At 41.2% G+C, this 1153433-nt stretch overlaps 6 protein-coding genes, 1 long non-coding RNA gene and 1 pseudogene across 7 annotated transcripts; 2 read left to right on the forward strand and 6 right to left on the reverse strand.

Annotated features, from left to right (window-relative positions):
* Positions 1-7997: 7997 nt before the first annotated feature.
* LOC134621997 (E3 ubiquitin-protein ligase TRIM21-like) lies at positions 7998-478760 on the reverse strand. Its single transcript, XM_063467980.1, has 3 exons — positions 478663-478760; positions 476487-477080; positions 7998-9065 (listed from the first exon to the last, which is right to left on the reverse strand). Exons 2-3 carry the CDS (start codon positions 477069-477071, stop codon positions 7998-8000), a joined length of 1653 nt encoding a protein of 550 aa, XP_063324050.1. The 5' UTR covers positions 477072-477080; positions 478663-478760.
* LOC135932509 (uncharacterized) lies at positions 418777-421250 on the reverse strand (annotated as a pseudogene).
* Positions 458485-471618, forward strand: LOC134624363 (CST complex subunit CTC1-like). Its single transcript, XM_063469339.1, has 25 exons — positions 458485-458770; positions 459001-459085; positions 459468-459567; positions 459643-459865; positions 460701-460930; positions 461009-461138; positions 461219-461521; positions 461602-461724; positions 461811-462040; positions 462251-462395; positions 462469-462671; positions 462745-462914; positions 462993-463107; positions 463249-463654; positions 463726-463815; positions 464143-464280; positions 466052-466098; positions 466225-466310; positions 467854-467989; positions 468274-468342; positions 468416-468578; positions 468782-468837; positions 468944-469100; positions 470387-470507; positions 470575-471618. The coding sequence occupies exons 1-25, from the start codon at positions 458720-458722 to the stop codon at positions 470664-470666; spliced, it is 3669 nt and encodes a 1222-aa protein (XP_063325409.1). The 5' UTR covers positions 458485-458719; the 3' UTR covers positions 470667-471618.
* Positions 478761-560494: 81734 nt separating the features above from the next.
* Positions 560495-608697, forward strand: LOC134622013 (NLR family CARD domain-containing protein 3-like). The gene is made up of 10 exons (XM_065470146.1): positions 560495-560583; positions 560668-560769; positions 561508-561737; positions 570074-571362; positions 571477-571919; positions 585761-585934; positions 599936-600109; positions 607405-607578; positions 607814-607987; positions 608673-608697. Exons 1-10 carry the CDS (start codon positions 560495-560497, stop codon positions 608680-608682), a joined length of 2859 nt encoding a protein of 952 aa, XP_065326218.1. The 3' UTR covers positions 608683-608697.
* Positions 608698-647527: 38830 nt separating this feature from the next.
* Positions 647528-657737, reverse strand: LOC134622029 (E3 ubiquitin-protein ligase TRIM21-like). The gene is made up of 2 exons (XM_063467982.1): positions 657640-657737; positions 647528-649195 (listed from the first exon to the last, which is right to left on the reverse strand). Exon 2 carries the CDS (start codon positions 649184-649186, stop codon positions 647528-647530), a length of 1659 nt encoding a protein of 552 aa, XP_063324052.1. The 5' UTR covers positions 649187-649195; positions 657640-657737.
* A 72759-nt stretch (positions 657738-730496) lies between these two features.
* On the reverse strand, positions 730497-802762 carry LOC135932641 (uncharacterized). The gene is made up of 4 exons (XM_065470147.1): positions 802542-802762; positions 747000-747179; positions 730907-731178; positions 730497-730520 (listed from the first exon to the last, which is right to left on the reverse strand). The coding sequence occupies exons 1-4, from the start codon at positions 802756-802758 to the stop codon at positions 730497-730499; spliced, it is 693 nt and encodes a 230-aa protein (XP_065326219.1). The 5' UTR covers positions 802759-802762.
* A 58903-nt stretch (positions 802763-861665) lies between these two features.
* On the reverse strand, positions 861666-866415 carry LOC134624376 (uncharacterized). The gene is made up of 9 exons (XM_063469358.1): positions 866373-866415; positions 864963-865004; positions 864615-864851; positions 864333-864521; positions 863423-863497; positions 863289-863345; positions 862856-862921; positions 861799-861840; positions 861666-861724 (listed from the first exon to the last, which is right to left on the reverse strand). The coding sequence occupies exons 1-7, from the start codon at positions 866404-866406 to the stop codon at positions 862878-862880; spliced, it is 678 nt and encodes a 225-aa protein (XP_063325428.1). The 5' UTR covers positions 866407-866415; the 3' UTR covers positions 861666-861724; positions 861799-861840; positions 862856-862877.
* An 83332-nt stretch (positions 866416-949747) lies between these two features.
* Positions 949748-951521, reverse strand: LOC134616380 (uncharacterized). The gene is made up of 3 exons (XR_010091443.1): positions 951331-951521; positions 951206-951247; positions 949748-950467 (listed from the first exon to the last, which is right to left on the reverse strand). It is a non-coding gene; the product is annotated as an uncharacterized LOC134616380 (long non-coding RNA).
* Between the last annotated feature and the right edge of the window lie 201912 nt (positions 951522-1153433).

Below are 1153433 nucleotides of genomic sequence, written 5' to 3' on the forward strand. Positions count from 1 at the left end.
TTATGCTGTACAAACTGTTTTAAAAGAGCTTTGATCACAACATCTTTGCAGTTTGCAATGTTTTTTCCCCCAATCGGTTATTCCGCTTATTTTATTTAGTTTAATTAACAAAGGCTTAAAATTTAACTCTTAACCTGATTTAAACTCTTTTAATTTCTCATTAACTTTTAATTTATTTCCTTGTTTTATTTTTTTTATCCTGGTTTAATTTTTGCTGATCCTGTTTAACCAGTTTAACCTGACCTTTGACCTATTAATTTTAACTTAACTGTACTCTTGTTTTTGACCTTTGACCTACTTATTATTATTACGTCGTTCATATCAGATTTGGTTATAAGTGGCAGCATGTCAGACTCCTCACTCTCTGTCTCCTCCAGCATCTGAACCTCAGGAACTGAGAGGAGAACATGAGACAGACAGATGTCAGTGATGCTGATCCTCCATCATCTACAGTTACTGCTGTTGGGTTATTTCCTGTTTTATTTTGATAGTTCTAGTCTGAGTTTCACTTCCTCCCTGTATCATGACCTTCAGCTGTGTCCACTTCCTTTAATGGTCCTTGTGTGTGTTTATTGTGCTGTGTCGCCTCCTCTGTGTGTTTCCAGCAGGGTTTGGATTGTGTTTGTGTTTCTGATGCAGTTGAACTTTTAAAGTGTGTCTTTGGTTTATTTAGTCGGTCTCTGTGTGTCTGTGTCACAAACTGTGAGTCTGCTCTGCTGTGTAACCCTCAGAGGTCTGTACTATGAACTGATGTGTTCTTATCCAGGTAACTTCAGGCTCCACTCTGGGATTTCTGTACGATGGAGGTGTTCACCTCTTACTGGGATAAATCGCCATGGTAACAGACCTGTAGACCTAACCTGCTCTAGAGCTGGTTTTGTTCCAGATTAGAGATCAGCGTGTAGTTGCAACATCAAAAAGAAAGGAACACAGGAAGCTGGAGAAATACCAAGGGCTCAGAGAAGAGCTGCAGAAAAGGTAACAGTGGTTCCAGTAGTAATCAGAGCACTAGGTGAGTGACTCCAGCAGATCCCAGGAACAACATTGGAGATCTTTGTCCAGAAGAGTGCAGTCCTAGGAACAGCTAAGATACTGCACAGGAGCCTCAAGCTCCCAGGCCTCTGGTAGAGGACCTGAGCTTGAAGGAGAGACCACCCACTGGGGCGAGAGGGGGGATTTTTTTTATATATATATTTATTTTTATATCAGTATAAACTGCAGTGCAGTGAGAGTAGGAGGCTGCAGAGTCTGTTTTCCTGATGAGCATCAGTAACAAAGAGAGTTTATTAGCTTTACAGCAGTATTATTGTTCCATAAGCTTTAATATCTGATAATATAACAGGACACCTCCACTGTACCTGCTGACCACCTAATATCAAACCTGTCCTCACACCACGTTTGATTCTGTTTGTATGTTTAATAAACAGCAGCGAGTCTAAAACTAACGAATAAAACATGTTTGTGGTCGTCTCTGGAACGTCTCTGTGTTAATGTGCTGATTTCAAAGCAGCTGAATGTTGTCATGTGTTCATCAGACAGGAAGCTTTAATGTTTAAATGTCCAGACCCTGATATGAATACCAGCGTAGAAACAAACAGCAGCACTGAGAGCCGCTCAGGGATCAAATAATTAACTTCAATTAAAATGTTTATTTTAGCCAAAAATCACCAGATGAATCATTTGTTTTAACATACGTACGAGGCACTCATACACAGGACAGAGTTCAGATCTTCACTCCTGTTTTCAGTTACGGTGGACAAACAGCTGTTACTCTCACCTCTGACACTGAGAGTCACTGATTTCTGTAGCAGCATGTGTCCATCCTTGTTGTAGATGGTGCAGGTGTAGACTCCACTGTCAGTGAGGTGGAGGTCTTTCAGGGTCAGACTGAGGTCTTTAGTGTTCAGTGGATCTTTGTTCATCTCAGTGTGACCTTGTATGTCAGACTGACTCTGGCCTCTCTGATACGTGTGGACCGTCACATTTTCATGTCTCCACAGCAGAGTTACATCCACAGGCAGGTCGTCTTTGATTCTGAAGGGCAGAAGGACAGACTTTTCCCCCTGGGTCACCTCCACCATCTCCACCTGCAGAACTGACAGCAGAACAGAGACAGACATCAGTGAGGTTGATCCTCCATCATGTCCTCTGCTGTGTAACCAGCAGATCTTCACTCCTGTTTTTAGTGTTTCTCTGACTTGGAGCTGAACTGATGTATGTTCAAGATTTTTATTTGCCATTTGCACACAGACAATTGGACCAACATTGGAATTCTTGTGCAGAGCTTTCCAGGTCAAGTCACACTTTTTACAATATAAAGACAGAGCAGCTAAAAAAGAAAGATAGAAATACAGTAAGAAGTGGCGCAATCATTATATTTGCTATATACATAAGACAGAGAGTGTTGTAATACACAGAGACAGTAGACGGTGCAGGTGTAGCCACCATGGTCACTAAGTTGGGGTTCTTTCAGCTTCAGACTGAAGTCTTTATTTCTCAGAGGATCTTCATTCATCTCTGTGCGGTCTCTGTAAACCTGGTCCTGTAAGAGATGCTGGTGTTCATTGTTCTGATACACATGGACCGCCATGTTTCGGTGTTTCCAGTCCACTTTGACGTCCTGAGGAACATCATCTTTGTTATTTCCTTTGTTTGTTTTCTGTTTTCAGGGTCAGACTGAGGTCTCTGCTTCTCGTGGGTCTTTTCTGTATTTCTGCTCCTTTAACACAGCTGTTAACACCTCAGACACACCTGGACCAAATCTCCTCAGGTGAGTAAAGGATGCCTTTAAATGCTGTAAGCTGAAGAAACATTCTGATCCAGGTGAGTAAATCCCAAAAAGGTGATTCTGTTCATCTGGAGTGTTTTCAGTGGGAGGAACATTTCTTCACTCTGATGAAATGACAAAATGTTTCTTCCACTGAAAATGTTACGTCCAGATTAACAGAATCCAGCTTTTGGGATTCTGAGATCTTCATTAACCAAAGGATCCTCCTATCAGAGCTCTGCTCTATCTATATTTCAGGAAGTACAGGATTTCCTTCCCATCTTTCAAAATGGGGAAAAATCCTGTGCTTTCTTAGGCACAGGCCATGTTTTGAGGTAACTTAGCCAAACATCAGGGATTTTATAGGAAAGGACACTAAGGAAGAAATGTCTACAACCAAATCAAGCCAACACTGTAGCCAATTCCCTGCATTGCTATTAGGCATGCAATGTAGAGAACTGGCTGGAAAGACAGCTGTAGCTGGAAAGGATTTACTGCAGGTCAGTGTGGTGAAAGATAGAGATGTACAATGAGGCAAAAAGTATTTAGTCAGCCAACGATTGTGCAGGTTCTCCTATTTAAAAGATGAGACAGGTCTGTAATTTTCATCATAGGCTGGGACGACTGAATCTGCAATAGGTAAACAGCTTGGTGTGAAGAAATCAACTGTGGGAGCAATTATTAGAAAATGGAAGACATACAACATCAAACATTGTCTCCTGTAGCTGGTATAGTTCAGATGATTACAATGTTTAACTTGGGTTATATGCATTTATGTTGTCTTGGAGTTACAGGAAAACTCATGAACATGTGGATGAAGGCCAAAGTACCTGCAGCCAGGCTGTCCAGGCAGACTGTCGGGGAACTTTCAGTAAAGTTGAAAGAACTGGGAACTTACACACCAATCCAGTTTAACCGCAGGCCAAGGGAGTAATCAGAGTAATCAGAAACTGATAGATGGAAAGCAACAGAGCTTCAATACTTTATGTTGTGTGCAGGGCCTGTGCTTAGGAACAGCATACCAGTAGAGCGCTGCTTCAGCCTCTGCAGTCGTGATGTGTTTATAGGACATCAGACAATCCTGCGTCCATGGACAGAAGTCAAACAGTGTTTAGTCTTGGTCACAGGTCCTCTGATGTTCACACAGAGTCACAGGCTCAGTCTGAGGAAACTTTGTGTTAACATGTTTCTTATAAAAACAGCTGATGATTTTACAGAAACATGATGCAAACGTGAGAATGAACAAATGATTTTTATTAACAGACACTGTTTATTTTTCACTTTGCATGACGTCATCAACACTGTGACACCAGGGGGCGCTCATCACCACCTGAAGAAGTGTGCAGTGATAATGGGGGGAGACGCAGTATTGTGTGTACTACAGTTGTACTGTGGGTACTGCAGTAATGACACCTGGTCACGTCAATCAGAGGTCACTAAAATCAATATTGAACCAGTAACTTTGCTTTTCTCTGGTCCCTCCCCAGTCGGACCAGCAGTGACATGTTTAGCTGCATGTTCTCCTCTCAGGGTACCAGGTGGGGATGGTGGAGGTGACAGAGGGGGAGGAGTCTGTCCTGTGGCCCTTTTAAACCACACCTGGCCTTCCTCAGGACGTCACAGTGGAGTGGACACTCACTGAACCCAAACACATGAAGGTCCATCAGAGTGGAAACAATCAGCCAGATAAACAGGACCAGGATTACAGAGGTCGCACAGAGACCACTTCAGTCTGACCCTGAAAGACCTCCACCTCACTGACAGTGGAGTCTACACCTGCACCGTCAGCAGTAAGGATGGATATGTCCTGCTGCAGAAAGTGGTGACTCTCAATGTTAAAGGTCAGTAAACACATCACAGGTCTCAGTGAATGCTGCATCAACAGCAGCTCCACCCTCCTCCTCCTCCTCTACAGGAGAAACTTTCTGTTTTTCCACATAATCTATGATTATTGTTCCCACGGCGACACACACAGCATCATGACCTGAACAACATGATCCCTGATCTGATGTTATAACCCTGTTTTTACATGTGTGTCAGTTTTGGCCGGCGGTCATATGTCCCTTCCAATAATACGACGCGAGACTGGAATAAAATGTATCCATGGACTGGAAAACTTTATTAAAGAAGACACATGTTAACACAGCACAACACCAACTAAAAGCAAAAGGGCTTCACTTACACTCTAAAAACTAAACTAATAAAAATACAGAGGAGGTAACGGACGCCTCCTCTGCAGCAACCTTGGTGGGAGCCATGGCAGACATGCTTCCACGTCTCAGGAGGAGGAGGAGGGCACCAGACTCTGAGGTCAAAGGGGAGCTGAGGTATGAATAAGTTATTGGCCATGTTTGCAGAGCCCTTTTTAAAAATATGCTTTCATGACATTATCGTGTGTGGGGTGGTGGTCAGGGCTATCCAGACTGACCAGGGGGACGCTGAATGTAAGAAAAATATGTTTTAATAAAGAAAATAAGTTGTTGTTCTAAAGAATCTGATTGTTTGCTTGAAGGACACCAGCAGAGATGAGTCCTCCGTCACAGGTCAGTGAAGATGGTCACCTTCAGGTCAAAGGTCATTGCATGTCCAACCCACATCCACTGCCACTAAGTTAAAGACTTGGACCACCTCGATCCATGACAGTCATTCAGGCAGTGATGCCTGGACTGGAAACAAGCATCCTTACTAAGCATACTGTTTTGCATTTCAAAATAAAAGTTGGGCTTCTTTTGATGCCATTAGAGGAACTGCTGTGAATTCTTCTTTTTGAATCATCATCAGGTTTCTACTAATTGCTTTCTAATTTAATAGAACTTGAAATGTTTGTCAGTGGATACACAGTTAGTCCTGCACAGTCAGAAACATCAACTTAGTACTGTGTGCTTGCACTGAACAAGTTGTCCTAACAGAGTCACCTTCAGTCAGCTTTACTTAGTTTTTTAAGTTGTGGGAACTAATGAGGTTGTACGTTCATGTTGGGAGAAGAGAGCCAGAATAATCTTATTGTCACAGTATATAAGCTGTACGACTGTTTCAGGCTGATCCTTGGTGTGAGGCAGACTGTTGTCACACTGGGATCCTGTAAACTTGTCATTTCAGCTGCTGAAGGAAATCTTTTTAAATCTTTTTCTCCTGAATTCCTTCTGAAAACATTTGAACACAACAAATCGGTGACCCGACGTGATTCTTCGGTTGGAAAGGAGAAAAGGAGGATTGGAGAGGCTCCTGACGGAGCTGCTGTCAGACGCCAGAACTGGAGGAAACTGATTCACCCTCACAGAAGGCCTTCAAAATAAAGGTAAGAAGAGCCTGTTACATCAAAAGCTGCAAAATTGGCCATAAACCAAATTAAAATGTGAGCAGTGAGTGGTTACAGTTCTCTGTCACACTGATCGAGTGTTTACATGATAAGATACATGTTTAATGCATAAAGCTGGAATTACAAGTTAGTAAGAAGGTTTTTAACAAAGGTTGAATTTAAGCCTGAAGTTTAAAGGTAAAAGAAATTTCAAGGTTTATCAAGGCTAACAAGGAATAGAATAGAATCCTTTAATTGTCCCACAAGGGGAAATTTGGTTGTAACAGCAGCCAGAAAGACACACAGTACACAGGACACAGAACAGAAACATACACAATTTTTCTTAGATATTTACATTTTTACATATGGACAATGGTTACTATATACAGAGTACTGTACAGTTATTAAATTAACTAAAAATAACTACAGATAAGAGGCAAACCAGGTTGTAGTGCGAATCGGTTAATCAACTTATTGCAGTTACAGCGCAGATGTAAACATCTATGTTTGTTGGGAGCAGTTCTGATTGTATAGTTTGACAGCTGAAGGGAGGAAGGACCTGCGGAAACGCTCCTTCATGCATCGAGGATGCAGCAGTCTGTCACTGAAGGAGCTCTGCAGTTCAGCAACATTAGGTCAAAGGTTAAGATTAAGGATTAAGATGAATCAGAAAATTATGTAATGAAATGAAAATGTGAGATAAAGGAATAAATAGGTCAAAGGTCAGATTAAACCGGTTAAACAGGATCGGCAAGAATTAAACAAGGAAATAAATTAAAAGTATGACTTTAAACAAGTTTAAATCAGGTTAAGAGTGAAATTTTAAGCTTTTGTTAGTTAAACCAGATAAAATAAGCAGAATAAACGATTGATCACAAAATCTTTGCGATTTTCCCCCAAAGCTCTTTTAAAATAGTTTGTACGGCATAAAGAAAAACACGTTTCAGTAAATTGTATGTTGAGCTAAAACCACTGTAGACACTGGTAGAGACCTCAGATCATTGTTACTGAAGGAGGAGGAATTCTGCGTTAAACAGTAAAGTGTTCTTTAGCAGTACGACATTGATAGAGTTTGTTTGTGTGTTTGAGAGTTCAGACTGACAGTGATTGCACAATCGTGTGTGTGTGTGTGTGTGTGTGTGTGTGTGTGTGTGTGTGTGTGTGTGTGTGTGTGTGTGTGTGTGTGTGTGTCTGCAGCTGTTCTTTGTGTTGTTGCTGGATCGTTGCCTCAGGGGGAAAGTTGTGTGTGTGTTGAACATGCAGACTAACAGAGACTGCAGCTGTCAGCAGCCACACACACTTTATATTCTTCAAATCAAATCACAGTGAAACATGTTCACTGACAGCTCAGCTTCAGCATCTTATTCATGCTGTGACTGCAGCCGTTCAACTCTGTTTCTCTTTAACCCAAATCATCACAACATGGAAATATAATCATCAAAATGATGTGACTGGAAGGATGCAGCAGTCTGTGCTCCACCTTTCTCCTCCACACCTGCAGGTGGAGAACATGGATGCATGAATCTCTACAGAGTTCTTTGAATATTATCCGTCTTATCAGTTTTCAGTGAACAAAAATCCTCACAGAGCCAAAATAAGCAGTTTGTATCCAACATAACTCAGCTGGACTCTGATGCTCCGTATAACAGCCACACATGAGTCTGGATTCACTCAAAGCATTGAACAAACTTTATTGTAAATGAAGCTTTTGGACATTTATTCTCTGATATTTGCTCTTCAGCTCGAGTCTCCATCAGTGGGAACATTTCCTGATTCAACTTTTCTTCTGTTCAAATCAAACTCCATGAGAATCAAAGTGTGAATCAGAGTCCTGATGATCAGATTCTATAGAAACATGGAGACTGTAGAGGATTTACACTCAATATGTTCATTTGGTCCCTTCAAGAAAAATCAACCATTCATCAAATAAAATCAGTCGTTGATCGACTCAGTTTGATTGACAGGACAGATGATCAGAGGTGCAGAGTTTTTACCACCATAAGTAGGACAGGGACTGAAGTATGGGTGGAGTTTGTGAGTGAAGGAGCAGCCAGTAAAGGAGTAGATCAGAGCTGCAGCACCTACATCATAAAAGGAGACCAGACCCTCCTCATAATCCACAAACACCCCCACCTTCTCAGGACCAGGATGAAGACAGAGGGGGACTGGAGGGGAAGCACGAGCTTTGTACTCATTTCCATTTCTCAGCCACACAGTCCAGAAACCATCCTGAGGTCTCAGTGTGATTTTTCCCTTCCTGTTGATCGACTCTGTGGCCACTCCTAAAGTCCAGGCAGTCTTTCCTTTAACCTGAACCTCAAAGTAAAATCTGCCTGAAGAGAAACTCTGCTCTCCTAAAACAGAAGGACACAGAGAAAATCTCTCTGGGTTGTCTGGAAGATTCTTCCTCACATCACTATGATACACTTGTTTTCCATCATCAGACAGGATGAGTTTAGGATGAGCTGTATCAGGATCCAGAGTCACATCCACCTCGTACTGCTGCACCCTCTGCAGCTCAGCCTCAAACAGCTTCTTCTTCATGGGTTTCCAGACTGTCTCCTCCAGCTGAGCCACAGCTCTCCCCACAGTCCCCTCATATGATGGTGGATGAACTCTGACCTCTGTCCAGTCCTTGGGGGGTGGAGCAGCTTTCAGGGAGGAGAAGCTTTGGAGGAGGTGGAGGTGGTCTTCAGAGCGTGAGAGCTGCTCCACCTCAGAGCTTCTCTCCATCAGCTCAGAGATTTCCTGTTCCAGATCTTTGATGAGACCTTCAGCCTGTTTCTCTGTAGTTTCCTGTTTGTCTTCGATCTCCTTCATGAGCTCCTTCAGGCGTCTCTCAACAGACTCCATCAGAGCAGTGAAGACCTGAACACCTTCTGCTTTCTGTCTGTCTGCAGCATCTTTACTCATCTTCACCGACTCTGTGATCTCCTGAATCTTCAGTCGTCTCTTCTGGATCATCTGCTGAATCTCAGCCTCTGTCTTCTCCAGCTCTGCCTTCTTTCCTTCATATTCTTCTCTCAGAGGAATATGAAATGTATGTATAGTGTATTTTAGAAACATGCATCAAATGTCTACGTTGTTTGAAAGAACTCTACCCCAAGTTGATTTCTGGTTTAGTGTTAAACTCAGTGATTTAAGTGATTAACAATTTGATTTTTAAAGTATAAGACATGCATTCATCTGTTGCCATTGAAGTGCAGAATTATGTGTAATACTGTTATATTTAATGCAGTATAAATAATGCAGTTGTGCATTATTAAAGACGAGTTGACTCTTATTGTTAAAAAAATCAACTTCTATTATAGAGAACACTATCGAGCCTTTGAGTTGCATCCAACAAGAGAGTTCACAGCAGTTGATCAGAAGGAACTTCCTGACCACTATCCATTGGCTGAATACAAAGTTGGATCCCTATAAATGGTGACCTTAAAAAGATTTGTACATGTTGCTGGTAAGCTTTATTTCTTACTTTTTCTTTGTGGTGACATCAGATCTTTGACACATTAGAGTAACACAAAGCCTAGTTTAAACTTCTCCACCAGCAGACCAATACAGATACTCAGATGGACTGATGGAGCTTTGAACCTTTCAAACTTCTCCGCTGCTTTGTGAGTGTTTCAAAGCAATTCGCCAGGACAGCAAGGTGGTGCATTGCTTCTTGAAACTGGCACAGCTCATGTGACTCGCTATCTTTTAATCCTTCCGGGACCGATTGTTAAAAGCTTGATTACACATGTAATACAGACGCTGATTTTCTGTAGTCTGCCTAATTTATTTGACAAATGTGTGTTACATGTTTAATGTTATTGGCCATAAATGTGCTGCAAAAATGCATGGAGTGAGGCTGATGCAGGGCAGTGCTGAACCCTAAATTCAACATGTATAAGAGGTGCACATATATGGATTCACAGTGTAATCACATTACACTGAGAGCGCCACTGACACAGCGGATAAAGCAGCGCACTTAGGGAACATCAGTAAATTTCACAAAAGACAAATTGACACCAAATCAGTCCTAAGCAATGAGACGCACCAATTTTATTTCAATGCATCTCCTATTTATAAATTAATAAATTAATGTAAAATTAATAATCGCTTCTAGGTCATATGTCCAATTTACACATAAAAACATGAGACACACCAAACTTAAATACCTCTAAAAAAATTATAATTTAGTTGAGACTATTTCTTGGCTTAATGTCAAACTTATCATCAATTCAACAAGATAAATAACTGCTGGTTTGTCTAAATAGCACATTTGTTAAGTATAATTTGCAGTATCGGTATTTGAGAGACTGTATTGATAGATTTATAGGCAAAAATACTATTATGAACTGTTATCTTTTACCATAACTCTTATTGTTATCGCCAAAAATACCACAAAATGTCGTGATAGGATTTTAAGTCCATATTAACCAGTTCTAATCTTCTATTTAATTTTAATATTTTTGGGGGCATAATTATTAATTATATTGTTGAACAGTCTAGAATTGATTACAGCAAAATTGAAAGCTTTCACGTAATGTCAAAATTAAAAAAGCTTCTATTTTTCAATTTCAATTTCAATTTTATTTATATAGCGCCAAATCACAACAAAAGTCGCCTCAAGGCGCTTTATATTGTACAGTAGATCGCACAATAATTTTTTTGGGTTCATATATTTGTCGATCTGACTCAGAGGAGTCAGATCAAACATTGCTTAATCACTTATCTGGATTATGTGTTAATATTTTTGACTTTGTTGTGTAAAGAGGTGGAAAAGAACCAAAATAGGAAACTTCTCTCATATTCAGTTCTTATCTCCACCAGAATCCCAGTGTTGATGTTCGACAGGAATGCATTCTGAAAGCTGTCTGTGTCTACTTAAATGAAAAGCCAGATGACTTGTTCAAGGAATTCTTGGTAAGTTGAAAAACAAAAAAAGATCAGTTATTTTCCTTTTTTAAATTTGGGATAGGAAATGGAAGGTGGACCTATTTGTCCATATGTGTATGTATGCAATTAACTTAACTTTTTTTTGTTTTGTTTTCATTTTAAGGATGTGGATCTTGGTGCAAGCAGAGAAACAGAGCAGCTAAATTTGGGAGTCTATGTTGTCAGACATGAAGGAGCAAACTCTGCAGATTCGCCTGAGGACATTGACATCATAGAAGGATGCACTGTGCTGCAAGCGCTTAGTGATGTGCCCTCCTGCTTGGACTAATCTACAGTCTAAATCTGAGCTATCCAAAGCACCTGAAATACACATTTGAATTTCTTAAGAAGGTGCTGATGGAGTTGGATGGGAATTACCTGTCCATGAAAGTGTCACCTTCCTGTTGTTGTCAGACAGTTGGAGGTTTGTGTGTACTGTGTTAGTGTCGATTGTGAGTTGAAAGGAATCTGATGGAGAGAACAAACACAATTGACTATGTGCACGAGAAAATGCTAACTTCCTGGTTTGAGGCCGGATGTGGGGTTGTATATTTCCGGTAGCTTTACTTTGCGGTAAATTGCTACTGCGAAGATATACTCCAAAATCATGTCCAAAACTCGAAAACGGAAAGATTGCGTTAAGTTCCAAAGAGCAGAAGTTGGGAACACTCACCACTGTTGTGACACAAAAAAATCTAATGATAGATTTTGACGTTTAACCACTTAAGCCCCACGCCCCTGATACCGGGGGCAAAAAGGAGGAGATCACGTTTAATCGGTTATAACGCGGGTTGAGAAATATAAGTGAAGACATGTGTGGTATCCACAGAAACCTCAGAATCTCAGCTAAAATGTCATATAATCCATTTCTACAACCACCAAACACACCGAAAATAAGCCGCGATTAAATGAGCAGTTACGTAATGCGCAGAAGTCCGCTAAACAAATAAAACCGAACCAGAAATTCTTCAGACTTCATGTAAGTAACCGGTTAAAGATAGGCTGGTTAGCTCCCAGGGCTATCACTGACTCCACACACCAAGTTTCACCACGATCAGACCAAAATTCACTGAATTAGCCGCAAAAGAAGACCACAAAAACACACAGCGGCGCAAATGCGCTAAGACAGAAATTGGCTTACCGTCCCGATTTCCTCCATTATTTTCGCCGGTAGCCGGTAACCACGTGATTGACGTTTAAAGAGTTTAGATCTATCGGTTGTTTGCATCACTCAACACAAGCAGAACTGCATCACTGCAGCATAAGACACATCGTCCACATTCAGAAGCACATCTCTGTATAGTGACTGGTCTTATTCTTTAAACAGGCAAATGTTCAGCATTCAAACTACAGATGAACAACAGTCACAGATGTTTCCCGTTATGTCCACACCTACACAGCATGTTAACAAACCGTGAAAAAAGCCACACAAAAAATGAACGATTGCTCGTGAGGGTTTCTATACATTAGTATGTATGAAGGGTATGTTGTGACTTACCTTCAAAATTACAGTGGTCCCTCGTTATAACGCAGTTCACCTTTCACCTCGCTGTTTTGCGGATTTTTTAGTGGAAGTTTTCATGCTTATTTTTACGTCACATTGTGTCCTGCGTCCTGATCGCTGCAGACGATCTCCTCCGTGACGTCTCTCCTGTACAGTACATAATCGCTGCATCGATTGCTAGCAGTGTGACTCTGAAGTGCAGTACTGGATGTCCACGATGTCCACGCATCAAAAAATAAAATTGGCTACTTGATTTCACCTATCGCTGGTTATTTTTAGAACATAACACCCGCAATAAACAGGGAAAGCTGAGAAATATAACATTTGAATCCCTTTTCTCTTTTGCTTGGCGTGGGGGAAAAATATCGAGTCCATGAACATCATTTACAGATATATTTCTTAAATGCCCGAGACATCTATAGAAATGTAAATCGCTGCTTGATTCATTCATTTGCTTAACTTGTTTTGGACCGTAAACAAGGCGCGAATAGGACACCGGAAACAAAGCTCCACACAGGAGTTTTTGCACCGGAAGTAGCATATGCTAACGTGCACATAGTCAATCCAGCTGCAGTTATTGATCCATCATCTGTTCATTGATTCACACTTTGATGATGACTCCTGACATCAGAGATGTGAATGAGTGATGTGACAGTTTGAAGATGGTTGAATGTGTGCTGCTTTGTTTTCATGAATCACATTAAAAACACACTTACACTTCCTCAGACCTGGTTTCAACCATCGGACTCCAGCAGGCTCCACCCTGAAAGGAGGAGGGGGGTCAGCACAGTCAGCATGCACACATGGACACAGTGTTGCCAACTTAGCGACTTTGTCGCTATATTTAGCGAGTTTTCAGACCCCCTTAGCGACTTTTTTTTCTAAAAAGCGACTAGCGACAAATCTGGCAACTTTTTCTAGTGTTACTGGAGACTTATTTATGACGACTTTTTGACGTGAAAGCGTGTATCACTTTTACTCTCAACAAGCTGCGGTGCTGCCGTGGGCACCTCACCCACGGGTGGAGGATAGTCCTCCCCCAGCTGCTATCAGGGCAGGAGATGTTCACACCTATGCGTCCAAACTGCAAATGAATCGCGCATGAGCGAAGCCGCTGCTCCCGCACTGACTGTAATGCAGTCAGTTCTTCCTTTACTGTTATGCTGTTTTGTGGATCACAAGGTTTAAAACTACTTATGAACACACACACACACATAAATTAATTCCACCAGAGTGCCAATCTCGGATCACTTTTGCCAGTCCAGGCCCGGATAAAGGAGCAGGGTTGGAATTGTGACATTAAAAAATAATAATTGCTAAAAGAAATTTAATTTGTAGTTCTAAATAAATTCTAAATTCATGTACGTTTTTTACTCACTTTATGTCTCTTCCACGATGTTATTTCTCTCTCCAACAATGTAGGTTACAATGACATTAGCATAACCAATTATGCAAATTAGGCGACGATGTCATTTAGCAACTTTTAGGACAGCCAATAGCGATTTTCCTTACTGAGGAGTTGGCAACACTGCATGGTCATTACATGGCTCTCATACACATACTGTTAGACACTGAGGAACAGTCCAACATTTTCACAAATACACTTCAAGGAGTTGAGTCATGTGAATATTGTCATCTGATTGGTTTGAATCCTCTAATCTGTCACAGAAAGAACTTGAGTTATAACGATGTGAGGAGTTCATGCTAAGTAGGCTATCATTAGTGGCTAATGCCAATTTAAGGTGAAAACCATTAGCAGCTAATGCTAATACCGTTTTCCCTTGCTTTATAACAATGTAAGCATCTAAATGCTAAGTAGGCAGCTGTTAGCGGCTAATGCTAATTTAGGTTGAATTAGCATTAGTTGCTACTGCTAGTAATGTTTTCCCTTGCTTTCTAACAATGTGGGTAGGTAATGCTAACTAGGCCACTTTGATCCACTCTGGATTTGTGTGACCATGATGTATTCTGACAAACTCTACATTTACAGCTGAATCCACAATAACTGTGTTATCAAGTACATATTTTTCTGTTATTGTTGTCAAACAACAGAATGAGAATAAAATAGTGATTTTAACATGACCCACAAACAGAATGAGATTAGATCATCCTATCATGTGACTTACTGAGGTCAGATAGCTCAGCGTGTGAGTGGGCGTTAAGGCACAGGTATGAGGACCTAATGGAAAACCCTGAAAACTGTGGCAAACCTCTCATTATTTCATCCTGATCAATCCAGTGTGTCAGCGTTGAAAACAATGAGCACAATCAAACTAAACTCATGTCATCATATGTTTCAGTGAAAACGTGATGGATTTCCAGGTATAAGTATGGCCACCTGTCAAAGAAGGTGAATAAATCCAAATTTACAGCTTTGAATTCATACAGATTGTAAAATGAATCGGGACTACAAAACTATGACTGACTCACTAAAGGTACAGTCATATCTGGGAGTGTGTCCTTCAAACAACCCTTAGCCTCCCTGACACTCTGACAAATTAAAGGAAAAAACAGAGCCTCAGTGGGGAGATCTCGTGGCTTTGTTCTGCTGTTGCTGCATTAGAGACCCCTATACATTGATATTTTTAAAAAGCTCTGGCTGAAATACAAACAGCAAAATATGATACAGATTAATGACATCATCAAAAACACAAGACTAGTTTTAAATTATCAATGCCGCGTCTGCTGTTTATTAGATAAGCCACATGCATTATGATCACTCAATACAATCATATTCTGGTTATAACGGCATTAAAAACTATTGAGGCAATATTTTCAGCTTATATGGCTGAAACATTTTCAAATGATGAGCTTCCAACAATGAGTGAAACAGTAAGAGTGGAGAGTTTGGAAACATCTCAATAAGAAAGCGAAATCAAACGTTTGGATTCATTTTAATGAGCTCAGACTTGTTGAAAATGAAGAGGAGCTGGTTGTGAACTGAGCTTCAGAGAAACACAACATACTGATATTCACTGTGAAGCTTTGAGTGGAAAAAGACAAAAAAAAACATGTGGATCCTGGAATAATGGGAGCTTCCATCTTTAAAGGAATGAAGAGGAAGAAGTTTACAAGAAATCATTCAGAACAGTTTAAAACATCAACTGATTGAATCCATGAATCTGAAAACGTGTTTGTGAGTGAAAGAGACAGACATGTACAGACTGAACTATCTGTTCAACAGTCAGAGTGTTTCTCTAACAGGAGACACTCTTTACACTCAACTCAGCACAGGGACACTGAGGAACCAGGACTAACCCAAAACCCAGGATAAAGAGTTTCAGTGAATGTGGTGTTGAAGGTGTGGAGGTGGATCAGAGTGTCAGAGGAGAGACTGTAGAAGGACAGAGTGCCAGCAGGACAGTCCACATACACTGCTACTCTGTTGGAGGGGGATGAAAAGAAGGAGGAGAAGTAGAAGGACGACGATGAGGAGCAAGAGATGAATGTTGTTTCTTTATTGTGCCTGACAGAACGGGGGCCATTATCAGAGCAGTCCAGACTCCAGGACTGATCATTCTGCCCAAACACACAGTCATCACTGTTGCCTTTCCTTCTGATTCTTCTGTAACTCACTGATATACAAATGTCTCCTCTCCACTCGACCTCCCAGTAAGAGCGACCAGTCAGACCATTTCTACACAGTAGCTGAGGAGCATCAAATCTGTCTGGATGATCAGGATATGACTGAACCTCCTTCACATGTCCCACCTTCCTGTAGTCGTCAGACAGTTTGAGGTTTGTGTGTATTGTGTTTGTGTCGATTGTGAGTTGACAGGAATCTGATGGAGAGAACAAAGACAATCCAGCTGCAGTTATTGATCCATCATCTGTTCATTGATTGACACTTTGATGATGACTGCTGACATCAGAGATGTGAATGAGTGATGTGACAGTTTGAAAATGGTTGAATGTGTGCTGTTTTGTTTTCATGAATCACATTGAAAAAACACACTTACACTTCCTCAGACCTGGTGTCAACCATTGTTCTCCAGCAGGCTCCACCCTGAAAGGAGGAGGGGGGTCAGACCAGCACAGTCTGTTTCAGCATGCACACATGGACATTAAATGGCTCTCATACACATAATGTTAGACACTGATAAAGGAACAGTCCAACATTTCACACTTCACACACTTCAATTCATACGTGGATCAAACTGCTGATGATTTGGACTGATCCTGGATCTTTCAGTTCTTTAAAGCAGTTCTTAGATGGTCATCACAGCAACAAATCTATTAAGTCTGTTTTTTCTTACTTCTTTCATTCTTTCTTTTTACCAGTCACAAGTATGCTAGCCAGAAGCAACTTATGAAATTATTTTTCTATTTTTTAATTATATAGGGATGGTTAAACCCAGTATGCAGAGTTTCATTGAGCAGCGGCTTCAGTGTTTACACCCAGGACCAGCTGTTAGCGTTTAGAAACCAGCTGATACACCCTAGGGGAAGACCAGAGAGTTACGACAGAGAAGACAGGGCTGTAGAGCTGGAGCTAAGTGTTTGGAGCGGAAGAAACAGTACAAACCATCTGTACCCTTCATCATTATGGCGAATGTCAGATCGTGGCTCAAGAGTTTTAATCGGAAGGTTGCCAGTTCGAGCCCCGGCTCGGACAGTCTCAGTCGTTGTGTCCTTGGGTGAGACACCTCACCCGTTGCCTACAGGTGGTGGTCAGAGGGCCCGGTGGCGCCAGTGTCCGGCAGCCTCGCCTCTGTCAGTGCGCCCCAGAGTGGCTGTGGCTACAATGTAGCTTGCCATCACCAGTGTGTGAATGGGTGAATGACTGGATATGTAAAGCGCTTTGGGGTCCTTAGGGACTAGTAAAGCGCTATACAAATACTGGCCATTTACCATTTACCATTTCCCTAATATGATTGAGCTGACCAGACTTCACTGGGGGAGCACTGGGTCGTAATCCCCTCTCAACGGTGGGGGGATTGCAATGTATATGAATGGGAGATGGTGTAAATTGGGGCACATCAGTGTTAAGGAGCAGCGCTGTACATGAGATGTGGCGCTATTAGTGGTTAGCATCCGACTATATTACCAGCTGCGGGAGTTCTCGCAAGTCATTGCAATGACTGTTTACATTCCGCCAGCGGCATATGCAGCAGGAGCAGCACATCACACACTCAAGCCTTTATCCTCCCTTCTGGGGATTTTAATAACTTTTCCTTGTCCTCCGCTCTTCTACTTTCACCCAGAATGTGGATTGTTTTACCAGAGTAAACAGAACACTAGACTTATTGCATGCAAATAGTAAGGATGCATATAGAGCATGCTGGAGGAGCAGCTCCAGCAGAGCAACACCAGAGTTGTCTGGAGGGGACTGAATACCATCACCGGAAGGAGCACAGTGAACAGAGAGTGTCCAGAGCCTAGAGACTAGGTTTGGGCTAATAGATTGAACCAGTTCTTTATCAGGTTTGATTCAGAAGCCCTTCCCTCTCCCATTGACCACACACTTAATGAAGACCATGGAAAGGATCATACTACACCACTTTTCTCCCTCTAGTCGGGAGAGACCTAGACCCACTGCAGTTTGCCTACCAGCCGAACATCGCGGTGGATGGCGCTGTCATCTACCTGTTGTGTCAGGCCTTGTCTCATCTGGAGAGAGCCAGGTGCACTGTGAGAGTCATGTTTTTTGATTCCCCCAGTGCCTTCAATGCAATCCAACCCTCAGTGCTAAGGGGGAAGCTGCAGGGAGCGGGAGTGGACCATCAGTTTTTCCTCATGAATTATTGACTACCTCACCAGTACACCTCAGTATGTGAGGCTGCTGGACTGTGTGTCTGAGGTGGTAGTCTGTAGCATGGGGGCCCCACAAAGAACAGTACTCGCCCCTCTCCCCTTCACCCTGTACACTGCAGACTTCAGTTATAACACGGACACTTGCCATCTCCAGAAGTTCTCAGACGACACTGCCATTGTGGGTCAGGTGTCGGAGGGAAACGAACTGGAATACAGGGGGGTCATCAGTGACTTCATCAGCTGGTGTGAACAGAACCACCTTTGCATCAATGCCAGCAAGACAAAGGAGCTGGTGATTGACTTCAGCAAGAAGCCACCTTCTATTACACCAGTGAACATCCAGGGTTTGGACATTGAAACGGGGGAGGAGTAAAAATACCTGGGTGTTCACCTCAATAACAAACTGGACTGGAGCACTGTAACCAAGAATAATTTCCCCTAGAGATCAATAAAGTATTCTGATTCTGAATCAAAATGAAAATTTCTCTATGTGGTTTTTCTACCACAATGTCGTTTAAAAAAGATTCAATATGATTTATGTTTTTCTCTTTTGATTAAGCAAAGAGTTTTACCTGGTTTCCTAGTCTTTGTGCTATTATTAAATATAAATCTATCTGGTGAATAAACTGAATTTTGTCACATCTGCATGAAACAAACAGGAAGTGAGTGAAGGACACAGAAAGTGTTTCCAGCTGTTCCTCCTCTATCAGACAATCTCTCCATACCTGAGCGTCTCCAGTCTCCAGCGTGGATCATTCTGTCCATCTGACAGCACTTTCATGCCTGAGTCTCCTGGATGATTGTAGCTCAGGTCCAGCTCTCTCAAATGGGAGGGGTTGGAGCTTAGAGCTGAGGCCAGGAAAGTACAGCCTTCTCCTGTGATCAGACAGCCTGACAGACTGCAGACACACAAAAAACTATTGATCTGTGAACTTTACTGGAGTTTAAAATTTCAATTTTTCCAGAGAGAGAAAATCCAAAAGTCAGACAGTCAACTATAGGCCAGAGCAGAGAAAAGTTATTGACAGTGGCATGTAAACGCATCAGCAGTAAAAAGAAAAAAATGCTCATGAAAAGTCTTGCAGAAGCCCAAATATCATGCCGTATAATTATGGGATCGTTCAACATCAGCTGATCAAACATTCTGCTCATCACCTTACTACGCATTCTACTTTTAGATTCTCTAGGAACCACAAGTAAGCCAGCCGTCTGTAAGTGGAGTGCTCCATTAGTATCCAAGGTCATTAAGATATGATTGGGGATTTTGAGTTTAGTTCTAGATTTAACAGGGAGCCTATGAACAAAAGCTAATATGGGAGGAATATAATCTCCGTTTCCAGTTTAAGGTTGTACTCTCACTGCAGCATTTTGGGTCAACTAAAGGCTTTTCATGGAGCTTTTGCAAAAACCTGACAACAAATTACAGTTGTAAAGCCTATAATAAAGGTATGAACTAGTTTTCCATCAATCAGATATATTGGTTTTCATTCTGCAAAAGAAGAATTGTCTAAATAGGAAACGACTTTAAAAACATCAGACTGGTTGAGTAAATCTGCAGTCACCAGATACTGAAAAAGTCACTGGGATGAAAACCACTGCTGAAAACGCTGTCCAAATAATCAGAATCTACTCTCTGGGAGAAGCTTGTAATGGAGAAATGATAGCTCCTGTCAATCATCTTACTAAAGTGTGTTTCATCAACAGAATTCTTATCACAGAACCTTTAGAAATTTATAACAGTCTTACCTCATTGTAAGAAATGCAGAAATCTTTTTAACATCACACAGGCAGAATGTTTCTATTTTAGAAACATTCAAGGATATATCTAATTAAAAAAATATCTCAGATTTCTCACAGTGTTAACATTATTAAACATGCAACAATTCACCCAAAAGTAAATGAAAAATTAATGGTCACCAAATCTATAACCATAATCATCCATCCCACTTTGAATGGAGCCAGCAGCTCCCATTTTTATAAATGTGGCCAAATTTATAAAATCAATATTATCGCTGTCCTTAGAAAATGCGGTTTTTACTGTTGCCTCCCGCATGAAATACCAAGGTTTTATTCAGAAAAAAAAAAACATTGCGTGTATTTTTTATGAAGACTCTGGTTTTACTTGTCCCATCAACACAATTTAAAAACTGGTATATAGTTTGAAGTCCAAACTTTCAACACAATTTGAAATGGTGACTAAGCGTGCATCTAGTTGCTGTGTCATTCTAAATTATTCATGTTATTTAGGCATGCCAGCATGTCCATCAACCCCAGAGGGTTAAACAAATATGTAGGACTGTTTTCTTCCATTTGCGCAACATCTTTAAAAGTAGAAACATTCTGTCTCAGATTGACGCTGAAAAACTAGTTCGTGCATTTATTACTTCTAGGCTGGACTACTGTAATTCATTATTATCAGGATGTCTTTTTTTAATTTAAGCATTTATTGGAGTTATGCATAAAATATAATACACATTATTTGATGGCTTCCTTTGCTCTAAGACTCATATTTGTACAGTAGTCTAAGTGGTCGCCATCACTTCAAGTACCATTCCTTCATGCAGGTATAATAGAAAAAGAGAAGGAAAAACAAACAAACAAACAAACATATGTACAGATAGATAGTTTTTAACTAAATACATCCAGGATGTCTTAAACTCCCTGAAAAGCCTTCAGTTAATCCAAAATGCTGCAGACAGGGACAGGGACTAGAAAGGGAGCATATTTCTCCTATATTGGCTTTACTTCATTGGCTCCCTGTTAAATCCAGAATTGAATTCTATCAATGCTCAAACTTTCACAAACCAAGAGGAGTGTTGGTATCCATCAGCAGTTGTCCGGGAGGGGGACAAGGCGAGGACTAGCCCTTCAACCCCCGGACCTGGGCCCACTGAAGGTCACCAGGTATTGGCAGATGCAAGTGGACTTGGATCAGAGGCTAATTTTTCCCACAAAGATCATAACAACTAAGAACTCATCCTTTGGTCTAACTCCCGAAAACTTGCTTACTTCATTGAGCTGACGGTACCATAGGAGGATGCAATTGAGGAACCATTTGAGCGTAAGAAGCTGTGGTATTTCACCTTGGAAGCAGAGGACAGAGGCTGGAACATGAAAGTGCCCCCGGTGGAAGTGGGGTGCAGGGGCTTTGTTGCAAGTACAAGAGCAAAACTCCTTAGAGAGACTGGAATCACAGGACAGGCGCAATGGCAGGCTATAAGAGAATTAGCTAACACTGCTGAGAGGACCAGTCACTGGCTATGGCTAAAGAGGGTTGACATCACTTGGGCAGCGAAGGCAATCAGCTAACCGGGAGACCTACGCCCAGGATTGATCAACCTGTGGCAGGCCTGCACCAGTAGGCCTGCGTCAATAGGGTAGAAAACCTAACAATAGAAATTTTACTGGTTGACTGATCCAGCTGTCTCAGGGCGTCCTGGGGGCTGTGCAGCTAACCTCATGGTAGTGAAAGCTAACGAAAATGTTCCGCTCTTCTCCCCTCTGCTCTTTTTTCCCTTTTCTGATAGGCAGTGGGGAGGTAGAGTTTACAGCCCGATGTGGCAGGGAGGTGTGGGATGCCAGATCAGGTGCCCCCCTTCCTACTCTGCTCTCTCCAATCTTGTCTCTTTTCTCTTACTTCTCTCTATCACCTTTTCTGTCCCTTTGAAGAAGTAAGGCTCCTTAAATATTAAACAAGCAAGTATTACTTCTCATTTTGATGATGTGTCCCAAATTTTAATAAATATAATCTAGACTCTCGTCATTTGAAGCAATACATTATTAGGGCATAATTAGGCATCTACTCCTTTTACTGAATCTGCTTCTCACATTCAAGGTCTTAAATAATCAGGCCCAATCTTATCTTAATGACCTTGTAGTACCATATCACCCCATTAGAGAACTTCGCTCTCACACTGCAGGCTTACTTGTTGTTCCTAGAGTATTTAAAAGTAGAATGGGAGGCAGAACCTTCAGTTTTCAGGCCCCTCTTCTGTGGAACCAGCTTCCAGTTTGGATTCGGTAGACAAACACAATCTCTACTTTTAGATTTAGGATACTGACCTGAGACTTTTCAGTTTACAGTTTGGACTAGCCAATCCAACAGAAAGAAGCTTCACTCCTGAATCCTGCAGGTTGTTGTTACTTAAGTCCAGGTCCCTCAGATGAGATGACAGGGAGCTGAGAACTGAGGGCAGAGCTTTACAGGTTCTATCCGAGAGGAAACAGCCACCTAGTCTGAAAAATGACCAAGAAGGCAGATTACAGTTGTCTGAAATGATGTCCAGCAAGGAATTGGAAAAAATTCTCAAAAGTTTACAGACAGTGCTAAAAATGTGATATTTGTGACCAAATTTGTGCAACCAGGAGCTGGAAAATTTGGAGACACTAGACCAAGCATCTTGGCCACTTTCCCAATTATAATATTTATGATTTTTTTTCTGCCTGTTTTAGTTTCTTGCCCTTTGAATGATGTGAAAATAATCCGTTGATCTTCTTTTAAATTAAATTCTGGCTCATGATTGCAAATGAAATCTAAAATCCATTTGTATAATTCTCAGCCTGATTCTGGAATGTAAAATCACAGCCTTTGAGCAAAATGTGCTTTGTACTGCTCCACTGCAATTTCTGACAACTGATGGCCCAGCTGCAGAGGTGGGAAGTAATTAAATAAGAATACTTTGACACTTTCCTTAAGTAGAGTAGACCTTTTAGCTACCTGAACATTATTTTTGAAAACTTCTTACTTTTACTCCCTAGATTTTTAAACAAATAGCTGTACTTTCAAATCCTTACATTAAACAAACAAACAAACAAAGACTGGTTACTTTAAGGTCAACTGCATCATCTATTATAGTTGGGATTTTAAGTGGGCTTGAAATACTGCAGGTGTCCGTATGTTGTGGTTGCAGTGGGAAACTACGTTCACACTTAAAGTAATACGCAGTTTCTATCAGCTCAACACACATCAGTAAACACACTTTGCAAGAAAGTGTTTTTGCTAGCCAAAGCTCCAGCTTTCAAAGGCAGAGAAAAGAGTGTAAAGTAAGTTCACTCAGAGATGGTGTTACGTCCCTCTGCAGCCCCTAGTCATCGCAATGTGTTCAGCTGGTGCTAATTGGCCACACCTAGTCAGGTGTGGATAAAGGCATACCTGAGGCAAGTTTTCTGGGAGCTCACTAGTCTTTGCCTTGGTGGCACCAGCCATTTCACCCATCCTGCTATGTCATTTTAAGATAAAACCTCTTCTGACTAGGGGTTAACACTCTGGTAGTCGTCTCCTTTTTTTTTTATGTTGCGGCTTTTGAGCCGGGTCGTAACATAAGTGGGGGCTCGTCCAGGATCGTTTGGACATTTTTGTGGAGACTGAATATCATTTTTTTGTATTGCTTTTAAGTGGGTGAGTGATGGTGTTCACTGTATTGGGCAGAGTCTCTTTAGTAAGTGTGTTTCAGCTGGGTGGCTTTGCTGCCCTTCCATCGAAGCACTTGTTTGTCGTTTTGCTTTGTTATTTTTATTTGTTGTGTTTGGTGGTTATCCTGGGTGGGGGTACGCTTCAGGGTTTGGTGGGAGACTGTACCCCTGGTCTGCTGCCTGCCCTTGAGTTTGCGTTTCAAGTTGCCTCGAGCCCGGTACACCACTGAAGAGTAGATAGGTAAAGTTTTATTGTTTTTAGCGTTTTAGGCTGGGAGTTGCACATAGTAAATCAGTGGCACCAAACTTAGCAGGAGGTTTGAGACCATTCATTAATTATGGTATTGTAGCTGAGGCAGGTAGGCCGTTTTTAAGTTGGCATAGCGTGTACACCGAGTGTGCATCTCATATGTCAGTGTTGTTGGATGCTACTGAGATCCTCGTGTGGTGAGTGTTTTGTGACCTGTGACCTTTAGTGTTGTGGGGAATATGGCTACTTTTGTTGGATCACTTGTGAGTGTTGCTGGCCAGGTGATGGAAATGACACTGAGGGGTGCTGAGCCACCCTTAATGTGATCGTTGTGTGGCCATAGCTCTCCATTTTGTGGTTGGTCACAAGTATGCTTGCTTTACTGAACCTTGTGGATCAAAGTAACTTGTTGTGGTATAACGCCGCTGGTATGTGACCGTTTGTGTGGAGGAGACCACAAATCACTTGTGTGTGATTATTCGTGGCTGCTCTCATTTTGTGTTGTAGCATTGTTGAATAATCGTTTTGAGTTTGTGACTGTTGTACTCCTTTGTGTTGGTCATGTTACTTTTTATGTGCGTTCAGTGTGGCAACTTCAAATCCTCATGCAGGGGCATCCCCATGCTTAAAGATGCCAACTATAATGTGAACACTGTGCTTCTGTTAGCTTTTACTTTTATTTCAGGTTTGTGGGTCAAGGACCTGGAAGGTTCAGAGGGGTTTTTAATAAATTTAGGGGTCCTAGAGGAACCCTTTTGAGGGAGGTGGTGTTACGTCCCTCTGCAGCCCCCTGGAGAATGACCTCAACAGCATCACAGACTGCATTACGGATTACATGAACTTCTGTGTGGACAACACCATACCCATCAAAAAGGGTCTTCACCAACAAAAACCAACTTCACCGACAAGGTCGAGAAACTTACCCTGGACCCAGATGAAACCATGGTGTCCTTTGATGTAGTCTCTCTCTTCATTTGCATACCCACCACGGAAGCAGTGGAGACTGTCAGAAAACAACTACAAGAAGACAGCTCCTTGGAAGACAGGACCAACTTCACACCCGATCAGATCTGCACACTGTTAGACCTCTGCCTTACCACAACATACTTCAAATACAACGAAGGCTTCTACAGACAAAAACATGGCTGTGCCATGGGCTCCCCCGTGTCACCTATTGTAGCCAACCTTTACATGGAGGAAGTGGAAAGGAAGGCTCTTTGCTCTTTCAAAGGAAGAGTACCCAGCCGCTGGTACAGACATGTAGACGACACCTGGGTCAAAATCAAGACACAAGAAGCGGAATCCTTCACTGCGCACATCAACGCTGTGGATAAAAACATCAAGATCACCAGGGAAGACACAAAGGATAACTGTTTGCCTTTCCTGGACTGCGCTGTGCACATTGAAGAGAATGGCAACCTCAACATCGAAGTTTACCGGAAGCCCACACACACGGACCAGTACCTCCTCTTTGACTCCCATCACCCTCTGGAACACAAACTTGGAGTAATTAGGACCCTACACCACCGGGCAGAACATGTTCCCTCTAAGCCTGAAGGGAAAAAGAAGGAACACACACATGTAAAGGAAGCACTCAAAACATGCGGTTATCCTAACTGGGCGTTCATAAAGTCAGCAAAGAGGCACAGAAAAGAAGATCAGACACCAGCGAGGGAGGATAAGAACGACAGACGCAACAACGTTGTCATCCCCTATGTAGCCGGTGTATCAGAGAAACTCAGGAGAGTTTTCTCCATGCACGACATCCCAGTGTACTTCAGAGCCAGCAACACACTCAGACACAAACTGGTTCACCCGAAAGACAAAACTCCAAAACACAGACTGAAAAACGTGGTGTATGCTGTACAGTGCAGCGAGGAATGCCCAGACCTCTACATTGGAGAAACCAAACAGCCACTTCACAAGCGCATGGCACAACATAGAAGAGCCACCTCCACGGGACAAGACTCAGCAGTCCATCTGCATCTTAAGGATAAAGGACACTCTTTCGAGGATGCCAATGTTCACATTTTGGACAGAGAGGACAGATGGTTTGAAAGAGGAGTGAAAGAGGCCATCTATGTCCACTGTGAGCGACCATCTTTGAACAGAGGCGGTGGTTTACGACACCAACTGTCTGCCATCTATAAACCAGTTTTGAGTTCCCTCCCCAGACGCCTTAATGCCCACTCACATCCTGGGCCATCTGACCTCAGGAATTCGCATGACAAGGTGGGGCCAGGTTTCACAATGAGCTCACCCGAAACCCTGGCTGATTAGGTCCCACACCCGCTTTCACACCTTGGCTCATGTGATTAGAGGATCACCAGGGGGTTCTTTGTCCCTCTTTGGGGGGATACTCCCACTGGGTTTAAATCTGGGACTCTCGGCCATTTGACTCTAGAACTGAAGAAGCTTCTCGGATGAGAGGTGAAACGTCTTCAAGCAACTCAAAGAAGTCCAGACGCTTTTCTTTGCAAACTCCTTTGACTATGATGACCTGGATGACTGAGAACCTTCACAGACCATCAAAAAGGTGTTTTTCTAACAACAAGCCATGGATAAATCCTGAAATTAAGGCTCTCCTCAAGGAGAAGAAGAGAGTCTCTAGATCTGGAGACAAACAGGAGCTGAGAGTTGTCCAGAAGAAGCTGAAATGGAAGATAAGGCAAGGAAAGGAAAACTACAGGAGGAAGATGGAAGAGCAGCTGCAACAGGACAACATCAGAGGGGTTTGGAACAGCCCGAAGACAATCTCAGGGCAAAAACTAACCCCCCAGGCTGCAGGAGACTTGGGGTGGGTGAATGAGCTAAATAAATATTTTAATAGGTTTGATCAACCACCCACCCCTCCCACAGCATCGTCCCCCCTGCTGCAATCTCCTTCATCTTCAGGGACTGCCTGTCCTTCATCTCAGGACTTCACACCTCTCAGCTTCACACCTCCCAGCTCCCAGTCATCACACCCATCCCCGGCTTCTGTGGACTCCAACATACACCCCCCTCCCCCAAAATCCACTCTTTCTATCTCAGCACTTCAAGTGAGGAACGAGCTTCTCAAGATCAAGGTGCGGAAGGCTGCAGGTCCAGATGGCGTCAGTTCCAGGCTCCTGAGATGCTGTGCAGATGAACTGTGTGGCATCCTGGGATATCTGTTCAACCTGAGCCTGTCACTGGGGAAAGTACCACAGCTGTGGAAGACAGCCTGTGTGGTACCGGTACCAAAGACCTCCCATCCCAAGGACCTCAGCAGCTACAGGCCGGTAGCCCTGACATCGTATTTGATGAAGACCCTCGAGAGGTTGGTTCTAAACCATCTGCGCTCCCTGGTGAGGTCTAAATTGGACCCGCTACAGTTTGCTTACCAGCCTGGCAGTTGGGTGGAGGACGCCATCATCTAACTCCTGCAAGATCTGAAAAATGCTGTTCACAAACGCTGTCCATCTAATCTGACTGAGCTGGAGCTGTTTTGCAAAGAAGAATGGGCAAGGAGTTCAGTCTCTAGATGTGCAAAGCTGGTAGAGACATACCCTAAAAGACTGGCAGCTGTAATTGCAGCAAAAGGTGGTTCTACAAAGTATTGCCTCAGGGGGCTGAATAATTACACACACCCCACTTTGCAGTTATTTATTTGTAAAAAATGTTTGGAATCATGTATGATTTTCATTCCACTTCTCACGTGTACACCACTTTGTATTGGTCTTTCACGTGGAATTCCAACTAAATTGATTCATGTTTGTGGCTTTAATGTGACAAAATGTGGAAAAGTTCAAGGGGGCCGAATACTTTTGCAAGCCACTGTATGTGGCTTTCCTTCTGCTGTTACAACCAAATTTCCCCTTGTGGGACAATTAAATGATTATTCTATTCTAATCTAATCATCTCAATGTGTTCAGCTGGTGCTAATTGGCCACACCTAGTCAGTAGGGGTGCAACAATACTCGTATCGATATCGAACTGTTCGATACAGTGCTTTCGGTTCGGTACGCATATGTATCGAACAATACAAATTTTTTTATTTATTTTATCAACTTTTCTTCTGACGATGCTGTCTGTGTTGAGCGCTCAGTGGATCTCCGTTCGACTACTCCGCCTAGGCTGCACTGTCAAGTGCAGATACACCGAGCGCAGCGCAAGCTAGCAAGACAGAAGCTAAGCTCGTTGCAACATGGCAACTGCCTCAACGCTACCCAAAATTGAACCTCCCCCACCCTCATTCAGATCTGGCGTTTGGAACTATCTTGGTTTGCATGTGAAGCATGACCCTGATGGTAAGCGCGTCATGGACAAAAATAAAACAGTATGTCGGATGTGCCATGCAATGCTTGGTGGGAACTAGTGCGTTAGCGCAGTTAGCTTGTTAACGTGTTGACGTCGTCCAGCCCCACGCACGGGGCGATCCGCGGTAACTCGTTAACGGAGATTTGCCGTGTTATGGCGTTAAAGTCATTTTAATGAGATTAACACTGACAGCACTAGTGGGAACACAACGAAGATGACTGCACATTTACGCTGACATCATCCTAGTGCAAACACAAGTGGAAGCAGACAAAAACAACAAGCACGCATGCTACAAACTTTACCCGAGTCATTTAGACAGCCGTTAGCACATTATTCTCCTTATGGGGACCTGATATGTTTAATATGCTGCTGAGAATATAGCCCAGAAGAAGCGTATAGTATAGCTTTTATTTTGGAAAGAGCCATTTCACTGTCATAAACTCTCTTCTCAGGTATGCCTTTATCAGGTGTGGATAAAGGCATACCTGAGGCAAGCTTCCTGGGAGCTCACTAGTCTTTGCCTTGGTGGCACCAGCCATTTCACCTATCCTGCTATGCCATTTTAAGATAAAACCACTTCTGACTAACACTCTGGTATTCGTCTCCTTTTTTTTTTTTTTTTTTATGTTGCGGCTTTTGAGCCGGGTCGTAACAGATAGAGATAGACAAGAGAGGTTAGTAAGATGAAGACCAGAGCTGACCACTGAGCAGGAGACAGTTTATCTGTGGAGAGACTTCCTGATCTCAGGGACTGTTGGATCTCCTCCACTAGAGAACGATCATTCAGTTCATTCAGACAGTGGAACAGATTGATGCTTTTCTCTGCAGACAGATTCTCACTGAGCTTCTTCTTGATGTACTGGACTGTTTCCTGATCGGTCTGTGAGATACTTCCTGTCTGTGTCAGCAGACCTCGTAGGAGAGTCTGATTGGTCTCCAGTGAAAGACCCAGGAGGAAGCGGAGGAACAAGTCCAGGTGTCCATTTGGACTCTGACTAACACTCTGGTATTCGTCTCCTTTTTTTTTTTTTTATGTTGCGGCTTTTGAGCCGGGTCGTAACAGATAGAGATAGACAAGAGAGGTTAGATTAAGAGTTAAGGATTGCCCAGTGACACTTGATAAACTGGATATTTAAAGCTTGGATGCAATGTCATCATTTTTAATCACATATTAGTTTTGAACATAATGCGTTTTGATAAATTATGTATTTTCATTTTGTGAAACACCCTGCAAAATAAACTAAGCCATTATAACTGTGTTACTCAAATGTTAGATGACAATTTTGTGCAGGATAAAATAGTTAGTTTGCATGAATGTGGTTAATTTCCAGTGAAGCAATGCATTGGACTGCTGTAAGGTGGCTGCGATGCACATGGTCAGATTTAGGTTACATCAAGAGTAGCAAAGATTAATTTGCAATTAAGCAGATGATGCTTAGATTCATTCATTGAATTCCAGGAACTTCAGGTCTCAAGTGCCAGTGTCCTTTAGGTTTTATATGTATCCTTGATGCAACACAGCTGATTTAAATGGCTAAATTACCTCCTCAACAGCCTGGTAATGAACTAATTTGATTCAAGTGTGTTGACGCAGAGGGATATCTGAAACTTGCAGGACACTGGCCCTTGAGGCCTGGAGTTCCCCACCCCTGGTGTAGAGGTTTTACATCAACTGTGATAGCTTGTGAAACATCTGCTGACATCTGGTTAAATTCAGTAGTGTAAATCCAGCCTGCACACTAAAAACGTACTGAATCACCTTAGAAATGATTTTGAGTTGTGATTCTTTTGAACCACTGCACAGATCTTTAGGTTCCCCAACCTGCTCAATCTCACTTTAATCCTTGACTATACTCATTTTAGTGATTAGTTATGGAGGTAAAGCCATCCTCTACAATGTATGCAAGAGATAATAGTTACTTTTCAAAATTCCCTTTGACAGCAGGTATCATACATAACAGCAACATGGACTTTCAACTTCCTCCAAAGATTTTCTATGGGATTTAGATCTGGAGATTGGCTAGGCCACTCCAGGACCTTGAAATGCTTCTTACGAAGCCACTCCTTTAATACCCGGGCGATGTGTTTGGAATCATTGTTATGCTTAAAGACCCAGCCACATTTCATCTTCAATGCCCTTGCTGATGGAAGGAGGTTTTCACTCAAAATGTCACGATGCATGGCCCCATTCATTCTTTCTTTTACACGGATCAGTCATCCTGGTCTCTTTGCAGAAAAACATCCCCAAAGCATGATGTTTGCACCCCCACGCTTCAGGTAAGTATGGTGTTCTTTAGATTAACTCAGCATTCTTTCTCTTCCAAACACGTCAAGTAGAGTTTTTACCAAAACGTTCTATTTTGGTTTCAGCTGACCATGTGACATTCTCCCAGTCCTTGTCTGGTTGATCCAAACGGTCTCCAGCAAATGTCAGACGGTCCTGGACATGTACTGGCTTAAGCAGGGGGCCATGTCTGGCACTGCAGGATTTCTAGTGTGTTACTCATGGTAGCCTTTGTTACTTTAGTCCCAGGTCTCTACTTTGCAAATAAATTCTTTAAAAATCAGACTGCAATTTTCTGGATTATTTTGTCTCTCAAAGTTGAGGTATACCTACGATGAAAATTACAGGAATCTCATCTTTTTAAGTGTGAGAATTTGCACAACTGATGGCTGAATAAATACTTTTTCCCCCACTGTATATGCTCTAATTTTGATAAAATGACTGCCAGAAGTACTTGATGTTGACATCTGAATTAAACTGGAGAGTGCACAGGATCAGGCAGGACAGAGATAATAATGCTACACCAAGAAAAATTATAATAAAATTACTCAACCGCAGTAAATGACTGAAGGTAATGTGTACTCAGTGGGAGGAGATGCAAAAATTGTGTCTAATAATCAGTGAGTAAGATTTTTCTTAGATCATATAACAGGAACACACACACACAAAAGGACAAATTATTCAGTTCACCATCAGTTGCAGAGCCTAGGTATACAATACAAACTGCTTAGCAGTCAGGCTGATTGTAAAATACAAAAAGCATGCTCACAACTTTACTGAAGCACAGAATTTTGTTAACCTAAGAAGACAAATAAGTGTGATTCAGAACTGGAGTAGGATCTAAAAACAAGACAGAACAGTAGTCAAATATTGGTCCTTTTCATGTGCTTCTTGAATGAAGGAAATGATTTTATTAATATCAGTTTTTACGCAATTTTTTTCTTTTTTTTTCATTATCACGTGTGGGTAAGTATCACACGACTCAAACTGTCAGCACTGTCGTTCAGTAATTTTAGAGTTTTATGAGGGGACCAGCACGCATTACACTATTATGTTTTGTTTTGTTTGTTTTTTTTTACTGTTTGAACCTGGTTGTTTAATTAATTTTAATCTTTTTCTTTTTAAGTAACAATCACATATTTACTTACAGAGCTTTGTTGGAGACTTTGACCACTGGCAGCATTCTCAGAAGAACCTCCTCTGAAGCAGAGTATTTCTTCAGGTCAAACACATCCAGATCTTCTTCTGATGACAGTAAGATGAAGACCAGAGCTGACCACTGAGCAGGAGACAGTTTATCTGTGGAGAGACTTCCTGATCTCAGGGACTGTTGGATCTCCTCCACTAGAGAACGATCATTCAGTTCATTCAGACAGTGGAACAGATTGATGCTTTTCTCTGCAGACAGATTCTCACTGAGCTTCTTCTTGATGTACTGGACTGTTTCCTGATCGGTCTGTGAGATACTTCCTGTCTGTGTCAGCAGACCTCGTAGGAGAGTCTGATTGGTCTCCAGTGAAAGACCCAGGAGGAAGCGGAGGAACAAGTCCAGGTGTCCATTTGGACTCTGCAAGGCCTTGTTCACAGCACTCTGGTAAAGATTTATTTTCTCTGGAAATGGTTTAAACCACAGCATAAACTGGAAAGGCCACCAAAAGCCTGTTGTTTGTTGTTCTTCCATTAGATTGATTCCAGAGTTGATGAAGGTCAGATGGACATGAAGAGCAGCCAGAAACTCCTGAACACTCAGATGGATGAAGCAGAACACCTTGTCCTGGTACAGTACTCTCTCCTCTTTAAAGATCTGTGTGAACACTCCTGAGTACACTGAGGCTGCTCTGATATCGATGCCACACTCTGTCAGGTCTGATTCATAGAAGATCAGGTTTCCTTTCTGCAGCTGATCAAAAGCCAGTTTTCCCAGAGACTCAATCATCTTCCTGCTCTCTGTACTCCAGTGTGGATCTGTCTCAGCTCCTCCATCATATTTCATCCTCTTGACTTTGGCCTGAACCACCAGGAAGTGGATGTACATCTCAGTCAGGGTCTTGGGCAGCTGTCCTCCCTCTCTGGTTTCCAGCACATCCTCCAGAACTGTAGCAGTGATCCAGCAGAAGACTGGGATGTGGCACATGATGTGGAGGCTTCGTGATGTCTTGATGTGGGAGATGATCCTGCTGGCCTCCTCACCTCTGAATCTCTTGCTGAAGTACTCCTCCTTCTGTGGGTCAGTGAACCCTCTGATCTCTGTGACCATGTTAACCCATTTAGAGGAAATCTGATTGGCTGCTGCAGGTCGTGTGGTTATCCAGAGGCGAGCAGAGGGAAGTAGATACCCCTTGATGAGGTTTATCAGCAGCACATCTACTGAGGTGGACTTTCTAGGGTCAGTTAGGATTGTAGTATTGTGGAAGTCCAGAGGAAGTCGACACTCATCCAGACCATCAAAGATGAACACAACCTGGAAGTCTTCAAAGCTGCAGATTCCTGCTTCTTTGGTGTCAGTAAAGAAGTGATGAACAAGTTCCACCAAGCTGAACTTTTCCTCTTTCAGCACATTCAGCTCTCTGAAAGTGAATGGAAATATGAACTGGATGTCCTGGTTTGCTTTGCCTTCAGCCCAATCGAGGGTGTATTTCTGTGTTAAGACTGTTTTCCCAATGCCAGCCACTCCCATTGTCAGCACTGTTCTGATTGGTTCATCTCTTCCATGTGAGGCCTTAAAGATGTCTTCTTGTCTGATTGTTGTTTCTGATCTGTCTGGTTTCCTGGATGCTGTTTCAATCTGTCTGACCTCATGTTCATCATTGACCTCTGCAGTCCCTCCCTCTGTGATGTAGAGCTCTGTGTAGATCTGATTCAGAAGGGTTGGGTTTCCTGTGTTAGCAGTCCCCTCAAACACACACTGGAACTTCTTCTTCAGCTTAGATGCAAGTTTCTGATGACAAACTGTAGCAGAAAGTTCTAGGGCAAAAATGCAGAATATCACTTGACGTTTAATGAAGTGCACATGGCAGTTTTATTTCAGCAGCTCAAATCTTCACAGAAATCCTCTTACCACTCTGCAGACGGTTAGCCAGCTCCTCCTCATTCATTCTCCTTAGGAAGTTTAGTGTGATCTTCACAAATGCCTCTCTGCTCCTCCTATGATCATCATCCTCCCTCTGACTCTCTAAGCATTCTGGGTAAGGTGGACTCAGAACCTTCTGGATCTTCTTCAGCTCTTTCTTCACAAAAGTGATGATGTTCTTCTCCAGCAGCTGGAACAGAATACTTTATGAGTGACCCAATCAGACTGAAATCATGGAGCCAAACATCAGATCCATACTGACAATCAATGGGTCTACAAAGAGAAGCATGGAGATGAATGTGAGCAGAATAGATGTAAAAGTAGTTGTTGTACAGCTACAGACCATAAATATGGAGTCCAGCTGTGTTTGATGCTGCTGGGCAGACTGACCACTGGAAACCTCTGAGCTCTCCTGCTCCACTCTATGGAGGAATCATGTAGAATTAGTTTAAGCATGGAGTAAAGATCTATGAGGTTTTGACTCGCTGTAGTTATAAATGTTCACTACTCCAAGTGATCCCACTGAAAATCAACAGCTCAGTTCAGTGTTTTGCTTTGAGCTTTAGTGCTCTTCTGAGCATCATTTCTAAAAGAACTTTAGGGTCAAAAGTTGTTAAAAGCTGAACATTGTAACTTGGATACACGCTTGGATACATGCTTTACAGACATCACCACAAGAACATGATCAAACCAGTCAGAATAGAATAGAATAGAATAGCCTTTATTGTCATTGTACAGGGTACAACGAAATTGGAGTGCCACTCCCTTGGTGCAAAATGCAATAATAAATATAATAAAAAATAGTAAGATATAAAAGGTACAATAAAACAAACATAAGTACTCAAACAAAAGTAAGTATAATATTTACAGGATAGCAGCATTAATATAATGACAGTATGACAGTATGAATAGCAGCATAATATAATGACAGTATGACAGTATGAATAGCAGCATAATATAATGACAGTGACAGTATGGTATGGCTAAGCAGGTTCAATTGTTTTTGTGCTTATTTGCAATGGTGATAGCTCTGGGAAAGAAGCTATCCCTGAATCTGTTTGTTCTGGTTTTATGTGACCTGTACCGTCTGCCTGACGGTAATAGTTCAAACAGTTGATTGCTGGGGTGAGAATGGTCCTTGATGATATTGCCAGCTCTGCTGAGGTACCGAGAGTTTGCAATGACCTCCAGGCTGGGCAGAGAGCAGCCGGTGATCTTCTGGGCTGTGTTGATGACCCTCTGCAGTGCTTTCCTGTCTGCAGCTGAGCACCCTGCATACCATGTTGTTATGCCGTACGTTAGGATGCTCTCTATGGTGGCTCTGTAGAATGTCACCAGCAGCCTCTCCTCCAGGTTGTTCCTCCTGAGCACTCTCAGAAAGTGGAGACGCTGCTGGGCCTTTTTTACCACCGCCGTGGTATTTGCAGTCCAGGAGAGATCATCAGAGATCTGCACGCCCAGAAACCTCATGGAGTGTACCCTCTCCACACAGTTCCCGTGAATGTAAAGTGGGGCCGGGTCTGCTCTTCCCTTCCTAAAGTCCAAGATGAGTTCTTTAGTTTTTGTGGTGTTCAGTTGGAGGTTGTTAACTGAACACCACTCAGTCAGTCTGTTGACCTCATCTCTGTAGTCTGACTCATCCCCCCTTGAGATGAGTCCAACCACAGTGGTGTCATCCGCAAACTTTATGATGGTGTTTGAGAGATGGGTAGGGGAGCAGTCGGATGTGTAGAGCGTAAACAGGAGGGGACTCAGAACACATCCTTGTGGAGACCCGGTGCTGAGTGTGATGGTGCTGGACAGGTGGGGGCCGAGTCTGACAGACTGAGGTCTGTTTGTCAGGAAGTCCTTGATCCAGAGGCAGATGGGGGTGGAGAGTCCCAGGTGAGACAGTTTCTGGACCAGGATCTCCGGGATGATATGATTGAATGCTGAGCTGAAGTCCAGAAAGAGCATTCTCACATAGCTTCCTCTGTGCTCCAGGTGACTCAGCGCAGTGTGGAGCGCTATGGTGATAGCGTCCTCGGTGGATCGATTAGTCCTGTAGGCAAATTGGTGGGGGTCCAAAGTGGGAGGCAGACTGGCCCTGATGTGCTGACAGATCAGTCTCTCAAAGCACTTCATCACTACAGGCGTAAGTGCAACAGGCCTGTAGTCATTTGGGCTGTCCACAGCTGTCTTCTTGGCGATGGGGATGATGGTGGAGGTTTTGAGGCAGGGCGGGACGGTGTTTAATGACAAGGAAAGGTTGAAGATTTTAGTGAAGACTCCGGTCAGTTCGTCAGCACATGCTCTGAGAACCTTTCCATGTATTCCATCAGGACCTGCCGCCTTCCTGGGATTCACTGACCTTAGAACACGCCTCACTTGATGTTCCCTAAGTGTTAGTGTGCCGGTGCTGGGGGCGGGTGGAAGTGGTGTGACAGCTGAGGGCCTGGTCGTCTCAAAGCGGGCGAAGAAACGATTTAGATCCTCAGCCAGCGAGGCATCAGTCCTAGCTGTCGCCTGGTTATTGCTTCTGTAGTTGGTAATGTGATTGATCCCCTGCCACATTTTTCTGGGGTCGTTGTCAGCAAAGTGATCTTCAATCCTCCTTCTATAGGCAGCCTTAGCTTTCCTGATCCCTCTGCTCAGGTCTGCCCTGGCCGCCCTGTACGCAGCCCTGTCCCCTGACTTGAAGGCAGTGTTGCGGCTTTTTAGGAGGGATTGCACTTCGCTGTTCATCCAGGGTTTTTGGTTTGGAAACACCCTGACCCTTTTGTTGACGGTGACATTATCAACACAGTTCCTGATGTAGGAGAGTACAGTGTCCGTGTACTCCTGGAGGTTGTGGCTGGAGAATAAATCCCATACAGTAGATGAGAAGCAGTCCTGCAGTTGAGAGAGGGCTCCTTCAGGCCAGGTTTTTATTGTCTTTGTCTGGGGCTTTGTTTTTCTCAGCAGGGGGGTGTAGGTGGGGGTGAGGGACATGCAGAGGTGGTCAGATCCAGCCAGGTGGGGGAGGGGTGTCGCTCTGAAAGCATGCCTGATGTTTGAATAGACACGGTCCAAAGTGTGTTCACCTCTCGTAGCAAAGTCCACAAACTGGACAAATTTAGGAAGCACAGTCTGTAGGCACGCTTTGTTAAAGTCGCCGGCGACAATAAAAACCCCATCGGGGTGGGCAAGCTGTTTGTTGATGGTGTTAAGCAAGAGGCTGAGAGCCGTGCCAACGTTAGCATCCGGCGGTATGTAAACAGCTATCACAATCACTACAGTAAACTCCCTCGGGATATAAAAAGGTCTGCACGAGACTGCCAGAACCTCCAAATCCGGAGAACAGTGTGTGTGAATGATCCTGCTGTTACAACACCACTCGTTATGCACGTAAACACATAGCCCCCCTCCTCTGCTTTTACCTGAGTTGCTGGTTCTGTCGTGCCGGTGTAGCGTGCGGCCTGCTAACTCGACTGCAGCGTCGGGAATCAGCGGGTGAAGCCACGAGTCCGTAATAAGAATAATGCTGCAGTTGCGTGCAAAGCTCGTGGTGGCTATCTGTAGCTCCAATTCGTCCAATTTGTGGGTGATGGATCTGGCGTTCGATACGAAAAGGCTCGGAAGTGCTGGCCGGTGTGGTTGTTTGCGTAGCCTAGCATCTGAGCCCGACCGGCATCCCCTCTTCTGCTTTCTCTCCCTCCGTCGCCTCCTACGCTTGCTGGGCGGGCAGACCATCCACGGTGACCCTGGCGGTCTCGCTATCTCTTCCAGGATGTTGTGTGTTCGCTGATAATCGCCAGAAACAGACAAACTATATTTGAAACCTAGGTCAATTAGGTTCTGGCGACTGTAAGAGATGGCGGCGTTGCAAACATTTAAAAATACACACAGTAAAAGTAAAAACGAGCACCAAACTGGAGAGCTAAGAGCCGCTGCACCCGTGCGCGCCGCCATCTTCTATCTAAAAGTGATGAGAGTATTATTAAAGTTACTGGTGCTATTAATAATAATAATAACAATTAATTACAGTTGTTAAATAATTATTGATGTTAAAATGATTGGAGTGCAGACCTCTTTTCACAAAAAGCAGTGTTTACTGGTTTAAATATGGCTAAAAAGACCATCAGAGTATAATGTGTTACCTGTTTTTTTCTCTCTACTCTAAATGCAAACAAAAGAGATGTGATCTGTTTTTCATGTTAATGACACATTACTGTCCCAGAATGTGCAGTGGGATGGAAATACTGTTTTAAATCTTTGACTGGAACTGTGACTCGAAATTAACAGTACCACTGATTCTGCCACTGTGTCTATGTGTAAGTTTCATTGATTAATTTGTGTCTATAAATATAATTTTAGGGTTTGGAACTTTACCAATAAAATTCAGACATTTCAGCGCAATCTAATGAAATACTGTTGTGCTTTTTTAGCTTCCTCAACTTCATAGGTTGAGATAAATCCAGGTCTGTAGGTACTGGATATGGCTGGTTTGAGCTGTTGGAGCTTGACAGTGACAGTTACTTTCTGACATTCCTGATGTGGCCGCATAATGCGCATTTAAAGTTTAAGACAAAAATACCACACAGTTTTTTTGGGGTTTTTTTTTACTCTGGCTGTACAGTATGTCCCTGGCTTGGAGTTTCTAAAGGTCTCTTTCAGTGTCTGTAACTTTAAATTAAACTGAAATAGCTCATGTTTTCCTCCTTTGAGAAAGAGATCTATAAGTGATAGTGAGAAGCCAACAGAACCTGCACAGCTGTCTTTATGTACTGCAAAGCTACAGCTATAGATTGTGCCTCTGAGTGATAACTCTACTCTTAAATACAAACAAATTATCAGCACAATCTTTGTTTTTATTACACATTTATTTCAGACATTCTGAATCCAAAAGTTTGGATTTCAATGTTTCAGAGGAGAGTGGCTTAGAGCTAAGAAGGTAGAAGAACATTTCTCACACTCCAACCCCCCGACGCATGTGGCAAGGACTCCAGACCATTACAGACTAAAGGACCACCAAACCCTCCCCCGCATCCTCTGATATCTCCTTCCTCAAAGAACTCAACAACTTTTATGCTTGTTTTGAGCAAGGGAATCCAACAACTACATCCCCGGGCGTGTTCTCAGAGCGTGTTCCGAGGAGCTTGCAGGAGTGCTGACAGAAATATTCAACCTGTCCTTGGCCCACGCTGTTGTACCAGCCTGCTTCAAATCCACCTCCATCGTCCCGATACCCAAAATCTCCAGCCCATCAAGCCTCAACGACTACCGCCCAGTAGCACTCACCCCCATCATCACAAAGTGCTTAGAGCAGCTGGTCCAAGCACACTTCAAATCCTGTCTCCCCTATGAGCCCTTTCCTCTACTCCCTCTTCACCCATGACTGCAGACCTGCAGATGGTTCTAACACCATCATTAAGTTTGCAGATGACACCACGGTAATTGGCCTCATCAATGACAACGATCAGGCCACCTAGAGGGAGGAGGTGGATTGTCTGGCTGAGTCTACCCATAATAGACCCATTTTTGTAATATATTTCTGTAATATATTTATATATCTATATTATTGCTAATATATATTGTGTAATATATCTACACTATGGCTAAAGCACTTCTGAATGGATGCAAACTGCATTTCGTTTCCTGTACTTGTGACATGTGCAATGACAATAAAGTAGAAGTCTATTCTATTCTATTCTAAAGCAGGGATCTCAAACTTGCGGCCCGTATCTTGACATGAAGAATTTTTTTTTTTAAACTATTGTTATTATTATTATTATTGTTGTTATTCAAAAACATGATTTAATATGAAGGCAGTATGAGCAGAGTGCTACAGGCATAGTCCTAGAGAATGTAGCCTCATGGGCGGTGTAGTCCCTGCTGCAGGGAGAATGTGTGGGACTGCCTCCAGCTGTGTGTGTGTGTGTGTGTGTGTGTGTGTGTGTGTGTGTGTGTGTGTGTGTGTGTGTGTGTGTGTGTGTGTGTGAGTGAGTGTGAGGGAGGGAGGGAGGGAGAAAAAGGAGAATTGAAAACTGTATTAGCCAGAGGTCCCTTTACTAGGAGCCGCGGAACTGTCTGAGGTAACACGACAGGACAAACATGTTGAGGGATTGGCTGTGTTAGTTCAGTGAGAGATTTATTTGGAAAGAAATCAATTTTCACTAGCACTCAAACACTAATGTGTACGCATATGTCTGCATTTTTATTTTGTTAAATATGAACAAAATTATAGCAGACGTGCTGCCAGAAAGAGAGCACCATTGTGTTTATTTGGTAGTTCAATGAAAGGCTTCACTTAAGAGTGAGAAAAAAATGTTTTCACATTTGCAGTTTTGTCTTGTTAAACAGTATTTGAAATTAAAAAAACAAAACAAAACAAAAAACACTACATGTTAGGAAATAATAGTGGTAAATGGCCTGTATTTGTATAGCGCTTTACTTTGTCCCTATGGATTCCAAAGCACTTTACATAACCAGTCATCCACCCATTCACACACACATTCACACACTGGTGAAGGCAAGCTACATTGTAGCCACAGCCACCCTGGGGCGCACTGACAGAGGCATATATATACACACACATATATATAGTGGGTGCTTTCTTGTTTCTTTGGTTTTTTTTGTACTACTTGAAAACTAAAGTGGCCCTCCAGTGAGATGACGGTGCCAGCAGTGGCCTGCGGCTCATTTGAGTTTGAGACCCCTGCTTTAAAGCCTATATGTCATAGGTGGTTTGCTGTCTGACATGAGAAAAAAAACTTTACTGTAAATTCAGCTCTATTAAAATGCAATATGGCACTTTCAATTGGTGTTCGCTTTCTCTGTGGTAATGTACCACTTCCCAGTGGTGTTTTTGTGCAGCTTATTTGGATAGCAGTTTAATTAAAAACCTCTAGATAACTTCTTATTTCATAGTATAATCTTCACGTATCTCATCCGAAACACACACTCTGTGTACTCACTCGCTAATTTATAGCCAAACCCTAAAGACACTCGCTGTGTCTTTAGGGTTTCGCTAGCTTAGCATTAGCTTGTAGCCGACTCACTAGCAGCACGGCTTCGTCACCTGTCCCTCCTGCACTTTCTTGCTCATTGTGTCAGATGTTTAGTTACTCCTCGGCCTCCTTTAGCAGTAATTATAATTGAAACAAATATAGTCTATTTGCAGCTCTGGAGGCCAGGATTACTGAATTGGAGACACGGCTTCGCACCCTTGAAAACCCCATAGCTAGCCAGGCACCTGTAGCTGGTGAAGCCGAAGGTAGCATAGGCCCCGCTAGCTGTCCCCCGGCAGACTGTCCTGAGCAGCCAGGGAAAGAGGCCGGCTGGGTGATGGTGAGGAGGAAGCATAGTCTTAAACAGAAGCTCTTGCTACACCACCAACCATAGTCAACTGTCTTCCAGGGGCCAGAGCAGGTGACATTGAGGGAAATTTAAAACACACACACACAAACCTATACACATATATCTATATATATGTATATATATATATATATATATATATATATATATATATATATATATATATATATATATATATATATATATATACACACAGTGGGGCAAAAAAGTATTTAGTCAGCCACCGATTGTGCAAGTTCCCCCACTTAAAATGATGACAGAGGTCAGTAATTCGCACCAGAGGTACACTTCAACTGTGAGAGACAGAATGTGAAAAAAAAATCCATGAATTCACATGGTAGGATTTGTAAAGAATTTATTCGTAAATCAGGGTGGCAAATAAGTATTTGGTCACCTCAAACATGGAAAATCTCTGGCTCTCACAGACCTGTAACGTCTTCTGTAAGACGCTTTTCTGTCCCCCACTCGTTACCTGTATGAATGGCACCTGTTTGAACTTATCATCTGTATAAAACACACCTGTCCACAGCCTCAAACAGTCAGACTCCAAACTCCGCCATGGCCAAGACCAAAGAGCTCTCGAAGGACACCAGGAAAAGTATTGTAGACCTGCACCAGGCTGGGAAGAGTGAATCTACAATAGGCAAGCAGCTTGGTGTGAAAAAATCAACTGTGGGAGTAATCATCAGAAAATGGAAGACATACAAGACCACTGATAATCTCCCACGATCTGGGGCTCCACGCAAGATCTCATCCCGTGGGGTCAAAATGATCATGAGAACGGTGAGCAAAGATCCCAGAACCACACGGGGGGACCTGGTGAATGACCTGCAGAGAGCTGGGACCAAAGTAACAAAGGTCACCATCAGTAACACACTAAAACGGCAGGGACTCAAATCCCGCAGTGCCAGACGTGTTCCGCTGCTGAAGCCAGTGCATGTCCAGGCCCGTCTGAAGTTTGCCAGAGAGCACATGGATGATACAGCAGAGGATTGGGAGAATGTCATGTGGTCAGATGAAATCAAAGTAGAACTTTTTGGTGTAAACTCAACTCGTCGTGTTTGGAGGACGAAGAATACTGAGTTGCATCCCAAGAACACCATACCTACTGTGAAGCATGGGGGTGGAAACATCATGCTATGGGGCTGTTTTTCTGCCAAGGGGACAGGACGACTGATCCGTGTTAAGGACAGAATGAATGGGGCCATGTATCGTGAGATTTTGAGCCAAAACCTCCTTCCATCAGTGAGAACTTTGAAGATGAAACGCGGCTGGGTCTTCCAACATGACAATGATCCAAAACACACCGCCCGGGCAACAAAGGAGTGGCTCCGTAAGAAGCATTTGAAAGTCCTGGAGTGGCCTAGCCAGTCTCCAGACCTCAACCCCATAGAAAATCTGTGGCGGGAGTTGAAAGTCCGTGTTGCTCGGCGACAGCCCCAAAACATCACTGCTCTCGAGAAGATCTGCATGGAGGAATGGGCCAAAATACCAGCTACTGTGTGTGCAAACCTGGTAAAGACCTATAGTAAACGTTTGACCTCTGTTATTGCCAACAAAGGTTATGTTACAAAGTATTGAGTTGTATTTTTGTTATTGACCAAATACTTATTTGCCACCCTGATTGACGAATAAATTCTTTACAAATCCTACCATGTGAATTCATGGATTTTTTTTTCACATTCTGTCTCTCACAGTTGAAGTGTACCTCTGGTGCAAATTACTGACCTCTCATCATTTTAAGTGGGGGAACTTGCACAATCGGTGGCTGACTAAATACTTTTTTGCCCCACTGTAGGTGTAAATAGACTGCAGAGTCCTGGCCTGATGAGTTAGCTCTTCTGTGTTGTGCCATCCGCTATGATAACCACACTTACGCAGGGCCTTCTTGAGGTGATGTCCTGTGGTTTCTCTCCCATCTAGGGATGGGTACCGGTATCCGGTTCGGACATAAACAGTAGCAACCAGACCGAAAAGCAGCGCACATTTCGGTGCTTTATTTCGGTGCTTTTTTTCCCCCGAGATGTCATACACTTTGGATTCTAGCCAATCATTTTACCTTTCCAAGCGTAGTAGGCGGACCCAGGTACGTACGTTCTTTTAGAGCAGAGCTACAGATTAAAAATGCCCAAGGCGAAGCGGTCAAAAGTCTGGCTGTACTTCACAGCAAAAGATGCAAACTCAGCAGCCTGCAACAAGTGCTTCAGGCTGATACTGTGCAAAGGAGGTAACACCTCGAATCTGATGAAACACCTGGCGACGTATAGCATTTTGTTAAAATATTTGATAGCTTGCTGCGAGACCTCACACCGAGCACATCTACTGCGGGTGTGGTGCCTGTTATCGGACCTGGAGTTAGCAACATCCCCCCAAAACCCGAAGAGTAGAGTCCTGGCCCCTAGCCCTGCCAGTGTAGCAGAAATGATGATGGATGATGATGGCAGCAGCAGCCGTTCTTCTCTGCGGGAGTAGCTTAATGTTGTTCGTGTGTAATTTACGTTGAGTAGGCTAACCACGTTGTTAAATTAACGCAGGTAAGGTGAACTAGCAAACACCGTCGTAGTTACATGCGGCTGTCTTCTTGTTTGATGGCAGATACTCCCTTCACCCTGGCCAAAAAGGCTAAAATGACGAAAGAAAAAGTGGAAAACAGCTAAACATGAGAGGTTTTTGGACAAAGTTTGTGTTTTTTCCATTGTTTAAGCACTGCTTCCAGCCAAGAGTGAGACCATATATGCCCTATAGCTGCAGAAAAGGCTAACATTGTTATCTTTTTACAAAAAAACAGCTAAACATGAGAGGTTTTTGGACAAAGTGTGTGTTCTCTATTCTTTAAGCACCGGCACCGTTTCAAAAGTACCGGTTTGGTACTGGTATCGGATAAAACCTAAACGATACCCATCCCTACTCCCATCTCATTTTTTTTCACTAGTTGAAGCAGATTCTCTGTTTCTTCTCTCTCCAGCCTTCTTCTTCTCCTCCATTTTTCTCTCCCTTTACTTTCTCCCCAACTTATTTCTTCTTCATCTTCCGGTCTTGTCTATTGTGAATGTAACAACTCAACATAAAAAATCCTAATACAGTTTTGTTAAAATATGGCTATCAAGTGGACCATTACAGCAAAGGCCAGAAAGGTCCACCTGGGAAAGTAAATCTGTTTGGCATTTCTTGGCCTTCAGACAATAATTCTGATTCCTAGACTGCTGGACAGAACAAAATAAGCTTTTGTTACTAACAGCTCACCTCTCTGCAGGCGACACCTGCTGATCTTTAAAATGAATGAGGCGATCAAAAGACGTGTCACTCTGCAAGGACACAGAGCTGGATGGAGGTCCAGGTTGGTTCCTGTGAATAATGATGGAGCAGTGATGTGAGTGCTGAGCTGTGACATGGAGAAGAGTCATGGACAGTTAGAGATGGTCATCTCACCTCTGAGCTTTGGTCTGGCTCTCATGTTCCCCACACAGAGTGGTTTTAGAGGGAGGGACTCCCTCCTCTCTGTCCTCACACTGATCCATGCTGCTCAATTCACATCAGCTCACACACACTTTCTACCTTCACCTGCAGAGGAAACACAAATCATTCATGTGCACATCAACTAGGTGCTGCAAAGGTCATGCCTGATATGTTGGACTAACATCCATCTGAGACACAGCTTTCATCAGTTCACTACAAAAAGTGTCACAGAGCAGAGTTCAGCCTCCAAATCCTCCATTACTGTAGTCCTACAAAGCAGCAGGTCAAACATGGCTGCAGAGAGCAGCTTTATGTCAGTAACAATGTCCAGGATTGTTTATAGAGTTCATACTTAAGATATAATACAAAAATCAATTATCTATACACATTTAATGTGTATAGATAATTTTTTTAACATGTTTCAAATAAACATGACCTCTATTGAAATAGAAGCTGCAACAGATGCAAGTTTAATACAGTAACCTTTGGTTGGTCTAATCCAGTCAGTCTACTTAACAAATGCACTGAGTGTTGTTCTTCCTGTTGGAGCACAGCCAACAGTTTGTGACGCATTATTTTAAATCCGCAAGGCTTACATGTTAAAACTACATCTAAACACAATAAGTAACAAAACTCCGCTCTCCACCTCGTTGTCTTTGCAAATAGAGAAAATAAGGTCTGAGACTCTGAGCTTAGTCTCCACACACACAGACAGACAGACAGACACACACACACACAAAATGGTGGACACGGGATTTCTCTATGGTATTTGTGTGCACAGATAATGGCGGACACACTCGGCCTTGTTTGTCCAGCTGTGAGTCTGTTACCGTGAACTATGGAGCGGCAGATTTGTGCAGTTTGTGCTGAAACTAAGCTGCACACACCTGATGTTAGCCAGGAAAACATTACACACTGACTTTAATGGAGACACCGGAAATACAAACACACACAGTTTGCTGTGTGAAGAAATCAAACATGAGCTGAACAAACAGTAAAGTTCCTAAAGACAAACTGTTAAAGGAGGAAAAAAAGCAAACTTACAGTTTCTTCAAACACACTAAAAACAAGCTCCACTCCACACCTGGACACTAAACACGGACACACAGGTGAGCTGCTTCCTGGAAGAAGGCGGGACTTCACCTGAAGCACGAAAGGTGGGAGGGAGATTGAGAAAACTGTTGATAGAAGCAGTTCTAAGAACTGCTGTAGAAATAAGTCACTTATTTAAAGGTTTATTACCCACATGGAAATCTCACATTATCATTAAAGTACAGCTCAGAGCTTAATGCATTCAACTGTTACGCAGTTTTCCTGAAGTGAACATCTTACCAGTGCAGTTTTTAAAGCCTGAAGCAAACATTTAAAAAATGTTACTGCAGCAAATTAAGCTTAGCTTATATAATTTTGTGAAGCAGATTTTAATACTTTAGCTAGCAGCAAAAATATATTTAAGAGTTAATCAGAGCTTAAAGAGCAGATTCTCAGCTTTTGTATTAAAGTAGTTGTGTAAAAATGATATTAAACAATAACAGTACTGTTATATACAGTGAAACCACCAGAAAAAAAAAAACATACAGCAAAATACACTTGTATTCATGCAGTCGTTACAACAGAGCGTACATTTATATTTCAGATAAGGCAGAGTGCATCTATTTTACTGTTTATAAAAAAACAAGGAAATATATTACAAGATAATGAGAGGTGTTTGTGTTCATCTGTTACTCGTCTACACTTCAGTGTAAAAACATGACAAAAAATCTCTGTTGGAGTCAAATTGTTAAATGTTGTCATTGTGTTACTTAAATTTGTAAGTCTTAGTTCAAGCAGCCTGATCAAAGACATTCCTTTGTCTCTGACCACCTCTCCAGCCAGTTTGTTGGTGGGGAGGCTGTAGTGTTTTATTATAGGCACATCTATGTGAGGGTTCTGTTTTCTTGTGTAGTAAGCTTCCTGCTTTTATGACCCTTTTGTGGGCAGGAGGACACACAAATGCACCCCCAAACACAAAACACACACACACATTCTCGCACATACACACTTCTTTATATAGCACATTTAAAGGACATCGAGTGTCGGTCAAAGTACTGAACAGAGGGATAATATGATCAAAATAAAAAGTAATTAAAATAGATAAGATGAAAAACATTAAAACATTGTACGACATCTATATACATGTTTGTAAGAATACATATGTACATGCAAATGTGCACATACATATATAAAGGTGTACAAATTCCCATACAAGCACATATACGTGAACATAACATACGTGTATATGTATTCACATGCACACATCATCCAATGAGATTTAAGACCAGAATAGTTAAAACAGAAAAAAGTGGTGTCAAAGAGATCCTTGGGAGAGCCTTGGAAAATAGATAGGTCTTTAAATTTGATTTAAAGGTTTCCAAAGGGGAAGAAGATTTTATAGAAGAGTCTCGGGGCGGCAATGGAGAAAGCTCTGTCACCTCTAGGTTTTAACTGGGAGTGCGGAACTAATTAAAGCATCTGACTTGAGGAGCACAGAGTTCGAGTGGGCAGGTGCAGCCTAGGGAGATCTAAAATGTGACCTGGGCCCAAGCCATGGAGAGCTTTAAAAACGAATAATAAAACCTTGATATCAATTCTGTACTTAACTGGCAGCCAATATAAAGATGCGAGTATCGGAGTGATACTCCCTCTCTTTCTGGTACCCGTCAGGACCCTTGCGGCTATGTTTTGAACAAGTTGCAGGCGGGACAGAGAGAGTTACAGTAATCAAGACGTGATGATATAAAGGCATGGATAAGGGTTTCCAGATCTTTGGCGGACAGGATATTTTTGAGTTGGGGTGGCGCTGTCACTTGGTGTTTCGCTCGCTCTGCGGTAGAGTATCACTTCCTGTTCCTGCTCAAACACAGTGGTGTTTCTGAGTAGCTTTTCTGCTTAGCAATTTAATTGAAATCTTTTGATACATCCCTTTTTCATAGTATAATCTTAACGTGCTTCATCTGAATCACCCTTTCTGTGTGCTCACTACCTAATTTATAGCCAAAGTATTCACTCACTGTCTCTTTACTGTTTCGCTAGCTTAGCCTAGCTCGTAGCTGACTCGTTAGCACCATGGCTTCTTCACCTGTCCCTGTTGCACTTTCCTGCTCATTGTGTCAGATGTTTAGTTACTCCTCGGCCTCCTTTAGCAGTAATGATACCTGTAACAAATGTAGCATATTTGCAGCTCTGGAGGCCAGGATTACTGAATTGGAGACTCGGCTTCGCACCCTTCATTCACCCGTAGCTAGCCAGGCCCCTGTAGCTGGTGCAGCCGTAGATAGCGTAGGCCCCGCTAGCTGTTCCCCGGCAGACCCCAAGCAGCTGGGGAACGAGGGCGGTTGGGTGACGGTGAGGAGGAAGCATAGTCTTAAACAGAAGCCCCAGGTACACCACCAACCTGTTCATGTGTCTAACCGTTTTTCCCCACTCGGCGACACACCCGCCGGGGGTCAAACTCTGGTAATTGGTGATTCTGTTCTCAGACATGTGAAGCTAGAGACACCGGCAACCATAGTCAATTGCCTTCCAGGGGCCAGAGCAGGCGACATTGAAGGAAATTTAAAACTGCTGGCTAAGGGTAAACGTAAATACAGTAAGATCATAATTCACGTCGGCAGTAATGACACCCGGTTACGCCAATCGGAGGTCACTAAAATCAATATTGAATCGGTGTGTAACTTTGCCAAAACAATGTCGGACTCTGTAGTTTTCTCTGGTCCCCTCCCCAATCAGACCAGGAGTGACATGTTTAGCCGCATGTTCTCCTTAAATTGCTGGCTGTCTGAGTGGTGTCCCAGAAACGATGTGGGCTTCATAGATAATTGGCAAACCTTCTGGAGGAAACCTGGTCTTGTTAGGAGAGACGGCATCCATCCCACTTTGGATGGAGCAGCTCTCATTTCTAGAAATATGGACCAATTTATTAAACCCCCCAAAATCTGACTATCCAGAGTTGGGACCAGGAAGCAGAGTTGCAGTCTTACACGCCTCTCTGCAGCTTCTCTCCTCCTGCTACCCCCCCAAAAACCCATCTCCATTGAGACTGTGTCAGCTCCCAAAAAGACAAAAAACAAACCAAAAACCAGCAATAAAAAACTTAAACATAAAAAATCAAAAAGAAAGAACAATACAGAATCCACATCTGAACCAAAGAGTAAAACAGTGAAATGTGGATTATTAAATATTAGGTCTCTCTCCTCCAAGTCTCTGTTAGTACATGACTTAATAATTGACCAACAAATCGATTTACTCTGCCTTACAGAAACCTGGTTGCAGCAGGATGATTATGTTAGTTTAAATGAATCAACACCCCCGAATCATTCTAACTACCAGAAACCTCGAAGCACAGGCCGAGGGGGCGGTGTGGCAGCAATTTTTCACACCAGTCTATTAATTAACGAAAGACCCAGACAGACTTTTAATTCATTTGAAAGCCTGATGCTTAGCCTTGTCCACCCCAGCTGTAAAACTCAGAAACCAGTCTTACTTGTTATCATCTATCGTCCACCTGGGCCTTACACAGAGTTTCTCTCTGATTTCTCAGACTTTTTATCTGATTTAGTGCTCAGCTCTGATAAAATAATTATTGTGGGTGATTTTAACATCCATGTAGATGCTAAAAATGACAGCCTCAACATTGCATTTAATCTGTTATTAGACTCAATTGGCTTCTCTCAAAATGTAAAAGAACCCACCCACCACTTTAATCACACTCTAGATCTTGTTTTAACATATGGCATAGAAACTGAACATTTAACAGTGTTTCCTGAAAACCCTCTGCTGTCTGATCATTTCCTGATAACATTTACATTTACAATAATTGATTACACAGCAGTGGAGAGTGAACTTTATCAAAGTAGATGTCTTTCTGAAAGTGCTGTAACTAAGTTTAAGAATATAATCCACCCACTGTTATCATCTTCAATGCCCTGTACCAACATAGAGCAGGGCAGCTATCTGAACGCTACTCCAACAGAGGTTGATTATCTTGTTAATAATTTTACCTCCTCACTACGTACGACTCTGGATACTGTAGCTCCAGTGAAAACTAAGGTCTCAAATCAGAAGTACCTGACTCCGTGGTATAATTCTCAAACACGTAGCCTAAAGCAGATAACTCGTAAGCTGGAGAGGAAATGGCGTGTCACAAATTTAGAGGATCATCATTTAGCCTGGAGAAATAGTTTGTTGCTTTATAAGAAAGCCCTCCGCAAAGCCAGAACATCTTACTATTCGTCACTGATTGAAGAAAATAAGAACAACCCCAGGTTTCTCTTCAGCACTGTAGCCAGGCTGACAAAAAGTCAGAGCTCTACTGAGCCAACCATCCCTTTAACGTTAACTAGTAATGACTTCATGAACTTCTTCAGAAATAAAATTTTTATCATTAGAGAAAAAATTACCAATAATCATCCCACAGATGTAATATCGTCTACAGCTACTTTTAGTACCATTGATGTTAAGTTAGACTCTTTTTCTCCAATTGATCTTTCTGAGTTAACTTCAATAATTACTTCCTCCAAACCATCAACGTGTCTTTTAGACCCCATTCCTACAAAACTGCTCAAAGAAGTCCTGCCATTAATTAATTCTTCAATCTTAAATATGATCAATCTATCTCTAATAATTGGCTATGTACCACAGGCCTTCAAGGTGGCTGTAGTTAAACCCTTACTTAAAAAGCAATCTCTAGACCCAGCTGTCTTAGCTAATTACAGGCCAATCTCCAACCTTCCTTTCATATCAAAAATCCTTGAAAGAGTAGTTGTCAAACAGCTAACAGATCATCTGCAGAGGAATGGCTTATTTGAAGAGTTTCAGTCAGGTTTCAGAGCTCATCACAGCACAGAAACAGCTTTAGTGAAGGTTACAAATGATCTTCTTATGGCCTCTGACAGTGGACTCATCTCTGTGCTTGTCCTGCTAGACCTTAGTGCTGCGTTTGATACTATTGATCATAATATCCTATTAGAGCGATTGGAACATGCTGTAGGTATTACAGGTACTGCACTGCAGTGGTTTGTATCATATCTATCTAATAGACTCCAATTTGTTCAAGTAAATGGAGAGTCTTCTTCACATGCTGAGGTTAATTATGGAGTTCCACAGGGTTCAGTGCTAGGACCAATTCTATTTACATTATACATGCTTCCCCTAGGCAGCATCATTAGAAGACATAGCATAAATTTTCACTGCTATGCAGATGATACGCAGCTCTATCTATCCATGAAGCCAGGTAACACACACCAATTAGTTAAACTGCAGGAATGTCTTAAAGACATAAAGACCTGGATGGCCGCTAACTTCCTGCTTCTTAATTCAGATAAAACTGAGGTTATTGTACTCGGCCCTGAAAATCTTAGAAATATGGTATCTAAGCAGATCCTTACTCTGGATGGCATTACCTTGGCCTCCAGTAATGCTGTGAGGAACCTTGGAGTCATTTTTGACCAGGACATGTCCTTCAAGGCACATATTAAACAAATATGTAAGACTGCTTTCTTCCATTTGCGCAACATCTCTAAAATTAGAAATATCCTGTCTCAGAGTGATGCTGAAAAACTAGTTCATGCCTTCATTACTTCCAGGCTGGACTACTGTAATTCGTTATTATCAGGATGTCCTAAAAACTCGCTGAAAAGTCTTCAGTTAATCCAAAATGCTGCAGCAAGAGTACTGACAGGGACTAGGAAGAGAGAGCATATTTCTCCTGTTTTGGCTTCCCTTCATTGGCTTCCTGTTAAATCCAGAGTTGAATTCAAAATCCTGCTCCTCACTTACAAGGTCTTAAATAATCAGGCCCCATCTTATCTTAATGACCTTGTAGTACCATATCACCCTATTAGAGCACTTCGCTCTCGCTCTGCAGGCCTACTTGTTGTTCCTAGAGTATTTAAAAGTAGAATGGGAGGGAGAGCCTTCAGTTTTCAGGCCCCTCTTCTGTGGAACCAGTTTCCAGTTTGGATTCGGGAGACAGACACTATCTCTACTTTTAAGATTAGGCTTAAAACTTTCCTTTTTGCTAAAGCATATAGTTAGGGCTGGACCAGGTGACCCTGAATCCTCCCTTAGTTATGCTGCAATAGACGTAGGCTGCCGGGGATTCCCGTGATGCATTGAGTTTTTCCTTTCCAGTCACCTTCTCATTCACTATGTGTTAATAGACCTCTCTGCATCAAATCATATCTGTTATTAATCTCTGTCTCTCTTCCACAGCATGTCTTTATCCTGTTTTCCTTCTTTCACCCCAACCGGTCGCAGCAGATGGCCGCCCCTCCCTGAGCCTGGTTCTGCCGGAGGTTTCTTCCTGTTAAAAGGGAGTTTTTCCTTCCCACTGTCGCCAAAGTGCTTGCTCATAGGGGGTCATATGATATGATTGTTGGGTTTTTCTCTGTATTTATTATTGTGCGATCTACTGTACAATATAAAGCGCCATGAGGCGTCTTTTGTTGTGATTTGGCGCTATATAAATAAAATTGAATTGAATTGAGTTTAGAAATGCTCCTGAGTTGGAAAAAACTGCCATGAACTTCCTGCTGTGACAAAACAAATTTCCCACGTGTGGGACTAATAAAGGTTATCTTATCTTATCTTAAATTATACCGCGATATGGATTTTTGGCCATATCGCCCAGCCCTATTTGTGATGTTTTATTTTTCCATAAAAACTTCCAGATGCTTGATTGTAGTGACTTGACCCAGGCGGTGGAAGGTTTATCAGGGATCAGTGAGAATAGGTATTTTGTCTTTGGCTGCACAAAAAACATTTGTTTTGTGGAAAAGTATAAGTCACTAATCTGCCTTTGATCAGTTTCAGTATTAAGCTTAATCAAGTCTTAATAAAAATTACCTCTGAAAGCCTGGTGGGAATTTTTGTGTCTGTGATGTCAGACACTGTAATGCTGAGCTGCAGGGTTCAAAGTTCAAACCTTGATCGGCATCATTTGCTGACTGTATTTCATCGTGTGAACATGAATCTGTCTGAAACATTCATACTGGTTCGAGATACCACTTTTAAACTGCAACTCAACCAGTTTTCAGTGTGCAGCAGAGTTTAACCTCCTAAGACCCGAACTCTTCCACGACATGCATTTTTAATTTCTCTTGGATATTTGGGCATATTGGGGCCCAATGAATGTAAAAACAAAGAATTTCCAGATTTTTTTTTACCTTATTTTTGTTTTTAAGAAAAATAAGAGCCACAAATGAGGATATTCATTTAACAATTTGATAGAACAGTAGCAATATAATGTCCTCGTAAGTGGATATCAGGCCCATGTAAAGCAAAATTGAGTATTTTGGTCTAAATAACAGGTCCTAGGAGGTTAAACCTGTCAAGCTCTTTAAGTTTGAGCAGCTTCCCCGCTTGAAAGGGATTGATGCATCTACCACAGGTGTTTAACTGGATTTCACTCAATGAACAGGCAGATCTTTTGTTTTCCTTTTTTCCTTTAACCTCCTAAGACCCGAACTCTTCCACGGCATGCATTTTTAATTTCTTTTTGATATTTGGGCATATTGGGACCTGATGAGTGTAAAAACAAAGAATTACCAGATTTTTTAAATTGATTTTTCTTAACCTAATTTTTGTTTCTAAGAAAAATGAGAGCCATATATGAGGATATTCATTTAAATTTCGATAGAACAGTAGCAGTATAATGTCCTCATAAGTGGATATCAGGCTCTTGTAGAGCAAAATTGAGTATTTTGGTCTAAATAACCAAAAATGTGATGTCAACATATGTGGACGCCAGGTGCTAGGAGGTTGATCTTCTTTTCGGCCATAGTCAGCCATAGGTGAAAAACCTGTTTACTTGAGTATTTTTAAATGCTCAAATTATGTAATTCACTCTAACGATTGTACATACAACTTAAAAGATAGTGCTTTCTATAAAAGTGCTAAATTAAATGATCAATCTGCATTAGAACTTAAGCAGTAAACAATAGTATTTATAACCAGCTTCTCTTGCATTTAACCATAAGCAGACCAACAATAAACAATGGAGCCGCTCGTAAACAGGCGACCAACCCACGGCACAATGCTAATGCTACGTAAGCTAGCGGCAGCCGCGATTCTTTAGCAACCCGTTTCAATCAGCCTTTAAACTTAGCCAGCAACCATTTCCTTACCGGCTGCCTCCCTGGCTTTATAGATACATTATTTCCACACAATAGCTGTGTCCCAATTCAGGGTCTGCACGGTTGAAGTACGCACACTACGCGTACGGTGCGTACTATAAGTACGAGAAGTGCGGAAGTGAGAGGCTTGTGAAACGAGACGGTCTAGCCTTCGTCGTGCTGCACAGGTTGCCTAGCAACCATGATACTAACCGCGAGAAACGTTTCATACAGCTTTGTGTGACAGAAATTAAGGAGAAAAAATGTTTTGTTGGTCATTCATTTTTGTCATGACCTCACTTTGATTAGTTGAGTATCTGAGGCTGAGACCACGGGACAGTAAAACATGATTGTTGGGCTTCATTTCTGTACTGAACAGTCATTTCAAGATTAGCTAGTAAATAACAATTAGATGTTGTTCATGAGACTAAAATCATCTCACTGTGGTCATGTAAATATAATATGGCCAATATTATATGTATTGTCAGACTATTATGAGATATATATATATATATATATATATATATATATATATATATATATATATATATATATATGCTGTGTCTATGCACTGAATGTTATTTTGTTGTTTCTGGGCTGTGTCTACGCGCTGGATTAAAGGTTTTTTTTTTTTTGTTGCTTCGCTGAAGTCTTGTGTCTACTCGTTGCTACCCTGCTACAGTCTACGTCCACCGTTTTCAACATTTAATGTTCAATTTTTCTGTAATGGTACATACCAATAACAGGTCAAAGGTCAAGGTCATAGCAAATGTAAAAAAGTAGTAGAAACTTTGTATATTTATGGATCATCTTCAAACTTCACAACAATACACCAGGGCTTTGTCAAACGCGAGCTTGGCTAAGTGTTTGACCTTGTAAAATGTGTTAATAAACCATATTATATCATGAAGGCCATGGACAGAACTGAATCACAGATTTAGGGGAATCACAGTCCATGAGCTCCAGACTGAGTCACTGACTGCATGTGATTTTCATTAGCATTAAAAATAATCCTCATATTTTAAATGATCTTAGTTTGTCCCGTGACCTTTGACCCTCTGCCTGTGTAAACTGTGTGTTTCTCCAACAAACAGGGAGCTGAGTGCACGCAGGCTAACGTGCTGATACCAACACGTTTTTCCATAAATCTGAAGCTTCAAATCAAAGAAAAAAGTGTGTAGTTGCAGCTGAACACACTGATGTGTAAATGTGTTTAGAAGCTTCAGAGCTTCGATGTTCAGTCGTGATGAACTCTGATGGATTTAGATGATCAGCATCTGCAGTTTTGCTCGTTTGATGATTATCTGATATTTATAGTATTTTAAAGCTGTATCTGTAAATTCAAACAGTCTTTGAATCCACTTCATAAGGAGATGATGTTGTGTTCTGCTGTCAGTGCTGACATCAGCTAAATCATAAAACTGTGGACTCCTTCATGATCATCTGATCCACTCATGATCCTCAAGTTCTCCTCCTGCAGGAGTTAAAGTTTATTATTAACTCCTCACTGAGGTTGTGTGAGGCAGGAGTCCAGCATCAGCACTGTAAAATGATCATCATGATTATTGTAATCAGTATTTAAATCAGGACTGATTTCAGTATTGATCATGATTATTGTGTGATTTTAGAGACTGAAATGTTTTTATTGCAGTCTTATTATTATTTTATTCAGTCTGATGATCATTTGTAAAAACTCTCAGTGTGACTACACACAGAGATATTTGAACAGTTCAGAGAACACAGAGTCTCTCAGACCTCAGACTGGACTTTGGCTCAGGACCAGGACTTGTTCCCTCAGCAGGGCTGTGCTCAGCACACCAGCAGGTGGGACCCACATGTACACTGATGGAGCTCAGATCTGTAAATGCTTTACAATAAAGAGCTCAGAGGGAAGAATCAGACAGGTATGCTGATTCTTCCACTGACACAGGACAGATCTGATAATGATGACACAAAAGTTCCCAAAACAAACAAAGAGTTTTCTTCGTTTTATCCGATCAAACATTTAGAAAACATTAAAAAGAATTTCATTGAAAAACAAAAGCAAAACAGATTACACACACACACACACACACACACACACACTCCTCGTGCCTATGGTACCACAGCTTTTCTCCATGCCCCTGGTACACTGCGCAGAAACACTTTGCCACACACACACACACACACACACACACACACACGTTCTCTTACAGGAAGCAGGTTTGAGTGAAACTGAGTTTGTTAATCCTCAGATGAAGGAAACTGCTGCCTTTTGGTCCCAGTAAGAAGGATAACTTGAACAGGGTCAGTTACCATGGCAACAGATGACACACATCCAGAAAGCCATAACTCCTGATCTTTAGTACAAACATGTAAAGAGTGTGAAGGAGAGCATGTAGGAGGAAAAAGGAATGAACAAATATGGTCTGTGGACGATCAGCAGCAGCTCAAACTGAGACCAGCAGAGGGCGCTGTCGGCTCATCTCAGTGCTTCTGTGTTTGACCTCACCTGCTGCACCTGCTGCTGCCTAAGTGTGTCTGTGTGGACATCAGAGGGGACAGACAGTAGTTGTGTGTGTCGCTCTCAGTGCATGTTAATGCTGCTGAGCTCACAGTGAGTGTTTCCTGCTGTGTGACTACAGAAACCTGCTGACTCAGGCTCACGTCCACGCTCTGTCACACAGACTCAGCTCTCTGAGGAGGTCACAGACCCTCATTCACACCTGTGTCCTCAGCTCTCACTACTGCTTCTGTCTGTGGCTCAGGGGTACAGCAGGTCCCCACCAATCAGAGACTGTGGATTGGCAGTCAGAGGACCTCTGTGCTAAACAGTCTGCAGCCTCCATCAGTGTGAGAGTGTGTTAGAGTGCAGCACAGCGTCTGTGTGCAAGTCTGAAACCTGCACAGGTGACAACAGGAAACTCAGAGTTACTGAACCTGCTTCCTGAGCAGATGTTACTGTGTGCACAGGTGAGAGCTAACAGCTGTATTTAAAACAGACTAAAGCACAGGCAGCATGAAGAAGAGGAGCAGAGGGAAGGATGAAGGTCCATCAGGCCCAGGGTGTCCTCAGCCTCCTGTTCAGAGACAAACATGATGTCAGCTCCTCACAGTCAGCCCATCTGATCTTAATGACCTTATAGTACAGTAAGTGTAAAGGTCCAGTTTTGTTTATTGATCTAAGACTGAACAGCTACACGTAGTGTCCAGTAGAGGGCTCTGTTGCTTAGTTAGCGGCAAGCTGCACTTCCAGCTCAGACTGGATTTCGTGGCGCACATGTCCCAGTAGGGAGCGTTCAATGAAGCATGAAGCAGCGTGATACCGGACTCTAGCGAAATTAACAATTTGCAGCCCTTGGAATGCGGAGCGAGGTACATGTTTTAAGTTGTATTTGATTGCTTAGTTGATATTTTGTTGTATTTTCTGCTTTATTTGAGTTCATATTTGTAATAAGCGTCTAAGAAAATGTAATTTGTGTTTCTGTTTTGTTTTCACGGTGCATTGGCGCACCTCAGCACTGTTAGATTCTGAATGAATCTCAAAGTAAAAATTACTGCACCCGTCGAGGCTCTCTCTATTTCTTCCTTGGTCCGGGGGACTGCTACAGTAAGTAAAATGTGTTTACAGGAGATCACACACTCACAGATAAAAATCACAAACTGCTTCACAATAAAACCAGAAGTATAAATAAAATAAGGATATGAAACAATTAATTAAACTAGAAAGCGAAAATTTCAGAAGAAATTTTATGTGTGCCTATGCTGCTGCTAATCCGTGTAGTTTGCCATTCATACGACTACAGACAGCAAAACTCAGAAGAGCAGCCATTCTCCACCATGAACTATGGTAAAAACAAACACCGCTCGCGCCTCACAGATGACAGCTTACAGTTTTGGGTAAAGATGAGGTGACTTTGTACAGCCCCGATTTGCAGACACTGTGCACACAGGTTCATGAGCAGAAGTCCCATTGTACCACGGCAGACACGACAATGTTTGCACAAACACGCTTTGAAGCATTACGTTATAGACCACTTTTCACACATGGTTGGTGTATCCACCCAGCCAGCTGTAGCTTTTCAACTCACAGCCCGACACACACCCAAAAAACAGCCGAGAGAGCACAGACTACGCCCGAGAGGCGTGATTGCAGATGCCCCTCAGGTGGGTCCACCTCCCCTGCAGCGGCACTGCAGACCACGCCCCGCCACACACATCAAACACGTAAAATAAATATTTATGCACTTTTGCATTCACTTTTTGTTTTTTTTAAACAGTGTTCTGAATGATTAACAATGGTCTACAGTCAATCTTGTGTATTATTATATAAACTTTGGTTGTAAGATGCAGATAACTATTTAATAAAAAGCTAAATATTTTATATGAGAGTAAGAAAGAAAGAAAAGTATATCTTTGTGTCTCCCTTTCCCTGTTAATGCCCTACCTGGCCCCCTGGCAAAAGCTTTGCTAGATCCGCCCCTGCACAGTTACCAGCTGTCAGCTGATCAGCAAACATCAGCTGATACTAGAAATTAAAATCAAATGAATTCTAACAACAGCTGATCAAGCTTAAACGTGCTGCTGTTGTTTAGCGTGATAAACAAGAGCGAAAAGCCTATCATTCATCAGTTTCACGATTGAAATTTCAACAGGGGAGGCTTCGTAACGTCAGAATAAATCGTAATATTTTCTCTGAATGTGGGACAATTCCGTTTCTACGACAACTCTACGAATTAACCTTTGTGAATAAAATAAAGTTCAACATCAGTAACTTAGCGCGCACACAGCTGTTTATAAACTCCCGTCGTGCAGTACGATTGTAAAAGGTCAACAAAAATAAATTACACCTAAACTCGGTTTACATCTGACCCAAATAGAGTGCAGTTCATAACTTCTTACCTGAAATTCAGTTCACCTCACGCTCCTGCCTTTGGTTTCCCTGATCCACGATCTACCACCGGTCGATCGGCGGTCGCCTCGCCGTTTCCTATGTCTCGTTCCCCGCATGTTCTTTCTGACACACACCGGTGGATAGCTGCCCTCGGTTGTCGCTCCGCATCAGCGACAACCAAACAACTCCACATCCACATTTCCACATCGACCAGCATCTGGACAATCCACCGCCTTTCACTGTTTGTACCGTTACTAAAAAAAACCCCTCATCGGCTCACAAGAACGAAAAATAAGTCCAGCTATGACCCTGAGTCAAAAAGACAGCCAGCTCGGGTTAGCTAGCTAGCTGTCTAGCTCTTTGCAAGCACCGAAACATCAGTGCTAATATGGGATGTCTTGGCAACACGAGCAGATATTTGAAGTTTACATCTGGCCAATCCACCACCTTTCACCGTTTATACCGTTACTAAAATGAATAAATAAATAAATCATCGGTCCATATAAACGAAAAATAAGTCCAGCGGTGACCACGAGATATTGCGAAGGACGGGGGGTGAAACGATAGTAAGCTGCCCTCACTGTCATCCAGGCCGGCTGTAGCTTGTTAGCAAAGCCGCGCTAGCTAGCTAGCCTCATTCAGAAACGACATCGTCAGAACACCTTTGCTAATATGGGATGTTTTGACAAAACGAGCAGATATTTGAAGTTTACACAACTACATTCTCGCCTGAAAATATCTTAAAAGTTTATTTTGTGACCTAGAAACAGTATTAAGAGGAAAATAAAAACTAAGTGATGGCCGCCATTGTTTGACTCGGCAGAGGCCTGCCTGTAGCTTGTTAGCAAAGCCGCGCTAGCTAGCTAGCCAGCTAGCCTCAGGCAGAAACGACATCGTCAGAACACCTTTGCTAATATGGGATGTTTTGACAAAACGAGCAGATATTTTAAGTTTACACAACTACATTCTCGCCTGAAAATGTCTTAAAAGTTTATTTTGTGACCTAGAAACAGTATTAAGAGGAAAATGAAAACTAAGTGATGGCTGCCATTGTTTGACTCGGCAGAGGCCTGCTATGAATTGTGGGATATGGAGTTTTCCACCAAGCATTACCGTAACTTTTGAATGATTTGCGCAACCTTAAAAATTCCAATGGCTCCTCAAAGCAGCAACGCTGTGCGCACCGTTGATGTTGTCATCATTACGGTAATGCAAATAAGGGTAGACAGGCCGTACTACTCCCGGCATACCACTAGAGAGAGCCAACACACCACAAATGAAGTTTGAAATTTGTTTCAATGGGACCAAAAGATGGCGCCAACACACCACAAATGAAGTCTGTTTCTATGGCGCCAAAAGAAGAATCTTTCTAAATTTGCACTAAAATCTAAATATTTCAAAATCTATAAAAGTTATAAACACCAAAAGTCATACCATACTAGTACAGCTCCAGCCGCACAAAATGATCTAACATATGTAACCCTATTGTCAAAACTGTTAGGCAGAGAGGCGCGGGAAAATTTTCACTAAAATATTAATATTTAAAAAACTATAAAAGTCATAAACACCAAAAGTCATAGCACACCATTCCAGATCCAGACACACAAAATAAGGTAACATATGTGAACCTTGTCCCAAAACTGTGAGTTATGATACGCGACGAAATTTTAGGCGGAAAAAGGAAAATAATAATAATAATAATAACTAGAAAGCGAAAATTTCAGAAGAAATTTTATGTGTGCCTATGCTGCTGCTAATCCGTGTAGTTTGCCATTCATACGACTACAGACAGCAAAACTCAGAAGAGCAGCCATTCTCCACCATGAACTATGGTAAAAACAAACACCGCTCGCGCCTCACAGATGACAGCTTACAGTTTTGGGTAAAGATGAGGTGACTTTGTACAGCCCCGATTTGCAGACACTGTGCACACAGGTTCATGAGCAGAAGTCCCATTGTACCACGGCAGACACGACAATGTTTGCACAAACACGCTTTGAAGCATTACGTTATGGACCACTTTTCACACATGGTTGGTGTATCCACCCAGCCAGCTGTAGCTTTTCAACTCACAGCCCGACACACACCCAAAAAAAAGCCGAGAGAGCACAGACTACGCCCGAGAGGCGAGATTGCAGATGCCCCTCAGGTGGGTCCACCTCCCCTGCAGTGGCACTGCAGACCACGCCCCGCCACACACATCAAACACGTAAAATAAATATTTATGCACTTTTGCATTCACTTTTTGTTTTTTTTAAACAGTGTTCTGAATGATTAACAATGGTCTACAGTCAATCTTGTGTATTATTATATAAACTTTGGTTGTAAGATGCAGATAACTATTTAATAAAAAGCTAAATATTTTATATGAGAGTAAGAAAGAAAGAAAAGTATATCTTTGTGTCTCCCTTTCCCTGTTAATGCCCTACCTGGCCCCCTGGCAAAAGCTTTGCTAGATCCGCCCCTGCACAGTTACCAGCTGTCAGCTGATCAGCAAACATCAGCTGATACTAGAAATTAAAATCAAATGAATTCTAACAACAGCTGATCAAGCTTAAACGTGCTGCTGTTGTTTATGTGATAAACAAGAGCGAAAAGCCGATCATTGATCAGTTTCACGATTGAAATTTCAACAGGGGAGGCTTCGTAACGACAGAATAAATCGTAATATTTTCTCTGAATGTGGGACGATTCCGTTTGTACGGCAACTGTACGAACTAACCCTTATGAATAAAATAAAGTTCAACATCAGTAACTTAGCGCGCACACAGCTGTATAGGCGCATACAGCTGTATAGAAACTCCCGTGGCAGTACGATTGTAAAAGGTCAACGACAATAAATTACACCTAAACTCGGTTTATATCTGACCCAAACAGAGTGTAGTTCATAACTTCTTACCTGAAATTCAGTTCACCTCACGCTCCTGCCTTAGCTTTCCCTGATCCACGATTGAAGTCCGCGTTAGCAACCACCGGTCGATCGGCGGTCGCTTCGCCGCCTCTGATGACTCGTTCGCGGCATGTCCTTTCTGTCACACACCGGTGGATAGCTGCCCTCTGTTGTAGCTCCACCACCAAACAACTCAGTTATTTTTTCCACATCGACCAGCATCATCGGCCCATATAAACGAAAAATAAGTCCAGCTAAAACACAAGACTCTTGGCGAGCGATCAGGTTATGAAACGAGCGTCAGCTGTGTCACTGTATGCGAAGCCCAGGTGCTCGAAGGATCGCTAGCGGCGCTAGCTAGCTACGCTAGCGGCGCTAGCTACGCTAGCCGGCTATCAGCAACACATAAAAGAACTGTTGCTAATAAGTCCGAAAAATAAGTCCAGCTAAAACACAGACCCTTCGGCGAGCGATCGGGTGACCGATCGGGTGATGAAACGATAGTCAGCGGCCTCGGTGTAAGCTATGCCTGGGTGCTTTTTCATGAAGGGTCGCTAGCTAGCGCTAGCTAGTTAGCCGGCTAGCAGCAACATCATCAGATAACTGTTACTAATATGGGATGTTTTGACAAAACGAGCAGATATTTGAAGTTTACACACCTACATTCTCGCCTGAAAATATCTTAAAAGTTTATTTTGTGACCTAGAAACACTAATAAAAGACATTTAAAACGAAGACGTCCGCCATTGTTTAACTCGGCAGAGGTGTGCTATGAATTGTGGGATATGGAGTTTTCTACCGGTTACCGTAACTATTCAATGGTTCGCGCAACCTTAAAACTTCCAAAGGTTCCTGAAAGCAGCGACGCTGTGCGCGCCATTGATATTGTCGTCATTACGGTATTGAAATAAGGGTAGACAGGCTGTACCACTCCCGGCATACCACTAGAGAGAGCCAACACACCACAAATGAAGAGCCAACACACCACAAATGAAGTTTGAAATGTGTTTCAATGGGACCAAAAGATGGAGCCAACACACCACAAATGAAGTCTGTTTCTATGGAAATTGGCCCAAATTTGCACTAAAATCTAAATATTTCAAAAACTATGAAAGTCATAAACACCAAAAGTCGTACCATACTAGTCCAGCTCCAGCTGCACAAAATGATCTAACATATGTAACCCTATTGTCAAAACTGTTAGGCAGAGAGGCGCGGGAAAATTTTAACTAAAATATTAATATTTAAAAAACTATAATAGTTATAAACACCAAAAGTCATAGCACACCATTCCAGATCCAGCCGCACAAAATGAGGTTGCATATATGAAGCTTGTCTCAAAACTGCGGGGCGAGATTCGCTGCAAAATTTTAGGCGGAAACTGAAGAATAACTAGAAAAATTTGCATTTCCTGCGAAAATGCTGTGTGGATGCCTTAACGCTGAAGCTGTCTGCTGAAAAGCTGAAAAAGATGAAAAGTTGCAAAGTGTTGTATGGTGGTGAAAACAAAATGTCACCATGAGCAGGATTCGAACCTGGCCCTCTGGAGCTCCAAGTAGCCACTCAACTCACTGAGCCAAACTGACTCTCTCAAAGAAGAAGTGGACAGACTGACAATTCTGCTGAAATCAGCAGAAGCTGCTGAGAATTGTGCTGATAAGAGGTGAAAAGGCTGAAAATTTTGCAGAAAAGAGGTGAATCAGCAGAATTTCTGCAGAAAAGAGGCAAAGAAGCAGATACTTGCACTGAAAAGAGATGAATCAGCAGAGTTTCTGCTGAAAAGATTTTTTTTTATGAAAACAGCCAAAAAAGCTGGAATTTGTGCTGAAAAGGGGTGAAAAAAATGAAAATTTTGCTGAAAAGGGGTGAAGGAGCTAAAGTATACCAAATCAAAGTATTTGTGAAAAAAACTTCCATATTGTGGTACTACTACATTACAACATGAATATGGATTAAAGATGAAAGAAACTGGCAACAAATTCCTCCACTACAAACCAGTCTGATACCACGTCTTTGCAGTGTTCACGTTTACTAAGGCACTATCCGAAAGGCGCCACAAGAGGGCACTCCAACACAAGAGATGACCTATGTACACTGATGCACTTAGTAGCAGTCAGCCTCCTACTTTGCCACTACATAATACAGCGGAAATACAGTAGCAGAAATACAATGTTTTTGCAGAAACACTGTAATTTCACTCAAATACTATGAGATAGCAGTAATACTATGATTTGGCAGAAATACTATGTTTCAGTACAAATACTATGACAAAGCAGAAATACAATGACTTAGAAGTAATACTATAACAAAAGGGATTCCTCAAAATACTATGAAATTGCAGTAATTCTATGATTTAGCAGAAATACTGTACTTCGTACAAATACAATGCTTTGGTAAAAATACTATATTTTGATTTTAACTCTATGATTTGAAAAAGATGAAAGCATTGAAAAAGGTGAAAAGGCTGAAAATTTTGCAGAAAAGAGGTGACTCAGCAGAATTTCTGCAGAAAAGAGGCAAAAGGTTCTGTATGTAGAAAAAGAAACACTGTTCAACCATGTGTGAAATAAATAAAGAAATGAAATGAAAGAACAACCTGGTTCTGCTCAATCTCACCAATCAGAGGTACTGCCTCTGTCTGCTTCATCAGGCTGTGTACTTGTTTCTGCCATGGAGCGTTAACAATTGTGCTGATAAGAGGTGAAAAGGCTGAAAATTTCGCTGAAAAGAGATGAATCAGCAGAGTTTCTGCAGAAAAGATTTTTTTTCATGAAAACAGCCAAAAAAGCTGGAATTTGTGCTGAAAAGGGTGAAAAAAATGAAAATTTTGCTGAAAAGGGGTGAAGAAGCTAAAGTATACCAAATCAAAGTATTTGTGCCAAAACTTCCATATTGTGGTACTACTACATTACAACATGAATACGGATTAAAGATGAAAGAAACTGGCAACAAATTCCTCCACTACAAACCAGTCTGATACCACTACTTTGCAGTGTTCACGTTTACTAAGGCACTACCCAAAAGGCGCCACAAGAGGGCACTCCAACACAAGAGATGACCTATGTACACTGATGCACTTAGTAGCAGTCAGCCTCCTACTTTGCCACTACGTAATACAGCGGAAATACAGTAGCAGAAATACAATGTTTTTGCAGAAACACTGTAATTTCACTCAAATACTATGAAATAGCAGTAATACTATGATTTGGCAGAAATACTATGTTTCAGTACAAATACTATGACAAAGCAGAAATACTATGACTTAGAAGTAATACTATAACAAAAGGGATTCCTCAAAATACTATGAAATTGCAGTAATTCTATGATTTGGCAGAAATGCTGTACTTCGTACAAATACAATGCTTTGGTAAAAATACTATATTTTGATTTTAACTCTATGATTTGAAAAAGATGAAAGCATTGAAAAAGGTGAAAAGGCTGAAAATTTTGCTGAAAAGAGGCAGAATTTCTGCTGAAAAGAGGCAGAAGGGTCTGTATGTAAAAAAAGAAACACGATGAACCATGTGTGAAATAAAGAAAGAAATGAAATGAAAGAACAACCTGATTCTGCTCAAATTCACCAATCAGAGCTACTGCCTCTGTCTGCTTCATTAGGCTGGGTACTTGTATGTATTTCGGTCCATATTAGAAAAGCTGCTAAAATGATAAAACTTTGCAGAATTGTAATAAATAATCAATATAAATTACAGGTCTGTGATAGTGTATAAATTTGTAGTGAAAAAACAAATATTGACCAAGGTGGGATTGAACCCATGACCTTTGAGCTGCAGAGCCGTGTCATTACTGATTGCGCCACCTGGCAAGGGGTCGGGCGGCTGAAAGACAGACATTTGGGCAGTCAGAATTAGATCGCGGTGAGAGGCGAAGAACGCCGGTTTTTGGAGTTACAAAACGTCGTGTAACTCAAAAACTAGGAGGGCTAGCAGCATAATTCTTGTACTGGGTGAATCAGCGGACTTTGGTGTATTTTGACTGCGATTTTCATAGCTCTTTGTACCTCCGTCGCGGAGATATGACGAGAGAAGAAACGGCTTCATTTTCAGAGTTTGAAGAATGAGAGAAGGACAGATTTCCATTAGGAAAGCTGCTAAAATCATAAAAGTTTGCAGAATTGTAAAAAATAAACAATATGAATTACTTGTCTGTGATAGTGCATTAATTTGTAGGGGGGAAAAAACAATGACCAAGGTGGATGTGAACCCGCGATCTTTGGCCTGCTGACCGGTGTCATTACCAACTGAGCAGCGTCTTAGAAAAGGGGGAGATGAACTGTCAGATTTAGATCGCGGTGAAAGGCGTAAAACGCTTACAGGGAACAGTGGCTGTTAAGAGTCTGGGCTTGGTATATCTAGGTCAGCTAAATTGGCTGCACCTGCTGTAATCAGCCCTTACACACACAGACACAGAGAGGTATAAGTTTTCTGCAGTGTATTTCTCACATTCAGGATTCCCCTCGAACAAATGGCCATAATTTCCTAACCGTAGGGGCTACAACGCTCATTCTGACACCGTTTTGTTCAGAAGAGATGGGGGAATCTGCAGGTCTTCTTAATTCAGAGATAGAATATAAAGTTTTGAAGATATATGACTTGTAATGCACTGTAACTGAGTAGAGGCGAAGCAAAACTGCCTTGACTTGCCCTCAAACAACGTTTTGTAACTCTAAATCTATATGGAGCATCAAAATCATTCTTTCACCGTAAGAAACAGCAGGCTTTGGTGAACAGTCATGGAAATTTTCAGGTCTCTGTGGAAATCCATCAAAAAGATATGACGAGAGAAAAAAGTGCCTCATTTCCAGAGTTTGAAATCTGAAGAGATCTGAGCAAGGCACAAATTTCCTACCCTCAAACAAATGTAATTCATGGCCAAATGGTAATAGGTGAGTAAATAATTCTTGAATTGTGAGCATCAGGGATGTCTGAAGATATATTGGCACAAGCCTCATGTCTCAACTTTGTTTCATTAAGGAGATATGACAATTTGAAAATGCCTCTCATTATAGAAATCCAGCGCTGATTTTGAACAAACTCTCCTATGACTATCTATAGAGAGTTTTGAGACTTTGTGTTGCTCTGAGGAGATTTGCAAAATATGTGTAAATCCCACAAGAATGATAGTGACATTTTCCGAAAGTCAGCAAAAATACCTACGTTTTGATGTATAATTTGTGGGGGTTGAGTGGAAATTGAGCGAGTAGCAAGAAGTTGTTCAGACATGAAGAGAAAATTCAGAATGGATGAGTGTACACTGTAAGTTAATTGCATAGCAACCATAGCAACGCATGTATTTTCTGAAAAATCACAATTTTGCAACTGAAAACTTCAAGAGAGATAAGATTAAAACGGTAGAAGATCTGAAAAATCTGAATCATACAGGAATAGCCCAACAATTTGAGAACGTTTTAAAGTTTGAATGGAGTTTCTAGGTGAAAGTATGACAAAGTAGTTAAGTTTCAAAAACAAGCAAGTTTTAGCAGAATTGTGGAAGTTTTCCATTCATTTCAATGGGACAAATTAAAGGAAAAAAGTGTAATATTTTAAAAAGTATAATAGTATTAAACACCAAAAGTCATAGCAGTCATTAGCAGAAAGAGCAGAACAGTTTAGAGTTTGAACGGAGAAAATCGGCTGAAAACTGAGGGAGTAGTTAAACGGCGAAAAACGGAGCAACTAGAAGAACTAGAAAAACTAGAAAAATTTGCATTTCCTGTGAAAATGCTGTGTGGATGCCTGAACGCTGAAGCCGTCTGCTGAAAAGCTGAAAAAGATGAAAAGTTGCAAAAAATTGTATGGTGGTGAAAAGAAAATGTCACCCTAAGCAGGGTTCGAACCTGGACCTCCTGGTCTCAAGGTAGCTACTCATCTCAGTGAGCCAAGCTTATTCTCACAAAGAATAGGTGGACAGACTGACCATTCTGCTGAAATGAGCAGAAGCTGCTGAGAATTGTGCTGATAAGAGGTGAGAAGGCTGAAAATTTTGCAGAAAAGAGGTCAATCAGCAGAATTTTTGCTGAAAAGAGGTAAAGAAGCAGAAAGTTGCACTGAAAAGAGAGGAATCAGCAGAATTTCTGCTCATAAGAGTTTTTTCTGAAAACAGCTGAGATTTATGCTAATAAGAGGTGAAAAGGCAGAAAATTTTGCAGAAGAGGTGAATAAGCAGAATTTGGGCTGAAAAGAAGTGAAAATTCTGAAATTTCTGCTGAAAAGTGTTCAATCAGCATAACTTCTGCTGAAAAGTGGTGAATGAGCAGAATTCTGCTGAAAAGAGTTTTTTGCTGAAAACAGCTGGAAAAGCAAAGTTGTATGGTGGTGAAAAAAAAATGCTGCCCTGAGGAGGATTCAAACCTGGCCCTCCTAGTCTCAAGGCAGATATTGATTTCCCTGAGCCAAAGTCATTCTTACAAAGGAGAGGTGGAGAGACGGACAGTTCTGCTGAAATGAGCAGAAGCTGCTGAGAATTGTGCTGATAAGAGGTGAAAAGGCTGAAAATTTTGCAGAAAAGAGGTGAATCAGCAGAATTTCTGCAGAAAAGAGGCAAAGCAGAAACTTGCGCTGAAAAGAGATGAATCAGCAGAGTTTCTGCTGAAAAGAGTTGTTTTTCTGAAAACAGCCAAAAAAGCTGGAATTTGTGCTGAAAAGGGGTGAAAAAAATGAAAATTTTGCTGAAAAGGGGTGAAGAAGCTAAAGTATACCAAATCAAAGTATTTGTGCCAAAACATAGTGTTTCTGCCATATTGTGGTACTACTACATTACAACATGAATACGGATTAAAGATGAAAGAAACGGTCAACAAATTCCTCCACTACAAACCAGTCTGATACCACTTCTTTGCAGTGTTCACGTTTACTAAGGCACTACCCAAAGGGCGCCACAAGAGGGCACTCCAACACAAGAGATGTACACTGATGCACTTAGTAACAGTCAGCCTCCTACTTAGCCACTACGTAATACAGCGATATTACAGTGTACAATTTCACATAAATTTGAAGGGGGAACAAACAAAGCAGGAACAAGCCCAAAACAATCAAATAACTGGGCTGCCATAGCTATCGCTTAACTAGCACATACGCTAAAGGTAACTAAAACCAATACACAAAAGTAGCAGGGTAAACATCTTAAGCATGGAACATTAACTCACGTTTATGTGACACACACCATCCCCAACAAATACAGAATGGGCTATTTGCTCCCCTTCCCAGCAGCTCTCTCCTCAATCGTTAGCCCAGGAACGAAGGAAGACCATCTAGCTCAGAAGTCCCATGAATTCCCTCACTGCTCAGAGGCTGCTGGGTAATGTAGCTCACAATAACACAGGTTTTTCTACAAGCACAAATACTATAACATAGCAGAAATACTGTGATTTTGTTGAAATACTATGTTTTAGGACAAATACTATGATTTGGCAGTAATACTATGTTTTAGGACATATACTATGATTTGGCTCAAATACTATGATATAGCAGCAATTCTATGTTTTGGTACAAATGCTGTGCTTAGGCACAAATATTATGATTTGGCAGACACTATGATTTAGCAGAGATAATATGATTTGGCAGAAATACTAAACTTTGGCACAAATACTATAATTGAGTGCAAGTACTTTAAGATAACAGAAATACTATGATTTAGCAGAAATACAATGTTTTTGCAGAAACACTGTAATTTCACTCAAATACTTTGAAATAGCCGTAATACTATGATTTGGCAGAACATAACAGAAATTCTACGACTTAGTAGTAATACTATAACATAACAGAAATATTAATTGGGCACAAATACTATAATTTGGCACAAGTACCATGTTTTGGCAAAATCCCATAATTTGGCACAAATACTATGATTTGGCAGACACCATGATTTAGCAGAGATAATATGATTTGTCAGAAATACTAAACTTTGGCACAAATACTATAATTGAGTACTTTAAGATGAGAGAAATACTATGATTTAGCAGATATACAATGTTTTTGCAGAAACACTGTAATTTCACTCAAATACTATGAAATAGCAGTAATTCTATGATTTGGCAGAAATACTATGTTTCAGAACAAATACAATGACTTAGAAGTAATACTATAACAAAAGGGATTCCTCAAAATACTACGAAATTGCAGTAATTCTATGATTTGGCAGAAATACTGTACTTCGTACAAATACAGTGCTTTGGTACAAATACTATATTTTGATTTGAGTACTATGACTTGCAACAAATACTATGATTTGGCACGAGTAGTATGATTTAGTACAAATACTACGAATTGGCAGAAATACTGTGACTTAGTAGTAATACTATAACATAACAGATATACTGTGATGTTGCAGACATAGTATGTTTTTGCACATATGCTACGATTTCACTCAAATACTATGAAATTGCAGTAATACTATGATTTTGAAGGAATACCATGATTTGGTAGAAATACTATGCCTTAGTAGTAATACTATGACATAACAGATATACTGTGATTTAACAGACAATATGTTTTTGCACGAATAATACGATTTTGCTCAAATACTATGAAATTGCAGTAATACTATGATTTTGAAGGAATACTTTGATTTGGTAGAAATACTATGCCTTAGTAGTAATACCATGACATAACAGATATACTGTGATTTAGCAGACATAGTATGTTTTTGCACAAATACTACGATTTCGCTCAAATACTATGAAATTGCAGTAATACTATGATTTTGAAGGAATACTATGATTTGGTAGAACTACTATGCCTTAGTACTAATACTATAACATAACAGATATACTGTGATTTTGCAGACATAGTATGTTTTTGCACAAATACTACAATTTGGCAAGAAATACTATGTTTGGGCACAAATACTATGATTTGATATAAATACTATGATTTGGCACATATACTATAATCAGCAGATATACTATAACATAACAGAAATTCTACGACTTAGTAGTAATACTATAACATAACAGAAATTTTAATTGGGCACAAATAACATGATCTGGCACAAATACCATGATTTGGCAAAAAAATACCATGATTTGGCACAAATACAATGATATGGCAGAAATACTATGATTGGGTACAAATACTATGATTTGGCACAAGTACTATGACTTAGTACAAATACTATGATTTGGCACAAATACTATGATTTAGCAGAAATACTGTTTTAACATAAATAATATCTTTTGACAGAAATTTCTGCTAAAAGGTACTATTTCTGCTTTTTAGCAGAAATACTGCAGTTTTGCATAAATACTATGATTTGGGATAAATACTATGATTTGGCAGATATACTATATTCAGCACATATACTATAACATAACAGAAATACCTCCACCTACTAGTAATACTGTAACATATCAGAAATGTCATGATTTGACACAAAAACCATGATTTGGCACAAATACCATGATTTGGCAAAAATACTATGATTAACCAGAATTACTATGATTGAGCAGAAGTACTAAGATGTAGTAGAAGTACTTTGATTTAGCAGAAATACTATTATGGAGGAGTAATACTTTAACATGGGAGAAATATTGATACACACACACATACACAGAGCCTAAAGGGAACAGGAGCTGTTAAGAGTCTGGGCTTGGTATATCTAGGTCAGCTAAATTGGCTGCACCTGCTGTAATCAGCCCTTACACACACAGACACAGAGAGAAGTATGAGTCTTCTTCAGTGTATTTCTCACATTCAGGACTCCCCTCGAACAAATGGCCATAATTTCCTAACCGTAGGGGCTAGAATGCTCATTCTGACACCGTTTTGTTCAGAAGAGATGGGGGAATCTGCAGGTCTTCATAATTCAGAGATAAAATATAAATTATTGAAGATATATGACTTGCAATACACTGTAACTGAGTAGAGGCAAAGCAAAACTGCCTTGACTTGCCCTCAAACAACGTTTTGTAACTCTAAATCTATATGGAGCATCAAAATCATTCTTTCACCGTAAGAAACAGCAGGCTTTGGTGAACAGTCATGGAAATTTTCAGGTCTCTGTGGAAATCCATCAAAAAGATATGACGAGAGAAAAAAGTGCTGCATTTCCAGAGTTTGAAATCTGAGCGAGGGACAAATTTCCTACCCTCAAACAAGTGTAATTCATGGCCAAATGGTAATAGGTGAGGAAATAATTCTTGAATTCTGAGCATCAGGGATGTCTGACGATATATTGGCACAAGCGTTATGTCTCAACTTTGTTTTGTTAAGGAGATATGACGATTTGAAAATGCCTGTCATTAGAGAAATCCAGCGGTGATTTTGAACAAACTCTCCATTGAGTTTCTATGGAGCGTTTTAAGACCTTGTGTTGCTCTGAGGAGATTTGCAAAAATTCTGTAAATCCCACAACAATGATAGTGACATTGTCTGAAAGCCAGCAAAAATACCTACGTTTTGATGTATAATTTGTGGGGGTTGAGTGGAAATTGAGCGAGTAGCAAGAAGTTGTTCAGACATGAAGAGAAAATTCAGAAATTTCCACTGTCCACTCTGAGTTAATTGCATAGCAACCATAACAACGCATGTATTTTCTAATAAATCACAATTTTGCAACTGAAAACTTAAAGAGGTATAAGATTAAAATGGTAGAAGATCTGAAAAAGCTGAATCATACAGGAATAGCCCAATAATCTGAGAACATTTTAAAGTTTGAATGGAGTTTCTAGGTGAAAGTATGAGGAAGTAGTTAAGTTTCAAAAACAAGCAAGTTTTAGCAGAATTTCTGAAGATTTCCATTCATTTCAATGGGACAAATTAAAGGAAAAAAGTGTAATATTTTAAAAAGTATAATAGTAATAAACACCAAAAGTCATAGCACACATTAGCAGAAATAGCAGAACAGTTTAGAGTTTGAACTGAGAAAATCGGCTGAAAACTGAGGAAGTAGTTAAACGGCAAAAAACGTACGGAAGCAACCAGAATAAAGTATAAAGAATAAAGAGAAACAGGAACTCAATAGTGTGGAAGCCCTTTTAGGGCATCCACACAACTAGAAAAAATTGCATTTCCTGCGAAAATGCTGTGTGGATGCCTTAACGCTGAAGCTGTCTGCTGAAAAGCTGAAAAAGCTGAAAAGTAGCAAAAGTTGTATGGTTGTGAAAAAAAATGTTGTCCTAAGCAGGATTTGAACCTGGCCCTCATGGGTTCAAGGTAGCAACCATACTCACTGTGCCAAACTCACTCTGACAGAGGAAGAGATGGAGAGACTGACAATTATGGTGGAATGAGCAGAAGCTGCTGAGGATTGTCCTGATAACACATAAAAGCGCAGAAAATTTTGCAGAAAAGAGGTAAATAAGCAGAATTTCTGCAGAAAAGATGCAAAGAAGCAGAACATTGCGCTGAAAAGAGGTGAATCAGCACAATTTCTGCTGAAAAGAGGCAGAACAACCTGGTTCTGCTCAAATTCACCAATCAGAGGTACTGCTTCTGTCTGCTTCATCAGGCTGTGTACTTGTATATATTTCTACAAATTTATTGTGCTGATAAGAGGTGAAAAGGCTGAAAATTTTGCAGAAAAGAGATGAATCAGCAGAATTTCTGCAGAAAAAAGGCAAAGAAGCAGAACGTTGCGCTGAAAAGAGGTGAATGAGCAGAATTTCTGCTGAAAAGAGGCAGAATTTCTGCTGAAAAGAGGCAGAAGCTTCTGTATGTAGAAAAAGAAACACGATGAACCATGTGTGAAATAAATAAAGAAATGAAATGAAAGAACAACCTGATTCTGCTCAAATTCACCAATCATAGTTACTGCCTCTGTCTGCTGTCTGGGTACTTGTATGTATTTCGGTCCATATTAGAAAAGCTGCTAAAATTATAAAACTTTGCAAAATTGTAATAAATGATCAATATAAATTACAGGTCTGTGATAGTGTATCAATTTTTAGTGAAAAATTTTTTTTGACCAAGGTGGGATTGAACCCACGACCTTTGAGTTGCAGAGCCGTGTCATTACTGATTGCGCCACCTGGCAAGGGGGCGGGCGGCTGAAAAACATAGGCATGAGCAGTCAGAAAATAGATCGCGGTGAGCGGCGAAAAGCGCCGTTTTTTGGAGTTACAAAACGTCGTGTAACTCAAAAACTAGGAGGGCTAGCAGAATAATTCTTGTACTGGGTGACTCAGCGGACTTTGGTGTATTCTGACTGCGATTTTCATAGCTCTTTGTACCTCCGTCGCGGAGATATGACGAGAGAAGAAACGGCTTCATTTCCAGAGTGTGAGAACTGAGAGAAGGACAGATTTCCACCCCTCAAACAAACGTAACTCACTGCTCAACGGTAAGATAATTGTAAAAACTGCTTCCACTGTGAGTGTCAGCAGTGTCTGAAGATATATTGGCACAAGCCTCATGTCCTAACTTTGCTTTGTTAATTAGATATGGCGATTTGAAAATGCCTCCTGTTACAGAATTTCAGCTCTGAATTTCAAAACCTCCACATAGACTTTGAATGGGAAGTAACCAGACTATGTGTCACTTCGAGGCAAATTGCGAAAAAACGGTAAATCTCACAATAAAGATTGTAACATTGTCTGAAAGCCAGCAAAAATACCTACGTTTTGATGTATAATTTGTGGGGGTTGAGTGGAAATTGAGCGAGTAGCAAGAAGTTGTTCAGACATGAAGAGAAAATTCAGAAAAGACCAGCACACACTCTGAGTTAATTGCATAGCAACCATAACAACGCATGTATTTTCTGAAAAATCACAATTTTGCAACTGAAAACTTAAAGAGGTATAAAATGAAAACGGTAGAAGATCTGAAAAAGCTGAATCACACAGGAATAGCCCAATAATCTGAGAACGTTTTAAAGTTTGAATGGAGTTTCTAGGTGAAAGTATGAGGAAGCAGTTAAGTTTCAAAACCAAGCAAGTTTTAGCAGAATTGTGGACGTTTTCCATTCATTTCAATGGGACAAATTAAAGGAAAAAAGTGTAATATTTTAAAAAGTATAATAGTAATAAACACCAAAAGTCATAGCAGTCGTTAGCAGAAAGAGCAGAACAGTTTAGAGTTTGAACTGAGAAAATCGGCTGAAAACTGAGGGAGTAGTTAAGTGCCGAAAAACGTACGGAAGCAACTTTAAGAATACTAGAAAAAATTGCATTTCCTGCGAAAATGCTGTGTGGATGCCTTATCGCTGAAGCTGTCTGCTGAAAAGCTGAAAAAGCTGAAAAGTTGCAAAAAGTTGTATGGTGGTGAAAAAAAAAAATGTTGCCATGATCAGGATTCGAACCTGGCCTTCTTGGGCTGAAGGCAGCAACTCATCTCACTGAGCCAAACTCATTCTCACAGAGAAGAAGTGGACGGACTGACAATTCTGCTGAAATTAGCAAAAGCTGCTGGGAATTGTGCTGGTAAGAGGTGAACAGGCTGAAAATTTTGCAGAAAAGAGGTGACTCAGCAGAATTTCTGCAGAAAAGAGGCAGAAGGTTCTGTATGTAGAAAAAGAAACACGATGAACCATGTGTGAAATAAATAAAGAAATGAAATGAAAGAACAACCTGATTCTGCTCGAATTCACCAATCAGAGGTACTGCCTCTGTGTGCTTCATTAGGCTGTGTACTTGTATGTATTTCGGTCTATATTAGAAAAGCTGCTAAAATTATGAAACTTTGCAGAATTGTGATAAATGATCAATATAAATGACTGGTCTGTGATAGTGTTTTAATTTGTAATGCAAAAAAAATGTTGAAGCAAGGTGGGATTGAACCCACGCCCTTTGAGGTGCAGAGCCGTGTCATTACTGATTGCGCCACCTGGCAAGGGGGCGGGCGGCTGAAAAACAAATAGATCAGCAATCAGAAATAGATCGCGGTGAGCGGCGAAAAGCGCCGTTTTTTGGAGTTACAAAACGTCGTGTAACTCAAAAACTAGGAGGGCTAGCAGCATAATTCTTGTACTGGGTGAATCAGCGGACTTTGGTGTATTTTGACTGCGATTTTCATTGCTCTTTGTACCTCCGTCGCGGAGATATGACAAGAGAAGAAACGGCTTCATTTTCGGAGTTTGAAAACTGAGAGGAGGACAGATTTCCACCCCTTAAACAAACGTAATTCATTGCTCAACGGTAAGATAATTGTAAAATCTGCTTCCACTGTGAGTGTCAGCAGTGTCTGAAGATATATTGGCACAAGCCTCATGTCCTAACTTTGCTTTATTAAGGAGATATGGCAATTTGAAAATGCCTCCCGTTACAGAATTTCAGCTCTGAATTTCAAAACCTCCCCATAGACTCTGAATGGGGAGTTAACACACCTTGTGTCACTTCGAGGCAAATTGCGAAAAAACGGTAAATCTCACAATAAAGATAGTAACATTGTCTGAAAGCCAGCAAAAATACCTACGTTTTGATGTATGATTTGTGGAGGTTGAGTGGAAATTGAGCAAGTAGCAAGAAGTTGTTCAGACATGAAGAGAAAATTCAGAACAGACCAGCACACACTCTGAGTTAATTGCATAGCAACCATAGCAACGCATGTATTTTGTGAAAAATCACAATTTTGCAACTGAAAACTTAAAGAGAGATAAGATTAAAATGGTAGAAGATCTGAAAAAGCTGAATCACACAGGAATAGCCCAATAATCTGAGAACATTTTAAAGTTTGAATGGAGTTTCTAGGTGAAAGTATGAGGAAGCAGTTAAGTTTCAAAACCAAGCAAGTTTTAGCAGAGTTGTGGAAGTTTTCCATTCATTTCAATGGGACAAATTAAAGGAAAAAAGTGTAATATTTTAAAAAGTATAATAATAATAAACACCAAAAGTCATAGCAGGAATTAGCAGAAAGAGCAGAACAGTTTAGAGTTTGAACGGAGAAAATCGGCTGAAAACTGAGGGAGTAGTTAAGTGCCGAAAAACGTACGGAAGCAACTAGATTATGGTGGAATAAAGAATAAAGAGAAACAGGAACTCAATAGTGTGGATGCTTCCAGCATCCACACAATTAAAGAATAAAGAGAAACAGGAACTCAATAGTGTGGATGCCTTTGAAGGCATCCACACAACTAGAAAAAATTGCATTTCCTGCGAAAATGCTGTGTGGATGCCTTAACGCTGAAGCTGTCTGCTGAAAAGCTGAAAAAGATGAAAAGTAGCAAAAGTTGTATGGTGGGGAAAAAAAATGTTGTCCTGAGCAGCATTTGAACCTGGCCCTCCTGGGCTCAAGGCAGCAACTCATCTCACTGTGCCAAACTCACTCTCACAAGGAAAGAGATGGAGAGACTGAGAATTATGGTGGAATGAGCAGAAGCTGCTGAGAATTGTGCTGATAAGAGGTGAAAAGGCTGAAAATTTTGCAGAAAAGAGGTAAATCAGCACAATTTCTGCATAAAAGAGGCAAAGAAGCAGAAACTTGCACTGAAAAGAGATGAAGCAACAGAGTTTCTGCTGAAAAGAGTTTTTTTTCTGAAAACAGCCAAAAAAGCTGGAATTTGTGCTGAAAAGGGGTGAAAAAAATGAAAATTTTGCTGAAAAGGGGTGAAGAAGCTAAAGTATACCAAATCAAAGTATTTGTGCCAAAACATAGTGTTTCTGCCATATTGTGGTACTACTACATTACATTAAAGATGAAAGAAACTGGCAACAAATTCCTCCACTACAAACCAGTCTGATACCACTTCTTTGCAGTGTTCACATTTTCACATTTAGTAAGGCACTACCCAAAAGGCGCCACAAGAGGGCACTCCAACACAAGAGATGACCTATGTACACTGATGCACTTAGTAACAGTCAGCCTCCTACTTTGCCACTACGTAATACAGCGGAAATACAGTAGCAGAAATACAATGTTTTTGCAGAAACACTGTAATTTCACTCAAATACTATGAAATAGCAGTAATACTATGATTTGGCAGAAATACTATGTTTCAGTACAAATACTATGAATAAGCAGAAATACTATGACTTAGAAGTAATACTATAACAAAAGGGATTCCTCAAAATACTATGAAATTGCAGTAATTCTATGATTTGGCAGAAATACTGTACTCCGTACAAATACAATGCTTTGGTAAAAATACTATATTTTGATTTGAACTCTATGATTTGAAAAAGATGAAAGCATTGAAAAAGGTGAAAAGGCTGAAATGAGCAGAAAAGAGATGAATGAGCAGAATTTCTGCAGAAAAGAGGCAAAGAAGCAGAACGTTGCGCTGAAAAGAGGTGAATGAGCAGAATTTCTGCTGAAAAGAGGCAGAAGGTTCTGTATGTAGAAAAAGAAACACGATGAACCATGTGTGAAATAAATAAAGAAATGAAATGAAAGAACAACCTGATTCTGCTCAAATTCACCAATCAGAGCTACTGCCTCTGTCTGCTTCATTAGGCTGTGTACTTGTATGTATTTCGGTCTATATTAGAAAAGCTGCTAAAATGATAAAACTTTGCAGAATTGTAATAAATGATCAATATAAATGACAGGTCTGTGATAGTGTTTAAATTTGTAATGAAAAAAAAATGTTGAAGCAAGGTGGGATTGAACCGACGACCTTTGAGGTGCAGAGCCGTGTCATTACTGATTGCGCCACCTGGGAAGGGAGCAGGCAGCTGAAAAACAAAGACATGAGCAGTCAGAAAATAGATCGCGGTGAGCGGCGAAAAGCGCCGTTTTTTGGAGTTACAAAACGTCGTGTAACTCAAAAACTAGGAGGGCTAGCAGAATAATTCTTGTACTGGGTGAATCAGCGGACTTTGGTGTATTTTGACTGCGATTTTCATAGCTCTATGTACCTCCGTCGCGGAGATATGACGAGAGAAGAAACGGCTTCATTTCCAGAGTTTGAAAACTGAGAGAAGGACAGATTTCTGCTAAAAAAGAGGTGTAGACGCGCTTGATGGAGATGGCTTTATGTGTAAGGGTACACTGAAGAGTGTCAAGAAAGAAGAGTGCATGCAAGCAGGGAAGATGTGTAGCAACTGTCACAGGTAGGACTCGAACCTCTGCCACCGGGTCCCACAGCAGCGGCTCAACCCTCTGAGCCAAATGAGGTCTGGTCACAAAGGGGGCGGGTGTCTAAGACACAGAGACTTGAGCAGTCAGAATTAGATCGCGGTGAGAGCCGAAAAACGCCGGTTTTTGGAGTTACAAAACGTCGTGTAACTCAAAAACTAGGAGGGCTAGCAGAATAATTCTTGTACTGGGTGAATCAGCGGACTTTGGTGTATTTTGACTGCGATTTTCATAGCTCTTTGTACCTCCGTCGCGGAGATATGACGAGAGAAGAAACGGCTTCACTTCCAGAGTTTGAAGACTGAGAGAAGGACAGATTTCCACCCCTCAAACAAACGTAATTCATTGCTCAACGGTAAGATAATTGTAAAAACTGATTCCACTGTGAGTGTCAGCAGTGTCTGAAGATATATTGGCACAAGCCTCATGTCCTAACTTTGCTTTGTTCAAGAGATATGGCGATTTTAAAATGCCTCCTGTTACAGAATTTCAGCTCTGAATTTCAAAACCTCCCTATAGCCTTTGAATGGGAAGTAACCACACCATGTGTCACTTCGAGGTGAATTGCGAAAAAACGGTAAATCTCACAATAAAGACAGTAACATTGTCTGAAAGCCAGCAAAAATACCTACGTTTTGATATATAATTTGTGGGGGTTGAGTGGAAATTGAGCGAGTAGCAAGAAGTTGTTCGGACATGAAGAGAAAATTCAGAACAGACCAGCACTCACTCTGAGTTAATTGCATAGCAACCATAGCAACGCATGTATTTTCTGAAAAATCACAATTTTGCAACTGAAAACTTAAAGAGGTATAAAATGAAAACGGTAGAAGATCTGAAAAAGCTGAATCACACAGGAATAGCCCAATAATCTGAGAACATTTTAAAGTTTGAATGGAGTTTCTAGGTGAAAGTATGAGGAAGCAGTTAAGTTTCAAAAACAAGCAAGTTTTAGCAGAATTGTGGAAGTTTTCCATTCATTTCAATGGGACAAATTAAAGGAAAAAAGTGTAATATTTTAAAAAGTATAATAGTAATAAACACCAAAAGTCATAGCTGGCATTAGCAGAAAGAGCAGAACAGTTTAGAGTTTGAACTGAGAAAATCGGCTGAAAACTGAGGGAGTAGTTAATCGGCAAAAAACGTACGGAAGCAACTAGAGGAATAATAAAGAATAAAGAGAAACAGGAAAACAATAGTGTGGAAGCCCTTTAGGGCATCCACACAACTAGAAAAAGTTTGCATTTCCTGCGAAAATGCTGTGTGGATGCCTTTATGCTGAAGTTGCCTGCTGAAAAAGCTGAAAAAGTTGAAAACTTGCAAAAAGTTGTATGGCGGAGAAGAAACTGAAAATTCTGCTGAAAACAGGTGAAGAAGCAGAAAATTTTTGCTGAAAAGTGATGAAAAGCCAAAAATTCTACTGAGAGGGGTAAAGATAGAGAAATTTTTGCTGAAAAGTGGTGGAAAAAAAACCTTGCCCTGAGCAGGATTTGAACCTGGCCCTCCTGGTCTCAAGGCGGCCACTCAGCTCAATGAGCCAAACTGCTGAGAATTGTCCTGATAACACGTAAAAGGTCTGAAAATTTCGCAGAAAAGAGGTAAATCAGCAGAATTTCTGCAGAAAAGATGCAAAGAAGCAGAACATTGCACTGAAAAGAGGTGAATCAGCACAATTTCTGCTGAAAAGAGGCAGAACAACCTGGTTCTGCTCAAATTCACCAATCAGAGGTACTGCTTCTGTCTGCTTCATCAGGCTGTGTACTTGTATATATTTCTGCAAATTTATTGTGCTGATAAGAGGTGAAAACAGCCAAAAAAGCTGAAATTTGTGCTGAAAAGGGGTGAAAAAGAATGAAAATTTTGCTGAAAAGGGGTGAAGAAGCGAAAGTATACCAAATCAAAATATTTGTGCCAAAACTTCCATATTGTGGTACTACTACATTACAACATGAATACGGATTAAAGATGAAAGAAACTGGCAACAAATTCCTCCACTACAAACCAGTCTGATACCACTACTTTGCAGTGTTCACGTTTATTAAGGCACTACCCAAAAGGCGCCACAAGAGGGCACTCCAACACAAGAGATGACCTATATACACTGATGCATTTAGTAACAGTCAGCCTCCTACTTTGCCACTACATAATACAGCGGAAATACAGTAGCAGAAATACAATGTTTTTGCAGAAGCACTGTAATTTCAATCAAATACTATGAAATAGCAGTAATACTATGATTTGGCAGAAATACTATGTTTCAGTACAAATACTATGACAAAGCAGAAATACTATGACTTAGAAGTAATACTATAACAAAAGGGATTCCTCAAAATACTATGAAATTGCAGTAATTCTATGATTTGGCAGAAATACTTTGCTTTGGTAAAAATACTATATTTTGATTTGAACTGAGTGGAAATTGAGCGAGTAGCAAGAAGTTGTTCGGACATGAAGAGAAAATTCAGAACAGACCAGCACTCACTCTGAGTTAATTGCATAGCAACCATAGCAACGCATGTATTTTCTGAAAAATCACAATTTTGCAACTGAAAACTTGAAGAGGTATAAAATTAAAACGGTAGAAGATCTGAAAAAGCTGAATCACACAGGAATAGCCAAATAATCTGAGAACATTTTAAAGTTTGAATGGAGTTTCTAGGTGAAAGTATGAGGAAGCAGTTAAGTTTCAAAACCAAGCAAGTTTTAGCAGAATTGTGGAAGTTTTCCATTCATTTCAATGGGACAAATTAAAGGAAAAAAGTGTAATATTTTAAAAAGTATAATAGTAATAAACACCAAAAGTCATAGCTGGCATTAGCAGAAAGAGCAGAACAGTTTAGAGTTTGAACTGAGAAAATCGGCTGAAAACTGAGGGAGTAGTTAATCGGCAAAAAACGTACGGAAGCAACTAGAGGAATAACTAGAAAATTTGCATTTCCTGCGAAAATGCTGTGTGGATGCCTTATCGCTGAAGCTGTCTGCTGAAAAGCTGAAAAATATGAAAGTTGCAAAAAGTTGTATGGTGGTGAAAAAAAATGTCTCCCTGAGCAGGATTTGAACCTGGCCCTCCTAGGCTCAAGGAAGAGACTCATCTCACTGTGCCAAACTCACTCTCACAAGGAAAGAGATGGAGAGACTGACAATTATGGTGGAATGAGCAGAAGCTGCTGAGAATTGTCCTGATAACACGTAAAAGGGCTGAAAATTTTGCAGAAAAGAGGTGACTCAGCAGAATTTCTGCAGAAAAGAGGCAAAGAAGCAGAATGTTGCGCTGAAAAGAGGTGAATGAGCAGAATTTCTGCTGAAAAGAGGCAGAAGTTTCTGTATGTAGAAAAAGAAACACTGTTCAACCATGTGTGAAATAAATAAATAAATGAAATGAAAGAACAACCTGGTTCTGCTCAATCTCACCAATCAGAGGTACTGCCTCTGTCTGCTTCATCAGGCTGTGTACTTGTTTCTGCCATGGAGCGTTAACAATTGTGCTGATAAGAGGTGAAAAGGCTGAAAATTTTGCAGAAAAGAGGTGAATCAGCAGAATTTCTGCAGAAAAGAGGCAAAGAAGCAGATACTTGCACTGAAAAGAGATGAATCAGCAGAGTTTCTGCTGAAAAGATTTTTTTTTATGAAAACAGCCAAAAAAGCTGGAATTTGTGCTGAAAAGGGGTGAAAAAAATGAAAATTTTGCTGAAAAGGGGTGAAGAAGCTAAAGTATACCAAATATAGGTATTTGTGCCAAAACTTCCATATTACAACATGAATACGGATTAAAGATGAAAGAAACTGGCAACAAATTCCTCCACTACAAACCAGTGTGATACCACTACTTTGCAGTCTTCACGTTTACTAAGGCACTACCCAAAAGGCGCCACAAGAGGGCACTCCAACACAAGAGATGACCTATGTACACTGATGCACTTAGTAACAGTCAGCCTCCTACATTGCCACTACGTAATACAGCGGAAATACAGTAGCAGAAATACAATGTTTTTTCAGAAACACTGTAATTTCACTCATATACTATGAAATAGCAGTAATACTATGATTTGGCAGAAATACTATGTTTCAGTACAAATACTATGACAAAGCAGAAATACTATGACTTAGAAGTAATACTATAACAAAAGGGATTCCTCAAAATACTATGAAATTGCAGTAATTTTAACTCTATGATTTGAAAAAGATGGAAGCATTGAAAAACATGAAAAGGCTGAAATGAGCAGAAAAGAGATGAATCAGCAGAATTTCTGCAGAAAAGAGGCAAAGAAGCTGAACGTTGTGCTGAAAAGAGGTGAATGAGCAGAATTTCTGCTGAAAAGAGGCAGAATTTCTGCTGAAAAGAGGCAGAAGGTTCTGTATGTAGAAAAAGAAACAGGATGAACCATGTGTGAAATAAATAAATAAATGAAATGAAAGAACAACCTGATTCTGCTCAAATTCACCAATCAGAGCTACTGCCTCTGTCTGCTTCATTAGGCTGGGTACTTGTATTGACCAAGGTGGGTTTGAACCCACGACCTTTGAGCTGCAGAGCCGAGTCATTACTGATTGCGCCACCTGGGAAGAGGCCGGGCGGCCGAAAAACAAAGAGATCAGCAATCAGAAATAGATCGCGGTGAGCGGCGAAAAGCGCCGTTTTTTGGAGTTACAAAACGTCGTGTAACTCAAAAACTAGGAGGGCTAGCAGCCTAATTCTTGTACTGCGTGAATCAGCGGTGTATTGGTGTATTTTGACTGCGATTTTCATAGCGTTTTGTACCTCCGTCGCGGAGATATGACGAGAGAAGAAACGGCTTCATTTTCAGAGTTTGAAAACTGGGAGAAGGACAGATTTCTGCTAAAAAAGAGGTGTAGACGCGCTTGATGGAGATGGCTTCATGTGTAAGGGTACACTGAAGAGTGTCCAGAAAGAAGAGTGCATGCAAGCAGGGAAGATGTGTAACAACTGTCACAGGTAGGACTCGAACCTCTGCCACCGGGTCCCACAGCAGCGGCTCAACCCTCTGAGCCAAATGAGGTCTGGTCACAAAGGGGGCGGGTGTCTAAGACACAGAGACTTGAGCAGTCAGAATTAGATCGCGGTGAGAGGCGAAAAACGCCGTTTTTGGAGTTACAAAACGTCGTGTAACTCAAAAACTAGGAGGGCTAGCAGAATAATTCTTGTACTGGGTGAATCAGCGGACTTTGGTGTATTTTGACTGCGATTTTCATAGCTCTTTGTACCTCCGTCGCGGAGATATGACGAGAGAAGAAACGGCTTCATTTTCAGAGTGTGAGAACTGAGAGGAGGACAGATTTCCACCCCTCAAACAAACGTAATTCATTGCTCAACGGTAAGATAATTGTAAAAACTGATTCCACTGTGAGTGTCAGCAGTGTCTGAAGATATATTGGCACAAGCCTCATGTCCTAACTTTGCTTTGTTCAAGAGATATGGCGATTTTAAAATGCCTCCTGTTACAGAATTTCAGCTCTGAATTTCAAAACCTTCCTATACCCTTTGAATGGGAAGTAACCTGACCATGTGTCACTTCGAGGCAAATTGCAAAAAAACGGTAAATCTCACAATAAAGACAGTAACATTGTCTGAAAGCCAGCAAAAATACCTACGTTTTGTTGTATAATTTGTGGGGGTTGAGTGGAAATTGAGCGAGTAGCAAGAAGTTGTTCGGACATGAAGAGAAAATTCAGAACAGACCAGCACTCACTCTGAGTTAATTGCATAGCAACCATAGCAACGCATGTATTTTCTGAAAAATCACAATTTTGCAACTGAAAACTTGAAGAGGTATAAAATTAAAACGGTAGAAGATCTGAAAAAGCTGAATCACACAGGAATAGCCCAATAATCTGAGAACATTTTAAAGTTTGAATGGAGTTTCTAGGTGAAAGTATGAGGAAGCAGTTAAGTTTCAAAACCAAGCAAGTTTTAGCAGAATTGTGGAAGTTTTCCATTGATTTCAATGGGACAAATTAAAGGAAAAAAGTGTAATATTTTAAAAAGTATAATAGTAATAAACACCAAAAGTCATAGCTGGCATTAGCAGAAAGAGCAGAACAGTTTAGAGTTTGAACTGAGAAAATCGGCTGAAAACTGAGGGAGTAGTTAATCGGCAAAAAACGTACGGAAGCAACTAGAGGAATAATAAAGAATAAAGAGAAACAGGAACTCAATAGTGTGGAAGCCCTTTAGGGCATCCACACAACTAGAAAAATTTGCATTTCCTGCGAAAATGCAGTGTGGATGCTGGAACGCTGAAGCTGTCTGCTGAAACTAGCTGAAAAAGTTGAAAAGTTGCAGAAATTGTAAAAACTTTGCAGAAGCAAAGGAACTTTGCTAAAATGTAGTAACTTAGCAGAACTGTAATATCTTAGAGGAAACATAATACCTGGCAGAAATACAATAGCATAGCAGAACTTAGCAGAAATATTTTGATTGCTGTATTTAGCACAAATCTCATAAAAAAAAGCAGAAATAGTATGATTTAGCAGAAATGAAGTATTTAGCACAAATCTCATAAAATAGCAGAAATAGTATGATTTAGCAGAAATGCTGTATTTAGCACAAATCTCATAAAAAGCAGAAATAGTAGGATTTAGCAGAAATGCTGTATTTAGCACAAATGTTATAAAAAGCAGAAATAGTATGATTTAGCAGAAATGCTGTATTTAGCACAAATCTCATAAAACAGCAGAAAGAGTAGGATTTAGCAGAAATGCTCTATTTAGCACAAATCTCATAATAAAGCAGAATTAGTATGATTTAGCAGAAATGCTGTATTTAGCACAAATGCTGAAAAGCAGCATCAATGCTATGACTTAGCACAATAGTGATAACTTAAATAGAAAAATTGGAAAGGTAAATGGACAGCTGAACAAATGCTGAACATGCTAAGGGTCCCTCAAATGTAATTGTTAAATGAAAAAAAATCTGTAAAAAAGGTATAACAGTCACACAATCACAAATATGAACACATATGGAAACACACAAGCACAGAGAGGCACACAGGATCAAATTCAGTCAACCAGTCTAAATATATTGAATTTAAATCATACAATAAGATGCTGCCATAAAAAGTCTCTCTCTCTCTCTCTCTCTCTCTCTCTCTCTCTCTCTCTCTCTTTGTGTCACACACACACACACACACACACACACACACACACACAGGGAGAGAAAATCAAGTTTCTAGGTCAGTCAAGCAGCCTGGGAGCTGCTAAATTTGAATCCACCAATCAGAGAGGCTGTGCACTTTTCCCGCCAAAACAGGTGCACCTCTTTTTACACACACGCAGCACAGAGACAGGATTTGTGCTGTCTATTTTTCATAGTCAGGATTCCCCTCAAACAAATGGCCATAATTTCCTAACCGTAGGGGCTAGAACAGTCATTCTTACACCGTTTTCTTCAGAAGACATGGGGGAATCTTAAAATGTTGACCATTTAAAATACAAATATGAAATATTAAAGATATATGACATAGATGATTGGTTGGCTTAGAAGCCATGAATGACCCAATATGCAAATTTGAATGTGCCAGGGCTCAGATATGATTGGTTGTCTTAGAAGCCATGAAGGCCCCAATATGCAAATTTGAATGTGCCAGGGCTCAGATATGATTGGCTGGCTGGGAAGCCATCCAGGTCCTGATAGGTAAGTTTGAATATTACAGTCCTTACAGAGGACTGACTCCCTGGTGACCTGGCAGAAATATGTAGAAATACAATGATTACCCAGAAATAGTGCATTTAGTAGAAATACTATGGTTTAGCACAAATACTATAAAATGGCAGAAATAGTATGATTTAGCAGAAATGCTGTAAATCAGCAGAAATGCTATGACTTAGCACAATAGTAATAAGTTAAATAGAAAAATTGGAAAAGCAAAATGGACAGCTAAAAAAATCCTGAACATACTAAGGGTCCCTCAAATGTAATTGTTAAATGAAAAAAGAATCAGCAAAAAAAAGTATAACAGTCACACAATCACAAGTATGTACACATACAGAAACACACAAGCACAGAGAGACACACACACAGGATCAAATTCAGTCAACCAGTCTAAATATATTGAATTAAAATCATACAATAAGATGCTCCCATAAAAAGGCTCTCTCTCTCTCTCTCTCTCTCTTTGTGTCACACACACACACACACACACACACACACACACACACACACACACACACACACACACACACACACACAGCAGCAGCAAGTGAACAGCATGTTTCTAGGTCAGTAAAACAGCTGTGAGCTTCTCAATTTGAATCCACCAATCAGAGAGGCTGTGTGCTTTTTCCCGCCAAAACTGGTGCACCAAGTGCAGGCTTTTACACATGCAGCACAGAGAGAGACAGGATTTTTGCAGTCTATTTCTCATAGTCAGGACTCCCCTCAAACAAACAGCCATAAATTCCTAACCGTAGGGGCTAAAACAGTCATTCTTAGACCGATTTGCTCAGAAGACATGGGGGAATCTTGAAACGTTGACCATTTAAAATACAAATAAGAAATATTAAAGATATATGACATAGATGATTGGTTGGCTTAGAAGCCATGAATGCCCCAATATGCAAATTTGAATGTGCCAGGGCTCAGATATGATTGGTTGTCTTAGAAGCCATGAAGGCCCCAATATGCAAATTTGAATGTGCCAGGGCTCAGATATGATTGGTTGGCTTAGAAGCCATGAATGCCCCAATATGCAAATTTGAATGTGCCAGGGCTCAGATATGATTGGCTGGCTGGGAAGCCGTCCAGGTCCTGATAGGTAAATTTGAATTTTACAGTCCTTACAGTGGACTGACTCCCTGGGGACCTGGCAGAAATATATAGAAATACAATGATTACCCAGAAATACTGCATTTAGTAGAAATACTATGTTTTAGCACAAATACTATAAAATGGCAGAAATACTATAATTAAGCAGAAATATTATATTAAGTACAAATCCTGTAAAATAGCAGAAATAGTATGATTTAGCAGAAATGCTGTATTTAGCACAAATACTGTAAATCAGCAGAAATGCTATGACTTAGCACAATAGTAATAAGTTAAATAGAAAAATTGGAAAAGCAAAATGGACAGCTGAAAAAATCCTGAACATACTAAGGGTCCCTCAAATGTAATTGTTAAATAAAAAAAGAATCAGCAAAAAAAAGTATAACAGTCACACAATCACAAATATGAACACATATGGAAACACACATGCACAGAGAGACACACACAGGATCAAATTCAGTCAACCAGTCTAAATATATTGAATTTGAATCATACAATAAGATGCTCCCATAAAAAGTCTCTCTCTCTCTCTCTGTGACACACACACACACACACACACACACACACACACACACACACACACACACACACACAGGGAGAGAAAATCAAGTTTCTTGGTCAGTCAAGCAGCCTGGGAGCTGCTAAATTTGAATCCACCAATCAGAGAGGCTGTGCACTTTTTCCCGCCAAAACAGGTGCACCTCTTTTTACACACATGCAGCACAGAGACAGGATTTCTGCAGTCTATTTCTCATAGTCAGGACTCCCCTCAAACAAATGGCCATAATTTCCTAACCGTAGGGGCTAGAACAGTCATTCTTACACCGTTTTGTTCAGAAGAGATGGGGGAATCTTCAAGTGTTGACAATTTATCATTAAAATATGAATTATTAAAGATATTTGACTTGCAATGCACCATAACTGAGTAGAGGCGAAGAGAAAACTGCCCTGACTTGCCCTCGAACAAAGCTTTGTAACTCTAAATCTATTTGGAGTATCGATATCATTCTTTCACCGTAAGAGACAGCAGGCTTTGGTGAACAGTCATGGAAATTTTCAGGTCTCTGTGGAAATCCAAAAAAAAGATATGACGAGAGAAAAAAGTGGTTCAATGTGTCAGGCCTCAGATATGATTGGCTGGTTGGGAAGTCGTGCAGGCCCTGATATGTGAATTTGAATATTACAGTCCTCACAGAGGATTGACTCCCTGGGGAGCTGGCAGAAATATATAGAAATACTAATGATTACCCAGAAATACTGCATTTAGTAGAAATACTATGTTTTAGCACAAATGCTATAAAATGGGAGAAGTACTATAATTAAGCAGAAATACTACATGAAGTACAAATCCTATAAACAAACAGAAATACTGTCCTATGATTTGGTAGAAAAATTATAATTAATGAAAAATAGTATATTTTTTAGCAGAAATACTAATTTCTGCACAAATCTTATAAAATAGCAGAAATAGTATGATTTAGCAGAAAACCTGTATTTAGCACAAATCTTATAAAAAAGCAGAAATAGTATGATTCAGCAGAAATGTTATATTTAGCACAAATCTTATAAAAAAGCAGAAATAGTATGATTTAGCAGAAATGCTGTATTTAGCACAAATCTTATAAAATAGCAGAAATAATATGATTTAGCAGAAATGCTGTATTTAGCACAAATCTTATAAAATAGCAGAAATAGTATGATTTAACAGAAATGCTGTATTTAGCACAAATCTTATAAAATAGCAGAAATAGTATGATTTAGCAGAAATGCTGTATTTACTGAAAAGCAGCAGCAATGCTATGACTTAGCACAATAGTAACAACTTAAATAGAAAAATTGGAAAAGCAAAATGGACAGCTGAACAAATGCTGAACATGCTAAGGGTGCCTCAAATGTAATTGTTAAATGAAAACAAATCTGCAAAAAAAAAGTATAACAGTCACACAATCACAAAGATGGACACATACAGAAACACACAAGCACAGAGAGACACACACAGGACCAAATTCAGTAAACCAGTCTAAATATTTGAATTTAAATCATACAATAAGATGCTCCCATGAAAAGGCTCTCTCTCTCTCTCTCTCTCTCTGTGTCACACACACACACACACACACACACACACACACACACACACACACACACACACACACACACAGACAGGGAGAGAAAATCAAGTTTCTTGGTCAGTCAAGCAGCCTGGGAGCTGCTAAATTTGAATCCACCAATCAGAGAGGCTCTGTGCTTTTTCCCGCCAAAACAGGTGCACCTCTTTTTACACACACGCAGCACAGAGACAGGATTTCTGCAGTCTATTTCTCATAGTCAGGACTCCCCTCAAACAAATGGCCATAATTTCCTAACCATAGGGGCTAGAACAGTCATTCTTACACCGTTTTGTTCAGAAGAGATGGGGGAATCTTTCAGTGTTGACAATTTACCATTAAAATATGAATTATTAAAGATATTTGACTTGTAATGCACATAACTGAGTAGAGGCGAAGAGAAGACTGCCCTGACGTGCCCTCCAACAAAGCTTTGTAACTCTAAATCTCTTTGGAGTATCGATATCATTCTTTCACCGTAAGAGACAGCAGGCTTTGGTGAACAGTCATGGAAATTTCCAGGTCTCTGTGGAAATCCAACAAAAAGTTATGACGAGAGAAAAAAGTGGTTCATTTCCAGAGTTTGAAATCTGAAGAAATCTAAGCGAAGGACGAATTTCCTACCCTCAAACAAGTCTAACTCATTTCAGAACGGTAATAGGTGAGAAACAAATTCTTGAATTGTGAGCATCAGGAGAGTCTGAAGATATACTGGGACAAGCCTCATGTTTTAACTTCGCTTCGTTAAGGAGATATGACGATTCGAATATGCCTCTCATGACAGAAATCCAGCGGTGATTTTGAACAAACTCTCCATTGACTTTCTATGGAGACTTTTCCGAGCTTGTGTTGGTCTGAGGGGATTTGGCAAAATTCTATAAATCCCACAACAATGACAGTGACATTTTCTGAAAGCCAGCAAAAATACCTACGTTTTGATGTATAATTTGTGTGAGTTGAGTGAAAATTGAGCAAGTAGCAAGAAGTTGTTCGGACATGAAGAGAAGACTGCAAAACCTTCAGTGGCACACTGGAAGCCAAGACCATAGCAACCATAACAACGCATGTATTTTGTGAAAAATCACAAAAATTAAACTCAAAACTTTAAGAGGCATAAAAGTAAAACGGTAAAAGATTTGAAAAAGCTGACTCATACCTGAATAGCCCACTAATTTGCGAACATTTTAAAGTTTGAATGGTTGTTCTACGTGTAAATATGAGGAAGTAGTTAAGTTTCAAAAACAAGCAAATTTTAGCAGAATTGCGGAAGTTTCCCATTCATTTCAATGGGACAAATTAAAGGAAAAAAGCTTAATATTTTAAAAAGTATAATAGCAAAAAATACCAAAAGTCATAGCACACATTAGCAGAAATAGCAGAATAGTTTAAAATTTGAACGGTGAAAATCGGCTGAAAATTGTGGAAGTAGAAAAGTGCCAAAAAAAGTGCAAAAGTGGCAACTAGAACTAGAAAATTTGCATTTCCTGCGAAAATGCTGTGTGGATGCCTTAACGCTGAAGCTGTCTGCTGAAAAGATGAAAAAGATGAAAAGTTGCAAAAAGTTTATGGTGGTGTGAAAAAAAATGACTCCCTGAGGAGGATTCGAACCTGGCCCTCCTGATCTCTAGGCAAAAATCGGCTGAAAACTGAGGAAGTAGTTGAGTGCCAAAAAGTGTACGGCTGTCAAAAAAATTCCTCCACTACAAACCAGTCTGATACCACTTATTCGCAGTGTTCACGTTTACTAAGGCACTACCCAAAAGGCGCCACAAGAGGGCACTCCAACACAAGAGATGACCTATGTACACTGATGCACTTAGTAACAGTCAGCCTCCTACTTTGCCACTACGTAATACAACGATATTACAGTGTACAAATTCACATAAATTTGCAGGGGGAACAAACAAAGCAGGAACAAGCCCAAAACAATAAAATAACTGGGCTGCCATAGCTATCACTAACTAGCACATACGCTAAAGGTAACTAAAACCAGTACACACAAGGAGCAGGGTAAACATCTTAAGCATGGAACATTAACTCACGTTTATGTGACACACACCATCCCCAACAAATACAGGATGGGCTATTTGCTCCCCTTCCCAGCAGCTCTCTCCTCAATCGTTAGCCCAGGAACGAAGGAAGACCATCTATGAATCCCATGAATTCCCTCACTGCTCAGAGGCTGCTGGGTAATGTAGCTCACAATAACACAGGTTTTTCTACAAGCACAAATACTATAACATAGCAGAAATACTGTGATTTTGTTGAAATACTATGCTTTAGGACAAATACTATGATTTGGCAGTAATACTATGTTTTAGGACATATACTATGATTTGGCTCAAATACTATGATATAGCAGCAATACTATGTTTTGGTACAAATGCTGCGCTTAGGCACAAATATTATGATTTGGCAGACACTATGATTTAGCAGACATAATATGATTTTGCAGAAATACTAAACTTTGGCACAAATACTATAATTGAGTACTTTAAGATGAGAGAAATACTATGATTTAGCAGAAATACAATGTTTTTGCAGAAACACTGTAATTTCACTCAAATACTATGAAATAGCAGTAATACTATGATTTGGCAAAAATACTATGTTTCAGTACAAATACTATGACTTAGAAGTAATACTATAACAAAAGGGATTCCTCAAAATACTATGAAATTGCAGTAATTCTATGATTTTGAAGGAATATTATGATTTGGCACAAGTACTATGATTTAGTACAAATACTCTTATTGGCAGAAATACTATGCCTTTGTAGTAATACTATAACATAACAGATATACTGTGATTTTGCAGACATAGTATGTTTTTTTTTCACAAATACTACAATTTTGCTCAAATACTATGAAATTGCAGTAATACTATGATTTTGAATGATTTCTATGATTTGGTAGAAATACTATGCCTTAGTAGTAATACTATAATGTAACAGAAATTTTAATTGGGCACAAATAACATGATTTGGCACAAATACCACGATTTGGCAAAAAAATACCATGATTTGGCACAAATATGATGATATGGCAGAAATACTATGATTAGGTACAAATACTATGATTTGGAACAAGTACTATGACTTAGTACAAATACTATGATTTGGCACAAATGGTATGATTTAGCAGAGATACTATGTTTTAATATAAATAATATCTTTTGACAGAAATTTCTGCTAAAAGGTACTATTTCTGCTTTTTAGCAGAAGTACTGTAATTTTGCATAAATACTATGATTTGGGATAAATACTATGATTTGGCAGATATACTATATTCAGCACATATACTATAACATAACAGACATTCCTCCACTTAGTAGTAACCTCATAACATGAAATAAATATTATTGGTTTGGCCCCAAAACCATGATTTGGCACAAATACCATGATTTTTCAAAAATACTATGATTTAGCAGAAATACTGTGATTGAGCAGAAGTACTAAGATGTAGTAGAAGTACTTTGATTTAGCACAAATGCTATTATGGAGGAGTAATACTTTAACATGGGAGAAATATTGATACACACACACATACACAGAGCCTAAAGGGAACAGTGGCTGTTAAGACTCTGGGCTTGGTATATCTAGGTCAGCTAAAATGGCTGCACCTGCTGTAATCAGCAGTTACACACACAGACACAGAGAGAGCTATGGGTTTTCTTCAGTGTATTTCTCACATTCAGGATTCCCCTGAATGTGCAGTACGCAGTCTTATTGATTTGGCAATAATACTGCGTTTCAGCACAACTACTGAGATTTGATTGAAATACTACGATTTGCAAAAAAATACTATGATTTGGCACAAGTACCATGATTTAGTACAAATACTACGAATTGGCAGAAATACTGTGACTTACTAGTAATACTTTAACATAACAGATATACTGTGATTTAGCAGACATAGTATGTTTTTGCACATATACTACGATTTTGCTCAAGTACTATGAAATTGTAGTAATACTATGATTTTGAAGGAAAACCATGATTAGGTAGAAATACTATGCCTTAGTAGTAATACTATGACATAACAGATATACTGTGATTCAACAGACATAGTATGTTTTTGCACGAATACTACGATTTCGCTCAAATACTATGAAATTGCAGTAATACTATGATTTTGAAGGAATACTTTGATTTGGTAGAAATACTATGCCTTAGAAGTAATACTATAACATAACAGATATACTGTGATTTAGCAGACATAGAATGTTTTTGCACAAATACTACGATTTCGCTCAAATACTATGAAATTGCAGTAATAGTAGGATTTTGAAGGAATACTATGACTTGGTAGAAATACTATGCCTTAGTACTAATACTATAACATAACAGATATACTGTGATTTTGCAGACATAGTATGTTTTTGCACAAATACTACAATTTGGCAAGAAATACTATGTTTGGGCACAAATACTATGATTTGCTATAAATACTATGATTTGGCACATATACTATAATCAGCAGATATACTATAACATAACAAAAATTCTACGACTTAGTAGTAATACTATAATGTAACAGAAATTTCAATTGGGCACAAATATCATGATCTGGCACAAATACCATGATTTGGCAAAAAAATACCATGATTTGGCACATATACAATGATATGGCAGAAATACTATGATTGGGTACAAATACTGTGATTTGGCACAAGTACTATGACTTAGTACAAATACTATGATTTGGCACAAATACTATGATTTAGCAGAAATAATATCTTTTGACAGAAATTTCTGCTAAAAGGTACTATTTCTGCTTTTTAGCAGAAGTACTGCAATTTTGCATAAACACTATGATTTGGCAGATATACTATATTCAGCACATGTACTATAACATAACAGAAATACCTCCACCTACTAGTAATACTATACCATATCAGAAATGTCATGATTTGACACAAAAACCATGATTTGGCACAAATACCATGATTTGGCAAAAATAATATGATTACCCAGAATTACTATGATTGAGCAGAAGTACTAAGATGTAGTAGAAGTACTTTGATTTAGCAGAAATACTATTATGGAGGAGTAATACTTTAACATGGGAGAAATATTGATACAGACACACAAACATACACATACACAGAGCCTAAAGGGAGCAGTGGCTGTTAGAGTCTGGGCTTGGTATATCTAGGTCAGCTAAATTGGCTGCACCTGCTGTAATCAGCCCTTACACACACAGACACAGAGAGAGGTGTGAGTTTTCTTCAGTGTATTTCTGACATTCAGGATTCCCCTCGAACAAATGGCCATAATTTCCTAACCGTAGGGGCTAGAATGCTCATTCTGACACCGTTTTGTTAAGGAGAGATGGGGGAATCTGCAGGTCTTCATAATTTAGAGATAAAATATAAATTATTGAAGATTTATGACTTGTAATACACTGTAACTGAGTAGAGGCAAAGCAAAACTGCCTTGACTTGCCCTCAAACAACGTTTTGTAACTCTAAATCTATATGGAGCATCAAAATCATTCTTTCACCGTAAGAAACAGTAGGCTTTGGTGAACAGTCATGGAAATTTTCAGGTCTCTGTGGAAATCCATCAAAAAGATATGACGAGAGAAAAAAGTGCCACATTTCCAAAGTTGGAAATCTGAACAGATCTGAGCGAATGACGAATTTCCTACCTTCAAACAAATGTAATTCATGGCCAAACGGTAATAGGTGAGAAAAACATTCTTGAATTGTGAGCATCAGGGGTGTCTGAAGATATATTGGCACAAGCGTCATGTCTCAACTTTGTTTCATTAAGGAGATATGACGATTTGAAAATGCCTGTCATTAGAGAAATCCAGCACTGATTTTGAACAAACTCTCCACTGACTCTCTAAGGAGACTTTACAGACTTTGTGTTGCTCTGAGGAGATTTGCCAAAATTCTGTAACTCCCACAACAATGATAGTGACAATTTCTGAAAGCCAGCAAAAATACCTACGTTTTGATGTATAATATGTGGGGGTTGAGTGGAAATTGAGCGAGTTGCAAGAAGTTGTTCAGACATGAAGAGAAAATTCAGAAATTTCCACTGTCCACTCTGAGTTAATTGCATAGCAACCATAACAACGCATGTATTTTCTGAAAAATCACAATTTTGCAACTCAAAACTTAAAGAGGTATAAAACTAAAACGGTAGAAGATCTGAAAAAGCTGAATCATACAGGAATAGCCCAATAATCTGAGAACATTTTAAAGTTTGAATGGAGTTTCTAGGTAAAAGTATGAGGAAGCAGTTAAGTTTCAAAAACAAGCAAGTTTTAGCAGAATTTCTGAAGATTTCCATTCATTTCAATGGGACAAATTAAAGGAAAAAAGTGTAATATTTTAAAAAGTATAATAGTAATAAACACCAAAAGTCATAGCCGGCATTAGCAGAAAGAGCAGAACAGTTTAGAGTTTGAATGGAGAAAATCGGCTGAAAACTGAGGGAGTAGTTAAGTGCCAAAAAGTGTACGGAAGCAACTAGTAAATAGTGGAATAAAGAATAAAGAGAAACAGGAACTCAATAGTGTGGAAGCCCTTTAGGGCATCCACACAACTAGAAAATTTTGCATTTCCTGCGAAAATGCAGTGTGGATGCCTTATCGCTGAAGCTGTCTGCTGAAAAGCTGAAAAAGATGAAAAGTTGCATGGTGGTGAAAATTTTTTTTTTGCCATGAGCAGGATTTGAACCTGGCCCTCTTGGGCTGAAGGCAGCTACTCATCTCACTGAGCCAAACTCATTCCCACAGAGAAGAGGTGGACAGACTGACAAATCTGCTGAAATTAGCAGAAGCTGCTGGGAATTGTGCTGATAAGAGGTGAAAAAGGATGAAAATTTTGCAGAAAAGAGGTGACTCAGCAGAATTTCTGCAGAAAAAAGGCAAAGAAGCAGATACTTGCACTGAAAAGAGATGAATCAGCAGAGTTTCTGCTGAAAAGAGTTTTTTTTTTCTGAAAACAGCCAAAAAAGCTGGAATTTGTGCTGAAAAGTGGTGAAAAAAATGAAAATTTTGCTGAAAAGGGGTGAAGAAGCTAAAGTATACCAAATCAAAGTATTTGTGCCAAAACTTCCATATTGTGGTACTACTACATTACAACATGAATACGGATTAAAGATGAAAGAAACTGGCAACAAATTCCTCCACTACAAACCAGTCTGATACCACTACTTTGCAGTGTTGACGTTTACTAAGGCACTACCCAAAAGGCGCCACAAGAGGGCACTCCAACACAAGAGATGACCTATGTACACTGATGCACTTAGTAAGAGTCAGCCTCCTACTTTGCCACTACGTAATACAGCGGAAATACAGTAGCAGAAATACAATGTTTTTGCAGAAACACTGTAATTTCACTCAAATACTATGAAATAGCAGTAATACTATGATTTGGCAGAAATACTATGTTTCAGTACAAATACTATGACAAAGCAGAAATACTATGATTTAGAAGTAATACTATAACAAAAGGGATTCCTCAAAATACTATGTAATTGCAGTAATTCTATGATTTGGCAGAAATACTGTACTTCGTACAAATACAATGCTTTGGTAAAAATACTATATTTTGATTTTAACTCTATGATTTGAAAAAGATGAAAGCATTGAAAAAGGTGAAAAGGCTGAAAATTTTGCAGAAAAGAGATGAATCAGCAGAATTTCTGCAGAAAAGAGGCAAAGAAGCAGAACGTTGCGCTGAAAAGAGGTGAATGAGCAGAATTTCTGCTGAAAAGTGGCAAAGAAGCAGAACGTTGCGCTGAAAAGAGGTGAATGAGCAGAATTTCTGCTGAAAAGAGGCAGAATTTCTGCTGAAAAGAGGCAGAAGGTTCTGTATGTAGAAAAAGAAACACGATGAACCATGTGTGAAATAAATAAAGAAATGAAATGAAAGAACAACCTGATTCTGCTCAAATTCACCAATCAGAGCTACTGCCTCTGTCTGCTTCATTAGGCTGGGTACTTGTATGTATTTCGGTCTATATTAGAAAAGCTGCTAAAATTATAAAACTTTGCAGAATTGTAATGAATGATCAATATAAATGACAGGTCTGTGATAGTGTTTAAATTTGTAATGAAAAAAAAATGTTGAAGCGAGGTGGGATCGAACCCACGACCTTTGAGGTGCAGAGCCGTGTCATTACTGATGGCGCCACCTGGCAAGGGGGCGAGCGGCTGAAAAACAAATAGATCAGCAATCAGAAATAGATCGCGGTGAGCGGCGAAAAGCGCCGTTTTTTGGAGTTACAAAACGTCGTGTAACTCAAAAACTAGGAGGGCTAGCAGAATAATTCTTGTACTGGGTGAATCAGCGGACTTTGGTGTATTTTGACTGCGATTTTCATAGCTCTTTGTACCTCCGTCGCGGAGATATGACGAGAGAAGAAACGGCTTCATTTTCAGAGTGTGAGAACTGAGAGGAGGACAAATTTCCACCCCTCAAACAAACGTAATTTATGGCTCAACGGTAAGAGGAATGTAAAAACTGCTTCCACTGTGAGTGTCAGCAGTGTCTGAAGATATATTGGCACAAGCCTCATGTCCTAACTTTGTTTTGTTAAAGAGATGTGACGATTTGAAAATCCCTCTCATTAGAGAATTTCAGCTCTGAATTTCAAAACCTCCCCATTCACTTTGAATGGGAAGTAACCAGACTATGTGTCACTTCGAGGCAAATTGCGAAAAAACGGTAAAACTCACAATAAAGATAGTAACATTGTCTGAAAGCCAGCAAAAATACCTACGTTTTGATGTATAATTTGTGGAGGTTGAGTGGAAATTGAGCGAGTAGCAAGAAGTTGTTCAGACATGAAGAGAAAATTCAGAACAGACCAGCACACACTCTGAGTTAATTGCATAGCAACCATAGCAACGCATGTATTTTCTGAAAAATCACAATTTTGCAACTGAAAACTTAAAGAGGTATAAAATGAAAACCGTAGAAGATCTGAAAAAGCTGAATCACACAGGAATAGCCCAATAATCTGAGAACATTTTAAAATTTGAATGGAGTTTCTAGGTGAAAGTATGAGGAAGCAGTTAAGTTTCAAAACCAAGCAAGTTTTAGCAGAATTGTGGAAGTTTTCCATTCATTTCAATGGGACAAATTAAAGGAAAAAAACGTAATATTTTAAAAAGTATAATAGCAGAAAATACCAAAAGTCATAGCAGGAATTAGCAAAAATAGCAGAATAGTTTAAAATTTGAATGGTGAAAATAGCACAAAAATTGTGGAAGTAGTTAATGGACGAAAAACGTACGGAAGCAACTTGAAGAATAATAATAAAGAACTAGAAAATTTGCATTTCCTGCGAAAATGCTGTGTGGATGCCTTAACGCTGAAGCTGTCTGCTGAAAAGATGAAAAAGATGAAAAGTTGCAAAAAGTTGTATGGTGGTGAAAAAAAAAAAATGTCGTACTGAGTAGGAATCGAACCTGGCCTTTCTGAGCTCAAGGCAGCAACTCTCCTCACTGACCCAAACTCATTCTCACCAAGAAGAGGTGGACAGACTGACAATTCTGTTGAAATTAGCAGAAGCGGCTGAGAATTTTGCAGAAAAGAGATGAATCAGCAGAATTTCTGCAGAAAAGAGTTTTTCCTGAAAACAGCTGAGATTTGTGCTAATAAGAGGTGAAAAGGCTGAAAATTTTGCAGAAGAGGTGAATAAGCAGAATTTGGGCTGAAAAGAGGTGAAAATTCTGCTGAAAAGAGGTCTGCAGAACTCTTTTCAGAATTCTGCTGAAAAGATGTTTTTGCTGAAAATAGCTGAAAAAGCTAGAATTCGTGCTGAAAAGTGGTGAAAAAACTGAAAATTTTGCTTAAAAGGAGTGAAAAAGCTGAAATTGAGTTAAAAAAGTTTAACTGTTAACTGAAGGAAATTTTGCCATAAGCAGGATTTGAACCCGGGCCTCCCAGTCTGAGAACGGATGCTCATCTCACTGAGCTAAAACACAGGTCAACCCGGCAAGGAAAATCAGTGAGGCCATCTATAATATGGCAGAAATGGGCAAAAAATATTGCAAAACAAATTCAATATCTCAAAAAGTATAGAAGTTATGAGCACCAAAAGTCATAGCCGGAAAGAGCAGAAAGAGCAGAATTTTTAAAGATTTGAACGGTGAAAATCGGATAAAACCTGTGGGAGTAGTTAAGTGCCAAAAAACGTACGGAAGCAACTAGTAAATAGTGGAATAAAGAATAAAGAGAAACAGGAACTCAATAGTGTGGATGCCTCAGGCATCCACACAATAAAGAGAAACAGGAACTCAATTGTGTGGAAGCCCTTTAGGGCATCCACACAATAAAGAGAAACAGGAACTCAATAGTGTGGAAGCCCTTTAGGGCATCCACACAATTTGCATTTCCTGCGAAAATGCTGTGTGGATGCTGGAACGCTGAAGCTGTCTGCTGAAAAGCTGAAAACAATGAAAAGTTGCAAAAAGTTGTATGGTGGTTGGAAAAAAAAGGTCACCCTGAGCAGGATTTGAACCTGGCCCTCCTAGTCTAATGGCAGCTACTCATTTCCCTGAGCCAAAGTCATTCTTACGAAGACGAGGCAGAGAGACGGACAATTCTGCTGAAATTAGCAGACGCTGCTGAAAATTGTGCTGATGAGAGGTGAAAAGGCTGAAAATTTTGCAGAAAAGAGGTGAATCAGCAGAATTTCTGCAGAAAAGAGGCAAAGAAGCAGAAACTTGCACTGAAAAGAGATGAATCAGCAGAGATTCTGCTGAAAAGAGGTTTTTTTTCTGAAAAAGGCCAAAAAAGCTGGAATTTGTGCTGAAAAGGGGTGAAGAACCTAAAGTATACCAAATCAAAGTATTTGTGCCAAAACATTGTGTTTCTGCCATATTGTGGTACTACTACATTACAACATGAATACGGATTAAAGATGAAAGATACTGGCAACAAATTCCTCCACTACAAACCAGTCTGATACCACTTCTTTGCAGTGTTCACATTTTCACATTTAGTAAGGCACTACCCAAAAGGCGCCACAAGAGGGCACTCCAACACAAGAGATGACCTATGTACACTGATGCACTTAGTAACAGTCAGCCTCCTACTTTGCCACTACGTAATACAGCGGAAATACAGTAGCAGAAATACAATGTTTTTGCAGAAACACTGTAATTTCACTCAAATACTATGAAATAGCAGTAATACTATGATTTGGCAGAAATACTATGTTTCAGTACAAATACTATGACAAAGCAGAAATATTATGACTTAGAAGTAATACTATAACAAAAGGGATTCCTCAAAATACTATGAAATTGCATTAATTCTATGATTTGGCAGAAATACTGTACTTCGTACAAATACAATGCTTTGGTAAAAAATACTATATTTTGATTTGAACTCTATGATTTGAAAAAGATGAAAGCATTGAAAAAGGTGAAAAGGCTGAAAATTTTGCAGAAAAGAGATGAATCAGCTGAATTTCTGCAGAAAAGAGGCAAAGAAGCAGAATGTTGCGCTGAAAAGAGGTGAATGAGCAGAATTTCTGCTGAAAAGAAGCAGAATTTCTGCTGAAAAGAGGCAGAAGGTTCTGTATGTAGAAAAAGAAACACGATGAACCATGTGTGAAATAAATAAAGAAATGAAATAAAAGAACAACCTGATTCTGCTCAAATTCACCAATCAGAGCTACTGCCTCTGTGTGCTTCATTAGGCTGGGTACTTGTATGTATTTCGGTCTATATTACAAAAGCTGCTAAAATGATAAAACTTTGCAGAATTGTGATAAATGATCAATATAAATGACAGGTCTGTGATAGTGTTTAAATTTGTAATGAAAAAAAAATGTTGAAGCAAGGTGGGATTGAACCCACGACGTTTGAGCTGCAGAGCTGTGTCATTACTGATTGCGCCACCTGGCAAGGGGGCGGGCGGCTGAAAAACAAATAGATCAGCAATCAGAAATAGATCGCGGTGAGAGGCGAAAAGCGCCGTTTTTTGGAGTTACAAAACGTCGTGTAACTCAAAAACTAGGAGGGCTAGCAGAATAATTCTTGTACTGGGTGAATCAGCGGACTTTGGTGTATTTTGACTGCGATTTTCATAGCTCTTTGTACCTCCGTCGCGGAGATATGACGAGAGAAGAAACGGCTTCATTTTCAGAGTGTGAGAACTGAGAGGAGGACAGATTTCCACCCCTCAAACAAACGTAATTTATGGCTCAACGGTAAGATGAATGTAAAAACTGATTCCACTGTGAGTGTCAGGAGTGTCTGAAGATATATTGGCACAAGCCTCATGTCCTAACTTTGCTTTGTTAAGGAGATATGGCGATTTTAAAATGCCTCCCGTTACAGAATTTCAGCTCTGAATTTCAAAACCTCCCCATACACTTTGAATGGGAAGTAACCAGACTATGTGTCCCTTCGAGGCAAATTGCGAAAAAACGGTAAATCTCACAATAAAGATAGTGACATTGTCTGAAAGCCAGCAAAAATATCTACGTTTTGATGTATAATTTGTGGGGGTTGAGTGGAAATTGAGCGAGTAGCAAGAAGTTGTTCGGACATGAAGAGAAAATTCAGAAAAGACCAGCACACACTCTGAGTTAATTGCATAGCAACCATAGCAACGCATGTATTTTCTGAAAAATCACAATTTTGCAACTGAAAACTTAAAGAGAGATAAGATTAAAACGGTAGAAGGTCTGAAAAAGCTGAATCAGACAGGAATAGCCCAATAATCTGAGAACATTTTAAAGTTTGAATGGAGTTTCTAGGTGAAAGTATGAGGAAGCAGTTAAGTTTCAAAACCAAGCAAGTTTTAGCAGAATTGTGGAAGTTTTCCATTGATTTCAATGGGACAAATTAAAGGAAAAAAGTGTAATATTTTAAAAAGTATAATAGTAATAAACACCAAAAGTCATAGCAGGAATTAGCAGAAAGAGCAGAACAGTTTAGAGTTTGAACTGAGAAAATCGGCTGAAAACTGAGGGAGTAGTTAAGTGCCGAAAAAAGTGGAAGCAACCAGAATAAAGTAAAGATAAAGAACTAGAAAATTTGCATTTCCTGCGAAAATGCTGTGTGGATGCTGGAACGCTGAAGCTGTCTGCTGAAAAGCTGAAAAGTTCCAAAAAGTTGCATGGTGGTGGAAAAAAAAAAAGTTGTCCTGAGCAGGATTTGAACCTGGCCCTCCTAGTGCAAAGGCAGCTACTCATCTTACCGAGCTAAACACATTCACACAAAGAAGAGGTGGAGAGACTGATAATGCCGCTGAAATGAGCAGAAGCGGCTTAGCATTGTGCTGATGAGAGGTGAAAAGGCTGACAATTTTGCAGAAAAGAGGTGAATCAGCAGAGTTTCTGGTGAAAATAATTTTTTTTTCTGAAAACAGCCAAAAAAACCTGGAATTTGTGCTGAAAAGGGTTGAGAAAAATGAAAATTTTGCTAAAAAGTGGCGAGGAAGCTAAAGTTTACCAAATCAAAGTATTTGTGCCAAAACAGAGTATTTCTGCCATATTGTGGTATTTGTGCCACAAAAGTTACTACATTACAACATGAATACGGATTAAAGATGAAAGAAACTGGCAACAAATTCCTCCACTACAAACCAGTCTGATACCACTACTTTGCAGTGTTCACGTTTACTAAGGTCTTGATGCATTCTCAATCATCCAGGAAAGTAAATCTCCAAAAGTTGAATCTGTTCATCTGGACGTAGCGTTTTGTGGGAGAAACGTTTCGTCACTCATCCAAGTGACTTCTTCAGTCTCAAAAAAAAAAAAACTGGTCCACCCCAAGGATCAGGTCCCCCGACACAAACAGAGTAACATAGTGTACGCGGTTAAGTGCCAGGAGGATTGCCAGGATTTATACATCGGGGAAACCAAACAACCTCTAGCGAAGCGGATGGCACAACACAGAAGAGCAACCTCATCAGGCCAGGACTCTGCAGTTTATTTACACCTACAGGCCAGTGGACACTCTTTCAACGATGAGGATGTACACATCCTGGACAGGGAGGAACGCTGGTTTGAGCGCGGAGTCAAGGAGGCCATTTACGTGAAGAGGGAAAGACCATCTCTGAATCGAGGAGGGGGCCTAAGGGTACATCTTTCGCCATCCTACAACGCTGTGATTGCAGCCATTCCCCAACTCTCTGTGAATGGTACTCATGGCCATTGATCAGTGTTCTTTGATCAGTGGGTTTTGGTCATTGATTGTTGATCAATGGTCATGGGAATTTGCATAATTATGATTAAGGAACTGACCTCACAGCCCATTGTTCCTTCAGTGGGCTGGTTTCAGTCATTATGCAAATGTACTGTTTATAAGGTTTGGGGAAACCTGCAGTCAGCTGAGACTGAAGAAGTCACTTGGATGAGTGACGAAACGTTTCTCCCACAAAACGCTACGTCCAGATGAACAGATTCAACTTTTGGACACGTTTACTAGGGCACTACCCAAAAGGCGCCACAAGAGGGCACTCCAACACAAGAGATGACCTATGTACACTGATGCACTTAGTAACAGTCAGCCTCCTACTTTGCCACTACGTAATACAGCGGAAATACAGTAGCAGAAATACAATGTTTTTGCAGAAACACTGTAATTTCACTCAAATACTATGAAATAGCAGTAATACTATGATTTGGCAGAAATACTATGTTTCAGTACAAATACTATGAAATTGCAGTAATTCTGTGATTTGGCAGAAATACTGTACTCCGTACAAATACAATGCTTTGGTAAAAATATTATATTTTGATTTTAACTCTATGATTTGAAAAAGATGAAAGCATTGAAAAAGGCGAAAAGGCTGAAATGAGCAGAAAAGAGATGAATCAGCAGAATTTCTGCAGAAAAGAGGCAAAGAAGCAGAATGTCGCGCTGAAAAGAGGTGAATGAGCAGAATTTCTGCTGAAAAGAGACAGAATTTCTGCTGAAAAGAGGCAGAAGGTTCTGTATGTAGAAAAAGAAACACGATGAACCATGTGTGAAATAAATAAAGAAATGAAATGAAAGAACAACCTGATTCTGCTCAAATTCACCAATCAGAGCTACTGCCTCTGTCTGCTTGATTAGGCTGGGTACTTGTATGTATTTCGGTCTATATTACAAAAGCTGCTAAAATGATAAAACTTTGCAGAATTGTGATAAATGATCAATATAAATGACAGGTCTGTGATAGTGTTTAAATTTGTAATGAAAAAAAAATGTTGAAGCAAGGTGGGATTGAACCCACGACGTTTGAGCTGCAGAGCTGTGTCATTACTGATTGCGCCACCTGGCAAGGGGGCGGGCGGCTGAAAAACAAATAGATCAGCAATCAGAAATAGATCGCGGTGAGAGGCGAAAAGCGCCGTTTTTTGGAGTTACAAAACGTCGTGTAACTCAAAAACTAGGAGGGCTAGCAGAATAATTCTTGTACTGGGTGAATCAGCGGACTTTGGTGTATTTTGACTGCGATTTTCATAGCTCTTTGTACCTCCGTCGCGGAGATATGACGAGAGAAGAAACGGCTTCATTTTCAGAGTGTGAGAACTGAGAGGAGGACAGATTTCCACCCCTCAAACAAAGATAATTTATGGCTCAACGGTAAGATGAATGTAAAAACTGATTCCACTGTGAGTGTCAGGAGTGTCTGAAGATATATTGGCACAAGCCTCATGTCCTAACTTTGCTTTGTTAAGGAGATATGGCGATTTTAAAATGCCTCCCGTTACAGAATTTCAGCTCTGAATTTCAAAACCTCCCCATACACTTTGAATGGGAAGTAACCAGACTATGTGTCCCTTCGAGGCAAATTGCGAAAAAACGGTAAATCTCACAATAAAGATAGTGACATTGTCTGAAAGCCAGCAAAAATATCTACGTTTTGATGTATAATTTGTGGGGGTTGAGTGGAAATTGAGCGAGTAGCAAGAAGTTGTTCGGACATGAAGAGAAAATTCAGAAAAGACCAGCACACACTCTGAGTTAATTGCATAGCAACCATAGCAACGCATGTATTTTCTGAAAAATCACAATTTTGCAACTGAAAACTTAAAGAGAGATAAGATTAAAACGGTAGAAGGTCTGAAAAAGCTGAATCAGACAGGAATAGCCCAATAATCTGAGAACATTTTAAAGTTTGAATGGAGTTTCTAGGTGAAAGTATGAGGAAGCAGTTAAGTTTCAAAACCAAGCAAGTTTTAGCAGAATTGTGGAAGTTTTCCATTGATTTCAATGGGACAAATTAAAGGAAAAAAGTGTAATATTTTAAAAAGTATAATAGTAATAAACACCAAAAGTCATAGCAGGAATTAGCAGAAAGAGCAGAACAGTTTAGAGTTTGAACTGAGAAAATCGGCTGAAAACTGAGGGAGTAGTTAAGTGCCGAAAAAAGTGGAAGCAACCAGAATAAAGTAAAGATAAAGAACTAGAAAATTTGCATTTCCTGCGAAAATGCTGTGTGGATGCTGGAACGCTGAAGCTGTCTGCTGAAAAGCTGAAAAGTTCCAAAAAGTTGCATGGTGGTGGAAAAAAAAAAAGTTGTCCTGAGCAGGATTTGAACCTGGCCCTCCTAGTGCAAAGGCAGCTACTCATCTTACCGAGCTAAACACATTCACACAAAGAAGAGGTGGAGAGACTGATAATGCCGCTGAAATGAGCAGAAGCGGCTTAGCATTGTGCTGATGAGAGGTGAAAAGGCTGACAATTTTGCAGAAAAGAGGTGAATCAGCAGAGTTTCTGGTGAAAATAATTTTTTTTTCTGAAAACAGCCAAAAAAACCTGGAATTTGTGCTGAAAAGGGTTGAGAAAAATGAAAATTTTGCTAAAAAGTGGCGAGGAAGCTAAAGTTTACCAAATCAAAGTATTTGTGCCAAAACAGAGTATTTCTGCCATATTGTGGTATTTGTGCCACAAAAGTTACTACATTACAACATGAATACGGATTAAAGATGAAAGAAACTGGCAACAAATTCCTCCACTACAAACCAGTCTGATACCACTACTTTGCAGTGTTCACGTTTACTAAGGTCTTGATGCATTCTCAATCATCCAGGAAAGTAAATCTCCAAAAGTTGAATCTGTTCATCTGGACGTAGCGTTTTGTGGGAGAAACGTTTCGTCACTCATCCAAGTGACTTCTTCAGTCTCAAAAAAAAAAAAACTGGTCCACCCCAAGGATCAGGTCCCCCGACACAAACAGAGTAACATAGTGTACGCGGTTAAGTGCCAGGAGGATTGCCAGGATTTATACATCGGGGAAACCAAACAACCTCTAGCGAAGCGGATGGCACAACACAGAAGAGCAACCTCATCAGGCCAGGACTCTGCAGTTTATTTACACCTACAGGCCAGTGGACACTCTTTCAACGATGAGGATGTACACATCCTGGACAGGGAGGAACGCTGGTTTGAGCGCGGAGTCAAGGAGGCCATTTACGTGAAGAGGGAAAGACCATCTCTGAATCGAGGAGGGGGCCTAAGGGTACATCTTTCGCCATCCTACAACGCTGTGATTGCAGCCATTCCCCAACTCTCTGTGAATGGTACTCATGGCCATTGATCAGTGTTCTTTGATCAGTGGGTTTTGGTCATTGATTGTTGATCAATGGTCATGGGAATTTGCATAATTATGATTAAGGAACTGACCTCACAGCCCATTGTTCCTTCAGTGGGCTGGTTTCAGTCATTATGCAAATGTACTGTTTATAAGGTTTGGGGAAACCTGCAGTCAGCTGAGACTGAAGAAGTCACTTGGATGAGTGACGAAACGTTTCTCCCACAAAACGCTACGTCCAGATGAACAGATTCAACTTTTGGACACGTTTACTAGGGCACTACCCAAAAGGCGCCACAAGAGGGCACTCCAACACAAGAGATGACCTATGTACACTGATGCACTTAGTAACAGTCAGCCTCCTACTTTGCCACTACGTAATACAGCGGAAATACAGTAGCAGAAATACAATGTTTTTGCAGAAACACTGTAATTTCACTCAAATACTATGAAATAGCAGTAATACTATGATTTGGCAGAAATACTATGTTTCAGTACAAATACTATGAAATTGCAGTAATTCTGTGATTTGGCAGAAATACTGTACTCCGTACAAATACAATGCTTTGGTAAAAATATTATATTTTGATTTTAACTCTATGATTTGAAAAAGATGAAAGCATTGAAAAAGGCGAAAAGGCTGAAATGAGCAGAAAAGAGATGAATCAGCAGAATTTCTGCAGAAAAGAGGCAAAGAAGCAGAATGTCTCGCTGAAAAGAGGTGAATGAGCAGAATTTCTGCTGAAAAGAGACAGAATTTCTGCTGAAAAGAGGCAGAAGGTTCTGTATGTAGAAAAAGAAACACGATGAACCATGTGTGAAATAAATAAAGAAATGAAATGAAAGAACAACCTGATTCTGCTCAAATTCACCAATCAGAGCTACTGCCTCTGTCTGCTTGATTAGGCTGGGTACTTGTATGTATTTCGGTCCATATTAGAAAAGCTGCTAAAATTATAAAACTTTGCAGAATTGTAATAAATGATCAATATAAATTACAGGTCTGTGATAGTGTATAAATTTGTAGTGAAAAAACAAATTTTGACCAAGGTGGGATTGAACCGACGACCTTTGAGCTGAAGAACCGTGTCATTACTGATTGCGCCACCTGGGAAGGGAGCAGGCGGCTGAAAAACAAAGACATGAGCAGTCAGAAAATAGATCGCGGTGAGCGGCGAAAAGCGCCGTTTTTTGGAGTTACAAAACGTCGTGTAACTCAAAAACTAGGAGGGCTAGCAGAATAATTCTTGTACTGGGTGAATCAGCGGACTTTGGTGTATTTTGACTGCGATTCTCATAGCTCTTTGTACCTCCGTCGCGGAGATATGACGAGAGAAGAAACGGCTTCATTTTCAGAGTGTGAGAACTGAGAGGAGGACAGATTTCCACCCCTCAAACAAACGTAATTTATGGCTCAACGGTAAGATGAATGAAAAAACTGCTTCCACTGTGAGTGTCAGGAGTGTCTGAAGATATATTGGCACAAGCCTCATGTCCTAACTTTGCTTTGTTAAGGAGATATGGCGATTTTAAAATGCCTCCCGTTACAGAATTTCAGCTGTGAATTTCAAAACCTCCCTATTGACTTTGAATGGGAAGTAACCAGAACATGTGTCACTTCGAGGCAAATTGCGAAAAAACGGTAAATCTCACAATAAAGATAGTAACATTGTCTGAAAGCCAGCAAAAATACCTACGTTTTGATGTATAATTTGTGGGGGTTGAGTGGAAATTGAGCGAGTAGCAAGAAGTTGTTCGGACATGAAGAGAAAATTCAGAACAGACCAGCACTCACTCTGAGTTAATTGCATAGCAACCATAGCAACGCATGTATTTTCTGAAAAATCACAATTTTGGAACTGAAAACTTAAAGAGGTATAAAATTAAAACGGTAGAAGATCTGGAAAAGCTGAATCAGACAGGAATAGCCCAATAATCTGAGAACATTTTAAAGTTTGAATGGAGTTTCTAGGTGAAAGTATGAGGAAGCAGTTAAGTTTCAAAACCAAGCAAGTTTTAGCAGAATTGTGGAAGTTTTCCATTCATTTCAATGGGACAAATTAAAGGAAAAAAGTGTAATATTTTAAAAAGTATAATAGTAATAAACACCAAAAGTCATAGCAGTCGTTAGCAGAAAGAGCAGAACAGTTTAGAGTTTGAACTGAGAAAATCGGCTGAAAACTGAGGGAGTAGTTAAGTGCCGAAAAACGTACGGAAGCAACTTTAAGAATATTAAAGAATAAAGAGAAACAGGAACTCAATAGTGTGGATGCCTTTGAAGGCATCCACACAATAAAGAGAAACAGGAACTCAATAGTGTGGATGCCTTTGAAGGCATCCACACAACTAGAAAAATTTGCATTTCCTGCGAAAATGCAGTGTGGATGCTGTAATGCTGAAGCTTTCTGCTAAAAATAGGTGAAAAAGTTGAAAAGTTGCAGAAATTGTAAAAACTTTGCAGAAGCAAAGGAACTTTGCTAAAATGCAGTAACTTAGCAGAACTGCAATATCTTAGAGGAAAAATAATACTTGGCAGAAGTACAATAGCATAGCAGAACTTAGCAGAAACATTGTAACTTACCAGAAACACGATAACTTCTCAAAAATACAAGAATTTAGGAGAAATAGTATAAGATAACAGAAAGAATATATTTAGCCAAACATTCTTAAACATTACAGAAATACTATGATTTAGAAAAACAGTACAACATAGCAGAAATGCTGTGATTTACCAGAGACACTGTAATATACTATGAATATTGTAATTTTAAATAAATACTATGTTTTAGCAAAAATACTCCAGTTTAGCACAAATATTATAACATAGCAGAAATACTACTCTATAGCAGAAATGCTATATTCAGAAAGAAAAATATAATATAGTAGAAATACTATGATTTATTAGAAAAGCTGTATTTAGCACAAATCTTATAAAATAGCAGAAAAAGTATGATTTAGCAGAAATGCTGTATTTAGCACAAATCTCATAAAAAAAGCAGAAATAGTACAATTTAGCAGAAATGCATAATTTCGCACAAATCTCATAAAAAAGCAGAAAAAGTATGATTTAGCAGAAATGCTGTATTTAGCACAAATCTCTTAAAAAATCAGAAATAGTATGATTTAGCAGAAATGCTGTATTTAGCACAAATGCTGAAAAGCAGCAGCAATGCTATGACTTAGCACAATAGTAATAACTTAAATAGAAAAATTGGAAAAGCAAAATGGACAGCTGAAAAAATCCTGAACATGCTAAGGGTCCCTTAAATGTAATTGTGAAACGAAAAATAATCAGCAAAAAAAGTATAACAGTCACACAATCACAAATATGTACACATATGGAAACACACATGCACAGAGAGACACACACAGGATCAAATTCAGTCAACCAGTCTAAATATATTGAATTTAAATCATACAATAAGATGCTGCCATAAAAAGTCTCTCTCTCTCTCTCTCTGTGTCACACACACACACACACACACACACAGGGAGAGAACAGCACGTTTGTAGGTCATTCAAGCAGCCTGGGAGCTGCTAAATTTGAATCCACCAATCAGAGAGGCTGTGCACTTTTCCCGCCAAAACAGGTGCACCTGTTTTTACACACACGCAGCACAGAGACAGGATCTGTGCTGTCTATTTTTCATAGTCAGGATTCCCCTCAAACAAATGGCTATAATTTCCTAACCGTAGGGGCTAGAACAGTCATTCTTACACCGTTTTGTTCAGAAGACATGGGGGAATCTTGAAATGTTGACCATTTAAAATACAAATATGACATATTAAAGATATATGACATAGATGATTGGTTGGCTTAGAAGCCATGAATGCCCCAATATGCAAATTTGAATGTGCCAGGGCTCAGATATGATTGGCTGTCTTAGAAGCCATGAAGGCCCCAATATGCAAATTTGAATGTGCCAGGGCTCAGATATGATTGGTTGTCTTAGAAGCCATGAATGCCCCAATATGCAAATTTGAATGTGCCAGGGCTCAGATATGATTGGCTGGCTGGGAAGCCGTCCAGGTCCTGATAGGTAAGTTTGAATATTACAGTCAGTCCTTAGAGGACTGACTCCCTGGGGACCTGGCAGAAATATATAGAAATACAATGATTACCCAGAAATACTGCATTTAGTAGAAATACTATGTGTTAGCACAAATACTATAAAATGGCAGAAATACTATAATTAAGCAGAAATATTATATTAAGTACAAATCCTATAAAATAGCAGAAATAGTATGATTTAGCACAAATGCTGCATTTAGCACAAATACTGTAAATCAGCAGAAATGCTATGACTTAGCACTATAGTAATAAGTTAAATAGAAAAATTGGAAAAGCAAAATGGACAGCTAAAAAAATCCTGAACATACTAAGGGTCCCTCAAATGTAATTGTTAAATGAAAAAAGAATCAGCAAAAAAAAGTATAACAGTCACACAATCACAAATATGAACACATATGGAAACACACAAGCACAGAGAGACACACAGGATCAAATTCAGTCAACCAGTCTAAATATATTGAATTTGAATCATACAATAAGATGCTCCCATAAAAAGTCTCTCTCTCTCTCTCTCTCTCTCTCTCTGTGTCACACACACACACACACACACACACAGGGAGAGAAAATCCAGTTTCTAGGTCAGTCAAGCAGCCTGGGAGCTGCCAAATTTGAATCCACCAATCAGAGAGGCTGTGTACTTTTTCCCGCCAAAACAGGTGCACCTCTTTTTACACACACGCAGCACAGAGACAGGATTTCTGCAGTCTATTTCTCATAGTCAGGACTCCCCTCAAACAAATGGCTATAATTTTCTAACCGTAGGGGCTAGAACAGTCATTCTTACACCGTTTTGTTCAGAAGAGATGGGGGAATCTTCAAGTGTTGACAATTTATCATTAAAATATGAATTATTAAAGATATTTGACTTGCAATGCACCATAACTGAGTAGAGGCGAAGAGAAAACTGCCTTGACTCACCCTCAAACAACGCTTTCTAACTCTAAATCTATTTGGAGTATTGATATCATTCTTTCACCGTAAGAGACAGCAGGCTTTGGTGAACAGTCATGGAAATTTTCAGGTCTCTGTGGAAATCCAAAAAAAAGATATGACGAGAGAAAAAAGTGCCTCATTTCCAGAGTTTGAAATCTGAAGAAATCTGAGCGAAGGACGAATTTCCTACCCTCAAACAAGTGTAACTCATCTCAGAACGGTAATAGGTGAGAAAAAAATTCTTGAATTGTGAGCGTCAGGAGTGTCTGAAGATATACTGGGACAAGCCTCATGTTTTAACTTCCCTTCGTTAAGGAGATATGACGATTCGAATATGCCTCTCATGACAGAAATCAAGCGGTGATTTTGAACAAACTCTCCATTGACTTTGTATTGAGACTTTTCCAACCTTGTGTTGGTCTGAGGAGATTTGCCAAAATTCTATAAATCCCACAACAATGATAGTGCCATTTTCTGAAAGCCAGCAAAAATCAATCAATCAATCAATCAATCAATCAATCAATCAAGGCTTTATTCGTCACATGCAGGGGGGCCCTGCAGTGAAATGGGACCCCCCCCCGACTTTACATAGACACACAGACATCACATGGGGATACAAGTCGGAGATTGGTAGCATTGGAGAGAAAAAATACCTACGTTTTGATGTATAATTTGTGTGGGTTGAGTGAAAATTGAGCGAGTAGCAAGAAGTTGTTCGGACATGAAGAGAAGACTGCAAAACTTACAGTGGCTCACTGAAAGCCAAGTGCATAGCAACCATAACAACGCATGTATTTTGTGAAAAATCACAAAAATGAAACTCAAAACTAAAAGAGGGATAAGATGAAAATGGTAACAGATATGAAAAAGCTGAATCATACAAGAATAGCAGAAAGATTTGTGAACATTTTAAAGTTTGAATGGTTGTTCTAGGTGAAAGTATGAAGAAGTAGTTAAGTTTCAAAAACAAGCAATTTTTAGCAGAATTTTGGAAGTTTTCCATTCATTTCAATGGGACAAATTAAAGGAAAAAAGCTTAATATTTTAAAAAGTATAATAGCAAAAAATACCAAAAGTCATAGCCGGAAAGAGCAAAAATAGCAGAATAGTTGAAAATTTGAACGGTGAAAATAGCACAAAAATTGTGGAAGTAGTTAAACAGCAAAAAACGTACGGAAGCAACTTGAAGAATAATAATAATAATAAAGAATAAAGAGAAACAGGAACTCAATAGTGTGGATGCATAAAGCATCCACACAACTAGAAAAATTTGCATTTCCTGCGAAAATGCAGTGTGGATGCTGTAAAGCTGAAGCTGTCTGCTGAAAATAGTTGAAAATAGCTGAAGAAGCTGAAGAAATCAAAGTCAGTGTTTAAAAAGTTGTTGAAATTTTAATAACTTTGCAGAACAACATCAAGTTAACAAAAATGTAATAACTTAGCAGAAATGCAATAACTTAGAAGAAACATAACAATTCAGCAGAAATGTTGTAGTTTACCAGAAGCTACAACTTAGCAGAAATGTAATAATTTAGTACAAAATTAATAACTTGGCAGAAATATTTCAACTTACCAGAACTGCTATAATTTTGCAGAAATGTAATTATTAGGAAAAAACTGTAAACAGATAACAGCTGAAAACGATGAAGTAACCTCAAAGTTACTTGTTTAACTGTGAAAAATGACCAGAAAGATTAGAAAAGGAAAAAAAACAGTTCAATTCAATTTATATAGCGCCAAATCACAACAAAAGTCGCCTTAAGGCGCTTCATAGATACAGAGAAAAACCCAACAATCATATGACCCCCTATGAGCAAGCACTTTGACGACAGTGGGAAGGAAAAACTCCCTTTTAACAGGAAGAAACCTCCAGCAGAACCAGGCTCAGGGAGGGGCGGCCATCTGCTGCGACCGATTGGGGTGAGAGAAGGAAGACAGGAATACCAGCCAGCAGATAAACTGATGTGAAAAAAAACCATGGCAAAATTGCAGAATTTACACAGTTGGTGAAATGTAAAAATGGCAACAAAAAAACCCCAAACAAACAAACAAAAAAAACCCACAAACAACATTTACGTAATAAATGCACAAGATGATTTGATGATAAATATGGTACCAACCTACAAAATACTGTCGAAATGAAGTCCACATTGTGATATATTTGAGGTGTGGAGAGTCACACAGCTGAACAATCGATGTGCATATTTAAAGAAACAAGGATCAAATAAAGAACATTGTTGTGGAATAAATTACAGTGAAAAATAATCACTGCTTTGCGTTAGAGAGTGACTTATGATGAGGTATTAATCGGGTTAACTTTACCTCTAACAGCTTTTCACATACTGCTGTGACCAGGATGAAATCCATCATAAAGTAACTGTAAACAGTAGAACCATTAGCATGAATGTTATGGTTCTACTCTGATCAAAACTCAAGTCAGCTGTGTGACCTGATATAAAATGATAAAGAGGAACACATATAAATGACCTTTATGAACGTTTCAAAATGACTTTATATGTCTGACCCATTATCTATATATATTAGAGCAGAAGTGGAAAACCACTGTTAGACCTACTCTATACTAATGTAGTTACTGACACCCCATACTAAGGCAGGATTCATACAAACACACATTATTTATTCTCTTAAACATTTTCTTTTTTCACATTTTGAGATTGTGTAATTTCTATAAAGAATATGTGTAATGGTTCAATAGATATAGTTATTTAAATGTCCATAATAATCACATGATCATTTTTGTACATCCTAGAATTCAAGATTTAGAGCTGTGTGTTTGTATGAATTCAGCTTGCTATACTTATAGACTTAAATATATTAATCCACTATTTACCCAAACAAATTACATTGTTTGGGTAAATAGATTGGGTTTGTCCTACAAAATAATTATTCAACAATAAAAAAAACCCACAAAAAACATCTGCACATTAATCCAGAGTTCAGTTTCATATATCTGATATTGTTTGTTAAATCTGGTGACACAAACACAGTCAAAAATTCCTGGCTAGTGTGACATGTGGTCCTTTTTGCCTTTGACCAATGATATGCTGGTTACTTGGACCAGTTTAGTATTTGCTGTCACAGAGGAATGTTAACCATAAATCCAAAAGACAAAACTGAAAAAAATATGTTAATTGCAAACATGTTTTTGCTTAGTAAAAGGACTGAAATTACATTGAAACTGTCACATTAAAGCCTCATTGTAAATATCATCACAAACACATGTTTTACACAGAGCTAACAAAGCTCCACCACATCCAATCACTGCATATAAATGTAAAAGAAAACAAACAAAAAAATAGAAAAATTAACACAAGGGAAGACTTTTGATTTAATAACTAAGCTTAAAATAAGTGTTACCTTTGAATATTTGTGGGAAAAATCTGATACTACCCCAAGAATTCAAAGCCACACTGGAAACGATGACAGGCTTGCAGCCCTCTGTCTTCCTGGAGTGAGGTGCCTGATCAGTAGCAGTGAGTTGACAGAAGTCGGTGTCTGTAAGAGTGGTCAAACACTGATACTCTGTCCACTTGCGTAGAGTCTAAGAAGCTGGAATGCAGGCACACTGTACGAGCTTGTTCTAAAAAATACAGAAAAAGGAACATTTTATTTGTGTTAAGGCCTAAAAACTACAAATAAGTTATAAAATGGACAATTTTGAAATACCTTATAGGTGCTGCAGGCCACATAACCAGAATCCAGAGCAATCTCACACTCACATGATGGTGAGGAAAGACTTGAGCTCTGCAATGAGGTTTGAATGTCTCAGTTGGGACACTGAAGAACTTAGAAGACAGCAATACCTGCACAGAGAGACAGAGTAGAAAAAGCATAGATTTGTAATCCATAATGTGAATTAAAACTCAAAAAGTGTCAACAAGTATAATCATTTGAGTGTGTAATTCTTTATGCATTAAACAGGATTAAAATTAATTAAATGAATTAAAAGCAATGACATTTTTATCAAAGATAAAGAATCATACCTCTCTCTGCTCTGAGGATCACTGAGCATCTCTGACAGGAAATACAGTTTCCTCAGTATCTGTCATCACTGATGGTCTCAGATGTGTAGTGTGGCAGCATGATGATGGTCTCCAGATCAGGCAGGAGGTCAGGTGATGGGTGTGTCATCTTCTCCATTGAAGACACACTGGTAAGGCAGTTCATAAAACAGCAGTCTCCTTGTGGCATGTAGTTATCTGTGCAGTCCAGCACTGATGGATCAGGTTTGGCTCAGCAGTTCATGAAGATGGTGTTAAGATGTTGTTGTTTCAGCTGAGGATGGTGAAGCTTGAAGGTTTTCCCACAAAGGAAACAGGACTGTGTGTGCCCTGTCTGAAAAAATACATCTACAAAACATAAAGTGCTTTTAACACCACCCACCCACCCATCTCAGCCCCCAAGTGTCTATGTAATGCTGGTATGGGGTGTCAGTTACTAAATCTAATTAGTGAATCAGAAAGCGGGGGCTACACCTAAAGCCCCCGCTTTCTGATGTCTTTGTTTATTAGCAGCTTTTTCCAGCTGCTCAGAGAATTCTGACTTGGCCTTTATCCACCCAAACCCAAACCCACCCGGATAAAGGCCAAGTCAGAAAATGGATGCAGAAACTTTCCATGTACTTCTAAATCAGATTTAATATATATTCTGTAAGCTGTAAAAATGTTTTTCTCTACATAATGTATCATTATAGACATCTCTGGTAGCCTAAAGATAGTTTAAAACTTTTAATATTTTTTTACCTGTAAAACATGATTAGCAAAAACTCATTCATCCCAAAAACATTTGATTCTACAAAATTCACTATAATCAAGAAAATATAATTGTCTGTTACTATTCATGTGACCCATAATAAATACCTGCATTTATCTGGGATTTATTTATTTACTATTTCATATTTGAAAGCCCTTTGAGGGGAAGCTCTCGTTTGTTGAGATACATACGCCAGAGTAAAAAAAGTATCCAAAAAGGAGATGACAATTAACATCCATGAAAAAATGCATTAGTAGATTTAGTCATTTAAAACATGAGAATAAAAAATAAATGATGTCCGTTTAATACTTTTTGCAGCATATTTCAGATCTGAGGTGCATGATAACAGAAGGCAGATCTCCCGACTCTGCATGAAGTACAGCCATGATTTGGTGAAATGATTAATAACACTGCAATAAGAAAGGGTCTTCTTACAGACAGAGTAGGGAAGACAATATGAAGAAATAAGATTTTTCAATGAAAAATCTTTTTCATGCTCTACAATCAGTAAACTCTGTAGCAAACATGATCTGTAATTGTTTCAAAACTCACCAGACGACTTCATGATTGGCTGGAGGACAGGACACAAAACACAGGGTTGTGGTAACTGTAATATGTCCTCAGAACACCTGAATGAAGATTCTGCTGTGGCTGAGAAATAAAAATGAGGTCAAGCAGGGTGTTCTTGTCTGTAGTGGCAGAAGTGATCAGCTGTGAATACCCTCTCGACTGAAACTGCTCCAGAATCTGTTTTCTTCCACTCTGTAACTGGTTCTCATTAAAATCTCCACACACAATGATTGGGTGACAGTCCATTATTTCAAGTGAATCTAAAAGACTTACCAAGTTTTGCATGAACGGTGCCAAACTGTAGTCAGGAGGTCTGTACACAACCGCAATGAGCGCAGGGAATGGAGCGTGAACCTTCAACACTAAGAACTCAAGATCAGTGACATTATGCAGATACTGTTTTACCTGAACCTGAAAATGATTCCTCAAATACACAACAACTCCACCACCACTTCTGCTGACCATGTGAGGAAAGTTTGTGTAGGACACATGTCTGTTGCGTTTGAACATGGTGTAGCCGTCCAAATGAAGACTGTCTGCAACAAAGGAGCCTTGGAGGTGAGACTCTGTAAGACACAAAACATCTGCTAAACACATTTCATGATGACTCTTGATGTCACTGATGTGAGATGGCAAACCCTCCGTATTGTGATGGATCAGTGTAAGAGTGTCAGGTCTGCTGGCTGTTTCTCTGAGCTGAAGAAGAGGCATCATTTCCTCAACACTGGCTTGTCTCATGGTTTGGAGCACTGCAGTTACCTCAGGATTGGCATAAATCTTTTTCTCATCCAAGTCCTGTAAATAGAGTCCACTGAGAGACGTCACCCTGCTGAGAGCAACATAAGCCATACCCGGTTCAAAAATGTTCTTCATTGAAACTACAGCTGTCTGTGTTGTAAGACCCTGGGTTTTGTGGATTGTGCAGGCAAATGCTAGCTTTACAGGAAACTGTCTGCGTACCGCCCATTTAAACTTCAGACTCTCCTCTGATCTCTCAATGTAAACCAGATCATCAGATGCTGCATTAGCACTGCGGTTGTGTCTCATAGGCTGCCGGTTGTCCATTCTGAGCCCCAGTTTAATTATTGGTCCATCATTTTCAGATCTCACCACCTTTATCAGTATGCCAAAAGCACCATTGACCAAACCGTTTAGTGTGTCCAAGTTTCTGGTCAGCATCACTCGGGCTCCTTCAGCAACATTCAGGGTGTCGGGTAAATCATTTCTCCCACCTGTAAATGGTTTGTCTCTTCGTGTCATTCTGCCTGTACATTTATCCTTCTGGAAATCGTCTGCAGTGATGATTATAATGTTTGAATGAAGCTTCTTGAGCGTATCTGTGTTGTGGGATTCAACATTCTTGTTGGTGGCATAAATGTGTAAGACCTCAATTGGACATTCTTCTGGTGCAGTCACAGCCTGTGACAACAAATCTCTGTCGCACTGAGAAAGCTCATCTGTCTTTTCTTTGATTCTAATCCTGTTCAACATCTCTGCAAAGGCCACATCATCTTTCTGACGCATGATCTCGGTAAGAGTGATCATCTGAAAATGTTCCTGCCATAGGTCAATCTGTTCTGGATCATAAACACAGAGAGGTTTAGACTGTCGCACTGGTGGCAGCTGGTAAAAATCTCCAACAGCTAAAACTGACATTCCACCAAAAGGTCTCTGAGTGCCTTTGATTTGTTTCAGTCTTGCATCCACATAGGCAAAAAGGGGTTTTGAAACCATTGAAATCTCATCAATAACAATAATTTCAGCATTTATAAGCTCACATCTGACTTCATCCAGTTGGTTACCAAGTCCTTGAATGGGTGGTTTCAGACTCCTGGGTAGTTTCAGCAGGGAATGTAATGTAGAGCCATTGATAGAAAAAGCTGCTGTCCCAGTAAATGAAGTCAGTAAAACAGTTGGATTTGATATGTCAGCTTCTTCTGCATGAGAAGGCAATCTGCTCAGGATCTTTGATGCTTCAGAGTGAATACATTTAATCAGATGTGACTTTCCAGTTCCTGCACCACCGTTGATATAGAAGAAAAATGGATCTGGGTTCAAACCACAAACTCGCTGAATACACCAGTCTCTTATGGCATAGAACACGCAGGCCTGCTTCTGGTTCAGATTCTGATACATCACACGTACCACAGCTGGATCGACTGCAGGTTGTTCTCTGATGGCTCTGATCTCTGTTACAGCATCAGACTGACGACTGTAGTCGGGAACATTTTCCTGTTCGTTCTCATCATCAGAATGTCTCTCAGGAAGATTCTCATCACATTGCAACCTCACAACTTCAGATTCAGGAGCCAGATTACACCATTCATCAATAACAACATCCCTATTTTGTTCAAACTCTTCCAGTGCACTCTCAATATCCTCAGAGTTCTTCTCATACTTGTCTTTATTTCTCTTCACAACCCTTTTCACAGACTCACTGTGGTCTGAACATGGAAGTCGCACAAAACCTGAGTTGTAGAAGGACTGATAGGTTTGGAACCCTTGTGGTTTCAGTTCCTGCTCTGATCTGTGTGGAAGGTAAAGTCTCAACAGTCGTCCATAATATTGCTCAGGATCTTTTTCCTGTGAACAGTGGTAATATCTGATTATAGCTGGTTTATCATTCTTTCGCCTTTGTACAAATCCAAGCTGGTTAAGAAGAGGAAGCACATCTTTTCCTTCATTTGGACCACTCACCAACCGGCACAAGGCAGCAAAATCAGCCAGTGACATTTCCTCATATTCTGGTGTCTCAGGTCTGCATTTGTATTTATCACTCAAACTTGTCATCCAAATATTACAACTGTCATGTGTTGTGGTTTCCAGATAGCTCATCGGGCGACTCATTTTTACTGGGTTATCATCTGTTGGTACAAATACAACACTGCGGGAACATTTTTTCATTTTTAGGCCACAGACTCGAGTCACACACTCCTGTGCACTGATCTCTCTCTTTTTTGAATAAGCCTGCATCACAGCTCTCATTTCATCACATTCATTGACCGTGTTCTTTGCAGAGTTATCAATAACTGTCTTCAGGTATTCAGAGAGGCCAGATTCTTTCTTCGTTATATATTTACAGAGGTATTCTATACATGAATAGGCATTCAAAATTAATGAGACATCCAAATTAGAGTTCCAGGCTTCAAGCAGGTCTGGGTTGTAATTGTTGATCCAACAATCCTTTGGGTCACGTTTCAGAATCAGCGCCGTTTTCTTGTTTATGTCTTGGAGGCATTGTTCATACTCATTCATTGTCAAGTTGCATCGTGACAGAATCTGCTCTATGGTGAGAGAAGCAGCTTCAGGTTCCTTCAGCAGGTTCAACAAAGGTCTGAGTTTGGCTTTTGCAGCTTCAGTGTCTGAATCCTCATCCTGTCTCACAATCATTGTTCTTGTGGCTGGTGGTTTTGGAAACCCAAATCTACAACCAGAGTTCACACTCTTAAAGCATGTCTTTGTGTGGTTTTTGCTGTGCTTTTGTAGTTCAGCGACTTTTTTGTGCAGTTCAGGTTGTTTTTCTGGATCAGGGAGTTGAGCTGAGATGTATCTGTCCACAAAGTCACAGACAGTTTGGTCGTCATCCACATCTACTTCTACCTTTTCTCTAATCCACAGCAACATGTGTATATGCGGACTACCTCTGTGCTGGAACTCAACTCTGTAAAAGTAATCAATGATTTCACCAAGGGGCTGTGCAGGAGAAAAAAGCAAATCTCTGAACAAAGCCTCAACACGCTTATCAAACATTCGCATGGTGGTTACTGGATTTGATCTTAGAATTTCACACTTTTCTGACCAGTCCAGGGCTTCAAAATCAACCTCTTCACCTTGCTGTCTCTTGATTGCTTGAATCACTTCAGGCCATCTCATCTCAGCAGCAGAGAAAGTGACAAAGAACTGAGGTGTTCCTATTTGACGGACCATACTGAATAAATCTTTGGTAGTTTTCTGCCAGTAAGCTGGAGTTCCTCTGAGTGGCTGCATAAATCTGATTGCATCTTTATTTCTTACCAGCTTCTCTACTTCTGTCTTACTTTGTAGCATTCCTGATGTGATTTTGCGTCCATCTTTGGTCATAGTTTTACCTTTCCTTAGCTGTATTGTCATGCTGGAATTAGCCAGGTGTATTTCAGTGACAAACTGTGAGAAAAACAGGTAATTTGTATCTTTAGCAAATCTTGCATCAATGTTGAAAAGCCTTGACTTGAAGTAAGCACTTGGTGTGAGTTTAAGACGTCTCTTTTCATCCAGTGTATTCTGACCAGTAGGAAACTGCACAGGAAATGCCATGGCTTCCAAATGAGGAGTTCTGAAGAAGCTAACAGGATTGTTTCTTTCTGCAGGAGCCACACAATATGTGTTATCAGTGAAAGAGAGAATCTCTTCTGAAATGTCTACTGGCTGCAGACAACTTTCTAGAGCAAAACCTCCATTGTTCAAATCACTTTCTGGTTCCTCTGGATTTTGTTCCTCTGGTTGTTCATCACAGGATTGCATATTAATATCTTGTTCACTTTCAGACTCACTTTCACACAAAAGGGCATCTTTTTCATAGTTGTCAATTTCCATTAAATCTGCTTCATCATAATCATCACTTCCCATGCTGGCTTCATCACTGCTGTCATCATCAGGTAACGTGGGATCACAAAGCAATGCATCATCTCTGATAACAATATCTGTGTACTGTGGATGAATCTGTTTGAGCTTACGCAGGGCTTGGATCAGTTTAGACCAGGTGACAGTCTGGAACAGCTGATGGCCTTTGTAGCACAGTCGTCTTTTAAGCTTGATCCTCATTATCTGTGATTGATTTCTGAGCCTAGGTAAACAGTCAGCTGTTTGTTGGACCTCAGATGGTACACACACCACATTACCACGTATGAGTCTTTGTCTGCCCTTTGGAAGTGGAATAATCTTTGCAAATGGTATGCATTTGGCAATCAGATGTCTCTCCAGAATGTTAAGATCACACAGTTCAGCTGGAATATCCTGCAGATCTAAACCATTGACAGCAGCAAGCCTTGGCATGCATCCACTTTTGAGGGAACTGTGACACGTGTGACAGATATACTCCTTTTTTCTCTCAACAGGAAAGCTGCACTGATCATTACATGCTTCATCACACACATGAACAAATTTACCAGTTAGACACTGTTGAGCTACAGTTTGGTGTTTTGAGTAATTTGTTCTTTTGCATATTTTCACCTGATTAGGAAAAGAAGCTTTTAGACAAACAGTACAAACATAAGATGGTGCTGACTTAATGTTTGATCTGAAACGAGATATGGCCTCATTCATTAAAGAGTTATCTGGATGAGACAGTAAACTTTCAGCTGGTCGATGCATCTGACGATATTTTCTTTTTATGTTCATTGCACATCTGATATTATGCATCTGTCTAAAAGAAAAAACGTTCCAATATTTTACTCTCATTCGTTCTCTCATATTGTCCTTGTGTTGCTGCTGAAATTGTTTCTCTTCTACATAACGTTTAGTGATATAAGATTGTTTTCTTTTTTTAAATTCTTCACTTTCTTTATATAAGTTGTAAACATGTGACCTCATGTAAGCTTTATGTTTCTCTCTGAATTCAGCACAAGTTCTGTAAGTTCTTCTTATACGCTCCTTCTGCTTCTCTCTGAACACTGGAGATTCTCTATAAGATTCTCTACATGTTTTCCTCATACATTCTTTCTGCTTTTCTCTGAATGTTGGATCGTCTTTATACATCCTTATGACACATTTTCTTTTTCTCTCTCTAATTTTAGCACTTTCTCTATAGATCCTTCTCATTTTCTCCTTTTGTTTTTCCTTAAAATCATCCCTTTCTCTATAGATCTTTCTCAAATGTTCTGTTTGTTTCTCTCTATATGTAGCATTTAATTTATAAAGATTATTTTTGTACACATTCTTCTTCTGTCTGTGATCAGGACCATTAGACTGTCTACTGGAGTTTTTTTTCTTTGCCTTAAAGCTTTCATCAAATGTGTACATATGCCTTTCTTTCTTTTTCTGATTTTCCTTTCTTTGTGGTAGTTTGTGTTGGGACAATAATCGTCTCCTCATTTTTTTCCTTTTCTGTTTATTACATTTCAACAGTTTATATGAGAGTTCCTGTGTTGTCTTGGTTAAACAGGAGGCAGCGGTTGGATCCTTCTGAGGAACAGAGTCTGATGTTACCTGAGTTTCTCTCACAGAAGATGCAGATGTTTCTTTTTGTAAAAAATCAGAAGGATGATGGTTGCTTTCAGGAGCAGCTGTCTCATTTGAATAATCCACTCTGGATGATGTCACTTCTGTGGTTAAAGTGTCGATCACGGTTTTTTGTGTCTGCTCAGTGGATGTCTGGGAGTTTAATTCAGGAACAGGTTCATTTAAATCTGGTGCTAGAGCACTTGTAGCGCATTGTCTGTATTCTGTGTTTTGATTAGCATCTCTTTGATAAGCAGCATTTTGACGGTGAAACTCGACAGGCTGTAGCTCATAAGTGCAGGTTGGTGCGATGCTAAGCATTCGGTACAAGCATTTGATCCTGTCAATCATGTCGTTAAGACGTGTGAATTTTAACATAACTGCAGTTCCACCGCTTACAGCTAGCGACAATGGCATTCCTGTAGACTTACGTGAGTGAGGGTCAAAATATGCGTATTCACCTGAAGTCAGCCTGCAAACTGCAATGACATTTCCTCCCATGACTAGCAAAGCGTAGTGAACATCTGAAACCAAACACTGTAGTCCCTGTTCAAGGCTCGGAAGATGATCTGTACCATCAAATGTGCCATAACGAGCAAACTGAGAATGAATCTCCACTTGATACTCATGTCTGCGGCTGGTGACCACTGTGGGAAGCTCATCACAGGCTAGAAACACGCTGTTCACAAACCTCTCTCTGGCATCTGAATACATGGCATGGCCTTTGTCCAACACACGGTTAAGATCTGCTCTGGTAATGAATTCATCCTCGTGTAAGAATGACAGGAAAACCAAACTGTTAGCCATGCATTGATGATTCCTGTACTTTCCATACTTAGCAGAGGCCTGGCTGCGGGACGCACAGATGCTACTCACTCGTGGACGACTTTCACTGTTTGTAACCTGTACATGAGACGGTCCTGGAGCTTCTCCATCATGCTGCGTTTGCACAGTTACCTGGGGTTCAGTCTGGATTACCTGCTGTACTTTAGCATCTGGCACACATGCTGAGCGAACACCTCTCTTTACCACATCTGCATAAGACACTGCGGCTGTCTGAGCACTGCTCTGCACTTCTGGACTGGGAATACTTGTAACAGACACCTTTACCTGCTCACCGGTCTGAGAAACATTTACCTGTTCTTTCTGCTTTTGCCATCTAAGCTTCTGGGACTGCGACCTTTGACCTTTTCTCGGCATTTTGTTGAAGTACAAAGTGGAACTTATATGTATACACAAATGTGAACAAAAGTCAACCTGTAAATACTGAAAAACTAATTACTTTAATGACTATTAAATCAAATTTATCAGAATTAATGTAAAAGGCTGACTTAAATACAAAGTCAATATAAAAATTCTTTGAAAACACTTTGGTCTGTTTTATTGTAACTTTTTCAAAAACTGTATATTATTACTTCTTATATTTTTTTTAACCAGACTGGATAACAAATAGGTCTATACTTCTGTAATGTAATATGAAGAATAAATCTCACCAATCAATCAACAGGCTATAATAAAACTCTTAACTTTTAAGTAGACTGTGTAAATCTTTCAGATATTTAAAATTTAAAGCAAATATGAGCTGTGATGGTGTGGTGATCAGATGACAGGCAATGGGGATTCTTCAGCTGGATGTTCTGCAGCAGTCAGGAAACAGGAAGTCTGGGTTCTCAGGGCAGCCTCTAGATGATAACTGTAATTGAATACTTACACTGAGTGACAAAAAAGGGTTTGTCCTTCAATAATAATAGTATAAACTTGTAGTCAAATGTTATAACCAATGAAACAGACTTGAAAATGTATTTGAATCAAATTTAATATTTATGTGAATATAAGAGTCTGAATTACAAAATAACCAGATTATCTTACTACAAATATATCTCAAAAAAGGTGTATATAAGTTTATATAATTTATCAAATTGCACTTGTAAGCCAAACTATCAGTGTTTATTTCAAAGTGTAATGCAAAATTAAAATGACAAATGTAGGGCTCTGTAAGTAGTTTCTACAGTGAGTTCTACTATACTGTAATTCTATTACTGTATATTCAACTTTTTACTTGTAATTTCCAGCAAAATGACTGGATGTGAGAGACTTTAAAGACAGGAAAGATGGAGCAGTGAGAGCGGAGATCTCTCAGAATTCTGAAAACAGATCGACGAATTTGAGGTAACTTCAATTTCCAAAAACTTGGTTTCTTGTCAAACTTAGATTTCTTGTCAAACTTAGATTTTCTTGTCAACACAGGTTCAAGCTTGTCAAAATTAGATAGAGCTCATGGCGGAGAAATGATAGAAGATAGAATGGCTTGTCAAAAAAGATGGAGCAGGGAGAGGGAGAGTGATAGGACAGACTGAATATGCTTGTTAATTGCTTGTCAACGATAGAGGGAGAGGGTTTTCTGCAGCAGGTCACCTGTAAGACAAAAAGAGACTGGAATTAGGCATATTTTCAATAAACATGGCTTTCAAGTATTTTTCGGACTATAAGTCAAACTTAAAATTCTTTAGTTTTCTCAAAAATTAACAGTTTACCTTATGTATTAATTCTGGCTGTGCTTGCTGACCTCAACCCAATTTTATGTGCTACACGGCGCTCTAACATCTGTCAAAATGTTTTAGTATGACTTTGGAAAGCTACGAAGCTGCACCGTTTGATGGATTGTTGGAGCATTACAGCTACAGTAGTCAGGTGCCTCGCGGAGTAATTCGTATTGTGCTTAAACATAATATTATGGTGTGTGTATGAGGACCTGGCATCTGTTTAGAGACATGCGTACGAAGCAGATTTCAAACTGATCAATCCACAAATCCTGAAAAGTGAGTGCATTGTTCTGTATTTTATGTCTTACAGCTGAACAATGTTGAGAGTTATTGTAATTGAGTTGAATAAAGTTTGGCTTATCTGTTTTGTTTGGCTTAATGTGCCTTAGAATTCATTGTGCCTTACAGTCCGAAAAATACAGAACATATATATATATATAATTACACACTGAAGAGTTGTACAGCACATTATTAGATTCAACTGAATGAAAATGTTTAACATAATGGTGGAACATTTCTAAGGACATTTTTGTATTCTATTAACACAATAAAAACAAACAGAGTCTCTAAACCAAGATGTGGTGCTACAGTAACTTACTGTAAACATTATGTGGTCAAGCTAAACCCACACAATGAAGTTAGAGCAGACAGTTTCAGACCACCTGCTTTAAACACTTCACATGCACTCAACTCACACTTATGACACATCACATGTTCCTAAATGCCCAAAGGTCTCAAATTCCCGTTTCTGTGTGTACTTACCTGGTACAACAGTATATCATAATGTCTGGGCAGCCGTTAACATAAAAGTAAAAAACTAATTTACTCAGTATGACTTATGCCAAAATTAAAAATTTGGAGACAGATGACTCCTATACAGCAGTTTCTACATATTTCAGTCAAATATGGGGCATGTTTAATACACACCCCGCTAAAGCTACAATAAATTTAGCATGGCCGATATTAGGGCCTAATTAAAAATGTAGTATGATGATAAGCGAGTTCTGTAAGTCTGGAAATGTTTACACAGACTTTTTTAGGATTTGATGACTTTTGATAATCACCAACAGCTGTGCTCACTCACAGCACTAAACTGAATCTCCTATGATGAGAAACATTTCCCAGCACTGCACCTCAGACAAACCTTTACTTACCAGACTTGAGACGATCAGATCAGCAGTCTAGAGAAAGGAAACAATTCATCAGATCACTGTTTGATGATTCAGACTGTAGAGCCTCTTCACACACAATCCAATTGACTGTGACACAAATTAACTAGTAAAATCCTCAATTACTTTACTTTTTTAAGTTCACTGTAGTCTAAAGAGGAGATAATTGAACTGCAGGGTCTCACATGGCTTTAGCATGTGTAATAGAAGCATTATTACTACAGGCACCAATATTTGTTGTCACAAGTGCAGGATACACCAAATATTTCCTACACAGAAACCTTGTGGCTCCAACATTTTCTACAACAGGTCAGTGCTAATAAAGTGTGAAAAAACACAACTTTTAATGTCCTTTCAGGTTAAAAACATTAAATACAAAATAATTCTTTAAATCAGAAGCAACAGAAAACCTCATCATGTTTTGGTTAGTCTGATATAAATATGCAAATCCTAAAATACATATAAATATTGACATGTTACCATAACAGACTTGCACCATGTTTTGTGATTAAAATGAAATGTCTTAAAATATTACACTACAAAGTCCTTTCATTGTACCAGTTGCTAGGAATATTTATGTATTTTGCAATGTCCCTTTTTGGCAACATTTCTATTTAATTTCAAAACACATTATATTCACTAAATAAGTAATAAACCAATTAGACACACTGGCTGTAATGTACCTAACAATGTCCACTCACACCTCTGGTTCTCTTTGTTTTTATTATTGCTTAACTGTTAAAGCTATTACTTATACCGAGTCAGGCAAAATACTTCTACAGTGTTCTGACTTTAATGTAATACATCAGCAGAATTTGACAGACAATATAAATCAATACCTGTGCAGCTCTTAAGTGTTTGAGCAACCACTTATACTGACTCCCCTAAAACACTTTCATTGTTTTGTCTGCTACTTAAATCCACAAACATAAGTAGAAAATGAACACCTGGATAAAGACATCTGACATTTAACTATGTTTGGATCTGATGAGCCATAAGAAATTTAAATCATACATAAATGGGCTATTAAACTTCAGGGACATTTTCAGGGACAGTCAGAGGCCCTGTGTGGGGGCTTTGCTGCTACAGGTCACAAATCCTGTGTTTTTGCCAATCAATAAATGGAAACATATCACAAAAAGTCAAACTACTGTATGCAAGTCGTCAAATGTGCTACACAATGCCAGGTTTATACTGCTTCAGTTACAATCACTGTTTACTTACCAGCAAAGGCAAAACCAAAGATCTCTTTCACTCTGTGTAACAAAAGACAAAGCACAAAAATACAGAATGAGACAACTCAGATCAGCATCACAGTCAATACTGCATCACTCTGTGTAGTCCAAAAGATTCAGTACACTTCTTTGTTTACCACAGCAACAAACAACTCACCTCTTTTTTTCTACACCTTATTAAAGATTACTGTCTTCATTAAGGTAATATGTGGTTTCATCCATTTGTAATAAGCCACACAAGTTTCTCAGTTATGTGATAGCTCTATTAGTTTGGTTCTATTAGATAACACAGTAGATTTAATAAGCAATGATTTGCTACACCTAGCACTGCACACTTTATCAAATTGTGACATCACAATTTAAAAGCATGAACAAACATAAATGAAAGCTTGGGTGATATATTTGTAGGCTTCAACATTTGAGTTGGTCTGCATTCAAATTCTGCTTCCTAAAAATATTATCACCTGCAAAGAGTGTCATTTAGTTTATTTTAATATGTTGTTGTTTTAAATATCTACATACACACTGCTGCATTTTATTTATTTGAAGGTGGCCTTTTTTGTATGTCATCAATTTTTCACAAAGTGAGAAGTTAAATAGAGCTGCAAGTGTAGGTTTTACTTAAAAACCAACCAACCTGCACAAACAAGTGTTTGTTAAATACTTCTTAAAATTTAACTAAAAAACTAAAATTGATTAATTAAAAAAAAACTTCTTGTTAAGAAATGTTATTATTCTTATATTATGTGTTTTATCCTCACTCCCTCTCTCCCTTCTGTTAATTAACAACACAGACACACCGGCACAGGCACGTGACTCTTTTTCTCCCGGCCTTCAGTCAGAGGCGGTAAAATGGCTCCTTGAAAGTTTTTTTTTCTTTTTTTTTTTAACAGAACTTTATTTAACAAACAAAGAGTATACAACATACAAACAGATGAGGTATACAAAAGAACAGAAAATGAACATACAAAACCAGGGGTAAAAAGAAAAAGGTAATAATTATATGAAAACACACAAAAATTCATGGCTCCTTTAAAGTTGCGGGAACTGCTGCTTCAGCAGCTAGTCAGTGGTTCTAAAATGGCGGCTCATTACCTTATAACCTAAAGATTGAGGCCGTTTTAACTGACTGATTTGTGAAGAGGAGAACTAACTTCAGCTTCCCTAAGAGACTCAGAAACACTAACACACCGAATGAACCAAATTTAACACAATAACTGTGTTAAACAATCAAATGAACCATATTAATTTCACACTAGGCCTATAGGAGCTAGGCTAGGCGTTAGCGCTTAGGTTGTTAGGGCTCGCATACTAAACACTCCTTTTAAATACTAAAATTACAGCGTTTCACTAAAAAAGCAGCCATTGTGTTACTTTAACATGACTTATACTTCGACTGGCTTTATAAGTCACTAACAACAACTCGGTAAATCACTCAAACAGCTTATAGACATTTTATTTCAGAGAAGAGAAAAAGACAAGCAGGCTTACCGGCAGGGATCGAGCAGAGAGTGGGCGGAGATTCAGGAGTCAGCCAGAGACGTACAAAAGAGGCATTCACGGGTAGTGGGAAACTTCGCCGTTACACACAATTGGCATTGAAAACGTGAAAAATATATGTAGATTTAAATATTATTATACTAGTTTTTTTTTGCAACAAAAACCAACTAGCAGAAGTTTAATTCTATAAGTTTAATAAATGTTTCAAACAGGATTCTTTGAATTTGAAATAATGGTAAAAGACATAAATAAACATAAGGTCATTATGTTAAAATGTACTGTATTATGATAGATTTATTTAACTGACTGCAGAAATAAGAACAGTCTTCTTCTGAAAACCAACACCAAGGAGCTGGTGTTGGTGATCGCCTAATCATCCTCACAGGACAGTAGGAGCTGCAGAGGCTCACCTCACTGCACTGCAGGAATCAGAGGTTCAGGAGGTCCTTTAACCCCACTGCCATAAGACTTTTTAACAGTGACTCCTGACATGTTCATTGCACATTTATTTCTTTTATTCTAATACATATTGGTTGTAATCATATGAATTCTGACCTAAATGGACTTGCACCCACTTGTTCACCCCTGCTACAGTAAGGTAAAGCTGTGGCTGTCTCCAACAAGACTCTTCAGTGAAGGTTTTAAAGACAACCATCTAAACTATAGCCTTAACAGTTACACTTTGTGAAACCACATGTTAATGTAAAAATCATATTTGTAAGAAAAATCGGTTTCATAGAGTGGAAACCTGTTAATACACAAAGACTTGTTCTCAACTATCAGTAATTAGTGCAGGGGTGGCTTTTACACACACAGTAACAGAGAGAGAGAGATACACGCTTCAGCCAGCACATAGGCAAACACAGCACAAAAATTAGGTAAAAGTGAAAATGACTGGAGTCATAGGAAGTGTCTCCTCTTGAACACAATGAGCTGATGATGGAGTTCACCAGACCTATAACATGGTGCTGGTCACTCTGCATAGATAATAATAGATTTGATTTATATAGCGCTTTTCAAAGCACCCAAAGCGCTTTACAATGCCACTATTCATTCACTCTCACATTCACACATTGGTGGAGGCAAGCTACAGTTGTAGCCACAGCTGCCCTGGGGATAAGATAACACAAATCCTATGATTTAGCAAAAATACTATAATTTAGGAGAAGTACTAAATGTGGCATCTCATCTTCTTCTTCTATTTTCATCTTTATATTTTCAGCTATATCTATGACAGGCAAACGGCCTGGATGTGCTACTCAATTTGAATCCACCAATCAGAGAGTCTGTTTACTTTTTCCCACCAACAAACCTGCACTCCTCACACACACACACACACACACACACACACACACACACACACACACACACACACAGTCTATTTCTCATATCAAGGATTCCACTCAAACAAACGGCCATAATTTCCTAACCATGAGGGCTAGAACTGTCATTTTTAGAACGTTTTGTTCAGAAGAGATGGGGGAATCTTCAAGTGTTGACAATTTATCATTAAAATGTGAATTATTGAAGATATTTGACTTGTAATGCACCACAACTAAGTAGAGGCGAGGCATGAACTACTTTGACTTGCCCTCAGCTGGCTGAGAAGCCATGGAGGCCTCAATATCCAAATTTGAATGTGTGAGGCCTCAGATATGATTGGCTGGTTGGGATGTCGTGCATGCCCTGATATGTAAATTTGAATATTATAGTCCTCACAGAAGATTGACTCCCTGGGGAGCTGGCAGAAATGTATAGAAATACTATAATTACCCAGCAATACTGCATTTAGTAGAAATACTATGTTTTAGCACAAATCTTATAAAAAGCAGAAATACTGTACTATGATTTGGTGGAAAATCTATAATTAATCAAAAATACTATATTTGGCAGAAATACTATGTTTTAGAGGAAATACTATATTTAGTACAAATCTTATAAAATAGCAGAAATAGTATGATTTAGCACAAATGCTGTATATACCACAAATCTCATAAAGTAGCAGAAATAGTATGATTTAGCAGAAATGCTGTATTTAGCAGAAATACTGAAAAGCAGCAGAAATGCTATGACTTAGCACAATAGTAATAACTTAAATAGAAAAATTGGAAAAGCAAAATGAACAGCTGAAAAAATGCTAAACATGCTAAGGGTCCCTCAAATATAATTGTTAATTGAAAAAAGAATAAATCATCAAAAAAAGTATAACAGTCACACAATCACAAATATGGACACATATGGAAACACACAAGCACAGAGAAATATATTGAATTTAAATCATACAATAAGATGCTCCCATAAAAACTCTCTCTCGCCCTGTCTTTCTCTCTCTCTCTCTCTCTCTCTCTCACACACACACACACACACATACACACACACACACACACACACACACACACACAGGGAGAGAAAATCAAGTTTCTAGGTCAGACAAGCAGCCTGGGAGCTGCTAAATTTGAATCCACCAATCAGAGAGGCTCTGTGCTTTTTCCCGCCAAAACAGGTGCACCTGTTTTTACACACACGCAGCACAGAGACAGGATTTCTGCAGTCTATTTCTCATAGTCAGGACTCCCCTCAAACAAATGGCCATCATTTCCTAACCGTAGCGGCTAGAACAGTCATTCTTACACCGTTTTGTTCAGAAGAGGTGGGGGAATCTTCAAGTGTTGACAATTTATCATTAAAATATGAATTATTGAAGATATTTGACTTGTAATGCACCACAACTGAGTAGAGGCGAAGAGAAAACTGCCCTGACTTGCCCTCGAACAAAGTTTTGTAACTCTAAATCTATTTGGAGTATCGATATCATTGTTTCACCGTAAGAGACAGCAGGCTTTGGTGAACAGTCATGGAAATTTCCAGGTCTCTGTGGGAATCCATCAAAAAGTTATGACGAGAGAAAAAAGTCCCTCATTTCCAGAGTTTGAAATCTGAAGAAATCTAAGCGAGGGACAAATTTCCTACCCTCAAACAAACCCAATTCATGGCCAAATGGTAATAGTTGAGAAAAAAATTATTGAATTGTGAGCGTCAGGAGTGTCTGAAGATATACTGGGACAAGCCTCATGTTTTAACTTCGCTTCGTTAAGGAGATATGACGATTCGAATATGCCTCTCATGACAGAAATCAAGCTGTGATTTTGACCAAACTCTCCATTGACTTTGTATGGAGACTTTTCCGACCTTGTGTTGGTCTGAGGAGATTTGGCAAAATTCTATAAATCCCACAACAATGACAGTGACATTTTCTGAAAGCCAGCAAAAATACCTACGTTTTGATGTATAATTTGTGGAAGTTGAGTGAAAATTGAGCAAGTAGCAAGAAGTTGTTCGGACATGAAGAGAAGATTGCGAAACTTACAGTGGCTCACTGAAAGCCAAGTGCATAGCAACCATAACAACGCATGTATTTTCTGAAAAATCATAATTTTGCAACTCAAAACTAAAAGAGGGATAAGATGAAAACGGTAACAGATATGAAAAAGCTGAACCATACATGAATAGCCCAATAATTTGTGAACATTTTAAAGTTTGAATGGAGTTTCTAGGTGAAAGTATGAGGAAGTAGTTAAGTTTCAAAAACAAGCAACTTTTAGCAGAATTTTGGAAGTTTTCCATTCATTTCAATGGGACAAAAAATTGCATAAAAAGCTGAATATTTTAAAAAGTATAATAGCAAAAAATACCAAAAGTCATAGCACCCATCTCCAGAAATAGCAGAATATTTTAAAATTTGAACGGTGAAAATAGCACAAAAATTGTGGAAGTAGTTAAAGTCCAAAAAACGTACGGAAGCAACTTGAAGAATAAAGAATAAAGAATAAAGAGAAACAGGAACACAATAGTGTGGATGCAAAAAGCATCCACACAATAATAATAAAGAATAAAGAGAAACAGGAACTCAATAGTGTGGATGCCTTTGAAGGCATCCACACAATAATAATAAAGAATAAAGAGAAACAGGAAAACAATAGTGTGGATGCCTCCAGCATCCACACAACTAGAAAAATTTGCATTTCCTGCGAAAATGCAGTGTGGATGCTGTAAAGCTGAAGCTCTCTGCTGAAAATAGTTGAAAATAGCTGAAGAAATCAAAGTCAGTGTTTAAAAAGTTGTTGAATTTTAATTACGTTGCAGAACAACATCAAGTTAACAAAAATGTAATAACTTAGCAGAAATGCAATAACTTAGAAGAAACATAACAATTCAGCAGAAATGTTGTAGTTTACCAGAAGCTACAACTTAGCAGAAATGAAATAATTTAGAATAACATAACTTAACATAACATAACATAATAAATAAAAGTAGTGTAACCTAGCAAAAATAATATAATTTAGTAGAAAATTAAAAACTTGGCAGAAATATTACAAGTTATCAGAACTGCTATAATTTTGAAGAAATGTAATAATTAGGCAAAACTGTCAACAGATAACAGCTGAAAAGGCTCAAGTAATCTCAAAGTTACTTGTTTAACTGTTAAAAATTACCAGAAACATTAGAAAAGGAAGAAAATCAGCCAGCAGATAAACTGATGTGGAACAAAACCAAGGGAAAATAACAGAGTTTACACAGCTGGTGAAATCTAAAAATGGCAAAAACAAACAAACAAACAAACAAAACAAACAAAAAAAACCCAAAACAAAACCCACAGAAACAACATTTAGGTAATAAATGCACAAGATGCAGCGGTCAGAGATAAAAACACCCAAAAATAATGTTATTGAAATGCCAAAGAGTGACAGAAAGTTTAGAAAGTAGAAAACCAGTAGTAGAAAAGTAGAACATTCAAATATATTTAGAAACATATGATACAAAATATTTACTCAGTTGTTTCCAATGATTACAATAATGGCATACAGAAATAAAAATCCTATTTGGGATAAACAGAAAAATATTAATAGAAAATGCAAATCAAATGGATCTAACATCTATACAAACAATTGAAGCATATGTTGGAATTGTGAACATATCCTTGTTTGCCATGTTTATGTTTATGGCCCTAAGATGCGCAGACACATGATAGGCTATTAACTGCAAAAATATACACATATATAAACAGCAAGTAAGAGACAAAAATATATCCTCTGATTTGCTGGAGTTTTGTGTAAATACCATTTGGCAAGGATAAACAACATGTTCCAATGCCACGTTAAAATTTTCATAAGCGTCATTTTTTCAGTTAGTTTACAGTTTCCTGATTTTATGATAAATATGGTACCAATCTACAAAATACTGTCGAAATGAAGTCCACATTGTGATATATTTGAGGTGTAGAGAGTCACACAGCTGAACAATCGATGTGCATATTTAAAGAAAGAGGGATCAAATAAAGAACATTATTGTGGAATAAATTACAGTGAAAATAATCACTGCTTTGCGTTAAAGAGTGACTTATGATGAGGTATTAATTGGGTTAACTTTACCTCTAACAGCTTTTCACATAGTGCTGTGACCAGGATGAAATCCATCATAAAGTAACTGTAAACAGTAGAACCATTAGAATGAATGTTATGGTTCTACTCTGATCAAAACAAAAATCAGCTGTGTGACCTGATATAAAATATAAAAGAGGAACACATATAAATGGATGTGACCTTTATGAACTTTTCAAAATGACTTTATATGTCTGACCCATTATCTATATATATTAGAGCAGATGTCGAAAACCACTGTTAGACCTACTCTATACTAATGTAGTTACTGACACCCCATACTAAGGCAGGATTCATACAAACACACATTATTTATTCTCTTAAACATTTTCTTTTTTCACATTTTGAGATTGTGTAATTTCTATAAAGAATATGTGTAATGGTGCAATAGATATAGTTATTTAAATGTCCATAATAATCACATGATCATTTTTGTACATCCTACAATTCAAGATTTAGAGCTGTGTGTTTGTATGAATTCAGCTTGCTATACTTATAGACTTAGATATATTAATCCACTATTTACCCAAACAAGTTACATTGTTTGGGTAAATAGATTGGGTTTGTCCTACAAAATAATTATTCAACAATAAAAAAAAAAAACACAAAAAACATCTAGACATTAATCCAGAGTTCAGTTTCATATGTCTGATATTGTTTGTTAAATCTGGTGACACAAACACAGTCAAAAATTCATTGCTAGTGTGACATGTGGTCCTTTTTGCCTTTAACCAACGATATGCTGGTTACTTGGACCAGTTTATTATTTGCTGTCACAGAGGAATGTTAAGCATAAATCCAAAAGACAAAACTGAAAAAAATATGTTAATTGCAAACATGTTTTTGCTTAGTAAAAGGACTGAAATTACATGGAAACTGTCACCTTAAAGCCTCATTGTAAATATCATCACAAACAGATGTTTTACACACAGTTAACAAAGCTCCACCACATCCGATCACTGCATATAAATCTAAAAGAAAACAAAATAAATAAATAAAATAATAATAAAAAATTAACACAAGGGAAGACTTTTGATTAAAAACTAAGCTTAAAATAAGTGTTACCTTTGAATATTTGTGGGAAAAATCTGATACTACCCCAAGAATTCAAAGCCACACTGGAAACGATAACAGGCTTGCAGCTCTCTGTTCCTGGAGTGAGGTACCTGATCAGTAGCAGTGAGTTGACAGAAGTCGGTGTCTGTAAGAGTGGCCAAACACTGACACTCTGTCCACTTGCGTAGAGTCTAAGAAGCTGGAATGCTGGCACACTGTACGAGCTTGTTCTAAAAATACAGAAAAAGGAACATTTTATTTGTGTAAAGGCCTAAAAACTACAAATAAGTTATACAATGAACAATATTGAAACACCTTATAGGTGCTGCAGGCCACATAACCAGAATCCAGAGCAATCTCACACTCACATGATGGTGAGGAAAGACTTGAGCTCTGCAATGAGGTTTGAATGTCTCAGTTGGGACACTGAAGAACTCAGGAGACAGCATTACCTGCACAGAGAGACAGAGTAGAAAAAGCATAGATTTGTAATCCATAATGTGAATTAAAACTCAAAAAGTGTCAACAAGTATAATCATTTGAGTGTATAATTATTTATGCAATAAACAGGATTTAAATTAATTAAATGAATTAAAAGCAATGCCATTTTTTTTTATCAAGGATAAAGAATCATACCTCTCTCTGCTCTGAGGATCACTGAGCATCTCTGACAGGAAATACAGTTTCCTCAGTATGAGTCATCATTGATGGTCTCAGAGGTGTGTAGTGTGGCAGCATGATGATGGTCTCCAGATCAGGCAGGAGGTCAGGTGATGGGTGTGTCATCTTCTCCATTGAAGACACACTGGTATGGCAGTTCATAAAACAACAGTCTCCTTGTGGCATGTAGTTATCTGTGCAGTCCAGCACTGATGGATCAGGTTTGGCTCAGCAGTTCACGAAAATGGTGTTAAGATGTTGTTGTTTCAGCTGAGGATGGTGAAGTTCTAAGGTTTTCCCACAAAGGAAACAGGACTGTGTGTGCCCTGTCTGAAAAAATACATCTACAAAACATAGAGTGCTTTTAACACCACCCACCCACCCACCCTCCCCACCCAACCATCCCAGCCCCCAAGTGTCTATGTAATGCTGGTATGGGGTGTCAGTTACTAAATCTAATTAGTGCGTCAGAAAGCGGGGGCTACACCTAAAGCCCTCGCTTTCTGATGTCTTTGTTTATTAGCAGCTTTTTCCAAATGCTCAGAGAATTCTGACTTGGCCTTTATCCACCCAAACCCAAACCCACCCGGATAAAGGCCAAGTCAGAAAATGGATGCAGAAAATTTCCATGTACTTCTAAATCAGATGTAATATATATTCTGTAAGCTGTAAAAATGTTTTTCTCTACATAATGTATCATTATAAACATCTCTGGTAGCCTAAAGATAGTTTAAAACTTTTAACATTTTTTACCTGTAAAACATGATAAGCAAAACCTCATTCATCCCAAAAACATTTGATTCTACAAAATTTACTATAATCAAGAAAATATAATTGTCTGTTATTATTCATGTGACCCATAATAAATACCTGCATTTATCTGGGATTTATTTATTTACTATTTCATATTTGAAAGCCCTTTGAGGGGAAGCTCTCGTTTGTTGAGATACATACGTCAGAGTAAAAAAAGTATCCAAAAAGGAGATGACAATTAACATCCATGAAAAAATGCATTAGTAGATTTAGTCATTTAAAACATGAGAATAAAAAATAAGTTATGTCCGTTTAATACTTTTTGCATCATATTTCAGATCTGAGGTGCATGATAACAGAAAGCCGGCTCTGCATGAAGTACAGCCTTTGGTGAAATGATTAATAACATTGCAATAAGAAAGGGTCTTCTTACAGACAGAGTAGGGAAGACAATATAAAGAAATATAATTATTCAATGAAAAATCTTTTTCATGCTCTACAATCAGTAAACTCTGTAACAAACATGATCTGTAATTGTTTCAAAACTCACCAGACGACTTCATGATTGGCTGAAGGACAGGACACAAAACACAGGGTTGTGGTAACTGTAATATGTCCTCAGGACACCTGAATGAAGATTTTGCTGTGGCTGAGAAATAAAAATGAGGTCAAGCAGGGTGTTCTTGTCTGTAGTGGCAGAAGTGATCAGCTGTGAATACCCTCTCGACTGAAACTGCTCCAGAATCTGTTTCCTTCCACTCTGTAACTGGTTCTCATTAAAATCTCCACACACAATTATTGGGTGACAGTCCATTATTTCAAGTGAATCTAAAAGACTTACCAGGTTTTGCATGAATGGTGTCAAACTGTAGTCTGGAGGTCTGTACACAACCGCAATGAGCGCAGGGAATGGAGCGTGAACCTTCAACACTAAGAACTCAAGATCAGTGACATTATGCAGATACTGTTTTACCTGAACCTGAAAATGATTCCTCAAATACACAACAACTCCACCACCACTTCTGCTGGCCATGTGAGGAAAGTTTGTGTAGGACACATGTCTGTTGCGTTTGAACATGGTGTAGCCGTCCAAATGAAGACTGTCTGCAACAAAGGAGCCTTGGAGGTGAGACTCTGTGAGACACAAAACATCTGCTAAGCACATTTCATGATGACTCTTGATGTCACTGATGTGAGATGGCAAACCCTCCGTATTGTGATGGATCAGTGTAAGTGTGTCAGGTCTGCTGGCTATTTCTCTGACCTGAAGAAGAGGCATCATTTCCTCAACACTGGCTTGTCTCATGGTTTGGAGCGCTGCAGTTACCTCGGGATTAGCATAAATCTTGTTCTCATCCAAGTCCTGTAAATAAAGTCCACTGAGAGACGTCACCCTGCTGAGAGCAACATAAGCCATACCTGGTTCAAAAATGTTCTTCATTGAAACTACAGCTGTCTGTGTTGTAAGACCCTGGGTTTTGTGAATTGTGCAGGCGAATGCGAGCTTTACAGGAAACTGTCTGCGTACCGCCCATTTAAACTTCAGACTCTCCTCTGCTCTCTCAATGTAAACCAGATCATCAGATGCTGCATTAGCACTGCGGTTGCTTCTTACAGGCTGCCGGTTGTCCATTCTGAGCCCCAGTTTAATTATGTGTCCATCATTTTCTGATCTCACCACCTTTATCAGTATGCCAAAAGCACCGTTGACCAAACCGTTTAGTGTGTCCAAGTTTCGGGTAAGCATGACTCGAGCTCCTTCAGCAACATTCAGAGTGTCAGGTAAATCATTTCTCCCACCTGTAAATGGTTTGTCTCTTCGTGCCATTCTGCCTGTACATTTATCCTTCTGGAAATCGTCTGCAGTGATGATTATAATGTTTGAATGAAGCTTCTTGAGCGTATCTGTGTTGTGGGATTCAACATTCTTGTTGGTGGCATAGATGTGTAAGACCTCGATTGGACATTCTTCTGGTGCAGTCACAGCCTGTGACAACAAATCTCTGTCGCATTGAGAAAGCTCATCTGTCTTTTCTTTAACTCTAATCCTGTTCAACATCTCTGCAAAGGCCACATCATCTTTCTGACGCATGATCTCGGTTAGAGTGATCATCTGAAAATGTTCCTGCCATAGGTCAATCTGTTCTGGATCGTAAACACAGAGAGGCTTAGACTGTCGCACTGGTGGCAGCTGGTAAAAATCTCCAACAGCTAAAACTGACATTCCACCAAAAGGTCTCTGAGTGCCTTTGATTTGTTTCAGTCTTGCATCCACATAGCCAAAAAGGGGTTTTGAAACCATCGAAATCTCATCAATAACAATAATTTCAGCATTTATAAGCTCAGATCTGACTTCATCCAGTTGGTTACCAAGTCCTTGAATGGGTGGTTTCAGACTCCTGGGTAGTTTCAGTAGGGAATGTAACGTAGAGCCATTGATAGAAAAAGCTGCTGTCCCAGTAAATGAAGTCAGTAAAACAGTTGGATTTGATATGTCAGCTTCTTCTGCATGAGAAGGCAATCTGCTCAGGATCTTTGATGCTTCAGAGTGAATACATTTAATCAGATGTGACTTTCCAGTTCCTGCACCACCGTTGATATAGAAGAAAAATGGATCTGGGTTCAAACCACAAACTCGCTGAATACACCAGTCTCTTATGGCATAGAACACGCAGGCCTGCTTCTGGTTCAGATTCTGATACATTACACGTACCACAGCTGGATCGACTGCAGGTTGTTCTCTGACGGCTCTGATCTCTGTTACAGCATCAGACTGACGACTGTAGTCGGGGACATTCTCCTGTTCGTTCTCATCATCAGAATGTCTCTCAGGAAGATTCTCATCACATTGCAACCTCACAACTTCAGATTCAGGAGCAAGATTACACCATTCATCAATAACAACATCCCTATTTTGTTCAAACTCTTCCAGTGCACTCTCAATATCCTCAGAGTTCTTCTCATACTTGTCTTTATTTCTCTTCACAACCCTTTTCACAGACTCACTGTGGTCTGAACATGGAAGTCGCACAAAACCTGAGTTGTAGAAGGACTGATAGGTTTGGAACCCTTGTGGTTTCAGTTCCTGCTCTGATCTGTGTGGAAGGTAAAGTCTCAACAGTCGTCCATAATATTGCTCAGGATCTTTTTCCTGTGAACAGTGGTAATACCTGATTATAGCTGGTTTATCATTCTTTCGCCTTTGTACAAATCCAAGCTGGTTCAGAAGAGGAAGCACATCTTTTCCTTCATTTGGACCACTCACCAACCGGCACAAGGCAGCAAAATCAGCCAGTGACATTTCCTCATATTCTGGTGTCTCAGGTCTGCATTTGTATTTATCAGCCAAACTTGTCATCCAAATATTACAACTGTCATGTGTTGTGGTTTCCAGATAGCTCATCGGGCGACTCATTTTTACCGGGTTATCATCTGTTGGTACAAATACAACACTGCGGGAACATTTTTTCATTTTTAGGCCACAGACTCGGGTCACACACTCCTGTGCACTGATCTCTCTCTTTTTTGAGTAAGCCTGCATCACAGCTCTCATTTCATCACACTCATTGACCGTGTTGTTTGCAGAGTTGTCAATAACTGTCTTCAGGTATTCAGAGAGGCCAGATTCTTTCTTCGTTATATATTTACAGAGGTATTCTATACATGAATAGGCATTCAATATTAACGAGACATCTAAATTAGAGTTCCAGGCTTCAAGCAGGTCTGGGTTGTAATTGTTGATCCAACAGTCCTTTGGGTCACGTTTCAGAATGAGAGCTGTTTTCTTATTTATGTCTTGGAGACATTGTTCATACTCATTCATTGTCAAGTTGCATCGTGACAGAATCTGCTCTATGGTGAGAGAAGCAGCTTCAGGTTCCTTCAGCAGGTTCAACAAAGGTCTGAGTTTGGCTTTTGCAGCTTCAGTGTCTGAATCCTCATCCTGTCTCACAATCATTGTTCTTGTGGATGGTGGTTTTGGAAACCCAAATCTACAACCAGAGTTCACACTCTTAAAGCATGTTTTTGTGTGGTTTTTGCTGTGCTTTTGTAGTTCATTGACTTTTTTGTGCAGTTCAGGTTGTTTTTCTGGGTCAGGGAGTTGAGCTGAGATGTATCTGTCCACAAAGTCACAGACAGTTTGGTCATCATCCACATCTACTTCTACCTTTTCTCGAATCCACAGCAACATGTGTATATGCGGACTGCCTCTGTGTTGGAACTCAACTCTGTAAAAGTAATCAATGATCTCACCAAGGGGCTGTGCAGGAGAAAAAAGCAAATCTCTGAACAAAGCCTCAACACGCTTATCAAACATTCGCATGGTGGTTACTGGATTTGATCTTAAAATTTCACACTTTTCTGACCAGTCCAGGGCTTCAAAATCAACCTCTTCACCTTGTTGTCTCTTTATTGCTTGAATCACTTCAGGCCATCTCATCTCAGCAGCAGAGAATGTGACAAAAAACTGAGGTGTTCCTATTTGACGAACCATACTGAATAGATCTCTGGTAGTTTTCTGCCAGTAAGCAGGAGTTCCTCTGAGTGGCTGCATAAATCTGATTGCATCTTTATTTCTTACCAGCTTCTCTACTTCTGTCTTACTTTGTAACATTCCTGATGTGATTTTGCGTCCATCTTTGGTCATAGTTTTACCTTTCCTTAGCTGTATTGTCATGCTGGAATTAGCCAGGTGTATTTCAGTGACAAACTGTGAGAAAAACAGGTAATTTGTATCTTTAGCAAATCTTGCATCAATGTTGAAAAGCCTTGACTTGAAGTAAGCACTTGGTGTGAGTTTAAGACGTCTCTTTTCATCCAGTGTATTCTGACCAGTAGGAAACTGCACAGGAAATGCCATGGCTTCCAAATGAGGAGTTCTGAAGAAGCTAACAGGATTGTTTCTTTCTGCAGGAGCCACACAATATGTGTTATCAGTGAAACAGAGAATCTCTTCTGAAATGTCTACAGGCTGCAGACAACTTTCTAGAGCAAAACCTCCATTGTTCAAATCACTTTCTGGTTCCTCTGGATTTTGTTCCTCTGGTTGTTCATCACAGGATGCCATATTAATATCTTGATCACTTACAGACTCACTTTCACACAAAAGGGCATCTTTTTCATAGTTGTCAATTTCCATTAAATCTGCTTCATCATAATCATCACTTGCCATGCTGGCTTCATCACTGCTGTCATCATCAGGTAACGTAGGATCACAAAGCAATGCATCATCTCTGATAACAATATCTGTGTACTGTGGATGAATTTGTTTCAGTTTATGCAGGGCTTGGATCAGTTTAGACCAGGTGACAGTCTGGAACAGCTGATGGCCTTTGTAGCACAGTCGTCTTTTCAACTTGATCCTCATTATCTGTGATTGGTTTCTGAGCCGAGGTAAAGAGTCAACTGTTTGTTGGACTTCAGATGGTACACACACCACATTACCACGTATGAGTCTTTGTCTGCCCTTTGGAAGTGGAATAATCTTTGCAAATGGTATGCATTTGGCAATCAGATGTCTCTCCAGAATGTTGAGATCACACAGTTCAGCTGGGATATCCTGCAGATCTAAACCATTAACAGCAGCAAGCCTTGGCATGCATCCACTTTTGAGGGAACTGTGACACGTGTGACAGATATACTCCTTTTTTCTCTCAACAGGAAAGCTGCAGTTATCATTACATGCTTCATCACACACATGAACAAATTTACCAGTTAGACACTGCTGAGCTACAGTTTGGTGTTTTGAGTAATTTTCTCTTTTGCAGATTTTCACCTGATTAGGAAAAGAAGCTTTTAGACAAACAGTACAAATATAAGATGGTGCTGACTTAATGTTTGATCTGAAACGAGATATGGCCTCATTCATTAAACTGTTATCTGGATGATACTGTAAACTTTCAGCTAGTTGATGCATCTGACGATATTTTCTTTTTATGTTCATTGCACATCTGATATTATGCATCTGTCTAAAAGAAAAAACGTTCCAATATTTTGCTCTCATTCGTTCTCTCATATTCTCTTTGTGTTGTTGCTGAAATTGTCTCTCTTCTCCATAACGTTTAGTGACGTAAGATCGTTTTTTCTTTTTAAATTCTTCACTTTCTTGATATAGTTTATATACATATGACCTCATGCAGGCTTTATGTTTCTCTCTGAATTCAACAGAACTTCCATATGTTCTTCTTATACGTTCTTTCTGCTTTTCTCGGAATATAGAAGACTCTCTATATGTTCTTCTCATATGTTCTTTCTGCTTTTCTCGGAATATAGGAGACTCTCTATATGTTCTTCTCATACGTTCTTTCTGCTTTTCTCGGAATATAGAAGACTCTCTATATGTTCTTCTTAAACGTTCTTTCTGCTTTTCTCGGAATATAGAAGACTCTCTATATGTTCTTCTTATACGTTCTTTCTGCTTTTCTTGGAATATAGAAGACTCTCTATATGTTCTTCTTATACGTTCTTTCTGCTTTTCTCGGAATATAGAAGACTCTCTATATGTTCTTCTTAAACGTTCTTTCTGCTTTTCTCGGAATATAGAAGACTCTCTATATGTTCTTCTTATACGTTCTTTCTGCTTTTTTTGGAAAATAGAAGACTCTCTATATGTTCTCCTTATATGTTCTTTCTGCTTTTCTCGGAATATAGGATTGTCTTTGTATGTCCTTATGACACATTCCCTTTTTTTCTCTCTAATTTTAGCACTTTCTCTATACAGCCTTTTCATTTGCTCCTTCTGTTTTTCCTTAAAATCATCTCTTTCTTTATAGATCTTTCTCAAATGTTCTGTCTGTTTCTCTCTATATGTAGCATTTAGTTTATACAGATTATTTTTGTACACTCTCTTCTTCTGTCTGTGATCTGGATCATTAGACTTTCTACTGGAATTTCTTTTCTTGGCCTTAAAGCTTTCATCACAACTGTACATCTCCCTTTCCTTCCTTTTCTGATTTTCCTTTCTTTGTGGTAATTTCTGTTGGGCCAGTGACCTTCTCCTCATTTTTTGTGCTTCCTGTTTATTACGTTTCAAAATTTTATGTGGCAGTTCCTGTGTTGCCTTAGTTGAACAGGAGACAGTGTTTGAATCATTCTGAGGAACAGCATCTGATATTACCTGAGTTTCTCTCACAGAAGATGCAGAGGTTTCTTTCTGTAAATAATCAGAAGGAAGATTGTTGTTTTCAGTAGCAGCTGTCTCATCTGAATAATCCACTCTGGATGATGTCACTTCAATGATTACAGTCTCCGTAACAGTTTTCCGTGTCTGCTCAGTGGTTGTTTGGGAATTTAATTCATGGACAGGTTCATTTAAAGCTGCGGCTGGAACACTTGCAGCGGTTTGTCTGTATTCGGTGGTTTGATTAGCATCTCTTTGGTCAGCAGCATTTTCACTGTGAAACTCGACAGGCTGTAGCTCATAAGTGCAGGTTGCCGCGATGCTAAGCATTCGGTACAAGTGTTTGATCCTGTCAATCATGTCGTTAAGACGTGTGAATTTTAACATAACTGCAGTTCCACTACTTACAGCAATGGCATTCCTGTAGACTTACGTGAGTGTGGGTCAAAGTATGCGTATTCACCTGAAGTCAGCCTGCAAACTGCAATGACGTTTCCTCCCATGACTAGCAAAGCATAGCGAACCGCTGAAGCCAAACACTGTAGTCCCTGTTCAAGGCTCGGAAGATGATCTGTACCATCAAATGTGCCGTAAAGAGCAATCTGAGACATGTCCACTTGATACTTGTGTGTGCGGCTGGTGACCACTGTGGGAAGCTCATCACAGGCTAGAAACACACTGTTCACAAACCTCTTTCTGGCATCTGAATACATGGCATGGCCTTTGTCCAACACACGGTTTAGATCTGCTCTGGTAATGAATTCATCCTCGTGTAAGAATGACAGGAAAACCAAACTGTTAGCCATGCATTGCTGATTCCTGTACTTTCCATACTTAGCAGAGGCCTGGCTGCGGGACGCACAGATGCTACTCACTCGTGGACGACTTTCACTGTTTGTAACCTGTACATGAGACGGGCCTGGAGCTTCTCCATCATGCTGCGTTTGCACAGTTACCTGGGGTTCAGTCTGAATTACCTGCTGTACTTTAGCATCTGGCACACATGCTGAGCGAACACCTCTCTTTACCACATCTGCATAAGACACTGCGGCTGTCTGAGCACTGCTCTGCACGTCTGGACTGGGAATACTTGTAACAGACACCTTTACCTGCTCACCGGTCTGAGAAACATTTACCTGTTCTCGCTGCTTTTGCCATCTAAGCTTCTGGGAATGCGACCTTTGACCTTTTCTTGGCATTTTGTTGAAGTACAAACTGGAACTTATATGTATACACAAATGTAAACAAAAGTCAACCTGTAAACACTGAAAAACTAATGACTTTATTGACTATTAAATCAGATTTATCAGAATTGATGTAAAAGGCTGACTTAAATACAAACTCAATATAAAAGTTATTTAAAGTTCTTTGAAAACACTTTGGTCTGTTTTACTGTAGCTTTTTCAAAAACTGTATATTACTACTTCTATTTTTTTTAACCAGACTGGATAACAAATAGGTCTATACTTCTGGAATGTAATATGCAGAATAAATCTCCACAATCAATCAACAGGCTATAATAAAACTCTTAGCTTTTAAGTAGACTTTGTGTAAATCTTTCAGATATTTAAAATTTAAAGCAAATATGAGGAGCTGTGATGGTGTGGTGATCAGATGACAGGCGATGGGGATTCTTCAGCTGGATGTTCTGCAGCAGTCAGGAAACAGGAAGTCTGGGTTCTCAGGGCAGCCTCTAGATGACAATTGTAACTGAACACTTACACTGAGTGACAAAAAAGGGTTTGTCCTTAAATAATAATAGTATAAACTTGTAGTCAAATGTTATAACCAATGAAACAGACTTGAAAAATGTATTTGAATCAAATTTAATATTTATGTGAATATAAGAGTCTGAATTACAAAATAACCAGATTATCTTACTACAAATATATCTCAAAAAAGGTGTATATAAGTTTATATAATTTATCAAATTGCTCTTGTAAGCCAAACTATCAGTGTTTATTTCAAAGTGTAATGCAAAATTAAAATGACAAATGTAGGGCTCTGTAAGTAGTTTCTACAATCAGTTCTACTATACTGTAATTCTACTACTGTATATTCAACTTTTTACTTGTAATTTCCAGCAAAAATGAGTGGATATGAGAGAGTTTAATGACAGGAAAGAAGGAGCAGTGAGAGCGGAGATCTCTCAGAATTCTGAAAACAGATCGACGAAGTTCTGGTAACTTCAATTGCAAAAACTTGGTTTCTTGTCAAACTTGGTTTCTTGTCAAACTTGGTTTCTTGTCAAACTTGGTTTACTTTTCAACTCAGGTTCAAGCTTTTCAAATTAGATAGAGCTCATGGCGGAGAAATGATAGAAGATAGAATGGCTTGTCAAAAAAGATGGAGCAGGGAGAGGGAGAGTGATAGGACAGACTGAATATGCTTGTTAATGGCTTGTCAACGATAGAGGGAGAGGGTTTTCTGCAGCAGGTCACCTGTAAGACAAGGAGGGACTGGAATTAGGTATTATATTTCCAATAAACGTGGCTTTACAGAATTTTTCAGACCATAAGGCGCGCTTGAAATCCTTTAGTTTTCTCAAAAATCAACAGTTTAACCACATGTATTAATTCTGTGATTCAATATAATATTATTGTGTGTATGAGGACCTGGTATCTGTTAAGAGACATGCTTATGAAGCAGATTTCAAACTGATCAGCCCATCAAGAATTTGATGGATTTGTGGAAGAGGAATGAACTGAAAAAGACAGTGTATTGGTCTGTATTTTCTGTGCTACAAATTAACAATGTTGAGAGTTGCTATGAATGAGTTAAATGAAGATCGAATTATCTGACTGTTTTGTTAATGTAGCTTATGTTTAAAGACAGACTCATTTATTGACATGCCTTTTAATCTGAAAAATACAGTACATAGAGCTTTAAACAATCAAGATTTCTACAGTAAATTATTGGACTGAACTGAATGACAATGTTTAACAAATGGTGGTGGAGCTGTTATAAGGACACTTACGTTCTATTAAAACAATAAAAAACAGTTTATAAACTCAAACCAAGATGTGCTGCTACAGTAACTTACTGTAAATATTATATGGTCCAACTTAATCTGCACTGAGGTTAGAGCAGAGTTTCAGGCTTCCGGCTTTAAACACTTTACATCCACTCAACTCAAATGTATTGATTGACTGGAAAAAACAACACAAATCCTTTCTCACATTTGCCAAAAACATCTTGATGATCACCAAGAGCTGTGCTGACTCACTGCACTAAACTGAATCTTCTATAGTGAGAGAAACATTACAAAAAAAAACCCCACCAGCATTAAAGTCAAAAATGGTGTTGCTAGTGGGATGGTCCAGAATTCTTTTACTACTTCAGGACCTACATCAACTCATCAGATCCTGAGTTTAAGTTTAATCACACTTGGGATTTGCAACAGGAAATTGATCTGAAGCACACAAGCAAGTCCAACTGACTAATCAGAATCTCGACTTTAATGAAATTGAGATCCTTGAAATGATTTCAAAACACTATTTTTTGACCTTAATTAAGGCAACTCTGAAATTAAAGTGGACCAAAATCCCCCAGTAATGTAAATCAGTCATTACTAGTTACTATAAATGCTTGATGGTAGTTGTTGCTATCAGGGCTTTCACAGCTGGGTATTAGAGAACAGATAGCTCTGGTTTGGTTTTCTCTGCTTCATACATGAAATCATCACTTTAAAACTGCTTGTATTTGTATTTATCCAGGTCATCCTTGTTAGAAGATTTGAAACATGTGACAAAAAAAGCATAAACAAAATAAATCTGCAAGGAAGAAAGACTTTTCCCAGCACTGTACCTCATACAAAACCTATACTTACCAGACTTAAGACGATGAGATCAGCAGTCTAGACAAAGGAAACAAAACATCAGATCACTGTTTAATGATTCAGACTGTTGAGCCTCTTCACACACAATCCAATTTACTGTGACATTAAATAACTAGTCAAATCCTCCATTTCTTCATGCCTTTATGAACTCACTGTAGTCTAAAGAGGGCACAATTTAATTGCAGAGTCTCAGATGGCTTTAACATGTTTAATAAAAACATTCGTACTACAGAATTGCAAAGAATAGGCACCAAAATTTGTTGGCACAAATGCAGGATATACCAAATATTTCGTACACAGAAGCTTTGTGGCTCCAACATTTTCTATCACAAGTCAGTTCTAATAACATGTGAAGAACAACAACGTTTAATCTCATTTCAGATTAAAAATGTTGAATACAAATTAATTATTTAAATCAGAAGCAACAGAAAACCACAACAACAGTGGCACACCATTTTTTAATGAAAATTTCTTAAAAATATTACACTAAAAAGTCATTCCATTGTACTTGTTGCTAGCAATATTTATGTGTTTTGCAGTATATCGCTTTTTGGCAACATTTATATTTAATTTTAAAACATTGGCTTTAATATACCTACTCACAACTGTACTTCTCTCACATTTTATTATTGCTTAAGTGTTTAAGCTATCACTTACAGTCACTCAGACAAGATACTTCCAGTGTTTCGACTTCATGCTAATTCATAAGTGGAATGAAAGGGACAATAAAAATCGATAGCTGTGGTGCTTTTAAGTGTTTAAGGTACCACCTATACTCACCTAAAGCACTTTCATAGTTTTGTTTGATACTTAAATCCATAAGAAACATAAGGAGTAATCGAACAACTGCATAAAGATATTTCTGACATTTAACTATGTTTGGACTTGATAAGTCATCAAAAATTAAAATCAGACATTAATGGGCTATTAAACTTCCTTGACATTTTCAGGGGCAGTCAGTGGTCCTGTGTGGGAGCTTTGCTGCTACAGATTCTAAATCCTGACTATTTGTTTTTGCACATGAGTGAATGGCAAGATGACACAAATAGTTAACTACTGTAAGTAAATTACTAAACATTATCATTACTGTCTACTTACCAGCAAAGGAAAAACCAAAGATCTGTTCACTCTGTGTAACAAAAGACAAAGAACAAAAATACAGGATCAGACAACTCCAATCAGCATTAGAGTCAATACTGCATCACTCTCTGTAGTCAAAAAGATTCCAGAAACTTCTTTGTTAAACAAAGCTGGAATACAAACAACAACTCTCCTCTGTTTTTTTTTCCTGCACCCTAATAAAGATTATCATCTTCATAAAGGTAATATGTAGTTTTTTATCCATTTGCAATAAGCCACACAGGTTTCTTAGTCATGTAATGCTTAAAATTCATGCCACATCACATGTTCCTTAATCCCCAAAGTTCTCAAATCCCTGTTTCTGTGTGTACTTACCTGGGACAACAGTACATCATAATATCTGGGCACACAGAAACAGGGATTTGAGATCCGTTAACATAAAAGTAAACAATACTGTTTCTACATATTTTAGTCACATTTGGGGCATGTTTAATACACAGCCATAAGCACTCCACTAAATCTAGGACGTACTTATAATGACCGATTTAAAGGCCTAATTAAAAATATATATGATCATAATTTCTTTGTAGATCATTTAATCATAAAATACAGAAATGAATGCTGTATCTGTGCTTTTGATTTTTTCCAGTCATCAACAAAATCTTTAATTATAAAAGACTAATTCAAAGAGCAGTTTTCAGACAGTGACTTAATTTAATGAAGGGAAAGAAGCTTTTGAAATCCACAAGGCCCTACTTGAAGACTTAATTGTACCTAAACTGCTGTTCATTAGCTGCTCTAATATGAAAAAATATGTGCTGCTACAATAACCTACCGACCTCTGTAGGTCTGGAAAGGTTTACACAGACTTTTTTAGGATTTGATGACTTTTGATGATCACCAATAGCTGTGCTGACTCGCAGCACTACACTGAATCTCCTATAATGATAAACATTTCCCAGCACTGTACCTCAGAAAAACCTTTACTTACCAGACTTGAGACGATCAGATCAGCAGTCTAGAGAAAGGAAACAATTCATCAGATCACTGTTTGATGATTCAGACTGTTGAGCCTCTTCATACACAATCCAATTTACTGTGACACAAATTAACTAGTAAAATCCTCAATTACTTTAAGCTTTTTTAATTTTACTGTAGTCTAAAGAGGAGATAATAGAACTGCAGGGTCTCACATGGCTATAGCAAGTGTAATAAAAGCATTATTACTACAGAAATGCAAAGAACAGGCACCAATATTTATTGGCGCAAGTGCAGGATACACCGAATATTTCCTACACAGAAGCCTTGTGGCTCCAACATTTTCTACAACAGTCAGTTCTAATAAAGTGTGAAAAACCACAACTTTTAATGTCCTTTCAGGTTAAAAACATTAAATACAAAGTAATTATTTAAATCAGAAGCAACAGAAAACCTCATCATGTTTTGGTTAGTCTGATATGAATATGCAAATCCTAAAATACATGTAAATATTGACATGTTACAATAACGGACGTGCAGAATGTTTGTGATTAAAATTAAATGTCCTAAAATATTACACTAAAAATTCCTTTCATTGTACCAGTTGCTAGGAATATTTATGTATGCTGCAATGTCCCTTTTTGGCAACATTTCTATTTAACATTTAAGAAAATGAACACCTGGATAAAGACATCTGACATTTAACTGTTTGGATTCAATAAGCCATAAAAAATTTAAATCATACATAAATGGGCTATTAAACTTCAGGGACATTTTCAGGGACAGTCAGAGGCCCTGTGTGGGGGCTTTGCTGCTACAGGTCACAAATCCTGTGTTTTTGCCAATCAGTAAATGGAAACGTATCACAAAAGGTCAAACTACTGTATGTAAGTCGTAAAACGTGCTACGCAATGCCAGGTTCATACTGCTTCAGTTACAATCACTGTTTACTTACCAGCAAAGGCAAAACCAATGATCTCGTTCACTCTGTGTAACAAAAGACAAAGCATAAAAATACAGAATGAGACAACTCAGATCAGCATCAGAGTCAATACTACATCACTCTGTGTAGTCCAAAAGATTCAGCACACTTCTTTGTTTACCACAGCTGGAATACAAACAACTCACCTCTTTTTTCTACACTTTATTAAATATTACTGTCTTCATTAAGGTAATATGTGGTTTCATCCATTTGTAATAAGCCACACAAGTTTCTCAGTTATGTGATAGCTCTATTAGTTTGGTGCAGTTAGATAACACAGTAGATTTAATAAGCAATGGTTTGCTACACCTAGCACTGCACACTTTATCAAATTGTGACATCACAATTTCAAAGCATGAACAATCATAAATGAAAGCTTGGATAATATTTTTGTAGGCTTCAACATTTGAGTTGGTCTGCATTCAAATTCTGCTTCCTAAAAATATTACCTGCACACAGTATCATTTAATATGCTGTTGTTTTAAATATCTACATATCATATTAATATTAATGGTGCACTGCTGCATTTTATTTATTTGAAGGTGGCCTTTTTTAGATTTCATTATTTTTTCACAAAGTGAGAAGTTAAACAGAGCTGCAGGTGTAGGTTTTATTTTAAAAAACAACCTGCACAAACAAGTGTTTGTTAAAAAGTTCTTAAAATTTAACTAAAAAACTAAAATTGATTAATTAAAAAAACTTCTTGTTAAGAAATGTTATTATTCTTATATTATATGTTTTATCCTCACTCTCTCTCTCTCCCTTCTGTTAATTAACCCATAACACAGACACATCGGCACAGGCACTTGAATCTTTTTCTCCCGGCCTTCAGTCAGAGGCGGTAAAATGGCTCCTTTGAAGTTGCCGACCCTGCTGCTTCAGCAGCTAATCAGTGGTTCTAAAATGGCGGCTCATTACCTCATAACCTAAAGAATGAGGCCGTTTTAACTGACTGATTTGTGAGGAGGAGAACTAACTTCAGCTTCCCTAAGAGACTCAGAAACACTAACACACCGAATGAACCAAATACAACACAATAACTGTATTAAACAATTAAATGAACCATATTAATTTCACACTAAGCCTATAGGAGCTAGGCTAGGCGTTAGCGTTTAGGTTGTTAGGGCTAGCATACCAAACACTCCTTTTAAATACTAAAATTACAACGTTTCACTCAAAAAGCAGCCATTGTGTTAGTTTAACATGACTTATACTTCGACTGGCTTCATAAGTCACAAACAACAACTCGGTAAATCACTCAAACAGCTTATACACATTTAATTTCAGAGAAGAGAGACAGAGAGGAAGCGCTTACCGGCAGGGATCAAGCAGAGAGTGGGCAGAGATTCAGGAGTCAGCCAGAGGCATTCACGGGTAGTGGGAAACTTTGCCATTACACAAAATTGGCATTGAAAACGTGAAAAATATATGTAAATTTAAATATTAATATGCTAGATTTTTTTGCAACAAAAAACAACTAGCAGAAATTTAATTCTATAAGTTTAATAAATGTTTCAAACAGGATTCTTTGAATTTGAAATAATGGTTAAAAGACATAAATAAACATAAGGTCATTATGTTAAAATGTACTGTATTATGATAGATTTATTTAACTGACTGCAAAAATAAGAACAGTCTTCTTCTGAAAACCAACACCAAGGAGCTGGTGTTGGTGATCGCCAAAGCATCCTCACAGGACAGTAGGAGCTGCAGAGGCACATCTCACTGCACTGCAGGACTCAAGAGGTTCAGGAGGTCCTTTAACCCCACTGTCATGAGACTTTTTAATAGTGACTCCTGACATGTTCATTGCACATTTGTTTCTTTTATTCTAATACATATTGGTTGTAATCATATGAATTCTGACATAGATGGACTTGCACCCACTTGTTCACCCCTGCTACAGTGAGGTAAAGCTGTGGCTGTCTCCAACAAGACTTTGTGAAACCACATGTTAATGTAAAAATCACATTTGTAAGAAAAATCGGTTTCATAGAGTGTAAACCTGTTAATACACAAAGACTTGTTCTCAACTATCAGTAATTACTGCAGGGGTGGCTTTTACACACATACACACACACACACACACAGGCACACACGCAGCACAAAGAGAGACCGGCTTTTTGCAGTTTATTTCTCATAGTGAGGATTCCCCTCAAACAAATGGCCATAATTTCCTAACCATGACGGCTAGAACTGTCATTCTTACACTGTTTTGTTCAAAAGAGATGGGGGAATCTTCAGCTGTTGACAATTTATCATTAAAATGTAAATTACCGAAGATATTTGACTTGTAATGCACCATAACTGAGTAGAGGTGAGGCATGAACTACTTTGACTTGCCCTCAGCTGGCTGGGAAGCCACAGAAGCCTCAATATACAAATTTGTATGTCTCAGCACTCAGATATGATTGGCTGGTTGGGAAGCCGTGCATGCCCTGATATGTAAATTTGAATATTACACTCCTCACAGAGGATTGACTTGCTGGGGACCTGGCAGAAATATATAGAAATACAATGATTACCCATAAATACTGCATTTAGTAGAAATACTATGTTTTAGCACAAATACTATAAAATGGCAGAAATACTATAATTAAGCAGAAATATTATATTAAGTACAAATCCTATAAAATAGCAGAAATAGTATGATTTAGCACAAATGCTGTATTTAGCACAAATCTTATAAAATAGCAGAAATAGTATGATTTAGCACAAATGCTGTATTTAGCACAAATCTTATAAAATAGCAGAAATAGTATGATTTAGCAGAAATGCTGTATTTAGCACAAATCTTATAAAATAGCAGAAATAGTATGATTTAGCAGAAATGCTGTATTTAGCACAAATCTTATAAAATAGCAGAAATAGTATGATTTAGCAGAAATGCTGTATTTAGCACAAATCTTATAAAATAGCAGAAATAGTATGATTTAGCAGAAATTCTGTGTTTAGCACAAATCTTATAAAATAGCAGAAATAGTATGATTTAGCAGAAATGCTGTATTTAGCACAAATCTTATAAAATAGCAGAAATAGTATGATTTAGCAGAAATGCTGTATTTAGCACAAATCTTATAAAATAGCAGAAATAGTATGATTTAGCAGGAAAGAATTATTTAGCACAAATCTCATAAAATAGCAGAAACAGTAATATTTAGCAGAAATGCTGTATTTAGCATAAATCTTATAAAATAGCAGAAATAGTATGATTTAGCAGAAGTAGTGTATTTAGTACAAATCTCATAAAATTGCAGAAAAGGTATGATTTAGCAGAAATACTCTATTTAGCACAAATCTCATAAAAAAGCAGAAATAGTATGATTTAGCAGAAATGCAGTATTTAGCACAAATGCTGAAAAGTAGCAGTAATGCTATGACTTAGCACAATAGTAATAACTTAAATAGAAAAACTGGAAAAGTAAATGGACAGCTGAACAAATGCTGAACATGCTAAGGGTCCCTCAAATGTAATTGTTAAATGAAAAAAAATCTGTAAAAAAAAGTATAACAGTCATACAATCACAAATATGGACAAATATAGAAACACACAAGCACAGAGAGACACACACAGGATCAAATTCAGTCAACCAGTCTAAATATATTGAATTTAAATCATACAATAAGATGCTCCCATAAAAAGGCTCTCTCTTTCTCTGTGTCACACACACAGAGAGAGAGAGAGAGAGAGAAAATCAGGTTTCTAGGTCAGTCCAGCAGCCTGGGAGCTGCTAAATATGAATCCACCAATCAGAGAGGCTGTGTGCTTTTTCCCGCCAAAACAGGTGCACTTTCTTTTACACACACGCAGAACAGAGACAGGATTTCTGCAGTCTATTTCTCATAGTCAGGACTCCCCTCAAACAAATGGCCATAATTTCCTAACCGTAGGGGCTAAAACAGTCATTCTTACACCGTTTTGTTCAGAAGACATGGGGGAATCTTCAAGTGTTGACCATTTAAAATACAAATATGACATATTAAAGATATATGACATAGATGATTGGTTGGCTTAGAAGCCATGAATGACCCAATATGCAAATTTGAATGTGCCAGGGCTTAGATATGATTGGTTGTCTTAGTAGCCATGAAGGCCCCAATATGCAAATTTGAATGTGCCAGGGCTCAGATATGATTGGCTGGCTGGGAAGCCGTCCAGGTCCTGATAGGTAAGTTTGAATATTACAGTCCTTACAGAGGACTGACTCCCTGGGGACCTGGCAGAAATCTATAGAAATACAATGATTACCCAGAAATACTGCATTTAGTAGAAATACTATGTTTTAGCACAAATACTATAAAATGGCAGAAATACTATAATTAAGCAGAAATATTATATTAAGTACAAATCCTATAAAATAGCAGAAAAAGTATGATTTAGCACAAATGCTGTATTTAGCACAAATACTGTAAATCAGCAGAAATGCTATGACTTAGCACAATAGTAATAAGTTAAATAGAAAAATTGGAAAAGCAAAATGGACAGCTGAAAAAATCCTGAACATACTAAGGGTCCCTCAAATGTAATTGTTAAATGAAAAAAGAATCAGCAAAAAAAAGTATAACAGTCACACAATCACAAATATGAACACATATGGAAACACACAAGCACAGAGAGACACACAGGATCAAATTCAGTCAACCAGTCTAAATATATTGAATTTGAATCATACAATAAGATGCTGCCATAAAAAGTCTCTCTCTCTCTCTCTCTGTCTCTCTCTCTCTCTCTGTGTCACACACACACACACACACAACACACACACACACACACACACACAGGGAGAGAAAATCAGGTTTCTAGGTCAGTCAAGCAGCCTGGGAGCTGCTAAATTTGAATCCACCAATCAGAGAGGCTCTGTGCTTTTTTCCCGCCAAAGCAGGTGCACCTGTTTTTACACACACGCAGCACAGAGACAGGATTTCTGCAGTCTATTTCTCATAGTCAGGACTCCCCTCAAACAAACAGCCATAAATTCCTAACCGTAGGGGCTAAAACAGTCATTCTTAGACCGTTTTGTTCAGAAGACATGGGGGAATCTTGAAATGTTGACAATTTAAAATACAAATATGGAATATTAAAGATATATGACATAGATGATTGGTTGGCTTAGAAGCCATGAACGCCCCAATATGCAAATTTGAATGTGCCAGGGCTCAGATATGATTGGCTGGCTGGGAAGCCATGAAGGCAACAATATGCAAATTTGAATGTGCTAGGGCTCAGATATGATTGGTTGTCTTAGAAGCCATGAAGGCCCCAATATGCAAATTTGAATGTGCCAGGGCTCAGATATGATTGGCTGGCTGGGAAGCCGTCCAGGTCCTGATAGGTAAGTTTGAATATTACAGTCCTTACAGAGGACTGACTCCCTGGGGACCTGGCAGAAATATATAGAAATACAATGATTACCCAGAAATACTGCATTTAGTACAAGTACTATGTTTTAGCACAAATACTATAAAATGGCAGAAATACTATAATTAAGCGGAAATATTATATTAAGTACAAATCCTATAAAATAGCAGAAATACTATGATTTAGCAGAAATGCTGTATTTAGCACAAATCTCATAAAAAAGCAGAAAAAGTATGATTTAGCAGAAATGCTGTATTTAGCACAAATCTCATAAAAAAGCAGAAAAAGTATGATTTAGCAGAAATGCTGTATTTAGCACAAATCTCATAAAAAAGCAGAAAAAGTATGATTTAGCAGAAATGCTGTATTTATCACAAAGGCTGAAAAGCAGCAGAAATGCTATGACTTAGCACAATAGTAATAAGTTAAATACAAAAATTAGAAAAGCAAAATGGACAGCTGAAAAAATGCTGAACATGCTGAGGGTCCCTCAAATGTAATTGTTAAATGAAAAAAAATCAGTAAAAAAAGTATAACAGTCACACAATCACAAAAATGGACAAGTATAGAAACACACAAGCACAGAGAGACACACAGGATCAAATTAAGTCAACCAGTCTAAATATATTGAATTTAAATCATACAATAAGATGCTCCCAGAGAGAGAGGCTCACTCTCTCTCTCTCTCTGTGTCACACACACACACACACACACACACACACACACACACACACACACACACACACACACAGGGAGAGAAAATCAAGTTTTTAGGTCACTCAAGCAGCCTGGGAGCTGCTAAATTTGAATCCACCAATCAGAGAGGCTGTGTGCTTTTTCCCGCCAAAACAGGTGCACCTGTTTTCACACACACGCAGCACAGAGACAGGATTTCTGCAGTCTATTTCTCATAGTCAGGACTCCCCTCAAACAAATGGCCATAATTTCCTAACCGTAGGGGCTAGAACGGTCATTCTTACACCGTTTTGTTCAGAAGAGATGGGGGAATCTTCAAGTGTTGACAATTTATCATTAAAACATGAATTATTAAAGATATTTGACTTCTAATGCACCATACCTAAGTAGAGGCGAAGAGAAAACTGCCCTGACATGCCCTCGAACAAAGCTTTGTAACTCTAAATCTATTTGGAGTATCGATATCATTCTTTCACCGTAAGAGACAACAGGCTTTGGTGAACAGTCATGGAAATTTTCAGGTCTCTGTGGAAATCCCAAAAAAAGTTATGACGAGAGAAAAAAGTGGCTCATTTCCAGAGTTTGAAATCTGAAGAAATCTGAGCGAAGGACGAATTTCCTACCCTCAAACAAGTGTAACTCATTTCAGAATGGTAATAGGTAAGGAACAAATTCTTGAATTGTGAGCGTCAGGAGTGTCTGAAGATATACGGGGACAAGCCTCATGTCTTAACTTCGCTTCGTTCTGGAGATATGACGATTCGAATATGCCTCTCATGACAGAAATCAAGCGGTGATTTTGAACAAACGCTCCATTGACTTTGTATGGAGACTTTTCCGACCTTGTGTTGGTCTGAGGAGATTTGGCAAAATTCTATAAATCCCACAACAATGACAGTGACATTTTCTGAAAGCCAGCAAAAATACCTACGTTTTGATGTATAACTTGTGGAAGTTGAGTGAAAATTGAGCAAGTAGCAAGAAGTTGTTCGGACATGAAGAGAAGACTGCAAAACCTTCAGTGGCACAGTGGAAGCCAAGACCATAGCAACCATAACAACGCATGTATTTTGTGAAAAATCACAAAAATGAAACTCAAAACTTTAAGAGGCATAAAAGTAAAACGGTAAAAGATTTGAAAAAGCTGACTTATACCTGAATAGCCCAATAATTTGTGAACATTTTAAAGTTTGAATGGTTATTCTAGGCGAAAGTATGAGGAAGTAGTTAAGTCTCAAAAACAAGAAAGTTTTAGCAGAATTGCAGAAGTTTCCCATTCATTTCCAATGGGACAAATTAAAGGAAAAAGCTTAATATTTTAAAAAGTATAATAGTATAAAATACCAAAAGATATAGCCGGAAAGGGAAAAATTAGCAGAATAGTTTAAAATTTGAACGGTGAAAATCGGCTGAAAATTGTGGAAGTAGATCCACGGCGAAAAACGTACGGAAACACCAAGAATAACTAGAAAAAATTGCATTTCCTGCGAAAATGCTGTGTGGATGCCTTAACGCTGAAGCTGTCTGCTGAAAAGCTGAAAAAGATGAAAAGTAGCAAAAGTTGTATGGTTGTGAAAAAAAATGTTGTCCTAAGCAGGATTTGAACCTGGCCTTCCTGGGTTCAAGGCAGCAACCATACTCACTGTGCCAAAGTCACTCTGACAAAGGAAGAGATGGAGAGACTGACAATTATGGTGGAATGAGCAGAAGCTGCTGAGGATTGTCCTGATAACACATAAAAGCGCAGAAAATTTTGCAGAAAAGAGGTAAATAAGCAGAATTTCTGCAGAAAAGATGCAAATAAGCAGAACATTGCGCTGAAAAGAGGTGAATCAGCACAATTTCTGCTGAAAAGAGGCAGAACAACCTGGTTCTGCTCAAATTCACCAATCAGAGGTACTGCTTCTGTCTGCTTCATCAGGCTGTGTACTTGTATATATTTCTACAAATTTATTGTGCTGATAAGAGGTGAAAAGGCTGAAAATTTTGCAGAAAAGAGATGAATCAGCAGAATTTATGCAGAAAAGAGGCAAAGAAGCAGAACGTTACGCTGAAAAGAGGTGAATGAGCAGAATTTCTGCTGAAAAGTGGCAAAGAAGCAGAACGTTGCGCTGAAAAGAGGTGAATGAGCAGAATTTCTGCTGAAAAGAGGCAGAATTTCTGCTGAAAAGAGGCAGAAGCTTCTGTATGTAGAAAAAGAAACACGATGAACCATGTGTGAAATAAATAAAGAAATGAAATGAAAGAACAACCTGATTCTGCTCAAATTCACCAATCAGAGTTACTGCCTCTGTCTGCTGTCTGGGTACTTGTATGTATTTCGGTCCATATTAGAGAAGCTGCTAAAATTATAAAACTTTGCAAAATTGTAATAAATGATCAATATAAATTACAGGTCTGTGATAGTGTATCAATTTTTAGTGAAAAAATTTTTTTTGACCAAGGTGGGATTGAACCCACGACCTTTGAGTTGCAGAGCCGTGTCATTACTGATTGCACCACCTGGCAAGGGGGCGGGCAGCTGAAAAACATAGACATGAGCAGTCAGAAAATAGATCGCGGTGAGCGGCGAAAAGCGCCGTTTTTTGGAGTTACAAAACGTCGTGTAACTCAAAAACTAGGAGGGCTAGCAGAATAATTCTTGTACTGGGTGAATCAGCGGACTTTGGTGTATTTTGACTGCGATTTTCATTTTCATAGCTCTTTGTACCTCCGTCGCGGAGATATGACGAGAGAAGAAACGGCTTCATTTTTGGATTTTGAAAACTGAGAGGAGGGCAGATTTCCACCCCTCAAACAAACATAATTTATGGCACAACGGTAAGATGAATGAAAAAACTGCTTCCACTGTGAGTGTCAGGAGTGTCTGAAGATATATTGGCACAAGCCTCATGTCCTAACTTTGCTTTGTTAAGGAGATGTGGCGATCTAAAAATGCCTCCCGTTACAGAATTTCAGCTCTGAATTTCAAAACCTCCATATAGAGTTTGAATGGGGACTTGTCAGACCTTGTGTCACTTCGAGGCAAATTGCGAAAAAACTGTGAATCTCACAATAAAGATAGTGACATTGTCTGAAAGCCAACAAAAATACCTACGTTTTGATGTATAATTTGTGGGGGTTGAGTGAAAATTGAGCGAGTAGCAAGAAGTTGTTCAGACATGAAGAGAAAATTCAGAACAGACCAGCACACACTCTGAGTTAATTGCATAGCAACCATAGCAACGCATGTATTTTCTGAAAAATCACAACTTTGCAACTGAAAACTTAAAGAGAGATAAGATTAAAACGGTAGAAGGTCTGAAAAAGCTGAATCACACAGGAATAGCCCAATACTTTGAGAACATTTTAAAGTTTGAATGGAGTTTCTAGGTGAAAGTATGAGGAAGTAGTTAAGTTTCAAAACCAAGCAAGTTTTAGCAGAGTTGTGGAAGTTTTCCATTCATTTCAATGGGACAAATTAAAGGAAAAAAGTGTAATCATTTAAAAAGTATAATAGTAACTAGAAAAAATTGCATTTCCTGCGAAAATGCTGTGTGGATGCCTTAACGCTGAAGCTGTCTGCTGAAAAGCTGAAAAAGCTGAAAAGTAGTAAAAGTTGTATGGTTGTGAAAAAAAATGTTGTCCTAAGCAGGATTTGAACCTGGCCCTCATGGGTTCAAGGTAGCAACCATACTCACTGTGCCAAACTCACTCTGACAGAGGAAGAGATGGAGAGACTGACAATTATGGTGGAATGAGCAGAAGCTGCTGAGGATTGTCCTGATAACACATAAAAGCGCAGAAAATTTTGCAGACAAGAGGTAAATAAGCAGAATTTCTGCAGAAAAGATGCAAAGAAGCAGAACATTGCGCTGAAAAGAGGTGAATCAGCACAATTTCTGCTGAAAAGAGGCAGAACAACCTGGTTCTGCTCAAATTCACCAATCAGAGGTACTGCTTCTGTCTGCTTCATCAGGCTGTGTACTTGTATATATTTCTACAAATTTATTGTGCTGATAAGAGGTGAAAAGGCTGAAAATTTTGCAGAAAAGAGATGAATCAGCAGAATTTATGCAGAAAAAAGGCAAAGAAGCAGAACGTTGCGCTGAAAAGAGGTGAATGAGCAGAATTTCTGCTGAAAAGAGGCAGAATTTCTGCTGAAAAGAGGCAGAAGGTTCTGTATGTAGAAAAAGAAACACGATGAACCATGTGTGAAATAAATAAAGAAATGAAATGAAAGAACAACCTGATTCTGCTCAAATTCACCAATCATAGTTACTGCCTCTGTCTGCTGTCTGGGTACTTGTATGTATTTCGGTCCATATTAGAAAAGCTGCTAAAATGATAAAACTTTGCAAAATTGTAATAAATGATCAATATAAATTACAGGTCTGTGATAGTGTATCAATTTTTAGTGAAAAATTTTTTTTTGACCAAGGTGGGATTGAACCCACGACCTTTGAGTTGCAGAGCCGTGTAATTACTGATTGCGCCACCTGGCAAGGGGGCGGGCGGCTGAAAAACATAGGCATGAGCAGTGAGAAAATAGATCGCGGTGAGCGGCGAAAAGCGCCGTTTTTTGGAGTTACAAAACGTCGTGTAACTCAAAAACTAGGAGGGCTAGCAGAATAATTCTTGTACTGGGTGAATCAGCGGACTTTGGTGTATTCTGACTGCGATTTCCATAGCTTTTTGTACCTCCTTCGCGGAGATATGACGAGAGAAGGAACGGCTTCATTTTCAGAGTGTGAGAACTGAGAGGAGGACAGATTTCTGCTAAAAAAAAGAGGTGTAGACGTGCTTGATGGAAATGGCTTCATGTGTAAGGGTACACTGAAGAGTGTCAAGAAAGAAGAGTGCATGCAAGTAGGGAAGATGTGTAACAACTGTCACAGGCAGGACTCGAACCTCTGCCACCGGGTCCCACAGCAGCGGCTCAACCCTCTGAGCCAAATGAGGTCTGGTCACAAAGGGGGCGGGTGTCTAAGACACAGAGACTTGAGCAGTCAGAATTAGATCGCGGTGAGAGGCGAAAAACGCCGGTTTTTGGAGTTACAAAATGTCGTGTAACTCAAAAACTAGGAGGGCTAGAAGCATAATTCTTGGACTGGGTGAATCAGCGGACTTTGGTGTATTTTGACTGCGATTTTCATAGCTCTTTGTACCTCCGTCGCGGAGATATGACGAGAGAAGAAACGGCTTCATTTTCAGAGTGTGAGAACTGAGAGGAGGACAGATTTCCACCCCTCAAACAGACTTAATTTATGGCTCAACGGTAAGATGAATGTAAAAACTGCTTCCACTGTGAGTGTCAGCAGTGTCTGAAGATATATTGGCACAAGCCTCATGTCCTAACTTTGCTTTGTTAATTAGATATGGCGATTTCAAAATGCCTCCCGTTACAGAATTTCAGCTCTGAATTTCAAAACCTCCCCATATACTTTGAATGGGAAGTAACCAGACTATGTGTCACTTCGAGGCGAATTGCGAAAAAACGGTAAATCTCACAATAAAGACAGTAACATTGTCTGAAAGCCAGCAAAAATACCTACGTTTTGATGTATAATTTGTGGAGGTTGAGTGGAAATTGAGCGAGTAGCAAGAAGTTGTTCAGACATGAAGAGAAAATTCAGAAAAGACCAGCACACACTCTGAGTTAATTGCATAGCAACCATAGCAACGCATGTATTTTCTGAAAAATCTCAATTTTGCAACTGAAAACTTAAAGAGGTATAAAATGAAAACCGTAGAAGATCTGAAAAAGCTGAATCACACAGGAATAGCCCAATAATCTGAGAACATTTTAAAGTTTGAATGGAGTTTCTAGGTGAAAGTATGAGGAAGCAGTTAAGTTTCAAAACCAAGCAAGTTTTAGCAGAATTGTGGAAGTTTTCCATTGATTTCAATGGGACAAATTAAAGGAAAAAAGTGTAATATTTTAAAAAGTATAATAGTAATAAACACCAAAAGTCATAGCCATCATTAGCAGAAACAGCAGAACAGTATAGAGTTTGAACTGAGAAAATCGGCTGAAAACTGAGGAAGTAGTTAAGTGCCAAAAAGTGTACGGAAGCAACTAGAGGAATAATAAAGAACTAGAAAAATGTGCATTTCCTGCGAAAATGCTGTGTGGATGCCTTTACGCTGAAGCTGTCTGCTGAAAAGATGAAAAAGATGAAAAGTTGCATGGTGGTGAAAAAAAAAAATTGCGCTGAGCAGGATTCGAACCTGGCCCTCGTGGACTCAAGGCAGCTACTTATCTCACTGATCCAAACTCATTCTCACAAAGAAGAGGTGGAGAGACGGACAATTCTGCTGAAATTAGCAGAAGCTGCTGAGAATTGCGCTGATAAGAGGTGAAAAGGCTGAAAATTTTGCAGAAAATAGGTGAATCAGCAGAATTTCTACTGAAAATAGGTAAAGAAGCAGAAAGTTGTGCTGAAAAGAGGTGAATCAGCAGAATTTCTGCTCAAAACTGTTTTTTCTGAAAACAGCTGAGATTTGTGCTAATAAGAGGTGACGAAAAGGCTGAAAATTTTGCAGAAGAGGTGAATAAGCAGAATTTGGGCTGAAAAGAAGTGCAAATTCTGCTGAAAAGAGTTCAATCAGCAGAATTTCAGCTGAAAAGAGTTCTGCAGAACTCTTTTCAGAATTCTGCTGAAAAGATGTTTTTGCTGAAAATAGCTGAACAAGCTGGGATTTGTGCTGAAAAGTGGTGAAAAAACTGAAAATTTAGCTGAAAAGGGGTGAAAAAGCTGAAATTGAGTTAAAAAAGTTTAAGTGTTAACTGAAAGAAATGTTGCCATAAGCGGGATTTGAACCCGGGCCTCCCAGTCTGAGAACGGATGCTCATCTCACTGAGCTAAAACACAGGTAATCCCGGCAAAGAAAATCAGTGACACCACTGATAATATTGCAGAAATGGGCAAAAAATATTGCAAAAAAAATTCAATATCTCAAAAAGTATAGAAGTTATGAGCACCAAAAGTCATAGCAATAATTAGCAGAAAGAGCAGAATTTTTTAAAGTTTGAACTGAGAAAATCGGCTGAAAACTGAGGGAGTAGTTAGACGACAAAAAACGTACGGAAGCAACCAGAATAAAGTATAATAAAGAATAAAGAGAAACAGGAACTCAATAGTGTGGAAGCCCTTTTAGGGCATCCACACAATAAAGAGAAACAGGAACTCAATGGTGTGGAAGCCCTTTAGGGCATCCACACAATAACTAGAAAATTTGCATTTCCTGCGAAAATGCTGTGTGGATGCCTCATCGCTGAAGCTGTCTGCTGAAAAGCTGAAAAATATGAAAGTTGCAAAAAGTTGTATGGTGGTGAAAAAAAATGTCTCCCTGAGCAGGATTTGAACCTGGTCCTCCTAGGCTCAAGGCAGAGACTCATCTCACTGTGCCAAACTCACTCTCACAAGGAAAGAGATGGAGAGATTGACAATTATGGTGGAATGAGCAAAAGCTGCTGAGAATTGTGCTGATAAGAGGTAAAAAGGCTGAAAATTTTGCAGAAAAGAGGTGAATCAGCAGAATTTCTGCAGAAAACAGGCAATGAAGCAGAACTTTGAGCTGAAAAGAGGTGAATGAGCAGAATTCTGCTGAAAAGAGGTTTTTTCTGAGAACAGCTGAAAAAGCTGATATTTGTGCTGAAAAGTGGTGAAAAAACTGAAAATTTTGCTGAAAAGGGGTGAAAAAGCTGAAATTGAGTTAAAAAAGTTTAACTGTTAACTGAAAGAAATGTTGCCATAAGCGGGATTTGAACCCGGGCCTCCCAGTCTGAGAACGGATGCTCATCTCACTGAGCTAAAACACAGGTCAACCTGGCAAGGAAAATCAGTGAGGCCACTGATGATATGGCAGAAATGGGCAAAAAATATTGCAAAAAAAATTCAATATCTCAAAAAGTATAGAAGGTATGAGCACCAAAAGTCATAGCCGGAAAGAGCAGAAATAGCAGAATTTTTTAAAGTTGGAATGGCGAAAATCGGATGAAAACTGTGGGAGTAGTTAAGTGCCAAAAAGTGTACGGAAGCAACTAGGGGAATAATAATAAAGAAGAAAGAGAAACAGGAAAACAATAGTGTGGAAGCCCTTTTAGGGCATCCACACAATAAAGAATAAAGAGAAACAGGAACTCAATGGTGTGGAAGCCCTTTAGGGCATCCACACAATAAACACCAAAAGATATAGCCGGCATTAGCAGAAAGAGCAGAACAGTTTAGAGTTTGAACGGAGAAAATCGGCTGAAAACTGAGGGAGTAGTTAAGTGCCAAAAAGTGTACGGAAGCAACTGGAATATAGTGGAATAAAGAATAAAGAGAAACAGGAACTCAATAGTGTGGAAGCCCTTTAGGGCATCCACACAATAATAACTAGAAAAATTTGCATTTCCTGCGAAAATGCAGTGTGGATGCTGGAACGCTGAAGCTGTCTGCTAAAAATAGCTGAAAAAGCTGGAAAGTTGCAGAAATTGTAAAAACTTTGCAAAAGCAAAGGAACTTTGCTAAAATGCAGTAACTTAGCAGAACTGCAATATCTTAGAGGAAAGATAATACTTGGCAGAAGTACAATAGAAAACCAAAACTTAGCAGAAACATTGTAACTTACCAGAAACACGATAACTTCTCAAAAATACAAGAATTTAGGAGAAATAGTATAAGATAACAGACAGAATATATTTAGCCAAACATTCTTAAACATTACAGAAATACTATGATTTAGAAAAACAGTACAACATAGCAGAAATGCTGTGATTTACCAGAGATACATTAATATACTATGAATATTGTAATTTTAAATAAATACTATGTTTTAGCAAAAATACTCCAGTTTAGCACAAATATTATAACATAGCAGAAGTACTATTCTATAGCAGAAATGCTATATTTAGACAGAAAAAATATAATAAAGTAAAAATACTATGATTTAGCAGAAATGCTCTATTTAGCACAAATCTTATAAAATAGCAGAAATAGTATGATTTAGCATAAATGCTGTATTTAGCACAAATCACATAAAATAGCAGAAAAAGTATGATTTAGCATAAATGCTGTATTTAGCACAAATCTTGTAAAAAACTAAACATAGTATGATTTAGCAGAAATGCTGTATTTAGCACAAATCTTATAAAATAGCAGAAAATGTATGATTTAGCAGAAATGCTGTATTTAGGACAAATTAAAAAAAAGCAGCAGAAATGCTATGACTTAGCACAATAGTAATAACTTAAATAGAAAAATTGGAAAAGCAAAATGGACAGCTGACCAAATGCTTGCATGCTAAGGGTCCCTCAAATGTAATGGTGAAACGAAAAATAATCAGCAAAAAAAGTATAACAGTCACACAATCACAAATATGTACACATATGGAAACACACATGCACAGAGAGACACACAGGATCAAATTCAGTCAACAAGTCTAAATATATTAAATTAAAATCATACAATAAGATGCTCCAATAGAAATTCTCTCTCGCCCTCTCTATCTCTCTCTCTTTGTCACACACACACACACACACACACACACACACACACACACACACACACACACAGGGAGAGAACAGCAAGTTTGTAGGTCATTCAAGCAGCCTGGGAGCTACTAAATTTGAATCCACCAATCAGAGAGGCTGTTTACTTTTTCCCGCCAAAACAGGTGCAACTGCTTACACATACGCAGCATAGAGAGAGCCAAACACACAGGGTCTATGCCAGTCAACCAGTCTGAATATATTAAATTTCTATCCACCAATGAGATGCTGCCCTAAAAAAGGTCTTTGTGTGTGTCTTTATTTCTCTCTCTCTCTCTCTCCCTCCCTGTCTCTCTCTCTCTCTCTCTCTGTCACACACAAACACACACACACACACACACACACACACACACACACACACACACACACACAGGGAGAGAAAATCAAGTTTCTAGGTCAGTCAAGCAGCCTGGGAGCTGCTAAATTTGAATCCACCAATCAGAGAGGCTGTGCACTTTTTCCCGCCAAAACAGGTGCACCTATTTTTACACACACGCAGCACAGAGACAGGATTTGTGCTGTCTATTTTTCATAGTCAGGACTCCCCTCAAACAAATGGCTATAATTTCCTAACCGTAGGGGCTAAAACAGTCATTCTTAGACCGTTTTGTTCAGAAGACATGGGGGAATCTTGAAATGTTGACAATTTAAAATACAAATATGAAATATTTGGATGAGAAGCCATGAAGGCAACAATATGCAAATTTGAATGTGCTAGGGCTCAGATATGATTGGTTGTCTTAGAAGCCATGAAGGCCCCAATATGCAAATTTGAATGTGCCAGGGCTCAGATATGATTGGCTGGCTGGGAAGCCGTCCAGGTCCTGATAGGTAAGTTTGAATATTACAGTCCTTACAGAGGACTGACTCCCTGGGGACCTGGCACAAATATATAGAAATATAATGATTACCCAGAAATACTGCATTTAGTACAAATACTATGTTTTAGCACAAATACTATAAAATGGCAGAAATACTATAATTAAGCGGAAATATTATATTAAGTACAAATCCTATAAAATAGCAGAAATAGTATGATTTAGCAGAAATGCTGTATTTAGCACAAATACTGTAAATCAGCAGAAATGCTATGACTTAGCACAATAGTAATAAGTTAAATAGAAAAATTGGAAAAGCAAAATGGACAGCTGAAAAAATCCTGAACATACTAAGGGTCCCTCAAATGTAATTGTTAAATGAAAAAAGAATCAGCAAAAAAAAGTATAACAGTCACACAATCACAAATATGAACACATATGGAAACACACAAGTACAGAGAGACACACAGGATCAAATTCAGTCAACCAGTCTAAATATATTGAATTTGAATCATACAATAAGATGCTTCCATAAAAAGTCTCTCTCTCTCTCTCTCTGTGTCACACACACACACACACACACACACACACAGACACACACACACACACACACACACACAGGGAGAGAAAATCAAGTTTCTAGGTCAGTCAAGCAGCCTGGGAGCTGCTAAATTTGAATCCACCAATCAGAGAGGCTGTGCACTTTTTCCCGCCAAAACAGGTGCACCTATTTTTACACACACGCAGCACAGAGACAGGATTTGTGCTGTCTATTTTTCATAGTCAGGACTCCCCTCAAACAAATGGCTATAATTTCCTAACCGTAGGGGCTAAAACAGTCATTCTTAGACCGTTTTGTTCAGAAGACATGGGGGAATCTTGAAATGTTGACAATTTAAAATACAAATATGAAATATTTGGATGAGAAGCCATGAAGGCAACAATATGCAAATTTGAATGTGCTAGGGCTCAGATATGATTGGTTGTCTTAGAAGCCATGAAGGCCCCAATATGCAAATTTGAATGTGCCAGGGCTCAGATATGATTGGCTGGCTGGGAAGCCGTCCAGGTCCTGATAGGTAAGTTTGAATATTACAGTCCTTACAGAGGACTGACTCCCTGGGGACCTGGCACAAATATATAGAAATATAATGATTACCCAGAAATACTGCATTTAGTACAAATACTATGTTTTAGCACAAATACTATAAAATGGCAGAAATACTATAATTAAGCGGAAATATTATATTAAGTACAAATCCTATAAAATAGCAGAAATAGTATGATTTAGCAGAAATGCTGTATTTAGCACAAATACTGTAAATCAGCAGAAATGCTATGACTTAGCACAATAGTAATAAGTTAAATAGAAAAATTGGAAAAGCAAAATGGACAGCTGAAAAAATCCTGAACATACTAAGGGTCCCTCAAATGTAATTGTTAAATGAAAAAAGAATCAGCAAAAAAAAGTATAACAGTCACACAATCACAAATATGAACACATATGGAAACACACAAGTACAGAGAGACACACAGGATCAAATTCAGTCAACCAGTCTAAATATATTGAATTTGAATCATACAATAAGATGCTCCCATAAAAAGTCTCTCTCTCTCTCTCTCTGTGTCACACACACACACACACACACACACACACACACACACACACACACACACACACACAGGGAGAGAAAATCAAGTTTCTAGGTCAGTCAAGCAGCCTGGGAGCTGCTAAATTTGAATCCACCAATCAGAGAGGCTGTGTGCTTTTTCCCGCCAAAACAGGTGCACCTGCTTTTACACACACGCAGCACAGAGACAGGATTTCTGGAGTCTATTTCTCATAGTCAGGACTCCCCTCAAACAAATGGCCATAATTTCCTAACCGTAGGGGCTAGAACAGTCATTCTTACACTGTTTTGTTCAGAAGAGATGGGGGAATCTTCAAGTGTTGACAGTTTATCATTAAAATATGAATTATTAAAGATATTTGACTTGTAATGCACCATAACTGAGTAGAGGCGAAGAGAAAACTGCCCTGACTTGCCCTCGAACAAAGCTTTGTAACTCTAAATCTATTTGGAGTATTGATATCATTCTTTCACCATAAGAGACAGCAGGCTTTGGTAAACAGTCAAGGAAATTTTCAGGTCTCTGTGGAAATCCAACAAAAAGATATGACGAGAGAAAAGAGTGGTTCATTTCCAGAGTTTGAAATCTGAAGAAATCTGAGCGAGGGACAAATTTCCTACCCTCAAACAAACCCAATTAATGGCCAAATGGTAATATTTGAGAAAACAATTCTTGAATTGTGAGCGTCAGGAGTGTCTGAAGATATACTGGGACAAGCCTCATGTTTTAACTTCGCTTCGTTAGGGAGATAAGCAACTGTAATAGTGTTGACAGTTTATCATTAAAATATGACATATTAAAGATATATGACATAGATGATTGGTTGGCTTAGAAGCCATGAATGACCCAATATGCAAATTTGAATGTGCCAGGGCTCAGATATGATTGGTTGTCTTAGAAGCCATGAAGGCCCCAATATGCAAATTTGAATGTGCCAGGGCTCAGATATGATTGGCTGGCTGGGAAGCCGTCCAGGTCCTGATAGGTAAGTTTGAATATTACAGTCCTTACAGAGGACTGACTCCCTGGGGACCTGGCACAAATATATAGAAATACAATGATTACCCAGAAATACTGCATTTAGTAGAAATACTATGTTTTAGCACAAATACTATAAAATGGCAGAAATACTATAATTAAGCAGAAATATTATATTAAGTACAAATCCTATAAAGTAGCAGAAATACTATGATTTAGCAGAAATGCTGTATTTAGCACAAATCTTATAAAATAGCAAAAAGAGTAGGATTTAGCAGAAATGTTTTTTTTAGCACAAATACTATAAAATGGCAGAAATACTATAATTAAGCAGAAATATTATATTAAGTACAAATGCTATAAAATAGCAGAAATAGTATGATTTAGCAGAAATGCTGCATTTAGCACAAATCTTATAAAATAGCAGAAATACTATGATTTAGCACAAATGCTGTATTTAGCACAAATGCTGAAAAGCAGCAGAAATGCTATGACTTAGCACAATAGTAATAAGTTAAATAGAAAAATTGGAAAAGCAAAATGGACAGCTGAAAAACTCCTGAACATGCTAAGGGTCCCTCAAATGTAATTCTTAAATGAATAAAGAATCAGCAAAAAAAAGTATAACAGTGACATAATCACAAATATGGACACATATGGAAACACACATGTACAGAGAGACACACACAGGACCAAATTCAGTCAACCAGTCTAAATATATTGAATTTAAATCATACAATAAGATGCTCCCAGAGAGAGAGGCTCACTCTCTCTCTCTCTGTGTCACACACACACACACACACACACACACACACACACAAACACACACACACACACAGGGAGAGAAAATCAAGTTTCTAGGTCAGTCAAGCAGCCTGGGAGCTGCTAAATTTGAATCCACCAATCAGAGAGGCTCTGTGTTTTTTCCCGCCAAAACAGGTGCACCTGCTTTTACACACACGCAGCACAGAGACAGGATTTCTGCAGTCTATTTCTCATAGTCAGGACTCCCCTCAAACAAATGGCTATAATTTTCTAACCGTAGGGGCTAGAACAGTCATTCTTACACCGTTTTGTTCAGAAGAGATGGGGGAATCTTCAAGTGTTGACAATTCATCATTAAAATATGAATTATTAAAGATATTTGACTTCTAATGCACCATAACTGAGTAGAGGCGAAGAGAAAACTGCCTTGACTTGCCCTCGAACAAAGCTTTGTAACTCTAAATCTATTTGGAGTATCGATATCATTCTTTCACCGTAAGAGACAGCAGGCTTTGGTGAACAGTCATGGAAATTTTCAGGTCTCTGTGGAAATCCAACAAAAAGTTATGACGAGAGAAAAAGTGGTTCATTTCCAGAGTTTGAAATCTGAAGAAATCTGAGCGAGGGACAAATTTCCTACCCTCAAACAAACCCAATTCATGGCCAAATGGTAGTATTTGAGAAAACAATTCTTGAATTGTGAGCGTCAGGAGTGTCTGAAGATATACTGGGACAAGCCTCATGTTTTAACTTCGCTTCGTTAAGGAGATATGACGATTCGAATATGCCTCTCATGACAGAAATCACGCTGTGATTTTGAACAAACTCTCCATTGACTTTGTATGGAGACTTTTCCGACCTTGTGTTGGTCTGAGGAGATTTGGCAAGATTCTATAAATCAAACAATAATGACAGTGACATTTTCTGAAAGCCAGCAAAAATACCTACGTTTTGATGTATAATTTGTGTGAGTTGAGTGAAAATTGAGCGAGTAGCGAGAAGTTGTTCGGACATGAAGAGAAGACTGCAAAACCTTCAGTGGCACAGTGGAAGCCAAGACCATAGCAACCATAACAACGCATGTATTTTGTGAAAAATCACAAAAATGAAACTCAAAACTTCAAGAGGCATAAAAGTAAAACGGTAAAAGATTTGAAAAAGCTGACTTATACCTGAATAGCCCAATAATTTGTGAACATTTTAAAGTTTGAATGGTTATTCTAGGCGAAAGTATGAGGAAGTAGTTAAGTCTCAAAAACAAGAAAGTTTTAGCAGAATTGCAGAAGTTTCCCATTCATTTCCAATGGGACAAATTAAAGGAAAAAGCTTAATATTTTAAAAAGTATAATAGTATAAAATACCAAAAGATATAGCCGGAAAGGGAAAAATTAGCAGAATAGTTTAAAATTTGAACGGTGAAAATCGGCTGAAAATTGTGGAAGTAGATCCACGGCGAAAAACGTACGGAAACACCAAGAATAATAATAATAACTAGAAAAATTTGCATTTCCTGCGAAAATGCAGTGTGGATGCTTTAAAGCTGAAGCTATCTGCTAAAAAATAGCTGAAATAGCTGAAGAAGCTGAAGAAATCAAAGTCAGTGTTTAAAAAGTTGTTGAAATTTTAGTAACTTTGCAGAACAACATCAAGTTAACAAAAATGTAATAACTTAGCAGATATGCAATAACTTAGAAGAAACATAACAATTCAGCAGAAATATTGTAGTTTACCAGAAACTGCAACTTAGCAGAAATGTAATAATTTAGAATAACATAACTTAGCAGAAATGATATAATTTAGTAGAAAATTAATAACTTGGCAAAAATATTACAACATACCAGAACTGCTATATTTTGCAGAAATGTAATAATTAGGCAAAACTGTCAACAGGAAACAGCTGAAAACATTGAAGTAACCTCAAAGTTACTTGTTTAACTGTGAAGAATTACGAGAAACATCAGAAAAGGAAGAAAACGAATTCAATTCAGTTTTATTTATATAGTCCCAAATCACAACAAAAGTTGCCTTAAGGTGCTTCATAGATACAGAGAAAAACCCAACAATCATATGACCCCCTATGAGCAAGCACTTTGGCGACAGTGGGAAGGAAAAACTCCCTTTTAACAGGAAGAAACCTCCAGCAGAACCAGGCTCAGGGAGGGGCGGCCATCTGCTGCGACCGGTTGGGGTGAGAGAAGGAAGACAGGAATACCAGGCAGCAGATAAACTAATGTGGAACAAAACCAAGGTAAAATTGCAGAGTTTACACAGCTGGTGAAATGTAAAAATTGCAAAAGAAAAAAAAAAAAAAAAAAAAAAAAAAACCCAAACAAACCAAAAAAAAACCCCACAAACAACATTTAGGTAATAAACGCACAAGATCATTTGATGATAAATATGGTACCAATCTACAAAATACTGTCGAAATGAAGTCCACATTGTGATATATTTCAGGTGTGGAGAGTCACACAGCTGAACAATCGATGTGCATATTTAAAGTATCAAATAAAGAACATTGTTGTGGAATAAACTACAGTGAAAAATAATCACTACCCTGCGTTAGAGAGTGACTTATGATAAGGTATTAATTGGCTTAACTTTACCTCTAACAGCTTTTCACATAGTGCCGTGACCAGGGTGAAATCCATCATAAAGTAACTGTAAACAGTAGAACCATTAGCATGAATTGTAAGGTTCTACTCTGATCAAAACTCAAGTCAGCTGTGTGACCTGGTATAAAATGATAAAGAGGAACACATATAAATGGATGTGACCTTTATGAACTTCTCAAAATGAATTTATATGTCTGACCCATTATCTATATATATTAGAGCAGATGTGGAAAACCACTGTTAGACCTACTCTATACTAATACAAAAACAGTCAAAAATTCATAGCTAGTGTGACATGTGGTCCTTTTTGCCTTTGACCAATGATATGACTTGCTGTCACAGAGGAATGTTAATCATAAATCTAAAAGACAAAACTGGAAAAATATGTTAATTGCAAACATGTTTTTGCTTAGTAAAAGGACTGAAATAACATGGAAACTGTCACCTTAAAGCCTCATTGTAAATATCATCACAAACATCACAACATCCACATCCAATCACTGCATATAAATCTAAAGAAAAAAAGGGAAAAAAAAAGATCAGCCAGGGGTTTCGGGTGAGCTTATTGTGAAACCTGGCCCCACCCTATCATGTGATTTCCTGAGGTCAGATGGCCCAGGATGTGAGTGGGTGTTAAGGTGACTCGGAAGGAATCTCAAAACTGGATTATAGATGGCAGACAGTTGGTGTCGTAAACCACCGCCTCTGTTCAAAGATGGTCGCTCACAGCGGACGTAAATGGCTTCTTTCACTCCTCTTTCAAACCATCTGTCCTCTCTGTCCAAAATGTGAACGTTGGCATCCTCGAAAGAGTGACCTTTGTCCTTTAGATGCAGATGAACTGCTGAGTCTTGTCCCCTGGAGGTAGCTCTTCTTTGTTGTGCCATGCGCTCGTGAAGTGGCTGTTTGGTTTTCTCCGATGTAGAGGTCTGGGCATTCCTCGCTGCACTGTACAGCGTACACCACATTGTTAAGTTTGTATTTAGTAGTTGTGTCTTTCGGGTGAACCAGTTTCTGTCTGAGTGTGTTGCTGGGTCTGAAGTACACTGGGATGCCATATTTGGAGAAAACTCTCCTGAGTTTCTCTGATACACCGGCTACATAGGGGATGACAATGTTCTTATCCTCCCTCGCTGGTGTCTGATCTTCTTTTCTGTGCATCTTTGCTGACTTTATAAATGCCCAATTAGGATAGCCACATGTTTTAAGTGTGTGTGTTCCTTCTTTTTCCCTTCAGGCTTAGAGGGAACATGTTCTGCCTGGTGGGGTCTTAATTACTCCAAGTTTGTGTTCCAGAGGGTGATGGGAGTCAAAGAGGAGGTACTGGTCCGTGTGTGTGGGCTTCCGATAAACTTCGATGTTGAGGTTGCCATTCTCTTCAATGTGCACAGCGCAGTCCAGGAAAGGCAAACAGTCGTCCTTTGTGTCTTCCCTGGTGAACTTGATGTTTTTATCCACGGCGTTAATGTGCGCAGTGAAGGATTCTACTTCTTGTCTTTTGATTTTGACCCAGGTGTCATCTACATATCTGTACCAGTGGCTGGGTACTCTCCCTTTAAAAGAGCCAAGAGCCTTCCTTTCCACTTTGTCCATGCAAAGGTTAGCTACTATAGGTGACACGGGGGAGCCCATGGCGCAGCCATGTTTTTGTCTGTAGAAACCCTCGTTGTATTTGAAATATGTAGTGGTGAGGCAGAGGTCTAACAGTGTGCAAATCTAATCGGGTGTGAAGTTGGTCCTGTCCTCCAAGGCGCTGTCTTCTTGTAGTCGTTTTCTGACAGTCTCCACTGCCTCCGTAGTGGGTATGCAAGTGAAGAGGGAGACTACATCAAACGACACCATGAGAAGCTTTACAGACATAATACAAGGGAAGACTTTTGATTTAATAACTAAGCTTAAAACAAGTGTTACCTTTGAATATTTGTGGGAAAAATCTGATGCTACCCCATGAATACAAAGCCACACTGGAAATGATGACAGGCTTGCAGCCCTCTGTCTTCCTGGAGTGAGGTGCCTGATCAGTAGCAGTGAGTTGACAGAAGTCGGTGTCTGTAAGAGTGGTCAGACACTTTTACTCTGTCCACTTGCGTAGAGTCTAAGAATCTGGAATGCTGGCACACTGGATGAGCTTGTTCTAAAAAATACAGAAAAAGGAACATTTTATTTGTGTTAAGGCCCAAAAACTACAAATAAGTTATACAATGAACAATATTGAAATACCTTATAGGTGCTGCAGGCCACATAACCAGAATCCAGAGCAATCTCACACTCACATGATGGTGAGGAAAGACATGAGCTCTGCAATGAGGTTTGAATGTCTCAGTTGGGACACTGAAGAACTCAGAAGACAGCAATACCTGCACAGAGAGACAGAGTAGAAAAAGCATAGATTTGTAATCCATAATGTGAATTAAAACTCAAAAGGTATCAACAAGTATAATCATTTGAGTGTGTAATTATTTATGCAATACACAGGATTTTAATTAATTAATTGAATTAAAAACACTGACAATTTTTTTAATCAAAGATAAAGAATCATACCTCTCTCTACTCTGAGGATCACTGAGCATCTCTGACAGGAAATACAGTTTCCTCAGTATCAGTCATCATTGATGGTCTCAGAGGTGTGTAGTGTGGCAGCATGATGATGGTCTCCAGATCAGGCAGGAGGTCAGGTGATGGGTGTGTCATCTTCTCCATTGAAGACACACTGGTATGGCAGTTCATAACACAGCAGTCTCCTTGTGGCATGTAGTTATCTGTGCAGTCCAGCACTGATGGATCAGGTTTGGCTCAGCAGTTCATGAAGATGGTGTTAAGATGTTGTTGTTTCAGCTGAGGATGGTGAAGTTTGAAGGTTTTGCCACAAAGGAGACTGTGCCCTGTCTGAAAAAATACATCTACAAAACAAGTGCTTATAACACCACCCACCCAGCTCAGCCCCCAAGTGTCTATGTAATGCTGGTATGGGGTGTTGGTTACTAAGTCTAATTAGTGCATCAGAAAGCGTGGGCTACACCTAAAGCCCCGCTTTCTGATGTCTTTGTTTATTAGCAGCTTTTTCCAGCTGCTCCGAGAATTCTGACTTGGCCTTTATCCACCCAAACCCAAACCCACCCGGATAAAGGCCAAGTCAAACTCACACACCATAACAGCATTACATAGACACTTGGGAGCTGAGCTGGGTGGGTGGTGTTAAACTGTAGTCGGGAACTTTCAGAAAACTATCCACTTACTTCTAAATCAGTTTTTATACATATTCTGTAAGCTGTACAAATGTTTTTCTCTACATAATGTATCATTATAGACATCACTGGTAGCCTAAAGATAGTTTAAAACTTTTGGCATTTTTTATCTGTAAAACATGATAAGCAAAAACTTATTCATCACAAAAACCTTTGATTCTAGAAAATCTACTATAATCAAGAAAATATAATTGTCTGTATTTATTCATGTGACCCATAATAAATACCTGCATTTATCTGGGATTTATTTATTTACTATTTCATATTTTAAAGCCCTTGGAGGGGAAGATCTCGTTTGTTGAGCTACATACGTCACAGTAAAAAGATTTAGTCATTTAAAACATGAGAATAAAAAAAATGATGTTGATTTATCAAATGTTGCAGCACATTTCAGATCAGAGGTGCATGATAGCAGATGTTCCCTGCTCTGCATGAAATTCAGCCATGATTTGTTGAAATGATTAATAACATTGCAATAAGGGGTCTTCTGACAGACAGAGTAGGGAAGACCCTTTTTTCAATGAAAAATCTTTCTCATGCTCTACAATCAGTAAACTCTGTAACAAACATGATCTGTAACTGTTACAAAACTCACCAGACGACTTCATGATTGGCTCAAGGATAGGACACAAAACACAGGGTTGTGGTAACTGTAATATGTCCTCAGGACACCTGAATGAAGACTTTGCTTTGGCTGAGAAATAAAAATGAGGTCAAGCAGTGTGTTCTTGTCTGTAGTGGCAGAAGTGATCAGCTGTGAATACCCTCTCGACTGAAACTGCTCCAGAATCTGTTTTCTTCCACTCTGCAACTGGTTCTCATTAAAATCTCCACACACAATGATTGGGTGACAGTCCATTATTTCAAGTGAATCTAAAAGACTTACCAGGTTTTGCATGAACGGTGTCAAACTGTAGTCAGGGGGTCTGTACACAACAGCAATGAGCGCAGGGAATGGAGCCTGAACCTTCAACACTAAAAACTCAAGATCAGTGACATTATGCAGATACTGTTTTACCTGAACCTGAAAATGATTCCTCAAATACACAACAACTCCCCCACCACTTCTGCTGGCCATGTGAGGAAAGTTTGTGTAGGACATATGTCTGTTGCGTTTGAACATTGTGTAGCCGTCCAAATGAAGACTGTCTGCAACAAAGGAGCCTTGGAGGTGAGACTCAGTGAGACACAAAACATCTGCTAAACACATTTCATGATGACTCTTGATGTCACTGATGTGAGATGGTAAACCCTCCGTATTGTGATGGATCAGTGTAAGAGTGTCAGGTCTGCTGGCTGTTTCTCTGAGCTGAAGAAGAGGCATCATTTCCTCAACACTGGCTTGTCTCATGGTTTGGAGTGCTGCAGTTACCTCGGGATTGGCGTAAATCTTTTTCTCATCCAAGTCCTGTAAATAGAGTCCACTGAGAGACGTCACCCTGCTGAGAGCAACATAAGCCATACCTGGTTTGAAAATGTTCTTCATTGAAACTACAGCTGTCTGTGTTGTAAGACCCTGGGTTTTGTGAATTGTGCAGGCAAATGCTAGCTTTACAGGAAACTGTCTGCGTACCGCTCCTTTAAACTTCAGACTCTCCTCTGCTCTCTCAATGTAAACCAGGTCATCAGATGCTGCATTAGCACTGCGGGTGTTTCTTACAGACTGCCGGTTGTCCATTCTGAGCCCAAGTTTAATTATTTGACCATCATTTTCAGATCTCACCACCTTTATCAGCATACCAAAAGCACCATTGACTAAACCGTTTAGTGTGTCCAAGTTTCTGGTCAGCATCACTCGAGCTCCTTCAGCAACATTCAGAGTGTCAGGTAAATCATTTCGCCCACCTGTAAATGGTCTGTCTCTTCGTGCCATTCTGCCTGTACATTTATCCTTCTGGAAATCGTCTGCATTGATGATTATAATGTTTGAATGAAGCTTCTTCAGGGTATCTGTGTTGTGGGATTCAACATTCTTGTTGGTGGCATAAATGTGTAAGACCTCAGTTGGACATTGTTCTGGTGCAGTCACAGCCTGTGACAACAAATCTCTGTCGCACTGAGAAAGCTCATCTGTCTTTTCTTTGACTCTAATCCTGTTCAACATCTCTGCAAAGGCCACATCATCTTTCTGACGCATGATCTCGGTTAGAGTGATCATCTGAAAATGTTCCTGCCATAGGTCAATCTGTTCTGGATCATAAACACAGAGAGGTTTAGACTGTCGCACTGGTGGCAGCTGGTAAAAATCTCCAACAGCTAAAACTGACATTCCACCAAAAGGTCTCTGAGTGCCTTTGATTTGTTTCAGTCTTGCATCCACATAAGCAAAAAGGGGTTTTGAAACCATTGAAATCTCATCAATAACAATAATTTCAGCATTTATAAGCTCACATCTGACTTCATCCAGTTGGTTACCAAGTCCTTGAATGGGTGGTTTCAGACTCCTGGGTAGTTTCAGTAGAGAATGTAACGTAGAGCCACTGATAGAAAAAGCTGCTGTACCGGTAAATGAAGTCAGTAAAACAGTTGGATTTGATATGTCAGCTTCTTCTGCATTAGCAGGCAGTCTGCTCAGGATCTTTGATGCTTCAGAGTGAATACACTTAATCAGATGTGACTTTCCAGTTCCTGCACCACCGTTGATATAGAAGAAAAATGGATCTGGGTTCAAACCACAAACTCGCTGAATACACCAGTCTCTTATGGCATAGAACACGCAGGCCTGCTTCTGGTTCAGATTCTGATACATTACACGTACCACAGCTGGATCGACTGCAGGTTGTTCTCTGACGGCTCTGATCTCTGTTACAGCATCAGACTGACGACTGTAGTCGGGAACATTCTCCTGTTCGTTCTCATCATCAGAATGTCTCTCAGGAAGATTCTCATCACATTGCAACCTCACAACTTCAGATTCAGGAGCCAGATTACACCATTCATCGATCACAACGTCTCTATTTTGTTCAAACTCTTCCAGTGCACTCTCAATATCCTCAGAGTTCTTCTCATACTTGTCTTTATTTCTTTTCACAATCCGTTTCACAGACTCACTGTAGTCTGAACATGGAAGTCGTACAAAACCTGAGTTGTAGAAGGACTGATAGGTTTGGAACCCTTGTGGTTTCAGTTCCTGCTCTGATCTGTGTGGAAGGTAAAGTCTCAACAGTCGACCATAATATTGCTCAGGATCTTTTTCTTGTGAACAGTGGTAATACCTGATTATAGCTGGTTTATCATTCTTTCGCCTTTGTACAAATCCAAGCTGGTTTAGAAGAGGAAGCACATCTTTTCCTTCATTTGGACCACTCACCAAACGGCACAAGGCAGCAAAATCAGCCAGTGACATTTCCTCATATTCTGGTGTCTCAGGTCTGCATTTGTATTTATCAGCCAAACTTGTCATCCAAATATTACAACTGTCATGTGTTGTGCTTTCCAGATAGCTCATGGGGCGACTCATTTTTACTGGATTATCATCTGTTGGTACAAATACAACACTGCGGGAACATTTTTTCATTTTTAGGCCACAGACTCGAGTCACACACTCCTGTGCACTGATTTCTCTCTTTTTTGAATAAGCCTGCATCACAGCTCTCATTTCATCACATTCATTGACCGTGTTCTTTGCAGAGTTATCAATAACTGTCTTCAGGTATTCAGAGAGGCCAGATTCTTTCTTTGTTATATATTTACAGAGGTATTCTATACATGAATAGGCATTCAAAATTAACGAGACATCTAAATTAGAGTTCCAGGCTTCAAGCAGGTCTGGGTTGTAATTGTTGATCCAACAGTCCTTTGGGTCACGTTTCAGAATAAGAGCTGTTTTCTTGTTTATGTCTTGGAGGCATTGCTCATACTCATTCATTGTCAAGTGGCATCGTGACAGAATCTGCTCTATGGTGAGAGAAGCAGCTTCAGGTTCCTTCAGCAGGTTCAACAAAGGTCTGAGTTTGGCTTTTGCAGCTTCAGTGTCTGAATCCTCATCCTTTCTCACAATCATTGTTCTTGTGGCTGGTGGTTTTGGAAAACCAAATCTACAACCAGAGTTCACACTCTTAAAGCATGTCTTTGTGTGGTTTTTGCTGTGCTTTTGTAGTTCAGCGACTTTTTTGTGCAGTTCAGGCTGTTTTTCTGGATCAGGGAGTTGAGCTGAGATGTATCTGTCCACAAAGTCACAGACCGTTTGGTCGTCATCCACATCTACTTCTACCTTTTCTCTAATCCACAGCAACATGTGTATATGTGGACTGCCTCTGTGCTGGAACTCAACTCTGTAAAAGTAATCAATGATTTCACCAAGGGGCTGTGCAGGAGAAAAAAGCAAATCTCTGAACAAAGCCTCAACACGTTTATCAAACATTCGCATGGTGGTTACTGGATTTGATCTTAGAATTTCACACTTTTCTGACCAATCCAGGGCTTCAAAATCAACCTCTTCACCTTGCTGTCTCTTTATTGCTTGAATCACTTCAGGCCATCTCATCTCAGCAGCAGAGAAAGTGACAAAGAACTGAGGTGTTCCTATTTGACGAACCATACTGAATAGATCTTTGGTTGTTTTCTGCCAGTAAGCTGGAGTTCCTCTGAGTGGCTGCATAAATCTGATTGCATCTTTATTTCTTACCAGCTTCTCTACTTCTGTCTTACTTTGTAACATTCCTGATGTGATTTTGCGTCCATCTTTGGTCATAGTTTTACCTTTCCTTAGCTGTATTGTCATGCTGGAATTAGCCAGGTGTATTTCAGTGACAAACTGTGAGAAAAACAGGTAATTTGTGTCTTTGGCAAATCTTGCATCAATGTTGAAAAGCCTTGACTTGAAGTAAGCACTTGGTGTGAGTTTAAGACGTCTCTTTTCATCCAGTGTATTCTGACCAGTAGGAAACTGCACAGGAAATGCCATGGCTTCCAAATGAGGAGTTCTGAAGAAGCTAACTGGATTGTTTCTTTCTGCAGGCGCCACACAATATGTGTTATCAGTGAAAGAGAGAATCTCTTCTGAAATGTCCACAGGCTGCAGACAACTTTCTAGAGCAAAACCTCCATTGTTCAAATCACTTTCTGGTTCCTCAGGATTTTGTTCTTCTGGTTGTTCATCACAGGATTGCATATTAGTAGCTTGTTCACTTTCAGACTCGGTTTTGCACAAAAGGGCATCTTTTTCATAGTTGTCAATTTCCATTAAATCTGCTTCATCATAATCATCACTTCCCATGCTGGCTTCATCACTGCTGTCATCATCAGGTAACGTGGGATCACAAAGCAATGCATCATCTCTGATAACAATATCTGTGTACTGCGGATGAATCTGTTTGAGTTTACGCAGGGCTTGGATCAGTTTAGACCAGGTGACAGTCTGGAACAGCTGATGGCCTTTGTAGCACAGTCGTCTTTTCAGCTTGATCCTCATTATCTGTGATTGGTTTCTGAGCCGAGGTAAACAGTCAACTGTTTGTTGGACTTCAGATGGTACACACACCACATTACCACGTATGAGTCTTTGTCTGCCCTTTGGAAGTGGAATAATCTTAGCAAATGGTATGCATTTGGCAATCAGATGTCTCTCCAGAATGTTGAGATCACACAGTTCAGCTGGAATATCCTGCAGTTCTAAACCATTGACAGCAGCAAGCCTGGGCATGCATCCACTTTTGAGGGAACTGTGACATGTGTGACAGATATACTCCTTTTTTCTCTCAACAGGAAAGCTGCAGTGATCATGACATGCTTCATCACACACATGAACAAATTTACCAGTTAGACACTGCTGAGCTACAGTTTGGTGTTTTGAGTAATTTTCTCTTTTGCAGATTTTCACCTGATTAGGAAAAGAAGCTTTTAGACAAACAGTACAAACATAAGATGGTGCTGACTTAATGTTGGATCTGAAACGAGATATGGCCTCATTCATTAAAGTGTTATCTGGATGACACTGTAAACTCTCAGCTGGTCGATGCATCTGGCGATATTTTCGTTTTATGTTCATTGCACATCTGACATTATGCATCTGTCTAAAAGAAAAACCGTTCCAATATTTTACTCTCATTCGTTCTCTCATATTGTCCTTGTGTTGTTGCTGAAATTGTTTCTCTTCTCCATACCGCTTAGTCATGTAAGATCGTTTTTTCTTTTTAAATTCTTCACTTTCTTTATATAGGTTATATACATATGACCTCATGTAAGCTTTGTGTTTTTCTCTGAATCCAGCACAAGTTCTGTATATTCGTCTTATACGCTCCTTCTGCTTATCTCTGAATAGGGGATTGTCTTTATATGTCCTTATGACACATTCTCTTTTTCTCTCTCTAATTTTAGTACTTTCTCTATACATCTTTCTTAATTGTTCTCTGTGTTTCTCCCTATAGGTAGCATTTAATTTATACAGTTCATTTCTGTACAGAATCCTTTTCTGTTTGTGATCAGGATCATTAGACTTCCTAGCTAAGTTTTTTTTCTTTGTCTTGAAGCTTTCATCAAACCTGTACATCTGCCTTTCTTTCGTCTTCTGATTTTCCTTTCGTTGTGGTAGTTTTTGTTGGGTCAATAATCTTCTCCTCATTTTTTGCCTTTCCTGTTTATTACGTTTCAGCAGTTTATCTGAGAGTTCTTCTGTTATCTTAGTTGAACTGGAGGCAGTGTTTGAATCATTCTGAGGAACAGAATCTGATGTTACCTGCGTTTCTCTCACAGAGGATGCAGATGTTTCTTTTTCTAAATACTCAGAAGGAAGATGGTTGTTTTCAGTTGCAGCTGTCTCACTTGAAGAATCCACTCTGGATGATGTCACTTCAGTGGTTAAAGTGTCTCTCACAGTCTTCTGTGTCTGGTCAGTAGATGTTTGGGAGTTTATTTCATGAACAGCTTCATTTAAAGCTGGTGCTGGAACAGTTGTAGCTGTTTGTCTGTTTTCATCAGCATCTCTTTGGTCAACAGCGTTTCCACTGTAAAACTCGACAGGCTGTAGCTCATAAGTGCAGGATGGGGCGATGCTAAACATTCGGTACAAACGTTTGATCCTGTCAATCATGTCGTTGAGACATGTGAATCTTAACATGACTGCAGTTCCACCACTTACACTTAGCGACAATGGCATACCAGTAGACTTACGTGGGTGAGGGTCAAAATATGCATATTCACCTGAAGTCAGCCTGCAAACAGCGATGACTGTTCCTCCCATGACTAGCAACGCGTAGCGAACGTCTGAAGCCAAACACTGTAGTCCTTGTTCAAGGCTCAGAAGGTGATCTGTACCATCAAATGTGCCGTAATGAGCTAACTGAGACATGTCGACTTGATACTCGTGTCTGCGGCTGGTGACCACTGTGGGAAGCTCATCGGTGGCTAGAAACACACTGTTCACAAACCTCTTTCTGGCATCTGAATGCATGGCATGGCCTTTGTCCAACACACGGTTTAGATCTGCTCTGGTAATAAATTCATCCTCGTGTAAGAATGACAGGAAAACCAAACTGTTAGCCATGCATTGCTGATTCCGGTACTTTCCATACTTAGGAGAAGCCTGGCTTCGGGACGCACAGATGCTACTCACTCGTGGACGACTTTCACTGTTTATAACCTGTACATGAGACTGTTCTGGAGCTTGTTCATCATGCTGTATTTGTACAGTTAGCTGGGGTTCAATATGGATTACCTGCATAACTTCAGGCTCTGGGACAGACACTGAGGGAACACCTCTCTTTACCACATCTGCATAAGACACTGTGGCTGTCTGAACACTGCTCTGCACTTCAGTGCTGGAAAAAGTTGAAACACATACCTTTACCTGCTCACTGCTCTGAGAAACATTCACCTGTTCTTTCTCCTTCTGACGTCTAAGCTTCTGGGACTGAGACCTTTGACCTTTTCTTGGCATTTTGCTGAAGTACAACCTGGAGCTTATATGGGGTTATACACAAATATAAACAAAACTGAACCTTGAAACACAGAAAAACGTATAACTCCTCACGTTACTGTTAAATCTGAGAAATGTACTATTACAATACTTTAAAACGTTTTTATGAATATATAAATAGACGTTAAAAAGCTGATTTGTACTCTAAACTCAAAATAAAGGAAATTCAAAGTTCTCTGGAAACAATTTGGTCCGTTTTATTGTAGCTCTTTTAGAAACTGTATAATTTCACTAAAAAAATTTTTTTAACCAGACTGATAAATAAGTACAACTTCTGTAAGATGATATGCAGAATAAATCTCAATCAACAGGCTATAATAAAAGTCTTAGCTCTTAAGGGAGTTTATGTAAATCTTTCAGATATCTAAAATTTAAATCAAATATATGGACCTTTGGTGGTGTGTTGATAAGATGACAGGTGATGAGGATTCTTCAGCTGGATGTTCTGCAGCAGTCAGGAAACAGGAAGTCTGGGATCTCAGGCACTTCTCGATGACAATACTAACTGAATACTTACACTGAGTGACAAAATGGGTTTGTCCTTAAATAATAATACTATAAACTTGCAGTCAAATGTTATAGCCAATGAAACAGACTAGCAAAATGTATTTGGATCTAATTTATTATTTATCTGAATATATGTATTACAAAAGAACCAGATTATCTTATTACAAATAAACTTATAAAAAGGTGATATTTTATACAATGTATCAAAGTAAGCCAAACCAGCAGTGTTAATTCCAAAGTCTAATGCAAAATTAAAATGACTAATGTAGGGCTGTGTAAGTAGGTTCTACTATAAGTTCTACTGTACTGTAATTCTACTACTGTATATTCAACTTGTAATTTCCAGCAAAATGACTGAATGTGAGAGAGCTTAATGACAGGAAAGAAGGAGCAGTGAGAGCAGAGATCTCTCAGAATTCTGAAACAGATAGATCAAGTACTGGTACTTGGATTTCTGAAAACTTGGATTCTGAAAACTTGGATTTCTGAAAACTTGGATTCTCAAATTAGATAGAGCAGTAGAGATAGAGGGATACAAGATGGAATTGCTGTCAAATTAGATAGAGCAGTAGAGGATAGAGGGATACAAGATGGAATGGCTGTCAAATTAGATAGAGCAGTAGAGGATAGAGGGATACAAGATGGAATGGCTGTCAAATTAGAAAGAGCAGTAGAGGATAGAGGGATACAAGATGGAATGGCTGTCAAATTAGATAGAGCAGTAGAGGATAGAGGGATACAAGATGGAATGGCTGTCAAATTAGATAGAGTCGGGAGAGTGATAGGATAGACAGAATTGCTTATAATGATAGAGAGAGAGGATCTTCTGCAGCAGGTCACCTGTAAGACACAAAAGGCCTGGAATTAGTCTTATTTCCAATATGCTTGGATTTACCATATTCTTCAGACTATATGGCACACCTAAAACCCTGTCATTTTCTCAAAAACATACAATGTGCCTAATGTATCGATTCTGGTTATGCTTACTGACCTCGAATGGGATTTCTGTGGTACACAGCGCTCAAAATTCTGTCAAATATTTTAGTAAGACTTTGGTAAGCTACAAAGCTGCGCTGCTTGATGTATTGTCAGAGCATTATGGCTACCATAGTCAGGACCCTTGCAGAGTAATTCGTACGGTGCTTCAACATAACATTATGGTGTGTGTACAAAGACCTGGCACGTGCTAAGAGACATGCTTATGAAGCAGATTTCAAACTGATCAACCCATGAAGAGTTTGATGGATTTGTGGATGAGGAATGAACTGAAAAAGTGAGTGTATTGTTCTGTATTTTATGTGTTACAACTGAACAGTGTTGAGAGTTGTTGTGAATGACTTGAATAAAGTTTGACTTATCTGAATGTTTTGTTTGGCTTAATGTGCCTTAAAAACAGGCTTGTTTATTGACATTATGCCTTATAATTTCAAAAATACAGTACATGTAGGGCTTTAAAAACTAAAGAGTTCTACAGTAAATTATTAGACTGAACAGAATGACAATGTTTAACAAATGATGGTGGAACTGTTATAAGGACATTTTTGCGTTCTATTAAAACAATAAACTAAGTCTATAAACTCAAACCAAGACGTGCTGCTACAGTAACTTACTGTAAATATTATATGGTCCAAATAAACCTGCACACTGAGGTTACAGCAGACAGTTTCAGGCCTCCTGCTTTAAAAACTTTATATCCATTAAACTCAAAATTATTTATTGACTGGCCAAAAAGAACAAAAACTTTCTCACATTTGCCTAAAAACATCTTGATGATCAGGAAGAGCTGTGCGGACTCACTGTACTAAACTGAATCTTCTAAAGTGAGAGAAATATTTCAGAAAAACACCAGCATTAAAGTCAAACATGGTGCCGTTACTGTGATGGTCCAGAGTTCCCTTACTACTTCAGGACCTACATCAACCTACCAGGTCCTGAGCTTAAGTTTAATCACACTTGGGATCTGAAGCACACAAGCAAGTCCAACTGAATGTCTTGGTGTAGACTAATCAGAATCTCGACTTTAATGTAATTGAGATCCTTGAAATGATTTCAAAACACTATTTTGGACCTTAATTAAGACAACTGAAATTTAAACAGCAGTCGCTTTCTAAACTATCGGATTTGTGCCGTTCACACTGTCATACCATGATACCATCACTGATACCAACAAGACAAAAAAATCTGATTTGATGCGCTTTCGCCTGCAGTGTGAACTGCACTCAGGCCAGTCACTCACGCAAAATACTTCTAGCGTTTTGACTTCATGCTAATTCATAAGTGGAATGAGAGAGAAAATAAAAATCGATAGCTGTGGTGCTCTTAAGTGTTTAAGGTACCACCTATACTCACACTTAAATCCACAAACATAAGGAGAAATCGAACAACTGAATAAAGATATCTCTGACATTTAACTATGTTTGGACTTGATAAGCCATCAAAAATTAAAATCAGACAAAAATGGGCTATTAAACTTCATTGAGATTTTCTGGGGCAGTCAGTGGTCCTGTGTGGGGGCTTTGCTGCTACAGATTCTAAATCCTGACTATTTGTCTTTGCCCATGAGTGAAGGGCAAGATAACACAAATAGCCAAACTACTCTAAGTAAATTACTAAACATTACCATTACTGTCTACTTACCAGCAAAGGCAAAACCAAAGATCTGTTCACTCTGTGTAACAAAAGACAAAGAACAAAAATACAGGGTCAGACAACTCCAATCAGCATTAGACAACAACAACTCTCCTCTGTTTTCTTTTACTGCACCCTAATAAAGATTATCATCTTCATAAAGGTAATATGTAGTTTTATCCATTTGCAATAAGCCACACAAGTTTCTGAGTCATGTAATGCTCCAAAGTTTAGGTTCAGTTACATAAGAGAGTAGATATTGTAACCAATGATTTGCTTCACCTAGCACTGCACACTTTATCAAATGGTGATGTCACAATTTAAAAGTAGGCAAAAATCACAAATGATAGCTTGTATGGAATGTTTGTAGGCTTTAACATTTGAGGTGGCCTGCATTCAAATTCTATTAACACAATAAAAACAAACAGAGTCTATAAACTTACACCAAGATGTGCTGCTACAATAACTTACTCTAAATATTATATGGTCCAACAAAACCAACACACTGAGGTTAGAGTAGACAGTTTCAGGCCACTCAGAAATTTGGAGACAGCTAGTTTCTACACAGCAGTTTCTACATATTTCAGTCACATTTGGGGCATGTTTGATACACAGCAATAAGCACTCCACTAAATCTATGATAAACTTATCATAGCTGCTATTAAGGCCTAATTAGCAAAATTTAGTATGATGATAATTTCTTTGTAGATCATTTCATGATAAAAAGAACAGAAGTGAGTGCTGTATCTGAGCTGTTCCATGTAAGATCTTTGCTGGAGATTCCCACATTTCTTAAACAAACAAAGAAACAAACATGACTTTCAAAATATCAGGCCACTATAAAATTTCTTATGTTTTCATCCCACCTATATTTTGCAAGTCATTATGACAAATTACAAAAAGCAGTTTTCAGGCAGTGATTTAAGGAAAGAAGCTTTTGAAATCCACAATGCCATACCACCAGTGGTCTCAAACTCTGGTCCTTTAATGAAATTAAGATGCTCGGTATGACTTGAAAACCCTATATTGGGCCTTAATTAAGACTTTTTTCTTTTCTTGACTGTCCTTTTTGGATCTAATTAAGACAATTCTGAAATTATAGTGGACCAAAATCAACCAGTGATGTAAACCAGTCATTACCAGTTACTGTAAATGCTTGATGGTAATTGTTGCTATCAGGGCATCCACAGCTGGGTATTAGAGACCAACATGTTTTTACATTAGACCAGGTTGTTCTGGTTCAAAAATGAAATCATCACTTTAAAACTGCTTTTTGTATTTATCCAGGTCATCCTTGTTAGATGATTTGAAACATGTGAAAAAAAGCATAAACAAAATAAATCTGCAAGGAAGAAAGACTTTTCTCAGCACTGTACCGCAGACAAAACCTTTACTTACCAGACTTGCGACGACCAGATCAGTATCCTAGAGAAAGGAAACAACACATCAGATCACTGTTTAATGACTTACACTGTTGAACCTCGTCACACACAATCCAATTTACTGTGACATGAAATAACTAGTAAAATCCTCAATTTCTTCAAGCCTTTATGAACTCACTGTAGTCTGAAGAGGACAAACTTTAGTTACAGAGTCTCACATGGCGATAACATGTGTAATAAAGGCATGCATACTACAGAAGTGCAAAGAAGAGGCTCCAATATTTGTTGGTACAGATTATGGCTTTTTAGCTCCATCATTTTCTATCACAAGTCAGTGCTTAATAAAGTGTGGAAAAACCACAACTGTTAGAATCAACGGAAAACCTCATCAGGTTTTAGTTCTGATCTGAACATGTAAATCCTAAAATACATGTAAATTTTGACATGTCATAGTAACAACAGTGGCACACTCTTTTTGCAATTAAAATTTTTTAAAAATTATAATAAACAGTCCTTCCATTGTACCTGTTGGCAGGAATCTTTTTGTATTTCACAATGTTTCCTTTTTATATATAATTTTCAAACACATTGTATCAAGCAAATTATTAAGAAACTGATTTAAACTTAGTGTATATAAATTACACACAGGCTTTAACATACACAACATTGCCTACTCACAACTCTGGTTCTCTGAGTTTTTTATTATTGCTTAAATGTTCAACCTACCACTTCTATTCACTCAGGCAAAAATACTTCTATTGTGGTCTGACTTTAATGTAATACATAAGCAGAATATGAGTGAAGATATAACTCAACAACTGTGGTGCTCTTAAGCTACCACTTACACTAACTCACCTAAAATGCGTTCATAGTTGTGTCTGCTACGTAAATCCACAAACAAATGGAGAACATGAACAACTGTATAAAAACAGCTGTTCGTGTTCAAACATAAAAATCAGACATAAATGGCCTATTAAGCTTGAGGGACAGTCAGAGGTCATGTGTGGGGGCTTTGCTGCTACAAGGTATAAATTCTGACCATTTGTTTTTGCCCATCAGTAAATGGTAATGTCACAAAAACCAAACTACGTTAGGCAAGTTGCTAAACATGTTACACAGTGACAATGTCATATTACTGCAGTTACAATTGCTGCTTACTTACCAGCAAAGGCAAAACCGAAGTTCTGTTTCACTCTGTAACAAAAGAACAAAAATACAGAATCAGACAACTGAAATCAGCAACAGAGTCAATACTGCATCACAATCTGTAGTGAAAAAAAAAATCTGTTAAATTCTTTGTTTACAACAGCTTTACTATAAACACCCCATCTTCTCTTTCTGCACCTTATTAACCCTCTGGGGTCGCTGGACGCGCCGGCGCGTCAAAATCACATGACCAATTTAAGACAACACAGCTACAAGATGCAGCGAGTCAGAGTCTCCATTCCAACTTGGGTCGAAAGTGCGGACTTCCAACTATATACCAGTTTTTGAATTGTGTCGATAGGCCACGTAAAACCAGAGTTATGATAAAAAATACACGCAATGTTTTTTTCTGAACAAAACAGTGGTGTTTACAGCGGGAAGAACGGTAAAAACGGCGTTTTCCACAGACAGCGCTAGCAAACACTCTCCCTTTGCGAGTGAAAAAAGAAAAAGAAAAAACACCCCTTCCCTATTGGGTGTTAGTTTACCATGTCAGCCAATCAAAAAAATTATATGGCAACATGTGACATTTGGTTGTTTAGGGAGAAGGGGAAGTTTTTAGGAGCGACACCCGCGACGGAAAGCGGGCGAGCGAAAGAAAGAGAGAGAGCGAGTTTTCATATCTGAGACATTAGTGATGTTTAGCGTGTTTGGAGGCTGTAGTTAGTGTGTTGTGTAGTTAATGTTTTGTATTGTGTGTCAGTTATACTGCTGAATTTCATATTTTCTCCAAAAAAAGCCGTCAAAGGTGGATTCCAGTGTAAACGCTGTCTCCACATGGGAAACTGGACTGATGCACCTCCTGCAGTCAGACCTGCAGGGTTTAGGCCTGTGCTCTTCTCCTCTGTCTTATACTGAACACAAACTACATTTTTTGGACTGGCACAAATAATTTGTGTGCTTTCTTATTTGATGCAGCACACCTGATTGTTCTGTAAATAGATTTAAATGGTTATATAAAAAACGCCTGAGGCCTTGGCTGCATTTTTAGGTAAATTGTACCATATAACTTTGTTGTTTCCAAAACTTGTGCATAATTTTTAGAAATGTACAATTTCTATTTGCATTTCAAGTTATGAAAATGATTCGTTAAACATGTCTGTGGGTTTTACAGTAAAAGATATAACTTTTTTCTACTCGGATTTTTAATTTTTCTGTCTGAATTTAGATCAACTGTGCTAATATAGTATACCAAAATGAAAAACTAACTCAAATTTCAGATATTTGAGGTTGTGCTGAAAATAATGATACCAAACAAGGCAAGAAAAACACATTTTAAAGGTGAAATATAGAGGTAAAATCAAAAGTAGTCAAAAACGGCCAATTATACCCTGGACCCCAGAGGGTTAAAGATTTCCATCTTTATTAAGGTGATGTGTCGTTTTATCAATCTGCAATAAGCCACAGAAATTTCTCATTAACGTAAAGCTCTTATACGTTGGTGCTATTACATAACACAGCAGATACCACAAGCAATGATTTGCTCGCACTGCACACTTGATCAAATGATAACATCACAGTTTTAAAGCATGCAACAATTACAAATGATACTTAATACTATAAATGCTTGATGGTAGTTCTTGCTATCAGGGCTTCCACAGCTGGGTATTAGAGACCAGCATGTTCTCACATTAGAACAGATAGCTCTGGTTTGGTTTTCTCTGCTTCATACATGAAATCATCACTTTGAAAATACTTTTTTGTATTTATTCATATCATCCCTGTTATATGATTTGAAACATGTGACAAAAAAGCATGAACAAAATAAATCTGCAAGGAAGAAAGACTTTTCCCAGCACTGTACCTCAGACAAAATGAACTCACTTTAGTCTAAAGAGGGCAAAATTTAATTGCAGAGTCTCAAATGGCCTTAACATGTGTAATAAAAACAATAATTACTACAGAAATGCTTTGATAAGCCTTTAAAATTAAAATTAGACATAAATGGCCTATTAGGGACACTCAGAGGTCTAGGGGGGGGGGCTTAACTGCTTATAAATCCTAAATGTGTTTTTGCCCATGAGCAAATGGCAAGATATCACAAAAAGCCAAACAATTGTATGTAAATTGCTAAACATGTTACACAATCCCAATTTCATATTGCTTCAGTTACAATCACTGTTTACTTACCAGCAAAGGCAAAACCAAGCTTCTATTTCACTCTGTGCAACAAAAGACAAAGAGCAAAAATACAGGATCAGAAAACTCAAATCAGCATCAATACTGCATCACTCTCTGTTGTCAAAAAGATTCAATAAACTTCTTTGTTTACTACAGCTGGAATACAAACAACAACTCTCCTCTGTTTTCTTTGGTCTACATCTCATTTAAGATTGCAAAACACTCATACATGAAAAACTGCACGATATATTTTTAAGGCTTTAATATTTGAGGTGTTCTGCATTCAAATTCTACTTCCTAAAATATTATCAACTGCACATAGTATCATTAAATATGCTGTAGTTTTAAAATTTAAACTGTGCTGCAGATTTAAGTTGGCACAAACAACCCTTTGTTAAACAGTTCTTAAAAATTAAAGTCTCCTGTTTAGGAGTTCTTATTATTCTTGAGCTATGTACACAGGTACTTTTGAAAATGGAGATTTTTCTATGCGTTTGCACCTTTCGTCCACACGTAAACGGCGTTTTCGGTGACTGAAAACTGAGATTTCTAAAAACTCTTGCCAGGATATTTTCGAAAACTCCATTTTTGCATTTATGTGTGGACAGAAAAACGGAGAAAACACAGCGTCAAAGATGTGCGCCTTTTTTGACGTCACACTGTGCGCCACGTTATTGTTTCGGTGAAATGCATTTCTACAATACAGTTACTGTTAATTGTACTCTCTGCAGTGTTTAAATGCTTACATATACACACACAGTTACTGTCCCTCCACACACGACTCGGTTCTGCTTTTATGCCCCATCTGCTATTTCTCACAGAGGCTTCTAGACTTCTGATTGGCAAACATTTCTACACGGTTAGGAATATATCGCCACCTGTTGCTTTGGCATGTTCCTAGCAGCGTTTTCCTTCATTTCTGCATTTACGTGTGGACGGGATTTTTTTTTTAAAACGAAAACAGAAAATGGCAGTTTTCAAAAATACCCGTGTATGTGGGGACATAGCCTATGTTTAATCCTCAGTTTCTCCCCCACTCCTTTCTCTTAATTAACCCACAAGACCTGCACACAAGTGACTCTTTTTCTCCCGTGTTCGGTCAGAGGCGGTAAAATGGCTCCTTTGATCTTGCCGACAGCTGACACTGAATCTAAGATGGGGGTTCTTTAGAAACTTTACAGCATAAAGAATGAGGCTGTTTTAACTAACTGATTTGTGAAGGGAGCTAACTGCACCTTATTTAACAGACTGAAAAACACGAACACACCAAATGTAATTAATAAAACAACACAATAACCGTGGTTTACAGTCAAATGAATTATCTTCATTTCACACTGGGCTCATAAGAAAGCTAGTCTTTAGCATTGGGTTGTTAGCGTTAGCTCATCAAACACTGCTTTTACATACAAAAATGACAATTTTTCACTAAAAAGCAACCATTGTGTTACTTTAATATGAGTTATACCTCGGCTGGCTTTAGAAATCACTAACAAGAACTTGTTAAATCGCGCAAACAGAGTATAGACACTTAGGAGAGGAGAGGAGAAGCAGAGGCGCAGCACTCACCGAGAGCAGACTCAACGAAGTGTGCGGAAAGGCGGATGTCCGCAGTCAGGTAAAAGATGAGGCGTTCACGGGTAGTAGGAAATTCCAGCATTACACACAATGGGCATTGTAAACATCAAAAATGTAGGTAATTTTAAATATTTTATACAATATTTATTTGCTACAGAAAAAAACTAGCAGAACTTTAATTCTATAAGTTGAATAAATATTATTAGAAGGCTATTCTCCTGAACACCAATACCAAATAGCTGGTGATAGATTTCACCAGACCTAAAAAAAACAAAAAACAAAAAAAACAACCAGTCCAGGACAGTCTGCAAAGATGTTTGAAAGACAATATATTTATATATATATGTATAAACCTTATCCAGTAAGGATTCCCCTCAAACAAATGACCATAATTTCCTAACCGTAAAGGCTAGAACTGTCATTCTTAATTCTTACACCGTTTGTTCAGAAGAGATGGGGGAATCTTCAAGTGTTGACAATTTATCATAAAAATATGAATTATTGAAGATATTTGACTTGTAATGCACCATAACTGAGTAGAGTCGAAGCGAAAACTGCCTTGACTTGCCCTCAAACAACGCTTTCTAACTCTAAATCTATTTGGAGTATCTATATCATTCTTTCACCGTAAGACACAGCAGGCTTTGGTGAACAGTCAGGAAATTTTCAGGTCTCAGGTCTAACATTTTTTGTTCAAAAGAGATGGGGGAATCGTCAAGTGTTTTCTTTTTAAAAAAAAACTATGAATAATTAATAATAATAATAATAATGCATTGGATTTATAAAGCGCTTTTCAAGGCACCCAAAGCACTTTACAGTGACATTATTCATTCACGCTCACATTCATACACTTGTGGAGGCAAGCTACGGTTGTAGCCACAGCTGCCCTGGGGCAGACTGACAGAAGCGAGGCTGCCATATCGCGCCATCGGCCCCTCTGGCCAACACCAGTAGGCGGTAGGGTAAAGTGTCTTGCCCAAGGACACAACGACCAGGACAGAGAGGCCGGGGATCGAACCGGCGACCTTCCGGTTACAGGTGCCCTATGATTTAGCAGAAATGCTGTATTTAGCACAAATCTCATAAAAAAGCAGAAATAGTATGATTTAGCAGAAATGCTCTATTTAGCACAAATCTCATAAAATAGCAGAAATAGTATGATTTAGCAGAAATGCTCTATTTAGCACAAATCTCATAAAATAGCAGAAATAGTATGATTTAGCAGAAATGTTCTATTTAGCACAAATCTCATAAAAAAGCAGAAAGTATGATTTAGCAGAAATGCTCTATTTAGCACAAATCTCATAAAATAGCAGAAATAGTGTGATTTAGCAGAAATGCAGTATTTTGCACAAATCTCATAAAATAGCAGAAATAGTATGATTTAGCAGAAATGCTGTATTAAGCACAAATCTTATAAAATAGTAGAAATAGTATGATTTAGCAGAAATGCTGTATTTTGCACAAATACTGAAAAGCAGCAGAAATGCTATGACTTAGCACAATAGTAATAACTTAAATAGAAAAATTGGAAAAGCAAAATGGACAGCTGAAAAAGTCCTGAACATGTTAAGGGTCCCTTAAATGTAATTGTGAAACGAAAAATAATCAGCAAAAAAAGTATAACAGTCACACAATCACAAATATGTACACATATGGAAACACACATGCACAGAGAGACACACACAGGATCAAATTCAGTCAACCAGTCTAAATATATTGAATTTAAATCATACAATAAGATGCTGCCATAAAAAGTCTCTCTCTCTCTCTCTCTCTCTCTCTCTGTGTGTCACACACACACACACACACACACAGACACACACACACACACACACAGACACACACACACACACACACACACACACACACACACAGGGAGAGAAAATCAAGTTTCTAGGTCAGTCAAGCAGCCTGGGAGCTGCTAAATTTGAATCCACCAATCAGAGAGGCTGTGCGCTTTTCCCCGCCAAAACAGGTGCACCTCTTTTTACACACACGCAGCACAGAGACAGGATTTCTGCAGTCTATTTTTCATAGTCAGGATTCCCCTCAAACAAACAGCCATAAATTCCTAACCGTAGGGGCTAGAACAGTCATTCTTAGACCGTGTTGTTCAGAAGACATGGGGGAATCTTGAAATGTTGACCATTTAAAATACAAATATGAAATATTAAAGATATATGACATAGATGATTGGTTGGCTTAGAAGCCATGAATGCCCCAATATGCACATTTGAATGTGCCAGGGCTCAGATATGATTGGTTGTCTTAGAAGCCATGAAGGCCCCAATATGCAAATTTGAATGTGCCAGGGCTCAGATATGATTGGCTGGCTGGGAAGCCGTCCTGGTCCTGATAGGTAAGTTTGAATATTACAGTCCTTACAGAGGACTGACTCCCTGGGGACCTGGCAGAAATATATAGAAATACAATGATTACCCAGAAATACTGCATTTAGTAGAAATACTATGTGTTAGCACAAATACTATAAAATGGCAGAAATACTATAATTAAGCAGAAATATTATATTAAGTACAAATCCTATAAAATAGCAGAAATAGTATGATTTAGCAGAAATGCTGTATTTAGCACAAATACTGTAAATCAGCAGAAATGCTATGGCTTAGCACTATAGTAATAAGTTAAATAGAAAAATTAGAAAAGCAAAATGGACAGCTGAAAAAATCCTGAACATTCTAAGGGTCCCTCAAATGTAATTGTTAAATGAAAAAAGAATCAGCAACAAAAAGTATAACAGTCACACAATCACAAATATGAACACATATGGAAACACACAAGCACAGAGAGACACACAGGATCAAATTCAGTCAACCAGTCTAAATATATTGAATTTGAATCATACAATAAGATGCTCCCATAAAAACTCTCTCTCTCTCTCTCTCTCTCTCTCTTTGTCACACACACACACACACACACACACACACACACACACAGGGAGAGAACAGCACGTTTGTAGGTCATTCAAGCAGCCTGGGAGCTGCTAAATTTTAATCCACCAATCAGAGAGGCTGTGCACTTTTCCGCCCAAAACAGGTGCACCTGTTTTTACACACACGCAGCACAGAGACAGGATTTCTGCAGTCTATTTCTCATAGTCAGGATTCCCCTCAAACAAATGGCTATAATTTCCTAACCGTAGGGGCTAGAACAGTCATTCTTACACCGTTTTGTTCAGAAGAGATGGGGGAATCTTGAAATGTTGACAATTTAAAATACAAATATGACATATTAAAGATATATGACATAGATGATTGGTTGGCTTAGAAGCCATGAATGACCCAATATGCAAATTTGAATGTGCCAGGGCTCAGATATGATTGGTTGTCGTAGAAGCCATGAAGGCCCCAATATGCAAATTTGAATGTGCCAGGGCTCAGATATGATTGGCTGGCTTGGAAGCCGACCAGGTCCTGATAGGTAAGTTTGACTCTCTGGGGACCTGGCAGAAATATATAGAAATACAATGATTACCCAGAAATAGTGCATTTAGTAGAAATACTATGTTTTAGCACAAATACTATAAAATGGCAGAAATACTATAATTAAGCAGAAATATTATATTAAGTACAAATCCTATAAAATAGCAGAAATAGTATGATTTAGCAGAAATGCTGTATTTAGCACAAATACTGTAAATCAGCAGAAATGCTATGACTTAGCACAATAGTAATAAGTTAAATAGAAAAATTGGAAAAGCAAAATGGACAGCTAAAAAAATCCTGAACATACTAAGGGTCCCTCAAATGTAATTGTTAAATGAAAAAAGAATCAGCAAAAAAAAGTATAACAGTCACACAATCACAAGTATGTACACATATGGAAACACACAAGCACAGAGAGACACACACACAGGATCAAATTCAGTAGACCAGTCTAAATATATTGAATTTAAATCATACAATAAGATGCTCCCATAAAAAGTCTCTCTCTCTCTCTCTCTCTCTCTCTCTCTCTCTCTCTGTGTCACACACACACACACACACACACACACACACACACACACACACACACACACACACACACACAGGGAGAGAAAATCAAGTTTCTAGGTCAGTCAAGCAGCCTGGGAGCTGCTAAATTTGAATTCACCAATCAGAGAGGCTGTGTGCTTTTTCCCGCCAAAACAGGTGCACCTGTTTTTACACACGCAGCAGAGAGACAGGATTTCTGAAGTCTATTTCTCATAGTCAGGACTCCCCTCAAACAAGTGGTTATAATTTCGTAACCGTAGGGGCTAGAACAGTCATTCTTACACCGTTTTGTTCAGAAGAGATGGGGGAATCTTTCAGTGTTGACAATTTATCATTAAAATATGAATTATTAAAGATATTTGACTTCTAATGCACCATAACTGAGTAGAGGCGAAGAGAAAACTGCCCTGACTTGCCCTCGAAGAAAGCTTTGTAACTCTAAATCTATTTGGAGTATCGATATCATTCTTTCACCGTAAGAGACAGCAGGCTTTGGTGAACATGCATGGAAATTTTCAGGTCTCTGTGGAAATCCAACAAAAAGTTATGACGAGAGAAAAAAGTGGTTCATTTCCAGAGTTTGAAATCTGAAGAAAACTGAGCGAAGGACGAATTTCCTACCCTCAAACAAGTCTAAGTCATTTCAGAACGGTAATAGGTGAGAAACAAATTCTTGAATTGTGAGCGTCAGGAGTGTCTGAAGATATACTGGGGACAAGCCTCATGTTTTAACTTCGCTTCGTTAAGGAGATATGACGATTCGAATATGCCTCTCATGACAGAAATCAAGCGGTGATTTTGAGCAAACTCTCCATTGACTTTGTATGGAGACTTTTCCGAGCTTGTGTTGGTCTAAGGGGATTTGGCAAAATTGTATAGATCCCACAACAATGACAGTGACATTTTCTGAAAGCCAGCAAAAATACCTACGTTTTGATGTATAATTTGTGTGAGTTGAGTGAAAATTGAGCGAGTAGCAAGAAGTTGTTCGGACATGAAGAGAAGACTGCAAAACCTTCAGTGGCACAGTGGAAGCCCAGACCATAGCAACCATAACAACGCATGTATTTTGTGAAAAATCACAAAAATGAAACTCAAAACTTTAAGAGGCATAAAAGTAAAACGGTAAAAGATTTGAAAAATCTGATTTATACATGAATAGCCCAATAATTTGAGAACAGTTTAAAGTTTGAATGGTTATTCTAGGCGAAAGTATGAGGAAGTAGTTAAGTCTCAAAAACAACAAAGTTTTAGCAGAATTGCAGAAGTTTCCCATTCATTTCCAATGGGACAAATTAAAGGAAAAAGCTTAATATTTTAAAAAGTATAATAGTATAAAATACCAAAAGATATAGCCGGAAAGGGAAAAATTAGCAGAATAGTTTAAAATTTGAACGGTGAAAATCGGCTGAAAATTGTGGAAGTAGATCCACGGCGAAAAACGTACGGAAACACCAAGAATAATAAAGAATAAAGAGAAACAGGAACTCAATAGTGTGGATGCATAAAGCATCCACACAATAAAGAATAAAGAGAAACAGGAACTCAATAGTGTGGATGCATAAAGCATCCACACAATAAAGAATAAAGAGAAACAGGAAAACAATAGTGTGGATGCATAAAGCATCCACACAACTAGAAAAATTTGCATTTCCTGCGAAAATGCAGTGTGGATGCTGGAACGCTGAAGCTGTCTGCTGAAACTAGCTGAAAAAGCTAAAAAGTTGCAGAAGTTGTAAAAACTTTGCAGAAGTAAAGGAACTTTGCTAAAATGTAGTAACTTAGAGAACTGCAATATCTTAGAGGAAACATAATACTTGGCAGAAATACAATAGCATAGCAGAACTTAGAAGAAATATTGTAACTTACCAGAAACATGATAACTTCTCAAAAATACAAGAATTTAGGAGAAATAGTATAAGATAACAGAAAGAATATATTTAGCCAAACAATCTTAAACATTACAGAAATACTATGATTTAGAAAAACAGTACAACATAGCAGAAATGCTGTGATTTACCAGAGACACTGTAATATACTATGAATATTATAATTTTATATAAGTACTATGTTTTAACAAAAAAATTCCAGTTTAGCACAAATATTATAATATAGCAGAAACACTATTCTATAGCAGAAATGCTATATTTAGAAAGAAAAATATAATATAGTAGAAATACTATGATTTAGCAGAAATGCTCTATTTAGCACAAATCTTATAAAATAGCAGAAATAGTATGATTTAGCAGAAATGCTGTATTTAGCACAAATCTCATAAAATAGCAGAAAAAGTATGATTCAGCAGAAATGCTGTATTTAGCACAAATCTCATAAAAAACTAAAAATAGTATGATTTAGAAGAAATGCTGTATTTAGCACAAATCTCATAGAACAGGAGAAAAAGTATGATTGAGCAGAAATGCAGTATTTAGCACAAGTCTTATAAAATAGCAGAAATAGTATGATTTAGCAGAAATGCAGTATTTAGCACAAATCTCATAAAATAGCAGAAATAGTATGATTTATTAGAAAAGCTGTATTTAGCACAAATCTCATAAAATAGCAGAAAAAGTATGATTTAGCAGAAATGCTCTATTTCGCACAAATCTCATAAAAAAGCAGAAAACGTATGATTTAGGAGAAATGCTGTATTTAGCACAAATCTCATAAAAAAGCAGAAATAGTATGATTTAGCAGAAATGCTGTATTTAGCACAAATGCTGAAAAGCAGCAGCAATGCTATGACTTAGCACAATAGTAATAACTTAAATAGAAAAATTGGAAAAGCAAAATGGACAGCTGAAAAAATCCTGAACATGCTAAGGGTCCCTTAAATGTAATTGTGAAACGAAAAATAATCAGCAAAAAAAGTATAACAGTCACACAATCACAAAGATGGACAAATATAGAAACACACAAGCACAGAGACACAAAGCCAGGATCAAATTCAGTCAACCGGTCTAAATATATTGAATTTGAATCATACAATAAGATGCTCCCATAAACAGTCTCTCTCTCTCTCTCTCTCTCTCCCTCTCTCTCTCTGTGTCACACACACACACACACACACACCCACACACACACACACACACACACACACACAGGGAGAGAAAATCAAGTTTCTAGGTCAGTCAAGCAGCCTGGGAGCTGCTAAATTTCAATCCACCAATCAGAGAGGCTGTGCACTTTTTCCCGCCAAAACAGGTGCACCTCTTTTTACACACACGCAGCACAGAGACAGGATTTGTGCTGTCTATTTTTCATAGTCAGGATTCCCCTCAAACAAACAGCCATAAATTCCTAACCGTAGGGGGTAAAACAGTCATTCTTAGACCGTTTTGTTCAGAAGACATGGGGGAATCTTGAAATGTTGACCATTTAAAATACAAATATGAAATATTAAAGATATATAACATAGATGATTGGTTGGCTTAGAAGCCATGAATGACCCAATATGCAAATTTGAATGTGCCAAGGCTCAGATATGATTGGTTGTCTTAGAAGCCATGAAGGCCCCAATATGCAAATTTGAATGTGCCAGGGCTCAGATATGATTGGCTGGCTGGGAAGCCGTCCAGGTCCTGATAGTTAAGTTTGAATATTACAGTCCTTACAGAGGACTGACTCCCTGGGGACCTGGCACAAATATATAGAAATACAATGATTACCCAGAAATACTGCATTTAGTACAAATACTATGTTTTAGCACAAATACTATAAAATGGCAGAAATACTATAATTAAGCGGAAATATTATATTAAGTACAAATCCTATAAAATAGCAGAAATAGTATGATTTAGCACAAATGCTTTATTTAGCACAAATACTGTAAATCAGCAGAAATGCTATGACTTAGCATAATAGTAATAAGTTAAATAGAAAAATTGGAAAAGCAAAATGGACAGCTGAAAAAATCCTGAACATGCTAAGGGTCCCTCAAATGTAATTGCTAAGTGAAACATAATCAGCAAAAAAAAAAAGTATAACAGTCACACAATCACAAATATGAACACATATGGAAACACACAAGCACAGAGAGACACACAGGATCAAGTTCAGTCAACCAGTCTAAATATATTGAATTTGAATCATACAATAAGTTGCTCCCATAAAAAGTATCTCTCTCTCTCTCTCTCTCTCTCTCTCTCTCTGTGTCACACACACACACACACACACACACACACACACACACACACACACACACACACACAGGGAGAGAAAATCAAGTTTCTAGGTCAGTCAAGCAGCCTGGGAGCTGCTAAATTTGAATCCACCAATCAGAGAGGCTGTGCACTTTTTCCCGCCAAAACAGGTGCACCTCTTTTTACACACACGCAGCACAGAGACAGGATTTCTGCAGTCTATTTCTCATAGTCAGGACTCCCCTCAAACAAATGGCCATAATTTCCTAACCGTAGGGGCTAGAACAGTCATTCTTACACCGTTTTGTTCAGAAGAGATGGGGGAATCTTATAGTGTTGACAATTTATCATTAAAATATGAATTATTGAAGATATTTGACTTCTAATGCACCATAACTTAGTAGAGGCGAAGAGAAAACTGCCCTGACTTGCCCTCGAACAAAGCTTTCTAACTCTAAATCTATTTGGAGTATCGATATCATTCTTTCACCGTAAGAGACAGCAGGCTTTGGTGAACAGTCATGGAAATTTTCAGGTCTCTGTGGAAATCCAACAAAAAGTTATGATGAGAGAAAAAAGTGGTTCATTTCCAGAGTTTGAAATCTGAAGAAATCTGAGCGAAGGACGAATTTCCTACCCTCAAACAAGTCTAACTCATTTCAGAACGGTAATAGATGAGAAAAAAATTCTTGAATTGTGAGCGTTAGGAGTGTGTGAAGATATACTGGGACAAGCCTCATGTTTTAACTTCGCTTCGTTAAGGAGATATGACGATTCGAATATGCCTCTCATTACAGAAATCAAGCGGTGATTTTGAACAAACTCTCCATTGACTTTCTATGGAGACTTTTCCGAGCTTGTGTTGGTCTGAGGGGATTTGGCAAAATTCTATAAATCCCACAACAATGACAGTGACATTTTCTGAAAGCCAGCAAAAATACTTACGTTTTGATGTATAATTTGTGGAAGTTGAGTGAAAATTGAGCAAGTAGCAAGAAGTTGTTCGGACATGAAGAGAAGACTGCAAAACTTTCAGTGGCACACTGAAAGCCAAGTGCATAGCAACCATAACAACACATGTATTTTCTGAAAAATCAAAATTTTACAACTCAAAACTTTAAAAGGGATAAAATTAAAACGGTAAAAGATTTGAAAAAGCTGATTTATACATGAATAGCCCAATAATTTGAGAACATTTTAAAGTTTGAATGGTTGTTCTAGGTGAAAATATGAGGAAGTAGTTATGTCTCAAAAAAACAGAAAGTTTTAGCAGAATTGCAGAAGTTTCCCATTCATTTCCAATGGGACAAATTAAAGGAAAAAGCTTAATATTTTAAAAAGTATAATAGTATAAAATACCGAAAGATATAGCCGGAAAGGGAAAAATTAGCAGAATAGTTTAAAATTTGAACGGTGAAAATCGGCTGAAAATTGTGGAAGTAGTTAAGTGCCAAAAAGTGTACGGAAGCAACAAGAATAATAAAGTATAAAGAATAAAGAGAAACAGGAAAACAATAGTGTGGATGCAAAACGCATCCACACAATAACTAGAAAAATTTGCATTTCCTGCGAAAATGCTGTGTGGATGCCTTAACGCTGAAGCTGTCTGCTGAAAAGCTGAAAAAGATGAAAAGTTGCAAAGACTTGTATGGTGGTTAAAAAAAAAAAAAACGTTGCCCTGAGCAGGATTTGAACCTGGCCCTCTTAGTCTCAAGGCGGCTACTCATCTCACTAAGCCAAAGTCACTCTCAAATAGTCAAACTCATTCTCACAAAGAAGAGATGGAGAGACTGACAATTTTGCTGAAATGAGCAGAAGTTGCTGAGAATTGTGCTGGTAAGAGGAGAAAAGGCTGAAAACTTTGCAGAAAAGAGGTGAATCAGCATAATTTCTGCTCAAAAGAGTTTTTTTTCTGAAAAAAGCTGATATTTCTGCAGAATTTCTGCAGAAAAGAGGGAAAGAAGCAGAATGTTGCGCTGAAAAGAGGTGAATGAGCAGAATTTCTGCTGAAAAGAGGCAGAAGGTTCTGTATGTAGAAAAAGAAACACTGTTCAACCATGTGTGAAATAAATAAATAAATGAAATGAAAGAACAACCTGGTTCTGCTCAATCTCACCAATCAGAGGTACTGCCTCTGTCTGCTTCATCAGGCTGTGTACTTGTTTCTGCCATGGAGCGTTAACAATTGTGCTGATAAGAGGTGAAAAGGCTGAAAATTTTGCAGAAAAGAGGTGAATCAGCAGAATTTCTGCAGAAAAGAGGCAAAGAAGCAGATACTTGCACTGAAAAGAGATGAATCAGCAGAGTTTCTGCTGAAAAGAGGTTTTTTTTTTATGAAAACAGCCAAAAAAGCTGGAATTTGTGCTGAAAAGTGGTGAAAAAAATGAAAATTTTGCTGAAAAGGGGTGAAGAAGCTAAAGTATACCAAATCAAAGTATTTGTGCCAAAACTTCCATATTGTGGTACTACTACATTACAACATGAATACGGATTAAAGATGAAAGAAACTGGCAACAAATTCCTCCACTACAAACCAGTCTGATACCACTACTTTGCAGTGTTGACGTTTACTAAGGCACTACCCAAAAGGCGCCACAAGAGGGCACTCCAACACAAGAGATGACCTATGTACACTGATGCACTTAGTAACAGTCAGCCTCCTACTTTGCCACTACGTAATACAGCGGAAATACAGTAGCAGAAATACAATGTTTTTGCAGAAACACTGTAATTTCACTCAAATACTATGAAATAGCAGTAATACTATGATTTGGCAGAAATACTATGTTTCAGTACAAATACTATGACAAAGCAGAAACACTATGACTTAGAAGTAATACTATAACAAAAGGGATTCCTCAAAATACTATGTAATTGCAGTAATTCTATGATTTGGCAGAAATACTGTACTTCGTACAAATACAATGCTTTGGTAAAAATACTATATTTTGATTTTAACTCTATGATTTGAAAAAGATGAAAGCATTGAAAAAGGTGAAAAGGCTAAAATGAGCAGAAAAGAGAGGAATCAGCAGAATTTCTGCAGAAAAGAGGCAAAGAAGCAGAACGTTGCGCTGAAAAGAGGTGAATGAGCAGAATTTCTGCTGAAAAGAGGCAGAATTTCTGCTGAAAAGAGGCAGAAGGTTCTGTATGTAGAAAAAGAAACACGATGAACCATGTGTGAAATAAATAAAGAAATGAAATGAAAGAACAACCTGATTCTGCTCAAATTCACCAATCAGAGCTACTGCCTCTGTGTGCTTCATTAGGCTGGGTACTTGTATGTATTTCAGTCTATATTAGAAAAGCTGCTAAAATTATAAAACTTTGCAGAATTGTAATAAATGATCAATATAAATGACAGGTCTGTGATAGTTGATGTTTAAATTTGTAATGAAAAAAAAATGTTGCAGCGAGGTGGGATCGAACCCACGACCTTTGAGGTGCAGAGCCGTGTCATTACTGATGGCGCCACCTGGCAAGGGGGCGGGCGGCTGAAAAACAAATAGATCAGCAATCAGAAATAGATCGCGGTGAGCGGCGAAAAGCGCCGTTTTTTGGAGTTACAAAACGTCGTGTAACTCAAAAACTAGGAGGGCTAGCAGAATAATTCTTGTACTGGGTGAATCAGCGGACTTTGGTGTATTTTGACTGCGATTTTCATAGGTCTTTGTACCTGCGTCGCGGAGATATGACGAGAGAAGAAACGGCTTCATTTTCAGAGTGTGAGAACTGAGAGGAGGACAAATTTCCACCCCTCAAACAAACGTAATTTATGGCTCAACGGTAAGATGAATGCAAAAACTGCTTCCACTGTGAGTGTCAGCAGTGTCTGAAGATATATTGGCACAAGCCTCATGTCCTAACTTTGCTTTGTTAAGGAGATATGGCGATTTTAAAATGCCTCCCGTTACAGAATTTCAGCTCTGAATTTCAAAACCTCCCTATAGACTTTGAATGGGAAGTAACCAGACTATGTGTCACTTCGAGGCAAATTGCGAAAAAACGGTAAAACTCACAATAAAGATAGTAACATTGTCTGAAAGCCAGCAAAAATACCTACGTTTTGATGTATAATTTGTGGAGGTTGAGTGGAAATTGAGCGAGTAGCAAGAAGTTGTTCAGACATGAAGAGAAAATTCAGAACAGACCAGCACACACTCTGAGTTAATTGCATAGCAACCATAGCAACGCATGTATTTTCTGAAAAATCACAATTTTGCAACTGAAAACTTAAAGAGGTATAAAATGAAAACCGTAGAAGATCTGAAAAAGCTGAATCACACAGGAATAGCCCAATAATCTGAGAACATTTTAAAATTTGAATGGAGTTTCTAGGTGAAAGTATGAGGAAGCAGTTAAGTTTCAAAACCAAGCAAGTTTTAGCAGAATTGTGGAGGTTTTCCATTCATTTCAATGGGACAAATTAAAGGAAAAAAACGTAATATTTTAAAAAGTATAATAGCAGAAAATACCAAAAATCATAGCAGGAATTAGCAAAAATAGCAGAATAGTTTAAAATTTGAATGGTGAAAATAGCACAAAAATTGTGGAAGTAGTTAATGGACGAAAAACGTACGGAAGCAACTTGAAGAATAACTAGAAAAATTTGCATTTCCTGCGAAAATGCAGTGTGGATGCTGGAACGCTGAAGCTGTCTGCTGAAACTAGCTGAAAAGTTGCAGAAATTGTAAAAACTTTGCAGAAGCAAAGGAACTTTGCTAAAATGTAGTAACTTAGCAGAACTCTAATATCTTAGAGGAAACATAATACTTGGCAGAAATAAAATAGCATAGCAGAAATATGAAAAATGAGAGAAATACTATAATTAAGCAGAAATATTATATTAAGTAGAAATCCTATAAAATAGCGGAAATAGTATGATTTAGCAGAAATGCTGTATTTTGCACAAATACTGAAAAGCAGCAGAAATCCTATGACTTAGCACAATAGTAATAACTTAAATAGAAAAATTGGAAAAGCAAAATGGACAGCTGAACAAATGCTGAACATGCTAAGGGTCCCTCAAATGTAATTGTGAAATGAAAAATAATCAGCAAAAAAAAAAAGTATAACAGTCACACAATCACAAATATGTACACATATGGAAACACACATGCACAGAGAGACACACAGGATCAAATTCAGTCAACAAGTCTAAATATATTAAATTAAAATCATACAATAAGATGCTTCAATAGAAATTCTCGCTCGCCCTCTCTATCTCTCTCTCTTTGTCACACACACACACACACACACACACACACACACACACACACACAGGGAGAGAACAGCAAGTTTGTAGGTCATTCAAGCAGCCTGGGAGCTGCTAAATTTGAATCCACCAATCAGAGAGGCTGTGTACTTTTTCCCGCCAAAACAGGTGCAACTGCTTACACATACGCAGCATAGAGAGAGCCAAACACACAGGATCTATGCCAGTCAACCAGTCTGAATATATTAAATTTCTATCCACCAATGAGATGCTGCCCTAAAAAAGGTCTTTGTGTGTGTCTTTTTTTCTCTCTCTCTCTCTCTGTCTCTGTCTCTCTCCCTCCCTCCCTCCCTGTCTCTCTCTCTCTCTCTCTCTCTCTCTCTCAAACACACACACACACACACACACACACACACACACACACACACACACACACACACAGCAGCAGCAGCAAGTGAACAGTGTGTTTCTAGGTCAGTCAAACAGCTGTGAGCTTCTCAATTTGAATCCACCAATCAGAGAGGCTGTGTGCTTTTTTCCGCCAAAACTGGTGCACCAAGTGCAGGCTTTTACACATGCAGCACAGAGAGAGAAAGGATTTTTGCAGTCTATTTCTCATAGTGAGAACTCCCCTCAAACAAACAGCCATAAATTCCTTACCATAGGGGCTAAAACAGTCATTCTTAGACCGTTTTGCTCAGAAGACATGGGGGAATCTTGAAATGTTGACCATTTAAAATACAAATATGAAATATTAAAGATATATGACATAGATGATTGGTTGGCTTAGAAGCCATGAATGACCCCAATATGCAAATTTGAATGTGCCAGGGCTCAGATATGATTGGTTGTCTTAGAAGCCATGAAGGCCCCAATATGCAAATTTGAATGTGCCAGGGCTCAGATATGATTGGCTGGCTGGGAAGCTGTCCAGGTCCTGATAGGTAAGTTTGAATATTACAGTCCTTACAGAGGACTGACTCCCTGGGGACCTGGCAGAAATATATAGAAATACAATGATTACCCAGAAATACTGCATTTAGTAGAAATACTATGTTTTAGCACAAATACTATAAAATGGCAGAAATACTATAATTAAGCAGAAATATTATATTAAGTACAAATCCTATAAAATAGCAGAAATAGTATGATTTAGCAGAAATGCTGTATTTAGCACAAATACTGTAAATCAGCAGAAATGCTATGACTTAGCACAATAGTAATACAAAAATTGGAAAAGCAAAATGGACAGCTGAAAAAATCCTGAACATGCTAAGGGTCCCTCAAATGTAATTGTTAAATGAAAAAAAATCAGCAAAAAAAGTATAACAGTCACACAATCACAAATATGAACACATATGGAAACACACAAGCACAGAGAGACACACAGGATCAAATTCAGTCAACCACTCTAAATATATTGAATTTAAATCATACAATAAGATGCTCCCATCAAAAGTCTCTCTCTCTCTCTCTCTCTCTGTGACACACACACACACACACACACACACAGGGAGAGAAAATCAAGTTTCTAGGTCAGTCAAGCAGCCTGGGAGCTGCTAAATTTGAATCCACCAATCAGAGAGGCTGTGCACTTTTTCCCGCCAAAACAGGTGCACCTCTTTTTATACACACGCAGCACAGAGACAGGATTTCTGCAGTCTATTTCTCATAGTCAGGACTCCCCTCAAACAAATGGCTATAATTTTCTAACCGTAGGGGCTAGAACAGTCATTCTTACACCGTTTTGTTCAGAAGAGATGGGGGAATCTTACAGTGTTGACAATTTATCATTAAAATATGAATTATTGAAGATATTTGACTTGCAATGCACCATAACTGAGTAGAGGCAAGCGAAAACTGCCTTGACTCGCCCTCAAACAACGCTTTCTAACTCTAAATCTATTTGGAGTATTGATATCATTCTTTCACCGTAAGAGACAGCAGGCTTTGTTGAACAGTCATGGAAATTTTCAGGTCTCTGTGGAAATCTATCAAAAAGATATGACGAGAGAAAAAAGTGCCTCATTTCCAGAGTTTGAAATCTGAAGAAATCTGAGCGAGGGACAAATTTCCTACCCTCAAACAAACCCAATTCATGGCCAAATGGTAATAGATGAGAAAATAATTCTTGAATTGTGAGCGTCAGGAGTGTCTGAAGATATATTGGCACAAGCCTCATGTCTTAACTTCGCTTCGTTCGGGAGATATGACGATTCGAAAATGCCTCTCATTACAGAAATCAAGCGGTGATTTTAAACGAACTCTCCATTGACTTTCTATGGGGATTTTTGAGACTTTGTGTTGGTCTGAGGAGATTTGCCAAAATTCTATAAATCCCACAACAATTATAGTGACATTTTCTGAAAGCCAGCAAAAATACCTACGTTTTGATGTATAAGTTGTCTGGGTTGAGTGAAAATTGAGCGAGTAGCAAGAAGTTGTTCGGACATGAAGAGAAGACTGCAAAACTTACAGTGGCTCACTGAAAGCCAAGTACATAGCAACCATAACAACGCATGTATTTTGTGAAAAATCACAAAAATGAAACTCAAAACTTTAAGAGGCATATAAGTAAAACGGTAAAAGATTTGAAAAAGCTGACTTATACCTGAATAGCCCAATAATTTGAGAACATTTTAAAGTTTGAATGGTTGTTCTACGTGTAAATATGAGGAAGTAGTTAAGTTTCAAAAAGAGGTAAGTTTTAGCAGAATTGTGGAAGTTTCCCATTCATTTCAATGGGACAAATTAAAGGAAAAAAGTGTAATATTTTAAAAAGTATAATAGTTAAAAATAGCAAAAGTCATAGCACACATTAGCAGAAATAGCAGAATAGTTTAAAATTTGAACGGTGAAAATCGGCTGAAAATTGTGGAAGTAGTTAAGTGCCAAAAAAAGTACAAAAAGTGGCAACTAGAATAATAATAAAGTAGAATAAAGAATAAAGAGAAACAGGAAAACAATAGTGTGGATGCATAAAGCATCCACACAATAATAAAGAATAAAGAGAAACAGGAACTCAATAGTGTGGATGCCTTTGAAGGCATCCACACAACTAGAAAAATTTGCATTTCCTGCGAAAATGCAGTGTGGATGCTGGAACGCTGAAGCTGTCTGCTAAAAATAGCTGAAAAAGCTGGAAAGTTGCAGAAATTGTAAAAACTTTGCAGAAGCAAAGGAACTTTGCTAAAATGCAGTAACTTAGCAGAACTGCAATATCTTAGAGGAAAGACAATACTTTGCAGAAGTACAATAGAAAAGCAAAACTTAGCAGAAACATTGTAACTTACCAGAAACACGATAACTTCTCAAAAATACAAGAATTTAGGAGAAATAGTATAAGATAACAGACAGAATATATTTAGCCAAACATTCTTAAACATTACAGAAATACTATGATTTAGAAAAACAGTACAACATAGCAGAAATGCTGTGATTTACCAGAGATACTTTAATATTCTATGAATATTGTAATTTTAAATAAATACTATGTTTTAGCAAAAATACTCCAGTTTAGCACAAATATTATAACATAGCAGAAGTACTATTCTATAGCAGAAATGCTATATTTAGAAAGAAAAAATATAATATAGTAAAAATACTATGATTTAGCAGAAATGCTCTATTTAGCACAAATCTTATAAAATAGCAGAAATAGTATGATTTAGCATAAATGCTGTATTTAGCACAAATCTCATAAAATAGCAGAAAAAGTATGATTTAGCAGAAATGCTGTTTTTAGCACAAATCACATAAAAAAGCAGAAATAATATGTTTTAGCAGAAATGCAGTATTTAACACAAATCTTATAAAATAGCAGAAATAGTATGATTTAGCAGAAATGCTGTATTAAGCACAAATCTCATAAAATAGCAGAAATAGTATGATTTAGCAGAGAAGCTGTATTTAGCACAAATCTCATAAAATAGCAGAAAAAGTATGATTTAGCAGAAAATCTGTATTTAGCACACATCTCATAAAATAGCAGAAATAGTATGATTCAGCAGAAATGCTGTATTTAGCACAAATGCTGAAAAGTAGCAGCAATGCTATGACTTAGCACAATAGTAATAACTTAAATAGAAAAATTGGAAAAGCAAAATGGACAGCTGAACAAATGCTGAACATGCTAAGGGTCCCTCAAATGTAATTGTTAAATGAAACAAAATCTGTAAAAAAAAAAAAGTATAACAGTCACATAATCACAAAGATGGACAAATATAGAAACACACAAGCACAGAGACACAAACACAGGATCAAATTCAGTCAACCAGTCTAAATATATTGAATTTGAATCATACAATAAGATGCTCCCATAAACAGTCTCTCTCTCTCTCTCCCTCTCTCTCTCTCTCTCTCTGTGTCACACACACACACACACACACACACACACACACACACACACACACACACACACACAGGGAGAGAAAATCAAGTTTCTAGGTCAGTCAAGCAGCCTGGGAGCTGCTAAATTTGAATCCACCAATCAGAGAGGCTGTACACTTTTTCCCGCCAAAACAGGTGCACCTCTTTTTACACACACGCAGCACAGAGACAGGATTTGTGCTGTCTATATTTCATAGTCAGGATTCCCCTCAAACAAATGGCCATAAATTCCTAACCGTAGGGGCTAAAACAGTCATTCTTAGACCGTTTTGTTCAGAAGACATGGGGGAATCTTGAAATGTTGACCATTTAAAATACAAATATGAAATATTAAAGATATATGACATAGATGATTGGTTGGCTTAGAAGCCATGAATGACCCAATATGCAAATTTGAATGTGCCAAGGCTCAGATATGATTGGTTGTCTTAGAAGCCATGAAGCCAACAACATGCAAATTTAAATGTGCCAGGGCTCAGATATGATTGGCTGGCTGGGAAACCGTCCAGGTCCTGATAGGTAAGTTTGAATATTACAGTCCTTACAGAGGACTGACTCCCTGGGGACCTGGCAGAAATATACAGGAATACAATGATTACCCAGAAATACTGCATTTAGTAGAAATACTATGTTTTAGCACAAATCCTATAAAATGGCAGAAATACTATATTAAGTACAAATCCTATAAAATAGCAGAAATAGTATGATTTAGCAGAAATGCTGTATTTAGCACAAATACTGTAAATCAGCAGAAATGCTATGACTTAGCACAATAGTAATAAGTTAAATAGAAAAATTGGAAAAGCAAAATGGACAGCTGAAAAAATCCTGAACATGCTAAGGGTCCCTCAATTGTAATTGTTAAATGAAAAAAAATCAGCAAAAAAAAAAAAAGTATAACAGTCACACAATCACAAATATGTACACATATGGAAACACACATGTACAGAGAGACACACACAGGATCAAATTCAGTCAACCAGTCTAAATATATTGACTTTAAATCATATAATAAGATGCTCCCATAGAAAGGCTCTCTCTCTCTCTCTTTCTCTCCCTGTGTCACACACACACACACACACACACACACACACACACACACACACACACACACACACACACACACACAGGGAGAGAAAATCAAGTTTCTAGGTCAGTCAAGCAGCCTGGGAGCTGCTAAATTTGAATCCACCAATCAGAGAGGCTGTGCACTTTTTCCCGCCAAAACAGGTGCACCTCTTTTTACACACGCAGCACAGAGACAGGATTTGTGCTGTCTATTTTTCATAGTCAGGATTCCCCTCAAACAAATGGCCATAAATTCCTAACCGTAGGTGCTAAAACAGTCATTCTTAGACCGTTTTGTTCAGAAGACATGGGGGAATCTTGAAATGTTGACCATTTAAAATACAAATATGAAATATTAAAGATATATGACATAGATGATTGGTTGGCTTAGAAGCCATGAATGACCCAATATGCAAATTTGAATGTGCCAGGGCTCAGATATGATTGGTTGTCTTAGAAGCCATGAAGGCCCCAATATGCAAATTTGAATGTGCCAGGGCTCAGATATGATTGGCTGGCTGGGAAGCCGTCCAGGTCCTGATAGGTAAGTTTGAATATTACAGTCCTTACAGAGGACTGACTCCCTGGGGACCTGGCAGAAATATATAGAAATACAATGATTACCCAGAAATACTGCATTTAGTAGAAATATTATGTTTTAGCACAAATACTATAAAATGGCAGAAATACTATAATTAAGCAGAAATATTATATTAAGTACAAATCCTATAAAATAGCAGAAATACTATGATTTAGCAGAAATGCTGTATTTAGCACAAATCTCATAAAAAAGCAGAAAAAGTATGATTTAGCAGAAATGCTGTATTTAGCACAAATCTCATAAAAAAGCAGAAAAAGTATGATTTAGCAGAAATGCTGTATTTAGCACAAATCTCATAAAAAAGCAGAAAAAGTATGATTTAGCAGAAATGCTGTATTTATCACAAAGGCTGAAAAGCAGCAGAAATGCTATGACTTAGCACAATAGTAATAAGTTAAATACAAAAATTAGAAAAGCAAAATGGACAGCTGAAAAAATGCTGAACATGCTGAGGGTCCCTCAAATGTAATTGTTAAATGAAAAAAAATCAGTAAAAAAAGTATAACAGTCACACAATCACAAAAATGGACAAGTATAGAAACACACAAGCACAGAGAGACACACAGGATCAAATTAAGTCAACCAGTCTAAATATATTGAATTTAAATCATACAATAAGATGCTCCCAGAGAGAGAGGCTCACTCTCTCTCTCTCTCTGTGTCACACACACACACACACACACACACACACACACACACACACACACACACACACACACAGGGAGAGAAAATCAAGTTTTGAGGTCACTCAAGCAGCCTGGGAGCTGCTAAATTTGAATCCACCAATCAGAGAGGCTGTGTGCTTTTTCCCGCCAAAACAGGTGCACCTGTTTTCACACACACGCAGCACAGAGACAGGATTTCTGCAGTCTATTTCTCATAGTCAGGACTCCCCTCAAACAAATGGCCATAATTTCCTAACCGTAGGGGCTAGAACGGTCATTCTTACACCGTTTTGTTCAGAAGAGATGGGGGAATCTTCAAGTGTTGACAATTTATCATTAAAACATGAATTATTAAAGATATTTGACTTCTAATGCACCATACCTAAGTAGAGGCGAAGAGAAAACTGCCCTGACATGCCCTCGAACAAAGCTTTGTAACTCTAAATCTATTTGGAGTATCGATATCATTCTTTCACCGTAAGAGACAACAGGCTTTGGTGAACAGTCATGGAAATTTTCAGGTCTCTGTGGAAATCCCAAAAAAAGTTATGACGAGAGAAAAAAGTGGCTCATTTCCAGAGTTTGAAATCTGAAGAAATCTGAGCGAAGGACGAATTTCCTACCCTCAAACAAGTGTAACTCATTTCAGAATGGTAATAGGTAAGGAACAAATTCTTGAATTGTGAGCGTCAGGAGTGTCTGAAGATATACGGGGACAAGCCTCATGTCTTAACTTCGCTTCGTTCTGGAGATATGACGATTCGAATATGCCTCTCATGACAGAAATCAAGCGGTGATTTTGAACAAACGCTCCATTGACTTTGTATGGAGACTTTTCCGACCTTGTGTTGGTCTGAGGAGATTTGGCAAAATTCTATAAATCCCACAACAATGACAGTGACATTTTCTGAAAGCCAGCAAAAATACCTACGTTTTGATGTATAACTTGTGGAAGTTGAGTGAAAATTGAGCAAGTAGCAAGAAGTTGTTCGGACATGAAGAGAAGACTGCAAAACCTTCAGTGGCACAGTGGAAGCCAAGACCATAGCAACCATAACAACGCATGTATTTTGTGAAAAATCACAAAAATGAAACTCAAAACTTTAAGAGGCATATAAGTAAAACGGTAAAAGATTTGAAAAAGCTGACTTATACCTGAATAGCCCAATAATTTGTGAACATTTTAAAGTTTGAATGGTTATTCTAGGCGAAAGTATGAGGAAGTAGTTAAGTCTCAAAAACAAGAAAGTTTTAGCAGAATTGCAGAAGTTTCCCATTCATTTCCAATGGGACAAATTAAAGGAAAAAGCTTAATATTTTAAAAAGTATAATAGTATAAAATACCAAAAGATATAGCCGGAAAGGGAAAAATTAGCAGAATATTTTAAAATTTGAACGGTGAAAATCGGCTGAAAATTGTGGAAGTAGATCCACGGCGAAAAACGTACGGAAACACCAAGAATAACTAGAAAAATTTGCATTTCCTGCGAAAATGCTGTGTGGATGCCTTAACGCTGAAGCTGTCTGCTGAAAAGCTGAAAAAGATGAAAAGTAGCAAAAGTTGTATGGTTGTGAAAAAAAATGTTGTCCTAAGCAGGATTTGAACCTGGCCTTCCTGGGTTCAAGGCAGCAACCATACTCACTGTGCCAAAGTCACTCTGACAAAGGAAGAGATGGAGAGACTGACAATTATGGTGGAATGAGCAGAAGCTGCTGAGGATTGTCCTGATAACACATAAAAGCGCAGAAAATTTTGCAGAAAAGAGGTAAATAAGCAGAATTTCTGCAGAAAAGATGCAAATAAGCAGAACATTGCGCTGAAAAGAGGTGAATCAGCACAATTTCTGCTGAAAAGAGGCAGAACAACCTGGTTCTGCTCAAATTCACCAATCAGAGGTACTGCTTCTGTCTGCTTCATCAGGCTGTGTACTTGTATATATTTCTACAAATTTATTGTGCTGATAAGAGGTGAAAAGGCTGAAAATTTTGCAGAAAAGAGATGAATCAGCAGAATTTATGCAGAAAAGAGGCAAAGAAGCAGAACGTTACGCTGAAAAGAGGTGAATGAGCAGAATTTCTGCTGAAAAGTGGCAAAGAAGCAGAACGTTGCGCTGAAAAGAGGTGAATGAGCAGAATTTCTGCTGAAAAGAGGCAGAATTTCTGCTGAAAAGAGGCAGAAGCTTCTGTATGTAGAAAAAGAAACACGATGAACCATGTGTGAAATAAATAAAGAAATGAAATGAAAGAACAACCTGATTCTGCTCAAATTCACCAATCAGAGTTACTGCCTCTGTCTGCTGTCTGGGTACTTGTATGTATTTCGGTCCATATTAGAGAAGCTGCTAAAATTATAAAACTTTGCAAAATTGTAATAAATGATCAATATAAATTACAGGTCTGTGATAGTGTATCAATTTTTAGTGAAAAAATTTTTTTTGACCAAGGTGGGATTGAACCCACGACCTTTGAGTTGCAGAGCCGTGTCATTACTGATTGCACCACCTGGCAAGGGGGCGGGCGGCTGAAAAACATAGACATGAGCAGTCAGAAAATAGATCGCGGTGAGCGGCGAAAAGCGCCGTTTTTTGGAGTTACAAAACGTCGTGTAACTCAAAAACTAGGAGGGCTAGCAGAATAATTCTTGTACTGGGTGAATCAGCGGACTTTGGTGTATTTTGACTGCGATTTTCATAGCTCTTTGTACCTCCGTCGCGGAGATATGACGAGAGAAGAAACGGCTTCATTTTTGGATTTTGAAAACTGAGAGGAGGGCAGATTTCCACCCCTCAAACAAACATAATTTATGGCACAACGGTAAGATGAATGAAAAAACTGCTTCCACTGTGAGTGTCAGGAGTGTCTGAAGATATATTGGCACAAGCCTCATGTCCTAACTTTGCTTTGTTAAGGAGATGTGGCGATCTAAAAATGCCTCCCGTTACAGAATTTCAGCTCTGAATTTCAAAACCTCCATATAGAGTTTGAATGGGGACTTGTCAGACCTTGTGTCACTTCGAGGCAAATTGCGAAAAAACTGTGAATCTCACAATAAAGATAGTAACATTGTCTGAAAGCCAACAAAAATACCTACGTTTTGATGTATAATTTGTGGGGGTTGAGTGAAAATTGAGCGAGTAGCAAGAAGTTGTTCAGACATGAAGAGAAAATTCAGAACAGACCAGCACACACTCTGAGTTAATTGCATAGCAACCATAGCAACGCATGTATTTTCTGAAAAATCACAACTTTGCAACTGAAAACTTAAAGAGAGATAAGATTAAAACGGTAGAAGGTCTGAAAAAGCTGAATCACACAGGAATAGCCCAATACTTTGAGAACATTTTAAAGTTTGAATGGAGTTTCTAGGTGAAAGTATGAGGAAGTAGTTAAGTTTCAAAACCAAGCAAGTTTTAGCAGAGTTGTGGAAGTTTTCCATTCATTTCAATGGGACAAATTAAAGGAAAAAAGTGTAATATTTTAAAAAGTATAATAGTAACTAGAAAAAATTGCATTTCCTGCGAAAATGCTGTGTGGATGCCTTAACGCTGAAGCTGTCTGCTGAAAAGCTGAAAAAGCTGAAAAGTAGTAAAAGTTGTATGGTTGTGAAAAAAAATGTTGTCCTAAGCAGGATTTGAACCTGGCCCTCATGGGTTCAAGGTAGCAACCATACTCACTGTGCCAAACTCACTCTGACAGAGGAAGAGATGGAGAGACTGACAATTATGGTGGAATGAGCAGAAGCTGCTGAGGATTGTCCTGATAACACATAAAAGCGCAGAAAATTTTGCAGAAAAGAGGTAAATAAGCAGAATTTCTGCAGAAAAGATGCAAAGAAGCAGAACATTGCGCTGAAAAGAGGTGAATCAGCACAATTTCTGCTGAAAAGAGGCAGAACAACCTGGTTCTGCTCAAATTCACCAATCAGAGGTACTGCTTCTGTCTGCTTCATCAGGCTGTGTACTTGTATATATTTCTACAAATTTATTGTGCTGATAAGAGGTGAAAAGGCTGAAAATTTTGCAGAAAAGAGATGAATCAGCAGAATTTATGCAGAAAAAAGGCAAAGAAGCAGAACGTTGCGCTGAAAAGAGGTGAATGAGCAGAATTTCTGCTGAAAAGAGGCAGAATTTCTGCTGAAAAGAGGCAGAAGGTTCTGTATGTAGAAAAAGAAACACGATGAACCATGTGTGAAATAAATAAAGAAATGAAATGAAAGAACAACCTGATTCTGCTCAAATTCACCAATCATAGTTACTGCCTCTGTCTGCTGTCTGGGTACTTGTATGTATTTCGGTCCATATTAGAAAAGCTGCTAAAATGATAAAACTTTGCAAAATTGTAATAAATGATCAATATAAATTACAGGTCTGTGATAGTGTATCAATTTTTAGTGAAAAATTTTTTTTTGACCAAGGTGGGATTGAACCCACGACCTTTGAGTTGCAGAGCCGTGTAATTACTGATTGCGCCACCTGGCAAGGGGGCGGGCGGCTGAAAAACATAGACATGAGCAGTCAGAAAATAGATCGCGGTGAGCGGCGAAAAGCGCCGTTTTTTGGAGTTACAAAACGTCGTGTAACTCAAAAACTAGGAGGGCTAGCAGAATAATTCTTGTACTGGGTGAATCAGCGGACTTTGGTGTATTTTGACTGCGATTTTCATAGCTCTTTGTACCTCCGTCGCGGAGATATGACGAGAGAAGAAACGGCTTCATTTTTGGATTTTGAAAACTGAGAGGAGGGCAGATTTCCACCCCTCAAACAAACATAATTTATGGCACAACGGTAAGATGAATGAAAAAACTGCTTCCACTGTGAGTGTCAGGAGTGTCTGAAGATATATTGGCACAAGCCTCATGTCCTAACTTTGCTTTGTTAAGGAGATGTGGCGATCTAAAAATGCCTCCCGTTACAGAATTTCAGCTCTGAATTTCAAAACCTCCATATAGAGTTTGAATGGGGACTTGTCAGACCTTGTGTCACTTCGAGGCAAATTGCGAAAAAACTGTGAATCTCACAATAAAGATAGTAACATTGTCTGAAAGCCAACAAAAATACCTACGTTTTGATGTATAATTTGTGGGGGTTGAGTGAAAATTGAGCGAGTAGCAAGAAGTTGTTCAGACATGAAGAGAAAATTCAGAACAGACCAGCACACACTCTGAGTTAATTGCATAGCAACCATAGCAACGCATGTATTTTCTGAAAAATCACAACTTTGCAACTGAAAACTTAAAGAGAGATAAGATTAAAACGGTAGAAGGTCTGAAAAAGCTGAATCACACAGGAATAGCCCAATACTTTGAGAACATTTTAAAGTTTGAATGGAGTTTCTAGGTGAAAGTATGAGGAAGTAGTTAAGTTTCAAAACCAAGCAAGTTTTAGCAGAGTTGTGGAAGTTTTCCATTCATTTCAATGGGACAAATTAAAGGAAAAAAGTGTAATATTTTAAAAAGTATAATAGTAACTAGAAAAAATTGCATTTCCTGCGAAAATGCTGTGTGGATGCCTTAACGCTGAAGCTGTCTGCTGAAAAGCTGAAAAAGCTGAAAAGTAGTAAAAGTTGTATGGTTGTGAAAAAAAATGTTGTCCTAAGCAGGATTTGAACCTGGCCCTCATGGGTTCAAGGTAGCAACCATACTCACTGTGCCAAACTCACTCTGACAGAGGAAGAGATGGAGAGACTGACAATTATGGTGGAATGAGCAGAAGCTGCTGAGGATTGTCCTGATAACACATAAAAGCGCAGAAAATTTTGCAGAAAAGAGGTAAATAAGCAGAATTTCTGCAGAAAAGATGCAAAGAAGCAGAACATTGCGCTGAAAAGAGGTGAATCAGCACAATTTCTGCTGAAAAGAGGCAGAACAACCTGGTTCTGCTCAAATTCACCAATCAGAGGTACTGCTTCTGTCTGCTTCATCAGGCTGTGTACTTGTATATATTTCTACAAATTTATTGTGCTGATAAGAGGTGAAAAGGCTGAAAATTTTGCAGAAAAGAGATGAATCAGCAGAATTTATGCAGAAAAAAGGCAAAGAAGCAGAACGTTGCGCTGAAAAGAGGTGAATGAGCAGAATTTCTGCTGAAAAGAGGCAGAATTTCTGCTGAAAAGAGGCAGAAGGTTCTGTATGTAGAAAAAGAAACACGATGAACCATGTGTGAAATAAATAAAGAAATGAAATGAAAGAACAACCTGATTCTGCTCAAATTCACCAATCATAGTTACTGCCTCTGTCTGCTGTCTGGGTACTTGTATGTATTTCGGTCCATATTAGAAAAGCTGCTAAAATGATAAAACTTTGCAAAATTGTAATAAATGATCAATATAAATTACAGGTCTGTGATAGTGTATCAATTTTTAGTGAAAAATTTTTTTTTGACCAAGGTGGGATTGAACCCACGACCTTTGAGTTGCAGAGCCGTGTAATTACTGATTGCGCCACCTGGCAAGGGGGCGGGCGGCTGAAAAACATAGGCATGAGCAGTGAGAAAATAGATCGCGGTGAGCGGCGAAAAGCGCCGTTTTTTGGAGTTACAAAACGTCGTGTAACTCAAAAACTAGGAGGGCTAGCAGAATAATTCTTGTACTGGGTGAATCAGCGGACTTTGGTGTATTCTGACTGCGATTTCCATAGCTTTTTGTACCTCCTTCGCGGAGATATGACGAGAGAAGGAACGGCTTCATTTTCAGAGTGTGAGAACTGAGAGGAGGACAGATTTCTGCTAAAAAAAAGAGGTGTAGACGTGCTTGATGGAAATGGCTTCATGTGTAAGGGTACACTGAAGAGTGTCAAGAAAGAAGAGTGCATGCAAGTAGGGAAGATGTGTAACAACTGTCACAGGCAGGACTCGAACCTCTGCCACCGGGTCCCACAGCAGCGGCTCAACCCTCTGAGCCAAATGAGGTCTGGTCACAAAGGGGGCGGGTGTCTAAGACACAGAGACTTGAGCAGTCAGAATTAGATCGCGGTGAGAGGCGAAAAACGCCGGTTTTTGGAGTTACAAAATGTCGTGTAACTCAAAAACTAGGAGGGCTAGAAGCATAATTCTTGGACTGGGTGAATCAGCGGACTTTGGTGTATTTTGACTGCGATTTTCATAGCTCTTTGTACCTCCGTCGCGGAGATATGACGAGAGAAGAAACGGCTTCATTTTCAGAGTGTGAGAACTGAGAGGAGGACAGATTTCCACCCCTCAAACAGACTTAATTTATGGCTCAACGGTAAGATGAATGTAAAAACTGCTTCCACTGTGAGTGTCAGCAGTGTCTGAAGATATATTGGCACAAGCCTCATGTCCTAACTTTGCTTTGTTAATTAGATATGGCGATTTCAAAATGCCTCCCGTTACAGAATTTCAGCTCTGAATTTCAAAACCTCCCCATATACTTTGAATGGGAAGTAACCAGACTATGTGTCACTTCGAGGCGAATTGCGAAAAAACGGTAAATCTCACAATAAAGACAGTAACATTGTCTGAAAGCCAGCAAAAATACCTACGTTTTGATGTATAATTTGTGGAGGTTGAGTGGAAATTGAGCGAGTAGCAAGAAGTTGTTCAGACATGAAGAGAAAATTCAGAAAAGACCAGCACACACTCTGAGTTAATTGCATAGCAACCATAGCAACGCATGTATTTTCTGAAAAATCTCAATTTTGCAACTGAAAACTTAAAGAGGTATAAAATGAAAACCGTAGAAGATCTGAAAAAGCTGAATCACACAGGAATAGCCCAATAATCTGAGAACATTTTAAAGTTTGAATGGAGTTTCTAGGTGAAAGTATGAGGAAGCAGTTAAGTTTCAAAACCAAGCAAGTTTTAGCAGAATTGTGGAAGTTTTCCATTGATTTCAATGGGACAAATTAAAGGAAAAAAGTGTAATATTTTAAAAAGTATAATAGTAATAAACACCAAAAGTCATAGCCATCATTAGCAGAAACAGCAGAACAGTATAGAGTTTGAACTGAGAAAATCGGCTGAAAACTGAGGAAGTAGTTAAGTGCCAAAAAGTGTACGGAAGCAACTAGAGGAATAATAAAGAACTAGAAAAATGTGCATTTCCTGCGAAAATGCTGTGTGGATGCCTTTACGCTGAAGCTGTCTGCTGAAAAGATGAAAAAGATGAAAAGTTGCATGGTGGTGAAAAAAAAAAATTGCGCTGAGCAGGATTCGAACCTGGCCCTCGTGGACTCAAGGCAGCTACTTATCTCACTGATCCAAACTCATTCTCACAAAGAAGAGGTGGAGAGACGGACAATTCTGCTGAAATTAGCAGAAGCTGCTGAGAATTGCGCTGATAAGAGGTGAAAAGGCTGAAAATTTTGCAGAAAATAGGTGAATCAGCAGAATTTCTACTGAAAATAGGTAAAGAAGCAGAAAGTTGTGCTGAAAAGAGGTGAATCAGCAGAATTTCTGCTCAAAACTGTTTTTTCTGAAAACAGCTGAGATTTGTGCTAATAAGAGGTGACGAAAAGGCTGAAAATTTTGCAGAAGAGGTGAATAAGCAGAATTTGGGCTGAAAAGAAGTGCAAATTCTGCTGAAAAGAGTTCAATCAGCAGAATTTCAGCTGAAAAGAGTTCTGCAGAACTCTTTTCAGAATTCTGCTGAAAAGATGTTTTTGCTGAAAATAGCTGAACAAGCTGGGATTTGTGCTGAAAAGTGGTGAAAAAACTGAAAATTTAGCTGAAAAGGGGTGAAAAAGCTGAAATTGAGTTAAAAAAGTTTAAGTGTTAACTGAAAGAAATGTTGCCATAAGCGGGATTTGAACCCGGGCCTCCCAGTCTGAGAACGGATGCTCATCTCACTGAGCTAAAACACAGGTAATCCCGGCAAAGAAAATCAGTGACACCACTGATAATATTGCAGAAATGGGCAAAAAATATTGCAAAAAAAATTCAATATCTCAAAAAGTATAGAAGTTATGAGCACCAAAAGTCATAGCAATAATTAGCAGAAAGAGCAGAATTTTTTAAAGTTTGAACTGAGAAAATCGGCTGAAAACTGAGGGAGTAGTTAGACGACAAAAAACGTACGGAAGCAACCAGAATAAAGTATAATAAAGAATAAAGAGAAACAGGAACTCAATAGTGTGGAAGCCCTTTTAGGGCATCCACACAATAAAGAGAAACAGGAACTCAATGGTGTGGAAGCCCTTTAGGGCATCCACACAATAACTAGAAAATTTGCATTTCCTGCGAAAATGCTGTGTGGATGCCTCATCGCTGAAGCTGTCTGCTGAAAAGCTGAAAAATATGAAAGTTGCAAAAAGTTGTATGGTGGTGAAAAAAAATGTCTCCCTGAGCAGGATTTGAACCTGGTCCTCCTAGGCTCAAGGCAGAGACTCATCTCACTGTGCCAAACTCACTCTCACAAGGAAAGAGATGGAGAGATTGACAATTATGGTGGAATGAGCAAAAGCTGCTGAGAATTGTGCTGATAAGAGGTAAAAAGGCTGAAAATTTTGCAGAAAAGAGGTGAATCAGCAGAATTTCTGCAGAAAACAGGCAATGAAGCAGAACTTTGAGCTGAAAAGAGGTGAATGAGCAGAATTCTGCTGAAAAGAGGTTTTTTCTGAGAACAGCTGAAAAAGCTGATATTTGTGCTGAAAAGTGGTGAAAAAACTGAAAATTTTGCTGAAAAGGGGTGAAAAAGCTGAAATTGAGTTAAAAAAGTTTAACTGTTAACTGAAAGAAATGTTGCCATAAGCGGGATTTGAACCCGGGCCTCCCAGTCTGAGAACGGATGCTCATCTCACTGAGCTAAAACACAGGTCAACCTGGCAAGGAAAATCAGTGAGGCCACTGATGATATGGCAGAAATGGGCAAAAAATATTGCAAAAAAAATTCAATATCTCAAAAAGTATAGAAGGTATGAGCACCAAAAGTCATAGCCGGAAAGAGCAGAAATAGCAGAATTTTTTAAAGTTGGAATGGCGAAAATCGGATGAAAACTGTGGGAGTAGTTAAGTGCCAAAAAGTGTACGGAAGCAACTAGGGGAATAATAATAAAGAAGAAAGAGAAACAGGAAAACAATAGTGTGGAAGCCCTTTTAGGGCATCCACACAATAAAGAATAAAGAGAAACAGGAACTCAATGGTGTGGAAGCCCTTTAGGGCATCCACACAATAAACACCAAAAGATATAGCCGGCATTAGCAGAAAGAGCAGAACAGTTTAGAGTTTGAACGGAGAAAATCGGCTGAAAACTGAGGGAGTAGTTAAGTGCCAAAAAGTGTACGGAAGCAACTGGAATATAGTGGAATAAAGAATAAAGAGAAACAGGAACTCAATAGTGTGGAAGCCCTTTAGGGCATCCACACAATAATAACTAGAAAAATTTGCATTTCCTGCGAAAATGCAGTGTGGATGCTGGAACGCTGAAGCTGTCTGCTAAAAATAGCTGAAAAAGCTGGAAAGTTGCAGAAATTGTAAAAACTTTGCAAAAGCAAAGGAACTTTGCTAAAATGCAGTAACTTAGCAGAACTGCAATATCTTAGAGGAAAGATAATACTTGGCAGAAGTACAATAGAAAACCAAAACTTAGCAGAAACATTGTAACTTACCAGAAACACGATAACTTCTCAAAAATACAAGAATTTAGGAGAAATAGTATAAGATAACAGACAGAATATATTTAGCCAAACATTCTTAAACATTACAGAAATACTATGATTTAGAAAAACAGTACAACATAGCAGAAATGCTGTGATTTACCAGAGATACATTAATATACTATGAATATTGTAATTTTAAATAAATACTATGTTTTAGCAAAAATACTCCAGTTTAGCACAAATATTATAACATAGCAGAAGTACTATTCTATAGCAGAAATGCTATATTTAGACAGAAAAAATATAATAAAGTAAAAATACTATGATTTAGCAGAAATGCTCTATTTAGCACAAATCTTATAAAATAGCAGAAATAGTATGATTTAGCATAAATGCTGTATTTAGCACAAATCACATAAAATAGCAGAAAAAGTATGATTTAGCATAAATGCTGTATTTAGCACAAATCTTGTAAAAAACTAAACATAGTATGATTTAGCAGAAATGCTGTATTTAGCACAAATCTTATAAAATAGCAGAAAATGTATGATTTAGCAGAAATGCTGTATTTAGGACAAATTAAAAAAAAGCAGCAGAAATGCTATGACTTAGCACAATAGTAATAACTTAAATAGAAAAATTGGAAAAGCAAAATGGACAGCTGACCAAATGCTTGCATGCTAAGGGTCCCTCAAATGTAATGGTGAAACGAAAAATAATCAGCAAAAAAAGTATAACAGTCACACAATCACAAATATGTACACATATGGAAACACACATGCACAGAGAGACACACAGGATCAAATTCAGTCAACAAGTCTAAATATATTAAATTAAAATCATACAATAAGATGCTCCAATAGAAATTCTCTCTCGCCCTCTCTATCTCTCTCTCTTTGTCACACACACACACACACACACACACACACACACACACACACACACACACACACACAGGGAGAGAACAGCAAGTTTGTAGGTCATTCAAGCAGCCTGGGAGCTACTAAATTTGAATCCACCAATCAGAGAGGCTGTTTACTTTTTCCCGCCAAAACAGGTGCAACTGCTTACACATACGCAGCATAGAGAGAGCCAAACACACAGGGTCTATGCCAGTCAACCAGTCTGAATATATTAAATTTCTATCCACCAATGAGATGCTGCCCTAAAAAAGGTCTTTGTGTGTGTCTTTATTTCTCTCTCTCTCTCTCTCCCTCCCTGTCTCTCTCTCTCTCTCTCTCTGTCACACACAAACACACACACACACACACACACACACACACACACACACACACACACACACACAGGGAGAGAAAATCAAGTTTCTAGGTCAGTCAAGCAGCCTGGGAGCTGCTAAATTTGAATCCACCAATCAGAGAGGCTGTGCACTTTTTCCCGCCAAAACAGGTGCACCTATTTTTACACACACGCAGCACAGAGACAGGATTTGTGCTGTCTATTTTTCATAGTCAGGACTCCCCTCAAACAAATGGCTATAATTTCCTAACCGTAGGGGCTAAAACAGTCATTCTTAGACCGTTTTGTTCAGAAGACATGGGGGAATCTTGAAATGTTGACAATTTAAAATACAAATATGAAATATTTGGATGAGAAGCCATGAAGGCAACAATATGCAAATTTGAATGTGCTAGGGCTCAGATATGATTGGTTGTCTTAGAAGCCATGAAGGCCCCAATATGCAAATTTGAATGTGCCAGGGCTCAGATATGATTGGCTGGCTGGGAAGCCGTCCAGGTCCTGATAGGTAAGTTTGAATATTACAGTCCTTACAGAGGACTGACTCCCTGGGGACCTGGCACAAATATATAGAAATATAATGATTACCCAGAAATACTGCATTTAGTACAAATACTATGTTTTAGCACAAATACTATAAAATGGCAGAAATACTATAATTAAGCGGAAATATTATATTAAGTACAAATCCTATAAAATAGCAGAAATAGTATGATTTAGCAGAAATGCTGTATTTAGCACAAATACTGTAAATCAGCAGAAATGCTATGACTTAGCACAATAGTAATAAGTTAAATAGAAAAATTGGAAAAGCAAAATGGACAGCTGAAAAAATCCTGAACATACTAAGGGTCCCTCAAATGTAATTGTTAAATGAAAAAAGAATCAGCAAAAAAAAGTATAACAGTCACACAATCACAAATATGAACACATATGGAAACACACAAGTACAGAGAGACACACAGGATCAAATTCAGTCAACCAGTCTAAATATATTGAATTTGAATCATACAATAAGATGCTTCCATAAAAAGTCTCTCTCTCTCTCTCTCTGTGTCACACACACACACACACACACACACACACAGACACACACACACACACACACACACACAGGGAGAGAAAATCAAGTTTCTAGGTCAGTCAAGCAGCCTGGGAGCTGCTAAATTTGAATCCACCAATCAGAGAGGCTGTGCACTTTTTCCCGCCAAAACAGGTGCACCTATTTTTACACACACGCAGCACAGAGACAGGATTTGTGCTGTCTATTTTTCATAGTCAGGACTCCCCTCAAACAAATGGCTATAATTTCCTAACCGTAGGGGCTAAAACAGTCATTCTTAGACCGTTTTGTTCAGAAGACATGGGGGAATCTTGAAATGTTGACAATTTAAAATACAAATATGAAATATTTGGATGAGAAGCCATGAAGGCAACAATATGCAAATTTGAATGTGCTAGGGCTCAGATATGATTGGTTGTCTTAGAAGCCATGAAGGCCCCAATATGCAAATTTGAATGTGCCAGGGCTCAGATATGATTGGCTGGCTGGGAAGCCGTCCAGGTCCTGATAGGTAAGTTTGAATATTACAGTCCTTACAGAGGACTGACTCCCTGGGGACCTGGCACAAATATATAGAAATATAATGATTACCCAGAAATACTGCATTTAGTACAAATACTATGTTTTAGCACAAATACTATAAAATGGCAGAAATACTATAATTAAGCGGAAATATTATATTAAGTACAAATCCTATAAAATAGCAGAAATAGTATGATTTAGCAGAAATGCTGTATTTAGCACAAATACTGTAAATCAGCAGAAATGCTATGACTTAGCACAATAGTAATAAGTTAAATAGAAAAATTGGAAAAGCAAAATGGACAGCTGAAAAAATCCTGAACATACTAAGGGTCCCTCAAATGTAATTGTTAAATGAAAAAAGAATCAGCAAAAAAAAGTATAACAGTCACACAATCACAAATATGAACACATATGGAAACACACAAGTACAGAGAGACACACAGGATCAAATTCAGTCAACCAGTCTAAATATATTGAATTTGAATCATACAATAAGATGCTCCCATAAAAAGTCTCTCTCTCTCTCTCTCTGTGTCACACACACACACACACACACACACACACACACACACACACACACACACACACACAGGGAGAGAAAATCAAGTTTCTAGGTCAGTCAAGCAGCCTGGGAGCTGCTAAATTTGAATCCACCAATCAGAGAGGCTGTGCACTTTTTCCCGCCAAAACAGGTGCACCTATTTTTACACACACGCAGCACAGAGACAGGATTTGTGCTGTCTATTTTTCATAGTCAGGACTCCCCTCAAACAAATGGCTATAATTTCCTAACCGTAGGGGCTAAAACAGTCATTCTTAGACCGTTTTGTTCAGAAGACATGGGGGAATCTTGAAATGTTGACAATTTAAAATACAAATATGAAATATTTGGATGAGAAGCCATGAAGGCAACAATATGCAAATTTGAATGTGCTAGGGCTCAGATATGATTGGTTGTCTTAGAAGCCATGAAGGCCCCAATATGCAAATTTGAATGTGCCAGGGCTCAGATATGATTGGCTGGCTGGGAAGCCGTCCAGGTCCTGATAGGTAAGTTTGAATATTACAGTCCTTACAGAGGACTGACTCCCTGGGGACCTGGCACAAATATATAGAAATATAATGATTACCCAGAAATACTGCATTTAGTACAAATACTATGTTTTAGCACAAATACTATAAAATGGCAGAAATACTATAATTAAGCGGAAATATTATATTAAGTACAAATCCTATAAAATAGCAGAAATAGTATGATTTAGCAGAAATGCTGTATTTAGCACAAATACTGTAAATCAGCAGAAATGCTATGACTTAGCACAATAGTAATAAGTTAAATAGAAAAATTGGAAAAGCAAAATGGACAGCTGAAAAAATCCTGAACATACTAAGGGTCCCTCAAATGTAATTGTTAAATGAAAAAAGAATCAGCAAAAAAAAGTATAACAGTCACACAATCACAAATATGAACACATATGGAAACACACAAGTACAGAGAGACACACAGGATCAAATTCAGTCAACCAGTCTAAATATATTGAATTTGAATCATACAATAAGATGCTCCCATAAAAAGTCTCTCTCTCTCTCTCTCTGTGTCACACACACACACACACACACACACACACACACACACACACACACACACACACACACACAGGGAGAGAAAATCAAGTTTCTAGGTCAGTCAAGCAGCCTGGGAGCTGCTAAATTTGAATCCACCAATCAGAGAGGCTGTGTGCTTTTTCCCGCCAAAACAGGTGCACCTGCTTTTACACACACGCAGCACAGAGACAGGATTTCTGGAGTCTATTTCTCATAGTCAGGACTCCCCTCAAACAAATGGCCATAATTTCCTAACCGTAGGGGCTAGAACAGTCATTCTTACACTGTTTTGTTCAGAAGAGATGGGGGAATCTTCAAGTGTTGACAGTTTATCATTAAAATATGAATTATTAAAGATATTTGACTTGTAATGCACCATAACTGAGTAGAGGCGAAGAGAAAACTGCCCTGACTTGCCCTCGAACAAAGCTTTGTAACTCTAAATCTATTTGGAGTATTGATATCATTCTTTCACCATAAGAGACAGCAGGCTTTGGTAAACAGTCAAGGAAATTTTCAGGTCTCTGTGGAAATCCAACAAAAAGATATGACGAGAGAAAAGAGTGGTTCATTTCCAGAGTTTGAAATCTGAAGAAATCTGAGCGAGGGACAAATTTCCTACCCTCAAACAAACCCAATTAATGGCCAAATGGTAATATTTGAGAAAACAATTCTTGAATTGTGAGCGTCAGGAGTGTCTGAAGATATACTGGGACAAGCCTCATGTTTTAACTTCGCTTCGTTAGGGAGATAAGCAACTGTAATAGTGTTGACAGTTTATCATTAAAATATGACATATTAAAGATATATGACATAGATGATTGGTTGGCTTAGAAGCCATGAATGACCCAATATGCAAATTTGAATGTGCCAGGGCTCAGATATGATTGGTTGTCTTAGAAGCCATGAAGGCCCCAATATGCAAATTTGAATGTGCCAGGGCTCAGATATGATTGGCTGGCTGGGAAGCCGTCCAGGTCCTGATAGGTAAGTTTGAATATTACAGTCCTTACAGAGGACTGACTCCCTGGGGACCTGGCACAAATATATAGAAATATAATGATTACCCAGAAATACTGCATTTAGTACAAATACTATGTTTTAGCACAAATACTATAAAATGGCAGAAATACTATAATTAAGCGGAAATATTATATTAAGTACAAATCCTATAAAATAGCAGAAATAGTATGATTTAGCAGAAATGCTGTATTTAGCACAAATACTGTAAATCAGCAGAAATGCTATGACTTAGCACAATAGTAATAAGTTAAATAGAAAAATTGGAAAAGCAAAATGGACAGCTGAAAAAATCCTGAACATACTAAGGGTCCCTCAAATGTAATTGTTAAATGAAAAAAGAATCAGCAAAAAAAAGTATAACAGTCACACAATCACAAATATGAACACATATGGAAACACACAAGTACAGAGAGACACACAGGATCAAATTCAGTCAACCAGTCTAAATATATTGAATTTGAATCATACAATAAGATGCTCCCATAAAAAGTCTCTCTCTCTCTCTCTCTGTGTCACACACACACACACACACACACACACACAGACACACACACACACACACACACACACAGGGAGAGAAAATCAAGTTTCTAGGTCAGTCAAGCAGCCTGGGAGCTGCTAAATTTGAATCCACCAATCAGAGAGGCTGTGCACTTTTTCCCGCCAAAACAGGTGCACCTATTTTTACACACACGCAGCACAGAGACAGGATTTGTGCTGTCTATTTTTCATAGTCAGGACTCCCCTCAAACAAATGGCTATAATTTCCTAACCGTAGGGGCTAAAACAGTCATTCTTAGACCGTTTTGTTCAGAAGACATGGGGGAATCTTGAAATGTTGACAATTTAAAATACAAATATGAAATATTTGGATGAGAAGCCATGAAGGCAACAATATGCAAATTTGAATGTGCTAGGGCTCAGATATGATTGGTTGTCTTAGAAGCCATGAAGGCCCCAATATGCAAATTTGAATGTGCCAGGGCTCAGATATGATTGGCTGGCTGGGAAGCCGTCCAGGTCCTGATAGGTAAGTTTGAATATTACAGTCCTTACAGAGGACTGACTCCCTGGGGACCTGGCACAAATATATAGAAATATAATGATTACCCAGAAATACTGCATTTAGTACAAATACTATGTTTTAGCACAAATACTATAAAATGGCAGAAATACTATAATTAAGCGGAAATATTATATTAAGTACAAATCCTATAAAATAGCAGAAATAGTATGATTTAGCAGAAATGCTGTATTTAGCACAAATACTGTAAATCAGCAGAAATGCTATGACTTAGCACAATAGTAATAAGTTAAATAGAAAAATTGGAAAAGCAAAATGGACAGCTGAAAAAATCCTGAACATACTAAGGGTCCCTCAAATGTAATTGTTAAATGAAAAAAGAATCAGCAAAAAAAAGTATAACAGTCACACAATCACAAATATGAACACATATGGAAACACACAAGTACAGAGAGACACACAGGATCAAATTCAGTCAACCAGTCTAAATATATTGAATTTGAATCATACAATAAGATGCTCCCATAAAAAGTCTCTCTCTCTCTCTCTCTGTGTCACACACACACACACACACACACACACACACACACACACACACACACACACACACACACAGGGAGAGAAAATCAAGTTTCTAGGTCAGTCAAGCAGCCTGGGAGCTGCTAAATTTGAATCCACCAATCAGAGAGGCTGTGTGCTTTTTCCCGCCAAAACAGGTGCACCTGCTTTTACACACACGCAGCACAGAGACAGGATTTCTGGAGTCTATTTCTCATAGTCAGGACTCCCCTCAAACAAATGGCCATAATTTCCTAACCGTAGGGGCTAGAACAGTCATTCTTACACTGTTTTGTTCAGAAGAGATGGGGGAATCTTCAAGTGTTGACAGTTTATCATTAAAATATGAATTATTAAAGATATTTGACTTGTAATGCACCATAACTGAGTAGAGGCGAAGAGAAAACTGCCCTGACTTGCCCTCGAACAAAGCTTTGTAACTCTAAATCTATTTGGAGTATTGATATCATTCTTTCACCATAAGAGACAGCAGGCTTTGGTAAACAGTCAAGGAAATTTTCAGGTCTCTGTGGAAATCCAACAAAAAGATATGACGAGAGAAAAGAGTGGTTCATTTCCAGAGTTTGAAATCTGAAGAAATCTGAGCGAGGGACAAATTTCCTACCCTCAAACAAACCCAATTCATGGCCAAATGGTAATATTTGAGAAAACAATTCTTGAATTGTGAGCGTCAGGAGTGTCTGAAGATATACTGGGACAAGCCTCATGTTTTAACTTCGCTTCGTTAGGGAGATAAGCAACTGTAATAGTGTTGACAGTTTATCATTAAAATATGACATATTAAAGATATATGACATAGATGATTGGTTGGCTTAGAAGCCATGAATGACCCAATATGCAAATTTGAATGTGCCAGGGCTCAGATATGATTGGTTGTCTTAGAAGCCATGAAGGCCCCAATATGCAAATTTGAATGTGCCAGGGCTCAGATATGATTGGCTGGCTGGGAAGCCGTCCAGGTCCTGATAGGTAAGTTTGAATATTACAGTCCTTACAGAGGACTGACTCCCTGGGGACCTGGCACAAATATATAGAAATACAATGATTACCCAGAAATACTGCATTTAGTAGAAATACTATGTTTTAGCACAAATACTATAAAATGGCAGAAATACTATAATTAAGCAGAAATATTATATTAAGTACAAATCCTATAAAATAGCAGAAATACTATGATTTAGCAGAAATGCTGTATTTAGCACAAATCTTATAAAATAGCAAAAAGAGTAGGATTTAGCAGAAATGTTTTTTTTAGCACAAATACTATAAAATGGCAGAAATACTATAATTAAGCAGAAATATTATATTAAGTACAAATGCTATAAAATAGCAGAAATAGTATGATTTAGCAGAAATGCTGCATTTAGCACAAATCTTATAAAATAGCAGAAATACTATGATTTAGCACAAATGCTGTATTTAGCACAAATGCTGAAAAGCAGCAGAAATGCTATGACTTAGCACAATAGTAATAAGTTAAATAGAAAAATTGGAAAAGCAAAATGGACAGCTGAAAAACTCCTGAACATGCTAAGGGTCCCTCAAATGTAATTCTTAAATGAATAAAGAATCAGCAAAAAAAAGTATAACAGTGACATAATCACAAATATGGACACATATGGAAACACACATGTACAGAGAGACACACACAGGACCAAATTCAGTCAACCAGTCTAAATATATTGAATTTAAATCATACAATAAGATGCTCCCAGAGAGAGAGGCTCACTCTCTCTCTCTCTGTGTCACACACACACACACACACACACACACACACACACACACACACACACACACACACAAACACACACACACACACAGGGAGAGAAAATCAAGTTTCTAGGTCAGTCAAGCAGCCTGGGAGCTGCTAAATTTGAATCCACCAATCAGAGAGGCTCTGTGTTTTTTCCCGCCAAAACAGGTGCACCTGCTTTTACACACACGCAGCACAGAGACAGGATTTCTGCAGTCTATTTCTCATAGTCAGGACTCCCCTCAAACAAATGGCTATAATTTTCTAACCGTAGGGGCTAGAACAGTCATTCTTACACCGTTTTGTTCAGAAGAGATGGGGGAATCTTCAAGTGTTGACAATTCATCATTAAAATATGAATTATTAAAGATATTTGACTTCTAATGCACCATAACTGAGTAGAGGCGAAGAGAAAACTGCCTTGACTTGCCCTCGAACAAAGCTTTGTAACTCTAAATCTATTTTGAGTATCGATATCATTCTTTCACCGTAAGAGACAGCAGGCTTTGGTGAACAGTCATGGAAATTTTCAGGTCTCTGTGGAAATCCAACAAAAAGTTATGACGAGAGAAAAAGTGGTTCATTTCCAGAGTTTGAAATCTGAAGAAATCTGAGCGAGGGACAAATTTCCTACCCTCAAACAAACCCAATTCATGGCCAAATGGTAGTATTTGAGAAAACAATTCTTGAATTGTGAGCGTCAGGAGTGTCTGAAGATATACTGGGACAAGCCTCATGTTTTAACTTCGCTTCGTTAAGGAGATATGACGATTCGAATATGCCTCTCATGACAGAAATCACGCTGTGATTTTGAACAAACTCTCCATTGACTTTGTATGGAGACTTTTCCGACCTTGTGTTGGTCTGAGGAGATTTGGCAAGATTCTATAAATCAAACAATAATGACAGTGACATTTTCTGAAAGCCAGCAAAAATACCTACGTTTTGATGTATAATTTGTGTGAGTTGAGTGAAAATTGAGCGAGTAGCGAGAAGTTGTTCGGACATGAAGAGAAGACTGCAAAACCTTCAGTGGCACAGTGGAAGCCAAGACCATAGCAACCATAACAACGCATGTATTTTGTGAAAAATCACAAAAATGAAACTCAAAACTTCAAGAGGCATAAAAGTAAAACGGTAAAAGATTTGAAAAAGCTGACTTATACCTGAATAGCCCAATAATTTGTGAACATTTTAAAGTTTGAATGGTTATTCTAGGCGAAAGTATGAGGAAGTAGTTAAGTCTCAAAAACAAGAAAGTTTTAGCAGAATTGCAGAAGTTTCCCATTCATTTCCAATGGGACAAATTAAAGGAAAAAGCTTAATATTTTAAAAAGTATAATAGTATAAAATACCAAAAGATATAGCCGGAAAGGGAAAAATTAGCAGAATAGTTTAAAATTTGAACGGTGAAAATCGGCTGAAAATTGTGGAAGTAGATCCACGGCGAAAAACGTACGGAAACACCAAGAATAATAATAATAACTAGAAAAATTTGCATTTCCTGCGAAAATGCAGTGTGGATGCTTTATAGCTGAAGCTGTCTGCTGAAACTAGCTGAAAAAGCTGAAAAGTTGCAGAAATTGTAAAAACTTTGCAGAAGCAAAGGAACTTTGCTAAAATGTAGTAAATTAGCAGAACTCTAATATCTTAGAGGAAACATAATACTTGGCAGAAATACAATAGCATAGCAGAAGTTAGCAGAAATATTGTAACTTACCAGAAACATGATAACTTCTCAAAAATACAAGAATTTAGGAGAAATAGTATAAGATAACAGAAAGAATATATTTAGCCAAACATTCTTAAACATTACAGAAATACTATGATTTAGAAAAACAGTACAACATAGCACAAATGCTGTGATTTACCAGAGACACTGTAATATACTATGAATATTGTAATACTATGTTTATATTAAAATACTATGTTTTAGCAAAAATACTCCAGTTTAGCACAAATATTATAATATAGCAGAAACACTATTCTATAGCAGAAATGCTATATCTAGAAAGAAAAATATAATATAGTAGAAATACTATGATTTAGCAGAAATCCTACAATATAGCTTAATAACAATGATTTAGAACAGATAATATGATTGAGCAGAATAGTAATAACTGAAGTGAAAATATTGGAAAGGTAAAATGATAAGCTGAATAAAAAGGAACATGGTTAAGTTTGCTCAAAACTAATTTTTATTCACCTGTGAAAAAATAAAATAAAAATACATTTAGAAAAAAAAAACAAGAACGGCCAACAGATACACAAAATCAAAAAGGTCTTTGTGTGTGTCTTTCTCTCTCTCTCTCTCTCTCTCTCTCTCCCTGTCTCTCTCTCTCTCTCTCTCTCTCTCTCTCACACACACACACACACACACACACACAGCAGCAGCAAGTGAACAGCATGTTTCTAGGTCAGTAAAACAGCTGTGAGCTTCTCAATTTGAATCCACCAATCAAAGAGGCTGTGTGCTTTTTCCCGCCAAAACTGGTGCACCAAGTGCAGGCTTTTACACATGCAGCACTGAGAGAGACAGGATTTTTGCAGTCTATTTCTCATAGTCAGGACTCCCCTCAAACAAACAGCGATAAATTCCTAACCGTAGGGGCTAAAACAGTCATTCTTAGACCGTTTTGTTCAGAAGACATGGGGGAATCTTGAAATGTTGACCATTTAAAATACAAATATGAAATATTAAAGATATATGACATAGATGATTGGTTATCTAAGAAGCCATGAATGCCCCAATATGCAAATTTGAATGTGCCAGGGCTCAGATATGATTGGTTGTCTTAGAAGCCATGAAGGCCCCAATATGCAAATTTGAATGTGCCAGGCCTCAGATATGATTGGCTGGCTGGGAAGCCGTCCTGGTCCTGATAGGTAAGTTTGAATATTACAGTCCTTACAGAGGACTGACTCCCTGGGGACCTGGCAGAAATATATAGAAATACAATGATTACCCAGAAATACTGCATTTAGTAGAAATACTATGTGTTAGCACAAATACTATAAAATGGCAGAAATACTATAATTAAGCAGAAATATTATATTAAGTACAAATCCTATAAAATAGCAGAAATAGTATGATTTAGCAGAAATGCTGTATTTAGCACAAATACTGTAAATCAGCAGAAATGCTATGGCTTAGCACTATAGTAATAAGTTAAATAGAAAAATTAGAAAAGCAAAATGGACAGCTGAAAAAATCCTGAACATTCTAAGGGTCCCTCAAATGTAATTGTTAAATGAAAAAAGAATCAGCAACAAAAAGTATAACAGTCACACAATCACAAATATGAACACATATGGAAACACACAAGCACAGAGAGACACACAGGATCAAATTCAGTCAACCAGTCTAAATATATTGAATTTGAATCATACAATAAGATGCTCCCATAAAAACTCTCTCTCTCTCTCTCTCTCTCTCTCTTTGTCACACACACACACACACACACACACACACACACACACAGGGAGAGAACAGCACGTTTGTAGGTCATTCAAGCAGCCTGGGAGCTGCTAAATTTTAATCCACCAATCAGAGAGGCTGTGCACTTTTCCGCCCAAAACAGGTGCACCTGTTTTTACACACACGCAGCACAGAGACAGGATTTCTGCAGTCTATTTCTCATAGTCAGGATTCCCCTCAAACAAATGGCTATAATTTCCTAACCGTAGGGGCTAGAACAGTCATTCTTACACCGTTTTGTTCAGAAGAGATGGGGGAATCTTGAAATGTTGACAATTTAAAATACAAATATGACATATTAAAGATATATGACATAGATGATTGGTTGGCTTAGAAGCCATGAATGACCCAATATGCAAATTTGAATGTGCCAGGGCTCAGATATGATTGGTTGTCGTAGAAGCCATGAAGGCCCCAATATGCAAATTTGAATGTGCCAGGGCTCAGATATGATTGGCTGGCTTGGAAGCCGACCAGGTCCTGATAGGTAAGTTTGACTCTCTGGGGACCTGGCAGAAATATATAGAAATACAATGATTACCCAGAAATAGTGCATTTAGTAGAAATACTATGTTTTAGCACAAATACTATAAAATGGCAGAAATACTATAATTAAGCAGAAATATTATATTAAGTACAAATCCTATAAAATAGCAGAAATAGTATGATTTAGCAGAAATGCTGTATTTAGCACAAATACTGTAAATCAGCAGAAATGCTATGACTTAGCACAATAGTAATAAGTTAAATAGAAAAATTGGAAAAGCAAAATGGACAGCTAAAAAAATCCTGAACATACTAAGGGTCCCTCAAATGTAATTGTTAAATGAAAAAAGAATCAGCAAAAAAAAGTATAACAGTCACACAATCACAAGTATGTACACATATGGAAACACACAAGCACAGAGAGACACACACACAGGATCAAATTCAGTAGACCAGTCTAAATATATTGAATTTAAATCATACAATAAGATGCTCCCATAAAAAGTCTCTCTCTCTCTCTCTCTCTCTCTCTCTCTCTCTCTCTGTGTCACACACACACACACACACACACACACACACACACACACACACACACACACACACACACACAGGGAGAGAAAATCAAGTTTCTAGGTCAGTCAAGCAGCCTGGGAGCTGCTAAATTTGAATTCACCAATCAGAGAGGCTGTGTGCTTTTTCCCGCCAAAACAGGTGCACCTGTTTTTACACACGCAGCAGAGAGACAGGATTTCTGAAGTCTATTTCTCATAGTCAGGACTCCCCTCAAACAAGTGGTTATAATTTCGTAACCGTAGGGGCTAGAACAGTCATTCTTACACCGTTTTGTTCAGAAGAGATGGGGGAATCTTTCAGTGTTGACAATTTATCATTAAAATATGAATTATTAAAGATATTTGACTTCTAATGCACCATAACTGAGTAGAGGCGAAGAGAAAACTGCCCTGACTTGCCCTCGAAGAAAGCTTTGTAACTCTAAATCTATTTGGAGTATCGATATCATTCTTTCACCGTAAGAGACAGCAGGCTTTGGTGAACATGCATGGAAATTTTCAGGTCTCTGTGGAAATCCAACAAAAAGTTATGACGAGAGAAAAAAGTGGTTCATTTCCAGAGTTTGAAATCTGAAGAAAACTGAGCGAAGGACGAATTTCCTACCCTCAAACAAGTCTAAGTCATTTCAGAACGGTAATAGGTGAGAAACAAATTCTTGAATTGTGAGCGTCAGGAGTGTCTGAAGATATACTGGGGACAAGCCTCATGTTTTAACTTCGCTTCGTTAAGGAGATATGACGATTCGAATATGCCTCTCATGACAGAAATCAAGCGGTGATTTTGAGCAAACTCTCCATTGACTTTGTATGGAGACTTTTCCGAGCTTGTGTTGGTCTAAGGGGATTTGGCAAAATTGTATAGATCCCACAACAATGACAGTGACATTTTCTGAAAGCCAGCAAAAATACCTACGTTTTGATGTATAATTTGTGTGAGTTGAGTGAAAATTGAGCGAGTAGCAAGAAGTTGTTCGGACATGAAGAGAAGACTGCAAAACCTTCAGTGGCACAGTGGAAGCCCAGACCATAGCAACCATAACAACGCATGTATTTTGTGAAAAATCACAAAAATGAAACTCAAAACTTTAAGAGGCATAAAAGTAAAACGGTAAAAGATTTGAAAAATCTGATTTATACATGAATAGCCCAATAATTTGAGAACAGTTTAAAGTTTGAATGGTTATTCTAGGCGAAAGTATGAGGAAGTAGTTAAGTCTCAAAAACAACAAAGTTTTAGCAGAATTGCAGAAGTTTCCCATTCATTTCCAATGGGACAAATTAAAGGAAAAAGCTTAATATTTTAAAAAGTATAATAGTATAAAATACCAAAAGATATAGCCGGAAAGGGAAAAATTAGCAGAATAGTTTAAAATTTGAACGGTGAAAATCGGCTGAAAATTGTGGAAGTAGATCCACGGCGAAAAACGTACGGAAACACCAAGAATAATAAAGAATAAAGAGAAACAGGAACTCAATAGTGTGGATGCATAAAGCATCCACACAATAAAGAATAAAGAGAAACAGGAACTCAATAGTGTGGATGCATAAAGCATCCACACAATAAAGAATAAAGAGAAACAGGAAAACAATAGTGTGGATGCATAAAGCATCCACACAACTAGAAAAATTTGCATTTCCTGCGAAAATGCAGTGTGGATGCTGGAACGCTGAAGCTGTCTGCTGAAACTAGCTGAAAAAGCTAAAAAGTTGCAGAAGTTGTAAAAACTTTGCAGAAGTAAAGGAACTTTGCTAAAATGTAGTAACTTAGAGAACTGCAATATCTTAGAGGAAACATAATACTTGGCAGAAATACAATAGCATAGCAGAACTTAGAAGAAATATTGTAACTTACCAGAAACATGATAACTTCTCAAAAATACAAGAATTTAGGAGAAATAGTATAAGATAACAGAAAGAATATATTTAGCCAAACAATCTTAAACATTACAGAAATACTATGATTTAGAAAAACAGTACAACATAGCAGAAATGCTGTGATTTACCAGAGACACTGTAATATACTATGAATATTATAATTTTATATAAGTACTATGTTTTAACAAAAAAATTCCAGTTTAGCACAAATATTATAATATAGCAGAAACACTATTCTATAGCAGAAATGCTATATTTAGAAAGAAAAATATAATATAGTAGAAATACTATGATTTAGCAGAAATGCTCTATTTAGCACAAATCTTATAAAATAGCAGAAATAGTATGATTTAGCAGAAATGCTGTATTTAGCACAAATCTCATAAAATAGCAGAAAAAGTATGATTCAGCAGAAATGCTGTATTTAGCACAAATCTCATAAAAAACTAAAAATAGTATGATTTAGAAGAAATGCTGTATTTAGCACAAATCTCATAGAACAGGAGAAAAAGTATGATTGAGCAGAAATGCAGTATTTAGCACAAATCTTATAAAATAGCAAAAACAGTATGATTTAGCAGAAATGCTGTATTTAGCACAAATCTCATAAAATAGCAGAAATAGTATGATTTATTAGAAAAGCTGTATTTAGCACAAATCTCATAAAATAGCAGAAAAAGTATGATTTAGCAGAAATGCTCTATTTCGCACAAATCTCATAAAAAAGCAGAAATAGTATGATTTAGCAGAAATGCTGTATTTAGCACAAATGCTGAAAAGCAGCAGCAATGCTATGACTTAGCACAATAGTAATAACTTAAATAGAAAAATTGGAAAAGCAAAATGGACAGCTGAAAAAATCCTGAACATGCTAAGGGTCCCTTAAATGTAATTGTGAAACGAAAAATAATCAGCAAAAAAAGTATAACAGTCACACAATCACAAAGATGGACAAATATAGAAACACACAAGCACAGAGACACAAAGCCAGGATCAAATTCAGTCAACCGGTCTAAATATATTGAATTTGAATCATACAATAAGATGCTCCCATAAACAGTCTCTCTCTCTCTCTCTCTCTCTCCCTCTCTCTCTCTGTGTCACACACACACACACACACACACCCACACACACACACACACACACACACACACAGGGAGAGAAAATCAAGTTTCTAGGTCAGTCAAGCAGCCTGGGAGCTGCTAAATTTCAATCCACCAATCAGAGAGGCTGTGCACTTTTTCCCGCCAAAACAGGTGCACCTCTTTTTACACACACGCAGCACAGAGACAGGATTTGTGCTGTCTATTTTTCATAGTCAGGATTCCCCTCAAACAAACAGCCATAAATTCCTAACCGTAGGGGGTAAAACAGTCATTCTTAGACCGTTTTGTTCAGAAGACATGGGGGAATCTTGAAATGTTGACCATTTAAAATACAAATATGAAATATTAAAGATATATAACATAGATGATTGGTTGGCTTAGAAGCCATGAATGACCCAATATGCAAATTTGAATGTGCCAAGGCTCAGATATGATTGGTTGTCTTAGAAGCCATGAAGGCCCCAATATGCAAATTTGAATGTGCCAGGGCTCAGATATGATTGGCTGGCTGGGAAGCCGTCCAGGTCCTGATAGTTAAGTTTGAATATTACAGTCCTTACAGAGGACTGACTCCCTGGGGACCTGGCACAAATATATAGAAATACAATGATTACCCAGAAATACTGCATTTAGTACAAATACTATGTTTTAGCACAAATACTATAAAATGGCAGAAATACTATAATTAAGCGGAAATATTATATTAAGTACAAATCCTATAAAATAGCAGAAATAGTATGATTTAGCACAAATGCTTTATTTAGCACAAATACTGTAAATCAGCAGAAATGCTATGACTTAGCATAATAGTAATAAGTTAAATAGAAAAATTGGAAAAGCAAAATGGACAGCTGAAAAAATCCTGAACATGCTAAGGGTCCCTCAAATGTAATTGCTAAGTGAAACATAATCAGCAAAAAAAAAAAGTATAACAGTCACACAATCACAAATATGAACACATATGGAAACACACAAGCACAGAGAGACACACAGGATCAAGTTCAGTCAACCAGTCTAAATATATTGAATTTGAATCATACAATAAGTTGCTCCCATAAAAAGTATCTCTCTCTCTCTCTCTCTCTCTCTCTCTCTCTGTGTCACACACACACACACACACACACACACACACACACACACACACACACACACACACACACACACAGGGAGAGAAAATCAAGTTTCTAGGTCAGTCAAGCAGCCTGGGAGCTGCTAAATTTGAATCCACCAATCAGAGAGGCTGTGCACTTTTTCCCGCCAAAACAGGTGCACCTCTTTTTACACACACGCAGCACAGAGACAGGATTTCTGCAGTCTATTTCTCATAGTCAGGACTCCCCTCAAACAAATGGCCATAATTTCCTAACCGTAGGGGCTAGAACAGTCATTCTTACACCGTTTTGTTCAGAAGAGATGGGGGAATCTTATAGTGTTGACAATTTATCATTAAAATATGAATTATTGAAGATATTTGACTTCTAATGCACCATAACTTAGTAGAGGCGAAGAGAAAACTGCCCTGACTTGCCCTCGAACAAAGCTTTCTAACTCTAAATCTATTTGGAGTATCGATATCATTCTTTCACCGTAAGAGACAGCAGGCTTTGGTGAACAGTCATGGAAATTTTCAGGTCTCTGTGGAAATCCAACAAAAAGTTATGATGAGAGAAAAAAGTGGTTCATTTCCAGAGTTTGAAATCTGAAGAAATCTGAGCGAAGGACGAATTTCCTACCCTCAAACAAGTCTAACTCATTTCAGAACGGTAATAGATGAGAAAAAAATTCTTGAATTGTGAGCGTTAGGAGTGTGTGAAGATATACTGGGACAAGCCTCATGTTTTAACTTCGCTTCGTTAAGGAGATATGACGATTCGAATATGCCTCTCATTACAGAAATCAAGCGGTGATTTTGAACAAACTCTCCATTGACTTTCTATGGAGACTTTTCCGAGCTTGTGTTGGTCTGAGGGGATTTGGCAAAATTCTATAAATCCCACAACAATGACAGTGACATTTTCTGAAAGCCAGCAAAAATACTTACGTTTTGATGTATAATTTGTGGAAGTTGAGTGAAAATTGAGCAAGTAGCAAGAAGTTGTTCGGACATGAAGAGAAGACTGCAAAACTTTCAGTGGCACACTGAAAGCCAAGTGCATAGCAACCATAACAACACATGTATTTTCTGAAAAATCAAAATTTTACAACTCAAAACTTTAAAAGGGATAAAATTAAAACGGTAAAAGATTTGAAAAAGCTGATTTATACATGAATAGCCCAATAATTTGAGAACATTTTAAAGTTTGAATGGTTGTTCTAGGTGAAAATATGAGGAAGTAGTTATGTCTCAAAAAAACAGAAAGTTTTAGCAGAATTGCAGAAGTTTCCCATTCATTTCCAATGGGACAAATTAAAGGAAAAAGCTTAATATTTTAAAAAGTATAATAGTATAAAATACCGAAAGATATAGCCGGAAAGGGAAAAATTAGCAGAATAGTTTAAAATTTGAACGGTGAAAATCGGCTGAAAATTGTGGAAGTAGTTAAGTGCCAAAAAGTGTACGGAAGCAACAAGAATAATAAAGTATAAAGAATAAAGAGAAACAGGAAAACAATAGTGTGGATGCAAAACGCATCCACACAATAACTAGAAAAATTTGCATTTCCTGCGAAAATGCTGTGTGGATGCCTTAACGCTGAAGCTGTCTGCTGAAAAGCTGAAAAAGATGAAAAGTTGCAAAGACTTGTATGGTGGTTAAAAAAAAAAAAACGTTGCCCTGAGCAGGATTTGAACCTGGCCCTCTTAGTCTCAAGGCGGCTACTCATCTCACTAAGCCAAAGTCACTCTCAAATAGTCAAACTCATTCTCACAAAGAAGAGATGGAGAGACTGACAATTTTGCTGAAATGAGCAGAAGTTGCTGAGAATTGTGCTGGTAAGAGGAGAAAAGGCTGAAAACTTTGCAGAAAAGAGGTGAATCAGCATAATTTCTGCTCAAAAGAGTTTTTTTTCTGAAAAAAGCTGATATTTCTGCAGAATTTCTGCAGAAAAGAGGGAAAGAAGCAGAATGTTGCGCTGAAAAGAGGTGAATGAGCAGAATTTCTGCTGAAAAGAGGCAGAAGGTTCTGTATGTAGAAAAAGAAACACTGTTCAACCATGTGTGAAATAAATAAATAAATGAAATGAAAGAACAACCTGGTTCTGCTCAATCTCACCAATCAGAGGTACTGCCTCTGTCTGCTTCATCAGGCTGTGTACTTGTTTCTGCCATGGAGCGTTAACAATTGTGCTGATAAGAGGTGAAAAGGCTGAAAATTTTGCAGAAAAGAGGTGAATCAGCAGAATTTCTGCAGAAAAGAGGCAAAGAAGCAGATACTTGCACTGAAAAGAGATGAATCAGCAGAGTTTCTGCTGAAAAGAGGTTTTTTTTTTATGAAAACAGCCAAAAAAGCTGGAATTTGTGCTGAAAAGTGGTGAAAAAAATGAAAATTTTGCTGAAAAGGGGTGAAGAAGCTAAAGTATACCAAATCAAAGTATTTGTGCCAAAACTTCCATATTGTGGTACTACTACATTACAACATGAATACGGATTAAAGATGAAAGAAACTGGCAACAAATTCCTCCACTACAAACCAGTCTGATACCACTACTTTGCAGTGTTGACGTTTACTAAGGCACTACCCAAAAGGCGCCACAAGAGGGCACTCCAACACAAGAGATGACCTATGTACACTGATGCACTTAGTAACAGTCAGCCTCCTACTTTGCCACTACGTAATACAGCGGAAATACAGTAGCAGAAATACAATGTTTTTGCAGAAACACTGTAATTTCACTCAAATACTATGAAATAGCAGTAATACTATGATTTGGCAGAAATACTATGTTTCAGTACAAATACTATGACAAAGCAGAAACACTATGACTTAGAAGTAATACTATAACAAAAGGGATTCCTCAAAATACTATGTAATTGCAGTAATTCTATGATTTGGCAGAAATACTGTACTTCGTACAAATACAATGCTTTGGTAAAAATACTATATTTTGATTTTAACTCTATGATTTGAAAAAGATGAAAGCATTGAAAAAGGTGAAAAGGCTAAAATGAGCAGAAAAGAGAGGAATCAGCAGAATTTCTGCAGAAAAGAGGCAAAGAAGCAGAACGTTGCGCTGAAAAGAGGTGAATGAGCAGAATTTCTGCTGAAAAGAGGCAGAATTTCTGCTGAAAAGAGGCAGAAGGTTCTGTATGTAGAAAAAGAAACACGATGAACCATGTGTGAAATAAATAAAGAAATGAAATGAAAGAACAACCTGATTCTGCTCAAATTCACCAATCAGAGCTACTGCCTCTGTGTGCTTCATTAGGCTGGGTACTTGTATGTATTTCAGTCTATATTAGAAAAGCTGCTAAAATTATAAAACTTTGCAGAATTGTAATAAATGATCAATATAAATGACAGGTCTGTGATAGTTGATGTTTAAATTTGTAATGAAAAAAAAATGTTGCAGCGAGGTGGGATCGAACCCACGACCTTTGAGGTGCAGAGCCGTGTCATTACTGATGGCGCCACCTGGCAAGGGGGCGGGCGGCTGAAAAACAAATAGATCAGCAATCAGAAATAGATCGCGGTGAGCGGCGAAAAGCGCCGTTTTTTGGAGTTACAAAACGTCGTGTAACTCAAAAACTAGGAGGGCTAGCAGAATAATTCTTGTACTGGGTGAATCAGCGGACTTTGGTGTATTTTGACTGCGATTTTCATAGGTCTTTGTACCTGCGTCGCGGAGATATGACGAGAGAAGAAACGGCTTCATTTTCAGAGTGTGAGAACTGAGAGGAGGACAAATTTCCACCCCTCAAACAAACGTAATTTATGGCTCAACGGTAAGATGAATGCAAAAACTGCTTCCACTGTGAGTGTCAGCAGTGTCTGAAGATATATTGGCACAAGCCTCATGTCCTAACTTTGCTTTGTTAAGGAGATATGGCGATTTTAAAATGCCTCCCGTTACAGAATTTCAGCTCTGAATTTCAAAACCTCCCTATAGACTTTGAATGGGAAGTAACCAGACTATGTGTCACTTCGAGGCAAATTGCGAAAAAACGGTAAAACTCACAATAAAGATAGTAACATTGTCTGAAAGCCAGCAAAAATACCTACGTTTTGATGTATAATTTGTGGAGGTTGAGTGGAAATTGAGCGAGTAGCAAGAAGTTGTTCAGACATGAAGAGAAAATTCAGAACAGACCAGCACACACTCTGAGTTAATTGCATAGCAACCATAGCAACGCATGTATTTTCTGAAAAATCACAATTTTGCAACTGAAAACTTAAAGAGGTATAAAATGAAAACCGTAGAAGATCTGAAAAAGCTGAATCACACAGGAATAGCCCAATAATCTGAGAACATTTTAAAATTTGAATGGAGTTTCTAGGTGAAAGTATGAGGAAGCAGTTAAGTTTCAAAACCAAGCAAGTTTTAGCAGAATTGTGGAGGTTTTCCATTCATTTCAATGGGACAAATTAAAGGAAAAAAACGTAATATTTTAAAAAGTATAATAGCAGAAAATACCAAAAATCATAGCAGGAATTAGCAAAAATAGCAGAATAGTTTAAAATTTGAATGGTGAAAATAGCACAAAAATTGTGGAAGTAGTTAATGGACGAAAAACGTACGGAAGCAACTTGAAGAATAACTAGAAAAATTTGCATTTCCTGCGAAAATGCAGTGTGGATGCTGGAACGCTGAAGCTGTCTGCTGAAACTAGCTGAAAAGTTGCAGAAATTGTAAAAACTTTGCAGAAGCAAAGGAACTTTGCTAAAATGTAGTAACTTAGCAGAACTCTAATATCTTAGAGGAAACATAATACTTGGCAGAAATAAAATAGCATAGCAGAAATATGAAAAATGAGAGAAATACTATAATTAAGCAGAAATATTATATTAAGTAGAAATCCTATAAAATAGCGGAAATAGTATGATTTAGCAGAAATGCTGTATTTTGCACAAATACTGAAAAGCAGCAGAAATCCTATGACTTAGCACAATAGTAATAACTTAAATAGAAAAATTGGAAAAGCAAAATGGACAGCTGAACAAATGCTGAACATGCTAAGGGTCCCTCAAATGTAATTGTGAAATGAAAAATAATCAGCAAAAAAAAAAAGTATAACAGTCACACAATCACAAATATGTACACATATGGAAACACACATGCACAGAGAGACACACAGGATCAAATTCAGTCAACAAGTCTAAATATATTAAATTAAAATCATACAATAAGATGCTTCAATAGAAATTCTCGCTCGCCCTCTCTATCTCTCTCTCTTTGTCACACACACACACACACACACACACACACACACACACACACACACACAGGGAGAGAACAGCAAGTTTGTAGGTCATTCAAGCAGCCTGGGAGCTGCTAAATTTGAATCCACCAATCAGAGAGGCTGTGTACTTTTTCCCGCCAAAACAGGTGCAACTGCTTACACATACGCAGCATAGAGAGAGCCAAACACACAGGATCTATGCCAGTCAACCAGTCTGAATATATTAAATTTCTATCCACCAATGAGATGCTGCCCTAAAAAAGGTCTTTGTGTGTGTCTTTTTTTCTCTCTCTCTCTCTCTGTCTCTGTCTCTCTCCCTCCCTCCCTCCCTGTCTCTCTCTCTCTCTCTCTCTCTCTCTCTCAAACACACACACACACACACACACACACACACACACACACACACACACACACACACACACACACACACACACACAGCAGCAGCAGCAAGTGAACAGTGTGTTTCTAGGTCAGTCAAACAGCTGTGAGCTTCTCAATTTGAATCCACCAATCAGAGAGGCTGTGTGCTTTTTTCCGCCAAAACTGGTGCACCAAGTGCAGGCTTTTACACATGCAGCACAGAGAGAGAAAGGATTTTTGCAGTCTATTTCTCATAGTGAGAACTCCCCTCAAACAAACAGCCATAAATTCCTTACCATAGGGGCTAAAACAGTCATTCTTAGACCGTTTTGCTCAGAAGACATGGGGGAATCTTGAAATGTTGACCATTTAAAATACAAATATGAAATATTAAAGATATATGACATAGATGATTGGTTGGCTTAGAAGCCATGAATGACCCCAATATGCAAATTTGAATGTGCCAGGGCTCAGATATGATTGGTTGTCTTAGAAGCCATGAAGGCCCCAATATGCAAATTTGAATGTGCCAGGGCTCAGATATGATTGGCTGGCTGGGAAGCTGTCCAGGTCCTGATAGGTAAGTTTGAATATTACAGTCCTTACAGAGGACTGACTCCCTGGGGACCTGGCAGAAATATATAGAAATACAATGATTACCCAGAAATACTGCATTTAGTAGAAATACTATGTTTTAGCACAAATACTATAAAATGGCAGAAATACTATAATTAAGCAGAAATATTATATTAAGTACAAATCCTATAAAATAGCAGAAATAGTATGATTTAGCAGAAATGCTGTATTTAGCACAAATACTGTAAATCAGCAGAAATGCTATGACTTAGCACAATAGTAATACAAAAATTGGAAAAGCAAAATGGACAGCTGAAAAAATCCTGAACATGCTAAGGGTCCCTCAAATGTAATTGTTAAATGAAAAAAAATCAGCAAAAAAAGTATAACAGTCACACAATCACAAATATGAACACATATGGAAACACACAAGCACAGAGAGACACACAGGATCAAATTCAGTCAACCACTCTAAATATATTGAATTTAAATCATACAATAAGATGCTCCCATAAAAAGTCTCTCTCTCTCTCTCTCTCTCTGTGACACACACACACACACACACACACACAGGGAGAGAAAATCAAGTTTCTAGGTCAGTCAAGCAGCCTGGGAGCTGCTAAATTTGAATCCACCAATCAGAGAGGCTGTGCACTTTTTCCCGCCAAAACAGGTGCACCTCTTTTTATACACACGCAGCACAGAGACAGGATTTCTGCAGTCTATTTCTCATAGTCAGGACTCCCCTCAAACAAATGGCTATAATTTTCTAACCGTAGGGGCTAGAACAGTCATTCTTACACCGTTTTGTTCAGAAGAGATGGGGGAATCTTACAGTGTTGACAATTTATCATTAAAATATGAATTATTGAAGATATTTGACTTGCAATGCACCATAACTGAGTAGAGGCAAGCGAAAACTGCCTTGACTCGCCCTCAAACAACGCTTTCTAACTCGAAATCTATTTGGAGTATTGATATCATTCTTTCACCGTAAGAGACAGCAGGCTTTGTTGAACAGTCATGGAAATTTTCAGGTCTCTGTGGAAATCTATCAAAAAGATATGACGAGAGAAAAAAGTGCCTCATTTCCAGAGTTTGAAATCTGAAGAAATCTGAGCGAGGGACAAATTTCCTACCCTCAAACAAACCCAATTCATGGCCAAATGGTAATAGATGAGAAAATAATTCTTGAATTGTGAGCGTCAGGAGTGTCTGAAGATATATTGGCACAAGCCTCATGTCTTAACTTCGCTTCGTTCGGGAGATATGACGATTCGAAAATGCCTCTCATTACAGAAATCAAGCGGTGATTTTAAACGAACTCTCCATTGACTTTCTATGGGGATTTTTGAGACTTTGTGTTGGTCTGAGGAGATTTGCCAAAATTCTATAAATCCCACAACAATTATAGTGACATTTTCTGAAAGCCAGCAAAAATACCTACGTTTTGATGTATAAGTTGTCTGGGTTGAGTGAAAATTGAGCGAGTAGCAAGAAGTTGTTCGGACATGAAGAGAAGACTGCAAAACTTACAGTGGCTCACTGAAAGCCAAGTACATAGCAACCATAACAACGCATGTATTTTGTGAAAAATCACAAAAATGAAACTCAAAACTTTAAGAGGCATATAAGTAAAACGGTAAAAGATTTGAAAAAGCTGACTTATACCTGAATAGCCCAATAATTTGAGAACATTTTAAAGTTTGAATGGTTGTTCTACGTGTAAATATGAGGAAGTAGTTAAGTTTCAAAAAGAGGTAAGTTTTAGCAGAATTGTGGAAGTTTCCCATTCATTTCAATGGGACAAATTAAAGGAAAAAAGTGTAATATTTTAAAAAGTATAATAGTTAAAAATAGCAAAAGTCATAGCACACATTAGCAGAAATAGCAGAATAGTTTAAAATTTGAACGGTGAAAATCGGCTGAAAATTGTGGAAGTAGTTAAGTGCCAAAAAAAGTACAAAAAGTGGCAACTAGAATAATAATAAAGTAGAATAAAGAATAAAGAGAAACAGGAAAACAATAGTGTGGATGCATAAAGCATCCACACAATAATAAAGAATAAAGAGAAACAGGAACTCAATAGTGTGGATGCCTTTGAAGGCATCCACACAACTAGAAAAATTTGCATTTCCTGCGAAAATGCAGTGTGGATGCTGGAACGCTGAAGCTGTCTGCTAAAAATAGCTGAAAAAGCTGGAAAGTTGCAGAAATTGTAAAAACTTTGCAGAAGCAAAGGAACTTTGCTAAAATGCAGTAACTTAGCAGAACTGCAATATCTTAGAGGAAAGACAATACTTTGCAGAAGTACAATAGAAAAGCAAAACTTAGCAGAAACATTGTAACTTACCAGAAACACGATAACTTCTCAAAAATACAAGAATTTAGGAGAAATAGTATAAGATAACAGACAGAATATATTTAGCCAAACATTCTTAAACATTACAGAAATACTATGATTTAGAAAAACAGTACAACATAGCAGAAATGCTGTGATTTACCAGAGATACTTTAATATTCTATGAATATTGTAATTTTAAATAAATACTATGTTTTAGCAAAAATACTCCAGTTTAGCACAAATATTATAACATAGCAGAAGTACTATTCTATAGCAGAAATGCTATATTTAGAAAGAAAAAATATAATATAGTAAAAATACTATGATTTAGCAGAAATGCTCTATTTAGCACAAATCTTATAAAATAGCAGAAATAGTATGATTTAGCAGAAATGCTGTATTTAGCACAAATCTCATAAAATAGCAGAAAAAGTATGATTTAGCAGAAATGCTGTTTTTAGCACAAATCACATAAAAAAGCAGAAATAATATGATTTAGCAGAAATGCAGTATTTAACACAAATCTTATAAAATAGCAGAAATAGTATGATTTAGCAGAAATGCTGTATTAAGCACAAATCTCATAAAATAGCAGAAATAGTATGATTTAGCAGAGAAGCTGTATTTAGCACAAATCTCATAAAATAGCAGAAAAAGTATGATTTAGCAGAAAATCTGTATTTAGCACACATCTCATAAAATAGCAGAAATAGTATGATTCAGCAGAAATGCTGTATTTAGCACAAATGCTGAAAAGTAGCAGCAATGCTATGACTTAGCACAATAGTAATAACTTAAATAGAAAAATTGGAAAAGCAAAATGGACAGCTGAACAAATGCTGAACATGCTAAGGGTCCCTCAAATGTAATTGTTAAATGAAACAAAATCTGTAAAAAAAAAAAAGTATAACAGTCACATAATCACAAAGATGGACAAATATAGAAACACACAAGCACAGAGACACAAACACAGGATCAAATTCAGTCAACCAGTCTAAATATATTGAATTTGAATCATACAATAAGATGCTCCCATAAACAGTCTCTCTCTCTCTCTCCCTCTCTCTCTCTCTCTCTCTGTGTCACACACACACACACACACACACACACACACACACACACACACACACACACACAGGGAGAGAAAATCAAGTTTCTAGGTCAGTCAAGCAGCCTGGGAGCTGCTAAATTTGAATCCACCAATCAGAGAGGCTGTACACTTTTTCCCGCCAAAACAGGTGCACCTCTTTTTACACACACGCAGCACAGAGACAGGATTTGTGCTGTCTATATTTCATAGTCAGGATTCCCCTCAAACAAATGGCCATAAATTCCTAACCGTAGGGGCTAAAACAGTCATTCTTAGACCGTTTTGTTCAGAAGACATGGGGGAATCTTGAAATGTTGACCATTTAAAATACAAATATGAAATATTAAAGATATATGACATAGATGATTGGTTGGCTTAGAAGCCATGAATGACCCAATATGCAAATTTGAATGTGCCAAGGCTCAGATATGATTGGTTGTCTTAGAAGCCATGAAGCCAACAACATGCAAATTTAAATGTGCCAGGGCTCAGATATGATTGGCTGGCTGGGAAACCGTCCAGGTCCTGATAGGTAAGTTTGAATATTACAGTCCTTACAGAGGACTGACTCCCTGGGGACCTGGCAGAAATATACAGGAATACAATGATTACCCAGAAATACTGCATTTAGTAGAAATACTATGTTTTAGCACAAATCCTATAAAATGGCAGAAATACTATATTAAGTACAAATCCTATAAAATAGCAGAAATAGTATGATTTAGCAGAAATGCTGTATTTAGCACAAATACTGTAAATCAGCAGAAATGCTATGACTTAGCACAATAGTAATAAGTTAAATAGAAAAATTGGAAAAGCAAAATGGACAGCTGAAAAAATCCTGAACATGCTAAGGGTCCCTCAATTGTAATTGTTAAATGAAAAAAAATCAGCAAAAAAAAAAAAAGTATAACAGTCACACAATCACAAATATGTACACATATGGAAACACACATGTACAGAGAGACACACACAGGATCAAATTCAGTCAACCAGTCTAAATATATTGACTTTAAATCATATAATAAGATGCTCCCATAGAAAGGCTCTCTCTCTCTCTCTTTCTCTCCCTGTGTCACACACACACACACACACACACACACACACACACACACACACACACACACACACACACAGGGAGAGAAAATCAAGTTTCTAGGTCAGTCAAGCAGCCTGGGAGCTGCTAAATTTGAATCCACCAATCAGAGAGGCTGTGCACTTTTTCCCGCCAAAACAGGTGCACCTCTTTTTACACACGCAGCACAGAGACAGGATTTGTGCTGTCTATTTTTCATAGTCAGGATTCCCCTCAAACAAATGGCCATAAATTCCTAACCGTAGGTGCTAAAACAGTCATTCTTAGACCGTTTTGTTCAGAAGACATGGGGGAATCTTGAAATGTTGACCATTTAAAATACAAATATGAAATATTAAAGATATATGACATAGATGATTGGTTGGCTTAGAAGCCATGAATGACCCAATATGCAAATTTGAATGTGCCAGGGCTCAGATATGATTGGTTGTCTTAGAAGCCATGAAGGCCCCAATATGCAAATTTGAATGTGCCAGGGCTCAGATATGATTGGCTGGCTGGGAAGCCGTCCAGGTCCTGATAGGTAAGTTTGAATATTACAGTCCTTACAGAGGACTGACTCCCTGGGGACCTGGCAGAAATATATAGAAATACAATGATTACCCAGAAATACTGCATTTAGTAGAAATATTATGTTTTAGCACAAATACTATAAAATGGCAGAAATACTATAATTAAGCAGAAATATTATATTAAGTACAAATCCTATAAAATAGTAGAAATAATATGATTTAGCAGAAATGCTGTATTTAGCACAAATCTTATAAAATAGCAGAAATAGTATGATTTAGCAGTAATGCTGTATTTAGCACAAATACTGAAAAGCAGCAGAAATGCTATGACTCAGCACAATAGTAATAAGTTAAATAGAAAAATTGGAAAAGCAAAATGAACAGCTGAAAAAATCCTGAACATGCTAAGGGTCCCTCAAATGTAATTGTTAAATGAAAAAAAAAATCAGCAAAAAAAAAGTATAACAGTCACACAATCACAAATATGGACTCATATGGAAACACACAAGCACAGAGAGACACACACAGGATCAAATTCAGTCAACCAGTCTAAATATATTGAATTTAAATCATACAATAAGATGCTCCCATAAAAACTCTCTCTCGCCCTCTCTCTCTCTCTCTCTCTGTCACACACACACACACACACACACACACACACACACACACACAGGGAGAGAACAGCAAGTTTCTAGGTCAGTCAAGCAGCCTGGGAGCTGCTAAATTTGAATCCACCAATCAGAGAGGCTGTACACTTTTTCCCGCCAAAACAGGTGCACCAGCTTACACACACGCACCACAGAGAGAGACAGGATTTGTGCAGTCTATTTTCCATAGTGAGGACTCCCCTCAAACAAATGGCTATAATTTCCTAACCGTAGGGGCTAGAACGGTCATTCTTACACCGTTTTGTTCAGAAGAGATGGGGGAATCTTACAGTGTTGACAATTTATCATTAAGATATGAATTATTGAATATATTTGACTTCTAATGCACCATGACTGATCAGAGGCAAAGCGAAAACTGCCTTGACTCACCCTCAAACAACGCTTTGTAACTCTAAATCTATTTGGAGTATCGATATCATTCTTTCACCGTAAGAGACAGCAGGCTTTGGTGAACAGTCATGGAAATTTTCAGGTCTCTGTGGAAATCCAAAAAAAAGATATGACGAGAGAAAAAAGTGCCTCATTTCCAGAGTTTGAAATCTGAAGAAATCTGAGCGAAGGACGAATTTCCTACCCTCAAACAAGTGTAACTCATCTCAGAACGGTAATAGTTGAGAAAAAAATTCTTGAATTGTGAGCGTCAGGAGTGTCTGAAGATATACTGGGACAAGCCTCATGTTTTAACTTCGCTTCGTTAAGGAGATATGACGATTCGAATATGCCTCTCATGACAGAAATCAAGCGGTGATTTTGAACAAACTCTCCATTGACTTTGTATTGAGACTTTTCCAACCTTGTGTTGGTCTGAGGAGATTTGGCAAAATTCTATAAATCCTACAATAATGACAGTGACATTCTCTGAAAGCCAGCAAAAATACCTACGTTTTGATGTATAATTTGTGTGGGTTGAGTGAAAATTGAGCGAGTAGTAAGAAGTTGTTCGGACATGAAGAGAAGACTGCAAAACTTACAGTGGCTCACTGAAAGCCAAGTGCATAGCAACCATAACAACGCATGTATTTTCTGAAAAATCATAATTTTGCAACTCAGAACTTAAAGAGGGATAAGATTAGAGCTATAAAAGATATGAAAAAGCTGAATCATATATGAATAGCCCAATAAATTGTGAACATTTTAAAGTTTGAATGGTTGTTCTAGGTGAAAGTATGAGGAAGTAGTTAAGTTTCAAAAACAAGCAAGTTTTAGCAGAATTTTGGAAGTTTCCCATTCATTTCAATGGGACAAATTAAAGGAAAAAAACGTAATATTTTAAAAAGTATAATAGCAAAAAATACCAAAAATCATAGCAGGAATTAGCAGAAATAGCAGAATAGTTTAAAATTTGAATGGTGAAAATAGCACAAAAATTGTGGAAGTAGTTAACGGACGAAAAACGTACGGAAGCAACTAGAAGAATAATAATAACTAGAAAAATTTGCATTTCCTGCGAAAATGCAGTGTGGATGCTGGAACGCTGAAGCTGTCTGCTAAAACTAGCTGAAAAAGCTGAAAAGTTGCAGAAGTTGTAAAAACGTTGCAGAAGCAAAGGAACTTTGCTAAAATGTAGTAACTTAGCAGAACTGCAATATCTTAGAGGAAACATATTACTTGGCAGAAATACAATAGCATAGCAGAACTTAGCAGAAATATTTTAACTTACCAGAAACATGATAACTTCTCAAAAATACAAGAATTTAGGAGAAATAGTATAAGATAACAGAAATAATATATTTAGCCAAACAATCTTAAACATTACAGAAATACTATGATTTAGAAAAACAGTACAACATAGCAGAAATGCTGTGATTTACCAGAGACACTGTAATATACTATGAATATTATAATTTTATATAAATACTATGTTTTAACAAAAATATTCCAGTTTACCACAAATATTATAATATAGCAGAAACACTATTCTATAGCAGAAATGCTATATTTAGAAAGAAAAATATAATATAGTAGAAATACTATGATTTAGCAGAAATGCTCTATTTAGCACAAATCTTATAAAATAGCAGAAATAGTATGATTTAGCAGAAAAGCTGTATTTAGCACAAATCTCATAAAATAGCAGAAAAAGTATGATTTAGCAGAAATGCTGTATTTAGCACAAATCTCATAAAATAGCAGAAATAGTACGATTTAGCAGAAATACATAATTTCGCACAAATCTCATAAAAAAGCAGAAAAAGTATGATTTAGCAGAAATGCTGTATTTAGCACAAATGCTGAAAAGCAGCAGCAATGCTATGACTTAGCACACTATTAATAACTTAAATAGAAAAATTGGAAAAGCAAAATGGACAGCTGAAAAAATCCTGAACATGCTAAGGGTCCCTCAAATGTAATTGTGAAACGAAAAATAATCAGCAAAAAAAGTATAACAGTCACACAATCACAAATATGTACACATATGGAAACACACATGCACAGAGAGACACACACAGGATCAAATTCAGTCAACCAGTCTAAATATATTGAATTTAAATCATACAATAAGATGCTGCCGTAAAAAGTCTCTCTCTCTCTCTCTCTCTCTCTCTCCCTGTGTCACACACACACACACACACACACACACACACACACACACACACACACACACACACACACACACACACACACAGGGAGAGAAAATCAAGTTTCTAGGTCAGTCAAGCAGCCTGGGAGCTTCTAAATTTGAATCCACCAATCAGAGAGGCTGTGCACTTTTCCCGCCAAAACAGGTGCACCTCTTTTTACACACACGCAGCACAGAGACAGGATTTCTGCAGTCTATTTCTCATAGTCAGGACTCCCCTCAAACAAACAGCCATAAATTCCTAACCGTAGGGGCTAGAACGGTCATTCTTAGACCGTTTTGTTCAGAAGACATGGGGGAATCTTGAAATGTTGACCATTTAAAATACAAATATGAAATATTAAAGATATATGACATAGATGATTGGTTGGCTTAGAAGCCATGAATGCCCCAATATGCAAATTTGAATGTGCCAGGGCTCAGATATGATTGGCTGGCTGGGAAGCCATGAAGGCAACAATATGCAAATTTGAATGTGCCAGGGCTCAGATATGATTGGTTGTCTTAGAAGCCATGAAGGCCCCAATATGCAAATTTGAATGTGCCAGGGCTCAGATATGATTGGCTGGCTGGGAAGCCGTCCCGGTCCTGATAGGTAAGTTTGAATATTACAGTCCTTACAGTGGACTGACTCCCTGGGGACCTGGCAGAAATATATAGAAATACAATGATTACCCAGAAATACTGCATTTAGTAGAAATACTATGTTTTAGCACAAATACTATAAAATGGCAGAAATACTATAATTAAGCAGAAATATTATATTAAGTACAAATCCTATAAAATAGCAGAAATAGTATGATTTAGCACAAATGCTGTATTTAGCACAAATACTGTAAATTAGCAGAAATGCTATGACTTAGCACAATACAAATAAGTTAAATACAAAAATTGGAAAAGCAAAATGGACAGCTGAAAAAATCCTGAACATGCTAAGGGTCCCTCAAATGTAATTGTTAAATGAAAAGAAATCAGCAAAAAAAAAAAGTATAACAGTCACACAATCACAAATATGAACACATATGGAAACACACAAGCACAGAGACACACAGGATCAAATTCAGTCAACCAGTCTAAATATATTGAATTTAAATCATACAATAAGATGCTCCCATAAAAAGTCTCTCTCTCTCTCTGTGTGTCACACACACACACACACACACACGCACACACACACACACACACACACACACAGGGAGAGAAAATCAAGTTTCTAGGTCAGTCAAGCAGCCTGGGAGCTGCTAAATTTGAATCCACCAATCAGAGAGGCTGTGCACTTTTTCCCGCCAAAACAGGTGCACCTCTTTTTACACACAGGCAGCACAGAGACAGGATTTCTGCAGTCTATTTTTCATAGTCAGGATTCCCCTCAAACAAACAGCCATAAATTCCTAACCGTAGGGGCTAAAACAGTCATTCTTACACCGTTTTGTTCAGAAGACATGGGGGAATCTTGAAATGTTGACCATTTAAAATACAAATATGAAATATTAAAGATATATGACATAGATGATTGGTTGGCTTAGAAGCCATGAATGCCCCAATATGCAAATTTGAATGTGCCAGGGCTCAGATATGATTGGTTGTCTTAGAAGCCATGAAGGCGCCAATATGCAAATTTGAATGTGCCAGGTCTCAGATATTATTGGCTGGCTGGGAAGCTGTCCAGGTCCTGATAGGTAAGTTTGAATAATACAGTCCTTACAGAGGACTGACTCCCTGGGGACCTGGCAGAAATATATAGAAATACAATGATTACCCAGAAATACTGCATTTAGTAGAAATACTATGTTTTAGCACAAATACTATAAAATGGCAGAAATAGTATAATTAAACAGAAATATTATATTAAGTACAAATCCTATAAAATAGCAGAAATAGTATGATTTAGCACAAATACTGTAAATCAGCAGAAATGCTATGACTTAGCGAATAAAGTAAAAAAGTATAACAGTAATACAATCACAAAGATGGACAAATAAAGAAACACACAAGCACAGAGAGACACACACAGGATCAAATTCAGTCAACCAGTCTAAATATATTGAATTAAAATCATACAATAAGATGCTCCCATACAAAGGCTCTCTCTTTCTCTGTGTCACACACACACACACACACACATACACACACACACACACACACACACACACACACACACACACACACACACACACACAGAGAGAGAGAGAGAGAAAATCAGGTTTCTAGGTCAGTCCAGCAGCCTGGGAGCTGCTAAATTTGAATCCACCAATCAGAGAGGCTGTGCACTTTTTCCCGCCAAAACAGGTGCACCTCTTCTTACACACACGCAGCACAGAGACAGGATTTCTGCAGTCTATTTCTCATAGTCAGGACTCCCCTCAAACAAATGGCCATAATTTCCTAACCGTAGGGGCTAGAACAGTCATTCTTACACCGTTTTGTTCAGAAGAGATGGGGGAATCTTCAAGTGTTGACAATTTATCATTAAACTATGAATTATTAAAGATATTTGACTTGTAATGCACCATAAGTGAGTAGAGGTGAAGCAAAAACTGCCTTGACCTGCCCTCAAACAACGCTTTCTAACTCTAAATCTATTTGGAGTATCGATATCATTCTTTCACCGTAAGAGACAGCAGGCTTTGGTGAACAGTCAGGTCTCTGTGGGAATCAAAAAAAAAAGATATGACGAGAGAAAAAAGTGGTTCAGTGTGTCAGGCCTCAGATATGATTGGCTGGTTGGGAAGTCGTGCAGGCCCTGATATGTGAATTTGAATATTACAGTCCTCACAGAGGATTAACTCCCTGGAGAGCTGGCAGAAATATATAGAAATACTATGATTCCCCAGAAATACTGCATTTAGTAGAAATACTATGTTTTAGCACAAATACTATAAAATAGCAGAAATACTATATGAAGTACAAATCCTATAAGAAAAAGAAAAAGTGTACTATGATTTGGTAGAAAAAATATAATTAATCAAAATTAGTATATTTTTTAGCAGAAATACTAATTTCTGCACAAATCTTATACAATAGCAGAAATAGTATGATTTAGCAGAAATGCTGTATTTAGCACAAATCTCATAAAATAGCAGAAAAAGTATGATTTAGCAGAAATGCTGTATTTAGCACAAATCTCATAAAAAAGCAGAAATAGTATGATTTAGCAGAAATGCTGTATTTAGCACAATTCTCATAAAACAGCAGAAATAGTAGGATTTAGCAGAAATGCTCTATTTAGCACAAATCTCATAAAAAAGCAGAAATAGTATGATTTAGCAGAAATGCAGTACTTAGCACAAATCTCATAAAATAGCAGAAATAGTATGATTTAGCAGAAATGCTGTATTTAGCACAAATGCTGAAAAGTAGCAGCAATGCTATGACTTAGCACAATATTAATAAGTTAAATAGAAAAATTGGAAAAGGAAAATGGACAGCTGAACAAATGCTGAACATGCTAAGGGTCCCTCAAATGTAATTGTTAAATGAAAAAAATCTTTAAAAAAAAAGTATAAGAGTCACACAACCACAAAGATGGACAAATATAGAAACACACAAGCACAGAGAGACACACACAGGATCAAATTCAGTCAACCAGTCTAAATATATTGAATTTAAATCATACAATAAGATGCTCCCATAAAAAGGCTCTCTCTCTGTGTCACACACACACACACACACACACACACACAGGGAGAGAAAATCAAGTTTCTAGGTCAGTCAAGCAGCCTGGGAGCTTCTAAATTTGAATCCACCAATCAGAGAGGCTGTGCACTTTTTCCCGCCAAAACAGGTGCACCTCTTTTTACACACACGCAGCACAGAGACAGGATTTCTGCAGTCTATTTCTCATAGTCAGGACTCCCCTCAAACAAATGGCTATAATTTTCTAACCGTAGGGGCTAGAACAGTCATTCTTACACCGTTTTGATCAGAAGAGATGGGGGAATCTTACAGTGTTGACAATTTATCATTAAAATATGAATTATTGAAGATATTTGACTTCTAATGCACCATAACTGAGTAGAGGCAAGCGAAAACTGCCTTGACTCGCCCTCAAACAACGCTTTCTAACTCGAAATCTATTTGGAGTATTGATATCATTCTTTCACCGTAAGAGACAGCAGGCTTTGTTGAACAGTCATGGAAATTTTCAGGTCTCTGTGGAAATCTATCAAAAAGATATGACGAGAGAAAAAAGTGCCTCATTTCCAGAGTTTGAAATCTGAAGAAATCTGAGCGAGGGACAAATTTCCTACCCTCAAACAAACCCAATTCATGGCCAAATGGTAATAGATGAGAAAATAATTCTTGAATTGTGAGCGTCAGGAGTGTCTGAAGATATATTGGCACAAGCCTCATGTCTTAACTTCGCTTCGTTCGGGAGATATGACGATTCAAAAATGCCTCTCATTACAGAAATCAAGCGGTGATTTTAAACGAACTCTCCATTGACTTTCTATGGGGATTTTTGAGACTTTGTGTTGGTCTGAGGAGATTTGCCAAAATTCTATAAATCCCACAACAATGATGGTGACATTTTCTGAAAGCCAGCAAAAATACCTACGTTTTGATGTATAATTTGTGTGGGTTGAGTGAAAATTGAGCGAGCAGCAAGAAGTTGTTCGGACATGAAGAGAAGACTGCAAAACTTACAGTGGCTCACTGAAAGCCAAGTGCATAGCAACCATAACAACGCATGTATTTTGTGAAAAATCACAAAAATGAAACTCAAAAATTAAAGAGGGACAATATGAAAATGGTAACAGATATGAAAAAGCTGAATCATACATGAATAGCCCAACAATTTGTGAACATTTTAAAGTTTGAATGGTTGTTCTAGGTGAAAGTATGAGGAAGTAGTTAAGTTTCAAAAACAGGTAAGTTTTAGCAGAATTGTGGAAGTTTCCCATTCATTTCAATGGGACAAATTAAAGGAAAAAAGCGTAATATTTTAAAAAGTATAATAGTTAAAAATAGCAAAAGTCATAGCACACATTAGCAGAAATAGCAGAATAGTTTAAAATTTGAACGGTGAAAATCGGCTGAAAATTGTGGAAGTAGTTAAGTGCCAAAAAAAGTACAAAAAGTGGCAACTAGAATAATAACTAGAAAATTTGCATTTCCTGCGAAAATGCTGTGTGGATGCCTTATCGCTGAAGCTGTCTGCTGAAAAGCTGAAAAATATGAAAGTTGCAAAAAGTTGTATGGTGGTGAAAAAAAAATGTCTCCCTGAGCAGGATTTGAACCTGGCCCTCCTGGGCTCAAGGCAGAGACTCATCTCACACTGCCAAACTCACTCTCACAAGGAAAGAGATGGAGAGACTGACAATTATGGTGGAATGAGCAGAGGCTGCTGAGAAAAGAGGTGAATGAGCAGAATTTCTGCTGAAAAGAGGCAGAAGTTTCTGTATGTAGAAAAAGAAACACTGTTCAACCATGTGTGAAATAAATAAATAAATGAAATGAAAGAACAACCTGGTTCTGCTCAATCTCACCAATCAGAGGTACTGCCTCTGTCTGCTTCATCAGGCTGTGTACTTGTTTCTGCCATGGAGCGTTAACAATTGTGCTGATAAGAGGTTAAAAGGCTGAAAATTTTGCAGAAAAGAGGTGAATCAGCAGAATTTCTGCAGAAAAGAGGCAAAGAAGCAGATACTTGCACTGAAAAGAGATGAATCAGCAGAGTTTCTGCTGAAAAGATTTTTTTTAATGAAAACAGCCAAAAAAGCTGGAATTTGTGCTGAAAAGGGGTGAAAAAAATGAACATTTTGCTGAAAAGGGGTGAAGAAGCTAAAGTATACCAAATCAAAGTATTTGTGCCAAAACTTCCATATTACAACATGAATACGGATTAAAGATGAAAGAAACTGGCAACAAATTCCTCCACTACAAACCAGTGTGATACCACTACTTTGCAGTCTTCACGTTTACTAAGGCACTACCCAAAAGGCGCCACAAGAGGGCACTCCAACACAAGAGATGACCTATGTACACTGATGCACTTAGTAACAGTCAGCCTCCTACTTTGCCACTATGTAATACAGCGGAAATACAGTAGCAGAAATACAATGTTTTTGCAGAAACACTGTAATTTCACTCAAATACTATGAAATAGCAGTAATATTATGATTTGGCAGAAATACTATGTTTCAGTACAAATACTATGACAAAGCAGAAATACTATGACTTAGAAGTAATACTATAACAAAAGGGATTCCTCAAAATAGTATGAAATTGCAGTAATTTTAACTCTATGATTTGAAAAAGATGGAAGCATTGAAAAACATGAAAAGGCTGAAATGAGCAGAAAAGAGATGAATCAGCAGAATTTCTGCAGAAAAGAGGCAAAGAAGCAGAACGTTGCGCTGAAAAGAGGTGAATGAGCAGAATTTCTGCTGAAAAGAGGCAGAATTTCTGCTGAAAAGAGGCAGAAGGTTCTGTATGTAGAAAAAGAAAAAGGGATGAACCATGTATGAAATAAATAAAGAAATGAAATGAAAGAACAACCTGATTCTGCTCAAATTCACCAATCAGAGCTACTGCCTCTGTGTGCTTCATTAGGCTGGGTACTTGTATTGACCAAGGTGGGTTTGAACCCACGACCTTTGAGCTGCAGAGCCGAGTCATTACTGATTGCGCCACCTGGGAAGAGGCCGGGCGGCCGAAAAACAAATAGATCAGCAATCAGAAATAGATCGCGGTGAGCGGCGAAAAGCGCCGTTTTTTTGAGTTACAAAACGTCATGTAACTCAAAAACTAGGAGGGCTAGCAGCATAATTCTTGTACTGGGTGAATCAGCGGACTTTGGTGTATTTTGTACCTCCGTCGCAGAGATATGACGAGAGAAGGAACGGCTTCATTTTCAGAGTGTGAGAACTGAGAGGAGGACAGATTTCTGCTAAAAAAAAGAGGTGTAGACGTGCTTGATGGAAATGGCTTCATGTGTAAGGGTACACTGAAGAGTGTATGCAAGTAGGGAAGATGTGTAACAACTGTCACAGGCAGGACTCGAACCTCTGCCACCGGGTCCCACAGCAGCGGCTCAACCCTCTGAGCCAAATGAGGTCTGGTCACAAAGGGGGCGGCTGTCTAAGACACAGAGACTTGAGCAGTCAGAATTAGATCGCGGTGAGAGGCGAAAAACGCCGGTTTTTGGAGTTACAAAACGTCGTGTAACTCAAAAACTAGGAGGGCTAGAAGCATAATTCTTGGACTGGGTGAATCAGCGGACTTTGGTGTATTTTGACTGCGATTTTCATTTCACTTTGTACCTCCGTCGCGGAGATATGACGAGAGAAGAAACGGCTTCATTTTCAGAGTGTGAGAACTGAGAGGAGGACAGATTTCCACCCCTCAAACAGACTTAATTTATGGCTCAACGGTAAGATGAATGTAAAAACTGCTTCCACTGTGAGTGTCAGCAGTGTCTGAAGATATATTGGCACAAGCCTCATGTCCTAACTTTGCTTTGTTAATTAGATATGGCGATTTCAAAATGCCTCCCGTTACAGAATTTCAGCTCTGAATTTCAAAACCTCCCCATATACTTTGAATGGGAAGTAACCAGACTATGTGTCACTTCGAGGCAAATTGCGAAAAAACGGTAAATCTCACAATAAAGATAGTAACATTGTCTGAAAGCCAGCAAAAATACCTACGTTTTGATGTATAATTTGTGGAGGTTGAGTGGAAATTGAGCGAGTAGCAAGAAGTTGTTCAGACATGAAGAGAAAATTCAGAAAAGACCAGCACACACTCTGAGTTAATTGCATAGCAACCATAGCAACGCATGTATTTTCTGAAAAATCACAATTTTGCAACTGAAAACTTAAAGAGGTATAAAATGAAAACCGTAGAAGATCTGAAAAAGCTGAATCACACAGGAATAGCCCAATAATCTGAGAACATTTTAAAGTTTGAATGGAGTTTCTAGGTGAAAGTACGAGGAAGCAGTTAAGTTTCAAAACCAAGCAAGTTTTAGCAGAATTGTGGAAGTTTTCCATTGATTTCAATGGGACAAATTAAAGGAAAAAAGTGTAATATTTTAAAAAGTATAATAGTAATAAACACCAAAAGTCATAGCCATCATTAGCAGAAACAGCAGAACAGTATAGAGTTTGAACTGAGAAAATCGGCTGAAAACTGAGGAAGTAGTTAAGTGCCAAAAAGTGTACGGAAGCAACTAGAGGAATAATAAAGAATAAAGAGAAACAGGAACTCAATGGTGTGGAAGCCCTTTAGGGCATCCACACAATAAAGTAGAATAAAGAATAAAGAGAAACAGGAAAACAATAGTGTGGATGCATAAAGCATCCACACAACTAGAAAAATTTGCATTTCCTGCGAAAATGCAGTGTGGATGCTGGAACGCTGAAGCTGTCTGCTGAAACTAGCTGAAAAAGCTAAAAAGTTGCAGAAATTGTAAAAACTTTGCAGAAGCAAAGGAACTTTGCTAAAATGTAGTAACTTAGCAGAACTGTAATATCTTAGAGGAAACATAATACTTGGCAGAAATCTCATAAAAAAGCAGAAAAAGTATGATTTAGCAGAAATGCTGTATTCAGCACAAATCTCATAAAAAAGCAGAAAAAGTATAATTTAGCAGAAATGCTCTATTCAACACAAATCTCATAAAATAGCAGAAAAAAGTATGATTTAGCAGAAATGCTGTATTCAGCACAAATCTCATAAAATAGCAGAAAAAGTATGATTTAGCAGAAATGCTGTATTTAGCACAAATCTCATAAAAAAGCAGAAAAAGTATGATTTAGCAGAAATGCTGTATTTAGCACAAATCTCATAAAAAAGCAGAAAAAGTATGATTTAGCAGAAATGCTGTATTTGGCACAAATCTCATAAAATAGCAGAAAACGTATGATTTAGCAGAAATGCTGTATTTAGCACAAATCTTATAAAATAGCAGACAGTATGATTTAGCAGGAATGCTGTATTTAGCACAAATCTCATTAAAAAGCAGAAATAGGATGATTTAGCAGAAATGCTGTATTTAGCACAAATCTCATTAAAAAGCAGAAATAGGATGATTTAGCAGAAATGCTGTATTTAGCACAAATCTCATAAAATGGTAAATGGCCTGCATTTGTATAGCGCTTTTCTAGTCCATAGGACCCCAAAGCGCTTTACACTACATTCAGTCATTCACCCATTCACACACACACTGGTGATGGCAAGCTACATTGTAGCCACAGCTGCCCTGGGGCGCACTGACAGAGGCGAGGCTGCCGGACACTGGCGCCACCGGGCCCTCTGACCACCACCAGTAGGCAAACAGGGGTTAGTATCTTGCCCAAGGATATTTGGCATGCAGCCAGGATGCAGCCTGGGATCGAACCACCGACCTTCTGATTAGTGGCTGACCTGCTCTGCCACCTGAGCTACAGCCACCCAAATTTGTATATATAAAATAGCAGAAAAAGTATGATTTAGCAGAAATGCTGTATTTAGCACAAATACTGTAAATCAGCAGAAATGCTATGACTTAGCACAATAGTAATAAGTTAAATACAAAAATTGGAAAAGCAAAATGGACAGCTGAAAAAATCCTTAACATGCTAAGGGTCCCTCAAACGTAATTGTTAAATGAAAAAAAATCAGCAAAAAAAAAGTATAACAGTCACACAATCACAAATATGAACACATATGGAAACACACAAGCACAGAGAGACACACAGAATCAAATTCAATCAACCAGTCTAAATATATTGAATTTGAATCATACAATAAGATGCTCCCATAAAAAGTCTCTCTCTCTCTCTCTCTCTCTCTCTCTCTCTCTCTCTCTCTCTCTGTGTCACACACACACACACACACACACAGGGAGAGAAAACCAAGTTTCTAGGTCAGTCAAGCAGCCTGGGAGCTGCTAAATTTGAATCCACCAATCAGAGAGGCTCTGTGCTTTTTCCCGCCAAAACAGGTGCACCAATTTTTACACACACGCAGCACAGAGACAGGATTTCTGCAGTCTATTTCTCATAGTCAGGACTCCCCTCAAACAAATGGGTATAATTTCCTAACCGTAGGGGCTAAAACAGTCATTCTTAGACCGTTTTGTTCAGAAGACATGGGGGAATCTTGAAATGTTGACAATTTAAAATACAAATATGAAATATTAAAGATATATGACATAGATGATTGGTTGGCTTAGAAGCCATGAATGCCCCAATATGCAAATTTGAATGTGCCAGGGCTCAGATATGATTGGCTGGCTGGGAAGCCATGAAGGCAACAATATGCAAATTTGAATGTGCCAGGGCTCAGATATGATTGGTTGTCTTAGAAGCCATGAAGGCCCCAATATGCAAATTTGAATGTGCCAGGGCTCAGATATGATTGGCTGGCTGGGAAGCCGTCCAGGTCCTGATAGGTAAGTTTGAATATTACAGTCCTTACAGAGGACTGACTCCCTGGGGACCTGGCACAAATATATAGAAATACAATGATTACCCAGAAATACTGCATTTAGTAGAAATACTATGTTTTAGCACAAATACTATAAAATGGCAGAAATACTATAATTAAGCAGAAATATTATATTAAGTACAAATCCTATAAAATAGCAGAAATAGTATGATTTAGCAGAAATGCTGTATTTAGCACAAATACTGTAAATCAGCAGAAATGCTATGACTTAGCACAATAGTAATAAGTTAAATAGAAATATTGGAAAAGCAAAATGGACAGCTGAAAAAATCCTGAACATGCTAAGGGTCCCTCAAATGTAATTGTTGAATGAAAAAAAATCAGCAAAAAAAAACAACAGTATAACAGTCACACAATCACAAATATGAACACATATGGAAACACACATGTACAGAGAGACACACACAGGATCAAATTCAGTCAACCAGTCTAAATATATTGAATTTAAATCATACAATAAGATGCTCCCATAAAAAGTCTCTCTCTCTCTCTCTCTCTCTCTCTCTCTCTCTGTCTCTCTGTGTCACACACACACACACACACACACACACACACACACACACACACACACACACACACACACACAGGGAGAGAAAATCAAGTTTCTAGGTCAGTCCAGCAGCCTGGGAGCTGCTAAATTTGAATCCACCAATCAGAGAGGCTCTGTGCTTTTTCCCGCCAAAACAGGTGCACCTGTTTTTACACACACGCAGCACAGAGACAGGATTTCTGCAGTCTATTTCTCATAGTCAGGACTCCCCTCAAACAAATGGCCACAATTTCCTAACCATAGGGGCTAGAACAGTCATTCTTACACCGTTTTGTTCAGAAGAGATGGGGGAATCTTTCAGTGTTGACAATTTATCATTAAAATATGAATTATTAAAGTTATTTGACTTCTAATGCACCATAACTGAGTAGAGGCGAAGAGAAAACTCCCCTGACTTGCCCTCGAACAAAGCTTTGTAACTCTAAATCTATTTGGAGTATCGATATCATTCTTTCACCGTAAGAGACAGCAGGCTTTGGTGAACAGTCATGGAAATTTTCAGGTCTCTGTGGAAATCCAACAAAAAGTTATGACGAGAGAAAAAAGTGGTTCATTTCCAGAGTTTGAAATCTGAAGAAATCTGAGCGAAGGACAAATTTCCTACCCTCAAACAAGTCTAACTCATTTCAGAATGGTAATAGATGAGAAACAAATTCTTGAATTGTGAGCGTCAGGAGTGTCTGAAGATATACGGGGACAAGCCTCATGTCTTAACTTCGCTTCGTTAAGGAGATATGACGATTCGAATATGCCTCTCATGACAGAAATCAAGCGGTGATTTTGAACAAACTCTCCATTGACTTTCTATGGAGACTTTTCTGACTTTCTGTTGGTCTGAGGAGATTTGCCAAAATTCTATAAATCCCACAGCAATGACAGTGACATTTTCTGAAAGCCAGCAAAAATACCTACGTTTTGATGTATAATTTGTGTGATTTGAGTGAAAATTGAGCGAGTAGCAAGAAGTTGTTCGGACATGAAGAGAAGACTGCAAAACCTTCAGTGTCACACTGGAAGCCAAGACCATAGCAACCATAACAACGCATGTATTTTGTGAAAAATCACAAAAATGAAACTCAAAACTTTAAGAGGCATAAAAGTAAAACGGTAAAAGATTTGAAAAAGCTGACTTATACCTGAATAGCCCAATAATTTGAGAACATTTTAAAGTTTGAATGGTTGTTCTACGTGTAAATATGAGGAAGTAGTTAAGTTTCAAAAACAAGCAAATTTTAGCAGAATTGCGGAAGTTTCCCATTCATTTCAATGGGACAAATTAAAGGAAAAAAGCTTAATATTTTAAAAAGTATAATAGCAAAAAATTCCAAAAGATATAGCGCACATTAGCAGAAATAGCAGAATAGTTTAAAATTTGAACGGTGAAAATAGCACAAAAATTGTGGAAGTAGTTAAGTGCCAAAAAGTGTACGGAACGCAACTAGAATAATAACTAGAAAAATTTGCATTTCCTGCGAAAATGCAGTGTGGATGCTGGAACGCTGAAGCTGTCTGCTAAAAATAGCTGAAAAAGCTGGAAAGTTGCAGAAATTGTAAAAACTTTGCAGAAGCAAAGGAACTTTGCTAAAATGCAGTAACTTAGCAGAACTGCAATATCTTAGAGGAAAAATAATACTTGGCAGAAGTACAACAGCATAGCAGAACTTAGCAGAAACATTGTAACTTACCAGAAACACGATAACTTCTCAAAAATACAAGAATTTAGGATAAATAGTATAAGATAACAGACAGAATATATTTAGCCAAACATTCTTAAACATTACAGAAATACTATGATTTAGAAAAACAGTACAACATAGCAGAAATGCTGTGATTTACCAGAGACACTGTAATATACTATGAATATTGTAATTTTAAATAAATACTATGTTTTAGCAAAAATACTCCAGTTTAGCACTAATTACTAATTATAATTAATAACCACTTATTTGCAGTGTTCACGTTTACTAAGGCACTACCCAAAAGGCGCCACAAGAGGGCACTCCAACACAAGAGATGACCTATGTACACTGATGCACTTAGTAACAGTCAGCCTCTGGCAGAAATACTGTGATTTAGTAGTAATACTATAACATAACAGATATACTGTGATGTTGCAGACATAGTATGTTTATACTCATTTATAGTGAAAAAAAATAGCAATATAAATTACAGGTCTGTGATAGTGTATAAATTTGTAGTGAAAAAGAAATGTTTACCAAGGTGGGCTTGAACCCACGACCTTTGAGCTGCAGAGCCGAGTCATTACTGATTGCGCCACCTGGCAAGGGGGTGGGCGGCTGAAAAACTAAGACATCAGCAATCAGAAATAGATCGCGGTGACAGGCGAAAAGCGCCTTTTTTTGGAGTTACAAAACGTCGTGTAACTCATAAACTAGGAAGGATAGAAGCATAATTCTTCTACTGGGTGAATCAGCGGACTTTGGTGTACTTTGACCGCAATTTTCATAGCTCTTTGTACCTCCGTCGCGGAGATATGACGAGAGAAGAAACGGCTTCATTTTCAGAGTTTGAAGACTGAGAGGACAGATTTCCATTAGGAAAGCTGCTAAAATCATAAAAGTTTGCAGAATTGTAATAAATAAACAATATGAATTACTTGTCTGTGATAGTGCATTCATTTGTAGGGGGGAAAAAACGATGACCAAGGTGGAGTTGAACCGGCGATCTTCGGCGTGCCGACTGGTGTCATTACCAGCTGCGCCACTGTGAAACACAGCAGTGGCTTAGAAAACGGGAAGATGAACTGTCAGAATTAGATCGCGGTGAGGCGTAAAACGCCGATTTTTGGAGTTACAAAACGTTGTGTAACTCAAAAACTAGGAGGGCTACCAGCATAATTCTTCTACTGGGTGAATCAGCAGACTTTGGTGTACTTTGACTGCGATTTTCATAGCTCTTTGTACCTCCGTCGCGGAGATATGACGAGAGAAGAAACGGCTTCATTTTCAGAGTTTGAAAAGTGAAAGGGAGGAAAGATTTCCACCCCTCAAACAAAGATAATTTATGGCTCAACAGTAAGATGACTGTAAAAAAATCTCCACTTTGATTCAACAGAAATACTATTATGGAGGAGTAATACTTTAACATGGGAGAAATATTGATACAGACACACAAACATGCACATACACAGAGCCTAAAGGGAGCAGTGGCTGTTAAGAGTCTGGGCTTGGTATATCTAGGTCAGCTAAATTGGCTGCACCTGCTGTAATCAGCCCTTACACACACAGACACAGAGAGAGCTATGGGTTTTCTTCAGTGTATTTCTCACATTCAGGATTCCCCTCGAACAAATGGCCATAATTTTCCTAACCGTAGGGGCTACATCTCATAAAAAAGCAGAAATAATATGATTTAGCAGAAATGCAGTATTTAGCACAAATCTTATAAAATAGCAGAAATAGTATGATTTAACAGAAATGCTATATTTAGCACAAATCTCATAAAATAGCAGAAAAAGTATGATTTAGCAGAAAAGCTGTATTTAGCACAAATCTTATAAAATAGCAGAAAAAGTATGATTTAGCAGAAATGCTGTATTTAGCACAAATCTTATAAAATAGCAGAAATAGTATGATTTAGCAGAAATGCTGTATTTAGCACAAATGCTGAAAAGCAGCAGCAATGCTATGACTTAGCACAATAGTAATAACTTAAATAGAAAAATTGGAAAAGTAAATGGACAGCTGAACAAATGCTGAACATGCCAAGGGTCCCTCAAATGTAATTGTTAAATGAAACAAAATCTGTTAAAAAAAAAAAAGTATAACAGTCACACAATCACAAAGATGTACAAACATAGAAACACACAAGCACAGAGACACAAACAAAGGATCAAATTCAGTCAACCAGTCTAAATATATTGAATTTAAATCATACAATAAGATGCTCCCATAACAAGTCTCTCTCTCTGTGTCACACACACACACACACACACACACACACACACACACACACACACACACACACACACACACAGGGAGAGAAAATCAAGTATCTAGGTCAGTCAAGCAGCCTGGGAGCTGCTAAATTTGAATCCACCAATCAGAGAGGCTCTGTGCTTTTTCCCGCCAAAACTGGTGCACCTGTTTTTACACACACGCAGCACAGAGACAGGATTTCTGCAGTCTATTTCTCATAGTCAGGACTCCCCTCAAACAAATGGCCATAATTTCCTAACCGTAGGGGCTAGAATGGTCATTCTTACACCGTTTTGTTCAGAAGAGATGGGGGAATCTTCAAGTGTTGACAATTTATCATTAAAATATGAATTATTAAAGATATTTGACTTGCAATGCACCATAACTGAGTAGAGGCGAAGAGAAAACTGCCTTGACTCACCCTCAAACAACGCTTTCTAACTCTAAATCTATTTGGAGTATTGATATCATTCTTTCACCGTAAGAGACAGCAGGCTTTGGTGAACAGTCATGGAAATTTTCATGTCTCTGTGGAAATCCAAAAAAAAGATCTGACGAGAGAAAAAAGTGCCTCATTTCCAGAGTTTGAAATCTGAAGAAATCTGAGCGAGGGACAAATTTCCTACCCTCAAACAAACCCAATTCATGGCCAAATGGTAATAGGTGAGAAAAAAATTCGTGAATTGTGAGCGTCAGGAGTGTCTGAAGATATATTGGCACAAGCCTCATGTCTTAACTTCGCTTCATTCGGGAGATATGACGATTCGAAAATGCCTCTCATTACAGAAATCAAGAGGTGATTTTGAACAAACTCTCCATTGACTTTCTATTGGGATTTTTGAGACTTTGTGTTGCTCTAACGAGATTTGTCAAAATTCTATAAATCCCACAACAATGATAGTGCCATTTTCTGAAAGCCAGCAAAAATACCTACGTTTTGATGTATAATTTGTGTGGGTTGAGTGAATATTTAGCGAGTAGCAAGAAGTTGTTCGGACATGAAGAGAAGACTGCAAAACTTACAGTGGCTCACTGAAAGCCAAGTGCATAGCAACCATAACAACGCATGTATTTTCTGAAAAATCATAATTTTGTAACTCAAAACTTAAAGAGGGATAAGATGAAAATGGTAATAGATATGAAAAAGCTGAATCATACATTAATAGCCCAATAAATTGTGAACATTTTAAAGTTTGAATGGAGTTTCTAGGTGAAAGTATGAGGAAGTAGTTAAGTTTCAAAAACCAGCAAGTTTTAGCAGAATTTTTGAAATTTCCCATTCATTTCAATGGGACAAATTAAAGGAAAAAAGCTTAATATTTTAAAAAGTATGATAGCGAAAAATACCAAAAGTCATAGCGCACATTAGCAGAAATAGCAGAATAGTTTAAAATTTGAACGGTGAAAATCGGCTGAAAATTGTGGAAGTAGAAAAGTGCCAAAAAAAGTGCAAAAGTGGCAACTAGAATAATAATAAAGTATAATAATAATAATAAAGAATAAAGAGAAACAGGAACTCAATAGTGTGGATGCATAAAGCATCCACACAATAAAGAATAAAGAGAAACAGGAAAACAATAGTGTGGATGCCTCCAGCATCCACACAACTAGAAAAATTTGCATTTCCTGCGAAAATGCAGTGTGGATGCTGGAACGCTGAAGCTGTCTGCTAAAAATAGCTGAAAAAGCTGGAAAGTTGCAGAAATTGTAAAAACTTTGCAGAAGCAAAGGAACTTTGCTAAAATGCAGTAACTTAGCAGAACTGCAATATCTTAGAGGAAAAATAATACTTGGCAGAAGTACGACAGCAAAGCAAAACTTAGCAGAAACATTGTAACTTGTCAGAAACACGATAACTTCTCAAAAATACAAGAATTTAGGAGAAATAGTATAAGATAACAGACAGAATATATTTAGCCAAACATTCTTAAACATTACAGAAATACTATGATTTAGAAAAACAGTACAACATAGCAGAAATGCTGTGATTTACCAGAGATACTGTAATATACTATGAATATTGTAATTTTAAATAAATACTATGTTTTAGCAAAAATACTCCAGTTTAGCACAAATATTATAACATAGCAGAAGTACTATTCTATAGCAGAAATGCTATATTTAGAAAGAAAAAATATAATATAGTAGAAATACTATGATTTAGCAGAAATGCTCTATTTAGCACAAATCTTATAAAATAGCAGAAATAGTATGATTTAGCAGAAATGCTGTATTTAGCACAAATCTCATAAAATAGCAGAGATAGTATGATTTAGCAGAGAAGCTATATTTAGCACAAATCTCATAAAATAGCAGAAAAAGTATGATTTAGCAGAGAAGCTATATTTAGCACAAATCTCATAAAATAGCAGAAAAAGTATGATTTAGCAGAAATGCTGTATTTAGCACAAATCTCATAAAAAAGCAGAAATAATATGATTTAGCAGAAAGGCAGTATTTAGCACAAATCTTATAAAATAGCAGAAATAGTATGATTTAGCAGAAATGCTGTATTTAGCACAAATCTCATTAAAAAGCAGAAATAGTATGATTTAGCAGAAATGCAGTATTGAGCACAAGTCTTATAAAATAGCAGAAATAGTATGATTTAGCAGAAATGCAGTATTTAGCACAAGTCTTATAAAATAGCAGAAATAGTATGATTTAGCAGAAATGCAGTATTTAGCACAAGTCTTATAAAATAGCAGAAATAGTATGATTTAGCAGAAATGCTGTATTTAGCACAAATGCTGAAAAGCAGCAGCAATGCTATGACTTAGCACAATAGTAATAACTTAAATAGAAAAATTGGAAAAGCAAAATGGACAGCTGAACAAATGCTGAACATGCTAAGGGTCCCTCAAATGTAATTGTTAAATGAAAAAAGAATCAGCAAAAAAAAGTATAACAGTCACACAATCACAAATATGTACACATATGGAAACACACAAGCACAGAGAGACACACAGGATCAAATTCAGTCAACACGTCTAAATATATTAAATTAAAATCATACAATAAGATGCTCCAATAGAAATTCTCTCTCGCCCTCTCTATCTCTCTCTCTTTGTCACATACACACACACACACACACACACACACACACACACACAGGAAGAGAACAGCACGTTTGTAGGTCATTCAAGCAGCCTGGGAGCTTCTCAATTTGAATCCACCAATCAGAGAGGCTGTGTGCTTTTTCCCGCCAACACTGGTGCACCAAGTGCAGGCTTTTACACATGCAGCACAGAGAGAGAAAGGATTTTTGCTGTCTATTTCTCATAGTCAGGACTCCCCTCAAACAAACAGCCATAAATTCCTAACCGTAGGGGCTAAAACAGTCATTCTTAGACCGTTTTGTTCAGAAGACATGGGGGAATCTTGAAATGTTGACCATTTAAAATACAAATATGAAATATTAAAGATATATGATATAGATGATTGGTTGGCTTAGAAGCCATGAATGACCCAATATGCAAATTTGAATGTGCCAGGGCTCAGATATGATTGGTTGTCTTAGAAGCCATGAAGGCCCCAATATGCAAATTTGAATGTGCCAGGGCTCAGATATGATTGGCTGGCTGGGAAGCCGTCCAGGTCCTGATAGGTAAGTTTGAATATTACAGTCCTTACAGAGGACTGAATCCCTGGGAACCTGGCAGAAATATATAGAAATACAATGATTACCCAGAAATACTGCATTTAGTAGAAATACTATGTTTTAGCACAAATACTATAAAATGGCAGAAATACTATAATTAAGCAGAAATATTATATTAAGTACAAATCCTATAAAATAGCAGAAATAGTATGATTTAGCAGAAATGCTGTATTTAGCACAAATACTGTAAATCAGCAGAAATGCTATGACTTAGCACAATAGTAATAAGTTAAATACAAAAATTGGAAAAGCAAAATGGACAGCTGAAAAAATCCTGAACATGCTAAGGGTCCCTCAAATGTAATTGTTAAATGAAAAAAAATCAGCAAAAAAAAGTATAACAGTCACAAAATCACAAATATGAACACATATGGAAACACACAAGCACAGAGAGACACACACAGGATCAAATTCAGTCAACCAGTCTAAATATATTGAATTTAAATCATACAATAAGTTGCTCCCATAAAAAGTCTCTCTCTCTCTCTCTCTCTGTGTGTCACACACACACACACACACACACACACACACACACACACGCACACACACACAGGGAGAGAAAATCAAGTTTCTAGGTCAGTCAAGCAGCCTGGGAGCTGCTAAATTTGAATCCACCAATCAGAGAGGCTGTGCACTTTTTCCCGCCAAAAGAGGTGCACCTCTTTTTACACACACGCAGCACAGAGACAGGATTTGTGCTGTCTATTTTTCATAGTGAGGATTCCCCTCAAACAAACAGCCATAAATTCCTAACCGTAGGGGCTAGAACAGTCATTCTTAGACCGTTTTGTTCAGAAGACATGGGGGAATCTTGAAATGTTGACCATTTAAAATACAAATATGAAATTTTAAAGATATATGACGTAGATGATTGGTTGGCTTAGAAGCCATGAATGACCCAATATGCAAATTTGAATGTGCCAGGGCTCAGATATGATTGGTTGTCTTAGAAGCCATGAAGGCCCCAATATGCAAATTTGAATGTGCCAGGGCTCAGATATGATTGGCTGGCTGGGAAGTCGTCCGGGTCCTGATAGGTAAGTTTGAATATTACAGTCCTTACAGAGGACTGACTCCCTGGGGACCTGGCACAAATATATAGAAATACAATGATTACCCAGAAATAGTGCATTTAGTAGAAATACTATGTTTTAGCACAAATACTATAAAATGGCAGAAATACTATAATTAAGCAGAAATATTATATTAAGTACAAATCCTATAAAATAGCAGAAATAGTATGATTTAGCAGAAATGCTGTATTTAGCACAAATACTGTAAATCAGCAGAAATGCTATGACTTAGCACAATAGTAATAAGTTAAATACAAAAATTGGAAAAGCAAAATGGACAGCTGAAAAAATCGTGAACATACTAAGGGTCCCTCAAATGTAATTGTTAAATGAAAAAAAAATCAGCAAAAAAAAAGTATAACAGTCACACAATCACAAATATGAACACATATGGAAACACACAAGCACAGAGAGACATACAGGATCAAATTCAGTCAACCAGTCTAAATATATTGAATTTGAATCATACAATAAGATGCTCCCATAAAAAGTCTCTCTCTCTCTCTCTCTCTGTGTCTCACACACACACACACACACACACACACACACACACACACACACACACACACACACACACAGGGAGAGAAAATCAAGTTTCTAGGTCAGTCAAGCAGCCTGGGAGCTGCTAAATTTGAATCCACCAATCAGAGAGGCTGTGCACTTTTTCCCGCCAAAACAGGTGCACCTCTTTTTACACACACGCAGCACAGAGACAGGATTTGTGCTGTCTATTTTTCATAGTCAGGATTCCCCTCAAACAAACAGCCATAAATTCCTAACCGTAGGGGCTAGAACAGTCATTCTTGCACCCTTTAGTTCAGAAGAGATGGGGGAATCTTCAAGTGTTGACAATTTATCATTAAAATATGAATTATTAAAGATATTTGACTTGCAATGCACCATAACTGAGTAGAGGCGAAGAGAAAACTGCCCTGACTTGCCCTCAAACAACTCTTTGTAACTCTAAATCTATTTGGAGTCTCTATATCATTCTTTCACCGTAAGACACAGCAGGCTTTGGTGAACAGTCAGGAAATTTTCAGGTCTCAGGTCTAACATTTTTTTGTTCAGAAGAGATGGGGGAATCGTCAAGTGTTTTCTTTTTAAAAAAAAATATGAATAATTAATAACAATAATAAAATTAATAATGCAGTGGATTTATATAGCGCTTTTCAAGGCACCCAAAGTGCTTTACAATGACATTCATTCACGCTCACATTCATACACTGGTGGAGGCAAACTACGGTTGTAGCCACAGCTGCCCTGGGGCAGACTGACAGAAGCGAGGCTGCCATATCGCGCCATCGGCCCCTCTGGCCAACACCAGTAGGCGGTAGGGTAAAGTGTCTTGCCCAAGGACACAACGACCAGGACAGAGAGGCCGGGGATCGAACCGGCAACCTTCCGGTTACAGGTGCCCTATGATTTAGCAGAAATGCTGTATTTAGCACAAATCTCATAAAAAAGCAGAAAAAGCATGATTTAGCAGAAATGCTGTATTCAGCACAAATCTCATAAAAAGCAGAAAAAGTATGATTTAGCAGAAATGCTGTATTTAGCACAAATCTCACAAAATAGCAGAAAAAGTATGATTTAGCAGAAATGCTCTATTCAGCACAAATCTCATAAAATAGCAGAAAAAAGTATGATTTAGCAGGAATGCTGTATTTAGCACAAATCTCACAAAATAGCAGAAAAAGTATGATTTAGCAGAAATGCTCTATTCAGCACAAATCTCATAAAATAGCAGAAAAAAGTATGATTTAGCAGGAATGCTGTATTCAGCACAAATCTCATAAAAAAGCAGAAAAAGTATGATTTAGCAGAAATGCTGTATTTAGCACAAATCTCATAAAATAGCAGAAAAAGTATGATTTAGCAGAAATGCTCTATTCAGCACAAATCTCATAAAATAGCAGAAAAAAGTATGATTTAGCAGGAATGTTGTATTCAGCACAAATCTCATAAAAAAGCAGAAAAAGTATGATTTAGCAGGAATGCTGTATTTAGCACAAATGCTGAAAAGTAGCAGCAATGCTATGACTTAGCACAATAGTAATAACTTAAATAGAAAGATTGGAAAAGCAAAATGGACAGCTGAACAAATGCTGAACATGCTAAGGGTCCCTCAAATGTAATTGTTAAATGAAAAATATCTATAAAAAAAGTATAACAGTCACACAATCACAAATATGGACACATATAAAAACACACAAGCACAGAGAGACACACACAGGATCAAATTCAGTCAACCAGTCTAAATATATTGAATTAAAATCATGCAATAAGATGCTCCCATAAAAAAGCTCTCTCTCTCTCTGTGTCACACACACACACACACACACACACACACACACACACACACACACACACACACACACTGGTGGAGGCAAGCTACAGTTGTAGCCACAGCTGCCCTGGGGCAGACTGACAGAAGAGTGGCTTCTATATCGCGCCATCGGCCCCTCTGGCCAACACCAGTAGGCGGTAGGGTAAAGTGTCTTGCCCAAGGACACAACGACCAGGACAGAGAGGTCGGGGATCGAACCGGCGACCTTCCGGTTACAGGTGGCCTATGATTTAGCAGAAATGCTGTATTTAGCACAAATCTCATAAAAAAAGCAGAAAAAGTATGATTTAGCAGAACTGCTGTATTTAGCACAAATCTCATAAAAAAGCAGAAAAAGTATGATTTAGCAGAAATGCTGTATTCAGCACAAATCTCATAAAATAGCAGAAAAAGTATGATTTAGCAGGAATGCTGTATTCAGCACAAATCTCATAAAATAGCAGAAAAAGTATGATTTAGCAGACATGCTGTATTCAGCACAAATCTCATAAAATAGCAGAAATAGTATGATTTAGCAGAAATGCTGTATTTAGCACAAATCTCATAAAATAGCAGAAATAGTATGATTTAGCAGAAATGCTGTATTTAGCACAAATCTCATAAAATAGCAGAAAAAGTATGATTTAGCAGAAATGCTGTATTTAGCACAAATCTCATAAAAAAGCTTAAAAAGTATGATTTAGCAGAAATGCTGTATTTAGCACAAATCTCATAAAAAAGCTTAAAAAGTATGATTTAGCAGAAATGCTGTATTTAGCACAAATCTCATAAAATAGCAGAAAAAGTATGATTTAGCAGAAATGCTGTATTTAGCACAAATCTCATAAAATAGCAGAAAAAGTATGATTTAGCAGAAATGCTGTATTTAGCACAAATCTTATAAAATAGCAGAAAAAGTATGATTTAGCAGAACTGCTGTATTTAGCACAAATCTCATAAAATAGCAGAAAAAGTATGATTTAGCAGGAATGCTGTATTTAGCACAAATGCTGAAAAGTAGCAGCAATGCTATGACTTAGCACAATAGTAAAAACAATAGAAAAATTGGAAAAGCAAAATGAACAGCTGAACAAATGCTGAACATGCTAAGGGTCCCTCAAATGTAATTGTTAAATGAAAAAAGATCTGTAAAAAAAAGTATAACAGTCACACAATCACAAAGATGGACAAGTATAGAAACACACAAGCACAGAGAGACACACACAGGATCAAAGTCAGTCAACCAGTCTAAATATATTGACTTTAAATCATACAATAAGATGCTCCCATAGAAACTCTCTCTCTCTCTGTGTCACACACACACACAGGGAGAGAAAACCAAGTTTCTAGGTCAGTCAAGCAGCCTGGGAGCTGCTAAATTTGAATCCACCAATCAGAGAGGCTCTGTGCTTTTCCCGCCAAAACAGGTGCACCTGTCTTTACACACACGCAGCAGAGAGACAGGATTTCTGCAGTCTATTTCTCATAGTCAGGACTCCCCTCAAACAAATGGCCATAATTTCCTAACCGTAGGGACTAGAACAGTCATTCTTACACCGTTTTGTTCAGATGAGATGGGGGAATCCTCAAGTGTTGACAATTTATCATTAAAATATGAATTATTGAAGATATTTGACTTCTAATGCACCATAACTGAGTAGAGGCGAAGAGAAAACTGCCCTGACTTGCCCTCGAACAAAGCTTTGTAACTCTAAATCTATTTGGAGTATGGATATCATTCTTTCACCGTAAGAGACAGCAGGCTTTGGTGAACAGTCATGGAAATTATCAGGTCTCTGTGGAAATCCAACAAAAAGTTATGACGAGAGAAAAAAGTGGTTCATTTCCAGAGTTTGAAATCTGAAGAAATCTGAGCGAAGGACGAATTTCCTACCCTCAAAGAAGTCTAACTCATTTCAGAATGGTAATAGGTAAGGAACAAATTCTTGAATTGTGAGCGTCAGGAGTGTCTGAAGATATACGGGGACAAGCCTCATGTCTTAACTTTGCTTCGTTCTGGAGATATGACGATTCGAATATGCCTCTCATGACAGAAATCAAGTGGTGATTTTGAACAAACTCTCCATTGACTTTGTATGGAGACTTTTCCGAGCTTGTGTTGGTCTGAGGGGATTTGGCAAAATTCTATAAATCCCACAACAATGACAGTGACATTTTGTGAAAGCCAGCAAAAATACCTACGTTTTGATGTATAATTTGTGGGAGTTGAGTGAAAATTATTCAAGTAGCAAGAAGTTGTTCGGACATGAAGAGAAAATTGCCAAAGGTACAGGGGCTCACTTAGAACCAACTGCATAGCAACCATAACAACGCATGAATTTTGTGAAAAATCACAAAGATGAAACTCAAAACTTAAAGAGGGATAAGATGAAAATGGTGACAGATATGAAAAAGCTGAATCATTCATGAATAGCCCAATAATTTGTGAACATTTTAAAGTTTGAATGGTTGTTCTACGTGAAAGTAGGAAAAAGTAGTTAAGTTTCAAAAACAAGCAAGTTTTAGCAGAATTGCGGAAGTTTCCCATTCATTTCAATGGGACAAATTAAGCTTAATATTTTAAAAAGTATAATAGTGAGAAATACCAAAAGACATAGCACACATTAGCAGAAATAGCAGAATAGTTTAAAATTTGAATGGTGAAAATCGGCTGAAAATTGTGGAAGTAGTTAAGTGCCGAAAAGTGTACGGAAGTCCCAAGAGGAACTCAATAGTGTGGATGCAAAAAGCATCCACACAATAAAGAATAAAGAGAAACAGGAAAACAATAGTGTGGATGCATAAAGCATCCACACAATAAAGAATAAAGAGAAACAGGAAAACAATAGTGTGGATGCATAAAGCATCCACACAACTAGAAAAATTTGCATTTCCTGCGAAAATGCAGTGTGGATGCTGGAACGCTGAAGCTGTCTGCTAAAATTAGCTGAAAAAGCTGAAAAATAGAAAAAAATTGTAATAACTTTGCAGAAGCATAAGAACTTAGCAAAAATGTAAATACTTAGCAGAACTACAATAATGTAAAGAAAACATAATACTTGGCAGAAATAAAATAACCTAGCAGAACTTAGCAGAAATATTGTAACTTAGCAGAAACATGATAACTTCTCAGAAATAGAGGAATTTAGCATAACATGGTACAAGATTACAGAGATACTTTATTTAACCAAAAATACCTAAATATTGCACAAATACTGTGATTTAGGACAAATACTACAACATAGCAGAAATGCTGTGATTCAGCAAATATACTATGCTATGGCACAAAAAGAATGAATTTGCTCAAATACTATGATTTTGCTCAAATACTATGATTTAGCAATAATACTAAGATTTGGCAGAAATACTATGCTTTGGCACAAATACTATAATTAATTACAAGTACAATAACATAGCAGAACTATCAAGATTTGGCAGAAATACTATTTTTTAGTAGTTATACTATGATTTGGTAGAAATACTATAATTACGCAGAAATAATATTTTTACCTCAAATTCTATAAAATAGTAGAAATAGTATGATTTAGCACAATTACTGTATTTAGCACAAAAGTAGCAGAAGAACTATAATTTAGCAGAATAGTAATAACTTACACAATTACAAATATGGACGCATATTGAAACACAAATGCACAGAGGGGCACCCACACACAGGATCTAATCCAGTCAACCAGTCGAACTATATTCAAGCTAAATCGTACAATAAGTTGCTGCCAAAAAAGGGTTGGGTTCTCTCTCTATCACTAAACACACTAACACACACACACACACCAACAGCAGCAGCAGGGGCTGTACAAACAGTGTTTCCTGTATGTTTCTAGGTGGGTCAAAAAGTCTGGAGCTGCACAATTTGAATCCACCAATCAGAGAGGCTGTGTACTTTTCCCCGCCAAAACAGGTGCACCCTTACACACATGGAGGAACAGAGAGAGAAAGCGTTTTTTGCTGTCTATTTCTCATATTGAGGATTCCCCTCAAACAAATGACAATAATTTCCCAACCGTAGGGGCTAGAGCAGTCATTCTTAGACCGTTTTGTTCAGATGACATGGGGGAATCTTGAAATGTTGACAATTTAAAATACAAATATGAAATATTAAAGATATATGACATAGATGATTGGTTGGCTTAGAAGCCATGAAGGCCTCAATATGCAAATTTGAATGTGCCAGGGCTCAGATATGATTGGTTGTCTTAGAAGCCATGAAGGCCCCAATATGCAAATTTGAATGTGCCAGGGCTCAGATATGATTGGCTGGCTGGGAAGCCGTCCAGGTCCTGATAGGTAAGTTTGAATATTACAGTCCTTACAGAGGACTGACTCCCTGGGGACCTGGCAGAAATATATAGAAATACAATGATTACCCAGAAGTACTGCATTTAGTAGAAATACTATGTTTTAGCACAAATCCTATAAAATGGCAGAAATACTATAATTAAGCAGAAATACTATATTAAGTACAAATCCTATAAAATAGCAGAAATAGTATGATTTAGCACAAATGCTGTATTTAGCACAAATACTGTAAATCAGCAGAAATGCTATGACTTAGCACAATACAAATGAGTTAAATAGAAAAATTGGAAAAGCAAAATGGACAGCTGAAAAAATCCTGAACATGCTAAGGGTCCCTCAAATGTAATTGTTAAATGAAAAAAATCAGCAAAAAAAAAAGTATAACAGTCACACAATCCCAGATATGAACACATATGGAAACACACAAGCACAGAGAGACACACAGGATCAAATTCAGTCAACCAGTCTAAATACATTGAATTTGAATCATACAATAAGATGCTCCCATAAAAAGTCTCTCTCTCTCTCTCTCTCTCTCTCTCGCTGTGTCACACACACACACACACACACACACACAGGGAGAGAAAAACCAAGTTTCTAGGTCAGTCAAGCAGGCTGGGAGCTGCTAAATTTGAATCCACCAATCAGAGAGGCTGTGCACTTTTTCCCGCCAAAACAGGTGCACCTCTTTTTACACACACGCAGCACAGAGACAGGATTTCTGCAGTCTATTTCTCATAGTCAGGACTCCCCTCAAACAAATGGCTATAATTTCCTAACCGTAGGGGCTAGAACGGTCATTCTTACACCGTTTTGTTCAGAAGAGATGGGGGAATCCTAAAGTGTTGACAATTTATCATTAAAATATGAATTATTGAAGATATTTGACTTGTAATGCACCGTAACTGAGTAGAGGCGAAGAGAAAACTGCCCTGACGTGCCCTCGAACAACGCTTTCTAACTCTAAATCTATTTGGAGTACGGATATCATTCTTGCACCGTAAGTGACAGCAGGCGTTGGTGAATAGTCATGGAAATTTTCAGGTCTCTGTGGAAATTTATCAAAAAGATATGACGAGAGAAAAAAGTGCCTCATTTCCAGACTTTGAAATCTGAGCGAGGGACAAATTTCCTATCCTCAAACAAACCCAATTCATGGCCGAATGGTAATAGATGAGAAAAAAATTCTTGAATTGTGAGCGTCAGGAGTGTCTGAAGATATACTGGGAGAAGCCTCATGTTTTAACTTCGCTTCATTAAGGAGATATGACGATTCGATTATGCCTCTCATGACAGAAATCAAGCGGTGATTTTGAAGAAACTCTCCATTGACTTTGTATGGAGACTTTTCCGACCTTGTGTTGGTCTGAGGGGATTTGGCAAAATTCTATAAATCCCACAACAATGACAGTGACATTTTCTGAAAGCCAGCAAAAATACCTACGTTTTCATGTATAATTTGTGGAAGTTGACTGAAAAATGAGCAAGTAGCAAGAAGTTGTTCGGACATGAAGAGAAGACTGCAAAACTTACAGTGGCTCACTGAAAGCCAAGTGCATAGCAACCATAACAACACATGTATTTTCTGAAAAATCAAAATTTTGCAACTCAAAACTTTAAAAGGGATAAAATTAAAACGGTAAAAGTTTTGAAAAAGCTGATTTATACATGAATAGCCCAATAATTTGAGAACATTTTAAAGTTTGAATGGTTGTTCTAGGTGAAAATATGAGGAAGTAGTTATGTCTCAAAAAAAAGAAAGTTTTAGCAGAATTGCAGAAGTTTCCCATTCATTTCCAATGGGACAAATTAAAGGAAAAAGCTTAATATTTTAAAAAGTATAATAGTATAAAATACCAAAAGATATAGCCGGAAAGGGAAAAATTAGCAGAATAGTTTAAAATTTGAACGGTGAAAATCGGCTGAAAATTGTGGAAGTAGTTAAGTGCCAAAAAGTGTACGGAAGCAACAAGAATAATAAAGTATAAAGAATAAAGAGAAACAGGAACTCAATAGTGTGGATGCATAAAGCATCCACACAACTAGAAAAATTTGCATTTCCTGCGAAAATGCAGTGTGGATGCTGGAACGCTAAAGCTGTCTGCTGAAACTAGCTGAAACTAGCTGAAAAGTTGCAGAAATTGTAAAAACTTTGCAGAAGCAAAGGAACTTTGCTAAAATGTAGTAACTTAGCAGAACTCTAATATCTTAGAGGAAACATAATACTTGGCAGAAATAAAATAGCATAGCAGAAATATGAAAAATGAGAGAAATACTATAATTAAGCAGAAATATTATATTAAGTAGAAATCCTATAAAATAGCGGAAATAGTATGATTTAGCAGAAATGCTGTATTTTGCACAAATACTGAAATGAAGCAGAAATCCTATGACTTAGCACAATAGTAATAACTTAAATAGAAAAATTGGAAAAGCAAAATGGACAGCTGAACAAATGCTGAACATGCTAAGGGTCCCTCAAATGTAATTGTGAAATGAAAAATAATCAGCAAAAAAAAAAAGTATAACAGTCACACAATCACAAATATGTACACATATGGAAACACACAAGTACAGAGAGACACACACAGGATCAAATTCAGTCAACAAGTCTAAATATATTAAATTAAAATCATACAATAAGATGCTTCAATAGAAATTCTCTCTCACCCTCTCTATCTCTCTCTCTTTGTCACACACACACACACACACACACACACACACACACACACACACACACACACACACACAGGGAGAGAACAGCAAGTTTGTAGGTCATTCAAGCAGCCTGGGAGCTGCTAAATTTGAATCCACCAATCAGAGAGGCTGTGTACTTTTTCCCGCCAAAACAGGTGCAACTGCTTACACATACGCAGCATAGAGAGAGCCAAACACACAGGGTCTATGCCAGTCAACCAGTCTGAATATATTAAATTTCTATCCACCAATGAGATGCTTCCCTAAAAAAGGTCTTTGTGTGTGTCTTTCTTTCTCTCTCTCTCTCTCTGTCTCTCTCTCTCAAACACACACACACACACACACACACACACACACACACACACACACAGCAGCAGCAGCAGCAAGTGAACAGTGTGTTTCTAGGTCAGTCAAACAGCTGTGAGCTTCTCAATTTGAATCCACCAATCAGAGAGGCTGTGTGCTTTTTTCCGCCAAAACTGGTGCACCAAGTGCAGGCTTTTACACATGCAGCACAGAGAGAGAAAGGATTTTTGCAGTCTATTTCTCATAGTGAGAACTCCCCTCAAACAAACAGCCATAAATTCCTTACCATAGGGGCTAAAACAGTCATTCTTAGACCGTTTTGCTCAGAAGACATGGGGGAATCTTGAAATGTTGACCATTTAAAATACAAATATGAAATATTAAAGATATATGACATAGATGATTGGTTGGCTTAGAAGCCATGAATGACCCCAATATGCAAATTTGCATGTGCCAGGGCTCAGATATGATTGGTTGTCTTAGAAGCCATGAAGGCCCCAATATGCAAATTTGAATGTGCCAGGGCTCAGATATGATTGGCTGGCTGGGAAGCTGTCCAGGTCCTGATAGGTAAGTTTGAATATTACAGTCCTTACAGAGGACTGACTCCCTGGGGACCTGGCAGAAATATATAGAAATACAATGATTACCCAGAAATACTGCATTTAGTAGAAATACTATGTTTTAGCACAAATACTATAAAATGGCAGAAATACTATAATTAAGCAGAAATATTATATTAAGTACAAATCCTATAAAATAGCAGAAATAGTATGATTTAGCAGAAATGCTGTATTTAGCACAAATACTGTAAATCAGCAGAAATGCTATGACTTAGCACAATACTAAAAAGATAAATACAAAAATTGGAAAAGCAAAATGGACAGCTGAAAAAATCCTGAACATGCTAAGGGTCCCTCAAATGTAATTGTTAAATGAAAAAAAATCAGCAAAAAAAAAAGTATAACAGTCACACAATCACAAATATGAACACATATGGAAACACACAAGCACAGAGAGACACACAGGATCAAATTCAGTCATCCAGTCTAAATATATTGAATTTAAATCATACAATCAGATGCTCCCATAAAAAGGCTCTCTCTCTCTCTCTCTCACACACACTCACACACACACACACACACACACACACACAGCAGCAGCAAGTGAACAGTGTGTTTCTAGGTCAGTCAAACAGCTGTGAGCTTCTCAATTTGAATCCACCAATCAGAGAGGCTGTGTGCTTTTTTCCGCCAAAACTGGTGCACCAAGTGCAGGCTTTTACACATGCAGCACAGAGAGAGAAAGGATTTTTGCAGTCTATTTCTCATAGTCAGGACTCCCCTCAAACAAACAGCCATAAATTCCTAACCGTAGGGGCTAAAACAGTCATTCTTAGACCGTTTTGCTCAGAAGACATGGGGGAATCTTGAAATGTTGACCATTTAAAATACAAATATGAAATATTAAAGATATATGACATAGATGATTGGTTGGCTTAGAAGCCATGAATGCCCCAATATGCAAATTTGAATGTGCCAGGGCTCAGATATGATTGGCTGGCTGGGAAGCCGTCCAGGTCCTGATAGGTAAGTTTGAATATTACAGTCCTTACAGAGGACTGACTCCCTGGGGACCTGGCAGAAATCTATAGAAATACAATGATTACCCAGAAATACTGCATTTAGTAGAAATACTATGTTTTAGCACAAATACTATAAAATGGCAGAAATACTATAATTAAGCACAAATACTATATTAAGTACAAATCCTATAAAATAGCAGAAATAGTATGATTTAGCAGAAATGCTGTATTTAGCACAATACTAAAAAGTTAAATACAAAAATTGGAAAAGCAAAATGGACAGCTGAAAAAAATCCTGAACATGCTAAGGGTCCCTCAAATGTAATTGTTAAATGAAAAATAATCAGCAAAAAAAAAAAAGTATAACAGTCACACAATCACAAATATGTACACATATGGAAACACACAAGCACAGAGAGACACACAGGATCAAATTCAGTCAACCAGTCTAAATATATTGAATTTAAATCATACAATAAGATGCTCCCATAAAAAGGCTCTCTCTCTCTCTCTCTCTGTGTCACACACACACACACACACACACACACACACACACACACACACACACACACACACAGAAACACACACACACACAGGTAGAGAACAGCATGTTTCTAGGTCAGTCAAACAGCTGTGAGCTTCTCAATTTGAATCCACCAATCAGAGAGGCTGTGTGCTTTTTCCCGCCAAAACTGGTGCACCAAGTGCAGGCTTTTACACATGCAGCACAGAGAGAGAAAGGATTTTTGCAGTCTATTTCTCATAGTCAGGACTCCCCTCAAACAAACAGCCATAAATTCCTTACCATAGGGGCTAAAACAGTCATTCTTAGACCGTTTTGCTCAGAAGACATGGGGGAATCTTGAAATGTTGACCATTTAAAATACAAATATGAAATATTAAAGATATATGACATAGATGATTGGTTGGCTTAGAAGCCATGAATGACCCAATATGCAAATTTGAATGTGCCAGGGCTCAGATATGATTGGTTGTCTTAGAAGCCATGAAGGCCCCAATATGCAAATTTGAATGTGCCAGGGCTCAGATATGATTGGCTGGCTGGGAAGCCGTCCAGGTCCTGATAGGTAAGTTTGAATATTACAGTCCTTACAGAGGACTGACTCCCTGGGGACCTGGCAGAAATATATAGAAATACAATGATTACCCAGAAATACTGCATTTAGTAGAAATACTATGTTTTAGCACAAATACTATAAAATGGCAGAAATACTATAATTAAGCAGAAATATTATATTAAGTACAAATCCTATAAAATAGCAGAAATAGTATGATTTAGCAGAAATGCTGTATTTAGCACAAATACTGTAAATCAGCAGAAATGCTATGACTTAGCACAATAGTAATACAAAAATTGGAAAAGCAAAATGGACAGCTGAAAAAATCCTGAACATGCTAAGGGTCGCTCAAATGTAATTGTTAAATGAAAAAAAATCAGCAAAAAAAAGTATAACAGTCACACAATCACAAATATGAACACATATGGAAACACACAAGCACAGAGAGACACACAGGATCAAATTCAGTCAACCAGTCTAAATATATTGAATTTGAATCATACAATAAGATGCTCCCATAAAAAGTCTCTCTCTCTCTCTCTCTCTCTCTCTGTGACACACACACACACACACACACACACACACACACACACACACACACACACACACACACAGGGAGAGAAAATCAAGTTTCTAGGTCAGTCAAGCAGCCTGGGAGCTGCTAAATTTGAATCCACCAATCAGAGAGGCTGTGCACTTTTTCCCGCCAAAACAGGTGCACCTCTTTTTATACACACGCAGCACAGAGACAGGATTTCTGCAGTCTATTTCTCATAGTCAGGACTCCCCTCAAACAAATGGCTATAATTTTCTAACCGTAGGGGCTAGAACAGTCATTCTTACACCGTTTTGTTCAGAAGAGATGGGGGAATCTTACAGTGTTGACAATTTATCATTAAAATATGAATTATTGAAGATATTTGACTTCTAATGCACCATAACTGAGTAGAGGCAAGCGAAAACTGCCTTGACTCGCCCTCAAACAACGCTTTCTAACTCTAAATCTATTTGGAGTATTGATATCATTCTTTCACCGTAAGAGACAGCAGGCTTTGTTGAACAGTCATGGAAATTTTCAGGTCTCTGTGGAAATCTATCAAAAAGATATGACGAGAGAAAAAAGTGCCTCATTTCCAGAGTTTGAAATCTGAAGAAATCTGAGCGAGGGACAAATTTCCTACCCTCAAACAAACCCAATTCATGGCCAAATGGTAATAGATGAGAAAATAATTCTTGAATTGTGAGCGTCAGGAGTGTCTGAAGATATATTGGCACAAGCCTCATGTCTTAACTTCGCTTCGTTCGGGAGATATGACGATTCGAAAATGCCTCTCATTACAGAAATCAAGCGGTGATTTTAAACGAACTCTCCATTGACTTTCTATGGGGATTTTTGAGACTTTGTGTTGGTCTGAGGAGATTTGCCAAAATTCTATAAATCCCACAACAATTATAGTGACATTTTCTGAAAGCCAGCAAAAATACCTACGTTTTGATGTATAATTTGTCTGGGTTGAGTGAAAATTGAGCGAGTAGCAAGAAGTTGTTCGGACATGAAGAGAAGACTGCAAAACTTACAGTGGCTCACTGAAAGCCAAGTGCATAGCAACCATAACAACGCATGTATTTTGTGAAAAATCACAAAAATGAAACTCAAAAGTTAAAGAGGGACAATATGAAAATGGTAACAGATATGAAAAAGCTGAATCATACATGAATAGCCCAACAATTTGTGAACATTTTAAAGTTTGAATGGTTGTTCTAGGTGAAAGTATGAGGAAGTAGTTAAGTTTCAAAAAGAGGTAAGTTTTAGCAGAATTGTGGAAGTTTCCCATTCATTTCAATGGGACAAATTAAAGGAAAAAAGCGTAATATTTTAAAAAGTATAATAGTTAAAAATAGCAAAAGTCATAGCACACATTAGCAGAAATAGCAGAATAGTTTAAAATTTGAACGGTGAAAATCGGCTGAAAATTGTGGAAGTAGTTAAGTGCCAAAAAAAGTACAAAAAGTGGCAACTAGAATAACTAGAAAAATTTGCATTTCCTGCGAAAATGCAGTGTGGATGCTGGAACGCTGAAGCTGTCTGCTGAAACTAGCTCAAAAAGCTGAAAAGTTGCAGAAATTGTAAAAACTTTGCAGAAGCAAAGGAACTTTGCTAAAATGTAGTAACTTAGCAGAACTGTAATATCTTAGAGTAAACATAATACTGGAAATCTCATAAAAAAGGAGAAAAAGTATGATTTAGCAGAAATGCTGTATTTAGCACAAATCTCATAAAAAAGCAGAAAAAAGTATGATTTAGCAGAAATGCTGTATTTAGCACAAATCTCATAAAATAGCAGAAAACGTGTGATTTAGCAGAAATGCTGTATTTAGCACAAATCTCATAAAATAGCAGAAAAAGTATGATTTAGCAGAAATGCTGTATTTAGCACAAATCTCATAAAATAGCAGAAAAAGTATGATTTAGCAGAAATGCTGTATTTAGCACAGATCTCATAAAAAAGCAGAAAAAGTATGATTTACCAGAAATGCTGTATTTAGCACAAATCTCATAAAATAGCAGAAAACGTATGATTTAGCAGAAATGCTGTATTTAGCACAAATCTCATAAAATAGCAGAAATAATATGATTTAGCAGAAATGCTGTATTTAGCACAAATCTCATAAAATAGCAGAAAAAGTATGATTTAGCAGAAATGCTGTATTTAGCACAGATCTCATAAAAAAGCAGAAAAAGTATGATTTAGCAGAAATGCTGTATTTAGCACAAATCTCATAAAATAGCAGAAATATTATTAGCACAATAGTAATAACTTAAATAGAAAGATTGGAAAAGCAAAATGGACAGCTGAACAAATGCTGAACATGCTAAGGGTCCCTCAAATGTAATTGTTAAATGAAAAATATCTATAAAAAAGTATAACAGTCACACAATCACAAATATGGACACATATAAAAACACAAAAGCACAGAGAGACACACACAGGATCAAATTCAGTCAACCAGTCTAAATATATTGAATTAAAATCATGCAATAAGATGCTCCCATAAAAAGGCTCTCTCTCTCTCTGTGTCACACACACACACACACACACACACACACACACACACACACTGGTGGAGGCAAGCTACAGTTGTAGCCACAGCTGCCCTGGGGCAGACTGACAGAAGCATGGCTTCCATATCGCGCCATCGGCCCCTCTGGCCAACACCAGTAGGCGGTAGGGTAAAGTGTCTTGCCCAAGGACACAATGACCAGGACAGAGAGGCCGGGGATCGAACCGGCGACCTTCCGGTTACAGGTGCCCTATGATTTAGCAGAAATGCTGTATTAAGCACAAATCTCATAAAAAAGCAGAAAAAGTATGATTTAGCAGAAATGGTGTATTTAGCACAAATCTCATAAAATAGAAGAAAAAGTATGATTTAGCAGAACTGCTGTATTTAGCACAAATCTCATAAAATAGAAGAAAAAGTGTGATTTAGCAGAAATGCTGTATTTAGCACAAATCTCATAAAAAAGCAGAAAAAGTATGATTTAGCAGACATGCTGTATTTAGCACAAATCTCATAAAATAGCAGAAAAAGTATGATTTAGCAGAAATGCTGTATTCAGCACAAATCTCATAAAAAAGCAGAAAAAGTATGATTTAGCAGAAATGCTGTATTTATCACAAATCTCATAAAATAGCAGAAAAAGTATGATTTAGCAGAAATGCTCTATTCAGCACAAATCTCATAAAATAGCAGAAAAAAGTATGATTTAGCAGGAATGCTGTATTTAGCACAAATGCTGAAAAGTAGCAGCAATGCTATGACTTAGCACAATAGTAATAACTTAAATAGAAAAATTGGAAAAGCAAAATGGTCAGCTGAACAAATGCTGAACATGCTAAGGGTCCCTCAAATGTAATTGTTAAATGAAAAAAAATCTGTAAAAAAAAGTATAACAGTCACACAATCACAAAGATGGACAAGTATAGAAACACACAAGCACAGAGAGACACACACAGGATCAAATTCAGTCAACCAGTCTAAATATATTGACTTTAAATCATACAATAAGATGCTCCCATAGAAACTCTCTCTCTCTCTCTCTCTCTCTCTCTCTCTCTGTGTCTCACACACACACACACACACACACACACACACACACACACACACACACAGGGAGAGAAAATCAAGTTTCTAGGTCAGTCAAGCAGCCTGGGAGCTGCTAAATTTGAACCCACCAATCAGAGAGGCTCTGTGCTTTTTCCCGCCAAAACAGGTGCGCCTGTCTTTACACACACGCAGCAGAGAGACAGGATTTCTGCAGTCTATTTCTCATAGTCAGGACTCCCCTCAAACAAATGGCCATAATTTCCTAACCGTAGGGGCTAGAACAGTCATTCTTACACCGTTTTGTTCAGAAGAGATGGGGGAATCTTCAAGTGTTGACAATTTATCATTAAAATATGAATTATTGAAGATATTTGACTTCTAATGCACCATAACTGAGTAGAGGCGAAGAGAAAACTGCTCTGACTTGCTCTCGAACAAAGCTTTGTAACTCTAAATCTATTTGGAGTATGGATATCATTCTTTCACCGTAAGAGACAGCAGGCTTGGGTGAACAGTCATGGAAATTTTCAGGTCTCTGTGGAAATCCAACAAAAAGTTATGACGAGAGAAAAAAGTGGTTCATTTCCAGAGTTTGAAATCTGAAGAAATCTGAGCGAAGGATGAATTTCCTACCCTCAAACAAGTCTAACTCATTTCAGAATGGTAATAGATAAGGAACAAATTCTTGAATTGTGAGCGTCAGGAGTGTCTGAAGATATACGGGGACAAGCCTCATGTCTTAACTTCGCTTCGTTCTGGAGATATGACGATTCGAATCTGCCTCTCGTGACAGATATCAAGCGGTGATTTTGAACAAACTCTCCATTGACTTTGTATGGAGACTTTTCCGACCTTGTGTTGGTCTGAGGAGATTTGCCAAAATTCTATAAATCCCACAACAATGACAGTGACATTTTCTAAAAGCCAGCAAAAATACCTACGTTTTGATGTATAACTTGTGGAAGTTGAGTGAAAATTGAGCAAGTAGCAAGAAGTTGTTCGGACATGAAGAGAAGACTGTGAAACTTACAGTGGCTCACTGAAAGCCAAGTGCATAGCAACCATAACAACGCATGTATTTTCTGAAAAATCACAAAGATGAAACTGAAAACTTAAAGAAGGATAAGATGAAAACGGTAACAGATATGAAAAAGCTGAATCATACATGAATATCCCAATAATTTGTGAACATTTTAAAGTTTGAATGGTTGTTCTAGGTGAAAGTATGAGGAAGTATTTAAGTTTCAAAAACAAGCAAGTTTTAGCAGAATTGTGGAAGATTTCCATTCATTTCAATGGGACAAAAAAAAGCATAAAAAGCTTAATATTTTAAAAAGTATAATAGCAAAAAATACCAAAAGTCATAGCGATCATTAGCAAAAATAGCAGAATAGTTTAAAATTTGAACGGTGAAAATCGGCTGAAAATTGTGGAAGTAGAAAAGTGCCAAAAAAAGTACAAAAAGTTGCAACTAGAATAATAATAAAGTATAATAATAATAATAATAAAGAATAAAGAGAAACAGGAACTCAATAGTGTGGATGCATAAAGCATCCACACAACTAGAAAAATTTGCATTTCCTGCGAAAATGCAGTGTGGATGCTGGAACGCTGAAGCTGTCTGCTGAAACAAGCTCAAAAAGCTGAAAAGTTACAGAAATTGTAAAAACTTTGCAGAAGCAAAGGAACTTTCCTAAAATGTAGTAACTTAGCAGAACTGTAATATCTTAGAGGAAACATAATTGATTATGATTTAGCAGAAATGCTGTATTTAGCACAAATGTCATAAAATAGCAGAAAAAGTATGATTTAGCGGAAATGCTGTATTTAGCACAAATCTCATAAAAAAGCACAAATACTATGATTTAGCAGAAATGGTGTATTCAGCACAAATCTCATAAAAAAGCAGAAATATTATTAGCACAATAGTAATAACTTAAATAGAAAGATTGGAAAAGCAAAATGGACAGCTGAACAAATGCTGAACATGCTAAGGGTCCCTCAAATGTAATTGTTAAATGAAAAAAAACTCTATAAAAAAGTATAACAGTCACACAATCACAAATATGGACACATTTGGAAACACACAAGCACAGAGAGACACACACAGGATCAAATTCAGTCAACCAGTCTAAATATATTGAATTAAAATCATGCAATAAGATGCTCCCATAAAAAGGCTCTCTCTCTCTCTGTGTCACACACACACACACACACACACACACACACATACACACACACACACACACACACACACACACACACAGACACACTGGTGGAGGCAAGCTACAGTTGTAGCCACAGCTGCCCAGGGGCAGACTGACAGAAGCGTGGCTTCCATATCGCGCCATCGGCCCCTCTGGCCAACACCAGTAAGCGGTAGGGTAAAGTGTCTTGCCCAAGGACACAACGACCAGGACAGAGAGGTCGGGGATCAAACCGGCGACCTTCCGGTTACAGGTGGCCTATGATGTAGCAGAAATGCTGTATTTAGCACAAATCTCATAAAAAAAGCAGAAAAAGTATGATTTAGCAGAAATGGTGTATTTTGCACAAATCTCACAAAATAGCAGAAAAAGTATGATTTAGCACAACTGCTGTATTTAGCACAAATCTCATAAAATAGCAGAAAAAGTATGATTTAGCAGAAATGCTGTATTTAGCACAAATCTCATAAAAAAGCACAAATACTATGATTTAGCAGAAATGGTGTATTCAGCACAAATCTCATAAAAAAGCAGAAATATTATTAGCACAATAGTAATAACTTAAATAGAAACATTGGAAAAGCAAAATGGACAGCTGAACAAATGCTGAACATGCTAAGGGTCCCTCAAATGTAATTGTTAAATGAAGAAAAATCTGTAAAAAAAAGTAACAGTCACACAATCACAAAGATGGAAATTTCCAAATTTGAATCCACCAATCAGAGAGGCTCTGTGCTTTTTCCCGCCAAAACAGGTGCACCTCTTTTTACACACACGCAGCACAGAGACAGGATTTGTGCTGTCTATTTGTCATAGTCAGGACTCCCCTCAAACAAATGGCCACAATTTTCTAACCATAGGGGCTAGAACAGTCATTCTTACACCGTTTTGTTCAGAAGAGATGGGGGAATCTTCAAGTGTTGACAATTCATCATTAAAATATGAATTATTGAAGATATTTGACTTCTAATGCACCATAACTGAGTAGAGGCGAAGAGAAAACTGCCCTGACTTGCCCTCGAACAAAGCTTTGTAACTCTAAATCTATTTGGAGTATGGATATCATTCTTTCACCGTAAGAGACAGCAGGCTTTGGTGAACAGTCATGGAAATTTTCAGGTCTCTGTGGAAATCCAACAAAAAGTTATGACGAGAGAAAAAAGTGGTTCATTTCCAGAGTTTGAAATCTGAAGAAATCTGAGCGAAGGACGAATTTCCTACCCTCAAACAAGTCTAACTCATTTCAGAATGGTAATAGGTAAGGAACAAATTCTTGAATTGTGAGCGTCAGGAGTGTCTGAAGATATACGGGGACAAGCCTCATGTCTTAACTTCGCTTCGTTCTGGAGATATGACGATTCGAATCTGCCTCTCATGACAGAAATCAAGTGGTGATTTTGAACAAGCTCTCCATTGACTTTGTATGGAGACTTTTCCGACCTTGTGTTGGTCTGAGGAGATTTGCCAAAATTCTATAAATCCCACAACAATGACAGTGACATGTTCTGAAAGCCAGCAAAAATACCTACGTTTTGATGTATAATTTGTGGGAGTTGAGTGAAAATTATTCAAGTAGCAAGAAGTTGTTCGGACATGAAGAGAAAATTGCCAAAGGTACAGGGGCTCACTTAGAACCAACTGCATAGCAACCATAACAACGCATGTATTTTGTGAAAAATCACAAAGATGAAACTCAAAACTTAAAGAGGGATAAGATGAAAATGGTGACAGATATGAAAAAGCTGAATCATTCATGAATAGCCCAATAATTTGTGAACATTTTAAAGTTTGAATGGTTGTTCTACGTGAAAGTAGGAAAAAGTAGTTAAGTTTCAAAAACAAGCAAGTTTTAGCAGAATTGCGCAAGTTTCCCATTCATTTCAATGGGACAAATTAATCTTAATATTTTAAAAAGTATAATAGTGAAAAATACCAAAAGACATAGCACACATTAGCAGAAATAGCAGAATAGTTTAAAATTTGAATGGTGAAAATCGGCTGAAAATTGTGGAAGTAGTTAAGTGCCAAAAAGTGTACGGAAGTCCCAAGAGGAACTCAATAGTGTGGATGCAAAAAGCATCCACACAATAATAAAGTAGAATAAAGAATAAAGAGAAACAGGAAAACAATAGTGTGGATGCATAAAGCATCCACACAATAATAAAGAATAAAGAGAAACAGGAACTCAATAGTGTGGATGCATAAAGCATCCACACAACTAGAAAAAAATTGCATTTCCTGCGAAAATGCTGTGTGGATGCTGGAACGCTTAAGCTGTCTGCTGAAAATAGTTGAAGATAGCTGAAGAAGCTGAAGAAATTAAAGTCAGTGTTTAAAAATTTGTTGAAATTTTAATAACTTTGCAGAACAATATCAAGTTAACAAAAATGCAATAACTTACAATTTAGCAGAACTGCTATAATTTTGCCGAAATGTAATAATTAGGCAAAACTGGCAACAGTTAATACGCTGAATTAACCTCAAAGTTACTCATTCAACTGTGAAAAATTACCAGAAACATTAGAAAAGGCAAAAAGAAGAAAAAGAAAAGACAGCAGATAAACTGATTTGGACTAAAACCCAGGTAAAATTGCAGAGTTTACACATCTGGTGAAATGTATAAATTGCACCCAAACAAACAAACAAACAAACGATCAATCAATCAATCAATCAATCAATTAAAACAAACAAACAAACCAACAAACAAAAACAACCCCCCCCCCCCAAAAAAAAAATCAGTTAGGCAATAAATGCACAAGATGCTGCAGTCAGAGATAAATACACCCAAAAATATTGTTAGTGAAATGCCAAAGAGTGGCAGAAAGTTTAGAAAGTATAAAATCCGTAGTAAAAAAGTAGAACATTTAAATATTTTTTTAGAAACATATGATACAAAATATTTACCCAGTTGTTTCCAATGATTACAATAATGGCATACAGAAATAAAAAAATCATTTTGGACAAACAGAAAAATATTAATATAAAATGCAAATCAAATAAATCTAAATATACAAACAATTGAAGCATCTGTTGGAATTGTGAACATATCCTTGTTTGACATGTTTATGTTTATGACCCTAAGATGCGCATACACATGATAGGCTATTAACTGCAAAAATATATACATATATAAACAGCAAATGAGAGCCAAAAATATATCCTCTGATTTGCTGAAGTTTGGTGCACATACCATTTGGCAAGGATAAACAACATGTTCCAATGCCACATTAAAATTTTAAAAGCTTCTTTTTTTCAATTAGTTTAAAGTTTCCTGATTTGACGATAAATATGGTACCAAACTACAAAATAATGTCTTAATGAAGTCCACATTATGATATATTTCAGGTGTCGAGAGTCACACAGCTTAACAATCGATGCACATATTTAAAGAAACAGGGATCAAATAAAGAACATTGTTGTGGAATAAATAACAGTGAAAAGTAATCACTGCCCTGTGTTAGAGAGTGACTTATGATGAGGTATTAATTGGGTTAACTTTACCTCTAACAGCTTTTCATATAGTGCTGTGACCAGGGTGAAATCCATCATAAAGTAACTGTAAACAGTAGAACCATTAGCATGAATGTTATGGTTCTACTCTGATCAAAACTCAAGTCAGCTGTGTGACCTGATATAAAATGATAAAGAGTAACACATATAAATGGATGTGACCTTCATAAACTTTTCAAAATAACTTAATGTGTCTGACGCATTATCTATATATATTAGAGCAGATGTGGAAAGCCACTGTTAGACCTAGTCTATACTAATGTAGTTACTGACACCCCATACTAAGGCAGGATTCATACAAACGCACATTATTTATTCTCTTAAACACTTTTTCACATTTTGAGATTGTGTAATTTCCATAAAGAATACGTGTAATGGTTCAATAGATATAGTTATTTAAATGTCCATAATAATCACATGATCATTTTTGTACATCCTACAATTCAAGATCTAGAGCTGTGTGTTTGTATGAATTCAGCTTGCTATACTTGTAGACTTAGATATATTAATCCACTATTTACCAAAACAAGTTTCATTGTTTGGGTAAATAGATTGGGTTTGTTCTACAAAGTAATTATTCAACAATAAAAATTTTTTAAAAAACCCACAAAATATAATATATCTGCACATTAATCCAGAGTTCAGGTTAATATGTCTGATATTGTTTGTTAAATCCGGTGACACAAACACAGTCAACAATTCATTGCTAGAGTGACATTTGGTCCTTTTTACCTTCGACCAATGATACTCTGGTTACTTGGACCAGTTTAGTATTAGCTGTCACAGAGGAATGTTAACCATGAATCCAAAAGACAAAACTGAAATAATATGTTAATTACAAACATGTTTTTGCTTTGTAGAAGTATTGAAATTACATGGAAACTGTCGCCTTAAAGCCTCATTGTAAATAGCATCACAAACAGGTGTTTTCCACACAGTTAACAAAGCTCCACCACATCCGATCACTGCATATAAATCTAAAAGAAAACAAAAACAAATAAAAATAAAATAAAATTAACACAAGGGAAGACTTTTGCCTGATCAGTAGAAGTGAGTTGACAGAAGTCGGTGTCTGTAAGAGCGGTCAAACACTGATACTCTGTTCACTTGCGTAGAGTCTAAGAAGCTGGAATGCAGGCACACAGGACAAGCTTGTTCTAAAAAATACAGAAAAGGGAACATTTTATTTGTGTTAAGGCCTAAAAACTACAAATAAGTTATAAAATGAACAATATTGAAATACCTTATAGGTGCTGCAGGCCACCAGACTCCAGAGCAATCTCACACTCACATGATGGTGAGGAAAGACATGAGCTCTGCAATGAGGTTTGAATGTCTCAGTTGGGACACTGAAGAACTCAGGAGACAGCAATACCTGCACAGAGAGACAGAGTAGAAAAAGCATAGATTTGTAATCCATAATGTGAATTAAAACTCAAAAAGTGTCAACAAGTATAATCATTTAAGTGTGGAATTATTTATGCAGAAAACAGGATTTAAATTAATTAATTGAATTAAAAGCACTGACATTTTATCTTTATCAAAGATAAAGAATCATACCTCTCTCTGCTCTGAGGATCACTGAGCATCTCTGACAGGAAATACAGTTTCCTCAGTATGAGTCATCATTGATGGTCTCAGAGGTGTGTAGTGTGGCAGCATGATGATGGTCTCCAGATCAGGCAGGAGGTCAGGTGATGGGTGTGTCATCTTCTCCATTGAAGACACACTGGTATGGCAGTTCATAAAACAGCAGTCTCTGTGTGGCATGTAGTTATCTGTGCAGTCCAGCACTGATGGATCAGGTTTGGCTCAGCAGTTCACGAAGATGGTGTTAAGATGTTGTTGTTTCAGCTGAGGATGGTGAAGTTCGAAGGTTTTCCCACAAAGGAAACAGGACTGTGTGTGCCCTGTCTGAAAAAATACATCTACAAAACATAAAGTGCTTTTAACACCACCCACCCATCTCAGCCCCCAAGTGTGTATGTAATGCTGGTATGGGGTGTCAGTTACTAAATCTAATTAATGCGTCAGAAAGCGGGGGCTACACCTAAAGCCCCCGCTTTCTGATGTCTTTGTTTATTAGCAGCTTTTTCCAGCTGCTCAGAGAATTCTGACTTGGCCTTTATCCACCCAAACCCAAACCCACCCGGATAAAGGCCAAGTCAAAAAAAGGATGTAGAAAATTTCCATGTACTTCTAAATCAATTTTTATACATATTCTGTAAGCTGTAAAAATGTTTTTCTCTACATGATGTATCATTATAGACATCTCTGGTAGCCTAAAGATAATTTAAAACTTTTAACATTTTTTTTACCTGTAAAACATGATAAGCAAAACCTCATTCATCCCAAAAATATTTGATTCTACAAAATTTACTATAATCAAGAAAATATAATTGTCTGTTATTATTCATGTGACCCATAATAAATACCTGCATTTATCTGGGATTTATTTATTTACTATTTCATATTTGAAAGCCCTTGAAGGGGAATGTCTCGTTTGTTGAGATACATACGTCAGAATAAAAAAATTATCAAAAAAGGAGATGACAATTAACATCAATGAAAAAATGCATTTTAAAATAGTAGATTTAGTCATTTAAAACATGAGAATAAAAAATAAATGATGTCCATTTAATACTTGTTTCAGCATATTTTAGATCTGAGGTGCATGATAACAGAAGGAAGATCTCCCTGCTCTGCATGAAGTACAGCCATGATTTGATAAAATGATTAATAACATTGCAATGAGAAAGGTTTGATAAATTAAAGAATGGTTTTCTTATAGACAGAGCAGGGAAGCAAATTTTTGGGAAGCCTTCCATTATCAACAAAAAATCTTTTTCATACTCTACAATCAGTAAACTCTGTAACAAACATGATCTGTAATTGTTTCAAAACTCACCACACGACTTCATGATCGGCTGGAGGACAGGACACAAAACACAGGGTTGTGGTAACTGTAATATGTTCTCAGGACACCTGAATGGAGACTCTGCTGTGGCTGAGAAATAAAAATGAGGTCAAGCAGGGTGTTCTTGTCTGTAGTGGCAGAAGTGATCAGCTGTGAATACCCTCTCGACTGAAACTGCTCCAGAATCTGTTTTCTTCCACTCTGTAACTGGTTCTCATTAAAATCACCACACACAATTATTGGGTGACAGTCCATTATTTCAAGTGAATCTAAAAGACTTACCAGGTTTTGCATGAATGGTGTCAAACTGTAGTCTGGAGGTCTGTACACAACAGCAATGAGCGCAGGGAATGGAGCCTGAACCTTCAACACTAAAAACTCAAGATCAGTGACATTATGCAGATACTGTTTTACCTGAACCTGAAAATGATCCTTCAAATACACAACAACTCCACCACCACTTCTGCTGGCCATGTGAGGAAAGTTTGTGTAGGACACATGTCTGTTGCGTTTGAACATGGTGTAGCCGTCCAAATGAAGACTGTCTGCAACAAAGGAGTCTTGGAGGTGAGACTCAGTGAGACACAAAACATCTGCTAAACACATTTCATGATGACTCTTGATGTCACTGATGTGAGATGGCAAACCCTCCGTATTGTGATGGATCAGTGTAAGAGTGTCAGGTCTGCTGGCTGTTTCTCTGACCTGAAGAAGAGGCATCATTTCCTCAACGCTGGCTTGTCTCATGGTTTGGAGCGCTGCAGTTACCTCAGGATTGGCGTAGATCTTTTTCTCATCCAAGTCCTGTAAATAAAGTCCACTGAGAGACGTCACCCTGCTGAGAGCAACATAAGCCATACCTGGTTCAAAAATGTTCTTCATTGAAACTACAGCTGTCTGTGTTGTAAGACCCTGGGTTTTGTGAATTGTGCAGGCAAATGCTAGCTTTACAGGAAACTGTCTGCGTACCGCCCCTTTAAACTTCAGATTCTCCTCTGATCTCTCAATGTAAACCAGATCATCAGATGCTGCATTAGCACTGCGGTTGCTTCTTACAGACTGCCGGTTGTCCATTCTGAGCCCCAGTTTAATTATGTGTCCATCATTTTCAGATCTCACCACCTTTATCAGTATACCAAAAGCACCGTTGACCAAACCGTTTAGTGTGTCTAAGTTTCTGGTCAGCATCACTCGAGCTCCTTCAGCAACGTTCAGAGTGTCGGGTAAATCATTTTGCCCACCTGTAAATGGTCTGTCTCTTCGTGCCATTCTGCCTGTACGTTTATCCTTCTGGAAATCGTCTGCAGTGATGATTATAACGTTTGAATGAAGCTTCTTCAGGGTACGTGTGTTGTGGGATTCAACATTCTTGTTGGTAGCATAAATGTGTAAGACCTCGATTGGACATTCTTCTGGTGCAGTCACAGCCTGTGACAACAAATTTGTGTCGCACTGAGAAAGCTCATCTGTCTTTTCTTTGACTCTAATCCTGTTCAGCATCTCTGCAAAGGCCACATCATCTTTCTGACGCATGATCTCGGTTAGAGTGATCATCTGAAAATGTTCCTGCCATAAGTCAATCTGTTCTGGATCATAAACACAGAGAGGTTTAGACTGTCGCACTGGTGGCAGCTGGTAAAAATCTCCAACAGCTAAAACTGACATTCCACCAAAAGGTCTCTGAGTGCCTTTGATTTGTTTCAGTCTTGCATCCACATAAGCAAAAAGGGGTTTTGAAACCATTGAAATCTCATCAATAACAATAATTTCAGCATTCATAAGTTCAGATCTGACTTCATCCAGTTGGTTACCAAGTCCTTGAATGGGTGGTTTCAGACTCCTGGGTAGTTTCAGTAGGGAATGTAATGTAGAGCCATTGATAGAAAAAGCTGCTGTCCCAGTAAATGACGTCAGTAAAACAGTTGGATTTGATATGTCAGCTTCTTCTGCATTAGCAGGCAGTCTGTTCAGGATCTTTGATGCTTCAGAGTGAATACATTTAATCAGATGTGACTTTCCAGTTCCTGCACCACCGTTGACATACAAGAAAAATGGATCTGGGTTCAAACCACGAACGCGCTGAATACACCAGTCTCTTATGGCATAGAACACACAGGCCTGCTTCTGGTTCAGATTCTGATACATTACACGTACCACAGCTGGATCGACTGCAGGTTGTTCTCTGATGGCTCTGATCTCTGTTACAGCATCAGACTGACGACTGTAGTCGGGAACATTCTCCTGTTCGTTCTCATCATCAGAATGTCTCTCAGGAAGATTCTCATCACATTGCAACCTCACAACTTCAGATTCAGGAGCAAGATTACACCATTCATCAATCACAACATCTCTATTTTGTTCAAACTCTTCCAGTGCACTCTCAATATCCTCAGAGTTCTTCTCATACTTGTCTTTATTTCTCTTCACAACCCTTTTCACAGACTCACTGTGGTCTGAACATGGAAGTCGTACAAAACCTGAGTTGTAGAAGGACTGATAGGTTTGGAACCCTTGTGGTTTCAGTTCCTGCTCTGATCTGTGTGGAAGGTAAAGTCTCAACAGTCGACCATAATATTGCTCAGGATCTTTTTCCTGTGAACAGTGGTAATACCTGATTATAGCTGGTTTATCATTCTTTCGCCTTTGTACAAATCCAAGCTGGTTTAGAAGAGGAAGCACATCTTTTCCTTCATTTGGACCGCTCACCAACCGGCACAGGGCAGCAAAATCAGCCAGTGACATTTCCTCATATTCTGGTGTCTCAGGTCTGCATTTGTATTTATCACTCAAACTTGTCATCCAAATATTACAACTGTCGTGTGTAGTGGATTCCAGATAGCTCATTGGGCGACTCATTTTTACTGGGTTATCATCTGTTGGTACAAATACAACACTGCGGGAACATTTTTTCATTTTTAGGCCACAGACTCGAGTCACACCCTCCTGTGCACTGATTTCTCTCGTTTTTGAATACGCCTGCATCACAGCTCTCATTTCATCACATTCATTGACCGTGTTCTTTGCAGAGTTATCAATAACTGTCTTCAGGTATTCAGAGAGGCCAGATTCTTTCTTCGTTATATATTTACAGAGATATTCTATACATGAATAGGCATTCAAGATTAATGAGACATCCAAATTCGCATTCCAGGCTTCAAGCAGGTGTGGGTTGTAATTGTTGATCCAACAGTCCTTTGGGTCACGTTTCAGAATCAGCGCTGTTTTCTTGTTTATGTCTTGGAGGCATTGCTCATACTCATTCATTGTCAAGTTGCATCGTGACAGAATCTGCTCTATGGTGAGAGAAGCAGCTTCAGGTTCCTTCAGCAGGTTCAACAAAGGTCTGAGTTTGGCTTTTGCAGCTTCAGTGTCTGAATCCTCATCCTGTCTCACAATCATTGTTCTTGTGGCTGGTGGTTTTGGAAACCCAAATCTACAACCAGAGTTCACACTCTTAAAGCATGTCTTTGTGTGTTTTTTGCTGTGCTTTTGTAGTTCAGTGACTTTTTTGTGCAGTTCAGGCTGTTTTTCTGGATCAGGGAGTTGAGCTGAGATATATCTGTCCACAAAGTCACAGACCGTTTGGTCATCATCCACATCTACTTCCACCTTTTCTCTAATCCACAGCAACATGTGTATATGTGGACTGCCTCTGTGCTGGAACTCAACTCTGTAAAAGTAATCAATGATTTCACCAAGGGGCTGTGCAGGAGAAAAAAGCAAATCTCTGAACAAAGCCTCAACACGCTTATCAAACATTCGCATGGTGGTTACTGGATTTGATCTTAGAATTTCACACTTTTCTGACCAGTCCAGGGCTTCAAAATCAACCTCTTCACCATGCTGTCTCTTTATTGCTTGAATCACTTCAGGCCATCTCATCTCAGCAGCAGAGAAAGTGACAAAGAACTGAGGTGTTCCTATTTGACGAACCATACTGAATAAATCTTTGGTAGTTTTCTGCCAGTAAGCTGGAGTTCCTCTGAGTGGCTGCATAAATCTGATTGCATCTTTATTTCTTACCAGCTTCTCTACTTCTGTCTTACTTTGTAACATTCCTGATGTGATTTTGCGTCCATCTTTGGTCATAGTTTTACCTTTCCTTAGCTGTATTGTCATGCTGGAATTAGCCAAGTGTATTTCAGTAACAAACTGTGAGAAAAACAGGTAATTTGTATCTTTAGCAAATCTTGCATCAATGTTGAAAAGCCTTGACTTGAAGTAAGCACTCGGTGTGAGTTTAAGACGTCTCTTTTCATCCAGTGTATTCTGACCAGTAGGAAACTGCACAGGAAATGCCATGGCTTCCAAATGAGGAGTTCTGAAGAAGCTAACAGGATTGTTTCTTTCTGCAGGAGCCACACAATATGTGTTATCAGTGAAAGAGAGAATCTCTTCTGAAATGTCTAAAGGCTGCAGACAACTTTCTAGAGCAAAACCTCCATCGTTCAAATCACTTTCTGGTTCCTCTGGATTTTGTTCCTCTGGTTGTTCATCACAGGATTGCATATCAATATCTTGTTCACTTTCAGACTCAGTTTCGCACAAAAGGGCATCTTTTTCATAGTTGTCAATTTCCATTAAATCTGCTTCATTATAATCATCACTTGCCATGCTGGCTTCATCACTGCTGTCATCATCAGGTAACGTTGGATCACAAAGCAATGCATCATCTCTGATAACGATATCAGTGTACTGTGGATGAATCTGTTTCAGTTTATGCAGGGCTTGGATCAGTTTAGACCAGGTGACAGTCTGGAACAGCTGATGGCCTTTGTAGCACAGACGTCTTTTCAATTTCACCCTCATTATCTGTGATTGGCTTCTGAGCCGAGGCAAACAGTCAACTGTTTGTTGGACTTCAGATGGTACACACACCACATTACCACGTATGAGTCTTTGTCTGCCTTTTGGGAGTGGAATAATCTTTGCAAATGGTATGCATTTGGCAATCAGATGTCTCTCCAGAATGTTGAGATCACACAGTTCAGCTGGGATATCCTGCAGTTCCAAACCATTGACAGCAGCAAGCCTTGGCATGCGTCCACTTTTGAGGTAATTGTGACAGGTGTGACAGATATACTCCTTTTTTCTCTCAACAGGAAAGCTGCACTGATCATTACATGCTTCATCACACACATGAACATATTTACCAGTTAGACACTGCTGAGCTACAGTTTGGTGTTTTGAGTAATTATCTCTTTTGCAGATTTTCACCTGATTAGGAAAAGAAGCTTTTAGACAAACAGTACAAACATAAGATGGTGCTGACTTAATGTTTGATCTGAAACAAGATATGGCCTCATTCATTAAACTGTTATCTGGATGACACTGTAAACTTTCAGCTGGTCGATGCATCTGTGAGTATTTTCTTTTTATTTTCATTGCACATCTGACATTATGCATCTGTCTAAAAGACAAACTGTTCCAATATTTTACTCTCATTCGTTCTCTCATATTGTCCCTGTGTTGCTGCTGAAATATTCTCTCTTTGCAATAACGTCTAGTGATGTAGGATTGTTTTTTCTGTCTAAATTCTTCACTTTCTTTATATAGGTTAGAAACATATGACCTCATGTAAGTTTTATGTTTCTCTCTGAATTCATCACAAGTTCTGTATATTCTTCTTATATAATCTTTCTGTTTTTCTTTGAATACAGGAGAATCTCTATATGCTCTTGTTATACGTTCCTTCTGCTTTTTTCTGAATACAGAAGATTGTCTATAACATTCTCTATATGTTTTTTTCATACGTTCCTTCTGCTTTTCTCTGAATATAGGATTGTCTTTATACATCCATATGACATGTTCTCTTTTTTTCTCTCTAATTTGAGCATTTTCTTTATACATCTTTCTCATATGCTCTCTCTGATTCTCTCTATATTTAGCATTTAATTTATACAAATTATTTTTGTACACACCTTTTTTCTGTCTGTGATCAGTATCATTAGACTTTCTACTGGAATTTTTTTTCTTTGCATTAAAGCTTTCATTGGAAGTGTATATCTGCCGTTCTTTCTTTTTCTGATTTTCCTTCCTTTGTGGTAGTTTTTGTTGGGCCAATAATCTTCTCCTAATTTTTCTCCTTTCCTGTTTATTATGTTTCAACAGTTTAAGTGAGAGTTCCTGTGTTGTCTTAGTTGAACAGGAGGAAATGTTTGAATCATTCTGAGGAACAGAATCTGATTTTACCTGAGTGTCTCTCACAGAAGATGCAGATGTTTCATTTTCAAAATAATCAGAAGGACAATAGTTCATCTCAGCAGCAGCTGTGTCATTGGAATAATCCACTCTGGATGACGTCACTTTAGTGGTTAAAGTGTTGGTTCCAGTTTTCTGTGTCTGCTTGGTGGATGTTTGGAAGTTTAATTCATGAACAGTTTCATTGAGAACCGGTTCTGGAGCACTTTTAGCTGTTTGTCTGTATTCAGTGGTTTGATTAGCATCTTTTTGGTCAGCAGTGTTTCCACTGTGAAACTCAACAGGCTGTAGCTCATAAGTGCAGGTTGGTGCGATGCTACACATTCGGTACAAGCATTTGAGCCTGTCAATCATGTGGTTAAGACGTGTGAATTTTAACATAACTGCAGTTCCACCACTTACAGCTAGCGACAATGGCATTCCTGTAGACTTACGTGAGTGAGGGTCAAAATATGCGTATTCACCAGAAGTCAGCCTGCAAACTGCGATGACATTTCCTCCCATGACTAGCAAAGCGTAGCGAACCGCTGAAACCAAACACTGTAGTCCCTGTTCAAGGCTCGGAAGGTGATCTGTACCATCAAATGTGCCATAATGAGCTAACAGAGACATGTCCACTTGATACTCGTGTCTGCGGCTGGTGACCACTGTGGGAAGCTCATCGGAGGCTAGAAACACGCTGTTCACAAACCTCTTTCTGGCATCTGAATACATGGCATGGCCCTTGTCCAACACACGGTTAAGGTCTGCTCTGGTAATGAATTCATCCTCGTGTAAGAATGACAGGAAAACCAAACTGTTAGCCATGCATTGATGATTCCTGTACTTTCCATACTTAGCAGAGGCCTGGCTTCGGGACGCACAGATGCTACTCACTCGTGGATGACTTTCACTGTTTGTAACCTGTACATGAGACGGTCCTGGGGCTTGTTCATCATGCTGCGTTTGCAGAGTTACCTGGGGTTCAGTCTGGATTACCTGCTGTACTTTGGCATTTGGCACAGATGATGAGCAAACACCTCTCTTTACCACATCTGCATAAGACACTGCAGCTGTCTGAGCACTGCTCTGCACTTCTGGACTGGGAACAGTTGTAACAGACACCTTTACCTGCTCACCGCTCTGAGAAACATCTACCTGTTCTTTCTGCTTTTGCCATCTAAGCTTCTGGGACTGCGACCTTTGACCTTTTCTCGGCATTTTATCGAAGTACAAACTGAAGCTTATATGTATTTATACAAAGATCTAAATAGAACTCGACCTGTAAACAGTGAAGAACCAATAACTCTTCAAGTTACTAATAATCTGAAAAAATGTCAATATAAATATAAAAATGTTCCAATGTTTTTTTAAATATGTAAATAGATGTAAAAGGTTGACTTTAATCCAAACTCAATATAAAAGATATTCAGTTATTTGAAAAGACTTGGCTCAGTTTTATTGTAGCTTTTTCCAAAACAGAATATTTTTACTTCTGATATTTTAACCAGACTTGTTAATGACTAGATCTTAGCTTCTGTAAAGGGATATACAGAATAAATCACAATAACCAACAGGCTATAATAAAACTCGTAGTTTTTAAGTAGAGCGTGTGTAAATCTTTCAGATATCTAAAATGTAAAGCAAATATAAACAGCTGTGGTGATGTGGTGATCAGATGACAGGCGATGAGGATTCTTCAGCTGGATGTTCTGCAGCAGTCAGGAAACAGGAAGTCTGGGTCCTCAGGGCAGCTTCTCGATGACAATTGTGTCTGAACACTTACACTGAGTAACGGAAATGGGTTTGTCCCTAAATAATAATAGTATAACCCTATTATAGTCAAATGTTACTGACAATGAAACAGACTAGCAAAATGTATCTGAAGTTATCTAATTTAATATTTTTGTGAATACAGCAGTCTGAATGTGTTGTATAATATAACAAGTTTATCTTATTACAAAAAACCTTTAAGGTGTAAATTTTATATAATGTATCAAAGTAATTGCACCTCTAAGCCAAAGTATCAGTATTTATTCCAAAGTATCCAAGTAAAAATTAAAATTACAAATCTACAGCTGTGTAAATAGTTTCTACTGTACTGTAATTCTACTATTGTAATTTCAACTTTCTACTTGTAATTTCCAGCAAAAAGACTGGATGTGAGAGAGTTTAACGATAGGCAAGAAGGATCAGTGAGAGCAGAGACCTGTCAGAATTCTGTAACAGATCGATGAAGTACTGGTAACTTCAATTTCCCAAAAATGGGGACCATGTCAAAACTTGATTTCGCCAGACAAAACTTGATTCCATTCAAAATTTGATTCCAGTTAAAACCGTGATTTTTGATAACTTAGATAGAGCTTGTGGGATAGAGTGAAGCAAGATAGAACGGCTTGTCAAAATAGATAGAGTGGGGAGAGTGATAGGACAGACTGAATGGCTTGTCAATGATAGAGAGAGAGAGGGTTTTCTGCAGCAGGTCACCTGTAAGACACAAAGGGACTGGAATTAGGCATATTTCCAATAAACGTAGCTTGCCAGTATTTTTCAGACAATAAGGCACACTTAAAATCCTTTAATGTTCTCAAAAATAGACTGAGCGCCTTATGTATTTATTCTGGCTGTGTTTACTGACTTCAAACCAATTCTATGTGGGACGCGGCGCTGCAAAATCTCTCAAACTGTATTAGTACAACTTTGGTAAGCTACCGTAGTTAGGAGCCTCACGGTGTAATTCGCACTGTGCTTCAACAAAATATTATGCTGTGTGTGTGTGTGTATAAGGACCTGGCAACTGTTAAGAGCCATGCTTACGAAGGAGGTTTCAAACTGATCAGCTCATGAAGAATTTGATGGATTTGTGGAAGAGGAATAAACTGAAAAAGTGAATGTGTCGTTCTGTATTTTATGTGTTACAACTGAACAATGTTGTGGATTATTGTGAATGAGTTGAATACAGCTTGACTCATCTGGCTGTTTTGTTTGGCTTAATGTACCTCATGTTTAAAAAACAGACCCGTTCATTGCCCTTATGCCTTATAATCTGAAAAATATGGTGCATATTGCACTGAACGACAATGTTTAACAAATGGTGGTGGAACTGATATGAGGACATTTTTGCATTCTGTTAACACAATAAAAACAGTGTATTGACTGAAACCAAGATGTGCTGCAACAGTTACTGTAAGTATTATATGGTCCAAACAAACCTACACACTGACATTAGAGCAGTCAGTTTCAGGCTCCCTGCTTTGCATTAACCTTACATCCACTCAACTCAAATTTAATGATTCACTGGCCAAAAAGAACACAGATCCTTTCTCACATTTGCCTAAAAACATCTTGATGATCACCAAGAGCTGTGCTGACTCACTGCACTAAACTGAGTCTCCTACAGTGAGAGACGAATTTCGGAAAAACACCAGCATTTAAGTCAAACATGATGCTGTTACTGTGATGGTCCAGAGTTCCTTTACTACTTCAGGACCTGCATCATGCCGTCAGGACCTGAGCTTCAGATTAATCATACTTGGGATTCACCGCAGGAAACTGATGAATTGATCCAAAACACACAAGGCACTCTGAACGAAACAAAACTCTTGGTACAGACTAATCAGATTCTGGACTTCAATGAAATTGAGAACTTTACATGACTTGAAAACCGTATATTGGACCTTAATGAAACAAAATGTGAAAGTGGAGTTGTCCAAAATCCCCCCAGTGATGCAAATCAGTCATTAATAGTTACTGTAAATGCTTGATGGTACTTGTTGCTATTAGGGCTATTAGACTGGGTATTAGACTGCAACATGTTTTTACATTAGACCAGGTTGTTGTGGTTTGATTTTCTGTGCTTTATAAACAGAATGAATCACTGTGAAACTGCTTTTTCTAATTTATATATTTATCCAGGTTATCCTTGTTAGATTATTTAAACATTTAAATGTGACAAAAAACAACAACAACATAAACAAAAGAAATCTGCAAGGAAGAAACACTTTTCCCAGCACTGGACCTCAGACAAATCTTTACTTACCAGACTTGAGACGATCAGATCAGCAGTCTAAAGAAAGGAAACAATTCATCAGATCAGTGTTTAATGATTCAGACAGTTGAGCCTCTTCGCACACAATCCAATTTACTGTGACATAAAATAACTAGTAAAATCCTCAATTTCTTCAAGCTTTTATGAACATTAGCTGCAGAGTCTCACATGGCTATAAGGTGCAATAAAAGCATTCATACTACAGAAGTGCAAAGAATAGGCACTAATATTTGTTGGCACAAATGCAGGATATACCAAATATTTCCAACACAGAAGCTTTGTGGCTCAAACATCAGATCACTGTTTAATGACTTGTGCCTTGTGTCACACGCAATCTGATTTACTGTGACATAAAATAACTAGTACAATTATTATTTTCCCTTAACAACTTACTGTACTATAAAGAGGACTAATATTAGCTGTAGAGTCTCACATGGCTATAACGTGTAATATAAGCATTCATACTACAGAAGTGCAAAGAATAGGCACCAATATTTGTTGGCACAAATGCAGGATATACCTGTTGGAAGGAATATTTATGTATTTTGCAATATTTCCCTTTTTGCCAACATTTCTATTTAATTTTCAAACACACTGTATTCACTAAATAATTAATAAACTAATTTTAACTTATAGCATAAATAGAGAACACACTGACTTTAATATACCAAACACTGTGCAGTCACAGCTCTAGTTCTCTTAGTGTTTTTTCTCAGTGCTTAAGTGCTTAAAATCAGACATAAACGGCTATTAAATTTCAGGGACAGTCAGAGGTCCTGTGTGGGGGCTTTGCTGCTTCAGATTACAAATCCTGACCATTTGTTTTTGCCCATCAGTAAATGGATGTCACAAAAAGCAAAACTACTGTATGTAAATTGTCAGACATGCTATACAATGACAGTGTCATATTGCTTGAGTTATAATCACTGTTTACTTACCAGCAAAGGCAAAACCAAAGATCTGTTTCAATCTGTGTAACAAAAGATGAACACAAATACAGAATGAGACAACTCAAATCAGCGTCAGTCAATACTGCTTTATTAATTTTAATTATAATAATAATTTAGTATTATTATTATTATTATTATTATTAATAATAATAATAATAATAATAATAATAATAATTTAATTTTAATACTTTCGGTAGTCAAAAAGATTCAGTTAACTTCTGTGTTTACTACAGCTGGAATACAAACAACAACTGTCGTCTGTTTTCTTTTTTCTACACCTTATTAAAGATAACCATGTTCATTAAAGGTAATATGTGGTTTCATCCATTTGCAATAAGCCACACAAGTTTCTTAGTCATGTTAAACTCTAATAGTCTAAGGAGCTTGGAAAGAAAGTGTCTGGACTTGTTCACTGAAGAAGCTTCCCACCATCTAATGGTGACATCACAATTTCAAAGTATGCAACAATCATAAATGAAAGCTTGAATGATATATCTGTTTTTTATCTGGTTTTAACATTTGAGGTGGCCTACATTCAAATTCTGCTGCCTAAAAATATTATCAATTGCATACACCATCATTTAGTATAATACATGCTGTTGTTTTAAAGCAAATATCTACATACTATAATATTAATGGCCCACTGCTGCATTTTATTTATTTGAAGTTAGCCCCTTTTTGTTTTTAATTTCATTCATGTTCCATAAAGAGAGAAGTCCCCCAAGACCTCCAGATTTTGGTTATATTTAAAAGTAGGACTGCACAAAACAGTTCTTAAGAATTAAAAAGTCAACTCTTATTGTTCTTACATTAACTATGTGTTTTATAATCAGTCTCCCTTCCCTTAATTAACCTGCAACACAGACACACGGGCATACAAGCACGTGACTCTTTCTCCTGCTGATCAGCCAGAGGCTCCTATTAAGTCGCCACACCTGGTGCTTCAGCAGTTATTGGTTCTAAGATGGCTGTTAAATACCTTTACAACCTGAAGAATGAGCCTGTTTTAACCTACCTACCGATTTGTGAGGAGTAGAACTAACTGCACCTTCTGTAACAGTCTCACAAACACTAACACACCAAATGAAGCTAATAAAACAACACTAACTGTAGTTTACAGTAAAATGAACCGTCTTCATTTCAAACCGGAGCTAGGCATTAGAATTGGGTTGTTAGCATTAGCTCATAAAACACTCCCTTTAATAATACAAGTCTTTACTAAAAAAGCATTCATTGTGTTACTTTAATCAGAGTTATACTTCGACTGGATTTATAAGTCACTAACAAAAGCTCAGTAAATCCCTCAAACAGCTTATAAACATTTATTTACATAGAAGAGAAGCAGAGAAGTAGCTCTTACCGCAGCGATTGGGGAAGTGGGCGGAGACGTGCGAGTGAGCCGGAGTCAAAAAAGAGGCATTTACTGGTAGTGGGAAATCCCGCCAGTACAAAAAGTTGGCATTGAAAACGTGAAAAATATATGTAAATCTATTATTATATGAGATTTATTTGCTACAGAAAGAAAGTAGCAGAATTTGAAGTATGTAAATTGAATAAATATTCCAAACAGGATTATTAGAATTTTAAATAATGGTTAAATTCATTAATAAATATTAGGTTATTATGTTAAAATGTAATATATATTAAAACATTTATTTAACTGACAGGATCAATAAGAACAGTCTTCTCCTCAACACCAATACCAAGGAGCTGGTGATGGAGTGCACAAGACCTAAAAAAACAGTGCAGGACAGTATGCAATGATGGGGAGATAGATATTGTGCAGAGCAGATGAGGAGGAAGTTGTATTCTAAAATGGAGAACAAATAACACAGTCACCTAAGTATCCTCACAGGACAGCAGAAAGTACAGTAACAGGTTCCTCTCACTGAGGTATCCTGAGCTAAATGGACTTGGCACCACTCGTTTACCTGTGCTACAGTGAGGCAAAGGTGTGGTTGTCTACAACAAGTCTGTGTTCAGCAAAGGCTTTAAAGACCACCATGCAAACTATAAATAAATAACATAGCAGTTATACTTAGTCTTTTTACAGCAGCCCTCTCTATAAAAGCACATTTGTCATATAAATATAACTGTTTTAACACAAATACTATATTTAGCAGAAATATTATGATTTGGCAAAAATACTATGCTTTGGAACAAATACCAGGATTTGGCACAAATACTATGAGCAGTAATAATATAACATAGTAGAAATACTGTTATTTTGTGGAAATACAATGCTTTGGCACAAATACCATGATATGGCAAAAACACTATGATTTAGCAGAAATACTATGATTGAGCAGAAGTACTAAGATGTAGTAAAAGTACTTTGATTTAACAGAAATAAAATTATGGAGAAGTAATACTGAAAATTTTGCAGAAAAGAGGTGAATCAGCAGAATTTCTGCAGAAAAGAGGCAAAGAAGCAGAACGTTGTGCTGAAAAGAGATGAATCAGCAAAAAAAGCCAAAAAAGCTGGAATTTGTGCTGAAAAGGGGTGAAAAAAATGAAAATTTTGCTGAAAAGGGGAGAAGAAGCTAAAGTATACCAAATCAAAGTATTTGTGCCAAAACATAGTGTTTCTGCCATATTGTGGTACTACTACATTACAACATGAATACGGATTAAAGATTAAATAAACTGGCAACAAATTCCTCCACTACAAACCAGTCTGATACCACTTCTTGGCAGTGTTCACATTTAATAAGGCACTACCCAAAAGGCGCCACAAGAGGGCACTCCAACACAAGAGATGACCTATGTACACTGATGCACTTAGTAACAGTCAGCCTCCTACTTTGCCACTACGTAATACAGCGGAAATACAGTAGCAGAAATACAATGTTTTTGCAGAAACACTGTAATTTCACTCAAATACTATGAAATAGCAGTAATACTATGATTTGGCAGAAATACTATGTTTCAGTACAAATACTATGACAAAGCAGAAATACAATGACTTAGAAGTAATACTATAACAAAAGGGATTTCTCAAAATACTATGAAATTGCAGTAATTCTATGATTTGGCAGAAATACTGTACTTCGTCCAAATACAATGCTTTGGTAAAAATACTATACTTTGATTTGAACTCTATGATTTGAAAAAGATGAAAGCATTGAAAAAGGTGAAAAGGCTGAAAATTTTGCAGAAAAGAGATGAATCAGCAGAATTTCTGCAGAAAAGAGGCAAAGAAGCAGAACGTTGCGCTGAAAAGAGGTGAATGAGCAGAATTTCTGCTGAAAAGAGGCAGAATTTCTGCTGAAAAGAGGCAGAAGGTTCTGTATGTAGAAAAAGAAACACGATGAACCATGTGTGAAATAAATAAAGAAATGAAATGAAAGAACAACCTGATTCTGCTCAAATTCACCAATCAGAGCTACTGCCTCTGTCTGCTTCATTAGGCTGGGTACTTGTATGTATTTCGGTCCATATTAGAAAAGCTGCTAAAATTATAAAACTTTGCAGAATTGTAATAAATGATCAATATAAATGACAGGTCTGTGATAGTGTATACATTTGTAGTGAAAAAACAAATGTTGACCAAGGTGGGATTGAACCCACGACCTTTGAGGTGCAGAGCCGTGTCATTACTGATTGCGCCAGCTGCAAAGGGGGCGGGCGGCTGAAAAACAAATAGATCAGCAATCAGAAAAAAATGAAAATTTTGCTGAAAAGGGGTGAAGAAGCTAAAGTATACCAAATCAAAGTATTTGTGCCAAAACTTCCATATTGTGGTACTACTACATTACAACATGAATACGGATTAAAGATGAAAGAAAATGGCAACAAATTCCTCCACTACAAACCAGTCTGATACCACTACTTTGCAGTGTTCACATTTACTAAGGCACTACCCAAAAGGCGCCACAAGAGGGCACTCCAACACAAGAGATGACCTATGTACACTGATGCACTTAGTAACAGTCCTGCCTCCTACTTTGCCACTACGTAATACAGCGGAAATACAGTAGCAGAAATGCAATGTTTTTGCAGAAACACTGTAATTTCACTCAAATACTATGAAATAGCAGTAATACTATGAGATTTGGCAGAAATACTATGTTTCAGTACAAATACTATGACAAAGCAGAAATACTATGACTTAGAAGTAATACTATAACAAAAGGGATTCCTCAAAATACTATGAAATTGCAGTAATTCTATGATTTGGCAGAAATACTGTACTTCGTCCAAATACAATGCTTTGGTAAAAATACTATATTTTGATTTGAACTCTATGATTTGAAAAAGATGAAAGCATTGAAAAAGGTGAAAAGGCTGAAAATTTTGCAGAAAAGAGATGAATCAGCAGAATTTCCGCAGAAAAGAGGCAAAGAAGCAGAACGTTGCGCTGAAAAGAGGTGAATCAGCAGAATTTCTGCTGAAAAGAGGCAGAACAACCTGGTTCTGCTCAAATTCACCAATCAGAGCTACTGCCTCTGTCTGCTTCATTAGGCTGCGTACTTGTATGTATTTCGGTCCATATTAGAAAAGCTGCTAAAATCATAAAACTTTGCAGAATTGTAATAAATGATCAATATAAATGACAGGTCTGTGATAGTGTATAAATTTGTAGTGAAAAAAAAAAGTTGAACAAGGGGGGATTGAACCCACGACCGTTGAGCTGCAGAGCCGTGTCATTACTGATTGCGCCACCTGGGATGGAGACAATTGGCTCAAAAAACATAGACATGACCAGTCAGAAAATAGATCGCGGTGAGCGGCGAAAAGCGCCTTTTTTTGGAGTTACAAAACGTCGTGTAACTCAAAAACTAGGAGGGATAGAAGCATAATTCTTGTACTGGGTGAATCAGCGGACTTTGGTGTATCTGGACTGCGATTTTCATAGCTCTTTGTGCCTCCGTCGCGGAGATATGACGAGAGAAGAAACGGCTTCATTTCCAGAGTTTGAAGACTGAGAGAAGGACAGATTTCCACCCCTCAAACAAACGTAATTTATGGCTCAACGGTAAGATGAATGAAAAAACTGATTCCACTGTGAGTGTCAGGAGTGTCTGAAGATATATTGGCACAAGCCTCATGTCCTAACTTTGCTTTGTTAATTAGATATGGCGATCTAAAAATGCCTCCCGTTACAGAATTTCAGCTCTGAATTTCAAAACCTCCCCATACACTTTGAATGGGGACTTGTCAGACTTTGTGTCACTTTGAGGTAAATTGCGAAAAAACTGTGAATCTCACAATAAAGATATTGACATTGTCTGAAAGCCAGCAAAAATACCTACGTTTTGATGTATAATTTGTGGGGGTTGAGTGAAAATTGAGTGAGTAGCAAGAAGTTGTTCAGACATGAAGAGAAAATTCAGAACAGACCAGCACTCACTCTGAGTTAATTGCACAGAATTGTGGAAGTTTCCCATTCATTTCAATGGGATGGGACAAATTAAAAGAAAAAAGTGTAATATTTTAAAAAGTATAATAGTAATAAACACCAAAAGTCATAGCAGGAATTAGCAGAAAGAGCAGAACAGTTTAGAGTTTGAACGGAGAAAATCGGCTGAAAACTGAGGGAGTAGTTAAGCGGCAAAGAAAGTGGCAACTTGAAGAATAAAGTATAAAGAATAAAGAGAAACAGGAACTCAATAGTGTGGAAGCCCTTTAGGGCATCCACACAATAAAGAATAAAGAGAAACAGGAACTCAATAGTGTGGATGCTTCCAGCATCCACACAATAAAGAATAAAGAGAAACAGGAAAACAATAGTGTGGATGCCATGAGGCATCCACACAATAACTAGAAAGCTAAAATTTCAGAAGAAATTTTATGTGTGCCTATGCCGCTGGTAATCAGTGTAGTTTGCCATTCATACGGCTGCTTAGGGCAAAACTCAGAAGAGCAGCCATTCTCCACCATGAATTATGGTAAAAACAAACACCGCTCGCGCTTCACAGATGACAGCTTACAGTTTTGGGTAAAGATGAGGTGACTTTGTACAGCCCCGATTTGCAGACACTGTGCACAGAGGTTCATGAGCAGAAGTCCCATTGTACCACGGCAGACCCGACAATGTTTGCACAAACACGCTTTGAAGCATTACGTTATGGACCACTTTTCACACATGGTTGGTGTACCCACCCAGCCAGCTGTAGCTTTTTAACTCACAGCCCGACACACACCCAAAAAACAGCCGAGAGAGCACAGACTATGCCCGAGAGGCGTGATTGCAGATGCCCGTCAGGTGGGTCCACCTCCCCTGCAGCGGCACTGCAGACCACGCCCCGCCACACACATCAAACACGTAAAATAAATATTTATGCACTTTCGCATTCACTTTTTGTTTTTTGTTATTTTTACACAGTGTTCTGAATGATGAACAATGGTGTACAGCCAGTCTTGTGTATTATTATACAAACTTTGGCTGTAAGATTCAGATAACTATTTAATAAAAAGCTAAATATTTTATATGAGAGTAAGAAAGAAAAGTATATCTTTGTTTCACCCTTTCCCTGTTAATGCCCTACCTGGCCCCCTGGCAAAAGCTCTGCTAGATCCGCCACTGCACAGTTACCAGCTGTCAGCTACACAAAAACAGGAGCTTGGTGTTTATTTTTCTCTCAGAAACAGTTCATAACTTCCCTCATTCATGTCACTTAAAGGGTAAACCTGTTTCTCCATCACCAGTTCAGCTCTGATGATTCAGTAAGGACATCTTCTGGTTTCATCTTTATGCTCCAGCAAACATCAGCTGATACTAGAAATTAAAATCAAATGAATTCTAACAACAGCTGATCAAGCTGTTGTTTAGCGTGAGAACAGCCGATCATTGATCAGTTTCATGATTTACGTTTCAACAGGCGAGAGAATGACAGGGGAGGCTTCGTAACGACAGAATAAATCAAAATATTTTCTCTGAATGTGGGACGATTCCGTTTGTACAGCAACTCTATGAACTAACCCTTATGAATAAAATAAAGTTCAAGGTCAGTAACTTAGCGTGCACACAGGTGTATAGGCGCATACAGCTGTATAGAAACTCCCATGGCAGTACGATTGTAAAAGGTCAACGAAAATAAATTACACCTAAACTCGGTTTATATCTGACCCAAATAGAGTGCAGTTCATAACTTCTTACCTGAAATTCAGTTCACCTCATGCTCCTGCCTTAGCTTTCCCTGATCCATGATTGAAGTCCGCGTTAGCAACCACCGGTCGCTTCGCCGCCTCGTATGTCTCGTTCGCGGCATGTCCTTTCTGTCACACACCGGTGGATAGCTGCCCTCTGTTGTAGGTTCACCACCAAACAACTCAGTTATTTTTTCCACATCGACCAGCATCATCGGCCCATATAAACGAAAAATAAGTCCAGCTAAAACACAAGACTCTTGGCGAGCGATCAGGTTATGAAACAAGCGTCAGCTGTGTCACTGTATGCGAAGCCCAGGTGCTCGAAGGATCGCTAGCGGCGCTAGCTAGCTACGCTAGCGGCGCTAGCTACGCTAGCCGGCTATCAGCAACACATAAGATAACTGTTGCTAATAAGTCCGAAAAATAAGTCCAGCTAAAACACAGACCCTTCGGCGAGCGATCGGGTGACCAATCGGGTGATGAAACGATAGTCAGCCGCCTCGGTGTAAGCTATGCCTGGGTGCTTTTTCATGAAGGGTCGCTAGCTAGCTAGCTAGCGGCGCTAGCTAGTTAGCCGGCTAGCAGCAACATCGTCAGATAACTGTTACTAATATGGGGCGTTTTGACAAAACGAGCAGATATTTGAAGTTTACACACCTACATTCTTGCCTGAATATATCTTAAAAGTTTATTTTGTGACCTAGAAACACTAATAAAAGACATTTAAAACGAAGGCGTGTCCGCCATTTTTTAACTCGGCAGAGGTGTGCAGAACGAAACTAAACGACACCTAAATTTGGTTTATATCTGACCCAAATAGAGTGCATTTCATAACTTCTTACCTGAAATTCAGTTCACCTCACGCTTCTGCCTTAGTTTTACCTGATCCACGATTGAGGTCCGCGTTATCTACCACCGGTCGATCGGCGGTCGCCTCCCCGCCTGTATGTGTCTTTCCTCGCATGTTCTTTCTGTCACACACCGGTGGATAGCTGCCCTCGGAAGTAGCTCATGTTAGCCACCACCAAACAACTCAGTTATTTTTTCCACATCGACCAGCATTATCGGCCCATATAAACGAAAAATAATTCCAGCTAAGACACAGACTGTTGGCGAGCCGATCGGGTGGTGAAACGATGTCAGCAGTGTCACTGTATGCGAAGCCCGAGTGCTCGAAGGGTCCCTAGCGCAGCTAGCGGTGCTAGCTAGCCAGCTAGCCTCAGGCAGAAACGACATCGTCAGAACACCTTTGCTAATATGGGATGTTTTGACAAAACGAGCAGATATTTGAAGTTTACACAACTACATTCTCGCCTGAAAATATCTTAAAAGTTTATTTTGTGACCTAGAAACAGTATTAAGAGGAAAATAAAAACTAAGTGATGGCTGCCATTGTTTGACTCGGCAGAGGCCTGCTATGAATTGTGGGATATGGAGTTTTCCACCAAGCATTACCGTAACTTTTGAATGATTTGCGCAACCTTAAAAATTCCAATGGCTCCTCAAAGCAGCGACGCTGTGCGCACCGTTGATATTGTCATCATTACGGTAATGCAAATAAGGGTAGACAGGCCGTACTACTCCCGGCATACCACTAGAGAGAGCCAACACACCACAAATGAAGTTTGAAATTTGTTTCAATGGGACCAAAAGATGGCGCCAACACACCACAAATGAAGTCTGTTTCTATGGCGCCAAAAGAAGAATCTTTCTAAATTTGCACTAAAATCTAAATATTTCAAAATCTATAAAAGTTATAAACACCAAAAGTCATACCATACTAGTACAGCTCCAGCCGCACAAAATGATCTAACATATGTAACCCTATTGTCAAAACTGTTAGGCAGAGAGGCGCGGGAAAATTTTCACTAAAATATTAATATTTAAAAAACTATAAAAGTCATAAACACCAAAAGTCATAGCACACCATTCCAGATCCAGACACACAAAATAAGGTAACATATGTGAACCTTGTCCCAAAACTGTGAGTTATGATACGCGACGAAATTTTAGGCGGAAAAAGGAAAATAATAATAATAATAAGAATAATAAATCCGACGAATAGTAATATGTGTGCCTCTTGGCATAGGCACACATAACTAGAAAGCGAAAATTTCAGAAGAAATTTTATGTGTGCCTATGCCGCTGGTAATCAGTGTAGTTTGCCATTCATACGGCTGCTTAGGGCAAAACTCAGAAGAGCAGCCATTCTCCACCATGAATTATGGTAAAAACAAACACCGCTCGCGCTTCACAGATGACAGCTTACAGTTTTGGGTAAAGATGAGGTGACTTTGCACAGCCCCGATTTGCAGACACTGTGCACAGAGGTTCATGAGCAGAAGTCCCATTGTACCACGGCAGACCCGACAAGGTTTGCACAAACACGCTTTGAAGCATTACGTTATGGACCACTTTTCACACATGGTTGGTGTACCCACACAGCCGGCTGTAGCTTTTCAACTCACAGCCCGACACACACCCAAAAAACAGCCGAGAGAGCACAGACTACGCCCGAGAGGCGTGATTGCAGATGCCGCTCAGGCTGGTCCACCTCCCCTGCAGCGGCACTGCAGACCATGCCCCGCCACACACATCAAACACGTAAAATAAATATTTATGCACTTTCGCATTCACTTTTTGTTTTTTGTTATTTTTACACAGTGTTCTGAATGATGAACAATGGTGTACAGCCAGTCTTGTGTATTATTATACAAACTTTGGCTGTAAGATTCAGATAACTATTTAATAAAAAGCTAAATATTTTATATGAGAGTAAGAAAGAAAAGTATATCTTTGTTTCACCCTTTCCCTGTTAATGCCCTACCTGGCCCCCTGGCAAAAGCTCTGCTAGATCCGCCACTGCACAGTTACCAGCTGTCAGCTACACAAAAACAGGAGCTTGGTGTTTATTTTTCTCTCAGAAACAGTTCATAACTTCCCTCATTCATGTCACTTAAAGGGTAAACCTGTTTCTCCATCACCAGTTCAGCTCTGATGATTCAGTAAGGACATCTTCTGGTTTCATCTTCATGCTCCAGCAAACATCAGCTGATACTAGAAATTAAAATCAAATGAATTCTAACAACAGCTGATCAAGCTTAAACGTGCAGCTGTTGTTTAGCGCGAGAACAGCCGATCATTGATCAGTTTCATGATTTACGTTTCAACAGGCGAGAGAATGACAGGGGAGGCTTCATAACGACAGAATAAATCAAAATATTTTCTCTGAATGTGGGACGATTCCGTTTGTACAGCAACTCTATGAACTAACCCTTATGAATAAAATAAAGTTCAAGGTCAGTAACTTAGCGTGCACACAGGTGTATAGGAGCATACAGCTGTATAGAAACTCCCATGGCAGTATGATTGTAAAAGGTCAACGAAAATAAATTACACCTAAACTCGGTTTATATCTGACCCCAATAGAGTGCAGTTCATAACTTCTTACCTGAAATTCAGTTCACCTCACGCTCCTGCCTTAGCTTTCCCTGATCCATGATTGAAGTCCGCGTTAGCAACCACCGGTCGCCTCGCCGCCTCTGATGTCTCGTTCGCGGCACGTCCTTTCTGTCACACACCGGTGGATAGCTGCCCTCTGTTGTAGGTTCACCACCAAACAACTCATTTATTTTTTCCACATCGACCAGCATCATCGGCCCATATAAACGAAAAATAAGTCCAGCTAAAACACAAGACTCTTGGCGAGCGATCAGGTTATGAAACGAGCGTCAGCTGTGTCACTGTATGCGAAGCCCAGGTGCTCGAAGGATCGCTAGCGGCGCTAGCTAGCTACGCTAGCGGCGCTAGCTACGCTAGCCGGCTATCAGCAACACATAAGATAACTGTTGCTAATAAGTCCGAAAAATAAGTCCAGCTAAAACACAGACCCTTCGGCGAGCGATCGGGTGACCGATCGGGTGATGAAACGATAGTCAGCGGCCTCGGTGTAAGCTATGCCTGGGTGCTTTTTCATGAAGGGTCGCTAGCTAGCTAGTTCATATCTGACCCAAATAGAGTGCATTTCATAACTTCTTACCTGAAATTCAGTTCACCTCACGCTTCTGCCTTAGTTTTCCCTGATCCACGATTGAGGTCCGCGTTATCTACCACCGGTCGATCGGCGGTCGCCTCCCCGCCTGTATGTGTCTTTCCTCGCATGTTCTTTCTGTCACACACCGGTGGATAGCTGCCCTCAGTTGTAGCTCGCGTTAGCCACCACCAAACAACTCAGTTATTTTTTCCACATCGACCAGCATCATCGGCCCATATAAACGAAAAATAATTCCAGCTAAGACACAGACTGTTGGCGAGCCGATCGGGTGGTGAAACGATGTCAGCAGTGTCACTGTATGCGAAGCCCGAGTGCTCGAAGGGTCCCTAGCGCAGCTAGCGGCGCTAGCTAGCTAGCCAGCTAGCCTCAGGCAGAAACGACATGTCAGAACACCTTTGCTAATATGAGATGTTTTGACAAAACGAGCAGATATTTGAAGTTTACACAACTACATTCTCGCCTGAAAATATCTTAAAAGTTTATTTTGTGACCTAGAAACAGTATTAAGAGGAAAATAAAAACTAAGTGATGGCCGCCATTGTTTGACTCGGCAGAGGCCTGCTATGAATTGTGGGATATGGAGTTTTCTACCGGTTACCGTAACTATTCAATGGTTCGCGCAACCTTAAAACTTCCAATGGTTCCTGAAAGCAGCGACGCTGTGCGCGCCATTGATATTGTCGTCATTACGGTATTGAAATAAGGGTAGACAGGCTGTACCACTCCCGGCATACCACTAGAGAGAGCCAACACACCACAAATGAAGAGCCAACACACCACAAATGAAGTTTGAAATTTGTTTCAATGGGACCAAAAGATGGCGCCAACACACCACAAATGAAGTCTTTTTCTATGGCGCCAAAAGAAGAATCTTTCTAAATTTGCACTAAAATCTAAATATTTCAAAAACTATAAAAGTTATAAACACCAAAAGTCATACCATACTAGTACAGCTCCAGCCGCACAAAATGATCTAACATATGTAACCCTATTGTCAAAACTGTTAGGCAGAGAGGCGCAGGAAAATTTTTACTAAAATATTAATATTTAAAAAACTATAAAAGTCATTAACACCAAAAGTCATAGCACACCATTCCAGATCCAGACACACAAAATAAGGTAACATATATGAACCTTGTCTCAAAACTGTGGGGCGAGTTATGCGGCGAAATTTTAGGCGGAAAAAGGAAAATAATAAGAACTAGAAAAAATTGCATTTCCTGCGAAAATGCTGTGTGGATGCCTTAACGCTGAAGCTGTCGGCTGAAAAACTGAAAAAGATGAAAAGTAGCAAAAGTTGTATGGTAGTGAAAAAAAAATGTTGTCCTAAGCAGGATTTGAACCTGGCCCTCCTGGGCTCAAGGCAGCAACTCATCTCACTGTGCCAAAGTCACTCTGACAAAGGAAGAGATGAAGAGACTGACAATTATGGTGGAATGAGCAGAAGCTGCTGAGAATTGTCCTGATAACACGTAAAAGGGCTGAAAATTTCGCAGAAAAGAGGTAAATCAGCAGAATTTCTGCAGAAAAGAGGAAAAGAAGCAGAACATTGCGCTGAAAAGAGGAGAATCAGCACAATTTCTGCTGAAAAGAGGCAGAACAACCTGGTTCTGCTCAAATTCACCAATCAGAGGTACTGCTTCTGTCTGCTTCATCAGGCTGTGTACTTGTATATATTTCTGCAAATTTATTGTGCTGATAAGAGGTGAAAAGGCTGAAAATTTTGCAGAAAAGAGGTGAATCAGCTGAATTTCTGCAGAAAAGAGGCAAAGAAGCAGATACTTGCACTGAAAAGAGATGAATCAGCAGAGTTTCTGCTGAAAAGATTTTTTTTTTATGAAAACAGCCAAAAAAGCTGGAATTTGTGCTGAAAAGGGGTGAAAAAAAATTAAAATTTCGCTGAAAAGGGGTGAAGAAGCTAACGTATACCAAATCAAAGTATTTGTGCCAAAACTTCCATATTGTGGTACTACTACATTACAACATGAATACGGATTAAAGATGAAAGAAACTGGCAACAAATTCCTCCACTACAAACCAGTCTGATACCACTACTTCACGTTTACTAAGGCACTACCCAAAAGGCGCCACAAGAGGGCACTCCAACACAAGAGATGACCTATGTACACTGATGCACTTAGTAACAGTCAGCCTCCTACTTTGCCACTACGTAATACAGCGGAAATACTATGAAATAGCATTAATACTATGATTTGGCAGAAATACTATGTTTCAGTACTAATACTATGACAAAGTAGAAATAATATGACTTAGAAGTAATACTATAACAAGTAGGGATTCCTCAAAATACTATGAAATTGCAGTAATTCTATGATTTGGCAGAAATACTGTACTTCGTACAAGTACAATGCTTTGGTAAAAATACTATATTTTGATTTGAACTCTATGATTTGAAAAAGATGAAAGCATTGAAAAAGGTGAAAAGGCTGAAAATTTTGCAGAAAAGAGATGAATCAGCAGAATTTCTGCAGAAAAGAGGCAAAGAAGCAGAACATTGCGCTGAAAAGAGGTGAATGAGCAGAATTTCTGCTGAAAAGTGGCAAAGAAGCAGAACGTTGCGCTGAAAAGAGGTGAATGAGCAGAATTTCTGCTGAAAAGAGGCAGAAGGTTCTGTATGTAGAAAAAGAAACACTGTTCAACCATGTATGAAATAAATAAATAAATGAAATGAAAGAACAACCTGGTTCTGCTCAATCTCACCAATCAGAGGTACTGCCTCTGTCTGCTTCATCAGGCTGTGTACTTGTTTTGTGCCATGGAGCGTTAACAATTGTGCTGATAAGAGGTGAAAAGGCTGAAAGTTTTGCAGAAAAGAAGTGAATCAGCAGAATTTCTGCAGAAATGAGGCAAAGAAGCAGATACTTGCACTGAAAAGAGATGAATCAGCAGAGTTTCTGCTGAAAAGATTTTTTTTTTTATGAAAACAGCCAAAAAAGCTGGAATTTGTGCTGAAAAGGGTTGAAAAAAATGAAAATTTTGCTGAAAAGGGGTGAAGAAGCTAAAGTATACCAAATCAAAGTATTTGTGCCAAAACCTAGTGTTTCTGGCATATTGTGGTACTACTACATTACAACATGAATGAAGATGAAAGAAACTGGCAACAAATTCCTCCACTACAAACCAGTCTGATACCACTTTTTTGCAGTGTTAACGTTTACTAAGGCACTACCCAAAAGGTGCCACAAGAGGGCACTCCAACACAAGAGATGACCTATGTACACTGATGCACTTGGTAACAGTCAGCCTCCTACTTTGCCACTACGTAATACAGCGGAAATACAGTAGCAGAAATACAATGGTTTTGCAGAAACACTGTAATTTCACTCAAATACTATGAAATAGCAGTAATACTATGATTTGGCAGAAATACTATGTTTCAGTACAAATACTATGACAAAGCAGAAATACTATGACTTAGAAGTAATACTATAACAAAAGGGATTCCTCAAAATACTATGAAATTGCAGTACTTCTATGATTTGGCAGAAATACTGTACTTCGTACAAATACAATGCTGTGGTAAAAATACTATATTTTGATTTTAACTCTATGATTTGAAAAAGATGAAAGCATTGAAAAAGATGAAAAGGCTGAAAATTTTGCAGAAAAGAGATGAATCAGCAGAATTTCTGCAGAAAAGAGGCAAAGAAGCAGAACGTTGCGCTGAAAAGAGGTGAATGAGCAGAATTTCTGCTGAAAAGAGGCAGAATTTCTGGTGAAAAGAGGCAGACGGTTCTGTATGTAGAAAAAGAAACACGATGAACCATGTGTGAAATAAATAAAGAAATGAAATGAACGAACAACTTGATTCTGCTCAAATTCACCAATCAGAGCTACTGCCTCTGTCTGCTTCATTAGGCTGGGTACTTGTATGTATTTCGGTCTATATTAGAAAAGCTGCTAAAATGATAAAACTTTGCAGAATTGTAATAAATGATCAATATAAATGACAGGTCTGTGATAGTGTTTAAATTTGTAATGAAAATAAATGTTGAAGCAAGGTGGGATTGAACCCACAACCTTTGAGGTGCAGAGCCATGTCATTACTGATTGCGCCACCTGGCAAGGGAGCGCTCAGCTCAAAAACAAAGACATGACCAGTCAGAAAATAGATCGCGGTGAGAGGCGAAAAAGCGCCGTTTTTTGGAGTTACAAAACGTCGTGTAACTCAAAAACTAGGCTAGCAGCATAATTCTTGTACTGGGTGAATCAGCGGACTTTGGTGCATTTTGACTGTGATTTTCATAGCTCTTTGTACCACGGTCGCGGAGATATGACGAGAGAAGGAACGGCTTCATTTCCAGAGTTTGAAGACTGAGAGAAGGACAGATTTCTGCTAAAAAAGAGGTGTAGACGCGCTTGATGGAGATGGCTTCATGTGTAAGGGTACACTGATGAGTGTCAAGAAAGGAGAGTGCATGCAAGCAGGGAAGATGTGTAACAACTGTCACAGGTAGGACTCGAACCTCTGCCACCGGGTCCCACAGCAGCGGCTCAACCCTCTGAGCCAAATAAGGTCTGGTCACAAAGGGGGCGGGTGTCTAAGACACAGAGACTTGAGCAGTCAGAATTAGATCGCGGTGAGCGGCGAAAAACGCCGGTTTTTGGAGTTACAAAACGTCGTGTAACTCAAAAACTAGGAGGGCTAGCAGAATAATTCTTGTACTGGGTGAATCAGCGGACTTTGGTGTATTTTGACTGCGATTTCCATAGCTCTTTGTACCTCTGTCGCGGAGATATGACGAGAGAAGAAACGGCTTCATTTTCAGAGTGTGAGAACTGAGAGGAGGACAGATTTCCACCCCTCAAACAAACGTAATTTATGGCTCAACGGTAAGATGAATGTAAAAACTGCTTCCACTGTGAGTGTCAGCAGTGTCTGAAGATATATTGGCACAAGCCTCATGTCCTAACTTTGCTTTGTTAATTAGATATGGCGATTTGAAAATGCCTCCTGTTACAGAATTTCAGCTCTGAATTTCAAAACCTCCCCATATACTTTCAATGGGAAGTAACCAGACTATGTGTCACTTCGAGGCAAATTGCGAAAAAACGGTAAATCTCACAATAAAGATAGTAACATTGTCTGAAAGCCAGCAAAAATACCTACGTTTTGATGTATAATTTGTGGAGGTTGAGTGGAAATTGAGCGAGTAGCAAGAAGTTGTTCAGACATGAAGAGAAAATTCAGAACAGACCAGCACACACTCTGAGTTAATTGCATAGCAACCATAGCAACGCATGTATTTTCTGAAAAATCTCAATTTTGCAACTGAAAACTTAAAGAGGTATAAAATGAAAACGGTAGAAGATCTGAAAAAGCTGAATCACACAGGAATAGCCCAATAATCTGAGAACATTTTAAAGTTTGAATGGAGTTTCTAGGTGAAAGTATGAGGAAGCAGTTAAGTTTCAAAACCAAGCAAGTTTTAGCAGAATTGTGGAAGTTTTCCATTCATTTCAATGGGACAAATTAAAGGAAAAAAGTGTAATATTTTAAAAAGTATAATAGTAATAAACACCAAAAGTCATAGCCATCATTAGCAGAAAGAGCAGAACAGTATAGAGTTTGAACTGAGAAAATCGGCTGAAAACTGAGGAAGTAGTTAAGTGCCAAAAAGTGTACGGAAGCAACTAGAGGAATAACTAGAAAATTTGCATTTCCTGCGAAAATGCTGTGTGGATGCCTTAACGCTGAAGCTGTCTGCTGAAAAGCTGAAAAAGATGAAAAGTTGCAAAAAGTTTATGGTGGTGTGAAAAAAAATGCCTCCCTGAGGAGGATTCGAACCTGGCCCTCCTGGGCTCAAGGCAGAGACTCATCTCACTGTGCCAAACTCACTCTCACAAGCAAAGAGATGGAAAGACTGACAATTATGGTGGAATGAGCAGAAGCGGCTGAGAATTGTGCTGATAAGAGGTGAAAAGGCTGAAAATTTTGCAGAAAAGAGGTCAATCAGCAGAATTTCTGCAGAAGAGAGGAAAAGAAGTAGAAACTTGCGCTGAAAACAGATGAATCAGCAGAGTTTCTGCTGAATAGAGTTTTTTTTTCTGAATACAGCCAAAAAAGCTGGAATTTGTGCTGAAAAGGGGTGAAAAAAATGAAAATTTTGCTGAAAAGGGGTGAAGAAGCTAAAGTTTACCAAATCAAAATATTTGTGCCAAAACATAGTGTTTCTGCCATATTGTGGTACTACTACATTACAACATGAATACGGATTAAAGATAAAAGAAACTGGCAACAAATTCCTCCACTACAAACCAGTCTGATACTACTACTTTGTAGTGTCCATGTTTACTAAGGCACTACCCAAAAGGTGCCACAAGAGGGCACTCCAACACAAGAGATGACCTATGTACACTGATGCACTTAGTAACAGTCAGCTTCCTACTTTGCCACTACGTAATACATCGGAAATACAGTAGCAGAAATACAATGTTTTTGCAGAAAGACTGTAATTTCACTCATATACTATGAAATAGCAGTAATACTATGATTTGGCAGAAATACTATGTTTCAGTACAAATACTATGACAAAGCAGAAATACTATGACTTAGAAGTAATACTATAACAAAAGGGATTCCTCAAAATACTATGAAATTGCAGTAATTTTAACTCTATGATTTGAAAAAGATGGAAGCATTGAAAAACATGAAAAGGCTGAAATGAGCAGAAAAGAGATGAATCAGCTGAATTTCTGCAGAAAAGAGGCAAAGAAGCTGAACGTTGCGCTGAAAAGAGGTGAATGAGCAGAATTTCTGCTGAAAAGAGGCAGAATTTCTGCTGAAAAGAGGCAGAAGGTTCTGTATGTAGAAAAAGAAACAGGATGAACCATGTGTGAAATAAATAAAGAAATGAAATGAAAGAACAACCTGATTCTGCTCAAATTCACCAATCAGAGCTACTGCCTCTGCTGCTTCATTAGGCTGGGTACTTGTATTGACCAAGGTGGGTTTGAACCGACGACCTTTTAGCTGCAGAGCCGAGTCATTACTGATTGCGCCACCTGGGAAGAGGCTGGGCGGCCGAAAAACAAAGAGATCAGCAATCAGAAATAGATCGCGGTGAGCGGCGAAAAGCGCCGTCTTTTGGAGTTACAAAACGTCGTGTAACTCAAAAACTAGGAGGGCTAGCAGCATAATTCTTGTACTGGGTGAATCAGCGGACTTTGGTGTATTTTGACTGCGATTTTCATAGCTCTTTGTACCTCCGTCGCGGAGATATGACGAGAGAAGAAACGGCTTCATTTTCAGAGTGTGAGAACTGAGAGGAGGACAGATTTCCACCCCTCAAACAAACGTAATTTATGGCTCAACGGTAAGATGAATGTAAAAACTGCTTCCACTGTGAGTGTCAGCAGTGTCTGAAGATGTATTGGCACAAGCCTCATGTCCTAACTTTGCTTTGTTAATTAGATATGGCGATTTGAAAATGCCTCCTGTTACAGAATTTCAGCTCTGAATTTCAAAACCTCCCTATTGACTTTGAATGGGGAGTAACCTAACCATGTGTCACTTCGAGGTGAATTGCGAAAAAACGGTAAATCTCACAATAAAGACAGTAATATTGTGTGAAAGCCAGCAAAAATACCTACGTTTTGATGTATAATTTGTGGGGGTTGAGTGGAAATTGAGCGAGTAGCAAGAAGTTGTTCAGACATGAAGAGAAAATTCAGAACAGACCAGCACACACTCTGAGTTAATTGCATAGCAACCATAGCAACGCATGTATTTTCTGAAAAATCTCAATTTTGCAACTGAAAACTTAAAGAGGTATAAAATGAAAACGGTAGAAGATCTGAAAAAGCTGAATCACACAGGAATAGCCCAATAATCTGAGAACATTTTAAAGTTTGAATGGAGTTTCTAGGTGAAAGTATGAGGAAGCAGTTAAGTTTCAAAACCAAGCAAGTTTTAGCAGAATTGTGGAAGTTTTCCATTCATTTCAATGGGACAAATTAAAGGAAAAAAGTGTAATATTTTAAAAAGTATAATAGTAATAAACACCAAAAGTCATAGCCATCATTAGCAGAAAGAGCAGAACAGTATAGAGTTTGAACTGAGAAAATCGGCTGAAAACTGAGGAAGTAGTTAAGTGCCAAAAAGTGTACGGAAGCAACTAGAGGAATAACTAGAAAATTTGCATTTCCTGCGAAAATGCTGTGTGGATGCCTTAACGCTGAAGCTGTCTGCTGAAAAGCTGAAAAAGATGAAAAGTTGCAAAAAGTTTATGGTGGTGTGAAAAAAAATGCCTCCCTGAGGAGGATTCGAACCTGGCCCTCCTGGGCTCAAGGCAGAGACTCATCTCACTGTGCCAAACTCACTCTCACAAGCAAAGAGATGGAAAGACTGACAATTATGGTGGAATGAGCAGAAGCGGCTGAGAATTGTGCTGATAAGAGGTGAAAAGGCTGAAAATTTTGCAGAAAAGAGGTCAATCAGCAGAATTTCTGCAGAAGAGAGGAAAAGAAGTAGAAACTTGCGCTGAAAACAGATGAATCAGCAGAGTTTCTGCTGAATAGAGTTTTTTTTTCTGAATACAGCCAAAAAAGCTGGAATTTGTGCTGAAAAGGGGTGAAAAAAATGAAAATTTTGCTGAAAAGGGGTGAAGAAGCTAAAGTTTACCAAATCAAAATATTTGTGCCAAAACATAGTGTTTCTGCCATATTGTGGTACTACTACATTACAACATGAATACGGATTAAAGATAAAAGAAACTGGCAACAAATTCCTCCACTACAAACCAGTCTGATACTACTACTTTGTAGTGTCCATGTTTACTAAGGCACTACCCAAAAGGTGCCACAAGAGGGCACTCCAACACAAGAGATGACCTATGTACACTGATGCACTTAGTAACAGTCAGCTTCCTACTTTGCCACTACGTAATACAGCGGAAATACAGTAGCAGAAATACAATGTTTTTGCAGAAAGACTGTAATTTCACTCATATACTATGAAATAGCAGTAATACTATGATTTGGCAGAAATACTATGTTTCAGTACAAATACTATGACAAAGCAGAAATACTATGACTTAGAAGTAATACTATAACAAAAGGGATTCCTCAAAATACTATGAAATTGCAGTAATTTTAACTCTATGATTTGAAAAAGATGGAAGCATTGAAAAACATGAAAAGGCTGAAATGAGCAGAAAAGAGATGAATCAGCTGAATTTCTGCAGAAAAGAGGCAAAGAAGCTGAACGTTGCGCTGAAAAGAGGTGAATGAGCAGAATTTCTGCTGAAAAGAGGCAGAATTTCTGCTGAAAAGAGGCAGAAGGTTCTGTATGTAGAAAAAGAAACAGGATGAACCATGTGTGAAATAAATAAAGAAATGAAATGAAAGAACAACCTGATTCTGCTCAAATTCACCAATCAGAGCTACTGCCTCTGCTGCTTCATTAGGCTGGGTACTTGTATTGACCAAGGTGGGTTTGAACCGACGACCTTTTAGCTGCAGAGCCGAGTCATTACTGATTGCGCCACCTGGGAAGAGGCTGGGCGGCCGAAAAACAAAGAGATCAGCAATCAGAAATAGATCGCGGTGAGCGGCGAAAAGCGCCGTTTTTTGGAGTTACAAAACGTCGTGTAACTCAAAAACTAGGAGGGCTAGCAGCATAATTCTTGTACTGGGTGAATCAGCGGACTTTGGTGTATTTTGACTGCGATTTTCATAGCTCTTTGTACCTCCGTCGCGGAGATATGACGAGAGAAGAAACGGCTTCATTTTCAGAGTGTGAGAACTGAGAGGAGGACAGATTTCCACCCCTCAAACAAACGTAATTTATGGCTCAACGGTAAGATGAATGTAAAAACTGCTTCCACTGTGAGTGTCAGCAGTGTCTGAAGATGTATTGGCACAAGCCTCATGTCCTAACTTTGCTTTGTTAATTAGATATGGCGATTTGAAAATGCCTCCTGTTACAGAATTTCAGCTCTGAATTTCAAAACCTCCCTATTGACTTTGAATGGGGAGTAACCTAACCATGTGTCACTTCGAGGTGAATTGCGAAAAAACGGTAAATCTCACAATAAAGACAGTAATATTGTGTGAAAGCCAGCAAAAATACCTACGTTTTGATGTATAATTTGTGGGGGTTGAGTGGAAATTGAGCGAGTAGCAAGAAGTTGTTCAGACATGAAGAGAAAATTCAGAACAGACCAGCACACACTCTGAGTTAATTGCATAGCAACCATAGCAACGCATGTATTTTCTGAAAAATCTCAATTTTGCAACTGAAAACTTAAAGAGGTATAAAATGAAAACGGTAGAAGATCTGAAAAAGCTGAATCACACAGGAATAGCCCAATAATCTGAGAACATTTTAAAGTTTGAATGGAGTTTCTAGGTGAAAGTATGAGGAAGCAGTTAAGTTTCAAAACCAAGCAAGTTTTAGCAGAATTGTGGAAGTTTTCCATTCATTTCAATGGGACAAATTAAAGGAAAAAAGTGTAATATTTTAAAAAGTATAATAGTAATAAACACCAAAAGTCATAGCCATCATTAGCAGAAAGAGCAGAACAGTATAGAGTTTGAACTGAGAAAATCGGCTGAAAACTGAGGAAGTAGTTAAGTGCCAAAAAGTGTACGGAAGCAACTAGAGGAATAACTAGAAAATTTGCATTTCCTGCGAAAATGCTGTGTGGATGCCTTAACGCTGAAGCTGTCTGCTGAAAAGCTGAAAAAGATGAAAAGTTGCAAAAAGTTTATGGTGGTGTGAAAAAAAATGCCTCCCTGAGGAGGATTCGAACCTGGCCCTCCTGGGCTCAAGGCAGAGACTCATCTCACTGTGCCAAACTCACTCTCACAAGCAAAGAGATGGAAAGACTGACAATTATGGTGGAATGAGCAGAAGCGGCTGAGAATTGTGCTGATAAGAGGTGAAAAGGCTGAAAATTTTGCAGAAAAGAGGTCAATCAGCAGAATTTCTGCAGAAGAGAGGAAAAGAAGTAGAAACTTGCGCTGAAAACAGATGAATCAGCAGAGTTTCTGCTGAATAGAGTTTTTTTTTCTGAATACAGCCAAAAAAGCTGGAATTTGTGCTGAAAAGGGGTGAAAAAAATGAAAATTTTGCTGAAAAGGGGTGAAGAAGCTAAAGTTTACCAAATCAAAATATTTGTGCCAAAACATAGTGTTTCTGCCATATTGTGGTACTACTACATTACAACATGAATACGGATTAAAGATAAAAGAAACTGGCAACAAATTCCTCCACTACAAACCAGTCTGATACTACTACTTTGTAGTGTCCATGTTTACTAAGGCACTACCCAAAAGGTGCCACAAGAGGGCACTCCAACACAAGAGATGACCTATGTACACTGATGCACTTAGTAACAGTCAGCTTCCTACTTTGCCACTACGTAATACAGCGGAAATACAGTAGCAGAAATACAATGTTTTTGCAGAAAGACTGTAATTTCACTCATATACTATGAAATAGCAGTAATACTATGATTTGGCAGAAATACTATGTTTCAGTACAAATACTATGACAAAGCAGAAATACTATGACTTAGAAGTAATACTATAACAAAAGGGATTCCTCAAAATACTATGAAATTGCAGTAATTTTAACTCTATGATTTGAAAAAGATGGAAGCATTGAAAAACATGAAAAGGCTGAAATGAGCAGAAAAGAGATGAATCAGCTGAATTTCTGCAGAAAAGAGGCAAAGAAGCTGAACGTTGCGCTGAAAAGAGGTGAATGAGCAGAATTTCTGCTGAAAAGAGGCAGAATTTCTGCTGAAAAGAGGCAGAAGGTTCTGTATGTAGAAAAAGAAACAGGATGAACCATGTGTGAAATAAATAAAGAAATGAAATGAAAGAACAACCTGATTCTGCTCAAATTCACCAATCAGAGCTACTGCCTCTGCTGCTTCATTAGGCTGGGTACTTGTATTGACCAAGGTGGGTTTGAACCGACGACCTTTTAGCTGCAGAGCCGAGTCATTACTGATTGCGCCACCTGGGAAGAGGCTGGGCGGCCGAAAAACAAAGAGATCAGCAATCAGAAATAGATCGCGGTGAGCGGCGAAAAGCGCCGTTTTTTGGAGTTACAAAACGTCGTGTAACTCAAAAACTAGGAGGGCTAGCAGCATAATTCTTGTACTGGGTGAATCAGCGGACTTTGGTGTATTTTGACTGCGATTTTCATAGCTCTTTGTACCTCCGTCGCGGAGATATGACGAGAGAAGAAACGGCTTCATTTTCAGAGTGTGAGAACTGAGAGGAGGACAGATTTCCACCCCTCAAACAAACGTAATTTATGGCTCAACGGTAAGATGAATGTAAAAACTGCTTCCACTGTGAGTGTCAGCAGTGTCTGAAGATGTATTGGCACAAGCCTCATGTCCTAACTTTGCTTTGTTAATTAGATATGGCGATTTGAAAATGCCTCCTGTTACAGAATTTCAGCTCTGAATTTCAAAACCTCCCTATTGACTTTGAATGGGGAGTAACCTAACCATGTGTCACTTCGAGGTGAATTGCGAAAAAACGGTAAATCTCACAATAAAGACAGTAATATTGTGTGAAAGCCAGCAAAAATACCTACGTTTTGATGTATAATTTGTGGGGGTTGAGTGGAAATTGAGCGAGTAGCAAGAAGTTGTTCAGACATGAAGAGAAAATTCAGAAAAGACCAGCACTCACTCTGAGTTAATTGCATAGCAACCATAACAACGCATGTATTTTCTGAAAAATCACAATTTTGCAACTGAAAACTTAAAGAGGTATAAAATTAAAACGGTAGAAGATCTGAAAAAGCTGAATCATACAGGAATAGCCCAATAATCCGAGAACATTTTAAAGTTTGAATGGAGTTTCTGGGTGAAAGTATGAGGAAGTAGTTAAGTTTCAAAACCAACCAAGATTTAGCAGAATTTCTGAAGATTTCCATTGATTTCAATGGGACAAATTAAAGGAAAAAAGTGTAATATTTTAAAAAGTATAATAGTAATAAACACCAAAAGTCATAGCCATCATTAGCAGAAAGAGCAGAACAGTTCAGAGTTTGAACTGAGAAAATCGGCTGAAAACTGAGGAAGTAGTTGAGTGCCAAAAAGTGTACGGAAGCAACTAGAGGAATAACTAGAAAAAATTGCATTTCCTGCGAAAATGCTGTGTGGATGCTGGAACGCTGAAGCTGTCTGCTGAAAAGCTGAAAACGATGAAAAGTTGCAAAAAGTTGTATGGTGGTGAAAAAAAAGAAAATTCACCCTGAGTAGGATTTGAACCAGGCCCTACCAGACTCAGAGCAGCTACTCATCTCACTGACCCAAACTCATTTACACAAAGAAGAGGTGGACAGAGTGACAATTCTGCTGAAATGAGCAGAAGCTGCTGAGAATTGTGCTGATAAGAGGTGAAAAGGCTGAAAATTTTGAAGAAAAGATGTGAAACAGCAGAATTTCTGCAGAAAAGAGGCAAAGAAGCAGAAAGTTGCGCTAAAAAGAGGTGAATCAGCAGAATTTCTGCTGAAAAGAGTTTTTTTTTTCTGAAAACAGCCAAAAAACCTGGAATTTGTGCTGAAAAGGGGTGAAAAAAATGAAAACTTTGCTGAAAAAGGGTGAAGAAGCTAAAGTATACCAAATCAAAGTATTTGTGCAAAAACATAGTATTTCTGCCATATTGTGGTATTTGTGCAACAAAAGTTACTACATTACAACATGAATACGGATTAAAGATGAAAGAAACTGGCAACAAATTCCTCCACTACAAACCAGTCTGATACCACTCTGCAGTGTTCACGTTTACTAAGGCACTACCCAAAAGGCACCACAAGAGGGCACTCCAACACAAGAGATGACCTATGTACACTGATGCACTTAGTAACAGTCAGCCTCCTACTTTGCCACTACGTAATACAGCGGAAATACAGTAGCAGAAATACAATGTTTTTGCAGAAGCAGTGTAATTTCACTCAAATACTATGAAATAGCAGTAATACTATGATTTGGCAGAAATACTATGACTTAGAAGTAATACTATAACAAAAGGGATTCCTCAAAATACTATGAAATTGCAGTAATTCTATGATTTGGCAGAAATACTGTACTTCGTACAAATACAATGCTTTGGTAAAAATAATATATTTTGATTTGAACTCTATGATTTGAAAAAGATGAAAGCATTGAAAAAGGTGAAAAGGCTGAAAATTTTGCAGAAAAGAGATGAATCAGCAGAACTTCTGCAGAAAAGACGCAAAGAAGCAGAACATTGCACTGAAAGAGGTGAATGAGCAGAATTTCTGCTGAAAAGAGGCAGAATTTCTGCTGAAAAGAGGCAGAAGGTTCTGTAGGTAGAAAAAGAAACACAATGAACCATGTGTGAAATAAATAAAGAAATGAAATGAAAGAACAACCTGATTCTGCTCAAATTCACCAATCAGAGCTACTGCCTCTGTCTGCTTCATTAGGCTCGGTACTTGTATGTATTTCGGTCCATATTAGAAAAGCTGCTAAAATTATAAAACTTTGCAGAATTGTAATAAATGATCAATATAAATTACAGGTCTGTGATAGTGTTCAAATTTGTAATGAAAAAATAATGTTGAAGCAAGGGGGGATTGAACCCACGACCTTTGAGTTGCAGAGCCGTGTCATTACTGATTGCGCCACCTGGCAAGGGGGCGGGCAGCTGAAAGACAGACATTTGGGCAGTCAGAAAATAGATCGCGGTGAGCGGCGAAAAGCGCCGTTTTTGGGAGTTACAAAACGTCGTGTAACTCAAAAACTAGGAGGGCTAGCAGAATAATTCTTGTACTGGGAGAATCAGCGGACTTTGGTGTATTTTGACTGCGATTTTCATAGCTCTTTGTACCTCCGTCGCGGAGATATGATGAGAGAGGAAACGGCTTCATTTTCAGAGTGTGAGAACTGAGAGGAGGACAGATTTCCACCCCTCAAACAAACGTAATTTATGGCTCAACGGTAAGACGAATGTAAAAACTGCTTCCACTGTGAGTGTCAGGAGTGTCTGAAGATATATTGGCACAAGCCTCATGTCCTAACTTTGTTTTGTTAAAGAGATGTGACGATTTGAAAATCCCTCTCATTAGAGAATTTCAGCTCTGAATTTCAAAACCTCCTCATACATTTTGAATGGGAAGTAACCAGACTATGTGTCGCTTCGAGGCAAATTGCGAAAAAACGGTAAATCTCACAATAAAGATAGTGACATTGTCTGAAAGCCAGCAAAAATACCTACGTTTTGATGTATAATTTGTGGGGGTTGAGTGGATATTGAGCGAGTAGCAAGAAGTTGTTCGGACATGAAGAGAAAATTCAGAACAGACCAGCACACACTCTGAGTTAATTGCATAGCAACCATAGCAACGCATGTATTTTCTGAAAAATCACAATTTTGCAACTGAAAACTTAAAGAGAGATAAGATTAAAACGGTAGAAGATCTGAAAAAGCTGAATCACACAGAAATAGCCCAATAATCTGAGAACATTTTAAAGTTTGAATGGAGTTTCTAGGTGAAAGTATGAGGAAGCAGTTAAGTTTCAAAACCAAGCAAGTTTTAGCAGAATTGTGGAAGTTTTCCATTCATTTCAATGGGACAAATTAAAGGAAAAAAGTGTAATATTTTAAAAAGTATAATAGTAATAAACACCAAAAGTCATAGCAGGAATTAGCAGAAAGAGCAGAACAGTTTAGAGTTTGAACTGAGAAAATCGGCTGAAAACTGAGGGAGTAGTTAAGTGCCAAAAAAACTGGAAGCAACCAGAATAAAGTAAAGATAAAGAATAAAGAGAAACAGGAACTCAATAGTGTGGATGCTTCCAGCATCCACACAATAAAGAATAAAGAGAAACAGGAACTCAATGGTGTGGAAGCCCTTTAGGGCATCCACACAATAAAGAACTAGAAAAAATTTGCATTTCCTGCGAAAATGCTGTGTGGATGCTGGAATGCTGAAGCTGTCTGCTGAAAAGCTGAAAACGATGAAAAGTAGCAAAAGTTGTATGGTGGTGAAAAAAAAAATTGCCCCGAGCAGGAGTTGAACCTGGCCCTCTTGGTCTCAAGGTAGCTATTCAACTCACTAAACCAAACTCATTTACACAAAGAAGAGGTGGAGAGACTGATAATTCTGCTGAAATTAGCAGAAGCTGCTGAGAATTGTGCTGATGAGAGGTGAAAAGGCTGACAATTTTGCAGAAAAGAGGTGAATCAGCAGAGTTTCTGCTGAAAATAGTTTTTTTTCCTGAAAACAGCCAAAAAATCTGGAATTTGTGCTGAAAAGGGGTGAAAAAATGAAAACTTTGCTGAAAAAGGGTGAACAAGCTAAAGTATACCAAATCAAAGTATTTGTGCCAAAACATAGTATTTCTGCCATATTGTGGTATTTGTGCTATAAAAGTTACTACATTACAACATGAATACGGATTAAAGATGAAAGAAACTGGCAACAAATTCCTCCACTACAAACCAGTCTGATACCACTCCTTTGCAGTGTTCACGTTTAATAAGGCACTACCCAAAAGGTGCCACAAGAGGGCACTCCAACACAAGAGATGACCTATGTACACTGATGCACTTAGTAACAGTCAGCCTCCTACTTTGCCACTACGTAATACAGCGGAAATACAGTAGCAGAAATACAATGTTTTTGCAGAAACACTGTAATTTCACTCAAATACTATGAAATAGCAGTAATACTATGATTTGGCAGAAATACTATGTTTCAGTACAAATACTATGACAAAGCAGAAATACTATGGCTTAGAAGTAATACTATAACAAAAGGGATTCCTCAAAATACTATGTATTTGCATTAATTCTATGATTTGGCAGAAATACTGTACTCCGTACAAATACAATGCTTTGGTAAAAATACTATATTTTGATTTTAACTATGATTTGAAAAAGATGAAAGCATTGAAGTGTGAAATGAGCAGAAAAGAGATGAATCAGCAGAATTTCTGCAGAAAAGAGGCAAAGAAGCAGAATGTTGCGCTGAAAAGAGGTGAATGAGCAGAATTTCTGCTGAAAAGAGGCAGAATTTCTGCTGAAAAGAGGCAGAAGGTTCTGTATGTAGAAAAAGAAACACGATGAACCATGTGTGAAATAAATAAAGAAATGAAATGAAAGAACAACCTGATTCAGCTCAAATTCATCAATCAGAGCTACTGCCTCTGTCTGCTTGATTAGGCTGGGTACTTGTATGTATTTCGGTCCATATTAGAAAAGCTGCTAAAATGATAAAACTTTGCAGAATTGTAATAAATGATCAATATAAATTACAGGTCTGTGATAGTGTATAAATTTGTAGTGAAAAAACAAATGTTGACCAAGGTGGGATTGAACCCAGGACCTTTGAGGTGCAGAGCCGTGTCATTACTGATTGCGCCACCTGGCAAGGGGGCGGGCGGCTGAAAGACAGACATTTGCGCAGTCAGAAAATAGATCGCGGTGAGTGGCGAAAAGCGCCGTTTTTTGGAGTTACAAAACGTCATGTAACTCAAAAACTAGGAGGGCTAGCAGCATAATTCTTGGACTGGGTGAATCAGCGGACTTTGGTGTATTTTGACTGCGATTTCCATAGCTTTTTGTACCTCCTTCGCGGAGATATGACGAGAGAAGGAACGGCTTCATTTTCAGAGTGTGAGAACTGAGAGGAGGACAGATTTCTGCTAAAAAAAAGAGGTGTAGACGTGCTTGATGGAAAAGGCTTCATGTGTAAGGGTACACTGAAGAGTGTCAAGAAAGAAGAGTGCATGCAAGTAGGGAAGATGTGTAACAACTGTCACAGGCAGGACTCGAACCTCTGCCACCGGGTCCCACAGCAGCGGCTCAACCCTCTGAGCCAAATGAGGTCTGGTCACAAAGGGGGCGGGTGTCTAAGACACAGAGACTTGAGCAGTCAGAATTAGATCGCGGTGAGAGGCGAAAAACGCCGGTTTTTGGAGTTACAAAACGTCGTGTAACTCAAAAACTAGGAGGGCTAGAAGCATAATTCTTGGACTGGGTGAATCAGCGGACTTTGGTGTATTTTGACTGCGATTTTCATAGCTCTTTGTACCTCCGTCGCGGAGATATGACGAGAGAAGAAACGGCTTCATTTTCAGAGTGTGAGAACTGAGAGGAGGACAGATTTCCACCCCTCAAACAAACGTAATTCATTGCTCAACGGTAAGATGAATGTAAAAACTGATTCCACTGTGAGTGTCAGCAGTGTCTGAAGATATATTGGCACAAGCCTCATGTCCTAACTTTGCTTTGTTAATTAGATATGGCGATTTCAAAATGCCTCCCGTTACAGAATTTCAGCTCTGAATTTCAAAACCTCCCCATATACTTTCAATGGGAAGTAACCAGACTATGTGTCACTTCGAGGCGAATTGCGAAAAAACGGTAAATCTCACAATAAAGATAGTGACATTGTCTGAAAGCCAGCAAAAATACCTACGTTTTGATGTATAATTTGTGGAGGTTGAGTGGAAATTGAGCGAGTAGCAAGAAGTTGTTCAGACATGAAGAGAAAATTCAGAAAAGACCAGCACACACTCTGAGTTAATTGCATAGCAACCATAGCAACGCATGTATTTTCTGAAAAATCACAATTTTGCAACTGAAAACTTAAAGAGGTATAAAATGAAAACCGTAGAAGATCTGAAAAAGCTGAATCACACAGGAATAGCCCAATAATCTGAGAACATTTTAAAGTTTGAATGGAGTTTCTAGGTGAAAGTATGAGGAAGCAGTTAAGTTTCAAAACCAAGCAAGTTTTAGCAGAATTGTGGAAGTTTTCCATTGATTTCAATGGGACAAATTAAAGGAAAAAAGTGTAATATTTTAAAAAGTATAATAGTAATAAACACCAAAAGTCATAGCCATCATTAGCAGAAACAGCAGAACAGTATAGAGTTTGAACTGAGAAAATCGGCTGAAAACTGAGGAAGTAGTTAAGTGCCAAAAAGTGTACGGAAGCAACTAGAGGAATAATAAAGAACTAGAAAATTTGCATTTCCTGCGAAAATGCTGTGTGGATGCCTTATCGCTGAAGCTGTCTGCTGAAAAGCTGAAAAATATGAAAGTTGCAAAAAGTTGTATGGTGGTGAAAAAAAATGTCACCCTCAGCAGGATTTGAACCTGGCCCTCCTAGGCTCAAGGCAGAGACTCATCTCACTGTGCCAAACTCACTCTCACAAGGAAAGAGATGGAGAGATTGACAATTATGGTGGAATGAGCAAAAGCTGCTGAGAATTGTGCTGATAAGAGGTAAAAAGGCTGAAAATTTTGCAGAAAAGAGGTGAATCAGCAGAATTTCTGCAGAAAACAGGCAATGAAGCAGAACTTTGAGCTGAAAAGAGGTGAATGAGCAGAATTCTGCTCAAAAGAGGTTTTTGCTGAGAACAGCTGAAAAAGCTGATATTTGTGCTGAAAAGTGGTGAAAAAACTGAAAATTTTGCTGAAAAGGGGTGAAAAAGCTGAAATTGAGTTAAAAAAGTTTAACTGTTAACTGAAAGAAATGTTGCCATAAGCGGGATTTGAACCCGGGCCTCCCAGTCTGAGAACGGATGCTCATCTCACTGAGCTAAAACACAGGTCAACCTGGCAAGGAAAATCAGTGAGGCCACTGATGATATGGCAGAAATGGGCAAAAAATATTGCAAAAAAAATTCAATATCTCAAAAAGTATAGAAGGTATGAGCACCAAAAGTCATAGCCGGAAAGAGCAGAAATAGCAGAATTTTTTAAAGTTGGAATGGCGAAAATCGGATGAAAACTGTGGGAGTAGTTAAGTGCCAAAAAGTGTACGGAAGCAACTAGGGGAATAATAATAAAGAAGAAAGAGAAACAGGAAAACAATAGTGTGGATGCCTTGAGGCATCCACACAATAAAGAGAAACAGGAACTCAATGGTGTGGAAGCCCTTTAGGGCATCCACACAACTAGAAAAATTTGCATTTCCTGCGAAAATGCTGTGTGGATGCTGGAACGCTGAAGCTGTCTGCTGAAAAGCTGAAAACGATGAAAAGTTGCAAAAAGTTGTATGGTGGTGGAAAAAAAAAAGTCACCCTGAGCAGGAGTTGAACCTGGCCCTCCTAGTCTAACGGCAGCTACTCATTTCCCTGAGCCAAAGTCATTCTTACAAAGAAGAGGCGGAGAGACGGACAATTCTGCTGAAATTAGCAGAAGCTGCTGAGAATTGTGCTGATGAGAGGTGAAAAGGCTGAAAATTTTGCAGAAAAGAGGTGAATCAGCAGAATTTATGCAGAAAAGAGGCAAAGAAGCAGAAACTTGCACTGAAAAGAGATGAATCAGCAGAGTTTCTGCTGAAAAGAGTTTTTTTTTCTGAAAACAGCCAAAAAAGCTGGAATTTGTGCTGAAAAGGGGTGAAGAAGCTAAAGTATACCAAATCAAAGTATTTGTGCCAAAACATAGTGTTTCTGCCATATTGTGGTACTACTACATTACAACATGAATATGGATTAAAGATGAAAGAAACTGGCAACAAATTCCTCCACTACAAACCAGTCTGATACCGCTTCTTTGCAGTGTTCACATTTCAACAGGCTGAAAATTTTGCAGAAAAGAGATGAATCAGCAGAATTTCTGCAGAAAAGAGGCAAAGAAGCAGAACGTTGCGCTGAAAAGAGGTGAATGAGCAGAATTTCTGCTGAAAAGAGGCAGAATTTCTGCTGAAAAGAGGCAGAAGGTTCTGTATGTAGAAAAAGAAACACGATAAACCATGTGTGAAATAAAGAAATGAAATGAAAGAACAACCTGATTCTGCTCAAATTCACCAATCAGAGCTACTGCCTCTGTCTGCTGCATTAGGCTGGGCACTTGTATGTATTTCGGTAAATATTAGAAAAGCTGCTAAAATGATAAAACTTTGCAGAATTGTAATAAATAATCAATATAAATTACAGGTCTGTGATAGTGTTTAAATTAGTAATGAAAAAAAAAATGTTGAAGCAAGGCAGAAGGTTCTGTATGTAGAAAAAGAAACACTGTTCAACCATGTGTGAAATAAATAAAGAAATGAAATGAAAGAACAACCTGGTTCTGCTCAATCTCACCAATCAGAGGTACTGCCTCTGTCTGCTTCATCAGGCTGTGTACTTGTTTCTGCCATGGAGCGTTAACAATTGTGCTGATAAGAGGTGAAAAGGCTGAAACTTTTGCAGAAAAGAGGTGAATCAGCAGAATTTCTGCAGAAAAGAGGCAAAGAAGCAGATACTTGCACTGAAAAGAGATGAATCAGCAGAGTTTCTGCTGAAAATATTTTTTTTTATGAAAACAGCCAAAAAAGCTGGAATTTGTGCTGAAAAGGGTTGAAAAAAATGAAAATTTTGCTGAAAAGGGGTGAGGAAGTTTACCAAATCAAAGTATTTGTGCCAAAACTTCCATATTGTGGTACTACTACATTACAACATGAATACGGATTAAAGATGAAAGAAACTGGCAACAAATTCCTCCACTACAAACCAGTCTGATACCACTACTTTGCAGTATTCACGTTTAGTAAGGCACTACCCAAAAGGCGCCACAAGAGGGCACTCCAACACAAGAGATGACCTATGTACACTGATGCACTTATAACAGTCAGCCTCCTACTTTGCCACTACGTAATACAGCGGAAATATAGTAGCAGAAATACAATGTTTTTGCAGAAACACTGTAATTTCACTCAAATACTATGAAATAGCAGTAATATTATGATTTGGCAGAAATACTATGTTTCAGTACAAATACTATGACAAAGCAGAAATACTATGACTTAGAAGTAATACTATAACAAAAGGGATTCCTCAAAATACTATGTATTTGCAGTAATTCTATGATTTGGCAGAAATACTGTACTTCGTACAAATACAATGCTTTGGTAAAAATACTATATTTTGATTTTAACTCTATGATTTGAAAAAGATGAAAGCATTGAAAAAGGTGAAAAGGCTAAAATGAGCAGAAAAGAGATGAATCAGCAGAATTTCTGCAGAAAAGAGGCAAAGAAGCAGAACGTTGCGCTGAAAAGAGGTGAATGAGCAGAATTTCTGCTGAAAAGAGGCAGAAGGTTCTGTATGTAGAAAAAGAAACACGATGAACCATGTGTGAAATAAATAAAGAAATGAAATGAAAGAACAACCTGATTCTGCTCAAATTCACCAATCAGAGGTACTGCCTCTGTCTGCTGCATTAGGCTGGGCACTTGTATGTATTTCGGTAAATATTAGAAAAGCTGCTAAAATGATAAAAACTTTGCAGAATTGTAATAAATGATCAATATAAATTACAGGTCTGTGATAGTGTTTAAATTAGTAATGAAAAAAAAAAATGTTGAAGCAAGGTGGGATTGAACCCACGACCTTTAAGTTGCAGAGCCGTGTCATTACTGATTGCGCCAGCTGGCAAGGGAGCGCTCAGCTCAAAAACAAAGACATGACCAGTCAGAAAATAGATCGCGGTGAGAGGCGAAAAAGCGCAGTGTTTTGGAGTTACAAAACGTCATGTAACTCAAAAACTAGGAGGGCTAGCAGCATAATTCTTGTACTGGGTGAATCAGCGGACTTTGGTGTATTTTGACTGCGATTTTCATAGCTCTTTGTACCTCCATCGCGGAGATATGACGAGAGAAGGAACGGCTTCATTTCCAGAGTTTGAAGACTGAGAGAAGGACAGATTTCTGCTAAAAAAGAGGTGTAGATGGCTTCATGTGTAAGGGTACACTGAAGAGTGTCAAGAAAGGAGAGTGCATGCAAGCAGGGAAGATGTGTAACAACTGTCACAGGTAGGACTCGAACCTCTGCCACCGGGTCCCACAGCAGCGGCTCAACCCTCTGAGCCAAATGAGGTCTGGTCACAAAGGGGGCGGGTGTCTAAGACACAGAGACTTGAGCAGTCAGAATTAGATCGCGGTGAGAGGCGAAAAACGCCGGTTTTTGGAGTTACAAAACGTCGTGTAACTCAAAAACTAGGAGGGCTAGCAGAATAATTCTTGTACTGGGTGAATCAGCGGACTTTGGTGTATTTTGACTGCGATTTCCATAGCTCTTTGTACCTCTGTCGCGGAGATATGACGAGAGAAGAAACGGCTTCATTTTCAGAGTGTGAGAACTGAGAGGAGGACAGATTTCCACCCCTCAAACAAACGTAATTTATGGCTCAACGGTAAGATGAATGTAAAAACGGCTTCCACTGTGAGTGTCAGGAGTGTCTGAAGATATATTGGCACAAGCCTCATGTCCTAACTTTGCTTTGTTAATTAGATATGGCGATTTGAAAATGCCTCCTGTTACAGAATTTCAGCTCTGAATTTCAAAACCTCCCCATATACTTTCAATGGGAAGTAACCAGACTATGTGTCACTTCGAGGCAAATTGCGAAAAAACGGTAAATCTCACAATAAAGATAGTAACATTGTCTGAAAGCCAGCAAAAATACCTACGTTTTGATGTATAATTTGTGGAGGTTGAGTGGAAATTGAGCGAGTAGCAAGAAGTTGTTCAGACATGAAGAGAAAATTCAGAACAGACCAGCACACACTCTGAGTTAATTGCATAGCAACCATAGCAACGCATGTATTTTCTGAAAAATCTCAATTTTGCAACTGAGAACTTAAAGAGGTATAAAATGAAAACGGTAGAAGATCTGAAAAAGCTGAATCACACAGGAATAGCCCAATAATCTGAGAACATTTTAAAGTTTGAATGGAGTTTCTAGGTGAAAGTATGAGGAAGCAGTTAAGTTTCAAAACCAAGCAAGTTTTAGCAGAATTGTGGAAGTTTTCCATTGATTTCAATGGGACAAATTAAAGGAAAAAAGTGTAATATTTTAAAAAGTAAAATAGTAATAAACACCAAAAGATATAGCCGGCATTAGCAGAAAGAGCAGAACAGTTTAGAGTTTGAACGGAGAAAATCGGCTGAAAACTGAGGGAGTAGTTAAGTGCCAAAAAGTGTACGGAAGCAACTGGAATATAGTGGAATAAAGAATAAAGAGAAACAGGAACTCAATAGTGTGGAAGCCCTTTAGGGCATCCACACAATAAAGAGAAACAGGAACTCAATAGTGTGGAAGCCCTTTAGGGCATCCACACAATTAAAGAATAAAGAGAAACAGGAACTCAATAGTGTGGATGCCTTTGAAGGCATCCACACAATAAAGAGAAACAGGAACTCAATAGTGTGGAAGCCCTTTAGGGCATCCACACAATAAAGAATAAAGAGAAACAGGAACTCAATAGTGTGGATGCTTCCAGCATCCACACAATTAAAGAATAAAGAGAAACAGGAACTCAATAGTGTGGATGCCTTTGAAGGCATCCACACAATTTGCATTTCCTGCGAAAATGCTGTGTGGATGCCTTAACGCTGAAGCTGTCTGCTGAAAAGCTGAAAAAGATGAAAAGTTTCAAAAAGTTGCAGGGTGGTCGTAAAAAAACGGTCTCCCTGAGCAGGATTCGAACCTGGCCCTCCTTGTCTAAAGGCAGCTACTCATCTCACTGAACCAAAGTCACTCTCACAAAAAAGAGGTGGAGAGACAGACAATTTTGCTGAAAGTAGCAGAAGCTGCTGAGAATTGTGCTGATAAGAGGAGAAAAGGCTGAAAATTTTACAGAAAAGAAGTGAATCAGCAGAATTTCTGCTGAAAAGAGGTAAAGAAGCAGAACGTTGCGCTGAAAAGAGATGAATCAGCAGATATTCTGCTCAAAAGAGTTTTTTCTGAAAACAGCTGAGATTTGTGCTAATAAGAGGTGAAAAGGCTGAAAATTTTGCAGAGGAGGTGAATAGGCAGAATTTAGGCTGAAAAGAGGTGAAAATTCTGCTAAAGACTTCAATCAGCAGAATTTCTGCTGAAAAGAGTTCTGCAGAACTCTTTTCAGAATTCTGCTGAAAAGAGGTTTTTGCTGAAAATAGCTGAAAAATGTGGGATTTGTGCTGAAAAGTGGTGAAAAAACTGAAAATTTTGCTGAAAAGGGGTGAAAAAGCTGAAATTGAGTTACAAAGAGTTAAAAAAACTTTAATTGTTAACTGAAAGAAATGTTGCCATAAGCGGGATTTGAACCCAGGCCTCCCAGTCTGAGAACGGCTGCTCATCTCACTGAGCTAAAACACAGCTCAGCACAGCGAGCAGAAACAAGTGACCACATTGATAATGTGTTCCATTCATTTCAATGGGCAAAAATATTGCAAAAAATATTCAATATCTCAAAAAGTATAGAAGTTATGAGCACCAAAAGTCATAGCACACATTAGCAGAAAGAGCAGAATTTTTTAAAGTTTGAACTGAGAAAATCGGCTGAAAACTGAGGGAGTAGTTAATCGGCAAAGAACGGAGCAACTAGAAGAATAAAGATAAAGAATAAAGAGAAACAGGAAAACAATAGTGTGGATGCCTTGAGGCATCCACACAACTAGAAAAATTTGCATTTCCTGCGAAAATGCTGTGTGGATGCCTTAACGCTGAAGCTGTCTGCTGAAAAGCTGAAAAAGATGAAAAGTAGCAAAAGTTGTATGGTGGTGAAAAAAAACATAGCACTGAGCAGGATTCGAACCTGGCCCTCCTGGTCTCAAAGTAGCTATTCATCTCACTGAGCTAAACTCACTCTCACAAAGAAGAGGTGGAGAGACGGACAATTTTGCTGAAATGAGCAGAAGCTGCTGAGAATTGTGCTGATAAGAGGAGAAAAGGCTGAAAATTTTGCAGAAAAGAAGTGAATCAGCAGAATTTCTGCTGAAAAGAGGTAAAGAAGCAGAACGTTGAGCTGAAAAGAGATGAATCAGCAGAATTTCTGCTGAAAAGATGTTTTTACTGAAAATAGTTGAAAAAGCTGGGATTTGTGCTGAAAAGTGGTGAAAAAAATGAATATTTTGCTGAAAAGGGGTGAAAAAGCTGAAATTGAGTTAAAAAAGTTTAACTGTTAACTGAAAAAAATGTTGCCACAAGCGGGATTTGAACCCGGGCCTCCCAGTCTGAGAACGGCTGCTCATCTCACTGAGCTAAAACACAGCTCAGCCTGGCAAGCAGAAATAAGTGACCACATTGATAATGTGTTCCATTCATTTCAATGGGCAAAAATATTGCATAAAAAAATCAATATCTCAAAAAGTATAGTAGTAATAAACACCAAAAGTCATAGCAGTCGTTAGCAGAAAGAGCAGAACAGTTTAGAGTTTGAACGGAGAAAATCGGCTGAAAACTGAGGGAGTAGTTAATCGGCGAAATACGGAGCAACTAGAAGAATAAAGTATAACTAGAAAAATTTGCATTTCCTGCGAAAATGCTGTGTGGATGCCTTATGGCTGAAGCTGTCTGCTGAAAAGCTGAAAAAGATAAAAAGTTGCAAAAGTTGTACGGTGGTGAAAAAAAATACAATGCCCTGAGCAGGATTTGAACCTGGCCCTCCTAGTCTAAAGGCAGTTACTCATCTCACTGTCCCAAACTCATTCTCAAAAAGAAGAGGTGGAGAGACGGACAATTCTGCTGAAGTGAGGAGAAGCTGCTGAGAATTGTGCTGATAAGAGGAGAAAAGGCTGAAAATTTTGCAGAAAAGAGGTGAATCAGCAGAATTTCTGCTGAAAAGAGGTAAAGAAGCAAAAAGTTGCGCTGAAAAGAGATGAATCAGCAATGAGCAATTTCTGCTCAAAAGTGTATTTTCTGAAAACAGCTGAGATTTGAGCTGATAAGAGGTGAATAGGCTGAAAATTTTGTAGAAGAGGTGAATAAGCAGAATTTGAGCTGAAAAGAGGTGCAAATTCTTCTGAAAAGAGTTCAATCAGCAGAATTTCCGCTGAAAAGAGTTGTGCAGAACTCTTTTCAGAATTCTGCTGGAAAGATGTTTTTGCTGAAAATAGTTGAAAAAGCTGGGATTTGCGCTGAAAAGTTGTGAAAAAAACTGAAAATGAGTTAAAAAAGTTTAACTATTAACTGAAAAAAATGTTGGCACAAGCGGGATTTGAACCCGGCCCTCCCAGTCTGAGAACGGCTGCTCATCTCACTGAGCTAAAACACAGCTCAGCCCGGTGAGGAGAAATAAGTGACCACATTGATAATGTGTTCCATTCATTTCAATGGTCAAAAATATTGCATAAAAAATTCAATCTCTCAAAAAGTATAGAAGTTATGAGCACCAAAAGTCATAGCACACATTAGCAGAAAGAGCAGAATTTTTTAAAGTTTGAACGGTGAAAATCGGCTGAAAACTGAAGGAGTAGTTACACGGCAAAGAACGGAGCAACTAGAAGAATAAAGATAAAGAATAAAGAGAAACAGGAACACTATAGTGTGGATGCCTTGAGGCATCCACACAACTAGAAAATTTGCATTTCCTGCGAAAATGCTGTGTGGATGCCTTATCGCTGAAGCTGTCTGCTGAAAAGCTGAAAAATATGAAAGTTGCAAAAAGTTGTATGGTGGTGAAAAAAAATGTCTCCCTGAGCAGGATTTGAACCTGGCCCTCCTAGGCTCAAGGAAGAGACTCATCTCACTGTGCCAAACTCACTCTCACAAGGAAAGAGATGGAGAGACTGACAATTATGGTGGAATGAGCAGAAGCTGCTGAGAATTGTCCTGATAACACGTAAAAGGGCTGAAAATTTTGCAGAAAAGAGGTGACTCAGCAGAATTTCTGCAGAAAAGAGGCAAAGAAGCAGAATGTTGCGCTGAAAAGAGGTGAATGAGCAGAATTTCTGCTGAAAAGAGGCAGAAGTTTCTGTATGTAGAAAAAGAAACACTGTTCAACCATGTGTGAAATAAATAAATAAATGAAATGAAAGAACAACCTGGTTCTGCTCAATCTCACCAATCAGAGGTACTGCCTCTGTCTGCTTCATCAGGCTGTGTACTTGTTTCTGCCATGGAGCGTTAACAATTGTGCTGATAAGAGGTGAAAAGGCTGAAAGTTTTGCAGAAAAGAAGTGAATCAGCAGAATTTCTGCAGAAAAGAGGCAAAGAAGCAGATACTTGCACTGAAAAGAGATGAATCAGCAGAGTTTCTGCTGAAAAGATTTTTTTTATGAAAACAGCCAAAAAAGCTGTAATTTGTGCTGAAAAGGGGTGAAAAAAATGAAAATTTTGCTGAAAAGGGGTGAAGAAGCTAAAGTATACCAAATCAAAGTATTTGTGCCAAAACTTCCATATTACAACATGAATACGGATTAAAGATGAAAGAAACTGGCAACAAATTCCTCCACTACAAACCAGTGTGATACCACTACTTTGCAGTCTTCACATTTACTAAGGCACTACCCAAAAGGCGCCACAAGAGGGCACTCCAACACAAGAGATGACCTATGTACACTGATGCACTTAGTAACAGTCAGCCTCCTACATTGCCACTACGTAATACAGCGGAAATACAGTAGCAGAAATACAATGTTTTTTCAGAAACACTGTAATTTCACTCATATACTATGAAATAGCAGTAATACTATGATTTGGCAGAAATACTATGTTTCAGTACAAATACTATGACAAAGCAGAAATACTATGACTTAGAAGTAATACTATAACAAAAGGGATTCCTCAAAATACTATGAAATTGCAGTAATTTTAACTCTATGATTTGAAAAAGATGGAAGCATTGAAAAACATGAAAAGGCTGAAATGAGCAGAAAAGAGATGAATCAGCAGAATTTCTGCAGAAAAGAGGCAAAGAAGCTGAACGTTGCGCTGAAAAGAGGTGAATGAGCAGAATTTCTGCTGAAAAGAGGCAGAATTTCTGCTGAAAAGAGGCAGAAGGTTCTGTATGTAGAAAAAGAAACAGGATGAACCATGTGTGAAATAAATAAAGAAATGAAATGAAAGAACAACCTGATTCTGCTCAAATTCACCAATCAGAGCTACTGCCTCTGTCTGCTTCATTAGGCTGTGTACTTCTATTGACCAAGGTGGGTTTGAACCCCGACCTTTGAGGTGCAGAGCCGAGTCATTACTGATTGCGCCACCTGGGAAGAGGTTGGGCGGCCGAAAAACAAAGAGATCAGCAATCAGAAATAGATCGCGGTGAGCGGCGAAAAGCGCCGTTTTTTGGAGTTACAAAACGTCGTGTAACTCAAAAACTAGGAGGGCTAGCAGCCTAATTCTTGTACTGGGTGAATCAGCGGTGTATTGGTGTATTTTGACTGCGATTTTCATAGCTTTTTGTACCTCCGTCGCGGAGATATGACGAGAGAAGGAACGGCTTCATTTCCAGAGTTTGAAAACTGGGAGAAGGACAGATTTCTGCTAAAAAAGAGGTGTAGACGCGCTTGATGGAGATGGCTTTATGTGTAAGGGTACACTGAAGAGTGTCAAGAAAGAAGAGTGCATGCAAGCAGGGAAGATGTGTAACAACTGTCACAGGTAGGACTCGAACCTCTGCCACCGGGTCCCACAGCAGCGGCTCAACCCTCTGAGCCAAATGAGGTCTGGTCACAAAGGGGGCGGGTGTCTAAGACACAGAGACTTGAGCAGTCAGAATTAGATCGCGGTGAGAGGCGAAAAACGCCGTTTTTGGAGTTACAAAACGTCGTGTAACTCAGAAACTAGGAGGGCTAGCAGAATAATTCTTGTACTGGGTGAATCAGCGGACTTTGGTGTATTTTGACTGCGATTTTCATAGCTCTTTGTACCTCCGTCGCGGAGATATGACGAGAGAAGAAACGGCTTCATTTTCAGAGTGTGAGAACTGAGAGGAGGACAGATTTCCACCCTTCAAACAAACGTAATTCATTGCTCAACGGTAAGATAATTGTAAAAACTGATTCCACTGTGAGTGTCAGCAGTGTCTGAAGATATATTGGCACAAGCCTCATGTCCTAACTTTGCTTTGTTCAAGAGATATGGCGATTTTAAAATGCCTCCTGTTACAGAATTTCAGCTCTGAATTTCAAAACCTTCCTATAGCCTTTGAATGGGAAGTAACCTGACCATGTGTCACTTCGAGGCAAATTGCGAAAAAACGGTAAATCTCACAATAAAGACAGTAACATTGTCTGAAAGCCAGCAAAAATACCTACGTTTTGTTGTATAATTTGTGGGGGTTGAGTGGAAATTGAGCGAGTAGCAAGAAGTTGTTCGGACATGAAGAGAAAATTCAGAACAGACCAGCACTCACTCTGAGTTAATTGCATAGCAACCATAGCAACGCATGTATTTTCTGAAAAATCACAATTTTGCAACTGAAAACTTGAAGAGGTATAAAATTAAAACGGTAGAAGATCTGAAAAAGCTGAATCACACAGGAATAGCCAAATAATCTGAGAACATTTTAAAGTTTGAATGGAGTTTCTAGGTGAAAGTATGAGGAAGCAGTTAAGTTTCAAAACCAAGCAAGTTTTAGCAGAATTGTGGAAGTTTTCCATTCATTTCAATGGGACAAATTAAAGGAAAAAAGTGTAATATTTTAAAAAGTATAATAGTAATAAACACCAAAAGTCATAGCTGGCATTAGCAGAAAGAGCAGAACAGTTTAGAGTTTGAACTGAGAAAATCGGCTGAAAACTGAGGGAGTAGTTAATCGGCAAAAAACGTACGGAAGCAACTAGAGGAATAACTAGAAAAATTTGCATTTCCTGCGAAAATGCTGTGTGGATGCCTTAACGCTGAAGCTGTCTGCTGAAAAGCTGAAAAAGATGAAAAGTTGCAAAAAGTTTATGGTGGTGTAAAAAGAAAAATGCCTCCCTGAGGAGGAATCGAACCTGGCCCTCCTGGGCTCAAGGCAGAGACTTATCTCACTGTGCCAAACTCACTCTCACAAGGAAAGAGATGGAAAGACTGACAATTATGGTGGAATGAGCAGAAGCGGCTGACAATTGTGCTGATAAGAGGTGAAAAGGCTGAAAATTTTGCAGAAAATAGGTGAATCAGCAGAATTTCTGCAGAAAAGAGGCAAAGAAGCAGAAACTTGCGCTGAAAAGAGATGAATCAGCAGAGTTTCTGCTGAAAAGAGTTTTTTTTTTTCTGAAAACAGCCAAAAAAGCTGGAATTTGTGCTGAAAGGGGGTGAAGAAGCTAAAGTATACCAAATCAAAGTATTTGTGCCAAAACATAGTGTTTCTGCCATATTGTGGTACTACTACATTACAACATGAATACGGATTAAAGATGAAAGAAAATGGCAACAAATTCCTCCACTACAAACCAGTCTGATACCACTTCTTTGCAGTGTTCACATTTTCACATTTAGTAAGGCACTACCCAAAAGGCGCCACAAGAGGGCACTCCAACACAAGAGATGACCTATGTACACTGATGCACTTAGTAACAGTCAGCCTCCTACTTTGCCACTACGTAATACAGCGGAAATACAGTAGCAGAAATACAATGTTTTTGCAGAAACACTGTAATTTCACTCAAATACTATGAAATAGCAGTAATACTATGATTTGGCAGAAATACTATGTTTCAGTACAAATACTATGACAAAGCAGAAATACTATGACTTAGAAGTAATACTATAACAAAAGTTATTTTTTTGACCAAGGTGGGATTGAACCCGCGACCTTTGAGGTGCAGAGCAGTGTCATTACTGATTGCGCCACCTGGCAAGGGGGCGGGCGGCTGAAAAACATAGACATGAGCAGTCAGAAAATAGATCGCGGTGAGCGGCGAAAAGCGCCGTTTTTTGGAGTTACAAAATGTCGTGTAAGTCAAAAACTAGGAGGGCTAGAAGCATAATTCTTGTACTGGGTGAATCAGCGGACTTTGGTGTATCTGCACTGCGATTTTCATAGCACTTTGTGCCTCTGTCGCGGAGATATGACGAGAGAAGAAACGGCTTCAATTCCAGAGTTTGAAGACTGAGAGAAGGACAGATTTCCACCCCTCAAACAAACGTAATTTATGGCTCAACGGTAAGATGAATGTAAAAACGGCTTCCACTGTGAGTGTCAGGAGTGTCTGAAGATATATTGGCACAAGCCTCATGTCCTAACTTTGCTTTGTTAATTAGATATGGCGATTTGAAAATGCCTCCTGTTACAGAATTTCAGCTCTGAATTTCAAAACCTCCCCATACACTTTGAATGGGGACTTGTCAGACTTTGTGTCACTTCGAGGCAAATTGCGAAAAAACTGTGAATCTCACAATAAAGATAGTGACATTGTCTGAAAGCCAGCAAAAATACCTACGTTTTGATGTATAATTTGTGGGGGTTGAGTGACAATTGAGCGAGTACCAAGAAGTTGTTCAGACATGAAGAGAAAATTCAGAACAGACCAGCACTCACTCTGAGTTAATTGCACAGAATTGTGGAAGTTTCCCATTCATTTCAATGGGATGGGACAAATTAAAAGAAAAAAGTGTAATATTTTAAAAAGTATAATAGTAATAAACACCAAAAGTCATAGCAGGAATTAGCAGAAAGAGCAGAACAGTTTAGAGTTTGAACGGAGAAAATCGGCTGAAAACTGAGGGAGTAGTTAAGCGGCAAAGAAAGTGGCAACTTGAAGAATAAAGTATAAAGAACTAGAAAATTTGCATTTCCTGCGAAAATGCTGTGTGGATGCCTTAACGCTGAAGCTGTCTGCTGAAAAGCTGAAAAGTTGCAAAAAGTTGCATGGTGGTGGAAAAAAAAATGTCACCCTGAGCAGGATTTGAACCTGGCCCTCGTGGTCCAAAGGCAGCTACTTATCTCACTGAACCAAACGAATTCACACAAAGCAGAGGTGGAGAGACTGATAATGCTGCTGAAATTAGCCGAAGCTGCTGAGAATTGTGCTGATGAAAGGTGAAAAGGCTGACAATTTTGCAGAAAAGACGTGAATCAGCAGAGTTTCTGCTGAAAATATTTTTTTTTTCTGAAAACAGCCCAAAAAACCTGGAATTTGTGCTGAAAAGGGGTGAAAAAAATGAAAATTTTGCTAAAAAGTGGTAAGGAAGCTAAAGTTTACCAAATCAAAGTATTTGTGCCAAAACATAGTATTTCTGCCATATTGTGTTAATTGTGCCACAAAAGTTATTACATTAAAACATGAATACGGATTAAAGATGAAAGAAACTGGCAACAAATTCCTCCACTACAAACCAGTCTGATACTACTACTTTGCAGTGTCCATGTTTCCTAAGGCACTACCCAAAAGGTGCCACAAGAGGGCACTCCAACACAAGAGATGACCTATGTACACTGATGCACTTAGTAACAGTCAGCCTCCTACTTTGCCACTACGTAATACAGCGAAAATACAGCAGCAGAAATACAATGTTTTTGCAGAAACACTGTAATTTCACTCAAATACTATGAAATAGCAGTAATACTATGATTTGGCAGAAATACTATGTTTCAGTACAAATACTATGACAAAGCAGAAATACTATGACTTAGAAGTAATACTATAACCAAAGTGATTCCTCAAAATACTATGAAATTGCAGTAATTCTATGATTTGGCAGAAATATTATACTCCGTACAAATACAATGCTTTGGTAAAAATACTATATTTTGATTTTAAGATGAAAGCATTGAAAAAGGTGAAAAGGCTGAAATGAGCAGAAAAGAGGTGAATGAGCAGAATTTGTGCTGAAAAGAGGCAGAAGGTTCTGTATGTAGAAAAAGAAACAGGATGAACCATGTGTGAAATAAATAAAGAAATGAAATGAAAGAACAACCTGATTCTGCTCAAATTCACCAATCAGAGCTACTGCCTCTGTCTGCTTCATTAGGCTGGGTACTTGTATGTATTTTGGCCTATATTAGAAAAGCTGCTAAAATGATAAAACTTTGCAGAATTGTAATAAATGATCAATATAAATGACAGGTCTGTGATAGTGTTTAAAATTGTAATGAAAACAAATGTTGACCAAGGTGGGATTGAACCGACGACCTTTGAGGTGCAGAGCCGTGTCATTACTGATTGCGCCACCTGGCAAGGGGGAGGGCGGCTGAAAGACAGACATTTGGGCAGTCAGAAAATAGATCGCGGTGAGAGGCGAAAAGCGCCGTTTTTTGGAGTTACAAAACGTCGTGTAACTCAAAAACTAGGAGGGCTAGCAGAATAATTCTTGTACTAGGTGAATCAGAGGACTTTGGTGTATTTTGACTGCGATTTCCATAGCTCTTTGTACCTCCTTCGCGGAGATATGACGAGAGAAAAAACGGCTTCATTTCCAGAGTTTGAAAACTGAGAGAAGGACAGATTTCTGCTAAAAAAAGAGGTGTAGACGCGCTTGATGGAAATGGCTTCATGTGTAAGGGTACACTGAAGAGTGTCAAGAAAGAAGAGTGCATGCAAGTAGGGAAGATGTGTAACAACTGTCACAAGCAGGACTCGAACCTCTGCCACCAGGTCCCACAGCAGCGGCTCAACCCTCTGAGCCAAATGAGGTCTGGTCACAAAGGGGGCGGGTGTCTAAGACACAGAGACTTGAGCAGTCAGAATTAGATCGCGGTGAGAGGCGAAAAACGCCGGTTTTTGGAGTTACAAAACGTCGTGTAACTCAAAAACTAGGAGGGCTAGAAGCATAATTCTTGTACTGGGTGAATCGGCGGACTTTGGTGTATTTTGACTGCGGTTTTCATAGCTCTTTGTACCTCCGTCGCGGAGATATGACGAGAGAAGAAACGGCTTCATTTTCAGAGTTTGAGAACTGAGAGGAGGACAGATTTCCACCCCTCAAACAAACGTAATTTATGGCTCAACGGTAAGATGAATGTAAAAACTGCTTCCACTGTGAGTGTCAGCAGTGTCTGAAGATATATTGGCACAAGCCTCATGTCCTAACTTTGCTTTGTTCAAGAGATATGGCGATTTTAAAATGCCTCCTGTTACAGAATTTCAGCTCTGAATTTCAAAACCTCCCTATACACTTTGAATGGGAAGTAACCATACCATGTGTCACTTCGAGGCAAATTGCGAAAGAACGGTAAATCTCACAATAAAGACAGTAACATTGTCTGAAAGCCAGCAAAAATACCTACGTTTTGATGTATAATTTGTGGGGGTTGAGTGGAAATTGAGCGAGTAGCAAGAAGTTGTTCGGACATGAAGAGAAGTTTCAGAAAGGACCAGTGCTCACTGTGAGTTAATTGCATAGCAACCATAACAACGCATGTATTTTCTGAAAAATCACAAAGCTGCAACTGAAAACTTAAAGAGGTATAAAATTAAAACGATAGAAGATCTGAAAAAGCTGAATCACACAGGAATAGCCCAATAATCTGAGAACATTTTAAAGTTTGAATGGAGTTTCTAGGTGAAAGTATGAGGAAGCAGTTAGGTTTCAAAACCAAGCAAGTTTTAGCAGAATTGTGGAAGTTTTCCATTCATTTCAATGGGAAACAAAAAGTGTAATATTTTAAAAAGTATAATAGTAATAAACACCAAAAGATATAGCCGGAATTAGCAGAAATAGCAGAACAGTTTAGAGTTTGAACGGAGAAAATCGGCTGAAAACTGAGGGAGTAGTTAAGCGGCAAAAAACGGGGGAGCAACTTGAAGAATAAAGTTTAAAGAGAAACAGGATCTCAATAGTGTGGATGCCTCAGGTATCCACACAATAAAGAGAAACAGGAACTCAATAGTGTGGAAGCCCTTTAGGGCATCCACACAAAGATAAAGAATAAAGAGAAACAGGAACTCAATAGTGTGGAAGCCCTTTGAGGGCATCCACACAATAAAGAGAAACAGGAAAACAATAGTGTGGATGCCATGAGGCATCCACACAACTAGAAAAATTTGCATTTCCTGCGAAAATGCAGTGTGGATGCTTTAAAGCTGAAGCTGTCTGCTGAAAATAGTTGAAAATAGCTGAAGAAGCTAAAGAAATCAAAGTCAGTGTTTAAATAGTTGTTGAAATTTAATAACGTTGCAGAACAACATCAAGTTAACAAAAATGTAATAACTTAGCAGAAATGAAATAACTTAGAAGAAACATAACAATTCAGCAGAAATGTTGTAGTTTACCAGAAGCTACAACTTAGCAGAAATGTAATAATTTAGAATAACATAACTTAACATAACATAACATAATAAACAAAAGTAGTGTAACATAGCAAAAATAATATAATTTAGTAGAAAATTAAAAACTTGGCAGAAATATTACAAGTTATCAGAAATGCTAGAATTTTGCAGAAATGTAATAATTAGGCAAAACTGTCAACAGATAACAGCTGAAAAGGCTGAAGTAACCTCAAAGTTACTTGTTTAACTGTTAAAAATTACCATTAGAAAAAGAAGAAAATCAGCCAGCAGATAAACTGATGTGGAACAAAACCAAGGTAAAATTGCAGCGTTTACACAGCTGGTGAAATCTAAAAATGGCAAAAAAAAAAACCCAAAACAAACAAAAACAAAACCCACACAAATAACATTTAGGTAATAAATGCACAAGATGCTGCGGTCAGAGATAAAAACACCCAAAAAATAATGTTACTGAAATGCCAAAGAGTGGAAGAAAGTTTAGAAAGTAGAAAACCAGTAGTAGAAAAGTAGAACATTAAAATATTTTTAGAAACATATGATACAAAATATTTTGTTGTTTCAGTTGTTTCCAATGATTACAATAATGGCATACAAAAATAAAAATCCCATTTGGGACAAACAAAAAAATATTAATAGAAAATGAAAATCAAATGAATCTAACATCTATACAAACAATTGAAGCATCTGTTGGAATTGTGAACATATCCTTGTTTGCCATGTTTATGTTTATGTCCCTAAGATGCGCAGACACATGATAGGCTATTAACTGCAAAAATATACAGATATATAAACAGCAAGTGAGAGACAAAAATATATCCTCTGATTTGCTGGAGTTTTGTGTAAATACCATTTGGCAAGGATAAACAACATGTTCCAATGCCACATTAAAAATTTCATAAGCTTCATTTTTTCAATTAGTTTACAGTTTCCTGATTTTATGATAAACATGGCACCAATCTACAAAATACTATCGAAATGAAGTCCACATTGTGATATATTTGAGGTGTGGAGAGTCACACAGCTGAAAAATCGATGTGCATATTTAAAGAAACAGGGATCAAATAAAGAACATTGTTATGGAATAAATTACAGTGAAAAATAATCACTGCTTTGCGTTGGAGAGTTACTTATGATGAGGTATTAATTGGGTTAACCTAACCTCTAACAGCTTTTCACATAGTGCTGTGACCAGGATGAAATCCATCATGAAGTAACTGTAAACAGTAGAACCATTAGCATGAATGTTATGGTTCTACTCTGATCAAAACAAAAGTCAGCTGTGTGACCTGATATAAAAGGATAAAGAGGAACATATATAAATGGATGTGACCTTTATGAACTTTTCAAAATGACTTTATATGTCTGACCCATTATCTATATATATTAGAGCAGATGTGGAAAACCACTGTTAGACCTACTCTATACTAATGTAGTTACTGACACCCCATACTAAGGCAGGATTCATACAAACACACATTATTTATTCACTTAAACACTTTCTTTTTTCACATTTTGAGATTGTGTAATTTCTATAAAGAATATGTGTAATGGTTCAATAGATATAGTTATTTAAATGTCCATAATAATCACATGATCACTTTTGTACATCCTACAATTCAAGATTTAGAGCTCTGTGTTTGTATGAATTCAGCTTGCTATACTTATAGACTTAGATATATTAATCCACTATTTACCCAAACAAGTTACATTGTTTGGGTAAATAGATTGGGTTTGTCCTACAAAATAATTATTCAACAATTAAAAAAAAACACAAAAAACATCTGCACATTAATCCAGAGTTCAGTTTCATATGTCTGATATTGTTTGTTAAATCTGGTAACACAAACACAGTCAAAAATTTATTGCTAGTGTGACATGTGGTCCTTTTTGCCTTTGACCAATGATATGCTGGTTACTTGGACCAGTTTAGTATTTGCTGTCACAGAGGAATGTTAACCATAAATCCAAAAGACAAAACTGAAAAAAATATGTTAATTACAAACATGTTTTTGCTTAGTAAAAGGATTGAAATTACATGGAAACTGTCACCTTAAAGCCTCATTGTAAATATAATCACAAACAGATGTTTTCCACACAGTTAACAAAGCTCCACCACATCCGATCACTGCATATAAATCTAAAAGAAAACAACAAACAAACAAAAAAAATATAATAAAAAATTAACACAAGGGAAGACTTTTGATTTAATAACTAAGCTTAAAATAAGTGTTACCTTTGAATATTTGTGGGAAAAATCTGATACTACCCCAAGAATACAAAGCCACACTGGAAACGATGACAGGCTTGCAGCCCTCTGTCCTCCTGGAGTGAGGTGCCTGATCAGTAGCAGTGAGTTGACAGAAGTCGGTGTCTGTAAGGGTGGCCAAACACTGATACTCTGTCCACTTGCGTAGAGTCTAAGAAGCTGGAATGCAGGAACACTGTACGAGCTTGTTCTAAAAAATACAGAAAAAGGAACATTTTATTTGTGTTAAGGCCTAAAAACTAGAAATAAATTATAAAATGAACAATGTTGAAATACCTTATAGGTGCTGCAGGCCACATAACCAGAATCCAGAGCAATCTCACACTCACATGATGGTGAGGAAAGACATGAGCTCTGCAATGAGGTTTGAATGTCTCAGTTGGGACACTGAAGAACTCAGAAGACAGCAGTACCTGCACAGAGAGACAGAGTAGAAAAAGCATAGATTTGTAATCCATAATGTGAATTAAAACTCAAAAAGTGTCAACAAGTATAATCATTTGAGTGTGTAATTCTTTATGCAATAATCACGATTTAAATTAATTAAATGAATTAAAAGCAATGACATTTTTTATCAAAGATAAAGAATCATACCTCTCTCTGCTCTGAGGATCACTGAGCATCTCTGACAGGAAATACAGTTTCCTCGGTATGAGTCATCATTGATGGTTTCAGAGGTGTGTAGTGTGGCAGCATGATGATGGTCTCCAGATCAGGCAGGAGGTCAGGTGATGGGTGTGTCATCTTCTCCATTGAAGACACACTGGTATGGCAGTTCATAAAACAGCAGTCTCTGTGTGGCATGTAGTTATCTGTGCAGTCCAGCACTGATGGATCAGGTTTGGCTCAGCAGTTCATGAAGATGGTGTTAAGATGTTGATGTTTCAGCTGAGGATGGTGAAGTTTGAAGGTTTTGCCACAAAGGAAACAGAACTGTGTGTGCCCTGTCTGAAAAAATACATCTACAAAACATAAATTGCTTTTAACACCACCCACCCTCCCCACCCACCCATCTCAGCCCCCAAGTGTCTATGTAATGCTGGTATGGGGTGTCAGTTACTAAATCTAATTAGTGCATCAGAAAGCGTGGGCTACACCAAAAGCCCACACTTTCTGATGTCTTTGTTTATTAGCAGCTTTTTCCAGCTGCTCAGAAAATTCTGACTTGGCCTTTATCCACCCAAACCCAAACCCACCCGGATAAAGGCCAAGTCAGAAAATGGATGCAGAAACTTTCCATGTACTTCTAAATCAGTTTTTATACAAATTCTGTAAACTGTAAAAATGTTTTTCTCTACATAATGTATCATTATAGACATCTCTGGTAGCCTAAAGATAGTTTAAAACTTTTAACATTTTTTACCTGTAAAACATGATAAGCAAAACCTCATTCATCCCAAAAACATTTGATTCTACAAAATTTACTATAATCAAGAAAATATAATTGTCTGTATTTATTCATGTGACCCATAATAAATACCTGCATTTATCTGGGATTTATTTATTTACTATTTCATATTTGAAAGCCCTTTGAGGGGAAGCTGTCATTTGTTGAGATACATACATCACAGTAAAATAAAGTATCAAAAAAGGAGATGACAATTAACATCCATGAAAAAATGCATAGATTTAGTCATTTAAAACATGAGAATAAAAAATAAATTATGTCCGTTTAATACTTTTTGCATCATAATTCGGATCTGAGGTGCATGATAACATAAAGCAGATCTCCCGGCTCTGCATGAAGTACAGCCATGATTTGGTGAAATGATTAATAACATTGCAATAAGAAAGGGTCTTCTTACAGACAGAGTAGGGAAGACAATATGAAGAAATATGATTTTTCAATGAAAAATCTTTTTCATGCTCTACAATCAGTAAACTCTGTAACAAACATGATCTTTAATTGTTTTAAAACTCACCAGACGACTTCATGATTGGCTGGAGGACAGGACACAAAACACAGGGTTGTGGTAACTGTAATATGTCCTCAGGACACCTGAATAGAGACTTTTCTGTGGCTGAGAAACAAAAATGAGGTCAAGCAGGGTGTTCTTGTCTGTAGTGGCAGAAGTGATCAGCTGTGAATACCCTCTAGACTGAAACTGCTCCAGAATCTGTTTCCTTCCACTCTGTAACTGGTTCTCATTAAAATCTCCACACACAATTATTGGGTGACAGTCCATTATTTCAAGTGAATCTAAAAGACTTACCAGGTTTTGCATGAATGGTGTCAAACTGTAGTCAGGAGGTCTGTACACAACAGCAATGAGCGCAGGGAATGGAGCCTGAACCTTCAACACTAAAAACTCAAGATCAGTGACATTATGCAGATACTGTTTTACCTGAACCTGAAAATGATTCCGCAAATACACAACAACTCCACCACCACTTCTGCTGGCCATGTGAGGAAAGTTTGTGTAGGACACATGTCTGTTGCGTTTGAACATGGTGTAGCCGTCCAAATGAAGACTATCTGCAACAAAGGAGCCTTGGAGGTGAGACTCTGTGAGACACAAAACATCTGCTAAACACATTTCATGATGACTCTTGATGTCACTGATGTGAGATGGCAAACCCTCTGTATTGTGATGAATCAGCGTAAGAGTGTCAGGTCTGCTGGCTATTTCTCTGACCTGAAGAAGAGGCATCATTTCGTCAACACTGGCTTGTCTCATGGTTTGGAGCGCTGCAGTTACCTCGGGATTGGCATAAATCTTTTTCTCATCCAAGTCCTGCAAATAGAGTCCACTGAGAGACGTCACCCTGCTGAGCGCAACATAAGCCATACCTGGTTCAAAAATGTTGTTCATTGAAACTACAGCTGTCTGTGTTGTAAGACCCTGAGTTTTGTGGATTGTGCAGGCAAATGCTAGCTTTACAGGAAACTGTCTGCGTACCGCTCCTTTAAACTTCAGACTCTCCTCTGCTCTCTCAATGTATACCAGATCATCAGATGCTGCATTAGCACTGCGGTTGTGTCTCATAGGCTGCCGGTTGTCCATTCTGAGCCCCAGTTTAATTATTTGTCCATCATTTTCAGATCTCACCACCTTTATCAGTATACCAAAAGCACCATTGACCAAACCGTTTAGTGTGTCCAAGTTTCTGGTCAGCATGACTCGAGCTCCTTCAGCAACATTCAGGGTGTCGGGTAAATCATTTCGCCCACCTGTAAATGGTTTGTCTCTCCGTGCCATTCTGCCTGTACGTTTATCCTTCTGGAAATCGTCTGCAGTGATGATTATGATGTTTGAATGAAGCTTCTTCAGGGTATCTGTGTTGTGGGATTCAACATTCTTGTTGGTGGCATAAATGTGTAAGACCTCGATTGGACATTCTTCTGGTGCAGTCACAGCCTGTGACAACAAATCTCTGTCGCACTGAGAAAGCTCATCTGTCTTTTCTTTGACTCTAATCCTGTTCAGCATCTCTGCAAAGGCCACATCATCTTTCTGACGCATGATCTCGGTTAGAGTGATCATCTGAAAATGTTCCTGCCATAGGTCAGTCTGTTCTGGATCATAAACACAGAGAGGTTTAGACTGTCGCACTGGTGGCAGCTGGTAAAAATCTCCAACAGCTAAAACTGACATTCCACCAAAAGGTCTTTGAGTGCCTTTGATTTGTTTCAGTCTTGCATCCACATAGGCAAAAAGGGGTTTTGAAACCATTGAAATCTCATCAATAACAATAATTTCAGCATTTATAAGCTCACATCTGACTTCATCCAGTTGGTTACCAAGTCCTTGAATGGGTGGTTTCAGACTTCTGGGGAGTTTCAGTAGGGAATGTAACGTAGAGCCATTGATAGAAAAAGCTGCTGTCCCGGTAAATGACGTCAGTAAAACAGTTGGATTTGATATGTCAGCTTCTTCTGCATTAGCAGGCAGTCTGCTCAGGATCTTTGATGCTTCAGAGTGAATACATTTAATCAGATGTGACTTTCCAGTTCCTGCACCACCGTTGATATAGAAGAAAAATGGATCTGGGTTCAAACCACAAACTCGCTCAATACACCAGTCTCTTATAGCATAGAACACGCAGGCCTGCTTCTGGTTCAGATTCTGATACATTACACGTACCACAGCTGGATCTACTGCAGGTTGTTCTCTGACGGCTCTGATCTCTGTTACAGCATCAGACTGACGACTGTAGTCGGGAACATTCTCCTGTTCGTTCTCATCATCAGAATGTCTCTCAGGAAGATTCTCATCACATTGCAACCTCACAACTTCAGATTCAGGAGCAAGATTACACCATTCATCAATCACAACATCCCTATTTTGTTCAAATTCTTCCAGTGCACTCTCAATATCCTCAGAGTTCTTCTCATACTTGTCTTTATTTCTCTTCACAACCCTTTTCACAGACTCACTGTGGTCTGAACATGGAAGTCGTACACAACCTGAGTTGTAGAAGGACTGATAGGTTTGGAACCCTTGTGGTTTCAGTTCCTGCTCTGATCTGTGTGGAAGGTAAAGTCTCAACAGTCGACCATAATATTGCTCAGGATCTTTTTCCTGTGAACAATGGTAATATCTGATTATAGCTGGTTTATCATTCTTTCGCCTTAGTACAAATCCAAGCTGGTTTAGAAGAGGAAGCACATCTTTTCCTTCATTTGGACCACTCACCAACCGGCACAAGGCAGCAAAATCAGCCAGGGACATTTCCTCATATTTTGGTGTCTCAGGTCTGCATTTGTATTTATCACTCAAACTTGTCATCCAAATATTACAACTGTCATGTGTTGTGGATTCCAGGTAGCTCATCGGGCGACTCATTTTTACTGGGTTATCATCTGTTGGTACAAATACAACACTGCGGGAACATTTTTTCATTTTTAGGCCACAGACTCGAGTCACACACTCCTGTGCGCTGATTTCTCTCTTTTTTGAGTAAGCCTGCATCACAGCTCTCATTTCATCACATTCATTGACCGTGTTCTTATCAGAGTTGTCAATAACTGTCTTCAGGTATTCAGAGAGGCCAGATTCTTTCTTCGTTATATATTTACAGAGGTATTCTATACAAGAATATGCATTCAATATTAATGAGACATCTAAATTAGAGTTCCAGGCTTCAAGCAGGTGTGGGTTGTAATTGTTGATCCAACAGTCCTTTGGGTCACGTTTGAGAATCAGAGCTGTTTTCTTGTTTATGTCTTGGAGGCATTGCTCATACTCATTCATTGTCAAGTTGCATCGTGACAGAATCTGCTCTATGGTGAGAGAAGCAGCTTCAGGTTCCTTCAGCAGGTTCAACAAAGGTCTGAGTTTGGCTTTTGCAGCTTCAGTGTCTGAATCCTCATCCTGTCTCACAATCATTGTTCTTGTGGCTGGTGGTTTTGGAAACCCAAATCTACAACCAGAGTTCACACTCTTAAAGCATGTTTTTGTGTGGTTTTTGCTGTGCTTTTGTAGTTCAGTGACTTTTTTGTGCAGTTCAGGCTGTTTTTCTGGATCAGGAAGTTGAGCTGAGATGTATCTGTCCACAAAGTCACAGACAGTTTGGTCATCATCCACATCTACTTCTACCTTTTCTCGAATCCACAGCAACATGTGTATATGTGGACTACCTCTGTGCTGGAACTCAACTCTGTAAAAGTAATCAATGATTTCACCAAGGGGCTGTGCAGGAGAAAAAAGCAAATCTCTGAACAAAGCCTCAACACGTTTATCAAACATTCGCATGGTGGTTACTGGATTTGATCTTAGAATTTCACACTTTTCTGACCAGTCCAGGGCTTCAAAATCAACCTCTTCACCTTGCTGTCTCTTTATTGCTTGAATCACTTCAGGCCATCTCATCTCGGCAGCAGAGAAAGTGACAAAGAACTGAGGTGTTCCTATTTGACGAACCATACTGAATAGATCTCTGGTAGTTTTCTGCCAATAAGCTGGAGTTCCTCTGAGTGGCTGCATAAATCTGATTGCATCTTTATTTCTTACCAGCTTCTCTACTTCTGTCTTACTTTGTAACATTCCTGATGTGATTTTCCGTCCATCTTTGGTCATAGTTTTACCTTTCCTTAGTTGTATTGTCATGCTGGAATTAGCCAAGTGTATTTCAGTGACAAACTGTGAGAAAAACAGGTAATTTGTATCTTTAGCATATCTTGCATCAATGTTGAAAAGCCTTGACTTGAAGTAAGCACTCGGTGTGAGCTTGAGACGTCTCTTTTCATCCAGTGTATTCTGACCAGTAGGAAACTGCACAGGAAATGCCATGGCTTCCAAATAGGGAGTTCTGAAGAAGCTAACAGGATTGTTTCTTTCTGCAGGAGCCACACAATATGTGTTATCAGTGAAACAGAGAATCTCTTCTGAAATGTCTACAGGCTGCAAGCAACTTTCTAGAGCAAAACCTCCATTGTTCAAATCACTTTCTGCTTCCTCTGGATTTTGTTCCTCTGGTTGTTCATCACAGGATAGCATGTTAATATCTTGTTCACTTTCAGACTCGGTTTCACACAAAAGGGCATCTTTTTCATAATTGTCAATTTCCATTAGATCTGCTTCATCATAATCATCACTTCTCATGCTGGCTTCATCACTGCTGTCATCATCAGGTAATGTTGGATCACAAAGCAATGCATCATCTCTGATAACAATATCTGTGTACTGTGGATGAATTTGTTTCAGTTTACGCAGGGCTTGGATCAGTTTAGACCAGGTGACAGTCTGGAACAGCTGATGGCCTTTGTAGCACAGTCGTCTTTTCAGCTTGATCCGCATTATCTGTGATTGGTTTCTTAGCCTCGGTAAACAGTCAACTGTTTGTTGGACCTCAGATGGTACACACACCACATTACCACGTATGAGTCTCTGTCTGCCCTTTGGAAGAGGAATAATCTTAGCAAATGGTATGCATTTGGCAATCAGATGTCTCTCCAGAATGTTGAGATCACACAGTTCACCTGGAATATCTTGCAGTTCTAAACCGTTAACAGCAGCAAGCCTTGGCATGCGTCCACTTTTGAGGGAACTGTGACATGTGTGGCAGATATACTCCTTTTTTCTCTCAACAGGAAAGCTGCAGTGATCATTACATGTTTCATCACACATATGAACAAATTTACCAGTTAGACACTGCTGAGCTACAGTTTGATGTTTTGAGTAATTGTTTCTTTTGCAGATTTTCACCTGATTAGGAAAAGAAGCTTTTAGACAAACAGTACAAACATAAGATGGTGCTGACTTAATGTTTGATCCGAAACGAGATATGGCCTCATTCATTAAACTGTTATCTGGATTAGACTGTAAACTTTCAGCTTGTTGATGCATCTGACGATATTTTCTTTTTATGTTCATTGCACATCTGATATTATGCATCTTTCTAAAAGAAAAACTGTTCCAATATTTTACTCTCATTTGTTCTCTCATATTGTCCTTGTGTTGCTGCTGAATTTGTGTCTCTTCTCTATAACGTTTAGTCATGTAAGATCGTTTTTTCTGTTTAAATTCTTCACTTCCTTTATATACATTATATACATATGACCTCATGTAAGCTTTATGTTTCTCTCTGAATCCAGCACAAGTTCTGTAATTTCTTCTTATACGTTCCTTCTGCTTTTCTCGGAAAATGGAAGATTCTCTATATGTTCTTCTAATACGTTCCTTCTGCTTTTCTCGGAAATTGGGAGATTCTCTATATGTTCTTGTTATTCGTTCCTTCTGCCTTTCTTTGAATATAGGAGATTGTCTATAAGATTCTTTATATGTTTTTCTCATATGTTCCTTCTGCTTTTCTCGGAAAATGGGAGATTCTCTATATGTTCTTGTTATACGTTCCTTCTGCTTTTCTCGGAATAAAGAATCTTCTTTATACATCCTTATGACACGTTCTCTTTTTCTCTCTCTAATTTTAGCACTATCTCTATAGATTTTTCTAAAATGTTCTCTCTGTTTCTCTCTATATGTAGCATTGAGTTTATACAGATTATTTTTGTACACACTCTTTTTCTTACTGTGATCAGAATCATGAGACTTTCTACTAGAATCTTTTTTCTTTGCCTTAAAGCTTTCATCAAAAGTGTACGTCTGTCTTTCTTTCTTTTTCTCATTTTCCTTTCTCTGTGGTAGTTTTTCTTGGACCAATAGTCGTCTCCTAATCTTTCTCCTTTGCTGTTTATTATGCTTCAACAGTTTATGTGAGAGTTCCTCTGTTGTCTTAGTTAAACAGGAGGCAGTGTTTAAATCATTCTGAGGAACAGATTCTTTTATTACCTGAGTGTCTCTTACAGAAGATGCAGAGGTTTCTATTTCTAAATAATCAGAAGGACAATTGTTCAGCTCAGCAGCTGGCTCATTTGAATAATCCACTCTGGATGACATCACTTCAGTGGCTAAAGTGTCGGTCACAGTTTTCTGTGTCTGCTCAGTGGATTTTGGGGTTTCAAATTCAGGTTCATTTAAAGCTGGTGCTGGAACAGTTGTAGCTGTTTGTCTGTTTTCATCAGCATCTCTTTGGTCAGCAGCGTTTTCACTGTGAAACTCGACAGGCTGTAGCTCATAAGTGCAGGTTGGCGCGATGCTAAACATTCGGTACAAGTGTTTGATCTTGTCAATCATGTCGTTAAGACGTGTGAATTTTAACATAACTGCAGTTCCACCTCTTACACCTAGCGACAATGGCATTCCTGTAGACTTACGTGGGTGAGGGTCAAAGTATGCGTATTCACCTGAAGTCAGCCTGCAAACTGCAATGACTGTTCCTCCCATGACTAGCAAAGCATAGCGAACCGCTGAAGCCAAACACTGTAGTCCCTGTTCAAGGCTCGGAAGGTGATCTGTACCATCAAATGTGCCATAACGAGCAAACTGAGACATGTCCACTTGATACTCGTGTCTGCGGCTGGTGACCACTGTGGGAAGCTCATCGCAAGCTAGAAACACGCTGTTCACAAACCTCTTTCTGGCATCTGAATACACGGCATGGCCTTTATCCAACACACGGTTAAGATCTGCTCTGGTAATGAATTCATCCTCGTGTAAGAATGACAGGAAAACCAAACTGTTCGCCATGCATTGCTGATTCCGGTACTTTCCGTACCTAGGAGAAGCCTGGCTTCGGGATGCACAGATGCTACTCACTCGTGGACGACTCTCACCGTTTGTAATCTGTACATGAGATGGTCCTGGAGCTTCTCCATAATGCTGCGTTTGCAGAGTTACCTGGGGTTCAGTCTGGATTACCTGCTGTACTTTAGCATCTGGCACACATGCTGAGCGAACACCTCTCTTTACCACATCTGCATAAGACACTGCGGCTGTCTGAACGCTGCTCTGCACTTCTGGACTGGGAATAGTTGTAACAGACACCTTTACCTGCTCACTGCTCTGAGAAACATTTACCTGTTGATGACTGTCACTGTTTGTAACCTGTACATGAGACGGTCCTGGAGCTTCTTTCTGCTTTTGCCATCTAAGCTTCTGGGACTGCGACCTTTGACTTTTTCTTGGCATTTTGTTGAAGTACAAACTGGACCTTATATGTATTTATACACAAATGTAAACAAAAGTCAACCTGTAAACACTGAAAAACTAATGACTGTAATGACTATTAAATCAGATATTTATCAGAATTGATGTAAAAGGCTGACTTAAATACAAACTCAATATAAAAGTTATTTAAAGTTCTTTGAAAACACTTTGGTCTGTTTTATTGTAACTTTTTCAAAAACTATATTATTACTTCTTATATTTTTTTAACCAGACTGGATAACAAATAGGTCTATACTTCTGTAAAGTAATATGCAGAATAAATCTCAACAATCAATCAACAGGCTATGATAAAAATCTTAGCTTTTAAGTAGACTTTGTGTAAATGTTTCAGATATTTAAAATTTAAAGCAAATATAAGGAGCTGTGATGGTGTGGTGATCAGATGACAGGCGATGGGGATTCTTCAGCTGGATGTTCTGCAGCAGTCAGGAAACAGGAAGTCTGGGTTCTCAGGGCAGCCTCTAGATGACAATTGTAACTGAACACTTACACTGAGTGACAAAAAGGGTTTGTCCTTAAATAATAATAGTATAAACTTGTAGTCAAATGTTATAACCAATGAAACAGACTTGAAAAATGTATTTGAATCAAATTTAATATTTATGTGAATATAAGAGTCTGAATTACAAAATAACCAGATTATCTTAGTACAAATATCTCAAAAAAGGTGTATATATTTTATATAATTTATCAAATTGCACTTGTAAGCCAAACTATCAGTGTTTATTTCAAAGTGTAATGCAAAATTAAAATGACAAATGTAGGGCTCTGTAAGTAGTTTCTACAGTGAGTTCTACTGTAGTGTAATTCTATTACTGTATATTCAACGTTTTACTTGTAATTTCCAGCAAAATGACTGGATGTGAGAGAGTTTAACAACAGGAAAGATGGAGCAGTGAGAGCGGAGATCTCTCAGAATTCTGAAAACAGATCGACGAAGTTCTGGTATCTTCAATTCCAAAAACTTAGATTCTGGTAAAACTTGATTTCAAGTCACAGGATTGCGTTTCAACTCAGGTTCAAGCTTGTCAACTTAGATAGAGCTCATGGCGGAGAAATGATAGAAGATAGAATGGCTTGTCAAAAAAGATGGAGCAGGGAGAGGGAGAGTGATAGGACAGACTGAATTGCTTGTTAATGATAGAGGGAGAGGGTTTTCTGCAGCAGGTCACCTGTAAGACAGAAAGAAAGTGGAATTAGACACGCTTCCAATAATCCTGGCTTTACCGTATTTTTCTGACTATAAGGCACATTTAAAAGCCTTTAATTTTCTCAAAAATAGACAGTGCACCTTATGTATGGCTGTGCTTACTGATTTCAAACCAATTCTATGTGGTACTCGGCATTCAAAAATCTGTCAAATGTTTTAGTATGACTTTGGTAAGCTACAAAGCAGCACCACTTGATGTATTGTCGGAGCATGGCTACCATAGTCAGCACCCTCGTAGAGTAATTCGTACTGTGCTTCAACATAATATGGTGTGTGTATAAGAGCCTGGCACCTGTTGAGAGCCATGCTTATGAAGCAGATTTCAAACTGATCAATCCACATTCATCAATCCACAAATCCTGAAAAGTGAGTGTATTGTTCTGTATTTTATGTCTTACAACTGAACAATTTTGAGAGTTCTTGTAAATGAGTAGAATAAAGTTGGACTTATCTGTTTTGTTTGACTTAATGTGCCTTAGAATTTAGTGCGCCTAACAGTCCGAAAAATACAGAACAAATATATCATTACACACTGAAGAGTTGTACAGTACATTATTAGATTCAACTGAATGAAAATGTTTAACATATGGTGGTGGAACATTTCTAAGGACATTTTTGCATTCTATTAACACAATAAAAACAAACAGAGTCTGTAAACCAAGATGTGGTGCTACAGTGACTTACTGTAAACATTATATGGTCAAGCTAAACCCACACAATGAAGTTAGAGCAGACAGTTTCAGACCACCTGCTTTAAACACTTCACATGCACTCAACTCAAACTTATGACACATCACATGTTCCTAAATGCCCAAAGGTCTCAAATTCCCGTTTCTGTCTGTACTTACCTGGTACAACAGTATATCATAATGTCTGGGTAGCCGTTAACATAAAAGTAAAAAATAATTTACTCAGTATGACTTTTGGCAAAATGAAAAATTTGGAGACAGATGACTCCTATACAGCAGTTTCTACATTTTTCAGGCAAATATGGGGCATGTTTAATACACACTCCGCTAAATCTACAATAAACTTAGCATGGCCGATATTTGGGCCTAATTAAAAATGTAGTATGATGATAAGAGAGATCTGTAAGTCTGGAAATGTTCACATAGACTTTTCTAGGATTTGATGATTGCCAAGAGCTGTGCTGACTCACAGCACTAAACTGAATCTCCTATAATGAGAAACATTTCCCAGCACTGCACCTCAGACAAACCTTTACTTACCAGACTTGAGACGATCAGATCAGCAGTCTAGAGAAAGGAAACAATTCATCAGATCACTGTTAGATGATTCAGACTGTTGAGCCTCTTCACACACAATCCACACAAATTAACTAGTAAAATCCTCAATTACTTTAAGCTTTTTTAAGTTTACTGTAGTCTAAAGAGGAGATAATTGAACTGCAGGGTCTCACATGGCTATAGCAAGTGTAATAAAAACATTATTACTACAGAAATGCAAAGAATAGGCGCCAATATTTGTTGGCACAAGTGCAGGACACACCAAATATTTCCTACACAGAAGCCTTGTGGCTCCAGCATTTTCTACAACAGGTCAGTGCTAATAAAGTGTGAAAAACCAAAACTTTTAATGTCCTTTTAGGTTAAAAACATTAAATACAAAGTAATTCTTGAAATCAGAAGCAACAGAAAACCTCATCATGTTTTGTTAGTCTTATATGAATATACAAATCCTAAAATACATGTAAATATTGACATGTTACAATAACAGAGGTGCAGAATGTTTTGTAATTAAAATTAAATGTCTTAAAATATTTCACTAAAAAGTCATTTCATTGTACCCGTTGCTAGGAATATTTAATGTCCATTTTTGGCAACATTTCTATTTAATTTTAAAACACATTATATTCACTAAATAAGTAATAAACTAATTAGACACACAGGCTGTCCACTCACACCTCTGGTTCTCTTCGTTTTTATTATTGCTTAACTGTTAAAGCTATTACTTATACCGAGTCAGGCAAAATACTTCTACAGTGTTCTGACTTTAATGTACTACATCAGCAGAATTTGAGAGACAATATGAATCAATACCTGTGCAGCTCTTAAGTGTTTGAGGAACCACTTATACTGACTCCCCTAAAACACTTTCATTGTTTTGTCTGCTACTTAAATCCACAAACATAAGGAGAAAATGAACAACTGTATAAAGACATCCGACATTTAACTATGTTTGGATTCAATAAGCCATAAAAAATTTAAATCATACATAAATGGGCTATTAAACTTCAGGGACAGTCAGAGGCCCTGTGTGGGGGCTTTGCTGCTACAAGTCACAAATCCTGTGTTTTTGCCAATCAGTAAATGGAAACATATCACAAAAAGTCAAACTACTGTATGCAAGTCGTCAAATGTGCTACACAATGCCAGGTTCATACTGCTTCAGTTACAATCACTGTTTACTTACCAGCAAAGGCAAAACCAAAGATCTCTTTCACTCTGTGTAACAAAAGACAAAGCACAAAAACACAGAATGAGACAACTCAAATCAGCATCACAATCAATACTGCATCACTCTGTGTGGTCCAAAAGATTCAGTACACTTCTTGGTTTACCACAGCAACAAACAACTCACCTCTTTTTTTCTACACCTTATTAGAGATTACTGTCTTCATTAAGGTAAAATGTGGTTTCATCCATTTGTAATAAGCCACACAACCTTCTCAGTTATGTGATAGCTCTATTAGTTTGGTGCTATTAGATAACAGAGTAGATTTAATAAGCAATGATTTGCTACACCTAGCAGTGCACACTTTATCAAATTCTGACATCACAATTTAAAAGCATGAACAATCATAAATGAAAGCTTGGATGATATATTTGTAGGCTTCAACATTTGAGTTGGTGGGCATTCAAATTCTGCTTCCTAAAAATATTATCACCTGCACACAGTATCATTTAGTATCATTTAATATGCTGTTGTTTTAAATATCTACATATCATAATTTATTATATTAATGGCGCACTGCTGAATTTTATTTATTTGAAGGTGGCCTTTTTTATATTTCATTCATTTTTCACAAAGTGAGAAGTTAAAGAGAGCTGCAGGTGTAGGTTTTATTTAAAAAAAACAACCTGCACAAACAAGTGTTTGTTAAAGAGTTCTTAAAATTTAACTAAAAAACTAAAATGAATTAATTTTAAAAAAAAGTTCTTGTTAAGAGATGTTATTATTGTTATATTATGCGTTTTATCCTTACTCGCTCTCTCCCTTGTGTTAATTAACCCACAACACAAACACACACTGGCACAGGCACGTGACTCTTTTTCTCCCGGCTTTCAGTCAGAGGCGGTAAAATGGCTCCTTTGAAGTTGCCGACCCTGCTGTTCTAAAAATGGCGGCTCATTACCTTACAACCTAAAGAATGAGGCCGTTTTAACTGTCTGATTTGTGAAGAGGAGAACTAACTTCAGCTTCCCTAAGAGACTCAGAAACACTAACACACCGAATTAACCAAATAAAACACAATAACTGTATTAAACAATCAAATGAACCATATTAATTTCACACTGGGCCTATAGGAGCGAGGCTAGGCGTTAGCGCTTAGGTTGTTAGGGCTAGCATACCAAACACTCCTTTTAAATACTAAAATTACAACGTTTCACTAAAAAAAAACAGCCATTGTGTTACTTTTACATGACTTGTACTTCGACTGGCTTTATAAGTCACTAACAACAACTGGGTAAATCACTCAAACAGCTTGTAGACATTTCATTTCAGAGAAGAGAGACAGAGAAGCAGGCTTACCGGCAGGGATCCAGCAGAGAGTGGGCGGAGATTCAGGAGTCAGCCAGAGACGTAAAAAAAGAGGCATTCACGGGTAGTGGGAAATTTCGCCATTACACAAACTTGGCATTGAAAACGTGAAAAATATATGTAAATTTAAATATTATTATACTAGATTTTTTTGCAACAAAAAACAACTAGCAGAAATTTAATTCTATAATTTTAATAAATGTTTCAAACAGGATTCTTTGAATTTGAAATAATGGTTAAACGACATAAATAAACATAAGGTCATTATGTTAACATGTACTGTATTATGATAGATTTTTTTAACTGACTGCAGTAATAAGAACTTACCAGAAACATGAAAACTTCTCAAAAATACAAGAACTTAGGAGAAATAGTATAAGATGACAGAAAGAATATATTTAGCCAAAAATACTTAAACATTACAGAAAAACTATGATTTAGAACAATAGTACAACATAGCAGAAATACTGTGATTTACCAGAGACACTGTGATGAACTATGAATATTGTAATTTTAAATTAATACTATGTTTTAGCACAAATACTATAATTTGACAGAAATACTATCATTTGGCAGAAATACTATGTTTCAGCACAAATACTCTGGTTTAGCGCAAATATTATAACATAGCAGAAATACAAATATATAGCAGAAATGCTATATTTAGAAAGAAAAATATAATATAGTAGAAATACTATGATTTAGCAGAAATACTGCAATCAGCACATATACTGTAACATGACAGAAATTCCTCCACTTAGTAGTAATACTATAACATAACACAAATGTTATGATTTGGCACAAAAACCATGATTTGGCAAAAATACTATGATTTAGCAGAAATACTATGATTGAGCAGAAGTACTAAGATGTAGTAAAAGTACTTTGATTTAACAGAAATACAATTATGGAGGAGTAATACTTTAAAATGGGAGAAATATTGATACACACACACACATACACAGAGCCTAAAGGGAAAAGTATTTGTGCCATGGAGTGTTAAGAGGAATCTGAGGTCCATATTAAAAAAGCTGCTGAAATCATAAAAGTTTGCAGAATTGTAATAAATGATGAATATGAATTACTGGTCTGTGATAGTGTATAAATTTGTAGGGCAAAAAAAAACATGTTGACAGAGGTGGAATTGAACCCACAACCTTTGGGTTGCAGACCCTTGTCATTACCAGCTGCGCTGCTGGGAAAGACAGTGAGCTCCTGGAAGACAGGTTGATGAGCAGTCAGAATTAGATCGCGGTGAGAGGCGAAGAATGCTGTTTTTTGGAGTTGCAAAACGTCGTGTAACTCAAAAGCTAGGTGGACTAGAAGCATAATTCTTGTACTGGGTGAATCAGCGGACTTTGGTGTACTTTAACTGCGATTTTCATTGCTCTTTGTACATCAGTCGCGGAGATATGATAAGAGAAGAAAGGGCAGACCTCAGATATGATTGGCTGGCTGGGAAGCCGTGCAGGCCCTGATATGTAAATTTGAATGTCTCAGTCCTCAGAGGATTGGCTGCCTGGGGACCTGGCAGAAATATGTGGAAATAGTATGATTAAGCATAAATACTACATTTAGTAGAAATACTATATTTTAGCACAAATAGTATAAAAAGCAAAAATAGTATAATTTAGCAGAAATACTATATTAAGCACAAATCCTATAAAAAGCAGAAATACTATATTAAGCAATATAAATATCCTATAAAAATCCTATAAAAAGCAAAAATACTGTACTATGATTTGGTAGAAAAACTATAATTAATCAGAAATACTATATTTGGCAGAAATACTATATTTAGCACAAATCTTATAAAATAGCAGAAATAGTATAATTTCGCACAATAGTAATAACTTAAACAGAAAAATTGGAAAAGCAAAATGGACAGCTGAAAAAATGCTGAACATGCTGAGGGTCCCTCAAATATACTTGTTAAATGAAAAAAAAAAAACTCAGCAAAAAAAAGTATAACAGTCACACAATCACAAATATGGACACATATGGAAACACACATGCACAGAGAGACACACACAGGATCAAATTCAGTCAAGCAGTCTAAATATATTGAATTTAAATCATACAATAAGATGCTCCCATAAAAAGGCTCTCTCTCCCTCTCTCCCTCTCTCTCTCTCTCTCTGTCACACACACACACACACACACACACACACACACACACACACACACACACACACACACACAGGGAGAGAGGAGCAAGTTTCTAGGTCAGTCAAGCAGCCTGGGAGCTGCTAAATTTGAATCCACCAATCAGAGAGGCTGTGTACTTTTTCCCGCCAAAACAGGTGCAGCCGTTTTTAAACACACTCAGCAAAGAGAGAGACAGGATTTCTGCAGTGTATTTCTCATATTGAGGATTCCCCTCAAACAAATGGCTGTAATTTCCTAACAGTAGGGGCTAGAGCGGTCATTCTTATACTGCTTTGTTCAGAAGAGATGTGGAAATATTTAAGTGTTGACTATTTAAAATAAAAATATGAATTATTAGAGATATATGACATAGATGTTTGGCTGGCTTAGAAGCCATGAAGGCCCAGATATGCAAATTTAAATGTCTCAGACCTCATATATGATTGGCTGGCTTAGAAGCCATGAAATCCCCAATATGCAAATTTGAATGCCTCAGCCCTCAGATATGATTGGCTGGCTGGGAAGCCGTGCTGGCCCTGATTTGTAAATTTGAATGTCTCAGACCTCAGATATGATTGGCTGGCTTGGAAGCCGTGCAGGCCTTGATATGCAAATTTGAATGTCTCAGTCCTCACAGAGGATTGGCTGCCTGGGGACAGCTGTGAGCTGCTGAATTTGAATCCACCAATCAGACAGGCTGTGTACTTTTTTCCCGCCATAACTGGTGCACCAAGTGCAGGGTTTTACACACACACAGAACACAGAGAAACAGGATTTTTGCAGTCTTTTTCTCATAATGAGGATTCCCCTTCAAGAAATGGTCATAATTACCTAACCTTAGGGGCTAGAGCAGTCGTTCTTAGACCCTTTTGTTCAGAAGTGATGGGCGAATTGTCAAGTGTTGTCTATTTAAAATAAAAATGTGAATTTTTAGAGATATATGACATGGATGACTTGTTGGCTTACAAGACGTGAAGGCCTCAATATGCAAATTTGAATGCCTCAGCCCTCAGATATGGTTGGCTGGCTGGGAAGCCGTGCAGGCCCTGATTTGTAAATTTGAATGTCTCTGACCACAGATATGATTAGCTGGCTGGGAAGCCGTGCAGGCCCTGATTTGTAAATTTGAATGTCTCTGACCTCAGATATGATTGGCTGGCTGGGAAGCCGTGCAGACCCTGATATGCAAATTTGAATGTCTCAGTCCTCACAGAGGATTGGCTGCCTGGGGACCTGGCAGTAATATATGGAAATAGTATGATTAAGCATAAATACTACATTTATTAGAAATACTATATTTTAGCAATAATACTATAAAAGCAGAAATACTCTATTTGGCACAAATCCATTAAAAAGCAGAAATAGTATGATTAAGCATAAATACTACATTTAGTAGAAATACCATATTTTAGCACAAATAATATAAAAAGCAAAAATACTATAATTTAGCAGAAATACTATATTAAGCACAAATCCTATAAAAACCAGAAATATTATATTAAGCAATATAAATATCCTATAAAAATCCTATAAAAAGCAAAAATACTGTACTATGATTTGGTAGAAAAACTATAAATAATCAGAAATACTATATTTGGCAGAAATACTATATTTAGCACAAATCTTATAAAATAGCAGAAATAGTATGATTCAGCACAATAGTAATAACTTAAACAGAAAAATTGGAAAAGCAAAATGGACAGCTGAAAAAATGCTGAACATGCTGAGGATCCTTCAAATGTACTTGTTAAATGAAAAAAAACTCAGCAAAAAAAAGTATAACAGTCACACAATCACAAATATGGACACATATGGAAACGCACATGCACAGAGAGACACACACAGGATCAAATTCAGTCAACCAGTCTAAATATATTGAATTTAAATCATACAATAAGATGCTCCCATAAAAAGGCTCTCTCTCCCTCTCTGTCACACACACACACACACACACACACACACACGGGGAGAGAGGAGCAACTTTCTATGTCAGTCAAGCAGCCTGGGAGCTGCTAAATTTGAATCCACCAATCAGAGAGGCTGTGTACTTTTTCCAGCCAAAACAGGTGCAGGCTTTGTACACACAGCACAGAGAGAGACAGGATTTCTGCAGTGTATTTCTCATAGTGAGGATTCCTCTCAAACAAATGACCATAATTTCCTAACCGTAGGGTCTAGAACAGTCATTCTTACACCGTTTTGTTCAGAAGAGATGGGGGAATCTTCAAGTGTTGACAATGTATCATTAAAATATGATTTTTTAGAGATATATGACATGCATGACTTGTTGGCTTAGAAGCCACGAAGAACCCAATATGCAAATTTGAATGCCTCAGCCCACATATATGATTGGCTGGCTGGGAAGCCATCCAGGCCCTGATTTGTAAATTTGAATGTCTCATCCCTAAGATATGATTGGCTGGCTGGGAAGCCGTGCAGGCCCTGATATGTAAATTTGAATATCTCAGCCCTCACAGAGGATTGGCTGCCTGGGGACCTGGCAGAAATATATATTGAAATAGTATGATTAAGCATAAATACTACATTTAGTAGAAATACTATGTTTTAGCACAAATACTATAAAAAGCAGAAATACTATATTAAGCACAAATCCTATAAAAAGCAGAAATACTATATTAAGCACAAATCCTATAAAAAGCAGAAATACTGTACTATGATTTGGTAGAAAAACTATAATTAATCAGAAATACTATATTTGGCAGAAATACTATATTTAGCACAAATCTTATAAAATAGCAGAAATAGTATAATTTAGCACAATAGTAATAACTTAAACAGAAAAATTGGAAAAGCAAAATGGACAGCTGAAAAAAAGCTGAACATGCTGAGGGTCCCTCAAATACACTTGTTAAATGAAAAAAAACTCGGCAAAAAAAATATAATAGCCACACAATCACAAATATGGACACATATGGAAACACGCATGCACAGAGAGACACACACAGGATCAAATTCAGTCAACCAGTCTAAATATATTGAATTTAAATCATACAATAAGATGCTCCCATAAAAAGGCTCTCTCTCCCTCTCTCTCTCTCTCTCTCTGTCACACACACACACACACACACACACACACACACACACACACACACACACACACACACACAGGGAGAGAGGAGCAAGTTTCTAGGTCAGTCAAGCAGCCTGGGAGCTGCTAAATTTGAATCCACCAATCAGAGAGGCTGTGTACTTTTTCCCGCCAAAACAGGTGCAGGCTTTGTACACACAGCACAGAGAGAGACAGGATTTCTGCAGTGTATTTCTCATAGTGAGGACTCCCCTCAAACAAATGGCCATATTTTCCTAACTGTAGGGGCTAGAACGGTCATTCTTACACCGTTTTGTTCAGAAGAGATGGGGGAATCTTCAAGTGTTGACAATCTATCATTAAAATATGAATTATTAAAGATATTTGACTTGTAATGCACCATAACTGAGTAAAGGCGAAGCAAAAACTGCCTTGACCTCCCCTCAAACAATGCTTTGTAACTCTAAATCTATTTGGAGTATCGATATCATTCTTTCACCGTAAGAGACAGCAGGCTTTGGTGAACAGTCATGGAAATTTTCAGGTCTCTGTGGAAATCTATCAAAAAGATATAACGAGAGAAAAAAGTGCCTCATTTCCAGAGTTTGAAATCTGAAGAAATCTGAGCGAGGGACAAATTTCCTACCCTCAAACAAACCCAATTCATGGCCAAATGGTAATAGGTGAGAAAAAAATTATTGAATTGTGAGTGTCAGGAGTGTCTGAACATATATTGGCACAAGCCTCATGTCTTAACTTCGCTTCGTTAAGGAGATATGACGATTCGAAAATGCCTCTCATTACAGAAATCAAGCGGTGATTTTGAACAAACTCTCCATTGACTTTCTATGGAGAGTTTCCAGACTTTCTGTTGGTCTGAGGAGATTTGCCAAAATTCTATAAATCCCACAACAATGATAGTGACATTTTCTGAAAGCCAGCAAAAATACCTACGTTTTGATGTATAATTTGTGGGAGTTGAGTGAAAATGAATCAAGTAGCAAGAAGTTGTTCGGACATGAAGAGAAAATTGCCAAAGGTACAGTGGCTCACTTAGAACCAACTGCATAGCAACCATAACAACGCATGTATTTTGTGAAAAATCACAATTTTGCAACTCCAAACTTAAAGAGGGATAGGTTGAAAATGGTAACAGATATGAAAAAGCTGAATCATTAATGAATAGCCCAATAATTTGTGAACATTTTAAAGTTTGAATGGTTGTTCTACGTGAAAGTAGGAAAAAGCAGTTAAGTTTCAAAAACAAGCAAGTTTTAGCAGAATTGCGGAAGTTTCCCATTCATTTCAATGGGACAAATTAAAGGAAAAAAACGTAATATTTTAAAAAGTATAATAGCAAAAAATAGCCAAAGTCATAGCGCACATTAGCAGAAATAGCAGAATAGTTTAAAATTTGAACGGTAAAAATCGGTTGAAAATTGTGGAAGTAGATAAGTGCCAAAAAAGTACAAAAAATTGGCAACTAGAACTAGAAAAATTTGCATTTCCTGCGAAAATGCTGTGTGGATACCTTATTGCTGAAGCTGTCTGCTGAAAAAGATGAAAAGTTGCAAAAAGTTATATGGTGGTGAAAAAATGTCGCCATGAGCAGGATTTGAACCTGGCCGTCCTGGTCTCAAGGTGGCTATTTATTTCACTGAGCCAAAGTCACTCTCACAAAGAAAAGGTGTAGAGACTGACAATTTTGCTGAAATAAGCAGAAGCGGCTGAGAATTGTGCTGATAAGAGGTGAAAAGGCTGAACACTTTGCAGAAAAGAGGTGAATGAGCAGAATTTCTGCTGAAAAGAGGGAAAGAAGCAGAATGTTGCGCTGAAAAGAAGTGAATGAGCAGAATTTCTGCTGAAAAGAGGCAGAATTTCTGCTGAAAAGGGGCAGAAGGTTCTGTATGTAGAAAAAAAACACTGTTGAACCATGTGTGAAATAAATAAAGAAATGAAATGAAAGAACAACCTGGTTCTGCTCAAATTCACCAATCAGAGGTACTGCCTCTGTCTGCTTCATCAGGCTGTGTACTTGTTTCTGCCATGGAGCGTTAACAATTGTGCTGATAAGAGGTGAAAAGGCTGAAAACTTTGCAGAAAAAAGGTGATTTAGCAGAATTTCTGCAGAAAAGAGGCAAAGAAGCAGAAACTTGCGCTGAAAAGAGATGAATCAGCAGAGTTTCTGCTGAAAAGATTTTTTTTCTGAAAACAGCCAAAAAAGCTGGAATATGTGCTGAAAAGGGGTAAAAAAAAAAAGAAAATTTTGCTGAAAGGGGTGAAGAAGCTAAAGTATACTAAATCAAAGTATTTGTGCCAAAACATAGTATTTCTGCCATATTGTGGTACTACTACATTACAACATGAATACGGAGTAAAGATGAAAGAAACTGGCAACAAATTCCTCCACTACAAACCAGTCTGATACCACTTCTTTGCAGTGTTCACATTTACTAAGGCACTACCCAAAAGGTGCCACAAGAGGGCACTCCAACACAAGAGATGACCTATGTACACTGATGCACTTAGTAACAGTCAGCCTCCTACTTTGCCACTACGTAATACAGCGGAAATACAGTAGCAAAAATACAATGTTTTTGCAGAAAAACTGTAATTTCACTCAAATACTATGAAATAGCAGTAATACTATGATTTGGCAGAAATACTATGTTTCAGTACAAATACTATGACAAAGCAGAAATACTATGACTTAGAAGTAATACTATAACAAAAGGGATTCCTCAAAATACTATGAAATTGCAGTAATTCTATTATTTGGCAGAAATACTGTACTTTGTACAAATACAATGGTTTGGTACAAAAACTATATTTTGATTTGAACTCTATGATTTGAAAAAGATGAAAGCATTGAAAAAGGAGAAAAGGCTGAAAATTTTGCAGAAAAGAGATGAATCAGCAGAATTTCTGCAGAAAAGAGGCAAAGAAGCAGAACGTTGCGCTGAAAAGAGGTGAATGAGCAGAATTTGTGCTGAAAAGAGGCAGAAGGTTCTGTATGTAGAAAAAGAAACACGATGAACCATGTGTGAAATAAAGAAAGAAATGAAATGAAAGAACAACCTGATTCTGCTCAAATTCACCAATCAGAGCTACTGCCTCTGTCTGCTTCATTAGGCTGGGTACTTGTATGTATTTCGGTCCATATTAGAAAAGCTGCTAAAATTATAAAACTTTGCAGAATTGTAATAAATGATCAATATAAATTACAGGTCTGTGATAGTGTTTAAATTTGTAATGAAAAAAAATGTTGAAGTAAGGTGGGATTGAACCCACGACCTTTGAGCTGCAGAGCCGTGTCATTACTGATTGCGCCACCTTGCAAGGGGGTGGGCGGCTGAAAAACAAATAGATCAGCAATCAGAAATAGATCGCGGTGAGAGGCGAAAAGCACCGTTTTTTGGAGTTACAAAACATCGTGTAACTCAAAAACTAGGAGGGCTAGCAGAATAATTCTTGTACTGGGTGAATCAGCGGACTTTGGTGACTGCGATTTTCAGTGCTCTTTGTACCTCCGTCGCGGAGATATGACGAGAGAAGAAACGGCTTCATTTTCAGAGTGTGAGAACTGAGAGGAGGACAGATTTCCACCCCTCAAACAAACGTAATTTATGGCTCAACGGTAAGATGAATCTAAAAACTGCTTCCACTGTGAGTGTCAGCAGTGTCTAAAGATATATTGGCACAAGCCGCATGTCCTAACTTTGCTTTGTTCATTAGATGTGACGATTTTAAAATGCCTCCTGTTACAGAATTTCAGCTCTGAATTTCAAAACCTCCCCATAGACTTTGAATGTGACGTAACCAGCCCATGTGTCACTTCGAGGCGAATTGCGAAAAAACGGTGAATCTCACAATAAAGATAGTGACATTGTCTGAAAGCCAGCAAAAATACCTATGTTTTGATGTATAATTTGTGGGGGTTGAGTGGAAATTGAGCGAGTAGCAAGAAGTTGTTCGGACATGAAGAGAAAATTCAGAACAGACCAGCACACACTCTGAGTTAATTGCATAGCAACCATAGCAACGCATGTATTTTCTGAAAAATCACAATTTTGCAACTGAAAACTTAAAGAGGGATAAGATTAAAATGGTAGAAGATATGAAAAAGCTGAATCACTCAGGAATAGCCCAATAATCTGAGAACATTTTAAAGTTTGAATGGAGTTTCTAGGTGAAAGTATGAGAATGTAGTTAAGTTTCAAAAACAAGCAAGTTTTAGCAGAATTGTGGAAGTTTCCCATTCATTTCAATGGGACAAATTAAAGGAAAAAAGTGTAATATTTTAAAAAGTATAATAGTAATAAACACCAAAAGTCATTGCCGGCATTAGCAGAAATAGCAGAACAGTTTAAAATTTGAACGGAGAAAATCGGTTGAAAACTGAATGAGTAGTTAAGTGCCAAAAAGTGTACGGAAGCAACTAGAATAATATAGTGGAATAAAGAATAAAGAGAAACAGGAACTCAATAGTGTGGAAGCCCTTTAGGGCATCCACACAATAATAAAGTAGGATAATAAAGAATAAAGAGAAACAGGAACTCAATAGTGTGGATGCAAAAAGCATCCACACAATAATAAATCCGACGAATAGTAATATGTGTGCCTCCTGGCATAGGCACACATAATAAGAATAATAAATCCGACGAATAGTAATATGTGTGCCTCTTGGCATAGGCACACATAATAAGAATAATAAATCCGACGAATAGTAATATGTGTGCCTCTTGTCATAGGCACACATAATTAAAGCTTGTCTGTACAGAAATGCCTTCAGCTGCTTTTTAAAGACACTCAGTGGATTCAGCGTAAACACGGTGGAGGAGACGACCTTGGTGCCGCTGCCTGAAAATCACAATCCACTCGTGTTTTGAACCGAGTACGTGGGACCAACAGTAACCTCTGACCTGAAGGCCTAAGTGCTCAGGATGAAGCGTGAGGTTGAAACAGGTCAGAGATGTACTGGGGAGCTTCACCGTGAAGAGATCTAAAAGTTCTGACTAAAAGTTTAAAATTTACTGGCAACCAAAGAAGAGAAGCCAAAACTGGAGTTTGACCAGAATGCATCAGCACTCTGTGTAATCTGAAGGCAGTCCAAGGCTGACTGGTGGGAACAAGTAAAAAGACCGTTACAATAATCCAAGGGAAGGGGCACATCCTCCACACTCCTCTTTGGTTCACGCCACACTGCAAACTCACACTCAGGGATTCAGGGCAGAATCAGGGACAGGTCCAAGGAAATCTGCATACAAAGAAACAGGCGATTAGAATCAGTAACAACAAAGGCCAAGAGAATACCAGAGTAGAAAAGAGCCAACGGACGCAAGTAGTACTGATCCAACAAACAGAAACACTGAGCCGATGCTCTAAGTAGTGGCTGGAGGAGTCAGGTTAATGAGCAGCAGGTAGGTTATCAAACACAGGTGTGTCAGCGTAGATATGATTGTTGGGTTTTCCTCTGTATGTATTATTCTAGGCTCTACCTTACAGTATGAAGCACCTTGAGGTGATTGTTGTGTTTTGGCGCTGTATAAATAAAATTGAATTGAATTGAAAACTTTACATTTGTGTGTAAATGTTACCTGCTCTCAGTGATGAATACACAACACCTGGATCAGCTGACTGCTCTGTAACACACACAGAAAAACAACAAAGGAGTATGAAGCATCATACGTGTCCTGCAGTCATGTGTAGGTTCAAACTGCCAGAGGCAGCTCACATACATGAAGCTCCAACTTCTCACTCACTGCATATAAAGTCAAAGAGTCCTTTCATCTCCTCCACCTGCTCTGAGCAGCCACCTGTCCCACACGTCTGTGAAGTTTCCTCCAGTAAATGATCAGAAACAGATCAACCCTCCTTTCTGTTCTTCCACATCAGTTACTTAGGAAGTGATTGACTCAGAGCTCTGTGGTCTTACCCCACAGCAACCCTGACACCAGAGCAGAAATCACCTTCCACTTCAGCCTCTCAGACGCTGGAACCCCTCCCACCCCAGATGTGAACTGTTTGTGACACCACCCTGACACGAGCTCCATCAGAACAGTTTCTTTCTCCCAGTCGTTGTAATCCTTTAGTCTCTCATCGGTGCTCATGCTGTGACATTAAACCTGTTAAACTGAGACTCGCCTCTTGCCAACAGTCCACTTTCTCATACCGACCCCCCCTTCAGGTCTTGACTCAGCTGCTGGACTCCCATCCAGATGTTTGTGTTCTATGTACAGTGTCTTGAAAAAGTATTTATACCCCTTCATCCTGTAAAGTGTGGTGTGAATCTGTATTCAGCCCCCATTAATCTGACTACATATTATATTTCCTACCTTCTTCCTTAATCTGCTCTGTTTTTCTCTCGGGTGTGCTGCACATTTATTGTTATGAAAAAAACCTGATCTAATAAAATTAAGAAAATTCATTTTCTTCATTTGTACCTGCAGTGAGAATCCTCACGTCAGAGTAGACAACATGTGTATCAGCTTGATGTGTATCTGGAAAATACAAACACACACACTCAGGTCATGTTACAACTACAAGCAGAGGAAACACAAACAGATGATGTTTAAAGTCTGTAATCAGCTGCAGTCAGCACAGAACCTCAAACATACTGACTCATACTAAGTCACACTGACTGATACTGATTCACCTGTAATGAAGCAGACGTTTGGCAGTTTGGTGGTCTGGAGCATTCAGCTGTGTGTTGACACAATACCAACAATAAAGACAACAGTGATTTTACAGGTAAGTTTGTTAACATTGTGGGAAGGTTTTTGAATCCATTTCCAGACAAAGGTAACTGACCCTGAGGTCAAAGCAGACAGCCCTCAGAGGAAACAACAGAAACCCAAAATCTCAAGCCTCATCTCATCATTTCAGTCAGATGTTGCCAAACCTCAGTGTGATCACACTTCAGAAATAAGTCTGGTTGCTAAGCTAGCCTACCTGTAGTCCACCTGTTTCACTCTCTGAAACATCTGAAGCTTCATAAAACCAAAAGTTCTCTTAAAGGAGCAGCTGAGATCAACCAAAATGGAAACATCTGGCCTCAGACTGCAGCAGCTGGGCTCCTTGTTGTGATGAACAATAAAAGATCTCAGGTGAATGTGACAGAGGTCGTACCATTTGCTTCATTTTGCTTTTTGCAGTGGAAAAGAAGTCGAACTAGAACCAAGAGCAGAACCAGAAGGACCACAGGAACCAGGCCTGCTATGAGTGCAGTGAGAAAGGAAGTGAGACCCTGAGGAGGTGATGAAGCAGTGTCAACAGAAGAGTTCACAGGAGGAGTGGAGTCTGAGCTCCTGTGCTGAGGAGGACCTGCAGGAGAGATGATGCAGACGGTTCAGTCATTTTATCAGCAAATCATGTCTTTAAACAGGAAGTGATGTCACTGTTCTGACCTCTGACCCTCAGAAAGCTCTGAGGAGACGATCCAAATGCTTCAGTAGCACAAGAGTAGAGACCTTCATCAGACTGTTTAACTCGTCTAATGACGAGCTCTGCTGCTGTTCCAGATCCAACAGGACGTCCATTAAACTTAGTGTGAATGTTTCATCATGTAGAACTACTTAGAACAAAGTCTTTGGGAACATTTGGAGAACACGTTTAGGAAAGTAACATCCTGGTAGAACATTTTCTTAAAGCAAAGCAGAGCTGCAACATGACTGTGAGGATTCACAATAATAAAGTCACAATACTTTATTATTATGAAGACTAAAGTGCACCTGAATGCTGCCAATGAATACACATGTTCTTTGTGAAAGCATGAGCACAGCCGACATGCACCACACTGACCCCACTCGCCCCATTTCTTCATCCACTTCTTGCTCTTGTGCTTGAAATGAGACGCAGCAAAAGTCAGAGGCTCTAAAATCCACAAAAAGGGGGCTTGTTAGATCAGGATATTGATGTGATCCATAGAAAACATGGATAATACACCACTTTATTTGAAGACATCTGTAGCACTGCCTCAGTTCTGGATGTTTCCACAGACTCCTTTGGGCACCTAAAGAAAAGGTCAAAGGTCAGCAGCACATGTAGTTGGGACAATTCTTCATTTACAAACAACAGTCGCACAAACTATACAATTATTTTCCTCCAATTACGACTTTTCACTTGCAGAAATGGTCCTGTGTGATTTCTAGGCTGGGATATAAAAACTAGTTCCTAATGGCAGCGATTCACTCAGTAAAGATGTGTTTCCTTCACCAACCTCACACACAGATCCAATAAGATCAGGAAGTGGGCAGTATAGTACAATATGTGTTATTTTGTACTGTGCTGCCCAAACTAAAGATCTGCTGAAGTGTTGGAAATGATTCAGATGTTTATTTTGGACGATACAGCAGAAGATCAGACATGAAAGTGGAGATAACACAGAAGACCTGCAGCAAAGGGTCAGAGGTCAGACTGGACCACTGGATTCAACAATGAGCCAATGATCATCAAGTAGTGACTAAAGCAGAGCCCTGACGTTCTGACATTTATCACACAGTTAGAACAAATGTCTGCTGATGACTTCATCTCATGAAATGACTGATAGATGTCAATTCATTGATCAGCTGAGCTGCTGATCTTCATCGTGCACAGAAACATTCAGCTTGTTTCAATCAGTAAATAACTCCCACTACTCTCAGTTTGAACTGTTCCCACTCAAAATGCTGTCAGAACAATGATCATTGTAGAACTTCACAAACATCACGTGTTGTTTTCCACATGTAAGATCAGCAAACATAAAATTTATTCTTAGACCCACGAACTGTATATCTAATTTTTTCTAAATCCATACAGGACATTATATCTTTTAGCCATTGTGCGTGTGAGGGGGGAGAAGAGTCCACTTCAGCAGTATAGCTCGCCTGGCCAGCAGTAATGAAAAGTTTAATATTCTGAGTCTGGAGTTGGACAGATTCAAATTCTGGACCGCACCAAACATAGCACAGAGTGGCTCTGGTTCAATTGTAGGACATCAGACAGCGTATGGAAAACAGATTTCCAAAAGGTGGACAACAAAGGACAGGACCAGTACATATGAAACAATGTACCAGGAGCACCCCCACACCTTATACAGGCTGGGTCCACCCCTGGGTATATGTGTGCCAGCCTGTCCCTGGACCAATGCCCCCGATGAACTATCTTAAATTGAATAAGTGTATGTCGAGCACACATTGATATATTGAACCTGGCCAAGGATAGAATCCCACAGTTCATCCGTAATATGAAAGGTAAGGTCCTGTTCCCATTTAGATTTGATAGCAGCTACTGAAGAGCCCTGTAAATTGTAAATTAAACTGCAAAAGGCTGATATTATGCCCCTTGAGGTTGGGTTGACCATTAAAAAAATCATCTACTGGATTGTATGGAGGTATCTGGGGGAATTCTGCTGTCACACTCTGCACATAGTGTCTGGCCTGTAAGAAATGAAAAAACTGAGCTGCAGCAATGCCAAATTTGGTGGATATTTGAGAGAAACTTGCAAATTGTCCATCTTCATATAAGTCTGCAAAGGATTTTAGGCCCTTTCTATGCCAGATATGAAAAGCATTATCTGCCATTGAGGGAATGAATAGGTGGTTTGCTGCAACTGGGCTTTGAAGTGAGAAGGCCCGGAGACCCAGACTCTGCCTAAACTGACACCAGATTCTAAGAGACTGCTGGACAACTCTATTGTTACTGGGCAGAGGCGATGCCAAAGGGAGTGATGAACCTAAAGTCGCAGGTAGAGAAATTTTCCCACTTAAATATGACTCCATGGCAACACAAACTGGTGTTGACGGTACAAGATGGTAGTGTCTCCAATACAACAAACACCTGATATTGGCAGCCCAATAATAGTACCGGAAATTAGGGAGGCCCGAACCTCCAACCGACTTGGGCCTTTGAAGAATAGATTTCTTCAATTTGGGAGGTTTACCATTCCAAATAAATGAAGTGATTAGTGAGTCTAGAGATTTAAAAAAGGATTTGGGAATCAGGATAGGGAGGCTTTGAAAAACATATAAGAATTTTGGAAGTAGCACCTACTAAAGATAAGGATACAGCATGTGCTTGCACTGTTCCAGCAGGGGGAGGAGATTCTTCTTAAACAGTTAAATTGCTTTGTGACTCATATCCCAAGGTAATCAAAGTGATCTGTGACTATTTTAAAGGGAACATTTACCAAATCCAGATTTCGAGCCCTCTCGTTAATCAAAAACAGTTCAGTCTTATTCATATTAATTTTGTATCCAGAGAGCTGACTGAAACAGTTCAGTATATTAAGTACAGCAGGTAAAGCAACACGTTCTCACTCCCAACTCGTCAAATGTGTGACGCATGGTCAGGCTCCCTCTGCTTCACTTATCGACGCGCAGGGTACCCCCCTCGCGTCGAGAATTGACGTGCAGGGTCCTCTCATTGAATACTATAGCGCTCCCTAAACGTTGTTTATTGACGACAAGAGATTGCCGCAGAAGATCCTGTTGTCCGTATATTTATATATTTCCGAAATCACATTGTAGTGACGTGTACTGAACACAATATATTATATAATGTAAACAACTACCCGAGAAACAGCAGATACAGCAGATAAATTAATTATAGGCCATTACTTTTGTATCTTTATTGCATTTATGGAGGGAGAGGTGTATGCTGGGTAATGGCACAGCTAGCGACTGGGTGACTTTATTCACCCGCTTCGGATGTTATCAGTCCATACAATGGGCGTTATTAGCAGAAATCAGTCCCATAGATGTGGGCCATCCACCTGCTAGATTGTTCAGAAGGTTGTTATCATCCATCCAGATGGAGGATCAGTAACAGGAGCGTGGGAAGACTCCAGAATCCACTCCGGCTGGAATCCGGTGGATACAGCAGTGTTACAGGTAAGACCATTTAAACGGACAGCATTTATAGAAGGACTATTAAAAGTCAGCGAGTGTCAATAATGTTAATGTGGTTATGTTAGTAATACACCGAGTGCTAATATAACAGCTTTAAGATGCATTTGTAGATATTATTACGTGTTTTACCGTCTTTATGGTGCTAGCTTAAAGTTACGGTGTAAACGTTAGCTTATATTGGAGTAAAGCTGTTACTGTTTAAACGATGTTAGCACAGAAATATTAGCTTCTGTCATGACTGATGAAGTTACTAGTTAATAAAGTTTCCAGTAAAGTGATTAATCGCAGCCACAGATTGACAGTAAATATCTCGATTAGCTTCAGTGCATCTGTAATAAATATGTGCAAGTTTCAGTGCTTTGTTTAAACTGTATGATACTTATACTGACCCAGGGTCAGTGTAAAATACAATCCTAGCTGTGTGAACAAAGCCTGGCTCCTTTAATCCTGCATGACAAACCTCAGGATGCAGGTTATTATTACTCTTTCCTGCTGGCACACCTGTCACACCTGAGAGTCAGCTAGAAGCTTACAGTGACGTGGACATCATGCAAAGACTGCCAGACTCTGTAATACTGTAAATGATCAGTGACTCAGGTTAACACTAAACTGTAAACAGTACCTCTGTGTCTCTGTGTGTGCTGAACATCTAGGATTGAGTCAGGCTGCATCAGCTGAATCTGTTATTTGTATATGTCAGTATTTTTTTAATTCAGGTGTGGGGAAAATATGTAAGACTGCAGTAAAGCGATGTACCAGATTAATCCCTGGCCAAAGGTATCGTACTTAAATCAGACTACTGATCCAGCCACATCAGCCTTTTGTGAGGTCTGTTTAAAGTAGATTTAAAATTAACTGCAGGTTCCTGAGAGGTGGACTGTGAGCACAGAAACACATGTTCATATATACAGCTGTAGCAAACTTACATTAATTTTAAATAGATTGTCTGATTTACAGATAAATTCTTTACAAATCCTACCATGTGTATTGATGGATTTTTTTTTCACATTCTGTCTCTCACAGTTGACGTGTACCTCTGGTGCAAATTACTGGCCTCTGTCATCATTTTAAGTGGGGGAACTTGCACAATCGGTGGCTGACTAAATACTTTTTTGCCCCACTGTATGTTTTTCTTGACAGAGGCTCTGCAGAGGTTAGACAAAGCGGAGAAAATATGTGCTTTACATTTTACTGTGATTTATTGAGACATTTGTTGCCTGATGTTCAGCAGGAATGGAGAAATGGAATCAAAGGGAGAAGTTTTTGATGTTTTTGTAATGATTTAAGTAAATCTTCGGTATTATTTATTTGCTTGGTTATTTTAGGAGTGTTTCTGAGTGAGGGAGAGAGGAGTCATCATCCAGGTAAAGTGACGTGGATCAGTGGATACACTTGTCTCCCCTTTAAAGGAGATACTCTTAGAGAGAGACGATCTGAGTCATCCTTAAATGTTAGTGCTCTCAAATACACAAACATTTTTAAAGGATAAAAATGAACATCCAACTTTGACTGTAATACAAATTAAATCTTTGCATGTGTGTTTTCAAACTCTCAGATGGGCAGGATATCAGTCTTGGACAGTCTAACCTGCAGGAGCAGCACTGAATGATCACCACACATGAGCATGTTCCTGCAACATTCAGCAGCTTTGCTTTTGGTAAGTAGAGTTACCTAACTACAGTAACTCTATACACATGCAATCCATTTCTAACGGCCTGGTTACTTCCTGTCAGTTATTTTAGAAACCATGTGGTCACCTGACCTAACACTGTTTCTTCTTCTTCCCCTTAATGTTGAAGTGTCAAATGTCAACCAGCTGGAGAGGAAACTACACCAGTGTACTGGGATGTTTCACCAACACGTGCCAGATGCTGTTCCTTCATGGTGACATCACAAGAGACAGCCCCGCCCACCTCAGGACCTCGCCATTGATCATGATGATTATAATAATGACAGCGAGCGGAACTAAAACTGTAAAAATCCATGACCAGAATGTTTAGATGCTTTCTAATTATTAATGAATACTGAGAAGCCTCTTTCTGTGTTTTGTCTGTTTTGTTTTTTTGTATTTTTTTTTACCTCATTTGTTACTAACAAAGTTCACCAAACTCACACAGTTTACATTCTGTATGTTTCCATCTTTACCAGCCACAGTCTAACTGCAATTAAGAAAATAATCCTTAGAAATCGTCGTTTTTCTCTTTTGTAATTGATGATAATTCAGTGAATATACTGCGCTGCTTCCTTTTATTGCGTCACACATTGCTTTAAGTTTTTCAGTGTCCAGTTATTTTTCACTGTTGTTTGAATTCTCTGCATGTTTGACCCTGTAGACTGTTTAATGGACTGCTTGTCTTGTACCCGCCGCCTGTTTTTGAATAAAGATTTGGATTGCTGACTTTAACACAGCCTCTGCGTGTCCTCCCTTTGTGTCCTCTTCCTCTGTGAATGTGTTGCATGTGTCACAGATTCATTTTATTAACAGCTTTCCCACAGTCAGTTGCATCAGCATTCATTCACAGCACATTTCAGAAGGATTCAGATTAATACAGTGATCTTATAGTCAGAATTATCCTGACAGACTGCCACTGTAAATTATCTTTCATCAGGTCAATTTTAAAGTTCAGTATGAAGAATCATATTGGCATTAGGACTGTAACAATGTGTACTTACAAAGTCAAAGTTTTTTTTTAACTATGCTAGAATATTGGAAGACAATCAACTTTTAGTGTTTTCTGCATATTAATTATACTGAAATAGAGACGGTGACCCTAACTGTACAGAAGCACTAAACAACTCACAATGTTGATCTTTTTTCAATATTCCTTCTCTTTTACAACATAAACTGTGATCAAAGCTACTTATGTTCACAGCATGTAATGTTAGTGACAGTCCAGGGCATTATGGTCTGTTGAGCTAGGGTTAGGGTTAGCAATTCAGACATATGTAATCAATCTCTTGCTGGATATAACAAACACCTAGGAATTCATATTATAATTTGATTTTCATGAAATATTGATATTTAGTATCAGTCATTTTATATTATAACCACGTATCCACCCAGGCTCATGGTGGGGCAGGGCTCTGTCCTGGGATGCTTGAGTACAAGGTAATGTACACCCTGACCAGGTATCCAGTCTGTCAGAATTGTTTTCAATATTTGGTTAAAAAATATGAATGAAAACAAATCCAACTAGGATTCTTGCATATGATGGATGAAGTCAATCTTTCACTGTATTGTCCAGCTGATCCATCAAACCCCCAGCAGGTGAACCTTATTCATGACATGGTAACAATGTAAAAAATTAAACAGCAACAGTCTAAATGTAAAGTGCATTCTAAACTCCTCTTCAATAAATTATATGGATGTGCAGTGAGTCATTCAGGACTGTAAAACGTGAACTACAGAACCCAGAGTCTTCATCATTAAATCTGTGGTTGCTTCATTTTTCTATCCTATCTCAGATACTTTAAAGGTGTTAGTAAAGTTGCATTCTCATGGTGAGGCAAAGTGTTTTATGTGTGTGTGTATAAAATACCTTTAATTAAAGAACAAAGCGGGGTTTGAGTTCGAGTTACGGCAGACTGTCGCTACTTCTAAACGGAACGCAGCCTTCCTACGGCGGACAGCTAACAACAGGAATCGGACGCGGTCCACCCTAGTCCACAGCAACCACCATAGCAACAGCCTAGCATGTCTTTAAAACACATTCTTTATTCATAAAGTGAAAGTGTGAAAGTGTTACAGCTGCAGAGAGCTATGGCGGTATCTTTGGAAGCTGTTTACATAGCTAATAATATACGATGTAACCATGGAGACAGTCATTCACGTGAGCTAGCGGCATTTGTCTACTACAGTAAATAAGGTGATTGTGTGCACAGCGTCCACACGCTGCAGAGGGTAAACACATTACTTCAATATTGTTTTATATTTATATATAAATATATGCTGACCATCACCTCAGGTTCACCATTACAGTTTCAGCATACAAATGTCTAAATATGAACACATTCAAAAACTCATGTCTCAGAAATAAGCACAGCTGTTCATGTTTGTCATTATAGTTTTATTTGTAAGAAAATTATGAACTTCATATTGTGTATCAAATAAAAGAACATTTCACAAGTCTGAGTCATTTCTTTGCCCTATGAGAGCTGGAATAAATATATATCCTGACAGTTACAGTTGAGCAAACTTCAGTGAAATGTTGAAACAGTAGAGACAGGTAGAAATGGGATCAGATTAATCTTTGCTTAGTCAGACACCTCCTGTGTTCAGTCCATCATATTAAAAAACAAACAATAGCACGATCCGTGTGATTTTGCATCCATTTCCAAATTGTAGTCAAGCAGCCCAGTCTCATACATAGGAAACAGAAATGTCTCTAATGTAGACGTGTAGAGTCTAGTGTAAGCATTAAAAGATCATAAAGGAAACAGTAACATTTATGTGAAACTAATTGTAATAAAAAAAATGAACAGGTGCTTTATAGATTTAAAAGAAAAAATCTGAAAACAACACTTTTTTTGGTCTAAGTGGTCAAAGTAGAAAACAGAACTGATGTCCAAGAACAAACCGTAGCTGCACTGATATTACACATCTCCATTGTTGTGGTGAACAGACATGTTGCTTTTAAAACCACATGCAGTGTGTGACCATGACTGTTCACTAAGATCGTGAACGCCACTTCGCTGAAGTCTTCTTCTTCTTCTTCTTCTTTTTCTCTCTTCCTTCTTCTTCTTCTTCTTCTTGCCATTAAAATGGAAGCAGACAGAGCACGAGCTGCTTTGATCTACAGAAAGGAAAAAGCAGAACATCTGAGCTGAAACCATTAAGATAGAAACAATCGTTCAATGCAGTCTCTCAGGTAGCTTAGCCTGTTACAACTGTTGATACAAGCTAAATACAGTTAACACAGTGTCGGGGAACTCCAGTGTGGGAACTAGTGGCTTTAGGTTTGTAGTCATGTAATCACTTTCATCCATTCATTCATTTAATTCAGGAGGAAGAAATGTCAGGTGGGTGCAGGCTGGTTACATGCATTTGGTCCCATGCTGTCTTTAACTAAATGACTTGGTTCATTTTATGGCTGGGCTGTATGTGGGGTTATATCATGTTATTTGGGCAGGAGTACCTGTCCTCTGTTAGGCTTAGAAAGTTTCTCCATAAGCAGAGCTTCTAACTCTTATAGCACATCTGTGGCTGACAGCTTTTTGGTGGCTCTTTTTACCCCACACTGGTTGTGAGTTTGTAAATAACCCCACTAGTTCTTTTGGGTTGCAGTTAACTTGGGAGGAAGGGGTGGGTCTGCCATGACTAGATGACTAAAAATGATCTGGGATACATAAGTTTCATAATGCATGCAGATATCTCTATAAACCTGGCCTGAGTGCTGCCATTTTTACATTCAGTTATGTCTCTTAGAAATGTTGGATCTAAATAATGAATGTGTTACAGTTAAAGTGAAACACTGGTCAGTGTAAACGGCTCATTGGGACACAGAAACCTTTAAATTAAATCCCATCACCTGATATCGAGTGTCAAACGATATCAAAGCTGTAATAATAATAATGATAATAATAGGAGTAGGATTGTACTGTACAGCATCTCATTGATATGTGAGGAAGGCTTATGTAATAGGATAACAGATGTCTGGTCTTACATCATAAAAATATAACGGGCAGGAGATATTTAGATATTTTTTATATTTATATTATATTTTATAGCTGACAGATATTACTAAATAGATAGAATTTACTAAATGGTTGATGTACATGAAAAATATGTCCATAATCACAAATGAACATGAGAGCCAGTAGAATTAATTCAACTGGACACTCAAAAGACGTCCTTAAATGTCCTTTAAGTGGCAGAACAGATGAACGAACAGTTAATCGCTTACTTGAGGTGAAATCTGCTCAGCTACTTTGAAAACAGCTTCTAACTGGTTCCTCCTTTAACAGGATGACTGCTCAGGGGTAAGGCCATCATGCAGTCCAGCAACCTTTATGGTTCTGCTTTGATTCACCAGGAACTATTAGGGAAACCTTTCAGCACCTCCTGTGAAAGACACAGGGATAAACACAAACACTTATTAACATGTTCCACAGTCTTCCAGTTTGATTTTCTCATCCTGTGGACAACAACGTACAGAGATGCAGGTTTATGTTAACTTTTGTAAGGTTTCTTTACTGAACATATCCAGCTGCAGCTCCACTGTGATCCTGAACTGGATAAGCACTTAAGAAAATGTGTCAATAAATGGACAAACATCAGCTTACTATATTTATCCAAACAGACGGGACCAATAATGCTTCACTGAGTTAGAGACTTTAACAGTCTCTTCTATGTAAGAATGTCTCGTGCTGATATACCAGCAAACTTGACAACAAAGGTTTTTCAGACTGCATGTAGCTGTCCTCTGTGTCAGCTCACACATTTACGTTTATGTCACACTTATTTCTGCTTTCCCATTTTATAATTATTACTTATATTTTGATTAGATACCTTGAGTTTGTAAATGATGAGATTACATAATTGGAATACAATGTATCCAATTCAGGGTTGCGGGAGGATGAAGCCTATCCCAGCTGATACAGGACAAAGGCAGGCTGTCAGTTTATCGCAGGGCTAAGACAATATGTGTGACAGAAAATCCACTTAAATGTTTGATATTTCTAATAATAATCATAATTATGACTATTATTTGAAATATTATTTAAAGGTTTCTTTATAAATACATTTCGATTTTTTTATAACCCCTAGAATATAAACCTGAGCTGTTTCAGATTCTGACCTCTGACCTCAGTGACCAGGCTGTGTCCTCACTGCAGCTCCCTCTTGGACGTACGTCTGCTTCTTGTCTTCCCCCAGTGATGACCGCCTGCCCTTAATATCACGTACTGTACCTGAGGAACAAAAAAGGACAAACACTTGCCTTCATTTAAGAAGTACATTCATACAGAGATAATCTATAGAAACACACTAGTTCACCCTTTGGGAGGAATCAGTTCTTGTGAAACATTTCTGTAAATGAACATCATGGAGAATGAAATGAGTTCTTCAGGTGACTCAGCAGACCCACACTGACAAATGAAACTTCTGTGGAAGAAGAATCTGGATTTTTTTTTATTTCCAATCCAGTTAAACTATTAAGGATTGAGCAACAGTGCTCATCTTTGCTCTTCTGAAATCTGTGTTAAACAACAACAAACATAAATTAGTAACAAAAATACAGCTGAGTAGAAGCTTTACACACCACCAGCAGCCATAATGCTAAATTTAATCTTCAAATGTTTCTGAGCCGTCTTCAACCTGTTTTTAACACATTAAAGTCCCTCAGTCAATGCAGCCTGACTCAATGCTGATTCTAGATGTTCAGCACACACAGAGACACAGAGGTACCGTTTAAAGTTTAGTGTTAACCTGAGTCACTGATCATTTACAGTATTACAGAGTCTGGCAGTCTTTGCATGATGTCCACGTCACTGTAAGCTTCTAGCTGACTCTCAGGTGTGACAGGTGTGCCAGCAGGAAAGAGTAATAATAACCTGCATCCTGAGGTTTGTCATGCAGGATTAAAGGAGCCAGGCTTTGTTCACACAGCTAGGATTGTATTTTACACTGACCCTGGGTCAGTATAAGTATCATACAGTTTAAACGAAGCACTGAAACTTGCACATATTTATTACAGATGCACTGAAGCTAATCGAGATATTTACTGTCAATCTGTGGCTGCGATTAATCACTTTACTGGAAACTTTATTAAGTAGTAACTTCATCAGTCATGACAGAAGCTAATATTTCTGTGCTAACATCGTTTAAACAGTAACAGCTTTACTACAATATAAGCTAACGTTTACACCGTAACTTTAAGCTAGCACCATAAAGACGGTAAAACACGTAATAATATCTACAAATGCATCTTAAAGCTGTTATATTAGCACTCGGTGTATTACTAACATAACCACATTAACATTATTGACAATCGCTGACTTTTAATAGTCATTCTATAAATGCTGTCCGCAGTGATGGGAATAACGGCGTTACAAGTAACGGCGTTACTAACGGCGTTACTTTTTTCAGTAACGAGTAATCTAACTAATTACTATTCCTATCGTTACAACGCCGTTACAGTTACTAACAAGGAAACGCGGTCCGTTACTATTTTTCAACAAACAGACGGTTGAAGTTGTGTTCAGCTTACCGCATCTTATATCAGCTGCATGGAAGGAGCTGTAAGTAATCTGGACGCTACAGCTTTAAGCAGCTGCGCGCTCCCGCGGACGGTAATCACGATCACTGTCTAGCACAACACCTGGAGCTAAGGAGGCAAAACAATCGCATGAGTGCTGCTGTTTGACTGAGGAAGAATAAAGTAGTCGTGGTAAGTCAATCACATGACCACTTAAAGACAAAGCAACAAGGTGCCAGTTTTTAAATTGTGTTGATAGGCCACGTAAAACCAGAGTCATGATAAACAAGATATACGCGGCGTTTTTTCCTCAATAGTTTCGCCACGTTAGCGCTAGCAAGCACTCTCTGCTTATGAGCAAAAAAATAAAACAAAAAAAGTTTTAGGAGTGACGGAGAGAGAAAGAGAGAGAGAGAGAGAGAGAGATTTGATTTTTAAAAAATTCGTTTATTTTCCATGAAATAATCAACATATTACCACACTTGGCACATTGAAGTGTAACACAAAATCAATAAAAAGTTACACCAACACCTGCCCAAAAACTAGCTGCCCCTCCACCACACTACAGATTGCCCCCCTGTAACCCCAGACCTGAGAAAAAGTATGTAGGTCCGAGACTGACTTATAGAAATTAAATTCTAGCAACAGCCTAGACTTCACCATGCTGACAAACACAGGGACTACCCCAACATTCAGCCCTTCTGTCACCTGTCTCTTCCTGCTCATATACACTGCCATTTTTGCCTGTCCTAATAAAAAATTAAGCAGCTGGCATTTGTTCTTCCAAAGACGAGTAAATTTAAAACCACAAATGAAAATAGTCAGTGAAAAAACTTCCCCACATCTACGAAAGAGGGCTTTTAGAAGCACAAACAGAGCCGAGAGGTGAACACACTCAGAAAAACAGTGAAACAGGGTCTCCCTCTGCTCACAGAATGGACATTTGTCTTCCACAGCAGCGTTAATAACAGAAACAAAAGAGTTTACAGCAACAATGCCATGAAGAATCCTCCACTGCAAGTCTGCATGTTTTTTCGTGAGGGGAGGCTTATAAAGGGACCTCCACGCTGGCTTGATGTCAGGTGCCAAGGAGAGATGGGTCCTCCACACCGTGTCATTGCGTCCATTCAGCTTGCCTTGATTGAGAGTTTTTACCAGCAGCCTATACAAAGTTTTTCCAGAGGCCCCTTCCAGGGACACCCCCGCAACATCCACATTATCCAGTAAAGGACCAAAGCAGTTCTTAAAACCAGGAAACAGTCTGATGGAAGGATAAGGATCTAAATGATTCGGAGACATTCTGCCATCACAATAACTTCCCAAAAGAGAACACCCAATTCCACCCAACTGGCGTTTCCAGTGGTCCAAAAGCTGACCAACAACTCGAGTAGATCGCATCCCAAGCCGTGCAGCGAGTCCCTCCGGAGCATCTAGCTGAGGTCCAGCCAGCTCCACCACCCTCTTCAGAGAACAGACTTGTGCAGCATGGAGCCGTCTGGAAAAAGTAGTCCTCCCCCAGACAGGGCAATCCAGCAAGCTGCCAAACAGTACAGGTTCCTCCAGCAACCAGTACAGAGAATCAGCCTGCTGCTGCCTCTCTTTCCTCAGCAGAGCCCATACAGAAAAAACACTCTTGTAAAAAGGTGGAAGAAGTGAAGAGTTCAGCTTGCTTGCGTCCATCAGAAACAGAGATAAATCCAAACCCATATGACCAAGCTGCTGAAGAATACAGCACGATACACTTCTCCATACAAGATCTTGGGGTCCTGTAAGCAGTCTCTGAATAAACTGAAAGCGAAAAGCAGCCCCTCTACTGGCCAAATGGACCAGACCTTGTCCGCCTTCCTCCCTAGGGAGAAAAAGGACACTCTGAGGAATCCAGTGCAATTTATCCCAAAAAAAGTCCACCAGGATTCTTTGAATGTTAGACAAGAGGGTAACTGGGGGATCAACACAGGTCAACCGGTGCCACAAAGCAGAAGAAACCAGATTATTGATGACAAGAACCCGACCTCTGTACGACATGTGAGGTAAAAGCCACCTCCATTTGGAAAGCCGACCGTTGACCCTATCCACCACATTTTCCCAATTCTTCTGCAAAAAAGTGTCATTGCCTAAAAACACCCCTAAATACTTAAGCCCACCCTTTAAATTCAATATATTTAGACTGGTTGACTGAAATGGATCTTGTGTGTGTGTGTGTGTGTGTGTGTGTGTGTGTGTGTGTGTGTGTGTGTGTGTGTGTGTGTGTTTTCCTGCGTGTGTGTGTGTTTGTGTGTGTGACAGAGAGAGACAGGGAGACCTTTTTTTGTAGCATCTCATTGTAGGAATGACATTGAATATATTCAGACTGGTTGACTAGCATCCATCCTGTTTGTGTCTGTCTGTGCATGTGTGTTTACATATTTGTCCATATTTGTAATTGTGTGTATCTGCTTGCTGTTCTTTCTTGCTTTTTTTTCATTTGTGCCAATTTTTCACAGTTGAACAAGTAGTTTTGTAACCTAACCATGTTCAGGTTTTTTTCAGCTTTCCATTTTGCTTTTCCAATATTTCTATGTAAGTTATTACTATTCTGCTAAATCATATAGTTTATGTTAAGTTACAATATTTCTGCCACTTTTCAGTGTTTGTGCTAAATATAGTATTTCTGCTATTTTATAGTATTTGTGCTAAAACATAGTATTTCTACTGAATGTAGTGTTTATGCTTAACCATACTATTTCTATATATTTCTTCCAGGTCCCCAGGCAGCCAATCCTCTGTGAGGACTGAGACATTCAAATTTAAATATCAGGGCCTGCACGGCTTCCCAGCCAGCCAATCATATCTGAGGTCTGAGACATTCAAATTTGCATATTGGGGATTTTATGGCTTCTAAGCCAGCCAATCACATCTGAGGGCTGAGGCATTCAAATTTGCATATTGGGGCCTTCATGGCTTGTAAACCAACCAGTCATACATGTCATATATCTCTAAAAATTCATATTTTTATTTTAAATAGACAACACTTGACGATTCCTCCATCTCTTCTGAACAAAACGGTCTAAGAATGACTGCTCTAGCCCCTACGGTTGGGAAATTATTGTCATTTGTTTGAGGGGAATCCTCAATATGAGAAATAGACAGCAAAAAACGCTTTCTCTCTCTGTTCCTCCATGTGTGTAAGGGTGCACCTGTTTTGGCGGGGAAAAGTACACAGCCTCTCTGATTGGTGGATTCAAATTGTGCAGCTCCAGACTTTTTGACCCACCTAGAAACATACAGGAAACACTGTTTGTACAGCCCCTGCTGCTGCTGTTGGTGTGTGTGTGTGTGTTAGTGTGTTTAGTGATAGAGAGAGAACCCAACCCTTTTTTGGCAGCAACTTATTGTACGATTTAGCTTGAATATAGTTCGACTGGTTGACTGGATTAGATCCTGTGTGTGGGTGCCCCTCTGTGCATTTGTGTTTCAATATGCGTCCATATTTGTAATTGTGTAAGTTATTACTATTCTGCTAAATTATAGTTCTTCTGCTACTTTTGTGCTAAATACAGTAATTGTGCTAAATCATACTATTTCTACTATTTTATAGAATTTGAGGTAAAAATATTATTTCTGCGTAATTATAGTATTTCTACCAAATCATAGTATTACTACTAAAAAATAGTATTTCTGCCAAATCTTGATAGTTCTGCTATGTTATTGTACTTGTAATTAATTATAGTATTTGTGCCAAAGCATAGTATTTCTGCCAAATCTTAGTATTATTGCTAAATCATAGTATTTGAGCAAAATCATAGTATTTGAGCAAATTCATTCTTTTTGTGCCATAGCATAGTATATTTGCTGAATCACAGCATTTCTGCTATGTTGTAGTATTTGTCCTAAATCACAGTATTTGTGCAATATTTAGGTATTTTTGGTTAAATAAAGTATCTCTGTAATCTTGTACCATGTTATGCTAAATTCCTCTATTTCTGAGAAGTTATCATGTTTCTGCTAAGTTACAATATTTCTGCTAAGTTCTGCTAGGTTATTTTATTTCTGCCAAGTATTATGTTTTCTTTACATTATTGTAGTTCTGCTAAGTATTTACATTTTTGCTAAGTTCTTATGCTTCTGCAAAGTTATTACAATTTTTTTCTATTTTTCAGCTTTTTCAGCTAATTTTAGCAGACAGCTTCAGCGTTCCAGCATCCACACTGCATTTTCGCAGGAAATGCAAATTTTTCTAGTTGTGTGGATGCTTTATGCATCCACACTATTGTTTTCCTGTTTCTCTTTATTCTTTATTATTATTATTCTTCTAGTTGCTTCCGTACGTTTTTCGTCCGTTAACTACTTCCACAATTTTTGTGCTATTTTCACCATTCAAATTTTAAACTATTCTGCTATTTCTGCTAATTCCTGCTATGATTTTTGGTATTTTCTGCTATTATACTTTTTAAAATATTACGTTTTTTTCCTTTAATTTGTCCCATTGAAATGAATGGGAAACTTCCAAAATTCTGCTAAAACTTGCTTGTTTTTGAAACTTAACTACTTCCTCATACTTTCACCTAGAACAACCATTCAAACTTTAAAATGTTCACAATTTATTGGGCTATTCATATATGATTCAGCTTTTTCATATCTTTTATAGTTCTAATCTTATCCCTCTTTAAGTTCTGAGTTGCAAAATTATGATTTTTCAGAAAATACATGCGTTGTTATGGTTGCTATGCACTTGGCTTTCAGTGAGCCACTGTAAGTTTTGCAGTCTTCTCTTCATGTCCGAACAACTTCTTACTACTCGCTCAATTTTCACTCAACCCACACAAATTATACATCAAAACGTAGGTATTTTTGCTGGCTTTCAGAGAATGTCACTGTCATTATTGTAGGATTTATAGAATTTTGCCAAATCTCCTCAGACCAACACAAGGTTGGAAAAGTCTCAATACAAAGTCAATGGAGAGTTTGTTCAAAATCACCGCTTGATTTCTGTCATGAGAGGCATATTCGAATCGTCATATCTCCTTAACGAAGCGAAGTTAAAACATGAGGCTTGTCCCAGTATATCTTCAGACACTCCTGACGCTCACAATTCAAGAATTTTTTTCTCAACTATTACCGTTCTGAGATGAGTTACACTTGTTTGAGGGTAGGAAATTCGTCCTTCGCTCAGATTTCTTCAGATTTCAAACTCTGGAAATGAGGCACTTTTTTCTCTCGTCATATCTTTTTTTTGGATTTCCACAGAGACCTGAAAATTTCCATGACTGTTCACCAAAGCCTGCTGTCTCTTACGGTGAAAGAATGATATCGATACTCCAAATAGATTTAGAGTTACAAAGCGTTGTTTGAGGGTGAGTCAAGGCAGTTTTCGCTTTGCCTCTGATCAGTCATGGTGCATTAGAAGTCAAATATATTCAATAATTCATATCTTAATGATAAATTGTCAACACTGTAAGATTCCCCCATCTCTTCTGAACAAAACGGTGTAAGAATGACCGTGCTAGCCCCTACGGTTAGGAAATTATAGCCATTTGTTTGAGGGGAGTCCTCACTATGGAAAATAGACTGCACAAATCCTGTCTCTCTCTGTGGTGCGTGTGTGTAAGCTGGTGCACCTGTTTTGGCGGGAAAAAGTGTACAGCCTCTCTGATTGGTGGATTCAAATTTAGCAGCTCCCAGGCTGCTTGACTGACCTAGAAACTTGCTGTTCTCTCCCTGTGTGTGTGTGTGTGTGTGTGTGTGTGTGTGTGTGTGTGACAGAGAGAGAGAGAGAGAGAGGGCGAGAGAGAGTTTTTATGGGAGCATCTTATTGTATGATTTAAATTCAATATATTTAGACTGGTTGACTGAATTTGATCCTGTGTGTGTCTCTCTGTGCTTGTGTGTTTCCATATGAGTCCATATTTGTGATTGTGTGACTGTTATACTTTTTTTTTGCTGATTTTTTTTTTCATTTAACAATTACATTTGAGGGACCCTTAGCATGTTCAGGATTTTTTCAGCTGTTCATTTTGCTTTTCCAATTTTTCTATTTAACTTATTACTATTGTGCTGAGTCATAGCATTTCTGCTGCTTTTCAGTATTTGTGCTAAATACAGCATTACTGCTAAATCATACTATTTCTGCTATTTTATAAGATTTGTGCTAAATACAGCATTTCTGCTAAATCATATTATTTCTACTATTTTATAGGATTTGTACTTAATATAATATTTCTGCTTAATTATAGTATTTCTGCCATTTTATAGTATTTGTGCTAAAACATAATATTTCTACTAAATGCAGTATTTCTGGGTAATCATTGTATTTCTATATATTTCTGCCAGGTCCCCAGGGAGTCAGTCCTCTGTAAGGACTGTAATATTCAAACTTACCTATCAGGACCTGGACGGCTTCCCAGCCAGCCAATCATATCTGAGCCCTGGCACATTCAAATTTGCATATTGGGGCCTTCATGGCTTCTAAGACAACCAATCATATCTGAGCCCTGGCACATTCAAATTTGCATATTGGGTCATTCATGGCTTCTAAGCCAACCAATCATCTATGTCATATATCTTTAATATTTCATATTTGTATTTTAAATGGTCAACATTTCAAGATTCCCCCATGTCTTCTGAACAAAACGGTCTAAGAATGACTGTTTTAGCACCTACGGTTAGGAATTTATGGCCATTTGTTTGAGGGGAATCCTGACTATGAAAAATAGACAGCACAAATCCTGTCTCTGTGCTGCGTGTGTAAAAAGAGGTGCACCTGTTTTGGCGGGAAAAAGTGCACAGCCTCTCTGATTGGTGGATTCAAATTTAGCAGCTCCCAGGCTGCTTGACTGACCTAGAAACTTGATTTTCTCTCCCTGTGTGTGTGTGTGTGTGTGTGTGTGTGTGTGTGTGTGTGTGTGTGTGTGTGTGTGTGTGACACAGGGAGAGAAAGAGAGAGAGAGAGAGCCTTTCTATGGGAGCATCTTATTATATGATTTAAAGTCAATATATTTAGACTGGTTGACTGAATTTGATCCTGTGTGTGTCTCTCTGTACATGTGTGTTTCCATATGTGTACATATTTGTGATTGTGTGACTGTTATACTTTTTTTTTTTTTGCTGATTTTTTTTCATTTAACAATTACAATTGAGGGACCCTTAGCATGTTCAGGATTTTTTCAGCTGTCCATTTTGCTTTTCCAATTTTTCTATTTAACTTATTACTATTGTGCTAAGTCATAGCATTTCTGCTGATTTACAGTATTTGTGCTAAATACAGCATTTCTGCTAAATCATACTATTTCTGCTATTTTATAGGATTTGTACTTAATATAGTATTTCTGCCATTTTATAGGATTTGTGCTAAAACATAGTATTTCTACTAAATGCAGTATTTCTGGGTAATCATTGTATTCCTGTATATTTCTGCCAGGTCCCCAGGGAGTCAGTCCTCTGTAAGGACTGTAATATTCAAACTTACCTATCAGGACCTGGACGGTTTCCCAGCCAGCCAATCATATCTGAGCCCTGGCACATTTAAATTTGCATGTTGTTGGCTTCATGGCTTCTAAGACAACCAATCATATCTGAGCCTTGGCACATTCAAATTTGCATATTGGGTCATTCATGGCTTCTAAGCCAACCAATCATCTATGTCATATATCTTTAATATTTCATATTTGTATTTTAAATGGTCAACATTTCAAGATTCCCCCATGTCTTCTGAACAAAACGGTCTAAGAATGACTGTTTTAGCCCCTACGGTTAGGAATTTATGGCCATTTGTTTGAGGGGAATCCTGACTATGAAATATAGACAGCACAAAACCTGTCTCTGTGCTGCGTGTGTGTAAAAAGAGGTGCACCTGTTTTGGCGGGAAAAAGTGTACAGCCTCTCTGATTGGTGGATTCAAATTTAGCAGCTCCCAGGCTGCTTGACTGACCTAGAAACTTGATTTTCTCTCCCTGTGTGTGTGTGTGTGTGTGTGTGTGTGTGTGTGTGTGTGTGTGTGTGTGTGTGTGTGTGTGTGTGACACAGAGAGAGAGAGAGAGAGAGGGAGAGAGAGAGAGAGAGAAAGAGAGAGAGAGAGGGCGAGAGAGAGAAAGAGAGAGAGAGAGAAAGAGGGGGAGAAAGAGAGAGAGAGAGCAGGAAAAGAGAGAGACCGAGTTTTGAGATGTGAGAGATTTGTGACGTTTAGCGTGTTTGCAGTGTGTAGTTAATGTGTTGTGTTGTGTAGTTAGTGTGTAGTGTTGTGGATAGTTTTGTGTTGTGTGTCAGAACAATGAGACGACTGCTGTCTCCAGGTAGAAACAGCAGTGATACACCTGCTGCTGTCAGACCTGCAGGTATCAGGCTGTGATGTTCTCCTTTATAGTGGACAGAAATTATGTTTTTGGAGTAGCACAAATAATTTGTGTGGCATCTTATTGAATGCAGAACAGCTGATTGTTCTGTAAATAGTTTGAAATGGTTATTTTAAAAAAGGGTAAAAGGTAAATGGATGCAAATAACTTTGTTGTTTGCAAAACTTGTGCATAGGATTTTAAAATTGACAATTAATATTTGCATTTGAAGTTATGAAATATGATTCATTAAACATGTTTGTGGTTGTTACAGTAAAAATATAACTTTTTCTACTGTGATTTTATGTTTTTTGTCTGACTTTAGATCAATTCTGGTTATACAGTATGACAAAATGAGAACATAACTGTAAATTCAGGCACATGTGGTTGTGCTAAAAAGAATGATACCAAACAAGGCAAAGCAAATAGTTTTTAAAGGTAAAATGTGGAGAGAAAAGTAGTTAAAAATGGCCAATTATACCCTGGACGCCAGGGGTTTAAACGTTCTTTGTTTTTTTTTTTAAGTAACGCAATAGTTACTTTTCCAAGTAATTAATTACTTTTAGAATATTGTAACTCAGTTACTAACTCAGTTACTTTTTTGAAGAAGTAACTAGTAACTATAATTGAATTACTATTTCAAAGTAACTTGCCCAACACTGGCTGTCCGTTTAAATGGTCTTACCTGTAACACTGCTGTATCCACCGGATTCCAGCCAGAGTGGATTCTGGAGTCTTCCACGCTCCTGTTACTGATCCTCCATCTGGATGGATGATAACAACCTTCTGAACAATCTAGCAGGTGGAGATGGCCCATATCTATGGGACTGATTTCTGCTAATAACGCCCATTGTATGGACTGATAACAGCCGAAGCGGGTGAATAAAGTCACCGTGTCGCTAGCTGTGCCATTACCCAGCATACACCTCTCCCTCCATAAATGCAATAAACGATACAAAAGTAATGGCCTATAATTAATTTATCTGCTGTATCTGCTGTTTCTCAGGTAGTTGCTTACATTATATAATATATTGTGTTCAGTACACGTCACTACAATGTGATTTCAGAAATGTATAAATATACGGACAACAGGCTCTTCCGCGGAAATCTCTTGTCGTCAATAAACTGTGGCCATCCCGGTGTATGTCGGCATCGACTACGCTGCCATGGCCGCCGAGCAACGTGCTGACCCGGACATCCTGGCCCTTCAGTCAACGAAAACGGGCCTCGTGCTGGAGGACACCCCGGTGTGGGACGGCGGTCCGCAACTTCTTTGCGACGTTTCCACCGGCCGCCCCCGCCCGGTGGTTCCCCTTTCGTGGCGTCGTCGTGTTTTTGACTCGGTGCATGCCCTCTCTCATCCCGGTGTCCGGGCCTCGGTCAAGCTGGTCAGCGCCAGGTTCGTTTGGCCGGGCCTTCGCAAGACGGTGAAAGAATGGGCGGCGGCTTGTATCCCATGCCAACGCTCGAAAATCCACCGGCACACGCAGGCACCTCTCGAACCTTTCCGTATCCCCGGTAGGCGTTTCGATCACGTTCATGTGGACCTGGTTGGTCCCTTGCCGCAGTCACAGGGTTTCACGCACCTTTTGACTGTGGTGGACCGCACGACCAGGTGGCCGGAGGCGGTACCCCTGGCGTCCACTACAGCGGCGACGGTGGCCAGAGCATTTTTGTCGACGTGGGTTTCACGTTTCGGTCCCCCTGCTGACATTACCTCGGACAGGGGCCCCCAGTTTGTTTCTGAGCTTTGGTCTGCCATGGCTGACGGCCTGGGGGTCAAGGTCCACCGCACCACTGCATACCACCCGCAAGCTAATGGGATGTGCGAACGGTTTCACCGGTCTCTTAAGGCTGCGCTCCGGGCTTCCTTGACAGGTGGCGACTGGGTCAACCGTCTTCCGTGGGTTTTGCTGGGATTGCGTAGCGCGGTTAAAGAAGACCTCGGGGTTTCCCCGGCTGAACTGGTCCTCGGCCAGCCCCTCCGGGTCCCCGGGGAATTCTTGCCTGAGAGCCCTCCCCCATGTTTTGATACCTCTTTGTTGCCTTTTCGCCCCCCAAAAGACTCATTTCCTGTTCCTGGTCCTGTGCACCACTGCCTGCCTGACACTTTTGTTCCGAGTTCGTTGGACTCTGCTCGTTTCGTTTTCGTCAGGCACGATGCCCATAGGACTCCGCTGCGCCCCCCATATGACGGGCCATACAGGGTTCTTAAACCAGGCAACAAACATTTCATTTTGGACTTTGGCGGTCGGCAGGAGGTTGTCTCTGTTGACAGACTTAAGCCTGCACATGTTATGCATGAGGATCAGGTGGTCCCGGCCCAGGCCCCTCGCCGCGGCCGCCCGCCTGGCACCGGGCTGATGGATTCTGTTTTTTCCCCCAGGAGCGACCCACAGTCAACGGAGTCCGGGTCGTCTGCAGCTTTTTCTGACCGCCAGTGCCAGCCTCGCTTCTGGGCTGGGTTGCCCTCTGTCAGTTCCCCACCCCCCCGGTTCAGCCGTTCCGGCCGTTTGCTTAAGCCCCGGGTCCTGGACTAGTTCTGCTGGGTGTTCGGGGGGGGCATGTGTGGTGGACCACTAGAGGGCTCCACTCACACCCAGTGTTGACAAAGTGTGTTCTTCTGTTTTGTGGCGCGATATGCGCAGTTGATGTGAGAGACGAATAAAGAAGGAGTGAAAACTGAGAGCTCTGTGTCGTTGATGCTTACCTCCACAAAACAACGATTAGGGAGCAGCATAGTATTCAATAGGAGGACCCTGCACGTCAATTCTCGACGCGAGGGGGGTACCCTGCGCGTCGATAAGTGAAGCAGAGGGAGCCTGACCATGCGTCACACGTTCGACGAGTTGGGAGTGAGAACGTGTTGGCTGAGGACCCCACTGCAAGTAAGAGTGATTGATCCATTTAATTCATTCATCTGTCAAGTTCAAATTGTTGAACATTGAAGCATCACAGACCTGTCCATCTCCAAAGAATTGATCCAGCCCTAACTATATGCTTTAGCAAAAACGAAAGTTTTAATCCTAATCTTGTCACGGCCTGGGGGATCAGCAGGACGCTGATCGGCCATTTCTACCTTTTTCTCTCTCTCTCTCTCCTCCTCTCTGTCACCGGGGCGAAACTCATTGTGGGTTCACGTCCTCGGCCCATGCCCGCTGAAGGGGAAAACACCTGATGCCCATCAATGTGATCGGCATTTAAGCCAGGAAGAGACAGCTGGTCTTCACTGGATCATTAGCTGTGTCCCAAAACGTTGGCTGCATCCTTCGGAGGACCCGGTGTTGTGCCCAAAAGTGATTGTCTGTCAGAAACTGATTGCCGTCCACGGGAGCGCGCGCGCAGCTGCTTAAAGCTGCAGCGCCCGAATTACTTGCGTTGCCAGCTACTTCCGTGCAACTGATATAACGTAGGGGGAAGAAAAACCCCAAACACATTTATGCCTTTGTTATTAGGCAAAGGTATGCATTTATGGAACTTTAACGTTTCTTGTAACCGAATTATGACGCTTGTCAGAAGTTTGCTTTCATCATGTAGCGCTGTAACGAATGACTACACGCATCACGATGGAATAATTAATGCCTACAGGTTTAGTATGTCTAATCTCGTTGTTAATATTTGTTATAAGACTGTCGAATAGTAGTTAAAACAACAAAGACCTATTGTGCCAGTATCACCATGACTCTTTCTTCTTTGTTCAGAATAACGACTGAGAACATGGCATTTTAGCGCTACCAAAAATATTTCGGCTTCAAACTTGTTGGATATATTCCAGAAGGGTTACATGTAATATATTATATCCCAAAAACTCTCCAAGAACTGCTGAATAACTTGTACAGGAACAATAAAACTGATAATATGCAATTTCCAACCTGCCAAAAAGTGATTGTGGTCTATATCTTGTCACTGAAATACTATTTCTGTTAGGTGTTGGGTTTTAGTGATGTGGTGTTTTTGTTTGTATGTGTTTTTGGTGCCTCCCTTTTTGTATAGGTAGGCGGGGCAGTGAGTCACTGAACCTGGCGCACCTGTTACTCATCAGATGCTCTCTTCAGAAGTGTTTTTAGGAGCTACCTGACAGAAGATTAGTGTCGGAGTATTGGCGTTTTTGGAGTTTGGAAATTCTGCCCTGCCTGTTGGAGCCCTCGGATTACTTTGGTGTCTGTAAGGAGTTTTTGTTTCCTCCCTAGGATTTTGGCCTCGACTGTTTTGCCTAGCCTGGAGGTTTTGGGCTCCAAACTGTGCCAAGTAAGCTCTCCAACTCTCTGTAAAGTTTTAAGCTTTTTTTCGGTTAACGGGCGAGACCCTCCTAATTCTCCTCCCTCTCCTTTTTCTAGATCGAGTGCACTGCTTATGTGTATTTTCGTCACTAGCACGTCCTGGCTCCGCGTCCTCATTCACACACGTTGTACATATGTTGTCCTTGTAAATATCTCCCCCCCTCACTGTAAATAAACTGCCTTCACTGCAACTCTGCCTCCGTGCGTTCTGCTTCTTGGGTCCATCAGCTTTTGTCCTAACAATTTCTGCTTCAAACTTGCTGGATGTCATTCAGAAAGGTCCTATGTCAAATATTAAATCTCAAATAGTCCCTCAGAACTGCTGAATAACCTTTAAGGGAACAATAAAACTGACAATATGCAATTTTCAACCTGCCAAAAAGTGATTGTGGCCTATAACTTGTCACTGAAACAATATTTCTGCATCAGACTTGTTGGGTATCATCCAAAAGGATCATATGTGGCACATAATATCCCAAACAGTCTCTAGGAAATCCTGAATAATCTTTAAGGGAACAATAAAACTAATAATATGCAATTTTCAAGCTGCCAAAAAGTGATTGTGGACTATAACTTGTCACTGAAACAATATTTCTGCTTCAAACTTGCTGGAAGTCATTCGAAAGGGTCATATGTGACATATTATAACTCAAACAGTCCCATAGAATTGCTGAATAACCTTTAAGGGAACAATAAAACTGATAAAATGCCATTTTCAGCCTGCCAAAAAGTGATTGCCGCCTATATCTTGTCACTGAAACAATATTTCTGCTTCAAACTTGACTGATATCATTGTTCATACTTTACTTTTGCGACTTCGGGAAAAACCGCCGTAAAACAAAAAACTGTACTTAAGCTGCGAGAAACCGCCTCTGTCCGCCGATCAACGGACCCTGACCCTAATCCTAACCCTAACCCTAACCTTTTAATAACGGTAAGCAGGATTGATATTGTCTTTGCATCACTGGAATTTCATAAATGCAAGAATGGCTTGGCGCGCAAAAGAATAACGTCACAACATTCTGATTGGTCACTTGCAATGTTGATCCTGGAACAACATTTTCATGATGATCTGGGAACAACACCAACACGAGGAAATCAGATCATCCCAGTTTTATTGTTCCCTTAAAGGTTATTCAGCAGTTCTGAGGGACTATTTGAGATTTAATATTTGACATAGGACCCTTCTGAATGACATCCAGCAAGTTTGAAGCAGAAATAGTATTTCAGTGACAAGATATAGACCACAATCACTTTTTGGCAGGTTGGAAATTGCATATTATCAGTTTTATTGTTCCTGTACAAGTTATTCAGCAGTTCTTGGAGAGTTTTTGGGATATAATATATCACATGTAACCCTTCTGGAATATATCCAACAAGTTTGAAGCCGAAATATTTTTGGTAGCGCTAAAATGCCATGTTCTCAGTCGTTATTCTGAACAAAGAAGAAAGAGTCATGGTGATACTGGCACAATAGGTCTTTGTTGTTTTAACTACTATTCGACAGTCTTATAACAAATATGAACAACGAGATTAGACATACTAAACCTGTAGGCATTAATTATTCCATCGTGATGGCAGACAATCACTTTTGGGCACAACACCGGGCTTCGCGGTATACGTGAGCCGGGTCCTCCGCAGACCAAGAAGGCCGGAAGTGCGAGGTTGTGAAATGGGACGGTCTAGCCTTCAGATTTGCGTCACCGCTGTCTTGGTGGAGTTTAATAAACTCGGCCGTCTGCTCCTTGCTGTCTAAAATATAATGGGCATAAATTCTCAACCGTCTCACACTTCTGTTTAATCAGTTTTCTGTTTAACGTTTATTCAGCTGTGTCAAAATCCCGGAGGAACCCACCCGATGGATTAATAAAGTTTTATTTAATCTAATAATCTAATAACTTTGATCTCAGCCAAACCGATTTACTGCGGAACAAATAAAACACAGAAAAAGGCAAACAATTAAATTTTTATGTTATCCGAGTGACTTATATATCATGTTTAACCTGAGTAGCGAAAGAGTGGGGGTCTGAAAACGATGAAGCCGGGAGTCCGCTGCTCTCGTCGGCTGGAGTGACCCTTGAACCCCCCAGCTTGCTATCGAGCGGGTGGGTAAGAGACGTCTCCAAAAATGTCGGCACACTTTTGCAAATATACGATGTCTTGATAAACCAAGCAGATATTTGTAATTTACACAGCTACTTTCCTGCCTGAAAATATGTTAAAAGTTTATTTTGCGACCCAGAAAGTTTAATAAGACTAATTTTAAAACTTAGTAGCAGCCGCCATTGTTGGCAGCTGAAATTTGGCAGAGCCGCGCTATGAATTCTGGGATATGGTGGGCCACGAAGGACACACCGGACCCATCCTTCAAATTCGGGGAAATGAAGGACGCATTTGTTGGCCGCATTTGAAGGAGTCGACGAATTGGGACAGCCTTCGTCGCCTGGCTGTGACGTAATTGGCCTTTTAAATGCGGCCTCCGGAGGATGCAGCCGACGTTTTGGGACACAGCTATTGTCTACCACATGTCAGTGAGAGTCAAAGCTACAGCTCAAGGTAAGTCAAGTGTGTATTCAAGTCAAGTGTAACTTACTCTCGTTTCCTCATCTACAGACCTCCCGGATACTTTTGTAAATGCCGGCAACGCCACTTTACTTTGCGCTTTTATTTTGAAAAGTACCTTAGCACTTCCTCTTTTATTGTGTCAGACTTCCTGTTCTGTTCTCAGTGAAACGACACAAACACGTTGCTTCAGAGTGAGTAAAAACGTTTATTTTTTTTGAAAATACTCATGCAAAACTATGTCTGTGAAGGTTCTCAGTCATCCAGGTCATCGTAGTCAAAGGAGTTTGCAAAGAAAAGCGTCTGGACTTCTTTGAGTTGCTTGAAGACGTTTCACCTCTCATCCGAGAAGCTTCTTCAGTTCTAAGGTCAAATGGCCGAGAGTCCCAGATTTAAACCCAGTGGGAGTATCCCCCCAAGGAGGGACAAAGGACCCCCTGGTGATCCTCTAATCACATGCGCCAAGGTGTGAAAGCGGGTGTGGTACCTAATCAGCCAGGGTTTCGGGTGAGCTCATTGTGAAACCTGGCCCCACCTTGTCATGTGAATTCCTGAGGTCAGATGGCCCAGGATGTGAGTGGGCGTTAAGGCGTCTGGGGAGGGAACTCAAAACTGGATTATAGATGGCAGACAGTTGGTGTCGTAAACCACCGCCTCTGTTCAAAGATGGTCGCTCACAGTGGACATAGATGGCCTCTTTCACTCCTCTTTCAAACCATCTGTCCTCTCTGTCCAAAATGTGAACATTGGCATCCTCGAAAGAGTGACCTTTATCCTTAAGATGCAGATGGACTGCTGAGTCTTGTCCTGTGGAGGTGGCTCTTCTATGACATAGAAGAGCCACCTCCACAAACTCCTTTGACCATGCAAAACTATGTATTTCATTTATCTGTCACATGATATAACTTTGAAAGTTTACTCAATGTGGTTGAATTCATTTTTTATTGTATATACATGTCATTTGTTTGTGGTGTGGAAAGACTGGCTAAGAGATGCGCATGGAGGAGGTTGGCTAGCTGGTTCAGCATGATTAGCACCCTTGGAAGGTCTTAGAGGACAGATATGGGAACCCATTCATTATACAGAAAGCATTTCGTGATAAACTCATGAGATGGCCGAAAATCAGCGCGAATGACCCACTAGCGCTACGAGAGTTTGCAGATTTCCTCAAAGGATGCTCTGAAGCAATCCCACACGTCAAAGGACTAGCTATCCTAAACGATTGCGAAGAAAATCACAAATTGCTCAAAAAACTGCCAGAATGGATCGTGCGCAAGTGGAGTCGAATTGTTGTAGATGAACTTGACGAATCTGGCACCTATCCAAATCTTGCATGCTTCACAGACTTCCTGAGTAGAGAAGCACGGATAGCTTGCAACCCGATAGCTTCTCCACTGTTGATGAATTTCAAACCTGTAGATGATCGAATCCCAAAGAGAGCCAAAGTCTTCAACACAAACATGCAACCAAAGAGTTCCGCTCAAGAGAAACAAGACACAAACATTAGTAAACCAAAATCACCTTGTTCTGTTTGTAGAAATGAAACTCATGGAATCTCAAAGTGTCCCATCTTTGCAGCTAAGAGTGTTGAAGATAAAAAGGCATTCATCCATGAAAACCGGCTCTGCTTTGGATGTTTAAGAAAAGGTCATATCACCAAAAATTTTAAAAGGCGACACACGTGCAACATTTGTGAGCGTCGTCATCCAACCTGCTTGCACGAAAACAGAAAGCAAAACCCTGCAGAAGCAGTAACAAATAGTTCAGCTCCCACGGAAGAACCTGCAAGCCAGGAAACACACAAGGTCATGTCTCATACATCAACACAAAGTATTGTCCCAGTCTTTGTGTCTTCTGCACAAGAACCACAGAGAGAAATACTCACCTATGCATTGCTAGACACACAAAGTGACTCAACATTTGTCTTGGAGGACATACTTGACAAGCTGAATGTGGATGTCCAACCAGTAAAACTGAAACTCCATGACGGCTATTGACACAGTCATCTCGAGTAAGAGTGTTCATGGTTTACAAGTTAGAGGACTCCACTCTGAGAGTTGTATCCAACTACAACAGGCTTATAGCCGCGACTTTATCCCAGTGGACAAGTCGTACATCCCAACGAAGGAAACAGCACTACTGTGGCCTCACCTCAGAAGCTTGGCAGAAAAGTTGCCGCCTCTCCAAGATTGTGATGTAGGGCTCCTGATTGGATATGACTGTCCATCAGCGCTGGCTCCTCTTGAAGTCATCATAGGTGACAAGCATGAACCCTTCGCACAAAGGTCAGAACTAGGATGGAGTATAATTGGCTCATCAAACCCCCACCTAGACAGACAAGGAAACCAGAGCTTTGTGCATCGGCTCACAGTAAAAGAGTTGCCTGTTCCATCAGAGACAGATGTTCTAAAAGCCCTGGAATCAGATTTTGCTGAGAGAACCTATGAGAACAAGTCAAAGGAGTTTGCAAAGAAAAGCGTCTGGACTTCTTTAAGTTGCTTGAAGACGTTTCACCTCTCATCCGAGAAGCTTCTTCAGTTCTAAGGTCAAATGGCCGAGAGTCCCAGATTTAAACCCAGTGGGAGTTTCCCCCCAAAGAGGGACAAAGGACCCCCTGGTGATCCTCTAATCACATGAGCCAAGGTGTGAAAGCGGGTGTGGGCCCTAATCAGCCAGGGTTTCGGGTGTGCTCATTGTGAAACCTGGCCCCACCTTGTCATGTGAATTCCTGAGGTCAGATGGCCCAGGATGTGAGTGGGCATTAAGGCGTCTGGGGAGGGAACTCAAAACTGGATTATAGATGGCAGACAGTTGGTGTCGTAAACCACCGCCTCTGTTCAAAGATGGTCGCTCACAGTGGACATAGATGGCCTCTTTCACTCCTCTTTCAAACCATCTGTCCTCTCTGTCCAAAATGTGAACATTGGCATCCTCAAAAGAGTGACCTTTATCCTTAAGATGCAGATGGACTGCTGAGTCTTGTCCTGTGGAGGTGGCTCTTCTATGTTGTGCCATGCGCTTGTGAAGTGGCTGTTTGGTCTCTCCAATGTAGAGGTCTGGGCATTCCTCACTGCACTGTACAGCATACACCACGTTGTTAAGTCTGTGTTTAGGAGTTTTGTCTTTCGGGTGAACCAGTTTCTGTCTGAGTGTGTTGCTGGGTCTGAAGTACACTGGGATGTCGTGCTTGGAGAAAACTCTCCTGAGTTTCTCTGATACACCGGCTACATAAGGGATGACAACGTTGTTGCGTCTGTCCTTATCCTCCCTCGCTGGTGTCTGATCTTCTTTTCTGTGCCTCTTTGTTGACTTTAATTAGGATAACCGCATGTTTTGAGTGCTTCCTTTACGTGTGTGTGTTCCTTCTTTTTCCCTTCAGGCTTAGAGGGAACATGTTCTGCCCGGTGGTGTAGGGTCCTGATTACTCCAAGTTTGTGTTCCAGAGGGTGATGGGAGTCAAAGAGGAGGTACTGGTCCGTGTGTGTGGGCTTCCGGTAAACTTCGATGTTGAGGTTGCCATTCTCTTCAATGTGCACGGAGCAGTCCAGGAAAGGCAAACAGTTGTCCTTTGTGTCTTCCCTGGTGAACCTGATGTTTTTATCCACGGCGTTAATGTGCACAGTGAAGGATTCCACTTCTCGTGTCTTGATTTTGACCCAGGTGTCATCTACATATCTGTACCAGTGGCTGGGTACTCTTCCTTTGAAAGAGCCAAGCGCCTTCCTTTCTACTTCCTCCATGTAAAGGTTGGCTACAATAGGTGATATGGGGGAGCCCATGGCACAGCCATGTTTTTGTCTGTAGAAGCCTTCGTTGTATTTGAAATATGTAGTGGTGAGGCAGAGGTCTAACGGTGTGCAGATCTGATCGGGTGTGAAGTTGGTCCTGTCTTCCAAGGAGCTGTCTGCTTGTAGTCGTTTTCTCACAGTCTCCACTGCCTCCGTGGTGGGTATGCAAGTGAAGAGAGAGACTACATCAAAGGACACCATGGTTTCATCTGGATCCAGGGTAAGTTTCTGGACCTTGTCGGTGAAGTCAGTGGAGTTCTTAATGTGGTGTGGGGTGTTCCCCACGAGAGGTGCAAGGATGGTAGCCAGGTGTTTAGCAATGTTATAAGTGGCTGAGTTTATGCTACTGACTATGGGTCTGAGTGGGACCCCTTCCTTGTGGATTTTGGGAAGTCCATAAATGCAGGGTATGGCATCCCCTGGATAAAGGCGGTGATATGTAATGCGGTCAATGATTTTGTCCTTTTCAAGGTCTTGAAGGCAAGCTATAACCTTCTTTTTGTAGCTGCTTGTGGGGTCTCGCTTTAAAGCTTCCTAGGTATTGTTGTCACTGAGGAGAGTAGTGATCTTTGTGTGGTAATCTGTTGTGTTTAGGACCACGGTGCACCTTCCCTTATCCGCTGGTAATATAGTGATGTTGTGGTCTTTGCTCAGGGAAGCGACGGCCTTCTTTTCTTGTAATGTGAGGTTAGACGGAGGGACTTTCGCACTGGAGAGGGTGGCTGAGACTTTCATCCTGATTTGCTCTGCTTCTGTCTGTGATAATTTATTAATCCGTATGGCGGTTTCTGTGGCTGTGATGAGGTCCACTATGGGCAACTGTTGCGGAGAAATGGCGAAATTGAGTCCTTTGGCTAAAACCTTCTTTTCAGGTTCAGTGAGATTCCGGTCTGAAAAGTTCTTCACCCATTTCTCCCGACTGTCTTCAGGTGTGTTTTCATCTCTGAGTAGTGTGGCTTTTTGAAAGCAAGTTGTGAAATTTCTTGCGTTGTCTTTCTTTTCCTTTAGAGTGTTGGGCCCGCTGAGCCTTGTCCACAAACTTGTGAACCTCTTCTAGGATTGGAGAGGGTAAAAGGGTTTCCAGTTCCTGCAGAGTCTGGCTGATCTTGATCTGGAGGGCATCTATAGTGAAATGGACCTGTCTTATCCTTTCGGATAAGAGGTGAGAGGTGAAACGTCTTCAAGCAACTTAAAGAAGTCCAGACGCTTTTCTTTGCAAACTCCTTTGACTACGATGACCTGGATGACTGAGAACCTTCACAGACATATGAGAACAAGTATGTGTCCCAAGAAGATGTCCATTTCATACAGTTCCTCAGTAATCACATCACACAAAGGGAAGACGGACATTACGAAATGCCTCTCCCTTTCAAAGGGAACAGCCCACCCAACCTGCCAAACAACAAGAGGTTAGCCACAGTACGTCTGCAGTGTCTCAAGAAAAAACTAAAGGCCAACAAACAATATTACGATCAGTACCGAACATTCATGGAAGAAACCATCAACAGGGGTGATGCAGAGCCTGCTCCTACAGCATCTCAGGGGCAGACCGAGTGGTACCTGCCACATCATGGAATCTATCACCCCAGGAAGCCGGACAAGCTAAGAGTTGTTTTTGATTGTTCGGCCAAATCCCATGGTGTCTCTCTTAATGATACCCTATTAACTGGACCTGATCTCATCAACCCTCTGGTTGGGGTGCTTTGCAGATTTCGGAAAGAAGCCGTGGCCGTAATCTGTGACATTGAAAGAATGTTCTATCAATTCGCTGTCACCCCTGAATCCAGAAACTATCTGAAATTCCTCTGGTGGAAAGAAGGTGATTTGGAGAAAGAACCTCAGGAGTACAGAATGGCAGTTCATCTGTTTGGAGCTGCATCATCTCCAGGATGCGCCAATTTTGGTTTAAAGCATCTTGCACGACAACATCAAACTGATTATCCTCTAGCATCAGCCTTTGTGGAGAAAAACTTCTACGTTGATGATGGATTAGCCAGCGTTTCATCAGTTGAGGAAGCCAAAGAACTGATCACTCAGTCACAAGAGTTGTGGAGAAAAGGAAGCCTGCGCCTTCACAAATTCAACTCAAATGAAGAAGCTGCTCTCTCAAACTTAGACCCTTCTGAAAGAGCAGCAACCATTGAACCTCGTGGGTTTGACCCATCCCCTTCAGAACGCGCTCTTGGCATTCAATGGTCGATAAAGGACGACACCTTCAGCTTCAACATCGGCCTGAAAGATCAGTCTTCAACCCGACGTGGTTGTTTGTCCGTCATCGCCTCACTCTATGATCCACTTGGATTTATCGCTCCATTCAGCCTAAGTGGAAAACATATCCTACAAGAGCTTTGTCACAGAGGCATTGGATGGGACGACCCACTCCCAGAAGATGTGAAGCCACGGTGGGAGAAATGGATAAATGGTCTTTTCAAGTTGAAGGAGGTCTCGATTCCAAGATGTTACCACCCACACGACTTCCAAAACATTGTCAGAGTAGAGCTACGCCATTTTTCGGACGCCAGCTGCGTAGGATATGGTGCATGTTCTTATCTGAGATACAAAAATGACAAGGACGACAACCTCCCACGAAACCATTGGCAGCTAGGTCGAGTTGTGGAGACCTTTCAAGACCATGATGGCTTAGTCCGTCGAGTTAAAGTACGAGTTAGGGAGAGAAAGCCTCAAAGAAAGCAAGATGCCCCTTCTAAACCTTCAGTTATTGAGAGACCAATCCAAAAACTGGTACTACTCCTTGAGAATTAAATAAAACAAAATATGTTAAGACAATAATAGTTATGTTTATACACTACCTCAATGCATAAAGTACACTTACCTGTATAACTCTGACAGTTCAATTCAGTCATCCATTTATTAGTATAAGAAATCCTGTACAATTCACTTGCTTTGTGAATTTGTTCGTTCATTGTATCAGGATTTGGTGGGAGTGTAAATGCCGGCAACGCCACTTTACTTTGTGCTTTTATTTTGAAAAGTACCTTAGCACTTCCTCTTTTATTGTGTCAGACTTCCTGTTCTGTTCTCAGTGAAACGACACAAACACGTTGCTTCAGAGTGAGTAAAAACGTTTATTTTTTTTGAAAATACTCATGCAAAACTATGTATTTCATTTATCTGTCACATGCTATAACTTTGAAAGTTTACTCAATGTGGTTGAATTCGTTTTTTATTGTATATACATGTCATTTGTTTGTGGTGTGGAAAGACTGGCTAAGAGATGCGCATGGAGGAGGTTGGCTAGCTGGTTCAGCATGATTAGCACCCTTGGAAGCAGAAAGAGGTTGGTTTCAATGATTGGAAATGATTGTTTATGTATTTAAGAGACAGAAAGGTTGTCATTAATTCATTTTATTAAACGTTGTAACATAAATAGTTTAAAAACTATTGATTTATGTCAATGTCACTATTTGAGTTAATCAAAATAATTTTCTATATAGTAAAATGTGAACATTTCTGCACTTTCTACTTGAATGTTTAATAGTATTTGTTTGTGCATCGTTATAGTTTTCACGGTGCCATATTGTCGGTGGTTTAAAGAGGAGAGAATAAAGTTGCATCAGTCGAAGCTCTCTGCGTCACGTGTGGTAATTCAAAGTGGGCAGCTACAACTTTCCCTGTGTGAATCTGTGTGTCAAGTGTGGAGAAAGGAACTGCGGTCGTGAATGTGGAGAGTTGGAGAACGAGTGATTCACCCCTTTTAGATTTCCCTGGAGCCTCATCCCTCACATTGTTGTATATAGCACTGCCCTGCACTTCCTGTATATACACCTGGTGAACTCTGTAAATAAATTCTTCTGTTCAGCTGATTCTGAAGTCCTGCGCTTGAGTCCCCACGTTGAACCATAACAAATTTTAAAAATAGAGATAGTGTCTGTCTCCCGAATCCAAACTGGAAGCTGGTTCCACAGAAGAGGGGCCTGAAAAATGAAGGCTCTTGGCGTGTCAAAATTCAGGGTCTGCATCCTTGGAGGACGCGGCCTTCGCAGTCTATGTGGGCCGTGTCCCCAAAGGCCGGAAGCGTAAGGCTTGTGAAATGGGACGGTCTAGCCTCCGTCGCGCTGCTCAGGTTGCCTAGCAACCATGATACTAACCGCTAGAAGCGTTTCATACAGCATTGTTTGACAGAGATGAAGGAGAAAATGTTTTTGTTCATCAGTTTAATTTTATATTAGCTTTGTTTGATTTGAGGCTGAGACCATGGGACTGTAAAAACATGATTGTTTGGGTTCATTTCTGTACTGAACAGTCATTTCAAGATTAGTTAGGAAATAACAATTAGCTAATGTTCATGAGACTAAAGTCATCTCACTTTGGTAATTAAAGTTAGTATTATATTAATCATTATTAGTTATTGCAGCAGTGAACTCAAGCTTCAGTAAAGATTCAAGTTGCAGTTATTTATATTTCCTATCACCTTAAATCTTCAGTCAAAGACAAGTATCTTTTACAGTGTATACAAACACATAACATCCTTATAGAATATGATGTAACACTATAGATCAACTTACCTCAGAATATATAAAGCATATAAACAGTTACAGCAATATGATGCAACAAACACAGCAGTGCTACTAATCCAAAATACTCAAAGCTTCATAGAACTGAAACAAACATTTATTTTTAGGTCCATTCTGCTGCTGATACATACTTTAGGTTTCTGAACATTAAACTTGTTGCTGCCTTTCATAGTGTGTAACCTGAAGGCTCTGAGTACTTTCTCCCACACTGAAAACACTGGAATGATAAAATTATTTGAACATTACCTTATAAGACTGATTCAGGACAGACAATTAGTGATTTTAAACTTTTCTAGCAGTCCTTCACAAACAGGGAACAGTCTGTCTATTCTCTCCATCTGTCAGCTGCTGCTGGCTCTTCCTCCTCCTCTTCCTCACACACTGCTGAGTTTGTCCTGGTGGATCATCAGGGGTGCAAAGCCTCACAGATGATGTGCAGCAGTGGGTCCCTCAGTCTGTCCTCACTCTGGACACTTGCAGTTGTCACACATGGAAATCAAATGTGTGATAAGCTGCAGGATTCAAACACAAGTGTAACTTATAAATACATGTTCATACTTTTATTCCACAATCAGAGAGAAAGAAACAGAGAGAGAGTGCAGGACAGACAGGTGACAGTCTCAGGTGTACACACTGCTACAAAACAGCACAAGAGAAGGAGGATTTAGTGTTTGTGTTATTACGAGTGCTAAACAAGAAGAGTTCCAGATGGTCCAGTGGACACATGTGTGACTCCTGTGATTAAAGCATCTTTCTTTCAGCTTAACGAGTGAACCGTCAGCTCGTTCAAACACACGTTAAAGTCCGTTTGGCTCGACACCACCGAACAGAGGCAGCAATATAACATAGCTAACATTAACAGTGCAGTGAATCCTGCTTGTGCCGTGATATTCAGGACTGCAAACCGAGCAGTATCACCGACTTTCAGCTTGTTGTGTTTGTGGATATATGACTGACTTTAATTATCCATGAAATCATCACATTCTCTGTAAGATTAAGGTTGACTGATTTTATCTACTGTTTTTTTTAATCAATTTTAAATCATGCTTTTCATTTGTGTTTGTTTTTAATGTCTCTGTAAAGCACTTTGAATCAACTTGTTGTTGAATTGCCAACTATTGAACGGCATATGTTTTAAAGTAAAGGCTTTAAAACCAAGTAAACGCTGAAAGTACAAACATCACTGATGTCACATAACTTTGCCGACATGTGGCCAACAGTAATGTTTTAATGTTCTTCATTATTAAACATTTGCACGTAAATAAGTGACATCATATTCAGTACTTACTTTTAAAGGTTTACTCTTTGGCCGCTCCGCTTCCACCGTTTTTTTGGGGGGCAAAATTATCCACACCCACTGCCGCGCTATGAATCCTGGGATTTCTTGGGCTAAGCGCTATATAAAAAAAAATTGAATTGAACTGAATTCCTGACACATTCACGCCGTCGTCCTGTTGGTTACTCCTGCTGAAAAGGTTACCATGTCATTTATTAAAAACTAAACTGTAGCCAAGGACCTGCCATAGTATGGCAAACTAGTCTCTCCCATTAAGATGGTTTCCTTGCTCCTTAAACATGTTTTGTGTCACTGAAGGCAGATTTTTATGATGCTGCAGTTTTCTCTGTTTTCTCTCTATTATTGTAGGCACTACCTGACAAATTAAAGCAGCTTAAGGTAGCTGTTGTTGTGATTTGGTGCTGTATAAATAAAAATTATTTATCATATTATTTGAGCTTTACAATAGAAGGTTTGGGAAGATGGGAAATGACCACAAAGCTGGACAGAAGTAATAATAGTACAGATATACAAGCCAGACAAAGATGATACAAAACCAGAACATTACAGACAGACTGTTTTAACTTCTAATGTTTTAAGATAATATAGAAAATGACTAATGAAAGGCTGATATACTATATAGAAACAAAGGTCAACATAAACAGACGCAAAGCTCCTGAGGGTTCTTTGACCCTTCTTTTATAGGCATCTGTAACCCCTCCTCCTACTGCTGGGTCTTGTTAGGTAAAGCAGTTTTACCCTGGTTCTTTTTTATTCCTCGGGCATCCAGAGACGGCACCGGACTCAGTAGTCATTTTACAAAACCTTTATTCATCTTCAGTTGCGCAACCAGTTTTATGGTTGTTTATGGTTGTTTGTTACAACCAGTTTTATGTAAGCGACCCCACCATAAAACCCACCATGGTGTGCTGCAAACTCTGTGTTGTGTGTGTGTAAGCGTGAGCACGTGAGTGCCTGTGTGCTCGCGTTTGTGTGTGTGCATCATAACAGTTAAAGCACTGTGTGTGTCTCTGTGTATGTGACTTCCTGCCAGTCATAAAAGTAATCTCCCCTTGCCCAAGCTACACCAAATTCCTCTACAAAACATATTACAAACACTGAGACCCCCACTCTGCATCCACTGGGCCATTGGCCTCTTGTTGCCTTACATTTACAGATAAGCATGTGAAGAGTCTCCTGCAAACCTGCTTCTAAGTAATGACAATTATGAGCGTTTATTAAATTCAAGTTAAAGCATCAGCATCAGCATCCCCCAACTGTAGCTTCCTGTCTCCTTTTATGACAGCAGACCCCCAGTGTCCATAAATCCTCTCTCTCTACACAATTACACAAACTCTCAGGCCTACAGCTAAACCAAACTGAAATACAGACAAATCCTTCCCTGTTCCTCTGATCTACTGCTGGACCCTCTTATGTAAGCTAATTTAACACATTATATTGTAATAATTGTTTTCTTGTACTCACAGTGATTACCTATGACTTTTTTTTATTAGTTATCTAGTTTCAAGGTTAACCTTTATGCATTTTATCAGTTTCACAGCTGTTGATATGACAACAATGATCGATTAAATGTGTTCATCATGTTTGACTCTGACTGATATATAAATGTTTCCCAAATTGTTGTGTTTCTGATATTCAACACTTATTTTACATAACGTGGCCTTTCTTCCCAGTCCGTATCGTCCATCATGTTTTATGAGTCCTTTTGACTAATGGACTAAATTTTACTAACAAGAGTTTCTTTACAACTTTGGGCAGTTTGGACTGTGAGACAACAAAAAAAATGACCACCTGCATCTTCAAATGAACTAACAGTATGCTGTAACCTGTCAACACAAAACTGTTGAAAAGTCACATATTAGCTCACAGGATATCAAAAGTTCATCTATGTAAGTCTAAACTTAAGGGTGGATTTGCTCTGCCACTGTTTCAGTTTTATTATTGGGATGCAAATGCTAGAACTCTTGCTTACTGGCAGGAAGGGTACAAAAAGGTCATGTCTGCTGATACCCCCCTGGGTGGTCATAGAGAGTGGTGGGGTTGAGAATAGTTCCCTCCCTGCTCTTCTTTTTTCGTCCTCTAATCTGCGAAACCAAGGTCAATAATTTTATAGTTTTGAACTGCGTTAAAATTGTTAGTCAGATCAAAAAAGGTTGTGCTCTACCAGACACTCTCTCCCTGCATCACATTTTTTCATTATTTACAGATAAGAAACTATGTTTGTCACAGTATCCTTAATTTTCCATCTCTTCCGGAAGAGGGGTCAATTTTTACACTCCTTTTGAGTTCCCCGGATTCTAAAAAGTTGGTTTCTGGTTTTGTGAAAGGTTTTCAGAGTATTTAAATTTTAAATCTGCCTTTTATAGATGGCATGGGAGGAGGAGCTTGGTTTGCAAATAGAGATTGAAAATGTGACGTCATTCATGGGTAAAACCGCAAAGGATTCTGGGAGGTGGTGGTAAGAGGTACTAGCGGGCACTGGCTTTCAATAGAAATCAGTTAAACAGCGATAAAAAGAAACATAAAATGGCAAGAAGCTGTTGTATTATTAACTGCACAAGCCGGGCGAACGACAGCCGCGTGAAGTCGACGGGAAATGCGTTTGGTTTTCATCAGATTCCAGCGTGAAAGAGAAATTGTCCAAGCCATGTCTCCGAAGTCACGAAGAGGCCACGGATGGCCTGGATTGCCGCTATCCTAATACCTAATATAACGTTCGAAAACACTCCACCTCACATGTTAGTCTGCTCCAAGCATTTCCACAAAGGTAAGTGTTTTGTGGTAGTTAATACGTCTTAATTGGCGCTGAACAGAAATCATCGCGCTATGCTGCTGTGTGTAATGTTTGCTGTATTTTGTAGGCAAACCAGCCTACGAAATGCTGGAATGCGATCCAGACTGGGCATATAATATAATACATTATATATAATAATTGCCACGTTTATGCAGACGATTTGTGAGACTGGTAAACTTACCTTTGTTCGTACGATGGTCTTGTGTTCTACACGGTGCATTTCAATGTCCTGCACCCATCCGTCGGTAAACTGTACCTGGGCTTGTTGCAGTGACCTGAAGTTACTAAAAACTTCATGAGTGTATGCACTCACTCCAAGATCCGTATAATTATAAATCTGAGCGTGGTGAAAGTTGGCCAGTACGCTGACGTCTTTTATCCACTCTGTGTGCTCGTAAGGGTCTGACCCTTTCACTCCATTGATATTTTCCTCGTACCTTTTCTTTGCTTTTTCGTCGAGTCTGTCTCTGTACGGACCGGCGTTGTTGTCCTTCATTTGTACATTCTTTTTTTGGTGAGGAAAGAAAAAGCAAGAAGGTATTGGAACCGGAGAATAAACGTTTTGCGGTGCTGCAAATGCTTGCATTTAATGCGGTACTTTGAATGTTTTTCCTTCACCTCCCGGCATGCAACGCGCGAAAGTCACGTGGTCTGTCAATCTCTATAGGAGATGAGGTGTTGGAGAGGAGTCTGTGCAGGATCCATTCTTGCTCTATAAATGTAAGGCATCAGTTAATTCAATTCAAAGTGCTTCACAGACTTCATTATTCAAAAATTAAACTGCACAGGATTTTTCCTTCTATTAGTCCGATATGTGATCGTTGTAAACTTGGAGAAGGCTCTCTCACTCATTTATTTTGGACTTGTCCCAAATTGCATAACTATTGGTTGGACATTTTTAAATGTTTTTCTGATATCTATAATTGCACATTAGAGCCGGACCCAATAATTGCATTGTTTGGATCTTCCTCTTCCCTTTTACACCTCAGCTCTGCTGCACAAACTACAGTTTTGTTTGGAATGGTAATTGCGAAGAAAATTATCTTGACTCTCTGGAAGTCCGATATTATACCTCAATTCAAAATGTGGCTGACAAAACTGACTGCTCTACTACATATGGAGAGAATTAGGTACACATTAGCGGACAAACTTAGTAATTTCTTTGATGTGAGGCAGCCATTTTTAGATCACGTATTAAAACAAAGTCCTGTTTGATCGATCAGCAATAACTCAGCTTACCACCTTAGCGTTTTATTTCTGTTTATTGCCAGTGTTGAAGTAGTATTTTTGTCGTTGCAGTGTAATCTTTTGCCTTATTTGTGTGTTTTTGCCCTTGCTGTTGTGTTGTCTGTTTTTTTTTGGTTCTTTTTTTTTCCTTATTTAAAAAAATCTCAATAAACATACTTAAAAAAAGTCACATATTAGCTGAACTTATTTCAGAATAAACAGTGTGAATCGTAAGGTACTCATGCTACCAGTGGAGAAGACTTGTGATGTGAATGATGATATGGACCCACATATATGGGTCTCACACACTTTGAACATGTGAGGTACATGCTTAGTGTAATGTGGACACTAATGCTGTTGCGCCAGAATATCTTACTTAAGAGGATGGTTCTTTAGATACAAGGGGGGACCAAGTCAGTCAGAAACCCAGGGCACAAAGATGATGCAGGTCTTAACAGAAACAGTTTATTCCCAGGCCAGGGAGCAAGAATGAGAAACAATTCTAAAAACACAAATGATAAAATGTTGTGAAGACGCTAAAATTCCCACTGAGATAAAACAATTGTAAAACTGGTAAAATACAATTGTCTGCATGCATTAAAATCGCCTGATGTAATTGTCCCACAACCCAGGATGAATGTTCATTATGGGTCCACCAGCCAGAAATTTCTCTCCAGCGCGGGGGCTACGCCAGCCTGCCATTCACACATGTTGTCTCTTACCGTCGCCGTTCCTGCTGCCGGGACTGGGTCGCCACGTCACGCTGACTGGTCCATCTCCAGATGAGGCGTCACACTCCCACCATCAGGCAGCAGGTCCCTCTTTTCCACCTGGCCTTCATGTATTCCTCTTCCTATCTGGGACCTCTTTCTTCCAGTGCTTCCTTTTAATAGGTCTTTAAACAGCTGATAGGCCACCTCTGGACACGTCCATGCCTCAGCAGGTGATCACGATCAGCTAATTGTCCCATGCCCTACCAGTCAACAGTGGATTAAAAAAATGTCAAATAACACACTAAAACATGCAAGCCGCCTCGCCTCTGTCAGTGCGCCCCAGGGTGGCTGTGGCTTCAACGTAGCTTGCCATCACCAGTGTGTGAATGTGTGTGTGAATGGGTGGATGACTGAATATGTAAAGCGCTTTGGGGTCCTTAGGGACAAGTAAAGCGCTATATAAATACAGGCCATTTACCATATCTGCATTAGTGTCATGATCCTGGGTTTTGTACCCAGTTTCCTGTTTGATACTTGATGTTTCCTGTCTTATTTTGATATCCTGTTTTCCTGGGCCTTGTTTTTCCAAACTGTGTGTCTTTTCCTGACTCGCTTATGTGCAGTTAAGCCTCGGTTTTCCTTCATTCTTGTTGTACTCGGACTGTTTAACTACCTCAGTGTTTGCCTCAAGTATTACCTGATTTTAACCCTTCCTTCTTCAGCCATCTGGATTTACTGTCTCTGATAATAAAGGTTTATTTTGTGTGTATTAAATGCTGTTCTGGAGTCTGAATTTTGGGTCCAGATTTTCCACAACAACTACAATTTATATATTCTCAGCCTTGAGAAAAATGTCTGCTCCAGCAGACTGTCTGGGTTTAGAGGCAACAATTCAGTTTAATTCAATTGTATTTATACAGCAGCAAATCACAACAACAGTTAAAGCAGACCCTGCAATGATCTAAAAGAACATCTAAGTAGCACTGTCACTCAGCTCTGTGCTGTTTCCTTCCTCAGTAATCATCTATTTTTGTTGTGGCACGTCCTCCTTTTTTCTTTTGTTCCTGTTTTCATCTTCTTACCACTGCAAATAATTTTAACATGTGACATCATAACTGAGCCTCCTGCTTAGTTCAGAGTCACTCGGGTAAAACAGCAATTTCAGTCACAGATCAGGGTGACTTATTAGACTCCTCACATATTGATTTAATCATTTATTTATTTTGCATTTTTTAAATTAATTATAAGTGACAAGTTTGTGCCAGCTGGTGTTTTCTTTTTATATTTAATGGACAAAGAAATTTGGAGGTGTGTCATCAATTATTTATCTGTATGTGAAACATGAGAGAAACTGTGTGTTTAAAGAAACATTTTCTCAGCAGACATAGTCTCCACTGTAGTGTGGAGAATATACTGCTGATCACATGTACAGATCCCACATTAGGGACTCCACACACAGTGTCCATAAAGCTTTAACTAAACCTCTGTCATGGCGGGTAACAGTGGGATGGACCCAGAAACAGACACTAGAGAGAGCAGCTGAAGTTTTAAACACAAAGCCAGCCTTTTATTGTGGCTGATAACACAAAGCGAACGGGAACAAAACTAAATTAAAGCCTAAACTGGAATGACTGACTATTAAACAGTGACATGAACGAACTCTGCACAGGTGTGTGAGACAAACTCTGAAGAACATGAACATGAATATAACCTGAGCATCGTGAAAGTCCTGACGTGACGTGGTAGGAGGAGAACAGACGAGCTGACACTGAACAAAACAGAGGTCTTAAATAAAGGGGAAGTGGAAACACCTGCTGACAGATTTGATGATGATGTTGATGATGCATGGGGGTGGAGTCACTGGTGTAGATGGTGTATAGGAGAGGACTCAGCACACACCCCTGTGGTAAAGTCAGTCTTTATTGTCACATATAAAGTTACACATTACATGTTGCATGTTACACGTACAATTACTTGCAGTGAAACTGGAGCCCTACCGACCACACATACACAGCACAAACATTCACATAGTGAAGACAGGTCAGAGAGGTGGAATGGCAGGAAAAACAAAGGAAATTACCCACATCAGGTACAAGAGGAGGAAAACAGAACTCAAACTGAGCTCCTATGGGAGGCAGTTTATTGCTCTGAACACAGTGAACCTGCTGTTCTTGGAGGCTTAATGTGTGTTTGCTGTGCTCACAGGAGCTGTGGGCAGTGTGCATGGTGGGGGTGTCTGCAGTTCTCTCGAAGTGGAAGTTCCTCTGCTAATGAGATGTCCATGTTATGTGTATTTGTCCCGTTGCCTTTGTAGTTGGTGATGTGTTTCAGGCCCTCCCATACCTTCCTGGAGTCGTCATCAGAGAGGAGATCTGATAACTTGTTTGAAATGTCCAGTTTTGCTGCTCTGACGCCTTTTTTAAGGTCTGCTCTTGCTCTGCTGTACATGTCCTGGTCCCCAGATTTGTATGTAGAGTTGCCTTTAACATGCCTGAACCTGACTTGTCATCCAGGGTTTACGGTTTGTCGCACTTTTCTGTGGTGACAGTGTCCATGCAGTGTTTGATGTAACCCAGCACTGCGGTTGTGTGAGTCTCTAGGTCGTCCTGTTCAGAGACACTCTGTGAGCGCAAAACAGTTGTGCAGCTGAGCCAGAGCTTCCTCAGAAAAGGTGTTAATGGTTCTGATGGTGGGCTTTGTCCTTTTCCTGAGTGGTGTGTTTGCTGGGACAATGATGAACTTTAGCTTGGTACATGATAACTACAGGCTGCGGCGCAGTAAAGTAAGCCCCGCCCTCACCAACCACACAGTGTGGCGGAGTTCAGCCAGTGAAACACTTCATGTGTTAAACTTGTTAAAGGGGAAGTGATGAAGCTGAAGGCGTCTCGCTGCTGCTCAGACTGATGTTCAGTCGTCATCCAGACACGATGAAGACTCCGTGTGTCTCTCTGCTCCTCGGTGAGTCAAACTCAGAGCTGCTGCTCATTTATTCATCAGCATTAAACTGAATGGAAGCTCTGCTACACACAGCCGGGAATGTGGGAAACTGTGATGCAGGACAGACACAGACACTAAATCCACACTGTGAAATCTAATTAGCTCCCAGAACTAAAAAAACTAATAAACTTGTTGCCTCCAAAATATGAGTAAAGCTTAAGATGATTATATTAGGACAACTTATTCATTAAGTGTACAGTTCTAAGAATAACTTGATGACTGTGTAACACTGATTGTTCACCCACTGACAAACATGTCAAGTTCTGCTACATTAAAGAACAACTTGCAGTAACTTATATTAATATAACACTGTATGCAAATGTGGTTCAAAAAGAATAATTAACAACACTTCTTGTAATGGTGTTTAAATCAGACCAACTTTTATTTTGAAATGTAAAACAACAGCCAACATCCTGGACACTGTTCTGCTGAACAACAACAGTTATACTGTCATCATTGTTATAATCTTACAATGAAACAACGTCTCAGATTTAATTATTCTTATTATTAGTTTATTATTATTAGTTTATTAAGTTTGTTTGTAGTTACATTACTTCTATAATCAAAATAAAATGTATTTATTGTTCAGTCTCCAGATCAAACAACACATTTGTTTTACATTCAAACACAGGAGCTGGTGTGTTGTAATATTTTAAGGATGCTTGTTTCCAGTCCAGGCATCACTGCCTGAATGACTGTCATGGATCGAGCTGATCCAAATGTAAGTGCAGCAGAAAGTCTTTAACTTCCCTTCAGTACAGTGGCAGTGGATGTGGGCTGGAGATGCAATGACCTTTGACCTGCAGGTCACTGACCAACCATCTGTGATGGAGGACTCATCTCTGCTGGTGTCCTGCAAGCAAACAATCAGATTCTTTAGAACAACAACGGACAAGTGACGGACAAGGTAAGCGACACATGCTGTAACTGACGTCAGACGCCGGAGATTTTGGCGGAAAATTTAAGCGAATGGTAGTTTAGAACTGAACAAAGTTTCTTTAAGCTTTAGCATTACCAAATATAATAATCAATTGTCACATAACTAACAACATCTGTCCTATCATCCCTAACACCCTGGAGGACAACGGGGAGAGTTTAGACGCTCTCCAAGATTACATCGACCGCTGTTTCCAAGATTTAGTCATGAAGAAGGCCCAGAGTGCATCTTCCCCGGCCAAAATTGAGACACCGTCATCGAAGAGATGTCGCCCGGCAGACTCCCCCGGCACAACATCACCTGCCGGCAAAGACATTGCAGACATCCTGGAGTCAATCGACCAACGATTGTCCAGTTTCGATGCGAGGCTGTCCCTGGTGGAGATTTTACACCGGGAATTTAAATCTCTGCGAGAATCCCTGGAGTTCAGCCAGCAGCAAGTGGAAACGCTTGCCGCTGAAAATGCCACGCTACGGGAGTCGGTCAAATCTCTCACCGATAATGTGACCCAGCTAAACACTGAAAATAAAAAAATAAAAGAGTCAGTTATCGATCTACAAGCCCGTAGCATGCGTGACAACCTTGTATTTTCCGGTATTCCAGAATCTGCCGGAGAGGATGCAGAGGCAACGGTGAAAAGCTTCATTAAAATCCACCTGAAGCTGCCGGAGGACACCGTAAAGAACATTGCCTTCGATAGAGTGCATCGCTTGGGGGCCGTGAGGACGCCGGCCGGGAGACCACGTCCTATTGTGCCCAAATTTGGCCACTTCAAACAAAAGGAACAGGTGAAAAGCCGCGGGAGGGAATTAAAAGGAACGGACTTCAGCGTGAACGACCAGTTCCCCAAAGAGATCCTGGAACGACGCAGGGTCCTGTTCCCAATCCGACGCAGCTTCATCCAGAAGGGCTCCCGCGCTGTCATCGCTGTGGACCGGCTGTACGTGGACGGACAGCTCCACCGCGACCCCGACATCACTCCGTGGCTGTATTAACTTCACACCAGATAAGAATCCGCTACACCCTTTCCCTATCCACTCACACTAACTTGCATTAACTTAACATTAACATCTGTTTAACTTACCAGTATCAAATCGGCTCATCTTAATTTCATAGCAGAATTAACACCGTCACTCTCCGTCAACGGTATGATTGGAATGTTTCCGGGTTTGTTTGTTTTTTGGGGGTTTTTTTGGGTTTTTTGCTATTGTTTTTCTCTCCTTCTCGTTTTTTTTTCTCTCTTTTTCCCCCTCCTGTTTTTATGCTGCTCACCCTTGTACTTGGTTTCTTTCTTTATTTCTTTCACTGCTTCGATCACCTGCTTCCAGACTCATCCACAAACTTTATTTCGACACATACGCACAGCACGATCACGCACAATCATGCGCTCAACGGCAGCACATTTACATCAGACAGACAGCGCACACAGTATAGGATACACACACTTAAGTCAAGCGTACTACTCATATTAGTAAATATGCACACACATAATCAGACTCAGGGAGCATCTCGCCACGCATTTTTTCTCTCTCTCCTTCTCTTTATTTATGGACTGGTGATGTATTCTCTCCACCTGTCTAAGCCACACACACAGCATACACCCCTAGTTATACAAACATATCTATGGGTGAACTAAGATTCGTTACATGGAATGTAAATGGAGCTGGCTCCAGAGAAAAGAGGTTAAAAATATTTAACCAACTCAAAAAACTACAGGCAGATGTTGTCCTTTTACAAGAGACCCACAGACCTCTTAGAGGTTCGAATGAACTTAAAACACCTGAGTTTCCTAATGTGTTCTCAGCTTGTTATAATTCTAGACAAAGGGGAGTAGCAATTTTAATACATAAAAATATTAATTTCACAGTACTCGATACAGTTATAGATCCAGAGGGCAGATTCTTAATCATTAAACTATCTATATGTGATAAAAAGCTATGTATTGTAAGTGTATATGGTCCAAATGTTGATGATCCCTCATTTTTTCACAGTTTTTTCAGTGCACTCTCTGAACACTTAGATGGCACACTTGTTCTTGGGGGAGACCTCAACCTTGGACTAAATGAAGAAATGGATAGGCTCAATACAGCAGGAACTCAGCGTAATTGGCAGTCCACAAATATAATCAAACAGTATATGAGCGACTTTGGTCTTTGCGATGCATGGCGCTCCCTTCACCCCAACAGTAAGGAATATTCTTTCTTCTCACATGTTCATCACTCCTACTCTCGTCTGGATTATTTTTTGGTCAGCAGCTCACTGCTGAGTGACATTTCAGACACTGAGATTCACCCTATAGCTGTCAGCGATCATGCTCCTGTATCTTTAACACTAATGCACAAGAATAATACTACGCCAAGTAAAAACTGGAGATTTAATACTTCACTGCTTAAAGATGAAGACTTTATTAAATATTTTAAAAAAGAGTGGACTTCATATTTAGACTTTAATGACACTCCCGGAACATCAGCTTCTGTTCTATGGGAAGCAGGGAAAGCTGTGATGAGAGGTAAAATAATTTCTTTCTCATCACATAAAAAGAAAGAAGAAAACAAAAATATTCAGGAATTAGAAAAAACCATCAAATCCCTAGAAGAAGCCTACGCGTACCACCAAGATCAGGAAACATTGAACAAAATACGCAAAACAAAACTAGAATTAAATGAGATAATTGATAAAAAAACAAAATTCTTAGTACAAAGACTACGCTTACAAAATTATGAACATAGTAATAAATCCGGTCAATTTCTAGCAAACCAGCTAAAAATAAATAAAGAAAAAACAACTATATGTGCTGTTCAAGATTCATCTGGGAACACAGTATATGACCCGAAACAAATAAACAACATCTTCAGGGATTTCTATAAATCGTTGTATTCACCACAAATAAACCCATCTAAAAAGGAAATTGATCAGTTTTTAGACAACATAACTCTCCCAAAATTATTAGACACTCAAGCAATGGCACTAGATTCGCCACTGACACCAGGTGAACTCCAGGAAGCCCTGATAAGTATGCCCAATAATAAGGCTCCAGGCCCAGATGGCTTTCCTGCAGAATTCTACAAAGAATTCTGGACAATTCTAGCACCAGTTTTTTACAGAACGTTGTTGGAAATCAAAGAAAATGGCAGACTTCCATCAAATATGAATTCTGCAAACATTAATCTCTTACTAAAACCAAGCAAAGACCCTGTATATCCCTCAAGCTATCGTCCAATATCCCTTATAAATGTAGACCTCAAAATAATCTGCAAAGCTCTCTCAAAGAGATTAGAGAAAATAACCCCCCTCTTAATTCATCCTGACCAAACTGGTTTCATAAAAGGTAGGCACTCATCAACAAATACACGTAGATTACTTAATTTGATAGACTACTCATACAGTAAAAACCTTGAAACTACAATATTTTCTTTAGATGCAGAAAAAGCGTTTGACAGAGTTAACTGGAAATTTCTATTTGCAACTTTACACAAATTTGGTTTTGGATCTTCTTTCATCAACTGGTTAAAAATATTATATAATTCCCCAACAGCTTGTGTCAGAACAAATGACCAGACATCCTCCAGCTTCTGTCTCCTGAGGGGCACCAGGCAAGGATGCCCACTCTCCCCTTCACTGTTTGCAATTTTTATCGAACCACTAGCAGCAGCAATTAGACAGAATTCAGTAATTAAGGGCATAAAATGCAAGAACGTGGAACATAAAATCAGCCTTTATGCGGATGATGTGTTACTCTTTCTCCAAAATTCACAAACCAATATCTCTGGGGTGATTGAACTGATAAACTCTTTTGCAAGAATATCAGATTACTCAATTAACTGGTCAAAATCTACAGTCCTTCCGATTAATTGCTCCTTCCATAATTCCTCTTCTACTCCACTGCAATCGGGAAATATAAAATATTTAGGTATTAATGTATCTCCCAAGCTTGCAGATCTAACTAAATTAAACCATATCCCACTTTTAAAGAAGGTAGAAGGTGATCTGGCTAGGTGGAAATGTCTACCCATATCACTCATGGGAAGGGTTGCCGCTATAAAAATGATGGTATTACCAAAAATAAATTATTTATTCTCAATGATCCCAACTAAACCGCCGCAAGATTGGTTCAGATCTCTAGATTCATATATGTCCAAATTCCTTTGGAAAAATAAGCCCCCACGTATAAGCTTAAAAACACTACAAAAGACCAAGGATAAAGGAGGATTAGAACTACCTAACTTTCAGCACTACTTCTTAGCCAACAGGCTTCAGTTTATCTCAGGATGGCAAAAACATACCCTCTTAGATGAACCTTGGCTAGATGTAGAACAAGCACTTTGCAATAATCTAGAGATTTCAGATCTACCGTTTATCAGCTCAAACATCCAACGACATGAATGCTTCAAAAGCATCAACATCAGCTCTTCTCTGACAGCGTGGTGGGAGTTTCTGAAGTTGACAGAGTCTTCATTAATCCCATGCAAACGTACACCTATTTGGAACAACCCTGACATATTACAAAACAATAATATGATAAACTTTTCAGATTGGAGTAGTAAAGGAATCAAATACTTAGAACATATACTAGAAGGAACAGAATTTATTTCATTTGACAGACTAGTTACACAATATGGGATCAACAAGAAAAGATTTTTAGAATATCAACAAATTAAATCCATAATAAAAAAGAGATTTAAACCGGGTCAAGTTGAACTACAAACGCCACCAAGTGTGGTTCAATTTCTTACTCTTAAAACCCCCAAATTACTATCCAAAATATACAGAATGCTTTCTAAAACAGATGAATCAATATCACTTCCTATTGCAAAATGGGAAGCGGATTTATCAGTTAACTTTGACCAAAACTTCTGGTCTCAGATTTGCTTAAAAACCTTTCATCTAATTAGAAATCCCAGTCTTCAATTAATTCAATACAAAATACTACATAGAGTGCACTATACAGGCCATCGGATGTTCAAGATGGGCTTTACGTCTACCAACAACTGCTCACACTGCCAAACCAATTCACCGGACAATTATATCCACGCTCTTTGGTTCTGTCCACCAGTTCAGAAGTTTTGGCGCGAGATATGTGAAGACTTATCAAAGTGTCTGAAATGTAACATTCCAACTTCCCCTTTAGTATGTTTGTTGGGCAGCTTAGATAATGTCACTACGGAAAAGAATATAGCCCATATGGTTTTCACTGCCCTATGCATAGCCAAGAAAACAGTCCTCATGAACTGGAAAAATAAAAATAATCTTAATTCTAACCAATATAGAAATTATCTATTAGATTACATTAGTCTTGATACAGCCTCTGCCACCACATCAGATCAATTGCTCTGGGCTCCTTTGATCAGCTCCATCACCTAGTGGGGGTGGGGGGTCTTAGTTTGGTCCCACCTTCACTGTTGTGATTGGTGTGGGGGTAGGGACAGGCTTAGGGCATCAGGGGGTTCCCCGGGAGCATCTTCCTTGGGGGGCTCAACCCGGGGTAGCGGTCATGGCCAATTAGGGGCTCTGTTGGCTCTTAGGTGACAGTTTCCTCGTGGCTGCGTGCAGCGGGGCTAGGGGAGGGTCTGTGCTGACGGACGTGGGTTACTGACCTGGTAGCCTGGCTGCCCCTGGGTGGGTCCGGGATGGACGTGAGGTTCTGGGGGCACTCCGTCTCTGGGCTGGGGCCCTGGCCAAGCCTCAGGGGCTTGGGTCCTGGTTGGTGTGTTGCCGGGGTTGTGGGCGGGTGGGTGTATGGGGGCCCAGTCCTGGCGCAGGGTGCCGCCTGTGCATCGAACCACCTGGGGGGCTCTTCAACTGGTGGGGGAGGTTGTCAAATCCTGCAGGAGATTTCCTCTCTTCAGGAACTCTCTCTGCAGGAGGGGGAGATACAGGAGAGGTGGAGGAAGATCTCAGCCTGGGCGCCTATTGTCTTGTGTAGTCTGGAAGATGAGTGGATGATGGGGTGGGTGCAGTTTTCTCTGTGGTGGGGTCAGGTGGACTGTCCCGGGCTCTGTGGGGCCGGGCGGCGTTGCTGCACTGGGCCCCGGTCCGGATGGGCCTGGGCCCCCCTTTCCCTGGCGGGTTGCAGAGTATGGGGGTGCCTACTGGGGTCAGCGGGGGAGCTGGCCCCAGGGAGGGGTCACTTGCCCCTCCCTTCCTTCCCTCCCCATCTCCAGCTGCCTCCCTCTTCCCGCTCCACCACAATCACCCACACATGCAGGGCCTTGGGGTAGGGGTGTGTCACCAGGGTGCAGAGGAGACATCCCCCCCCTCTGTCCCCTTCTGGCTGCCTCTGCCTCAATTTTATCCCACAACTTAGACATTCACATTACTCACACTCTCATTACACATACATATAGGATCTTGGGGGTGGGCACGCTACACTGATTCCAAATTACCATCAGGGTGTACACTTCACCCCTGGCGTCGTTGCCCACCTCTCAATTTTAAATACACGTAGACATTGAGGGCTAGCAGGAGGGGCTATATGCTTACCTGCTGCTCTGGCAGGTAGCTCCATGCCCTCCTGGGTTTTAAATGCACCTTAGAACACACATACATCAACACTACCTATGAGCGGGTGGAGGGAGGTTTGGAGTCTTCCTACACCCCCGTTCTCTGCGGCCTGCTGGAGCGGGGGGGCTAGGAGGAGGAGTTGGCCGTCCGACTGGGGTCTGGAATGTGGGGCCTCCCTGCTGCTGCGGAGTCGGGGCAGTCTGCTTCTCCCCACCGCAGGGAAAAGGGTAACACCACCTGGGTCTGGGCGCAGTTTCCCCCTCCAGGGGCAAGGGTACCTAGACCCGGGGCTTAGAGTACGCTTGGGGAGTGTGATTGTGTGTACAGTGTCTCTCTATGTCTGTCTCCATGTTGGGTGAGTGTTGAGTAATTGTATATGAGAGCATGAGGGTGGGAATAGATGTTTGTATCTGTGTGTGCCTGTTTGTCTGTGTCTATATGTCAGGTTGGGTATCAGACGCCACCTCTCTGGGGACATCTCAGGCCCTCCAAGGTTTGGAGGCCCATCTCCCCCCACCACTTCCCCTGCCGGTGGCAGACGCCCTCAGACATCGGTGCATTGGTGGTTCTTTGTGTCCGGGGGTGGGCGCCCAGGTACCCACCGGCTCACTCCTTGGCGGCTGCTTATCGGGGCCTGGAGCCTGGGGCTCGCTCGGGCCACTTCGGGAATGGGGTGCCCTTGGCCTCCCGGCCCGGGGCTCGGTCACTCAGGCACAGCTGGCTGCCGGCGGAGCTCACGGGCACGTCACTGCAACCCCCCCCGGCTTCTGCTCCGCGGCTGCTGAGTGACCCCTCATCTGGGACTCTCCTCAGCTCTTTCTGGGATAGTGGCGCGGCTGCCCCTCTGTTGGTCTTCCTTGGTCTCTTGTGTTCTGGGGGCCTCTGGATGTCTGGAGTTTGATCTCCTCCATACCTGCTTCATGCCCTGGAGGACGGGGCAGTGGCCCCCCACACCCTCTAGCAGATCATTACATGAAGGAACCTTTTAAAAACAAGCGCGTTCATGCTCACAGGTGTACACACGGGTGATCACACACACAAACTACACCCTTTTTGGCTCCTACCTCAAAGCACACTGTGCGCTGTCGATCTCACGTGCTGCACAATAATGTTTAATATTTAGTATTTACTGTCATATTCCCATATATCATTGAGATGTTGTTTATTACTCTCGTTTTCTTCTGCTTGCTTTCTTTTTTCTTTCTCAACAGGTGATCCAGGTGATCGATATATGTATTTTTTGTCTGCTTATTCTGTTGGTTTTTGGTTTTTGCCCTTTTTCCCCGTCCCTCTTCTCAGCTGTTTTTCTTTCCCTCTTTCTTTCTCCCCTTTCTTTCCACCAGTCAAGTCTGTCCCGTATTCAGCAAGTGAAAATAAAATAAACAATAAAAGGTGAATCAAATGGACCATTACGGCAAGGCTGGGATGGTCCATTTGGTAAAGTAAATCCGTTGGGCATCTTTCTTCGCCTTTAGACAATAATTCTGATGGCAAAAGAACCAAACGGGACAGGTTAAAAAAAAAAAAAAAAAAAAAAAAAAAAAAAAAAAAAAAAAAAAGAACAACAACTTATTTGCTTTATTAAAACATGTTTTCCAGCATTTGCTATTGAACAGACCTCAATTTAGACTCAATCACAGGCTCCACCCCCACCAGAGAGGTGACATTCACTGATAGCTCTGACCACCAGCCGACACACGATAATGTCATGAAAGCATAATTTTAAAAATAGAATAATTTGGCCACAAAACAAATTTCACTGTTCAAAAACTTGCAGACTTCACTATACACAGTGCAGACAGTGTGGACCCTCTAAACTAAGTCTGTGGGATGTGATCTTTGAATAAATGCAGACCAAACTGTTGTTGTTTGTATTTACTTACACAGCATGTCTTGTAGGATTAACTGGAGTCATCAGCAACAGCACAGAGCAGTCACATCTCAGGTCTAATAACTAACTAGTAACTACATGTGACTTCCTGCTGACTTCTACTCGACTGGAAACCAGTGAGAAAACAACCAAATTTGTCCAAAGAAAAAACTTGAATGCTGATCATAAACCCTGGAGAACTGCTGCTCAAGACCACTTCAACCTCCCTCCGTGATACTTTGACCTTGGCCTCTAGTCTCCTTCTGCATGGAGGCCACTGCTGCTTGTAGCCTCTCACTGATCTCTCCTGCTGTGGTGCAGTTTAAAGTTTAAAGAGGTCGTGTCAGAGAAAATGTCTTGAAGCTAAAGTCCAGAGGATCAAACATAAACACACAGATACAGACATGTAGATGCAACATAGAAGTAAACACATATGTAAGACTGTTCATGTGCATAATGCTCCATTTTAACATAATACAATGTGATACATGTTCAAAGGGACATAAATAAAAAGAGAAAGAACTTGAATTTCCTCTTTTCTGTTTCACACACTGACTGTGTCTCAGTTATACTGGTAACACATCTCAACCACAGTTTCCACTCTCCTGTGCTTTTGCACGTTTCTGCTCTGTGAGTAAACTGAGCTCCAGCTTGTGCTGCCAGGATTTTAACCCTGGCTGACTCAGAGCCTCACACACATGTGGATGAGCTCACTGATGAGCTGGGAACCATATTTAGCTGTGATTATGTTGACTGTGGAGAAACTGCTTTAGTGTGTGGAGCCAAACATGGTGACGATGCTCAGAGTCAAAGCTGAGAAACTCGTCTCAGTGGTGGAAGGTCACCTCTTACAAGCTTCAGGTCCACGTTAGTCACATCAGCTGACTGCAGGCTGGAAAACCTGATTTGGTTTGTTTGGATCTGACAGGGTCTGGATCTGGACTGTGGTCTGCCTGTTTGTGACCTCTGACCTTTACTGACCTCTGACCTCCTGTTGCAGGTGTGTGTGTGCTGCTGCTGTCTGCACCGACTGTTTCTGCAGGTGAGTTGATGAAGTGAAAACAATCAGTGAGACTCCAACAAGAACACAAATACACTTACTCTGTGTGTGTGTGTGTGTGTGTGTGTGTGTGTGTGTGTGTGTGTGTGTGTGTGTGTGTGTGTGTCCTCCAGTGTCTTTGTCTGTCGGTCCAAACCTTCAGCAGGTCTTCAGAGGATCTTCAGTGTATCTGAGTTGTGTTGATGATGGACAGACAGCTGATGGATGGACAGTGAAGAGGACCAGAGGAGGACCCACTGAGGACTGTGGAGCAGCTCCAGGCTTTGGGGGGCTTCTTGGTTCCTACTGTGTTGTTGATCTTTCTGCTCCCAGTGAAACCTTCTGGTGTGAGGACTCCTCTGGACAGCAGAGTGACAGAGTCTCCTTCAGTGTCCAATCAGACCCTACAGGTGAGATGTTCCAGCTGTGTCTCTGTCTCTGTGTGACTCTGCTCTCTTTAACTCTGTTTGTCTCTGCTGGTCTGATGAAGGTGTCATCCTGGAGATCCCTGCACTTCCTGTGAGGACAGGAAGTGAGGTCATTCTGCACTGCAGACAGAGGAATGGTGCCACAGTCAAAGCTTATTTCTCCATCAAAGGAAGTTTTGATGGTCCTAAACCAGAGCACATCATCACTAACATCACGCAGGCTGATGAAGGTTTCTACTCATGTTCTACTGATGAGGGTGGAAAGTCTCCTCAGAGCTCTCTGAGGGTCAGAGGTCAGAACACTGACATCACTTCCTGTTTAAAAGCTGATGTAACATTGTGACCTGATAATAAACTGACTGAACCATCTTCATCATCTCTCCTGCAGATCCTCCCAAAATCATCCATCCTCCTCCTCCTCACTGTCCTCCTCCTCCAAGCACCTCCACAAACTTTGCTTCTCCTGTAGAAACTGGTCTTATGTGTCCTCCTCCTCCTCCTTCTCTCCTGGTCCCAGTTGTAGCAGGTCTGGTCTCTGGGCTTCTCCTGGTTCTGGTTCTGGGTGGAGTTCGGTTCCTCTGCAGTAAACTAAAAGGTGATAAACCTGCACAGAAGTAAAAGTCTTGTTCCTTTAACCCTTAAAGCTGACGAGAGCAGCCGCGCTCCCATCAACTCTTTTAAAACCTGCTGCAGGATGAGTTGGAACAATAATGTTTGTGCGTTTGAAAACAGAGGAGTTGTGTTTACACATCACACACTCAGCTGGTCCCAGGCTTCCTTCCACTCATGTGTCTGCAGGAACAACAAGTTCACAGCACTTCCTACTGTCTGACAAACACCATCACGCTGTCAGCACGAACCATCACATGAGTTCGATGTGCACCATTACTCCTCCTGTGCTGATGTTTCTCTGTGTGATGTAGGAGGTCGGGGAGCAGACCTGTGGAGCTGTGGAGGTGACGGCTGTCTGAGACGGAGCGTCTGCCTCTGCTGTGAGTCTACTTCATGTTTCATGTATTATCTGTGTTTCCACCACTGGAGGGCGCTGTGGGTTATTGATGTGTGGGAACAGTAACCAATCACTGCAGTCTGAATGCTTCTCTTTGGTCATGTGACCATTTGATCTCTGATCAGTGTGTTCTTCAGTTTCAGGCCTGTTTCTGCTGACTGCTGCAGGTGAGCTGATGTTCCTACACCTGTCTGTCCTCATCATGACCTCTGACCTTTGGTGACCTTTAGTGACCTCTGTCCTGTTGCAGGTGTGTGTGTGCTGCTGCTGTCTGCTCTGGCTGTTCCTGCAGGTGAGTAGAGGATGAAGAACAAACACTAATAAATGAAGGAGGAGGGAGAAAAGTCCTCTGGAGGAAGAGCCACAGACAGAGTCCTCCTTCATTACTGCTGCACTTAAAAATATTGTTACCACACTCTGCTCCTTAATCAGGAGTCTTTCTTTTTCTTTCTACCGTCTTGTCAGCTGTCAGCACTGCACAGTGTTTACCACCTGGAATGCACAGAGCTGATTGGCCGAGTAGTATCCCGTGGGATGCTGAACCACTACTGTAAAGACCAGAAAGGCTGTACCAGTTAAACCAGAAGTGTCCTCTCAGGTTTTGAATGTGTTTTGGTTGCAGGTCCAAGCCTGTGTGGGACAGCCTCTGGGTCTGAGACCTAAAACCTGCAGGGACACCAGCCCTCATGGACGGGGATTGGGGACCCCTGTGCTAAGGTTATGAGCTGAGTTACGCCATGTCGCGAGTTTTCTGAGGTGCTTTTGTGATATTTCATGGATTGGATTACATTTTTTATTTCTCTCCGATATCCGATCCAGTAATTTAGGTCAGTATCAGGCCGACACCGATACGTAATATCGGATCGGTCCATCTCTAGAACCATATTTAGCTGTGATTATGTTGACTGTGGAGAAACTGCTTTAGTGTGTGGAGCCAAACATGGTGACGATGCTCAGAGTCAAAGCTGAGAAACTCGTCTCAGTGGTGGAAGGTCACCTCTTACAAGCTTCAGGTCCACGTTAGTCACATCAGCTGACTGCAGGTTGGAAAATCTGATTTGGTTGTTGGTTTGGATCTGACAGGGTCTGGGTCCAGACTGTGGTCTGCCTGTTTGTTGACCTTTAGTGACCTCTGACCTCCTGTTGCAGGTATGTGTGTGCCAGACATACCAGACAGAAATCACCCAGCTGGGGCTAAAATCAACCTCCTTGCTGTGAGGGGACAGTGCTGACCACTGCACCACTGTGCTCTCTTCAGCTGATCAATACACACTGATATGTGCACCAGTCACAGTAGTATCTACTGCTGAGACCTGATCCATGATGGGAGTTTCTTTTTTCTCTGATCTAAAACTCTGATGGTCCACAGTAACAGTGGAACCCCCACATCCACAAGTTTGGATCATCTGACTTGGAAACTTAGGGTCAAAGGTCAGAGCTGCACATAGATAACAGGTTATTACTGTGTAAGCATGAAATAATTCATGTGTGATTACAGTGTCTGTTAAACACAAACTACAGTACTCTGCAGCAACAATGACACACAATTCAAAGTATGTGACAAATTGTGTCCAGCTGTGTGTGCACTGAAACAAAAGCATGTTTAGAAGCAGATTTTATACTCCTGACTCCTCCTCTCTGCTTCCTCGTCCTTCAGCTCCTCCTCCCTCTGAGCGCAGACTCTTCTGCCATCTAGTGGTCTTCTGTCCGTACTGCATCTCCACCGGTCTGCTGCTGTCCATCTGCTGCAGCAGGAAGAACAAACCAGCAGTCTCCATGGAGATGACCCAGCGTGATGGAGGTGGTCAGGGATTGGACAGAGAGTATGATGATGTCACCACTGAGCATGCCTTCTGAGCTGCGGAGCCTGTTAGTGTTTAAGCTGCAGATGATGATTTTCACTGCTGGTAAAGACTTTACTGGTCTTTAACTTCTTCTTCAAACTCTTCCACTGGACTGCTCCACATCAGCTCACAGTTGTTCATATTTGTTGTAAACTGACTTCTCCTCCCACTGTCCCACAGCCAGGAGTGTTTATGATGGAGCAGCTGCTGCAGCCACATTTATGGAGGGTCGGGAGTGCCAACATGAATTAAAGAAATACACCAATAGTTTTTTTTTTAATTTAAAATTTTCATTAATTTCATTAAAATGTATCAATTATTTATTTTTGATTTTCATTAATTAATGACAAATGTGAATAATTACAGATTTAATTATTTAACGCTCTGGGTTTGTTAAAATCACTACCCTTTCAGCTTGTTCGTGGCCAAAAGTGGCCACCAACAGATTAGGTCTGTAATATTTATTATTTTTAAATTTTTTTGCCTTTTTTCTGCATAAAGCTTTTAACTAACGTCAGTTCTTTTCAGTTTGTTTGTCAACTGCACTAGTTGGAAGGCAACCTCAAATCTCACAATTTTATATAATTGCATTGCTACTAAAATGTCTTGTATTATTAATAGTAGAGTCTGGGGCATGTAATTGATTCACATCAACATTGATTATAATACATGGTTATTTTTGTGCAGGGAGAGCTAAAAACTCCCCCTAGGCTTGTTCGTGGCCAAAAATGGCCAACTCTTGTGTACGTTTACAAAATGCTTTTAAAAAAAATTCCACTTTCATTGACTTAATTTTTTAAATTGGCATCAGTGCTATTCATTAAAATCAAAACTTTTACCCATTTAAATACAAAGTAGATCACATAATCCTAGGAACTCATAAATGGAAAAAAATCATAAAACCCCATTTTCTTTTCTCCAAATAACACATGTCATCTGATTTATTTTCTAACCACGATTGTATCATGGTTGAAATGGAATCATTCAGCTTCAGCAGTATTTCTATTCATCTTATGGATTCCAGTTTTGTAGCGAGGCTCCAAATGCTCAACCAGACCGCTGACAGGTCTCACACGCCACAGCCGCTCTATCACGTGACGCTCCGACGTGTTAAGGTTATGAGCTGAATTACACTGTGTCGCAGGTTTTGTGAGGGTCTTTCATGATATTTCATGGATTGGATTACAATTTTTTTTTCTCTCCGATATCTGATCCAGTAATTCAATTCAATTCAATTCAATTCAATTTTATTTATATAGCGCCAAATCACAACAAAAGTCGCCTCAAGGCGCTTTATATTGTACAGTAGATAGCACAATAATAAATACAGAGAAAAACCCAACAATCATATCATATGACCCCCTATGAGCAAGCACTTTGGCGACAGTGGGAAGGAAAAACTCCCTTTTAACAGGAAGAAACCTCCGGCAGAACCAGGCTCAGGGAGGGGCGGGGCCATCTGCTGCGACCGGTTCGGGTGAAAGAAGGAAAACAGGATGAAAGACATGCTGTGGACGAGAGACAGAGATTAATAACAGATATGATTCGATGCAGAGAGGTCTATTAACACATAGTGAGTGAGAAGGTGACTGGAAAGGAAAAACTCAATGCATCATGGGAATCCCCGGCAGCCTACGTCTATTGCAGCATAACTAAGGGAGGATTCAGGGTCACCTGGTCCAGCCCTAACTATATGCTTTAGCAAAAAGGAAAGTTTTAAGCCTAATCTTAAAAGTAGAGATAGTGTCTGTCTCCCGAATCCAAACTGGAAGCTGGTTCCACAGAAGAGGGGACTGAAAACTGAAGGCTCTGCCTCCCATTCTACTTTTAAATACTCTAGGAACAACAAGTAGGCCTGCAGAGCGAGAGCGAAGTGCTCTAATAGGGTGATATGGTACTACAAGGTCATTAAGATAAGATGGGGCCTGATTATTTAAGACCTTGTAAGTGAGGAGCAGGATTTTGAATTCAATTCTGGATTTAACAGGAAGCCAATGAAGTGAAGCCAAAACAGGAGAAATATGCTCTCTCTTTCTAGTCCCTGTCAGTACTCTTGCTGCAGCATTTTGGATTAACTGAAGACTTTTCAGCGAGTTTTTAGGACATCCTGATAATAATGAGTTACAGTAGTCCAGCCTGGAAGTAATGAAGGCATGAACTAGTTTTTCAGCATCACTCTGAGACAGGATATTTCTAATTTTAGAGATGTTGCGCAAATGGAAGAAAGCAGTCTTACATATTTGTTTAATATGTGCCTTGAAGGACATGTCCTGGTCAAAAATGACTCCAAGGTTCCTCACAGCATTACTGGAGGCCAAGGTAATGATATCCAGGGTAAGGATCTGCTTAGATACCATATTTCTAAGATTTTCAGGGCCGAGTACAATAACCTCAGTTTTATCTGAATTAAGAAGCAGAAAGTTAGCGGCCATCCAGGTCTTTATGTCTTTAAGACATTCCTGCAGTTTAACTAATTGGTGTGTGTTACCTGGCTTCATGGATAGATAGAGCTGTGTGTCATCTGCATAGCAGTGAAAATTTATGCTATGTCTTCTAATGATGCTGCCTAAGGGAAGCATGTATAATGTAAATAGAATTGGTCCTAGCACTGAACCCTGTGGAACTCCATAATTAACATAATTAACATAATTAACTTCGGATTTGAGACCTTAGTTTTCACTGGAGCTACAGTATCCAGAGTCGTACGTAGTGAGGAGGTAAAATTATTAACAAGATAATCGACCTCTGTTGGAGTAGCGTTCAGATAGCTGCCCTGCTCTATGTTGGTACAGGGCATTGAAGATGATAACAGTGGGTGGATTATATTCTTAAACTTAGTTACAGCACTTTCAGAAAGACATCTACTTTGATAAAGTCTACTCTCCACTGCTGTGTAATCAATTATTGTAAATGTAAATGTTATCAGGAAATGATCAGACAGCAGAGGGTTTTCAGGAAACACTGTTAAATGTTCAGTTTCTATGCCATATGTTAAAACAAGATCTAGAGTGTGATTAAAGTGGTGGGTGGGTTCTTTTACATTTTGAGAGAAGCCAATTGAGTCTAATAACAGATTAAATGCAATTTTGAGGCTGTCATTTTTAGCGTCTACATGGATGTTAAAATCACCCACAATAATTATTTTATCTGAGCTGAGCACTAAATCAGATAAAAAGTCTGAGAAATCAGAGAGAAACTCTGTGTAAGGCCCAGGTGGACGATAGATAATAACAAGTAAGACTGGTTTCTGAGTTTTACAGCTGGGGTGGACGAGGCTAAGCATCAGGCTTTCAAATGAATTAAAAGTCTGTCTTGGTCTTTCGTTAATTAATAGACTGGTGTGAAAAATTGCTGCCACACCGCCCCCTCGGCCTGTGCTTCGAGGTTTCTGGTAGTTAGAATGACTCGGGGGTGTTGATTCATTTAAACTAACATAATCATCCTGCTGCAACCAGGTTTCTGTAAGGCAGAGTAAATCGATTTGTTGGTCAATTATTAAGTCATGTACTAACAGAGACTTGGAGGAGAGAGATCTAATATTTAATAATCCACATTTCACTGTTTTACTCTTTGGTTCAGATGTGGATTCTGTATTGTTCTTTCTTTTTGATTTTTTATGTTTAAGTTTTTTATTGCTGGTTTTTGGTTTGTTTTTTGTCTGTTTGGGAGCTGACACAGTCTCAATGGAGATGGGTTTTTGGGGGGGTAGCGGGAGGAGAGAAGCTGCAGAGAGGCGTGTAAGACTGCAACTCTGCTTCCTGGTCCCAACTCTGGATAGTCAGATTTTGGGGGGGTTAATAAATTTGTCCATATTTCTAGAAATGAGAGCTGCTCCATCCAAAGTGTGATGGATGCCGTCTCTCCTAACAAGACCAGGTTTCCTCCAGAAGGTTTGCCAATTATCTATGAAGCCCACATCGTTTCTGGGACACCACTCAGACAGCCAGCAATTTAAGGAGAACATGCGGCTAAACATGTCACTCCTGGTCTGATTGGGGAGGGCACCAGAGAAAACTACAGAGTCCGACATTGTTTTGGCAAAATTACACACCGATTCAATATTGATTTTAGTGACCTCCGATTGGCGTAACCGGGTGTCATTACTGCCGACGTGAATTATGATCTTACTGTATTTACGTTTACCCTTAGCCAGCAGTTTTAAATTTCCTTCAATGTCGCCTGCTCTGGCCCCTGGAAGACAATTGACTATGGTTGCCGGTGTCTCTAGCTTCACGTGTCTGAGAACAGAATCACCAATTACCAGAGTTTGACCCCCGGCGGGTGTGTCGCCGAGTGGGGAAAAACGGTTAGACACATGAACAGGTTGGTGGTGTACCTGGGGCTTCTGTTTAAGACTATGCTTCCTCCTCACCGTCACCCAACCGCCCTCGTTCCCCAGCTGCTTGGGGTCTGCCGGGGAACGGCTAGCGGGGCCTACGCTATCTTCGGCTGCACCAGCTACAGGGGCCTGACTAGCTACGGGTGAATGAAGGGTGCGAAGCCGAGTCTCCAATTCAGTAATCCTGGCCTCCAGAGCTGCAAATATGCTACATTTGTTACAGGTATCATTACTGCTAAAGGAGGCCGAGGAGTAACTAAACATCTGACACAATGAGCAGGAAAGTGCAACAGGGACAGGTGAAGAAGCCATGGTGCTAACGAGTCGGCTACGAGCTAAGCTAAGCTAGCGAAACAGTAAAGAGACAGTGAGTGAATACTTTGGCTATAAATTAGGTAGTGAGCACACAGAAAGGGTGATTCAGATGAAGCACGTTAAGATTATACTATGAAAAAGGGATGTATCAAAAGATTTCAATTAAATTGCTAAGCAGAAAAGCTACTCAGAAACACCACTGTGTTTGAGCAGGAACAGGAAGTGATACTCTACCGCAGAGCGAGCGAAACACCAAGTGACAGCGCCACCCAAAGGATCGAGAGATTTAGCTCAGTATCAGACCGATACTGATAAGTAATATCTCTTCTAGTAACTCTAGCTAATTACTTTTCAAAGTAACTGCTGAGGTGTTGGTCTGTGAGTATGTCAGTGAGTCCTGTCTGAGAATACTTGTAACTTTCTGTCTTTACTCTAAATGTTCTTTTCCTGTTAGCAGGTGTCTTGGTTGGGTTTACAGTAAAATCACAGTACTGAAGTAAAGTCACTGCTGCAATCCATCAAGGTCTGAAAAAAACCTGGTAAACTTATTTCTTAGATCTTCCTGCTTGTTGGTAACACATCAGTAACATATTCATGTTTGTACTTATTGTATACATTGTATACATTGTATACATTGTATTGTTTACAGAAGCGATGACATAAAGACTCTCGTCAGCCGTCTAAGTCATAATGACTTTCAAATACAAACAGCAGGACTGGACTCTATCCCAGCCATCACTGGCTGGATTCCCTGGACAGGTCGCGAGAGAGACATACAACCATTAAGGACTATGGAGAATTTAGAATAGCTAATACCCTAACATTCATACGTCTGGACTGTGGTAAGAAACCTATACAGGCACATAATCAAACAGTGGTATCACGTTGCTTGATTATTATATTACTGTCTAATTTGTCTCTTCTATGCTGATAAATATAGGGTTGACTATTGGGACTGATCTGGATTTGAAAGGGTCAGATTATCAAGAGATAATCAGCAAACTAGTGCACCAATGGAAGAAATCAGTCCTACATATTTATTTAGTATGCAGATTAAAAACACTCCAAGGTTCCTCGCAGTGTTACTGGGGGTCAAGGTAATGCCATCCAGAGTAAGAATCTGGTTAGATACTATATTTCTAAGAGTTTCAAAAGTGACCCTGTGACTCCTGAACAGTTTCAGTGATGTAATGCTTCACTTCCTGCGTTATCGAGGTTTCTGGGCGTGCAGATCTCTGATGATCTCTCCTGGACTGCAAATACCACGGCGGTGGTAAAAAAGGCCCAGCAGCGTCTCCACTTTCTGAGAGTGCTCAGGAGGAACAACCTGGATGAGAGGCTGCTGGTGACATTCTACAGAGCCACCATAGAGAGCATCCTAACGTACGGCATAACAACATGGTATGCAGGGTGCTCAGCTGCAGACAGGAAAGCACTGCAGAGGGTCATCAACACAGCCCAGAAGATCACAGGCTGCTCTCTGCCCAGCCTGGAGGTCATTGCAAACTCTTGGTACCTCAGCAGAGCTGATATCAGAGTAATATCATCAAGGGCCATTCTCACCCCAGCAATCAAGTGTTTGAACTATTACCGTCAGGCCGTTATAAAACCAGGGTCAGCAGTGAGTGGTGGGCACACAGAGAGCTGGATCCTTGTTATCTATTGACTAAAGAGCTCATTATAAACAGAAATAATGTCACTGATGATGTTGTGTGTGCTGCACTCTGAAACTCATTCTTTTCTATCTCTCTCACCAGGCAGTAACAGTTTCTCACTACATGGAGCAAAGTGCAGGGTAATATACAGAGTGACACATATTCCAGAGACCAGTAAAAACAAAGCTTCTAAGTTCAACCACAACGTGAATGAAAATGTCCTGTTATATTTTGGATAGCAAGGAGCAAACGGCCAAGTTTATTAAACTCCACCGACACAGCGGTGACGCACATCTGAAGGCTAGACCGTCCCAGTTTTATTTATACAGCTCCAAATCACAACAACAGTCTCCTCGAGGCACTTTACATTGTAAGGTAGATCGTACTATAATATATACAGAGAAAAACCCAACAATCATATGACCCCCTATGAGCAAGCACTTTGGTGACAGTGGGAAGGAAAAACTTTTAACAGGAAGAAACCTCCAGCAGAACCAGGCTCATATGTAGATGAAACATATCAATAATTTTAATATGAAATGAAATCTTCTCATGAGGATATAACAGCAAATAAGATACCAGCTGTTACTGTAAGAGACTCACGTATTTTACTGAAAAATGTGACATTCTTACTGATTTAATGAACATTTTGTTTCATTTATTTAATTGTTTACATCCAGAATTAAAAATGTGTTATATGTGATGTGTTATTATCATTATGGATCAGAATTTGTGACATTACAAAGTTTTTGTTGACACTGAAACTTTTTTAGTAATAAAGCTTGTTTTTGCCTCCAAGTTTTTCTTTTTACTGGCTGTGGAAATTGTTAGTGTTGTGTCATCATTCAGCATCACTGATGATCACTAGATGGAAGCAGGAGCCCGAGAGTGAAACTGTGTGTTCGGCAGGGCAGCTGTTGTGTGTCGCCGTGCTGTGATCTGAGAGTCAGATGATCGACTCAGAATGAGAGTAAACTACATCAGGTTCGTGTTGGTGGATGGATTCAAACATCAACACGCTGATGTAGACTAAGAGGTGTAGCTGAGTGTGTGAGCTGGTTCAGTGTGGCTGTGCAGAGCTCCACCTGAGGGGCGAGTCGGGCCGTCAGAGCTCTCTGTGCTTCACCACAACCACGACTCTCAGGCTCGTTTTTAAAATAACTTTATAGTTTCAAACTCCTAAAATACAGTGACAGGGAAACTAAGATTTATTGTAGCACGGTTGTGTCAGTCATCATTCTCGTTCTTGATTGGTCACTGATGACATCATCTCTTAGATGTTCATTTAGGTGTTCTGTCCAATAACAGGTCGGACTTCTCTGACAACAGAGAGACGAGACGATGAAGAGGAGGGTAAAACGTTAGTTCAGCTCAAAGGTTGAATTACTGCTTTCACTTCCCGAATGCTCCGGTCTAATGTTCATGTGTTTCTGTCCTGGTGTGATGAGGAAGCTGAAAATCAGACTGACGACCTGGAGAACCACGTCCGAAGGAAGAACCTGCATCTGTTTGGTCTCTGGGACGGCGCCGAGGATCAGCAGTTTCACCCTAACATCTCTAAAGCCAAACCAACACAGGTGTCCTTATCTGATTCCTGAACCTCCAACATCCAACATTTTCCGCTCCACAAAACAGCTTAACATCGAGCACGATGGAACAAACTCCGTCCAGCAGCGAGCCGAGTTCAACATCATCAGAAAAGTGTTCGCTGAGAAAGGAATGTTTCAATATAATCCAGGGAAGATGAGGATTCATCCACGATGGGAAGATATAGCTGCTTTGTGTAACGTGTCATGCCAAGGTTTATTTTCTCCATTTATTTTTCTATTTTACTCTAATATGTGTTAACTCAGCATCACCATAATGCGCTGTTGTTTTAATAATACAGAACAAAAACAAGTAAGGGAACCATCTCTCTGAGGACTTTAAATTTAGTGAGTTTGTACTGACCAAATTAAAATCAACCTACATTTTTTGAAGATCTGTTTCTTACTGTATCCGCTTTGCAAGGACTTCATATAATTGGAGGAGACTTTAAGTGTACTCTAAACCCGAGTATAGATCAACAGCCTCAGATACCTATAAAGCCCAAACTAGACGATTAATCAATCAATTTATCAACTTGGTGGAGGAAACAAAATCCTGATTAAATAGAATTTTGCTGTCATTCGAGTCAGTCTGATAATATAGGAAAGTTTATCCATAACAACCCAAACTAACAGTTTGACAGAAAATGTTCCATAGGATCCATACTGGCAAAACTTTGCCAGTGTGGTCTCACCACTCAGCCACATGTGTTGCTGCGTTTGTTGGTAGATGTATAACTGCTTCACCTTTCTAATTTGGTTAGATACCTGCGCAGCGACACTGAGGATCCTGCAGCTGGGTCAGCGTCACACTCAGCAGGAGGAGTAGAAACCTCGGGAAAGGCCAGGTAAACTTTTCTTTTTTATGTTACCCACTAGCACAAGAAAACCTGCCTTACAAGTTTCCACATCCACACTATTGGTAGATTTCTCTCTCATTCTGTGTAGGTCCATTACCACAAAGCGCCTACCTCTCAGAGAATGGGATGCCTTCCAGCGGACCTTCCCAGTAACCCTAAATGGAGAGCCACCTTCAAAACGCCGGTGTGTACAGGCTGGTTTTCCAAACTACCGAGCCCACTACCGCAAGTGGAGGGTCATTAGATAAGGAGACCTGGTTCACCAACAAGCCCACTGTTGATGCCGTCCTACAGGCCTGGGTTGCTCCACAGCCCAGGATCCAGGACAGCCAGTCCCTCATGTCCTCGATTTCAGAGCAGAAATGGAAGGGCCTGGCTTTGAAGCACTTTAGGGAGGAAAAGGGCAAAGGTAAATGCACCTATGGTTTGGACCACACCCTCTTTGACAGCAAGTCAACATTTCTAAAGAGCTTATGATGACTTCCTGTTTGCTCACAGGTGTGATCGGCCTGATGCCCTTCAACAAAGGAGACGTCGTCTGCGACTACCACGGGACGTGCAACACCAAAGCTGCAGGGAATCGGAGGCAGCAGTCGGGGTCTCTCTTCTTCTACAGGGACGAGTGCCACAGGGCTGATGCCACTGCGTCCCCCTGTGCCTGCCACCTGCACAAGGACTCCTATGGAAGGCAAATCAACCATTGCCAAAGGAATCCAAACGTGAAGCCACAAAGGTTCACAATGAACTTCCCTGCTGGTCCTCATGAGAGTGTGCTGTTCATCGCCCTGAGGGACATCGCGGTTGGAGAGGAACTCCTGTGGGACTATGGAGTCTAGAGATGGCACCGTGTTTTATGTCCTATCCTACATTTGGATATCTGCCCATACCGACATGACTCTAATATAGTGTATTTCATATAAACATGGGCCATAAAAACTAAAAAACACCATCGATGGCCAGTCCAGCTGTGGCTCCATATATCTTTCTCAGAGGTGAAATGCAGGTTAACTCGGTCCATCCCTGATGGAGTCACCCATAAATCCTTCGGCTGGACATTTGACTTGAGTTGTCTTTGTTTTTTGTTTTGTCTGACCTTTTCTGATTAAAAACATGTAAAAATGTGATCTCTCATGCAGCATTTAAACATGATGCTTATGTCCCTGATAACTAAACCACTGTTGTTTTTTTACCAATAATAAAAACTATTATTAACACAATCAGAAATCAATCTCCCTCACAGGCCTTTATATACCAAACCCTGTCGTGACAGCTGCAGTGGACACTTCAGGGCTCAAACTTTCTCTGATTGGCTCCAACCTTGACAGGCTCAGCCTGCTGCTGCCAACAACACTAGGTTTCCCCACCGAGCACCTCAGGCCTCTGCAGTTACTGATGATCATCAACCCTGGTTGGAGATTTCCAATCAGAACACCCAAAAACTTCATTTTAACCTGAACTCTTTACTTTCAGCCCAACACTAATGTGGCCCTGAGCTTAACTTCAGGTTCACACCACTGTGTGTAAACCCAGCTCCACTTAAACCCTCAAACACCAAACTAATGTTTTTATGGTCATTTTCATAAAAATATTGGAGACCACATTTAACGTAATTAACAAAAACATCCATGCCACATCATTAAAAACAGGCTTTGTTACAGGAATTATTTCAGATTTGACAAAATGAGGCTCTCCACCCACTGAGGGACAGGCAGTGAGTACTGTGAAACATGGTGAACCTCCTGCAGAACACTCATCATTTAGAGTCTGACGGGGGTTGACACTAAAATACTTTAAATGTTTAGCATCAAGATTAGACCCTTGGAGCGCACATTTGATTTGCTTTGTACCAAAGCATCAAAGGTTTCACAATATAAGAAGGGTTCTGATATAATTCATGAGAGATTTGATGCTAACGATGCAGCTTCATTATCACTGGACGCTCGTCAGGCCTTGGACAGAATAGACTGGTCAGATTTATTTAACGTTCTCCCCAGATATGGATTTGATGAAGGCTTGTTGTACCTGCCGTATGAAAGAGGGGGTTACAATTCCCTAATCTTAAGTTGCATTACTGGTCTGCACAGATGCGCTCATCCATGCTCTATTTTTCCACATAGACACCCCCAGCCTGGATAAAAACTGAACAAAAAACTGTGACAAACCTTCAATTAAATCTGTATTTATACTCTGCAACCCCCCAAAATGTTTTTTTTAAAACGTTTCCACTTGACAGAAATGTGTTTTTGTTTGAGATTTCCGAGGATCGCACAGTGTCATCCTCCTGAAAAGGAAACACCTTGTGGCGTCAGGTGAGCTGCAAAAGCTGCTGTCAGTCACATGACCCTGAGCCTCAGCAGGAAGTCTGACCCTTTCATAATAAAAGAAAGTTCCTCACAGACACCTGCACTAATCAGGCTGAGAACACGCTGGGCTGGAGTCGCGTGATCGTTTTGTAGTTCAAACACAGCTGTTTCCTTTCCTGAGTCCTTATCACATCTCCTAAACACATTCCTCCACCTCAAAACGTTTTTATCAAGGAAAAGTGGTTAGGAAAGGAGGTAGGAGACCACTGAGTGTATGTGGACGTGAAGGGCTTTTATTGTGAAATGCAGGGTAAGGAAAAGCTGTTCCGCACATGCGCGGTAGAGATCCTGCGTGGGCAGAGACTAGTCAGTTTAATAAGTTTGATGATTTGTTTAAAATACAGAACAAAAGTAAACAAAGTTGGACGGCAGGGCATCATGGCGGCTTTATGAACGTAAGAGGCGGGAACACGGGGGGCGACGGTCAGAGGGAGGAGGACCGGAAGCTGTTTGAAAGCCGTGAGCGGGAGTTTGTCAGCAGGGGGAGAAACCGGCACCCGGAGCGAAGACATGGACCCCCTGCAGGAGCTCCTGGACCGGGTCAAGCCCAGCACCGAGGCGGTGAGTCCCAGTGTGTCCCTGTTTGCCGAACTGAGCGATAAATAACAGCCTACGTACATGCAGAGCCCTGCGGACGTAATGCCTGCGTCATGACGTAAGGCAGAGCAGCAGCCAATCACTGTTCCGAGAATGCTATAGCAGAAATCCATAGAGAAAAGAGTGAATATAAGGATGTGAGACTGTTTTACATTCATTATCGTGACCCCCGACCTGCTGCTTTGTTTCTTTAGGAGTCCCTGTGGTTAAAGAACATCTTCACCTTCATCTCTGAACACCTGAGTCCTGTGGTGTGTAGCCCCGCCCCCTCCCAGACAGGTGAGTTTCTGTTAGTTCGAAACAGCTGGCTGATAAATCAGCTGTACTTTAAATTCTTAATGATGATTTTCACGTCTTTCATGAAACCAAATACTATGTAAACCATTATTTAAAAGTGAAAGCAGGGCTCACCTGCCTCACAGGTGTCATCAGTGCAGTCCAGTGTGTAGATGTGAGTGGGGTTCAAAGGTCAGAGCCATGAAGGTGACCGACTGTCAGTGAAGAACAGGGAGGACTAAAAGTCTGAGGATGAAGAGCAGCTGCTTCCTCAGGTGGTCCCACCTGCTGACACACCAGCTCTGGTGTCCACTTCAGGTGTTCTCAGTGGGCGGGGCTTCAGTTGTTTATGTTTGTGTTTACCTTTTAAACTTTGTTTTCCCAGGTAACCACGGTGACCTCAGCCTCTTCGATCTGAGCATGTGTGCGGTGCAGGCGATCCAGCAGCAGATGTGTGTGGCCCACAGCTTACCTGTCAGCTACAGGTAACACCCGCTGACATCATCGCTGTCGCAGGTCATGTGACCTGACCTTACCGCTGTCCTCCCGTCTGTCCGCAGGCTGCTGTCCGTCTCCGAGCTCGTCTCCCAGCAGCACCTGGCCTGCGTCAGCAACCTGTCCTGGAGCACCAATCAGCAGAGAGCCTGGGCCAGGGAGGCGGAGCTCGCCGTGCCGGGTCAGAGGGCGCTGCCGAGGGTCAACCTGCTGCTGATTGGCTGTCTGAGAGAAGGCCGTGACGGAGAGTACAGGCTGACGGACGCCAGCGGCAGCGTCATGTGTGAGGTGAGTCAGAGGGGGAGGAGCCTAACCATAACCCAGCAGGAAGAGGAAAGCACAGCAGTGGAGGGCCTACAGGTAACAGGAGGGCGATGGCGTTCATGCCAAAACCCTGAACATAAGGAACATTTCCTGACGTTGTCATCGTCCATCAGCTGGTTAGTTCTCAGGACTCTGAGCTTCTTTTCACAGCAGCATCACTAAACCGGATCTGGTCTGAACTGATGGGTAACGAGGTCAGAGTACAACAAACTGCAGGATTTCATGTGCAACGTATATTAAATTTAATTCCTATCTATATACACACATATAAATACTTTGTGTTTATATGTGTGTATATATGGCAGACCTTCCCAAAGTGTGGGGCCCGCCCCCTAGGGGGGCGCAGAGGCATTGCAGGGGTGGCCCAGTATAAAAAGGGAACAAAAACCAAAAAAAACGTGCTTGGACACTGCTAACACGGGGCACCCACACAAACGCAAAGCAGGAGATGAAGCGTCGCTGAATATGTTTCCAAACCAACTTCATTCTAAGCCAAAGACTAGAAAATATGTTGTAAAAGAAAGGGGGCCCAGCAAAAAAAGTTTGGGAACCACTGATATTTGGTATATTTCTGCTCACACTCTGTAACTTCTGTCGGTGCTGGGCTATTGGAAACAGAATTTCCCGGAGGAACGCACCCGAGGGATCAATAAAGTTTAATCTAATCTGATGCAGCTATTAAAACAAACGGCATCACTGCAGATCAGAGCTGATGAAGCTGTCATCATCAGTACAGGCTTCCAGCATCCACCCAGGACTCCGCCACTCTCTCACCCGTGTCTCTCTCTCTCTCATCCAGTGCCTGTCTCTCTCGCCCCTGTGGCTCGATCGCCCCGTTTTCCTCCCTCACTGGAACTACATCCCCCACAATGCATCGGGCCAGGAAGAGGCCGCAGGCTTCTTGGAGCTGATTGGCTCCCCTGTCCTGTTGTGTCCTGGTGCTGAGCAGGGATTGGCTGCTGCTCCTGGAAGGGTGGAGCTAAGCGGAGTGGTGGGAGTCGGAGAGGCCGGCAGGCTGCTGAGGCACAGGTGGGTCACATGACCTCTGAACTGCAGTGGGGTTTCTGAGCAGTGTGTGTGTGACAGATGTGTGTGTGTGTGCTCCAGGGTCAAAGGTCAGCGGCTGAGCGTGTTCGGAGAGGTGGGCTCAGTCTGCCCTCTGCTGGCCGTGGCAGGAACGACCTTCTTTTGCTTCACGCTGACGGATGAGTCGCGCTCGCTGCCCGTGCTCGTACAGGTATCAGCTCTCTGAGGATGATGATGGTGAGGAGGGACGGCCTGATGAAGCTCAGTGTGTGTGTGTGTGTGTGTGTGCAGGACAGCAGCCGGCTCAGCTGGATTCAGCGTGTGTGTGTCGGACAGAGCGTGTGTGTGACAGCTCTACGTGTGTGTGCGCTACGAGGCTGGAGAGGAAACAACATCCTGTGTGTGACGAAGCGCTCCGAGCTGCACGCCGACTACACGCACACACAGGAACACACACAGGAACACACACACTCTGAGTCCCTGCTGCTGATGTCACAGCCTGCTGAGGACGACTGTGAGGAGGCGGAGCATGAGGAGGTGGAGCTGGACCAATCAGCTGTGAGGATAAAGCAATCCAAAGTCATCAGCTACCAGGTGAGAGCGCTCTGAGCTCTGATTGGCTACCACATGTTTGTACCTGTGTGCTGATTACTAAGCCTCCTCTGCTGTGATAGGGCATGGTGACTGAAGTTGTGAGTGAGGGGGCGGGGCTCTACATGCTGGATGGGAAGGTGGGTCTGTGCGTGGCCTATCAGCCGGCGGCGAAGAGGAAGCTGAGGGCAGGAGACAGAGTGGAGGTGAGTCACATGACGTGACATCATCATGCCCGTTTGTGTTCGTGGCAGCCACGACTAATGAAGTTTGATGGTTCCTCCTCCTGCAGTTGCATCACGCCCACTTCCTGTACCGGCCCTGCCCAGACTTCCCTCCCAGCATGCTTTGCACCTGCCTGCGCTCCAGCCTGAGGGTGACGGCCTTCAGCAGGGCGGGAGGGTCGCCACCCGACAACCGCTGCCCGGGAGATGGGGCGTTACCACGGTTACTGCTGCAGAGAAACATAGATGTGTCCGATTACCTGTGGACGTGTCACCTAAGCTCGCAGCTGGCACACAGGTGAGGCTCCACCCACCACCACCTGTGCACAGTCAGAGACAGCAGAGCCTAACCTTTGTCCTCCTGTCCTCCTCTGGCTCTGGGTTGTTTCCTGCTCCTGGTCCCGGTCTTGGTCCCGGTCCTGGTTCTTGTCCTGGTCTTGGTCCTCACTCTCGTCCTGCTCCTGGTCCCGGTCTTGGTCCTCACGCTCGTCCTGGTCTTGGTCCTCAGTCTGGTCCAAGGTGTGTGGAGGCAGCAGTGTGTGTGCTTGCTGTCCTGGAGGCTGATGGAGACTCAGAGCAGAGCTGGAGGACGAGGATGCAGAGACATCTACTCTGAGATGCTGGACGAGCCTCACACCTGTCCTGTGACTCAGGTAGGTCCCACTCTCACCTGTCTTCCTTACAGGTGAGAGTGGAGCATGCTCAGTGTGCTCTGTGTCCCTGCAGTACAGCGTGTCCTCAGCGGTCCGTCGGTACCTCAGTGTGTCGGAGCTCCTGGAGTCCCTGCAGACTGACTGCTGGTCTTCGGCCCCTCTGAGCTCTCTGCTGCCCCCTGATGGCTCCAACCTGACCTCCTCCCAGATCAACGGGTTCCTGTCCTGGTCTTGCAGGACTCTGTCCTCCGAGCCTCAGGGTGGAGACGCTGTCAGGTAAGGTGACAGCAGCTCCCCACATGAAGTCATGTGATTACGTACCAATGATTTTTGCCGGTTTGTGTGTCAGGCAGCGCCCCCTGCTGCTGGTCGGCGTGCTGGAGCTGCCGTCACAGACGTCTGAGTTCAAACACTCGATGCAGCTGAGAGACGCCACGGGAGCTGCAGCCTGCGTGCTGACGGAGAGCAGCGAGGAGGAGGAGGGAGCGCAGAGGGCGGTCTTTAACAGCGCCTGGATCGGTACAATGCACGCACACAGACACACACACAGTGACACACAGCTTTATTCTTTAATGTGTGTGTGTGTGTGTGCTGCAGGTTGTCTGGTGGGTGTGGTGCAGTTCACCATGGTGACAGAGAGATTCCTCCAATCAGATTTCCCTTCCTACCAACACCTGGACCAGGACAGGTTCATCACACACAAACACTGCAGGTACACACACAACCTGCAGCATGCTGACTGCTCATTGGTCCACTCTCTCTGATGTAAGAGGGTGTCTGATTGGTTCAGGATGTGAGCTTCCTTCCTGGTTGTAAACATTATGAGTTAAATAAAGCTGGGTTCAATTCACAGGGTTTACCTGCAGCTCTCTGTGGACCACCTGCACATCCTGAGTCCATCTGTTGCCATGGAGACACACCTGAGACACAAGGGGGAGGAGCCAGGAGGGGATGTCACTGCCAGGAAGCAGACAGTAGAAGAAGAAGAAGAGACTGCTGGGAGTAAGAGGAAGAGAAGAGAAGAAGAAGTAGCAGACTCCGGCAACCCCTGGCAATGTGTCTCCATGGTGATCAGGGTGGAGCAGAAGGAGGGTGTGTCCTGGAGGAATACAGGGGCGGAGGCAGAGGATCAGGAGGCAGGGCTGAGACTGTGCTTCTCAGCGAAAGCTGCTGTGATTGGTCCAGTGGTCAGCTGGAGGCGGGACCCAAAGAATGAACCAATGACAGAGAAAGAAAGTGAACAAAAGCAGGAGAGAAAGGTGAGAGACGCACATGTGTGGGTTTACCTGAGCTCACCTGGATACACAGTTACATGTGTGTGTGTGTGCAGGTGGTGCTGGTGTTCTCAGGTGTGTGTTCGCGGTGGTTTCCTGTCCTCCAGCCTGGATGTTTCTACAGACTCATCGCCGCTAACACTCAGGTATCAACCCAGCTTTGATGATGTCACTAAGGGGCGTGGCCAGAGGTTTGCCTCATCGGTCTCTGCTCTCTGATATTAGTACACATGAACACAGACGTTTTTCAGCTTTATCTGTAGTTCTTCATACACTGAGGTTATTTATGGAGTTCCACAGGGTTCAATGCTAGGACCAGTTCTGTTTACATTATACATGCTTGCTTTTGGCAGTATCATCAAAGCACATAGCTTACATTTTTACTGCTATGCAGATGACACCGAACATTCCTGTTTGTGAGTTGATATGACCTGAATCCTTGCAGCTGATTGGCCCATGTGTCTGTCAATCAGGATCCCAGTGTTTTGATTGGCTGTGGAGTTTCTGGGCACAGTGGGGTGGATCTCCACGCTGAGTCAACCCTACAAGTCAGACGTGGTTGGAGATTCCACACTCTGACACGCCCACTGCTGCTGCCCACCTGCAGACAGGTAACACACACACACACACACACACACACACGGTTTGTTCCCCGTCTTCCTCCAGGACCCTTAAACTTACATTGTGGGTACAAGTGGCAACAAAATCAAAACACTGCATCAAGCGTTAGCATTTCCAGCACCAGTAATCATCAGTTCTGCGGTTTTAATCCTTACTTGCATTTTATTTGCCCCAAAAACAGTTGTGTACAAAACGACGGAGAACACGGCAGGTCTGTACAAAGACAGAGTTGATGAAAAGGAAAAAAAAAATACGAGGAAATAAATCAAAGGAGTGAAAGGGTCAGACCCATACGAGCATACAGAGTGGAGTAAGGACGTTAGGATGCTGCCCAACTTTCATCACGCACTTATTTATTATTATATGGTCATAAGTTTTAGTGCATACACTCACAAGATGTTTAGTAACTTCAGATCCCTGCAACAAGCCCAGGTCCAGTTTACTTTGGTGATTTGGACTATTCCATTTCACAGCTTTAGCCGGGGCTGCAGAGTAGGTCAGCCACTACTCAGAAGGTCAGTAGTTCGTTCCCAGGCTGCCTCCTGGCTGTCCAAATATCCTTATATTAACCCCTATACTAACCCCATGTCTGCCTACTGGTGGTGGTCAGAGGGCCCGGTGGCGCCAGTGTCTGGCAGCCTCGCCTCTGTCAGTGCGCCCCAGGGCAGCTGTGGCTACAATGTAGCATCACCAGTGTGTGAATGACTGAATGTAGTGTAAAGCGCTTTGGGGTCCTTAGGGACTAAGTAAAGCGCTATACAAATGCCGTTTACCATTTATTTAGCTGTTGTTAAATATTTTTATCTCCTGTACAGGCCAACACAATCTATTTGTCATTTCAGGTTGTAGTATTACACAACATTTTCAGATCTAATAGAAATAAAATGAGTGTTTCGTAATTCATTCAATTTATTGTCTTAATTTATAACTGGCGTTATTGTTTCATTCTATTATAGAATCTGACAAGAAAGAAGCAAAATTGTAAAAATCCATCAGCTTTATTAGCTGCTTCAGTGAAAAACAAATCAACAATACAACAAAAAAACACTGCTAACAACATAATGGAAAACAGTTATTCATCACTTAATTGCTCCAATACAACCCTTGGGCACATACATGCTGGACGTTTCGTGGCTGTTTTGATATCGCTCTCTCTCTTAACCGATCAAATCTGGCTGTGGTAGCAGCTTTACACTCGGTATGATAGAGGTGCCCAGTCTGGATCACATTCAGCATTTTGTAGGCTGGTTTTCCTACAAAACACAACAAACATTAGCCCGCAAAGCCACAGTGAACAAAGCAGCATAGCGCAACGAATTCAATTCAGATCAATATAAGACTTATTTGTAACCTACATCAACAATTATGTTATGATAAATTACATAATAACTACAACAGAAGACTCACCTTTGTGGAAATGCTTGGAGCAGACTAACATGTGAGCTGGAGTGTTCTGGGACGTTATATGTGGTCTTAGAATCCAGGCCATCCGTGGCTCTTTGCCACTTCGGAAACATGGCGTAATCCGATAAAAAACGATCTCTATACCCGTCGGCTTCCCGTGGCTGTCATGCGACCGGCCATTCCAGTTAATAATACAACAGCTTCTTGCCATGCTTTGTGTTTCTTTTTATCGCTGTGTGACTGTTTCCATGTGAAAGCCTGCGTGCGCTAGTAACGCTTGCCACTCATACCCACAATCCTTTGCGGTTTTACTCCGGAAAAGAGGTCACATTTTCCATCTCTATTCTCTGTTTTCAGGCCGTCCCACCCACAGTCTTGTCTGTCTCAGAGGTCTTAGACTGCAGGTAAGCTGCTCATCCCTCACTGAGTCGCCCCCTGTGGTCATCTGAGGAACTGCAGCTGCAGCCTGCTTTAAACTCTTACTGGTGTGTGTGTGTGTGTGTGTGTGTGTGTGTGTGTGTGTGTTTCAGCTCAGAGCTGGTGTGTTTTCAGGGTGTGGTGTCTGAAAGGATCAGTGTGAACAACAGGACTGCCCACTCTGGACACACACACTCAGGTACAAACTAGAGATGGACCGATCCGATATTAGGTATCGGTCCGATACTGACGTAAATTACTGGATCGGATATCGGCGAAAAATAAAAAATATAATCCGATCCATTATATATCAAAAAAAGCACCTCACAAAACTTGCGACACGGCGTAACTCGGCTCATAACCGTAGCACGTGGGAGCAGTGTGCTCACGTGATAGAGCGGCTGTGTGTATTTGTAGCCTTGCTAGCAATCCAGCAATTCATCTCTGAGGAAGTTATCCCAGAGAGAAGTAAAGCAAGTGTGTAAGTTCATCTCTGAATGTTTGTAAAGCGTACCTGCATTAAGCTTAACCACCGATATATGGAGCGACTGCCTGTCTCTCTCTCTCCCTCTCCTGCCGCTGCTTCATGAAACTCCTTAATGATCAGCTGATCGGCTTTTCTGTCGCGAGTCCGTCTCTCTTCTTTGTTTTTGGCCCACTTTGCACCACAAGGAGGAAAACAGCAGCTGAACAACAGCAGCGCGTTTAAGCTTGATAAGCTGTTGTTAGAATTTATTTAATATTACTTTCTACACCAGGATCATTTTCTACGTAGCTGACGGCTGGTAACTGTGCAGGGGCGGATCTAGCAAAGTTTAGTCAGGGGGGCCGATAGGGCATTAACAGGGAAAAGGGGGGCACAAAGACATACTTTTCTTTCTTATTCTCATTTAAAATGTCTAGCTTGTAATAAATAATTATCTGAATCTTACACCCAAAGTTTTAATCTGATGTAAAATGTATAGAAGTCCATTACTGTATATAGTAACTGTTAAGTCTAATATAACCCAGTAAGCTATACTACTTTTTCCTTTGGGAAGATACCATCTGCGCAGTCTGCAATTCTGTAGTAGAAAAATGTTGAATCTATTTAATTATTCTTGAAAAAGAATTTCTTTCTGTGCATTTTTTTTTTCACACTGCATCAAATTAAAGTTGATTATGTCGATTAAGCATCATGAGGTGGGCGGTGGTTCCCTATTTTTCTTTGCTGGGAGTTTGCAACCCTATTAGTTAGGTTGCTTAATATTTCTGCTAAGTACTCTTTAAAATACCAGAATAGGGAGGATGGTGCAGGTTTAAGTTTATTAGATTGATCAGTATTGCTGAACTATGAAATATTTTGGGTGCAGTGTATTTTTTACATACAGGTATAACAGAATAGCTTTAGTGTTGTTGTTTATTTAAACTTGAGTATGAACTCATACAAAATGCAGCAAGATATAAAAAAAAACAGTTTTATTGATTAAAAAACACACTATATCGGATAAATATCGGTATCGGCAGATATCCAAATTTATGATATCGGTATCGGTATCGGACATAAAAAAGTGGTATCGTGCCATCTCTAGTACAAACACACAGGTGGTTTGTGTATCAGGCTTTTTCTGCTGTGAAGTTTTAACATGGGGGTCTATGGGGGCGACTCACTGCTGCCTCTGCTGGACACTAGAGGAACTGCAGGCATCAGTGCTTCAGGTATGAGTCTCAGGTCTGACTGTTAGCTAAATGTGTGTGTGCAGGTGTGCGTCTCACTCTTTGTGACCAAGCTGGGAGGAGTCTGCAGGTGTACCTGGACGTAAGCCACACCCCCTACCCACCTGGCCTGTTGCCGGGTAACACTCTGCTGTTGTCTGGTTTCCAGAGGAGGCTGTCCAGGTGAGACACACATAGACAGGCTTATAAATGTTTGGACTCTTTATTTGGACTCATTTCCAACCAATGTAACCCAACAATAAAATTATGAATTATCTTGCATAAATAGGCTGTTGGTTTTCTTTACTCATTTCAGGTGTTACCAGCAAAATAGTTGTTTGATCATCTGGGAATGTACCCAGATTTATTTATTTATTTAGACAGAGATCTTTAACCCCCCCAATGTTCAATACAAAGTTACGCCGATGGTTACGTACCTGTGTGGTTTACCTGTGTGTGTGTTTCAGGACAGGAAGTGTGTACTGCACGTACTTATCTGTCAGCTCGATAACTGTGGTCTCCCTGGGAGACACCAGGTAAGTTTACAGGGCAGGTAAAGTCTGGTTCACGTGTTTGTCGTGCTGTTGTTTATTTGTTTGTTTCTATCAGCTCGGCCCAGCCTCCTCCTCCTGCTCCCATCATGCACCTGGGTGAGTGGGCTCTGAGCAGCAAGCAGAGGTGCACTGTGGGACAGGTCAAAGGTCACGTGGTGTGTTTCCTGTTCCTGCAACTGCAGTGGAGCTGCTCGCTGTGTGGCAGCGTGTACACACAGGTACTGCATAAAATACACACAGTGTGTACAGGATGTGTTTAGTTGTAGTTTCTCGGGTGCAGTGAAAGTACTCAGAGTGCTTCATGTGTTGTTAGCGTGTTGGTGGTGTGTTAGTGTTAGTGCACGTAAGTAAAGTGTAGTTTTGGAGTAAACTGCTCACGATTTCAGGTGTGTGTGTTTACCTGTTGCTCTCTCTCTCTCAGGGCTGCAGCAGCTCTCAGTGTCACTCGACCTCGTCAGTGTTTCAGTCCACAGCAAAGTAAGAGCAGCTTCCTGTTGAGCTCACCTGCTGATACATGTTAATCACCTGGATGAGTCAGGTGACAGTCACATGATCAAACCATGTCGCTCTGCTCTTCGATCAGGCTGGTGATTGATGACGGGACAGGTGAGGCTCACGTCTGGTTCTCAGCTGTTCTGGTTCATGCTCTGCTGGGATTGGCTGATGCTCAGTGGGAGGGGCTTCAGAGAGCACTCAGGGTCAGAGGTCACATCAGAGTCTTCCCTCGTGGGCAGAGCCAGGTCAGTACCACCTGTCAGGTGTATATATTTACCTGTCACAGGTGAATCACGTGCTCATCGTCGTCTTTAAACTTTATTTTGTCTTTAAAATTTAAGGTCGGGTCATGTTTTTATTTCTGAGGCTTTAACTGTGAAAGGGCACATCCTGTTTACATCCTGGTAACAACGCCGTCTGCTCACACTGCTGAACTGTTTTGGGGGCGTGGCCACTTCCACCTTTAAAAGTCTGTAGGTGTGACCACGCTGGGCTCACGTGAACAGGAGGGAGGGGCCTTACAGCCGTGTGTTTCAGTGAGACTCAGGTCGTGCCCCTGACTCCACCCACTCGACCTGAAGAAGCAGCAGGTGGTGTAGCTCTGAGGGTAATCAGGGCTGACCAGCTCCATGTTCACTGCAACGCCACACCTCCCACACGGAGGGTGGAGACCACAGGGGAGGGGCAGGACAGCGAGAGGCATTTAGGACTCAGGTCACACCAGGAGAACCCACAGGGACCCTCCACCCACAGGTGGAGCTGTGTTAACTGAATATTAATGTTTTTCCTTTACTGCAGAAAATAATTATAATCATAAGAAAGTGAGATTAGTATCAAACAGTAACAGTTTATAAAAACACAAACGTGGAGTCTAAACTGAGACGTCCTGTTTAAAATAACAAGAACACGTTTTAACTCCATAAACTGTGACGCGAGACTCTTTATGATTAATGAGCACTTATTTCCATTTATGTTTTAACTCATTCATGTTATTTGTTATTTACTTTGCAAAGATCAGTTTGTAGACTCAAGTTCAAACTGAGGGTTTTCTTCATATTTACAGTCGGTGTAAAAACGTCAGAAGGTTTGAGTGAAAAGAGAGAAACAGACGTTTGTGAGGATTCACATTGTGGATATCTGAGCTTATCAGAGTGTCAGGAAGTGAAACCTGAAGAAAGTCAAAGAGCCGCCCAGTACAGAACAAGCCTGTCAGAGCAAAGACCTCAAAGACTCTATAGCTGCACAGGGACACACTGTGAGCTCACAGAGCTCCACGTCTGCAGAGCAGACACCTTCAGCCACACTGCTGAGGACGACCGGGACAAAGACCCTGCAGACTGAAACGTCCTGTGGTCAGAGGAGGTGAAACGAGAAGAAGATGCAGCTACAACCCAAAGAACAGCGTCCACACAGTGAAGCACGGTGGGGACACTGTGGGGGGACACCACAGAGAGAAACGGACGTCCTGCAGGACGTTTCCACAGGGCCGAGCCGTGAGTCTGCAGTCACATAACCTCTGTCTCTGTCTCAGGTGTGTGACGGGGACGCTGACGACTTCCTCCTCCACTTCCTGTTGTGTCTGTGCAGCAGTGATGTCATGATTCGGCCGCTCAGCCTCACCTGCAGGAAACGCACCAACCAGAGACCAGAAGGTAACCCCACCCTCACCACCCTGACCAACCTGACTGCAACCTTCAGTCGTGTGTGTTTGTGTTTCAGAGGTGAGGAGGTTCACTCGAGGAGCCAGAGTGTTCCTGACCAGACTGGCTCCTCCCCTTCAGCTCACCTGTCTGCACCTCCACCCTGACTGAGCTCCACCTGCTTCGTTCTGATTTGATCTGTTCTACGTGTTCATACAAATAAAACTTTATTGTTCCTCCTCCTGTCACACGGTATCTCACCTTCACTGACCCTAACGCTGGTGATCAGGGTCAGAGGTCACACGAAGCTCTCTGGGTTTAACCTCGCATGAAAGGGGCGGAGCTGTCATCATCACAAAGGGGCCTATAACAGGTCATGTGACCCTTCTACAGGAAGTGATCCCTGTGAGTGACGCCCACATCAGAGACGTACCCGAACAGGTGGGTGCGCTGTGTGACAACTGTACCTGAACAGGTGTGCTGTGCGACACGTGTGGCTCTGGGTCAGGTGTAACTTCCACATCCTGTAGTTCAGATTCTCTCTGTGTTTGTGAAGTAAAACTAAACCCTGTGAACGTGTTTCAGTTTCTTTACAGACGTCAGACGGTGAAAGCTTCAGCCTGACCAGGAAAGAATCAGTCTGCTTTAAATCACACTTACTTTAAAATTAATTTCTCCTCACCTTCATGTGTTTTGTATTATTGGATCTTATACTGAAAGAGTTCATCCATCGACACATTTTAATCCTGCAACATTTCACCGTGTTAGTTTGTCATAAATTGGACTATTTTAGGTTAAATGATTTCAGTTCATCTTTCCAATAAAGCTGGCAGCTCTGAAACAACTGTTCTCTCTGAGGGTGTTTTACATGTAAATAAAAGTCAAATAATTAAATGTAAGTTGTGTGAACAGAGCCGTCCAGTGGAGCTCCTCAGGGCTCTGTGCTTTCACCACTTTGTTTTCTGTGCTAATGAGTGTCAGAGCACGTCAGCATTAGTCCTTCAACATGGTCACAGCCACTGATGAATGTGTTCAAATGTGGGTTTTTTTTTGTTTTTTAGTGTTGGTGATGTTTTCAAAGCTAACATGTACAAACAGTTGTTATGGATGCAATTAAATTTAGGAGCGATGATTTGTGAAATCCTACATGCGTGTTCTAACATGCTTTAATGATGGTATGAGCTGAAAATAAATAACATAAAGTTAATTGTTTATCTGAAGGGCTGCGGGTCAGACTCTTAAGGCCTCTTGGGCCTGCCGCTCTCAGCCTCACTCTGAGGAAGCCTACAGTCTCTCACAGTGGAAACTACTAGGGATGCACCGATACCGATACTGGTATCGGGTATCGGGGCCGATACTGTAAAATGTGTGCGTACTCGTACTCGTAAAAGTTAACCGATACCATGAACCGATACTAATGTAGCCCGGATGGGAATTTGGGAGTGGATACTCATAATTCCCATGGACTTAAACGCCACGGTAACATAAGGTGTTCACAGTTGATGTTATGTGATGTAACTCAACCCTGAATGTAATTTGCCCTGTAATATGTCGCAAGGTAAATACAGGTAATTAGAGCAATCAAACTGTTATGTTAATCATAAAAGTATTATTTTATGGTATGTAACTCTGAAGGGAGTTAAAATATTTTTCAGAGTTCTAATTTTCTGGAGGCCCGTGAAGGTAGCATAAAACGGGACCTGTGTATCTGTTGCAATGGAGGAGGAGAAGACAACGGCATGGAGAGATGAAAGAGGTTAGCTGAACCAAAGTGAGAGACTCGGCTAGTTTTACTGAGGTTAACCAGCACAAAAGAGTGTGTGACTAGAAAGCTGACCGTGTGAGAGCTTCACAACAGAGTGTGGGTGAAGTGACTTTTTGTTTCAATGGTCGCACCACCGTGCTGTGTTTCCAGCTACGACCGCGGAGGCTAAAGGTTAGCCCGGACAGCTTGGCGTAGCCAAGGAGGCAGCTGCTATGGACTGTCGGAGAGCTGGACAGTGACTCGCTAACGTGCTGTAGCAGAGACAGCACCGGGTCCGCAGGGAGTGGATTTAGTGTGGGACTGGTGAACGGCGATCTACCGGGCAACGGAACTGTAAGTCAGACTTTTGTGCTTTTACTGGGGAGAAGAGGATTTTTCTCCATCGTCCGGCGTGAGAAGCAAACGGGCCTGCAACAAGTGTGAATGTGAGTGTGTGGAGCCCATGTGTGAATATTGTGTGTTTAGTGGATTTATATAACGTGTTTTGGAGTGTATATTAGTGAGTCACTTACCAAAAGGTGATAACATAAGTTGGGTTGTTTAATATAATTTGAAAGGGAATTATGTCATTTATACAGTGTATTTCATTTGGTTAAGGAATTGGAATATCATTTGAGTTTAAAAAAGGGATGTGTTGTACAGTATTTGTCTCTGCCCTTATGTTCAGTAAACGTTTCGTTTGGGTTAAAGAGTTGTCTGGGGTCGTTTCTTTACTACTGGTTAAGTTTAACTTGTGTGTGGTAGAAGTATCGGATTTTGTACTCGGTATCGGCAAGTACTCAGATCCAAGTATCGGTATCGGATCGGTTTGAAAAAATTGGTATCGTTGCATCCCTAGAAACTACACCTGCCTCTTCCAGAGAGGTGGGTGAGAAGAGAGACAGCAGGAAGTACAACTGAAGGTCAAAGGTCAGTGCTGTAGAAACGAGGGGTTTGTTCCAGTGAGGTATTTTCCTTAGGAAGGCTCCTCACTGAGAGAAGTGACCTGGGAGTATCTGCGTAGTGGCCATAACAAGAGCTCACGTTATATGATGTCCTTGAGCCCTCCAATCATTTCCAGAACAACCAACTTCACTTGGTTCTTTTCAGGAACAGCGTCTGCAGGTGTCCCAGTATAAACCTGCATGTTCCAGGCATAACTTGTCCTTGTTGGCCGTATATTTGTGCCATATTTAGTCTGCATGGTGGGCATATACAGTTTGAAAGGGCAGTGTTTGGTCAGAGATCAGTGACTGGAGCTTCAAACCTCTCTGATCACTGCTAATTTCGCCTTTTGATGACGTTCTGGTCTTGTATCGAAGTGAATCACTCGTAACAACATGTGAGTGTCATGTTTGGATCTGTACACACCACTCAAATGACTCACATGTGCTTTGTGAACTGTATAGCTCAGTTTTCATTAATGTCCTTTGATGTATTGCAGCCTTTTCATTTTTACTTAAGCTCAGGTCTCCTAGCAGCAACTATCACAACAGGCCAAAGAAACAATGTTTTCACTGTTAGCTTTTATGCAGTTTGCAGTAAATTGTGTGCAGATTTAAATATTTTCCTTCTGAAAGTGAAAGTCTTATAAATCCATATGCAGATCAGCTGCAAACATACTCCTGTCCACAGCTTTCAGTCTCAGGGTTTCAGTTGCTGCAAACGTCAGTAAATCTGACACTAAAGCTTCCAAAGAAAAATCATTCTAAAAAATCAGTTTCCAACAAAATCATAACTAAAGCCGGGCTCACACTGTGCGATTTTTGGCCCATTTTGAGCCGATTTATGAGTCGTGCGACCGTTTTGGCGATCGGCCCGATTTTGGCCTTCATCATGCGTCGTGCACCGTGTAGTATACGTGAGGTAACGAGAAGCGATTAACACCTCACGACCAGCTCCCGATCATCACCATCGTGAGGGTGTCACCGCAGCCGCTCACACTGCGCACGCGCAAACACATAAACGTCGGTGAAAAAGACGAAGTAGCATCGTGTGATCTGGACACAAACGATGGAGGCACTTGTAGAACTTTGGAAAGCTCATCCGAGCCTTTTCTATGTGGCCTCACAAAATTATCACGACCACAACCGTGAAAATAGTTGGATCTACACTGCTGCTCAATCACAGCTGCCTGATCAATGTTTTTCATTAGCAATTTAGCAAAGTTGATGGTGGTGGTGTGCGTGTCTGTGTGAGTGAAAGACCGAGAGTGAGCGACAGATTTTGTTATAACCTTCATGTTATGGACGCACAGTGTGAGCACTCAGGTCGCATCAGAGCATCGGGCGGTATAGTGTGAGACCTGCATCGTGACCTATGAACTTATAACCCCTGCGAGTCAATCGTGCAGTTTGAGCAGGAGCTGAATAACGCGACTGAAAAAATCGCACAGTGTGAGCCCAGCTTAAAACATCCGTTTGTACTCAGAACTGTGCCTCGCCCAGATGCTGCTTGAACACAGAGTAAAATCTCTCTGACAAAATGACATTTTTTTTATCCACCACCATGTAATTTCAAATACCAGTATTTGTATCACAGGCTAGTAGTGAGCTTTAGGGCTGGGTATCGTCACTGATTTCTAGAATCGATTTGATCTGATTCACAAGGTCCTGAATCGATTCGATCCATGATTTGATTCGATTCAATTTGATTTTAATTGGGGAAATTTTGGAAAATCATGAAGGAGATTTTCCTGGCCTGGGATTTTATAGCAGATGACCTTAAAAATATTCTGCAGTAGATCAAAACCGAAAGAAAACCATGAGTCAACATGTGCATCATTTTACATTTCTTCACTGTTAAACAGCAGAAATGAGGCTTTCTTGTTGGAGGTCATTTTCGGGGGGAAAGCACGCCGTAATTATAATAAGTAGGTCAAAGGTCAAAACAAGAGTACAGTTAAGTTAAAATTAATAGGTCAAAGGTCAGGTTAAACTGGTTAAACAGGATCAGCAAAAATTAAACCAGGATAAAGAAATAATACATCAAACAAGGAAATAAATTAAAAGTCTGAGTTAATGAGAAATTAAGGAATTTAAATCAGGTTAAGAGTTACATTTTAAGCCTTTGTTAGTTAAACCAGATAAAATAAGCAGAATAAACGATTGGAGGAAAAAGCAAAGATGTTGTGATCAAAGTTCTTTTAAAACAGTTTGTACGGCATAAAGAAAAACACGTGTTTCAGTAAATTGTATGTTGACCTAAAACCACTGTAGACACTTGTAGTGACCTCAGATCATTGTTAATGAGGAAGGAGGAATTCTGCCTTAAACAGTAAAGTGTTCTTTAACTGTGTGTGTGTGTGTCTGCAGCTGTTCTTTGTGTTGTTGCTGGATCGTTGCCTCAGGAGGAAAGTTGTGTGTGTGTTGAACATGCAGACTAACAGAGACTGCAGCTGTCAGCAGCCACACACACTTTATATTCTTCAAATCAAATCACAGTGAAACATGTTCACTGACAGCTCAGCTTCAGCATCTTCTTCATGCTGTGACTGCAGCCGTTCAACTCTGTTTATCTTTAACCCAAATCATCACAACATGGAAATATAATCATCAAAATGATGTGACTGGAAGGATGCAGCAGTCTGTGCTCCACCTTTCTCCTCCACACCTGCAGGTGGAGAACATGGATGCATGAATCTCTACAGAGTTCTTTGAATATTATCCGTCTTATCAGTTTTCAGTGAACAAAAATCCTCACAGAGCCAAAATAAGCAGTTTGTATCCAACATAACTCAGCTGGACTCTGATGCTCCGTATAACAGCCACACATGAGTCTGGATTCACTCAAAGCATTGAACAAACTTTATTGCAAATGAAGCTTTTGGACATTTATTCTCTGATATTTGCTCTTCAGCTCGAGTCTCCATCAGTGGGAACATTTCCTGATTCAACTTTTCTTCTGTTCAAATCAAACTCCATGAGAATCAAAGTGTGAATCAGAGTCCTGATGATCAGATTCTATAGAAACATGGAGACTGTAGAGGATTTACACTCAATATGTTCATTTGGTCCCTTCAAGAAAAATCATCATAACAACGCACTTTAAACCTGAACTGGGGAAATCTGATCCTTAATTGACTGACCTTACAGATGATCAGAGGTGCAGAGTTTTTACCTCCATAATTAGGATTGGGACTGAAGAATGGGTGGAGTTTGTGAGTGAAGGAGCAGCCAGTAAAGGAGTAGATCAGAGCTCTTCTGGATCATCTGCTGAATCTCAGCCTCTGTCTTCTCCAGCTCTGCCTTCTTTCCTTCATATTCTTCTCTCAGAGGAACAAACTCGTGGTTCTTGTGGTCTAAAACAGGGCAGAGCATGCAGACACATGTCTGGTCGGTCTTACAGAACAGCTCCAGAAGTTTATCGTGCTTCATGCACATCCTGCCTTCCAGGTTCTCCACAGCATCAATCAGCTGATGTCTTTTCAGACGTTTCACTGTCAGATGAGGCTCCAGGTGAGTCTGACAGTAGGAGGTCTGACACACCAGGCAGGACTTCAGGGCCTTCAGTCTGGTTCCAGTGCAGACGTCACAGGGAACTTCTCCTGGTTTGGCAGCTTGTTGCTCTGAGCTGCTGGCTTTCTGCTGAGCTTCACATCTGAACTGAGCAACCATCTCAGAGATGAAGGTGTTGACCCTCAGCTGAGGTCTAGGGTAGAAAATCTCTTTACACATGGGACACTGACAGCTCTGATTCATGTCCCAGTGCTGACTGATGCAGGTTTTGCAGAAATTGTGTCCACATGGTGTAGAGACTGGATCAGTGAACACATCCAGACAGATGGAGCACAGAAACTGATCTTCAGATCGCAGATTGCTGGCAGCAGACATGTCTGCACTCTGACGGAGACAAAAAAGAAACATTTGATTCAAAATTCACTTTAAAGTTCATTTTTAAAAAGAGAGAAACAAGCGTCAGTAGTCTGAGGAGCTTGGAAAGAAAAGCGTCTGGACTTCTTTGAGGTTCTTGAAGACGTTTCATCAGAGAAGCTTCTTCAGTTCTCAGAGTAACTGGTGGAGACCCAGCAACACACTCAGACACAAACTGGTTCATCCCAAACACAAACTTAACATCGTAGTGTCTGCTGTACAGTGCAGCGTCCAGATGAACAGAATAACTTTGGGGATGAAGATAAATACAGTCGTTAAAAAGATGTGAAATTGTTTCTCTGACTGTTTTACAGAAGGTCCAAGATTCATCCAGATCATTTTATACTTGAATAAATCAGTTTGTTGGATATATTCCATCAATTACTGTGAAGTAAACTTCGACCTTGTTGGTGACTAAATCCTTCTTATTGTAAGTCCAGATCAACGAGCCATTAATATTAAACAGTGACTGTTCCAATAGGACTGACAGTGAGGAGGACAATGAATCATAAACCTCAGAAATGTGTTATTAACTGTTTGATCCAGTATATTAATGGCATTTATGAGAACATGTTTATTCAGTGGTGTCTGTATATTTGGTCCATTTGTGCGTCATTAAAAACTGTTTTCTCTCACAGATACTGGAACATCACAGCTCCTCACAAACTCAGGATATGGAAGAAGATGAACTTTTCCAGTCACTCGCTGGGATACATCATTCATATTATTCTGGATCCATTTCTCAGAAAACATTGATTTATTTTTGTATTTCATATATTTGTCCAAATCAAAGATTTATGTTAGTAGAGAAGAAGCCACCATGATAAAGCCTGTGTGTGAAAATGAGATCAGTGAATTTTGTTGATCAAAATCACATTTAAGGAGGAATTCTGTCCTCCAGTTTGTTTCAATAAGCTTTGGGATTAAACACCATCATCTATGTTTGTGTCTGATGACATGTTTGATCCAGTTCAGCTTGAACATCACAGCTGATGTGTGAACTCTGACATATTTAAAGCCTCGATTATCAGGATGATTCAAACACATCTGTTTAAATCATGAGATTTATGTTTCCACACAAAGTTATAAAGTGCAGCATCGACTGTTTTCTGAATGATTCAGGAACATCTGTGACTCTTACAGGATACACTAAGTCAGATAATCTCTCTTTGTAAAATGTCTAAATGACTATGAAGTACTGACCAAAATCTGCTGGTTTACAGTATCAAAGGGTTTATATCAATAAAGAACAAACAGGTGTTTTCACGTCTGTAATCTTTATGATCAATCAGATCCAGAATCAATCTAATAGGAACAGGAAGTGATGAATAACCAGGAAGTGTTGAGTCAGTCTGAAGTCCAGAGCACAGACTGAGTCCACAGTCCTGAGCAGAGCCACAGTGAGACTGAAGCAGCAGCTCGATGTTCCTACAGTGGATCTGTGCTTACATGAGCAGATTTCTATGGATCCAGTGTGACTGTGATGAGTCAGCATGAAGTGAACAGAGTGAAGATTTGTGTAGAAACAGGAAGTGTGATCAGCTGCACTCACCACTGTTGCTGAGAGAAACCTGATGGACTCCAGTGAATCTTCTTTTAGAGACAAACAGGACTCGACTGCAGCTCTGCTGCTGCTCTCTCACACTTTCACTTCTGCAAAATGACGATGACCTTCTCGTCTTTGCTCCGCCTCTTCCTGCCTCTCCCTTTATCAGCCGGTCTGTACTCAGTGACTGTGTGCAGCGGGTGGGAGGAGTGAGTGGTGTGTGGGTTCACACAGTAATGACGGCCTCAGGTGATCAGGAGAAACTCACCTGGATTTCCTTTTTCCACAGCAGACTGAGAGCTTCAGGTGGACTCTGAAGGAGGTCTCAGACACAGGTGGTAAAAGTACACACAGTGTGTACTGAAGTAGAAGTACTACTGTTAAAAATATTCCAAGTACTGATTCAACTTCTTTACACAAGTAAAAGTAAAAAAGTACTGGCTGTGAAATGTAAGAGAGTAAAAAGAGCTGATTGAAGAACATTTCTAACACATGTGTTTATACAAAGCTAACTGAACCATGTGCTGCATCAACGTAATAATAAAATAATATTATTCACTTTATTTCTGTCTAAATTTGAATTCTAATAAATATTCCCAGCTTGAATCAACAAGTTGAACATGAGCAGAGAAAAAGAAGGAAAATCCAAATATTCCTGTGTTCAGTTTTCTCCATTGTACAGACTGACTGTGCCTCTAAACAGGAACATGAGCAGGAAGAGGCTGAAGTGGATTCAGCAGGTGGAGGATGCCCAACATCAGCTGGAAAGATTTACTGTGACGTTTGTTTGCTGTTTTCACCTCGTGCATGAGAACATCACCAAATAAACTCGAGACAGTTTTTAATATTTTATTGTTCAAGAGCAAAAAGACTGACGGACTGTGTTTAAGCTCACAAATGTCACACATGAAATATTCAGTGTTTATTTGCTGGTTTGTTGGCAGCGGCTCCTTAAAGTCTGTCACACATCTGTTTGACCATCTCCAGTTAATCTGAGACACCGGCAGCTGATCTCTAGAGTAAACAAATCATTTGGCGTGTAGCTGCTGTGCTGTGGTCAGATTCCTCAATGTCAGTAACAGCAGAACAAGAAGTCTCTAGACCCACATATTTGAAAGAAAAGCTAACCAAACAGATGAACACAGTCAGTAAAGGACAAAGAAAAAAGTGTAAAAAAAAAAAAATAGAGTAAAGAGTAAAAGCAGGAGCAACTGAAACAGGCTGCATGCTAGCTGACGCATGAGCACTAGAACTGTTAAACTTAATTGTTATGATTTTAGCACCGAGTTACATGAAATACTGCATCAAAAAGAACAACACAGCAATCACAGACATGTTTATGCCAACAAACAAACATTAACCCAGAAAAGCCTTTAAAACAACCTGCTGTGATGTTGTAATTAGAGATGGCACGATACCACTTTGTTATATCCGATACCGATATCATACATTTGGATATCTGCCGATACCGATATGAATCCGATATTATGTGTTTTTTAATCAATAAAACTGTTTTTTAATATCTTGCTGCATTTTGTATAAGTTCATACTCAAGTTTAAATAAACAACAACACTAAAGCTATTCTGTTATACCTGTATGTAAAAAATACACTGCCCCCAAAATATTTCATAGTTCAGCAATACTGATCAATCTAATAAACCTTACCTAACTTAAAACCTAACTTAAACCTACTCCTTCCTCCCTATTCTGGTATTTTAAAGAGTACTTAGCAGAAATATTAAGCAACCTAACTAATAGGATTGCCAACTCCCAGCAAAAAAAAATAGGGAACCACCCTCCACCTCATGGTGCTTAATCGATGTAATCAACTTTAATTTGATGCAGTGTGAAAAAAAATGCACAGAAACAAATTATTTTTCAAGAATAATTAAATAGATTCAACATCTTTCTTCTACAGAATTGCAGACTGCACAGATGGTATCTTCCCAAAGGAAAAAGTACTATAGCTTACTAGGGTATATAGACTTAACAGTTACTATATACAGTAATGGACTTCTATACATTTTACATCAGATTAAAACTTCAGATAATTATTTATTAAAAGCTACATATTTTAAATGAGAATAAGAAAGAAAAGTATGTCTTTGTGCCCCCTTTTCCCTGTTAATGCCCTTTCGGCCCCCCCTGGCTAAACTTTGCTAGATCCGCCCCTGCACAGTTACCAGCCGTGCGTAGAAAAGGATCCTGGTGTAGAAAGTAATATTAAAAACATTCTAACAACAGCTTATCAAGCTTAAACGCGCTGCTGTTGTTCAGCCGCTGGTTTTCTCTTTCTGGTGCAAAGTGGGCGATAAACAAACGAGAGACGGACTCGACAGAAAAGCCGATCAGCTGATCATTAAGCAGTTTCATGAAGTAGCGGCAGGAGAAGGAGGGGGAGAGAGAGAGGTTGTCGCTCCATATATCGGTTGTTAAGCTTAATGTGGGTATGCTTTACTAACATTCAGAGATGAACTTACACACTTGCTTCACTTCTCTCTGGGATAACTTCCTCCGAGATGAAATGCTGGTTTGGTAGCGAGGCTGCAAATACACACAGCCGCTCCATCACGTGACGCATACTGCTGCAACGTGCTACGGTTATGAGCCGAGTTACGCCGTTTCGCAAGTTTTGTGAGATGCTTTTTTGATATTTAATGGATTACATGTTTTATTTCTCGCCGATATCCAATCCAGTAATTTACGTCAGTATCGGACCGATACCGATACCTAATATCGGATCGGTCCATCTCTAGTTTGGAGTAGAGATTCCTGAATTTACCAGGTGCACCTAAAGGCAGCACAATTTAAACCATTGCTTAAAAATTTAAATAATGATGTAGGCGTGCATATCACATACACACGTGCGCGCTCACACACACATACACATCTGGATACTGAGTGTGTCACTGATAAAGCTGTGACACAGCAGCTCACTCAGTCCAGTCCAGGTAACAGACTCACCTGTGCAGCTCTGCCCTCACAGAGCTCAGCTGCTTTATTTTAGTCAGCAGGAAAAATGAATATTATGGACTACAGCAGTCTGTCAGGGCCGTTCAAGGACACAAAGTCATCGACAAGTTTAAACTCTTAGACTCATGAATATCCACAACGTTCGATGCACATTTATCGGCCTGATCAGATAGTATAGCAGAGAGAGACTGCTGCTACGTGACTGATGTACTGACTGATATTTCAACATGTATGATGGATGATTAATGAAATAACTGCACATCACAAATGTCACAGAAACCTGTTTGTCTGATGTATCTGAGAGAAACACAGACATCAGGAGTATGTTAGAATTGTAAATCGTTCATTAATTGTATAAGTTTGCAAAATTATGGTTCTTACTTTTGTGTTCGGAAAAGTCATTGTACAGTTTTAATTCACGTAAAATTACTGGTTAAAAGTTACTTCTGTACTTTCGATAAAGACTTTGTGGTAGGACTTGACTTAAGCGGCCAAAGAAGGAGACTGATGCTGTCCAGTGTAGCAATATATGTAATTAGAGTGGTCTTGGTCTTGTCTTGGTCTCGCTGTTTTGGTCTTGCGTTCTCAAATCGACATACTGTTCGGGTGATTTGGAGTCAACCATCAGCGGAGCGGGGGGGTGGCTTACTGGGCTTAAGCCCGGGTCATTTTTTCAGAAGCATGGGGTTTTTTGGAGTGTAATTTGTTAGTTAGATGCCTGGCTAACAACTGTATAAAACAAAAACAACACACGAAGCACAGAGCGCACCGTCATAAATTCAACCTAATTTTTGTATGATCCGAGCTCAGGCACTAGGCGACTGAGCACAGCTCCCTACATACTATATATACATACTATATATATATATATATATATATATATATATATATATATATATATATATATGTATGTATATATGTACATATATATGTACATATATATATGTATGTATGTATGTATGTATATATGAAGTCATCTTTTTTGAACAAAACCCAAAACAGAGCCTAATAATCATTCAGTCATTTCTACCCTCACTTAATATCCTTTCGCTGCTCAGCTCTCACACAGTGGCTCAGCTATGCTCCTCCATACTGTGGCCAATCACATGCGAGGATATAGGATAATATCATTATGTGAAAAACAGAGAGGGTGAGAGACGTGACAGTCAAGTGGAGCGTGCGTCTGTCCTCTCAGTAAGTGAGTGAGACAGTAGACAGCGGTGAGGAGGGCTGTACATTGCAAAAACACATAAATATGCCTGACACCTGTAAACGAAGCAGCATCTGGCTGCAGTTTGAAGACTTTTTTTGTCTCGGTCTCGGTCTTGGTTTTGGTCTCGGTCTCGTCTCAACTTGGTCTTGGATTAGGCGGTCTTGACTACAAGTCTACATAGGCGTGCTCGTGGGACAGCCCTCCTTCCTCCAGCTGTGGAAACCAGATGTGGAAGCAGACTCCCTGAGGTCTGCAGTCCAACACCAGTGTGAGCAGAGAGGACTCGGCTGCTGGGCGGAGCTTATCTTGCTGTTCTGTTAAAATCCAGCATTAAACTCTTCTTATGTTCACTCTTCATTCTGATCATGTCTAACAAACATCACTGTTCACCTCCTCCTCCCTCTGTGACTCATTCATGTCCACTTTACTCCTTAGTAAGTCTCCATGGCTCCAAACCAGCTCTGCACTCAGAGTTAGTCCACGTTCTCACCTCCATCTTATCCCTCTTAACGAAAAGCAAGGAAACAAGACGAACAGCTTTTACTTGCTAGCAAGGGAGGACCGCTCGGTGTCTCAGGAAAGCACTGAATCCAACCACAGACGACCTTTTACTGAAAACAGTTACAGTACACAAAAGCACCACCCATTGTAAAACCCCCTATGGTCAAAAAACACAAGGCACTATGTGTGTATGTGTGTGTGTATGTGTAGCCCGTCTGGCCTTAAACTCTGAGTGTCGTTAGCTCTCTGCGTTGTGTTGTGCTAATGACCAGAGGAGTCAGCTCTCACTTTGCCAGCTGGGCGGATTTATTCTCCCTGAATTGTCTGTTTAAAATAAAAATAAAACAGCACAGCGACTTCACTTTACTGGACTTCTGCATGTACACCTCTCCTCAGCGGGACCTCTAGGCGACTGAGGTGCAACATCACAACAAATCCAATTAACAAATAATCATATATAACAAATGAAAATGCACTGCATCGTGACCATATAGTGACAATTACCTCAACAACAAAATTATAGTTTAGGGAGACTTCATTTACCAGTGGCAATTTTACATATTTTTTTAGTTACATATATCTAACAGTAAGTTGAAACAGTGAACATGAATCACAAACAAAAAATATAACCAGTACACATGACACAAAAATAAAAGAGGGAGCTCACATACCTGTTTAAAATAAAAATAAAACAGTACAGCGACTTCACTTTCTGGACTTCTGCATGAACACCTTCAAGGGAGAGAGAAGGATAGCGGACCACATGAGAAGCCACCTGCATGCTCCTATGCTCTCATCTGAGGATGGCTAACTAGCATGTTACAATAAAGTGCTGTACTCGACAGAGAAACAATAATTCACACTGAAACATCTAACAGTACTGTGAGACAAAATGTACAAAGGGAACAAGCAGTATTTGAATTACTTTTAGTTACTTTAACTGTGTTTATTCACTCTGTAACTGAGAACACTAGCTCACCTCTCCTCAGCGGGACCTCCAGGCGACTGAGGAAAATAGCACGCAGCTACAGGAAGTGACTTAGCGGGAAGTCAAAGGTCACACAAACAAAATAAAAGCTCCCAAAATATAAATACAGAAAATAAACATATATAAATAAACACATATACATAACCAATACTGATAAAATAACACTGCAGGATGGATCTTTGGTGAAATATAAATTATTTTTTAATACACCCGTTACATATGCATGTGCAAGAATGTGTGTGTTTGTGTTTGAGGGTGCGTTTGTGTGACCTGCTGCTCACAAAAGGATGATAAAAGCAGGAAGCTCACTGAAGGCTCTGCCTCCCATTCTACTTTTAAATACTCAGGAACAACAAGTAGGCCTGCAGAGCGAGAGTGAAGTGCTCTAATAGGGTGATATGGCACTACAAGGTCATTAAGATAAGATGGGGCCTGAAAACTGAAGCCTCTTGGCGTGTCCCAATTCAGGGTCTGCATCCTTGGAGGAGGCGGCCTTCGTGGTCTACGTGGGCATGTCCTCGAAGGCCAAGAAGGCCGGAAGTGGGAGGCTTGTGAAATTCAGATTCAGAATCAGACAAGTTTATTTATCCCTGAGGGGCATTTGAGAGACTGGCCTTGCCTGTGTGTACGGTCGGTACATACAAAACACAAACATCACATTGGGGAGACAGGTCAGGTCAAGTGTTTGGGTCCAGTCAGTAATTTATAATAAGATAAAGGAAAAGAGAAGGGAAACTTACAGTTTGTTGAAATTTGTCAGAGAATAAAGAATCTTGTCTCCACACCTCGGACTTTCTCAATGTGTTCTTGTCTTAACTCATGCTGTGTGGCTTCAAAAGCTCCTCGGCTTTTCTTAATTTTTTCTCCACCCATTTAATCCAGGGTTTATTGGGAACTGAAAACACCACACAAGCTCAGACATGTCACATAAAACAGCACAGAGTGAGTAAAAGTAAAGCATTAGACTGCCCAGTGTGAAAAACATCAAATAAGTATTTTTCCTAACAATATTTCTGAGGATTCTTCAAATCTTTTCTGGTTCTCCAACTTTCCTGCAGTTTGATTGATGCAGTCAATGACTGTGGAGCTAATCGGAGCCTCATGAGAACTCAGAGTCCTCTTTGAAATCTGTTAATCATTTATTCAGTGCAGTGATGTCCTGATCTTCACGACTCTGTTCTGTGTTTTAATCACATTAGATAACAACGATTAAAAAGATTATTCCTGTCATCACATTTCTACAGAGGCGTGTGCTGCTGAGTGAACGTGTTCATACCAACAAGTCCAAACTTGATGCACTTGGTAAGGAGAAAAAGCTGAGCTGTTACCTGGAATCAATCAGAGTTGCTGTTAAGAGATTTTCAAATGTTTTAAGTATTATTCCCACTTCTATTCATATGTTATTGAAAGTTTATCTTTAATTTTAGTGTTAATAGTTGTTTACCCATTTATTCTTTCCATTTAATCGTATTTTATAATTTTACTGCTTCACTGAGGTGAAGCTGAAGTAAAGACAAAAGCATAGTGTTGTCAGATATGATTTACCCAGTACATCTCCTCTGTACCTGGCTCTCTACGAGCCGTTTCCCAGGAAATCTCCCAGGAAGGGGAGAGCAGGACGTTCTTATCTACACTCCAGGGTACCAAGAGGGGCCTGTTCTTATGGATCACACACACACACACTCTGAGATCATAAACTTCGCACACACACTCTGAAACGCTATAAATAAAGAACTGCCACATACGCTGGTTGTGAGCCTGAGACAGCAGAGCTCACCCAGCGTGCGCACGTTGTTACCATCTAAACTGTCTTGAGTGTCTTTATTTCGCCTGAAGGATGTCTTGTTTAAATATTTACTCCTTACATTTATTTGGTCCTCCGAGCCGGATTGGACATTGAATTTTAACTAATTTTGTGCTCCAACAGAGTGACCTCGTCGTTTCCTGGATTCGTGAACCCACGCTGCAAAGTCTGTCGCGACAGCCTGTTTCTAGTGAAACAGTAAAGACCAACTACATGAATTCGCCGTTGGCCAGCGTTTTTAGCAAGAGGTCCACGATCCCAGGGAGCGAGGAGGATTCTCTCTGACCGGCATTTTCATCCGAACCAGGTGAATATAAACACTCAAGAACACATTGCGGCTAAAATCGGTTTTTAGATTGACACGGTTCTTAAAGGGATCTCACTCTTACGAGTGAAAGGACTCGCCTGTAAGACGGAGTTTGACGGTCCTGTGTGGGGTCACTCCGCAGTTTAAAAGGTTGGAAGTCAGGGATCTCACTCTTACGAGTGAATGAAAATAAAGGGATCTCACTCTCACGAGTGAATGAAAATAAAGGGATCTCACTCTCACGAGTGAATGAAAATAAAGGGATCTCACTCTCACGAGTGAATGAAAATAAGGGATCTCACTCTCACGAGTGAATGAAAATAAAGGGATCTCACTCTCACGAGTGAATGAAAATAAAGGGATCTCACTCTCACGAGTGAATGAAAATAAAGGGATCTCACTCTCACGAGTGAATGAAAATAAAGGGATCTCACTCTCACGAGTGAATGAAAATAAAGGGATCTCACTCTCACGAGTGAATGAAAATAAAGAACGTGTCAATTAAAATAGGATTATAGTACCGGGTGTGAAGTTTATGTGTTGTTGAGGAGTGAGTGACCTTTTGAATAGAAACAACAGGTTTCTGCACCACTCTTACTGTTTCCTGTGTTGACCGATGTACTGATGAGAAGGGGTCAAAGGTTGCGCATCAACGCATAAAATTAAGGCCGCCCTGGGTCTGGACCAGGGTAGAAGGCTGCCTTAATAACCTCCCCCGACTCTAATATCAGCGAAGGTCACACAGAGTGTATATTGGCAGTAAATAAATAAAAGCAAAACAAGGTGTTTCCAAATACAATAAATCAAAATAAAATATATATGAAATATAAAATAATATACTATTGTATATTAGTATATACTATTAAATATTGTAATATACTATTGCTGTTATAAAAACAGGTAAAAAACAATAATAATACCATTAATAATGACATAATATTAATGATAAAAGGCACCTGAGTCAGTTATGATGTGAGGTGGATGAGTGTTAAAAGTAATCTGCATTAGGCTTAAGGTTGCTCAAATACAGTACAATGACATATGAGATGAAGTACAACAGGTAAATATTTAAACTAATGACGTGCATAGAGACACTTGACCTGTTTGAAAATTGTCGTCCTAATATGAGCCATTGTTGGGATATAGAGTACACCTATGAAAACACCTAATATGCAGAACCCAGTATAAAACGGCTAAAACTACATGATGGAGAAGCTGAAATTAATATGTGTAAGTCTTTGCCACTGTGGGCAAAGTACGCAACCACTGTGTGAGGTTGCGTTGCTGTCTCTTCTGAGCTGATGAGCAAGCTACACATTATCAGATCAGGAGCTGCTGAGAACTCATCAAAGAGAGAGAAACAGAACTATGATAACTCGAGTATGTAGCGTATCCGTGAGTTCAGCTTCATCTTTCAGATGCGCAGCAGTTTTCCTGGCTCTTGACTCGTGTGTAGAGTGTTCATAGCATCAGCATCATGTTTTTTGTTTATTTGTTTTGTTGGGTTGAAAAATAATTAAATAAACTTGTGATCATATTTATGGATCACCATGGCACATATCATCAGCCATATTATTTTTATGCAGATGAAAAAGTGAGTGTGAATGTGCCTGATGTCGCAGTGTGTGTGTGCGTTGTGTAAAAGTGATTGTCTCCAATTGTGAGAGCGGTGATTCTGCAGGTCACCAGCTATTGCAAAAAAAAAAAAAAAAAAACGAGTAAAAGAGACAGAATCTACATTATAGATGAAAAATGATCATAGGAAAAAGGTTATGTGTTTATCAGCCAAGAACAACTACAATCTCATTTTCTGCTTTTAAGAAAGGAGGGTTCACGAAAGACAGAGAGAGAGTTCTGTGTGTCGGTTAAGCAGTGATGATAATAATGAAAATGTCTTAGTTTTGTCACTTTCAGATGAAAAGCAGACCTGGATCAGTTTTCCACATGCAGCGGTCGGAAGAAAGTTATGGTTTAACATCATTGGAAACAATCAGGCCAGGTTTCTGGCTAACTTATTTACAGCTCCATGTGTCCCTCAACCTCACAAACGAGCTCTCACTCCTCCCTGAAGACAAGGAATGCAGTTCCAAGAGCAATAACGTGGCAGATAAAGAGACAGCAGCAAAGTCCTGAGCAAAGAGACCCAGCAAGCAGCAGCAATCATCCTGACTGATTGATGAATGGCACTATGTTTCCAACAAGCTGCAACTTCACTGTGCTTGTGAAAAGAACGTTTGAGGAGAACTGAGGAGACTGTTGGAAGTTGACATTTGCCACCTTTGGAGAAAATGGCAAGAAGACACAGTGAAGAATACAGGACAAAGCTGAAGAAGAACTGCCGGCTATTGGACTGTTGAAGTGGGAGAGGAAAACAGAGTGAGAGCAGTAGGTGAGAACACAGAGGAATGCTGTTGTTTAATGTGGGAAATCAAAATTTTGGGTTAGCAAATCTGGGCAAAATAATACTGACTGCTTAAGTAGGAAAGCAGAACATGCATTAACCCTACTAACACAAACACAAGAGAGCTCATGAAGATTAGGCAGCATCTTGAGCATGTGAGTCTGTTTATCATCTTGTCCAAGTCACCTCGTGTGATGAAGAGATCAGTGGACTCATAGCACATTAGTTAAAATGATCAAATAATAGCAGAGAAGTGTGTAGGAAAGGCAGCTTTAAGAACATGTCCTGCTGGAGATGTAGCTCCACAGACATTGATTAAACCTGCCTAATAACACAAACACACATGCAATGAAAATCAGTTTGTTATCTCTCATCAGTGCTAAAATAGTGTAAATGTAGCAGACAATTGTTATCAAATGCTGAATTTATCCAATGCTGACAGTTAACTCTCTAGGTTGCAGGACAACAGTTTAATTTTTGTGGGAAAAAAGATTCTGGTTTGAACAACCACTGATCGGACAATAAATTTAGTTGTTAATATAGTAAATTGGGAGATGCTTTCTGCCTGATTGATGCAGCACAAAATATTTTACTGTATGAGGGAAATTCTATTTTGGTGATAATATTTTGAACATGCATTTCTGTTGTCCTGTCATCTTAGTGGGTTAATAGCTGATATGCAAATTAGTTGATCGTTCTTAGATTAAGGAAAGGTGATTGAATTCTAGCACGAGTGAATGGGATGTGTTGGAGTTTATTAGTGTGGAGACTCTAAAACACTGAGTTTCCTGTTGTGATGTGTGAGTGAATCCTGCACCCAGATGCACAACTCTGAATACATAAGAAAGAACTTCTTTTGTGAAATGTATGACAACATGTCACATGTTTTATGATGACAGGGAAAAAGGAAAACTAAATGAGATCTTTGGCCTAAATGAGTAAAAAGGTACAGATTAAATTCATAGCTAATGAGACATTAGGCTTATGTTGTGTGTCGTGTGGCTGATGGTTGGTTTGGTGTTTATCTAGCTGATGATTTTTCTTTTGTTGTGAAGTTGAGCCTGCCAATTAGTATGATGGTTTGATAAATCATGCTAATGGTATGATTTACCCTCCTGAGATGAGGAGCGTGTGTCATGACTGAACGAGGCCTTTTTATTTTGATACTTTCACAGTGCACTGAAAGTTTTGTTTGATAATCTCTGTTTAAGCAGATCTGCATGATTGGAACAAAAGCGCTAAACGACATGTCTAGAAAACCGTTGCAAACCGTTGACTTTCTCCAAAATATTGAAATGGGCTCAGGAGAAAGTCACTTATCTGGGATAATTAAAATGAAAGTCCCTGTCAAAAAGGATTGAGCGAGATAATCCAGTCTAAATTCTTCTTTTGAAAAATTCTTCTTTTTCTTTTTACAATGACGTCATTTTGCTGAGTGTGGAAACTGAATGCGTCGATGGGTTCCACTTTTAGCAAAGAATGAATGAATGCATGGATGAGTGAATGACAAATGAGTAAGAGAAATAAAACTGACTGATTGACAACAGCTGACAAAAGCTGACAAGATTTTACTGATGTAACACGACTGTGCAAAGTTAACCCTCACCTGACAAAGGTGCAGATAAATCTATGTGTGTGTTTTGTTCTTACAAGGAGCAGGAAGATGACAGCACCATCCGAGGTTGCAAGACGATTTAGCCTTTTAAATGCCACTTTCTGTGTTTGCATCTACCAAGGGTGTTGTTCACTACCTTGTGTTGCTCACAGAGGTAACTGTGAGAAAGTGTGTATACACCTGCGCAGCGCTAACATTTCTACAGCATTACAGTTCTTCATGTGATTTGATCATGTGATTTGTACCAGGATAGCTGGTTGATGCTTTTCTACTACAGGATTTCTGGGTTTATGTGTGAAGAAAACTGTGTTTACAGGTTATGAGTTGGTGATGCTGTTACACTGTGTTGTTGGGAAATGTTGAAGGTTACTTTAACGATGTGAATAACATGTGAGAACTTTATGGTCTTTTTACAGCACCTCTGGACCCTGTCAATTTGTGCCTGACCTCCAGGATTATCCATGTGTGTTGCTAATGTTTGTTTTTCTAAGAGTACATGTAGAGGATTCAGCAGAGACGGACAAGTAACGTGAGCAAGCAAATATGAGATGCAGTGTTTATGGAGTAGTTTAATATGGGGCTCATTAGCTGGCCACTACTGAGCTCCTAGTGTTATATACATGGAGTGACTTTGCTTAAGGGAAGTCACCAATTACATTAATGTTAACTGAGTACATGGGATGATCCATGTCTGAGGCAAATTATGGCAATAATTGCAGTTTACTGATTGGGAAAACCTGCACATGATACTTGTCCTGTTGATGCTGAATGCTTTCATACTCGTATTATACAATTGTTTATAAGTGTGAAGGTTGATTTTACTTCTAGATCCTGTTTTCCAGGCCATGATGGTGTGTATGCAGGCTCCTGGCGGAGCGGGGTTTTAAGCAAACCTAATATGCAAAACACACTAACATCTTTTATTGTAGGTCTGGGGTGGTGCTGCTCCAGAGGGGGAGACACCCTGATGTTGCCTGGGACATGATCTCGCTAACGTTTTCTTTCAGACAGGAATCTAGGTTTGATGAGTTGACTCATGGGAGTGTCCATGCGTCAAGAGGAGGGGTCCAGAATTACAGAGTTACATGAAACTATCTTTTTTATGTTTTCTAAACTATGTTTTTATGATTTTTGTGTGATTAACGGTTCATTTACAGGTATTAAACCTATGCAAGTGGTGCATCCATGTTCAGATGAGGCTTTGATGGTCCATAGATGGAGCTCACTGAACTAAAGAATGGGGTTTGATGATGATTGACATGCTTTCCAGATAGAAGTTTTTTCCTCCTAGCAAGGAAATACAGGTGCAGCAGTCCAGGGTTTTGCTGAAAGGAATCTCCTGAGAAATCTTCTGAGGCCCAGTGAGAAGCGAACCCATTCCAGGCATAGCTGACAGCCAAGGAAGTGGTTGAGGTCAAAGGTCGAGCTGTTTGGGGCCCATCATGAGATCAGACTTTGGAGCCACAGCAAGGACCACGAAGCTGCGTTGGAATGAGAGCTGTGCCAAGGGGGCTTTCCAGAGGCCAACAGAGGAGATTGTGGACGACAGACGGGCACCTGAAGGATAAGGGGAGCGTGCCAAGCTCCAATCGACAGCGCAGGCGGATTTCGAGGATGGCATCATGATTCTGTGAAAAGCACAGGAACCAGAAGCGATGGTGGTGATGACAGCAGTTTCCTATGAACATCACCTAATGCTGTGTCACTGTACTGTGCATACGATGGCACACTGAAGACTGCTGGGATCATAACAGCAGTAAGATATCTGGATCCAGCACCCTTTCCACAGAGGGTTTTTCCTGCAGAGGATGGACAATGGAGGAGGCATAAATATCCCCCACAGGACAGAGGCCTGAAGTGAGGTGATGGGGGTTGGTAGAGGCCATAAAACTAGAGTGCTGAAGGGGTCTGCAGCTTTCAAGATAGCTGAGATCCACGTTGACAAACCACAAACTCCGATTATGGAGACCTGAGTCACATACTTAGGGCACACCCTTAGGTGAAGGCAGAAAGCTACTAAACAAAGAAAAGAAGCTATATACAATGCGCGATAGCCACAAGACTAAGCATTCACATTCTTTCTGACTCTTAATGAGCCTGAGTTATGACCTTGGCTCCCTATTTTTCTGCCTCCACCAGAGATGGGAGTGAAGCTCCCGTGGAATGTGCTCTGTTCTCCTTACTGCATCTATAAAAATAGCATCCAGTAACTTGAATATAACCTTTCTACTTACATTTAGGTGGAAGTACAGACTAGATGAAAACAGTTAAATTCAACAAAGAGTTCGATTACTCTGGAGAAACGGGAAATGTGTCTGTAACAGGAAAACGTGTAACAGGAACCACATGCCCATACAAAGGAGCTGACTGTGTCAAGGACGCAGACAGACAGAGAGACACAGAGACAGCCAATATGTTTACTCTAACTGTTTTAATAGTTTTGCAATTTTCATTAGTTTTATTTTTCTTTAGTTTTGACTTAAGATTTTAAAACTAAACACATTTTTGCTACAAAATCAGTTAATTTTGATTAGTTTTGTGACCACTCATTGCAGTTTTAGATAGTTTTACTTTTGTTTTTATTTTTGTTTCTGTTAACGAAAAAATATATATATTTTTTGACTTCTAGTTTTTGTTTTTTCGTTGGTTTGACTTATCAATAATGAATTTGATCTGCAGTACGCGATTTTGAAAATATGGCATAACAGAGGGCAACAATTTTGCAGACCAAGCAGCGAAATCAGTAGCGGTACAAACAGTAGACGCACTTATGGTGACAACACCTCTATGCAAATTCCACTGGATATCTTGAGAAATGAACCACACATTTGTGCCATTACTAGAGCGAAAGAAATGGTTGAGGTGCGGAGCAATTCTACAGGATGATCTGATCATATGTGATGGGAAACCGTTACAACCGAAGTCTTTATACAAAAACAGTAGCTCTTGTGACACATGAAGTTGTTCATGCGTCAACAGGAGGGAGTCTAATTAGTTAAAAACACTTGTTAAAGACACTTCTATACATTGAATTTCAAAACTTCAACTAATACTGAGTGAACCAGTAAACAAGTCAATAAGAGAAACAACTCTAGCAGAGTGGATGACAAAGTTGCTGGAAAACAGAGAAATAGTTTTGAACAATCAACTGCCGAGTGATTCTCTTCCAGTTTCTTGCAGGTTGAAAAAAGGTTGAACCAATCCAAGAACCACAATCTCCCGAACAGAAAAGTGAGCAATAAAGTCTAGATTGCAGACCGCTCTAACCTCTGGTGTTCACTCGGTGGGGAGAAGGGCTATCAGTGGTAACACTGAGACACTCGCTCCTCTTGCTGGGTGTCTACTCATTGGAGGCCAAGGGTGTGTCCACGGTCGAGAAGAGGAGAACGCTCACAGAGGGAGACCTGATGGAGATGGAAATACTAAATGCAAGCCAGGATGCCCCTGAGGGTGAGAAACCGCTGGACAAGAGGATGCCAACTGACCACTGTCACAACGATGTGTTCCATGCTCGTGTTCACAGTATTCATATCACTGGCCCTGGTAGGCATGAACACGGCCTGCACCAACAACCCATGTGACCCACACTGCCCGAGGATCTACCGGCAGGCTCCAAATGTGATGTGTCCTGAAAGGGGAACCATTTTTAAGCTGCAGCCTATGCCCAGAAGAACGCGCAGCGCAACGAGAAACAAAGAAGTGGAGAACAATGCTGCACCTTCATACCTAACAACACTGCAGCTGACGGCAGTCTGACCAGAGCCCTGGAAAGACTGAAGACCCTGAACGAGAAAATGAAAGAACATTCTGGAGTAGACACTTCCATGTGGGACAGCTGGATGGACATGTTTGGAAAGTACCGCAACCTAGTGTCATCAATCCTAGTGTCAATAGCTGTTTTTGCAGCCATATTGACCCTATGTGGCTGTTGTTGTATTCCCTGCATAAGATCCATGATCAACAGACTGATAGCCACAGCTATTACACCGGACCTTGTCGGCCAAAAAGAAAGTATGACACTGCTGGAGCACGCCGACACTGACTCAAACACCGACGACGAAGATGAAGAAACAACCTGTAACTAAAAGAAAAAGACACTCCTGTTAATAATGAAGCAACAGTTAAAAATGCACTGTCAAGAGACTGTATGCTGATAAAAGTTAAAATGTGTAAACAAAATTAACAACAGGAGGGATATGTTAAGAGATTTTCAAATGTTTCAAGTATTATTCCCACTTCTATTCATATGTTATTGAAAGTTTATCTTTAATTTTAGTGTTAATAGTTGTTTACCCATTTATTCTTTCCATTTAATCGTATTTTATAATTTTACTGCTTCACTGAAGTGAAGCTGAAGTAAAGACAAAAGCATAGTGTTGTCAGATATGATTTACCCAGTATATCTCCTCTGTACCTGGCTCTCTACGAGCCGTTTCACTCCCAGGAAGGGGAGAGCAGGACGTTCTTATCTACACTCCAGGGTACCAAGAGGGGCCTGTTCTTATGGATCACATACAGCCACACACACACACACTCTGAGATCATAAACTTCGCACACACACTCTGAAACGCTATAAATAAAGAACTGCCACATACACTGGTTGTGAGCCTGAGACAGCAGCGCTCACCCAGCGTGCGCACGTTGTTACCATCTAAACTGTCTTGAGTGTCTTTATTTCGCCTGAAGGATGTCTTCAGAATCAGAATCAGAATCGTGTTTATTGGCCAAGTATATGTGCAGACAAATACAAGGAATTTGGTTCCGGTAGATGGTGGCTCTCGAGCACAGCAATGTAAATCACACACAGACACACACACACACCCACACACACATGTATCTATATAAACATTACACATGCATACACATACATACACAAAGCTGTGTAAACCAACTATAAATAAAATACAGAAATGAAATGAGGTGGAATGAATACTACAGAATGTCTTGTTTAAATATTTACTCCTTACAGTTGCACATCTGAAAAATTAATAAAAAGTGCATTAAATATAATACTAATTTCAGTATTTTTACACAGAAGAAACTGTATAACAAGGATTTATGAGCTGCAGCTACAGGAGACTAACTTTACTCTGCAGATAACAGCAGTGTGCACATGAGTGTTTGTGTGTGTACGCAGCAGTTGTCTGGGCAACGCCCAACAGAAACTACTGTTTGGTAAAACCTGAGTGATGTGTGAACTGTGCACTTCAGCTTGCAGGATGTGTGTCTCTTTGTCTTTGAACATTAAAGCTGGCTTTAGTCTTTACTCATTATGACTGCATTAAGAATAAGAGTAAGAAAACAAAACCAGACAAAGCTGGTTTTAAAGCAGCTGACTCACAGTCAAGTAGAAATTAAAAGTCTGAAAAAACATGTCCACAGAAGTCTCCCGAGGCAAGTTTTGATAGTTTTAAAGAAACTAACAAACAATGAAGCGAAGGATACTTCCTCTATATTTTATTTTATTTTATTTCAGTTAGCTGAAATTAGTTTTTAGTTTTATTCATTTAATGACTTTGTTATTGAAGGCAAATAAATGTTATAGAAGCTGGAACTTTACAGTTAACCTCAGAGGAATTCAAGTTAAAAGTTAAAGAAATGTTTTGAACCAAGTAGACTTATGAATTTATTATTATTTGTGCTGTATTTTCTCAACCTGTTTATTATAAACAGACGTTTGATTTCAAAGCTGAGATGTAAGATGCCCTTTTATTGAAATACTTTAAATTGTAGTAAAGTTGCATTTCTACATTTTAACTAAAAAATAATATTTTACACTGATGTTTATGAACTGTATCTTTTATTTTTGTATTACATAAATAAATTACTAAATACATTTTGTAAATGTTAACAGTCAGTCAGCTGCTTGGAGACCAACCAGCAAGAACCTGAAACCGTCAAAATCATCTTCTTGACAGTGTTTGTTGATCAGTCCTCAGTTTCAGTGTTCCCATTTAAACACAAGCGCCTGAGGAGGAACTTTGATTTCAGCTGTTTATTCACACTGAGTTTGATGTGACAAACAGAAGAGTTTAAACAAATCTGAGAATTTTCTAACTGTTCTTAGTCCCTCTGTAGTGTAGGACTGCAGCATGAAGAAAAGAGCAGCATGAAGCTACACTCCATATTCTGGTGCAGAGATGTAGCTAGCATCATAGGTCCTGCTACAGGAGACATGGCCTGAATTAAGCCACCTTCCAAACATCCAGTTCCCTCGTGGATCTGGGTTTTGGCCTTTCTAACAGCTGTGCTCACACTTTCCACTATGTTTGCTGCTTGAATGGAAAACTGAAGTGTAGCATTCTTGTGACACTTGAACAAACTAAAGTCACATGATCTAGAGGGAGCTGAGCCGACAGCCACACCGCTGTCATGGAAGGTAAGTGCTCCGTCATGCATCTCACTGTGGATGTAAATGAAAAATAGCAGCACCATAAGATCCTTCTTCCTCATCCTCTGCACTTCCTCATTCACTAACTGTCCTATATGCATTGTCCACTTTCATTTACTTCATCTATTGGCTCATCTAAGTCCTCATTCCATCTTCAACTCTGTCCTTATTCACTTTAACCACTGCACATCCAGCTCAGTTTCTCAGCCTAGCCAATCAATAGTAGTCTTTATCCTTTCTTAGTGTCGAGCCTCACATCCACCTCACTACGAGCCCGTTCCTTTGGCTTTGCCACCTTTGTCTCTGCTGTACACCTCAGTACTTTCGTCTTCTTCTTCCACCTGTCTGACTAGCCCAGTTTATCTTTGCTAACCTCTTGCTTTCAATACCTTCCTCATGTGTTTCCACATTCCTCCACCAAGTCTCCTTGTCCTCTTTCTGCCCAGAGGTCACACCAAACACCTTCTTTGCAGTTTCCATCAGCACTTCAGTTTCGCATCATTTCCAATCAATTGGAAATCAACAAATAATATTGGAAAAGACACCAAACAGATCAAAATGACTGTCCTGGAGATCAAAGTTCTCATTGCTAACAGTGTGACTCTAAAGTGCTGTACTCCATGTAAGTTTTCTCCCCAACAAACACAACAATGTTGATGAAACATTTTGCACTGTCAAAGGCGCCTGCGGTAGCACCCAAAAGGCAGAGGAAGAAGCTAACCATCGCACAAAAAGGACTTCTGGGCATGCTAAAAAAACAGGTAGAAGTTACTTTATTTTTCGAACCATAAGGCACATTGGATTACAAGGTGCGAAACAAAAAAGTCAGATAAGTTAATCTTTACAGAACTCATTCTTCTTGCTTCCTCCACTTCCGTATCATTGATTCATTATTAATGTTGGATTCTCTGGCAGCTGCTCTCTTCCCATGTTCTGGACCTGAAAACAGGGTTTTTATCTGTGGTTTGATTCTTTAATACTGGACTTACTTTTCTATGAAGTTTTGAACTTAAACAAGAGGGGAAAGTGTGAAATATTTCATGCCTGTCTGATAATACTGTGTAAAGCGTGTAATGATGGGTTTTAAAGCCTTAAGACATCTATAATAATTGTAAAAGATAAAGCTGGCTATTTCACCTTTCGCAGGTTATTTTTAGAATGTAACTCCCGCGATAAACGAGAGACCACTGTAATTACAGAACTTTCTGATGGAGACTTTTCCTGCTGTAAAAAAGGGATTATTCTGGCCCTGAGGGCAAAACAGGTCCTGTTAAGAATTGACGGGAAAATAAACCCCCTCTCTATGAGGAATGGCTAATGATGATGGTTAAGTTGACATCTTACCAAAAAGATGTGGTTGTATGTGATTGTATTTGGTCTCCAGTTACATTCTGTAGCTCGAGGGCCAGAAGGGTAATAAGAGACTGGTTTGTGTGGGGTTAGGTGTGCTAAGAAAAGAATATGATGAGGTTTTGTTTTGTTTTTTTGGTGTTGTTTGTTGGTTTCTGGTTTGTTATTGAAGTCCAAAACAAAAATGAATCGTTGGAGATACAGAAAAAAGCTAGAATTAGAAAATATGACAACAGGGCCACTATACTTTAAATGTTGTCCAGGTTCCATGATGTTGATGTTGCATAAGAAAAGCACGATATAGGTGTAAAGTATAAGTGTATCTGACAAGATGTTCATATTCCCTTTAATATAGCAGGTAATGTTTTGGTCTATAGACCGCTAGGATGAGCTAGGAGTTTCTGAGTGGAGTTTGGGGACTTTTATCATCCACATACAGCTCCTTCTGCTGGGGGATTTTAATTTTCATGTCAATGAAAGTTCTCGTTGCACTGCTTCTGATTTGTTTAATCTCTTAGAATCTTTTAATTTTACCCAACATGTGACTGGCCCAACATGTGTGGGCAACAATCCTGGGCCTGATTCTATCACTGAGTCTGCATATTAGACTACTCTGTTGTGAGGACATTTTTTTATTGATCATAAGAATCTTTTATTTGATCTCTCTCTTACCCATGACACTTTGCCGTCTCTTTATGTGAAGCCTTCATGACTAAATTACTGACACTGTGGTGGAAGAATTTCTGGAAATGTTTGTTAATAATATAGCTGAAAGTGATGATATGGAACTTTGTGTGCCTTTCCTTCACCTGGCACCTGAGAAACGGCAGCACTGTTAAATCTCCTCCCTGGATCACTGATATCTTTGTAGCATAAACCTATTCGCTGGAACGTTCAGGACAATTTGCTACACAGCAAGAATAAGACCCAAGTAGGCAACGTTCTTTGTGTAACTCATGCATGAGGAGGCCTGCCTGGAGACAGGTGTGGTTCCCACTTGACCTCCGCCAGGTTCCCCATAGCACTCCTTTTATTGTGGTTACATGAATATGCATAGGGTCATTAACATATAACATCTTACATAGGTATACATGTGAACAAAGAATACCTTGTGTGTGTGTGTGTGTATGTGTTTGGCCCTTCTGTGCGATAATCTCTCCGGCATTGGAACCATCATCTGTTTTCTCTTCGGTAACCTTCGGTCACGCTCTTGGTTAAATTTTTCTCTAGTCGGCACACTCATTTCCTTCATTACCCGGGCGGCACAGCAGCTTCCCAAACAAATACACATGTGCGGCTTGGAACTTGTGCTGTACGTAACAAGTCACGTGATGTGACGCTGCGGCTGTCATTGGTTAGACTCTGCGCTACTTAATTTGGATTGGCTGTTCTTCTCTTTTTTAAGAGGACAAGAGAGATGAGGTCTATCGCAATAGTTCAATTTTTCTATTGAGAAAAAGTTATTTCGCAATACACATTATTATCGTTCTATCGCCCAGCTGTTCCTTCCACTGTCGTGAAATCACTTGCTCATAAGAGCAGATATCCTTTTCAAATAACAAGTGATGTATTAGGATTACTTCATTGCAGAGGTAATCAGTAATTAGTAACTAATTACTTTTTCACTTGACCAGCATAAGAGGCTGTCTGATTGCTGGGTTTTTCTCTGTATGTATTATTGTAGGGTCTACCTTACAAGATCAAATGTCTTGAGGTGACTGTTGCTGTTGTTCGGCGTTGTATAAATAAAAGTGAATTGAATTGAGTAAAACACCAGATAAACCAAAGAATTTACTGTTGCATGGTTTCTGGAGCAGGTGGCACTACTCCAGATTATTTATGACTTCTTTCACACACAGGTGAAACCCTGGATTAACTTAATGGGTTGAAAGCTATCTTCATGTGACAGTTTATTGTCATCACTGGTGTTTTGGTAAGCAAATATGGATACAGGAAAAATACCCCGGATATATAGCTGACTGGCTGTGCTGAAATTAGGACGTTTAACAGGATCTAGATGGCAAACAGAGAAACTCCCTGACAATGTTTGCATTGTTCATATTCCAAAGAAAAACAATGTCAGAGCTGACCTCCGATCAGTGTGTTCTGATCTCATCATCCTTCAGTTCATGAACAAACATTCTATTTTCACTTTTAGGATATACACAGAGGATTATTTGGTGCCAGTCAGACTGTGAGGACTGCTCACAAAAACACTGCTGATTTCTTTCACCTGAATTCATCTCATCACTGTGAGTATGACTTGGTTTATTTGACAGAAAAGGAGACAAGTTCATGTTTATTAGGTAATCTTACATGTAAATGCTTCTTTCTCTGACTCACCACTTTTTCAGAAGCTGGTTTTCAATGTTTTTCTGCTCTCTGTGTTTGGAGCACTTACTGTGGAAATATGAGTCATGTCACAGATGTTCAAACACACTGAGCATCCATTTTTAAACTGTGTTTTTAAAAGATTAAAGGCATGAAATGAAAAAGGGAAGTTTAAGGAGGAAAAATCTGCAGAACCCTTTGAAGGAAAATTTTTAAATAAGGTCTCTCTTATTGGAAGCGTCCAAAAGGATGGAGCACGGGGAGTGTATAACGATCAGTGGACACTATGATGGTATTTGTATCACGCCTACTGGAGTCTTCAGTAGGGGTGGGTTTTGATAATCGATTTATCGATTAAAATCGAATCTAGCTTGGATAACGTGATATCGATTCATTAAAATCCTGAATCATTTTTTAAATATTAATTTATTTTGCCCGAAACGCCAGAGTCTCAGGTTAAACCTCACAAAATTTCAAGAACCACCAAACAGCTAAAACAATAAATGAGAGCAGGAACATGGATTCTGCACAAAGACGTAAACACAAAGCCCGGATCGGCCGAAGGATCAGAATCAGTGAGATGTCGCCTTTCTCACCTGACGGCATGGACATGATCGGGGCTGAAAGCCGACAGCTCGCTGATTCTGATCTGTTGGCAGGTCCGCGCTTTGTGTTTAAGCCCCTTTTGCGCTGATTCTAAAGCTGTTAGTTTGATCTCTCTCCAAACATTATTGACCGAACCAGCAGCAAAAGAAGATCCAAACTACGCTTCACAAAAACATCGTCATGAAATCACTCTCTTTTGCTGTTTTGCTTCCACCACACTTCATGCACAGCTCTCTCTCTCTCTCTCTCTCTCTCTCTGTACTTCAGGAACAGTTTTCCATCTAAAAATCTGTTTTCTGCATTATTCGTTTTCTTGTTACGCACAAGTCTACCGTTGTTTACAGCGCTGTTTGCCGCTGTTTTTTCCCCCTTTTACTTACTTCCGAAAAGAAAACCTAATTTCTGCTTTTCAATAGGCTTCTGAAGAAATTTAAACTTTTTAAAATTATGGAAAATGCAAAACGCTTAGCCGTGTCTCTAATAAAACCGCTGTAACGTCAGAGGTAACGTTCATATGTTGATTAATGGTTTTCTTTCGTTTTTGATGTACTGCAGAATATTTTTATAAAATCCCAGGAAAATCACCTTCATGTTTTTCTGTGTTTTATCTTCAGCTACTTTGACACAAAGGCATCTGCTGTGATGCACCTTTGATAAAGTCTTGCGAGTGTCAGCTTCCTTTTTATAGATACAAAAATATGTAAGTGTACTGATCTGAATTATAATATTTCTGACTGTCTGAGGCAAAATTTCCCAGATTTAAATCGAATTGAATCGAATTGAATCGAATTGAATCAAATCGATTCGGGACCTTGTGAATCGGAATGACTCGATTCTAGAAATCAGTGACGATACCCAGCCCTAGTCTTCAGCCATGTGCTCACAGATGTACAAACAGAGATGCTTCCACAGACAGAAACATGGTCTTCACTCTTTTTTTTGTTTTTCAGTTTGCAGACACCATGGGTGCTCGACAGTCCGCCATTCATATTACCAACAAGACTGAGGGCTACACCCTTCGTAACCCCAGGTGACGACACTTTTGTTCTTCTGTGTTTACTGTGGTGGTTTCTAAAGTGGGCGGGATTTATCTGTAACCCTAGAGTAAGTTTCCACACATTAAAAATCTGTACTGCATGGATCTTAAAGCATATTGTTTTGGCTTCATTTTACAAACTCATCCATATTGACCTTTCATGCAGGTGAGTGCTGCTGAACTCAACAGCTGCTGAATTAAAAACAAAAGAAATGTACATAAAATGAAACAGAATTGGCCCAGCAGCATCACACCTGTGTTTGTGTGAACACACGGGAAGCTGTAACAAAGACACAAATTTAACACATCTGCACGTTACAGTAATGCCCCTATCCATGTTTCTTACTCTAAAGACATTGATCCACCTGACTCATGATGAGGAGTGTGGATCCTGTTTGAATAAAAATATTAATTCATGTTTTCTTTTTTCTGACTAGTCTGCATCTTGTTAGCGGACTCTGCCAGATTCCTCTGCCAACAAAACTTGAGCCTTCTGAATCTGGCAACGCTCTGTTCTCTAAGATTGGTGGCACAGCGTGTGGATCTGTTGGAGTCTTCACCTACGATCTCTACAATCCAGCTAGAGACAGAGCTGATAAGAAAATAGCCGTCATGTTCTCTGTTCCTTTTGACTACGGCCGGTACTCTAACTGGTTTGCAGTCGGAGCCTTTGACAGGGAAACAAACTGTGATAATGATCTTTATCACAAGATGTATTACAGGGATGAGAGAGGGTTTGTTAGAGGAAAAGCTGATGGTCATGATCTGAAACACAGAGATGATGATGTTGTTGTTACATTGGGCATGACAAACTCCAGCGTTGCAACACTGAAAGTTGGTGTACACAACAGGGAGCAAATCTAATTATTAAAATGAGAGGTTAAAATGAGAGGTCTTACTGTTTTTAGGGCAGATCTAGCAAAATGACTTGATCACCCATCATCTGTATTATCTGGATTTACTCACCCTAAGGCTGATGATCAGGATATCAGCTGGTTAAGGGCCCCAGGGCTTCCCTTTCTTCTACAGAAAATCATCCTTATAACATCTAGACCAAAGATATGAAAGTAAAACACAACACTGTTGTAAAAGGACATCTGATTAAGTCTGCAGCTGTTTGAGATTGTGAACCAGCTTCACAGTACAGAAAAATCATGTTAATCCTCTGGAGGTAAAACCTTTAAAAATTAGCTTTGACATTGAATCACTAAATATCAGCTAAAGCAGGCATAACATGGTCACATAGATGGGATGTTGGATAATTGATCAAATCAGACTGAACCTCTCCACACAGCAACATCTCCAGTGTTTAATTAACACTGGAGAGAGTGTATATGTGTCCACTCCTCTGAGTGTTAAATATAACACTTGTGTTGATTTTCTAACAATGGACTCAAAATGTTAGAAATATTCCAGTGTTAGAAAATCAGCACTGCTCAGTGTTAGTCATTGTAAATCTTCAGAACTGGTTACTTTTAAAAATATAACACTCTCAAAAGTGTTCATTTAACACTCAACAGTGTTATATTTAACACTCAGAGGAGAGGACACATATACACACTCTCTAGTGTTAATTTAACACTGGAGATTTTGCTGTGCACCAAATATTATTGAAATCCTCACTAAACTGTGAGGGTGTAGTGGAAGATTTTTGGCATTTAATAATCTTTTATTGTTTCTGCTGGAAATACTTTCTGAGAAATACTGATTTTATGTTTCCTGTGCATAACTTTAAACAAATGAATAAAGAAATAAACCAGACTTTATTGAAACCGTCTCTTTGCTTTTTTCACTGACATTTCTTCCACTTTATTGAATTTTGTGAAAAATGTGTAATTCTTTCAACAATATAAATCGAATTTTGACAGACATGTTCACAGTATTGCTGTATGGAAAGATCAGTCTTGGTCTTCCTTGGACTTAATCATCATCTTGGCCTCCTCTGACGACCTGTTTGCTGTTGCATGCTGCTGAAAGGCTGTGGAGAGAGGGGACACTTGGGCAGTGCATTTATTGCAGCATGAAGTGTGTTTTCTGGATACACTGCTGCTTTTTCAGCATTCAAAGATTGATGGCACCATGTCAGAACTGGCTATGAATTTCAGACCAGGCCTTAACTTAACACAAAAGTTATCAATAGTTCTTTTCATCTTTTCTTATTACCCACAGCTACATCCACTTCTGTCAGGCCTAGGCTGCTCACTAGGGCTGGGTATCATCACTGATTTCTATAATCCATTCGATTCCGGTTCTCAAAGTCCTGATTCGATTCAATTTAGCCTCAGACAGTCAGAAATATTATAATTCTGATCATTTATCAGTACTGACACTTGTGAGACTTCATCAGAATTGTGAACATCACAGTAGATGCCTTTGTGTAAAAGTAACTGAGAATAAAACACAGAAAAACATGAAGGAGATTTTCCTGGTCTGGCTTTTTATAGCAGATAACCTTAAAAATATTCTGCAATATTCTGCAATTTTTCATAATTTTAAGAAGTTTAAATTTCTTCAGTATTGAACAGCAGAAAATAGGCTTTCTTGTCGGACGTCATTTACATGAAAAAAAGAAAAAGACAGCGCTGTAAACAACGGTAGACTGGTGGGTAATAAGCGAATGAATAATCCAGAAAACAGATTTGAGACGGGAAACTGTTCTTGAAGTACACTCAGGGAGCTGTGTAGGAAGTGTAATTTTTATCGTGGGGAAGCAAAACAGCAAAAGTCAGAGGGAATTCATGACGACATTGATCAAATGTGAAGCGCAATTTGCTGCTTCTTTTTGGCTCGGCGAATTTTGGTTGGAGAGACAAAACCTGCAGCTCAGAATCAGCGCAAAAAGACGTGAACACAGCGCGGACCCGACGCATCTGAATCGTTAAGCTCCGACAGCGTGTCCGTCTGCGGGCCGTCCGGTGAGAAAGCCGAGAAAGACAAAGCTGATTCTGATGCGTCGGGTCGCTCTGTGTTTACGTCTTTGTGTGGAATCCGTTAATGAATTGATATCGCCTTATTAAAGCTACTCACCTCCCTCTTCTACCTGCACTTTCCACTGGACCACCACCCCTGACTATCTGTGATTGGTTTAGTCCACGATAGGGGCATAATGTGTGTCTGTGTGTGTGTCTGTTATATATATATATATACACACACACACACACACATCTGCATATGGCACAGACATACACATCTGCATGTGTATATCTGTGTGTGTGTGTGTGTGTGTGTCCAGAGCTCAGCTGAGACAGTGTCCTTCGCACTGCCAGGCTAAGTAAACAGTCTTCCAGTCAACCCAGGTGGCCTTGCATAGGATAGCAAGAAAACGTCTATCCACAGTCTGTTATCAGGGCGTTTTTGTTCAGCTCCAGCCTTGAGACCACAGCTGGCGCCGAAGTGGTAGCTGCATGAAGTGATGGTGGTTTTTACTTTAGTGCAAACAACTCATGTGAATTTCAAAGCTGTTCTAACAGTCCAACACTGGTCTCTCAATCTCCCGTTGGAGAGCCGTGAGCTTCTCCAAGATGTTATCCAATTTGCGCTCAGAGGTCTTATTGTGAGTATTCACGACACACGACCCTCCAGTTATGCCACCCGTCCATCGTGTATCCGGCAGGTCATGCATGATTGTTGCATGACCTCATGCAGCATACATGTTCAAGAAACAAGTCAAAATACCACAGTGTGCCGGAGACCTGTCATTATATTTAATGATTTCATTTCCTCACATGACCACTGTCCACATATACCCAAATCAGAAACCCTGGGTAAATAAAGACGTTCGCGCCAAGCTAAATGTGCGGACCTCTGCCTTTAACTCCGGGGATGCTGATGCATATACAGTAAAGCAGCCAGGTATGACCTCCGAAAGTCCATAAAAAAGGCCAGAAAGGACTACAGGAACAAAATGGAGTCCAGCTACCACAGCTTTGACACCAGGCGACTGTGGAATGGACTGCGCTGCATCACTGACTACAAGAAGGTCAACACAGTCAGTGTTCAGCCCACTGCATCTCTCGCAGACGAGCTTAACAACTTCTATGCTCGTTTTGATGCAGACAACAGAGAGCAGATCCTCTACCCTCAGGAGGACAGTGAGGCTGCAACTTTAACTCTGAAAACAGAAGCTGTGAGGACCTTTAAAAAGGTCAATCCTCACAAAGCTCCAGGACCGGACGGCATCCCAGGCCAGCTACTCATAGTGTGTGCAGACGAGCTGGCAGAGGTGTTCACCAACATCTTCAACCTCTCCCTGAGGCAGTCAGTGGTCCCCACGTCCCTCAAAGCATCCACCATCATTCCCGTTCCCAAAAAATCAGTGGTCTCCTGTCTGAATGACTACCATCCTGTTGCACTGACATCCGTCATCAGGACATGCCATTCAGGACATTTATCTCCAGCGATGCCTCCGTAAAGCACACAGCATCATCAAGGACCACAGCCACCCAGCACATCAGCTGTTCTCCTTGTTACCATCTGGCAGACGTTACAGGAGTCTGTCTGCTCGGACTACAAGACTTAAAAACAGTTTCTACCATCAAGCCATACGACACCTCAACCACAACACTTAAACACACACAACACAGGACTCAGAAGCTACCCTGCAGCTTCACAAGTACTCTGATTAATCTGCACTGGTCACTTCATTTTATTGTTATTGTAATTTATATTTAAAAAGTGCAATACTGTAATTTTCTGCTGCTCATTCCTGTGCTATATCCCATCTGCCCTCCCGTCATATTTCTTTTCAAGATTTTCTTATTTAATCACTAGTGTATGTAACGCTTCCGTTCTTCATGAATCACAGATGCTCAGAAAGGTTGGCTGTTCACGGTTTATTCTGCAGAAGACAAAACACACTCAACAGGTGTCTTCTGGTGGTACCAGCAATTGTAGCTCCCTCACAGTGCAACCGCGCGCTGTCTAAACAGACTTACAATTAACTTCTTAATAAAGAAAAGATGGAAAATAATAATTTCTTCAATTTTACAGTCTGTCACACTGAACTTGAATACAAAAAGAAATCTTATCACTTATAAAAATACATTTCACAACCGTATAAAACAAAATAACAGGACAACAGAAATATCACTGGCTAAACATTTCCCTCTAGTGGACAAATTAACAGTAGCGCATTACATTTTCACTTGCTTGCTTGTGCTTTACAGACAAGATGACTGTTAACAAGCTCACGTACCTGCAGAAGACAGAAAACACTTAACAGGTGTCTTCTGGTGGTACAGCAATTGTAGCTCCTACAATGTAAAACAACATCACAAAAAGCACAGAAAAACAGTAAGTCAAAGCACATTTCCTGCTATGTGCAGCAACCACTAGGGGGCCGACGAAAGCTTACTGCCAAAGAGCATAAATACGGCAGAAACACTGTTTAACAGCAACTACCCTTTTCTTCTGTTACACAGTAACATCCTAACGTCAATATAAACCTATATACATCGACATGTACAACTTATGTAACAACATTCACACCAGAAACCATAAAAATGCCAGAGCCTTTCATTACAGAACTTACCCTCACAGTGCAAGTGCGCGCTGTGAGGAGCGGAAGCCTGAGCAGCTTCTAAACGCTAGAGTGAGATCCGGTTTCTGGGTTTTCAAAATAAAATACAACAAAAAAAATGATAAAATTCACACTTAAAATAATAATTAAGACCAGGTAAGTGCATGTTTTTCAGATGTCTTTTTAACTCCGTTACATGTACATGTATTTATATTTATAGATACATATATATTTAGTCATCTTTTCTCTTTTACCATGTCTCTCTAATATTTTGCTCTTTACTATTTTTCTATTTTTTATTTTATTTTATTATATTTTATTATATTTTCTCCTACTGTATCATGCTGCTGAGTGACCGCTGCTCGTCAAACACATTTCATTGCAATGTTGACCCTGTGCTAACTTGCATATGACAAATAAAACTGAAAACTGAGATCAAACTGAGATTTGAATCAAGAATGAAGATATCTGCATTAGTGTCATGATCCTGGGTTTTGTACCCAGTTTCCTGTTTGATATTTGATGTTTCCTGTCTTATTTTTATAGTATTACCTGATTTGAACCCTTCCTTCTTCAGCCATCTGGATTTACTATCTCTGATAATAAAGGTTTATTTAGTGTTTAATAAATGCTGTTCTGGGTCAAGATTTTCCACAACAACTACAATTTATATATTCTCAGCCTGTCATGTGAGGGCTGTGTGCAGGCAGGAATGGTGGACCCAAAATGCAGACTCAGGGAAACGAAACGTGAACTCAAAACAGCTTCAATGCTGAACTCAAAAGGGCAACAAAACTAGGACTACAAAATAAGCTCACGCAGACAGAACACACAGCAAGATGAGGGCAGATGGCGACACGGACACAGAGAAACACAGGGCTTAAATACACAGAGGAGCAATCAGAGAACGAGTAACAGGAGGGAAACACAGCTGGGGCAGATCAGGCCTAACGAAACAGGGGAAGCAAAACCACATACATTAACATAAGACATGGACCTTCAAAATAAAACAGGAAACAGACTGAACTAATAGACAGACTCACAAGCAGGCACTGTCACAGAGATGTGTGAACAGGGCAGACACACACTGACTGGACACAGAATAGAGGGAGAAACCCAAACCTGAGAACTACATAATCAAACATCAAGAAGAACTGGGGAAAAATTAGAAATCCAAAACAGAAACCAAAACCTTCACAAAAACAAACTAAGATAAGAACACCAATAAAAAGGTACAAAACTGAAACCACTGGGTCAACGACCCAGGTACCCTAACATGAGGACAATGTCTGCTCCAGCAGACTGTCTGGTTTAGAGGCAACGATTCAATTTAATTCAATTTATACAGCAGCAAAACAACAACAGTTAAAGCAGACCCCACAATAATCTAAAAGAACATCTAAGTAGCGCTGTCACTCAGCTCTGTGCTGTTTCTTTCCTCAGTAATCATCTATTTTTGTTGTGGCACGTCCTCCTTTTTTCTTTTGTTCCTGTTTTCATCTTCTTACCACTGCAAATCATTTTTTCATGTGACATCATAACTGAGCCTCCTGCTTAGTTCAGGGTCACTCGGGTAAAACAGCAATTTCAGTCACAGATCAGGGTGACTTATTAGACTCCTCACATATTGATTTATTTATTTATTTTGCAGTTTTTAAAAATAATTATAAATGACAAGTTTGTGCCAGCTGGTGTTTTCTTTTTATATTTAATGGACAAAGAAATTTGGAGGTGTGTCATAAATTATTTATCTGTATGTGAAACATGAGAGAAACTGTGTTTGTAAAAAACATTTTCTCAGCAGACATAGTCTCCACTGTAGTGTGGAGAATATACTGCTGATCACATGTACAGATCCCACATTAGGGACTCCACACACAGTGTCCATAAAGCTTTAACTAAACCTCTGCCATGGCGGGGTAACAGTGGGATGGACCCAGAAACAGACACTAGAGAGAGCAGCTGAAGTTTTAAACACAAAGCCAGCCTTTTATTGTGGCTGATAACACAAAGCGAACGGGAACAAAACTAAATTAAAGCCTAAACTGGAATGACTGACTATTAAACAGTGACATGAACACAACTCTGCACAGGTGTGTGAGACAAACTCTGAAGGACATGAACATGAATATAACCTGAGCATCGTGAAAGTCCTGACGCGACGTGGTAGGAGGAGAACAGACGAGCTGACACTGAACAAAACAGAGGACTTAAATAAAGGGGAAGTGGAAACACCTGCTAACAGATTTGATGATGATGTTGATGATGCATGGAGGTGCAGTCACTGGTGTAGATGGTGTATGGGAGAGGACTCAGCACACACCCCTGTGGTAAAGTCAATCTTTATTGTCACACGCAAAGTTTACATGTTGCATGTTACACGTACAATTACTTGCAGTGAAACTGGACCCCTACCGACCACACAAGCACAAACATTCACATAGTGAAGACAGGTCAGAGAGGTGGAATGGCAGGAAAAACAAAGGAAATTACCCACATCAGGTACAAGAGGAGAAAAAACAGAACTCAAACTGAGCTCCTATGGGAGGCAGTTTATTGCTCTGAACACAGTGAACCTGCTGTTCTTGGAGGCTAAATGTGTGTTTGCTGTGCTCACAGGAGCTGTGGGCAGTGTGCATGGTGGGGTTGTCTGCAGTTCTCTCGAAGTGGAAGTTCCTCTGCTAATGAGATGTCCATGTTATGTGTATTTGTCCCGTTGCCTTTGTAGTTGGTGATGTGTTTCAGGCCCTCCCATACCTTCCTGGAGTCGTCATCAGAGAGGAGATCTGATAACTTGTTTGAAATGTCCAGTTTTGCTGCTCTGACGCCTTTTTTAAGGTCTGCTCTTGCTCTGCTGTACATGTCCTGGTCCCCAGATTTGTATGTAGAGTTGCCTTTAACATGCCTGAACCTGACTTGTCATCCAGGGTTTACGGTTTGTCGCACTTTTCTGTGGTGACAGTGTCCATGCAGTGTTTGATGTAACCCAGCACTGCGGATGTGTGAGTCTCTAGGTCATCCTGTTCAGAGACACTCTGTGAGCTGAGCCAGAGCTTCCTCAGAAAAGGTGTTAATGGTTCTGATGGTGGGCTTTGTCCTTTTCCTGAGTGTGTGTATGCTGGGACAATGATGAACTTTAGCTTGGTACATATGTAACAAATCAAATCAAATCAAATCACTTTTATTGTCACGTCACATGTGCAGGTACACTGGTACAGTACATATGAGTGAAATTCTTGTGTGCAAGCTTCACAAGCAACAGAGTTTTGCAAAAATACAATAGCGTAAGACAGGCAAAATATAAAATGGCTAATCTGAAAGTAATAAATATATGTACAATATATAAAGGTGTATGCATTACTGAATGTGTGTACTAAATGTTTTTCTACATGTATGTGTGTGTGTGTATATAGTGTGTATATACATGTTTTACAAATGAAATAAAGTAGACAATAAAATAAGATACATAAAATATACAGAGGTTGGTATGTGCAAAACAGTGGCATTAATGTACAGTATGGAGTGCATAATGTTGAAGTTCCAGTAGTGAGGGTGAGGTGTCTATGACGTGTTCAGCAGTCTGATGGCCTGATGGAAAAAGCTGTCTCTCAGTCTGCTGGTACGGGACCGGATGCTGCAGAACCTCCTTCCTGATGGAAGTAGTCTGAACAGTTTGTGGCTGGGGTGACTGGAGTCCTTGATGATCCTCCCCGCTTTCCTCAGACACCGCTTCCTGTAGATGTCTTGGAGGGTTTAGAACGCTTCCGTTCTAAACAAATCACAGACGCTCAGTAGGGTTGGCTGTTCACGGTTTATTCTGCACAGTACAAACGTGCCTGCAGAAGACATAAAACACATTCAACAGGTGTCTTCTGATGGTACCACAATTGCAGCTCCCTCACAGTGCAAGTGCGCGCTGTCAGTTGACAGTCTTACAATCTGCTTTTTAACAAAGAAATAATGGAAAATAATAATTTCTTCAATTTTACAGTCTGTCACACCGTACTTGAATACAAAAAGAAATCTTATCACTTATAAAAATACATTTCACAACTGTATAAAACAAAATAACAGGATAACAGAAGTATCACTGGCTAAACATTTCCCTCTAGTGGACAAATTAACGGTAGTGCACTACATTTTCACTTGCTTGTGCTTTACAGACAAAATGACTATTAACAAGCTCACGTACCTGCAGAAGACATAAAACACATTCAACAGGTGTCTTCTGATGGTACCACAATTGCAGCTCCTACAATGTAAAACAACATTACAAAAAGCACAGAAAAACAGTAAATGCAAACACATTTACTGCTATGCGCAGCAACCACTAGAGGGCTAACAAAAGCTTACTGCCAAAGAGCATAAATACGGCAGAAACACTGTTTAACAGCAACCATCCTTTGTTTCGGTTACACAGAAACATCCTAACATCAATATAAACCTATATACATCGGCATGTACAACTTATGTAACAACATTCACACCAGAAACCATAAAAATGCCAGAGCCTTTCATTACCGAACTTACCCTCACAGTGCAAGTGCGCGCTGTGAGGAGCGGAAGCCTTAGCAGCTTCTAAACGTTAGAATGAGATCCGGTTTCTGGGTTTTCAAAATAAAATACAACAAAAATGATAAAATTCACACTTAAAAAATAATAATTAAGACCAGGTAAGTGCATGTTTTTCAGATGTCTTTTTAACTCCGTTACACATGATAACTACAGGCTGCGGCGCAGTAAAGTAAGCCCCGCCCTCACCAACCACACAGTGTGGCGGAGTTCAGCCAGTGAAACACTTCATGTGTTAAACTTGTTAAAGGGGAAGTGATGAAGCTGAAGGCGTCTCGCTGCTGCTCAGACTGATGTTCAGTCGTCATCCAGACACGATGAAGACTCCGTGTGTCTCTCTGCTCCTCGGTGAGTCAAACTCAGAGCTGCTGCTCATTTATTCATCAGCATTAAACTGAATGGAAGCTCTGCTACACACAGCCGGGAATGTGGGAAACTGTGATGCAGGACAGACACTAAATCCACACTGTGAAATCTAATTAGCTCCCAGAACTAAAAAACTAATAAACTTGTTGCCTCAAAAAAACAGAGTAAAGCTTAAGATGACTATATTAGGACAACTTATTCATTAAGTGCACAGTTCTAAGAATAACTTGATGACTGTGTAACACTGATTGTTCACCCACTGACAAACATGTCAAGTTCTGCTACATTAAAGAACAACTTGTAGTAACTTAGATTAATATAACACTGTATGCAAATGTGATTCAAAGAGAATAATTAACAACACTTCTTGTAATGGTGTTTAAATCAGTCCAACTTTTATTTTGAAATGTAAAACAACAGCCAACATCCTGGACACTGTTCTGCTGAACAACAACAGTTATACTGTCATCATTGTTATAATCTTACAATGAAACAACGTCTCAGATTTAATTATTCTTATTATTAGTTTATTATTATTAGTTTATTAAGTTTGTTTGTAGTTACATTACTTCTATAATCAAAATAAAATGTATTTATTGTTCAGTCTCCAGATCAAACAACACATTTGTTTTACATTCAAACACAGGAGCTGGTGTGTTGTAATATTTTAAGGATGCTTGTTTCCAGTCCAGGCATCACTGCCTGAATGACTGTCATGGATCGAGCTGATCCAAATGTAAGTGCAGCAGAAAGTCTTTAACTTCCCTTCAGTACAGTAGCAGTGGATGTGGGCTGGAGATGCAATGACCTTCGACCTGCAGGTCACTGACCAACCATCTGTGATGGAGGACTCATCTCTGCTGGTGTCCTGCAAGCAAACAATCAGATTCTTTAGAACAACAACTTATTTGTTGTTTTCCAGCATTTGCTATAGAACAGACCTCAGTTTAGACTCAATCTCAGGCTCCACCCCCACCAGAGAGGTGACATTCACTGATAGCTCTGACCACCACCCGACACACGATAATGTCATGAAAGCATATTTTAAAAAGGGCTCTGCAAAGATGGCCAATAAGTTATTCTGATGAACTGCAGAATAATTTGGCCACAAAACAAATTTCACTGTTCAAAAACTTGCAGACTTCACTATATACAGTGCAGACAGTGTGGACCCTCTAAACTTGTCAGGGTTCCTGGGTCAGTGACCCAGTGTTTTCAGTTTTGTCACGTTTTGTTTCTGTTGCCATATCAATGTTCTCACTTCCTGCTTTTCCTATGTCAGCTCGTCTCGTGTCATTAGCCAGATTATGTTCAGCTGTGTACTCACCGGTCTCTCATTATCATCCTCATCCAACACGTTCTCACTCCCAACTCGTCAAATGTGTGACGCATGGTCAGGGTCCCTCTGCTTCACTTATCGACGCGCAGGGTACCCCCCTGGCGTCGAGAATTGACGTGCAGGGTCCTCTCATTGAATACTATAGAGCTCCCTTATCGTTGTTTATTGACGAAAAGAGATTGCCGCGGAAGAGCTTGTTGTCCGTATATTTATATATTTCCGAAATCACATTGTAGTGACGTGTACTGAACACAATATATTATATAATGTAAACAACTACCTGAGAAACATCAGATACAGCAGATACATTAATTATAGGCCATTACTTTTGTATCGTTTATTGCATTTTTGGAGGGAGAGGTGTATGCTGGGTAATGGCACAGCTAGCGACCGGGTGACCCGCTTCGGATGTTCAGTCCATCAGGCGTTATTAGCAGAAATCAGTCCCATAGATATTGGCCATCATAGGCCATCTCCACCTGCTAGACTGTTCAGAAGGTTGGTATCATCCATCCAGATGGAGGATCACTGACAGGAGCGTGGGAAGACTCCAGAATCCACTCTGGCTGGAATCCGGTGGATACAGCAGTGTTTACAGGTAAGACCATTTAACCAGACAGCATTTATAGAATGACTATTAAAAGTCAGCGAGTGTCAATAATGTTAATGTGCTTATGTTAGTAATACACCGAGTGCTAATATAACAGCTTTAAGATGCATTTGTAGATACTATTACGTGTTTTACCGTCTTTATGGTGCTAGCTTAAAGTTACGGTGTAAACGTTAGCTTATATTGGAGTAAAGCTGTTACTGTTTAAACGATGTTGGGACAGAAATATTAGCTTCTGTCATGACTGATGGAGTTACTAGTTAATAAAGTTTCCAGTAAAGTGATTAATCGCAGCCACAGATTGACAGTAAATATCTCGATTAGCTTCAATGCATCTGTAATGAATATGTGCAAGTTTTAGTGCTTCGTTTAAACTGTATGATACTTATACTGACCCAGGGTCAGTTTAAAATACAATCCTAGCTGTGTGAATGTAACCAATACGTCTACTCATAAAAGAATGAGTGAAGCAATATGGATAACAACAGAGGACAATTTATTTAGGGTCTGATGGCAATTTACCATCTATGTCCAGCACTTTTTAAAAAAAATATTGATGGACTGGAGCACATCTGTCCTTAACATACACTTTTAAACATCAGCTTGATACTGATACATCAAAGGAAACTTAACTGACTCTAAGTGCAAATATTTTAACCTGAACAACTTAGAACTTTCCTGAAATACAATCAAAGACAAGAGGAAATAAAAACATATTTTCATCAATGGCCACTTCTAACCAGGTGGCAAATGAATATTTTGTGTAAAGAGTCTTTTTTTCTCAGTCCTGGGGTTGTAACACCACAACCTCCTCAGTCTGTAATCAGAGTGCCTATTTGACACTAACCAAAATGTCTTTGAGTAGTCTTTGTGAATAAAAAAACAAAACAAAATAATTGTGTTAGCTGGCCAGCAAAATAAAGAGAGTATATGGCACTGAGTGCGGGTGTGTGTGTGAGTACTTTGGTCCAAATAATCGAGGTCCGGATGGATGAATGAATGGCAGCCGCCGATCCTTTAATGGCACCCGCGAGACAGCCCGACAACGAGGCAGCACAGCAGTAAGGCGGTACAAGCAGCGAGGCAGCACAGCAACGAGGCAGCACAGCAGTAAGGCGGTACAAGCAGCGAGGCAGCGCAGCACGAGGCAGCGCAGCAGTAAGGCAGTGCAGCAGCGAGGCAACACAGCAACGAGGCGTCTGGCAGGAGATCAAACAATAGTCTTTTTAAGGCTACTGCAGAAGGAGATAATTCCCCGCTAGCTCACCCAAGCTTGCTCTCAGGCACAGCTACAAGCCATGTGAGCTCATAGCCCCTCCCGCTAGGATGTACTACCACAGTCGACTGTCGTAAAGCAGCCGCAAACCAATAGCAATAGAAAAAACTCAAAATCATTAAAGAACATTTTACAACTGAACACCCAATACAGACATATACATATATACTGAATATCACACAATCTCAGATAAGCAAATTAACACTGGGTTACATGAACAAAGCCTGGCTCCTTTAATCCTGCATGACAAACCTCAGGATGCAGGTTCTTATGACTCTTTCCTGCTGGCACACCTGTCACACCTGAGAGTCAGCTAGAAACTTACAGTGACGTGGACATCATGCAAAGACTGACAGACTCTGTAATACTGTAAATGATCAGTGACTCAGGTTAACACTAAACTTTAAACAGTCCCTCTGTGTCTCTGTGTGTGCTGAACATCTGGATTGAGTCAGGCTGCATTGACTGTGGGACTTTTCTGTGTTAAAAGCAGGTTGAAGACGGCTCAGAAACATTTGAAGATTAAAATTTAGCATTATGGCTGCTGGTGGTGTGTAAAGCCTCTACTCAGCTGTATTTTTGTTACTAATTTATGTTTGTTGTTGTTTAACACAGATTTCAGAAGAGTAGAGATGAGCACTGTTGCTTAAAGGACCAACCAGTTAGAAGCTGTTTTCAAAGTAGCTGAGCAGATTTCATCTCAAGTAAGTGATTAACTGTTTGTTTGTTTGTTCTGCCACTTAAAAAGCATTTAAGGACGTCTTTTGAGTGTCCAGTTGAATTCATTCTACTGGTTCTCATGGTCATTTGTGATTATCGACATATTTTTCATGTTCATCCAGCTATTTAGTAAATTCTATCTATTTAGTAATATCTGTTAGCTATAAAATATAAATATAAAAATATCTAAATATCTCCTGCCCTTTATATTTTAATGATGTAAGACCAGACGTCTGTTATCGTGTTACATTAGCATTAATGGATTGGATTTATATAGGGCTGTTCAAGGCACCCAAAGCGCTTGATATGTGAGCATTCCTCACATATCAATGAGATGCTGTACAGTACAATCCTACTGACACAGCAGAGGGATAACGACGGCTATTCAACATTGTTACACAACACATTCGAGCTGTATGTTGCAGACAAAGTGACTAAATCATCTTTTTGTGGTTTATTGTCTTCAAACCAGCAGACAAAGCCGATGGCAGAAGATGTTTGGAGAAGAACTTCAGGCTGTGTACTGACAAGGTATTTTTTTCTTGTTATCAAAAGACATTTAAAGTGACGGCTTCTACAACTGTGCTGAAGTAAAGCTTACAGTCTAAGAAGTCACAGTGTTGATATTCAGCACAAAGAGAAAAGCTCACTTGTTTGAATTTATTTACAATCATAGTTTTTATAAATTCTGACTGTAAACAGCTTTTACAGCTTTGATGTTGTTTGACACTCGATATCAGGTGATGGTATTTAATTTAAAGGTTTCTAATGAGCGATTTACACTGACCAGTGTCAGTTTGACTGTAACACATTCATTATTTAGATCCAGCATTTCTAAGAGAAATAACTGAATGTAAAAATGGCAGCACTCAGGCCAGGTTTAATTGATAGAGATATATGCATGTATTATGAAATTTATGTATCCCAGATCATTTTTTTTCATCTAGTCCTGGCAGACCCACCCCTTCCTCCCAAGTTAACTGCAACCCAAAAGAACTAGTGGGGGTATTTACACACTCACAACCAGTGTGGGGTAAAAAGAGCCACCAAAAAGCTGTCAGCCTGCACAGCCAGAGATGTGCTAAAAGCTATAACAGTTAGAAGCTCTGCTTATGGAGAAACCCTTGGAGACACTTTCTAAGCCTAGCAGGGGACAGGTACTCCTGCCCAAATAACATGATATAACCCCACATACAGCCCAGCCATAAAGTGAACCAAGTCATTTGTTTAAAGACAGCATGGGACCAAATGCATGTAACCAGCCTGCACCAACCTGGCGTTTCTTCCTCCTGAATTAAATGGATGAATGGATGAAAGTTAAATGACTACAAACCTAAAGCCACTAGTTCCCACACTGGAGTTCCCTGACACTGTGTTAACTGTACTGAGCTTGTATCAACAGTTGTAACAGGCTAAGCTACGTGATACACTGCATTGAACGATTGTTTCTATCTTAATGGTTTCAGCTCATATGTTCTTTTTCCTTTCTGTAGATCAAAGCAGCTCGTGCTCCTTCTGCTTCCATTCTGATGGCAAGAAGGAGAAGAAGAAGAAGAATGCTTCAGCGAAGTGGCGTTCATGGTCTCAGTGGACAGTCATGGTCACACACTGCATGTGGTTTTAAAAGCAACATTGTTCACCACAACAATGGAGATGTGTAATATTAGTGCAGCTACAGTTTGTTCTTGAACATCAGTTCTGTTTTCTACTTTGACCACTTAGACCAAAAACGTGTTGTTTTCAGATCCTTTCTTTTAAATCTATAAAGCACCTGCTCATTTTTTATTACAATTAGTTTCACATAAATGTTAGTGTTTCCTTTATGGTCTTTTAATGCTTACACTACACTGTACACGTCTACATTAGAGACATTTCTGTTACCTATTTATGAGACTGGGCTGCTTGACTACCATTTGGAAGTGGATGCAAAATCACACGGATCGTGCTATTGTTTGTTTTTTAATATGATGGACTGAACACAGGAGGTATCTGAATAAGCAAAGATTAATCTGAGCCCATTTCTACCTGTCTCTACTGTTTTCAACATTTCACTCAACTGTAACTGTCAGGATATATATTTATTCCAGCTCTCATAGGGCAAAGGAATGACTCAGACTTTTCAAATGTTCTTTGATTTGATACACAATATGAAGTTCACAATTTTCTTACAAATAAAACTCTAATGACAAACGTGAACAGCTGTGGTTATTTCTGAGACATGATTTTTTTGTGTTCATATTTAGACAGTGTACATTTGTATGCTGAAACTGTAATGGTGAACTTGAGGTGATGGTCAACAGAAGGCAAATATATATAAATATAAAACAATACTGAAGTAATGTCTTTACCCTCTGCAGCGTGTGGACGCAGTGCACACAATCACCTTAATCACTGTAGTAAACATGCACCGCTAGCTCACGTGACTGACTGTCTCCATGGTTACATCGTATATTATTAGCTATGCAAACAGCTTCCAAAGATACCGCCATAGCTCTCTGCAGCTGTAACACTTTCATGCTTTACAAATCATTTCACGTTTTTGATAGTTATGAAGACAGAATATGTTTTTAAAGCCATGCTAGGCTGTTGCTATGGTGGTTGCTGTGGACTAGGGTGGACCGCGCGTCCGATTCCTGTTGTTAGCTGTCCGCCGTAGGAAGGCTGCGTTCCGTTTAGAAGTAGCGCCAGTCTGCCGTAACTCGAACTCAAACCCCGCTTTGTTCAATTAAAGGCCTTTTATAGCCGTTCATGACACACACGCACACACACATAAAGCACTTTGCCTCACTATGACAATGCAACTTTACTAAAACCTTTAAAGTATCTGATATAGGATAGAAAATGAAGCAACCAGAGATTTAATGATGAAGACTCTGGGTTCTGTAGTTCACGTTTTACAGTCCTGAATGACTCACTGCACATCCATATCATTTATTGAAGAGGAGTTTAGAATGCACTTTAAATTTAGACTGTTGCTGTTTAATTTTTTACATTGTTACTGTGTTATGTCATGATAAGGTTTACCTGCTGGGGGTTTGATGGATCAGCTGGACAATACAGTCAAAGACAGACTTCATCCATCATATGCAAGAATCCTAGTTGGATTTTTGTTTTCACTCATATTTTAAAACCAAATATTGAAAACAACTCTGACAGACTGGATACCTGGTCAGGGTGTACATTACCTTTCACTCAAGCATCCCAGGACAGAGCCCTGCCCCACCATGAGCCTGGGTGGATACGTGGTTATAATATAAAATGACTGATACTGAATATGAATATTTCATGAAAATCAAATTATAATATGAATTCCTAGGTGTTTGTTATATCCAGCAAGAGATTGATTACATATGTCTGAATTGCTAACCCTAACCCTAGCTCAACAGACCACAATGCCCTGGACTGTCACTAACATTACATGCTGTGAACATAAGTAGCTTTGATCACAGTTTATGTTGTACAAGAGAAGGAATATTGAAAAAAAGATCTACATTGCTTGTCATACTCTCACAGCACAGGATCAGACTCACTGTGCACGACAGCTCAGGCCAATGATGTCTGTTAGATTGTCAGTTGGTTAGTATACTTCTGTACAGTTAGGGTCACCATCTCTATTTCAGTATAATTAATATGCAGAAAACACTAAAAGTTGATTGTCTTCCAATATTCTAACATAATTAAAAAACTTTGACTTTGTTAGTACATATTGGTACAGTCCTAATGCCAGTATGATTCTTCATAACGCCTGCTTTGAAATACTGAACTTTAAAATTGACCTGATGAAAGATAATGGCCTGTAAATGGCCTGTATATATATATATAGCGCTTTACATGTCCAGTCATTCACCCATTCACACACACATTCACACACTGGTGATGGCAAGCTCAGCAAAGGGAGGACACGCAGAGGCTGTGTTAAAGTCAGAAATCCACATCTTTAGTCAAAAACAGGCGGCGGTTACAAACAGGAAGACAAGCAGTCCATTAAACAGTCTACAGGGTCAAACATACAGAGAATTCAAACAGCAGTAAAAAATAACTGGACACTGAAAAACTTATAGCAATGTGTGATGAAATAAAAGGAAGCAGTGCAGTATATTCACTGAATTATCATCAATTACAAAAGAGAAATCTAAGGATTATTTTCTTAATTGCAGTTAGACTGTGGCTGGTAAAGATGGAAACATACAGAATGTAAACTGTGTGAGTTTGGTGAACTTTGTTAGTAACAAATGAGGTAAAAAAAACAACCCAAAACAGACAAAACACAGAAAGAGGCTCTCAGTATTCATTCATAATTAGAAAGCATATAAACATTCTGATTTTTACAGTCTTAGTTCCGCTCGCTGTCATCATTATAATCATCATGATCAATGGCGAGGTCCTGAGGTGGGCGGGGCTGTCTCTGGCGATGAAACCATGAAGGAACAGCATCTGGCACGTGTTGGTGAAACATCCCAGTACACTGGTGTAGTTTCCTCTCCAGTTGTTGGACATTTGACACTTCAACATTAAGGGGAAGAAGAAGAAACAGTGTTAGGTCAGGTGACCACATGGTTTCTAAAATAACTGACAGGAAGTAACCAGGCTGTTAGAAATGGATGGCATGTGTTTAGACTTACTGTAGTTAGGTAACTCTACTTACCAAAAGCAAAGCTGCTGAATGTTGCAGGAACATGCTCATGTGTGGTGGTCATTCAGTGCTGCTCTGGCAGGTTAGACAGTCCAATAGTGATATCCTGCCCATCTGAGAGTTTGAAAACACACATGCAAAGATTTATTTGTGTTACAGTCAAAGTTGGATGTTCGTTTTTTTCCTTTAAAAATGTTTGTGTATTTGAAAGCACTAACATTTAAGGATGACTCGGATCATCTCCTTTAAAGGGGAGACAAGTGTGTCCACTGATCCACGTCACTTTACCTGGATGATGACTCCTCTCTCCCTCACCCAGAAACACTCCTAATATAACCAAGCAAATAAATAATATTGAAGATTTACTTACATCATTACAAAAACATCAAAAACATCTCCCTTTGATTCCATTCCTGCTGAACATCTGGCAACAAATATCACAGTAAATCACAGTAAAATGTAAAGCACATATTTTCTTTGTCTAACCTCTGCAGAGCCTCTGTCAAGAAAAACATATCTGTAAGCATAAAACAAATATACATTTCATAACACGTCACTGGACAAACCTCGGTCAGTTGATTTCCTCTGTGCAGTGCAGACGAGCATCAGTCAGCAAGTCAAGGTGGTGAGATGGACAAGTGCCCTTTGTGACTCTGCTGGTTTTTCTGAGGAAACACCACCGTCTCTCCACACCGTCACCATCTGTGAGCACAAACTGCCGCTCTGCTCTGTCAGCATGTAGGAAATAACATATCACACACACAAAGGTGAAGAAACATTAGGGCTCAACTTTGGATACTTTAGATCTACACAGATCAAAGTAGCTCTTAGTTTCAGCAATCAGACAAACAATGATACCAAACTGATTCTGTATGAATACAATATGGTATTTTCAATACAGGTGTCAAATTAATGTATTAAAACTAATATATATATATATATATATATATATATATATATATATATATATATATATATATATATATATATATATATATTATATTATGCAACTGTGACCAAAGTCAGAATCATCATTACAGCACTGTGGACTCACTGCTTGGGTAATAGTGATAAACTTCAGGGGAGATCATGATGACAGAAAACTGTAAACAACACTCTGAAGTCAAGCTTCTTTTCTTGTTTCTGTGACCTCAGCACGCTGACAGACCTGAAGTTGCTACAGATTTTAAAAAGTGATAATTATAGGGAAGGAACTTCTCTTTTTCATCTGTTTAATCAAACATTTGATGCCTCAGCTGTCTCAGTCCTATAGCATTCTGCAACTACAACTAACCTGAGGAGGCTTGGATTTGGCTGCAGGTGCCCCTGTACATCCTTCTCAGCAGCACACATGTGGGTACCATTTAATCACACTTCTTCCTGAGCTTCATCACAAGACTAAAGGTGGCATACCGTGTCACAGTCTTATCATCATCCAACTGGAGAAGAAACATGTACAGGTCTCCTGGTTTTGTTTTCTGATCCTGCAAAAAGACTGAGGACAACAAAGCCCAGAGAACAAGAGATACACAACATCCAACATTCAGACTCAAACCGCCTCCATAAATGAAGAGCACCAGGTTGGTCCAGTTATACTAGATATAAGCATACTTCACATTACTGTGTATGAATAATAATCAAGAGACAAACTTTGAAGATGCAGAGCATGATGTCCCATCATCAGTCTGTAAACAAACATCCACCAGGCTTCTTTGTTGGCAGAGGTGATGATTCTCCCATCAGGGATCAGTAGTGTGTATTAACCTGTGGTATAAGCAGCAGTCACTGAAATATTACTGTTTCAGATAAGAAATCTAGCACATAAAAGTCAAGATGGGAGGGATCTCTGCAAACTGACTTACCTCTGCAAGTGCGAGGCTGTTCCTCCAGCTTCAACAAGAATCTGACTCTCCAGTCACAGACAAACACAAAACTCCAGCTGGGAAATAGAAAACGCTGCTTGGGTCTTGCTGGATGTTGCTGGTCAGAGTCCACACATTAGAAAGTGCTGCTTGGTCCCACTGACCCATGTGGACAGTGACTGTGGAGAACTGTTCTGGAAAACGGAAAAGAGAAGTAAAATGACAAAAAGCCAAACAGGATTTCCACAAGGACTCTCTTAGAATCAGAAAATCATATTCATATTCATATTACAATTAAATTACAATTGTAATACATATTACAATTAAATATGACCAGGCTCCTTAAATGTAAGCAGTTAAGATCTGATTTGATTTACAGCCTTCACACAGCACATCTGTCGAGGCTGTCAGGTAAACATAGAATTAATCTCAGGTAACATGACTCACAGTAGAGATTCTATAAGAAAAGATCGCTAGCTCTAATATTATTACCACACAATCCAAGGACACACCAACAGCTCAGATTTCTAGAACTATTTACACAAATGTCAGTCTATCCATTCATTTTCTTCTGAATATTCAGTTCATGTTCACAGTGGGAGGGGGAGGGTGGGGGGTGTTGTGGAATTTTGTAAAATCTGCAACACAGAAAGAGCTGTGATCAAGCTATTTATTACTGCGCGCAGGAGAGCCAACACACATCAAACATCACAGTTCACAGTCATGTCAGCTCTGCCACAGAAGTCGTGCTCCTACTCCTTTATGCATTCCAAGGAAGAGGAAGTTACAAACTGATCGTACCACACTTCACGCGCCTCGATATGAAACCTAACAGATCAATGGTTATGCTGTTTTGTGCCCTTGGCCTAATCAGCACCTGTAAAGGGAGTTGTTTTCTTAAACTGCTGATGCTGAAGTAAGTTCATCTAGTTTTAGAGACTTTCACTAAACAGTCTATAACAGTGTCACAACTAAGCATATGCATAAGCACTTAAATACCTTAAATGAGAATAATAGAAACTTTCTATTAGAGCCTGTCCCAGTAGCCACATCTAGAGCACACCTGGACAGGTACCAGTCTGTCAGAGGACTAACACAGAGACAGACATCAGAGTAACAAATCTATTTAAAATTAATTAAGCTTGCTACAGCTGTATGTGCGAACATGTGTTTCTGTGCTCACAGTCCACCTCTCAGGAACCTGGAGTTCATTTTTAGTCTACTTTAAACAGACCTCACAAAAAGGTTGATGTGGCTCGATCAGTAGTCTGATGTAAGTACGATACCTTTGGCCAGGGATTCATCTGGTACATCGCTTCACTGCAGTCTTACATATTATCCCCACACCTGAATAAAAAATATTGATATTTACAAATAACAGATTCAGCTGATGCAGCCTGACTCAATCCTAGATGTTCAGCACACACAGAGACACAGAGGGACTGTTTAAAGTTTAGTGTTAACCTGAGTCACTGATCATTTGCAGTATTACAGAGTCTGTCAGTCTTTGCATGATGTCCACGTCACTGTAAGTTTCTAGCTGACTCTCAGGTGTGACAGGTGTGCCAGCAGGAAAGAGTAATAAGAACCTGCATCCTGAGGTTTGTCATGCAGGATTAAAGGAGCCAGGCTTTGTTCACACAGCTAGGATTGTATTTTACACTGACCCTGGGTCAGTATAAATATCATACAGTTTAAAAGAAGCACTGAAACTTGCACATATTCATTACAGATGCATTGAAGCTAATCGGGATGTTTAATGTCAATCTGTGGCTGCAATTAAACACTTTAATGGAAACTTTATTAACTAGTAACTTCATCAGTCATGACAGAAGCTAATATTTCTGTGCTAACATCGTTTAAACAGTAACAGCTTTGCTACAATATAAGCTAATGTTTACACCGTAACTTTAAGCTAGCACCATAAAGACGGTAAAACACGTAATAATATCTACAAATGCATCTTAAAGCTGTTATATTAGCACTCGGTGTATTACTAACATAAGCACATTAACATTATTGACACTCGCTGACTTTTAATAGTCCTTCTATAAATGCTGTCCGGTTAAATGGCCTTACCTGTAACACTGCTGTATCCACCGGATTCCAGCCAGAGTGGATTCTGGAGTCTTCCCACGCTCCTGTCAGTGATCCTCCATCTGGATGGATGATAACAACCTTCTGAACAGTCTAGCAGGTGGATGGCCCACATCTATGGGACTGATTTCTGCTAATAACGCCCACTGTATGGACTGATAACATCCGAAGCGGGTGAATATAGTCACCCGGTCGCTAGCTGTGCCATTACCCAGCATACACCTCTCCCTCCATAAATGCAATAAATGATACAAAAGTAATGGCCTATAATTAATGTATCTGCTGTATCTGCTGTTTCTCAGGTAGTTGTTTACATTATATAATATATTGTGTTCAGTACATATCACTACAATGTATAAATATACGGACAACAGGCTCTTGCGCGGAAATCTCTTGTCGTCAATAAACAACGTTTAGGGAGCTCTGCAGTATTCAATAGGAGGACCCTGCACGTCAATTCTCGACGCGAGGGGGGTACCCTGCGCGTCGATAAGTGAAGCAGAGGGAGCCTGACCATGCGTCACACATTTGACGAGTTGGGAGTGAGAACGTGTTGGACACGCAGCTCTATCTATCCATGAAGCCAGGTAACACACACCAATTAGTTAAACTGCAGGAATGTCTTAAAGACATAAAGACCTGGATGGCCACTAACTTTCTGCTTCTTAATTCAGATAAAACTGAGGTTATTGTACTCGGCCCTGAAAATCTTAGAAATATGGTATCTAACCAGACTCTTACTCTGGATGGCATTACCTTGGCCTCCAGTAATGCTGTGAGGAACCTTGGAGTCATTTTTGACCAGGACATGTCCTTCAACACACATATTAAACAACAATGTAAGACTGCTTTCTTCCATTTGCGCAACATCTCTAAAATTAGAAATATCCTGTCTCAGAGTGATGCTGAAAAACTAGTTCACGCCTTCATTACTTCCAGGCTGGCCTACTGTAATTCACTATTATCAGGATGTCCTAAAAACTCCCTGAAAAGTCTTCAGTTAATCCAAAATGCTGCAGCAAGAGTCCTGACAGGGACTAGAAAGAGAGAGCATATTTCTCCTGTTTTGGCTTCCATTCATTGGCTTCCTGTTAAATCCAGAATTGAATTAAAAATCCTGCTCCTCACTTACAAGGTCTTAAATAATCAGGCCCCATCTTATCTTAATGACCTTGTAGTACCATATCACCCTATTAGAGCACTTCGCTCTCGCTCTGCAGGCCTACTTGTTGTTCCTAGAGTATTTAAAAGTAGGATGGGAGGGAGAGCCTTCAGTTTTCAGGCCCCTCTTCTGTGGAACCAGCTTCCAGTTTGGATTCGGGAGATAGACACTATCTCTACTTTCAAGATTAGGCTTAAAACTTTCCTTTTTGCTAAAGCATATAGTTAGGGCTGGACCAGGTGACCCTGAATCCTCCCTTAGTTATGCTGCAATAGACGTAGGCTGCCGGGGATTCCCATGATGCATTGAGTTTTTCCTTTCCAGTCACCTTTCTTACTCACTATGTGTTAATAGACCTCTCTGCATCGAATCATATCTGTTATTAATCTCTGTCTCTCTTCCACAGCATGTCTTTATCCTGTTTTCCTTCTCTCACCCCAACCAGTCGCAGCAGATGGCCGCCCCTCCCTGAGCCTGGTTCTGCCGGAGGTTTCTTCCTGTTAAAGGGAGTTTTTCCTTCCCACTGTCGCCAAAGTGCTTGCTCATAGGGGGTCATATGATTGTTGGGTTTTTCTCTGTATTTATTATTGTGCGATCTACTGTACAATATAAAGCGCCTCGAGGCGACTTTTGTTGTGATTTGGCGCTATATAAATAAAATTGAATTGAATTGAATTGAATTGAATTGAATTATAGCAGTGACAACTCCTCCAGAGTAGCAGGTGGGATTTTTCTTTTTTGAGGACGGCTCCTTTTACCTTTCAATACGGATGGTCTGTTTATGTTTTGATCAAGAGCCTTTTTTTGGGCAGCTGAAGAGGAGAAGTCTATCTTATGGCCAACCGCTGACTGTATCTTGGTCACATAACCCAGCAAAACCCAGTATGGAGGTTCATCTGTAACAGGCCTTGTGCCACAGATCCGCACTGTTGCTTCTACATTAAACAGAAGAGCAGGGACATGGGTGCAGGTCTCCACGACTCCGGCCATACAGGTGCAGTGGGCGGCTTCAATCTTCCCTGTGATGCTCACAGTGACCCATGGCTGCAATGCTGGTTCATTCAGTCTTTGAGAGTGCAGCACCTGAAACACACACAGACAAAGTTAATTTAAAGACAAGAACTATGAGCCAAGGCCGACATAAATGTGTTTTATCTACTTCATCATAAATGTAACAGTGTTTAGAAAGTTAGCACATACATGTAATTTTTCATTTCTTTATGTGTCCATCTATAGAACGCTGCATTTTATAGGGTAAATCTGCTTATTTTCTGTCAGAAACCTGCCTGCAGAAAATGAACCTAAAGGATGTAATCACTTTAGAGATGGAGAAAGCATAAAGTGACAATTATGAATCACTTAATATGATAAGGAGAATCTGCAGGTCATTAATCAATGTATAAAATTAAAATAAAATTTATTTTTAGTGACACAAGATACAAATATTGAAGCAAGATCTATAATTAGAATTATTTATAATAAATATGAATAAATCAGTGCAATTTCTTTAACCATAAAGAATAACTAAATCCTTCAGGACCATGTCACATCAATGCACTGAACTCACTATGTTATCCACCTAACCTAACGGAGCCTCCACATGTTCTCACTGTAATTTCCCCTCATGAATGAATTTATGCTGCACTAATCTGAATGTTTGAGGAAAATCAAACACATTTCACACGCAGTACTTGAGCTGACTTACCTTTGTTTGAATGACGACTTGTACGTGCTGACTCCACAGATAAGGTACGAAAATATGTCAGGCTATAGCGGTTGCTCTTCAGGGTTTCCACTCAACTGCCGTGTTTCATACGGGTCCACATTTCCAGTGCACGCTATTTTCTGCAAGTACCGCTGCTTCGCCTCTGGACGCAATCGGTCTCTATACAGTCCATTCTCTTTTGAGCTGCTTTTAAGCATCTTGTAATCGTCGTTCCAACACAGTGTTTGTTTTGATTCGTAGACCCCGAAAATGGTGCCGCGCTCCCACAATGCATTGCGGCGTGACGTCAACTCCAAAGCCCTATCATAAGAGATTCAGGTCTTTCCTTCCCTGCAGCGTAAAATACACCATGGTAGTTTCTATGTGCAATATTTCTCATATGCAATATTAGTTCTTGTCAATCCTTGTCATTACATTGCATGCCTGTCCATAAACACATATACACAGGGTTGTACATATATTTATATAGCAACACCTTACATAATATGCATGAAGTCTAGTTATACACACACGCACACACACACATCTATATATATATATCTATATATATATATATATCTATATATATATATATCTATCTATATATATATATCTATCTATCTATCTATCTATATATATATATATATATAGATATATATATACATATATATATATAGATGTGTGCGTGTGTATACACACACCAATATTTTTGAATACACGTGTCCATATTTATGTTTCCAGATTGTTGTATAGTGCACTTTCTATACCGTGGTCTTTGTACAGTTTTTATTTAGCTGCTTTTGTCTTGCACTGTCCACTTTTTTGCAATGACAATACAGATTTTCCACTTGTGGACAAATAAATGCAGATTTGCATTTGAGGTATCAGTGGCCTGCTGGACAAATGAAACCTCTCCTCCGTCAGAATCTGCTTCGTCCATTTCCTGAAGCAAGGCCAAAGCCTGTTGCGCGGAGAGGTTCTTCCTGAGTGGCAGTGATATGGAGGCCATCCTGATGTGTGTTCTCAGAAATGCGAACAAGAAATGATTCTCCGGTCTGGGTTGGTCTGCTTTTATGCACAGCACTGTGCTGTAGTCAAGCAATGCCACTCCCTCACATACACAGTCACAATGGAACAATGGAAGATCTGTGCTGAGAGTCAAGGAAGGTGTGAATGTGTGTCGTTTATATTTGCAGGTCAGTCAATGTGTGGGATATTTTGTATAGATACGGCAGGCATTTCTGAAAGTTGTAACACAGAGGTTTGGCCTGACTTGGATCTGAGCGACTCTGAGTGAGCAAATGCAAATGTGCCAGGCCTCAAGTATAGTGGGTGGTTTGCACAACAAAAGCTGGAGGAGAAACGAGCTGACGACCTGTGGAAATCTCAGCAGGGGTGATTAACATCTCGGGACTTGCACCAGAAAATAAAACCCCCAGTAATTCTAGGGGGTGTTGGGTTTAGGGAAGTTACGCAAATTTGCGCAGGTTTAGTAAATCTAGTGGTAAGGCCTTGTCCACAGCACTCTGGTGGAGAGATTGTAGATTTGGTTTGTTAAATAGTTTAGACCATGTAGAGGTTGTTTGTTGTTCTTCCAGCAGATTTTTTTTTTTTTTTTTTTTGCCTGTCCCGTTTGGCTCTTTTGCCATCAGAATTATTGTCTAAAGGTGAAGAAAGATGCCCAACGGATTTACTTTACCAAATGGACCATCCCAGCCTTACCGTAATGGTCTATTTGATTCACCTTTTATTGTTTATTTATTTTATTTTCACTTGCTAAATACGGGACAGACTTGACTGAGGAAAAGAAAAGGGAGAAAGAAAGAGGGAAAGAAAAACCAGCGGAGAAGAGGGACGGTGAAAAAGGGCAAAAAACAAAACCAACAAAGTAAGCAGACAAAAAATACATATATCAATCACCTGGATCACCTGTTGAGAAAGAAAAAAGAGAAAACAAGCAGAAAAAAGAGAAAGCAATATAACAAAACAACATGACGATGATCTATGTGAATATAACAGTAAATAGTATTGTGCAGCACGCAAGCTCGACAGCGCACAGTGTGCTTTGAGGTAGGAGCCAAAAAGGGTGTAGTTTGTGTGTGTGAGCACCCGTGTGTACACCTGTGAGCATGAACGCACTTGTATTTGAAAGGTTCCTTCATGTAATGATCTGCTAGAGGGTGTGGGGGGCCACAGCCCCGTCCTCCAGGGCATGAAGCAGGTATGGAGGAGATCAAGACTCCAGACATCCAGAGGTCCCCAGAACACAAGAGACCAAGAAGACCAACAGAGGGGCAGCCGCGCCACTATCCCAGAAAGAGCTGAGGAGAGCCCCAGATGAGGGGTCACTCAGCAGCCGCGGAGCAGAAGCCAGGGGGGGTTGCAGTGACGTGCCCGTGAGCTCCGCCGGCAGCCCGCTGTGCCAGAGTGACCGAGCCCCAGGCCGAGAGGCCGAGGGCACCCCACCCCCGAAGTTGCCCGAGCGAGCACCAGGCTCCAGGCCCCGATAAGCAGCCACCAAGGAGTGAGCCGGTGTGTACCTGGACGCCCATCCCCAGTGTAGTGGATTTTTTTGTATGACATGCATACCTATATGTTTAATGTGGTTGATTTTTGTACTTATATATCTATCTGAATATATATATATTGTAACGTTCATGTGGAGTTTTAGGCACGCGGTGACACACACACACACACTCACAGATAAATGCTTTTCATGCAGCACACTCATGCAGAGAGGCCAACATAATGAAATCACTGTCCTGTACACACACACACACACTATAAACCCACACTGGAGTGTTTTATTTTTATGTTATGCATTTAACTCATGTATTTGATGTAGTTAGGCTAAGTATTATTCACATTAATATCATAATTATCTTTTAAAAACTATGCTATTTGCTGTACTAATGTGTGACCTTTGACCATGTTGTGACCTATTGTCAGAGGGTAAAGCAAAGGGTTAACCTAGGGGTGTCACTTTGGACCGGGCGCTCAGCCAGCGCCAGGTGTGAACTCTGGCCGGCATTTGACCCTGCACCTGCTGCTCCTGGGTGCGTGGGAAAGTTACTCAGCAGCAGGAAGTGGGACTACTGGTACCTTTAAAATGGGGCCGGGGACAGCCCTCTGGGCTTTTTTCCTGCTGTCTGTCCGTGGGGTCGGTCCCTACCTGCATGCGCTTACTGCGAACACCCTAGGGGAGCTTTGCTTTTCCTTCTGTTTTGCTGAGCTGCACTGTTCAATAAAACAGCTGGCATAGAACTTCGCTCCTCTCCTGTATTTTTGTGTTTTTGACTTTAATTGAAATTGGGAAGTTGAGATTCACCTATTGCTAATCTGAAGAATCACTCTCCATTGTGACAACTACAATTTGGCGACCGGACGAAGGGACAAGGAGTTGGAGGCGTCAGCCGTGGACCTTGGGCGTTGTTGCCACTCTGCGCACCCAGAGAGCACCAAGCGGCCGCATAAGATAAGGTAAGCAGAGCTTTTTCTGCATAAAATAATTGGTGCTGTCTGAGTGCTGTCTGAGGGGGTTCCGCCCGGGTTCAAGGTATACTTTCGCCTCGCCTTGAAAAAGAACATTAAAATTGTCCTTTGTAATTGGGGAGTTAAAATTGTTACATTGTTAAATTTTTTAATATTGGAGACAGGAAGGAGCAGAGTTTAATGCTGGGATCTATGTGTAACTTTGCTGTGAACCACGGCGCGGAAGTGTGTGTGTGGTTGCGAGTGGGAGCTGCTGTATGTGTAAAGAGGTTATCTGTCTTGACCTGTGTTTGGGTTGATGACTGCTGAGCCGTGAGGGAGTGTGCGCTAAGTGGGATCTGTTGCTTTCTGTTTTGTTTTAGGTTATAGTTCTTGGGGGAGTTTGTTCTGTTATTCTTTAGTGTCGAAGCTGAAGGATAGACTTGTTAGTGTGTGTAAGTTGCGCAGAAGTAAAAAGATGAAAAGTGATGAAAAGTGATGAAAAGTGATAAAAGTGATGAAAAGTGAAATATATGTCGGCACCCCCAAGGTGGTTACCGCTGGAAACCTAGTTATCCATTTAAGTAGATAAGGTGATACAGGCTAACTAGGTTAACCATTTAATTGGTTAACCTGGTTAACCCAAGTGAATTGCTAGGTAGTCAGGACTGCTCGGGCTTTGGGGGAATTTTGGAGATAAGAACTCAGCACGTAACGCGGGGGCTTGGGGCTCGCAGTGGGATTCTGAGGGCTTTCGAGTCCACCGGTCTGGACACGCTGGGTAACTGCGCGCGTCGCTGTATGAAAGGCGACACCTTCGGCCAAAGTGTAAATATGTAAATAGCTGTTACTAACCTTTAAGTATAATCACTGCTGTAAATATTGCTAAGTAGTAGTCTAGAGTATAACCATGTATTGCTATAAATATTGCTTAAAATAACGCTTGCTGCAGATATAAGTTAAAGGAACACGCGTGAGGGGATGGGTTTTGATTTATAAATTAGAAAAAAAGGGAAAATAGGTAAGGTAATACAACGTTGTAAAAGAGGTGTTAAATTAGACAAGGTGTTAATAAAATTGAGCAGCTCATTGTGGGACAGATATTCGGCCAAGGGGGGTGTTAAAAGTCACAATTAAGGTACGTGAGGAAGATTAGAGAGGGAGGTCGGCAAATAACTAGGGGAAGTAAAAGTGAAAAAAGGAAAATATACTCTCAAGGTTTGTGTTAAAAATAGGGAAAAAAAGAAAATCATTGTCAAAATTGGGATTAAACCCTTTAATGTCTTGAGTAAGTAGATACAGGGTTAAATAAATTAATATTGTGTTGACAAAATTGGAGTAGAGTGGAGTAAATAAGTACTTATTGGTAAATAGGGAAAGAATAGAATCAGATGAGTAAAATAATAATAAGGTATAAAAACAGAATAAAATAACTGTAAGGTTATAGAAAATAGAGCTCTAAAAAAAAAGAAGGAGGGAAGAGAAAGGAAAGTATAAGCACTACTACTTGCAAATAACTAAAATAGTAAGAAATAATAATGAGACTAACAGTAATTCTAAGATACAGCTGAGATAACAGTAACAGAATGCGAGTGGTGGGTGGCATGGCATAAAGTTAATCAAACTGAACTTTAGTGGGAAGTGAGTTAAAAATAAATAAATGAAAAATAAAAGATATTGATTAACCTATTTGCATGGAATGGTGTGTATGGAAAATAGCTGGTAAAGGGTGGTGAGGGCACAGCTGATCAACCTGAGGCTCTGGCGACCGTTTCGCGTATTTGCAATAAAATCTGTAAGAGGCTCTGGTGTTCAAAACAAAGATTAAAATAACGGGCTGGCCCAGTGTGGGGCGGATTGTGTGGGACTTCCCTGTGCCGTTGCCGTAGCAACAATAAGCCAGTGCTCGCTTGGGAGTGCTGGGTAAAAAGTAAGAAAGTAACAAATTTGTGACTGTGTCCTGACATTCCGAGAGGAGGAGAGCGTAGTAAAATAGATAAGCGTGCTGGTTTAATAAGCCACAAACATAACATCTCATCCAAATTTAGTTGAAAGAGGTGTTGTAAAAAAAAAAAGAAGAAAAGAAAATTAATAAATTATAAATATATAAATAAATAATATACATTTATTTTCGGGTGTGTGATTGTGATACATAGGAGTCAGTCAGAGCAAAGAAGGTGGGGCAGGTTATAGCCCTAAGGACCGGGTGATAAAACGACACCCGAGTCAAAGGCGGAGGATTTTAAAATGTATGCGTAAGTGGCATAGTAGAACATCAGGGGCACATCAGTGGCCCCCAAATGGTACCTTTAATATGGCATGTTGTGAAGAGGTGGAGCTAAGCATACATAAGAAAGTGGCCACTGACCTCCAAAAAAACTGTAAGCAAGAAAATAAAAGATTAAAGGAGCGAGAGGTTTTGGGGTGGTTTAGACAAGAGGGGGCTAAATTGAGGCAGAAGCTTGTGGAAAACAAAAGTGTGTCATCAAAAGGGAAAAATGAGATTTCTGAGTCATCACAGGTGTCTCCGTCGGCCCCTTTGTGGCCAGAGAGGCCTCCACCACACACACACACAAATCAACATTCACAAGCGGGGCAGTATCCTCTGAGACACATGTCCTCTGAGCAAGCTGTAATTAGTGATGGCACACAAGATGTGGACTGTGAATTAACAGGAAGACTCACTGTCACCCTAAAGGATAAGCGCAATGGTGTTGGAGGAGAGAATTGGAGACATGATGGAGAAGAAAGCGAGTGTTCCACTGGCACCTGTTATTCTGATGAAGTTGAACCTTGGTATATGACAGAGCCGAGTCGCAATAAGGCCACATCTCTACCTGGGAATAAAAATGCAGCAGAGTCAGCAGCACCTCAGACTCAGGAAATGCTGCACCCCCTAACCAAAAGAGATAAGCTACACGAAATGCAGCAACAAAGCGAACAGGTTTCACATCGAAAAGAGTTAAACACTACAGTTATGCTAGAAGAGACACTTGTACGGCTGGATCAGCTGATAAATAGACATTCACAAGGATTAAGGGATCAGGAGAAAACAAAGCATGTGAAGCATCACACCTTTGAGGCCCCTGTGCCAGGACAGACAGGGCCCACAACCAGGAGAATAGAAATGGTGGGAACAATAACAGATAATCCTCCCAGAGGAAAGGAAACAGGCGCATTGGCTTGTTTCTCACCTCATGATACTGTTTCAAGTCGGCCTATGTTGACAGATATCACAGGCCTACAAGACGCCATTTCCAGGGGTCAGCCGGTGGAAAGGAGAGAGAACGAAGGCCATGTGAGGGAGGAGGACAGAGGAATGCGGCTGCGGAGTGGAAGGATGGTGCACAGAGCAAGCAGTCTGCCACATGATTTTCAAAATCACAAGGATTCGGAAGCAGCATGGCTGGAGCAGGGGAGTGATGAGGGGTATGGAGCCCCTATCTGCCCTATCATGAAGAAAGGAGGGGTCTCAACATATGTGCCGTGGTCATTCATGGACATGGTGGGACTGGCTGAGAGACTGCCTGACCTTTCACAAGGGGCGGGCAAATGGATAACAGCACTCGAGGAAAGTACAGCTGGAGTGACCCTGGCCTTGGGAGATATTAAAGCCCTCCTAATGAAGGTAGTCGGCAAGCATGCAACAGTAAACATCTTTGAAAATGCTAAACTAGGTCGAGTTTGCCAAAGCAATCTGCTGGATGATGTAAATATGGGGATGCATCGTACTGTGTTGTGGGAGGCGCTGAGGAAACAATATCCTGATGATGGAGACCCCTCTAGTTTAGAGGGGGAGGTTTTGAAGGATGAGGAGTGTCCCTCTAAGTGGCTGCATGCTTTTCAGCGCAAATGGAAGGATGAGACGGGAAGCGCCTGGAATGCCAATAAATCTACAGAGGCCTTATTTAAAAGTATGGTGAAAAAGGGATTGCCTGCTCCAGTGCAGCAAAAATTAGAGCAAGTGGTGGGCCTGAGTAAGATGGACTGGCCACTGTTTGTGGAGCATATAGTACATCATATGAATTATCACAGAAAAGAGAAACAACGAGAGGAAGAGACCAATAAACACCTGACTAATAAATTAACACAGCTACAGTTGGGAGAGCTGACAAAAAACAAAAAGGAGAAAACTAAAACACAGGCCCCGCTGATAACCACACTAACTGAGACACAAGCCCCAGTGATAGGAGCTACTCCATCTCAGAACTATGCCACGCCTCCCCCACAGGCTCAGACAGTTTTCCAGCCTGCTGCCTCATCAGCACATACACACATCAGTAACTCTCCTGCTCAAACTGGGCCTGCCCTGCCTGCTATACATGTGTACGTGAATCAGGGTGAAAACTCATACCCACAGGGTCGTGGACAAGGCAGGGAGGCGATGAGAGGAGGATTGATAAGGAGAGGACGAGGGAGAGGAGGACAATTACCAACATTTAGGCTCACCCAGCCTAACCCGCAGCCCGCAGCAGAGCAATGTGCCTAAAGGAGACATCATATGTTGGAGCTGTAACCAACCTGGACATTTGCAACGGGATTGCCCTGTTAATCCTTGGACAGGGCCCTCAGCAAACTGGTTATAGGGGTGTCCCTGAGGGGGAGATGGAGCTACCTGTGGTGTCATTAAATTCATCAAATGAGCCCATCATACCTGTAGAAATACAGGGACACGAATATTCATTTATGGTGGACACAGGTGCGACCTATTCATGTATTGGAACTGAAGGTGCTGGGCTCCCCCTCTCTACAGCATCAGTTAAGACAGTAGGCTTCTCTGGAAAACACAAGTGATACCCCTCACCCAGCCAGTTCCAATGATGGTATCAGGAAAATCAATTGTTGCACCTTTGTTGTATTCAGCCGACACCCCAATCAATCTTATGGGAAGAGATATTTTGTGCCCCTTAAAAGCAAAAATAATGTGCACCCCTGATGGACTGTATGTGGATTTTCCACAGGAAGAAATACATAGAATGATGCCAACTCAAACTGAAAAAGGGGTTGAACGTCTGATGCAGCCTCTAGTCTATTGGCTGCAGCTAACACCTGAAGAATCCATGCTGAAGCAGGAATGGACAAAGTGGAAAATCTGGGTGCAGACACAGATGGGTGAAGTGGAGGAAGTCCGGCTGCCGTTACATTGCACATTGCTCTTCGACGGAAATCACCGCTTTAAGGATTATGAAGCCTGCTGGGATGAACTCCTTAATAAAAAGCCATTTCTCATAACCAGTGAAGATATTTACATTGGCCCACAAGGAGCGGCAGCAGCAGTAACCCTCCCTGATGAATTAAAAGACTGGTTTCAAGTGCAAAACTCTGTGCCGCATATCACTCTTTTGATTGCTCGGGGACATGAATCTCATGAGTTGGGGCCTATGATAAAGCAGGCTCTGCAGGTACCAGAATGGGAGCCTACAGAGAATAAATTGATTCATCTATCCAAAGATAGACAGTTTGTCAGAATCTCCATGAAAAATAGTGATGAGAGTGTTGTAACTAAAGTAATGCTAAATGAAAGGCCTGTTACTTTAATGCCTTTGTCTGCAGAACATGAACACCTGCTGAAGCAGGTTCCTGCCCAGCTGTGGTCAACAAACAAAACTGATGTGGGGAAAGTAAAGTCAGCTCAACCAGTAAAAGTAAAACTGAAGCCTGAAATTAAGTTGCCATACATTAAGCAATATCCACTCAAGCCACATGCCATTGAAGGTATTAAACCTATAATTGAGGGGTTGGAAAAGGCTGGTGTATTAATTAAAGCAACCAGCCCATGTAACACACCTATCTGTCCAATTCAGAAGCCAAATTCTAAAGATTACAGATTGGTGCATGATCTCAGAGCTATTAACGCTATAGTAGAATCTGAAACACCAGTTGTTCCCGACCCTCACACATTGCTTTCCAACATTCCACCTGACACACGGTGGTATACAGTAATTGATTTGTGCTCAGCTTTTTTCAGCATTCCATTGCACTCTGACTCTCAGTATCTTTTTGCCTTCACATACCAGAATCAGCAGTATGTATACACACGTCTTCCACAAGGGTTCACTCAGAGCCCTAGTATTTTTAATCGGGTTTTAGCCCAAGATTTGCAACACCTAAGTGTCCCAAGTGTCGTTTTGCAGTACGCTGATGATCTGTTGATCTGTAGTCCAACTAAGGAGCAGTGTGAGAGAGATTCTATTGCTGTCTTATCCGTACTGGCGGAGGGAGGACACAAAGTGAGTAAAGATAAAATTCAGTTTTGCCAACAATCAGTAGAATATTTAGGAAGACAGCTGAGAGGAGAGAAAAAACTAATTGGTCCATCTCAAATAGAAGCTGTGGTCAAAGCCCCTAAACCACAAACGGTGGGGCACATGCTTTCGTTTCTGGGCATGGCGGGATACAGTCGGCCTTGGATTTGTGATTATGCATTTAAAACAGCTCCCCTGCGAGCCCTGATAAGGGCTGCAGGACAAAATAACTGCAAATCTGAGCTGCAGTGGACAGAAGAAGCAGCTGCGGCTTTTGAGGCACTGAAGGGGGACATGCAGTCTGCCCCAGCCCTGGGTAATCCAGATTATTCAAAACCTTTTCACCTGTATGTAGCCAACAGAGGGAGCTATGCTAATGCTGTATTGATGCAAGATACACCTATAGGGAAGCAACCTTTAGCTTATTACAGCACAAAGCTGGATAACATTGAGGCTGGCCTTCCACCCTGTTATCAAGGGTTGGCAGCAGCAGCATTTGCTTTTCAGAAAGCAGCCTCTTTAACTATGGGTCATCCTGTCATCTTATACACATCACATCAGCTGCATGCGTTGCTCTCTAGCCCGAGATTTGTTATCACTCAGGCTAGACGGACTGGATATGAGGTAATTCTGTCCGCTCCAGAGTTGACTATTCAAAGGTGTAATACTGTCAATCCAGCCTCTAGAATGATGCTACCTGATGAGGGGATTCCCCATGATTGTCTGCAACAAACTGATAAATTTATGCGAGCACGAGAAAATTTGTTTAATGAACCTATTACAGCTGATTTAACATTGTTTGTTGATGGGTCCTGTTTCAGAGATGAAAAGGGATGCCATGCGGGATACGGCATCGTTCAGCTTAATCCTGCCAATTCAGGTTTCACCACATTGCAGACGCAGAAGGTTGATCAGCCGTGTTCTGCTCAGTTAGCAGAATTGAAGGCCTTGACTGCAGCCTGTAAGCTGGCAGCAGGTAAAAGACTTAATGTCTACACTGATTCAGCATATGCATATGGAGTGTGTCATGTCAGTGCTAACATTTGGAAACAAAGAGGTTTTCAAAGAGCTGATGGCACACCAGTGATACATGGAGAAGCTGTAGCACAATTAATAGAAGCTTTGCAGCTTCCCAGTGCAGTGGCAGTAATCAAATGCCCTGCCCATCAGAAGACAGACACCTTGATTGCTAAAGGGAATAACTTAGCAGATGAAGCAGCTAAGCAGGCAGCTACAGGAGACAAAATGGCACCATTGTTGTTACAGGAGTCACAGGAAGCACCATTGGTGACACTGCAATCACTTATTGAGGCTCAGAGCGAGGTAGATCCACAAGAAAAAAGGTTATGGGAAAGGAGAGGTGCAATAAGAAGTACCAGCCCTCCACACGAAGGGCTGTGGAGAAGCGAGCAGGGTCAGTTTGTCATGCCATCCTCCATATTGCCTATAGCTGTACGGAAAGCGCATGGAGTGGATCATTGTAATAGACAGGAAGTTATTAAGAGGCTAAAGGAGGCGTGGTGGTCTCCCTTTTTGATAGCAGAAGTAAACAGAATTTTGAACGAGTGTGAAATATGTGCAAAAAATAATGTGAGAAAAAGCTTTTCAGCACCTTTGGCACATATCCCACCCCCGGATGGACCGTTTCGACATCTAGTGATTGATTTTATTGACATGGGGATGGAGAATAGGCGAGAAGGGATGAGATATGTTCTTGTTTTAGTGTGCAGGTTCAGTAGGTGGGTGGAAGCAACACCCACCCGCGCACCAGACCATAAGTCTGTTGCCAAATTCTTGAGTAGAGAGGTTTTTCCTAGATTTGGGTTACCGGACACCATTTCTTCTGATAATGGGCCACACTTTGTTTCTCAAGTCATACAAGTAATGTTGAAAATGTTGGGCATAAAACAGAAGTTTGGCTGTGTGTATCATCCTCAGTCACAGGGAAGTGTGGAACGGCAGAATGGCATTATTAAGGCGAAAATCACCAAAATCATAGCGGATGTGGTAAAAGGCAGTGGAGAAAAGCTAAGTTGGTTGCAAGCTTTGCCTTTGGCTCTTATGTGTATGTGATCTCAAACTAACAGAACTATGTGTTTAAGCCCTCATGAGCTGCTCACAGGAAGGCCGATGCCCCTTCCGTACTATCGAGGGCCTTATGAAGGCCCTTCATTAGAGCAATTAGAAAATGAAATGGGAAGTTATTTGCGACAACTAACTAGAATACATAAAGTTATCTTTCAACAGGTGAAAGGAGCCACAGCGGACCGAGACGCAGAGATTCCTGACCATCTGCTGACCATACGGCCAGGCGACCAGGTGTACTTGAAAGTGATTAAGAGAAGGTGGGACCAACCTAGAAGGGAAGGCCCGTACACAGTTATCCTAGCAACTCCGACAGCTGTTAAAGTTGCAGGTAAGGGGGCATGGTTTCATTTGTCCTCCTGCACCAAGGCACCTCAGCCTGAGCCAGGAGCGTCACAAGAAAACAGAGGGACAGAGGAGGGGGCAGGCCAAGCCGCCCCACGGGTGACGTCGCAGCCGCACGAAGGGGACGGTGCCACCTCCCCACAGGGAATCAGGAGATCTCAGAGACTGGCAGCGAGGCACAGCTGTAGTGATTCAAACCACAGGGGGACCCCTCCCGACCACCAGGAGCACCTGTGTAGTGAAGAGGGGGGGGGGGGGGGGGGGGGGCTCTACCAGCTGAGAGTTAACTGCTCCCGACAGAAGCCTAGTTAAAATAGTTCCTCAAAAGAGTGGTTTAGCAAGTAGGGATATTTTAATACTGCAAAGGGGTTTAATCGGTGGGCAGAGAAAGAGGGTGAGCAGTAAGTGTAGCAGATGGGAAAATGAAGCAGGTAGAGAGGAATCTGATGCAGGGCAGGGAGGCTGGTATGGACCAGGTCCAAGGGGGGGGGGAATGTTATAAACTTGAAAATTATGTTGATAGCTTTCACAGCTTGGTTGGGTATAATATGTTTATACAGCGAAGGGAAGATAATGGGACCTGTAGGAGTTAAAAGCAACCAAAAACAGGAGTGGTTACATGACTGCTTATCAGCTGTAGCCGTTGTAGCAGCAGAAAAAGGTAAATTGCCCATGAGGCAGAAAGTTACACTGACATACGTAAAATCTGATGAATATGGTTTGATCATGGTCTCCGACTTCAGGGGACTGCAGGTAAAAGCTTATGCAAGGAGCATGCGGTGTGACGGGGAGGGGATGGTGACATCACAAGTCATATGTGCTCCTGGGCATTGTGTAAATGTTCATAATGGGAAGGTAATTACCGTGAGGAGAGCATCTCCGTGGGTGATAGTGGTTGATAGGCAGAAGCGAGGAGTGACTCAACAGCTCACCCCGCTGACTAGCTTAAAATCGACAACCCTAGAATCTAATGTTTTTTATCAGTGGTTGAAATTTTCAGCTAAGCTAGTGGAAAAACAGGATTGTATAGTTTGCCATAAACGCAAAATACCTCAAGTATTGCCGATCCCGTTTGAAGGAGTGGAGAAATGCTTAGTTTCCCCAGGAAGGCATTGTTTTGCTCACTGCGTGTTATGGAAGGCCCATACACTGGAACCATACTGTAGAAGGAAGCAAACCTCTAAAGGTTTTAAGTGTAAAGGCAAGTGTGTGGAGGAAAAGTTAGGAGGATGCCCTCTGCGGTTGAGCAACACTAAACAATATCAGATACCACCGGTAGTTCATGTAGCAGTAAACACGGTGTTCCCGTTCTGCTTAGCGTCAGGATTAGAACATGAGAGCATCCTGTGGAATGACACTGTAGAAATGGCCAATCAATTAATTCAATGTGAATATCATAAGTATCTTTTTCCCCGCAGTAAACAAACTTGGAGCATGAAAGTATGTAACACCACTAGTCGAGCTAAAATACAATGTGCTAGAGTTGTTAGTGGAGCAGGAGGATCAGGACCAGATGTATATATTGTAGGGCATAATAAGTCCTATGCCCAGTGGTTGCATGTCTATAATTTAACAAATGGCACCTATCCATTAGCAGATGTGTTTTGGATGTGTGAAGAAGACAGACGAATTAGATCTGTTCTAGTGCCAAATTGGAAAGGCATTTGTGCCCCAGTCATGTTAACGGGTCAAATCTATGTGATTCATTTTGCAGACAAAGAAGAAAATGGGGTTTTAAAAAGGATTAAAAAAGACGCCAAAGCAGCTTCACAATTCCCTTGGGAAGAACAAGCAGACATTTACGTTACAGCCGACCGCATGGTTAAAGGAGTACCAACTGAACATCAGGCTATAGGGGAGGCGTGGATTGTGTCCGGCCAAGCAGCAGGGTCTATACCTATTGCTGGCACGATTGTAAATGCTCAATACATAGCCAAAAATTCAAGGTGGATAAATTATTTATGGTATAACCAACAAAGATTTTTGAATTGGACTATTGCAGCCCTCCAGGGAGTTAGTGAGCAATTACATGCCACGTCATTAATGACACTGCAAAACAGGCTTTTGATTGAAACTATGCTAGCCGAGGAGCAGGGTGTGTGTGATAGATTTGGGGATGATTGCTGTACAGCCATTCCCATGCACACAGGGGAAGCGGGAAACATTACAAAGGTCTTGGAAAACCTAAAAAGGATAAGAAATGACCATGTTAAACACTCTAATTGGAATTCCTCATCTTACTCTGTATGGAAGTGGTTTCAGAGTTTATCACTTCTTCAGTTACTCAAGTCGATAGGCATAGCCATAGGTATAATCCTCTTAATACTTATGTTGCTAACCTGTTGTGTGTTTCCTTTGATTAAGATACTGATCGCCAAGACCTTGAAGGCAGTGACGCAGTTTCCTGTCCGGATAGACCAAAGTGTGGATTTCACAGTAGCAGTGGAATCGTCTCCTCAGGAGCCTCAGCAAGGACCAAATTATGTTGATATGACTCATTATGAATCATTTGATGACTTGTTGGCTTATATTGCTATGGGGAGTGGGGGCGTAGATGACAATGGCCCAGTTGAGGAACCGCCTTATGGGGTTCCCTCTAACATCCCTGCACAAAATGTGGGTTGTGATGCCTTCACCCCTTCCAGAGTGACACCGTAGTAAAAGTTAAAGAAATTAAGTAAAAAGTAAAAAAAAAAAAAAAAAAGAGTAAAATAAAAAGTATGTAATCAATGAATACTGATTAGTTAAAAAAGAGTATAGTAACTGGGACGAGAAGATTTATGTGTGGGGCGTGTCTAATTTTGTGCTTTATGTTACATAGATAAACAGTAATGGCAGAATCAGGAGTGAAGATAGAGTATTCAGACAGCCCTACTAGGCCTGGGACCAGTCAGTCACTGGAGAGACCCTTGTGGCGCCCATCCACAGACAAACAGCCAGAGGTCCCGCCCGACGTCAAAGTGGGGAAGTTTTGGCTTCAGCGGTTGGCATCCATTCATCCTGCATCCGCCCAGGGGGGCCAGCCAGAGCCACAGAGGGCACCTCTCTGGACCCTAGTTCCAGAGCCACGCGCACCTAGATCACCGATGACACCGCCACAGTCTCCTGTCTATTCTGGATCCTCAACATCACCTACTCCCAGGGCCCTAGTGCCAATTCCAGAGTCTCAGAGGTCACCCAGGCCGGGGCCAAGCCACTCTCAAAGCCCATACAGACCTCCGATCGTCGACCTTCTGTCACTAAGTCCCGTGTCCACTGCCAGCATGACCTATGAGCATTCCGGACGTGATGAAGGGTCTACACGTTCTAATACCCCTGTCGAGGGAAGTGCAGCTGAATCTACTGTGACAGCGTGGGGAGATGTTGCTGATTCCACTGTGCAAGAACACCTTATGCAACTCCCCAAGCCTGTATTCCAAAGAGAAATTCGAAAGCTGCCTCCAAGCTGGGCCCAGGAGATCAAAAGGAAAAGAAATAATTACAATGCCCGCTGTCAGTATGCTCAACGCAAGCAGATGTATGCAACCGCCCTGCAGACCACAGAGCACTATGCCCATCATCTCATTCGCCAAAACGATGCATGGGAGCGGGCTTGGGAGAGGAGCACCCACGAGTTGGGTGAGGTGAGAGTTGAGAATGCCCGCTACACTGAGAGGAATGCTGATCTGATGCGAGAGGTGGCTGAACTACAAAAGCAAGTGAAAGGTCAGGAAGATCATTCCAACTTCATCACTCGCAAGTTGTCTGAAACCCTTCACACCATTGGAGCCCAGAGTAAAGAGATCCAGAGACTCACTGCTGAAAATGTCAGGCTTCAGGTGGTCAATGACCAACTCATGGCTAATAAGGGAGTTGGTGGAGAAAGTGCTCCTGCACGCCAATCACTGGGTGGGGAGTAAGGCCATGAAAAGACTGAAAGTCTGGCTTGAATGATGCCATATACTGTGATTATGCATAATATGTAACCTGAAAAATATGTTCATCTCATGTGTCTTACTTATACATCCTATGCCTTAATTAGCAGTTAGCATATATCTATTAGTTGATCTTTCTTATTTTGAATTCTATCATAATTGATGACAATCACAGTGTGTTATGCAAGGTGCTCTGCAATTGTGGATGAACAATACTATGGCTATGGCAGGTTGGATTTTGTGTGTTTAATGTTGCCTTTGCCTAGCACCTGCTGTTGATTATCTTATCTAATCATTAAACTCTGTAAGGAGCTTGCTTCTAAGTATGTTAGCAAAAAAACAGCACACGCCGTAGTTAGATACTCACCATTTTTGTTTTTTCATATTATGGGGTTTTTAGGTGGTACCTCCGGGTACCACAGGGGGGAATGTAGTAGATTTTTTTGTATGACATGCATACCTATATGTTTAATGTGGTTGATTTTTGTACTTATATATCTATCTGAATATATATATATTGTAACGTTCATGTGGAGTTTTAAGCACGCGGTGACACACACACACACACTCACAGATAAATGCTTTTCATGCAGCACACTCATGCAGAGAGGCCAACATAATGAAATCACTGTCCTGTACACACACACACACACTATAAACCCACACTGGAGTGGTTTATTTTTATGTTATGCATTTAACTCATGTATTTGATGTAGTTAGGCTAAGTATTATTCACATTAATATCATAATTATCTTTTAAAAACTATGCTATTTGCTGTACTAATGTGTGACCTTTGACCATGTTGTGACCTATTGTCAGAGGGTAAAGCAAAGGGTTAACCTAGGGGTGTCACTTTGGACCGGGCGCTCAGCCAGCGCCAGGTGTGAACTCTGGCCGGCATTTGACCCTGCACCTGCTGCTCCTGGGTGCGTGGGAAAGTTACTCAGCAGCAGGAGGTGGGACTACTGGTACCTTTAAAATGGGGCCGGGGACAGCCCTCTGGGCTTTTTTCCTGCTGTCTGTCCGTGGGGTCGGTCCCTACCTGCATGCGCTTACTGCGAACACCCTAGGGGAGCTTTGCTTTTCCTTCTGTTTTGCTGAGCTGCACTGTTCAATAAAACAGCTGGCATAGAACTTCGCTCCTCTCCTGTATTTTTGTGTTTTTGACTTTAATTGAAATTGGGAAGTTGAGATTCACCTATTGCTAATCTGAAGAATCACTCTCCATTGTGACAACTACACCAGACACAAAGAACCACCAACGCACCGATGTCTGCTCCTCCTGCTTCATTCTCCTCAGGAAGTTCACTGTGATCTTCACAAATGCCTCTCTGCTGTTTCTCCTCTGCTCATTATCCTCCCTCTGAAACTCCAAACACTGGGGCTTATTTGGACTCAGAACCTTCTGGATCTTCTTTAGCTCGTTCTTCACAAAAGTGATGATGTTGTCCTCCAGCAGCTGGAACAGAATACTTTATGAATGAGCCACCACTCTGAACTTCAGCCTACACAACATCCACTTCTTTACGATCAAGGGGCATATCATCCATGATCTCTTCAATTATAAGTTTGATTTTATCTGATTAACTGAGACATTCTCCACAACTCCATGATCCCAAAACGTTGATCCTGTTCATATAAATGCAGTGATTTCAGTGGGAGAAACATTTCACTGGTGTTTAGAGCTGCCTACCAATGGGCTGAGAATCGAAGCCAGAAACTTGGAGATGTTTCAGGTGACTGAGTTGATCGTACAGACAGCTGGTCTTAAAGGTTCACTCTGTTTACACATACAGATCAGTATTTGAGGTTTGACTCTCATCATCCACTGGAGCACAAACTGGGCGTCATCAGGACGCTACAATACAGAACAAACACCATCCCCACAGACACAGCAGCCAGGGAGGCAGAAGAGCATCACATCAAGAAGGTCCTGAGTAAATGTGAACACTGGTTTGTGGGCGGAGTCAAGGAGGCCATTTATGTGAAAAGGGAAAGACCATCTCTGAATGGAGGAGGGGCCCTAAGGGTACATCTGTCACCATCTTACAATGCTGTGATTGCAGCCATTCCCCAACTCTCTGTGAATGGGACTCATGGCCATTGATCAGTGGTTGTTGATCAATGATCCTGACAATATGCGTACCAGTGATCAAGGAACAGACCTCCCAGCCCATTGTTCCTTCAGTGCTGCTAGTTTCAATCATTATACAAATGTCCTGTTTATAAGGTTGGAAACCTGCAGTCAACTGAGACTGAAGAAGTCACCTGATGATGATGAAACGTTTCTCTCACTGAAAACATCCAGATGAACAGAATCAACCTTTCTGGGATTTACTTACCTGGATGACTGAGCATCAAAACACAACTCTGTGACTTTTCTTAGTTGAATAAATCCTCTCCTCCAGTTTTGTTTACATCTACCAGCACTGTGGCACTGCCCAGGGACAATAATCTATGTGAAAGGTGGAAAGTCATACAGGTGTCTGCTCCTGCCTTCAGTTATTTTTAATCTACTGTGTGTCAACTGGCTGAACCTACTCCAACTGTCTATCATCCCCCTAAACTCAACAATGACTTAGTGATCTATCCATTCTCTGACCAAACAAATCCTGCTGCAGGATGTTAACATAGCAGCACACTGATGATCCCACTCACTGTGAACAACACATTTGCACCTGATTTGCTGCTATGGTTTACACGTGAACTTTGACTGCTGTCACCAACTTGAGAACTGGACTTGTATAAAATGATGTATAAAAATCATAAACTATATTACAAGGACAGCATTGCTCAATCAACTCTAATTACTATTGCCATGTTATCTCTTCTAATTAAGGTACAGACACTCAAACTTGCTGCTTTCAGTGAGAAGTCAAATGACTGAATATGAGCTGGAAGCTGCTGAGAGTCCTCCCTCCTTCCCATGGGGTTTACTTTCTCTACTACTTTCACTATAAACACGCCCCTTTCATGCACCTGCAGAGGGCCACCAGCAGAAACAAATCCACTTGGATAGTTAGCTGTAGATGACTTTCTCAGTATGATAAGATAAGATAAGATAAGATGGCCTTTATTAGTCCCACAGGTGGGAAATTTGTTTTGTTACAGCAAAAGTGCAAAGTTATGTAGCAGAAATTAGAAAACACTGGAATGCAATAAAATACAATAAAATAAAATAAAATACTATATACAATAGAATAAAATAGAAATACAAATACTATATACAACTGAGTAGGAAAATACAAAAACACAACTTCGTCAGAAGAAGAATTGCACATATAGCAGTCTTATTGCACATGTGTGGGTTTGTGTGTTTGATCAGCTGCAAAAGTCTTTATTGTAGAGTCTGACAGCAGTGGGGAGGAAAGACCTGCGAAATCTCTCCGTCCCACACCGTGGGTGCTGCAGTCTCCCACTGAAGGAGCTGCTCAGTGCTGTCATAGTCTCATGCATGGGGTGGGAGATGTTGTCCATCAGGGATGACAGCTTAGCCACCATTCTCCCGTCACTCACCACCTCCCCTGGGTCCAGAGGGCATCCTAGAACAGAGCTGGCTCTGCGGATCAGCCTGTTCAGTCTCTTCCTGTCCCCAGCAGAGATGCTGCCTCCCCAGCAGACCACACCATAAAAGATGGCTGAGGCCACCACAGAGTCATAGAAGGTCTTCAGGAGTGGGCCCTCCACTCCAAACGACCTGAGTCTCCGCAGCAGGTACAGCCTGCTCTGCCCTTTCCTGTAGAGGGCGTCTGAGTTATGAGTCCAGTCCAGTTTGTTGTTCAGATGAACACCAAGGTACCTGTAGCTGTCCACAGCTTCGATGTCCATACCTTGGATGTTCAGTGGTTGCAGTGGAGGATGCTTGTGCCTGCGGAAGTCTACCACCAGCTCCTTGGTTTTACTGGCATTGATCTGGAGGTAGTTCAGCTGGCACCAGTCCACAAAGTCCTGAGTCACTCCTCTGTACACCTTGTCGTCCCCATCAGTGATGAGGCCGACTATTGCAGAGTCATCAGAGAACTGATTGTAGGATTTTGAGTTATTCTTTAGATTTATTTAAACTCTTATATTCTGTACAATTTCTGAACGACCCATAATTTCTCTGTACTTTTCATAAGAGCAGTCAGAATTTCAGTTAGTTTTTCTTTGCTCTGCAGGCTTTATGAAGGTGTGTCAAAGTTGTTCTTTGGACATTGGCTGCTGTTTAAATCATTTTCAGTCCTCGTACAGGAACATTCTTCAAGCTAAATCCAAGTGTGTTTGACCAGAGTTAACTTGACAGATATGTGTGGGTGTGTAACTCTTGTAAGCTTTTTGGGTGCTTTTTATGGTGGCTGGGTCTTTGGAAAGTGAGCAAACAACAGTTTTAGTAACACACCCTTAACTGCACACTTTAACAAACAACATGAGATTTTAACTGTAATGTAAAAATCTAATACGCTTGTTATTCATTGTTGTTAGTAGCTGCTCAGATCGACTCACCACAGGTCGCCACGGCTGGACTGGATCCACTGGTTTCCATTACAGTTGAGGACCACCTAATGTGGTCGTCTCAATACAGGTGAGTGTCAACTCACATCATTAGTAAGTGCTAATGCTGCTAATTTCCATCATATTTCTCATTTACAAAGTTATTGTAGAAACAGTTATTTAGCTTCATTCCCACTGATCTCAACTACAAACTGTTTCACTTTGGTTTCTGTTTAAAGCCTCAATGTTTAAAACGTTTCCCTGTGATCACATTTCCTCCGTCTAATTTCAAAGTTTGTTTTCTTTTGGTCATTTAGTCCACAGAGTCCTTGGTCTTCTGAAAGGGACCTATAAACAAATGTATTATTAATATTAATTCAATTTCAATTCAATTCAATTTTATTTATATAGCGCCAAATCACAACAAAAGTCGCCTCAAGGCGCTTTATATTGTACAGTAGATCGCACAATAATAAATACAGAGAAAAACCCAACAATCATATGACCCCCTTTGAGCAAGCACTTTGGCGACAGTGGGAAGGAAAAACTCCCTTTTAACAGGAAGAAACCTCCGGCAGAACCAGGCTCAGGGAGGGGCGGCCATCTGCTGCGACCGGTTGAGGTGAAAGAAGGAAAACAGGATAAAGACATGCTGTGGAAGAGAGACAGAGATTAATAACAGACATGATTCGATGCAGAGAGGTCTATTAACACATAGTGAGTGAGAAAGGTGACTGGAAAGGAAAACTCAATGCATCATGGGAATCCCCGGCAGCCTACACCTATTGCAGCATAACTAAGGGAGGATTCAGGGTCACCTGGTCCAGCCCTAACTATATGCTTTAGCAAAAAGGAAAGTTTTAAGCCTAATCTTGAAAGTAGAGATAGTGTCTGTCTCCCGAATCCAAACTGGAAGCTGGTTCCACAGAAGAGGGGCCTGAAAACTGAAGGCTCTGCCTCCCATTCTACTTTTAAATACTCTAGGAACAACAAGTAGGCCTGCAGAGCGAGAGCGAAGTGCTCTAATAGGGTGATATGGCACTACAAGGTCATTAAGATAAGATGGGGCCTGATTATTTAAGACCTTGTATGTGAGGAGCAGGATTTTGAATTCAATTCTGGATTTAACAGGAAGCCAATGAAGGGAAGCCAAAACAGGAGAAATATGTTCTCTCTTTCTAGTCCCTGTCAGTACTCTTGCTGCAGCATTTTGGATTAGCTGAAGACTTTTCAGTGAGTTTTTAGGACATCCTGATAATAATGAATTACAGTAGTCCAGCCTGGAAGTAATAAATGCATGAACTAGTTTTTCAGCATCACTCTGAGACAGGATATTTCTAATTTTAGAGATGTTGCGCAAATGGAAGAAAGCAGTCTTACATATTTGTTTAATATGTGCGTTGAAGGACATGTCCTGGTCAAAAATGACTCCAAGGTTCCTCACAGCATTACTGGAGGCCAAGGTAATGCCATCCAGAGTAAGAATCTGGTTAGATTTATTACTAATAAAAGTAGTTGTTGTACATGTACAGACCATAAATTTGGAGTCCAGCTGTGTTTGATGCTGCTGGGCAGACTGACCACTGGGAACCTCTGAGCTCTGCTGGTCCACTCTGTGGAGGAACCATGAACACACACAGACAAATGAAGCCACTTTCATTATTAAAATGTGAATTTAGCCTCTTAAAGCTGTGTTCAGTCAGTTTTGCTGCTTCCCTGTGTCTGACCTCACGTATGTGCTTCTGAAAGAACCGTTAAAAATTCCCGTAAACACTTTTAAACCTGTGAAAAATCCTTTTTAGAACAGTTTAAGCTGTTATACAGCAAATGATTGCTGTAGTAATAGGTGTAGGCTGCTGGGGGATTCCCATGATGCACTGGGTGTTTACTCTTCATTCACTATGTGTTAATAGGCCTCTCTGCACTGAATCATCCTTGTTATTAATCTCTGTCTCCTGTGATGTTTGTAAAGTGTCCATAAAAAGCAGACAAAGCAGTAATTTGCAGTCAATTGCATCCATATTGAAGGTCAAATCCTACAAAGACAACAGATCAAACTCTGAAACTAGAAACATTCCTGTTTTTAAACACACATTTGAAATTTGATGCCAGTGAGACGTTTGAAACGAGCAGGGAAAGTGGTGCAGTTGCTGAAGTGTCACAAACAGCCCACAGCCAATGAGCTCTGCTCTTTGTAGTCTCCTTCAGGCAGCCGTGCCGATCAGCGATTGGACGGATGCTTTCAGCTCTTCTCTCAGTGCTAACATTATTTCTGGATGTGTGTTTAAAGTCAGCTGCCTCTCATCAGTGAGGTGTAGGCTGCAGCAGAGTATAGATGTATAATATTCATGAGTGTCTGAAAGAAGGCCCATTCAGAGTCTCCTCAACATGAAATCCAGCTTCATGTTTATCTTTCATCAAAGCAGGAAGTGCTGAGCTCAGCAAATCCATTTATTATTGACCTGGCTAGAGTCCCAATGAGGAAAGCAACATTTATTATGAAGTTGATGATTCTCAGCAGAAAGGAAGAATCATTGCTCAGATTCACACTTATCATCACATTATTATTAAAGGTCAGAACCATCAAAAGACATTCATCAATATTCTGAACATTTGTTTCACAGCAAAATGAGCAGAATTAAAGAACTTTTTATTCTTTTCACTTTTCATTTGATCTGCCAAATCAAAAAGTTCACAGAGTCAAATTTAGTTTGTGAAAACAAAGAAATCCCAAATTGTACATGTCTATACATAGGAATAGTAGTGGTAGAACAGTTATGTTAAGCTATATAGTTTATGTCTTGCATATTTCCACAACCATATCCATAATCACATAGTGTGTATGCTACCGTTGTATATTGTCAGGGTAGGTGTAGAAAACAGGACTCGTATGCAGGACTCCTTTGGGAGAAGACAGTGGATTTATTTACAGTGCGGTAAAGGTGCAACAGCTCAAGATATATATATATATATATATATATATATATATATATATATACATATATATATATATATACATAGTGATGGGGTGCCCAGGTGTGGTCTCCTCCTTCTCCTCCTAGCTCGTGGCCGTGAAGTGAAAACACACGTAGGGACTCCTTCCAAACAGTAATCCCAAAAGGCGGTCCAGCTCCCGTGATCTCTCTCTCCGTTTCCCTCCTAGTGGCAAACACACAAACACACGCAGAGTAACTAAACAATCCTCAGCTCAACATAAACTGCCACAAAAACCGTCGGCGCTGCTCTACCGTGCTTCACACAATGATCCAGCGCTGACCAAAGCTCGATCGCCCTGTTAAGAAGGGAGCCCGGGAGATGGCGGATAATTGGTTACAGCTGGTCGGCTCTGATCAACAACAGGTGCGGTCAGTCTCTGCGCGGGAACACTTTCGGGAATGCTCGTCACCGCTCGGAGGTAAACAATCCCGTTACGAGAGATAGAGAGAGAGGAAGGGAGCAACATGCACACAATAACGCATGGGCAGGCATCCAGGCAAGGGCTGTCGCACCATGACATATATAGTGTATTATCTTATTTATTTTTTATTTTGTTTGTACTCCATTTATATTTTTTGTATTTTTCCTTCTGATATTTTTCCTTCTGATATCTGTACCTGAGCTGAGGTAACACAAAAATTTCCCCGTCGTGGGATCAATAAAGTTTTGTCTTATCTTACAACTTAATAAATGAAACCACTTTAATAATGTAAATCAGCTGTTTTCAGCTTTATAGTCTCACTTGTTGTGTTAAAGGCTGTCGCTTCATCGGACGCCTCGGTTTCCATGGAGAACCACCAGACCAGGCTCCACCCAGCGATGGCGTGGACGGCGTCCTCACAGCCTGACGTGGAGACGTTTCCACGACTTCATTCAATTTTAACACATTCTAAAAGATTTAGAAAAAAAGTGAAGTAAAAAGTGTTTTTATAGAAATACACATATGAACTTTACTGAACAAACAACAAAGTATATAACATTCTTTTAATAACATTCATCACTGGCTGTGATTTTCAGAACAAAGCATTTAAAAATGAAACAGGAAATGTAAAGTTTTTTTAAAACTTTATTTAAAATGCAGTAAAAATGTGAGATGAAAAATGCTGATGTGAAAACACATCAGCGTGTGAACTATACTCTGACTCAGTCTGAGCAGTCAGACGACATATTTTTACAGTTAACACATCAACACACACAGAGCTGAGCCCCTCCCACCTGTGCTGAGCTTCAGGTGGAGTCCCGCCTTCTTCCAGGACGCAGCTCACCTGTGTGTCCATGTTTAGTGTCCAGGTGTGGAGTGGAGCTTGTTGTTGTCGGTGTGTGTGTGAAGAAACTGTAAGTTTGCTTTGTTTCCTCCTGTCTTTAGGAACTTAACTGTTTGTTCAGCTGATGTTTGATTTCTTCACACAACAAACTGTGTGTGTTTGTATTTCCGGTCTCTCCATTAAAGTCAGTGTGTAATGTTTTCCTGGCTCACACTTGGAGCAAATCTAAAATGGTTATTTGTATTCATGGAAACAGAACAAGAGAGAAAGTGGAAAATTTGTATTTTTTTGAAATATGTAGTTAATATATAGATTACTCATGTCTAACTCTGCTTTAAAATACTGCGTCATAAAATGATGGCTCTGATCCAACAGACTGTTCACACCATAAACAGGTTTAACAGGTTTTACATATCAAATACAAGCTAATAACCTTACTGGTGTTGGTTAATCACACCAATTATTTAAAGATAATTCAATGTAAGACATCATTTTTTTATTATAGAGTATCTTTTGCAATTCTTTCTTGTTAAGCATAGTATTTATAAAATGTGTAATCTTAAAATAATATAATATGTATTTAAAGTCACTAGTATCTGCAAAGTGCCTATGTTACAAATGTTATTAGGTCTGTGTTCAGTCAGTTATCTATCAGTGGGAAACAAAAAAAAATGAACAATTCTGAGAAAATGAACTTTTTTTCCATTGATCCACCCATCTTCTTCCGCTATTTCCGGGGCCGGTCGCGGAGGCAGCAGCCTAAGCAGAGAAGCCTAGACCTCCCTCTCACTAGCCACCTATTCCTACTTGTCAGGGGGAACACCAAGGCGTTCCCATGCCAGCCGAGAGATATAATCCCTCCAGTGTGTCCTGGGTCTGCCCCGGGGCCTCCTCCAGGTGGGACATGCCCAGAACATCTCACCCAGGAGGCATCCTTGTCAGATGCCCATCTCAGCTGGCTCCTTTCGATGTGGAGGAGCAGCGGCTCTACTCTGAGCCCCTCCCAGATGGCTGAACTCCTCACCCTATCTCTAAGGGAGAGGCCAGCCACCCTTCAGGGGAAGCTCATTTCCGCCACTTGTATCTTGTTCTTTCGGTCACTACCCACAGCTCGTGGCCATAGGTGAGGGGAGGGACGTAGATCAACGGGTAAATTGATAGCTTCGTTTTTACGCTCAGCTCTCTCTTCACCATGATGGACCGGTGCAGCATCCGCATCACTGCAGCCACAGCACCAATCAATCTGTCGATCTCCAGTTCCCTTCTCCCATCACTTGAGACCCCGAGAATCGGTGACAAAGGGCAGCCCTGGCGGAGCTCATCACACACCAGGAACAAGTCCACCTTATTGCCGGCTATGCGAACTAAGCTCTTGCAACGGTTGTATAGGGATTGAAAGGCCCATAGCAATGGGCCAGACACCCCATACTCCCGCAGCACTTCCCATAAGACACCCCGAGGAACACGGTCGAATGCCTTCTCCAAGTCCACAAAACACATGTAGACTGGTTGGGTAAACTCCCATGCGCCCTCGAGTATTCTTGGGAGGACAAAGTGCTGGTCCAGTGGTCTGTGACCACGACAAAAACCACATTGTTCCTCCTGTATCCGAGGTTCGACTAAAGGACTCTCCTCTCCAGCACCCTGACATAGACTTTCCCAGGGAGGCTGAGAAGTGTGATTCCCCTGTAGTTGGAACCCACCCTCCGGTCCCCCTTTTTAAAGATGGGGACCAGCACCCCCGTCTGCCAGTCCAAGGGTACCGCCCCTGAACTCCACACAACATTGCAGAGGCGTGTCAGCCAGGACACCCCTAAAACATCCAGAGCCTTCAGAAACTCGGGCCGGACCTCATCCACTCCAAGGGCTCTGCCACCAAGGAATTGTTTAACTGCCTCAGTAACCTTGAGATTGGCAGGTCATCTCCTCCGTCCCTAGACTCTGCTCCATCCTTAGAAGACGTGTCAGTGGGATTAAGGAGGTCCTCGACGTATTACTTCCACTGCCCGACAATTTTCTCAGTCGAAGTCAGCAGTGCTCCACCAGCACTATACACAGTACAGGTAGAGCACTGCTTTCCCCTCCTGAGTCGACTGCTGGTTTTGCAGAATCTCTTCGAGGCAGTCCAAAAGTCTTTTTCCACGGCCTCTCCAAACTCGTCCCACACCCCAGTTTTTGCTTCAGCCACTGCCTGAGCTGCATTCCGCTTGGCCTGTGGGTACCTGTCAGCTGCCTCCGAATTCCCACAGGCTAACAAAGCCCGATAGGACTTCTTCTTCAGCCTGGTGGCTCCCTTCATTTCTGGTGTCCACCATTTGGTTTGGGGGTTACTACCACAACAGGCACCAACCACCATGCAGCCGCAGCTTATTGAAGCAGCTTCAGCAATGTAGGTGCTGAACATAATCCATTCAGACTCAATGTCCCCATTCTCCCTCTGAATGCTGCTTAAGCTCTGCCGGAGTTGTGCATTGAAGATCTCGCAGACTGGGGCCTCTGCTAGGCATTCCCAGTGCACCCTCACTATGAGTTTAGGTCTGTCCAGTGTCCTCCCCTGCAACCTGATCCAACTCACTACCAGGTGGTGATCAGTTGACAGCTCAGCCCCTCTCTTTTCCCGAGTGTCCAGAACATATGGCCGCAGGTCTGGTGATGCGAATACAATATCGATCATCGACCTGAGGCCTAGAGTGTCCTGGTGCCATGTGCACTTATGGACACATTTATGTTCGAACATGGTGTTCGTTAAGACCAAACTCTGGTTTGCACAGAACTCCAATAACAAAACACCACTTGGGTTGAGGTAATTGAGGCCGTTCATCCTAATCACGCCCCTCCAGGTCTCACTGTCGTTACCCACGTGAGCATTGAAGTCTCCCAGTAGGACAACAGAGTCTCCAGGCGAAGAACCTTCCAGCACCCCACCCAGGGACTCTAAAAAGGCTGGGTACTCTGAACTGCCACTCAGCGCATAAGCACAGATGACAGTCAGGACCCGTTCCCCAATCCGAAGGCACAGGGAGCAAACCCTCTCATCCACTGGGAAGAACCCCAACGTACAGGCAGCAAGCTGAAGGGGATATTAGAATACCCAACCCAGCTCACCGCCTCTCACCAGGGGCAACTCCAGACTGAGAGAGAGTCCAGCCCCTCTCCAGGAGACTGATTCCAGATTCAAAGCCATGCGTAGAGGTGAGCCCGACTATATCTAGCCGGTACCTCTCAATCTCATGCACTAACTCAGGCTCCTTCCCTACCAGAGAGGTGCGGATTGCCACTCTTGGTAGCCGGGTATCAGTCCGCCAGGTTCTCCGCTCCTGGCCACCGACTAAGGCCCGGTCACTAGACACTCGCACTCGGGCACCGTTGCCAGGCCTGGCTCCAGGGTGAGGGTAAACTTCTCCCTCAGTGTTATTCTAATAAGGGTCTTCTGAATCGCTCTTTATCTGGTCCCTCACCCAGGACAAATTTGCCATGGGAGATCCTACCAGGGGGCAAAAGGCCCCAGACAACATAGCCCCTGGGATCTCTGGGACACACAAACCCCTCCACCACGATAAGGTAGCGATTCGCGAAGGGGGAACTTTTTTTGTTTTTTTTGTCCAACTGTTCACTGAGCTGGCCTTGAATATAAAAGCTAAGAGTCTTTAAGCTTATGTTCACTGAAAAATTGTAACATGAATTTTTTTTTTTTCCGGAACAGCAAGTTAACTGTTTAAAGCCGGTCGGAGTGGGCACGCTCCGTTTTGCGTAACTATTTTTAAATCCCGGTAGAACTGCAACCACATAAGCTAACGCAATAATGTTTTTTTGCATATGAAACCGGAGGAGTTGTACTTACATCTTATGCCATCAGCTTGTCCTAGGTCACGGTTTCCTTCCACGTATAGCTTTGCAAAAATGGCATAAAAAGCACTTGCATCAACAAAAACATAATATTCCAGAAACACGCTTTGCCGATGCGATCAGCTGTTCGTAACACTTCCTACATCCATCAGTGCAAACGTAGTGGAAATGTAGTTTTTTACCTTCAGGGCCTTATGAGCCTATACTGTTGTTTTTAAAAGTTATGTTTGACTTTATGACTTTCTTTATCATTTCTGGGATGCTTAGAAGTCGAATTACACTCCTGGAAATAGTTTATTTTGATGCATATGCTGTTTTTTTTGCAAATTTGCATTATAATATTATTTTTGTTTTTCCTGCAGTATATAAAAATTGGTGTATTTCAAAAATAAAACTATAAAGACACTCAAAATAAATTTCCTGTGATGGGAAACTATTTTGTGCAACTTTTTTGTATTTAAAGTTTTGAGGGATAAGCCTCTTAAATTTCTCTAACTAGAATTATATGTTAAAAAAACAACAACGATTTTGAATTTTTTGTAGTTTATTGCACTTTTTTGCAATTTATGCAATTACTATGCACTTGATGCATACATATTATTAGAATTTGGGCTATAATGGTTGTATTGATGTATAGGAACTTGAAATGCTCCCAAAAATGGCACTACAGCATGTAAAAATATAATATAAGCTCTGGCGGACTTGGTTCTATGGTAGGTCTTAAAGGGTTAAACTGCCTTATTTTCTAAAAGTAAATTCCTAGAGTTTCCTATCCTGATAAGCATCTTTATCCAGGCCTGTTGCATTGATCATAGTCTCAGTAAAGTTTGTTTGAAAAGAAAACAAAGTGAAGTCAATGCAGAAAGTTAAAGATTCGAAAGTCCCTGTGTTCAGGAGCAACAGTGAAATATCTGAACAGATGGCTACTTTCCTAATCCAAGGAGCTTGGACAGAAAAGCATCTGGACTTCTTTAAGTTGCTTGAAGACTGTCACAACAGGACTGAACGGACTCATGTGCAGGCTCTAGGTCTTGAAAGCACAAGAGTCTTTATTAAAATGCACCAGGTGATCTATTTACAAAGGTGAGGGGAAAGCCGGGCTCTGGGGGGAGGGGGGTGGGGGGGGGTTCCACACACGAACGGGAAAGACGCCGAAAGTCACACCCACACTCCGTCCACTCCTCACGCTCCTCTTCACGCTCCAATCACTCGGGTAACACAGGGGTGGGTCCAGGGGATCTGTACAGAGACACGAAGGGATTATAAAGGCAACTCGCTGAGAAAACACTCTAGAGGTAACTGAGCTGGGGTTACACTGACGAGGGTCGGCAACGGTCCAGCGACGAGAAACACAGAGCTGCCATCTTATGAAGGAGCTGGAACACTCTCGTGATGAGACACAGGTGTGTGATCGCGACCAGGTGCGTGGGCCAAGGGCAGGAGCCCACAGGTGAGCTCCGCCCAGGCAGAGGGAGGGGGGAAAGAGGGGAAGGGAAAGAGCAGGAGCGAAAAAAGATGATAAAACACATATGTAGCCATACTGAGCCGGCCGGGTAGGCACAGGGACCCTGACAGAGACGTTTCACCTCTCATCCGAGAAGATTCTTCAGTTCTAAGGGTCAAATGGTCGAGAGTCCCAGATTTAGACCCAGTGGGAGTTTCACCCCCAAAGAGGGACAAAGGACCCCCTGATGATACTCTACCTAATCACATGAGCCAAGGTGTGAAAACGGCTGTGGGTCACAATCAGCCAGGGTTTCGGGTGAGCTCATTGTGAAACTTGGCCCCACCCTATCATGTGATTTCCTGAGGTCAGACGGCCCAGGAAGTGAGTGGGCGTTAAGGCGTCTGCAAAGGGGTTTCAAAACTGGATTATAGATGGCAGACAGTTGGTGTCGTAAACCCCCGCCTCTGTTCAAAGATGGTCGCTCACAGTGGACATAAATGGTTTCTTTCACTCCTCTTTCAAACCATCTGTCCTCTCTGTCCAAAATGTGAACATTGGCATCCTCGAAAGAGTGACCTTTGACCTTTAGATGCAGATGGACTGCTGACTCTTATCCCGTGGAGGTGACTCTTCTATGTTGTGTCATGCACTTGTGAAGTGGCTGTTTGGTCTCTCCAATGTAGAGGTCTGGGCATTCCTCGCTGCACTGTACAGCAAACACCACATTGTTAAGTCTGTGTTTTGGAGTTTTGTCTTTTGGGTGAACCAGTTTTTGTCTGAGTGTGTTGCTGGGTCTGAAATACACTGGGATGTCGTGCTTGGAGAAAACCCTCCTGAGTTTCTCTGATACACCGGCTACATAGGGGATGACAATGTTGTTGCATCTGTCTTTCTTATCCTCCCTAGCTGGTGTCTGATCTTCTTTTCTGTGCATCTTTGCTGACTTTATAAATGCCCAATTAGGATAACCACATGTTTTAAGTGCTTCCTTTACATGTGTGTTCTCCTTCTTTTTCCCTTCAGGCTTAGAGGGAACATGTTCTGCCCGGTTGTGTAGGGTCCTAATTACTCAAAGTTTGTGTTCCAGGGGGTGATGAGAGTCAAAGAGGAGGTACTGGTCTGTATGTGTGGCCTTCCGGTAAACTTCAATGTTGAGGTTGCCATTCTCTTCAATGTGCACAGCGCAGTGTACCAGTGGCTGGGTACTCTCCCTTTAAAAGAGCCAAGAGCCTTTCTTTCCACTTCCTCCATATAAAGGTTGGCTACAATAGGTGACACGGGGGAGCCCATGGCGCAGCCATGTTTTTGTCTGTAGAAACCCTCGTTGTATTTGAAATATGTAGTGGTGAGGCCTAACAGTCTGCAAATCGGATTGGGTGTGAAGTTGGTACTGTCTTCCAAGGAACTGTCTTCTTGTAGTCATTTTCTGACAGTCTCCACTGCCTCCGTGGTGGGTAAGCAAGTGAAGAGAGAGACTACATCAAAGGAAACCATGGTTTCATCTGGATCCAGGGTAAGTTTCTGGACCTTGTCCGTGAAGTCGGTGGAGTTCTTGATGTGGTGTGGGGTGTTCCCCACAAGAGGTGCTAGGATGGTAGCATGGTGTTTCGAAATGTTGTAAGTGACTGAGTTTATGCAACTGACAATGGGTCTGAGTGGGACCCCTTCTTTGTGGAGCTTAGGAAGTTCGTAAATGCAGGGTATGGCATCCCCTGGGTAAAGGCGGTGACATGTAAGGCGGTCAATCTCTCCATATTGCAATACGTTATTAAACTCACTTCAAATCATGCTCACCAAGGTGTTTGTAGGTCATTGTTAAAATTTCCAGAACAACAGTTACAAACTAATCTGAAAACCTGCCTCCTTCCCTCCTCCCATCTGTCCTGCAGATTTTTATGCCATAAGAAAAGCACAAGCAAAAACATGATCCGAGCAAATCATTTCATTTTATGGATGCAATTACATTCCTTGTGCATTAATTCAACACTGCTGTGCATAGAACTCAGCGGCCAAAGAAGCCACTGCACTCACAACGGTGTCTTTCCATGCACAGCTAGTTTTATGCTTTTGTAGGTAACTCTTTGCCACAGAGAAATCCTGCAGACGTGAATCAATTCACTTCTCAAAGTTTTGGAGGCGGCGCCCAAAGAGCAGCTAGCAGTTACAGTATTAACTCTCTGCGAGCAGTCAGCTTGGTCCTTGGCATTGTTACTGAAATTAATGAAATGAAAGCTGTGTCTCAGATGGAGTGGATGTTAGTCCAACACATCAGACATGACCTCTGCAGCTCTCAGTTGATGTGCACATGAACAATTTGTGTTTCCTCTGCAGGTGAAGGTAGAAAGTGTGTGTGAGCTGATGTGAATTCAGCATCATGGATCAGTGTGAGGACAGAGAGGAGGGAGTCCCTCCCTCTAAAACCACTCTGTGTGGGGAACATGAGAGCCAGACCAAAGCTCAGAGGTGAGATGACCATCTCTAGCTGTCCGTGACTCTTCTCCATGTCACAGCTCAGCACTCACATCACTGCTCAATCATTATTCACAGGAACCCACCTGGACCTCCACCCAGCTCTGTGTCCTCAAAGAGTGACCGGTCTAAAGGTGAACCCATTGAATTCCAAGTCCATCCTGTGTCTGCTGCAGAGAGGTGAGCTGTTAGTAACATGAACTCTTTGATTTAACTGCTTTATGTTTTTAGATATAAACTGCAGTGCAAACATGTCATTCCCCCATTTAAAGTGTCTCTTAAAAACAAGCCTTTGGTTTCTACACAACTGAAAATCCACTTCAGCAAACAGGAAGTGATGCTCCTGCTCATGTTTTCTTCCATCAGTCATGTTGAGCTGTGTGTTGGAAGAAGTTAGAGGAGCTAACACTAACTTTGCTGCACAGATTTCACTTTACTCGTAAATTTAGAGCATCAAAAATGACTCAAACACTGGTTATTATTTTTAACTTCTACAAACTAAAGTCACTCGACTTTTCTGAAAATCCATGAAATAAAACTCAAACTGTGATCTGCTCAAATGTTGTAAAGAAACTTTCCTCTCTGACTTTGTTCCTTTTGGAGATCAGTTCATCTTCTGCTCACTGAACTGTTGAGAAAAAGGGAAATTTGAAACTTTTCCATGTAAATGTTTGGAGGCTTCAGGCATCCATCTGTCCACCCAGGCTGTGGCTTATTTTTTGTGCTGACCCTATATTTAAGTTATAGAACTGAATTATTATTGTATGACCAATATTTTCTGTGTTTTAATAAATTTTGAGTTTTATGAATGAAACTGTGGTTTTGGGGTTTGTTTCATTTAATTTTTAGGGTGATGAGTACATGAAAATCACTAAGAAGAAGTAGTTTGATAAAGTTCTCTAATTTACACCAACACAGAGAGAGGAAAGGGAGTGGTGAGGAGGAGCAGCTTTCTTGCTGTGCTTTGTGTCAGGACGTCCTGAAGGATCCAGTCTCTACCAGCTGTGGACACTGGTTCTGCAGACAATGCATTTCATCATACTGGGACCAGTCTGCTTCATCAGGAGACTCCTCCTGTCCCCAGTGTGGAGAAAGATCCAGAACCAGAGCTGGACTACAGACAGCCAGTCAGAGCATCTGTGTACAAAGTAAGACTGAACATCTGTCTGCTGATGTCTTTTTGAGGGCTTTTGGTAGCGCCGTCACTTGGTGTTCCCTCTCTCTGCGGTAGAGTATCACTTCCTGTTCCTGCTCAAACACAGTGGTGTTTTTGAGTAGCTTCTCTGCTTAGCAATTTAATTAAAAACTGTTAGATACATTCTTTTTTCACAGTATAATTAATTCTTGGCCTCCTTTAGCAGTAATGATACCTGTAACAAATGTAGCATATTTGCAGCTCTGGAGGCCAGGATTACTGAATTGGAGACTCTGCTTCGCACCCTTCATTCACCCATAGCTAGCCAGGCCCCTGTAGCTGGTGCAGCCAAAGGCTCCACTAGCTTTTCCCCAGCAGACCCCAAGCAGCTGGGGAAAGAGGGGGGCCGGGTGACGGTGAGGAGGAAGCATAGTCTTAAACAGAAGCCCCAGGTACACCACCAACCTGTTTATGTGTCTAACCATTTTTCCCCACTCGGCAACACACCGCCGGGGGTGAAACTCTGGTAATTGGTGATTCTGTTCTCAGACATGTGAAGCTAGAGACACAGGCAACCATAGTCAATTGTCTTCCAGGGGCCAGAGCAGGCGACATTGAGGGAAATTTAAAACTGCTGCTAAATTCAGTAAAATCATAATTCACGTCGGCAGTAATGACACCCGGTTACACCAATCGGAGGTCACTAAAATCAATATTGATACTGCTCCCCTTGGATGGAGCAGCTCTCATTTCTAGAAATATGGACAAATTTATTAAACCCCCCAAAATATGACTATTCAGAGTTGGGACCAGGAAGCAGAGTTGCAGTCTTACACGCCTCTCTGCAGCTTCTCTCCTCCTGTTGCCCCCACAAAACCCCATCTCCATAGAGACTGTGTCAGCTCCCAAACAGACAAAAAACAAAATAAAAAACAGCAATAAACAACTTAAACACAAAAAAATCACAAAGAAAGAACAATACAGTATCCACATCTGAACCAAAGAGTAAAACAGTGAAATGTGGATTATTAAATATTAGGTCTCTCTCCTCCAAGTCTCTGTTAGTACATGACTTAATAATTGATCAACAAATCAATTTACTCTGCCTTACAGAAACCTGGCTGCAGCCGGATGATTATGTTAGTTTAAATGAATCAACACCCCCGAGTCATTCTAACTACCAGAAATCTCGAAGCACAGGCCGAGGGGGCGGTGTGGCAGCAATCTTTCACACCAGCCTATTAATCAATGAAAGACCAAAACAGACTTTTAATTCATTTGAAAGCCTGATGCTTAGCCTTGTCCACACCAGCTGTGAAACTCAGAAACCTGTCTTACTTGTTAGCTTAGATAAAATAATTATTGTGGGGGATCCTGTCCGTGAATCGCTACCTTATCATGGTGGAGGGGTTTGTGTGTCCCCGGGATCCCAGGGGCTATGTTTTCTGGGGGCTTTTGCCACATGGCAAATTGGTCCTGGGTCAGGGACCAGACAAAGAGCGATTCAGAAGACCCTTATGAGAAATTTTGAGGGAACAGTTTACCCTGCCCGGGATAGGGTTACCGGGGCCCAGCTCTGGAGCCAGGCTCAGGGAGCGTGCCCAAGGGCGAGCGTCTGGTGGCGGCTTCTTCACGTGCTTCATCCGAAGCACACTTTCTGTGTACTCACTCCCCAACTTATAGCCAAAGTATTCACTCACTGTGTTTTTACTGTTTCGCTAGCTTAGCTTAGCCCGCTACCTTATCATGGTAGGGGCCCCATGGGGCCCGGCCGGGCACAGCTCGAAAAGGGGACATGGGCCCATCCTCCCGCAGGACCACCACCCGCAGGAGGCGCCGTAGGGGTCGGGTGCATTGTGTGCTGGGCGGCGGCCAGGAGCGGAGGCCCTGGCGCACTGATCCCCGGCTACCAAGACTGGGAATGGGGACATGGAATGTCACCTCTCTGGTGGGGAAGGAGCCTGAGTTAGTGCATGAGGTTGAGAGGTACCGGCTATATATAGTCATGCTCACCTCTACGCATGGCTTTGAATGTGGAACCAGTCTCCTGGAGAGGGGCTGGACTCTCTCTCAGTCTGGAGTTGCCCCTGGTGACAGGCGGTGAGCTGGTTTGGGTATTCTAATATCCCCTTCGGCTTGCTGCCTGTACGTTGAGGTTCTTCCCGGTGGATGAGAGGGTTTGTTCCCTGCGCCTTAGGGTCAGGGAACAGGTCCTGGCTGTCATCTGCGCTTATGCGCCGAGTAGCAGTTCAGAATACCCAGCCTTTTTAGAGTCTCTGTTTAGACTCTGTTGTCCTACTGGGAGACTTCAATGCTCACGTAGGTAACGACAGTGAGACCTGGAGGGGCGTGATTGGGAGGAACGGCCTCCCTGATCTGAACCGGAGCGGTGTTTTGTTATTGGATTGCTGTGCAAATCACAGTTGGTGACCCATTGGTCATAACGAACACCTTGTTCGAACATAAGGGTGTCCATAACTGCACATGGCACCAGGACGCTCTAGGCCGCAGGTAGATGTTCGATTTTGTAATCGTATCACCAGACCTGCGACCCTATGTTCTGGACACTCGGGTAAGAAGAGGGGCTGAGCTGTCAACTGATCACCACCTGGTGGTGAGTTGGATCAGGCAGCTGGGGAGGACGCTAGACAGTCGCGGTGCACCTAAATGCTTAGTGAGGGTGTACTGGGAATGCCTAGCAGAGGCCACAGTCTGCGAGATCTTCAACGTGGGAGGGAGAATGGGGACATTGAGTCCGAATGGACCATGTTCAGCACCTCCATTGCTGAAGCCGCTGCAATAAGCTGCGGCCACAAGGTGGTTGGGGCCTGTCATGGTGGTAATCCCCGAACCAAATGGTGGACACCAGAGGTGAAGGGAGCCACCAGGCTGAAGAAGGAGTCCTATCGGGCTTGGTTAGCCTGTGGGACTTCTTAGGCAGCTGACAGGTACCGACAGGTCAAGCGGAATGCGGCTCGGGCAGTGGCTGAAGCAAAAACTGGGGTGTGGGAGAAGTTTGAAGAGGCCATTGTGAAGAGTAGAAAGATATTTTGCTGCTATTATTTGCTGCTATTTTTATAATCATCATTACCATTCCATTAATAACACTACGGATTATTGTATTCAGATTGGTATCATATTAGTCTTTATTACAGGTCCAGTAAGAACCACTTTAAACTGTTGAGTTGAATCTACAATCTTAAAATGTTTATAGGCAGATTACATTGTATTATTTGAAAGGCTCACCTCTGAATATAATCTGGGCCTAAAGGTCTTGAGAGGAAACTGCAGGTTCGCAGAGTATGCTTTGCAGGAAATGAAATGAGTCTCAGGAGACTCACTGGTTTATTCTCTATTATCTTTTAGTCATTTATATCTTTGGATTAAGCTTTTAGTAGAGGTTCTTGATTAAAATATTTACTCAACATCTTACATATATAGTTCCAGTTAGGTTATTACATGTAAGGATGAGCCTCTGTTCTGGTGAAAGGTCAGACGTGCAACAGGTGAGATCAGAGAGCATTTAAGGACGAGACACACATACACACACATATTAGATAGACTCATTTATAGGTGCAAGTTTAATCATGTTTTGCTTGCAACTGCAAAATTGTGCCTGCATATGTGACAGATTGTGCAGAACGTGTGCCTGATGTTCTAGACAGATAAGCGAGCGTCCGGGGACAACAGGAAGACACCTGGATGGAGACGAGATGATGTTCTTTTTTAAACTATGTTAAAAGTCATTGTGGTTTTGATTTGACGTATGCAAGTATTGTATCTGCTTAGTGCATGGAGGGGCGTTGTATTACCCCGACCCTATAAAACCTTTGTTTTGTGCATTGTTTGAGAGATCCACCTCTGATGTTCTGCAGAGTGCATCTCCCACACGTGTAATCATTAAAATCTTCGTTTTGACCTTACCTCGTTGGACCAAGAGTTGTTATTTTGAGTGGCCCTCCGTCTCCCTCTTATAAAATTTTGAACCTTAGCACCATGGAAAAAGACTTTTGGACTGCCTCGAAGAGATTCTGGCACACCGTCAGGTGACTCAGGAGGGGAAAGCTGTGCTCTACCTGTACTGTGTATAGTGCTGTTGGAGCGCTGCTGACTTCGACTGAGAAAATTGTCAGGCAGTGGAAGGAATACTTTGAGGACCTCCTTAACCTCCTAGGACCTGGCGTCCACATATGTGGACATCACATTTTGGCTTATTTAGACAAAATGCTAAATCTTGCTCTACAAGGGCCTGATATCCACTTACGAGGACATTATACTGCAACTGTTCTATCACAATTTTAAATGAATATCCTCATATGTGGCTCTCATTTTTCTTAGAAACACAAATTAGGTAAAAAAAAAAATCTGGTAATTCTTTCTTTTTACATTCATCAGGCTCCAATATGCCCAAATATCAAAGAGAAATTAAAAATGCATGCCGTGGAAGCGTTCGGGTCTTAGTAGGTTAATCCCACTGACACGTCTTCCAAGGATGGAGCAGAGTCTAGGGATGAAGGAGATGATCCGCCAATCTTGAGGTTACTGAGGCAGTTAAACAACTCCTTGGTGGCAGAGCCCTTGGAGTGGATGAGGTCCGCCCCGAGTTCCTGAAGGCTCTGGATGTTGTAGGGCTGTCCTGGTTGACACGCCTCTGCAATAATGTGTGGAGATCAGGGGCGGTACCCCTGGACTGGCAGAATGGGGTGGTGGTCCTCATCTTTAAGAAGGGGGACCTGAGGGTGTGTTCCAACTACAGGGGGATAACACTCCTCAGCCTCCCTGGGAAAGTCTATGCCAGGGTGCTGGAGAGGAGAGTTTGTCTGCTAGTCGAACTTCAGATACAGGAGGAACAATGTGGTTTTCGTCCTGGTCACGGAACACTGGACCAGCACTTTGTACTCTCAAGGATACTTGAGGGTGCATGGGAGTTTGCTCAACCAGTATACATGTGTTTTGTGGACTTGGAGAAGGCATTTGACCGTGTCCCTGGGGGTGTCCTGTGAGAGGTGCTGCGGGAGTATGGGGTGTCTGGCCCATTGCTACGGGCCATTCGATCCCTATACAACTGTTGCAAGAGCTTGGTTCACATTGCCGGCAATAAGTCGGACTCGTTACCGGTGTGTGGGGCTGGTGGTCATATGTCATAAAATATATCGGAGCCGGAGATCAACAGACGGATTGGTGCTGCGGTTGCAGTGATGCTATGGCCAGGAGCTGTGGGTAGTGACCGAAAGAACGAGATCGCTGATACAAGCGGCGGAAATGACCTTCCTTCGAAGGGTGGCTGGCCTCTCCCTTAGAGATAAGGTGAGAAGTTCAGCAATCCGGGAGGGGCTCAGAGTAGAGCCGCTGCTCCTCCACATCGAAAGGAGCCAGTTGAAGTGGTTCGGGCATCTGACAAGGATGCCTCCTGGGTGAGGTGTTCTGGGCAGCTGGAGGAGGTGGCTGGGGAGAGGGAGGTCTGGGCTTTTCTGTTTAGGCTGCTGACCCCGCGAATCCATCCATCCCCGGATGGACATGGATGGATTTTAATATTCATGTAGATTCTAAAAATCACAGCCTCAACTTGGCATTTCATCTATTATTAGACTACATTGGCTTCTCTCAAAATGTAAAAGAACCCACCAACCACTTTAATCACACTCTATATCTTGTTTTAACATATGGCATAGAAACTGAACATTTAACAGTGTTTCCTGAAACCCCTCTGCTGTCTGATCATTTCCTGATAACATTTACATTTACAATAATTAATTACACAGCAATGGAGAGTAGATTTTATCACAGTAGATGTCTTTCTGAAAGCGCTGTAACTAAGTTTAAGAATATAATCCACCCACTGTTATCATCTTCAATGCCCTGTACCAACATAGAGCAGAGCAGCTATCTGAACGCTACTCCAACAGAGGTCGATTATCTTGTTAATTATTTTACCTCCTCACTACGTACGAATCTGGAAAACAGAAGTACCTGACTCTGTGGTATAATTCTCAAACAGGAAATGGCGTGTCACAAATTTAGAGGATCATCATTTAGCCTGGAGAAATAGTTTGCTGCTTTATAAGAAAGCAGTCCACAAAGCCAGAACATCTTACTATTCGTCACTGATTGAAGAAAATAAGAACAACCCCAGGTTTCTCTTCAGCACTGTAGCTAGGCTGACAAAACGTCAGAGCTCTGTTGAGCCAACCATCCCTGCTTTAGGCTACTAGTAATGATTTCATGAACTTATTCACAAATAAAATTTTAATCATTAGAGAAAAAAATAACCAATAATCATCCCACAGATGTAATATTATCTACAGCTACTTTTAGTACCATTGATATTCATTTAGACTCTTTTTCTCCAATTGAATTTTCTGAGTTAACTTCAGTAATTACTTCCTCCAAAGCATCAACGTGTCTTTTAGACCCCATTCCTACAAATCTGCTCAAAGAAGTCCTGCCATTAATTAATGCTTCAATCTTAAATATGATAAACTTATCTCTTAATAACTGGTTATGTTCCACAGGCCTTCAAGCTGGCTGTAGTTAAACCTTAACTTAAAAAGCCATCTCTAGACCCAGCTGTCTTAGCTAATTATAGACCAATCTCTAACCTTCCTTTCATTTCTAAAATCCTTGAAAGAGTAGTTGTCAAACACGTATTTCAGGTACTGCGCTGCAGTGGTTTGTATCATATCTATCTAATAGACTCCAATTTGTACATGTAAATGGGGAGTCCTCTTCACACACAGGTCAATTATGGTGTTCCACAGGGTTAAGTGGTATGACCAATTCTGTTTACATTATACATGCTTCCCTTAGGCAGAATCATTAGAAGACATAGCATACATTTTCACTGCTATGCAGATGACACCCAGCTCTATCTGTCCATGAAGCCAGATAACACACACCAATCAGTTAAACTGCAGGAATGTCTTAAAGACATAAAGTCCTGGATGGCCACTAACTATGCAGATGGCACTCAGCTCTATCTGTCCATGAAGCCAGGTAACACACACCAATTAGTTAAACTGCAGGAATGTCTTAAAGACATAAAGTCCTGGATGGCCACTAACTTTCTGCTTCTTAATTCAGATCAAACTGAGGTTATATTACTTGGCCCTGAAAATCTTAGAAATATGGTATCTAACCAGATTCTTACTCTGGATTGCATTACCTTGGCCTCCAGTAACACTGTGAGGAACCTTGGAGTCATTTTTGACTAAGACATTTCTTCAATGCACATATTAAACAAATATGCAAGACAGCTTTCTTCCATTTGTGCAAAATTTGTAATTCATTATCATCCAGATGTCCTAAAAACTCCCCGAAAAGCCTTCAGTTAATCCAAAATGCTGCAGCAAGAGTACTGAAAGGGACTAGAAAGAGAGAGCATATTTCTCCTGTATTGGCTTCCCTTCATTGTCTCCCTGTTGAATCCAGAATTGAATTCAAAATCCTGCTCCTCAATTCAATTCAATTCAATTCAATTTTATTTATAATAGCGCCAAATCACAACAGCAGTCGCCTCAAGGTGCAAAATACAAGGACTTAAATAATCAGGCCCCATCTTATCTTAATGACCTTGTAGTACCATATCACCCTATTAGAGCACTTTGCTCTCACACTGCAGACTTACTTGTTGTTCCTAGAGTATTTAAAAATAGAATGGGAGGGAGAGCCTTCAGTTTACGGGCCCCTCTTCTGTGGAACCAGCTTCCAGTTTGGATTCGGGAGACAGACACTATCTCTACTTTTAAGATTAGGCTTAAAACTTTCCTTTTTGCTAAAGCATGTAGTTAGGGCTAGACCAGGTGACCCTGAATCCTCCCTTAGTTATGCTGCAATAGATGTAGGCTGATGGGGGATTCCCATGATGCATTGAGTATTTCCTTTCCAGTAACCTTTTCTTACTCGCTATGTGTTAATAGACCTCTCTGCATTGAATCATATCTTTTATTAATCTTTGTCTCTCTTCCACAGCATGTCTTTAATCCTGTCTTCCTTCTCTCACCCTAACCGGTGGCAGCAGATGGCCACCCCTCCCTAAACCTGGTTCTACCGTTGGTTTCTTCCTGTTAAAAGGGAGTTTTTCCTTCCTACTGTTGCCAAAGTGCCTGCTCCAAGGGGGTCATATGATTGTTGGGTTTTTCTCTGTATCTATTATTGTACGATCTACTGTACAATATAAAGCACCTTGAGGCGACTGCTGTTGTGATTTGGCGCTATATAAATAAAACTGAATTGAATTGAAATGAAATTTAAATTGATGGACTCATTTCTGAAAACTGGACTTTTTGTTGTGTTGTTCAGACATTGAAGAATTTTCTTTCTCTTTAGTCTCATTGTTTTTCTTTCTTTCAGCAGATGTTGGTCTGCAGGAGGTTTTAGATGAACATAAGATCAGTCTGAGGGGGAGATGTGAATGTGTGACTGAAGGAAGTGATGAAACAGGAAGTAAAACCCTCCTCAACAGGATCTACACTAAGCTCTACATCACAGAGGGACAAAGTGAAGAGGTTCATACCCAACATGAGGTGAGGCAGCTTGAGACAGAATCCAACATGGATACCCTCCATGACACTCCAATCAGGTGCCAGGACATCTTTAAAGCCTTACCTGACCAACAGAGACCCATCAGAGTGGTTCTGACCAACGGCGTAGCTGGTGTTGGAAAAACCTTCTCAGTGCAGAAGTTCACTCTGGACTGGGCACAGGGCTTGGAGAACCAAAATGTCAGTGTGGTGATTCTGCTTTCATTCAGGGAGCTAAACATCATCAGAGATAAGCAGTACAGTCTTCTGGAGCTGCTCCATGTTTTCCATCCAACATTACAGAAGGTCACAGCAGAGAAGCTCGCTGTCTCTCAACTTTTGTTCATCTTTGACGGCCTGGATGAAAGCAGAATTTCATTGGATTTCACCAACAGGAAGCTGCTGTCTGATGTCACACAGAAGTCATCAGTCAGCCAGCTGCTGACAAACCTCATCCAGGGGAATCTGCTTCCCTCAGCTCTCGTCTGGATAACTTCCCGACCTGCAGCAGCCAATCAGATCCCTCCTACATGTGTTGACAGGCTAACAGAAGTACGAGGCTTCACTGACGCCCAGAAGGAGGAGTACTTCAGGAGGAGATTCAGTGATGAAGAGCTGTCCAGCAGAATCATCTCCCACATGAAGACATCCAGGAGCCTCCACATCATGTGTAGTATCCCAGTCTTCTGCTGGATCACTGCTACAGTTCTGGAGCACATGTTGACTACAGAGCAGAGAGGAGAGCTGCCCAAGACCCTGACTGACATGTACTCACACTTCCTGCTGGTTCAGACAAAGAGGAAGAAGAACAAGTACCATGAGGGACATGGGATGAGTCCACAGGAGCTGATGGAGGCTGACAGGGAAGTTCTTCTGAAGCTGGGGAGGCTGGCGTTTGAACATCTGGAGAAAGGAAACATTATGTTCTACCAAGAAGACCTGGAGCAGTGTGGTCTGGATGTCACAGAGGCCTCGGTGTACTCAGGAGTTTGTACAGAGATCTTCAAAGGAGAGTGTGTGATCTTCCAGAAACCAGTCTACTGCTTTGTTCATCTGAGCATTCAGGAGTTTCTGGCTGCAGTCTACATGTTCCACTGTTACACCAACAGGAAGACTGAGGTGGTGAAAAACTTCCTGGAGGACAAAAGTCTCTTAAAATATTTTATTAAGAAGATTTTTAAGTTTTTTGGAACTAGTGAACAAGGCTTCCCATCCTTGGATGTCTTTCTCAGCAAAGCAATGGAGAAGTCACTGAAAAGTAAAAATGGCCACCTGGACCTGTTTGTTCGCTTCCTTCATGGCCTCTGTCTGGAGTCTAACCAGAGACTCTTAGGAGGTCTGCTGGGTCAGACAGAGATCAGTCCAGAAATCATCCAGAGAGTCATCAACAACCTGAAGGAAATGAACAGTGATGAAATCTCTCCTGATAGAAGCATCAACATCTTCCACTGTCTGATGGAGATCAACGACCTCTCATTATTTCAGGAGATCCAAGAATTCCTGAAGTCGGAGAACAGATCAAAAAAAGCAGTCTCTGAGATCCAGTGCTCAGCTCTGGCCTTCATGCTGCAGATGTCAGAGGAGGTTCTGGATGAGTTGGACCTGCAGAAGTACAACACATCATTGGAGGGCAGATATAGACTCATTCCAGCTGTGAGGAACTGCAGAAAAGCTAGGTGAGTTTCACCTCTCAACCAGGACACTTCTTCAGTTCTAAAACCTAATGGTGGAGAGTCCCAGGTATTTAAACCCTAATGGGAGTTATCCATTAAGAAGGTTGTTGGCCCACTGTTAATCATATGCCTCATCACACATCAAAGTGTGGAAAAAGGGCAGAGGTCTTTACCACCAGATGTTTGAATTGAAAATTCAATTCAATTCAATTCAATTCAATTCAGTTCAGTTCAATTCAATTCAATTCAATTCAATTTCAATTAAAATGTATTTAAATAGTGCCAAATCACAACAAAAGTCGCCTCAAGGCGCTTCATAGGTACAGAGAAAAACCCAACAATCATATGACCCCCTATGAGCAAGCACTTTGGCGACAGTGGGAAGGAAAAAGTCCCTTTTAACAGAAAGAAACCTCTGGCAGAACCAGGCTCAGGGAGGGGCGGCCATCTGCTGCGACCGGTTGGGGTGAGAGAAGGAAGACAGGATAAAAGACATGAGAGACAGAGATTAATAACAAGTATGATTCAATGCAGAGAGGTCTGTTAACACATACTGAGTGAGAAAGATGACTGGAAAGGAAAAACTCAATGCATCATGCGAATCCCCTACAGCCTACGTCTATTACAGCATAACTAATATGATGGGAGTGCAGATCTCCCAGGATGTTGTCGGTATCTCGCCCCAGCCGGGTGGCTCCCTTTATTGAATAGAATCTGTTCTTCTCAAGGCCTGATTATTTAAGACCTTGTATGTGAGGAGCAGGATTTTGAATTCAATTCTGGATTTAACAGGAAGCCAATGAAGGGAAGCCAAAACAGGAGAAATATGTTCTCTCTTCCTAGTCCCTGTCAGTACTCTTGCTGCAGCATTTTGGATTAGCTGAAGACTTTTCAGGGAGTTTTTAGGACATCCTGATAATAATGAATTACAGTAGTCCAGCCTGGAAGTAATGAAGGCATGAACTAGTTTTTCATCATCACTCTGAGACAGGATATTTCTAATTTTAGAGATGTTGCGCAAATGGAAGAAAGCAGTCTTACATATTTGTTTAATATGTGCGTTAAAGGACATGTCCTGGTCAAAAATGACTCCAAGGTTCCTCACAGTGTTACTGGAGGCCAAGGTAATGCAATCCAGAGTAAGAATCTGGTTAGATACCATATTTCTAAGAGTTTCAGGGCCAAGTACAATAACCTCAGTTTTATCTGAATTAAGAAGCAGAAAGTTAGTGGCCATCCAGGTCTTTATGTCTTTAAGACATTCCTGCAGTTTAACTAATTGGTGTGTGTTACCTGGCTTCATGGATAGATAGAGCTGCGTGTCATCTGCATAGCAGTGAAAATTTATGCTATGTCTTCTAATGATGCTGGTTAGGGGAAGCATGTATAATGTAAATAGAATTGGTCCTAGCACTGAACCCTGTGGAACACCATAAGAAGAGGACTCTCCATTTATATGAACAAATTGGAGTCTATTAGATAGATGGACTGATTCTTATATAGCACTTTTCTACTCTCCCGGAGTACTCAAATCACTTTATACAACATGCCTCATTCACACCCACTCATACAAGCACTTCTAAACACAAGTGCAATTCATTCTACATTCACACACACGATGAACACATCAGATGGCAATTTGGGGTTAGTGTCTTGCCCAAGGATACTTGACATGTAGACTGGGGAAGCCAAGGATCGAACCACCGACCTTCCAATCTGTAGTTGATCTGCTCTACCACCTGAGCCACAGCCACCCCTGCAGTGCAGTACAGTATCAAAGCTACAATGATTAACACACGGCTGGCTTCCAAAGACGTGATAGTACGAACCAGCCACAACATGGATCCAGCAGACTTACCCGGGGAGAGCAATCTGATGCGAGTCCAATGCCTGGTCGAGTGGATAACCCACACTTCTAATACGAGGGCAAAGATTGTGGGGATAAATGCTATTGAAGCGATCCTCGAAGGAACATCCTATCTCCGCCAGGTCAGAGGATGTTTGGATTTATTGGCCAGTTTGCATAAAGCCAGCAGCGCATTCTTGGGAAATAATGGACTTTGCCCAGCAGAGTCAGACAATGGCCGTCACAGAGCAGCTGGCGGGAGGAGAAACCAAGTTAGATATGAGTCACGCATGTCAACAGGTTGTACTTGATGACGAATCTAGAAAGTATGTCACAGTGAACACACACAGGGGATTGTTTACATACACCAGGTTGCCTTTTGGTGTGAGTTCAAGTCCTGCCATTTTTCAGCGGACCATGGAGAGTGTGTTGCAAGGTCTGACCAATGTTGCAGTGTATCTGGATGACATCATTATGACGGGAAAGATTGACAAAGAACATCTTCAGACACTGGATGGAGTGCTGCAGCGCTTGGAGGAGGCAGGCCTGCACTTAAAAGGAGCAAATGTCAATTCATGGAGAAGGATGTGACATTTTTAGGACATGGGGTGGATAAGACTGGTTTACATCCAGTGCCAGCAAAAGTGAAAGCAGTACAGGAGGCGCCACCCCCAAAATCAGTGACAGAGCTCAGAGCTTATTTGGGGTTGTTGAACTTCTGTAATAAGTTCTTGCCAAACTTGTTCACACTGTTGGCCCTACTGCACAAGCTTCTGAGGAAGGGGGAACCGTGGTGTTGGGGACCAGCACAGGAGAAGTCAAAGGAACTGTTTGAGTCAAGCAGTGTATTGCTACACTTTGATGAGCAGAAAGATTAAATTCTTTCTTGCGATGCATCCCCCTACGGAGTGGGAGCAGTACTAGCTCACCGCCTGCCAGATGGTCAGGAAAAACCTATTGGGTTTGGATCACGTACCCTGAATGCAGCAGAAAAGTACTACTCACAGCTGGATAAAGAAGGATTGGCTGTAATAGTTGGTGTACAGTATGTTCATAAGTACTTGTACGGCAGGAAGTTTATGATTATCATGGATCATAAGGCATTGATAAGTTTGTTCCATGAGATGAAGGCCGTTACTCAGATGGCGTCACAGAGGATCATGTGATGGGCTGTGTTATTAAGAGCATATGAGTATGTCATTAAAGACAGAGAGGGCAAGAACAACAGTAATGCTGATGGTCTGAGTCGTCTTCCTCTTCCAGAAAACCCCCCTAAAGAGGTGGCAGCAGAGGAACAGGTGTTGACGGCTGATCAGGACCAGGATGGTGTGATGACATCTGAGCAGCTGCAAAGATGGACAACCAAAGATCCCATACTCTCCAGAGTGCATGAGTATATTTGAGAGGATGGCCCACATGGCACACAGCATCCTAATTTTCACCCCTACAGACAGAGACAACAGGAGCTGACTGTGCAGGATGGGTGTGTGCTGTGGCGGGCTAGGATGGTGATACCAGAATGAGGTTGACGCCCCCTTTTGGAAAAGCTACATCAGTCACACCCAGGAATGAGCCGCATGAAGGGTCTGGCCAGAAGCTACATGTGGTGGCCGCATATGTAAACTGACATTGAGGAAAGGTGAAGTCCTGCAGTACATGTCAAGAACATAGACACAGGCCTCAAGAGGCACCGCTACACCCCTGGGAGTAGCCGGAGAAGCCATGGAGAAGAATACATATCGATTATGCTGGCCCATTTTTGGGTAAAATGTTCTTAGTAATAGTGGATGCCCACTCCAAATGGTTAGATGTGTATCAAGTTCCATCCGCTACATCAGCTGCAACCACAGACTGCCTGAGAAACGGTTTCAGAACGCAGGGCCTTCCTGAGATGGTGGTCTCAGACAATGCCCAGTGTTTTGTAAGTGCACAAACTATAGAGTTAATGGCAAAGAATGGAATCTCTCACGTCACCTCCGCTCCATATCACCCGGCATCCAATGGGTTAGCAGAAAGAGCAGTGAAAACTTTCAAAGAACTCATGAAAAAGACTACTGGAGACACACTGGCAACCAAGTTAAACAGGGCTCTGTTTAGTTACTGAATCACACCACAGTCCACAACGGGGAAATCTCTCGCTGAGTTGATGATGGGCAGGAAGTTGAGGTGTACTCTTGATCTCATACACCATGACTTGAAACAGAAAGTGACAGCAAAACAAGATAGCCAAAGACTGTATCATGATAGACATGCCAAAGAGCGCTGTCACGGCTCAGGCAGCAGCCGTGTGATGTGTGGAAAAGGAGGACTCGAATGCAGCACTTACTGAGATGCGAGGGTGGTTTATTATGAATGGCAGAACACAAAGAGGGGATGGCAAAACTGAACTTATGATAAACTAAACTGGGAGAAACTAAACCATAGAACAGCAAACCTGAACACGAAGGGAGGACAGCAGGGAGAGCATGCAGTGGATTCACGGAGATCACAGAGTAATGCAGAGAAACACAGGGATTGAACACAGACGACTTGACGAGGAACACAGGCAGACACACACTATAAATACACAGAGGGACACTGGGAAATCACACACAGGTGGGAGACACAGCTGGACCTGATTAACACTAGAATTACTGAGCCTTTTTTCCCTGGTGCAAGTCCCTACTACTAGATTTACTAGCCTGCGCAAATTTGCGTAAATTCCCCCCGACCTTAACACCTCTTGGCACCCCGCTGAGATTTTCACAGGTCTTCAGCTCCATTGTTCTCCTGCTTTTGTTGTGCAAACACACCCTCCCCCAACCCCTAACCATGAGAGATTCAGGTCTTTCCTTCCCTGCAAGGCTACTTTCCTTCCTTACCTGCAGCGTACTATACACTATGGTAGTTTCTATGTGCAATATTTCTCATATGCAATATTAGTTCTTGTCAATCCTTGTCAGTACATTGGATGCCTGGCCATAAACATATATGCACAGAGTTGTACATATATTTATATATTTATATAGCCACACCTTATATAATATGCATAAAGTCCATACACACAGACACATCTATATCATATATATCTACATCTACATATATATATATATATATATATATATATATATATATATATATTGGAAATATATATATATACACACACACACACACACACACACACACACACACACACACACACAGATAAATGTGTGTGTATACATACACCAATATTTTTGAATACTCGTGTCCATATATATGTTTCCAGATTGTTTGTATAGTGCACTTTCTATACCGTGCTCTGTCCACTTTTTTGCAATGACAATGCAGATTTTCCACTTGTGGGACAAATAAATGCAGATTTGCTGTGTGTGTGTGTGTGTTTGTGTGTTTGTGTGTGTGTGTGTGTGTGTGTGTGTGTGTGTGTGTGTGTGTGTGTGTGTGTTTGTGCAACATTGGCATTTGTTTACTCAGATCCAAGGCTGGCCAAACCTCTGTGTTACAACCTACATACAAAAGACACACATTCACAATATATGGATACACAAGTATGTTTTATTTTAAAGTGTTTCAAACTTTACAGCGTTTGCAGACCCAGTGTCCATTATCCCTGCATTTGGCACAGGTGAATTTCTGACATGTTGCACAGGTAAACCTGCTGCGATTCCTGTTGCAGCTCTCTTGCACCTGGCACTGCGTTGTCTGCATGAATCGGCAACGAAGTTGCTGAGCTAGAAGACTCAGAAACAATCTTCTTTTGCCTGTCCACCCTGTACATGCCTTGTACAAAATGTAGGCATTCACTGCCGCCAGGTCCAGCATATTGTAGAAAACCACTACTGGCCACCTGCGTGTTGCTGATCTTATGGAATACATCCGTGCCATTTGGTCCAACACGTCTACACCACACTGTAAAAGCAGAGAGAGTCATGAGTATATGGTTTTTTCTATAGGCCTGTATAGCACACATCAGAAAACATTGTAGCACTGGTGTAAAATTGTACACACATTCACATACCTTCATATGGTTATAGTCTGTTATCGTGTTGGGTTTCCTCTTTCTGCCGTCACCGATCGTCACGTCTTGGTGCATGGAACTTAGAACACACACAGTCTTGTTTTTTTAGGTGCATAAATTGTCATGGAGGCACTGCCACTTCTAAGCACTGAAGTGGAGAATACATCTCACTTTGCAGTATCTTTTGCAAGTTGAGGAAGTTCACGCCGGACTTTATTCACCGTGCCAAGTAACGTTGTTTTGCGCTGCAGCAGTCTGTGCGACAGTGACAGTGAAGTAAAGAAATTGTCCGTTGTGACATTTCTCCCATCATCCAAAAACAGCTTCATCAGTTTCATGACCACGTTCTCTGCCAGCCTCTCTCCCTTCTGATGACTGGGGTCCTTTCCCAAGTAAGGAGATGCACTGCAGACATATTTGGTGTCCAAATCCGTGGCCATCCAGAACTTGATCCCAAGTTAGTCTGGCTTGGTTGCAATATACTGTGTGAATGGACAACGAACCTTGGTAGGGAACAGCTGTTCCCTACCAAGCATTTCTTGCAGCTGGCAACATCGGTCGTGCATTCAGTATAGCTGTGACTTCCGCAAGAAATGTGGTCAAAATCTCATGAGTAAGTTGAAGCATTTCTACCAGGCATTTCTGAAAGTTGTAACACAGAGGTTTGGCCTGCCTTGGATCTCAGCAACTCTGAGGGAGCAAATGCAAATGTGCCAGGCCTCAAGGATAATGGGTGGTTTGCACAACAAAAGCTGGAGGAGAAACGAGCTGACGACCTGTGAAAATCTCAGCAGGGGTGCTTAACACCTCGGGACTTGCACCAGAAAATAAAAAAGCCAGTAATTCTAGGGGGTGTTGGGTTTAGGGAAGTTACGCAAATTTGCGCAGGATAGTAAATCTAGTGTTAACCTGACGAGACAGGGGAACACTAACACCAGGGACCAACAGAGGGAGCACCAACCCAGAAACCCAGTATCCAAAACCCCAAAACACAAACCATCCCAAAACAGTCCACAAATAATAATGATAATAACAATAAATACACCAAACGCAAAATCACTGAGTCCATGGACTCAGGACCATGACAAGCGCACATTTGTCATTGGAGTCACAGTATATACCAGAAACTATGGCGGAGGACCCAAATGGATACCCGGACTTATATAGGAAATGACGTGCCCTGTTTCCTACTTGCTGGGTAATGGGACAGCGGTGAGGCGTCACGTAGATCAGCTGTTTGCCCGCCTGGAGCTGTACCTGTCAGCAGGAATGCCGGAAGGCCACCCGAACAAGCCCCCAAAAGCTGCACCAATCCTCAGCGCTGAGGCTGAGAACATGATGAGAGAAACATGGAGGTGCAAGTTACACCAGTGGTGAAGCCACACATGAAGAATAGTGACTCACAGGAGTCGCCAGCCACTGGGTTACGGCGATCGCACAGAACTAAGAGACCTCCTGAGCATCAGAGAGACTTTGTGCCATGATTGACAATAATAAGGAGATTACGGTGAACTCTTATAGTTGAACCTATGACTGTTGGACTAAAGGTTAATTATTACAGAGTGAAATTTCAGTAAAGGCTGGGGAAGAGGTTGAGTTGAAATAAAGGTGAAGTTTTTTTTTGGTTCAGGGGTATTTTATGTTGTGATTAAAACTACAGAGTAGTTTTAGTTTAAGTGGGGAGGAATGTTATGTTGTAGCAGGGATTTGTCCACCAGGGGGCAACAGTTGTTTGACAGTGGTGTCAGTGTGTGTGGCGCATGCCCAGTTCAGGATAATAAAGAAGTGACTGTGAGGTCAACATGGTCTAGGTCAGGGGTCGGCAACCCTGGGCACGCGTGCCACAGCTGGCACGCGAAGGGTTAACTGATGGCACGCTCGGTGGGCCGATGATTTCTTTTTTTTTTTGTAGCGGTATAAACAATGAAAGGTGGTGGATTGGCCAGATGCTGGCCGGTGTGTAAAAATAACTCAGTTGTTTGGTGGTGGCTATGGCGGTGCTTCCACTGATTCAGTAACATTAGCAAGTGGTGGAGGCCAGCAGGTGGATGAGGGAAAGGGGAGGCAGGAGGAGTAGAGACCCGAGGCAGCACCGGTCCGAGTGTCAGGTGAACTGAACTTCAGGTAAGAAGTTATGACCTGCAGTCTATCTGGGTCAGATATAAACCAAGTTTAGGTGGAGTTTATTTTCGTTGTGCTGACTTTTTACAGTCAGTTACAAGAACTCGTACTGCGTACTAGCTAGCATGACGGAGTTTTCATCAGCATTGTTGTAGCGAACTTTATTTTATTCATAAGGTTAGTTAGTAGAGTTGCCTACCGTCCCGTAAAAAGACGGAATCGTCTCGTATTCAGAGAAAATATTACGCGTTTCGTATTGAGCTTAAAAGGAACGCAGTTTGTCCCGGACTTCAGCTACAATGAAAAAGACACAAAGCTGGAGTTAATCTGTCGTTACGCTGCACAGCTGCCTCTTCTTTTTTCATTCTCTCCCCCTCCTGTTGCTACTTCAATCATGAAACTGATCAATGATCAGCTGATCGGCTTGTCTGGCGCAAGTCCCGTCTCTCTTGTTTGAGGGGGGACGTTGTTAGCTTTCCACATTCCGACACTTCAAAAGCTTCAGGAGCTTTCCGCTCAGCACAGCATCAGCACCACGGAGATACACGGATACATCCGTAGACTCGAGACAGAATTCACAATGCGTTTTTGGGACTTTCAGGTGTATGGACCAATGTTTTATTTTCTGATCAAACCAGAAATCTTTAATGAGCAGCTGGATTTGTCTCACATTAAATGGCTGAGTTAATGCCAGTTAATGCAGCTGGAATCCACAGCTGTGCGTGTTCATGGAGCTTGCATTTTCACCTGCTGGACATCACTACCTGACAAGTTTAACTGTCTTCAGAACATTGCAGAGGCCTTATTGACAGTATTTGGGTCTACATATCTGTGTGAGCAGATTTTCTCTCACATGAAGAGTGTCCTCGCTTAGCCGCTCGGAGACCTGTGTCTCTGAGTGGGAGACCAGAGATCACATTAACGTGTGTGTCTCTGTATTAACAAACATGCCATATTGGCCCAGTTTATTTTACTTATCATTGTTGTGAGGAGACCATAAATGGCATTTGTATTTTCTGTTGTACAGTTCATTTGCTGTCATGGAGTTCTTGTTATTGATAAAAATTTTCTTTTTTTGTTTCGAAATAGCTGGTAACTATTTGCTGATAGCTGCCAACATCTGTGAACAAATATAATTCTATAAAGTTCTTCTATATAGTGTGTAACTGTTAATAATATTAAATTTATTGCTAATGCAATCATATGGCACACTGACCTCTGAGGAAATTTTAAATGGCACTCGCCATCAGAAAGGTTGCCTACCCCTGGTCTAGGTGGTTCCTTAGTGCAATCTATCATCATCAATCGTCCACCTGGGCCTTACACATAGTTTCTGTCTGATTTCTCAGACTTTTTATCTGATTTAGTGCTCAGCTCAGATAAAATAATTATTGTGGGTGATTTTAACATTCATGTAGATGCTAAGAATGACAGCCTCAGCTTGGCATTTAATCTGTTATTAGACTCAATTGGCTTCTCTCAAAATGTAAAAGAACCCACCCACCACTTTAATCACACTCTAGATCTTGTTTTAACATATGGCATAGAAACTGAACATTTAACAGTGTTTCCTGAAAACCCTCTGCTGTCTGATCATTTCCTGATATAGTAATGTGTCGGTCACGAACGAAACAGCTCTTAGAGCTGGATCTTTGACGTGAACGATGCGAGCCGGCTCCTTATTGGGAGCCGTGTTTTTTTCTTTTTTTCTTCTCTCACCCTCTCTCTCGCACTTTTTTTCCGCTTCACTCTGCACGCGAGCCTTGTGCTTTGCGCTGGGAAGAGGGGGGAGGGGCGGTAGTTACACTCGCAGTAGCACAGGAACAGAGCGGGAGGGAGAGAGAGAGAAAGAGAGCCAGGGACAACAACGTCACATTAGAAAGGTATAGTAATCATCCACAACTATTTTCAGTTGCAGATAATAAAGGATTCAGAAAGTTTATTCATGCAGGCCTATATTACAGAGAATATGCATCTTCTTTTTGTTTTCATATTTTAATTTATATTTAATAGTGTTGTGGTTTGCAGTGTTTTGTGTTGTTTCACTTTAAATTTGTTTAAAGGGAAAAAGCTGAAAATTTAAATAGTTAAAAGTTGAAATGTAAATAGTTGGTTTTTGTATTATGATTTATTTCATTTTATGTGGAGTGAATAAATAAAAGTGTATTTACGGTGGCCCCTAGAGGCAAAGCACATACAAACTCCACAACGCGTACGAACTCCAAAACACGTAAAAACTCCATAGCACGTACAAACTCCAAAACACGTAAAAACTCCAAAACACATAAAATCTCCATAGCACGTACAAACTCCAAAACACGTAAAAACTCCAAAGCACGTACAAACCCCGAAGCACGTACAAACTCCAAAACAGGTACAAAAGACAACAGAAGTGCTAGGCACAGTGTTGAGCTTTTGTTACCTAGTGGCTACACAAGCCAGGAAGTACCAACGACCAGATTTGGTGTGTGGTAGTAAGAGGTAAATGAACATTTTTTTTAATTATTTGAATATATATGAGTGCTTGTGTATAAATACAAAAACAATACACATATGCTTTCAATTGTGTTATTTAAGTGATCTAGGTAGCTCTGTTTTGGAAGTTCAGTTAACGCTAGAAATGTGTTTTGGAGTTTGTATGTGCTTTGGAGTTTGTACGTGCTTTGTCTCTAGGGGCCACTGTATATATTTATATATAAACATATATAAATAAAACCACTTTTTTTACATTAATAATTCCTTTTGTACATAATTTTATATTATTGTTAATAATAAATTAATTAAAGCAACAAAACAACCTGAAGAGCCGGTTGGGAGCCGAAAGAGCCGGCTCTTTTTAGTGAGCCGAGCCGAAAGAGCCGGTTCTCCAAAAAGAGTCGGAAATCCCATCACTATCCTGATAACATTTACATTTACAATAATTGATTACACAGCAGTGGAGAGTAGACTTTATCACAGTAGATGTCTTTCTGAAAGTGCTGTAACTAAGTTTAAGAATATAATCCACCCACTGTTATCATCTTCAATGCCCTGTACCAACATAGAGCAGAGCAGCTACCTGAACGCTACTCCAACAGAGGTCGATTATCTTGTTAATAATTTTACCTCCTCACTACGTACGACTCTGGATACTGTAGCTCCTGTGAAAACTAAGGTCTCAAATCAGAAGTACCTGTCTCCGTGGTATAATTCTCAAACACGTAGCTTAAAGCAGATAACTCATAAGCTGGAGAGGAAATGGCGTTTCACAGATTTAGAAAATCATCAGTTAGCCTGGAGAAATAGTTTTTTTGCTTTATAAGAAAGCCCTCCACAAAGCCAGAACATCTTACTGTTCATCACTGATTGGAGAAAATAAGAACAACCCCAGGTTTCTCTTCAGCACTGTAGCCAGGCTGACAAAAAGTCAGAGCACTGTTGAGCCAACCATCCCTTTAACGTTAACTAGTAATGACTTCATGAACTTCTTCACAAATAAAATTTTAATCATTAGAGAAAACATTACCAATAATCATCCCACAGATGTAATATTATCTACAGCTACTTTTAGTACCATTGATAAGATAAGATAAGATAAGATAAGATAAGATAAGATAAAATTTTATTAAACCCTCGGGTGGGTTCCTCTGGGAAATTCGGTTTCCAAAAGTACAGCACCGACAGAAGTTACAGAACGTGAGCAGAATATTATATATATACACACACATATATAAATACATAGACATATATAAATAAAATATACGAAAGGGATAAATAGAATAAATAGAAATAAGAATACAAGGGAATTGCACATTTCAAGTATTGAAGTCTATTGCACCTTTGACTATTAACAAAAAGTATTGCACAGTGAAGAGGCACTACAGCTTAGTTGTTCCCCCTCCTTTGTCCTCCTGTTTCCCCTCCCTCTCCCCTCCAGAGAGGAGTTAAACAGTCTGATGGCGTGTGGGACAAAGGAGTTTTTAAGTCTGTTGGTTCTTGTCTTTGGGAGAAGCAACCTGTCACTGAACAGACTCCTCTGGTTGTTTATTGCCGTGTGCAGAGGATGCCCAGCATTGTCCATAATGTCCAGCAATTTTTTTAGTGTCCTTTTCTCTGCCACTGTCACCAGAGTGTCCAGCTTCATGCCGACCACAAGGCCAGCCATCCTGATCAGTTTTTCCAGCCTGGATGAGTCATTCTTTGCTGTGCTGCTCCCCCAGCACACCACAGCATACAAAAGTACTCCAGCAACCACTTACTGGTAATACATCCTCAGGAGCTTCCTGAAGATGTTAAAAGACCTCAGCCTCCTGAGGAAGTACAGTTGGCTTTGGGCTTTTTTATACAGGTGCTCTGTGTTGCATGACCAGTCCAGTGATATTCATTTAGACTCTTTTTCTCCAATTGATCTTTCTGAGTTAACTTCAATAATTACTTCCTCCAAACCATCAACGTGTCTTTAGACCCCATTTCTACAAAACTGCTCAAAGAAGTCCTGCCATAAATTAATTCTTCAATCTTAAATCTGATCAACCTATCTCTAATAATCGGCTATGTACCACAGGCCTTCAAGGTGGCTGTAGTTAAACCTTTACTCAAAAAAACATCCCTAGACCCAGCTGTCTTAGCTAATTATAGACCAATCTCCAACCTTCCTTTCATATCAAAAATCCTTGAAAGAGTAGTTAAAGAGTTTCAGTCAGGTTTCAGAGCTCATCACAGCACAGAAACAGCTTTAGTGAAGGTTACAAATGATCTTCTTATGGCCTCTGACAGTGGACTCATCTCTGTGCTTGTCCTGCTAGACCTCAGTGCAGCATTCGATACTGTTGACCATAATATTCTATTAGCGCGATTAGAGCACGCTGTAGGTATTACAGGTACTGCGCTGCAGTGGTTTGTATCATATCTATCTAATAGACTCCAATTTGTTCATGTAAATTTAGAGTCCTCTTCGCACACTAAGGTCAATTATGGTGTTCCACAGGGTTCAGTGCTAGGACCAATTCTGTTTACATTATAGGTGCTTCCCTTAGGCAGTATCACCAGAAGACATAGCATACATTTTCACTACTATGCAGATGACACCCAACCTTATCTGTCCATGAAGCCAGATAACACACACCAATTAGTTAAACTGCAGGAATGTCTTAAAGACATAAAGAGCTGGATGGCCTCTAACCCACTGCTTCACTGTGTTAATGGGTTAAATGCAGAGAGGAATTTCATCATAGGGATCAATAAAGTATAAAGTATACATTACTTTCTTCTCCTTAATTCAAATGAAAATGAGGTTATTGTACTCAGCCCTGAAAATCTTAGAAACATGGTATCTAAACAGATTCTTACTCTGGATGGCATTACTTTAACCTCCAGTAACACTGTGAGGAACCTTGGAGTCATTTTTGACCAAAATATGACCTTCAATGCACATATTAAACAAATATGTAAGACTGCTTTCCTCTATTTGCGCAGCATCTCTAAAATTAGAAATCTCCTGTCTCAGAGTAATGCTGAAAAACTAGTTCATGCATTTATTACTTGCAGGCTGGACTACTGTAATTCATTATTATCAGGAAGTCCTAAAAACTCCCTGAAAAGCCTTCAAGTAATCCAAAATGCTGCAGCAAGAGTACTGACAGGGACTAGTAAGAGAGAGCATATTTCTCCTGTATTGGCTTCCCTTCATTGGCTCTCACACTTCAGGCTTACTTGTTTTTCCTAGAGTATTTAAATAGAATGGGAGGCAGAGCCTTCAGTTTTCAGCCCCCTCCTCTATGGAGCCAGCTTCCAGTTTGGATTCAGCAGACAGACACTATCTCTACTTTTAAGATTAGGCTTCAAGTTTTCCTTTTTGGTAAAGCATAAAGTTAACACTTTTTAAATTTTCTCTAATTACAGGTTGAAAGCGTGTGAACTTTCTATGACTCACTGTAAAGTCCTGGCCTCAGTTCTGAGGTCTAACCCCTGCTATCTGACAGAGCTGGACTTGAGTGAAAATGACCTATGGGATTCAGCTGTGGAGTGTCTCTCTGATGGACTGAAGAGTCCACACTGTCACCTGGAGACTCTGAGGTCAGTCCACTGTTTACTGTATGTGTTATGGTTCTGGCTTTTTTTTTTTTTTTTGCTTTTTTTAAACTTTCTTTTTTTTTTAATGAATGTTCAAGGTGCATCTGAATGCAAATCTAAAAAAGTTTCAGTGCTTTCAGAAATGTTTTTCTTGATATATGGTCAATAGTCTACCCAAGGATCTTCCTGAAAGTTCATCTTGACACAGTGTTTTCAACTTCTGGGCTTGGGTCATTGCAAACGACTTTTGGCTCCAGCGTCACGCGATGAAGGCTGTCCAAATTCGTAGACTCCTCCAAATGCAGCTGACAAATGCATCCTCTTTTTTCCCAAATTTGAAGGATAGGTTGGGTGTATCTTTTGTGGCCCAACCTATCCCAGAATTCATAGTGCAACCCAGCCAATTCCAGTTTCCAACAATGGTGACAGCTGCTTAGTTTTAATATTACAATTTTAATATTACAATTTCAAAATTAACTTTTAAGATATTTTCAGGTGAGAATATAACTGTTTTGGTCCTGTCCATTTATAAACACTTTTTGGATTTCGATTCACACTGAGTTACAGACTATTCTTAGTATGCAACTTCCCTTTAATTGGGATGAAGTCTTGTTTCGATATTTATACTCAGTAAATGTGAATAAAGTGACCAAGCTGTTATATGGCATTTTGAGTCTGGCTGCCCGAAAGGCTATCACATCAAATGGCTAAGTGTAAAAATTCCATCACTAAATGACTGGCACAAGACTGTCGATGGGTTGTTTAAAATGGAAAAAAATGACCTTCTCTAACAGATTTCAATATGACACATTTGTTGAGATTTGGGATAAATGGAAACATTACATCTATTTATATATATATATATATATATATATATATATATATATATATATATATATATATATATATATGTTAACTAGATGGTACCGCCATTTGTTTACTTATGTTTACTTTTGTTGTTACAGGTTGTGTTTTGTTTTAAATTTTTTATAAAAAAAAATTATATTTTAGTTTTTAGTAAATTCTAAATAATGAAAAGAGAGAATATAGCTGTGTAAACCTCAAATCTTTGCTTTATTTAAAAGACATCACATTTCCAAAAGTGGTCAGAAGTTTTCGGAGACGTCTGTTACCCACAAGCTTTATAGGTAGCCGGCTCACTAAAACCAGCGAGAACAGCAAACACCCGACACATCGTTTTCAACCCCCTCGTGGTCTTTCGCTACTCAGGTTAAACATGATATATAAGTCACTTAGAAAACTTAAATATGTTATGGTTAAGCTTTTTCAAGTGTTTTATTCATTCGTGAGTAAATCGGCTTGGCTGGGATAAAAGTTATAGTTTTCACTAGAGATGGGCCGATCCAATATTATGTATCGGTATCGGTCCGATACTGACCCAAATTACTGGATCGGATATCGGGGAGAAATAAAAAATATAGTCGGATCAATTAAATATCACAAAAGCACCTCACGAAACACAAGGTTTTTTTTTTTTGTTACACGTGCATTTAATTGAAGTCCATTACGTCAATTAAGCATTATGAGGCAGAGGGTGGGGGGTGGTTCTCTATTTTTTTTTTTTTTTTGCTGGGAGCTGGCAACCCTATTAGTTAGGTTCCTTAATATTTCGACTAAGTACTCTTTAAAATACAAGAATAGGGAGGATGGTGTAGGTTTAAGTTTATTAGATTGATCAGTTTTGCTGAACTATGAAATATTTTGGGTGCAGTGTATTTTTTGCATACAGGTATAACAGAATAGATATTTTAAAAAAAGCATTTTATTGATTATAAAATATGCTATATTGGATTTATATCACTATCGGCAGATATCCAAATTTGTGATATCGGTATCGGTATCAGACATAAAATGTGATATCGTGCCATCTCTAGTTTTTCACATAGCTGAATAAACGTCAAACATAAAACTGATTAAACAAAAGTGTGAGATGGTCGAGAATTTACGCCAGTGTCCTGTTATATTTTAGATAGCAAGGAGCAGATGGCTGAGTTTATTAAACTCCACCGAGACAGTTGGTGACGCAAACCCGAAGGCTAGATTCTAGTTCAATATTACAGCCGCTCACTCCTGACCTACCCGGCCTTCACAGTCTAGGTGGGCTGGGTCCTCCGAAGGCCGGGTCCTCAGGAGGATGCAGCCTATGAATATGGACACAGCTACAGAAGTATAGAGATTCTTTTGGTTGGTTTGGTTACCAAACTGAATCCCATAGAGAGAAAGGTGCAAAACTGGAACATCAAACAGGGAACATCAAAACTGTGGACAAAACCGGGCCTTTTAATTAATGTGAAATGATGGGCAATAAGATGATTTTATGATTAAATTGCATTAAGAAAAAAAGAGAAATGCAATTAGGTGTTTAAAACACCCAGGTAGAGGAGAACCCATTCAGACTATTCTGCTTCACATCTATAGAATACTAGAGTCATTATAAACTTTTTTTGAGACATATACAGTACATGAGTAGTTTCGAAGACCACTGGGATAAACTGTTAAGGACTGGCCATGTGGCATTGGTCTGTAGGCAAAAGAAAACTTGTGCTGGTTGGTTAAGATTATTATTATGTTTGTACTACTATCTTCGGTTGGTTAGCCACCACCATTTTGTCTGTCTGTATCTGCAAGTCCCACAGGATCTTAGCTCGGTCATTCTCCACCACCCTAGGGGGTGTCTCCCATCTTGACTTCGGGACTTCCAGGCCATACTTGGCACAGATGTTTCTGTATACTATGCTGGCCACTTGGTTATGGCGTTCCACGTATGCCTTGCCTGCTAGCATCTTGCACCCTGCTGTTATGTGCTGGATTTTCTCAGGGGCATCTTTACAGAGCCTGCACCTGGGATCTTCCCTGGTGTGATAGACCCCAGCCTCTATGGATTTTTATTTATTTTTATTTAACCTTTATTTAACCAGGAATGTCCCATTGAGATTAAAAACCTCTTTTTCAAGGGAGTCCTGGCCAAGAGGCAGCACATTTCCAAACAAATACATACAAACAAACAAGATTAAAAATTACACAAAACAATTACACATTATTGATGCAGTCTGTAGGCCTTTGAGTTTAGTTTTAAAAACATTTATAGACAACAGTTCAGTCAGTTTCCAGTCTTTCTGTAACAGGTTCCACGAAAAAGGCGCAGAGTGGACAAAGGCTTTCTTACCCAACTCTGTGCGGACAAGGGGAACAGACAGCAGCAGCTGACCATTTGAACGCAAGGAGTAAGAACCACTATTTGTCCTTGTGACCAAAGTACAAATATAAGGAGGCAGCAATCCAAGCATAGCTTTGTAAATAAAAGTGTACCAATGCCCCCGTCTTCTAATGGCCAAAGAAGGCCAATTTACTCTTAAGTACAAGTCACAATGATGGGTCAGATATCTACAATTGGTGATAAACCTCAAGGAAGCATGATACACCATGTCCAACATTAGAAGGCATGAAGAAGAAGCGTTCATATACAGAATGTCACCATAATCTAACACAGATAAAAAGGTTGCAGTGACAAGACGTTTTTTTACTGCAAAGGAAAAACACTGTTTATTACGGGAAAAAAAACGAAGTTTCAGCCTCAGTTTCTTTACAAGTCTCTCTATATGTGGTTTAAAGGTAAAGGAGTCATCTATCCAGACACCAAGGTATTTATATTCATGAACTATCTCTATGACATTTCCTTCAAGGGTGGACACCACTGGAATAGGGGACCTTCTTTGACTTAGAAAACAACATTAGCTTAGTCTTATCAGCATTGAGAACTAATTTTAGCTGGATAAGTGAATGCTGGAAAGCAACAAAGGCTTTCTGTAAGGTTTCAATGGCCTGAGTAAGAGATGATCCATAACAGTAAATAACTGTATCGTCAGCATAAAAATGCAAATTTGTGTCTGAGACATTTTGACCCAAGTCATTGATATATAAAAGAAACAGAAGGGGACCCAAAACTGAGCCCTGTGGCACCCCCTTGTGGACAGCAACAAATTTAGAACAAAGTTTAATGCACTGGGTTCTATTATTCAGATAATTTGAGAACCACGCTATTGCATGATGTGACAATCCAAGGCTGAGCAGTCTGTTTTTTAGGACAGCATGATCAACAGTGTCAAAAGCTTTTGAGAGGTCAATAAAGAGTGACGCACAGTACAATTTCTTATCAAGTGCCATAATAATATCATTTATCACTTTCATAGTTGCATTGTTGGTACTGTGTTTTTTCCTGAAGCCTGACTGAAATTTAGAAACAATATCATTAGAGTACAAAAACTCCTTCAACTGATCACAAACTAGAGATTCCATGATTTTGGATAAAACACACAAATTTGATATTGGCCTATAATTAGTCAACACCGATGGATCACCTCCTTTCAACAAAGGCAAGACAAAAGCTGATTTCCAAACCGATGGAATTTCTTTGGTTTTAATTGAAAAATTAAATAGAATTGAAAGTGGTTCTGCAATATAATCCGCTGCCAGCTTCAAAAAATAAGGTTCCATCAAGTCTGGACCAGGAGGTTTTCTGTGATCCAAAGCCTTTAAAGCTTTATGCACTTCATAAACACTAAAAGGTACAAAGCTAAAACGGATTCCAGAAAACATAGAGAATTTTGGGCAAGAATTTGTTAAAAAAGTTTCTGCAGAATCAAACAAGGAACCCACTGATAAAAAGTGCTCATTAAAGCAATTCAAAATTTCAGTTTTATCATTAATTGAGACTGAGTCTTTTACAACAAATTTAGGAAAGGTTTGAGTCATTTTATTGACAGAAAAAGACTTGATTACTTTCCAAAATTTCTGTGGATCGTTGAGATTCTCAGTGGTGACAGACAAAAAGTATTCGGATTTGGCCTTTTTAATAAGAGAAGTGCATTTATTTCTAAGCTGTTTGAAAACAGACCAATCAGTAGAAGTATCTGTTTGCCTCGCCTTGTCCCATGCTCTATTACGCTTGTGTATGTTATCTGCGAGTGTCTGCAAGAACCAGGGATTTTCTCGGCCTTTAATTCTAACTTTCCGTAAGGGTGCATGTTTACTAACAATTTCCATAAAACTTTCCTTAAAATATGTCCAGGCTAACTCTACATCTGGTAATAGTCCGATTTTTTCCCAATTAACTACTGACAAATCATGATGAAAAGCCTGTTCATTGAATTGTTTAAGATTCCTTTTACACACTATGCGCGGCTTATATTTTGGAATTTTAACATTTCTACAAACAGCAACAACACAGTGATCACTTAGGTCATTACAGAAGACACCAAGCGAAGAGAATTTATGAGGTACATTTGTTAAAACAAAATCAATTAATGTGGACTTTTCAGGGCATTTAAGATTTGGCCTGGTAGGAAGATAGACTAGCTGGGTAAGATTAATTGAATCGCAAAATTCTTTAAATTCACCAGAAGTTGCATTTAGCCAGTCCCAGTTCAAATCTCCAGCCATTAGTAGTTCAGTGTAATTTAATTTAGCCAAAAGATGCTTTAGTGAAGATAATGCCTCTTTTGAAGCAGATGGGGGCCTGTAACACCCAACAATGGTTATCGAAAGAGTATTAGCAATATCTACATTCAAAGCCAAAAACTCCATTTGTTTGCATATCGATTGGGACAGAACAATCGAGGCATTAAATCTTGATTTGACATAAATAGCTACACCGCCTCCTTTTTTTGGCCTATCAGTACGATATACATTGTACCCATATATGTTAATGTCTTCATTAGTAATAGATTTAGTTAACCAAGTTTCAGAAATTATAACAACATCTGCATCTGTAGATTTAACCCAAATTTTGACCATGTCCATCTTCGGTAGTAGGCTGCGCACATTAAGATGAATATATTTGACACCAGACATTATTTTAAAATCAGAAGGAGTCTGGGAATATTGCAGTTCAGGGCCAGGATTTGGTTGCACATTTCCTGACAAAAATAGAAGCAAGACAATCAACAACCTCTGTTTCACCTTTGATTTGGGTTCAGAACTTTGATATGTTGAACCCGAGCTGAAGCCTCCATTAAATGGGCAAATGAAATAAGTATGCAAGACCAGAGTAGACTGAAGTTTAGGGAAGTCTCTGGGCAAAACAGGCATGAAACTAATGTCATGATCCAACTGAGTTGGTAACTGCTCTATTTTTTTCAACAGTATAGAGCATATGCCTTTTTCAGAATTCTCTTGCAGATAAAGATCATTTTCAGAGGTTCCCCTGCTATGTGTCCATATGCAATTGCTTATCCGAGGGTCCAAAAAGGCCAAGAGGAATATAAAAATAGTAAATACTAAAATACTAAAGCCAGTTAACTCATGGGAGATGGTACAAGGCCGGACCTAAGCCAGTTAGCTCCACAAGGATAATGCAAGGCCAGTCCTAAGCCTGTTAGCTCCACAAGGATGGCACAGGGCCATGCCTAGGCCAATTGGCTCCTGGAGGATGGTGCAGGGCCAGACCTTAGCCAGTTAGCTCCTGGAAGATGGTGTAGAGCCGGGTCTAGGCCAGTTAACTCCAGGAGGACGGTACAGGGCCAGGCTAGGCCTGTTAGCTCCAGGAAGAGGCATCCATCAAATTCCAAAGCATCTACCAACCACACATTTTCCAACAATCCATGCAATATTAACTGTCAGGTTAAGAAATACGTAAAAAAATTGTTAAGAAATACGAAAAAATACGAAAAACTCTTTTAAGAACAACTAATTACAGACAACTGATTTCAGACAGACACGTAACGAACAAAGAGCATGCTGCCATCTTGGATTCTTGGATCTTGTGCTCACAGCTTTTTCCTGTGCTGCCATGATAAGTGCCTCCATGCTGTCTTTCAGTCCAGCTTTGTCCAGCCACTGGTAGGATTTCTGGATATCAGCCACCCCTATCTAACGGTGGTACATACCGTGCAGGGGCCTGTCCTTCCATGAAGGTTCCTCGTCTTCCTCCTCTTTCTTGGGTTTCTCCTGCCTGAGGTATTCACTGGGTACACTGTCAGTTGGGACCATCTTGCTGATGTATTCGTGGATGTTCCTTGTTTCATCCTTGACCATGGCGCTGACACTCACCAGTCCCCGGCCTCCTTCCTTCCACTTGACGTACAGCCTCAGGGTGCTGGACTTGGTGTGAAACCCTCCATGCATGGTCAGGAGTTTCCTTGTCTTGATGTCAGTGGCTTCTATCTCCTCCTTTGGCCAGCTTATTATCCCAGCAGGGGTACCTGATCACGGGCAGGGCTTAGGTGTTGATAGCCCAGATCTTGTTCTTACCGTTCAGCTGACTCCTGAGGACCTGCCTGACCCTCTGCAGGTACTTGGTGGTTGCAGCTTTCCTAGCAGCCTCTTCATGGCTCCTGTTAGCCTGTGGGATCCCCAGTTACTTGTAACTGTGCTCTATGTCTGCAATGTTGCCTTCTGGTAGTTCGATCCCCTCAGTTCTGACTACCTTCCCTCTATTTGTTATCATCCGACTACACTTCTCCAGTGTAGTATCCAGTATCCATAGCCAGTCTTGTTAATGATCTCACTGAGGGGGTTCAGGCCGCTGCAGAACAGCAGTGGGGAGAGAGCATCTCCTTGGTAAATCCCGCACTTGATGGTGACTTGTGCTATGGGTTTGAAGTTGGCCTCTAGTGTTGTAAACCACATCCCTATTGAGTTCCTGATGAAGGCTCTTAGGGCCCTGTTGATCTTCTATAGTTCTAGGCATTCCAGTATCCAGCTGTGGGGCACTGAATCCTTGGCCTTCTTGTAATCAATCCAGGCAGTGCACAGGTTGGTGAGCCTAGTCTTGCAGTCTCGGCTGACTGCTCGGTCTACCAGTAGCTGGTGATTTGCACCTCTGTGGCCCACTCATTGATTGAGCCATGTGCCTGTTCATCTTAGCCGGTATGATGCCTGACAGGAGCTTCCACGTGGTACTGAGGCAGGTTACTGGTCGGTAGTTGGATGGGACCGGTCCCTTCTGGGGGTGCTTGAGGATCAGGACTGTCCGGACTTTGGTTAGCCATTCCGGGTGTCTCTTGTCAACTAGCAGCTGGTTCATTTGTGCTGCTAGGCGCTCGTGGAGTGCAGTCAGCTTCTTCAGCCAGTAGGCGTGAACCATGTCGGGGGCTGCTTGTGTCCAGCTCTTCACACTGGAGACCCTTTCTTGGATATCTGCCACTGTGATATTACTGGACCCTGTTCAGGGAAGTTGCTGTAGTCTGCCCTCAGATCTACTAGCCACTGAGCATTGCCGTTATGGGTTGTTTCCTTCTGCCATTTACATATGTATATCTCCGTTTCCAGCCTTGGTGGTACTGTTCTCATATTGTTGCCCTGCCACTGAGAGTAAACCCTGGCTGGTTCTTTGGAGAACAGCTGGTTTATTCTCCTGCCTTCATTGTATCTCTTCAAGCGGCTGGCCAAGGCAGTGAGTCTTTGCTTGGCAGTTTCCAAGGCCTCAGGTATGGACAGCTTGCTGTACTTTTTAGGCACCTTTTTTACAAACACAACTTAAACCAAAATATGATTTTGTCAGTAATGAGGAATGACAGGCAAGATTTACTGGTATATGTGCAATATTCAGTGACTTTGGTTATTTTCCTTTATAAAAGCCTATTAGTGAGCTCATTCTTGACGTTATTTCAGCTTTATAATATGTCATGCGCACAAATAAACTTAGTAACTTCCATGTGGCAACTTTGCCAATATGCAAATATACCACTTATTAATTAGGCTGGAGACTTACTCATCATCTGGCTTTAGTTCCAGCCACTGCAATCCTCCCTGATCAGTTCCTTCATTTTTCTTTCTATAACAGAATTCATCCACTATTATATATACTATTATACCACTATACTATTTATCCACTCAGTAAGTTCACACTGTGTAATGTAAAAGTTGAAAACTTTGGCTGTGGTGCATATGAAAGAAACATTATTATTTCCTAAAATTTGGTTACAGAACTTGCATGTGATCATCTACTAGAATTCTAGTCCATCAGGGCTCTAGAGTGTGACCAATTTGGTCGCAAATGCGACCAAATTTTTCTTTTTCTTTTCTTTCTTTTTTTTTTTTGCCTGTCCCGTTTGGCTCTTTTGCCATCAGAATTATTGTGCAAAGGCGAGGAAAGATGCCCAACGGATTTACTTTACCAAATGGACCATCCCAGCCTTGCCGTAATGGTCTATTTCAGGGGTCGGCAACCCTAGGCACGTGTGCCACAGCTGGCACGCGAAGGGTTAACTGATGGCACGACCATAGCTGGACTGGCCATCGGGCATACCAGGCATTTGCTCGGTGGGCCGATGATTTTTTATTAATTTTTTTTTGTAATGGTAAACAATGAAAGGTGGTGGATTGGCCAGATGCTGGCCGGTGTGTAAAAATAACTCAGTTGTATGGTGGTGGCTATGGCATAGCTTCCACAGATTCAGTAACATTAGCAAGTGGTGGAGGCCAGCAACTGGATAAGAGAAAGGGGAGGCAAGATGAGAGACCCGAGGCAGCCGCTGGTCCGAGTCTCAGGTGAACTGAACTTCAGGTAAGAAGCTATGACCTGCAGTCTATCTGGGTCAGATATAAACCAAGTTTAGGTGGAGTTTATTTTCGTTGTGCTGACTTTCTACAGTCACTTACAATAACTCGTACTGCGTACTAGCTAGCATGACAGAGTTTCTATACAGCTGGGTGGGTGCTATGATGTTACTGATGTTGAACTTTATTTTGTTCATAAGGTTAGTTAGTAGAGTTGCCAACCGTCCCGTAAAAAACGGAATCGTCCCGTATTCAGAGAATATATTTCGCGTTTCGTATTAAGCTGAAAAGGGATGCAGTTTGTCCCGTACTTCAGTTAGGATGGAAAAGACACAAAGCTGGAGTTATTCTGTCGTCACGCTGTCAGCTGCCTCTTCTTCTCTCATTCTCTCCCCTTCCTCTCCTGTTGCTACTTCAATCATGAAACTGATCAATGATCAGCTGATCGGCTTTTCTCTCGCGTTTGTTTATCGCCCACTTTGCGCCAGAAAGAGGAAACCAGCGAATGTCACGCTAAACAACAGCAGCACTTTAAGCTTGATCAGCTGTTGTTAGAATTTATTTAATATTAATTTCTATTATCAGCTGATGTTTGCTGGAGCCACAGCTGTAAAGCTGCTGGTCATGATATCGGTTTGTATATCTGGTGAGAGGGAAACATGAAGATGAAACCAGGAGATGTCCTTACTGAATCATCAGAGCTGAACAGGTGATGGAGAAACAGGTTTACCTTTTAGGTCACATAAATGAGTTAAAGGGAAGTTATGAACTGTTTCTGAGAGACAAATAACACCAGGATCCTTTTCTAAGTAGCTGACAGCTGGTAACTGTGCAGGGGTGGGTCTAGCAAAGTTTTGCCAGGGGGCCAGGTAGGGCATCAACAGGGAAAGGGGGGCACATTATTAAATAATTATCTGAAGCTTACAACCAAAGTTTTTATCTGATGTAAAATGTATAGAAATCATACATATACCAACAAGACTGTACATCACTGTCACAACAGCATTTGTTTTCATTCAAAGGCTTTATGGCTTTAATACCTGGTGGGCCGGTCTTTAGTCAAAATGCCCGGGCCGATTTTTTGTCTCAGTCCAGCCCTGGGCACGACATGCAGTGAATTAATCTGAGAAGGTGCATCAAAAAATAAATGGCCACGCCAGCGGTGCACATCGCAAATTACCTTGCATAGACACATTAGTTGTGCCGCTTCTTAATGACTGTATCTTAGCTAACAACCCCAACTACCAGATTCAACTTGTAATTGGCTAAAAATAACAGCCTACTGGTGAGAGGGATGTTGTTAGCTTTCCACATTTTGACACTTCAAAAGCTTCAGGAGCTGTCCGCTCAGCACAGCATCAGCACCACGGAAATACACGGATACATCCGTAGACTTGAGACAGAATTCACAATGCGTTTTTGGGACTTTCAGGTGTATGGACCAATGTTTTTTTTTTCTGACCAAACCAGAAAGCTTTAATGAGCAGCTAGATTTGTCTCGCATTAACTTGCTGAGTTAATGCCAGTTAATGCAACATCGAAGCAGCTGGAATCCACAGCTGTGGGTGTTCATGGAGCTTGCATTTTCACCTGCTGGACATCACTACCTGACAAGTTTAACTGTCTTCAGAACATTGCAGAGGCCTTATTGACAGTATTTGGCTTTCGCTGATAGCTGCCAACATCTGCAAACAAAGATAATTCTATAAAGTGGTTCTATATAGTGTGTAACTGTTCATATAGAGCGTTATTAAATGTATTGCTAATGCAATCATATGGTACACTGACTTCTGAGGAAATTTTAGATGGCATTCGTCATTAGAAAGGTTGCCTACCCCTGGTCTATTTGATTCACCTTTTATTGTTTATTGTATTTTATTTTCACTTGTTAAATACGGGACAGACTTGACCAAATTTTTGAATGGTGCCACTAGAAAAAATCCTTGGTCGCACCGGTGCAGCCAGCTGTTCGAGTAAAAATAAAATTCTGGTCATGGTCAACAACAGACACACATTATGCCCCTATCGTGGTCTAAACCAATCAGAGATAGTCAGGAGTGGGACCTCCTGAATACTTCGGATTACTTAATATATTATCATGCTGTTTACAACTACGTGAATGTACTATTGCTGTGATTTATTACTGTTACTGAAGGTCCGCGGCTCCGAACCGTAGTAAAGGGACCTCTGGCTAATACGGCGGGTTCCGTGTCGGGCTGGTAGCCGAAAAATAGCTTTACTTTGTTGTCTGGGTCAACTTTGCTTGCCAGAGACAGAGAGAGGTGTTGAAAGGCTGCTCCAATGGAACTTAGGCTATGTCCACACGTACACGGGTATTTTTGAAAACGGAGATTTTCCGTTTTCGTTTTAAAAAATAATCCCGTCCACATGTAAACGCAGAAATGAAGGAAAACGCTGCCAGGAACATGCCAAAGCAACAGGTGGCGCTATATTCCTAACCGTGTAGAAATGTTGGCCAATCAGAAGTCTAGAAGCCTCGGTGGGAAATAGTAAACAAAGCTGGGGCATAGAAGCAGAACCGAGTCATATGTGTGGAGGGACAGTAACTGTGTGTGTATATGTAAGCATTTAAACACTGCAGAGAGGACAATTAACAATAACAGTATTGTAGAAATTCATTTCACCAAAACAACAACGTGGCGCACACTGTGACGTCAAAAAAGGCACACACCTTTGACGCTGCGTTTTCTCCGTTTTTCTCGTCCACACGTAAATGCAAAAAAACGGAGTTTTAGAAAATATCCACCCTGGCCGGAGTTTTTAGAAATCTCCGTTTTCAGTGACCGAAAACGCCGTTTATGTGCAAACGCATAGAAAAATCTGCGTTTTCAAAAATACCCGGGTACGTGTGGACATAGCCTTATTTTTTCCGGAGGAAAACACGAATACAGTGTACAGTTGAGTCTTAATAGCTTACTTACAGCTGGGCTCGTCAGGCACTCTTCTTGGCTGCAGTGGTTATTATTACATCCTACTACTACTACTACTTCCGGCGCCCCCCGTGGTCTAAACCAATCAGAGATAGTCAGGAGTGGGACCTCTCTGATTGGCCGTGGTCCAGATATTCCTGTAGTCCTTCGTGTGTACATTTTATTCTCAGTTTATTCTCTGTGTTTTATTCTCAGTTACTTTGACACAAAGGCATCTGAAATTCATAGCCAGTGGTCTGACACAGAGCCATCAACCTTTGAACACTGAAAAAGCACAGTGTATCCAGAAAACACATTATATGTTGCGATAAATGCACTGCCCAAGTGTCCCCTCTCCCCACAGCCTTTCAGCAGCAGGCAGCAGCAAACAGTTCATCAGAGGAGGCCGAGATGATGATTAAGTTTAACATCGTCTACAATATTGCCAAAGAGTGTTTGATAGGTTTGTAGCTTAACCCTATTTGCTGGAACGTTGAAGGCAATGTAATTACACAGCAAGCAAGACACGAGTAGGCAAGTTCTTCATGTTTCACGTGCACGGGAGAGAACTGGACAGGCGCCATTCCTTCGCTTGACCCCAGTTGCTCTCGTCCGCTCCCCCATAGCACTGCTCTTTTATTGTGGTTCCATGAATATGCATAGGGTCATTAACATATAACAGCGTTCCCAGGTATACATGTAAACAAAGAATACCCTGTGTGTGTGTGTGTGTGTGTGTGTGTGGCCATAAAATGACTTCCTAACCCTGTTGGCCTGGAAGTCCAGCAGTTCATCTAAACAAAATGCACTTAGCCTAAAAACAGACATAGAGACGTTTATCCTACCATAAAACAATAAGACAAGGTACGACCTCTCCCATGCTCCCAGGATGTGGGTGTGAAAGCCAGAGTGCTCTGGAATGCACACAACGTGTGTCTGCAGACTACTAAGGATCAAACTTCTATTAATCTACAACTAATTATAAAACTCTAAGAATATATGAGTAGATATTTCTAAGCATAAATGACAATCAACAATACAAAACCTAACAGTGTTAAAGCACTTTAAGCACTTTTTCAGTAACTTATCTTTCTTTTAGAACTGTGCTCCAAATAAAGAACTTTGTGTTGAGAAGATTGTTAGTTAATCATTTACAAATCAATATTGTCTGTATGGACAGCAATTTCCCCCCCCAAAAAGTGCACATGTAAAACTGCGGTGTTAAGCAATGTGATGGAAAAATTTGGGTGCACCTAACTTTTGTGCTGGTGCACCTAAGATTGCATTCCATTGCAACCACGGCAAAAAGTTAGTCTAGAGCCCTGTCCATTAACATAATTTTTTCATTTTTGCACTTTGTAGATATTACCTCATCCCTTGGATTGGAGAACTCTTTGTTCGAATGAATGTATTTTGTCTACTTCAATAATCTAATAGGAAAAATATGTTGTCTGTATTCAAATAAATTTTGTGGTTTTGATCCCAGGACTCCAAATATGTAGAAGCATATATTATGATTTCAAAAACCAACTTACATCTTCTATTCTTTATTCAGATTGGAGAGCTGCAGATTGTCAGAGAAAAGCTGTGATTATCTGGCTTCAGCACTGAAATCCAGCCTCTCCCATATGAAAAATCTTGACCTGAGTTACAACAATTTGCAGGATTTGGGAGTGAAGCAGCTCTCTGGTTTTCTGAAAAGTCTACACTGTAGACTGGAGATTCTGAGGTGAGACACCATATTTAACTTGTGATGACAATAATATGATGTGAAAGCTGTGCTGACACCAAATTACAAACTGAAGGATAATTTTATATTGTGCAACACTGATTATCTAGGATTATCTTGGATTTGGGAAAATAAGTTCCCTTCTTCCCCGGTTTACTTCATTGACCATGGCACAGCAAAGTTCACAAAAAACTCAAAACCTTAAAACAGTAATTCTCAGCTTATGGCCCACACCTCACATCCTTTCAACCTTTTCTGATTTAGAGAGGGACCCTGACCAACAGCGTTATTAGGGTTTCAATGGGTGTGAATGTCACGGGCTAATATAGAAAAACAGACTGACGACTGGTTCAGAAAGTCCCCCACCTCCTGTGAGAGCTGGGAGTCTTATCTTTCATATGTTCTGTGGCCATACAGACATGAATCTGCCAGGGGGGGATTGTGGCTAAAGAGTTGGCAGTTCATCTTGTAATTGGAAGGTTGCCGGTTCGAGCCCCGGCTCGGACAGCCTCGGTTGCTTTGTCCTTGGGCAAGACACTTCACCCCTTACCTACTGGTGGTGGTCAGAGGGCCCGGTGGCGCCAGTGTCCGGCAGCCTCGCCTTTTTCAGTGCACCCCAGGGTGGCTGTGGCTACAATGTGGCTTGCCATCAGCAGTGTGTGAATGGGTGGGTGACTGATTGTGTAAAGCACCTTGGGGTCCTTAGGGACTAGAAAAGCGCTATACAAATACAGTCCATTTGCCAACTTCAAAGCTGCATCATGTCTATACACAAAATCCATACATTAGAATACTCCTCAACTCATTTCTCCTACTAATTTGACTCTTAATCATTGTTTAGAATAACAAGCCGGGGGGGCTGTCCCACTTGTCTCGACAGTGGCAAAAGAAAGAAGGGAAAGGCAGCAAAGGGCCGCAAGTCAGACTTGAACTCAAAACTTGACAAGTGCTAAGGGCTCAGACAAGAGCTTGAGAAGATATGGAGGGTGAAAGTAATAGTGGTAATCGGCAGTGTTGGAAAGGTTACTTTTAAAATGTATTCCATTACAGATTACAGAATACATGCCCCAAAATGTATTCTGTAACGTATTCCGTTACGTTACTCAATGAGAGTAACATATTCTGAATACTTCGGATTACTTAATATATTATCATGCTGTTTACAACTACGTGAATGTACTATTGCTGTGATTTATTACTGTTACTGAAGGTCCGCGGCTCCGAACCGTAGTAAAGGGACCTCTGGCTAATACGGCGGGTTCCGTGTCGGGCTGGTAGCCGAAAAATAGCTTTACTTTGTTGTCTGGGTCAACTTTGCTTGCCAGAGACAGAGAGAGGTGTTGAAAGGCTGCTCCAATGGAACTTAGGCTATGTCCACACGTACACGGGTATTTTTGAAAACGGAGATTTTCCGTTTTCGTTTTAAAAAATAATCCCGTCCACACGTAAAGGCAGAAATGAAGGAAAACGCTGCTAGGAACATGCCAAAGCAACAGGTGGCGCTATATTCCTAACCGTGTAGAAATGTTGGCCAATCAGAAGTCTAGAATCCTCGGTGGGAAATAGTAAACAAAGCTGGGGCATAGAAGCAGAACCGAGTCATATGTGTGGAGGGACAGTAACTGTGTGTGTATATGTAAGCATTTAAACACTGCAGAGAGGACAATTAACAATAACAGTATTGTAGAAATTCATTTCACCAAAACAACAACGTGGCGCACACTGTGACGTCAAAAAAGGCACACACCTTTGACGCTGCGTTTTCTCCGTTTTTCTCGTCCACACGTAAATGCAAAAAAACGGAGTTTTAGAAAATATCCACCCTGGCCGGAGTTTTTAGAAATCTCCGTTTTCAGTGACCGAAAACGCCGTTTATGTGCAAACGCATAGAAAAATCTGCGTTTTCAAAAATACCCGGGTACGTGTGGACATAGCCTTATTTTTTCCGGAGGAAAACACGAATACAGTGTACAGTTGAGTCTTAATAGCTTACTTACAGCTGGGCTCGTCAGGCACTCTTCTTGGCTGCAGTGGTTATTATTACATCCTACTACTACTACTACTTCCGGCGCCCCCCGTGTGCCGGCGGACAGACCCGACATTCCCAGCGAGCTGAGGAGGAAAAGACGGGGGTCTCGTGCTGGGAAGGAGCGCCGTCACCCGAGAAGGAGACGTTATCGACCAGCTCTTCCTTCTGTAAATATTGGAAATGTACGATCTTTGCCCAATAAGATGGATGAGCTCACGTCGCTAACCTGGTCACAGAGGGAGTACCGGCAATGTAGCATCATGATGCTAACGGAGTAGTGGCTAACACCGCTAACTCCGGACACGAGCGTGACACTACCGGGATTCCAGCTGCTGCGAGCGGACAGGACGAGAGAGAGCGGTAAGAGGAAAGGAGGGGGACTGGTAGTGTTTGTGAATGACAGATGGTGTAACCCTGGGCACATCACTGTGAAAGAACAACTCTGCAGCAGAGACATTGAGCTGTTAGCCGTTAGCATGCGTCTGTACTACCTGCCCCGGGAATTCTCGCATGTTATCGCGATAACAGCGTATGTCCTCCCCTCGGCCAACGCGGATGCAGCCTGTGACACTCTCCACTCAGTGGTCAGCAGACTGCAAACACAATCTCCAAGAGCCCTCCTCATAATATCAGGGGACTTCAATCATGCCTCACTGGACCCCACACTGCCCACCTTCACCCAGTATGTGACCTGCCCAACCAGAGACAATAAAACACTGGACTTCCTGTATGCCAATGCTGAAGAGGCATACAGTTCATCACCTCTCCCTCCCCTGGGCAGATCTGATCACAACCTGGTGCACCTTGTCCCTGTGTATGAGCCCTTAGTGCGCAGGGAGCCACCAGCCACCTGCACAGTACAGAGATGGTCGGAGGAGAGCGAGGAGGCTCTTAAGGATTGTTTTGAGTCGACTGTGTGGGAGGTGATCTGTGACGACCACGGAGAGGACATCCACAACCTTACTACATGCATTACTGACTATATTAATTTCTGTGTGGATAACACCGTACCTACCAGGACTGTACGGTGTTTCTCCAACAACAAACCTTGGATTAACCCAGAAATTAAAGCCGTCCTCAAGCAGAAGAGGAGGGCCTTCAAATCCAAAGACAAAGAGGAGTTGAAAAGGGTGCAGAGAGAGCTGAGAGGACTGATAATGGGAATGGGAAGGACAGCTACAGGCAGAAGATGGAGAACCAGCTTCAGCAAAACAACGTTGGTGAAGTCTGGAGAGGCCTCAGAACCATCTCAGGCCACAAACATCAGAACTCTCTGCCTGGGAGGGATGTGAGGTGGGCAAATGAACTGAATCATTTCTTCAACAGATTTGATTCAGCCATGAGGCAGTCTCCAACATCGGCTGCAGACTCACCCACCCCCACTGCTGCTGTTCCACCTCTGACACCTCAGACACTTCACACCTCCTCTATTCACCCTGCTCACTCCTCCCCACCCCCAACAACAGCATCCAATACACACTCAACACAAGGCTCCAGCCTGTCTCTCTCAACCACCCAGGTTAGGAGGGAACTGAGGAGGATTAAAGCCAAGAAAGCAGCGGGTCCAGATGGCATCAGCTCAAGGGTTTGTCAGGTCCTGCGCGGACCAACTGTGTGGTGTGATGGAGAACCTCTTCAACCTGAGCCTGAGGCTGGAAAGAGTCCCACAGCTCTGGAAAACCTCCTGTGTTGTACCAGTGCCAAAGACTTCACGCCCCAAGGACCTCAACAGCTACAGGCCGGTGGCTCTGACATCCCACCTGATGAAGACCCTGGAGCGGCTGGTCCTGGCTCAGCTTCGGCGCCTTGTGAGCTCATCACTGGACCCACTTCAGTTTGCCTACCAGCCTGGCATTGAAGCGGATGATGCCGTCATTCACCTCCTACATCGCTCCCTCGCTCACCTGGAGACCGCTGGAAGCACTGTGAGAATCATGTTCTTTGATTTCTCCAGTGCCTTCAACACTATTCTTCCCTCGGTTCTGAAGGACAAGCTGGAGAACTCAGGAGTGGACCATCACCTCACTACCTGGATTTTGGACTACCTCACCAACCGACCACAGTATGTGAGGACTCAGGGCTGTGTGTCGGACAGGGTCGTCTGCAGTACGGGGGCCCCACAGGGGACGGTTCTGGCTCCGTTCCTCTTCACCCTCTACACTGCAGACTTCTCGCACAACTACACCCAGTGCTTCCTGAAGTTCTCTGATGACTCTGCTATAGTCGGCCTCATCACTGATGGGGACGACAAGGATTACAGAGGACTGACTCAGGACTTTGTGGACTGATGCCAGCTGAACTACCTCCGGATCAATGCCAGTAAAACAAAGGAGCTGGTGGTTGACTTCCGCAGGCACAAACATCCTCCACTGCAACCACTGAACATCCAAGGTATGGACATTGAGGCTGTGGACAGCTACAGGTACCTTGGTGTTCATCTGAACAGCAAACTGGACTGGACTCATAACTCAGACGCCCTCTACAGGAAAGGGCAGAGCAGACTGTACCTGCTGCGGAGACTCAGGTCGTTTGGAGTGGAGGGCCCACTCCTGAAGACCTTCTATGACTCTGTGGTGGCCTCAGCCATCTTTTATGGTGTGGTCTGCTGGGGCGGCAGCATCTCTGCTGGGGACAGGAAGAGACTGAACAGGCTGATCAGAAGGGCCAGCTCTGTTCTAGGATGCCCTCTGGACCCAGTGGAGGTGGTGAGTGACAGGAGAATGGTGGCTAAGCTGTCATCCCTGTTGGACAACATCTCCCACCCCATGCATGAGACTGTGACAGCACTGAGCAGCTCCTTCAGTGGGAGACTGCGGCACCCACGGTGTGGGACGGAGCGATTTCGCAGGTCGTTCCTCCCCACTGCTGTCAGACTCCACAACAAAGACTTTAACTGATCAAACACAGACATCCACAAATGTGCAATAACACTAATGTGCAATAATCTTTTCTGGCATCATTGTATTTTTACTCAGTTGTATATAGCATTTGTATTCTATTTTTATCTTATTGTATATTTTATTCTACTGTATATAGTATTTTATTTTATTCTATTCTGTACAGTTGTGTACTGTATTTATTCTTATTTTATTTTATTCTAATTTGTGCTTCATAACTTTTGCACTGTCCACTTCCTGCTGTGACAAAACAAATTTCCCACATGTGGGACTAACAAAGGTTATCTTATCTTATCTTATCTTATCTTATTATATTTACATACTTCCAGCTCCCGTTTATGCTCGATGACAGCTCGGACTTTTCCTTTTTGTCCCTCCCTCGCTCACAGACACATAACGTGTATGGCAGTCCATTCTCGCTGCAGCACGGACTACACTGCCCATGAGGCTACATTCTTTAGAGCTATGCCTGTAGCATTCTGCCTTTTAGCTTAGCACAGCAACAACAACAAAAAAGCACTCTCTCACCCAGGAAACACGCAGCGAGAGAGCGCGTCACCCTGTAACCGTGGCAACCGCAACGCTGCCACCTGGAACAACAGAACAAACCCAAACAGTCCTGACCCGCGAGAATATGAAACAGGAAAGTACCGCCGTGTAATCCATTTATTTCACCAAAGTAACTGTATTCTGAATACCAACTTTTTAAACGGTAGCTGTAACGGAATACAGTTACTCATATTTTGTATTCTAAATACGTAACGGCGGTACATGTATTCCGTTACTCCCCAACACTGGTAATCGGTGCACTTAGTGCAGTGACCCCCCAAGCTAGGTGAGTGGCTCCAGCAGATCCCAGGAACAACATCCGAGTTCTCTGTCTAGGAGAGCGCAGCCGTAGGAACAGTTAACAGTTAAAATACTGCACAGTAACCTTTGTAGAAACTGATCAAGACCAGCTGGGTTTTCAAAAACATACACTGGCACCCTATAGCATGTTTAGAAAAGGCAATGGAGCAATGAAGAAGACCTGAAACCCACATGGACTTATACTGACAGCGATACCAACCTACAAGTAGAGCACAGGTTTCTACTCAGCACAACATGAACGGCAGCATGAAGAGAGAGAGAGAGAGTGGTGGAGCGGGGGCAGTAGACTAATAATATAAAAACTTTATTGAACTTTTCCCAGCAGGGAGGCTAATGGTGCAATGCTGCATCAGACTTTTAATGTGCATCACAAGAAAATGAAAATAATGCATTTCAGAATGCAGCCCCTTTATGCTCACCCTGTTATTGGCCAGAGTAAATAAAATTATGCTCCATGAACTAACTGTAGCATTTTGAATCAAACAAGTCCAGAAACCTAGAACCAAACGGTCAGTGACCCAAGTACATTATCATCTTTTTCAACAGTTCTATATTAAGGTCTTTGTTTTCCTGCAGGTTTTTTTTTTTTTTGGGGGGGAGGGGGGGGGGGGGGGGGAGGGGAATAATTAGAAGCTAAAATCAGATCACTTCTGTGTCTCTTGTTGTTGATTGTACAGTGGAAATTAAAGCAAATCCATCTAAAATCAAAGTTCTCGTATTAATCAAACTCAAAACTTCGTAAATACATGTTTCTAAATATTTTTTCAGTAAATTATTCAATAGTTTTATTGTGATTTGTCTGGCCGGACTCAAATGCAGAACTCAGGAATAATGGTTCTCTGCATTTTGTTTAATGTGTTGGTGCAGATAGTGATATGTACCAAGTCAAATGGGAGGGAAGTTTAGTAAATCCTAGTCCCCGAGTCTCTTAGTCTCCCAAAAAAGAATCTCCAAACTTCAAAAATGTGAAATGGCAGAGAAGCACAGGAGAACTGGAGCACCATAATATAAACTTCTTCTTAATATAAATATCATTATGTCTGATTTCGTCTGATTTTTTAATGATATTTCAATTTAATTTGATTCAGTTCAATTGAATTTTGGTGCTTTACATAATAAGGTAAATAGCCTACAAAAATGTAGATTTATTGAAAATATACACCAATAGCTGAAGCTTGGACTGAACATGGCAGAGCTGAATGGATGGATAAAAAAAACGTACACTACACAATAATAATTATTTTTTTAAAAAACTAAACAAAAAGTAATTATAGGGTATGTTTACCTGAAATTGCTGTGACAAAATAATGTATTACATGTTTTCAGTCTTGCACGTTTTAAACCCTAGGTTCTATGTACAGTCAGTATCACGTAGATACCAGTTTTGTTTTTCCAGGTCTTAATCGTTTTTATTACTACTCATAAAACAAATTACATAACAGAATGTTTTTAAGCACAAATTATGTCTAATAAGCTTGCATCTTTAATTCTTCATTCAGATTAAGACATTGCAATTTGTCAGAGATCAGCTGTCATTATCTACTCTCAGCTCTGAAGTCTAATCCCTTCCATCTGAAACAACTGGACCTGACTAACAACAACCTACATGATTCGGGAGTGAAGCAGCTGTGTCAATTTCTGGAGAGTCCAGACTGCAGATTTGAGACTCTGAGGTCAGTTGTCATGTTTTAATTGTGCAGAGAAAAATATGAAGGGAAATCTGCGCAGGCACTAAACTCTTGACAGAAGCCCAATATAAGATCCACTCTGATGAACTATATGGGAAAACCTTTGTTCTTCGTTCCTGATTTAGTCTATTATATACTGACTTTCTTCAGCTCTGAACAGATTATGAAACACAAAATGATTTCAAGTATGGAATTTAAAAAAAAGACTTTGTTTTTACAGTTTGTCAAGCTGCAGTTTTTCAGCGATCAGCTGTGAATATTTAGTCTCAGCACTGAAGTCCAACCCCTCCCATCTGAGAGAGCTGGTTCTGTGGGGAAACATGCTGCAGTATCCAGATGTGAAGCAGTTGTGTGACATTAGGGAGAGTCCAGACTACAGACTGGAGACTCTGAGGTCAGTAGAGTGTTGGAGTGAGTGGGTGGTGCTCTCAGCAGTATTGTACTAAACACAGTCAGTATGAAACAAAGATCCAGTGTTTCCTGTAAAGCTGCAGCTTCTCAGTGAAGCTGTGAGAAGAGAATGGTGACAGACTTCAGGATTGGACACAAACACTTCCTGTTTCTGCCTTTTTGTCACCTTTATGGTCACCATAGTAACAGCTGACACACTCTGATCAAACACTGTCAACAGCCAATCAGCTCTTTGAACAAAGCAGCACACAGACCAATGACTGCATTCATTTCCAAGTGTAAAGCAGTGAAGAACACAGTCTGTAGGTGAGGAAGAATTTAGTGAGAGCAGATGTTTGGATGGAATTCCTCCAGTTAACAGCTGGAACCGTCCATCTGGATTGTTGAGCTTGTTGTTGGGGTTCCTACAGAGCTCAGAGCGGACACACCAAGGTTCTTCTAATGAATCAAAGTCCAAACTCAAACTAGGAGTGAAAAACATTTTCATCAACTTCAATAAAAATCCAAAGATTAGATAAAGTGAAGCAACAATGAGTCCTAGTACAGTCCCAGCACTGAAGTCCTCGCTGCTCTTTATACTGGATGTGCTGCATCGCTGACAGACAGCTGATGAAGAGTCTCTGGAAACACTTGTTTATCTCCTCTGCTCGTCCTTCTTCTCTCTGCAGGTGGAGCTGATGATGGTAAACAGGACGGTGTGTGTGCTGAGAGAGGAGCAGCTGTGTGCTGATGATCCAGAGAGGTTGAAGCAGCAGCAGCTTGTGTGTAGAGACGCTCTGACTGGGCCATGTTACTGGGAGGTGGAGAGGAGAGCTTCATCCAGCAGTGACTGACAGAGGAATGAAGTGCAGATGACTGTCAGTGCTGCAGAGTGAACTGCTCTGAGAACAGCTCCACTGTCAGACACAATGTAGAGTCCAGCATCATCCCTGTGTGTCCCTCTGGATCTGACAGAGGATCATCAGTGTATCTGGACTGCTCTGCTGCTGCTCTTTCCTTTGTTGAGAAATAGTTATATTTTCCAGAGCTTATTTAGTGCTATAGCTTGCTTTATGCATTTTAATAACAGGTCAATTTAGGAGAAGGCCAGCTGTGAGAGAGAACTAGGTCAGAGGGTGACAGCTTCCCTTAGCAACAGAGGCTTAAGTTAGTGGAAGCTTAAAAAAACAGTAAGTCTTGTGCAGAGCTGCAAAGGCATATTAATAAGAACAGGAAACCAGTACAGAGAGAAAAAGCAAAACTAAGCCACACACACACACATCAAGTCAGGCCAGAAAGAGTTGTTTTTATCGAAACTATGTGTGACGTGTAAAGGACCAAAATAACACCTATATGATACACATTTGGCTTCTAATGCTAGAGATCTGCAAATGGCTTTGGGAAGTGCATGTCTCTCTCTTCCAGAAGATGATTGAATAAAATAATTATAAATACTTTGACCAACTGAGTCGTGTTCTCTCTGTCCAGTAAAAGAATAAAAACAAGATTTAGTATTTGGTGCCGAAAACCCGGGATTCTTTCATGGCTGAGAGGACAAATTTGGCCAAAGGTGGGATCGAGAAATGAGGCAAAAAGAGAACCAGTCCTATAGAATTTAAAGGTAAGCACCACCTGTTAAATCAAAGTGTGCATATTGGATGAATTCTAAATCATCTGTTCGCTGAGTTAACGATCTTGACTCTTAAATTGGCTCAGTAGTGGTGAAACTAAACTAAATGATAAAGTCTGTTCGGTAGATTTCTGGTGAATGTCCGGATTAATACTATTTGATTAATGACAATAAAAGTCAAACTGGGTTAATGTTTAATGAACAATTATTAACGTCATTATTGAGGTAAAGTTTAAAGGTAATATTTTATTTCATGATAAAATTGGTGTGCTGTCTGTGTGTTAAGTCAAGAGAAAAGAGATTATATTAGGATATTGGGCACTTGGTTGAGGGATTGAAGTCCCTATTGATTATAAAGGTTGGACCTGAACATCGATTAAAACTTTCTGTCGGAGTTTTGATTGTTGTTTTTAAATTTATTTAAATTAATTTAAAACGGAAGTTAGACTTCTAAGAAGTGCAAGTGTTCAGAGGGTGACGCCTCCACTTTGACACAGACGCATGTCGGAGACCTGCAGCGACGGGACAGTCCAGATGGTTACCGTGAAAACTGGGGACGTTCGTAAATAACCAGTTGTCTAGGACCACTTTTTTGTCTGGGACAATATAAGCACTTTTTTGAACGAAAAAGCTGGGCTTGGGCATTGGATGCTTCTAAAAATGAAATAGGTTGTGTAGAAATCGGGCCAGTCATAGTTTGGAACTGATACTGGTTAATTGGTCAGAAAAAAAGATTGAATTTGGTCTGGGCAGGGGGTTTATAGACATGATCAGACTGTTATATGTCACCCCAAGAGCATCTGTTATAGTAAATGGTATTAAATCTTCAGAATTCGGTTTACAGAGATCAACAAGACAGGGGGACCCGATTTCCCCATTAATTTTTGCCTTAGTAATTGAACCACTGGCAGAGGCCATTAGAAATAATCAAAGTATATCTGGATACCAAATACAAGGAGTTGAATTTAAAATTTTACTATACGCAGACGATGTTCTGCTGTTTGTCACCAATCCCCAGGATGCTATACCCTCTGTATTATCTATTATAGAAACTTTTGGATATCTGTCCGGGTATAAGGTTAATATGAATAAAACTATTGCTTTGCCACTAGGAAATTTGCCCAGGACAGGCAATATCCCATTTACCTGGTCGGGTTCGGGATTTAAGTACTTGGGGATACACATTTCACCTAATATAAGAGGTATATTGAAACAGAACATAGACATAGTTCGTAACAGTATTAAAAAAGACCTTTCCAGATGGATGGATCTCCCGGTCTCCTGGATCGGAAGAATAAACTTAATTAAAATTAATGTGTTGCCCCGGCTTTTATATCCGCTACAAATGCTCCCAATAACTCTTACCAAAAAAACTGTAAAAGAAATTGAAAAAGATCTGTCAAGGTTTATTTGGAGGGGTAAGAAACCCAGATTAAGTATGAAAACGTTACAGCTGCCCAAAGATAAAGGGGGTCTTGCCTTTCCTAACATCTTGCTGTATAACCGGTCATGTCATAGTAGAGTTATACATGAATGGATCCATGCATATCTAAAAGATACAGATGATCCCCTTGAAGCCTGGACATGTCAGCCATTTAATCTTCTAAGCGAACTAGTCAGTAAATATAATAAAAAACATAACAAAGTAATGATTGATACTTATTTAAAAACATGGCGTGATATGAGTAAATACACTGAAAGTAATCCTATACTTAGTTATCTAACACCTTTTATAAATAATCAGCACTTCACACCGGGAACGGAAAGTGCAGTATTTCAGAGATGGTTTGGTGCAGGAATACGTGTGGTGGGTGATCTGTTTGATGGGAATGTTTGTATGTCTTTTGAGCAGGTCAAAAAGAAATATACTATACATCAAATGGATTTTTTTGCATTTTTACAGGCTCGTCACCTAATTACTTCATGTCATGATACTTTGCATAATACAATGCAACTAGGACCCTTGGAAAATTTCTTTTTTCACTTAAGTGCAGATAATAGTACTATAAGACAGTTTTACAATGCACTACAAGGTTATAATAAACACAATATTGGAAAACTGATTAGGAGTTGGGAGGGTGACCTCCAGTGTCGGTGTGATGATCAAGCCTGGAGTGAGTCCATACAATCTGTGCATTCTTTATTTCTTAGTAACAGATTTAAAGAAATACAATATAAAATTTTACATAGACAGCATAGAACACCTATTTTTCTGAATAAAATTGATCCGAGCAGGTCTGCACAATGTATTAAATGTAAATCTGCGGTGGGTCCTACGTGCACTGTCTTTGGACTTGCTCAAAAATCTCAAAATTCTGGCTCTGTGTAACGAAAGAACTAAAAGGGATATTTGAAAGCAGAATACAAAAAGATCCAGCTCAGTATCTATTGGGGCTGCCAATTTCGAACAAATTTCCAGATAAAAACAAACATATACTTCTATGTAAATTACTGTTTTTGGCAAGAAAATGTATTCTTTTTAATTGGATTAATGAAAAACCACCAACAATAACTCAGTGGTATAAAGAAATTTTTAGAGTATTACCAATGGAAAGACTGAGTGCAAAGCTAAGTGGCAATGACGATATTTTTTGGGATATATGGCGCCCGCTATTGGACTACTTACCTGATGATCTGAAGAAAACCATAGTGACAGCCTCAGCCCCACTTCACTGGCGGGTTGAGACTGTCAGGAGATATGTGTAAATGACTGGTAGACCGAATTATATATACTGTATCAGTTTCCCGTTTACATGTCTCAGACTGCTTATCGTGGGCTTTTTCTTTGTTCTGTTTTGTAATGTTTTTTTTTTTTTGTTTTGTTTTGGGTTTTTTTGTTTGTTTGTTTGTTTGTTTGTTCGTTTGTTATAGGGTTTTTTTTTTCCATTTTATTCTTTTCTGTTCTGATGTTTGTTTTGTTTTGTATAAAGGGAAAAATATTAATAAAAATATAAAAAAAAGAAAAAAAAAAAAAGAAAAAAAGATTGGACCTTGGCGTTGGACGAAGTTGTCGAAATTGTGTAGGAAAAGTCTGGTACCATGTTTGTGTAAAAGTATCTCTTGACATTTGGTGTCTTTTGTTATACGTATAAATGTGTGAATATATAGTGAGTGTAAAATTGTCCTTTGGATGAATGGTCATAAGTGCATATTGTTTTGAAAGTGTGACAGAGAATGGTGTGATGTGTGTGAGAAGAACTTCTAAAAGACCTGAGTGAATTATGCTAAAATGGTGCTGAAAGTATTGTGTAAATTGTGCTGCAGAGCTGAGCTAAAAGAATTGTGATGTGTGTTGAAAAACTGTGTGAATTGTGAAAGATTTGTGCCAAAGGAAATCTGCTAACCACGCTGAGAATTATGATGTGAAGGATGGTTTTTTTTGGTAATGCTTCCAAGTGTAAGGAGCTTAGTATATACTTGTGTGAAGCTGTTCAGTTTGTATGCGTGGCTGAGGGTGCATGTTTTTATATTAAAAGTGAGTAGAATTACAGAGGGTACAGTATATAGTGTGTGTGTGTAAGAAGCACTGGGTGAGTGTTTGTGTGCCTGTGACCGAAAGTGAAAGTGGAGGAAATGGCCTGACGTGTGTGGAACGACTGAAAGAGAGACGTTTTAAACGGTAGATAGAAGAATTAGAGAATGAATGTGTTAATAACTAGTGATGAAAATGATATTAAATAAATGGCCAGAACAAAATCATAGATTAACATAACTGGAACGACAAACAGGCCAGGTTTTGGCTTAAAATTTTACAGCTTCACCTCTCATCCTGTTCTTATCCTGAGAAGAAGCTTAAAGGATGGTCAATATCTTCCTGAAGACAGAAAACAGACAGAGCAACACCCTGGACTTGAACAATTTACAGCAGGCAAAAAGACAGCAGGACTGACCTAAAACTCTGAAGAGTCCAGAAGCATGTACAAATACCATCATTGATGGAAACATGCACTATGATCATAAGCTGGGAGTTTACCAGTGACAATATTGTGTGGATGGACTTGAGCGGACTGTCTGAGTTTCATATTTGCTATGCTGGGAGTCAAGTGGCAAAATAAGAGACTGAAAAGAAGTAGAGAATGAACAGAGAAGAAGAAACAGCTGATTTGGACCTGTGTTTGCTGGAGATTCGGGAGCGCACACAGCCAACTGTGAGAAGAGGAGAGAGGACAGGGGTGAGAAATGAAAGCTGAGGCTGTTAAATTGAGAGCATATGGAAATTGGGTTGAAAACTGAGGCTGGCGGACTTGGGGAGGTTTAGAAATGTCCAGAGTATCGCAACAGAAAGGTAAATAAAATACTTAAAGAAATAAAGAAATAAATAAACTAATAATTGTATAAATGAATAGAAAACATACATACACAAAGAGAAACGTGAAATTATTTTTGGAGAGAATCAGGGGCGAGACAGTTTGAATCCACAGCTCAGCGCAAATATGCATGCATTAATCTGAATACAAACAGTTCCGATTCTTTTGATTGAAGTGTGAGACAAACAACCACTACTCCAGGTGTGTTAAAACAATGATTTTATTAAACACACACGTGGGAAGAAATACACCATCACAATCCTCAGCATAAATCTCCATTAGAAAGCACACTTCAAATGGTTTTTAAATGTCAGGGTTCACACCCCTTCTTGCGTCAAGCAGATACATAACATGCATAAGTTACAGTTAATGACAGTCACCACACTTCTTTGTTGACAACGTTTAACACACTTAAAGAGACATTTTCATCGTCTTCACCCCAGGTGTTTCCTGTTGTTGTCCTTCTTCTCACTTATCTCTGGAAAGGTGATACAGAGTGCAGTAAAGGTCAATGCAAACATGCTCACAGACACAGACAACAGTTAAGACACATTTTGCTTGTAACTGCAATTTGTACCTGGAGAGCAACAATTTTTTGCAGAACGTGCTCCTCCATGCATCAGTCTTGCCAGATGAAGCTTGTGACCCTCAAAAAACAGAATACCAACTCTTTATAAGCACACTTGCAATATTTATAAGAAAATGATTATAATTACCTCATTTAATAAAAGTTTTACCAAAATGCCACTACTCAAGCTTAAGAAAAAGGATATATTTCCACATTCCCCCTCTTTGGCCTTTGAAGAAGGCCACCATCCTTTCTATTGTCTCACTCCTCGGTCCATTCAGCCACCTCCACCAACGGCATCATAGACCCTGGACCGGTTGGCCCCGAATCCACAGCCCTCTCTATTACCTAATCCAGCACTCTTCTGGCACAGGGAATAAGACAACAACCTGTAACCAGTATTCCTATGAAAGTAACAAAAGAAAACAATGCAGACATAAACAACCCCTTCCATTGCCCCAAAACAGAGGTCATCCAGCTCTCCAGTGCATTGTTGACTCCCAAATGTTCATGCATAGTTTTGGATAAAGTTTTCAGGCCCTCCAGAGCCCTGGTTACAGAGCAGTCTGGAGCGGTGTTGTTGGGAATATAGGTACAACACATCTCACCAAACATGGCACACACGCCCCCTTTCTCGGCCAACAACATGTCCAGGGCCATTCGATTTTGCACTCCCACTAATGACGTCGGCTCCAGCTGCTCTGCAAACCCTTCCATGGCCTCTCTGGTTAGGTTAGAGAGTCTCAGCACATTGTAATGGACATAATTAATTCGGTCAACATTTTTATTTGGTGTTACCCATATGACTATGCTCTCAAACCCTGCTGCTATCTGATCAACTAATTTATACTCATTTGGAACCCCCCTTGGGACTCCGTTCTGGGGTCATAAGCATGCGTACCTTTTGTGCGATCGTGGCTCAAGAGTTGGGAGTTGGCCTTGTAATCGGAATGTTACCGGTTCGAGCCCCGGCTCGAACAGTCTCGGTCGTTGTGTCCTTGGGCAAGACACTTCACCCGTTGCCTACTGGTGGTGGTCAGAGGGCCCGGTGGCGCCAGTGTCCGGCAGCCTCGCCTCTGTCAGTGTGCCCCAGGGTGGCTGTGGCTACAATGTAGCTTGCCATCACCAGTGTGTGAATGTGTGTGTGAATGGGTGAATGACTGGATAGGTAAAGCGCTTTGGGGTCCTTAGGGACTAGAAAAGCGCTATACAAATACAGGCCATTTACCATTTATTTTATTTGTGCCCCTCTTTACCAGAATATGTCTCCTACGTCTGGCTGCCAATGTGCGTGTGTCATGTTGTGGTATGGCTTTTACCTTACTCCCCATAAGCAGCAGTGGGGCTCCCAACTGCACCATTGCGCATGTCCCCACACTCCCAAAAGGAACACGCACCGATAATAGTTTATCTTTATAGCTTTTTCAGTCAAATTACCAGTGATCTGTGGGTGTATTTATAAGTGTGAAGGAGCCCTGGGAGAAAAGACTGAAGCTTGTGCCAAAGAGCCAAAGACAAAAAGTTAAGAAAGATCAGCATAATATATAATTTATCGAGGCACTCGCTGCTCAAGAACACTTATATGTTTTACTATGATCATTACTACAGCCTCTGTATAGATGTGTAGTCATTCATTTATACACAAACATCATAAAACAAAGGGGCTGAGTTTGTAAAAGAGGACATAAGAGATCCTCTCTTAAGAGCACATTAATATCAAACACAGTACTAAACAGGATATATACTAAGTCTGTGGGTGTTTTGTTTTCATTATTACTTGCTAAGTATTTTTCCAGTGGTTTGAAATGTGACTCAAGTCTGACCAACACTGGCTCCAACCAAACCCTTTGGTGCACACAGTTTCCTAAACAGGTTATCTTGTGCCCCTGCAGGTTGTTTTTACACACATGAATATTCATAAAGCTTGTTGCTGTATTACCTATGAGAAATTACTATATCTGGTTACAAAGTGTGATTGTGCTGTGCAAGCATGTTTATACAATGTGTGTGGTTATATGATGGGAGTGCAGATCTCCCAGGATGTTGTCGGTATCTCGCCCCAGCCGGGTGGCTCCCTTTATTGAATAGAATCTGTTCTTCTCAAGGCCTGATTACTTAAGACCTTGTATGTGAGGAGCAGGATTTCGAATTCAATTTAACAGGAAGCCAACGAAGGGAAGCCAAAACAGGAGAAATCTGCTCTCTCTTTCTAGTCCCTGTCAGGACTCTTGCTGCAGCCTTATCCTGAAGGCTTTTCAGCGAGTTTTTAGGACTTCCTGATAATAATGAATTACAGTAGTCCAGCCTGGAAGTAATAAATGCATGAACTAGTTTTTCATCGTTACTCTGAGACAGGATATTTCTAACTTTAGAGATGTTGCGCAAATGGAAGAAAGCAGTCTTACATATTTGTTTAATATGTGCGTTGAAGGACATGTCCTGGTCAGAAATGACTCCAAGGTTCTTCACAGTGTTACTGGAGGCCAAGGTAATGCCATCCAGAGTAATAATCTGGTTAGATACCATATTTCTAAGATTTTCAGGGCCGAGTACAATAACCTCAGTTTTATCTGAATTAAGAAGGAGAAAGTTAGTGGCCATCCAGGTCTTTATGTCTTTAAGACATTCCTGCAGTTTAACTAATTGATGTGTGTTATCTGGCTTCATGGATAGATAGAGCTGGTTGTCATCTACATAGCAGTGAAAATGTATACTATGTCTTCTAATGATGCTGCCTAGGGGAAGCATGTATAATGTAAACAGAATTGGTCCTTGCACCGAACCCTGTGGAACACCATAATTGACCTTAGTGGGTGAAGAGGACTCTCCATTTACATGAACAAATTGGAGTCTATTAGATAGATATGATACAAACCACTGCAGTGCAGTACCTGTAATACCTATAGCGTGCTCTAATCGCTCTAATAGGATATTATGGTCGACAGTATCGAACGCTGCACTGAGGTCTAGCAGGACAAGCACAGAGATGAGTCCACTGTCAGAGGCCATAAGAAGATCATTTGTAACCTTCACTAAAGCTGTTTCTGTGCTGTGATGAGCTCTGAAACCTGACTGAAACTCTTCAAATAAGCCATTCCTCTGCAGATGATCTGTTAGCTGTTTGACAACTACTCTTTCAAGGATTTTTGATATGAAAGGAAGGTTGGAGATTGGCCTATAATTAGCTATGACTGCTGGGTGCTGCTTCAGGAGAGTGAACGCACGCAAAGCTACTGGTCCGGACGGGATTCCCGGCCGCGTCCTCAAGTCATGCGTGGCTCAGCTGGCTGGAGTGTTTACACACATCTTCAACCTTTCCCTCTCTCTGTCTGTAGTCCCAGCCTGCTTCAAAATGGCCACCATCGTCCCTGTACCCAAATCCTCCACCATCTCCTCACTGAACGACTGGCGACCTGTAGCCCTGACCCCCATCGTGAGCAAATGCTTCGAGAAGCTGGTCAGGCACTTCATCTGCTCTGCACTACCCGACTCACTGGACCCTCTACAGTTCGCATACCGCCACAACAGGTCCACTGATGATGCCATAGCCCTGACACTCCATGCTGCCCTGTCACACCTGGAGAAGAGAGACACGTATGTGAGAATGCTGTTTGTAGACTACAGCTCAGCATTCAACACCATCATTCCCTCGAAGCTGGACAGGAAACTGCAGGATCTAGGACTGAGCAGCTCCCTCTGCAGCTGGTCCTCAACTTCCTGTCTGACAGACGCCAAGTGGTCAGACTGGGCAGCACCACCTCATCCCCCGTCACACTGAACACTGGTGCTCCACAGGGGTGTGTACTGAGCCCTCTCCTGTACTCACTCTACAACTACGACTGCACGGCCACTAGCAACTCCAACATCATTGTGAAGTTTGCGGACGACACTACAGTGGTGGGTCTTATCACCAACGGTGATGAGACGGCCTACAGGGAGGAGGTCAGTGCCCTGACCCACTGGTGTCAAGACAACCATCTCACCCTCAACGTCGCAAAGACAAAGGAGTTGATAGTGGACTTCCGGAGGTGCAGAGAAGTACACACCCCCATCACCATCAACGGCGCCGATGTGGAGAGAGTGAGCAGCTTCCGCTTCCTTGGTGTACATCTGGCTGAGGATCTTACGTGGTCAGTACACATAAACAAAACAGTGAAGAAGGCGCAGCAGCGCCTCTTCTTTCTCAGGAGACTGAAAAGATTCGGCATGAGCCCCCGCATCCTCAGGACCTTCTACCGCTGTGCCATTGAGAGCATCCTCACTGGATGCATCACCACCTGGTATGGCAACAGCACCGCTTACAACCGCAAAGCTCTCCAGAGAGTGGTGCGGTGTGCTGAACGGATAATTGGAGGTGAGCTTCCCTCCCTCCAAGACATCTACAGGAAGCGGTGCCTGAGGAAAGCGGGGAGGATCATCAAGGACTCCAGTCACCCCAGCCACAAACTGTTCAGACTACTTCCATCAGGAAGGAGGTTCTGCAGCATCCGGTCCCGTACCAGCAGACTGAGAGACAGCTTTTTCCACCAGGCCATCAGACTGCTGAACACGTCATAGACACCTCACCCTCACTACTGGAACATAAAACATTATGCACTCCGTACTGTACATTAATGCCACTGTTTTGCACATCTCCAACCTCTGTATATTTTATATATCTTATTTATTGTTTACTTTATTTCATTTGTAAAACATGTATATACACACTATATACACACTCACACACACACGTAGAAAAACATATTTAGTACACACATCCAGTAACGTATATACCTTTATATATTGTACAAATATTTATTACTTTTTAGATTAGCCATTTTTATATTTTGCTTGTTTACGCTATTGTATTTTTGCACAACTCTGTTGCTTGTGAAGCTTGCACACAAGAATTTCACTCACATGTACTGTACCAGTGTACCTGCACATGTGACGTGACAATAAAAGAGATTTGATTTGATTTGGGTCTAGGGATAGCTTTTTAAGTAAAGGTTTAACTACAGCCAGCTTGAAGGCCTGTGGTACATAGCCGACTATTAGAGATAGGTTAATCATATTTAAGATGGAAGCATTAATTAATGGCAGGACTTCTTTAAGCACTTTTGTAGGAATGGGGACTAAAAGACACGTTGATGGTTTGGAGGAAGTAATTATTGAAGTTAACTCAGAAAGATCAATTGGAGAAAAAGAGTCTAACTTAACATCAATGGTACTAAAAGTAGCTGTAGATGATATTACATCTGTTGGATGATAATTGGTAATTTTTTCTCTAAAATTTGATTTGTGAAGAAGTTCATGAAGTCATTACTAGTTAACGTTAAAGTGATGGTTCGCTCGACAATTCAATTCAATTCAATTTTATTTATATAGCGCCAAATGAGCTCTGACTTTTTGTGAGCCTGGCTACAGTGCTGAAGAGAAACCTGGGGTTGTTTTTATTTTCTTCAATCAGTGATGAATAGTAAGATGTTCTGGCTTTGCGGAGGGCTTTCTTAAAAAGCAGCAAACTATTTCTCCAGGCTAAATGATGATCCTCTAAATTTGTGACATGCCATTTCCTCTCCAGCTTACGAGTTATCTGCTTTAGGCTACGTGTTTGAGAATTATACCACGGAGTCAGGTACTTCTGATTTGAGGGCTACTCCGGACAGGTTTGATTTGGGAGACGTGGAACACATTGTGAATCCTCATGTTGCGTGGCAGCTTGAGGTTCACAGAGACAGGGTTAACCAGCGCCGAAATCTCCAACGGACCTATGAAGTTTGGATTGAGTTTTTTGGATTCAGTCCTGAGAGGAACAAAGCATGTGGACAGCGATACCTTTTGTCCCACAGCGTATGCTGGAGCTGGTGTGTGGTGGCGATCTGCGATCTGTTTGTTTCGGTCCTTGGTGCACAGCAACGCTGTCCGTGCGGCCTGCCAAGCTCGTCTGCACCTACGTAGATGGGCCTGGACAGACGGTACAGAATGCTCACCTCCGACAGAGGGGAAGAGAGGCAGACCCAGTGAGACCTCGAAGGGAGACCGACCGGTGGCGGAGGAAGTCAGACTATTATGGGCGTACTCAATCCAGGGCGGTTCATCACTCCAGATGGACTGGTCAGAGGACGCTATGCACCGCAATGCTGCCTCAAGCTCTTGGTTGGCTCGCTCACACTGACTGTTGTTTTGGGGATAGTAACCGGAGGTTAGACTGACCTTTGCTCCCAAAGAGGAGCAGAATTCCTTCCAGACGCCAGATGTGAACTGGGGACCTCTGTCAGAAACGATGTCCTCCGGGATCCCGTGCAAATGAAACACGTGGAGGGTAAGCAGTCGTGCAGTCTCCATGGCCGTGGGAAGCTTGGGTAGAGCTATGAAGTGGGCTGCTTTAGAAAAACGATCGACGATGGTAAGTGTTACCTGCTGATGGCGGCAGTCCGGTCACAAAGTCCAAAGCTATATGGGACCAAGGCCTGGATGGAGTCGACAGAGGATTGAGCTGCCCAGCGGGTGGCTGATGAGACGGTTTATGTCTTTGGTCAGAGAGGGCCACCAGAAGTAGCGCTGGAGGAAGTTGATAGTGCGGTGGACGCCTGGGTGGCAAGTAAAGCGGGCAGTGTGGGCCCAATGTAGTACTTGAGAACGTACCGATTGAGGGACGTAGAGCCGGTGGGCTGGCCCACCTCCCGGATCTGGTTCCGACACCTGAGCCTCCCGAACGGCTGCTTCAATCTCCCAGGAGATGGCGCCCACGACACAGGTGGTGGGGAGAACGGGAGTGGGCTCAGTGGGGTCCTCCGAGGCTGAGAACTGACGGGACAGGGCGTCAGGTTTGACATTCCGGGATCTGGGTCTGTAAGAGATGGTGAAGTGGAAACGGGTGAAAAACAGGGCCCACCTAGCCTGTCAGGCGTTGAGCCTCTTAGCTGATTGCAGGTATGCTAGGTTTTTGTGGTCTGTCCAGACGAGGAAAGGCTGAGCCGTGCCCTCCAACCAGTGCCTCCACTCCTCCAAGGCTAGTTTTTATCGCCAGCAGTTGCCGATCTCCGACATCGTAGTTTCTCTCTGCAGGGGACAGACGGCGAGAGAAGAAGGCACAAGGGTGGAGCTTACCTTCTTCTGTTGCGACAGAAGGCAGGTCATGTGGCAGTCCTCCCCCCACCCAGTGATACTTCCCTTTAGCCAATTGATGTGAGGGTTGTGCTGTTGTAGCCAGGGGTGGCCGAGAACTAGTGGAGTGCGAGTTTCTTTAAACTCCAAAAAACAGATTTCTTCAGAATGATTGCCAGAGAGGGTGAGCTCTACAGGCTCTGTGACCAGAGTAATGTCCGGAAGGCGTTGGCCTGACAACGCCGTAACGCGTAATGCATGAGGCAGGGGCTCCAATTGTAACCCAAGTTGCTGGGCTAACTGACAGTCAATAAAGTTTTGTTCTGCCCCAGAGTCGATTAATACTGACAGGGAGCGACTCTTAGAGTGAATGGAAAGTTTAGCCGGTAGCGTTAAACGAGGAGGAGCTTCTTCCTGGCTTAGCCCGCCCACCAGTACTCCTACCATCACTGGCGGGCGCCCCCTTTTGCCTGCGAAGGCATGTCCCTTATGTCCAGAATAGAGGCACTCACCGGCCGAAATTCTGCGCTGGACGCTCTGCCGCGGTGAGATGGGAGCCGCCCAGCTGCATGGGTTCTTCTCCGTCCCCTCTCTCGTGTGTCCGGAAGGGCCGACATCCACCATGGCGCCGGTGCCAGAGACTCCCGCAACCTCATGGGAGTTGTAGTTCCACTGTGAGCGGCGAGCCCGTAGCTGCTCATTAACCTTAATGCACAGGGACATTAGCTCATTAAAGGAGGCAGGAATTATCTTGCATGATTAGCTCGTCCCTTAATTCTTCTCTAATATTGTTCAACAAAGCGCTCCATAGCTCCTCTTGATTCCACCCCGCCTCTTCTGCCAGAATCCAAAAGTCGATAGCATAATCGGACATGCTCCTCCTACCTTGTTTGAAGTTGAGGAGACAGAGAGCAGCGGCCTCAGCCCCGGTGCCTTGGTTAAACACACTCTTAAATTTGGAGAGAAAGTCAGCGTAGGTGATGACAGGATCAGAGTTTAACACAACCTGGGCCCACTTTAGCGCACGGCCTCTCAGAAGTTGAACTAAGTAAGTGATCTTTACCGCATCATTGTAATGAAAACGCTGCAGCTTGCGAAACGTTAGAGAAACCTGAGCCAGAAATCCAGCACACTTGTCAGACTCACCCAAGAATGGTTCCAGTGTGGGTAGGGGTCCATCAGACGGCGTACTGACCCGAGGTGAGCTACCTGACGCTGTGGCGGGCGGTGCCACCTGGGGAGCTGGGCTGGGTGGCTTAGGATTCCCTGGTTGCGCATTTCCTTCCAGCGGTATTAACTGCGCTACCGCCTGGGTCAATGCGGCGATGTCATTCCGTAGATGCACAAGCATTTGTTTATGGTGGGCAAGCATGGCTTCCTGGGCGGCCAGAGCCCGGTCCACGGGGTCCTGTCCTGCTGAGTCCGTGCTGGCTGGATTGTTCTGATAAGGTTTCGGAAAGAGACTCAGGTGCAGGCCAGGGTATTCATTTAAGCGAAGAACAGTGCGTTTATTTACAGTGAACACAATCTCCAAGTGGCTATATACAACATGCAGGGGAAAGGGGTCCGGGTCGCCAGTGTCTGTGGGAAACAGGGTTAGGGGAAAAGGTGCTCCACACTTTCTGTACAAAAGCTCCTCCTCCTCAGTCACTCCTCTCCAAATCCGGTTCCAAAAACGATCTAAACACAAAAGGTAAGGTTAGCGGGATAATAAGAAAGGGCTTTCAAGATACAGGTTGGCAGATACAGAAGTGGAAGATCCAGCGAAGACTAGCGCAGACTCGCCATCTTAAGTAGTGCAGTAATCAGCTGGGATCAGCAGCCGGTGCGGTGCTCGGAGCCCGCAATGAGCGTCGCCGCGGCGGGAGAGAGAGCGAGAGCGAGAGGGGGAGACAGCAAAAAACCACAAACATATTGCCTAATAGAGGGTCGACCAGCGAGGCACAGGGACCGTGACAAGTGGGTGGATTATATTCTTAAACGTAGTTACAGCGCTTTCAGAAAGACATCTACTTTGATAAAGTCTACTCTCCACTGCTGTGTAATCAATTATTGTAAATGTAAATGTTATCAGGAAATGATCAGAAAGCAGAGGGTTTTCAGGAAACACTGTTAAATGTTCAGTAATCTATGCCATATGTTAAAACAAGATCTAGAGTGTGATTAAAGTGGTGGGTGGGTTCTTTTACATTTTAAGAGAAGCCAATTGAGTCTAATAACAGATTAAATGCCATGTTGAGGCTGTCATTTTTAGCATCTACATGGATGTTAAAATCACCCACAATAATTATTTTATCTGAGCTGAGCACTAAATCAGATAAAAAGTCTGAGAAATCAGAGAGAAACTCTGTGTAAGGCCCAGGTGGACGATAGATGATAACAAGTAAGACTGGTTTCTGAGTTTTACAGCTGGGGTGGACAAGGCTAAGCATCAGGCTTTCAAATGAATTAAAAGTCTGTCTTGGTCTTTCGTTAATTAATAGGCTGGTGTGAAAAATTGCTGCCACACCGCCCCCTCGGCCTGTGCTTTGAGATTTCTGGTAGGTAGAATGACTCGGGGGTGTTGTATTGTTCTTTGTTTGTGATTTTTTTATGTTAAGTTGTTTAAGTTGTTTGTTGCTGGTTTTTAGTTTGTCTTTTCTCTGTTTGTGAGCTGACACAGTCTCAATGGAGATGGGTTTTTGGGGGGGTAACAGGAGGAGAGAAGCTGCAGAGAGGCATGTAAGACTGCAACTCTGTTGTCTCAGATTTCAGTGTGCAGTTAATTAGTTAGATTACTCGTTACTGAAAAAAGTAACGCCGTTAGTAACGCCGTTACTTGTAACTCCGTTATTCCCATCACTGTCAATAACAGAGTCTGAATGAAGCTCAGCTGTTGATGCTGCTCACTGATTGGACGGTTGGTTTCAGCTCTGCTCTCAGTCTTTACTGCACAGGTGAAGGTAGAAAGTGTGACTGGGGCTACGTCCACACGTACATGGGTATTTTTGAAAACAGAGATTTTCCGTTTTTGTTTTAAAAAATAATCCCGTCCACATGTAAACGCAGAAATGAAGGAAAACGCTGCTAGGAACATGCCAAAGCAACAGGTGGCGATATATTCCTAACCGTGTAGAAATGTTGGCCAATCAGAAGTCTAGAAGCCTCGGTGGGAAATAGTAAACAAAGATAGGGCATAGAAGCAGAACCGAGTCGTATGTGTGGAGGGACAGTAACTGTGTGTGTATATGTAAGCATTTAAACACTGCAGAGAGTACAATTAACAGTAACAGTATTGTAGAAATTCATTTCACTGAAACAATAACGTGGCGCAGTGTGACGTCAAAAAGGTGCACACCTTTGACGCTGCGTTTTCTCCGTTTTCCTCGTCCACACGTAAATGCAAAAACTGAGTTTTCGAAAATATCCACCCTGGCAGGCATTTTTAAAAATCTCCGTTTTCAGTGACCGAAAACGCCGTTTACGTGTGGACGAAACGTGCAAATGCATAGAAAAATCTGCGTTTTCAAAAATACCCGGGTACGTGTGGACGTAGCCTGGATCTATAGACTGGAAACAGAGAAACATGCTGAACATTTGAAGCTTTGCAGCAGAAATGTTCATGTTACAAATACAGCAGAGCTGATCTGGGATCAGTGTGTTCACACCTGCAGCTACAACAAGGTTTCATGTCTTCACACGTCAGCATGTGAACTTTACTCTGACTCAGTCTGAGCAGTCAGACGGCATATTTTTAAAGTTAACACATCAACACACACAGCTGAGCACCTCCCACCTCAAGTTTCAGGGTGAGTCCCGCCTCCTTCCAGGAAGCAGCTCACCTGTGTGTCCGTGTTTGGTGTCCAGGGGTCTGTTTCAGAAAGCGGATTTAGAAAACTCAGAGTTAAAAATGATACTCAGGGTTGAGTAACCACGAACTGTCCAACTCGGAATATTCGGTTTCAGAAAGGCTGATAATAATTAGTTCAATCAACACGGAGTTGCTTTAACCCCAAGTTAAGCGCGCGCACGAGGATACATAAAGCCCTGATTAGTGGAGCACAGATTAAGCGAGTCACCATGGAGATGGAGGGAAAGAAGGCGCGGTCAATGTATTTTACAGCGCTTGAGGCCGAAATTCTGATGGCAGCATATGCCGATAACATGCAAATTTTGCGGAAAAAAAGTAACACAGCCTCAGCTGCAAAAGAAAGGGAGCATGCATGGCAAAACATAGCCGACAGAGTCGATGCGTGAGTGTTAATTTAAACATTGATCTAGGGATCTCCACCCATTTAACACGTTATTTTATTATATTTCATTTTATTTTTTAGTTTATACATTTTATTTTGTGATGTGATGTGAGCGCAGGTGCAACCCAACACCCAAACATTCCTGGCAGCAAGTAAAAATGAAATATAAAAATATAGTCCAAACAGGTAAGGTGTAATTGTATTATGAGCCATAGTGCTTGGTCTGTTTGTCCTATGTAAATCAATTGCAGTTAGAGGCTACATTAATTTTCTTTCTGTAAGCACTTATTGAAATTATCTGAGCACATTACAAGTACATATTTGCTTACTCTGTATGCTCAAATGTGACCCATTATAGTCAACAGAAAAAAAGCGGAGGCCCGAAAAACAGGTGGGGGTCCTCCACCACCACCACTCACAGAGGCTGAGCAGTTGGCCCTCAGCCAAAACAGTGGGCGCCCTGTGGCTGAAGGCATCTCTGCGGGGACATCCTCTGAGTCAATAACCCCGCAAGACACAAGTGCCTACATAAGAGGTAAATTCAAAATAATACATGATGTGCATACATCCTTTCTTCACAGTCACCTTTGCAGTGCTACTCATTCATTTGATAAACTCTTTACCATAATGAATTATTTTGTAGTGAAGTTATTTTCCTACTGATGTTGCCTTCCCTCAGTCTTGGTTGTCTTTGAGAGCATAATGACAGTGAAGTGTAAGGTGATTGGTATATGTTTGTTAATTGCCATTTGGTCCCTTGTAAGTTATAAGTGACCTGTATAAACCTCATATTCTATCAGTTGATGGTGATGGTGTACTGCATCTGGTGCAGCCTCCTGTTGAGCCAGACCAACATGCAGTTGTGAGTACTCTTAATACTACACAGATTATATGAGTTTACAGTAGAACAGCAATGTTGTTAATGTCTTTACTACAGGAAAATAATGAACAGACATTGACAGCTGTTACAGAGGAGGAAGCAACAGAGACACTTTATGAGATTTACATCTTACAATGGAAAATATAACAATTGAATAAAATGTGGTACTATAATAAAACCATGGACTTTCTATGTCTCTAACAGAGTGATGATGGAAATGCAGAGGAAGAGGGTCCAGTCACTTCTCCAACAAACCTTTCCTCAGTAAGATGTTCAGCACTGATTTACAACCAACCTTAGGCATGTACTATGAATGTCAATGCTATTTTCTGTGTTTCAATAGCTCCCTGTAAAGCAGCTGTACAAGACCTATTTGATCAAGGAAATAAAAAAATGTGACTTGGAAATGGAACACTTCAAGCAGCAGACCCAAAAGACCAAGATTGAGATTTTACTGCTGGAACATCAGTTAAGGGTGGGTGAAGTGGTCAGAGATGGACGAATTATTTCAGTGTTTGAACAACATAATAATATACTTATCAATACTTTGTGTACAGGAAATACAGGCGACCAATAAAGCCAGTTGAACAAAAAATCTGTTTATTCTTCTTTCAACATGTTGAGGTGATGGGTCACAGGAAATGATTGTGACATATGGTGTCTCTGACTGCTCTTCCATCTTGTATGTCCGTGGGAGGGTCAGGATGTTCATGGTTTGGATCACTGCTGATGTTTGGTTCAGAAGGACAGTGTTCTCCTCTAATTGTGGCAATGTTGAGAAGAATCACACATGCCACAATAATGTCACATGCCCTTTCTGGGGTGACCCTGAGTCTTTGAAGGCACTGGAACCGGGCCTTAAGCATTCCGATGGTCATTTCAACTCTGGCTCTTGTCCTGCAATGAGCCAGATTATATCGCTGCTCATCAAGCAAGTAGCCAGTGAACTCTCCTAAGACAGAAGGATACACTTCAGTTCAAATGTCCCTGTAGCAATTGGTCTTTATATATTTTAAAGTATTTTCAACTCACCATGTCCAAATTTTGTGCTCAGTGTACATTCACGAAAAATTCGTGAGTCATGAACAGAGCCTGGCCACTTGGCCTCCACATTTGTGATAATGTTGGCAGCATCACATATGATCTTCAAAGTGCATTACTATAATGAAATAATTTGTTAGTTTGAAATGCAATAGGGAACTATGTACCTGTACATTAATGCTGTGGAAAGACTTCCTGTTCACATAGTCTCCTTCATTTACTGAAGGAGCAATGATTGGAATGTGATTGCCATCTATACAGCCAATCACGCCTGGGAACCCTGAAAATAAATGTAAAATTTAAGTAGTAGTTCAAGTATCACCACATCATGAATTAAGTTTTGTTCATCCTGATACCTGCAATTTTGTGGAATCCCTCTTTGATAAATCTTGTGGGTCTATGACCAGGGAACACCACAAACGAGTACAGGAGACGTTTCAGTGCAACTGTAACATTCCTGACTGCCCGACAGACGGTAGCCTTGGAAACGTGCTCAGCGTCACCAATATTATACAGAAAGCTCCCGTTTGCAAAAAAACGAAGTGCAATACAAATAATATGTACAGAACTGAGAGAATGTCCGGGATGTGTCACATGAGCAATATAAGGCCTGAGGATGTTATTCAAATAAATTATAGATTGTGCTGAAAAACGGTAATGTTCACACAGAAAATCATCAGGAAATGATAAAATGTCCAAACGCGCTCTAATCACTCTCTCCCGGCAGAGAGCTCTGCGGAGAATTTGGGCTTCAACATCTACTGGCTCTTCAAGGAAGGGGCACGCCATGTCTGACACTTCCTACAGTCAGTTTTCCGACAAAGAGGCGGAGAAAGTCAGGGTTAGTTGAAGTAAACCTGCTAGGGGGCAGGTTAGCTTCACGGAGTGTGTCGTCATAGTAACTCACTCAGAATTAATCTAAACTCGCGTTGTGAAACCGAAAACCCAGAGTTTTCATTAAGTCAGGGTATACTTACTCAGAGTTTGCACTAAACTGGCTTTCTGAAACAGGGCCCAGGTGTGGAGTGAAGCTTGTTGTTGGTGTGTGAAGAAACTGTAAGTTTGCTTTGTTTCCTCCTTTAACAGTTTGTCTTTAGGAACTTTACTGTTTGTTCTGCTCATGTTTGATTTCTTCACACAACAAACTGTGTGTGTTTGTATTTCCGGTCTCTCCATTAAAGTCAATGTGTAATGTTTTCCTGGCTAACATCAGCTGTGTGCAGCTTAGTTCCAGCACAAATCTGCTGCTCCATAGTTCACAGTAACGGACTCACAGCTGGACCAACGAGGCCAAGTGTGTCCGCCACTCTGAGCTACGTTCATGTTTGTGTGCTAGTTTGTACTTTGTGAGTTCACTCAGAGTCCACAGAGGACGCAGTGTACGTGATGACGTCACAGCCCTTTACCTCCTTTACGAATATTTACACAAGAGACACCTGCAGAGCTCTGATGCTAAGCTAGCCAGACAGCATGCTAATGCTAAGCTAACGCTAAGAGCTCTTAACCCTTTAAAACCGGTCGGAGCGGGCACGCTCTGTTTTGCGTAACTATTTTTACATCCCGGTAGCTCTGCAACCACGTAAGCTAGCGCAATAATTTTTTTTGCATATGAAACCGGAGGAGTTGTACTTACAGCTTATGCCATCAGCTTGTCCTAGGTCACAGTTTCCTTCCACATATAACTTTGCAAAAACTGCATAAAAAGCGCTTGCAGAAACAAAAACATAATATTCCAGAAACACGCTTGCCAAGCCGATCAGCTGTTCATAGCACTTCCTAGGTTGGAATAGACGTCAGCGCGAACTTTCACATGACCCCCCATGACCTGCCCGAAACCGGAAGTGACGTCATTTTCGCGGAAATGTCGTTTTTTTTAACATCAGGGCATCATGAGCCTGTACTGGTGTTTTTAAAAGTTATCTTTGACTTTATGACTTTCTGTGTCATTTCTGGGATGCTTTGGACTCATATTGCACTGCTGGAAATAGTTTATTTTGATGCATATGCTGCTTTTTTGCAAATTTGCACTAAAATTTTTTATCTTCGTTTTTCCTGCAGTATATAAAAATTGGTGTATCTCAAAAATAAAACTATGAAGACACTCAAAATAAATTTCCTGTGGTGGGAAACTATTTTGTGCAACTTTTTTGTATTTACAGTTTTGAGGGATAAGCCTCTTACATTTCTCTAACTAGAAATATATGTTAAAAAACAAAAACGATTTTCAATTTTTTTGTAGTTTATTGCTCTTTTTTGCAATTTATGTAAATACTATGCACTTAATCCATACATATTATTAAAAGTTGGGCTATAATGGTTGTATTGATGTATAGCAACTTGAATTGCTCCCAAAAATGGCACTACAGCATGTAAAAATATAATATAAGCTCTGGCGGACTTGGTTCTATGGTAGATCTTAAAGGGTTAAAGACACGAGTTAAAAATGTAATTGAGCACTTTGTGAATGAGAGCAGCAACAGCAGAGTTAGTTGATGGTCAGATGGTTACAGAAAGAGCAGCAGACTTTGTAAATGATTATTTATTCCAGCTGTAACTTAGACATGACATGTAAACAGACTGTTGGCTCTCCTCAAACATGAAGTGATGCTTCACTTTCAGCCTTCTGTGGATTTTCTTCAGTAAAAGCTGAAGTCAAACTGTCAACATGTCAGCACACAAGCTCACACAGGACTGCTTCATCAACATGGAGCTCTGAGTGTTTATTACAGTTTTTTACAGACGCTAGGACACATTTCTCAATACGTAGGTCACTTTTGCAAAACTCCTCACACAGTGAGCACAACAGAAGTCTATGTGGGCTAAACTTAGGATCAGTTATCATTGTTTTGGCACAAAATGCATTCAATGACTACATCTCTCAAATTTCATGAATTATTTTCTCACTCAGACACAACAACTTCCAAAAAATCTTTGTATGTACAGGACATTTTGCATGTACTTACATACTGTTTGCAAAACTGTTAAACTTATGGTCAAAACAATAACATAATGCAAAACTGAATAAGACAGCAAAATTCAACAGCAATATTTTATTGAAACATATTTTAAATCTAAAAATGCAGTTTAACCAGCCACAGCTGATTCTCATTGTAGATGAACATCTACACAGGTGTTACTCCTTCAATTTCATTACAAAAGGAGACAACTGCTGAATAGGTTTGTTTTGTGATATAAACATGGACCCAGCCAGAAATGGAGAAGTGGCTGAAAGAGGAAGAAGAGTGGCTGGGAGGGGGCGAGGAATACGTATGCGTGGTGGAAGAAGAATAAGAGGAAGATCAAGAGCTGTAGTCTCAGATGAGATCAGAGCTACTGTAATTGATCATGTAGTAAATCATGGTCACTCAATGAGAGAGGCTGGTCAGAGAGTGCAGCCAAATCTGCAACGCTCTACAGTGGCATCTATTGTTAGAGTTTTCCGGCAAACCAACAGGTAACTTGTATTCTGCAAGGGCATTTGCACATTTCAGAAGTAAATAAGCTTTTGTGTAATTGTTGTTGCATTTCTGCTTAGGACTCAACGGTTACCTCACACAGGAGGGAGAGGACGGATGTTCACTGATGTGCAGGAAACTGCCATTGTTGATATGGTCATCAGAAACAATGGGATAAAACTCACTGAAATTAGACACAGAGTCTTGGCAGACAACGTTACTTTCGCAAATATTCACAGTGTAAGCATAACAACAATTTCTAGAGTCCTGACAAAACATCAGGTCAGGATGAAACAGTTGTACACTCTGCCTTTTGAGAGGAACTCTGAACATGTCAAGCAACTCAGGAACCAGTATGTCCAGGTAAGATCACAATAAAATATAGATCTGTTTTTGAACAAAACCAAACACACACAAAGACAATTTTCACAAATTTACTACTGTAACAGCTTATGTTGCCTTGTGGATTTATGTTAGAGAGTCATGGAGATTGAAGGCAGGCAAACACACCACATTTTCATCTTTGTGGATGAGGCAGGTTTCAACTTGGCCAAAGCACGGCGACGAGGGAGGAATGTGATTGGGAAGAGAGCCACAGTGAATGTCCTGGGCCAGAGGGGTGCCAACATCACAATGTGCGCAGCAATATCCACTGATGGACTGCTGTTACACAGACCACTGATTGGGCCATACAACACTGAACGGCTCCTTGCGTTCCTGCATGATCTCTATGGAAGGGTTGTGCTAGGTGAGGAAAGGGATGCGGAGAGAAGGAATCAGCCAACATTTATAATTGGATGGGACAATGTGGCATTTCATCACTCCCGTGCAGTCACCGAGTGGTTTGCAGCCCATCCCAGAATGGAGTCTCTTTTCCTCCCACCTTGCTCTCCATTCCTCCACCCCATAGAGGAATTCTTTTCCTCATGGCGGTGGAAGGTTTACGACCATCATCCACATGATCAAATGTCCCTCCTGGATGCAATGAATGCTGGATGCCTGGAGATATCAGCAGAAGATTGCCAGGGATGGATCAGGCATGCCAGAAGATTCTTTCCTAGGTGTATTGCCCTAGATGACATAAGATGTGATGTGGATGAGAACCGGTGGCCAAATGGAGAAGACCGAGTAGATTAGCATTACTATTGTATGTGTATCAGTGGATGGTGTGTATACAAATTCTTGTATTTTGGGATTACTTAGTGCAAAAAAATAAAAATACATAAACAAATATTAACGAATTCTGCATGATGTCTGATTCATTCCAGTAACATATATTGAAATTATAAACGGAGATGTGTCCTTGTTTTACACAAGAAAACACTGTGTAATGCTACATGTTGTTAGTGTTTTTTAGGTCATTGTTTTGTGGGTGACAAAGTGTGTTTGTCGGCTGTCAACCTTTGCTAGTGTTCTGGAAGAATGAGTTTATTTGAGACCTGAATAAAGTGTTTTGGTAGTTGTAGTGCATTTTGAATGTGAAATGAACTGCTTTGCCAAGCTGAAGGTCAGTTAGGAGAATTGTGTGAAGAGTTTTGCAAAAGTGACCTAAGTATTGAGAAATGTGTCCTAGCGTCTGTAAAAAACTGTAAAGGATGATTGTGTGAAAGACGCTCTAACACAGCTGACTGCAGCCTTTAGCTGTGAGCACACTGAGTCTCACATTTACATTCATTTACTGTCAAACACACTCAGTAACTTTAAACAGCTGCTGTTATCAAGTGAAAATAGCAAAGATTTCAGGGCTGAGCCCCAGTGTTTCTACATCCTAGTAACACCTCAGACAGTCGCAACTCATCAAAGCTTCTCATTATGTACATTACTGTACAATATAAAGCGCCTTGAGGCGACTTTTGTTGTGATTTGGCGCTATATAAATAAAATTGAATTGAATTGAATTGAATTATCATTAGGACAGATTTAGGTTAATATCATTTCACATTTCTGTGTCATCATCCATCAAATGTTGACACATAGTGGGTTTGTCATTGTCTCAGCTGACACTGAGATGAAGCAGGAAAGAAGCAGCTGATATTTGGACAGCACACATGATGGAAAGGAGGATTTCAGTTGATGTGCACATGAATGATTTGTGTTTCCTCTGCAGGTGAAGGTAGAAAGTGTGTGTGAGCTGATGTGAATTGAGCAGCATGGATCAGTGTGAGGACAGAGAGGAGGGAGTCCCTCCCTCTAAAAGCACTCTGTGTGGGGAACATGAGAGCCAGACCAAAGCTCAGAGGTGAGATGACCATCTCTAACTGTCCATGACTCTTCTCCATGTCACAGCTCAGCACTCACATCACTGCTCCATCATTATTCACAGCAACCCACCTGGACCTCCACCCAGCTCTGTGTCCTTATAGAGTGACGCGTCTAAAGGTGCTAACATTAACTTTAAATCAGGCGTGTGTCGTCCTGCAGAGAGGTAATGTGTGTGTAAATGTTGTTTGTGTTTGTGAATAAATCCTCCATCATGTTTAATGTCAGCTCAGCTCTGTTTCAAACACATTTCTATGTTCATATGTGCAGCGGTGTGTGTTGCAGTGTTTCCACAAACACAGCAGGTACTCAGAGAGATGATTTTTAGGAAGAGGAGATGTTCTCAAACTCTCTGTCCTAAAACTCTTCACTCAGTCTGATCCCCACTTCCTGCTCCTCAGCAGTGCTGCCATTTTCATCAACCAGGACAGAAATGAACTGAACTGTTGTTTCCTCATCAACTTCTTTCTGTCTGCTGAATCTGTGGTGAATCAAAGTGAAACGTGTGTGAAAATGCAGCTGTTAATGATCGAGTTTGTTAGATGAACGTGTGAATGTTGCAGTGTGCTGTTAAACAGTAACACAGTAACTGTGACGTGTCCTGATCTGACAGTAGATCATGTTTGTGTTCTTGGTCACATGACAAAGGTCAGCTGTTCACACACACACACTTATATTGAGCTTTTCTCCTCTGAGCTCTTTGATAGCTCAGAGGAGGATGTCAGTGTGAGCTGTTTCTATCACATTTAACCTGACACTGAATTTTGGATCATTTCTATACAAAACTGAACACAAGTATGAAAAAAGTGTGTGTCACAGTTTTACTGTGAAACAAACAAACAAGCTGTGCTGCAGGTAAACAGTTTGGTGGTTGGAATGAACAAACAAACAGACTCAGCAACGCACAGACATCCGAGCTTCATATATAAGTTGTTAAACTTAACGTAGGAATCACAAACATTCAGAGATGAACTTACACACTTGGAAACCAAAGTGAAACAGTTTGTATTTGAGATCAGTGGGAATGAAGCTGAATAACTGTTTCTACAATAACTTTGAGAAATAAATGACAGATATGATGGAAATTAGCAGCATTAGCACTTACTAATGATGTGAGTTGACACTCGGCTGTATTGAGACGACCACATTAGGTGGTCCTCAACTGTAATGGAAACCAGTGGATCCAGTCCAGTCATGGCGACCTGTGGTGAGTCGATCTGAGCAGCTACTAATGGAAACGGGGCCATAGATGTGTTTGTGCTTAATAACAATGAATCACAGGATTTTTACATTACTGTTAAAATCTCATGTTGTTTGTTAAAGTGTGCAGTTCAGGGTGTGTTACTAAAACTTTGGTTTGCTCACTTTCCAGACCCAGCCCCCATAAAAACCAGTGTCAGGATGAGGGAAATATTTTGCTGCTACTATTCATAACCATCATTATTATCATTGCATTAATCATCATTTCATCAAAGCATTTGTTGAAGCTGTTGGCATTGCGTTGAAACTTGTGTTACAGGTGTTGTCATGATCATATGTTGACATTTGTATTACAGGAGCAGCCATAATCATTGTGTACACACACAACATTAAGGTTAAAACAGCATACATGCTTACAAAACACATATAATACACATAATCTAGGAACAGGCCTGAGCAGAGGCCCGAATGCATTCAGCTTCTTGTTGTAACCTGTTGCAAGTGAGTTTGCTTGGTAACAAGTGACCAAAGATGTGCTAAAAAGAAGACAAGTCCATGGGGACTTGAGGGGTCTGAGATCATCACCATATTGGGAAAGAATATGCTAGAAAGAGGAACTTCTGTGTCTGCACTTAGTTCTAAAAATTGACTACTGTCTGTACAAGATGCAAATTATGTTGTTAGAATCCAAATGATGTTATTAGAACGCAAGAGGAGGCGTTATACTCCGATGCTATAAAAACCATTCTCTGTGTATTTTTGGAGAAGAACCCCGCAGATGTGATGCTGTGTGCTTCTTCCCACGCGTGTGTTCAATAAACTCATCTGTTTGACTTCACCCAGCCGGACCAGTGTTGTTATTTGGATTTCCAGTATATCTCTCCTTAACTTCTGAATCTTAACACCAGCCAATCAGCTTTTAAGAGTTACACACCCACACATATCTATCAAGTTAACTCTGGTCTAACACACTTGGATTTAGCTTGAAGAATGTTCCTGTACGAGGACTGAAAATGATTTAAAAAGCAGCCGATGTCCAAAGAACAACTTTGACACACCTTCATAAAGTTGCAGAGCACTTAAAAAAGAAAAACTAGCTGAAAATCTGGCTGCTCTTATGAAAAGTACAGAGAAATTATGGGTCGCTCAGGACTCTCAGTTTGAGAGTCTGCACCTTAATTAGAAGAGATAGCATGGCCATTGATAGGTTTGTAGCTTAACCCGATTCGCTGGAACGTTGAAGACAATGTAATTACACAGCAAAGCAAGACACGAGTAGGCAAAGTTCCTTATGTTTCCGTGCACGGGAGAGAACTGGACAAACGCCGTTCCTTCGCTTGACCCCAGTTGCTCTCGTCCGCTCTCCCGTAACACTGCTCTTTTATTGTGGTTACATGAATATGCATAGGTTCATTAACATATGACATCCATCATTGTTTCAGGTACAGACAGTGGGATGTTGCAGCTGTGTCTCTGTGCTGATGTTTCCAGATGTTGGATACATATCTGTCAGTGAGCTGAGAGTGTAAGACTGTCACTATGACAGGAACTCAGCAAGGTGCTCGTTCAAACAGGAAGCAGCTCTTCTGAGAGGAGTTCATGACTCTGTTTGTGTCTCTGTTGTTCAGATAAAGGTGTGATCCTGGAGATTCCTGCACTTCCTGTGAGGACAGGAAGTGATCTCACTCTGCGTTGGAGAGAGAGGAGCGGTGACACAGCTGCTGCTTATTTCTCCTTTAATGGACGTCCTGTTGGATCTGGAACAGCAGCAGAGCTCGTCGTTAGACAAGTTAAACAGTCTGATGAAGGTCTCTACTCGTGTGCTTATGAAGCTTCTGGACCGTCTCCTCAGAGCTTTCTGAGGGTCAGAGGTCAGAGCAGTGACATCACTTCCTGTTTACAGACATGACTTGCTGATAAAATGACTGAACCGTCTTCATCATCTCTCCTGCAGGTCCTCCTCAGCACAGGAGCTCAGACTCCACTCCTCCTATGAACTCTTCTGTTGACACTGCTTCATCACCTCCTCAGGGTCTCACCTCCTTTCTCACTGCACTCATAGCAGGCCTGGTTCCTGTGGTTCTTCTGGTTCTGCTCTTGGTTCTAGTTCGACTTCTTTTCCACTGCAAAAAGCAAAATGAAGCAAATGGTATGACCTCTGTCACATTCACCTGAGATCTTTTATTTTTCATCACAACAAGGAGCCCAGCTGCTGCAGTCTGAGGCCAGATGTTTCCATTTTGGTTGATCTCAGCTGCTCCTTTAAGAGAACTTTTGGTTTTATAAAGCTTCAGATGTTTCAGTGAGGGAAACAGGTGGACTACAGGTAGGCTAGCTTAGCAACCAGACTTATTTTTGAAGTGTGATCACACTGAGGTTTGGCAACATCTGACTGAAATGATGAGATGAGGCTTGAGGTTTTGGGTTTCTGTTGTTTCCTCTGAGGGCTGTCTGCTTTGACCTCGGGGTCAGTTACCTTTGTCTGGAAATGGATTCAAAAACCTTCCCACAATGCCAACAAACGTATCTCTAAAATCACTGTTGTTTTTATTGTTGGTGTTGTGTTAACACACAGCTGAATGCTCCAGACCACCAAACTGCCAAACGTCTGCTTCATTACAGGTGAATCAGTATCAGTCAGTGTGACTTAGTATGAGTCAGTATGTTTGAGGTTCTGTGCTGACTGCAGCTGATTACAGACTTTAAACATCATCTGTTTGTGTTTCCTCTGCTTGTAGTTGTAACATGACCTGAGTGTGTGTGTTTGTATTTTCCAGATACACATCAAGCTGATACACATGTTGTCTACTCTGACGTGAGGATTCTCACTGCAGGTACAAACGAATAAAATGAATTTTCTTAACTTTATTAGATCAGGTTTTTTTCATAACAATAAATGTGCAGCACACCCGAGAGAAAAACAGAGCAGATTAAGGAAGAAGGTAGGAAATATAAAATGTAGTCAGATTAATGGGGGCTGAATACAGATTCACACCACACTTTACAGGATGAATATAAATACTTTGTCAAGACACTGTACATAGAACACAGTCCAGCAGAGTCCAGCAGCTGAGTCAAGACCTGAAGGGGGGTCGGTATGAGAAAGTGGACTGTTGGCAAGAGACGAGTCTCAGTTAAACAGGTTTAATATCACAGATTGAGCACCGATGAGAGATTAAAGGATTACAACGACTGGGAGAAAGAAACTGTTCTGATGGAGCTCGTGTCAGGGTGGTGTCACAAACAGTTCACATCTGGGGTGGGAGGGGTTCCAGAGTCTGAGAGGCTGAAGTGGAAGGTGATTTCTGCGCTGGTGTCAGGGTTGCTGTGGGGTAAGACCACAGAGCTCTGAGTTAATCACTTCCTAAGTAACTGATGTGGAAGAACAGAAAGGAGGGTTGATCAGTTTCTGATCATTTACTGGAGGAAACTTCACAGACGTGTGGGACAGGTGGCTGCTCAGAGCAGGTGGAGGAGATGAAAGGACTCCTCTTTGACTTTATATGCAGTGAGTGAGAAGTTGGAGCTTCATGTATGTGAGCTGCCTCTGACAGTTTGAACCTACACATGACTGCAGGACACGTATGATGCTTCACACTCCTTTGTTGTTTTTCTGTGTGTGTTACAGAGCAGTCAGCTGATCCAGGTGTTGTGTATTCATCACTGAGAGCAGGTAACATTTACACACAGATGTAAAGTTTTCAATTCAATTCAATTTTATTTATACAGCGCCAAAACACAACAACAATCACCTCAAGGTGCTTCACATTGTAAGGTGGACCCTAGAATAATACATACAGAGGAAAACCCAACAATCATATACCCTCGGCTCAGTGTTTCTGTTTGTTGGATCATTACTACTTGTGTCAGTCAGCTCTTTTCTACTCTCGTATTCTCTTGGCCTTTGTTGTTACTGATTCTAATCGCCTGTTTCTTTGTATGTAGATTTCCTTGGACGTGTCCCTGATTCTGCCCTGAATCCCTGAGTGTGAGTTTGGAGTTTTGTGTGTGTTTCTGGCAGTGTGGCGTGAACCAAAGAGGAGTGTGGAGGATGTGCCCTTCCCTTGGATTATTAAACCTCACGCTTCATCCTGAGCACTTAGGCCTTCAGGTCTGAGGTTACTGTTGGTCCCACGTACTCGGTTCAAAACATGAGTGGATTGTGATTTTCAGACAGCGGCACCAAAGTCGTCTCCTCCACTGTGTTTACGCTGAATCCACTGAGTGTCTTTAAAAAGCAGCTGAAGGCATTTCTGTACAGACAAGCTGTTAATTAATTAATCGTTTCATATTATTATTTTATTTAAACTTCTGGTTTTATTGTGAAGCAGTTTGTGATTTTTATCTTTGAGTGTGTGATCTACTGTAAACACATTTTACTTATTGTACTATAAGGTCATTAAGATCAGATGGGCTGACTGTGAGGAGCTGACATCATGTTTGTCTCTGAACAGGAAGCTGAGGATACCCTGGGCCTGATGGACCTTCATCCTTCCCTCTGCTCCTCTTCTTCATGCTGCCTGTGCTTTAGTCTGTTTTAAATACAGCTGTTAGCTCTCACCTGTGCACACAGTAACATCTGCTCAGGAAGCAGGTTCAGTAACTCTGAGTTTCCTGTTGTCACCTGTGCAGGTTTCAGACTTGCACACAGATGCTGTGCTGCACTCTAACACACTCTCACACTGATGGAGGCTGCAGACTGTTTAGCACAGAGGTCCTCTGACTGCCAATCCACAGTCTCTGATTGGTGGGGACCCGCTGTACCCCTGAGTCACAGACAGAAGGAGTAGTGAGAGCTGAGGACACAGGTGTGAATGAGGGTCTGTGACCTCCTCAGAGAGCTGAGTCTGTGTGACAGAACGTGGATGTGAGCCTGAGTCGGCAGGTTTCTGTATTCACACAGCAGGAAGACGCTCACTGTGAGCTCAGCAGCATTAACATGCACTGAGAGCAACACACACAGCTGCTGTCTGTCCCCTCTGCCATTCACACAGACACACTTACGGTGCGCACACACCGAACGCGAAAGAGGCGGCCAGAGTGTCAGGTTCACATGTAAAGTCAATGGAAAGAGCGCGATGACACGCGATTGCGCATCCGGCGAAAATGCGGAAGCAGATTTGCGTCGCGAAAACGCCAAAACCCGTGAAACGCGCGTCAGTGTACCGCATGGGGCGCGTGTGACTCGCGAAGAAAACCACGCGTGTCAGATTGTGTGTTGCATTTTGTGCACACGCTGGAGTTGGAAAATCTGAACTCCGGCGTCAAATCGCGCCGTGACAACCAATCAGGCGCCTGGTGACGTGGCTGTAACTAGGTCAAAGGGGCAGATCCAGTCAAAACCCTTCATTCGTCACTCAGTATGGAGGAAAAGCTCATCAGTGCCGTGGCTAATCATCCAGAGCTAAATGATGCTAGTTGCTACTTCTACCGAGACAGGAATAAAACGGACCTAGCTTGGAGGCACATTAGTTAGGAGATTGGGCAACCTGGTAAGTTCATTCATTCTGCTTTTTAATTTCCAGACTGACCCGATGAAACCGTGCAAAAGCTAGCAAGCCCGCCTACTGTCCCGATATTTTCCCACTGATGTACAAATACCTTTCCGCTAACAAGATAATGTGTTTATTCAGGGAACATCTGCAGCACAACACATCTGGCACAACTTCCTCCCACATTTCCGGTCCACGCGCGTGGAAAGATGCAATTTTGAGGCGCGGTGGATTTTCCCTGGACACGCGTTGAGGTGCGAATGTGCACGCGTCACATTAGGGGGGTTTGGGGCGTTTTTGCTCACCTCTATCGCGTTCGGTTTGAACGCACCGTTAGGCAGCAGCAGGTGCAGCAGGTGAGGTCAAACACAGAAGCACTGAGATGAGCCGACAGCGCCCTCTGCTGGTCCCAGTTTGAGCTGCTGCTGATCGTCCACAGACCATATTTGTTCATTCCTTTTTCCTCCTACATGCTCTCCTTCACACTCTTTACATGTTTGTACTAAACATCAGTTATGGCTTTCTGGATGTGTGCCATCTGTTGCCATGGTAACTGACCCTGTTCAAGTTATCCTTCTTACTGGGATCAAAAGGCTGGAGTTTCCTTCATCTGAGGATTAACAAACTCAGAGTTTCACTCAAACCTGTTTCCTGTAAGAGAAACTGTGTGTGTGTGTGTGTGTGTGTGTGTGTGTGTGTGTGTGTGTGTGTGTATATATATATATATATATAATCTTTTTCCATTTGGTTTTCAATGAAATTCTTTTTAATGTTTTCTAAACATTTGATCGGATAAAACGAATAAAACTCTTTGTTTGTTTTAGGGAACTTTTGTGTCATCATTATCAGATCTGTCCTGTGTCAGATCTGACAGCATACCTGTCTGATCTTTCCCTCTGAGCTCTTTGTTGTAAAACATTTACAGATCTGAGCTCCATCATGTGGGTCCGACCTGCTGGTGTGCTGAGCTGCCACAGTGTTAGGTTTCATATTGTTGATTGTCATTTATGCTTAGAAATATCTACTCATATATGCTTAGAGTTTTATAATTAGTTGTAGATTAATAGAAGTTTGATCCTTAGTAGTCTGCAGACACACGTTGTGTGCATTCCAGAGCACTCTGGCTTTCACACCCACATCCTGGGAGCATGGGAGAGGTCGTACCTTGTCTTATTGTTTTATGGTAGGATAAACGTATCTATGTCTGTTTTAGGCTAAGTGCATTTTGTTTAGATGAACTGCTGGACTTCCAGGCCAGCAGGGTTAGGAAGTCATTTTATGGACACACACACACACACACACACACACACACACACACACACACACACACACACACACACACAGGGTATTCTTTGTTTACATGTATACCTGGGTACGCTGTTATATGTTAATGACCCTATGCATATACAACCACAATAAAAGAGCAGTGTTACGGGGGAGCGGACGAGAGCAACTGGGGTCAAGCGAAGGAACGGCGCTTGTCCAGTTCTCTCCTGTGCACGTGAAACATAAAGAACTTTGCCTACTCGTGTCTTGCTTGCTGTGTAATTACATTGCCTTCAACGTTCCAGTGAATAGGTTCAAGCTACAAACCTATCACACAGCCCTGCTGAGGTAACAATTCCTGGTCCTGAGCCAAAGTCCAGTCTGAGGTCTGAGAGACTCTGTGTTCTCTGAACTGTTCAAATATCTCTGTGTGTAGTCACGCTGAGAGTTTTTACAAATCTTTAAAACCATTTCAGTCTCTAAAATCACACAATAATCATGATCAATACTGAAATACGTCCTGATTTAAATACTGATTATAATAATCATGATGATCATTTTGACAGTGCTGATGCATGCTGGACTCCTCCCTCACACAACCTCAGTGAGGAGTTAATAATAAACTTTAAGTCCTGCAGGAGGAGAATGTGAGGATAATGAGTGTATCAGATGATCATGAAGGAGTCCACAGTTTTATGATTTAGCTGATGTAAGCACTGACAGCAGAACACAACATCATTGTTGTATGTTCACCAGTATGATAATGATGAAGCAGTAGATTCAGTTAACGTGGTTTTATTAACCAGCAGAGCAGCAGACAACTTACATGCTTGGACTCAATAACGGAATGCCGCCTACACCACTCAAAACATACACAGACCTACACGGAGGTTCGGCAAGCGGATTAGGACAAAATACCAAACTAACAGCAGGTTGTCTACAATCATCATCAACATCATTATCATCTCCTTATGAAGTGGATTCAAAGACTGTTTAAATTTACAGATACAGCTGTGCTGCCCCTTAAGGCAGGCATGATAATTTGGGATTGTGTTTTTTGTACCAGCAGATTTGCCATAGAACCTCACCAGTGAAAAACAGTCCTTTAGCCAAACTGTTGTCTGTTCCACTTTTTGTTCACTTTTTCTTGCTGAGCCTGAGAGAGCACATGCCTGTAAGTAGTTGCTATCTGTTTTGTAAGCTTTCCAGCGTTAGTTTTGTGTAGCAGTTTCGGGTTTTGTGTGAGAGACTTTCTTTTGTGAGGAAAAACGGCTACGATGCTAACACGTTAGCCCGTCTATGGGATTTCCCATGTAATGTTAGCATTAAGCTAATCGCTAAACGGGTGGGCCTAATAGCCAGTGAAAGGGTTTGGATATGCTTGTGTTTATGTGTTATATACATTGTAGTGCATGGCTTAATGTTTGATGTTGTAATGAAAATGCAATTATAGCAGAAATGTAATGTTTTATTTTTGTTTCTGTACCAGTTTTACAGTGCTTCTACAGTAAACATCTAAAACGTATCCGCTGACCCCTGGATGTTTATTGTGGACCTGTTAGCTATCTGCCAAGCTAGAAACCAGCTTCACACCCTAGTGAGGGCAGAATAGTAAAAAGGCACCGTCCCAACACGGCTACCTACCTACAGAAAAGTGGATCTGCGTGGAAACACAGTTTCTTCTGTTTCTTCTAAGCTACAATGGATAGTAACGACACGCTTGAGACGTGGTCAATATGCTCCAACACCTCACGTGCCAGTCAGTGCTCTTCTGCCATTGCAGCCAGAGCACGGGCAAAAGCAGAGGCTGCACGTGCTCAAGCACTATTTGCACAAAAAGAGGCAGATATGTTAAAAGCACAAGCATATATTGAGGAAGAACAACAAAAAGCAGCAGCTGAGGCTGCTAGGAAGAAAGCAGAGCTGCAAGCCAGTTTGCATACCTTGAGGCTTGATAGCGCGGCTGCAGCTGCCATTGCTGAAGAGAATGTTCTTGAAGCAGCTGTTGAGAACGAATTTGGGGAGTTAGATCGGGTTAGCCTGAAAAATGCATACGTTGAGCATAATCCAAATCCTGAACCTCACCAAAACTCAGAGCTACCAGAACTCATGCCAACTCTGATGCACCAACTACCAGTCGACAATGATGATCAGCAAATACGACTTGCCTGTACAAAGAACAACCAAATTGAGTCAAGATGCCACTCCCTATTACCCTCGTACTCAAAGCCCCTGCAGGACAGGCCCGTTCAAGCAAGAACATTCACACAGCTTAAATCCATCCAAGGATACCTACAGACACCAGACACAGTCACATGATATGAGACAATACAGCAGTAGCTACCAACCACCTCAGTCTCATACAGGTGCTGCCAGAACTGACGAACCCACTTCATCATCGACCTCAGACCTGGCCAAGTATCTAATACGGCGAGAGATGATAAGGTCTGGGCTGTTAAGGTTCGATGATCAGCCAGAAAATTATTGGGCCTGGAAGCAATCCTTCCACGGTTCTACAGAGGACTTAAAACTGACTTCAAGAGAAGAGCTTGATCTGCTATGTAAATGGCTGGGACCAAAGTCATCAGAGCATGCTAAGAGGATACGAGTGGTCCACATACACGACACAGCTGCAGGTGTAAGAATTGGCTCTGGTGGCTTCAAGCTCCAAGAGAATGTCTCCCAGCTCTCTCAGCTTTTGATTTTCTCGATTTGAGATTCTTGGAAAATCATCCAGTTTCTTTAGGAGAGCCTCCTCAATTGCTTCTGGCTATCCATAGCAGTCTTCCAACCTTTGCCATACCAATCATCCCAAAGTTGCCATACTCCCTGCATGAAAAGTGGGTCTCTGTAGCATCTTGTTACAAAGAAAATCATCAAGCGTCTTACCCACGGTTCTCCTTCTTCGCAAAGTTTGTTTGTGATCAAGCCAAAACGCCTAATGATCCCAGCTTTGCCCCTCTTACAGGTGGTTGGAGGACATGGAAGCCAGAACACCCCTTCAAATCAAACATGAAAATACCAATTTCTGTCAAAAAGACAGAAATCTCCGCAAACTCTAAAAGCATGCAAGCCAGCCCCTCAGGGAAGAGGAGGGCTGAACCAGATGAACAATGCCCACTCCATAACAAACCACACCCCCTCAGAAACTGTCGTGGGTTTAGGAGCAAATCTTTGGATGCTTATCCAAAGCTTATCTTAAAGAGAATAATATTTGCTTCAAGTGCTGCGCTTCGTTCACTCATCTAACGAAGGACTGCCACAAAAACGTTCAGTGCAGAGAGTGCAGGAGTGAGAACCACCCTACTGCACTACACCCAGGGCCGGCCCCCTGGATATCAGAGACTCCTGTAACCGCAAGAGAGCAAGGCGGGGAGCAAGGAGAAGAAGCTCCTCTAGCTGTCACAGCAAACTGCACAGACATTTGTGGGACTACCGTCAGAGCAAAGTCGTGCTCCAATATCTGTCTTGTCAGAGTTTATCCAGCTGGCCAGAGGGAGAAAGCTTTTAAGGCGTACATTGTTCTCGACGAGCAAAGCAGTAAGTCTTTGGCAAGAACAGAGTTTTTTTAGCTCTTTAGGGTTACAGAGGGCACGGCAGCAAAAACCTTGAAGACCTGCTCAGGAGTTATGGAAACAACAGGGCGCCGAGCTAACAATTTCATCATGTAGTCATTAGATGGTAAAACTCACATTCCACTCCCCACCTTAATCGAATGTGACATGCTTCCTGATAAGTCTGAAATTCCCACACCTGAGCTCGACAGACATTATCCACATTTCAAGCGGGTTGTGGATAAAATCCTGGCTATAGATCCATCAGCAAGCATGCTGATCTTGCTCGGTCGAGATGTACCACAGGCACACAAGGTTCGAGAGCGATGCAATGGGCCCCACGATGCCCCCTACGCCCAGCGTCTCGACTTGGGATGGGTGATTGTTGGAGAGGTTTGTCTCGGAAGAGCTCACAAACCAGAGTTTGTAAACGTCTATCAGTGCAACGTGCTGTGTAACGGTCGTACATCTCTGTTCGACCCTTGCACTAACAGTCTCCACATCAAAGAGAAACTTGACACTCCAGAGCAGCAGCGTCAGTTTCTAGGAGCTAATGCATCCAAAATCCTGTTTGATGGGAAAGATGGCCTTGGTGAAGGAGTCTTCCAGCAAACACCACACGACATCAAACCTGCGATGTCTGTGGAAGACAAACTCTTTCTGGAAATAATGGACAACGAGGTCTACATAGTCAACCCGAATAGTTGGGTGTCACCACTACCCTTCAGGCAACCAAGGCGCAAACTCCCTAACAACCGAGCCCAAGCAGTCAAGCGTCTTTTGACATTACGGCACATGCTGGAGAAGAAGCCAGACATGAAAGAACACGATTGCCTTCATGCAGAAGATCTTTGAGGTAGGTCATGCTGAACCAGTACCACCACCCACTGATGAACAAGAGTGCTGGTAATGGCAATCTTTGGAGTGTATCATTCGCGAAAACCAGGTCAGGTACGGGCAGTGTTCGACTCCAGCGCTAAGCAGGATGGTGTCTCACTGAATGACATCCTGCTGAGTGGCCCTGACTTGAATAATTCACTTTTAGGAGTCCTCATCTGCTTCCGCAAGGAACCTGTAGCGGTGGCAACAGACATAGAACAGATGTTCTATTGCTTCAAAGTCTGCCATGATCACTCCACCCTCACCACCCTGACTACCCTGACCCAACCTGACTGCAACCTTCAGTCGTGTGTGTTTGTGTGTGTGTGTGTTTCAGAGGTGAGGAGGTTCACTTGAGGAGACATAGAGTTCCTGACCAGACTGGCTCCTGCCCTTCAGCTCACCTGTCTGCACCTCCACCCTGACTCAGCTCCACCTGCTTCGTTCTGATTTGATCTGTTCTACGTGTTCATACAAATAAAACAGCACTTAAAGCAAATATTATACAAATAAAAAGGTTTGACCTCCGCTGTGTGACACGTGTACCTGAACAGGTGTGCTGTGTGACGCGTGTACCTGAACAGGTGTGCTGTTCAGGTACTGTCATCATCCTGTATCGATTCGATCAATGATTTGATTCGATTCAATTTGATTTTAATTGGGGAAATTTTGCCTCAGTCAGAAATATAATTCTGATCATGTATCAATACATTTCCATATTTTAACATCTATAAAAAGAAAGCTGACACTTGCGAGACATTATCAAAAGTGTGAGCATCACAGCAGATGCCTTTGTGTCAAAGTAACTGAGGATAAAACAGAAAAACATGAAGGAGATTTTCATGGCCTGGGATGGCAGCGTAATAATAATAAGTAGGTCAAAGGTCAAAATGAGTACAGTTAAGTTAAAATTAATAGGTCAAAGGTCAGGTTAGTGCGTATGTGTGTGTCTGCAGCTGTTCTTTGTGTTGTTGCTGGATCGTTGCCTCGCGGGGAAAGTTGCGTGTGTATTGAACATGCAGACTAACACGGACTGCAGCTGTCAGCAGCCACACACACTTTATATTCTAAAAATCAAATCACAGTGAAACATGTTCACTGACAGCTCAGCTTCAGCATCTTCTTCATGCTGTGACTGCAGCCGTTCAACTCTGTTTATCTTTAACCCAAATCATCACAACATGGAAATATAATCATCAAAATGATGTAACTGGAAGGATGCAGCAGTCTGTGCTCCACCTTTCTCCTCCACACCTGCAGGTGGAGAACATGGATGCATGAATCTCTACAGAGTTCTTTGAATATTGTCCGTCTTATCAGTTTTCAGTGAACAAAAATCCTCACAGAGCCAAAATAAGCAGTTTGTATCCAACATAACTCAGCTGGACTCTGATGCTCCGTATAACAGCCACACATGAGTCTGGATTCACTCAAAGCATTGAACAAACTTTATTGTAAATGAAGCTTTTGGACATTTATTCTCTGATATTTGCTCTTCAGCCCGAGTCTCCATCAGTGGGAACATTTCCTGATTCAACTTTTCTTCTGTTCAAATCAAACTCCATGAGAATCAAAGTGTGAATCAGAGTCCTGATGATCAGATTCTATAGAAACATGGAGACTGTAGAGGATTTACACTCAATATGTTCATTTGGTCCCTTCAAGAAAAATCAATCAGTTCATCCAATAAAATCAGTCGTTGATCGACTCAGTTTGATTGACAGGACAGATGATCAGAGGTGCAGAGTTTTTACCACCATAAAAAGGACCGGTACAGAAGAATGGGTGGAGTTTGTGAGCGAAGGAGCAGCCAGTAAAGGAGTAGATCAGAGCTGCAGCACCTACATCATAAAAGGAGACCAGACCCTCCTCATAATCTACAAACACCCCCACCTTCTCAGGACCAGGATGAAGACAGAGACGGACTGGAGGACCAGCACCAGCTTTGTAGTCACTTCCATTTCTCAGCACTACAGTCCAGAAACCATACTGGGGTCTCACTGTGACTTTTCCCTTCCTGTTGATCGACTCTGTGGCCACTCCTAAATCCCACTCAGTCTTTCCTTTAACCTTAACCTCAAAGTAAAACCTGCCTGAAGAGAAACTCTGCTCCCCTAAAACACAAACACACTGAGAAAATCTCTCTGGGTTGTCTGGAAGATTCTTCCCCACATCACCACAGTACACTTGTTTTCCATCATCAGACAGGATGAGATCAGGATGAGCTGTATCAGGATCCAGAGTCACATCCACCTCATACTGCTGGACCCTCTGCAGCTCAGCCTCAAACAGCTTCTTCTTCATGGGTTTCCAGACTGTCTCCTGCAGCTGAGCCACAGCTCTCCCCGCAGTCCCCTCATATGATTGTGGATGAACTCTGACCTCTGTCCAATCCTTGCTGGGTGGAGCAGCTTTCAGGGAGGAGAAGCTTTGGAGGAGGTGGAGATGGTCTTCAGAGCATGAGAGCTGCTCCACCTCAGAGCTTCTCTCCATCAGCTCAGAGATTTCCTGTTCCAGATCTTTGATGAGACCTTCAGCCTGTTTCTCTGTAGTTTCCTGTTTGTCTTCGATCTCCTTCATGAGCTCCTTCAGGCGTCTCTCAACAGACTCCATCAGAGCAGTGAAGACCTGAACACCTTCTGCTTTCTGTCTGTCTGCAGCATCTTTACTCATCTTCACCGACTCTGTGATCTCCTGAATCTTCAGTCGTCTCTTCTGGATCATCTGCTGAATCTCAGCCTCTGTCTTCTCCAGCTCTGCCTTCTTTCCTTCATATTCTTCTCTCAGAGGAACAAACTTGTGGTTCTTGTGGTCTAAAACAGGGCAGATCACACAGACACATGTCTGGTCGGTCTTACAGAACAGCTCCAGAAGTTTTTCGTGCTTCATGCACATCCTGTCTTCCAGGTTCTCCACAGCATCAATCAGCTGATGTCTTTTCAGACGTTTCACTGTCAGATGAGGCTCCAGGTGAGTCTGACAGTAGGAGGTCTGACACACCAGGCAGGACTTCAGGGCCTTCAGTCTGGTTCCAGTGCAGACGTCACAGGGAACTTCTCCTGGTTTGGCAGCTTGTTGCTCTGAGCTGCTGCTGCTGGCTTTCTGCTGAGCTTCACGTCTGAACTGAGCAACCATCTCAGAGATGAAGGTGTTGACCCTCAGCTGAGGTCTAGTGTAGAAAGTCTCTTTACACAAGGGACACTGAGAGATGACATTCATGTCCCAGTGCTGACTGATGCAGGTTTTGCAGAAGTTGTGTCCACATGATGTAGTGACTGGATCAGTGAACACATCCAGACAGATGGAGCACCGAAACTGCTCTTCAGATCGCAGATTGCTGGCAGCAGACATGTCTGCACTCTGAGGGAGAAAAAAAAAAGAAACACATTTGATTCAAAATTCACTTTAAAGTTCATTTTTAAAAAGAGAGAAACAAGCGTCAGTAGTCTGAGGAGCTTGGAAAGAAAAGCGTCTGAAGCTTCTTCAGTTCTCAGAGTAACTGGTGGAGACCCAGCAACACACTCAGACACAAACTGGTTCATCCCAAACACAAACTTAACATCGTCGTCTCTTCTGTACAGTGCAGCATCCAGATGAACAGAATCAACTTTTGGGGATGAAGATAAATACAGTCGTTAGAAAGATGTGAAATTGTTTCTCTGACTGTTTTACAGAAGGTCCAAGATTCATCCAGATCATTTGTATACTTGAATAAATCAGTTGGTTGGATATATTCCATCAATTACTGTGAAGTAAACTTCGACCTTGTTGGTGACTAAATACTTCTTATTGTAAGTCCAGATCAACGACCCATTAATATTAGACTCGATCTCTATGTTAGCAACCGCTGGTGTTCCCCGACTCACGTTAAGGTGAGGATGGCTGTGTGTAACAAACACATCGAACTGTTAGCAATAGGTCTTCGACCATACTATTCACGGCATGAGTTTTCCCTCGCCATTATCGTCATTGTTTACATCGCCCCTGATGCCAACGCAGCGCAGGCGTATGACGTCATCATATGAGGTGCCGTAAGGGACATTATTACTGAAATCCTCTCACACACACTACTGAAACGCTCTCACACACACTACTGAAACGCTCTCACACACACTACTGAAACCCTCTCACGCACACTACTGAAACGCTCTCACACACACTACTGAAATTTTACCTCTCACACACACTACTGAAATGCTCTCACACACACTACTGAAATGCTCTCACACACACTACTGAAATTTTACCTCTCACACACACTACTGAAATGCTCTCACACACACTACTGAAATTTTACCTCTCACACACACTACTGAAACGCTCTCACACACACTACTGAAATTTTACCTCTCACACACACTACTGAAACGCTCTCACACACACTACTGAAATGCTCTCACACACACTACTGAAAAACCAAGGCATTTCAGTTGAACAGGAAGGCGTTTCAGTTGAACAGGAAGGCGTTTCAGTTGAACAGGAAGGCACTTCAGTTAAACAGGAAGGCATTTCTGTTAAACAGGAAGGCGTTTCAGTTGAACAGGAAGGCGTTTCAGTTAAACAGGAAGGCATTTCTGTTAAACAGGAAGGCGTTTCAGTTGAACAGGAAGGCGTTTCAGTTAAACAGGAAGGCATTTCAGTTGAACAGGAAGGCATTTCAGTTGAACAGGAAGGCATTTCAGTTAAACAGGAAGGCGTTTCATTTGAACAGGAAGTTGTTTCTTGACAATGAAACTGAAGGAAAAAGTGGTAGATTTCAAACAAACCACTACACAGATGTCTACTCAGCAACCTGCTAGTAGCCTAAGTGAAGCAGCCTCATTACTTAACAATATATAAGCCTCAGCATAAGTCAAAATTTAGAATAGCAGACGGGCATTATCCTGGTTAATTTTTTTGGCATTATGTGCTTTTTGTCTTTTTTAGCAAAGAGAAAAATATCTTAAAATCATTAATAAAACCAGGGAGAGAAGGCTTAGCGTTCCTCCATTTAGCACAATGGATATGATATTTACTCAAAAGTATGATGATGACACCCAATGCTAGATGATCCATATAAAAAAAATTATGATGTAATTCAAATAATAATAATAATGCATTGGATTTATATAGCGCTTTTCAAGGCACCCAAAGCGCTTTACAATGCCATTATTCATTCACGCTCACATTCACACACTGTGGCACAAATAGTGGCACATCATTAATATTTAGGGAAATCCAATTTTTTTAAGTTGCACCATATGCATTGTGTGAAAAATATCATAGAAAAAAAGATGTTCTAGGGTTTCATTTTCATCAGTACAAAAAGAACATTGATCCACCTCAAAACCAAATCTCTTTTTTAGTAATTCTGCCACAGGATGAATTTTGTTTATTACTTTAAGTGTGTTTCTTCAACTTTAGGTAGAATAGGCTATTTCATAAATTCTTAGTATGCTTTATCCAGTATATGAAATAACTAAATTAGAACCATGCAATGTAACCATTCTGTTGTAACTATGAAATATTTTTGTCTTTGAAGAAACTACTAATAAATCTATTATTGCATTTTTATCAAACAGCTGACATTGCCCTAGCAATAAATTTGGGAGCACTGATGGGAACTTATTGTATATCATAACATTTTTAATCAAATGAAACAGAGGCAGAGGGACCAGTTCACAAAATTTGTTATATTCTCTTTGAGAACAGTTTAGACAATATTTTTCTGAGATGTTTCAATGTAATGGGTTTTATTCCTCCAAAAAAATTTGAAACTAACTGTGTTAGCCTTGTTAATGTTTTTAGAGGAGATATATAGAGACTGACAAGGATAAATCAATTTGGAGATGCCTTCAGCTTTAGATAGGATGTTTCTGCCAAAAATAGCGAGGTCTCTGGTTAACCACTGGCTGAGTGATTTCTTCATCTCCATGATACAGTTACAAATATCAGTGTCTTCTCTGCTAATTGTTTTTTTTAGATATTATCAGCCCTATATATTTAACTTTAGGTTCAACTCTAACCAAAGCTATTGAGGAGTCAGAGCTTGTATGAATCGGGAGTAGTTCACATTTTTTGATACTGAGAGATAAACGAGAAGCTTTAGAGAAAATTTAGTTTTCTCGACCACGTATTTCACTTTAAAAAAAATAGATGTATCATCTGCGAATTGACTTATTTTGAAGTCTTTATTAAAAATTGATATTCCTTGTATGTTGTTAGAAATTTTGATAAAAAGTGTTAACAACTGAGTTGCCAATATAAAAAGCTTAGGGGAAACAAGACATACTTGCCGAATTCCCTCTTGTACCTTGAATCCATTCCTTGATTCAAGGAAGCTAAAATATTGTTAAGTAATGCGGCTGCTTCACCGGGTTAGGGGTACCAAAGTTTCGTTTGGTACCCCTAACCCGGTACCAAACGAAACTTGTGATTTGTTTGGTACCGGGTCGCAAGAGTTGAGGCTTGAGTTTGAAATTTGTTGTTTTCAGGGTATTTATTGTTTTGTTTTGTTTTTTATATCATTTATATTGTTAACTCGGTTTCCTTGGGTCTTTTCCCGTGTGTTATAATTAAATCTTGTTTTTTTGGAAGCGGTACTGGTTTTATTTTATTGTATTTATCCAAGACAACTTAAAGGCCGGTCCGTGAAATTATTGTCGGCCATAAATGGTACGTGGCGCAAAAAAGGTTGGGGACCGCTGTACTAGCAGGTTGTTGAGTAGACATCCTTGTAGTGTTTTGCAATATACCACTTTTTCCATCAGTTTCCGTGTCAGGAAACAACTTCCTGTTCAGCGGAAATGCCTCTGGTTTCAGTGGAGTGCGTGAGAGCGTTTCAGTAGTGTGTGTGAGAGCGTTTCAGTTGTGTGTGTGAGAGCGTTTCAGTTGTGTGTGTGAGAGCTAAAATTTCAGTAGTGTGTGTAAGAGCATTTCAGTAGTGTGTGTGAGAGGTAAAATTTCAGTAGTGTGTGTGAGAGCGTTTCAGTAGTGTGTTTGAGAGCGTTTCAGTAGTGTGTGTGAGAGCGTTTCAGTCGTGTGTGTGAGAGCTAAAATTTCAGTAGAGTGTGTGAGAGCGTTTCAGTAGTGTGTTTGAGAGCGTTTCAGTAGTGTGTGAGAGAGCATTTCAGTAGTGTGTGTGAGAGGTAAAATTTCAGTAGTGTGTGTGAGAGTGTTTCAGTAGTGTGTGTGAGAGCGTTTCAGTAGTGTGTGTGAGAGGTAAAATTTCAGTAGTGTGTGTGAGAGCGTTTCAGTAGTGTGTGTGAGAGCGTTTCAGTAATAATGTCCCTTACGGCACCTCATATCATCAGCTCTGCGACAGCGGACCTACTAAATCGTAGTCCCTCTGTGTTTGTGGCTATAACGGGCGATTTTAACCACATGAACCTCTCCACTGTTCTACCTAAATTCAAGCAGTATGTGGACTACAAAACAAGAGACAATAAAACACTGGACCTATTTTATGCCAATGCCACTGAGGGCCCTCTCCCTTCTCTGGGCAGGGCTGATCACAACCTGGTCTACCTCTAGCCCCTTTACAGACCTGCCGTTCAGAGACAACCTGCAGCCACAAAAATGGTTACACGGACAAGGGAGTCGGAAGAGACTCTGCAGGGATGCTTTGAGTCAACTGACTGGGATGTTCATTGTGATTCCAATCAGGACAATATTGACAATCTGACAGGCTGTGTAACAGATTATATCAACTTCTGTGTGGACACTGTGGTCCCCCCAAAAAACATTCTGTGCTTCCCCAACAATAAACCTTGGGTTACCAAAGACATCAAAGCAACCTTAAACAAGAAAAAAAGAGCTTTCAGAAATGGTGACAGAGATCAGCTGAAACTGGAGCAGAAGGAGCTGAAAGCCAAGATTGCAGAGGGTAAAGAGTCCTACAGACAGAGGCTGGAAAACAAACTGCAGGAAAACAACACCAGGAAGCTGTGGAATGGAATGTGGGCTATCACTGGCCTGAGACAAAAGAGAGGTGTTGGGATGGATGGGGACGTCAAAAGTGCTAACAACCTTAATCTGCACTTCAATAGGTTTGACTGCCCTGCGTCTCCTGTCTTCACACCCAGCTCTTCCTATCTTCTCCTTTCACCTCCCCCCTCTCCTGCCCCCTCAGCCTGTCTCACCCTGTCCCTCTCAGCAGATGACATCAAAAAAGAATTAGGCAGACTCCACTCCAGCAAAGCTTCTGGCCCTGACGGTGTCAATCCCAGGGCCCTCAGGTGCTGTGCTTCCCAGCTGTCTGGAGTTCTACAATGGATCTTCAACATGAGCCTGGAAATGCAGAGAGTCCCATCACTCAGGAAGACATCCTGCCTGGTTCCTGTCCTTAAAAAGATCAACCCGTCGACCCTCGGTGACTACAGGCCAGTGGCTCTGACCTCACATGTCATGAAGACGCTGGAGAGACTCATCCTGAAACATCTGCGTCTGCTGGTGGAGCCTTGACTGGACCCCCTGCAGTTTGCTTATCAACCTCGTATCGGTGTGGAGAATGCCATCATCTACCTGCTGGACCAGGCATATTCTCATCTGGACATTGTTAGGAGCACTGTGAGGGTCATGTTCTTTGACTTCTCCAGTGCTTTTAACACAATCAGACCATCACTGCTGGGGAATAAGCTCACGGAAATGCAGGTGGACGCCCCACTGGCTGGTTGGATTACGGACTATTTAACAAGTCGACCACAGCATGTCCCACTGAAGAGCTGCCGCACAGATACTGTAACATCCTGAGCAGCACGGGGGCACCGCAGGGGACAGTCCTATCACCCTTCCTCTTCACTCTCTACACATCTCACTTCAGGTACAAGTCTCAGTCTTGTCATCTGCAGAAATTCTCTGATGACTCTGCCATTGTGGGCTGTATCAGGGATGGACAGGAGGAGGAGTACAGGAGTGCGGTGGACAGCTTTGTCAAGTGGTGTGAGCTAAACCACCTACAACTTAACATCATTAAGACAAAGGAACTGATTATAGACTTTAGGAAGCAGGCTCCTCCTCCTACCCCTGTCACCATCAGAGGGGCTGATGTGGAGATAGTTGACGACTACCGATACCTGGGGGTACACTTGGACTGTAAACTGGACTGGACTAAGAACACCAGTGCTATCTATAAAGAGAGGTGACTCAGGTCCTTCAATGTTGGTAGGAAAATGCTGACCATGTTGTATCACTCGGTGTTGGAGAGCATCGTGTTCTTTGCAGCTGTGTGCTGGGGAAGTGGGGTGAAGACAGCTGATGCCAACAGGCTGAACAAACTGATTAGAAAGGCTGGTTCTGTCCTGGGTATCAGACTTGAGAACCTGGAGGAGGTGTCTGAAAGGAGAATGCTACAAAAGCTTGTTCCTGTCATGGACAACCCCTCCCACCCCATGCACGCCTCCATGATGGGCCATCGGAGCAAACGCAGCAAAAGACTCATTGCCCTGAAATGCGGAACTGACCGCCACAGTAAATCCTTTGTACCGGTGGCTATAAGACTGTTTAAATCTTCCTCAATCTGTAGGTGATTTTCCTGAGACGATTACCAATGTTATTCTGTTCCGTTCCAGACCGTGCAATATTACCGAAGAGTACCTTATTGAATATTTGTTTCATCCCCCCATCATACGCTGCTACTCCCTTTATTCTATTGCACAATACTTTGTCACTTTCTAGAATCGCCTGCACTGATAGTTATTTATTCACCAGGATATAGTTATGTATATTACTTCGTTAGAGTTATCCGATACTATGTCTTGCACTATCCTACTGTATATTACTGTACACTACTATTCTTATTGTATATATTATATATCTTATATCTTATTCATCTGTTCCTCTGTCTCTCCTGCTGCTTTGAGCATGTACATGACAAAAGAATTTCCTTCAGGATAAATAAAGTTATTCTTATTCTTATTCTCATATTAAACAGTGGCTGTTCCAATAGAACTGACAGTGAGGAGGACATTGAATCACAAACTTCAGCAATGTGTTATTAACTGTTTGATCCAGTATATTAATGGCATTTATGAGAACATGTTTATTCAGTGGTGTCTGTATATTTGGTCCATTTGTGCGTCATTAAAAACTGTCCTGTTTTCTCTCACAGATACTGGAACATCACAGCTCCTCACAAACTCAGGATATGGAAGAAGATGAACTTTTCCAGTCACTCACTGGGATACATCATTCATTATATTCTGGATCCTCAGAAAACATTGATTTATTTTTGTATTTCATATATTTGTTTGTCCAGATCAAAGATTTATGTTAGTAGAGAAGAAGCCACCATGATGAAGCCTGTGTGTGAAAATGAGATCAGTGAATTTTGTTGATCAAAATACATTTAAGGAGGAATTCTGTCCTCCAGTTTGTTTCAATAAGCTTTGGGATTAAACACCATCATCTATGTTTGTGTCTGATGACATGTTTGATCCAGTTCAGCTTGAATATCACAGCTGATGTGTGAACTCTGACATATTTAAAGCCTCGATTATCAGGATGATTCAAACACGTCTGTTTAAATAATGAGATTTATGTTTCCACACAAAGTTATAAAGTGCATCATCGACTGTTTTCTGAATGATTCAGGAACATCTGTGACTCTTACAGGATACACTAAGTCAGATTATCTCTCTTTGTAAAATGTGTGAATGACTTTTTGAAGTACTGACCAAAATCTGCTGGTTTACAGTATCAAAGGCTTTATATCAATAAAGAATAAATAGGTCTTTTTAGGGCTGCACGATTAATCGTTAGAAAATCGCGATCTTGATTCATACTTATGTGCGATCTCATTTCCAAATGATGAGTTTTTTTTTTTTAAAAAAGAAAAGACGACGACGATTGTACCGCATTTTGATCCGGGACGTAATCTGCATGAAAACAAGCGCTCACTCTTCCTGCTCAACAAATGACAAGGGCTGAGCCTTATACCACGTGATACAGAAGCTGTGCCGTGATGCTCAGGCAGGGAAAAACAACGGAGAACACGTCAGGGATGACAAGAAAGTGACAGGAAAAAATCCGTCCCGGTCAACCACCCAAACATCAATAACGGGAACCTTATACAGCGCTTCCCTATACACGTCGAACTCCCGCAGAAATTACGGAGGCTATTACTCATCATCTGACCAAAGATATATCAACACTGTGCAAAACGAGGGATTTAGGAAAATGATCAACACCCTAGACAAACGCTGCACAGTGCCGTCCCGCAACTATTTTTCTATTGTTGCACTACCTGCTCTATACACGCAGTGTCGAGCAACGGTGGAGACGGAATTTCAAGCAGTACAACATTTTGCGGCAACCACAAAATGTGAGGCATTTATTGTTTTTATGTTTATTTATTGTTTTTATGTTCAGTTTCAACTGTTACGAAGTTGATGTGCAGTTAATAAGTGCAATAAATATTTATATTGGAAAAGAAAATCGTGAAAGAATCGTGATCTCAATTCTAAGCAAAAAAATCGCGATTCTCATTTTATGCAAAATCGTGCAGCCCTAGGTGTTTTCACGTCTGTAATCCTTATGATCCAGAATCAATCTAATAAGAACAGGAAGTGATGAATAAACAGTCATCAGAACAGGAAGTGATGAATAACCAGGAAGTGTGGAGTCAGTCTGAAGTCCAGAGCACAGACTGAGTCCACAGTCCTGAGTAGAGCCACAGTGAGACTGAAGCAGCAGCTCGATGTTCCTACAGTGGATCTGTGGTTACATGAGCAGATTTCTATGGATCCAGTGTGACTGTGATGAGTCAGCATGAAGTGAACAGAGTGAAGATTTGTGTAGAAACAGGAAGTGTGATCAGCTGCACTCACCACTGTTGCTGAGAGAAACCTGATGGACTCCAGTGAATCTTCTTTTAGAGACAAACAGGACTCGACTGCAGCTCTGCTGCTGCTCTCTCACACTTTCACTTCTGCAAAATGATGTTAAACTTCATGTTTTTCAGGTGTTGCTCCGCCTCTTCCTGCCTCTCCCTTTACAGCAATCAGCTGGTCTGTACTCAGTGACTGTGTGCAGCGGGTGGGAGGAGTGAGGAGTGGTGTGTGGGTAAAGTTCACACAGAAATGACGGCCTCAGGTGATCAGGAGAAACTCACCTGGATATCCTTTTTCCACAGCAGACTGAGAGCTTCAGGTGGACCCTGAAGGAGGTCTCAGACACAGGTGGTAAAAGTACACACAGTGTGTACTGAAGTAGAAGTACTACTGTTAAAAATACTCCAAGTACTAATTCAACTTCTTTACTCAAGTAAAAGTAAAAAAGTACTGGCTGTGAAATGTAAGAGAGTAAAAAGAGCTGATTGAAGAACATTTCTAACACATGTGTTTATACAAAGCTAACTGAACCATGTGCTACATCAACGTAATAATAAAATGATATCATTCACTTTATTTCTGTCTAAATTTGAATTCTAATAAATATTCCCAGCTTGAATTAGACAAGTTGAACATGAGCAGAGAAAAAGAAGGAAAATCCAAATATTCCTGTGTTCAGTTTTCTCCATTGTACAGACTGACTGTGCCTCTAAACAGGAACATGAGCAGGAAGAGGCTGAAGTGGATTCAGCAGGTGGAGGATGCCCAACATCAGCTGGAAAGATTTACTGTGACGTTTGTTTGCTGTTTTCGCCTCGTGCATGAGAACATCACCAAATACACTCGAGACAGTTTTTAATATTTTATTGTTCAAGAGCAAAGAGACTGATGGACTGTGTTTAAGGTAACCTCACAAATGTTGCAGTGTAGCAATAATCATCATATTCAGTGTTTATTTGCTGGTTTGTTGGCAGCAGCTCCTTAAAGTCTGTCACACATCTGTTTGACCGTCTCCAGTTAATCTGAGCATCAGGCGGCTCAGCTGATCTCTGGTGTGTAGGTTTTCTCCAATCATTAAATCACTATTATTGCCCTACTTGGCCCCAAATCATGAATCATCCCAATTTATTCCACAATTTAATCGGTGACTTTCCTTAAGCAAAGTCACTCCACTCATTTATCACTTTGAGCTCAATAGTGGCCAGCTAATGAGCCCCATATTCAACTACTCCTTAAACACCACATGTCTTATTTGTTTTCTCGTGTCACTTGTCTGTCTCTGCTGAATCCTCTACATGCATCCTTAGAAAAAACAAACATTAGCAACACACATGGACAATCCTGGTGGTCAGGCACAAGTTGACAGGTTCCAGAGGTGCTGTAAAAAGACCATAAAGTTAACCATCCATAGCTGTAAAAAGACCATAAAGTTAACCATCCATAGCTGTGAAAAGAAGTGACACTAGTTTCAACACAGGAAATGTCTCACATGTTATTCACATTGTCAAAGTAACCTTTAACATTTTCCCAAAAAGACAGTGTAACAGCGTCGCCAACTCATAACCTGTAAACACAGTTTTCTTCACACATAAACCCAGAAATCCTGTCATAGAAAAACATCAACCAGTTGTCCTGTTATACATCACATGATCAAATCACAGGAAGAACTATAATGCTGTAAAAAAGAGAATGCAGTGTTGGTGCTGCGCAGGTGTATACACACTTTGTCACAGTAACTTCTGTGAGCAAAACAAGCCCATGAATAACACACCCCTGGTGGATTCATAATCACAGAAAGTGGCATTTAAAAGTTAAATTGGTACGGCCAAAGCTCACGCAATCTAGGATGCTGCTGTCATCTTCCTGCTCCTGTAAAAGAAACACACATAAATTCATCCACCTTTTTGTCATGTCTAGGTGGAGGTTCACATTGAGTAGTGGTCAAGTCAGTCAAGTCTTGGCAGCTTTGGCAGCTTTTACCAGTCAGTCAGTTTTTTTTATTTTCACTCATTTACACATTCATTCATTCATTCATTCTTTCTTTGCTGATAGTGGAATCGATCGTCGCATTTCGTTTCCACCCTCAGCAAAATGACATCATTTCAAAAAGAAAAGAAGAACTTTAGATTGGATTACCTCGCTGAATCCTTTTTGATAGGGATCCAATTGTCCCAAATAAGTGGCCTTCTCCCGAGCCCATTGTAATTTTGGAGAAACTCACTTGCAACGGTTTGCCCGGTACGTGTCGTATAGCACTTTTAATTCCCATCGTGCAGATCTGCTTAAAGAAAAGAGATTCCCAAACAAAACTCCCAGTGCACTGTTAAAAAAAACAAAAATAAAAATAACAGATCAAAATGAAAAACAAAACTAAATAAAAATCCAGAAGTCCGATTTTTGGACTTGTCCCAAAATATTCTTTTTCTAATAGGTGAAAACACACCAAATCTAAAACTTGGTGAAAAAATAAAAATACCTCAGCTAATTAAATTCCCAAAACTTTCATCAACCAACCGCACGCTTCACACAAATGCAATATTCTTTGAAATGATCAGTTTCTTCTTTTGTCCCCAGGTGTGTGCCACGGTAAAACCTTCCCCGTGCATCAGAAACAAAAAACAAAACAAAACAAAAAACAAAAACAATCTGATAGTTTCACTCATTTAAACTCTGGCTGCAGTATTCTGTTCACCCCTTCTATCATTCAGTCATATTCCCCCAAAAAATACTAATTCAGTCGTCTATGTATCACTTCTCAACCCACTCAATAAACCAGACAAGATGATGGTAACAGTATTGCCTACTTAAAATTGTGTTTGATCCTAATGAGCTTCATTACATGTGTGTGTGTTAGTCGGGTTAATACATTTTCTATTTCTGTGCGTTCTTTTATGTACCTTCCCCCCCTTTTTTTTAAAACAAAACTTAGTTGACTCGACCTTTTTGTTTCAGAAACATCTAAATGAAAATCTCTGTCTTAGTCAGGCACAGCTAAACCCCAAATGCTTGCAGGTTACCATGGGCAACCACGCTGTGTGTTATTAACCCTTCTACCCTCTTTTGATGTGTGGTGGTCTGGACACTTTGTCAATCCTCCACTTCAAGGCAGTCGTTTGTCTCCCCAGATTCCTTAAAACAATTTGATTCCCCACACTAAAACAGCATTCCTCTTCTTTCACTTTGGTCTCTTCTTCCACTTTGCAGTTCAATGACAGTCAGTTCTCTTCAGCTTTGTCCCGTGTATGCTCCCACTGTCTCTTTCATTGCCATCTTGCTCCAAACATGGCAAGTGTCAAACTCCAACAATCTTCTCAAAAGTCCTTCACACACAGTGAGATTGCAGCTTGCTGGAAACGCATCTCCATTCATCCAATCTAGATGGTGGATCTTCTCTTTCTGATGCCGTTTGCCCATAGTGCTGCTGGATCTCTCTGCTCAGGTCTCTGGTCTTGTCTCTTGGACTGCTGTCCACTGTTAATGTTCATCCTCGTGCTTCTGGAACTGCACTCTGTGTCTTCAAGGAGGGATTAGCTTCTGTGAAGCTTGCTTTTTCAGGATGAGGACGGGAAGCTGCAAAACAATTCAGCCAAACCTCGGGCTGGGTGTTTCTATTTTTTTGTTTCTAAAGATCTTAACCTATAATTTTCTTCCGACTGCTGCCCGTGGAGAATTGATCCAGGTCCGTTCCCCACCTGTAAACGACAGACTGAGAGACTTTCATTATTCACTGTGACTGCATATGTTTTCATCATTCCTAAAACAACAGATCTCCGCTTATTTTGTTTTGAACTCTACTGACTTTAAACCCCGAAAATGAAATTGCACTTGTTCTTAACCGCAAACACAAAAACATTTCTTGATGTTGTTATTAATTATTTTCATCCACAACACTTCAAATCATGTTTTCATTTGTGTCCAGTAGGGGAATAAGATGACCTGTAGTGTCACTGCTTCCCCCAGTTGGAGACAATTTCCCACTCACACTTACACACTTTTTATTTTCTTTGTTTTCATTATTTTCTCTTCTTTTCTTTTTTTTTTTACCCCATTGTTTTACACCCACACATTAATCTGTAAACTCACTACTCTAACCTCATTTTCATTTCACCCCAACAGCTTTCATCCAATCCAATCGAATTCTCCATCCATCCTTGAATACTGAGCACCTTTAAATGTCACTATTAATTTTATCAATTTATTTATCATTACCTTAACGCTAATCCACTGTTTTAGTTTTTGTTTTGTTTTTTTTACTTATTTTAGTTCATTTTCTCCTATTTGATCACTATGATTTCTTGACTATTATTATTTCACAGAAAATCAACTAATGTACTTTGTCTCCCTTTTTTGTCATCAGGGAATTCACCCACACACTCACAGGCTGGTCACTCACCCCCACCTTTCTTCCTCTCTCACACACACACATTTTACTCCTCCTTTGTTCCACCTGTGAACCCGCCCCTCGAGGCTGGCCCACACACCTCATGCTTCTCGCAGTCCCATTCAAACTCTCTGCGAGACACTTCCTCTGCTGATTCAGGACAACGCCCTGATCAGCACACAGAGCGGATATGGTGTGCTTTTTTTTTTTTAACTCAACAAAAACAAGATTATAAACTCACGATCTTCAGATCGCAGCACAAAATACTTAAACTACATCACGACCTCTAACTGCGATTTCTCTTTTTTCTCAAAACACATTTAAATTCAATCCCCAATACACTCAGAATACACAACAATTAGTGGCACGGCCTCCCGGCGCGTTTCCACATACAGCACAAAAACACAATCTTATACTCAAATCTCTTAGTTCCTACACTTACTCTCGAAGCTCTGTCGAAACGCCGACTCTAACAGCGATTTCCAACACACACACACACCCCAAACACACACTTTTAGACTCGAATTCTTTTTCTTACTTTAATTTACTCCTGTAGTTCGGACGAGACACAGACTCTGACTGCGCTTCCACACACTACACAGTCCTCTTTCTACATCAGGCACTGGTTCAACTCAGCTCTGAATCTAACCGGCGAAAGCAACCGATCCTGCTTTTATGCAGACTGTGACAGGGACCTCTCCCCGACTTAGTTATTTAGGAGTTCCTAATCCCCAGGTTACCACCCTGGATCTCCTGCCCTCACAGGTCCTCCTCCCGCGTCTGAGAATGGGGGGGAGCACGTGAGTGCCTGTGTGTGCACATACCCGTGTGTCTATGTGAGTGCACACAAGTGACAGTGTGCGTGTACCTGTGTGTATATGTGAGCGCACGTGAGTGAGTGTGCATGTGGGTGTGGGTCTGTCGTAACAGTGAAAGCACTGTGTGTGTGTGTCTCCGTATACGTGACTTCCTGGGGGTCATAAAAGTAATCCCCCTTCCAAACCACAGTTACCCAGTTACAAATGTTGAGACCCCCACCCAGGTATCCCCTGGGGAATTTCCACTCAGCATTAACTTCTCTCTGTCTTACTTTCACAGCTCAAGTGGGGGAAGGTCTCCTAGAAATCTACTCCTAAGTTTATGACACACTCCGGCCTTTATTACATCGAGGGCAGTGTCAGTGTCTCTACAATAATTCTACATTTCTGAACTCTAAAATAGGCTGAACATATCTTCAGAACCCGCAGGTTCCCCTCCTGATCCTTTTCCTCCACAATCTTTTAAAGAATTTTTTCCTAGTATAGGAAGTATGTCCTTGACATTATTAACAGCAGTCTGTCTTCTGGTGTGGTTCCTGCAAATTTCAAACATGCAGTAGTGCAGCCACTGCTTAAGAAACCGGGCCTTGATCACACAGTTTTAGCTAATTATAGGCCTATTTCCAAGCTGCCTTTACTTTCCAATGTTTAAGAGAAATTGTTTTTAGTCAACTGAAAGATTTTCTAGATGATAATGGTGTCCTTGAGGTTTTTCAGTCAGGTTTTAAAACTCTTCATAGCACAGAATCTGCATTATTAAGGGGTTTTAATGATCCTTCTGGGGGCTTGCTTTTGCGCTCGTCTCTCTCTTCACCACGACAGGCCGGTACAGATGAGAGTCCAACTTTGAGATGAGTCCAACTACCGTGGTGTCATCAGCAAACTTGATGATGAGGTTGTTGTTGTGGGTCGAGCTGCAGTCGTGGGTGTAGAGAGAATACAGGAGGGGGCTCAGCACACAGCCCTGTAGGGAGCCGCTGCTCAGTGTGCGACTGGAGGATAGATGGGGGCCGAGTTTTACAGTCTTGGGCCAGTTTGTGAGAGATGCTTTTATCCAGGCACATGTGAGAGGAGGGAGGCCAAGAGTGACCGGTTTGGTGATGAGGATTTCCGGGATGATTGTATTAAAGGCTGAGCTGTAGTCCACAAAGAGCATAAGGGCGTAGCTTTGACGTTGTTCCAGGTGACTCAGCACAGAGTGGAGGGTATGCAAACTGGTGGGGGTTGAATTCTGGGGGGGAAGTAATCCTTGATGTGCTGAAGGACTAGTCTCTCAAAGCATTTCGTGATTAACGGCGTGGGGGCCACAGGGCGGTAATCATTCAGGCTGGTGATGGGAGACTTCTTCAGCACTGGGATGATTGTGTCTGATTTAAACAGGATGGGATTGCTGCCTGATCCAATGAGAGGTTGAAGAGTCTGGTGAAGATGAGGGTGAGGTGGTGGGCACATGCTCTTAACCCTTGCCAGGTACTCTGTCTGGACCGGCCGCCTTCCTGGGGTTCACTGCTAGGAGCACACGTCTGACATCGTGCCCCGTTACAGTGAGTGGAGCGGTGCAGGAACCAGGTGAGGATGAGGATGGGAGCAGGGCTGAAGCAGATGAGTGCTGCTGTTGTGGTGTTTCAAAGCGGGCAAAGAAGCTGTTTATTTCCTCTGCCCGCTGCACACTCAGGTTTTCTGCTTTCACAGCCTCTGTGATCGATGATGTCTTGTATTCCCTGCCACAACTCCCGTGTGTTGTTGCTGGACAGGTGGGACTCTATGCTTCTTTTGTGGTCTGACTTGGCTTTTTTAATTTCCCTTCTCAGGTCAGGTCGAGCAGCCCTGTACAGAGCTCTGTCACCTGACCTGAAGGCGGCATTGTTTAGAGAACACACATTGTTTTATGTACAGCTCTGAAATATATTTCTGTATTTCTTTCATTTGGGAAATTTTACATGCAGATTAATGGTGTTGAGGTTCTTCTATTTTGTTGTGTATAATTTTACCACTATATGATCACACTGCAAGTGGAAATGTAATGCTCAGAATAATGGAGGATTCCTGCTATGCTGACTGCCCACGACAATAAACAAAAGCATTCTAACTTGTTGCCTTTTTGTTGTGAATGCAGACCAGAGAAGATGCTACACAGAGGTCACATAAGCACCAAACAACAATGAACAGACATTAATGTTTACAAGTTAAAGCTAAATAGAGCTGTGGTTCTTAATGATATCAGACAAGTCAGAACACTTGTTTTTTTATGAAGAGATTATTTGAGATTTGAGATGAGATTTGAATCAAGAATGAAGATATCTGCATTAGTGTCATGATCCTGGGTTTTGTACCCAGTTTCCTGTTTGATATTTGATGTTTCCTGTCTTATTTTGATAACCTGTTTTCCTGTGCCTTGTTTTTCCAAACTGTGTGTCTTTTCCTGACTCGATTATGTGCAGTTAAGCCTCAGTTTTCCTCCGAGTCTTGTTGTACTCGGACTGTTTAACTACCTCAGTGTTTGCCTCAAGTATTACCTGATTTGAACCCTTCCTTCTTCAGCCATCTGGATTTACTATCTCTGATAATAAATGTAACAAGTGTCACCTGGCAGTTTGTTGCTCTCTGCCAGGTGATTGGCTGAAAGAGCTGTGAAAAGGTAGTGGGTGTGTGGGGTGAAGTCAGCGCTCTTCTGTGGAAGAAACCAGAGGCAATTAATTCACTCGGGTGCGAGTGGGTATACTGTCGGTAAGAGACTTTTGCCGTTTTGTTTGGATCATTTGCTGGTTGTGTGTGCCTATTTTTAATGTGTCGTTGGACTTTTTTAGTGTGACCACCAATTTTAATAGAATAATTGATCAAGCCCTTGATCGACTGCGCGCAGGGAAACTGATCAATATTGTAGGTATATTGAGTGTTTGTTTTTAGCTTCATGATTTTAAATGGTTTCATAAAATTGGTATTTTATTGGGTAATATTTTAATTGATAATGTTGTTTGTTTTTCAGCTGTGCTGTCTCTGCTGTCCTTTTTTTGTTCTTTTGATTGATTTGTAATTTTCTTATGGTTAGTCCGTCCAGCCGTAAAGGCGGTTATTGATTGAGAGCGAGTTGTGTAAGGGCGGACTAACCTCCTTTCTTTGTTTTTTTGTTTAATTGTTTGTGCCACTTCCCTTTGTCTCCCAGATTGCAGGCCATACATAGCGCTGATTCCCAGCTGGGCTGAGACCTGAATTGTTTGCAGTGCGTTTCACGATTGCAGTGTCGCTAAGCGGGGTGTGACCGGTTGCAGTGTAATTATATTCGCACAGTTAGTGTGGTAAGTCTCATGTGCAGCTGGGATATCAGCAGGATGTGTTGTAAGTCCTGTCTGGAAATAATGGGGCATTTGTATGTTTAATTAATGTAATAAATAAATGATCAATTTATTTCTTTGTCCTGTTCACTCCTACCTTGTCCTCGGTTACATTTTGGCGTTGTTACGAACAGGATTCAAGGGAGTGGCCGTTTTTTGTTTTTTTTGTTATTTTTTTTTTTTTTAAGGACAACAGGGACAGGTTTGTAAGATTGGAGTGAAGGAGCAGCCAGGTCTCGATCGCCATCATGGAGGGAAGCGAGCAACAAACAATGGCCCAACGTATACAGGAGTTGGAGAATGAACTTAGAGACTTGAAAACAGCATCTGTGGGTACAGAGAGGCCCTCCACATCAACAGGAGCTACAGGAAGCGAATCAGAGACTGTGAGACCCAATCCTGTGGTATATGTACAACAGGATAGAAAGTTGCCAACATTTTCAGGGAAGTTGGACAATATGGGCTCACTGACTCTAGATGACTGGATTGAACAAATGAGAGACTTTGTGCGCACGAGAGGCAGAACTGAAAAAGAGCAAGCTCAAATAACTTTTAACCATTTAGAGGGTACTGCACGCACTGAGATAAAGTTTTTACCAAAAGAACAGAAAGAAAATTTTTGATACACTGAAAGAAACTTACAGCTGCTTAGATTCCCACATTTCTTTGCAACGCAGATTTTTCAATCGTAAACAATTAGAGGGTGAGTCTCTAATTGACTTTTCTCATTCTTTGATGGCCTTAATGGACCAGATTATTAAAACGGATGAGGAAGCTGCAAGAAAAGCTTCAAAAGATCTGCGTGATCAATTTTGTGATGGTGTTAGAGATCAGACATTGAGGATCAGGCTGAGAGATTTAATTAATGCCAATCCACAGTGGACGATTCGTGAGGCGAGAGCTGAAGCGACCAGGTGGATGGCACAGTATGAGAATCAGCCTTTTAGGTCTAGATATAATCAGTCTATTTCAGTTTCTGGAGATATGCAAGCTTCTTGTGAAACTGTAGATTCCAGAACATCAGAATATGCTGAGTTGGTGTCCCTTTTTAAAGCCCAACAGACACAATTAGAGTTGGTTATTAAGGCATTAAACCCACAGGAGGTGGCTGCTTCTAACAATCACACTTCTCGACGTAGAAGAACGGTGAATGGTAAACCCATTTGTTTTAGGTGTGAGCAAGTTGGACATATTGCCCGTTTTTGTCCGACATTACCCAATTCTGATGGAAATCAGCATGAAAGAGCAGCTAGGGCTGATGGCCAAACCACTAGGGCGGCGGAAAACTAGTACCCACCAGTGCACAGAGCCACTAACTGGTGGGAGGGTTGCAAGGCTCCAATAATGTAGAACTCGGCCATCTAGTTGGTGAATGCTTGGAAGGGGAGGTTGATTTGGGTGGGGTTATTATTTCATGTTTGCTGGACACAGGGTCCATGGTCACAACAATCACAGAAAGTTCTTTTAGAAATAACTTTTCTCATCTCAGTGACGAAAAGCTCAAAGACTGTGGTTGGTTGGGGCTTAAAGCAGCTAATGGCTTACAAATTCCTTATTCTGGGTATATTGAGTTGGATGTTACAATCCTGGGAATTCACCTACCTCGTCGAGGGGTGTTGATTGTGGGAGATCCAACAGATAGCCACATGGCACAGAAAAAGACATCTGTACCTGGTGTGTTAGGAATGAATGTATTGAACCCTCTGTACTCTGAATTGTGTAAACAATATGGTTCTGACCTCTGGGAGGCTCCAGTTTTGAAGACTGCGCCCCTTGGGTGGAGAAGAGCGCTGAGATACTGCCAAATGATGGAGGCCATGGCAAATTCTCCCGAACCCCATCGTGTTAGAGTACAGGGTAAGAAGTCTTTCTGTGTTCCAGCTGGAACGCGAAGTTATGTTCCTGTTACCTGTCCAAAGATGCCTGTGAATACACCCATTGACCTTTTGATTGAACCCCTAGGGCCTGATGATGGTTTTCTCCCGGAAGGCTTATTGGTGTCTCCTTCATTGGTAAAGGGAGAAGGAGGGGAGGCTTTTGTTCCAGTTACTAATGTGGGTAAAGCTGATGTCTGGTTGACACCTCGTCGGGTGATTGCTACAGTTCAACTGGCCAGTGTGCTAGTAGAGGGTCATTCTGAAATACAGGTCTCTGTAAATTCACAGTGTTGTACAGCTTATATTTCCAGTCATACAATGGCAGACAATTCAGGGGAATTGGATCTGCCTGAATTTGAAAATCTTGAGGAGAGCGAGAAACGGCAAGCAAAAGTTCTATTGCAGAAGTATAGCGGCATGTTTGCCAAGAATGAGTTGGATGTTGGTTGTAGTAAATTGATCACTCATCAAATTCCTTTGATAGATGAAACACCAGTGCGACAACCTTACAGGCGAATCCCTCCGTCTCAGTATGAACTGGCAAGGGATCATATCAAACAGCTGCTGCAAGCTCGCATCATCAGAGAAAGTAGTAGTCCGTATTCATCCCCAATAGTTCTTGTTCAAAAGAAGGATGGAAGTTTACGCATGTGTGTCGATTATAGACAGTTAAACGCCAAGACCAGAAAGGATGCATTTCCTCTGCCAAGGATTGAAGAATCCTTGGATGCTTTGACGGGTGCTCAGTGGTTTTCCACTTTGGACCTGGCTAGTGGTTATAATCAGGTGGAAATGGCTGAGAAGGATAAGATTAAAACTGCATTTTGTACCCCATTTGGTTTGAGTTCAACCGCATGCCTTTTGGTTTGTGTAATGCACCCAGTACATTTCAGCGCCTGATGGAGCGTTTGTTTGGAGATTGCAGACATCAGTCGGTGCTTTTGTATTTGGATGATGTGATTGTTTTTTTCATCCTCTGTGCAACAGCATTTGGAGCGGTTGGAAGAAATATTCTCTCGTCTGGATAAAGAGGGGCTTAAAGTGAAACTCTCAAAGTGCCAGTTTTTCCAGAGGCAAGTGAAGTATTTGGGGCATGTGGTGTCTGCCGAAGGAGTTTCTACTGATCCAGATAAAATAGCTGCGGTGCGGGATTGGAAAACGCCCAGCAATCTAGCAGAACTGCGTTCCTTTTTAGGATTTGCTAGTTATTATAGGAGATTCATAGCTGGGTTTTCACGCATGGCTGCTCCCTTGCATAGACTGGTCTCGACACTCCTCCCTCCAGGTAGAAAAGGTAGGACCCCCCCAAAACCATTATTGGATTCCTGGGATTTAGAGTGTGAACGAAGTTTTCATCAGCTCAAGACTGCCCTAGTTTCTGCACCAGTGCTTGCTTTTGCTGATTTTCAGAAGCCATTTACGTTGGAAGTAGATGCAAGTTATGGCGGTCTAGGGGCAGTGCTCTCCCAGGAGTATGAGGGTAAGTTGCGGCCAATAGCTTTTGCTAGTCGGAGCTTAAAGCCTACAGAGCGGAATATGAAAAATTATAGTTCCATGAAGCTTGAGCTTGTAGCTCTTAAGTGGGCAGTCACTGAAAAGTTTAGGGAGTATCTTTTGGGTCATCGTTGCACTGTATTTACAGACAATAACCCTCTAAGTCATTTGTCCACGGCAAAGCTAGGTGCCACAGAACAGAGGTGGGCATCAGAGCTGGCCGCTTTTGATTTGACCATAAAATACCGGCCTGGGGCTCAGAATGCTAATGCAGATGCATTGTCCCGCCTACATGGAACTGTAATGGAATCGGATGGTCCGTTATCTAATGATATTGGAGTGCAGTGTGAGATGATTCCTAGTGTTCAGGCAGAGAGAAGTGTGTTACCTGGTTGTTCTTTCTCTGATCTCTGTAGGTTACAGAAACAAGACCCTGTGATTGGCCCTTTCTTAAAGTATTGGGAGGTGGCCAGGTTGCCCGATTCAAAGGAAAGAGATGGTCTTGGTAAGGGTTCGAGGGAATTGGTCCGTCAATGGGGGCGGATGAAACAAAGGGAGTCTGTGTTATATCGCTGCACTCATACTCCTGATGGAGGGAGGGAGGTTGACCAGCTTGTGTTGCCGCAGTGTTTACAGAGCCGCGTCCTTCGTTTACTCCACGATGAGCATGGCCATCAAGGGGTTGAGCGTACACTGCAGTTGGTGCGCTCACGATATTATTGGCCACATATGTATGTAGATATTGAGAGATGGTGCAGAGATTGTGAAAGGTGTGTTCTTTCTAAAGCTGTTGTGCCAAAGATTAAAACCTTTATGGGCAGTATTTCTGCATCTTGGCCTCATGAAATTTTGGCAATTGATTTTACAGTACTTGAACCCTCAACCGATGGTAAAGAGAATATTTTGGTAATGACTGACATATTTTCTAAATATACTCAGACTGTCCCTACGAAAGATCAGCGAGCCAGCACAGTGGCAGAAGCTTTAGTGAAGCATTGGTTTCATTTATTTGGGCCTCCAAGTCGCATACATTCTGATCAGGGGCGAAATTTTGAAAGTGCTTTGGTGCAACAGCTGTGTAAGATTTATAAGATAGAGAAGAGTCGGACGACCCCCTATCATCCGCAAGGTAATGGTCAATGTGAACGATTTAATCGTACACTTCATGACTTGCTGCGTGCCCTGCCTCCTGAACAAAAGCGCCCGTGGCCCCGGCATCTCTCCCAAGTCACATATGCGTATAACACCACAGTACATCAGTCGACTGGTATGACTCCATATTATTTGATGTTCGGGCGAGAGCCACGTTTGCCAGTGGATTTTTGGTTGGGTGCTGGCAGTGAAATTGATGAGGACGTCACTCTTGAAGAGTCGGTACAGGAACACCAAAAGTCCCTGGCTGCTGCATATGATGTTGTGCAGCAACGGTTAGAAAAGAGAAGGGTTCAGAGAGATTTGAGCTCCTCTAAATGCGCTAGCCCTGATTTGGAGCAGGGCGATTTGGTTTATATGAGAAACCACTCTGTAAGAGGTCGCAATAAGATTCAAGATTTTTGGGACACCACACCTTTTCAAGTAGTGCGACCTCCTCCTGGTCATGGCGTAGTATATTCAGTCGCTCCTGCTGGACACACTGGTCCACTTCGACAAGTACATCGAACTGAGTTGAGAAACATTCCAATTAGGGAATTAGATGGAGATCAAGATAGTGGTCTACAAATCTCAAAACAGGATGATCTAACTGGAATGTTGGCCACAAATAACAGTATGGTTGATGAAGTGGAACAGATGTTTACAGAACAGGGAGATGGAAGCGATTCTGCAGTGTTGAAGGAAGGGACGTTGAGTCCCACACATGTGGGGGTGCCCCATTTGGACTGTTCTGGAGACCTAGAACCTGGGGAGGAAGATGTTGCCAGCTTGGCGCAAGGTCAATGAGGAAGACTGCTGGACAGCACTCAAACCCATTTAAATTGCCACAATCCACTATAAAATGAGCCAAATTTTAAGTGTGCTCTCTTTTCAGCTCATCGTCGGGTCGCCGATGCCCTTTGAAGGGGAGGGTTGTAACAAGTGTCACCTGGCAGTTTGTTGCTCTCTGCCAGGTGATTGGCTAAAAGAGCTGTGAAAAGGTAGTGGGTGTGTGGGGTGAAGTCAGCGCTCTTCTGTGGAAGAAACCAGAGGCAATTAATTCACTCGGGTGCGAGTGGGTATACTGTCGGTAAGAGACTTTTGCCGTTTTGTTTGGATCATTTGCTGGTTGTGTGTGCCTATTTTTAATGTGTCGTTGGACTTTTTTAGTGTGACCACCAATTTTAATAGAATAATTGATCAAGCCCTAGATCGACTACGCGCAGGGAAACTGATCAATATTGTAGGTATATTGAGTGTTTGTTTTTAGCTTCATGATTTTAAATGGTTTCATAAAATTGGTATTTTATTGGGTAATATTTTAATTGATAATGTTGTTTGTTTTTCAGCTGTGCTGTCTCTGCTGTCCTTTTTTTGTTCTTTTGATTGATTTGTAATTTTCTTTTGGTTAGTCCGTCCAGCCGTAAAGGCGGTTATTGATTGAGAGCGAGTTACCTCCTAACCTCCTTTCTTTGTTTTTTTGTTTAATTGTTTGTGCCACTTCCCTTTGTCTCCCAGATTGCAGGCCATACATAGCGCTGATTCCCAGCTGGGCTGAGACCTGAATTGTTTGCAGTGCGTTTCACGATTGCAGTGTCGCTAAGCGGGGTGTGACAGGTTGCAGTGTAATTATATTCGCACAGTTAGTGTGGTAAGTCTCATGTGCAGCTGGGATATCAGCAGGATGTGTTGTAAGTCCTGTCTGGAAATAATGGGGCATTTGTATGTTTAATTAATGTAATAAATAAATGATCAATTTATTTCTTTGTCCCGTTCACTCCTACCTTGTCCTCGGTTACATAAAGGTTTATTTTGTGTTTAATAAATGCTGTTCTGGGTCAAGATTTTCCACAACAACTACAAATTATATATTCTCAGCCTATCATGTGAGGGCTGTGTGCAGGCAGGAATGGTGGACCCAAATGCAGACTCAGGGAAACGAAACATGAACTCAAAACAGCTTTAATGCTGAACTCAAAAGGGTAACAAAACTAGGACTCCAAAATAAGCTCACGCAGACAGAACACACAGCAAGATGAGGGCAGATGGCGACACGGACACAGAGAAACACAGGGCTTAAATACACAGAGGAGCAATCAGGGAACGAGTAACAGGAGGGAAACACAGCTGGGGCAAATCAGCCCTAACGAAACAGAGGAAGCAAAACCAGATACATTAACATAAGACATGGACCTTCAACATAAAACAGGAAACAGACTGAACTTATAGACACAGACTCACAAGCAGGCACTGTAACAGAGACGTGGGAACAGGGCAGACATACACTGACTGGACACAGAATAGAGAAACCCAAACCTGAGAACTACATAATCAAACATCAAGAAGAACTGGGGGAAAATTAGAAATGCAAAACAGAAACCAAAACCTTCACAAAAACAAACTAAGATAAGAACACCAATAAAAAGGTACAAAACTGAAACCACTGGGTCAACGACCCAGGTACCCTAACATGAGGACAATGTCTGCTCCAGCAGACTGTCTGGGTTTAGAGGCAACGATTCAATTTAATTCAATTTATACAGCAGCAAAACAACAACAGTTAAAGCCGACCCTACAATAATCTAAAAGAACATCTAAGTAGCACTGTCACTCAGCTCTGTGCTGTTTCCTTCCTCAGTAATCATCTATTTTTGTTGTGGCACGTCCTCCTTTTCTCTTTTGTTCCTGTTTTCATCTTCTTACCACTGCAAATCATTTTTTCATGTGACATCATAACTGAGCCTCCTGCTTAGTTCAGAGTCACTCGGGTAAATCAGCAATTTCAGTCACAGATCAGGGTGACTTATTAGACTCCTCACATATTGATTTAATCATTTATTTATTTTGCATTTTTTAAATTAATTATAAGTGACAAGTTTGTGCCAGCTGGTGGTGGGGGTGTCTGCAGTTCTCTCGAAGTGGAAGTTCCTCTGCTAATGAGATGTCCATGTTATCTGTATTTGTCCCGTTGCCTTTGTAGTTGGTGATGTGTTTCAGGCCCTCCCATACCTCCCTGGAGTCGTTATCAGAGAGGAGATCTGATAACTTGTTTGAAATGTCCAGTTTTGCTGCTCTGATGCCTTTTTTAAGGTCTGCTCTTGCTCTGCTCTACATGTCCTGGTCCCCAGATTTGTATGTAGAGTTGCCTTTAACATGCCTGAACCTGACTTGTCATCCAGGGTTTACGGTTTGTTGCACTTTTCTGTGGTGACAGCGTCCATGCAGTGTTTGATGTAACCCAGCACTGCAGTTGTGTGAGTCTCTAGGTCATCCTGTTCAGAGACACTCTGTGAGCAAAACAGTCCTGCAGCTGAGCCAGAGCTTCCTCAGAAAAGGTGTTAATGGTTCTGATGGTGGGCTTTGTCCTTTTCCTGAGTGTGTGTATGCTGGGACAATGATGAACTTTAGCTTGGTACATGATAACTACAGGCTGCGGCGCAGTAAAGTAAGCCCCGCCCTCACCAACCACACAGTGTGGCGGAGTTCAGCCAGTGAAACACTTCATGTGTTAAATTTGTTAAAGGGGAAGTGATGAAGCTGAAGGCGTCTCGCTGCTGCTCAGACTGATGTTCAGTCGTCATCCAGACACGATGAAGACTCCGTGTGTCTCTCTGCTCCTCGGTGAGTCAAACTCAGAGCTGCTGCTCATTTATTCATCAGCATTAAACTGAATGGATCCTCTGCTACACACAGCCGGGAATGTGGGAAATGTGATGCAGGACAGACACAGACACTAAATCCACACTGTGAAATCTAATTAGCTCCCAGAACTAAAAAACTAATAAACTTGTTGCCTCAAAAAAACAGAGTAAAGCTTAAGATGACTATATTAGGACAACTTATTCATTAAGTGTACAGTTCTAAGAATAACTTGATGATTGTGTAACACTGATTGTTCACCCACTGACAAACATGTCAAGTTCTGCTACATTAAAAACAACTTGTAGTAACTTATATTAATATAACACTGTATGCAAATGTGATTCAAAGAGAATAATTAACAACACTTCTTGTAATGGTGTTTAAATCAGCCCAGCTTTTATTTTGAAATGTAAAACAACAGCCAACATCCTGGACACTGTTCTGCTGAACAACAACAGTTATACTGTCATCATTCTTATAATCTTACAATGAAACAACGTCTCAGATTTAATTATTCTTCTTATTAGTTTATTATTATTAGTTTATTAAGTTTGTTTGTAGTTACATTACTTCTATAATCAAAATAAAATGTATTTATTGTTCAGTCTCCAGATCAAACAACACATTTGTTTTACATTCAAACACAGGAGCTGGTGTGTTGTAATATTTTAAGGATGCTTGTTTCAATTCCAGGCATCACTGCCTGAATGACTGTCATGGATCGAGCTGATCCAAATGTAAGTGCAGCAGAAAGTCTTTAACTTCCCTTCAGTACAGTGGCAGTGGATGTGGGCTGGAGATGCAATGACCTTCGACCTGCAGGTCACTGACCAACCATCTGTGATGGAGGACTCATCTCTGCTGGTGTCCTGCAAGCAAACAATCATGTTTTGGAACAAAAACTTATTTGTTTTTTTAAAAACTTTTTATTTGCTCTTGAACAGACCCCAATATAGACAATCTCAGGCTCCACCCCTACCAGAGAGGTGACGTTCACTGATAGCTCTGATCACCACCCGACACACGATAATGTCATGAAAGCATATTTTTAAAATTAGAATAATTTGGCCACAAAACAAATTTCATTGTTCAAAAACTTGCAGACTTCACTATATACAGTGCAGACAGTGTGGACCCTAAACGAAGTCTGTCGGATATGGTCTTTGAATAAATGCAGACCAAACTGTTGTTGATTGTATTTACTTACACAGCATGTCTTGTAGGATTAACTGGAGTCATCAGCAACAGCACAGAGCAGTCACATCTCAGGTCTAATAACTAACTAGTAACTACATGTGACTTCCTGCTGACTTCCACTCGACTGGAAACCAGTGAGAAAACAACCAAATATGTCCAAAGAAAAAACTTGAATGCTGATCATAAACTCTGGAGAACTGCTGCTCAAGACCACTTCAACCTCCCTCCATGATACTTTGACCTTGGCCTCTAGTCTCCTTCTCCATGGAGACCACTGCTGCTTGTAGCATCTCACTGATCTCTCCTGCTGTGGTGCAGTTTAAAGTTTAAAGAGGTCATGTCAGAGAAAATGTCTTGAAGATAAAGTCCAGAGGATCAAACATAAACACACAGATACAGATATGCAGATGTAACATAGAAGTAAACACATATGTAAGACTGTTCATGTGCATAATGCTCCATTTTAACATAATACAATGTGATGCATGTTCAAAGGGAGATAAAGAAAAAGAGAAAGAACTTGAATTTCCTCTTTTCTGTTTCACACACTGACTGTGTCTCAGTTATACTGGTAACACATCTCAACCACAGTTTCCACTCTCCTGTGCTTTTGCACGTTTCTGCTCTGTGAGTAAACTGAGCTCCAGCTTGTGCTGCCAGGACTTTAACCCTGGCTGACTCAGAGCCTCACACACATGTGGAGGAGCTCACTGATGAGCTGGGAACCATATTTAGCTGTGATTATGTTGACTGTGGAGAAACTGCTTTAGTGTGTGGAGCCAAACATGGTGACGATGCTCAGAGTCAAAGCTGAGAAACTCGTCTCAGTGGTGGAAGGTCACCTCTTACAAGCTTCAGGTCCACGTTAGTCACATCAGCTGACTGCAGGCTGGAAAATCTGATTTGGTTGTTGGTTTGGATCTGACAGGGTCTGGGTCCAGACTGTGGTCTGCCTGTTTGTGACCTCTGACCTTTAGTGACATCTGTCCTCCTGTTGTAGGTGTGTGTGTGCTGCTGCTGTCTGCACCGACTGTTTCTGCAGGTGAGTTGATGAAGTGAAAACAATCAGTGAGACTCCAACAAGAACACAAATACACTTACTCTGTGTGTGTGTGTGTGTGTGTGTGTCCTCCAGTGTCTCTGTCTGTCGGTCCAAACCTTCAGCAGGTCTTCAGTGGATCTTCTTCAGTGTATCTGAGTTGTGTTGATGATGGACAGACAGCTGATGGATGGACAGTGAAGAGGACCAGAGGAGGACTCACTGAGGACTGTGGAGCAGCTGGTTCAGGATTCTGGATGAATTTTGGTTCCTACTGTGTTGTGGATCTTTCTGCTCCCAGTGAAACCTTCTGGTGTGAGGACTCCTCTGGACAGCAGAGTGACAGAGTCTCCTTCAGTGTCCAATCAGAGACTAAAGGTGAGATGTTCCAGCTGTGTCTCTTTCTCTGTGAGACTCTGCTCTCATTAACTCTGTTTGTCTCTGATGGTCTGATGAAGGTGTCATCCTGGAGATCCCTGCACTTCCTGTGAGGACAGGAAGTGATGTCATTCTGCGCTGCAGACAGAGGAATGGTGCCACAGTCGCAGCTTATTTCTTCATCAAAGGAAGTCGTCATGGTCTTGAACCAGAGCACATCATCACTAACATCACGCAGGCTGATGAAGGTCTCTACTCATGTTCTACTGATGAGGGTGGAAAGTCTCCTCAGAGCTCTCTGAGGGTCAGAGGTCAGAACACTGACATCACTTCCTGTTTAAAAAAATGATGCAAGATTGTGACCTGATAATAAACTGACTGAACCAACTTCATCATCTCTCCTCCAGATCCTCCTACAATCATCCATCCTCCTCCTCACTGTCCTCCTCCGACCACCTCCACAAACTTTGCTCCTCCCTTAAAAACTGCTCTTACGTGTCCTCCCTGTACTTCTCCTACTCTTCCTCCTCCTCCCTCTCTCCTGGTCCCAGTTGTAGCAGGTCTGGTCTCTGGGGTTCTCCTGGTTCTGGTTCTGGGTGGAGTTCGGTTCCTCTGCAGTAAACTCAAAGGTGATAAACCTGCACAGAAGTAAAAGTCTTGTTCCTTTATCGCTTAAAGCTGACGAGAGCAGCCCAGCGCTCCCATCAACTCTTTTAAAACCTGCTGCAGGATGAGTTGGAACAATAATGTTTGTGCGTTTGAAAACAGAGGAGTTGTGTTTACCAAGGGCGTCGATTTGGCATAGACGGAGGGGACACGTCCCCACCAATATCCAGCGATTATTGAATTGTCCCCACAAATAATTTGATCGCTTCTTGTAAAAAAACCCAAAACCGATAGAAAGAAACAAAAAGATCTGTCAGCGTCTCAGTCACCCAGCGGTGCAGAAAGAGTTAAATTACGTTCTCTACTGGAGTCCTACCTCATGTGACAAATATGGCCAATGTGATTGGCTGAGCCTTTCAGGGAGCTCTGTTTAGTTTCAGCAGCGGCAAACCTGCGCTGCGAGGAGGACGGTAGCAAAGAGGAAGAACGTGCATATAAGAAAGTATTTTTCAAAGAAACCTGTAAGTCACTTAAAGCCAAGTTCACTCATGAAATGTGTCCATCATAATAACATTACAGGCTATGCTAGGCTTTGGCCCACATCAATCTAAAATTGTATGCAACCATGAATGGCGTGTTTTGGAAACTAACTGCACAACAAGCAGCTCTATTAGTTCATGTCAGGGGAAAATTTCCCAAATAGAAGGCTGCCAAAGTAAAACAGAGACACAGTGAGACAATATAAACAATCATATGTACATGGGTGAACTCTCGAGAGAGTCACACAGTACTCTTCTTTATTGCAGGTTATATAGGCATGTAGGTTACACAGCAGACGGAGGCAGTCTCCGCCTGTTTTCAGAATATAGATAGCTCTCAAGAAATGCTGAGCGTGTGCTGATCTTGGTTTCTGTAAAATCAGTTTATACTGGTTTCAGTATACTACTGAAGATGAAGATTCACTACTGAATCTAGTTTGCATGAATAAAATGCGAGTGGGCGTTGTTTTTCTCCGAAGGATTGGGTCAGAACTGCTTTCATGTAACCTGCTCCTCCGTCTACATACAGGTAGAAAGGTTTGTCATAATCTGGCAATGCTAGAACCGTGTTAGTTTGTAATGCGAACTTTAAGTTAGTGAAAGCTGTTTCTGCTTCTGCAGTCCACTCTATTTGTTCTTTCAACGCGAGATTTTTACCATAGATCAGATTTTGTAGTGGTTGTGTAAGGCAAGCGTACTCGGGGATCCAACTTCTACAAAAATTAGAGAGACCCAAGAAACTCATCATTTGTTGTTTTGTGAGTGGTTTTGGGGCGTTTTGTACTGCCAGCTTTCTACTATCTAATAATGTTTTCCCTTCTCCTGAAAGTGCGTGCCCAAGATACGTGACTTTAGGGCTCCACAGTTGCAGTTTGTGTCGTGAAACTTTGTGACCTTGCATGGCCAAATGAACACTGTCATTGTTGTGAATCAGGCTGCAATCTCTGGCAAAGTGCCCTTCTTTCCCACAGTTATAGCAACGATTATCTCTGTCCTCTCTATCTCTCCTATCTCCTTTGTAGCCTTCATTTCTCTTCCTTCCTCTGTTGTTCTTCTGCCCCTGTCCACGCCTGGGTCCCCGATATCCACCTGCAAAGGCTATGAACCCTGTTTCTGGGTCTACAGTAAACACCCCTCCCTTCTCCTTTTTCTTTAAGACTCGAGTGGCGTGTTCTGCATATTGCAGGGCATCCGCGAGGTTGCCCGTGTTCATTGTTACCCAGTGTTTTTCTACATGAGCTCTGATTGAGGGAAGAAGGCCATTTAGGAATGCGTTTTTTAACTGCTGTTGATAAGGTCTCTCTGGGCCTTCCTCGTAATCTAACCCTGAGTTTTGTCTGAATACTGGTCGTAGTCTGTCTAGGAAGTCAGAGGCAGACTCGTTTTCTTTTTGCTTTGTTTTTCCTATTTTTCCGTAATCTGGCCTAGGTGCTAATGTTGTTCTAATTCTCTCATATACCTCATTTAGAGCTGTAGCTAGGTCTGGGTCCCCTGCTGGGAACATGGTGCCGTCTTGTCTTAGGCCTGTGTAATTTCCGAGGACTCGGGCCAATTTGAGGCCTAATAGGTCCTGTAGGACCTGTAGCATTTCTTGGCCATTTAGCATCCAACTGGAGCGGATTAATTCTACTGCATCTCTCCACTGTTGGTGTCCTTCATTTAAAGGGGGCACGTCTTTTAATACGTTTTTTCTGTCTTCGGCCGACCACGGTAGAAACGTGTATGTGAAGGGATGTCTATCCCTGGGGAGTGCCCCACCTGGCGCTTGTGGGGGTTCTCCGGTTATTCGCCCGAAATTTGGGTTTGGCGCCTGAATTAACGGAAATTGCCCTAACGGGCCTGGAGGCCATGGCGGTGGGTCTTCGCGGGTCATTAGGTTCAGTTGTTGTCTCGCTGAGACATAAGGGTCTTGTGGTTTTACAAAGGGATTTTTTGAAACAGGGGGATAAGGATTTGGGGGATATGGTTGCTCAGTATCAGGGGGACTTGGGGCTGAGGGAGGTGGTTGACAAGGAGGAGGATTGGTGGTTTCGGTAGGTGGCTTTTCGCTTTGTTTATTTTGCTTTTTGTTTCTTTTCTTTTCACGCTTCTTACTTTCCTCCTGCCATGGTACAAAGAAACTTACGTATTCGTACATGCGCAGGACCTTCTTTTTACCACTAGTCTTTTCTATCTCTGCGTGTAGGCATTTACTTAATTGCTGTATTTGGCCAGGGCTACAGTTCCCCTCCCAGCCGGTGCAGTTTGTTTTTTTGGGATTTCTCCACCTATTTGCGCTTATCTGTCCTGCACCAGGGCATTTTTTCTCTAACCATTATTCATCTGCAGTCAATTCGGGTTTTGTAGATTTATTTCCCATATTTAATTTTGATTTATTTTATTTGATAGTTCTTTGTGTATTTAGCGCTTAGTAATACACACACACACCTGCGGCGCTTTCGCTGGCACGAGAACAGAGAGAGGTGGCTGACACGCCCTTCTACTTTTGAGCTATTCTCAAAAGCGATGTCAACTTTACGTGATAAAACACGACCTTCCTCTCGATTCACCAGTACTTCAGCAACCGACAGTAAACAAATCAGTGGAATAGTTCAGCCTCCTTATTGTGCTGTAGAAATCAACTTATTCCACCAAAAAAGCAATAAAAGACAGACAGTTTTAACGCGCGTTCACGCTACCAGCTTCTTTTAAAGCGAGCGTAGTGCTTCCAGCCTTTCTTAGGCGAGCTTATAGGCTTATTTTTACCCTTTCGGGGAGCTACCAATCATTCTTAGACGAGCTCAATATTTATTTTACTGCTTCCAACCCTCTGCGGGCGAGCTGACTACCAGTCCTCAGGACGAGCTTAATGCTTCCAGTCTGTCTTGGACGAGTCTTAAGTTTCGTTTTCGTTTTTTTTTTTTTTTTTTTTGCGCAAACCTTTATTATCTCAAAGTAGTCTGTCCTACCTTGGCGCTGGTTTCTTCAGATGCACCTGATCAGCCCCCGACGGTGCGGACCGCTTGTAAAACGTTGACCAAGACCTGAATTCACGCTCTTGGGTTTTATCACACACCCAGTGCGCGAGCTGCCGGCAGACTTCAACGTGGGCTTCTCGCACCGACGGGACCTGGTGAGGTGCTTTCTGTGAGAGCTGCTTTAAATAGGCTGTCTCATCCGGCTTCGAAGGACCAAGAAATGTCAGGGGGAAATTTCCCAAATAGAAGGCTGCCAAAGTAAAACAGAGACACAGTGAGACAATATAAACAATCATATGTACATGGGTGAACTCTCGAGAGAGTCACACAGTACTCTTCTTTATTGCAGGTTATATAGGCATGTAGGTTACACAGCAGACGGAGGCAGTCTCCGCCTGTTTTCAGAATATAGATAGCCCTCAAGAAATGCTGAGCGTGTGCTGATCTTGGTTTCTGTAAAATCAGTTTATACTGGTTTCAGTTGGGCGAGGATAAAGCAGAAGTACAATGATTATAAGACAGAACTGAGTGAGTGTGTGTGTAATCTATTGCTGACAGCTGGGAAAGATGGGTGCATGACACACTGCTCTCAGGTACGCACTGTTCAGATAAGGTTAAAATGGATAAACACATTCAAACACGCAAGCAAAGATATATATGTATATATGTGTCATGATAGTATTAATAAAATCTCTTAACAGTTCAAAAACCACCAGTTCATTAAATGTTCCCTTAGTGCTAATGTATAAGAGAAGTTGGTGTACTATAACTGAAGTAATCGTGTTAAGATAAGATAAGATTACCTTTCGTTTTGTCACAGCAGAAAGTGGACAGTGCAAAGTTATATAGCGAAAATTAGAATACAATAAGAATAATATACTGTACACAACTGTACAGAATAGAATAAAATATACATTAGAATAAAAAATAGAATACAAATGTTATATACAACTGAGTAAAAATACAACTTACAACGTCTTATTGCACATGTGTGTGTTTGAGCAGCTGCAAAAGTCTTTGTTGGAGTCTGACAGCAGTGGGGAGGAAAGACCTGCGAAATCTCTCCATCCCACATTTAAGTCCTTAAAGTTATATTCTTTTATTGTCTTGACTGTATTTGAAGCTAGTTTTATTTTTGTATGATACCTGATTTATGTGGAATATGGCTGAAGTAAACTAAAGTCTAAAATACTTAGTCAGTCATTTGTTTAATAGTAATTTAACATTATATAATTCACATATAAAACTATGAATTGTAATTTTAAATGGTTTAATAGCATGTAGAATAGCATATGCAGGCAAGTATATTTCTCCTTTTTTTTATCAAGAAGCAAAGAAAAGGAAAAAAAAAGAAACAGGGCGGGGTTCGGTGGTTGAAACACCCGTCCCCACCAATGCCAAAACCAAATCTACGCCCTTGGTGTTTACACATCACACATTCAGCTGGTCCCAGGTTTCCTTCCACTCATGTGTCTGCAGGAACAAGTTCACAGCACTTCCTACTGTCTGACAAACACCATCACGCTGTCAGCACGAACCATCACATGAGTTTGATGTGCACCATTACTCCTCCTGTGCTGATGTTTCTCTGTGTGATGTAGGAGGTCGGGGAGCAGACCTGTGGAGCTGTGGAGGTGACGGCTGTCTGAGACGGAGCGTCTGCCTCTGCTGTGAGTCTCCTTCATGTTTCATGTATTATCTGTGTTTCCACCACTGGAGGGCGCTGTGGGTTATTGATGTGTGGGAACAGTAACCAATCACTGCAGTCTGAATGCTTCTCTTTGGTCATGTGACCATTTGATCTCTGATCAGTGTGTTCTTCAGTTTCAGGCCTGTTTCTGCTGACTGCTGCAGGTGAGCTGATGCTCCTACACCTGTCTGTCCTCACCATGACCTCTGATCTTTGGTGACCTTTAGTGACCTCTGTCCTGTTGCAGGTGTGTGTGTGCTGCTGCTGTCTGCTCTGGCTGTTCCTGCAGGTGAGTAGAGGATGAAGAACAAACACTAATAAATGAAGGAGGAGGGAGAAAAGTCCTCTGGAGGAAGAGCCACAGACAGAGTCCTCCTTCATTACTGCTGCACTTAAAAATATTGTTACCACACTCTGCTCCTTAATCAGGAGTCTCAACACCGTTTAAAGCAGTGGTTCCCAAACTTTTTTTGCTGGGCCCCCCTTGTTTAACAAGAAAAATGTTCGCGCCCCCCCACCCCCGCGCGTGCACGCGCGCGCGCGCACACGCACAAACACATCCTCCAACCACACTGTACGGTTTTTTACTAAGCTAACTACCTTTAATTTAGCAAACTCCCACCGTAAGGGTGTGTTTTGACTGATGAAACTGTGTCGTACTCAGGCTCTGACATCTGATTGCTGCCTTTTATAAGCTTTATTCTACAAGCATAAGCTCACAACAGTACAGTAACTGTGCCTTTACAGAAGCCAGGTAATCAACTGAAAGACACAAAATAAACAACCATACAACATTAACACAACAACCTTATTAATGACAGTACAATTTGGTAACAGTCATATTCATAGCTTTAACATGTCATTTAGTTAACACAGAAACTCACCAGCTCGGCTTCACCAGTCATAACAACAACATCAATGAAAAGAAGATCCGGCAGGTAGGATCTATGAGCAGATGTTAACACATACTATCAGACTAACATAAATCACTCCGCCTTAAATAAATTTGTCATTTAAGACAGATTTGGGTCTGATTAATAATAAATCACAACAAAGCAGATTGGCATGTTAAAAACTATAGGAAAAAACCACACACACACACACCCATATTTTGCTCCATTGCGGTTTATTTAACACCTCAAACATTTATTAAACAATTAAGCAAATACAAATAATCTGCAATAAATTACAGGTAGTAAGAAAATAAACTACTAACTCTTTTACGCTCCGTCCGCACCTAAACGGGTATTTTTGAACGCGCAGCTGTTTCGGCCACATGTAAACGGCGTATCGAATCAACGAGAACTGAGATTTTTTAAAACTCCTTTTTTTGCGTTTGCAAGGAATACAGTTTGCCAGGCAATGCCAAAGGTATGTGCCTTTTTTCATGTCACGCTGTGCGCCACGTTATTGTTTACATGGGATAAATTGCAGAATGGCAGATAGAGACAAAATACTGTTAATCTGACTCTGCAGGTTTTACACGCTTATATATACAGGCAGTTACTGTCCTGCATTTAGAAAGGCAGAGGCATCATGGTGTAATTTTTTACATGTAGTTGTTTTTTTTCCTGTGTAATAATGTTCAACATTGCTATAAATACATTTTTCAAAAAATCCCTCTGCAAAATGGGTTAAAAAACATAAACAACTGTAGGATACTGTTTCTCCGTGATTTGAACAGCCCAGCGCTGCTCCCGACGCAGGGACAACTAATTATGCAGGGAGACCTACCTCAGCACCTGTGCAGGTGAAACCAAAAGGAAGATATGCTTCACCATATTTTTTAGTCTTTGGCTTAGAATGAAGTTGGTTTGGAAACATATTCAGCCAAGGGCGTCGATTTGGCATGGACGGAGGGGACATGTCCCCACCAATATCCAGTAATTATTGAATTGTCCCCACCAATAATTTGATCGCTTCTTGTAAAAATAACCCAAACCCGTTAGAAAGAAAAAAAAGATCTGTCAGCGTCTCAGTCACCCAGCGGTGCAGAAAGAGTTAAATTACGTTCTCTACTGGAGTCCGACCTCATGTGACAAATATGGCCAATGTGATTGGCTGAGCCTTTCAGGGAGCTCTGTTTAGTTTCAGCAGCGGCAAACCTGCGCTGCGAGGAGGACGGTAGCAAAGAGGAAGAACGTGCATATAAGAAAGTATTTTTCAAAGAAACCTGTAAGTCACTTAAAGCCAAGCTCTCTTATAAAATGTGTCCGTCATAATAACGTTACAGGCTATGCTAGGCTTTTGCCCACATCAGTCTAAAATTGTGTGTAACCATGAATGATGTGTTTTGGACACTAACTGCACAACAGGCAGCACTATTAGTTCTCTCAGTCTCAGAGAAACATTTTTAATTTTGATTGAAACTGTCAGAGAAAACGGCAGCCTCGAGCAAGCCAGGATATTATTTTACATAGGCTGTTAAAATTTCGTCTAACGTTAAAATGTTGGTGACACAATAATTTCATCCTAGTGGCACTGACATATTCATAGGGTTAATTTCTGAGACAAAATATCATGAGGTAGTCATGATTTTGCAAATATTTCACCTTGTAGTGCAGTTTGCACTACAATTGTTTGGCTGCTGATGTAAATTGATTGATTAGTTTAGATTTGACAAAGAATCTGAATTGTCTCACTTTTTATATGACACGAATCAATGTGTTATTTTATCAATATGTCCTAGTGCAGTCAGAGGGGAGGAGCCAGGGCCAAAGGTGAGGTACATCAAGCACAGAATAATAATTTTGTGGTCATCTTAGATGAGTTTTATGGACAAAAACCACCAGTTCATTAAGTGTTCCCTTAGTGCTAATGTATAAGAGAAGTTGGTGTACTATAACTGAAGTAATCGTGTTAAGATAAGATTACCTTTCGTTTTGTCACAGCAGAAAGTGGACAGTGCAAAGTTATATAGCAAAAATTAGAATACAATAAGAATAATATACTGTACACAACTGTACCGAATAGAATAAAATAGTAGAATAAAATATACATTAGGATAAAAATAGAATACAAATGTTATATACAACTAAGTAAAAATACAACTTTCAACGTCTTATTGCACATGTGTCTGTTTGAGCAGCTGCAAAAGTCTTTGTTGTGGAGTCTGACAGCAGTGGGGAGGAAAGACCTGCGAAATCGCTCCATCCCACATTTAAGTCCTTAAAGTCATATTCTTTTATTCTCGTGACTGTATTTGGAGCTATTTTTATTTTTGTATGATACCTGATTTATGTGGAATATGGCTGAAGTAAACTAAAGTCTAAAATACTTAGTCATTTGTTTAATAGTAATTTAACATCATATAATTCACTATGAATTGTAATTTTAAATGGTTTAATAGCATGTAGAATAGCATATGCAGGCAAGTATATTTCTCCTTTTTTTTATCAAGAAGCAAAGACAAAAAGGAAAAAAAAGAAACAGGGTGGGGTTCGGTGGTTGAAACACCCGTCCCCACCAATGCCAAAACCAAATCTACGCCCTTGTATTCAGCGATGCTTCATCTCCTGCTTTGCGTTTGTGTGGGCGCCCCGTGCAAGCAGTGTCCAAGCGTTGGTTTTTTCCCCCCCCTTTTCATGCCGCGCCCCCCCTGCAATACCTCTGGGCCCCCTTAGGGGGCGGGCCCCACACTTTGGGAATCACTGGTTTAAAGGAACTCGGTGTCATGATCCTGGGTTTTGGCCCAGTGCTTTGTTCTGAATGTAATGCTGTTCTTACCTATTTGTATCAGTTTTTGGTTATTATTATTATTAGTAGAAGTAGTTTTTATTAGTCTTTAGTTTTCTGATTTCTCATCAGTGTTTATTCCTTTGTTCCTGACATCCTGTTTGTTTCGCTGCTTGTTTAGTGTGTTTCACCCTCAGGCTTTTTCAATTATTCAGGTTCTTGTTTATAGTTCATATTTAATTCATTGTAGGTTATCCTGCCTCCTCTGTGTCTTGTCAAGTCTGTGTCTCTCTCAGAAGTCCAGCATTTACCCATTAAATGCTTTATTTTCAGTGTCCACTTTTCTTTTTTGCTCCTTTTTCTCTCTCTGTCCCTGTTTTGCCATTTTCTCTTTTTCTCAAATTTCTCCAGCACAATTACCTGTATCTCCCTGTCTTTATTCTACATGTGTCGCTTTCTTTTTCTTTCTTGTCAGCTGTCAGCACAGCACAGTGTTTACCACCTGGAATGCACAGAGCTGATTGGCCGAGTAGTATCCCGTGTGATGCTGAACCACTACTGTAAAGACCAGAAAGGCTGTAGCAGTTAAAACAGAAGTGTCCTCTCAGGTTTTGAATGTGTTTTGGTTGCAGGTCCAAGCCTGTGTGGGACAGCCTCTGAGTCTGGACCCAGAGCACAGTCCACCTGTTAGTGTCTTAAAGCCTGTTTGAGTACACGCAGTGTAATATTCCCACAGAGATTTTCTAGTCTTACTGACCACTCAAAGTGTTTGGACTACAGGTCCCACTCATATCTGCTTCACACCCACAGCTAATTTAAAATCAACCAACCTGTGGTCACGTCTTCGGACTGTGGGAGGAAACTGGAGAACCCACAGAGAGAACATACTAGAGATGGCACGATACCACTTTATGTTCGGAACGATATCATACATTTGGATATCTGCCGATACCGATATGAATCCGATATAGTGTAATTTTTAATCAATAAAACTGTTTTTTAAATATCTTGCTGCAATTTGTAGAAGTTCATAGTCAAATTTAAAAAAAAAAAAACATAACACTAAAGTTATTCTGCTACACCTGTATTCAATTGGGGTGGCTGTAGCTCAGGTGGTAGAGCAGGTCATCTACTGATCTGAAGGTTGGTGGTGCGATTCCTGGCTTCCATCGGAGTATGAGTGTGTGTGTGAATGTTACTTAGAAAGCACCTAGAAAAATGTGCTTGTGTGAATGGGTGAATTCACAAGTTGTGTACAGCGCTTTGAGTGCTCAGAAGAGTAGAAAAGCGCTATATAAGAACCAGTCCATTTACCATCCAATAAATATACTGCAGGTTTCAGATGTGTCCTTGATCCATCACAGCTGATTTAATGGCTAAATGACCCCCTCAACATGTCTTGTAGTTCTCCAGAGGCTGGTAATGAGCTAATCATGTGATCCAGGTGTGTTGACCCAGGGTGAGATCTAAAACCTGCAGGGACACCAGCTCTCATGGACGGGGATTGGGGACCCCTGTGCTAAGGTTATGAGCTGAGTTACGCCATGTCGCGATTTTCTGAGGTGCTTTTGTGATATTTCATGGATCAGATTACATTTTTTATTTCTCTCCGATATCCGATCCAGTAATTTAGGTCAGTATCAGACCGACACCGATACGTAATATCAGATCGGTCCATCTCTAGAACGTACCGGACAGAAATCACCCAGCTGGGGCTAAAATCAACCTCCTTGCTGTGAGGGGACAGTGCTGACCACTGCACCACTGTGCTCTCTTCAGCTGATCAATACACACTGATATCTGCACCAGTCACAGTAGTATCTACTGCACTCAGGTTCCTCTCCTGCTGAGACCTGATCCATGATGAGAGTTTCTTTTTTCTCTGATCTAAAACTCTGATGGTCCACAGTAACAGTGGAACCCCCACATCCACAAGTTTGGATCATCTGACTTGGAAACTTAGGGTCAAAGGTCAGAGCTGCACATAGATAATAGGTTATTACTGTGTAAGCATGAAATAATTCATGTGTGATTACAGTGTCTGTTAAACACAAACTACTCTGCAGCAACAATGACGCACAATTCAAAGTGTGTGACAAATTGTGTCCAGCTGTGTGTGCACTGAAACAAAATCATGTTTAGAAGCAGAAGATTTTATACTCCTGACTCCTCCTCTCTGCTTCCTCGTCCTTCAGCTCCTCCTCCCTCTGAGCTCAGACTCTTCTGCCATCTAGTGGTCTTCTGTCCGTACTGCATCTCCACCGGTCTGCTGCTGTCCATCTGCTGGAGCAGGAAGAACAAACCAGCCGTCTCCATGGAGATGACCCAGCGTGATGGAGGAGGTCAGGGATTGGACAGAGAGTATGATGATGTCACCACTGAGCATGCCTTCTGAGCTGTGGAGCCTGTTAGTGTTTAAGCTGCAGATGATGATTTTAACTGCTGGTAAAGACTTCACTGGTCTTTAACTTCTTCTTCAAACTCTTCCACTGGACTGCTCCACATCAGCTCACAGTTGTTCATATTTGTTGTAAACTGACTTCTCCTCCCACTGTCCCACAGCCAGGAATGTATATGATGGAGCAGCTGCCGCAGCCACACTTATGGAGGGTCGGGAGTGCCAACATGAATTAAAGAAATACACCAATAATTTTTTTATTTAAATGTTTCATTAATTTCATTAAAATGTATCAATTATTTATTTCCAATTTTCATTAATTAATGACAAATTTCAATAATTACAGATTTATTTAACCCTCTGGGTTTGTTAAAATCACGACCCTTTCAGCTTGTTCGTGGCCAAAAGTGGCCTTACCTCACCCCCGATACCATGAACACCTCCATTCACCCATTTCACCTTTGCTGTGATATCAGGTTGCAGTTTAACACAGTGAACGGATGAAACTTGACATTTTCTGACACAGTATCTTGTTTCTTTCTAGATTACACGTCACAATTCAACACTTAGATACTTCTAAATAAAATAAATAAAATAAAAAGTAAAAATAAAGTCAGAATTTTCTATCACAACATCTTGTTTCTTTATAGATTATACACTACAACAAGGACTTTGCTATTTAAAATAAATAAATATATACAATTACTGAGTTCTAATGCAGCATGATTACATTACATTCACATTACAGTTCACGTCACACTGATATAGATAAAAAGTACATGCATGATCATAATATTCTTCTCTGCTGTTTGTTGAAAAGCAAAAGCAGGGTCTGCTCTTCATCCATCAGCTGGTTTAACAACAGAGGCATCTGTGTTTTTACTCTGTGCTCCAGTCGGACTCTTTGTACGTCCTGGAGGAGCAGACAGAGGAGAGTCAGAGAGAGAGCATCAGATGGATCCAGGCTGGTCTCATAATGACATACATGTAACATCACATGTTCCAGTTTCACACAGAGAAGTGGGCAAAGCTTTGATCCACGTCATGTGATCCCACTCAGCCCTCAGGTGGTCTACACCTGATCATCGTGCAGAGACTGCAGCATCCCTGGACATGAGGACAATATTCCAGAGAAAACATATTTCTTTTTCTTTTTCTTATTTAGAATTTCCCAGAAAAAAAGAAGATTTTTTAAATAAGGAACGTAATATAAAACAACCTATAAGAACAAAAACAAACAAGTAATCAAAAATAAACAAGCGGGTGTACCATCTAGTTATATATGTATACACACATATACATCACACACACACATATGCATACATACATACACACATAGCAGTTCAAAAACATGGCGTACAGAATTACAAAGATTCAAAATGTGATGTTTCCATTTATCCCAAACCTCAATAAATGTATCATATTGAAATCTGTTAGAGAAAGTAATTCTTTCCCTTTTAAACAACATAAACAGTCTCGTTTCAGTCATTTAGTGATGGGATTTTCACACTTAGCCATTTCTTAGTAAAAGTCTTTGGGGCAGCCAGACTCAGAATACCATATAACAGCTTGGACTTTTTATCTACATTTACTGAGTATAAATATCCAAACAAAAGTTCATCCCAATTAAAGGGGAGTTGCAGACTAAAAATGGTCTGTAACTCCGAGGGAATCGATACCCAAAAAGTGTTGATCAATGGACAAGACCAAAACAAGTGAAAGTGTTTTATTCCTGGGGCCCCTCAGTTTCTCCAGCAGCTCGAGTAATTAGAATAATGTTTACTTTGTGCAGGTGTAATAAAAAACCTACAGAGACTCTTCCAACCAAAACATCTCCATCTATTAGAACTAGAAATTCTCCACTGAAAGGCACACTGCTGATACCAGGTGTCATTTGAAATTACCATATTGGTTTCCGTCTTGATGCATTCTCAATTATCCAGGAAAGTAAATCTCCAAAAGTTGATTCTGTTCATCTGGACGTAGCGTTTTGTGGGAGAAACGTTTCATCACTCATCCAAGTGACTTCTTCAGTCTCAGCTGACTGCAGGTTTCCCCAAATCTTATAAACAGTACATTTGTATAATGTCTGAAACCAGCCCACTGAAGGAACAATGGGCTGGGAGGTCAGTTCCTTAATCATAATTATGCAAATTCCCATGACCATTGATCAACAACCACTGACCAAAACCCACTGATCAAAGAACAATGATCAATGGCCATGAGTACCATTCACAGAGAGTTGGGGAATGGCTGCAATCACAGCGTTGTAAGATGGTGACAGAATGATTAAGGATTTCTCACTCACATTTTCAGTGACGGTGGACAAACAGCTGTAACACTCACCTCTGACACTGAGAGTATATACATTAGATATATATATATATATATATATATATATATATATGTATATATATATATATATATATCTAATGTATATATATATATATATATATATATATATATATATATATATATATATATATATATATATATATATAGATAGATATATATAGATAGATATATATTAGATTTAATTGAGGTGGATAAATGCTAACAGTAGCGAGGTTGCACCTCCACATGACGACAGGGTGGATGTATCTATGTGTGTTTCTCTGTTTTTAAAGGAGTGGAAAGATGACAGCAACATCCTAGGTTGTGTGCTGATTTAACCTTTTAAAAGCCACTTTCTGTGTCTGTGAATTTACCAGCAGAGTGTTATTATGACCCAGTATTGCCAAATGCAGAGGTCACTTTGAGAAAGTGTGTATACACCTTCGCAGCGCTAACATTTACATTCTCTTTTCTACAGCAGAGGGTTAATCATGTGATCTGATTCTGTGATTTATAGGACATACCACAGGTTGTTTATTTATTTATTCTTTCTCACAGAATTACTGGGTTTATGTGTGAAGGCAACTGTGATTACAGGTTATATGTTGGTTGTGCAATTACACTATGTTGTTGAGAAAATGTTGGAGAAAATGTGACTACAGTGTCAAACATACTGTGTTTGAAACCAGTATTATCTCTTTTACAGCAGAGTGTTAACTTTATGATCTTTTGCAGCACCTCTGGAATCTGTTGATCCAGGAAGAATTTCCAGGATGCTTCATATGTTTTGCTGATGTTTGTTTCTCTCTAAGAGTGCTATTGAAGGATTCAGCACAGACAGACAAGTGATGTTAGAGTAGACGTGCAGTGATTGTGTGACATTTTTAGTGTTGGGCTCATTATCTGATTACTGTTGAGCTCATAGTGATAAACAGTGTGAGTGACTTTGCTTAAGGAAAGTCGCTGGTTACAGTAATGTTGAAGAAACACATGGGATGATCCATGTCTGGGGCGAATTATGGCAATGATTGTGGTTTAATAATTTGAGAAAACCTGCACAGGATACTTGTCTTTGTTGCTGAATACTTCATTACTCTTATGATCTACAATTGTTTGCAAGTGTGAAGTTTGAGTTACCTTCCAGATCTTGTTGTGTGTATGCCAGCTCCTAGCGGAGCCAGGTGTTAAGCAAATTTAACATGCAAAACACACTGACATCTTTTATTCCAGGGTTACAGAGCCGCTCCGGAGGAGATGCCCTGATGTTGCATTGACAATGATCTAGCTGACCTTTTTCTTTGAGAGAGGAGCCTAGTTCTGATGAGTTGACTCATGGGAGTGTCCATGCGTCAAGAGGAGGGATTCCAGGTTTAACATGAAACAATGCTTTCTGTGTTTTTTCATGATGATTTTCTCCATGACTTTTTTACTGTGACTTGTGGGATTAACATGCTATGGACAGGTATTAAACCTCTACAGGTGGTACACCCATGTTCAGATGAGGGTTTGAAAACCTGTAAGTGAAGTTCACTAAACTGAAAGGAAAAATGTGGATTGATGTTGGTCGATATATTTTCCAAATGGTTAGAAGTTTTTCCTTCTAGTAGGGAGATACAGGTGCAGCAGCCAGAGTATTGCTGGAAGAAATCATCCCAAGGGTGGAATCTCCAGACTGAGATTGAGACTGGGTGCTGATCAGAAGTCTTCAGAGACCCAGCGAGAACTAGGAAACACTCATGGCATAGCTGACAGCCCAGACAGTGGTTGAGGTCAAAGGTCGTGCGGTTTGTGGCCCTACTAGTCATTATGAGAAGATTCCAGAACCACAGCAATAACCATAAAGCTGCATTGGAACGAGAGGGCGAGGGGTGAAAAGAGCGCCCTCCTCCAACAAGAGCGTGCCAAGCTCCAACTCAGTGACTGCAGAGTGAGACTCTGTGCCACCCAAGAGGGATCATGAATGCAGATGACACCTGATTAAACAATCAGGCAGTTGTGCCTGAAGTAGTTCTGTGTGTCTTTGAGTTAAGGGGGTCATTGGTGTGACAGTTCTAATCATCTTATAAATGATATGCATTTACACGACTCTCTGAACATCACAAACTCTGTTAGAGTCCTGAGCCTGACTGGAAGTGACTGGAGTAGTTATAGCATGCAAGTTTTACAGCAACCTAACTAATAATTATTTGTGTATATTTTGTAGGGTAGCTAGACTGATTTTCTAGCATGTCATTTCCTGATGCGTAAGTGCATTAGGTCCTTATTGTCTGAGTAAACATAGTAACAACAGTTGTGAGTTCTTTTAACATGTGTACTCAGCTTTGACACATTGTTTGACACCCTACAGTAGGATTTTGGGTTTATCACATTTCATTGAGGGATTTTGATAAGTCTCAAACATGCTGGAAGCACTTAAAGAATGAGGTTGTTCTTCTAGAGTTAAATGTGGTTGTTTTGGTTTCCCCAATCACTGATGTGGGGACAGTAAAGATAATTGTAAATGCCTTTGAGAGGGTTTACACTGTTTAAATGGGTCTACAGTAGGAAAGAGTACAGCACAATGCATCGATCTCTCTGTTGTAAATGTAGCTCAGAAGTGTTTAATATATGTTGGCTGTGTGGAAATTCATGGCTACTTCTGGGTTTTACCCCAGACTTTGGGAAGCACTAACACTGAAGTTAGTTTATGTTTGTGGTATTCACTTAGGTACAGATATAGTCACCGTCCTTTATGGTAAACATCTGGACAGGGCAAAGCAAATGGCACGAAGGAGTGTGTGTGATGTTTGGTGAGGCATGTGTGCCTCAATCCCTAATAACACTGAGGATGAGGGTCTTTTACAGAAACCGTTAATAAATTGGGAAACATGGGTTGATGGATTTAATGATAAATTGGGAAAGATATATCACACACTGAAAGACTTCCTTATCTAAACAACAGGTTCTTACGAAAGAGCAGCTTGATGTAACTAAGGTTACAGATGAACAATGAAGGCCGTTTCATTTCTGTATATGATCTCATATTGTGTTTTCCTTTATGATATAACTGCCATCCTTCAAACAAAGGGTGAGGACTCAGATGGAGCGAAGATGACCATAAAGTGTGAATTTGTTTTTTTTTTTCCTTCTGATTATAGGGAGGATGCACATTATGGAATTTCTTTGAGGACGCAATTGTGCTGATGTTATGTTCGGTAGTTAGAAAAGAAATCCCCATGTTTTCATGTGATTCTTAATTGTGGTATCACAAAGGGTGGAATGTGGTGGCAGATTTCTTTTTTCATATATTAATCACATATTTAATTATATCACATTAGTTATAGTAATATCACTTTCTCCCTTTACCATAGTAAGAGCACTCCTGCCACTACTTTACATGCATGTGGAAAGTTAACACAGTGAGGCCATTGTAATGGGAGACATTAAACAGATAGTGAGACTTCTTCTGCTTATCAGGGATGTAAATCCTTAGGTGAAGGCTAAGCAGAAAACAAGGTCATAATTCTCTCTGTGCGGGAGGAGGTTTAATATGCAACTTATCTGTATTCTAATTTTAATAACTGTACAGTACTCTGCTTTGGTAACTATTGTCCACGATGTAAATATGTGAAAATATTGTTTCTGTTCTGTTTGTATATGTCTGTTTTTGCTGCTGATACAACCAAATTTAACCTTGTGTGACAATTAAAGGACTATTCTATTCTATTCTTAATCTATAAATGCTTTAAAGGCTCAGAGAGTGTGGAAATCATCCTGTTATTGAAGCAGATAGTTAGAAGATATTTTAAATGTATCCATCCATCCATCCATCCATCCATCCATCCATCCATTCGCTTCCACTTATCCTTTTCAGGGTCGCGGGGGGCGCTGGAGCCTATCCCAGCTGTCATAGGGCGAGAGGCGGGGTACACCCTGGACAGGTCGCCAGTCTGTCGCAGGGCCAACACACAGGGACAGACAACCATATTTTTAATCATATCTTATTTTAAATGTAGCTGAGCACAATTCCTCTGAAATATGTCTAAATATGTTTCACAGTTTGTTCATTGGTTCATTTGGGGAAACAATCAGGTGACTAATGAGCAGTCGTTGTACAACATGTTGCTGCTCACATTCATTGGATTTTGATAGCATTTTTATAGATGGTCTGCAGATATATATTGTGTTAGAACAGAAGGTGGCACTATTCCTCAGTCTGTAGACAAACCCTTTTTAAGGCTCCTCTCCAGAATCTCCTGGAAGTGTTTAGTTAAATGTTGAGGCACAGAGCAAGAGAAGGACCTGGGTTTGAACTCAGGCTGCTTTTCTGTGTGGAGTTTGCATGTTCTCCCCGTGTCTCTGTGGGTTCTCCCCAGGTACTCCGGCTTCCTCCCCACAGTCCAAAAACATGCAGTTACTGAGGTTAGGTTAACTAAATCTAAATTTAGCACAGGTGTGAATGTGAGTGTGCATGTTTGTCTCTCTGTGTTAGTCCTACAAAGGCCTGGTGATCTGTCCAGAATGTACCCTGCCTCTCACTCTTCCATGACCTGAACTGGATCAGCAGAAGAAGATAGACTGATGTATTAGATGTCATTCTGTTGACTGTGATGGCCTCTGGAATTATAGATATATTTCTCATTTTTATTCAACTATTCAGAAATTGAATTGAATGTCTCTCATTCTTGTTATTCCATTCATCCATTTTCTTTTGCTTATCAAATTCAGTTAAATATAATTGTAAATTTTATCAATTATGCCAAGAAAAGTGGTCAGTTAACCAAATGTAAGTGTAACATATGTATTAAATGGTTTTGAATTTGACCAAAACACTCTTTTTTAATTAAATATTTCATGTAATCTCCTGTCTATGTGAAGTTTTTAATGAGTTTTAGCCCGAGGATGCAGCTGTAGTACTGGCATGCTAAGTGAGCCTGGTCGCTAGCGGCAGGTGAAAGAAATCACTGCGGTATTTTGTTGATGGCTGATCTCTTGTCAGGAGAGGTACTCTAGCAAGAGCGCAGCACACACAGGTCACAGCTTTGTGTTTCCATATTTTGCAGGTATGGAGATATTTTTTATGTTCCTGGGATGTAGTTTTTCAATAATTGCTTTTATGGTGTAGTGTTATATTACCTGTTAAATGGAAAATGACAATTCATTAATATAATTGGATTTGAGTTTAAGTTTAAATTATAAGCACCAAAATGCTGGACCCTGGTTATTAAGTTGTATTTGTTTGTCTGATTGTTTAATTGGTTTTGAATTATTTTGTTTTTTGTTCTTATAAGTTGTTTTTGATGATTTTTCAGTGATAATATTATTTATTTTGTGTTTTTGCTGTTTTTTGAGAGCTTAAGTTGATATTTTAAAACAAACAAATAAAGCTGCAGGACACAACTCCACTCAGCATGGTTGGAGGAGAGGTGTCCCAGCAGGTGTGCAACACAGACAGATCACAGCTCTGTATGTCGATGTGTAGCAGATGTTGCTGCGATTTACACTAAACAGCCCAGAGATCCAGTGTCGTCTCCTGCCTCTTATTCATACGCCAGAACACAACGCATCGACAGACATAACACACAAACGGGTTACATAAGGAGGGGTGGATGTATATATTTGAGCCTGTATGCACACTTGTGACTTTGTGTGGATTAGACAAACCATGGAAAAGGAAATAAACAGAGTTTCTAAAAGTGTAGCACATTTTGCCAAGAAATACTGATACAAAAAGGAAACCAACCAACCAAAGACAAGTTTTCTTACTTTTTAGACTAACTGTAATTGTAACAGTACAGTGAACAGGCGTGAAATAAAGGACAGTGTTGTACAGTGTGGCATACAGTTTGTACATACAGAGGTTTACATACACTTATACATACATAGCAGCAGTTCATAACCTTAGCTGCCTTCTTTTGACTTCCTTTGTACAGTTATTGCATTGACTTTCACACTCCTGGAACATACACAATGGATCTAAAGTCAATTTTCTACTTTTATTTTGGTAAAAATTTGAAAGGAAACCAGATTAAATCCATGAAAATGAAAAGACCTGCAAGACAGGACTTTTAGACTGATTTAATGTCATCCATGCTGACAATAATATTAGTAACTGTTTTCCATAAACACACCACATACGTGATGTGTTTAATTTGTAAAAAACAGTTTTTCCTGTCTAACTGTGACACTGCAGTGACTGTTGGTGTGACTTTACAGTTCCAGAGTCCACACAGCATCTACCAGGAGACCTCAGAGCTCTTCATACTTCGTTCTCTTCACAAGCTTCATGGAGATGCTGGTTTCCTTTCCCAGCAGGAGTCAGGAGCTGCTCACAAACACACTAAACCAAAAGCTTATTACTGTGTTTGATTGGTCAGCCAGCTCTCCTGACCTGAACACCTTGGAGAATCTGTTATTATTAAGATGAAGATGAGAAACTCTGGAAGAGCTGAAGATCACAGTCAGAGCAGCCTGAGCCTCAGTGACTCCTCAGCAGGAGCTGATGCAGTAACTCATGGTGCTGGAGCCCAAACCAAGTACTGAGAGCAGTGGCGGTCCTAGCCTGTTTGGTGCCCTGGGCGAATACTCCCTCTGGCGCCCTTACTCCCAGCAAATGGGCGATAGAAAACCGATCGGTGCCTATGCCATTCCCAATATGCGCTGGCATGACGTCGGGGCAGCATGAGTACGAGCATTTATTTTTTTTTTTTGCCGATGCCCGTGATGCCGCCCCCCACCACGATGCCGCCCCGGGCAACTGCCCGTGTCGCCCGTATCTAAAACCGCTACTGACTGAGAGTGTAAATGAACAGAGTTTCTGAAGGTGGATGTTTTTGAATGTAAACACTGTTTTTATTGATGCAACAATGTACAATTCATTCTTCACACTTCCTGGCTGCCTCAACATTAATGATGCTGAATGATCCAAACTACATTCTTGGTATCAGGTTCATGTTATGTCCACAAGGAACTCCAGTGTAAGAGAGTAAAATACAGAATTTACAAGTTTGTTTCGTGGGAAACACTGATTTACACAAACAGGTGGTCTTTGTGTTTGCAGAGGATCAAAAAACAAAACATCACAACAGCAACAATCACAGAGTCATTTATAGAAACATGTCATCTATCCCCATGGTTACAGAATACATAGAATAACACGTACAGTCGAGTATATCTGATATTAAAACTTTATATGAAGACAACATATGACACCAGCTTTACACAGAGAAGGAATCAATGTTAAAGTTTTCCTTTTACCTCACAGTTCAACACTTCTATAATCAATAAATAAATTAATATAAACATGCAGTAAGTTTGTTCTAATGAACCTTTACAATACATTCAGATTAGAGTTCACGTCACACTGATATGGACAACACACTCAGCCCACAGGCTTCAGCACAAGGCTATAGATGGAGATCCATCAGAACACAAGGAAACAGCACAGCAGCACCGGGAACCAACACTGAGGAACAACACACTCTGGATCATCATCATTATGAGCTTCTAATGTTAGAGAAACAGCTGGCTGAGGTTGTTCAGCTGTTAGCAGAGGAAGGTCAAAGCAAAGCTGCATCTTCATGTTTATGGTATCATAGTTACACCACATACTTTACAGTGTATGAACCACAACAAGCTAACAGAGGGTCTGTTCTTCATACTCCAGTTCCATTTCGTCCACTTTGAGCCACAGCCTGGCCACCTTTTTGGCTCACCCATCCAGTAACAGTATTCCCCCATCCTGGAGGAGCAGACAGAGGAGAGTCAGAGAGAGCATCAGATGGATCCAGGCTGGTCTCATAATGACACACATGTAACATCACATGTTCCAGTTTCACACAGAGGAGTGGGCAAAGCTTTGATTCATGTTATGTGTAATCCCACTCAGCCCTCAGGTGGTCTACGCCTGATCATCAAGCAGAGCCAAAGGACTGCAGCATCCCTGGACATGAGGACAATATTCCAGAGAAAAGCAGAGACTGCAGGGACAAAGCAGCTGTCTGTCACTATGTTTGTACATGAATCAATCTCACTAATGATCTCAGCAGCAGCCACTTTTAAAGGTAGTGGCTGGCTGTCACATATGGCTGGATTGTTTGTTGAACCAAGATGGTTTTTAGTTTTGCTCTTCCCGTCTTCTGTCTGTTCCCTTTGTAAAGACCTTCACTGGATTCCCTCTCTGGAGTGTGGTGAGTGTCTAGTGACACTTTTATGGCAGCAGACACTGGAGAGGACGCCGTTCTGGTTATGTTGGATCCCACCTCTGCTTTTGATACTGTTGATCACGGTGTCATGATAATCACGCTCAAAGGAAGGAGAGAGGAGGTTGAAATGACTGAGAGGAAGCAGCTCCATCACTGACTGTTTTTAATAGATGCCTTAAAACACTAAACTCTAATATCAAGGGTTTATTTAAGTTGAGGAAGAATCAGCTTAAAGTTTTCTCAATCCAAGACGGCGCCTGTGTGTGCAGCTTGCCGTCAGCTGCTACCTGCTTTGTTAACATCCATTTTCTTCAAAAATGTCTCTGCTCTTCTGGTTTATAACTTCTAATGGTTTATTCTAAGTTTATAGACTATAACAACTTGTAAGACGATGAGTTTTACTCAGCCCATGTTATGTTGTAGTATCCATTTATCATGTATGCTACTTTGCTCTGTGGACTGTAAAAATGTTTGTATTCATGAAATAAACCACACTTTCACAGTTTGCACCTTTTACTGTTTTCCTGCTTTTATTCACTCCGAGTTTGACAAAAAGATTAGAGCCAAGTTCTTTCCATTGCTTGTTTTCTGAGATGTAGAGTTGAAAATGTTATGTTCAGACAGACAGATCATCCAATCAGCTGCTGTATAACCAACAGCTCTTTAATAGGGAACTACAAACATGGAGGACCAAATCTGTTCCTTCCTTCTTTGATGGTACACAGTACAATGTGTGCATTTCTCTTGTAATGTGCCAAGAACTTTTCCAGAGCAATGCACATGTCAGCTATAGATCAGACTGTGATGGAGAAACTGACCACTGTGAATCATTTACCACCATTTATGAGGCGTTCACTGACCTGTGTCAAACTGTTCTTCCTGTGGGACATTTGTTTTCGTTGTTTCTTCTGAATAGCAGAGGACCATATGATGTGTGAAGACAAACAGTTTGTTTGGAGGAATTCAGGTACTTTTCACTGGTTGTTTATGCGAGATGATTGATTACTAGTTTTAGTTTTGGCCTGATATTTTCTGTCTGTTGGATCTAAATTAATCGCACGATGCGTTCAGGGCCTCTGGTGTTGTGCGATAAATCAAACTGTATAAAAGTCTGAAGGCCATCTAACGGTGTGAAATTAGGATCCACTGAGTTCAGGTCAGGACAGCTGCCTCGTGTGCTGTGGTCACACATGTTTTGGTGTTTCTAACTTGGTATCTTAATAACATGTAATTCTGACAGGACGACTCTTTTTGGTTTATGCGAGCAGTATTTGCCTAACTCCTGCAAACAACACAGGACTCTGAATGGGATTATGATGTGTTTACTGACCTGTGTGAAGCATTTCTCAAGCTCTGTGAGGTGTTTACTGACCTGTGTCAGACGTGTCTCCCTGTTGGAAATCTGGATCTGTCGTTGTTTTCTGAGAGATTGAGATGAAAAATGGATTGTCAAGAGAGACAGACAGATATCAATAAGTGTGATTGTCCATCCGTCTCTGCTGGTATCTTCAACATGAACCTCTTAGATCCAACCTGCTGACCTGCTCCTTTCACAGAAGTTAAAAGGGAGGAACCCCCAATATGTCTGTGAAGGTTCTCAGTCATCCAGGTCATCGTAGTCAAAGGAGTTTGCAAAGAAAAGCGTCTGGACTTCTTTAAGTTGCTTGAAGACGTTTCACCTCTCATCCGAGAAGCTTCTTCAGTTCTAAGGTCAAATGGCCGAGAGTCCCAGATTTAAACCCAGTGGGAGTATCCCCCCAAGGAGGGACAAAGGACCCCCTGGTGATCCTCTAATCACATGCGCCAAAGTGTGAAAGCGGGTGTGGGACCTAATCAGCCAGGGTTTCGGGTGAGCTCATTGTGAAACCTGGCCCCACCCTATCATGTGATTTCCTGAGGTCAGATGGCCCAGGATGTGAGTGGGCGTTAAGGCGTCTGGGAAGGGAACTCAAAACTGGATTATAGATGGCAGACAGTTGGTGTCGTAAACCACCGCCTCTGTTCAAAGATGGTCGCTCACAGTGGACATAGATGGCCTCTTTCACTCCTCTTTCAAACCATCTGTCCTCTCTGTCCAATATGTGAACATTGGCATCCTCGAAAGAGTGACCTTTATCCTTAAGATGCAGATGGACTGCTGAGTCTTGTCCTGTGGAGGTGGCTCTTCTATGTTGTGCCATGCGCTTGTGAAGTGGCTGTTTGGTCTCTCCAATGTAGAGGTCTGGGCATTCCTCGCTGCACTGTACAGCATACACCACGTTGTTTAGTCTGTGTTTTGGAGTTTTGTCTTTCGGGTGAACCAGTTTCTGTCTGAGTGTGTTGCTGGGTCTGAAGTACACTGGGATGTCGTGCTTGGAGAAAACTCTCCTGAGTTTCTCTGATACACCGGCTACATAGGGGATGACAACGTTGTTGCGTCTGTCTTTCTTATCCTCCCTCGCTGGTGTCTGATCTTCTTTTCTGTGCCTCTTTGCTGACTTTATGAACGCCCAGTTCGGATAACCGCATGTTTTCAGTGCTTCCTTTACATGTGTGTGTTCCTTCTTTTTCCCTTCAGGCTTAGAGGGAACATGTTCTGCCCGGTGGTGTAGGGTCCTGATTACTCCAAGTTTGTGTTCCAGAGGGTGATGGGAGTCAAAGAGGAGGTACTGGTCCGTGTGTGTGGGCTTCCGGTAAACGAGCTCACCCGAAACCCTGGCTGATTAGGTCCCACACCCGCTTTCACACCTTGGCGCATGTGATTAGAGGATCACCAGGGGGTCCTTTGTCCCTCCTTGGGGGGATACTCCCACTGGGTTTAAATCTGGGAAGCACTGAAAACATGCGGTTATCCGAACTGGGCGTTCATAAAGTCAGCAAAGAGGCACAGAAAAGAAGATCAGACACCAGCGAGGGAGGATAAGAAAGACAGACGCAACAACGTTGTCATCCCCTATGTAGCCGGTGTATCAGAGAAACTCAGGAGAGTTTTCTCCAAGCACGACATCCCAGTGTACTTCAGACCCAGCAACACACTCAGACAGAAACTGGTTCACCCGAAAGACAAAACTCCAAAACACAGACTAAACAACGTGGTGTATGCTGTACAGTGCAGCGAGGAATGCCCAGACCTCTACATTGGAGAGACCAAACAGCCACTTCACAAGCGCATGGCACAACATAGAAGAGCCACCTCCACAGGACAAGACTCAGCAGTCCATCTGCATCTTAAGGATAAAGGTCACTCTTTCGAGGATGCCAATGTTCACATATTGGACAGAGAGGACAGATGGTTTGAAAGAGGAGTGAAAGAGGCCATCTATGTCCACTGTGAGCGACCATCTTTGAACAGAGGCGGTGGTTTACGACACCAACTGTCTGCCATCTATAATCCAGTTTTGAGTTCCCTTCCCAGACGCCTTAACGCCCACTCACATCCTGGGCCATCTGACCTCAGGAAATCACATGATAGGGTGGGGCCAGGTTTCACAATGAGCTCACCCGAAACCCTGGCTGATTAGGTCCCACACCCGCTTTCACACTTTGGCGCATGTGATTAGAGGATCACCAGGGGGTCCTTTGTCCCTCCTTGGGGGGATACTCCCACTGGGTTTAAATCTGGGACTCTCGGCCATTTGACCTTAGAACTGAAGAAGCTTCTCGGATGAGAGGTGAAACGTCTTCAAGCAACTTAAAGAAGTCCAGACGCTTTTCTTTGCAAACTCCTTTGACAACCCCCAATATCTTCTACACCTTACTTCCATACCTGCCCACCCTTTCTCCCCCCTCTCCTGTTGGATGCCTTCAACACCCACACCTTCTTTCTCTCTCTGACTTCTTCTACACCGATGATTAAAAATAGAATTTAAATTTAAACTATAAAATTATTTTATTAAATTTCCTTCTTTCCTGTAACAGAAACTGCATCACATTTAAACATTCAGTGAGTATTGATTATAATTCACTCCATGTTTCATTTACTTTATGTGATCTTCAGTGAGATTGAATTAATACATTTAGACAAGAACATTCATTTTACACTCTTTAAATCAGTTATATGAAAATTTTCTTTTACTTTTTAAAACTCTGTTTGTCAATCACATTTTACTCAATTCAAATTTCTTGTCATTGAAAGAAATGACTGCAAAATGTCAGTTTAATGTCACATAAATCAGTCTGTGATGTGTTTACCAACCTCTGTGAGGAAGTTACTGACCTGTGCCAGGTGTGTCTCCATGTTCCACATCTGCATCTGGTATTTTTTATGAGAAGCAGAATAGAATATGTGTCAAGACAGACAGGAAACGAGGTACTTTGCATTCGCTGTATTTGCCTGATGATTATTATCTTATTTCAGGCCTTCAATTTGGAAATATTTGGTCGTAATTTTCCAGAAAACAAATGAAGTGAGTTGTAAATCAGTCTGAGAAATACAGTAGAATATCATGTGTCAAGAGAGACAGAAAGACAGACAGATTTCAAACATAGAGGATTAACTCTGTAGCCTCTTTGATGGTAGACAGATGATGTATTATGAATCCTTCAGTGATGTGTTTACTGACCTCTTTGAGTTGTTTCCTGGTCTGTGTCTCCCTGTTGGACAGCTGTGTTTGGTGTTTCTTCTGAAATGTAGAATGAAAAATGGTTTGTCAAGAGAGACAGACAGACAGATATCAGCATATATAAATAATATAAAATTGAATTAAGTTGTGGATCCATCTCAGTATGTTTACAGCCCTCTGTGGATGATTTACCAACATTTCTGAGGCATTTACTGACCTTTGTCAGCACTTTCACCATCTGTGCCAGTGTTAGCTCCAACATTGATTTGCCTGTCTGAAGTTTTTTCTTAATTGTAGAGAGAAAAATGACATTAGTCCGTGATGCATTTTTTTTTTTTTTTTGCTTGTTTTCTCTTTTTTTTCTCTCAACAGGTGATCCAGGAGATTTTTTTCTCTTCTTTCTCTTTGTAAGTGCCCTTTCTCACGGTCCCTCTTCCCTTATGTTTTTCTTTTTCTTCATCTTTCTTTCTCCCTTTCCTATCCCTCAGTCATGTCTGTCCCGTCTGTAACAACTGAAAATAAAATAAAATAAATAATAACAACAAATCTTGATCAAATGGACCAATTCGGCAAGGCTGTGATGACAAATTTGATCAAAGTAAATCCATTGGGTATCCTTGTTGGTCTTCAGACAACAATTCTGACGGCTAAAGAACCAAATGGGACAGACAAGAAAAAAACAAAAAGACAGACAGACAGATGTCAGTAAGTGTGATCATCCAGCTGTGTAGCCACCAACTCTTTAATAGGGAACTACAAACATGGAGGACCCAATCTGTTCTTTCTGTCTTTGATGGTACACAGTACAATCTGTGCATTTCTCTTGTAATGTGCCAAGAACCTTTCCAGAAATAAAACGTCAGCCACAGATCAGACTGTGATGGAGAAACTGACCACTGTGAATCATTTACCAACACTTATGAGGTGCTGCCTGATGACTGCAAAGTGTCAGTTTAATGTCACATGAATCACTCTGTGATGTGTTTACCAACCTCTGTGAGGAAGTTGCTTACGTGCGTAAGAGGTGTCTATCTTTTGGACACCTGTGTCTGGCGTCTCTGGTGAGAAGCAGAATAGAATATGACACTTTATGGCAGCACGGAAACAAAGTACTTGACATTGGTTGTATGTGCCTGATGACTGATTACTGCTATGATAGAGTCCTACATATCAAACTGAGAAAACAGTCTGCTTTGATGGTGGACTTGTTCTGTTTTCCTACAGAGCACCACGTCATCTTCTTATATCAACATCTGCCAGTCTGTGTGCAGGGAATGAGGAAACCCCGTTCATTTACTGAGATCAACAGCAGACTTTCCAGTGTAAGACGTCATAAATATGTGAACATGAGCTGACTCTGGAACAGCTTCTATACAATCATGGACTGTAAAACAGAGGCAGGAGCCACCCTCTCTCTCCTGCACTGTACGGCTCAACTCACATACAGCAAACCTGCACTGATTCTACATATGTCACATTCCCATGATGCATCACAGGCTGTTTGATTGGATCTTTTTCATTGAGGATTTGTAATGTGGACAAACAGATGTTACTCTCACCTCTGACACTGAGAGTCACTGATTTCTGTAGCAGCATGTGTCCATCCTTGTTGTAGACGGTGCAGGTGTAGACTCCACTGTCAGTGAGGTGGAGGTCTTTCAGGGTCAGACTGAGGTCTTTAGCGCTCAGTGGTTCTTTGTTCATCTCAGTGCGGCCTACATAAACCTGATCCTGTTTCTGACTGCTGTCGTTACAGTGAACCATCTTTTCTTCAGGGTGAGTGAGTCTCCACTCCACTTTGATCACCTGAGGAAGCTCACCTGTAATTTTAAACGGCATCAGGACAGACTTCTGACCTTGTGTCACCTCCACCACTACTGACTGGTAGTCTGTGAGGAGAACAAAGCAGAACATGAGCTGTACAGACAGAAGCAATGAGAGACGTCAGCATGACAGACTCAGTTTGGTTGAAGATCAAGGGGACTGAGATCCTCTGGCTCATCTATTCAAAAGAGTAGATCAGACTGAACATCCAGCCTTTTATAGCTACAGACATACAGAGTGCTATAATAGAATATTTTGTTAATAGTTAGTCATGCATAAATCTATTCTAAATCTATTATGTATGGAATTTCAGGAGCGGGACCACGCCTCCAAACACGCTCCTTCCGGCTGTCATCTATATAGGTTCCCCCCAGTTCCGCAAGCTGATCATTCTCGTTTACGTGCCCCACCCTCCCTCCATCCTTCTTCTCCATTCTTCACCTTCTTCATTTCTGTTTATTACATGGGGATCTGCCAGGTCCGTGAGCCATCGCCAGAGGCCTTCCCCACACCGCAGCTCAATTCATGTCAAAGCATTCACTTTTACCTACTAAAATGCTGTCAAACTTAAAATGAGGACGTGGGCCCAGCGAGTGAAATGAAATATAAGGGATGAAAAAATGAAACTTGGGTAATGTTTAAACTTTGCCTTTAATTTTATGCATGCTGAGATAGAAAGAGGAACTGCTGAGCCTGATTGTGAAATATGCCAAGAATGTGCAGGCAGCACGGTGGCACGATGGTTAGCACTGCTGCCACTCAGCAAGAAGGTCCTGCGTTCAATTCCACCATCAGGCCGGGATCTTTCCGTGTGGAGTTTGCATGTTCTCCATGTGTTTGTGTGGCCTATCTCCCACAGCCTAAAGAAAGGGGATCGGTTAATTGACTAATCTAAATTACCCATAGGTGTGAATGGTTGTGTGTTAGCCCTGTGACAGACTGGCGACCTGTCCAGGTTGTACCCTGCCTCTCGCCCTGTGACAGCTGGGATAGGCTCCAGCCCCTCTGAAAAGCATAAGTGGAAGCGAATGGATGGATGGGTGTGTATTTATACATGGACTTTGATAGAACATTTATGAAGCACAGAAAATGTTAGCAAGGGGAGAGAGAGAGAGTGGAAGCACTGCACATGCCCAAATGAGTTTATTAGGAAGGTTCAGGGTTCTGTTAGGGTTAGAAATCTTTGGTATTGTATTTAAATTATTAAATAAAGCTGTTTTAATGATTTTCTTTATACACAATGCAAATGTGGAGCCTTCCTTCTATTGGATTTTGTACATATTGGAATTTTGAACTGAGCACTTCAAAAAGACTTTGCATAGAGCACTACTGCACCAACACTGTAAATAAACTCAATGAACTTTCATTCCTGAGTCCTGCGTTTGAGTCCAGTCAGACAAACCATGACAGCTTGATTTCATCTGTCAGTCATTGGAAACAGTAATACAGCTATGTACTTATGATTTTAACTAAATTACTGTATTAATGCAGTATTTTCAGTTCCATGTTTTCCTCTTTAACCACAGGTGATCCAATCAAAGGTAACAACACAAAACATTTAACAGGAAATATTTAAATCCTCTCTTCATTTGCTGCTCTCTGGTTATTTGAGGCACAACTTCAACATTTAATACAAAATATTTGTCTCAAAAAGCATTGCACTGTGACACAGTCCTACATATCAAACTGAGAAAACAGTCTGCTTTGATGGTGGACTTCTATACAATCATGGACTGTAAAACAGAGGCAGGAGCCACCCTCTCTCTCCTGCGCTGTACGGCTCAACTCACATACAGCAAACCTGCACTGATTCTACATATGTCACATTCCCATGATGCATCACAGGCTGTTTGATTGGATCTTTTTCATTGAGGATTTGTAATGTGGACAAACAGAAGTTACACTCACCTCTGACACTGAGAGTCACTGCTTTCTGTAGCAGCATGTGTCCATCCTTGTTGTAGACGGTGCAGGTGTAGACTCCACTGTCAGTGAGGTGGAGGTCTTTCAGGGTCAGATTGAGGTCTCCATTTTTTATTTGCTCGTTCTTCACTTCTGTGCGACTTTGTATGTAAGACTGGTTTTGGTCTTTCTGATAAACGTGGACTTTCTTGTCTTCATGTTTCCACTCCACTGTGACGTCCTGAAGCTTGATATCAGTTGTAAATGGCAGCAGGACAGACTGAACCCCTTTAACTGTTTCCACCATCTGAACCTCAGGAACTGAGAGGAGAATATGAGACAGACAGACAGATGTCAGTGAAGGTGATCCTCCATCATCTACAGTTATTATAGTTTGATACTTTCATTGTTTTTATTTAGTGTTGGCCTTTTCTTTGGAATTCAGTTTAGTTTCTGTGAGTTTCCAGAGTGGGTTTGCTCCTTTCACTTTTGTTTTGATTGTGTGTAAATGTTTAGTTTTTGTTTAACTTTTATTACGTGAACTCTTAGTTTTAGTCTCTAAATTCTGTTTTGTTACTTATAAATCTATACCTATTTTGGACGGTGGACAAACAGCTGTAACACTCACCTCTGACACTGAGAGTCACTGATTTCCGTAGCAGCATGTGTCCATCCTTGTTGTAGACGGTGCAGGTGTAGACTCCACTGTCAGTGAGGTGGAGGTCTTTCAGGGTCAGACTGAGGTCTTTAGTGTTCAGTGGGTCTTTCTTCATCTCAGTGCGCTGTTTCTGATCTTGGCCCTTTAAGTGACACTGGTCTTTACCAATCTGATACTCATGGACCATCTTGTTTTTGTGTTTCCACTCCACTTTGACATCCTGGGTGAAGCCTTCTTTGATTTTAAAGGGCAGCAGGACAAACTCCTTCCCCTGTGTCACCTCCACCATCTCCAGCTGGTACTCTAAAGAGAAAACAGAGGAGAACATAGTCAGTGAGACAACATCCTTTACATCTAGACGACTCATTGTAGAGACGTCAGGTCTGAAATTCCTGGAGCCAGGAGATTTTCTGACTGAGGCCAGACCCACAAAATCAGACACTTCCTTTGATAGATCCAAATCTTGTACCGGTTAAAGGACTCAGTATAAGATTTGGGGACCGATGAGCTACTAGAAGATGGATCTTCAAAGTCCTCATCCCCACAATGTTGTGCACCATCAGACTCTTCTCTCTCATTACATGAGCCAGTAAAAATTTTGGTTTCTTCATTAGTTGGAAATGCTTCCCTAATTTTGTGATTGTTAGTCTATCTTTGTCATGGCCTTGAGCTGTTTGACCTAGGGTTTTTAAGTCTTTTAGCAGTCATGTCATTTGTAAAGTTTTTATTTAAATATTCTGTTTGGTTCTTCATTTGTGTGTTTTTAGTGTTTATGTTTTATAATTGTACTTTTCTTAAGTGTTTTTAGTCTACTTCTTAGTTCTGGGTTGTATTAGAGTTTAGTTTTTCTCTCAGTGTCTCTTGTTCCATTTTTTGTGTGTCTGCATTTCCATGTTTAGTTATCACTTCTCACTTCCTGCTTTATTGGATAGTTATTCATCCCTTGCTCTTTACTGTGAGTTTTACTTCCCTCATCTTATTATCTGTTCTTTTACATCTGTGTCTCATTTTCCCAACTGTCTCTACTCCCCTGATTACCCTTCTCTGTGTGTATATATAGTGCTGATTTCTCTCAGTCCTGGTCAAAACATCAACTCTACTTCTCAGTGAATTTTCTTCATGTACTTCTGCTGTATTTCTTCTATTTCTTTCAGCCCAGTGTATTTCCAAGTTCCATGTTCCGCTAGTTATGGTTTTCAATTTTCTTTTAGACGTTATATGTTCCCCTATTTGACTTTCCTCTAAAACAGCCTAACAAAGATTCAAATCCTCTCTTCATTTAGAGCTCTCTGGTGATTTGTGCCATAACTTCAACATTAAATATAAAACAAGCTCAAACTGAAAGAGCACAAAGAGCTATCAATTTAAAATATATTGGAATTTATGAGGTGCCGTAAGGGACATTATTACTGAAACGCTCTCACACACACACTACTGAAATTTTACCTCTCACACACACTATTGAAATTTTACCTCTCACACACACTACTGAAATTTTACCTCTCACACACACTACTGAAATGCTCTCACACACACTACTGAAAAACCAAAGCATTTCAGTTGAACAGGAAGGTGTTTCAGTCGAACAGGAAGGCATTTCAGTTAAACAGGAAGGTGTTTCAGTTGAACAGGAAGGTATTTCAGTTAAACAGGAAGGCGTTTCAGTTGAACAGGAAGGCGTTTCAGTGGAACAGGAAGGCATTTCAGTTGAACAGGAAGGCGTTTCAGTGGAACAGGAAGGCGTTTCAGTTAAACAGGAAGGCATTTCAGTTAAACAGGAAGGCGTTTCAGTTAAACAGGAAGGCGTTTCAGTTGAACAGGAAGGCATTTCAGTTAAACAGGAAGGCGTTTCAGTTGAACAGGAAGGCGTTTCAGTTAAACAGGAAGGCATTTCAGTTAAACAGGAAGGCGTTTCAGTTGAACAGGAAGGCGTTTCAGTTAAACAGGAAGGCATTTCAGTTAAACAGGAAGGCGTTTCAGTTGAACAGGAAGGCGTTTCAGTTAAACAGGAAGGCATTTCAGTTAAACAGGAAGGCATTTCAGTTAAACAGGAAGGCGTTTCAGTTAAACAGGAAAGCGTTTCAGTCGAACAGGAAGGCATTTCAGTTAAACAGGAAGGCGTTTCAGTTAAACAGGAAGGCATTTCAGTTGAACAGGAAGGCGTTTCAGTTAAACAGGAAGGCGTTTCAGTTGAACAGGAAGTTGTTTCTTGACACGAAAACTGAAGGAAAAAGTGGTAGATTTCAAACAAACCACTACACAGATGTCTACTCAGCAACCTGCTAGTAGCCTAAGTGAAGCAGCTGCATTACTTAACAATATATAAGCCTCAGCATAAGTCAAAATTTAGAATAGCAGACGGGCATTATCCTGGTTAATTTTTTTATGTGCTTTTTGTCTTTTTTAGCAAAGAAAAAATATCTTAAAATCATTAATAAAACCAGGGAGAGAAGGCTTAGCGTTCCTCCATTTAGCACAATGGATATGATATTTACTCAAAAGTATGATGATGACACCCAATGCTAGATGATCCATATAAAAAAATTTATGATGTAATTCAAATAGTGGCACATCATTAATATTTAGGGAAATCCAATTTTTTTAAGTTGCACCATATCCATTGTGTGATAGGGCATAGAAAAAAAGATGTTCTAGGGTTTCATTTTCATCAGTACAAAAGGAACATTGATCCACCTCAAAACCAAATCTCTTTTTTAGTAATTCTGCCACAGGATTAATTTTGTTTATTACTTTAAGTGTGTTTCTTCAACTTTAGGTAGAATAGGCTATCTCATAAATTTTTAGTATTGTGGCGAGCTCAGTCACGGAGGAGACAAAGGTTTCTTTGGGAGCACCCGTTTATTTACAACCGGCCCAGAACACTGCCGCTACCTCCCTCCTCAGCGTGGCAACAACATAAAACAACAAAAAAAGGCGCTCTCTCACCGGAAACACAGTCGCCGAGAGAGCGCGTCACTCGTCACCATAACAACATGACAACAAACACATAACTGTAATAACCGAACAAACCCCGAACAGCCCTGGCCCGCTACATAGCCCCCACCTAAGTGGTCAGTCGTCCCCGACAGCCCCATTACCCCACACAAAGTCCTGTAAGTGTCCGGGTGCCTTCTTCTGGCGCACCGGCTGGTCTCGACCGGCGGGGGAAAAGTCACTCGGATCAGAACCTGGGGTGTCACCAGCATCCCCTGCCCCGGCGTCTGCCGGTACGGTGAAAGCCTGTCTCGGTGCAACACCACCATGCGCCCCGGGCCCGGCATGCGGATACGGTACACCACTTCCGTTAGCCGCTCCACGACCTCCGCCGGCCCTTGCCAGTGACTGCACAGTTTGGGGGACACTCCTGTCTTGCGAACCGGGCAGTACACCCAAACCTTGTCGCCAGGCACAAAAGCCTCCCCCCGGCACTTGGTGTCGTAGGCTCTTTTCTGTCGTACTCCGGCGCTGGCCTGGGCCTGGCTGGTGTAGTCGTGAACCACCTGCAGCCGCTCCCTCAGCCTCCTGTAGTAGTCCATCTCTGGCCCACCGTCAATGTCCGGCTCGGGGGGGGGGACCCAAACACCAGATCCACAGGCGTCCGGAGCTCCCGCCCAAACATCAAAGCGGCAGGCGTGCACTGGCTGGACTCCTGAACCGCAGTCCGATATGACCAAAGGACCAGGGGCAGATGTCGGTCCCAATCCCGCTGGTGGCGGCTGGTGAGAATGGCGAGCTGGGTAGCCAGTGTGCGGCACTTCGCAGGGTTGAGCCGCAGCCCAGCTCGACGGATGGCGCTGAAGACCTCGCTCAGGTGAGACAGTGCACTGTCGAAGTCGCCACCGTGCACCAACATGTCATCCAGATACACAACACAGCGGCTACGAGGGATGTTCACGAGCACCCTCTCCATCAGCCTCTCAAACATCGCTGGCGCATTGCAGAGCCCAAATGGCATGACCCTGAACTGCCACAGCCCCTGTCCAATGGTGAATGCAGTCTTAGGCCTTGCTTCGGGGGCTAGCTCCACTTGCCACTAGCCGCTGCATAGGTCGAGGGAGCTGAACCAGCTGGAGCCGGTAACGTAATCCAGGGCCTAGTCGATCCGTGGAAGCGGGTACGAGTCCTTCTTGGTGACTGCATTGAGACGGCGAAAATCCACGCAGAACCTCGGGCTGCCATGCTTCTTCCCCACCAGGACCACGGGTGCCGCCCATGGGCTGTTGGACGGCTCGATCACCCCAGCCGCAGCCATCTCACGGATCTTTTCCTCTGCCACCTGCTGTTTGGAGAGGGGCAGCCGGTGTGGGCGCAGACGGATGGGTTGAGCAGAGCCGCTGTCGATGGTGTGCTGGACCAGCCCCGTCTGCCTGCAGTCTTTGTCACTGGCGGCAAAGATGTCCACATTCTCGTCCAGGAGGCACCTCAACCGCTGGCGCTGGTCAACGTTGAGACCTACGCTGCTGCGCTGCCACAGGTCACCAACAGCCTCAGTTGTCTCGGTCGAGGGAGATTTGTCGGGCTGAGAGGCCGGGGCTGAGGTGAGTAGAGATGACCCGGAGCCACCGGCACCCGAAATCTGCTGAGCGGCAGCCGCCCGACGCCTGTCTCGTCTGGCTCGGGTTCCCTCCGCTCCCTGCTTTTGACCGCACTGGAGGGCAAGAGTCTCTGTGCCAAGAGTGATAGCCCGCTTTGCGGTGTCGACGCAGGCCCCCCAGTGGGTCAGCAGATCAAGGCCGATGATGCCCTGGTCTTGAATGTCAGCAAGCCAGAAGTCGTGCACCAGCTCCAGATCCATCACTCGGACCCGCAACGGTTTCTTCCCCCGCATATCAGCCCTCTCACCCGTCACCGTCATCAGCTGGGTGTCGGTGGGCGACCAACCCTTCACCAATGGCCCGGACGTTCCAGGGAGCACGCCAGGTCGTATCAGGGAAATGGTGGACCCCGTGTCCACCAGGGCCTGGCATGGCAGGTCCTCAACACAGCAGCTCAGGTAGAGTCCCTTGAGGTGCCCAACTCGGCCCACCACCGTGCATCGTCCTTGGAGGGGGGCAGGAAGCTGGAGCAGTGGTCCCCTCACTACACCGCTCCCTCCCTGTTTCCCTGAGGCTGCGTAGTCCTGGTCTTCGGGACAAGGTGCTGGGCAGTCACGCGCCACGTGGCCAGGCTCATTGCACCGGTAGCAGCGGTCGGTCGGTCGACGGGGACGCCTCCGGGGCACCGAGGGTTGCAGCTGGCATATCTCGGCGACCTCCCCCTCCCCGTCGCAGTCTGCGACTCTGATTTGGGGGCAGTTTGGGGGGGGCACCTGCTGGTTAGGTTGCGAGGTGAACACCAGCTCGGCCCTCTCAGCCTCAAGGAGCGCCTCACGGAGAGTTTGAGGCATGGCCAGGCGGACGTGTTGACGTAGTCGCTCTGGAAAAAGTCCTCGCAGAAAAGCATGCAGGCTAAGCTCCTCACGGGCTGCTGCTGGGAACTCCGGGTAGCTACGACGAGCACGTCCGCTGCAAAGGTGCCCAGGCTCTCCCCCGGCCGACAGCTCCGGTTGGTCAGCTGCTCTCTGCTCTGATCAGTGGAGTGCCGCTGCCCGAATCGCCTCTCGGTGCTATGGTGAGGGTCTGGAGCTCATGCTGCTCTGACGGGGCTAGGTCAAGGAGTACCTGCAGTGCATCTCCTTCCAATGCTAGCGCTAAGTGTGTAGCAGCCTCTTCGTCGCTCCAGCCATTATGCCTCGCGGCTAGCTAGCCGTACTTGTGAGAGGTAGGGCTCTAGCGGGGTTAGCCCATTGTATTTCGGTACCTTAGCTGGCATTGCAGGCGTCACTGCTCGCTGTCGGGGGCTCGGTGTGTCGGTCGACAGAGGCAGCCCATGAAGCATTGCCCTAGCACCTGTCGCGACGGGCCGCCGCCGCGGTGCGCTTGCGCCGTCGGGACCCGTCGGGGGACTTACATGGCCGCTCGCTTCCTCTCTCCTCGATCGCCAGCTTCCCAAGCAGCGGATGCTCTCCTCGACAGCTTGCTCCAGCCTCCGAATGTCTCTCTCCATTATGGCGAGGGTGAGCAATCCCACTTCTGACACCAATGTGGCGAGCTCAGTCACGGAGGAGACAAAGGTTTCTTTGGGAGCACCCGTTTATTTACAAGCGGCCTAGAACACTGCCGCTACCTCCCTCCTCAGCGCGGCAACAACATAAAACAACAAAAAAAGGCGCTCTCTCACCGGAAACACAGTCGCCGAGAGAGCGCGTCACTCGTGACCATAACAACATGACAACAAACACATAACTGTAATAACCGAACAAACCCCGAACAGCCCTGGCCCGCTACAGTATGCTTTATCCAGTATATGAAATAACTAAATTAGAACCATGCAATGTAACCATTCTGTTGTAACTATGAAATATTTTGTCTTTGAAGAAACTACTAATAAATCTATTATTGCATTCTTATCAAACAGCTGACATTGCCCTAGCAATAAATTTGGGAGCACAGATGGGAACTTATTGTATATCATAACATTTTTAATCAAATGAAGCAGAGGCAGTGGGACCAGTTCACAAAATTTGTTATATTCTCTTTGAGAACAGTTTAGACAATATTTTTCTGAGATGTTTCAATGTAATGGGTTTTATTCCTCCACAAAAATTTGAAAATAACTGTGTTAGCCTTATTAATGTTTTTAGAGGAGATATATAGAGAGTGACAAGGATAAATCAATTTGGAGATGCCTTCAGCTTTAGATAGGATGTTTCTGCCAATAATAGCGAGGTCTCTGGTTAACCACTGGCTAAGTGATTTCTTCATCTCCATGATACAGTTAGAAATATTAGTGTCTTCTCTGCTAATTGTTTTTTTTTAGATATTATCAGCCCTATATATTTAACTTTAGGTTCAACTCTAACCAAAGCTATTGAAGAGTCAGAGCTTGTATGAATCGGGAGTAGTTCACATTTTTTGATACTGAGAGATAAACGAGAAGCATTAGAGAAAATTTAGTTTTCTCCACCACGTATTTCTCTTTAAAAAAAATAGATGTATCATCTGCGATTTGACTTATTTTGAAGTCTTTATTAAAAATTGATATTCCTTGTATGTCGTTAGAATTTTTGATTAATAGTGTTAACAACTGAGTTGCCAATATAAAAAGCTTAGGGGAAACAGGACATACTTGCCGAATTCCCTCTTGCACCTTGAATCCATTCCTTGATTCAAGGAAGCTAAAATATTGTTAAGTAATGTGGCTGCTTCACTTAGGCTACAAGCACAGCCGTCCCCAACCCCCAGGTCCTGGACCAGTACCAGTCTGTGAGTCGTTTGGTACCGGGTCACAAGAGTTGAGGGTTGAGTTTGAAATTGATTGTTTTCAGGGTATTTATCGGGTTTTTTTTATTTATTTATTTTTTTTATCGTTTATATTGTTAACTCGGTTTCCTTGGGTCTTTTCCCGTGTGTTATAATTAAATCTTCTGTTTTTGGAAGCGGTACTGGTTTTATTTTATTGTATTTATCCAAGACAACTTAAAGGCCGGTCCATGAAATTATTGTCAGCCATAAATGGTACGTGGTGAAAAAAAGGTTGGGGACCGCTGTACTAGCAGGCTGTTGAGTAGACATCCTTGTAGTGTTTTGCAATATACCACTTTTTCCATCAGTTTCCTTGTCAGGAAACAACTTCCTGTTCAGCGGAAATGCCTCTGGTTTCAGTGGAGTGCGTGAGAGCATTTCAGTAGTGTGTGTGAGAGCGTTTCAGTTGTGTGTGTGAGAGCGTTTCAGTAGTGTGTGTGAGAGCATTTCAGTAGTGTGTGTGAGAGCGTTTCAGTAGTGTGTGTGAGAGCGTTTCAGTAGTGTGTGTGAGAGCGTTTCAGTTGTGTGCGAGAGCGTTTCAGTAGTGTGTGTGAGAGGTAAAATTTCAGTAGTGTGTGTGAGAGTTTAATTTCAGTAGTGTGTGTGAGAGCGTTTCAGTAGTGTGTGTGAGAGCATTTCAGTAGTGTGTGTGAGAGCGTTTCAGTTGTGTGTGTGAGAGCGTTTCAGTAGTGTGTGTGAGAGCATTTCAGTAGTGTGTTTGAGAGCGTTTCAGTAGTGTGTTTGAGAGCCTTTCAGTAGTGTGTGTGAGAGCGTTTCAGTAGTGTGTGTGAGAGCGTTTCAGTAGTGTGTTTGAGAGCATTTCAGTAGTGTGTTTGAGAGCGTTTCAGTAGTGTGTGTGAGAGCGTTTCAGTAGTGTGTTTGAGAGCATTTCAGTAGTGTGTGTGAGAGCGTTTCAGTAGTGTGTGTGAGAGCGTTTCAGTAATAATGTCCCTTACGGCACCTCATAGGAATTAATAAACATTAGACTGTGACACAGTCCTACATATCAAACTGAGAAAACAGTCTGCTTTGATGGTGGACTTGTTCTGTTTTCCTACAGAGCACTACGTCATCTTCTTATATCAACATCTGCCAGTCTGTGTACAGGGAATGAGGAAACCCCGTTCATTTACTGAGATCAACAGCAGACTTTCCAGTGTAAGACTTCATAAATATGTGAACACGAGCTGACTCTGGAACAGCTTCTATACAATCATGGACTGTAAAACAGAGGCAGGTGCCACCCTCTCTCTCCTGCACTGTACGGCTCAACTCACATACAGCAAACCTGCACTGATTCTACATATGTCACATTCCCATGATGCATCACAGGCTGTTTGATTGGATCTTTTTCATTGATGATTTGTAATGTGGACAAACAGATGTTATTCTCACCTTTGACACTGAGAGTCACTGATTTCTGTAGCAGCATGTGTCCATCCTTGTTGTAGACGGTGCAGGTGTAGACTCCACTGTCAGTGAGGTGGAGGTCTTTCAGGGTCAGACTGAGGTCTCCATTTTTTATTTGCTCGTTCTTCACTTCTGTGCGACTTTGTATGTAAGACTGGTTTTGGTCTCTCTGATAAACGTGGACTTTCTTGTCTTCGTGTTTCCACTCCGCTGTGACGTCCTGAAGCTTGATATCAGTTGTAAATGGCAGCAGGACAGACTGAACCCCTTTAACTGTTTCCACCATCTGAACCTCAGGAACTGAGAGGAGAATATGAGACAGACAGACAGATGTCAGTGAAGGTGATCTTCCATCATCTACAGTTATTATAGTTTGATACTTTCATTGTTTTTATTTAGCGTTGGCCTTTTCTTTTGAATTCAGTTTATTTTCTGTCAGTTTCCAGAGTGGGTTTGCTCCTTTCACTTTTGTTTTTATTGTGTGTAAATGTGTCAGGGATCGTGGCTCAAGAGTTGGGAGTTCGCCTTGTAATCGGAAGGTTGCCGGTTCGAGCCCCGGCTCGGACAGTCTCGGTCGTTGTGTCCTTGGGCAAGACACTTCACCCGTTGCCTACTGGTGGTGGTCAGAGGGCCTGGTGGCGCCAGTGTCCGGCAGCCTCGCCTCTGTCAGTGCGCCCCAGGGTGGCTATGGCTACAACGTAACTTGCCATCACCAGTGTGTGAATGTGTGCGTGAATGGGTGAATGCCTATATATGTAAAGCGCTTTGGGTCCCTTAGGGACCATAAAAGCGCTATATAAATACAGGCCATTTACCATCCTGGGTCGGAGCGACCCAGGATCCCTGAGCAGTTATAAACTTGTTTTATTGTATGTATATTTGGTGTTGCTGCCCCTCTTCTTCCTGTTTGTGGATGTGTGTGTGTGTGTGTATACGTGTTTCTGCCAGCGCCGGTTTGCGTGCGCCTTCAGACCTGGTGGGTGTGGCCCTGCTGTTGGATTGACCACACCCAAAGCCACACACCTGCTCTTGATCAGGCCTCGTCGGGGGAGCTACTTAAGAGAGTCTTGGAGCTCCCACCAATGCGGGATCATTGAGTTAGACTCCCAAGTCAGTGTGTTAGTGCAGGAAGTTCTGATCGTGTTTGCCCGCAGGGGTCAGTGTCTAACGGCTGCTTCCATTGTTTTCTCCTCAGGAGGAGCGTGGAGAGGAAGGACAGCAGGCACAGGGTGTGCAGAGTTATGACAGCGGGGAGCACGAACACGGACGCCACTGGAAGACACACACGGGAGTCTTGGGGAGCACGGGGATTAATTGTACATCGTTATTTACTACACTGTAAATAAACGCACTGTTGTTATTCAGAGCTCCGCGCTTGGGTCCTTTTCCCCATACCCCCACGGTCTGCCATGCCGAACCGTCACAGAATGATCCCGCCAAGCATGGACCCAGCGGTCTCTGAGGAGAGGCTCAGGAAGGAGGTAATGGACAAAGTTTACAGACTCTGTGAATTATGGTGGGAGAAGCCCGCGGAGGGGTTGCGTCGTGCCGTGGAGAGGCGGCTGCAGGAGACGCTGTTTAAATTCCCCTGGCTGGTGGACTCCCTTAATTCAGTTGTCCTGGACTTCCTGCTTTCAACCCTCCACCTCCACTCTCCTACTCAGGCTGCTCACCAGCCCGGTCAGCTGGTGGATGCACAGCCTGACACGCCGGCCCCGACGTCTACCCGGAAACGATGTTCGCGCCGCCGGCGTTCCTCACCGCAGCCGACTTCCCGGACATCTCAAGAGCCGGCTGTGGTGAGTAATAAGGACACTTTTTCATTTCTCACCCCATCTGCTTCTTCGTTTACAGTGGATGGTGACGCCGCTGACGCTGCTGTAAGCTAGCCAACAGTACAGCTAGCGTCGCCTCATTCAGCAATCTCCTCACCGCTCACCTCTTCACCATCTGTAGCAGTGCCTCCTGCTACAACGCCACCCATACCTGCTCGGCCCGAGCCGGAGGAGCTCAGCTAGCCGGAGGAGCTCGCGCCGCTCGAGCAGGAGCTCAGCGAGCCGGAGGAGCTCGCGCTGCCAGAGCCGGAGCTCGGCGAGCGGGAGGAGCCCGCGCCACCAGCCGAGGAGCCGGAGCAGGAGCTGGAGCTCAGCGAGCCGGAGCAGGAGCCATTCAGCGAGCCACCAGCTGAGGAGCCAGAGCAGCTCTGCGAGCCACCAGCTGAGGAGCCGGAGCAGCTCTGCGAGCCACCAGCTGAGGAGCCAGAGCAGCTCTGCGAGCCACCAGCTGAGGAGCCGGAGCAGCTCTGCGAGCCACCAGCTGAGGAGCCGGAGCAGGAGCAGCTCTGCGAGCCACCAGCTGAGGAGCCGGAGCAGGAGCAGCTCTGCGAGCCACCAGCTGAGGAGCCGGAGCAGGAGCAGCTTTGCGAGCCACCAGCTGAGGAGCCGGAGCAGGAGCAGCTCTGCCAGCCACGAGCTGAGCAGCCGGAGCAGGAGCAGCTTTGCGAGCCACCAGCTGAGGAGCCAGCGCCGCCGCTGCTGGAGGACCTCAACGAGCCGGAGGGACCGGTGTTGCCAGCAGAGGAGCTCGGTGAGCGGAAGGAGCGTGGTGAGCAGGAGCAACCCGCGCCGCAGCCGGAGGAGCTCGGAGGTCCAGAGGGACCTGCTCAGTCGGAACTGGAGGTCAGTGTGCCGGTGGGACCTCCACGTCTTGCGTGCCCTCCACGCCGCCCACCTCTAGCACGCCCTGCACGCCATTCACGTCCAGCGCGTCCACGTCAGCGATCAGCGCTTCATAGACCTTATGCCACTCCTCGCTGTTGCTCACCGGAGCAGCGTCGTTGCCGTCGGACCCGAGGCAGGCCGCCGGAGGAGCAGCGCCGCCGCCACTGGTCCCGGGGCAGGCCGCCGGAGGAGCAGCGCCGAGGTCGGCCGCCTAAAGTGTCCATCTGCCATCACGGAACCCGAGGTAGGCCACCTGAACTCCTTTGTGATGGGCCGCCTGAGACTGGTTTGTGGCGTTTTTCTTTTTTGCGCCACTGCGGGATGCGCGGTCTGACTCTGGGACTGTGACCTGGGAGGGTTTGTTATTTCTTGTTTTTGCTTGTTTTGGAGCGTGGAGAGGAAGGACAGCACGCACAGGGTGTGCAGAGTTACGACAGCGGGGAGCACGAACATGGACGCCACTGGAAGACACACACGGGAGTCTTGGGGAGCACGGGGAATAATTGTACATCGTTATTTACTACACTGTAAATAAACGCACTATTGTTATTAAGAGCTCCGCACCTGGGTCCTTTTCCCCATACCCCCACGGTCTGCCATGCCGAACCATGACAGAATGTTTAGTTTTTGTTTAACTTTTATTACGTGAACTCTTAGTTTTAGTCTCTAAATTCTTTTTTCTTACTCATGAATCTATACCTATTTTGGACGGTGGACAAACAGCTGTAACACTCACCTCTGACACTGAGAGTCACTGATTTCTGTAGCAGCATGTGTCCATCCTTGTTGTAGACGGTGCAGGTGTAGACTCCACTGTCAGTGAGGTGGAGGTCTTTCAGGGTCAGACTGAGGTCTTTAGTGTTCAGTGGGTCTTTCTTCATCTCAGTGCGCTGTTTCTGATCTTGGCCCTTTAAGTGACACTGGTCTTTACCAATCTGATACTCATGGACCATCTTGTTTTTGTGTTTCCACTCCACTTTGACATCCTGGGTGAAGCCTTCTTTGATTTTAAAGGGCAGCAGGACAAACTCCTTCCCCTGTGTCACCTCCACCATCTCCAGCTGGTACTCTAAAGAGAAAACAGAGGAGAACATAGTCAGAGAGACAACATCCTTTACATCTAGATGACTCATTGTAGAGACGTCAGGTCTGAACTTCCTGGAGCCAGGAGATTTTCTGACTGAGGCCAGACCCACAAAATCAGACACTTCCTTTGATAGATCCAAATCTTGTTTCTGTCATGATCTCCGTTCCTGCCCGGCCGGCCCCACAAGGCTATATTTGCTGTTTCAGTTCTCTCTCTCTCTCACTCTCTGCCTGGGCGGAGCTCACTGTGGGCTCCCGCCCTTGGCCCACACACCTGACAACAATCACCTGTCATCCTGCGCCCGGAACAAGCTTTCGAACCGCCCTCCACCGGGTCTTCTGCAGCCTCTCCCTACACCAGCCCGACCATGGTCCCACGTTTCTTTGGACTTTGTCACGGGTCTGCCGCCCTCTGCAGGTAACACCACCATACTTACCATTATTGATCGTTTTTCCAAAGCTGCACACTTCATCGCCCTCCCAAAGCTCCCCTCTGCCTTGGAGACGGCCCGGCTCCTCACCTCACATGTGTTCCGACTTCACGGGATCCCCGAGGACATCGTCTCAGATAGAGGGCCACAATTCACGTCCCGAGTTTGGAGGGAGTTCTGCTCCGCACTGGGGGCCAAGGTCAGTCTTTCTTCCGGTTTCCATCCGCAGAGTAACGGGCAATCGGAGCGGGCCAACCAGGAGCTGGAAGCTGCCCTCCGCTGTGTCGCTTCGCACAACCAATCAACCTGGAGTGAACAGCTTCCATGGATCGAATACGCCCACAACAGCCACACATCCTCCGCCACGGGCAAATCTCCTTTCGAAGCATCCCTGGGCTATCAACCGCCTTTGCTCCCGGCCATCGAAGTTGAGCACTCCGTTCCCTCAGTACAGGCTCACCTCCGCGGGTGCCGTCGTGCCTGGCATGCGACTCGGGCTGCCCTACTCCGTACTAAGGAGCGGAACAAGGCCCTCGCTGACCGTCGCCGGACACCAGCCCCTGAGTACGCCATCGGACAACAGGTATGGCTGTCTACCCGTTTTGTGCCGCTACGGACTGAGTCGAAGAAGCTGTCCCCTCAGTTTATTGGCCCTTTTCCCATTGACGCCATTGTGAACCCTGTGTCTGTCCGCCTCAAACTGCCGCGCAACATGCGCATTCACAATGTCTTCCATGTGTCTCAGGTCAAGCCAGTGCTCTCCAGCCCGTTGTGCCCTCCCTCCAGGGCCCCGCCGCCCCCCGGCTCGTGGATGGTCAGCTGGTTTACAACATCACCCGCATCATGGACTCGGGACGCCGGGGTAGGGGTTTTCAGTACCTGGTTGACAAGGAGGGCTACGGGATAGAGTTACGCTCCTGGGTGCCTCGAGCAGCTGTCCTGGATAAGGCAATGCTCCGGGACTTCCACCGCAGGCATCCAGGTAAGCCTGGTGGGTCGCCGGGAGACTCCCGTTGAGGGGGGGGGTACTGTCATGGTCTCCGTGCCTGCCGGCCGGCCCCACAAGGCTACATTTGCTGTTTCGGTTCTCTCTCTCTCTCTCTCTCTCTCTCTTTCTCTCTCTCTACCTGGGCGGAGCTCACTGTGGGCTCCCGCCCTTGGCCCACACACCTGACAACAATCACCTGTCATCACCGGGAGCACTATTTGAGGCTGGAACACAGATCCTCTCGTCGCTGGATGATTGTACTACTGACGTTAGTGTTCTCACAGCTCCTGTGAACTTGTGCTTCGTGATTTGTGATTAGTTTGTGACTTCCCTTCTCTTCTGCTTAGGACCTCCCCCCCCGGACCTGCGACCTCCCTGCCGTGTGAACGTGTGTGAGTGTGGGCAAGAAGACGTGAGCGAGTGTGAGAGAGCTACCCTGTTATTCCCTGGAGTTTTGGATTCCCTTCACTGTATATATTGTGCACTGGTGCCGTAAATAAACTGTTATTTGGAGACATCTAACCGCTCTGCGCTTGAGTCCCTACAACCAGATCGTGACAGTATCGGTTAAAAGATTCAGTATAAGATTTGGGGACCGATGAGCTACTAGAAGATGGATCTTCAAAGTCCTCATCCCCACAATGTTGTGCACCATCAGACTCTTCTCTCTCATTACATGAGCCAGTAAAAATTTTGGCTTCTTCATTAGTTGGAAATGCTTCCCTAATTTTGTGATTGTTAGTCTATCTTTGTCATGGCCTTGAGCTGTTTGACCTAGGGTTTTTAAGTCTTTTAGCAGTCATGTCATTTGTAAAGTTTTTATTTAAATATTCTGTTTGGTTCATCATTTGTGTGTTTTTAGTGTTTATGTTTTATAATTGTACTTTTCTTAAGTGTTTTTAGTCTACTTCTTAGTTCTGGGTTGTATTAGAGTTTACTTTTTCTCTCAGTGTTTCTTGTTCCATTTTTTGTGTGTCTGCATTTCCATGTTTAGTTATCACTTCTCACTTCCTGCTTTATTGGATAGTTATTCATCCCTTGCTCTTTACTGTGAGTTTTACTTCCCTCATCTTATTATCTCTTTAGTACATCTGTGTCTCATTTTCCCAACTGTCTCTACTCCCCTGATTACCCTTCTCTGTGTGTATATACAGTGGCTTGCAAAAGTATTTGGCCCCCTTGAATTTTCCACATTTTGTCACATTACAGCCACAAACATGAATCAATTTTATTGGAATTCCATGTGAAAGACCAACACAAAGTGGTGTACATGTGAGAAGTGGAACGAAAATCATACATGATTCCAAACATTTTTTACAAATAAATAACTGCAAAGTGGGGTGTGCGTAATTATTCAGCCCCCTGAGTCAATACTTTGTAGAACCACCTTTTGCTGCAATTACAGCTGCCAGTCTTTTAGGGTATGTCTCTACCAGCTTTGCACATCTAGAGACTGAAATTCTTGCCCATTCTTCTTTGCAAAACAGCTCCACAACTGCCCTGTGATGGCCTCAGAGGTTGTCTAAGAGAATATTGGGAGCAACAACACCATGAAGTCCAAAGAACACACCAGAAAGGTCAGGGATAAAGGTATTGAGAAATTTAAAGCAGGCTTAGGCTACAAAAAGATTTCCCAAGCCTTGAACATCCCACGGAGCACTGTTCAAGCCATCATTCAGAAATGGAAGGAGTATGGCACAACTGTAAACCTACCAAGACAAGGCCGTCCACCTAAACTCACAGGCTGAACAAGGAGAGCGCTGATCAGAAATGCAGCCAAGAGGCCCATGGTGACTCTGGACGAGCTGCAGAGATCTACAGCTCAGGTGGGGGAATCTGTCCATAGGACAACTATTAGTCGTGCACTGCACAAAGTTGGCCTTTATGGAAGAGTGGCAAGAAGAAAGCCATTGTTAACAGAAAACCATAAGAAGTCAGTTTGCAGTTTGCCACAACCCATGTGGGGGACACAGCAAACATGTGGAAGAAGGTGCTCTGGTCAGATGAGACCAAAATGGAACTTTTTGGCCAAAATGCAAAACGCTATGTGTGGCGGAAAACTAACACTGCACATCACTCTGAACACACCATCCCCACTGTCAAATATGGTGGTGGCAGCATCATGCTCTGGGGGTGCTTCTCTTCAGCAGGGACAGGGAAGCTGGTCAGAGTTGATGGGAAGATGGATGGAGCCAAATACAGGGCAATCCTGGAAGAAAACCTCTTGGAGTCTGCAAAAGACTTGAGACTGGGGCGGAGGTTCACCTTCCAGCAGGACAACGACCCTAAACATAAAGCCAGGGCAACAATGGAACGGTTTAAAACAAAACATATCCATGTGTTAGAATGGCCCAGTCAAAGTCCAGATCTAAATCCAATCGAGAATCTGTGGCAAGATCTGAAAACTGCTGTTCACAAACGCTGTCCATCTAATCTGACTGAGCTGGAGCTGTTTTGCAAAGAAGAATGGGCAAGAATTTCAGTCTCTAGATGTGCAAAGCTGGTAGAGACATACCCTAAAAGACTGGCAGCTGTAATTGCAGCAAAAGGTGGTTCTACAAAGTATTGACTCAGGGGGCTGAATAATTACGCACACCCCACTTTTCAGTTATTTATTTGTAAAAAATGTTTGGAATCATGTATGATTTTCGTTCCACTTCTCACGTGTACACCACTTTTTATTGGTCTTTCCCGTGGAATTCCAATAACATTGATTTATGTTTGTGGCTGTAATGTGACAAAATGTGGAAAACTTCAAGGGGGCCGAATACTTTTGCAAGCCACTGTATAGTGCTGATTTCTCTCAGTCCTGGTCAAAACATCAACTCTACTTCTCAGTGAATTTTCTTCATGTACTTCTGCTGTATTTCTTCTATTTCTTTCAGCCCAGTGTATTTCCAAGTTCCATGTTCCGCTGGTTATGGTTTTCAATTTTCTTTTAGACGTTATATGTTCCACTATTTGATTTTCCTCTAAAACAACCTAACAAAGATTCAAATCCTCTCTTCATTTAGAGCTCTCTGGTTATTTTTTGCCATAACTTCAACATTAAATATAAAACAAGCTCAAACTGAAAGAGCACAAAGAGCTATCAATTTAAAATATATTGGAATTAATAAACATTAGACTATGATAAAGTCCTACATATCAAACTGAGAAAACAGTCTGCTTTGATGGTGGACTTGTTCTGTTTTCCTACAGAGCACCACGTCATCTTCTTATATCAACATCTGCCAGTCTGTGTACAGGGAATGAGGAAACCCCGTTCATTTACTGAGATCAAGAGCAGACTTTCCAGTGTAAGACTTCATAAATATGTGAACATGAGCTGACTCTGGAACAGCTTCTATACAATCATGGACTGTAAAACAGAGGCAGGAGCCACCCTCTCTCTCCTGCGCTGTACGGCTCAACTCACATACAGCAAACCTGCACTGATTCTACATATGTCACATTCCCATGATGCATCACAGGCTGTTTGATTGGATCTTTTTCATTGAGGATTTGTAATGTGGACAAACAGATGTTACTCTCACCTTTGACACTGAGAGTCACTGATTTCTGTAGCAGCATGTGTCCATCCTTGTTGTAGACGGTGCAGGTGTAGACTCCACTGTCAGTGAGTTGGAGGTCTTTCAGGGTCAGATTGAGGTCTCCATTTTTTATTTGCTCGTTCTTCACTTCTGTGCGACTTTGTATGTAAGACTGGTTTTGGTCTTTCTGATAAACGTGGACTTTCTTGTCTTCATGTTTCCACTCCGCTGTGACGTCCTGAAGCTTGATATCAGTTGTAAATGGCAGCAGGACAGACTGAACCCCTTTAACTGTTTCCACCATCTGAACCTCAGGAACTGAGAGGAGAATATGAGACAGACAGACAGATGTCAGTGAAGGTGATCCTCCATCATCTACAGTTATTATAGTTTGATACTTTCATTGTTTTTATTTAGCGTTGGCCTTTTCTTTTGAATTCAGTTTAGTTTCTGTGAGTTTCCAGAGTGGGTTTGCTTCTTTCACTTTTGTTTTGATTGTGTGTAAATGTTTAGTTTTTGTTTAACTTTTATTATGTGAACTCTTAGTTTTAGTCTCTAAATTCTTTTTTCTTACTTATAAATATTTTGGACGGTGGACAAACAGCTGTAACACTCACCTCTGACACTGAGAGTCACTGATTTCCGTAGCAGCATGTGTCCATCCTTGTTGTAGACGGTGCAGGTGTAGACTCCACTGTCAGTGAGGTGGAGGTCTTTCAGGGTCAGACTGAGGTCTTTAGTGTTCAGTGGGTCTTTCTTCATCTCAGTGCGCTGTTTCTGATCTTGGCCCTTTAAGTGACACTGGTCTTTACCAATCTGATACTCATGGACCATCTTGTTTTTGTGTTTCCACTCCATTTTGACATCCTGGGTGAAGCCTTCTTTGATTTTAAAGGGCAGCAGGACAAACTCCTTCCCCTGTGTCACCTCCACCATCTCCAGCTGGTACTCTAAAGAGAAAACAGAGGAGAACATAGTCAGAGAGACAACATCCTTTACATCTAGATGACTCATTGTAGAGACGTCAGGTCTGAACTTCCTGGAGCCAGGAGATTTTCTGACTGAGGCCAGACCCACAAAATCAGGCACTTCCTTTGATAGATCCAAATCTTGTACCGGTTAAAGGACTCAGTATAAGATTTGGGCACCGATGAGCTACTAGAAGATGGATCTTCAAAGTCCTCATCCCCACAATGTTGTGCACCATCAGACTCTTCTCTCTCATTACATGAGCCAGTAAAAATTTTTGGCTTCTTCATTAGTTGGGAATGCTTCCCTAATTTTGTGATTGTTAGTCTATCTTTGTCATGGCCTTGAGCTGTTTGACCTAGGGTTTTTAAGTCTTTTAGCAGTCATGTCATTTGTAAAGTTTTTATTTAAATATTCTGTTTGGTTCTTCATTTGTGTGTTTTTAGTGTTTATGTTTTATAATTGTACTTTTCTTAAGTGTTTTTAGTCTACTTCTTAGTTCTGGGTTGTATTAGAGTTTAGTTTTTCTCTCAGTGTTTCTTGTTCCATTTTTTGTGTGACGTTTGTGTGTCTGCATTTCCATGTTTAGTTATCACTTCTCACTTCCTGCTTTATTGGATAGTTATTCATCCCTTGCTCTTTACTGTGAGTTTTACTTCCCTCATCTTATTATCTGTTCTTTTACATCTGTGTCTCATTTTCCCAACTGTCTCTACTCCCCTGATTACCCTTCTCTGTGTGTATATATAGTGCTGATTTCTCTCAGTCCTGGTCAAAACATCAACTCTACTTCTCAGTGAATTTTCTTCATGTACTTCTGCTGTATTTCTTCTATTTCTTTCAGCCCAGTGTATTTCCAAGTTCCATGTTCCGCTAGTTATGGTTTTCAATTTTCTTGTACACGTTATATGTTCCACTATTTGATTTTCCTCTAAAACAGCCTAACAAAGATTCAAATCCTCTCTTCATTTAGAGCTCTCTGGTTATGTTTGCCATAACATCAACATTAAATATAAAACAAGCTCAAACTGAAAGAGCACAAAGAGCTATCAATTTAAAATATATTGGAATTAATAAACATTAGACTATGATAGAGTCCTACATATCAAACTGAGAAAACAGTCTGCTTTGATGGTGGACTTGTTCTGTTTTCCTACAGAGCACCACGTCATCTTCTTATATCAACATCTGCCAGTCTGTGTACAGGGAATGAGGAAACCCCGTTCATTTACTGAGATCAAGAGCAGACTTTCCAGTGTAAGACTTCATAAATATGTGACCATGAGCTGACTCTGGAACAGCTTCTATACAATCATGGACTGTAAAACAGAGGCAGGAGCCACCCTCTCTCTCCTGCACTGTACGGCTCAACTCACATACAGCAAACCTGCACTGATTCTACATATGTCACATTCCCATGATGCATCACAGGCTGTTTGATTGGATCTTTTTCATTGAGGATTTGTAATGTGGATAAACAGATGTTACTCTCACCTCTGACACTGAGAGTCACTGATTTCTGTAGCAGCATGTGTCCATCCTTGTTGTAGACGGTGCAGGTGTAGACTCCACTGTCAGTGAGTTGGAGGTCTTTCAGGGTCAGACTGAGGTCTCCATTTTTTATTTGCTCGTTCTTCACTTCTGTGCGACTTTGTATGTAAGACTGGTTTTGGTCTTTCTGATAAACGTGGACTTTCTTGTCTTCATGTTTCCACTCCGCTGTGACGTCCTGAAGCTTGATAACAGTTGTAAATGGCAGCAGGACAGACTGAACCCCTTTAACTGTTTCCACCATCTGAACCTCAGGTACTGAGAGGAGAATATGAGACAGACAGACGGATGTCAGTGAAGGTGATCCTCCATCATCTACAGTTATTATAGTTTGATACTTTCATTGTTTTTATTTAGTGTTGGCCTTTTCTTTTGAATTCAGTTTAGTTTCTGTCAGTTTCCAGAGTGGGTTTGCTTCTTTCACTTTTGTTTTGATTGTGTATAAATGTTTAGTTTTTGTTTAACTTTTATTATGTGAACTCTTAGTTTTAGTCTTGTCAGGGTCCTGGGTCTGAGCGACCCAGGGACCCTGAGCAGTTTTGGACTTATATTATAATGTATGTATTTTGTATTGCTGTCCCTCGTTCTCCCTGCATATGTGTGGGTGTGGGTGTGTGTGTGTATGTGGGTGTGGCCCTGGCAGGTGATTGGCCACACCTGAAGACCATGTCACACCTGCAGCTGATCAGGCCTCGTTGGAGGAGCTACTTGAGAGTGTGGTGGAGCTCTCTCCGACGCGGGATCATTGCGTGACTTGACGTTAGTCTCCCGGCTAGTCAGTCAGATTGTCCTCCCGCATTGTGTGTCTGTCTTATGGCTGTCTGTTTGTCATATCCCCAGGAGAAGCAGGGAGACAAGAGGACGAGCGAGCACGGGGTGCTCAGACACCAAGGAGCGGGGACACTGACACTGGGAGAAGGACACGTCACGGGAGTCGGGAGTGCACAGTGGATTAACTATTGTTTTCCTTACCACTGTAAATAAACGCACTGTTTACACACAGAGCACCGCGACTGGGTCCTCATTCCTCACACCCCCCACGGTCTGCCAGCCAGACCGTGACAGAATGATCCCGCCAAGCATGGACCCAGCGGTCTCTGAGGAGAGGCTCAGGAGGGAGATTATGGACAGAGTTTATAGACTGTGTGAATTGTGGTGGGAGAAGCCCGCGGAAATGTTGCGTCGCGCCGTGGAGAGGTTGCTGCAGGATACGCTTTTTAAGTTTCCCTGGCTGATGGACTCCCTCAATGCAGTCGTCCTGGATTTCCTCCTCTCAACCCTCCACCTCCACTCTCCTCCTCAGGCTGCTCACCGGCTCGGACAGCTGGTGGATTCGCAGCCTGATACGCCGGCCCCGACGTCTACCCAGAAACGACGTTCGCGCCGCCGGTGCTCCTCACCGCAGCCGAATTCACGGTCATCTCAAGTGCCGGCTGTGGTGAGTAACACGGACAATATTTCATTTCTCTCACAATCTGTTTTTGTGTCTGTAGTGGATGCTGACGCTGCTGTAAGCCAGCCGTACGCACAGGTAGCACCACCTCGGTTGGCGGTTTCCACACCACTCGCTGCATCACCATCTGCAGCTATAGTGCCACCGCTGTCTCATCTCCCTACAGCCACTACTCAACCTTCTTCTTCACCACCCGATCCTGCTCAGCCCGAGCCGGAGGAGCCCGCGCCGCCAGCTGCGAAGCCCTGCGAGCCGGAGCGGGAGCTCGGAGAGCGGGAGGAGCCCGCGCCGCCAGCTGAGGAGCCCAGCGAGCCGCCAGCTGAGGAGCAGGCTGGTCCGTACTGTCACGGCGAGTGAGATGAGTCGTGTGGAAAAGGTAAAGGAGGATCCAAGCGCAGGCAGTCGTGAAGGTGTGAAGGTGATTTATTGACACAAAAAATATAGAGAGGCAAACGACAAAACGGAGAACTAAACTATACTGGGACAACTAAACTACAGAGCATGAACAAGAACACGAACCTGAACATAAAGCAAGGTGGACAACGGTACAAGATGGTGACAGCAGGGAACACACGGAAGAAACATGGTGGACACACAGACGGACCAGCAACTACAATGACTGAAGACATGACTTAAATACACAAAGAAACACAGGGAGATTACACACAGGTGGTGGACACAGCTGGGAGTAATTAACGAGACGAGACAAGGGAGGTAAACTGAACACACTCACATGAGACGCAGACCTTCACAATAAAACAGGAAACAAGAACACTACACCAAGATGCAGACCTGACACTGAGAGACAGACAGAGGAAGACACATGGAACTTGAACTAAACCTGCAATAAACATGAGAACACAAACCCTACGAACTAATACCTAAACAAGAATAACCAAAACATAGATTGATAATCATCATCATAAGAAAAGAATCACAAATGCAAAATACACCAAAACATAACAACTCAAAATACTGGGTCCAACGGACCCAGAACCGTGACAAAATGTTTAGTTTTTGTTTAACTTTTATTATGTGAACTCTTAGTTTTAGTCTCTAAATTCTTTTTTCTTACTTATAAATCTATACCTATCTTGGACGGTGGACAAACAGCTGTAACACTCACCTCTGACACTGAGAGTCACTGATTTCCGTAGCAGCATGTGTCCATCCTTGTTGTAGACGGTGCAGGTGTAGACTCCACTGTCAGTGAGGTGGAGGTCTTTCAGGGTCAGACTGAGGTCTTTAGCGCTCAGTGGTTCTTTGTTCATCTCAGTGCGGCCTACATAAACCTGATCCTGTTTCTGACTGCTGTTGTTACAGTGAACCATCTTTTCTTCAGGGTGAGTGAGTCTCCACTCCACTTTGATCACCTGAGGAAGCTCACCTGTAATTTTAAACGGCATCAGGACAGACTTCTGACCTTGTGTCACCTCCACCACTACTGACTGGTAGTCTGTGAGGAGAACAAAGCAGAACATGAGCTGTACAGACAGAAACAATGAGAGACGTCAGCATGACAGACTCAGTTTGGTTGAAGATCAAGGGGACTGAGATCCTCTGGCTCATCTATTAGAAAGAGTAGATGAGACTGAACATCCAGCCTTTTATAGCTACAGACATACAGAGTGCTATAATAGAATATTTTGCTAATAGTTAGTCATGCATAAATCTATTCTAAATCTATTATGTATGGAATTTCAGGAGCGGGACCACGCCTCCAAACACGCTCCTTCCGGCTGCCATCTATATAGGTTCCCCCCAGTTCCGCAAGCTGATCATTCTCGTTTACGTGCCCCACCCTCCCTCCATCCTTCTTCTCCATTCTTCACCTTCTTCATTTCTGTTTATTACATGGGGATCTGCCAGGTCCGTGAGCCATCGCCAGAGGCCTTCCCCAAACCGCAGCTCAATTCATGTCAAAGCATTCACTTTTACCTACTAAAATGCTGTCAAACTTAAAATGAGGACGTGGGCCCAGCGAGTGAAATGAAATATAAGGGATGAAAAAATGAAACTTGGGTAATGTTTAAACTTTGCCTTTAATTTTATGCATGCTGAGATAGAAAGAGGAACTGCTGAGCCTGATTGTGAAATATGCCAAGAATGTGCAGGCAGCACGGTGGCACGATGGTTAGCACTGCTGCCACTCAGCAAGAAGGTCCTGCGTTCAATTCCACCATCAGGCCGGGATCTTTCCGTGTGGAGTTTGCATGTTCTCCATGTGTTTGTGTGGCCTATCTCCCACAGCCTAAAGAAAGGGGATCGGTTAATTGACTAATCTAAATTACCCATAGGTGTGAATGGTTGTGTGTTAGCCCTGTGACAGACTGGCGACCTGTCCAGGTTGTACCCTGCCTCTCGCCCTGTGACAGCTGGGATAGGCTCCAGCCCCTCTGAAAAGCATAAGTGGAAGCGAATGGATGGATGGGTGTGTATTTATACATGGACTTTGATGGAACATTTATGAAGCACAGAAAATGTTAGCAAGGGGAGAGAGAGAGAGTGGAAGCACTGCACATGCCCAAATGAGTTTATTAGGAAGGTTCAGGGTTCTGTTAGGGTTAGAAATCTTTGGTATTGTATTTAAATTATTAAATAAAGCTGTTTTAATGATTTTCTTTATACACAATGCAAATGTGGAGCCTTCCTTCTATTGGATTTTGTACATATTGGAATTTTGAACTGAGCACTTCAAAAAGACTTTGCATAGAGCACTACTGCACCAACACTGTAAATAAACTCAATGAACTTTCATTCCTGAGTCCTGCGTTTGAGTCCAGTCAGACAAACCATGACAGCTTGATCTCATCTGTCAGACATTGGAAACAGTAATACAGCTATGTACTTATGATTTTAACTAAATGACTGTATTAATGCAGTATTTTCAGTTCCATGTTTTCCTCTTTAACCACAGGTGATCCAATCAAAGGTAACAACACAAAACATTTAACAGGAAATATTTAAATCCTCTCTTCATTTGCTGCTCTCTGGTTATTTGTGGCACAACTTCAACATTTAATACAAAATATTTGTCTCAAAAAGCATTGCACTGTGACACAGTCCTACATATCAAACTGAGAAAACAGTCTGCTTTGATAGTGGACTTCTATACAATCATGGACTGTAAAACAGAGGCAGGAGCCACCCTCTCTCTCCTGCGCTGTACGGCTCAACTCACATACAGCAAACCTGCACTGATTCTACATATGTCACATTCCCATGATGCATCACAGGCTGTTTGATTGGATCTTTTTCATTGAGGATTTGTAATGTGGACAAACAGATGTTACTCTCACCTTTGACACTGAGAGTCACTGATTTCTGTAGCAGCATGTGTCCATCCTTGTTGTAGACGGTGCAGGTGTAGACTCCACTGTCAGTGAGTTGGAGGTCTTTCAGGGTCAGATTGAGGTCTCCATTTTTTATTTGCTCGTTCTTCACTTCTGTGCGACTTTGTATGTAAGACTGGTTTTGGTCTTTCTGATAAACGTGGACTTTCTTGTTTTCATGTTTCCACTCCGCTGTGACGTCCTGAAGCTTGATATCAGTTGTAAATGGCAGCAGGACAGACTGAACCCCTTTAACTGTTTCCACCATCTGAACCTCAGGAACTGAGAGGAGAATATGAGACAGACAGACAGATGTCAGTGAAGGTGATCCTCCATCATCTACAGTTATTATAGTTTGATACTTTCATTGTTTTTATTTAGCGTTGGCCTTTTCTTTTGAATTCAGTTTAGTTTCTGTGAGTTTCCAGAGTGGCTTTGCTTCTTTCACTTTTGTTTTGATTGTGTGTAAATGTTTAGTTTTTGTTTAACTTTTATTATGTGAACTCTTAGTTTTAGTCTCTAAATTCTTTTTTCTTACTTATAAATATTTTGGACGGTGGACAAACAGCTGTAACACTCACCTCTGACACTGAGAGTCACTGATTTCCGTAGCAGCATGTGTCCATCCTTGTTGTAGACGGTGCAGGTGTAGACTCCACTGTCAGTGAGGTGGAGGTCTTTCAGGGTCAGACTGAGGTCTTTAGTGTTCAGTGGGTCTTTCTTCATCTCAGTGCGCTGTTTCTGATCTTGGCCCTTTAAGTGACACTGGTCTTTACCAATCTGATACTCATGGACCATCTTGTTTTTGTGTTTCCACTCCATTTTGACATCCTGGGTGAAGCCTTCTTTGATTTGAAAGGGCAGCAGGACAAACTCCTTCCCCTGTGTCACCTCCACCATCTCCAGCTGGTACTCTAAAGAGAAAACAGAGGAGAACATAGTCAGAGAGACAACATCCTTTACATCTAGATGACTCATTGTAGAGACGTCAGGTCTGAACTTCCTGGAGCCAGGAGATTTTCTGACTGAGGCCAGACCCACAAAATCAGGCACTTCCTTTGATAGATCCAAATCTTGTACCGGTTAAAGGACTCAGTATAAGATTTGGGCACCGATGAGCTACTAGAAGATGGATCTTCAAAGTCCTCATCCCCACAATGTTGTGCACCATCAGACTCTTCTCTCTCATTACATGAGCCAGTAAAAATTTTTGGCTTCTTCATTAGTTGGGAATGCTTCCCTAATTTTGTGATTGTTAGTCTATCTTTGTCATGGCCTTGAGCTGTTTGACCTAGGGTTTTTAAGTCTTTTAGCAGTCATGTCATTTGTAAAGTTTTTATTTAAATATTCTGTTTGGTTCTTCATTTGTGTGTTTTTAGTGTTTATGTTTTATAATTGTACTTTTCTTAAGTGTTTTTAGTCTACTTCTTAGTTCTGGGTTGTATTAGAGTTTAGTTTTTCTCTCAGTGTCTCTTGTTCCATTTTTTGTGTGTCTGCATTTCCATGTTTAGTTATCACTTCTCACTTCCTGCTTTATTGGATAGTTATTCATCCCTTGCTCTTTACTGTGAGTTTTACTTCCCTCATCTTATTATCTGTTCTTTTACATCTGTGTCTCATTTTCCCAACTGTCTCTACTCCCCTGATTACCCTTCTCTGTGTGTATATATAGTGCTGATTTCTCTCAGTCCTGGTCAAAACATCAACTCTACTTCTCAGTGAATTTTCTTCATGTACTTCTGCTGTATTTCTTCTATTTCTTTCAGCCCAGTGTATTTCCAAGTTCCATGTTCCGCTAGTTATGGTTTTCAATTTTCTTGTACACGTTATATGTTCCACTATTTGATTTTCCTCTAAAACAGCCTAACAAAGATTCAAATCCTCTCTTCATTTAGAGCTCTCTGGTTATGTTTGCCATAACATCAACATTAAATATAAAACAAGCTCAAACTGAAAGAGCACAAAGAGCTATCAATTTAAAATATATTGGAATTAATAAACATTAGACTATGATAGAGTCCTACATATCAAACTGAGAAAACAGTCTGCTTTGATGGTGGACTTGTTCTGTTTTCCTACAGAGCACCACGTCATCTTCTTATATCAACATCTGCCAGTCTGTGTACAGGGAATGAGGAAACCCCGTTCATTTACTGAGATCAAGAGCAGACTTTCCAGTGTAAGACTTCATAAATATGTGACCATGAGCTGACTCTGGAACAGCTTCTATACAATCATGGACTGTAAAACAGAGGCAGGAGCCACCCTCTCTCTCCTGCACTGTACGGCTCAACTCACATACAGCAAACCTGCACTGATTCTACATATGTCACATTCCCATGATGCATCACAGGCTGTTTGATTGGATCTTTTTCATTGAGGATTTGTAATGTGGATAAACAGATGTTACTCTCACCTCTGACACTGAGAGTCACTGATTTCTGTAGCAGCATGTGTCCATCCTTGTTGTAGACGGTGCAGGTGTAGACTCCACTGTCAGTGAGTTGGAGGTCTTTCAGGGTCAGACTGAGGTCTCCATTTTTTATTTGCTCGTTCTTCACTTCTGTGCGACTTTGTATGTAAGACTGGTTTTGGTCTTTCTGATAAACGTGGACTTTCTTGTCTTCATGTTTCCACTCCGCTGTGACGTCCTGAAGCTTGATATCAGTTGTAAATGGCAGCAGGACAGACTGAACCCCTTTAACTGTTTCCACCATCTGAACCTCAGGAACTGAGAGGAGAATATGAGACAGACAGACAGATGTCAGTGAAGGTGATCCTCCATCATCTACAGTTATTATAGTTTGATACTTTCATTGTTTTTATTTAGTGTTGGCCTTTTCTTTGGAATTCAGTTTAGTTTCTGTGAGTTTCCAGAGTGGGTTTGCTCCTTTCACTTTTGTTTTGATTGTGTGTAAATGTTTAGTTTTTGTTTAACTTTTATTACGTGAACTCTTAGTTTTAGTCTCTAAATTCTGTTTTGTTACTTATAAATCTATACCTATTTTGGACGGTGGACAAACAGCTGTAACACTCACCTCTGACACTGAGAGTCACTGCTTTCCGTAGCAGCATGTGTCCATCCTTGTTGTAGACGGTGCAGGTGTAGACTCCACTGTCAGTGAGGTGGAGGTCTTTCAGGGTCAGACTGAGGTCTTTAGTGTTCAGTGGGTCTTTCTTCATCTCAGTGCGCTGTTTCTGATCTTGGCCCTTTAAGTGACACTGGTCTTTACCAATCTGATACTCATGGACCATCTTGTTTTTGTGTTTCCACTCCATTTTGACATCCTGGGTGAAGCCTTCTTTGATTTGAAAGGGCAGCAGGACAAACTCCTTCCCCTGTGTCACCTCCACCATCTCCAGCTGGTACTCTAAAGAGAAAACAGAGGAGAACATAGTCAGAGAGACAACATCCTTTACATCTAGATGACTCATTGTAGAGACGTCAGGTCTGAACTTCCTGGAGCCAGGAGATTTTCTGACTGAGGCCAGACCCACAAAATCAGGCACTTCCTTTGATAGATCCAAATCTTGTACCGGTTAAAGGACTCAGTATAAGATTTGGGCACCGATGAGCTACTAGAAGATGGATCTTCAAAGTCCTCATCCCCACAATGTTGTGCACCATCAGACTCTTCTCTCTCATTACATGAGCCAGTAAAAATTTTTGGCTTCTTCATTAGTTGGGAATGCTTCCCTAATTTTGTGATTGTTAGTCTATCTTTGTCATGGCCTTGAGCTGTTTGACCTAGGGTTTTTAAGTCTTTTAGCAGTCATGTCATTTGTAAAGTTTTTATTTAAATATTCTGTTTGGTTCTTCATTTGTGTGTTTTTAGTGTTTATGTTTTATAATTGTACTTTTCTTAAGTGTTTTTAGTCTACTTCTTAGTTCTGGGTTGTATTAGAGTTTAGTTTTTCTCTCAGTGTTTCTTGTTCCATTTTTTGTGTGACGTTTGTGTGTCTGCATTTCCATGTTTAGTTATCACTTCTCACTTCCTGCTTTATTGGATAGTTATTCATCCCTTGCTCTTTACTGTGAGTTTTACTTCCCTCATCTTATTATCTGTTCTTTTACATCTGTGTCTCATTTTCCCAACTGTCTCTACTCCCCTGATTACCCTTCTCTGTGTGTATATATAGTGCTGATTTCTCTCAGTCCTGGTCAAAACATCAACTCTACTTCTCTGTGAATTTTCTTCATGTACTTCTGCTGTATTTCTTCTATTTCTTTCAGCCCAGTGTATTTCCAAGTTCCATGTTCCGCTAGTTATGGTTTTCAATTTTCTTGTACACGTTATATGTTCCACTAATTGATTTTCCTCTAAAACAGCCTAACAAAGATTCAAATCCTCTCTTCATTTAGAGCTCTCTGGTTATGTTTGCCATAACATCAACATTAAATATAAAACAAGCTCAAACTGAAAGAGCACAAAGAGCTATCAATTTAAAATATATTGGAATTAATAAATGCATCATGGGAATGTCACATTCCCATGATGCATCACAGGCTGTTTGATTGGATCTTTTTCATTGAGGATTTGTAATGTGGACAAACAGATGTTACTCTCACCTTTGACACTGAGAGTCACTGCTTTCTGTAGCAGCATGTGTCCATCCTTGTTGTAGACGCTGCAGGTGTAGACTCCACTGTCAGTGAGGTGGAGGTCTTTCAGGGTCAGACTGAGGTCTCCATTTTTTATTTGCTCGTTCTTCACTTCTGTGCGACTTTGTATGTAAGACTGGTTTTGGTCTCTCTGATAAACGTGGACTTTCTTGTCTTCATGTTTCCACTCCGCTGTGACGTCCTGAAGCTTGATATCAGTTGTAAATGGCAGCAGGACAGACTGAACCCCTTTAACTGTTTCCACCATCTGAACCTCAGGAACTGAGAGGAGAATATGAGACAGACAGACAGATGTCAGTGAAGGTGATCCTCCATCATCTACAGTTATTATAGTTTGATACTTTCATTGTTTTTATTTAGCGTTGGCCTTTTCTTTTGAATTCAGTTTAGTTTCTGTGAGTTTCCAGAGTGGCTTTGCTTCTTTCACTTTTGTTTTGATTGTGTGTAAATGTTTAGTTTTTGTTTAACTTTTATTACGTGAACTCTTACTTTTAGTCTCTAAATTCTTTTTTCTTACTTATAAATCTATACCTATTTTGGACAGTGGACAAACAGCTGTAACACTCACCTCTGACACTGAGAGTCACTGATTTCCGTAGCAGCATGTGTCCATCCTTGTTGTAGACGGTGCAGGTGTAGACTCCACTGTCAGTGAGGTGGAGGTCTTTCAGGGTCAGACTGAGGTCTTTAGTGTTCAGTGGGTCTTTCTTCATCTCAGTGCGCTGTTTCTGATCTTGGCCCTTTAAGTGACACTGGTCTTTACCAATCTGATACTCATGGACCATCTTGTTTTTGTGTTTCCACTCCACTTTGACATCCTGGGTGAAGCCTTCTTTGATTTTAAAGGGCAGCAGGACAAACTCCTTCCCCTGTGTCACCTCCACCATCTCCAGCTGGTACTCTAAAGAGAAAACAGAGGAGAACATAGTCAGAGAGACAACATCCTTTACATCTAGATGACTCATTGTAGAGACGTCAGGTCTGAACTTCCTGGAGCCAGGAGATTTTCTGACTGAGGCCAGACCCACAAAATCAGACACTTCCTTTGATAGATCCAAATCTTGTACCGGTTAAAGGACTCAGTATAAGATTTGGGCACCGATGAGCTACTAGAAGATGGATCTTCAAAGTCCTCATGCCCACAATGTTGTGCACCATCAGACTCTTGTCTCTCATTACATGAGCCAGTAAAAATTTTTGGCTTCTTCATTAGTTGGGAATGCTTCCCTAATTTTGTGATTGTTAGTCTATCTTTGTCATGGCCTTGAGCTGTTTGACCTAGGGTTTTTAAGTCTTTTAGCAGTCATGTCATTTGTAAAGTTTTTATTTAAATATTCTGTTTGGTTCTTCATTTGTGTGTTTTTAGTGTTTATGTTTTATAATTGTACTTTTCTTAAGTGTTTTTAGTCTACTTCTTAGTTCTGGGTTGTATTAGAGTTTAGTTTTTCTCTCAGTGTTTCTTGTTCCATTTTTTGTGTGACGTTTGTGTGTCTGCATTTCCATGTTTAGTTATCACTTCTCACTTCCTGCTTTATTGGATAGTTATTCATCCCTTGCTCTTTACTGTGAGTTTTACTTCCCTCATCTTATTATCTGTTCTTTTACATCTGTGTCTCATTTTCCCAACTGTCTCTACTCCCCTGATTACCCTTCTCTGTGTGTATATATAGTGCTGATTTCTCTCAGTCCTGGTCAAAACATCAACTCTACTTCTCAGTGAATTTTCTTCATGTACTTCTGCTGTATTTCTTCTATTTCTTTCAGCCCAGTGTATTTCCAAGTTCCATGTTCCGCTAGTTATGGTTTTCAATTTTCTTTTAGACGTTATATGTTCCCCTATTTGACTTTCCTCTAAAACAGCCTAACAAAGATTCAAATCCTCTCTTCATTTAGAGCTCTCTGGTTATTTGTGCCATAACTTCAACATTAAATATAAAACAATCTCAAACTGAAAGAGCACAAAGAGCTATCAATTTAAAATATATTGGAATTAATAAATGCATCATGGGAATGTCACATTCCCATGATGCATCACAGGCTGTTTGATTGGATCTTTTTCATTGAGGATTTGTAATGTGGACAAACAGATGTTACTCTCACCTTTGACACTGAGAGTCACTGATTTCTGTAGCAGCATGTGTCCATCCTTGTTGTAGACGCTGCAGGTGTAGACTCCACTGTCAGTGAGGTGGAGGTCTTTCAGGGTCAGACTGAGGTCTCCATTTTTTATTTGCTCGTTCTTCACTTCTGTGCGACTTTGTATGTAAGACTGGTTTTGGTCTTTCTGATAAACGTGGACTTTCTTGTCTTCATGTTTCCACTCCGCTGTGACGTCCTGAAGCTTGATATCAGTTGTAAATGGCAGCAGGACAGACTGAACCCCTTTAACTGTTTCCACCATCTGAACCTCAGGAACTGAGAGGAGAATATGAGACAGACAGACAGATGTCAGTGAAGGTGATCCTCCATCATCTACAGTTATTATAGTTTGATACTTTCATTGTTTTTATTTAGTGTTGGCCTTTTCTTTTGAATTCAGTTTAGTTTCTGTCAGTTTCCAGAGTGGCTTTGCTTCTTTCACTTTTGTTTTGATTGTGTGTAAATGTTTAGTTTTTGTTTAACTTTTATTACGTGAACTCTTACTTTTAGTCTCTAAATTCTTTTTTCTTACTTATAAATCTATACCTATTTTGGACAGTGGACAAACAGCTGTAACACTCACCTCTGACACTGAGAGTCACTGATTTCCGTAGCAGCATGTGTCCATCCTTGTTGTAGACGGTGCAGGTGTAGACTCCACTGTCAGTGAGGTGGAGGTCTTTCAGGGTCAGACTGAGGTCTTTAGTGTTCAGTGGGTCTTTCTTCATCTCAGTGCGCTGTTTCTGATCTTGGCCCTTTAAGTGACACTGGTCTTTACCAATCTGATACTCATGGACCATCTTGTTTTTGTGTTTCCACTCCACTTTGACATCCTGGGTGAAGCCTTCTTTGATTTTAAAGGGCAGCAGGACAAACTCCTTCCCCTGTGTCACCTCCACCATCTCCAGCTGGTACTCTAAAGAGAAAACAGAGGAGAACATAGTCAGAGAGACAACATCCTTTACATCTAGATGACTCATTGTAGAGACGTCAGGTCTGAACTTTCTGGAGCCAGGAGATTTTCTGACTGAGGCCAGACCCACAAAATCAGGCACTTCCTTTGATAGATCCAAATCTTGTACCGGTTAAAGGACTCAGTATAAGATTTGGGCACCGATGAGCTACTAGAAGATGGATCTTCAAAGTCCTCATGCCCACAATGTTGTGCACCATCAGACTCTTCTCTCTCACTACATGAGCCAGTAAAAAAATTTGGCTTCTTCATTAGTTGGAAATGCTTCCCTAATTTTGTGATTGTTAGTCTATCTTTGTCATGGCCTTGAGCTGTTTGACCTAGGGTTTTTAAGTCTTTTAGCAGTCATGTCATTTGTAAAGTTTTTATTTAAATATTCTGTTTGGTTCTTCATTTGTGTGTTTTTAGTGTTTATGTTTTATAATTGTACTTTTCTTAAGTGTTTTTAGTCTACTTCTTAGTTCTGGGTTGTATTAGAGTTTAGTTTTTCTCTCAGTGTCTCTTGTTCCATTTTTTGTGTGTCTGCATTTCCATGTTTAGTTATCACTTCTCACTTCCTGCTTTATTGGATAGTTATTCATCCCTTGCTCTTTACTGTGAGTTTTACTTCCCTCATCTTATTATCTGTTCTTTTACATCTGTGTCTCATTTTCCCAACTGTCTCTACTCCCCTGATTACCCTTCTCTGTGTGTATATATAGTGCTGATTTCTCTCAGTCCTGGTCAAAACATCAACTCTACTTCTCAGTGAATTTTCTTCATGTACTTCTGCTGTATTTCTTCTATTTCTTTCAGCCCAGTGTATTTCCAAGTTCCATGTTCCGCTAGTTATGGTTTTCAATTTTCTTTTAGACGTTATATGTTCCCCTATTTGACTTTCCTCTAAAACAGCCTAACAAAGATTCAAATCCTCTCTTCATTTAGAGCTCTCTGGTGATTTGTGCCATAACTTCAACATTAAATATTGTCAAAAGATTTTATTATGTTTATGCTTAAAAGTACATTTCATTTTCTAGATGTGTTTGCTCTTTTAGTATTCAGCTCAAATAGAGAAGTTACTCTGTGCAAGCACCACAGGAAGCCTGCACGCAGCACAGTTCTATTTTATCTCTTCTTGTACGTCTCTGAGAAGGACTTGCTACACAAATATGCTTGAAGTATAAATAAAGGCTGACAACTATTGCAGGGTGTGAGTCTCCTTTGAGTTCTCACCCGTGTGCACGTTAAACTTGCAAACCTGTCTGAGTGTCATTTATTCCGACCTGAGTTGCACTGCAGGAAAACTCCTGACATTTCTTTTCCTTCGAGCCGGATGGGACATAACACTTTTGTGTGACCCCACGGGAAAACCTCATCGAGTCCTGACGTCGTGAGAAGCCCGCGCTGAAGTCTGTCGACAGCTCCTGTCCAGGTACAGGATAGAGACCAGAGACGTGAATTCGGGTTCTGGCCAGCGTTCTTAAAAGTGGTCCACGACGGTGGGGGTCGATGAGGGGGACCTGACAACCCGGCAATCAGCAAACAGGTGAATATTGACACTCTGAAACACGTTGCGAAAAATCGTAGTAGGCTCGCCCGAGAGGGGCTGGTAGCATTTTAAAATAAAATAGAGCTCATCTGGGACTGGTAGCTCCCCTGTAGTTGGTAAAGTAGGCTCGCCCGAGAGGGGCTGGTAGCATCTTAAAATAAAATAGAGCTCGTCTGGGACTGGTAGCTCCCCCGTAGTGGGTAAAGGTAGCACGCGTATAAAGGTATTTATTGTTTTATTTTTGTTGGTGGAATAAGTTGATTTTACAGCACAATAAGGAGGCTGAACTATTCCACTAATTTGTTTACTGTAGGCCACCCAAGTACTGGTGAAAAGAGAAAAAGGTCGTGTTTCATCACATAAAGCTGACACCGCTTTCAAGAATAGCTTGAAAGTAGAAGGCCGTGTCAACTACCTCTCTCGATTCTCGTGCCAGAGAAGGTGCCGCAGTTGTGTAGTTGTAAAGGATTAAAATGGGTAACGAAGCTTCAAAACTCACTGCTGACGAGCAGTGGTTAGAGAAAAAATGTCCAGGCGCCGGACAAATTAGTGCATGTAGATGGAGAAATCCAAAAAAAAAACCCCCAAAAAACCTAAATGTCCCACATGGGAGGGAAAATGTAGCCCATCCGCATTGACTAAATTAAAAGAAACCCTCCAAGCAGAAATAAATACTGAAAAGGATGCTAAAAAGAAAACAAAGCGTACACAAGAGTTGTAATATCTTAAAGCATGGAAAGAGGAATGAAGTGGAATAAACAAAAGGTTAAATTAAATTAGAGCTTATGTATTCAAACTAATAATAGGAAGGATAACAACCTGTAAACTATAGACTTTAAAGTTCTGATGCTGGTCTATAAAGCTCTGAATGGTTTAGGACCAAAATACATCATTGACCTCCTGACCCAGTATGAACCTTCCAGATCTCTCAGGTCATCTGGATCTGGTCTTTTATCAGTTCCCAGAGTCAGAACCAGACACGGAGAAGCTGCATTCAGCTTTTATGCTCCTTATATCTGGAACAAACTCCCAGAAAGCCTCAGATCAGCTGAAACACTCAGTTTATTTAAATCCAGGTTGAAGACTCACCTGTTCTCAGCTGCTTTTGAATAAAGCACCAAATCCACACTTTTAAGCTTAAATTCTAAAACTTACATTTTAACTACTGATTTTATCTACTGTTCTGATTTTATCTACTGTTCTGATTTTTGATTTTATATACTGTTTTGTTTGTTTGTTTGTTTGTTTCCTTGTCTTAATCAATTTTAAATCATGCTTTTTATCTATTTTGTTTTTAATGTCTCTGTAAAGCACTTTGAATCACCTTGTTGTTGAATTGTGCTATATAAATAAACTTGCCTTGCCTTGCCTTGCCTAAACTGGTATTAACAATGAAACATAGTTGGCATGACGACCGTGCCTAGAATGAATAGAATGCATGAAACCAGATAATTCACACGAAAATATATCAAATAAAAAAGAGAGATGCATAAGGTATATTACGGCTGTGTCATTGTTCAGCCAAGGAAAGTATGTCTCCAGCTTGGGAAGGTGTGAAGCTACAGATTCGCACAGGCCCACGATGGATACATAATAAAATATAAAATAATACACTATTGTATATTAGTAGTAAAGTAGTGTATTGTAATATACTATTGCTGTTATAAAAAAGGAAAAAACAATACAATGATAACATTAATAATGACATACTGTTAATAAGAAGAGGCACCTCAGTCAGTTATGATGTGAGGTGGATGATTGTTAAAAGTAGTCTAAATCAAGCTTAAGGTTTGCTCAAACTCAGTACAATGATATATGAGATGAAGAAAATAAGGAAAATACCAAATCTAATCAAGTGCATAGAGACACTTGACCTGCTTGTAAACCTGTCATCTTAGATGAGACTTTGTTGAGATAAAGAGCAAACCTATACTAACAACTAATGAGCCAAACCCTGTATACAACAGCTAAAGCTACAAGATTGAGAAGCTGAATTAAATATGTGGACACTACCAAGCTGATGAGGAGCGGTGACGCGCATGGAGATTGTTGCTTTCGGTTTAGAGGGTTATTGAGCTTTATAACTATTGTTTGCAAATGTTGCTAAATGCCTGTGACTGAGACGCTGGTTTTGCTCACTACAATTGTATAAATAGAGTTTGAATTCATTACTGTGGATGTATAGTAAGTGACCACTATATATCTTTCAGTAGTAACCTCTCTTGAGCAATAAATGCCGGTGTGTTTTAGTTTTTTCTCCAGTTTATGTGTGTGCTGTGAGAATGATTAGAGGTTTCAGTTGTTTTTATTTGACTTGCTCTTTCTGATTATGAAAAGCATGTCTGAAATACTCATATGAAAGCATATTTTGAGTGATTTTAACTGTGTGAATGCTGTGAGTAGTAGGTTTTGAGTGATTGGGTGTGATTTGTACAAAAATAATAAAAAAATAAGTAATAATAACACTACAAAGGTTCATAGTAGAGTGAGTGAACAAGTGGAAGTTTGAGAGAAAAGGCAGTGTGTGTGATGATTCCTGATGTCTGAGCGTGGCATAAAGGTGTATTGGTTTTAGATCAAGGTTTAGACTATCAAGGTATAGACTATGAATACAAAGAAAAACAAAAGAGTTCGATTAGTCTGCAGAAACAGGAAATATGTGTGCCTGTGGTGTGTAAAGACAGCTCACAGAGAGAAACAGACGAGTTAAACTCTAAGAAGATGAAGCGAATGAATGTTTTAAGAAAAGTAATGAAAATGATATTAATTGTATGCTTTAGTGTGTCAGTACAGGTGGATTTCTCTCAACCTGGAACCTTGAGTACAGCGACAAAAGCATAGATTAATTGGGAAAATAAGCCACTTTTGGCTAGAATTTTATAGCTTGACCTCCCACTTTGTCCTCGACCCTGAGAAAAAGGCACTGAACATGATATTTTGCAGACTGTGTTTGTTGGAGCTTTGAAGGCGACACAAGGACACTGTGAAAAGAGGGACGAGGACTGATGGGAGGTGAAGCAGGACAAGTTCGAGTGCGAGAATACAGGGTATAATTGGGTTGAAATTGAAGGCTGAACTCATGATTGTTTAGAGATGTCTGCCATGTCATAAACAAAAGAAGGTAAAAATAATGACAGAAATAATTGACAACTATATTAATGAATAGACAACACATACACAAATTGTTATATGTGAAATTATTTTTGGAAAGAGTCAGAAGTGAGATAGTTTGAATTTAGAACTCAGTGATAAGATGCATGAATTAAACCTTATTGTAACAAACACTTGCAATGAAGAAAGCAGCTTACACTCAATTAATATGAACGCAAAGCCTTGGTGCCATAGGCAATTTGTTTTGTTTTTTGTTTGTTTGTTTTGTAAGTTTGAAAAACAAATTTGTGATCATACTTGTGGATCACAGTGACACATAATGATTAGGCATATGATTTGTTGATGCCTAGTTTTAGAGCTGTGAGCTATGAACTGTAAGCAATGCAAAGTTTTTCCCAACTTAGAAGTTTGACACATGCAAGACAACTTTCCTATGTAGGCATTTTGCTTTCACAGTCACACATCAGAATTGAGAAGTGTGGACAGTTAAACCCCAGCACACTTCTCCCTACTTTGCAAGATGGTGACGCACACTGCTGTATAAAGAAGCTAGATGAGGAAACAAAACCACGCGCTGACCTTTACAGCACACCACAAGCTGGTTAACATCTTTGTAGACGGTTCAGCGTCCAAAAATAGCCTTGGGCGGAACTGTGTAGGTTATGCGGTAACCACAGTAGACACAATTTTAGAAGCAAAAGCACTAACTTCCTCACACTCTGCACAGAGCGCAGAACTTACAGCTGTTACACGTGCCTGTCAACTGCATTAAGGACAAGACATAAACATATACACTGACAGCCAGTATGTCTTTGCAGCTCTACATTATTTTGCAAAAATTTGGCAGAATAGAGGAATGGTTACTTCTACTGGCGACCCAGTGCAACATGGAAGTCTGAGTGTCATTTATTCCGACCTGACTTGCACTGCAGGAAAACTCCTGACAAATATAAAACAAGCTCAAATTGAAAGAGCACAAAGAGCTATCAATTTAAAATATATTGGAATTAATAAACATTAGACTGTGACACAGTCCTACATATCAAACTGAGAAAACAGTCTGCTTTGATGGTGGACTTGTTCTGTTTTCCTACAGAGCACCACGTCATCTTCTTATATCAATATCTGCCAGTCTGTGTACAGGGAATGAGGAAACCCCGTTCATTTACTGAGATCAAGAGCAGACTTTCCAGTGTAAGACTTCATAAATATGTGAACATGAGCTGACTCTGGACAATCATGGACTGTAAAACAGAGGCAGGTGCCACCCTCTCTCTCCTGCACTGTACGGGCTCAACTCACATACAGCAAACCTGCACTGATTCTACATATGTCACATTCCCATGATGCATCACAGGCTGTTTGATTGGATCTTTTTCATTGAGGATTTGTAATGTGGACAAACAGCTGTTACTCTCACCTTTGACACTGAGAGTCACTGCTTTCTGTAGCAGCATGTGTCCATCCTTGTTGTAGACGGTGCAGGTGTAGACTCCACTGTCAGTGAGGTGGAGGTCTTTCAGGGTCAGACTGAGGTCTTTAGTGTTCAGTGGGTCTTTGTTCATCTCACTGCGGCCTACATAAAGCTGATCCTGTTTCTGACTGCTGTCGTTACAGTGAACCATCTTTTCTTCAGGGTGAGTGAGTTTCCACTCCACTTTGATCACCTGAGGAAGCTCACCTGTAATTTTAAACGGCATCAGGACAGACTTCTGACCTTGTGTCACCTCCACCACTGCTGACTGGTAGTCTGTGAGGAGAACAAAGCAGAACATGAGCTGTACAGACAGAAGCAATGAGAGACGTCAGTTCAATTCCACCATCAGGCCGGGATCTTTCCGTGTGGAGTTTGCATGTTCTCCATGTGTTTGTGTGGCCTATCTCCCACAGCCTAAAGAAAGGGGATCGGTTAATTGACTAATCTAAATTACCCATAGGTGTGAATGGTTGTGTGTTAGCCCTGTGACAGACTGGCGACCAGTCCAGGCTGTACCCTGCCTCTCGCCCTGTGACAGCTGGGATAGGCTCCAGCCCCTCTGAAAAGCATAAGTGGAAGCGAATGGATGGATGGGTGTGTATTTATACATGGACTTTGATAGAACATTTATGAAGCACAGAAAATGTTAGCAAGGGGAGAGAGAGAGAGTGGAAGCACTGCACATGCCCAAATGAGTTTATTAGGAAGGTTCAGGGTTCTGTTAGGGTTAGAAATCTTTGATATTGTATTTAAATTATTAAATAAAGCTGTTTTAATGATTTTCTTTATACACAATGCAAATGTGGAGCCTTCCTTCTATTGGATTTTGTACATATTGGAATTTTGAACTGAGCACTTCAAAAAGACTTTGCATAGAGCACTACTGCACCAACACTGTAAATAAACTCAATGAACTTTCATTCCTGACTCCTGCGTTTGAGTCCAGTCAGACAAACCATGACAGCTTGATCTCATCTGTCAGTCATTGGAAACAGTAATACAGCTATGTACTTATGATTTTAACTAAATTACTGTATTAATGCAGTATTTTCAGTTCCATGTTTTCCTCTTTAACCACAGGTGATCCAATCAAAGGTAACAACACAAAACATTTAACAGGAAATATTTAAATCCTCTCTTCATTTGCTGCTCTCTGGTTATTTGTGGCACAACTTCAACATTTAATACAAAAGATTTGTCTCAAAAAGCATTGCACTGTGACACAGTCCTACATATCAAACTGAGAAAACAGTCTGCTTTGATGGTGGACTTGTTCTGTTTTCCTACAGAGCACCACGTCATCTTCTTATATCAACATCTGCCAGTCTGTGTACAGGGAATGAGGAAACCCTGTTCATTTACTGAGATCAAGAGCAGACTTTCCAGTGTAAGACTTCATAAATATGTGAACATGAGCTGACTCTGGAACAGCTTCTATACAATCATGGACTGTAAAACAGAGGCAGGAGTCACCCTCTCTCTCCTGCACTGTATGTATTAGTGATGGGAGTTCCAGCTCTTATTCATGGAGGATTTGTAATGCAGACAAACAGATGTTACTCTCACCTTTGACACTGAGAGTCACTGATTTCTGTAGCAGCATGTGTCCATCCTTGTTGTAGACGGTGCAGGTGTAGACTCCACTGTCAGTGAGGTGGAGGTCTTTCAGGCTCAGACTGAGGTCTCCATTTTTTATTGGCTCGTTCTTCACTTCTGTGCGACTTTGTATGTATGACTGGTTTTGGTCTCTCTGATAAACGTGGACTTTCTTGTTTTCATGTTTCCACTCCGCTGTGACGTCCTGAAGCTTGATATCAGTTGTAAATGGCAGCAGGACAGACTGAACCCCTTTAACTGTTTCCACCATCTGAACCTCAGGAACTGAGAGGAGAATATGAGACAGACAGACAGATGTCAGTGAAGGTGATCCTCCATCATCTACAGTTATTATAGTTTGATACTTTCATTGTTTTTATTTAGTGTTGGCCTTTTCTTTTGAATTCAGTTTAGTTTCTGTGAGTTTCCAGAGTGGCTTTGCTTCTTTCACTTTTGTTTTGATTGTGTGTAAATGTTTAGTTTTTGTTTAACTTTTATTACGTGAACTCTTAGTTTTAGTCTCTAAATTCTGTTTTGTTACTTATAAATCTATACCTATTTTGGACGGTGGACAAACAGCTGTAACACTCACCTCTGACACTGAGAGTCACTGATTTCCGTAGCAGCATGTGTCCATCCTTGTTGTAGATGGTGCAGGTGTAGACTCCACTGTCAGTGAGGTGGAGGTCTTTCAGGGTCAGACTGAGGTCTTTAGTGTTCAGTGGGTCTTTCTTCATCTCAGTGCGCTGTTTCTGATCTTGGCCCTTTAAGTGACACTGGTCTTTACCAATCTGATACTCATGGGCCATCTTGTTTTTGTGTTTCCACTCCACTTTGACATCCTGGGTGAAGCCTTCTTTGATTTTAAAGGGCAGCAGGACAAACTCCTTCCCCTGTGTCACCTCCACCATCTCCAGCTGGTACTCTAAAGAGAAAACAGAGGAGAACATAGTCAGAGAGACAACATCCTTTACATCTAGATGACTCATTGTAGAGACGTCAGGTCTGAACTTCCTGGAGCCAGGAGATTTTCTGACTGAGGCCAGACCCACAAAATCAGACACTTCCTTTGATAGATCCAAATCTTGTACCGGTTAAAGGACTCAGTATAAGATTTGGGGACCGATGAGCTACTAGAAGATGGATCTTCAAAGTCCTCATGCCCACAATGTTGTGCACCATCAGACTCTTCTCTCTCATTACATGAGCCAGTAAAAAATTTTGGCTTCTTCATTAGTTGGAAATGCTTCCCTAATTTTGTGATTGTTAGTCTATCTTTGTCATGGCCTTGAGCTGTTTGACCTAGGGTTTTTAAGTCTTTTAGCAGTCATGTCATTTGTAAAGTTTTTATTTAAATATTCTGTTTGGTTCTTCATTTGTGTGTTTTTAGTGTTTATGTTTTATAATTGTACTTTTCTTAAGTGTTTTTAGTCTACTTCTTAGTTCTGGGTTGTATTAGAGTTTAGTTTTCCTCTCAGTGTCTCTTGTTCTGTCACGGCCTGGGGGATCAGCGAGACGCTGATCGATCTCTCCTGTCTTTCTCTCTCTCTCTCTCGTGCTCTCTCTCTCTCTCACCTTCTCTCTGTCGCCGGGGCGGAACTCATTGTGGGTTCACGCCCTCGGCCCACGCCCACGGAGATCATCACACCTGACGTCCATCAAGGGGAACGGCATTTCAGCCAGGAGAGGACTGCTGGTCGTTGCTGGATCATTGTCTGCAACGCGTTAGTGAAAGTCGAACTTCAGTGCAAGATAAGTCAAGAGTTTTCTGTGAATATTGGTCTCATTCCTGTCTCCTGTCTACAGACCCCCTGGACCACCCCTCTCGTGTGAATCTGTGCGTCAAGTGTGAAAGAAGAGGACAGCCGTTGTGAATGTGGCGAGTTGGAGAACGAGTGTTTCCCCCCTTGGATTTCCCTGGAGCCCGTCCCTCACATTTCTGAACATAGCACTACCCCGCACTCTCTGTATATACACATTGGTGACCTCTGTAAATAAATCCCTGTGGTCAGCTATTTCAGGAGTCCCGCGTTTGAGTCCCCTACATTGAACCTTAACATAACGATCCAGCCAGAATATGGACTCAGCGGACTCTGCCGCCCAGCAGCGCACCCCCACGGCCGAGGAGGTTTTGGAATGCCACGAGCAAATGCTGCAGCTCCTCAATCAGCAGTTGGCCACTCTAACGCAGGCTTTTGCTGAGTGCATACCCCTGGTAAGCCCAGCAGCCTCTCCTCCCTCTGTCTCCTCACAGTTACCGGCTTTTGAGCCTTCGGCACCCGGATCTTTGGCTTTGCCTCATCACACTCCCTTGGAGCCCCCGGAGCAAGCATTGCCAACACCTGAACTCTTCGCGAGTGAGTTTCACAAGTGTGCCGGTTTTCTGACCCAAATAACCATACAGGTTAGACAGTTACGGAGGACATATGAAACCGATGACGCTAAGATTGCCTTTTTTGTCCAGCTGTTACGCGGACTGGCTTTAAACTGGGCTCAAGCTGTTTTGAGAACGGACGCCAGCATCTCGTACCAGGATTTTCTTGCTAAATTTAAATGTGTGTTTGAGAGAGGTACTGGGGCTGACGCAGCAGCTCACCGTTTACTGAATCTTAAGCAGGGAAGACGAAGTATGGCGGAATACTCCATTGAGTTCTGGACGCTGGCCGAAGAGACCGGGTGGGGGCAGCCTGCATTGATAAGCACCTTGCTGAATAATGTGTGTGATGAGTTAAAGGGCGAACTAGTTATGAGAGAGTTACCTAAAACTTTGTCTGATGTGATAACGTTGTGTGTGAAGGTGGACGAGCATTTACGTGCATGCCGCAGAACTGAGGACTACGTTTCCCAGAGGTCTCTGGGCCGCGGCGAGGCAGCATCGGGCGGAAGCTTGGTGTTCGCTCGCTCTGCGGTATAGTATCACTTCCTGTTCCTGCTCAAACACAGTGGTGTTTCTGAGTAGCTTTTCTGCTTAGCAATTTAATTTAAATCTCTTGATACATCCCTTTTTCATAGTATAATCTTAACGTGCTTCATCTGAATCACCCTTTCTGTGTGCTCACTGCCTAATTTATAGCCAAAGTATTCACTCACTGTCTCTGTACTGTTTCGCTAGCTTAGCTTAGCTCGTAGCCGACTCGTTAGCACCATGGCTACTTCACCTGTCCCTCCTGCACTTTCCTGCTCATTGTGTCAGATGTTTAGTTACTCCTCGGCCTCCTTTAGCAGTAGTGATACCTGTAACAAATGTAGCATATTTGCAGCTCTGGAGGCCAGGATTACTGAATTGGAGACTCGGCTTCGCACCCTTCATTCACCCGTAGCTAGCCAGGCCCCTGTAGCTGGTGCAGCCGAAGATAGCGTAGGCCCCGCTAGCTGTTCCCCGGCAGACCCCAAGCAGCTGGGGAAAGAGGGTGGCTGGGTGACGGTGAGGAGGAAGCATAGTCTTAAACTGAAGCCCCAGGTACACCACCAACCTGTTCATGTGTCTAACCGTTTTTCCCCACTCGGCGACACACCCGCCGGGGGTCAAACTCTGGTAATTGGCGATTCTGTTCTCAGACATGTGAAGCTAGAGACACCGGCAACCATAGTCAATTGCCTTCCAGGGGCCAGAGCAGGCGACATTGAAGGAAATTTAAAACTGCTGGCTAAGGGTAAACGTAAATACAGTAAGATCATAATTCACGTCGGCAGTAATGACACCCGGTTACGTCAATCGGAGGTCACTAAAATCAATATTGAATCGGTGTGTAACTTTGCCAAAACAATGTCGGACTCTGTAGTTTTCTCTGGTCCCCTCCCCAATCAGACCAGGAGTGACATGTTTAGCCGCATGTTCTCCTTAAATTGCTGGCTGTCTGAGTGGTGTCCCAGAAACGATGTGGGCTTCATAGATAATTGGCAAACCTTCTGGAGGAAACCTGGTCTTTTTAGGAGAGACGGCATCCATCCCACTTTGGATGGAGCAGCTCTCATTTCTAGAAATATGGACCAATTTATTAAACTCCCCAAAATATGACTATCCAGAGTTGGGACCAGGAAGCAGAGTTGCAGTCTTACACGCCTCTCTGCAGCTTCTCTCCTCCTGCTACCACCCCAAAAACCCATCTCCATTCAGACTGTGTCAGCTCCCAAACAGACAAAAAACAAACTAAAAACCAGCAATAAACAACTTAAACATAAAAAATCACAAAGAAAGAACAATACAGTATCCACATCTGAACCAAAGAGTAAAACAATGAAATGTGGATTATTAAATATTAGGTCTCTCTCCTCCAAGTCTCTGTTAGTACATGACTTAATAATTGATCAACAAATCGATTTACTCTGCCTTACAGAAACCTGGTTGCAGCAGGATGATTATGTTAGTTTAAATGAATCAACACCCCCGAGTCATTCTAACTACCAGAAACCTCGAAGCACAGGCCAAGGGGGCGGTGTGGCAGCAATTTTTCACACCAGCCTATTAATTAACGAAAGACCAAGACAGACTTTTAATTCATTTGAAAGCCTGATGCTTAGCCTCGTCCACCCCAGCTGTAAAACTCAGAAACCAGTCTTACTTGTTATCATCTATCGTCCACCTGGGCCTTACACAGAGTTTCTCTCTGATTTCTCAGACTTTTTATCGGATTTAGTGCTCAGCTCAGATAAAATAATTATTGTGGGTGATTTTAACATCCATGTAGATGCTAAAAATGACAGCCTCAACATCGCATTTAATCTGTTATTAGACTCAATTGGCTTCTCTCAAAATGTAAAAGAACCCACCCACCACTTTAATCACACTCTAGATCTCATTTTAACATATGGCATAGAAACTGAACATTTAACAGTGTTTCCTGAAAACCCTCTGCTGTCTGATCATTTCCTGATAACATTTACATTTACAATAATTGATTACACAGCAATGGAGAGTAGACTTTATCAAAGTAGATGTCTTTCTGAAAGTGCTGTAACTAAGTTTAAGAATATAATCCACCCACTGTTATCTTCTTCAATGCCCTGTACCAACATAGAGCAGAGCAGCTATCTGAACGCTACTCCAACAGAGGTCGATTATCTTGTTAATAATTTTACCTCCTCACTACGTACAACTCTGGATACTGTAGCTCCTGTGAAAACTAAGGCCTCAAATCCAAAGTCCCTGACTCCGTGGTATAATTCTCAAACACGTAGCCTAAAGCAGATAACCCGTAAGCTGGAGAGGAAATGGCGTGTCACAAATTTAGAGGATCATCATTTAGCCTGGAGAAATAGTTTGCTGCTTTATAAGAAAGCCCTCCACAAAGCCAGAACATCTTACTATTCGTCACTGATTGAAGAAAATAAGAACAACCCCAGGTTTCTCTTCAGCACTGTAGCCAGTGTTGGGATTTTGAGATTCTTTTATTGTTATCATATAATCTGTCTTATGATAAATGCATTGATGACATGTTTTACAGTATTATTTTATCAGTAATATTGTTTACAGGGTTCATATTGCATTGAATAGGTTTGTCATCACATTCATTCTATTCACAGGAAGAGTTCATTTTATACACATTGCATATCTGTGCTTGTTTAGAGTTGATGTTCTATCCAAGAGGGTTTTAAGCTTCACTGGTGAGAGTGTCCAGGTGATACATGTTGAGGGAAGATGAGAACATAGCAGGTTAATTGCATGCATGCTTACAATACACATAAATCTAGTAGCAGGCCTGAGCGAAGGCCCGAGTGTCTTCTGCTTCTTATTTGAGACCTGCGCCAATTCAGTCTGCTTAGAGATTGAGGACGAGGGTCAATTATTAGCCCTTAGAGGCCCTGAAGCTTGAAGTTGTTACCTTAAAAGGAAGGTGTTATCAAAAAGAGAAGTTATATGTCTGTTTATAGTTATTAAGATGTACAAGATCTACCCTTGTCTGTAAACAATGACTGTACACAATGTATTTTTGACTTGTATTGACGTGTACGTGGGGGCGTGATCCTCTATGCTATAAAACCAGAACCCAGTGTATTTTTGTCAGAGCAAAACAGGCCATATGCTGATGGTTGTTCTCCGTTGTCAATAAACTCATCGTTTGATTGCACTTGTCTGGTGCCTCCGTCGTTTGTTGTCTGATCTGCAGTTGAATGATCTCGCTTCATTTGGTGGAGGATGCGGGCAACTAAAGATCAGCAGAAAGAAGTACAGGTGTTTGTTGTCGAGGCGGAGGTCGAGGCCAGATCAGGTGATCGAACGGCATACGTCACGGTGATCGCTTGACTATTGGGCCCGCAAAAAGGTAAGGCACAAACCTCTTAAACTGAAATTGTGCTGTATTGGATTATAATTCTAGAATATGTAGTCAAGTGGTCATCCGTTGATCTCTGTTTTGAGTTTTGTTTGAAACGAAAACCTTTGTTGCAACGAAAGTGAAACTTAAGAGTAGTGTTGTGTTCACAGTCGCTCGGAAAAAGCAGTACTGAGCTAAAAGTAATTTGAGTGTTGTGTTCACGGTCGCTCGGAAAAAGCACTACTGAGCTAAAAGTAATTTGAGATGTTGTGTTAAGAAAATAGAGAGAAGAGAGATTGAGCTGTGATTGAGGAATAAAGAGATTATAAGTGTCTAAAAGTCACGGAGCCGGAGGACTCCACCCCCGGGAAAGACGTTTCCTGGGTATTAAACTGGGGGAAGGGCCCCACTGAGATTTTGTGGCCTCAGATATAGCCCTGGTGATCGCAGAGGATCATTGTTAGGGAGACACTTAATTAAGAGAAAGAGAATAAATACCGGACGAGAAGGTCCGAGGATTTGATACATGTTTCTAAGAGAATAAATACCGGACGCGAAGGGTCCGAGGTGTTGATATATGATTTAAGAGAATTCAAGTCAGCCGCGAGCCGATCAGTAAAACAAATGTGGCCGAAGGTTGGATCTGATATGAGGCGAACAGAGGACCGGTCTAAAAAGATTAAAAGGTACGCACAAACCTGTTCAATAAGCAAATTTGTGCAAATTGGCTGAATTCTAAATTATCTGTTCGCTGAGTAGATGATCTTAACTACTAAATTGGCGCAGTAGTGGTAAAACTGAATTCTTGAGAATAAAGCAAAACGTTGAAGTAATGAATGAGAAACTTTGAAGTAATGAGAAGCTTTGAAGCAAGGATAATGAAACTTTGAGAAACAGACAGTACTGAGTTAAAAGGTTATTTGGTATTTCATGGTAAAAGAGAAAAAGAGACCAATGTATGTTTAAGAATAAAAAAGAATATAAGAGTTATTGGTTAGATTATGGTTTAATAAGTGTCAAACTCCTGTACCTCTTTGAGACTTCAAAGAGGAGCTCCGGCGTGGGCATTTGGGAGACGCTTATTTGTAAGTAAAAGGATTAAGTTCGGACGAGGAAGTCCGACAGAAACACCTGGTGCTGTCAGGATGTTTAAGTGACACAGAAGTTCAGAAAAGCGAGTCAGAAATGGTTTTGTGGCTCTTGGTAAACTGATTGTGAAGGAAAATCAGTGTTTATTGTGCTAAAGTAACAGATCCGGCGCGGTCTGACGGGAAGAATCAGCTGCACAATTCTGAGTGTGCAGCGTTGTTGATATTAATAGATCCAGCGTGGTCTGAGGAAAAGAAATAAATCGGTTAATGGCTGATATATTTATATGAATTTTGGTGGATCTGCTGAGGTCCAGAAAATAATCAATGCGGACTGTGTTGGTAAATGATCCAGGAAGAATTGCCCTGGGTCTGTGTCTGTGTGTGTGTGTTGTTCAGTGACAACATGCGCAGTTTAAAATTGGGCCCTGTTCCTTCCTCTTTTTAGTTTCAAAACACAAAGGCTGTTGGATTAAGAATTACTGTGTGAAGAACGGCTTCACTTTTGACTAGGTAAATAATATGCTTACTTTTGGGTCTATGAAGATCTCGTAACATTCCGGGGGAGATGCCGGGGTAAAAAGAGTGAGCTCAGACGAGGGAGTCCGAGAAAAAGACACCGTGAGTTGAGCAAGGTGTTAACTGACTCAGGATTTCAGAGAATCGAGTCAGCTGTGATCTTGAGTTCTAATGGTAAGTTGATTCTAAAGGAAAATCAATGTTTACCATGTTGAAGTAATTCTGATGATATTACTAGGTGAAGAATAAGTTGTGTAAATGTGGACACACAATTGTGTTGATATGGATGGATCGGCTGCGGTCCATCTGATAAGTGAATACTGGGTAAACTGAGACAAGAAACTGTTTTTAAATCTTCACTGGCTGCAGTGATGTACATGTGCTGAAGATTACTGGACCCGGCGAGGTCCATATGATGAAGTTCTTGGGCAGATAAATGACAGAAACAGTTTCTGAATTTTGAGGAGAATTCTGAAGCACTGAGGTTGAATTTTCTCTGTGCTTGGTGCGCTGTGTGGACTTATATTAGAGTTATAAGTCCAAAGGTTATGACCTGGAGGTCATTCATGGTGTTTAAAGAAGAATAGGAATTACAAAAGGATATTTAATGTCATATTTTGTGTAAATTGAGGAAAACTCACCACATGTGTCCCTTTAAATTTAAATTTAATTTTCCTAAAACATGTGTTCACCTTTTTTCATTTAAAGGGACACAGACATTAACACACACACACAGTTCTTGGGTGTGAGTTACTTCCTCTTTTAATTTTAAACTGCAACACATGTGTGCATTGAACTAGAATTTCAGCAGAAATTAGAAAACACTGGAATGCAATAAAATAAAGTAGAATAGAATAATATATACAATAGAATAAAATAGAATACCAATACTATATACAGCTGAGTAAGAAAATACAAAATACAATTTTGTCAAAGAAAGAATTGCACATATAGCAGTCTTATTGCACGTATGAGGGTTCTGGTAAAGTACTAGTTCTGGTAAAGTAAAAGATTATGCTCAAAGTTTTATGCCCTGGAGGCCAAGAGTCGTGTGTAGAGAAGAACATGACTTAGAAACGGACATTTAAGGTCACATTTTGTCTAAGATGGGGAGAATTGTCCCAGATGTGTTTATTTCTCTTCTTTTTAAGAGGACAGACGCAGTCACTGAGTGTTGTCTACTTCCTCTTTCTGATTCTAAGCAAGCATGTTTGATAAAATACTCTTAGGAAAGCGTATTTTGAGTGCTTCTAAGTGTGTGAATGTTGTGAGTACTTGATTTGAATGATTCTGTGTGATTTGTACAAAATAATAAATAAGTAATAATAACTCATAGGAGAGTGCGTGAATAGAGGAGGCCTGAGAGAGAACTGTGTGCATCAAACAGGAAGTCTGATTATAGCTTGTGAGTTAGAGAGACATTGCAGCATGAAAACAGAGGAATTAGAGACTGAATGTCTTAAGAAAAAGTAATAAAATTATATTAATTACATGTTTTAGAAAAGACAAAGACCGAGAAAATAAAATACATGAACTGACATTTACATTAATGAATAGAAAACGCACGTACACAAATTGCTACAGGTGAAATTATTGTTGGAAACAATCAGAAGTGGGATAGTTTAATACACCCAGGCAATGAAGAAAGCAGCTTACACTCCTTTAATTTCCAGAGTCAGTGTGTCCCCTGCCCTCATAGCACTCGTGCCCAATTGGCCCCCGTATCAGGCGAGCATGGAAGGCTGGACAGCCCATGACGGGTAAGATCCCACCTCGAAACCCTGGGACAACCTAAGGCAAGGCGCAGTCACGATTGCTTGAACCTAAGTCCCTAAGTGAGCTTGGACTCACTGGCGGAGACGGGACTTCAAGGGTAAAGCCGCTGGGGCAGAGGGGGAAATGCTAAACAAACATGTCATTAACAATGACGAGTGATGAGCCAAAGAGGGGAGACACTCACTGTCTTTCAGGGTGAATTGTTCCCTGAACCTGAAATCAAGCTCTAACTTCTGGCTGAGGACAAGGAATGCTGTTAAAAAGGGAGAAATTTGGGAAAGAGAAAAACTGACTGTTTAAGTGGAACCTTGTGAGGGAGTCTGAAAAAACACGAAAAGAAACATATACACAATCACACACACAAATAGAAAATGCGTTAACCTTAGAATACAAAAGAGTTCATGAAGATCAGATAGCAGGTTTAGCATAGGAGTCTGTTTATCATGTTGTCCAACTCGCTTAGTGTGTAGTAGTTTTCAGAAGAGAAAATTTAGAATTTAGTGATGATGGTGTGCAAGTTGTGTGGTGTTTAACGAGATTTTCTGTGTTTTGAGCAGGTGAAATTATGTTAAGTTGACCTGAGAGTGTCAGGACCCTGAAGAACTTGTGGCAAAATGTTCTGTGTTTAAGATTGTTGAGGTTGTTGTTGTAGTGATGGGTTACTTCTATCGGTTAGATTTGTGTTGTTTTCTTATTTTAATAGAGGGAGTTTTATCAAACATGCACATGTCTAAGGGGGTCCATCATTTTTGTAACAGTGCACTTAGAAAAACCTGTCAGGTGATTTTGTTTTGTGTTTTGATGAGCTAATAATCAGCTCTCTTCTTCTCATTTTTGTTCTAAGCAGGCCTGAAAAAGAGTGGATAACAGCGTTGAAAATTCTCGGGAGAACAAATATAAGGTGACCTTCTCCAGATTACAATGGGCAGAGGAGAAGGCTAAGTCTCTGTCTAAAAGATTGCCGCGAGCCAATCCAGTCTAAAAGCAGAAAGAATTATTTCCCTAAAAACAAAATAAAACAAAAAATGAGTTGATGTTGCTGAGAGTGAAGACTGATTATTTGCGAGATAGTCTCCACTGTCAGCAATACCTGATGTTAATGCATGTGAGTGAATGTGTGTAAATGGATGGTGACTGGATGGACGAGGCAGACCATAGGTTGGACCGACTGGACACTGAGATAAAGACTGGACTAAGGTTAGACACATGACTGATAACTGTTCTGTTTTAAGTTTCCTTTCTCATAACACAGATTGGATCGTAAGTGGGAAAAAACTGAGTATGAAATGTGAAGTTTTGGTTAACACACAGGTTTTGTTTCTAGGAAGTTCCAAGGATGCAGGCTGTGGATGGAGCCAAGAAAAGATTTGACATGATGAATAATTTGATTTCATTCCTTAAACACAGGTTTGAAGGGCCGGAGCATGTATACCTAATATGATATGACTAACCTTTTTCTCTTAATTTTCTAAGCTCGAGTGAAGGATTTTGAGTTTGTAACACATAAGATGTGTTACAAAAGGGGGGAGTTATAGGATTTAAGGTTTAATTTGAAATGGGTTTTAGGATCGTTTTATGACGTTTGGGGTTTTTGATAATTTAGATATGGTAAAATTGAGGCAGAAATTGTTATTTTCATGTTCTTTTCGATCTGTTTTTATGCTCAGATGGTGATGGTTTATATCTTACCCTGGGTGTGTTTAACAAGGCTGACAGTGTTGCTCACACACATGAAGGCCATGGAGATTAAGTAAAGTTAATATGAAGGACAGAGCCCAGAACATGATATGGTGAAACAACTTTGAATGATTAAAGGAACCTTAGATGAACACAGTAGATTAGTGAGGTGTAGCAGAGAGAGGCTTTTTGTTTTCTATCCTTTACAGGAGAAGATTTCAGGACCACAGCAACCACAGGGGTGGCGAGAATCCTGGAAGCCCGAGATCGAACGGAACCAACCAGAGAAAGGAGAAAAACAGAGCACAAAGACACCTAGTTGTTTATATTGCAAAGAAGATCAAAAGCTTGTTAGACATAGGTTATAATGGAAGCATAAAAGGGATGAGAGGAACTTTACATAACATAGAAATCCTGCAACAATTCGTAAATTGCCCAAACACAGTGTTCAGACCGGATATGCGCTACCCGTTAAAGGGGGCGAAGAAATCAGGCCTAAGTTTGAAAGATGAAATGGGTTAACTCGATAGAGGATGTTTCCAAAGGTTGGGAAAATAATGTAGGACCTTTTACCAGGAGAAAGCTAATTGTATCTTTTACACTTTACAGTGTGCACTGAGGGAAGTCAGGAATAGTTTAAATTAGGATTGAAAAAATTAAACTAGGTGAAAAGGGGGTGTAGCAAGTAGATTTAGGGCAGCTCACAGCCTGGCGTAAACGCAAGGTGCTGTCACACAGCTTAAGTTATTTGCCGGAGGTTTCTTCCTGTTAAAAGGAAGTTTTTCCTTCCCACTGTTGCCAAAGTGCTTGCTCAATAAGGGGTCACAAGATTGTTGGGTTTTTCTCTGTATCTATGAAGCGCCTTGAGGCAACTTTTGTTGTGATTTGGCGCTATATAAATAAAATTCAATTGGATTGTATTGAAGTAAACTTAAATGTGATAAATTAGGAATTAGTTCATTTCTCAAGTGAGAAATGAAAAAGGGGGACTGGTGTTAGGAATAAAAGAAATATTTTTTAATGTGTAATGTGTACCTGCTCATTATCTTGTTTTATGTACTTTAATAATGAAGGCTTGTAGAGCAAGGCCACCTTTGACTCACAAACAAGTGCTCAGCCAGATTGAAAAACAGGAAGTTTTAGTGCACAAGGCATATTAATAGATATAGACACAAAAAAGAGGAACTCCCCATATAAACAACGTTCAAGCCTGTGTGACGTGTAAAGTACCGAAATAACACCATATAAGTCACAGCTGATGATTCTAATGTTAGAAGACCTCTTGCAACTGGCGTCTCAGCTGTGCAGAGGTCTCTCACCCCCGGAAGATGATTGAATAAAGAAAGACAGGCACCCTACATGCATACAGCATGCAGCAGGGGTTGCCAAAATAATATAGAAAACAGCACATGTAGTGAGAGAACACCCACTAAAAGTTCTGACTACACACGGTGTGGTGGCATATGTGAACTCGCAGGCGTTCACTATGACATCATTAGCACAATAGAGACTGAGTAAAGTTTTAGATGCTCCAAATCTGACATTTACACATGAAGGAATCAATATGGCAGATTTAATGGGATCAGGAGAACCTCATGATTGTACTAAGAAAGCAGAAGTTGAAGGGAAAGTCAGGGAAGATTTAAAAGCAGAACCTATCCCTGGAGCTGAGGATTGGTTCATAGATGGCTGCTGTCATCGTGATGAAGAAGGATCGAAAGCAGGCTATGCTATCGTCTGCAAACAAGGAACTGAATTTGAGCCCACGAGGAACTCCAGCAGTGGAAGGAGCCATGCTGGACGGGTCCTTATGAGGTCGTTGCCAGAACAACCACAGCAGTTCAACTGAAAGGGAAAGGCGATACCTGGTATCATTGGTCGCAGTGTGCGCCAGCACATGAGAGTTTAGTAGAGGAAAACTCCTCTACATCCAACACAGGTGGTAACGAGCAGAGGCAAAATAAATCCTCTCACCTGTGCAACGGGCCAACCAGTAGTCCACCTGGGAGGCCGAAGAAAGAAGAGCAGCAGCTTAGAAGGTCGCCACGCCAGCAGAAAGGAGCGGTGACAAGTTGAGGACTCCACAAAAGCAGGGGAGTTTCATTCCAGGATATAAAGTTTATATAACATGATGCAAACACACGAATCAGAGACACGTAATGAGAAAACTGATTAAAATGTTCCTTACAACTACATGTTTATTGTATGCAATGATATTAACTATGGCTGTGTTGTTTATTGTCTATATTTAGCAGGGCACTTCGGACCACTTGTCTGAACACAGAGGCCAGTCCAGCACAGCGCTTCCTGAGACTGTAGTTGCTAAAACGGGATCGGTAAAAAAGACAAAAGCGCGAGGTGTCAGGTAACGGTGATGAGTGTCTCAGCATGAATAATGGCATAGATTTGAATTATGTTAAAGGGTCTACCAGCTCATTCACGTTTGATTTGTGTGACGTCATTAAGTGTACAGGAGCCAGCAGTAGCTGGAGAGCGTATGATGTATGGGTCTGCAAAAGACCCCATGATATGCTTAGGGTAAATTTAGTTGATGCAAAGTCTAAGCCGCTCGCAGAAAGCTTAATCACCATTCTGACTGATCAGATGGTAACTTCGGGAACAGTAGCTCAAAAGGAACAGGAACCAAAAGAGAGATTGATTGTTTCAAGGACAGTAACCTCTGGCTTGATTGGGTGGCTCAAAAAGCTAGAGAACAACATGTATCTGACTGTGTTGCCTGTGCGTCAGCTAGTCCACGGTTGTTCACAGAGCCCGCACCGTTGCATTTAGAAGATAAGTGGGGCTATGATTGTATGTTGCAGCTAACAAGGAATGCGGTGAGTACTGGCAACTGTACTTTGTTGTCCAGACTTTTCCCTCCTGTTTCAAAGCAGACAACAGTGGGACCATTTATGCCAAAACGAGATAACTATAAAAGTACAAGGTGGGAGAGATCGACCCAACTGGGTGTGCTGTCACACTCACGGGACGAACCACCAACAATGTAAGCGACTCTAGCATGGTAATGGGAACATGGTCAAGAAGTGGGCTGTATTATTATTGTGGGGAAAACACTCTGTTAGTTCGTGTTCCTATGGGAAGCGTAGGGACATGTGCGATGGTGCGACTAGGAGCTCCGCTCATGCTTATTGGGAACCAGGTAAAGTCCATTCCAGAACACAACACACGTACCTTAGCAGCCAGACGTAAGAGACATATTCTGGCCAAAAGAGGGACCCAGGGTACACATGCTTATGATCCTCGCCTGAACTCACCGACTTGGATAGACTCCATAGGAGTCCCCAGGGGAGTTCCAGACGAGTACAAGCTGGTAAATCCGATAGCCGCAGGATTTGAAAGTATATTTCTTTGGGTAACGCCTAATAAGAATGTTGATCGCATTAACTATGTTCATTACAACCTGCTGAGACTCTCTAACCTAACCAGGGACGCCATGATGGGGTTCGCAGAACAATCGGGTCCGAGTTCACTGACGGGAGTGCAAAATCAAATGGCCCTTGACATGAGAGGGGAGGCGTATGCGCCATGTTCGGAGACATGTGCTGCACTTTTATCCCTATTAATACTGCCCCAGATGGCTCAGTAACCTGAGCTCTGGAGGGCCTGAAAACTTTGTCTAAAACTATGCATGAACACTCAGGTATCGAAAATCTGCTGGCGTCCTGGATGACATCTGTGTTTGGACAATGGAAAAGTGTGGCTATGTCAGTGATGTTTTCTTTGACTGTACTTTTGGGAATACTGGTCATCGCTGGTTGTTGTATCATTCCTTGTCTCAGAGGATTGTTGGTAAAAGTAATGGCGAGGGTTGCGAACTCTGGCTGGGTTGAGGGCATTTACCAGATGAACTTAGAACCCATAGAGTGGGGCAGGGAGTGATACAACATGAAGTGTGGTGACATTCCTTGTTGGAATGTCAAAAGAGGGAATGTTGGGATTTTGAGATTCTTTTATTGTTATCATATAATCTGTCTTATGATAAATGCATTGATGGCATGTTTTACAGTATTATTTTATCAGTAATATTGTTTACAGGGTTCATATTGCATTGAATAGGTTTGTCATCACATTCATTCTATTCACAGGAAGAGTTCATTTTATACACATTGCATATCTGTGCTTGTTTAGAGTTGATGTTCTATCCAAGAGGGTTTTAAGCTTCACTGGTGAGAGTGTCCAGGTGATACATGTTGAGGGAAGATGAGAACATAGCAGGTTAATTGCATGCATGCTTACAATACACATAAATCTAGTAGCAGGCCTGAGCGAAGGCCCGAGTGTCTTCTGCTTCTTATTTGAGACCTGCGCCAATTCAGTCTGCTTAGAGATTGAGGACGAGGGTCAATTATTAGCCCTTAGAGGCCCTGAAGCTTGAAGTTGTTACCTTAAAAGGAAGGTGTTATCAAAAAGAGAAGTTATATGTCTGTTTATAGTTATTAAGATGTACAAGATCTACCCTTGTCTGTAAACAATGACTGTACACAATGTATTTTTGACTTGTATTGACGTGTACGTGGGGGCGTGATCCTCTATGCTATAAAACCAGAACCCAGTGTATTTTTGTCAGAGCAAAACAGGCCATATGCTGATGGTTGTTCTCCGTTGTCAATAAACTCATCGTTTGATTGCACTTGTCTGGTGCCTCCGTCGTTTGTTGTCTGATCTGCAGTTGAATGATCTCGCTTCACCAGGCTGACAAAAAGTCAGAGCTCTACTGAGCCAACCATCCCTTTAACGTTAACTTTTAATGACTTCATGAACTTCTTCACAAATAAAATTTTTATCATTAGAGAAAAAATTACCAATAATCATCCCACAGATGTAATATTATCTACAGCTACTTTTAGTACCATCGATGTTAAGTTAGACTCTTTTTCTCCAATTGATCTTTCTGAGTTAACTTCAATAATTAATTCCTCCAAACCATCAACGTGTCTTTTAGACCCCATTCCTACAAAACTGCTCAAAGAAGTCCTGCCATTAATTAATTCTTCGATCTTAAGCATGATCAACCTATCTCTAATAATCGGCTATGTACCACAGGCCTTCAAGCTGGCTGTAGTTAAACCTTTACTCAAAAAGCCATCTCTAGACCCAGCTGTCTTAGCTAATTACAGGCCAATCTCCAACCTTCCTTTTATATCAAAAATCCTTGAAAGAGTAGTTGTCAAACAGCTAACAGATCATCTGCAGAGGAATGGCTTATTTGAAGAGTTTCAGTCAGGTTTCAGAGCTCATCACAGCACAGAAACAGCTTTAGTGAAGGTTACAAATGATCTTCTTATGGCCTCTGACAGTGGACTCATCTCTGTGCTTGTCCTGCTAGACCTTAGTGCTGCGTTTGATACTGTTGATCATAATATCCTATTAGAGCGATTAGAACATGCTGTAGGTATTACAGGTACTGCACTGCAGTGGTTTGTATCATATCTATCTAATAGACTCCAATTTGTTCAAGTAAATGGAGAGTCCTCTTCACACACTAAGGTCAATTATGGTGTTCCACAGGGTTCAGTGCTAGGACCAATTCTATTTACATTATACATGCTTCCCCTAGGCAGCATCATTAGAAGACATAGCATAAATTTTCACTGCTATGCAGATGACACGCAGCTCTATCTATCCATGAAGCCAGGTAACACACACCAATTAGTTAAACTGCAGGAATGTCTTAAAGACATAAAGACCTGGATGGCCGCTAACTTTCTGCTTCTTAATTCAGATAAAACTGAGGTTATTGTACTCGGCCCTGAAAATCTTAGAAATATGGTATCTAACCAGATTCTTACTCTGGATGGCATTACCTTGGCCTCCAGTAATGCTGTGAGGAACCTTGGAGTCATTTTTGACCAGGACATGTCCTTCAACGCACATATTAAACAAATATGTAAGACTGCTTTCTTCCATTTGTGCAACATCTCTAAAATTAGAAATATCCTGTCTCAGAGTGATGCTGAAAAACTAGTTCATGCCTTCATTACTTCCAGGCTGGACTACTGTAATTCTTTATTATCAGGATGTCCTAAAAACTCCCTGAAAAGTCTTCAGCTAATCCAAAATGCTGCAGCAAGAGTACTGACAGGGACTAGGAAGAGAGAACATATTTCTCCTGTTTTGGCTTCCCTTCATTGGCTTCCTGTTAAATCCAGAATTGAATTCAAAATCCTGCTCCTCACATACAAGGTCTTAAATAATCAGGCCCCATCTTATCTTAATGACCTTGTGGTACCATATCACCCTATTAGAGCACTTCGCTCTCGCTCTGCAGGCCTACTTGTTGTTCCTAGAGTATTTAAAAGTAGAATGGGAGGGAGAGCCTTCAGTTTTCAGGCCCCTCTTCTGTGGAACCAGCTTCCAGTTTGGATTCGGGAGACAGACACTATCTCTACTTTCAAGATTAGGCTTAAAACTTTCCTTTTTGCTAAAGCATATAGTTAGGGCTGGACCAGGTGACCCTGAATCCTCCCTTAGTTATGCTGCAATAGACGTAGGCTGCCGGGGATTCCCATGATGCATTGAGTTTTTCCTTTCCAGCCACTCACTATGTGTTAATAGACCTCTCTGCATCGAATCATATCTGTTATTAATTTCTGTCTCTCTTCCACAGCATGTCTTTATCCTGTTTTCCTTCTTCACCCCAACAGGTCGCAGCAGATGGCCGCCCCTCCCTGAACCTGGTTCTGCCGGAGGTTTCTTCCTGTTAAAAGGGAGTTTTTCCTTCCCACTGTCGCCAAAGTGCTTGCTCATAGGGGGTCATATGATATGATTGTTGGGGTTTTCTCTGTATTTATTATTGTGCGATCTATTGTACAATATAAAGCGCCTTGAGGCGACTTTTGTTGTGATTTGGCGCTATATAAATAAAATTGAATTGAATTGAATTGAATTGAAGCGCCACGAGTGGCGGAAGAGATTCGGAGTTGCACAACATGGAGGAGAGTGAGCAACCTATGCAACTGGGTCGCTCTCGCCTTTCACCCGAGGAATGGCACCGTCGGTGGAGGGCCGGTGAGTGTTTTTATTGCAGCCGTAAGGGTCATATCGCCAATGTTTGTCCGTCACTGCCAAAAGGCCGTGCTCGCCAGTAGAGAGGGGAATACGGGTGGGCGAGGTCTCTGTTTCACAGTCTCCTCCACGGCTCATGCTAGCAGCTAAATTAACGGTGCAGCTTCAGGTCCACGCTCTTAAGGCTCTAATCGATTCAGGGGCGGAACAGAACTTTATTGACGCTTCGCTGGCCCAACGATTAAATCTGAACTCTGAGCCTTTGCCACGGTCACTCCAGGTCATCGCCCTCAGTGGCCAGTGGCTTCCTAACATCACTCATATCACTGAGCCCGTTTTACTGACTCTCTCAGGTAATCATTCCGAGACCATACAACTATATGTGTTCCAAGCTCCGCTCTCACCGCTAGTTCTGGGTTACCCTTGGTTGCGTCACCATAATCCTGTTATCGATTGGAAAAAGGAGAGCATTGTGGGGTGGGGGGAGGCTTGTCACATGTCCTGTCTTAAAGCTGCCACCCCCTTTTCTGAACCGCTAACCAATTCTTCTCTCTCCGAGCCGCCGGACCTCTCCTCCGTGCCACCCGTCTACCATGATCTCAAACAAGTGTTTTGCAAGGATAGGGCACGTTCTCTTCCTCCGCATCGGCCGTACGACTGCGGCATTGATCTTCTTCCAGGCGCACCTCTCCCTACCAGCCGCCTATACAGTCTGTCTCAGCCCGAACGCGAAAGCATGGAAAGATACATCAATGAATCACTCGCCACGGGTCTCATTCGCCCTTCGACCTCTCCTGTGGCCGCCGGCTTCTTCTTCGTCACCAAGAAAGACAAGAGTTTACGACCTTGTATTGATTATCGGGGCCTTAACAACATCTCAGTGAAGAATAAGTATCCACTCCCTCTTTTAAATTCTGCCTTCGAGCTCCTTCAGGGGGCCACCATCTTCACTAAACTGGACCTGCGCAACGCCTACCATCTGGTAAGAATAAGGGAGGGGGATGAATGGAAAACAGCCTTCAACACTCACCCTGGTCATTTTGAATACCTTGTCATGCCGTTTGGTCTCACCAATGCCCCAGCTGTTTTTCAGGCCCTGGTAAACGACGTACTCCGGGACTTCATCAACCACTTCGTCTTCGTTTATCTGGATGACATTCTCATTTTCTCTCATTCTGTCTCTGAACATGAACGCCATGTCAGGCAGGTTCTCCAACGCCTCCTGGAAAACCGTCTCTTCGTGAAGGTGGAAAAATGTGAGTTTCATACCCCCACAATCTCTTTTCTGGGCTATGTCATTGAACAAGGTGACCTGAGAGCGGATCCCGCCAAAGTTCAGGCTGTGTTAAACTGGCCCACTCCTTCCCATCGCAAACAGCTTCAGAGTTTCTTGGGTTTCGCTAACTTTTATCGCTGTTTCATCCGCAACTATAGCCAGCTCGCTCTACCCCTGACTCGTCTCACCTCACCTAAGGTCCCCTTCCGCTGGGATGAACTGGCTCGCCAGGCTTTCTCGTGCCTGAAGGAACGCTTTGCTTCTGCACCCATCCTCGTCCAACCCGACCTCAGTCAACCCTTCGTCGTGGAGGTGAACGCCTCGGACGCAGGAGTGGGGGCGGTGCTCTCCCAGCGACAAGGCGGTAAGCTTCACCCTTGTGCTTACTTCTCTCGTCGTCTCTCTCCTGCAGAAAGGAATTATGACGTGGGGAACCGAGAGCTATTGGCCATCAAGCTGGCCCTTGAAGAGTGGCGTCACTGGTTGGAGGGAGCTGCCCAACCGTTCGTGGTTTGGACAGACCACAAAAACTTGGAATACATTCGGTCCGCAAAACGACTCAACGCCAGGCAAGCTAGGTGGGCCCTGTTTTTCACCAGATTCCAATTCACAATCACCTACAGACCCGGCTCCCGTAATGTCAAACCCGATGCCCTCTCACGCCAATTTGCCGCCTCTGAAGACGCTGCCCAGGACGTCCCCATTTTTCCTTCCACGTGTGTAGTCGGGGCCCTAACCTGGGAGATCGAGTCAGCTATTCGAGACGCTCAACGAACTGAACCAGACCCTGGTACGAGTCCCCCAGGCCTACTCTTTGTTCCCTCTACAGTCAGATCACGAGTTTTGCATTGGGCTCACACGGCCAAGTTCACCTGCCACCCTGGGGTCCACCACACCGTTACCTTCCTCCAACGCTTTGCCTGGTGGCCATCTTTACCTAAGGACGTCCGAGAATACATTGCTGCCTGTCCTACATGCGCTCAAAACAAGAGCGTCAACCAGCCATCTTCCGGCCTTCTCCAACCCCTACCGACCCTTGGCCGCCCGTGGTCACACATTGCAATGGACTTCATCACGGGCCTCCCGTCCTCATCAGGTAACTCAGTCATCCTTACATTCATTGATCGTTTTTCGAAAGCTGCTCACTTTGTCGCCCTTCCCAAGCTCCCCACTGCTCTAGAAACAGCTCGACTCCTGACAAACCATGTCTTCCGCCTCCACGGAATCCCCGCGGACATCGTCTCTGATAGGGGGCCGCAGTTCACATCACGGGTCTGGAAAGAATTCTGTAACGCCCTCGGAGCGCAGGTCAGTCTCTCCTCTGGTTTCCATCCTCAGACTAACGGCCAGACAGAACGAGCCAATCAGGAACTCAAGGCGGCCCTCCGGTGCTTGGCATCCACCAATCAGACAACTTGGAGTGAGCAACTCCCGTGGATTGAGTACGCTCACAATAGTCTTACCTCCTCAGCCACCGGGGTGTCCCCCTTCGAAGCTTCTCTGGGTTACCAACCACCTCTCTTTCCGGCCGTCGAAGGTGAGCACTTTGTCCCCTCTGTCCAGCAGCAGCTACGGAGGTGTCGACGCGCCTGGAGAGCCACCCGGGCTGCCCTTCGTCGCACAGCTGATCGCAATAAGCGCCTGGCGGACCGTCACCGGACCCCCGCACCCACCTACGCCCCGGGACAAAAGGTCTGGCTGTCAACCCGATTTGTTCCGCTCCGGGCTGAGTCTAAGAAGCTATCTCCCACCTTCATTGGTCCGTTTGTTATAGACTCTCTGGTTAACCCGATTTCTGTCCGTCTCAAGTTGCCCCGAAATATGCGGATCCATAACGTGTTTCATGTGTCTCAAGTGAAACCCTGCCTGTCCAGTCCTTTGTGCCCTCCTTCCAGGCCCCTGCCACCCGCCCGGGTCATCGATGGCCACCCGGCTTTCACTGTCTCTCGGATCATGGACGTCAGGCGCCGGGATCGTGGCCTGCAGTATTTGGTGGACTGGGAGGGCTACGGGATGGAGGAACGGTCCTGGGTTCCGCGGGCTGCCATGCTGGACCATCGCATGGTGCGGGCGTTCCACGAGGCCCATCCTGCCAAGCCTGGGGGTCGCCGGGAGGCTCCCGTTGGGGGAGGGGTACTGTCACAGCCTGGGGGATCGGCGAGATGCTGATCGACCTCTCCTGTCTTTCTCTCTCTCTCTCGTGCTCTCTCTCTCTCTCTCCTTCTCTCTGTCGCCGGGGCGGAACTCATTGCGGGTTCACGCCCTCAGCCCACGCCCACGGAGATCATCACACCTGACGTCCATCAAGGGGAACGGCATTTAAGCCAGGAGAGGACTGCTGGTCGTTGCTGGATCGTTGTCTGCCACGCGTTAGTGAAAGTCGAACTTCAGTGCAAGATAAGTCAAGAGTTTTCTGTGAATATCGGTCTCATTCCTGTCTCCTGTCTACAGACCCCCTGGACCACCCCTCTCGTGTGAATCTGTGCGTCAAGTGTGAAAGAAGAGGACAGCCGTTGTGAATGTGGAGAGTTGGAGAACGAGTGTTTCCCCCCCTTGGATTTCCCTAGAGCCCGTCCCTCACATTTCTGTACATAGCACTACCCCGCACTCTCTGTATATACACATTGGTGACATCTGTAAATAAATCCCCGTGGTCAGCTATTTCAGGAGTCCCGCGTTTGAGTCCCCTACATTGAACCTTAACATGTTCCATTTTTTGTGTGATGTTTGTTTGTGTGTCTGCGTTTCCATGTTTAGTTATCACTTCTCACTTCCTGCTTTATTGGATAGTTATTCATCCCTTGCTCTTTACTGTGAGTTTTACTTCCCTCATCTTATTATCTGTTCTTTTACATCTGTGTCTCATTTTCCCAACTGTCTCTACTCCCCTGATTACCCTTCTCTGTGTGCATATATAGTGCTGATTTCTCTCAGTCCTGGTCAAAACATCAACTCTACTTCTCAGTGAATTTTCTTCATGTACTTCTGCTGTATTTTTTCTATTTCTTTCAGCCCAGTGTATTTCCAAGTTCCATGTTCCGCTAGTTATGGTTTTCAATTTTCTTGTAGACCTTATATGTTCCCCTATTTGACTTTCCTCTAAAACAGCCTAACAAAGATTCAAATCCTCTCTTCATTTAGAGCTCTCTGGTTATTTGTGCCATAACTTCAACATTAAATATAAAACAAGCTCAAACTGAAAGAGCACAAAGAGCTATCAATTTAAAATATATTGGAATTTATGAGGTGCCGTAAGGGACATTATTACTGAAACGCTCTCACACACACTACTGAAACGCTCTCACACACACTACTGAAATTTTACCTATCACACACACTACTGAAACGCTCTCACACACACTACTGAAATTTTACCTCTCACACAAACTACTGAAACACTCTCACACACACTACTGAAATGTTCTCACACACGCTACTGAAATTTTACCTCTCACACACGCTACTGAAATTTTACCTCTCACACACACTACTGAGATTTTACCTCTCACACACACTACTGAAACACTCTCACACACACTACTGAAATGCTCTCACACACACTACTGAAATTTTACCTCTCACACACACTACTGAAACACTCTCACACACACTACTGAAACGCTCTCACACACACTACTGAAATTTTACCTCTCACACACACTACTGAAACACTCTCACACACACTACTGAAACGCTCTCACACACACTACTGAAATTTTACCTCTCACACACACTACTGAAACACTCTCACACACACTACTGAAACGCTCTCACACACACTACTGAAATTTTACCTCTCACACACACTACTGAAACGCTATCACACACACTACTGAAATGCTCTCACACACACTACTGAAATGGTCTCACACACACTACTGAAATTTTACCTCTCACACACACTACTGAAACGCTCTCACACACACTACTGAAAGGCTCTCACACACACTACTGAAACGCTCTCACACACACTACTGAAACGCTCTCACACACACTACTGAAACGCTCTCACACACACTACTGAAACGCTCTCACACACACTACTGAAATTTTACCTCTCACACACACTACTGAAATGCTCTCACACACACTACTGAAATTTTACCTCTCACACACACTACTGAAACGCTCTCACACACACTACTGAAATGCTCTCACACACACTACTGAAATGCTCTCACACACACTACTGAAATTTTACCTCTCACACACACTACTGAAACGCTCTCACACACACTACTGAAACGCTCTCACACACACTACTGAAATGGTCTCACACACACTACTGAAAAACCAAGGCGTTTCAGTTGAATAGGAAGGCGTTTCAGTTGAACAGGAAGGCATTTCAGTTAAACAGGAAGCCGTTTCAGTTGAACAGGTAGGCATTTCAGTTGAACAGGAAGGCGTTTCAGTTAAACAGGAAGGTGTTTCATTTGAACAGGAAGTTGTTTCTTGACAAGGAAACTGAAGGGAAAAGTGGTAGATTTCAAACAAACCACTACACAGATGTCTACTCAGCAACCTGCTAGTAGCCTAAGTGAAGCAGCTGCATTACTTAACAATATATAAGCCTCAGCATAAGTCAAAATTTAGAATAGCAGACGGGCATTATCCTGGTTAATTTTTTTATGTGCTTTTTGTCTTTTTCAGCAAAGAAAAAATATCTTAAAATCATTAATAAAACCAGGGAGAGAAGGCTTAGCGTTCCTCCATTTAGCACAATGAATATGATATTTACTCAAAAGTATGATGATGACACCCAATGCTAGATGATCCATATAAAAAAAATTATGATGTAATTCAAATAGTGGCACGTCATTAATATTTAGGGAAATCCAATTTTTTTAAGTTGCACCATATGCATTGCGTGATAGGGCATAGAAAAAAAGATGTTCTAGGGTTTCATTTCCATCAGTACAAAAAGAACATTGATCCACCTCAAAACCAAATCTCTTTTTTAGTAATTCTGCCACAGGATTAATTTTGTTTATTACTTTAAGAGTGTTTCTTCAACTTTAGGTAGAATAGGCTATTTCATAAATTTTTAGTATGCTTTATCCAGTATATGAAATAACTCAATTAGAACCATGCAATGTAACCATTCTGTTGTAACTATGAAATATTTTGTCTTTGAAGAAACTACTAATAAATCTATTATTGCATTTTTATCAAACAGCTGACATTGCCCTAGCAATAAATTTGGGAGCACAGATGGGAACTTATTGTATATCATAACATTTTTAATCAAATGAAGCAGAGGCAGTGGGACCAGTTCACAAAATTTGTTATATTCTCTTTGAGGACAGTTTAGACAATATTTTTCTGAGATGTTTCAATGTAATGGGTTTTATTCCTCCACAAAAATTTGAAAATAACTGTGTTAGCCTTATTAATGTTTTTAGAGGAGATATATAGAGAGTGACAAGGATAAATCAATTTGGAGATGCCTTCAGCTTTAGATAGGATGTTTCTGCCAATAATAGCGAGGTCTCTGGTTAACCACTGGCTAAGTGATTTCTTCATCTCCATGATACAGTTAGAAATATCAGTGTCTTCTCTGCTAATTGGTTTTTTTAGATATTATCAGCCCTATATATTTAACTTTAGGTTGGACTCTAACCAAAGCTATTGAGGAGTCAGAGCTTGTATGAATCGGGAGTAGTTAGAGCTGGGCGATAAAACGATAACGATATGTATTGCGAAATAACTTTTTCTCAATAGAAAAATTAAACTATTGCGATAGGCCTCACCTCTCTTGTCCTATTAAAAGAAAAAAAAAAAGAACAGCCAATCCAAATTAAGTAGCGCAGAGCCGAACCAATCACAGCCGCAGCGTCACGTCACGTGACTTGTTACGTACAGCACAAGCACCAAGGCGCACTTGTGTATTTGTTTTTGCAGCCGTGCAGCCCGGGTAATGAAGGAAAGGAGTTTGCCGACTAGAGAAAAATCAACCGAGAGCGTGAGCGAAGGTTACCGAAGAAAAAATAGATGATGGTTCCAATGCCGGAGAGCTTGTCGAACGGAAGGGCCACAGAAGTTCCGTAGTGTGAAGGTATTTCGGCTATTTCAAGTCTGACAAAAAACAAAGTAGCGCGCACTGTAAATTGTGCCGAATGCAAGTCTGGAAATACAATAAAGCGGTGCATGCTCAATCTCTGACTGAAAGCGCTAATTCGTCATTCGGCTTTTGTCAGACTAAAGTAATTGTTAAAACTGTTTGAAAAGCTAAGCTATACAACAAGGAGAGATTGAGAATTTCCTTTTAGTTCTCAGTTTATTTGATATTGACAAAAGTTAGTCAATTTTGTCTGTTCTTCTGTAAAACGACCTAAGATTTATTTTTAGAATTAATATTTTGTTTCTAAGTGGAATTGACAATTTAGTGGTCTGTTTTGTTTGTTCTATTTTGAAACTTAAACACTTTAGCGGCTGCCTTTTGTGTAGTTTGCAATATTTGCCTTTATTTATCTGAAACTGAAGTCTCATGTTCCTTAAGTACATCTGCCCTGTTGAACTTATTAGGGGAAATAAATATTTTAATTGAAACAAGCTGCTAATTCTTTCACATTTTACTTGTGAGCAACGGCACATTTAAATCTTACAAATATAGTTATTTGGCTTATATCGTAATATATATCGTTATTGCCTGAAATGAAAAAAACATATCGTGATATGAAAAAATCTTATATCGCCCAGCTCTAGGAGTAGTTCACATTTTTTGATACTGAGAGATAAACGAGAAGCTTTAGAGAAAATTTAGTTTTCTCGGCCACATATTTCTCTTTAAAAAAAATAGATGTATCATCTGCGAATTGACTTATTTTGAAGTCTTTATTAAAAATTTATATTCTTTGTATGTCGTTAGAATTTTTGATTAATAGTGTTAACAACTGAGTTACCAATATAAAAAGCTTAGGGGAAACAGGACATGCTTGCCGAATTCCCTCTTGCACCTTGAATCCATTCCTTGATTCAAGGAAGCTAAAATATTGTTAAGTAATGTGGCTGCTTCACTTAAGCTACAAGCACAGCCGTCCCCAACCCCCAGGTCCTGGACCAGTACCAGTCTGTGATTCATTTGGTATCGGGTCGCAAGAGTTGAGGCTTGAGTTTGCAGGAGCCACCCTCTCTCTCCTGCACTGTACGGCTCAACTCACATACAGCAAACCTGCACTGATTCTACATATGTCACATTCCCATGATGCATCACAGGCTGTTTGATTGGATCTTTTTCATTGAGGATTTGTAATGTGGACAAACAGATGTTACTCTCACCTTTGACACTGAGAGTCACTGATTTCTGTAGCAGCATGTGTCCATCCTTGTTGTAGACGGTGCAGGTGTAGACTCCACTGTCAGTGAGGTGGAGGTCTTTCAGGGTCAGACTGAGGTCTCCATTTTTTATTTGCTCGTTCTTCACTTCTGTGCGACTTTGTATGTAAGACTGGTTTTGGTCTCCCTTATAAACGTGGACTTTCTTGTCTTCATTTTTCCACTCCGCTGTGACGTCCTGAAGCTTGATATCAGTTGTAAATGGCAGCAGGACAGACTGAACCCCTTTAACTGTTTCCACCATCTGAACCTCAGGAACTGAGAGGAGAATATGAGACAGACAGACAGACGTCAGTGAAGGTGATCCTCCATCATCTACAGTTATTATAGTTTGATACTTTCATTGTTTTTATTTAGCGTTGGCCTTTTCTTTTGAATTCAGTTTAGTTTCTGTCAGTTTCCAGAGTGGGTTTGCTCCTTTCACTTTTGTTTTGATTGTGTGTAAATGTTTAGTTTTTGTTTAACTTTTATTACGTGAACTCTTAGTTTTAGTCTCTAAATTCTTTTTGGTTACTTATAAATCTATACCTATTTTGGACGGTGGACAAACAGCTGTAACACTCACCTCTGACACTGAGAGTCACTGATTTCCGTAGCAGCATGTGTCCATCCTTGTTGTAGACGGTGCAGGTGTAGACTCCACTGTCAGTGAGGTGGAGGTCTTTCAGGGTCAGACTGAGGTCTTTAGTGTTCAGTGGGTCTTTCTTCATCTCAGTGCGCTGTTTCTGATCTTGGCCCTTTAAGTGACACTGGTCTTTACCAATCTGATACTCATGGACCATCTTGTTTTTGTGTTTCCACTCCACTTTGACATCCTGGGTGAAGCCTTCTTTGATTTTAAAGGGCAGCAGGACAAACTCCTTCCCCTGTGTCACCTCCACCATCTCCAGCTGGTACTCTAAAGAGAAAACAGAGGAGAACATAGTCAGAGAGACAACATCCTTTACATCTAGATGACTCATTGTAGAGACGTCAGGTCTGAACTTCCTGGAGCCAGGAGATTTTCTGACTGAGGCCAGACCCACAAAATCAGACACTTCCTTTGATAGATCCAAATCTTGTACCGGTTAAAGGACTCAGTATAAGATTTGGGGACCGATGAGCTACTAGAAGATGGATCTTCAAAGTCCACATGCCCACAATGTTGTGCACCATCAGACTCTTCTCTCTCATTACATGAGCCAGTAAAAATTTTGGCTTCTTCATTAGTTGGAAATGCTTCCCTAATTTTGTGATTGTTAGTCTATCTTTGTCATGGCCTTGAGTTGTTTGACCTAGGGTTTTTAAGTCTTTTAGCAGTCATGTCATTTGTAAGTTTTTATTTAAATATTCTGTTTGGTTCTTCATTTGTGTGTTTTTAGTGTTTATGTTTTATAATTGTACTTTTCTTAAGTGTTTTTAGTCTACTTCTTAGTTCTGGGTTGTATTAGAGTTTTATAATTAGTTGTAGATTAATAGAGGTTTGATCCTTAGTAGTCTGTAGACACACGTTGTGTGCATTCCAGAGCACTCTGGCTTTCACACCCACATTTTGGGAGCATGGGAGAGGTCATACCTTGTCTTATTGTTTTATGGTAGGATAAACGTATCTATGTCTGTTTTAGGCTAATTGCATTTGGTTAGATGAACTGCTGGACTTCCAGGCCAGCAGGTTTAGGAAGTCATTTATGGGTTCATATACACACACACACACACACACACACACACACACAGGGTATTCTTTGTTCACATGTATACCTATGTAAGATGTTATATGTTAATGAACCTATGCATATTCATGTAACCACAATAAAAGGAGTGCTATGGGGAACCTGGCTGAGAGTCTGACGGAGGTTAAGTGGTTGGAACGATACTTGGCTCCAGACAGGCCTCCTCATGCATGAGTAACACAAAGACGTTGCCTACTTGTGTCTTATTCTTGCTGTGTAGCAAATTGTCCTGAACGTTCCAGTGAATAGGTTCATGCTACAAACCTATCATTAATTGGTCCTTCTTGAGCCGGATCCTTGGAATCGACGTTCACCGAGGGGAAAAGGGACACGCCACAAGACTGACGTCGGCCAGGACTTATAGAGGTCCTGCAGCAAAGCCCCGAGGCGTGAGAATTCGTCATCGGGCCGGTGGATTAGCTGTCTGTTTTTCTCCTCGATGGATGACGATTGACGGGATCTGACGGGACTGATGCTGCACGCAATGAGCAACACCATGTAAGTTCGAAGAGCCCGACTCTATAACCGTGTGAGTGTGTTGACCCTTAGCCACTTTGTGGTTCTAAGTACAGTGTTTTTCGCTACTTTGTGGAGCGATAGGTACAGACCACTTTGTGAGGTACTGTAGTGAGTCCTCCGCCACTTTGTGAGGCATTGAGAAGTTCCGCGGGGTCCAGACTGTGCTGGACAATAGGCCTATTTTATGTTGTTGTTGTTGTGTGAGTGTGTTTGTGTGAGTGGGTGTGAGCAGACACGTGGTCTGTGACGTCAGCTGTTGTTATTATTATGGGTTCCCAAGCAACCAAGAGTGCGTCAGAGGGTTTATGATGAAATTCGCTCCTAGAAGCACAAAGTATTTAGGACATTGGCGCAAGAAATATGATTTTGAAGGTAAACTGGTTGTGGGACAATATCGAATGTTAGTAGAGCAGTTGACAGTAAAGGCAGCTTGTGCAAAAGGGAAATTGAAACAGGAGAGAGAGTTACAGCTGGCGTCCCCTAAACTGTGGTTAGAGCAGGCGCAGAAAAGACAGGAGGCAGGGAACGCGAAGAGAGCAGCTCTGCAGGCATTAGCTGTGAAACCTGAAGATGAGACGGTGCAGTCTACTTCAGTGGTGCTGATGTTAAGAGACCAACAGCGTAGAGCAGCATTAGAGAGGGAGAGAGAGGCCAGAGAGGAGGAAGAAAAGCAGGAGCAGGAAAAGAGAGCGAGAGAGGAGGAGGATAGAATGCGACAGGAGTTTGGGGATGCCGCAGCACAATATTTAAGCCCTTATAACACTAGAGCCAAAACTAAAAGGGATGAGACGGGTGCAGCTGGTATACCTGTCTACCCTGTCTATGCAGCAGATACCTTTCCCATGGTGGAGGTCGCGAATCCCCATTTTGGTGTTGCAGGTGACCCAAGCCGTGTTATTTGTGTTTACAGGCCATGGACTGAATCTGAATGTGCAGAGGCATGTAAAGGTTTAGGAGACCCGTTGACTAATGTTGATGAATTTATCGCCCGACACAAGCAACTCTGCTCCTCGTACCGCTTAAACGGTCAGGAAACAGAAGCCACTTTTAGGAAGTGTCTCACATATAACTGGGCTCGGGTGCGAGGCAACTACACAGGGAGGGATGGTAATACCATCCTACCCTATGGCCATGACAATTTAAAAGGCCAAGTTGATGGGGTCTATGAGCGTCTTAGAACTACCTTTAAAGCTTCTGTAGATTACAACAAAATTGCCCAAGGTGTGCAGAAAGAAGCAGAGGATGTTCATGAATTCAGGGCGAGATTAGAGGAAGTTTTCAAAGTACATAGCGGCCTTGAAGAGAGTGCGGAGAAGGCCAGCCCATATCAGCAGCAGTTAAAACATGCTTTGATGAATGGCTTTCATTCACCCATTGCTGATTTCATCAGAAAACAAAATGTTAGTCATAACACTGACGGGTCCGTTGAATGCATGAACTGGGCCCGCCATGCGCAGGAAGTCATTAAAAATAAAAAAAAGAAGTCACAAAGTTCTGCGGCCGCTACCTTTTTAGCAGGTGAAATTTTATTTCAGGGACAGGCTGGAAGAGAGCAAAATAGAGGCAGGAGTAGGAGAAATAAGGGCTCATGGCAATTTAGGGGGAACCGTGGCAAAAAGAATGATATATGCTATGCATGTGGGGAAACGGGGCACCACGCAAGAGAGTGCCCTGATCGCATGCCTGAAGAGTATAGACGTCCTGATGCAGGAAACCCTTATTATAATAAATGACTAGCACCTGTTGACACTGCTAACACACACACATGTACAAATGATCCCTTAGTTTCCCAGAATTTACAACAGCCTGTGTTTCAGACTCTAGATTTAACTGAAGTATTGTTAAATTTGTCAGGGAAAGAAGTAAAACCAGTTTGCACGTTGACTGTGCAAGGAAAAACTGTTCAATTTCTGTGTGATTCAGGTGCAGATAAAACTGTTTTAAAAGATCATGTGTCAGGAGTTGACCCTTCAAGTGGCACAATTTATGTGAAGTCTGCAAATGGTCAGTTAAATCAGCATAGAATCTCTAAACCAGTGTGGATTAGAGATCCTACCACAGGAGAAGCAGCTCAGGGTCCAGTTGTAATGTGCCCAACTTGTCCGGTGAACCTCTTGGGAAGAGATATGATGATGAAACTTGGAATTTCAATAATTCCAACATCCATTGGGATGATAGCTGCAGGGAAAGGAGAAATTGCTGAGACAATGGTTCATCAGGACAGTGGGGATTTGCATTATTGCTGGACACTTGACCTGTCAGCCTCCAGACCTGATCAAATAAACTGTAAACTGTTAGTTGCAGCTGAGGAAATGTTGACAACCAGCCACGACACACAGGCGCCAGAAGACTTGCATGTCACACTGAGATTTAAGACCACGCTTGGGCCTGATGAGGCCTACACAGATAAAGTGCTGAAATTAGGGCCACAGAGAATCACCATAAAAGCAATATATACTGATGGTGAAACCATGGCTGGATGTAGTGTGATCCTTTCTGAAGCTGCACAACAACTTTTTACAGGGCAGACACCACATGTTTCACTGACAAAGAGTGGCATGGCTGAGTGGACAGACTTAGCATCTCTAGTGAGGCAGGGGGAGAGTGTTGGAATGTGGCAGCAAGCTGGAGGGGGTTAGGAATCATACATGCAGTACAACATCTTTCGTAAAACGCTGGGATGGGTGACACATACTACACCACAAACACATTTAAAGGGGGGTGAGAATGACACAACAGAATGATATGTTGTAGATGTCAGAGATCACCCGGAGCTTAAACAGGTTCCAGAGAAGCTCTGGTCTACTGGGAAGACTGATGTGGGGTTAATGACTACAGCGAGTCCAGTAGTTATAAAGCCCAAAACGTCTTTTAGGCCAAGAGTGAAGCAATATCCCTTGAAGCCTGATGCAGTGGAAGGCATTAAACCAGTAATAGAGGACATGATTAAAGCAGGAATACTAGTTGAAGCTCCACAGGCAGTATGTAACACACCCATCTTCCCAGTTAGAAAGGCTGATTCACAGTCATGGCGCATGATTCAAGATTTAAGAGCTGTAAATCAGGCAGTGGAGAGTACAGCTCCATGCGTCCCCGACCCCCACACCTTGTTAAACCAGCTTAACCTCCTAAGACCCGAACTCTTCCACGACATGCATTTTTAATTTCTCTTTGATATTTGGGCACATTGGGGCCTGATGAATGTAAAAACAAAGAATTTCCAGATTTTTTTTTTTTTTTACCTTATTTTTGTTTTTAAGAAAAATGAGAGCCACAAATGAGGATATTCATTTAAAATTTTGATAGAACAGTAGCAGTATAATGTCCTCGTAAGTGGATATCAGGCCCATGTAGAGCAAAATTGAGTATTTTGGTCTAAATAACCAAAAATGTGATGTCCACATATGTGGACGGCAGGTCCTAGGAGGTTAAACCAGACAAGACACACTTCACTGTGGTGGATTTGAGTAATGCTTTCTTTTCCATACCAGTGCATGAGAATTCACAAGGCTGGTTTGGTTTCACGTATCAAGGCAAAAAATACACATACACCAGATTGCCGCAAGGTTTTTGTGATAGTCCTACAATTTTCACACAGAATATTACAAATTGTCTGTCTGATTTTGTAGTTCCATCACATTCACAGATGTTTGTATATGTCGATGACATTTTAATTGCATCCAATTCAGAGCAGAACTGTAGGGCCATATCATTGGCATTGCTAACTCACTTAGCTGAAACAGGTAACAAGGCCTCACTTTAAAAGCTACAGTGGGTAAAGACAGAAGTGAAATTTTTAGGACATCTGCTTAGTGCTGCAGGGAAGAGCATACATCCAGAGAGGAAAACAGCTATTTTGGCAGCACCTAGGCCAGAGACAAAGAAACGCATGATACAATTTCTAGGGTTGCTAAATTTCTGTCGATCGTGGATGCCCCATTACACTGAAGTTGCGCAGCCATTATTAGATATGATGTACAGTAAACCTTTAGCTATGTCAGAAAGTCTGAGTTGGACCCCCGAGGGGGAGCAAGCTCTGTGCATGCTGAAACAGATGCTGACAGGAGCATCAGTTCTAGGTCTTCCAGATTATAACAAGCCTTTTGTTCAAACTGTTGATTGTAAAGGGCATTTTATGACATCCATGTTAGTGTAGCCGGATGGGCTACTCGCCTTTCTTTTCTCTCTCTCGCTCGCTCGCTCTACTGCTCTTGCTCTCTCCTGCGCTCGCTCTCACTGCACAACTAGGTTAATTGGGAACCCACCTGCATATTGATTGCAGGGTGGCATCAGTCCGTATAAAGCTAAGCCGGTGTTTCTCTGGATTATTCCTCCCATGCATTCAGTGCAAAGCAGCAGTAAATGCTGGTACTCTGCGACGGACTGATCAGCAAGAGTAGATCATATGACAGCCACAGCGCGGCAGTTTGTTTTATTCCGGCGTTGTGGAGAGAGGTGCTCGTGTGATCCCCACCAGTGAGAGTATAGCGCCTCCGGTCCTGGGGGTTTGATCGCTGCTTTCACCTCTGTGGCAACTCGCACAGCCTTAATTGAAGAATCAAGACGCCTGCCTAGCCGTTGTTGTGAGGGCTCCTCCTCGGTGGAGCCTGCTGTCTTGTCTTGTCTGGTCTTGTTTTGTCTATTTTGTTTTATTCTGTTTTATCTTCTCGTGAGACTGGTTTTATTAAGTAGGCCTACCATTTCCTGGTTCGCCTGGTTTTATTTTATTTTATCTCTGGACTGTTGCGTGTGCCCACGCTTCTGTGATCGGGCTGAAGCAATCCTTTGCCCGAGTGTCGTGCCGGGAATTTTAAATTGCCTCAGTTGCCGGTCTCAGCCTGTGGGGAGCCAGACTGCCTTGCGATTGAGGCTTGGACAATTACTACCAGCATGAGTGGTAGTTTGACCCGTGGGGCATAAGCCTTCGTGTGTGTGTGTGTGTGTGTGTGTGTGCATGTGCGATTTCTTTTATTAAAGTGTGTTTTAGTTTTTTATGATCTGTAGCGAGCCAGACGCTCAGTGTCCTTTTATTCATTTAATGTATTTTTCTGTTTTATTTCAGTGAACGGAGGACGTGCCAGTGGCCCTGGGACCTCAGGTGGCGGGTCGTTTTCACACTTTCTGTTGTACAGCACTGGGTGGGCTGCAGTGATTCTCTTTTTTTTGTGTGATTTTCTCTTGGGTCCACGGCTGCTGGTAAGTCCAAATTCCATGATTATTTTATTGTACTTTTAGGACACTGTCAACAAAGACGCTACATTTTGTTCTTCTAATATTTTATTCTTTATTTCTTTTACTATAAATAAAACTGTTTTAATATTGGAGCCAACCTGCCTCAGTGTGCATCCTTGAATCTGTGCGGCCTCTTTTATTCCTTTTTATCTATTTTTCTTAAACATATATTTCCTGGGGGTGAAATTCCCCTAGGTGGCGTTGTCATTTTATTATTTCTTTTATAACCCCGCCGACCACTTGGTCACATTAGCGCAAAAATGTGGAGGTAGAATGAAGCCAGTGGCTTATTATTCTAAGAGGCTGGATTCAGTGGCTTGTGCCTTACCTCACTGTGTGCGATCTGTGTGTGCAGCTGCTGAAGCCGTAAAGTGTTCTGGTGAAATTGTTTTGTTTCACCCCTTGACCCTGTTAGTTCCACATGAGGTGGATGTTTTATTGCTGCAGACAAAAATGACATTCTTGTCACCTGCAAGACACTTATCTTTAATGTCATTGTTGCTCTCCCAGCCACACATAACTATTAAGCGGTGTACAACTTTGAATCCCTCTACACTGTTACCCACAGAGGAAGAGGGTACACCACATGTGTGTCGTGAGCATGTGGAAACACAGTGTAAACCTAGAAGTGATTTAACAGACATACCACTCACTGAGGGCAAGGTTTGGTTTGTTGATGGTTCAAGTTTTAAAACGGCAGAGGGAAAGACTAAAACAGGCTTTGCTGTTGTGGATGATGTGCAGGTCATCCGTGCTGGGCAGTTATCGCATTCCATGTTTCCCAAAGCAGCTGAGATAGTGGCTCTGACGGAAGCCTGCAAAGCAGCTGAGGGGCAGGCAGTGACTATATATACAGACAGTCAATATGCCTATGCCATACTTCATTTCTTTGCCACTCAGTGGTCAAGACGAGGCATGACAACATCAACAGGGAAACCTGTGGAGCATGCAACACTTTTACAGAGCCTGTTGAAAGCAGTCTTACTGCCCAGTAAAGTTTCGGTTTGTAAATGTGCAGCACACACACGTGGCACTGACCCTGTTGCATTGGGCAACGCCTTTGCAGATAAAATTGCAAAGGAAGCGGCCCTTGGAACACATGGGGTTCATATTCTGGCATCTCAGGAGCAAACTGTGCTCATTACACATGATGTGTTAGCAGACATGCAGTCACATTCACCTCCAGCTGAGAAGCAGCTGTGGCTCACTAAAGGAGCGAGCCTGAGAGGTGATGTCTATTATCTTTGTGATAAACCTATATTGCCTAAGAACTTATATAGGACTGCTGCAATTTTGAGCCATGGGCTCTGCCATGTCTCCACAGCCGGGATGGTGGCAGCAGTCGAACAGCAGTTTTTCACACTGGGATTCAATGCTTATTCAAAACATTTTTGTAAAGTATGTTTAATATGTTGTAAACATAATGCTCAGGGGAACCTCAGACCTAGAAGAGGAAGGTTTCCCAGACCCAGCCACCCATTTGAAGTAATCCATATGTATTTCATTGAGTTGTCTAACTGTAACACCTACAGGTACTGCCTGGTAGTTGTGTGCCCGTTCTCAAAGTGGGTAGAAATTGTCCCCACTAAGAAAGCAGATGCTATTTCAGTGGCTAAGGCAATATGCAAAAATGTGATCCCAGAGCATGGGATCCCCCAGACTATATACAGTGACAATGGTCCTCATTTTGTGAATGAAGTAACTGAGAAAATGTCACAGCATCTGGGGATAACACTGAAAAACCACTGCTCATACCACCCACAAAGTGCAGGGCTGGTTGAAAGAACTAATGGCACAGTAAAACTGAGACTCAGGAAGACAATGGAGGAAACAGGCAGAACATGGGTAGACTGCATTGAGCTAGTGAAAATGTATATGAGAATCACGCCAGCTGATAATGGCCTAACTCCCTTTGAAATAATATATGGCAGGCCATTTAGAGTTCCAGTGTTTTGTACCGATAATGATAAAGCAGAAGAAGAAAACACACTAGCAGACTGGATGATTAAAATGCTGAGTCTGTTAGGCTTAGCAACTCATCCTGGCAACAGTCCCCATGTCCGAGGCCAACTATAGTACACCTCTGAACATCACCTGTGTTATAGACAGTGTTGTTATTAATATATGTTTGGGGGCGTTGCACCCCGGAACCTTCAGAGGTTTTTCAGGGTCCTCCCTGCCGGAATGTTATGTGTGGGACAGTTTCCTGTATGTGTTGCGACTACCTGTGGTTGTTTAAAAAAGTGGTCAGTAAATGTCCTGAAATTGGCACTTGAGTTTCCGAGCATTTTTATTCTGAGGTTATAACACCTTTTTGGCGACGAGGACAAAAGGCGAATGCGGACAGTTTTGAGTTTTTGCTATAGATTTTGCCGTCGGACTACCACTTCGCATCTATGGCTACGATCAGATCGCTCACGGAGTTCGCCGAGGGGGACGGCGACTGGATTGAATATGCCGAGAGGCTGGAGCACTTTTTCTTGGCAAACGACATTTCGGACGAAGGGAAAAAAAGGTCAGTTCTTCTCAGTGCGTGTAGAGCGAGGACCTACAAGTTGATACGTAACCTGATGACGCCTCGGAAACCCGGGGACTTCAGTTTCAAAGAACTGGTGACGCTGGTGCAAAATCATCACTGCCCGAAACCCTCCGTGATTGTTCAGCAGTTCAAATTCCACACTCATTCACGCAAGCCGGGAGTTTCGGTGGCTGCGTATGTGACGGAGCTGAGACAGCTGTCGGAGCACTGTGAATTTGGAGGCATGCTGGATGACATGCTCCGCGACAGGTTGGTGTGTGGTATAAATGATGATGGCATGCAGCGTCGGTTGTTAGGGGAGCCCACACTGGACTTTAAGAAAGCTTTGGAAATTGCTCAGGCAATAGAAACGGCAGCTAATAACACTAAAGACATTCAGAAAGCTAACAACAATATGCACTCAACCGAGGTGCATCATGTATCTCAGAGTGTGAGGGGAAAACCGAGGGAGCTTTTGGAGTGTTACCAGTGTGGGGGAGCACACTTTGCAAAGGACTGTGTTTTCAAAGACAGTACCTGCCATAACTGCAAGAAAAAGGGGCACTTAGCCAAGAAATGCAGGGGCACTAAGGAGAACTCAAAGAAGGACTGGAAGACAAAACACAAACTAAACACACATCACCTGCAGAGCATGGCGCATGAGGAGGATGACGGTGTTTTCAACATGTTTAATCTGGTTGGCTTTGATAAGTGCCGTGCGGAGCCCATCTATGCCAATATCCAGGTAAATGGGAAGGAGCTACAAATGGAGGTGGATACAGGGGCCTCAGCTTCCGTGATCAGCCAAGCCACCTACCACAGCTTGTGGCACTCGGGCGGGGCACCAGCTCTCCAAGCGACTGAGATAAGCCTGAGACAGTACACGGGTGAATGCATTCCCCTGCTTGGTGCCATAGAGGTGCATGCAGCATATCAGGGTCAGGAAGCTGCAGCAACACTACTGGTGGTGAAAGGGGAGGGGCCTAGTCTGCTGGGTCGTGACCTTCTGCAGAAAATCCGCCTGAACTGGAGGGAAATCAGGTATGTAACTGTAATAGCAGAATTACTGGGAAGGTATGCAGATGTGTTCAAGAATGAATTGGGCACTCTCCGGGGCACCACTGTGAAGCTGTGTGTGGATCCTTTTGCCCGGCCACGCTTTTTCAAACCACGCACTGTACCATACGCCATGAAGGCCAAGGTGGAAGCGGAGTTGGAGAGACTACAAAAGATAGGGGTCATTGAGCCAATAGAGTTCTCGGACTGGGCAGCCCCGATTGTACCAGTGTTGAAGGAGGATGGAGGGGTGCGTATATGCGGTGATTACAAACTGACAGTAAACCAAGCCTCTCGGCTCGACGCCTACCCTCTGCCTCGAGTGGATGACCTGTTTGCCACACTGGCAGGTGGTCAGACATTCACAAAGTTGGATATGAGTCATGCTTACCAGCAGTTGCTGCTGGATGAGGAATCAAAAAAATATGTGACAATAAACACACACAAGGGGCTGTTCAAGTACAACCACCTCGTGTTTGGCGTTGCATCCAGTCCGGCTATCTTTCAGCGCACCATGGACAATCTTCTGCAAAACATTTCTGGTGTTGCTGTTTACTTGGATGACATTTTAGTTACGGGTAAAACAGAAGAGGAGCATCTGCGTAACCTTGAGCAGGTGTTGAAGAAGCTCTCAGAAGCAGGGTTGCGTTTGAAGCGCAGTAAGTGTGTTTTCCAAGCCCCTAGCGTGACATACCTGGGTCATCGCATCTCTGCTCAGGGCCTGTCCCCGCTGGAAGAGAAAGTGAGGGCAGTAAAGGAAGCCCCGAGTCCAAAGAATGTAACTGAACTAAGATCATTCTTGGGCTTAGTGAACTATTATGGGAAGTTTTTGCCTGACCTCTCCAGCATGCTTGCTCCCCTGTATGGGCTACTGCACAAAGACAGTCAGTGGAGGTGGTCCCAAGCACAGGAGAAGGCCTTCAGACAGATAAAAGAACTGTTACAATCGGCACCGCTCCTGGTGCATTTTGATCCGGAGAAGGAGGTGGTCCTGTCCTGTGATGCCTCCCCGTATGGCATAGGAGCTGTTCTTTCACATCGCATGGAAGAGGGGGAAGAGAAACCGGTCGGATATGTGTCACGCACGCTCACAGCAGCAGAAAAGGGCTATTCACAGCTTGAGAAGGAAGGCTTAGCAATAGTTTTTGCTGTGAAACGATTTCATCAGTACCTGTATGGCTGCCCATTTACTGTTGTTACAGACCATAAGCCCCTCCTGAGTCTCTTTAGTGAAACAAAAGGCATCCCACCCATGGCTTCAGCCCGGGTTCAGCGCTGGGCATTAACACTGTCGGCATACCAGTATCGCATTGTTTATAAGGCGGGACCTGAAAATGCGAATGCAGATGCTTTCAGCCGCCTCCCCCTCCCGGAGGTCCCTGACCAGTCGAACATGCCCCCAGAAACTGTGTTTTTGCTGGACAGGCTGGCGAACACTCCGGTCTGTGCTAAAAACATCAAAGCATGGACTGAACAGGATCCAGAGTTATCTCAGCTTAAACAGTGGCTGTTGCAGGGCTGGCCAGCAACAGTGGAGCAGGATCAGCTCAAACCGTATGCCAAGCGTCAGCAGGAGCTCAATGTTCAAGATGGCTGCATCCTGTGGGGTTCCCGAGTCATTGTTCCGCCTCCAGGTCGGTCACATATCATTGAAGTGTTGCATGAGGCTCATCCAGGGATTTCTCAAATGAAAAGTCTGGCAAGGTCATTCGTGTGGTGGCCGGGAATGGACAGTGCCTTGGAAGACAAGGTAAAAGCCTGTTCTCAATGTCAGTCAAACCAAAAAATGCCACCACCTGCCCCACTCCACCCATGGGAGTGGCCTGGCCGTCCATGGTCCAGGATTCATCTAGATTTTGCCGGCCCCTTTTTGGGCCACATGTTCCTGGTGTTGGTGGATGCGCATTCAAAATGGTTAGATGCCCACATAACGCCAACCATCACAGCCCCAGTTGTCACAGATACACTCCGGAGAATCTTTGCAACCCATGGATTACCTGAGGCAGTGGTCACGGACAATGGGCCCACGTTCACAAGTGGGGTTTTCCAAGAATTTATGGAGAGAAATGGGATCCGACATATCCGCACCGCACCCTACCACCCTGCCTCCAATGGCTTAGCGGAGCGCGCCGTGGAGACACTGAAAGACAGTCTGAAAAAAGTGCCAGGTCTTTCAATAGAAAAGAGGCTCTGCCGTTTCCTGTTTCAGTATCGCATCACGCCTCATACAACCACAGGCTTGTCCCCAGCAGAGTTGCTGATGGGGAGGAAGCCCAGATCTCATCTGGATCTTCTTCGCCCAGATGTGGGAGCCAGAGTCACACAGTCACAAAGTGGGCAGAAGGTGAGACATGATCTACATGCCAGAGGCTGTGTTTTCAAGCAGGGAGTATGTCAAAAACTTTACGGGTGGCTCACAGTGGCTGCCTGGCGTCATTCACCACACTTCGGGACCAGTATCTTTTGTGGTGGAGTTATTGGATGGCAGACGAGTTCGCAGGCACAAGGATCATGTGAGAGCCCGCACGGACGGAGCTGAGAAGAGGGCTCAGAGTGGTTCGCACGCACATGGTGGAAACAGGGCTGTGGACATTGTGGGGCCTCAGAGTGGTTCACCCGGAGGGGAAGTCGTGTCAGCAGCCCCTGAGATCGGGATTGGTTCTTCAGTATCACCAGAAGGGCTGGTGGAGCAATCTAAGTCACCTGAGCCGAACCCAGCCACAGGAGCTCAGCAGGCTCCTAGCCTGGAGAACCCAGCAGCAGGACTGAGAAGGTCAAAGAGGCAGCACAAGCCCCCGGAAAGACTGAATTGTTAAAATAATGTGGTGTTGAATTCTCCCTCTCTTTTCGTACGTATACATAATACTATGTTGTGGGTTTTTGCTTAAGGGGAGGGAAGTGTTATAGACAGTGTTGTTGTTAATGAATGTTTGGGGGCGTTGCACCCCGGAACCTTCAGAGGTTTTTCAGGGTCCTCCCTGCCGGAATGTTATGTGTGGGACAGTTTCCTGTATGTGTTGCGACTAGCTGTGGTTGTTTAAAAAAGTGGTCAGTAAACCACCTGAAATTGGCACTTGAGTTTCCGAGCATTTTTATCTTGAGGTTATAACAACCTGGAGTAAGTCGCCACTTCTGAACGTGAATTGTTCTGGGCGAACTGACTTATTGGCCTGGCCTCAAGTGTCAGACCCACTGCCAGACATAATATTGCTGAACAAGCTGAACGCAGCTCAACTGCCGGTGTGTGTGATGAACAATGGAACACTGTCAGTGGGAGAGCTGCCGCTTCGCTTATGTGGAAAGATATACACCTACTGCCCTCTGGAGAATGAGAGCAGGTGTATGAAATGCCTGACCAGTGCAAAGTGTGCTGAGAGCTTGACATTGAGGAGGACTGAATGCAAGTTCAACCTGGCTTACAGAATACCAGTAGAAGCAAAGAGGTCGAATTGGACAGGCTGTGCGAGGACAGCGCCGAGTAGTAAAGGAACAAGAGTGTTGGCTGATTGGTATTTTATGTGTGGACATAAAGCCTATCTATCACTCCCTGAGGGATGGGGAGGAGTATGTGCCTTGGTGAAGTTGTCGGATCATATCTTCTTCATGGATAGAGTTGAACATCACCCTAGCAACCGACGGAAGCGTGAGGTGGATATAGCCTCACCAAACTCTTTTGGAGTGACAGTAGACACTGGAGTGCCGCGGGAATTCCGCATTTGGAGTGGAGGAGCAAAGTTCTTCCAAAGTCTGATCCCAAACATTGGAGTTGCAGAGGTGCGGGATCACGTGGAGATCAACCGGTATGCCCTACTGCGACACATTAATCTCACTAAGACTCTGGGGACAGCCTTAGCGGAGGAGCAAAAGGCCATCAGAACGATGGTACTGCAGAATAGGCTGACCCTGGACTTCATAACGGCATCACAAGGAGGAGTGTGTAAGCTGATTGGAGAGACATGTTGTACGTTTATCCCAGATGGATACACGACTGGAGGAGACATCTATGAAGCACTGCAGAACTTAACTGCTCTGCAGAGATATGTGGCGGACCACACATCAGGAGGAGACGCGTCACAAGGCTGGATAGCCTGGTTGACATCTGGACCATGGTGGAATATGTTCTTAAAGTTTTGACTCCCATTCTTACATTGTTGGCGTTGTTTTGCTTGGTTACAGGTTGCATCCTGCCATGTGTAAGATCGATGGTGAATAAAATGATTGCTAACACTTTTACCAACTACATACTGTTGCAGCAGAGTGACATGGATGCTAAGGCTAATGTGTGTGTATGAAATGAAGCCTGCACTGAAAATGTTGACAAGTGGTGTAGAGCTGATGATATATATATACGCCGTATAGCCTTAAAAAATGACAATACAGGGTGGAGATGATGGGTTTAGATTTTATTATTGTCATTTGTGTTGTAAAGGCTCACCTTTCAGCACATTCACTTCACCAGATGCACCTTGTTTCCTTTCCTCACCTTTGATTGGGTGTGGTGCTTGGCCTTAATTGCACTCACCTGTCACTCGTTATATAAGGACTGCACCCACCTACCCCTCACTCTTTCTTCACTTCCACATTGGGCGGCAGCTGAGAGATAGCAGTCCATGTGTGTCTTTCCTTTACCCATTATCCAATAAAAGGACAAAACCTGCAAATGACTGATGACTGCTTAATCTCATTCTAATCGGATGAGCCCATGATGATGACTACTTAAAGCCTGAGCCTTCCTTCCTCCAAAACATGGTCCTCCGAGCCGGAGTAGTGTTATCATCATGGATTCACAGCAGCCATTGACTGAAGGTTTGAGACGTTCCAGTCGTGATAGTCGACCTCCTACCCACCTGCAGCAGTATGACGTTCAGTACCCTGGAAGTAGAAGTGCTAGATGTGATACAGGGAGTTAAACAGAATGCCAGCATAGTGACACAGACACACATGGGCTGCAGGATCCTGACGGGGAGTCAGAAAGACAACCAGAGACATCCCCTGCTCCTTTACCCACCAATCAAGATGAGGTGATGAGGGAACTCCTGATGACGATGAGGGAGATTAGGCAACTCATGATTCAATTATCTCCTCCCCATTCTTGCAGTTCCTCCAGATCTTCAATTCACACTGTCTCATCTGATGAAAGCAAATCCTCTGTATGCGGTTTACAAGCCATTCCCCAAACACATCAGCAACATGAGCAGTTCCCAATGATTGATCCAGCAACATGTCAGTCACCCTCTCAGCCCCCACAGGTTAGCCGTCACTCTGGTGCAGTTCCGGCTGCTAGCCCTCCTGTCCCTAATTCAACAATATGAGATGCTGCAGTTCCTTCAAGTGGTTTGCCTAGACCAGTTTTTCCTACACCAAACGAGACTCCTTTTAATTTCCTGGCCACACCACTGCAAGGTCCCCACCAGATTTCATGTGTTCAACCTGCTGTTCCTCTAGATGAAGACCCCGCTCAACCCCTCATTTGCATTCCAGAACCAAGGCAGCACCCTCCTGTAAAGCAGCAACCAGCTACATCCAATGGCTTACATGAACAGAAACCTTTGGTACCTGTTACTGCTAGCTTGGGTCACTCCTCTAGCATTAGAACACACGTGTATAAGCTTGAGGGTCCTTCTTTCCCAGACCTTACCAGTGAAGATGAAATCCAGTATAGGCTGTTACGAATGGCCCTTACTAACCTTCTTGACCCTCATGAGACAGAGCACTTTAAATATCATGTCCTTCTCGATCATCTGAAAGTAGACCAAGCTAAACGGTTAGCTATTTCCTTTTCCTATGCTCCTGACCCATACACTCAAGCCATCAAAACCCTTGATGAGCGTTATGGGCAACCAAGACAGCTAGCATTGAAAGAGCTACGGAATATACTGGAGCTTCCTCCTATCAGAGCAGGTGATGGTCGGACTCTGGATAACTTTGCTCTTCGTGTGCAAGCTTTAGTTGGTTTGCTTAGCACTATGGGTGATCAAGGACAGACAGAACTAAATTGTGGCTCCCATGTCGATCGCCTACTTGAAAAGTTGCCCGCAGAGCATTCCAGTCGCTTCAAACGGCACATTTACAGGGAACAAGGAGATATGATGTATGACTTACCTTTGTTCTCGTCCTGGTTGCAAATGGAATGCAAGTGTCAACCAAGAAAGGACAGTCCTGTTTCATCCTTTAACCAGCCACGACCTGCCTGTAAGTACACCTCTCCACTCACAACAATATTACATGGGACAAATCCATCCGATCCTGTACAGGCAACACAACCCATCATAATGACTAAGGCAAGATGTGCATATTGCTGCTCACCTGAACACCACATTAGCAAGTGCCCTGAGTTCATTAACAAGACAAAGGATGAGAAAATAAACTGGATAAAGAGAAACAAACGGTGTTGGCGTTGTGCAAGAACTCATCAGGCTGCAAAGTGCGATTTGAGAAAAGACTGTGCTACCTGCATGGGACGACATCTACAGATCCTGTGTGAGATGAATCAGAGACCTAGAACTGAAGTTAATCCTGTAGTGAGGACACTGTACTTTGATAAACCTAGTGACTGTCCCAGTGTACTATTAAAAGTTGTGAAAGTGCTCCTGCGAAATGGCAAAAGAACTCTTGAAACATATGCCGTACTTGACGATGGCTCCCAACGCACCATGCTTCTGACATCAGCAGCTCAGCATCTCTACCTAACTGGGAAAGCTGAAAAATTATCACTCCGAACTGTCCATCAAGAAGTTGAAACTATTCAAGGTTCTTCTGTAAGTTTCCAGATTTCTCCCATTGCACATCCAGAGAAAACTTACACAGTTAATAATGCCTTCGCTACAAGTCACTTAGCACTTTCAGACCACACCTACCCTGTATCCTCTCTTCAACGGAGATACAACCATCTTCAAGGTATCCCATTAACCTTTATTAACAAAGCAGCTCCACTACTGCTCATAGGCTCTGATCATACCCACCTTATTACGCCTGTTGCACCAGTTAGACATGGACCATTTGGATCTCCTTCAGCAGTCAAAACCCGATTAAGATGGACACTTCAAGGTCCGATCACAGACTTCCAACCCCAGAGCAGTTTCACGCATGCCCAATGTTTGTTCACATCTTCCAGTTCAGGTTCAGGAGAACCGCTCCAGCACATCCTCATGTCCGTTGATGGCTCTGAATTCATTCAGCCACCTCCTACTCTACCATCAGCAGTACCTACGTCGTCACCGGCAGTGCCGCTATCACCAGTTCCACCACCTGTGGCTGCCATTCCGCCAGTGGTCAGGGCACCGCCTGCTCCTGCATCACCTGGTCCTGCCCCTGCTAAGTCCCGTAAATTGCCCCCAGCACCTGCAAAACTGCCCGACGGTCTGCAGGTCTGGGCCTGCAGCTGCATCCCACGCGGTTGGCATTTGGACCTGCTTTGCCGCCACTGCTGGCTACATGGTCGGCCCCCTGAACTGTCTGGCCTGCGTTGTCAACCTCTAGGTCGACCCCCCAAACCTATATCAGACCTGTAGCATGTCTGATTTCTCTGCCCCCGCTTTGTGAAAAAGAACAACTCTAATCCTTTGAACATATTTCTCAGTAGAAATATGGGGGCGGCTGTTGTAAAGGCTCACCTTTCAGCACATTCACTTCAACAGATGCACCTTGTTTCCTTTCCTCACCTTTGATTGGGTGTGGTGCTTGGCCTTAATTGCACTCACCTGTCACTCGTTATATAAGGACTGCACCCACCTACCCCTCACTCTTTCTTCACTTCCACATTGGGCGGCAGCTGAGAGATAGCAGTCCATGTGTGTCTTTCCTTTACCCATTATCCAATAAAAGGACAAAACCTGCAAATGACTGATGACTGCTTAATCTCATTCTAATCGGATGAGCCCATGATAATGACTACTTAAACCCTGAGCCTTCCTTCCTCCAAAACAATTTGTATTAAGAAATATTTAACCATATATGCTTAGAGGTGTATAATCGATTGTGTAGTGATAGGATGTGTGATCTTCAGTAGGCTGTAAAAGGCTTTGTGTGCATTCCAGAGTGTTCTGGCTTTCACACCCACATTTTAGGAGCATGGGAGAGGTCGTACCTTCTCTTATTGTTTTATGGTAGGATAAACGTATCTATGTCTGTTTTAGGCTAAGTGCATTTTGTTTAGATGAACTGCTGGCCAGCAGGTTTAGGAAGTCATTTATGGGTTCATACACATACACACACACACACACACACACACACACACACAGGGTATTCTTTGTTCACATGTATACCTATGTAAGATGTTATATGTTAATGAACCTATGCATATTCATGTAACCACAATAAAAGGAGTGCTATGGGGAACCTGGCTGAGAGTCTGACGGAGGTTAAGTGGTTGGAACGACATTTGGCTCGAGACAGGCCTCCTCATGCATGAGTAACACTAAGAATGTTACCTACTTGTGTCTTATTCTTGCCGTGTAGCAAATTCTCCTGAACGTTCCAGTGAATAGGTTTATGCTACAAACCTATCAGTTTTTAGTCTACTTCTTAGTTCTGGGTTTAGTTTTTCTCTCAGTGTTTCTTGTTCCATTTTTTGTGTGACTTTTGTTTGTGTGTCTGCATTTCCATGTTTAGTTATCACTTCTCACTTCCTGCTTTATTGGATAGTTATTCATCCCTTGCTCTTTACTGTGAGTTTTACTTCCCTCATCTTATTATCTGTTCTTTTACATCTGTGTCTCATTTTCCCAACTGTCTCTACTCCCCTGATTACCCTTCTCTGTGTGTATATATAGTGCTGATTTCTCTCAGTCCTGCTCAAAACATCAACTCTACTTCTCAGTGAATTTTCTTCATGTACTTCTGCTGTATTTCTTCTATTTCTTTCAAGTTCCATGTTCCGCTAGTTATGGTTTTCAATTTTCTTGTAGACGTTATATGTTCCCCTATTTGACTTTCCTCCAAAACAGCCTAAGAAAGATTCAAATCCTCTCTTCATTTAGAGCTCTCTGGTTATTTGTGCCATAACTTCAACATTAAATATAAAACAAGCTCAAACTGAAAGAGCACAAAGAGCTATCAATTTAAAATATATTGGAATTAATAAACATTAGACTGTGACACAGTCCTACATATCAAACTGAGAAAACAGTCTGCTCTGATGGTGGACTTGTTCTGTTTTCCTACAGAGCACCACGTCATCTTCTTATATCAACATCTGCCAGTCTGTGTACAGGGAATGAGGAAACTCCGTTCATTTACTGAGATCAACAGCAGACTTTCCAGTGTAAGACTTCATAAATATGTGAACATGAGCTGATTCTGGAACAGCTTCTATACAATCATGGACTGTAAAACAGAGGCAGGAGCCACCCTCTCTCTCCTGCACTGTACGGCTCAACTCACATACAGCAAACCTGCACTGATTCTACATATGTCACATTCCCATGATGCATCCCAGGCTGTTTGATTGGATCTTTTTCATTGAGGATTTGTAATGTGGACAAACAGATGTTACTCTCACCTTTGACACTGAGAGTCACTGCTTTCTGTAGCAGCATGTGTCCATCCTTGTTGTAGACGGTGCAGGTGTAGACTCCACTGTCAGTGAGGTGGAGGTCTTTCAGGGTCAGACTGAGGTCTCCATTTTTTATTTGCTCGTTCTTCACTTCTGTGCGACTTTGTATATAAGACTGGTTTTGGTCTCCCTGATAAACGTGGACTTTCTTGTCTTCATGTTTCCACTCCGCTGTGACGTCCTGAAGCTTGATATCAGTTGTAAATGGCAGCAGGACAGACTGAACCCCTTTAACTGTTTCCACCATCTGAACCTCAGGAACTGAGAGGAGAATATGAGACAGACAGACAGATGTCAGTAAAGGTGATCCTCCATCATCTACAGTTATTATAGTTTGATACTTTCATTGTTTTTATTTAGTGTTGGCCTTTTCTTTGGAATTCAGTTTAGTTTCTGTGAATTTCCAGAGTGGATTTGCTCCTTTCACTTTTGTTTTGATTGTGTGTAAATGTGTCAGGGATCCTGGGTAGGAGCGACCCAGGATCCCTGAGCAGTTATAGACTTGTGTTATTGTATGTATATTTGGTGTTGCTGCCCCTCTTCTCCCTGTTTGTGGATGTGTGTGTGTGTATATACGTGTTTCTGCCAGCGCCGGTTTGCGGGCGCCTTCAGGCCTGGTGGGTGTGGCCCTGCTGGCGGACTGGCCACACCCGAAGCCACACACCTGCTCCTGATCAGGCCTCGTCGGGGGAGCTACTAAGGCTGCTCACCAGCCCGGTCAGCTGGTGGATGCACAGCCTGACACGCCGGCCCCGACGTCTACCCGGAAACGACGTTCGCGCCGCCGGCGTTCCTCACCGCAGCTGACTTCCCGGACATCTCAAGAGCCGGTTGTGGTGAGTAATAAGGACACTTTTTCATTTCTCACCCCATCTGCTTCTTTGTTTATAGTGGATGGTGACGCCGCTGACGCTGCTGTAAACCAGCCAACAGTACAACTAGCGTCGCCTCATTCAGCGATCTCCTCACCGCTCACCTCTTCACCATCTGTAGCAGTGCCTCCTGCTACAACGCCACCCATACCTGCTCGGCCCGAGCCGGAGGAGCTCAGCGAGCCGGAGGAGCTCGCGCCGCTCGAGCAGGAGCTCAGCGAGCCGGAGGAGCTCGCGCTGCCAGAGCCGGAGTTCGGCGAGTGGGAGGAGCCCGCGCCACAAGCCAAGGAGCCGGAGCAGGAGCTGGAGCTCAGCGAGCCGGAGTCGGAGCAGGAGCCGCTCATCGAGCCGGAGCAGGAGCCATTCAGCGAGCCACCAGCTGAGGAGCCGGAGCAGCTCTGCGAGCCACCAGCTGAGGAGCCGGAGCAGCTCTGCGAGCCACCAGCTGAGGAGCCGGAGCAGGAGCAGCTCTGCGAGCCACAAGCTGAGGAGCCGGAGCAGGAGCAGCTCTGCAAGCCACCAGCTGAGGAGCCGGAGCAGGAGCAGCTTTGCGAGCCACCAGCTGAGGAGCCAGCGCCGCCGCTGCTGGAGGACCTCAACGAGCCGGAGGGACCAGTGTTGCCAGCAGAGGAGCTCGGCAAGCGGAAGGAGCGTGGCGAGCAGGAGCAACCCGCGCCGCAGCCAGAGGAGCTCGGATGTCCAGAGGGACCTGCTCAGCCAGAACTGGAGGTCAGTGTGCCGGTGGGACCTCCACGTCTTGCGCGCCCTCCACGCCGCCCACCTCTAGCATGCCCTCCACGCCATCCACGTCCAGCGCATCCACGTCAGCGATCAGCGCTTCATAGACCTTATGCCACTCCTCGCTGTTGCTCACCGGAGCAGCGTCGTTGCCGTCGGACCCGAGGCAGGCCGCCGGAGGAGCAGCGCCGAGGTCGGCCTCCTAAAGTGTCCACCTGCCATCACGGTACCCAAGGTAGGCCACCTGAACTCCTTTGTGATGGGCCGCCTGAGACTGTTTTGTGGCGTTTTTCTTTTTTGTGCGGCTGCGGGATGCGCGGTCTGACTCTGGGACTGTGACCTGGGAGGGTTTGTTTTTTCTTGTTTTTGCTTGTTTTGGTTCTGGCCCTCCGTCCTGGACCCCCCCGCCACCCGCCCTGGGTTGGTTGTGCTGTGGTTTTTGTTTGGTTTTGTTTTGGGTCGTCAGGGGCCGACCCTTAGAGGGGGGGTACTGTCAGGGTCCTGGGTAGGAGCGACCCAGGATCCCTGAGCAGTTATAGACTTGTGTTATTGTATGTATATTTGGTGTTGCTGCCCCTCTACTCTCTGTTTGTGGATGTGTGTGTGTGTGTATATACGTGTTTCTGCCAGCGCCGGTTTGCGGGCGCCTTCAGGCCTGGTGGGTGTGGCCCTGCTGGCGGACTGGCCACACGCGAAGCCACACACCTGCTCCTGATCAGGCCTCATCGGGGGAGCTACTTAAGAGAGTCTTGGAGCTCCCACCGACGCGGGATCATTGAGTTAGACTCCCAAGTCAGTGTGTTAGTGCAGGAAGTTCTGATCGTGTTTGCCCGCAGGGGTCAGTGTCTAACGGCTGCTTCCATTGTTTTCCCCTCAGGAGGAGCGTGGAGAGGAAGGACAGCACGCACAGGGTGTGCAGAGTCACGACAGCGGGGAGCACGAACACGGACGCCACTGGAAGACACACACGGGAGTCTTGGGGAGCACGGGGAATAATTGTACATCGTTATTTACTACACTGTAAATAAACGCACTGTTGTTATTCAGAGCTCCGCGCCTGGGTCCTTTTCCCCATACCCCCACAGTCTGCCATGGCGAACCGTGACAGAATGTTTAGTTTTTGTTTAACTTTTATTACGTGAACTCTTAGTTTTAGTCTCTAAATTCTTTTTTGTTACTTATAAATCTATACCTATTTGGACGGTGGACAAACAGCTGTTACACTCACCTCTGACACTGAGAGTCACTGATTTCCGTAGCAGCATGTGTCCATCCTTGTTGTAGACGGTGCAGGTGTAGACTCCACTGTCAGTGAGGTGGAGGTCTTTCAGGGTCAGACTGAGGTCTTTAGTGTTCAGTGGGTCTTTCTTCATCTCAGTGCGCTGTTTCTGATCTTGGCCCTTTAAGTGACACTGGTCTTTACCAATCTGATACTCATGTACCATCTTGTTTTTGTGTTTCCACTCCACTTTGACATCCTGGGTGAAGCCTTCTTTAATTTCAAAGGGCAGCAGGACAAACTCCTTCCCCTGTGTCACCTCCACCATCTCCAGCTGGTACTCTAAAGAGAAAACAGAGGAGAACATAGTCAGAGAGACAACATCCTTTACATCTAGATGACTCATTGTAGAGACGTCAGGTCTGAACTTCCTGGAGCCAGGAGATTTTCTGACTGAGGCCAGACCCACAAAATCAGACACTTCCTTTGATAGATCCAAATCTTGTACCGGTTAAAGGACTCAGTATAAGATTTGGGGACCGATGAGCTACTAGAAGATGGATCTTCAAAGTCCTCATGCCCACAATGTTGTGCACCATCAGACTCTTCTCTCTCATTACATGAGCCAGTAAAAATTTTGGCTTCTTCATTAGTTGGAAATGCTTCCCTAATTTTGTGATTGTTAGTCTATCTTTGTCATGGCCTTGAGCTTTTTGACCTAGGGTTTTTAAGTCTTTTAGCAGTCATGTCATTTGTAAAGTTTTTATTTAAATATTCTGTTTGGTTCTTCATTTGTGTGTTTTTAGTGTTTATGTTTAATAATTGTACTTTTCTTAAGTGTTTTTAGTCTACTTCTTAGTTCTGGGTTGTATTAGAGTTTAGTTTTTCTCTCAGTGTTTCTTGTTCCATTTTTTGTGTGTCTGCATTTCCATGTTTAGTTATCACTTCTCACTTCCTGCTTTATTGGATAGTTATTCATCCCTTGCTCTTTACTGTGAGTTTTACTTCCCTCATCTTATTATCTGTTCTTTTACATCTGTGTCTCATTTTGCCAACTGTCTCTACTCCCCTGATTACCCTTCTCTGTGTGTATATATAGTGCTGATTTCTCTCAGTCCTGCTCAAAACATCAACTCTACTTCTCAGTGAATTTTCTTCATGTACTTCTGCTGTATTTCTTCTATTTCTTTCAGCCCAGTGTATTTCCAAGTCCCATGTTCCGCTAGTTATGGTTTTCAATTTTCTTTTAGACCTTATATGTTCCCCTATTTGACTTTCCTCTAAAACAGCCTAAGAAAGATTCAAATCCTCTCTTCATTTAGAGCTCTCTGGTTATTTGTGCCATAACTTCAACATTAAATATAAAACAAGCTCAAACTGAAAGAGCACAAAGAGCTATCAATTTAAAATATATTGGAATTAATAAACATTAGACTGTGACACAGTCCTACATATCAAACTGAGAAAACAGTCTGCTCTGATGGTGGACTTGTTCTGTTTTCCTACAGAGCACCACGTCATCTTCTTATATCAACATCTGCCAGTCTGTGTACAGGGAATGAGGAAACCCCGTTCATTTACTGAGATCAACAGCAGACTTTCCAGTGTAAGACTTCATAAATATGTGAACATGAGCTGACTCTGGAACAGCTTCTATACAATCATGGACTGTAAAACAGAGGCAGGTGCCACCCTCTCTCTCCTGCACTGTACGGCTCAACTCACATACAGCAAACCTGCACTGATTCTACACATGTCACATTCCCATGATGCATCACAGGCTGTTTGATTGGATCTTTTTCATTGAGGATTTGTAATGTGGACAAACAGATGTTACTCTCACCTCTGACACTGAGAGTCACTGATTTCTGTAGCAGCATGTGTCCATCCTTGTTGTAGACGGTGCAGGTGTAGACTCCACTGTCAGTGAGGTGGAGGTCTTTCAGGGTCAGACTGAGGTCTTTAGTGTTCAGTGGGTCTTTCTTCATCTCAGTGCGCTGTTTCTGATCTTGGCCCTTTAAGTGACACTGGTCTTTACCAATCTGATACTCATGGACCATCTTGTTTTTGTGTTTCCACTCCACTTTGACATCCTGGGTGAAGCCTTCTTTGATTTTAAAGGGCAGCAGGACAAACTCCTTCCCCTGTGTCACCTCCACCATCTCCAGCTGGTACTCTAAAGAGAAAACAGAGGACAACATAGTCAGAGAGACAACATCCTTTACATCTAGATGACTCATTGTAGAGACGTCAGGTCTGAACTTCCTGGGGCCAGGAGATTTTCTGACTGAGGCCAGACCCACAAAATCAGACACTTCCTTTGATAGATCCAAATCTTGTACCGGTTAAAGGACTGAGTATAAGATTTGGGGACCGATGAGCTACTAGAAGATGGATCTTCAAAGTCCTCATCCCCACAATGTTGTGCACCATCAGACTCTTCTCTCTCATTACATGAGCCAGTAAAAATTTTGGCTTCTTCATTAGTTGGAAATGCTTCCCTAATTTTGTGATTGTTAGTCTATCTTTGTCATGGCCTTGAGCTGTTTGACCTAGGGTTTTTAAGTCTTTTAGCAGTCATGTCATTTGTAAAGTTTTTATTTAAATATTCTGTTTGGTTCTTCATTTGTGTGTTTTTAGTGTTTATGTTTTATAATTGTACTTTTCTTAAGTGTTTTTAGTCTACTTCTTAGTTCTGGGTTGTATTAGAGTTTAGGTTTTCTCTCAGTGTTTCTTGTTCCATTTTTTGTGTGTCTGCATTTCCATGTTTAGTTATCACTTCTCACTTCCTGCTTTATTGGATAGTTATTCATCCCTTGCTCTTTACTGTGAGTTTTACTTCCCTCATCTTATTATCTGTTCTTTTACATCTGTGTCTCATTTTCCCAACTGTCTCTACTCCCCTGATTACCCTTCTCTGTGTGTATATATAGTGCTGATTTCTTTCAGTCCTGGTCAAAACATCAACTCTACTTCTCAGTGAATTTTCTTCATGTACTTCTGCTGTATTTCTTCTATTTCTTTCAGCCCAGTGTATTTCCAAGTTCCATGTTCCGCTAGTTATGGTTTTCAATTTTCTTTTAGACGTTATATGTTCCCCTATTTGACTTTCCTCTAAAACAGCCTAACAAAGATTCAAATCCTCTCTTCATTTTGAGCTCTCTGGTTATTTGTGCCATAACTTCAACATTAAATATAAAACAAGCTCAAACTGAAAGAGCACAAAGAGCTATCAATTTAAAATATATTGGAAGTAATAAACATTAGACTGTGACACAATCCTACATATCAAACTGAGAAAACAGTCTGCTTTGATGGTGGACTTGTTCTGTTTTCCTACAGAGCACCACGTCATCTTCTTATATCAACATCTGCCAGTCTGTGTACAGGGAATGAGGAAACCCCGTTCATTTACTGAGATCAACAGCAGACTTTCCAGTGTAAGACTTCATAAATATGTGAACATGAGCTGACTCTGGAACAGCTTCTATACAGTCATGGACTGTAAAACAGAGGCAGGAGCCACCCTCTCTCTCCTGCACTGTATGGCTCAACTCACATACAGCAAACCTGCACTGATTCTACATATGTCACATTCCCATGATGCATCACAGGCTATTGGATCTTTTTCATTGAGGATTTGTAATGTGGACAAACAGATGTTACTCTCACCTCTGACACTGAGAGTCACTGCTTTCTGTAGCAGCATGTGTCCATCCTTGTTGTAGACGGTGCAGGTGTAGACTCCACTGTCAGTGAGGTGGAGGTCTTTCAGGGTCAGACTGAGGTCTTTAGTGTTCAGTGGGTCTTTCTTCATCTCAGTGCGCTGTTTCTGATCTTGGCCCTTTAAGTGACACTGGTCTTTACCAATCTGATACTCATGGACCATCTTGTTTTTGTGTTTCCACTCCACTTTGACATCCTGGGTGAAGCCTTCTTTGATTTTAAAGGGCAGCAGGACAAACTCCTTCCCCTGTGTCACCTCCACCATCTCCAGCTGGTACTCTAAAGAGAAAACAGAGGACAACATAGTCAGAGAGACAACATCCTTTACATCTAGATGACTCATTGTAGAGACGTCAGGTCTGAACTTCCTGGGGCCAGGAGATTTTCTGACTGAGGCCAGACCCACAAAATCAGACACTTCCTTTGATAGATCCAAATCTTGTACCGGTTAAAGGACTGAGTATAAGATTTGGGGACCGATGAGCTACTAGAAGATGGATCTTCAAAGTCCTCATCCCCACAATGTTGTGCACCATCAGACTCTTCTCTCTCATTACATGAGCCAGTAAAAATTTTGGCTTCTTCATTAGTTGGAAATGCTTCCCTAATTTTGTGATTGTTAGTCTATCTTTGTCATGGCCTTGAGCTGTTTGACCTAGGGTTTTTAAGTCTTTTAGCAGTCATGTCATTTGTAAAGTTTTTATTTAAATATTCTGTTTGGTTCTTCATTTGTGTGTTTTTAGTGTTTATGTTTTATAATTGTACTTTTCTTAAGTGTTTTTAGTCTACTTCTTAGTTCTGGGTTGTATTAGAGTTTAGGTTTTCTCTCAGTGTTTCTTGTTCCATTTTTTGTGTGTCTGCATTTCCATGTTTAGTTATCACTTCTCACTTCCTGCTTTATTGGATAGTTATTCATCCCTTGCTCTTTACTGTGAGTTTTACTTCCCTCATCTTATTATCTGTTCTTTTACATCTGTGTCTCATTTTCCCAACTGTCTCTACTCCCCTGATTACCCTTCTCTGTGTGTATATATAGTGCTGATTTCTTTCAGTCCTGGTCAAAACATCAACTCTACTTCTCAGTGAATTTTCTTCATGTACTTCTGCTGTATTTCTTCTATTTCTTTCAGCCCAGTGTATTTCCAAGTTCCATGTTCCGCTAGTTATGGTTTTCAATTTTCTTTTAGACGTTATATGTTCCCCTATTTGACTTTCCTCTAAAACAGCCTAACAAAGATTCAAATCCTCTCTTCATTTTGAGCTCTCTGGTTATTTGTGCCATAACTTCAACATTAAATATAAAACAAGCTCAAACTGAAAGAGCACAAAGAGCTATCAATTTAAAATATATTGGAAGTAATAAACATTAGACTGTGACACAATCCTACATATCAAACTGAGAAAACAGTCTGCTTTGATGGTGGACTTGTTCTGTTTTCCTACAGAGCACCACGTCATCTTCTTATATCAACATCTGCCAGTCTGTGTACAGGGAATGAGGAAACCCCGTTCATTTACTGAGATCAACAGCAGACTTTCCAGTGTAAGACTTCATAAATATGTGAACATGAGCTGACTCTGGAACAGCTTCTATACAGTCATGGACTGTAAAACAGAGGCAGGAGCCACCCTCTCTCTCCTGCACTGTATGGCTCAACTCACATACAGCAAACCTGCACTGATTCTACATATGTCACATTCCCATGATGCATCACAGGCTATTGGATCTTTTTCATTGAGGATTTGTAATGTGGACAAACAGATGTTACTCTCACCTCTGACACTGAGAGTCACTGCTTTCTGTAGCAGCATGTGTCCATCCTTGTTGTAGACGGTGCAGGTGTAGACTCCACTGTCAGTGAGGTGGAGGTCTTTCAGGGTCAGACTGAGGTCTTTAGTGTTCAGTGGGTCTTTCTTCATCTCAGTGCGCTGTTTCTGATCTTGGCCCTTTAAGTGACACTGGTCTTTACCAATCTGATACTCATGGACCATCTTGTTTTTGTGTTTCCACTCCACTTTGACATCCTGGGTGAAGCCTTCTTTAATTTCAAAGGGCAGCAGGACAAACTCCTTCCCCTGTGTCACCTCCACCATCTCCAGCTGGTACTCTAAAGAGAAAACAGAGGAGAACATAGTCAGAGAGACAACATCCTTTACATCTAGATGACTCATTGTAGAGACGTCAGGTCTGAATTTCCTGGAGCCAGGAGATTTTCTGACTGAGGCCAGACCCACAAAATCAGACACTTCCTTTGATAGATCCAAATCTTGTACCGGTTAAAGGACTCAGTATAAGATTTGGGGACCGATGAGCTACTAGAAGATGGATCTTCAAAGCCCTCATCCCCACAATGTTGTGCACCATCAGTCTCTTCTCTATCATTACATGAGCCAGTAAAAAATTTGGCTTAAAAGTCCACTTGTTCACTGTAACTGGTTTAGACTACGTTACCCATGATGCACCTCGGTATCTGTACTTCCGGTTGGGAACGTGTTCAGCGCATTTCTGCACAGATGAGAGGTGTGTCGGACGTTTAACGTTTTTACTTGCATTCCTGTGTTAGTTAACCCTGTGTGCGTGCTTATCATGTGAGTATTATAAGATGAGAGTGATGCTTGTTTGACTTTATCTGTGTAATTTGCTACGTAAGAAGCTAGTCCCGTTGCTATCGCTAAGCTGCGTTTTTTTTGCCTACTACAGGCAGCCTTGGTTGCAGCTGATATCTCATTTCATATACGACTTACTGTCAAGCATTGTGGTTGGAGGTGGATGTAACTATTTACTGTGTTTATTATCTGAATCGTTGTAATCTGTAGAGGTCCTGTTTGCCAATGTACATACCAGCTAGAAATTCATTTATAGTCTTAGGGTGCCATCTAGTGGCCATGAGGTTATGGGAGATTGTATAACATTACGCTGGAAACCCACAGTACTGCAGAAGGGGTACATTGCTATCCATAGTGGTTAATACAAATGTTTGTTCTTTCTGTTTACAGATGACCACACACACCCTCATATACACACTCACACTCCCTTTACCTGCATGTGAATACTGTAAGGCAATCGCCTCCCCACCAACGCTGTACATCCTGTTGATGTCATCTGCCACCTCCTTATTATAGTTATTCGAACTACGTCGCTGTGGAGTGCCATTCCTTCTGACCGAGAACGACTCAGTTGAAGCGTGATCGGCAATCAGTGCAAACATACATTACAAGTGGTCCTTCGAGCCGGATTCGCCTTGGCTGAGTTAATGAGATGGCAAACCCTCAGGATAGAGGTGCATCAAGTAGCCCCCGTCCAAAGCGGGAGAAGAAACTTCCGGGACATGTGGTGGACTATGAGCACAACCTAACTGAGCCACCCGAGCCATCTAGAGCTCCAAGTAGTTCAAGCAGCTCTGACTATGAAGAGGAAGAGAGATGGCAGAAGATGGAATCAGTTTGGAACAGTGTCCTCCAACACATGACTCAACTGCAAGTGTCTATGGAGGAAACTCATGGAACATTACTAAAGCGGGTGGAGCGTTTGGAGCAAGCTTCTAAACCTAGCAGTCCTCTTCCCACAGAAACAGGAGCGTTAGAACAATCCTAACATATTTCCTCCATATCAGAAGTTGCACCACGACAACCTAGCAATGAGGTGGTACATCATACCACAGAGCCACTACCTGTACCAGTAATACCCCCAGAGCAGGACACCACAACACCTGTGAACATGCTGACGCCAGTGGAAACATCCGCTCCATCACCTCCACGTAAAGTGAGCCTTCACACTCAGCCAGTACTGCACCCTGCCACTTATGTAGCCGCATCGACACCACTCAGGAGACCTGGACGATGCACTGCTGAACCCTTCTCATATCAGCGATCGGAACATCATCTCCTTATAAACAGGCCAGGCCAGGTGCAGCTATTACATCCTGCAGCCCCAGCTGATCAGCCACTACAACATGCTCATCTTTCAGTACACCAGCTATCACAGGCTGTGGACCCAGTGAGTCTGCAGCAGACGTCACATCCCGCTGCTCCCGTCTTCCAAGCCAGACATCCAGCTAATCCTGCGTACTTGCAGCAACCACCACGTCCTGCTGATCCTACCTACCAACCTTCACGTCCACCAGAACCTGTGACCCAGCCATCACAGTGGGCAGAAGCACATCGCCCTGTGCCCAACATACTGCATCCTGAAGCTTTGCCTGATCCAACTGGCAATTACTATGTTCCTTATCCCTCAGGAAGTAACTATTCATCATCTTCCTCTGCTGAACACCATAATCCACAGGTTGCCACAACTTACCCAGCAGGACCGCCTCTACCAAACCTGATGGAGATGATGGTAGCATCTTCATATGGCATTCCAAAGCCTAAGCTGGTGATCTTCAGGTCGGGCAGAGAGAGTGACTTCGCCTTATTAAAGAAAGGGCTGGACAGCACATTAGGGCCACATTCTCATCTGGGAGAAGATTACAAGTATCAGGTTCTACTAGATCATCTAGAGCATCCCAGTGCCCTACAGGTAGTCAAGCGCTACATTCACGACCGCACTCCCTACACTAGTGCGATGACGGCGCTAGAGCAGAGGTATGGACAGCCAAGGCAGTTAGTCCAAAGTGAGCTTAGCACTATATTAAACTGCCCCCCTATTAGAACTGGAGACTCTCAAGCTATTGGAGACCTGTCCCTGTCTGTGTCCAGCCTGGTCGGGCTTCTCAGTACCATGGATGAAGTAGCAGCCAGTGAGCTCCATTATGGTTCACATGTGGACAGACTGCTTACCAAACTTCCCCTGAACTACAGAGACAGCTTCATCAAGTACTGTATCACCCGGGGGATCATCCGCACTGGCAGCAGCCAGCGTACAATATGTACGACTTCTCAGAATGGCTCGAACAGAAATCCCAAGTCCTTCAGCTATCTAGACAAGCCTCTCAAATGCCCCCTGACAAGCCACGTCCAGAGAAGAACCTCCTCAAAGCCTCAGCAGGGCTCAAGCCACACAACAAATCTGCTTCCATCTATTACGGCCCAAATCCAGCCCAAGCCAAGCTAAAACAAGAGGGAGAATCTACAGCTCCAGATCCGACAGTCCAACCTAAGAAGAGACAGAAGTTCAAACCTTATTGTCCATACTGCGAAGGGACAGAGCATTATCTGAATGGCTGTGATGGATTCAGAAGGCTAGACCTCAAAGCTATGGCTACCTGGATTACAGAGAAGGCCAAATGCTGGCGCTGTGGCCGTAAACATTCTCCAGAGCAGTGTACTCTGAAGAAGCCGTGCAGCACCTGTGGTGACCAGCATTTGTCGGTGCTCCATGACCTGGTTGAGGCCAAGAAGCGGGACCCTAACATACTAACTGTGAGTACTAGTATGGTTTACCTAGACTATTCAAGTCACTCAGGTCGAGTTATGCTTAAAGTAGTACCAATTCAACTACATCATGGTGGCAAATCTCTGGACACATTTGCTGTGCTTGATGACGGCTCAGAGAAGACTGTTGTGCTTCCTGCGGCAGTTAAATCTCTAGGTTTGGAGCAGGAGGAAGCAACACTCGCACTGCGAACTATCCGTCGAGATGTAATCCAGATGAAGGGAGGCTTTGTCTCATTTCAGGTGTCACCAAGGGCTAAGCCCAAAGTGAGGTACAAAGTAACACATGCCTTCACAGCCGACCAGCTGAGTCTAGCTACGCAGTCATGTCCAGCTGAACAGCTGAAGAAGAAGTATCTTCACTTGCAGAATGTCCATCTTGAAGGATTTAACCAGGTCCAACCTTTGGTGCTGATTGGCTCAGATAACGCTCATCTCATCACCCCTGTCCGTCCTGTCCTTCGGGGGTCATCCAAAGGGCCAGTAGCCATCTGCACCAGGCTCGGATGGGCCATCCAGGGGCCGGCCAGTAGTATGCCTACATCTGAGAGGGACCTGCAGTGCCTGAACATGTGCCTTTCTCCTGCAGAGGCCCTGCATCAAGATGTGAAGCGTTTGTGTCAACTAGATGCTCCCCCCTACAGGACAGAGAAGGAGGTCACACGGTCAAAGGAGGACAGAGAGGCAGTAGCTATGTTGGTAACAAAGACTATCAGAGTCCCAGTAGATGGTGTCGAGAGATACGCCACTCCGCTGCTGAGAAGAAGGGACTTTCCACGCATGTGTGTCTCTCCTGAAGCAGTAAAAGGCCTCCTCAGATCTACCGAACGTAAGCTGGCCAAGAACCCTGATCTGACCCTCACATACAGCCAGGAGATCCACAGGTTAGTAGATTCTGGTTATGTTGTTAAGCTGAGCCCAGATGAGACACATAGCTCTTCCGAGTCATGGTATGTACCCCACCACATGGTACATCACAACAATAAGGCCAGGGTGGTCTTCAACTGTTCATTTGAGTTTCAGGGGACCGTCCTGAACCACTACCTCTTACCAGGACCTCCCTTGGGGCCCACTCTGCTGGGGGTATTACTCCGCTTCCGCCAACACCCTGTAGCCGTGAGTGGAGATATCAAAGCCATGTTTCATCAGATTTGGCTGCTCCCAGAGGATTGTCCTCTGCTACGGTTTCTGTGGAGGGATTGTGAAACTGACCGGCCTCCAGACATATATGAGTGGAGAGTTTTGCCCTTCGGAACGACATGTAGCCCCTGTTGTGCTATTTTCGCCCTACAGAGACATGCAAGGGAGCACAAAGACACCCACAAGGACATCTGTGACTCTGTCCACACAGCCTTCTATGTGGATAACTGTTTACAGTCCCTGTCCAACCCAGAAGAGGCAAAGCAGCTCATTGACCGGATGAGAGATTTACTCATTCAAGGAGGATTCGAGATACAACAGTGGGCGAGCAACGTGCCCGAAGTAGTTGCTCATCTGCCCGCTTCAGCTAGATCAGAGAGCTGCGAACTTTGGCTGAACTTCAAAAGCCTCGACCCACAAGAGTCAACATTAGGGCTCAGCTGGCACTGCCCGACAGATGTCCTGGGATATAAGCACCGCCCTATAACCTACTCCACGGTCACGCTGCGCAATGTGTACAAGGTACTAGCCACCCAGTATCCACTAGGTTATCTTTGTCCCTACACTACAAGGGCCAAGCTGATTGTGCAGGCCCTGTGGAGCACAGAAAGAGGATGGGATGAGCCCATCGAAGGGAATCTACTTCAGTCCTGGCTTGAGTGGGAAGGTGAACTGTCACACCTTCAGCATGTCACCCTTCCCTGCTGCTACGCTCCTCCTCACAACTCCAGCAATGTGACATACAAGGCTCACATATTCTGTGACGCATCAGAAAAGGCTTATGGGGCTGTGGCTTATCTTCGAGTAATCGAGCAACAACTGCCCATCGCCACATCATTCCTGATGGCTCGCTCCAGAGTGGCCCCACGGAAACAGGTGTCAATGCCCCGGTTGGAGCTTTGCGCAGCACTCACAGGAGCCCAATTGGCCAAATTACTCTAGGCAGAGCTCACCATTCTCCTGCAGTCGATCTACCTGTGGACAGACTCTACAACGGTGCTGCAGTGGATCCAATCTAGTTCCTGTCGCTATAAGGTATTTGTGGGGACTAGAATCTGTGAAATACAGGAGCTGACATCTCCCGAACAGTGGCGGTATGTGACCTCTGACCTCAATCCCGCTGATGAGATCACCACATCTCGCCGACCTAACAGTCCCCAATTGTTGGTCACATGGTCCACCCTTCATGTCACAAACTGCTGACACTTGGCCTAAGTTGCCCACAGAGTTCCCGGCATGCAGTGAGGCAGAGCTCAGGAAAACTGCATTCTGTGGGCACGCTTCTGTATCCCCGACCTTACCGGATCCAACACAGTATGCCACGCTAGATGAGCTGATTGGTGCTACATACCGGACCCTACACGGGGCGGCCGACACTGCTATCACAGCAGCGGCGCAACTAGAAACCAAGACCATGCTGCTTCGCTCAGCTCAGACTGACAGCTTCGCAGAGGAGGCCAAAGCCCTCCAGATCAGTCACCCAGTCTGCTCAGACAGCCATCTTAGCGTGCTGTCCCCTGAATATGACAGTCTTACCGGTCTCATCAGAGTCGGAGGCCGCCTCCGTCGAGCTGCAGACTTAGATCCAGACAGTATTCATCCCATCGTATTAGCAGCTGAACATCCCCTGACCAAGCTCATCATAAAAACTTATGATGACCAGCTCCTTCATCCAGGTGCAGAGAGGCTATTTGCGGAAATACGGCGCACCTATTGGATTCTCAGAGGACGTCAAGCCATTAAGAAACATCAGCACCAGTGTGTGGACTGTAGGAGATGGCGCGCCTCACCTTCTACACCCAAAATGGCTGACTTACCTTCATCACGGCTGAGACTCTATAAGCCCCCGTTCTGGTCAACGGGCGTAGACTGTTTTGGGCCATACTTGATAAAGATAGGTCGTAGAAGAGAGAAACGCTGGGGAATTATCTACAAGTGTCTCACAACCAGATGCGTACACCTGGATCTCCTCACTAGCCTTGACAGCGATTCCTTCCTTATGTCATTACGCAGATTTATTGCACGCCGAGGAAAGCCATACGAGATGTGGTCTGATTGAGGAACCAATTTCAGAGGTGGTCAAACACGGAGCCTGACCTCAAGCAGCAACTACCCAAGCAGACTATCAACTTCTGCTTCAATCCCCCACACTCTCCTCATTTCGGAGGAGCCTGGGAAAGGGAAATCAGAGCAGTGAAGTCAGCTCTGCAAGTAGTCCTGAAGGACCAAGTTGTGGCAGAAGAAGTCCTACTCACAGCTCTAATAGAGGTTGAGGGCATTTTGAACTCAAAACCGCTTGGCTATGCATCAGGTGACATAGCTGACCCAGATCCCATCACACCAAATCTTCTCTTGTTGGGGCAGCATGATTCACAGTGGTGTTTCCGAGTAGCTTTTCTGCTTAGCAATTTAATTAAAAATCTTTTGATACATCCCTTTTTCTTTTCTTTTTTTCTTTTTTTTAATTTGTTTTTTTATTAGTTTTTTCCTTTTTCAAAAATAGTACATAATTGCATAACATAATAAAGTATACAATTCAGAACCAAAAATAAATAACTAAAAACATAAACAAACAAATAAACAAAACAGAACAAAAACAAACAAATAAACAAACTGACAACTAAGCACAAAACACCAGCTCACGTCCATCTAAAAAATAAATAAATAAATAAAAAGAGAATACAATACAGTGCAATACCTGTAGTCCCAGTAGTACATTGAAATTTGAACACTCAAGAGAATCCTTGTAACATAATATTAGAAACATCAGGTTCCACATAATTCAAGTATGGTTCCCACACCTTAAAGAATTGATCTGTTTTTGAATGCAGTACACATGTAAGATATTCCAGTGGCAATAGATCCAACACTACTCTTTGCCAACCTTTAATAGTTGGTGCTTTTTCATTAATCCATTGGAGTAGTATATTCTTCCTCGCCGCATAGGTGAGAACACAGTACAATCTCCTATTATTCTTGGATATTAACCGCCGGCTGGGGAGGCCCAGTATGAGAGACATAGGGTCCATCTCCAATTCACAACAGAAAATCTTCTCCATTTCAGATAACACATTAGACCAATATTCTTGCAATTTCAAACATGACCAGAAGCTGTGAGTTAAGGTACCAATTTCTGTCTTGCATTTGAGGCACATGGGTGAAAAGGTAGGATTATACTGATGTCTGCGAAATATGGATATATGCATTCTATGTATAATTTTTAACTGTATTGCGATACATCCCTTTTTCATAGTATAACCTTAACGTGCTTCATCTAAATCACCCTTTCTGTGTGCTCACTACCTAATTTATAGCCAAAGTATTCACTCACTGTCTCTTTACTGTTTCGCTACCTTAGCTTAGCTCGTAGCCGACTCGTTAGCACCATGGCTACTTCACCTGTCCCTGTTGCACTTTCCTGCTCATTGTGTCAGATGTTTAGTTACTCCTCGGCCTCCTTTAGCAGTAATGATACCTGTAACAAATGTAGCATATTTGCAGCTCTGGAGGCCAGGATTACTGAATTGGAGACTCGGCTTCGCACCCTTCATTCATCCGTAGCTAGCCAGGCCCCTGCAGCTGGTGCAGCCGAAGATAGCGTAGGCCCCGCTAGCTGTTCCCCGGCAGACCCCAAGCAGCTGGGGAAAGAGGGCGGCTGGGTGACGGTGAGGAGGAAGCATAGTCCTAAACAGAAGCCCCAGGTACACCACCAACCTGTTCATGTGTCTAACCGTTTTTCCCCACTCGGCGACACACCCGCCGGGGGTCAAACTCTGGTAATTGGTGATTCTGTTCTCAGACATGTGAAGCTAGAGACACCAGCAACCATAGTCAATTGTCTTCCAGGGGCCAAAGCAGGCGACATTGAAGGAAATGTAAAACTGCTGGCTAAGGGTAAACGTAAATACAGTAAGATCATAATTCACGTCGGCAGTAATGACACCCGGTTACGCCAATCGGAGGTCACTAAAATCAATATTGAATCGGTGTGTAACTTTGCCAAAACAATGTCGGACTCTGTAGTTTTCTCTGGTCCCCTCCCCAATCAGACCAGGAGTGACATGTTTAGCCGCATGTTCTCCTTAAATTGCTGGCTGTCTGAGTGGTGTTCCAGAAACAATGTGGGCTTCATAGATAATTGGCAAACCCTCTGGAGGAAACCTGGTCTTGTTAGGAGAGACGGCATCCATCCCACTTTGGATGGAGCAGCTCTCATTTCTAGAAATATGGACCAATTTATTAAAGCCCCCAAAATATGACTATCCAGAGTTGGGACCAGGAAGCAGAGTTGCAGTCTTACACGCCTCTCTGCAGCTTCTCTCCTCCTGCTACCCCCCCAAAAACCCATCTCCATTGAGACTGTGTCAGCTCCCAAAAAGACAAAAAACAAACCAAAAACCAGCAATAAACAACTTAAACATAAAAAATCAAAAAGAAAGAACAATACAGTATCCACATCTGAACCAAAGAGTAAAACAGTGAAATGTGGATTATTAAATATTAGGTCTCTCTCCTCCAAGTCTCTGTTAGTACGTGACTTAATAATTGATCAACAAATCGATTTACTCTGCCTTACAGAAACCTGGTTGCAGCCGGATGATTATGTTAGTTTAAATGAATCAACACCCCCGAGTCATTCTAACTACCAGAAACCTCGAAGCACAGGCCGAGGGGGCAGTGTGGCAGCAATTTTTCACACCAGTCTATTAATTAACGAAAGACCAAGACAGACTTCTAATTCATTTGAAAGCCTGATGCTTAGCCTCGTCCACCCCAGCTGTAAAACTCAGAAACCAGTCTTACTTGTTATCATCTATCGTCCACCTGGGCCTTACACAGAGTTTCTCTCTGATTTCTCAGACTTTTTATCTGATTTAGTGCTCAGCTCAGATAAAATAATTATTGTGGGTGATTTTAACATCCATGTAGATGCTAAAAATGACAGCCTCAACACAGCTTTTAATCTGTTATTAGACTCAATTGGCTTCTCTCAAAATGTAAAAGAACCCACCCACCACTTTAATCACACTCTAGATCTTGTTTTAACATATGGCATAGAAACTGAACATTTAACAGTGTTTCCTGAAAACCCTCTGCTGTCTGATCATTTCCTGATAACATTTACATTTACAATAATTGATTACACAGCAATGGAGAGTAGACTTTATCAAAGTAGATGTCTTTCTGAAAGTGCTGTAACTAAGTTTAAGAATATAATCCGCCCACTGATATCATCTTCAATGCCCTGTACCAACAGAGAGCAGGGCAGCTATCTGAACGCTACTCCAACAGAGGTCGATTATCTTGTTAATAATTTTACCTCCTCACTACGTACGACTCTGGATACTGTAGCTCCTGTGAAAACTAAGGCCTCAAATCCGAAGTACCTGACTCCGTGGTATAATTCTCAAACACGTAGCCTAAAGCAGATAACTCGTAAGCTGGAGAGGAAATGGCGTGTCACAAATTTAGAGGATCATCATTTAGTCTGGAGAAATAGTTTGCTGCTTTATAAGAAAGCCCTCCGCAAAGCCAGAACATCTTACTATTCATCACTGATTGAAGAAAATAAGAACAACCCCAGGGTTCTCTTCAGCACTGTAGCCAGGCTGACAAACAGTCAGAGCTCTACTGAGCCAACCATCCCTTTAACTTTAACTAGTAATGACTTCATGAACTTCTTCAGAAATAAAATTTTTATCATTAGAGAAAAAATTACCAATAATCATCCCACAGATGTAATATTGTCTACAGCTACTTTTAGTACCATCAATGTTAAGTTACTCTTTTTCTCCAATTGATCTTTCTGAGTTAACTTCAATAATTAATTCCTCCAAACCATCAACGTGTCTTTTAGACCCCATTCCTACAACACTGCTTAAAGAAGTCCTGCCATTAATTAATTCTTCAATCTTAAATATGATCAACCTATCTCTAATAATCGGCTTTGTACCACAGGCCTTCAAGGTGGCTGCAGTTAAACCTTTACTTAAAAAGCCATCTCTAGACCCAGCTGTCTTAGCTAATTATAGGCCAATCTCCAACCTTCCTTTCATATCACAAATCCTTGAAAGAGTAGTTGTCAAACAGCTAACAGATCATCTGCAGAGGAATGGCTTATTTGAAGAGTTTCAGTCAGGTTTCAGAGCTCATCACAGCACAGAAACAGCTTTAGTGAAGGTTACAAATGATCTTCTTATGGCCTCTAACAGTGGACTCATCTCTGTGCTTGTCATGCTAGACCTTAGTGCTGCGTTTGATACCGTTGATCATAATATCCTATTAGAGCGATTAGAACATGCTGTAGGTATTACAGGTACTGCGCTGCAGTGGTTTGTATCATATCTATCTAATAGACTCCAATTTGTTCAAGTAAATGAAGAGTCCTCTTCACACACTAAGGTCTATTATGGTGTTCCTCAGGGTTCGGTGCTAGGACCAATTCTATTTACATTATACATGCTTCCCTTAGGCAGCATCATTAGAAGACATAGCATAAATTTTCACTGCTATGCAGATGACACGCAGCTCTATTTATCCATGAAGCCAGGTAACACACACCAATTAGTTAAACTGCAGGAATGTCTTAAAGACATAAAGACCTGGATGGCCGCTAACTTTCTGCTTCTTAATTCAGATAAAACTGAGGTTATTGTACTTGGCCCTGAAAATCTTAGAAATATGGTATCTAACCAGATTCTTACTCTGGATTGCATTACCTTGGCCTCCAGTAATGCTGTGAGGAACCTTGGAGTCATTTTTGACCAGGACATATCCTTCAACGCTAATATTAAACAAATATGTAAGACTGCTTTCTTCCATTTGCGCAACATCTCTAAAATTAGAAATATCCTGTCTCAGAGTGACGCTGAAAAACTAGTTCATGCATTCATTACTTCCAGGCTGGACTACTGTAATTCATTATTATCAGGATGTCCTAAAAACTCGCTGAAAAGTCTTCAGCTAATCCAAAATGCTGCAGCAAGAGTCCTGACAGGGACTAGGAAGAGAGAGCATATTTCTCCTGTTTTGGCTTCCCTTCATTGGCTTCCTGTTAAATCCAGAATTGAATTCAAAATCCTGCTCCTCACTTACAAGGTCTTAAATAATCAGGCCCCATCTTATCTTAATGACCTTGTAGTACCATATCACCCTATTAGAGCACTTTGCTCTCGCTCTGCAGGCCTACTTGTTGTTCCTAGGGTATTTAAAAGTAGAATGGGAGGCAGAGCCTTCAGTTTGCAGGCCCCTCTTCTGTGGAACCAGCTTCCAGTTTGGATTCGGGAGACAGACACTATCTCTACTTTCAAGATTAGGCTTAAAACTTTCCTTTTTGCTAAAGCATATAGTTAGGGCTGGACCAGGTGACCCTGAATCCTCCCTTAGTTATGCTGCAATAGATGTAGGCTGCCGGGGATTCCCATGATGCATTGAGTTTTTCCTTTCCAGTCACCTTTCTCACTCACTATGTGTTAATAGACCTCTCTGCATCGAATCATATCTGTTATTAATTTCTGTCTCTCCTCCACAGCATGTCTTTCATCCTGTTTTCCTTCTTTCACCCCAACCGGTCGCAGCAGATGGCCGCCCCTCCCTGAGCCTGGTTCTGCCGGAGGTTTCTTCCTGTTAAAAGGGATTTTTTCCTTCCCACTGTTGCCAAAGTGCTTGCTCATAGGGGGTCATATGATTGTTGGGTTTTTCTCTGTATTTATTATTGTGCTATCTACAGTACAATATAAAGCGCCTTGAGGCGACTTTTGTTGTGATTTGGCGCTATATAAATAAAATTGAATTGAATTGAATTGAATTGAATTCGGCACTGCCCCAGGCAGTTTACGTCCCCTCAGGCACTCTTTCGAACAGAAGATGGAGACACAGTCAGGTCATCAGCGACCACCTCTGGAAGCGGTTCATACAGAACTACCTCCCAGGACTGCAGCTCCGACAGAAATGGAGGAAGTCCACTGACAACATGGCTGTGGGACAAACTGTTATGATTGTGGACTTTAATCTGCCTAGAGGCCTTTGGCCTGTGGGTACCATTTCCAAAGTTTTCCCAGGGATTGATGGTATTGTTCGAGCTGCCGAGGTCAAAGTTAAAGACAGTACCTATGTTCGCCCGGTCACTAAGCTGGTGGAACTTCCCAAAGTTCCTGAGGACTCAAATGACACTGTCTCAAAATAGAATGACTTTAGCATGAGTGTATTTGCATACAAATACAGGGGTGGCTGTTAAAAGTCCGCTTGTTCACTGTAACTGGTTTAGACTACGTTACCCATGATGCACCTCGGTATCTGTACTTCTGGTTGGGAACGTGTTCAGCGCAGTTCTGCACAGATGAGAGGTGTGTCGGAGGATTAACGTTTTTACTTGCATTCCTGTGTTAGTTAACCCTGTGTGCGTGCTTATCATGTGAGTATTATAAGATGAGAGTGATGCTTGTTTGACTTTATCTGTGTAATTTGCTACGTAAGAAGCTAGTCCCGTTGCTATCGCTAAGCTGCGTTTTTTTTGGCCTACTACAGGCAGCCTTGGTTGCAGCTGATATCTCATTTTCATTCATATACGACTTACTGTCAAGCATTGTGGTTGGAGGTGGATGTAACTATTTACTGTGTTTATTATCTGAATCGTTGTAATCTGTAGAGGTCCTGTTTGCCAATGTATATACCAGCTAGAAATTCATTTATGGTCTTAGGGTGCCATCTAGTGGCCATGAGGTTATGGCAGATTGTATAACATTACGCTGGAAACCCACAGTACTGCAGAAGGGGTACATTGCTATCCATAGTGGTTAATACAAATGTTTGTTCTTTCTGTTTACAGATGACCACACACACCCTCATATACACACTCACACTCCCTTTACCTGCATGTGAATACTGTAAGGCAATCGCCTCCCCACCAACGCTATACATCCTGTTGATGTCATCTGCCACCTCCTTATTAAAGTTATTCGAACTACGTCACTGTGGAGTGCCATTCCTTCTGACCGAGAACGACTCAGTTGAAGCGTGATCGGCAATCAGTGCAAACATACATTACATTTATGTTTTATAATTGTACTTTTCTTAAGTGTTTTTAGTCTACTTCTTAGTTCTGGGTTGTATTAGAGTTTAGTTTTTCTCTCAGTGTTTCTTGTTCCATTTTTTGTGTGTCTGCATTTCCATGTTTAGTTATCACTTCTCACTTCCTGCTTTATTGGATAGTTATTCATCCCTTGCTCTTTACTGTGAGTTTTACTTCCCTCATCTTATTATCTGTTCTTTTACATCTGTGTCTCATTTTCCCAACTGTCTCTACTCCCCTGATTACCCTTCTCTGTGTGTATATATAGTGCTGATTTCTTTCAGTCCTGGTCAAAACATCAACTCTACTTCTCAGTGAATTTTCTTCATGTACTTCTGCTGTATTTCTTCTATTTCTTTCAGCCCAGTGTATTTCCAAGTTCCATGTTCCGCTAGTTATGGTTTTCAATTTTCTTTTAGACGTTATATGTTCCCCTATTTGACTTTCCTCTAAAACAGCCTAACAAAGATTCAAATCCTCTCTTCATTTTGAGCTCTCTGGTTATTTGTGCCATAACTTCAACATTAAATATAAAACAAGCTCAAACTGAAAGAGCACAAAGAGCTATCAATTTAAAATATATTGGAAGTAATAAACATTAGACTGTGACACAATCCTACATATCAAACTGAGAAAACAGTCTGCTTTGATGGTGGACTTGTTCTGTTTTCCTACAGAGCACCACGTCATCTTCTTATATCAACATCTGCCAGTCTGTGTACAGGGAATGAGGAAACCCCATTCATTTACTGAGATCAACAGCAGACTTTCCAGTGTAAGACTTCATAAATATGTGAACATGAGCTGACTCTGGAACAGCTTCTATACAATCATGGACTGTAAAACAGAGGCAGGTGCCACCCTCTCTCTCCTGCACTGTACGGCTCAACTCACATACAGCAAACCTGCACTGATTCTACATATGTCACATTCCCATGATGCATCACAGGCTGTTTGATTGGATCTTTTTCATTGAGGATTTGTAATGTGGACAAACAGATGTTACTCTCACCTCTGACACTGAGAGTCACTGATTTCTGTAGCAGCATGTGTCCATCCTTGTTGTAGACGGTGCAGGTGTAGACTCCACTGTCAGTGAGGTGGAGGTCTTTCAGGGTCAGACTGAGGTCTCCAGTTCTCAGTGGGTCTTTCTTCATCTCTGCTCGTCCTTGTGGAACTTTCTTGTCTTCATGTTTCCACTCCACTGTGACGTCCTGAAGCTTGATATCAGTTGTAAATGGCAGCAGGACAGACTGAACCCCTTTGACTGTTTCCACCATCTGAACCTCAGGAACTGAGAGGAGAATATGAGACAGACAGACAGATGTCAGTGAAGGTGATCCTCCATCATCTACAGTTATTATAGTTTGATATTTCATTGTTTTTATTTAGTGTTGGCCTTTTCTTTTGAATTCAGTTTAGTTTCTGTGAGTTTCCAGAGTGGGTTTGCTCCTTTCACTTTTGTTTTGATTGTGTGTAAATGTTTAGTTTTTGTTTAACTTTTATTACGTGAACTCTTAGTTTTAGTCTCTAAATTCTGTTTTGTTACTTATAAATCTATACCTATTTTGGACGGTGGACAAACAGCTGTAACACTCACCTCTGACACTGAGAGTCACTGATTTCTGTAGCAGCATGTGTCCATCCTTGTTGTAGACGGTGCAGGTGTAGACTCCACTGTCAGTGAGGTGGAGGTCTTTCAGGGTCAGACTGAGGTCTTTAGTGTTCAGTGGGTCTTTCTTCATCTCAGTGCGCTGTTTCTGATCTTGGCCCTTTAAGTGACACTGGTCTTTACCAATCTGATACTCATGGACCATCTTGTTTTTGTGTTTCCACTCCACTTTGACATCCTGGGTGAAGCCTTCTTTGATTTGAAAGGGCAGCAGGACAAACTCCTTCCCCTGTGTCACCTCCACCATCTCCAGCTGGTACTCTAAAGAGAAAACAGAGGAGAACATAGTCAGAGAGACAACATCCTTTACATCTAGATGACTCATTGTAGAGACGTCAGGTCTGAACTTCCTGGAGCCAGGAGATTTTCTGACTGAGGCCAGACCCACAAAATCAGACACTTCCTTTGATAGATCCAAATCTTGTACCGGTTAAAGGACTGAGTATAAGATTTGGGGACCAATGAGCTACTAGAAGATGGATCTTCAAAGCCCTCATCCCCACAATGTTGTGCACCATCAGACTCTTCTCTCTCATTACATGAGCCAGTAATAATTTTGGCTTCTTCATTAGTTGGAAATGCTTCCCTAATTTTGTGATTGTTAGTCTATCTTTGTCATGGCCTTGAGCTGTTTGACCTAGGGTTTTTAAGTCTTTTAGCAGTCATGTCATTTGTAAAGTTTTTATTTAAATATTCTGTTTGGTTCTTCATTTGTGTGTTTTTAGTGTTTATGTTTTATAATTGTACTTTTCTTAAGTGTTTTTAGTCTACTTCTTAGTTCTGGGTTGTATTAGAGTTTAGTTTTTCTCTCAGTGTTTCTTGTTCCATTTTTTGTGTGTCTGCATTTCCATGTTTAGTTATCACTTCTCACTTCCTGCTTTATTGGATAGTTATTCATCCCTTGCTCTTTACTGTGAGTTTTACTTCCCTCATCTTATTATCTGTTCTTTTACATCTGTGTCTCATTTTCCCAACTGTCTCTACTCCCCTGATTACCCTTCTCTGTGTGTATATATAGTGCTGATTTCTCTCAGTCCTGGTCAAAACATCAACTCTACTTCTCAGTGAATTTTCTTCATGTACTTCTGCTGTATTTCTTCTATTTCTTTCAGCCCAGTGTATTTCCAAGTTCCATGTTCCGCTAGTTATGGTTTTCAATTTTCTTTTAGACGTTATATGTTCCCCTATTTGACTTTCCTCTAAAACAGCCTAAGAAAGATTCAAATCCTCTCTTCATTTAGAGCTCTCTGGTTATTTGTGCCATAACTTCAACATTAAATATAAAACAAGCTCAAACTGAAAGAGCACAAAGAGCTATCAATTTAAAATGTATACATATAGGGGTGGCTGTAGCTCAGGTGGTAGAGCAGGTCCGCCACCAATCAGAAGGTCTGTGGTTCAATCCCAGGCTACCTCCTGGCTGCATCCCAAATATCTTTGGGCAAGATACAAACCCCATGTTTGCCTACTGGTGGTGGTCAGAGGGCCCGGTGGCGCCAGTGTCCGGCAGCCTTGCCTCTGTCAGTGCGCCCCAGGACAGCTGTGGCTACAATGTAGCTTCCCGTCACCTGTGTGTGAATGACTGAATGTAGTGTAAAGTGCTTTGGGGTCCTTAGGGACTGAGTAAAGCGCTATACAAATAGAGGCCATGTACCATTTATATTGGAATTAATAAACATTAGACTGTGACACAGTCCTACATATCAAACTGAGAAAACAGTCTGCTCTGATGGTGGACTTGTTCTGTTTTCCTACAGAGCACCACGTCATCTTCTTATATCAACATCTGCCAGTCTGTGTACAGGGAATGAGGAAACCCCGTTCATTACTGAGATCAACAGCAGACTTTCCAGTGTAAGACTTCATAAATATGTGAACATGAGCTGACTCTGGAACAGCTTCTATACAATCATGGACTGTAAAACAGAGGCATTAGTCACCCTCTCTCTCCTGCACTGTACGGCTCAACTCACATACAGCAAACCTGCACTGATTCTACATATGTCACATTCCCATGATGCATCCCAGGCTGTTTGATTGGATCTTTTTCACTGAGGATTTGTAATGTGGACAAACAGATGTTACTCTCACCTTTGACACTGAGAGTCACTGCTTTCTGTAGCAGCATGTGTCCATCCTTGTTGTAGACGGTGCAGGTGTAGACTCCACTGTCAGTGAGGTGGAGGTCTTTCAGGGTCAGACTGAGGTCTCCAGTTGTCAGTGGGTCTTTCTTCATCTCTGCTCGTCCTTGTGGAACTTTCCTGTCTTCATGTTTCCACTCCACTGTGACGTCCTGAAGCTTGATATCAGTTGTAAATGGCAGCAGGACAGACTGAACCCCTTTAACTGTTTCCACCATCTGAACCTCAGGAACTGAGAGGAGAATATGAGACAGACAGACAGATGTCATTGAAGGTGATCCTCCATCATCTACAGTTATTATAGTTTGATACTTTCATTGTTTTTATTTAGTGTTGGCCTTTTCTTTTGAATTCAGTTTAGTTTCTGTGAGTTTCCAGAGTTGCTTTGCTTCTTTCACTTTTGTTTTCATTGTGTGTAAATGTTTAGTTTTTGTTTAACTTTTATTACGTGAACTCTTAGTTTTAGTCTCTAAATTCTGTTTTGTTACTTATAAATCTATACCTATTTTGGACGGTGGACAAACAGCTGTAACACTCACCTCTGACACTGAGAGTCACTGATTTCCGTAGCAGCATGTGTCCATCCTTGTTGTAGACGGTGCAGGTGTAGACTCCACTGTCAGTGAGGTGGAGGTCTTTCAGGGTCAGACTGAGGTCTTTAGTTGTCAGTGGGTCGTTGTTCATCTCAGTGCGCCCTTGTATGTCAGGCTGACTCTGGCCTCTCTGATACGTGTGGACCGTCACATTCTCATGTCTCCACAGCAGAGTTACATCCACAGGCAGGTCGTCTTTGATTCTGAAGGGCAGAAGGACAGACTTTTCCCCCTGGGTCACCTCCACCATCTCCACCTGCAGAACTGACAGCAGAACATGAACACAGACAGACATCAGTGAGGTTGATCCTCCTTCCTGTCCTCTGCTGTGTAACCAGCAGCTCCTGTTTTCAGTGTTTCTCTGACTTGGAGCTGAACTGCTTGTGTGTTGATGTGAGAGGCTGCACAAACAGCTGTGCAGCTTTCTGCTGGTAATCAGTCAGACTTCTTCCTGGTTGCTGTTTGACTTTGTGACTGACTGTGTTCATCACTTTTATGGATAGAGTTTCTAGGTGCAGTGAGGGGTGGAGGGTGTTGGGTTTGGTGGTGTCAGGATCTCATGTCTTGTTGCAGATGATGTGGTTTTGTTGGCTTCATTGAGAGATGACCTCCAGCTCATTCTGGGGACATTTACAGTTTAAAATGTGAGAAAGATCAAAGTGACTCTGAAGCTTCATCCATCTGTTTCACAATTTAATTCTCTCTCATTTAATGAGCAGAGAAGGTTTCAGCAGCTCAGAGAGGCTGTAAGGGGACGGCTGAGGTGGTTCAGCATCTGATCAGGATGTTTCATAAATGTCCAGCTGCTTCACTCAGAACACAGTTTGACCTCCAAACAGAAATAACTACACTCTCAAACTCTCTGAACACTAAAATTAAACCCTTAAAATCACACGACCAAATATTATACTGTACAGAGCTGACAGATGGACCAGAGGAGACTGTGTGGTTTTATATGTGAGTTCTTGTACTGGCCTGTTTACCACTTGTTGGACCCACTTGGACCTTTATAAATCTCTCACAGGGTTATCCACATAGGAACAATGATTCTGCCTACATAAAGTGTTTGTGGTTCTTATCAGAACACAGAGGCAGCAGAAGCCACCATCTCTCTGCTGCACTGCATGGATCATACTCACAACTCACAGCCCTAAGTATGAATTTTGACAAAAAAGGAAATTTTAACGACTCTTAAAAGTAGAGACAATGTGTGTCTTCTGAATCCTGGTTCCATAGAAAATGGTCCAAAGTCTCCCGTTCGACTTTAAGAACTCTATGAACCACAAATAAGCATTCAGTATGAGAGTAACACACTCTGTTAGGATAACGTAACTATGAGATCTTTAAGATAACACAGGGGCTCATTGTTCATGAATTCGTATGTGAGAATAATGATTTTAAATTATTCCTATTATTCTGTGTCAGTGTGAGGAAGTAACACTGAAAAAAATAAACACAAGTAACCTTTTCCATGATTTTATCATTTCACCTGTAAGAGGGTTGTTAAAGATATAGAAAAATGATCACAGTCAGGATCTGTTTCCCAACCCGATGGTGCAGGGGCCCACCAAACTAGGCACTCACCCACAGGCAGCCTTCCAAAGATTGGCTTCAGGGTGGAGGCCCGGTAACCCTTTCCTGGGCAGTTTAAACTGTTCCCTAGATTTTTCACTCATGGGGATTTTTGAATCGCTCTTTCTCTGGTCCCTCACTCAGGACAAAACCCCACAGCCCTCTATCATAATTAGATAGAGATTCACAGAGGGGTTACTGTCGTTTGATGAAACTTAATTGTTTATAATATACCGCCCCTTCAACCTTAGGTTGCAATCATCCTTACAGGGGTTGGGGAAAAACTCAATATAATATAATACCAATAATATTAGTATTTTATGAACCAAAATACTCTGTTAATACTATAAACAAGAGAGCTTATCTCATACACCACCATCCTGAAATAACATTAACTGAGAAAACCTGCTTTAAATCAACTCAGCTGAAAAGTCGTCCCACTCTGGACACATTGAGCTTGACAAAGCTACGTCATAATTCAGAGAAAGCTAATGGCTCAGTGGTCACTTGTGGTGACTAAACTGATGTCCAGAGCTTGTGTGTGTTGAGTTTGTGTTAAATGTGAATTGCTGTCTATGCAGACAACAACAGATATGTAATTTTGAGGCTTTATCAAAGTTAACTGCTGTATTATCGCAAACAGACTGAATGCAATTGCCAACTTGACTCTGATCAGTTGCAGACTGATATCAGACTGACTCTGTGTTATGACAGTGTTTATGGCAGGTTTTACTGACAGTGTTTGATCATCTCAGTTTGTAGCAGTAAATAAATTAATAAATAAATAACTGAAGTAAGAAAACATTATCTTAATGATAAAACAGATGAAATGTTAAACTTGGAGCTGAAATGCTTTTCTGTGAGGATTCAGTGTCAGTGGATAGTGGACACGCTAAGCACTTTCTGCAAACAGCTGTTTGTTTACTCTTTAGCTGAGTTTTTGTCTCTGCTTTATAACCAGCAGCTCTTCGCTCATGTTTTCTCTTAATGTGGACAAACAGATGTTACACTCACCTCTGACACTGAGAGTCACTACTTTCTGTAGCAGCATGTGTCCATCCTTGCTGTAGATGGTGCAGGTGTAGACTCCACTGTCAGTGAGGTGGAGGTCTTTCAGGGTCAGACTGAGGTCTTTAGTTGTCAGTGGATCTTCATTCATCTCAGTGCGACATCTGTAATCCTGCTCCTGTGTGTCTGGTTGTTCTCTCCAGCTTGGATACACACAGACCTTCATGTTCTTGTGTGTCCACTGCACTGTGACGTCCTGAAGGTCAGCTGTGGTTTTAAAGGGCAGAAGGACCGACTCCTCCACCTCTGTCACCTCCACCATCTCTGCCTGGAAAACTGACAGCAGAACATGAAACAGACAGACATCAGTGAGGTTGATCCTCCATCATGTCCTCTGCTGTGTAACCAGCAGCTCTTCATCCTGTTTTCAGTGTTTCTCTGAGTTGGAGCTGAACTGCTTGTGTGTTGATGTGTGAGGCTGCACAAACAGCTGCTTTTCTCACCTGTGACATTTAATGAGACTACTTTGTGTAACAGGATGTATCCATCCTTGTTGTAGACGGTGCAGGTGTAGCCACCATGGTCACTAAGTTGGGGGTCTTTCAGTTTCAGACTGAAATTTTTATTTCTCAGAGGATCTTCATTCATCTCTGTGCGGTCTCTGTGATACTGGTCCTGTAAGCGATGCTGGTGTTCATTGCTCTGATACACATGGACCGTCATGTTTTGGTGTTTCCACTCCACTTTGACGTCCTGAGGAACATGTTCATCTTTTGCTATTATAAAAGGCAGCAGGACAGACGTCTCCTCCTGTGTCACCTCCACCATCTCCAAAGGGTAATCTGAAAACAGAACAATGAGACAGATGTCAGTGAGGTTGATCCTCTATCATCTCCTCTGCTGTGTAACCAGCAGTGCATCACTCCTGTATTAGCATCAGTGTCTAGTTCTCTGTGGTTTTTCATTAATTTGTGTGTGTCTGCTCCTTTATCAAAGCTGCTTTTCATCATGTTTCTGTGTCTTAATTCCACTTGATGATGTCCAGAGGCAGAAGAGCTGTGATTACAAAGGACTGAAGTGTCAAATATTTACCATAGCTCTGTTAAGTACTACAAGTAAATCAATAAATAACATATCCGAGGTTTTCGTGTACCAAAAGAGTTTCAAATCACAGAGGTTTGCTTTCATAGTCCTCCATCAGCATCTGATGATCTTTATTAGAAAAATATGAAAAAAATTCACTAAACCAACTATTTTAACAATCATTACATCAGTACATGAGTACAACTCATTAATAAAATATTAGTTAGTTTAATTAATCTTGTTTACTCTGGTTAACTTTTTAAATGTTACTTTAAAAATTGTTCTGAGCAGCATTTATTATGAATGAATAGTTTTTATTCACTGAGTTAGAGCAGACTGTAAAACAAGAGCTCCTTTGAGTCTCCTGTAGCCTTTAACAGCCTGTAAGAATTTATATGTGAAGCACTGGGAACAGATTTTATGTCAGTCCATCACAAATGTGACCTTTAGCAAGTTTAAAAATGCCTTTGTAAACATCTCTAATGTTTGTGATTGTTCTTATAAAGCACATGTAAGCAGGTAGGTGGATGGAGGTGGCGTAATGAATCATAGAGTGTCTCATCGCTCAGCTTTCTTTGAACTCTCGTACTTTCACTTTCACTGGGTGCTTGGTTTACTTTGGGAACGACCAGTAGGGGTTTTACATACGGGCGACACGGGCGGTTGCCCAGGGCGGCATCATGGTGGGGGCGGCACCACGGGCAAAAAATAAATAAATAAATTTGCTCGTACTCATGCTGCCCCGACATCAGCCAGCGCATATTAGGGATGGCATAGGCACCGATCGGTTTTCTATCACCCATTTGCTGGGAGTAAGGGCGCCCTCCGTTTGCGTGGTGCGCCTGCTGCTTGAGGCACAGGGAGGAGAGGGCGGGGCGGGGGGGGTGGGGGGTGGGATTCTCTGGCTGGCTGGAGCAGCATCTAATAACCAACTCGCAAAATAAAACAAAATAAAAACAAACCAACAACAGGAAAACACCAGACAGCATGATACAGACTTATAATTTGCACCGATGTTTTTTCCAAATTCTATAAACTGAGCGCGAGAGCCCTCGGTGCGCCTGCTCGCTGCTGAAGTCAAAGTAAACTTTATTGTCATCTCTGCTACATACAGTCCAGTATATAGAGAGACGAGACGACGAGGCTCCAGTTACAGCAGTGCAAGTAAACAAACAATAAATATTTAAGAGTAAAAAAATAAATATACAATTTAGGACTTGGGGTAAAGGGATCAATAACAATTTAAAATGTATATTTTATATTTTGTTGATTTAAAGTCTCACACACAACCCGTGGAAAGGGGAGGGAGACCTGCTGCTCACAAATAGAGCACATTTCATTCATAATGATGTAAATCCAAGCCCATTATGTGTTCATGATCTGAATCCTGGGTTGTGCAAAATCCCAGAAATACACCTTAGACAAAGCGAATCTGTGAACTAAGGTGTAGGTCTGTTAGGTTATGTTGTGGTGATCCTCTGGTTGGTGGATGGGTGTTCATACTGGAGTGCAAAATTAAAACCAAGACGGACAAGAAAAGATCAAAGCCATCAGGTGCTCAGTTTAAAAAAAAAGAGAAAAGAAGAGGAGGAGTGTAGCGACTTCCACAGACGCTAGAGGCCAGGGAGTGTTCGCCCAGGGCGCCAAACAGGCTAGGACCGCCACTGGGAACGACTGAGGTTTGAGTTCAAACATCACTGCTGAGACCCACTCACTGTTTGAGTCACTCTGACGTCTCTGTGACATAATCACTGTGACATCATTAATCATACTGATGTAATAACAAAGCATTAAACATCATTTATTATAGTTCCATTGGTAACAGTACAATAAGTACTTACTAAAGTTCAGATAACTAGCAGGTTACTGTTTATCACTGATGGTTATTATAAAGAGTCTCCATCAGGCTGAGAGGGCGGAGCCTCTCCAGCAGCTCATCAATCAGGTTGATTATTGGATCATTTCCATGTTGGAGCATCTGATGAGCATCATGATGACCTGCTGAGTCGTCTGGTTGGTGCTTTAATAATTATGCATGCAAACATTTATTGATGAACTGAACATGAAAGTTTAGGACAGAGGAAGGAAAACGAGTTCAGGAAAAAGAAAGTGACCTTTTGTCAGTCTGATTTGATCAATCTGTCGTATTTGATTTTGAAGAAATTAAATTATAAGATTCATGAAAAGTGCTTCAGTAAAAGCTTCAGTTCATTCTATTTCTATCACCATTAGAGGGTTTGAAGCATCACTTATAATTGAGTGAAAGATTATCAGGGTTACCATGGTTACCACATTAAGTTTCAGTTTAGATATTAACATTAATAATACCCAAACAGACTCAAACATCTGATGTTTAATGGCAATAAAGGATTCTGATTCTGATAATCACTCACCTTTTCTCATCTTTAACATTCTATATCTATAAAATATGAAGGCACCACAGGCAGCAGCCAGGAAAACCACAGGAACCAGGACAGCTGAGAGAACTTTGGGCCAGACTGGAGGAGGAGTAGGTGGAGGCGGAGGACGTTCTGTAATCAACACAAACACAAACAACCTTAAAATCATTGTGGTGAATTCACTTTTACTCTAACCGGCAACCTTTCTCTGAAGCACTGACCTGTCACCTTGAGGTCTACATAAGTCTTGCTCTGATCTCGTCCATATTTGCGGGTAGTGCAGGTGTAGGTTCCACTGTCAGAGAATGTCGGGTTCTTCAGAGTGAGAGTGAGGTTTCCGGTTTGCAGAGCTTCAGCGAACATTGATGTTCGGTTGGTGTAATGATCATTTTGTTCTTTAAAATCATCACCGCTCTGCAGACGCACGTGAACTGTTGGGATGCTGAGCTCCTTGCGGTCCCACACTGCTGCTGTGGCATCTTTGGCAACATCATCTGGGACCTGACAGGGCAGCAGCACAGACTCCTCCCCCTCATAAACCTCCACTGCGGATGCATGCTGGGAAACTGAGGACAGAAACACGAAGCGGGTTAGTGCTGTAATGTTGTAACAGATGGTGAGATACAGAATGGCAATCCAGGTATAAAAGCCTCACCTCCTGACCTCAGAACAGTTTCCCACTTTGCTTTAGTCCAGTTTAAGTTTGTTTCTGAATCATACTCACAAATGCGTTCTGCATGACAGCTTCTCCTGAGCCCATACCCTGACTTACATCACACAACCATGCCTGTTTTTAATGCAGTGCTGCCTCATGGCTCAAAGATCATGGACATAAACTATTGACTTTGTCATGGTCTGGGTGGGTGCTGGGTTTTTTCCTCAGTGCCGGCGTTTCCACCTCTTGGCAGAGCTGCCGCATCACTGTTGACAGGCTGCACCTGGGAATAATCTGAGCTGCTGGCTTTTTAAGACCAGTGCTCACTCTCCTCACTCTCACAATCACTCTTCGCCAGAATGTCTGCTAACGATTGTTAGTGCAGGCCGTTTCATGTTAAAGCATTCATAGCATTGCTTGTACTCACCTGAGTTTCCTTTCCGCTCACAGTAATCCTCCAGACGCCACTACCTACCTGCAATAATACTTCTCAGCTCCATTGCTGGTCTGTTTGCCAGGTTCATTGGCTCCCTTCCCTACTCTCAGAGAAAGCTTGGATCAAAGCTCTGGATAACTCACACGGCTCACCCGGACCACCTCCCCCTCTCCATGGTCTGTCCCCGCCTGATAAAAGTAAGACTGTTCACAATTGCCTGTTTTCCTCCTGGATTAAACACCTGGAATCCCAGCTTGACACCTGTCTTTCTCATTACAGAGACTCTGAGCGCCTGTGTGTCCCAGTTCCCGGTCGCTAATGGGTTCCTGTACCGACAGTTACCCGATATCTGGTTTCCCCGACTCCTGCTCTCACTAAACGAATACAGTTTTCTGGACTGTCTCTCAGCTCATGGTTTTTGACTTGTGTATATGTTAAAGCCTCACTCTTAAAACAGTTACTGCTCATGGTGTATCCTAATAAGACTCCTAGAATTACTCTACTACTAAGTTTATGGCTCACGCTTTGTGCATAGTCTAAGTTTCATAGTTTAAGTTCATTGTGGGAGATTATTGAATCTCATTCTCATTTCATAGTAAATACGCTATGTGTTTCGCATTTGTCTCTGAATATTGTGTTGTACAGTACACATTCTGTAAATAAAGCACTGATTCCACTCATACACTTTTCCTCTGAGTGCTGTCTGCATCTGGGTCCATACTCCCCACGGCCACTTGGACGTGACAGATTTTCAGTCTCGTCCCTTCCACACAGACATTTTCCAGATTGTGAGAATCTTTTGATGACATAATAAAGTGTAGATGACGATATATCCAAAGTCCTAACAACCACACCAACCTCCATTTTTACTTCTGTAAAGCTCTACCTTTTTAAAATCATTTCACTGACCTGTTACTGTTCTTTCCCAGCCTTTTGTTGCCCTGTCATAATTGTTTTGACACATACTGCTGCCACTATATTTTTCAATCTGTTCTATTGTGAATAAAATATGTGAGCTGCAAATCATTGCATTCTGCTTTAATGTACATTTTGCCACGTGGTTTCTAGAAATCATTTATAAAGTTCATAACATTGTTCATAAAGCATGTCATGTGAGTGTTAAAATTAAAAATGAAACATTTATGTTCATAAATAATGTGCATTAAAAGCACATAAGGAGTGGCAGCAGTGATGACTGAACAGAAATCAGTCACCTCCTGCTACATATTGACTAAGAATGCACAGAAATCTTCGACTGTGTGAGAAATAAGAGCAGCTTTAACAAGTAAGGTGAGCAGTAACATCAGCATCAGTAACATCATCTTTGGAAAAAAATGGTATTAATGTTGATCGTCACCCAAAGTACAGATGGCTGAACCCAGCACACAGCTCTCACAGAAACATCTTTTAACCTGTACAGGAGCAGAGCAGCTTTCTTACCGAGTAAGAGGAGCAGCAGCAGCATCTTCATCCTGCAGCAAAGTCCCGTTAAATCTGATGCTCAGCCAGACTGCAGACACATGAAGCAGCGACAGAACAGAAGTGACTCAGCAGACACTCCCGGAGACTGCGGCAAACACCTCTTTACTTTCAGTTTCACTTTCACCGAGGGGGCATGGGTGGGACCAGGAGCAGCGCTGTTAGTCATCTGTCTTCAAGAGAACAGTGAGGAGGAAAACACTAACAGGAGTGCACACACGTACACACACACAATCTCTTTTCTTATTGAGAAAAAACAGGACCTGATCATCATCGCTTTATAACGACTTCGTTTCTGTCCAAAGTGCCTTTTTTGTGTAGATCAACTGTTTCACTAAATCGTAACATGTTCATGTTTATATACGTCACACTACAAATTCAGAAAATTCTGACTTTCATGTTGTTTTTTCATGACACACTTGTGTGTATAGGCCTTAATCATTTGCCAGCGTATCTGCTGTGTAATTGTTATTTATTTCTCTTTTTTAGTCTTTTTTTTGCTTAGGTCACCATTATTACTTAGACCATTAATGTCTTCATACGTCTGTTTTGGCTTCAGGGCTCCCTGCATCATGTTTTATTATTATTTTTAATATAATCTTTACTGTCTTAAAATATAAAGTACAAAAAAACACACCACTATTGCCACTGACTGCCATCTGTTTCAAAGGATCTGTCTGGCTTTCTTTTTGGCTCTGGGTCCACAAGACTTTTCAGGTTTGGTCACACTTTTACATATCACAGGACCACTCTAACACTATCAGCATACTGGGAACATAAAATCAACTTGCACACTACTAAAGTAGAAAAGCACCACATAAGAACGAGCTCATTTAAGAGGACAACACTGATAAAGTGGATTCAGAAGAATAAACTGAAAAACTGGCAAAATGGAAATGGAAAACATGCCGTCAGAACATGAAACTAAAATAAAAAAGATTAAAAAAAGCAATTTTATGGTGTTGTGTCTGTTTAGTTTACTGATGAAAATCACAGAGGCCTTCAGTCCTGAGGTCTAGCTGACCTTTCAGTTTAATCTATAAATGCTTTAGAGGCTCAGAGAGTGTGGAAATCATCCTGTTATGGAAGCAGACAGTTAGAAGGTATTTTAAATGTAGCTGAGCACAATTCCTCTGAAATATGTCTAAATATGCTTCACAGCAGCAGAACTTCGTTCATTATTTCATTTGGGGGAAACAATCAGGTGACTAATGAGGAGTCTTTGTACAAGATGTTGCTGCTCACATTCATCAGATCTTCATAGCATTTTTTTATAGATGGCGTATATATATATATATACACACACACACATATATATATATATATATATATATATATATACATATATATATATATATATATATATATATATATATATATATGGGGGGATTCATGTTATGTGTAATCCCACTCAGCCCTCAGGTGGTCTACACCTGATCATCGTGCAGAGACTGCAGCATCCCTGGACATGAGGACAATATTCCAGAGAAAAGCAGAGACTGCAGGGACAAAGCAGCTGTCTGTCACTATGTTTGTATATGAATCAATCTCACTAATGATCTCATCAGCAGCCACTTTTAAAGCTGTCACATATGGCTGGATTGTTTGTTGAACCAAGATGGTTTTTAGTTTTGCTCTTCCCGTGCTCTGTCTGTTCCCTTTGTAAAGATCTTCACTGGATTCCCTCTCTGGAGTGTGGTGAGTGTCTAGTGACACTTTGATGGCAGCAGACTCTGGAGAGGACACCATTCTGGTTATGTTGGATCCCACCTCTGCTTTTGATACTGTTGATCACGGTGTCATGATAATCATGCTCAAAGGAAGGAGAGAGGATGTTGAAATGACTGAGAGGAAGCAGCTCCATCACTGACTGTTTTTAATAGATGCCTTAAAACACTAAACTCTAATATCAAGGGTTTATTTAAGTTGAGGAAGAATCAGCTTAAAGTTTTCTCAATCCAAGACGGCGCCTGTGTGTGCAGCTTGCCGTCAGCTGCTACCTGCTTTGTTAACATTCATTTTCTTCAAAAATGTCTCTGCTCTTCTGGTTTATGACTTCTAATGGTCCTTATGGACCTGATATGTTTAATATGCTGCTGAGAATATACCCCAGAAGAAGGGTATAGTATAGCTTTTATTTTGGAAAGAGCCATTTCTCTGTAATAAACTCTCTTTTCCAGAGATGAGTGATTTCTTGATCAGATAGATTTTTTTGTTTTTTTATTATTATTTTGTTGTTTCAGCAACATTACATTTAAAAACTGTACTTTTGAGTTAAAATATATATTTATAATTTTAATAAATGAGAAATTAAAAAGGCATGAACATTTTTTGTATCGAAAAAATATCGAACCGTGACACCAAAGTATCGAACCGAACCGAACCGTGAATTTTGTGTATCGTTGCACCCCTAATATATATATATATATATATATATATATTCTCTCCATGTACTCTGGCTTCCTCCAGAAATTGAATGTCTCTCATTCTCATTAATCCATCCATTCATTTTCTTCCACTTATCCAATTCAGGGTTGAGGGGGGTGGAGCTAGCACTGGATGAGAGGCAGGGTAGGACAGGTCATCAGTCTCTTTCACAGGGCTAACACATGGAGACAGACAGCCATTCAAGCAACATAAAAATCACCCGTTAACCTCACCCCACTGACTGCATGTCTTTGGACTGTGGGAGGAAGCGGGAGTCCCACACAGACATGGGGACAACATGCAACTCTACACATGAAGGAAACCAACCAACCAAACACAAGTTTTCTTACTTTTTGTGCTAAGTGTAATTGCTATATATTGTGCAAATGCTATTCATAATTGTCATATATCAGTTCAGTAGTGAAATTATGCTTAACGTGAGACATTAGGCTAGAGAGGCAAGTGGAGAGGAAGGACAGTAGATATATTAGACAAAGGATGTTGAAGCTGGAGCTGCCAGGAAGGAGGGAAAGAAGAGGACCACAAAGAAGATTCATGGATGTATTGATGGGATTAAACGTCTCGGACGAGAGGTGAAATGTCTTCAAGAAACTTAAAAATGTTCAGTCACTTTTACTTCCAAGCTCGTCAGAGGTTTACATTCATCACGGGCATGAATGTCACTGTAATTTAAATATAATTTTAAATTTTACTAATCACGCCAAGAGAAGTGGCCAGTGATGCAGCCAGATTTATGCCACAATCTTGTTGATGGATACCAAAAGCATCTGGTTGAAGTGCAATTCTCTAAAGGTCATTTAACCAAATGTATGGAGGGGTATATGTATATGTTTGAGTCTGCATGCACACTTGTGACTTTGTGTGGATTAGACAAAATAAATTCAAACCTGTGCAGCCACTTCTTATTTTAAGGTTCCACCTTGGAACAAAGCCCAAGCATACCATGAAATTCACAGCCATGATGAGTGTATGTACACTGTGCTGAGTCCCTTGCTCTGTTGTGATGACCTGACCTTGGATCGATGTTCTCTTCTGAGACAACCGGTGGTAGCATTCACAGCATCTTCACCACACTTTGACTGTACAATCCAACTGTCATGGACAGAATCTGGACTAATCACTGAACATCATGTTCCTCCATTTTTTGTGGCACCATTTAAAAGGAAATGAACAGACTTTCTTACAGTGTAGGACCTTTTGCCAAGAAATACAGATACAAAAAGGAAATAACCAAACACAAGGTTTCTTCCATTTTGTGCTAAATGTAATTTTAACAGTTCGGTTCAGACATGAAATAAAGGACAGTGTTGTACAGTGTGGCATACAGCACACAAGATCCGCAGAGTACTGACCATCCATCCGTCATCCTTCCATCCTGTCTAAGCAGAGTGAAACCCTTCTCTGTTTGTAGCATCCTCAGTGCCCAGTCAACAAACCAAGGTACCAGACATATACTTCTCATAGGGCAGAGTAAAATACCACACTGATATTACTTACTGTTGTGAGACTCCTGGCTGTGTGTTGGATATTGTAATCTTAAATAGTGACATTTGCTGTTTCCAGTACAACAGAAGGACATAACATTGTAATCTTTATTTTACATGTTTAGCCGTCCTCCTATGGCTTCTTTTGTACAATTATTGCGTTGACTTTCACACTCCTGGAACATACACAGAGGATCTAAATTTTTGGTAAAGATTTGGAACCAAACTTGATTGAATCAATGAAAGTGAGAAGACCTGCAAGGTGGGAACTTCAGACTGTGATTTAACTTGATCCATGTTAACAAAACCATTAGTCACCGTTTCCATCCATAAACACACCTCATACATGATGTGTTTTATTTGTAATTAACAGTTTTCCCCTGTCTCACTCTGACACTGCAGAGACTGTTAGTGTGACTCTACAGTCTCAGAGACATTGGGACGCCTCTCAGCAGATAGAAAACCAGCAGGTTTGTGCTTTAAACAGTTCCAGAGTTCACACAATATCTACCAGGAGACCTCAGAGCTCTTCATGCTTCAGTCTCTTCACAAACTTCATGGAGATGCTGATTTCCTTTCCCAGCAAGACTCAGGAGCTGCTCACAGAAACACTAAACCAAAAGCTTATTACTGCGATTGACTGGTCAGCCAGCTCTCCTGACCTGAACACCTCGGAGAATCTGTTATTATTAAGATGAAGATGAGAAACACTGGATGAGCTGAAGGTCACAGTCAGACCAGCCTGAGCCTCAGTGACTCCTCAGCAGGAGCTGATCTCCTCCATGCTGCGCTACACTGATGCAGTAACTCATGGTGCTGGAGCCCAAACCAAGTACTGAGAGTATAAATGAACAGAGTTTCAGAAGGTGAACATTTCTGAATGTAATATGGTTTTCATTAATCCGACGATGTACAGTTTATTATTCACACTTCCTGGCTGCCTCAACATTAATGATGCTGAATGTTGTCTGTGAAGGTTCTCTCTACCACTTGTTTTAGAACTGAAGAAGTTTCTCAGATGAGAGGTGAAACGTCTTCAAGAAACTTAAAGAAGTCCAGGCAATTTTCTTTGCAAGCTCCTTACACGATGCTGAATGTTCCAAAGTACTTTCTTGGTATCAGCTTCCAGTTATGTCCATAAAGAACTCCAGCAGAAGAGATTAAAATACAGAATTTACACGTTTATTGGTTAATGTGAAGACAGTGATCTACACAAACAGGTGGTCTTTGTGTTTGCAGAGGGTCAAACAACAACATATCACAGCAGCAACCATCACAAAGTCATTTATATAAACATGTCATCTATCCCCATGGTTACAGAACACATAGAATAACATGTACAGTCGAGTATATCTGATGTTAAAACTTTATATAAAGACAACATATGACACCAGCTTTACACAGAGAAGGACTGAAGGTTAAAGTTTCCCTTTTACCTCACAGTTCAACACTTTGATACTCAATGAATAAATAAATACATGCAGCAAGTTTGTTCTAATGAACCATTACAATACATTCAGATTACAGTTAATGTCACACTGATATGGATAACACACTCAGACCACAGGCTTCAGCACACAGATATATAAACAGCCAACTACCATCATAACACAAGGAAACAGCACAGCAGCACTGAGGAACAACACGCTCTGGATCATCATCATTATGAGCTTCTAATGTTAGAGAAACAGCTGGAAAACATCTGGCTGAGTTTAATCAATTGTTAGCAGAGGAAGAGCAAAGCAAAGCTGCATTTTCATGTTTAAGTTACATCACATACTTTACACTGTATGAACCACGACAAACTGACAGAGGGTCTGTTCTTCATACTTCACTTCCTCCACTTGAACCAATCAACTGGTGAATTTTCAGGCTCACCCATCCAGTAACATTTTCCAGATGTCCTGAAGGAGCAGACAGAGGAGAGTCAGAGAGAGCATCAGATGGATCCAGGCTAGTTTCATAATGACACACATGTAACATCACATGTTCCAGTTTCACACAGAAGTGAGTGAAGCTTTCATCCATGTCATGTGATCCCACTCAGCCCTCAGGTAGTCTACACCTGATCATCATGCAGAGCCAAAGGACTGCAGCATCCCTGGACATGAGGACAATATTAAGATAAGATAAGATAAGATAAGATAAGATAAGATAACCTTTATTAGTCCCACACGTGCGAAATTTGTTAACAGAGAAAAGCAGAGACTGCAGGGACAAAGCAGCTGTCTGTCACTATGTTTGTACATGAATCAAACGGTCCACTGTCCAGTTTAGATAGCTGAGTGTAAAATACTGCACTTTGGGTTTTCCAATTAATCCACAAAGATGAAACAAAACAAGGAGTGTGGAGGGCATCATCACATGAGGAGTCAGAAGTTCAGCAAATAAAATCACAATAAAAAACAAAGCTGGCAGAGTCAATGAGATTAAGATCTCCAAGCTCATCTTCATCTAGTCCATGGAATCAAAGGAAGTAACATCCAGGCTTTTCTGTCCGTAACGTGGTGCAAAGTATATCTACATGTGATGTTGCTAGCAGATAATCATGCATAATTATAATGAGAATATAATCAACTATAAGTTTAATTATGCTGGCAGGGTAGAATTTTGTGTATTTGTTTCTCTGTTTCTGTTTTAATGCAAAAGTACTTTTTTTTTTCTTTCTGGTAAAGGTAATGATGTGATGAATGTCTTTTTACTTATAAGTGCCAAAAGATTGTTTTAACTAATTTTAATTTTACATTTTATTTATATAATGACAAATCACAACAACAGTCACATCAAAACACTTTATATTTTAAGATAAAAGAACAACAAGTAGGCCTGCAGAGCGAGAGCGAAGTGCTCTAATAGGGTGATATGGCACTACAAGGTCATTAAGATAAGATGGGGCCTGATTATTTAAGACCTTGTATGTGAGGAGCAGGATTTTGAATTCAATTCTGGATTTAACAGGAAGCCAATGAAGGGAAGCCAAAACAGGAGAAACATGCTCTCTCTTTCTAGTCCCTGTCAGGACTCTTGCTGCAGCATTTTGGATTAACTGAAGGCTTTTCAGTGAGTTTTTAGGACATCCTGATAATAAAGAATTACAGTAGTCCAGCCTTGAAGTAATAAATGCATGAACGAGTTTTTCAGCGTCACTCTGAGACAGGATATTTCTAATTTTAGAGATGTTGCACAAATGGAAGAAAGCAGTCTTACATATTTGTTTAATATGTGCGTTGAAGGACATGTCCTGGTCAAAAATGACTCCAAGGTTCCTCACAGTGTTACTAGAGGTAATGCATGATCCCTCATTCTTCCTCGGCTGATGCCAACTGCTTGGTCTTTTCTCTCCCTCTGTTTCTCTTTCTCCTCTCCTATCTGTGTTTATTTATTGTTGTCTGTACTCCAGCGCGGGTCTTTCTCTTTACTCCCGCCTCCAACTCTACAAACCTGTGATCTTTACACACTGACTAATGATATCATCAGCAGCCGCTTTTTAAAGTAGTGTCTGGCTCTCATATATGGCTTGATTGTTTGTGGAACCATTTTGTAAGTGAAGATGGCTTTTAGTTTTGCTCTTCCCATGTTCTGTCTGTTAGTTCCCTTTGTAAAGACCTTCACTGGATTCCCTTCCTGGAGTGTGGTGAGTGTCTAGTGATATTTTGATGGCAGCAGACTCTGGAGAGGACACCATTCTGTTTATATTGGATCTCACCTCTGCTCTTGATACTGTTGATCAGAGTATCATGACAAACAGGGTCACAGGAAGTAGAGAGGAAGAGGACATCACTCAGAAGAAGGAGAGAGGAAGAGGACATGACTAAAAGGAAGGGGGGAGGAAGAGGACATGACTCAGAGGAAGGGGGGAGGAAGAGGACATGACTCAGAGGAAGGGGGGAGGAAGAGGACATGACTCAGAGGAAGGGGGGAGGAAGAGGACATGACTCTGTGAAGAAAAAACCAACCTGTTTGAGGTGTTTCCTGACCTGTTTCAGACTTGACTCCATTTTGGTCTTCTGCCTCTGATGGTTTTTCTGAGATGTAGAGTTGAAAACGATATGTCAAGACAGACAGATATCAGTAAGTGTGATCATCCAATCAGCTGTGTAACAAGCAGCTCTTTAATAGGGAACTACAAAGATGGAGGACCCAGTCTGTTCCTTCTGTCTTTGATGGTACACAGTACAATCTGTGCAATTCTCTTGTAATGAGCCAAGAACTTTTACAGAAATAAAACGTCAGCCACAGATCAGACTGTGACGGAGAAACTGACCACTGTGAATCATTTACCAACACTTATGAGGTGCTGCCTGATGACTGCAAAGTGTCAGTTTAATGTCACATGAATCACTCTGTGATGTGTTTACCAAGCTCTGTGAGGAAGTTGCTTACGTGCGTCAGACGTGTCTGTCTTTTGGACACCTGTGTCTGGCGTCTCTGGTGAGAAGCAGAATAGAATATGACATTTTATGGCAGCATGGAAACAAAGTACTTGACATTGGTTGTATGTGCCTGATGACTGATTACTGCTATTATTATTTGGACTAATATTTTATGTCTGTTGGATCTAAATAAGTAAGTAAGCAAGTAAGTAAGTATTAATTAAAGGTTATTTATTAAGCGCTTTTCATAGACAGGCTGTCACAAAGTGCTGTACACAAAGATTAAAATAAACAGAAAGTTAAGTAACAAAATAGACAACATACACAATATAAAAGGTTAAAAGTAAATAAAAATATAGAATTTAAAAAGTGTTGATTAACAGAAGGATTGTTTAAACAGAAATGTATTTAACTACTTTTTAAAGGATTCCACAGAGCCAACCAAACGTAGTTGTGGTGGTAGACTGTTCCACAGCCTTGGTGCCACAGACTGAATGGCTCTGTCCCCTTTTGTCTTCAGTCGTGTACGGGGAACAACCAACAAACTCTGAGTCTGTGAGCGGAGACGACGAGCAGCAGTGTATTTTGTAAGAAGCTTGGATAAATAATCTGGGGCCTGGCCATTTAGTGCTCTGTACGTTAAAACAAGAATTTTAAAACAAATTCTGAAATCAATTGGGAGCCAATGTAAAGAATATAAAATAGGGGTAATGTGAGCACGCTTGCTAGAACGAGTTAGTAGCCTGGCTGCTGCATTTTGTATAGCTTGGAGATGAGAAAGAGATAATTTGTCCAAGCTGGTAAACAGGGCATTACAATAATCTAAACGCGATGACACAAATGCATGAACAATTTTTTTCCAGTTCAGCTAAGGAGACCATTTTTCGCAGTTTAGAAATGTTTCTTAGATGAAAGAAACAGGAACGAGACAGAGATTTTACAGGTGAGTCCAGGCCCAGAGAGGAATCAAATATTACTCCCAGATTTCGAATATTTGACTTGGCAGAAGAACAGAAAGGGGCAAGAGCCTGACTGATTTTAAAATGTAGTTCAGGAGGAGCTATGATCATGGTCTCGGTTTTGTTCGTGTTTAACACAAGGTAGTTGCTAGAAAGCCAATCAGAAACACGAGTTAAGCACTGGACTAGGGTTGACAGCCTATCCAGCTGATGAGGCTTAAAGGACATATGCAGCTGAATATCATTGGCATAGAAATGATAAGAAATGTCACTAAAAGATTGAATAATGCCAACTAAAGGAAGCATGTAAAAAGAAAATAATAATGGACCCAAAACTGAACCCTGTGGTACTCCGCAGGTTAGGGGGGCAATGTTAGAGGTAAACCTGTCAGTCCTAATAGAAAAGGTCCTGTCTGATAAGTAGGAGTAAAACCAGTCGAAGGCGGATCCAGATATACCAGCCAAAACCTTCAGCCTGTTGAGTAGGATTTTGTGGTCAATGGTATCGAAGGCTGCGCTAGGGTCAAGCAAAATGATCACAGAACAATTTTGCGTCGGAATAAGTTGTACTTTTCCAGAAATAGAAAGATGTCAGTTATGGACCCATCAGTAATGCGTTCACTGACTACTGTGAATAATTTACAAACCTCTGTGAGCTGTTTACTGACCTGTGTCAGACATATCTGACTTTCGGACATCTGTATCTGTTGTTTCTTATGAAATGTAGAGTATCATGTGTCAAAAGAGAAAGAAAGACACTTTCACTCAGTCTGATTTTCCAATTAGCTGATTTCTAACCCTTCGAATAGCCTCCCCAAAATTTTGGTTATACTTAAGGAATTTGGGACAATTTCTGGATATAAAGTGAATTTTGGGAAGAGCGAGGCAATGCCTATAGGTATGACAACTGGGGAATTTTCGTCTATTTTAGCACCTTTCAAACCCATACATAACAAGTTTAAATACTTGGGTATTTGGCTGACACAAAACCACAAATACTTGTATAAAACTAACTATCTTCCTTTATTGTCTAAGCTAAAAGAGGATTTTGTAAAATGGGAGATCTTCTTTCGCTGGGTGATAGAATAAATATCATCAAGATGAGTATATTTCCTAAATTTGAATATTTTTTTCCAATGTCTTCCATTTTTTTTAACAAAGTCTTTTTTTAACAATTTGAATAGTCAAATTTCTTCCTTTATTTGCAACAAAAAGCCACCTAGGCTAAAACAGAGTATATTACAAAGACCACAGCATCCAGGAGGATTAGCACTCCCAAATTTTTTGTTGTATTACTGGGCATCAAACATAAGGGCATTATTGTACTGGGTAAAAGATCATGATAATTTATTTTCATGGGTAACACTGGAAAAGTTGTCAGTGAATCGATGCTCCCTGTTGTCCTTGTTGTGTGCCAGATTACCTCTAGCAGGACATCTAAAGCTTTACCACAAATCCTCTTGTTAGTCGTTGACTGAAGTTATGGTACCAGCTCAGAAGGCACTTTAAACAGAGTGAACTCTTCCTTATTGCATCACTGCATAGACATTGTATGTTTCCGTCATCCTTAATGGACGAGGCATTTAACATATGGACAAAGCTCGGTGTAACTTCAATGAATGCTCTTTTCATGGACAATATCTTCTATTCATTTGGACAATTGGTGACTAAGTTCAAGATTCCTCAGTCACATTTTTTTAGGTATCTTCAACTCTGTATTTTTGCTGTTTCTAACATTGATTGCTTTCCATCCTGCCCATCTCCGTCTCTTTTGGACAAAATCTTTGATCTTAAACCAGACACTAAGCGAGTTATGAGTGATGATTATGAGCTGTTAAGTAATCACAAGCTGGCCACATTGCAATCACTTAGGGAATGATGGGGAAGAGATCTGAGCCAACAAATTACAGATGAGACTTGGCATAAGATAATTGATAAGATTTTTATCATCATCTATCTGCCTCAAGCATGTTTAAATAATCTCTTCACTTAGTGCACGCTGGTTATTTGTGCCCTAACTTTAACATTTATTATGAAATATTTGTATAAACAAACATTAGACTATGATAGAGTCCTACATATCAAACTGAGAAAACAGTCTGCTTTGATGATGGACTTGTTCTGTTTTCCTACAGAGCACCACGTCATCTTCTTATATCAACATCTGCCAGTCTGTGTACAGGGAATGAGGAAACCCCGTTCATTTACTGAGATCAACAGCAGACTTTCCAGTGTAAGACTTCATAAATATGTGAACATGAGCTGACTCTGGAACAGCTTCTATACAATCATGGACTGTAAAACAGAGGCAGGTGCCACCCTCTCTCTCCTGCACTGTACGGCTCAACTCACATACAGCAAACCTGCACTGATTCTACATATGTCACATTCCCATGATGCATCACAGGCTGTTTGATTGGATCTTTTTCATTGAGGATTTGTAATGTGGACAAACAGATGTTACTCTCACCTCTGACACTGAGAGTCACTGATTTCTGTAGCAGCATGTGTCCATCCTTGTTGTAGACGGTGCAGGTATAGACTCCACTGTCAGTGAGTTGGAGGTCTTTCAGGGTCAGACTGAGGTCTCCATTTTTTATTTGCTCGTTCTTCACTTCTGTGCGACTTTGTATGTAAGACTGGTTTTGGTCTCTCTGATAAACGTGGACTTTCCTGTCTTCATGTTTCCACTCCGCTGTGACGTCCTGAAGCTTGATATCAGTTGTAAATGGCAGCAGGACAGACTGAACCCCTTTAACTGTTTCCACCATCTGAACCTCAGGAACTGAGAGGAGAATGTGAGACAGACAGACAGATGTCAGTGAAGGTGATCCTCCATCATCTACAGTTATTATAGTTTGATACTTTCATTGTTTTTATTTAGTGTTGGCCTTTTTATTAAGTTTAATTTCAGTGACTGATTTTACTTACCTAAAATGTTTACTTCGCATGTATTTTTAGATTTAGGTTTAGCTTCCTTCATGGTCCCTGAGGTTTGTGGGGATTCTTGAGTTTCTTTTTACAGCTATTAAGGTTATTATGAAGTAAGTAAGTATTAATTTTTAGATTTCTGTGTTTGTTATAACCTCTGAAATCTTTGTTCTTGCTGTGATGATTTTTTTTTTATCAGTTTTGTGGTGTTTTATTTTGATAGTTCTACTCTGAGTTTCACTTCCTCCCTGTATCATGTCCACTTCCTTCAATGGTCCCTGTGTGTGTTTATTGTGCTGTGTTGCCTCCAGCAGGGTTTGGATTGTGTTTGTGATTTTGATGCACTTTGACTTTTAAAGTGTCTCTGTGGTTTATTTAGTCGGTCTGTGTGTGTCTGTGTCACAAACTGTGAGTCTGCTCTGCTGTGTAACCCTCAGAGATCTGTACTATGAACAGGATGTGTTCTTATCCAGGTAACTTCAGGCTCCACTCTGTACGATGGAGGTGTTCACGTCTTACTGGGATAAATCACCATGGTAACAGATGCTGTAGACCTAACCTGCTCTAGAGCTGGTTATGTTCCAGATTACAGATCAGTGTGTAGTGACCAATCAACAGTGTCATTACTCATGGAGGATGTCTCAGAGCTTTCTATTATTTCTATTATCTCTACCTGACAATAGAGACCAGCTCGAGGTGACTGTTGTTGTGATTTGGTGTTATATATATTAGTATAAACTGCAGTGCAGTGAGAGTAGGAGGCTGCAGAGTCTGTGTGTTTCCCTGATGAGCATCAATAACAAAGAGAGTTTATTAGCTTTACAACAGTGTTATTGTTCCATAAACTTTTTAATATCTGATAATATAACAGGACACCTGCACTGTACCTGCTGACCACCAAATACCAAACCTGTCCTTACACCATGTGTGATTCTGTTTGTATGTTTAATAAACAGCAGCAGTTCCTGTGATCCTCCATCATCTCCTCTGCTGTGTAACCAGCAACTCCTGGTTTTCAGTTACTGTGGACAAACAGATGTTACTCTCACCTCTGACACTGAGAGTCACTGATTTCCGTAGCAGCATGTGTCCATCCTTGTTGTGGACGGTGCAGGTGTAGACTCCCCTGTCAGTGAGGCGGAGGTGTTTCAGGGTCAGACTGAAGTCTTTAGTGTTCAGTGGATCTTTCTTCATCTCTGTGCGACCTTCATAATCTTGCCCTATTAAGACAGGCTGATTCTGGCCTCTCTGATAAGCGTGGACCGTCACATTCTCACGTCTCCACAGCAGAGTTACATCCAAAGACAGGTCGTCTTTGATTCTGAAGGGCAGCAGGACAGACTTTTCCCCCTGGGTCACCTCCACCATCTCCACCTGCAGAGCTGACAGCAGAACAAGAACACAGACAGGCATCAGTGAGGTTGATCCTCCATCATGTCCTCTGCTGTGTAACCAGCAGCTCCTGTTTTCAGTGTTTCTCTGACTTGGAGCTGAACTGCTTGTGTGTTGATGTGTGAGGCTGCACAAACAGCTGCTTTTCTCACCTGTGATATTTAGTAACACTACTTTCTGTAGCAGGATGTATCCATCCTTGTTGTAGACGGTGCAGGTGTAGCCACCATGGTCACTAAGTTGAAGGTCTTTCAGTTTCAGACTGAGCTCTTTAGTTTTCGGAGGATCTTCATTCATCTCTGTGCGACCTCTGTAATCCTGGTCCTGTAAGAGATGCTGGTGTTCATTGTTCTGATACACATGGACCGTCATGTTTTTGCGTTTCCACTCCACTTTGACGTCCTGAGAAATATCATCTTCTTCAGTGACTTTAAAGGGCAAAAGGACAGACTTCTCCTCCTGTTCCACCTCCACCATTTCCACTGGGTAATCTGAGGAGAGAACAATGAGACAAACAGATGTCAGTGAGTGAGGTTGATCCTCCATCATCTCCCCTGCTCTTTAACCGGCAGCTTGATCCTGTTTTCAGGTCCACACTGAGTTCTCCGCTTCTCTGTGGTCCTTTTCTGTATTTCTGCTCCTTTAACACAGCTGTTCTAACACCTCAGATACACCTGGACCAAAAACTCCTCAGCTGAGTAAAGAATGCCATCAAACACTGTGAGCTCTGTAAATACATCAGTTACTGAAGAAACATTCTGAGCTCTTCATGTACCAACAGATCCTCCTATAAGATGTTGGTTCTCAAAGTCCTTGTCTGCTCCTCATGACGTTCATGAGAAAAATCCATAAGTTTCACTTTAAAAAGACATTTTTAGAGTTGATGGCCTAAAATTTCTGCTCAACTGTCACAGCCATGTTAAGGTATGAATGAAGGACCCAAAAAGCAGGCCCTAGCTGAGATGTAAGTGAGCTCTTTTTGAAGGAGAGTGACATACAACCAAAAGCGAGGCTGGCGAGAAACTGAACTAAGAACTGAACAACAAACCCGAACATGAGGGGACGGAGACTGAATGTAACATGAAAAATGACCAGCAGGAAGAACAGCATGGAGAAACACGGACGGACCAGTAACAAGCGAGAGAAAACACGGGGCTTATTTATACACAGTGTTGGGGAGTAACGGAATACATGTACCACCGTTACATATTTAAAATACAAAATATGAGTAACTGTATTCCCGTTACAGTTACCGTTTCAAAAGGTGATATTTAGAATACAGTTACTTTATTGAAATAAAGGGATTACGTGGCGGTGTTTCCTGTTTCATATGTTAGGCTATGCTCTCTCTATTTTTGGTAATACCACGCCGGTGGAAACCCAAACAAAATAGGCATTAAGAGATTGAGACACATCTTGTGGCCCATGTCACCTCTACTTGCGGCCCACATAATGACGTGAAGAAATATTTTTTAAAGTTTTTATTTAAAAAGTTATTTAATATGAAGGTAACAGGCAGAGTGTTACAGGCATAGCCATAAAGAATGTAGCCTGATGGGCAGTGTAGTCCGTGCTGCAGGGAGAATGGACTGCCATACCCGTTATGTGTCTGTGAGCGAGGGACGGAGAAAAAGGAGAGTGGAAGAGTACGAGCTGTCATCGAGCAAAAACGGGAGCTGGAAGCATGTAAATATAATAATAACCACAGCAGCCAAGACGAGCCCATTTGTAACTAAGCTATTAAGACTCAACTGTACACTGTGTTCGTGTTTTCCTCCGGAAACAATAAGTTCCGTTGGAGAAACCTTTCAACGCCTCTCTCTGTCTCTCGCAAGCAAAGTTGACCCAGACAACAAAGTAAAGCTAGTTTTCAGCTATGAGCCCGACATGAACCCGACGTATTACCCAGAGGTCCCTTTACTGTTTTATGTCTTTACGGTTCTGAGCCACAGACCTGTTATATAAACGCGCGGAATAGTTTTCTACACGAGATCACTGCAAAAAGTGCAGCCTTACCTAATGTCCACCTAATGTTACTCATTTTATATTAAGATTTGAAATCTAGTTGGTATTGGTATGGCGAATAACCTTCAGTAAAAGTAATAAATCACACAGCAATAGTACATTCATGTAGTTGTAAAAAAGCTTGATAATATATTAAGTAATCCAAAGTATTCAGAATATGTTACTCTCATTGAGTAACGTAACGGAATACGTTACAAAATACATTTTGGGGCATGATACCATCCACCTTCAACCACAGTGTGTATGAGGTCATGGTTTCATGTGAAGCCACAAGTGCTGGCACTCTCCACCAATATATTGCCAACAAACCAGATGAGTGGGGCTTTAAATTGTTCTGACAAGCAAGTTCATCTGGCATCATCCACGACTTGCTGCTGAATCAAGGGCGATCTACATTCTTCAATGCTCCCCTCAGTGAAAAGGAACAGAAGCTACCTCTAGGGGCCAAAGTTGTAAAAACAAACAAACAAAAAAAAAAACAGTATGTAAACCCATAAAAGATATTCAGCTCTTCACAAGTTTCAGCTTGGTCCAGAACTTGCACACCTCCTTGGGTGTCAGGTGCATTGGTACTGTATGACCAAACTGCACCGGTGGAGCTCCCCTGATGGCAGACAAAGACCTGATGAAGAAGGGCCATGGAGCCTGTTATTAATGATGAAGGTCTGATTGCAATGAAATGGTTTGACAAGAGATGTGTCAACCTACTGGACCAGAAACTGATGGCTCTCAAAAGGTTTCCACCTGGCTGTGTCTGAACCAAGTTAACAAGCCAGCATCTAGAGTTGGACAACCATGATTCAGCTCTCCAAGACCACAGAATAAATGCTACAACCTAAAACCCTAACGACCAAAACCAGGAGCAGATGTGCTTGATTTGCACTGTTTTTATTTTAGTTTTTAAAACAAAAATGATTTTGCACAGTAGCATTCAATCAGAAGTGGCCTGAATGTGAGTATTTTGTGCTGTAGCACATTTTTCACATTTGCAGATGAAAAAAGCTATGCATTTTGTTGTTTGATATAATACTTTCCTTTGATGGAATGAAAACCAGCAATGGTCACTGGCATGCTACTAGAAATAAACTGTATCTAATGCCCTGGGTAGTTTTTGTTATTAATTTAATTATATATTATATTATAGGCTATTATATATTATAATTTGGCCCTTTATTTGATTTTTTCAACTGTATTATCTAATGTACTTTGTATTTGCATGACATTTCATACTTTTACCATTAAGTGACATCTCAACAGTTTGGTAGAGATCAATATTTTAAAAACTACATGGCCTATTGAAAAAAAAAATTCGATTGTGGTTATTACTCACCCAAAATCAATAAGAAATGCAAACAAAAAAATTTTTCCATTGCTTTTTTTTCTTGGTGTAGACCTCAAAGGGTTAAATTATTTTTATGGATAATAATTTTAAAAAATATTTCTTCACGTCATTATTTGGGCTGCAAGTAGAGGTGACATGGGCCACGAGATGTGTCTCAATCTCTTAATGCGAGTTTTGTTTGGGTTTACACCGGCGTGGAATTATCAAAAGAATAGAGAGGGCATAGCTGAACCTATAGAACAGGAAAAGACTGCCGTGTAATCCATTTATTTCAACAAAGTAACTGTATTCTGAATACAACATTTTTAAACGGTAACTGTAATGGTAAATGGACTGATTCTTATATAGTGCTATTCTACTCAAAGCGCTCTATACAACTTGCCACATTCACACCCATTCTCAAAACCAGCACTGTCTCTAAACTGCTGTCTAACCACATTCACACTCCGATGGATGCATCGGAGAGCAACTTGGGGTTAGTATCTTGCCCAAGGATACTTGGCATGCAGACTGGAGGAGCCTGGGATCAAACCACCAACCTTCCAATCAGTAGGTGACCTGCTCTACCTCCTGAGCTACAGCCACCCCAATGGAGTACATTTACTCATATTTTGTATTTTAAATACATAACGGCGGTATATGTATTCCGTTACTCCCCAACACTGTCTGTATCATTTCTTGCAATTGTGCAATCAAGGCCTCATCATCATCATCATCATCATCATCATCATCATCATCATAGAACTCCTCAACCTGAATGTAGGGAGTAAACCAGGAAAAATGTGGGAAAGAATAAATAAATAAACACTTTATTAACACCATTTCGTTAAATATATTATATAGATGTCTCCAGGAAGGCTGCCCAACGGATTAATTTTTTCAAGAAGATGTCAATGTCATATTGGCCCACTTGATTGATCTATATTATTATTGTTTATTTATTTTATTTTAAGTTATCACAAATTGGACAAACAATTAGACAGAAAGGAAGAAAGAAAGAAAAAGGAGGGGAAGGGAGGACAGTAAGAAAAGACACTGCAAAAATCCGTTGGATCACCTATTAAAAGAAGAAAAAACAAAACCAACAACAAGAGAACGACACAATATAGAGATCAAAGCAACAACCTAGAGACGTGTAAGTAACAGTAAATACTAAATATTGAATGTTACTGAGCAGCACGCAGGACCGACACCGCACAATGTGCTTTAAGGAAGCAGCAAAGGAAGATATAGTTTATGTCTGTGAGCACCCGTGTGTACACCTGTGTGCGTGAGCTGAGTTCAAAAGATTTATCCATGTAACGACCTGCTAGAGGGTGTGGGGAGCCATAGCCCTACCCCCCATCTGACCACCGCAGAGGAAACTACACCCACCCCATCATCCAATCATCTACCAGACTACATAAGACAAAACACAGCCAGGTTGAGTTCATTCTCCGCTTCTCCTGTGCTTCTCCCCCACCTGCAAGGTGGACTCCTGTAGAGCAAAGACCTCCTGCACGGATGTGACAACCTCTCCGCCAGTTGAAGAGGCCCCCATTTCCACTGCTGGACCAGAGGCCCCTTGCGCCAGGGCAGGGCCCCCGTACACGCACCCACCCACAGCCCCCAGCGACATACCAACCAGGAGCCGAGCCCCCAGGGCCTAGCCAGGGACCCAGCCAGAGGCGGAGCACCCCCAGAACCCAAGCCTGCCCCGGACCACCTAGGGGCATCAAGGCTACCAGGCGCGGCTGTTTCCTGCAGGCCAGGTAACAGGCACCTGCAGGCCTGGTGGGTGTGGCCCTGCTAGGGGCTGGCCACACATGGAGACCATGCCACACACCTGCTGCTGATCAGGTGCATCGGGGGAGCTATTTAAGAGTATGATGGAGCTCCCACTGACCCAGGATCGTTGAGTGAGACGCCACATCACTGTTTTTAGAGAGACAAGTTCAGTGAGGGTATGCTCACAGTAGTTAGTGTCCTGACAGCTGTTTCTATTGTTTCCCCCAGGAGGAGCGTTGAAAGCCAGAGAGCAGCGAGCACAGGGAGTACAGACACATGGAACAGAGAGCTTGAGGCACAGCCTTATTGGGAAGAAGACACGACACGGGAGTCAGGGGAGCGCGGGATTTATTGTGTGAACAATTTACAGCACTGTAAATAAACGTACTGTTCATCATAAAGAGTCCTGCGTTTGGATCCTCATTCCCCACATCCCCACATCTGCCACGCAGACCATGACAATACCCAAGACCAGAAGTTTTGGTCTAAGCTGACTGATAAGTCTGCTTCCCATTTTGCAATAGAGCAGGATATTGATTGATCTATTTTAGAAAGTGTTCTGTATCTTTTTGACAATAATTTTTGGGTTTTACCCCTCTGTGAATCGCTACCTCATCGTGGTGGAGGGGTTTGTGTGTTTGTGTGTCCCAGGGGATCCCAGGGACTATGTTGTCTGGGACCTTACCGGGATTACCTAGGATTACTAGGCCCTGCCCTGAAGCCAGGCCCGGGGAGGGTGCCTGAGGGTGAGTGTCTGGTGGCTGGAACTTAATCTATGGGGCCCAGCAGGGCACAGCCCGAAAAAGGGCCATGGGCCCATCTTCCTGTAGCTCCACCACCCGCAGAAGGCACCGTAGAGGTCGGATTCATTGTGTGCCGGGCGGCGGCCAGGAGGCCCTGGCGGACTGATCCCCGGCGACCAAGACTGGCAATAGGGACATGGAATGTCACCTCTCTGGTGGGGAAGGACCCTGAGTTAGTGCGTGAGGTTGAGAGGTACTGGCTAGATAAAGTCGGGTTCACCTCAAGGCACGGCTTGGGCTCTGGAACCAGTCTCCTTGAGAGGGTCTGGACTTTGTCTTAGTCTGGGGTGGGCATCTTGGTATCCCCTTGGCTTGCTGCCTGTAGGTTGGGTTTCTCCTAGTGGACAAGAGGGTTTGTTCCCTGCGCCTCCAGGTCGGGTAACAGGTCCGACCATCAGCGCTTATGCACTGAGTGGCAGTGCAGAGTACCCAGCCTTCTTGGAGTCCCTGGGTGGGGTACTGGAGGGTGCTCCTCCAGGGGACTCTGTTGTCCTGAAGCTCAGCCAGCCTGAAAAGGACTATTTTTCTTCTGTTCACTCAGAGCAGAAACCTCACAAAGACTGTTTTCTCTGAGCCTGCTCCTCTGACTATTTGTGCTCCAGTGATCAAGACAGCTGTGGTCGTCACCTGCAGTGCCACCACCTGCTCCACCATCTGCGGCTCCCACACCATTGCCTGCAACGCCACCACATGCGATTTCCACGCTGTCGCCTGCAACACCACCCTTGTCTGGTCCTGCCTCGTCTGGTCCTGCGGCTTCCACGCCCACATGTCCACGTCCTCCTCAGCCCGCATGTCCACATGCTGCTCGTCTCACACATCCACACCGTCCGGGTCGGTGTGCAGAGACCTCCGCCTTCTGAGTTGTGTTGCTGCCTTCCTCGTGGCCGGCCTTCTGAACTGTATCCTCGCCCCCACTGCCTTCCGCACGGCCGGCCACCAGACCTGCTCTGTCACACACCCTTGACAGTTTAGTTTATTCTTGTCTGAGTCAGAAACACTTTCACGTGCAGAGCTGCATTCATGAAAACTCACACATCAAAATACCAGCCTCTTATTTATCTTGGGGAAACTGTGAGATCATGAACTCTCCTCCTTGAAACAAATTGAAGGTTTCAGCATAAAAAATATGACAACCTTCAATTTATGGAATTGACATAGTAGTATGGACCGCATTTTATGGTAGTCTTCAAATCTAGAGGCTAATGTCCAACGAACAACTTTGCGACACTTTCATAAAACCCAGAGAGTACTTTAAAAAAAACAGAAACTAGGTGAAAGTCTGGCCTCTCTTACACAAAATACAGAGGAATTATAGGTTGCTCAAGACTTTTGAACAATATAAGAGTTTTAAGAATAAATAAAAATATTAAGCTGCACTCCAACATTATAATTCAAATCACATGTAGTGTTAACGTAAGGGTGTTATTTTTCTGAGGTGTTTTTCTTCAAATAATAATATCAAAGAATAAATAACACTCTGTGTTTGGATGATTTTATGAAAACATGGAGCTTAAATGCTGCTCAGTGTTTGGTGTCCCAGAACCACCTGGCACACCCCATGAAGTATTAGACATGGCTCAAATCTGGGCACTTATTTTATTCCATTATTATATTACTCTTAAGCGCAGAAATATTTACATGAAACTCTGAAAAACTGTTTCAAAAACAAGCAAGTTTTAGTAGAATTTTGGAAGTTTTCCATTCATTTCAATGGGACAGAAAATGCATTAAAAGCTTAATACTTTAAAAAGTATAAAAGTAATAAGCACCAAAAGTCATAGCCTGCATTAGCAAAAATAGCCTCACGGATCATTCAACAGCTGTTGTTTCATTTGTAGTTTCATTTAAGGACCGCTGCAACTGCTGTGCCTCTCCACACAGACAAAATCACGCCTGTGTGATTTTGTAACACAAACAGTCACACACTCACCTTTTCTCATCTTCAACATTTTATATCTGGGATACATGAAGACACCAAAGGCAGCAGCCAGGAGAACCACAGGAACCAGAAGAGCAAAGAGAACTATGGGCCAGACTGGAGGAGGACGTACTGTAATCAACACAAACACAAACATCCTGAACATCATGCAACAGATTTTGATGAATTAACATCAGAGTTCACTTCTTCTCTAAACTTCAACCTTTATCTGCAGCACTGACCTGTGACCTTGAGGTCTACATAAGTCTTGCTCTGATCTCGTCCAAATTTTCGGACAGTGCATTTGTAGGTTCCACTGTCAGAGACTGTAGGGTTCTTTAGAGTGAGGCTGAGGTCTCCAGTCTGCAGAGCATCAGCTCTCATTGATGTTCGGTTGGTGTAACGAATACTTTGTTCTTTAAAATCATCACTGCTCCGCAGACGCACGTGAACTATTTGTTATGGTCCTCTCGGTCCCACACTGCTGCTGTGGACTCAAGGGCAACATCAGCTGGTACCTGACAGGGCAGATGCACAGACTCCGACCCCTCATACACCTCCACTGCTGAGGCATGCTGGGAAACTGAGGACAGAACCATAAAGCAGTGCTGTGAGTTGGTGATACGGAATGAGGATGTAAATGCACATTGACATCAGGTCAAAGGTCAAAGTCTTTATAATGTAAAGATGAGGTCAGTGCACAGGTGATCTGTCCAACTAATCCGGTAAAGAGAAGAGGACCACAAACACAGGAAGGCTATCAGTGAATACCTGGACCTGCAAAGGACCTGAAGGACACACAGCATGTGAGACAGTTAGACCCATGTGAACGACATTAGAGCAGAGCAGGTCATCACACACGACCACCTATTTTTATCACTAATATATAACCTGTGTATATCCTTGTTAAAAGATTTTTATGTATATTGTGCTCTATTTTACTTAGGAGAACTTTAATAGTTTAGCTTCATTTAAAACTCTTATTTCACAGTGTTTCATGACAAAGCTTGCATGAGGAAATACCACAGGAACCCCCCCCCCCCCCCCCCCCCCCCCCCCCCCTTGCTGAGTTTGCTGAGATAAGTTTGACCAGTTACTATTTTTAACAGTTTGAACATATGTTTCATGCTTATCACCTTGTAAGGAGTTGGTTTTACTCACAAAGGGCGCCGCCCCGACATATTTTAGGAAGGAGCAGTGTATAAATAAAGAGGGAACTGATGTCTCAGTGTGAGTCTCCACTGAGATCACCCATGTATATACATGTTTGAGTAGTGTCTTTCTTTGCCTGCTGAAACAATTCTTTGACAATCCCATAACATCTTTAGTGAGTTTCTGCAGAGACAAGTGACCCAACAAAAAATTCAAGTTTTCAAGAGTTTCTGAATTCTTTAAACAGTTCAGCAGTAAGGAATCAGCATGGACAGCACACCTAGTTAGAACACTCACCAAGTGAATCTTGAGATAGGAGACAAAACATTCATCAATTTTGGGCTTAAAAATATACATAAAAGTGTTAACCCAACTGACTGAAAGACAAACTAAGGCAATATTTATACAACAAATACCATTTATACATATATATTCATTTGAAATGGTACAATACATTACCAGCACCTTAAAGGTCTATTGTCCAGAAACAGGTGTGAAAATATTAAATACTAAAAGAAATATTAAAAGTCATGTAAAAATTAAAATTACAGCTCTTGTCATGAAGTAATTAAGCCAATAATGTATATAATATCAAAATATGTAATCGAACATTTATTTTCATGTACATTTTAAAGTGAGTAAAATCGTGTCCAGAATTTTTGTCAACACCATCTCCAGTATAAAAAAAAAATCAGGAATCATCGTGTGGCAGAAGGCCCATTCACTGTGAGAAGATGGAGGATTCAGCCTGAGCCCAAACACAGAAAATGATTCAAGGGAGTAAACTCAGAAAGCCTTTAATAAAACGAGCGCTGCCCTTCCACCATGCATTGAATTCTGAGCTGAAAAAATCCCCATCATGCTCACAAACGAGCTAAACAAAGTCGTCTTTATCTGGCAGAATACTCAAAAAATATCACATGATGCACAAGGGTCGAAAGTTTGGCAAGAGTTACAAAACACTGAGAGAAAAACATACCAAAGCAAAGATGTTTAATTTCCTCCAGACAATCTCTTCAAGTGTTCACAGTTTCTTTGAAAACCATTCTTGAATAACAACAGATTAGCAAGACACCATCACCAGAGGAAAAGTAAAATGTCAAAGAATGATTATGCAATACCTTCACAATGCATTTATTGCAAGCAAAACCCAAACATTTAACATAGTTATTCATCCTTCTGTGCATTGCGTCCATTCTACATCACACCGCCTAGAGCGTCAGATCAAACAACATGACAATGCCAGTACCACGAGAATACAAAACTGATGTATGAGGTTCTGAAGTCATTCAAAGCTGTGTCAACCAGCAAACTTGAAGAGTCATTCCAGCTTGTGTGTTGTTCTCCAGCTAATGAATCTTGCATAGTACGTACTTGTTCAATACGTCTAAACAAATATTAAAGTCTTCCTCCAGAGTAAGCGACAACGCAAGTGGAGTGGAAGCAGTGGAAACGTATCAAAGAGCAAACAGAAGATGGAGCTCATTTTCACACCAAACTCTGTCAGAGCTTATGGTTGTCTACCAAGACAAATCAAGAAGTGAAACAACCACCCATTTCCACCTAGTTCAAAGTCAAAACAGGGAGTACAGGAACATGATAAGAAATTGCAATGAAACAGCAATTATTATGTATGTTGACTTGTCTGAGGCCTGGAAATGTAAATTCATCTGAGAAGTGCAATCCTGTCATTATGGACAAAGCTTCCCACAGATAACTCTTCACACAGCCATGTTTTACACCAAACATGAAAAGGCAGGGTCCAGCACAATTTTAGAGTCGAAGCACCAGGATGCAGCAGCCAGGGATCAAGCCCTGAAAGATATTCATGTCAGATTGCCATACATTGTCAAGCTACACTATGTTACCACTGACTAGTTCCAGTCTTACAACAATATACTCATGCAACCCTTGAAATCTATTACAGGAACAAGATAAATTCATCAAGTGTTAGCTCAGGGGAATGTCATCCATCGCAGACATGTTTCTGCAGTGAGCCAAAGATCTGTCAGTGTTTCAGTCTAGTTGCTTACTCTTTTGATTCCGGATGAACATCAGAATTCGAGGGCTGTTGCAAAACAAAGTCCTCTGGTCATCTTGATGGAAGCAATGGAGAAAGAGCGCAGTAGAGCACCTGATGGTACTACAACTACAGTAGGGTCAAGTGATGTTCATAGAGGAGACTGGCTTGTTGTCATGTATGACCAAAACTGATGGCTGCCTAAAGCTTTAACAGTTAATGAAGAGCATCAAGATCGTCATGTAGAATTTTTTCATCCTCATGGGCCAAATGTCAGATTTCAACGAAGAAAAAAGGACGCCAAGATGTCTGCTTTGTACCATTTGCTGCTGTTTTAGTTAATCTTAATGAACCATCATCACCAGTCTACACAAGAAGAACCTGGGACATATACCAAATATCTCATGGACAAATGTTCGGAATTATCTTCTGCATGACCAACATAGGGAGATTTTCTGGACTACAAACTGATTATATGTGTCTAGCTTACACACTTCTCCAACAAAAATGTACATTATGAAAACATGTTACACCTGGGAGATTGTACCAAAACATGTTGAGACAATCTGAACTTTGTGTAACAATAATATGTGAATACATTTTTGAAAAATCTTTTTTTTTTTTAGAAAATTAGAACCTGTTTTGTCCCTAATCTCAGGAATCACTGTCACCACTGCACGTTGATCCTGGATAACTTTTCTTTGTGAAAACTGTGTTTATTGTAGCCACAGAACCCGATCCAGCACAGTCTGTACAGAACATGAAGGAACACTGTTTGGATTCATGTTTCCTTCAGAGGTGAAGACACAGGTTAAACTCTCTCTGCTCCTGCAGACCATCAGCTGTGCTGTAGTTACATCACTGCGCTCCATCAGTAGAATTAAAGAAATTATTTTACTGCTACTGTTCATAACCATCATCTTTATCATTATATTAATTATCATTTCATCAAAGCATTTATTGAAGCTGTTGGCATTATGTTATAATTTGCATTACAGGGGTTATCATAATCACATATTAACATGTTTATTACAGGTGCAGTTATAACCACTTTAAATCGTTGAGTTAAATCTATAATCTTAAAAGCTTATATGCTGAGTATATTGTTACAGTAAAATAGTAGCTGAGCAAAGGCCTGAATGTATTCAGCTTCTTGTTGCTTTTGAGTTTGCCTAGCAACAGGTGACAGAAGGAGGACAAGTCCATGGGGACCTCAAAGGCCTGAGATCATCACCATATTTGGAAGAGGATGCCAGAAAGGGGAACTTCTGTGTCTTCATTTATCTCTTAAGATGGATCATTGTCTGTAAAAGAGGCAAACAATGTTCTTAAGATGCAAATTATGTGCTTGTAAACGCAAGAGGGGGCGTTATAATACCCTGATATTATAAAAGCAATCTGAAGTGTATTTTTGGGTGGAGATTTATAACTGATGTTCTGAAGTTTACATCTCCCCACGCTGCGTGTATTCATTAAAATCAATTGTTTGATCATGCTCTCTGGACCATCATTGTTTTACTCCCGTCCTCAATTTCGGACCCTTAACAGTTTCCACATGTAGTTACAGCACTTTAAATTCTGTGCTCAGTGTTGACATGAAAGGACACTGAAGGATGATGTACAACTATCAATATCATCTCTGATCACATGTCACAAACACAGGCTGACATTTTTCTTTCTTAACTAAAGTCAGTCCAGGACGTCCCTGCTGGGGGATTCCCATGATGAGTGTGTCTTCTTCTCTCACTCTGTGTTTGTACACCTCTCTGTATCTAATCATTACTTATCAATAATGTCTGTCTTTCTTCCACAGCCTGTCTTTGTCCTGTCTCTCCCCAGGCATTGCAGATGCCCCGCTCTCTGTATTATCATGGGGTCTAATAACAGTATAAAACTGTTGGTGTGATGTGATAAATAAATAAAACTGAATTATAATAAATAAAGTGTGATATGTAACAGTGCTTCAAACAGCTTTCACATGTGTTGTGACCACAGGCTCAGGAGGACCGCAACAAGAGTGGGGTGTCCCGCGACTTCCCACGCCTAAACAGACACAGCCACGGCATCGGGCTTTTAACAATCATTTATTTACGTCAATGGCACTCAGTACAACGATAGTGGGAGTGTATGATTTCAGGGTGAGCTAAGGCCAACACAACAAATAAAACCCAACCTGGACTTCAGTTCCCCTTTGACCTCTTCAAGAAAAGAAAGAAAAGAATTGACACGGTCTGACCTCCCTGATCTAACAACACAGGAGAAAACAAAGCTTCCCAAAATATTCGGCAGCTCAGCCCTACTTGCTCCGCACTTCACTTACATGCCCGAATTTAACAAAATAGCTGCGGCTGCTCCATCTGGACTAGAGGAAATGCCCAGGAATTTTCCCACAACCCCCACACAGCGCGGCTCTTTCGTCGTCTTTTTATAGATTACGTCCACAGCGGGAGCCAGTTACATCAGGCTGTTCCTTCCGTCCACCAATTACAGCCGAGCCCCTGCACAGGTGAACTGGCATACACAGATTCCGAAACACACAAACAACACACACATGTAACACATGATAAAAAGATATTTACTGCCTGATTGATCTTTTGACACGAGCAATAATCAGGAGAGGAGATGCACTACTGTCAAGAGATTTATTCTAAAACACTTCTTCAGTTGAGAATCAGAGAGGAGAAACACACTGCAGTTAGTTACTTGCAAGCAAGGGCAGCCACAGAACTCGCACAGAAGTGCGGGCTCTGAGACTCGCGCCATGCCACTGCCCTGTTCTTTATTTATACATCAGTGGGTGTTTGTTCTTTACATTGGAATGTGGATGTTTAGGTGTGTGTGTGTGTGTGTGTGTGTTTCCATAAAATGACTTCCTAACCCTGCTGGCCTGGAAGTCCAGCAGTTCATCTAAACAAAATGCACTTAGAGTAAAACAGACATAGATATGTTTTATCCTGCCATAAAACAATAAAAGAAGGTAGGACCTCTCCCATGCTCCCAGGATGTGGGTGTGAAAACCAGAACACTCTGGAATCACACAAGCTTCCTAATATGAGGCATTCTTTCAGGATCAACTACATACTTCTAAACACAAATGATTACATGCAGCATTCTACCATAAGTAAACCTATATAATTAAAAGGTAATACTGACATTATATTTAACATTCTATTAACAACTACCATAAAACTCAAAGGAGAAGCGCAGGAAAATTCAAGCATTCACAGCAAGTCGAGATGTGAGGATAGCAGGGGAGCAGCCAGGAGCTAAAATGTGAGCTAACTGTGTCTCTGATAGCTTACTGGTTCTCGTGTTTAGCCTCGTTAGTATAAGTGTTTCCTGTCTGTGTGTAACGTAAACTGAGCTCAGAGGTGTTTGTTTTAAATGTGGAGTCCAGAACAAGCTGAGGACCTGATGGAGGCTGATCTGTTTGATCCGCCCTGCATGAAAGCCGCAGAGGTTTGATCAGGACACAGAGAGCAGACATCGGTCTGTGTGCATGCAGAGAATCAGAGCGTCTTTCTTACCGAGTAAGAGGAGCAGCGGCATCAACTCCATCTTCCTCCTGCAGTCAAAGTCCCGTTCAATCTGATCCTCAGACAGACTGCAGACACAGCCAGAGAAAGACGCATAATCACCAGTTTACTTTCACTTTCACAGCAGGGCCGGGCCGGCTCCAGGATCTAAGCTTTAGGAGGAATCAGCTCCAATCACGCACGCAGTGGATTCCAATTTAAAATTGAAGAAAACAAGTATATAAATCACTTTAGTGTCTGCTTGGAGCTGAACTCACTCATGTCACACTACAGTGTTTGTTTCTATAGCAACATAATTAACTGGATATCCAAGAATAAGCCAGAATCAATAACTACAGATGTTTATTTAATGTGGTGTTTCAGGGCAGAGCCTTTAATTATGAAACTTGGTCAAAGGCTCAATTGTGATTATTTTTACAACAAAGTTAAAGAACGATTTGCAGCAAAGCAGAAAAGATGAAAAATGTGCACAACGTTGTTTCTGCCTCTGCACAGAGAGACAGCCCAGCATCAAGCACTTACAGTACAGACCCTGGACCAGCAGACTGACACTGCACACACCTGGACACAAGTTAACAGGTCATAGTTCTTGTATTCATGTAATCCTCTCTTACGTTCTCCCACTCTCTGTGCTCCTCTCTCTCTCTGTGCTCTCACCCAAATAATATAGGTAACAGTGATGCACAATTTAAAGGCATGAAATCATCTGTTTTTAACACACATCTGTGCACATCTGGCAAATAGAGACATGCCAGGATCAGAATCACGTTTATTCCCAGGTTTGAACACAAATGATGACTTTGTCCTGGTGTCTCCACTGTATGGTATTTACAATACGTCTCTCTTATAAATACACATACCATGATATGCACACCTACAGATATTAGAATAGAAATCAGAGCTTATGTCAGGGCTGTAATTTATTAACTAATAATGATTAATGAGGTTACATAATTAAACACATGCACAATAAAACACTTTAATTACTACTCCAAAGACTGACTTTATATATGCTGACAGCTGTGAGGGAGCCCCGCCCTCATGCACGCTCTGTTACTATAGTAACCTCACAGAAGGCACGTTATTGGTCAAATTAAAAATGCTCCAAAAGCACAAACACAGTCCAGAGGTCCAGTTCAGGTGAAGCTAGCAGCTACAGCCACCTGTGTCACCATCCACCTGTCAGTCAGAAAGGCCACGCCCCTAATAATGCAAACTTTAATATAAAAACAGGCGTTATGAAGAGACACCGAACAGTTTGTGTATCAGGCTGCAAACATGTTTGTTTCTGCTGTAAACTTTGACACGAGTCTGATGCACTGCTTTCTGTCTGTTTGGGTTCTCAGACTGTGGGGTGTGACCCCCCAGGTGGGACATGGAGACGCTGCAGAGCTGTGGATGGAAAAGTGGCCCATGATAAAGAGCCCAGTGACAGGTGACATATTAGCTCCTGTATCAAAGGTGGCAGGTTTACTTCCTGCTGACACACCTGGTCTCCCCCATCAGCTGTCCACCTGTTCATCCTCCAGCAGTTTGAAAGCTTTAGCAGGGTAAACGTTGAGTCTCTGTCCTCTCTCATGTTGGCTTGTTTGGTTTGGACCTCTGCATGTTGTCTCCTCCTCTGACCTCCTCAGCCAGTCACTCACAGCTCCTTCAGGATAACATGTTGGAGTCACTCTGGGAGAAATCTGCCTGCTCTGTCCACATCTCCACCCACACCTTTCCCACTCAGTGTGGGACCACCTGTTCTCTTTGTAAGTAAACTGTTAAAGGTAGCTCCAGGTTCTACATCTGCATTCACAGGTGTTGTGTTTAATTATGAGACTGATAAATATTCAGACATGTTTTTGTTTTATTCAATACATGAGACTTTAAAGATGAAAGAAAAGCAATCATGCAGTAACATAAAACACTGACAATCATACAGAAAGATGTTAAAAGTAAAACATTCTTCAGGTTAAAGGGAGTTCTTCCTTCCTACTGTCACCAAGTGCTGATCATACCAGTGCATGAGGAGTGAGATTTCCAACAACAAGCATCTGATGGCAGCAGTAAAGCTGAGGAGAGGAGCCGTCACTGACTGTCAGTGTGTAACTGAATTATTGAAAACATCCTGAGACTGTACAGCTCATTTTACTGAGTTGTGATGTTTAAATGTTATTGATATATTTTTTATATTTTCCATCAGATCATATCTGCATAGAAACAGAAAATCCTAAAAGGTTTAATAAATGTTTTGTGCAGCTGTTCATGATGAACAGTAAAACAACTGAGCTTCAGGAGAAACAAAGATGAAGAAGAGGAGCAGAGTGAAGGATGAAGGTCGTCCATCAGACCGAGTGTGTCCTCAGCTTCCTGTTCAGAGACAAACATCACTGATGTCAGCTGTTGACCTCTGACCTTTGTTAACACACCTGTGGAAATGTTACCTGCTCTCAATCAATGCACAACACCTGGATCAGCTGACCACTCTGTAACACACACAGAAGAAGTATTAGATATGTCCTCTGTGAGTGTGTGTGTGTGTGTGTGTGTGGATAGAGCACCACTATGTTTAATATTAGTAAGTTTAGTTATGTCTCTAGCGCTCCTACAGCCTCATTGAGAAAACATAATGTGGGCTTTTAGAGTTCTTATGATAAATAAAACACTTCATTTCCGGGTATACATGTTGTTTTACCTGCTTTCTTCTTATAATTAGACCCCATTCCTACAAAACTGCTCAAAGAAGTCCTGCCATTAATTAATTCTTCGATCTTAAATATGATCAACCTATCTCTAATAATCAGCTATAGTTAAACCTTTACTCAAAAAGCATCTCTAGACCCAGCAGTCTTAGCTAATTATAGGCCAATCTCCAACCTTCCTTTCATATCAAACATCCTTGAAAGAGTAGTTGTCAAACAGCTAACAGATCATCTGCAGAGGAATGGCTTATTTGAAGAGTTTCAGTCAGGTATCAGAGCTCATCACAGCACAGAAACAGCTTTAGTGAAGGTTACAAATGATCTTCTTATGGCCTCTGACAGTGGACTCATCTCTGTGCTTGTCCTGCTAGACCTCAGTGCAGCGTTTGATACTGTTGACCATAATATCCTATTAGAGCGATTAGAACATGCTGTAGGTATTACAGGTACTGCACTGCAGTGGTTTGTATCATATCTATCTAATAGACTCCAATTTGTACATGTAAATGAAGAGTCCTCTAGGAATGCAGGACTCTGCAGGAATGTCTTAAAGACATAAAGACCTGGATGGCCGCTAACTTTCTGCTTCTTAATTCAGATCAAACTGAGGTTATTGTACTCGGCCCTGAAAATCTTAGAAATATGGTATCTAACCAGATTCTTACTCTGGATGGCATTACCTTGGCCTCCAGGAACACTGTGAGGAACCTTGGAGTCATTTTTGACTCGATTTTGACTTGACATGTTTTTCACATTTGGTGGTAAATAAATGCACTTTCAGGTGTGTTGTTATGGTTACCTGTTGTCTCACCAGCTTTCCTCTACCTTCTGAAGATCACCTCACCGTAAAGAACATCATCAGGGCCTAAGGACAGAAAAATGAATGAATGATGCTGCAGCTTCGGTTCTGACTCACAGTTTGATCAGATGTGTGCTGTATGGCCAGAGTCCAGCTCAGTATCTCCAAACTGACTCTGAACCATCATCTCTGTTAAAGACTTTTCCTCTGAGTCTGTGCTGGAAGGATGAACGAAGTCACACTAACTTTGCTGTCACTGATTTTAAAAAGAGCACATCTGTGTTCAGAGAGAAAAAAGAATATCAGTTTCTACAGAACAAAACATCAAACAGAGATTAACCTTCTCAGCAGCTCCCAATGTGAAAGTTAATCAGACTAAAGAAGGTGTGTGTCCTTCATCACTACACTGAACCATCGTCATCATCATCTGTACCTGAAGTGCGAGTCCTCACATCAGAGTAGATAACATCTGGATCATCAGGACTTTTAGCTGGAAAACACACACACAGAATCATTTACCTGAGAAACTGTGTGTGTGTTATGCTGCTGAGAGCACACGCAGCGTACCTCTCCTAGTGTCTCTCTGTGTGATGGTGACATCACTGCAGTTCACATGTACAGGAGAGGAGGAGTGGAGCGCTGCTGAACAAAGAAACACACAAAAACATTCACAGGGTTTCAGAGTGATGGGGGCAGTGTTGTGGAAATGACAGTCTTCACTAGTGGGGATAGTTACAAAGCTTTCTTCGTTATGAATTAGCATACATGATTTTATTGAACATGTGAAGAACTAGCAAAAAACCCAGAAACTCTTGTAGAGGACATAAAGTCAGAGATAGAGACGACAAGGAGCAGGTGCATCTAGTGCAGGTAGAGCTGCTGCAAAACCCACAGAGCCCAGCAGCCAGAGCAACAAACTCTGGATCCTTTGCTTTTAGTTAGCATTAGCAGCACATCCTGCGTCCGATGTGAAAGGACCTTTATGCTGCGCACTGTGACTCACAGCAATGGTCCCAGGTCAGCCCTGACTTTGTGTTAAACTAATACTAAAGTAATAATGTTGTTTCTAACCACTGGCATACGACAATTTATCCTTTCAACAGCTGCTGAAAGTTAGGGGACCTAGCTGCTATCAGATATTTACATAGAGATCCTCCAGCTTCAAACTCTATCACCCTTCAAGGACCTGCAGTTCAAAAAAGTGCCCCTGCGACAGCCAAACCCATCTGTTCTCTGATTGGATAGTTACATTTGTGATTGACATGACACTGACCAATCAGATGAAAGGAAGAAAAACCGAGTCAAAATTCGAACTTGTAACTTGCAGGGTTTTTTTGGCTAAGTCCACATACAAATCTTTTTTACACAAACACATTTTTTTTACACATACAAGGCCTGACTTACAAGTACAAAATATTTATGACCACAATTTGAGTCCATATTATTTAAAAAACAACAACTCTGAAAGATTTCATACCTTTCTGTTTCCTCCAGAGAACTCCCCAAACCACCAAAACCAGAAGAACCACGGAAACCAGACCTGCTACAACCAGAATGAGGATGGAGGAGGAGGAGGGAGGAGCAGAGGAGTCTGTTACAGGAGAAAGAAGAGCAGGAGAGTTCACAGGATTAGAGGAGGTGCGGGTGTGGAGATGAGGAGAAGGATCTGTAGGAGACATGATGAAGATGGTTCAGTCAGTTTATTTTCAGCTCAGGTTAGTTCATATTTTTAAACAGGAAGTGATGTCATTGTTCTGACCTCTGACCCTCAGAAAGCTGTGAGGAGATTCTCCAAACACATCAGTAGCACAGGAGTAGAGACCTTCATCAGACTGCTGGACGTTTGTGATGATGAACTCTGATTTAGTTTTATTTTCAACACGACTTCCATTAAAGAAGAAATGGGCTGTGATGATGTCACCATTACTCTGTCTGCAGCGCATAGTGACATCACTTCCTGCTGGCACAGGATCTGGAGGGATCTCCAGGATCAGACCTTTATTGGATCAGCAGACACAAACAGAGTGATGCAGAGAGCTCATGAGTCTGTGATTGTATTTGTGTTCTTGTTGGAGTCTCACTGATTGTTTTCACTTCATCAACTCACCTGCAGAAACAGTCGGTGCAGACAGCAGCAGCACACACACACCTGCAACAGGAGGACAGAGGTCACTGAGGGTCAGAGGTCAGTGAGGGTCAGAGGTCAGTGACTGACACAGTCTGAGTATATCATCTTGAAGAACAGTTCCAGTGAAATACAGTAAAGAGAGACGATATCAGAGGAAACAGTGTGTAAGGCGACTGAACTGGTTTAGGAGGAAGTAAAACCAGTTTACTGTGATGGTTTAGTCAGGGACATTCAACACAGCATTGCTTCAGTCATCAAGACATTCCTGCACTTTAACTAACTGATGTGTATCATGTGGCTTGATGCTCACACACACAGGTGTACACAGACACACACAGGTGTACACAGACACACACTGTGTCTTCCTGCTGACACTAAACATATCGTGCATTATCCGTCCAGTGTGCTGCTCAGTAGGATTCAGTGTTTATTATTTACTGTTACTGATGCATATGATGGCTGTTGCTGTGGTTTCCTTAGTGTGCTGGCTTCTTGTTGCTTCTTGTTGCTTCTTGTTGCTTCTTGTTGCTTTTTGCTTCTTTTTGCTTGTTTTTGCTTGTTTTTCTTCAGGATGTGATCAAACAGATTTTAGTGTCTTTCCTCTCTCTGTCCCTCTTCTCCTCTATGTTTCTCTCCTTCTGTTAACTCTCTTCCCAACTTATCTTTACTTTGTCTTTCTTCTGTCTCGGCCCCAGTCCTGTCTGTTCTGAATGTAATAACTTAAAAGTAAAACAAATCTAATAAACTATGACATTTAGTGTAGCAAAGCCATAACGATCCCTTTGGGAAAATAACTGTGGGGGGCGTTTTTCTTGGCTTTCAGATTGTTCTGATTATTCTGATTGTTCCCGTCAGAACAGGCAAAAGAAATGGTATCACCTGCATGTCAGTGAAACTGTACACTTACCTCCTACTGATGAAATAAATATGATACAAACCACTGCACCTGTGATACCTACAGCGTGCTTTAATGGCTCTAACAGGATATTATGATAACAGTATTGAACACATAATAAATTTGGGCAGATTTGTAGAAATGAGAGCTGCTCAGCCCAAACTGGCTGTTGGAGTCTGTGGTGTGAGTGGTTCTCATACAGTGCTCTTCTACACTACCTGAACTCTCACTTTTCTCAATATTTACTGGCTGTATGAAACTTGCCTCATTCACACAAACACTTCTTTCTGTGCTTTTTCTATCAATGCCCTTTCTGCCTAACATACATACACATACATCCACAGTCCAATGCATCTAACTTTGTGTTCGTGTCCTGCCCAAGTATATTTAGCATGCAGACTGGAGCCGCCAGGAATCAAACTACCAACCTCCGGGGTCTTAACAGATGCCCCACTCTACCTCCTGAGCTGTGAAAGAATGAAGGTGGGACTCACCGAGCAGGAGCAGAGAGGCAGCTGCAGCCTTCATGCTGTCTGGATGCTGACTGACTGTGTCAGACGCCTTCAGCTTCCTTTCATCACTTCCCTTAGATCACATCGTGTGTCCCTGTGAGCTCTCTGTATGAGTATGCTGCTGTTACTCTGATGAGTTCAGATCAGCTGTTCAGCAGGCTGCAGTACAAACTGTTGATGATGTCATGCAGAAATATTACATCAGCATCAGTAAATAATAAATACTGAAAGTTGCTGTGGTGGTTTGATCCCTGGCTGCCTCAGTCTGCATGTCACCATCCATTTATCATTTACCACATGAAGCTGTTACTGTGCATTTGTGCTAGATGAAGAAACTGAATTGAGTTGCTGAGGCTGTGATGAAGAGGAGGTGATTAAACAGGCTGTTACCCCCTCCACCCTCTGCACCACCTACTGGACAGACAGTGCAGCTCCTTCTCTCACAGATCACAACATCAGGAAAGCTTTCCTGCCTCAGACGCACACCTGCGTTCATTTGTTAGAGTTTTACTTATTGTGCTCTTTATTTTATTAATGAATTTATTTGTATATTTTTATTCTATTCATTTATTTTTTCTTGTCATTCAATATTTACTCACTGAGCTGTTCGACCAGTACACCTGTAAACACCTGTTATTTTTATAGGTTTACACAAACATCTTCTCTCTGTTGGAGCCTAACTCGTGCTCTAATAGCACCGTCTCAGTCTAACCAGGTAACTTTGCTGCCTGACACTCTACAGCGTACTTATCACCTGCATCCAACAGTAAGACAAACCGAGCGTCTAAATCTAAACTCTCATACAGAACTTAAACCCTTTGCTTTACTATTGAATTATTCTTGTCAAGTTCAGATTGTGGTGCAGTTTTAAATTGATACAAAGAATCTGTTGGTCATTAAGCTGTAAATCTTGTCAAAGCACAGAGACACTACGAGCCCCTCACTGATCCTCACAGAGACCAGAGGAGGGTGGATGAACTGTTGGTGTCTTTGCTGATGACGTCACACAGAGGGTCTGTTACAGGGAGCGATGGTCCTGGTGTCCCACAGTAACCACACATGGGAGCAGGTCATGTTATTGATGGCATCATTGTGAGTGTAAATGTGTGTAAATCAGGACTTATTAAAGAGTCACCTTTACTGTTTGAAACTGTTCAAAGGTTCCTGATCAACAGTTCCTGCTGCAGTTTCAGATCCTCTGTCTGCTCACAGGAGAATCAAACCACTGAGGAGACGGCTGACCTTTGACCTCTGACTCTCAGCATGTTTGCTCTGCAGCTTATAAATGATGACATAATAAAATATCTCATTACAATAATGTCAGATGTTTGTGTTGTTGATGTTAAAGTCACAGTTATAGATCATGAGAGCAGAAGTGTTGTGTTCAGGTATGACTGAGCTGCTGTCATTAGATTTAAATACAAGCGAGTCAGCCAATGAGATCAGTTCTGCTCTGTGTGCTCTCTCCTGGTTGGTCAGTGGATGTTTCCATGCTGTTGTCCTTACAGGTTATTTTAGTGTGTTTGGGGGTGTAGCGTCCTGATGGTGTTTCTCCTTCAGCTCGGCTCTGTTTGGTCGTAGGTCCAGTGTTTTGAGTTTTTATAACTTCTTCATGTTTTTTGGTTCTGAGAAACGTGTCAGTTCCTGGTTTCTGTTACCATGACGTTGTGTCTCTGTTTTGTGTCTCTGGGTTTCTTATAGGTGACTTCTGGTTCTTTCGTTCTCCTGGTCCCCTCTGTGAGTTTAGTCCTTTGGTGTCACTGTTATGAAGTCAGTCAGGTGTCTCTGTTTGGGTACCTGTGTGAGGTTAGTCTCTGTCTCTGTGTTATTGTGAGTCTCTGGTCTCATGCACTTTGTGTTTGTGTTAGTCCTGATTCTCTCCTGCTGTGTTTCCCACCTGTTTCCATCCTCCCTTCATTATCTGCTGTGTTTTTATTGTCTCCTGTTGACCATTTCATGCTTCACACTCATGCTGTGCGATCTCTCACACAGCATGAGTGTGCTCTTTGTTTCTGTTATACTTTCTTGATTTATTGCATATTGTTGTTTTAAGACTACAGCAGTAAAGTGTCCTTTTTAAGTTTATAAGTCAGTCTGATTCATGTTTCCACACTTTCATTCATTAATTCACCTCAAAAATGAATTAGAGAACTTACTGATGGATGAGTGAACAGATCAGAGAGAGGACTCTGTAGAGTTTACATGTTTGCAAACTTTCAAGTCATTGAGAGGCTCCATCAGCTCAGTGGTGAGGTTGTTGTCATACCCCTCAGCATGCATGGACGACCCCCTATGAGCAAACACTGGGGTGACTATGGGAAGGAAAAACTACCTTTTAACTACCTTTTAACAAATAGAGGTCATCCAGTGCATTCAATTCAAGTGTCACAGGTAAGGGTCTCGTAGTGTGAGATAGTGCAGGAACTTTTATATTTGCAGTAAAGTAAAAATGAAGTTGGTTAAAACAGTAAAAGTCAGACTGACATTGTGTGAGAGAGGAGTGCAGACTGCATTAATAAATAACATGTACACTATAAATACAAGTGCATGAAGGTGAAATATAAATCATGTTTGGGCTCTTGTGGCTCACAGGTGAGTTCAGGTGAGTCATCATCCAGATTGATAGAGAAGAGTAGGAAGGACTTCCTGAAGTAGCATTAAACCTTGTGAAATGATGACTTATGGTTCACAATCTGGTTTTGTTTTATAGCACGTGCAGTCCCAGGGCAGTAAGAGATTAAAAACAAATAAAAGAATTTTAAAAACAATCCTCAAATGTAGAGGTAGGGAGTGGAGTGAAATTAAAATGGGGGTAATGTGCTCAGACTTTTTTTGTTCCAGTTAAAAGACGTGCTGCAGCACAACCTGCAGACTCATAATGGATGCATCAGTAACTCCACAATAAAGTGCGTTACAATAATCCAGCCTAGATGCAACATGGATTACTGTCTCAAACAGCTGTTTTGATCAAATAGAAAGTTGCCCCATGTCTTTTATTGCTAGTAAGGAAGCTTTTTATGCAAGAAGGGAGCAAGAAGGTGAGATGTTGAGGGAATTCTCACCTGCATTATTCTGTCTCATGGACAAAATGATTCAAAGGTGTCCAGAGAGACGAACCCCCGATGCTGCTAATCAGCTAAAGGTGCTGATGGACACTTTCATCTTCTTCCTATGATGCAGACGATGCTTAAAAAGGTGTTTGAGTTCACTGAAGGCTCAGCGTGAGAAGTCTGAGCCCAAGCAACATCTTGTGAGGAACTCTGTTGTTCCATGTTGTCTTCACTGATCTCTGATGTATGTGAGGGTCTGGTCTCCTTCTCTGTGATCCTCTGATGCTGTGTTGAAGCTCTATGTTAACCATGGAAGCTTCTGTGTAGAACAAAGGAGGTAAAACTGACTAACTCGGTGGTGGAGGATCTTCCTGCTGGGCTGCTTTCAGGAAAATGTCCGGCTGATGGTCATCATCAGTGTGTGTGGAGTAAACAGCCAGACAGCTATAACACAGTGGTCAGCACAGTCAGACTCCTGTGCTCCTGACACCATCACCTTCATCCTGAACTGATGGAGTCCTGATACCTGCTCAGTGTGTTTTCTCTGTGTGTGGATTTAAATATATGTCCGTTTGTCCTGAAGTGTCAGATTTTGGTCCTGCTCAGTGCTGCAACTCTCAGTTTGTATTTTTATCCTGTACGTCTCTACATGATGCTCCTGAAACTGTTCCTGTTTCTTTTCCTGCTTCATCTTTTTCCTTTAAAGGAGTTTAGACAGCGAGCCGTTGCTGATAAAGGGAAGTGATGAACTTTCAGTCTCTGTTGGTGATGATGAGCAGCTCTCAGGCAGGACCAGTATCATGGGGCATGAACAGAGTCAGAATCAGCTTTACTCTAAATACAGGTTAAAGTATCCACAGAGAGACGCACTGAGCTGACAGATGTTCATGTGATGAGCTGTTAATGAGCTGCATGTATCCTGTGTGCTGTTGCGACTCTGTGCATTAATAAGTGACCTCTGTGTGAGCGCGGGCAGCTCTGCATCATAGGTCGACCCAGCAGCTTACACAGGCTTATCAGAGCACACTGGGATGTGATGGAGCTGTCGTGCAGTTGCCATGGTGATGCTAGTATAGTATAGTGTGTATATGTGAGGACTCAGGAGAGGCCCTCTCTCTCTCTCTGTCTTATTTTTTGTGCTCTGCCTCGTTGTGTTGAAGCTCTGACACCCTGAGGTTACTTTGTACAGACTGTTCATTTCTTTATCAGAGAGCAAACTCCAGCAGAGTCAGCAGATCATCATTTCCCCACTACACATGTTTATTCTGTGATATTTGAGTCAGAGTTGGTACATTTTTAGTCAGCAAGTAGGAAAATCATCTCAGTGGTTATTACTGAATAATGTTAAAGATAAAAGTGGAAAAAACCTTGTGTAATGTTGCTGCTGCAGCAATTTCCTCCTTCTCCACCCAAACTGAAACCAGCTGAGTGCAGAGAGGCAGGAAGATAAAAACATCACTCATGGACTTTTGTTACACGCAGTAAGAACATGACTGTGACTGTAATGTGATTACTGAATGTATTACAGTATCAAGGACAAGCCTGTCTGAGTTCTGTCTTTGTGCTCATTGTTGCTCTCAAACTGTGAAACACCATCAGCTGAAAGAATAAAAACTACAACTGCCAGTAAACATTCATTTACTCCACTGTAATAATCATACCTGACTGTAGTCCATCAGATTCTCCCGTGTGTTTGTGATAAAGTTGTCATATTTATAAATCTTTTAACTCACACAAGTTTTTACTGCATGTTTCTTTCCAACAGGTTTAACTTTATTAATATCAGCCTCCTCTCATGTCTCGTGGACCGAACTGTTCAAACAACGTGGGACAAAAAGGCTTTAACCCTCTACAGCATAGTGTTGCCCTGAGGCAACAAACCACATTTTCATGCCTTACACTGGCCCTTCAAAAAAACCCACTTTTTTTTCAAATAATGCTACCAGACACATCTCTTTCCAATAAAATGATGAGTTGAAGGTGGTGTGACTTTCATTTTGGGGGGGGAGGGCCCCTTTCTGCAAGTTGCACTACATGAGAGGCATCTCGATTAGGAGGCAAGATAAAGATCACTATTTTACATGTTTATAGTGAAATAAACTTATTTAAAAAAATACTTGTATGTGCATGAATATGTTAAGAAGCATATTTGATTGTTTGTTCTACTTTTTTTAATTTATTTATACAGTAAAACTGTTAATTTTCATTCGTTGCCTCAAGGCAACACTGCACAGTTAGCCCAATTTTTTTCAGGCAATATAATACATTTGCATATGTGTGTAGAGATGTGTTTGTGTGCATTTATATGATCATAGACAATGTTTTTTACTTTACAATCTACTCATAATTACAGGACATGGATGTAAATACCTTTTATGGAAGGAAACCAAGGGAATGTGCACTTTCTGTCCTCAGAAAGTGAGGACAGTGAGCTTTCAGGGAGTGACATTGGAGTAGAGGAGTGGCTCCCTGAATGAGGTTTGGGGAATACTTAGGAGCTCTGGGGTCAGTTGGTAAAGTAACTGTGTCTGTGTGTGTGTTAGTGCCCACATAGCAAGCAGGTCTGGCCAGGATCTGGCAACAAGCCGGCACTGCTGGTTGACTTCTGGCATGATAAGACGTATGTCATCCAGATAAGGGCCAGGCCTGGCATAGATGGCACTGTCTATGTGATGGCATGCCATATCTGGCTTGATTGTGGCTTGGTTTATGTGGCCCAGGCCTACAGAAAACAGGTCTGGCCCAGATCTGGCATCAAGCTAGCATTTCTGACTGACTGATGTTTTGGCAGAATGTATGTCAACCAGATGTGTGCCAGGTCTGGCAATAACCCCACTGTTTATGCGATGGCATGCCATATCTCAGGTGGTAGAGCAGGTTACAAACTGATCGGAAGGTTAGTGGTTCGATCCCTGGCTCCTCCAGTGTGCATGTCAAGAGTGTGAATGTGTATGAATGTAGTTAGGAAGCACTCAGTTTTGCGAAAGTGGGTCAATGTGGCATGTTGTATAGAGCACTTTGAGTAATCTGGGAGAGTAGAAAAGCATTATATAAGAATCAGTCTGTTCACTGTCTGAACAGAGTTTCGGCATGTTACTTTTGCTGTTTTGCATGTTCTGGCACATGTTGTTATTACTAGGGGTGGGTTTTATAATCGATTTATCGATTAAAATCGATTCTGGCTTGGATAACGTAAAATCGATTCATTAAAATCCTGAATCGATTTTTTTAATATAAATTTATTTTGCCCGAAATGCCAGAATCTCTGGTGAAATCTCACAAAATTTCAACAACTACCAAACCGCTAAGACAGTAAATGAGAGCAGGTACACGGATTCTGCACAAAGACTTAAGCACACAGCGCGACCCGCGGATCAGAATCAGTGAGATGTCGCCTTTCTCACGGTCGGGGCTGAAAGCCGACAGCTCACTGATCCTGATCTGTCGGCGGGTCCGCGCATTGTGTCCACGCCCTTTCTGCATTGATTCTAAAGCTGTTAGTTTTGTCTCTCTCCAAACAATATTGACCGAACCAGCGGTAAAAGAAGATCCAAACTACACTTCACATAAACATCGTCACTCTGACTTTTGCTGTTTTGCTGCCTGAGTCCGTTTACATAAACCGTGTCAGAACGTTCCAGCCATCATGGACTCAGCAGGTCAGGACCCCGTTGGTCAGGCTGTTGGACAGGCGCTGGCCGCTCAGGAAGCCGCGCTAGCTCGCCATGAGCAAATGCTTATGCAGTTGCGGAACGAGATCTCCGGGTTGATGCAGGCCATTGCCCGATTAACTCCGCTGGAAAACCCCCCAGCGCCGTCGGATTCCCAGCCGGCTAATCCAGCCGGCTAATCCAGCCTCTCGGGACTCCCCGGGCCCAGCTGCGGCGGCTAGCTCATCTCCGGAGGGACCCCTGCCTACGCCTGAGCCGTTTTCTGGTGAGTCAGATAAATGTGCTGGATTTCTGGCTCAGTGCTCCCTTGTCTTCCGGGAGCAATGACGTTTTCATAATAATGACGGGGCAAAAATCACCTTTTTTGTGCAACTCCTCAGGGACCGTGCGCTTAAATGGGCTCAAGTTATGCTAAATGCTGACCCTGATATAACTTACATTAACTTCCTGTCTAAGTTTAAGACTGTGTTTAATAGAGGTTTCTCATCAGTTTCTGCAAAGGTCGCCTGGTCTGCGCCTGAGTCCGTTTACATAAACCGTGTCAATATGTTGATTAATGGTTTTCTTTAGTTTTTGATGTACTGCAGAATATTTTTTATAAAATCCAGACCTGTTTTATCTTCAGGTACTTTGAAATAAAGGCATCTGCTGTGACGCTTACACCTTTGATAAAGTCTTGCGTGTGTCAGCTTCTTTTTTATTGATACAAAAATATGTAAATGTACTGATCTGAATTATAATATTTCTGACTGTCAAAATTTCCCAGATTTAAATAGAATTGAATCAAATCAAATCGAATTAAATCGAATCGTGGATCGAATCAATTCGGGACCTTGTGAATCGGAATTGAATCGATTCTAGAAATGAGTGACGATACCCAGCCCTAGTTATTACATGGCTTGATTAAGGTACACACTAGGCTGACATCTGGGGCCAGAACTGAAACCTTTCTGGGCCAGCACAGGGCCAGCAGTGTGTCTACAACTGGCCTTGTTCTGGCCCATGTGTGGGCCACCTCTGGCAAACCAGGTCTGGGCCACCAAAGGGCCGTCATTCTTTAGGGTATCCGGGCCATGTGTAAGCACATTGTGTGGGCTTGATCCGGGCCATACCAATTTTGCTGTGTGGGTGTGTGTGTGTGTGGTTGTGTATTACTTATTGTTGTAGGGACACAAATTTGTTTACACACTCACATTGTGAGGTCTCGCCTACTTTATGGGGACAAATTGCAAGGTAAATCATTCAATTTTAGGGTGAAGGCTTGAGTCAGGGTTAGGGTAAGGTTCAGGCAGGGAATAGTGATGGGTAGAGTCAGGATAAGTCTCCAGGAAATAAATGTAAGTTAATGAAATGTCCCCAAAAGTGATGGAAACACAACGTGTGTGTGTGTGTGGGTGTCTGTGTGTGTGTGCGCGCGTGCATGGGGTTAGGGTCAAATGTTCGATATTTTGGTGTTTTATTGTTCTGTGAAATGTTTACATTGTTTATTTGTTGTGTATTTATTTGTTCATCCTTGTTGTAATAATACAAGTTATTATAGAATAACTTGGCATTTTACTACCCTTGTCGCACAGTGTTGCCTTGAAGCAACAAACCAATATCTGTTTGGGGGGGGGGCAGATAATTGGAAGAAGATGAATCAGGAAGTTGAAATTCTGAAAACAAAAACCTGACTTTGTTTTTTCAATGATAGAAAAGATATTTCAATATTCTTTTGTCCTTTCCCCTCACACCCTTAGATTACTCCTCAGAGGCAGGTCCGTGCAGAGCACACGTAGCCTGTGTTTTACCTGAGTGTGTCTGTCTTGGTGACAGTGCTTGGAAACACAAGGCAACAAAAATGTGAGAAATAAACTTTGCCTGTGAAATACTGTCTGACTCTCTTCCTCCTTCCATCTTCTCTCCACTTGCTGTCCATCTGAGAACAAGGCACAATTTGCTATTGTATTGATCTATTACTTAATTATCCAGACATAACACCTTTACACCTAATCCATAATAAAGTAACGATAGTAAAATATTATAGAAACAAAACATTTATACTTGAATACTTCTGCAATGCAACAGCTGGTACAGGTGTTATTGTTACCTGTGCTCTTTGTAATCCAGCTGCTGAGGGATCCACTGCCTTCAGCCTCACACAGATCCTACTGTCACTCTTTCCTCCTCATGTCCTTACAGGGCATGTCTGGATTATTCTATATCATGAGTAATAATTAAAAAAAAATCTGCACACACACACACACACACACACACAGAGCGACATTTTAGACCTTCTTCAGAATACTGTATATATTGTGGCCACAACTTTGCATCATGGTGCTGATCCAGAATCCTTCCCTTATTAATTCTTAGTACTACAATAATAAAGTAATGGGAATAAATGAAGTAGTAAATAAAAAATAATGCATTTGTAGTGATACAGTTTGTTTGACGATCCACTCTGTGGAGGGAGAAAGCTTATAAAATATTTAAGCTGTAGATTTACAAAATGTTGCTGCTGTAAAATCGGCTTTTTGTTATATTTGAAGTATAAATCTAATCTTTTTCTTAATGTATGTTCTTTTATGTATGTTCTGAGTAATATGAGAACAAGATGGCGCCGGTGTATGCGTCTTGCCGTCCTCGGCTGTATCTGCTCTGCTGCTTTTTACCCTCTCTACGCTCTTTATGGACCTTGGCATTGTATTTTTTTATCCTTTTAGCTGTATGCTCATCTAATGGCGGTGCACTGATTACATACGACAGGTAAACACTTTTAAATCTAAGACTTTCTTATTCCTCTCGGACTGATCCTTGCTGGAACCTGGGTGTTACCACCGCGCCCTGACCGGACCCTCCGACCGGACCCTCCGACCGGACCCTCCGACCGGCTTCCTCCATCTACCTATTCCGAATCTACACAAGAAACGCTATAGGAAATGTGGTAGAAGAAGCGGCCGTCGCGTTCGCCTCAGGGTCTACTTTAAAGCCAGAACCACAGGCTACCCACATGCCAGCCTAGATATTCTATCTTCTTTCCCTCCTTCCCAGGAGCGCTCTGATGCTAAGTTGCTCACTCACCGCTGGATCTGCTCGGCCGACCACGAAGTCTACCCTGCCATTCCTGTGGCATGTTTTCCTACTCGGGTCTGGATAACATCGCTCCGACGCGGCGTTTGCCGAAGCAACCTAAGTGTCCTACGACGCACCTCCTGTGGCAACTTAGCCCCTAGGATACGGATGGCATTGCTTAATGTCAGATCGCTGGTCAATAAGACTTTTCTCTTAAACGACTTCCTCTCAACTAATCGGATTGATATTTTATTCTTGACTGAAACCTGGATTCGTCCTGGTGAGTTTACCCCTTTTATCGAACTCCTTCCATCGGACTGTGTCACTTTTAGTTCACCAAGGCTTACTGGTAGGGGTGGCGGCGTAGCCTCGGTCTTTAAAAATTCATATGCAGTCCGGCAGTTACCCTCACCTACCTACTCCAGCTTTGAAGTCCAATTATTGGAGATGACTGCATCTATTTATTGACCACCTAAATATAGCAAATATTTTATCACGGACTTTGCTGATCTCCTAGGCTCCGTTCTGTTTAAGTATGGTTGTGTTCTCATTGTCAGTGATTTTAACATACACACTTGTTGTAAGGATGACCCATTTGCTAAAGACTTCCTTGCTTTAACTGACTCTTTTAACCTGGCTCAGTGGGTTAATGATCCAACGCATGTTAAAGGATATACTTTGGACTTGGTTTTCTCATATGGTCTGGACATTTGTATCAAGGATATAAGTGACACTGGGATCTCGGATGATTTCCCAGTTATATTTGATACTGGCTTATGCACTAATGAATTACATCCTGCGGCTCCCCTTCGCCCGCTACGTGTAATTAATGCTGAAGCGGTGTCTTTTTTGGGTTCTGCATCTGTCACTCTCGACTGTTGTTCTCTTCGCTTGGTGGATGACTGTGCTAATACCTTGTTATCGCTATTTTCTTCAATTCTTGATACTGTTGCCCCCATTAAAATGAAGCGCCCTAGAACCTACTCTCAGTGTTGGCTTAATGACACTACGCGCGCTTTACGTCGCGTGTGTCGGCGCGCTGAGAGAAGGTGGAAAAAAGATAAACTTCAGGTTTCTCTCGACATGCTACGGACTAGCCGCTTAAAATTCCAAAGTGCTGCTAAAACGGCCAAAACGTCCTTCTTGTCTAAAATCATCCTGGCCAATGACCATAACCCCCGTACCTTATTTAAAATTTTTAACTCTGTGGTTAACCCTTCCCCGGATATGTCTTTAATTTATTCTCAGGCTCTCTGTGAGCGATTTCAAATTCATTTTTTAGATAAGATCACATTTCTTAAGTCCTCTCTTCCTCCTATTTTATATCCCCTCCCCATCCCCGAGTGCACTTCAACTTTCCACCAGTTTGAGCCTGTGTCACTTTTGTCTCTTAAGCGGCTAATTGCTCAAATGAATAACACCAATACTGTGCTTGACATTCTTCCATCTCGCATAGCTAAGGACTGCTTTGATGTAATCGGACCTAGTATCCTACTTCTTATGAACTTTTCCTTGCTCTCTGGCTGTGTTCCTTTGGCTTTTAAGCATGCTGTAGTCCACCCGATTCTTAAAAAAATATATTTTGACTGTTATGACCTTTCAAACTACAGACCGATCTCTAAGCTTTCGTTCTTGTCCAAGATCCTGGAGAGACTAGTTCTCTCCCAACTCCAGGTGTACTTGGACACAAACCATATCGCTGAGAAATTTCAATCTGCCTTTAAGCCATTGCATAGCACTGAAACGGCGTTGCTTAGAGTTCTTAATGATATTCTTGTAACCACTGATACTGGACGCTCCATGGTCCTAGTTTTACTCGACCTCTCTTCGGCCTTTGATATGGTGGACCATAACATTTTATTACTAAGACTTGAGCACACTGTGGGTATTAGAGGCACTGCCCTCGACTTGTTTAAATCATACCTCGCTGATAGATCCTTTTCAGTTAACTTAGGCACCTTCTCCTCTTCCTCCGCTCCGGTCTGTTGTGGTGTGCCTCAAGGATCAGTTTTAGGCCCTATTCTATTTTCATTGTATTTGCTTCCCCTAGGCGCAATCTTTGAAAAATACAATATCGCCTTCCACTGTTACGCCGATGACATACAGATTTATTTTGAACTTACTGATGACCTTGCTGTGTCCCTACACTACTTTCAAGAATGTATGCGGGAGGTCAAAGAATGGTTCCTGAGTAATTCTCTTGTGTTAAATGATAAGAAGACTGAGATTGTGGTGTTCAATAGTAAAATCCCTCGTGCCCGACTCTGTGCTGCCCTGGGTTCCTTTGCTAACTTTTCTTGTGACTATGTCAGTAACTTGGGTGTACTGCTGGATAGCTCGCTCAAACTCGATAAGCAAGTATCTGCTGTAGTGAGATCTAGCTTCCACCAACTGCGCCTTATTTCTAAGGCTAGGCATTATGTTCCACATGAGGACCTGGAGAAGCTTATCCACGCTTTTGTGACCTCCAGGCTGGATTATTGTAACTCCTTGTACTACGGTCTTCCCTCTTCCCTTCTTCTTAGACTGCAAACAGTCCAAAATGCAGCAGCCCGCCTCTTGACTGGTACCAGGAAATTTTGCCCTATTACTCCTGTTCTAGCTAGCTTGCATTGGCTGCCCATAAGGTACCGTATTCAATTTAAAATACTACTCCTTACATTCAAAACTATTAATAAATTGGCGCCAAGTTATCTTAGTGAACTTATCAAACCACATACTCCTGCTAGAACACTTAGATCTGCCACTCAACAACTTCTGACCCAACCCAGATCTCGGTTGAAGTCCCGGGGTGACCGTGCGTTTGCTCTGGCTGCCCCCGTACTCTGGAATACCCTTCCTCTCGACCTCCGCGCATCTGATTCCATTGAACTGTTCAAATCAAGACTAAAAACCCACTTATTCAATCTGGCCTTTCCCTCTAGTTAATATTTCTTTTATGATTTTATATTATGCACTTTTATGCTCATTTAATTTCTTGTTTGCTCTGTACCTGTTGCTTTCTTATGTATCAGTGACAGCTACCTCCTTGCATACTTAGTACTTGCCTTGGTCCTATTTCTATTATCTTCCTTCTATTCCTTATGTTACTTGTCAAGCACCTTGGCATACCCTTGGTTTTTAAGTGTGCTTTATAAATAAAGTTTATTATTATTATTATATGCACATCTAATAATGTGCATATGCATAGAAAGGGGAGGGGGGAGTCCTGTAACTTACTGTACAGGACTGTAAAACTAAATATGTTCCATATAACAGTGCACAGACCTACAGAGCCCTGACTGCTGTACCCAGTGAGCTGGCAGCTAATGAGCATCACACCTGTGCAGGTAATGTTTGTCGCGCTGTTACACACACAGCACGCTCATTTGTTTCAATTCGTCAGTTGCCACAAAACAACTGACCAACGTGTCCATAATAAGCTAATACTCATGTGTGCTGTAGACTACAGTGTGCGCTGTACACCTACTTACTGGTTTCCTTTGCATCAGTCTGTGTCTCCCAGTTAATTTGTGTTTCTCCTACAGCTCTGCACCACCCATGAAGTAAAAACTGCGTGTGCACTTTGTGAGCTCGCTCCCACCTCGTAACCAGTGCACTCTGCCGTTAAGGGCGATCATTGGTTAATGGTAGTCATGTGACTGCTGCGATCCAGGTCATTTTATTTAACAAAATTATGATTAATAGTTAAATATTATTGTTGAGGGGCACAGACAGGACTCCACACACACACACACACACACATAAAAAGAAAAAAACCCTAAAGAAAAGGCCACTTGTGTTTTGATTCATATAAAACAAGGAGTTTGTTATCATGTTTGCCTTTTGCTGCCATCAGGTAAGCTAAGCCTTTTTTAATAATGCATTTTCTCAGTTTAAACATTTGATGTTTTTTCTCAGTCGTCTCAAGATTTTCTTTGTTTCATTAATGAGATCATTACTTTCTTCTTCCCTGATTTTTAAATTGTAAACGTTTCAGTCCCATGATCCACAGACAGGACAGACTCAAAGACTCATATCAAACTCATGTTTGGATCTGTGTTAGTTCATTATCTGGGATGTTCGTCAGCTGCAGAAATCCTCTCAGGAAAAGAGAGTTTCAACTTTTCTTCACGATCACCTGATAACTGAACAGGTTTCCTGACAAACTCATTTTTATGTTGCTCTGAGACATTTTCATTCACACAGCTGTGTCCAGCATGCTCCACCCACTGCTCCTAAAAAGGTGTGGTCAGCGATGGATCTCAGCTGTGCCCGCCAGCCTTCCCGGTGCCCCTCCCCTCGCCTGCAGCCGAGCCACAAACCATCCACAGATACACACAGTATTGTTAACGTTTACTCCACATGACGCTGCACATGACACTGACACACCTTATATTTAATCAGAGGTACAGAAACAGCCAAAGCCATGCACTTTCCAAGAACACAGGTTTGTAGGAGTTTATACATTAACTGTGTGATCATACTGAGAACAGACACATGGGACACAACAGGCTTAAACAGGCCTCACTAGCAGCTGACAGCATCTTCCTCTCTTCATCACCGTCTGTTCAATGATGTCCTTCATTGATCAATAATCAAATAAACACATCAAACCGATTGATCAGTGATCAGAGCAGATGGATCAGTGGAGCTGATCCTGATGGCCTCTGTTTATTTCTCGGCCTGATTTTTCCCTGCAGAGGAAACACAAGAGTCACACCTCACACACACACAAACAAACAAACATGAGTTAACTAACTAACCTTTAACTGTGAGCCACACCCTCTTGTATCTCCAGGCCTCCTTGCTGTTGACCTCACATCCGTATCTCCCAGCATCTCCCACTGTGGGGTGTCTCAGGGTCAGACTGAGGTCTCCACATTTCAGAGAGTCTTTCTTCATCTCAGTGCGACCTTTGTAATGGTCATCCTGTTTGTCTGGCCAATCAGAGCCGTTCTCATACACGTAGACCTTCATGTATTCTGGTTCATAACATTTCCACACCACTTCACTGTCGCCAGGCAGGTTTTCTGTGGTTTGAAAGGGAAGACAGATGGACTCCGCCCCCTCCTCCTTCTCCACCTTACACTCTGAGAGGACAAGAAACATATAATATTTTACTTGTTATTGATGACACACCAGTCGTGGACTTTATGTTTTTATTTAATCCACCAGTTTTTATGTTTTTTCATAAAAGCTGAATCAACATAAAATGTTTACAGCCTGTTCATAGCCCAGCGTTATCCTTAAACCACTGGCTGTCGTGTGTAGACATGATGTCTCTTAGATTCTGGGAAAACTGCTCTGATGAGGAGAGACAGCATCTATCCAGCTTTGGAAGAAGCATTTAGGGAAATCTGTATGCAACACTGAGACCAGGGTGTTTCAGGCTCACACACCTCTCTGCAGACACCTGCTGGTGTTGTAAAGTTTCTCTCATTTTAAAACATTGTGAATGAGCTCAGGGTTTTGTTTTTTTGCAACACTATAGCCAGGCTGATAGAGTCAGAGCTCTGAAGTCTTATGTCTGATTCTCTTACACTCATCTTATCTCATGAACGTCTTCACAATATCTGAACCACTACAAAAACTGAATAAAATTTACACTTTCCCACAAACTTATCTTTGAGCCTGGCTGATACATTAACTGCTGACATTTACCAGTTTCTCTCCCACAAATTACTTCAATCATTACAAACCACTGACTTATCAAACACAAACTGTTAATAAGGATCATCTGCTGCACTGACCTTCGACTTTCAGCTCCACTTTATTCTCCATCAGGACTTTTCCCTTCCTGCCGTAGACGGTGCAGGTGTAGGTGTCTCTGTCTGTGTGTGTGGGGTATTTCAGTGTCAGACTGAGGTCTCCAGTCTTCAGCGGGTCTTCATTCATTTCTGTTCGGTTCCTGTAACGTCTGTGCTGTTTTTCAGGCTGCTCAGCGTCTTTCTGATACACGTGGACGTTCCTGCCATCTCTGTCCTTCCACACGACTTTATTTACCTCAGACAGGTGAACTGTGGCTTTGCAGGGCAGCTTGGCAAACTCCACACCTGAACCCACCTCCACCTCACGAACTGAAAGGACAACCAAGCACAACATGAGCTGCACAGCATCAGCAGCAAACTTCCTTTGAGAGGATGAAGTGAAATATTTACAGTAAAACACGTTGGACTGGTTCCAGTCTGAAACGTGTTCCTTTGCTCCATGAAGAGACTGTGCTGTGTTTGGTGTCCAATCAGCAGCAGAGCTGAACTGAATGTGTCTGTCAGAAACAACCAGAGTCAAAGCTTTCAGTGTCTCATCGTTTCACTCGAGTCAAAGCTGTGAAGAGTCTAAAAGCTCGAGGGAGAGGTGGACACAGTCTGAGTGTTTCTGTAACACTCATTTCATCACACATCAGACTGCACTTACAGTAAACCACAGACAGGGTAACACATGGACCTGCTGTCATGATGTTACTCTGTGTTTTCTGGAGCTTCTAGCCTGGAGATTTGCTTCTTTAATGGTTGTCACAGCTTTTTCTATCAATGGGGCCTTTTTTCTTTAACCACTATTATAAGACTAATCCATTTTACCAAGAGAAGGAACATTAGAGGAGAGCTGAAATTAACAGGTGTGGTTATTGATTGCACCTAACTACAGGGAGTGCAGAATTATTAGGCAAATGAATATTTTGTCCACATCATCCTCTTCATGCATGTTGTCTTACTCCAAGCTGTATAGGCTCGAAAGCCTACTACCAATTAAGCATATTAGGTGATGTGCATCTCTGTAATGAGAAGGGGTGTGGTCTAATGACATCAACACCCTATATCAGGTGTGCATAATTATTAGGCAACCTCCTTTCCTTTGCCAAAATGGGTCAAAAGAAGGACTTGACAGGCTCAGAAAAGTCAAAAATAGTGAGATATCTTGCAGAGGGATGCAGCAGTCTTAAAATTGCAAAGCTTCTGAAGCGTGATCATCGAACAATCAAGCGTTTCATTCAAAATAGTCAACAGGGTCGCAAGAAGCGTGTGGAAAAACCAAGGCGCAAAATAACTGCCCATGAACTGAGAAAAGTCAAGCGTGCAGCTGCCAAGATGCCACTTGCCACCAGTTTGGCCATATTTCAGAGCTGCAACATCACTGGAGTGCCCAAAAGCACAAGGTGTGCAATACTCAGAGACATGGCCAAGGTAAGAAAGGCTGAAAGACGACCACCACTGAACAAGACACACAAGCTGAAACGTCAAGACTGGGCCAAGAAATATCTCAAGACTGATTTTTCTAAGGTTTTATGGACTGATGAAATGAGAGTGAGTCTTGATGGGCCAGATGGATGGGCCCGTGGCTGGATTGGTAAAGGGCAGAGAGCTCCAGTCCGACTCAGACCCCAGCAAGGTGGAGGTGGAGTACTGGTTTGGGCTGGTATCATCAAAGATGAGCTTGTGGGGCCTTTTCGGGTTGAGGATGGAGTCAAGCTCAACTCCCAGTCCTACTGCCAGTTTCTGGAAGACACCTTCTTCAAGCAGTGGTACAGGAAGAAGTCTGCATCCTTCAAGAAAAACATGATTTTCATGCAGGACAATGCTCCATCACACGCGTCCAAGTACTCCACAGCGTGGCTGGCAAGAAAGGGTATAAAAGAAGAAAAACTAATGACATGGCCTCCTTGTTCACCTGATCTGAACCCCATTGAGAACCTGTGGTCCATCATCAAATGTGAGATTTACAAGGAGGGAAAACAGTACACCTCTCTGAACAGTGTCTGGGAGGCTGTGGTTGCTGCTGCACGCAATGTTGATGGTGAACAGATCAAAACACTGACAGAATCCATGGATGGCAGGCTTTTGAGTGTCCTTGCAAAGAAAGGTGGCTATATTGGTCGCTGATTTGTTTTTGTTTTGTTTTTGAATGTCAGAAATGTATATTTGTGAATGTGGAGATGTTATATTGGTTTCACTGGTAAAAATAAATAATTGAAATGGGTATATATTTGTTTTTTGTTACGTTGCCTAATAATTATGCACAGTAATAGTCACCTGCACACACAGATATCCCCCTAAAATAGCTAAAACTAAAAACAAACTGAAAACTACTTCCACAAACATTCAGCTTTGATATTAATGAGTGTTTTGGGTTCATTGAGAACATGGTTGTTGTTCAATAATAAAATTATTCCTCAAAAATACAACTTGCCTAATAATTCTGCACTCCCTGTATTATGTTATCAGTCAGTTGCATCATCAGTGGATAACAGGATGGACACTCCTGCAGGCACTTAGAGCTCAGCGCGTCTCCTCACTACCAGCTTTAGTTAGTTTCTGTTAGCCTATAATGATAATACCAGAAACTTTGGCCCTTCAAACAAAGAGTCAGTCCAGACTTCCTGTACAGGATAACTATGATCTAACAGTTCTTGGTAACCATCAGTGATATAAAGATCACCAACAACTCATTCAGGACAGAGACGTCAGCTATGGTGTTGTCAAATCACCAAATCAAACTTTGCTGATTACCTTCAAGGTTCTGATATTTCATCAGATGGTCCAATAAAACACTCACCTTCTTTGTTCTTTAACTTTTTGTATCTACAAGACAGACATGCACCAAACGTAACAGCCAGAAGAACCACAGGAACCAGGACACCTGAGAGGACTTTGAACCAGACTGCAGAACGAGGAGGAAGTTCTGTAATCGACACAAAATAAACAACCTGAACATTAACCAGCAGATTTTTATAAATTCACCTTAGCATGCATCTGACCTGACAGCACTGACCTGTGACCTTCAGGTCTACATAGGTCTTGTTCCGATCTTGTCCATACTTGCGGTATGTGCAGGTGTAGTTTCCACTGTCAGAGACTGTAGGGTTCCTCAGTGTGAGGCTGAGGTCTCCAGTCTGCAGAGCGTCGGCTCTCAGTGATGTTCGACTGAAGTAACGAATGTTCTGATCTTTAAAATCGTCACCACTCGGCAGACGCACGTGGACTTTTGGCTCCTTGAGCTCCTCACGGTCCCACACTGCTGCTGTGGAGTCAATGGTAACATCAGCTTGTACCTGACAGGGCAGCAGGACAGACTCCACCCCCTCATACACCTCCACCTCCACCCCTGAGGCATGCTGGGAACCTGAGGATAAAAATATAAAGCAGGTGAGTGCTGTGATTTTGTAACAGCTGAGAGACTCGGGACATCAGGTAAAGTTCCAAAGTTTTTCCTGATGGTTCACAGATGAACTAAACAGGTAAAGAGGAGCCGACTGAGTCAACAACCAGGAAAGTGAGTGACTCAGTAGAAGCAGACGTCTTCTGCACATGTGCAAACATGTCAGCCTGTCTGACTCTGAGCCGTCCCTCTGATGGACACATCTCTGATGCTGTCCATGCTGGAACATTTTGTGGTGGATTTGTGTGTGACATGTGTACCTATATAATAGGGCTGCAACGATACACAAAATTCACGGTTCGGTTCGATACTTTGGTGTCACGGTTCGATATTTTTTCGATGCAAAAAATGTTCATGCCTTTTTAATTTGTCATTTATTAAAATTATAAATATATATTTTAACTCAAAAGTACAGTTTTTAAATGTAATGTTGCTGAAACAACAAAATAATTAAAAAATAAAATAAATCTATCTGATCGAGGAATCACTCATCTTTGGAAAAGAGAGTGTATTACAGAGAAATGGGTCTTTCCAAAATAAAAGCTATACTATAAGCTTCTTCTGGGGTATATTCTCAGCACCATATTAAACATATCAGGTCCCCATAAGGAGAATCATGTGCTAACGGCTGTCTAAATCAGCGGTCCCCAACCCCCGGGCCTCGGACCGGTACCGGTCCGTGAGTCGTTTGGTACCGGGCCGCGAGAGTTGAGGCTCAGGTGTGAAATGTATGGTTTTCAGGATTTTTATCGGTTTTCAGCGTAATTTTGTTATCGTTTTTATCGTTAACTCGGTTTTCCTGGGTCTTTTCCCATGTGTTATGAATAAATCTTCTTTTTGTCGGTACCGGTACTAGTTTTATTTTGTTGTATTTATCCGCGACACGTTAAAGGGCGGTCCGTGAAAATATTGTCGGGCATAAACCGGTCCGTGGCGCAAAAAAGGTTGGGGACCGCTGGTCTAAATGACTCTGGTAAAGTTTGTAGTATGCGTACTTGTTGTTTTTGTCTGCTTCCACTTGTCTTTGCACTAGGATGATGTCGGCATAAATGTGCAGTCATATTCGTTGTGTTCCCACTAGTGCTGTAAGCGTTAATCCCGTTAAAATGACATTAACACCATAACGCGGCAAATCTCCATTAACGAGTTACAGCGGATTGCCCCGTGCGTGGGGCGGGACAGTGTTCCAGATTAACTGGCGTTTAGATTAACTGGCGTTGGTCGAACAGATGTGTGGCAGTCTTGCGTTTCAGGAGCTGCTACCGACAAACCAGCAAAAAAACCCGCCAAATGTGTCATCTGTGACACTTGTGAGGTTATCTCATACACACTCCGTCAGTCTTGATGCTGTTGAACAACAAAATGTTTAAAAATGTCGCGAGTTTACCTGGTGATATCCTCATGCGCGACGCGATCGCAAAAACAGCAAACAATTAACACCACGCCGATGTTGTTCACAGGACAGCGAGAATAAATGATCGGGAGACTCTAGTCGTCGTTATCGTTCCCCTCGCACGTTTTATTTCTCCGATTTCAGCGTTTTTGCTTCACAATTAAAGCGTGCAGTTTACTTTGTGTGCACTAACATGGACTCGAATCAACCAGCGCCACCTCTGGCCAAGTGCCACAGCCTACAGCCAGATCAACTTGTGACACACATCTGCAGCACGTTTGAATTCGTTTCATGCACAACACATTTGTACCTTTCAATTGTGTCTGTTTGTGCGTCATGCAAATAAACCTTTGAAATGAATGAAATGACACTAATATTTCACTAATATCAGTCAGGCAGTTGCCATGTTGCAACGAGCTTAGCTTCTGTCTAGCTAGCTTGCGTTGAGCTCAGTGGATCTGCGCTCGACAGTGCAGCCTAGGCGGAGTAGTCGAACGCAGATCCACTGAGCGCTCAACACAGACAGCATCGTTAGAACAAAAGTTGATAAAATAAATTAAAAATTTTGTATTGTTCGATACATATGCGTACCAAACCGAAAGCACTGTATCGAACGGTTCAATATCGATACGAGTATTGTTGAACCCCTACTATATAACTATATACACTATATATCTATCTGCACTGAACATAGATATTTTAACTTTCACGCAGAGTCTTAAGCACGTGGTTTATTAAGGTGGTACAGTAACAGTTAATGTAAGGGGAGAGTTCTCCTCAATGACTCAACCTCCCCAATACACACTCGTCTTTCATGCAGCACAACCAAAACAGTTACATTGTATGCGTGTCTGTGATTATGTCATACTAGATAATCACACACACACACACACACACACACACACACACACACACACACACACAGTGAATTTCCTTTAGAGCAAAGTGCAGTGTGGAGATGATGAAGCAGAATTTAGCTTTGTGGTGGGTTCTGATGAAAAACAATCAGTAAGGTTTCATTTGTATATTTACAATAATTAATGCAAAATTAATCAGAATAATCTGAACGAAGCTGACAAATATGTAAAAGATGCCACTGTGACATGAAACAGGTGAACAGCAGAGATGCAGTTTGTTCAGAATAATTTAAATATTACCTAATGATATATTAACAAAGTTACCATTGAAATTTTAAGATACTGAAGTAAAAAAAAAAAGAATTCATTTACTTCAACCTTCTAAATATAAACAGCTTCTAAACAAACTGTTGTGATGTTGTGTTTCATGAGTCATGCACACTGTCATTAACCTGTTCTTCATGAGCTGCTTCAAAATGAATTAAACACTGAGATCTGCGTGAATGTGTGTCAGTGCTTTATACATGATGAGCTAAAACCTCACTAAGCTTCATAGTTCTCAGTTATTTGAGCCATGTGGTGGGATCCGCCCTGCATCGACCCGAGCAGGGAGGGCTTCATTCAGCAGGACACAGAGAGCAGACATCAGTGCACTGCATATATAATAACCTGTGGGTGTGTGTGTGTGTGTGTGTGTGTGTGTGTGTGTGTGTGTGTGTGTGTGTGTGTGTGTGTGTGTGTGTGTGTGTGTGTACATGCATACAGAGTATCAGAGCAGCTTTCTTACCGAGTAAGATGAGCATCAGCATCAGTGGCATCTTCATCCTGCAAAGTCCTGTTAAATCTGATCCTCAGTCAGACACATGCAGCAGCACTGCAGACACTCCCAGAGACTGCAGCACAAACACCAGTTTACTTTCACTTTCATTTTCAAGCAAGGGTTAAAAATAATTGATTTTTAGTTTGAGATTTATTATTATTGTTGTTTTTTCTGTCCTGTTCAGCAGCTTTAGAAGGAGAATTATGATCTGAATGCTTTGTCAGTTTATTTATCCTGTATGTGAATAAATAATATGTTAATGTTAATAATATGATTGAGCTGACAGGTTGGGAGGGGCAGATTATCAAGAAGAAAGAGACAGATAGAGTGATAAAGAGAAAGAGACAGAGAAAAGAGGGAAAATGTGCAGTAATAAGCTCTGAAAGCTAAAATTATCTGAGAGTCCTGATCAAAAGTTCAAGACTGCTTGAAAAATGTCAAAAAATCATGTTTTGCATGGTTGGATCTTAACAAGGTTCCAAGTAGAGCTTCAACATGCAACAAGAAGAAATGGGAGAAAACATTTTTTTGAGCATGCAATTTATTTAAAACAATGCTTAAACTGAAACAGGCAGTTTTACAGCTGATAAAAAGTGAAACTGAACAGGAACATGCAACAATGTAACTATGAAATAATCCAAACATGAACCTGAACAGTGAAAAGCTCTATGATGTGATGTGACTAGGCATGAAGACAAAACAGACAACCTGACAAGGAATGAACAAAAACACAGAGACTAAATGCACACAAGGAGGTGATCAGGGGAAGTAGAAACACATGAGGAAACAGCTGACTGGAATACACCTAATGACCAATGTTCCCTCTAATTTTCCATGTGTCTGAACACACAAACTCTCTGAGCGATCCCTTGGACCACTGTGAGCAACAGCAGACGTGTGCACTGTGGTCACACCAGCATCGAATCCATCCAAGTTACATGGTTTATAAAATAATCACATTACAGCATTTACATTTATGTTAGACTACTTTTAATTAACTGCTTTAGCCCACTTACAATGAAAATGTAAGAAAATCTTGTTCATGGCCTGTGTAGTATGTTAACACTATTGGAAGTAAAAATAACTTGAACTCCAATTTTGAAAACACAACTTTCTTTTTTTTAAATAAAGCTCTGACTTGTATTATGAGTCTGTGGTCTGGGAGACAGTGTGTATCTCTGTCTGCAAAATACAGTATATAATGACCAATGTTGGGCAATTAATTATATAGTTACTTCTTCAAAAAAGTAACTCAGTTTTGCAAACAACAAAGTTTTTTGGAGCTGTTTACCTAAAAATGCACCCAAAGTGTTTTTTAAACAAACATTTCAAACTATTTACAAAATAATCAGCTGTTCTGCATCAAACCTGATGCCACACAAATTATTTGTGACACTCCAAAAAATAATTTCTGTCCACTATGAGATAAAGGAGAACAACAGCCTGATACCTGCAGGCCTGACAACAGGAGATGGATCACTCCTGTAACACCTGTAACATTCAGCAGTCGCCTCATTGTTCTGACACACACAACAAAACTATTGACTACACTACACACTAACTACACACTAACTACACACTAACTACACACTAACTACACAAGATTTGCGCTAAACGTTGCAAATCTCTCACGTCTCAAAACACCGCCGTCACTCCCAAAACTTCCCCCTTCCTAAAAAACTAAATGCCATGTTTTGATTGGTTGACATGGTACATTTTTCCACCAATAGGAAAGGGTGGGTTTTTTTTGGTTTCGTCTTTGCTCACAGGCTTTCGAGCCTTTTTCCTTATAAAACGCCGTTTTTACCGTTTCTTCCCGCAGTAAATATAAACAACGACAGTATTCAGGAAGAAAACCAAACATTGCAAATATTTTTATCATAACTCTGGTTTTACGTGGCCGATCAACACAATTTAAAAACTGGTATAAAGTCCACACTTTTTCCGTCAGTTGTTCCGTCTGTCCTGCTCACATCTCCAATGGTTGTACACGTTGTCATTAACGTGGCTTCACTCCACATCAGCCACGCCGCTTTGCTAGCTAAAACACCGGTGTCGGCACATAAGGACGCTGTCATAGCCTGTCAACAACGTTGATTAGCTGCGTATACGAATTTGAATCGCATCATTGGCTGGACTATGGGATAAGGTGGCATCGTTCTAATCCCATACTGGAGCAGCCAGTCACTTACTGACTAACACTGCAAAACAGAATTGTTAACATATTACTTTAATTTCAATTCAGGTTAGAATTTTTTTTGTGTGCGCAATGCAGATTTTTTCTGTGCAGAGACCGTGTCAGCAGTGCGCAATTGCGCACGCGCGCAGAAGTTTTTGCTTGTTGTTCTTTGATACAAGGTGGCCAACATGATAGAGGATGGGCAGGGCTGTGAGTACTCAAACTGTTTATTGAATGCATATGGACAAGATCTTGGAGAAGCTCATGGCTCCGCAACGAAATTGAGAGAACTTGTGACCAGTGACGGACATTTGACCAACTGTAAAAATTGGATGCAGTTGTTCGCACTAAAACCAAACAACAACCATCTTCACTCACATGACTATCCCACTGATGCCAGCTGCCAAGGTCGAAGCTGACTGGAACAGCAAAATTCTCCACTGATAGCAGGACTGTTTGGAAGTCTTTAGGCCTCCTTCAAGGCCACTGGAGAATGTTGACCTTCGCTTAACCGAGCGTGGTGACACTTTCTCTCAGCTGAACATGGGACACACACAGACACGCACAGATGTACACTGACATAGACACGCGCTCACACCCCCCTCCCCAAATCCAACGCCTCCCGTGCTTGCCTCCTATCCGATGTACAACAAGGTTCAGCATTACTTTAGGATGCACAGAGTTTGCAGTCCTTGATGCTGCTGTGTATGTTGGCATATTTCCCTTTTGCTTTTCTTGCTTTTCGTGCTGAGGAGTTTTTGTTCTCTGTTCTCATTTGAATCCCCTATTAGGGATCAGGATGAGCAGAGTTTCTTTTTCCACTTCCTTCTGTGTTAATCATTTTATTGTTTCCTTTATGCTACCTGTTCTGATCTGTTTCACCATTGTGATGTTTGTGTATTGAATGTACGGTTGGAAAAGATCCAATTTCACTGCAGGCAAATGCAAGTGACAGATAAATGCTTCAATCAATCAATCAAATCAGAAATTATACTGAACTTTATATTATTATATTAATTCTAATAATTATATTAAACAAAACTAGAATGAAACTGAACTTAAGCCTAACTGTCATGGCGTGAGCCTTATTAGCAGATTGGACCCAAAACAGATTCAACTCAGACAGAAGATGTAGATGGTGAGGGCAGAAATGCATACTAGGAACTAGAATGTCTATGGTGGGCACTGGGCTGAGAAGAAAGCTGAATGACTACTGTTATGAAGTCTACTTAGTGAAGCTAATGACTGTGGCAGGTGCTGGGATACAATAAACACTATGAAATGAGGGCTGTGGGAGTTCAAGGCATGAAGGGATCCAGTACCCTGCAGAAGCCTGCTTCAGGTGCTTACGAGGAGGGTGCCTAACCCAGATTTTCTGACTGTTGAATTTCATCTACAGTGGCTTGCAAAAGTATTCGGCCCCCTTGAACTTTTCCACATTTTGTCACATTACAGCCACAAACATGAATCAATTTTATTGGAATTCCTCGTGAAAGACCAACACAAAGTGGTGTACACGTGAGAAGTGGAACGAAAATCATACATGATTCCAAACATTTTTTACTAATAAATAACTGAAAAGTGGGGTGTGCGTAATTATTCAGCCCCCTGAGTCAATACTTTGTAGAACCACCTTTTGCTGCAATTACAGCTGCCAGTCTTTTAGGGTATGTCTCTACCAGCTTTGCACATCTGGAGACTGAAATACAGACTCCAGTAGTAGCTTATGCTAGTCGTGGCCTCTCCAAAAGTGAAAAGAATTACCCTGTAGATAAATTAGAATTTCTTACCCTCAAGTGGGCAGTAAGCTAGAAGTTCCATGATTATTTGTATGGGGCTAATTTCAAGGTGCTGAGTGATAATGTAACCAATACGTCTACTCACCAAAGAATGAGTGAAGATAACAAGCAGAGGACAATTTATTTAGGGTCTGATGGCAGTTTACCATCGGTGTCCAACACTTTAAAGCAGGGGTGCCCAATCCCAGTCCTCGAGAGCTACCGTCCTGCAGCTTTTAGACGCATCCTTGTTCCGACACACCTGAATCAAATGAATGGCTTGTTATCAGGCCTTTGGCATGCTGAAGAGGTAATCAAACCATTTGATTCAGCTGTGTTGGAGTAGGGATACATCTAAAAGCTGCAGGATAGTAGCTCTCGAGGACTGGGATTGAGCACCCCTGCTTTAAAGGATTGATGGACATACGTCCTTAACACTTCTCAACATACCCTCTTAGACATCAGCTTGACACTGATACACCAAAGGAAACTTAACCAACTCTAAGTGCAGATGTTTACAACCTGAACAACTTAAAATTTCCCTGGAATGCAATGTAAACAAAGACAAGAAGAGAAAAAATATATTTTCTCAATGACCACTTCTGGTCACTTATGAACATATTATGTAGAGTCTTTTTTTTTCTCAGTCCTCTGGTTGTAACACTACAACCTCCTCAGTCTGTAATCAGAGAGTATCTATTTGACAATAACCAAAATATCTTGTATAGTCTTTGTGAATGCAAACCCCCCCCCCCCCCCCCCCCAAACGAATCGTGATAGCTGGCCAGCAAAAAAAGGAGAGTGTATGGCACTGAGTGCGGACATGTGTGTAAGTACGTCGGTCCAGTACTCGAGGTCGGGAGGAATGGATGGCAGCCGCCGATCCTTTAATGGCACCAGCGAGACAGCACAGCAGTAAGGCAGCACAGCAGCGAGGCTTCTGGCAGGAGAACGAACAATAGTCTTTTTTTAAGGCTACTGCAGATGGAGATATTCCCCACTAGCTCACCCAAGCTTGCTCTCTGGCACAGCTACAAGCCATGTGAGCTTGTAGCCCCTCCAGCCAGGATGTACTACCACAGTCGACTGTCGTAAAGCAGCCGCAAATCAATAGCAATACAAAAACCCTCAAAATCATTGAAGAACATTTTATAACCGAACACCCAATATAGATATATACATATATACTGAATATCACACAATATCAGATAACCAAATTAACACTGGGTTACATTAACATTTTACCACAACTTCACCAGATGTAGCTAAAAAAACTAAACTCATGTCCAGTCCAGTGGGACAGCAAGGAAAGGAAAAATGGTTGCTTACGTGCGGTTTAGAGGGTCTACCTGAAATTGAAGCAGCCATTGAAGGAGGTGAAGAGAGAAATATGGCAGCTTGGTCAGCACTAGTGGCCTCTATAATGTATGCAAATACATGCAGGTCAGAATCTCCGCCCCTCAAGTGCGCCCCCAGACAGTGCCAGCAGATTGAAACTGAAAAAAAAATTGTAAGTGAAACAAAAAATGTAGTTTCAATTAATTGTTTTTCACTATCAGTTTTTTTCACTTTCAATACAAGAGTACACTTATTTCAGTTACAATATTGTTTTTCAGTTTCAATATTTTTTTTCAGTTTCATTTTAAGGTGGCATCATTCTAACCCAGGGGTGGGCAATCTCAGTCCACGAGGGCCGGTGTCCCTGCAGGTTTTACATGTGTCTTCGAACCAACACAGCTGATTTAAATGAATAAATTAGCTCCTCAACATGTCCTGAAGTTCTCCAGAGGCCTGGTATTGAACTAATCATGTGATTCAGGTGTGTTGACCCAAGGTGAGATCTAAAACCTGCAGGGACACCGGCCCTCATGGACTGAGATTGCCCACCCCTGTTCTAACCCCATACATATTCCGACTGAGAGACACCATACCATTGTCTTCGGCCACGCTGTGCTGAGATCAGTGAGCACATACTGTATGTCTCAGTTAGTTTTAGTTTGTTTTGCACTTTATTGTTGAGTAACTGGATTTATCTAAATTGTTTTGATTTATAATTGTCGCATTTGCAATAACTTTACTTAGTTGGATTGTAAGTTTTAATGTTTTCATATATTATTGGGAAAGTGTTTGTTTTACAATTAAAACAAGCGTTTTAGCAATACATTGCATTAATGCATAGTTTGTATAATAGAGATGTTTTATTTTTGTCATTTATGTCAAATATGATGTCATCAAAATTCTAAGTTGTGAATTATAGTTAGGACAGCATAATTAATATTTGAGTTGCTGACCCTGTCTGTTGACAGGTCAGGTTTTTTTGTACACTGGATTGTTCCTGAGGCGGATTCCTCCAGTGAATTAGATGGTGAGCCTTCCCATCTGCACTTTGAAAGACTGAGATTCGCTTCTTTCTTGATGATCTGCTGCACCTTGCAGTTGTCATGAGTCGCTGTGTGGCAGGCAGGAGTTGGACCCAATATGCAGGCACTCAGGCATGAGGTTTAAACACAAAGAACTCAGCTTTATTTGCTGGCAGGAGAAAGTCACACAAAAGCAAACTAAACTAAACTAAACTCACAGTGAGACACAGGGAGATCCACACAGCATGAGGGACGACACGACACTGACTCAGAGAAACACAGGGTTTAAATACACCGGGAAGTAATGAGGGGAATGAGACACAGAAGGAGAGCACAGCTGGGGGAAATCAGAACTGACGAGACAAGGAAGCATAAACTGAACACACTGAGATAAGACAGAGACCTTCAAAGTAAAACAGGAAACACATAACACAGACTGAACAAAAGACACAGACTCACATGCAGGCACTACAACAGAGGGAACAGAGACGTGGGACCAGGGCAGACACAGACACTGACTGGACGTGGGGATACAGCAGACAGGGGAGACAGCAACTGTGGATCACAGACAGAAAACCAGAACACTAAAACTCTAACAAAACCCCACCCAGAGAACCTAAACTAAGAATAATCCTAAAACCCATAAAGCAAAGCTAGAATATAATGAAATAACAAAATCAAAGAACCAAAAACACAAAACACTGGGTCGACGACCCAGGGACCCTAACAGTGGTGTGGTAGGACTGTATCACTCACACTTTCACACACAGCTGGTTATACATAACACCACTGACTGACATTCTCTCACAACTATTTTCTTTCACACCCTGGGAATTTTTGGACTTTACCCCTTGGACATGTTTTATTTGGGATACTTTATTTGAACATTGAATTTGAGTAATCTATTTTCTATAACAGTTAAGGAGCCAGGTTACTAGGGTGTCCCAACATTGAGATCAAAAGTTACTATTTTAGTAGTTTATGTGTTTACTTTGCTTTCATTTGTTGTAGGTTTTCTTTTCTACAATTGTAAAGCGCCTTTAACCTGTGGTTGTCAAACTCATGGTTTATTTCACTAAAGCCGGCTGGTTCTTTTGAGTTACATTCCTGTCTCTGTGTCTCATTGAAACACATCCCTGTGCTTCTATAGTCGAACCTATTGGCCCATTAATATTGTCTTTAATTAATAATAATTAATATTGTCTTTTCCCATTACTGTGTTACACAACCATGTCCAGGTACAGTACACAATGAAATGAGACAATGTTCCTCCAAGACCATGTTGCTACATATGACATATAACAGACAATCAACACAGGACGACATAAAGTGCAAAAATTGCAAAAAATCAAAACAAAGACAGAATAAAATGATACAGACACAACAGTGCAATAGAAAAATGCAACAATGGCAGTGGGTTGTGCAAAAAATAGCTTGATGTATGAAGGTGTGTGTGAGATCACAGCAGCAGGTTCATGGCCTCACAGGCTGCTCACGGACAGGATTGAAACAGTTTGTGCATGAAAAGCAGAAGTCCCAGTTTGTCATTTCAGGTTTGACTGAGCTGTTTCCAGAAGAGCTAAAATAGACGTGAGCATCCAGCTGCTGAGATCAGTTCCACTCTGTTGGGTTTCTTTGTGACTGTTTCCTGCCGGTATCATTACAGGTCATTTTAGAGTGTTCGGAGTGAAGCTGCTGCAGCGACCTGATGATCTTCCTCCTTTTATCGTTGCTGTTAAAGCAGAAACAACTGGATGAGAATATAAAGGAGTCCCAGTCGTGTTTCTGCACTCTCGTCCAAAGACGGTTCGGTACTTGGACCGTCGTTGTTTATTTATTACAGGTTAATGTTCAGTCTCATGTCTCTGAGGTGTATCTTCTTTGCTGATGACACAACTTTATTGTAGTCAGAAACATTTACAGCAGCTTCTGGATCCCATGGAAAGTGAACTGGTGACTGTTAGTAAACTGCTTTGATTGTAACACATGCTATTCACCTCTCTCTTCACTTTCATTAAATATTCACAGAAAAATGTAATAAATGAAGTTTCACAGCAATATTTGTGAAGCGGTGCCAGGAGACCCGAGGCAAACATCAGCTGAATCATTTTACTTTGAAAAACTTGAATGATAAATTTCTTTTGCAATCTTCTGATGTTATGTGTAATAGGTTTCTTACTTTCTTTGTGGATAAGGTTGCCAGTTTGAGACCCTCCACTTTATCTTCTCTTGGCCCGCCTGTGCATGTTCCCTGTTTAAATTTGCTTATTGCTTTCTAACCAATTGTTCTACCTGAATTAGAGAAGCTTGTGTTAACTGCTAAACCATGTGGTTCTCCGAATGATGTCGTTCATCCCCGTTTTCTGAAAGAGGTGTTTCCTACTGTTGGACCACATATTCTGAACATAATCAATACCAGCCTCTTGTCAGGTCAATTACCAAGTGAGTTTAAGCATGCAGTTATTCATCCCTTACTTAAGAAGCCAGGCTCAGATATTTCAGTAATGTCAAATTTTAGGCCCATTTCTAAACTTCCTTTTCTGAGTAAGATCTTGGAAAAGGTTGTTCACACTCAGCTGATGGATTATCTAAACAATTCTCAAATGTTTGAAGTTTTTCAGTCCAGCTTTAGGCCGTTTCATAGCACAGAGACAGCTCTCATAAAGGTTATGAACGATATCCTGGTAGCGACAGACTGTGGTAAACATGTAGTGCTTATACTACTAGATATGACTGCTGCATTTGACACAGTGGATCACGACCTGCTGATCTCTCGATTACAGCATTGTGTGGGCATTTCTGGCTTGGCTCTCCTGTGGATAAAATCATGTCTGTCAAACAGGAGCTTCTGTGTTAAGTTGGGCTCGTCATCGTCCTCTGTGGCCCCTCTGTCATGGGGTGTACCACAGGGATCTATTCTTGGGCCATTACTGTTTACATTGTATCTCCTGCCACTGGGTGCGATCTTTCGTAAACATAAAGTTTCATTTCATTTATATGCTGATGATTGCCAGCTTTATTTTCCTTTCAGTCATTCTGATAGCTCCCCAATTAGACTCTTGCTTGATTGCCTTAGTGATGTTAAGTCATGGATGGCTCAAAACTTTTTAAATTTTAATGAACGTAAAACGGAAGCAATTCTGTTTGGCCCAAATCGTTCCTCTGATATCCCTGATGTTGACCTTGCTGCTCTGACCCCTCACCTGAAGAGCTCGATTACCAATCTTGGGTTAAAAATCGACTCTGCACTTACCTTTGATGGCCACGTGAATGGGGTGATGAAATCATCATTCTATCAACTCAGGCGTCTGTCGAAGGTTAAACCTTTTCTTTCAAGGCGTGACTTGGAGACTGTTATCCACGCTTTTATAACCTCACGCCTGGATTATTGTAACTCCCTTCTAATAGGGGTTGGACCGGGCACTCTGACACGCCTGCAACTAGTACAGTAGCTGCGGCACGGTTTTTATCTGGTAAAAGGAAATTTGAGCACATTACTCCGGTCCTGGCCTCCCTGCACTGGCTTCCAATTGAATTTAGGATTCATTTTAAAGTTCTTTTATTGGTTTTTAAATCTTTAAATGGTCTGGCACCTGCATATATGTCTGATTTGCTGAAGCCCTATGTCCCCACTCGCTCGCTCCGGTCAGCTGAGCAGCTATTGCTCTCAGTCCCCAAATCACGGCTGAAACTGAGAGGAGACCGAGCGTTCTCTATCCTGGCTCCTAAGCTTTGGAATAATCTTCCTCTTCACATTATGCAATCGAAATCAGTGCTGGTTTTTAAATCCAGATTGAAAACACATTTTTATTTACTGGCTTTTGACTCAGTGGTTGACTGACTTGTGTTTACTTGTATTTTATTGTTTTCGCTATGTTTATTATTTTATCGTATTTATTATTCTTATCGTATCTATTATGTTTCTATTGTTCAGCACTTTGGTCTGCCTTGTGTGTTTTTAAAGTGCTATATAAAGAAACGATGATGATGATGATGATGATGATAAATTAACATGATAAAGTTGCTGTAGTTTTAGGACACTGACATAGTCGTGTCGTCAGACTCCTGAACACTCAGTGACTAGACTGACACACACACAGACACACACACCAAGTTACTTTTGCAAAATACTTAGCATTTTGCACATTTCCATTGCACTGTGTTGTCTTGTTTATTTGCAATTTTTTGCACATTGTACTTTACGTAGTCATGTGTTTGTCTGTTATATGTCATGTGTAGCACCAGGGTCTCAGAGGAAAGCTGTCTCATTTTACTCTGTACTGTACCACTGCACATGGTTGAAATGACAATAAAGCCACTTGACTTGTATATCTGTACATTGTCCGTACTACATCAGTATATTTGCTTTTTGTATAGTAATATAAACATCTGTATACTTAGCTTATGTGTACATATTCTGTTCATAACTGTTCCCACCTTTCACACTATCCTTATCTGCATATAATCTGCTCTTATTGCACTTACTGCTCTTGCACGTCTGATTAGATGCAAATTATATTTCAGTCCCTGTTTATACATGTGTAATGACAATAAAGTTCTAATCCTAAAGTCAACAAATTCATCATTTATTCAATTACATGCAATGAAATTCATGGATTTATTAGATGATAATATTAAAAGACATAGTAGACAGTAGCCAGGTAACATCCAGAAGCTGTTTGAAACGAGGGATAAACGAGGGCTCGAGCGACAAGCAGAAGAGAATGGATGGATTTAGTGTTTGAAGCAGAGTTTTTGTTGGTTTGGTCTCTTTCTAACGTTTTTATTGGGAAGACAAACAGATGCCTGACCTGACCTGTGCACTCTGTGTCACTGATGCCTTGAAGAAGATGATGGCGGTTAAAGCACCGTATTAATAAACACTCACAGACGGCTGAAGTCACCACACAGAACAGACTGTGAAACAAATCAACAGTGTCAAAATAATGAATGATTAAATACTTAATGGAAAAATTAAATGAAAAAACTGAGCAGAGCAGTGTGATGTTGACTCATGTCATTGCATACTGACCTTGGATGACTTGTTTAGCTTCTGTGCCGTTAAAAACATTAACTATGAAATAATAGCCAGAAAATAAAGTTTTTTTTATTGAATGTTTATTGAGCCTTCTGAGGAAACATAAAAAACAGAACTTAAAAAATGTAAAAGTCATTTCTCTATTTGAGTTTTAATTTGTATCACATTTGCTGCATCCAGCAGGTTATTGTTTAAAATGTAAAATGACATTGACGATGTAGAAGTGTGAAAAACTCATGCATCAAATATGAGACACTTGGAGTTAAAGGGTTACTATTTTGCTTTTCTACAATCTGCTATTTGCTGACATGTTCAAATAATTTGTTGGTTAGTAAAGAAACAAGTTGATAAATAATGTGTTAATAACTGAATCATCAGAAGTGAGATTAGGATACAGTTTGATGCTTTCTGTCATCAAACAGGACTGAGGAGGAAAAACAGCTCAGAGAGTTTGAAGGTTCTTCGATGACACAGTTGAAGAAGAGCTGAGGCCACAGTAAAGTTTCAGAACTGAACTAACTCTGTCAAAGCTTCCACAAACACTGATCAACACACTTATTAAACCTCCTGTCATCAAACACTCGTTTTCGCTGAGTTCTCCCTGTATTACCTTTTGGAAACTGAATTTGTTTTTTATAAAACCAAATTTGAGCTGGCACACTGGACTTCTGAAAAAAAAACCCAAAATGTAAAGTTCCTCTTCAGGAATGAAAGTAAAAAACTGTAATTTGGAATGTTAATGGAATACAATCCGTTTTAATTTTATCTTTTTATCCATGGAACCGAAAATTCATGGATAACAACAATATTGAGATCTGAGCATTAAAATATCATTTTTTTAAAAGAGGTCATGCACACTGCTGGTCCTGGAGAAAACTCAGACGCAGATGAAGGTCCTAGCATGAGTAGTGGTCAGAAGAAAGTAAAACAGGTACACTGGGGACAAACCGAGCCAGTACCACTGTACCTGGTGTGCAGGGAAAAGCTATCAATATACTTTCTGTGACGTTTTTGTTGGTGGTGTGATTTTTCTAATGTGAAATATGTGCCGTGGCTCCCAAAGGTTGGGAATCAGTGGTAAATACTTAAAATGCAGTAAATAACTTTAGAGAGGTGCACAGAGATTTCAGTGTTTGAAGATGCTAACAATGTCAAACAAAGCTTTCATCCAATAATTCAGTAATTCATCAGTAATTTGAGGGTTATTGATCGATCAGTGAACAGATCAGGTTCTGATTGAGAAACTCAGAGTGAGGACTTCAGAGTTTTCAGCTTTAGAAACATTTAATTCTATCAGAGGATCCATCAGCTCAGACATAATGCTCAGTGGTGTCATCATGCTCGTCAACATCCAATGGCGTCTCCATGGATACGACCTGTTTGTTACCTGTGGGCAGAGTGGAGAAATCAGGACGGTGCTGATGTGATCAAAGTGTTTCTGTGAGTATCTGCCTGAGTTTGTACCTGAGCTCCTGCTGCAGCAGATGGACAGGAGCAGGATGGTGCAGATGCAGTATGGGCAGAAGGCCAACAGGTGGCAGATGACTCTGATACAAGACACAGAGGGAGAAGAAGGGGAGGAAGAGTTGGTGAGAGGAGGAAGAGTGGACAGAGAAAAACTGGCCTCAGAAACTGGAGGTGGAGGGACGGACTTTCTGAGAGTAGTTGTAGGAGACCCTGCAGAAGACATAATGAAACAGGTTAATGAGTGTGCTCAGCAGGTCAGGTCAGGTCTTTAAACAGGGAGTTTGGTCAGTGTTCTGACCTCGGACCCTCAGAAAGCTCTGAGGAGATGATCCAAATGTGTTAGAAGCGCACCAGTAGAGACCTTCATCAGAGTGCCTGACATTAGGGATAACGTGTTCTGCTTTAGACCCAAGGAGACGTCCATTCATAAAGAAAAAAGATGGAACTGTTTCACCAGTCTTCTTCTTGCATTGCAGAGTAACATTACTTCCTGGTCTTACAGGAAGTGCAGGGATCTCCAGGATCACACCTTTTTCTGAATAGCAGGTAAACAGAGACAGACTTCCACCATCAGATTGGAGTCACACAGAGACAGAGACACAGCTGGAACATCTCACTGTACCTGAAACACTGATGGACACTTCATCGCTCTGCTGTCCAGATGAGCTTTCACACCAGAAGGTTCCACTGTAAGACGAGTTACGATCCAAAACGCACAAACTTCCACTCATCTCAGCTGCTCCACAGTCCTCAGTGGGTCCTCCGCTGGTCCTCTTCACTGTCCAGCCATCAACTGTCTGTCCATCATCAACACAACTCAGAGACACTGAAGAAGATCCACTGAAGAACTGCTGAAGGTTTGGACTGACTGACAGAGACACTGGAGGACAGACAGACACACAGACAGACAGATAATCACCACCAAAGAGGAGAGGACCAGCGTCACGATGATCACCAAACTTCACACCGACCTGCATCAAAACCAGAATCCAAATGTGGAGCCAGCTCACATGGGCATGGTTGCCATGGTAATTTGAATTTGACAGGATGTAGACAAATTAACTCTTTACTTGGCATGACTGACTACAACTGATAGGTGGAAGATGGTAACTATGGAGATGCCAGGGGAAAAAGAAGAACCCCAAAGAGTAGGTTCATGGATGTCTTAAAGGAGGACGTGCAGAGGGTTGGTGTGACCGAGGAGGATGCTGGGCTAGGATGAGATGGAGGCAGATGACCTCCTGTGGAACCAGCTAAAGCAGCAGCCAATAGAAGACGAAGAAGACGACACATGAAGAAGACTGTCACTTATTTCAAAGTTCTCATCCAGAAATTTGGCTTGTCTAATGTCTAATAGTTAAATAAAACTTAAAAAGGCCAAACAACAACAGATTTGATGAAGCCGCACTTCCATCTACTCACCTGCAGAAACAGTCGGTGCAGACAGCAGCAGCACACACACACCTGTAATGGGAGGTCAGAGGTCACTGAGGGTTACAGGTCACAGAGCATCAGAGGTCAGTGACTGACACAGCCTGAGTATATCATGGTGAAGAACAGTTCCTGTTCCATCAGTGAAATACAGTAAAGAGAGACGACTGAGCTGATTGTAACAGAGGAGGCTGTTACTCTGTGTTCCTGAGAAGCATCACAGCAGACAGCTGTTCTGTGGACACAAACATCTACAGACAGCTCAGAGTAAAACAATGGGCCCAGTTCCTGTGTGCACATACATACAAACAGGTGTACTACCTTCAGCTCTTACTAGAACTATGAAAAAGAGTCAGTACAGTCCAAAAGCACCAGTCACAGATGTTGGGATTCTACCTTTAGGAAGTGACAGGACGTAAATGATGGTCACTGAGTTTGACACAGTGGCTGTATCCCAATTCAGGGTCTGCAGCCTTAAAGGCTGCATTTTAAGGCCGATTACGTCACAGCGGCGCGCCGAAGGCTGTCCCAATTCAAAGGCTGCTCAAAATGCGTCCCTCAAATGCGTCCTTCATTTCCCTGAATTTTAAGGCTGTGGCGGTGTAGACTTCATGGCCCAACATATCCCACAATTCATAGCGCGGCAGTCACTGTGGATAATTTTGCCGCAGACGGCAGAAGCGGAGCGGCCGAAGAGTAAACGGTTAAACGTAAGTACTGAATATGATGTCACTTATTTATGTGCAAATGTTTAATAATGAGGAACATTCAAACATTACTGTTGGCAACATGTCGACAAAGTTATGTGACATTAGCGATGTTTGTACGTTCAGCGTTTACTTTGTTTTAAAGCCTTTAAAATATAATACAATAGCTGACTTTAATCTTACAGAGAATGTGATGATTTTATGGATTAAAGTCAGTCATATATCCACAAACACAACAAGCTGAAAGTCAGTGATGCTGCTCGGTTTGCAGTCCTGAATATCACGGCACAAGCAGGATTCACTGCACTGTTAATGTTAGCTATGTTATATTGCTGCCTCTGTTCGGTGGTGTCGAGCCAAACGGACTTTAACGTGTGTTTGAACGAGCTGACGGTTCACTCGTTAAGCTGAAAGAAAGATGCTTTAATCACAGGAGTCACACATGTGTCCACTGGACCATCTGGAACTCTTCTTGTTTAGCACTCGTAATAACACAAACACTAAATCCTCCTTCTCTTGTGCTGTTTTGTAGCAGTGTATACACCTGAGACTGTCACCTGTCTGTCTGTCCTGCACTCTCTCTCTGTTTCTTTCTCTCTGATTGTGGAATAAAAGTATGAACATGTATTTATAAGTTACACTTGTGTTTGAATCCTGCAGCTTATCACACATTTGATTTCCATGTGTGACGACTGCAAGTGTCCAGAGTGAGGACAGACTGAGGGACCCACTGCTGCACATCATCTGTGAGGCTATTGTTGGGAAGGAAGTATTATTTTTTGTTATTTTTATTATTTCCATTTATTATTTTATTTTTATTAATTCTATTTTTATTATTTTGTTATTACTGTTATTACTGTCATTAACGTTGCATCATAATCATATAGCAAGCATATGTATACAAGAAGTATTGATACAAGAGGTATTGATATTGCATTCAAATGTTCAAACATATTGGTATCATATCAGCCTTTATTACAGGTCCAGTAAGAACCACTTTAAACTGTTGAGGTGGATTTACAAGATTTACAAGATCTATAATCTTAAATGTTTATATGCAGACTGCAGTGTGAAAGAGTAACTCTGTGCCAAAATAAGACAGGAAGTTACATGTTTTTTGAAGTTACATGCTTTGCAGGAAGTGAAACCAAAACCAGAGTCTGAGTGAAAGTTATTCTGAGGAGCTAGTCGCCAGGTGAAATGGGGTGCGATTGTGGTTAGCACATAGACACACACACACACACACACACACACACTTAGTTAGAGGGATCATTTATAGGGGAAAGTTTAATTTGTTTTGCTTGGGGTTGCTTTTAGACTATATTAGGAGGAGCGAACATATTGGCAACTTTTGAAACTGTTGGAACTTCTGTTATGAAAATGATTATAATCATTTATACATAATTGCATTTTGTGCTTATTAAAGAGCTGTCGCTCCTTTGGTCAAGTGAGGGTCAAAAACTTTTGGTTGGCGTTATGATCAGCCAATCTACTGTGAGTTTGACTGGAGCTGTGGAAGGATCGCAACACACGCTTACAAGACATGTATATCAGGTTATTTTTATGATCTTTTATTTGTTTTTATTCTTTGATTAAGTTTTAAGTAGTACCATTTAAGTAAGACATTTATTCAATATATTACACATCAGTTTCAGTTGTGTATGTGCTGGCCTTTGTCTAGGGAGAAGGTGAGAGGTGAGACAAAGTGCAGCTGCGGTGATGACATAACCACAGACATACATACACATAGCAGTAGGCTCATTTTGTGGTAAAGAGTTCAGATTTAATTCTGCTATAACTGTAAGAGTGCCGGCGTACGCAACCGAGCTGTTTCAGGAAACCGATCTGCGGATTCCAGCGATAAGCGACAGCGGTGAGACGAGCTGTGGGGGAAAACATCTGCATGGAGGCGAAGACGCGATGTTCTTTTAAACTGTGTCTCAAGTTGTCAAATAGAACATTTGTGGTTTCGAAGCTGATGTACTGACGCAATGAGGGGGCGTCACAAAATATACTCTGATGCATATAAAATTGTATTTTGAAGTCTGGGCGATGAGACCTGATACTGTCGGCGTACAGTGTTCAGCTCCCACGCTGCGTGTTTCATTAAAATCATCGTCCGACTTTACCTTTTGGACCAGTGTGGTTACTTGCAGTCCGCCTGTATTCACTTCCCTATATTTTTGAACCTTAACACTTTGCACCCCTGATGATCCACCAGGACAAACTCAGCAGTGTGTGAGGAAGAGGAGGAGGAAGAGCCAGCAGCAGCTGACAGATGGAGAGAATAGACAGACTGTTCCCTGTTTGTGAAGGACTGCTAGGAAAGTTTAACATAACTAATTATCTGTCCTGAATCAGTCATATTAGGTAATGTTCAAATAATGTTATCATTCCAGTGTTTTCAGTGTGGGAGAAAGTACTCAGGGCCTTCAAGTTACACACTATGAAAGGCAGCAACAAGTTTAATATTCAGAAACCTAAAGTATGTATCAGCAGCAGAATGGAGCAAAAATAAATGTTTGTTTCAGTTCTATGAAGCTTTGAGTATTTTGGATTAGTAGCACTGCTGTGTTTGTTGCATCATATTGTTGTAATTGTTTATATGCTTTATATATTCTGAGGTAAGTTGATCTATAGTGTTACATCATATTCTATAAGGATGTTATGTGTTTGTAGACTTTCTGCCCAGTTTGACCCATTTAGCAGAAGTCAGCCTGTTTAAGGCTCTGATATCTATTCTGTATGACTTAAAGCAGTTATGATGTGGTCTGATATTCTCACCCAATAAAGGAATATTTAATATATCAGTCTGATCTTCATTCTATCAGAAACAGTTATCACAGCTCGTACATTTTCTTTTTACACATATATGTAAGCATTGAGCCAAATTTAGTAATGCCAACATATTAAACGGACAATATTTGTCTCTTATTTAAAATGCATCTGTATATACACTGTTAAAGATACTTGAGTGTCTTTGAGTGAAGATTTAAGGTGATAGGAAATATAAATAACTGCAACTTGAATCTTTACTGAAGCTCAGTATTTGACACAGAGTTCACTCACATGTGCTGTACCAGTGTACCTGCACATGTGATGTGACAATAGAAGTGATTTGATTTGAGAGATCAAACTCACTGCTGTAATAACTTATAATGATTAATATAATAACTATAATATTGGCCATATCATATTTACACTGACTTTAGTCTCATGAACAACATTAGCTAATTGTTATTTACTAGCTAATCTTAAATGACTGTTCAGTACAGATATGAAGGCCAACAATCATGTTTTACAGTCCTGTGGTCTCAGCCTCAGATACTTATTAAATCACACAAAGCTCGTGTAGAAACAAACACACGAACAAAATATGTTCTCCTTCATTTCTGTCAAACAAAGCTGTATGAAACGTTTCCAGCGGTTGGTGTTATGGTTGCTAGGCAACCTGAGCAGCGCGACGGAGACTAGACCGTCCCATTTCACAAGCCTCACACTTCCGGCCTTAGCGGTCTTTGAGTACGCGGCCCTTGAGGATCGTTGACGCTGCGTACTTTAAGGCTGCAGACCCTGAATTGGGATACAGCCAGTGTCCGTGTCCTCGTCCTGTCATGATGAAATACTCCCACACAGACTGAAACCATCAGCTGGGTCATGTTATCCACATAAACTCTGACATTACATCCTTTATGATGACTGACTCGCTCTGAATCACATATTTGAATCGAGCAGCTGCTGTAAACAGGGCAATGTGACAGTCAGAGGTCAAAGGTCAGACTCTGCTGCAGTGAGAATGAAAGAATGAAGGTGGGACTCACCGAGCAGGAGGAGAGAGGCAGCTGCAGCCTTCATGCTGTCTGGATGCTGACTGACTGTGTCAGACGCTTTCAGCTTCCCTTTCATCACTTCCCTTTGATCCCATTGGGTATCCCTGTGTGCTGTTGGTGGAGCCTCACAGTACTGCAGGTATCAGAGAGTTTAGCAAAGGCCAGATCATTGCAGAGGTTTGTTTTCAGCCTGACAGGAACACAAACCTGACTCTGTGACTCTTTGTGTATTTGCTCAGTGTCAATGTTTTCTTTTTTCATTTATTTTAATCACTTTATATTTTTATACTCTTGGTTTTCCCCATTTTATGATGATTTTCATGAATGAATGCTTGTCACAGAGTTCCTCAGGGTTCTGTGCTGGGACCAGTACCTTGTCACATTGTACATACTTCCTTCAGGCAGTATTATTAGAAAACACTGCATTTGTTCATTGCTATGCAGATGATACCCAGCTTTACTGATCCAAAAGCCAGATGACACAAATCCACTAGTTCATATAAAGACCTGGTTTGTGATTCATTTCTTTCTTAATAAATTCATGAAATATTAAAAAGTCATCATTATCTGAAACTGTTCAAAGGTTCCTGATCAACAGTTCCTGCTGCACTTTCAGATCCTCTCTCTGCTCACAGGAGAATCAAACCACTGAAGGAGATGGCTGACCTTTGACCTCTGACTCCTCTCAGCATGTTTGCTCTGCACCTTATAAATGAGCATCTTATAATAAGATGATATAATAAAATATCTCATTATAATAATGTCAGATGTTTGTGTTGTTGACGTTAAAGCTCCAGTTATAGAACATGAGAGCAGAAGTGTTGTGTTCAGGTATGACGGAGCTGTTTTCATAAGATTTAAATAGAAGTGAGCGTCCAGCCAATGAGATTAGTTCTGCTCTGTGTGCTCTCTCCTGGTTGGTCTGTGGATGTTTCAATGCGGTTGCAATTATAGGTTTTAGTGTGTTATGAGTGCAGTTTCCTGATGATGTTCCCCTTTAGTCCTGTGCAGCTCGTCTCAATCACACGTTTTTGATGTTTGAATCTTTTATTGTGGTTGGATCCAGTTAAAGCACAAAAACATCACAGAAACAAACAGCTGTGAATATGAATTAGTCGGATTCATGTTTTTACACTTTGATTCAATACTTCAGAAATCAATTTGACAGCTTATTGATTGATCAGTGAACAGTGTTTACAGCTTTGGACACTTTCAGATTCCTCAGTGGATCTATCAGCTTAGAAGACGTGCTCAGTGGTGACATCAGCAACAATGTCATCATACTCCGCGTCACGCAGGGGCGTCTCCATGGAGACAGCATGTTTGTTACCTGTGGGCAGAGCGGAGAAATCAGGACGGTGTTGATGTGATCAAAGTGTTTATGTGAGAATCTGCTTGAGTTTGTACCTGAGCTCCTGCTGCAGCAGATGGACAGGAGCAGGATGGTGCAGATGCAGTACGGGCAGAAGGCCAACAGGTGGCAGATGACTCTGATCCAAGACACAGAGGGAGAAGAAGGAAGAGGAGGAGGAGGAGGGGAGGAAGAATTGTTTGGAAGAAGCAAAGTGGAAAGGGAAGAATTGGTCTCAGAAGAGACGGATGTTTTAAGAGACGTTATAGGAGACCCTGCAGGAGAAATGATGAAACAGGTAAATGAGTTAGCTGAGCAGGCCAGGTCTTTAAACAGGAAGTGATGTCATTGTACTGACCTCTGACCCTCAGAAAGCTCTGAGGAGATTCTCCAAACGTATCAGTAGCACACCAGTAGAGACCTTCATCAGAGTACTGGGCTCTTCTGATGTTGTACTCCGATGTAGATCCAGGTCCAACCAGACGTCCATTCATGAAGAAATAAGATGGAACTGTTTCACCGTTCTTCTTCTTGCATTGTAGAATGACACCAGTTCCTGGTCTCACAGGAAGTACAGGGATCTCCATGATCACACCTTTTTCTGAATAACAATAACACAGAGTAATGTTTGAGACACATCTCCACCATCAGAGCAGAGTCACACAGAGACAGAGACACAGCTGGAACATCTCACTTTCTGTACTGGACACACTGATGGTAACTTCATCACTTTTCTCTCCAGATAAGCTTTCACACCAGAAGTTTCCACTGTAGGACGAGTTACGATCCAGAAGACACAAACTGTCAATCATCACAAAGTCTTCAGCTGCTCCACAGTCCTCAGTGAGTCCTCCTCTGGTCCTCCTCACCGTCCATCCGTCAACTTCCTGTCCATCGTCATCATCAACGCAGCCCAAAGACACAGATGTGGGTCCACTGAAGAACTGCTGAAAGTTTGGACTGGCAGACAGATAGACTGGAGGACAGAAAGAGGAAATTGTTAGAACAAAGGTCGCCAGCGAGACATGGAGTTACAACTGTAAAGGAGGAGAAAGCAGATTCAGCGTGGGCATTAATCATGAGACCTTCAGGACCAGAAACCAGGACTAGAATCCTGATGGGGCCCAAGCTAACCTCTGCTAATAAAATACAAAAATATGAAAAGTCTGCTTAAGAGTCCAATTTCAGATCCTTGGGCAATAGGGCTCATGTGGACATAGTGCTTTGATTGGGAGAAACATTTTAAGAGAATCAATGTCTTTACCTGAATAATTTAACAAGCATTAAAACATTCATCAAAAGTGGTTTCCTTCTTGACAACCTCACTCTTTCTAAAACCCACCGTCAAAATAAAAATAACATAGCTTCAGATTTTATTCATTATTTTTTTAAGCAAAACTGAGTTTCTGTTACTTGTTTTAAAAGTAAAATGGAAAGCAGCGCCTTTAGCTTTCAGGCCCCCGAGTGGTCGGGAAACATGAAGGTGCTCCCAGACCAGCCGAGATATAGAATCTCTGCAGCATGTCCTTGGTCTTCCCTGGGACCTCTTTCAGTGGGACATGCCCGAAACACCTAGCTCCAGTAGGCTTCTTTAACAGACATCCTCAACTGGTTAATTTGACATGGAGGAATAGCAGATTGCAGATAGCAGACTCCTCATCCTATGGCTAACTCTGACAGCCACACCTTGGAGAAAACTCATTTCCGTCGTTTGCATCCACAATCTTATTCTTTCGGTCAAAGCCAGAGTTTGTGAGAATGGGTGAGGGTGGGGATGCAGATCGACTGATAAATCAACGGCTCTCTCTTTACCATGACGGACCGGCATCCGTCAGCATCTGCATCACTGCAGTCGCACTAATTCATACAGGAAAGTTGAATGAAAAAAGGATTTTCTATATTTTTGTGTCTGAGAATTTTATGTTTATGTTTCATGTACAGTACAATTCAGGAACTGTCACTATGTGTCTTTTGCGATGTGATATTTTTATAAAGTATCTTGAAAAGTATTTGATATATGGAGTTAAAAATCATTATATAAGGTCCGTGTTATGTGACATGGAATGACTGACCGTCCTTTTCACAATTATTACTGTTTTTTGTCATAATAAAAGACCCGTGCCTGTGTAAAATTATTAACAAAATGTTTGCTTATTTTAATCATCTCTGTCTTAACACTGTTGATATTTATAAATTTGGACTTTTTCCTACGAACCATTTATTATACGTACATCATAACACAAAAAGTAAAAGCGAGGATGTTTTATGCTTAACCCTTATTACCAAAAATATCAGATTATATTGTGAATAAGGGTGGATGTGTTGTTCTTTAATGCATCTGTGAACCATCCTGATACTTGGAAATAAGGGTGATGACAGACGGATATTTGCTCTGGTAAATTATATTCTCTACAAAATCTACAACTTACTGTAAGTCTGTGACTACAGGGTCAATGAGGGACCTCTTTAAAGGGCTTTCCTTAAGATTAAGACCGGCAAACAGCAATTCAATTATTTTAAAGACTGTAAGGCAGTAAAAATGTATTAATGGAAAAAGTACAGCTGGTGGAGAACATTGTGCATAAGGCCATATTTAAAAAGATAACTATATCTACATATATATATATATATATATATATATATATATATAGATAGATATAGATATATATATAACTTATATGACGAACTGGAATTTTAGGGCACTTCCAAAAGAACTCCGTAAAAATAAGTAAACATGTAACTGTATTGTCCAGTAGAGTGGGATTACTACTGTCAGACAAACATTTAGAAGTAAGTATTGGCTCAGTGTATATAAAACGCACTCTGTTCTGTCACAGAGACCCGGAATGACTGCAGACTGTCTCTGCACCTGAAATCATAAATATAAACCTAGAAAAGACTCACCTGCAGAAACAGTCAGTGCAGACAGCAGCAGCACACACACGCCTGCAACAGGAGGGCAGAGGTCACTAAAGGTCAGAGGTCACTGAGGGTCAGAGGTCAATGAAAGCTCAGTTAGGGTTCAGAAATGATGCTGTTTTAGGATGTTTATGTTCCTCGACTGAAGGAAAACCAGAACCAAGAACCTCATCCCGACTCTGAGCAGAACGGGTACATGATCTGAGCTCATGTACCTGCAGGCTGCAGATACTCAGGTGATACATCAGTGGAAGCATCACTGATGCACTCATGCAGACGTGCTGTCTGAGCGCGTGTTGGATGAAGCTGTAAGGAATACATGTTCACTCACCCCGGAGCAGACAGACGGACGCAGTCTTCATGTCTGAGTGACGACTGAGAGTCTGAAGCCTGAGCAGCAGAGACGCTTTCAGCTTCATCACTTCCCTGTTACATGTTCAACACGTCCCTCTGCTCCAACACTTTCACTACCCGTCTGACTGAGCTCAGTCAAAATGCGCCTGTTACTGCAGAAATCAGTCATCAAGTGAAGAATCTCTCTGTTACACCAACATCACAAGTTCATTATTAAATGATCTTTTTTCCATGTAATCCTGCATCTTAATCATAACAAGTGACCTCCTCCTGGTGTGTGGGTGCAGATCCTGTTCTGCCAAACAGAGACATTATTTCACTCTTAGCTCAGAAATCAATTCAATTCAGCTTTATTTACACAGCACCGAATCACAACAACAGTCACCTCAAGGCACTTTATATTGTAAGGTAGACCCTACAATAATACATACAGAGAAAAACCAAACAATCATATGACCCCTATGAGCAAGCACTTTGGTGGCAGTGGGAAGAAAAAACTCAATTTTAACAGGAAGAAACTTCCAGCAGAACCAGGCTCAGGGAGGGGCGGCCACGACCGGTTGGGGTGAGATCACATTTTAAAGTGTCCATCATAAAACATGCTGACAGCATTTAAGTCACAGATCTGAAGAGAAACCTACAAAAGAGCAGCATATCCATGTGGCCTCAACTGTGCTTCATCATAGTCACAGTCAGAGAGAACGACAGGATCACTGAATCAGCAGAAATCTCTGGAAACTCACCTTAATCACTCCAGAACCTTTCCACCTTTAACTTCACCATCGCCCTGAACTGGGCTGAAACATTAAACGAGATAAAATAAAAACCTACAATAACCTGGTTGCATTCAGGTGAAGACCCCTAAAGGTGCTTCTCAAACTCTGTAGAAGCACCTTTAGATTTTTGGTCATGTTGTTTGCAGGAACATTGCAGCTCTATGAGCGCCCTCATCAGGTCACCCCACAGATTTCAGATGGATCCATCTAAAACTTTCACCTTCTTCTGGTGTTTTCTGCTTTTGTTGATCTGGATGTCTGCTCTGGGTCACTGTTGGACTGGCAGGTTAGCTGAAGGTTTGTAGTATTTGGACATGTTCAGATATTCGGTGTGGATTTAAATATATGTCCATTTGCTCTGCAGTGTCAGATTTTGGTCCTGCACAGTGCTGCGACTCTCAGTTTGTATTTTTATCCTGCACGTCTCTACATGATGCTCCTGAAACTGTTTCTGTTTCTTTTCCTGCTTCATCTTTTTCCTTAAAAGGTGTCGGGATGGCAAGCCGTGACTGATGATGGGAACTGATGAACTTTCAGTCTGTGTTGGTCGGGTCTGATTTAGAGTCGGTCATTGACTGCCTTTAGCATTAGCTGTAGCATCGTTTCGGTAAGCTGCGCATAAAGTCTTCTTCCAAATGTTCTCTGTGGGGTTCGGGTCTGTGGTGGTGAATCTCCCTGACCCACACTTTCACAGTTCGAGTGTGATGAAGCCTGGTGATGGTATCTTGGAATAGCCTGGACCACCAGAAAAGCAGAAATCCTCACATGGAACAAAACATTCATGTATTCAGGTGATCAGCTGACCTGCTTAAGAAATGAAAAGCCACTCACTGCATCAGTTAGGGTTATATATATATATATATATATATATATATATATATATATATATATATATATATAACCCTAACTGATGCTTTTCATTTCATTGAATCCAGGTGGGACTGTTTCGGCCAATGAGTGTACCTCTGGTTTGCTAACTTTGAGTTCTTCCACTAAAACCATGGTTTGGCTTCTGATTCAGAGTCTGAGTTTGACTCAGAGGTTGATGTTTACTGACTTCCACAGCTGCATACGTGCATGTGGTCAGAGAAGGCCAGGGTTTGGTGATGGCCTGTAAGTTTGGCACACCTTTCTTTTGGAGGCTCTTCTCCTCAGATCATTTGAGCTCAGCCAGGCTGGATGGACACCATCAGTACACATCGTTGACTCTCAGATATCTGCAGGAACAGGTCCAGATTATAGGGGTCCATCCAGGACTCTTACTGAATTTTTCTGGAAGTCTCTCCTGTGTTTCATGGTCTCACTGATATGGTCTCACAACACCTGTGCAGCAAGTGTTTGACTCTGAGGATGGTATTAGTGAAGTCACAGTGGCTCAGTCATGCTTCTTTGGGAATTGTGCCAAAGTCAGACCTGGAGTTCAGGACTTAGCTGTCATGACTTAGGAGTGCTTCAGGTGTCCTTTGGAGAGGATTGGCTTCCAGCTGGTGACGCCGCCATAAAGGTCTGGTTGGAGGGGTTGGAGGGGTGCTGCACTGATGGTGATGTTCTCCCAGGGTTCACAGGCTGATGACTTGGAGAGTCCAGCCTGATCCTAGTGTGCCTGCTTGTGATCTTGTTTTTAAATGGAGCCATCTAAGAGGTTGAGGTTGGGGGTGACACTCTATGAGCAGGGGTGATTTTAGCCCATTTTTGGGGGTGCTTCAGCGCCCTTTCTGCCAGATCGATAGTGGCTGAGACGCAGCGGAGCGGAGGTGGAAGTGCCTGACTTAAAACAGGACATATTACCTGCATATAACCTTCGGTTACTCTTTATAAATTTAGGTAGGAGTCAGACCATGTTTCTTTTTAGCTGAAAAACATTACACCCAGGTAACCTGCAGTGTTGGAAACGTGTTTTCCGACGATGTTTGCTACCCTTCAATCCGTCCTACTCTGTAGTAAAATCAGCTACATTTCATTTTCCTGTTACTCCCATTGAAATGTATACAGCATATTTAAAATCTAAAACTTAAAATTGTCTGTAGCCTGCTGTTGTTACCACTGTCCTGTTTGAAATGCAATGAGAGAAGCTGCTTATTTTGTCATATGTGCCGATATCAAACCCAGGAGCCACATTCAGGTAAAAGTGTAAAATCAAATGATCCGTCAATAAAGGATAATGTTGGATCAGTGTTTCAATATTTATATCTTTTATTAGATGTACATGTGGTTTGGTTATTTGCCTTTTGGTTGAAAGTACACTGAGAGAGGACTTTTTTTCATTAGTGATCTTAATAGTATTTTTTTTCATATTAATGTAATTTTTCATCCAATTGAATACAATCTATTTGTGTATGATTGTCAGTCCAAAGAGGGAGAGACGAAAGAGGGGAACGTGAGGAGAAAGTACAAGGTCAGGAAGAACCAGGTAAGAAAACAGAGAGGGAAACGTGACAGGCAAAACAGAAACTGGTAAACTGCTTGAGAGACTTGACCACCAAAATGTGATAGACAGATTTTCCAACCTCAAGGTGAGGCGACATAGGTTAAAATAAAATAAAAAAATCTGCAGAGCCATAGTAGTATCTGCAGTAAAGCTCTTTTTATACATTGTACCATCGGCAAAGTTGCCTCCGTTTTTATAATGTTTTTATTAATATTTTGTACATTTGTACATTTCAAGGACTCAGTTTTTGGAGTGTATTTTTATATATCTGTATTATATTATACAAACACATTAAAGGTGAATCTCTGTCCAAAAAATTCACTCAGTTTACTTCCTACTCACTATGATCATCATTCATCATTTTTCCCCAGTAATTAAGGTTAGGATATGTATTTTTTAATTCCAATCCATTCTTCGTTTGCAGCATCTAAATAAGCTTTATCAGATTTGATGGTTTTGTTACAGACTTTAGTGTTTTGCTTTTCTTTCACAACTGTGGGGATTAAATTGTGTTAAAATGTACAAAAGAGTGATGTCATGTGTTAGGTTTATATTATTGATTGTCATTTATGCTTAGAAATATATAATCATTTATGCTTAGAAATATATAATCATTTGTACATTGAAAGAATGTCTCATCCTAGGAGGTCTGTAGCAACTCTGTGCAGCATGAAGAGGGGAGTGCGTTCACTCCTCTTCAGAGTGTTCTGGCACAGATCACACACCTCCCAGGGTCATGAGAGAGGTCTCTTCTCTTGCTGATATATGGTATAGTAAACACATGTATATCTGGTTAGGTGTAAGAGCCTTTGTTTAGGTGGACCACTGGACTCCTGGCACCAGCTTTGGGGAGTCGTTCACAGGGTCACATCTTGACCCCCCCCCCCCCCCCCCCCCCCACACACACACACACACACACACACACACTATGCACAGACTGGTATTCTTTGGTCACATGTATACTTATGTAAGACGTCATATGTTAATGAATCTATGCATATTCATGTAACCTCAATAAAAGAGCAGTGTTACGAGGGAGCAGACGAGAGCGACTGGGGTCAATAGAAGGAACGGCGCTGTCACGGTTCTCTCCCTCCTGCACGAGTAACACAAAGAGCTCTGGGGACTTGCGTCTTGCTTTTGCTGTTGTAGTAAAATTGTCTCATTCCAGCAGTGGGCCTGTGCTAGACAGACCCATCATCATGTTTTGTGACGAGGACCCAGGCACAGAGAGATTTGATGAATTCAAGAATCTCATGATTTAATAAAGAAATCTGCAGACTTTCACAGAGATGGTAAAATTATGATGACTGATAATGGAGACAGGCTGTAGGCACAGAAGAAGGGAGTGCCTGAGCTGTGACCTCACGCCTGAAATCCACATAAATTATCTATAAAACCAGAATAAAAGTGTCACAGGACACAGAAACAAACATGAGCCACGATTCCTGCCCCCTGTTTTATTTCTGATTGATTATATGGAAATGCCCCGGTTGTGGAATGGAAAGTGAAAGTAAAGTGACATCTATGCAGCGGTCTCTGGGAGTGTCTGCAGAGTCACGGGCTGCTCACAGAGCTGCTGGTTCAGTGTGGGTGAGGATCAGCTCCAGCAGGACTTGTAACCGAAGATGATGGTTATTCTGCTGCTCCTCATACCTGGTAAGAAAGTTGTTCTGATCCTGTTTGAATGCATGCTCATGTTTAAAGCTAGGCTGATGTGATGTGTGCAGTCTGCTGAGTGAACCTACCTCTCTGCAGCTCTCATGCAGGGCAGACACTACAAATAATGAAGCATCATTTTGGTTTCAGTCCATCCATCTGTTTAAAGCATCAGTGTTTCAGGGTGAAGCAGGAAACTGACACTTAGACGCAGGCTCAGAGGCAAACAAACACAATTTGTGCTTGAGACAGAGACGGAATCATGAATTTCTAATAACGTTTGATAACAATGTGAGCTACAGAAATCTAAAAATCTAAATAGAACCTTTGTTATCCCACGAATGAGAAACTTGGGTATTACCACACAAAGTAGTCCTATATGCAGCTTTGATCCGAAGCCCAGTGAAATTTTGCAAAGGTATAAATTCGAATAAAGCTGAATGAAACCATCATGGAATATGTTGCGCAGCTGCATCATCTCGCAAAGGATTGTAACTATGGCAACACGTTACAACAGATGTTGAGAGATAGGATCGTCTTCAGAATTAGGCATGAACGCATTCAGAGGCATCTCTTGTCAGAAATAGACCTTACTTTTGACAAGGCCCTGTCAATTGCAGTAGCCATGGAGACTACAAATAAAAGTGCACAGGATCTGCAGACCTCAGGGGCGACAACAAAATTTTTCAGCCTCACCAAAGGACAACAGGAGAGTCGTACCTTTAATGGAGAAAGCAAAGAGTGTTATTGTTGCAAAGGAACCAAGCACACAGTGGCAGACTGTGCGTACAATCAAGGAAAATGTCATGCTTGTGGTAAAGTGGGACACATAGCCAGAGCTTGTAGAAGCAAGACTAAACTGAACTAGAAATAGTACGGATCGACATATGTAAAGAGTGACAAAAAGCAGAGTTCACACTACCATACTCTCAATGTGGGTGAGAAAGCAGATAACAGCAAAACTGATAGCTCTGAAGATGACTCTTTCACTTTGAACTGTGTCAAGGGCACAAAAGAAAACTCTTCAAGTTAGGGTCTGGCAGTGTGGTACACTTGAGAAAAGTAGATCCCTACGCTGTGGATATGCAAACTGATGGGAAAAAGGTGAACTTTGAAATAGACACTGGATGTTGCCTAACAGTCATGAACGAAGCGACATTCAGAGAAACAAGCAAAGACACCAAGCCCTCCAGCCTGCAGCCCATCAAAATCAAACTGGAAACTTATACAGGGGATCCTGTTAAGGTGATAAGGTCAAATATAAGCAGCAGGAAAAATATCTGCCCCCGGTGGTCGAAGGCGACGGCCCCAGCTTGCTAGGTCGAGCTTGGCTCGAGGAAATTAAATTGGACTGGAGTGAAGTGAAAAACCGTCGTAACAATAGAAAGCTGCACCAGGTCAAAGCAACAGAAAAAACACTACAGCAAGTGTTAAGTAAACATGAGGATGTATTCAAAAAGGAGTTGGGCACCCTGAAAGGTATGAAAGCTGCTATTCATGTGAAAAGTGTTGCCACCGCACGCTTCTTCCGTCCATGTTCTGTCCCCTTTGCTATGCGAGCAAAAGTCAATGAGGAAATAAAAGAAGGCATCATCTCGCCAGTGAAATATGCTGAATGGGCAGCACCAGTAATGCCACTTCTGAAGCCCACAGGGACCATAAGACTGTGTGCGGATTACAAGCTTACTGTAAATACAGTGGCTTCACTGGAGCGGTATCCAATACCCAGAATGGAGGACCTGTTTGCCACACTATCTGGGGGTAAGCAGTTCTCAAAAGTAGACATGAGCCACGCTTACCAGCAAATCCTCTTGGATGACGAATCGAAAAAGTATATCACAGTAAACACATCCAGGGGGCTGTTCACGTATAACAGACTGCCTTTTGGAGTGGCCTCTGCTCCAGCAATATTCCAGAGGACCACGGAAAGCCTTTTGAAGGGGATACCTCAGGTAGCCGTGTATTTAGATGACATCTTAGTGACTGGGGTGGATGAGGTAAGCCATCTACAGAACCTGGATGAGGTGCTGACCCGGTTGGAGGAGGCCGGGTTGAGGTTAAAGAGGTGCAAGTGTGCCTTCATGCAAGAGAAAGGGGCACATAGTGGATGCCCAGGGGCTCCACCCAGTGGAAAAGAAAGTTAAAGCAATCATGGACGCACCTACCCCCACAAATGTCACTGAATCAAAAGCATACTTAGGGTTGCTAAAAGACTACAACAAATTCCTTCCAAACCTGGCAACCCTGTTGGCACCCCTACATGAACCTTTGAGACATGAGGTACGCTGGACATGGCAAAAGAGACAAGAGGAAGCATTCCAGAAATCCAAGAACCTGTTGAACTCAGCGGAGGTGTTAGTTCATTATTCTGCTGACCGAGAGTTGGTTCTCTCATGTGATGCATCCCCATACGGCGTAGGCACCGTATTGTCACATAAGATGGAGGATGGTAGCGAGAGACCTCTGGGGTTCATGTCACGCACACTCTCTCCTGCTGAGAAAAAGTATTCTCAGTTTGACAAAGAAGGCTTAGCTGTGATATTTGGCATCGAGAAATCTCACACATACTTGTATGGCCGAGTTTTCACGATTTACACAGATCATAAACCTCCGATCTCACTGTTCAATGAAAAGAAGCCTATACCTCAGATGGGCTCACCAAGAGTACAAAGATGGGCCGTGACATTGAGTGCTTACGAGTACAACATCAGGTACAAGCCAGGAAAACACCATGAAAACGCAGATGCGCTCAGCCGTTTGCCGGCACCAGACTCATACAGGCAGATCGAAGATGAAAGGCTTGGCAAGGTCTTATGTAGGGTGGCCAGGGATGGATGAGACCATTGAAAGAGAAGTGCAGGCATGTGAGGAATGTCATAAACACCACAAGTCACCACCCACAGCACCATTACACCTGTGGGAGTGGCCGGAGTCACCATGGTCCAGGATCCATGTGGACTATGCGGGGCCTTTCCTTGGGAAGATGTTTCTAATCATTGTGGATGCTCAGAGTTTCAGTGTGTTTGGACCACCTACAATGCTAGTTTCAGACAATGGAACATGTTTCACAAGTGCTGAATTTGAGTCATTCATGAAGCAGAATGGAATTGACCATGTGAGGTCAGCACCTTTCCATCCTTCTTCAAATGGGCTGGCTGAGAGGGCGGTCCAGACCTTTAAGGAGGGGATGAAGAAAGTCAAAGGTGATACCTTGCAAACCAGACTGTTCAGATTCCTGTTCAGTTATCACATCACACTGCATGCCACTACTGGTTTATAACCTGCAGACTTGGTGTCACGGAAGCTCAGATCAGTTTTGGACTTGCTCATGCCTGATGTGAAAACAAAGCACAAACAACTGAAACAGAAAGAAAATCATGACACCAAGAAAAGACTGAGAAGTTTCACACCTGGAGACAAGGTGTTCATCAGAAACTAGTCCTTTGGATTTGTGGATTCCCGCAGTCATTGTGAGAGCATCGGGTCCAGTGTCTTACATTGTTACCATTGGATCAGGTCAAACTGTGAAGCGGCACGTGGATCAGGTGAGAGCAAGAGTGGCTGACACTGTTCCCAGTACACTGGACAGGGAGGTGGAGCCATTTCATGACACAGAAGCAGTTCCTGAGCGCTGCTTGCCATCAGAGTTAGACACATCGCCGCAACCTCCATCATCGCAGTTGCCTCATTCTCCGGAGACTCCCACTCCAGGAAACTCCTCAGTGGCACTAGTGTTGCGATGTTCTCAGAGAGAGAGAAGTCCACCAGAGACTTTAAAGGACTTTGTTAGATAGAGTGAGATCTTTCAGGAATAGACCAACAATGCGCTTTGATCTCACAGGAAGGACGTTCCTTCCTAGTTAGCAAAAAACCAAAAACAAACCCAAAACCCATTGAAACATATGTACAGTTGTATGGCTACCCTAGTTATATGTTGATTGCTTGTTAAGCATTCTTTAGATAAGCAGTTATTTATTAGTCAAGGGAGTTGTTGACTTAAGGGGGCAGGAGATGTGGTATCGCAAGAAATTAGTTGTTTATATAAATATACTGGCATGCATAATAGTTATTATATATATAGATACATACATCCTAAGTTCCTGTTATTCATATCAAGAAACAGATAGAATGAGTGTGTTGTTACAATGGTAATGCCAGGAGAGGCAGTATATTATTACATTACATTAATGTTGTAAGAAAGTGGAAGAAGTGAGTGTCCTGTAGGAGGCAGTGAAACGGACACTGATGCTCTGAACATGTACTGAAAAGAAGGTTCAGTAAACAAGTTGCAACGATACTCCTGTGTAAGGTTCAGTTATTTTATTGTTATTTTTTGAAGATGCAACAAGTACTTAGCGGCAAAACTTGTGCTGGCAATCACAGGGCTCAGATGTGTCTTGTAGCTGACAACAAGTTTTGCACACATCCATGGGGGGATTTTTTCCCACTTCTCTTTGCAGATCCTCTCCAAGTCAATAATTTCATGGCTGATGTTTGACCACTTGAGCCTTCAGCTCCCTCCACAGATTTTCTGTGGGATTAAGTTCTGGAGACTGACTCTGCCACTCCAAGACCTTAATATGCTTCTTTTTGAGCCAATCCTTTGTTGCCTTGGCAGTGTGTTTTGGATCACTGTAATTCAGCAATGCACACCCATCACTCACTTTTACTTTGTGGACCAGAGGAAGCAGATGAGTAACTTCTGAGAGAGGAACTGTGGTACTGCATGAGGAAGTCTGTGAGGGTGGTGCAGGACATCTACGAGGACAGAGAGAGGTGTGTGGGAGGAGCGACAGGTGGTTTTAAGGTGGGGTGGGATCATATCAGTTATCTGCTCTGAGCTCCTTCTTCTCTGCAGAGGTGATGGACAGACTGACAGATGAGGTCGGGAAGGAGCCTGTGTGGACTCTGATGTTTGCAGACGACACTGTGATCTGTAGAGAGAGTAGGGAGCAGGTGGAGGAGAGCATGGAGAGGTGGAGGTATGCTGTGGAGAGAATAGGAATGAAAGTTAGTAGAAGCAAGACAAAATACATGTGTGTGGATGAGAGAGAGAGACGGGTGGTGATCATGAAGGAGCAGAAATACCTGAGTTTAACCATCAGAACAGAGATAAAGAAGACAGCACAGGCAGGGTGGAGTGGGTGGAGTCCATCAGAGGGACAGCTTAGACTCAGACAGGCTGACACGTTTGCACATGTGCAGAGGACGTCTGCTTCTACTGAGTCGGTCACTTCTGTTGACTCAGTCGGCTCCTCTTTACCTGTTTAGTTCATCTGTGAACCATCAGGAAACACTTTGAAACTTTACCTGGTGGTGTGAAGCATTTGGGTCCCGAGTCTCTCAGCTAGTTGCAAAAGCACCAACCTGCTTTATATTTTTCTCCTCAGTTTCCCAGCATGCCTCAGGTATGGAGGTGGAGGTGTATGATGGGGTGGAGTCTGTCCTGCTGCCCTGTCAGTTATCAGCTGATGTTTCCAGTGACTTCTTAGCAGCAGTGTGGGACCGTGAGGAGCTCAAGGACCCAACAGTCCACGTGCGTCTGCAGAGTGGTGATGATTTTAAAAATCAGAACGTTCGTTACACCAACCGAACATCAATGAGAGCTGACGCTCTGCAGACTGGAGACCTCAGCCTCACTCTGAGGAACCCCACAATCTCTGACAGTGGAACCTATACCTGCAACACCCGAGTATTTAGAGGAAATCAGAGCCAGATTGATATCCAACTGAAGGTCACAGGTCAGTGCTGCAGACAGAGATTACCGTCCTCATGAATACAGTTATAATTTCAGTAAAATTTGTGTTTGCGCTACAGAACCTCCTGCAGTCTGGCCCATAGTTCTCTCAGCTGTCCTGGTTCCTGTGGTTCTCCTGGCTGCTGGCTTTGGTGTCTTCATGTATCATAGATATAAAATGATGAAGAGCAGAAAAGGTATATAAGTGTATATGACTGTGTGTGTGTTCCTCAATAAATAAAAGCAACAGCAATCGTCTCCCCATCACCAGATGAACATGACACCCACAGTCACAGTGATATAGACAGAGACTTGGTTATAATAGAAACAAGTGTTGGTACCCTGGAGACTGATGCTGCTCAAGGAAACAGCACAAAGAGGAGGACCCAATACTTAAACTACTCACAGGATAGTTGTTACCCCCATTCTAGTGCATCTACTGGTGACCATCTGTAGGTCAATATGATTGAACTATAATTTCATATAAAATACAATAAAGTTCCCTTTAGTTCCAGGGCAGTCAAGCCCTTAATCACAGGCTGCAAAAGACCTCAAAATGTTTTCCTCCAGCTCAGATGGAGTTACAAAGCTAACAATGTTTGATGGCGCTCCCACATGCCTTACCCACCTGATCAATGCTATACGTTTTATACACACCAGGTCATATTAACTCATCCAGTCAGGTCACTGTCATTATACAAATGAACTAACATGATGATTTGACTCCACAGCAGCTGGTAAATAAAAGAAGCTGTAGAATCACAGATCCTCATCAAAACCAGCTCCCACTCCCATTCAGGGGAAACATGAGTCTGTCCAGCTGTTTCCAGCTGTGTCAGAGTGAATGCTGCACACACGCAGTTCAGCTCCAAGTCAGAGACACACTGAAAACTGATGGTTACACAGCAGAGGAGATGATGGAGGATCTCACTCACTGATGTCATGTTCTGCTCTGTTCTTCTCTCAGTCTATCCAGTGGAGATGGTTGAGGTGAAACAGGGGGAGGAGTCTGTCCAGCTGTCCTTTCAGATCACAGAAGAAAAAGATGTTCCTCTGGACGTCAAAGTGGAGTGGAGACATCAAAACATGATGGTCCATGTGTATAAGAATGGTGGTAATCAGTCTCTATTAAAGGACCAGAATCACAGAGACCGCACAGAGATGAATGAAGACCCTCTGAGAATTAAAGACTTCAGTCTGAAACTGAAAGACCCCCAACTTAGTGATCGTGGAATCTACACCTGCACTGTCTATAACAGAAATGCACACATCCTGCTACAGAAAGTAGTGACTCTCTGTGTCAGAGGTGAGTGTAACAGCTGTTTGTCCACAGTGTGAATCCCAGATGTGTAAACCTTTGAGTGTGTCCAGCTGTTTCCAGCCATGTGAGAATAAAAGCTGTACATCTGTTTGTACAGCCTCACACATCAACACAAGCAGTTCAGCTCCAAGTCAGAGAAACACTGAAAACAGGAGCTGCTGGTTACACAGCAGAGGAGATGATGGAGGATCAACCTCACTGACTGATGTCTGTTTGTCTGTAAACCTCTGTTCTCCTCTTAGTTCCCGAGGCCGTGGAAGTAGTTAAAGGGATGCAGTCTGTCATTCTGCCATTTACAACTGAAGTCCTGAAGCTTCAGGATGTCACCGTGGAGTGGAAACACGAAGACAAGAAAGTCCACGTGCGTCAGAATGGCCGTAACCAGTCTCATGATCAGGAGGTGAATCAAGAGCCAGTGACAAATGGAAACCTGCAACACACTGATGCTGGTACCTACACCTGCACTGTCTACAGTGAGGGTGAAGAAATCCTGCTACAGAAAGTCGTGTCGATCACAGTCAGAGGTGAGAATAAATGTGTCAGAGTCCAGAAAGTAGCAAAAAGTAAAGCAGCTGTTTGTGCAGCCTCACGGATCAGACTCAGAATACTAATATCCCTGAGGAAGTTACCGTATTTTGCAGATCATAAGGTGCATTAAGCAATACAAAACAGTCACCGTCAAACTTTATTCAACTCATTCAGAGTATCTCTCAACATTGTTAACATTGCATAAAATACTGAACAATACACGTACTTTTTCAGTTCATTCGCTTCCACAAATCCATCAAATTCTTCATCTTCAGTGTCGGAGTTTAACAGTTGGGCGATTTTGGCATCAAGCATGCTCAGATCACACTCATCTTTACCTGAGTTAGTCGGTCGGTGCTTAGCCCTGTGACAGACTGGTGACCTGTCCAGGGTGTACCCCACCTCTCACCCTATGACAGCTGGGATAGGCTCCAGCACCCCGACGACACTTGAGACTGATGCCTTAGCCCAAGCATCCGTGATCCATTGGTGTAACTCGCCTGTCCATCCAGCCCTTTGGGTTAGTCTTGAAGAACGCGGGGAACTTTTCTTTTGGCAAAGACTTCCTCTTGAAAATGACCATAGGTGGTAATTTTGGCCATTAGAATGGCAATCAATGGTCAATGGCAATCAATTGATCAATGGTCATGGGAATTTGCATAATTATGATTAAGGAACTGACCCCACAGCCCATTGTTCCTCAGTGGGCTGGTTTCAGTCATTATGCAAATGCACTGTTTATAAGATTGGGGAAACCTGCAGTCAGCTGAGACTGAAGAAGTCACTTGGATGAGTGACGAAACGTTTCTCCCATCAAACGCTACGTCCAGATGAACAGATTCAACTTTTGGAGATACAGTGAAGGATGACTTCTCCTTCCCTGTGGTGAGTATAGACACCGTACTGGTCCCTGTTTTCTTGACAGTACAGTAAATGGGGATTTCAAAGGTGAGGGGGACCTCATCCATGTTGGTGATGTGTTCTGGCCAGATCTGGCCAGTGCTAGTGCATGTCACGCACTACTGTTGTTGCCTTGAGTCGAATAGAGACCGTAGAGATGCTTCTACCTGCTGTTCTTTGTTCAATAACCCACTGTTCAATTATGTCCTCTAACTGTGGATGTCGCACCTTCTTCCCTCTAAAATGTTATTTGGTCTTCTTTATTGGCCGGGCCATCTTCTTGCTTCCCCCACTTCCATACCATTGATTCATTGATACCGAATTCTCTCACAGCTACTCTATTTCCATGTTCTAGAGCGTAACTTATTGCCTTGATGTTGAAATCTGCTTTGTAAGCATATCTCTTAGCAGGTGCCATTTTGGGCTCCTTATACACACACAATATGGTAATATTATGTACAGTTAATATTACTCTGTGAGGCTCCTGACTAAGGAAGCCACAATTCTACAAGAATCCATCAAGTGGTGAAGTTTTGTAGCTTATCCGTGGGAACACCAAGGCGTTCCCAGGCCAGCCGAGAGATATGATCTCTCCCGCGTGTCCTGGGTCTGCCTAGGGGCCTCCTCCTGCTGGGATATGCTCAGACACCTCACCCAGGAGGCATCCTCCTCAGATGTCCAAACCACATCAACTGGTTCCTTTCGATATTGAAGAGTCCCTCTCAAATGACCGAGCTCCTCATCCTAATTCTAAAGGAGAACCCAAAGACCCTTCAAAGAAAACAAATTTCTGCCCCTTGTATCTGTGACCTCATTCTTTTGGTCACCACCCAGAGGAGGGTAGGAATAACGATTAACCAGTAAATCCACAGCTTCAAGTTTACGGTCAGCTTGCTCTTCAGCACGTGTCTGTTTCACTCCAGACTTCACCCCAATCTAGCTAACAAGCTTGCCTTCCACCTTCCTCTCACTCGTGATAAAGATTCTGACATATTTGAATTGCTCCACCTGGGATAGTAACTATTCTCTGACTAAGAGTGGGCACTCAACCCTTTTTCAGCTGAGAGCCATGGTTTTGGACTTGGAAGTGTTAAATCTCATTGTTTGCCAGAACCACTATTCCTGCCAGTTTCTGTCAGCTGCATCTGAATTCTCACAAGCTAACCAAGCCCAATAAGTTTCCTTCTTAAGCCTGATGATGGTGATCCAGCTAACCACCAGGTGATGATCAGCTTACTCAGCACCTCTCTTTAACCAAGTGTCTAAGACGTACAGCCACAGATCTGTTGATAAAATTACAAAATCAATCCTTGACGTGTGATCTAGAGTGACCTGATGCCATGTCTACTTATGAACACACTTATGCTTGAATACGGACAAGCTGTGGTTAGCAAGTCCAATAACAGAACTTCACTCGCATTCAGATCTGTTAGGCCGTTTGTCTCAATCACACACCTCCAGGTCACACTGTCAATGCCCATGTGGGTGTTGAGTTGCTCCAGCAGCAGAAAAATGGAGTCCCTGGATGAGACACTTTCCAGCACCCCACTACACCCCAAGTGTGGGTACTCTGAACTGTCATTTGGGACATAGGCACAAATGACAGTCATGACCCATTTCCCAACCTAAAGGCACAGTGAAGCAATCCTCTCATTTGCCTGGGTAAACCCTCCAAAAAAGGCAGTTAACTGGGTGGGTACGATTATACCCACTCCTGCCCATCGCCTCTTATTGGAGGACAACTCCAGAGTGGAACAGAGTGCAGCCCCTCTCCAGGGGACTGGTTCCATAGCATGAGTTATGCTGAGGTATTGGAACACCAGGACCACAGCCTCTGACTACCACCCTAGTGCAGTCAGCTTCTTTCATCTCATGGTCTGGGGTCTTCCAACTCTTTTTATTTGAGACTCTTTCATTGATGCCTGCCATTGTAGACATTTAAAAACAATTCAGACTGCAGTACTTACAGTGAGCTTGCAGGGTGTGTGCTTGCCCAGCCTGACAGTTAATAAACTACTATGACAGTAAGAACTATGAATGGCTTTCGTTGATGTCTCATTGTGTTTCTCTGTGCACCTCATGTTCTACTCTGTTCTGATCTCAGTCTACCTGGTGGAAATGGTGAATGCGACACAAGGAGAGAAGTCTATCCTGCTGCCTGCCTTTTAAAGTCACAGATCACCTTCCTCAGGATGTCAAAGTTGAGTGGAGACTCATTAACCCTGAAGACCGGATGGTCTACGTGTATGAAAGGAGTAAAAATGAGTCTCCTTCACGAGACCATGTATACAGAGGTCGTGCAGAGATGACTGAAGATCCACTGACAACTAAAGACCTCAGTCTGACCCTGAAAGACCTCCACCTCACTGACAGCGGAGTCTACACCTGCACCGTGTATAACAAGGATGGACACATGCTGCTACAGAAAGTAGTGACTCTCAGTGTCAGAGGTGAGTGTAACAGCTGTTTGCCCACATTAACTAAAAACAGGAGTAAAGGGTTAGGGTTAGAGATGATGGAGGATCACACTCACTCACTGATGTCTGCACACCTAATTTTGACCTCTGTTTTCATCTCAGACTATCCACTGGAGATGGTGGAAGTGACACAGGGAGAGGCGTCTGTCCTGCTGCCCTTTAAAATCACAGAAGACCTCCTTCAGGACATCAAAGTAGAGTGGAAACATCAAAATATCATCGTCCATGTGTATCAGAATAGCCAAAACCAGTCTCTCTTAATGGACGAGGATTATAAAGGCCGCACAGAGATGAATGAAGAGCCTCTGAAAAATAAAGACCTCAGTCTGACCCTGAAAGGCCTCCAACTTAGTGACCGTGGTGGCTACACCTGCACCGTCTACAACAAAGATGGCAGCATCCTGCTGCAGAAAGTAGTGACACTCAGTGTCAGAGGTGAGTGTAACAGCTGTTTGTCCACAATAACCTAAAACAGGAATAAATAGCTGCTGGTTACACAGCAGAGGAGATGATGGATGATGATGGTCTGTCTGTCTGTTCTCCTCTCAGGATACCAGACAGAGATGGTGGAGGTGATGGAGGGAGAGGGGTCTGTCCTAATCCCTTTTAAAATAACAGGTTACCTTCCACGTGACATCAAAGCAGAGTGGAGACTCACTCACCCTGAAGAAAAGATGGTCCATGTGTATGAGAGTGGAAACAACCTCTCAGATGAAGACGACCAGGAGCAGGTTCACAGTAGCCGCACAGAGATGAATGAAGATCCTGTGACTACTAAAGACCTCAGTCTGATCCTGAAAGACCTCCACCTCACTGACAGTGGAGTCTACACCTGCACCGTCTACAACAAGTATGGATATAAGCTGCTACAGAAATCAGTGACTCTCAGTGTCAGAGGTGAGAGTAACATCTGTTTTCTGAAATAAGTGAGAATGAAATCACTGTTATCTGTCTTTCAGTGTCATCCTGATGTGCTCTGTTCTCTCCTCAGATAGAAAGTCTGACATTAAGGTTGAAGATGGGGGACACATCTGATACAGGTCAGTAAACACATCATAAACCCACTCAGAGTCCTGTGCAGTTTGCAGGAGTTGGGCTCCTTTGACTTCCATATGTAAAAAGATCAGCAGCCCTGTGTCTGGTTATTGACCACGCCCTGACCCCACAAATACATCATGGCTGACCACCTTATTTAGACGATAACCTGCCAGGACAGTGGACCTTCATTCACCACCATTAGATTTTACATGATGTTACTGTGAACCAGCAAAGCCAGTAGCAATGTTGTTTCATAAGTGTCAAAGCTGCATCACACAGATTCTTCTCCTGGTTCCTTCAGACAAAGTTCTGATAAACTGGCTCCTGTTGTTAATCCAATGATCTGCTTTACAAACACAACTGGATCAAATTCTGATTCCTAATGTTTTCACATCTTTCTTTAAAAACTGTTTCCTGTTGTTTGTTTGGGGAAAATGCAGTTTGTCTCAGTGATGTCATGTAATGAGCTCCGAGTCGCAGTAACACACTTTTACCACTAGGACAGAATCACTGCACAGCTCTGCCATGTTCATGAAGCCTGGCAGCTCTGATCTCTGTCACTGATTGGTTTCTGTGGTCCTGATGATCAATATTTACAATATTTTAGAAAAAGACATGTTCACAGTCACATGATATGTTCAAGTGTCTGATGTAGAAATAAGTTGATCAGGACTCTGAGCTGAGACTCAATCTGTTTGTCTGCTCCTCAGGAGAAAAAAACAAGCTTCCAAACCTGAGCAACCAGAGGAATCCACCATTGATCGAGCTTCCTCTGAGTCGTGCCCTCTTCCTGCCTCCTTCTCTCTGTTCCTCTTGTTTTTCATCTGTTGTTAAAGTTGGTGTGAATTGTTAAGTGTGGAGGTGACTGACATGATGTGAATATTACAGTATTACACTACAAATCCTTCCTAAAAGTATGATGTAAATAAACAAACTCGAGTGCATGTGTAACACAATAAGATGGAGCATAAGTAGAAGACACTATGGGTCACCATGTGCTGTTTGTATGTGTGTGTTTTTGTTACAAAACACATTTAAAAATGTCTGCAGCCCCCGAAGACTACTAAAGACTCATCTCCATGACAACAGCGTGTCCACCACTGCAGCTCTCCTCTGATAAACCCTGAGCTCCACCTGAGTCTCCATCCTGAGGACCTCCTTCAGCCTCCTCATGTCGATCCGAACCAAATCAAACACATCAGTGAACCCTGAGCTGGATTCATTTATTAGAAGCAGCTGACCCAACATAATACTAACATAAATGATCCTAAAGTAATCCTGTAACAGACATTACTGCTGCAGGCTGATTATACAGAACCTCAAACACACTGTTAAGGTTCATTTTGAGGAGAGAGAGATGTGGGAGATCGGAATAACACACTGACCCAGTCAGGTGGAGTCAACGAATGATTTTTTAATGAAGCACACGCAGCGTGTGGAGATCTGTACCCAGACTGCATCAGATCTCGATCTTCAAAACTTCAGAACACAGTTTTATACATCGGGGTATGAGAACGCCCCCTCTTGCGTCAGATAAACACAATACATGCATACGTCAACTCAAAACCACAATGACTTTTAACACAGTTTAAAAAGAACATTGTCGGCAGGTGCATCCGGTCACCATCCTGCCCGGGCTTATCTTCTGGAACATCAGGCACACGTTCTGCACAAACTGTCACTCATGCAGGCACAATTTTGCAGTTGCAAGCAAAACATGATTAAACTTTCACCTATATGGGTCTATCTAATATGTGTGTGTATGTGTGTCTCGTCCTTAAATGCTTTCTCATCTCACCCGTTGCACTTCTGACCTTTCACCAGAACAGAGGCTCATCCTTACATGTAATAACCTAACTGGAACTATATATGTAATCTACTGAATAAATGTTTTAATCAAGAACCTCTACTAAAAGCTTAATCAAAAGATATAGATGAATAAAAGATAATAAAGAATAACCTACTCAAAATACTTGCACTCAGACTCTGCTTTCGGTTTCACTTATGCAAAGCATGGCGTTTCCTGTCTTATTTTGGCACATACTCAACGTTAGGGCCTTTCTTTTACAATGCAGTCTGCATATAAACATTTAAGATTATAGATTCAAAAGCATTTCGGGTTATAGATTCAACTCCACAGTTTAAAGTGGTTCTCACTGAACCTGTAATAAAGGCTAATATGATACCAGTATGTTTGAACATCTGAATGCAATATCACTATTAAGAATGAAATGGTAATGATGATTATAAAAATAGCAACAAAAATAGCTGCAAAATATCTTTCTACTCTTTACAACACTCTGATCTGATCTATTTAAAATTATGAAAACTTCTTGTGGGTCAAAGGTCAAAGCTGCTGACTGTCAGTTAATAAACAGCAGAGAAGAATATTATGCTCATGCATGTACTTGTTTATATCTGTGTGCTGAAGCCTCTGGTCTGAGTGTGTTGTTCCTATCAGTGTGACATGAACTGTAATCTGAATGTGTTGTAATGGTTCAGTCGAACAAACTTACTGCACGTATTTGTATATTTATTTATTTTAGTATCAAAGTGTTGAACTGTGAGGTGAAATGAAAACTTTAACATTCAGTCCTCCTCTGTGTAAAGCTGACCTGGAAGGATGTTTCTATAAATGACTCTGTGATTGTTGCTGTTGTGATGTTTGGTTGTTTGACCCTCTGCAAACACAAAGACAACCTGTTTGTGTAGATCAGTGTATCAGATTTCCATAACAATGCGTTATTAGAAATAAGATGATTAGAGTTACCTCACTGTGAGGATTTATTCAAAGACATGATGACTCTGTGTGCTGCTCCACTTTACTGTCTGCTTCAACTTCACATTAAACAATAGACATTCAGAAACGTTCACCTTCTGAAACTCTGTTCATTTACACTCTCAGTACTTGGTTTGGGCTCCAGTACAGTACAGGGCTCCAGATTGCTCTCGTCCACTGAAGCAAGAGAGCACTACTTCCTGAAGACAACTTCCCTTACAAAAGGACATTCTGCCTAGTTACCACTAGGTGGTAGTAGCACTTCTACAATCAGTCCACTCTATGACACTTTCCTCACATGAAAATGCTTCTGCACCTGAAGGCCACAGGAGGGCGCACCTGTGATCAGGTGACCAGCTTCACAGCAGTGATGATGCTCATAGAATTCACCTCTGTCAGAATAGAAACGCTGAAGGAAACGAAGGAACATGAATGATAATTACTGAGATAAAAGCTTGATAATGGTTGTGTCAGCATAGCACAGCAGCTCAGTGCTAACATGATTTTATAATCCCAGTATGTGTGTAATTTTAAATTCAACCATCCATTACATGAAAAGATGATTTGGGGGTTTTATATGTTTTGTATGTTTTATATGTTATCAATGCTGCATTAACTGCGGGAGGGAAGCAGTGCAGACATCAGCCCAGCGGTCATCCATCAGGCTCACCGACCAATCACAGCTGACTAAAGCTCTGTCAGTGATGAAACTGAGAATGTATGAGAATAATAAGTGGATCAGATTATGGCTCCAGTTTATGATCTAGGTGATCTCTGAAATGTCAGCTGTGTTGTTTTTTGGCGCAAACACAACTCTGCCCTCTGTGTATGACTCGTTTTATTTATGATGACGGGTCCTAAATCTGAGGTATTCCCACACAGCAGATGATGATGATGAAGCAACAGCTCTTCACCATCACATCTGGATTTTGTGGTTGATCTGATTTTAACGTGCTGTCGCTCATAAAGATGTCATGCTGCAGCAGCTTTGTGAGTGATGCTCTCTCACAGCTGTTTCTGGGTTTAAGTTAGAGATTCATTTAAAAACTCCACACAGACACACGTGAACACTTCAGAGAACAAAGAGTCTCTCAGACCCCAGAGTGGGCTTGAGCTCAGTACCAGGACTTGACCACTCATCAGCTCAACACACCTGCACATTGGTACCACAGGTGTGATGGAGCTCAGGTCTCTAAATGTTTTAGAATAAAGAGTTCAGTGGGAAAAATCAGACTAGATCGCTGATTCTTCCACTAAAACGGGACATGTATCTCCTGAGGACCTTCAGTCCACCACACTGAGACTCATCGTACACACACAGCTTCTGTTCCAGGAAGACGGTCTGAGTAAAACTCTGAGTTAGTTCATCAGATGAAGGACACTCTGGCTTTTCTGTTATAGACATATCTATAGGGATATATATATATATGGAATATATGGGATATATATATATCCTAAAAACTCGCTGAAAAGCCTTCAGCTGATCCAAAATGCTGCAGCAAGAGTCCTGACAGGGACTAGAAAGAGAGAGCATATTTCTCCTGTTTTGGTTTCCCTTCATTGGCTTCCTGTTAAATCCAGAATTGAATTCAAAATCCTGCTCCTCACATACAAGGTCTTAAATAATCAGGCCCCATCTTATCTTAATGACCTTGTAGTGCCATATCACCCTATTAGAGCACTTCGCTCTCGCACTGCAGGCCTACTTGCTGTCCCTAGAGTATTTAAAAGTAGAATGGGAGGGAGAGCCTTCAGTTTTCAGGCCCCTCTTCTGTGGAACCAGCTTCCAGTTTGGATTCAGGAGACAGACACTATCTCTACTTTCAAGATTAGGCTTCAAACTTTCCTTTTTGCTAAAGCATATAGTTAGGGCTGGACCAGGTGACCAGGAGAGAGATAAGTTGGGCCCGAAGGCGCAAAATACGCACTTCCTGTGTGCTGTGATGAAGAAACATGTCATGATGTTCCTCCTTCACCACTAAACAGCTCAACTGTGTCTCTGTGACACTTACAGAGACAAATTGGTATTTGCATGAGGCATTCTTCTTTCAGGCTCAGTCAGTTTGTATGATCAGTGTTGGTTGTCAGCTTATTGTGCAGTTTGTATGTTTTTATATCAAGCTAGAAACTGAATAACTTGGTCTTTAAACTGCAGCAGTTTGTCCCCCCGATGATGAAGCTCCCAGTGAACAGTGTCTGTCAGCGTCAGGATGTTTGGAGCTTCACACCATGTGCCTCGGGACTCAACGACTGTCTTCTGTAAGCGTATGTGGTCTGATATATCCTGACTGAGTCGCTGTGGTTACTAAATGTTTCCACTGTAAAATAATTTCGATTAGAGTCGATCGTTGAACATTTAGAATCAAAGAAACTTCACAAACCAACGTGTTTCAGCGGTACAACCCTGTTACAGTACTAGCCTCGCATTTACTGAGCTCTTTAGAAAGATCCATTCTTTCAGTGATGTTTCTAAATGCAGTCTGCATGGCAGCGGCTGGATTTTACACACCTGTGCTTATAAGACTAGAAACACGTGATTTCAGTGATTAATAGTTGTGACCCACAGTTTCTCAGTTTCAACATTTTGGGTATTTTCTAATAAACACAGCCTTTGAATGATGCAGTTGACTCTGAAGATGGTCTGGTGTCCTGTCCACGGTGAATTCCTAAATGTGTATTTTCCTCTGTGAGTGTGTGTTGGAGCTCAGATGATGTCATGAATCAATAAGTAGATGAACGTTTGACTCACAGAGGAGCAGAGAGGCAGAAGGGGTCTGAATGGCGACTGAATGCTTTAAGTCTGAGCAGCGTAGACGTCTTCAGCTTCACCACTTCCCTGTTAGCACTTTCACTGTATGAGCAAACGCTCCACTGATGAGAAGCACACCCACACAGTGTCCGGTAAGTTTTGATAAGTTTTTGTGTCCATAAATGTAATCATAATTTAAAAGCTGCATTGTGTATTTAATAAGGTTTTATTTTTCTAATATTGCATTTGTTTAATGATTGGAATCAATAATTGTGACAAACATGCACAGAGGGAGGGAGTCTACTGTGCAGAGTTGTTCATAGTTTGAGTAAGAGCGTGCTATTGTAGTTCATTAACAATATTAGTCGTGCGATAATTTACAACAGCCCTATAATGTGCGTCGGCCCACTGGGCCCCGTACCCCAGATGTCCTGCCAAAGAAAGCTGCTGACAGGAGAAGAAGAGCTGCAAACAGAGAATCCTCAGACAGGACTGGCTCACAGACGCCGTCTGCTGGTTGTTGCATAAATTTATGTATGTGTCTCAGTGTTTCATAAACACTCAAACACACCTAATGATGGACTTCACGTAACATGTTATGTTTACTGGATTATGTAGCTTTTGTCAAAGGTCTTTGGCTCTGAGTGTGCTTTCTGTTTCTGTCTGTTCAGCTTTTACTTTAAATGATTATGTCCTGTTATATCTGAGCTGTGAGGCTCACCAGCTGCTGAATGTGAGCATCTGAATGCAGCACTCTTAAAAACAGGAAGGTTTCAGGTGAGTTTTATTCATAAGGTCATAAAAAGCTTCAAGTTTCTTCATGTAACAATTTAAAATCAGACAAAGGCCCATACAGAGAAGACTTTACAGGAAACATTCGATTAGAAAGCAGAGCGGGTTAATATAGCATGACACAGTAATCACGTGACATGACGGTTTAATCATGTGGCACCAACAGAGCTGAAGTTTGAACTTTGACCTCTGCTCCAGTGCAGATATGTCAGTGTTACTGATGTCACAGCTCCATCAGTGAGACGTCCCACAGGTTTGATGTGGACGCTCTGTCAGCTCAACAATCACATTTAATATTTAAACTCTGATCACAGCTTCATCTATGAGAAACATCAGAGCGCCTGTTTCACAGCCACGAGTCATCACGTTCATCACTGCACTGGGTTCAAATGGAGGGAAACCAGTAAACATGAAGACATTTACTGGTTGCCATGGTGAATCCTGGTATCAGAGCTCCACTGACGATGTCTTTCTTTAATGAACTCAGAGCCGACTCTGATCAGGATTACTGGAACATCAAACATGAAGACAGCGTGATGAAGAGGAGCAGAGTGAAGGATGAAGGTCGTCCATCAGGCTGAGCTCAACAGCTGGTTTCACCTCTGACCTCTGCTGGCACTCATGGAGGACACATGACCTGCTCTCAGTGATGAATACACAACACCTGGATCAGCTGACTGCTCTGTAACACACAAACCACATGGTCATCTGCCATTAACAGTTTCACATGCATTCCTCTGGCGCCCTCTACAGACGGCAGTAGAAACTGCTGCTGAGCCGTTTCTACAGTTTCAGTAGGATTTCACACGATGTTGAAGTGTGTGTCAGTGACTCAGTGGGCAGCTGTTACTGACCCACAGTCACTGTGAACACTTTACAGAGCTCCCACAGATCTAAGTGCTGACTCACCTGTTCAACATGCCAGAGGAAGCTCTTCTATCTGAAGGAGGCTTTTTTAATCACACATGCTGATATCAGCTTCAAATTTTACCCAGAATTCACTTTGTATAGGTATCTTCAGAAGATCAGGACACCGATGCTCATGTATGTTCCTCTACATCACAGATATGAAAGGTTTTCCTACTAAATCACGGATCTGTGTCATGTTTTTCAGGCCACAATTTAATAAAATGCTGGAACACAGTTAAAGCACCACATTTAGACCCACCTGTGTGCACTTCACGGGCCTGACACTCTTTTCTACAGAGGCCACATCAGAGCGATAATATACTGGTTTACAGGGTCAGAGCGAGAGGAAGGATATTAATACAACTCTGAGCCTGTAGATGAAAACATCCATTACTGTGTATGTGTGTGGTTGTTGTGTTACCTGTCCTCCTGCCAGCCTTCCTCTGAGGTTTGATGGCCACCTGACAATAAGTGACCTCAGGAGGACCTGAAGATATGAAGACATGAATGAAGTGATGCTGCTGGATCAGACACAGGAAACGTCTCAGTCCTGAGAGACCTGAATCAGCTGAACGTGTCTCTGAAACACGTCTGAAACGCTCTGTGAGACCCAAAAATGTTTTTGATAGAAACCCCACAAAGAACAGATCCAGACTGGGGGACAAAATGGTTTCAGGACTTTTCTCAAATAAAAACGATTTTATCTTCATCTGCTGTTCTTAATAAAGCCAATATAAAGTCTGTCCCATCATGAAAGTTAATCCATAGAAAAACTGATGAAGGACTGCAGAGACCATTGCAATACCCTGTTCCTCTGCTCTTTGCCTGTGAAGGTTCTCAGTCATGTTGGTCATCATGGTCTATAGAGCTTGGAAAGAAAAGCATCTGGACTTCTTTAGATTTCTTGAAGAGGTGTTTCGTCTCATCCGAAAAGCTTCTTTAATTCTAAGAGCAATTGTTGGAGAGTCCCAGATTTTTCTTTTGTTTTCTGCTTTTCTTTCCAAGTTCCTTAGACTTCCTGTGCTCTGGGGGCGGAGCTCTCGGGCTCTCGACCATGCAGGTCATGGTTAAATGGTCACCTGCTCAGCCACCCACGGTTTCGACACTGCCTCCTGTTCCTGTTGGAGGCTCAGGAGAGCCAGTTCTGCTGCCTGCAGCTCCCACGCTGCCATCTGTCTCCACTGGGGGATCTAGTGAGCTGCTCCAGCTATCTGTCTCTGCTGGTCGCTCTGGTGAGCAGTTTCAGCACTCCATCGTGTCCACTGGGGGCTCTGGTGAGCTGCTTCAGCACTCCGCTGCTCCCACATGGTCGTCTGTTTCCAGGTGGCTCTGGAGAGTCTGTCCTGTCTGCTGGTGGCCGACACAAGCCGCTGTTAAGTGCCAGGAGGATTGCCAGGATTTATACATCGGGAAAACCAAACAACCTCTGGCTATGTGGATGGCACAACACAGAAGATCTACCTCATCAGGCCAGGACTCTGCAGTCTATTTACACCTACAGGCCAGTGGACACTCTTTCAATGATGAGGATGTACACATCCTGGACAGGGAGGAACGCTGGTTTGAGGGCGGAGTCAAGGAGGCCATTTGAAAAGGGAAAGACCATCTCTGAATCGAGGAGGGGGCCTAAGGGTACATCTGTCACCATCTTACAATGCTGTGGTTGCAGCCATTCCTCAACTCTCTGTGAATGGTACTCATGGACATTGATCAGTGTTCTTTGATCAGTGGTCTTTCTGGGAGCCAAGTTAATATAGTCATGTACTTTAGTATTTATATTTGTTGTCAAACTTATTTTTTGTAATAAGAAATTTAATAAGTACATTCATGGTAATAGTTGAGCTAAAATTACTTTAGTGGATCCATGTTGGCTTGATTAAGTAAAACTGTGAATACATTTGCCTTAAAGGCTTGGTTCATAGTTAAAAACCTGGCATCCTGGATTTCTGCAAATGAGTGGTATAGCAGAGGCATACTATGGTAGGATGTGTGTTGCCTCTACTAGTATAGCAGAGGCAAGACACAGAGCCAGCAGAGCCACACTGTTTTTCTACCATAGTATGTTTGTTCTAGAGGATAAGTTAGACCTGATTGCTCCTGTAAGAAAAGCTGTGCAATAAATTTTATTTTTGTTTTTATCTTTTCACATCGGAGTCCCGTGGAAGTTTTTCTTTTTCCTCTTCGAATGAACGAAGCGCAGGAAAACTGGTCTCACGGCTATAGAGTTTGATCAGTGGTTGTTTATCAATGGTCATGACAATTTACATATTAATGACCTCCCAGCCCAATTGTTCCTTCAGTGGGCTGGTTTCAGTCATTATGCAAATGTACTGTTTATAACCTGCAGTCAGCTGAGACTGAAGAAGTCACCTGGATGATGATGAAACGTTTCTCCCACTGAAAACGTCCAGATGAACAGATTCAACCTTTGGAAATTTACTTACCTGGATGATTGAGCATGCATTGAGACATGTGGGGAACATGAAAACTGATGGTGGAATTGAATTCAGGACCTTTTTGCTGTGAGGAAACCATACTTTCCTAGAGTGTTTACATTAAGTGTTGAATAGATTAGGTGCAAGGATGATAAAATCTAATGTGATTTAGTTTAAGATATTTTTTCTTTAAATAGAATTTTAAAAAGTAAGTTACCACAAATTGTTTTAATTTAGTAGAACTTTAAATGTTTGTCAGTGGAGAAACAATTAGTATTGCTCACTCTGAAAAACCTAATTATACTTAGCACTGTGTAGTGAATATGTTGCTCTATCTTAGCCATCTTTAGTAAGCTTTATTTAAAATGTAACTTTTTTTCTTTTAAAGCAACAAATTTGCTTTTTTTTTATTTTATTTTTGCAGAGAACCAATTAAATTTTACTGTGTACTGTAAAAGATTATTGACAAGTGCAACACATTTAGGAGAGTGGCCAACATTCCCAGGAATGGACGTTCCAGCTAATTCACCCCAAACTCAAACACTCCTCAGGGAAACCAATAAAAGTCAAGAGCTACATCTCAGACTCCACAGGCCTCAGTTAACACATTAAATATCTCATTATTTTAGCCAGATGATGCTAAACCACACTGTCCTCTTATTCCAGCTGCTTTAAATTATTCTTTCAGCGCCCCAGAGCATCTCCCACTGAAACATGTAGAGATTACGTCCTGCTGGTGTTGACTCTCTGTGGTATACTATAGTGTGTTATTGTAGATATTTACCTTACAATATAAAGGACATTGCGTGACTGCTGTAGTGATTTGGCACCATATAAATAAAATTGAATTGAATTTGATTTAATTTATGAGCAGCTGAGATTCCACAACAAAAAACAAAATGGAAACATTTAGGATTTGGTGTCCTTAGCTCAGGTGAATCTGACAGACTTCATACCTGTTTTCATTCTGTAGAAAAACAGAACCAGAACCAGAAGGCCCAGTGGAAGAAGACCTGCTATGAGTGGTGTGAGAATAGAGTTGTGAGGCTGAAGAGGAGGAGAGGAAGCATTAGTGAAATAAGAGTTCACAGGAGAAGTTCTCTGTGTAGGAGGAAGAGGATCTGCAAGAGACATGATGAAGGTGATTAGGTAAGTTTCTTATCAGGTCAACAGGCTAGTTTATGTCTGTAAACAGGAAGTGATGTCACTGCTCTGACCTCTGACCCTCAGAAAAAGTAGATGTTCCAGATTTATCAGTAGCACACGAGTAGAAACCTTCATGAAACTGCTGGATGTTTGTGATGATGAGCTCTGATTTTAAATCAGATTAAACATGACGTCCATTAAAAGAGAAATAAGCAGCGGCTGTGTCACTTCTCCTCTCTCTGCAACACAGGGTGACATTACTTCCTGTCCTCACAGGAAGTGCAGGAATCTCCAAGATCACACCTTTATCTGACCAACAGAAACACAAACAGATCAGAGTCATGACACAATGTCCTTGGAAAAACAGGAATGTTACATCCAACCTCTGGAAACATCTGCACAGAGACAGAGAAACAGCTGGAACATATCCCTTTCAGTACCTGAAACAATGATGGCCCCATCTTATCTTAATGACCTTGTAGTACCATATCACCCTATTAGAGCACTTCGCTCTCGCTCTGCAGGCCTACTTGCTGTCCCTAGAGTATTTAAAAGTAGAATGGGAGGGAGAGCCTTCAGTTTTCAGGCCCCTCTTCTGTGGAACCAGCTTCCAGTTTGGATTCGGGAGACAGACACTGTCTCTACTTTCAAGATTAGGCTTAAACTTTCCTTTTTGCTAAAGCATATAGTTAGGGCTGGATCAGGTGACCAGGAGAGAGATATGTTGGGGCAACATACGCACTTCCTGTGATGAAGAAACATGTCATGATGTTCCTCCTTCACCACTAAACAGCTCAACTGTGTCTCTGTGACACTTACAGAGACACAAACAGAGCAGAGTCAAGACGTGACGTCTTTGGAAAAACAGGAACGTTACATCCAACCTCTGGAAACATCTGCACAGAGACACAGCTGGAACATCTCTCTGTCTGTACCTGAAACACTGATGGACACTTCATCACTCTGCTGTCCAGATGAGTTCACACAGGAGAAGTTTCCATCAGAGGAGACGGAGCGATCCAGAACACAGGAGGAACCAGGAACCCTCCCAAAGCCTGCAGCTGCTCCACAGTCCTCAGTGAGTCCTCCTCTGGTCCTCTTCACTGTCCATCCATCAGCTGTCTGTCCATCATCAACACAGCTCAGAGACACTGAAGAAGATCCTCTGAAGACCTGCTGAAGGTTTGGACTGACAGACAGAGACACTGGAGGACACACACACACACACACACACACACACACACACAGACACACACACACACACACACACACACACACACACACACACACACACAGAGTAAGTGTGTTTGTGTTCTTGTTGGAGTCTCACTGATTGTTTTCACTTCCATCAACTCACCTGCAGAAACTCATTTATGTCATTTTGTTATTTTTGTAAAAACGAATCAGTTTTATAGCTTGAAATGCAAATATAAATTGTAAAAATATTGTAAAATTTTAAAAACCTATGCACAAGTTGTGCAAAGAACGTTACATGCAGATGTTTACCTAAAATTGCAGCAAATGTGTTTTTAAATAACAATTTCAAACTATTTACAGAACAATACTGTCACGGACCCGGCTCTGGAGGACTCAGGGGGGTCCGTGAGCAGTGTTGGACTATTGCTGTCATTATTATTATTAGGTGGGGGCTCTGTTGTCTACTGTTCTGTCCACAGTTGTATGTAGAGTGTGGGTGCGTGTGGGTTTGCTTCTCTCTCTCTCCCCGGTCCTCGGGCTGTTTACAGAAGTGCACGCCGTGGGAGAGGCGTGTCCTGGCGACTGTCGTCATTGAGAGTCCCTCTTCACTGTTGCCGGCCCACCTGCAGCTGATTACCTGACCAGCTGTTGGTAATCATCCCTCCCGGCTAGAGAGAGGTATTTAACCTGGACTCACGGCGACAGTCGACGTGGGATTATTACTCCGAACTGGTATAGTCCGTGCGAGCAGTGTGAGCTTGTTAGTCGGCTAGCGTGTGGCTAATTGTGGACTCTCCTTCTTCCTCCAGGATAGCCGAGCGTAGAAGCGAGTTGGGGAGCACACGCACTAAGGGAGCTACAGCACGGGACGCACTGGGAGCAGGAGACGAGCACCATTGGAATATTGCACCTTTGAGTTTATTGTTTAACTTACCTGTCTGTTCACTGTAAATAAAGTGCACTGTGGCATCGAAGAGTCCCGCGTTTTGGGTCCTACTTCCCTCCTCCCCACGGTTTGCGTGGCAGACCGTGACAGAATAATCCCACCAACCACCATGGACCCAGCTGACTCAAGAGTTGCCATGGAGGAGGGATCGCTCACACAGCTGTGGGGTTACTGCCGGAGCGTAATCCAGGCTGTTGATCCATACAAAAGACACATACAGGTAGTGTTTTTTGAGAATTACCTCTCCTCCACTACCTTCTCTGTGAGCTTTCTGGACATTGCAAAACTAATTCAAATTGTAACTGTGCTGAGGGCAAGCTCCAGCTTTGAACTGTTTGGTATGGGCTGTCCGGGCAAGGAGGATGCGGCTGCCTCCCTGGCAGCCCTTGCTGCCTGGTTTGTTCTTCATAGGCGGAGAGTTTTCCCACCACCGCTCGCTGCTCACCTATTGGACCCTCCACTGCAGGGAAGACGGTGCCCTACTCCATCTCCTCTCATTCCTTCAATGTCCTCTGTGTCGGCAGACAAAGGATCGACAGTGCTGGTAACCACAGTGAGTAAACCGGACTCTGTCATCTTACTTAATCCAGTCTCTCACGAACAGGAGGGGACAGGTTCCTTTGACGCGGCCCCGCCATCACGAAAGAGACGGCGTCGGCGTCATCCTCGCCAAACCGAAGCTCACCTCACTCTGGTTGTTTCAGAAGAACCAGCAGACTCAGGACTAGCTGGACAAGGAGCCGCAGTGAGTGAAACGGACTCTGTTGTTGGTAAAGATGTTTTGGTTATGAAAGCAGAGAGGGCTTCGTCTAAACCAAGGGACAGTGCCCAATCCGTTAATAATAAAACTGGGCTCGCAATGGAGGATAAGCTTAATAGGTCTGCATTGCCAGAAAGTGGAGGCGGGCCGGAAGCTATTTCTGGGCCATTTGGTAATGTCAGGGGTAGTGCTGATTGTGTTTCTGGTGCCGGATACGGAGCCTTAGTTTCTGAGCCAGTTAGCTCTAAAACAGTGAACTCTGAAGGCCCTGGGGCGGCAGCTAAATGGACTGAAGCCGTCACTTCTGAGTTACTGCATTGTGCTAATAGGCGTCCTGAAACTGTTCTTGTGGCTGCTGATTGGTTAAAGGACCCGGTGCTAGAAAATGATTCTGCCACTACAGGAAATCGGGAGGCCGGGGTTTCCCCCAGGGCTTCCCCAGAGGCCGCACTGGTGGCCTCAATTGCCTCTGACCCCCTGGACATTGTAGAGCCAGCAGTAACATTGCCCTCCTCTCAACCCTTCAAGTTAGCCATCTCACCCTCTACTTAGTCTGCCACCCAGCTGTCATCCGTTCCACCATCTGTGTCGGCTACTCCACCACCACATCCGCCGCCTGTTGCTGCCGTGTCGCCATCGGAGCCGGAGCCCGGCGAGCAGGAGCCGCCCGAGCAGGAGCCGGAGCCCGGCGAGCAGGAGCTGCCCGAGCAGGAGCCGGACCCCGGCGAGCAGCTGCTCCCCGCCATCAGCTGGGGAGCAGCTGAACAAGCCGGAGCTCAGAGAGCAGGAGCAGCCCGTACCGCCAGCTGCGGAGCTCAGCGAGCGGCCAGCGCCGCTGCCGGAGGAGCTCAGCGAGCCGGAGCAGCCAGCGCCGCTGCCGGAGGAGCTCAGCGAGCCGGAGGAGCCAGCGCCGCTGCTGGAGGAGCTCAGCGAGCCGGAGGAGCCAGCGCCGCTAGCTGAGGAGCTTGGCGAGCGGAAGGCGCAAGAGGAGCCGGAGCATGAGCTGCTCAGCGAGCGGGAGAAGCTCAGCGAGCCTGTCAAGCCCAAGCTGCCACCGGAGGAGCTCTGGAGGTCCGGAGGGATCCGCTCAGCCGGAACTGGAGGTCAGTGTGCCGGAGGCACGTCCACGTCCTGCGCGCCCTCCACGCCGTCCACGTCCTGCGCGCCCTCCACGCCGTCCACGTCCTGCGCGCCCTCCACGCCGTCCACGTCCTGCGCGCCCTCTACGCCGTCCACGTCCTGCACGCCGGGGATCATGGGCCGTTCTACTCTGTCACCCGCCGGAGCTGCAACGCCTCCGCCATGGCACCCGTGGCAGGCTACCAGAGCTGTCACACTGCTGCCACCGGATCCGTGGCCGCCCGCCGGAGCTGCAGTGCCGTGACCACTGGATCAGTGGCAGGCCCCCAGAACGGTTTCGTCGCTGCTGCTGGACCCATGGCCGTCCGCCGGAGATCCAGCACTTCCACTGGTGGACTAAAGGTAGGCCTCCTGAACTGTTGTTGGCCTCTGCCTATCCATAGCAGGTCTCACCTGTTTTGCCATCCACCGGGTCGGCCGCCAGAACTAGGTTTGCTGCCATTAGAGCGGGGGTTGGACTAATGAACTGAGTTTTTTCGTTTTTTGTTGTGGTGTGGTCAGAGGGGTTTGTCGAAGTGTGTGTGTGTATGGGTGCAGGTGTGTTTGTAAACTGGTTTACAGGTGCCTTCAGGCCTGGGGGGTGTGGCCCTGCTAGGGGACTGGCCACACCCGAAGCTACACACCTGCCGCTGATCAGGGCTCGTCGGGGGAGCTACTTAGGAGAGTCTTGGAGCTCCCACCGACGCGGGATCATTGCATGAGACTCCACGTTAGTCATCCAGTTGAGCTTAGTTAGTGTGTGTGTATGCCCGCGGTTTTATGTGTCCTGACGGCTGCTTCTATTATGTCCCCAGGAGAAGTGTGGAGCGCTAGACAGCAGCCTAGACAGTAGACTCCGCGCTCAAACCAGCGTTCCTCCCTGTCCAGGATGTGTACATCCTCATCATTGAAAGAGTGTCCACTGGCCTGTAGGTGTAAATAGACTGCAGAGTCCTGGCCTGACGAGGTAGCTCTTCTGTGTTGTGCCATCCGCTTCGCCAGAGGTTGTTTGGTTTCCCCAATGTATAAATCCTGGCAATCCTCCAGCCACTTAACAGGTTACACTATGTTACTCTGTTTGTGTCGGGGGACCCGATCCTTGGGGTGGACCAACTTTTCACGCAGGGTGTTTTGGGGTTTAAAAAAGGTGTGTCTCAACTGCTCCGATACTCCTGACACATATGGGATCTCTACAGGTTTTTGCTTAGGCAGCAGTTGTACTTCTCTCCTGGATCGGCTGGAGCTTTCTTTAGGCGCCTTTCCAGCTTTGACATTTGAATTTGATGTGTCAGTCCACTGAGTTAATGTGATCCATGAAGTGTGGAACATCCTGAGATTTGATTTTCACCCAGGTGTCATCCACATACCTGAACCAATGACATGGTGGTGTTCATGAATGAGCACAATGAACACACATGAACACAACAGCTTGTTTTTAACCAGATCTAAGCTTATCTTTCCTGAAGAAGTTCATTTCCACATAAACGGACAAGTTAGAAAGAGTCCTTAGTCCCAGCAGTGTCTGATCAAACAAAGTCAAAGTCAAAGTCAACTTTATTTGTCAATTCTGCCATATGTACAGGACATACAGAGAATAGAAATTTCGTTACTCTCAAACCCTAGATGAAGTAGCAGCAATAAAAATAATTTAAATAATTTAAAAAAAAAAAGTAAAATTTGAATAAATACAGTACAATTTTACATATAACAAAAAAAAAGCTATACAATATACAATATACAATATTCAGGTAACGGTAAATGACATTGGGTGTAGACCAGGCAAGGTAGTGCAAATAGGCAAATAGTGCAAATGGAGATTTGGTAATGTACGGTAGGAGATAGTGTAACAAAGTCTTATGAGGTAATGGCAGTCCAATGCTCCACAAGGTGACTAATAACTGGTGCAGGCCAGTGAGTGAGTCAGAGAGTGTGTGTGTGTGTGTGTGTGTGTGACAGAGTTCAGTGAGACCGTGGAGGAGAGGGGGGAGAGGGGGCAGAATTGGGAGGGAGTTAAGCTTCCTGACAGCCTGATGGATGAAGCTGTCCTTCAGTCTGCTGGTTCTGGCCTGGAGACTCCGCAGTCTCCTCCCTGACGGCAGCAGCTTGAAGAAGCTTTGCATTGGGTGCGTGGGATCAGCCGCTATGCAAAGGGCTTTTTTAGTGAGACGGGTGCTGTAAATGTCCTGGAGGGAGGGGAGAGAGACACCAATGATCCTCTCTGCAGCTCTCACTATGCGTTGGAGGGTTCTATGACAGGACGCATTGCAGGCTCCAAACCACGTAGTGATGCAGCTCGACAGGATGCTCTCGATGGTGCCTCTGTAGAAAGTGTACATGATGGGGGCTGGTGCTCCTGCTCTTCTTAGTTTGCGGAGAAAGAAGAGACGCTGCTGTGATTTCTTGGCCAGTGCTGTGGTGTTGTACGTCCATGTGAGATCCTCTGTAATGTGCACACCCAAGAACTTGGTGCTGCTCACTCTCTCCACAGACACTCCGTCAATGGTCAGAGGAGCATGTTGGGTGTGCATTCTCCTGAAGTCCACAACAATCTCCTTCGTCTTCTCCACATTCAGAGAGAGATTGTTGTCAACACACCACGTGGCCAGGCATCTCACCTCACTTCTGTAGTTGGTCTCATCCCTGTTGCTAATGAGACCCACCACCGTTGTGTCGTCCGCAAACTTGATGAAGAGGTTGGAGCTGTATGATGGAGTGCAGTCATGGGTCAGCAGCGTGAAGAGGAGGGGGCTCAGCACACATCCCTGCGGGGCCCCCGTGTTTAAGATGATGGTGCTGGATGTATTACTGCCGACCCGTACTGCTTGAGGTCTTCCGGTGAGGAAATCCAACAGCCAGTTGCACAGAGAGGTGTTAAGCCCCAACTGGACCAGTTTTTGAGTGAGCTGTTGGGGGATTATAGTGTTGAATGCTGAACTGAAATCTATGAACAGCATTCGAACATATGAGTCTTTTTTGTCCAGGTGTGTGAGTGCTGAGTGGAGTGCAGTGGAGATAGCATCATCGGTTGAGCGGTTGGGCCGATACGCAAACTGAAAGGGATCCAGGGAGGGGGGCAGGACAGTCTTGATGTGTTGCATGACTAGTCGTTCGAAGCACTTCATCAGGATGGGAGTAAGTGCAACAGGACGGTAGTCATTAAAGCAGGAGGGAGATGACTTTTTTGGAACCGGAATGATTGTGGTGGCTTTAAAACATGTGGGGACGACAGCCTGGATAAGTGATATATTGAAGATGTCTGTGAAGACATCAGTGAGTTCCACTGCACAGTCTCTCAGTACACGACCAGGAATGTTGTCAGGACCCGGAGCTTTACGTGCATTGATCCTGCTGAGGGATCTCCTCACGCTGTCCGGGGACAGAGTCATCACCTGGTCGCCAGGAGGGGGTGGGGTCTTCTGTGCTGTGGTGCTGTTTTGGACTTCAAAGCGAGCAAAGAAAGTGTTCAGCTCGTTCAGCAGGGGGATAGTGCTATCACAGGTCTGTGGTGGGGGCTTGTAATCTGTGATGGTCTGAATGCCCCGCCACAGGCTCCGTGAGTCTCTGCTGTCTTTGAAGTGATGAGATATTTTCCTGGAGTACTGTCTCTTAGCCTCTCTGATACCACGGGAAAGGTTGGCCCTAGCTGTCCTCAGGCTCGCCTCGTCTCCATCTCTGAAGGCAACATTCCGAGCTATCAGCAGCCTGTAGACCTCTCCTGTCATCCATGGTTTTTGATTGGCCCGGACAGTTATGGTTTTCGTGACTGTTACATCCTCAATACACTTGTTGATGTAGGCAGTAACAGTCTCTGCGTACTCCTGGAGGTCAGTGGTGTTGTTATAGGTGGCAGCCTCCTTAAACATGTTCCAGTCTGTGGTGTTAAAGCAGTCCTGTAAGGCCTCTGAAGACCCTTCTGGCCACACCTGTATCCGCTTACGAACCGGTTTGGAGACTTTAACAAGCGGTCTGTAAGCAGGCATTAGCATGACAGTGATATGGTCTGAGGCGCCGAGGTGGGGGAGGGGAAAAGCTTTGTAGGCTCCTCTCTGGGTGGTGTAAACAAAGTCCAGTGTGTTATTTCCCCTTGTTGGAAAGTCTATGTGTTGTTGTATTTTTGGAAACACGCACTTTAAGTCTGCATGATTGAAATCCCCAGCCAAGATGAGAAAAGCATCAGGATGGGCTGTCTGCTGCTCACTGATGTGCTGGTACAGTTCATTCAGTGCCTCACTCCTGTTGTTGACATTGGAGGAGGGAGGGATGTACACAGCGCACAGTAGAATGGCTGTATATTCCCTCGGTAGATAGAATGGCCGGCACTTAATAATCATAAACTCCAGCACTGGTGAGCAGTGTTTGCAGACCACAACAGCATCGCGACACCAGGCATCATTGATGTAAACACAAAGTCCTCCCCCGCGGGTCTTACCTCCCGCGACGATGACTCTGTCAGCACGGTAGCATGTTAGCTGGTCGAGCTGAATGGCGCGGTCCGGGACACTGTCGCTGAGCCATGTTTCCGTGAACACAAAAACACAGCAGTCCTTTACATTCCTTTGAGATGAACGTAGCAGTCGGATGTCGTCCAGTTTATTTTCTAGCGAGCGTACGTTGGCCAGAACGATAGAGGGGATGGCGGGTTTGTGTGGGCTAGCCGCTAGCCTAGCTCGGATGCCACCGCGCTTACCCCTCTTCTGCTTCCTCTCACACCGCTTGAGGCGCTTCCATTGTGGGCGAAGTGCAGGAGTGGGGGTCGGTGATTGAGTAGGCCTTCGGAGCAGACCCAGATCTTTCAGCTCCTCAGTGTCCACAGAGTTTAACTTAAAAAGTTTGTTTCTGCCGATGTCGAGAAGAAATGTTCGGGCATATCTTCGCTTGCACACAGATAGACGCGACGAAGACTTACAAAAACACTGAAACTTACAGGACGAAAAACACAAAAAAGTAGTTTGTTTGGGAGAGAGAGAAGCCGCTGCGTGTGCACGCGCCGCCATCTTAACGAGATCTCCATCTTAACGAGAAAACCGATCCTCTCTTGAGGAGACAATGCTGTGGTCACATCTGAAGGTCAAAGGTCAAAGCAGCACTGCTGAAGGTCAAAGGCTGAGCGAAACCCGAGTCTCCTGATGAGGTCATGTTCTGTAGATGATGAGATGTTCACAGTGAGGAACAGCTGCTGAACCTCTGTCTGCCTCTCTAACATGCTCTTTCTATGCCAGCCAATTAAAAAGGAGCTCATTTTATCAACAATTCCTCAGTTTAAACATTTGACATGTTTTCTCTCTTCTATTATGAGTTTAATATGTTCAGTTGTTATTTACATATTTCAGCGTCCAGCTTTTTTGTACAGTTGGGTGGATTCAGTCCTGTTGGTCTCTCTGGCTCAGGTCCTGGAGCCGTCGTTGTCTCTGGACAAACCTGGATCTGAGTGAATCATCTGACCTGGGAACCTGGGACCTGTGAACTCTGACCCTTGTAGGAAGAAGCAGCAAGCACAAATGCAGTAAACTTGAATCAAATCTGAATTTACTGCTCCAGAGAACCCACTGAGGGCTCCACAGTGGCTGGGTCCACAGCAGCTGGGTCCACAGCAGCTGGATCAACAGCAGCTGGATCCACAGCAGCTGGGTCCACAGGTTAAATCTGCTAGCTTTCCTGACCCGGCCCACCCAGGATCTGTGACTCCTCACAGTCTCAGCGGTCAGGGGGATGCTGTGTAAACAACACTGCACACTGACATGAACAGGGGAAATGTTTGTGTCTGTATCTGCTGAATACACTCAGTGATGGAGCCTCAGAGGTCACACAGGTCAGATCTACAGTCAACCTTTAGGGATCTCCTTACCTGGATCACTGAGCGTGTATCAAGACATTTTGACATGGAAACATGTATGATTTTGGTTGGACACAGGCTGTGTTTATTAAGCTGTGACCATGCTATTGGGTAAGAGAATATCCTGAAGTATTAGTGGGAGGGTTTACAGGTTTATGTTCATTGTCCAGTAACAGATTTAAAGATGATGAAGTTAGTTTTTCACCTCGTACGCTGAAGTAAACTTACTGACTGATAAAAATATTTTAAAAACACATCAGAGCTCCACAGTGTCGCGATCTGCAATGACAGATCATGTGGAGAGAGGAGGGGGAGCCAAATATTAAAACTGAGGCGAGAGTGAGGTTGAACAGAAAGAGAGTCATTTATTGAGGCTGGATTGTTGACATACATAAAATGTGAAACCGAGACTAGACTGACTGACTAAACTGGGAAAACTAAAGCAAAAAACAAGGAAAACTGGACCATGAGACCAGGACCAGGGAACTGGACCATGACATGAGAGACACAGAGGAAAACAGACACAACATAAGCACACAAGGGTAATTAGGGAGAGTGGACGTGATGACACACAGGAAGCAAAACTACACACACTGAACACAGGATGTGACACTGTCAAAGTAAAACAGGAAACATTAATTCACAAAACATGACACAGGAGACGGGAGGGAAGAACTAGACGAACTTGGAAGACAATGGGAGGAGACGCACATGATGGACTGGAGAGAATGTACAGGAGACACAATACAGACAGAGGAGACATACACAGAGGACAGACTTATACAGGAAACAGGGATGAAGCGATAAACTCAAACCTAACTAATCCATACTGACAGTAAACACTGGAACTTTTCTCCAATACATCAAAAGAGGAACTAAGATACAGAAACACTGCAGATGCTGGTACCCTGACACACAGTCTGCAGCTCAGAAGGCATGCTCAGTGGTGACATCAGCAGTGACATCATCACCATCTTCAGCCAGTCCCTGATCTCCTCCATCACGCTGGGTCATCTCCATGGAGACAAACGGTTTGTTCTGTGTCTTCCTGCTCCAAGAGATGGACAGCAGCAGACCAGTGGAGATGCAGTACGGACAGAAGACCACTAGATGGCAGACGAGCCTCAGCACAGACTCACAGGGGAGAGGAGGAGCTGAAAGAGGAGGACACAGAGAGGGGAGTCAGGAGGAGGGTACAGAGGAGGTCAATGTAGCCTGTTTTGTCTGATTTTAAGTCGTTTGTGCTCTGAGGATGTTGAGTGATGCTTAGTCATGTTGGAGGATCTGAGCTGAACCGTCTTCACCAAACTTTCAGAACTCTCCTTTATTCTTCCACCCTCAGGAGGTGGAAGTGTCCTCCTGCAGACACAAAGTTTCCTTCCAGCCTCCTTAGATGTGTTAGCTAACCCTGAGTCTGATTTAGTCTGCAGTCCTCTGTGCTTGTTTCTCATGTTTGTAGCTGGTCTCAGAACCTCGTACTGCAGTTTCAGACCCTGCTGCTAGAAACACTCGTCATCATGGACAAATTTCCTTTAAAGTTGTTCAGAATGAGAACCAACACCCCAGTCAGACCCTGAACAAAGGAGCAGTCCAGCTTTGTGCCATAAACACACATCATTTTCTCTAAAAAGGTCTCTTAGAAGTTCAGAATGAAGGGGTGTCAAAAAGTTCCTACAGTCACAAAGTTTAAAAGTCGTTCAAACAGCAATGAAACATTAAAAACAGCAGAGAAGCTGAAACTTTATTTATCAGCCTATCAGCTTTAAACATTAAGTCAGATAAAGGAGAGAAGAAGAAGAAGAAGCAGAAGAAGAAGAGGCTGACTGAGGATTATTAGACATTGACCACAGAGCACCTACATCACCTCAGAGTTCCTGTTACCTTCAACTCACCTGCAGGAACAGCCAGAGCAGACAGCAGCAGCACACACACACCTGCAACAGGACAGAGGTCACTAAAGGTCACCAAAGGTCAGAGGTCATGATGAGGACAGACAGGTGTAGGAACATCAGCTCACCTGCAGCAGTCAGCAGAAACAGGCCTGAAACTGAAGAACACACTGATCAGAGATCAAATGGTCACATGACCAAAGAGAAGCATTCAGACTGCAGTGATTGGTTACTGTTCCCACACATCAATAACCCACAGCGCCCTCCAGTGGTGGAAACACAGATAATACATGAAACATGAAGGAGACTCACAGCAGAGGCAGACGCTCCGTCTCAGACAGCCGTCACCTCCACAGCTCCACAGGTCTGCTCCCACACCTCCTACATCACACAGAGAAACATCAGCACAGGAGGAGTAATGGTGCACATCGAACTCATGTGATGGTTCGTGCTGACAGCGTGATGGTGTTTGTTAGACAGTAGGGAGTGCTGTGAACTTGTTCCTGCAGACACATGAGTGGAAGGAAACCTGGGACCAGCTGAATGTGTGATGTGTAAACACAACTCCTCTGTTTTCAAACGCACAAACATTATTGTTCCAACTCATCCTGCAGCAGGTTTTAAAAGAGTCGATGGGAGCGCGGCTGCTCTCGTCAGCTTTAAGGGATAAAGGAACAAAACTTTTACTTCTGTGCAGGTTTATCACCTTTAAGTTTACTGCAGAGGAACCGAACTCCACCCAGAACCAGAACCAGGAGAAGCCCAGAGACCAGACCTGCTACAACTGGGACCAGGAGGGAGGGAGGAGGAGGTGGAGGAGGAGAAGGACAGGTGGATGCTGGGAGAGGAGGAGGAGAACAGGGAGTAAAAGGAGTTTTTACAGGAGGAGCAAAGTTTGTGGAGGTGCTTGAAGGAGGAGGACAGTGAGGAGGAGGAGGATGGATGATTGTAGGAGAATCTGCAGGAGAGATGATGAAGAAGGTTCAGTCAGTTTATTATCAGGTCACAATGATACATCATTTTTTAAACAGGAAGTGATGTCAGTGTTCTGACCTCTGACACTCAGAGAGCTGTTAGGAGACTTTCCACCCTGATTAGTAGAACAGTAGAGACCTTCATCAGCCTGCTGGATGTTAGTGATGATGTGCTCTGGTTTAGGACCAACAGAACTTCCTTTGATGAAGAAATAAGCTGCGACTGTGGCACCATTCCTCTGTCTGCAGCGCAGAATGACATCACTTCCTGTCCTCACAGGAAGTGCAGGGATCTCCAGGATGACACCTTTATCTGACCATCAGAGACAAACAGAGTTAATGAGAGCAGAGTCACACAGAGACAGAGACACAGCTGGAACATCTCACCTTTAGTGTCTGATTGGACACTGAAGGAGACTCTGTCACTCTGCTGTCCAGAGGAGTCCTCACACCAGAAGGTTTCACTGGGAGCAGAAAGATCCACAACACAGGAGGAACCAAGAAGCCTCCCAAAGCCTGGAGCTGCTCCACAGTCCTCAGTGAGTCCTCCTCTGGTCCTCTTCACTGTCCATCCATCAGCTGTCTGTCCATCATCAACACAGCTCAGATACACTGAAGAAGATCCTCTGAAGACCTGCTGAAGGTTTGGACTGACAGACAGAGACACTGGAGGACACACACACATACACACACACACACACACACACACACACACACACACACACACACACACAGAGACACACACACACACACGCACACACACACACACACAGACACACACACACACACACACACACACACACACACAGAGTAAATGTATTTATGTTCTTGTTGGAGTCTCACTGATTGTTTTCACTTCATCAACTCACCTGCAGAAACAGTCGGTGCAGACAGCAGCAGCACACACACACCTGCAACAGGAGGACAGAGGTCACTAAAGGTCAGAGGTCACAAACAGGCAGACCACAGTCTGGACCCAGACCCTGTCAGATCCAAACCAACAACCAAATCAGATTTTCCAGCCTGCAGTCAGCTGATGTGACTAACGTGGACCTGAAGCTTGTAAGAGGTGACCTTCCACCACTGAGACGAGTTTCTCAGCTTTGACTCTGAGCATCGTCACCATGTTTGGCTCCACACACTAAAGCAGTTTCTCCACAGTCAACATAATCACAGCTAAATATGGTTCCCAGCTCATCAGTGAGCTCCTCCACATGTGTGTGAGGCTCTGAGTCAGCCAGGGTTAAAATCCTGGCAGCACAAGCTGGAGCTCAGTTTACTCACAGAGCAGAAACGTGCAAAAGCACAGCAGAGTGGAAACTGTGGTTGAGATGTGTTACCAGTATAACTGAGACACAGTCAGTGTGTGAAACAGAAAAGAGGAAATTCAAGTTCTTTCTCTTTTTATTTATCTCCCTTTGAACATGCATCACATTGTATTATGTTAAAATGGAGCATTATGCATATGAACAGTCTTACATATGTGTTTACTTCTATGTTACATCTACATATCTGTATCTGTGTGTTTATGTTTGATCCTCTGGACTTTAGCTTCAAGACACGACCTCTTTAAACTATAGTTTAATACCCCTGGTTTACATGATCATTACACACACACACACACACACACACATACACACACACGCACACACACCTATCCTTGTCTTTGGTACATCGTAGGGACATTGTCCTTATATCGTAAGGACTAATCACATGAGTAAAGGTGTGAAGCGGGTGTGATTAGAGGATCACCAGCGGGTCCTTTGTCCCTCTTTGGGGGGGATACCCCACTGGGTTTAAATCTGGGACTCTCGGCCATTTGACCTTAGAACTGAAGAAGCTTCTCGGATGAGAGGTGAAACGTCTTCAAGCAACTTAAAGAAGTCCAGACGCTTTTCTTTGCAAACTCCTTTAATCAGCCCACATCCACTGCCACTGTACTGAAGGGAAGTTAAAGACTTTCTGCTGCACTTACATTTGGATCAGCTCGATCCATGACAGTCATTCAGGCAGTGATGCCTGGACTGGAAACAAGCATCCTTAAAATATTACAACACACCAGCTCCTGTGTTTGAATGTAAAACAAATGTGTTGTTTGATCTGGAGACTGAACAATAAATACATTTTATTTTGATTATAGAAGTAATGTAACTACAAACAAACTTGTGGAAAGTCTAAACTAATAATAATAAACTAATAATAAGAATAATTAAATCTGAGAAGTTGTTTCATTGTAAGATTATAACAATGATGACAGTATAACTGTTGTTGTTCATCAGAACAGTGTCCAGGATGTTGGCTGTTATATTGTTTTACATTTCAAAATAAAAGTTGGGCTGATTTAAACACCATTACAAGAACTGTTGTTAATTATTCTCTTTGAGTCACATTTGCATTCAGTGTTATATTAATATAAGTTACTACAAGTTGTTCTTTAATGTAGCAGAACTTGACATGTTTGTCAGTGGGTGAACAATCAGTGTTACACAGTCATCAAGTTATTCTTAGAACTGTACACTTAATGAATAAGTTGTCCTAATATAGTCATCTTAAGCTTTACTCTGTTTATTTGAGGCAACAAGTTTATTAGTTTTTTTAGTTCTGGGAGCTAATTAGATTTCACAGTGTGGATTTAGTGTCTGTGTCTCTATCCTGCATCACAATTTCTGACATTCCCGGCTGTGTGTAGCAGAGCTTCCATTCAGTTTAATGCTGATGAATAAATGAGCAGCAGCTCTGAGTTTGACTCACCGAGGAGCAGAGAGACACACGGAGTCTTCATCGTGTCTGGATGACGACTGAACATCAGTCTGAGCAGCAGCGAGACGCCTTCAGCTTCATCACTTCCCCTTTAACAAGTTTAACACATGAAGTGTTTCACTGGATGAACTCCGCCACACTGTGTGGTTGGTGAGGGCGGGGCTTACTTTACTGCGCTGCAGCCTGTAGTTATCATGTACCAAGCTAAAGTTCATCATTGTCCCAGCACACACACACTCAGGAAAAGGACAAAATGTTTCCATGAACATGCTTTTCAGCATCTCTTTATTGACCACTTTTCACACATGGTTGCTATTCGCATACAGCCGGCTGTAGCTTTTCAATAACCCGACACATACCAACACAACAGCAGAGAGAGCACAGACGTAAAGACCACGACGCGTGATTGCGGGTGCCGCTCAGGTGCGTCCGCCTCACATGCAGCGGTGCTGCAGATGAATTTTGCAAATGTCTATTATTCATCTTTTAGCAGCATAGTGCTTTTTTCAATTATTTTTTAAAAGTCAGGTCAAGGCTCCAAAAGCCCAAAAGCGATATAATGGTGGCGGCTCACAACAGTTTTTGTTTGCTGGATCATTTTAGTTCACCTAGGTGTCTTTCCTTTTGTTATATTTCTTTAGGAGTTCAAAATGTGTTAATTACATAAATAAAATGTAATTTTCTCTGTAGCACTTCATGGATTTCATAAGCAACACACCTTAGTTGTTCACACAAAGCATAAAGGTAAAAAAACAATATATACAGCGTTATCTTCATTTTAGATGTCAAAAAGTATTTGCGGCTCCCAGTGTTTTCTTTTGCGTGGAAACTGGGTCCAAGTGGCTCTTTGGGTGTTAAAGGTTGCAGACCCCTGTCCTTGGAGGTTAAAGGAGCCACAGAGGTTTCACTTCCAGGAACGACAGGACGCATCGCTTTGTCTTAGGCTACGTTCACACTGCAGGTCTTAAAGCTCAATTCCGATTTTTTGATCAAATCCGATTTTTTTGTCTGCTTGTTCACACTACAAATAAAAAGCAACAGCAAACGCTCTCCAGTGTGAATGCTCAAAGCGGCCCGCACCTAACCCCCTAACCTAACCCTAACCCTAACCCCCTAACCCTAACCCTTTTCAGTGACCGAAAACGGCATTTTCGGTCACTGAAAACAGAGATTTTTAAAAACACTTACCGGGGTGGATATTTTCGAAAACTCTGTTTTTGCATTTACGTGTGGACAAGGAAATGGAGAAAACGCAGCGTCATGGGTGTGCGCCTATTTTGAAGTCACATTGTGCGCCACATTTTTATTTCAGTGAAATTAATTTCTACAATGGCGCACAGAAAATCCTGTTACTGTTAATTTTATTCTCTGCAGTGTTTAAATGCTGACATATACACACACAGTTATTGTCCCTCCACACATAGAACTCAGTTCTGCTTCTATGTTTGTTTACTCTTTCCCACCGAGGCTTCTAGACTTCTGATTGGCCAACATTTCTACATGGTTAGGAATATATCGCCACCTGTTGCTTTGGCATGTTCGTAGCAGCATTTTCCTTCAATTTTGCGTTTACATGTGAACAGGACTTTTTAAAAAAAACAAAAATGGAAAATCTGCATTTTCAAAAATACCCATGTACTTGTGGGTGTAGCCGTAGACAGTCACTGTGCCTCCACCTCTGCCTGACATCCTTAGGGAATTAACCCTTAGATGCAAACGTGGGGTCATTCAAAATCTTTAAATTGAAAAGTTGTAATATATTAATATTCCAGGTATAACTCATGAAATATGTTTGTAACATGAGGCCATTTTCATTTTTATTTATTTTTTAATTATTTAAAAAAAATGCAGTTTTTGTATCACTACCCCACTCTTCCACAAGTGGGGTCCAATATGACCCCAAGCAGTTCCTATGGAATCTTCTATGAAACTTTCATTCTTAGCAACTCTGACTGACCCACTTACACTTCTGATGGATCAGGCGACCGGGGCTCAGGGGGTTGGGAAGGGCACCTGTAACCGGAAGGTCGCCGGTTCGATCCCCGGCCTCTCTGTCCTGGTCGTTGTGTCCTTGGGCAAGACACTTTACCCTACCGCCTACTGGTGTTGGCCAGAGGGGCCGATGGCGTGATATGGCAGCCTCGCTTCTGTCAGTCTGCCCCAGGGCAGCTGTGGCTACAACCGTAGCTTGCCTCCACCAGTGTGTGAATGTGAGCGTGAATGAATAATGTCATTGTAAAGTGCTTTGGGTGCCTTGAAAAGCGCTATATAAATCCAATGCATTATTATTATTCGCTGTCAAAATAAAACTATTCCCAGAAATTCAGAGAATACACACTTCTTTTGTGGTGGAGGAACACCAAAGTAATTGCTTACGGAGCTTGCTTCTTTGACATCTTTAGTTCTCAACAAATGTCTGTCCTCCTCCAGAACAGCTAATGTACGCAAACGAGCATTCAAACTTCTTATCTGGTATGCGTGTTTTATTTTCACAGCGAATTCACACCTGCGAACCATTTATGTGCAGCCCTGTTTATAGTTTCCTGTGCATTTCAAACATTGTCCTTTATGATGTTTTTTATTAAATATCTAAAGTAACATCACTGCTATGAGGCCAGCTAGGATCCCTGTGGATCTTGCCCTACAAATGATCCAGGACGGATGGGATGATGAGCCCATCAGAGGCATTAACTCAGAATCTGACATCTAAGCTATAGAGGACCCAGACTATTGTCCCGTCCCCCCACCCCCCCACCCCCACTGAACAAGGCCAGTCAGATACAGAGGTCCTCTGATGAGTCCTCTGAAGAGGAAATGGATATTGAGTCTAACAGAATGAGCCCCTCTTACTGTTCTAGCCACAATATTCTGAATTAGTCGGCCAGGGCTTCCACCTGGGTTTAGTACTGTCTCCCCAATAGATGCATGGAAGATGTTCGTGTCTGATAATATAATAGAAGAGATGCTGACATGCACAAACATGGAGGCACAAAGAGTAGCCATAGACAGAGGAAAACAGAGCAAAAATGTAATCAAACAAAAGCTCCTGGCCTTCATTTGATTGACCATTCTTGCAGGAAGTGAGAAGAACTGGGATGTACCAGTCGGTGTCTTTTTTGGGAGTCCTCTGCATAACCCATTGTACAAGGCCACTATGTCAATTCAAAGATTTAAAGATATTTGCAGTTTCTTGCACTTTGATGACGAGAGGACCAGAGCCTACCGACTGAAAACAAACCACATGGCAGCTTTCCACTACATATAGGACCTGTTCCTGGTCAACTGCAGGCAGAAATTCATCCTCAGTGATTGTGTTACAGTGGATGAACAACTTGTGCCTTTTAGAGGGAAGGCCCAGCTTCTGCAGTATATGCAGAGCAAGCATACAAAAGTGATACAAAAAACTGCAATTTCTTAAAATTAATGAAAAAATAAATAAAAATGCAAAGGGCCTCATGTCACAAACATGTTTTATGAGGAATACCTCAAATATGAAAATATTACAACTCTTCGTTTTAAAGATTTTGAGGAATAACAACCGAATTTGTAGCAAAATGCATTGTTTCTATTTGGGGTCATTTTTGACCCCACTTGCAGAAGAGTGTAGGTATTGGTAGGTTGTGCATCCAAGGGTTAAAAGAGCAACAATCCACTGGTAAAAGTTCTGATAGGGCAGGGGACTCACCAACACTCAGCCACATCTCAGTCACACACGAAAAATCCATGGGAAATGAGAAAGTCCCGAAGAATAAAAGTTTTGTTTAAAAGTGATCTGTCGTTCACCAGGGCAATCCTGACAGGAGCACCAGTTTTAGTAAGTCGAGAAACCCGACTCAGCGATCTCAGGTTTCGATCATGCTGACGGCGGAGGTTTAGCCTGGGAGGGCATGGGCAGTGAGGCCGAGAAACATCATCAAAGCCGACCACAGGCACCAAGAAGGCATCAACAGGATCCAGGAAACGCCGAGACACAAAAAATCTTGGAAGTAATCCATGTGCTGGTTGGAAAACAGCAGAACAATTCCTTAGATAAACCTTTAGCTTCACCAGCTGACCGCTTCGTTTACCCCAGATGTGGTGACGCCTTTGCCGGGAAGGTAGCGTGGGAACCTGGTACAGGTAACCCAGGATTACCAATACAACTGGGGGCAGGGTTTGCTGCCCACCAGCTCCAAAGGACACAATATTTTTGACCACAGGTTGGAGGTCCATTAGTGTCTGGTGATCATACCTCAGCAGAGACTTGTGGATGACAGAAATTAGAAATAATATAAACATGAACAAACTTGGCAGTGACAGACGAGCAGCCACACACACCGGTGCCATCTTGTCATCAAGTATAATGCAGATTATACAGATACAGATTATAGTCGTGTCCAAATTCATGGGCTGAGTCCTCCTGAGGACCCGGCCTTCGCGGTTTACGTGGGCCGGGTACTCAGGAGGTTGGGTAGGCCAGAAGTAAACTTGGAAATTGGACGGTCTAGCCTTCTCAATGTACTCCCGCCCTTTATTCAGAATATTTCAGGTCGTCAGCGCCACAGAGTGAAAAGCAAAAATAGACCCCGAAATCTTGCTCCGTGTTTTTTGTACATTATTAATTATCGATGAGCTACAAAAACTGTGTCGCCGTCTTCGGCATGTTTTGTACGGCGGGCTCATCAGACACAATCATATCCAGTTAAAACTATTAATCTAGAGTGACTCCATGATGGCGGTCATTCAGAATATATGAAGAAAATCTCTTATGTTCTTGTACAAGTTTCAATTTATTTTCAATTATTCATATGATCCTGTTACTAATTTGTGTACATAAAATGGCAGTTAAATAGTCAGAAAGCTGAAAACAGGATATTTTTGAGTTTACAAAAAAGCTTAGCTACACAGATGAAGTGTATAAAATATCTTTTCTCAGTGTTAGTATATTTTACTCAAGCTTAGTAATCAGAATAATGCTTTGACGTCATAAAATAAATGAAGTCATACCTTTCTATTGAAACTGTTTATGCTCTTCTCCACCTTTTCCTTATCCAGACAATTCATGTTCAATTCTTGCTTTATTGTTATTTACCTTTAATAAATATCAATTTCAAACTCTTCAGTACTCTTAAATATCATTTTAAAATGTTTGCTTAATGTTCATACATCTCAGGGAGAGAGGAAAACAGGGGGCCTAATGGAAGGCCTCTGTCCTATCACCTCATCCATAAGGGCAAACCAGGGCCAAAAAGCTTCCCACTGACTCCTTCCCAAGCAGAGCAGCCAAAGGTTCACCATCGAGTAGTGACACCACTGATTTCCTTTCTGATCCGATAAGTAAAATTCAGGGTAGTATCGACAATACTGATCCGATACCGATACTTTGTACAAAAACGTATTTTATTCATTGTATCTCAAATTATAGCGCCATAATGATTACAGGGCATGTTCTTATCACTTAATAATGCAGAATTCATCATATAGAAATAAAAAACCTGAAGTTCAGCTCAGATCAGCTGAAACACTCAGTTTATTTAAATCCAGGACTCACCTGTTCTCAGCTGCATTTGAATAAAACACCAAATCCACACTTTTAAGCTTACATTTTAACTCTTGCTTTTATCTACTGTTTTTTTTAACTCAATTTTAAATCATGCTTTTTATTTGTTTTTGTTTTTTTTATGTCTCTGTAAAGCACTTTGTATCACCTTGTTGTTGAATTGCAGTGATGTGCGATACCGCTGATTTTCTTTCTGATCCGATACCGAGTAATATTCAGGATGGTATCGACGATACTGATCCGATACCGATACTTTGTACGAAAACTCATTAAGTGTGCCTATGCCAAGAGGCACACTTATTACTATTCGTCAGATTTATTCTTCTTCTTATTATTATTATTATTATTCAGTTTGTGCCTGAAATTTGATGGAAACCGAAGGCAGGAGCGTGAGGTGAACTGAATTTCAGGTAAGAAGTTATGAACTGCACTCTATCTGGGTCAGATATAAACCGAGTTTAGGTGTAGTTTATTTCGTTGTGCTGACTTTTTACAATCGTACTGCGTGTTAGCTAGCACGACGGGAGTTTCTATACAGCTGTGTGCGCGCTAAGTTACTGACGTTGAACTTTATTTTATTCATAAGGGTTAGTTCGTAGAGTTGCCGTACAAACGGAATCGTCCCACATTCAGAGAAAATATCACGATTTATTCTGTCGTTATGAAGCCTCCCGTGTGATTCTCTCGCCTGTTGCAACGTCAATCATGAAACTGATCAATGATTGGCTGTTCGTTCTTGTTTATCGCGCTAAATAACAGTAGCACGTTTAAGCTTGATCAGCTGTTGTTAGAATTCATTTGATTTTAATTTCTAGTATCAGCTGATGTTTGCTGGAGCCACAGCTGAAAAAAGGGCTGGTCCAAACCAGGAGATGTCCTTACTGAATCATCAGAGCTGAACTGGTGATGGAGAAACAGGTTTACCCTTTAGGTGACATGAATGAGTTGAAGGGAAGTTATGAACTGTTTCTGAGAGACAAATAAACACCAAGCTCCTGGTTTTGTGTAGCTGACAGCTGGTAACCGTGCAGAGGCAGATCTAGCAAAGCTTTTGCCAGGGGGCCAGGTAGGGCATTAACAGGGAAAGGGGGACACAAAGATATACTTTTCTTTCTTACTCTCATATAAAATATTTAGCTTTTTATTAAATAGTTATCTGCATCTTACAAGCAAAGTTTGTATAATAATACACAAGATTGGCTGTAGACCATTGTTTATCATTCAGAACACTGTGTAAAAATAACAAAAAACAAAAAGTGAATGCAAAAGTGCATAAATATTTATTTTACGCGTTTGATGTGTGTGGCGTGGTCTGCAGTGCCGCTGCAGGGGAGGTGGACCCACCTGAGCGGCATCCGCAATCACGCCTCTCGGGCGTAGTCTGTGGTCTTTCGGCTGTTTTTTGGGTGTGTGTCAGGCTGTGAGTTGAAAAGCTACAGCCGTCTGTGTGGGTAAACCAACCATGTGTGAAAAGTGGTCCATAACGTAATGCTTCAAAGCGTGTTCGTGCAAACATTGTCAGGTCTGCCGTGGTACAATGGGACTTCTGCTCATGAACCTGTGTGCACAGCGTCTGCAAATCGGCGATGTACGAAGTAACTTCATCTTTACACAAAACTGTAACCTGTCATCTGTGAAGCGTGAGCGGTGTTTGTTTTTACCATAGTTCATGGTGGAGAATGGCTGCTCTGCTGAGTTTTGCCCTAAGCAGCCGTATGAATGGCAAACTACACAGATTAGCAGCGGCATAGGCACACTTAAAATTTCTTCTGAAATTTACGCTTTCTAGTTTTATTTATTGTATCTCAAATTAAAGCGTCATAATGATTACAGGACATCAGATTACTTGTTCTTATCACTTAATAATGCAGAGTTCATCATATAGAAATCAAAAAACTGAACTGAACTAAAGGACTTCTTGAGAGATGTCTGTCTCGCCCTAGCACAGACCTTCCCAAAGTGTGGGGCCCGCCCCCTGGGGGGGCGCAGAGCCATTTCAGGGGGGGCGTGACATGAGAAGGGGAAAAAACAACAACAACACACCCGCTCTAGCTGGATACTGCTAGAGCGGGGCGCCTACACAAACGCAAAGCAGGAGATATGAATATGTTTCCAAACCAACTTCATTCTAAGCTAAAGACTAGAAAATATGGTGACGCATATCTGCCCTTTGGCTTCACCTGCACAAGTGCTGAGGTAGGTCTCCCTGCAGAATTGGTTTTCCCTGTGTCAGGAGCAGCGCTGGGCTGTTCAAATCACGGACAAACAGTATCCCACATTCTTGATTTTTAGTTCACAAACACTTGTTGTAATGACTAACTACTCCTGGTATTTTGGAGATGTTAGCTCTTTATACAGTAAAGTTACAGCGGGATAAAAATAATATCAGGCTGATCCTGCCACGATTTGTTCCCCCTGTTCAAATCACGGACAAACAGCATCCCACAGTTGTTTATATTTATGAACCCATTTTGCAGAGGGATTGAAAAATGTATTGATAGCAATGTTGAATATTATTACACAGGGAAAAAAACAACTACATGTAAAATAATCACACCATGACGCCTCTGCCTTTCTAAATAGAGGGACAGTAGCTGCGTGTGTGTGTAAGCGTGTACAACCTGCAGATAGTCACATTAACAGTATTTCGTCTCTATCTGCTATTTTGCAATTCATCTCATGTAAACAATAACATGGCACAGTGTGACGTGAAAAAAGGCACATACTTTTGACGTGACGAACTCTGTATTCCTTGTCCACTCGTAAACGCAAAAAAGGAGTTTAAAAAATCTCCATTCTCGGTGATTCGAAACACCGTTTCAGTGTGGCAGAAACAGCTGCATTTTCAAAAATACCCGTGTAGGTGCTGTTACGGGTTCGAAATTGAGGATGAGAGTAAAACAATGATAGTCCAGAAGAGGTCGTTCAAACAATTGATTTTAATGAATGCACGCAGCGTGGAGAGGTGCAAACTGCAAAACAGTTGTACATCTCTACCCAAAATACACTCTAGATTGCTTTTATAACATCAGGGTATTGTAACGCCCCTTCTTGCGTTTACAAGCACATAATTTGCATGTACAGAACATTCATGTATTTTAAGAATTAAATGCAAACACAGAAGTTCCTCCTTGTGGCATACTCTTTCAAATATGGTGATGACCTAAGGCCTTTGAGGTCACCATGGACTGGACATCCTTCCGTCACCTGTAACTAAGCAAACTCAAATGCCACAAGAAGCTGAATACATTCAGGCCTTTGCTCAGCTACTATTTTATTGTAACAATATACTCAGCCTATGAGTTATGATATATATATATTAACTCATTCATTTTGAAGTAGTTATAACTGCACCTGTAATAAACATGTTAATATTTGATTATGATAACCCCTATAATATAAATTATAACATAATGCCAGCAGCTTCAATAAACGCTTTGATAAAATGATAATTAATGCAATGATAAGATGATGGTTATGTAAAATAATCCCTGTAATTCCACAGTGCGGACGTAGCGTATAAGAGTTAGTAGTTTATTTTCTTACTACCTGCAGTTTGTTGCAGATTACTTGTATTTGCTTAATTGTTTACTAAATGTTTGAGGTGTGAAACAAACCGCAATGGAGCAAAATATGGGTGTGTGTGGTTGGAGGATGTGTTCGTGCGTGCACGCGCACGTGGGAGGGCGCGAGCATTTTTCTTGTATAACAAGGGGGGCCCAGCAAAAAAAGTTTGGGAACCACTGCCCTGCACCTCTCCTCCTCTTCAGTTCATCTCAACATACGCTCGTCATATTCTGTTATATGATTTACTCTGAGATGTTTGACAAGGTTAGTGATTTTTCCACAACCATACATGCCAATCCTCCCGATTTTTCCGGGAGAATCCTGAATTTCAGTGCCCTTCCCTGAAATCTCCTGGAGCCACCATTTTCCCGAATTTCTCCCGATTTTCCACCCGGACAACAAAATTAAAAAACCATCTCGCAGAATTCATAGCGCGGCCCAGCTAATTCCAGTTTCTTACAATGGCGGCAGCTACTTAGTTTTAATATTACTCTTATTTCTCTTTTTGCTTTGCAAAAAACCTTTTAACATATTTTCAGGTGAAAATGAGCTGTGTAAACTTCAAATATCTGAGCCGTCTTCAAACCCCCACGGTCTTTCACTACTCGGGTTAAACATGATACATAAGTCACTTTGATAACTTAAAAATGTTATTGTTTGGCTTTTTCAGTGTTTTATTTGTTCGTCAGTAAATCTGTTTGGCTGAGATTAAAGTTATTAGATTAGATTAAATTTAACTTTATTAATCCCTCGGGAGAGTTCCTCCAGGGTTTTCAGACAGCTGAAACGTCAAACTATTTTCTAAGCTATTTTCTTCCTTACAGTTTAAGACAGAGTAAGAAGTCTTGTTCCTGTTTTTCTCTCTGGTCTCAGAGTTGAAGAGATAAAAACGTGCAAACAATGAATTTATTAAAACTAAAGAAAAGCAGACGTCAGAGTGACCGTCATGATAAGATCAGCTCTGTATTAGTGATGTTCGATTCGTGAACGAATCGTTCAATACTCGAGAATCACTTTACTGACTCGTGAATCATGATTCACAAGCGCAACTGACTCACTGACTCATCCCTGTTGCTGTTAGCAAACTAATTCCATTAGTAGAAATATATCTAGCTTATAATTAAAATTGTGGGGAAATAAACAACAGCCAGTTTATTAACAAAAACATTTCTGCTCTGAACTGGAAGAAAAAACCCTGAGTAGAAGCTCACATCAAGACAATAGCTCCTCGGTTCACAGTAGCATCGCTCAGCTAGCATGCTAACAGCACATTTGAGGTACTCACCCCCTCCCTCGCTGTGCTGAATCATAGGCGAATCACTCACCCCCTCCCTCCTGGCTCACAGCTTAAACGAGTTGAACGAATCACTGACTCACTAACCCCCTCGCTGTGCTGAATCATAGCGTAAGGCGAATCACTCACCCCCTCCCTCCTGGCTCACAGCTCAAAGGAGTTGAACGAATCACTGACTCACTGACTCACCCCCTCCGTTCCTGTTAAGAATCACTCACTGATTCACCCCCTCCCTCCTGGCTCACAGCTTCTTCTTCTTCTTCTTCTTGGTTGGCAACCAATGTTAAGGCACTTCATCGCCCCCTGGCTCACAGCTCAGTGGACATTTAGATGAGAAAATATATATTTGACACATTTAAGGAAAATACAAATAAAATAAAAATTAATAAATGTTCCCTTTAGAATTTTTTTGTTTTTTTTTTTGCTCTAAAGAAAATAGTTGTTTTCTTTTACAATCATTCATCTTAGCAGTAGGATTTACATTAAAAGATAAACAAATTAATTTTGAGTGAAAATATACATTTTTGCACTCTCTGGTCAACTGACTCAAATGACTCAAATGACTCAAGAAACCCGATTCACTTTGGTGAGTGACTCATTAAAACTCGATTCAGTAAAAAGAATCAAATTTACCATCACTACTCTGTATATGTGCGGACTCGTCTTACTTGGAGGTGTGATGTTTGTCTTTATTTTGTTTGTTCCTTTTTCCATTACAGCTTATTGGTGCATACACTTTAAGGCTACGTCCACACTAGCCCAGATAGATTTGAAAACGGTGTTTCCGTCTGAATATGCTCCACGTCCACACTAGCATTTTCAGTCATTTTCACAGAATTATGTGTCCACGTTGAAATGGCTGGAAATGCTTATGTTCCAGTATCGCGCATGCGTGAAACGCAAGACGATTCAACCTGCCTCATTTCTTTCTGCCGTTTATTTACTTTACCGCTCTTTGAAATGTCGCAGCAAAATGTCAAGGAAAAGCAGCGAGTTTTTTTAAATGGACTACGACCCTGAAAAGTATAAGAAGTTGAAGCGAATGGATGGATGTTTATGTTTGGTTTATTTCAGTCTTCGATTTGTTCCTGAGTGTATCGGTTTGGCTCAGATTAAAGTTCAGCTTCATAACTGGACCATTTTATTTTAAAGTCATACTCAGAGAGCTGTCAGTATATTTGAACCTGAATATTTCACCTAATGGAAATTGTGCTGTTCTTATTTAAACAGCTGAGTCTGAATTAAATTAAACAGTAAACATATTTAATTTAGTACGAAACAAAAACAGCATGTCGATACATGGAGATCCTGGAGGCTGCTCCAACAATGATCTGATTATAATTGAAATTTTAGTTCACTTCTCTTCCAAACCCCAGCTGTCTGTTGGAGGTTTGAGTCTTTACTAAAATAAAAGCATTCTAATATCTCACCTGTTTGTTTCTATTGAGGCACACATGTACACTAATTTTATTAATAGATAGATGAAGCTTGTGGTTCTGTCATGTAGTGATTGTGCTTAACTGTATGAAGCTTATTAGACATGAAACAGATGATAAGCATATGTAAAAGCAAATTTTGCAAAAGTGCTTAAGATACTATTTTAAAATGATCTTTTTTGCTTAAAAATAACTACTACTACTACATCATGTGTAACTTTTTCATGTTATGTGTAATATCCATTGCAAATATTAACCACAGTTAAATTAAGAGGGGACGGCAGGAAAAACTCCAGACCTATGATGTAATCAAGTACACTACAAGTACAATTGAAGAATGATCACGGAGTACGGACTTGCATGGAAATGGCCAAAGAAACTGGGAAACTAGGAACAAGAAAGCAGGCATGAGGAAACACGGGAAACCACACGCAGCAACAAGGCATAAATTTAGTTTTGGCATTGGTGGGGACGAAGATTCAACCACCAAACCCTGCCCCATTTCTTTTTTTTTTTTCTTCTTGTCTTTGCTTCTTGATAAAAAAAAGAGGAGAAATATACTTACCTACATATGCTTTTCTACATGCTTTTAAACCATTTAAAATTACAATTCATAATTTTTTATGTGAATTATATAATGTTAAATTACTATTAAAAAGTATTTTAGACTTTAGTTTACTTCAGCCATATTCCATATAAATCAGGTATCATACAAAAATAAATATAGCTTCAAATACAATAATGTTTCTGTCAATTTGTGCAGATCTTGACTCATCAGTAATGTTTGTAGGGTGAGTGCATTTTTAAACTGTGCAAACTGCACTACAAGGTGGAATTTGCAATATCATGAGTACATCATGACATTTTGTCTCAAAGATTAAACCTGTGAATATGTCAGTGCCATTAGGGTAAATTATTGTGTCACCAACATTTTAACGTTAGACATATAATTTTAACAGCCTCTGTAAACTAATATCCTGGCTAGCTCGAGGCTGCCGTTTTCTCTGACAGTTTCAACATGGATGGATGAGGGGGGAGGGGCGGTAGTTACACTCAGCAGCACTTAGGCTCAGTGCACAGACTCACTACAGCATATCACCCCCAGACAAATGCTACTGAACGTGTCGACCAGGATCTTAAGACTGGAATCCTAGCTTATGTTGATGATAAGCACCCATCATGGGACAAGTTTCTCCCTCAGATTTGCTTTGCTCTGCGTACTGCCCCCCATGACAGTGCATGACTCCTGCCATGATGCTTTATGCTTTATGGTTGTGAGTTTGACACCCTGTTGACCTTTTCACTCAGCCTTCTGTGAAGTAGCATAACATGAGCAGCATGGAAAATGATAGAAAGACAGCATCTGCAGACAGTTCAAGTTTCTTTTAAGTCTTCTTTATTTTCTGGTGTCGCCTTTCAACAATTTGTATCACAAAACATAAGAACCTCTCAGTCAAAATCTCACCTGCTTTATACAGAATTCCACTCACACCTGGATCTCATTAACCTCTACCATTGGAAAAACAGGGTAGACTACATAACACAGTCTAGACTACATAACACAGTCTAGACAAAGAAACAGGAACAAAATCATTTTCCACTTAACAAACTCATTCACCCAACTAAACAGTTTGAAAAGTCAATCTCTTTACTTAATCTGACTAATGAGGTTATTTTAAATTAAATAAACAATTTTACACAAAAGAAACACCCCTTCATTTGGTTACACCCAATTGACATGACCAGTGACATCATATCCTATAAAATCAGGAAGTACTGGGGCGGCCCTTTCCACATACCTGGTTTACACATAGGACCTGCTCAAAGGAACACACAATGGTAAGTATAACCAAACTACATAAACAAATGCAAAATTGAATGAATTAGTGATGAAGTGACATTCAGCTTTAAGTAATTTGCACAGATGAAATGAATATAACCAATGCTACTACAAACAGACCCGGGATAGTATGTAGAGCCAACGTTACATGTGCTGTGTTTACATTAAAGCATTATCATAGACTATAGGATGACAGAACACAAAATAACAATATATGAAAGTGACAAATGGCAAAATGATTTCTGTCCTAGCCACTTTGTCACACCTTCTACGACTGCATATTTGCAGCTCTGGAGGCCAGAATTACTGAATTGGAGACTTGGCTTTGCACCCTTGATTCACCGGTAGCTAGCCAGGCCACTGTAGCTGGTGCAGCCGAAGATAGCGTAGCCCCCGCTAGCTGTTCCCTGGCAGACCCCAAGCAGCTGGGGAAAGAGGGCGGCTGGGTGAAGCATAGTCTTAAACAGAAGCCCCAGGTACACCACCAACCTATTCATGTGTCTAAGCGTTTTTCCCCACTCAGCAATACACCCGCCGGGGGTCAAACTCTGGTAATTGGTGATTCTGTTCTCAGATATGTGATGCTAGAGAGACTGGTAACAAGTGTTGGTCAAGCTACTTGAAAAAAGTAATCAGTAACTAATTACTGATTATTTCCCCCCAAAAGTAATCCCGTTACTTTACTGATGTTGCGAAATCAGTTTTGCCCCGGATCTTTTATTCGTCGAGGGATCTAGAGATGGCACCGGAACTCAGTAGTCATTTTTACAAAATCTTTATTCATCTTTATTCATCTTCATTTAAGCATGCACTTCTAGAAGGGAAGACGAGGCCGGTGTCCCGCTGAAACAATCTTCATCCCTTTGTTAGTTACAGCTAGCTTTATAGAAGCGGCCGCATCATAAATCCCCCACAGTGTGCTCCAAACTCTGTCTCTGTGTGTATGCACGAGCACGTGAATGCCTGTGTGTGCGCCTACCCATATGCCTATGTGAGTGCACGAGAGTGAATGTATGTGCGTACCTGTGTGTATGTGTGAGTGCACGTAAGTGAGTGTGCATGTGAATGTGTGAGTGTAACAGTTTAAGCACTGTGTGTGTCTCTGCGTACGTGACTCCCTGCCGGCCATAAAACTCCATCTCCCTTCCAGACCACAGTTATCCAGTTACAAATATTGAGACCCCCACACAAGTATCCTCTGGGGAATTTCCACTTAACATTAACTTCATTCTGTCTTAGCTTCACAGTTCAAACTGGGGAGGGTCTCCTAGGCATGTAGTCCTAAATTCCTGACACACTCAGGCCTTTATTACATCCAGGGCAGTGTCAGTGTCTCTACAATAATTCTACATCCTATCTAACACATTCCTAAACTCTAAAATAAGCTAAACATTCCTACACTGATTACTAATTTTTAAAAGTAATTAGTTACTTACTTTTTAAAAACATGATTTACAACCTTAATAGGTAAGAAAGCATTAGATCTTTCAGCCCAATTCTACTTTCGGCCTAATCCATTATATAAAATGTAATCAAATGAAAAAAAGTCTCTTTTTAAAACTTGTTTTGTTAGTCTTAATCTTTTAACTTTTTTAAAGCAGTCAGTGAAAGAATCCGCAAGTTTCTCTGTGAGTTCCCCATTCCGTGGTAGCGCACTTGGTGCTTGCTCGGAAGGTACGGGGTTTTTCGCTGTAAAAAGAATGTTTCCTTCCATGCAGTGAACAGCGTACGCTAATGTTTTTGTCACTTTTTACGGAATCAAACTCAAAGTAAGGTCAGTACTTCCACACTTTAAACGCTGCACACTCTTATGCTCTCCCACACTTGATATATTATCCATTGTTGATCTGCACACAACTGTTGACACATACGTCTCACTCGCATACGTCACTGTCATGAGACACTCACAAAAAAAAAAGCACGGTTTTAGTAACGCAGTAACGCAGCATGCTTAAGGGAAAGTAACGGTTATCTAATTACTTTTTTCCACTACTAATCCCTTACTTTACTCGTTACTTGACAAAAGGAATCGGATTACAGTAACGCGTAATCAGAGATGGGCAGTAACGAGCTCTGCCGGCAACCATAGTCAATTGTCTTCCAGGAGCCAGAGCAGGCGATATTGAGGGAAATTTAAAACTGCTGGCTAAGGGTAAACGTAAATTCAGTAGAATCACAATTCATGTCGGCAATAATGACACCCGGTTACGCCAATCGGAGGTCACTAAAATCAATATTGAATCGGTGTGTAACTTTGCCAAAACAATGTCGGACTCTGTAGTTTTCTCTGGTCCCCTCCCCAATCAGACCAGGAGTGACATGTTTAGCCGCATGTTCTCCTTAAATTGCTGGCTGTCTGAGTGGTGTCCCAGAAACGATGTGGGCTTCATAGATAATTGGCAAACCTTCTGGAGGAAGCCTGGTCTTGTTAGGAGAGACGGCATCCATCCCACTTTGGATGGAGCAGCTCTCATTTCTAGAAATATGGACAAATTTATTAAACCCCCCAAAATATGACTATCCAGAGTTGGGACCAGGAAGCAGAGTTGCAGTCTTACACGCCTCTCTGCAGCTTCTCTCCTCCTGCTACCCCCCCAAAAACCCATCTCCATTGAGACTGTGTCAGCTCCCAAACAGACAAAAAACAAACTAAAACCCAGCAATAAACAACTTAAACATAAACAATCACAAAGAAAGAACAATACAGTATCCACATCTGAACCAAAGAGTAAAACAGTGAAATGTGGATTATTAAATATTAGGTCTCTCTCCTCCAAGTCTCTGTTAGTACATGACTTAATAATTGATCAACAAATCGATTTACTCTGCCTTACAGAAACCTGGTTGCAGCCGGAGGATTATGTTAGTTTAAATGAATCAACACCCCCGAGTAGGGCCGGGCTATATCCTACCGTTCACGGTAATACCGGTGTAATGTTAGGCAACGATAGGAAAATGAAATATCGAGAATATGGATAAAACGTGCATGCGCAGTGCCTTTGTTTACATACGCACATGGCGGCGACGCTAAATGAGAAGAGCGAAAGTGGATCGTTAAATGAAACGGATGAACCAGAATTAGTTTGTAAAAATGCCGCAACTTCAGTGGTGTGGAACTGGTGTTGGGTCTGTCTATCACAGGCACACCGCTGGAACGAGACAATTTAACTACACCACAAAAGCATTGAACACCAAGTAGGCAAAGTTCGGTGGGCTACTCATGCGTGAGGGAAGCCTGCCCAGAGCCAAGTGTCGTTCCACCCACTTGACCTCCGTCAGACTCTCACATGGTTACATGAATATGCATAGGTTCATTAACATATGACATCTTACATAGGTATGCATGTGAACAAAGAATACCTTGTGTGTGTGTGTGTGTGTGTGTGTGTGTGTAGGTGTGTGTGTGTGTGTGTGTGTGTGTTTGTGTGTGTGTGTGTGTGTGTGTGTGTGTGTGTGTGTCAAGACATGACCCCATGAAGACTCCCTAAAGCCGTCCTTCTAAACAAAAGGCACTTAGACTAAAACAGATATAGACACGTTTATCCTACCATAAAACAATAAGACAAGGTACGACCTCTCCCATGCTCCCAGAATGTGGGTGTGAAAGTCAGAGCACTCTGGAATGCACACAAAGCCTTTTACAGCCTACTGAAGATCACACATCCTATCACTACACAATCGATTATACACCTCTAAGCATATATGGTTAAATATTTCTAAGCATAAATGACAATCACAATACAAATCCTTTTTTTTTTTTTTTTTTGCCTGTCCCGTTTGGCTCTTTTGCCATCAGAATTATTGTCTAAAGGCGAAGAAAGATGCCCAACGGATTTACCTTTTATTGTTTATTTTATTTTCACTTGCTGAATACGGGACAGACTTTACTGGGGGACAGAAAGGGGAGAAAGAAAGAGGGAAAGAAAAACAGCTGAGAAGAGGGACGGGGAAAAAAAGGGTAAAAAACAAAAACCAACAGAATAAGCAGACACAAAATACATATATCGATCACCTGGATCACCTGTTGAGAAAGAAAAAAGAGAAAACAAGCAGAAGAAAATGAGAGTAATAGAATAAACAACATCACAATGACATATGGGAATATGGCAGTAAATATTAAATGTTAAACATTATTGTGCAGCACGTAAAATCGACAGCGCACAGTGTGCTTTGAGGTAGGAGCCAAAAAGGGTGTAGTTTGTGTGTGAGATCACCCGTGTGTACACCTGTGAGCATGGACGCGCTTGTTTATTTTTTTAAAAGGTTCCTTCATGTAATGATCTGCTAGAGGGTGTGGGGGGCCACTGCCCTGTCCTCCAGGGCATGAAGCAGGTATGGAGGAGATCAAAACTCCAGACATCCAGAGGCCCCCAGAACACAAGAGACCAAGGAAGACCAACAGAGGGGCAGCCGCGCCACTATCCCAGAAAGAGCTGAGGAGAGTCCCAGAAGAGGGGTCACTCAGCAGCCGCGGAGCAGAAGCCAGGGGGGATTGCAGTGACGTGCCCGTGAGCTCCGCCGGCAGCCAGCTGTGCCTGAGTGACCGAGCCCCAGGCCGAGAGGCCGAGGGCACCCCACCCCCGAAGTGGCCCGAGCGAGCCCCAGGATCCAGGCCCCGATAAGTAGCCGCCAAGGAGTGAGCCGGTGTGTACCTGGGCGCCCATCCCCGGACACAAAGGACCACCAACGCACCGATGTCTGAGGGCGTCTGCCACCGGCAGGGGAGGTGGTGGGGGGGGGAGATAGGCCTCCAAAGCTTGGAGGGCCTGAGATTTCCCCAGAAAGGTGGCGTCTGATACCCAACCTGACATATAGACACAGACATACAGGCACACACAGATACAAACATCCATTCTCACCCTCATGCTCTCAATGCAATTACTCCACACTCAACCAACGTGGAGACAGACATAAAGAGACACTGTACACACAATCACACTCCCCAAGCATACTCTAAGAACCGGGTCTAGGTACCCTTGCCCCTGGAGGGGGAAACTGCACCCAGACCCAGGTGGTGTTACCCTTATTCCCTGAGGTCACAGTACAAATCCAACAACTGGTTTAGCTTTCGTCCATCAGATACACAACAAAGCACTAATTTTGGTCGAGCATGCTAGCGGGCTGTTGTTATTACTGTGTTTTTTTGGAAAATACGGCTCACTTTAAATCAAACCTTTGATTTTTCTGAAAATTGACAGCGCCCCTTATAATCCTGTGTGCCTTATGTATGAATTGTGGTTGTGTTTACTGACCTCGAAACGATTTTATGTGGTAGACGGCGCTCGAAAATCTGTCAAATGCTTCAGTACGACTTTGCTAAGCTACGAACCCGCACCACTTGTCAGCAAGGAATTTGCATTTGCACTGTTAATTTTTTTATATAACTTTAATGCACTTAAAAAAGCTGCTTGTTTAAGTGAAAATACATTGATGGGGGTTTTGTTGCACTAATAAAGTTGAGGAGTTGTAAAGTATTTTGTCTAGTGTCAATTATATCGTCAGTTATATCATTATCGCAAATTTTCAAATGTATATCGTGATAAATATTTTCGTCATATTGCCCTGCTCTACCCCCGAGTCATTCTAACTACCAGAAATCTCGAAGCACAGGCCGAGGGGGCGGTGTAGCAGCAATTTTTCACACCAGCCTATTAATTAACGAAAGACCAAGACCGACTTTTAATTCATTTGAAAGCCTGATGCTTAGCCTTGTCCACCCCAGCTGTAAAACTCAGAAACCAGTCTTACTTGTTATCATCTATCATCCACCTGGGCCTTACACAGGATTTCTCTCAGATTTAGTGCTCTGCTCTGATAAAATAATTATTGTGCGTGATTTTAACATCCATGTAGATGCTAAAGATGACAGCCTCAATATGGCATTTAATCTGTTATTAGACTCAATTGGCTTCTCTCAAAATGTGAAAGAACCCACCACTTTAATCACACTCTAGATCTTGTTTTAACATATGGCATAGAAGCTAAACATTTAACAGTGTTTCCTGAAAACCCTGTCCTGTCTAGGGATGGGTATCGTTTAGGTTTTATCCGATACCAGCACCAAACCGGTACTTTTGAAACGGTGCCGGTGCTTAAACGGTGCTCGAACCAGTGCTTAAAGAAAGGAGAACACAATTTGTCCAAAAACCTCTCATGTTCAGTGTTTTTTTTTGTGAAAAGTTTAGAATGTTAGCCTTTTCTGCAACTATATGGGATATATGGTATCACTCTTGGCTGGAAGCAGTGCTTAAACAATGGAAAAAACACACAAACTTTGTCCAAAAACCTCTCATGTTTAGCTGTTTTCCACTTTTTCTTTGGTCATTTTAGCCTTTTTGGCCAGGGTGAAGGGAGTATCTGCCATCAAACAAGAAGACAGCCGCATGTAACTGCGACAGTGTTTGCTAGTTCACCTTACATGCATTAATTTAATAACGTGGTTAGCATACTCAACGTAAATTACACACGAACAACATTAAGCCACTCACTCAGAGAAGAACGGCTGCTGCTGCTGCCATCATCACCCTCATCATTTCTGCTACACTGACAGGACTAGGGGCCACAACTCTCCTCTTTGGATTCTCGGGGAATGTTACTAACTCCGCGTCCGATAACAGACACCACACCCGCAGTAGATGTGGACAGTGTGAGGTCTCGCAGCAAGCTATCAAATATGGTGCAATTCTCGGCTTTTAACAAAATGCTATACGTCGCTAGGTGTTTCATCAGATTCGAGGAGTTGCCTCCTTTGCACAGTATCAGCTTAAAGCACTTGTTGCAGGCTGCTGAGTTTGCATATTTTGCTGTGAAGTACAGCCAGACTTTTGACCGCTTCGCCTTGGGCATTTTTAAATTGTAGCTTTGCTCTAAAAGAACGTATGTACCTGGGCCCGCCTACTACGCTTGCAAAGGTAAAATGATTGGCTAGAATTCAAAGTGTATGACATCTCAGGGATAGAATAGAATAGAATAGAATAGAATAGAATAGAATAGCCTTTATTGTCATTGTACAGGGTACAACGAAATTGGAGTGCCACTCCCTTGGTGCAAAAATACAATAATAAATATAAATGTAAAATATAAAAGGTACAATAAAACAAACAATAGTAAGTACGATATATACAGGATAGCAGCGTTAATATAATGACAGTATGAGTAGCAGCATAATAATTGACGGTGACAGTATGGTGTAGCTAAGCAGGTTCAATTGTTTTTGTGCTTATTTACTATGGTGATAGCTCTGGGAAAGAAGCTATCCCTGAATCTGTTTGTTCTGGTTTTATGTGACCTGTACCGTCGGCCTGATGGTAATAGTTCAAACACTTGATTGCTGGGGTAATAATGGCCCTTGATGATATTGCCAGCTCTGCTGAGGTACCGCGAGTTTGCAATGACCTCTAGGCTGGGCAGAGAGCAGCCAGTGATCTTCTGGGCTGTGTTGATGACCCTCTGCAGTGCTTTCCTGTCTGCAGCTGAGCACCCTGAATACCATGTTGTTATGCCGTACGTTAGGATGCTCTTTATGGTGGCTCTGTAAAATGTCACCAGCAGCCTCTCCTCCAGGTTGTTCCTCCTGAGCACTCTCAGAAAGTGGAGACGCTGCTGGGCCTTTTTTACCACAGCCGTGGTATTTGCAGACCAGGAGAGATCATCAGAGATCTGCACACCCAGAAACCTCATGGAGTGTACCCTCTCCACACACCTCCCGTGAATGTACAGTGGGGCCGGGTCTGCTCTGCCCTTCCTGAAGTTGAAGATAAGTTCTCTAGTTTTCGTGGTGTTCAGTTGGAGGTTATTAACTGAACACCACTCAGTCAGTCTGTTGACCTCATCTCTGTAGTCCGACTCATCCCGCCTTGAGATGAGTCCAACCACGGTGGTGTCATCCGCAAACTTTATGATGGTGTTTGAGAGATGGGTAGGGGAGCAGTCGGATGTGTAGAGCGTAAACAGGAGGGGACTCAGAACACATCCTTGTGGAGACCTGGTGCTGAGAGTGATGGTGCTGGACAGGTGGGGGCCGAGTCTGACAGACTGTGGTCTATTTGTCAGGAAGTCCTTGATCCAGAGGCAGATGGGGGTGGAGAGTCCCAGGTGAGACAGTTTCTGGACCAGGATCTCTGGGATGATATGATTGAATGCTGAGCTGAAGTCCAGAAAGAGCATTCTCACATAGCTTCCTCGGTGCTCCAGGTGACTCAGCGCAGTGTGGAGCGCTATGGTGATAGCGTCCTCGGTGGATCGATTTGTCCTGTAGGCAAATTGGTGGGGGTCCAAAGTGGGAGGCAGACTGGCCCTGATGTGCTGACAGACCAGTCTCTCAAAGCACTTCATCACTACAGGCATAAGTGCAACAGGCCTGTAGTCATTTGGGCTGACCACAGCTGACTTTTTGGTGATGGGGATGATGGTGGAGGTTTTGAGGCAGGGCGGGACGGTGTTTAATGACAAGGAAAGGTTGAAGATTTTAGTGAAGACTCCAGTCCGTTCGTCAGCACATGCTCTGAGAACCTTTCCATGTATTCCATCAGGACCTGCCGCCTTCCTGGCATTCACTGACCTTAGAACACACCTCACTTGATGCTCCCTAAGTGTTAGTGTGCCGGTGCTGGGGGCGGGTGGAAGTGGTGTGACAGCTGAGGGCCTGGTTGTCTCAAAGCGAGCGAAGAAACGATTTAGATCCTCAGCCAGCGAGGCATCAATCCTAGATGTCGCCTGGTTATTGCTTCTGTAGTTGGTAATGTGATTGATCCCCTGCCACATTTTTCTGGGGTCGTTGTCAGCAAAGTGATCTTCAATCCTCCTCCTATAGGCAGCCTTAGCTTTCCTGATGCCTCTACTCAGGTCTGCCCTGGCCGCCCTATACGCAGCCCTGTCCCCTGACTTGAAGGCAGTGTTGCGGCTTTTTAGGAGGGATTGCACTTCGCTATTCATCCAGGGTTTTTGATTTGGAAACACCCTGACCCTTTTGTTGACAGTGACATTGTCAACACAGTTCCTGATGTACGAGAGTACAGTGTCCGTGTACTCCTGGAGGTTGTGGCTGGAGAATAAATCCCATACAGTAGATGAGAAGCAGTTCTGCAGTTGAGAGAGGTCTCCTGCAGGCCAGGTTTTTATTGTCTTTGTCTGGGGCTTTGTTTTTCTCAGCAGGGGGGTGTAGGTGGGGGTGAGGGACATGCAGAGGTGGTCAGATCCAGCCAGGTGGGGGAGGGGTGTCGCTCTGAAAGCATGCCTGATATTTGAATAGACACGGTCCAAAGTGTGTTCACCTCTCGTAGCAAAGTCCACAAACTGGACAAATTTAGCAAGCACAGTCTTTAGGCACGCTTTGTTAAAGTCGCCGGCGACAATAAAAACCCCATCGGGGTGGGCAAGCTGTTGTTTGTTTATGGTGTTGAGCAAGAGGCTGAGAGCCGTGCCGACGTTCGCATCCGGCGGTATATAAAAAGCTATCACAATAACTACTGTAAACTCCCTCGGGATGTAAAAAGGTCTGCACGAGACTGCCAGAACCTCCAAATCAGGAGAACAGTGTGTGTGAATGATCCTGCTGTTACAACACCACTCGTTATGCACGTAAACACATAGCCCCCCTCCTCTGCTTTTACCTGAGTTGCTGTTTCTGTCGTGCCGGTGTAGCGTGCGGCCTGCTAACTCGACTGCAGCGTCGGGAATCAGCGGGTGAAGCCACGACTCCGTAATGAGAATAATGCTGCAGTTAGGTGCAAAGCTCGTGGTGGCTATCTGTAGCTCCAATTCGTCTAATTTGTGGGTGATGGATCTGGCGTTCGACAGGAAAAGGCTCGGAAGTGCTGGCCGGTGTGGTTGTTTGCGTAGCCTAGCATCTGAGCCCGACTGGCATCCCCTCTTCTGCTTTCTCTCCCTCCGTCGCCTTCTACGCTTGCTGGGCGGGCAGACCATCCACGGTGACCCTGGCGGTCTCGCTATCTCCTCCAGGATGTTGTGTGTTCGCTGATAGTCGCCAGAAACAGACAAACTATAATTGAAACCTAGGTCAATTGGGTTCTGGCGACTGTAAGAGATGGCGGCGTTGCAAACATTCAAAAATATACACAGTAAAAGTAAAAACGAGCACCAAACTGGAGAGCTAAGAGCCGCTGCACCCGTGCGCGCCGCCATCTTGAATGTCAGGTTTATATTGTTGATTGTCATTTATGCTTAGAAATATTTAACCATATATGCTTAAAGGTGTATAATCGATTGTGTAGTGATAGGATGTGTGATCCATAGGAGTGATCCTGCAAAGTCTTTGTGTGCATTCCAGAGTGGCATGCACACTCACAATCTTAGGGTCATGGGAAGAGGTTGTATCTTTTCTTGCTGATATACTGTATAGCAAACACATCTGTTTTACTCTAAGTGCCTGTAGGAGCCATATGAGTTGCTCTTTTTTGTTTGTGCAGTGTGTGCATTTGTTTGACAGTTAATCCCATTTGCTGATTTGTATATTGGGCAGTTGCGTGTGGAATAAAAGGAGCAAATGTTACAGAAGTGTATTTTATGCGTTTATTTTTGCGCGTCATCTGTGTCCTTATGTTTAGCCTGCCGTGACCTTTGGTTGGAGGAGCCGCAAATAATTGTCAACAGAAAGTTTTGCCTCATGCTCACCCTACCTTTCTGCTCATCAACATCAGGTGCAGTGAATAGGTGAGTGCAACCACATTTATCATCTAACACACCCATGAGACACGCACCACACCCGTGCACCAATACAGTGAGTCCAGTTAAACCAACCCACGTAGTCAAAAAAAGAGCAACTCATATGGCTCCTACATACCGGCCCCTAATTATTTTAGAGCAATAATTACATCATACTTACCGGGTAGGAGACATATTGATAAATACGATCAAGCCTTTATCAAATGTTCAAAAATACAATTTCAATTCAAAAAAAGCAAATACACATTAATACAAATAGACATTTGAAAAAGTCAATCTTTATGACTCTTCTGCTTCCTGTAGAAGACACACCTTAGTGATTGGCCTGTCCAAACAACCAGTCTTTGTTTTAACACGAACCCGACACACAAGTCCTTTACCGTCAGAAATTGCTTCCACAACCCTTCCAGTCACCCAAGAGTTACGAGGCGCAGAATCATCGACAACCATAACCACAACCCCAGGAATGAAGTTCCGTTCGATTCTCTGCCACTTCTGACGCTCTTGAAGCTGGGGCAGGTACTCCTTAACCCAGCGCTTCCAGAACAGGTCAGACATGTACTGTACTTGCCTCCATCGACGTCGTCCATACACGTCACCCTTCTGAAACACTCCTGGTGGCATCAATGGCTTGGTCTTAAGCAGCAACAGATGGTTAGGAGTCAAGGCCTCCAAATCATTAGGATCAGTAGAAGCTTTGGTTATTGGTCTACTGTTCACAATAGCCTTTGCCTCACAAAGAACTGTACAAAGGCCTTCATCATCCAAATTCTGCACTTTCAAAATGGAATTTAACACCTTCCTGACAGACCTTATGAGACGTTCACAAACACCGCCATGATGGGAACCAGCAGGAGGATTAAAAATCCACTTTATGCCGTTTTGTAGCAGCATCTCATGAATCTGTGCCTGATTCCATCCTTTCACTGCCTCTTTCAACTCACGTTCACCACCCACAAAGTTCCCAAAGTACACTTCTTCCAGTGTAACCTCCAGGTCCAGTTGTTGGGTAGATAACCCGGAATGGGAGGACTGTAAGGTGTTGATTCAGGTTTGCAGCCACCACTCCCCGGAGTGTCGGCCAGAACACTACTCTAGGCCCGGATGGATATTCAGGAAGGAGACAATGAGGACACTAAGGATGGTTTAGACACTTGTATTGCCTTCACACGGTCAAAGGTAACAGGCTTGTCAGAGGAGCAGGTGTTACATACAAGTTTAAGTGCGCAGGTAGGTAGGTGTGTGTGTGTGTGGGGGGGGGGGGGCATCGGTGTGGATATGAGCGTGTGTGTGTGTGTGTGTGGTCTCTGAAATGAACAGAAAGAAAATAGTACATTACTGAAATGTTCACAATGGTAACTCAGAGTACATCAACAGAAACATAGGTGGGAAATAACAACCCGTTCTCACTCCCAAAGCGTAACATTTTACGCTAGGTGACAAATCGTCAACATTTTACGTTTTCGGGCACCCAACGCGTTCCTACGTGACGACATCGGAAAACTGCGGACACATGAGAACCGTTTGGACTCTATCTTCCCTTAAAATCGCTTGGGAAAACACTATTTCACGTCATTACAGTGCTTGTTAAGGTTAGGAATAAGGTTATGGTTAGGTTTAGGGATAAGGTTAGGTTTAGGGCTGCAACACAGGGCTGGAACTCGCCGCGTACCATAACAACGTGGAAGGTCAACATTTGCGTTCCTCAGGAACGCCACGGCACGTGACAAAACGTCGGGATGTTACGCCTCGGGAGTGAGAACGGGCTCGAAATAAACTAACATCCCCTTTGCTACCATAAGCCATATATTACCCACGTCTCACATATAAACCCACTGAGCTAACCCAGCACACAGTTATCCCCAATCACACGGCAGGAGAGCTAGCCTAGCTTAGCTTAGCTTAGCTCCGCTTAGCACTCGCTAGCGACACAGACAGAAACATAGTCATTTCCCCTCTAACTTCGATTACAGTCACAAACGCATCTTATCCCCACATCCTCACACATCACAGACTTACGTTGCTCAGTAACGCACACTTCTCACGAAATGACCACTTCTCCGCCGGCAATCGGGAGCGGAAACGCTCATATATCTCACCCACGTATCTCCCTACCCAAATCCTCTCTCATACAAAGCGGTGGGGTGACCTCTACTGGCCACTCTAAGAAACTACAGGTGAACAACTGAACAGAATAAAAACTCACAACTACGGGGCCTTTTGTACACCAGTATTATGTCATTTCCTCTAGGAATATTCCTGTCCTGTTGCTGTTGGTTGCCACCAAACATGAACCCAAAGTCACCAAAGAAGCTGGAGAAGATATCGCTGTGAGAGCTGTGGTGACCCACTTTAAGCCCGTACTCTCCATACATTTCATACAGTTTTCTTTTCTGCTCATCTGAGAGGACCTCATAGGCTGCCCCCAAGTCTGCGAACTTGTCCAGGGCTTGCAGGTCGTCTTGCTTTCTGTCAGGGAGTAACTGCAAAGCCAGCTTTCTGTAGGCCTTCTTGATGTCCCTGATTGATGCACCCTTGTGTTCATTTGCATCAACAGCATGAACTAAAATGGCCATTTTAATCTTTGGATGATTTGAAGAGATCTTTCCAAAATCAAGGTTCACTGGCCACTTAATTTCTCGTTCAGCAAGAAACTTTGGCCCTGTCAACCAGGAATCATCCTTGATAAACATCCGTTTAAGGCTCATAGCTCATAGTTCGCTCTTCTACGACCTTGTTATTATTTGGCATTTTTACCTGATTACACCTAAAAGGTAAACCAATGGTATAATGACCATCAACCAACTCAACAGAGTCCATCACTGACTTCATAAACTGCTGATCTTCTCTAGACAAAGCAAACTGCTCATCCTGAATACTTTCTGGAAAATCAGCCTTCATTTGACGTACCCACAGCTCATCCAATCTTGCCAAGGAAATCCTATTGACACTCACATAAAAAATGTCAGTCTTACAATCCTCTCTGAGAGGACCACTCACCGTCCAACCCAGCATGGTTTTTACTGCATAGGGACCTCCATCCTGACTTATAACAACCTCCCATGGTTCTAAAGCCTTGGGCACATTGGTCCCGATCAACAGGTCTACCCCGGAATTTATCTCCAGTATCTTAAAATGGCGCAAATGTGGCCATCTGTCAAGATCTTCCTGTCGGGGAATATTGCATTGTTGAACAGGCATGCTTTTCTGTGTAAATAATTCAGGCAAGTCAAAGTGGTGATCTAAATCCAAACCAGTTACTACCAAATCTGAAACAACATAACTACTGACCATTTTCTCCTGACCCATTGTCCGCAACAGAATGCCAGTTTTCCTTCCTGAAAGATTCAGCCTATTCATGAGCCCTTCAGTACAAAATGAAGCTGAACTCCCAGGATCTAGAAAAGCATAGGTTATCAGTGACTGATTACCTTTCTTGGACTTCACTCTAACTGGTATTATGGATAGAACACTATTTTGCTCACCGGCCCCAGTAGCATCACTGCTTTGCACAGCACATGAAGGACCTTCATCTGGTGGTTCTCCCCCTCCTATAGTTTGCACTGAAACACTTTCCCTCTGCTTGGAGTGGATATGTAAAAGCGTGGGGTGTTTCTGATTACAGACTTTACACAAGAGACGTTTCCTGTAGTCCTTGCTTCTGTGCCCAATGCGTAGACAACCAAAACACACACCATTCTCTTTCAAAAAAGATAATCTTTCACAGTGCAACTTTCTTTCAAATGAAGGACACAAATCCAACATATGCCCTGCTCCACAAAACAAGCAAACCTTGGTCACAACTGAACCACTCTTTCGCCTCAATGCTGGCTCAATCTTCCCTTCCACCTTGGCCACTGTAGTATCAAAACTACTCCGCTTAGCCTTAGGGTAAAACTGAGACTTAACATTCCTCGCCTCTTTTCTGATGGCTGTTGGAGGATCCTGTATATCTCCAAACAATGGTTTACTTGCGATCTTCACTTGCTTTTCGACAAACTCAACAGCATCGCAAAAAACTACTTTACGTTGAAACCTCTCCTGCAGATCGCACACAACATTCCTCCATTTATCCCATTTATGGGAGTTTATAAGGCAACTTTTTTATAACTGCTTGCATATTAGCAGAGACATCCAACTCATGCAAGGACTCAACGTCTCCCATTGCATTGCAACATTGCCTTAATAAAAACCCATATTCCTGCAAAGCCTTCACATCATCAGATTTGTAGAAGGCCATTTACTGACCCTTTCAATGTAGGCAGCAGCAATTTTCAGCGAATTGCCAAAGTTCTCCTGGAGCAAAGATTTAGCTTTAGCATATGCATACTCAACAGGCATATACTGACAGCTTCTGACCATTTCTCTTGGATGGCCTCTAGTGTATTGCTCGAGAAAATATAAACAATCCTTAGCACTGTGAGCTTGACTCTCCACCATGTGCTCAAAAGCTCTCATAAATGTTTAATATTGTAAAAGATCACCATCAAAGAACTGAATGTCACGCCTTGGTAGCAAAAACAGAGACTGCTGCTCAGCCAATAAAGTTGTAATTTCATTTTGTTTCTTCAAAACGGTGACTAGATGATCATAACCCTCACTACCTTGCACTGTATGTGTAAGATGTTTTGATTGTGTGTGAGACTGCGACATCATCCGAGTAGTCGAAACTACACCTGGAAATACTTGTGGCTTCATCTCTGACTGTTCCAACAAAACGACCGTGGGCTGAGAAATATTTTTAACCTTGGGCCTCACATCCAATACATGCGCTTGATGGTCACTTGCATCAACACCCTGATAGGGTCGCTCTGGTAACACAGGTTTGAACGTCAGGGCATTAGGATTTAAAACGCCTAAACTCCCCTATTCTCATTCTAAATACGAATTCATTCCATCAGATTTACCATTAACAGCACCTGAGACTCTGGACATTTCAGAAGCTTTTAAAACATTCACCTTTGCTGCTGAAGCTGCTATTTCAGTTTCTAAGTCAAGCAGCTCCTTTCTTTTCTTAAGCTGTATTTCTTGTTCTTCCAAAGCATGCTTTTCTTTCAACAACCTCTGTCGAACAAGAAGGGCAGTGTAAGGAGTAGGAAGATATTTTGCTGCTATTATTTGCTGCTATTTTTATAATCATCATTACCATTCCAGTAATTATTAATAGTGATATTGGATTCAGATGTTTAAACATCTGAATATAATCTGGGCCTAAAAGTCTTGACAGGAAACTGCAGGTTTGCAGAGTGTGCTTTTGCAGGAAATGAAACCGAAAGCAGAGTCTCAGGAGACTCTCACTAGTTTATTCTTTATTATCTTTTATTCATTTATATCTTTGGATTAAGCTTTTAGTAGAGGTTCTTGATTAAAACATTTATTCAACATATTACATATATAGTTCCAGTTAGGTTATTACATGTAAGGATGAGCCTCTGTTCTGGTGAAAGGTCAGAAGTGCAGCGGGTGAGATGAGAGAGCATTTAAGGACGAGACACACATCCAGTTAGGGGGTTTATTTTGTAGGTGAAAGTTTAAGCATGTTTTGCTAGGGTTGTAGTTTTTATGTCGGTGTACGTGATGGTTCGATGCATGTACAGGATGTCTAAGAGCTATGTTAGAGCTGTGGTGGCAGGGACTGCACCTGGAAGAAGATGGAAGCAAATGTTCTTTTAAAATGTGTCAAAAGTTAACTGAGGGCTTGTGGTTTTGATTTGATGTATGCTTGTATTGTTTTTATCTGACGCAAGAGGGGGCGTTAAACCCTGATGCTATAAGACGATTGTCTTGTGTATTTTTGGGTGGAGATCTACAGCTGATGTTGCCGTGTACATCTCCCCACGCGTGTGTTCATTAAAATCATCGTTTGACTCCACTTGGCCGAATCAGTGTGTTATTTGGATTTCCTCCTGTATCCCCTCCTTAATTTCTGAATCTTAACAGCAGCCATGTCAGCCTCTGCCGTTATGCGTGCTGACAAGGCAGATGAAACCATTTAGCCACTGAGTGATGATTTGCTTTTCCTACAACTTCTGTTTCCAACATTAGAGATGCTATCACCTGGATTAACATCATCTATCACAGCACCTTTACCAACATTCCCAGTGTGCCTAGAAGCACCAGAACCATTTCCAGCAGGTAATACATCAGAGGAATCAACACCAGGTGGATTTAACTGAGCCAAATCAAGCTCAGACACCATATTTTTACTCTGAGGGTTTCCCTTTGCATCATGAAGCCATTTCTTTATCTCTTCCATAAACTCAGTATTATGTGATCGCACACTTATAAACCAAGCAGTTTGTTTTTCTTGCTCTTCTTGAGGAAGCAAAGGAAGCAAAGTTTCATGCAGATGAGTTGCCTCACTAAGCAACACAGACAAATTCTCTAACTGAGCCTGAACAGTGGAAACATTATCTTCCGATTGCTTTAACTCTTTAATAACCTTTATGACCTTTTTAATTTTATTAATCTTAGTGTGACGTTCTGTTTGAAGCCTTTCAATCTGACTCTGCAAAGCCTTAGCAGTCGGTTTCGGCTGTCTTTTCTTTCCATCCATATCAACACATTGTATTAATTGGTGTGTCTCCATTTTTCTTCAAAGCATTACAAAATCCAAACGCTGAACTGCACCTATGCCACACAACTTCATTCCAACACATCAACTTGATGATATTCACTTCATAAAACCTTGGACACACACAATTAACAGGAGCAATATCCCCCACTATCTGCCTATTAAACCTAACTAACTCAACCTAGTCTTCCGTACATACTCGGGCCTCCCTTGTATACAAGAAACATAAAGAGCTTTGCCTGCTTGGTGTTCAATGCTTTTTGCTGTGTAACTGAATTGTCTTGAACATTCCAGCGAATAGGTTTATGCTACAAACCTATGAAGGGAAATAAAAGCACCGAAATGTGCGCTGCTTTTCGGTGTGGTTACTACTGTTTATGTCAGAACCGGTGCCATAATGGCATAACGGATACGGTTACCTGTCCCTACTCCTGTCTGATCATTTCCTGATAACATTTACATTTACAATAATTGATTACACAGCAGTGGAGAGTAGACTTTATCACAGTAGATGTCTTTCTGAAAGTGCTGTAACTAAGTTTAAGAATATAATCCACCCACTGTTATCATCTTCATTGCTCTGTAACAACATAGAGCAGAGCAGCTACCTGAGCACTACTCCAACAGAGGTCGATTATCTTGTTAATAATTTTACCTCATCTCTACGTACGACTCTGGATACTGTAGCTCCTGTGAAAACTAAGGCCTCAAATCAGAAGTACCTGACTCCGTGGTATAATTCTCCAACACATGGCCTAAAGCAGATGACTCGTAAGCTGGAGAGGAAATGGCGTGTCACAAATTTAGAGGATCATCATTTAGCCGGGAGAAATAGTTTGTTGCTTTATAAGAAAGCCCTCCGCAAAGCCAGAACATCTTACTATTCGTCACTGATTGAAGAAAATAAGAACAACCCCAGGTTTCTCTTCAGCACTGTAGTCAGGCTTACAAAAGTCAGAGCACTGTTGAGCCAACAATCCCTTTAACGTTAACTAGTAATGACTTCATGAACTTCTTCACAAATAAAATTTTTATCATTAGAGAAAAAATGACCAATAATCATTTCACAGATGTAATATTATCTACAGCTACTTTTAGTACCATTGGTGTTAATTTAGACTCTTTTTCTCCAATTGATCTTTCTGAGTTAACTTCAATAATTACTTCCTCCAAACCATCAACGTGTCTTTTAGACCCCATTCCTACAAAACTGCTCAAAGAAGTCCTGCCATTAATTAATTCTTCGATCTTAAATATGATCAACCTATCTCTAATAATCGGCTATGTACCACAGGCCTTCAAGCTGGCTGTAGTTAAACCTTTACTCAAAAAGCCATCTCTAGACCCAGCTGTCTTAGCTAATTATAGGCCAATCTGCAACCTTCCTTTCATAGCAAAGGTCCTTGAAAGAGTAGTTGTCAAACAGCTAACTGATCATCTGCAGAGGAATGGCTTATTTGAAGAGTTTCAGTCAGGTTTCAGAGCTCATCACAGCACAGAAACAGCTTTAGTGAATGTTACAAATAGGGATGGGTATCGAAAACCGGTTCTTGTTGAGAACCAGTTCCCACTGTTTCAATTTCTTGGTATTGTTTGCCATTTTTGCAAACGATTCCCTTATCAATTCCAGTCGCCCCGAATGACGTCACCACGTTGCGGAGCGTCATTTACCTGGCAGGAAACACAGCGGCTCAAACGTTCAAAAGTTTGTTTATACTTTACGAGAACAGATGACAACAGGACAACTTGCAATACTTGCAAAGTAGATATTTCATTTAAGGGAGGAAACACTACGAATATGCAAAAGCATTTGCTCACAAACACGCGATGACCTTAAATGAACGTCGTGTTTTTAATTCCGCTCTGGACTCGTGAATCTCAACGCAGCAGCAGCGGTAACATTTGCACGTCCTCTCCCGTTAATGCAACAGGTAAATAATCAACTAACAGTGCATATTATGTTAGCGCGATCTGCCTTATTACAAAACCTGCCATTACTGTGCATTTAGGTGACCATGATGAGAGAGACAGACAGAGTCTGGCTGGCTCAGATGCTGGGAGTTCTCGCTGCAGTCTACAGGTAGCGTCTCCTTTCAGGCCCGGATAGACGAATGTCACCAAGCAGTGACTAAGTTTGTGGTCAAAGGCTTACACCCATTTGCCACAGCAGATGCCCCTGATTTTCGGTAAGTGAATGTGTTTAATTGTAGGCAGTGACATTACTGGATATTCTTGTGTAATTGCTACAGAATAATTTATGTTATACTTTGTTATTGCTACAGAAAAATATTTATTTTATTATTTTACATTTACAATTTTCCCCGGGACCCTGTGACGCCCCATTGAAGAGCCATAGGCTGTGGATCTCTTAAGATCTCACTGTTGGGTTTGTAAGGCCATGTTACTCCTAAATTTCTATCTCGTTCAAAGAGAAGATATAAAACAAAGTTCTAAGCTATTCGACCTTAGTGTTCTCCTTTTTTAAAAACAATCGATAAGAGAATCGATAAAGAATCGAATCGTTAAACAGAATCGAAAATGGAATCGGAATCGTGAAAATCTTATCAATACCCATCCCTAGTTACAAATTATCTTCTTATGGCCTCTGACAGTGGACTCATCTCTGTGCTTGTCCTGCTAGACCTCAGTGCAGCGTTCGATACTGTTGATCATAATATCCTATTAGAGCGATTAGAACATGCTGTAGGTATTACAGGTACTGTGCTGCACTGGTTTGTATCATATCTATCTAATAGACTCCAATTTGTTCATGTAAATGGAGAGTTCTCTTCACACACTGAGGTTAACTACGGTGTTCAACAGGGTTTGGTGCTAGTGTAGCTGTTGCTGTTCTGTGAGTCTATGGTGCAAGTGGTGTGATATGCCCATGTAGAAAGGACGGCACTGCAACGCTGGACTTGCCCTTACTCTGGGCTCCCTCTTTATTCTGGCAACTGGTACAAAGAAAACAGCATACAGTCGTCATCAACAGTGTGCAAAGCAACTGCAACACTCAGTTCACCAGCTTGGGAGTATTTCCCCTTTTTTTCCCTAAACATAACACTTAACAAATGACTAGATTATATTTATACAACACAACATCAACAAAGTCTTTCTTTAAAAGTTCTAGCTGAAGCCAAACCTGTGATCATATAGTGGCAGTATTATTTATTTATTTTTCTCTTTGTGGTAAATGAGAGATAAGATACATTATATCTCCTTTTTCCTAATCAACAACAACAATAGCATATAAAACAGCTTTTCTATTATAAAACAGTCATCATTGTTCATCATTTTTTTCCTATACAACAGCATCAACTAAAACTTATACTTAACAGCGCCTACCTGGTACAAAGAAAACAGCACACAGTCGTCATCAACAGTGTGGAAAGCAACTGCAACATTCAGTTCTGTTAAAAAGAATTAGAACAATTACAATCTCATAGAGAAACATTAGAGCTGAGTGCAAGTCAAAAAGCACCCGACTAGCTAACAAGTATTAGCTTAGCATGCTAACTAAAAATGCTACTCGTGAATAAAGTTACTACCCATGCATCAAAATGCCTGAAACTTTCAGGATACATGCTAGTACTGCTTACAATCAAAATACATGTTGACAATTACCACTATAAGAATGTTTTCATTAATACACACACAAAACTTACAACAGCATTGCTCACAAGCACCTATCACCAGCTTGGGAGTATTTTCCTTTGCTGAGGCATGCAATGTGCAACTCTGTTACACTAGGACCAATTCTGTTTACATTATACATGTTTCCCTTAGGCAGTATTATCTGAAGACATAGCAAACATTTTCACCGCTATACAGATGACACACAGCTCTATCTATCCATGAAGCCAGATAACACACCAATTAGTTAAACTGCAGGAATGTCTTAAAGACATGAAGATCTGGATGTTTGCTAACTTTCTGCTTCTTAATTCAGATCAAACTGAGGTTATTTTACTCAGCCCTGGAAATCTTAGAAATATGGTATCTAACCAGATTGTTACTCTAGATGGCATTACCTTTGCGTCCAGTAACACTATGAGGAACCTTGGAGTCATTTTTGATCAATATATGTCCTTCAATGCACATATTAAACAAATATGTAAGACTGCTTTCTTCCTTTTGTGCAACATCTCTAAAATTAGAAATATCATGTGATGGGTCTGTCTAGTACAGACCCACCGCTGGAACAAGACAATTTTACAGCAAAGCAAGAAACAAGTAGGCAAAGTTCTTTGTATTGCTCGTGCACGAGGGAGACAGCGCCGTTCCTTCGCTTGACCCCAGTTGCTCTCGTCTGCTCCCTCGTAACACTGCTCTTTATTGGGGTTAATTGAATATGCATAGGTTAACATATGACGTCTTACACAGATATACATGTGGACAAAGAATACCTTGTCTGTGTGTGTGTGTGTGCGCATGCATGTGGGGTCAAGATGTGACCCTGTGAAGACTCCCCAAAGCTGGTGCCAGGAGTCTAGCGGTCCATCTAAACAAAGGGCTCTTATACATAACCTGATACAGAGTAGGTATCCTCCTGTACCATATATCAGTAAGAGCAGATATAACCTCTCTCATGACCTGTCTGTGTGCATGCCAGAGTGCTCAGGAAGGCACACAGTCTCCACAGACTACTACGGATCAAACCTCCATTATTATGCAATCGATTATAAAACTCTAAGCATATATGAGTGAATATTTCTAAGCGTAAATGACAATCAACAATATAAACCTGACATCTTAGAAATATGGTATCTAACCAGACTCATACTCTGGGTGGCATTACCTTGGCCTTCAGTAGTGCTGTAAGGAACCTTGGAGTCATTTTTGACCAGGAAATGTCCTTCAGCACACATATTAAACAAATATGTAAGACTGCTTTCTTCCATTTGCGCAACATCTCTAAAATTAGAAATATCCTGTCTCAGAGTGACGCTGAAAAACTGCTTCATGCATTTATTACTTCCAGGCTGGACTACTGTAATTCATTATTATCAGGATGTCCTAAAAACTATTCTCTACTATCTATACTATACTGTCCTGGTGGACATGGCAACACTTTTTTCATGGTAGAAAGAAAGTCTTTTTTCATTTTTTCAGGTCTAAGTGGGCCGGGTCCTCCGAAAGCCGGGTAGACTGGAAATGAGCGTCTGTGAAATTGGGGGGTCTAGCCTTCATAATTACGTCACCTCTGCCGTCTGCTCCTTGCTGTCTAAATAAAATAAAATATAACCGGACGCTTGCGTAGATTCTCGACCATCTCACACTTCTGTTTAATCAGTTTTCTGTTCGACATTTATTCAGCTGTGTGAAAATCCCAGAGGAACCCTCCCGAGGGATTAATAAAGTTTTATTTAATCTAATCTAATCTAATAACTTTAATCTCAGCCAAACCAATTTACTCACGAACAAATAAAACACTGAAAAAGGCCAAACAATAACATGTTTAAGTTATTTGTGTCACGGTCCCCGTGCCTCACCGGTTGATTCCGTGTTTGGCAACATTTGTTTTGTTCTTGTGCTCTCTCTCCCTCTTTCCCCGGCCACAGCGGTGCTCAATGTGGGCTCCGCCCCTGGCCCACACACCTGTGCTCATCATCACACCTGGCGCTGGTTACTACAATCAGAAGGGCTTTTTAAGATGGCAGACCTACACTACTTGTCGCTGGAACGTTGAGTCACCCGCGTTAGTGCTTCAGCAATCTGTCTAGTCTGTGAGTTTCCTTATGATCTTGTGCTGACTGGATTTTCTCTGTGTATGCATAGATTCCCCCCGGACCCGTCCTTGTACCCCCGAGTGAGTGAGAGGAGCGACTGGAGTGGAAAAGAGTGTGGTTTTGGACCCTTCCCCCTGGAGCCCCGGACCCCTTCCCCGAGCACCTTGTATATATATAATCACCCGGTGACACCACTCTAAATAAACGCACTATCAGTTTCTGCAAAGGTCTCCTGGTCTGCGCCTGAGTCCGTTTACAAAACCGTGTCAGAACGTTCCAGCCATCATGGACTCAGCAGGTCAGGACCCCGTCGGTCAGGCTGTTGGACAGGCGCTGGCCGCTCAGGAAGCCGCGCTAGCCCGCCATGAGCAAATGCTTATGCAGTTGTGGAACGAGATCTCCGGGCTGACGCAGGCCGTTGCCCGATTAACTCCGCTGGAAAACCACCCACCGCCATCGGATTCCCAGCCGGCTAATCCAGCCTCTCGGGACTCCCCGGCCCCAGCTGCGGCGGCTAGCTCATCTCCGGAGGGACCCCTGCCTACGCCAGAGCCTTTTTCTGGTGAGTCAGATAAATGTGCTGGATTTCTGGCTCAGTGCTCCCTTGTCTTCCGGGAGCAACGACGTTTTCATAATAATGACGGGGCAAAAATCACCTTTTTTGTGCAACTCCTTAGGGACCGTGCGCTTAAATGGGCTCAAGTTGTGCTAAATGCTGACCCTGATATAACTTACGTTGACTTCCTGTCTAAGTTTAAGACTGTGTTTAATAGAGGTTCGGGCGCTGAAGCCGCGGCACTACGCCTGCTCAACTTCAAGCAAGGTAAGCGGAGCATGTCCGATTACTCTATTGATTTTTGGATTTTGGCTGAAGAGACCGGCTGGGGGCCGGAAGCGCTACGAAGCGCGTTGCTGAACAATGTTCGTGACGAATTAAAAGACGAGTTGATCATGCGTGATCTCCCTGCCTCTTTTGACGAATTAATGTCATTATGCATCAAGGTAGACGAACGGCTGCGCACTCGCCGGGCGGCACGGAACTACAACCCCCATGAGGCCGCGGGGCACCTCGGTGCGGCCTCCTCAGCTGAACACGGACCCTCCCGAACACTTGAGGGCGCTGGCGGGGAGGAACCAATGCAGGTTGGCAGCTCACATCTCTCTGCAGCTGAGCGCCAGCGTCGCATCTCGGCCGGTGAGTGCCTCTATTGTGGTCGTAAGGGACATATTGCCGCCATCTGCCCGTCAAAAGTAAAAGGCCATGCCCGCCAGTGAGGGTAGGAGTGCTGGTGGGCGAACTCAGTAAAGATAAATCTCCTCCACGCTTAACGTTATCAGCCCGGATTTCTGTTCGCTCCGAGTCCAAATCGCTCCCCGTCTTAATTGATTCTGGAGCTGAACAGAACTTTATTGACTCTGGTTTAGTCCAGCAACTCGGCTTAGGGACAGAACCCCTGCCTCATGCTCTACGTGTCACTGCTCTATCGGGGCAGCGTCTCCCAGACATCACACACATCACCGAGTCGTTACTTCTCTCCCTTTCCGGCAACCATTCAGAGGAGATTCGTTTCTTAGTATTCAAAGCCACCCGAACCCCCCTAGTTCTGGGGCACCCTTGGCTGCAGCATCACAACCCTCACATTAACTGGCAAAAGGGATGCATCACCGGGTGGGGGGAGGGCTGTCACATGACTTGCCTTAAAGCGGCCTCACCTCCTAGTGCGTTGGTCTCCTCTGAGCAGCCTGTGTCCACTGACTTGTCAAATGTCCCTCCCGTTTACCACGACCTTGCAGAGGCTTTTCGGAAGGACCGGGCTCAATCATTGCCTCCACACAGACCTTACGATTGCGCTATTGATCTGCTCCCTGGCGCCACGCTACCAACTAGCCGTCTCTATAGCCTCTCGCTTCCCGAACGAGAAGTTATGGAGAAATATATTACGGCGTCTCTAGCTGCCGGCATCATCCGTGCCTCCTCCTCTCCTGTAGCAGCAGGGTTCTTCTTTGTAGAAAAGAAAGACAAGACGCTTCGACCGTGTATAGACTATCGCGGACTGAATAACATAACAGTTAAAAACAAGTACCCGCTGCCGCTCCTCACCTCTGCCTTTGAGCTCCTTCAGGGGGCCACGATCTTTAGTAAGCTGGATCTCAGAAATGATTACCATTTGGTCCGTGTTCGCCAGGGCGATGAATGGAAAACGGCGTTCAACACCCACCTGGGACACTTTGAGTATTTGGTCATGCCATTTGGCCTTACTAACGCCCCAGCAGTTTTCCAGGCCCTGGTAAACGACGTTCTGAGGGACTACATCAATCGGTTTGTGTTTGTGTATCTTGATGATATTCTGATCTTCTCCAAAACCCAGGCCGAGCACGAAACCCAGGTCCGACAGGTTCTGCAGCGTCTCCTGGAGAACCGATTATTCGTCAAGAGCGAAAAGTGTGAGTTCCATGTCTCCACGGTCGCATTCCTGGGATACATAATAGAAAAGGGGGACCTCCGCCCGGATCCAGCAAAGGTCAAAGTTGTGGTGGAATGGCCTGAACCCCCCAATCGGCGCCAGCTGCAACGGTTCCTCGGGTTTGCGAACTTCTATAGAAGATTTATTCGGGATTTCAGTAAGGTGGCCCTACCACTCACCCAATTAACATCACCCAAGGTTCCCTTTCAGTGGCACGATTCCGCCTGGTCAGCTTTTCAGGATCTCAAGAGGAGGTTTGCCTCAGCACCAATCCTGATTCAGCCCGACCTCACACAGCAGTTCGTGGTGGAGGTGGACGCCTCCGACTCCGGGGTGGGTGCAGTTCTATCTCAACAGAGGGAAGGTAAGCTGCACCCCTGTGCTTTCTTCTCTCGCCGTCTTTCTCCAGCAGAGCGCAATTATGATGTCGGGGACCGGGAGCTACTGGCCATCAAACTCGCCCTGGAGGAGTGGCGGCACTGGCTTGAGGGCGCGGCTCAACCCTTCGTCGTCTGGACGGATCATAAGAATCTGGCTTACCTACAAACCGCAAAGAGGCTCAACGCCCGACAAGCAAGGTGGGCCCTGTTTTTCACTCGTTTCCAGTTTTCAATCTCTTACAGACCTGGATCACGTAACGTTAAGGCCGACGCCCTATCCCGGCAACATTCTGATTCTGAGGACAAGACTGACCCTGCACCCATCTTACCTGCAACCTGCACTGTGGGAGCCATCTCCTGGGGGATTGAGGCGGCTGTTCGGGAGGCTCAGAAGACAGAACCCGACCCAGGAGGAGGGCCTGCCCGACGGCTATTCGTTCCCCAGTCGGTCAGGTCTCAAGTTCTTCATTGGGCCCATACGGCTCGTTTCTCCTGCCACCCAGGAACACACCGAACCATTCGGTTTCTGCAACGTTATTTCTGGTGGCCCTCTTTGACCCGAGACGCTCGAGAATACGTCTCTGCCTGTCCAGTTTGCGCCAGAAACAAGTCTACGAACCAGTCACCGGCAGGACAACTCCACCCTCTTCCTACACCCTCCAGACCGTGGTCCCACATTGCACTCGACTTTGTGACTGGCCTGCCTCCCTCAGCAGGTAACACTGTAATCCTTACCATAATTGACCGTTTCTCCAAAGCTGCCCATTTCGTGGCTCTCACCAAACTTCCCACGGCTCTGGAGACTGCGCAGCTGCTCACCCAACATGTCTTTCGTCTGCATGGGATCCCGGAGGACATTGTGTCGGATCGGGGACCTCAATTTGCTTCCCGCGTCTGGAAGGAATTCTGCACCTCCTTGGGGGCCAAGGTCAGTCTCACCTCAGGCTATCATCCGCAGAGCAATGGCCAGTCAGAGCGGGCGAACCAGGAGCTGAAGGCCGCCCTGCGCTGTGTCGCCTCCTCCAATCAATCCATCTGGAGTGAGGAACTGCCGTGGATAGAATATGCACACAACAGCCTGACGGCCTCTGCCACTGGCCGGTCCCCCTTTGAGGCCTCCCTGGGATTTCAACCCCCCTTGTTTCCCTCAGTGGAAGGTGAGCTTTCTGTGCCCTCGGTCCAAACTCATCTGCGCAGGTGTCGGCGGGTGTGGCGGGCGACCCAGGCAGCCCTGCTGCGCACAAGGGACCGCAACAAGGCCGTCGCAGATTGCAAACGGACTCCTGCACCCGAATATGCCATAGGACAGAAGGTATGGCTCTCCACACGTTTCGTTCCTCTCAGAACAGAGTCCAAAAAATTCGCTCCCACCTACATCGGTCCGTTTGAGGTGTCGGCCCTGGTCAACCCTGTTTCTGTGAGGCTCAAGTTGCCCCGTAATATGAAGATCCACAACGTTTTTCATGTCTCTCAGCTCAAACCTGTCCGGTCCAGTCCTCTGTGCCCTCCTTCCAGGCCCCCTCCTCCCGCCCGGCTTGTGGATGGCCTGCCTGCTTACTCGATCGCCCGCATTATGGATTCGCGCCGCCGGGGGCGCGGTTGTCAGTACCTGGTCGACTGGGAGGGCTACGGCGTGGAGGAGCGCTCTTGGGTCCCGCGTGCGGCTGTCCTGGACCGGCGCATGCTGCGTGAGTTCCACCGTCTGCACCCTGGTAAGCCTGGTGGGTTGCCGGGAGGCTCCCGTTGAGGGGGGGGTACTGTCACGGTCCCCGTGCCTCACCGGTTGATTCCGTGTTTGGCAACATTTGTTTTGTTCTTGTGCTCTCTCTCCCTCTTTCCCCGGCCACAGCGGTGCTCACTGTGGGCTCCGCCCCTGGCCCACACACCTGTGCTCATCATCACACCTGGCGCTGGTTACTACAATCAGAAGGGCTTTTTAAGATGGCAGACCTACACTACTCGTCGCTGGAACGTTGAGTCACCCGCGTTAGTGCTTCAGCAATCTGTCTAGTCTGTGAGTTTCCTTATGATCTTGTGCTGACTGGATTTTCTCTGTGTATGCATAGATTCCCCCCGGACCCGTCCTTGTACCCCCGAGTGAGTGAGAGGAGCGACTGGAGTGGAAAAGAGTGTGGTTTTGGACCCTTCCCCCTGGAGCCCCGGACCCCTTCCCCAAGCACCTTGTATATATATAATCACCCGGTGACACCACTGTAAATAAACGCACTATCAGTTTCTGCAAAGGTCTCCTGGTCTGCGCCTGAGTCCGTTTACAAAACCGTGTCAATTTGAAGTTTACACACCTACAATCTCGCCTGAAAATATGTTAAAAGTTTATTTCGCGACCCAGAAAGAGTAATGAGAGTAATATTAATACTAAGTAGCTGCAGTAGTAGCAGCTACTGCTGGAAACTGGAATTGGCTGGGCCAATCTGGGATATGGTTTTTCAATTTTGTTGTCCGGGTGGAAAATCGGGAGAAATTGGGGAGAATGGTGGCTCCGGGAGATTTTCGGGAGGGGCACTGAAATTCGGGAGGGTTGGCATGTATGGCCTGGTATTGCCTGTAACGTTATTATGACGGACACATTTTATGAGTGAACTTGACTATACTTTCTTATATCCAGGTTCTTCGCTTTTGCTGCCGTCCTCCTCTCCTCCTCGCAGCGCAGGCTTGCCGCTGCTAAAACTAAACAGAGCTCGCTGAAAGGCACAGCCAATCACATTGGCCATATTTGTCACATGAGGTAGGACTCCAGTAGAGAACGTAATTTAACTCTTTCTGCACCGCTGGGTGAATGAGACGTTGACAGATCGTTTTTTTCTTTCTATCGGGTTTGTATTTCTTTACTCAAAGAGATCAAATTATTGGTGGGGACAATTCAATAATTGCTGGATATTGGTGGGGACATGTCCCTTCCGTCCATGCCAAATCTATGCCCTTGGTTGAAGGACATGTCCTGGTCAAAAATGACTCCAAGGTTCCTCACAGTGTTACTGGAGGCCAAGGTAATGCCATCCAGAGTAAGGATCTGCTTAGATACCATATTTCTAAGATTTTCAGGGCCGAGTACAATAACCTCAGTTTTATCTGAATTAAGAAGCAGAAAGTTAGCGGCCATCCAGGTCTTTATGTCTTTAAGGCATTCCTGCAGTTTAACTAATTGGTGTATGTTACCTGGCTTCATGGATAGATAGAGTTGGGTGTCATCTGCATAGCAGTGAAAATTTATGCTATGTCTTCTAATGATGCTGCCTAAGGGAAGCATGTATAATGTAAACAGAACTGGTCCTAGCACTGAACCCTGTGGAACTCCATAATTGACCTTAGTGGGTGAAGAGGACTCTCCATTTACATGTACAAATTGGAGTCTATTAGATAGATATGATACAAACCACTGCAGTGCAGTACCTGTAATACCTACAGCATGTTCTAATCACGCTAATAGGATATTATGGTCAACAGTATTGAACGCTGCACTGAGGTCTAGCAGGACAAGCACAGAGATGAGTCCACTGTCAGAGGCCATAAGAAGATCATTTGTAACCTTCACTAAAGCTGTTTCTGTGCTGTGATGAGCTCTGAAACTTGACTGAAACTCTTCAAATAAGCCATTCCTCTGCAGATGATCTGTTAGCTGTTTGACAACTACTCTTTCAAGGATGTTTGATATGAAAGGAAGGTTGGAGATTGGCCTATAATTAGCTAAGACTGCTGGGTCTAGAGATGCTTTTTAAGTAAAGGTTTAACTACAGCCACCTTGAAGGCCTGTGGTACATAGCCGATTATTAGAGATAGGTTGATCATATTTAGGATTGAAGAATTAATTAATGGCAGGACTTCTTTGAGCAGTTTTGTAGGAATGAGGTCTAAAAGACACGTTGATGGTTTGGAGGAAGTAATTACTGAAGCTAACTCCGAAAGCAGCTGACCAGCTGCTGTTGATTGTCCCAAAATCAAGGCTCAAATGCAGAGGAGAGCGAGCCTTTTCAGTTATGGCCCCAAAACTTTGGAATACGCTGCCTTTGAATATTAGACAGGCATCTTCGTTTCCTGTTTTTAAAACGCTTTTGAAAACACACCTTTTTTCGATAGCGTTCAGACTGGCGTGAGTTGATATTTGTATATGTTGTGTTGACATTGATAGTTTATGTGTTTTATGTGTTTTATTATGTTTTATGTAAGTGTCAGTGGTTTTATTCTGTTATTAGACTCAATTGGCTTAATTGCCTAATAATTCTGCACTCCCTGTCTCAAGGCAGACGTGTGGGGCTTGATATTATATTCATTACAATTCAGTTTATTTGTATGGTGCCAACAAAATGAATGCCAAGGCACTTCACATTGTAGGTTTAAGACCCTACAAAATATAACTAAGAAAACCCAACACTTGAGCATATGTTGTCTGCCATGATATGGATATGACATAATATCGTTATTGTTTGTACAACCATCTGAGAAAATAATGGATTACATAGTTTAGTAAAAACAAATGCTTCCTCAATGGAAATATGTTTTCAGTTCTTTTCAGTTTTTGATTTTGGAAATGTGTATTTCAGCAGGGAAAAATCAGGACAGAAATAAAGTGGTGTAAAGCACATGAATTATATTTTGTGTGTGTGTGTGTATATCTATCTCGATCAATCGATCGATAGTAGGTATATATATATGGTTTTATAAAAAATATATATAAACAAATGGTACATTTTTTTTAATATAATAGAATTTCTTCTGAACACTCCAGTCTCTTACAGTATGTTACTGTTTCCTTAAATTACGGTACATTACGACGTGTTAAACAGTAAATGACCGCCTGTTGGGACACGGTATCCTCTAGCAGAGATGAATATTTTTTGTACTGATGATGCGTGATAACGGTAAGTTACTGTTAAATATATTGCAGTTTATTACCTTGCAGCGGGCTTACAGTGACATACCGTGAATAAACGGTAGTATACCAATTTCTTAATCACACATGTTACTTTGTTGACGTATTTTACGCTATAATGACATAACGGTATCTCACTGGTGTCACTGTTGCCAGTGAGATACTGTTCAATTCAGTTCAATTCAATTTTATTTATATAGCGCCAAATCACAACAAAAGTCGCCTCAAGGCGCTTTATATTGTACAGTAGATAGCACAATAATAAATACAGAGAAAAACCCAACAATCATATCATATGACCCCCTATGAGCAAGCACTTTGGCGACAGTGGGAAGGAAAAACTCCCTTTTAACAGGAAGAAACCTCCGGCAGAACCAGGCTCAGGGAGGGGCGGCCATCTGCTGCGACCGGTTGGGGTGAAAGAAGGAAAACAGGATGAAAGACATGCTGTGGAAGAGAGACAGAGATTAATAACAGATATGATTCGATGCAGAGAGGTCTATTAACACATAGTGAGTGAGAAGGTGACTGGAAAGGAAAAACTCAATGCATCATGGGAATCCCCGGCAGCCTACGTCTATTGCAGCATAACTAAGGGAGGATTCAGGGTCACCTGGTCCAGCCCTAACTATATGCTTTAGCAAAAAGGAAAGTTTGAAGCCTAATCTTAAAAGTAGAGATAGTGTCTGTCTCCCGAATCCAAACTGGAAGCTGGTTCCACAGAAGAGGGGCCTGAAAACTGAAGGCTCTCCCTCCCATTCTACTTTTAAATACTCTAGGAACAACAAGTAGGCCTGCAGAGCGAGAGCGAAGTGCTCTAATAGGGTGATATGGTACTACAAGGTCATTAAGATAAGATGGGGCCTGATTATTTAAGACCTTGTAAGTGAGGAGCAGGATTTTGAATTCAATTCTGGATTTAACAGGAAGCCAATGAAGGGAAGCCAAAACAGGAGAAATATGCTCTCTCTTCCTAGTCCCCGTCAGTACTCTTGCTGCAGCATTTTGGATTAACTGAAGACTTTTCAGCGAGTTTTTAGGACATCCTGATAATAACGAATTACAGTAGTCCAGCCTGGAAGTAATAAATGCATGAACTAGTTTTTCAGCATCACTCTGAGACAGGATATTTCTAATTTTAGAGATGTTGCGCAAATGGAAGAAAGCAGTCTTACATATTTGTTTAATATGTGCCTTGAAGGACATGTCCTGGTCAAAAATGACTCCAAGGTTCCTCACAGCATTACTGGAGGCCAAGGTAATGCCATCCAGAGTAAGGATCTGCTTAGATACCATATTTCTAAGATTTTCAGGGCCGAGTACAATAACCTCAGTTTTATCTGAATTAAGAAGCAGGAAGTTAGCGGCCATCCAGGTCTTTATGTCTTTAAGACATTCCTGCAGTTTAACTAATTGGTGTGTGTTACCTGGCTTCATGGATAGATAGAGCTGCGTATCATCTGCATAGCAGTGAAAATTTATGCTATGTCTTCTAATAATGCTGCCTAGGGGAAGCATGTATAATGTAAATAGAATTGGTCCTAGCACTGAACCCTGTGGAACACCATAATTGACCTTAGTGGGTGAAGAGGACTCTCCATTTACTTGAACAAATTGGAGTCTATTAGATAGATATGATACAAACCACTGCAGCGCAGTACCTGTAATACCTACAGTATGTTCCAGTCGCTCTAATAGGATATTATGATCAACAGTATCAAATGCAGCACTAAGGTCTAGCAGGACAAGCACAGAGATGAGTCCACTGTCAGAGGCCATAAGAAGATCATTTGTAACCTTCACTAAAGCTGTTTCTGTGCTGTGATGAGCTCTGAAACCTGACTGAAACTCTTCAAATAAGCCATTCCTCTGCAGATGATCTGTTAGCTGTTTGACAACTACTCTTTCAAGGATTTTTGATATGAAAGGAAGGTTGGAGATTGGCCTATAATTAGCTAAGACAGCTGGGTCTAGAGATTGCTTTTTAAGTAAGGGTTTAACTACAGCCACCTTGAAGGCCTGTGGTACATAGCCAATTATTAGAGATAGATTGATCATATTTAAGATTGAAGAATTAATTAATGGCAGGACTTCTTTGAGCAGTTTTGTAGGAATGGGGTCTAAAAGACACGTTGATGGTTTGGAGGAAGTAATTATTGAAGTTAACTCAGAAAGAAAGATTGGAGAAAAAGAGTCTAACTTAACATCAATGGTACTAAAAGTAGCTGTAGATAATATTACATCTGTGGGATGATTATTGGTAATTTTTTCTCTAATGATAAAAATTTTATTTGTGAAGAAGTTCATGAAGTCATTACTAGTTAACGTTAAAGGGATGGTTGGCTCAGTAGAGCTCTGACTTTTTGTCAGCCTGGCTACAGTGCTGAAGAGAAACCTGGGGTTGTTCTTATTTTCTTCAATCAGTGACGAATAGTAAGATGTTCTGGCTTTGCGGAGGGCTTTCTTATAAAGCAGCAAACTATTTCTCCAGGCTAAATGATGATCCTCTAAATTTGTGTGTGTGTGTGTACTGTAAAAAAAGCTACGGTGCATTACCATAATTTGTCCAAGAGTATTATACCACAACAGCAAAAAAGGTATCATCCTGCAGAACGGTAAGCTACCGTAACACAGCGTCACGGTATAACGCTGGCAACAGTGACGCCAGTATGTTACCGTAAAGTGGAGATGAAAAGTCTAACAGTGCAGGTCATAGACGACTCAATCAAATAAAACATTTTATTGTCTTTCATTGTTTCTGTTAAATCAAGAGAAAAACACAAAAACATCTTTATCAGTAAATTTGTTTCATTCTTCAAACTGTCTCTTTCAGGAACATATGATATAACACAGATTATAAACTAGATTATAACATTATTAAATATTGTATTATCATATTACTGTCCACATATTCTCACCATCATAGCAGATGAACGGAAATGTGGATGTACATGAATAATCATCCCACTTGTCTCTTGTCCTCACACAGTTCTCAGGGTGTATATAATCATTTGGTTCTCCAGCTCCCAAACAGCTCTTATTTTCAGTGTATTCCTGAAAAAAGCTGCCTCTTCTTCTCTCATTCTCACCCCCTCCCTCTCCTGTTTCTACTTCAATCATGAAACTGATCTACGATCAGCTGATCGGCTTTTCACTCTTTGTTTGTTTATCACCCAATTCGCACCAGAAAGAAGAAACCAGCGGATGTCGCATTAAACAACAGCAGCACGATTGATCAGCTGTTGTTAGAATTTATTTAATATTACTTTCTAGTATCAGCTGATGTTTGCTGGAGCCATGGCTGTAAAGCTGCTGGTCATGATATCGGTTTGGTTATCTGGTGAGAGGCAAACATGAAGATGAAACCAGGAGATGTCCTTACTGAATCATCAGAGCTGAACAGGTGATGGAGAAACAGGTTTACCTTTTAGGTGACATGGATGAGTTGAAAGGAAGTTATGAACTGTTTCTGAGAGACAAATAACACCAGGATCCTTTTCTATGTAGCTGACAGCTGGTAACTGTGCAGGGGCGGGTCTAGCAAAGTTTTGCCAGGGGGCCAGGTAGGGCATTAACAGGGAAAGGGGGGCACAAAGAAATACTTTTCTTTCTTGTTCTCATTTAAAATGTCTAGCTTTTAAAAAAATAATTATCTGAATCTTACAACAAACTATTGATAGATTGATACATATATACCATCAGAAAAGTGTACATCACTGTCACAACAGCATTTGTTTTCATTCAAATGCTTTAGGATTTTTCCTATAATGGTGGGCCGGTCTCTAGTCAAATTCCCCGGGACGAATTTTTTGTCCCAGTCCAGCCCTGTATGCAGCTCATCTGCAGTCTGGTGTTACCTACATCTTCCTATTCAGAAGGCAGAATTTCCGAGTTCTGAGTACAATCGAAAGCACCACGACTGCCGTTTTTGTGTTGGATGTAAAAAGACACATGACACTGTGACGTAGGCTAGAATCATTGCGTCAGTCAATGAGGGTCCAGGCGTGGGATTTCTCTCGTGGAAATGTGCACATTATTTTTTCCTTTCTGTTGGTAGGTGGCACAGTGCACTTGTGGCAAGTAAGCAAGTAAGTAAGCAAGCTAGAAGACTGGCAATCTTGCCGGGTATCCAGTTACGGAAGCAACACTTTAACAAGAGAATTCTGAGTGAAACCAAAGTTACTTTCCCTAGTAACTAGTTACTTTGAAAGAAATGAGTAACTTGAAGTAACTGAGTTACTTTTGATAGAAGTAACTAGTAATGTAACTAAGTTACTAATTTAAAGTAACTTATCCAACACTGCTCTTTACCACATTACAGTATGAAGCACACAGGGTGAGGCACAAAGGATGACATATGCATAAAGTGAGATTAATTTCAGCTTGGTCATATGATGTTCTGCAGAGATGGAGCTCTGTTTACTAAGCTGACTAATGTTTGGAAAGGAAAACAAATCATATGGTGCTGCTGTAAGGTAATTTACAGAGTACCAGAAGATATCTTCCCCTTTTTCACTTTGAAACATAACTGCTCTTATGGAAGAAATATAGTATCATTAGAATCCAACTATTTTTAGACAATGAATTTATAACACTGAATTTTTATCCTCCAAATTTCCGTGCAAAAATATTATAGAAGCAATATAGTATCATCAGAATCCAACTATATTTCTTCCATATGCTCTTAATTTTTACTGGCTACCATAAACTAATCATGTTCAATTAAACAGAATCATAAAGGCCACACTCACTGGGAGTGGGTGGAGTCAGGTGGAGCTCTTTAATCAACTCTTGAGCTGGTGCTGTATAAATAAAGTTCAACTGAACAGTGCAGAATGTATGGAGGTAAATCGATAAACGGCAGAAACCTGATAACCAGCAGAGATCAGCTGATCACAGCATGTGTCATTGTTACAGGTGTGTGTGTGTGTGTGTGTGTGTGTGTGTGTGTGTGTGTGTGTGTGTGTGTGTGTGTGTGTTCTGCTCCCAGTGAAACCTTCTGGTGTGAGGACTCCTCTGGACAGCAGAGTGACAGAGTCTCCTTCAGTGTCCAATCAGACACTAAAGGTGAGATGTTCCAGCTGTGTCTCTGTCTCTGTGTGACTCTGCTCTCATTAACTCTGTTTGTCTCTGATGGTCTGATGAAGGTCTCTTCCTGGAGATCCCTGCACTTCCTGTGAGGACAGGAAGTGATGTCATTCTGCGCTGCAGACAGAGGAATGGTGCCACAGTCAAAGCTTATTTCTTCATCAAAGGAAGTTCTGTTGGTCCTAAACCAGAGCACATCATCACTAACATCCAGCAGGCTGATGAAGGTCTCTACTGTTCTACTAATCAGGGTGGAAAGTCTCCTCAGAGCTCTCTGAGGGTCAGAGGTCAGAACACTGACATCACTTCCTGTTTAAAACCTGATGTAACATTGTGAACTGATAATAAACTGACTGAACCATCTTCATCATCTCTCCTGCAGATCCTCCCAACATCATCCATCCTCCTCACTGTCCTCCTCCTCCAAGCACCTCTTCAAACTTTGCTCCTCCTGTAAAAACTGCTCTTACGTGTCCTCCTCCTCCTCCTCCTCCTCTCCCAGCATCCACCTGTCCTCCTCCTCCTCCCTCTCTCGTGGTCCCAGTTGTAGCAGGTCTGGTCTCTGGGGTTCTCCTGGTTCTGGTTCTGGGTGGAGTTCTGTTCCTCTGCAGTAAACTAAAAGGTGATAAACCTGCACAGAAGTAAAAGTCTTTTTCCTTTATCCCTTAAAGCTGACGAGAGCAGCCGCGCTCCCATCAACTCTTTTAAAACCTGCTGCAGGATGAGTTGGAACAATAATGTTTGTGCGTTTGAAAACAGAGGAGTTGTGTTTACACATCACACATTCAGCTGGTCCCAGGTTTCCTTCCACTCATGTGTCTGCAGGAACAACAAGTTCACAGCACTTCCTACTGTCTAACAAACACCATCACGCTGTCAGCACGAACCATCACATGAGTTCGATGTGCACCATTACTCCTCCTGTGCTGATGTTTCTCTGTGTGATGTAGGAGGTGCAGACCTGTGGAGCTGTGGAAGTGACGGCTGTCTGAGACGGAGCGTCTGCCTCTGCTGTGAGTCTCCTTCATGTATTATCTGTGTTTCCACCACTGGAGGGCGCTGTGGGTTATTGATGTGTGGGAACAGTAACCAATCACTGCAGTCTGAATGCTTCTCTTTGGTCATGTGACCATTTGATCTCTGATCAGTGTGTTCTTCAGTTTCAGGCCTGTTTCTGCTGACTGCTGCAGGTGAGCTGATGTTCCTACACCTGTCTGTCCTCATCATGACCTCTGACCTTTGCTGACCTTTAGTGACCTCTGTCCTGTTGCAGGTGTGTGTGTGCTGCTGCTGTCTGCTCTGGCTGTTCCTGCAGGTGAGTAGAGGATGAAGAACAAACACTAATAAATGAAGGAGGAGGGAGAAAAGTCCTCTGGAGGAAGAGCCACAGACAGAGTCCTCCTTCATTACTGCTGCACTTAAAAATATTGTTACCACACTCTGCTCCTTAATCAGGAGGCTTTCTTTTTCTTTCTACCGTCTTGTCAGCTGTCAGCAGCTCCTTTTTTCTCTCTCTGTCCCTGTTTTGTTATTTTCTCTTTTTCTCAAATTTCTCCAGCACAATTATCTGTACCTCCCTGTCTTTATTCTACATGTGTCGCTTTCTTTTTCTTTCTTGTCAGCTTAATCGACGTAATCAACTTTAATTTGATGCAGTGTGAAAAAAAAATGCACAGAAATAAATTCTTTTTCAAGAATAATTAAATAGATTCAACATCTTTCTTCAACAGAATTGCAGACTGCACAGATGGTATCTTCCCAAACGAAAAAGTACTGTAGCTTACTAGGGTATATTAGACTTAACAGTTACTATATACAGTAATGGACTTCTATACATTTTACATCAGATTAAAACTTTGGGTGTAAGATTCAGATAATTATTTATTAAAAGCTAGACATTTTAAATGAGAATAAGAAAGAAAAATATGTCTGTGTGCCCCCTTTTCCCTGTTAATGCCCTATCGGCCCCCCTGGCTAAACTTTGCTAGACTCGCCCCTGCACAGTTACCAGCCGTCAGCTACGTAGAAAAGGATCCTGGTCTAGAAAGTAATATTAAATAAATTCTAACGACAGCTTATCAATGTTAAACGTGCTGCTGTTGTTCAGCCGCTGGTTTCCTCTTTCTGGTGCAAAGTGGGCCAAAAACAAAGAAGAGAGACGGACTTGCGACAGAAAAGCCGATCAGCTGATCATTAAGCAGTTTCATGAAGTAGCGGCAGGAGAGGGAGGGAGAGAGAAGAGGCAGTCGCTCCATATATCGGTTGTTAAGCTTAACGTAGGTACGCTTTACAAACATTCAGAGATGAACTTTCACACTTGCTTTACTTCTCTCTGGGATCACTTCCTCGGAGATGAAATGCTGGTTTGCTAGCGAGGCTACAAATACACACAGCCGCTCTATCACGTGAGCACACTGCTCCGACGTGCTACGGTTACAAGCCGAGTTACGTCGTGTCGCAAGTTTTGTGAGTTGCTTTTTTGATATTTAATGGATCGGATTACATTTTTTATTTCTCACCGATATCCGATCCAGCAATTTACGTCAGTATCGGACCGATACCGATACCTAATATCGGATCGGTCCATCTCTAATAAATACTAGAGTGATATATACAAAAACAAAGAAAGGCACAAAATGGAGGACTGTTTCTTTCAAACAGTTTAAAAGGACTTGGTATGAATAGGGTCCATGTATGAGTGGCCTGAGTGATGAGGGTTAGTCACACCACGGCTCAGATAGGTGGGTGGGCAGGAGTGGGGTGTGGAGGGATAACAGTCTGAACGGCCCAGAGTAAGAAGCTGTTAGTGAGTCTGGAGTTGTGAGGTGCTATATTTAAAGAACATAATAATATTAACCAGAAAAAAGTCACACTCCTATAAAGTCAACTGAGATTAAAGGTGCAGAAACTGGTTAAACTGGTGATTTGTGGCAGAACTGCAAAATAAAGATCTGAACAGCAGTGAATGTCTGAGCTCAGTACTGCTGCTCTTTGGTTCTAAGGCGACATTAAACCCGTAAAACTTTAAACAGGATCCTAAGAATCTATAGCTATGCCCAAATTTAGAAGTACCATCCTTCAGAGTAGAGATGGCACGATACCACTTTGTTATGTCCAATACCGATACCGATATCATAAATATGGATATCTGCCAATACCGATATGAATCCGATATAGTGTGATTTTTAATATCTTGCTGCATTGTGTATAAGTTCATAGTCAAGTTTAAAAAAAAACAAAAACACTAAAGCTATCCTGCTATACCTGTATTCAAAAAGTAAAATGTTTCATAGTTCAGCAACACTCATCAAGCTAATAAACTTAAACCTGCACCATCCTTCCTATTCTGGTATTTTAAAGAGTACTTAGCAGAAATAATAAACAACCTAATTAACAGGTTTGCCAACTCCCAGAAAAAAAAAAGGGAACCACCGCCCACCAATGTTCCCTCTAATTTTTCATGTGTCTGAGCGAACACACAAACTCCCTAAGCGATACCTTGGACCACTGTGAGCGACATCAGACGTGTGCACTGTGATCACGCCAACATTGAATCCATCCAAGTTACATGGTTTTTTAAAATAATCAATTTACAGCATTTACATTTATGTTAGACTACTTTTAATTAACTGCTTTAGCCCACTTACAATGAAAATTAAAAAAAATCTTGTTCATGACCTGTGTAGTATGTTAACACTATTGGAAGTAAAAATAACTTGAACTCCAATTTTGAAAACATAACTTACTTTCTTTGCTTCTTTTTTTTATATAAAGCTCTGACTTGTATTATGAGTCTGTGGTCTGGGAGAGAGTCCTGTAACTCTCTCTCTGCAAAATACAGTATATAATGACCAATGTTGGGCAATTAATTATATAGTTACTTCTTCAAAAAAGTTACTGAGTTTTGCAAACAACAAAGTTTTTTGCAGCTGTTTACCTAAAACTACAGCCAAGGCGTTTTTTAAAATAAACATTTCAAACTATTTACAGAACAATCAGCTGTTCTGCATCAAATCTGATGCCACACAAATTATTTGTGCCACTCCAAAAAATAATTTCTGTCCACTATGAGATAAAGGAGAACAACAGCCTGATACCTGCAGGCCTGACAACAGGAGATGTATCACTCCTGTAACACCTGTAACATTCAGCAGTCGCCTCATTGTTCTGACTCACACAACAAAACTATTGACTACACTACACACTAACTACACAAGATTTGCGCTAAACGTCTCACATCTCAAAACACCACCGTCACTCCTAAAACTTCCCCCCTCCCTAAACAACAATTGCCATGTTTTGATTGCTCGACATGGTACATTTTTCCACCAATAGGAAAGGGTGGGGATTTTTGGTTTTGTTTTTGCTCACAGGCAGAGAGTGCTTTCGAGCGTTTTCCTTATAAAACGCCGTTTTTACGTTTCTTCCCGCAGTAAATATAAACAACGATAGTATTCAGGAAGAAAACCAAACACTGCAGATATTTTTATCATAACTCTGGTTTTACGTGGCCTATCAACACAATTTAAAAACTGGTATAAAGTCCACACTTTTTCCGTCAATTGTTCCGTCTGTCCTGCTCACATCTCCAATGTTTGTACACGTTGTCATTAACGTGGCTTCACTCCACATCAGCCACGCTGCTTTGCTAGCTAAAACACCGGCACATAAGGACGCTGTCATAGCCTGTCAACGACGTTGATTAGCTGCGTATATACGAATGTGAATCGCATTATTGGCTGGACTATGGGATAAGGTGGCATCGTTCTAAACCCATACGGGAGCAGCCAGTCACTTACTAACACTGCAAAACAGAATTGTTAACATATTTACTTTAATTTAAATTCAGGTTAGATTTTTTTTTGTGCGCAACGCAATTTTTTTCTGCGCAGAGACTGTGCCAGCAGTGCGCAATTGTGCAGGCGCGCAGCTTAGAGGGAACATTGCCGCCCACCCTCTGCCTCGTGATGCTTAATCGACATAATAAACTTTAATTAATGCACGTGTAAAAAAAATTCACAGAAATCAATTATTTTTCTACAATAATTAAATAGATTCAACATCTTTCTTCAACACAATTGCAGACTGCACAGATTCTATCTTCTCAAAAGCAATATAGCTTACTAGGGTATATTAGACTTAATAATTACTATGTACAGTAATGGACTTCTATACATTTTACATCAGATTAAAACTTCGGGTGTAAGATTCAGATAATTATTTATTAAAAGCTAGACATTTTAAATGAGAATAAGAAAGAAAAGTTTATTGCCAGTCCAGCTGTGGCTCAATATATCAGTTGTTAAGCTTAATGTGGAAATACTTTGTAAACATTCAGAGATGACCTCACACACTTGCTTTACTTCTCTGGGATAGTTTTCTCTGAGATGAAATGCCGGGTTGGAAGCATTTAGCAAGCCTCCAAATGCTCAACCAGACCGCCGACAGGTCTTGTATACCACAGTCGTCGTCTGTCACTTGACGCATACTGCTCCGACGTGCTAAAGTCATGAGCTGAGTTACGCTATGTTGCAAGTTTTGTGAGGTGATTTTGTGATACTTCGGTTCGGATTAAATTTGTTATTTCTTTCCAATATCCGATCCAGTAATTTAGGTCAGTATCGGGCCGACACTGATACTGTACATTAGATGGGTCCATCACTACTAAGTACTACTACTGACACACACAGGATTGTTATGGGATTTTGCTTATGCAGTGGTTGCCCTTCTTGTAATGTTCTTATTCCTCTATGAATAAAACATTATGAATGGCACATTGTGCTAGCTTTAGCTAGGTGTTTATTTTTTCTTGCACTGACTCTCTCCTTCTATTGTCTTATTGATTCCTGAGTGCCCCCCCATGGGTAGCTTTCTCACTAGCAACTACACTATAATTATTACATTTCTCTCCTGGATCGCTGGAGCTTTCTTTAGGTGCATTCGCAGCTTTGACAAATGATCAACGTTCAATGAGTTTTTTCATCAGTGGTCTTTGGTCAGTCATTGTTACGCAATGATTCAATTCAATTCGATTTCAATTCAATTTTATTTATATAAAATTGATGATAATTTGAATAATGATGACCTTCCAGCTCATTGTTCCTTTAGTGGTGCAAGTTTCAGATATTATGCATATCTACTGATTATAAGGTTGGGGAAGCCTGCAGTCAGTTGAGACTGAAGGAGTCACTTGGATGAGTGACGAAACGCTTCCCTCACTGAAAACGTCAGGATGAAAAGAATGAAAAGAATAATTATTTTGGGATTTACTTACCTGGTCATCAAGATATTATCTGTGTTTCCACCACTAGAGGGCGCTGTGGGTTATTGATGTGTGGGAACAGCAATGAATCAATTTAGTCTGAATGCTTCTCTTTGGTCATGTAACCATTTGATCTCAGGTCAGTGTGTTCTTCAATTTCAGGCCTGTTTCTTCTGACTGCTGCAGGTGAGCTGATGTTCCTACACCTGTCTGTCCTCAATATGACCTCTGACATTTTAGTGACCCTCAGTGACCTCTGTCCTCTTGTTAAAGGTATGTGTGTGCTGCTGCTGTCTGCTCTGACTGTTTCTGCAGGTGAGTTGAAGGTAAAACCAAACAGGAAGTGAAGTATGAATGAAGGAATTAAGCTAAAGTGTTCCTGAGAGGAGGAACCAAGGACAGCACTCCATTAGGCTTGGACCTTCTCCAGGTGTTTGCTCTGTTTGCACAGGAGTTCCTGGGCTGATGGAGCTGCTTAGGTGTTGGTGACGTTTGTCATGGTCTTTGTGTTCCTGCTTCAGCATCGTCATCTTCTTCTACATCATCAGGGGTGCATTCCAACAGTGTGACCTGCAAGGGTCTGTGTAGGAGTGTTACGTCCCCTGGCTAGTCTAGGGGGTTGAAGGGACGAACATAAAGGTGGATAGTCAAGGAGGAGCCAAGATGGTAGTTTTAAAAAGGTTCATTTAATGCTAGTGGTGAAATTTGGGTTCAGAATGAGGTATAACTTCAGGGAGAGCCAAGGCCAACATAACAAACAAAACATCCCTGATGTAAAAATAAAACAAACGTAGCTAACTCCAAAGAAATAAAATATACAACACCTATAACCATAACCTACCTAACAACACAAACAGGAGAAAACAGGGTGTCAAAACAAAAGGCAGCTCTCCCCTACAAGCAGTCTGAACATGAAAACAAAAATGCACATACAAGTCACAAAGGCATGCAAGCCTGTACAGGTATGGCAACCAAAATGGCCAGAGGGCACAGAAACACAGCTCCACAGGCCTTAAGTAGTGCTCCGCTGACTAACAATTAGCTGGACTCTGAGCAGCAGCATCCAATCAGGACAGAGGAGCTGGAGCCTAGACAAAACAAAGAGTTAGTAGGGAGAAGAGACATCCTCCCTGGGGATGTAACACCCCCACCCAGAAAAACAAACGTATAAGTTTGTTAACCTTACACCATCACATTCTTGAAAGTGCATCTGCCACAATATTTTGACATCCTCTCTTATGCTTTATTTCAATGTTGTAGTTTTGTGAATTTAAAGCCCACCTCATCAATCGTTGATTGTTGTTATACATACGAGAGAGGAACACGAGAGGATTGTGATCAGTGAAGACCTGTACAGGTTGGGAAGTAGATCCCACATGCACATGAAAATTTTGAAGAGCCAGAAGCATGGCCAGAGTCTCCTTTTCAATTGGCAAGTACCGTCTTTGATGAGTATTGAACTTCTTGCCAAAGAAGCAGACAGGATGACTCACTCCTTGTCCATCATCTTGAAGAAGAACAGCTCCAGCCCCAACCTCACTGGCATCCACTTCAAGCTTGAACGGTTTAGAAAAGTCTGGAGCAACAAGAACAGGTGAACTCGACAGAAGACCTTTTGCACATTCAAAAGCATGTTGACACTCAGGACTCCAAATGAATGGTATCTTTGGGCTGCACAGGTTTGTCAGTGGTGTTATGACTTCAGAAAAATTCCTACAGAAACACCTGTAGTAATCAACCATTCCCAGAAATCTGCGCAGCTCACGGCGTGTTGTTGGCACAGGAAAGTTGAGGATGGCACTAACCTTTGCACTGATAGGGCGAACCATGCCCTGTCCAACTTCCTTTCCAAGGTAGGTAACTGTAGCCTTACCAAACACGCATTTAGCCAAGTTGAGGGTCAAGGAAGCATCAGCTAAACGCTTGAACACAGTGGCTAAAGTGTCGACATGCTCTGACCAGTTGGAAGAATAGATGACCACATCATCCAGATAAACATTACAGTTTGCCACACCAGATAATACAGTTGACATTAACCTCTGAAAGGTAGCAGGAGCATTTCTCATTCCAAATGCCATGACCGTATATTGTAAAAAGTGATCAGGTGTTACGAAAGCTGAGATTTCTGATGCTCTTTTTGTCAAAGGAACTTGCCAATAACCTTTAAGAAGGTCAAGCTTACTCACATAAGCAGCAGATCCGACGCTGTCAAGACAGTCCTTAATACGGGGCAGTGGGAAGGAATCCGGCACTGTTACTGCATTTACCTTGCGGAAATCTGTGCAAAAGCGAGGTGTTCCATCTGATTTTAGCGTAACCAGGCACGGAGAGCTCCATGCACTACGGCTTGGGATAGCCAATCCATGCTTCAGAAGGTAGTCTACCTCCTTGTTTATGATTTCTCTTTTTGCCATATTCACACGGTAAGCATGCTGCTTAATAGTCACTGCATTCCCAACATCAATGTCGTGCTCTATTACAGTAGTACGGGAAGGCATGTCCCCAAAGAGTTTTAAATGAATCAATGTTGCTCACGAGTCAAGTGAGAAAGATATGTAGACAACTGGGACAGTACCTCAGAATTAAGCATTCTGGCATTCTGGCAGCTGGCATCACAAAGTTTGAGCCCATCTTCATCTAAACTCGACCTCAATCCCGAGGAAGAGTTCAACAAGAGAGTTTCTGGAGATGAGATTTGCTCTGACGGAGATGCCACAGACTTATCTGCAGGACCACAGAGAGGATCAGCTCTAGAATGAAAAGATTTGAGCATATTGAGATGGCACAAGCGTGTTTTACGCTTCCTGTCTGGTGTTTTAATCACATAGTCAGTGTCATTTACTTTCTTATCCACCTGGTATGGTCCACAGAAGCGGGCAGACAATGCAGAGCTAGCAGTTGGTAAAACAACCAAAACCTTGTCACCTGGATTGAAAGATCGAGGAACGGCTTCCTTATCATACCAACTCTTCATCTTCCCCTGAGCAGAGGAGAGGGCTTCTGCAGCTGCCAGCCTGGCCTTATGGAGGCGCTCTCTGAACTGTGAAACATAATCCAGAACATTAGTATTCACAACATGGTCTGTTGACAAGAACTGTTCTTTCAACAACTTCAAAGGTCCCCGAACAGAATGTCCAAACACTAGTTCATTTGGGCTAAACCCAAGGGGTTCTTGCTTAGCTTCGTGCATGGCAAACACCATCAGAGGTACTCCCTCATCCCACTCTTTTCCAGTATCCAAGCAGTATGTCTGCAACATTGTCTTGCGTGTCTGATGCCAGCGCTCTAATGCTCCTTGAGACTCAGGATCTTATGCACTTGAAACAACATGCTTAATCCCAAGAGTCTGCATGACCTGCTTGAAAGGTTTAGACAGAAAGTTAGTTCCTTGGTCTGTTTGGTAGACCAAAAGTAGTGAAGAACTTTGTCAAAACTTTAATCACCAAAGGTGCAGTTATTCTTTTAAGTGGGACAGCTTCTGGAAAACGAGTCGAAGTACACATTGTAGTCAGTAAAAACTGATTACCATTCTTTTTCTTGGGCAATGGACCAACACAATCCACAATGACACGTTCAAAAGGTTCACCAAGTACCGGTATAGGATGAAGAGGAGCTATGGGAATTGTCTGGTTTGGCTTTCCTGCAATCTGACATGTTTTACAAGTGTGGCAAAGCTCAACTATATCAGCCTTCAATCCTGGCCAAAAGAAATAGTTGATTATCTTATTGTACGTTTTTGTAACTCCCAAATGACCAGACAGGGGGTGCTCTGTGCAAGGGAGACTACGTAGTGACGATACTCAAGAGGCACAACAATCTGATAAGTAGTGCTCCAGTCACAGTCATCAGAACAGCTTTCCTCTACGTCTGCTGTTAAACTTGGGTGTGCAGTCCACTTGTGCATCAAGACCCCATCTTCCAAGAAATAGGAAGCCTTTGTATTTCCTGTTTCAGAAAGAGAAGTAAAGCATTTAGTCAATGAGGGATCAGACTTCTGAGCAGCAATAAGGCTTTCACGTGTGACTCTAACTGTGAGAGATGGAGATTGTAGAGATTACAAGGATATTTTGCTGCTATTTCTGCTGCTATTTTTTATAATCATATTACCATTCCATTTATTATTAATATTGATATTACATTCAGATGTTTAAACAGTGTGTGTGTCTTCTGGTGTGTGAAAGACTAAGTTGCAGGCTGACAGGAAACCGCGGGTTTGCAGAGCATGCTTTGCAGGAAGTGAAACCAAAACCAGAGTCTGAGTGCAAGGTATTCTGAGGAGCTAGTCGGCGAGGTGAAATGGGGTGCGATTGTGGTTAGCACATGGCTCACACGTAGACACCCACACACACACACTTAGTTAGAGGGAATCATGTATAGGTGAAAGTTTAATCATGTTTTGCTTGGGGCAGCAGAAGAACAGTTTGTAGCTTTTAGACTATATTAGGATGAGCAAACATATTGGCAACCTTTGAAACTTTGGTTATGAAAATGATTATAAGCATATATATACGATTGCATTTGTGCTTATTAAAGAGCTGTGGCTCCTGGTCAAGTGAGGGTGACATTTAGTCTAGAAATCACACATATAGTTTCGGCTGTGTACTAGAGGTGTGAGGTGAGCCGGGGTGCAGGAGAGGTCATGACACGTACGCAGTACACAGCTCACACACACACACACACACATACACGCACACACGCACACACACATCTGTAGACTCATTTAGCAGCTAAAAGTTAAGATGTGTTTTGCTTAAGTTTGCAAAGTTTGGGTGCGTACGTGTTAGTCTGTTCCAGGAAGTATATTCAGATGTCCCAGAGATAAGCGACACCGAAGCTGGGGGAAGCACCTGGGTTCGAGACGATGTTCTTCTTAAACTATGTTAAAGTTAACTGAACATCTGTGGTGTTGAATTGACGTATGCTGTATTGTGTCTGAGAGGAGGGGGCTGTACTATCTTTTCCCCTATAAAGTCTTTGTTCTGACTAGTGGAAGACAGTTCCACACTGAATCTGCACAGTGTCGGACTCCACATGTATATTCATTAAAATGTCGTCTAATTCCACCCGGCAGGATCTGTGGTCATTATTTTTGGTATTCCTCCTCAATTTCTGAACCCCAACAAGATCCTTCCACTTCTCAGTAGTATCCTTTGAGCCACTTTTAAAATCAATCAGGGTTTGCAAATCATCTGTAGCCAGAACCTGAGCCAGCGAAGAGTCTGCCAAATCAATTTCTTCAGCTTTACGTCTTGTTTGAGCCCTGGTGAGAACACAAGCAGGAAAAACAGGTGGAAAAAATGTTGCTAGGTCGTTGCTCTTCAAGTTTGATTTTGGATCATTTGTTACTTCGGGAACAGGTTGCACTTTTCCACCAGCAATATCATTTCCCAAAATGAACTGCACCCCTTTTATGGGAAGTGAGGGGCGTACTGCCACAGAGAAGATGCCATTAACCAACTTTGACTTGATGTGTACATAATGCAAAGGAGCTTCAACATAGCCCATTTCAACTCCTTGAATCAGAATGCTACCATGACAAGAGGAATGGTCACTCAAGCGTAATACATCAAATAAAATCACAGATTGTGACCCTCCCGTATCTCTGAGTATTCGAATGGGTTTTTCATCCTCAGGCTTCCCAGTCAATGACACAGTGCCATCTAAGAGGAAGGGTTTGAAGCAGGGATCAACTCCTTCACTTTGGTCCCCTCTCTCAGCATGAATGGTTTTAATTAAACCTACTCCTTTTGGTGACTGGTTTTTGCGCTTCAAAGCGGGACATTCAACAACAACATGACCAAGTTTATGACAATAGAAACATTCCCTTTCAGTCCTTGAAGCAAAAGTCTGTCGTGGGCTTGAAGGATCCTTTCATGGTGGAGGTTCTCTGGTGGTAACCTCACGTTTCTGCATAAAAACAGTTTTATGAGTCAACACAAATTCATCAGCTATCACAGCTTCTTCTTTCAAAGTGGAAACCTTCTGTTCATTAAGGTGTACAACAATGCGTTCTGGCAGGCCATTTTTAAACTCTTCCAGCAGTATTAGTTCACGTAAGGAGTTGTAGTCAGGAACTTTACTCGCTGTTATCCATTTATCAAAAAGAGTAGCTTTTTCACGAGCAAACTCTACAAAATTCTGATTTGCTGTTCTTTTGTGATTGGGAAAGCGTTGCCTATATGCTTTGGGAGCAAGTTCATAAGCAGCAAGGATAGCAGACTTCACTACATCATATTTCAAACTTTCTTCCAAAGATAAAGCAGAACAGACTTCTTGTGCTTTGCCTACCAATTTGCACTGAAGAAGCAATGGCCAAACTTCTCTCGGCCAGTGCAATGAGGCAGCAACACGTTCAAACACATTGAGATATGTATCAACATCTGATTCACGAAATGGAGGTACCAACACAATGTTTTTACTCACATCAAAACCACCTGGGTTTACAGGGGAGGAGGTTGTTTCACCAACAGCAGATGAATTTGCAGAACTAGGCTGAGTAGTAGAGCTTCTTGAAGTCTGTGCCTGTAACTCCAACTGACGCAGTTTGACCTCCCTTTCAGTCTGCAACTCCAGCTCCAACCTTTTCAGCTTTAACACCTTTTCTGTCTCTGCTTCCAACTCCAACCTGCGAAGTTCCAACTCTGCCTGACGAGATTGGGCTTTATCTTGAGCCTCTAATTGTAATCTAGCCAAACGTACCTTGAGTAATACTTCTTGTCTTGAACGAGGAGAAGATGGAGTAGCAAAAGTAGGTGAGCCATTAGTACTTAAATTTTCCATCATTTGTTGCTCCACAGCAGCAGGGTTTTGCCCTTCTCCCTTCGACACAGCAGGCTTCACTCCTTCATTAGGGGTCCTGTCAAGAGGAACTGGCAAACGAGGTGATTTAGAAACAGGAAGCAGCCCCTCTTCCACAAGTTTGTTTGAAACAGCAGTTTTCAAGTCCTCTTTCACCATTTGTGTTGTTACATTTAAATCAAAGTGTGCTGCTATAGAAAACAAATCTTGTTTTCTACACAAAGTTAACTCCTCCCAAGAAGGACTACTCAAAAATGCACTCAAATTGAAAACACCAGTTGCCATACTAACTACCTCTGCCAAATACACCAGCAGAAACAAACAACTCCAATCCTTCACCATCTAACAGATGGATTGAACAGGGTATACTCCCGGATGAGCGCCCAATTTATGTTACGTCCCCTGGCTAGTCTAGGGGGTTGAAGGTGTGGAATTACAGGGATTATTTTACATAACCATCATCTTATCATTGCATTAATTATCATTTCATCAAAGTGTTTATTGGAGCTGCTGGCATCATGTTATAATTTGTATTATAGGGGTTATCATAATCAAATATTGACATGTTTATTACAGGTGCAGTTATAACTACTTTAAAATGATTGAGTTAAATATATATATGTATCATAACTCATATGCTGAGTATATTGGTATAGTAAAATAGTAGCTGAGCAAAGGCCTGAATGTATTCAGCTTCTTGTGGTATTTGAGTTTGCTTAGTTACAGGTGACGGAAGGATGTCCAGTCCATGGTGACCTCAAAGGCCTTAGATCATCACCATATTCTTAAGAGTATGCCACAAGGAGGAACTTCTGTGTTTGCATTTAATTCTTAAAATACATGGATGTTCTGTACATGCAAATTATGTGCTTGTAAACGCAAGAAGGGGCGTTACAATACCCTGATGTTATAAAAGTAATCTAGAGTGTATTTTGGGTAGAGATGTACAACTGTTTTGCAGTTTGCACCTCTCCACGCAGCGTGCATTCATTAAAATCAATTGTTTGAACGACCTCTTCTGGACCATCATTGTTTTGCTCTCATCCTCAATTTCGAACCCGTAACATTTGGTGCATTGGCCGAGGTTGAGGGAGAGAGGTTGGAGAATGAGACTGAGAGGGTCCAAGGTGCTCAAACAGGCAGACACGAGTCAGTGGTCGAAGTGAGTGGACATAAGCCGGCTTATTCAAAGGTAAGGCACTACCTGTTGAATTATTTCCAAACAGTGCTGAATTGGTTCTGACAAAATTGAAAGTCTACTCACTGAAAATTACTGGTAAAGGTCTGTTTTGATTTTGGTGAAAATCTCATGAGAATTGAAGTTGAAGTAATGATAATGTAAGGTTAAGTGACAGTACTGATTAAAGGAAATGCAGTTGGACTGCTAAGGAAAGAGAATTTAAAGTAGTTGGACTACTAAATAGGAATAGGTAAAAGTAACGGAAATAGGAAAAGGACAAGTTAAAGTAGTTGGACTACTGAATTTAGGATATAGGTCATTTGAAATCTGTATATGGTCATACAGTTATAATTGAATATAAAGCTGGGCTTGGACATCAATACAGTCGGTTTTGTGGTTTCATAGGATGTCTTTAAAATACAAGTAAATTTCTGTAGAACGGAACTGTGGGAAGTTCTAAGAAAGTGCATTGTTCGGAGGTGACGCTCCAAATTTCTTGGGGACGCTCAAGATCTTCCGTTGGACGGGATAGTTCGATTGGCAATCGTGGACAACTGGGGACGGTCCAAAATAGCTACTGATTGGATCAGTTGACCGTTTGGAACGGTGTTTGCACTTTGTTTGGGCAATAAAGGTTAGACCTTGGGCGTTGGACGCTTTTAAATTGACTTAGGAACTTTAGCAATTAGACCAGATACAGGTGGGACCTGATACTGTGATTGATTATCAAAAACTTGGAGTTTGTCCCTTGGAGGGTTAATTCAAATCTTGCTTAAATTATGTAGGTTGTGCAATTTAAGGCCTTGTAAATATTATTTAATTTATCAGACGTCTCTGTGTTATAATTTCTATGTTTGTATATAGGCTCTGTCTGCCACGGGCACTGCAGCAGGCTGGTTATTTTGAGAGTGTGTCTGTGTCTATGTAAATGAGATGCCTGTGACTTATTTCGAGTGACATTTCCTGTTTACTAATGAGTGGCTAATGACTGACTGCAGAGCCTGGGTGAAGGACGACTTATATTGGTGTTCTAAGGGAAGAATTGCTTTTATTTCTACTTTGTTGGCATTACGGTTGTTAAATACGATGATTACTTTACGATACATGTCTGTCTCATTTTGCATGTGTGCGATTGGCTTTCAAATGTAGTTTTGTAATGTAACCTGTACACTCCATGGAGGAAACAGACCATGGAGTTTTGGAAGAAGATAGCAGAGATATGACTGGCGTTACGTTTAGTCTTGTGTTGACTCCAATAACGGATGGTCAGACAGGGCTGGTTGAAACAGAGGTGCGTGTTTGCTGTGAAATAGGGGCCACTGACCATGACTCAAAACACAAAGGCTGTGAGATTAAAAATTACTGTGAGTAACGGTTTGACTTTTGACTAGGGAAATAATATGCTTACTTTTGGGTCTATGAAGATATTTGACCTTGAGTGATGTTATGAGAGGTTGAGTTTATTTTTCTGTTTAAAAACACATAAGTATATGCACTTAGTACACCCACTCAAGAAATGATTGTGTGACTGATGCTACAAAACTGACCTAAAGAATGGTGATGTGTGTGGAGAAGTGTTAGTTGTCCTGATGTGTGAAAGAGCGCTATTAAAATGTGTGTGAGTGAAATGAAGGCATATTGTTTTTAGATAAAGATTTAGTAGAATTACTGATTATTTGTAGACTGTGAAATTAAAGGAAGTCTCTGCAGAAGCTGTAGAAACAGGAAACCGTGTGTGTGTGTCTGGGACAGGAAATGCATGCCCATAAAAGGGAAGCTCACGGTGACAAGTGTGCACCCAGAGTAGAGAGAGAGATTTAACTCTGGGCAGATGAAGCAAAAGGGAGGTTTTAAGATAAAAATGAATATGATACTAATTATATGCTTTAGTGTGCCAATACAGGTGGACTCTCTCAACTTTGCAACCTTGAGTTCAGCAGCAGAAAAGTAGATTAAAAGAATTGGGAGAAAATAAGCCAGTCTTTGGCTCGAAATTGTGCAGCTTGAGCTCTCACTTTGTCCTTGACCCCGAGAAGAAACGCAAAGGACAGCCAATTTCCTGATGAAGACCGATAGAACATCGTGGACGTGAAGAAGTAACGGAAGCTAAAAGACACTGCAGGCGAAAGCAGTAACACTGACAACGACTGATGAGTCCAGCAGCATGACAGAAAGCACGTGATGCAATATGCATGCTGGTGAAGAACAGCGTGATATGTCTGCTTGAAGGCACTGACTGTCATATTTGCCAAGCTTGGAGCAATCTTGGAAGAAAAGACAGAAAAGATGAATGGAGAAGAAAACAGAGCAAATGAAAATAAGACTGAAGGAAGAGGAAATACTGAAAGATCAAAACAGAGAAGAAACACACTGTGTTTGCTGGAGCTCTGAAGCCCGAACAGGACACTGTGAATGAAAAGGACCAGTGAGAGATGAAGCTGGACGAGTTTGACTGCGAGAAGATAGGAGATGATTGGATTGAAATTGAACCCTGAACTCGGGATCGTTTAGGGATGTCCACCACATCACAACAAAGAGGTAAACAATACAAAAGGTAAAGATAATCAAAATAACTGACAATTATATTAATGAATAGAAAAACACACATATACAAATTGTTACATGTGAGATTATTTTTGAAACGAATCAGAAGTGAGATAGTTTGAATCTAGAGCTCAGTGAAAAGATGCATAAATTAAATATGAATACATGAAAATGCAATGAATACATAAGGATGCAATGAAGAAGCAGCTTACACTCATGCAATGAAGAAACTGCTTACACTTAATTAAGATGATCACCTGGCATGCAATGAAGAAACAGCTTACACTTAGTGTATATTGACATGAATACAGGAGAATGTAATGAAGAACGCAATGAAAGCATGCAATGAAGAAAACAGCTTACACTGCATTTACATGACCACATAACGCAAGGAAGAACACGCTTACATACATGACATAATTGGTATTTTTGACTAGGAAAAGAGAAATGGGTCGTTTAGGCACCCGTGATAATAATGAAAATGTCTTAGTTTGTTATTTTCAGGAGTAAAGCAGACCCAGACCAATTCTCCAGATGCAGGAGTCTGAAGAAATTACAGGTTAACATGAATGGATATGTTAAGGCAAGTTTCTGGTTGACTTGTTTACAGTGTCCAGGAACCTGACAGCAAGCCCTAACTGGTGGCGGAAGACCAGCAGGGCTGTTATTTAAGGTGGGAAAGTAAAGTTTGGGTTAGTGATTTGGGGACGGAGAAAACTGACTCTTTAACTGGAGAATGGGAAAGTGTCTGTGAGACTGTGAAGCCATATATGCAAAATAGCACACACAAACATACGCAATGAAGATCGGCTTGCTACTTGTATGAGTGATAGAATGGTGTGAATGTTGAATAAACTGATTAAACTAGTTTAAAAGTGTGACTTAGGAGTGCTTTGCACTGATTGATGAAAACAAGGGATTAGTATAGAAAGAAAATGAAAATAATTGAATAATGGCATGAGGTTTAAAAAAGTATTTCTCTTGCCAAGTTAAATTGTTGAGATATGGCTGAGTATGCAAAAAGTTTGAGAGCTCGTGTGAATGTCGACAGAGGAGCTGGCTGTGTGTGTGTGATTGAGGCCTTAAAGGAGGGGTAGATTGTTAGGAGGTGCAAATTTGATTAAGAGGTTTATAAATTAGTGTTGACATATTGTGAGAACGTGCTTATATGTTAGGTTGAATGTGAGTTTGGTAAAGTGCTTAAAGGGGGATATTGTGTACGAAACGGTGTAGCTTTTTACGTTTTGGGTGTGTTGTATGGGTGAAATTTAAGATTGTTGAAGATTTTTGAGGTTGTTGTTTTATTTTTAAAGAGGGAGTTTTAATAAACATGGACATGTTTAAGGGGTTTTGTAACAGTGCACTTATAAAGAAAAAACCTGTCAGGTGATTTTGTTTGGTACTTTGATGAGCTAATACTCAGCTCTCTTTTTTCTCATTTTTGTTCTAAGCAGGCCTGCAAAAGAAAACAATGGATAACGGCGCTGACAATAGTCTCAGGAGAACAAAAAGTAAGGTGACCTTGTCCGAATTACAATGGGACAGATTGTGGGTCCCTGTCTAAAAGGATTGCAGCGAGCCAATCCAGTCCAAAAGTATAAAGAAATATTTTCCTAGAAACAACTAAAAGAAAATAAATGATTATATAAATTAACTGAGTTTACTGAAAGTGGAAATCTGATTATTTGTGCGGACGTTTACCACTACCAGATGTTAATGCGTGTGAGTGAATGTGTGGGAATGGACAGGTGAATGGACGGACCAGGCAGACCATAGGTTGGACCGACTGGACCCTGATAAAAGACTGGACTCAGGTTGGACACATGACTGATAATTGTTCTGTTTTAACTTTTGTTTTATAACACAGGTTGGATCATAAGTGGAGAAAGTGAGTATAACAGGTGATGTTCTGGTTAACACACAGGTTTTTGGTTCTAGGACGTTTCAAGGATGCAGGCTGTGGATGGAGCCAAGAAAGGATTTGACATGATGATTAATTTGATTTCATTCCTTAAAAACAGGTTTGAAGCTGCGGAGAATTTATACATAATATGATAGGACTAAACTTTTGTTTTTAATAGCCTAACATGAGTGAAGGATTTTGAGTTTGTAACACATGAGATGTGTCACAAAAAGGGGGGTGTTACAGGACTTAAGGTTTAATTTGAAAGGGGTTTTAGGATTACTCGATGACATTTGGGTTATTTTTGAGTCCTAGAAAAGAGGTTATAATTTAGGCGTGCACATACAGATATGTCAAAGGAAAATTGTTAATATATGCGATTAGCTACATGAAATGTGCTGTTTTAGGGTTACTAAGCAAATGTCTATGTGAACTTTATGTAATAACTTTTGTGACGATAAACTTGTTTACCGACTTGCTCTCTTGTAGAACATACAGACTTAGGAAAGGGGAACCTCAGCTCTGAGTTTGAGAATAACTCTGTTAAGTTGACATGAAACACGTCGGAACAGCCATATAGGGCAAATGTATTAGAGCTTGTAATTAAATGTGGGCTTGAAAAGAGGAAGCAAATTTGGTACAGGACGTACTTGAGATGATCAGACGAGAGAAGGAGAAGGTCAGGAATAGTTAAACTAAGATTGAGAAATTAAATTGGGTGAAAGGGGGTGTAGTAAGTGATTCAGGGCAGCTCACAGCCTGGCGTAAACGCAAGGTGCTGTCACACAGCTTAAGTTATTTGGTTGATTTATTTTATGACAAAATAATAAGGAAATATTAAAAATATACAACACGTTGAGAAGATCTCTTTTGTTATATTTTAGTGTTTAACATGGAAGATGCCTCTCTGGAGCTTCTCTCCTGATGCTACTCCACCAAAAGAAGTTCATTTATAGAGACTATGTCAGCTCCCAAACAGACAACAACAAACCAAGACTAGCAGAAAACAATCTGAATATAAATAATAACAAATAAAGAACAATACAGAATCCAAATCTGAACCAAAGAACAAAATAGTGAAATGTGGATTATTGGGTTTTTCTCTGTATATATGAAGCATTTGTAATGTGTATCTGCTATGAAGGCTTGTAGAGGCCAGTTTATACTCACAAACAAGTGCTCAGCCAGACTGAAAAACAGGAAGCTTTAGTGCACAAGGCATATTAATAAATATAGACACAAAAAGAGGAACTCCCCATATAAACAACGTTCAAAAATGTGTGAAGTATAAAGTACCGAAATAACACTATATAAGTCACAGTTGAGGATTCTAATGTTAGAGAGCTCTTGCAACTGGCGTCTGAGCTGTGCAGAGGTCGATGTTTGTCATAACAGTGATGTCTCTATTTACAATTTGAGTTAATTTTATACACAATGCATAACTGTGCTTGTTTAGAGTTGATGTTCCGTCCAAAAGGGTTTTAAGCTTCACTGGTGAGAGTGTCCAGGTGATACATGTTGAGGGAAGATGAGAACATAGCAGGTTAATTGCATGCACGCTTACAAACACACATGATTTATATATAGGCCAGGCCAAAGGCCTGGACTTGATGCAGCTTTCAACTTTACAGCTCCTAATTTGCAGGAATGGCGTGGAGTGTAACGAATGAATGCAAAACATGCTTACAGACACAAACATGACAGGGGTTTATTTTACAGGGTAAAGGTGGAAGAGGTTGCTTTGTTTCTGCTTAGCAACTACTGAGGTAAAAGGTGTTAAAGATAAATATGTAATAAGTGAACAGGAAATGTGTGAAGGTGAGCCGGGTGAAACAAAATGTTGTAGATAATGGAAATTTGTCTAACTGGCATTAACAGTAACTTTTGCATGTTATGTATATGCTTGAGGCCAAAGGAGGCGTAAATCCAGATAGAAAACTTTGAAGTGTGCTTTTTAGCGGAGAGTTAGGCTGACATGGGGATGGTGTGTATTTTACTGGGGTTGTGTTTAATAAAACTAAAAGCGTTGCTCACACACATAAAGAGTATTGAGATTGAAGAAAGTTAATATAATGGATAGAGCCCAGAACATGATAATATATAAGTGAAATCAAATGCAATGTGTGATTTCACTTTTATTGGGAAAATAATTAGCCAAGAAATGTGTATTGAACTCTCCACATACATTGACACTGCGCAACTATGAGTGGGCCATGGAATCAAGAAACTGTTACATATCTGTATTAAACTAGCCAACATAGATTCACCACAAAATGATGTAGGATGTTGCCCTGCAGCGGGGGCAGAAAATAATTTGCAAATCAGGGATGTTATGTTGATTATAATATGCTTACCTCTGTAGACACACACACAGAAGGGAAGAATTACAAAATAAAACAAAAAACAACTTCCCTTATCCTGTCAAGCACAGGAGTAAAATAAAAATCTCTTTGGGCTCTGTTAAAAAATTTCTTTAGTAAAAGTGTAAAAGGCCAAACCTAAGAGGTTGGGCAACCCGGAAAGTCCCTCCAGTATCAGAAGTTAATAGTCAGGACAAATTGAGGACTCCACAAAAGCAGGGGAGTTTCTTTCCAGGATACAAAGTTTATATAACATGATGCAAACACGTGAATCAGAGACACGTAATGAGAAGAAACTTATTAAAATGTTCCTTACCACTACATGTTTATTGTATGCAATGATATTAACCATGGCTGTGTTGTTTACTGTTTATATTTTGCAGGGTACTCCAGACCCCTTGTCTGAACACGGAGGCCAGTCCAGTCCAGCACTTCCTGAGACTGTAGTTGCTAAAACGGGATCGGTAAAAAGACAAAAGCGCGAGGTGTCAGGTAAAGGTGATGAGTGTCTCAGCAGCAATAATGGCATAGAGTTGAATTATGTTAAAGGGTCTACCAGCTCATTCACGTTTGATTTGTGTAACGTCATTAAGTGTACAGGAGCTAATAGTAGTTGGAGAGCGTATGATGTACAGGTCTGCAATCACCCCATGATATGCTTAGGTAAATTTAGTTGATCCAAAGTCTAAGCCGCTCGCAGAGAGTTCTATCACCATTCTGACTGATCAGATGCTAACTTTGAGAGCAGTAGCTCAAAAGCAACAGGAACCAAAAGGGAGAGTACTTCTGACCACAGATTACTCTACACTGGAGCTTAAGGATTTAATCGAGCGTGTCACTGGTTTCAAGGACAGTAACCTCTGGCTTGATTGGGTGGCTCAAAATGCTAGAGAACAACATGTATCTGATTATGTTGCCTGTGCTTTAGCCAGGCCACGTTTGTCTACAGAGCGACTGGGAGCTCCACTCATGCTGATTAGAAACCAGGTAAAGACTATTCCATAACACAACTCGCGAACTTTTGCTGCCAGACATAAGAGACAGATTTTGGCCAAAAGAGGGACCTAGGGTACACATGTTTATGATCCTCGCCTAAACTCACCGACCTGGGTAGACTCCATAGGAGTGCCTAGGGGAGTTCCAGACGAGTACAAGCTGGTAAATCTGATAGCTGCAGGATTTGAGAGTATATTTCTTTGGGTAACGCCTAATCAAAATTTTGACCGCATTAGGTTCACTAAAACCTGCTGAGACTCTCTAACCTCACCAGGGACGCCATGATGGGGTTGGAAGAACAATTGGGTCCGAGTTTGCTGATGGGAGTGTAAAATCAAATGACCCTTGACGTGAGAGGGGAGGCGTATGCGCCATGTTCGGAGACATGTGCTGCACTTTTATCCCTATTAATACTGCCCCAGATGGCTCAGTAACCTGAGCTCTGGTGGGTCTGAAGATTTTGTCTAAAACAATGCATGAGCACTCAGGTATCGAAAATTGGCTGGCGTCCTGGATGACATCTGTGTTTGGACAATGGAAAGGTGTGGCTATGATATGTTCATTGGCTGTAGTTTTGGGAATGTTGGTCATCGCTGGTTGTTGTATCATTCCTTGTGTAAGAGGACTGTTGGTAAAGGTAATGGGTTGTGAACCCTGGCTGGGTTGAGGGCATCTATAGGATGAACTTAGAACCCATAGAGCCGAGCAGGGAGTGATGCAACACGAAGTGTGGTGACATTCCTGATTGGAATGTCAAAAGAGGGAATTGTGGAATTACAGGGATTATTTTACATAACCATCATCTTATCATTGCATTAATTATCATTTCATCAAAGTGTTTATTGGAGCTGCTGGCATCATGTTATAATTTGTATTATAGGGGTTATCATAATCAAATATTGACATGTTTATTACAGGTGCAGTTATAACTACTTTAAAATGATTGAGTTAAATATATATGTATCATAACTCATATGCTGAGTATATTGGTATAGTAAAATAGTAGCTGAGCAAAGGCCTGAATGTATTCAGCTTCTTGTGGTATTTGAGTTTGCTTAGTTACAGGTGACGGAAGGATGTCCAGTCCATGGTGACCTCAAAGGCCTTAGATCATCACCATATTCTTAAGAGTATGCCACAAGGAGGAACTTCTGTGTTTGCATTTAATTCTTAAAATACATGGATGTTCTGTACATGCAAATTATGTGCTTGTAAACGCAAGAAGGGGCGTTACAATACCCTGATGTTATAAAAGTAATCTAGAGTGTATTTTGGGTAGAGATGTACAACTGTTTTGCAGTTTGCACCTCTCCACGCGGCGTGCATTCATTAAAATCAATTGTTTGAACGACCTCTTCTGGACTATCATTGTTTTGCTCTCATCCTCAATTTCGAACCCGTAACAAAGGGCAGAATCCAATCAGGACAGAGGAGGTGGAGCCTAGACAAAACAAAGAGTTAGTAGGGAGAAGAGACATCCTCCCTGGGTATGTAACAAGGAGACATAATCAGACCCGTTCTGAGGAAGAGAAGACAACATAATTCAAAGTGATGGTCCAGCTAAGATTTCATGAAAACACTGACATAATAAATAAAGTGCAGCAGATCATGGAAATTTTTATCATGACTTGATTTTCCATTTCACAATATAATAACACCGCAACGTCTTGATGCATGCTCAATCATCCAGGTAAGAAAATCTCCAAAAGTTGGCAGCGGTTTTCCTTTTCTCCTGGATTGGCTGGAGTTTCCATTAGGTGCATTCCCAGTATGGATGGGTATTGATAAGATTTCCATGATTCCGATCAGATTTTTGATTCTGTTTAACGATTCGATTCTTTATCGATTCTCTTACTCTTATTATTATTATAATAATTATAATTATAATTATATTCTCTTACTCCACTCTTATCGATTCTTTTTTTTATTTTTTAAAGGAGAACACTAAGGTCGATTAGCTTAGAACGTTGTTTTATATCTTCTCTTTGAACAAGAACTAGGAATTTAGGAGTAGCATGGCCTTACAAACAAAACAGTGAGATTTTAAGAGATCCAGCCTATGGCTCTTCAATGGGGTGTCACAGGGTCCCCGGGGAAAAATTGTAAATGTGAAATAATAAAAAAATATTCCTCTGTAGCAATAACAAAGTATAACATAAATATTCTGTAGCAATTACACAAGAATATCCAGTAATGTCACTGCCTAAAATTAAACACATTAACTTACTGAAAATCGAGGGCATCTGCTGTGGCAAATGGGTGCAAGCCTTTGACCACAAACTTAGTCACTGCTCGGTGACATTCGTCTATCCTGGCCTGAAAGGAGACGCTACCGGTAGACTGCAGCGACAACTGCCAGCCAGACTCTGTCTGTCTCTCTCATCATGGTCACCTAAATGCACAGTAATGGCAGGTTTTGTAATAAGGCAGATCGTCCTAACATAATATGCACTGTTAGTTGATTATTTACCTGTCGCATTAACGGGAGAGGACGTGCAAATGTTACCGCTGCTGCTGGGTTGAGATTCACGAGTCCGGAGCGGAATTAAAAACACGACATTCATTCAAGGTTATCGCATGTTTTGTGAGCAAATGCTTTTGCATATTCGTAGTTTTTCCTCCCTTAAATGAAATATCTACTTTGCAAGTATTGCAAGTTGCCCTGTTATCATCCGTTCTTGTAAAGTATAATCAAACTTTTGAACGTTTGAGCCGCAATGTTTCCTGCCAGGTAAATGACGCTCCGTAACGTGGTGACGTCATTCGGGGCGACTGGAATTGATAAGGGAATCTTTTGCAAAAATGGGAAACAATTCCAAGGAATTGAAACAGTGGGAACCGGTTCTCAACAAGAACCGGTTTTCGATACCCATCCCTGCTTCCCAGCTTTGACAAAAGTCCAGCTGGGATAACCACATTTACTGAGGCCCTGTTTGATGTGATGTTCTTCTTCTTCCCTGGCTTTCTCTGGCCCTGGTGTCTGTGGGGATGGTGTACATTCTGTGTTGTAGCGTCCTGATGACACCCAGTTTGTGCTCCAGTGGACGATGAGAGTCAAATCTTAAATACTGATCCATATGTGTAGGTTTACGGTACACGTCAGCTTTTAGATGTCCCCCATTACTGATGGAAATCTCACAGTCTAAGAAGGCTAACCTGCCACTTTTCATATTCTACCCTGGTGAATTTGATGTGTCAGTCCACCGAGTTAATGTGATCCATTAGTAATGTTGGTTTTGGGAAACCAAACAACCTCTGGCGAAGTGGATGGCACAACACAGAAGAGCTACCTCGTCAGGCCAGGACTCTGCAGTCTAATTACACCTACAGGCCAGTGGACACTCTTTCAATGATGAGGATGTACACATCCTGGACAGGGAGGAACGCTGGTTTGAGCGCGGAGTCAATGAGGCCATTTACATGAAAAGGGAAAGACCATCTCTGAATTGAGGAGGGGGCCTAAGGGTACATCTTTCGCCATCTTACAATGCTGTGATTGCAGCCATTCCCCAACTCTCTGTGAATGGTACTCATGGCCATTGATCAGTGGTCTTTGATCAGTGGGTTTTGGTCAGTGGTTGTTGATCAATGGTCATGGGAATTTGCATAATTATGATGAAGGAACTGACCTCCCAGCCCATTGTTCCTTCAGTGGCTGGTTTCAGTCATTATGCAAATGTACTGTTTATAAGATTAGGGAAACCTGCAGTCAGCTGAGACTGGTTAGGGTTAGGGTTGGTTTCCTCTTTCTGGTGCAAAGTGGGCGATAAATGAACAAGATAGACGGACTCGGACAGAAAAACCTATCAGCTGATCATTGATCAGTTTCATGATTGAAGTAGCAGCAGGAGATGGAGGGAGAGAGGCAGTCGCTCCATATATCGGTTGTTAAGCTTAAGGTGGGAATGCATTAACAGGGAGAGGGGGGCACAAAGAAATACTTTTCTTAGGGTTGTTTAGCCGCTGTTAGGGTTTATTTTTTATTGTTTATTGTTAGGGTTAGAAAAGTAATACTTTTCTAACCCTAACAGGTTTGAAATCCTCACGATCAAGCGATTGATGATCGGGAGCTGGTCGTGAGGTGTTAATCGCTTCTCGTTACCCCACGTATACTACACGATGCACGACACACGATGAAGGGCAAAATCGGGCCGATCGCCAAAACAGTCGCACGACTCAAAAATCGGCTCAAAATGGGCCAAAAATCGCACAGTGTGAGCCCGGCATTACTTACCAACTGCATGTTTTTGGACTGTGGGAGGAAGCCGGAGTACCCGAGGAGAACACGGAATTCCAGCATCAGGCCAGGGTCTTTCTGTGTGGAGTTTGCATGTTCTCCCCATGTCTGCGTGGGTTCTCCCTGGGTACTCTGGCTAATTATAAGTAATATTATCAATAATATTTAACTAGAGTTCTAACAGTCTAACCTCCACCTTCACCACCTGCAGTTTTGGATCAGATCTGACCCACAAACATGTACACCTGAGGGTCAAAGGTCAGAGCTGCAGATAACAGGCTCAGTGTGGTTAAAGACAGGTTAGCTATAGAGATTGACAGACCACGTGACTTTCGCGCATTGCATGCAGGGTACTCGTGGCAAAACAATCAAAGCAATGCATCAAATGCAAGCATTTGCAGCACCGCAAAACGTTCATTCTCCAGTTCCAATACCTTATATATTTATAATTATGCGGTTCTTGGAGTGAGTGCATACACTCATGATCGCGATCAACATGGCTCTACACTTCATCCTGCAGCATCTGGACTCCCCAGGAACCTACGCCAGGATCCTGTTTGTGGACTTCAGCTCTGCCTTCAACACCATCCTTCCAGACCATCTCCAAGGCAAGCTTTCCCAGATGAACGTGCCTGATCCCATCTGCCGGTGGATCACTGACTTCCTGACGGACAGGAAGCAGCATGTGAGGCTGGGAAAGAATGTCTCGGACTCCCGGACCATCAGCACCGGCTCCCCTCAGGGCTGTGTTCTTTCTCCTCTGCTCTTCTCCCTGTACACCAACTGCTGCACCTCCAACCACCAGTCTGTCAAGCTAATCAAGTTTGCAGATGACACCACCGTTATTGGACTCATCTCGGATGGGGATGAGTCTGCCTATAGGAGGGAGGTTGAACGTCTGGTGTCCTGGTGCAGCCACAACAACCTGGTGCTGAATGCCCAGAAGACAGTGGAGATTATTGTGGACTTCAGGAAGCACACAGCCCCACTCCCCCCCATCATCCTGACTGACACCCTCATCACCTCTGTGGACTCATTCCGCTTCCTGGGTACCACCATCACCCAGGACCTGAAGTGGGAGCCCACCATCACCTCCATCATAAAGAAAGCCCAGCAGAGGATGTACTTCCTGAGGCAGCTGAAGAAATTCAACCTGCCAACACGGACGATGATTCAATTCTACACCGCAATCATCGAGTCCATCCTCACCTCCTCCATCACCGTGTGGTACGCTGGAGCCACTATCAGGGACAAACAGAGACTGCAGCGTGTTGTGCGCTCTGCTGAGAAGGTGATTGGCTGCAAACTCCCATCTCTGCAGGACCTGTACACCTCCAGGACACTGGGGCGTGCAGCTCGGATCAGAGCTGACCCTTCTCACCCTGGACACAGTCTGTTTGACCTGCTCCCCTCAGGCAGGAGGCTCCGGTCCATTCGCACCAGAACCTCTCGCCACAAGAACAGTTTCTTCCCCTCTGCTGTTGGACTCATGAACAATAACCACATGACTGTTCCCACCACTAACACATGACCCTACACTGTGTTCACTGCATCATTCCATGTTTGGCACTGATCACCACCTGCACTCATGTACATATCTATCCTCTTAGCACTTTTAATTCTTATTTTATGTCTATTTAAGCGTTGTATAACAGTATGTTTGCACTAAGTACCGCAGCGATTTCCTAATGTTGTAAACCTGCTCAACATTTGGCAATAAAACCCTTTCTGATTCTGATTCTGATTCTGATGAAGTTTAGTAACTTCAGGTCACTGCAACAAGCCCAGGTACAGTTTACCGACGGATGGGTACAGGACCTTGAAATGCACCGTGTAGAACGAAAGACCATCGTACGAATCATAAGTTTACCAGTCTCACAAATCGTCTTCATAAATAAACATTCGTTAACCGTTTATTAATAGGACCTTTGAGCTCAACGGTAATTAATTAGTAGTGGAAATAATTTCTGGTTCGCATTACAGAAATGTAGCAGTGACAATAATATTGTATACTGTAATCGTACAGGGCAATTAGTGATACAAAAAGAACTGTTTTATCCTGTGAATAAAAGTATGTTTTTGTCAATGTACCGTGGTAATAACAGAAGCGAAACACAATATTGTGTCAGGACAATTCACTATTTATGCACAATAAACAAAGGAGCATAGCGCGACAATTTCTGTTCAGCGCCGGACTTGCTTGTAACCTATATCCAGAGGTGGGTCGAGTATCCAAAAATTGTACTCAAGTAAGAGTATCATTACTTTAAAATATTATTACTCAAGTAAAAGTAAAAAGTAGTCGTCAAAAAAGTTACTCGAGTAAGAGTAAAAAAGTACTTGGTGAAAAGGCTACTCAAGTAAGAGTATCTAGCGAGTAACTGTTTGAAATGTCCGATTTATTTTATAAATAAATGCTATCAGACAATCAAAAATAAATAAATATACAAATTTTAGTATTTTCAAAAGGAATATATGTAAAAAGATCCACAAAATAAGGCACAACAATTCTAATTTCAAGATTTCAGTTTTTCACAACGTAAAGCTTTTTCAAGCAAAACCCACAGTGAATATATTCACATTTACAGCAGCCTCAGAGAAAACATTAGAACGAGGCAGCTTCAACATAACAGACTGCAGCTGATGCGCCAGAATGTCATACTAGGGGTGGTTCTTTTAAATACAAGGAGGGATTAAGTAAATCAGAAACAAATGACAAAGAGATGCAACAGGTATAATCAGGAAAAGTTTATTCCCAAGGCAGACAGCAGGAATAAAAAAACAAACAAAAAAAACACATCTGTGCTAAAATTCCACAAGAATAGGCATTCTAACAAAACTTATTTTGTATACTAAAATACCCTGAAGTATAGACAGTGGATTAACACAATGTAATATGTAAAAACTACACTCACAAATAAACACTGAAATCAGAGTAAAACTAATTATAAAAGACAAATACAAATTTCCACTACGTGGATGTAGATATGTGTATGGCTCACTTTACCATAAATTGTTTCTTCAGTGAAATGGTGGTTCAGCTTCAGCTGAAAGATCAATTGCCTCTGTTTTCAGTTTTGTTCAAAAAAGAATGACTTCATATAGGGAAAAATATATATCACATATGCAGGACACCTTAAACTAGTTTTTAAATTAAGCAGCAAGGCAGAGCAAAATCAGGGCTGTATCAAGACACAGGGACTAAACCCCAATTCAACCAGACCCAGAACTGATCTGGAATTAAAACAGGACTACAACAGTTCAAAATCAGGACTACTTAGGATTTAACCAAGACAGAACTAGAACCGGAACTAGATGATAGTAGCACTAAAACCATCATAGACCTGCACTACACTTATTTTTTAATTCTACCAAAGTCCACTATTTAGATTCAGAAAAGTTTATATAATTATTTAGCCTTGTTGTGCAAACAAGCCTGCATAACTTAATAAATATAGAATTTGAAAAATAACAAACCTAAAAAGAAACACTAGGTACGAGATACATGAGTTCCTATGATACGGTGATACTTTTGGTAAACAACCATTTCACTAACATGTCTGTCTCACCTGCTCTTGTTCCTCTCTCTCCCTCTTTGTGCTGAAATTCATCAAATATACAGTGGAAACCAGATATTTATAAACTCTTCAGATAAAAACACAAACATTTTTAATTGTAACATCAAATCAGACAGCAGTTGGCTCTCAAGGTTCTTGCTGTGAAGCTGTGACCGTTTGGCAGTGAACAGGAGTCCTGCATGACTAAAAAGTCTCTCATGCTGGCCTCATCCAGCTCTGTGTCTAGGTGATGTCTGATGAAGTGGAGACCTGTGGAAAGATGTAAGATTTTCAAAAGAATTAGGTCTGGTCATCGTAGTGCTGTATACACTGCCAAGCTGCAGATGTTTGTTTGGAGCTAGCCTCCAAAAGCTGCCCATACACTGTGCGATTTTTGGCCCATTTTGAGACGATTTTTCAGTCGCGCAACAGTTTTGGGGATCGGCCATGTTTTGCCTTAATCGTGTGTGCATCGTGCAGTATACATGCCGGGCTCACACTGTGCGATTTTTGCAGTCGCGCGATTCAGCTCCTGCTCAAACTGTACGATTGACTCGCAGGGGTTAGAAGTTCATAGGTCACGATGCAGGGTCTCACACTATACGCCCCGATGCTCTGATGCGACCTGAGTGCTCACACTGTGCGTCCATAAAATGAAGGTTATAACAGAAAATCTGTCGCTCGCTCTCCCTCTCTGTCTTTCACTCACACAGACACGCACACCACCACCATCAACTTTGCTAATTTGCTAATGAAAAACATTGATCAGGCAGCTGTGATTCAGCAGCAATGTAAATCCAACTCTTTTCACGGTTGTTGTGGTCGTGATAATTTTGTGAGGCCACATCGAAAAGGCTCGGGTGAGCTTGCCATAGTTCTACAAGTTGTGCCTCCATCGCTTGTGTCCAGATCACACGCTGCACTGCCGTGATGCGCCGTCTTTTTCGCAGACATTTGTGTTTGCGCGTGCGCAGTGTGAGAAGCTGCGGTGACACCCTCACGACGGTCGCGAGGATTTCAAACAGGTTTGAAATCCTCACGACCAAGCGATTGATGATCGGGAGCTGGTCGTGAGGTGTTAATCGCTTCTCGTTACCCCACGTACACTACACGATGCACGACGCACGATGAAGGCCAAAATCGGCAAAACGGTCGCACGACTCAAAATGGGCCAAAAATCGCACAGTGTGAGCCCGGCATAACAAAAAGCAGCTAACACCTCACGACCAGCTCCCAATCATCAATCGTATGGTCGCATGATAATCAAACCAGTTTGAAATCCACGACTACAACAACCAAGAGTTGGATGGACATTGCTGCTCAATCACAGCTGCCTGGTCAATGTTTTTCATTAGTAATTTAGCAGAGTTGATGTGTGTCTGAGTGAGTGAAAGACAGAGAGGGAGAGCGAGTGACAGATTTTGTATGATAAGCTTCATGTTATGGACGCACAGTTTGAGCACTCAGGTCGCATCAGAGCATCAGGCCGTATATTGTCAGACCCTGCATCGTGACCTATGAACTTCTAACCTCTGCGATTTAATTGTACAGTTTGAGCAGGAGCGGAATAACGTGACTGAAAAAACTCGCAGTGTTTGCCCAGCTTAATGCAGACTGTTTAAACTAAACAAGCTGCTGTTTCACATAATAAATCCTGTCAGCCGCAGTATTGTGTTCTGTTTTAACAGTTAAAGCAGTAGAGACGAGCTGTTTGCATGTGCGTGGAACTCTAGCGTCATTAACCAGGCTAGCTGTTAGCTTATAGCTCACGCTAGCTAACCAGCGAGCAGCTAAAAAGACAGCTGAAGCTGCACAAAACACCCACAAACTTATCTCACTACAACGTGGGGCCGGAAATATGACTCGCAGCTCCAGCTCGACACAGCTGCTGTAACATCCAGCTAACCACAGCTAAAAAGATATTTAGAGAAAACTTACCGTTTCCTCAGGTCAAACGAGTTGAGTTGTTTCACGCTGGTTTGTTTCGGCTCTCACTGAAGACACCGACACTGCAGACATAGCTGTTCTTTTGTGCTGCTTTTAAGCGAAACATTCTTTGTATGTGAGGCCAAAGGTGTTCATCCTCTTCAGCTCTAGCGTAGACTCTGCCATCACATTTCTTCTTTCCGTGTGTCCGCTACTTTGAAACGCTTGGGCCGCTCCGCCCGCCACGGTTTCAAACTGGTCATGTGACTGTATGGCCACGTCTCATTGGTGAAAAAGTTACCGGAAACTCCACTGACGGCATGTTATCTAATGTGTTAAACTAATTATTTTTTTTTAAAGTAACGAGTCGAATTTTGCAAATGTAGCGGAGTAAAAGTACCGTTTCTTCTTCATAAATGTACTCAAGTAAAAGTAAAAAGTATTGTGCAAAAAAGGTACTTAAAAAGTACATTTTTTTCAAAAACTTACTCAAGTAAATGTAACCGAGTAAATGTAGCTCGTTACTACCCACCTCTGCCTATATCACCAATTATGTTATGAAAAATGATGTATTAACTACTACAAAACACTGACCTTTGTGGGAATGCTTGGAGCAGACTAACATGTGAACTGGAGTGTTCTGGGACGTTATATTTGGTCTTTGAATGGCTGCAATCCAGGCGATCCGTCGCCTCTTTGTTACTTCGGAAACATGTCTCGAACAATTTCTCTAACTGATTTCAATTGAAAGCCTGCGTGCGCTAGTACCTCTTGCCATGAGTTCCCAGAATCCTTTGCGTTTTACCCCTGAATGACGTCACATTTTCAATCTCTATATGCATATTGTATGCAGTACCTCGAGCACAAGAACACTGCCTAACTCCTCCTCTGTGCCCTCTTTTAGCTCCTCCTCCTCTTCCCTGTGAGTCTCTAATCAGACTCTCCTGCCATCTAGTGGTCTTCTGTCCGTACTGCATGTACAGAAAGTTTTTGAATGTTAAACAGTGGTCCCCAAACACCGGGCCATGGACCAGTACCGCGCCGTGAGTCATTTGATACTGGGCCGTGAGAGTTGAGGCTCAGGTGTGAGATATATGGTTTTGGGGGTTTTTAACGTTAACTCGGTTTCCCTGGGTCTTTTCCTGTGTGTTATGAATAAATCTCTCTTTTTTTTTGTATATCGGTACTGTTTTTATTTTATTGTATTTATCAGCGACACCTTAAAGGCCAGTCCGTGAAAATATTGTTGGACATAAACCGGTCCATGATGCAAAAAAGGTTGGGGACCACTGATGTTAAAGTAAAAAAAAGTTAAAGCTCATAAATGATGATGTGTGATGTGATGTGTGTGTTTGTAAAATTGTTTCATGTGTGTTCAAATTTGTTCACAAATGATTTCAGTTTGTGGATCATACACTTGTGAGGGTTTTGGACTTCCATCTCTTGTCGCTTTTTATATTTTCACATTGTCATTGTTGGATATAAATGTTTAGCTGATTAACAATCAAACACAATCTGCTTATTTAGAAACTTAATGATTAATTTTGTCATTTATAAAGTCTGTGTGAATAATTAATAAAGTATTTACATGAACATTTATACACATACAGATCATGAAATGAGCTTTGTGTGTTAATAAAGAATTTATAAATACAACTTTCATATTGTAATTCATGATTACTTCAGTTATTAGTTCAACATTTTTACTGTTGTATTTATTCATCTGTACCTAACAAAGTATTTACCAATGAAACTGAAGGTCAGCAGACCCTCAACACTCAAACAAGTCTCAGCTACAACAGAAGTAGACAGTAGACACATAGTGTTATTGCCCGTCTAGGCGCGGCCAGACCACAACATAAAGGGTGATCCATCCCCGTCCAACCCCAAGCAGCACGTCACACACTTAATATTTTGTGACAGTGATTTATTTACAGTGAGTGCAGTTAAACAAAGGAAGGGAGCATATCATAACTTCAGGGTGAACCCAAGGCCAAAACAACAAATAAAAGGTAGCCTATCTCAGGAATAAACACAACTTACCTACTCAAAAGAACTAAACCAAACGACAATCACTTTCCTCCCTGCCTAACAAAAACAGGAGAAAACTGATCAAACAAAAAGGCGGTCCACCCCTACATGCTCTTACATTAACCAACATAGTGACACAGTGAACGGTCTGCCGGTTGGGTTGGGCGGAGGATGAATGACATGGCAGTCCCTGGCGGTCTCTTCTTATCCGCTGCCTCCCGGTCCTCAGCCAATCGGTGCGAGCCATCCACCCTGGATGCACCAACCACGAAGGAGCACCTGCACACTCAAATATACATATAATTACGATCACAGTCGTAACATCCCCTTTCCCAAGAATTAACATTACCCCCAAAATGTTTAATTCAAGGAGAAAGTGCTCTAGACAGTATCAGCCAACACATTCTCTTTCCCTTTCTTGTAATTGATCTCCAAGTTAAAATCTTGCAATAACAAGGACCAGCGCATAATACTAGTGGGTTGTGATCGGTAAACACCTGCACAGGCAGCACACTTGACCCGACATAGACCTCAAAATGCTGTAACGCAAGGAGTAAGGCTTTGGTCACACTCATTTTTATTCCCCACACTAGTATGTCAGAACCACAGGATGTTTTTTCAGACAAAGGCAGTGCAGACTCTAGTAAAAATGAGTGATACGCACCCGTATCTCTAAGGATCGTGACTGGCACTTTATAATTTTCTTCACCCGTCAACGAAACAAAGCCGCGTGACACAAAGGGTAGAAACTGCGGATCAATGTCAGTTTTTGGGTTTTGTTCAGCCTCAACGCGCACCTTTGGCGAGGAAGCGGTCTCAATCAAACCCACGCCTGCAGGAGATTTAGCGCTCCTCGCTTCTTTTCTTTTTAATACTGGACACGCAGCAATCAAATGTCCTGAGTCGTGACAATAAAAACATTCGCGACCGTTTGATTTAGCAATGAACGCTGATACATTTTTACGCACTGCTTTTGGTGACTTTTTTCGTTCAAAGAAATTTTCCTGAAACGAATTCTGTGCACAGAACACACTTTTGTCCGTTAAAACAAACTCGTCAGCCAAAAGTGCCGCGTTAGTGAGAGATGAAACCTTTTGTTCGTTTAAATAAGTCACGATGCGTTCTGGCAAACACTTTTTAAACTCCTCCAGCAAAATAAGAGTTTAACTCTTCCACGGCTTTAACTTTACATGAACAACACCATTTCTCAAACAACACATTCTTTTCTCGCGCAAACTCAACAAAAGTCTGGTTAGCAGTTTTATTAAGATTCCTAAATTTCTGCCGATATGCCTCAGGGACAAGTTCATACGCCTGCAGCACAGTTTTCTTAAGAGTTTCATAATCTAAACTCTGCTCAATAGACAGGCTTGAACACACTTCTTGGGCTTTTCCCACAAGCTTACATTGGAGTAAGAGGGACCAAAACTCCTTCGGCCACTTCAAAGCAGCGGCTATGCGCTTGAATGCACTGAAATAGGAGTCTACCTCAGACTCGCGAAACGGGGGAACCAACTTGATGTGCTTACTTATGTCAAAACTAGCAGAAGAAGAAGCACTTGTGCTTGATGACGTTGGGGAAACATTAGCTGAGGCCTTTTCAAGCTCAAGAGCCCTGATACGGAGATGCATAGCTTGCACTTCCAGCTCCCTGTTGCGGGTCTCCACCTCTCTTATGCAGAGCGTGAGGCGCAGATCCTCAGTGGACGTACCTTCACTGGATTCAGAAATCCGATCGGCCTCCGTGCCAGCAGCAGACGCATCAACTGCGTTAGCATCCGCTCCAGATGCAGTGCCATCTGCCCCTTTCACTGGCTTGCTTTCCGCATCATCCCCCCGTGGTAGAAGCACACCTTTCTCCACTAGCTTCTCAGCCAGTGTTTCCTTCAACTCTGCCTTGCGAGCACTGTGAGACACTTCCACATCGTAAGAGTTAGCCACAATGAGCAGGTCCGCTTTCTTACATTTGTCAATTTTTCCTCATGAAGGTGCCTTCACAATATCTTCAAGTGAAAAATCCATTCTCACACACCCCCCACAGAAAAAAAGAAAACTGCCAACCAGAACACCACACGCCAACCGAACCTACCAAAAAGCAAGAAAAGACACGGAACGAGCCCCCAATTATGTTATGGCCCGTCTAGGCGCGGCCAGACCACAACATAAAGGGTGATCCATCCCCGTCCAACCCCAAGCAGCACGTCACACACTTAATATTTTGTGACAGTGATTTGTTTACAATGAGTGCAGTTAAACAAAGGAAGGGAGCATATCATAACTTCAGGGTGAACCCAAGGCCAAAACAACAAACAAAAGGTAGCCTATCTCAGGAATAAACACAACTTACCTACTCAAAAGAACTTAACCAAACGACAATCACTTTCCTCCCTGCCTAACAGAAACAGGAGAAAACTGATCAAACAAAAAGGCGGTCCACCCCTACATGCTCTCACATTAACCAACATAGTGACGCAGTGAACGGTCTGCCGGTTGGGTTGGGCAGAGGATGAATGACATGGCAGTCCCTGGCGATCTCTTCTTATCCGCTGCCTCCCGGTCCTCAGCCAATCGGTGCGAGCCATCCACCCTGGATGCACCAACCACGGAGGAGCACCTGCACACTCAAATTTACATATAATTACGATCACAGTCGTAACACATAGTGAGACACAACATAGAGATATTAGATGAAGCTGTCATGATTCTGGTTATTTGACACAGCGTTTTGTGTTTTCTTGTATTTTGGTGTCTGTTATGTATTATTATTTAAGGTTAATTTAGTATGTTTTAGTTTCTTCTTCATTTAGGGTCCACTTGTGTGTCTGTCCACTGTGTCCCTCTTTGTGTGTTTGTGTGTGTCCTTGTGTCTTGTGTCCCTTTTCTGTTCCAATGTTCTCCTCCTTGTGTTTCATTCCCTGTCTCCGCAGCCTGCCATCTCTCCCCCTTGGCCTCTCTCTACACTCTCCGTCTCTGTTTCTTCCTCCCTCGCCCTCTTAGGTGTCTCTCTGTTTCGTCTCTCTTACCTCTTCCTGTGTTCCGTCTCTTCTCCCTAGTCTTATGTCTGTAATAAGTTTTCATGTCTCCATGTCCTAATGTTAAGCTCTTGTGTCTTTGTTTGTTCTTGATGCGTATGTCACTTCCTGTCTTACTGTAATGTGTTATGTTCAGTTTTGCTTCCTCTTTCTCATTGTGTCTGATTAGCTGTGTTTCCCTGCTGCTTCTTTACTCTGGTTATTCCTTGTGTAAGTCCTGTGTTTCCCTCTGTCCAGGTATCTCCCTCCTACCTGGCTGTGTGCTGTGTTTGTTGGTTTAGCTTCCTATGTTCACCAGTCTAGTTTTATATTCTTCCCTTTGTTGAGTTTTGAGTTTTTGTATCTGTGAGTCTGCGTTTGGGTCCAGTCCTGCCTTCTTCACACAGGATCTCATGGCAGAAGCAAACATGACTCCTTTAAAGTATGCAGAATACTGAAATGTAAGTAGGATCCGTCTAAGTGTGTAAGAAAGCTTTAAGAAATAAGAAACTCTGAGTGGTTGGAGGCACAGAGAGCAAAACTTAAACAAACTGAAGCTCCTTCAGTTATAAACAAAAAGGTTATCACAAATCTATAGTTAATATTTCACAAACGTACAGTGTAAACACCACTGACCAAGTGTCTGTGAAGATTTCTCCTCTGCTCTAGTCTTTCTGTCTAACATCAGAGGTCAGCTGGTGTTTCTCACTGTGGACAGATTCAAACACTGTTCTCTCCATCAGCAGGATGGTTGTTCTTAACCCTCATAATGACTTCCCGTTTGAGTGTTTTTTAAAGTACAAAGTATAAATTGTCGACCAATTCAGTGTTAAAAGTCTGGATTGTGGTTGAAGGTATTTTGGACCATTCCTCTTTACAAAATATCTCTAGTTCATTCAGGTTTGATGGTTTCCGAGCATGAGTCTTTAACTCACACCGCAGATTTTCAATAATATTCAGGTCTGGGGACTGAAATGGCCATTCCAGAACACTGTACTTGTTCCTCTGCATGAATGTCTTGGTGGATTTTGAGCAGTGTTTCGGTTCATTGTCTTGTTGAAAGATCCAACCCCGGCGCAGCTTCAGTTTTTGTCACTGATTCCTGGACATTGGTCTCCAGAATCTGCTGATACTGAGTGGAATCCATGTGTCCCTCAACTTTCTCAGTCCCTGCACTGGCCACCCAGCCCCACAGCATGATGGAACCACCACCATATTTTACTGTAGGTAGCAGGTGTTTTTCTTGGAATGCTGTTCTTTTTCCTCCATGCATAACGCCCCTTATCATGCCCAAATGACTCAATTTTAGTTTCATCAGTCCACAGCACCTTATTCCAGAATGAAGCTGGCTTGTCCAAATGTGCTTTAGCACCTCTGTTTGTGCTGTGGGCGGAGAAAAGGCTTCCTCTGCATCACTCTCGCATATAGCATCTCCTTGTGTAAAGTGCGCCGAATGCTTGAACGATGCACAGTGACTCCATCTGCTGCAAGATGATGTTGTAGGTCTTTGGTGCTGGTCTTTGGGTTGACTCTGACTGTTCTCACCATTCGTCGCTTCTGTCAATCCGAGATTTTTCTTGGTCACCTTCTTGCCACTTCGAGCCTTAACTTGAACTGAGCCTGTGGTCTTCCATTTTCTCAATATGTTCCTAACTAGTGATGGGTCCTGCAACACTGACGCACCGACGCATGTATCAAGCTCACCCAGCAATGCCTGTATCGGTGCGTGCGTCGCTTTAAGAAAAAGTCACGTGATCGATAAAGCTGCTGTATCGCTCATTGCCAACGTGCCAAACTGTGTTTAAAAGGTACCGCATCCGCATCTAACAACGGAATGAGTCGCCACCAAAAAATCCCACAAAATTACTCTCTCAGAGAAAAAAAGAAAAACATCTCTCCATACCAAAATGGAGCCTGAAAGAAAAAGAAATTTTTCTGCTGTGTGGGATCATTTTGATCTTTTAACTGCAAATAATATAATATAATAGTTTGTCTTTATTTCAGTGTAATCTATCAGAATAGGAAAAACAGCAATGTGACTTGAAGTGTAAATTAATTATTTCATTTTATGCAGGTTAAATGTCACATCTGTTCTGCATTTCTTACACAAACAAAAGCACCTCCTCAGTGTTTAGGCATTACAGAACCAAACATGAAAATAGGACAAACACACCGAGAATGAACACAGGTAGGCCTATCGTCATTTTTTTATTAATATGCGTTTTATTATTTTGAAATCAAGCATCTAGGAAGACTGTTCTGACCAGGCAGTCCTGAATTTTATTATAAAGGGCTGCTGCCGACCCCTTAGTATTGTGGAGAGGGTCGAAGAGAAACATTCCAAGATCAGAGGATCCTTTAACGTACTGGGGGAATAGGAAGACATCTTATCAGAACCTTTTCCACCTGGCTTTACAGTTTTTGTGTAACCCAGCTTCATCTGTGCCTGTGAGTTTTCCAAAGCTGTGGAAATGGTGTAAAAAAAAAAAAAAACGCAATAGACTGAATGCAAAAACATTGGATAAACTTATTTTTCTGAATAGAAATTTATAACACTGAGTCAAATGGGTAATATTACATTCACAATACTTTCATTTTAATTTTCACTTAATGTCATTCACAATATATTTTAAAGATGTCTAAAATATTTGCAATATAAAAGATATAAAATGATTCCATGGAAAGTAAAATACCTTACAGTGTGTACAAGTATGACTAGGTCACTGAATCAGTGTCTGTTGTGAGTCTCAAGTAAGTTGCCTGCAATGATATTTAAGGTCCAGCAGGTGTCAGTATGGAGCAAAACAGCAACACTGTGTCGACACAGTATCGATACAGGGGAATGTGCTGAAACGCTTCACGAGGCCTCATCTACCCATCACTATTCCTAACTGTGGAAACAGACAGCTTAAATCTCTGAGACAGCTTTCTGTATCCTTCCCCTAAACCATGATGGTGAACAGTCTTTGTCTTCAGGTCATTTGAGAGTTGTTTTGTTGTTTTGAGTTTGAGTTGTTTTGAGACCCCCATGTTGCTACTCTTCAGAGAAAATTAAAAGAGGAGGGAAACTTACAATTGACCCCCTTAAATAGTCTTTCTCCTGTGTATGTAGGTCAGGGGTCACTGAGCTCACTAATTTGAGTTCCAATAATTCGTTCTAAACAGGGCTGGACTGGGACAAAAAATCGGCCCGGGCATTTTGACTAGAGACCGGCCCACCAGGTATTATAGGAAAAACCATAAAGCCTTTGAATGAAAACAAACGCTGTTGTCACAGTGATGTACACTGTCTTGTTGGTATATATGTATCAATCTAATAAACTTAAACCTACACCATCCTCCCTATTCTGGTATTCTAAAAGTAGACTGCTTGGTCGAGTTAACCTTCTGAACTATCTACAACACATGGTGAAAACCTGAAATTAAGACAGAGAAGACTAGAGGTGAGACATGATCATTACTAATTACTGATGACAGATTTAGATATATTTTCATAAACCATTCATTTGCCACATCAATAAACAGCATGGCAGGGCAAAATATTTTTTCTAACATGGCAACCTTTAAAAAGTGAAAGGAGACAGAGAGACAGGTGAGAAAGAAAAAGCTTAATTGACTATTTGATGGCATTTCACACACAGTACTGGTACAGTATCTAGAAAATGTGGGAAAATGCTGGCATCATAAACAGTACTTAGCTACTTCTGAAGAAATTATGATGGGACCCTAAAAAAATACTATGTACAATAATAGATTTCTATACATTTTACATCAGATGAAAACGTTTGTTGTAAGATTCAGAGCGATAAACAAACAAGAGAGAAAAGACGATCAGCTGATCACTGATCAGTTTCATGATTGAAGTAGAAACAGGAGACGGAGGGGGAGAGAATGAGAGAAGAAGAAACAGCTGTGCAGCGTAAACACAGGATAACTCCAGCTTTGTGTCTTTTTCATTGTAGCTGAAGTCCGGGACAAACTGTGTTCCTTTTCACCTCAACACCAAACGCACAATATTTTCTCTGTATACGAGACGATTCCGTTTTTTACGGGACGGTTGGAAACTCTAATAACTAACCTTATAAATAAGATAAAACAAGTTCAACATCAATAATATCATAGCACCCGCCCAGCAGTATAGAAACGAGTTATTGTAACTGACTGTAAAAAGTCAGCATAACGAAAATAAACTACACCTAAACTTGGTTTATATCTGACCCAGATAGACTGCAGGTCATAACTTCTTTGTTACCGCGGAAGCACTAGCTGGTAGTCGGGCCGTACGCGTGTCCTTGTGCAGTTGAACATACTCCACAAAGTCCGCTTGTAGTTGAAAAACAAACAGCAAACATTTATTTCCACAGTCTTGAAACACAATAATCCGTTTGTATGTTCATGTACACTGCAAACACGGTAAGAAAACTGTTTGACTCCACAGCTAGTTAGAGCCCCGCTACTCCACACTCTAGCTCGTGCACGCTCCCTCCGTGCACAGTTATCATTAAAGGAACAGTACGTAAAAATGAAATAAGGAAAGAAAATACAATTTAACTGTAAATATTACGCTAAACAAAATTAGAAAGTAGAAACTGAAATTACCCATTATCTTACACTTGTCCTTATCCAAAATAATTCAAATTATTAACAAATATAGACTCTGTGCAATCCAAGTAAAGTAAGAGATGGTTAGGCCTTTATCTTATACATTCTTACCTGAAGTTCAGTTCACCGCCTCTGCTCCTCCTGCCTTTCCGTCATCCACCTGCCAGCGTGTTGCATCTGCTGGCCTCCACCACTTGCTAATGTTACTGAATCTGTAGAAGCTCCGCAATACCCACCACCAAACAATTGAGTTATTTTTACACATCTCCCTTCATCTGGCCAATCCACCACCTTTCAGTGTTTATACCATTACGGAAAAAACGAAGAAAAAAACCCCATTGGCCCATAAAAACGAAAAATCACCATCGGGCATACCGGGCAAATGCCCGGTATGCCCGATGACCAGTCCAGCTATGGTTCTAAAGGTTTTGGAATCAATAAAATGACAACAGTGCCCAAATTTATGCACCTGCCTGATTTTGTTTAAACAATTATTGCACACTTTCTGTAAATCCAATAAACTTCATTTCACTTCTCAAATATCACTGTGTGTGTCTCCTATACGATATATTTAACTGACATTTTTTTATTGTAACAACCAACGATTTATACAGGAAAATAATGACTGTTAACAAGGTTGCCCAAACTTTTGTATCCCACTGTAAAAGTATACTCTGTTTTTGAGTGAAAATTAAATGAGATAATAAAATATTTAAATGTTTAGATCATTTCAACTATTTGACTAACCACAGAGTGCTGTATGTTGAACTTAAGTGAGAATGTTTTTTTTTTAAGCATTTTAAATTTTTAAACTGGATCTCAGGTCTTTGGTCTGGGGCTCGGTCTGCTCTGGAGTAGCCGGCCGAGGATAGCCCGGTAGCTCTTTTCTAGGCGGGTGGTGCAGTTGTCCCTCCGGTGGTCCTCCTTGGGTGCTTGTGCTTTGGGTGCTCACGCACACAGGTGTTCACAGGCACAAACTGTCTTTGTTGGGATGTCCATGAATTGTTTCTGTCTTCCTCTTTCCCATCCTTTGGTCCTGTTCATACTGATTGTAGTAACTGAAAATAAAAGAATAATAAAAAATGCTAATAAAAATCGAATAAACTATAAAAATCAAGCGGGCCAGCGTAATAAAGGGTCCCCTTGGGAAAATCAAAATGTTGGGCATTTTTCTTGGCCTTCAAACAATAATTCTGATGCTAAAGTGCCGGGGAGGACAGGCAAAAGAAGAAGAAGAATGTATCTAACACCATCACTCAGCTCTGTGTTGTTTCCTTTCTCAGTAACTTCTATTTTTGTTGTGTTGCTTCCTCCTTTTCTCTTTGGTTCCTGTTTTCATGTTCTCACCACTTTAAATCAATTTGTCATGTGATGCTTGTAAGCCTTCTTTTCAGTTCAGACGCACTCAGATAAAACATTGATTTCAGTCACAAAGCAGGCTGATTTACATGTTCCAGATGTCTTTCTGTGTCTTTTGATTTGAAGTATTGGGTATCAAAGTTAAATTACAGGTGGTGAGTTTGTGGTGTTGGAGCTTTTCAGCAGCTGCTCTTTTCTTTTTGCATTTAATGGATAAAGACAAAGATGGAGAAGTGTCATAAGTCACAAAAAAATATTTATCCGAATGTGAAATATGAGTTGAACAAAGTATGTTATTAGTCTAAAACTACACCTTAGGATGGAGCTCTGAGTATGATCTCCAAGGAGAACGTACTGCTGATCACACACTTTATAATATCTGAATGAGAGTTCACTGCTGCAGGATTTATCTTCGCTGTTGGCGAGGAAATAGTGTTTGATGTTCAACCTGAGCCAACCACAAACTTTAAATTTGTGATAAGGATTTTGGTGGAGGCCAATTTTACCTGTTAGCAACATAGAAACACAAGAAGGAAGCTTAGTTTGTAAATGTGGACTGCCAACATCTACCACCCCAACTCTCATTGTATGACAGGACAGGCTTCAGCCCACTCTACAACACTGAACTGGATAAATGGTTGAGAAAAGGGATGAATGGAAACGTCGAGAACACCTGTATCAGGTGGTGGGACAGATCATATGGTAACATGATGATTTTAATCTTTGTAAATGATAACTACTGGCTGCGGCTCATTAAAGCAAGCCCCGCCCTCACCAACCCCTCAGTGTGGCGACATTTAGTGAGACTGCATGTGTTAAAGGGGAAGTGATGAAGCTGAAGGCGTCTCCGTGCTGCTCAGACTGATGTTCAGTCGTCATCCAGACATAATGAAGACTTCGTGTGTCTCTCTGCTCCTCGGTGAGTCAAACTCAGAGCTGCTACGCTCTCTCATTCATTCATTCATTATCAGTGTTGGGAAGGTTACTTTTAAAATGTATTCCGTTACAGAATACAGAATACATGCCCCAAAATGTATTCTGTAACGTATTCCGTTACGTTACTCAGTGAGAGTAACGTATTCTGAATACTTTGGATTACTTAATATATTATCATGCTTTTTACAACTACGTGAATGTACTATTGCTGTGATTTATTACTGTTACTTAAGGTCAGAACCGTAGTAAAGGGACCTCTGGCTAATACGTCGGGTCCCGTGTTGGGCTCGTAGCCGAAAAATAGCTTTAATTTGTTGTGTGGGTCAATTTTGCTTGCGAGAGACAAAGAGGCGTTTAAAGGCTGCTCCAACGGAACTTATTGTTTTGGAGGAAAACACGAACACAGCGTACAGTCGAGTCTTAATAGCGTACTTACAACTGGGCTCGTCAGGCACTCTTCTTGGCTGCAGTGGTTATTATTATATTTACACCATGTAAATATAATAATAACCACTGCAGCCATTATATTTACACCATTTACATGGTGTAAATATAATACACTCTCTCTTGCTCTCTCAAAGAAGGATCATTATATGCATAAAACGCATAAAATACACTTCTGTAACATTTGCTCCTTTTATTCTGCATGCAACTGTCCAACAGAAAGTTTTGCCTCATGTGCAACCACATTTATCATCTAACACACCCATGAGACACACCCCACACCCGTGCACCAATACAGTGAGTCCATTTAAACCAACCCACTTAGTCCAAAAACAGCAACTCATATGGCTCCTACATACCGGCCCCCAATTATTTTAGAGCAATAATTACATCATACTTACCATGTAGGAGACATATTGATAAACATGATCAATCCTTTATCAAACGTTCAAAGATACAATTTTAATTCAAAATAATGAAATACACATTAATACAAATAGACATTTGAAAAAGTCAATCTTCATGACTCTTCTGCTTCCTGTAGAAGACACTTTAGTGATCGGCCTGTCCAAACAACCAGTCTTTGTTTTAACACGAATCTGACGTACAAGTCCTTTACCGTCAGAAATTGCGTCCACAACCCTTCCAGTCACCCAAGAGTTACGAGGCGCAGAACCATCGACAACGATAACCACATCCCCAGGAATGAAGTTCTGTCCGATTCTCTGCCACTTCTGACGCTCTTGAAGTTGGGGCAGGTACTCCTTAACCCAGCGCTTCCAGAACAGGTCAGACATGTACTGTACTTGCCTCCATCGACGTCGTCCATACACGTCACCCTTCTGAAACACTCCTGGTGGCATCGATGGCTTGGTCTTAAGCAACAACAGATGGTTAGGAGTCAAGGCCTCCAAATCATTAGGATCAGTAGAAGCTTTGGTTATTGGCCTACTGTTCACAATAGACTCTGCCTCACAAAGAACTGTACAAAGGCCTTCATCATCCAAATTCTGCACTTTCAAAATGGAATTTAACACCTTCCTGACAGACCTTATGAGACGTTCCCAAACACCGCCATGATGGGAACCAGCAGGACTTGTCCAGGGCTTGCGGGTCGTCTTGCTTTCTGTCGGGGTGTAACTGCAAAGCCAGCTTTCTGTAGGCCTTCTTGATGTCCCTGATTGATGCACTCTTGTATTCATTTGCATCAACAGCATTAACTAAAATGGCAATTTTAATCTCTGGATCATTTGAAGAGATCTTTCCAAAATCAAGGTTCACTGGCCACTTAATTTCTGGTTCAGCAAGAAACTTTTGCCCTGTCAACCAGGAATCATCCTTGATAAACATCCGATTAAGGCTCATAGTTCGCTGTTCTACGACCTTATTATTTGGCATTTTCACCTGATTACACCTAAAAGGTAAACCAATGGTATAATGAACATCAACCAACTTAACCGAGTCCATCACTGACTTCATAAACTGTTGATATTCTCTAGACAAAGCAAACTGCTCATCCTGAATACATTCTGGAAAATCAGCCTTCATTTGACGGTCCCACAGCTCATCCAATCTTGCCACGGAAATCCTATTGACACTCACATCAAAAATGTCAGTCTTACGATCCTCTCTGAGAGGACCATTCACCGTCCAACCCAGCATAGTTTTTACTGCATAGGGACCTCCATACTGAATTCTAACAATCTCCCATGGCTCTAAAGCCTTGGGCACATTGGTCCCGATCAACAGGTCTACCCCGGAATTTATCTCCAGTATCTTAATATGGTGCAAATGTGGCCAATTATCGAGTTCTTCCTGTATATTACATTGATGAACAGGCATGCTTTTCTGAGTAAATAAGTCAGGCAAGTCACAGTAGTGATCCAAATCCAAACCAGCTACTTCCAAATCTGAAACCACATAGCTACTGACCATTTTCTCCTGACCCATTGTCCGCAACAGAATGCCAGTTTTCCTTCCTGAAAGATTCAGCCTATTCATGAGCCCTTCAGTACAAAATGAAGCTGAACTCCCAGGATCTAGAAAAGCATAGGTTATCAGTGACTGATTACCTTTCTTGGACTTCACTCTAACTGGTATTATGATAGAGCACTATTTTGCTCACCGGCCCCAGTAACACCACTGCTTTGCACAGCACATGAAGGACCTTCATCTGGTGGTTCTCCCCCTCCTATAGTTTGCACTGAAACACTTTCCCTCTGCTTGGAGTGGATATGTAAGAGTGTGGGGTGTTTCTGATTACAGACTTTACACAAGAGACGTTTCCTGCAGTCTTTGCTTCTGTGCCCAATGCGCAGACAACCAAAACACACACCATTCTCTTTCAAAAAAGATAATCTTTCACAGTGCAACTTTCTTTCAAATGAAGGACACAAATCAAACATATGCCCTGCTCCACAAAACAAGCAAACCTTGGTCACAACTGAACCACTCTCTTGCCTCAACACTGGCTCAGTCTTCCCTTCCACTTTGGTCACTGTAGTAGCAAAACTACTCCGCTTAGCCTTAGGGTAAAACTCAGACTTAACATTCCTCGCTTCTTTTCTGATGGCTGTTGGAGGATCCTGTACATCTCCAAACAATGGGTCACTTGCGATCTTAACTTGCCTTTCAACAAAGTCAACAACATCGCTAAAAACCACTTTACGTTGAAACCTCCTCCTGCAGATCGCACACAACATTCCTCCAGTTATCCCTGAGCTTATAAGGCAACTTTTTTATAACTGCTTGCATATTAGCAGAGACATCCAACTCATGCAAGGACTCAACGTCTCCCATTGCATTGCAACATTGCCTTAATAAGAACCCATATTCCTGCAAAGCCTTCACATCATCAGATTTTATAGGTGGCCATTTACTGACCCTTTCAATGTAGGCAGCAGCAATTTTCAGCGAATTGCCAAAGTTCTCCTGGAGCAAAGATTTAGCTTGAGCATATCCATACTCAACAGGCATATACTGACAGCTTCTGACCATTTCTCTTGGATGGCCTCTGGTATATTGCTCGAGAAAACAAACAATCCTTAGCACTGTGAGCTTGACTCTCCACCATGTGCTCAAAAGCTCTCATAAATGTTTGATATTGCAAAGGATCACCATCAAAGAACTGAATTTCACGCCTTGGTAGCAAAAACAGAGACTGCTGCTCAGCCAATAAAGTTGTAATTTCATTTTGTTTCTCCAAAACGGTGACTAGATGATCATGACCCTCACTACCTTGCGCTGTATGTGTAAGATGTTTTGGTTGTGCATGAGACTGCGACGTCATCCGAGTAGTCGAAACTGCACCTGGAAATACTTGTGGCTTCGTCTCTGACTGTTCCAACAAAACGACCTTGGGCTGAGAAATATTTTCAACCTTGAGCCTTACATCCAATACATGCGCTTGATGATCACTTGCATCAACACCCTGATAGGGTCGCTCTGGTAACAGGTTTGAATGTCGGGGCATTGGGATTTAAAACGCCTAAACGCCCCTGCTGTCGTTCCAAATACGAATTCATTCCATCGGATTTACCATTAACCGCACTTGAAACTCGGGACAACTCAGAAGCTTTTAAAACATTCACCTTTGCTGCTGAGGCTGCTATTTCAGTTTCTAAGTCAAGCAGCTCCTTTCTTTTCTTAAGCTGTATTTCTTGTTCTTCCAAAGCATGCTTTTCTTTCAACAACCTCTGTCGAACAAGAAGGGCAGCCATGTCAGCCTCTGCCATTATGCGTGCTGACAAGGCAGATGAAACCATTGAGCCACTGAGTGATGACTTGCTTTTCCTACAACTTCTGTTTCCAACATTAGAGATGCTATCACTTGGATTAACATCATCTATGGCAGCACCTTTACCAACATTCCCGGCGTGCCTAGAAGCACCAGAACCCTTTCCAGCAGGTAATACATCAGAGGAATCAACACCAGGTGGATTTAACCGAGGCAAATCAAGCTCAGACACCTGAGTTTTTACTCTGAGGGTTTCCCTTTGCATCATGAAGCCATTTCTTTATCTCTTTTATCAACTCAGTATTATGTGCTCGCACACTTATAAACCAAGCAGTTTGTTTTTCTTGCTCTTCTTGCGGAAGCAAAGGAAGCAAGGTTTCATGCAGACGAGTTGCCTCACTAAGCAATACAGACAAATTCTCTAACTGAGCCTGAACAGTGGAAACATTATCTTCAGACTGCTTTAATTCTTTAATAACCTTTATGACATTTTTAATTTTATTAATCTTAGTGTGACGTTCTATTTGAAGCCTTTCAATCTGACTCTCCAAAGCCTTAGCAGTCGGTTTCGGCTGTCTTTTCTTTCTATCCACATCAACACATTGTATTAATTGGTGTGTTTTCATTTTTCTTCAAAACATTACAAAATCCATACGCTGAACTGCACCTATGCCACAAAGCTTCATTCCAACACATCAACTTAATGACATTCACTTCTTAAAACCTGGGACACACACACAATTAACAGGAGCAATATCCCCGACTAATCTGCCTATTAAACCTAACTAACTCAACCTAGTCTTCCGTACATACTAGCGGTGGGTATTTATGTACCTCCATACCGTCAGCTGTGAGGAAGACAAACTGTCTTAAACACGAACTGCGGCGGTACTCCCAAGCCAATGGCTTCAGCCGCCTGATGCACAATAACTAGAAAGCAAATCAGTACAACGCCTAGTGCAGCTGTACTGCTGAAACCTAACAGGGGAATATGACTCCTGAAAGAAACTGTTTTGAGTAGCCAAAGGCTTCATCTAAAAGCGCGTGGACAAAGGCAACAGCAAACTATAAAACTCTCATCAATAAAACTCATCTATATATAAATAATCCAATAAAATCTACAAACTTTTTCTGTTGACAATTTATTGCGGCTCCTCCAACCTACGGCCGCGGCAGGCTAAACATGAGGACACAATTGACGCGCAACAATAAACGCATAAAATACACTTCTGTAACATTTGCTCCTTTTATTCCGCATGCAACTGTCCAATATACAAATCAGCACATGGGATTAACTATTAAACAAATGCACAGACTGCACAAACAAATAACTGCAACTCACAATGGCTGCACTAATTACTATGCCAAATTACAACTTGGCCTATGGCATCAATTAGTGCACAAATATACAAAAAACATCAAGTTACAGTCAAAATACATCAAAATCATTCAAGCTGCGGTCAGAGGTGGGTCGAGTATCCAAAAATTGTACTCAAGTAAGAGTATCATTACTTTAAAATATTATTACTCAAGTAAAAATAAAAAGTAGTCGTCAAAAAAGTTACTCGAGTAAGAGTAAAAAAGTACTTGGTGAAAAGGCTACTCAAGTAAGAGTATCTAGCGAGTAACTGTTTGAAATGTCCGATTTATTTTATAAATAAATGCTATCAGACAATCAAAAATAAATAAATATACAAATTTTTGTATTTTCAAAAGGAATATATGTAAAAAGATCCACAAAATAAGGCACATCAATTCTAATTTCAAGATTACAGTTTTTCACAACGTAAAGCTTTTTCAAGCAAAACCCACAGTGAATATATTCACATTTACAGCAGCCTCAGAGAAAACATTAGAACGAGGCAGCTTCAACATAACAGACTGCAGCTGATGCGCCAGAATGTCATACTAGGGGTGGTTCTTTTAAATACAAGGAGGGATTAAGTAAATCAGAAACAAATGACAAAGAGATGCAACAGGTATAATCAGGAAAAGTTTATTCCCAAGGCAGACAGCAGGAATAAAAAAACAAACAAAAAAAACACATCTGTGCTAAAATTCCACAAGAATAGGCATTCTAACAAAACTTATTTTGTATACTAAAATACCCTGAAGTATAGATAGTGGATTAACACAATGTAATATGTAAAAACTACACTCACAAATAAACACTGAAATCAGAGTAAAACTAATTATAAAAGAGAAATACAAATTTCCACTACGTGGATGTACATATGTGTATGGCTCACTTTACCATAAATTGTTTCTTCAGTGAAATGGTGGTTCAGCTTCAGCTGAAAGATCAATTGCCTCTGTTTTCAGTTTTGTTCAAAAAAGAATGACTTCATATAGGGAAAAATATATATCACATATGCAGGACACCTTAAACTAGTTTTTAAATTAAGCAGCAAGGCAGAGCAAAATCAGGGCTGTATCAAGACACAGGGACTAAACCCCAATTCAACCAGACCCAGAACTGATCTGGAATTAAAACAGGACTACAACAGTTCAAAATCAGGACTACTTAGGATTTAACCAAGACAGAACTAGAACCAGAACTAGATGATAGTAGCACTAAAAACCATCATAGACCTGCACTACACTTATTTTTTAATTCTACCAAAGTCCACTATTTAGATTCAGAAAAGTTTATATAATTATTTAGCCTTGTTGTGCAAACAAGCCTGCATAACTTAATAAATATAGAATTTGAAAAATAACAAGCCTAAAAAGAAACACTAGGTACGAGATACATGAGTTCCTATGATACGGTGATACTTTTGGTAAACAACCATTTCACTAACATGTCTGTCTCACCTGCTCTTGTTCCTCTCTCTCCCTCTTTGTGCTGACATTCATCAAATATACAGTGGAAACCAGATATTTATAAACTCTTCAGATAAAAACACAAACATTTTTAATTGTAACATCAAATCAGACAGCAGTTGGCTCTCAAGGTTCTTGCTGTGAAGCTGTGACCGTTTGGCAGTGAACAGGACTCCTGCATGACTAAAAAGTCTCTCATGCTGGCCTCATCCAGCTCTGTGTCTAGGTGATGTCTGATGAAGTGGAGACCTGTGGAAAGACGTAAGGTTTTCAAAAGAATTAGGTCTGGTCATCATAGTGCTGTATACACTGCCAAGCTGCAGATGTTTGTTTGGAGCTAGCCTCCAAAAGCTGCCCATACACTGTGTGATTTTTGGCCCATTTTGAGACGATTTTTCAGTCGCGCAACAGTTTTGGGGATCGGCCGTGTTTTGCCTTAATCATGTGTGCATCGTGTAGTATACATGCCGGGCTCACACGGTGCGATTTTTGCAGTCGCGCGATTCAGCTCTTGCTCAAACTGTACGATTGACTCGAAGGGATAGAAGTTCATAGGTCACGATGCAGGGTCTCACACTATACGCCCCGATGCTGTGATGCGACCTGAGTGTTCACACTGTGCGTCCATAAAATGAAGGTTATAACAGAAAATCTGTCGCTCGCTCTCCCTCTCTGTCTTTCACTCACACAGACACGCACACCACCACCATCAACTTTGCTAATTTGCTAATGAAAAACATTGATCAGGCAGCTGTGATTCAGCAGCAATGTAAATCCAACTCTTTTCACGGTTGTTGTGGTCGTGATAATTTTGTGAGGCCACATCGAAAAGGCTCGGGTGAGCTTGCCATAGTTCTACAAGTTGTGCCTCCATCGCTTGTGTCCAGATCACACGCTGCACTGCCGTGATGCGCCGTCTTTTTCGCAGACATTTGTGTTTGCGCGTGCACAGTGTGAGAAGCTGCGGTGACACCCTCACGACGGTCGCGAGGATTTCAAACAGGTTTGAAATCCTCACGACCAAGCGATTGATGATCGGGAGCTGGTCGTGAGGTGTTAATCGCTTCTCGTTACCCCACGTACACTACACGATGTACGACGCACGATGAAGGCCAAAATCGGCAAAACGGTCGCACGACTCAAAATGGGCCAAAAATCGCACAGTGTGAGCCCGGCATAACAAAAAGCAGCTAACACCTCACGACCAGCTCCCAATCATCAATCGTATGGTCGCATGATAATCAAACCAGTTTGAAATCCACGACTACAACAACCAAGAGTTGGATGGACATTGCTGCTCAATCACAGCTGCCTGGTCAATGTTTTTCATTAGTAATTTAGCAGAGTTGATGTGTGTCTGAGTGAGTGAAAGACAGAGAGGGAGAGCGAGTGACAGATTTTGTATGATAAGCTTCATGTTATGGACGCACAGTTTGAGCACTCAGGTCGCATCAGAGCATCAGGCCGTATATTGTGAGTAGAGATGGACCGATCCGATATTAGGTATCGGTATCGGTCCGATACTGACGTAAATTGCTGGATCGGATATCGGTGAGAAATAAAAAATGTAATCCGATCCATTAAATATCAAAAAAGCACCTCACAAAACTTGCGACACGGCGTAACTCGGCTCATAACCGTAGCACGTCGGAGCAGTGTGCTCACGTGATAGAGCGGCTGTGTGTATTTGTAGCCTCGCTAGCAAACCAGCATTTCATCTCCGAGGAAGTGATCCCAGAGAGAAGTAAAGCAAGTGTGTAAGTTCATCTCTGAATGTTTGTAAAGCGTACCTACGTTAAGCTTAACAACCGATATATGGAGCGACTGCCTCTTCTCTCTCCCTCCCTCTCCTGCCGCTACTTCATGAAACTGCTTAATGATCAGCTGATCGGCTTTTCTGTCGCAAGTCCGTCTCTCTTCTTTGTTTTTGGCCCACTTTGCACCAGAAAGAGGAAACCAGCGGCTGAACAACAGCAGCACGTTTAACATTGATAAGCTGTCGTTAGAATTTATTTAATATTACTTTCTACACCAGGATCCTTTTCTACGTAGCTGACGGCTGGTAACTGTGCAGGGGCGGGTCTAGCAAAGTTTAGCCAGGGGGGCCGATAGGGCATTAACAGGGAAAAGGGGGGCACAAAGACATACTTTTCTTTCTTATTCTCATTTAAAATGTCTAGCTTTTAATAAATAATTATCTGAATCTTACACCCAAAGTTTTAATCTGATGTAAAATGTATAGAAGTCCATTACTGTATATTGTAACTGTTAAGTCTAATATACCCTAGTAAGCTAGAGTACTTTTTCCTTTGGGAAGATACCATCTGTGCAGTCTGCAGTTCTGTAGAAGAAAGATGTTGAATCTATTTAATTATTCTTGAAAAATAATTTATTTCTGTGCATTTTTTTTCCACACTGCATCAAATTAAAGTTGATTACGTTGATTAAGCATCATGAGGTGGAGGGTGGGGGGTGGTTCCCTTTTTTTTTTTTTTGCTGGGAGTTTGCAACCCTATTAGTTAGGTTGCTTAATATTTCTGCTAAGTACTCTTTAAAATACCAGAATAGGGAGGATGGAGTAGGTTTAAGTTTATTAGATTGATCAGTATTGCTGAACTATGAAATATTTTGGGTGCAGTGTATTTTTTACATACAGGTATAACAGAATAGCTTTAGTGTTGTTGTTTATTTAAACTTGAGTATGAACTTATACAAAATGCAGCAAGATATTAAAAAAACAGTTTTATTGATTAAAAAACACACAATATCGGATTAATATCGGTATCGGCAGATATCCAAATTTATGATATCGGTATCGGTATCGGACATAAAAAAGTGGTATCGTGCCATCTCTAATTGTGAGACCCTGCATCGTGACCTATGAACTTCTAACCCCTGCGATTTAATTGTACAGTTTGAGCAGGAGCGGAATAACGTGACTGAAAAAACTCGCAGTGTTTGCCCAGCTTAATGCAGACTGTTTAAACTAAACAAGCTGCTGTTTCACATAATAAATCCTGTCAGCCGCTGTATTGTGTTCTGTTTTAACAGTTAAAGCAGTAGAGACGAGCTGTTTGCATGTGCGTGGAACTCTAGCGTCATTAACCAGGCTAGCTGTTAGCTTATAGCTCACGCTAGCTAACCAGCGAGCAGCTAAAAAGACAGCTGAAGCTGCACAAAACACCCACAAACTTATCTCACTACAACGTGGGGCCGGAAATATGACTCGCAGCTCGAGCTCGACACAGCTGCTGTAACATCCAGCTAACCACAGCTAAAAAGATATTTAGAGAAAACTTACCGTTTCCTCAGGTCAAACGAGTTGAGTTGTTTCACGCTGGTTTGTTTCGGCTCTCACTGAAGACACCGACACTGCAGACATAGCTGTTCTTTTGTGCTGCTTTTAAGCGAAACATTCTTTGTATGTGAGGCCAAAGGTGTTCATCCTCTTCAGCTCTAGCGTAGACTCTGCCATTACATTTCTTCTTTCCGTGTGTCCGCTACTTTGAAACGCTTGGGCCGCTCTGCCCGCCACGGTTTCAAACTGGTCATGTGACTGTATGGCCACGTCTCATTGGTGAAAAAGTTACCGGAAACTCCACTGACGGCATGTTATCTAATGTGTTAAACTAATTATTTTTTTTTAAAGTAACGAGTCGAATTTTGCAAATGTAGCGGAGTAAAAGTACCGTTTCTTCTTCATAAATGTACTCAAGTAAAAGTAAAAAGTATTGTGCAAAAAAGGTACTTAAAAAGTACATTTTTTTCAAAAACTTACTCAAGTAAATGTAACGGAGTAAATGTAGCTCGTTACTACCCACCTCTGGCTGCGGTCAACAGAAAGTTTTGCCTCATGCTCACCCTACCTTTCTGCTCATCAACATCAGGTGCGGTGAACAGGTGAGTGCAACCACATTTATCATCTAACACACCCATGAGACAAAACCACACCCGTGCACCAATACAGTGAGTCCATTTAAACCAACCCACTTAGTCCAAAAAGAGCAACTCATATGGCTCCTACAGCCACTTTAACTGTAAGTGAACAAAAGCTGAATTTGCGTGCAGTAATTTTTGCCTGCACATAGAGCTGTATATATATATATATATATATATATATATATATATATATATATATATATATATATATATATATATATATCTGTATATGTCATCATCATCATTTATTTGCTCAGTAATAAAGTGATAAAGCGAAATTTAGCTGTTTATCCTGCTTTTTTCAACATATCAAGACAGCACTTTTAACAGCATTGTACTTTATGTCATATTGCACACCATATTCAGTACAGACATTAAGAAGATCCTGTAACCCAGCACTGCTTGGACTAAAAACAACCAGGTCATCTGCATGCATAAGATGATTTATCAATGTTTTACCTAATATACACCCAGTGTTACAGGCTCTCAGCTGTATGGACAGATCATCAACATATAAAATTAAATAAAATTGGAGACAAAATCCCACCTTTTCTGACACCATTGCTGACACCAAAGGGGTCAGAAATACTGCTTCCCCATTTAACCTGGATGCTCTGATGAGCGTACCAGTAAGAGAGAATCCTCATGTATTGAGGAACTCCCCGTCTCTTCAATTTATCAAAAAGTTTTCTGTGGTTCACTCGATCAAAAGCCTTAGAGGCATCAATGAAACACATGAGGACAGATGAATTTTTAGCCCTATACAAACTGACTATTTCTTTGAGTCAGTGGCTTTGGCTTGAAGCCAAACTGATTATCCAGAGAAGAGAGGAACACACTAACTCTGTCAAACAAGAGTCTTTCTATCACCTTAGATAAAATACTGGCTAGAGCAGTCGGCCTATAATTATCGAAACAGTTCACTTTTGCAACTTTGTCCTTCATAACTGGTACCAGTAAAATACACAGCATTGAGTCTGGTAGTCTGCCATGAACCCTGTGAAGCAGAGCGCTAGAAGAGGAGCTAGCCTTGAGCTAGCATGTTTTAAATGTTCTGCAGTGATGTGATCCAAACCAGAAGCTTTATTATCAGATAACTATAACTATGATAACTATATGGCTTCATATGCTTCATGTGTCCTTACACTTATTATGTCATCACTCATGTCAGAATTGTCGTCATATGGTTCACTTTTCATACAGTTAAACAACGCACTGTAATGCTGTCTCCATAATGCTGAATGTTATCTGCCCCAGAATAAATAAATAAAATTTTATTTATATAGCACCTTTCTAGACAGAATCACAAAGTGCTGCACATAAGATAACAAATAATAAAAGGGTAAAACAGACAGTATAAAACAGGCAGAAATTTAACCAAAAACAGTTTTTAAAAGGTGAGTTTTGAGTTGTTTTTTAAAAACAACTACCGAGTCCACAGTTCTTAATGTATGAGGGAGAGAGTTCCACAGTCTCGGGGCCACGCTGGCAAAAGCTCTGTCACCCTTAGTTCTCATTTTAATCTGTTTTATAGCAAGTTAGCCCTGATCAGATGACCTCAGGGACCTGCTACGGACATAGGGCTGTAGCAGATCAAAGATGTAGGGAGGTGCCAGTCCATGCAAGGCTCTAAATGTCAAGACCAGGATCTTAAAATGTACTCTAAATTTAACAGGAAGCCAGTGTAGCTGAAATAACAATGGTGTCACATGTGAATACTTGGAGGATCTTGTCAAATGTCTAGCTGCAGCATTTTGCACAACCTGCAGACGATCTAGAGAACCTTTGCTTAGACACATAAACAAAGAGTTACAATAGTCCAAGCATGAGGAAATAAATGCATGTATAGCTATCTTCAGTTCAGGGTGAGATAAAATAGGGCTTAACTTAGCCACATTTCTTAAATGATAAAAACAAGACCGAACCAGAGATTTCACATGCGAGAAATCTCTCACAATGTGAGACTCGAGTCAAAGGTGACACCTTTGACCTCCTCCTGATAGAGGATTTAACATACACAGAAAGAGGACCAAGGGCTTTCACTATTTGGGATACAAATCTGTCTGGAGCACATATGAGGACTTCAGTTTTCCCCTCGTTGAGTTGGAGGAAATTTACAGCCATCCAACGTTTGATAGAATCTAAGCAGTTTAAAAGCTGAAGCTTAGATAAATCCTGGGGCTTAAAAGAGATGTACAACTGAATATCATCAGCATAACAAGAGTATAAGCATATAAGAGATGTCCTCAAAAGAGCTCATTATGTGCTGGAGGGGGAGAAGATATATTAAGAACAATAAAGGCCCCAAAACCGAACCCTGAGGGACACCACAAGTAAGGGAGGTAGAGGATGACCTAAAATCGGGGACCACCACAGAAAAAGATTGGTCATGTAGATATGAGGAGAACCACTCCAAGGCAGTACCCGATACACCAACCCAATGTTTAAGCCTTTCGAGGAGGATGTGGTGATCAACAGTGTCAAAAGCCGATGTTAGGTCCAACATAAGTAGGACCGAGCATTTTCCTGCATCATTAATCATCAAAATGTCACTTGAGAGCCTAAGAAGGGCTGTTTCTGTGGAGTGAGCTCTACGAAAGCCGGACTGAAACTTATCAAAAATGCTATGCTTGTCCAGAGCCACTATAAGTTGCTTAGCCACAACCTTGTCTAGAAGCTCAGCAATTAACGGTACTTTGACTTAGACTTAGACGATTGGTCTGTAGCTGCTCCAAAGAGAGGGGTCTAGCTGAGGGTTTTTTTAAAAGTGGGAAAATAGCAGCATTTTTAAAATAAACCGGAACTATACCAGACGCCAGTGAAGAGTTGATTAGAGTGTGCACAGATGGACCAACAACCTGGAAGACATTCTTGAATAATGATGCAGGTACAATGTCAAGTGGACAAGAGGATGCTTTCACTGAATTCACTAGTTTCCACTAATGGTGTTAAATAGCATCTTAGGATTACCTCTGCTCTTTGCAACCAAGTGTGAGAAATGGGCAGCCCTTGCATCTCTGATAACATTGTTTTTTTGGGGGGTTTTTTTGGGTTTTTTTCCCCCTGTCCCGTTTGGATCTTTAGCCATCAGAATTGTTGTCTTAAGGCCAAGAGAGATGCCAAGCGGATTTACTTTACCAAGTGGATCATCATGGCCTTGCCATATTGGTCCATTTGATTGACCTTTATTATAATTATGTATTTATTTTATTTTCAGTTGTTACAGTCGGGACAGACATGACTGGGGGATAGGACAGGGAGAAAGAATGAAAGAAAGAGAGGGAGAGAAAGGAAAAATAGAGGGGAGAAGAGATGGTGAGAAAGGGGAGAAGAAAGAAAGAAAACAAACAAAACACCTGGATCACCTGTATGGAGAAAAAAAACAGAAGAGAAAACAAACAAACAAAAAAAACCAGATACATAATAAATACAGCACCATCACAATAAACCAGGCGCCAGGCCCCGCCAATCGGCCACCAGGAGTGAGCCGGTACATACATGAGCGCCCAGCCCCAGTTGACAGTAACCACCAGCACACCAACGTCTGAGGGCATCAGCCACCGGCAGGGAGTGTGGTGAGGGGAGATAGGCCTCCATACTTTGGAGGGCCTGAGATGTTCCCAGAGAGGTCGAGTCTAAGGCCCAACCTGACATATAGACACAGACGAACAGGCGCACACAGACTCAAACGTGCATTCCCACCCCCAAATACTCGGCACTTACCCAACATGTAGACAGACACAAATAGACACTGCACAGACAATCACACTCCCCAAACATACTCTGTATCCCAGGTCCAGGTACCCCCGCCCCCAGAGGGGCAAGCCGCACCTAGACCCAGGAGGTGTAACCCTTCTCTCTGGGGTGGAGGCAAGCAGACCGCCCCCCTATCTGCAGTAGCAGGGAGGCCCCGCATCCCAGACCCCAATCCGACGGCCAGCAGCTCCTCCCAGCCCCCCAGCCCTGATGGCTAACAGAACCGGGGGGGGTGAAGACCCCAAACCTCCCTCCGCCCGCTCATATGTAGTGTTGCTGTGTGCTGTTCTTAAGTGCATTTGAAACACAGGAGGGCATGGTGCTTCCTGCCAGAGAGCAGCACGGCTCCTCCCGAAACCCTCAGTGTCTATATGCATTAAAATTGAGGGTAGGGCACCAACGCCAGAGGTGGGTTGGAATACACCGACCATCCTCTGGATGCTGTAAAACGTGCCCACCCCCAAGGCCCTATATGTATGTGTTATGTGAGAGTGTGAGTAATGTGGATGTCTAGGTTGCAGAATAAAATTGAGGCACAGGTGGCCAGAAGGGGACAGAGGGGGGGGGGAGTGCCTCCCCTGCACCCTGGTGACATATCTGCACCCCAAGCCCTGTGTGTGTGGGTGGATGTGGTAGAGCGGGAAGAGGGAGGTAGCTGAGGATGGGGAGGGAAGAAAGGGAGGGGCAAGTGGCCCCTCCCTTGGGCCAGCTCCCCTGCTGATCCCAGTAAGCACCCCCAAATCTGGAACCCACCAGGGCAAGGGGGCCCAGGCCCATCCGGATCAGGGCCCACAGCAGCAGCACTGCCCGATAGCATTGTTAAAAGAAGCTAAAAGGTCCTTTAGGTAGAGGAGATGAACATTTATGGGGGGTTTTCCTCCACCTGCGCTCCGCTTTACGACAATCACGTTTTAGACAACGAATAGTGTCATTTAGCCAAGGAGGAGATTTGCAAGCAGAAACTCTCCTCGTTTTAACTGGACAAATTTCATCTAAAATAAAACGGCAATATTTATTCAAAAGATTGGTTGAAGAGTCAACATCATTATGAGGAGATAGCTGTAGGTTAAAAGCATTTAAGATACAAGAGCTAACCTTCTGTTGAACAGAGGACAAAGGCTCATTAAGAGACAGTTTAAAAACAATAACATGGTGGTCAGAAATAAAAATGTCCTCAGAGCAAATAAAATCAATATTTAAACCCAAAGTGTGTGACCTTTGCTATGCGTAGGACCGGACACATGCTAAGCAAAATGAAATGAGTCCACAATATTTATAAAATCTCTGGCGAAAGGGTCAGAGTCATCATCAATGTGTATATTAAAGTCCCCAACTATGAGCAACCTAGACAGCTTTATAGTAGAGGATAAGAAGTCACTAAGCTCCGACAAAAATAACTTATTTGAGCCAGGTGGACGATACAACACAGCACAGTAAAACGGATCATTGTTTCCAATTTTAAGCAGCTGCAGCTCAAACAAAAGAAAATGTCCAATTTTCACGGAGCGGGAGGAGAAACATTCCTGGAAAGCCAGAGCGAGACCACCACCCCAACCAGAAACCCTAGGCTGGGTAATAAAAGTATAGCCATCCGGGCAGAGTTCAACAAATGACGAATAGTCTACTTCCCGCTGCCAGGTCTCAGTCAGGAATAAAAAATCCAGTTTTTTAGATGATATAAAATCATTCAACAAGAATGATTTATTAGACAGAGATCGAGCATTAAAAAGCGCCATATTCAGCGAAGTAGAAGCCTTCATATTTGCGGAGGCTCGAGTTAAAGGACGTAGAAACTCAGGGTTTGAACCATCACGCTCGTAGAATCCACTCACCGTGGGAAGTAGGGGTGTGTATTGGCAAGAATCTGGCGATACAATATGTATCATAATACAGGGTAGACGATAAGATATATTGCGATACTAAAAGCCAGACGATATTTGTGTTTAGTAGGACTGAATTTAATTAGGAAAACTCACAGTAAACAGTCCAAACTGTTAAATGCTTGACATGAAACACCTGAAACAAAAACACTCTCTAAGTTCAAAATGAATGGAGAAATTAACATCTGCCTTATTAGAAGTCATGTCAAATAAACAAACAAAAACTACTTTACTGAAATATCAAGCATTTTTAACATGAAAAAAGTAAACATGTAACACTGAAGTCTTTCTAAGTACTATGATTGCAATAGACGTAGGCTGCCGGGGATTCCCATGATGCATTGAGTTTTTCCTTTCCAGTCACCTTCTCACTCACTATGTGTTAATAGACCTCTCTGCATCGAATCATATCTGTTATTAATCTCTGTCTCTCGTCCACAGCATGTCTTTCATCCTGTTTTCCTTCTTTCACCCCAACCGGTCGCAGCAGATGGCCCCGCCCCTCCCTGAGCCTGGTTCTGCCGGAGGTTTCTTCCTGTTAAAAGGGAGTTTTTCCTTCCCACTGTCGCCAAACTGCTTGCTCATAGGGGGTCATATGATATGATTGTTGGGTTTTTCTCTGTATTTATTATTGTGCTATCTACTGTACAATATAAAGCGCCTTGAGGCGACTTTTGTTGTGATTTGGCGCTATATAAATAAAATTGAATTGAATTGAATTGAATTGATTGTAAAATACTTACCCCAAAACTGCTCTATAGAGCATCAAAACAAAGCACTTTTTATTTGACCTTAACATAAACAAATATAAATCAAAAATGAAATTGCTTGAAGAATCCATCCAAGTAAACATTAACAAACAATGTAAAGTAAAGCTATTAAAATTAAGTGTTAATAAAATAAAGTACAGCTCTGCAGTGTCCATCAATGGAAGACTTTTAGTACAACCTGAAAAAAAGGAATTTACTCATCTAAATAAAAGTCCTTATAAGACTCAACCAAAATGTCAAACATTCTCATATCAGAAACTTTACATGTTTAGTGTTTTCTCAGTGGTTATTTTTCAATTTCCAGATTTTTGTGCAGGAATACAAGTTGGTCGACATGGTCAGCTCTCAGGACACTTCTCTGTGCATTTACTATGTCTCCTGCAGTGGAAAAAACTCTCTCAGCAGAGACACTTGTTCCAGGAATGCATAGGAAACTCCTTGCTACTTTGGATAGCTGAGGGTATTCCTGTTCATGGTCCTTCCACCAACTCAGATTTCCTGTGAGAGGCAAAGGGGTCTCATCTCTATACTTCTTGATCTCAGCTGCAGCAACATCATGTTCTGATTTTGGTGCAGTATTGTCAGTAGTAGAGTCAAACGTAGCTCCGAGCAAGTCCACCAATGCACATGAGGTTCTCTGTCTCTTTAGGGGTGGCCGAGGGATGGAGTCAAAGCTGTCTTTGATATGTGGGTGATGAGCCTCCTCTGTGGCATTCTCTTCCTCCACCTGTTTGTCAGTTTCCTCATTCTTTTGCTGCTGAAAAATATTAAATTCACATAGTATTAATGTCAGAAAGTCAAAATTCAAATCCAAGATTCACCCTGTTTTTCACTAATATTTGATGACAAATGTCATCAATATGCGTTTTTTTTGTTTGTTTGTTTGTTTGTTTTTGCTTTTTACTTTATTCACTTGCTTATAACTTCTGTTGAATTTTTCCAAATAAATTCATTTATTTACTTACATTTTTTCCTTCTTTATCACAGTCACCACAGTGTCCAACAGTCTGGAAGAGGTCTCACTGGTCTCTGCTTCAGAGAGGAAGGGCAGGTCCTTAAACCGAGGATCAACAGTTGATGCCATCCATAGTGTCTCCCTCTCATTTACATATCTCTTTCCCAGATCTTCTGCTATGGCAGTCTTAATGTCCCTTATTGTCGGTGTATCATCGACACTTTCTTGTGCACCCATCACAAGCTTGGCATGAAGAGGAGCAATGATGGACAGGGTTGGCATACTCTCCTCTGACATCACCAGGGTGGCGTCCTTTATAGGCTTGAGTGCCCTGACAACTTCTTCTGCACATGTGATGTCAGACTCACTTAATGTGAAAATTTATTTTTCACTGCACAGATGGCTGGTTGCTGTTCTAAAAATTGTTCTATCACATCATAGGAGCTGTTCCATCTTGTAATTATGTCCGTGATCAATCTGTGAGCTGGTAGCTGAAGGAGGCACTGTTTCTGCTTCAACTGATTGCTGGCTGTGGTGCTGCGCCTGAAAAAGGCTGTTACACGTCGGATCCTCCCGAGAAGTCGCACTACGGATTGTATTTTTAGTGCTTTCTGTGAGGCGAGATTCAGACTGTGTGCAAAACATTGTATGTGCATCATGCCTGCAAGTCTAGCTGCGAGAGCCATGTTTGGTGCATTATCGGTAACAACAACAAGGTCCTTTGCGTTCAAACCCCATTCAGCCACAGCGTCAGTTAGTAACGCTGCAATGTGCTCACCTGTGTGACTGTCATGCATGGCTCGGGTTTGTAGTACATGAGACTGAAGGTTCCACTGGTCCGTTATGTGATGTGCTGTAACAGTTACGTACGATTCAGTGGCTCTCGAAGTCCAAGCGTCACATGTCAAAGCAACTGTCTCAGCCGAGCTGAGAGAGTCCAGCACTGTCGCTTTGACTTCTTGGTACAACTTTGGCAGAGCGATGTCCGTGATGTGTTGTCGAGAAGGAACAGTGTAACGGGGCTCCAGCGTTTTAATCATATTACGAAATCCTTTATTCTCCACCACACTCAGAGGGCGCGTGTCTTTGCAAATAAAAACAAGTACTGACTGCGTTATTTTTGTTGCACGAGTTGAAGTTGCTGGTAGTTTCGAAAAGTTAACTTCTCCAGTTGTCCGTTGAGCGGGGTCACCTCGTTTTGTTTTAAAATTAGCATTTGACGCTACGTCGCTATGGTGTCTAGACACGTGTGTTCATAAATTTGTTGTGTTACCGGAATATTTGACTCTGGCGGTGCAGATTTTACAGACTGCATAGCTCTTGTCATAGTCTTTACTGCCTTCTTTTGTCCTAAATCCAAAATAAGTCCACACATCAGCTTTAAAATCACCCAAAACATATATGCTGTAAGTATTGTTGTCTTAAATAAATGCATTAATAAAAGCCAGCCTACTGAGGTATTCTTGCTCATTTTGACAAGATTAATAGGGAGTATAAATATTAAGAATAATAAAACTACTATTTTTCTTCGTATATTGTATACCAATACACCAGTCTACATCCAGTCTAATTGGCTTTATCACAGGGTCTGTTTATTTTGTCCTAAAGAAACTGTTGGGCATTATTGACGATGCTGGGCATCCTCTGCACACGGCCGTAAAACACCAGAGGAGTCCGTTCAGTGACAGGTTGCTTCTCTCAAAGTCAAGAACCAACAGACTCAAAAACTCCTTTGTCCCACACGCCATCAAACTTCTCTCTGGAGGGGAGAGGGAGGGGAAATAGGAGGACAAAGGAGGGCAGGGACAACTAAGCTGCCTTTTCACTGTGCATTTTTTTTCTGTATTCAGAGGTGCAATAGACTCAAAATAGTTGAAATGTGCAATTCAATGGTTATTCCTATTTATCGCTATTATACACTTTGTATTTATATATGTCTCTGTATTTGTATATGTGTATACATGGTATATTTCTATGTCTGCTTACATTCTTTTGCAATTTCTTTCGGTGCTGTGCTACTGGAAACAGAAACTCCTCGATGAACCCACCTGAGGGATTAATAAAGTTTTATCTAATCTAATCTAATCTAATCTTGGAGAGCATCTAAATTCTCCCTGCTGTCCTCCAGGGTGTTGGGAATGATTATGCAGATGTGTTTAGGTGCCTGTCAGTTTCTTTTGGTCTAATCTAAGTGTTAAAACATGTTCAATTCTGTGCTAACATCACTTTTTCTTTCGAGTCTCTGGTGTCTAATGCCACCTCCGTTCTGTCTCTGCTCACACTCACCTCCCTCATAACTATTCTAACTTTAATGTGATTTTGTAATGACTGCAGTCCCTTCAGTGTGACTGTCACAAACATCTGCTTATCTGTTTGGCCATATTCACACAGAGAAAGAAACTCCTCACCTGTGCAGGTACACAAGATGGTGGAGGAGCCACTAACCTTTGACCTTTAGTGACCTCTGTCCTCCTGTTACAGGTGTGTGTGTGCTGCTGCTGTCTGCACCGACTGTTTCTGCAGGTGAGTTGATGGAAGTTTAACAATCAGTGAGACTCCAACAAGAACACAAATACACTTACTCTCTGTGTGTGTGTGTGTTTGTCTGTGTGTGTGTGTGTGTGTGTGTGTGTGTGTGTGTGTGTGTGTGTGTGTGTGTGTGTGTGTGTGTGTGTGTGTGTCCTCCAGTGTCTCTGTCTGTCAGTCCAAACCTTCAGCAGGTCTTCAGTGGATCTTCTTCAGTGGATCTGAGTTGTGTTGATGATGGACAGACAGCTGATGGATGGACAGTGAAGAGGATCAGAGGAGGACTCACTGAGGACTGTGGAGCAGCTGCAGGCTCTGGGAGGCTTCTTGGTTCCTACTGTGTTGTGGATCTTTCTGCTCCCAGTGAAACCTTCTGGTGTGAGGACTCCTCTGGACAGCAGAGTGACAGAGTCTCCTTCAGTGTCCAATCAGACACTAAAAGTGAGATGTTCCAGCTGTGTCTCTGTCTCTGTGTAACTCTGCTCTCATTAACTCTGTTTGTCTCTGATGGTCAGATAAAGCTGTCATCCTGGAGATCCCTGCACTTCCTGTGAGGACAGGAAGTGATGTCATTCTGCGCTGCAGACAGAGGAATGGTGCCACAGTCGCAGCTTATTTCTTCATCAAAGGAAGTTCTGTTGGTCCTAAACCAGAGCACATCATCACTAACATCCAGCAGGCTGATGAAGGTCTCTACTGTTCTACTAATCAGGGTGGAAAGTCTCCTAACAGCTCTCTGAGTGTCAGAGGTCAGAACACTTACATCACTTCCTGTTTAAAACCTGATGTAACATTGTGACCAGGGGTCCGTTCTTCGTACCTCGCTAAGTAAGTTAGCCGGATTTGATTGTTGACGATTTCGCGTGATCTTGGAGCGTTCGGTTCTCCGAAGCCCATCCGGGACTTGCTGTCATAGCAACAGATCCGTAAGCGTAAATCTGCTCGGGAGCAGGCTTACTTTATGTAAACAGGATTAGATCGCGGCCACTGCATTTACACGAAAGCAACAGCGATATTTCACCACTGTTTCTCCATAAATAAATATTATCAATGTAACTAAAGATAATGCAGTATTTGATTCTTTTATTGATTGCATACAGATACATACAGGTCATTTCCTTAAAAAAGGGAAATGTACTAGTAATCATTCTATTACATGTATTTGATTATTTCAGATGTAATTCATACTTTAGAGTAGTAATAGTAAATTACTTCATGTAATCAAGATGAGAGACCACGGCTATAAAAGCGAAGGTGGATTTGGGAAGTCTGTCGCAGCCATGTCCTGTCCGTTTGTACGCCAGCAACCCATTGCGGAAGGTGCAAGACTGATAAGGAGAGTTTCCAGAATTCAGCGGATATTGTGGGATAGACGGGATCCTTTAGCTCAGCGCGACAGTGTGCTCATAGAGAGATATCGATTCTCCCGTGAGAGTATTATTTACTTTCTTTCTCTCTCTCTCTCTCTCTCTCTTGCTATATATATATATATATATATATATACAGATATATATATATATATATATATATATCTCCCAACTTACTGTGCATGCTTCAGTCACCCCTTGCATGGGAACAGGTAAAAGTGATGGACTGTTATGTCAAACTACACACAAAAAAACCCACAATGTCAATAAATGTCACAGTACAAAAAAGTGTGACGAGGGGGTGCAGGACCACCACCTGTCTTTATTTGCTCTGCCCTTTTCTTGGTTGCTGTTATAAACAAACAGATTATTCCCGGGTCTCTTTTCAAGAGACTAAAAGCAATATAAGTGATAAATATTACCATTCTGTAGAATATTCTTATATTTCACTTTTACTTTTTCCCATGTTCTAGTGGGTCCTGTTGTGGCTCTAATGTGGAAGAGGATATGATGTAATATAATATAATGTGGTATAATATAATATCACATGATATAATGTAATATCATGGATCACTTACGAGTTTAATTTGTCAGCAACTTTCTGCCAGCCCTCTCTCCTTGCTTTTGCAGCCTTTGCAGTGTTCCCCTGCGTTTTAATTAAACTCTGAAACTCCTGAAATCCCTCAATCAAGAGTTCTTGCTCTGCTGCCGTAAAATACTGAGCGCGCTCCTTCGAAATCTTCGCCGACCAATCACAGGGTTGCCGATCAATGTTTCTACTATCGATGCGTAGCCCCTTTTAAGCCACCCAGTGATCTCAGATTACTTCATCCAGCTGTACTAATCGTCAACAACAGGTGTGTTCTGAGAACTGGATTAGCGAGCTCAAGGTTAGCGCGATGATTTGATCTTGGATGTGTCATTTGATCTTGGATGTAGTGAGCGAGGTACGAAGAACAGACCCCTGATAATAAACTGACTGAACCATCTTCATCATCTCTCCTGCAGATCCTTCTACAATCATCCATCCTCCTCCTCACTGTCCTCCTCCTCCAAGCACCTCCACAAACGTTGCTCCTCCTGTAAAAACTGCTCTTACGTGTCCTCCCTGTTCTCCTCCTCCTCTCCCAGCATCCACCTGTCCTCCTCCTCATTCTCTCATGGTCCCAGTTGCAGCAGGTCTGGTCTCTGGGCTTCTCCTGGTTCTGGTTCTGGGTTTGGTTCTGTTCCTCTGCTGGAAACTTAAAGGTATGAAAGCTCTCACTCACCTGATATGAACAGGTGTAATCTGATTACTGTGCTGACCTTCTGACCCTACATATAAATTAAGTGACTGGGTCATCTCTGTCCAGATCAGTGGGTTTTACTCATCCAAACATGCAGTCATGGTGGGTTTGAATGTACTTGTATACTCGAGTGATGCTGCTCTGTGATTCTTCAATTTCCTCTGTGACCTTTCAAAATAAAATGTATATTTGGGTCGCCCCTGACACATAAAGCTATATTATGTCTCAGTTTATTCTTTTAGTGTGGAAGATGTCAAAATGTGGTATAAAAAGAATAAATTGGTGACATTACATTTCATCACCTTTCAGTTCTTTAGGATTTATCGTAGAGCAAGGCAGAAGTGCTCCAGCTGATTCTTAGAATAAGTATATTATATTAAAAACGTTTCTTCACAGAGTCCATCATATCCAGCACAGAGTACTTCAGTCTGTAATAACATGTTAGTGTCAACAAGCTAAATGATTGTCTTGGAAAAGCAAAAAACTCTAACAAGCTAATCTTCTCAGTAAGTAACACTTAGCATAAATGTTTAATTATGTTGTAAAGTAATAAGTTACTTTTGAAGACAATGTCTCCCAACATTAGCTAACACAACAAGGGCCACAAAGATAAGTCCTAAACACAGATTTCACACATACTGAGGGTCACTGTAATCATGTTCATGTGTTTCCTCCTCTCTTTTCAGGAAGTAAAAACCCGTCTCCTCCTCCTATGGATGTGACCTATGCTGATGTCACAATCAAACAGAGAGCCAACAGGAGAGGTAGGCTGTCATCGTGTGTGCTGTCATCAAAATAAAACAAGCATGTTATGTAGCCACATACGGTACTCTTTAAATCTATGTTAAAAAGAGTACTACTGAAGGCTGAAAACTACTGCCTTTGTGAATGTCTGTAAATCTGTGTGTGTTCCAGACAAACATCCTGCTGATCCACGAGCCGTCTACTCTGATGTGAGGACTCAAACTTCAGGTACAAATGAACATAAAACAGGTGGTGATGATGATGGCGATTATTTTCTCTTAGATGTTTGTTCTGTTGTTCTATTGTGATTATTATCATCATTATTACTGTTCTAATATTCTGTTATTGTTACTCTTAGTTTTCCCCTTCGGCGTGTCTGTTTCCACAATTAGCTTTGTGTCATCGGTATCTTCATAAGGGATATGTACAAAGTCTGAGCATTAAACACAGGAACATGCAATCTAAGTTACCTTCTCAGATAGCTTTATTCAGTAGAATTGTACTTATATAAGACTAGCTGTACAAGGTTGTGTTCTGTTAGAAATGTTAGAAAAAGAAATGGATTTTAAGCTGTCTCAAAATCAGACGTTTCTGTAGATGTCACGGTTGGCTGTGTGGCAGGCATGGGTAGGACCCAAACACAGGACTTGGAGGCAGCAGAAATAAAGTAGCAGCTTTATTGCTGATTTACTAAAGTCAAAGTCAGGTACAAAGAAACATTAAAAGAAGCAAACAAAAGATAAACTAGAAACTAAGACTGTAACACCCAGAAACTCACGACTAGTAGTGATTGCCCATTTGAAGCCGAAGCACATGTGTAGAAAAAAAAACTTCAACACACTGCTTCAGAAACACTGTGCTGAGGTTTGGTTTGAACAGAGTCACGTGACCAGTGACGTCCAAATCTTTAGTCAGCACGCCACTGCTTCAGTACCTGATTCAGTCTTAGGAGCTTGGAAAGAAAAGCATCTGAACTTTATGTTTCGTGAAGATGTTTCATCCAAGAAGCTTCTTCTGTTCTAAGAGTAACTAACTTTAGGTGTTTTAGGAGTGTCCCCCAAGAGGGTCATGGACCCCCTGTTGAGCCTCTACCTAATCACATGAGCCAAGACTGCAATCAGCTGGATGAGTGAGAACCCTCACAGACAAACCTGATTCAGTGGTTTATAAGGCATTGACTTTGTGTAAAAGAGAGCGAATCGGTGTGCAGCATGATCAGATACATGGAGCAGGAAGAGACGATGCTCTAAAAACCAGTTCATCAAAAATTCTGCTCCCAGGTCTAAAATGTACATAAGAAATACACAGTACATATAGTTATAATTATAGAATTTATAGTATATTATATATAAACATACCTGTCCACTGGTTAATTACATAATCATGTGGAGGCAGGGACCTGACAGCACAAGTATACTCACAACATGTTATAAGATTGTTGTATAATATTTAGGGCTGGGTGTCGTCACTGATTTCTAGAATCAATCGGGGAAATTTTGCTTCAGTCAGAAATATTATAATTCTGATCATTTATCAGTACATTTCCATATTTTTGTATCTATAAAAACTAAGCTGACACTGTGAGACTTTATCAGAGGTGTAAACATCACAGCAGATGCCTTTGTGTCAAAGTAACTGAGGATAAAACAGAAAAACATGAAGCAGATTTTCCTGGCCTGACTTTTTATAGCAGATAACCTTAAAAATATTCTGCAGTAGAATGAAAACTGAAGAAAACCACGAATCAACATATAAACATTACCTGATGCTGCTGAAGTGAAGCAGAGCAAAGTTACTGAGGTTTGATTAGAGACACAGCTAAGGGTTTTGCAATTTCACATAATTTTAAAAAGTTTAAATTTCTTCAATATTAAACAGCAGAAAGTCAGTTAAAATGTCGGAAGTCCGTTAAAATAAAATAAAAAAAAAAAACAGTGTCGGACAGTGCTGCCACGGCTGCGACGGCAGTTGTGTGATGTTGTGTAAAAGGACCCAAATGCTGGCAAAAGCTGTGCTGCCAGTGAGCTTTATTGATTGAGTGGCAAAGTGGCAAACAGAAAATGAGGACTGCATAAACTAAACTGTAAAAGTAAAACAGGAAATTCACAAACACAAACTCAGGGACATGAACAGAGCACTGGGGGAGGACACAGGTAGGTATACACAACAGTAAACACAAAACCCCTGAGAACAAAAAAAAACAAAACAAGAATTAACCCAAAACATAAGATGATACCAAAATAAAACACAAAACGCTGGGTCTAACAACCCAGCACCATGATAAGCACTGTACATAACAGTAGACTGGTGCGTAATAGGCAAGTGAATAATGCAGATAACACAGATTTTTAGATGGGAAACTGTTCTTGAAGTATATATATATATATATAGAGAGAGAGAGAGAGAGAGCTGTGCATGAAGTGTGATTTTTATTGTGGTAGAAGCAAAAGTAAGAAGGAATTCATGACGATGTTTATGTGAAGCGTAGTTTGGATCTTCTTTGGCTGCTGGTTCAGTCAATTTTGGTTGGAGAGTGATGAAACCTGCAGCTTCAGAGTCTAGCGCAAAAAAAGACGTAAACACAGAGCACAGACCCGCTGACGCATCAGGATCTGTGAGCTGTCAGCTTTCAGCCCCGACAGCATGTCCACATGTCTGACATGACAGGGTTTTTTTTTAATGGTCAAAGCACCATATCAGCCCGATATCTGACAGAACTGTCACATGATATCAAACAGAAACTGTCAATTGAGCTCTGCAGAGTGGTCAATCATAAATAAGCAGTTACAGATAACTTGTAGATTCGGTTGAGGTTCATATGTTTGGAGTAGAATAAAGGGCCATGGTCCAACTGATGTTTAACCAGTATTTTAATCTTCTTTTCACCAGCAAACACCTTGGAAAAACTGTGTTTAAATAAGAAATGAAAACACAGATATTGTATCAGCAAAATAAAATTACAACTCAAATACAAGTGCCATACTCAAGTCCACCAGTAGGTGACAACAACACAACATAGGGACCAGATTAAATAGAATAGAATAGAATAGAATAGAATAGAATAGAATAATCCTTTAATTGTCCTACAAGGGGAAATTTGGGTGTAACAGCAGCAAGAAAGACACATATACAAGCAAACAGTATACAAGACACAGAACAGAAACATACACAATTTTCTCACATATTTACATATTTACATGAAGGACAATGGTTATCAAAAACTGAGTACCGTACTGTTATTAAATTAAATGAAATTAAATACAGATAACAGGCAAACCAGGTTGTAGTGTGAATCGGTTGATAAAATAGTGCAAGATACAGCGCAGATGTAAACATCTATGTTTGTTGGGAGCAGTTCTGATAGTACATCCTGACAGCTGCAGGGAGGAAGGATCTGTGGAAACGCTCCTTCATGCATCGAGGATGCAGCAGTCTGTCACTGAAGGAGCTCTGCAGGTCAGCAACATTTAACACCCAGTGAACACCCAGGTACCACTATCTCAATGTTCACTCCCTGGATGTTCACCAGTGTCAGTGTGGTGGGTCTGCGTCTCCAGAAGTCCACCACCAACTCCTTGGTTTTCCCAGCGTTGATCAGCAGGTGGTTCTGCTGACACCAGTCTACAAAGTCCAGAGTCCACTGTCTGTACTGTGAGTCGTCCTCACCTGTGATGAGGCCGACTATTGCAAAGTCCTCAGAGATCCTCTGTAGGTGCCAGCGTGGGGAGTTGATGGAGAAGTCTGCAGTGTAGAGGGTGAAGAGGACCGGTGCCAGCACAGTTCCCTGTGGGGCCCCCGTACTGCAGACCAGCGTGTCAGAGACACATCCCTGTGACCTCACATACTGTGGACGTCCTGTGAGGTAGTCCAGTATCCACTGGGACATGTGGTGGTCCACTCCCGATAGCTCCAGCTTGTCTCTCAGAAGTCGTGGCTGGATGGTGTTAAAAGCAGAGGTGTGGACTCGAGTCACATGACTTGGACTCGAGTCAGACTCGAGTCATTAATTTTATGACTTTAGACTTGACTTGAAAAAATTTTCTAAGATTTGTGACTTGACTTGGACTTTTACACCAATGACCTGGGACTTGAATTGGACTTGAACCGGTTTACTTGAAAAGACTTGATATTTCACCCCAAATCTAAAATTTAACATACATATTATATAGAAAGTGTGCATCATTAATTCAATTCATTCATTCATTTATTCAAACCACACTCCGTACGTATGTGTGCGTGAGCTGTAGCACAGCCAATCAAATTAACCAGATGTTTCTTAAAAAAGAAAAAAAAACGCTCAAAAATGCTGCAAGGACTTATTTTTTTCAGGTACATAAACTATGAAGTACTCAACAAAAAACCGAAATGCAATATGCAAAACATGCAAGAAGAGAATCACAGACAGAGATGGAACAGCTTCCAACTTTATCCAACAGTTGAAGTTGCATAAAGAACCGTAGGTGGCGCTTCTCTTTTGCTAAGATGAGATAGCTGACTTCATCTAACTAGCAAATGTTGTCCAGGCTACGTTGGTGATACAGTTTTTTTTAATGTGTATGATATTTTTGTCATGCGATTTTAAAGCCGGTCCTACAAGCGCATCCAAGAATAACATGCAGCTTATCTCAGAACTGTCAGTGAAAATTATTCTTGGAGCTAAGTTTAATTGAGCTGCATTTTAAAGAGGTGCAATTTCACAATTTGTATATATTTTCTAAGTTCACTTTTGTGACAAAAGTGACAAAGTGACAAGTGACAAAACTTATTTTGCTACTGGAAGCCGCATCATGAAGAAAATCCTCAACGAAGATTAAGGACCTGCTTAAGGGAATAGCTCCTCCTTTTTGGGACTTTAAAGTAATTGTGATTGTATGCACAATTAGGGGCCGGAGTGTTGGAGCTATTTGTTCTTTATTTTTATTATTTTGAAATTAGTTTGTTGTTAGTTTACTTATATTTTGGGGTTTATTTACAAGTTTATTTGTCGGTTAATATTTTGTTTCAATGTTTTGTTTGTTTGTTGTTACTTTGTTAAATTAGTCAGTAGGAGCTGTAGGGCCATTTTGTTTCTATAAATAAAGAGACTGGTATAGGACCAGCATGCACTGGGGTGATCCTATGGTTTTTTACCAGAGTAGGACAAGCAGCAGGGAGCATCTTGTTATTGCTTGCCAAACTGGATAAATAAACCATAAAAACTCAACTTTCAAGTTTGGACAGTGGACTTCTTTTGCCTGCGTACGAAATGTTATCTCAGTGCAGCAGTGGCTTGTGGACTCTTAATTGTGGGATGTTTGGTTGGTCAAACAAAAGGAATTGCCACTACAAGGGGTTTTATAGTCTTAACATCTATAATAATTGTAAAAAATAAAGTTGGCTACTTCATGGATTTCACCTACTGCGGGTTATTTTTAGAACGTAACTCCTGCGATAAACGAGGGACTGCTACATTATTAATAATAGTCTGGGACATCTAATTGATTAACATCAACATTGATTATTATGCACTACTATTTTTGTTCAAGGAGAGCAAAAAATATAAAACTTTCTCTCAGTTTGTTCGTTGCCAAAAATGGCCACTTTTTGTGTATGTTCACAAAATGCTATAAAATGTATATTTCTTAAAACATTGATCTACTTTTACCGACTTTACTCTTTAAATTAGCACCAATCCTTTTCATCAAAATCAAAATTGTATCAAAATTTCTTACTCTTTATAGCCAGTTAGGTTATATATTACCAGTAACTTTTTAGATAAAATGGTGATCAGTGTTGGTCAAGTTACTTGAAAAAAGTAATCAGTAACTAATTACTGATTACTTCTCCCAAAAAAGTAATCCCGTTACTTTACTGATTACTTATTTTCAAAAGTAATTAATTACTTAGTTACTTAGTTACTTTAAAAAACGTTTAAAAAACGTTTAAAAACACGATTTACAACCTGAATAGGTAATAAAGTGATAGATCTTTCGGCCCAATTCTACTTTTTCTGCATAATCCATCATACAAAATGTAATCAAATGGAAAAGTCTCTTTTTAAAACTTGTTTTACTAGTTTTAATCTTTTAACTTTATGCATCAAGCAAAAATTTAATTATATGCAACATTCTCTGACTGGAAGAAATTTGTTTAACATTTAAACCTATTTTCTGCACATTCCAGCACATAAAACATATTTTGTGTTTACACTCACTCTTTCAAATAGATGCAAGTAAAACACAGCAGAAAATAAATAAAATCAAAGACTAGCGGTCCTGTTGCTCTATTTTCACCTGTAAAGCAGGAGTGGAGTAGGCAGAGGTTTGCCCTGGTGCAGGTGAGCCGCAGCAGTCAGTGGAAGAATCCGCGAGTTTCTCTGTGAATTTCCGTGGAACGGAAATACGTGGTAGCGCACTCGCTGCTTGCTTGGAGGTTTAGGGTGTTTTTTCGCTGTAAAAAGAAGTTTTCTTCCCACGCACAACGGACACTAATGTTTTTGTCACTTTTTATGGAATCAAACTCAAAGTAAGGTCAGTACTTCCACGCTTTAAACGCTGCATGCTCATACTCTCTCCCGCACTCGATATATTATCCATTGTTGATCTGCACACAGCTGTTGTCACAAACGTCGCACTCGCTTACGTCACTGTCATGAGACATTCTCGCAAAAAAATCACGGTTTTAGTAATGCAGTAACGCAGCGTTCCTACAGGAAAGTAATGGTAATCTAATTACTGTTTTTGCAATAGTAATCCCTTACTTTACTCATTACTTGAAAAAAGTAATCGGATTACAGGCCCATCTCTGATGGTGATACAGTCCTAATGTTTTCATGAAACCTCCTTTTTTCCCCATCTGAGCATCGGGGAAAAGGCTGTCTTGCAATTGTTGAGGTCACTAGTGTGTGCCCCATTTCTTCCAGGATCACTCTCTTTATAGGTTTTAGTGGACTCCTAGTACTGTGAAGTGATTTTCATGGGATAAAGGCATTGTATTCCAAGATCTGGGAGATTGTAGAAATGAGCAGTGATGCCCTTCCTACCATCTTTCCAGAAAAATAATTTATCTGGAAGCTGTTAGGCTTACTTACAGCAGCAGCACTTTCTGCACCTGCATAAACTCCAGGTTACATTTACTAACAGTGTTTGTTGCTGTATGTGCTGCAGCTTTGAATTTATTTATTTATTTATTTATTTTTGAGAGTTAATATTTTGGCTATGGTGTCTTGTTATGAAATGTACAAGAGTAAAAGTGTTTTTAGCATGTGCTTTAAAGATAAGTTTGACTGGGAAACTCAAATCTCAATAGCCTTATTTATTTCAGTCTATCTTGCAAATACATATTTGTGTTGCAATGCCATGCACAAACACACACAAGTATTAGATCCTTAAGATCAAACCTGTGTCATTCTTTTGGTCCACTGCAGTGTAGCAGTAAAAAAAAAAGAATAAGTGAAGTGGCCACAAATGGCCAGGATAGAGCCCATAGGGTTAATGCGTAAAATGTATAAAAATATTATTGATTACAGGATAATATATTAATGTTAATATCAACAATAACCTTTTTACTCTGAAGTTATAAAGTATAGTAAGTAAGTATAAACAATGCTGTTACATTTACACTTCAATTTTTTACTATAAGTATGGACATGGAAACAAGTGAATATTTAATAATAAGTTTAACAGGAATTCTGTAAACTGAAAAACTAACAACAACACATAAAAAACACAAACAAACAGCCAGTGACTTCATCTGTCCATTAAATGTCAAACATCGCATTGACCCGTAGTCCCTGCTCGTCAGCACATTTAAAAAGAGCTCCATGTCCTCTGCAAACTGAAAAACAAAGAGGAAGAAGTCCCTCTACACAAAAACACTGCAGATGACAGGCCAGGCAAACATCTATTGATCTGTTTGAATGCCTCCTCATCATGTGAGCCTTGAAGTTTTTTTTTTAAGAAGACTAAGACCACAGTGAGGGCATTTCATTTTCATGGACTTTCCACAAGCTACAGTTTCATTTAGCACAGAGGGAAGAGCACATGAATGTTCTATTCGGAAAATGGTTTAGATGCTGGAGACAAGACATCGAGAGGGAGATGGGGCTCCACGGAGAGTTCAGTGGGGAGCAGTCCTGAATGCTGACATGACAATAATTGCCTTGCCATATCCCTACGCTGTATGATTGTCACGTTGCAGACAGGGAAGTGAAAGTGCACCGGCATATTGTAAGAGAGAAAAAAATGAAAAAAAAAACAACACATGTAATTTAAATGTAGTTGTAGAGAATGCAATCAGTTTATCTAACAATCAGATTGTGCATATTAACAAAAATACCCAAGCCACCCTCAATAATGAAAGGAAAAGCTGTCAGCTTTTGTGATCCATACAAACAGAGAGAAAAACAGATAAACAACATATACACATTTAAGTTCAGGTTGTAGCAGAAATTGTCATGATGTGCAGTGTGGCAGGCAGGAGAAGTGGACCCAAAGTGCAGGACTCAGACACGGAAGTAAAACTTAAAGCGCAGCTTTATTGCTGGGGAAAAACCTTACTTAACTAAACTCACCAAAAGACAAACAAAACTCTGGACAGAGGAACTAAGGACTAAAACACTGGAAAAGAAATACTAAACCGGAGACGGAGACAAAACACACAGCAGGTTGAGGGTGAACTGACGTTAACGACTGGGCAATAAAAAAGCAGAACAGAATGGAATAGAGAATATTAGTATTTATAAATATATAAACCTCTTTGTGACGACCTTTACAATGTTTTTGCAGGTGGAATGAGAGACATGAATAAAGTGCAAATTGCAGTAAATGAACAATGTGCATTGATGTTACAGATCGTGAAAAGTAGTGAAGTGAATTTGTTCATAACAAGCAAAAATCAAATACGTTTAAAACTGACCACTAAATGCTAACCAGAGGTGTCAAAAGTACACACATTCTTACTAAAGTTTAGATACCTCGGGGGTATGACCATTGCTGTAACGCTAACAAAGTGCCAACGTAATCAGTGTAAACAAACTAGATGATTCCTACAATTATATAATTATTAACGGCAAATTTAAACATGAAAGACTCTGTCCCAACCTTTACGATCTACTTGCAAGGTTTCCACAGTCGATGATCCATGCAGGAACGTGTTTCTGCCTACTGTGGAGGTCACGTGTTTCCGGTTAGTGTGGAGGTCCCAATATGGCGCTCCCCAGTGGCTGCAGCCAGACCCTTCTCCTCTGTGAAGCACATCAGGCTGCACTCCCTGTAGCTCCTCTGATGTCGGGTTAGAGCCACCAGCTCCTCTACTTTATTGGGGAGTGTTCTCACATTCCCCATAATAATAGATGGAATTGCTGGCCGGTACCTCCTTACTTTACTGCTACGCCCGATCCTGGCCCGAGTGCCACGTCTCTTCCCTCTCAACTCGCAGGGGATGTTGGCTCGCTCGGCGGTAGGCAGAACAAGCCCCGAGGGCTAACAGCTGATCCCTGCTGTATACAATGGGAGGTCGGACCTCCACGAGCTCTCCGGACACAGATGCCGTAAAAAATGTAATAAAGAACACGATTGTCCATAGAATTCTGAGCTCCATTGTGGAGTAGTACAGTCCACAATAAAAAAAAACAAGAACAAGAAACACAATAACAACAAAAAAAGAGAAAAAAAGGACTGGTCAGGTCGGAGCTGCTGATACTAGCTGCCAGCTCTGACGGAAGCAGGCCTTAAACACCTAATTTTGAACATTGCAATCACATAATAATTACATTTCAATGCGACAGCTACAACCTGCTTCAAGAATATGTAAACAAATTTTATGAACAACTGATTAAATTTGACGCTATCAAAAAATTCAACTATTAAAAAAAAAGAAAACTGCAACTCTTAAAAAAAAAAAAAAAAAAGAACCATGACTGAAAATCCTCACAGAGCAGCTTGTCTGTAGATATCGGCTGTGACCGAACTCTGTCTGCAGTCACTCCATCCATCTCTCTGTCTTCAGGTCCTGAGGACGTCGCTTATGGTCAGGTGGTCATCAAAAGCAAGAAAAAAGCTGGCAAGAGAAAAGGTAACCATAGTAACCACCATACCGACACAGCATGGCACTCACCATAAGTCAATTCAATTTTATTTATATATTGATATTGATATATATTGATATTTATTTATTTATATATTGGGATTGACTGGCTCATAGCAATGGGACAGACACCCAGAGCACCCCCCACAGGACACCCCTCAATTTCAGCTCAATTCAATTTTTTTTATATAGCGCCAAATCACAACAACAGTCACCTCAAAGTGCTTTATATTGTAAGGTTTACCCAACAATAATACATACAGAGAAAAGCCAACAATCATATGACCCCCTATGAGCAAGCACTTTGGCGACAGTGGGAAGGAAAAACAGGAAGAAACCTCCGGCAGAACCAGGCTCAGGGAGGGGCGGGGCTATCTGCTGCGACCGGTTGGGGTGAGAGAAGGAAAACAGGATAACGACATGCTGTGGAAGAGAGACAGAGGTTAATAACAGATATGATTCAATGCAGAGAGGTCTATTAACACATAGTGAGTGAGAAAGGTGACTGGAAAGGAAAAACTCAATGCATCATGGGAATCCCCGGCAGCCTACGTCTATTGCAGCATAACTAAGGGAGGATTCAGGGCCACCTGGTCCAGCCCTAACTATATGCTTTAGCAAAAAGGAAAGTTTTAAGCCTAATCTTAAAAGTAGAGATAGTGTCTGTCTCCCAAATCCAAACTGGAAGCTGGTTCCACAGAAGAGGGGCCTGAAAACTGAAGGCTCTCCCTCCCATTCTTCTTTTAAATACTCTTTAAATACTCTTTTAACAACAAGTAAGCCTGCAGTGTGAGAGCGAAGTGCTCTAATAGGGTGATATGGTACTACAAGGTCATTAAGATAAGATGGGGCCTGATTATTTAAGACCTTGTATGTGAGGAGCAGGATTTTGAATTCAATTCTGGATTTAACAGGAAGCCAATACAGGAGAAATCTGCTCTCTCTTTCTAGTCCCTGTCAGGACTCTTGCTGCAGCATTTTGGATTAGCTGAAGGCTTTTCAGGGAGTTTTTAGGACATCCTGATAATAATGAACTGCAGTAGTCCAGCCTGGAAGTAATAAATGCATGAACTAGTTTTTCAGCGTCACTCTGAGACAGAATATTTCTAATTTTTGAGGGTGGCTGTATCCCAATTCAGGGTCTGCAGCCTTAAAACGCATTTTAAGGCCGATTACGTCACAGCGGCGCGTCGAAGTCTGTCCCAATTCAAAGGCTGCTCGAAATGCGGCCCTCAAATGCATCCTTCATTTCCCTGAATTTTATGTTTTTATGTTTTTATATTTAAATGTTTAATAATGAGGTACATTAAAACATTACTGTTGGCCACATGTCAGCAAAGTTATTTGCCATTAGCGATGTTTGTACTTTCAGCGTTTACTTGGTTTTAAAGCCTTTAAAATATAATAATACAATAGTCAACCTTAATCTTACAGAGAATCTGATGATTTTATGGATAATTAAAGTCAGTCATATATCCACAAACACAACAAGCTGAAAGTCAGTCATGCTGCTCAGTTTGCAGTCCTGAATATGACGGCACAAGCAGGATTCACTGCACTGTTAATGTTAGCTATGTTATATTGCTGCCTCTGTTCGGTGGTGTCGAGTATGAACATGTATTTATAAGTTACACTTGTGTTTGAATCCTGCAGCTTATCACACATTTGATTTCCATGTGTGACAACTGCAAGTGTCCAGAGTGAGGACCAGTGTTGGTCAAGTTACTTGAAAAAAGTAATCAGTAACTAATTACTGATTACTTCTCCAAAAAAGTAATCAGTAATCAGTAACTAATTACTGATTACTTCTCCAAAAAAGTAATCCCGTTACTTTACTGATTACTTATTTTCAAAAGTAATTAATTACTTAGTTACTTAGTTACTTTTTTTTAAAAAACACGATTTACAACCTGAATAGGTAATAAAGCGATAGATCTTTCAGCCCAATTCTACTTTTTCTGCATAATCCATCATACAAAATGTAATCAAATGGAAACGTCTCTTTTTAAAACTTGTTTTACTAGTTTTAATCTTTTAACTTTATGCATCAAGCAAAAATTTTATTATATGCAACATTCTCTGACTGGAAGAAATTTGTTTAACATTTAAAGGTTTAAATGTTAAACAAATTTTCTGCACATTCCAGCACATAAAATAAAATATTTTTTTTGTGTTTACACTCACTCTTTCAAATAGATGCAAGTAAAACACAGCAGAAAATAAATAAAATCAAAAACTAGCGGTCCTGTTGCTCTATTTTCACCTGTAAAGCAGGAGTGGGGTAGGCGGAGGTTTGCCCTGGTGCAGGTGTGCCACGGCGGTCAGTGGAAGAATCCGCGAGTTTCTCTGTGAATTTCCGTGGTACGGAAATATGTGGTAGCGCACTCGGTGCTTACTTGGAAGTTTAGGGGGTTTTTTTCGCTGTAAAAAGAAGTTTTCTTACGACGCGCAATGGACACTAATGTTTTTGTCTCTTTTTACGGAATCAAACTCAAAGTAAGGTCAGTACTTCCACGCTTTAAACGCTGCACGCTCATACTCTCTCCCGCACTCGATATATTATCCATTGTTGATCTGCACACAGCTGTTGTCATGAACGTCGCACTCGCGTACGTCACTGTCATTAGACATTCTCGCAAAAAAATCACAGTTTTAGTAATGCAGGAACGCAGCGTTCCTACAGGAAAGTAACGGTAATCTAATTACCGCTTTTGCAATAGTAATCCCTTACTTTACTCATTACTTGAAAAAAGTAATCGGATTACAGTAACGCGTTACTCAGGGCCTTCAAGTTACACACTATGAAAGGCAGAAACAGGTTTAATGTCCAGAAACCTAAAGTATGTATCAGCAGCAGAATGGACCTAAAAATAAATGTTTGTTTCAGTTCTATGAAGCTTTGAGTATTTTGGATTAGTAGCACTGCTGTGTTTGTTGCATCATATTGCTGTAATTGTTTATATGCTTTATATATTCTGAGGTAAGTTGATCTATAGTGTTACATCATATTCTATAAGGATGTTATATGTCTCACCCAATAAAGGAATATTTAATATATCAGTATACTCTTCATTTTATCAGAAACAGTACATTTTCTTTTTATACATATATATAAGCAATGAGCCAAATTTAGTAATAATAATGGACTGGATTTATATAGCGCTTTTCAAGGCACCCAAAGCGCTTTACAATGCCATTATTCATTCACTCTCGCATTCACACACTGGTGGAGGCAGCTACAGTTGTAATTACAGCTGCCCTGGGGCAGACTGACAGAAGCGAGGCTGCCATATCGCGCCCCTCTGAGCACGGGATCGAACCGGTGACCTTCAGGTTACAGATGCACTTCCCAAACCCCTGAGCCACGGACGCCCTAATGCCAACATACTGAAGGAACAACATTTGTCTCTTATATATAACACATATATATATACACCATCAAAGACACTTGTCTTTGAGTGAAGATTTAATGTGACAGGAAATATAAATAACGGCAACTTGAATCTTTACTGAAGCTCAGTATTTGACACAGAGTTCACTCACATGTGCTGTACCAGTGTACCTGCACATGTGATGTGACAATAAAAGTGATTTGATTTGAGAGTTCAAACTCACTGCTGTAATAACTTATGATGATAAATATAATGACTATAATATCGGCCATATCATATTTACACTGACTTTAGTCTCATGAACAACATTAACTAATTGTTATTTACTAGCTAATCTTAAATGACTGTTCAGTACAGATATGAAGGCCAACAATCATGTTTTACAGTCCTGTGGTCTCAGCCTCAGATACTTATCAAATCGCACAAAGCTTGTGTAGAAACAAACAAACAAATGAACAAAATATGTTCTCCTTCATTTCTGTCAACCACACGTTTCCAGCTATCATGGTTGCTAGGCAACCTGGACAGGGCGACGGAGATTGGACCGTCCCATTTCACAAGGCTCACACTTCCGGCCTTAGCAGTCTTTGAGTACGCGGCCCTTGAGGACCGTTGAGGCTGCGTACTTTAAGGCTGCAGACCCTGAATTGGGATACAGCCCATCTGTGTGTTATACACTGTAATTTCTGCAGAGGCCTGTAGGGGGAGCGAGGAGCACCACTGAGCTAACTTGGAAGATATAAACATGTGAAACACACATACAGGCATGTGATAATCTAACCGTGTGTGTGTGTGTGTGTGTGTGTGTGTGTGTGTGTGTGTGTGTGTGTGTGTGTGTGTGTTACAGAGCAGTCAGCTGATCCATGTGCTGTGTACTCATCAGTGAGAGCAGGTAACATTTACACACAGGTGTGTTTAAATAAAGGTCAGAGGTGAACAGCTGAGAGCTGACATCTGTGGTGTCTGTCTCTGAACAGGAAGCTGAGGACACACTCGGTCTGATGGACTACCTTCATCCTTCACTCTGCTCCTCTTTCAGAGCCTACTGAGGCATCATCAATTATTCCTGAATCTTAATTAGTCAGTATTGATCATGGAGAAAGGTTCTACTTTAAGTATTAGTTTTTGCTGTTTTCATTCTTCTGCAAACATGTGAATGATTTTAAAGGATCCATATACATGTAATAAAGAAAGGACCTGTGTTTAATAAAAGTTTCTTTCCAACATCCCAGATTGGTGTCTGTCTTTGTTACATCTAACAGCCTGTGTCAGTCAGTCCCTGTGAGGTCCTGATGTGTCTCAGACAGAGCTGAGTCCTGTAGTCCTGGGTGATTTGATAATGGAGCTGCTGGTTGGTTCTTTGCTGTCCTAAACAAATCAGAGTTAGTAAATGGACAGTCAGTGACTTCCTGACCCACTCACAATCAGCAGCTGATACTTTTCCCAGTGTAAGTATAGTATGTTTAATGGAGGTATGCATGGCTTTATCTTCATACTGTGAATAATTTCAGACTGACAGTTCCACATCTCCCTCTCTCTCTCTCTCTCTCTCTCTCTCTTGCTATACATACATATATATGTATAGCAATATATATATATCAGGGGCGATTCTAGGATCAGAGCTTTGGGGATGCTGAGCAACCAGAGAGCTGCCCATCCAGGCAAGGTAAACTTTACTCGTCACGATGAGACTTCTTCACCGTGTTTGTCAGTCCCTGCATCCTTAAATGTCTCCAGTTGTCCCGAGTTCCCTCTGACTGTCTCCTTGGTGCATTTAAACCCCTGTTCCTCCCTGTCCTCATCATCTGTTGTCTTCATCTCCGTTATCTGTCATCATAATTTTACCCTCTCTGTGTAAGTCGGCAAATTTCTTTATTAAATCATAAGATTCTTAAATTCATCAAGTCTCTCTGTGCCTGGGTCCTCGTCACAAAACATGACATCACTGTTTTGAACATTTTAACACAATTTAATCCCACATTTTTGGGGATTTTTGAAAAGTGTTTTGCTTTCCATCAAATCTGATAAAGTTTATTTAAATGCTGCTAAAGACTACTACTGCCTACTTCTGCCAAAGAAGAATGGATTGGAGTTTTTATGAGGCGACCGTGGCTCAGGGGAAAGCGCATCTGTAACCGGAAGGTCACTGGTTCAATCCCTGGGCTCTCTGTCCTGATTGTTGTGTCCTTGGGCAAGACACTTCACCTACCACCTACTGGTGTTGCCCAGAGGGGCCGATGGCGTGATATGGCAGCCTCGCTTCTGTCAGTCTGCCCCAGGGCAGCTGTGGCTACAACTGTAGCTGCCTCCACCAGTGTATGAATGTGAGAGTGAATGAATAATGGAATTGTCAAGCGCTTTGGGTGCCTTGAAAAGCGCTATATAAATCCAATCCATTATTAAAAAAAGGAATGAAAAAAAAAGGTTTGTGTGTGGACTTAGCCAAAAAAAAAACCTGCAAGTTACAAGTACAAATTTTGACCCTATTTTTCTTCCTTTCATCTGATTGGTCAATGTCATGTCAATCACAAATGTAACAATCCAATCAGAGAACAGATGGGTTTGGCTGTCGGAGGGGCGCTCAACACACAATGGCGTGTCTAGAAAATTTTTGTTGGGGGGGCCAGGTAGGGGCACAGATTTGGAGAAGGGTGGCGGATGTAATTGGCAGATAATGTTAAAAAAAATTCTACCAACAGTTAACCATCATTTAATAACCCTATAAACCTAATAACTGAATTTGCTTTTGACTCTTATTAGAATGAGGTTTTAACCACTACGGTGCAAAGTTTTTAGATACTGCGTTGATGAAGTACAAGAGATACAATCAGTGCTCTGTCAGTGTTTATTCAGCATTCAAGGACAGCAATATTTGCATAGTATTTTTACTGACATATAATGCACATATGTTTTGGGCAAAAACATTTTTGAATATTACAATACAAACATTTTTAACATACAATTGGCAAATTAGCCAATGCAAAACTTTATCTGCCTATTAAAAAAAGAAGATAATCTTCTCACAAACTGGTGTTTGATTTTGAAACAGGTAAAAAGTGGGGAAACAAATGAAAAGACTAACATTTGAATGAAACCTGAAAGCAAGTAAATACTTTCTATGCTGCCTTATGGTAAACTTTGGTAATATTGATGTATAAAGAACAACACGGGCTGATGATGAAATACAGTCAGCTGGTATGGTGACACTGCCAGTATTAACCTGCAGGGCTGGACTGGGACAAAAAAACTGGGCATTTTGACCAGAGACCGGCCCACCAGGTATTAAAGGCATAAAGCCTTTGAATGAAAACAAACGCTGTTGTGACATTGATGTACACCGTCTTGTTGGTATATGTATGATTTCTATCAATTTTACGTCAGATAAAAACTTTGTTCGCAAGATTCAGATAATTATTTAATAAAAGCTAGATATTTTAAATGAGAATAAGTAAGACAAGTATTTCTTTGTGCCCCCCTTTCCCTGTTAATGCCCTACCTGGCCCCCTGGCAAAACTTTGCTAGATCCGCCCCTGCACAGTTACCAGCTGTCAGCTACGTAGAAAAGGATCCTGGTGTTATTTGTCTCTCAGAAACAGCTCATAACTTCCCTTCAACTCATTCATGTCACCTAAAAGGTAAACCTGTTTCTCCATCACCTGTTCAGCTCTGATGATTCAGTAAGGACATCTCCTGGTTTCATCTTCATGTTTCCCTCTCACCACATATCCAAACCGATATCATGACCAGCAGCTTTTACAGCTGTGGCTCCAGCAAACATCAGCTGATACTTGAAATTAATATTAAATAAATTCTAACAACAGCTGATCAAGCTTAAACGTGCTGCTGTTGTTTAGCGCGACATCTGCTGGTTTCCTCTTTCTGGCGCAAAGTGGCCGATAAACAAACAAGAGAGAAAAGCCGATCAGCTGATCATTGATCAGTTTCATGATTGAAGAAGCAACAGGAGAGGGAGGGGAGAGAATGAGAGAAGAAGAGGCAGCTGTGCGGGGTAAAGACACAGAATAACTCCAGCTTTGTGTCTTTTTCATTCTAGCTTAAGTACGGGACAAACTGCGTCTCTTCTCAGCTCAATACAAAACCTGTAATATTGTCTCTGAATGAGGGACCATTCCATTTTTTAAGGAGCCGTTGGCAACTCTACAAACTAACCTTATGAATAAAATAAAGTTCACCATCAGTAACATCACAGCACCCACCCAGCTGTACAGAAACTCCGTCATGCTAGCTAGTACGCAGTAGGAGTTATTGTAACTGACTGTAAAAAGTCAGCACAATGAAAATAAACTCCACCTAAACTTGGTTTAGGTGGAGTTTATACTGGCCATCGAGCAAGCTCCGCCATGCTCGATGGCCAGTCCAGCTATGTTAAACTGTTAATCTTTCGCCGAAAAACTGTTTTCTGTGATGCTGTCTTTCGTGCTTGGCTCTCCTACCTTTGCTAACATGATGCTCATAGCGCAGAAGCCGATGCTGCATTCACTTACACTCGGATATCTGAGCTTCACTGTGAAAACATAATCGTACATTTGATATTTCATTGGATTTTATTGTTTTGGCTTCGGGGTGGCACCTGGGGTGGCCAGTCTGGTTGGGGGGGTGGCCTGTGCCCCCCCAGGCCACCCCGCTGGACACGCCACAGTCAACACACAAATTCTTTTTACACATACAAATCTTTTTTACACATACAAATCTTTTTTACACATACAAAACTGATTTACAAGTACAAAATATTTAGAATAGAATGCCTTTATTGTCACTATACAGTTGTACAATGAGATACAGAGCATCCCCTACTCAGTGTAAGCATGCTGGGGGGGGGTGGGGTGGGGGTGGGGGGGTACAGTTCTGCAGCGCTATATACATATGGACAGTATTAACATAGGGAAGAAGATGTGTATATATATATATATGTATAAAATGTACAATTTACAAGCCGTAAGTAATATGTAATAAATAGTGTTATGTATGTACAGTTAAGTTATTGCACATGGAATTGGTATAAATAGTGTTATGTATATACAGTTATTGCACATAGAATTGGTATAAATAGTGGTGGTCCATAGAGGAAGTGGGGGGCTGTGTTATCGGTGCATGTGTGAGTTCAGGGTGGTTATCGCTTTGGGGAAGAAACTGTTTTTGAGTCTGTGGGTCTTTGTGTTGATGCACCTGTAGCGCTTCCCTGAGGGAAGCAGGCTGAACATGTTGAAGCCAGGGTGGGAGCTGTCCTTGATAATGTTTGCTGCTCTGCTGAGGCAGCGGGAGGAATAAATGTCCATCAGGGAGGGGAGAGGGCAGCCGATGATCTTTTGTGCTGTCTTGACCACACTCTGAAGCCTCACTCTATCTGCTTTGGTGCAGCTGCCGTACCACACCGTGATGCAGTAGGTTAGCAGGCTCTCAATGGACGAGCGGTAGAAGGTCAGCAGCAGGTTGAAGTTCAGCTTGTACTTCCTGAGGACTCTCAGGAAGTGCAGCCGCTGTTGGGCCTTCTTGATGACCGCTGAGATGTTTTCCGTCCAGGAGATGTCAGCAGAGATGAGGACACCAAGGAACCGGAAAGTGTGGACCCTCTCCACACACTCCCCATTGATGTAGAGGGGGGCCAAGTCGGTGTTGTGTCTCCTGAAGTCAACAATGAGCTCTTTGGTTTTCTTGGTGTTCAGTGCCAGGTTGTTTTCTGAACACCATGCTGCCAACTTCAGGACTTCCTCTCTGTACTCTGCCTCATCACCCTTCGAGATGAGTCCGACTACCGTGGTGTCATCAGCAAACTTGATGATGAGAGTGTTGTTGTGGGTCGGACTGCAGTCGTGGGTGTAGAGAGAATACAGGAGGGGGCTCAGCACACAGCCCTGTGGGGAGCCGGTGCTCAGAGTGCGGGTGGAGGAGAGATGGGTGCCGAGTCTTACAGTCTGGGGCCGGTTTGTGAGAAAGTCCTTTATCCAGGCACATGTGAGAGGAGGGAGGCCAAGAGTGACCAGTTTGTTGATGAGGATGTCCGGGTTGATAGTATTAAAGGCTGAGCTGTAGTCCACAAAGAGCATTCGGACGTAGCTCTGCCGCTGCTCTAGGTGACTCAGCACAGCGTGGAGGGCTGTGGCGATGGCGTCTTCTGTGGATCTTTTTGCACGGTATGCAAACTGGTGGGGGTCGAATTCTGGGGGGAGGTAATCCTTGATGTGCTGAAGGAGTAGTCTCTCAAAGCATTTCATGATTACCGGTGTGAGGGCCACAGGGCGGTAATCATTCAGGCTGGAGATGGGAGACTTCTTCGGCACTGGGATGATTGTGGCTGATTTTAGACAGGATGGGATGGCTGCCTGATCCAGTGAGAGGTTGAAGAGTCTGGTGAAGATGAGGGTGAGCTGGTGTGCGCATGCTCTTAGTACCTTGCCAGGTACTCCGTCTGGACCGGCTGCCTTCCTGGGGTTCACTGCTAGGAGCACACGTCTGACATCGTGCTCCGTTACAGTGAGTGGAGCGGTGCAGGAACCAGGTGAGGATGAGGATGGGAGCAGGGCTGAAGCAGATGAGTGTTGCTGTTGTGGTGTTTCAAAGCGGGCGAAGAAGCTGTTTATTTCCTCTGCCAGCTGCACACTCGGATTTTCTGTTTTCGCAGTGCTGCCTCTGTGGTTGATGATGTCTTGCATTCCCTGCCACACCTCTCGTGTGTTGTTGCTGGACAGGTGGGACTCAATGTTCCTTTTGTGGTCTGACTTGGCTTTTTTAATCCCCCTTTTCAGGTCAGCTCGAGCAGCCCTGTACAGAGCTCTGTCACCTGACCTGAAGGCGGCATCACGGGCTTTGAGGAGTGAGCGGACCTCGCTGGTCATTGCACCAGCTTTCATGCACGTAAATACAGAGCCCTCCCCCCCTGCTCTTACCAGAGTCCTTTGTCCTGCCCCAGCGTAGCAGAGTGCCGCCTGCTAGCTGAACGCTAGCATCGGGTATTCCCGGGTGAAGCCAGGTTTCAGTGATGATCAAGGCACAGCAGTCACGAACATAGCGATTTCCCACTAGTTGTAATTCCAGGTCGTCCGTTTTTTGCACGAGGGATCTGGCGTTGGAGAGATAGAGGCTCGGCAGAGGTAGCTTGTGTGGTTTGTTTTTTAGCCTCAGCATAATGCCGGACCTACAGCCCCGCTTTTGCTTCCTCTCCCTCCATCTGCGCCTCCGCCTAGTCCTGATAACAATCCACGGGGAGCCCGGTGGTCTCGCTATGTGATCTGGGATGTTGTGCGTGCGAGGAAAGTCCGGTGAAACAGATGTTTGATGCTGGTCAAACTTTGAAAGTAGAGCCGATGGTGCAGAAAAAAATAAGAAAGACATACAAACTAAGCAAACTAAACAAAAGAATGGAGTACTGAGACGGAGAGCTCTAAGCCGCTGCAACAGTGTGCGCCGCCATCTTGGAATCTTGGAATCTTATGACCACATTTTGAGCCCATACACCTGTGCGACTGTAACAGGGTCAAAAATCACTTGTTATAATTACACAAAATGTGTTCTAAACCCCCAAACTGTTCCTTTTATACCTGACCTTTTGGACCTCCAAGCCTGTAGTTATGTTCAGTATCAGTTAGAGCCCCTCCTCATTCTTTTCTTCTTCTTCTTTGGTGCAACCTTATAAATATAGTGTACCCCTTTTGCCTCTCCCCTTTTCTGCAATTCCCCTGTGGGAGAGGTTGGTGTAATTTCTTTACAAACACTGTAAAACGCTAATATAATTCATATTTAGCCACCTGGATGTTTCTGATTGTGATTTTAGTTCAATTATTGTCATTGTTAAGCCTGTTTTTTTGTTAGATGTTACAAATGTGTAGTATGTGTGTGCCATATGTGTGTTCTAGGGAACGTGAACACTAGCATGAATAGATAATTCTTGCTAGCTTGGAAGTTGTGGTGGGTTAAGCTAACCCTCTTCCCCACTGTTTGTGTTTGGTCATAGGAGCTGGAGTGGGCAAGCTATTTATTTGGAGGTCTTTCTTTCTTTCTTTCTTTCTTTTACCTTTTATCGTCAGGTATGTCGGATTTCATGTTGTTGTTTTTGTTTTATCAAATATGTTACGTGTAAATGCATATTTTATGTTTAGTGTAATAATAAATGCCAGCCCTTTTCTGCAATTCCCCTGTGGGAGAGGAGCTGGAGTGGGCAAGCTATTTATTTGGAGGTCTTTCTTTCTTTCTTTCTTTTACCTTTTTTTAATCAGACACAACGCAGAATCACACCGGTTACACGACCAACTGTTCGGGTAACAAAAAAAACAAAAATCTGCAACCTTCCGTGTGGTCAACAACAGACACACATTATGCCCCTATCGTGGACTAAACCAATCAGAGATAGTAAGGGGCGGGACCTCTCTGATTGGTCGTGGTCCAGTTGAAAGTGCAGGTGGAAGAGGGAGGTGAGTAGCTTGAATAAAGTGATATCGATTCATTAAATCCTGAATCAACTTTTAAATATAACTGTGTTTTGCCGGATACGCCAGATTCTCAGATTAAAGCTCACAAAACTATTTCAACAACCAACAAACAGCAAATGAGAGCAGGTACACGAATTCCACACAAAAATGTAAACACAGACCAGACGCATCAGAATCAACTTTGTCTTTCTCAGCTTTCTCACCCGACAGCCTGCAGACGGACACACTGTCGGAGCTCGACGATTCTGATGCGTCGGGTCCGCTCTGTGTTTACGTCTTTTTGCGCTGATTCTGAGCTGCAGGTTTTGTCTCTCTCCAACCAAAATTCACTGAGCCAGCAGCAAAAGAAGCAGCAAACTACGCTTCACATTTGATCAATGTCGTCATGAGTTTTGCTGTTTTGCTTCCATGACTATTAAATTCACAGCACTCTCTCTCTCTCTCTCTCTCCCTCTCTGTACTTCAAGAACAGTTTCCCATCTCAAAACTCTGTTTCTACGGTGGCTGTGAAGTGCAAAGCGCAAGAAATTAAAAATTTGCAACAAATTAAAAATCCACAACAAATTAAAAAACCACAACAAATTAAAAATCCGCAACAAATTAAAAATCCATAACAAATTAAAAAAACACGACAAATTAAAAATCCATAACAAATTAAAAAACCACGACAAATTAAAAATCCATAACAAATTAAAAAACCACAACAAATTTTAAAAATGCAACAAATTAAAAATCCACAACAAATTTAAAAAACGCAACAAATTAAAAGACCGCAACAAATTGAAAATCCACAACAAATTAAGAAAACGCAACAAATTGAAAATTCACAACAAATTAAAAATCCACAACAAATTAAAAAGACGCAACAAATTAAAAATCCACAACAAATTAAAAATCCATAACAAATTTAAAAACCACGACAAATTAAAAAAACACAACAAATTAAAAATCCATAACAAATTAAAAAACCACGACAAATTAAAAAACCGCAACAAATTAAAAATCCACAACAAATTAAAAATCCACAACAAATTAAAAAAACGCAACAAATTAAAAAAACGCAACAAATTGAAAATCCACAACAAATTAAAAATCCACAACAAATTAAAAAGATGCAACAAATTAAAAAAACGCAACAAATTGAAAATCCGCAACAAATTAAAAATCCATAACAAATTTAAAAACCACGACAAATTAAAAAAACACAACAAATTAAAAATCCGTAACAAATTTAAAAAACACAACAAATTAAAAAAATGGAACAAATTAAAAATGCACAACAAATTAAAAAAACGCAACAAATTAAAAAAACGCAACAAATTGAAAATCCACAACAAATTAAAAATCCACAACAAATTAAAAAAAGCCAACAAATTAAAAATCCTTGACGGAAAGGGATTGTCTCAAATACCGGAAGTGTAACAGCGATTAGCCTAATAGGGCTTTGGAGTTGACGTCACGCCGCAGTGCATTGTGGGATCGCGGCGTCATGTCAGTAGGCCGGAAGGCAAATCAAGCGCACAGTGTTGGATTCGGGACTGCCAGAACCATGCTCAAAATCAGCGCAAAGGACAAAGGGCTGTATCGCGACTGATTGCGCCCAGACGCCAAGAGACGGTACTTTGAAAAAATTCCGTGCATCGGTAATGTGGACCCGTATGAAATAAGGAAGTGGAGTGGAAACCCAGACGACCTACCGCCTTTGTCCTATCCCGATATCTTCGCATACCTTGTCTGTGGAGTCAGCGCATAAACAGCAAACCAGTTTAAGAATTATAAATCCCTGGAGGCCCACATCCAATTCACGAACGGCTGGGTGCAAGATTTGTCCGTCTTTAAGCCTCCACGCTGCGAGTACGTTGTCGTTAAGACAAAGGTAAGTCGGTTTGAACTTGATAACTTTCTAAACAACTTCCTTGTTACAGTTTCTGATTTGCACGTACAGCCAACCCATCTATATTAGCCTTGGTTCATTACAGACTTTTTATTAAAAGTGTTTTTTGTGTGTTTCAGGTACTGCACTCACAACGACTGAATGAAACTGCATTACAGCCATGGGTCATTGTGAGCACCAATGGGAGGGTTGAGGCTGCTATCTGCACATGCATGGCAGGAGTTGCAGAGACCTGCACCCATGTCGCTGCTCTTTTGTTTAAAGTCGAGGCTACAGTGCGTATCAGAGGCACCAGAACTGTAACAGACGAGCCAGCATATTGGGTATTGCCCATAAATATGACCAGGATACAGCCCGAGGTTGCACATAACACTGACTTCTCCTCAGCAGCTGCCCAAAAACGTGGTCTTGATGAAAACATAAATACACCTGCCTTTTTTGCGATCGCCTCCTTTTGCCTCTCAAAGGCAAAAGGAGGCGATTGCAAAAAAGGCAGATTCCTATTGCAACGCTGGAGTATTTGTCACCATTACTGGATACACTACTGTCAGGTACAAACACAAATCTTTGTTACCCGCTCCAACCACTGTGACCTCGTTGTGTGGACACAGAGAGACCTTGCTGTGATACGCATCTTCCCTGATGTGGATTTCTGGGAACCACGTTTAAAGCAAGCACAAGATTTCTTTCTTAAAGTGTGTCTTCCTGAACTTGTTGGGAAATACTTCTTCAAACAACGTGCTGCTCTAAATAGCCTGTAATGTTTCATTTTGTGGTTCAAGATTGATGCCAGCATTGTGTTGCCATGTAAATAGTTTGCATTTCATTTTTATGTACTTGCTAAGTACATGTGAACAGATCAAGAATAAAAAACAAACAAATATACTATTCTTTTCTGTTTTATTGAAACTACTTCACACAAAGTACAATCATTTACAATGAACTAAACATGCAACACAACAACTTTATGAATACTCTACAAGAGCAAGTTTCATTTGGCGCTGGTTTGACAACCGCACTGGGGCACATATTCACCAAAACACAGCAAACCTTAACAATCTTATCAAGCAGTGTTGTGTTTTTTTCTGCTCTGCCCTGCTCATTGCACACACAATCCTTCGTCTGCCCTTTAGCTTCCGTGATGCTGTCTGTCCGATTGCCACTGTCCACATTTGCAGCTGGTACCTCAACCTCCACTTGTCCAACACAACTGCTGTCCACTGCCTCCATGACATTGTGATTTTGTTGTTGTTCTTCTGTCTGATCTTCACTGATTACTTCTGCATGGGGCACACCTTCAGACTCTGCAGCTGTATAACAAAAGCATGTAAGATAAAATTAGTGCATACACATAAGGTAAATGTACATCAATATTCCAATGACAGGTGTGTGATTCAACTGGAAGTTATGTGTGGATTAGTGTACAATGAGAGCAATTTAGTATGTTTTTAGAGGCCCATGTGCAGTGTTGGTGCCCAGTCTGGATTTGTTACATTCATTTCATATGCTGCTTTGCCTGCAATAATGCTAAATCATAAGCTACTCAGTCGACATGATGACATGACGTGGTTCTGCAGCATCACACATTAGCATGTTTTATCTCATTATCTATGACCTCAGCGCATTGAAAAAACACTAAAAGCCTTTTAAGAGCGATATGAATTAATTTAGAACTCACCGGAAAGAAAATGCGGAGAGAAAACCAACAAAAAGCTGGGGATTGCACAGAACTCGATCCGCTCGTCTCACCGCTGCAATGCAAGCCTGACGTCTTTGTTTAGTAATATCGGATACATGGGATCCCTCACGTTGCCTCCAGGATGGAAAACGATGAAAAGAGAGCCCATTATCCAGCTTCTTGCCTTCACAATCGTGTAATTTAACGTTGCAACTGACAACACAACACGTACAAACCATAGCTGAAGCTGTATCCTGTGTGCCTACTGTCATGGCGGAAGGGGGCGTGGCCCACCTCCCGTGACATCACGCTCCAAAGCCCTATAGGGCTTTTGGAGAGTGATGTCACGAGAGGGGGCGTGGCCAGGATTTTGGGTTGAGGTGCCATGTTTCTGGGCCGAACAAAGCGCTAGCGAAAGAGGAGCGAAAGTACACGGATAACACCAGCTATGGTTCGTACTTGCTGTGCGGTAGGTTGTAAAGTTAGATCGCTCGACTGGCAAGGGAATAAGTTTGAACATCAAGTTCACCAGGGAAGACACAAAGGACAACTGTTTGCCTTTCCTGGACTGCGCTTTGCACATTGAAGAGAATGGCAACCTCAACATCGAAGTTTACCGGAAGCCCACACACACGGACCAGTACCTCCTCTTTGACTCCCATCACCCTCTGGAACACAAACTTGGAGTAATTAGGACCCTACACCACCGGGCAGAACATGTTCCCTCTAGGCCTGAAGGGAAAAAGAAGGAACACACACATGTAAAAGAAGCACTTAAAACATGCGGTTATCCTAATTGGGCGTTTATAATGTCAGCAAAGAGGCACAGAAAAGAAGATCAGACACCAGCGAGGGAGGATAAGAAAGACTGACGCAACAACACTGTCATCCCCTATGTAGCCGGTGTATCAGAGAAACTCAGGAGAGTTTTCTCCAAGCACGACATCCCAGTGTACTTCAGACCCAGCAACACACTCAGACAAAAACTGGTTCACCCGAAAGACAAAACTCCAAAACACAGACTTAACAACGTGGTGTATGCTGTACAGTGCAGCGAGGAATGCCCAGACCTCTACATCGGAGAGACCAAACAGCCACTTCACAAGAAGAAGAGCCACCTCCACAGGACAAGACTCAGCAGTCGATCTGCATCTTAAGGATAAAGGACACTCTTTCGAGGATTCCAATGTTCACATTTTGGACAGAGAGGACAGATGGTTTGAAAGAGGAGTGAAAGAGGCCATCTATGTCCACTGTGAGCGACCATCTTTGAACAGAGGCGGTGGTTTATGACACCAACTGTCTGCCATCTATAATCTAGTTTTGAGTTCCCTCCCCAGACGCCTTAATGCCCACTCACATCCTGGGCCATCTAACCTCAGGAATTCACATGACAAGGTGGGGCCAGGTTTCACAATGAGCTCACCCGAAACCCTGGCTGATTAGGTCCCACACCCACTTTCACACCTTGGCGCATGTGATTAGAGGATCATCAGGGGGTCCTTTGTCCCTCTTTGGGGGGAAACTCCCACTGGGTTTAAATCTGGGACTCTCGGCCATTTGACCTTAGAACTGAAGAAGCTTCTCGGATGAGAGGTGAAACGTCTTCAAGCAACTTAAAGAAGTCCAGACGCTTTTCTTTGCAAACTCCTTTGATTACATCCTTGCGTTACATACTTTAGGTTCATTTTCTGAAGGCAGGTTTCTGAAAGAGAACAGACAGATTTTGGAATATAACATGCAGTGTTCTACAGATGGATACATAAAAAAATGGAAAATTACATGTATGTGCTAACTTTCTAAACACTTTGTTACATTTATGATAAATGGATTTGAAAGTAGATAAAACACATTTATGTTGGCCTTGGCTCATTAGAGTCTTTGTCTTTAAATTAACTTTGTATTTTTCAGGTACTGCACTCTCAAAGACTGTATGAACCAGCATTGCAGCTATGGGTCACTGTGAACATCACAGGGAAGGTTGAAGCCGCCTACTGCACCTGTATGGCCGGAGTCGTGGAGACCTGCACCCATGTCGCTGCTCTTCTTTTTAAAGTAGAAGCAACAGTGCGGATCTGTGGCACAAGGACTGTTACAGATGAACCTGCATACTGGGTTTTGCCTGGTAATATGACCAAGATACAGCCAGAGGTTGGCCATAAGATGGACTTCTCCTCTTCAGCTGCTCAAAAATAGCTCTGGATCAAAACATAAACAGACCATCCGTACTGAAAGGTAAAAGGAGCCGTCCTCAAAAAAGAAAAATCCCACCTGCTACTGTGGAGGAGTTGTCACTGCTATTGGATACTTTGCTGGAACACAGTAAAGCTGTGGGTTGTGGGAATGACCAAAAATGTTTTATATAGGGGTCTAGATTTATGCCTGAAGTCCACTGCCATGTAAATAATTTGCATTTACTGAATATGTACTGACTGAGTACCACTGTTCAAAAGTTGAATAAAGAAACAAACTAATTTTTGCCTCTTTTTAATTTTTTTTTATTAAAACCACTTTATAGAACATCACATCAGTTACAATGTAGAATCCATGTCATTTATAGTTTACAAATGACAAAATGTTTACACAAAATCATGACAGCATTTACATGATATCACCCACTACTAACACTACTAAATTTACTATCAATTACTTCAATTTATCTTTTGAAAGATCACCGCTATCTATACAGCACAAGACTTAAGAATATTTAACAGGAGCAAGTTTCATTTTCCCCTGGTATCACTACCACACTGTTCACCAAAACGGCAGCAAACCTTCACCATCTTATGTAACTGGTTTCTGCTTCATCCCGTTGCAACAGTTCGGCCCAAAGAGACTCCTCGACTCTGCGTTGTGTTGTGTTTTAAAGAAGACAAAGAGTCTCTGATCGATCGTTGCCACTTTATTTCCTGAATGGAAACAACGGTGTTTTATCAGTGCACAGGCTCGCCACACACCACTCCGCACAGTGTAACAGGGTCATAAATCACATTGTTATAATTACACAAAATGTGTTCTAAACCCCCAAACTGTTCCTTTTATACCTGACTTTTAGGACCTCCAAGCCTGTAGTTACGTTCATTATCAGTTAGAGCCCCTCCTCATTCTGTTCTTCTTTGGTGCAACCCTATAAATACAGTGTATCCCTTTTGCCTCTCCCCTTTTCTACAATTCCCCTGTGGGAGAGGTTGGTGTAATTTCTTTCCCAACTCTTTCCCAACACAAATATAATTCATATTTAGCCACCCTGATATTTCTGATTGTGAATTTAGTTCAATTATTGTCATTATAAAGCCTGTTTTTTGTTAGATGTTATATGTATGTGTGTATCATAAATGTGTTTTAGGCGCCATAAATGCTAGCATGAATATATACTCCTTGCTAGCTTGGAAGTTGTGGTGGGTTGAGCTAACCCTCTTCCCCACTGTTTGTATTTGGTCGTAGGAGCTGGAGTGGGCAAATTATTTACTTGGAGGCCTTTCTTTCTTTTACCTTTTTTATCAGGTATGTCGGATTTCATGTTGTTGTTTTTGTTTTATCTTATGTCAAATATGTTACGTGTAAATGCATACTTTATGTTTAATGTAAAAATAAATGCCAGCCCCTTTTTTACAATTCCCCTGTGGGAGAGGAGCTGGAGTGGGCAAATTATTTACTTGGAGGCCTTTCTTTCTTTTACCTTTTTTATCAGACACAACGCAGAATCACACGGGTTACACTTGGTGCCGTGACCCGGATGTGAGGTCCATGGTGCTGAAGAAAGCATTCCCACCAAGGGCAGCAAGGCAGTCAGCCTGATGGGGCAGTGGGTGAGCATCCTTAACGGTTTTGGCATTGAGCCAGCGGAAGTCAGTGCATATCCTCAAGTCACCTGACTTCTTCCAAACCATTACCAGTGGTGAGGCGTATTCGCTGGTGGACTTACTGATGATGCCTTTCATCTCCATGTCTGACAGCACCTCTCGCAACTTATGATAGTGAGCCAGGGGTACTCTGCGATAGGGAAGCCTGAAAGGGTGGTCGTCAGTGAGGTGGATACGATGGACAAAGTCTTTCACCTCACCACAGTCCAGTTTGTCTCTAGAGAACACATCTTGGTAAGTCAACACAAGCTCCACCAATTTCCTCTTCCACCCATCTGACACTTCACAGCCCTCAATGTCAATATCAGCCAACCCAGCGTCTTTGAGTAGCTGTGCAGAGTCAGGAACAGAGTCTGATGAGGTGGGAAAACTGGTATGCTGGTCAGTCAGAGTCTCACAGAGACCTTGAGTGATGGGCAGGTCCTCTACAGCAATACAAGGAAAGACATCAGCAATCTTAGCATTGCGACGAAGTGTCACAGGGCTCTCTGTTGCGTTAAGGACTTTCATAGGGACCCAACGATCTCCCCACATGGGTGTTATAATGCGCCCCACCATTATGTTCTTTGGAGTGGAACGGGCTGATCTGGGTTCCACAACAACAGTACTCTCTGGAGACACAAGGGCAGAAGGTGGCAGCTTTCCCCAAACTACATATTCTTTTTGTGGCAGGAGAGTGACACTTTTCAGCAAACTGACTGTACCTACTTTATCTGGCATCACAGGAGCAGACCACCGTGAGATACAGCTCACCAACTGCAGGAAGTCTTCACAGTCAGTGCCAGTGTAATTTGAGTAAATAAGGTCCCAGTACTTTGTATCATCTTCTGAATGATGGGCCGGATCACATTGCTCCCCACGATGAGTTCATCTTTTTGCCCAAGAACCACAAATGTTCGCACAAGAAACCTGGTCCCATATACTTCAATGTCCAAATCATAGATGCATTTTGGTTGTGTGAGAAGGCCACCGCAACCAACCAGCACCACATTTTCAGGGGCATGCTGCGGAATCAGAGCAACACCAGCGACTCTTAGCTTGCTATCAGCCTCTTCACTTAGTGTGCATGACATACTTCCTGAATCAAGCATGTGTTGGAATTCAGAGATTCTTTTATTGTTACCACATAACCTGCCTTATGATAAATGCATTAATAACATGTTTTACAGTATTATTTTATCAGTAATATTTCTTATAAGGTTCATATTGCATTGAATATGTTTGTCATCACACTGACCTTTCTATTCACAGGTAGAGTTCATTCTATACACAATGCATAACTGTGCTCGTTTAGAGTTGATGTTCCATCCAAGAGGGTTTTAAGCTTCACTGGTGAGAGTGTCCAGGTGATACATGTTGAGGGAAGATGAGAACATAGCAGGTTAATTGCATGCATGCTTACAATACACATTAATCTAGTAGCAGGCCTGAGCGAAGGCCCAAGTGTCTTCTGCTTCTTTTCGAGACCTGCGCCAATTCTGTTTACTTAGTGATTGGTGACGAGGGTCAATTATTAGCTCTTAACGATCCCGAAGCTTGAAGTTTATTACCTTAAAAGGCAGGTGTTATAGAAAAGAGAAGTTATATGACTGTTTATAGTTATTAAGATGTATGAGATGTGCTCATGTCTGTAAACAATGTATTTTTGTCCTGTATTGACGTGTATGTGTGGGCGTTAATTTTCTATGCTATAAAACCAGCATTCAATGTATTTTTGTCAGAGGAAGCCATATGCTGATGGTTCTTCTCCTGTGTTAATAAACTCATCGTTTGATTGCATTTGTCTGGTGCCTCCGTCGTTTGTTGTCTGGTCTGCAGTTGATCGATCTCGCTTCATTTGGTGAAGGATGCGGGCACCTGAAGACCAGTAAAAAGAATTATCGGTGTTTGTTGTCAGCAGAGGTTGAGGCCAGATCAGGTGATCGGACGGCAGACGTCACGGTGATTGCTTGACTACTGGGCCCACATAAAAAAGGTAAGGCACAAACCTCTTAAACTGAAATTGTGCTGTATTGGGACATAATTCTAAAATATGTAGTCAAGTGGTTATCCGTTGATCTCTGTTTTGAGTTTTGTTTGAAATGAAAATCTTTGTTTGCAACGAAAGTGAAACTTAAGAGTATTGTTGCATTCATGATCGCCTCCGAAGAAGCAGTACTGAGCTAAAAGTAATCCGAGACGTTGTGTTAAGGAAATAGAGAGAAGAGAGATTGAGTTGTGATTAAGGAATAAAGAGATTATAGGGCTTTGGAGCGTGATGTCACGGGGGTGGGCATGGAAAGGATTTTGGCCCCATCCGCCATTTTGGGGGTCTAGCGCAAGTGAAAAGGGAGCGAAGGCACACACAACAGCCATGGTTCGTATTTGCTGTGTGGTCGGCTGCAATGTTCGATCGCACGACCGGCAAGAGAATAAGCTTGAAAAGGGTTTGTCTTTTCATTCTTTCCCAACCTGGAAGCAACATGAGGCAGCTCGTGTATCGGATGTTACCAAACGAAGGCGTCTAGCCTGGATAGCAGCTGTGAGACGAGCTGATATCCAGTTCTCTTCCATCTCCTAATATGTTCATATCACTCTTTATAGCCTATTAGTTTTATTTTCGATGCGCTCTGAGGTCATAGCAAATTACAACAAGCATCCTACTGAGTGATTTTGCAAAACTACCTTCTATTTATAGAGTTTCTAATTATTTGGCATTATTGCAGCAAACCAGCCTATGAAATGGATGAAACACATCCTGACTGTGTTCCAGCGCTACACAAGGGACCTGCTTCAAACATACCACCATGCCAATCAGATTACTTCTTCCATGAGGGTGAAGAGGTGACGCTTCTGGATAAGATGCTGAAGGTTTGCTGCGTTTGGTGAACAGTGTGGTAGTAAAACCAGGGAAAATGAAACTTGCTCCTGTTAAATATTCTTAAGTCTTTTGCTGTATAAATAGTGGTATTTTTTTTTTCAAAAGATACAGTAAATAATGTAAGTAGTGGGTGATATCATGTAAACACTGTCATGATTTTATGTAAACATTTTGTCATTTATAAACTATAAATGACATGGATTCTACATTGTAACTGATGTGATTTTCTATAAAGTGGTTTTAATAATAAAAAAAGAGGCAAAAATTAGTTTGTTTCTTTATTCAATTTTTGAACAGTGGTACTCAGTCAGTACATATTCAGTAAATGCTAATTATTTACATGGCAGTGCTCTTCAGGCATAAATCTAGACCCCTAGATAAAACATTATGGCATTATAGCAGTGACAACTCCTCCACAGTAGCAGGTGGGATTTTTCTTTTTTGAGGACGGCTCCTTTTACCTTTCACTACGGATGGTCTGTTTCTGTTTTGATCAAGAGCCTTTTTTTGGGCAGCTGAAGAGGAGAAGTCTATCTTATGGCCAACCACTGGCTGTGTCTTGGTCACATTACCCAGCAAAAACCAGTATGCAGGTTCATCTGTAACAGGCCTTGTGCCACAGATCCGCACTCTTGCTTCTACATTAAACAGAAGAGCAGCGACGTGGGTGCAGGTCTCTGCGACTCCGGCCATACAGGTGCAGTAGGCGGCTTCAACCTTCCCTGTGATGTTCACAGTGACCCATAGCTGCCATGCTGGTTCATACAGTCTTTGAGAGTGCAGTACCTGAAAAATACAAAGTTAATTTAAAGACAAAGACTCAAAATCATTGCAATTTCTTTAACCATAAAGAATAACTAAATCCTTCAGGACAATGTCACATCAATGCACTGAACTCACTATGTTATCCACCTAACAGCCTCCACATGTTCTAACTGTAATTTCCCCCTCTTGAATGAATTTATGCTGCACTAATCTGAATGTTTGGGGGAAAATCAAACGCATTTCACACGCAGTACTCGAGCTGACTTACCTTTGTTTGAATGACGACTTGTACTCGCTGACTGCACAGATAAGGTATGAAAATATGTGAGGTTATGTCAGTAGTGGTTGGTCTTCAGGGTTTCTACTCCACGGCCGTGTTTCATACGGGTCCACATTTCCAATGCACGCTATTTTCTGCAAGTACCGCCGCTTCGCCTCTGGACGCAATCGGTCTCTATACCGTCCGTTTTCTTTGGAGCTGCTTTTAAGCATGATTCTTGTCGACGTTGATCCAACACAGTGTCTCTTTTGATTCGTAGACCCCGAAAATGGCGCCGCGCTCCGCGGCGTGACGTCAACTCCAAAGCCCTATAAGTGTCTAAAGTCACGGAATTGAAGAATTCCCTCCCTGGGAAAGACGTTTCCTAGGATTTACTAGGGGAAGGGCCCCGCTGAGATTTGTGGCCTCAGGAATAGCCCTGGTGATCGCAGAGGATCACTTTGAGAGACACTTAATTGTGAGAAAAAGAATAAATACCAGACGCAAAGGTCCGAGGAGTTGATATATGATATAAGAGAAACTCAGGCCAGCTGTGAGCTTGAGGTTTTGCAGCAAACCGAGTCGAACAGTGAAAGTGAAACTAAACTTCTGAGAATAAATACTGTGAGTTATGAGAGACGATTAAAAGCATTACCTCTGCATTGGTGGACCCGCCGTGGTCAGTGAAAATTTGTGGACCCGCCGTGGCCCGTGAAAAGCTGTGTTTTTGTTGATGTATCTGGAGAATCTGCGGACCCGTTGACGTCTCTTAAAGACGAGCAGCGGTGTGTATATCCGGGTTGTTGGGACCCACTCATACAGCTGGAAACCGTGACGTAAGAAACTGTCTGAAATGATTTAGGTGCCAGCCGGCTGCAGCTCGGGTGTGTGAGAGGCTGTAAAAGTCTCTTTTCCCATTCTTTTCTTGCTGGGGAAAAGTGCGCAGTTAAAATTTGGGTGCGGTCACTTCCCCTTTTAATTTTATCAAAGAACAGACACATTGATTGAATGAGGGGTAGATAAAAAGCCATGCTCATTTCTGGATCGTGCCAAATTGAATATTCACGTATAGGGGATGCTATTTATATGAAATGCATTTGTGGTACTGAAACGCTAGAGAACCGTTATGGTTTTACAGTCACTGCAGAAATAAGACGGTCAGAATTAGAACTATATAGCTTTTTGTTTTGTAGTTTTCTCATATTTAGGGTTTTGGAAAGATACAGTGAGAGACCGCACGGAGATCCCATTGAGGCAGCGCGCGAATTTTCTGACTTCTGTGACTGCGCATTCAGGGGTTTTCAGATAGAGTATCGGTGGACCGGATAACCGGACCCGTAGTTTAACACACGGGTTACCTTGATCAAAATAGGAACTCAGTGATAAATGGTGGTGTATTACTTTTGAATGATTTAAGGGCTTACATGGTTTTGAAGGAATCTGTGCATTGAATGGGCGAGGCAGACTCTGGAGTTTTTAGATTGGATCAGAGAGATATAACTGGCTTCACTTTCACCGTTTTGCTGACGCCAGTAATCCAAGGCGAGCCAGTACAGGTGCAAGTGGAGGTGTTTGTTTGCTGTGAGACAGCGGACTTAGAGTATGATTTTCATAGAACAATGCGCTTAACTGAATTAGAGTTCCCCAGTTTTCTGGATAATTGTTTGCGTCTAGTAGAAGCCCTAGACCAACTGGTGAAACAGAACAGTGAAGAGAGGAGAGAGGTTCAGCAATAACTGATACTGTGCCATATTATTTTGCTCTCGGCAGACACCGAGAGAATTTATGGAATAACTTACGTGGTTGTTCCTTGGCTCTCCAGAAGCAGATTTTATGATTGGAGGAGGCTTAATTTTCCTCTCGGCATTTATGATTGAGGAGCATCTTCCTGAGTTTTTTGGTTATTGTTTGAGGCAGTTTAGAGAGCTGACTGAAATGGCTGAGAGGGCATCTGCTTCTGAAGGCCAAAGTTGAGTTTCTGTACAAGTAAAATCGTTGGGGTTCTTTATCAAAGTCATACCACCAGATATTGATTCAGTTAAGAGCTATCGGTGTATTATATTATCTTAGTCTATTGAAAGGAGATGATCAATTATTTCTCAGTATCGGCCAACTTAACATTTGTGGGTGAGGTGACACATCTGGAACTATATATATACTGCGAGACTGAGGACACAGATCATCAGTTAGTTGTACAGGCAGCTTTAGTTGACTCACAGATTTCCCCGTTTCTGTGGGGTTGTGTAGATTTAGTTCAACGCCTTGTCGCCCTTAACACTAGAAGTCCCAGGCTTTTCTAACCCTCTGTCAGCCAAGTGGAAGCTAACTTGGCTAGTCTGTTAGCATCAATTCATATGTAAATTGGGTCGTTACCTGAGAATTGTGGAGGGGAGTGGGGGTGTGTGAATGATTGCGGATTTCTAACTGCAAACTGCCTCTTTGTTTGTGTGTGGGGAGGGGGAACTGCTAAAAGCTGTGAACTTCATTTTGTGTTCGTCTTGATGCATTCTCAATCATCCAGGAAAATAAATCTCCAAAAGATTTATTGATAAAAACAGTACAAAAAAAACAAAAAATATTTCTACAAAAACAACCATTTGTACACATATTTACAGATAATAATAAAAAGTGAGTGAGTACATTTCAATCACTCACAATCCTGGCACTGCCATGGTAGCTGTAGTCTGCATTTACCACATGTGTATCTGTAGCAGTGAACACATCGCACAGTGGCATGATTGTTCTTACATTTGTGTTTGACCTGACACGTGGCTCTTTTTCCAGGGCTAGGTGTGGAGGGTTGTGTCCAAAGCAACTGTTCTTTTCTTGCCTTCTTCCCAGCCATATGAGAGTTAGCCAACTCTTTTGCAAGCTGCACCAGGAAGTCCACCCGTCTTTCCTGCGTCCCGGTGCATGCTTGATACAGCACATGTGCATTCAGTGCTGCCATGTCAATCATGTTATAGGACCGTGTACTCCCGCACCATCTGGTCCATCACATCCACGCCACACTTTGTGGTGTTGTAAAGGGTGACAGTGTTTGGCTTCCTTTTGGTGGTGTTATCAGTCTGAACCACGCTGTGCATGCTGCTAAGAATATAGACTGTCTTCTTCCGTTTGGCCGCATACGCCGTCAGCGTGGCAGCAGTGGTTGAAAACACCTAAGAAATAAGATAAATTGTTATTTCCATAGCACTTTTACACACAATGAAACACATAAACATAGAACCACAAAAGACCTGCAGCCTACCTGAGTGGTGAATTCATTGCGATTTGTGTATCTAGCGGATTGAGGAATTTCCCGGCGAATCTTGTTGACTGTGCCGAGGATGGTGGTTTTCCGTCTAAGAAGTTTTTGCGCAAGTGAAAGTGATGTGAAGAAATTGTCCGTGGTAACATTTCTGCCCTTGTCTAGGAATGGTTCCATCAGCCTCATCACTACATTTTCAGACAGTCTCTCCCCACTGGGACGATTGGGGTCCTTGCCAAGATATAGGAGGACATTGCAAATGTACTTGGATTTTAGGTCGCAGGCCACCCAAAACTTGATCCCAAACTTGTCAGGTTTACTTGCAATATACTGCAGGAAACAGCACCGAGTCTTTGATCTTGATCTTGATCAAAGATCTTGATCTTGCGGGGGGTTACTAGGGTTCCATCACTACGTGACTGCTGGTCAGCAAACCTGGGAAACCCACAGATCATTGGAACTATGCCGCGTAACTGCTTCCAAGACATCATGCAACACCTACGCTTTGATGACAGGTCCACCCGCAGTGATCGAGCAAAGACTGATAAGTTCGCTGCAGTTTCCAGTGTGTGGGGATCATTTGTCACCAACTGCATCACGTGCTACAACCCTGGTCTACATATCACCGTTGATGAACAGCTCTTCCCATCAAAGACTCGGTGCTGTTTCCTGCAGTATATTGCAAGTAAACCTGACAGGTTTGGGATCAAGTTTTGGGTGGCCTGCGACCTAAAATCCAAGTACATTTGCAATGTCCTCCTATATCTTGGCAAGGACCCCAATCGTCCCAGTGGGGAGAGACTGTCTGAAAATGTAGTGATGAGGCTGATGGAACCATTCCTAGACAAGGGCAGAAATGTTACCACGGACAATTTCTTCACATCACTTTCACTTGCGCAAAAACTTCTTAGACGGAAAACCACCATCCTCGGCACAGTCAACAAGATTCGCCGGGAAATTCCTCAATCCGCTAGATACACAAATCGCAATGAATTCACCACTCAGGTAGGCTGCAGGTCTTTTGTGGTTCTATGTTTATGTGTTTCATTGTGTGTAAAAGTGCTATGGAAATAACAATTTATCTTATTTCTTAGGTATTTTCAACCACTGCTGCCACGCTGACGGCGTATGCGGCCAAACGGAAGAAGACAGTCTATATTCTTAGCAGCATGCACAGCGTGGTTCAGACTGATAACACCACCAAAAGGAAGCCAAACACTGTCACCCTTTACAACACCACAAAGTGTGGCGTGGATGTGATGGACCAGATGGTGCGGGAGTACACGGTCCGCAGAGGAACACGGCACTGGCCAGTTGCCGTGTTCTATAACATGATTGACATGGCAGCACTGAATGCACATGTGCTGTATCAAGCATGCAACGGGACGCAGGAAAGACGGGTGGACTTCCTGGTGGAGTTTGCAAGAGAGTTGGCTAACTCTCATATGGCTGGGAAGAAGGCAAGAAAAGAACAGTTGCTTCGGACACAACCCTCCACACCTAGCCCTGGAAAAAGAGCCACGTGTCAGGTCAAACACAAATGTAAGAACAATCATGCCACTGTGCGATGTGTTCACTGCTACAGATACACATGTGGTAAATGCAGACTACAGATACCATGGCAGTGCCAGGATTGTGAGTGATTGCTGAAAATGTTGAAATGTACTCACTCACTTTTTATTGTTATTTGTAAATATGTGTACAAATGGTTGTTTTTTTATTTTTGTTTTTTTGTACTGTTTTATCAATAAATCTCAGCTACAAAGGAAATACACCCATGTGTGTTGATTTCTCCCTAAGGCAAACTGAAACACAAGTTTCCTTGTGGCTCAGGAAACTAACCACTCCAAGTGGTTCAGCATGGCCCCACCTTATTTACATAACAAAAGCAGCTGTTCACAGGTGATTAAGGATATTAGCTAAAAGCCTACCAGCCATTTGGCTCGACGGTGGGTTTTATAGGTAGAAAAGCCAAATGGCTCTTCTCTGGGACTTCTAGTGTTAATGAGAGCGAGTTAGCCAGCTAAGAAGCTACTGGGTGCGGTCAACTTCCTCTTTTACTTTCTCGTTTACAAGAAGAGAAATACGCACTGTAGGCCCCTGTAAGAGTAAGTAATAACGCTGTATGCCCCTCACTGATTTTAAAACAGCCCGTCTTGTTGAACAGTGTGATTTTGACTTTAAGCAGAAAGAGCAGAGAAGTGTTTTTTGAAATTGTTCATGTTAAAATAGCTGAAATCTAGAATTACGCAGTATTTCGCTCGGCATGCACTCCCTCTTTGAACTGAGGCCTTGTCTATAACCAGCACGAACTAAAATTCCGCACAGAAAGTGGTGTAATTAAGCGTGTTTGGTGTTTAAAGCAAGAACTGCAGCCGGTTTGGTGCTTATTTTAAAGTGTTGAAAATTGTGGCTGTTTTAAGAAGTTTGTGAAATAAAAGCTGTGCTGTCTGGCCCCGTGTTGGTTAGTGTGTATATCAAGCAGGTATAAAAGAGGAAGCGTCTGGGTGGCCGACTACCGTACTTCTGACAGAAAGAAGGAAGTGTCTGTTCTCTGGCCCCAGAGCTTCTGATAAAGAAATAGGAAGTCACGCCGAGGAACTTCCGAGGGCGGGCACATACAGCAGCCATTTTGTAAAAGTTTAGATAAGCAAAATGGCGGAAAGTCTAACCGGGACATCCAGTGGACAAAAAGCATATAAGCCACTAAATGATCAGCTTGAAGAGTTAAATAAAGCCATTCATATGGCCTGCACAAAAACAACTAAAGTAGCAGACAAAGAATTTAAGGCTGTAAGGAAACATGTTGAGAAATTATGTGCTGCTCAGCAAAGAACTTTGCAAGATAGACAACCTCTTCACCTGATTTTTGAAGAGGAAAGGGAGAACTTTGCAAAAAGATTACAGCAATTCCAGCAGGAAACATTAACACATGCAATAAACAGACACACCAAAGCAGAAATAAAACTCTTAAAGGAAACTCATGCAAAACTCTGCAGATGGATAATGTTGTGTAAAGGGATTTCAGCTTGAATGAAAGAGGATGAGGCTCAAGCTCAAGAGGTAAGTTCACCTCTCCCACAACAGGAAAAGAAACCAGAAAATGTAGAACAGGTGCTCACCTTGATGAAATCTTTTCAGGAACTGCAGCAGGAAAATAAGAAACTGGAGGGACAAATATATTTGCTGAAAACAGCAAAGGAGAAACTGGAGCATGCGCATGCAAAGCTAGCACTGCCTTCCAACCCTCTCCCCACCTCTTCTGAATTACCGGGAGACACACTGCCACTGGCCAAAGACAAAAGAGTGAACATTTATACTGATTCAGCCTATGCTTTTGGAGCAGCCCATGTGGAACTCCAGCAGTGGAAGAGAGCAGGTTTCAGAACAGCAACAAATGCTCCTATTTGCCATAGGAAGGAAATGGGGGAACTGGAGAGGGCCCTGCACGACCCAAGTGAGGTGAGCATCATCAAATGTAAAGGACACTCTCAGGCAAACACCATGGTTGCAAAAGGAAATCAGAAAGCGGATTTAGCCGCAAGAATTTAAGGCTGTAAGGAAACATGTTGAGAAATTATGTGCTGCTCAGCAAAGAACTTTGCAAGATAGACAACCTCTTCACCTGATTTTTGAAGAGGAAAGGGAGAACTTTGCAAAAAGATTACAGCAATTCCAGCAGGAAACATTAACACATGCAATAAACAGACACACCAAAGCAGAAATAAAACTCTTAAAGGAAACTCATGCAAAACTCTGCAGATGGATAATGTTGTGTAAAGGGATTTCAGCTTGAATGAAAGAGGATGAGGCTCAAGCTCAAGAGGTAAGTTCACCTCTCCCACAACAGGAAAAGAAACCAGAAAATGTAGAACAGGTGCTCACCTTGATGAAATCTTTTCAGGAACTGCAGCAGGAAAATAAGAAACTGGAGGGACAAATATATTTGCTGAAAACAGCAAAGGAGAAACTGGAGCATGCGCATGCAAAGCTAGCACTGCCTTCCAACCCTCTCCCCACCTCTTCTGAATTACCGGGAGACACACTGCCACCACACCCACCTCAATCACCAGTAGACTCTTTGCAACCGTCTCATCCTCGGGTCGTTCAGGCGCCATCTGCTCCGCCCCCTCCTTATGTTTTCCCCATAATGTCTTTAGCAGGAGGAGAGATCAGAGGGCCACAAGGACAAAAGGGCGCAGTAATTGGAGGTTTTGCAGATGTTGTACACATTACTCCTGCAGCAGCAGCAGGTCAGCCACCTAGTGCACAGCCCAGGGCGGTACAGCCTATGGGTATGGGAGAAGCAGCTTCAGCTGAGGCTGGAGCCTCAATTTCATCTCCCAAGTCTGTAGATTTTATGGAGTTTGATCCATTAAAAACACAAGGGGAACCTGGAGCTGAGGATCACCCAAGTGTGAACTCAGCTACCGGTCAGGAAGAGTTGAAAAAAGGAACCTCTGTTACCCCCTCAACAGGTGGGACGGCCTCACCAGCCCATGAGGTTCAGAGGCTGGAGTTTACTCCATTGCCTAACCTAGGTAGAAAAGAACGGTCCCAGCCAGTAAAGACAGCTGGGATCGAAAACCCTCAGTGGATAGGGGAAGTTTATGGAGAAGTGCAAGCTGATAAAGATGCTCTGGCAGATATTCTGCGAAGAGTAATCAAAGTAGAAGAGAGAGTAAAGAAAGACAACTTGGCTCTCTTTGATGAAGAAGACGAGATAGAGGAAGAGAATGAGCCAGATTGTGTGGAAGGTTGTGAAGCTCGACCAGACACCAAAATGGCAGGAATGAAGTTGCGATCACAGAAAACCGTGTATCGGACGGAAAAACCGAAACAAAAGTTGGTGAGCCAGGACAAGACTACAGCAGGGCGGGAAAAACGACAGTCTGTGTTCAGAAAATACAATCTGCTGAAGCCTGAAGAAAAGGAAGTGCACTTCAAGAATAGCTTAGATAACCTAGAATGGAAGATGCCCTTAATGTGTGGAGCAAAGCAGGAACCAGTGTATCGTTCATACAAGATGAGGGATTTGGAGGCCCTAGTTCAGCAGCTGCCTCCTATAACAGAGGGAGGAGCAGCATGGTTAAGGAAGTTAAGAACCTTAACAGAAGGGGAGGAGCTTGCGATTGGCGACTTTAGAGCCATTGCAGGGAGAACTATGATAGCTGGAGGTCTAGCAGACGTGGAAGAAATTGCTAAAACTACTACTCTTCCAAATGATGTGCCATATAGTAGAGTAGAAGATAAGCTAGCAGACGCCGTTCGTGGAAAATACATAACTCCAAATGTAGGTTCAATACCAAAAATAACTTGGGATCCAAAATACACTCCCAGAGAATTTTTAGAAAAAGCTAAGGAACAGTGGATGTCACAAACTGGCATACATCCAGGTCAAGAAGGGGAAAACAGAGCTTGGTTCCACGCCGCTGTACTGAAGGGGCTGCCAGATAAAGTAACAGCTGATTTAGAGAAGAACCCAGATTTTGCAGTAGCAGACTCCACCCAGTGGGAGCGGCATGTGACACATCGGTTACAGTTGGAACAAGATACGGTAAAAAAAACAAAAGAAGGAGTTAGAAGACGCACAGGCGCAACTGCTAAAATTACAGTTGAATGAAGCTCGTGAGAACTATAATTCTAAGAAAAAGGAGAAAGAGGTTAGTAAACCTATGATAGTGGTTCAGCCCCAGGCTGATCCAGCGCCCGAGCAACCAGAGCGTGCTCCCGGTTCTTATCCTGGTGACCGTGAAATACCAAGGCAAAGATGCACAGGTAGAAATTGGGGGGCCAACCATTCACAGAGGGGACGTGGTGGACTCTGGCGACCAGACCCTAGAGCTCGTGGTTCAGGGAATCCCAGAACGTATCCATGGATTGTCTGCTACCAATGTGGAAGAGAGGGGCACTGGGCTCGAGAATGCCGTGAGTTGCCCCGAAGCTATGAACAAAGAGATTACCAGGCATGGGGGGCTCAGAGAGGCAGAGGCAGTTACCAAGACAGACATCAAGCTCCTAATCCAAGTGTTGCTCCACGGTCTCAGTATCCAGTGGGAGACTGGAGCTGGGATGAACAGTACTGATGGAGCCCACAGGAATCATGCAGCAGGGGAATGGCAGATCCCATGCTGTCAATGACAGTGGAAGGTGCAGAATTGCCCTTCCTGGTGGACACTGGGGCAACGTACTCAACTCTGAGAACGACACCAAATAGTACAACCATCTCTAACCACACTGTTAGTGTGGTGGGTTTTTCTGGGGTACCAATGACTCTGCCACTCACAGACCCAGCTCTGAACAAGCTGGACAAACAAACTTTGAGGCACCGATATGTGGTATCTCCACAAGTGCCTGTGAATTTGATGGGCCGAGATTTACTCATCAAACTGGGAGCCACCATCATGTGTTCCGCGGATAGACTGACGGTGTCTCTGCCCGGTGGAATGTCGCTACCGTGCCTGGAAATGAACTCAAAGAATCAATACTTGATGCAAAACTGTGAACCACCCCCTGCTGACATTTACTGGGGGCGCTTGGTAGAAGAAGGCATTTTGGAACAATATCAACAGTGGAGACCCTGGATTATGAGTCTTGCGGTGTACTCTTAGCCTAGAGATCCATTCCATGTCACTCTCTTTTATGATAGGGACGATGATGATGTTTACCGAGAAGCCTTCCAATCTGAACTTGAGGGTCAGACCTGGAACGTCCAAACACAAAATATCTACGTGGGGCCAGAAGGTGTAGCAGCGGTTGTCAAATTAACAGACGAACAATTGTCTTGGTATAACATGGGATCAGATTCGGCCCCACACATCACATTGGCAGTCCATGAAGGACACCAGGCTAAAGAGTTGGGGACGATGGTGAGGCGAGCACTGGATAATGCTTGGTGGCAACCCACCCAAATTCCAGACGTTTGTTATGCACCAAAATGTAAAATATATCGTATCACATGTGTGTCCAGTGACGCAGTGATATTAGAGCATCAGCAAGTATCAAGAATACATGGTAGTGAAAGAACAGATCATCCAGACACAGTGGTAGAACTTTCAAAATTGCCTGACACTCTGTGGTCTACAGGACCCACCGATGTCGGCTTAGCTCATTGTGCGCCGGTTTTGTTCCAGCTGAAGTCGGACACGCCAATCTCACGACCACCGTATAAACACAAACCTGAAGCAGAAGAAGGGATCGCTGAGACGATTGAAGGGTTGTTGAAAGCAGGAGTGCTTGAGCCCTCGCAATCCCTTTGGAACACACCGATTTTGATGGTGGAGAAACATGGGACAGGGAAGTACCGTATGGCACATGATTTAAGACTCATTAATGCCATGCTACGTACCGATACGGTGCCAGTATCTAATCTATACACAGCTTTAACCGCAATAACCTGTGAGCAAAAGTGGTTTACATGCATTGATCTAGCAAATGCTTTCTTTTGTCTCCCATTACATCACTCACTCAGAGACATTTTCTCCTTCACATACAGAGGTCGCCAGTTTAGATACACACGCTTGCCACAAGGCTTTGCCCTGTCCCCAGGCATTTTCAATCAGGTGCTTAAAGAAGCCCTGTCACCCTGCCAGTTGCCTGAAGGGTGTACATTGATACAGTATGTAGATGACCTACTCATTGCGGCTCCTTCGGCAGCGGCTTGTACAGCAGCATCACTCACAGTGCTCAAAAGACTGTCTGAATGCGGCTTCAAAGTAAGTAAAGAAAAATTACAGTTGGTTCGACCAGAAGTCACATTTCTGGGCCGTGTAATAGCCCATAAATCATTGGGACTAATGAATGCACACAGAGACCAAATTTTGACACACCCAAAACCAAGAACGGTGAAAGAACTTCTTTCTTTTCTTGGCCTGATGGGCTACAGCAGACAGTTCATTCCAAACTATGCAGGAAGGACAGATCCCTTACGGGATCTGGTAAAACAGGTGGGCGTTCGAAACCTTAAGGCTGAATTGCCATGGACGCTTGACACTGAAGCCGAAACAAGACTCGTCAAGAGCCTCAGATTTGGCTACACCTAATTATGATGAGTGTGAGATTATTATGCTATCATATGTTACCTTATATCTGTAATCAAAGTAGTTGAATTAGGATACAGCTGTAGGACATATATTATCTTTTAGTTTAGACTGTGTGCTGTGTGAGTAGTCAAGTTCCCATCATACATTTGGGTTAGAAGAATATAATCATTACGTAGTTCATTAGATAAGTGTGCACCACTCTGTATCCTTGATCTGCTGTGAATGTGTTACACTGTTTTCTTGACATGTTTTACTGCTGAATCATGAAGAGAATGTTGTGTGCAGAAGACCTTGTGTCTAAGTTTAGGAGAGACAGACCACATTCCATACCCCCACCTTCCTTAGAGCATGAAGACAGGGAGCCGAGGTCATAGCTTAGGCGCCGTAAGAGAGAAAACATGTGAATGTTTAGGCTTTTACAAATAGGTGGGGGCCACTAGGAGCTATAAAAGGCTGAGTAACCCGTCACCATTTTGAGACATGCTGTGACCCTCTTCAAGCATCTCTCCCCATCATGATGGTTCTTATGCTCATAAGTGTTGAATTATATGGAAAATAAAGTATTGTTGATTGAGCATGTATACACCGAGTATTGTCCCTCCTTCAGCCCAAAGATTAAAACAACTGGGAGTTTTTAACATGAGCCATTTTACTTGGATATTTCTGAAACACTTGGAATAATAAATGGTGTGTTGTTTCAGAAAAAAGAGGGAGGAAGACAGGTACTTATCTATGTCAGCATAAGGTTGAGCCCAACAGAAGCAAGGCATCCTACATGCACACAGCATGCAGCAGGGGTTGCCAAAATAATACAGAAAACAGCACATGTAGTGAGAGAACACCCACTAAAAGTTCTGACTACACACAGTGTGGTGGCATATGTGAACTCGCAGGCATTCACTATGACATCATTAGCACAACAGAGGTTGAGTAAAGTTCTAGATGCTCCAAATCTGACATTTACACATGAACGAATCAATATGGCAGATTTAATGGGAGCAGGAGAACCTCATGATTGTACTAAGAAAGCAGAACTTGAAGGGAAAGTCAGGGAAGACTTAAAAGCAGAACCTATTCCTGGAGCTGAGGATTGGTTCACAGATGGCTGCTGCCATCGGGATGAAGAAGGATTGAAAGCAGGCTATGCTAAAGTCTGCAAACAAGGAACTGAATTTGAGGTAAAAGAAGCAGGGAGAATTAAGGGACAACAGTCTGCTCAGAGAGCAGAAGTCATTGCACTGAGTAGGGCCTTGAGACTGGCCAAAGACAAAAGAGTGAACATTTATACTGATTCAGCCTATGCTTTTGGAGCAGCCCATGTGGAACTCCAGCAGTGGAAGAGAGCAGGTTTCAGAACAGCAACAAATGCTCCTATTTGCCATAGGAAGGAAATGGGGGAACTGGAGAGGGCCCTGCACGACCCAAGTGAGGTGAGCATCATCAAATGTAAAGGACACTCTCAGGCAAACACCATGGTTGCAAAAGGAAATCAGAAAGCGGATTTAGCCGCAAAGGAAGCAGCAGGCTATAAAGGACGGCAGCAAATGGTGCAGGTAACTGCTGAAGAGGAGGCAGGCATCAGTATGTTGGAGGAGGCCAGACAGACCCAAGAGGAGGCTTCTCTGGAGGAGAAAGAGGTGTGGTATAGCAAAGGAGCCCGAAAAGAGGGTGGTCTTTGGAGAGGAGTTGATGGACGACCAGTCTTAACTGACAAACTGGCCAGACAGAAGATAACTGAGGCACATGGGCTTGGCCACGTGGGAGTGGCACAGATGGAGAGAAATTTGTGTCACTGGTGGCACCCAGGTCTAACAGCTATGATAAAGGAAAAAGCCCGAACATGTCTAATTTGTGGAGCACACAATCCAAAACCAGTGGTAAAACCAGAACCAGGTAAGTTTCTCCTGCCAGAGAGGCCAGGAGAAGAAATTGTGATTGATTATACTGACATGATTGATGTGGGCCCAGGGGGAGTCAGATATCTGTTAGTGTGTGTAGATGCTTTGACAGGATGGCCAGAAGCGTGGGCCACCCGAAGAGAAGATGCCAAAAGCGTGATTAAGTGCTTAATCAATCATTATATCCCCAGGCATGGGTTTCCAAGACGCATTAGATCAGATAATGGAACCCACTTTAAAAATCAAGACCTGGAGGAAGTAGAGAAGATGTTAGGAGTACAACACAAATTTGGGACAGTGTACCATCCTCAGTCTCAAGGGAAGGTAGAAAGAATGAACTTGAATCTGAAAAACAAATTATCTAAAATCTGCGCAGCAACGGGGTTAAACTGGGTTTCAGCTTTACCGATTGCTTTAATGACTATAAGATGTTCTGTCAATAAGTCAACAGGATTCACTCCACATGAGTTGCAGACGGGAAGGCCATTCCCAGCACCTTGGACAGAGGTCCCGGCGGAACACACCACAAGGAGTAACAGGTCTCATGCAGAATATTGGGATGAATTGAAGTGTCTTGTCTCCAGTTTCACAAAACAGGTTACCTCCGGACTGCATGCGGCGGACCAGGTGACCCCAGAGGCAAAGGCGGTGTGGCTGAAGGTTATCAAACGCAAGTGGAAGGAGCCACGCTGGACGGGTCCTTGTGAGGTCATTGCCAGAACAACTACAGCAGTTCAACTGAAAGGGAAAGGCGATACCTGGTATCATTGGTCGCAGTGTGCACCAGCACATGAGAGTTTTGTAGAGGAAAACTCCTCTTCAACTAACACAGGTGTCAACGATAACGAGCAGAGGCAGAATAAGTCCTCTCACCTGTGCAACGGGCCAACCAGTAGTCCACCTGGGAGGCCGAAGAAAGAAGAGCAGCAGCTGAGAAGGTCGCCACGCCAGAAGAAAGGAGCGGTGACCAGTTGAGAACTCAAAAAGCAGGGGAGTTTCATTCCAGAACACAAAGTTTATACACCATGATGCAGACACATGAGTCAGAGACACGTAATGAGAAAAAACTGATTAAAATGTTCCTTACAACTACATGTCTATTGTATATAGTGATATTGTGTTGTTTATTGTTTATATTTTGCAGGGCACTCCGGACCACTTGTCTGAACATGGAGGCCAGTCCAGCCCAGCACTTCCTGAGACTGTAGTTGCCAAAACGGGATCGGTAAAAAGACAAAAGCGCGAGGTGTCAGGTAAAGGTGATGAGTGTCTCAGCATGAATAATGGCATAGAGTTGAATTATGTTAAAGGGTCTACCAGCTCATTCACGTTTGATTTGTGTGACGTCATTAAGTGTACAGGAGCTAGTAGTAGCTGGAGAGCGTATGATGTATGGGTCTGCAATCACCCCATGATATGCTTCCGTAAGGCTGTTTGGGGCCCCTCGTGGGGCAAACACGTTTCAGTGGTGTGCTTGGCAAGATGTGGTAGGTAGGTTGGACAGGAGTAGGATGGCAGCCAGATGTGCCGCAGGCCCTGAAAGGGATAGCCGTTCAAAGGGATTATTCTGTTTCGCATAACCCTGTCACTCTTTCCCTAGGACCGTGGGATACGCTCCCGAAATCCGGGATCCCGGGAGACGTGTTCTATTTGGTAATTGGGGTGGATGTGATAGGGACAGATCCATCAGGGGTAATTAGGGTAAACTTAGTTGAACCAATCACCACTCTAGCCGACCAAACAATAACTTCGGGAACAGTAGCTCAAGAGGAACAGGAACCAAAAGGGAGAGTACTTTTGACAACAGATTACTCTAGACTGAAGCCTCAGGATTTGATCGAGCGTGCCACCGGTTTCAAGGACAGTAACCTCTGGCTTGATTGGGTGGCTCAAAATGCTAGAGAACAACATGTATCTGACTGTGTTGCCTGTGCTTCAGCTAGGCCACGTTTGTTAAGAGACACATTTTGGCCAAAAGAGGGACCCAGGGTACACATGCTTATGATCCTCGCCTGAACTCTCCAACTTGGATAGACTCCATAGGAGTGCCCAGGGGAGTTCCAGACGAGTACAAGCTGGTATATCCGGTAGCTGCAGGGTTTGAAAGTATATTTCTTTGGGTAACACCTAACAAGAATGTTGATCGTATTAACTATGTTCATTACAACTTGCTGAGACTCTCTAACCTAACCAGGGACGCCATGATGGGGTTGAATATGTTTGTCATCACATTGACCTTTCTATTCACAGGTAGAGTTCATTCTATACACAATGCATAACTGTGCTCGTTTAGAGTTGATGTTCCATCCAAGAGGGTTTTAAGCTTCACTGGTGAGAGTGTCCAGGTGATACATGTTGAGGGAAGATGAGAACATAGCAGGTTAATTGCATGCATGCTTACAATACACATTAATCTAGTAGCAGGCCTGAGCGAAGGCCCAAGTGTCTTCTGCTTCTTTTCGAGACCTGCGCCAATTCTGTTTACTTAGTGATTGGTGACGAGGGTCAATTATTAGCTCTTAACGATCCCAAAGCTTGAAGTTTATTACCTTAAAAGGCAGGTGTTATAGAAAAGAGAAGTTATATGACTGTTTATAGTTAAGATGTATGAGATGTGCTCATGTCTGTAAACGATGTATTTTTGACCTGTATTGACGTGTATGTGTGAGCGTTAATTTTCTATGCTATAAAACCAGCATTCAATGTATTTTTGTCAGAGGAAGCCATATGCTGATGGTTCTTCTCCTGTGTTAATAAACTCATCGTTTGATTGCATTTGTCTGGTGCCTCCGTCGTTTGTTGTCTGGTCTGCAGTTGATCGATCTCGCTTCACATGCTTGCCAGGGAGCACCGGCCACTGACCGACACTGGAGTGTAAAACAACTCACTAGCCCTGCCAACTCTTTGTGAACCCATGATAACAGTCTTCTCATCAGACAGGCTACTACAGCATATGGTTTCTGGGTCTGTTGCATTTGTGAGGGTTTCATCAACACTGCCCATGCTACCCCTCTCGTTACATGGGCTGGCTAGTTTAAAGCAGCATTGGTGGGAGGAGGGACTGAAATGCTTGGTTTCTGGCGCAACTGTGGGCATTCATGCCTAATGTGTCCAGGGTCAAAGCAGCTGTGGCATAGCTTTTACAGCCTACAATGCACATGGGTTGTGTGTTCATGTGAGCCACACACTCTGCACGAAGCACGATGAGCACTGCGGTGCCCATGGGTTGTGGGCACCTAGGACCAGTGGTTAGTGATGCAGTGCACATGGACAGAACCTTGTCAAACCATCTGTTCAACCCCTGGCTCAGTTGGAGGAGGGCCGAAAACTGGCAAAGATGGGGGCGTGACATGAGAAGTCAAGGGAGGACAAGCAGAGGGCTGCTGCACACTTACCATGTCCGCAGAAGAGAGAGGCTGACATGTGGCTGCAGAGGGAACAGAGGGCATAGGATACAAAGATGGCTCATGTGTTACTGGGACTGCTTGAGCAACGCTGGAGTGGGGCTGGCTGTTAACAGTAACAGGGCTCTGATGTGGGATGGACAGACATGCCGTATTATGAGACAAAACACTAGACTGTCTCATTTTCCTCATATAGTTGTCCAGACGGCTCTGAACCTCAGCCGCAGTCCACTCCTCAGTAGCCTTCAGTTGAAAAGACAAGGCAAGACTGTGATCAGGACAGTGATTAATGAACATCGAAACAACCTCACTACTGGGGTCCTCTACCAGTTTGCCACGCCTGCGGAGACACTCATCAGCAGCGTCAATAGACTTGTTCAACCGGATCCAGTAATCCATGGCATTCTCACCTGGATGTGGCACAGTACTGTAGAAATCTTTCATGGGCAGGCTGGAATATGTCAAGTCGCTGAAGTTAGACCTCAGTATGTCAAACACAGCAGTAATAAGATCAGTCCCATTCAACTCAGGGCGGCAACGAAGTGACACCTTGACCACATCTCTGGCTTTGCCAGTCAGTCTAGACATTAATATGGCAAACATTTCTTCATCTGTATCACAGCTGATTGTGTGCAGATAACATCTCATCATGTCCTCCCATTCACTGATGGGGAATAGATCTGTGTTGTCACCCTTAAAGTATGGTGGAGCTTTGGTGTCTGACTGAACAACAACCTTCAGCTGGGACTGGTCATTGCAGCTCGAGGGCACATTCTGGGGAGACTGTGACGGGGTGGGGGCTGGCTGGTGCATAGAGTTAAGAGAGGATGTGATATTTTCCCCATTTGCTTTGCTAAGTCAGTAATCAAGCTGCTCAACAGCCTGGGTGTGTGTTTGGTGTTCGAGAGCAGCTGGTGTGGAGTTAGCTGCTGGCATTAATGGTGAGTGCATCACTGACTGGTCTACAGTGTGGGCACCAATAACAGGTTCTACAACGTTCCCCTCCATGAGTCTGACAGACGGTTGTTAGATTTGTATTGTTTATTGCCATTTATGCTTAGAAATATTTACTCATATATGCTTAGAAGTATATAATTGATTGTGTAGTGATAGGAGGTTTGATCCTTAATAGTCTGTAACAACTCTGTGTAGCATGAAGAGGGGAGTGTGTTCACTCCTCTTCAGAGTGTTCTGGCATAGATCACACACCTCCTAGGAGAGGCCGTATCTTCTCTTGCTGATATGTGGTATAACAAACACACGTATATCTGTTTGAGTCTAAGAGCCTTTTGTTTAGATGGACCGCTAGACTCCTGGCACCAGCTTTGGGGAGTCACATTACACACACACACACACACACACACACGCACACACACACACACACACACACACACAGGGTATTCTTTGTTCACATGCATACCTATGTAAGATGTCATATGTTAATGAACCTATGCATATTCATGTAACCACAATAAAAGGAGTGCTATGGGGAACCTGGCTGAGAGTCCGACGGAGGCCAAGTGGGCGGAACGACATCTGGCTCCGGTCCGGTCTCCCTCATGCATGAGTATGAACTTTGCCTACTTGGTGTTCAATGCTTTTGCTGTGTAATTACATTGTCTTCAACGTTCCAGCGAATAGGTTTAAGCTATGAACCTATCATTAATTGGTCCTTCAAGAGCCGGATCCCTAGAATTGACATTCACCGAGGGGAAAAAGAGACACACCGAAAGACGTCAGCCAGGACGTATAGAAGTTCCTGTACTAAAGTCCCGAGACGTGAGAATTCGTCTTCTGGCCGGTGGATTAGCTGTCTGTTTTTTCTCCTCGCTGGATGATGATTGACGGGATTCAAGATCAATGCAAGAGCGACACCAAGTAAGTACTGTACAAAGGAGAGCGCTGTAGCTGCGCGGGTTCACGCGAGCACGGTCGCGCGGGTTTCACGCGGACCTGAGCCGTGCGGTTAGTCGCAGGCTTATAAAAAAAAGAGAGCGATGGCTCCTTAATTGTACGGCCGCGCGGTTTCACGCGGGCCTATGCCGTGCGGTTTCACGCAGGCAGGTGCAGCTGAGTGACTGCGCGGGTATACGCGAGTCCAGGAGCTCAACGGCCGTGCGGGTTCACGCAGGCTGGGGAAAGTTATAGGCCTATTTGTGTTGTTTGTGTACGTCTGTGTGGTCTGCGGTCTGTGACGCCAGCTGTTGTTGTTATTATGGGTTCCCGAGCAAGTAAGACTGTCTCACAGGGAGACGACACATCGCGAGATATTTAAATTCTCATACAAAACTGTGATTTTTGAGGGTAAATTGGTTGCTGTAAAATGTTTAGATTCAAATGTTAGAAGTTTTCAGGAGAACAGCAGCCTCGAAGATCGTGTGGAGAAGGCCAGCCCACATCAGCAGCAGTTAAGCTATGCTCTGGTGAATGGCTTTCCCCCACCCCGTGCTGACACAAAATGTTTAGATGATTCTTTAGATTGCCCTGATCAACAACAGCCGGTGCTCCAGACCATTACTTTAACCAGTTGTTAACAGTAATCTGCATTAAGCTTAAGGTTGCTCAAATTCAGTACAATGACATATGAGATGAAGTAAAATAGGCAAATATTTTACCTAATTACGTGCATAGAGGCACTTGACCTGTTTGAAAACTGTCATCCTAATATGAGCCATTGTTGAGATATAGAGCACACCTGTGAAAACAACTAATATGCTGAACCCTGTATGAAGCAGATGAAAACTACATGATGGAGAAGCTGAGTTGAATATGAAAGTGTAAGTCTTTGCCACTGTGGGCAAAGCACGCAACCACTGTGTGAGGTTGCGTTGCTGTCTCTTCTGAGCTGTTTAGCAAGCTACAAATTATCAGATTGGGAGCTGGCTGAGAACTCATCAAAGAGAGGGAAACAAAACTATGAGAACTATGATAACTCGAGTATGTAGCGTATCCGTGAGTTCTTTCAGATGCGCAGTAGTTTTCCTGTCTCTTGACTCATGTGTGTAGAGTGTTCATAGCATCAGCATCATGTTTTTGTTTATTTGTTTTGTTGGGTTGAAAAATAATTAAATAAACTTGTGATCATATCATCAGCCATATGGTTTATTTATGCAGATGAAAAAAAGTGAGTGTGAATGTGCCTGACGTCGCAGTGTGTGTGTGCGCTGTGTAAACGTAATTGTCTCTAATTGTGAGAGCGGTGATTCTGCAGGTCACCAGCTAGTGTAAAGAGAAAAAAAAGAGAGTAAAAAAAAGAGACAAAATTTATGTTGTAGATGAAAAAAATCATAGGGAAAATTTTTGTGTTTATTAGCCAAGAACAACTATAATCTCATTTTCTGCTTTTAAGAAAGGAGAGTTCTGTGTGTTGGTTAAGCAATGATAATAATAATGAAAAATGTCTTAGTTTTGTCACTTTCAGATGAAAAGCAGACCTGGATCAATTTTCCACATGCAGCAGTCGGAAGAAAGTTATAGTTTAACACTATTGGAAATGTTCAGGCCAATTTTTGGCTAACTTGTGTACAGCACCATGTGTTCCTCATCCTCACAAGCGAGCTCTCACTCCTCCCTGAAGACAAGGAATGCAGTTCAAAGAGCAATAACATGGCAGATAAAGAGACAGCAGCAAATCCTGAGCAAAGAGACCCAGCAAGCAGCAGCAGTGTGGACAAACAGCAGTGGAGAAGAAAAGCAAACCATCATCCTGACTGATTGGATGAATGACACTGTGTTTCCAACAAGGTGCAAAGTCACTGTGCTTGTGAAAAGGACTTTTGAGGAGAACTGAGGAGACTGTTGGAGTTTGACATTTGACACCTTTGGAGAAAATGGCAAGAAGAGACAGTGGAACACAGGACAAAGCTGAAGAAGAACTGCCGACTATTGGACTGTTGAAGTGGGAGAGGACAACAGAGTGAGAGCAGTAGGTGAGAACACAGAGGAATGCTGTTGTTTAATGTGGGAAATCAAAATTTGGGTTAGCAAACCTGGGGGAAAGAAAACTGACTGCTTAAGTGGAAAATTGTGAAAGAGTCTGAAACACTGCAAAAAGAAACATATACAAAATCACACACAAGCAGAACATGCATTAACCCTACTAACACAAACACAAGAGAGCTCATGAAGATTAGACACCATCTTAAGCATGTGAGTCTGTTTATCATCTTGTCCAAGTCACCTCATGTAATGAAAAGACCAGTGGACTCATAGCACAGTAGTTAAAAATGATCAATTAATAGCAGAAAAGTGTGTAGGAAAGTGCAGCTTTAAGAACATGCCCTGCTGGAGATGCAGCTCCAGACATATCCATTAAACCTGCCTAATAACACAAACACACATGCAATGAAAATCAGCTTGTTATCTCTCATCAGTGTTAAAATAGTGTAAATTTAACAGACACTTGTTATCAAATGCTGAATTTATCCAATGCTGACAGTTAACTCTCTAGGTTGCAGGACAACAGTTTAATTTTTGTGGGAAAAAAGATTCTGGTTTGACCAACCAGTGATCGGACAATAAATTTACTTGTTAATATAGTAAATTGGGAGATGCTTTCTGCCTGATTGATGCAGCACAAGTAATTTACTGTATGAGGGCAATTCTATTTTTGTGATAACATTTTGAACATGCATTTCTGTTGTCCTGTCAACTTAGTGGGTTAATAGCTGATATGCAAATTAGTTGATGGTTCTTAGATTAATGAAAGATGATTGAATTCTAGTATGAGTGAATGGGATGTGTTGGAGTGGAGACTCTAAAACACTGAGTTTCCTGTTGTGAGGTGCGAGTGAATCCTGCACCCAGATACACAACTCTGAATACATAAGAACAAACTTCTTTCGTGAAATGTATGACAACATGTCACATGTTTTTTCAATGACGGGGAAAAAGGAAAACTAAATAAAATTTGTGGCCTAAATGAGTAAAAAGTACAGTCCTGGGGATTAAAATTCATAGTTAATAAGACGTGAGGATTATGTTGTGTGTTGTGCGGCTGATGGTTGGTTTGGAGTTTATCTAGCTAATGATTTTTCTTTTGTTGTGAAGTTGAGCCTGCCAATTAGTATGATGGTATGATAAACCATGCTAATGGTATGATTTACCCTCCTGAGATGAGAAGCATGTGTCATGACTTAACGAGGCCTTTTTATTTTGATACTTTCACAGTGCACTGAAAGTTTTGTTTGATGATCTCTGTTTGAGCAGATCTGCACGATTAGAACAGAAGCGCTATACGACGCGTCGTCGAGAAAAATTGTTGCAAGTGAGTTTCTCCACATTAAAATGGGCTCAGGAGAAAGTCACTTATCTGGGACAATTAGACAATAAGTTCCTGTCCAAAAGGATTCAACGAGAAAATCCAGTCTAAATTCTTTTCTTTTGAAATGACGTCATTTTGCTGTGAGTGGATGCTAAATGCGACGATAGGTTCCACTGTCAGCAAAGAAAGAATGAATGAATGAATGAATGAAGGAGTGAGAGAAAAAAACTGACTGACTGGTAAAAGCAGACAGAAGCTAACAGACTGACTGACATCACTGTGCGAAGTTAACCCCCACCCGACAAAGGTGCAGATGAATCTATGTGTGTTTCTTTTTACTGGAGCAGAAAGATGACAGCAACATTCGAGGTTGCGTGAGCTTTGGCCATACTGATTTAACCTTTTAAATGCCACTTTCTGTGTCTGTGCATCTATCAGGGGTGTTATTCACTACCTTGTGTTGCTCACAGAGGTGACTGTGAGAAAGTGTGTGTACACCTGCGCAGCGCTAACATTTCTACAGCATTACAGTTTTTCATGTGATTTGATCATGTGATTTATACCAGGATAGCTGGTTGATGTTTTCTACTACAGGATTTCTGGGTTTATGTGTGAAGAAAACTGTGTTTACAGGTTATGAGTTGGTGATGCTGTTACACTGTGTTGTTGGGAAAATGTGAAGGTTACTTTGACGATGTGAATAACATGTGAAATATTCCCTGTGTTGAAACTAGTGTCACTTCTTTCCACAGCTATTGATGGCTAACTTTATGGTCTTTTTATAGCACCTCTGGAACCCTGTCAATTTGTGCCTGACCTCCAGGATTGTCCATGTGTGTTGCTAATGTTTGTTTTTCTAAGAGTGCATGTAGAGGATTCAGCAGAGACGGACAAGTAACATGAGAAAGCAAATAAGAGATGCAATGTTTGTGGAATAGTTTAATATGGGGCTCATTAGCTGGCCACTACTGAGCTCCTAGTGATAGCTGAGTGGATTACATTAATGTTAACTGAGTATATGGGATGATCCATGTTTGGGGCGAATTATGGTAATAATTGTAGTTTACTGATTTGAGAGAACCTGCACATGATACTTGTCCTGTTGATGCTGAATGCTTTATTACTCTAATGATACAATTGTTTATAAGTGTGAAGTTTGATTTCACTTCCAGATCTTGTTTTCCAGGCCATGATGGTGTGTATGATGGCTCCAGGCGGAGCCAGATGTGAAGCAAACTTATTATGCAAAACACACTAACATCTTTTACTGCAGGGTTAAAGGTCCGGGGTGGTGCTGCTCCAGAGGGGGAGACGCCCTGATGTTGCCTGGGACATGATCTAGCTAACCTTTTTCTTTCAGACAGGAATCTAGGTTTGATGAGTTGACTCATGGGAGTGTCCATGCGTCAAGAGGAGGGGTCCAGAATTACAGAGTTACATGAAACTATCTTTTCTAAACTATGTTTTTTATGATTTTTGTGTGATTAACAGTTAGTCAACAGGTATTAAACCTATGCAAGTGGTGCATCCATGTTCAGATGAGGCTTTGATGGTCCATAAATGAAGTTCACTGAACTAAAGAATGTGGTTTGATGATGGTTTACATGCTTTCCAAATAGAGGTTTTTCCTCCTAGCAAGGAAATACAGGTGCAGCAGTCAGAGTATTGCTGAAAGGAATCTTCTGAGGCCCAGTGAGAAGCAACCCATTCCAGGCATAGCGGACAGTCCAGGCAGTGGTTGAGGTCAGAGGTCGAGCTGTTTGGGGGCCATTGGGAGATCAGATTCCACAGCAACAGCAAGGACCACGAAGCTGCGTTGGAATGAGAGCTGTGCCAAGGGGAGCTTTCCAGAGGCCAACAGAGGAGATTGTGGACAACAGACGGGCACCTGAAGGATGAGGGGAGCGTGCCAAGCTCCATCGACAACTCAGGCGGAGTTCGAGGATGGCATCATGATTCTGTGAAAAGCACAGGAACCAGAAGCTATGGTGGTGATGACAGCAGTTTCCTATGAACATCACCTAATGCTGTGTCACTGTACTATGCATACGATGGCACACTAAAGACTGCTGGGATCATAACAGCAGTAAGATAACTGGACCCAACACCCTTTCCACAGAGGGTTTTCCTGCACAGGATGGACAATGGAGGAGTCATATGTATCCCCCTCGCAGGACGGAGGCCTGAAGTGAGGTGATGGGGGTTGGTAGAGGCCATAAAACTAGAGTGCTGAAGAGGTCTGCAGCTCTCACAATAGCTGAGACCCATGTTGACAAACGGCAAACTCAACTGGTATGTTTGAATGTCTATTCTACATACATTTGGACTCTGGTCCTATGAACAGTGATGGAAACAACTGGAAGACACATTTATGACATCCTGCAGAACTTAAACCACTCTGCAGAGAGACGTGTGATTTACATGTCTTGTGGAGGAGCACAACCAAGCTGGAGTGATCTTGAAAATGTTAATTTCTCTTTTGACCATTAACAATTCATTTGTTTGCTCGTAGGATGCAGTTTACCATTGGGTGAGAACTTGGATAACTGCTAATACATTTGTCAGACTGTGTACGTTGACATATGCTGATTATTAAAATGGTTGCATTGACACTGTCAGGCTTAAGGTGATCATAACTGGGTACTTTTCTAGCATAATTGCCAAAAGGGGGGAAATGTTAGATTTGTATTGTTTATTGCCATTTATGCTTAGAAATATTTACTCATATATGCTTAGAAGTATATAATTGATTGTGTAGTGATAGGAGGTTTGATCCTTAATAGTCTGTAACAACTCTGTGTAGCATGAAGAGGGGAGTGTGTTCACTCCTCTTCAGAGTGTTCTGGCATAGATCACACACCTCCTAGGAGAGGCCGTATCTTCTCTTGCTGATATATGGTATAGCAAACACACGTATATCTGTTTGAGTCTAAGAGCCTTTTGTTTAGATGGACCGCTAGACTCCTGGCACCAGCTTTGGGGAGTCACATTACACACACACACACACACACACACACACGGTATTCTTTGTTAACATGTATACCTATGTAAGATGTCATATGTTAATGAACCTATGCATATTCATGGAACCACAATAAAAGAGCAGTGTTAGGGGGGAGCGGACGAAAGCAACTGGGGTCAAGCGAAGGAATGGCGCCTGTCCAGTTCTCTCCCGTGCACGTGAAACATAAAGAATGTTGCCTACTTGTGTCTTGCTTTGCTGTGTAATTACATTGCCTTCAAAGTTCCAGGGAATGGGTTCAAGCTACGAACCTATCAGTTGATTCTTCTTGTTTGACTGTTACATTCACTTCTTTACTTTCAGAAATACATAATGAATCGCACGACAGGAGTAGATGCACCACAAGGCTGGATAGTTTGGTTAATGTCTGGTCCTTGGTGGCGGCTGCGCTGAAAATGTCAAGTAAGAGGTGCATGGCTAATAAAATACTACACAGGAATAATTTAGAGCATACAAATCACAAAACAGGAGGGGATGTTAGAGTGAATTGTTAAATGTTTGTTATTTTTATGGAATTCACCATACACACACACACACACACACACATATACATACAGTACCTCGTCTTTGTAACCAAGGGGGGTTAAGAGGGGAGGTACGTGTTGTAAACTATCGTTTTGTCTATAGTGTGTCCTGGGATCTTGCTAGGCGCCGAGCGGGTCCCAGGTCTCTTATCCTCCTTGGAGGAAGCTATGTTGCTGATCTAATTCATTGTATATGTGATGTGAATTTGTTTGAGGCCACTGTATCTGTTATTGAGGGTTTATACATTTTATTATTATTATTTATTTTTTTTTTTTGGTGTACTCTTTAGGATTTTGTGTAATTCTTGGGGGGTGAATGTAACAGGGTCATAAATCACATTGTTATAATTACACAAAATGTGTTCTAAACCCCCAAACTGTTCCTTTTATACCTGACTTTTAGGACCTCCAAGACTGTAGTTATGTTCATTATCAGTTAGAGCCCCTCCTCATTCTTTTCTTCTTCTTCTTTGGTGCAACCCTATAAATACAGTGTACCCCTTTTGCCTCTCCCCTTTTCTACAATTCCCCTGGAGGAGAGGTTGGTGTAATTTCTTTCCCAACACTTTAAAATGTTGTGCCCTTAAACAGGGGAAATAGTGAGGAGAGATAAAAGAACGGCACAGACACGCAGCTCTCACTCTTCTGTATTGAGTTTTAGAAGCAATACAACCAAAACAATATTCTTATGGATGCACTCAATCTCAGGACAACTGTGTCCAAACTAAGTCAATACTGGTAGCTGCATTAGCTGATGAGAATACTTTAGATAACATGAACGGTAGCATTAGACCACAACATCTTTTTAACTCGCAGATGTTAGCTGACACAGTCACTAACTTTCCACAGCAATGAAATAATACTTTAAGTACTGCATGTCTTTCAGTAGTTAAATTATACAGGTAGTAACAGAAAAATCTTCACACAATATGGCGGAGTAATAGCGAAAACTAGCATACACAGCAACAGAGATTAACTGGAACTGGTGGTGGTCAGAGAGCCCGGTGGCGCCAGTGTCCGGCAGCCTCACCTTGTCAGTGCACCCCACGGTGGCTGGGGCTACAATGTAGCTTGCCATCACCAGTGTGTGAATGTGTGTGTGAATGGGTGAATGACTGAATGTAGTGTAAAGCGCTTTGGGGTCCTTAGGGACTGAGTAAAGCGCTATACAAATGCAGGCCATTTAACAGGCCATTCTCAGCAAAATAGTCTGCGATTCACATCTTTCGCTACAATGAACAATGGTAACAAAGTAATAATCAACAGTAACACACATTTATACAGATTTGTGCATGACAGTTAGCTTAAACAGGGGAAATAGTGAGGAGAGGTGAAAGAACCGCACAGACACGCAGCTGTCACTCTCACTCGTCTGTATTGAGTGAAGGAGGCGCGCGAACCCACCTACTGGAGCCCTGAGGCATTAGCAATGGATCGATGCACAATCAACCCAGGCAAAACTTTCACTACTTATCTCCCTCTATATTCCCATTGCATATTCTATTCTAAAACAGTCAAAGCAACAAATAAAACATTAATAAAGGCATGACATGAAATGTAGGGAACAGAGATGTACAACTTCAAAACGAATTAAAATTTATGATCCACCACAAAAACACACATATAATTCATATTTAGCCACCCTGATATTTCTGATGTCGATTTTAGTTCAATTATTGTCATTATTAAGCCTGTTTTTTGTTAGATGTTATAAGTCTGTAGTATGTGTGTATCATAAATGTGTTTTAGGCGCCATAAATGCTAGCATGAATATATACTCCTTGCTAGCTTGGAAGTTGTGGTGGGTTGAGCTAACCCTCTTCCCCACTGTTTGTATTTGGTCGTAGGAGTTGGAGTGGGCAAATTATTTACTTGGAGGCCTTTCTTTCTTTTACCTTTTTTTATCAGGTATGTCGGATTTCATGTTGTTGTTTTTGTTTTATCTTATGTCAAAAATGTTACGTGTAAATGCATATTTCATGTTTAATGTAAAAATAAATGCCAGCCCTTTTCTACAATTCCCCTGTGGGAGAAGAGCTGGAGTGGGCAAATTATTTACTTGGAGGCCTTTCTTTCTTTTACCTTTTTTTTATCAGACACAACTCAGAATCACACGGGTTACAACAGCACACTCTCGTATGGCTACGGCAGACTGGCAGCGATTACTGCAGCAATATTAAAATTTATAATGTACAATAAAATAACAGCAACAACAAATGATGTACCTGAATGGAAACAACGGTGTTTTATCAGTGCACAGGCTCGCCACACACCACTCCGCACAGCACACTAAGGCAGAACATCCCATTAGCATTCTGCTTTAGCATACAGTTTTACACAATAACTAGAAAGCGAAAATTTCCGAAGAAATTTTAAGTGTGCCTATGCTACTGCCGGATCAGTTGTCCAAAGTCATCAGGATGTATGTATTTGGAGCAAAAAACTGTTGAGTTGTAAGCAGAGAGTCATCAGCTTTTCCTGTACTCAGCTGTTAGGGCCTGTTGCTATAGTAACTCCTGTGAGTGGCAGGAGGGGATGGGACACACACACACACACTCTGCAGTTGGGGTCAGACAGAGAGTTGGGCAAACAGGAATTAAGCTCTGAAACAAATGCTTGCCAAGAGAAAACTATAGGTCCGATCGCAATAATTCTTTCACCGTGAGTGGCAGGAACTTCCAGACTACAACATATTAAATTTTCATGCCTGTAGAGTGTATTATACTGACGTGGTGACAGTGTAAAAACACCCTTCGATGTTAAGTTTGAGCTGAAAATTGAGAGCAGTTTTAGAATGGTCATCTATGGGGGACAGAGAGGGAGGAGGCTGCGCTTTGATGGCATTTGTGAGAAAACCGTAAATCTGATCTTGATAAGAAACACATTGGATGAAAGAAGACAACGATAGCTACGTTTTGATGTATAAATTATTGATGTAGGGCAAACGGTTTGGGTGGGACAGGAAGAGAAAAACAAATTTTTTAAATTATTCTCCACACTCTGGTTTTTTGGCAGTTGACAGTGGGGCGAACATTCCGTGAAAACCCCAATTTTCCTAAAACTTAAACTGCTCTTGTGAAACAACCGTAAAAGATATCGCAACGAGGATTTGGTCAATAAAAGTCCAAAATCTTGTGACCCGTTTAAAGTTTAAATGACGTTTCTACGACAAAGTATGGCCGAGCGGTAGGCCTTCAAAGAGGCCTGGGTTGGCGCGTTTTTTTTGGGCCCTTCCCAATCGAAATGAATGGGGAAAAATGGGGTCTTTTTTTGGGAATTTTGGGAAAACTGTGCAACGAATCCCTACCAAAAGTCATAGCACCCTATTCCCGATCGAGCCGCACGAAACGGTGTGACATACGTGTGGGTCGTCTCAAAGCTGCGGGCCGTGAAACGGTTCATAATTTCAGGCGGAAGAAAAATAATAACTAGAAAGCGAAAATTTCCGAAGAAATTTTAAGTGTGCCTATGCTACTGCCGGATCGGTTGTCCAAAGTCATCAGGAGCTATGTATTTAGAGCAAAAAACTGCAGAGTTTTAAGCAGAGAGTCATCAGCTGTTCCTGCACTCAGCTGTTAGGGCCTGTTGCTATAGTAACTCCTGTGAGTGGCAGGAGGGGATGGGACACACACACACACACTCTGCAGTTGGGGTCAGACAGAGAGATGGGCAAACAGGAATTAAGCTCTGAAACAAATGCTTGCCAAGAGAAAACTGTAGGTCCGATCGCAAAAATTCTTTCACCGTGAGTGGCAGGAACTTCCAGACTACAACATATTAAATTTTCATGCCTGTAGAGTGTATTATACTGACGTGGTGACAGTGTAAAGACACCCTTCGATGTTAGGTTTGAGCTGAAAATTGAGAGCAGTTTTAGAATGGTCGTCTATGGGGGACAGAGAGGGAGGAGGCTGCGCTTTGATGGCATTTGTGAGAAAACCGTAAATCTGATCATGATCACAAACACATTGGATGAAAGAAGACAACGATAGCTACGTTTTGATGTATAAATTATTGATGTGGGGTAAACGGTTTGGATGGGACAGGAAGAGAAAGACAAATTTTTTAAATCATTCCCCACACTCTGTTTTTTTGGCAGTTGACAGTGTGGCGAACATTCCGTGAAAATCTCAATTTTCCTAAAACTTAAACTGCTCTTATGAAACAACCGTAAGAGATATCGCAACGAGGATTTGGACAATAAAAGTCCAAAATCTTGTGACCCGTTTAAAGTTTAAATGACGTTTCTACGACAAAGTATGGCCGAGCGGTAGGCCTTCAAAGTGGCCTGGGTTGGCGCGTTTTTTTTGGGCCCTTCCCAATCGAAATGCATGGGGAAAAATGGGGTCTTTTTTGGGGAATTTCGGGAAAACTGTGCGACGAATCCCTACCAAGAGTCATAGCACCCTATTCCCGATTGAGCCGCACGAAACGGTGTGACATACGTGGGGGTCATCTCAAAGCTGCGGGCCGTGAAAAAGTTCATAATTTCAGGCGGAAGAAAAATAATAATAACTAGAAAAATTTGCATTTCCTGCGAAAATGCAGTGTGGATGCTGGAACGCTGAAGCTGTCTGCTGAAACTAGCTGAAAAAGCTGAAAAGTTGCAGAAATTGTAAAAACTTTGCAGAAGCAAATGAACTTTGCTAAAATGTAGTAACTTAGCAGAACTGTAATATCTTAGAGGAAACATAATACTCGGCAGAAACACAATAGCATAGCAGAACTTAGCAGAAATATTGTAACTTACCAGAAACATCATAACTTCTCAAAAATACAAGAATTTAGGAGAAATAGTATAAGATAACAGAAAGAATAAATTTAGCCAAACATTCTTAAACATTACAGAAATACTATGATTTAGAAAAACAGTACAACATAGCAGAAATGCTGTGATTTAGAAGAGACACTATAATATACTATTAATATTGTAATTTTAAATAAATACTATGTTTTAGCAAAAATACTCCAGTTTAGCACAAGTATTATAACATAGCAGAAATGCTATTCTATAGCAGAAATGCTATATTTAGAAAGGAAAATATAATATTGTAGAAATACTATGATTTAGCAGAAATCCTACAATATAGCTTAATAACAATGATTTAGAACAGATAATATGATTGAGCAGAATAGTAATAACTTAAGTGAAAACATTGGAAAGGTAAAATGACAAGCTGAACAAAAAGGAAGATGGTTAAGTAAGCTCAAAACTAATTTTTGTTCACCTGTGAAAAAAAATAAATAAAAATACATTTAGAAAAAAACAAATACGAACAGCCAACAGATATACACAAAATCAAATATGGATACACAAATCACCAAATACACAGTAAATCAAATATGGATACACAATTGTACAGAGCGAGACACACACACAGGGTCTATGCCAGTCAACCAGTCTGAATATATTATATTTTTATCCAACAATGAGATGCTGCCCTAAAAAGGGTCTTTGTGTGTGTGTCTTTCTTTCTCTCTCTCTCTTCTCTCTCTCTTCTCTCTCTCTCTCTCACACACACACACACACACACACACACACACACACACACACACACACACACACACACACAGCAGCAGCAGCAGCAGCATCAGCAAGTGAACAGGGGCTGTTAACAGCATGTTTCCAGGTCAGTCAAACAGCTGTGAGCTTCTTAATTTGAATCCACCAATCAGAGAGGCTGTGTATTTTTCCCACCAAAACTGGTGCACTAAGTGCAGGCTCTTACAGCACAGAGAGAGACAGGATTTTTGCAGTCTATTTCTCATAGTGAGGACTCCCCTCAAACAAACAGCCATAAATTCCTAACCGTAGGGGCTAAAATGGTCGTTCTTAGACCGTTTTGTTCAGAGGACATGGGAGAATCTTGAAATGTTGACCATTTAAAATAAAAATATGAAATATCATAGATATATGACATAGATGATTGGTTATCTAAGAAGCCACGAGGGCCCCAATATGCAAATTTGAATGTGCAAGCCCTCAGACATGATTGGTTGTCTTAGAAGCCATATAAAAAGCAGTAAAACTGTACTATGATTTGGTAGAAAAACTATAATTAATCAAAAATACTATATTTGGGAGAAATTGTATTTTTTAGCAGAAACATTACATGTAGCAAAAATCTTATGAAATAGCAGAAATAGTATGATTTAGCAGAAATGCTGTATTTAGCACAAATACTGAAAAGCAGCAGAAATGCTATGACTTAGCACAATAGTAATAACTTAAATAGAAAAATTGGAAAAGCAAAATGGACAGCTGAAAAAATCCTGAACATGCTAAGGGTCCCTCAAATGTAATTGTTAAATGAAAAAAAAATCAGTAAAAAAAAGTATAACAGTCACACAATCACAAAGATGGACACATATAGAAACACACAAGCACAGAGAGACACACACAGGACCAAATTCAGTCAACCAGTCTAAATATATTGAATTTAAATCATACAGTAAGATGCTCCCATAAAAAGGCTCTCTCTCTCTCTCTCTCTCACACACACACACACACACACACACACACACACACACACACACACACACACACACAGGGAGAGACAAGCAAGACTCTAGGTCAGTCAAGCAGCCTGGGAGCTGCTTAATTTGAATTCACCAATCAGAGAGGCTGTGTGCTTTTTCCCGCCAAAACTGGTGCACCAAGTGCAGGCTTTTACACACACAGACACAGAGAGAGACAGGATTTCTGCAGTGTATTTGTCATAGTGAGCATTCCCCTCAAACAAATGGCCATAATTTCCTAACCGTAGGGGCTAGAACGGTCATTCTTACACCGTTTTGTTCAGAAGAGATGGGGGAATCTTAAAGTGTTCACGATTTATCATTAAAATATGAATTATTAAAGATATTTGACTTGTAATGCACCATAACTGAGTAGAGGCGAAGCAAAAACTGCCTTGACCTGCCCTCAAACAACACTTTGTAACTCTAAATCTATTTGGAGTATCAATATAATTCTTTCACCGTAAGAGACAGCAGGCTTTGATTAACAGTCATGGAAGTTTTCAGGTCTCTGTGGAAATCCAACAAAAAGTTATGACGAGAGAAAAAAGTGGTTCATTTCCAGAGTTTGAAATCTGAAGAAATCTGAGCGAAGGACGAATTTCCTACCCTCAAACAAGTCTAACTCATTTCAGAATGGTAATAGGTGAGAAACAAATTCTTGAATTGTGAGCGTCAGGAGTGTCTGAAGATATACGGGGACAAGCCTCATGTCTTAACTTTGCTTCGTTAAGGAGATATGACGATTCGAAAATGCCTCTCATTACAGAAATCAAGCGGTGATTTTGAACAAACTCTCCATTGACTTTCTATGGAGACTTTTCCAACTTTCTGTTGGTCTGAGGAGATTTGCCAAAATTTTATAAATTCCACAACAATGATAGTGACATTTTCTGAAAGCCAGCAAAAATACCTACGTTTTGATGTATAATTTGTGTGGGTTGAGTGAAAATTGAGTGAGTAGCAAGAAGTTGTTCGGACATGAAGAGAAAATTGCCAAAGGTACAGTGGCTCACTTAGAACCAACTGCATAGCAACCATAACAACGCATGTATTTTGTGAAAAATCACAAAGATGAAACTCAAAACTTAAAGAGGGATAAGATGAAAACGGTAACAGATATGAAAAAGCTGAATCATTCATGAATAGCCCAATAATTTGTGAACATTTTAAAGTTTGAATGGTTGTTCTACGTGAAAGTAGGAAAAAGTAGTTAAGTTTCAAAAACAAGCAAGTTTTAGCAGAATTGCGGAAGTTTCCCATTCATTTCAATGGGACAAATTAAAGGAAAAAAGCTTAATATTTTAAAAAGTATAATAGCATAAAATACCAAAAGTCATAGCCATCATTAGCAGAAATAGCAGAATAGTTTAAAATTTGAACGGTGAAAATCGGCTGAAAATTGTTAAAGTAGTTAAGTGCCAAAAAACGTACAAAAAGTGGCAACTAGAATAAAGTATAAAGAATAAAGAGAAACAGGAACTCAATAGTGTGGATGCATAAAGCATCCACACAACTAGAAAAAGTTTGCATTTCCTGCGAAAATGCTGTGTGGATGCCTTTATGCTGAAGTTGCCTGCTGAAAAAGCTGAAAAAGTTGAAAACTTGCAAAAAGTTGTATGGCGGAGAAGAAACTGAAAATTCTGCTGAAAACAGGTGAAGAAGCAGAAAATTTTTGCTGAAAAGTGATGAAAAGCCAAAAATTCTACTGAGAGGGGTAAAGATAGAGAAATTTTTGCTGAAAAGTGGTGGAAAAAAAAACTTGCCCCGAGCAGAATTCGAACCTGGCCCTCCTGGTCCCAAGGCGGCCACTCAGCTCACTGAGCCAAACTCATTCTGACAAAGAGTAGATGGAGAGACTGACAATTTTGCTGAAATGAGCAGAAGCTGCTGAGCATTGTGCTGATAAGAGGTGAAAAGGCTGAAAATTATGCAGAAAAGAGGTGAATCAGCAGAATTTCTGCTGAAAAGAGGTAAAGAAGCAAAAACTTGCGCTGAAAAGAGACGAATCAGCAGAATTTCTGCTCAAAAGAGGTTTTTCCTGAAAAAAGCTGATATTTGTGCTGAACAGAGTTCAATCAGCAGAATTTCTACACACATGTAGAGAGAGACACACACAGGATCAAATTCAGTCAACCAGTCTAAATATATTGAATTTAAATCATACAATAAGATTCTCCCATAAAAACTCTCTCTTGCCCTCTCTTTCTTTCCCTCTCTATCACACACACACACACACACACACACACACACACACACACACACACACAGGGAGAGAAAATCAAGTTTCTAGGTCAGTCAAGCAGCCTGGGAGCTGCTAAATTTGAATCCACCAATCAGAGTGGCTCTGTACTTTTTCCCGCCAAAACAGGTGCACCTGTTTTTACACACACGCATATGTAAATTTGACTATTACAGTCCTTACAGAGGACTGACTCCCTGGGGACCTGGCAGAAATATATAGAAATACAATGATTACCCAGAAATACTGCATTTAGTAGAAATACTATGTTTTAGCACAAATACTATAAAATGGCAGAAATACTATAATTAAGCAGAAATATTATATTAAGTACAAATCCTATAAAACAGCAGAAATAGTATGATTTAGCAGAAATGCTGTATTTAGCACAAATCTTATAAAATAGCAGAAATAGTATGATTTAGCAGAAATGCTGTATTTAGCACAAATACTGAAAAGCAGCAGAAATGCTATGACTTAGCACAATAGTAATAACTTAAATAGAAAAAGTTGGAAAAGCAAAATGAACAGCTGAAAAAAGTCCCACAATCACAAATATGTACACATATGGAAACACACATGTACAGAGAGACACACACAGGATCAAATTCAGTCAACCATCTAAATATATTGAATTTAAATCATACAATATGATGCTCCCATAAAAACTCTCTCTCGCCCTCTCTTTCTCTCTCTCTCTCTGTCACACACACACACCCACACACACACACACACACACACACACACACACACACACAGGGAGAGATAATCAAGTTTCTAGGTCAGTCAAGCAGCCTGGGAGCTGCTACATTTGAAACCACCAATCAGAGAGGCTGTGTACTTTTTCCTGCCAAAACAGGTGCACCTGTTTTTATACACACGCAGCACAGAGACAGGATTTGTGCTGTCTACTTTTCATAGTGCGCACTCCCCTCAAACAAATGGCTATAATTTCCTAACCGTAGGGGCTAGAACAGTCATTCTTACACCGTTTTGTTCAGAAGACATGGGGGAATCTTGAAATGTTGACCATTTAAAATAAAAATATGAAATATTAGAGATATATGATATAGATGATTGGTTGGCTTAGAAGCCATGAATGCCCCAATATGCAAATTTGAATGTGCAAGCCCTCAGATATGATTGGTTGGCTGGGAAGCCGTCCAGGTCCTGATATGTAAATTTGAATATTACATTCCTTACAGAGGACTGACTCCCTGGGGACCTGGCAGAAATATATAGAAATACAATGATTACCCAGAAATACTGCATTTATTAGAAATACTATATTTTAGCACAAATACTATAAAATGGCAGAAATACTATAATTAAGCAGAAATATTATATTAAGTACAAATCGTATAAAATAGCAGAAATAGTATGATTTAGCTCAAAAGCTGTATTTAGCACAAATCTTATAAAATAGCAGAAATAGTATGATTTAGCAGAAATGCTGTATTTAGCACAAATACTGAAAAGCAGCAGAAATGCTATGACTTAGCACAATAGTAATAACTTAAATAGAAAAAGTTGGAAAAGCAAAATGAACAGCTGAAAAAAGTCCCACAATCACAAATATGTACACATATGGAAACACACAAGCACAGACAGACACACACAGGATCAAATTCAGTCAACCAGTCTAAATATATTGAATTTAAATCATACAATATGATGCTCCCATAAAAACTCTCTCTCGCCCTCTCTTTCTCTCTCTCTCTATCACACACACACACACACACACACACACACACACACACACACACACACACACACACACAGGGAGAGAAAATCAAGTTTCTAGGTCAGTCAAGCAGCCTGGGAGCTGCTAAATTTGAATCCACCAATCAGAGAGGCTGTGTACCTTTTCCCGCCAAAACAGGTGCACCTGTTTTTACACACACGCAGCACAGAGACAGGATTTTGTGCTGTCTATTTTTCATAGTCAGGATTCCCCTCAAACAAACAGCCATAATTTCCTAACCGTAGCGGCTAGAACAGTCATTCTTACACCGTTTTGTTCAGAAGACATGGGGGAATCTTGAAATGTTGACCATTTAAAATACAAATATGAAATATTAAAGATATATGACATAGATGATTGGTTGGCTTAGAAGCCATGAATGACCCAATATGCAAATTTGAATGTGCCAAGGCTCAGATATGATTGGTTGTCTTAGAAGCCATGAAGGCCCCAATATGCAAATTTGAATGTGCCAGGGCTCAGATATGATTGGCTGGCTGGGAAGCCGTCCAGGTCCTGATAGGTAAGTTTGAATATTACAGTCCTTACAGAGGACTGACTCCCTGGGGACCTGGCAGAAATATATAGAAATACAATGATTACCCAGAAATACTGCATTTAGTAGAAATACTATGTTTTAGCACAAATACTATAAAATGGCAGAAATACTATAATTAAGCAGAAATATTATATTAAGTACAAATCCTATAAAATAGCAGAAATAGTATGATTTAGCAGAAATGCTGTATTTAGCACAAATGCTGAAAAGCAGCAGCAATGCTATGACTTAGCACAATAGTAATAACTTAAATAGAAAAATTGGAAAAGAAAATGGACAGCTGAACAAATGCTGAACATGCTAAGGGTCCCTCAAATGTAATTGTTAAATGAAACAAAATCTGTAAAAAAAAAAAAAAAAAGTATAACAGTCACATAATCACAAAGATGGACAAATATAGAAACACACAAGCACAGAGACACAAACACAGGATCAAATTCAGTCAACCAGTCTAAATATATTGAATTTGAATCATACAATAAGATGCTCCCATAAACAGTCTCTCTCTCTCTCTCTCCCTCTCTCTCTCTCTCTCTCTGTGTCACACACACACACACACACACACACACACACACAGGGAGAGAAAATCAAGTTTCTAGGTCAGTCAAGCAGCCTGGGAGCTGCTAAATTTGAATCCACCAATCAGAGAGGCTGTGTACCTTTTCCCGCCAAAACAGGTGCACCTGTTTTTACACACACGCAGCACAGAGACAGGATCTGTGCTGTCTACTTTTCATAGTGAGGACTCCCCTCAAACAAATGGCTATAATTTCCTAACCGTAGGGGCTAGAACAGTCATTCTTACACCGTTTTGTTCAGAAGAGATGGGGGAATCTTAAAGTATTGACAATTTATCATTAAAATATGAATTATTAAAGATATTTGACTTCTAATGCACCATAACTGAGTAGAGGCAAAGCGAAAACTGCCCTGACTTGCCCTCGAACAACGCTTTGTAACTCTAAATCTATTTGGAGTATCGATATAATTCTTTCACCGTAAGAGACAGCAGGCTTTGGTGAACAGTCATGGAAATTTTCAGGTCTCTGTGGAAATCTATCAAAAACATATGACGAGAGAAAAAAGTGCCTCATTTCCAGATTTTGAAATCTGAAGAAATCTGAGCGAGGGATGAATTTCCTACCCTCAAACAAACCCAATTCATGGCCAAATGGTAATAGATGAGAAAAAAATTCTTGAATTGTGAGCGTCAGGAGTGTCTGAAGATATATTGGCACAAGCCTCATGTCTTAACTTCGCTTCGTTCGGGAGATATGACGATTCGAAAATGCCTCTCATGACAGAAATCAAGCGGTGATTTTAAACGAACTCTCCATTGACTTTCTATGGGGATTTTTGAGACTTTGTGTTGCTCTGAGGAGATTTGCCAAAATTCTATAAATCCCACAACAATGACATTACCATTTCCTGAAAGCCAGCAAAAATACCTACGTTTTGATGTATAATTTGTGGGGGTTGAGTGAAAATTGAGCGAGTAGCAAGGAGTTGTTCGGACATGAAGAGAAGACTGCAAAACTTACAGTGGCTCACTGAAAGCCAAGCGCATAGCAACCATAACAACGCATGTATTTTCTGAAAAATCATAATTTTGCAACTCAGAACTTAAAGAGGGATAAGATTAAAACTATAAAAGATATGAAAAAGCTGAATCATGTATGAATAGCCCAATAATTTGAGAACATTTTAAAGTTTGAATGGTTGTTCTAGGTGAAAGTATGAGGAAGTAGTTAAGTTTCAAAAACAAGCAAGCTTTAGCAGAATTTTGGAAGTTTCCCATTCATTTCAATGGGACAAATTAAAGGAAAAAAACGTAATATTTTAAAAAGTATAATAGCAAAAAATACCAAAAGTCATAGCAGGAATTAGCAGAAATAGCAGAATAGTTTAAAATTTGAATGGTAAAAATAGCACAAAAATTGTGGAAGTAGTTAACGGATGAAAAACGTACGGAAGCAACTTGAAGAATAACTAGAAAAATTTGCATTTCCTGCGAAAATGCAGTGTGGATGCTGTAACGCTGAAGCTGTCTGCTAAAAATAGCTGAAAAAGCTGAAAAGTTGCAGAAATTGTAAAACCTTTGCAGAAGCAAAGGAACTTTGCTAAAATGTAGTAACTTAGCAGAACTGCAATATCTTAGAGGAAACATAATACTTGGCAGAAATACAGTAGCACAGCGGAACTTAGCAGAAACATTGTAACTTACCAGAAACATGATAACTTCTCAAAAATACAAGAATTTAGGAGAAATAGTATAAGATAACAGAAAGAATATATTTAGCCAAACATTCTTAAACATTACAGAAATACTATGATTTAGAAAAACAGTACAACATAGCAGAAATGCTGTGATTTACCAGAGACACTGCAATATACTATGAATATTGTAATTTTAAATAAATATTATGTTTTAGCAAAAATACTCCAGTTTAGCAGAAGTATTATAACATAGCAGAAATACTATTCTATAGCAGAAATGCTATATTTAGAAAGAAAAATATAATATAGTAGAAATACTATGATTTAGCAGAAATCCTACAATATAGCTTAATAACAATGATTTAGAACAGGTACTATGATTGAGCAGAATAGTAATAACTTAAGTGAAAATATTGGAAAGGTAAAATGACAAGCTGAATAAAAAGGAACATGGTTAAGTTCGCTCAAAATTAATTTTTGTTCACCTGTGAAAAAATAAAATAAAAATACATTTAGAAAAAAAAAACAAATAAGAACAGCAAACAGATACATACAAAATCAAATATGGATACACAAAACAAAAGATACACACAAAATCAAATATGGATACACAAATGTACAGAGAGAGACACACAAACAGGGTCTATGCCAGTCAACCAGTCTGAATATATTATATTTTTATCCAACAATGAGATGCTGCCATAAAAAGGGTCTCTCTCACACACACACACACACACACACACACACACACACACACACACACACTTCTGTAAAGTTATTAGAAGTTAAAAAACTTTTTCAAACACTGACATCGGCTTCTTCAGTTTTTTTTTTCAGCTTTATATTTTCAGCTGTATCTATGAGAGTCAAAAAGCCTGGATCTGCTCAATTTGAATCCACCAATCAGAGCTGTCACTTCTGTCTGCTTCATCAGGCTATGTAGTTGTCCCTGTCAGTGCAGCTGCATCCCTTGCTCACACCGACAGAGACATGGGCTTTCTGTAATGTATTTCAGACATGGAACATTAACATAACATCTTAGCAAAAAAATTGTGACTTAAGAGAAACATAATAACTTAGCAGAAATACTATGATTTGGAAGAAATCATAGTATTTGGCAGAAATACTACATTTAGCAGAAAACCTATAAAATAGCAGAAATGGCATGACTTAGCAGACATACTGTATTTAGCACAAATAGTAAAATGTAGCAGAAATACTATGATTTTGCATAATAGTAATAACTTAAGTAAAAATATTGGAAAAGCAAAATGGACAGCTGAAAAAATGCTGAACATGGTTAGGTTCCAGTGAAAAATTCACAGAAATTTTTAAAAAAATAAACAAACAAAGAGAAATAACAGCCAGCAGATACACACAATTACAAATATGGACACATATGCACAGAGGGACACACACACACAGGATCTATGCCTGTCAACCAGTCTCAATATGTTCAATTTATATCCTACAATGAGATGCTGCCAAAAAAAGGGTCACACACACACACACACACACACACACACACACACACACACGCACACACGCTGCTTGTGTCAGAAATATTATGATTTGGTAGACATACTATAATTAAGCAGAAATACTACATTTAGTAGAAATGCTATGTTTTAACAGAAATACTGTATTTAGCACAAATCTTATGAAATAGCAGAAATAGTATGATTTAGCAGAAACGCTGTATTTAGCACAAATACTGAAAAGGAGCAGAAATGCTATGACTTAGCACAATAGTAATAACTTAAATAGAAAAATTGGAAAAGCAAAATGGACAGCTGAAAAAATGCTGAACATGATAAGGGTCCCTCAAATGTAATTGTGAAATGAAAAAAAAATCAGCAAAAAAAAGTATAACAGTCACACAATCACAAATATGTACACATATAGTAACACACATGCACAGACAGACACACACAGGATCAAATTCAGTCAACCGGTGTAAATATATTGAATTTAAATTATACAATAAGATGCTCCCATAAAAAGGCTTTCTCTGTCTGTCACACACACACACACACACACACACACACACACACACACACACACACACACACACACAGGGAGAGAAAAGCAGCCTGGGAGCTGCTAAATTTGAATCCACCAATCAGAGAGGCTGTGTACTTTTTCCCGCCAAAACAGGTGCAGCCTTTTTTACACACGCAGGACAGAGAGGCAGGATTTTTGCAGTCTATTTCTCATAGTGAGCATTCCCCTCAAACAAATGGCCATAATTTCCTAACCGTAGGGGCTAGAACGGTCATTCTTACACCGTTTTGTTCAGAAGAGATGGGGAATCTTCAGGTTTTGACAATTTATCATTAAAATATGAATTATTGAAGATATTTGACTTCTAATGCACCATAACTGAGTAGAGGCGAAGAGAAAACTGCCCTGACTTGCCCTCGAACAAAGCTTTGTAACTCTAAATCTATTTGGAGTATCGATATCATTCTTTCACTGTAAGAGACAGCAGGCTTTGGTGAACAGTCATGGAACTTTTCAGGTCTCTGTGGGAATCCAAAAAAAAGTTATGACGAGAGAAAAAAGTGCCTCATTTCCAGATTTTGAAATCTGAAGAAATCTGAGCGAAGGACGAATTTCCTACCCTCAAACAAGTGTAACTCATCTCAGAACGGTAATAGGTGAGAAAAGAATTCTTGAACTGTGAGCGTCAGGAGTGTCTGAAGATATACTGGGACAAGCCTCATGTTTTAACTTCGCTTCGTTAAGGAGATATGACGATTCGAAAATGCCTCTCATGACAGAAATCAAGCGGTGATTTTGAACAAACTCTCCATTGACTTTGTATGGAGACTTTTCCGACCTTGTGTTGGTCTGAGGGGATTTGGGAAAATTCTATAAATCCCACAACAATGGTAGTGACATTTTCTGAAAGCCAGCAAAAATACCTACGTTTGGATGTATAATTTGTGGGGGTTGAGTGAAAATTGAGCGAGTAGCAAGAAGTTGTTCGGACATGAAGAGAAGACTGCACAACTTACAGTGGCACACTGAAAGCCAAGTGCATAGCAACCATAACAACGCATGTATTTTGTGAAAAATCACAAAAATGAAACTCAAAACTTAAAGAGGGACAATATGAAAATGGTAACAGATATGAAAAAGCTGAATCATACAAGAATAGCAGAAAAATTTGTGAACATTTTAAAGTTTGAATGGTTGTTCTAGGTGAAAGTATGAGGAAGTAGTTAAGTTTCAAAAACAAGCAAGTTTTAGCAGAATTTTGGAAGTTTTCCATTCATTTCAATGGGACAAAAAATTGCATAAAAAGCTTAATATTTTAAAAAGTATAATAGCAGAAAATACCAAAAATGATAGCAGAAATTAGCAGAAATAGCAGAATAGTTTAAAATTTGAACGGTGAAAATAGCACAAAAATTGTGAAAGTAGTTAAAGGACGAAAAACGTACGGAAGCAACTTGAAGAATAACTAGAAAAATTTGCATTTCCTGCGAAAATGCAGTGTGGATGCTGGAACGCTGAAGCTGTCTGCTAAAAATAGCTGAAAAAGCTGGAAAGTTGCAGAAATTGTAAAAACTTTGCAGAAGCAAAGGAACTTTGCTAAAATGCAGTAACTTAGCAGAACTGCAATATCTTAGAGGAAAAATAATACTTGGCAGAAGTACAATGGCAAAGCAAAACTTAGCAGAAACATTGTAACTTACCAGAAACACGATAACTTCTCAAAAATACAAGAATTTAGGAGAAATAGTATAAGATAACAGACAGAATATATTTAGCCAAACATTCTTAAACATTACAGAAATACTATGATTTAGAAAAACAGTACAACATAGCAGAAATGCTGTGATTTACCAGAGATACTGTAATATACTATGAATATTGAAATTTTAAATAAATACTATGTTTTAGCAAAAATACTCCAGTTTAGCACAAATATTATAACATAGCAGAAGCACTATTCTATAGCAGAAATGCTATATTTAGAAAGTAAAAATATAATATAGTAGAAATACTATGATTTAGCAGAAATGCTCTATTTAGCATAAATCTTATAAAATAGCAGAAATAGTATGATTTAGCAGAAATGCAGTATTTAGCACAAATCTCATAAAATAGCAGAAAAAGTATGATTTAGCAGAAGTGCTGTTTTTAGCACAAATCTCATAAAATAGCAGAAAAAGTATAATTTAGCAGAAATGCTGAATTTAGCACAAATCTCATAAAATAGCAGAAAAAGTATGATTTAGCAGAAATGCTGTATTTAGCAAAATACTGAAAATCAGCAGAAATGTTATGACTTAGCACAATAGTAATAAGTTAAATAGAAAAATTGGAAAAGCAAAATGGACAGCTGAAAAAATCCTGAACATGCTAAGGGTCCCTCAAATGTAATTGTTAAATGAAAAAAGAATCAGCAAAAAAAAGTATAACAGTCACACAATCACAAATATGGACACATATGGAAACACATAAAGCACAGAGAGACACACAGGATCAAATTCAGTCAACAAGTCTAAATATATTAAATTAAAATCATACAATAAGATGCTCCAATAGAAATTCTCTCTCGCCCTCTCTATCTCTCTCTCTTTGTCACACACACACACACACACACACACACACACTGGAAGAGAACAGCACATTTGTAGGTCATTCAAGCAGCCTGGGAGCTACTAAATTTGAATCCACCAATCAGAGAGGCTGTGTACTTTTTCCCGCCAAAACAGGTGCAACTGCAGCATAGAGAGAGCCAAACACACAGGGTCTATTCCAGTCAACCAGTCTGAATATATTAAATTTCTATCCACCAATGAGATGGTGCCCTAAAAAGGTTTTTGTGTGTCTTTCTTTCTCTCTCTCCTTCCCTCCCTGTCTCTCTCTCTCTCTCTCACACACACACACACACACACACACACACACACACACACACACTCACACACTCACACACACACACACACAGCAGCAGCAAGTGAACAGCATGTTTCTAGGTCAGTAAAACAGCTGTAAGCTTCTCAATTTGAATCCACCAATCAGAGAGGCTGTGTGCTTTTCCCGCCAAAACTGGTGCACCAAGTGCAGGCTTTTACACATGCAGCACAGAGAGAGAAAGGATTTTTGCAGTATATTTCTCATAGTCAGGACTCCCCTCAAACAAACAGCCATAAATTCCTAACCGTAGGGGCTAAAACAGTCATTCTTAGACCATTTTCTTCAGAAGACATGGGGGAATCTTGAAATGTTGACCATTTAAAATACAAATATGAAATATTAAAGATATATAACATAGATGATTGGTTGGCTTAGAAGCCATGAATGACCCAATATGCAAATTTGAATGTGCCAGGGCTCTGATATGATTGGTTGTCTTAGAAGCCATGAAGCCAACAATATGCAAATTTGAATGTGCCAGGGCTCAGATATGATTGGTTGTCTTAGAAGCCATGAAGCCAACAACATGCAAATTTGAATGTGCCAGGGCTCAGATATGATTGGCTGGCTGGGAAGCCATGAATGCCCCAATATGCAAATTTGAATGTGCCAGGGCTCAGATATGATTGGCTGGCTGGGAAGCTGTCCAGGTCCTGATATGTTCATTTGAATATTACAGTCCTTACAGAGGACTGACTCCCTGGGGACCTGGCACAAATATATAGAAAAACAATGATTACCCAGAAATACTGCATTTAGTAGAAATACTATGTTTTAGCACAAATACTATAAAATGGCAGAAATACTATAATTAAGCAGAAATATTATATTAAGTACAAATCCCATAAAATAGCAGAAATAGTATGATTTAGCACAAATGCTGTATTTAGCACAAATCTTATAAAATAGCAGAAATAGTATAATTTAGCAGAAATGCTGTATTTAGCACAAATACTGAAAAGTAGCAGAAATGCTATGACTTAGCACAATAGTAATAACTTAAATAGAAAAATTGGAAAAGCAAAATGAACAGCTGAAAAAATTCCCACAATCACAAATATGGACACATATGGAAACACACAAGCACAGAGAGACATACACACACACACACACACACACACACACAGGTGGAGGCAAGCTACAGTTGTAGCCACAGCTGCCCTGGGGCAGACTGACAGAAGCGTGGCTTCCATATCGCGCCATCGGCCCCTCTGGCCAACACCAGTAGGCGGTAGGGTAAAGTGTCTTGCCCAAGGACACAACGACCAGGACAGAGAGGCCGGGGATCGAACCGGCGACCTTCCGGTTACAGGTGCCCTATGATTTAGCAGAAATGCTGTATTTAGCACAAATCTCATAAAATAGAAGAAAAAGTATGATTTAGCAGAAATGCTGTATTTAGCACAAATCTCATAAAAAAGCAGAAAAAGTATGATTTAGCAGAACTGCTGTATTTAGCACAAATCTCACAAAATAGCAGAAAAAGTATGATTTAGCAGAAATGCTGTATTTAGCACAAATGCTGAAACATAGCAGTAGTGCTATTACTTAGCACAATAGTAATAACTGAAATAGAAAAATTGGAAAAGCAAATGGACAGCTGAACAAATGCTGAACATGCTGAGGGTCCCTCAAATGTGATTGTTAAATGAAAATAAATCTGTAAAAAAAGTATAACAGTCACACAATCACAAAGATGGACAAATATAGAAACACACAAGCACAGAGAGACACACACAGGATCAAATTCAGTCAACCAGTCTAAATATATTGAATTAAAATCATACAATAAGATGCTCCCATAAAAAGGCTCTCTCTCTCTCTCTCTCTGTCACACACACACACACACACACACAGGGAGAGAAAACCAAGTTTCTAGGTCAGTCAAGCAGCCTGGGAGCTGCTAAAATTGAATCCACCAATCAGAGAGGCTCTGTGCTTTTTCCCGCCAAAACAGGTGCACCTGTTTTTACACACACGCAGCACAGAGACAGGATTTCTGCAGTCTATTTCTCATAGTCAGGACTCCCCTCAAACAAATGGCCATAATTTCCTAACCGTAGGGGCTAGAACAGTCATTCTTATACCGTTTTGTTCAGAAGAGATGGGGGAATCTTACAGTGTTGACAATTTATCATTAAAATATGAATTATTAAAGATATTTGACTTCTAATGCACATAACTGAGTAGAGGCGAAGAGAAAACTGCCCTGACTTGCCCTCGAACAAAGCTTTGTAACTCTAAATCTCTTTGGAGTATCGATATCATTCTTTCACCGTAAGAGACAGCAGGCTTTGGTGAACAGTCATGGAAATTTTCAGGTCTCTGTGGAAATCCAACAAAAAGTTATGACGAGAGAAAAAAGTGGTTCATTTCCAGAGTTTGAAATCTGAAGAAATCTGAGCGAAGGACAAATTTCCTACCCTCAAACAAGTCTAACTCATTTCAGAACGGTAATAGGTGAGAAACAAATTCTTGAATTGTGAGCGTCAGGAGTGTCTGAAGATATACTGGGACAAGCCTCATGTTTTAACTTCGCTTCGTTAAGGAGATATGACGATCCGAATATGCCTCTCATGACAGAAATCCAGCAGTGATTTTGAACAAACTCTCCATTGACTTTGTATGGAGACTTTTCCGACCTTGTGTTGGTCTGAGGGGATTTGGCAAAATTCTATAAATCCCACAACAATGAAAGTGACATTTTCTGAAAGCCAGCAAAAATACCTACGTTTTGATGTATAATTTGTGGAAGTTGAGTGAAAAATGAGCAAGTAGCAAGAAGTTGTTCGGACATGAAGAGAAGACTGGAAAACTTACAGTGGCTCACTGAAAGCCAAGTGCATAGCAACCATAGCAACGCATGTATTTTGTGAAAAATGACAAAAATGAAACTCAAAACTTAAAGAGGGATAAGATGAAAATGGTAACAGATATGAAAAAGCTGAATCATACAAGAATAGCAGAAGAATTTGTGAACATTTTAAAGTTTGAATGGTTGTTCTAGGTGAAAGTATGAGGAAGTAGTTAAGTTTCAAAAACAAGCAAGTTTTAGCAGAATTGCGGAAGTTTCCCATTCATTTCAATGGGACAAATTAAAGGAAAAAAGCTTAATATTTTAAAAAGTATAATAGCAAAAAATACCAAAAGTCATAGCGCACATTAGCAGAAATAGCAGAATAGTTTAAAATTTGAACGGTGAAAATCGGCTGAAAATTGTGGAAGTAGTTAAGTGCCAAAAAAAGTGCAAAAGTGGCAACTAGAATAATAATAATAAAGTATAATAATAATAAAGAATAAAGAGAAACAGGAACTCAATAGTGTGGATGCATAAAGCATCCACACAATAATAATAACTAGAAAAATTTGCATTTCCTGCGAAAATGCAGTGTGGATGCTGGAACGCTGAAGCTGTCTGCTGAAACTAGCTGAAAAAGCTGAAAATAAACAGATATTGTAAAAACTTTGCAGAAGCAAAGGAACTTTCCTAAAATGTAGTAACTTAGCAGAACTGTAATATCTTAGAGGAAACATAATTGATTATGATTTAGCAAAAATGCTGTATTTAGCATAAATCTCATAAAATAGCAGAAAAAGTATGATTTAGCAGAAATGCTGTATTTAGCACAAATCACATAAAATAGCAGAAAAAGTATGATTTAGCAGAATTGCTGTATTTAGCACAAATCTCACAAAATAGCAGAAAAAGTATGATTTAGCAGAAATGCTATATTTAGTACAAATCTCATAAAAAAGCAGAAAAAAGTATGATTTAGCAGAATTGCTGTATTTAGCACAAATCTCACAAAATAGCAGAAAAAGTATGATTTAGCAGAAATGCTATATTTAGCACAAATCTCATAAAAAAGTAGAAAAAGTATGATTTAGCAGAAATGCTGCATTTAGCACAAATCTCATAAAAAAGCAGAAATAGTATGATTTAGCAGAAATGCTGTATTTAACACAAATGCTGAAAAGTAGCAGAAATGCTATGACTTAGCACAATAGTAATAACTTAAATAGAAAAATTGGAAAAGTAAATGGACAGCTGAACAAATGCTGAACATGCTAAGGGTTCCTCAAATGTAATTGTTAAACGAAAAATAATCAGCAAAAAAAGTATAACAGTCACACAATCACAAATATGTACACATATGGAAACACACATGCACAGAGAGACACACAGGATCAAATTCAGTCAACAAGTCTAAATATATTAAATTAAAATCATACAATAAGATGCTTCA

Source organism: Pelmatolapia mariae, linkage group LG3_W (genome assembly GCF_036321145.2).
Source record: "Pelmatolapia mariae isolate MD_Pm_ZW linkage group LG3_W, Pm_UMD_F_2, whole genome shotgun sequence".
In the NCBI taxonomy this organism is placed as follows: domain Eukaryota; kingdom Metazoa; phylum Chordata; class Actinopteri; order Cichliformes; family Cichlidae; genus Pelmatolapia; species Pelmatolapia mariae.

Coding starts and splice junctions, on each gene's coding strand:
- LOC134624363 (XM_063469339.1), top strand. CDS start 458,720: ATGGACCCCCTGCAGGAGCTCCTGGACCGGGTCAAGCCCAGCACCGAG. Junction 459,866..460,700: donor GCGGCAGCGTCATGTGTGAG/GTGAGTCAGAGG, acceptor TCTCTCATCCAG/TGCCTGTCTCTCTCGCCCCT. Junction 461,522..461,601: donor CCAAAGTCATCAGCTACCAG/GTGAGAGCGCTC, acceptor CTGCTGTGATAG/GGCATGGTGACTGAAGTTGT.
- LOC134621997 (XM_063467980.1), bottom strand. CDS start 477,071: ATGTCTGCTGCCAGCAATCTGCGATCTGAAGATCAGTTTCTGTGCTCC. Junction 9,066..476,486: donor AAGAATATGAAGGAAAGAAG/GCAGAGCTGGAG, acceptor GAAGGAAAGAAG/GCAGAGCTGGAGAAGACAGA.
- LOC134622013 (XM_065470146.1), top strand. CDS start 560,495: ATGGATCAGTGTGAGGACAGAGAGGAGGGAGTCCCTCCCTCTAAAACC. Junction 571,363..571,476: donor ACACCAACAGGAAGACTGAG/GTGGTGAAAAAC, acceptor GTCTTTCTCAGC/AAAGCAATGGAGAAGTCACT. Junction 585,935..599,935: donor TGTCACCTGGAGACTCTGAG/GTCAGTCCACTG, acceptor TTCTTTATTCAG/ATTGGAGAGCTGCAGATTGT.
- LOC134622029 (XM_063467982.1), bottom strand. CDS start 649,186: ATGTCTGCTGCCAGCAATCTGCGATCTGAAGAGCAGTTTCGGTGCTCC.
- LOC135932641 (XM_065470147.1), bottom strand. CDS start 802,758: ATGGTCCATGAGTATCAGATTGGTAAAGACCAGTGTCACTTAAAGGGC. Junction 731,179..746,999: donor TCAGCTTTATGTAGGCCGCA/GTGAGATGAACA, acceptor TTCTCCTCACAG/ACTACCAGTCAGTAGTGGTG. Junction 730,521..730,906: donor GTGGAGTCTACACCTGCACC/GTCTACAACAAG, acceptor TCTGTCTCTCAG/TGTCAGGTCTGCATCTTGGT.
- LOC134624376 (XM_063469358.1), bottom strand. CDS start 866,406: ATGAAGGCTGCAGCTGCCTCTCTGCTCCTGCTCG. Junction 863,346..863,422: donor ACAGAGAGACACTAGGAGAG/GTACGCTGCGTG, acceptor TGTGTTTTCCAG/CTAAAAGTCCTGATGATCCA. Junction 862,922..863,288: donor TGTGAGGACTCGCACTTCAG/GTACAGATGATG, acceptor TTCTGTCCTTAG/GCCCTGATGATGTTCTTTAC.